A 1,153,433-nucleotide genomic window follows, 5' to 3' on the forward strand; every position below is an offset into this window, starting at 1 on the left:
GGGATGGGGAACAGTGGGTAGTGAAAGAAGAGAGTCACAGAGTGGGTGTTGGCATGGGGACCAGTGGGTAGTGAAGGAAGGGAATCACAGAGTGGGTGGTGGGTTGGGGACCAGTGGGTAGTGAAGGAAGAGAGTCACAGAGTGGGTGGTGGGATGGGGAGCAGTGGGTAGTGAAGGACGAGAGTCACAGAGTGGGTGGTGGGATGGGGAGCAGTGAGTAGTGAAGGAAGTGAGTCACAGAGCGGCTGGTGGGATGGGGAGGAATGGGTAGTGAAGGAAGAGAGTCACACAGTGGGTGGTGGGATGAGCAGCAGTGGGTAGTGAAGGAACAGAGTCACACAGTGGGTGGTGGGATGGGGAACAGTGGGTAATGAAGGAAGAGAGTCACAGAGTGGGTGGTGGGATGGGGAGCAGTGGGTAGTGAAGTAAGAGAGTCACTGAGTGGATGGGGGAATTGGGAGATGTGGGTAGTGAAGGAAGAGAGTCAGAGTAGGTGGGGTGATGGAGAGCAGTTGGTAGTGAAGGAAGAGATTCACAGTGTGGGTTGTGGGATGGGGAGCAGTGGGTAGTGAAGGAACAGAGTCACACAGTGGGTGGTGGGATGGGGAGCAGTGGGTAGTGAAGGAAGAGAGTCACAGAGTGGGTGGTGGGATGGGGAGCAGTGGGTAGTGAAGGAAGAGAGTCAGAGTAGGTGGGGTGATGGAGAGCAGTTGGTAGTGAAGGAAGAGATTCACAGTGTGGGTTGTGGGATGGGGAGCAGTGGGTAGTGAAGGAACAGAGTCACACAGTGGGTGGTGGGATGGGGAGCAGTGGGTAGTGAAGGAAGAGAGTCACAGAGTGGGTGGTGGGATGGGGAGCAGTGGGTAGTGAAGGAAGAGAGTCACAGTGTGGGTGGTGGGATGGGGAGCAGTGGGTAGTGAAGGAAGAGTCACAGTGGGTGGTGAGATGGGGAACAGTGGGTAGTGAAGGAAGAGAGTCAGAGTGGGTGGTGGGATGGGGAACAGTGGGTAGTGAAGGAAGAGAGTCACACAGTGGGTGGTGTGATGTGGAACAGTGGGCAGTGAAGGAAGAGTCAGAGTGGGTGGTGGGATGGGGAAAAGTGGGTAGTGAAGGAAGAGAGTCAGAGTGGGTGGTGGGATGGGGAACAGTGGGTAGTGAAGGAAGAGAGTCAGAGTGGGTGGTGGGATGGGGAACAGTGGGTAGTGAAGGAAGAGAGTCACACAGTGGGTGGTGTGATGGGGAACAGTGGGTTGTGAAGGAAGAGAGTCAGAGTGGGTGGTGGGATGGGGAACAGTGGGTAGTAAAGGAACAGTCACAGAGTGGGTGGTGGGATTGGGAGGAGTGGGTAGTGAAGGAAGAGAGTCACAGAGTGTTTGGAGGGATGGGGAACAGTGGGTAGTGAAGGAAGAGATTCACACAGTGGATGGTGGGATGGGGACCAGTGGGTAGTGAAGGAAGAGAGTCACAGAGTGGGTGGGGGGATGGATCGCAGTGGGTAGTGAAGGAAGAGAGTCACAGAGTGGGTTGTGGGATGGGGAACACAGGGTAGTGAAGGAAGAGCGTCACAGTGTTGGTGGTGTAATGGGGAACACTGGGTAGTGAAGGAAGAGAGTCAAAGAGTGGGTGGTGGGATGGGGAGCAGTGGGTAGTGAAGGAAGAGAGTCACACAGTGGGTGGTGGGATGGGGAACAGTGTGTAGAGAAGGAAGAGAGTCACAGAGCGGGTGGTGGGATGGGGAACAGTGGGTAGTGAAGGAAGAGAGTCACACAGTGGGTAGTGGGAGGGGGAACAGTGCGTAGTGAAGGACGAGAGTCACTCAGCGTGTGGTGGGATGGGGAACAGTGGGTAGTGAATGAAGAGAGTCACAGAGTGGGTGGTCGGATGGGAAAGAGTGGGTAGTGAAGGAAGAGAGTCACAGAGTGGGTGGTGGGATGGGTAACAGTGGGTAGTGAAGGAAGAGAGTCACAGAGTGGGCGGTGGGATGGGGAACAGTGGGTAGTGAAAGAAGAGAGTCACAGAGTGGGTGGTGGCATGGGGACCAGTGGGTAGAGAAGGAAGGGAATCACAGAGTGGGTGGTGGGTTGGGGACCAGTGGGTAGTGAAGGAAGAGAGTCACAGAGTGGGTGGTGGGATGGGGAGCAGTGGGTAGTGAAGGACGAGAGTCACAGAGTGGGTGGTGGGATGGGGAACAGTGAGTAGTGAAGGAAAAGAGTCACAGAGTGGGTGGTGGGATGGGGAGCAGTGGGTAGTGAAGGAAGAGAGTCACTGAGTGGGTGGTGTGATGGGTAGCAGTGAGTAGTGAAGGAAGTGAGTCACAGAGCGGCTGGTGGGATGGGGAGGAATGGGTAGTGAAGGAAGAGAGTCACACAGTGGGTAGTGGGATGAGCAGCAGTGGGTAGTGAAGGAACAGAGTCACACAGTGGGTGGTGGGATGGGGAACAGTGGGTAATGAAGGAAGAGAGTCACAGAGTGGGTGGTGGGATGGGGAGCAGTGGGTAGTGAAGTAAGAGAGTCACTGAGTGGATGGGGGAATTGGGAGATGTGGGTAGTGAAGGAAGAGAGTCAGAGTGGGTGGTGGGATGGGGAACAGTGGGTAGTGAAGGAAGAGAGTCACACAGTGGGTGGTGTGATGGGGAACAGTGGGGTGTGAAGGAAGAGAGTCAGAGTGGGTGGTGGGATGGGGAACAGTGGGTAGTGAAGGAAGAGAGTCACAGAGTGGGTGGTGGGATGGGGAACAGTGGGTAGTAAAGGAACAGTCACAGAGTGGGTGGTGGGATTGGGAGGAGTGGGTAGTGAAGGAAGAGAGTCACAGAGTGTTTGGAGGGATGGGGAACAGTGGGTAGTGAAGGAAGAGATTCACACAGTGGATGGTGGGATGGGGACCAGTGGGTAGTGAAGGAAGAGAGTCACAGTGTGGGTGGGGGAATGGATAGCAGTGGGTAGTGAAGGAAGAGAGTCACAGAGTGGGTTGTGGGATGGGGAACACTGGGTAGTGAAGGAAGAGCGTCACAGTGTTGGTGGTGTGATGGGGAACACTGGGTAGTGAAGGAAGAGAGTCAAAGAGTGGGTGGTGGGATGGGGAGCAGTGTGTATTGAAGGAAGAGAGTCACAGAGTGGGTGGGGGGATGGAGAGCAGTGGGTAGTGAAGGAAGAGAGTCACAGAGTGGGTTGTGGGATGGGGAACACTGGGTAGTGAAGGAAGAGCGTCACAGTGTGGGTGGTGTGATGGGGAACACTGGGTAGTGAAGGAAGAGAGTCACAGAGTGGGTGGTGGGATGGGGAGCAGTGGGTAGTGAAGGAAGAGAGTCACACAGTGGGTGGTGGGATGGGGAACACTGGGTAGTGAAGGAAGAGAGTCAGAGTGGGTGGTGGGATGGGGAACAGTGGGTAGTGAAGGAAGAGAGTCACACAGTGGGTGGTGTGATTGGGAACAGTGGGTAGTGTAGGAAGAGAGTCAGAGTGGGTGGTGGGATGGGGAACAGTGGGTAGTGAAGGAAGAGAGTCACAGAGTGGGTGGTGGGATGGGGAACAGTGGGTAGTAAAGGAACAGTCACAGAGTGGGTGTTGGGATTGGGAGGAGTGGGTAGTGAAGGAAGAGAGTCACAGAGTGTTTGGAGAGATGGGGAACAGTGGGTAGTGAAGGAAGAGAGTCACGCAGTGGATGGTGGGATGGGGAGCATTGGGTAGTGAAGGAAGAGAGTCACACAGTCGGTGGTGGGATGGGGAACAGTGGGTAGTGAAGGCAGAGAGTCACAGAGTGGGTGGTGGGATGGGGAGCAGTGGGTAGTGAAGGAAGAGAGTCACAGAGCGGTTGGTGGGATGTGGAGCAGTGGGTAGTGAAGGAAGAGAGTCACAGAGCGGGTGGTGGGACGGGGAGCAATGGGTAGTGAAGGAAGAGAGTCACAGAGTGGGTGGTGGGATGGGGAGCAGTGGGTATTGAAGGAAGAGAGTCACACAGTGGGTGGTGGGATGAGGAGCAGTGGGTAGTGAAGGAAGAGAATCACAGAGTGGGTGGTGGCATGGGGACCAGTGGGTAGTGAAGGAAGAGAGTCACAGAGTGGGTGGGGGATGGAGAGCAGTGGGTAGTGAAGGAAGAGAGTCACAGAGTGGGTGGTGTGATGGGGAACACTGGGTAGTGAAGGAAGAGAGTCACAGAGTGGGTGGTGGGATGGGGAGCAGTGTGTAGTGAAGGAAGAGAGTCACAGTGTGGGTGGGGGAATGGATAGCAGTGGGTAGTGAAGGAAGAGAGTCACAGAGTGGGTTGTGGGATGGGGAACACTGGGTAGTGAAGGAAGAGCGTCACAGTGTTGGTGGTGTGATGGGGAACACTGGGTAGTGAAGGAAGAGAGTCAAAGAGTGGGTGGTGGGATGGGGAGCAGTGGGTAGTGAAGGAAGAGAGTCACACAGTGGGTGGTGGGATGGGGAACAGTGGGTAGTGAAGGAAGAGAGTCAGAGTGGGTGGTGGGATGGGTAACAGTGGGTAGTGAAGGAAGAGAGTCACACAGTGGATGGTGGGATGGGGAGCATTGGGTAGTGAAGGAAGAGAGTCACACAGTCGGTGGTGGGACGGGGAGCAATGGGTAGTGAAGGAAGAGAGTCACAGAGTGGGTGGTGGGATGGGGAGCAGTGTGTATTGAAGGAAGAGAGTCACAGAGTGGGTGGGGGGATGGAGAGCAGTGGGTAGTGAAGGAAGAGAGTCACAGAGTGGGTTGTGGGATGGGGAACACTGGGTAGTGAAGGAAGAGCGTCACAGTGTGGGTGGTGTGATGGGGAACACTGGGTAGTGAAGGAAGAGAGTCACAGAGTGGGTGGTGGGATGGGGAGCAGTGGGTAGTGAAGGAAGAGAGTCACACAGTGGGTGGTGGGATGGGGAACAGTGGGTAGTGAAGGAAGAGAGTCAGAGTGGGTGGTGGGATGGGGAACAGTGGGTAGTGAAGGAAGAGAGTCACACAGTGGGTGGTGTGATTGGGAACAGTGGGTAGTAAAGGAACAGTCACAGAGTGGGTGTTGGGATTGGGAGGAGTGGGTAGTGAAGGAAGAGAGTCACAGAGTGTTTGGAGAGATGGGGAACAGTGGGTAGTGAAGGAAGAGAGTCACACAGTGGATGGTGGGATGGGGAGCATTGGGTAGTGAAGGAAGAGAGTCACACAGTCGGTGGTGGGATGGGGAACAGTGGGTAGTGAAGGCAGAGAGTCACAGAGTGGGTGGTGGGATGGGGAGCAGTGGGTAGTGAAGGAAGTGAGTCACAGAGCTGTTGGTGTGATGTGGAGCAGTGGGTAGTGAAGGAAGAGAGTCACAGAGCGGGTGTTGGGACGGGGAGCAATGGGTAGTGAAGGAAGAGAGTCACAGAGTGGGTGGTGGGATGGGGAGCAGTGGGTATTGAAGGAAGAGAGTCACAGAGTGGGTGGTGGGATGGGGAACAGTGAGTAGTGAAGGAAAAGAGTCACAGAGTGGGTGGTGGGATGGGGAGCAGTGGGTAGTGAAGGAAGAGAGTCACTGAGTGGGTGGTGTGATGGGTAGCAGTGAGTAGTGAAGGAAGTGAGTCACAGAGCGGCTGGTGGGATGGGGAGGAATGGGTAGTGAAGGAAGAGAGTCACACAGTGGGTAGTGGGATGAGCAGCAGTGGGTAGTGAAGGAACAGAGTCACACAGTGGGTGGTGGGATGGGGAACAGTGGGTAATGAAGGAAGAGAGTCACAGAGTGGGTGGTGGGATGGGGAGCAGTGGGTAGTGAAGTAAGAGAGTCACTGAGTGGATGGGGGAATTGGGAGATGTGGGTAGTGAAGGAAGAGAGTCAGAGTGGGTGGTGGGATGGGGAACAGTGGGTAGTGAAGGAAGAGAGTCACACAGTGGGTGGTGTGATGGGGAACAGTGGGTTGTGAAGGAAGAGAGTCAGAGTGGGTGGTGGGATGGGGAACAGTGGGTAGTGAAGGAAGAGAGTCACAGAGTGGGTGGTGGGATGGGGAACAGTGGGTAGTAAAGGAACAGTCACAGAGTGGGTGGTGGGATTGGGAGGAGTGGGTAGTGAAGGAAGAGAGTCACAGAGTGTTTGGAGGGATGGGGAACAGTGGGTAGTGAAGGAAGAGATTCACACAGTGGATGGTGGGATGGGGACCAGTGGGTAGTGAAGGAAGAGAGTCACAGTGTGGGTGGGGGAATGGATAGCAGTGGGTAGTGAAGGAAGAGAGTCACAGAGTGGGTTGTGGGATGGGGAACACTGGGTAGTGAAGGAAGAGCGTCACAGTGTTGGTGGTGTGATGGGGAACACTGGGTAGTGAAGGAAGAGAGTCAAAGAGTGGGTGGTGGGATGGGGAGCAGTGTGTATTGAAGGAAGAGAGTCACAGAGTGGGTGGGGGGATGGAGAGCAGTGGGTAGTGAAGGAAGAGAGTCACAGAGTGGGTTGTGGGATGGGGAACACTGGGTAGTGAAGGAAGAGCGTCACAGTGTGGGTGGTGTGATGGGGAACACTGGGTAGTGAAGGAAGAGAGTCACAGAGTGGGTGGTGGGATGGGGAGCAGTGGGTAGTGAAGGAAGAGAGTCACACAGTGGGTGGTGGGATGGGGAACAGTGGGTAGTGAAGGAAGAGAGTCAGAGTGGGTGGTGGGATGGGGAACAGTGGGTAGTGAAGGAAGAGAGTCACACAGTGGGTGGTGTGATTGGGAACAGTGGGTAGTGTAGGAAGAGAGTCAGAGTGTGTGGTGGGATGGGGAACAGTGGGTAGTGAAGGAAGAGAGTCACAGAGTGGGTGGTGGGATGGGGAACAGTGGGTAGTAAAGGAACAGTCACAGAGTGGGTGTTGGGATTGGGAGGAGTGGGTAGTGAAGGAAGAGAGTCACAGAGTGTTTGGAGAGATGGGGAACAGTGGGTAGTGAAGGAAGAGAGTCACACAGTGGATGGTGGGATGGGGAGCATTGGGTAGTGAAGGAAGAGAGTCACACAGTCGGTGGTGGGATGGGGAACAGTGGGTAGTGAAGGCAGAGAGTCACAGAGTGGGTGGTGGGATGGGGAGCAGTGGGTAGTGAAGGAAGAGAGTCACAGAGCGGTTGGTGGGATGTGGAGCAGTGGGTAGTGAAGGAAGAGAGTCACAGAGCGGGTGGTGGGACGGGGAGCAATGGGTAGTGAAGGAAGAGAGTCACAGAGTGGGTGGTGGGATGGGGAGCAGTGGGTATTGAAGGAAGAGAGTCACACAGTGGGTGGTGGGATGAGGAGCAGTGGGTAGTGAAGGAAGAGAATCACAGAGTGGGTGGTGGCATGGGGACCAGTGGGTAGTGAAGGAAGAGAGTCACAGAGTGGGTGGGGGATGGAGAGCAGTGGGTAGTGAAGGAAGAGAGTCACAGAGTGGGTGGTGTGATGGGGAACACTGGGTAGTGAAGGAAGAGCGTCACAGTGTTGGTGGTGTGATGGGGAACACTGGGTAGTGAAGGAAGAGAGTCAAAGAGTGGGTGGTGGGATGGGGAGCAGTGGGTAGTGAAGGAAGAGAGTCACACAGTGGGTGGTGGGATGGGGAACAGTGGGTAGTGAAGGAAGAGAGTCAGAGTGGGTGGTGGGATGGGTAACAGTGGGTAGTGAAGGAAGAGAGTCACACAGTGGATGGTGGGATGGGGAGCATTGGGTAGTGAAGGAAGAGAGTCACACAGTCGGTGGTGGGACGGGGAGCAATGGGTAGTGAAGGAAGAGAGTCACAGAGTGGGTGGTGGGATGGGGAGCAGTGTGTATTGAAGGAAGAGAGTCACAGAGTGGGTGGGGGGATGGAGAGCAGTGGGTAGTGAAGGAAGAGAGTCACAGAGTGGGTTGTGGGATGGGGAACACTGGGTAGTGAAGGAAGAGCGTCACAGTGTGGGTGGTGTGATGGGGAACACTGGGTAGTGAAGGAAGAGAGTCACAGAGTGGGTGGTGGGATGGGGAGCAGTGGGTAGTGAAGGAAGAGAGTCACACAGTGGGTGGTGGGATGGGGAACAGTGGGTAGTGAAGGAAGAGAGTCAGAGTGGGTGGTGGGATGGGGAACAGTGGGTAGTGAAGGAAGAGAGTCACACAGTGGGTGGTGTGATTGGGAACAGTGGGTAGTAAAGGAACAGTCACAGAGTGGGTGTTGGGATTGGGAGGAGTGGGTAGTGAAGGAAGAGAGTCACAGAGTGTTTGGAGAGATGGGGAACAGTGGGTAGTGAAGGAAGAGAGTCACACAGTGGATGGTGGGATGGGGAGCATTGGGTAGTGAAGGAAGAGAGTCACACAGTCGGTGGTGGGATGGGGAACAGTGGGTAGTGAAGGCAGAGAGTCACAGAGTGGGTGGTGGGATGGGGAGCAGTGGGTAGTGAAGGAAGTGAGTCACAGAGCTGTTGGTGGGATGTGGAGCAGTGGGTAGTGAAGGAAGAGAGTCACAGAGCGGGTGGTGGGACGGGGAGCAATGGGTAGTGAAGGAAGAGAGTCACAGAGTGGGTGGTGGGATGGGGAGCAGTGGGTATTGAAGGAAGAGAGTCACACAGTGGGTGGTGGGATGAGGAGCAGTGGGTAGTGAAGGAAGAGAATCACAGAGTGGGTGGTGGCATGGGGACCAGTGGGTAGTGAAGGAAGAGAGTCACAGAGTGGGTGGGGGATGGAGAGCAGTGGGTAGTGAAGGAAGAGAGTCACAGAGTGGGTGGTGTGATGGGGAACACTGGGTAGTGAAGGAAGAGAGTCACAGAGTGGGTGGTGGGATGGGGAGCAGTGTGTAGTGAAGGAAGAGAGTCACAATGTGGGTGGTGGGAAGGGGAGCAGTGGGTAGTGAAGGAATAGAGTCACACAGTGGGTGGTGGGATGGGGAACAGTGCGTAGTGAAGGAAGAGAGTCACACAGTGGCTGGTGGGATGGGGAGCACTGGGTAGTGAAGGAAGAGAGTCACAGAGTGGGTGGTGGGATGGGTAACAGTGGGTAGTGAAGGAAGAGAGTCACAGAGTGGGTGGTGGGATGGCGAACAGTGGGTAGTGAAGGTAGGGAGTCACACAGTGGGCGGTGGGATGGGGAGCACCGGGTAGTGAAGGAAGAGAGTCACACAGTGGGTGGTGGGATGGGGAAAAGTGGGTAGTGAAGGAAGAGAGTCACACAGTGGGTGGTGGGATGGGGAACAGTGGGTAGTGAAGGAAGAGAGTCACAGAGTGTGTGGTGGGATAGGGAACAGTGGGTAGTGAAGGAAGAGAGTCAGAGTGGGTGGTGGGATGGGGAACAGTGGGTAGTGAAGGAAGAGAGTCTGAGTGGGTGGAGGGATGGGGAACAGTGGGTAGTGAAGGCAGAGAGTCACAGAGTGGGTGGGGGGATGGAGAGCAGTGGGTAGTGAAGGAAGAGAGTCACAGAGTGGGTTGTGGGATGGGGAACAGTGGGTAGTGAAGGAAGAGAGTCACAGAGTGGGTGGTGGGATGGGTAGCAGTGGGTAGTAAAGGAACAGTCACAAAGTGGGTGGTGGGATGGGGAGCATTGGGTAGTGAAGGAAGAGAGTCACAGAGTGGGTGTAGGGATGGGGAACAGTGGGTAGTGAAGAAAGAGAGTCACAGAGTGTGTGGTGGGATGGGGAACAGTGAGTAGTGAAGGAAGAGAGTCACTGAGCGGGTGGTGTGATGGGTAGCAGTGAGTAGTGAAGGAAGTGAGTCACAGAGCGGCTGGTGGGATGGGGAGGAATGGGTAGTGAAGGAAGAGAGTCACACAGTGGGTGGTGGGATGAGCAGCAGTGGGTAGTGAAGGAACAGAGTCACACAGTGGGTGGTGGGATGGGGAACAGTGGGTAATGAAGGAAGAGAGTCACAGAGTGGGTGGTGGGATGGGGAGCAGTGGGTAGTGAAGTAAGAGAGTCACTGAGTGGATGGGGGAATTGGGAGATGTGGGTAGTGAAGGAAGAGAGTCAGAGTAGGTGGGGTGATGGAGAGCAGTGGGTAGTGAAGGAAGAGATTCACAGTGTGGGTTGTGGGATGGGGAGCAGTGGGTAGTGAAGGAACAGAGTCACACAGTGGGTGGTGGGATGGGGAGCAGTGGGTAGTGAAGGAAGAGAGTCACAGAGTGGGTGGTGGGATGGGGAGCAGTGGGTAGTGAAGGAACAGAGTCACACAGTGGGTGGTGGGATGGGGAGCAGTGGGTAGTGAAGGAAGGGAGTCACAGAGTGGGCGGTGGGATGGGGAGCACCGGGTAGTGAAGGAAGAGAGTCACACAGTGGGTGGTGGGATGGGGAAAAGTGGGTAGTGAAGGAAGAGAGTCACACAGTGGGTGGTGGGATGGGGAACAGTGGGTAGTGAAGGAAGAGAGTCACAGAGTGTGTGGTGGGATAGGGAACAGTGGGTAGTGAAGGAAGAGAGTCAGAGTGGGTGGTGGGATGGGGAACAGTGGGTAGTGAAGGAAGAGAGTCAGAGTGGGTGGTGGGATGGGGAACAGTGGGTAGTGAAGGCAGAGAGTCACAGAGTGGGTGGGGGGATGGAGAGCAGTGGGTAGTGAAGGAAGAGAGTCACAGAGTGTGTTGTGGGATGGGGAACAGTGGGTAGTGAAGGAAGAGTCACAGAGTGGGTGGTGGGATGGGGAGCAGTGGGTAGTAAAGGAACAGTCACAAAGTGGGTGTTGGGATGGGGAGCAGTGGGTAGTGAAGGAAGAGAGTCACAGAGTGGGTGTAGGGATGGGGAACAGTGGATAGTGAAGGAAGAGAGTCACACAGTGGATGGTGGGATGGGAAGCAGTGGGTAGTGAAGAAAGAGAGTCACAGAGTGGGTGGTGGGATGGGGAACAGTGGGTAGTGAAGGACGAGAGTCACAGAGTGGGTGGTGGGATGGGGAACAGTGAGTAGTGAAGGAAAAGAGTCACAGAGTGGGTGGTGGGATGGGGAGCAGTGGGTAGTGAAGGAAGAGAGTCACAGAGCGGGTGGTGGGACGGGGAGCAATGGGTAGTGAAGGAAGAGAGTCACAGAGTGGGTGGTGGGATGGGGAGCAGTGGGTATTGAAGGAAGAGAGTCACACAGTGGGTGGTGGGATGAGGAGCAGTGGGTAGTGAAGGAAGAGAATCACAGAGTGGGTGGTGGCATGGGGACCAGTGGGTAGTGAAGGAAGAGAGTCACAGAGTGGGTGGGGGATGGAGAGCAGTGGGTAGTGAAGGAAGAGAGTCACAGAGTGGGTGGTGTGATGGGGAACACTGGGTAGTGAAGGAAGAGAGTCACAGAGTGGGTGGTGGGATGGGGAGCAGTGTGTAGTGAAGGAAGAGAGTCACAGAGTGGGTGGTGGGATGGGGAGCAGTGGGTTGTGAAGGAACAGAGTCACACAGTGGGTGGTGGGATGGGGAGCAGTGGGTAGTGAAGGAAGGGAGTCACAGAGTGGGCGGTGGGATGGGGAGCACCGGGTAGTGAAGGAAGAGAGTCACACAGTGGGTGGTGGGATGGGGAAAAGTGGGTAGTGAAGGAAGAGAGTCACACAGTGGGTGGTGGGATGGGGAACAGTGGGTAGTGAAGGAAGAGAGTCACAGAGTGTGTGGTGGGATAGGGAACAGTGGGTAGTGAAGGAAGAGAGTCAGAGTGGGTGGTGGGATGGGGAGCAGTGGGTAGTGAAGGAAGAGAGTCACACAGTGGGTGGTGGGATGGGGAGCAGTGGGTAGTGAAGGAAGAGAGTCACACAGTGGGAGGTGGGATGGGAACAGTGGGTAGTGAAGGAAGAGAGTCAGAGTGGGTGGTGGGATGGGGAGCAGTGGGTAGTGAAGGAAGAGAGTCACAGAGTGTGTGGTGGAATGGGGAGCATTGGGTAGTGAAGGAAGAGAGTCACAGAGTGGGTGGTGGGATGGGGAAATCTGGGTAGTGAAGGAAGAGAGTCACAGAGTGGGTGGTGGGATGGGGAACAGTGGGTAGTGAAGGAAGAGAGTCACAGAGTGGGTGGTGGGATGGGGACCAGTGGGTAGTGAAGGAAGAGAATCACAGAGTGGGTGGTGGGATGCGGACCAGTGGGTAGTGAAGGAAGAGAGTCACAGAGTGGGTGGTGGGATGGGGAGCAGTGGGTAGTGAAGGAAGAGAGTCACAGAGCGGGTGGTGGGATGGGGAGCAGTGGTTAGTGAAGGAAGAGAGTCACAGAGCGGGTGGTGGGATGGGGAGCAGTGGGTAGTGAAGGAAGAGAGTCACAGAGTGGGTGGTGGGATGGGGAACAGTGGGTAGTGAAGGAAGAGAGTCACACATTGGGTGGTGGGATGGGGAACAGTGGGTAGTGAAGGAAGAGTCACACAGTGGATGGTGGGATGGGGAACAGTGGGTAGTGAAGGAAGAGAGTCACAGAGTGGGTGGTGGGATGGGGAACAGTGGGAGGTGAAGGAAGAGAGTCACAGAGTGGGTGGTGGGATGGGGAACAGTGGGTAGTGAAGGAAGAGAGTCACAGAGTGGGTGGTGGGATGGGGATCAGTGGGTAGTGCAGGAAGAGAGTCACAGTGTGGGTGGTGTGATCGGGAACAGTAGGTAGTGAAGGAAGAGAGTCACAGAGTGGGTGGTGGGATCGGGAACAGTAGGTAGTGAAGGAAGAGAGTCACAGAGTGGGTGGTGGGATGGGGAACAGTGGGTAGTGAAGGAAGAGAGTCACAGAGTGGGTGGTGGGATGGGGAACAGTGGGTAGTGAAGGAAGAGAGTCACACATTGGTGGTGGAAGGGGAACAGTGGGTAGTGAAGGAAGAGAGTCACACATTGGTGGTGGAAGGGGAACAGTGGGTAGTGAAGGAAGTGAGTCACACAGTGGATGGTGGGATGGGGAACAGTGGGTAGTGAAGGAAGAGAGTCACAGAGTGGGTGGTGGGATGGGGAACAGTGGGAGGTGAAGGAAGAGAGTCACAGAGTGGGTGGTGGGATGGGGAACAGTGGGTAGTGAAGGAAGAGAGTCACAGAGTGGGTGGTGGGATGGGGAACAGTGGGAGGTGAAGGAAGAGAGTCACAGAGTGGGTGGTGGGATGGGGAACAGTGGGTAGTGAAGGAAGAGAGTCACAGAGTGGGTGGTGGGATGGGGAGCAGTGGGTAGTGCAGGAAGAGAGTCACAGTGTGGGTGGTGTGATCGGGAACAGTAGGTAGTGAAGGAAGAGAGTCACAGAGTGGGTGGTGGGATCGGGAACAGTAGGTAGTGAAGGAAGAGAGTCACAGAGTGGGTGGTGGGATGGGGAACAGTGGGTAGTGAAGGAAGAGAGTCACAGAGTGGGTGGTGGGATGGGGAACAGTGGGTAGTGAAGGAAGAGAGTCACACATTGGTGGTGGAAGGGGAACAGTGGGTAGTGAAGGAAGAGAGTCACACATTGGTGGTGGAAGGGGAACAGTGGGTAGTGAAGGAAGTGAGTCACACAGTGAGCTGTCCTTGCAGGATGCACATACTTTCATTTTTATTTCTCACTTTATAATTAATTGACTTTCACTAAGGTCCATTTGCTTTCCCAATGGATCAAGTTGCTGAGTTTTTCAAACTGTCTGAGGTCAAAACACCTCTTGGTCCACAAGGGACTTTGAATCATTTTCTTCTTTTTGGGGGGAGGAGCAGAGTGATGTGCCTCTGGTACTTACATAGGGTCTCTGTGTGCTCTCATCTCTTTTTCCAGTGTTACCCTGCCGTTTTGTTGATGTCTGGCAAACATCCCATCTCCTGCTCCAAATTGACTCGATACTTTACCCATTAATGACTCCCTGTCGCCCATTCCCTTTCCTAAAGCTACACATAACTTATCTCACCCTTGCTGCAAAAGTACTTCCTCTCACTGTCTTTCCTTGCACTCTGATTTGTTCAGTCTATCAGAAAAACAATCCATAAAGTAATCCAATCAGATCTCATACAACCCAGAAGTTGCTTTGTATACCTCACTGCACATGTTACTCTTCCCTCTGCATTTTTTCCCAACCTCACCTGAGTCAGCTAGAGGCAGGTGAAGGGTCAGTCAGAATTCACATTGTTTCCCAACCTCACCTGAGTCAGCTAGAGGCAGGTGAAGGGTCAGACAGAACTTGTGGAGGGAAATGAACTGTTGGCATTTTAGGCGAGCCCCTTCATCTGAACCGAGAGATAAAGGTAGGGCCAGGTGAGGGGAAGGGGTGAAGCAATAGGTGGATCCAGGTGGGGAGGAAAGTTTGGAATAACGACAAAGGCTGGGAGGTGATAAGTTGAGGCAACAAATGAATACAGATGATGGAAAATGATAGGAAAGGAGGTGGAGCATTGAACCAGAATAGGGAGATGGTGTGGGCAGGCAGGCAGGAGGACCTGGATAGAACAGAGGGAGAGGGAAAGGTTACATGAAAAAGGGGAATTCAGTATTCATGCCATTGATATCCAAGTGGGAGATTATCCAAATGAGGTGTTGTTCCTCTAGTTTGCATTTAGCCTTAACTTGGCAGTAGAGGAGGCTAACATCAGAGCGGGAACAGGGAGGAGAATTAAATTAAAAGTCCCACTGCCCCATGACTCTGCTTCTCTGTGTCATGGTCCTGGCTGGCATTCCCCACCTTTTCCCTGCCCTCCCTAATTGGTCCTTAATCCCCACACTTGATTCCCAATCTTTCCCAATTCCTCTCAATCACCAGCACCTGGTTTCCATTAGCCACCGGAGGATAAGACCCTGGTCAGCCCTTGCCAGATCGTTGGTTGACTCTCAGAGAGTGAGGAACCTTGCTCCAAGTCTTCAACCCTGTATCTCTTTGTAAACCAAGTCTCCCAGGTCCTAACTCAGCCTGGTCCCAATTGTACGCTCGCTACGGAGATTCTGCCTCCTGATCCTGCCTCCGCATTGGAGTTCTGCACTTGGGTTTGTTTTCCTGCCACATTGCTGTCACATTCTGCTTTGTACTGGCCACCTCCCCTCTGTCCTTACAGACCAGATGAACACAAAACATTGATTGTCCATTTCTCTCCATAGATGCTGCTTCACCCAGCCTTTTCTCCCTGTTCTTCAGCAGTTTGTTTATTGCTAGAGGCTCAGCCACAACCTCTCAACAAACTGTAGTTCCAATGTGGTACAGAGAAATTGTAATATTACACTTTTGTTAAATAAAGGCTAAATCCAGCAAACTGGCAATTTAATATTGATAGTGGGGAAAAGTGTAAAAATGCTCATCAAGGAGACAATAAAGAGTCATTTACACAACAGTGAATTGATCAGGGAAGTCAGCATATTTTTTTGTTACAGACAAATTGCACCTAAACTAACTTGATGGACCTTTTCAGAAAGTAAAAAGAAAGTAGGTGAAGTAAACCAGGTTTAAGTGTTAATGGACTTCCAAAGCTGGTTGATGAAATAATCCATCATTAGAGTGAAATACATGGAACAAAAGGGGGTTGTGGCAAAATATTTGAAAATCATCTAGAACTGAGAAGCAGAGGAGGAGAGAGAGGTTGCTTCCTTGTGTTTTTGATGGACCAGTATTAAGATTCCAAAAAACAAGATTCAAAAAACTTTATTATCATTCTAACCATACATCAGCTCTGCAGGGCAGAATGAAACAGCGTTTCCCAAGAGCAGTGCATAACAAAAGCAACATTAAATAATAAACTTAACAATAAATAGTAAAACACAACAGCCACATGTCAGTTAAAACCAAGTTATAAGTGTCCAGTGCAAGTTAAAAGTATCCAAAACAGATAGAGCAGCTATTTAGCAGTCTGACTACCTGTGGGAGGAAGCTATTCAGCAGCCTTATGGTTTTAGTTTTGATGCTCCTGTAATGCTTACCTGATGGCAGAAGAACAAACAGTTCATGGAGAGGGTGTGAGGGGTCTTTAATGATGTACCGTGTCTTCTGGAGGCATCGACTCTGAAAGAGGTCTTGGACAGAAGGTAGGGAGACCCCAATAACCTTCTCTGCTCCCCTAACCACCCTCTGCAAGGCTTTTTTGTCGGCAGCACCACAGCTGGAGTACCAGGTTGTGAAGCAAAAAGTCAGCACACTCTCAACCACGCCTCTGTAGAATGTAGTTAAGATGTTAGTGGGGAGTGATACTTGTTTAAGCTTCCTCAGAAAGTGCAATCTCTGCTGGGTCCATTTCACAATCCCAGTGGTGTTCCTGGACCATGTGAGATTGTCCGAGATCGGCACCCCAAGGAACTTGATGTTTTCCACTCTTTCCACTGTGGAGCTGCTGATGCTGAGGGGTGTGTGCTCAGGCTGAGACCGTCTGAAATCGACGATCATCTCCTTGGTTTTGGTGACATTAAGCATCAAGTTGTTGTCACTGCACCAGCTCTCTAGGTGTTTGACCTCGTCCCTGTACATTGTTTCATCATTTTTGCTGATGAGCCCCACCACTGTGGTATCATCAGCAAATGTAATGATCAGGTTCTCCTTGAATCTGGCTGCACAGTCATGTGTTAGCAGTGTAAACAGCAATGGGCTAAGCACACAGCCTTGTGGGGATCCAGTGCTCAGTGTGATGGGGTCAGAGATGTTCCTGCCAACACGGACTGACTGTGGTCTCTCTGTCAAGAAATCCAGGATCCAGCGACACATGGCAGTGACAGTTTCTCCACTAGTCTCTGTGGGATGATGGTATTGAATGCTGAACTGAAATCAATGTACAGGACTCTGGCATAAGTGTATTTGTTGTCCAAGTGAGAGAGAACTGTGTGCAGTGTGGTGGATATTGCGTCCTCCACAGAGCAATTTGGACGATAAGCAAACTGTAGACGATCCAGCAATGAGGGGAGGCTGGCTGTGATTTGAGGCTTGACAAGCCGTTCAAAACATTTCATCACTATGGGGGTCAGGGCGACGGGACGGTAATCATTCAGACAGGCTACAATTGATTTCTTTGCTACAGGGATGATTGTGGAGGTTTTGAAGCATCTAGGGGACAATGGCTTGACTGAGGGAGATGTTGAAGTGTCTGTCAGGACATCTGCTAATACATCAGCACATTCCTTGAGCACACGTCCAGGGATGTTGTCGGGACCTCCCGCTTTTCAAGGGTCCTCCGTGTGTGCTCTGAATCAAGGATTGGAGCCGGCTGGTCAGATGGTAAAAAGGGACTGGCTCTCCCCCTTGCTGTAATGTTTGATGCTTTGAAGCCTGCAAAGAATTTGTTAAGCCTGTTAGGAAGAGAGGCGTCGCTGTCATCAGTTTTCTGCCTGATCTTGTAGTCTGTCAAAGCTTGAATTCCGTGCCACATCTGTCTGGTGTCACCTGTGTCACAGAAGTGTCCATGTATTTTGCCCACGTAGGTCCTTTTCACTTTCCTGATCCCTCGTGAAAGTGCGGACCTGGTTGAGCAAAGCGCACTCCTGTCCCCCGATCTGTAGGCTGTGTCACGGGCCTTCCATAGTGAACACATCTCTGTTGTCATCCATGGCTTTTTATAACCACGTGCGGTGCAGATTTTCATCACAGTGATATCCTCCATGCTTTTGACTATGTAGCTGATTACTGCCTCCTCAATGTCTATATGGTCATCATAGGAGGCTGCCGTTTTGAATATGTCCCAGTCTGTGTGCAATAAACAGCCTTGTAGTGCTGAGGCTGCCCCTTTTGGCCAGGCCCTTATCTGTCTTTTCTACGCTCTCACATCCTTAAGCAGTGGTTTATATGCTGGTGTTAACATGACACATATGTGGTCAGAGTGGCCAAGATGGGGGCAGAAGACTGCTTTGTCTGCCTGTGGGGTGTTTGTATAAACCAAGTCCAGTGTACTGTCTCCCCTGGTCTTGAAATCCACATATTGCAGGAATTTGGGGAACACAGTCTTTAAGCTGGTGTGGTTAAAGTCCCCAGCTGTCAGGATGTGTAGTCAGTAGCTCACTGATGGCTTCATGTAGGCCTCCCAGTGCTTCGTTAGCATTAGCCTCAGCATTGGCATTGGGAGCTACGTAAACAGCTGCCACAAGCATGATGGTGAATTCCCTCGGCAGATAGAACGGCCGGCATTTCACAATGAGAAATTCAGCCAGCGGTGAGCAGTGTTTAGCACAGGTATGGGCAAACTACGGCCCGCGGGCCATATGTTAAGCTTTTTAATCCGGCCCGCAGAACTTGATGAAATTATATTAATAAACCTTGTTAACGTTTTTTCCCCGCAATTCTGGCGTTTTCCCAATAGATGACGCACTCTATATACATTTGTGGCGACCCATTTCCTGGCACATCCGAACCGGCTCACAATTAGCCAGCGTTCCGGCGAAGGGAGATAGCCTGCGGGGATTTGTGAGCACAGAGCTTTGGAGCCTCTACGCCACGGGGGGCAGGGGGGCAGATTGAGGGAGGCTTAAAAGTGAGGCTGGGGATTTCGTATAAAGTTTTTTCTTCGACTGCAGTTACCGACTTCGTGTCGTAATTTTAGCACTGCATGTAGCACACCGCTACACATTGACCTTTGTTGAGGTGCAGCGTATTACTCCACATTTGCGCTTTACTCTTTGTTTGGCTCGACCTTATTGTGTGAACAGGCGTTCAGCGTCATGAACATCAACTAAGCCAGCCACAGATCCAAGTTAACTGACCAACACCTCAGATCCATCCTGAGAATCGGCACAACAAAACTAAATCCAGACTTTGATGCGCTGGCTAAAAAGGGAAACCAACAACACTGTTCCCACTGAAATTAAAAATAAGTTTCTTCATTGTGTTATGTAAAAAATGCATTTGAATATATTTTTTTCAATAAGCCTTACATGTTACATGTCATTTCTGTTAAGTGATGGACATGAGTAGTGCGCAGGTGCACGTACGTTCTCAAAATAAAAAATGCGCTCCAGATCAAATAACGCGCTCCGCATACTGGCGCGCTCTCACTGTTCTGTCATTGTTGAGTTTTGGCACAGGGGACAATTGAATAAGAAGGAGCAGGACAAGTAGACCTGCATCTCCTACCGTTTTTGAAATAAAAACAGTCAGGAGGAGAGTGATGATGATAATATCTTGAAGGATAACAGAATTTTCAGTGCTTTATAATAATAACTGTTACTATTTAAAAAAGTAAAAGTAAAAGTAACAGTACTATTTTATTCATTTAATTTTCAGTGTTTTAAAAGTCATTTCAATAAATAGCTAAATACCATAAGACTTCAAAGACAGATATTTTGTTGTAATGCATTTGTTCATTTTCAATTGAAATTAAAGCACATGAATTCTACATATCCCATGATATTTTATTTTCTCTTATGAGGTGTATTACCAAAACACTCCGTCCATCTGCTCCTGGTCCGGCCCCCTGTCAAATTTTAGAACCCCTTGTGGCCCTCAAGTCAAAAAGTTTGCCCACCCCTGGTTTAGCAGCTACTGTAGCGCTCACACACCCGTCTTTGTTGATGTAGACACACAGACCTCCTCCTCGGCTCTCCGGAGCTAGCTGCCTCTCTGTCCACACGAAACGATGTTGTTCCCTCTAGTTGTATCACCACATCCGGTATGTTATCGTGGAGCCAGGATTCCATGAAAACATACACACAACAGTCTTTAATCTCCTTGCGTGTTTCTCTCAGCAGACGCAGCTCATCCAGCTTGTTGTCGATGGAGCGGACATTTGAGAGCGGGAGGGACGGTACTGCTGGCTTGGTGGAGTTAGCTTTTAGCCTAGCATGGATGCCGGCCCTCTTACCCCTCCTCTGTCTTCTCTCACAGCGCTTACACTTCCCCCTCCCTCGGGAAGTAACCGGCTTGGTAGCAGATAGTGGTCTGTAGTGGAGTAAACTGTCCATGTCACACCAGAACTCGTCAGTTTTACTGACATAGTTTGCCCTGATGTTAACGAGCATATTCCGACTGTATGTTATGTGTCTAGGACAAACAGAACAAACACTAGATACACTTATCACTCCCTGAGGGGCTGCTGCGTCCATGCACGCCGCCATCTTTCTCCATAATCTTAATGACTTTGATGTACAGAGCACCAATTCCTCAGCAGCAAATAGCACAAAACTTGGGTATAGAGTAAAAGGTGAGAACAGCATAGACGTCAAGAGGCTAGAGACAGAGTGGCTGATGAAATTCCTGATTGACTCTGCCTCCACTGTCCTTCTTGGCAGTAAGTTGCAGATCACAAACATTCTGTGTGAGAATGTTTTCCCCCAAAGGCTCATCCTCTGGCTTTAGTTTGTTATTGAAAGTCTGTATAACTGGGCCCTAGAAGCATTAATCACTGGGAACAACTTCCTTCTGTTGACCCACCTGTGCAGCTCTGCCTCATCTCCTTCCAAACTGCAGTGTTTCTGAAAGAAACAACATCAGTAGAATGGGTGTATGAACACTGGCCTGCCCAGGAGGTTGACTGAAATTATCAAGGTGTAATAGAAAGCTGAATAATCAAATAATCCTAAAAAAACTTCAAGTGAGCTCATTTACTTGAGTTGAAGCTGGTACCAATGTAACTGCATGGTTTATTGATAGAGCAGTGCATTAGGTTTAATATTCCTCTCAGTGATAAGAATTGCGATAAGAAGAAGCACAGTGATAAAAACTCAAACTATCAGCCTCAGGTTGTATTGAATAGCAACAGGTTTTGTTTTGCAGTATTTCCTCATTTGTACTGACCATTAAATCTTTTACAGAGTCGTCTGATAGTGCAGTGAGCAGCCAAGAAAAATCAGGTAATTAAGCTTAGTGCTGAAGTCACCTGGCCTTTTACCAGTACACTTGCTTAGCAACACTGCAGCCAGCACATATTTGCATGTATTTGGTACAACTTTCACACTCGTAGAAGCACAGGGTAAAAGCATGAGAAAGGGTGGAAGATGCAGGCTATCCTACATGTGGACAGCTCCTTATATTCAACAAGGCGCTGTCTCCTTTACACCCAACATACAGAGTCCCACCTCACACCTTTTCAACTGTTCACATATGGTGGAACGAAAAACAGAATCTGGATTGAAAACAAATACAAATATATTTCAATTCTTGTTAACTTGAGTTAACTGACATAATGCAAGTAAAAGCTTTGAGAATAAGGTCTATAACATAGTAAAGATATTTAAAATACAATTATCACAAATATAATGTGGCAGCTTCTCTTTGAAAGGTAAAAATGCTTATTTTACTAGCAAATCTGCTAATGCCGGCTTTAGCTAATGAAATCAAAATAGAAACTTCTGGAACTACTCAACAGGTCAGGCAGCATCTGCAGAAGGGGAACTAAGTTAACAGTTCAGGTTGAAGACCTTTCAATAGAATCCAAGCATAATTATAATGTTCAAAAGTTATTTGGGCAGATTGGGCAGAAGGTTGGTCGTGACTAGACTGAACTCCTGCGTCAGCAAGGACTTAAACCCACTGCAATTTGCCTATCACCCCAATAGGTCAATGACAGATGCAATCTCAATGGCTCTCCACATGGCTTTAGACCACCTTGTCAAAACAAACACCTACATCAGAATGATGTTCATCGACTATAGCTCAACATTTAATGCCATCATTCCCACAATCCTGATTGAGAATTTGCAAAATCTGGGCCTCTGTACCTCCCTCTGCAATTGCATTCTCTTCTTCCTAAAAGAAGACAACAGTATGTCTAGATTGGTGATAACATATCCTCTTCACTGACGATCAACACTGGCGCACTTCAGGGGTGTGTGCTTTAGCCCACTTCTCTACTCTCTATATACACATGACTGTGTGGCTAGGCATAGCTCAAATACCATCTATAAATTTGCTGATGATACAACCATTGTTGGTAGAATCTCAGGTGGTGATGAGAGAGCGTACAGGAGTGAGATATGCCAACTAGTGGAATGGTGCTGCAGCAATGACCTGGCACCCAATGTCAGGAAGACAAAAGAGCTGATTGTGGACTTCAGGAAGGGTAAGATGAAGGAACACATACCAATCTTCATAGAGGGATCAGAAGTGGAGAGAGTAAGCAGCTTCAAGTTCTTCGGTGTCAAGATCTCTGAGGATCTAACCTGGTCTCGACATATCGATGTAGTTATAAAGAAGGCAAGACAGTGGCTATACTTTATTAGGAGTTTGAAGCGATTTGGCATGTCAACAAATACACTCAAAAACTTCTAAGGTTGTACTGTGGAGAGCATTCTGACTGGCTGCATCACTGTATGGTATGGAGGGGCTACTGCACAGGATTGAAAGAAGCTGCAGATGTTGTAAATCTAGTCAGCTCCATCTTGGGTACTAGCCTACAAAGTACCCAGGACATTTTCAGGGAGCAAAGTCTGAGAAAGGCAGCATCCATTATTAAAGACCTACAGCACCCAGGGCATGCCCTTTTCTCACTATTACCATCAGATAGGAGGTACAGAAGCCTGAAAGCACACACTCAGGGATTCAAGAACAGCTTCTTCCCCTCTGCCATCTGATTCTAATTTCACATTACATGCCAGTGATACTAAACCTGATTCTGGGAAAGGCTTGCAGGGAGAAACAAGCATCCGCTGGACGAATTCAGTGGATTGGGCAGCATTTGTAGAAGCAAAGGAAATGTTCACATTTCATTTCAAAATTATGCATCAGGACTGAGAGTGGAAAGAGAAGACCATAAGACCAAGAGAAAGGAGCACAATTAGGCCATTAAGTCCATAAAGTCTGTTCTGCCATTTTATCATGGCTCATTCATTCTCCCTCTTAATCTCATTCTCCTGCCTTCTTCCTGTAACCTTTCACACCCTGGTTACTCAAGAACCTATCAACCTTCCCCCTTAAATACACCCAATAACCTGACATCAACAACAGCTTGTGGCAATGAATTCCACAGATTCACTACTCTCTGACAAAAGAAATTCTTCCTCATCTCCATTCAAAATGGATGTCTCCCTATTCTGAGGCTGTGCCCTCTGATGCTAGATTCACCACTAGAGGATACATCATCTCCACATCCACTCCATCTAGACCTTTCAACATTTGCAGGGTATCAATGAGATATCCCCTCATCTGAGTTCCAGTGAGTACAGGTTAAGAGATATCAAACAAGCCTTTCATTCCTGGAATCATTCTTATGAACCTCCCCTGAATTCTCTCCAATATCAGCAGATCCTTTCTTAAATAATGGGCCCAAGATTGCTCACAGTACTCCAGTGAGGCCTTATAAAGCTTCAGCAATACATCCTTGTTACTATATTCTCATCCTTGCAAAATAAATGCTAATATTGCATTTGCCTTCCTCACCACCGACACAATCTGCAAGTTGACCCTTGAGGAATCCTGTTCGAGCTTGCCCAGGTCCCTTTGCACCTCAAATTTGTAAATTTTCTGCCTATTTAGAAGATAGGTTACACTTTTGTTCCTTCTGCCAAAAACAATGACCATACACTGCCCAACTCCGTATTCCTTCTTTGCCCATTCTCCTAATCTGTCTAAGTCTTTCTGCAGCCTTCCTGCTTCTTCAGAGCTACCTGCCTTTCCACCTATATTTATATCGTCTGCAAACTTGGCCAAAAAAACATCCATTCCATCTTCCATATCATATAATGTTAAAAGAGGTGGTCCCAACACCAACCCCTGTGGTTCACCATTAGTCCCTGGCAGCTAACCAGAAAAAGCTCCTGTTATTCTAACTCTTTACCTCCTGCCAATTAGCTAATGCACCATCCATTCCAGTATCTTTACTGTAATACATGGTCTCCAATATTGTTACATTTAGTGTACATTCCACCTCAGGCCAATGTCAAACAGGCTCTTGATTGGATCAACAGCACAGCCTAATGCCTTCACCAGCACTTTGGGGATTTGAATCAGGTCAGCTTGAAAAAAGTCACTAAATAATTACAATCAACAAATCACAAACGAGAAAATCTGCAGATGCTGGAAATCTAAGCAACACACGCAAAATGCTGGAGGAACTCGGCAGGCCAGGCAAAATCTCTGGAAAAAAGTACAGTTGACATTTCGGACTGAGAGTGCCAAAGGGTCCTGGCCCAAAACATCAACTGTACTTTTTTCCATAGATGTTGCCTGGCCTGCTGAGCTCCTCCAGCATTTTGTGTGTGTTACCATCAACAGATCACTTGTGGTACCAGAGGAAACAAAACATGGACCACTGTTACGTCAACATAAAGAATGCCTGCTGTGCTATCACACACCAACACTTGGGAAAATCTGATCACCTGGGTGTACTTCTACTCCCTGAGTATAGGCAGAGACTGAAGACTGCAGCACCAGTAGTGAGGACCAAGAAGGTATGGACAAGGGAAACACAGGAGTGCCTACAGGACTGCTTTGAATGGTAGATTGGACTGTATTCAGGGATTCATCTTCAAATCTGGTTGAGTATACTGTAGTTGTTATTGACTTCATTAAAACCTGTGTGGATAAGTGGGGCTAGATCTGAGGCATTTAAGTCTGCTGACCCAGGTCTGTACAAGAATACAAGTACAAGTATGACTTGTGGAGGGTCTCAGCCTGGAACCAGGTATTCCAAGAGCGAAGAAACAATCCTGAGTGAGTTTGGAGGTGACATTGGATCCACGTCAATTCTGGCAGGGTTTGCTTACTTCCTACAAAGTGAAACACAATAGCATGAATGGCAGCAATGCTTCACTACCAGGTGAGCTCAACACCTTCTACACCTGCTTTGAAAGGGAGAATATAACTATAGCCGTGAAGATCCCTGCTGTTATCTCAGTCTCGGAGTACGATGTTAGGCACTCTCTCACTGGTATGATCAGAAGTTCCCACCTGCTTCAAAAAGGCAACAATTATACCAGTACCTAAGAAGAATAATGTGAGCTGCCTTAATGTCTATCGCCTGGTAGCACTCACATCTACAGTGATGAAATGCTTTGAGAGGTTGGTCATGACTAGACTGAATTCCTGCCAGCAAGGACCCGAACCCATTGCAATTTGCCTATCACCACAATAAGTCAATGGCAGATGCAATCTCAATGGCTCTTCACACAGCCTTCCCTCACCTGGACAATACAAATACCAATGCCAAGATTCTGTTCATTGACTATAGCTAAGTATTTAACATCATCATTCCCACAATCTTGATCAATACCCTATAGAACCTATGCGTCTCTACTGCCTTCTGCACTGGATCCTCAACTTCCTTACTGGAAGACCACAATCTGTGTGGACTGGTGATAATATCTCCTCTTCACTGATGATCAACGCTGGTACACCTCAGGAGTGTGTGCTTAGCCCATTGCTCTATTCTCTATACCCCTGACTGTGTGGCTAGGCACAGATCAAATGCCATCTATAAATTTGCTGATGCTGCACCTGTTGTTGGTAGTATCTCAGATGGAGATGAGAGGACATACAGGAGCGAAATATACCAGCTAGTTGAGTGGTGTCACAGCAACAACCTTGCACTCAATGTCAGTAAGACAAAAGAGCTGATTGTGGACTTCAGAAAGGATAAAACGAGAGAACATGAACCAGGGATCAGAAGTGGAGAAAGTGAATAATTAAAGTTCATGGGTATCAAGTTCTCTGAGGATCCCAATGTATCAATGCAGCTAGATAGATATCTGATGGATAGGGGAATCAAGGGATATGGGGACAAGGCAGGGACTGGGTATTGATAGTGAATTATCAGCCATGATCTCAGAATGGCGGTGCAGACTCGAGGGGCCGAATGGTCTACTTCTGCACCTATTGTCTATTGTCTATAAAGACAGCAAGACAGTGGCCACATTTTATTAGGAATTTGAATGCTGGATCAAAATTTCTTGGAAAGTAGAACCAGGGTGACCTCATAGAAGTTTGCAAAATCATGTGGGGTATGGATAAGGTTATGATCATTGTCTTTCCCCAAGGGTTGGGAAGTCCAAAATTAGAGGATTCAGATATAGAATAAGAGGGGAAAGGTTTAAAAGAGACTTGAGAGGTAATGTCTATGCACAGAGGGCAATGAGTACCTGGAATGAGCTGCCAGTAGAAGTGGTGCAATTGAAACGTTTCAGAGTTTTTGGGTAGGTACATGAAGGGGAGGAGCTTGGAGGGTTATGGGCCAACTGAGCCTAACAGGGAGGATGCAGTGGTCATCATGGGCCGAACAGCCAATATCTCTATGTCACAAAACTGATTTGCTGAAGTGTTTTAAGGAACTGAGTAACTGAAGATAAGTTTAAACCCTTTACAGGAAAGCAATCTCAAAGAATGGAATCTACCTCGTACCCTACACCAAGAGGTAAGAGAAATCTGTGGTATGAATTGGGCTTCCTTACCTTGTGAATTCTGCAGAGATGATTAGGCAGAATTAGATGGAATTTTCCAAAAACTCATGTGAACTTACTGTGTCCTAACAAACTCAATGAAGGCAAACTGAACTGCAGAATACTGTCAAGAACACACACAAAGTGCTGGTGGAATGCAGCAGGCCAGGCAGCATCTACAGGGAGAAGCACTGTCAACTTTAGACCAAGACCCTTCATCCTGAAACGTCGACAGTGCTTCTTCCTATAGGTGCTGCCTGGCCTGCTGCGTTCCACCAGCATTTTGTGCGTGTTGCTTGAACTTCCAGATTTCCTCGTGTTTGCAGAATACTGTAATATGTTAACTTAATAACAGGATATTGTGCTCAGTAGCTGTAGCTTTGTTAATGCTGTTGATGGTACCTCCCATTCCAAATATGACCTAACCAGTAGTAAAAACTGGTCCCATCAAAAACTTATAAGAAAGCCAGAAATACACCAGTGCGAGACGTACATCATAATATATTGATTCACAAATAGCTCTGCATCAATATTGCAACACTTGCACCCTCACTTTTAGGGGGTAAAATTAGGAGCCATTGAGAGCCCTGGGTGTGTTAATGGGCCTGGTCCTTTGAAGTTTTCATCTACAATCTTCCAAATCCAAGAATACAGAGAATACTGGATTCTCACTGAGTCAGGCAGCATCTATGAAGGAAGGAACATAGTTAGTCTTCAGGTTGGTGACATCATTGTCCAATATCATGTGGTCAATGACTTATCAAATCAATATTTCAAGATGTAATGAAGTTATCCTGACAGACATTGAAGAATGTTCTGTTTGGAAATTTTATAAACTGAAGGACAATCTTTGAGGTAGGTTAAAATGTTACAGAAACTTCAAAAATATTGATCATATACTCTGGATCTGAAACTATATTTTAATGATGTGGAGATGAAGCTCAGTTAGAATAGACATTTTGGCTTTCTTTTCATGCCATATTATGTCTCAAAACTCATGCAGACGAAGCTCAAAGAACCAACTAACAGATAATGATTGGAATGTTTTACAGGAACACAACCACGGAGACCAGAAACGGCCCCGTTTCCCAGACCGAGAAGTAAGAAAGATCATTGTAGGCTTCCCCACACTGTGAATAAATTGCACAGCATAAGATGCAAAAGGGAATTGTACAGAACACATAAAACATGTTGAGAGTTCAGACTTATATATCTGTTAAGTGTTAAGCATTGAACTAACTCGCCAAATATTGATAACTGAACTTGAAACCTATGAAACTACTTTCTGCAAATGCATCTTCAAGGAAAAAAAAGCACAATTGGAAGTAAATTGAATTTTTGTCCTCATTTAAGTCAAACTTCACTAAAAGGAAAATTCAGCTGAGCCAGGGGAAGAGTAGTGGGTCTGATGAGTCGAGCATGGTGTCAGTTATGGAATGTCAATAAAAGTGGGATATCACAGTATCTTCTGAGAGCAGAACAAGGTGGTGTACATTCTGAATTGAATGGTTATTCAAGTAACAAAGGGAAACTTCAAAATACAATTCCAAACTCACTGCAGTTGTTCCCAAACTAGTGAAGTTTAAGAGACTACTAGACAGGTATATGGAGGAATTTAAGGTGAGGGGTTATGTGGGAGGCAGGGTTTGAGGGTTGGCACAACATTGTGGGCCGAAGGTCCTGTAATGTACTGTACTATTCTGTGTTCAATGTTCTGTTCAAAGTTGCTCACTAATATTGAGCTTTTAGCAAAATAGTTTCCTAATCATCCAAAGTACTGGATACTTCCCTGGTCAGGCTGCTGGCATACCCAGTAACTGGGATGCATCACCTATTTTCTGAGGGTGCCAGTGACTATACTCAAAGGAGAATACTGGGGCAATGCCAGTTGTCCATTAATTGAAACCCAAAATCCAATTCAGGACAATATTTACTCTGCATGAATAGAATCTCACACAACTTCTCCATCTGCCAGAATTCCATGAGTCTAAATAATGTATCCCAGGGGATAGACTGTCACTACCTGTGTGGCTTCTCACACTTTATAATCATACAACACAGAGATGAGGCCCTTCGGCCCACCATGTCTGTGTTTATAATTCTGAGATTCTGTGACAATACTGCATTATCCACCACCATTAACAAACATTGCAAATAACTGCACCTGTGATGGTCATTCATTATGTAATTCACTGAGCTGATATTCATAGATTAATTCAGTCAGTTGACATACACTTATCTTCTAAGACTAAGAAACGCCTATAACGTTCAAAAACCTGCAGCTGCTGGAACACTGAAATAAAAGCCAAAAAGTTCTTAAAATACTCAGTGGGTCAATCCAATATACAAATATAGTCAAAGGTTTATCTGGACACTCCTTTGGAAACTCATCAGGTCAGGCAGCATCTGTGGAGGGGGAATAGCAGTCAACATTTCTGGTCCTGGATCAGTTCTGTTCTAAAGGGTCCTAGACCTGAAACATTCTGTTTCTCTTTCCACATATAGTGCCAGACCTGCTGAATTCTTCCAGCATTTCCAATCTTTGATGTAAATTTATTTGATGAAAAAAGTCCAAAGAATGATGAGGAATATAAAGCCTCTGCACTTCCCTTGCCCTGATGTCATGGATTTTCTGCTTCTTCCTCCTGTAATTGAAAATCAGCTCTTTGGTGTTATGTTTTGTAATTCTGAAACATAAAGCTAATTGGACGAAGACACGGAGTCAGGATAGCTCGTGTACATTACCTTAATTTTTACTGGAAGCAAGGACCGCACGAATGATGTGGCATGATAATGAATTCTGTGGAGACTTTCTTACTCTTGTGGAATAACACCTTTCCTGACAAGGGGGATTACTCTGTTTGACAGGCGAGACTTGTGGCTAAGCACTCTCAGGTGCGTGGTCCTCCTCTGTAATGGTTGCAGGATTGACTCTGGGACTGCAAGGAGTGGTTCTGACAGCTCTGGCTTCCTTTCTTCTCTAACAGTTGATTCTGGGAGGATGTTGGGAGTCAATTGATAAAAAGTGAGGTTTCAGGGTGCTTGGAGGAACATGTAAAATAGGCCTAAGTCAGCTTGGTTTCCTCAAGGGAAAATCTTGCTTGACAAATCGGTTGGAATTCTTTTAGGAAATAAGAAGCAGGATACACAAAGGAGAATAGGTTCCTGTTGCATACTTGGATTTTCAGAACGCATTTGACAAGATGTCACACATGAGGCTGCATAACAAGTTAAGAGCCCATGGTATTACAGGAAAGATACTGGCATGGATGAAGAACTGGTTGATTGGCAGGAGGCAAAGTGTGGGAATAGAGGGAGCCATTTCTGATTGGCTGCCAGGGACTAGTGATGTTCCACAGAGCTCAGAGTTTGAACCACTTCTTTTTTTACATTATATGTCAATCACTTGGATGACAGAATTGTTAGTTTTGTGAATCAATTTGTGGATGATAAAAAGATAGATGGAGGAGCAGGTTGTGTTGAGGAAGCAGGATGGCTGCATAAGGACTTATACAGAAGGAGAATGGGCCAAGAAGTGGCAGATGGAATATAGTGTCAGGAAGTCTATGGTCATGCAATTTGGTAGAAGAATAAAAGCATAGACTATTTCCTAAATGGGTAGAAAATTCAGACTTTCAAGGTGCAAAGAGACTTGGGAATCCTCATACAGAATCTTCTGAAGGTTAACGTGCAAACCCTGCAGAATAAGTCGGTGGTGAAGAAGGCAAATGCAATGTTGAGAGGACTAGAACATAAAAACAAGGATAAAATGCCGAGGCTTATAAGGCACTGGCAAAGGCTCACATGGAGTATTATGAGCAGTTTTGGGCCCTCTATAAGAAAGGATGTGCTGACATTGGAGAGGATTCAAAGGAGACTGAGGAGTGTTTGATTGCCTTGGGACTGTACTCACTGGAATTCAAAAGCATGATGAGGGATGATTTCATTGGAACTTATTGAATGTTGAAAGGCCTGGATAGAGTGGATGTGGAGAGGATGTTTGCTATAGTCTAGGAGCAGAGGGCACAACCTCAGAATAGAGGGACATCCATTTGGAACAGAAATGAGGAGGGATTTCTTTAGCAAGAGGTTGGTGAATCTGTGGGATTTGTTGCCATAGTCAGCTGTGGAGCCCAGGTCACTCAATACATTTAAAGCAGAGTTTGATAGGTTCTTGGTAAGTCTGAGCATTAAATGATATGGGGAGAAGGCAGGAGAATGAGGTTGAGAGGAAAATGGATCAACCATGATCTAATAGTGCAGTAGACTCGGTGGGCCAAATTGCCGAATTCTGATCCTATGTCTTATGATCTTATGGTCTTATGTGAGCCCCTGCCACAACAGTGACAGTGCTTGTTTAGCCAGGCAGGCCTCCTACAATTTTGATCACATTCACCTTCATTCTTGACTGCAAGCAATTGCATTTCTGTCTGCTGATTCCATTGATACAGATTTCAACCTCTCTTTTAAATATAAGTTGGCTTCAGTTAAGAGCCATTTTTATATGCATTCTGGTAAGATTTCACAAACTAAACCATCTCTCAGTGCATCATTAAGCTATTTACTGAACCGGCAATGCTCAGACAATCCTTTCAATTCAGCCAAATATGTTGAAATGGACTCCCCTTTCTTTTGATTTTGCTTATGAAACCAAATGTGTTGTGCAATCAACAATGATTTCAGTTCAAAATGTTCCTGCATTATTTTCATGATATCAGCAAAGCTCAGTTCAGCTAGCTTAGTTGGAACAGTCAAACTTCTAAGCAAATTATATGCCTTTAAATCCAATGCACTCAGCAAAATTGGCACTTGCCTCTCATTAGTTATTTCTTCTGCTTCCAAGTACTGCACAATTTGCTCAGTATACAATACCCAGTTAACTCTTGTGCAACTGAACACATCGATCTTTCCAATGTAGCCAGCCACTTCTGCTATTTTTTATGATGATTATCACCCGGTACTTTTTCCATGAACCCGTGAATTTGTCCATTTTCTGCCTTTTTTAAACTCTGTTGTATCTGTCCCTTCAAAAGAAGCGATGATGTGATTTTTAAAAATTGAATGTCTCACTGTGTTTCAACAGGTAGGTAGCTGACTCAGATTTGTTTAAAACTTCCTCATTACTAGTGTATCTCCAAAACATAAAACTAATTGGAAGAAAGCATGAAGCTGGGATTTGTTTCATATTTGTTTCATTTTTACTTTAAGCAAGGTGTGCATGTATGACAGAGTGACATGATGATGTGTACCTCCACATACTATTGCATATAACCATAATGAATTATTTAATGAGTAAGAATGCTTAATCAAACAATATGCTTACAATACTATTCAAATTTTACTGAAATATTAAATACACAACATTTGGTTTTGCTGATTTTCAGTGAGAGGTTGTTGTAGTGGCACCATTCAACCAGATTTTCCATCAAGGGAGTACCTTGCACTATGGCCAGTGTTGAACATTGGAAAGAAGCAGACAGCTGGTGATCAGTTAAGGCAAGAAATATTAAGAGATGATCTCACTTCTTAAACAAAACAGTTAGGAGATATGTACCTAGATGCTTCTCTGCCCTGGAGAAATAGTTTGCCTTTGTTGGTCCCATCCTGGGACCTCTGATCTTAGCCATCCCTTCTCATCTAGTTTCCACTCTGAAGGCTTCTATTACCTTTGGCTTAGATACTTTCCATGTAGGTATCTTTCTGACATCCTCATCTCATTGTGCATGTTATCTTCTCCACCATGAGGGAAACACCAAGCTGTACCATGGATAGATGAATTCCTGGAGGGAGATCTTTGCATCAGCTGGAACCGCTTGTCTTTTTCTGTTCAAGTTATATAACCTTGGGATATTTCAGGAAATGTTCTTTCATAATTGATTAAAACATCAAAGGCAATGGCATTATCTGGGGTGCAGGCGCTAATAAGCTCTCACAGAAAGAATGGTTCAAGGATTCACTCTCCACGTGGGGAGATGGACCTTGCTTATTCTTGGAAACTTGGGCATCATAGCCAAGGTCAACCTTTATTGCCATTCATCGTTGCTGTTGGGAAGGTGATATCACCTTGAACTGCTGTTGTATATGCTCTGTGTATGCACAGTTCAGGACACTGACCCACCTTAAGCTTTCAGTATAAACTAAGCTGTGAATTACTGTCCCATATTTTGATAAGCGTGAGTACAGATTGCAGTTTACTGTCCAGCACACTCTGTCAGGCAATCAATTGGTTCTTCTGCAGATGAGAATGTGGTTTCAGACACCTAATCTATCATTCTCAGCTCAGTTACATTGTTTGTTTGAAGGCTGTCCCAATTTATCAAGCCTTTAATCTCTGTCTCCAAGTTCCAGCACCATGACTTGCAATCTTCTCTTCCCGTGTGACCTTCATTTAACTTATGGAATGGTTCTTTACCAAAGACCGGAAACTATTGAAAAAATGGGTTTCTCCAAGAGAAGAGTGCTAAACAGACTTCGTCAAGGAGTGTCAGAAGCCCACCAGCATGGTCTAAGGTATTAGCACTGCTCATATGAAATGACAGCAAGAGTGGTGCCACTTCAGAAAGGTGTACAGAGATAATTAGGAGGGTGATGTGTCCTCTGTACCACGGGGCTAGAAGAGGAAAGGGCCAGGGTACATCTGTTAGCAGAGCAGACAAACTTTCAGTGACCTTAATATACCCTTTAAAATATTAACTGGCAAGCACAGGCTTGAAAAAGATACAGCACTTGAGTTTCTTACAGCTCAGCTTACAAATGGACATCCTATAATAGAAACCAAGTCTGCTGAATACATTCATACACTCCTGCCCCTTAACACATCATCACAGGATGCGCGCACGCACACACATACACACAAACACACACACACACACACACACACATACACACACACACACACACACACACACACACACTTACTTTCAAGAGTCCTTGAAAATGAGTCCATAGGTTATGGCAACAGTTCAGTGATGGAGCAAGCAGGAGTTCAGGAGTCTGATGGTTGAGGGGTAATAACTGTTCCTGAACCTGGTAGTGTGATTCCTGAGGCTCCTGTACCTTCTTCCTGATGGCAGAGGTGAAAAGAAAGCATGGGCTGGATGATGAGGTCCCTGATGATGGATGCTTCTTTTCTGTGACAGCACTCTATGTAGATGCTCTCAATGGTGGGGATGGCTTTACCCGTGATGTACCAATGGTGGGGATGGCTTTACCCATGATGGACCAATGGTGGGGATGGATTTTCCCATGATGGACCAATGGTGGGGATGGCTTTACCCATGTTGGACCAACAATGGGGATGGATTTTCCCATGATGGACCAATGGTGGGGATGACTTTACCCGTGATGGACCAATGGTGGGGATGGATTTTCCCATGATGGACCAATGGTGGGGATGGCTTTACCCGTGTTGGACCAACGATGGGGATGGATTTACCCATGATGGACTGAGCTGTATCCACTACTTTCTGTCAGGATTTGCTTTTCAAGAGCATTGGTGTTTCTGTACCAGGCCATGATGCAGCCAGTCAATATCTCCACCATACATCTTAGAAGTTTATCAAAATTTTAATCTCCACAAGCTATTTAATATACATACATGTACTTACTGCAATTCACTGTTTTTTCTATACCTATTATGTATTACATTGTACTGCTGCTGCAAAGTTAACAAATTTCATGACATATATGGTGATATTAAACCTAATTCTGATTCTGATTCTAAGGAAGTATTGGCACTGCTGTGCTTTCTTCATAATTGTACTTATATGCAGAGTCCAGGACAGGTCCTGTGAAATGCTAACATGGAGGAATTTAAAGTTGCTAACCCACTCTGTCTCTGATTCCCCCCATGAGGACTGGCTTATGGATTTCCAGTTTCCTCCTTCTGAAGTCAGTAATCAGTCCTTGGTCTTGCTGATATTGAGTAAGAGCTGTTGTTGTGGGAACACTCAGCCAGATTTTCAATCTCTCTCCTATAGGCTGATTCATCACCACCTTCAATTCAGCCTATGACAGTGGTATTGTCAGCAAACTTGAATACAGGCATTGGAGCTGTGCTTAGCCACACAGTCATATGTGTAAAGCGAGTAGATTAGGGGGCTGAGCACACAGCTTTGTGGTGTATCTGTGCTGATGGCTGTTCTCCAGATATTGAATGAGAGTGTTGATGCCATCCAGAAGATAATGACATCTATGTTCTGGGTCACAACAGGCATCCGATGCCTGCACTATCAGAGATCCATTACAAATGAGTGGGCAATGTTTTCATCACTTGGTTTGTACCTTTATGTCACAGTGGTTGATCGGGTAATATCAGTTTGCTTAGGTCAATTACCAGCACAATGTCTTATATTTAGCCAATGCTTCCAATGGAGGTTACTCACAACTCAAACTTGCTGTTATGATGCAACCCTACTAACTCAAGTGAACTGACTTCAATCCAGACCCTATCTATGTAAGGTTGGCACATTCTACCAGTGACCATGTGGGTTGATCTGTTGCCACAATTTATTGCCAATGTGTTGGCGAGTGCTAGAACCTGGCGGCAGTTAATGCAGCTTTGGTGGTCCAAAGGACCTGTTTCAGTGATATATCTCCTTATGAATGAATGAAATGATATGCTATCCTGGTAGCAATTAGCCTGTCATTTTGTGCGATCTGTTATTTATATTTATGGACTCCCCTGGGTACGATCAGAAATGCAATGAGGACAGTTGTTTCCTTGCATAAGGTTCAGGACACTCTGATATTCAGGACATGGTGCTCTTGCACCACCTTGTCACAGATCCAGAGCACCTGAGTACTGGGCCCGTTTTTCATGGGAGAGACTTGCTCATCATGGTCAACCTACTGCAAGTAGATTACAGCTTCAACAGTAAAGAGGATTCTGAACTTTGGAACTTAGTGCAAGTGTGCTGCACCGACTGAGGTGCAGAGATGAGGGCACAGAGTAAATAGAATATTGGCCAGTGAATATTTAAGCTGGCCACTAGTGGAGGGGTCAATCTCATTAGTTTGAATATTACCTCCATATTTGGTTACAAAGGCCATAGAGTGACATCCACTAGAAAAAAGTCTATACCCAACCTGGCAGGGCCTGGCTTCTCCACCACCAGGTCCTCTTCTTTCACTCAGTGCCCTGTTCCTTCTCTCATGCTACCTAGCCTCCTTTTCACAGCCCTGAGCAGATAGATTGGACAACACTATTGATAGAACCTGAGTGGCATACTCTTCTGGCTATGGACATCTTTTGGCAGTCATTCTATAGCCTCTCAGCTGCAGTTGATGGGACACAGACCAAGCAAGGTAACAGTGGGCTTTCTCCCCCATAGATCTAGCCCACTTTGCAGAAACGTAGCAAACAATCCATATGGCTAAGAAAGTATGACGTTTGTTCCTTCTTCCTATGACCACATTGGTTTCTTCTGGGTAGCTGTTTTCACCACATCACAAATACATGCAGACTGATGGGTTAATTGGCCAGTGCAAAGTCCCCCTAATGAGTAAGTGAGTAAGAGAATCTGAGGGAGGTTAATGGGAAGGAGGGGAATAAATAAAATGGAATTACTTTAAATGTACACAGGGACACCTCCCCATAGCAACCCCTGTGCCATGACCCCACCATTAAGCACAAAACCATTGTCTCCTAGACCATCATAGATCTTATTACAATAGATCTCTGTACAGCCACCAACCTGATACTAACCCAAACAAATACTTACTGTTTCTATCTACACCCAAAATCTGCCAGAGGAGTGTCATAGCTTACCCATTTTTTGCCCGCTGTTGCTCCATTCAAACCTTTCTCCATTTGAACCTTTCAAAGCGAAAAGGGCCTACGCAGGCAAAATACATGGGCACTTCTGTGACACAGGTGACACCAGACAGATGTGGCAGGGAATTAAAGCTCTGACAGATACGAGATCAGGCAAAAAACTGATGACAGCGATGCCTCTCTTCCTAACAGGCTTAACAAATTCTTTGCAGGCTTCAAAGCATCAAACATTACAGCAAGGGGGAGAGCCAGTCCCTTTTTACCATCTGACCAGCCGGCTCCAATCCTTGATTCAGAGCACACACGGAGGACCCTTGCCAGGGTTAACCCACGAAAAGCGGGAGGTCCCGACAACATCCCTGGACGTGTGCTCAAGGAATGTGCTGATGTATTAGCAGATGTCCTGACAGACATTTTCAACATCTCCCTCAGTCAAGCCATTGTCCCCTAGATGCTTCAAAACCTCCACAATCATCCCTGTAGCAAAGAAATCAGTTGTAGCCTGTCTGAATGATTACCGTCCCGTCGCCCTGACCCCCATATTGATGAAATGTTTTGAATGGCTTGTCAAGCCTCAAATCACAGCCAGCCTCCCCTCATCGATGGATCGTCTACAGTTTGCTTATCGTCCAAATCTCTCTCCGGAGGACGCAATATCCACCACACTGCACACAGTTCTCTCTCACTTGGACAACAAATACACTTATGCCAGAGTCCTGTACATTGATTTCTGTTCAGCGTTCAATACCATCATCCCACAGAGACTAGTGGAGAAACTGTCACTGCCATGTGTCGCTGGATCCTGGATTTCTTGACAGAGAGACCACAGTCAGTCCGTGTTGGCAGGAACATCTCTGACCCCATCACACTGAGCACTGGATCCCCACAAGGCTGTGTGCTTAGCCCATTGCTGTTTACACTGCTAACACATGACTGTGCAGCCAGATTCAAGGAGAACCTGATCATTACATTTGCTGATGATACCACAGTGGTGGGGCTCATCAGCAAAAATGATGAAACAATGTACAGGGACGAGGTCAAACACCTAGAGAGCTGGTGCAGTGACAACAACTTGATGCTTAATGTCACCAAAACCAAGGAGGTGATCGTCGATTTCAGACGTTCTCAGCCTGAGCACACACCCCTCAGCATCAGCGGCTCCACAGTGGAAAGAGTGGAAAACATCAAGTTCCTTGGGGTGCAGATCTCGGACAATCTCACATGGTCCAGGAACACCACTGGGATTGTGAAACGAGCCCAGCAGAGATTGCACTTTCTGACGAAGCTTAAACAAGCATCACTCCCCACTAACATCTTAACTACATTCTACAGAGGCGTGGTTGAGAGTGTGCTGACTTTTTGCTTCACAACCTGGTACTCCAGCTGTGGTGCTGCCGACAAAAAAGCCCTGCAGAGGGTGGTTAGGGGGAGCAGAGAAGATTATTGGGGTCTCCCTACCTTCTGTCCAAGACCTCTTTCAGAGTCGATGCCTCCAGAAGACACGGTACATCACTAAAGACCCCTCACACCCTCTCCATGAACTGTTTGTTCTTCTGCCATCAGGTAAGCATTACAGGAGCATCAAAACTAAAACCATAAGGCTACTAAACAGCTTCCTCCCACAGGCAGTCAGACTGCTAAATAGCTGCTCTACCTGACTCTGCTTTGAACACTTTTAATTTGCACTGGACACTTATAACTTGGTTTTAACTGACATGTGGCTGTTGTGTTTTACTATTTATTGTTATGTTTATTATTTAGTGTTGCGTTTGTTATGCACTGCCCTGGGAAACGTCGTCTCATTCTGCCCTGCAGAGCTGATGTACGGTTAGAATGATAATAAAGTTTTTGAATCTTAATACTGGTCCATCAACAACTCCTGCCCAAAAGGAAGCAACCTCTCTCTCCTCCTCTGCTTCTCAGTTCTAGATGATTTTCAAATATTTTGCCACAACCCCCTTTTGTTCCATGTATTTCACTCTAATGATGGATTATTTCATCAACCAGCTTTGGAAGTCCATTAACACTTAAACCTGGTTTACTTCACCTACTTTCTTTTTACTTTCTGAAAAGGTCCATCAAGTTAGTTTAGGTGCAATTTGTCTTTAACAAAAAAATATGCTGACTTCCCTGATCAATTCACTGTTGTGTAAATGACTCTTTATTGTCTCCTTGATGAGCATTTCTACAGTTTCATTCTGCCCTGCAGAGCTGATGTACGGTTAGAATGACAATAAAGTTTTTGAATCTTGGATCTCCTCATTCCTTGACTCTATCTTCTTTTCCCTTGTTCAGTCCCTCACTACCTATATCCGGGGCACCTCACTTCCCAGACACCGTTGTTCCATCTCATCTTTGTTGTAGAGACAAGTGGCCATAAGACCATAAGAAATAGGAGCTGATTTAGGCCATTGGACCAATTATGTCTGCTCCGCCATCTCTCCATGGCTGATCTATTTCTCACTCAGTTGCAATCTCCTGCCTCCCTGTTTCCCTTCACGTCCTGACTAATCAAGCATCTACCAACCTCTCCCTTAAATAGACCCAGTGACTTGTCCTCCACAGCCAATAGTGGCAACAAATTTCTCAGATTCACTGCTCTCTGGCTAAAGTTCATCTACCTTTCTTTGCAGTATATGGAATAAGGTAGGTGAACTTGTAGCACAGTTACAGATTGGCATGTATGATGTTGTGGCCATCACTGAATCATGCCTGAAAGAAAATTAAGGCTGGGAGCTTAAAATCCAAGAAGGCACATGATATCAAAAAGACCGGCAGATGGGTTGACGTGACTCTGTTGGTAAAATATAAAATCAAATCATTAGAAAGAGGTGAAAGTCCTGATGGGAGTTATATCCAGACTCCCAAATAGTAGTAAAGATATGGTCTACAAACTATAACAGGAGATGTTGAAGTCAATTGATAAGGATGTGGTTTTGAGGTACTTGGAGACTCATGACAAAATAGCCCATAGTCAACATGGTTTCTGCAAGGGAAAGTCTTCCCAGAAAAATCAGCTGGAATTCAGTGAAGAAATAACAAGCAGGATAGAAAAAGGTGATTTGGTGGATGTTTGTGTATTTTGATTTTCAGAAAGCATTTGACAAGATGCCACACATGAGGCAGCTTAACAAGTTAAGAGCCCATGGTATTACAGGAAAGATCCCAGCATTGATAAAGTAGTGGCTGATTGGTAGGAGGCAAAGAGTGGGAATAAAGGGAGCCTTTTCCCACTGTTTGGCTGCCAGTGACCAGTGGTGTTCCATAACGAGCTGTGTTAGGACTGCTTATTTTTATGCTATATATCAATGACATGGATGATTTGTTGCAAAGTTTATAGACAAAACAAAAATAGGTGGAGGGGCAGGTTGCTTTGACGAAGTAAAGAGACCACAGAAGGACTTACACAGATTAGGACAATGGACAAAGAAGTAGCAGATGGAATACAGTGTTGAGAAGTGTACGGTCATGCACTTTAGTAGAAGAAATAAAAGAGTAGACTATTTTCTAAATGAAGAGAAAATTCAAAGGGATTTGGGAGTACTTGTGCAGGATTCCCTAAATGTTAATTTGCAGGTTGAGTCTGTGTTGAGGAAGGTAAATATGATGTTAGCATTCATTTCAAGAGGACTAGAATATAAAATCAAAGATGTCATGTTGAGGTTTTACAAAGCACTGGTGAGGCTTCACTTGGAGTATTGTGAGCAGTTTGGGCCTCTTATCTTAGTAAGGATGTGCTGACACTGGAAAGGGCTCAAAGGAGGTTCACAAAAGTAATTCTAGGATTGAACAGCTTGTCCTATGAAGATCATTTGTTTGCTCTGGGCCTGTATTCACTGGAATTCAGAAGAATGAGAGGTGGCCTGATTGAAACCTATCAAATACTGAATGGCCTCAATAGAATGGATATGAAGATGTTTTCTTTGGTGGGAGTGTTTAGAACCGAAGGACACAGCCTCAGAATAGAGGGACATCCTTTTAGAAGGGAGATGAGGAGGAATTTCTTTAGCCAGGGAGTGGTGAATCTGTGGAATTTGTTGCTGCAGATGACTGTGGAGATCAAGTCTTTACATATATTTAAGGCAAGGTTGATAGTTTCTTGATTGGTCAAGATATCAAGGAATACAGGGAGAAAGCAGGAGACTGAGGCCGAAAGGGAAATGGATCAGCCATGATGGAGCAGACTCGATGGATCAAATGGCCTAATTCTGCTCCTATATCTTATTGTCTAATGGTCAAAAGAAATTCCTCCTCAACTCCATTCTAAATGAATGCAAGATCCACCAATTCTGCTTTGTCTTTCCTGCTTATTATTTCTTCAAAGAATTCCAACAGATTTGTCAGGCAAGATTTTCCCTTAAGGAAACCATGCTGACTACAGTCTATTTTATCATGTACCTCCAAATACCTCAAAGCCACATCCTTAACAATTGACTCCAGCAACTTCCCAACAACTGAGGTTAGCTAACTGGTGCATAATTTCCTTTCTTCTGCCTCTCTTCCTTCTTGAAGAGTCAAGTGACATTTCCAATTTTCCAGTCCTCTGGAAGCATGCCAGAATCCATTGATCCTTGAAAGATCATTAATAATGTCTCCTCAATCTCTTCATTTACCACTTTCAGAACCCTGGAGTGTAGTCTATCTGGTCTAATTGACTTATCTACCTTAAGACCTTACAGCTTGCCAAGCACCATTTTATGTTGTGGTGTCACTGTGGTGTCTTCCACAGTGAAGACTGGTACAAAATACTTATTCAGTTCATTCACCATTACTTTGTCCCCTATTACTACCTGTCCAGAGTCATTTTCCAGCAGTCTAATATTTACTCTCACCTTTCTTTTACTCTTTATATATCTGAAAAATCTTTTTGCATCCTCTTTGATATTATAGGCTAATTTACCTTTATATTTTATCTTTTCCCTTCTTTGCTCTATGATATACTCTCTTTTTTTGTTTTTTTTTGTTGGCTTTGACATCCCTTGTCACCACGGTCACATCATCCTGCCTTTAGAATACTACTTCTTTGGGATGTATCTATCCAATGCCTTCCAAATTGCTTCTAGAAACTCCAGCCATTCCTGCTCTGGCATCATCCCTACTAGCGTTACCTTCCAATCATCTTTAGCCAGCTCCTCTCTCATGGTTTTGTCATTGTTCACTCTACTGTAATGCCAATACATCTGACTTTAGCTTCTCCCTTTCCAACTGCAGTGTGAATTCTATCATACTATGATCACTGCCTGCTGAGTGTTCCTTTAATATAAGCCACTTAAACTAATCTGATTTATTAGGGATTAGAGAAGAAACTGAAGCACACCAGAAACACACATGGTCACAAGGACAACATGCCAACTTCACCCTGACAACACTGAAGGCTGGGGTCAAATCTGAATCTCTGGAGCTGTGAAGCAAGAGCTCTCATAGCTGTGTCAGTGTTACTGTGCTGCTCAGTTGTACTTTATTAGCTGAAAGTGTATTGTGTCACATCCTGCCTTTGTACGTTTGAGTACCAGTGGTGAGGCTAACTCAGAAAACAATTTACATTGTTTTCAATTTCCGTTGAAATTCAATATTGCGAGCTGTTATTCAAACTGTTGAATTATTATCACTTCGCAAACATTATTGCATGATGTCAGAAATCCCACTTGGTATGGTAGAATGTGGTGAACTACATATACCTGTCCGGACACGCCCCCCTTGCTGACTGCTTCTGTGGCTCCTCCCACGGACCCCTGTATAAAGGCGATTGGAGACACAGCCCCGGCCTCAGTCTCCAGGATGTAGTGTAGTGGTCAATTGCTGCTTGTTCTTTCTTCCAGCCAATAAAAACCCATATCTCGCCTCACATCTCCAAGAGTTATTGATGGTGCATCATAGACAGATTTTCTTGTGAAAAGCACTGAGTTGCTCTGAGCATGGGTATTTCACTAACACACAAACTGCTGGAGGAACTCACCTGGACCAGATAGACTACATCCCAGAGTCCTGAGAGGTTGCTGAAGAGTTTACGAACACATTGGTCATGATCCTTCAAGAATCACTTGATTCTGGCATGGTCCTGGAGGACTGGAAAATTGCAAATGTCACTCCATTGTTTTAGAATGGAGGAAAGCAAAAGAAAGGAAATTATAGGCCAATTAGCCTAACCTCAGGCTTGGGAAAGTGTTGGAGTCCATTATTAAGGATGAGGTTTTGGGATACTTGGAGACTAATGATAAAATAAGTCAAGTTATGGTTTCTTTGAAGAGAAATTTTGCCTGACAAATCTGTTAGAATTCTTCAAGGAAGTAACAAACAGGACAGACAAAGGACAGACAGTGGATGTCATTTACTTGGATTTTCTGAAGGCATTTGATAAGGTGCCACACACTAGGCTGCTTAACAAGATAAAATCCTGAGGCATTACAGGATAGATACTGGCATGGTTGGCTGCCAGTGACAAGTGGTATTCCTCAGGGGTCAATATTGGGTCCGTTACTTTTCACATAGTTTGTCAGTGATTTGGATATTGGAATTGATAGCTTTTTGGCAAAGTTTGCGGATGATATGAAGATAGATGGAGAGGCAGGTGGTGCCGAGGAAGCAACGCAATTGCAGCAGGACTTAGACAAATTGGAAGAATGGGCAAAAAAGTGGCAGATGCAACACAGTATGGGAAATGTATGATAATGCATTTTGATAAAAGGAACGATTATCTCAATGTGGAGAAAATTCAAACATCAGAGGTGCAGTGGGACTTAGGAGTCCTCATGCAAGACTCCCAGAAGGTTAATTTTCAGCTTGAGTCTGTGGTAAAGAAAGGAAGTGCAATATTTACACTTATTTCAAGGGGAATAGAATATAAAAGCAAGGAGGGAATACTGAGCAATTTGTCAGGGTGCAGTTGGAGAACTGACAACAGTTTTGGGCCCCATACCTCAGAAAGAATGTGTTGTCATCAGAGAGAGGCCACAGGAGGTTCATGAGGATGATTCCGGGAATGAAGGAGTTAACATATGAGGAGTGTTTGGCAGCTTTGGACCTGTACTCACTGGAATTCAGAAGAATTGGGTGGGGGGGGGGGGGAATCTCAGTGAAACTTACCGAATGTCGAAAAGACTAGATAATGTGGCTGTGGAGAGGATGTTTCCTGTGGTGGGGTATGCAAAATTAGCAGGCACAGCCTCAAAATTGAGGGGCTACCTTTTAGAACAGAGGTAAGGAGGAATTTTTTTAGCCCGAGAGTAGCAAATCTGTGGAATGCTCTGCCACGGATTGAGGTGTGTGCCAAATCCATGGGTATATTTAAAGCTGATAGTTTCCCGATCAGTATGGCATCAAAGGATATGGCAAGAAGACAGCAGTATAGGGTTGGGTGGGATCCAGGATCAGCCATGATGGAATGGCACAGCAGTCTGAATGGCCTACTTCTCCTCCTATGTCTTCTGGTCTTATGGTGTTATGTCTGGCAAATCTGTTGGAATTCTTTGAAGAAATAACAAGTAGGATAGACAAAGGAGAATTGGTTGATGTTGTGTAATAGGATTTTCCGAAGGCCTTTGACAAGGTGCCACACATGAAGCTGCTTAACAAGCTACGATCTCATTGGTATTACAGGAAAGATTCTAGCATGGATAAAGCAGTGGCTGATTGGCTGAAAGCAAAGTGTGTGAATAATGGTGTGAGCCTTTTCTGGTTGGCTAGTGGTGACTAATGGTGTTCCACAGAAGTCTGTGTTGGGACCAATTCTTTTTACATTATATGTTAATGATTTGGATAATGGAATTCAGATTCAGATTCAGATTCGGATTCCGTTTATTGCCATTTAGAAACCACAAATGCAATGCAGTTAAAAAATGAGACAACTTTCCTCCAGAATTATATCACATAAGCATATGACAAAACAGACTACACCAGAAAATCCGCATAACATTTGGCAATCCCCAATCCAGAGTCCAGACAGGATGCTGCGTATTAATATTGAGCTACCGTCTTAGCACATGCCCCGGAAAGGAGCTCCAATCCCACCAGACAAAACAAGACCAAAAACTAAAGCTACAAGACCTGCACAAAACCACACAGTTACAACAGTGCAAACAATAGCATAATTGATAAAAAACAGACCATGGGCACAGTAAAAATAGTCCAAAGATGTTAAAGGACTATAAGTTCAAAAGAAATCACCACACAGTTTCCACAAGTCCTCAGGGTCCCGATAGACTCGGCATCCCATGCCGGCGGCAACTATGGACTTCCACAGCATTGCTTGACTCAGCCTCGCAGACGCAACACACACCGAAAGCAACCTGACTGCAGCGGACTCCAAGCCGAAGACCATCCCCTCCGGCACAGCTTCTCCAAGCACCATCCTCTGCTGAGCGTATTAAGATGGCCCCGCCAACGGCCATCGGCGAATTGATGGCTTTGTTGCGAAGTTTCCAGATGAAGTGAAGATAGGTTGAGGGTCAGGAAGATTTGAGTAAGTAGAGAAGCAATAGAAGACTTTAAAAGATTAGAAGAATGGGCAAAGAAATGGCAGATGGAATGCAGTGTCAGGAAGTGTACGGTCATGCACTTTGGTGGAAGAAATGAAAGGATAGACTATTTTCTAAATGGAGAAAATGCAAAAAACTGAGACACAAAAGGACTTGGGAGTCCTTCTGCAGGGTTCCCTAAAGGTTTTTTTTTAAATCTTTTTATTAATTAGTATTGAAGATTAACAAAAAAAATTCGTTAAGTCAATATGTCATTATAAACAATAAAGAATTAAATTAGCAAATACCTGATTAACAAAGCTAAGCAATATGTCAATAATAATAAGAGAAAATAAAGTGTTAAAAATATTTTCCCGAAAGGTTAATTTGTAAGTTGAGTCAGTGGTGAAGAAGACAATTGCAATGTTAGCATTCATTTCAAGAGGACTAGAATATAATGCTGAGACTTTATAGAGCACGGGGGAGGCATCACTCATATTATGAGCAGTTTTGGGACATTATCTCGGAAAGGATGAGCTGAAACTGGAGAGGGTTCAACAGAGTTTCATGAAATATTATTCTAGAAATAAATGGATTGTCATATGCAGAGTGCTTGATGGTGGTGGGCCTGAATTACTAGAATTCAGTGTGTCCTAATTGAAACCTTGATAGAGTGGATGGGGAGAGGATGTTTCCTATGGTGGGAGAGTCTAAGACCAAAGGACACAGCCTCAGAATAGAGCAGCTTCCTTTTGAATGGTGTTGAGGAGGTATTTCTTTAGCCAGAGTGTTGTGAATCTGTGGACTTTGTTGCCAAAAAGTTGATCAATTCTTGATTGGCCAAGGGTTGAAGGGATATGGGGAGAAGGCAGGAGAATGGGGTTGAGAGGAAAATTGGATCAGTCAAGCAGACCTGATGGGCCAAGTGGCCTAATTCTGCTCTAAGATCTTATGATCTTATGGTCTAAGTCACACAGCATCTATGAAAGGGAATAAACAATGCTTTTGGCTGAGATCTTTCATCAGAATGGGAAAAAAAGGGATCAGAAGTAAAAATAAGGAGGATATCTGGATATCTGGATTCTGCCCTTTTCCTTTTCAGTCTTGAGAAGGCTCATGGCCTAAAACATTGAACTCTTATACCCCTGCATAGATGTTGCCTGACTTGTTGAGTTCCTCCAGCATTTTCTGAGTGTTCCTCAAGAATTCCAGCATCTGCTGAACTTCTTGAGTTCACTGACATTGTCCACGTGCTCATACTTAATGTGGACTTTATCCCCAAGCACCATTTGGTGAGACTGTCCTCACTTCGGATCATTTTTCTTTCCCTAGAAGACAAACAAATCAGAACTTCTACAATTTTCCTGAGCAAAATCCCTGCTTGGTACCTCAGCTAGCTTGCAATCAGAATTCACAAGTGGGAAATACAGATAGTTTTATTCTTCCTGGTGAATGTTGGAAATCAGCAATATGATGATTCAAATCCAAATGACCTTGGATGCTTTTCTTTGAATAATTACTGTGCATTATAACAAAGATGAGGTCCCACATCATCTGACTAAACTAACACTGTAGTCTCTTCCACAATTTAAGCCTCCTTGAAGACAACACCTGTCCCATTCCTAGTTGGGCTTAAGGAGTCCCTTCTAAAAGGAATGACAGGCAGTCCATAATTATTCTCTGACATTCCAGTTTAATTCTCTATTTGGTCTCTGGAGGTTGTATGTGGTATGGTCCTCCTCACTAGTCAAATGAGCATTAAGAATAGGACTTGGGAGCTGATGAAAAGAATGCAGCATTCTCCCTAAGTTGTGTTCAGGACAGAACATTAACATGTTGCTGAGCGACACCCCATGAGTCACAGGCCTCCAATTGGAGAATTGACCTTCAAATTCACCCTCTGCTTCCTATTATCAAGGGAATTTTGAATCAACCTCACTTGCTTCTCCTGAATCCCATATAATCTCAATGTAAGATGACAATATACAGTAAATAACAGGGCTGTTATACAGAGGGAGTTTGGAGTCCAAGTCTATAGCTCTCTGAATGTGACCACACAAGTAGATAAGATAGTAAAGAAAGCATACTGCATATTTATCTTCCTCAGTTGGGGATTGAGTATAAATTTGGAAAGTCATGTTGGAGTATTATGTGCAACTGCAGTTGCCACATTTAAGGAAAGATGTGACAGCTTTGGAGAGGATGCAGTCAAGCTTTATTCCAAAAGTCACAAATTATAAAGACTTCAGGGTTACAGATATACTTCCACATTCCCTCCTTTTTGTCATTTCATGACAGCACCATAATCATCAAAACACAATTGTTAATGTAGGAGTACAATAATCCAAGTGATTTCAAACATTCATATGATAATACAGTCTCAGATCTTTAGTTAAGTAAAATCTTCTTTTTCTAGTCCAGGCCAACAGGTATCAATTTTCAGTATTCTCTCCTTCTTAGTCCTACACAAATGTCACAAAAGAATAACAGCTATTATTATTTACTAGTGATTATACCGTAAAGTAGGATTGTTGCCCACATACTCTTCCTAGCTAAATTTTCCAATGCGGATACCATGTTAATCAGTTCCCATTCTGCTTTACCAGTTCCATAGGCAAATATAACCTTCCTAAGGCACAATGCTAAGTTGTTTTACTCTGAGGTTAGCATTGTCTTACAGAGATGTACCATCCTCTGAAACACTCGTTTCTAATTTTATATCCCCATCTTCCATGACCTTATACTCTGTCTTCATTGATCTGACGAAGGCGTGTGACACAGTCAACAGAAACGTGCTGTGGCTCATCCTTAGAAAGCTTGGCTGCCCGCAGAAATTTACTACACTCATCCGCTTGCTTCACAATGGCATGACAGGAGAAGTGTTCTCAGACGGTTCCCCATCTGAGACTTTCAACATCCCAAATGGCGTGAAGCAAGGGTGCATTCTAGCAGGAGTGCTCTTCAACCTGTTCTTCACTCAAATGCTGAAGCATGCTGTTTAGGACCTAGACCTGGGTATTTACATAAGATATCGCCTAGACGGATTGATGTTTGACCTGAGACGCCTTGCTGCAAAGACCAAAACATTGAGGAAGCTCTCACAAAGCCCTGTTTGCTGGGGACTGTGCCTTCATGGCCCATCAGGAGAACCACCTGCAGACGATTGTTGACAAGTTCTCCTCAGCCCCAAAGCTGTTCGGCCTGACAATCAGCCTCGGTAAGACAGAAGTTCTCCTACAACCTGCACCAAACAGTCACCCTCATCAGCCATGCATCACCATCGATGGCACTATCCTGAAGAATGTGGGGAGCTTCAAGTATCTAGGAAGCACCATCTCCCGTGATGGATCCCTTGACAAAGAGATCATAGCAAGGATCCAGAAAGCCAGCCAGGCACTCTGGAAATTCTGTGTCAAAGTTCTGGAGCACAAGGACATTCAGCTTTCAACCAAGCTGAAGGTGTACAAGGCTGTGATCCTCACCTCTCTCCTGTACGGCTGCGAAACCTGGACCCTACCACAGGCACATCAAAAAGCTGGAGCAGTTTCACATGCACTCTCTGCGGTTGATCATGAGGATTCGATGGCAGGACCGAATCACCAACCAGGGGGTCCTTGACAGCACAAGCATTGAGGCAAGGATCCTCCAGGCCCAGCTACACTGGACTGGCCATGTAATCCACATGGGTGAAACAAGAATCCCCAGGCAGCTGCTCTACAGTGAGCTTGAGCATGGCAGTCACAATCAGGGCCACTCCAAAAAAAAGATACAAAGACAATTTGAAATTGTACATAAAAAGGGCAGACCTCCAGCCTTGATAACTTGAGGAGTCCGCAGCCAACAGGGTTGTGTGTCGTGCCCTGACCAGAAAAGCTGCATCTGACTTTGAAGATGACCGAAATCAGCGCCTTGCAGCAGCACGAGACCAACACCACAAAGCTGTGTATGCACCTGTCCTAACAACTGCCATTCCATGTCCAACCTGCAACCGCATGCATGCTTCGGCCTTCGGCCTCCGAAGCCACCTGCGTATCCTCAGATGATTGCAGAATGTTTAGTTTTCCTCGGACCCCAAGAGACAACCACCATCCCCATCTTCCTACAGTGACATTCTGGCTGTGCTGCTAAGGGGAGGAAGGGTCTATGGTTCTGAGTCCCAGCATTGTTGTATCAACATGTCCAGGCGAGAGGAAATGGACCAATTAGAATAACAATTCACCTTTGTTCCATTAAAGAGCACATGTAAAAGGGGTACAGCCATTTCCACATGTGCCTGGACATCCATACAAACCCAGCAGCTTGGGTCATCCTTTCCACTCGGCTGGCTGACTGAGGATGGTAGCTACAGTAGAACTGTTGATCCACCTGTAAGGCTTTGCAGACTTTACCATTGACATGTCTGTCGCTAGATAGTTTTTGTGGATCCCAAATCACAGGTTTATTTCCTTTAGCAAACGTTTTGCTACTGTAAATGCATCATTCTTTCTACAAGGAAATGGTTCACCCATTGTGAGAACACTTCAATAATCACTAATACATACTTATAACCTTTACATTAAGACAATTCAATTAAGTCTATCTGTAAGTGTAAAAAAGGGGTCATCTGACAAATGGGTACTTGTACCAGTTTTCCCAGATTCAATAAGGCACATATCATACATGGCCTCCAGATTGGTTCTGCAATTTAAGATACTCCAGGGACATACCGAGTTTGGTTTATTTAATGAGTCACTCCCCTCTTGCCTGCATGTGTGAATTTGTGAACACATTGGGCAATTTGCCAGGGGACACAATGAGTCCATCAGGGTGAAGCCACATACCATTGTGTTGCTTACAACCCAGTTTTTCCTATCATGAAAAGCTTTCACACATTTTTCAAAGAACCAAGGAAGGGAGAAAAGCTGCTGAATGGGAGCCCCTGACACATTAACACATTGATGCAAACTCTGAAAGGCACAGCTTCTTAAAAGCAGACTTAGTGCTCTCACACAAACACACACATTTCCTCAAATAAACTCACAGTGCAGCCCACATTTCTCACATGCAAACCATTCACACTTTAAACCATTTCAGAAGATCTCTTGTTCTTACAATATTTCAACACGAGGAAGTCTGCAGATACTGGAAATCCAAAGTAACACACAAGAAATGTTGGAGGAACTCCGCAGGCCAGGCAGCATCTGTGGGAAAGAGTACAGTCGATGTTTCGGACCAAGACCCTTCATGCTCTAATCACTTTCCTCCAGCATTGTGTGTGTATTGCATCACGATATTCAGTTACAATTCGATAACATTGAGGAAATGTGTTTTACTCTAAGGGTTTAAAACAAAGAAATATTGGAAACAACATTCAACAAGCTTAAAGTATGTAATTCCCACGATAACCAAAATTCCAACATATCCTGACCCTTCTGTAACTCCAATCTCTGATCTATGTTAGGAATCAGGTTAAATGAACTGTCCGCTGTACAGTTCCGGGAATGGTGACCCATGTGACCACATCTGAAAGAGCAGATTTGCATGCTCTACGACCCCAAAAACAGCTTCCCTGATTTGGTGAAGGCACATTCCAGCACTGTGTTACTTCCCTTCTGCAAACTCTTTGCTGGCTTCTCCCCTGACCTGCATTTCCCACAGAATATACCATGTATTTTCTCGAAGGGACAACACTTCAGCTGTCTCTTGAGTATTCTTAAGGTCAGACTCTAATTCTTGCACTTCCTTCTCCTATGCCCTAATAATTTTCCTAAGATCATGTATGTGAAGTGTAGGCCATGACCTCAGTATGTGTAGGATCACTAGGATCAAACAGTTCTAATAGCTTCCTAGATCGGTCAGTACAAGGAGACACGAATGTTCTTAACCATCTATTTGTGGGTTCTGGTGATCTATGTTGATCCATACACCCCTTGGAACACCAGCCATAAAAGAGTGTTCTCCTTTCCTCTGGCAACATTTTTGTAACTCATCTATTAGGTCCCCGCTGTTCTTTCCCATAACAGTCATTTATTCCCCTAGCACAGGGCTGGGCAAACTTTTTGACTTGTGGGCCACAAAGGGTTCTAAAATTTGACAGGGGGGCCGGACCAGGAGCAGATGGATGGAGTGTTTTGGTAATACACCTCATAAGAGAAAATAAAATATCATGGGATATGTAGAAAACATGTGCTTTAATTTCAATTGAAAATGAACAAATGCATTACAACAAAATATCTGTCTTTGAAGTCCCATGGTATTTAGCTATTTATTGAAATGACTTTTAAAACACTGAAAATTAAATGAATAAAATACAGCTTTTTTTAATAGTAACAGTTATTATTTTAAAACACTGAAAATTCTGTTATCCTTCAAGATATTATCATCATCACTCTCCTCCTGACTGTCTTTATTTCAAAAACGGTAGGAGATGCAGGTCTACTTGTCCTGCTCCTTCTTATTCAATTGTCCCCTGTGCCAAAACTCAACAACGACCAGCACAAGGACAGAACAGTGACAGCGCGGAGTGACACGGAGTCGGTAACTGCAGTCGAAGAAAAAAACTTTATTCGAAATCCCCAGCCTCACTTTTAAGCCTCCCTCAACCTGACCCCGTGGCGCAGAGGCTCCAAAGCTCTGTGCTTGCAAATCCCCGCAGGCTATCTCCCTTAGCCGGAATGCTGGCTAATTGTGAGCCGGTTCGGATGTGCCAGGAAATGAGTCACCACAAATGTATATAGAGTGCGTCATCTATTGGGAAAATGCCAGAATTGCGGGGAAAAAACGTTAACAAGGTTTATTAATATAATTTCATCAAGTTCTGCGGGCCGGATTAAAAAGCTTAACGGGCCACATATGGCCCCCGGGCCGTAGTTTGCCCATGCCTGCCCTAGCATGTCACTGTGCTTCTCGAAAAGTATGTTCAAATGCAAGTACATTATGTACGTTATGGGAGATTTCAACATGCAGGTGAACTGGGAGAATCAGGTAGGTGCTGGACCCCAGGATAGGGAGTTTGTGGAATGTCTAAGGGATGTATTTTTGGAACAGCTTGTGCTTGAGCCAACCAGGAACGAGGCTATTTTGGACTTGGTGATGTGTAATGAACAGGAATTGATGTGATCTTGAAGTAAAGGAGCCATTAGGAAGTAGTGATCATAACATGATAAGTTTTTATCTACAATTTGAGAGGGATAAGGGCAGATCAGAGGTGTCAGTGTTGCAATTAAATAAAGGAGACTACAGAGCCATGAGGGAAGAGCTGGCCAAAGTTAAATGGGCGGTTACCCTGGCAGGAAAGACAGTGGATCAGCAGTGGCAGATATTCTTGGGGATAATACAAAAGATGCAAAAGCAGTTCATTCCAATGAGAAGGAAGGATTCAAAGAGGGGGAAGGGGCCACAGTGGTTGACAAAGGAAGTCAGAGATTGTATAGCATTAAAGAAAAAGAAGTATGACAGGGCTAAGATGAGTGGGAATACAGATGATTGGGAAAGTTTTAAGGAACAGCAGATCTTAACTAAAAAAGCAATACGGAGAGAAAAAATCAGGTATGAGCTCAGTCTAGCCAGGAATATGAAAGGGGATAGCAAAAGCTTTTTTAGCTATGTGAAGAGAAAGAAGATAGTTAAGAACAATGTTGGCCCCTTGAAGAATGAATTGGGAGAAATTGTTATGGGAAACAGGGAAATGGCAACAGAATTTAATGCGTACTTTAGATCTGTCTTCACCAGGGAGGACACAAGCAATCTCCCAGATGTATGGATGGGCCAGGGTCATAAGATATCAGAGGAATTGAAACAGATTGACATTAGGAAAGAAACTGTGATGAGTAGACTGATAGGACTGAAGGCTAATAAATCCCCGGGTCCAGATAGTCTGCTGCATCCGAGGGTTCTAAAAGAGGTGGCTCAGGAAATTGCGGATGCATTGGTAATCATTTTCCAATGTTCCTTAGATTCAGGATCAGTTCCTGAAGATTGGAGAGTGGCTAATGTTATCCCACTTTTCAAGAAGGGAGGGAAGGAGAAAACAGAGAACTATCGCCCTGTTAACCTAACGTCAGTCGTGGGGAAGATGCTTGAGTCCATTATTAAGGACGAAATAGTGGCACATCTTGATGGCAGTAATAGGATTAGGCCGAGCCAGCATGGATTTACCAAGGGCAAATCATGCTTGACTAATCTGTTGGAGTTTTTTGAGGGTGTAACAAGGATGTTAGATGAGGGTAAGCCAGTGGATGTAGTGTACCTAGATTTTCAGAAGGCATTCGATAAGGTGCCACATAGGAGACTGGTGAGTAAAATCAGAGCTCTTGGCATTGGGGGCAGGGTTTCAACATGGATAGAAAACTGGTTGGCAGATAGAAAGCAAAGGGTAGCAGTGAATGGGTGTTTCTCAGACTGGCTGGAGGTGGCTAGTGGGGTACCACAGGGCTCTGTATTGGGACCACAGCTCTTTACAATTTATGTCAACGATTTAGATGAGGGCATTGAAAACTATATCAGCAAGTTTGCTAATGATACTAAACTGGGTGGCAGTGTGACATGCGAAGAGGACGTTAGGAGAATACAGGGAGACTTGGATAGGCTGGGTGAGTGGGCAGATACTTGGCAGATGTCATTCAATGTGAATAAATGTGAAGTTATCCACTTTGGAAGCAGGAACAAGAGAGCAGAGTATTGTCTGAATGGTGTAGAGTTAGGTAAGAGAGAAATGCAAAGAGACCTAGGAGTCCTAGTTCATCAGTCAATGAAGGTGAATGAGCAAGTGCAACAGGCAGTGAAGAGGGCAAATGGAATGTTGGCCTTTATTACAAGGGGAATTGAGTACAAAAGCAAGGATGTCCTTTTGCATTTGTACAGGGCCCTGGTGAGACCACACCTGGAATATTGTGTACAGTTTTGGTCTCCAGGTTTAAGGAAGGACATTCTGGCAATTGAGGAAGTGCAGCGTAGATTCACTAGGTTGATTCCTGGGATGGCAGGGCTGTCTTACGCAGAGAGATTGGAGAGATTGGGCTTGTACACGCTGGAATTGAGGAGATTGAGAGGGGATCTGATTGAAACGTTTAAGATAATTAAAGGATTTGATAGGATTGAGGCAGGAAATATGTTCCAGATGTTGGGAGAGTCCAGTACCAGAGGGCATGGATTGAGAATAAGAGGTCAGTTATTTAAAACAGAGTTGAGGAAAAACTTCTTCTCCCAGAGAGTTGTGGAGGTGTGGAATGCACTGCCTCGGAAGACGGTGGAGGTCAATTCTCTGGATGCTTTCAAGAAGGAGCTAGATAGATATCAGATGGATAGGGGAATCAAGGGATATGGGGAAAAGGCAGGGACTGGGTATTGATAGTGAATGATCAGCCATGATCTCAGCATTGCGGTGCAGACTCGAGGGGCTGAATGTTCTACTTCTGCACCTATTGTCTATTGTCTGTTGTCTATTATAATCAATTCCCCTTCCTCGTTTATCAGCTAATTACTAATTCCTTGGAACAACTCTCTAGAATCATCCACAGACATGTACTGTATGTCCTGACATCCTTAGCAATATCCCCCAGCTGCTATACCCAGAATGGGATAGTGTATATTATATTCTGCTTTTGATTTCCTGCCCCAGCTTCTCCCTCTTTTAGGGGACCAATCGTGCAGTCTGTAACACCGGCTCCCTTTGGTTGTACATCAGTGGGCATAGGATCCTCGACTGGAGTCTCCTCGTCATAACCATATCTCGTCAACTTATTTGATAAATCACTCCACTCTCTATTTCCTTATTCATCCTCCCCACATCTTTCAGATCCAAAAGCACATCTTATTCCTCTCTGTGAAGCAAGTTTGTCTGCAGCTTTTGTACCTGCTTTAAACACTTCGTATGATTTCCAGTATTATTTTTCTCTTCATGTGCCTTTTTTCTCTTTCTGGATCAGGGAAAGGTGTACCCTGCCCCATCTTTTACTCCGTCATTACTTTGATGTACTTACATTTACCAATATTTTATCAAATTACCAGTTTTCATGACAGGGTTTAATAAATTTCCGTATTTAGTTTTGGTTCCTGGCTATCCCTGTCACCCTTTTGTTATTGGATGATTTATATAACCATATAACAATTACAGCACAGAAGCAGGCCATCTCGGCCCTTCTAGTCCGTGCCGAACGCTTACTCTCACCTAATCCCACTGACCCGCACTCAGCCCATAACCCTCCATTCCTTTTCTGTCCATATACCTATCTAATTTTGCTTTAAATGACAATACTGAACCTGCCTCTACCATGTCTACTGGAAGCTTTTTCCACACAGCTACCACTCTCTGAGTAAAGAAATTCCCCCTCATGTTACCCTTAAACTTTTGCCCCCTAAGTCTCAACTCATGTCCTCTTGTTTGAATCTCCCCCTACTCTCAATGGAAAAAGCCTATCCACGTCAACTCTATCTATCCCCCTCATAATTTCAAATACCTCTATCAAGTCCCCACTCAACCTTCTACGCTCCAAAGAATAAGGACCTAACTTGTTCAATCTTTCCCTGTAATTTAGGTGCTGAAACCCAGGTAACATTCTAGTAAATCTGCTCTGTACTCTCTCTATTTTGTTGACATCTTTCCTATAATTCGGTGACCAGAACTGTACACAATACCCCAAATTTGGCCTTACCAATGCCTTGTACAATTTTAACATTACATCCCAACTCCTATACTCAGTGCTCTGATTTATAAAGGCCAACATACCAAAAGCTTTCTTCACCACCTTATCCGCATGAGATTCCACCTTCAGGGAACTATGCACCATTATTCCTAGATCACTCTGTTCTACTGCATTCTTCAATGCCCTACCATTATTCCTACCAAAATGTAGCATCTCACACTTATCAGCATTAAACTCCATCTGCCATCGTTCAGACCACTCTTCTAACTGGCCTACATCTCTCTACAAACTTTGAAAACCTACTTCATTATCCACAATGTCACCTATCTTAGTATCATCTGCATACTTACTAATTCAATTTACCACCCCATCATCCAGATCATTAATGCATATGACAAACAACATTGGACCCAGTACAGATCCCTAAGGCACACCACTGGTCACCGGCCTCCAACCTGACAATCCACCACTACTTTCTGGCATCTCCCATCCAGCCACTGTTGGATCCATTTTACTACTTCAATATTAATACCTAACGATTGAACCTTCCTAACTAACCTTCCATGCAGAACCTTGTCAAAGGCCTTACTGAAGTCCATATAGACAACATCCACTGTCAACTTTCCTTGTAACCTCTTCAAAAAATTCAATAAGACCTCGGAAGATGGTGGAGGCCAATTCTCTGGATGCTTTCAAGAAGGAGCTAGATCGATATCTGATGGATAGGGGAATCAAGGGATATGGGGACAAGGCAGGGACTGGGTATTGATAGTGAATGATCAGCCATGATCTCAGAATGGTGGTGCAGACTCGAGGGGCTGAATGTTCTACTTCTGCACCTATTGACTATTGTCTATTGTCCAACATGACCTTCCATGCACAAATCCATGTTGACTGTTCCTAATAAGACCCTGTCTATCCAGATAATTATATATACCATCTCTAAGAATACTTTCCATTAATTTACCCACCACTGACGTCAAACTGATAGGCCTGTAATTGCTAGGTTTACTCCTTTTTAAACAATGGAACCACATAAGCAATGCGCCAATCCTCCGGCACCATCCCCATTTCTAATGACATTTGAAATATTTCAGTCAGAGTCCCTGCTTTTTCTACACTAACCTCCCTCAAGGTTCTAGGGAATATCCTGTTAGGACCTGGAGATTTATCCACTTGTATATTCCTTAAAAGCACCAGTACTTCCTCCCTTTATTCGTCATAGTTTCCATAACTTCCCTCCTTGTTTCCCTTACCTTACACAATTCAATATCTTTCTCCTTAGTGAATACCAAAGAAAAGAAATTGTTCAAAATCTCCTCCATCTCTTTCGGCTCCACACACAGCTGTCCAATCTGATTCTTTAAGGGACCAATTTTATCCCTCACTATCCTTTTGCTACTTGCCAAAACAACTTCATATCATCTTTTAGCTTTTCTAATTTCTTTCTTAAGATTCTTCTTACATTCTTTATATTCCTCGAGCGCCTCATTTACTCCATGCTGCCTATATTTATTGTAGATATCTCTCTTTTTCTGAACCAAGTTTCCAATATGCTTTGAAAACCATGGCTCTCTCAAACTTTTAACCTTTCCTTTCAACCTAACAGGAACATAAAGATTCTGTACCCTCAAAATTTCACCTTTAAATGACCTCCATTTCTCTATTACATCCTTCCCATAAAACAAATTGTCCCAATCCACTTCTTTGAAATCCTTTCACCTTGCCTCAAAGTTAGCCTTTCTACAATCAAAAATCTCAACCTTGGTTATCCTTCTCCATAATTATATTGAAACTAATGGCATTGTGATCACTGGACCCGAAGTGCTCCCCAACGCATACCTCCATTACCTGACCTATTTCATTCCCTAACAGAAGATCCAACACTGCCCCTTCTCTAGTTGGTACCTCTATGTATTGCTGCAAAAAAACTATCCTGCACACATTTTACAAACTCTAAACCACCCATTCCTTTTACAGTCTGGGCTTCCCAGTCTATGTGTGGAAAAATAAAATCTCCCACAATCACAACCCTGTGCTTACTACATATAACTGTTATCTCCTTGCAAATTTGCTCCTCCAATTCATGCTCCCCATTAGGTGGTCTATAATACACCCCTATAAGTGTTACTACACCTTTTCCATTCCTCAATTCCACCCGAATAGCCTCCCTAGCCAAGCCCTCTAATCTATCCTGTGTTACGTATTCAGGCAACAATAAATATATGAGTTCGACAAGGGTTTTATATAACAAACAACATGTTTATTAAACACAGAAAACAAACCCCCAAAAAGTAAACAAACACTACCGTAACTGGAAACCAACTGCGGTGCGGCAGCCCAAACAGTTCTTAAAGCGATATTGCAAAAACAGTTCTTTAAGTGATATTGCAAAAACAGTTCTTTAAAGTGGTATTGCCAAAAGTTCGATATGCTCACAGTCCATTTAAAAGGAGAGACTTTATATGACGATTTAAATTCTCTTTCACGTCGCTTGGCTTAGATCCCCGACGTCGAACTTCCCATGAAGAATTTACGAAACAGAAACGGCTTAAAGGCCCTGACCTTTCCTTCTCCACTACCTTCAATCCTTTCTGGTATTCCCAGGGATTAACACGAAGATAGTCAACGAAATCCTTCCAAATAAGGATCAAACAAAGGTCGAAACCCGTTTCACCGTAGAAAGCAATTCTCCTCGATCTTTAACACCTGAACTTTGATCTTCACTCTCCACTGTCTCGAACTAGCAGAATCGTAAAGAACCTGCTGACAATGACCTCTTAAACTTTAGGCATTAAATAAAACTTCATCTTTCAACTAAACTGCGTCATCACTTAAAACACGCAGTGGCATGAAGTCAACTTGGCAAATCCAGCCACGAAATGCCCCTCCTCACAGGGTGGGGTCTACCTTTTATAACCTGTAAAAAAAACCTGTCACATGATCTCTACTGGCAGGAAAATGATGTCATTCCACCATCACAAGACCATCACCTCAAGTCCAGTATAGTTTCAACCCCAGTCACGTGACAAGGGCACCACTGTCATGTGTCACGAGTACGTAACACCTCCCTCCAAAAAAACATTTTTGGTCTGACAAGAACAAAAATTTTTAACAATTGCTTACAAGAAAAACCAAGGTATAAATTTTATAACATATACAATACACAACACCATCATATAACAGCTTAACTCACAATACAGTAGGAGTGTTACAATTGAAAAAAAACACTCCAAAAAAAAATTACAGTGTACATTCAACATCGAGATAGACAATCAGCAACCACATTATCTTTACCTTTAATATGAGTTATCACAAGATTGTACTCTTGTAACATCAAACTCCAATTTAATAATCTTCTGTTTTTGTTTTTCATCTTACTCAGAAAAACTAACTATGATCAGTGTAAACAATAAGTGGTTTTTGAGTTGTACCAACATATACCTCAAAATATTCCAAAGCTAAACAAGAGATAACAGTTTTCTCTATTGTCGAATAGTTTCTTTGATGCTTATTAAATTTCTTAGAAAAGTAAACTACTGGATGATCAACCTCATCACCCTCATTCCTTTGCATTAATACTGCTCCTGCAGCCTCATCACTAGCATCCACAGCCAATGAAAAAGGTTTTCCAAAGTCAGGTGCCTTAAGCACAGGTTGTTGACATATCATTGTTTTCAATTTTTCAAATGCTTCTTGACAAGGCACTGTCCATACAAACTTCTCATTCCTCTGCAGAAGGTTAATTAATGGAAGGGCAACATTAGCAAAATTCTTACAAAATTTCCAATAATATCCTACCATTCCCAAAAATCTTCTGAGAGTTGGAATGGGAATCTCTAAAATTGCCTGAACTTTTGCCTGAACAGGAGCTACCTTACCTTGACCCACAACATAACCAAGGTAAGTCACAGTGGCATGTCCAAATTCACTCTTAGCTAAATTAATAGTTAAGTTAGCTTTTGAAAGCCTTTCAAACAATTTTTCCATCGCAATAATGTGTGCTTCCCAAGTATCATTTCCTGTCACTAAATCATCAATATAAGCATCAGTATCTTTCAATCCCTGAATCACAGAGTTAATCATCCTCTGGAAAGTACCTGGGGCATTCTTCATCCCAAATGGAAGAACATTATACTCATATAACCCAGATGGAGTTACAAATGCAGAAATCTCTCTACCTCTGTCCGTTAATGGAACACACCAATACCCTTTCAATAAATCAATCTTTGTAAGGAACTTTGCTTTTCCAACTTTATCTACACAATCATCTACTCTAGGAATTGAATATGCATCTGTTTTCGTTACAGCATTCACCTTCCTATAATCCGTACAAAACCTAATACTACCATTTGGTTTTGGCACCATAACACATGGCAAACTCCAATTCGAGTTAGAATGTCTAATGATATTATTCTCTAACATATATTCAATTTCTTTCTCAGCAAGTTCACATTTTTCCATGTTCATCCAATATGGATGTTGTTTAATAGGTTTGGCATCTCCAACATCTACATCATGTGAAGCTATAGTAGTCCTTCTCAGAACATCTGGAAACAACTCCTTATATTTAAAAATTAATTCCTTCATCTGTTGTCTCTGCTCTAACTGTAAATGTGCTAATTTTTCATCAATATTTTCCAGAATGGTTGAATTTGGTAACCTAACAGAAACAACTTTGGATTTAGAATGAAAGTCAGATAAATGATCTATCATGTTCCTAGTTAAATCAAACTCACTCTCACTAACCACAACAGTCACAGTATCAGATTGTTTCTCAAAATATGGTTTTATCATATTTATATGGCAAAGTTGTATTGACCTTCTACGATCTGGAGTTTTTATCACGTAATCCACATCATTGATTTTAGACACAATTTCATAAGGACCATGAAATCTAACTTGTAAAGGATTTGTCTGCACTGGGAAAAAAACCAACACCTTATCTCCAGGCTTAAACATCCTCATCCTAGCTTCTTTATCATACCAAGTCTTCATTTTCTCCTGAGCCAGCTTTAAATTTTCCTTAGCTAAGCTACAAGCTTTATGTAACCTGTCCTTAAATTTCAAAACATAGTCCAACAAATTAGTGTGTACTTCCTTACTAATCCACTGTTCTTTTAATAAAGCTAAAGGTCCTCTAACTCTATGCCCAAACACAAGTTCAAATGGACTAAAACCTAAAGATTCCTGTACCGATTCCCTTACTGCAAATAAAAGTAAGTTTATACCCTCATTCCAGTCATTTTCATTTTCCACACAAAATGTCTTAATCATATTCTTGAGGGTAGAATGAAACCTCTCCAAGGCACCCTGCGATTCTGGATGGTATGCAGATGAAGTGATTTGCTTAGCTCCCAATTTATAAACTATCTGTTGTTGAAACAATCCAGACATAAAATTACTGCCTTGATCAGTTTGTATCTCCTTAGGTAATCCAAAATAAGTAAAAAAAAATTATAAGGGCCTTTGTCACAGTCTTAGCTTTTATATTCCTAAGTGGTACTGCTTCTGGAAACCTAGACGAAGTACACATGATAGTCAACAAATACTGATAACCAGTTTTTGTCTTTGGCAATGGACCAACACAATCTACGATAACTTTAGAAAATGGTTCACCAAATGCTGGGATAGGTTGTAATGGAGCTACTGGTGTAACCTGTTTACCCACAATTTGACAAGTATGGCATGTTTTACAAAACATCGCCACATCTTTTCTTAGACCAGGCCAGTAAAAATGTTTTAAAATCTTGTCCACAGTTTTCCTTACCCCTTGATGTCCACCTAAAGGCACACTAAGAGCTAAAGTCAAAATCTCATTCTGATAAACTTTAGGGACAACTACCTGGTAAACAACATTCCAATCCTCACTTGCAGAAATTGTAGGCGATCTCCACTTCCTCATCAACACTCCTTTTTCCAAGTAATATCCTACTGGCACCTTATCAATTTCACTATCTAGTAAAACATGCTCTCTTAATTTTATAATCTCAGAGTCTCTATTCTGCTCTGCTATCATCTCCTTCCGAGACAGAGATAAATCTTTATAGTCAGACTTACTCCCAGAATCTTGTTCAAACAATGAAGATAAGAAAGTCTCTGACACATCCTCAAAACTCGAATCCTGAGTTAAACAGTCCTGAGTAACAACCTCATTCTGCGCATCAATCTTTTTAGCCATAGCTCTAGTCACAACATGGGAAGAATCTGTGTTAGAATTCAACTCTGGTTCCTTTGACTCTATTGTCAAATGCACTTCAGGAAAAACCTGTCCACCTGCCAAGTCATTACCTAACAATAAAGAAATACCCTTCACAGGTAAGCTATGCTGTAATCCTAATTTAACAAATCCTGTAACTAACCCTGACTTTAAATTTACTTTATGTAAATGTACAGGCATAAAATCACTTCCAACACCTCTTATGTAATTTACCTCACCAGTATCAGACTCTTCATTAAACTTCAACACCCTGTCTAACATCAGTGATTGAGAAGCACCAGTATCCCTAAGGATTCTTATTGGCACCAGAGTAGATCTTTCCTTCAAGGATACAAACCCTTCAGTTATAAAATGATCTTTTTAACTTGGTCAGACTCTAACAAAGCCTCATTTGTGTTTATCAAACCCTGTAACTTTACAGGTGCTTCAGTATGTTGCACACAAGCATCTGGAACTGCTTCCTTCTCTTTCTTTTTCAATTTGAAACAGTTAGCTATTACATGGCCAGGCTTCTTACAATAGTTACAAATAAGACCAAACTGTCCTTCCTTCACAGGCTTTCCTTTCTCATTAACTTTCTCATTAACCTCTGATTTAATTTCAGATTTACCTGGAGTCTCCATGTTATTTTTCCTCTTAAAATTTCTGCCCTGAGGAAATTTATTCTTATGGATTAAAACATACTCATCAGCTAATCTAGCACAGTCCTGCAATTTATCATTATCCTTCTCATTTAAGTAGGTCCTTACTTCAACAGGAATGCTTCTTTTAAATTCCTCCATTAAAATCAGCTCTTTCAATGTATCATAGTCCCCATTTACATTTTTAGAAGAAACCCATCTCTCAAAACACATAGGTTTATCATAGGCAAATTCCACATAAGTTTTTTCCACAGACTTTTTCAAACTTCTGAATCTTTCCCTATAAGCTTCTGGGACTAACTCATATGCGTTTAAGATATGCCTCGTTACAATATCATAATCAAGTGCTTGCGCAGCTGTTAAAGCTGTGTAAACTTGTTGTGCTTTGCCTTTAATTACACTCTGTAACAACACTGACCATTTATCTTTCAGCCACTCTGACATCCGAGCAATAGTTTCAAAATGTTGAAAATACCTTTCCACTTCTGTTTCACTAAATGGAGGGACCAATTTAATTTCTTGACTAGCAACGAACGGTTTTTTAGAACCAGAAGACTGATTCCCAGACTTTAATTCCTCCATTGCATATGCAAATTCTCTCTGCTTTTGTTCCGCCTCCAATTTACACCTCTCCAAATCAGCTTTACTTTGTTCCAATTTCATTTGTTCGATTTGCAACTGCATCTCCAGATTACTTATTGGAAACAACTCTAAAATCAATTCATCAAAAACACCCAAGACCACATAGTGTGATGCGATTTTTCTCTGTATCACAGCCTTAGATGTAGTTAGCAAAACACCCTTAAGCTGCAATCTACCAGCTATCTCAAACACCTCAGTTTTTTTGCCCTCGCCAACACCTCCACAGCTGGTGAAGCCAGAAACTCATCAATATTCATTGCTGCCGAAAACCACAAGCCAAACAAATGAACCGTGTAATCCCCGTTTCCAAAACACCGATATAAAAGTCAGCAAGCATTTAAACTCAAATGATTCAATCCCGGATGAGCCCCCATATTTAATGTTATGTATTCAGGCAACAATAAATATATAAGTTCGGCAAGGGTTTCTTATAACAAACAACACGTTTATTAAACACAGAAAACAAACCCCCCCAAAAGTAAACAAACACTAACGTAACCGGAAACAGCTGCGGTGCGGCAGCCCAAACAGTTCTTAAAGCGATATTGCAAAAACAGTTCTTAAAGCGATATTGCAAAAACAGTTCTTAAAGTGATATTGCCAATTCAGTTCTTTAAAGTGCTATTGCCAAAAGTTCGATATGCTCACAGTCCATTTAAAAGGAGAGACTTTATAGGACGATTTAAATTCTCTTTCACGTCACTTGCTTCGATCCCCGACGTCGAACTTCCCATGAAGAATTTACGAAATGAAACGGCTTAAAGGCACTGACCTTTCCTTCTTCACTACCTTCAATCCTTTCTGGTTACCCAGGGATCCAGGGATTAACACGAAGATAGTCAACGAAATCCTTCCAAATAAGGATCAAAGAAAGGTCACCCCCGTTTCACTGTAGAAAGCAATTCTCCTCAATCTTTAACTTCCGAACTTCCGATCTTCACTCTCCACTATCTCGAACTAGCAGAATCGTAAAGAACCTGCTGGCAATGACCTTTTAAACTTTAGGCATTAAATAAAAACTTCATCCTTCAACTAAACTGCATCATCACTTAAAACACGTAGTGACATGAAGTCAACCTGGCAAATCCAGCCACAAACTGCCCCTCCTCACAGGGTGGGGTCTACCTTTTATAACCTGTAAAAAAAAACTGTCACATGATCTCTACTGGCGGGAAAATGACGTCATTCCACCATCACAAGACCATTACCTCAAGTCCAGTATAACTTCAACCCCAGTCACGTGACAAGGGCACCACTGTCATGTGTCACGAGTACGTAACACCTGCCAGAGCACCAATGTAATATTTTCTCTGACAAGCAACGTAACACCTCCCCCTCTTGTCTCTCCAATTCTATCACACCTGAACCAACTAAATCCAGGAATATTTAATTGCCAATCACACCCCTCCTGCAACCATGTTTCACTAATAGCTACAACATTATAATTCCAGGTATCAATCCATGTTCTAAGCTCATCCACCTTTCTTACAATGCTCCAAGCATTAAAATAAATGCATATAAGAAATTCTCCACCTCTTCCTCTCTGTTTATCTCTAACAGTACAAAGACATTTACTGTCTTATTTTTCTTCCTTCTCCCATACATCTGTTCCTACACGCTGGTTCCCCTCCCTCCTCATATCTAGTTTAAATCCTCTGGAGCCTCTCTAGCAAACCTACCTGCAAGAATATTTGTCCCCCTCCAGTTCAGATGTAAACCGTCCCACTGGAACAGGTCACACCTTCCCTGGAAAACTGCCCAATTATCTATAAATCTGAAGCCCTCCCTCCTGCATCATGTCTTCAGCCATGTTACAATTTCCTTTCTCATACTACTTCAGAAAAATTTCATGTGTCCCAAATGCTAGGTTGACTTGTATAAGTGTCCCTTACATTAAAACCATCCTTACATTAAAACATCTCTTTCAAGCATTCCTAGATGCTAGATCAACCTAAAGTGTTCACCTCTTTTCTTACCTAAAGTTTCTGTCATCAGGCCGACTGCATCAGGATCATGTGCGAAACTGATCCACTCAAGACCACATTGATCACAGTGTATAAGGTGAAAGCAACACAAAACCGAAGCCTAACTGCCAAGGGAAAAACAAATCCTCAGATGCAAAAGAAACTTAATTTCCTTCTGCAACCGCTACTCCCAAAGAATTTCCCCAGTACTTCTGTCCTTGGAATTTCTTGTGTTGCAGTTACATTCAGGCAAATGAATCTATATGGAACCTCCAAATTCTGTAATATACTGTTCAGCTAGATCTTCTAATATACAGAAGCAAACTACAACAAGTTCAAAGTGGATCAAATTATCGAGCATTTATTATTTTACTTACAAGGGAAGTTCTGTCTCCAGGCAAGTGTCTAGAAAGGACTTTGCTCTTATGTCTCAAACAAAGCACTTTTCTACTTTTTACAGACAACAGTAATTAGGTTGCTTCATTCAATAACATTCTTCCATTCTCTTATTTTGATATTTGTTCTTTAGAAGCTGTGTCCTGTTTCCCTCTGTTGTCAAAACATCCACCCCACCATAAAACACACACTCAGCTTGTACACCTCCCATCCAAACCAACAAAGCACCTTGGGATTTCATAGGTTCCATTTTGTCACATTACATTTTACAAAAGTTACAAAGTCATAAAGACTTCAGGGTTACAAATATATTTCCACAAGGGGTTCAGATTTATGGATCTCTTCAGGGGAAGGTTCAACTTGCACCAAAGGGACGGGAAAAGTATCCTTGTGGACAGGTTTTCTAAAGCTGTTCAGGATGGTTTTAGCTAATTTGGGAACCAGGGAGTTAGTACTGAGGATAACATAGTAGGTTTACAAACAGAGGCAGTGTGTAATGAAACTGCTAGCAAGGAGCGGCTAATGATAGGGCAAAATTGCAGTCAGCAGGACAAGTTGCAATGTAAAAGGCAAACAAAATCAAAAAGGATGAATACAGGACTGAAGGTGTTACATTGGAATGCATACCTTATGTGGAATAAGGTAGATGAATTTGTAGTATAATTAGAGATTGGCATGTATGATGTTGTGGCATCACTGAATTGTGGTTGAAAGACAATTATAGCTGGGAGCTTAACATCTAAGGACACAATTCATATTGAAAGGATAGGCAAGTAGGAAGAGAGGTTGGCATGCCTCTGTTGGTTAAAAAAATTAAATCAAATCATTAGAAACGGGTGACATTAGGTCAGATGGTATTGAAGTGTTGTGGGTAGAACTAAGGAACTGCAAGGGTAAAAATGATCCTGATGGGAGTTATGCAAATTACACAGATTATACAAATTATACAAATGTGGTCTACAAATTACAATGGGAGATACAAAATGCACGCCAAAGAGGCAATATTACAATAGTTATGGGATATTTCAATATGCAGACAGATTGTAGAAATCAGAATGTTGCTGGATCCCAAGAGGGAGATTTCTAGAATGCTGATAGGTGGCTTTTTAGAGCAGCTTGTGGTTGAGCCCATTAGGGGATCGGCTATTCTGGATTAGGTATTTTGTAATGAACCAGAATTGATTCGTGAGTTTAATGTAAAGAAACCCATCAGGGTAAGTGAACATGATATGAAATAATCACCTTGCAATTTTAGAAAGGGAAGCTAAAGTCAGATGTGTCATGGAGTAAAGGGAATTATAGAGGAAAGAGGGAGGAGTTGGCCACAATTGATTGGAAAAGAACACCAACAGGGATGATGGCTGAGCTGCAATGTCTGGAATTTTTAGGAGCAATTTGGAATGAGCAGGATCTATACATCCTAAAGAGGAAGAAGTATTCTAAAGGCTGAATAACACAACCATGGCTAACAAGAGAAGACAAAGCCAACATAAAAGCCAAAGAGAGGGCATATAATAGAGCAAAAATTAGTGGGAAGTTAGATGGTTGGAAAGCTTTTAAAAACCAACAAAAGGCAACTGAAAAGTCACTAAGATGGAAAACAAAGGTAAGCTAGCCAATAATATTAAAGAGGATATCAAAAGTTTCTTCCAATACATAAAGTATAAAAGGTAGGTGAAAGTAGACATCAGACCACTGGAAAATAATGCTGGAGAGATAGTAAAGGGGAACAAGAAAATGTCGGACAAACTGAATAAGTATTTTGCATCATTCTTCACTGTAGGAAACATCAGCAGTATGCAAGAAATTTGGGAGTGTCAGGCAGCAGAACCATGTGAAGTTGCCATTACTGGGGAGAAAGTTCTTGGGAATCTGAAAGGTCTGAAGTTAGATAAGTCAGCTGGATCAGATGGTGTACACCTCATGGTTCTGAAAGAGGTGACTGAAGAGATTGCAGAGGCACTAGTGGTGATGTTTTTAAGAATCAATTGATTCTGTCAAGTTTCCAGAGAACTGGAAAATTGCAAATGTCACTCCACACTTCAAGAAGGGAGAAAGGCAGAAGAAAGGAAATTATAGGCCAGCTAGTCTGACTTCAGTGGTAGGGAAGATGTTGTTAAGGATGTGTTTTTGGGGAACTTGGTGGCATATGATAAAATAGGCCAGAGCTGGCGTGGTTTCTTCAAGGGAAAATCTTGCCTGACAAATCTGTTGGAATTCTTCGAAGAAATAGCGACCAAATTAGACAAAAGAGAATTGTTGAATGTTGTGCACTTGGGTTTTCAGAAGGTCTTTGACAAGTTGCTGCACATGAGGCTACCTAACAAGCTATAAGCCCATGGTATTACAAGAAAGATACTGATAGAGCATTGGCTGTTTGGCAGGAGGCAAAGAGTGGGAATAAAAAGAGCCTTTTCTGGTTGGCTGTAGGTGACTCAGGGGACTGTGTTGGGACTGCTTTTTACATTATGTCAATGAGTTGAATGATAGAATTGATAGCTTGTGGCCAAGTTTGCAGACAATACAAAGATAGATGGGGGGCGCAATAGCTTTGAGGAAGTATAGAGACTTCCAGAAAGACTTAGATTAAGAGAATGGGCAAAGAAGTGGCAGATAGAAGTGTCAGAAAGTATACGGTCACATACTTTGGTAGAAGGAACAAAAGCATAGACTATTTTCTAAATGGATAGAAAAATCAAAAATCTGAGGTGCAGAGGGACTTGGGAGTCCTTGTGCAGGATTCCCTAAAGGTTAATTTGCAGGTTGAGTCTGTGTTGAGAAAGACAACTGTGAAACTGGGTTTCAGGACCTAAGTTACAGGGAAAGGTTGAACAAATTAGGTCTTTATTCTTTGGAGCGTAGAAGGTTGAGGGGGGACTTGATAGAGGTATTTAAAATAATGAGGGGGATAGATCGAGTTGATGTGGATAGGCTTTTTCCATTGAGAGTAGAGTAGATTCAAACAAGAGGACATAATTTGAGAGTTAGGGGGCAAAAGTTTAAGGGTAACATGAGGGGGAATTTCTTTACTCAGAGAGTGGTAGCTGTGTGGAATGAGCTTCCAGTAGAAGTGGTAGAGGCAGGTTCGGTATTGTCATTTAAAGTAAAATTGGATAGGTATATGGACAGGAAATGAATGGAGGGTTATGGGCTGAGCGCGGGTCAGTGGGACTAGGTGAGAGTAAGCATTCAGCATGGACTAGAAGGACCGAGATGGCCTGTTTCCATGCTGTAATTGTTATATGGGTTATATGGTTATATGGTCATTTCTAAAGGACTAGAATATAAAAGCAAGGATGTAATATTGAGGATTTATAAAGCACTGGTGAATCCTCACGGAGTATTGTGAGCAGTTTTTGGCCCCTTATCTAAGAAAGGGTTCACTGACACTGGAAAGGGTTCAAAGGAGGTTCACAAAAATGATTCCAAAATTGAAATGCTTGTCATATGAAGAATGTTTGATGGCTCTGGACCTGTAATCATTGGAATCCAGAAGAATGAGAGGTGACCTCATTGAAACCTATCAAATGGTGAAGAGCCTCAATAGAGCAGATGTGGAGAAGATATTTCCTATGGCAGGAGAGTCTAAGACCAGAGGACACAGCTTCAAAATAGAGGAGTGACCATTTAGAATGGAGATGAGGAGAGTGGTGAATCTGTGGAATTGTTGCCACAGGTGGCTGTGGAAGACAAGTCATAGGGTATATTTAAAACAAAGGTTAATAGATTCTTGCTTGGTCAGGGCATGAAAGGATATGGAGAGAAGGCAGGAAATCGAGCAGCATGATGAAATGACCTAGTTCTGCTCCTATATCTTATGGTCTTATGGTGTCCTGAAGAAGAGTCTCGACCCATAATATCAACTATCTATTCAATTCCATGGATGTTGTCTGACCTGTTGAGTTCCTCCAGCATTTTGCATGTGTTGCCAAGGAAATGTTTAATGTTTTTACTTTTTTCACAGTGATTTGTGATGTGGACTGTTAAATATTTTTATTATCTAAGCTGCTTTGTGATTTGACTTCATTTTAATGTATTTCTTTCAATTTTTCTGAATGAAAGAGATATTAAATATTACTTCAACCAACACACACAAAATGCTGGTGGAACACCTGACGAAGGGTCTCGGCCCGAAAAGTCGACAGCGCTTCTCCTTATAGATGCTGCCTGGCCTGCTGTGTTCCACCAGCATTTTGTGTGTGTTGTTTGAATTTCCAGCATCTGCAGATTTCCTCGTGTTTGCTCTTTAAATATTACTTGACAGATTTGACAGCTGAAGAAGCTATCAGGTTGCTGCTACGTCTTCTAGATACATTTGGTTATCTCAGTAGGTTTAAGAAGGGCCTACCACAAGTTTGGGAAACTCTGGGCCTGTGAAATTGAACTAAGTTCTAGGGAATGGAGAAAGATGGTGGCAAGTATATATGGTGTCTCATCAGACAAAGATCTAAGGCTTTTAAACATTTATACTGAACCCTGCATAACTCTGTGCTGTCATCAGCATTTCTCAGAAAAAGCACTGGTCATTATTATCAACTGTTCAGTTTCCACACCAGACAGTTCTGATTTTAAGAAATCTTATGGCATAAATCTTGGCAATGTATGCCTTTCCCAGTTATATCTTTATGATGGCACAATAGCTATGGCTTTAATGTTGCTACAATGTCAATGATGTGATGCTTTAACAGATGTCCTTTGATATTCAACATGCATAACACATTACCTTCATAGCTCCTGAAGTAATTACACCACGACGGTCAACTAAGTTGGTCAAACATTATCTGCATTTAATTCAGTTATTTGTCAACACTCCAAATGCGCCTCAATTTTGTTTAGTTTCCTCCCCTCTGTCCTGAAATTGCCACACTTACCTTTCTCCTTTTTGCTCTGCATTATTTATATCCCCTTGGTCTAAGGCACTAATCCCTAATCTAGGTGGATGATAGCCAGAGCATCAATGTATCACACACAGATGACATAAAGATCCCCAAACATGATACAGAAATAATTTAGAATTTGCTGCTATTTAATAATAAAATGTAATGTTAACAGAAATATTACAAACCATGTGCGTGGATGCATGGTGAAGTTGGAGAGAAAGCTATACAGACGAAAATGGTCAAGAGTCTGTCCACACTGGATCCCTCCAGAACAAATAACAAGAATTATTGCACTGTGAACAGACATGCAAGTTATTTAAGCTTTTGCATTCATTTGCAATAAAATAAAAAAAACACTGTAGTAAAAACCAGTAAAAAGAGAGTATTCTCAAAGGTTTTCTACCTAATTAACGGTTACCTTTTGTCATTTTTTCATTTACCAACATTCAACTAATGATACATAATCAGTACTTTAAAAATACGTGCCGGTTAAAATAGCTGCTTTTAAAAATAAAATATGTGCTCAAGTCTAACTGCTTTTCTATGTTTCATATCTGACTTTTGAGCTCATTTGGTGGTGAAGTGACTTTCTATGCCCAAGACCAGCATCTGTGAATGGCCATTGAGTATGAGCACCCTGGAGGTGGGCAAAGGGGGAGACAGTTCCTTAACAGTGTATACTTTATATCTGCTTGATTCTGCCCTATCTGCTGCACCAGGCTGAACCAGTACAGACTGGATGATGGAACTGATTGCTTTGTGGCCAAGTTTGCAGATGATGCAAAGAAAGGTGGAGAGACAGGTAGTGTTGAAGAAGCAGGAAATCCACAGAAGGACTTGGACATACTACACAAATGGGCAAGGAAGTAGGGAAGTAGATGCTCCTGCACTTTGGTAGATGGAGTAAAGATGAAGACTAATTTTCTAAATGGGGAGCAAATTCAGAAATCGGAGGTGCAAAAGGCACTTGAAAGTCCTACTGTAGAATTCCCTAAAGGTTAACTTGCAGGTTGAGACTATAATAAGGAATGTAAATGCAAAGTTGATTTTCTCTTCAGGAGCACTGAAATATAAAAAGTAAGTATGTAATGCATTATAAAGCAATAGTCAGACCACATTTGGAGTTTGGTGAGCAGTTTTGGGCACCATATCTAAGGATGTGTTGACATTGGAGAGGATCCAGTGGAGATTCTCAAGAATTATCCTGGAAATATATGAGAATCATTTGATGGCTCTGGACCAGTACTTGCTGGAGTTCACCAGAATTAGGAGGATGGGGAGGGGGGAGCCTCATGAAAACCTACCAAATGTTTAAAAGCCTAGATAGACTAGATATGGGGAGCAACACACACAAAATGCTGGAGGAACTCAGCAGGCCTGGCAGCATCTATGGAAAAGAGTACAGTTAATGTATCAGGCCAAGACCCTTCATTGTGAATGGAGAAAAAAGTTGAGGAGTCAGAGTTGGAAATCTTCTAACTCTGACTCCTCATATTTTTCTCCAATCCTGATTAAGGGCCTCGGCCTGTAACATCGACTATACTCCTTTGATAACTGAGCAATGTCTGAAATTAACTTTGTTTCTCTAGCACCAACAGATCAGATGAAAAGGATGTCCAAAACGCCAGTGAACAAGTTGCCCAGCTCAGGTAGGAATGTAGAGTAAACGACAATATTGAATCTCAAATTGTATATGCTTTGATGAAGGCATACTCCAGCCCTCTACCTCATCATATCACCTTCTAATATTTATCCAATCCTCTTTTGGAACAGTCCACATCACAGCTCACTGTGGAAAAAGTAAATCTCTTCACTTGGCTGTGCTTCAATTGTTGAATCTTTGCTGTTTCATTTTCAAGCCTATTTCTTTTAAAATTGTTTGCTACTATTTGCAGAACTTCCCTACTGCAACTTGAAAGGTTTTGATGAGTTTTGATACTAACTAAAAAATTCTGGCACCTTTTAAGGTCTGTTTCTGTGTCTATGACTCCACATTGGTGGGTTGTTATGGTGAAATACCCAATCTTTCTCCCTCATATTTTCCTTTACTTCCTGCTTATTCCATGAGGTCACACTTCAATTAGTGTTTATATAAGTTCAGTTGACTCCCACTGCCAGACTGGGCTATTTATACCTCATTTCTGCTTCTCTTTCTGTTATCAACCAGAGTATGAGTGCCCTCTGACATCCATCCAACAAGAGTTGCCTATTCTTTGTCGCATCTGTTTCAATACCTCGGGCAATAACTGGCTCTCCTCATTCTGTCTCAAGAAAGGCTGGTACTGCTCTATGTCGATTGTATGAAATCAGCACAACAAAACACATTTCCTTGTTGATGATGTGCAGTTTCACTTTCCGTTAAAGTGAATGCAGACAGGAGGACAGTGGGTAGGAAAGTTAAGAATTGGAGAGACTTAAAGTGGGATCAATGCAGAATTAGCCTAAATGGGTGATTGATGCTCATTGGACCATGCTGTGTTACTGCGAATCCAAATGCAGAAAATGCCAGGGATTTCAGTCAGCACCTGTAGAACACCTTATTCTACCTCCACAAATGCTGTCCAACCTGCTAAGTATTTCCAGAATTTTCTGGTTTTATTTTTGATTTTCAGCATTCTTTAACTCTTCAGTGGGCATAGTGTAAAATGGATTGACGACTTCCATTTCCCCTTCACAGACATTTGCTTTTATATAAACATACGATCTAACCAAAATATGGTATCTATAATATGCCTCAGTACTGCCTGACGCAGCTTCCAAACTTCTGCTGATGATGGAATCTATTGCAGGAAAACAGACCAAGAAGAATCTTCAGGAACCATCTTATGACCACACCAGTCAGAGAGGTTTGTGTTACACCGCATTTAATCTCCTAGTTTTCCATGTCTTACTGGGGTGCTGTCATCGATAAAGTTCATCGATATATACAGAGTAAATATGAATCCAGAGTGTGTCAGAGTCTGTCTACATCTCTTTACTTCCTTAATGCAAGAGACTTAAATGAAGTGGGATTTCTTCAGTGCATCTAAGGGGAGTTCTTGAAACAGAATGTGAAGAGTCCAGTTAGAAGAGAAAACTTACTGGAACTGGTTTTGAGAAATGAGCCAGACCAAATGAGAGACATGATAGTGGGTGGACATTTTGGGAATAGTAGCCACAACTCAGTATGTTTTAAGATAGTTATGAGAGTGGATAAATTAAGATTGTGATAAGGATGCAAGAGGATAAGACTGGAGCTAATAGAGCTGTTGATGGAGAAGTCCATGTATGGCTTGTTGGTGTTGTTTGATCCCTGCGAAAAGCAATGCTATCCCCTTCTCACAATTCCTCCATCTCCGCCGCATCAGCTCTCAGGATGAGGCTTTTCATTCCAGGATGAAGGAGATGTCTTCCTTTTTTAAACAAAGGGGCTTCCCTTCGTCCACCATCAACTCTGCTCTCAAACACATCTCTCCCATTTCCTGCACGTCTGCCCTCACTCCATTCACCCGTCACCCCACTTGGGATAGGGTTCCCCTTGTCCTCACCTACCACCCCACCAGCCTCCAGGTCCTACGTATAATTCTCCGTAACTTCCGCCACCTCCAATGGGATCCCACTACCAAGCACATCTTTCCCTCCCCCCCCCCTTTCTGCTTTTCGCAGGGATCGCTCCCTACGCGACTCCCTTGTCCACTCGTCCCCCCCCCATCCCTTCCCACTGATCTCCTTCCTGGCACTTACCCTTGTAAACGGAACAAGTGCTACACCAGCCCTTACACTTCCTCCCTCACCACCATTCAGGGCCCCAGACAGTCCTTCCAGGTGAGGCGACACTTCACCTGTGAGTCGGCTGGTGTGGTATACTGCATCCAGTGCTCCCGGTGTGGCCTTTTATATATTGGTGAGACCCGACGCAGACTGGGAGACCATTTCGCTGAACACCTATGCTCGGTCCGCCAGAAAAAGCAGGATCTCCCAGTGGCCACACATTTTAATTCCACGTCCCATTCTCATTCTGATATGTCTATCCATGGCCTCCTCTACTGTCAAAATGAATCCAAACTCAGGTTGGAGGAACAACACCTTATATACCGGCTGGGTAGCCTCCAACCTGATGGCATGAACATTGACTTCTCTAACTTCCGTTAATGCCCCTCCTCCCCTTCTTACCCCATCCCTGACATATTTAGTTGTTTGCCTGTTCTCCATCTCCCTCTGGTGCTCCCCCCCCCCCACTTTCTTTCTCCTGAGGCCTCCCGTCCCATGTTCCAGCTTGGTATCACTTTTGCCAATCATCTTTCCAGCTCTTAGCTTCATCCCACTCCCTCCAGTCTTCTCCTATCATTTGGCATTTCCCCCTCCCCCCACTAATTTCAAATCTCTTACTATTTTTCCTTTCGGTTAGTCCTGACGAAGGGTCTTGGCCCGAAATGTCAACAGTACTTCTCCCTATAGATGCTGCCTGACCTGCTGTGTTCTACCAGCATTTTGTGTGTGTTGTTGGCTGAATAGCCTCCACAGTAGTGTATTCTTCAATGTTGTAAATTGTAAGTTCCAAGTTACAGCTGTATAAGACCTTGGTCAGACCCCACTGTGTTCCATTCTGGTCACCTCACTATAGGAAGGATGGGGTTACTATAGAAAGAGTGCAGAGGAGATTTACAAGGATGTTGCTTGGATTGGAGGGTATGTTTTACGAGAATAGATTGAGTGTACTTGGTCTTTTGTCCTTGAAGCGACAGAGGATGAGAGGTGATGATGAGAGGTATATAAGATGAAAGGCATTGATCATGTGGATAGTCAGAGACTTTTTCCCAGGGCTGAAATGGCTAACACAAGGGGGCATAGTTTTAAGGTACCGGGGGGATGTCAGGGGTAGGTTTTTCACACAGAGAGTGGTGAGTGCATGGAAAAGGCTGCCGGCGACAGTGGTGGAGGCAAATACAATAGAGTCTTTTAAGAGCCTCTTAAATAGGTACATGGAGCTTAGAAAAAGAGAGAGAGAGTGATGCGGTAGGGAAATTCTAGGCAGTTTCTAGAGTTGGTTACATGGTCAGCATAACATTGTGGGCTGAAGGGCCTGTAATGTGCTGTAAACTTCTATCTTCTATGTTCTTATATGTTAACCTCTCACTGGGCTCATATGCAAACCTGACTCAACAGCTAACTCTGCTAATGGCTAAATAACAGCAGTGAGAAAACCACCCTTCAGAAACAATATACATCTAGGTTTGATATGATTTGGGATTCAACCAAACAGGAATGTTGCAATGTTCTGATTAAAGAAACCACAATTTGAGTAAATGCTGTGTAAATACTGCCCATACACAATTATCAGTCAGCAATAAATAACAGATCGTACACTGCATAAAACTATAAAGTAAGTATATTTACCAATTATAACATTTTCAGTTAATAGGAAGAAAAGAACAGGGCTCATTGTAGTTAAACTAGACAATGTGCATGTGACATGACCGTTGGAGCACATACTGCAGTATTCGCGGGTGTATCTCTTACTCACATGTTGGACCCACAGTCTGCATGAAAATACCCACCACATTTTCCACCTCCCTTGAACACCATCTCGAGCAAACTAGCTCCCTCTCAGGAGCATTATCCTTCCTCCTTGGAGCCACTTATCTACACAAAGCACTTCTTACAATGGGGACTCTCCTCCCAACGGCGTTCTGTGGCATCTTCACTTCTGTCCTGCACAATAGCTCCCGCCAAAAAACTCCAAACCAGACTACTGTCCTTCAGAAAACTCTTCCCCACAGATGCACTGAAGAAATCCTACTTCATTTAGGACTCTTGTATTAAAGAAGTAAAGAGATGTAGACAGATTCTGAGACACATGCTAGATTCATACTTATTCTGTATTTATCTCCTTGTCCCCCATTATTATTTATCCTGCCTCATTTTCAGACAATCCTGTATCCACTCTTATTTCTCTTATTTTTAACATACTTGAAAAAAAACTTTTACTATCCACTTTGATATTATTTGCTAGCTTGCTTTCATATTTCATCTTTTCCCTTCTAATGAATTTTTTAGCTGCTCTCTGTAGGTTTCCTACAGAGACTTCCAATCCTCTATCTTCCCACTAATTTTTGCTTTGTTGTATGCCCTTTCTTTTGCTTTGACTTCCCTTGTCAGCCACAGTTGTACTATTTTACCATTTGAATATTTCTTCATTTTTGGAATACACTAGTCCCGCACCTTCCTAATTTTTCACAGAAACTCACACCATTGCTGCTCTGCTGACGTCCCTGCCAGCAGTTCCTTCCAATTTACTTTGGCCAACTCCTCTCTCATACCACTGTAATTTCCTTTACTCCACTGAAATACTGCTACATCAGACTACTTTCTCTCTATCAAATTTCAAATTGAATACAATCATATTGTGATCACTGGTTCCCAAGGGTTCTTTTACCTTAAGCTCCCTAATTGCCCCCCCCCCGTTCATTACATAACACCTAAACCAGTTTAGCTGATCCCTTAGTAGGCTTAATGACAAACTGCTCTAAAAAGCCATCTCTTAGGCATTCAACAAACTCACTCTCTTGAGATGCATTAACAACCTGATTTTCCCCAATCAACCTGCATGTTAAAATCTCCCATGACTACCATAACATTGCCCTTTTGACACACCTTTTCTAGTTCTTGTAGTAATCTGTGAGCCACTGTAGGGAGGCCTGTATATAACTGCGATAAACATTCTTTTACCTTTGCAGTTTCTTTACTCAAACCACAAGGAATAAATATCTTATGATCCTATGTCACATCTTTGATGCCATTCTTTACCAGTGGAGCCACACCACCCCTCTGTCTACCTTCCTCTCCCCCCAATACAACGTGTAACCTTGAACATTCAGCTCCCAACTACAACCATCCTTCAGCCACAATTCAGTGAAGGCCACAACATCATTCCTGGCAATCTGAAATATTGCAACAAGATAATCCATTTTATTTCTTAAACCACACACAGTTAGATACAACACATTGAGCTACTATCCTTTCTGACTCTGCATCCCTAATGATTTGATACTCAGCCTGTTGGCTCCAACTAAGTCCCATCACCTGCCTGCCCTTCCTGACAATCTAACTGGACGCGATCTTTACATTTTCACCATCTGTCCTCTCCTGAATCTCTTCACTCCGGTTCCCACCCCTCCCCCACCAAGTTAGTTTAAACCCTCCCCAACAGTTCTAACAAACCTGCCCGTGAGAATATTGGTCCACAAGAATTTTGTGTCTGTTGCTTGGATTTCCTGCATAGAAACATAGAAAACCTACAGCACAATACAGGCCCTTCGGCCCACAAAGCTGTGCCAAATATGTCCTTACCCTAGAAATTACTAGGCTTACCCGTAGCCCTCTATTTTTCTAAGCATCTGCAGATTTTCTTTTGTTTGTGATTAGATTCTGCAGATATGTTAAGAGCAAAACGATTGCAAGGGACAAAATTGGTCCTCTGGATGGTCAGAATGGTAATCCATGTGTGGAGACAAAAGAGGTGGTGAAATCTTAAATGGATTTTTGTACCTGTATTTACTCAGAAGATGACAGAGTCTATAGAAGTGAGGCAAAGCATCAATGACTCTATACATAGACTCTATACATGGACTCTATACATATTACAGAGGAGGTGTTTGCTGTCTTGAGGCAAATCAGGGTGCATAAGCCCCCGGGGCCTGACAAGGTGTTCCCTCAGACCCTGTGGGAGACAAGTGCAGAAATTTAAATCATTCTTAGCGATAAGCTAGAGCATTGGAGGGTACTAATGTTCTGCTGTTTCAAAGGTCAAAAGTTCACTTTTATTATCAAAGTATGTACCCAGAATACAACTTTGAAATCTGTCTCTTCTCCAGATAGCCATAGAATACAGAAAACTATAGCAGTAGTTGAAAGAAAGTCACCAATCTCCCCCTGCATGAAAAGAAAATGAACCAAAAACTCAAACACCCCACTCCCTCCCTCACACAAAAGCTAACAGATCACACTAACCCCCAGCTTGCCAATTGGCAACAAAAGAATATCGAACTGAAAGAGGTCAATATGAAACACAGTCCAATCCATAAATCTCAGAATTTCAATACCACCTATTTCAATAGAGCATTGGGACCTAGTGGTTCCTATGAGAGCAGTGACTCAAACCGGCAGCCCCTCTGAGGGCAGCGACTCGAAACGCCAGGCACTCCACAGGCAGCGACTCGAACCGGCGGGCACTCCACAGGCAGGGACTCGAACCGGCGGGCACTTCACAGGCAGCGACTCGAATCGGCGGGCACTCCACAGGCAGCGACTCGAACCGGCGGGCACTCCACAGGCAGGGACTCAAACCGGCGGGCACTCCACAGGCAGCGACTCGAACCGGCAGGCACTCCACGGGCAGCGACTCGAACCGGCGGGCACTCCACGGGCAGCGACTCGAATCGGCGGGCACTCCACAGGCAGCGACTCGAACCGCCAGGCACTCCACAGGCAGCGACTCGAACCGGCGGGCACTCCACAGGCAGGGACTCAAACCGGCGGGCACTCCACAGGCAGGGACTCAAACCGGCGGGCACTCCACAGGCGGAGATTCGAACCGGCAGCCCCTCTGAGGGCAGCGACTCGAACCGGCGGGCACTCCACGGGCAGCGACTCGAACCAGCGGGCACTCCACGGGCAGCGACTCGAACTGGTGGGCACACTAGGGGCAGCGACTCGAACCGGCGGGCACTCCACAGGCAGCAACTTGAACCGGCAGCCCCTCTGAGAGCAGCGACTCGAACCAGAAGGCACTCCATGGGCAGCGACTCGAACCGGCAGCCCCTCTGAGGGCAGCGACTCGAACCAGCGGGCACTCCACGGGCAGCGACTCGAACTGGCGGGCACTCCACGGGCAGTGACTCGAACCGGCAGCCCCTCTGAGAGCAGCGATTCGAACCGGCGGGCACTCCACAGGCAGCGACTCGAACCGGCAGGCACTCCACAGGCAGGGACTCAAACCGGCGGGCACTCCACAGGCGGAGATTCGAACCGGCAGCCCCTCTGAGGGCAGCGACTCGAACCGGCGGGCACTCCACGGGCAGCGACTCGAACCGGCGGGCACTCCACAGGCAGCAACTCGAACTGGCAGCCCCTCTGAGAGCAGCGACTCGAACCAGAAGGCACTCCATGGGCAGCGACTCGAACCGGCAGCCCCTCTGAGGGCAGCGACTCGAACCAGCGGGCACTCCACGGGCAGCGACTCGAACTGGCGGGCACCCCACGGGCAGCGACTCGAACCGGCAGCCCCTCTGAGAGCAGCGACTCGAACCGGTGGGCACTCCACGGGCAGTGACTCAAACCGGCGGGCACTCCACAGGCAGCAACTCGAACCGGCGGGCACTCCACGGGCAGCGACTCGAACCGGCAGCCCCTCTGAGAGCAGCGACTCAAACCAGCAGGCACTGCATGGGCAGCGACTCAAACCGGCAGGCACTCCACGGGCAGTGACTCAAACTGGCAGCCCCTCTGAGGGCAGCGACTCGAACCGGCGGGCACTCCACGGGCAGTGACTCGAACCGGCGGGCACTCCACGGGCAGTGACTCGAACCAGCAGGCACTCCATCGGCAGTGACTCAAACCGGCAGCCCCTCTGAGAGCAGCGACTCGAACTGGTGGGCACTCCACAGGCAGCGACTCGAACCGGCAGCCCCTCTGAGAGCAGCGATTCGAACCGGCGGGCACTCCAGGGGCAGCGACTCGAACCAGCGGGCACTCCACGGGCAGTGACTCAACCGGCGGGCACTCCACGGGCAGCGACTCGAACTGGCAGCCCCTCTGAGAGCAGCGATTCGAACCGGCGGGCACCCCACGGGCAGCGACTCAAACCGGCAGCCCCTCTGAGAGCAGCGACTCGAACCGGCGGGCACTCCATGGGCAGTGACTCAACCGGCGGGCACTCCACAGGCAGCAACTCGAACTGGCAGCCCCTCTGAGAGCAGCGACTCGAACCAGCGGGCACTCCACGGGCAGCGACTCGAACCAGCGGGCACTCCACGGGCAGCGACTCGAACCGGCAGCCCCTCTGAGAGCAGCGATTCGAACTGGTGGGCACTCCACGGTCAGTGACTCAAACCGGCAGCCCCTCTGAGAGCAGCGACTCGAACCAGCGGGCACTCCACGGGCAGCGACTAGAACTGGCGGGCACTCCACGGGCAGCGACTCGAACCGGCAGCCCCTCTGAGAGCAGCGACTCGAACCGGCGGGCACTCCACGGGCAGCGACTCAAACCAGTGGGCACTCCACGGGCAGCGACTCAAACCGGCGGGCACTCCACGGGCAGCGACTCGACCAGCAGCCCCTCTGAGAGCAGCGACTCGAACCAGCGGGCACTCCACGGGCAGCGACTCGATCCGGCAGCCCGTCTGAGAGCAGCGACTCGAACTGGCGGGCACTCCAGGGGCAGTGACTCGACCGGCAGCCCCTCTGAGAGCAGCCACTCGAACCGGCGGGCACTCCCGGGCAGTGACTCAAACCGGTGGGCACTCCACAGGCAGCAACTCGAACTGGCAGCCCCTCTGAGAGCAGCGACTCGAACCAGCGGGCACTCCACGTGCAGCGACTCGGACCGGCGGGCACTCCACAGGCAGTGACTCGAACTGGCGGGCACTCCACGGGCAGTGACTCGAACTGGCGGGCACTCCACGGGCAGCGACTCGAACCGGCGGGCACTCCACGGGCAGCGACTCGGACCGGCGGGCACTCCACGGGCAGTGACTCGAACTGGCGGGCACTCCACAGGCAGCAACTCGAACTGGCGGGCACTTCACAGGCGGAGATTCGAACCGGTGGGCACTCCACGGGCAGCGACTCGAACCGGCAGCCCCTCTGAGAGCAGCGACTCGAACTGGCGGGCACTCCATGGGCAGTGACTCGACCGGCAGCCCCTCTGAGAGCAGCCACTCGAACCGGCGGGCACTCCCGGGCAGTGATTCAAACCGGTGGGCACTCCACGGGCAGTGACTCGAACTGGCGGGCACTCCACGGGCAGTGACTCGAACTGGCGGGCACTCCACGGGCAGTGACTCAAACTGGCGGGCACTCCACGGGCAGCGACTCGAACTGGCGGGCACTCCACGGGCAGTGACTCGAATCGGCGGGCACTCCACAGGCAGCGACTCGAACCGCCAGGCACTCCACAGGCAGCGACTCGAACCGGCGGGCACTCCACAGGCAGGGACTCAAACCGGCGGGCACTCCACAGGCAGGGACTCAAACCGGCGGGCACTCCACAGGCGGAGATTCGAACCGGCAGCCCCTCTGAGGGCAGCGACTCGAACCGGCGGGCACTCCACGGGCAGCGACTCGAACCAGCGGGCACTCCACGGGCAGCGACTCGAACTGGTGGGCACACTAGGGGCAGCGACTCGAACCGGCGGGCACTCCACAGGCAGCAACTTGAACCGGCAGCCCCTCTGAGAGCAGCGACTCGAACCAGAAGGCACTCCATGGGCAGCGACTCGAACCGGCAGCCCCTCTGAGGGCAGCGACTCGAACCAGCGGGCACTCCACGGGCAGCGACTCGAACTGGCGGGCACTCCACGGGCAGTGACTCGAACCGGCAGCCCCTCTGAGAGCAGCGACTCGAACCGGTGGGCACTCCACGGGCAGTGACTCAAACCGGCAGCCCCTCTGAGAGCAGCGACTCGAACTGGTGGGCACTCCACGGGCAGTGACTCAAACCGGCAGCCCCTCTGAGAGCAGCGATTCGAACCGGCGGGCACTCCACAGGCAGCGACTCGAACCGGCGGGCACTCCACAGGCAGGGACTCAAACCGGCGGGCACTCCACAGGCGGAGATTCGAACCGGCAGCCCCTCTGAGGGCAGCGACTCGAACCAGCGGGCACTCCACGGGCAGCGACTCGAACCGGCGGGCACTCCACAGGCAGCAACTCGAACTGGCAGCCCCTCTGAGAGCAGCGACTCGAACCAGAAGGCACTCCATGGGCAGCGACTCGAACCGGCAGCCCCTCTGAGGGCAGCGACTCGAACCAGCGGGCACTCCACGGGCAGCGACTCGAACTGGCGGGCACCCCACGGGCAGCGACTCGAACCGGCAGCCCCTCTGAGAGCAGCGACTCGAACCGGTGGGCACTCCACGGGCAGTGACTCAAACCGGCGGGCACTCCACAGGCAGCAACTCGAACCGGCGGGCACTCCACGGGCAGCGACTCGAACCGGCGGGCACTCCACGGGCAGCGACTCAAACCAGCAGGCACTGCATGGGCAGCGACTCAAACCGGCAGGCACTCCACGGGCAGTGACTCAAACTGGCAGCCCCTCTGAGGGCAGCGACTCGAACCGGCGGGCACTCCACGGGCAGTGACTCGAACCGGCGGGCACTCCACGGGCAGTGACACGAACCAGCAGGCACTCCACGGGCAGTGACTCGAACCAGCAGGCACTCCATCGGCAGTGACTCAAACCGGCAGCCCCTCTGAGAGCAGCGACTCGAACTGGTGGGCACTCCACAGGCAGCGACTCGAACCGGCAGCCCCTCTGAGAGCAGCGATTCGAACCGGCGGGCACTCCAGGGGCAGCGACTCGAACCAGCGGGCACTCCACGGGCAGTGACTCAACCGGCGGGCACTCCACGGGCAGCGACTCGAACTGGCAGCCCCTCTGAGAGCAGCGATTCGAACCGGCGGGCACCCCACGGGCAGCGACTCAAACCGGCAGCCCCTCTGAGAGCAGCGACTCGAACCGGCGGGCACTCCATGGGCAGTGACTCAACCGGCGGGCACTCCACAGGCAGCAACTCGAACTGGCAGCCCCTCTGAGAGCAGCGACTCGAACCAGCGGGCACTCCACGGGCAGCGACTCGAACCAGCGGGCACTCCACGGGCAGCGACTCGAACCGGCAGCCCCTCTGAGAGCAGCGATTCGAACTGGTGGGCACTCCACGGTCAGTGACTCAAACCGGCAGCCCCTCTGAGAGCAGCGACTCGAACCAGCGGGCACTCCACGGGCAGCGACTCGAACTGGCGGGCACTCCACGGGCAGCGACTCGAACCGGCAGCCCCTCTGAGAGCAGCGACTCGAACCGGCGGGCACTCCACGGGCAGCGACTCAAACCAGTGGGCACTCCACGGGCAGCGACTCAAACCGGCGGGCACTCCACGAGCAGCGACTCGACCAGCAGCCCCTCTGAGAGCAGCGACTCGAACCAGCGGGCACTCCACGGGCAGCGACTCGATCCGGCAGCCCGTCTGAGAGCAGCGACTCGAACTGGCGGGCACTCCAGGGGCAGTGACTCGACCGGCAGCCCCTCTGAGAGCAGCCACTCGAACCGGCGGGCACTCCCGGGCAGTGACTCAAACCGGTGGGCACTCCACAGGCAGCAACTCGAACTGGCAGCCCCTCTGAGAGCAGCGACTCGAACCAGCGGGCACTCCACGTGCAGCGACTCGGACCGGCGGGCACTCCACAGGCAGTGACTCGAACTGGCGGGCACTCCACGGGCAGTGACTCGAACTGGCGGGCACTCCACGGGCAGCGACTCGAACCGGCGGGCACTCCACGGGCAGCGACTCGGACCGGCGGGCACTCCACGGGCAGTGACTCGAACTGGCGGGCACTCCACAGGCAGCAACTCGAACTGGCGGGCACTTCACAGGCGGAGATTCGAACCGGTGGGCACTCCACGGGCAGCGACTCGAACCGGCAGCCCCTCTGAGAGCAGCGACTCGAACTGGCGGGCACTCCATGGGCAGTGACTCGACCGGCAGCCCCTCTGAGAGCAGCCACTCGAACCGGCGGGCACTCCCGGGCAGTGATTCAAACCGGTGGGCACTCCACGGGCAGTGACTCGAACTGGCGGGCACTCCACGGGCAGTGACTCGAACTGGCGGGCACTCCACGGGCAGTGACTCAAACTGGCGGGCACTCCACGGGCAGCGACTCGAACTGGCGGGCACTCCACGGGCAGTGACTCGAACTGGCGGGCACTCCACGGGCAGTGACTCGAACTGGCGGGCACTTCACAGGCGGAGATTCGAACCGGCGGGCACTCCACGGGCAGCGACTCGAACTGGCGGGCACTCCACGGGCAGTGACTCGAACTGGCGGGCACTCCACGGGCAGTGACTCGAACTGGCGGGCACTCCACGGGCAGTGACTCGAACTGGCGGGCACTCCACGGGCAGCGACTCGAACTGGCGGGCACTCCGCGGGCAGTGACTCGAACTGGCGGGCACTCCACGGGCAGCGACTCGAACCGGCGGGCACTCCACGGGCAGCGACTCGAACTGGCGGGCACTCCACGGGCAGCGACTCGAACTGGCGGGCACTCCACGGGCAGCGACTCGAACTGGTGGGCACTCCACAGGCAGCAACTCGAACCGGCAGCCCCTCTGAGAGCAGCGACTCGAACCAGCGGGCACTCCACGGGCAGCGACTCGAACCGGCGGGCACTCCACGGGCAGCAACTCGAACTGGCAGCCCCTCTGAGGGCAGCGACTCAAACCGGTGGGCACTCCACGGGCAGCGACTCAAACTGGCAGCCCCTCTGAGAGCAGCGACTCAAACCAGCAGGCACTCCACGGGCAGCGACTCAAACTGGCAGCCCCTCTGAGAGCAGCGACTCGAACCGGTGGGCACTCCATGGGCAGCGACTCAAACTGGTGGGCACTCCACGGGCAGTGACTCGAACCGGCGGGCACTCCACGGGCAGTGACTCAAACCGGCGGGCACTCCACGGGCAGCGACTCAAACCGGCAGCCCCTCTGAGAGCAGCGACTCGAACTGGTGGGCACTCCACAGGCAGCGACTCGAACCGGCAGCCCCTCTGAGAGCAGCGATTCGAACTGGTGGGCACTCCACGCGTGGAGATTCGAACCGGCAGCCCCTCTGAGGGCAGCGACTCGAACCGGCGGGCAGTCCAGGGGCAGCGACTCGAACCAGCGGGCACTCCACGGGCAGCGACTCGAACTGGCAGCCCCTCTGAGAGCAGCGACTCAAACCAGCGGGCACTCCACGGGCAGCGATTCGAACCGGCGGGCACCCCACGGGCAGCGACTCAAACTGGCAGCCCCTCTGAGAGCAGCGACTCAAACCAGCGGGCACTCCACGGGCAGCGACTCGAACCGGCGGGCACTCCACGGGCAGCGACTCGAACTGGTGGGCACTCCACAGGCAGCGACTCGAACCGGCAGCCCCTCTGAGAGCAGCGATTCGAACTGGTGGGCACTCCACGCGTGGAGATTCGAACCGGCAGCCCCTCTGAGGGCAGCGACTCGAACCGGCGGGCACTCCAGGGGCAGCGACTCGAACCAGCGGGCACTCCACGGGCAGCGACTCGAACTGGCAGCCCCTCTGAGAGCAGCGATTCGAACCGGCGGGCACCCCACGGGCAGCGACTCAAACCAGCGGGCACTCCACGGGCAGCGACTCGAACCAGCGGGCACTCCACGGGCAGCGACTCAAACCGGCAGCCCCTCTGAGAGCAGCGACTCGAACCGGCGGGCACTCCACGGGCAGCGACACGAACCAGCGGGCACTCCACAGGCAGCGACTCGAACCAGCGGGCACTCCATGGGCAGCGACTCGAACCAGCGGGCACTCCACGGGCAGCGACTCGAACCAGCGGGCACTCCACGGGCAGCGACTCGAACCAGCGGGCACTCCACGGGCAGCGACTCGAACCGGTGGGCACTCCACGGGCAGCGACTCGAACCGGTGGGCACTCCACGGGCAGCGACTCAAACCGGCGGGCACTCCAGGGGCGGCAACTTGAACCGGCGGGCACTCTGAGAGCAGCGACTCGAACCAGCGGGCACTCCATGGGTAGCGACTCGAACTGGCGGGCACTCCACGGGCAGCGACTCGAACCGGCAGCCCCTCTGAGAGCAGCGACTCGAACCGGCGGGCACTCCATGGGTAGCGACTCGAACTGGCGGGCACTCCACGGGCAGCGACTCGAACTGGCAGGCACCCCACAGGCAGCGACTCGAACCGGCAGCCCCTCTGAGAGCAGCGACTCGAACTGGCGGGCACTCCACGGGCAGCGACTCGAACCAGCGGGCACTCCACGGGCAGCGACTCGATCCGGCAGCCCGTCTGAGAGCAGCGACTCGAACTGGCGGGCACTCCAGGGGCAGTGACTCGAACTGGCGGGCACTCCACGGGCAGCGACTCGAACCGGCGGGCACTCCAGGGGCAGTGACTCGACCGGCAGCCCCTCTGAGAGCAGCCACTCGAACCAGCGGGCACTCCCGGGCAGTGACTCAAACCGGTGGGCACTCCACAGGCAGCAACTCGAACTGGCAGCCCCTCTGGGAGCAGCGACTCGAACCAGCGGGCACTCCACGTGCAGCGACTCGGACCGGCGGGCACTCCACAGGCAGTGACTCGAACTGGCGGGCACTCCACGGGCAGTGACTCGAACTGGCGGGCACTCCACGGGCAGTGACTCGAACTGGCGGGCACTCCACGGGCAGTGACTCGAACTGGCGGGCACTCCACGGGCAGTGACTCGGACCGGCGGGCACTCCACGGGCAGCGACTCGAACCGGCGGGCACTCCATGGGCAGCGACTCGAACTGGCGGGCACTCCATGGGCAGTGACTCGACCGGCAGCCCCTCTGAGAGCAGCCACTCGAACCGGCGGGCACTCCCGGGCAGTGACTCAAACCGGTGGGCACTCCACGGGCAGTGACTCGAACTGGCGGGCACTCCACGGGCAGTGACTCGAACTGGCGGGCACTTCACAGGCGGAGATTCGAACCGGCGGGCACTCCACGGGCAGCGACTCGAACTGGCGGGCACTCCACGGGCAGCGACTCGAACTGGCGGGCACTCCACGGGCAGCAACTCGAACCGGCAGCCCCTCTGGGAGCAGCGTCTCGAACCGGCGGGCACTCCATGGGCAGCGACTCAAACTGGTGGGCACTCCACGGGCAGTGACTCAAACCGGCAGCCCCTCTGAGAGCAGCGACTCGAACTGGTGGGCACTCCACGGGCAGCGACTCGAACCGGCAGCCCCTCTGAGAGCAGCGATTCGAACTGGTGGGCACTCCACGGGCGGAGATTCGAACCGGCAGCCCCTCTGAGGGCAGCGACTCGAACCGGCGGGCACTCCAGGGGCAGCGACTCGAACCAGCGGGCACTCCACGGGCAGCGACTCGAACTGGCGGGCACTCCACAGGCAGCAACTCGAACTGGCAGCCCCTCTGAGAGCAGCGACTCGAACCGGCGGGCACTCCAGAGGCAGCGACTCGAACCAGCGGGCACTCCACTGGCAGCGACTCGAACCGGTGGGCACTCCACGGGCATCTATTTGAACCGGCGAGCACTCCACGGGCAGCAACTCAAACCGGCAGGCACTCCACAGGTCGCGACTCGAACCGGCAGCCCCTCCGAGAGCAGCAACTCGAACCGGCGGGCACTCCGGTGGCGGCAACTTGAACCGGTGGGCACTCCACGGGCAGCGACTCGAACCGGCGGGCACTCCAGGGGAAGCGACTCGAACCAGCGGGCACTCCACGGGCAGCGACTCGAACCAGCGGGCACTCCACGGGCAGTGACTCGAACTGGCGGGCACTCCACGGGCAGCGACTCTAAACCAGCGGGCACTCCACGGGCAGTGACTCGAACCGGCAGCCCCTCTGAGAGCAGCGACTCGAACCGGCGGGCACTCCATGGGCAGTGACTCGAACTGGCGGGCACTCCACGGGCGGAGATTCGAACCAGCGGGCACTCCACGGGCGGAGATTCGAACCAGCGGGCACTCCACGGGCAGCGACTCGAACCGGCGGCCACTTCACGGGCGGAGATTCGAACCGGCAGCCCCTCTGAGTGCAGCGACTCGAACCAGCAGGCACTCCATGGGCAGCGACTCGAACCAGCGGGCACTTCACGGGCAGCGACTCGAACCAGTGGGCACTCCATGGGCTGCGACTCGAACCAGTGGGCACTCCAGGGGCAGCAACTTGAACCAGCAGCCCCTCTGAGAGCAGCGACTCAAACCGGCGGGCACTCCAGGGACAGCGACTCAAACTGGCGGGCAATCCACAGGCAGCGACTCAAACTGGCGGGCAATCCACAGGCAGCGACTCAAACTGGCGGGCAATCCACAGGCAGCGACTCAAACCGGCGGGCACTCCAGGGACAGCGACTCGAACCAGCAGGCACTCCAGGGGCAGCAACTTGAACCAGCAGGCACTCCAGGGGCAGCAACTTGAACCAGCAGCCCCTCTGAGAGCAGCGACTCAAACCGGCGGGCACTCCAGGGACAGCGACTCAAACTGGCGGGCAATCCACGGGCAGCGACTCGAACCGGTGGCTCCTGTAAGGGAAGCAACTTGAACCAGCAGCCCCACCTACAGCAGCCTCTTACTCTCCTCTGCATTTATCTCAATGTTTCAATCTTCCTCAAAGCTTCAATTGATGAGAAGTGTAGTTGATCACAGCCCATCGTCTCGTCTCTGAGCTTCTCCTCGTGGCAGCTTGTGCTCACATTTCAGAAAGGCATTAAAAATAAACCAGAAAATTATAGGCTGGTGGACATGAAACCATAAGACCATAAGATATAGGAGCAGAATGAGGCCATTTGGCCCATCAAGCCTATTTCATCATTTCAGCATCACTCATTCATTTTTCTGCTCAGCCTCAATCTTTTGCCCTCCCTCCACACCCTGGGTATCCTTTAATGGCCTGACCAATCAAGAAACTATCAATCTCTGCCTTAAATATACATGAAGACTTGGCCTGCACAGCTGCCTGTGACAACAAATTCCAGATTCACCACTCTTGCCACGCTCTTCATACGACAAGCCATTCAAGTAGTGGGAAAGCTATTGGAAAGTATTCTAAGGGACATGTTCTGATTAGGGTTTGCAGCATGGCTTTGTGCATGTTAGGTCATGTCTAACCAAACTTATAGAGTGTTTTGAGGAAGTTACCAAGAAAGTTGATGAAGGAAAGGCAGTGGATATTGTCTGCATGGACTTTATTAAAACATTTGACAAAGTGGAACATGGGAGGTTGGTCAGAAAGGTTCAGACACTTGGCATGCAAGATGATGTAGTAAACTGGATTACACATTGGCTTTGTGGGAGCAGCCAGGGTGTGGTAGTAAATGGTTCCATATCAGACTGGAGGCCTGTGACTTGTGGTGTGCCACAGGGATCAGTGCTAGGTCTTTGTTGTTTGTCATCTATCAATGATCTGGATGATAATGTGGTTAACTGGATCAGCAAATTTGTGGATGACAGCAAGATTAGGAGTGTAGTGGACAGCAAGAGCTTGTAGTGGATCTGGACCAGCTGGAAAAATTGACTGTAAAATGGCTGTTGGAATTTAATAAAGGCAAGTGTGAGGTGTTGCACTTCAGTAGAATCAGCCAGGGTAGGTTTTACACAGTGAACAGTAGGGCACTGAGGAATGTGAGGGATCTGGGAATATAGGTCCATAATTCATTGAAAAAGGTGTCACAGATAGATAGGGTCGTAAAGAAAGCTTTTGGCACATTGGCCTTCATCAATCAATGCATTGAGTATCAATATGGAGGCCAAACATTTATGTATACTTAGGCAAAGTACAGGAGATGTTTAATATGTACAGTGAAACAATGTTACAAAAAATAAGAGACATCTTGAGAATCAAAGTTGGCGGTGAAAACATCAATAATTTCAGATATGTGGATGACACTGTGTTAATTGCAAGTACGGAGGAAGAACTACAAAACTTAATATAGTGGTTGAAGAAAGTGCAAAACTGGATCTATCAATTGCAAAAAGACAGAAAGTATGGTGATCCAGAAAAAAGGAGAATCCTGTCTGAAGGCTGAGAATAAACAGGGAAGACATAAAACAAGTACAGAACTTTTGCTACTTAGGAAGCTGGGTCGTATCAGATGGCAGGTGGGACATGGACATCAAAAGAAGAATAGGGATGGCAAAAGACACTTTTAACAAGAATGAAGAGTATACTGACCAATACTAAACTACGCATGACAACCCACCTCAGAGTACTGAAATGTTACGTTTATCCATTTATGTTCTATGGCTCAGAATGCTGGACCACACAGTAACATGAGGAAACGATTGAAGCCACAGAGATGTGGATTTTGAGGAGGATGCAAAGAATATTATGAACTAAACAGATATCTAATGAGGATGTCATGAACAGAGCAAGCACAAAAAGAGAAATAAGGTATGAGATCATGAAAAGGCAACGTAACTTCATTGGACATATGATTAAACAACTTCAACAATTCCAAGATGGCGGCATGACGCGGCTTGCAACGGCCACTCTAGAGCTGATTATCTGTTATTTGTGAAGTGGGGTGCTGTGCGCAATCATAATCGATTGAAAACAGATGTGGGAGCATGGAGGAACATCGGGAAATCTCCAGGAAGGCCTTCTTCGTTGCTGCTACTGCTGTGAGGTCCGGGACTCTGCTGGGAAGAACAGGCCCCCAGTCCTCAGGGTCATGTTGCTGATGGCCGTTGGCAGGGCCGTCTTAATACGCTCGGTGGAGGATGGTGCTTGGAGAAGCTGTGCCGGAGGGGATGGTCGTCACCTCAGAGGTTCAACGGACTTGGAGTCCACTGCAGTCAGGTCGCTTTCGGTGTGTGCTGCGTCTGCGAGGCTGAGTCAGGCGGTGCCATGGAAGTCCATAGCGGGGGTATTTCCTTCTGCCGCTGGCATGGGATGGCGAGTCTGTCAGGACCCTGGGGACTTGTGGAAACTGTGTGGTGATTTCTTTTGAACTTATAGTCCTTTAACATCCTTGGACTATTTTTACTGTGCCCATGGGCTGTTTTTTATCAATTATGCTATTGTTTGCACTGTTGTAACTATGTGGTTTTGTGCAGGTCTTGTAGCTTTAGTTTTTGGTCTGGTTTGTCTGGTGGATTTGGAGCTCCTTTCCGGGGAATGCGCTAAGACGGCAGCGCGATATTAATATGCAGCAGCCTCTCCGGGCTCTGGATTGGGGATTGCCAAACGTTATGTGGATTTTCTGGTGTAGTCTGTTTTGTCATGTGCTTTTATGATATCACTGTGGAGGAACGTTGTCTCATTTTTTAACTGCATTGCATTTGTGGTTTCTAAATGACAATAAACTGAATCTGAATCTGAATTAGGAAAGAGGAGTTAGAATGCACGGTAATTATGGGAGAGATTGAAGGGAAGAAAGCAAGAGGAAGGCAGAGACAAATGATGGAGAACTGGAAATGAATACCAATGAGTTGATCCACTTGGCCTGAAACATGAGTGTGTGGGCCATGGCAGTCAAAGCTCAAACTGGGCATGACACCTGATGATGATGACAGGAAATAGGAAGTTATGTTGAAGTTGTATAAGACATTGGTGAGGCTTAATTTGGAGGATTGTGTACAGTTTTAGTCACCTGCCTACAGGAAAGATGTAATGAGGTTTCAAGAGTACAGAAAAAGTTTACAAGGATGTTGCTAGGACTGGAGTACCTGAGTTTTTAGCAAAGGCTGAATAGGTTAGGACTTCATTCCTTGGAACATAGAAGATTGAGAGGATATTTGACAGAGGTGTACAACATTGAAGGGTATAGATAGGGTAAATGCAAGCAGGCATTTCCCTCTGAGGTTGGGTGGGTCATGGGTTAGGGGTGAAATGTTTAAGGGGAACATGAGGGGAAACTTCTTCACTCAGAAGATCACAAGAATGTGGAATGAGCAGCTAGCACAAGTGGTGCATACGAGCTTGATTTCAACGTTTAAGAGTAATTTGCATTGTTATATGGATGGCAGGAGTATGGAGGGCTATGGTCCTGATGGACTAGACAGTTTAAATGGGTCAGCATGGATTAAATGGACCAAAGAGCCTGTTTATGTGCTGTGGTTTTCCATCGCTCCATGATTCTATATGGGAAAGAAGACAAGAAGGCTATCTAAAAGTCTATTGGAAGTAGAGAGAGATTGGGAAAGTGATGTGGTGCGTTAACTGGAATGTTCATACCATTGGATTATGACTACCCAGTCAGAATATGACATGTTTCTCTTCTAATTTGTATGGATGTCACTCTGATGGCAGAAAAGGGCAAAGATGGACAAGTTGATGTGGGATTAGGGAGAGGATTCGAAATGGCATGTAACCAGGAGCTGAAGATGGCCATTGTCAACAGAGTGTGCAGAATAGGCAATTAACTTGCAGGACATCCTTTCTGCCACCTGGCCCTAATCCTTCTGCCTCACCTCTCCTCTAATGCTTCCTTTTATTATCTTTCAATCTTCTCAGAATCCAGCAATGCTCGTCAAGAAGGGTGTCAGCCTGAAACATCGACTGCTTATTCATTTCCATAGATCTTGCCCAACTTGTTTAAAATGCTCCAGCATCTTGCGTGAGTTACTCTGAATTTTCAGCATCTGCAGAATCTTTTGTATTTATCATCTGCTTCTGCAGTTGTCTCTACCCTCACACTCCCCTCCACAGCCTGGCTTGATATTTCTCTGTTTCTTGCTTGCCTCCACCTATCACCTACTTGTTTCTCTTACAGCACTATCCGTCCCATCCTTTAATTGGCTTCACCTATCACTTACCACCTTGTATTTCTTCCTCTTCTATCCCCACCTTGTTACCCTGACTTCTCATCTTTATTTTTTTTTCACCAGTCCTGAGTGTCTCGGGCCAAAGCATCAACCATTTACTCTTTTCCAGAGACCTGCTGAGTTCCTACAGCACTTTGTGTGTTGCTTTAATTGGTTTGATCTGCCCATCATTTCTTCTCATCCCTGCCTCAGCCCACCAACCACTCATACCTTTACTCCTCTTTATAATGGCCATCACCCTTCTCCAAACTCAGTCTTGACACAGCGTTTCAAACCAAAACGTTGACCATTCCATTCCTCCCACAGATGCTGCACAACCATCAGAATTCCTGCATCACACAGATTGGTCATAGTTGTACAATAACAATAATCGTGGTGATTCGGGGTGTTTGTCAGTATTTCCAGGATTTCACTGAGCTGTTGAAACATTAACAGATCTTTAGCTAGCATACACGAATCAGAACTCCTCAGCATTAATACTGAAATAATATTACCATCTCATCCACAGGAGAAGATTGTTTTGTACCTGAAGAAAAGAAAGTCTTAAAGCCGATCATTAAAGCAGGTTTGTGCGTCCACCTGTTCACTTTACGACATACTGAATTTCAAGCAACAGCAATAGCATTTGGAGATTTTAGCAAAATTCGCGAGAGGATGTCTGGAAAACTAATGATATGACATGTCTCACTATTTAAACAGTCCCATGGGAGTGTGTGAATTTGTACATTGATGAGTGTGAGTTTATCTTCCAAAAGGAAAGTTGCAGGGTTAACTAAATTGCATTTGATTCCCCATTTTCTTTTTTGTAGTTTGGTTTAAACTAATTACAGGGATTTGTCCCTGACACCTATTGCTTTAGTTCAGTCTAAGTGAAAGATGGGGCATCCAGAAAGCTGCATAACTACTTGCAGGCACAACACATGGACTGGTTTCAAAAAGTAGGGAAGAATTTCTAACAATCTCCATCACTGGAAAAAAGTAAAGGACAATCTAATGGGATTAAAGAAGTCACTGGGACCCCATGGCCTGCACCTAAGAGTTTTAAAGTAGAAGCTGCAGAGAGAATAGACCCAGTAGTTGTAAAAGTGGGTAACTATAAGCCTGTTAACTTTTTGCCTGCTGTTGGCAATGTGACAGTATCTATAATAAAGAAATAGCTCATTATTTAGATAATCAAATCTTCAATGAAAAACAAATCACACCTGACAAATTAGCAAGAGTTATTCAAGGATATATCAAACAGAACTGATTCTGGGGCAAGATGTAGTATATTGGATATTCAGAGGCATCTGACAAAGTGCCACATAAACCGTTAGTGCATAAAATAACAGATTATGGTATTGAGAAAAGTGGGTTAATATGGATTAAAGACTGGTTGTCACAGAGAAGGCAGAGACTCATCACATTTCATCACCGGTTCCTTAAAATTTACATTCATGAGTCAAAAGATGGGTGGAGTGTGAGGTAGCCAAGTTTGCTGATGAAACAAAAGAAGGTGGAAGGGCATGTAGCAATGAGAATATTTAGTAACTGCAAAAGACCACAGAAAGATTCAGTGAAAATTTGACAAATGAAACTAAATGTGGGAATGCCTTATGAGATCTTTAGACTGTTGTCTAAATGGACAGAGATTGGAAATACACTCAGTGGCCATTACATTAATTATGCCTGCACACCTACTTGCTAATGCCAGTATCTAATCAGCCAGTAATTTGACAGCAACTCATTGCAAAAATCATGCAGACATGGTCAAGAGATTCCGTTGTTGTTCAGACCAAACATCAGAATGGGGAAGACATGTGATCTCGGTGGCTTTTACTGTGCAATTATTGTCGGTGCTAGACGGGGTGGTTTGAGTATCTCAGAAACTGCTGATCTCCTGGGACTTTCATGTACAACGTTCTCTAGAGTTTACAGAAAATGGTGCAAAAAATCAAAACAAATGCAGTGAGCAGCAGTTCGATGAGCAAAAATAACTTGTGGATGAGAGAGGACAGAGGAGAACAGCCAGCATGGTTCAAGGTGACAGGAAGGTAACAGTAACTCGAATGAGCATCTTTGACATCAGAAGCAGTTCAAAGGAGATTCATTTTGGTGATTCCTAGGATAAGAGGGTTATCCTGTCTCAAACAATTAATTAAGTTATATCTCCTTTCTCTAGTTTTCTAGGAAAGCACCCACCCCACTGTGGTAAAGCAGGGTTTATCTGTGGTATAAAACATTATAAATTGCAACCAAATCCACAGCTAACTTTGACTTCTGCATCTCAATCAATCCAAAATTCATTCACAAGAAAAAATCATTTTACAAAGGAGATCATTTAACTTTTAGCTTTTGAGTCTACAGAGTACATTTAACATTCCAGATTATCCTAGAGCATCTCACTAATGTGTAATCAAGAATTGACACTCATCCTGGAAGGAGGTTCTGGAAGAAATGTACTGTACAAAACCCTAGGGAAAGAGCTTTTATTGAGATAATTATTATTGCTCTTAGTAGCCCACATTTCCTCCAGAATCACAATTCTTCTCAGTTCAATTATTGAATTCACTGAAACTTCCTTCAGGTTACATATTAAAACTGACCTGAATTAGCATAATGCTCCATTTCCTTGTTCAGTCATTGATCTCACCTCCTGTTCCCATTGTCCAAGTATTTGCAAGCTTGATAAAACGTTTAGTTTTGCTCCATATCCTCACCTGCTTTTAGTTCTTTTATGTTGCCTGTCTCCAAAATTTCTTCAGGTCATTTCTGCAGAAACCCTTAGCCATGCTTTTGTAGCCTCCAGATGAAATCATTCCATTGACATTTGTGCTCATGAACCAAGGTGTTCAGAGCTTATCTTGTGACTTGACCTCCTTGGAGGTATTTTCCCCAGCGTTTTGATCATGCATCAAAAAAGGCAATGGGCCCCAGCAGCAAAAGGATGCCTCTCCTCCTTTCTAGTCCTCCATCAAGACCTCCAAACTGGAAACCTTGTAACATCCTGTCCCACACAGAATCATTCTTGATTATTTCCCAGGATGGCTTTATGTCTAGCACAATTCCCATTTCCATCTCCATATTGAATCGACACTCTAAAAGTTTCAGAAAGAACAGGCTATCTGTAAGATTCTTTCTTACAACATATGAGGGTGATTGATAAGTTCGTGACCTAAGGTAGGAGTCAATTTTAGAAAACCTAGCACATATATTTTTCAACATAGTCTCCTCCTAAGTTTGAAGTTAATAACTCATCAGTGGTCATTGGTAAGTTTGTGGCCTACGATAGGAGATGTTATTAACTACAAATTTTCTGCATGATCACTCAAAGAGTTGCACTGCATGTGCATGTAACAAGAGCTGTAACAAGAGATTAGTTCGTGGCCTAATCTCCTTCTACATTAGGCCACAAACTTATCAATCACCCCTGCTGTGGACACTTTTTGGAGGTCCAAGATCCATATGCTCCACAACTGCTGGACTAAGTGTATAAATGTAGGAGGGGACTATGTTGAAAAATAAATGTGCTCGGTTTTCTAGAATTGACGCTTTCTAACTTAGGCCATGAACTTATCAATCACCCTCGTAGCCATCCCTGTACTTGTTTCTGGTGATAATCAAATTTACCGTCTTTGTTTAATAGAGTTGCATTTAATCATGGCTGGCAAGAGAGTGGGCCTTCTTTTCAACATGATGAATTTAGTACAGTTTGTGTGAAACAAATAAATACATCTGGCAATATTTTCTTTAGCATACAGAGTCTTTGCTCCTCAAATGTTCAGGGTTCTGGATAACCCTCACCTGCTAATGTGTTAAGGTCTAAACAGCAAGACAGAAAGTCAGAACATTACGTTACAGTGGTACAAACATTGTTTAACCCACACGTGAAGTATTGTGTGTAGCTTTGGTCACCACACTACAAGGAGGACTATCTTAATCCAAGAATCATGAGGATGTTATCTGGACTGGAGTTGGGTTATCAAGAAAGTGTAGATAAACCAGATCTGTTTCCTTGGTGCGAAGAAGTTAAGAGATGACCAGACAGAGATATATCTGTCATACAGGGGGCATTGAGACTGGACCCAAGTGCAGGACGCAGACACAGAAGTACTAGAAACAGGGCGGGACAAAGCTAAAGGATGGGGTAGGTCGCGGTTCATGGCGTTTGTGGAGATCCTAAGGATCTCGAGGCTTGGGGGTCCCGAGGCTTGGCTACAGGCTTGGGGGGGTCTTGGAGCTAGCCTCCTGGGCAGGTCGCAGGGCTCAACCCGACAGAGGCAAGGAACCGGAAGGGACATAACCAACCGCAGGGCAACAGCAACCAGCCTGGCTTATCCAGCAGAGGCAAGGGGCAGGAAGGGAGCTCAGACTGGGGTGGCTTCCAGACTTGAGGCAGCCAGTAACCCTGGTGGACTACAAAACAGCCAAAGCCAATAACTCACCAAAAGAACTCACCTTCCACCACTGGATTACTCCAAGCAGAGACTGACAGAACAACCCCCCAACTACACTCAATCCCCAAGCCACTTGTATTCCCAACCCACCAGATAAGCATCAGGTGCAAATGCTTGTGTCCAAGCTGAAATAAGGGACGGTCAGAGGACCCGGAGTCTGGAGTTCGCAGACCGGACCATGACAATATCAACTAATGAGAGGCATGGATAGTGGAGATGGTCTGTGTCTATTTCCCACAAAAAAGTCTGTCTAAAACTAGAGGGCATGGGTTTATGATGAGAGTGAGGACATTTAAAGTGAAAGGGAGGAGGTTTAGGGGAGATCTGAGGGATAATTGATTTCACAGAGTAGTTGGTATCTGGAATGAACTGCCAGAGGAGGTCTTGGAGAGAGGGACAATAACAACTTTTTGACAGGAACTTGAATGAGTGTGGCACAGGGGGACATAGCATCAGGGATAGTACAATGGACATGAAGGTCAGTGTGTGTATGCAAGGAGGGGGATTAGTATAATAGGCACAAAGGTCAATGTGCTTGTGGCAAGGTTGGTGTTTAAGTGTTATAGGCATGAGGGTCAGTGTGTTTGTGGTACTCAGAAGAGACTGTTTCTAAGCTATACAGCTCATACTTTATGATATTAAAACTCCAATAATATGCCACCCAGTTTTGAACTCAACAAAGTTTGGCATTGTGATCACCTGAATCTGTTTCCCCCACTTTAATAAACTCACCAAGATACTAAGATCCCTTCAATTTCACCATTTTCACAGTCCTTATAAATTTATTGGGCTTTATTAGCCCAGATTTCTGTTCCTTTACCCACCCCTGGCCATTCCAATACTGAGGTTACAGGATTATCAGAGTTTTACTGCTGTGGGTGACTAGGAAGACTGATGAAGGCAGGGTGGTAGGCGTCATCTGTAGAGACTTTAATAAGGTATTCAATAAGATCCCACATAGTAGGCTAATCCATTTTGTTAAGGCAAATAGAATCCAAGGTAAACTGGCTAATTGGATCCAAACATAGCTTGATGATAAGGCACAACCGGTAGTTGACAATGTTTTCTGGATTGAAACTCTGTAACCAGTGTGAATTGGTGTGGTGACACTTTTGATTGTAATTTATAGTAATGATTTGGATGTGAATGTAGGTCAAATTATGAGAAACATAGAAACATAGAAAACCTACAGCACAATACAGGCCCTTCGGCCTATAAAGCTGTGCCGAACATGTCCCTACCTTTGAAATTACTAGACTTGCCTATAGCCCTCTATTTTACTAAGCTCCATGCACCTACCTAAAAGTCTCTTAAAACACCCTATCAGATCTGCCTCTACCACCGTTGCTGGCAGCCCATTCCACTCACTCACCACTCTCCAAGTAAAAAACCTACCCCTGATATCTCCTCTGTACCTACTCCCCAGCACCTTAAACCTGTGTCTTTTGGCAACCATTTCAGCCTTGGGGGAAAAAGCCTCTGACTATCCACACCATCAATGCCTCTCATCATCTTATACACCTCTATCAGGTCACCTCTCATCCTCAGTCACTCCAAGGAGATAAGGCCAAGTTCACTCAACCTATTCTCATAAGGCCTGCTCCCCAATCCAGGCAACATCCTTGTAAATCTCCTCTGCACCCTTTCTATGGCTTCCACATCCTTCCTGTAGTGAGGCGACTAGAACTGAGCACAGAACTCCAAGTGGGTTCAGACCAGTATCCTATATAGCTGCAACATTACCTCTCGGCTCCTAAATTCAATTCCAAGATTGATGAAGGCCAATACACCGTACGTCTTCCTAACCACAGAGTCAACCTGCGCAGCTGCTTTGAGCGTCCTATGGACTGGGACCCCAAGATCCCTCTGATCCTCCACTCTGCAAAGAGTCTTACCATTAATACTATATTCTGCCATCATATTTGACCTACCAAAATCAACCACTTCACACTTAGCTGAGTTGAACTCCATCTGCCACTTCTCAGCCTAGTCTTGCATCCTATCAATGTCCCACTGTATCCTCTTCAGCCCTCCACACTATCCACAATACCTCCAAACTTTGTGACATCAGCCAACTTACTAACCCAACCCTCCACTTCCTCATCCAGGTCATTTATAAAAATCACGAAGAGTAGGGATCCCAGAACAGATCCCCAAGGTACCCCACTGGTGACAGACCTCCATGCAGAAGGTAACCCATCTACAACCACTCTTTGCCTTCTGTGGGCAAGCCAGTTCTGGATCAACAAAGCAATGTCCCCTTGGATCCCATGCCTCCTTACTTTCTCATTAAGCCTTGTATGGGGTATCTTATCAAATGCCTTGCTGAAATCCATATACACTATATCTACTGCTCTTCCTTCAACAATGTATTTAACCTCATCCTCAAAATATTCAATCAGGCTCATAAAGCACGACCTGCCCTTGACAAAGCCATGCTGACTATTCCTACTCATATTATACTTCTCCAAATGTTCATAAGTCCTGCCTCTCAGGATTTTCTCCATCAATTTAACAACCACTGAGGTAAGATTCACTGGTCTATAATTTCCTGGGCTATCTCTACTCCCTTTCTTGAATAAAAGAACAATAACCACAACCCTCCAATTCTCCAGAACCTCTCCCAACCCCATTGATGATGCAAAGATCATCGCCAGAGGCTCAGCAATCTCCTCCCTCACCTCCCACAGTAGCCTTGGGTACATCTCATCCGGTCCTGGCGACTTATCCAACTTGATGCTTTCCAAAAGCTCCAACACATCAAGCTTTCTTAATATCTACATGCTCAAGCTTTTCAGTCCGCTGCAAGTCATCACTACAATCACCAAGATCCTTTTCCATAGAGAATACTGAAGTAAAGTATTAAGTACCTCTACTATTTCCTCCGTTTCCAAATGCACTTTACCACTGTCACACTTGATAGGTCCTAATCTTTCACATCTTATCCTCTTGCTCTTCACATACTTAATCCTGCCCACCAAGGCCTTCTCATGGCCCCTTCTGGTTCTCCTAATTTCCTTCTTAAGCTCCTTCCTATAAGCCTTATAATGTTCTAGATCTCTACCATTACCTAGCTTTCTGACCCTTTTGTAAGCTTTTCTTTTCTTCTTGACTAGACTTATTACAGCCTTTGTACACCACAATTCCTGTACCCTACCATAACTACCCTGTTTCATTAAAACTACCTATACAGAACACCACACAAATATCCCCGAATATTTGCCACATTTCTTCTGTACTTTTCCCTGAGAACATTTTTCCAACTTAAGCCCCCAATTTCCTGCCTGATAGCCTCATAATTCCCCTTACTCCAATTAAACGCTTTTCTAACTTGTCTGGTCCTATCTCTCTCCAATGCTATTGTAAAGGAGACAGAAGTATGATCACTATCTCCAAAATGCTCTTCCACTGAGAGATCTGACACCTGACCAGGTTCATTTCAAATCAAGTACAGCTTCTCCTCTTGTAGGCTTATCTACATATTGTATCAAGAAACCTTCCTGAACACACCTAACAAGCTCCACCCCATCTAAACCCCTTGCGCTAGGGAGATGCAAATCGATATTTAGGAAATTAAAATCTCCCATTACGACAACTCTGTTATTCTTGCACCTTTCCAGGACCTGTTTCCCTATCTGCTCCTCAATATCCATGTTACTATTGGGTGACCTATAAAGAACACCCAATAAAGTTATTAACCTTTTCTGTTCCTAACCTCCAACCACATAGACGCCGTAAACGATTCCTCCATGGCATCCACCTTTTCTGCAGCCATGACACTATCTCTGATTGACAGTGCCATGCCCCCACTTCTTTTGCCTCCCTCCCTCTCCTTTCTGAAACATCTAAAACTCGGCACTTGAAATAACTATTCCCGTCCCTGAGCCATCCAAGTCTCTGTAATGGGCACCACATCATATCTCCAAGTACTTACTGATCCAAGCTCTAAGCTCATCTGCTTTGTTCATAATTCTCCTTGTGTTAAAATTGACACATCTCAAACCTTCAGTCTGAGCGCACCCCTTCTCTATCACCTGCCTATCCTCCCTTTTGCGCTGTCTACAAGCTTTCTCTATTTGTGAGCCAACCTCCTCTTCCCTAGTCTCTTCAGTTTGGTTCCCACCGCACAACAATTCTGGTTTAAACTCTCCCCAGTAGCCTTAGCAAACCTCCCTGGGATTCAATTGCAACTTGTCCTTTTTGTACAGGTCACACCTGCCCCAAAAGAGGTCCCAATGATCCAGAAATCTGAATCCCTGCCCCCTGCACAGGCAGTAATCCCGAGATTACTACCTTTGCAGTCCTGCTTCTCAACTTACTTCCTAACTCACTGTAGTCTTTTTTCAGGACCTCTTCCCTTTTCCTACCTATGTCATAGTTATCGATATGTACCACGACTTCTTGCTGTTCTCCTTCCAACCGCAGGATATCTTGGACGCAATCCGAAACATCTCGGACCCTGACACCTGGTAGGCAAACTACCATTTGAGTTTCTTTCCTGCATCCACAGAATCATCTGTCTGACCCCCTGACGATAGAGTCTCCTATCACTACTGCCTTCCTCTTCCCTTCTAAGCCACAGGACCAGACTCTGTGCCAGAGACACGGCCACTGTTGCTTCCCCTAGTTAGGCTGTCCTCCCCCCCAACAGTACTCAAACAAGAGTACTTATTGTCAAGTGGAACAGCCACTGGAGTACTCTCTAGTACCTGACTCTTTCCCTTCTCTCTCCTGACTGTGACCCACTTGTCTGTTTCCTGTGGCCCCGGTGTGACCACCTGCCTATAACTCCTCTCTATCAACTCCTCACTTTCCCTGAATAGGCGAAGGTCATTGAGCTGCATCTCCAGTTCCCTAACTTGGTCCCTTAGGAGCTGCAGCTCAACACATCTGGTGCAGATATGGCTGTCCGGGAGGCTGGGAGTCTCCAGGACCTCCCACATCTGACACCGAGCACAGAAAACTGGCCTCACACACATACTTCCTCCTTTTCATAGTTAACACAGTTAAACCTACCTCTCCTCGTCCTGTTACCACCTAAGCCCGTTGAGCCAAAGCCCTATCACTTTGCTGCCTCTCACTCCGCTGCCCACTGGATATGGCTGCCTTCTTTTTAAACCTTTCGCACTCTGCTTGCTGATGTCACACACCTGCACAGTCTCGCCCCTCTTTTACCCCTGAGAAGTGAAAAAACTCCCTTCACTCTGAAAAACCAGCCGTTCACTTGCAGTCTTGTTGTTCTGAATCAAAAAACGAATTTATTCCTAAATTTGAAGGTGATGCAAAAGTTGGTGGTGTTGCTAATGGTGAGAAAGTTGTTGAAAGCCACAGCAGGACATAGATTAGATGAAAAGATGGGCTGTGCATTGGCAGGTGGAATTTAAATCCAAGAAGTGTGAATGGTGGAACTTAGAAAGTCAAATAGGGATAGAACTCATACAGTAAATGGTATGGCACTGAGTGATGTTGGTGAACAGAGTGGCCTCCCATTCAAATCCATAGTTTACTGAAAATGACAACACAGGTAGATGAGGCAGTGAGGAAAACATGTGGCACGTTTATCATTGTAGGTCAATAAAAGTTAGTGTAACCTGGGCTCAACTCCACCAATGTCTGTAAGAAGGGTGCACCTTCTCCCTGTCTGCCCTGGTTGCTTCCCAAATTCTAAAGATACACTGTATGAGTTTGTAGCTTAATTGGTCACATGGAAGTAATTAGGCCTTGTGTGCTTGTTGAGCTGGAAGGGCATATTAAAGTGTTGTATCACTAGAAAAATACATACTGATTGGAAGATCATGTTACAATTTACAAAACCCTGGTAATGCTGCACTTGCAATATTGTGTGCATTTCTGGTCATTACACTATGGGAAGGAATTGATTGTGCTGCAAATTGCAAAAGACATTCACCAGACCCAAAGCACCAATTGTTTATTTATTTCCATAGATCAGCTGGGTTCCTTTAGCACTTTGTGTTTTTTGCTTTAGATTTACAGTATCTACAGAATCTCTTGTGTTTGTGGCTCACAAGCATGTACCCATATTGAAAGACTTCAGTTGTGGATTGTCTGATTAATTCTCCCCAGAGTAAAGGAGATTGAGAGGTGACTTGATAGAAGGCATAAGACAGGAATAAAAGGTTTGATAGTCAGAATTATTCTTTTTCACCCAAGGTACAATGTCAAAAGCCAGAGAGCACCAGTTTAATATGAGAGGAAGGAATTTAAAAAGAAATTTAAGTGGTATTTCTTTTACAGATAGTAGTTGATATCTGGAATGTGCTGCCAGATGAAGGGTGTAATCAGATATAATCAGCAGCTTACAAGATATTTAGACAAGTACATAAATGGGCAAGGCATGATAGGTGATGGTCATAACACAGATAAATGGGATTAGTGCAGATGGGCCAAAAGGGTAACATAGATGTTCAGAGCCAGAGCTTGTTTCTGTGCTGTACAGTTCTATGGCTCTGAAAATGCTGCAGAGAATTACTAGTTGCTTGCTACAAGACAATTAATATTTCCTGCTCCAAAGTCTCATTATAAGTTTGAGAATAAAACTTTCTACAGGAGAGGCAATGGGGAATGAAGCCTTATTAAAGCAAAAAATAAATACCCTCTTCAAAACAAGGAAGCATTCCTTGGATTCCAAAGGTATTGGAAGTTAATCCTTCACAAGTTTGTGGAGGGAGTGTGTTAATTGTATAACTTGTTGATCCTTTGTTGTTAGAGAGATATTAGTGTCAAGGTTTGAAAACACAACTGGACTGTGTGATAGTTTGAAAAGATACAGAGGTAGAGACAGGAGTATCAGCAGGTCTGAATGGATGAAGGTTTAGATTATAAAGCCTATTGATGCAAATTGTGAAATCTTATCAGAAAACTTGTAATTATAGGGATATGATATGTTGACCATGTCAGCATCTCAAGAATTTATGGTTATCAATTAATATATAAAAATATTTATAAACTATATATGAGATGAGTTTATGTACCACCTCATCACTAACAATCAACACAGGTGCACCTCAATAATGCATGCTTAGCCCACTGATCTACTCTCTCTACACCCCGTCTGTGTGGTTAAACACAATTCAGTACCATCTGTAAATTTGCAGCTGATACTATAGTTGTTAGTAAAATCTCAGATGGTGACGAGTAGGTGTACTGGAGTGAGATAGTTCAGCTGGTTGAGGGGTGTTGAGACAACTTTGCTCTCAATGTCAGTAAGACCAAGGAATTAATTGTGGACTTCAGAAAGAGGAAGTGACAAAGCCACATGCCATTCCTTATCAAGGAGTCAGCAATGGAAAGGGTGAAGAGTTTCAGGTTTCTGGACAACTTCTCAGAGGATCTATCCTGGATGCAATCACATATTGATGCAATCACAAAGAAGACATGCCAACATCTCTACTTTGTTATGAGTTCAGGGAAATCTGGCTTGTCACCAAAGTTTATAAATGTACAGTGGAGTGCATGGTATGAAGGCTCAAATGCATAGGGTTGTGAGAGGATGCCAAGAGTTATAAACTCAGCCAGCTGAATCATGGCCACAACCCTCCCCACTATCAAGGGGATCTTCAACAGGCAGTTCCTCAAGAGAATGACATCCACCACTGAGGATCTTCACCATCCATGCCACACCTTCTTCTCTGTACCAGTGAGGAGGTACAGGGGCCTGAAGACCCAAACTCAATGATTTAGAAGCAGCTTCTTCCCCTCTGCCATCAGATTTCCAAATGGTCCATGAGTTCATGAATATTCATAGAACATTACAGCACAAAAACAAGCATAGGAACATGTCAACCAATGTATCTTCCCTGTTAGTCCCAGTTGCCTGTATTTCCCACCCCCCCCCCTTCCCATAACCCATCAAGGCCCTTCCCCTCCATGTACCTATTCAAATGCCTCTTAAATGTTGCAGTTGTACATTTCCTCTGGTCGCTCATTTTTAGTATTCACTAAACCTTTCAGGTCTCTTTCAGATCACTTGCCTCTTATCTTGCATCCGTGCCCTCTAGTTCTGGACTCCCTAACCCTGGGGAAAATACTATAAGCCCACCTTTTATTAAACGTCTATGAGGTCACCTCTCATTCTTCTGTGCTCCAGGAATAAAAATCCAGCATGGCCATTCACTCCCTATAATTCAGACCCTCTAGCCAGGTAACATCCTTGTAACTCTCTTTTGCACCCTCTCTAAGTTAATATGTCTTTCCTTTTTTTTGTAATTTTTTTTTATTGAAGTTCATCAAACAAGCATGTAAGATGTATTTCAGACATTGTACATATATATCATATAATCATATATATCACAAAATCTCCACAAAGTATTTATATATCACACTTACAAAAAAGAGTGGAAAGAAAAAAAAAGCAAAAGGAAAGAACTATGTACAAGTAGGGAGCGATCTTTTTTTTACAACAGATTCATTGATTTGTGAGAATAAAATCAGGTCTATGAGGCATTATGTAGTTAAACCATTTTTCCCAGTATGAATCAAATTGTTCCAGCTTATGGTTAACAAATGTTGTTATCTTCTTCATTTTGTAAATGTACAATGTGTTTTTACTATTGTTATTCCTTTTTGCACTATTTATTTACTTTATAATTTTAGTAATTTTTTTGCCTTTGCACTGTACCATTGGTGCAAAGCAACATTTTTCACATTATAGTGATAAGAAAGCCGATTCAGATTCTGATTTGTTGAACTCAGTTTAAAAAAATAGTCCAATGGGCCTCACAGGAATATAATCAGGTTGACAAAAGATCTGAGCCACAAATTGAGACACTGGGAGAGGTGTGAAGAGTAATAGTTAAAGGCTTAGGTTTTGGATGATACTCCCTTAAAGCATGAAAGAGATGATGAGAGGCAAGGAGCTTGGAGAAGGATGCTGAGCTTGGGGTTAGGGATCTGAAGACACGGCTCCCAGCAATGGATAAATGGTGGAAGGCATGAGACATTTTGAATGGTCTTAGTCAACAGTAAGTCCATGAAAGGAGACATAACGTAAAGATTTTTACTCCTTATGTATGTGAAGGATGTAGGAATAAAGTCAATTCAATGACAGTCAGTGATCTAGTGTAGATCCGCAAGTGGAGAGGTGGTGGCTGGATGTGAGGGTGTGGGTTAAGACACAAGCCTGGGCATTATCTTCCTGATGAAGAGTATGTTCTGTGCTGGTAAAATCTCAAGGCAACAATCTGCTTCAGCACGTGCAAACACTGAGTCTAAGAGCACACTCCACCCCTGGCTTCCCCAGTTCCTATACAATTGTGCAGTTAGCAGCGTTGACTTGGGTGGGCAATCTTCCGAGCAGGAAGTAAATCAGTGTCAGATTCAGTGAGAACAAGTACACAGAGGGAAGGTGGAGGGGTCACTGAGAGGGGGGCAGCAGGGAAGGTATATGGTAAAAGGAGAAACACATAGGAGAACAATGAGGCCATAGAGAGGGTCAATAGTTGGAACTAAGCAGTGAAAGCAACATGGGACAGAGTCAACAGAGTGGCCAATGGAGCAACCTGGATGAACTGATGTGTATGAAGAACACCATGTCTACCACTATGGATTGAAGGGTCAATTTGCTATAGTAATCATCACAATCTTCTCACAAAACTCTCCTCAGCAGGATGGAGAGTTAATGTTCGGGGTCACCCCTGTGGTCTGAGGGGAGATAGATACATGTAGGCATATATAACTGTGTAGGTATGTACTACATACCTACACAGGATATAGCTATATACCTATGAGGGAATTATATCAACACAGAATATCTGTTGATAGAGTGCATTAAACAAATTAGATGCTGTAATGGGTGGATTCTGGACTCAACCAGATGAACAAAATAAGGATTAAGGTTTTGTAAAGATGTAATCATGGAATAACAAGACAACACTGGGAATTTGCAATCTTCTAGCAGTGTTCCCAATTCCTAACCAATGTCATTGACTTTGTGCAGGAAAAGAAGCAATGAAAGAACAGGTCACTTCCATAACCAGCAGGAAGCCTGACTTAGATGGGAAAGGTAATGGTGACTAATGTTTTTCAGTCTTAGTGGTGATGGGGTGAAAAACTTGCCACTGTACTACATCAAAACTACCAGATGCAGCTTACATTTCGAGTTTGAATGCAGGATTGGATTTGTCTATGGAATTTGTATTGATAAAGGCAACTGAAGAGTTAGGGTGTAGTTAATGCGAGTTCTGATGATTGGTGACATGATTAGATGGTCAACTGAGTCAAGCAACACACACAAAATGCTGGTGGAATGCAGCAGTTCCAGGCAGCATCTATAGGGAGAAGCACTGTCGACGTTTTGGGCCGAGACCTTTTGGCAGGACTCAGGGCCCTTCGTCCTGATGAAGGGTCTTGGCCCGAAATGTTGACAGTGCTTCTCCTTATAGATGCTGCCTGGCCTGCTGTGTTCCGCCAGCATTTTGTGTGTGTTGTTTGAATTTCCAGCATCTGCAGATTTCCTCGAGGTTGCCTTTGTGTTGCTGTACCTAGACAGAAGAGCAGAACATGTTTTTGTTAATGGCAGCAACTGAACCGCACCATCTGCTACAGTGATGTGTCAAGCTCATTCCATATGCTTCCTGAAGGCTTCTTTATATTTAATGAACAAGCATATACGCATATACACATATGTGCACAATAGTCCGCATGTTTACAGCTATTCAGTGGTCGTCTAAGCCTCTGATATCTCTGCAGCACCAAAGACGCCACTTGTTATCCCAGCCTGAAGAAAGTCATCATGCACCTGGTAGAAGAATGAGCCATCCCCTTCATGTGTGCTCTGGGCAGCTGTGAGCTACCATCCTATATCACCACATCTTCAGTGTCCTAATCAAGCCTTGTAAAGGACACAGAGTGCAATAGGCAATAGACACAAAAGAAAGCCCGAAACTTCGACAGTGCTTCTTCCTATAGATGCTGCCTGGCCTGCTGCATTCCACCAGCATTTTGTGTGTGTTGCTAGAAAGCCAGTGGATGTTGTTTACTTGGACTTTCAGATGGCCTTTGACAAGGTGCTGCACAAAGGCTACTAAACAAGCTAAGAGCTCACCAGGGCTTCCCAACCTGGGATCCACAGTCCCTTTGTTTAATGGCATAAAAACGGTTTGGAACCCCTGGCCTATGGTATTACAGGAATGATACTAGCAGATTGGATAACTGGCATGAGGCAAAGTGTGGGAATGAAAGCAGACTTTTCCTGGTTGGCTGCTGGTGATCAGTATTGAGATTAGTACAGAGTACAGAGATTAGTATTGGGTCCATTTCTTTTCATGTTATATGACGTGCATTTGATGGCTTTGGGAATGTACTCACTGGAGTTTGGAAGAATGGCCGGGGGACCTCATTGAAACCTATTGAACATTGTAAGGCCTAGATAGAGTGGATGTGGAGGATGTTTCCTGTAGTGGATGTGTCTAGAACCAAAGGTCACAACCTTAGAATAGAGGAACATCCATTTAGAACAGAGGAGAGGAGGAGGGTGGTAAATCTCTGGAATTTATTGCCATGGACAGCTGTGAAGGCCAAGTCATTGAGAATATTTAAAGTAGAGTTTGATAGATTCTTGATTAGTTCAGACAGCAATGTTTACGGAGAAAGACAGGAAAATGGAGCTGAGAGGGATAATAAATTAGCCATGATGGAATGGAGGAACAGACTTGATGGGCTGAATGGCCTAATTTGCTCCTAAGCCTTATGGTTATTATTCAAGAAGGAATAATATTGGAAAATATAAACCTGTGAGACTCAGCTCAGTGGTAGGGAAGTTACAGGAGAAAATTCCTAGGATAGGATTTATGAGCATTTGGAAAACCATGGGCTAATTAGGGAGAGTCAGCATGGCTTTGTGTGGGGCAAGACATATCTTACTAACAATTCAGATTCAGTTTATTGTCATTTAGAAACCACAGATGCAATGCAATTAAAAAATGAGACAACGTTCCTCCAGAATGATATCACAAAAGCACATGACAAAACAGACTACACCAGAAAATCCACATAACGTTTGGCAATCTCCAATCCAGAGTCCGGAGAGGCACGTGGAAGTCCATAGCGGGGGTATTCTCTTCTGCCGCCTACATGGGATGATGAGACTATCGGGACCCTGAGGACTTGTGGAAACTGTGTGGTGGTTTCTTTTGAACTTATGGTCTTTTAACATCTTTGGACTATTTTTACTGTGCCCATGGTCTGTTTTTTTTTATCAATTATGCTATTGTTTGCACTGTTGTAACTTTGTGATTTTGTGTAGGTCTTGTAGCTTTAGTTTTTGGTCTTGTTTTGTCTGGTGGGATTAGAGCTCCTTTCCGGGGAATGCGCTAAGATGGTAGCGTGATATTAATACGCAGCAGCCTCTCCAGACTCTGGATTAGAGATTGCCAAACGTTATGTGGATTTTCTGGTGTAACCTGTTTTGTCATGTGCTTTTGTGATATCATTCTGGAGGAATGTTGTCTCATTTTTTAACTGCATTGCATTTGTGGTTTCTAAATGATGACAATAAACTGAATCTGAATCTGAATCTGAATTGTTAGCAAGATATGTCTTGCCCCACACAAAGCCATGCTGGCTCTCCCTAATTAGGTCATGGTTTTCCAAATGCTCATAAATCCTATCCTAGGAATTTTCTCCAGTAACTTCCCTATCACTGAGCTGAGTCTCACCAGTCTATGTTTTCCAAGATTATTCCTTAATAATGACCATAAGGCTTAGGAGCAAATTAGGCCATTCAGCCCATCAAGTCTGTTCCTCCATTCCATCATGGCTAATCTATTATCCCTCTCAGCTCCATTTTCCTGTCTTTCTCGTATTCCCTTCTGCTGCCTGTGTGGGATGACGTGTCTATCGGGACCCTGAGGACTTGTGGAAACTGTGTGGTGGTTTCTTTTGAACTTATAGTCTTTTAACATCTTTGGACTATTTTTACTGTGCCCATGGTCTGTTTTTTTTTATCAATTATGCTATTGTTTGCACTGTTGTAACCATATGTTTTTGATGAGGTGACAAGGGTGATTGATGAAGATAGAGCTGTGGATGTTGTCTGCATGGATTTTTGTAAGGTGTTTGACAAGGTCCCTCATGGGAGGCTCATCCAGAAGATTAAGATGCATGTGATCCATGATGAATAGGCCGTTTGGATTCAGAACTGGTTTGCTCTTAGAAGACAGAGGGTGGTTTTAGAAAGGATTTATTCTAGCTGGGGACCTCTGCTATTTGTGATGTATATAAATGATCAAGATAAAAATGTTAATGAGTGGATTATTAAGTCTGCAAATGATATGAAGATTGGTGATGTTATGGGTAGTGTAGGTGACTTACGACAGACACAGTAAAATACAATTCAGTTGCAGATAGGAGCAATGGAGTTTCATCCACACAAGTGTGAACTGTTGTACCTTGGTAGGTCCAATGTAAAGAGACAGTGAACTATTAAGATCAAGACTCCTAACAACGTTGATGAGCAGATGGATCTGGGGTCCAAGTTCATAAATCCCTGGAAGAGGTTATGCAGATTGATAGGGCAATTAAGAGAGCTTATGGAGCTTATGTTTTAATGAATCAACATTACATTTGGTCCACTATCTTGTAAGGCGCATTTGTACACTGCAAGCTGTTGGGGATGATTTTCCAACAATAGCTGATGTGACTGCATGAGGTATACAGATGTGGTCGGGCTGGAGGGAGGTAGAGCTGAGAGTGACCGTGAGATTGGATATTTTGGAGAAGGTTCATGCACAGAGTCCATGAACAGTCACTATGGACATAGTTCAGGCAGTGGAGGTTAGGGACAAGGCGGTGGGGGTTAGGGACTCTATTACATCATAAAACATAGGAGCAGAATTAGGCCATTCAGCTCAAGTCTGCTCTGCCATTTCATCATTATTCCTCTGAAACCCATTCTCCTGCCTTCTCCCTGTGACCTTTGACACCCTTAATAATCAAGAGCCTATCAATCTTCCCCATAAATATACCCAATAAGTTGGCTTCCACAATAACTTGTGGCAATGAATACCACAGAATCACCACTCCTTGGCTAAAAAATTCTTACTTATCTCTATTCTAAAGGGACATCCTTCCATTCTAAGGCTATGCCCTCTGAACCTAGACTTCCCACTATAGGAAGCATCCTTTCCACGTCCACTCTATCTAGGCCTTTCAAACTTAGATAGGTTTCAAAGAAATCTACCCGCCGTCTTCTAAACTCCAGTGGGTACAGGCCCAGAGCCATCAAAAACTCTTCATACATCAGCCCTTTCATTCCCAGAATCATTCTTGTGAATGTCCTCTAGGCCATCTACATTGGCAGCACAAATCCTTTCTGAAATAAGGGCTCCAAAACTGCACACAGTACTTCTGGAGCAGTCTGACCAATGTCTTATAAAGCCGCAGCATTACATCCTTGCTCTTATATCCTAGTCCTCTCAAAATGAATGCTAACATTACATTTGCCCTCTTTACCTCCAACTCAACCTGCAAGCTAACCTGTAGGGAATTATGCATGAGAACTCCCAAGTCTCTCTGCACCTCTGAATTTTTAATTTTCTCCCCTTTTAGAAAATCATCAACACCTTTATTCCTTCTACCAAAGTGCACAGCTATACACTTCCCTACACTGTATTCCATCTGACACTCCTTTGCCCATTCTCCTAACCTGCGTAAGTCCTTCTGCAGACTCCCTGCATCCTCAACACTACCTGCATCTCCACCTATCTTCATATCATCCATAAACTCAGACACAAAGCCATCATTTCTGTCATCCAAATCATTAACATTCAACATGAAAAGAAGTGGTCTCAGTAACAACCCTTACAAAACCAGAAAACCAGAAACGAACCCCTTCATTCCCATTCTTTGCTTCCTGCCAATCAGCCAATATTCCATCCATGCTAGTATCGTTCCGCTAATAACATGGGCTCTTATCTTGTTAATCAGATTCATGTGCATCACCTTGTCAAAGACCTTCTGAAAACCCAAGTAACCAACATCCACTGACTTTCTTTGTCTATCCTGCCTGTATTTTCCTCAAACAATTCCAGCAAATTTCTTGGCAATATTCCCCTTGAGAAGACATGCTGACTTCGGCCTATTTTATCATGTACCTTCAAGTACCTCAAAACCTTATATCCATTATAATGGATTCCATCATCTTCCAAACTCAGGATAAATGGCCTATAATTTGTTTTCTTCTGCCTCCCTCCCTTTCTAAAGACTGGAGTGACATTTGCAATTTTCCAGTCCTCCATAACTATTGCAGAATCTAGTGATTCTTGAAAGATCATTACTAATGCCTCCACAATCTTTTCAGCTACTTCTGTCAGAACTCTGGGGTGCAGTCCATCTGGCTCAGGTAACTTATCTACCTTCAGACCTTTCAGCTTCCCAAGCATTTTTGACTTAATGATAGCAATTCACTTATACTTCCTGACATTCTTGAAATTCTGGCATACACCTGTGCCTTCCACAGTGGAAGCTGAAACAAAATATTTTAGTTTATCTGCCATTTTTTGTACCCGTTACTACCTCTCCAGCACATTTTCCAATGGCTATTCTCATCTCTCTTTTACTCTTTATATATCTGAAAAAAACTTTTGGTATCCTCTTTGATATTGTTGGCTAGCTTACCTTCATATTTCATCTTTTCTCACCGTATGGTTTTTTAAAATTTGCATTCTGTTAGTTTTTATAAACTTCCTCATCCTCTAACTTCCCAGTAATTTTTTGCTCTATTAAATACCCTCTCTTTGGCTTTTACGTTGGCTTTGACTTCCCTTGACTGCCACAGTTGCTTTATTTCCCTTTAGAATACTTCATCTTTGGGATGTATCTATCCTGCGCCTTCTGAATTGCCTCAGAAACTCCAAACATTGCTGTTCTGCCATCATCCTCATTAGTGTCCCCTTCCAATTTGGTCAGCTGCTTTCTCAATCCTCTGTAATTCTCTTTATTCCACTGTAATACGGATACATCCCACTTTAGCTTCTTCCTCTTAAACTGCAGAGTGAATTCTATCACATTATCATCACTGACTCCTAAGGGTTCTTTTACCTTAAGCTTCCTAGTCAAATTTGGTTCATTACACAACACCCAATCCAGAATTACCTTTCCCCAGTGGCTCAGCCACAAGCTGTTCTAAACAGCCATCTCATAGGCATTCTACAAATTCCCTCATTGGATCCAGCACCAACATGGTTTTCTCAATCTACCAGCATACTGGAATCCCCCTTGACTCTCTAACATCGCCTTTTCTTGTCTTTTCTATCTCCCATTGTGATTTATATCCCACATCTGGTCTGCCATTTGGAGGTCTCTATATATTTCCTATCTGGGTCTTTTTACCTTTGCAGTTTCTTAACTCTACCAACAAGTATAAAGGGAAAACATTTACTTGGATGTGAAGGATATGGATGAGGTCCTTACTGATATCCTCTGATCCTATGTCACTTCTTTCTAAGGATTTGGTTATATTTTTTTTTACCAACAGAGTCACCCTACCCCTGCTACCTACCTGCCTGCCCTTTCAGTACAATGTGTATCCTTGGATGTTAAACTCCCAGCTATTGCCTTCTTTCGGCCACAACTTAGTGATACTCTCCCAACGTCATACCCACCTAACCCTAACTGCACTACAAGATCATCTGTCTTATTCTGCAATAACAAATGACAATATGACAGTTGAGCAACATCAGCTGCTCATCAGCCCTCCAGAACATCATCTGTGGCTAAAGAGGACACAAAGTTATAGGTCAAGACCCCAACAATTGCCTCACTTGCTTCTCTTGAAAACCTGGGCTATATCCTTCAGGCCCTGATGACTTGTGCATGTTAATGCTTCTTTAGAGACCCAGCACTTTACTTCAAAATGCCTTAGCATATTCATACTCATGGCACCAATCTCCCTATGCTCCACAGTTGTCTCTTTGGTAAATACTGATGTAGTCATTAAGAACCTCACCTACAGCTTTTGCATGCAAGTAAATATTCCTCCCTTTATCTTTGAGTGTTTCCATCCTTTTCCCTAGTGATCCTTTTGATTCTGATGTATGTATAGAATGCCTTGGGATTCTCTTTAATCCCACTTGCCAAGTACTGTTGATGGCATCTTCTGACTTTCCTAATTCTTTTCTTTGTTTCTTTTCTGGCTTCTTTCTAATCCTTCAGGTCTCTGTTTGATTCTAGCTTTCTAAGCCTTACATAGTTTTCCTTTATCTTCCTGACTAAATTCATCACTTCTCTCAACATCCAAGGTTCACTTGCAACACGCACAACAGGCCGGAGGAACTCAGCAGGTCGGTCAACATCAGTGGAAATGAACAGTCAACGTTTTGGCCGAGACCCTTCGTCAGGACTGAAGAGGGAGGGAGCAGGGGCCCTATAAAGAAGGTGGGGGGAGGGTGGGAAGGAGAAGGCTGGAAGGTGCCAGGTGAAAAACCAATAAGGGGAAAGATCAAGGGGTAGGGGAGGGAGCGGATAGGCAGGAAAGGTGAAGAAGGAATGTAAGGGGAAAGCACTATGGGTAGTAGGAGGAGGCAGAACCATGAGGAAGGTGATAAGCAGCTGGAGCGGGAGGCCGACCAGGGTCCTATATAGCTGCAACATTACCTCTACCATGACTGATGAAGGCCAATGCACCATAAATTCCTTCTTAACCATAGAGTCCATAGGTGACCCCTGTTTCCATCCAAGGGGTCAGTGTGGACATGATAGAGGATTACAAATACCTGGGGATACAAATTGACAATAAACTGGACTGGTCAAAGAACACTGAGGCTGTCTACAAGAAGGGTCAGAGCTGTCTCTACTTCCTGAGGAGACTGAGGAGACCTTTAACATCTGTCAGACGATGCTGAGGATGTTCTACGAGTCTGTGGTGGCCAGTGCTATCATGTTTGTTGTTGTGTGCTAGGGCAGCAGGCTGAGGATAGCAGACACCAACAGAATCAAAAAACTCATTCGTAAGGCCAGTGATATTGTGGGGGTAGAACTAGACACTTCGACAGTGGTGTCTGAAAAGTGGGTGATGTCCAAGTTGCATGCCAACTTGGACAATGTCTCCCATCCACTCCATAATGTACTGGTTAGGCACAAGAGTACATTCAGCCAGAGACTCATTCCACTGAGATGCAACACAGAGCGTCATAGGAAGTCATTCCTGCCTGTGGCCATCAAACTTTACAACTCCTCCCTTGGAGTGTCAGACACCCTGAGCCAATAGGCTGGTCCTGGACTTATTTCCACTTGAAATAATTTACTTATTATTATTTAATTATTTATTGTTTTATATTGCTATATTTCTACACTATTCTTGGTTGGTGCGACTGTAACGAAACCCAGTTTCCCTCGGGATCAATAAAGTATGTCTGTCTGTCAACCTGGGTAGCAGCTTTGAGTGTCTTATTAACTCAGACCCCAAGATCCCTCTGATCCTCCACACTACCAAGAGTCTTACCATTAATACGATATTCTGCCATCATATTTGACTTACCAAAATGAACCACCTCACACTTCTCTGGGTTGAAATCCATCTGCCACTTCTCAGCCCAGTTTTGCATCCTATCGATCTCCCAATGTAACCTCTGACAGCCCTCCACACTATCCACAACACCTCCATGTGTCATCAACACATTTACTAATCCATCCCTCCACTTCCTCATCCAGGTCATTTAAAACAATCATGAAGAGTAAGGGTCCCAGAACAGATCCCTGAAGAACACCATTGGTGACCGACCTCCATGCAGAATATGACCCGTCTACAACCACACTTTGGCTTCTGTGGGCAAGCCAGTTCTGGATCCATGGGGTACCTTATCAAATGCCTTGCTGGAATCCATATACACTACATCTACTACTCTACCTTCATCAATGTGTTTAGTCACATCCTCAAAAAGTTCAATCCGGCTAGTAAGGCACGTAAGGTCTTTCACAAAGCTGTGCTAACTATTCCTAATCATATTATGCCTCTCCAAATCTTCATAAATCCTGCCTGTCAGGATCTTTTCCATCAACTTACCAACAACTGAAGTAAGATTCACTGGTCTATAATTTCCTGGGTTACCTCTACTCCCTTTCTTACATAAGGGAATAGCATCTACAACCCTCCAATCCTCCGAACTTCTTCTGCCCCCAATGATGACGCAAAGATCTTTGCCAGAGGCTCAGCAATCTCCCCCTTCAAGTCCCATAGTAACCCAAGGTACATCTTGTCTCATCTCGGTGACTTAACCAACTTGATGCTTTCCAAAAGCACCAGCACATCCTCTTACTTAATATCTACATGCTCAAGCTTTTCAGTCCTATGTAAGTCATTCCTAAAATCGCCAAGATCCTTTTCCGTACTGAATACTGAAGCAAAGTTTCCATTAAATACCTCTGCTACCTCCTCTGATTCCATACACACTTTTCCACTGTCACACTTCATTGGTCCTATTCTCTCACATCTTATCCTCTTGCTCGTCACATACTTGTAGAATGCCTTGGGGTTATCCTTAATCCTGCCCAACAAGGACTTCTTCTGGCCTTTCTGGCTCTCCTAATTTCATTCTTAAACTCCTTCCAGCTAGCCTTGTAATCTTCTAGATCTCTATCATTACCTGGTTTTTGAACCTATTGTAGGCTTTTCTTTTCTTCTTGACTAGATTTTCAACAGCCTTTGTACACCACGGTTCCTGTACCCTACCATCCTTTCCCGGTCTCATTTGAGTGTACCTATGCAGAACTCCACGCAAATATCCCCTGAATATTTGCCACATTTCTGCTGTACATTTCCCTGAGAACATCTGTTTCCAATTTATGCTTCCAAGTTCCTGCCTGATAGCCTCATATTTCCCTTTACTCCAATTAAACTCTTTTTAACTTGTCTGTTCCTATCCCTCTCCAATGATATGGTAAAGGAGATAGAATTGTGAAGACTATCTCCAAAATGCTCTCCCACTGAGAGATCTGACACCTGACCAGGTTCATTTACCAATACCAGGTCAAGTACAGTCTCTTCTCTTATAGGCTTATCTACATATTGTGCCAAGAAACTTTCCTGAACACACATAACAAACTCCACTCCATCTAAACCCCTCACTCTAGGGAGATGCCAATCAATACTTGGAAAATTAAAATATCCCACCACAACAACCCTGTTATTATTACTCCTTTCTAGAATCTGTCTCTCTGTCTCCTCCTCAATGTCCCTGTTACTACTGGGTGGTCTATAAAAAACACCCAGTAGAGCTATTGACCCCTTCCTGTTCCACTCACAGAGATTCTGTAGACAATCCCTCCATGACTTCCTCCTTTTCTGCAGCCGTGACACTATCTGCGATCAGCAGTGCCACACTCCCACTTCTTTTGCCTCCCTCCCTGTCCTTTCTGAAACATCTAAAGCCTGGCACTTGAAGTAACCATTCCTGTCCCTGAGCCATCCAAGTCTCAATCTTCCTGTATATCTGTTCTGAATGTCCCAGAGGGGTTAATGGCAGCAGAGAATATCCCAGATTATTTTGCATTGACATTGATATACATGCTGCTCTGAGATCTATCCACACAGAACATTAACTTACATGTATTACCAATTCTATTTAACGAGAATACTAACTAGACTTGATGATTCAAACTCTCCATAGGTAGCAAAGCCTTGGAAAGACAATCTGAATCTTCCCTGGAATACAAAGGCCAAAAAGGTTTGGAATATTTATTTGCCATACAATTCTTGCACCTTAATTAGTTCATGAATTTCATTAGTACAAGCCAAACCTAACTAAATTATTGTCACAATGTTAAGAACAAGAAGATAAGACATGAGAGAATAGGACCAATCAAGTGTGACAATGGAAAAGTGTGTATAGAACTGGAGGAGATAACAGAGGTACTTAATGAGTACTTTACTTCAGTATTCAGTACAGAAAAGGATCTTGGCGATAGTAGAGATGACTTACAGCAAACTGAAAAGCTTGAGCATGGAGATATTAAGAAAGGATGTGCTGGAGCTTTTGGAAAGCATCAAGTTGGATAAATCACTAGGACTGGACAAGATGTACCCCAGGCTACTGTGAGAGGCAAGGGAGGAGATTGCTGACCCTCTGGTGATGATCAACATCAATGGGGAGGAGAGAAGTTCTGGAGGTTTGGGGGGTTGCTAATGTTGTTCCATTATTCAAAAAATGGAGTAGAGTTAGCCCAGGAAATTATAGACTAGTGAGTCTTACTTCAGTGGTTGGTAAGCTGATGGAGAATATCCTGACAGGCAGGATTTACGAACATTTGGAGAGGCATAATCTGATTAGAAATGATCAGCATGGCTTTCTCAAGGGCAGGTCGTACAATTACAAGTTTGATTGAATTTTTTTGAGGATGTGACTAAACACATTGATGATGGTAGAGCAGTAGATGTAGTGTATATGGATTTCAGTAAGGCATTTGACAAGGTACCCCATGCAAGCCCTATTGAGATAGTAAGGAGGCATGGGATCCAAGAGGGCATTGCTTTGTGGATCCAGAACTGGCTTGTCCACAGAAGGCAAAGGGTGGTTGTAGACAGATTATATTCTGCATGGAGATCGGTGACCAGTGATGTGACTCAGGGATCTGTTCTGAGATCCTTACGCTTCATGATTTTTTATAAATGACCTGGATGAAGAAGTGGAGGGATGGGTTAGTAAATTTGATGATGACGCAAAGGTTGGAGGTGTTGTGGATAGTGTGGAGGGCTGTCAGAGGCTACAGTGGGACATCAAAAGGATGCAAAAATGGGCTGAGGAGTGCCAGATGGAGTTCAACCCAGATAAGTGTGAGGTGGTTCATTTTGGTAGGTCAAATATGATGACAGAATATAGTATTAATGGTAAGACTCTTGGCAGCGTGGAGGATCAAAGGGACCTTGGGGTCTGAGTCCTTAGGACGTTCAAAGCAGCTGCACAGGTTGACTCTGTGGTTAAGAAGGCATACAGTGCATTGGCCTTCATCAATCATGGGCTTGAGTTTAGGAGTCAATAGGTAATGTTGCAGCTATATAGGACCCTGGTCAGACCCCACTTGGAGTACTGTGCTCAGATCTGCTCGCCCCTCTATAGGAAGGATGTGGAAACAATAGAAAAGGTGCAGAGGAGATATATAAGGATGTTGCCTGGATTGGGAGTGTGCTTTATGAGAATAGGTTGAGTGAACTCAGCCTTTTTTCCTTGGAGCAACAGAGGATGAGAGGTGACCTGATAGAGGTGTATAAGACGATGAGAGGCATTGATCATGTGGATAGTCAGGGGCTTTTACCCAGGGCTGAAATGGCTAGCATGAGAGGACACAGTTTTAAGGTGCTTGGAAGTAGGTACAGAGGAGATGTCAGGGGTAAGTTTTTTACACAGAGAGTGGTGAGTGCGTGCAATGGGCTGCCAATGACAGTGGTGGAATGGATACGATAAAGGGTCTTTTAAGAGACACCTGGACAGGTATGTGGAGCTCAGGAAAATAGAGGGCTATGGATTATCTTAGGTCATTTCTCAGCTAAGGACATGTTCGGCATAGCTTTGTGGGCTGAAGGGCCTGTATTATGTTGTAGGATTTCTATGTTTCTATGTTTCTAATGTGAGTTGGCAATATTGGAATCTAAATGCAGAGGAAAAGACCATCTCCAATGTAAAGACAGCAATAATAGTTTATTGATAATAATTCCAAAAGAACATTCTCAAAACTAGGTTTAGAGCTAATTGGGCATCTGTTTACCTAATTGAAACAACACGAAATCCCTGAGCCTATCAAAATAAGCTTAATAAGTTTAAACAGAAAACTCCAGGACACCGCATTACAGAGAGTGAGTTACTCAAGAAAAAATCAAGGAGCTTTAAATGATTAACAACTTGTGTTGAAAAACAACAAACTTCCTTCCAATATTTTTCCTTTATTAATTCATATGTTTTGGACTTGTTTGAATCTTAAAAAATATTGGAAGGAAGTTTTTCAAACTTTTTCCTTACTTTGTAAAGTCAATTTTAAGCCTAACCCTCTGCCGGCCCTATTTGGTACTGTTGCAGGATAAGATATTAAGTTGAAGGCATCGGATTTATGTATTTTGGCCTTTAGCTCTGTTATAGCTAGGAGGGCACTTTTGTTTAAATGGAAAGGTGTTCTACCTCCTACTCATGCTCAATGGTTATGTGACGTTATGTCATGTTTAGATTTAGAGAAGATTCGTTGTTCAATTTCTGAATCTCATCAAGACTTTCAAACATTGTCGGGACCTTTTCTGAATTATTTTCAAAACCTTCAATTCATTATTTAAACTCAGATGTTGGCTATTAATTTTTATTACAGTATATAAGAAAGTATTTACCTTCTTTTCTCCTTAATGAACAGCTTTGGTCTTGGTAGGGGTTAGTCTCTTTTTTCTTTTGAAATAAATTAGTATAGTTCAATATAACTATATGAATACGGGGTAACATAATTGTTATTATAAACAGATATAATGCAATTGGTAGTTTTTTTAAAATCTTTTCTGACCTCTTATATACACTTTCTTGTACTCTGTATTCTTCTATGTAGAACCTAATAAAAATATTGGAAAAAGAAAAGGAAAAACAACAAACTAATTCAGGTGCTCTAAAAATCTGAGCCCAGCACCCTCTGGTGCCTCACGCATGCCTGAAGAGTTCACTGCAGTATCCCATTTCCTCTGGTCCAGAGAGACCTGAAAACCTCATATCCATGATATCCATATCAAGAGACTCCAGAATATTCAGAGGAGGATGCGGGGAGCTCACGAGCAGGATGCAGGAGTGCAGGAAGGAGGCCTAAGAGTCAACAAGACAAATTTGGGAATCCTCAAAATGGAGAACATTTAAAAAACCTAGGAAAACCTTGAAAAGTCCTGGGAGACCCGGAGAATCCCATCAGCTTGGGCCCAGATGTGTAGACCCAGAAAAAACCTTGAGACTTGGAAACCTGAGTTGCTGACAACATGAATCATGAGAGCTGGGGAAGGATCCTGGAAGGAGCTTGCCCACAGTGTTTTACTCGTCACTATTTTTCCAGAGGCAGTTGGGATACAGAAGACTTTACTCTCCATCTTACAGATTGAAATTGCATTGGCAGGCTTTTCTTATCACTGAATTAACAGGCTCTCTGTTCATCTGCTCATTTGTTACATGAAAGTTCATTATTCACAGTCTGTACACACTTCTATCACCAAGCTAAATATAAAGTAACTTACTCTTGATAGGGTTACTTTACTTGTGTGTTGGAACACTCCAGCCTTTGGGGCAGGGCTCTTCAGGGTTGCAAATTCAAATTGCTGTTTAAGGAGACACTTGTTTGCTATCAGTAGCATTTCTTATCAGAACAGGTGGACGGGAATTCTGTATTGTAAAAGGTTAGTCCGTCCATGCAGTTAGTGACATGTAAGCTTATTTCAATTATCCCTGCTGGTGTCCTTCGAACAGTGATCTGACATTAACCATTACTTGGAATGAACATCAAGGGCAAGTTCTTCCAAAATTTACACTACTGACTTGAGTGCTGATTTGTTGAATCAAACAAACTTTATTGATAAGCTTGCTTGAAGCATTCAATTGTTATGCAGACCTGAGTCACAGGTATTTACAACTTGAAAAGCTCAGCATAGAGACCGGAGAAACATAGAACATAGACTAGAGGAGGGCAGAAGGTGGACTAGAGACAGTCAGAACACAGACACTCAGAATGTGGACTACAGAATAAATGGCATTCTCACCCAAGACTGACCGATGTCAAAATGCCATGGTTCAACCTCCACTGGGTCCATTACTTGGAGGGTCCTTCTCTCACAGTGTAAACTGGCAATATCAGAACCCAAGGATGGAGGAAAGACAGTCTCCGATGTAAAGATGCAATGATATAGCATTAACTTATAAATATTACCAATTCTACTTAATGAGAATGCTAACTGGACTTCATGATTCAAACTCTTTACAGGTAGCAAAACCTTGGAAAGGCAATCTGAATCTTCCCCAAAACACAAAGACCAAAAAGGTTTGGAATACGTATTTACCAATCATTTCTTGTACTTTCCTCAAGTTAAAAATGAATTTAATTATTACCAGTTGTCCAACTAGTTGTCATGATATACTCTGGCAATACCAGATCCTAAATGCGGGAACAGGCACCAATGTAAAGATGGTTTTAAGTGTATAATTCCAACAGAACATCGGTGGTTCGGCCGACCAACACAGTGAGAAGTAACACTGTGAAAGCTAGCTCCCTGAGATTAGCAATAATCAGGCATTGGCCGAAATTATACAACTTACACCAAATCCCCGAACCATACTTTATAACCTTTACGTTATGTAAACTTGACAAGCTTAAAGAGAAAGCACAGGCCTGAAAAGCTCATTATACTTATGTCAAAGATTGCTTTTCGATTTAGTTAGAACTCATCCTATGGTACAGTGTCCAGTACTGAGCACTAGAGCTTGGGATTCATATGTGGCTGCATTAGCCTATGTATGAACACATACTTGGGCATCGAATAGCTCAATGTGCCAAGCTTCTATCTACCCCTAGTGTTGCAAACGATGGGTCTATTCCCATTACTGCACAAAATCCTCATCAGCTGGATGTTGCTGTACGACCTGTCATTCATAGAAATGTACTTTCAAACTCACACCTTTGACCTCAAGTCCATCAGGCAGTGGTCAACTGGTTCAGTGGTCCTGCAGATATTGCAGGAGAAAGACTTGAAGGAACAGACTGTCCAAACCACTTGGTAGAATGCCTCATCACCTAATCTCCCCAGCAGGTAAAATATATTGCTTGGCTGAGAGTAGGAGGCCCCCCCCCCCCCGTCAGTTTCTGTTTGCATAGTTAAAATATCATTCCCAATGCGTGCTGCCATCAGGAAGACTGCACTGGGAAAACAATGTTGCTGAACAGAGTGATCTTGGGATCCATGTTCATAGCTCCATGAAAGCTCAATAGGGTGGCTAAGAAGGTTTATGGAATGCTTGCTTTTATTAATTGAGCCACTGAGTTCAAAAGTCAGGAGGTTATGTTGCAACTTTATAAAACTCAGGTTAGACCACCTCTGGAGTACTGTGTCCAGTTCTGGTTGTCTCACTATAGGAAGAATGTTGAGGCTTTGGAGAGGGTGCAGAAGAGGTTTACAAGGATGCTGCCTGGTTTAGAGGGGATGTGCTATCGTGAGAAGCTGGACAAAATTGGATTGTTTTCTTTGGAGCAGCAGAGGCTACAGAGAGATTTGTAAGATTGTGAGAGGCATAGAGTGGACAGGGAGTATTTTTCCCCTGGCTAAGAATGTCTAATTTCAGAGAGTATGCATTGAAGGCGAGGGGCAGGTTCAAGGAGGATGTGAGGAGTAAGATTTTTAAGAGTAAGATTTTAGGAGTAAGATTTTTAAGATGCTTGGTGTTTTTGATTTACATTTTAGCTGGTTCAGCACAACACTGTGGCCCGAAGGGTCTGTTCCTGTGCTGTACTCTTCTGGGTTTTCTGTTCACACTGATGCTTTCTCCACATAAAGCAACTCTTCTAGAATGTTCCTCTTAATAGTTCAGTGGTTCAATTTAATGTCAGAGAATGTATACAATGTAGAACCTCAGACATTGCGTGCATGGGTGTTATCAGCAATAATAAACAGTTCTCAGCAGTCCGCAGCCCGCAAATGTACAAACATACGAATGCATGCATGCAATACAGCTTGCTGTCCCAACGAACCCTGGATGTCAGCACCAATCAGCACCAATCAGCACCAAGCCAACATGGACACCACACTACACCACCTCCGGTGTCTCCTCTCCTGAACTGCTGCAACATGCAAGCCCGCAACTCGAGGCCTAGTCCTTGCTACAACCAGGGCCACACAGCTGTCTCTCTCGCCAGTAAAGAAGGGAAACAGACTTGCAGCATTTTACATTACCAATGTCCAACAGGTCTTACAATCACAAGAGAAACGTCCAAGACAGTCACTGACTATTAAACACATTGACTCTTACACCTTCCTGTAGCCAGCAGTAATGTGGTCCGCACCACGCAGCCCCTCCAGCAACCAGCAGCTCGCTGATGGGGTACACCTGCTGTACTTGTTCTTTATCTCCAGCATTGTCTTACAATCATAAAAAAAGTTTAAAAAAGACAAAAATGTCTTTGGCACACGAGTGAATCTGCAAATGCTGGAAATAAATAAAAACACAAAATGCTGGCAGATCTCAGCAGGCCAGTCAGCATCAATGGGAGGAGGTAGTGACGACATTTCTGGCCGAAACGTCGTCACTACCTCCTCCCATAGATGCTGTCTTGCCTGCTGAGTTCTGCCAGCATTTTGTGTTTTTAAAGGTGTCTTTGGTTGGCTCCTGAGAGACCACTATGTCTGAACATGCTGCCATCTTACCAGAAAAAGGTGATGTCATTAACCCTGATAGAAAGCAGAGAGAAACAAAGTATGTTTTAAATGGTGATGGATCAAAAGCTGCTGATACACAGAATGTTCTTGTACACAGATCATCAATGATCAATCAATTTACATGCAAATAAGGTAGCAATTACAAAAGCAAGTGGTGTGTTAGCCTTTATTATATGAGCAGAGGTGTATTTCTGCAAGTTCTGATGAGTTTTGATGAAGGGTTTTGTCCTAAAACATACTACTTCCATCGATAGATACAGCCTCCAGATCCATTGTATGTTGGTCTTTCTGCAATTATGTCTGGCCCTGACAAGACCATACTTCAGAGTTTCTCTCCCCACCTCAGAGAGGAGATACTTGTACTACAGGAGTGCAGTGAAGGTTCACCAGACTGACTCCTGGATTAACTGCTTTGTCAATTGAGAAGAAGTTAAGCAAAGTGGGCCTGTACTTCCTTAAGTAAAAGGTTGCATCAATGAAGCATACAAGGCTTGAGGGGGTAGTTGCAGAAGGTTTCCTCTATTTGGAGTATTCAGAACCAAGGGTCACCATCTGAGGAATGAGCCCTCAGGACAGAGATAGGAATGGACCTAGAATTCTCCATCCAGGGGAGTTGTGAAAGGTTAGTTGCTGCATATATTCAAGATAGGGTATGCTGGATGTTTACCATGATATCAATCCCATGACAGGAAAAGCATGGGATTCATTGCCAGAACATGAGAGTGGTGCTGAGCTAAATAGTCGGTCATGATCTTATGGAATTATGGAGCAATCACAGGGAACTGAATGACTTCCTGCTGTTTCTCTGTTCTTTATTCATATATACTCTGCCTTCAGTCTGGTCTGGGGATGCTTGATGTTGATAGTAAGATGACCAAGAAAAGAAGGGTGCTCCATTTACAGTCACAACCTGCTCCTGCTCATCCTATAACTAATGCCAAATACGGGGGTGGGAGTTGGTTGGAAAGCCATCAGAATTGAATTGGTGGCCTGGCCTCAACTCCTTGATGTTACTCATAGCTTATGGCTTTATCAAATAATTATTGTCTGAGTGGTTGATCTCAGCATCCCAGCATACTGCAGGTGTGTTATTTACAGTAATAGGGTCTCCATTAATTCTCCCAATAATCAGCAGATACATGGGACATATTTCATGGGTTGCTATTCCCCCAATATAGTTGGTGAAAGGATGGAAAAACCTTTCCTAAGTCTGTTGATAGTGATTGCCACATATCTGATGTTGACAATAATTAGGGTGGTCTCTGTAATGACTGGAATTGAGAAGCACTGTGGGAAGTGCTGCCTCATAGCTCATGACCCAGCTTAGATCCTGACCTCCTCTGTCCTGCGCTCACATCCTCTTTCACTGAAGGCATCGTTACTGGTTGCTGTAAAATGCCCTTAGTGTGTTGGTGAGTGGTGGAATCAGGCAGTGGAGAGGGTGTGATGGGGGCAGAGTATGGAGATAATCAGAATGTAGGAGAATAAAATGGAATTTAGTATAAGATTAATGATTGATGGTTGTTACAGACACAGTGGGCCAAGTGGTCTTTTTCTGCGCTGCATGGTTTGAAGTTGACAAGTCTGCCAAGGATATTTATTATGTAAAATATTTTTAAGCATTCTCTTACATCGTGTTGTTACATGCAATGTCACGAACGTATCCTACAACTGAAAACATAATCTCTATATTGCAGATATTGCTTATGGCCAAAAATATAAGCTGAAAGAAATTAAAGGTGAGCAGAATGGTGTAGTCTCTTCTTCTTTTGTGTCACTTGAGCTCCCTTTTATAGCAATGAGGACAGAGAAGCAAATATCCAATGAAAATATAAAAATAAATCTTGCTGAAAATACAACTCAAAGAGTGAGCTCAGCAGGTTAATGGCCGTCAGTGGCAAGAGTTGGTCTGCTTCTGATGAAGGGACCTGTCATATTATACATCTCTCTCTCCACAGGTACTGTCTGATGTGCTGAGTGTTTTCAGCATTTTCTGCTTCTTTTTCAAGTAGCTCTCTTATTTTCTGCAAAATGATTTAAAGAACCCTAATCTATGTTGAGGGAAGGGGAAAAGTTCACTTGCAACAATCTCAGCAATACAATCTCGGTGTTCTTAAGCTGCAGCACACCAAGGCCCAGGAAATGGATTTCACTCTATGTTGGTGTGCTAAACATGTAAAAATGGATCCCCTGCAAAATGCACAAATTCATATCATGGTTTACATTGAGAACTATAGCCTAGAATAGATTTGTAGCCATTCCCATATTGGAAAGCTGGAAAATGCTACACCTTTCGCTGCCTGTGCCACACTAATCATTGCAAAAGGATTCCAGAGTCTCATGGATCTCTCCTAGTGGCTGCCATAGAGTGAGGAGAAAGGCAGGAAGAGGCTACAGTAACATCCTGTGGGACTTGACATCCTTATATACCGGCCTGTCTGATCAAGTATGAGATGATATAGAAGGTAGAGATCTTAAAGAATAAGTCTGAATTGGTCATGTTAAAAAGGAAGAAATAAGTTATGCTTTGAATACTGAGGCAAGAAAATTCTGTGTTCATTAGTACCTTTATATGATGTCTCACAGAACATCAAACATAGACCTTAAACAACAGTAAAAGGTCTGTGCTGACCAAGATGTCACAACTTCAATTTAAACTGTACATTGTCTACATCCCTCTGTTTCCTATCTGTTCAAGTATCTATCTGAATGCATCTTAAATGTTCAAAGTTTAAAATAATATTTATTATCAGAATACATACACGTCTCCGCATACAACCCTGAGAACCTTTTTTCTGCAGGCATGCTCAAGCAAGTGTATAGAATAGTAACTCTGAACAAGATCAATGAAAGAGCAAGAGCATAGAAGACAACAAACTGTGCAAATGCAAATACAAATAGATAGCAATAAATAATGAAAGCATTAATTAACAAGAAAAGATTCCTTAAAGTGAGATGATTGTTTGTGGGAACATCTCGATAGGTGAGTGTAGTTATCCTCTTTTGTTCAAAAGCCTGATGTTTGAGGGGTAGTAGTTGTTCTTGAACCTGGTGGCAAGAGAACCTTCTGCCTGATGGCAGCAGTGAGAAAAGAGCATGGACTGGGTGGTGAGGAATTTTGATGATGGATGCTGCTTTTCTATGGCATCATTTCATATTGATATGCTAAATGGTTGGAGGGCATTACCCATGATGGCTGGGCTGAATCCACTACTTTTTGTAGGATTGTCCATTCAAAGACGTTGGTGTCCCCATATCAGGCTGTGATGCAGCCAGTCGATACCATATACTCTCCACTACACTTCTATAGAAGTTTGTCAAAGTTTTTGATGTCATGCTGAAGCTCTGCATACTTCTGAGGAAGTAGAGGTGCCGTGGTACTTTCTTTGCAATAGTATTTATATGATGGGTCCAGGACAGGTTCTCTGAGATAGTAATACCCAGGAATTTAAAGTTACTGACCTCTGGTTTCCTGCTCCTGAAGTCTACAATCAGTTCCTTGGTCTTGCTGACATTGAGTGAGAGGTTGCTGTTATTACACCACTCAGTCAAATATTCAATCTCCCCCCAGTATGCTGATTCATCACCACTTTGATACAGCCCACAACAGTGGTGTTGTCAGCAAACTTGTATATGGTGTTGGAGCTGTACTTAGCCACACAGTCATAGGTGTAAAGTGAGTAAAGCAGCAGGCTAAGCACACATCCCGGTGGTGCACCTGTGCTGATGGAGATTGCTGAGGAGATGTTTTTGCCAATCCGAACTGATTGTGGTCTACAAGTGAGGAAATCAGGATCCAATTGCACAAGAAGGTATTGAGGCCCAGGTCCTGGAGTTTAGTGTATTATCATGTCTCATTGTTGTTATCGTATCTACATCTACCATTTCCCCTGGCAGTCCCTTCAAGGCAATTACCACTGTCTGTGTCAAAACCTGACAAACAAATCTGTTTTAAATTCTCCCCCCTTACCTTAAAGCTATGCCTTCTGTTATGAGTTTTCTACCCTGGGAAAATTATCTACCTCACCTATACCCCTCATAAATTTACATTGTATCAGGCCACCCATCAGCCTCTGACACTCCAAATAAAACATTCCAAGTTCATCTTTGATGCAAGTTTTTCTTTATAACCAATACTTTTAATCCAAGTAACATCCTGGTAAACATGTTCTGCACTCTCTCCGAAGCCTCCACATCTTTCCTTCATGAGCCTTCCAGAAATGCACTCAATACTCCAATGTGGTCTGAACGTTTAGCTGCAGTATGATTTTCTGACTTAAATACTCAATGCTCTGACCAATGACGGCCAGCATGCTGTCCACCTTCTTTATTAACCAATCTACTTCTGTTACCACGTACAAGGGGGTATGGAATTGGGCCTCAAGATACCACTGTACATCAACACTTCTAAAAGGCCTGCCATTGTGCACTTGGTCTGTTCATGAATGTAGACTGAAGGACATTTGCATAGAGGAGTGAATGGACAAATTTCACAATGGGTACAACATCTGCTCTAGGAAAGTAATCACTAGCCACTAGCACTACCTAAGCCAGGGTAAAACACTTCAGTGCCCAGATTGTTGATGAAACATGGTTGCTAATAGATTTGATTTCTAGGCTACAGTTTGCTTTTGCACCACAGTTAGTAAGTTCTTGCAGACCTGATTCTAACAATGTAAATAAGATTCATGTCTAAATACTGTTAAATGGCATTCAGTACTTGTGTCAGTCATGAGTTCATCCTGTCATAGAATAACAGGAGGTCTTCCATGCCATCAAATGCAATGCAATCCAACTTGAATTATTCCCTGTTTTACACCTGTGACCTGAAAGGTTTATTCCCATCCATCCCAGATCCAATTTCCATTTAAATCACTAATCATTGCTTCCATTACCCTTGAAAGACATTCCTGACATTCACACTTGCCCAAACCCATCTTGCATTCCCCAATCCTTGTACCATCAGCCAACGGTAGCAGCTTTGATTTGACTAGCATTTGAAATTGCCATGACGTTAAATGCCTCTGTCAAATCTCCCCTCAGCCTCCTTCACTTGAAGGGGAGACTTAGTTTCTCCTGTTTAATCTTGCCAAAGACAGACACACTCTATTATTGGTTTCTATGTATTCTCTAGCTCCCTCATCATCCAGGAAGCTCCTTTCCCTCGTGTCTGAATGCACCTAGCCTTTACTTGACACATCTCTATATACACCTCAGCTTCATTGAATCTTCTCCATATTAATGCTTAGTTCCATTTTGTTTTGCCAGATCCCCTCTCATCCCTCTTCCAATTCAGAAGACTGACTTTGTTCCTTGCCCTTCTCTGTTACTAATGGAGTTTTATCAAATAATTTGGAAATTTGACTTTACAAAAACTCTGAAGTGTCTGTACTTCCAGTAATATCCTTTAGTGATTAATTTTATTTTGTTCTCACTCTTCAGATCTATCAGTTTATCTAAATTTGCAGCATACATGTAAGGACACTTAAATCTGCTGAGAAACAGGAAAGAAATGCACTGGGTTAAGAAGTACTAACAATGTAGCACAGTGACTATAACTACAGTAGTGGTTCTAACCCCAGCAGTCTGGATTTGGCCCTGACCTTGGGTGTTGTCTAAGAGGAACTTGCACACTCTCTGTGACTGCATGGGATTCCTTTGGCCCTCTGGTTTTGTGTCAAATCCCAAAGCTGTGCAAGTCGGTAGGTTCATTACCCACTATAAATTGCCCCCAGCGTGCTGATGAGTGAGACAATGTGGAGAAAATAAAAAAATTAGTGCAAAAATGGGTGTGTGATGGTAAGGAACAATGAGAGCCTTCTGAATTGGATGAGGGATGGGAGGGGACTGAGGTGTTTATAGAGCTTTGTCAGGTCAGGCTAGGTACATTCCGACAAGAGAAAAAGCAATGAGAATTGACAGTCAGATGTTACATCAGGAACTATTGCTCTTCTGAAAGGTTTAGAATGAAGGTACTCTCTGCCAATCTAACATATCAAGTAGCACAACTATTAGAAGCACTCTAAGGAAAGACTTAGAATAGCACAAGGAAAAATCGGAAGTCATTCCCATTCCCGAGCCTCATTACATGCTAATTATCACATCCATGTAAAATAGTCGACCAAGCAAAATAGCAACAGGTCAAGAGTGGAAGCATTGTCAGCTAACTGACAGGCTTCTTGGAAAGAGGCATAATCAGCAATGATGAAGTGTATTTCTAGTTCAGCCATACCTTAACGCACCAAGGCTTTGTGCAGTCATAGTGTGAGTATGAAGTCTGTGGGGTTAGAAGGAGTGATAATCCAGCCCTACAAGATCCTTGTTTACACTCGGAGAGCTAATAACAAGCAGATCCCCAAGGATGAAATTTATATGAAGCTACACTGTAAGTGGTAACTCCGTGGTAAAGCATCTCGGACTGATGTCATTAATCCATGTGTGTGAAAGGTTATTAACATTCAGAGTCACACAGATTACACAGGACTGTAATAGTGAGAAGTTTGAACTGGATGTTATGCAGATTCTGGAATGAATAAGTTGGGCAGAAGGGCCTTCCTGTCTCCTGTTTCCTATTCCCCTCCCCCACCCCTCAGTGACTTTTAAACCAAATCAATGAATCAACAGAAGGCTCAGAGAACTCCTCTTGAGTGATGCTTTACTTACTGATGGCGATGCATAATGTAGTGAAGAATCCCTCCACCTGCCCTGCACTTCAGTGCAGTTGTAATACCAATGCTGTCAGCATGGCGATGAATACTTCAGCTAATGACTGTGTTTAAGCTCATACAGCTGAAGAACACCCGGTAAGACACCCCAGGGATCATTCTACACTTGCAAAGCAAATGTCTTGATGGTGCTCATCATACTTCCAATAATCATTTCAAGGTACGTCCATGGACAGTGGGAGGTTTTGCTACCTTCAAGAATTTAATACCAAAGTTAAAGATAGGTGCACTGGAATTTATTTCCTCTCATGGTCTGAGCTGACTGGAGGAAGGGGTAAATAAAGAGGATGCAGGAGGAGGAGACAAGATCAGAAAGCTGTATCTGCCCATGGACTTCACAGATCGTCTCTGGTCCCATTGAAGCACATGGGACTCCTGCGATGCAGCAAGTGCATCTTCACTAGAGAGGCCTGTGACCTACAGTGCTCACAGAGCAGGCAAAGGGAATCAAACTGTGACCCTGTGGACATGTGGCCTAACCTCACATCCACACTCTTGGTCTGAGACCTTGTAGCTGACTGCACATCAACCGGTGATCAAGCAGTGAATTCTGACTGGAAAGCAATCTCATCCTCCTTCTAATCCTTTCAACAAATAAGTTCAATCCATTGCCTCTGTTCTTGATGTCTCCACTAAATGAAATATAGCCTCATTAATCCAAGTTCCTCAATGTTAGCCCATTGCATCTTCCCTCGACCTCTTCTATTCCAATGCAGAACAGCTTGTCTAGTTTTTAACCTGGTTAATTACTTCAGTTCTAAAGGTACCCTTGAAAATCATGTGTCTTCTCCAGAGATATTACCTGCTTGCTGTCACAATGAAGTATACTTCTCTAACCTTACCTAAAACACTTCATGCATATCCTCCCTTTTCTGCTTCTTGATCAATAAATGTAAGCATCTTATGAGCTTTCTTAACCAGCTAAACAATTAACTCTCATGTCTTCCACACTTTCAGGGCACCCATTTACTGGGTTTTCCTTACCTCATTTGCCCTGCACAAAGTGCATTACTACACATCAGTGTGTGTGTTAGAGGACATTTGCCCTTTGCAGTCCATTGACACCTCACGGTTTTCTTCCTTCTACTTAAAGAGCGGGTATTATTTTGACTCAAGTGTGCAGTTATAGCCGAAAAGCAGAGGGAGAGACACTGAAGCAAAGGAACAGTTCACTGATTTTCAATAAGAACTATGCAGAATTAAAGGAAAAACAAAACAGCTGGGCTAATGGGGGTAGAACATAGAAACATAGTGCATTACAGGCCCTTCAGCCCACAATGTTGTGTTGACCGTGTAACCTACTCTAGAAACTGCCTAGAATTTCCCAAGCGCATAGCCCTCTATATTTCTGAGCTCCATGTACCTACCTAAGAGGCCCTATCATATCCACTTCCACCACCGCCACCAACAGTGCATTCCACACACACACCACTCTGTTTGAAAAATTTACCCCTAGGAAAAAGCCTTTGACCATCCACACAATCAATACCTCTCATCATCTTATACACCCCTATCAGGTCCCCTCTCATCCTCCGTCGGTCTAAGGAGAAAAGGCCAAGTTCACAACCTATTCTCATAAGGTACGCTCTGCAATCCAGGCAACATCCTTATGAATCTCCTCTGCACTCTCTCTATATCCTTCCTGAAGTGAGGTGACCAGAACTGAACACAGTACTCCAAGTGGGTTCTGACCAAGGTCTTATACAGCTGTAACATTACCTCGTGGCTCATGGGTGTTAACTAAAACATTGAAACTGAACCAGAGGTGGATAGGTTGTGGAGAAAAAGTCAGGAATCAAAATGTTGAGCACAGTGCAAATAATGTTCCCAGTTGTGTATACTTCAATGGAAGAATTATTGTAGGAAAGGCAGATGAACTCAGGGCATGGATCAATACATGGAATTATGATTTTGTAGCCATTAGTGAGACTTGGGCAAGCAGAAGGGGCAGGACTGGCAGCTCAGTATTCCAAGTCCTGTTGTTTTAGATGTGACAGAGTGGGAGGGATTAAAGAAGTGAGGGGTGACATTACTAGGCATGAAAATGTCATGGCAGTGCTCAGTCAAAACAGAGGCATTATGGGTGGAACAGAGGAATAAGAAATGGGACCATATTACAGACAACCAACAGTCCACAGGATTTAGAGGAACACATTTGTAGAGAGATCGCACTGTTACAAGAAAAGTAAGTTTGTTATAGTAGGTGATTTTAGCTTTCCACATAATGACTGGGACTCCCATAGTGTAAAAGGACAACGAGGGATAGAATTTGCCAGATGTATTCAGGAAAGTTTCCTTAGTCAGTACATAGAAGTCCCAACTAGAAAGAGTGAGATACTAGATCTCCTATTAGGGAATGAGACAGGGCAGGTGACGGAAATTTGTGTAGGGGAACACCTTGATCACAGTGCCATTAGTTTCAAAGTAAATATGGAAAAGGATGGGTCAGGTCCGTGGGTTGAGATTCCAAGTTGGAGTAAAGCCAAGTTTGATGGTATCAGAAAGGATCTGGCAAGTGCGGATTGGGACAGGCTGTTTTCTGGCAAGGGTGTACTTGGAAAGTGGGAGGCCTTCGAAAGTGATTTTTTGAGAATACGAAGTTTGTATATGGCTATCAGAATAAAAGATAAAGTAACAGATTTAGGAAATCTTGTTTTGCAAGAGATATCAAGCTCCTGGTTCAGAAAAATAAGGAGGTGCAAAGCAAACGTAGGCAGGTAGGAACAAATGGTGTGCTAATGGAGTATGAGAAATGTAAGAGCGCAAATCAGGGGAGATAAAAGAAGGCATGAGGTTGCCCTAGCACACAAGGTGAAGGAGAATCTTAAGGGATTCTACAGATATGTTAAGAGCAAAAGGATTGCAAGGGACAAATGTAGTCTTCTGGAAGATCAGAATGATATTCTATGCATGGAGCCAAAAATGCTGGGGGCAAGCTTGAATTTTTTTTGCATTTGTATTTACGCAGAAGGTGACACAGAGTCTAAAGAAGTGAGGCAACGCAGCAGTGAAGTCCATACAGATTACAGAAGAGGAAGTGTCTGTTTTCTTGAGGCAAAGTGTGGTTAATAAATCCACAGGGCCTGACAAGATGTCCCCTTAGACCCTGTAGGAGGCTAGTGCAGAAATTGCCAGGGCCCTAGCAGAGATATTTAAATTATCCCTAATGACAGGTGAGGTGGTGGAGGACTGGAGGATGGGTAATATTGTTCCGCTGTTTAAGAAAGGCTCTAAAAATAAAACAGGAAATGGTAGGCTGGAGCCCGACATCAGTAATGGGAAAGTAATTGGAAGGTGTTCTAGTGGATCAGATATATGAGTATTTGGATAGACAGGGAGAGTCATCTTGGCTTCGACAGTGGTAGATCATGTCTAACTAATTTTATAGTTTTTCAAGAGAGTTACCAGGAAAGTTGATGAAGGCAAGGCAGTGGATGTTATCTACATCGACTTTAGTAAGGCATTTGACAAGGTTCTGTATGGGAGGTTGATCAAGAAGGTTCAGTCGCTTGGCATTCAAGATGAGGCAGTAAATTGTATTAGACATTGGCTTTATGGGAGAAGCCAGGGAGTGGTAGTAAACGGTTACCTCTCTGACTAGAGGCCTGAGACTAGTGGAGTGCCACAGGGATCGGTGCTGGATCTGTTGTTGTTTGTCATCTATATCAACAACCTGGATAATGATGGCAGAAGACGGTGTATGGTTCTTAGACATTGAAAAGGTTCATAAATGAATCGAATGTTACGTTATCATTATTAAGCAATGACGTAACAAAAGTAATTTCTTTATTTTTCAGATGGCATATACAATCTAAAGTCCATGAAAATGGACTTGTCAGAGTTTGAAGCTCTCGATGCTTATGCTTGCAAGGTAAATATCAAAGGGATTCAGGGATGCTCCTGTGTAACCAAACTCTGCTCTGTAAATCAAATGTCAGAACGTAGCCTGGTTCCTATAAAGCCTCATTCAATACTATGTTCTCAGTAGCCAACTGAAGTAGACATTTTTGCTGCTTACCCTGTGAAAGCATGTTGCTCAGTCAGTCATGCTCTTCTCCTGCAGATTGAATGAACAATATCAGGTCCATTCAGAGCAGGGGTTCCCTCGGTTAATGGTAAGGCTCCATGGTATAAAAAAGGTTTCAATGGGTAAGAGCCAGGGCTAGTAATGAGTGGTAATGAGTGTCCTTGTGGTTTTGGTAGTCATGACGTCAGGCTGGTGATCAGGGAGTAGGACCCACAATAGTCAAGGGTGTGATTGACAGTTGTCAATCGATGGAATCGATGGGATTTAGTGGAAGCTGTGGGAGTTAGTGACTGAAATGTGATCAATTGAAATTTTTTACTCAGGAAAGGGTTGGTGATCGGAGGCCTGATTGAGTTTGTTGGGGAAGGTGGCAGTGGTCAGTGGGTCAGGACTACCTACAATCTCACACGTGTAGATGCTGGGACTTACAGGCCTATGTTGTGGAATACCCTACCAAGCCCACTTTCTCTCATCCAGTAGAAACAGAAAACACTGAAAACAAGCAAGTCAGGCAGCATCTGCACAGGGAGAGAAATGGATTCGTTTTATGGGAACTGATCCCTCTTCATTGTTGCTACCTAACCTGCTGAGCAATTCTGTTCATGGTGCAGAGTTGTTCTCCTCGGTACTGCAGACTAACAGAGGGAGGTGGGAGGAAAGTTGCCACTGGTGGATCTTGCAAGAAGCCTGTGATGTTTCATTCCATTGGATTTTTCTTGCAGAGTGCGTTGAAGTTAGTGCTGTATGACACATTGAGTACATGCTGATTTCACAGCCCAGACATATCCCTCTGTTGCTCTAATCCAAAAGCAAACTGATATGCACAGTAGAAACCACAGAAGATGCTAGAAATTTTAGTTAATCATCTGGTTCCATTGAAGGATTACTGTTCATGTGATTTTTACATTGGTTGTTACTCTTTCATCTTTTCCTACTGATCGTCTTGACAAAGTTCAGATCAGGCTTTCACTTAGCTTTTCTTCTCCCCTATATCAGTCCTGACCTGAGCCGGGAACTCACTGGAATTGATTGCTAAAATCAAACCAGAGCAGAGAACAAGAATTAAATTGTGTAACATGTTAATGAAGCCTAGAATATTGTGTGCAGTTTTGGTCACCTACCTATAGGAAAGGTGTCAATAAAATTAAAAAGTATAGAGAAAATTTACAAGGATAGTTGCTGGGATTTGAGAGCCTGAGTTATAGGTGTAATGCCCTGGGTAAGATTTCTACTGTTATGCAGTGAAGTATTTTTATTTTGGCAGTTTTCTGCAAAAACAGTGTGTGCTGATGGTAAGAGTGTTCTGGCTTTGGCTAAAGATAAGGCGCCATGTTGTCCAACTTAAGAATGTAGTGTCTGCCAGTCAGGGTAGTCTTGGTACGTGTTGTAATTTTCTGCCCAGTGGGATACATTAGAAGATTCCAGAGAGCTGAGCGTGATCACATTTCTGAAGGACAGTAGTCTGGTTTGGGGTCTTCTGTCAGGAACAGGCACAAGGGAAGATGCCCGCAGAATGCTGCCCAAAGGAGAGACCCCATTGTAAGAAGCGTTTCATGCAGATGAACAGTTCCAAGGAGGAAGTGCCAATCCTCCTGAGTTAGCCAGTTTGTTCAAGATAGACTTCGAGGGAAATTCAAACTATGGCTAGTGTCATACACACATAATGTGGGGTCAGAGTGAGTGAGTAAAGCTAAGCACTTGACTACTTCAGAAATGAGCTTTGACATTTATGTGCACATTGGACTGGTTCCATTTTAATGGGCCCTTTTATTGTTTGTTTCTTTTCCTGTTAACTGTTTTATAAGTCTGAATATTAGTAAATATATTTTGTAATTTTATGCTAGTGAATCATCTGTCATTTCTAGGTGACCGATTATTGTGTATAGGGCAATAATTACACAGCATTTACTACAATCAATATTCCTTAATGAGAACATCCCAACCATCCCGTTTGGTTAAACACATCGCATACCAACCCCAGACATGTGTTACTTATGAAAGGTGACCTTCTCACTGCTGAGACATTCACAGAGATAGCTAACAAACCAAGTTTGTACACTAGCCCAGTGAGGGGATTACATAGAGAGAGGTTGAAAAGGTCCTAACCTAACCTTTATTCCCTGGAGCACAGAAGAATGATGAGAAATTTGATAGAGGTATACAAGATTATGTGGGGTATAGATATAAGCAGCCGTTTTGTTCTGAAGTTGGGTGAGGCTAGAGATTAAGTGTAAAAGGTGAAAATTTAAGGGGAACCAGAGAGTGTAATAGGTATGTGGAATGAGGTGCCAGTGGATCAGGCCCAATTTCAACATTTAAGAGAAATTTAGATAAGTACATGGATGGGAGAGAGATGGAGGGTTATAGTCAGTGGGAATAGGCAGAATAACAGTTCAACATGGAATAGATAAGCTGAAGATAAGCAAACATTTCTGTGCTGTGGTGCTCTAGGGCTCTAAGCAATTTTCAAATAGTCTGGTATTGGCTCAAAGAAATGTTTCCTCCATGAAGTTCCAATAAACCAGCACAATTCCCCCTCACTTGTAACATACCCTCTCTGGTTTTCCCCCACTTGGACATTGCCACGTTCCCAGACTCACTATCAAGATGGGCCTTTTACATTCACACAGCAGCTGCCTGTCAAATCAGAATTTCCAAATACAATTAAAAGCTTGCCTTTGCACAGCTCATCCATATCAGATCATTACACTGTACCTTCCTTCAGGTAGTGCAAGAGAAAGCAAGAACAATGCAGAATAAAGTCAGAAACTGGTGGGAACACTCAACATGTTAGGTCTCCTCTTAGGGGTGTGGCATTTTGCAAGGAGTCTGTACATTCCGTTTCCTTGTGGATTTCCTTCGGGTGCACTGGCTTTCTTTCAAAATTGCTGAGATTTCCGAGCCCGTAGGTTGGTCTCATGGGAAAGGACTGTGCTACATCACTCATAAAGCAGTGCGGCTACAGAGAGTGCAGTGAGGTGCAAGAACACGTCAAGGTGGATTGTGAGGTCAGGAGTCCTCACAATTCTCTAGAATTACATATTATCATAGGAGCGTAAATGACAGTAATATCTCTCTGCACTTCCAAACCTTTATTGGATATCTAGACACCCAAACTACCTTCTTTTATCAATGCAATGAGAGAAGACACTCTGCAGACAGGGGAGGGTAATGAAATTATTTTTGTCCTGAACTTGTATTAACTTGGCGCAGCCCCCATAACATCTGAAAGATATCCCAAGCTGAACAATCCATAATGCTACAAACCACTACTGCAGCAGTTCCCAAAGTTTAACGCAGTGTTATGGGTGACAAACATTACTGCCCAGTCCAGGTGGGGCAGTGTAGTCAGCATATGTCCTTCTTCACAAATAGCTGAGTGCTATGATGGGGCTGCCTGTGCGAGCAGGACCAGAAATTGCTGTGATGACAGTGTTGTCTATCCAGGGAAACTGGTTCATTTGGAAGAAACCCAGGGAAAGACGCGAGACCAGTGGTTTAAGTCATTACTGCTTCTAGATTCTGAAGGCTTCACTGCATCTAGAAGTGGAGGCTAAGTACACTAACCCATCCCTACCCATGTCTCCCACCAACCTTGTACACCCATGGTGGCATCCTGCCCCCCATCACCATCTGCTTTTGCCACCCACTGTCCTCCTCACAGAAGAGGAGCACAGTTAAAATTGTGCCAAAAGTTTTCCAGTCATGAGAAGCCAGCTGCCTGGTGACCAGCAAAAGTACCAGAGCTGGTGTGGAGTTAGGGAGAACCTGAAAATATTGAAGCCATTTCACTTGCACTTCACAAATGCCTGCTAGTAGGGTTTTTGAGTGAATAGAAAATTCATCAGACAGATGATGGTAAATAAATCACTACCTCATGTTTGAACAGGTTCCTCCAAGGAGTTCTGTGTCGGCCCTGGTAGAGGACTTACTGCTGTATGCAAGTACAAATCTGGAAAAAATTCGAGCAATATGGATGTGGATCTGTTGCCATATTGGTAAATGTACAGTTAAATTGTCTTAACCGTTCTATAAAGGAGCTATTCACAAACAATGAAATGTGAATTTAACTGCTGGAAGTAACTTTATGAGCACAGCATGTGCCATCAAGCAAAACCAGGTTGCTAGATCCTCAGCAGGGAACTGTACTCAGCTTTGGTCTTCTCTCCTTCAGGAGTATCTCCAAAGGGAACCTAAGCTGACATGTTCTAGCATGCCTTCTTCATGATTACATCAATGTGCTGGCCCCACAATAGATTTTCTGAGATGTTGACACCCAAGAATTTGATTCTGCTCACCTTTTCTACTGCTGACTGGTGTTTGTTCTTCTGACTTCCCCTTCTTGGAGTCCACCATCAACTCCTTAAGTCTTGCTGATGCTGAGTGTAAGATTGTTGTTGTGACACCAGTCACTCTTGTACACCTCCTCATCACTGTCTAAAATTCTGCCAACCGTGGTGTCATCTACAAACTTACAGATGCCATTTGAGCTGGGCTTAGCCACACAGTTATGAATGAAGGGAGAGAAAAGTCTTTAATCTTACATCTTTGAGGAGTGCCTGTGTTGATTGTCAGCAAGGAGATGTCATCACCAATCCATACTGACTGTAGTCTCCCAATGACCGCAGATGTCAAAGATCCATTTGCAGAGGGAAGTGCAGAGATCCAGCTTTAGAGGCTTGTTGATTAATACTGAAAGGATAATAGTGTGGAATAGAAACATAGGAAAGAGGTGTAGGAGTAGGCCATTCAGTATGATCATGGCTGATCATCCAACTCAGAACCCTGTACCTGCTTTCTCTCCATACCCCCTGATCCCTTTAGCCACAAGGGCCATATCTAACTTCCTCTTAAATATAGCCAATGAACTGGCCTCAACTGTTTCCTGTGGCACAAAATTCCACAGATTCACCACTCTCTGTGTGAAGAAGTTTCTCCTCATCTCAGTCCTAAAAGGCTTCCTCTTTATCCTTAAACTGTGACCCCTCATTCTGGACTTCCCCAACATCGGGAACAATCTTCCTGCATCTAGCCTGTCCAATCTCTTTAGAATTTTATACGTTTCAATAAGATCCCCCCTCAATCTTCTAAATTCCAGCGAGTATAAGCCCAGTCGATCCAGTCTTTCTTCATGTGAAAGTCCTGCCATCCCAGGAATCAATCTGGTGAACCTTCTTTGTACTCCCTCTATGGCAAAAATGTCTTTTGTCAGATTAGGGGACCAAAACTGCACACAATACTCCAGGTGTGGTCTCACCAAGGCCTTGTAAAACTGCAGTAGAACCTCCCTGCTCCTGTACTCGAATTCTCTTGCTATGAATGCCAACATACCATTCGCCTTTTTCACCGCCTGCTGTACCTACATGCCCACTTTCAATGACTGGAGTACAATGACACCCAGGTCAGGTTGCACCTCCCCTTTTCCTAATCGGCCTCATTCAGATAATAATCTGTTTTCCTGTTCTTGCCACTAAAGTGGATAACCTCACATTTATCCACATTAAATTGCATCTGCCATTAATTTGCCCACTCACCTAACCTATCCAAGTCACCCTGCATCCTCTTAGCAGCCTCCTCACAGTTAACACTGCCGCCCAGCTTCATGTCATCCGCAAACTTGGAGATGCTGCATTTAATTCCCTCGTCTAAATCATTAATATATATTGTAAACAACTGGGGTCCCAGTACTAAGCCTTGAGACACCCTACTAGTCACCACCTGCCATTCTGAAAAGGTCCCATTTATTCCCACTCTTTGCTTCCTGTCTGCCAACCAATTCTCTATCCACATCAATACCATACCCCCAATACCGTGTGTTTTAAGTTTGCACACTAATCTCCTGTGTGGGACCTTGTCAAAAGCCTTTTGAAAATCCAAATATACCACATCCACTGGTTCTCCCCTATCCACTCTACTAGTTACATCCTCAAAAATTTCTATAAGATTTGTCAGACATGATTTTCCTTTCACAAATCCGTACTGACTGTCCGATAATTTCACTGCTTTCCAAATGTGCTGTTATCACATCTTTGATAATTGACTCTAGCATTTTCCCCACCACCGATGTCAGGCTAACCAGTCTATAATTCCCCGGTCTATAATTTCTCTCTCCCTCCTTTTTTAAAAAGTGGGGTTACATTAGCCACCCTCCAATCCTCAGGAACTAATCCAGAATCTAAAGAGTTTTGAAAAATTACCACTAATGCATCCACTATTTCTTGGGCTACTTCCTTAAGCACTCTGGGATGCAGACCATCTGGCCCTGGGGAGTTATCTGCTTTTAATCCCTTCAATTTACCTAACACCACTTCCCTACTAACATGTATTTCCCTCAATTCCTCCATCTCACTAGACCTTCGGTCCCCTATTATTTCTGGAAGATTAATTATGTCCTCCTTAGTGAAGACAGAACCAAAGTAGTTATTCATTGGTCTGCCATGTCCTTGTTCCCCATGATCAATTCACCTGTTTCTGACTGTAAGGGACCTACATTTGTCTTAGCCAATCTTTTTCTTTTCACATATCTATAAAAACTTTTACAATCAGTTTTTATGTTCCCTGCCAGCTTTCTCTCATAATCTTTTTTCCCTTTCCTAACTAAGCCCTTTGTCCTCCTTTGCTGGACTCTGAATTTCTCCCAGTCCTCAGGTATGCCACTTTTTCTGGCTAATATGTATGTTTCTTCTTTGGACTTGATACTATCCCTAATTTCCCTTGTCAGCCATGGGTGCACTACCTTCCCTGGTTTATTCTTTTACCAAACTGGGATGAACAATTGTTGTAGTTCATCCATGTGATCTTTAAATGCTTGCCATTGCATATCCACCGTCAACCCTTTAAGTATCATTTGCCAGTCTATCTTAGCTAATTCACGTCTCATACCTTCAAAGTTACCCTTCTTTAAGTTCAGCACCTTTGTTTCTGAACTAACTATGTCACTCTCCATCTTAATGAAGAATTCCACCATATTATGGTCACTCTTACCCAAGGGGTCTCGCGCGACAAGATTGCTAACTAACCCTTCCTCATTGCTCAATACCCAGTCTAGAATGGCCTGCTCTCTAGTTGGTTCCTCGACATGTTGGTTCAGAAAACCATCCCGCATACATTCCAAGAAATCCTCTTCCTCAGCACCTTTACCAATTTGGTTCACCATTCTATATGTAGATTGAAGTCACCCATTATAGCTGCTGTTCCTTTATTGCACACATTTCTAATTTCCTGTTTAATGCCATCCCCAACCTCACTACTACTGATAGGTGGCCTGTACACAACTCCCACCAGCATTTTCTGCCCCTTAGTGTTATGCAGTTCTACCCATATCGATTCCACATCCTCCAGGCTGATGTCCTTCCTTTCTGTTGCGTTAATCTCCTCTCCAACCAGCAACACTACCCCACCTCCTTTTCTTCCCTGTCTGTCCCTCCTGAATATTGAATATCTCTGGATGTTGAGCTCCCATCCTTGGTCACCTGGAGCCATGTCTCTGTGATCCCAACTATATCTTATTCATTAATAACTATCTGCACATTCAATTCATCCACCTTGTTACGAATGTTTCCTTGCGTTGACACACAAACCCTTCAGGCTTGTTTTTAAAACACTCTTAGCCCTTACACAATTATGTTGAAAAGTGGCCCTTTTTGATTTTTGCCCTGGATTTGCCTGCCTGCCCCTTTTACTCTTCACCTTACTACTTTTTGCTTCTACCCTCATTTTACACCCCTCTGACTCTCTCCACTTGTTCCCATCCCCCTGCCACATTAGTTCAAATCCTCCTGAACAGCAGGACTTCCTTGACTTATTTCTATTTTCCTCTTCCTCGACCCTAACATCCTGGTTTCCTTCCCCTTGCCAACTCAGTTTAAACTCTCCCTAACATGTATATTAAACAATCCCACCAGGATATTAGTACCCTTTGAGTTCAGGTGTAACCGATCATTTCTGTATAAGTCTTGCCTTCCCCAAAATAGATCCCAGTGATCTAAGAATTTGAAGGCCTGCCCCCTGCACCAGTTACTTCGACACATTCATCTTCTTTAATTCTGCTATTCTTACCATCATTAGCACGTGGCTCAGGCAGTAATCCTGAAATTATTACTCTGGAGGTCCTGCTTTTCAACTTCCTTCCTAGCTCCCAGTAATCTTCCTTCAGGACCTCCTCTCTTTTTCTGTCTATGTCATTGGTACCAACATGTACCAAGACTTCTGGTTGCTCGCCCTCTCTCCTGAGAATACTCTGGACCCGATCCGAGATATCTCGTACCCTGGCACTAGGGAGGCAACACACCATTCGGGTATCCTTGTCGGCTCGCAGAATCTCTTGTCTGTTCCCTTCACGATGGAATCCCCTATAATGACTGCATTTCTCCTTGCTCTCTTGATCACGGCATTGGGCAGAGTGCCAGAGTCCCATTCATTGTGATCTTCCTCTGTCTGGTCAACCTCTCCAACAGTATCTAAAACTATATGTCGATTCCTGAGGGGGACTGTCACGGAGGTGCTGTCAACTATATAGGTACTATCGATCACCTCCTCACTTTCTCTAATAAGCTGAAGGTCATCAAGTTGTTGCTCCAGATCCCTCACACGATCCCTAACGAGCTTCATCTCATTGCATCCGGAGCAGATGTATCCTGAATGCTGAGTTGTAGTCAATAAGGTCATTTTTCTGAATGACGACACAGAACCTGCTGTATTTTATAACAAATTGGTTAATTTCTCTGGCAGCAGTCCTTTAATTTTGTTTTACCAATTACCACAGTGAGAGGTAGAGGGAGATCTGGTTCATGGAAGCTAAAGGGGAAAGATAGATGTGTCTCATAAGAGCTCAAGGGTGAGATAGATGTGGCTCATGTGACTCAGAAGAGAGAGGATGTTCAACTATTGAAAGAATCAATACTGGAAATACTCAACATATTAGGCAGTATCCATGGAGAGAGAACAGTGTTAATGTTTCAGATCAGAGATATCTTATCATACTCTAGGTGTATGCACTCACTAACCAGAAGCATTACTGAATTTGCAAGAAAGTCTGCAGATGCTGAAAATCCATAGCAACAAACACAAAATGCTGTAGGAATGCCAGAGCATTTTTGAAAAAGAGTAAACTGACGACATTTCAGGCAGAGACGAAAGGACTGGGGTGGGAGGAGGGTACCAGAATAGAAGGGTGGGGGCAGGGGAGGTGACAGGTGAAATCAGGTGGGTGGGGAAGTAAAAGGCAGTAAAAGGAAGTAAAAGGCAGGTGACAGGAAATGGAAGTTCAGAGTGGGGAATACAGGAATGGGAGGAGCTATTGATACAAGTTCCCCTTCAGACAGTTCTTCCCTGTTGCTGTAACATGGTTAGGCTCTAATTCTTCGACTCACTGAGCCCTCGCTAGGCAATGATGTGAATTCTACATGGACACTGTCTCCAGCACCTTGCTTTATAAATATGTTACGCACATTCAATGTCTTATGGCTAAAGGATTTTGCATTTTGTTTGCAAGCCAGTGGTGTGGAAAACGAGGAGTCTCCCCACCCCTAACTGGACAACATCCAGTCAGTTGAAAATGTCTTACTCTGCAGTGTTCTTGAAATACAGAAACTGAAGTGGAAAGGAAAACAGTCATATACCCAAATATCTTAAGCAATCACGAGGAAATCTGCAGATGCTGGAAATTCAAGCAACACATACAAAATGCTAAACACAAAGTATCCTGCAGATGCTGTGGTCAAATCAAAACGTACAAAAAAGCTGGATGAACTCAGCAGGTCGGGCAGCATCCGTTGAAATGAGCAGTCAACATTTCAGGCCAAGACCCTTCGTCAGGACTAAAGAAGGGGGGGGCAGGGGCCCTATAAAGAAGGTGAGGGGAGGGTGGAAAACTAGTCAGAGGAAAGATCAAGGGGTGGGGGAGGGGAAGCAGGGAGGGGATAGGCAGGAGAGGTGAAGAAGGAATCTAAGGGGAAAGCTCTATGGGTAGTAGAAGAAGGCAGAATCATGAGAGGTGATAGGCAGCTGGAAGAGGAGGCAGAGTGAAGGTAGGATGGGGGAAGAGAGAGGGAGGGAATTACCAGAAGTTGGAGAATTCGATGATGGTATATGAGATGTTGTTCCTCCAACCGAAGTTTGGCCTTATCATGGCAGTAGAGGAGGCCATCTATGGACATATCCGAATGGGAATGTGAAGCCGAGTTGAAGTGTGTGGCAACCGGGAGATCCTGTCTGTTGTGGTGGATGGAGCAGTCCCCCAATCTGCGTCAGGTCTCGCCGATGTAGAGGAGGCTGCACCGGGAGCACCGGATGCAATAGATTACCCCAACAGACTCACAAGTGAAGTGTTGCCTCACCTGGAAGGACTGTTTGGGGCCCTGAATGGTGGTAAGAGAGGAGGTGTAGGGACAGGTGTAGCACTTACGCTTGCAAGGATAAGTACCAGGTGGGAGATCTGTGGGGAGGGATGTGTGGACCAGGCAGTCACGCAGGAAGCAAACCCTGCGAAAAGCAGAGAGGGGTAGAGAGGGAAAGATGTGCTTAGTGGTGGGGTCCTGTTGAAGGTGGCGGAAGTTGCCAAGGATAATATGCTGGATCCGGAGGCTGGTGGGGTGATAGGTGAGGACAAGGGGGACATGGTCCCTGTTGTGGTGACGGGAGGATGGGTTGAGGGCCGAAGTGCGGGAAATGGAGGAGATGCGGGTGAGGGCATCATTGATGACGGCAGAAGGGAAACCACGATTCTTAAAGAAAGAGGACATTTGGGATGTCCTGCACCCATGCTGAGCTCATCAATTTCATCAACTTTGCCTCTAACTTTCACCCAGCCCTCAAATTCACTTGGTCCATCTCGGACACTTCTCTCCCCTTTCTCGATCTCTCGGTCTCCATCTCTGGAGATAGACTGTTCACTGACATCTTCTATAAACCCACTGACTCTCATAACTACCTTGATTATACCTCTTCCCACCCTGCCAAATGCAAAAATTCTATTCCCTATTCCCAGTTCCTCCGTCTTCGCCGCATCTGCTCCAAGGATGAGGCTTTCCATTCCAGGACATCCCAAATGTCCTCTTTCTTTAAGAATCATAGTTTCCCTTCTGCCATCATCAATGATGCCCTCACCCGCATCTCCTCCATTTCCCGCACTTCGGCCCTCACCCTATCCTCCCGTCACCACAACAGGGACCGTGTCCCCCTTTGTCCTCACCTATCACCTCACCAGCCTCTGGATCCAGCATATTATCCTTCGCAACTTCCGCCACCTTCAAAAGGACCCCACCATTAAGCACATCTTTCCCTCTCTATCCCCTCTGCTTTCCACAGGGATCATTCCCTCCGCAACTACCTGGTCCACACGTCCCTCCCCACAGATCTCCCACCTGGTACTTATCCTTGCAAGCGTAAATGCTACACCTGTCCCTACACCTCCTCTCTTACCACCATTCAGGGCCCCAAACAGTCCTTCCAGGTGAGGCAACACTTCACTTGTGAGTCTGTTGGGGTAATCTATTGCATCTGGTGCTCCCAGTGCAGCCTCCTCTACATCAGCGAGACCCAACACAGATTGGGGGACTGCTCCATCCACCACAACAGACAGGATCTCCCGGTTGCCACCCACTTCAACTCTCCTTCACATTCCCATTCGGATATGTCCATACATGGCCTCCTCTACTGCCATGATGAGGCCAAACTTTGGTTGGAGGAACAACATCTCATATACCGTCTGGGTAGTCTCCACCCCCTTGGTATGAACATCGAATTCTCCAACTTCTGGTAATTTCCTTCCTCTCCCTTCCCCATCCCACCTTCACTGTCTCCTCTTCTAGCTGCCTATTACCTCTCATGACTCTGCCTTCTTCTACTACCCATAGTGCTTTCCCCTTAGATTCCTTCTTCACCTCTCCTGCCTATCCCTTCCCTGCTTCCCCTCCCCCACCCCTTGATCTTTCCTCTGATTAGTTTTCCACCCTCCCTCCACTTTCTTTATAGGGCCCCTGCCCCCTCCTTCTTCAGTCCTGATGAAGGGTCTCAACCCGAAACGTTGACTGCTCATTTCAACGGATGCTGCCCGATCTGCTGATTTCATCCAGCTTTTTTGTACACACAAAATGCTGGTGGAACAGGCCAGGCAGCATCTATAGGGAGAAGCTCCATTGACGTTCTGGGCCGAGACCCTCCGTCAGGACTAACTGAAAGGAAAGATAGGAGGCCTCCTCTACTGTCAAGATGAAGCCACACTCAGGTTGGAGGAACAATACCTTATATACCGGCTGGGTACCCTCTAACCTGATGGCATGAACATTGACTTCTCTAACTTCCGTTAATGCCCCTCCCCTTTTTACCCCATCCCTGATATATTTAGTATTTTTTCCTCTCTCTGCCCATCACTCTCTGTTCTCCATCTCCCTATGGTGCTCTCCTCCCCCTTTCTTTCTCCCTCGGCCTCCCATCCCATGATCCTTTCCCTTCTTTAGCTCTGTATCCCTTTTGCCAATCACCTGCCTCAGCTTCACCCCACCCCCTCCGGTCTTCTCCTATAATTTCGCATTTTCCCCTACCCCTCCTACTTTCAAATCTCTTACTATCTTTCCTGTCAGGGTCTCAGCCCAAAACGTCGACAGCGCTTCTTGATATAGATGCTGCCTGGCCTGCTGCGTACCACCAGCATTTTGTGTGTATCTCAAGCAATGTAGTCCATCAACTGGTGATCCAAACTTGCATTACTCAATCTACCCCAGATGTTGTAACAGCTTTATCTGGATGCTGACTCTGGACTGGGAGTGAGGCACCAAATAATTCCCTAATTAACAGACATTCCCATTGTTAGTTTTCATCATACCACCCCAACTCTTTCTGTTTCTGACTATTCTTTTCCAATAATGAGAATGGGTCTTGGCCTGAAAAGTTGATTCCTCATTTCCTCCATAGAGTTCCTCCACAATTTTATATGTGTTGCTCAAGATTTCCAGCAGCTAAAGGAATTTCATGTTTCCATTTACAAAGCTGTTTTTTGTAAAAATAAATGTTCCAGCTCGCCTGATGCAATAACAGACAATGCCAAGATAACCAGGGTGCACTTCAAAAGCCTTAAAAAGTACAGTGCATAAACAGCCCTTTTGGCCCATCCAGTCAAACCAAACCATTAAACTGCCTACTCCCATTGACCTGCACTGGAGAACATCGCCCTCCATACCCCTACGATCCATGTACCTATCCAAACTTCTCTTAAACATTGAAATCAGGCTCACATGCACCACTTGCACCAGCAGCTTGTTCCACACTCTCAGAACCCTCTGCGTGAAGAAGTTTCCCCTCATGTTCCCCTTAAACATTTCATTTTTCACCCTTAATCCATGACCTCAAGTTGTAGTCCCATCCAACGTGAGTGGAAAAAGCCTGCTGTACCCTCAATTTTGTATACCTCTAAATCTCCCCTCAATCTTCTATGTTCCAAGAAATAAAATCTTAATCGATTCAATCTTTCTTTATAACTCAGGTACTCCAGTCCCAGCAACATCCTTTAAAATTTTCTCTGTTACTCTTTCAACCTTATTTACATGTAACACCTGTGCAGCACCAGTCTTATCGAGTGTGACATGTAGGTTCAAATAGGCCATCAGAAGAATCCAGGTATCGGAAGGAGGCAGTGAAGAGAAACCACACACTTCTGAAAATAAGGTTTTGCTTAGAAGAAAAAACAATACGTACAAAATACTTACATGAGCAAGAACAATTCAAAATTCAAGCATTCTGTTTAGGCTCCAAATAGAACATAGAAAACCTACAGCACAATACAGGCCCTTTGGCCCCCAAAGCCATGCCAAACACGTCCTTACCTTAGAAATTACCAAGAGTTACCCACAGCCCTCTATTTTTCTAAGTTCCATGTAACTATCCAGGAGTCTCCTAAAAGACCCTATCGCTTCCACCTCTGCCACCACCACCGGCAGCCCACTCCACACACTCACCACTCTCTGCGTAAAACACTTATGCCTGACATCTCCCCTGTACCTACTTCCAAGCACCTTAAAACTATGCCCTCTCGTGCTAGCCATTTCAACCCTGGGAGAAAGCCTCTGACTATCCACACGATCAATGCCTCTTGTCATCTTATACACCTCTATCAGGTCACCCCTCATTCTCCATTGCTCCAAGGAAAAAAGGCTGAGTTCACTCAACCTATTTTCATTAGGCATGCTCCTCAATTTAGGCAACATCCATGTAGATCTCTTCTGCACCCTTTCTATGGTTTCCATGTCCTTCCAGTAGTGAGGCAACCAGAACTGAGCACAATCCTCCAAGTGGGGTCTGACCAGGGTCCTTTATAGCTGCAACATTACCTCTCAGCATTACCTCTCAGCTCTTAAACTCAATCCCACAATCGATGAAAGCCAATGCACCATATGCTTTCTTAACCACAGAGTCAACCTGTGGAGCAGTTTTGAGTGTCCTATGGTCTCAGACCCCTAGATCCTTCTGATCCTCCACATTGCCAAGAGTCTTACCATTAATACTATATTCTGCCATCGTATTTGACCTACCAAAATGAACCACTTCACACTTACCTGGGTTGAACTCCATCTGCAACTTCTCAGCCCAGTCCGGCTGTAACCTCTGATAGCCCTCCACACTAACCACAACACCCTCAACCTTTGTGTCATCAGCAAATTTACTAACCTATCCCTCCACTTCCTCATGCAGGTCATTTAAAAAAATCACAAAGAGTGGGGGTCCCTGAACAGATTCCTGAGGCACACCACTGGTCGCCGACCTCCATGCAGAACATGACCCGTCTACAACCACACTTTGCCTTCTGTGGGCAAGCCAGCTCTGGAACCACAAAGCAAGGTCCTCTTGGATCCAATGCCTCCTTACTTTCTCAATAAGCCTTGCATGAGGTACCTTATCAAATGCCTTGCTAAAATCCATCTACTGTTGTACCTTCATCAATCTGTTAAGTCACATCCTCAAAAAATTCAATCAGGCTCGTAAGGCACAACCTACCCTTGACAAAGCCATGCTGACTATTCCTAATCATATTATACCTCTCCAAATGTTCATAAATCTTGCCTCTCAGGATCTTCTCCATCAACTTAGCAACCACTGAAGCAATACTCACCGGTCTATAATTTCTTGAGCTATCTGTACTACTTTTCTCGAAAAAGGGAACAACATTCACAACCCTCCAATTCCTTGGAACCTCTCCTGTCCTCATTGATGATGCAAAGATCATTGTTAGAGTCTTAGCAATCTCCTCCCTCACTTCCCACAGTAGCCTGGGGTACATCCCATCCAGTCCCGGTGACTTATCCAACTTGATGTTTTCCAAAAGCTCCAGTACATTTACTTCATTAATATCTACATGCTCAAGCTTTTCAGTCTGCTGCAATTCATCCCTACAATCGCCAAGATCCTTTTCCATAGAGAATAGTGAAGCAAAGTACTCATTTAAGTACCTCTGCTATCTCCTCCGGTTCCATGCACACTTTTCCACTGTCACACTTGATTGATCCTATTCTCTCACATCTTATTCTCTTGCTCTTCACATACTTGCAGAATGTCTTAGGGTTTTCCTTAATTCTGTCTGCCAAGGCCTTCTCATGGCCTCGTCTGGCTCTCCTAATTTCATTCTTAAACTCCTTCCTGATAGCCTTATAATCTTCTAGATCTCTATCATTACCTAGTTTTTTGAACCTTTCTTAAGCTATTCTTTTCTTCTTGACTAGACTTACAAAAGCTTTTGTCCACCACAGTTCCTGTACCCTACCATCCCTTCCATGTCTCATTGGAAAGTACAGAATCCCATGCAAGTATCCCCTCATCATTTGCCATATTTCTTCTGTACATTTCCCTGAGAATATCTGTTCCCAATTTCTGCTTCTAAGTTCCTGCCTGATAGCCTCATTTTTCTCCTTACTTCAATTAAATGTTTTCTTAACTTGTCTGTTCCTATCCCTCTCCAATGCTATGGTAAAGGAGATAGAATTATGATCACTATCTCCAATGGCCGGCTATGGCCATCAGTGACATCAGTGCTGGACTCCAGAGCGAAGGTTCCCGAGTTCGAATCCAGTCAGGCCATTCCCGGACACACTTTCCATCCATGCTGGGTTGAGTGTCGAACTCGCAACTCTGCCTCGTAAAAAAAATAACAAACAACTGCACTGTGAGGAAGGACATAGGGGACCACTCACAGAAACTTCCCTCCAAGCCAACCACTTGAAAAAAAGAAGTGGTCGCCAAGGCTCTGGCAGAGTATGGCACAAAAAAAAAATCTCCAAAATGCTCTCCCACTGAGAGACCTGACACCTGACCAGGTTCATTTTCTAATACCAGATCAAGTACAGCCTCTCCTCTTGTAGGCTTATCTACATATTATGTCAAGAAACTTTCCTGAACACACCTAACTAACTCAACCCCATCTAACCCCTCACTCTAGGGAGATGCCAATCAATACTTGGGAAATTAAAATCTCCCACCACAACAACCCTGTTATTATTACTCCTTTCCAGAATCTGTCTCCATCTCCTCCTCAATGTCCCTGTTACTATTGGGTGATCTCTAAAAAACACTCAATAGAGTTATTGACACTTTCCTATTCCTAACTTCCACCCACAGAGACTCTGTAAGCAACCCCTCCATGACTTCCTCCTTTACTGCAACCATGACACTGTCTCTGATTAACAGTGCCACACCCCCATCTCTTTTGCCTCCATCCCTGTCCTTTCTGAAACTTCTAAAGCCTGACGCTTGAAGTAGCCATTCCTGCCCCTGCACCATCCAAATCTCTATAATGGCCACAACATCATAGTTCCAAGTGCTGATCCATGCTCTAAGCTCATTTGCTTTGTTCATATTACTCTTCACATTAAAATAGACACATCTTAACCCATTGGTCTGAGTGCATCCCTTCTCTATCTCCTGCCTATCCTCCTTCTCACACTGTCTCCAAGTTTTCTCCATTTGTGAGCCAACCTTCTTTTCCTCCGTCACTTCAGTTCAGTTCCCACCTCCCAGCAATTCTAGTTTAAACTCTCCCCAATAGCCTCAGCAAACCTCCCTGCCAGGATATTGGTCCCCCTGGGATTCAAGTGCCTTTTGTACAGAAGAGGTCCCAATGATCCAGAAATCTGAAAATCTGAATCCCTGCCTTCTGCTCCAATCCCTCAGCCATGCATTTATCCTCTACCTCATTCCTATACTTACTGACACGTGGCACAGGCAGTAAATCGAGATTACTACCTTTGAGGTCCTGCTTCTCAACTTCCTTCCTAAGTCCCTGTAATCTGTTTTCAGGACCTCCTTCTTTCCTACCTATGCTGTTGGTATCAATATGTACCACGACCTCTAGCTGTTCTCCTTCCCACTTCAAGATATCATGGACATAATCAGAAACATCCTGGACCCTGGCATCTAGGAGGCAAATTACCATCCTTATTTCTCTCCTGCATCCACAGAATTGCCTGTCTGAACCCCTAACTATAGAGTTCCATATCACTGCTGCCTTCTTCCTTTCCCTACCCTTCTGAGCCACAGGGCCAGACTCTGTGCCAGAGGCACGGCCTCTGTTGCCACCCCCAGGAAGGCCATTTCCCCCAACAGTACTCAAACAGGAATACTTATTGTTAAGGGGGACAGCCACTGGGGTACCCTCTAGCATCTGCCTCTTGCCTTTCCCTCGCCTGACTGTTACCCACAAATCTTAGATATCAACAAAAGCCAAATTCCTGTTTAGTGAATCCTTTGGTTACTGCAAAATGACTTTGGTTACTTCAATTTCTCAAAACAATTAGATCTAGTGTTATTCCCTATTTAAAAGTTTACAGACTAAACTTCCCTTTTTACTTACCCCTAGTTAGTTAGAAAACCAAACGTAATTCTTATTCTCAAGTATTATAGTTAATTTCAGTTTCAGTTCTAGGCAGTATATCCACAAGTTTAAATTCATATTCAAAAATTATATATACATGGTTTAACTCTTTTCATGACAATTTTCCAACATCACAACTCTTAGACAAAATAAATCTCATTCAGTAAGTTATCGAAGTCTTTGCAGAAATAATTAGTTTTTGCAGAAAATCAAATTCGGATTCTTCAAATGAAAATAAACTTATACATCCTACCATATTAAACCCTCTATGTCATTTCACATTTCGTTCCCGCACTGGATCTTCATCTTGGGTTGCTCACCATTGTGTTTTTTGGTTCATTGGATGAAATAGTTGATCATCCATGGAAGATCAATTCCCAAACTTGTCCAAAACTTGTCCAAATGCCTTGGTATAATTTTACAGAACTGATTCCTGACTAGGGATTTTGGACACTCATCTCTGCTGATATTGTCTTGTTAAAGTTGCTGCATATTATAGCTGTAGCTTCAATAAATCTTTTATCGCTATTGTCTCTCCTCTAGGGGTTTCGCTACTAATTCCACTCTTAACAATTCATGTCTTCAGCTTCTAATTGTTACTGCATTTCTCTCTTTGTCCGTCCTGTGTCCTGCCTGCCCCTCCCTCACATAGCGATTTTTTTCCAAATTCTCTTTTTTTATAAAATTGGTAAACCTCGTTTTCATCCTTCTGCAGGTAGAACTTTCTAACATTACAATTTTGGATTTAATACACATGGGTTACACACATCTTTCCTGTATGTAGGTAAAGAAAACTGAACAAAATACTCCAAATTAAGCCTCACCAATGTCTTATACAACTTCAACATAACATCCCATCTCCTGTACTCAACACTTTGATTTCTGAAGGCCAACTGGCTAAAAGTTGTCTTTTTTGCAGAAATGTAACCATTTACATTATTGAGGAATTGCTGCAGTTTAACCACCCTTCAAATATATTGTTTCCTGGTTTGGCTGGAGGTTTCTATCAACAGCTGGACAAAGAGTGAGAGGGGTGACCTCTCTCCTTCTTTTGTACCTTCTGAAGAGAAGAGGACATCATACACCACCACGTAACATGCTTCTTGAGAAGGTCACTTCATCTGGAAGGATTGTGAAGCCTTTGACCCACTTGCCCCAAGCAGTATTATAGTGCCGTAACAGATGAGCAGTAACATTGCCTGGTTGGCTGACTGTTGTCTGTTAGAAAATGACAAGTGTACAGACTTCTGAAGTAACATGAATGTGAGAGGCCTGTGTATTTGCTTCTTCACAACTAACCCCCAAGTCATAAAGATAGACATTAATAAGTTCTGTGTAGTCCCTTCCAAGGTTAGCTTGTGCCTGAAAATTTATCTTCCTCTGCATCTTTCTGCAGTTGCAGCAAGTCCGTGTCTGGTTACCTCTCTTTGATGTACATTTTCACACTTTTACAGTGCTTGATAAATAATGATGGATTGTACAAATTAGCATGCAGTAGACAGTGTTTTTGTGTATTGGCAGAGTATGATGTAAAGGGATATCACAATAAGGATAAGTTACACTCTGGCCCAGAAGATGTATTGAAGACTGGCAAAGCAGTGTGCGCTGGGTATTCAGGACTCTTTTGTCAAATGTGCAGGTAAGACAGTTTTGTGTTAAACCTAGGCTCTTCAGCAGCTGCCTTTGCCCTCTTCTAGAATGGAAATTACAATTGAGCCAACAGGATCCATCTCCTGTACATAATTTCTGCCTGTTGCCATGGTAACTGCAGAGTTCAGAGATTATTTAAATTCCTAAAGAGGCCTGCTCCACTTAAAGCCAGTCTGCAACTCATGAAGGGGAGCTGCTAGTATGGTACCCAAGGAGGAAGTGGCAGCATTTGCAGACTGACTTGGTGAAAGATGCAGAGAGGGAGGGTAGTGTGCTGTCTTCACAGCAGATTTTTAGACCACCTCACCCAAGAAGTCAGAGCATCTGAATGCGATACTCAAAGGCATGGACACAGCACTGACTAACTGAAGAGGTATGGCTGCATCACTGAACCGCAATCCAAATATCTTCATACCTAACCCTCATTTATGCCACCCTGTAAATGTGTCATGTCACACAGCTCTTAGCTTACTTGTTGCAGACTGCTTACACATTGTCTCATTCAGATGATTCTGCCCTGTGTAGCCTGATAGTGACATCAATTTTGTAGTTATTTATTGATTTTCCATGACATTAGCATCACTGGCCAGGCCAGCGTTTAAGACTTAGAGTCCTTTGGCTCAGTGAGTCCACATAAACCATGGTACCTACTCCCACTCAATCAACAATCCATGTTCAGCCCATATCCCTCCATGGATCTATCCATGAGCTTCTTACCTGCCTCAACAATTCTTCTGGTGTCTCATTCCATACACTGACTATCCTCTGCAAGGAAAATACTACTAATCATGCCCCATTTAAATATTTCCCTACGTCCTAAACCTGTGTCCCCTATTTACTGATTGAATGAGATACAGTGAGGAATAGGCCCTGCTGCTCAGCAATTTAACCTGAATCTAATCACAGGACAATTTACAATGACCAGTTAGCCTACCAATCGTGCATCAGTGGAATGTGGGAGAAACTGGAGCACCTGCAGGAAACTCACATGGTCACAGAGGAAAGGTACCAACTCCTTACATGCGGAGGCAGGAACTGAACCCCGATCGCTGATACTGTAAGGCGTTGTGCTAACCGCTACACCACCATTTTTTGGGCATTCGTCTGAACTATAGCTCAATATTAAACATTTCCATAATATTGCCCCCTCATTCTCCTACACTCCAAGGATTGGAGACCTAGCTTGTCTTTACTACCATTTTTAAACAACAGACATTAGTCACTTTCCACCTTTGGGAACTCCATCAGTGGCTAACATAAAGCACGTGTTTTCACAAGGGCCTCCCAATTTCTCCTCGAGCCTTCCACAAAGTCTGATGATGTACACAGTCAGGCCCTGGGGCTTAACTCATGCACAGCTGCATAGACATCTCTGGTATTGTAAATGCCCTCCAAAGCACCTCCACCCATTTCCAATCACACACAAGAGAAAATCTGCAGATGTTGGACATCCAAGCGACACATAAAGAATGCTGGAGGAACTCAGCAGCCCAGACAGCATCTGTGGAAATAAGTAAACAGTGAATGTTTTGGGCAGAGACCCTTCTGCAGGACTGCAGAGAGAAAAAGAAGTTGAGTTGGAAGGTGGGGGGCGGGGGGAGGGAGAAATAAGGTGATAGTAAAACTGGGAGGGGGAGGGGTGAAGTAAAGATCTGGGGAGTTGATTGGTGAAAGAGATATAGAATTGGAGAATGGGGAATTTAATAGGAGAGGACAGAAGGCCATGGAAGCAAGAAAAAAGGGGAGGAGCACCAGTGGGAGGCAATGAGCAAGAGATAAAGAGAAAGGGAAAATGGGATGGGGGGCCTCTACCAGAAGTTCAAGAAATTGATGTTCATGCCATCAGGTTGGAGGCTCCCCAAACGGAATACAAGGTGTTGTTCCTCCAACCTGAGTGCGGCCTCATTGCAATAGTAGAAGAGGACATGGATGGGAAGTGGAATTAAAATGGGTGGCCACTGGGAAATCTCGCTTTTCTGGTGGATGGATCATAGGTGCTTGGCCCCAAACAGTCCTTCCAGGTGAGGCGACACTTCATCTGAGAGTCTGTTGGGGCCATCTACTGCGTTTGGTGCAGCCTCTTGTATTTCCGTGAGACCCAACATAGATTAGGAGACTGCTTCACTGAGCACTCACATTCCATCCGCAAGAAGCGGGATCTCTCAGTGGCCACCCATTTTAATTCCACCTCCCATTCTGACGTGTCCATGCATAGTCTCCTCTACTGTCATGATTGAGGCCTTGCTCAGGATGGAGGAGCAATGCCTTGTATCCTGTCTAGGTAGCCAACAAACTTATGGCACAAACTCAATTTCACAAACTTCGGGAAATGGCTACCCACTCTTCTCTATTCCCCATCCCATTTTCCCACTCTCACCTTATTTCCTTGTCTGCTCATCACCTCTCTCTGGTGCCCTCCACCTTTTTTCTCTCTTCCATGGCCTTCTGTCCTCTCCTATTAGATTCCCTGTTCTCAGCCCTGTATCTCTTTCACCAATCAACTTCCCAGCTCTTTATTTCAACCCTCCCCCTCCCAGTTTCACCTGTCACCGTGTTTCCCCATCCCCTCTTCCTACCACTCAAATTCCACATCTTTTTCTCTCCAATCCTGATGAAGGGTCTTGGCCCAAAACGTCGACTGTACTCTTTTCCATAGATGCTGCTTCCCTGCTGAGCTCCCCCCAGCAATTTATGTGTGTTGCTCCACCTATTTCCCTCCTCTTGAACTACCATGATCCACACCAAGGAGTCTGAAGTCCTGCTCTGCATTTATTTCAATGCATGGTGGCCCTGCTGATCTCATTGGGCCTTCTGCTCACCAATTTACTTTTAATAGACCAATAACTTGTTGTCTTTCCTTAACCTTCCTGGCTAGATTCATGTATCCTTAATCTTTCTATAGACATCTAGAGATTCACTTATCCCTGACCTCTTATCAACCCAATATTTCCCATCAACCTAGGCTCCAAATGTGGCAAGTTCACCCTTTATCCCAACAGGAACACAACACATCCAGGCATCCCAATGGGAATGTGCCGCTCTCAGGCATCCCAACGGGAATGTGCCGCCCCCAGACATTTGATATCACATTTTCAATGCCTCCAATTTGCTATTCATTCCTTTCCTTTCAAGGAGTTCACCCAGTTGACTTCCACTAGATCCTGCCCAATTCTATCCTGCTCCATTTTAGGACACTAGACTGTGGGCCTGGTTATCCTTTCCTACAACTGTCTTCAAAGTAACAGCTTATGCTCACTACAGCCAAAGTGCTCCCCGACTTCCAATTGTTCTGTCTTATTCCTTAGAGGACCAGTGTTACACCCTCCTAAGCACAGCCCTCTATTTCAAGAGAAGTCACTTTTATTGTCATTTCGACCATAACTGCTGGTACAGTACATAGTAAAACTGAGACAACATTTTTCAGGACCCGGTACCATGACACAGTACAAAAACTAGACTGAACTACGTAAAAAACAACACAGAGAAAAAAAAAACACACAACAACTACACTAGACTACAGACCTACCCAGGACTACATGAAGTGCACAAAACAGTGCAGTCTTTACAATAAATAATAAACAGAACAATATGGCAGTAAGGTGTTAGTCCAGATTCTGGGTATTGAGGAGTCTGATAGCTTGGGGAGAAAAACTGTGACATAGTCTGGTCATGAGAGCCCAAATGCTTTGGAGCCTTGTCAGGAGGGAGAAGAGATTGTATGAGGGGTGTGTGGGGTCCTTCATAATGCTGTTTGTTTTGCGGATGCAGCGTGTAGTGTAAACATCTGTAATGGCAGGAAGAGAGACTTCGATGATCTTCTCAGCTGACTTCACTATCTGCTGCAGGGTCTTGCGATCTGAGATGGTGCAATTTCCGAACCAGGCAGTGATGCAGGTGCTCAGGATGCTCTCAATACATCTTCTGTAGAATGTGATGAGGATGGGGGGTGGGAGATGGACTTTCCTCCGCCTTCACAGAAAGTGGAGACGCTGCTGGGCTTTCTTTGCTATGGAGCTGGTGTTGAGGGACCAGGTGAGATTCTCCGTCAGGTGAACACCAAGAAATTTGGTGCTCTTAACAATCTCTACCAATGAGCCGTCAATGTTCAGCAGGGAGTGGTCACTCCGTGCCCTCCTGAAGTCAACAACCATCTCTTTTGTTTTGTTCATTTACAGAGACAGGTTGTTGGCTCTGCACCAGTCCGTTAGCCGCTGCACCTCCTCTCTGTAAGCTGTTTCATCGTTCTTGCTGATGAGACCCACCACAGTCATGTCATCAGCGAACTTGATAATGTGGTTCGAGCTGTGCGTTGCAGCACAGTCATGGGTCAGCTGAGTGAACAGCAGTGGACTGAGTATATATTTACTCAGGAAACTTTCCTGAACACATTTCCCAAATTCCACCCTGTTCAGGCCCTTAACACTCTGGGTAGTCCAGTCAATGCCAGGGAAATTAAAATTTCACAACAATGCAACCCTATTATTGTTACAACCAAGAGCAACCTCTCTGCACAACTGTTTGTCAGGTTCCTTATTATTGGAGAGCTAGAAAATCATTTAAGTGACTGTCCTCTTCTTGTTTCTGTGTTACCTGTATAGCTCAGACTGTGAGACTGATGAATACTCTGCCACCACTGACATCTCATCACTAGGACAGTGAGCTGTTTGCTGTACTGCTTACTCATGCTTCACTTTACTACCATTTTGAATTTTACTTTATTAACTTATTGATAGAACAATATATTGGTTTATGATACATGTTATGTGGGTGCACTGTGGTCCAGAGGAAGATGTTTTATTTGGCTATATAGATGTACAGACAGAAGACAATAAATCTAAACTTGAACTAGATGATCCTTTAAGAATGTTATCTTTAATACTGCTATTACATCATTAAAAACACATCATTAGTCTGTACCTGTGTTAACCCTGCAGCAACTGTATCCTTTGCCTGTGCTTATCCTCCCTTCTCTCAGCATGCTTCTGTTATTCAGTCCCCAGAGCTGATACGACTGAGCTAATTTACTTTAGCTGATCATCTTCATGTGTTGAATTGATTGCAACACTATTACAGCTCAGGGTGCCGGCGTTTGGAGTTCAATTCCAACATCATCTGAACATCCTCCTTGTGTACCAGTTCACAGATAAATTGATGATTGTAAATTGTGCTGTGATTAGGCAAGGGTTAAACCAAGGTTTGCTGGGCGGGGCGGCGCAGTTCGAGGGACTGGAAGGGCCCGTTCCACACTCTTGCAGGCTATCGCTTTATCCCACAACTTGCTGCTGCTCAGAGTCCACCTGATTTCTAATCTAGTTTAAATACTAGTAACTTTCCCTGAAGGATATTGGTCCCTCTTGTGCAGGGAAATTCCAGTGGTCCTGCCACCCACCACAGATTCATCCTCAGCACTGAGATCACTACCTTCAAGGTCCTGCTAACTCACCATCGTTATTCTGCAGTAACTACCCCTTGTTCTGCTTCGGTTTGTAAAACAATGTTGGGCTGTTCATTGCCCCCCTCCAGAGTTATATGCTGCTGCAAAGAGATTTGCTTTACTGGGGGATCCAGGAATCAGTGACAGTATCTCCTGTCTGTCGCTGACTGCCAAATCATCTCCTATTATTACCATCTGTCTGACTGTACTCTTTCTCTCTGAGAGCCTGTTTCAGTGCCAGAGACCCAACTACTGCTGCTGGACTATGAAGAACATCCCAAGGGTGTATGCTTGTTGGTACAGGAGCGGCCTTAGGCAAACCCTGCAATAACTACCAACTTTTACTTTTCCTGATGGTCTCCCATCTACAGCATCTGAAGCCTCTACCTTGGATGTGACCACTTCAGTCAGACTCATCTATGATTCTCCCTCTGCCAAATAATCCTGTCTACATCCAACTCCCACTCCAGAAACTTGGCCCACTGCATCAGGAGCTGCAGCTTGGAGCACTACCTGCAGAAGTAGGCATCAGGGAAATCCTCACTTCCCACATCTTTCAAGAGAAGCATTCCACTGCCCCAACAGCCATCATGTTTACACTGAATCACCAACTATGGAAGAAAAGTAAAACCTAACCTGCTCTTTCCCACCAAAGCCTCTTGAACTGAGGCCTCAACTCTGAATTTCTGTTGCAAAAGGCTGCTCCACTTACCCTTGCCTTCCTTTTATTGGATAAAGTGCCCTCCAATTCATGGGTCAATGAAACTTGTCTTTTCAAAGTCCTTCTCTCACTCTACTTATTCATCCCCTCCACACCTGTCTTCCCACCCCTACACTGACTCATTGCCACAATAGCCACTCTGTTTGAGCCATCCTTCCTCTTATTTGATACTGTTAATTAGCCAATCATCTATTAACTAACAATTAGCAGATTTAGCTCTTTATAAGTCCTTTAAAGTGACTCACACAGTATGCACTAGGACTCAGCTCTTTTCAACTTTGTTGCTGTTGCTCCAAGTCCAAACACAGAGACTCAGTTCTTTTAAATTGATGTTCTTGCTGTCACTCCAATGCCTGACCAAGTCATCCACAGACCTCGTGGAAGGCCAAAACAGAAATCATAGAGACCCTGGTAGAGATATTTGCTTTGTTGTTAGCCATTGGCAAATTTCCAGAAGACTGGAGAGTGGCTAATGTTTCATCATTCAACAAAGGTAGCAAGGGCAGACTGGTGAACTAGTCTGACTGAGGTGAGCCTGACTCACTGTAGTTACAGGGAAATTATTGGGTAGAATTCTGAGCGACCATCTCTTGGATAGCCAAGGCCTGACCAGGAATAGTCAGCATGGTTTTGGGCATGTGAGATCATGTCTGATTAATCGTTTGGACTTTTTTGGAAAGGTAAATAAGGGTATAGGTGAAGGTACGATGGTGGATATTGTTGAAATGGACATTTTAAGACCTTTGATGGGGTCCAACATGACAGTAGAGTCCTAGACCCTATCCAGGATTTCCCAGGCAGTTCTGATCCAGGGAAACAACTGCAAAATGGTTGGTGGAGTTCTGGTGTGAAAGCTGGTACCTTGAAGCAGACCACCTAAACTAAGAAGCACCAGCAGTTTCTTGCTGAGCTCTTGACACTTCCAGTGGAACTTGGGACATTATCCCATCCTCATCCATAGCTTCAATCAGATTTCCAGGTGTTAGGTATCCTTTACAAATCCATGCAATCTCTCTGATCATTTGAACAGGCATTGCCATGTAACATTCCTCCTCTATGGACACTTGCAAATTTTTGTCCATTGTTTCAATTTTCTGTATTTACAGCTTTTGTTTTACTCCAACAAAAGGGTCAAGATGTTCATTTTCACAACTTCTGAATGTCAGGCTTCCTGGATTGTTTTTCCTCTTTCATTTTTATGAAGCACCACACCTCTGATTTTCCAGTCCAAAGAAATGGTTCTCAAGAGGACATCTCTAAAATGTTCTCTGCACTTCCTTGTCGAATGCTGGTCTAGAAACCACTTTCTCCAGAGAATTTGTTATCCTTTAATGCTGGTATTTTTGTCATTACCTTTATTTGCTCACCATAATTTTGGAAAGTCCCTGTACCTTGTCACCAACAGAGTCAACATATAAGCGTGACCACACAATCAACTGCATGCTGCAGAATTATCTTCCTTCATTGGTATGCTCCCTATCAATCAGTATTATTTGGAGATTAGAAGAATGAGAGAGCATCTTTCTGAAATGTAAGATCCTGAGTGGGCTTTACAGAGCAGAGTGTTGAATGAGAAGACCTGTCTTCAGTATTGGATGCCAGTCACATAAAAATCAGATTTGTAGAAATTTCATCTCACACATAATAGTGGATCTCCGGATTATGACTTTCGATCAGTGGGGGTTAGGGTCTCACAGACAATGCTGAATCTTTGGGATTATGAGGTTCGATCAGTAAGGTTTAGGTTCTCACAAATCATAGTGAATCTCTGGATTATGATGTTCGATCAGTGGGGTTTAGGGTCTCACAGAGAATACTGAATGCAATTATGAGGTTCGATCAGTGGGGTTTATGGTCTCACAGATAATAGTGATTCTTTGGAATATTGAGGTTCGATCAGTGGGGATTTGGGTCTCGCAGATAATAGTGAATTTTTGGATTATGTGATTCTATCAGTGGGGGGTAGCATCTCTCAAATAATAGTGAATCTCTGGATTATGAGGTTCGATTAGTGGTGTTTAGGATCTCACAGATAATAGTGAATCTTTGGGATTATGAGGTTCGATCAGTGGGGTTTAGGGTCTCACAGATGATAGAGATTGGGATTATGAGGTTCGATCAGTAGGGGTTAGGGTCTCATAGTGATTATTTGGGATTATGAGGTTCGATCAGTGGTGTTTAGGGTCTCACAGATAATAGTGAATCTCTGGATTATGACGTTTGATCAGTGAGGTTTAGGGTCTCACAGATAATGGTGATTCTTTGGAATTATGAGGTTCGATCAGTGGGGTCTAAGGTCTCACAGATAATAGTGAATCTTTGGACTATGACGTTCAATCAGTGGGGTTTAGGATCTCACAGATAATAGTTAATCTTTGGGATTATGAGGTTCAATCAGTGATCTTTAGGGTCTCACAGATAATAGTGAATCTCTGGGATTATGAGGTTCGATCAGTGGGGTTTATGGTCTCACAGGTAATAGTGATTTTTTGGGATTATGAGGTTCGATCAGTGAGGTTTAGGCTCACAGATAATAGTGCATTTTTGGATTATGTGGTTCAATCAGTGGGCGTTAGGATCTCTCAAATGTTACTTATCCCGTAACTGGATAACTCACCAGCAAAGATAGAGAGGTCCGTTGGAGTCTGATGGCACTATTTTCGAACGGTTTTATTCATAAAGGGGGGCACAAACTTAAGGTTAATACAAACATTCAGAACATATACATCGGCAAAACTCAATCTAAAGCGCGGGTATAGCAATAATCATCATTAAGAAATAATCTCGACTGTTGTCTGGGGGATAATATATTGTCCGTTGGAAATATAAAAGTCACTCAGAAGTCTGCAGGCTTCAGTCTTTTTGGGGAATCGCTGGGTTTCACGTGTTTCAGAGAGAGTGAGGAGAAACAACAAAACTTGCCCGGGTCTTTGACGAAGCAACTCCTTTGAATCAGGGGAGTGTTGTTTCCCTGTTATTAGTTTGAAGTCTTTCTCAGTATTATCAGCCACCCGCTCCCCAGGCAGAGAAGTTACGTGGCTTTTGACTGGCTTCCAGCTATCACAGGAGCGTTGAGCGATCGAGTCCATCTGGTGCGTCTCTCTGCGGTACCGCCTTCTGCAGTCCCCTTTTATCTTGACTTGCAGAGTTGTAGATGTCCATCAAAGTAGGGTGATGCAATCCCCACCTCCACGTTGCCCGAGGGTGTCCATATCCGTGGTAGCTGTCACGTAGCAGGGTCATGCCCTTAGCACAGGTGTCTCTAAGAGCCCTGGCCAAAACCATTACATTGTCTCTCATTTGCCTGGGTCCGAGACCCGAATTAATAGTGCTCTTGTGATTCTCTGGAAGGAGGGGGCTGCTCCCGCCCCTTCAGCCCCCCAGAGCTGTGGTACATTCATAACATCTCCCCTCTAAAAAAAATGTTTTTTTACCAGCGGTTAAAAACGGAGTTGTACAGAGTCTTACTGGATTTTTAGTCTAACACAATACCCAATCTTTTTCTTTTAATTACAGAGCCATACAGTTATATACGTAGTTCAGCATCTAGATAAACAATCCGCTAGCACATCATCACTCCCCTTAATGCACTGAATATCGAATTCCTGCAGCATCAGAGTCCAGCTCAATAACCTCCTGTTTTTATATTTCATATTGGCCAGGAATACCAGCGGGTTGTGATCGGTATAGACCACTAGGGGTTTTTGCGTGGGACAAATGTATACTTTGAAATTTGTATCGCCAACACAAGTGCCAACAATTCCTTTTCTATGGTAGAGTAATTCCTCTGGTGTACATTGAACTTCCGAGAGAAATATGCTACTGGGTGCTCCACTCCATCCCTTGCTTGCTGTAAGAGGACCGCTCCTGCAGCCTCATCACTGGCGTCCGTTGCCAAGGAGAAGGGTACTAACAAAATCAGGTGCTTTTAACACCGGGTGGTGGCACAATACGGCTTTTAACTTTTCAAAAGCATTCTGACAAGAGGGACCCCACTGAAATTTTTCCTCCTTCCGTAGGAGTTTTGTAAGGGGGAGCGCAATGTCCGCAAAATTTCTACAGAATTTCCGATAGTAACCCACCATGCCCAAAAACCTCCTCAGGGCCCTTTTTTTGTAGGGTACAGGAACCTCAGAAATAGCCTGTACCTTCGCCTGCACAGGAGCCACTTGTCCCTCTCCCACCACATACCCCAAATAGGTGATAGTGGCATGATCAGAGCTGTGGTACATTCATAACACAAATAATAGTGAATCTCTGCATTATGAGGTTCAATTACTTGGGTATAGGGTCACACAGATAATAGTGATTCCTTGGGATTATGACGTTCGATCAGTGGGGTTTAGGGTCTCACAGATAATAGTAAATCTCTGGATTATGACGTTCGATCAGTGGGGTTTAGTGTCACAGATAATAGTGATTCTTTGGGATTATGAGGTTTGATCTGTGAGGTTTAGGGTCTCACAGATAATAGTGAATCTTTTGATTATCAGGTTCGATCATTGGGGTTTAGGGTCTCACAGGTAATACTGACTGGAATTATGAGGTTTGATCAGTAATTTTTGATCGTCTCACAGATAATGCTGAATCTTTGGGATTATGAGGTTCGATCAGTGCGGTTAAGCATCTCACAGATAATACTTAATCTTTGGGATTATGACGTTTGATCAGTGGGGTTTATGGTCTCACCGATAATAGTGAATTGTTTGATTATGAGGTTCGATCAGTGGGGTTTAGGATCTCACAGGTAATAGTGAATCTTTGGGATTATGAGGTTCGATCAGTGGGGTTAAGGGTCTCACAGATAATAGTGAATCTTTTGATTATGAGGTTCGATCAGTGAGCTTTAGTGCCTTACAGATAATAGTGATACTTTGGGATTATGAGGTTCGATCTGTGAGGTTTAGGGTCTCACAGATTGATAATAGTGAATCTCTGGATTATGACGTTCGATCAGTGGGGTTTATGGTCTCACCGATAATAGTGAATCGTTGGATTATGAGGTTTGATCAGTGGGGTTTAGGGTCTCACCGGTAATAGTGAATCTTTGGGATTATGAGGTTCGATCAGTAGGGGTTAGGGTCTCACAGATAATAAAGAAACTTTGAATTATGCGGTTCGATCAATGAGTTTTAGTATTTTACAGATAACAGTGATTCTTTGGGATTCTGAGGTTCGATCAGTGGGGTCTAAGGTCTCACAGATAATAGTGAATCTTTGGGATTATGAGGTTCGATCAGCGGGGTTAAGGATCTCACAGATAATAGTTAATCTTTGGGATTATGAGGATCGATCAGTGGCGTTTATGGTCTCACAGAGAATAGTGAATCGCTGGATTATGAGGTTCCATCAGTGGGGTTTAGGATCTCACCAGTAATCGTGAATCTTTGGGATTATGAGGTTCGATCAATGGGTTTTTGGGTCTCACAGATAATAGTGAATCTCTGGGATAATGAGGTTCAATCAGTGGGGGTAGGGATCTCACAAATTTAGTGTTTCTGTGATTATGAGGTTCGATCAGTGGGGTTTATGATCTCAGAGGTAATAGTAAATCTTTGGGATTATGAGGTACGATCAGTGAGCTTTAGTGTCTCACAGATAATAGTGAATCTCTATGATTATGAGGTTCAATCAGTGGGGTTATGGGTCTCACAGACAATAGTGAATCGTTGGATTATGAGGTTTGATCAGTGGGGTTTAGGATCTCACCAGTAATAGTGAATCTTTGGGATTATGAGGTTCGATCAATGGGGTTTAGGGTCTCACAGATAATAGTGAATCTCTGGGAAAATGAGGTTAGATCAGTAGGGGTTAGCATATCACAAATATAGTGTTTCTGCGATAATCAGGTTCGATCAGTGGGGTTTATGATCTCACAGTTAATAATGAATCTTTGGGATTATGAGGTACGATCAGTAGGGGTTAGTACATCACATATAATAGTGATTCTTTGGGATTATGAGGTTCAATCAGTGGGGTTTACGGTCTCACAGATAATAGTGAATCTCTGGGATTATGAGTTTGCATCAGTGGGGTTTAGGATCTCACAGGTAATAGTGAATCTTTCGGATTATGAGGTTCGATATGTGGGGTTAATGATCTCACAGATAATAGTGAATATTTGGATTATGACTTTCGATCTGTGTGGTTCAGGATCTCACAGATAATATTTAATCTTCGGGATTATGAGGATCGATCAGATCGGTTTATGGTCTCACAGATAACAGTGAATCTTTGGGATTATGAGGTTCGATCATTGTTGTTTATGGTCTCAAAGATAATACTGAATCTTTGGGATTATGAGGTTCGATCAGTGGGGTTAAGGATCTCACAGATAATAGTGAATCTTTGGACTATGACGTTCGATCAGTGGGGTTTATGGTCTCAGAGGTAACAGTGAATCGTTGGGATTATAAGGTTCAATCAGTAGGGGTTAGGATCTCACAAATAATTGTGATTCTGTGATTATGAGCTTTGATCAGTGGGGGTTAGGGTCTCCCAGATAATATTGAATCATTGGGACTATGAGGTTCGATCAGTGGGGGTTAGGGTCTCCCAGATAATAGTTAATCTTCGAACTATGAGGTTCGATCAGTAGCCTTTAGGGTCTACCAGATAATAGTGAATCTCTGGGATTATTAGGTTCAATCCATTGGGTTTTGGGTCTCACAGATAACAGTGAATCTTTGGTATCTGAGGTTTCATCAGTGTGGTTTAGGGTCTCACAGATAATAGTGAAGCATTGCATTCTGAGTTTCGATCAGTGTAGTTTAGGATCTCAAAGAAAATATTGTATCTTTATATTATGACGTTCGAACAGTGGGGTTTAGGGTCTCACAGATAATAGTGATTCTTTGGATTATGTGGATAGATCAGTGGGCGTTAGGATCTCTCAAATAATAGTGAATCTCTGGATTATGAGGTTTGATTAGTCGGGTTTAGGGTCTCACAGATAATAGTGAATCTTTGGAATTATGAGGTTCGATCTGTGAGGTTCAGTGTCTTACAGTTAATCGTGATTCTTTGGGATTATGACGTTTGATCGGAGGGGTTTAGGCTCTCACGGATAAAGCTAAATGGAATTATGAGGTTCGATCAGTAGGGTTTATGGTCTCACAGATAATAGTGATTCTTTGGAATTATGAGGTTCAATCAGTGGGGTTAAGGATCTCACAGATAATAGTGAATCTTTGGATTATGATGTTCGATCAGTGAGGTTCAGTGTCATACAGGATAATGGTGTTTCTTTGGGATTATGAGGATCGAATAGTGATGTTTAGGTTCTCGAAGATAATAGTGAATCTCTGGATTAAGACGTTCGATCAGAGGGGTTTAGGGTCTCACAGATAATACTGACTGGAATTATGCGGTTCGATCAGTAATTTTTTATCGTCTCACAGATAATGGTGAATCTTTGGGATTATGAGGTTCGATCAGTGACGTTTAGTGCCTTACAGATAATAGTGATTCTTTGGGATTATTAGGTTCGATGAGTGGGGTTAAGGATCTCACAGATAATAGTGAATCTTTGGATTATGACGTTCGATCAGAGGGGTTTAGTGTCTTACAGATAATGGTGTTTCTTTGGGATTATGAGGATCGAACAGTGATGTTTAGGGTCTGACTGATAATAGTGAATCTATGGATTATGAAGTTCGATCACTGGGGTTTAGGGTCTCACAGATAATAGTGATTCTTAGGGATTATGAGGTTCGATCAGTAGGGCTAAGGATCTCACAGATAATAGTGAATCTTTGGACTCTGTCGTTCGATCAGTGGGGTTTATGGTCTCAGAAGTAATATTGAATCTTTGGGTTAATGAGGTTCGATCAATGGGTTTTAGGATCTCACAGATAATAGTTAATTGTTGGGATTATGGTGTTCGATCCATGGGGGTTAGGATCTCACAAATAATAGTGATTCCGTGATTATGAGCTTTGATCAGTGGGGGTTAGGGTCTCCCAGATAATAGTAACTATGAGGTTCGATCTGTAGCCTTTAGGGTCTACCAGATAATAGTGAATCTCTGGGATTATTAGGTTCAATCTGTTGGGTTTTGGGTCACACAGATAACAGTGAATCTTTGGATTCTGAGGTTTCAACAGTGTGGTTTAGGGTCTCACAGATAATAGTGAATCATTGTATTCTGAGTTTCGATCAGTGTAGTTTAGGATCTCAAAGAACATAGTGAATCTTTATATCATGACGTTCAAACAGTGGGGTTTAGTGTCTCACAGATAATAGTGAATCTCTGGATTAAGACATTCGATCAGTGGAGTTTAGGGTCTCACAGATAATAATGAATCTTTGGAATTATGAGCTTCGATCCGTGAGGTTCAGTGTCTTATAGTTAATCGTGATTCTTTGGGATTATGACATTTGATCAGAGGTGTTTAGGCTCTCACAGATAAAGCTAAATGGAATTATGAGGTTCGATCAGTGTGGTTTATGGTCTCACAGATAATAGTGATTCTTTGGAATTATGAGGTTCGATCAGAGGGGTCTAGGGTCTCTCAGATTATGGTGATTCTTTGGAATTATGAGGTTCGATCAATGGGTTTTAGGATCTCACAGATAATAGTTAATCGTTGGGATTATGATGTTTGATCCGTGGGGGTTAGGATCTCACAAATGATAGTGATTCTGTGATTATGAGCTTTGATCAGTGGGGGTTAGGGTCTCCCAGATAATATTTAATCTTTGAACTATGAGGTTCGATCAGTAGCCTTTAGGGTCTATCAGATAATAGTGAATCTCTGGGATTATTAGGTTCAATCCGTTGGGTTTTGGGTCTCACAGATAACAGTGAATCTTTGGATTCTGAGGTTTCATCAGTGTGGTTTAGGGTCTCACAGATAATAGTGAATCATTGCATTCTGAGTTTCGATCAGTGTAGTTTAGGATCTCAAAGAACATAGTGAATCTTTACATTATGACGTTCAAACAGTGGGGTTTAGGGTCTCACAGATAATAGTGAATCTCTGGATTATGATGTTTGATCAGTGGAATTTAGGGTCTCTCAAATAATAGTGAATCTCTGGAAAATGAGTTTCGATCAGTGGGGTTTAGGATCTCACAGATAATTGTGAATCTTTGGGATTATGAGGATCGATCAGATCGGTTTATGGTCTCACAGATAACAGTGAATCTTTGGGATTATGAGGTTCGATCATTGTTGTTTATCGTCTCAAAGGTAATGGTGAATCTTTCGGATTATGATGTTCGATCAGTGGGGTTAAGGATCTCACAGATAATAGTGAATCTTTGGACACGTTCGATCAGTGGGGTTTATGGTCTCAGAGGTAACAGTGATTCGTTGGGATTATAAGGTTCGATCAGTGGGGGTTAGGATATCAGAAATAATTGTGATTCTGTGATTATGAGCTTTGATCAGTGGGGGTTAGGGTGTCACAGATAATAGTGATTCTTTGGATTACGTGGGTAGATCAGTGGGGGTTAGGATCTCTCAAATAATAGTGAATCTCTGGATTATGAGGTTTGATTAGTCGGGTTTAGGGTCTCACAGATAATAGTGAATCTTTAGAATTATGAGGTTCGATCTGTGAGGTTCAGTGTCTTACATTTAATCATGATTCTTTGGGATTATGACGTTTGATCGGAGGGGTTTAGTCTCTCACGGATAAAGCTAAATGGAATTATGAGGTTCGATCAGTAGCGTTTATGGTCTCACAGATAATAGTGATTCTTTGGAATTATGAGGTTCATTCAGTGGGGTTAAGGATCTCACAGATAATAGTGAATCTTTGGATTATGACGTTCGATTAGTGAGGTTCAGTGTCTTACAGGATAATGGTGTTTCGTTGGGATTATGAGGATCCAATAGTGATGTTTAGGTTCTCACAGATAATAGTGAATCTCTGGATTATGACGTTCGATCAGAGGGGTTTAGGGTCTCACAGATAATACTGACTGGAATTATGCGGTTCGATCAGTAATTTTTTATCGTCTCACAGATAATATTGATTCTTTGGGATTATGAGGTTTGATCAGTGACATTTAGTGCCTTACAGATAATAGTGATTCTTTGGGATTATGAGGTTCAATCTGTGAGGTTTAGGGTCTCTCAAATAATAGCGAATCTCTGGATTATGAGGTTCGATTAGTGGGATTAAGGATCTCACAGATAATAGTGAATCTTTGGACTCTGTCGTTCGATCAGTGGGGTTTATGGTCTCAGAGGTAATATTGAATCTTTGGGATTATGAGGTTCGATCAATGGGTTTTAGGATCTCACAGATAATAGTTAATCGTTGGGATTATGATGTTCGATCCATGGGGGTTAGGATCTCACAAATAATAGTGATTCTGTGATTATGAGCTTTGATCAGTGGGGGTTAGGGTCTCACAGATAATAGTGAATCTTTGGAATTATGAGGTTCGATCTGTGAGGTTCAGTGTCTTACAGTTAATCGTGATTCTTTGGGATTATGACGTTTGATCGGAGGGGTTTAGGCTCTCACGGATAAAGCTAAATGGAATTATGAGGTTCGATCAGTAGGGTTTATGGTCTCACAGATAATAGTGATTCTTTGGAATTATGAGGTTCAATCACTGGGGTTAAGGATCTCACAGATAATAGTGAATCTTTGGATTATGACGTTCGATCAGTGAGGTTCAGTGTCTTACAGGATAATGGTGTTTCTTTGGGATTATGAGGATCGAATAGTGATGTTTAGGTTCTCACAGATAATAGTGAATCTCTGGATTATGACGTTCGATCAGAGGGGTTTAGGGTCTCACAGATAATACTGACTGGAATTATGCGGTTCGATCAGTAATTTTTTATCGTCTCTCAGATAATAGTGATTCTTTGGGATTATGAGGTTCGATCAGTGACATTTAGTGCCTTACAGATAATAGTGATTCTTTGGGATTATGAGGTTCAATCTGTGAGGTTTAGGGTCTCTCAAATAATAGTGAATCTCTGGATTATGAGGTTCGATCAGTGGGGTTAAGGATCTCACAGATAATAGTGAATCTTTGGACTCTGTCGTTCGATCAATGGGGTTTATGGTCTCAGAGGTAATATTGAATCTTTGGGATTATGAGGTTCGATCAATGGGTTTTAGGATCTCACAGATAATAGTTAATCGTTGGGATTATGATGTTCGATCCATGGGGGTTAGGATCTCACAAATAATAGTGATTCTGTGATTATGAGCTTTGATCAGTGGGGGTTAGGGTCTCACAGATAATAGTGAATCTTTGGAATTATGAGGTTCGATCTGTGAGGTTCAGTGTCTTACAGTTAATCGTGATTCTTTGGGATTATGACGTTTGATCGGAGGGGTTTAGGCTCTCACGGATAAAGCTAAATGGAATTATGAGGTTCGATCAGTAGGGTTTATGGTCTCACAGATAATAGTGATTCTTTGGAATTATGAGGTTCAATCACTGGGGTTAAGGATCTCACAGATAATAGTGAATCTTTGGATTATGACGTTCGATCAGTGAGGTTCAGTGTCTTACAGGATAATGGTGTTTCTTTGGGATTATGAGGATCGAATAGTGATGTTTAGGTTCTCACAGATAATAGTGAATCTCTGGATTATGACGTTCGATCAGAGGGGTTTAGGGTCTCACAGATAATACTGACTGGAATTATGCGGTTCGATCAGTAATTTTTTATCGTCTCACAGATAATGGTGAATCTTTGGGATTATGAGGTTCGATCAGTGACGTTTAGTGCCTTACAGATAATAGTGATTCTTTGGGATTATTAGGTTCGATGAGTGGGGTTAAGGATCTCACAGATAATAGTGAATCTTTGGATTATGACGTTCGATCAGAGGGGTTTAGTGTCTTACAGATAATGGTGTTTCTTTGGGATTATGAGGATCGAACAGTGATGTTTAGGGTCTGACTGATAATAGTGAATCTATGGATTATGAAGTTCGATCACTGGGGTTTAGGGTCTCACAGATAATAGTGATTCTTAGGGATTATGAGGTTCGATCAGTAGGGCTAAGGATCTCACAGATAATAGTGAATCTTTGGACTCTGTCGTTCGATCAGTGGGGTTTATGGTCTCAGAAGTAATATTGAATCTTTGGGTTAATGAGGTTCGATCAATGGGTTTTAGGATCTCACAGATAATAGTTAATTGTTGGGATTATGGTGTTCGATCCATGGGGGTTAGGATCTCACAAATAATAGTGATTCCGTGATTATGAGCTTTGATCAGTGGGGGTTAGGGTCTCCCAGATAATAGTAACTATGAGGTTCGATCTGTAGCCTTTAGGGTCTACCAGATAATAGTGAATCTCTGGGATTATTAGGTTCAATCTGTTGGGTTTTGGGTCACACAGATAACAGTGAATCTTTGGATTCTGAGGTTTCAACAGTGTGGTTTAGGGTCTCACAGATAATAGTGAATCATTGTATTCTGAGTTTCGATCAGTGTAGTTTAGGATCTCAAAGAACATAGTGAATCTTTATATCATGACGTTCAAACAGTGGGGTTTAGTGTCTCACAGATAATAGTGAATCTCTGGATTAAGACATTCGATCAGTGGAGTTTAGGGTCTCACAGATAATAATGAATCTTTGGAATTATGAGCTTCGATCCGTGAGGTTCAGTGTCTTATAGTTAATCGTGATTCTTTGGGATTATGACATTTGATCAGAGGTGTTTAGGCTCTCACAGATAAAGCTAAATGGAATTATGAGGTTCGATCAGTGTGGTTTATGGTCTCACAGATAATAGTGATTCTTTGGAATTATGAGGTTCGATCAGAGGGGTCTAGGGTCTCTCAGATTATGGTGATTCTTTGGAATTATGAGGTTCGATCAATGGGTTTTAGGATCTCACAGATAATAGTTAATCGTTGGGATTATGATGTTTGATCCGTGGGGGTTAGGATCTCACAAATGATAGTGATTCTGTGATTATGAGCTTTGATCAGTGGGGGTTAGGGTCTCCCAGATAATATTTAATCTTTGAACTATGAGGTTCGATCAGTAGCCTTTAGGGTCTATCAGATAATAGTGAATCTCTGGGATTATTAGGTTCAATCCGTTGGGTTTTGGGTCTCACAGATAACAGTGAATCTTTGGATTCTGAGGTTTCATCAGTGTGGTTTAGGGTCTCACAGATAATAGTGAATCATTGCATTCTGAGTTTCGATCAGTGTAGTTTAGGATCTCAAAGAACATAGTGAATCTTTACATTATGACGTTCAAACAGTGGGGTTTAGGGTCTCACAGATAATAGTGAATCTCTGGATTATGATGTTTGATCAGTGGAATTTAGGGTCTCTCAAATAATAGTGAATCTCTGGAAAATGAGTTTCGATCAGTGGGGTTTAGGATCTCACAGATAATTGTGAATCTTTGGGATTATGAGGATCGATCAGATCGGTTTATGGTCTCACAGATAACAGTGAATCTTTGGGATTATGAGGTTCGATCATTGTTGTTTATCGTCTCAAAGGTAATGGTGAATCTTTCGGATTATGATGTTCGATCAGTGGGGTTAAGGATCTCACAGATAATAGTGAATCTTTGGACACGTTCGATCAGTGGGGTTTATGGTCTCAGAGGTAACAGTGATTCGTTGGGATTATAAGGTTCGATCAGTGGGGGTTAGGATATCAGAAATAATTGTGATTCTGTGATTATGAGCTTTGATCAGTGGGGGTTAGGGTGTCACAGATAATAGTGATTCTTTGGATTACGTGGGTAGATCAGTGGGGGTTAGGATCTCTCAAATAATAGTGAATCTCTGGATTATGAGGTTTGATTAGTCGGGTTTAGGGTCTCACAGATAATAGTGAATCTTTAGAATTATGAGGTTCGATCTGTGAGGTTCAGTGTCTTACATTTAATCATGATTCTTTGGGATTATGACGTTTGATCGGAGGGGTTTAGTCTCTCACGGATAAAGCTAAATGGAATTATGAGGTTCGATCAGTAGCGTTTATGGTCTCACAGATAATAGTGATTCTTTGGAATTATGAGGTTCATTCAGTGGGGTTAAGGATCTCACAGATAATAGTGAATCTTTGGATTATGACGTTCGATTAGTGAGGTTCAGTGTCTTACAGGATAATGGTGTTTCGTTGGGATTATGAGGATCCAATAGTGATGTTTAGGTTCTCACAGATAATAGTGAATCTCTGGATTATGACGTTCGATCAGAGGGGTTTAGGGTCTCACAGATAATACTGACTGGAATTATGCGGTTCGATCAGTAATTTTTTATCGTCTCACAGATAATATTGATTCTTTGGGATTATGAGGTTTGATCAGTGACATTTAGTGCCTTACAGATAATAGTGATTCTTTGGGATTATGAGGTTCAATCTGTGAGGTTTAGGGTCTCTCAAATAATAGCGAATCTCTGGATTATGAGGTTCGATTAGTGGGATTAAGGATCTCACAGATAATAGTGAATCTTTGGACTCTGTCGTTCGATCAGTGGGGTTTATGGTCTCAGAGGTAATATTGAATCTTTGGGATTATGAGGTTCGATCAATGGGTTTTAGGATCTCACAGATAATAGTTAATCGTTGGGATTATGATGTTCGATCCATGGGGGTTAGGATCTCACAAATAATAGTGATTCTGTGATTATGAGCTTTGATCAGTGGGGGTTAGGGTCTCACAGATAATAGTGAATCTTTGGAATTATGAGGTTCGATCTGTGAGGTTCAGTGTCTTACAGTTAATCGTGATTCTTTGGGATTATGACGTTTGATCGGAGGGGTTTAGGCTCTCACGGATAAAGCTAAATGGAATTATGAGGTTCGATCAGTAGGGTTTATGGTCTCACAGATAATAGTGATTCTTTGGAATTATGAGGTTCAATCACTGGGGTTAAGGATCTCACAGATAATAGTGAATCTTTGGATTATGACGTTCGATCAGTGAGGTTCAGTGTCTTACAGGATAATGGTGTTTCTTTGGGATTATGAGGATCGAATAGTGATGTTTAGGTTCTCACAGATAATAGTGAATCTCTGGATTATGACGTTCGATCAGAGGGGTTTAGGGTCTCACAGATAATACTGACTGGAATTATGCGGTTCGATCAGTAATTTTTTATCGTCTCTCAGATAATAGTGATTCTTTGGGATTATGAGGTTCGATCAGTGACATTTAGTGCCTTACAGATAATAGTGATTCTTTGGGATTATGAGGTTCAATCTGTGAGGTTTAGGGTCTCTCAAATAATAGTGAATCTCTGGATTATGAGGTTCGATCAGTGGGGTTAAGGATCTCACAGATAATAGTGAATCTTTGGACTCTGTCGTTCGATCAATGGGGTTTATGGTCTCAGAGGTAATATTGAATCTTTGGGATTATGAGGTTCGATCAATGGGTTTTAGGATCTCACAGATAATAGTTAATCGTTGGGATTATGATGTTCGATCCATGGGGGTTAGGATCTCACAAATAATAGTGATTCTGTGATTATGAGCTTTGATCAGTGGGGGTTAGGGTCTCACAGATAATAGTGAATCTTTGGAATTATGAGGTTCGATCTGTGAGGTTCAGTGTCTTACAGTTAATCGTGATTCTTTGGGATTATGACGTTTGATCGGAGGGGTTTAGGCTCTCACGGATAAAGCTAAATGGAATTATGAGGTTCGATCAGTAGGGTTTATGGTCTCACAGATAATAGTGATTCTTTGGAATTATGAGGTTCAATCACTGGGGTTAAGGATCTCACAGATAATAGTGAATCTTTGGATTATGACGTTCGATCAGTGAGGTTCAGTGTCTTACAGGATAATGGTGTTTCTTTGGGATTATGAGGATCGAATAGTGATGTTTAGGTTCTCACAGATAATAGTGAATCTCTGGATTATGACGTTCGATCAGAGGGGTTTAGGGTCTCACAGATAATACTGACTGGAATTATGCAGTTCGATCAGTAATTTTTTATCGTCTCTCAGATAATAGTGATTCTTTGGGATTATGAGGTTCGATCAGTGACATTTAGTGCCTTACAGATAATAGTGATTCTTTGGGATTATGAGGTTCAATCTGTGAGGTTTAGGGTCTCTCAAATAATAGTGAATCTCTGGATTATGAGGTTCGATCAGTGGGGTTAAGGATCTCACAGATAATAGTCAAACTTTGGATTATGAGTTTCGAACAATGAGGTGTAGTTTCTTACAAATAATAGTGTTTCTTTGGGATTATGAGGTACAAACATTGAGGTTTAGGGTCTTACCGATAATAGTGAATCTCTGGATTATGACGTTCGATCAGAGGGGTTTAGGGTCTCTCAGATAATACTTAATCTCTGGATTATAAGGTTCGATCAGTGGGGGTTAGGATCTCACAAATAATTGTGATTCTGTGATTATGAGCTTTGATCAGTGGGGGTTAGGGTCTCCCAGATAGTAGTTAATCTTTGAACTATGAGGTTCAATCAGTAGCCTTTAGGGTCTACCAGATAATAGTGAATCTCTGGGATTATTAGGTTCAATCCATTGGGTTTTGGGTCTCACAGATAACAGTAAATCTTTGGTTTCTGAGGTTTCATCAGTGTGGTTTAGGGTCTCACAGATAATAGTGAAGCATTGCATTCTGAGTTTCGATCAGTGTAGTTTAGGATCTCAAAGAAAATAGTGAATCTTTATATTATGACGTTCGAACAGTGGGGTTTAGGGTCTCACAGATAATAGTGATTCTTTGGAATTATGAGGTTCAATCAGTGGGGTTAAGCATCTCACAGATAATAGTGAATCTTTGGATTATGACGTTCGATCAGTGAGGTTCAGTGTCTTACAGGATAATGGTGTTTCTTTGGGATTATGAGGATCGAATAGTGATGTTTAGGTTCTCACAGATAATAGTGAATCTCTGGATTATGACGTTCGATCAGAGGGGTTTAGGGTCTCACAGATAATACTGACTGGAATTATGCGGTTCGATCAGTAATTTTTTATCGTCTCACAGATAATACTGATTCTTTGGGATTATGAGGTTCGATCAGTGACATTTAGTGCCTTACAGATAATAGTGATTCTTTGGGATTATGAGGTTCAATCTGTGAGGTTTAGGGTCACTCAAATAATAGTAATTCTCTGGATTATGAGGTTCGATCAGTGGGGTTAAGGATCTCACAGATAATAGTGAATCTTTGGACTCTGTCGTTCGATCAGTGGGGTTTATGGTCTCAGAGGTAATATTGAATCTTTGGGATTATGAGGTTTGTTCAATGGGTTTTAGGATCTCACAGATAATAGTTAATCGTTGGGATTATGATGTTCGATCCATGGGGGTTAGGATCTCACAAATAATAGTGATTCTGTGATTATGAGCTTTGATCAGTGGGGGTTAGGGTCTCACAGATAATAGTGAATCTTTGGAATTATGAGGTTCGATCTGTGAGGTTCAGTGTCTTACAGTTAATCGTGATTCTTTGGGATTATGACGTTTGTTCGGAGGGGTTTAGGCTCTCACGGATCAAGCTAAATGGAATTATGAGGTTCGATCAGTAGGGTTTATGGTCTCACAGATAATAGTGATTCTTTGGAATTATGAGGTTCAATCAGTGGGGTTAAGCATCTCACAGATAATAGTGAATCTTTGGATTATGACGTTCGATCAGTGAGGTTCAGTGTCTTACAGGATAATGGTGTTTCTTTGGGATTATGAGGATCGAATAGTGATGTTTAGGTTCTCACAGATAATAGTGAATCTCTGGATTATGAAGTTCGATCAGAGGGGTTTAGGGTCTCACAGATAATACTGACTGGAATTATGCGGTTCGATCAGTAATTTTTTATCGTCTCACAGATAATAGTGATTCTTTGGGATTATGAGGTTCGATCAGTGACATTTAGTGCCTTACAGATAATAGTGATTCTTTGGGATTATGAGGTTCAATCTGTGAGGTTTAGGGTCTCTCAAATAATAGTGAATCTCTGGATTATGAGGTTCGATCAGTGGGGTTAAGGATCTCACAGATAATAGTGAAACTTTGTTTTATGAGTTTCGAACAATGAGGTGTAGTTTCTTACAGATAATAGTGTTTCTTTGGGATTATGAGGTACAAACATTGAGGTTTAGGGTCTTACCGATAATAGTGAATCTATGGATTATGACGTTCGATCAGTGGGGTTTAGGGTCTCACAGATAATAGTTAATCGTTGGGATTATGATGTTTGATCCGTGGGGGTTAGGATCTCACAAATGATAGTGATTCTGTGATTATGAGCTTTGATCAGCGGGGGTTAGGGTCTACCAGATAATAGTGAATCTCTGGGATTATTAGGTTCAATCCGTTGGGTTTTGGGTCTCACAGATAACAGTGAATCTTTGGATTCTGAGGTTTCATCAGTGTGGTTTAGGGTCTCACAGATAATAGTGAATCATTGCATTCTGAGTTTCAATCAGTGTAGTTTAGGATCTCAAAGAACATAGTGAATCTTTATATTATGACGTTCAAACAGTGGGGTTTAGGGTCTCACAGATAATAGTGAATCTCTGGATTATGACATTCGATCAGTGGAATTTAGGGTCTCTCAAATAATAGTGAATCTCTGGATAATGAGTTTCGATCAGTGGGGTTTAGGATCTCACAGATAATTGTGAATCTTTGGGATTATGAGGATCGATCAGATCAGTTTATGGTCTCACAGATAACAGTGAATCTTTGGGATTATGAGGTTCGATCATTGTTGTTTATGGTCTCAAAGATAATAGTGAATCTTAGGGATTATGAGGTTCGATCAGTGGGGTTAAGGATCTCAGGTAATAGTGAATCTTTGGACTATGACGTTCGATCAGTGGGGTTTATGGTCTCAGAGGTAACAGTGAATCGTTGGGATTATAAGGTTCGATCAGTGGGGGTTAGGATCTCACAAATAATTGTGATTCTGTGATTATGAGCTTTGATCAGTGGGGGTTAGGGTCTCCCAGATAGTAGTTAATCTTTGAACTATGAGGTTCGATCAGTAGCCTTTAGGGTCTACCAGATAATAGTGAATCTCTGGGATTATTAGGTTCAATCCATTGGGTTTTGGGTCTCACAGATAACAGTAAATCTTTGGTTTCTGAGGTTTCATCAGTGTGGTTTAGGGTCTCACAGATAATAGTGAAGCATTGCATTCTGAGTTTCGATCAGTGTAGTTTAGGATCTCAAAGAAAATAGTGAATCTTTATATTATGACGTTCGAACAGTGGGGTTTAGGGTCTCACAGATAATAGTGATTCTTTGGAATTATGAGGTTCAATCAGTGGGGTTAAGGATCTCACAGATAATAGTGAATCTTTGGATTATGACGTTCGATCAGTGAGGTTCAGTGTCTTACAGGATAATGGTGTTTCTTTGGGATTATGAGGATCGAATAGTGATGTTTAGGTTCTCACAGATAATAGTGAATCTCTGGATTATGACGTTCGATCAGAGGGGTTTAGGGTCTCACAGATAATACTGACTGGAATTATGCGGTTCGATCAGTAATTTTTTATCGTCTCACAGATAATACTGATTCTTTGGGATTATGAGGTTCGATCAGTGACATTTAGTGCCTTACAGATAATAGTGATTCTTTGGGATTATGAGGTTCAATCTGTGAGGTTTAGGGTCTCTCAAATAATAGTGAATCTCTGGATTATGAGTTTCGATCAGTGGGGTTAAGGATCTCACAGATAATAGTGAATCTTTGGACTCTGTCGTTCGATCAGTGGGGTTTATGGTCTCAGAGGTAATATTGAATCTTTGGGATTATGAGGTTTGATCAATGGGTTTTGGGATCTCACAGATAATAGTTAATCGTTGGGATTATGATGTTCGATCCATGGGGGTTAGGATCTCACAAATAATAGTGATTCTGTGATTATGAGCTTTGATCAGTGGGGGTTAGGGTCCCACAGATAATAGTGAATCTTTGGAATTATGAGGTTCGATCTGTGAGGTTCAGTGTCTTACAGTTAATCGTGATTCTTTGGGATTATGACGTTTGATCGGAGGGGTTTAGGCTCTCACGGATAAAGCTAAATGGAATTATGAGTTTCGATCAGTAGGGTTTATGGTCTCACAGATAATAGTGATTCTTTGGAATTATGAGGTTCAATCAGTGGGGTTAAGCATCTCACAGATAATAGTGAATCTTTGGATTATGACGTTCGATCAGTGAGGTTCAGTGTCTTACAGGATAATGGTGTTTCTTTGGGATTATGAGGATCGAATAGTGATGTTTAGGTTCTCACAGATAATAGTGAATCTCTGGATTATGACGTTCGATCAGAGGGGTTTAGGGTCACACAGATAATACTGACTGGAATTATGCAGTTCGATCAGTAATTTTTTATCGTCTCACAGATAATACTGATTCTTTGGGATTATGAGGTTCGATCAGTGACATTTAGTGCCTTACAGATAATAGTGATTCTTTGGGATTATGAGGTTCAATCTGTGAGGTTTAGGGTCTCTCAAATAATAGTGAATCTCTGGATTATGAGGTTCAATCAGTGGGGTTAAGGATCTCACAGATAATAGTGAAACTTTGGATTATGAGTTTCGAACAATGAGGTGTAGTTTCTTACAGATAATAGTGTTTCTTTGGGATTATGAGGTACAAACATTGAGGTTTAGGGTCTCACCGATAATAGTGAATCTATGGATTATGACGTTCGATCAGTGTGGTTTAGGGTCTCACAGATAATAGTGATTCTCTGGGATTATGAGGTTCGATCAGTGAGGTTTAGGGTCTCACAGATAATAGTAAATCTCTGGATTATGACGTTCGATCAGAGGGGTTTAGGGTCTCTCAGATAATACTTAATCTTTGGGATTATGACATTCAATCAGTGGGGTTTATGGTCTCACCCATAATAGTGAATTGTTTGATTATGAGGTTCGATCAGTGGGGTTTATTGTCTCACAGATAATAATGAATCTTTGGGATTATGAGGTTCGATCAGTGGGGGTTAGGGTCCCACAGATAATAGTGAATCTTTGGAATTATGAGGTTCGATCTGTGAGGTTCAGTGTCTTACAGTTAATCGTGATTCTTTGGGATTATGAGGTTCGATATGTGAGGTTTAGGGTCTCACAGATAGATAATAGTGAATCTCTGGATTATGACGTTCGATCAGTGGGTTTTATGGTCTCACCGATAATAGTGAATCGTTGGATTATGAGGTTTGATCTGTGGGGTTTAGGATCTCACCGGTAATAGTGAATCTCTGGGATTATGAGGTTCGATCAGTAGGGGTTAGGGTCTCACAGATAATAATGAAACTTTGAATTATGCGGTTCGATCAACGAGTTTTAGTATTTTACAGATAACAGTGATTCTTTGGGATTCTGAGGTTCGATCAGTGGGGTCTAAGGTCTCACAGATAATAGTGAATCTTTGAGATAATGAGGTTCAATCAGTGGGGACAGGGATCTCACAAATATAGTGTTTCTGTGATTATGAGGTTCGATCATTGTTGTTTATGGTCTCAAAGATAATAGTGAATCTTTGGGATTATGAGGTTCGATCAGTGGTGGTTAGGATCTCACAAATAATTGTGATTCTGTGATTATGAGCTTTGATCAGTGGGGGTTAGGATCTCACAGATAATAGTTAATCTTTGAACTATGAGGTTCGTTCAGTAGCCTTTAGGGTCTACCAGATAATAGTGAATCTCTGGGATTATTAGGTTCAATCCATTGGGTTTTGGGTCTCACAGATAATAGTGAATCTCTGGATTATGACGTTCGATCAGAGGGGTTTAGGGTCTCTCAGATAATACTGACTGGAATTATGAGGTTCAATCAGTAGGGTTTATCGTCTCAGATTATGGTGAATCTTTGGGATTACGACGTTCGATCAGTGGGGTTCAGGATCTGACAGATAATAGTTAATCTTTGGGATTATGAGGATCGATCAGTTCGGTTTATGGTCTCAGAGGTAATATTGAATCTTTGGGATTATGAGGTTTGATCAATGGGTTTTGGGATCTCACAGATAATAGTTAATCGTTGGGATTATGATGTTCGATCCATGGGGGTTAGGATCTCACAAATAATAGTGATTCTGTGATTATGAGCTTTGATCAGTGGGGGTTAGGGTCCCACAGATAATAGTGAATCTTTGGAATTATGAGGTTCGATCTGTGAGGTTCAGTGTCTTACAGTTAATCGTGATTCTTTGGGATTATGACGTTTGATCGGAGGGGTTTAGGCTCTCACGGATAAAGCTAAATGGAATTATGAGGATCGATCAGTAGGGTTTATGGTCTCACAGATAATAGTGAAACTTTGGATTATGACGTTCGATCAGTGAGGTTCAGTGTCTTACAGGATAATGGTGTTTCTTTGGGATTATGAGGATCGAATAGTGATGTTTAGGTTCTCACAGATAATAGTGAATCTCTGGATTATGACGTTCGATCAGAGGGGTTTAGGGTCACACAGATAATACTGACTGGAATTATGCAGTTTGATCAGTAATTTTTTATCGTCTCACAGATAATACTGATTCTTTGGGATTATGAGGTTCGATCAGTGACATTTAGTGCCTTACAGATAATAGTGATTCTTTGGGATTATGAGGTTCAATCTGTGAGGTTTAGGGTCTCTCAAATAATAGTGAATCTCTGGATTATGAGGTTCAATCAGTGGGGTTAAGGATCTCACAGATAATAGTGAAACTTTGGATTATGAGTTTCGAACAATGAGGTGTAGTTTCTTACAGATAATAGTGTTTCTTTGGGATTATGAGGTACAAACATTGAGGTTTAGGGTCTCACCGATAATAGTGAATCTATGGATTATGACGTTCGATCAGTGTGGTTTAGGGTCTCACAGATAATAGTGATTCTCTGGGATTATGAGGTTCGATCAGTGAGGTTTAGGGTCTCACAGATAATAGTAAATCTCTGGATTATGACGTTCGATCAGAGGGGTTTAGGGTCTCTCAGATAATACTTAATCTTTGGGATTATGACATTCGATCAGTGGGGTTTATGGTCTCACCCATAATAGTGAATTGTTTGATTATGAGGTTCGATCAGTGGGGTTTATTGTCTCACAGATAATAATGAATCTTTGGGATTATGAGGTTCGATCAGTGGGGTTAAGGGTCTCACAGATAATAGTGAATCTTTTGATTATGAGGTTCGATCAGTGAGGTATAGTGCCTTACAGATAATAGTGATACTTTGGGATTATGAGGTTCGATATGTGAGGTTTAGGGTCTCACAGATAGATAATAGTGAATCTCTGGATTATGACGTTCGATCAGTGGGGTTTATGGTCTCACCGGTAATAGTGAATCTCTGGGATTATGAGGTTCGATCAGTAGGGGTTAGGGTGTCACAGATAATAATGAAACTTTGAATTATGCGGTTCGATCAACGAGTTTTAGTATTTTACAGATAACAGTGATTCTTTGGGATTCTGAGGTTCGATCAGTGGGATCTAAGGTCTCACAGATAATAGTGAATCTCTGAGATAATGAGGTTCAATCAGTGGGGACAGGGATCTCACAAATATAGTGTTTCTGTGATTATGAGGTTCGATCATTGTTGTTTATGGTCTCAAAGATAATAGTGAATCTTTGGGATTATGAGGTTCGATCAGTGGGGTTAAGGATCTCACAGATAATAGTGAATCTTTGGACTATGACGTTTGATCAGTGGGGTTTATGGTCTCAGAGGTAACAGTGAATCGTTGGGATTATAAGGTTCGATCAGTGGTGGTTAGGATCTCACAAATAATTGTGATTCTGTGATTATGAGCTTTGATCAGTGGGGGTTAGGATCTCACAGATAATAGTTAATCTTTGAACTATGAGGTTCGTTCAGTAGCCTTTAGGGTCTACCAGATAATAGTGAATCTCTGGGATTATTAGGTTCAATCCATTGGGTTTTGGGTCTCACAGATAACAGTGAATCTTTGGTTTCTGAGGTTTCATCAGTGTGGTTTAGGGTCTCACAGATAATAGTGAAGCATTGCATTCTGAGTTTCGATCAGTGTAGTTTAGGATCTCAAAGAAAATAGTGAATCTTTATATTATGACGTTCGAACTGTGGGGTTTAGGGTCTCACAGATAATAGTGATTCTTTGGATTATGTGGGTAGATCAGTGGGGGTTAGGATCTCTCAAATAATAGTTAATCTCTGGATTATGAGGTTTGATTAGTCGGGTTTAGGGTCTCACAGATAATAGTGAATCTTTGGAATTATGAGGTTCGATCTGTGAGGTTCAGTGTCTTACAGTTAATCGTGATTCTTTGGGATTATGACGTTTGATCGGAGGGGTTTAATCTCTCACGGATAAAGTTAAATGGAATTATGAGGATCGATCAGTAGGGTTTATGGTCTCACAGATAATAGTGAAACTTTGGATTATGACGTTCGATCAGTAAGGTTCAGTGTCTTACAGGATAATGGTGTTTCTTTGGGATTATGAGGATCGAATAGTGATGTTTAGGTTCTCACAGATAATAGTGAATCTCTGGATTATGACGTTCGATCAGAGGGGTTTAGGGTCTCACAGATAATACTGACTGGAATTATGCGGTTCGATCAGTAATTTTTTATCGTCTCACAGATAATACTGATTCTTTGGGATTATGAGGTTCGATCAGTGACATTTAGTGCCTTACAGATAATAGTGATTCTTTGGGATTATGAGGTTCAATCTGTGAGGTTTAGGGTCTCTCAAATAATAGTGAATCTCTGGATTATGAGGTTCAATCAGTCGGGTTAAGGATCTCACAGATAATAGTGAATCTTTGGACTCTGTCGTTCGATCAGTGGGGTTTATGGTCTAAGAGGTAATAGTGATTCTTTGGAATTATGAGGTTCAATCAGTGGGGTTAAGCATCTCACAGATAATAGTGAATCTTTGGATTATGACGTTCGATCAGTAAGGTTCAGTGTCTTACAGGATAATGGTGTTTCTTTGGGATTATGAGGATCGAATAGTGATGTTTAGGTTCTCACAGATAATAGTGAATCTCTGGATTATGACATTCGATCAGAGGGGTTTAGGGTCTCACAGATAATACTGACTGGAATTATGCGGTTCGATCAGTAATTTTTTATCGTCTCACAGATAATACTGATTCTTTGGGATTATGAGGTTCGATCAGTGACATTTAGTGCCTTACAGATAATAGTGATTCTTTGGGATTATGAGGTTCAATCTGTGAGGATTAGCGTCTCTCAAATAATAGCGAATCTCTGGATTATGAGGTTCGATCAGTGGGGTTAAGGATCTCACAGATAATAGTGAATCTTTGGACTCTGTCGTTCGATCAGTGGGGTTTATGGTCTCAGAGGTAATATTGAATCTTTGGGATTATGAGGTTTGTTCAATGGGTTTTAGGATCTCACAGATAATAGTTAATCGTTGGGATTATGATGTTCGATCCATGGGGGTTAGGATCTCACAAATAATACTGATTCTGTGATTATGAGCTTTGATCAGTGGGGGTTAGGGTCTCACAGATAATAGTGAATCTTTGGAATTATGAGGTTCGATCTGTGAGGTTCAGTGTCTTACAGTTAATCGTGATTCTTTGGGATTATGACGTTTGATCGGAGGGGTTTAGGCTCTCACGGATAAAGCTAAATGGAATTATGAGTTTTGATCAGTAGGGTTTATGGTCTCACAGATAATAGTGATTCTTTGGAATTATGAGGTTCAATCAGTGGGGTTAAGGATCTCACAGATAATAGTGAATCTTTGGATTATGACGTTCGATCAGTGAGGTTCAGTGTCTTACAGGATAATGGTGTTTCTTTGGGATTATGAGGATCGAATAGTGATGTTTAGGTTCTCACAGATAATAGTGAATCTCTGGATTATGACGTTCGATCAGAGGGGTTTAGGGTCTCACAGATAATAGTGACTGGAATTATGCAGTTCGATCAGTAATTTTTTATCGTCTCACAGATAATAGTGATTCTTTGGGATTATGAGGTTCGATCAGTGACATTTAGTGCCTTATAGATAATAGTGATTCTTTGGGATTATGAGGTTCAATCTGTGAGGTTTAGGGTCTCTCAAATAATAGTGAATCTCTGGATTATGAGGTTCGATCAGTGGGGTTAAGGATCTCACAGATAATAGTGAAACTTTGGATTATGAGTTTCGAACAATGAGGTGTAGTTTCTTACAGATAATAGTGTTTCTTTGGGATTATGAGGTACAAACATTGAGGTTTAGGGTCTCACCGATAATAGTGAATCTATGGATTATGACGTTCGATCAGTGTGGTTTAGGGTCTCACAGATAATAGTGATTCTCTGGGATTATGAGGTTCGATCGGTGAGGTTTAGGGTCTCACAGTTAATAGTGAATCTCTGGATTATGACGTTCGATCAGAGGGGTTTAGGGTCTCTCAGATAATACTTAATCTTTGGGATTATGACATTCGATCAGTGGGGTTTATGGTCTCACCCATAATAGTGAATTGTTTGATTATGAGGTTCGATAAGTGGGGTTTATTGTCTCACAGATAATAATGAATCTTTGGGATTATGAGGTTCGATCAGTGGGGTTAAGGGTCTCACAGATAATAGTGAATCTTTTGATTATGAGGTTCGATCAGTGAGGTATAGTGCCTTACAGATAATAGTGATACTTTGGGATTATGAGGTTCGATCTGTGAGGTTTAGGGTCTCACAGATAGATAATAGTGAATCTCTGGATTATGACGTTCGATCAGAGGGGTTTAGGGTCTCTCAGATAATACTTAATCTTTGGGATTATGACGTTCGATCAGTGGGGTTTATGGTCTCACCGATAATAGTGAATTGTTTGATTATGAGGTTCGATCAGTGGGGTTTAGGATCTCACAGGTAATAATGAATCTTTGGCATTATGAGGTTCGATCAGTGGGGTTTATTGTCTCACAGATAATAGTGAATCTTTGGGATTATGAGGTTCGATCAGTGGGGTTAAGGGTCTCACAGATAATAGTGAATCTTTTGATTATGAGGTTCGATCAGTGAGGTTTAGTGCCTTACAGATAATAGTGATACTTTGGGATTATGAGGTTCGATCTGTGAGGTTTAGGGTCTCACAGATAGATAATAGTGAATCTCTGGATTATGACGTTTGATCAGTGGGGTTTATGGTCTCACCGATAATAGTGAATCGTTGGATTATGAGGTTTGATCAGTGGGGTTTAGGATCTCACCGGTAATAGTGAATCTTTGGGATTATGAGGTTCGATCAGTAGGGGTTAGGGTCTCACAGATAATAATGAAACTTTGAATTATGCGGTTCGATCAACGAGTTTTAGTATTTTACAGATAACAGTGATTCTTTGGGATTCTGAGGTTCGATCAGTGGGGTCTAAGGTCTCACAGATAATAGTGAATCTTTGAGATAATGAGGTTCAATCAGTGGGGGTAGGGATCTCACAAATATAGTGTTTCTGTGATTATGAGGTTCGATCAGTGGGGTTTATGATCTCAGAACTAATAGTGAATCTTTGGAATTATGAGGTACGATCAGTGAGCTTTAGTGTCTCACAGATAATAGTGAATCTCTATGATTATGAGGTTCAATCAGTGGGGTTAAGGGTCTCACAGATAATAGTGAATCTTTGGAATTATGAGGTTCGATCTATGAGGTTCAGTGTCTTACAGTTAATCGTGATTCTTTGGGATTATGACGTTTGATCGGAGGGGTTTAGGCTCTCACGGATAAAGCTAAATGGAATTATGAGTTTTGATCAGTAGGGTTTATGGTCTCACAGATAATAGTGATTCTTTGGAATTATGAGGTTCAATCAGTGGGGTTAAGGATCTCACAGATAATAGTGAATCTTTGGATTATGACGTTCGATCAGTGAGGTTCAGTGTCTTACAGGATAATGGTGATTCTTTGGGATTATGAGGATCGAATAGTGATGTTTAGGTTCTCACAGATAATAGTGAATCTCTGGATTATGACGTTCGATCAGAGGGGTTTAGGGTCTCACAGATAATAGTGACTGGAATTATGCAGTTCGATCAGTAATTTTTTATCGTCTCACAGATAATAGTGATTCTTTGGGATTATGAGGTTCGATCAGTGACATTTAGTGCCTTATAGATAATAGTGATTCTTTGGGATTATGAGGTTCAATCTGTGAGGTTTAGGGTCTCTCAAATAATAGTGAATCTCTGGATTATGAGGTTCAATCAGTGGGGTTAAGGATCTCACAGATAATAGTGAAACTTTGGATTATGAGTTTCGAACAATGAGGTGTAGTTTCTTACAGATAATAGTGTTTCTTTGGGATTATGAGGTACAAACATTGAGGTTTAGGGTCTCACCGATAATAGTGAATCTATGGATTATGACGTTCGATCAGTGTGGTTTAGGGTCTCACAGATAATAGTGATTCTCTGGGATTATGAGGTTCGATCGGTGAGGTTTAGGGTCTCACAGTTAATAGTGAATCTCTGGATTATGACGTTCGATCAGAGGGGTTTAGGGTCTCTCAGATAATACTTAATCTTTGGGATTATGACATTCGATCAGTGGGGTTTATGGTCTCACCCATAATAGTGAATTGTTTGATTATGAGGTTCGATAAGTGGGGTTTATTGTCTCACAGATAATAATGAATCTTTGGGATTATGAGGTTCGATCAGTGGGGTTAAGGGTCTCACAGATAATAGTGAATCTTTTGATTATGAGGTTCGATCAGTGAGGTATAGTGCCTTACAGATAATAGTGATACTTTGGGATTATGAGGTTCGATCTGTGAGGTTTAGGGTCTCACAGATAGATAATAGTGAATCTCTGGATTATGACGTTCGATCAGAGGGGTTTAGGGTCTCTCAGATAATACTTAATCTTTGGGATTATGACGTTCGATCAGTGGGGTTTATGGTCTCACCGATAATAGTGAATTGTTTGATTATGAGGTTCGATCAGTGGGGTTTAGGATCTCACAGGTAATAATGAATCTTTGGCATTATGAGGTTCGATCAGTGGGGTTTATTGTCTCACAGATAATAGTGAATCTTTGGGATTATGAGGTTCGATCAGTGGGGTTAAGGGTCTCACAGATAATAGTGAATCTTTTGATTATGAGGTTCGATCAGTGAGGTTTAGTGCCTTACAGATAATAGTGATACTTTGGGATTATGAGGTTCGATCTGTGAGGTTTAGGGTCTCACAGATAGATAATAGTGAATCTCTGGATTATGACGTTTGATCAGTGGGGTTTATGGTCTCACCGATAATAGTGAATCGTTGGATTATGAGGTTTGATCAGTGGGGTTTAGGATCTCACCGGTAATAGTGAATCTTTGGGATTATGAGGTTCGACCAGTAGGGGTTAGGGTCTCACAGATAATAATGAAACTTTGAATTATGCGGTTCGATCAACGAGTTTTAGTATTTTACAGATAACAGTGATTCTTTGGGATTCTGAGGTTCGATCAGTGGGGTCTAAGGTCTCACAGATAATAGTGAATCTTTGAGATAATGAGGTTCAATCAGTGGGGGTAGGGATCTCACAAATATAGTGTTTCTGTGATTATGAGGTTCGATCAGTGGGGTTTATGATCTCAGAACTAATAGTGAATCTTTGGAATTATGAGGTACGATCAGTGAGCTTTAGTGTCTCACAGTTAATAGTGAATCTCTATGATTATGAGGTTCAATCAGTGGGGTTAAGGGTCTCACAGATAATAGTGAATCTTTTGATTATGAGGTTCGATCGGTGAGGTTTAGTGCCTTACAGATAATAGTGATACTTTGGGATTATGAGTTTCGATCTGTGAGGTTTAGGATCTCACAGGTAATAGTGAATCTTTGGGATTATGAGGGTCGATCAGTGGGGTTTATTGTCTCACAGATAAAAGTGAATCTTTGGGATTATGAGGTTTGATCAGTGGGGTTTTGGATCTCACCGGTAATAGTGAATCTTTGGGATTATGAGGGTCGATCAGTGGGGTTTATTGTCTCACAGATAAAAGTGAATCTTTGGGATTATGAGGTTTGATCAGTGGGGTTTAGGATCTCACCGGTAATAGTGAATCTTTGGGATTATGAGGTTCGATCAGTAGGGGTTAGGGTCTCACAGATAATAATGAAACTTTGAATTATGCAGTTCGATCAACGAGTTTTAGTATTTTACAGATAACAGTGATTCTTTGGGATTCTGAGGTTCGATCAGTGGGGTCTAAGGTCTCACAGATAATAGTGAATCTTTGGGATAATGAGGTTCAATCAGTGGGGGTAGGGATCTCACAAATATAGTGTTTCTGTGATTATGAGGTTCGATCAGTGGGGTTTATGATCTCACAGTTAATAATGAATCTTTGGGATTATGAGGTACGATCAGTAGGGGTTAGTACGTCACATATAATAGTGATTCTTTGGGATTATGAGGTTCAATCAGTGGGGTTTACGGTCTCACAGATAATAGTGAATCTCCGGGTTTATGAGTTTGCATCAGTGGAGTTTTAGGTCTCACAGATAATAGTGAATCTTTGGATTATGAGGTTCGATCAGTGGGGTTTAGTGTCTCACAGATAATAGTGAATCATTGGATTCTGAGTTTCGATCAGTGAGGTTTAGGATCTCACAGGTAATAGTGAATCTTTGGGATTATGAGGGTCGATCAGTGGGGTTTATTGTCTCACAGATAAAAGTGAATCTTTGGGATTATGAGGTTTGATCAGTGGTGTTTAGGATCTCACAGGTAATAGTGAATCTTTCGGATTATGAGGTTCGATATGTGGGGTTAATGATCTCACAGATAATAGTGAATATTTGGATTATGACTTTCGATCAGTGTGGTTCAGGATCTCACAGATAATATTTAATCTTTGGGATTATGAGGATCGATCAGATCGTTTTATGGTCTCACAGATAACCGTGAATCTTTGGGATTATGAGGTTCGATCATTGTTGTTTATGGTCTCAAAGATAATAGTGAATCTTTGGGATCATGAGGTTCGATCAGTGGGGTTAAGGATCTCACAGATAATAGTGAATCTGGACTATGACGTTCAATCAGTGGGGTTTATGGTCTCAGAGGTAACAGTGAATCGTTGGGAGTATAAGGTTCGATCAGTGGGGGTCAGGATCTCACAAATAATTGTGATTCTGTGATTATGAGCTTTGATCAGGAGGGGTTAGGGTCTCCCAGATAATAGTTAATTTTTGAACTATGAGGTTCGATCAGTAGCCTTTAGGGTCTACCAGATAATAGTGAATCTCTGGGATTATTAGGTTCAATCCATTGGGTTTTGGGTCTCACAGATAACAGTGAATCTTTGGTTTCTGCGGTTTCATCAGTGTGGTTTAGGGTCTCACAGATAATAGTGAAGCATTGCATTCTGAGTTTCGATCAGTGTAGTTTAGGATCTCAAAGAAAATAGTGAATCTTTATATTATGACGTTCGAACAGTGGGGTTTAGGGTCTCACAGATAATAGTGAATCCCTGGATTATGACATTCGATCAGTGGAGTTTAGGATCTCACAGATAATAGTGATTCTTTGGATTACGTGGGTAGATCAGTGGGGGTTAGGATCTCTCAAATAATAGTGAATCTCTGGATTATGAGGTTTGATTAGTCGGGTTTAGGGTCTCACAGATAATAGTGAATCTCTGGATTATGACGTTCGATCAGAGGGGTTTAGGGTCTCTCAGATAATACTGACTGGAATTATGAGGTTCAATCAGTAGGGTATATCGTCTCAGATTATGGTGAATCTTTGGGATTATGACGTTCGATCAGTGGGGTTCAGGATCTCACAGATAATAGTTAATCTTTGGGATTATGAGGATCGATCAGTTCGGTTTATGGTCTCACAGATGATGGTGAATCGTTGGATTATGAGTTTCGATCAGTGGGGTTTAGGATCTCACAGGTAATAGTGAATCTTTGGGATTATGACCTTCCATCATTGGGGTTTATGGTCCCAAAAATAATAGTGAATCTTTGGGATTATGAAGTTCGATCAGTGGGGTTAAGGATGTCACAGATAATAGTGAATCTTTGGGATTATGACATTCGATCGTTGGGGATTATGGTCTCAAAGATAATAGTGAATCTTTGGCATTCTGAGTTTCGATCAGTGTAGTTTAGGATCTCAAAGAACATAGTGAATCTTTATAATATGACGTTCAAACAGTGGGGTTTAGGGTCTCACAGACAATAGTGAATATCTGGATTATGACATTCGATCAGTGGAGTTTAGGGTCTCACAGATAACAGTGAATCTTTGGAATTATGAGCTTCGATCCGTGAGGTTCAGTGTCTTATAGTTAATCGTGATTCTTTGGGATTATGACGTTTGATCGGAGGGATTTAGGCTCTCACGGATAAAGCTAAATGGAATTATGAGGTTCGATCAGTAGGGTTTATGGTCTCACAGATAATAGTGATTCTTTGGAATTATGAGGTTCAATCAGTGGGGTTAAGGATCTCACAGATAATAGTGAATCTTTGGATTATGACGTTCGATCAGTGAGGTTCAGTGTCTTACAGGATAATGGTGTTTCGTTGGGATTATGAGGATCGAATAGTGATGTTTAGGTTCTCACAGATAATAGTGAATCTCTGGATTATGAAGTTCGATCAGAGGGGTTTAGGGTCTCACAGATAATACTGACTGGAATTATGTGGGTCGATCAGTAATTTTTTATCGTCTCACAGATAATAGTGATTCTTTGGGATTATGAGGTTCGATCAGTGACATTTAGTGCCTTACAGATAATAGTGATTCTTTGGGATTATGAGGTTCAATCTGTGAGGTTTAGGGTCTCTCAAATAATAGTGAATCTCTGGATTATGAGGTTCGATCAGTGGGGTTAAGGATCTCACAGATAATAGTGAAACTTTGTTTTATGAGTTTCGAACAATGAGGTGTAGTTTCTTACAGATAATAGTGTTTCTTTGGGATTATGAGGTACAAACATTGAGGTTTAGGGTCTTACCGATAATAGTGAATCTATGGATTATGACGTTCGATCAGTGGGGTTTAGGGTCTCACAGATAATAGTGATTCTCTGGGATTATGAGGTTCGATCAGTGAGGTTTAGGGTCTCACAGATAGTACTGAATCTCTGGATTATGACGTTCGATCAGAGGGGTTTAGGGTCTCTCAGATAATACTTAATCTTTGGGATTATGACGTTCGATCAGTGGGGTTTATGGTCTCACCGATAATAGTGAATTGTTTGATTATGAGGTTCGATCAGTGGGGTTTAGGATCTCACAGGTAATAATGAATCTTTGGCATTATGAGGTTCGATCAGTGGGGTTTATTGTCTCACAGATAATAGTGAATCTTTGGGATTATGAGGTTCGATCAGTGAGGTTTAGTGCCTTACAGATAATAGTGATACTTTGGGATTATGAGGTTCGATCTGTGAGGTTTAGGGTCTCACAGATAGATAATAGTGAATCTCTGGATTATGACGTTTCATCAGTGGGGTTTATGGTCTCACCGATAATAGTGAATCGTTGGATTATGAGGTTTGATCAGTGGGGTTTAGGATCTCACAGGTAATAGTGAATCTTTGGGATTATGACCTTCGATCATTGGGGTTTATGGTCCCAAAAATAATAGTGAATCTTTGGGATTATGAAGTTCGATCAGTGGGGTTAAGGATGTCACAGATAATAGTGAATCTTTGGGATTATGACATTCGATCATTGGGGATTATGGTCTCAAAGATAATAGTGAATCTTTGGCATTCTGAGTTTCGATCAGTGTAGTTTAGGATCTCAAAGAACATAGTGAATCTTTATAATATGACGTTCAAACAGTGGGGTTTAGGGTCTCACAGACAATAGTGAATATCTGGATTATGACATTCGATCAGTGGAGTTTAGGGTCTCACAGATAACAGTGAATCTTTGGAATTATGAGCTTCGATCCGTGAGGTTCAGTGTCTTATAGTTAATCGTGATTCTTTGGGATTATGACGTTTGATCGGAGGGATTTAGGCTCTCACGGATAAAGCTAAATGGAATTATGAGGTTCGATCAGTAGGGTTTATGGTCTCACAGATAATAGTGATTCTTTGGAATTATGAGGTTCAATCAGTGGGGTTAAGGATCTCACAGATAATAGTGAATCTTTGGATTATGACGTTCGATCAGTGAGGTTCAGTGTCTTACAGGATAATGGTGTTTCGTTGGGATTATGAGGATCGAATAGTGATGTTTAGGTTCTCACAGATAATAGTGAATCTCTGGATTATGAAGTTCGATCAGAGGGGTTTAGGGTCTCACAGATAATACTGACTGGAATTATGTGGGTCGATCAGTAATTTTTTATCGTCTCACAGATAATAGTGATTCTTTGGGATTATGAGGTTCGATCAGTGACATTTAGTGCCTTACAGATAATAGTGATTCTTTGGGATTATGAGGTTCAATCTGTGAGGTTTAGGGTCTCTCAAATAATAGTGAATCTCTGGATTATGAGGTTCGATCAGTGGGGTTAAGGATCTCACAGATAATAGTGAATCTTTGGACTCTGTCGTTCGATCAGTGGGGTTTATGGTCTAAGAGGTAATAGTGATTCTTTGGAATTATGAGGTTCAATCAGTGGGGTTAAGCATCTCACAGATAATAGTGAATCTTTGGATTATGACGTTCGATCAGTAAGGTTCAGTGTCTTACAGGATAATGGTGTTTCTTTGGGATTATGAGGATCGAATAGTGATGTTTAGGTTCTCACAGATAATAGTGAATCTCTGGATTATGACATTCGATCAGAGGGGTTTAGGGTCTCACAGATAATACTGACTGGAATTATGCGGTTCGATCAGTAATTTTTTATCGTCTCACAGATAATACTGATTCTTTGGGATTATGAGGTTCGATCAGTGACATTTAGTGCCTTACAGATAATAGTGATTCTTTGGGATTATGAGGTTCAATCTGTGAGGATTAGCGTCTCTCAAATAATAGCGAATCTCTGGATTATGAGGTTCGATCAGTGGGGTTAAGGATCTCACAGATAATAGTGAATCTTTGGACTCTGTCGTTCGATCAGTGGGGTTTATGGTCTCAGAGGTAATATTGAATCTTTGGGATTATGAGGTTTGTTCAATGGGTTTTAGGATCTCACAGATAATAGTTAATCGTTGGGATTATGATGTTCGATCCATGGGGGTTAGGATCTCACAAATAATACTGATTCTGTGATTATGAGCTTTGATCAGTGGGGGTTAGGGTCTCACAGATAATAGTGAATCTTTGGAATTATGAGGTTCGATCTGTGAGGTTCAGTGTCTTACAGTTAATCGTGATTCTTTGGGATTATGACGTTTGATCGGAGGGGTTTAGGCTCTCACGGATAAAGCTAAATGGAATTATGAGTTTTGATCAGTAGGGTTTATGGTCTCACAGATAATAGTGATTCTTTGGAATTATGAGGTTCAATCAGTGGGGTTAAGGATCTCACAGATAATAGTGAATCTTTGGATTATGACGTTCGATCAGTGAGGTTCAGTGTCTTACAGGATAATGGTGTTTCTTTGGGATTATGAGGATCGAATAGTGATGTTTAGGTTCTCACAGATAATAGTGAATCTCTGGATTATGACGTTCGATCAGAGGGGTTTAGGGTCTCACAGATAATAGTGACTGGAATTATGCAGTTCGATCAGTAATTTTTTATCGTCTCACAGATAATAGTGATTCTTTGGGATTATGAGGTTCGATCAGTGACATTTAGTGCCTTATAGATAATAGTGATTCTTTGGGATTATGAGGTTCAATCTGTGAGGTTTAGGGTCTCTCAAATAATAGTGAATCTCTGGATTATGAGGTTCAATCAGTGGGGTTAAGGATCTCACAGATAATAGTGAAATTTTGGATTATGAGTTTCGAACAATGAGGTGTAGTTTCTTACAGATAATAGTGTTTCTTTGGGATTATGAGGTACAAACATTGAGGTTTAGGGTCTCACCGATAATAGTGAATCTATGGATTATGACGTTCGATCAGTGTGGTTTAGGGTCTCACAGATAATAGTGATTCTCTGGGATTATGAGGTTCGATCGGTGAGGTTTAGGGTCTCACAGTTAATAGTGAATCTCTGGATTATGACGTTCGATCAGAGGGGTTTAGGGTCTCTCAGATAATACTTAATCTTTGGGATTATGACATTCGATCAGTGGGGTTTATGGTCTCACCCATAATAGTGAATTGTTTGATTATGAGGTTCGATAAGTGGGGTTTATTGTCTCACAGATAATAATGAATCTTTGGGATTATGAGGTTCGATCAGTGGGGTTAAGGGTCTCACAGATAATAGTGAATCTTTTGATTATGAGGTTCGATCAGTGAGGTATAGTGCCTTACAGATAATAGTGATACTTTGGGATTATGAGGTTCGATCTGTGAGGTTTAGGGTCTCACAGATAGATAATAGTGAATCTCTGGATTATGACATTCGATCAGAGGGGTTTAGGGTCTCTCAGATAATACTTAATCTTTGGGATTATGACGTTCGATCAGTGGGGTTTATGGTCTCACCGATAATAGTGAATTGTTTGATTATGAGGTTCGATCAGTGGGGTTTAGGATCTCACAGGTAATAATGAATCTTTGGCATTATGAGGTTCGATCAGTGGGGTTTATTGTCTCACAGATAATAGTGAATCTTTGGGATTATGAGGTTCGATCAGTGGGGTTAAGGGTCTCACAGATAATAGTGAATCTTTTGATTATGAGGTTCGATCAGTGAGGTTTAGTGCCTTACATATAATAGTGATACTTTGGGATTATGAGGTTCGATCTGTGAGGTTTAGGGTCTCACAGATAGATAATAGTGAATCTCTGGATTATGACTTTTGATCAGTGGGGTTTATGGTCTCACCGATAATAGTGAATCGTTGGATTATGAGGTTTGATCAGTGGGGTTTAGGATCTCACCGGTAATAGTGAATCTTTGGGATTATGAGGTTCGATCAGTAGGGGTTAGGGTCTCACAGATAATAATGAAACTTTGAATTATGCGGTTCGATCAACGAGTTTTAGTATTTTACAGATAACAGTGATTCTTTGGGATTCTGAGGTTCGATCAGTGGGGTCTAAGGTCTCACAGATAATAGTGAATCTTTGAGATAATGAGGTTCAATCAGTGGGGGTAGGGATCTCACAAATATAGTGTTTCTGTGATTATGAGGTTCGATCAGTGGGGTTTATGATCTCAGAACTAATAGTGAATCTTTGGAATTATGAGGTACGATCAGTGAGCTTTAGTGTCTCACAGATAATAGTGAATCTCTATGATTATGAGGTTCAATCAGTGGGGTTAAGGGTCTCACAGATAATAGTGAATCTTTGGAATTATGAGGTTCGATCTATGAGGTTCAGTGTCTTACAGTTAATCGTGATTCTTTGGGATTATGACGTTTGATCGGAGGGGTTTAGGCTCTCACGGATAAAGCTAAATGGAATTATGAGTTTTGATCAGTAGGGTTTATGGTCTCACAGATAATAGTGATTCTTTGGAATTATGAGGTTCAATCAGTGGGGTTAAGGATCTCACAGATAATAGTGAATCTTTGGATTATGACGTTCGATCAGTGAGGTTCAGTGTCTTACAGGATAATGGTGATTCTTTGGGATTATGAGGATCGAATAGTGATGTTTAGGTTCTCACAGATAATAGTGAATCTCTGGATTATGACGTTCGATCAGAGGGGTTTAGGGTCTCACAGATAATACTGACTGGAATTATGCAGTTCGATCAGTAATTTTTTATCGTCTCACAGATAATAGTGATTCTTTGGGATTATGAGGTTCGATCAGTGACATTTAGTGCCTTATAGATAATAGTGATTCTTTGGGATTATGAGGTTCAATCTGTGAGGTTTAGGGTCTCTCAAATAATAGTGAATCTCTGGATTATGAGGTTCAATCAGTGGGGTTAAGGATCTCACAGATAATAGTGAAACTTTGGATTATGAGTTTCGAACAATGAGGTGTAGTTTCTTACAGATAATAGTGTTTCTTTGGGATTATGAGGTACAAACATTGAGGTTTAGGGTCTCACCGATAATAGTGAATCTATGGATTATGACGTTCGATCAGTGTGGTTTAGGGTCTCACAGATAATAGTGATTCTCTGGGATTATGAGGTTCGATCGGTGAGGTTTAGGGTCTCACAGTTAATAGTGAATCTCTGGATTATGACGTTCGATCAGAGGGGTTTAGGGTCTCTCAGATAATACTTAATCTTTGGGATTATGACATTCGATCAGTGGGGTTTATGGTCTCACCCATAATAGTGAATTGTTTGATTATGAGGTTCGATAAGTGGGGTTTATTGTCTCACAGATAATAATGAATCTTTGGGATTATGAGGTTCGATCAGTGGGGTTAAGGGTCTCACAGATAATAGTGAATCTTTTGATTATGAGGTTCGATCAGTGAGGTATAGTGCCTTACAGATAATAGTGATACTTTGGGATTATGAGGTTCGATCTGTGAGGTTTAGGGTCTCACAGATAGATAATAGTGAATCTCTGGATTATGACATTCGATCAGAGGGGTTTAGGGTCTCTCAGATAATACTTAATCTTTGGGATTATGACGTTCGATCAGTGGGGTTTATGGTCTCACCGATAATAGTGAATTGTTTGATTATGAGGTTCGATCAGTGGGGTTTAGGATCTCACAGGTAATAATGAATCTTTGGCATTATGAGGTTCGATCAGTGGGGTTTATTGTCTCACAGATAATAGTGAATCTTTGGGATTATGAGGTTCGATCAGTGGGGTTAAGGGTCTCACAGATAATAGTGAATCTTTTGATTATGAGGTTCGATCAGTGAGGTTTAGTGCCTTACAGATAATAGTGATACTTTGGGATTATGAGGTTCGATCTGTGAGGTTTAGGGTCTCACAGATAGATAATAGTGAATCTCTGGATTATGACGTTTGATCAGTGGGGTTTATGGTCTCACCGATAATAGTGAATCGTTGGATTATGAGGTTTGATCAGTGGGGTTTAGGATCTCACCGGTAATAGTGAATCTTTGGGATTATGAGGTTCGACCAGTAGGGGTTAGGATCTCACAGATAATAATGAAACTTTGAATTATGCGGTTCGATCAACGAGTTTTAGTATTTTACAGATAACAGTGATTCTTTGGGATTCTGAGGTTCGATCAGTGGGGTCTAAGGTCTCACAGATAATAGTGAATCTTTGAGATAATGAGGTTCAATCAGTGGGGGTAGGGATCTCACAAATATAGTGTTTCTGTGATTATGAGGTTCGATCAGTGGGGTTTATGATCTCAGAACTAATAGTGAATCTTTGGAATTATGAGGTACGATCAGTGAGCTTTAGTGTCTCACAGTTAATAGTGAATCTCTATGATTATGAGGTTCAATCAGTGGGGTTAAGGGTCTCACAGATAATAGTGAATCTTTTGATTATGAGGTTCGATCGGTGAGGTTTAGTGCCTTACAGATAATAGTGATACTTTGGGATTATGAGTTTCGATCTGTGAGTTTTAGGATCTCACAGGTAATAGTGAATCTTTGGGATTATGAGGGTCGATCAGTGGGGTTTATTGTCTCACAGATAAAAGTGAATCTTTGGGATTATGAGGTTTGATCAGTGGGGTTTTGGATCTCACCGGTAATAGTGAATCTTTGGGATTATGAGGGTCGATCAGTGGGGTTTATTGTCTCACAGATAAAAGTGAATCTTTGGGATTATGAGGTTTGATCAGTGGGGTTTAGGATCTCACCGGTAATAGTGAATCTTTGGGATTATGAGGTTCGATCAGTAGGGGTTAGGGTCTCACAGATAATAATGAAACTTTGAATTATGCAGTTCGATCAACGAGTTTTAGTATTTTACAGATAACAGTGATTCTTTGGGATTCTGAGGTTCGATCAGTGGGGTCTAAGGTCTCACAGATAATAGTGAATCTTTGGGATAATGAGGTTCAATCAGTGGGGGTAGGGATCTCACAAATATAGTGTTTCTGTGATTATGAGGTTCGATCAGTGGGGTTTATGATCTCACAGTTAATAATGAATCTTTGGGATTATGAGGTACGATCAGTAGGGGTTAGTACGTCACATATAATAGTGATTCTTTGGGATTATGAGGTTCAATCAGTGGGGTTTACGGTCTCACAGATAATAGTGAATCTCCGGGTTTATGAGTTTGCATCAGTGGAGTTTTAGGTCTCACAGATAATAGTGAATCTTTGGATTATGAGGTTCGATCAGTGGGGTTTAGTGTCTCACAGATAATAGTGAATCATTGGATTCTGAGTTTCGATCAGTGAGGTTTAGGATCTCACAGGTAATAGTGAATCTTTGGGATTATGAGGGTCGATCAGTGGGGTTTATTGTCTCACAGATAAAAGTGAATCTTTGGGATTATGAGGTTTGATCAGTGGTGTTTAGGATCTCACAGGTAATAGTGAATCTTTCGGATTATGAGGTTCGATATGTGGGGTTAATGATCTCACAGATAATAGTGAATATTTGGATTATGACTTTCGATCAGTGTGGTTCAGGATCTCACAGATAATATTTAATCTTTGGGATTATGAGGATCGATCAGATCGTTTTATGGTCTCACAGATAACCGTGAATCTTTGGGATTATGAGGTTCGATCATTGTTGTTTATGGTCTCAAAGATAATAGTGAATCTTTGGGATCATGAGGTTCGATCAGTGGGGTTAAGGATCTCACAGATAATAGTGAATCTGGACTATGACGTTCAATCAGTGGGGTTTATGGTCTCAGAGGTAACAGTGAATCGTTGGGAGTATAAGGTTCGATCAGTGGGGGTCAGGATCTCACAAATAATTGTGATTCTGTGATTATGAGCTTTGATCAGGAGGGGTTAGGGTCTCCCAGATAATAGTTAATTTTTGAACTATGAGGTTCGATCAGTAGCCTTTAGGGTCTACCAGATAATAGTGAATCTCTGGGATTATTAGGTTCAATCCATTGGGTTTTGGGTCTCACAGATAACAGTGAATCTTTGGTTTCTGCGGTTTCATCAGTGTGGTTTAGGGTCTCACAGATAATAGTGAAGCATTGCATTCTGAGTTTCGATCAGTGTAGTTTAGGATCTCAAAGAAAATAGTGAATCTTTATATTATGACGTTCGAACAGTGGGGTTTAGGGTCTCACAGATAATAGTGAATCCCTGGATTATGACATTCGATCAGTGGAGTTTAGGATCTCACAGATAATAGTGATTCTTTGGATTACGTGGGTAGATCAGTGGGGGTTAGGATCTCTCAAATAATAGTGAATCTCTGGATTATGAGGTTTGATTAGTCGGGTTTAGGGTCTCACAGATAATAGTGAATCTCTGGATTATGACGTTCGATCAGAGGGGTTTAGGGTCTCTCAGATAATACTGACTGGAATTATGAGGTTCAATCAGTAGGGTATATCGTCTCAGATTATGGTGAATCTTTGGGATTATGACGTTCGATCAGTGGGGTTCAGGATCTCACAGATAATAGTTAATCTTTGGGATTATGAGGATCGATCAGTTCGGTTTATGGTCTCACAGATGATGGTGAATCGTTGGATTATGAGTTTCGATCAGTGGGGTTTAGGATCTCACAGGTAATAGTGAATCTTTGGGATTATGACCTTCCATCATTGGGGTTTATGGTCCCAAAAATAATAGTGAATCTTTGGGATTATGAAGTTCGATCAGTGGGGTTAAGGATGTCACAGATAATAGTGAATCTTTGGGATTATGACATTCGATCATTGGGGATTATGGTCTCAAAGATAATAGTGAATCTTTGGCATTCTGAGTTTCGATCAGTGTAGTTTAGGATCTCAAAGAACATAGTGAATCTTTATAATATGACGTTCAAACAGTGGGGTTTAGGGTCTCACAGACAATAGTGAATATCTGGATTATGACATTCGATCAGTGGAGTTTAGGGTCTCACAGATAACAGTGAATCTTTGGAATTATGAGCTTCGATCCGTGAGGTTCAGTGTCTTATAGTTAATCGTGATTCTTTGGGATTATGACGTTTGATCGGAGGGATTTAGGCTCTCACGGATAAAGCTAAATGGAATTATGAGGTTCGATCAGTAGGGTTTATGGTCTCACAGATAATAGTGATTCTTTGGAATTATGAGGTTCAATCAGTGGGGTTAAGGATCTCACAGATAATAGTGATTCTTTGGATTATGACGTTCGATCAGTGAGGTTCAGTGTCTTACAGGATAATGGTGTTTCGTTGGGATTATGAGGATCGAATAGTGATGTTTAGGTTCTCACAGATAATAGTGAATCTCTGGATTATGAAGTTCGATCAGAGGGGTTTAGGGTCTCACAGATAATACTGACTGGAATTATGTGGGTCGATCAGTAATTTTTTATCGTCTCACAGATAATAGTGATTCTTTGGGATTATGAGGTTCGATCAGTGACATTTAGTGCCTTACAGATAATAGTGATTCTTTGGGATTATGAGGTTCAATCTGTGAGGTTTAGGGTCTCTCAAATAATAGTGAATCTCTGGATTATGAGGTTCGATCAGTGGGGTTAAGGATCTCACAGATAATAGTGAAACTTTGTTTTATGAGTTTCGAACAATGAGGTGTAGTTTCTTACAGATAATAGTGTTTCTTTGGGATTATGAGGTACAAACATTGAGGTTTAGGGTCTTACCGATAATAGTGAATCTATGGATTATGACGTTCGATCAGTGGGGTTTAGGGTCTCACAGATAATAGTGATTCTCTGGGATTATGAGGTTCGATCAGTGAGGTTTAGGGTCTCACAGATAGTACTGAATCTCTGGATTATGACGTTCGATCAGAGGGGTTTAGGGTCTCTCAGATAATACTTAATCTTTGGGATTATGACGTTCGATCAGTGGGGTTTATGGTCTCACCGATAATAGTGAATTGTTTGATTATGAGGTTCGATCAGTGGGGTTTAGGATCTCACAGGTAATAATGAATCTTTGGCATTATGAGGTTCGATCAGTGGGGTTTATTGTCTCACAGATAATAGTGAATCTTTGGGATTATGAGGTTCGATCAGTGAGGTTTAGTGCCTTACAGATAATAGTGATACTTTGGGATTATGAGGTTCGATCTGTGAGGTTTAGGGTCTCACAGATAGATAATAGTGAATCTCTGGATTATGACGTTTCATCAGTGGGGTTTATGGTCTCACCGATAATAGTGAATCGTTGGATTATGAGGTTTGATCAGTGGGGTTTAGGATCTCACAGGTAATAGTGAATCTTTGGGATTATGACCTTCGATCATTGGGGTTTATGGTCCCAAAAATAATAGTGAATCTTTGGGATTATGAAGTTCGATCAGTGGGGTTAAGGATGTCACAGATAATAGTGAATCTTTGGGATTATGACATTCGATCATTGGGGATTATGGTCTCAAAGATAATAGTGAATCTTTGGCATTCTGAGTTTCGATCAGTGTAGTTTAGGATCTCAAAGAACATAGTGAATCTTTATAATATGACGTTCAAACAGTGGGGTTTAGGGTCTCACAGACAATAGTGAATATCTGGATTATGACATTCGATCAGTGGAGTTTAGGGTCTCACAGATAACAGTGAATCTTTGGAATTATGAGCTTCGATCCGTGAGGTTCAGTGTCTTATAGTTAATCGTGATTCTTTGGGATTATGACGTTTGATCGGAGGGATTTAGGCTCTCACGGATAAAGCTAAATGGAATTATGAGGTTCGATCAGTAGGGTTTATGGTCTCACAGATAATAGTGATTCTTTGGAATTATGAGGTTCAATCAGTGGGGTTAAGGATCTCACAGATAATAGTGAATCTTTGGATTATGACGTTCGATCAGTGAGGTTCAGTGTCTTACAGGATAATGGTGTTTCGTTGGGATTATGAGGATCGAATAGTGATGTTTAGGTTCTCACAGATAATAGTGAATCTCTGGATTATGAAGTTCGATCAGAGGGGTTTAGGGTCTCACAGATAATACTGACTGGAATTATGTGGGTCGATCAGTAATTTTTTATCGTCTCACAGATAATAGTGATTCTTTGGGATTATGAGGTTCGATCAGTGACATTTAGTGCCTTACAGATAATAGTGATTCTTTGGGATTATGAGGTTCAATCTGTGAGGTTTAGGGTCTCTCAAATAATAGTGAATCTCTGGATTATGAGGTTCGATCAGTGGGGTTAAGGATCTCACAGATAATAGTGAAACTTTGTTTTATGAGTTTCGAACAATGAGGTGTAGTTTCTTACAGATAATAGTGTTTCTTTGGGATTATGAGGTACAATCATTGAGGTTTAGGGTCTTACCGATAATAGTGAATCTATGGATTATGACGTTCGATCAGTGGGGTTTAGGGTCTCACAGATAATAGTGATTCTCTGGGATTATGAGGTTCGATCAGTGAGGTTTAGGGTCTCACAGATAGTACTGAATCTCTGGATTATGACGTTCGATCAGAGGGGTTTAGGGTCTCTCAGATAATACTTAATCTTTGGGATTATGACGTTCGATCAGTGGGGTTTATGGTCTCACCGATAATAGTGAATTGTTTGATTATGAGGTTCGATCAGTGGGGTTTAGGATCTCACAGGTAATAATGAATCTTTGGCATTATGAGGTTCGATCAGTGGGGTTTATTGTCTCACAGATAATAGTGAATCTTTGGGATTATGAGGTTCGATCAGTGAGGTTTAGTGCCTTACAGATAATAGTGATACTTTGGGATTATGAGGTTTGATCAGTGGGGTTTAGGATCTCACCGGTAATAGTGAATCTTTGGGATTATGAGGTTCGATCAGTAGGGGTTAGGGTCTCACAGATAATAATGAAACTTTGAATTATGCAGTTCGATCAACGAGTTTTAGTATTTTACAGATAACAGTGATTCTTTGGGATTCTGAGGTTCGATCAGTGGGGTCTAAGGTCTCACAGATAATAGTGAATCTTTGGGATAATGAGGTTCAATCAGTGGGGGTAGGGATCTCACAAATATAGTGTTTCTGTGATTATGAGGTTCGATCAGTGGGGTTTATGATCTCACAGTTAATAATGAATCTTTGGGATTATGAGGTACGATCAGTAGGGGTTAGTACGTCACATATAATAGTGATTCTTTGGGATTATGAGGTTCAATCAGTGGGGTTTACGGTCTCACAGATAATAGTGAATCTCCGGGTTTATGAGTTTGCATCAGTGGAGTTTTAGGTCTCACAGATAATAGTGAATCTTTGGATTATGAGGTTCGATCAGTGGGGTTTAGTGTCTCACAGATAATAGTGAATCATTGGATTCTGAGTTTCGATCAGTGAGGTTTAGGATCTCACAGGTAATAGTGAATCTTTGGGATTATGAGGGTCGATCAGTGGGGTTTATTGTCTCACAGATAAAAGTGAATCTTTGGGATTATGAGGTTTGATCAGTGGTGTTTAGGATCTCACAGGTAATAGTGAATCTTTCGGATTATGAGGTTCGATATGTGGGGTTAATGATCTCACAGATAATAGTGAATATTTGGATTATGACTTTCGATCAGTGTGGTTCAGGATCTCACAGATAATATTTAATCTTTGGGATTATGAGGATCGATCAGATCGTTTTATGGTCTCACAGATAACCGTGAATCTTTGGGATTATGAGGTTCGATCATTGTTGTTTATGGTCTCAAAGATAATAGTGAATCTTTGGGATCATGAGGTTCGATCAGTGGGGTTAAGGATCTCACAGATAATAGTGAATCTGGACTATGACGTTCAATCAGTGGGGTTTATGGTCTCAGAGGTAACAGTGAATCGTTGGGATTATAAGGTTCGATCAGTGGGGGTTAGGATCTCACAAATAATTGTGATTCTGTGATTATGAGCTTTGATCAGGAGGGGTTAGGGTCTCCCAGATAATAGTTAATTTTTGAACTATGAGGTTCGATCAGTAGCCTTTAGGGTCTACCAGATAATAGTGAATCTCTGGGATTATTAGGTTCAATCCATTGGGTTTTGGGTCTCACAGATAACAGTGAATCTTTGGTTTCTGCGGTTTCATCAGTGTGGTTTAGGGTCTCACAGATAATAGTGAAGCATTGCATTCTGAGTTTCGATCAGTGTAGTTTAGGATCTCAAAGAAAATAGTGAATCTTTATATTATGACGTTCGGACAGTGGGGTTTAGGGTCTCACAGATAATAGTGAATCCCTGGATTATGACATTCGATCAGTGGAGTTTAGGATCTCACAGATAATAGTGATTCTTTGGATTACGTGGGTAGATCAGTGGGGGTTAGGATCTCTCAAATAATAGTGAATCTCTGGATTATGAGGTTTGATTAGTCGGGTTTAGGGTCTCACAGATAATAGTGAATCTCTGGATTATGACGTTCGATCAGAGGGGTTTAGGGTCTCAGATAATACTGACTGGAATTATGAGGTTCAATCAGTAGGGTATATCGTCTCAGATTATGGTGAATCTTTGGGATTATGACGTTCGATCAGTGGGGTTCAGGATCTCACAGATAATAGTTAATCTTTGGGATTATGAGGATCGATCAGTTCGGTTTATGGTCTCACAGATGATGGTGAATCGTTGGATTATGAGTTTCGATCAGTGGGGTTTAGGATCTCACAGGTAATAGTGAATCTTTGGGATTATGACCTTCGATCATTGGGGTTTATGGTCCCAAAAATAATAGTGAATCTTTGGGATTATGAAGTTCGATCAGTGGGGTTAAGGATGTCACAGATAATAGTGAATCTTTGGGATTATGACATTCGATCATTGGGGATTATGGTCTCAAAGATAATAGTGAATCTTTGGCATTCTGAGTTTCGATCAGTGTAGTTTAGGATCTCAAAGAACATAGTGAATCTTTATAATATGACGTTCAAACAGTGGGGTTTAGGGTCTCACAGACAATAGTGAATCTCTGGATTATGAGGTTCGATCAGTGGGGTTAAGGATCTCACAGATAATAGTGAAACTTTGTTTTATGAGTTTCGAACAATGAGGTGTAGTTTCTTACAGATAATAGTGTTTCTTTGGGATTATGAGGTACAAACATTGAGGTTTAGGGTCTTACCGATAATAGTGAATCTATGGATTATGACGTTCGATCAGTGGGGTTTAGGGTCTCACAGATAATAGTGTTTCTCTGGGATTATGAGGTTCGATCAGTGAGGTTTAGGGTCTCACAGATAGTACTGAATCTCTGGATTATGACGTTCGATCAGAGGGGTTTAGGGTCTCTCAGATAATACTTAATCTTTGGGATTATGACGTTCTATCAGTGGGGTTTATGGTCTCACCGATAATAGTGAATTGTTTGATTATGAGGTTCGATCAGTGGGGTTTAGGATCTCACAGGTAATAATGAATCTTTGGCATTATGAGGTTCGATCAGTGGGGTTTATTGTCTCACAGATAATAGTGAATCTTTGGGATTATGAGGTTCGATCAGTGAGGTTTAGTGCCTTACAGATAATAGTGATACTTTGGGATTATGAGGTTCGATCTGTGAGGTTTAGGGTCTCACAGATAGATAATAGTGAATCTCTGGATTATGACGTTTCATCAGTGGGGTTTATGGTCTCACCGATAATAGTGAATCGTTGGATTATGAGGTTTGATCAGTGGGGTTTAGGATCTCACCGGTAATAGTGAATCTTTGGGATTATGAGGTTCGATCAGTAGGGGTTAGGGTCTCACAGATAATAATGAAACTTTGAATTATGCAGTTCGATCAACGAGTTTTAGTATTTTACAGGTAACAGTGATTCTTTGGGATTCTGAGGTTCGATCAGTGGGGTCTAAGGTCTCACAGATAATAGTGAATCTTTGAGATAATGAGGTTCAATCAGTGGGGGTAGGGATCTCACAAATATAGTGTTTCTGTGATTATGAGGTTCGATCAGTGGGGTTTATGATCTCACAGTTAATAATGAATCTTTGGGATTATGAGGTACGATCAGTAGGGGTTAGTACGTCACATATAATAGTGATTCTTTGGGATTATGAGGTTCAATCAGTGGGGTTTACGGTCTCACAGATAATAGTGTATCTCCGGGATTATGAGTGTGCATCAGTGGAGTTTTAGGTCTCACAGATAATAGTGTATCTTTGGATTATGTGATTCGATCAGTGGGGTTTAGTGTCTCACTGATAATAGTGAATCATTGGATTCTGAGTTTCGATCAGTGAGGTTTAGGATCTCACAGGTAATAGTGAATCTTTGGGATTATGAGGGTCGATCAGTGGGGTTTATTGTCTCACAGATAAAAGTGAATCTTTGGGATTATGAGGTTTGATCAGTGGGGTTTAGGATCTCACAGGTAATAGTGAATCTTTCGGATTATGAGGTTCGATATGTGGGGTTAATGATCTCACAGATAATAGTGAATATTTGGATTATGATTTTCGATCAGTGTGGTTCAGGATCTCACAGATAATATTTAATCTTTGGGATTATGAGGATCGATCAGATCGTTTTATGGTCTCACAGATAACAGTGAATCTTTGGGATTATGAGGTTCGATCATTGTTGTTTATGGTCTCAAAGATAATAGTGAATCTTTGGGATTATGAGGTTCGATCAGTGGGGTTAAGGATCTCACAGATAATAGTGAATCTGGACTATGACGTTCAATCAGTGGGGTTTATGGTCTCAGAGGTAACAGTGAATCGTTGGGATTATAAGGTTCGATCAGTGGGGGTTAGGATCTCACAAATAATTGTGATTCTGTGATTATGAGCTTTGATCAGGAGGGGTTAGGGTCTCCCAGATAATAGTTAATTTTTGAACTATGAGGTTCGATCAGTAGCCTTTAGGGTCTACCAGATAATAGTGAATCTCTGGGATTATTAGGTTCAATCCATTGGGTTTTGGGTCTCACAGATAATAGTGAATCTCTGGATTATGACGTTCGATCAGAGGGGTTTAGGGTCTCTCAGATAATACTGACTGGAATTATGAGGTTCAATCAGTAGGGTTTATCGTCTCAGATTATGGTGAATCTTTGGGATTATGACGTTCGATCAGTGGGGTTCAGGATCTGACAGATAATAGTTAATCTTTGGGATTATGAGAATCGATCAGTTCGGTTTATGGTCTCACAGATGATAGTGAATCATTGGATTATGAGGTTCGATCAGTGGGGTTTAGGATCTCACAGGTAATAGTGAATCTTTGGGATTATGACCTTCGATCATTGGGGTTTATGGTCCCAAAAATAATAGTGAATCTTTGGGATTATGAGGTTCGATCAGTGGGGTTTAGGATCTCACAGGTAATAGTGAATCTTTGGGATTATGACCTTCGATCATTGGGGTTTATGGTCCCAAAAATAATAGTGAATCTTTGGGATTATGAGGTTCGATCAGTGGGGTTAAGGATTTCAAAGAGCATAATGAATCTTTATAATATGACGTTCAAACAGTGGGGTTTAGGGTCTTACAGACAATAGTGAATCTCTGGATTATGACATTCGATCAGTGGAGTTTAGGGTCTCACAGATAATAGTGAATCTTTGGAGTTATGAGCTTCGATCCGTGAGGTTCAGTGTCTTATAGTTAATCGTGATTCTTTGGGATTATGACGTTTGATCGGAGGGGTTTAGGCTCTCACGGATAAAGCTAAATGGAATTATGAGGTTCGATCAGTAGGGTTTATGGTCTCACAGATAATAGTGATTCTTTGGAATTATGAGGTTCGATCAGAGGGTCTAAGAGTCTCTCAGATTATGGTGATTCTTTGGAATTATGAGGTTCGATGAGTGGGGTTAAGGATCTCACAGATAATAGTGAATCTTTGGATTATGACGTTCGATCAGTGGGGTTTAGTGTCTTACAGATAATGGTGTTTCTTTGGGATTATGAGGATCGAACAGTGATGTTTAGGGTCTGACTGATAATATTGAATCTATGGATTATAAAGTTCGATCACTGGGGTTTAGGGTCTCACAGATAATAGTGATTCTTAGGGATTATGAGGTTCGATCAGTATGGCTAAACATCTCACAGATAATAGTGAATCTTTGGACTGTCGTTCGATCAGTGGGGATTATGGTCTCAGAGGTAATATTGAATCTTTGGGATTATGAGGTTCGATCAATGGGTTTTAGGATCTCACAGATAATAGTTAATCGTTGGGATTATGATGTTCGATCCGTGGGGGTTAGGATCTCACAAATAATAGTGATTCTGTGATTATGAGCTTTGATCAGTGGGGGTTAGGGTCTCCCAGATAATAGTTAATCTTTGAACTATGAGGATCGATCAGTAGCCTTTAGGGTCTACCAGATAATAGTGAATCTCTGGGATTATTAGGTTCAATCCGTTGGGTTTTGGGTCTCACAGATAACAGTGAATTTTTGGATTCTGAGGTTTCATCAGTGTGGTTTAGGGTCTCACAGATAATAGTGAATCATTGCATTCTGAGTTTCGATCAGTGTAGTTTAGGATCTCAAAGAACATAGTGAATCTTTATATTAGGACGTTCAAACAGTGGAGTTTAGGGTCTCACAGATAATAGTGAATCATTGCATTCTGAGTTTCGATCAGTGTAGTTTAGGATCTCAAAGAACATAGTGAATCTTTATATTATGACGATCGAACAGTGGAGTTTAGGGTCTCACAGATAACAGTGAATCTCTGGATTATGACATTCGATCAGTGGAGTTTAGGGTCTCACAGATAATAATGAATCTTTGGAATTATGAGGTTCGATCCGTGTGGTTCAGTGTTTTACAGTTAATCGTGATTCTTTGGGATTATGACATTTGATCGAAGGGGTTTAGGCTCTCACAGATAAAGCTAAATGGAATTTTGAGGTTCGATCAGTGTGGTTTATGGTCTCACAGAAAAAAGTGATTCTTTGGAATTATGAGGTTCGATCAGAGGGGTCTAGGGTCTCTCAGATTATGGTGATTCTTTGGGATTATGAGGTTCGATCTGTGAGGTTTAGGGTCTCACAGATAGATAATAGTGAATCTCTGGATTATGACGTTTGATCAGTGGGGTTTATGGTCTCACCGATAATAGTGAATCGTTGGATTATGAGGTTTCATCAGTGGGGTTTAGTGTCTCACAGATAATAGTGAATCATTGGATTCTGAGTTTCGATCAGTGAGGTTTAGGATCTCACAGATAAAAGTGAATCTTTGGGATTATGAGGTTTGATCAGTGGGGTTTAGGATCTCACAGGTAATAGTGAATCTTTGGGATTATGAGGTTCGATCAGTGGGGTTAAGGATCTCACAGATAATAGTGAATCTGGACTATGACGTTCAATCAGTGGGGTTTATGGTCTCAGAGGTAACAGTGAATCGTTGGGATTATAAGGTTCGATCAGTGGGGGTTAGGATCTCACAAATAATTGTGATTCTGTGATTATGAGCTTTGATCAGGAGGGGTTAGGGTCTCCCAGATAATAGTTAATTTTTGAACTATGAGGTTCGATCAGTAGCCTTTAGGGTCTACCAGATAATAGTGAATCTCTGGGATTATTAGGTTCAATCCATTGGGTTTTGGGTCTCACAGATAATAGTGAATCTCTGGATTATGACGTTCGATCAGAGGGGTTTAGGGTCTCTCAGATAATACTGACTGGAATTATGAGGTTCAATCAGTAGGGTTTATCGTCTCAGATTATGGTGAATCTTTGGGATTACGACATTCGATCAGTGGGGTTCAGGATCTGACAGATAATAGTTAATCTTTGGGATTATGAGGATCGATCAGTTCAGTTTATGGTCTCACAGATGATAGTGAATCGTTGGATTATGAGGTTCGATCAGTGGGGTTTAGGATCTCACAGGTAATAGTGAATCTTTGGGATTATGACCTTCGATCATTGAGGTTTATGGTCCCAAAAATAATAGTGAATCTTTGGGATTATGAGGTTCGATCAGTGGCGTTAATGGTCTCACAGATAATAGTGAATCTCTGGATTATGACGTTCGATCAGAGGGGTTTAGGGTCTCTCAGATAATACTGACTGGAATTATGAGGTTCAATCAGTAGGGTTTATCGTCTCAGATTATGGTGAATCTTTGGGATTATGACGTTCGATCAGTGGGGTTCAGGATCTGACAGATAATAGTTAATCTTTGGGATTATGAGAATCGATCAGTTCGGTTTATGGTCTCACAGATGATAGTGAATCATTGGATTATGAGGTTCGATCAGTGGGGTTTAGGATCTCACAGGTAATAGTGAATCTTTGGGATTATGACCTTCGATCATTGGGGTTTATGGTCCCAAAAATAATAGTGAATCTTTGGGATTATGAGGTTCGATCAGTGGGGTTTAGGATCTCACAGGTAATAGTGAATCTTTGGGATTATGACCTTCGATCATTGGGGTTTATGGTCCCAAAAATAATAGTGAATCTTTGGGATTATGAGGTTCGATCAGTGGGGTTAAGGATTTCAAAGAGCATAATGAATCTTTATAATATGACGTTCAAACAGTGGGGTTTAGGGTCTCACAGACAATAGTGAATCTCTGGATTATGACATTCGATCAGTGGAGTTTAGGGTCTCACAGATAATAGTGAATCTTTGGAGTTATGAGCTTCGATCCGTGAGGTTCAGTGTCTTATAGTTAATCGTGATTCTTTGGGATTATGACGTTTGATCGGAGGGGTTTAGGCTCTCACGGATAAAGCTAAATGGAATTATGAGGTTCGATCAGTAGGGTTTATGGTCTCACAGATAATAGTGATTCTTTGGAATTATGAGGTTCGATCAGAGGGTCTAAGAGTCTCTCAGATTATGGTGATTCTTTGGAATTATGAGGTTCGATGAGTGGGGTTAAGGATCTCACAGATAATAGTGAATCTTTGGATTATGACGTTCGATCAGTGGGGTTTAGTGTCTTACAGATAATGGTGTTTCTTTGGGATTATGAGGATCGAACAGTGATGTTTAGGGTCTGACTGATAATATTGAATCTATGGATTATAAAGTTCGATCACTGGGGTTTAGGGTCTCACAGATAATAGTGATTCTTAGGGATTATGAGGTTCGATCAGTATGGCTAAACATCTCACAGATAATAGTGAATCTTTGGACTGTCGTTCGATCAGTGGGGATTATGGTCTCAGAGGTAATATTGAATCTTTGGGATTATGAGGTTCGATCAATGGGTTTTAGGATCTCACAGATAATAGTTAATCGTTGGGATTATGATGTTCGATCCGTGGGGGTTAGGATCTCACAAATAATAGTGATTCTGTGATTATGAGCTTTGATCAGTGGGGGTTAGGGTCTCCCAGATAATAGTTAATCTTTGAACTATGAGGATCGATCAGTAGCCTTTAGGGTCTACCAGATAATAGTGAATCTCTGGGATTATTAGGTTCAATCCGTTGGGTTTTGGGTCTCACAGATAACAGTGAATTTTTGGATTCTGAGGTTTCATCAGTGTGGTTTAGGGTCTCACAGATAATAGTGAATCATTGCATTCTGAGTTTCGATCAGTGTAGTTTAGGATCTCAAAGAACATAGTGAATCTTTATATTAGGACGTTCAAACAGTGGAGTTTAGGGTCTCACAGATAATAGTGAATCATTGCATTCTGAGTTTCGATCAGTGTAGTTTAGGATCTCAAAGAACATAGTGAATCTTTATATTATGACGATCGAACAGTGGAGTTTAGGGTCTCACAGATAACAGTGAATCTCTGGATTATGACATTCGATCAGTGGAGTTTAGGGTCTCACAGATAATAATGAATCTTTGGAATTATGAGGTTCGATCCGTGTGGTTCAGTGTTTTACAGTTAATCGTGATTCTTTGGGATTATGACATTTGATCGAAGGGGTTTAGGCTCTCACAGATAAAGCTAAATGGAATTTTGAGGTTCGATCAGTGTGGTTTATGGTCTCACAGAAAAAAGTGATTCTTTGGAATTATGAGGTTCGATCAGAGGGGTCTAGGGTCTCTCAGATTATGGTGATTCTTTGGGATTATGAGGTTCGATCTGTGAGGTTTAGGGTCTCACAGATAGATAATAGTGAATCTCTGGATTATGACGTTTGATCAGTGGGGTTTATGGTCTCACCGATAATAGTGAATCGTTGGATTATGAGGTTTCATCAGTGGGGTTTAGTGTCTCACAGATAATAGTGAATCATTGGATTCTGAGTTTCGATCAGTGAGGTTTAGGATCTCACAGATAAAAGTGAATCTTTGGGATTATGAGGTTTGATCAGTGGGGTTTAGGATCTCACAGGTAATAGTGAATCTTTGGGATTATGAGGTTCGATCAGTGGGGTTAAGGATCTCACAGATAATAGTGAATCTGGACTATGACGTTCAATCAGTGGGGTTTATGGTCTCAGAGGTAACAGTGAATCGTTGGGATTATAAGGTTCGATCAGTGGGGGTTAGGATCTCACAAATAATTGTGATTCTGTGATTATGAGCTTTGATCAGGAGGGGTTAGGGTCTCCCAGATAATAGTTAATTTTTGAACTATGAGGTTCGATCAGTAGCCTTTAGGGTCTACCAGATAATAGTGAATCTCTGGGATTATTAGGTTCAATCCATTGGGTTTTGGGTCTCACAGATAATAGTGAATCTCTGGATTATGACGTTCGATCAGAGGGGTTTAGGGTCTCTCAGATAATACTGACTGGAATTATGAGGTTCAATCAGTAGGGTTTATCATCTCAGATTATGGTGAATCTTTGGGATTACGACGTTCGATCAGTGGGGTTCAGGATCTGACAGATAATAGTTAATCTTTGGGATTATGAGGATCGATCAGTTCGGTTTATGGTCTCACAGATGATAGTGAATCGTTGGATTATGAGGTTCGATCAGTGGGGTTTAGGATCTCACAGGTAATAGTGAATCTTTGGGATTATGACCTTCGATCATTGAGGTTTATGGTCCCAAAAATAATAGTGAATCTTTGGGATTATGAGGTTCGATCAGTGGCGTTAATGGTCTCACAGATAATAGTGAATCTCTGGATTATGACGTTCGATCAGAGGGGTTTAGGGTCTCTCAGATAATACTGACTGGAATTATGAGGTTCAATCAGTAGGGTTTATCGTCTCAGATTATGGTGAATCTTTGGGATTATGACGTTCGATCAGTGGGGTTCAGGATCTGACAGATAATAGTTAATCTTTGGGATTATGAGAATCGATCAGTTCGGTTTATGCTCTCACAGATGATAGTGAATCATTGGATTATGAGGTTCGATCAGTGGGGTTTAGGATCTCACAGGTAATAGTGAATCTTTGGGATTATGACCTTCGATCATTGGGGTTTATGGTCCCAAAAATAATAGTGAATCTTTGGGATTATGAGGTTCGATCAGTGGGGTTTAGGATCTCACAGGTAATAGTGAATCTTTGGGATTATGACCTTCGATCATTGGGGTTTATGGTCCCAAAAATAATAGTGAATCTTTGGGATTATGAGGTTCGATCAGTGGGGTTAAGGATTTCAAAGAGCATAATGAATCTTTATAATATGACGTTCAAACAGTGGGGTTTAGGGTCTCACAGACAATAGTGAATCTCTGGATTATGACATTCGATCAGTGGAGTTTAGGGTCTCACAGATAATAGTGAATCTTTGGAGTTATGAGCTTCGATCCGTGAGGTTCAGTGTCTTATAGTTAATCGTGATTCTTTGGGATTATGACGTTTGATCGGAGGGGTTTAGGCTCTCACGGATAAAGCTAAATGGAATTATGAGGTTCGATCAGTAGGGTTTATGGTCTCACAGATAATAGTGATTCTTTGGAATTATGAGGTTCGATCAGAGGGTCTAAGAGTCTCTCAGATTATGGTGATTCTTTGGAATTATGAGGTTCGATGAGTGGGGTTAAGGATCTCACAGATAATAGTGAATCTTTGGATTATGACGTTCGATCAGTGGGGTTTAGTGTCTTACAGATAATGGTGTTTCTTTGGGATTATGAGGATCGAACAGTGATGTTTAGGGTCTGACTGATAATATTGAATCTATGGATTATAAAGTTCGATCACTGGGGTTTAGGGTCTCACAGATAATAGTGATTCTTAGGGATTATGAGGTTCGATCAGTATGGCTAAACATCTCACAGATAATAGTGAATCTTTGGACTGTCGTTCGATCAGTGGGGATTATGGTCTCAGAGGTAATATTGAATCTTTGGGATTATGAGGTTCGATCAATGGGTTTTAGGATCTCACAGATAATAGTTAATCGTTGGGATTATGATGTTCGATCCGTGGGGGTTAGGATCTCACAAATAATAGTGATTCTGTGATTATGAGCTTTGATCAGTGGGGGTTAGGGTCTCCCAGATAATAGTTAATCTTTGAACTATGAGGATCGATCAGTAGCCTTTAGGGTCTACCAGATAATAGTGAATCTCTGGGATTATTAGGTTCAATCCGTTGGGTTTTGGGTGTCACAGATAACAGTGAATTTTTGGATTCTGAGGTTTCATCAGTGTGGTTTAGGGTCTCACAGATAATAGTGAATCATTGTATTCTGAGTTTCGATCAGTGTAGTTTAGGATCTCAAAGAACATAGTGAATCTTTATATTAGGACGTTCAAACAGTGGAGTTTAGGGTCTCACAGATAATAGTGAATCATTGCATTCTGAGTTTCGATCAGTGTAGTTTAGGATCTCAAAGAACATAGTGAATCTTTATATTAGGACGTTCAAACAGTGGAGTTTAGGGTCTCACAGATAATAGTGAATCATTGCATTCTGAGTTTCGATCAGTGTAGTTTAGGATCTCAAAGAACATAGTGAATCTTTATATTATGACGATCGAACAGTGGAGTTTAGGGTCTCACAGATAACAGTGAATCTCTGGATTATGACATTCGATCAGTGGAGTTTAGGGTCTCACAGATAATAATGAATCTTTGGAATTATGAGGTTCGATCCGTGTGGTTCAGTGTTTTACAGTTAATCGTGATTCTTTGGGATTATGACATTTGATCGAAGGGGTTTAGGCTCTCACAGATAAAGCTAAATGGAATTTTGAGGTTCGATCAGTGTGGTTTATGGTCTCACAGAAAAAAGTGATTCTTTGGAATTATGAGGTTCGATCAGAGGGGTCTAGGGTCTCTCAGATTATGGTGATTCTTTGGGATTATGAGGTTCGATCTGTGAGGTTTAGGGTCTCACAGATAGATAATAGTGAATCTCTGGATTATGACGTTTGATCAGTGGGGTTTATGGTCTCACCGATAATAGTGAATCGTTGGATTATGAGGTTTCATCAGTGGGGTTTAGTGTCTCACAGATAACAGTGAATCATTGGATTCTGAGTTTCGATCAGTGAGGTTTAGGATCTCACAGATAAAAGTGAATCTTTGGGATTATGAGGTTTGATCAGTGGGGTTTAGGATCTCACAGGTAATAGTGAATCTTTGGGATTATGAGGTTCGATCAGTAGGGGTTAGGGTCTCACAGATAATAATGAAACATTGAATTATGCGGTTCGATCAACGAGTTTTAGTATTTTACAGATAACAGTGATTCTTTGGGATTCTGAGGTTCGATCAGTGGGGTCTAAGGTCTCACAGATAATAGTGAATCTTTGAGATAATGAGGTTCAATCAGTGGGGGTAGGGATCTCACAAATATAGTGTTTCTGTGATTATGAGGTTCGATCAGTGGGGTTTATGATCTCACAGTTAATAATGAATCTTTGGGATTATGAGGTACGATCAGTAGGGGTTAGTACGTCACATATAATAGTGATTCTTTGGGATTATGAGGTTCAATCCGTGGGGTTTACGGTCTCACAGATAATAGTGTATCTCCGGGATTATGAGTGTGCATCAGTGGAGTTTTAGGTCTCACAGATAATAGTGAATCTTTGGATTATGAGGTTCGATCAGTGGGGTTTAGTGTCTCACAGATAATAGTGATTCATTGGATTCTGAGTTTCGATCAGTGAGGTTTAGGATCTCACAGATAAAAGTGAATCTTTGGGATTATGAGGTTTGATCAGTGGGGTTTAGGATCTCACAGGTAATAGTGAATCTTTCGGATTATGAGGTTCGATATGTGGGGTTAATGATCTCACAGATAATAGTGAATATTTGGATTATGACTTTCGATCAGTGTGGTTCAGGATCTCGCAGATAATATTTAATCTTTGGGATTATGAGGATCGATCAGATCGTTTTATGGTCTCACAGATAACAGTGAATCTTTGGGATTATGAGGTTCGATCATTGTTGTTTATGGTCTCAAAGATAATAGTGAATCTTTGGGATTATGAGGTTCGATCAGTGGGGTTAAGGATCTCACAGATAATAGTGAATCTGGACTATGATGTTCAATCAGTGGGGTTTATGGTCTCAGAGGTAACAGTGAATCGTTGGGATTATAAGGTTCGATCAGTGGGGGTTAGGATCTCACAAATAATTGTGATTCTGTGATTATGAGCTTTGATCAGGAGGGGTTAGGATCTCCCAGATAATAGTTAATTTTTGAACTATGAGGTTCGATCAGTAGCCTTTAGGGTCTACCAGATAATAGTAAATCTCTGGGATTATTAGGTTCAATCCATTGGGTTTCGGGTCTCACAGATAACAGTGAATCTTTGGTTTCTGCGGTTTCATCAGTGTGGTTTAGGGTCTCACAGATAATAGTGAAGCATTGCATTCTGAGTTTCGATCAGTGTAGTTTAGGATCTCAAAGAAAATAGTGAATCTTTATATTATGACGTTCGGACAGTGGGGTTTAGGGTCTCACAGATAATAGTGAATCCCTGGATTATGACATTCGATCAGTGGAGTTTAGGATCTCACAGATAATAGTGATTCTTTGGATTACGTGGGTAGATCAGTGGGGGTTAGGATCTCTCAAATAATAGTGAATCTCTGGATTATGAGGTTTGATTAGTCGGGTTTAGGGTCTCACAGATAATAGTGAATCTCTGGATTATGACGTTCGATCAGAGGGGTTTAGGGTCTCTCAGATAATACTGACTGGAATTATGAGGTTTAATCAGTAGGGTATATCGTCTCAGATTATGGTGAATCTTTGGGATTATGACGTTCGATCAGTGGGGTTCAGGATCTCACAGATAATAGTTAATCTTTGGGATTATGAGGATCGATCAGTTCGGTTTATGGTCTCACAGATGATAGTTTGAATCGTTGGATTATGAGTTTCGATCAGTGGGGTTTAGGATCTCACAGGTAATAGTGAATCTTTGGGATTATGAGCTTCAATCATTGGGGTTTATGGTCCCAAAAATAATAGTGAATCTTTGGGATTATGAAGTTCGATCAGTGGGGTTAAGGATCTCACAGATAATAGTGAATCTTTGGGATTATGACATTCGATCATTGGGGATTATGGTCTCAAAGATAATAGTGAATCTTTGGCATTCTGAGTTTCGATCAGTGTAGTTTAGGATCTCAAAGAACATAGTGAATCTTTATAATATGACGTTCAAACAGTGGGGTTTAGGGTCTCACAGACAATAGTGAATATCTGGATTATGACATTCGATCAGTGGAGTTTAGGGTCTCACAGATAACAGTGAATCTTTGGAATTATGAGCTTCGATCCGTGAGGTTCAGTGTCTTATAGTTAATCGTGATTCTTTGGGATTATGACGTTTGATCGGAGGGATTTAGGCTCTCACGGATAAAGCTAAATGGAATTATGAGGTTCGATCAGTAGGGTTTATGGTCTCACAGATAATAGTGATTCTTTGGAATTATGAGGTTCAATCAGTGGGGTTAAGGATCTCACAGATAATAGTGAATCTTTGGATAATGACGTTCGATCAGTGAGGTTCAGTGTCTTACGGATAATGGTGTTTCGTTGGGATTATGAGGATCGAATAGTGATGTTTAGGTTCTCACAGATAATAGTGAATCTCTGGATTATGAAGTTCGATCAGAGGGGTTTAGGGTCTCACAGATAATACTGACTGGAATTATGCGGTTCGATCAGTAATTTTTTATCGTCTCACAGATAATAGTGATTCTTTGGGATTATGAGGTTCGATCAGTGACATTTATTGCCTTACAGATAATAGTGATTCTTTGGGATTATGAGGTTCAATCTGTGAGGTTTAGGGTCTCTCAAATAATAGTGAATCTCTGGATTATGAGGTTCGATCAGTGGGGTTAAGGATCTCACAGATAATAGTGAAACTTTGTTTTATGAGTTTCGAACAATGAGGTGTAGTTTCTTACAGATAATAGTGTTTCTTTGGGATTATGAGGTACAAACATTGAGGTTTAGGGTCTTACCGATAATAGTGAATCTATGGATTATGACGTTCGATCAGTGGGGTTTAGGGTCTCACAGATAATAGTGATTCTCTGGGATTATGAGGTTCGATCAGTGAGGTTTAGGGTCTCACAGATAATACTGAATCTCTGGATTATGACGTTCGATCAGAGGGGTTTAGGGTCTCTCAGATAATACTTAATCTTTGGGATTATGACGTTCGATCAGTGGGGTTTATGGTCTCACCGATAATAGTGAATTGTTTGATTATGAGGTTCGATCAGTGGGGTTTAGGATCTCACAGGTAATAATGAATCTTTGGGATTATGACCTTCGATCATTGGGGTTTATGGTCCCAAAAATAATAGTGAATCTTTGGGATTATGAGGTTCGATCAGTGGGGTTTAGGATCTCACAGGTAATAGTGAATCTTTGGGATTATGACCTTCGATCATTGGGGTTTATGGTCCCAAAAATAATAGTGAATCTTTGGGATTATGAGGTTCGATCAGTGGGGTTTAGGATCTCACAGGTAATATTGAATCTTTGGGATTATGACCTTCGATCATTGGGGTTTATGGTCCCAAAAATAATAGTGAATCTTTGGGATTATGAGGTTCGATCAGTGGGGTTTAGGATCTCACAGGTAATAGTGAATCTTTGGGATTATGACCTTCGATCATTGGGGTTTATGGTCCCAAAAATAATAGTGAATCTTTGGGATTATGAGGTTCGATCAGTGGGGTTAAGGATTTCAAAGAGCATAGTGAATCTTTATAATATGACGTTCAAACAGTGGGGTTTAGGGTCTCACAGACAATAGTGAATCTCTGGATTATGACATTCGATCAGTGGAGTTTAGGGTCTCACAGATAATAGTGAATCTTTGAAGTTATGAGCTTCGATCCGTGAGGTTCAGTGTCTTATAGTTAATCGTGATTCTTTGGGATTATGACGTTTGATCGGAGGGGTTTAGGCTCTCACGGATAAAGCTAAATGGAATTATGAGGTTCGATCAGTAGGGTTTATGGTCTCACAGATAATAGTGATTCTTTGGAATTATGAGGTTCGATCAGAGGGTCTAAGAGTCTCTCAGATTATGGTGATTCTTTGGAATTATGAGGTTCGATCAGAGGGTCTAAGAGTCTCTCAGATTATGGTGATTCTTTGGAATTATGAGGTTCGATGAGTGGGGTTAAGGATCTCACAGATAATAGTGAATCTTTGGATTATGACGTTCGATCAGTGGGGTTTAGTGTCTTACAGATAATGGTGTTTCTTTGGGATTATGAGGATCGAACAGTGATGTTTAGGGTCTGACTGATAATATTGAATCTATGGATTATAAAGTTCGATCACTGGGGTTTAGGGTCTCACAGATAACAGTGATTCTTAGGGATTATGAGGTTCGATCAGTACGGCTAAACATCTCACAGATAATAGTGAATCTTTGGACTGTCGTTCGATCAGTGGGGATTATGGTCTCAGAGATAATATTGAATCTTTGGGATTATGAGGTTCGATCAATGGGTTTTAGGATCTCACAGATAATAGTTAATCTTTGGGATTATGATGTTCGATCCGTGGGTGTTAGGATCTCACAAATAATAGTGATTCTGTGATTATGAGCTTTGATCAGTGGGGGTTAGGGTCTCCCAGATAATAGTTAATCTTTGAACTATGAGGATCGATCAGTAGCCTTTAGGGTCTACCAGATAATAGTGAATCTCTGGGATTATTAGGTTCAATCTATTGGGTTTTGGGTCTCACAGATAGCAGTGAATCGTTGGATTCTGAGGTTTCATCAGTGTGGTTTAGGGTCTCACAGATAATAGTGAATCATTGTATTCTGAGTTTCGATCAGTGTAGTTTAGGATCTCAAAGAACATAGTGAATCTTTATATTAGGACGTTCAAACAGTGGAGTTTAGGGTCTCACAGATAATAGTGAATCATTGCATTCTGAGTTTCGATCAGTGTAGTTTAGGATCTCAAAGAACATAGTGAATCTTTATATTATGACGATCAAACAGTGGAGTTTAGGGTCTCACAGATAACAGTGAATCTCTGGATTATGACATTCGATCAGTGGAGTTTAGGGTCTCACAGATAATAATGAATCTTTGGAATTATGAGGTTCGATCCGTGTGGTTCAGTGTTTTACAGTTAATCGTGATTCTTTGGGATTATGACATTTGATCGAAGGGGTATAGGCTCTCACAGATAAAGCTAAATGGAATTATGAGGTTCGATCAGTGTGGTTTATGGTCTCACAGAAAAAAGTGATTCTTTGGAATTATGAGGTTCGATCAGAGGGGTCTAGGGTCTCTCAGATTATGGTGATTCTTTGGAATTATGAGGTTCGATGAGTGGGGTTAAGGATCTCACAGATAATAGTGAATCTCTGGATTATGACGTTCGATCAGAGGGGTTTAGGGTCTCTCAGATAATACTGACTGGAATTATGAGGTTCAATCAGTAGGGGTTATCGTCTCACAGATTATGGGGAATCTTTGGGATTATGACGTTCGATCAGTGGGGTTCAGGATCTCACAGATAATAGTTAATCTTTGGGATTATGAGGATTGATCAGTTCGGTTTATGGTCTCACAGATGATAGTGAATCGTTGGATTATGAGGTTCGATCAGTGGGGTTTAGGATCTCACAGGTAATAGTGAATCTTTGGGATTATGACCTTCGATCATTGGGGTTTATGGTCCCAAAAATAATAGTGAATCTTTGGGATTATGTGGTTTGATCAGTGGGGTTAAAGATCTCACAGATAATAGTGAATCTTTGGGATTATGACATTCGATCATTGGGGATTATGGTCTCAAAGATAATAGTGAATCTTTGGCATTCTGAGTTTCGATCAGTGTAGTTTAGGATCTCAAAGAACATAGTGAATCTTTATATTATGACGATCGAACAGTGGAGTTTAGGGTCTCACAGATAACAGTGAATCTCTGGATTATGACATTCGATCAGTGGAGTTTAGGGTCTCACAGATAATAGTGAATCTTTGGAATTATGAGGTTCGATCCGTGATGTTCAGTGTTTTAGAGTTAATCGTGATTCTTTGGGATTATGACATTTGATCGAAGGGGTTTAGGCTCTCACAGATATAGCTAAATGGAATTATGAGGTTCGATCAGTAAGGTTTATCGTCTCACAGAAAACAGTGATTCTTTGGAATTATGAGGTTCGATCAGTGGGGTTTAGGATCTCACAGGTAATAGTGAATCTTTGGGATTATGACATTCGATCATTGGGGTTTATGGTCCCAAAGATAATAGTGAATCTTTGGCATTCTGAGTTTCGATCAGTATAGTTTAGGATCTCAAAGAACATAGTGAATCTTTATATTATGACGATCAAACAGTGGAGTTTAGGGTCTCACAGATAACAGTGAATCTCTGGATTATGACATTCGATCAGTGGAGTTTAGGGTCTCACAGATAATAATGAATCTTTGGAATTATGAGGTTCGATCCGTGTGGTTCAGTGTTTTACAGTTAATCGTGATTCTTTGGGATTATGACATTTGATCGAAGGGGTTTAGGCTCTCACAGATAAAGCTAAATGGAATTATGAGGTTCGATCAGTGTGGTTTATGGTCTCACAGATGATAGTGATTCTTTGGAATTATGATGTTCGATCAGAGGGTCTAGAGTCTCTCAGATTATGGTGATTCTTTGGAATTATGAGGTTCGATGAGTGGGGTTAAGGATCTCACAGATAATAGTGAATCTTTGGATTATGACGTTCGATCAGTGGGGTTTAGTGTCTTACAGATAATGGTGTTTCGTTGGGATTATGAGGATCGAACAGTGATGTTTAGGGTCTGACTGATAATATTGAATCTATGGATTATGAAGTTCGATCACTGGGGTTTAGGGTCTCACAGCTAATAGTGATTCTTAGGGATTATGAGGTTCGATCAGTAGGGCTAAGGATCTCACAGATAATAGTGAATCTTTGGTCTCTGTCGTTCGATCAGTGGGGTTTATGGTCTCAGAGGTAATATTGAATCTTTGGGATTATGAGGTTCGATCAATGGGTTTTAGGATTTCACAGATAATAGTTAATCGTTGGGATTATGATGTTCGATCCGTGGGGGTTAGGATCTCACAAATAATAGTGATTCTGTGATTATGAGCTTTGATCAGTGGGGGTTAGGGTCTCCCAGATAATAGTTAATCTTTGAACTATGAGGATCGATCAGTAGCCTTTAGGGTCTACCAGATAATAGTGAATCTCTGGGATTATTAGGTTCAATCCGTTGGGTTTTGGGTGTCACAGATAACAGTGAATTTTTGGATTCTGAGGTTTCATCAGTGTGGTTTAGGGTCTCACAGATAATAGTGAATCATTGTATTCTGAGTTTCGATCAGTGTAGTTTAGGATCTCAAAGAACATAGTGAATCTTTATATTAGGACGTTCAAACAGTGGAGTTTAGGGTCTCACAGATAATAGTGAATCATTGCATTCTGAGTTTCGATCAGTGTAGTTTAGGATCTCAAAGAACATAGTGAATCTTTATATTATGACGATCGAACAGTGGAGTTTAGGGTCTCACAGATAACAGTGAATCTCTGGATTATGACATTCGATCAGTGGAGTTTAGGGTCTCACAGATAATAGTGAATCTTTGGAATTATGAGGTTCGATCCGTGATGTTCAGTGTTTTAGAGTTAATCGTGATTCTTTGGGATTATGACATTTGATCGAAGGGGTTTAGGCTCTCACAGATATAGCTAAATGGAATTATGAGGTTCGATCAGTAAGGTTTATCGTCTCACAGAAAACAGTGATTCTTTGGAATTATGAGGTTCGATCAGTGGGGTTTAGGATCTCACAGGTAATAGTGAATCTTTGGGATTATGACCTTCGATCATTGGGGTTTATGGTCCCAAAAATAATAGTGAATCTTTGGAATTATGAGGTTCGATCAGTAAGGTTTATCGTCTCACAGAAAACAGTGATTCTTTGGAATTATGAGGTTCGATCAGAGGGGTCTAGGGTCTCTCAGATTATGGTGATTCTTTGGAATTATGAGTTTCTATCAGTGGGGTTAAGGATCTCACAGATAATAGTGAATCTTTGGATTATGACGTTCGGTCAGTGCGGTTTAGTGTCTTACAGATAATGGTGTTTCTTTCGGATTATGAGGATCGAACAGTGATGCTTAGGGTCTCACCGATAATAGAGAATCTATAGATTATGAAGTTCGATCACTGGGGTTAGGGTCACACAGATAATAGTGATTTCTAGGGATTATGAGGTTCAATCAGTGAGGTTTAGGGTCTCACAGATAATAGTGACTGGAATTATGAGGTTCGATCAGTAATTTTTTATCGTCTCACAGAGAATGGTGAATATTTGGGATTATGAGGTTCGATCAGTGGTGTTCAGGATCTCACAGGGAATATTTAATCTTTGCGATTATGCGGTAAGATCTGTGGTGTTCAGGATCTCACAGAGAATATTTAATCTTCGGCATTATGAGGTTCGATCTGTGAGCTTTTGGGTCTCGTAGATAATAGTGAATCTCTGGATTATGACGTTCGATCAGAGGGGTTTAGGATCTCACAGGTAATAGTGAATCTTTGGGATTATGACCTTCGATCATTGGGGTTTATGGTCCCAAAAATAATAGTGAATCTTTGGAATTATGAGGTTCGATCAGTAAGGTTTATCGTCTCACAGAAAACAGTGATTCTTTGGAATTATGAGGTTCGATCAGAGGGGTCTAGGGTCTCTCAGATTATGGTGATTCTTTGGAATTATGAGTTTCTATCAGTGGGGTTAAGGATCTCACAGATAATAGTGAATCTTTGGATTATGACGTTCGGTCAGTGCGGTTTAGTGTCTTACAGATAATGGTGTTTCTTTCGGATTATGAGGATCGAACAGTGATGCTTAGGGTCTCACCGATAATAGAGAATCTATAGATTATGAAGTTCGATCACTGGGGTTAGGGTCACACAGATAATAGTGATTTCTAGGGATTATGAGGTTCAATCAGTGAGGTTTAGGGTCTCACAGATAATAGTGACTGGAATTATGAGGTTCGATCAGTAATTTTTTATCGTCTCACAGAGAATGGTGAATATTTGGGATTATGAGGTTCGATCAGTGGTGTTCAGGATCTCACAGGGAATATTTAATCTTTGCGATTATGCGGTTCGATCTGTGGTGTTCAGGATCTCACAGAGAATATTTAATCTTTGGGATTATGAGGTTCGATCTGTGATGTTTAGGCTCTCGTAGATAATAGTGAATCTCTGGATTATGACGTTCGATCAGTGCGGTTTAGGGTCTCACAGATAATACTGAAAGGAATTATGAGGTTCGATCAGTATGGTTTTTGCTCTCACAGCTAATAGAGATTCTTTGGAATTATGAGGTTTGGTCACTGGGTCTAGGGTCTAACAGATAATAGTGAATCTCTGGATTATGACATTCGATCAGAGGGGTTTAGGGTCTCACAGATAATACTGACTGGAATTATGAGGTTCGATCAGTAATTTATTATCGTCTCGCAGATAATGGTGAATATTTAGGATTATGAGGTTCGATCCGTGGTGTTCAGGATCTCACAGAGAATATTTAATATTTGGGATTATGAGGTTCGATCGGTGAGGTTTAGGGTCTCACAGTTAATAGTGAATCTCTGGATTATGACGTTCGATCAGTGGGGTTTATGGTCTCACAGATAATACTGATTGTTTGGAATTATCAGTGGGGTTTTGGGTCTCACAGATACTAGTGAATCTCTGGATTATGATGTTCGATCAGAGGGTTTTAGTGCCTTACAGATAATAGTGATTCTTTGGGATTATGAGGTTCGACCAGTGGTGTTAAGGATCTCACAGATAATAGTGAATCTTTGGACTACGTCGTTCGATCAGTGGGGTTTAGGATCTCACAGGTAATAATGAATCTTTGGGATTATGACATTCGATCATTGGGGTTTATGGTCTCAACGATAATAGTGAATCTTTGGCATTCTGAGTTTCGATCAGTGTAGTTTAGGATCTCTAAGAACATAGTGAATCTTTATATTATGACGTTCAAACAGTGGGGTTCAGGGTCTCACAGATAATAGTGAATCTTTGGAATTATGAGCTTCGATCTGTGAGGTTTAGTGTCTTATAGTTAATCGTGATTCTTTGGGATTATGACCTTTGATCGGAGGGGTTTAGGCTCTCACAGATAAAGCTAAATGGAATTATGAGGTTTGATCAGTGAGGTTTATGGTCTCACAGATAATAGTGATTCTTTGGAATTATGAGGTTCGATCAGAGGGGTCTAGGGTCTCTCAGATTATGGTGATTCTTTGGAATTATGAGGTTCGATGAGTGGGGTTAAGGATCTCACAGATAATAGTGAATCTTTGGATTATGACGTTCGATCAGTGGGGTTTAGGATCTCACAGGTAATAGTGAATCTTTGGGATTATGACATTCGATCATTGGGGTTTATGGTCCCAAAGATAATAGTGAATCTTTGGCATTCTGAGTTTCGATCAGTGTAGTTTAGGATCTCAAAGAACATAGTGAATCTTTATATTATGACGTTCAAACAGTGGGGTTTAGGGTCTCACAGATAATAGTGAATCTCTGGATTATGACATTCGATCAGTGGAGTTTAGGGTCTCACAGATAATAGTGATTCTTTGGATTACGTGGGTAGATCAGTGGGGGTTAGGATCTCTCAAGTAATAGTGAATCTCTGGATTATGAGGTTTGATTAGTCGGGTTTAGGGTCTCACAGATAATAGTGAATCTTTGGATTATGACGTTCGATCAGTGGGGTTTAGTGTCTTACAGATAATGGTGTTTCTTTGGGATTATGAGGATCGAACAGTGATGTTTAGGGTCTGACTGATAATAGTGAATCTATGGATTATGAAGTTCGATCACTGGGGTTTAGGGTCTCACAGATAATAGTGATTCTTAGGGATTATGAGGTTCGATCAGTAGGGCTAAGGATCTCACAGATAATAGTGAATCTTTGGACTCTGTCGTTCGATCAGTGGGGTTTATGGTCTCAGAGGTAATATTGAATCTTTGGGATTATGAGGTTCGATCAATGGGTTTTAGGATCTCACAGATAATAGTTAATCGTTGGGATTATGATGTTCGATCCGTGGGGGTTAGGATCTCACAAATAATAGTGATTCTGTGATTATGAGCTTTGATCAGTGGGGGTTAGGGTCTCCCAGATAATAGTTAATCTTTGAACTATGAGGTTCGATCAGTAGCCTTTAGGGTCTACCAGATAATAGTGAATCTCTGGGATTATTAGGTTCAGTCCATTGGGTTTTGGGTCTCACAGATAACAGTGAATCTTTGGATTCTGAGGTTTCATCAGTGTGGTTTAGGGTCTCACAGATAATAGTGATTCTTTGCATTCTGAGTTTCGATAAGTGTAGTTTAGGATCTCAAAGAACATAGTGAATCATTATATTATGACGTTCAAACAGTGGAGTTTAGGGTCTCACAGATAATAGTGATTCTTAGGGATTATGAGGTTTGATCAGTGAGGTTTAGGGTCTCACAGATAATAGTGAATCTCTGGATTATGACATTCGATCAGAGGGGTTTAGGGTCTCACAGATAATACTGACTGGAATTATGAGGTTCGTTCAGTAATTTATTATCGTCTCGCAGATAATGGTGAATATTTGGGATTATGAGGTTCGATCAGTGTGGTTCAGGATCTCACAGAGAATATTTAATCTTTGGGATTATGAGGTTCGATCGGTGAGGTTTAGGGTCTCACAGATAATAGTGAATCTCTGGATTATGACGTTCAATCAGAGGGGTTTAGGGGCTCACAGATAATACGGACTAGAATTATGAGGTTCAATCAGTAGGGTTTATCTTCTCACAGATTATGGTGAATCTTTTGATTATGAGGTTCGATCAGTGGGGTGAAGGATCTCTCAGAGAATAGTGAAACTTTGGATTATGAGTTTCGAACAATGAGGTTTATTGTCTTACAGATAATAGTTTTTTTTGGGGATTATGTGGTACGAACGTTGAGGTTTAGGGACTCACCGATAATAGTCAATCTATGCATTATGACGTTCGTTCAGTGGGGTTTAGGGTCTCACAGATAATAGAGATTCTTTGGGATTATGACGTTCGATCAGTGGGGTTTAGGGTCTCACAGATACTAGTGAATCTCTGGATTATGACGTTCGATCAGAGGGGTTTAGAGTCTCTCAGATAATACTGAAGGGAATTATGAGGTTCAATCAGTAGGGTTTATTGTCTCACAAATTATGGTGAATCTTTGGGATTATGAGGTTCGATCAGTGGTGTTAAGCATCTCACAGATAATAGTGAATCTTTGGATTATGACGTTCGATCAGTGGGGTTCAGGATCTCACAGGTAATAGTGAATGTTTGGGATTATGATGTTTGATCAGTGGGGTTTATTGTCTCACAGATAATAGTGAATCTTTGGATTATGACGTTCGATCAGTGGGGTTTAGGGTCTCACAGATACTAGTGAATCTCTGGATTATGACGTTCGATCAGAGGTGTTTAGGGCCTCTCAGATAATACTGACGGGAATTATGAGGTTCGATCAGTGGGGTTAAGCTTCTAACAGATAATAGTGAATCTTTGGATTATGATGTTCGATCAGTGGTGTTCAGGATCTCACAGATAATATTTAATCTTTGCGATTATGACGTTCTATCAGTGGGGTTTATGTTCTCACAGATAATAGTGAATTGTTTGATTATGAGGTTCGATCAGTGGGGTTTATTGTCTCACAGATAATAGTGAATCTTTGGGATAGTGAGGTTCGATCAGTGGGGTTAAGTTTCTCACAGATAATAGTGAATCTTTGGATTATGAGGTTCGATCAGTGACGTTTAGTGCCTTACAGATAATAGTGATTCTTTGGGATTATGAGGTTCGATCTGTGAGGTTTAGGGTCTCACAGATAATTGTGAATCTCAGGATTATGACGTTCGATCAGAGGGGTTTATGGTCTCACAGATAATAGTGAATATTTGGATTATGAGGTTTGATCAGTGGGGTTTAGGGTCTCACAGTTAATAGTGAATCTCTGGATTATGACGTTCGATCAGTGGGGTTTATGGTCTCACAGATAATACTGATTGTTTGGAATTATCAGTGGGGTTTTGGGTCTCACAGATACTAGTGAATCTCTGGATTATGACGTTCGATCAGAGGGGTTTAGTGCCTTACAGATAATAGTGATTCTTTTGGATTATGAGGTTCGACCAGTGGTGTTAAGGATCTCACAGATAATAGTGAATCTTTGGACTACGTCGTTCGATCAGTGGGGTTTAGGATCTCACAGGTAATAATGAATTTTTGGGATTATGACATTCGATCATTGGGGTTTATGGTCTCAAAGATAATAGTGAATCTTTGGCATTCAGAGTTTCGATCACTGTAGTTTAGGATCTCAAAGAACATAGTGAATCTTTATATTATGACGTTCAAACAGTGGGGTTTTGGGTCTCACAGATAATAGTGAATCTCTGGATTATGACTTTCGTTCAGTGGAGTTTTGGGTCTCACAGATAATAGTGAATCTTTGGAATTATGAGCTTCGATCCGTGAGGTTCAGTGTCTTATAGTTAATCGTGATTCTTTGGGATTATGACGTTCGATCAGAGGGGTTTATGGTCTCACAGATAATAGTGAATCTTTGGATTATGAGGTTCGATCAGTGGGGTTTAGGGTCTCACAGTTAATAGTGAATCTCTGGATTATGACGTTCGATCAGTGGAGTTTAGGGTCTCTCAAATAATAGTGAATCTCTGGATTATGAAGTTCGATCACTGGGGTTTAGTGTCTGACAGATAATAGTGAATCTTAGGTATTATGAGGTTCGATCAGTAGGGCTAAGGATCTCACAGATAATAGTGAATTGTTTGATTATGAGGTTCGATCAGTGGGGTTTATTGTCTCACAGATAATAGTGAATCTTTGGGATTGTGAGGTTCGATCAGTGGGGTTAAGTTTCTCACAGATAATAGTGAATCTTTGGATTATGAGGTTCGATCAGTGACGTTTAGTGCCTTACAGATAATAGTGATTCTTTGGGATTATGAGGTTCGATCTGTGAGGTTTAGGGTCTCACAGATAATTGTGAATCTCAGGATTATGACGTTCGATCAGAGGGGTTTATGGTCTCACAGATAATAGTGAATCTTTGGATTATGAGGTTTGATCAGTGGGGTTTAGGGTCTCACAGTTAATAGTGAATCTCTGGATTATGACGTTCGATCAGTGGGGTTTATGGTCTCACAGATAATACTGATTGTTTGGAATTATCAGTGGGGTTTTGGGTCTCACAGATACTAGTGAATCTCTGGATTATGACGTTCGATCAGAGGGGTTTAGTGCCTTACAGATAATAGTGATTCTTTTGGATTATGAGGTTCGACCAGTGGTGTTAAGGATCTCACAGATAATAGTGAATCTTTGGACTACGTCGTTCGATCAGTGGGGTTTAGGATCTCACAGGTAATAATGAATTTTTGGGATTATGACATTCGATCATTGGGGTTTATGGTCTCAAAGATAATAGTGAATCTTTGGCATTCAGAGTTTCGATCACTGTAGTTTAGGATCTCAAAGAACATAGTGAATCTTTATATTATGACGTTCAAACAGTGGGGTTTTGGGTCTCACAGATAATAGTGAATCTCTGGATTATGACTTTCGTTCAGTGGAGTTTTGGGTCTCACAGATAATAGTGAATCTTTGGAATTATGAGCTTCGATCCGTGAGGTTCAGTGTCTTATAGTTAATCGTGATTCTTTGGGATTATGACGTTCGATCAGAGGGGTTTATGGTCTCACAGATAATAGTGAATCTTTGGATTATGAGGTTCGATCAGTGGGGTTTAGGGTCTCACAGTTAATAGTGAATCTCTGGATTATGACGTTCGATCAGTGGAGTTTAGGGTCTCTCAAATAATAGTGAATCTCTGGATTATGAAGTTCGATCACTGGGGTTTAGTGTCTGACAGATAATAGTGAATCTTAGGTATTATGAGGTTCGATCAGTAGGGCTAAGGATCTCACAGATAATAGTGAATCTTTGGGCTCTGACGTTCGATCAGTGGGGTTTATGGTCTCAGAGGTAATATTGAATCTTTGGGATTATGAGGTTCGATCAATGGGGTTTAGGATCTCACAGATAATAGTTAATCGTTGGGATTATGATGTTCGATCAGTGGGGGTTAGGATCACACATATAATAGTGATTCTGTGATTATGAGCTTTGATCAGTGGGGGTTAGGGTCTCCCATATAATAGGTAATCTTTGTACTATGAGGTTCGATCTGTAGCTTTTATGGTCTACCAGATAATAGTGAATCTCTGGGATTATTAGCTTCAATCCGTTGGGTTTTGGGTCTCACAGATAACAGTGAATCTTTGGATTCTGAGGATTCATCAATGTGGTTTAGGGTCTCACAGATAATAGTGAATCATTGCATTCTGAGTTTCGATCAGTGTAGTTTAGGATCTCAAAGAAAATAGTGAATCTTTATATTATGACAATCGATCAGTGGAGTTTAGGGTCTCACAGATAATAGTGAATCTTTGGAATTATGAGGTTCGATCCGTGAGGTTCAGTGTCTTACAGTTAATCGTGATTCTTTGGGATTATGACATTTGATCGGAGGGGTTTAGGCTCTCACAGATAAAGCTAAATGGAATTATGAGGTTCGATCAGGAGGGTTTATCGTCTCACAGATAACAATGATTCTTTGGAATTATGAGGTTCAATCAGAGGGGTCTAGCGTCTCTCAGATTATGGTGATTCTTTGGAATTATGAGGTTCGATCAGAGGGGTCTAGTGTCTCTCAGATTATGGTGATTCTTTGGAATTATGAGGTTCGATCAGAGGGGTCTAGGGTCTCTCAGATTATGGTGATTCTTTGGAATTATGAGGTTCGATCAGTGGGGTTAAGGATCTCACAGATAATAGTGAATCTTTGGATTATGACGTTCGATCAGAGGGGTTTAGTGTCTTACAGATAATGGTGTTTCTTTGGGATTATGAGGATCGAACAGTGATGTTTAGGGTCTGACTGATAATATTGAATCTATGGATTATGAAGTTCGATCACTGGGGTTTAGGGTCTCACGGATAATAGTGATTCTTAGGGATTATGAGGTTCGATCAGTAGGGCTAAGGATCTCACAGATAATAGTGAATCTTTGGACTCTGTCGTTCGATCAGTGGGGTTTATGGTCTCAGAGGTAATATTGAATCTTTGGGATTATGAGGTTCGATCAATGGGTTTTAGGATCTCACAGATAATAGTTAATCGTTGGGATTATGATGTTCGATCCGTGGGGGTTAGGATCTCACAAATAATAGTGATTCTGTGATTATGAGCTTTGATCAGTGGGGTTAGGGTCTCCCAGATAATAGTTAATCTTTGAACTATGAGGTTCGATCAGTAGCCTTTAGGGTCTACCAGATAATAGTGAATCTCTGGGATTATTAGGTTCAGTCCATTGGGTTTTGGGTCTCACAGATAACAGTGAATCATTGCATTCTGAGTTTCGATCAGTGTAGTTTAGGATCTCAAAGAAAATAGTGAATCTTTATATTATGACGTTCGAACAGTGGGCTTTAGGGTCTCACAGATAATAGTGTATCTCTGGATTATGACATTCGATCAGTGGAGTTTAGGGTCTCACAGATAATCGTGAATCTTTGGAATTATGAGTTTCGATCCGTGAGGTTCAGTGTCTTACAGTTAATCGTGATTCTTTGGGATTATGACATTTGATCGAAGGGGTTTATGCTCTCACAGATAAAGCTAAATGGAATTATGAGGTTAGATCAGTAGGGTTTATCGTCTCTAGATTATGGTGATTCTTTGGAAATATGAGGTTTGATCAGTGGGATTAAGGATCTCACAGATAATAGTGAATCTTTGGATTATGACGTTCGATCAGTGAGGTTTAGTGTCTTACAGATAATGGTTTTTCTTTGGGATTATGAGGATCGAACAGTAATGCTTAGGGTCTCACTGATAATAGAGAATCTATGGATTATGAAGTTCGATCACTGGGGTTAGGGTTTCACAGATAATAGTGATTCTTAGGGATTATGAGGTTCAATCAGTGAGGTTTAGGGTCTCACAGATAATAGTGAATCTCTGGATTATAACGTTCGATCAGAGGGGTTTAGGGTCTCACAGATAATACTCACTGGAATTATGAGGTTCGATCAGTAATTTTTTATCGTCTCACATATAATGGTGAATATTTGGGATTATGAGGTTCGAAATGTGGGGTTGAGGATCTCACAGATAATAGTTAATTTTTTGGATTATGAGGTTGAATCTGTGAGGTTTAGGGTCTCGTAGATAATAGTGAATCTCTGGATTATGACATTCGATCAGTGCGGTTTAGGGTCTCACAGATAATACTGAAAGGAATTATGAGGTTCGATCAGTATGGTTTTTGCTCTCACAGCTAATAGAGATTCTTTGGAATTAGGAGGTTCGGTCACTGGGGTCTTGGGTCTAACAGATAATAGTGAATCTTTGAGATTATGAGGTTCGAAATGTGGGGTTAAGGATCTCACAGATAATAGTTATTCTTTGGGTTTATGAGGATCGATCAGTGGGGTATATGATCTCACTGATAATAGTGAATGGTTGGATTATGAGGTTCAATCAATGGGGTTTAGGGTCTCACAGATAATAAAGAATCTCTGGGTTTATGAGTTTACATCAGTGGAGTTTTGGGTCTCAGAGGTAATAGTGAATCTCTGGATTCTGACGTTCGTTCAGAGGGGTTTAGGGTCTCACAGATAATACTGACTGGAATTATGAGGTTCGATCAGTAATTTTTTATCGTCTCACAGATAATGGTGAATATTTGGGATTATGTTTCGATCCGAGGGGTTAAGTATCTCACAGATAATAGTGAATCTTTGGATTATGACGTTCGATCAGTGGGGTTAATTTACTCACCGATAATAGTGAATTGTTTGATTATGAGGTTCGATCACTGGGGTTTAGGATCTCACAGGTAATAGTGAATCTTTGGGATTATGAGATTCGATAAGGGGGTTTTATTGTATCATAGATAATAGTGAATCTCTGGGATTATGACGTTCGCTCTGAGGGTATTAGTGGCCCACAGATAATACGGACTGGAATTATAAGGTTACATCAGTAGTGTTTATCGTCTCACAGATTATGGTCAGTCTTTGGGATTATGAGGTTCGATCAGTGGTGTTAAGCATCTCACAGATAACAGTGAATCTCTGGATTATGACATTCGATCAGTGGAGCTTAGGGTCTCTCAAATAATAGTGAATCTCTGGATTATGAGTTTTGATCAGTGGGGTTAAGGATCTCACAGATAATAGTTAATCTTTGGGATTATGAGGTTCGATCAATTGGGTTTATGGTCTCACAGATAATAGTGAATCGTTGGATTATGAGGTTCGATCAGTGTGGTTTAGGATCTCACCGGTAATAGTTCGATCCGTGATGTTCAGTGTCTTACATTAGTAGTGGTTCTTTGGGATTATGACGTTTGATCAGAGGGGTTTAGTCTCTCACAGATAAAGCTAAATGGAATTATGAGGTTCGATCAGTAGGGTTTATGGTCTCACAGATAATAGTGATTGTTTGGAATTATGAGGTTCGATCACACGGGTCTAGGGTCTCTAAGATTATGGTGATTCTTTGGAATTATGAGGTTCGGTCAATGGGGTTAAGGATCTCACAGATAATAGTGAATCTTTGGATTATGACGTTCGATCAGTGAGGTTTAGTGTCTTACAGATAATGGTGTTTCTTTGGGATTGTGAGGATCGAACAGTGATGCTTAGGGTCTCACCGATAATAGAGAATCTATGGATTATGAAGTACGATCACTGGGGTTAGGGTCTCATAGATAATAGTGATTCTTAGGGATAATGAGGTTCGATCAGTGAGGTTTAGGGTCTCACAGATAATAGTGAATCTCTGGATTATGACGTTCGATCAGAGGGGTTTAGGGTCTCACAGATAATACTCACTGGAATTATGAGGTTCGATCAGTAATTTTTTATCGTCTCACAGATAATGGTGAATATTTGGGATTATGAGGTTCAATCAGTTGTGTTCAGGATCTCACAGAGAATATTTAATCTTTGCGATTATGCGGTAAGATCTGTGGTGTTCAGGATCTCACAGAGAATATTTAATCTTCGGCATTATGAGGTTCGATCTGTGATCTTTTGGGTCTCGTAGATAATAGTGAATCTCTGGATTATGACGTTCGATCAGAGGGGTTTAGGGTCTCTGAGATAATACTGACGGGTATTATGAGGTTCAAGCAGTAGGGTTTATTGTCTCACAGATTATGGTGAATCTTTGGGATTATGAGGTTCGATCAGTGGTTTTAAGCATCTCACAGATAATAGTGAATCTTTGGATTATGACGTTCGATCAGAGGGGTTCAGGATCTCACAGGTAATAGTGAATGTTTGGGATTATGATGTTTGATCAGTGGGGTTTATTGTCTCACAGATAATAGTGAATCTTTGGGATTATGAGTATCGAACAGTGATGCTTAGGGTCTCACCGATAATAGTGAATCTCTGGATTATGATGTTCGATCAGAGGGGTTTAGGGTCTCACAGATAATACTGACTGGAATTATGAGGTTCGATCAGTAATGTTTTATCATCTCACAGATAATGGTGAATCTTTGGGATTCTGAGGTTCGATCAGTGGGGTTAAGCTTCTAACAGATAATAGTGAATCTTTGAGATTATGAGGTTCGAAATGTGTGGTTAAGGATCTCACAGATAATAGTAAATCTTTGGGATTATGAGGATCGATCAGTGGGGTATATGGTCTCACTGATAATAGTGAATGGTTGCATTATGAGGTTCGATCAGTGAGGTTTAGGGTCTCACAGGTAATAGTGAATCTTTTGGATTATGAGGTTCAATCAATGGGGTTTAGGGTCTCACAGGTAATAAAGAATCTCTGGGGTTATGAGTTTACATCAGTGGAGTTTTGGGTCTCAGAGGTAATAGTGAATCTCTCGATTCTGACGTTCATTCAGAGGGGTTTAGGGTCTCACAGATAATAGTGAATCATTGCATTCTGAGTTTCGATCAGTGTAGTTTAGAATCTCAAAGAAAATAGTGAATCTTTGGATTATGACGTTCAATCAGTGAGGTTTAGTGTCTTACAGATAATGGTGTTTCTTTGGGATTGTGAGGATCGAACAGTGATGCTTAGGGTCTCACCGGTAACAGAGAATCTATGGATTATGAAGTACGATCACTGGGGTTAGGGTCTCATAGATAATAGTGAATCTCTGGATTATGACGTTCGATCAGAGGGGTTTAGGGTCTCACAGATAATACTCACTGGAATTATGAGGTTCGATCAGTAATTTTTTATCGTCTCACAGATAATGGTGAATATTTGGGATTATGAGGTTCGATCAGTTGTGTTCAGGATCTCACAGAGAATATTTAATCTTTGCGATTATGCGGTAAGATCTGTGGTGTTCAGGATCTCACAGAGAATATTTAATCTTCGGCATTATGAGGTTCGATCTGTGAGCTTTTGGGTCTCGTAGATAATAGTGAATCTCTGGATTATGACGTTCGATCAGAGGGGTTTAGGGTCTCACAGATAATAAAGAATCTCTGGGTTTATGAGTTTACATCAGTGGAGTTTTGGGTCTCAGAGGTAATAGTGAATCTCTGGATTCTGACGTTCGTTCAGAGGGGTTTAGGGTCTCACAGATAATACTGACTGGAATTATGAGGTTCGATCAGTAATTTTTTATCGTCTCACAGATAATGGTGAATATTTGGGATTATGTTTCGATCCGAAGGGTTAAGTATCTCACAGATAATAGTGAATCTTTGGATTATGACGTTCGATCAGTGGGGTTAATTTACTCACCGATAATAGTGAATTGTTTGATTATGAGGTTCGATCACTGGGGTTTAGGATCTCACAGGTAATAGTGAATCTTTGGGATTATGAGATTCGATAAGTGGGTTTTATTGTCTCATAGATAATAGTGAATCTTTGGGATTATGAGGTTCGATCAGTGGGGTTTAGGGTCTCACATATAATCGTGAATCTCTGGATTATGACATTCGATCTGAGGGCATTAGGGTCCCACAGATAATACGGACTGGAATTATAAGGTTCCATCAGTAGTGTTTTATCGTCTCACAGATTATGGTCAATCTTTGGGATTATGAGGTTTGATCAGTAGTGTTAAGCATCTCACAGATAATAGTGAATCTCTGGATTATGATGTTCGATCAGTGGGGTTTATGGTCTCACAGATAATAGTGAATCTTTTGATTATGAGGTTCGATCAGTGGGGTTTAGGGTCTCACAGATAATACTGACTGGAATTATAAGGTTCCATCAGTAGTGTTTATCGTCTCACAGATTATGGTCAATCTTTGGGATTATGAGGTTCGATCAGTGGTGTTAAGCATCTCACAGATAACAGTGAATCTCTGGATTATGACGTTCGATCAGTGGAGTTTAGGGTCTCTCAAATAATAGTGAATCTCTGGATTATGAGTTTCGAGCAGTGGGGTTAAGGATCTCACAGATAATAGTTAATCATTGGGATTATGAGGATCGATCAGTTGGGTTTATGGTCTCACAGATAATAGTGAATCTTCGGATTATTGCGTTCGATCAGTGAGGTTTAGTGTCTTACAGATAATGGTGTTTCTTTGAGATTATGTGGATCGAACAGTGATGTTTTGGGTCTCACCGATAATAATGAATCTTAGGATTATGACGTTCGTTCACTGGGGTTTAGGGTCTCACAGATAATAGTGAATCGTTGGATTATGCGGTTCGATCAGTGTGGTTTAGGATCTCACCGGTAATAGTGAATCTTTGGAATTATGAGGGTCGATCCGTGAGTTTCAGTGTCTTACAATTAGTAGTGATACTTTGGGATTATGAAGTTTGATCGAAGGGGTGTATGCTCTCACAGATAAAGCTAAATGGAATTATGAGGTTCGATCAGTAGGGTTTATCGTCTCTCAGATTTGGTGATTCTTTGGAATTATGAGGTTCGATCAGTGGGGTTAAGGATCTCTGAGATAATACTGACTGGAATTATGAGGTTCGATCAGTAATGTTTTATCATCTCACAGATAATGGTGAATCTTTGGGATTCTGAGGTTCGATCAGTGGGGTTAAGCTTCTAACAGATAATAGTGAATCTTTGGATTATGATGTTCGATCAGTGGTTTTTATGGTCTCACAGATAATACTGAAAGGAATTATGAGGTTCGATCAGTATGGTTTTTGCTCTTACAGATAATAGAGATTCTTTGGAATTATGAGGTTCGGTCACTGGGGTCTAGGGTCTAACAGATAATAGTGAATCTTTGAGATTATGAGGTTCGAAATGTGTGGTTAAGGATCTCACAGATAATAGTGAATCTTTGGGATTATGAGGTTCGATCAGTGGGGATAAGGATCTCAGAGATAATAGTTAATCTTTGGGATTATGAGGATCGATCAGTGGGGTATATGGTCTCATTGATAATAGTGAATGGTTGGATTATGAGGTTCGATCAGTGAGGTTTAGGGTCTCACAGGTAATAGTGAATCTTTTGGATTATGAGGTTCAATCAATGGGGTTTAGGGTCTCACAGGTAATAAAGAATCTCTGGGGTTATGAGTTTACATCAGTGGAGTTTTGGGTCTCAGAGGTAATAGTGAATCTCTGGATTCTGACGTTCATTCAGAGGGGTTTAGGGTCTCACAGATAATAGTGAATCATTGCATTCTGAGTTTCGATCAGTGTAGTTTAGAATCTCAAAGAAAATAGTGAATCTTTATAGTATGACGTTCGAACAGTGGGGTTTAGGGTCTCACAGATAATAGTGAATCTTTTGGATTATGAGGTTCAATCAGTAGGGTTTAGGGTCTCACAGATAATAAAGAATCTCTGGGTTTATGAGTTTACATCAGTGGAGTTTTGGGTCTCAGAGGTAATAGTGAATCTCTGGATTCTGACGTTCGTTCAGAGGGGTTTAGGGTCTCACAGATAATACTGACTGGAATTATGAGGTTCGATCAGTAATTTTTTATCGTCTCACAGATAATGGTGAATATTTGGGATTATGTTTCGATCCGAGGGGTTAAGTATCTCACAGATAATAGTGAATCTTTGGATTATGACGTTCGATCAGTGGGGTTAATTTACTCACCGATAATAGTGAATTGTTTGATTATGAGGTTCGATCACTGGGGTTTAGGATCTCACAGGTAATAGTGAATCTTTGGGATTATGAGATTCGATAAGTGGGTTTTATTGTCTCATAGATAATAGTGAATCTTTGGGATTATGAGGTTCGATCAGTGGGGTTTAGGGTCTCACATATAATCGTGAATCTCTGGATTATGACATTCGATCTGAGGGCATTAGGGTCCCACAGATAATACGGACTGGAATTATAAGGTTCCATCAGTAGTGTTTTATCGTCTCACAGATTATGGTCAATCTTTGGGATTATGAGGTTTGATCAGTAGTGTTAAGCATCTCACAGATAATAGTGAATCTCTGGATTATGATGTTCGATCAGTGGGGTTTATGGTCTCACAGATAATAGTGAATCTTTTGATTATGAGGTTCGATCAGTGGGGTTTAGGGTCTCACAGATAATACTGACTGGAATTATAAGGTTCCATCAGTAGTGTTTATCGTCTCACAGATTATGGTCAATCTTTGGGATTATGAGGTTCGATCAGTGGTGTTAAGCATCTCACAGATAACAGTGAATCTCTGGATTATGACGTTCGATCAGTGGAGTTTAGGGTCTCTCAAATAATAGTGAATCTCTGGATTATGAGTTTCGAGCAGTGGGGTTAAGGATCTCACAGATAATAGTTAATCATTGGGATTATGAGGATCGATCAGTTGGGTTTATGGTCTCACAGATAATAGTGAATCTTCGGATTATTGCGTTCGATCAGTGAGGTTTAGTGTCTTACAGATAATGGTGTTTCTTTGAGATTATGTGGATCGAACAGTGATGTTTTGGGTCTCACCGATAATAATGAATCTTAGGATTATGACGTTCGTTCACTGGGGTTTAGGGTCTCACAGATAATAGTGAATCGTTGGATTATGCGGTTCGATCAGTGTGGTTTAGGATCTCACCGGTAATAGTGAATCTTTGGAATTATGAGGGTCGATCCGTGAGTTTCAGTGTCTTACAATTAGTAGTGATACTTTGGGATTATGAAGTTTGATCGAAGGGGTGTATGCTCTCACAGATAAAGCTAAATGGAATTATGAGGTTCGATCAGTAGGGTTTATCGTCTCTCAGATTTGGTGATTCTTTGGAATTATGAGGTTCGATCAGTGGGGTTAAGGATCTCTGAGATAATACTGACTGGAATTATGAGGTTCGATCAGTAATGTTTTATCATCTCACAGATAATGGTGAATCTTTGGGATTCTGAGGTTCGATCAGTGGGGTTAAGCTTCTAACAGATAATAGTGAATCTTTGGATTATGATGTTCGATCAGTGGTTTTTATGGTCTCACAGATAATACTGAAAGGAATTATGAGGTTCGATCAGTATGGTTTTTGCTCTTACAGATAATAGAGATTCTTTGGAATTATGAGGTTCGGTCACTGGGGTCTAGGGTCTAACAGATAATAGTGAATCTTTGAGATTATGAGGTTCGAAATGTGTGGTTAAGGATCTCACAGATAATAGTGAATCTTTGGGATTATGAGGTTCGATCAGTGGGGATAAGGATCTCAGAGATAATAGTTAATCTTTGGGATTATGAGGATCGATCAGTGGGGTATATGGTCTCATTGATAATAGTGAATGGTTGGATTATGAGGTTCGATCAGTGAGGTTTAGGGTCTCACAGGTAATAGTGAATCTTTTGGATTATGAGGTTCAATCAATGGGGTTTAGGGTCTCACAGGTAATAAAGAATCTCTGGGGTTATGAGTTTACATCAGTGGAGTTTTGGGTCTCAGAGGTAATAGTGAATCTCTGGATTCTGACGTTCATTCAGAGGGGTTTAGGGTCTCACAGATAATAGTGAATCATTGCATTCTGAGTTTCGATCAGTGTAGTTTAGAATCTCAAAGAAAATAGTGAATCTTTATAGTATGATGTTCGAACAGTGGGGTTTAGGGTCTCACAGATAATAGTGAATCTTTTGGATTATGAGGTTCAATCAGTAGGGTTTAGGGTCTCACAGATAATAAAGAATCTCTGGGTTTATGAGTTTACATCAGTGGAGTTTTGGGTCTCAGAGGTAATAGTGAATCTCTGGATTCTGACGTTCGTTCAGAGGGGTTTAGGGTCTCACAGATAATACTGACTGGAATTATGAGGTTCGATCAGTAATTTTTTATCGTCTCACAGATAATGGTGAATATTTGGGATTATGTTTCGATCCGAGGGGTTAAGTATCTCACAGATAATAGTGAATCTTTGGATTATGACGTTCGATCAGTGGGGTTAATTTACTCACCGATAATAGTGAATTGTTTGATTATGAGGTTCGATCACTGGGGTTTAGGATCTCACAGGTAATAGTGAATCTTTGGGATTATGAGATTCGATAAGTGGGTTTTATTGTCTCATAGATAATAGTGAATCTTTGGGATTATGAGGTTCGATCAGTGGGGTTTAGGGTCTCACATATAATCGTGAATCTCTGGATTATGACATTCGATCTGAGGGCATTAGGGTCCCACAGATAATACGGACTGGAATTATAAGGTTCCATCAGTAGTGTTTTATCGTCTCACAGATTATGGTCAATCTTTGGGATTATGAGGTTTGATCAGTAGTGTTAAGCATCTCACAGATAATAGTGAATCTCTGGATTATGATGTTCGATCAGTGGGGTTTATGGTCTCACAGATAATAGTGAATCTTTTGATTATGAGGTTCGATCAGTGGGGTTTAGGGTCTCACAGATAATACTGACTGGAATTATAAGGTTCCATCAGTAGTGTTTATCGTCTCACAGATTATGGTCAATCTTTGGGATTATGAGGTTCGATCAGTGGTGTTAAGCATCTCACAGATAACAGTGAATCTCTGGATTATGACGTTCGATCAGTGGAGTTTAGGGTCTCTCAAATAATAGTGAATCTCTGGATTATGAGTTTCGAGCAGTGGGGTTAAGGATCTCACAGATAATAGTTAATCATTGGGATTATGAGGATCGATCAGTTGGGTTTATGGTCTCACAGATAATAGTGAATCTTCGGATTATTGCGTTCGATCAGTGAGGTTTAGTGTCTTACAGATAATGGTGTTTCTTTGAGATTATGTGGATCGAACAGTGATGTTTTGGGTCTCACCGATAATAATGAATCTTAGGATTATGACGTTCGTTCACTGGGGTTTAGGGTCTCACAGATAATAGTGAATCGTTGGATTATGCGGTTCGATCAGTGTGGTTTAGGATCTCACCGGTAATAGTGAATCTTTGGAATTATGAGGGTCGATCCGTGAGTTTCAGTGTCTTACAATTAGTAGTGATACTTTGGGATTATGAAGTTTGATCGAAGGGGTGTATGCTCTCACAGATAAAGCTAAATGGAATTATGAGGTTCGATCAGTAGGGTTTATCGTCTCTCAGATTTGGTGATTCTTTGGAATTATGAGGTTCGATCAGTGGGGTTAAGGATCTCTGAGATAATACTGACTGGAATTATGAGGTTCGATCAGTAATGTTTTATCATCTCACAGATAATGGTGAATCTTTGGGATTCTGAGGTTCGATCAGTGGGGTTAAGCTTCTAACAGATAATAGTGAATCTTTGGATTATGATGTTCGATCAGTGGTTTTTATGGTCTCACAGATAATACTGAAAGGAATTATGAGGTTCGATCAGTATGGTTTTTGCTCTTACAGATAATAGAGATTCTTTGGAATTATGAGGTTCGGTCACTGGGGTCTAGGGTCTAACAGATAATAGTGAATCTTTGAGATTATGAGGTTCGAAATGTGTGGTTAAGGATCTCACAGATAATAGTGAATCTTTGGGATTATGAGGTTCGATCAGTGGGGATAAGGATCTCAGAGATAATAGTTAATCTTTGGGATTATGAGGATCGATCAGTGGGGTATATGGTCTCATTGATAATAGTGAATGGTTGGATTATGAGGTTCGATCAGTGAGGTTTAGGGTCTCACAGGTAATAGTGAATCTTTTGGATTATGAGGTTCAATCAATGGGGTTTAGGGTCTCACAGGTAATAAAGAATCTCTGGGGTTATGAGTTTACATCAGTGGAGTTTTGGGTCTCAGAGGTAATAGTGAATCTCTGGATTCTGACGTTCATTCAGAGGGGTTTAGGGTCTCACAGATAATAGTGAATCATTGCATTCTGAGTTTCGATCAGTGTAGTTTAGAATCTCAAAGAAAATAGTGAATCTTTATAGTATGATGTTCGAACAGTGGGGTTTAGGGTCTCACAGATAATAGTGAATCTTTTGGATTATGAGGTTCAATCAGTAGGGTTTAGGGTCTCACAGATAATAAAGAATCTCTGGGTTTATGAGTTTACATCAGTGGAGTTTTGGGTCTCAGAGGTAATAGTGAATCTCTGGATTCTGACGTTCGTTCAGAGGGGTTTAGGGTCTCACAGATAATACTGACTGGAATTATGAGGTTCGATCAGTAATTTTTTATCGTCTCACAGATAATGGTGAATATTTGGGATTATGTTTCGATCCGAGGGGTTAAGTATCTCACAGATAATAGTGAATCTTTGGATTATGACGTTCGATCAGTGGGGTTAATTTACTCACCGATAATAGTGAATTGTTTGATTATGAGGTTCGATCACTGGGGTTTAGGATCTCACAGGTAATAGTGAATCTTTGGGATTATGAGATTCGATAAGTGGGTTTTATTGTCTCATAGATAATAGTGAATCTTTGGGATTATGAGGTTCGATCAGTGGGGTTTAGGGTCTCACATATAATCGTGAATCTCTGGATTATGACATTCGATCTGAGGGCATTAGGGTCCCACAGATAATACGGACTGGAATTATAAGGTTCCATCAGTAGTGTTTTATCGTCTCACAGATTATGGTCAATCTTTGGGATTATGAGGTTTGATCAGTAGTGTTAAGCATCTCACAGATAATAGTGAATCTCTGGATTATGATGTTCGATCAGTGGGGTTTATGGTCTCACAGATAATAGTGAATCTTTTGATTATGAGGTTCGATCAGTGGGGTTTAGGGTCTCACAGATAATACTGACTGGAATTATAAGGTTCCATCAGTAGTGTTTATCGTCTCACAGATTATGGTCAATCTTTGGGATTATGAGGTTCGATCAGTGGTGTTAAGCATCTCACAGATAACAGTGAATCTCTGGATTATGACGTTCGATCAGTGGAGTTTAGGGTCTCTCAAATAATAGTGAATCTCTGGATTATGAGTTTCGAGCAGTGGGGTTAAGGATCTCACAGATAATAGTTAATCATTGGGATTATGAGGATCGATCAGTTGGGTTTATGGTCTCACAGTTAATAGTGAATCTTCGGATTATTGCGTTCGATCAGTGAGGTTTAGTGTCTTACAGATAATGGTGTTTCTTTGAGATTATGTGGATCGAACAGTGATGTTTTGGGTCTCACCGATAATAATGAATCTTAGGATTATGACGTTCGTTCACTGGGGTTTAGGGTCTCACAGATAATAGTGAATCGTTGGATTATGCGGTTCGATCAGTGTGGTTTAGGATCTCACCGGTAATAGTGAATCTTTGGAATTATGAGGGTCGATCCGTGAGTTTCAGTGTCTTACAATTAGTAGTGATACTTTGGGATTATGAAGTTTGATCGAAGGGGTGTATGCTCTCACAGATAAAGCTAAATGGAATTATGAGGTTCGATCAGTAGGGTTTATCGTCTCTCAGATTTGGTGATTCTTTGGAATTATGAGGTTCGATCAGTGGGGTTAAGGATCTCTGAGATAATACTGACTGGAATTATGAGGTTCGATCAGTAATGTTTTATCATCTCACAGATAATGGTGAATCTTTGGGATTCTGAGGTTCGATCAGTGGGGTTAAGCTTCTAACAGATAATAGTGAATCTTTGGATTATGATGTTCGATCAGTGGTTTTTATGGTCTCACAGATAATACTGAAAGGAATTATGAGGTTCGATCAGTATGGTTTTTGCTCTTACAGATAATAGAGATTCTTTGGAATTATGAGGTTCGGTCACTGGGGTCTAGGGTCTAACAGATAATAGTGAATCTTTGAGATTATGAGGTTCGAAATGTGTGGTTAAGGATCTCACAGATAATAGTGAATCTTTGGGATTATGAGGTTCGATCAGTGGGGATAAGGATCTCAGAGATAATAGTTAATCTTTGGGATTATGAGGATCGATCAGTGGGGTATATGGTCTCATTGATAATAGTGAATGGTTGGATTATGAGGTTCGATCAGTGAGGTTTAGGGTCTCACAGGTAATAGTGAATCTTTTGGATTATGAGGTTCAATCAATGGGGTTTAGGGTCTCACAGGTAATAAAGAATCTCTGGGGTTATGAGTTTACATCAGTGGAGTTTTGGGTCTCAGAGGTAATAGTGAATCTCTGGATTCTGACGTTCATTCAGAGGGGTTTAGGGTCTCACAGATAATAGTGAATCATTGCATTCTGAGTTTCGATCAGTGTAGTTTAGAATCTCAAAGAAAATAGTGAATCTTTATAGTATGACGTTCGAACAGTGGGGTTTAGGGTCTCACAGATAATAGTGAATCTTTTGGATTATGAGGTTCAATCAGTAGGGTTTAGGGTCTCACAGATAATAAAGAATCTCTGGGTTTATGAGTTTACATCAGTGGAGTTTTGGGTCTCAGAGGTAATAGTGAATCTCTGGATTCTGACGTTCGTTCAGAGGGGTTTAGGGTCTCACAGATAATACTGACTGGAATTATGAGGTTCGATCAGTAATTTTTTATCGTCTCACAGATAATGGTGAATATTTGGGATTATGTTTCGATCCGAGGGGTTAAGTATCTCACAGATAATAGTGAATCTTTGGATTATGACGTTCGATCAGTGGGGTTAATTTACTCACCGATAATAGTGAATTGTTTGATTATGAGGTTCGATCACTGGGGTTTAGGATCTCACAGGTAATAGTGAATCTTTGGGATTATGAGATTCGATAAGTGGGTTTTATTGTCTCATAGATAATAGTGAATCTTTGGGATTATGAGGTTCGATCAGTGGGGTTTAGGGTCTCACATATAATCGTGAATCTCTGGATTATGACATTCGATCTGAGGGCATTAGGGTCCCACAGATAATACGGACTGGAATTATAAGGTTCCATCAGTAGTGTTTTATCGTCTCACAGATTATGGTCAATCTTTGGGATTATGAGGTTTGATCAGTAGTGTTAAGCATCTCACAGATAATAGTGAATCTCTGGATTATGATGTTCGATCAGTGGGGTTTATGGTCTCACAGATAATAGTGAATCTTTTGATTATGAGGTTCGATCAGTGGGGTTTAGGGTCTCACAGATAATACTGACTGGAATTATAAGGTTCCATCAGTAGTGTTTATCGTCTCACAGATTATGGTCAATCTTTGGGATTATGAGGTTCGATCAGTGGTGTTAAGCATCTCACAGATAACAGTGAATCTCTGGATTATGACGTTCGATCAGTGGAGTTTAGGGTCTCTCAAATAATAGTGAATCTCTGGATTATGAGTTTCGAGCAGTGGGGTTAAGGATCTCACAGATAATAGTTAATCATTGGGATTATGAGGATCGATCAGTTGGGTTTATGGTCTCACAGTTAATAGTGAATCTTCGGATTATTGCGTTCGATCAGTGAGGTTTAGTGTCTTACAGATAATGGTGTTTCTTTGAGATTATGTGGATCGAACAGTGATGTTTTGGGTCTCACCGATAATAATGAATCTTAGGATTATGACGTTCGTTCACTGGGGTTTAGGGTCTCACAGATAATAGTGAATCGTTGGATTATGCGGTTCGATCAGTGTGGTTTAGGATCTCACCGGTAATAGTGAATCTTTGGAATTATGAGGGTCGATCCGTGAGTTTCAGTGTCTTACAATTAGTAGTGATACTTTGGGATTATGAAGTTTGATCGAAGGGGTGTATGCTCTCACAGATAAAGCTAAATGGAATTATGAGGTTCGATCAGTAGGGTTTATCGTCTCTCAGATTTGGTGATTCTTTGGAATTATGAGGTTCGATCAGTGGGGTTAAGGATCTCTGAGATAATACTGACTGGAATTATGAGGTTCGATCAGTAATGTTTTATCATCTCACAGATAATGGTGAATCTTTGGGATTCTGAGGTTCGATCAGTGGGGTTAAGCTTCTAACAGATAATAGTGAATCTTTGGATTATGATGTTCGATCAGTGGTTTTTATGGTCTCACAGATAATACTGAAAGGAATTATGAGGTTCGATCAGTATGGTTTTTGCTCTTACAGATAATAGAGATTCTTTGGAATTATGAGGTTCGGTCACTGGGGTCTAGGGTCTAACAGATAATAGTGAATCTTTGAGATTATGAGGTTCGAAATGTGTGGTTAAGGATCTCACAGATAATAGTGAATCTTTGGGATTATGAGGTTCGATCAGTGGGGATAAGGATCTCAGAGATAATAGTTAATCTTTGGGATTATGAGGATCGATCAGTGGGGTATATGGTCTCATTGATAATAGTGAATGGTTGGATTATGAGGTTCGATCAGTGAGGTTTAGGGTCTCACAGGTAATAGTGAATCTTTTGGATTATGAGGTTCAATCAATGGGGTTTAGGGTCTCACAGGTAATAAAGAATCTCTGGGGTTATGAGTTTACATCAGTGGAGTTTTGGGTCTCAGAGGTAATAGTGAATCTCTGGATTCTGACGTTCATTCAGAGGGGTTTAGGGTCTCACAGATAATAGTGAATCATTGCATTCTGAGTTTCGATCAGTGTAGTTTAGAATCTCAAAGAAAATAGTGAATCTTTATAGTATGACTTTCGAACAGTGGGGTTTAGGGTCTCACAGATAATAGTGAATCTTTTGGATTATGAGGTTCAATCAGTAGGGTTTAGGGTCTCACAGATAACAAAGAATCTCTGGGTTTATGAGTTTACATCAGTGGAGTTTTGGGTCTCAGAGGTAATAGTGAATCTCTGGATTCTGACGTTCGTTCAGAGGGGTTTAGGGTCTCACAGATAATACTGACTGGAATTATGAGGTTCGATCAGTAATTTTTTATCGTCTCACAGATAATGGTGAATATTTGGGATTATGTTTCGATCCGAGGGGTTAAGTATCTCACAGATAATAGTGAATCTTTGGATTATGACGTTCGATCAGTGGGGTTAATTTACTCACCGATAATAGTGAATTGTTTGATTATGAGGTTCGATCACTGGGGTTTAGGATCTCACAGGTAATAGTGAATCTTTGGGATTATGAGATTCGATAAGTGGGTTTTATTGTCTCATAGATAATAGTGAATCTTTGGGATTATGAGGTTCGATCAGTGGGGTTTAGGGTCTCACATATAATCGTGAATCTCTGGATTATGACATTCGATCTGAGGGCATTAGGGTCCCACAGATAATACGGACTGGAATTATAAGGTTCCATCAGTAGTGTTTTATCGTCTCACAGATTATGGTCAATCTTTGGGATTATGAGGTTTGATCAGTAGTGTTAAGCATCTCACAGATAATAGTGAATCTCTGGATTATGATGTTCGATCAGTGGGGTTTATGGTCTCACAGATAATAGTGAATCTTTTGATTATGAGGTTCGATCAGTGGGGTTTAGGGTCTCACAGATAATACTGACTGGAATTATAAGGTTCCATCAGTAGTGTTTATCGTCTCACAGATTATGGTCAATCTTTGGGATTATGAGGTTCGATCAGTGGTGTTAAGCATCTCACAGATAACAGTGAATCTCTGGATTATGACGTTCGATCAGTGGAGTTTAGGGTCTCTCAAATAATAGTGAATCTTTTGATTATGAGGTTCGATCAGTGGGGTTTAGGGTCTCACAGATAATACTGACTGGAATTATAAGGTTCCATCAGTAGTGTTTATCGTCTCACAGATTATGGTCAATCTTTGGGATTATGAGGTTCGATCAGTGGTGTTAAGCATCTCACAGATAACAGTGAATCTCTGGATTATGACGTTCGATCAGTGGAGTTTAGGGTCTCTCAAATAATAGTGAATCTCTGGATTATGAGTTTCGAGCAGTGGGGTTAAGGATCTCACAGATAACAGTTAATCATTGGGATTATGAGGATCGATCAGTTGGGGTTATGGTCTCACAGATAATAGTGAATCTTTGGATTATTGCGTTCGATCAGTGAGGTTTAGTGTCTTACAGATAATGGTGTTTCTTTGAGATTATGCGGATCGAACAGTGATGTTTTGGGTCTCACCGATAATAATGAATTTTAGGATTATGACGTTCGTTCACTGGGGTTTAGGGTCTCACAGATAATAGTGAATCGTTGGATTATGCGGTTCGATCAGTGTGGTTTAGGATCTCACCGGTAATAGTGAATCTTTGGAATTATGAGGTTCGATCCGTGAGGTTCAGTGTCTTACAATTAGTAGTGATTCTTTGGGATTATGAAGTTTGATCGAAGGGGTGTATGCTCTCACAGATAAAGCTAAATGGAATTATGAGGTTCGATCAGTAGGGTTTATCGTCTCTCAGATTATGGTGATTCTTTGGAATTATGAGGTTCGATCAGTGGGGTTAAGGATCTCACAGATAATAGTGAATCTCTGGATTATGACGTTCGATCAGAGGGGTTTAGGGTCTCTGAGATAATACTGACTGGTATTATGAGGTTCAATCAGTAGGGTTTATTGTCTCACAAATTATGCTGAATCTTTGGGATTATGAGGTTCGATCAGTGGTTTTAAGCATCTCACAGATAATAGTGAATCTTTGGATTATGACGTTCGATCAGTGGGGTTCAGGGTCTCACAGGTAATAGTCAATGTTTGGGATTATGAGGTTTGATCAGTGGGGTTTATTGTCTCACAGATAATAGTGAATCTTTGAGATTATGAGTATCGAACAGTGATGTTTAGGGTCTCACCGATAATAGTGAATCTCTGGATTATGATGTTCGATCAGAGGGGTTTAGGGTCTCACAGATAATACTGACTGGAATTATGAGGTTCGATCAGTAATGTTTTATCATCTCACAGATAATGGTGAATCTTTGGGATTCTGAGGTTCGATCAGTGGGGTTAAGCTTCTAACAGATAATAGTGAATCTTTGGATTATGATGTTCGATCAGTGGTGTTTATGGTCTCACAGATAATACTGAAAGGAATTATGAGGTTCGATCAGTATGGTTTTTGCTCTCACAGATAATAGAGATTCTTTGGAATTATGAGGTTCGGTCACTGGGGTCTAGGGTCTAACAGATAATAGTGAATCTTTGAGATTATGAGGTTCAAAATGTGTGGTTAAGGATCTCACAGATAATAGTGAATCTTTGGGATTATGAGGTTCGATCAGTGGGGTATATGGTCTCACTGATAATAGTGAATGGTTGGATTATGAGGTTCGATCAGTGAGGTTTAGGGTCTCACAGGTAATAGTGAATCTTTTGGATTATGAGGTTCAATCAATGGGGTTTAGGGTCTCACAGGTAATAAAGAATCTCTGGGGTTATGAGTTTACATCAGTGGAGTTTTGGGTCTCAGAGGTAATAGTGAATCTCTGGATTCTGACGTTCGTTCAGAGGGGTTTAGGGTCTCACAGATAATACTGAATCATTGCATTCTGAGTTTCGATCAGTGTAGTTTAGGATCTCAAAGAAAATAGTGAATCTTTATATTATAACGTTCGAACAGTGGGGTTTAGGGTCTCACAGATAATAGTGAATTGTTTGATTATGAGGTTCGATCACTGGGGTTTAGGATCTCACAGGTAATAGTGAATCTTTTGGATTATGAGGTTCAATCAGTAGGGTTTAGGGTCTCACAGATAATAAAGAATCTCTGGGTTTATGAGTTTACATCAGTGGAGTTTTGGGTCTCAGAGGTAATAGTGAATCTCTGGATTCTGACGTTCGTTCAGAGGGGTTTAGGGTCTCACAGATAATATTGACTGGAATTATGAGGTTCGATCAGTAATTTCTTATCACTTCACAGATAATGGTGAATATTTGGGATTATGAGTTTCGATCCGAGGGGTTAAGCATCTCTCAGATAATAGTGAATCTTTGGATTATGACGTTCGATCAGTGGGGTTTATTTACTCACCGATAATAGTGAATTGTTTGATTATGAGGTTCGATCACTGGGGTTTAGGATCTCACAGGTAATAGTGAATCTCTGGATTATGAGGTTCGATCCGTGGGGTGAAGGATCTCACAGATAATAGTGAAACTTTGGATTATGAGTTTCGAACAATGAGGTTTACTGTCTTACAGATAATAGTTTTTTTGGGGGGATTATCAGGTATAAACGTTGAGGTTTAGGGTCTCACCGATAATAGTCAATCTATGCATTATGACGTTCGATCAGTGGGGTTTAGGGTCTCACAGATAATAGTGATTCTTTGGGATTATGAGGTTCAATCAGTAGGGTTTATTGTCTCACACATTAAGGTGAATCTTTGGGATTATGACGTTCTATCAGTGGGGTTAAGCTTCTAACAGATAATAGTGAATCTTTAGATTATGATGTTCGATCAGTGGTGTTTATGGTCTCACAGATAATACTGAAAGGAATTATGAGGTTCAATCAGTATGGTTTTTGCTCTCACAGATAATAGTGAATCTTTGGGATTATGAGGTTCGATCAGTGGGGTTTAGTGTCTTACAGATAATGGTGTTTCTTTGAGATTATGAGTTTCGATCAGTGTGGTTTAGGGTCTCACAGATAATAGTGAATCTCTGGATTATGACGTTCGATCCAAGGGGTTTAGGGTCCCACAGATAATACTGACTGGAATTATCAGGTTCGATCACTTATTTTTTATCATCTCACAGATAATGGTGAATCGTTGGGATTCTGAGGTTCGATCAGTGGGGTTAAGCTTCTAACAGATAATAGTGAATCTTTGGATTATGATGTTCGATCAGTGGTGTTCTGGATCTCACAGATAATATTTAATCTTTGCGATTATGACGTTCTATCAGTGGGGTTTATGGTCTCACAGATAATAGTGAATTGCTTGATTATGAGGTTCGATCAGTGGGGTTTATTGTCTCACAGATAATAGTGAATCTTTGGGATTATGAGGTTCGATCAGTGGGATTAAGGTTCTCACAGATAATAGTGAGTCTTTGGATTATGACGTTCGATCAGTGTGGTTTAGTGTCTTAAAGATAATGGTGTTTCTTTGAGATTATGAGTTTCGATCAGTGTGGTTTAGGGTCTCACAGATAATAGTGAATCTCTGGATTATGACGTTCGATCCAACGGGTTTAGGGTCCCACAGATAATACTGACTGGAATTATCAGGTTCGATCACTAATGTTTTATCATCTCACAGATAATGGTGAATCTTTGGGATTCTGAAGTTCGATCAGTGGGGTTAAGCTTCTAACAGATAATAGTGAATCTTTGGATTATGATGTTCGATCAGTGGTGTTTATGGTCTCACAGATAATACTGAAAGGAATTATGAGGTTCAATCAGTATGGTTTTTGCTCTCACAGCTAATAGAGATTCTTTGGAATTATGAGGTTCGGTCACTGGGGTCTAGGGTCTAACAGATAATAGTGAATCTTTGAGATTATGAGGTTCGTTCAGTGGTGTTCTGGATCTCACAGATAATATTTAATCTGTGATTATGACGTTCTATCAGTGGGGTTTATGGTCTCTCAGATAATAGTGAATTGCTTGATTATGAGGTTCGATCAGTGGGGTTTATTGTCTCACAGATAATAGTGAATCTTTGGGATTATGAGGTTCGATCAGTGGGGTTTAGTGTCTTACAGATAATGGTGTTTCTTTGAGATTATGAGTTTCGATCAGTGTGGTTTAGGGTCTCACAGATAATAGTGAATCTCTGGATTATGACGTTCGATCCAAGGGGTTTAGGGTCCCACAGATAATACTGACTGGAATTATCAGGTTCGATCACTTATTTTTTATCATCTCACAGATAATGGTGAATCGTTGGGATTCTAAGGTTCGATCAGTGGGGTTAAGCTTCTAACAGATAATAGTGAATCTTTGGATTATGATGTTCGATCAGTGGTGTTCTGGATCTCACAGATAATATTTAATCTTTGCGATTATGACGTTCTATCAGTGGGGTTTATGGTCTCACAGATAATAGTGAATTGCTTGATTATGAGGTTCGATCACTCGGATTTAGGATATCACAGGTATTAGTGAATCTTTGGGATTATGAGGTTCGATCAGAGGGGTTAAGTTTCTCACAGATAATAGTCAATCTCTGGATTATTAGGTTTGTTCAGTGGGGTTAAGTATCTCACAGATAATAGTGATTCTTTGAGATTATGAGGTTCGATCAGTGAGGTTTATGGTCTCACAGATAACAGTGAATCTCTGGATTATGACGTTCGATCAGTGGGGTTTCTGGTCTCACTGATAATAGTGAATCTTAGGATTATAAGGTTCGATCAGTGAGGTTTACTGCCTTACAGATAATAGTGATTCTTTGGGGTTATGAGGTTCGATCTGTGAGGTTTAGGGTCTCACAGATAATAGTGAATCTCTGGATTATGACGTTCGATCAGTGGGGTTTATGCTCTCACAGATAATAGTGAATCTTTGGATTATGAGGTTCGATCAGTGGGGTTTCGTTTCTCACAGATAATAGTGAATCTCTGGATTATGACGTTCAATCAGAGGGGTTTAGGGTCTCACAGATAATACTGACTGGAATTATGAGGTTCAATCAGTAGGGTTTATCGTCTCACAGATTATGGTGAATCTTTGGGATTATGAGGTTCGATCAGTTTTGTTAAGCATCTCACAGATAATAGTGAATCTCTGGATTATGACGTTCGATCAGTGGAGTTTAGGGTCAAATAATAGTGAATCTCTGGAAAATGAGTTTCGATCAGTGGGGTTTAGGATCTCACAAATAATAGTGATTCTGTGATTATTAGCTTTGATCAGTGGGGGTTAGGGTCTCCCAGATAATAGTTAATCTTTGAACTATGAGGTTCGATCAGTAGCCTTTAGGGTCTACCAGATAATAGTGAATCTCTGGGATTATTCGGTTCAATCCGTTGGGTTTTGGGTCACACAGATAACAGTGAATTTTTGGATTCTGAGGATTCATCAGTGTGGTTTAGGGTCTCACAGATAATAGTGAATCATTGCATTCTGAGTTTCGATCAGTGTAGTTTAGGATCTCACAGAAAATAGTGAATCTTTATATTATGACGTTCAAACAGTGGGGTTTAGGGTCTCACAGATAATAGTGAATCTCTGGATTATGACATTCGATCAGTGGAGTTTAGGGTCTCACAGATAATAGTGAATCTCTGGATTATGAGGTTCGATCAGTGGAGTTTAGGGTCTCACAGATAATAGTGAATCTTTGGAATTATGAGCTTCGATCCGTGAGGTTCAGTGTCTTACAGTTAATCGTGATTCTTTGGGATTATGACATTTGATCAAAGGGGTGTATGTTCTCACAGATAAAGCTAAATTGAATTATGAGGTTCGATCAGTAGGGTTTATCATCTCTCAGATTATGGTGATTCTTTGGAATTATGAGGTTCGATCAGTGTGGTTAAGGATCTCACAGATAATAGTGAATCTTTGGATTATGACGATCGATCAGTGAAGTTTAGTGTCACAGATAATGGTGTTTCTTCGGGATTATGAGGATCGAACAGTGATGCTTAGCGTCTCACCGATAACAGTGAATCTATGGATTATGAAGTTCGATCACTGGGGTTTAGGGTCTCACAGATAATAGTGAATCTCTGGATTATGACATTCGATCAGAGGGGTTTAGGGTCTCACAGATAATACTGACTGGAATTATGAGGTTCGATCAGTAATTTTTTATCGTCTCACAGATAATGGTGAATATTTGGGATTATGAGGTTCGATCAGTGGGGTTCAGGATCTCACAGAGAATATTTAATCCTTGGGATTATGAGGTTTGATCGGTGAGGTTTAGTGTCTCACAGATAATAGTGAATCTCTGGATTATGACGTTCGATCAGAGGGGTTTAGGGTCTCACAGATAATACTGACTAGAATTATGAGGTTCAATCAGTAGGGTTTATCGTCTCACAGATTATGGTGAATCTTTGGGATTATGAGGTTCGATCAGTGGTGTTAAGCATCTCACAGATAATAGTGAATCTTTGGATTATGACGTTCGATCAGTGGGGTTTATTTACTCACCGATAATAGTGAATTGTTTGATTATGAGGTTCGATCACTGGGGTTTAGGATCTCACAGGTAATAGTGAATCTCTGGATTATGAGGTTCGATCCGTGGGGTGAAGGATCTCACAGATAATAGTGAAACTTTGGATTATGAGTTTCGAACAATGAGGTTTACTGTCTTACAGATAATAGTTTTTTTGGGGGGATTATGAGGTATAAACGTTGAGGTTTAGGGTCTCACCGATAATAGTCAATCTATGCATTATGACGTTCGATCAGTGGGGTTTAGGGTCTCACAGATAATAGTGATTCTTTGGGATTATGAGGTTTGATCAGTGAGGTTTAGGGTCTCACAGATACTAGTGAATCTCTGGATTATGACGTTCGATCAGAGGGGTTTAGGGTCTCTCAGATAATACTGACGGGAATTATGAGGTTCAATCAGTAGGGTTTATTGTCTCACACATTAAGGTGAATCTTTGGGATTATGACGTTCTATCAGTGGGGTTAAGCTTCTAACAGATAATAGTGAATCTTTAGATTATGATGTTCGATCAGTGGTGTTTATGGTCTCACAGATAATACTGAAAGGAATTATGAGGTTCAATCAGTATGGTTTTTGCTCTCACAGATAATAGTGAATCTTTGGGATTATGAGGTTCGATCAGTGGGGTTTAGTGTCTTACAGATAATGGTGTTTCTTTGAGATTATGAGTTTCGATCAGTATGGTTTAGGGTCTCACAGATAATAGTGAATCTCTGGATTATGAGGTTCGATCAGTGGAGTTTAGGGTCTCACAGATAATAGTGAATCTTTGGAATTATGAGCTTCGATCCGTGAGGTTCAGTGTCTTACAGTTAATCGTGATTCTTTGGGATTATGACATTTGATCAAAGGGGTGTATGTTCTCACAGATAAAGCTAAATTGAATTATGAGGTTCGATCAGTAGGGTTTATCATCTCTCAGATTATGGTGATTCTTTGGAATTATGAGGTTCGATCAGTGGGGTTAAGGATCTCACAGATAATAGTGAATCTTTGAGATTATGAGGTTCGTTCAGTGGTGTTCTGGATCTCACAGATAATATTTAATCTGTGATTATGACGTTCTATCAGTGGGGTTTATGGTCTCTCAGATAATAGTGAATTGCTTGATTATGAGGTTCGATCAGTGGGGTTTATTGTCTCACAGATAATAGTGAATCTTTGGGATTATGAGGTTCGATCAGTGGGGTTTAGTGTCTTACAGATAATGGTGTTTCTTTGAGATTATGAGTTTCGATCAGTGTGGTTTAGGGTCTCACAGATAATAGTGAATCTCTGGATTATGACGTTCGATCCAAGGGGTTTAGGGTCCCACAGATAATACTGACTGGAATTATCAGGTTCGATCACTTATTTTTTATCATCTCACAGATAATGGTGAATCGTTGGGATTCTAAGGTTCGATCAGTGGGGTTAAGCTTCTAACAGATAATAGTGAATCTTTGGATTATGATGTTCGATCAGTGGTGTTCTGGATCTCACAGATAATATTTAATCTTTGCGATTATGACGTTCTATCAGTGGGGTTTATGGTCTCACAGATAATAGTGAATTGCTTGATTATGAGGTTCGATCACTCGGATTTAGGATATCACAGGTATTAGTGAATCTTTGGGATTATGAGGTTCGATCAGAGGGGTTAAGTTTCTCACAGATAATAGTCAATCTCTGGATTATTAGGTTTGTTCAGTGGGGTTAAGTATCTCACAGATAATAGTGATTCTTTGAGATTATGAGGTTCGATCAGTGAGGTTTATGGTCTCACAGATAACAGTGAATCTCTGGATTATGACGTTCGATCAGTGGGGTTTCTGGTCTCACTGATAATAGTGAATCTTAGGATTATAAGGTTCGATCAGTGAGGTTTACTGCCTTACAGATAATAGTGATTCTTTGGGGTTATGAGGTTCGATCTGTGAGGTTTAGGGTCTCACAGATAATAGTGAATCTCTGGATTATGACGTTCGATCAGTGGGGTTTATGCTCTCACAGATAATAGTGAATCTTTGGATTATGAGGTTCGATCAGTGGGGTTTCGTTTCTCACAGATAATAGTGAATCTCTGGATTATGACGTTCAATCAGAGGGGTTTAGGGTCTCACAGATAATACTGACTGGAATTATGAGGTTCAATCAGTAGGGTTTATCGTCTCACAGATTATGGTGAATCTTTGGGATTATGAGGTTCGATCAGTTTTGTTAAGCATCTCACAGATAATAGTGAATCTCTGGATTATGACGTTCGATCAGTGGAGTTTAGGGTCAAATAATAGTGAATCTCTGGAAAATGAGTTTCGATCAGTGGGGTTTAGGATCTCACAAATAATAGTGATTCTGTGATTATTAGCTTTGATCAGTGGGGGTTAGGGTCTCCCAGATAATAGTTAATCTTTGAACTATGAGGTTCGATCAGTAGCCTTTAGGGTCTACCAGATAATAGTGAATCTCTGGGATTATTCGGTTCAATCCGTTGGGTTTTGGGTCACACAGATAACAGTGAATTTTTGGATTCTGAGGATTCATCAGTGTGGTTTAGGGTCTCACAGATAATAGTGAATCATTGCATTCTGAGTTTCGATCAGTGTAGTTTAGGATCTCACAGAAAATAGTGAATCTTTATATTATGACGTTCAAACAGTGGGGTTTAGGGTCTCACAGATAATAGTGAATCTCTGGATTATGACATTCGATCAGTGGAGTTTAGGGTCTCACAGATAATAGTGAATCTCTGGATTATGAGGTTCGATCAGTGGAGTTTAGGGTCTCACAGATAATAGTGAATCTTTGGAATTATGAGCTTCGATCCGTGAGGTTCAGTGTCTTACAGTTAATCGTGATTCTTTGGGATTATGACATTTGATCAAAGGGGTGTATGTTCTCACAGATAAAGCTAAATTGAATTATGAGGTTCGATCAGTAGGGTTTATCATCTCTCAGATTATGGTGATTCTTTGGAATTATGAGGTTCGATCAGTGTGGTTAAGGATCTCACAGATAATAGTGAATCTTTGGATTATGACGATCGATCAGTGAAGTTTAGTGTCACAGATAATGGTGTTTCTTCGGGATTATGAGGATCGAACAGTGATGCTTAGCGTCTCACCGATAACAGTGAATCTATGGATTATGAAGTTCGATCACTGGGGTTTAGGGTCTCACAGATAATAGTGAATCTCTGGATTATGACATTCGATCAGAGGGGTTTAGGGTCTCACAGATAATACTGACTGGAATTATGAGGTTCGATCAGTAATTTTTTATCGTCTCACAGATAATGGTGAATATTTGGGATTATGAGGTTCGATCAGTGGGGTTCAGGATCTCACAGAGAATATTTAATCCTTGGGATTATGAGGTTTGATCGGTGAGGTTTAGTGTCTCACAGATAATAGTGAATCTCTGGATTATGACGTTCGATCAGAGGGGTTTAGGGTCTCACAGATAATACTGACTAGAATTATGAGGTTCAATCAGTAGGGTTTATCGTCTCACAGATTATGGTGAATCTTTGGGATTATGAGGTTCGATCAGTGGTGTTAAGCATCTCACAGATAATAGTGAATCTTTGGATTATGACGTTCGATCAGTGGGGTTTATTTACTCACCGATAATAGTGAATTGTTTGATTATGAGGTTCGATCACTGGGGTTTAGGATCTCACAGGTAATAGTGAATCTCTGGATTATGAGGTTCGATCCGTGGGGTGAAGGATCTCACAGATAATAGTGAAACTTTGGATTATGAGTTTCGAACAATGAGGTTTACTGTCTTACAGATAATAGTTTTTTTGGGGGGATTATGAGGTATAAACGTTGAGGTTTAGGGTCTCACCGATAATAGTCAATCTATGCATTATGACGTTCGATCAGTGGGGTTTAGGGTCTCACAGATAATAGTGATTCTTTGGGATTATGAGGTTTGATCAGTGAGGTTTAGGGTCTCACAGATACTAGTGAATCTCTGGATTATGACGTTCGATCAGAGGGGTTTAGGGTCTCTCAGATAATACTGACGGGAATTATGAGGTTCAATCAGTAGGGTTTATTGTCTCACACATTAAGGTGAATCTTTGGGATTATGACGTTCTATCAGTGGGGTTAAGCTTCTAACAGATAATAGTGAATCTTTAGATTATGATGTTCGATCAGTGGTGTTTATGGTCTCACAGATAATACTGAAAGGAATTATGAGGTTCAATCAGTATGGTTTTTGCTCTCACAGATAATAGTGAATCTTTGGGATTATGAGGTTCGATCAGTGGGGTTTAGTGTCTTACAGATAATGGTGTTTCTTTGAGATTATGAGTTTCGATCAGTATGGTTTAGGGTCTCACAGATAATAGTGAATCTCTGGATTATGAGGTTCGATCAGTGGAGTTTAGGGTCTCACAGATAATAGTGAATCTTTGGAATTATGAGCTTCGATCCGTGAGGTTCAGTGTCTTACAGTTAATCGTGATTCTTTGGGATTATGACATTTGATCAAAGGGGTGTATGTTCTCACAGATAAAGCTAAATTGAATTATGAGGTTCGATCAGTAGGGTTTATCATCTCTCAGATTATGGTGATTCTTTGGAATTATGAGGTTCGATCAGTGGGGTTAAGGATCTCACAGATAATAGTGAATCTTTGGATTATGACGATCGATCAGTGAAGTTTAGTGTCACAGATAATGGTGTTTCTTCGGGATTATGAGGATCGAACAGTGATGCTTAGCGTCTCACCGATAACAGTGAATCTATGGATTATGAAGTTCGATCACTGGGGTTTAGGGTCTCACAGATAATAGTGAATCTCTGGATTATGACGTTCGATCAGTGGGTTTTATGTTCTCACAGATAATAGTGATTTGTTTGATTATGAGGTTCGATCAGTGGGGTTTAGGATCTCACAGGTAATAGTGAATCTTTGGGATTATGAGGTTCGATCTGTGTGGTTTAGGATCTCACCGGTAATAGTGAATCTTTGGTATTATGAGGTTCGGTCAGTGGGGTTTAGGGTCTCACTGATAATAGTCAATCTTTGGGTTATCAGGTTCGACCTGTGAGGTTTAGTGCCTTTCAGATAATACTGATTCTTTTGGATTATGAGGTTCGATCTGTGATGTTTAGGGTCTCGTAGATAATAGTGAATCTCTGGATTATGACGTTCGATCAGTGGGGTTTATGCTCTCACAGATAATAGTGAATCTTTGGATTATGAGGTTCGATCAGTGGGGTTTCGTTTCTCACAGATAATAGTGAATCTCTGGATTATGACGTTCAATCAGAGGGGTTTAGGGTCTCACAGATAATACTGACTGGAATTATGAGGTTCAATCAGTAGGGTTTATCGTCTCACAGATTATGGTGAATCTTTGGGATTATGAGGTTCGATCAGTTTTGTTAAGCATCTCACAGATAATAGTGAATCTCTGGATTATGACGTTCGATCAGTGGAGTTTAGGGTCAAATAATAGTGAATCTCTGGAAAATGAGTTTCGATCAGTGGGGTTTAGGATCTCACAAATAATAGTGATTCTGTGATTATTAGCCTTGATCAGTGGGGGTTAGGGTCTCCCAGATAATAGTTAATCTTTGAACTATGAGGTTCGATCAGTAGCCTTTAGGGTCTACCAGATAATAGTGAATCTCTGGGATTATTCGGTTCAATCCGTTGGGTTTTGGGTCACACAGATAACAGTGAATCTTTGGATTCTGAGGATTCATCAGTGTGGTTTAGGGTCTCACAGATAATAGTGAATCATTGCATTCTGAGTTTCGATCAGTGTAGTTTAGGATCTCACAGAAAATAGTGAATCTTTATATTATGACGTTCAAACAGTGGGGTTTAGGGTCTCACAGATAATAGTGAATCTCTGGATTATGACATTCGATCAGTGGAGTTTAGGGTCTCACAGATAATAGTGAATCTCTGGATTATGAGGTTCGATCAGTGGAGTTTATCGTCTCACAGATTATGGTGAATCTTTGGGATTATGAGGTTCGATCAGTGGTGTTAAGCATCTCACAGATAATAGTGAATCTTTGGATTATGACGTTCGATCAGTGGGGTTTATTTACTCACCGATAATAGTGAATTGTTTGATTATGAGGTTCGATCACTGGGGTTTAGGATCTCACAGGTAATAGTGAATCTCTGGATTATGAGGTTCGATCCGTGGGGTGAAGGATCTCACAGATAATAGTGAAACTTTGGATTATGAGTTTCGAACAATGAGGTTTACTGTCTTACAGATAATAGTTTTTTTGGGGGGATTATGAGGTATAAACGTTGAGGTTTAGGGTCTCACCGATAATAGTCAATCTATGCATTATGACGTTCGATCAGTGGGGTTTAGGGTCTCACAGATAATAGTGATTCTTTGGGATTATGAGGTTTGATCAGTGAGGTTTAGGGTCTCACAGATAATACTGACTGGAATTATGAGGTTCGATCAGTAATTTTTTATCGTCTCACAGATAATGGTGATTATTTGGGATTATGAGGTTCAATCAGTGGGGTTCAGGATCTCACAGAGAATATTTAATCCTTGGGATTATGAGGTTTGATCGGTGAGGTTTAGTGTCTCACAGATAATAGTGAATCTCTGGATTATGACGTTCGATCAGAGGGGTTTAGGGTCTCACAGATAATACTGACTAGAATTATGAGGTTCAATCAGTAGGGTTTATCGTCTCACAGATTATGGTGAATCTTTGGGATTATGAGGTTCGATCAGTGGTGTTAAGCATCTCACAGATAATAGTGAATCTTTGGATTATGACGTTCGATCAGTGGGGTTTATTTACTCACCGATAATAGTGAATTGTTTGATTATGAGGTTCGATCACTGGGGTTTAGGATCTCACAGGTAATAGTGAATCTCTGGATTATGAGGTTCGATCCGTGGGGTGAAGGATCTCACAGATAATAGTGAAACTTTGGATTATGAGTTTCGAACAATGAGGTTTACTGTCTTACAGATAATAGTTTTTTTGGGGGGATTATGAGGTATAAACGTTGAGGTTTAGGGTCTCACCGATAATAGTCAATCTATGCATTATGACGTTCGATCAGTGGGGTTTAGGGTCTCACAGATAATAGTGATTCTTTGGGATTATGAGGTTTGATCAGTGAGGTTTAGGGTCTCACAGATACTAGTGAATCTCTGGATTATGACGTTCGATCAGAGGGGTTTAGGGTCTCTCAGATAATACTGACGGGAATTATGAGGTTCAATCAGTAGGGTTTATTGTCTCACACATTAAGGTGAATCTTTGGGATTATGACGTTCTATCAGTGGGGTTAAGCTTCTAACAGATAATAGTGAATCTTTAGATTATGATGTTCGATCAGTGGTGTTTATGGTCTCACAGATAATACTGAAAGGAATTATGAGTTTCGATCAGTGTGGTTTAGGGTCTCACAGATAATAGTGAATCTCTGGATTATGACGTTCGATCCAAGGGGTTTAGGGTCCCACAGATAATACTGACTGGAATTATCAGGTTCGATCACTTATTTTTTATCATCTCACAGATAATGGTGAATCATTGGGATTCTGAGGTTCGATCAGTGGGGTTAAGCTTCTAACAGATAATAGTGAATCTTTGGATTATGATGTTCGATCAGTGGTGTTCTGGATCTCACAGATAATATTTAATCTTTGCGATTAGGACGTTCTATCAGTGGGGTTTATGGTCTCACAGATAATAGTGAATTGCTTGATTATGAGGTTCGATCAGTGGGGTTTATGGTCTCACAGATAATAGTGAATTGCTTGATTATGAGGTTCGATCAGTGGGGTTTATTGTCTCACAGATAATAGTGAATCTTTGGGATTATGAGGTTCGATCAGTGGGGTTTAGTGTCTTACAGATAATGGTGTTTCTTTGAGATTATGAGTTTCGATCAGTGTGGTTTAGGGTCTCACAGATAATAGTGAATCTCTGGATTATGACGTTCGATCCAAGGGGTTTAGGGTCCCACAGATAATACTGACTGGAATTATCAGGTTCGATCACTTATTTTTTATCATCTCACAGATAATGGTGAATCATTGGGATTCTGAGGTTCGATCAGTGGGGTTAAGCTTCTAACAGATAATAGTGAATCTTTGGATTATGATGTTCGATCAGTGGTGTTCTGGATCTCACAGATAATATTTAATCTTTGCGATTATGACGTTCTATCAGTGGGGTTTATGGTCTCACAGATATAGTGAATTGCTTGATTATGAGGTTCGATCACTCGGATTTAGGATATCACAGGTATTAGTGAATCTTTGGGATTATGAGGTTCGATCAGAGGGGTTAGGTTTCTCACAGATAATAGTCAATCTCTGGATTATTAGGTTTGTTCAGTGGGGTTAAGGATCTCACAGATAATAGTGATTCTTTGAGATTATGAGGTTCGATCAGTGAGGTTTATGGTCTCACAGATAACAGTGAATCTCTGGATTATGACGTTCGATCAGTGGGGTTTCTGGTCTCACTGATAATAGTGAATCTTAGGATTATAAGGTTCGATCAGTGAGGTTTACTGCCTTACAGATAATAGTGATTCTTTGGGGTTATGAGGTTCGATCTGTGAGGTTTAGGGTCTCACAGATAATAGTGAATCTCTGGATTATGACGTTCGATCAGTGGGGTTTATGCTCTCACAGATAATAGTGAATCTTTGGATTATGAGGTTCGATCAGTGGGGTTTCGTTTCTCACAGATAATAGTGAATCTCTGGATTATGACGTTCAATCAGAGGGGTTTAGGGTCTCACAGATAATACTGACTGGAATTATGAGGTTCAATCAGTAGGGTTTATCGTCTCACAGATTATGGTGAATCTTTGGGATTATGAGGTTCGATCAGTTTTGTTAAGCATCTCACAGATAATAGTGAATCTCTGGATTATGACGTTCGATCAGTGGAGTTTAGGGTCAAATAATAGTGAATCTCTGGAAAATGAGTTTCGATCAGTGGGGTTTAGGATCTCACAAATAATAGTGATTCTGTGATTATTAGCTTTGATCAGTGGGGGTTAGGGTCTCCCAGATAATAGTTAATCTTTGAACTATGAGGTTCGATCAGTAGCCTTTAGGGTCTACCAGATAATAGTGAATCTCTGGGATTATTCGGTTCAATCCGTTGGGTTTTGGGTCACACAGATAACAGTGAATTTTTGGATTCTGAGGATTCATCAGTGTGGTTTAGGGTCTCACAGATAATAGTGAATCATTGCATTCTGAGTTTCGATCAGTGTAGTTTAGGATCTCACAGAAAATAGTGAATCTTTATATTATGACGTTCAAACAGTGGGGTTTAGGGTCTCACAGATAATAGTGAATCTCTGGATTATGACATTCGATCAGTGGAGTTTAGGGTCTCACAGATAATAGTGAATCTCTGGATTATGAGGTTCGATCAGTGGAGTTTAGGGTCTCACAGATAATAGTGAATCTTTGGAATTATGAGCTTCGATCCGTGAGGTTCAGTGTCTTACAGTTAATCGTGATTCTTTGGGATTATGACATTTGATCAAAGGGGTGTATGTTCTCACAGATAAAGCTAAATTGAATTATGAGGTTCGATCAGTAGGGTTTATCATCTCTCAGATTATGGTGATTCTTTGGAATTATGAGGTTCGATCAGTGGGGTTAAGGATCTCACAGATAATAGTGAATCTTTGGATTATGACGATCGATCAGTGAAGTTTAGTGTCACAGATAATGGTGTTTCTTCGGGATTATGAGGATCGAACAGTGATGCTTAGCGTCTCACCGATAACAGTGAATCTATGGATTATGAAGTTCGATCACTGGGGTTTAGGGTCTCACAGATAATAGTGAATCTCTGGATTATGACATTCGATCAGAGGGGTTTAGGGTCTCACAGATAATACTGACTGGAATTATGAGGTTCGATCAGTAATTTTTTATCGTCTCACAGATAATGGTGAATATTTGGGATTATGAGGTTCGATCAGTGGGGTTCAGGATCTCACAGAGAATATTTAATCCTTGGGATTATGAGGTTTGATCGGTGAGGTTTAGTGTCTCACAGATAATAGTGAATCTCTGGATTATGACGTTCGATCAGAGGGGTTTAGGGTCTCACAGATAATACTGACTAGAATTATGAGGTTCAATCAGTAGGGTTTATCGTCTCACAGATTATGGTGAATCTTTGGGATTATGAGGTTCGATCAGTGGTGTTAAGCATCTCACAGATAATAGTGAATCTTTGGATTATGACGTTCGATCAGTGGGTTTTATGTTCTCACAGATAATAGTGATTTGTTTGATTATGAGGTTCGATCGGTGGGGTTTAGGATCTCACAGGTAATAGTGAATCTTTGGGATTATGAGGTTCGATCTGTGTGGTTTAGGATCTCACCGGTAATAGTGAATCTTTGGTATTATGAGGTTCGGTCAGTGGGGTTTAGGGTCTCACTGATAATAGTCAATCTTTGGGTTATCAGGTTCGACCTGTGAGGTTTAGTGCCTTTCAGATAATACTGATTCTTTTGGATTATGAGGTTCGATCTGTGATGTTTAGGGTCTCACAGATAATAGTGAATCTCTGGATTATGACGTTCGATCAGTGGGGTTTATGCTCTCACAGATAATAGTGAATCTTTGGATTATGAGGTTCGATCAGTGGGGTTTCGTTTCTCACAGATAATAGTGAATCTCTGGATTATGACGTTCAATCAGAGGGGTTTAGGGTCTCACAGATAATACTGACTGGAATTATGAGGTTCAATCAGTAGGGTTTATCGTCTCACAGATTATGGTGAATCTTTGGGATTATGAGGTTCGATCAGTTTTGTTAAGCATCTCACAGATAATAGTGAATCTCTGGATTATGACGTTCGATCAGTGGAGTTTAGGGTCAAATAATAGTGAATCTCTGGAAAATGAGTTTCGATCAGTGGGGTTTAGGATCTCACAAATAATAGTGATTCTGTGATTATTAGCTTTGATCAGTGGGGGTTAGGGTCTCCCAGATAATAGTTAATCTTTGAACTATGAGGTTCGATCAGTAGCCTTTAGGGTCTACCAGATAATAGTGAATCTCTGGGATTATTCGGTTCAATCCGTTGGGTTTTGGGTCACACAGATAACAGTGAATTTTTGGATTCTGAGGATTCATCAGTGTGGTTTAGGGTCTCACAGATAATAGTGAATCATTGCATTCTGAGTTTCGATCAGTGTAGTTTAGGATCTCACAGAAAATAGTGAATCTTTATATTATGACGTTCAAACAGTGGAGTTTAGGGTCTCACAGATAATAGTGAATCTCTGGATTATGAGGTTCGATCAGTGGAGTTTAGGGTCTCACAGATAATAGTGAATCTTTGGAATTATGAGCTTCGATCCGTGAGGTTCAGTGTCTTACAGTTAATCGTGATTCTTTGGGATTATGACATTTGATCAAAGGGGTGTATGTTCTCACAGATAAAGCTAAATTGAATTATGAGGTTCGATCAGTAGGGTTTATCATCTCTCAGATTATGGTGATTCTTTGGAATTATGAGGTTCGATCAGTGGGGTTAAGGATCTCACAGATAATAGTGAATCTTTGGATTATGACGATCGATCAGTGAAGTTTAGTGTCACAGATAATGGTGTTTCTTCGGGATTATGAGGATCGAACAGTGATGCTTAGCGTCTCACCGATAACAGTGAATCTATGGATTATGAAGTTCGATCACTGGGGTTTAGGGTCTCACAGATAATAGTGAATCTCTGGATTATGACATTCGATCAGAGGGGTTTAGGGTCTCACAGATAATACTGACTGGAATTATGAGGTTCGATCAGTAATTTTTTATCGTCTCACAGATAATGGTGAATATTTGGGATTATGAGGTTCGATCAGTGGGGTTCAGGATCTCACAGAGAATATTTAATCCTTGGGATTATGAGGTTTGATCGGTGAGGTTTAGTGTCTCACAGATAATAGTGAATCTCTGGATTATGACGTTCGATCAGAGGGGTTTAGGGTCTCACAGATAATACTGACTAGAATTATGAGGTTCAATCAGTAGGGTTTATCGTCTCACAGATTATGGTGAATCTTTGGGATTATGAGGTTCGATCAGTGGTGTTAAGCATCTCACAGATAATAGTGAATCTTTGGATTATGACGTTCGATCAGTGGGGTTTATTTACTCACCGATAATAGTGAATTGTTTGATTATGAGGTTCGATCACTGGGGTTTAGGATCTCACAGGTAATAGTGAATCTCTGGATTATGAGGTTCGATCCGTGGGGTGAAGGATCTCACAGATAATAGTGAAACTTTGGATTATGAGTTTCGAACAATGAGGTTTACTGTCTTACAGATAATAGTTTTTTTGGGGGGATTATGAGGTATAAACGTTGAGGTTTAGGGTCTCACCGATAATAGTCAATCTATGCATTATGACGTTCGATCAGTGGGGTTTAGGGTCTCACAGATAATAGTGATTCTTTGGGATTATGAGGTTTGATCAGTGAGGTTTAGGGTCTCACAGATACTAGTGAATCTCTGGATTATGACGTTCGATCAGAGGGGTTTAGGGTCTCTCAGATAATACTGACGGGAATTATGAGGTTCAATCAGTAGGGTTTATTGTCTCACACATTAAGGTGAATCTTTGGGATTATGACGTTCTATCAGTGGGGTTAAGCTTCTAACAGATAATAGTGAATCTTTAGATTATGATGTTCGATCAGTGGTGTTTATGGTCTCACAGATAATACTGAAAGGAATTATGAGGTTCAATCAGTATGGTTTTTGCTCTCACAGATAATAGTGAATCTTTGGGATTATGAGGTTCGATCAGTGGGGTTTAGTGTCTTACAGATAATGGTGTTTCTTTGAGATTATGAGTTTCGATCAGTATGGTTTAGGGTCTCACAGATAATAGTGAATCTCTGGATTATGAGGTTCGATCAGTGGAGTTTAGGGTCTCACAGATAATAGTGAATCTTTGGAATTATGAGCTTCGATCCGTGAGGTTCAGTGTCTTACAGTTAATCGTGATTCTTTGGGATTATGACATTTGATCAAAGGGGTGTATGTTCTCACAGATAAAGCTAAATTGAATTATGAGGTTCGATCAGTAGGGTTTATCATCTCTCAGATTATGGTGATTCTTTGGAATTATGAGGTTCGATCAGTGGGGTTAAGGATCTCACAGATAATAGTGAATCTTTGGATTATGACGATCGATCAGTGAAGTTTAGTGTCACAGATAATGGTGTTTCTTCGGGATTATGAGGATCGAACAGTGATGCTTAGCGTCTCACCGATAACAGTGAATCTATGGATTATGAAGTTCGATCACTGGGGTTTAGGGTCTCACAGATAATAGTGAATCTCTGGATTATGACGTTCGATCAGTGGGTTTTATGTTCTCACAGATAATAGTGATTTGTTTGATTATGAGGTTCGATCAGTGGGGTTTAGGATCTCACAGGTAATAGTGAATCTTTGGGATTATGAGGTTCGATCTGTGTGGTTTAGGATCTCACCGGTAATAGTGAATCTTTGGTATTATGAGGTTCGGTCAGTGGGGTTTAGGGTCTCACTGATAATAGTCAATCTTTGGGTTATCAGGTTCGACCTGTGAGGTTTAGTGCCTTTCAGATAATACTGATTCTTTTGGATTATGAGGTTCGATCTGTGATGTTTAGGGTCTCGTAGATAATAGTGAATCTCTGGATTATGACGTTCGATCAGTGGGGTTTATGCTCTCACAGATAATAGTGAATCTTTGGATTATGAGGTTCGATCAGTGGGGTTTCGTTTCTCACAGATAATAGTGAATCTCTGGATTATGACGTTCAATCAGAGGGGTTTAGGGTCTCACAGATAATACTGACTGGAATTATGAGGTTCAATCAGTAGGGTTTATCGTCTCACAGATTATGGTGAATCTTTGGGATTATGAGGTTCGATCAGTTTTGTTAAGCATCTCACAGATAATAGTGAATCTCTGGATTATGACGTTCGATCAGTGGAGTTTAGGGTCAAATAATAGTGAATCTCTGGAAAATGAGTTTCGATCAGTGGGGTTTAGGATCTCACAAATAATAGTGATTCTGTGATTATTAGCTTTGATCAGTGGGGGTTAGGGTCTCCCAGATAATAGTTAATCTTTGAACTATGAGGTTCGATCAGTAGCCTTTAGGGTCTACCAGATAATAGTGAATCTCTGGGATTATTCGGTTCAATCCGTTGGGTTTTGGGTCACACAGATAACAGTGAATTTTTGGATTCTGAGGATTCATCAGTGTGGTTTAGGGTCTCACAGATAATAGTGAATCATTGCATTCTGAGTTTCGATCAGTGTAGTTTAGGATCTCACAGAAAATAGTGAATCTTTATATTATGACGTTCAAACAGTGGAGTTTAGGGTCTCACAGATAATAGTGAATCTCTGGATTATGAGGTTCGATCAGTGGAGTTTAGGGTCTCACAGATAATAGTGAATCTTTGGAATTATGAGCTTCGATCCGTGAGGTTCAGTGTCTTACAGTTAATCGTGATTCTTTGGGATTATGACATTTGATCAAAGGGGTGTATGTTCTCACAGATAAAGCTAAATTGAATTATGAGGTTCGATCAGTAGGGTTTATCATCTCTCAGATTATGGTGATTCTTTGGAATTATGAGGTTCGATCAGTGGGGTTAAGGATCTCACAGATAATAGTGAATCTTTGGATTATGACGATCGATCAGTGAAGTTTAGTGTCACAGATAATGGTGTTTCTTCGGGATTATGAGGATCGAACAGTGATGCTTAGCGTCTCACCGATAACAGTGAATCTATGGATTATGAAGTTCGATCACTGGGGTTTAGGGTCTCACAGATAATAGTGAATCTCTGGATTATGACATTCGATCAGAGGGGTTTAGGGTCTCACAGATAATACTGACTGGAATTATGAGGTTCGATCAGTAATTTTTTATCGTCTCACAGATAATGGTGAATATTTGGGATTATGAGGTTCGATCAGTGGGGTTCAGGATCTCACAGAGAATATTTAATCCTTGGGATTATGAGGTTTGATCGGTGAGGTTTAGTGTCTCACAGATAATAGTGAATCTCTGGATTATGACGTTCGATCAGAGGGGTTTAGGGTCTCACAGATAATACTGACTAGAATTATGAGGTTCAATCAGTAGGGTTTATCGTCTCACAGATTATGGTGAATCTTTGGGATTATGAGGTTCGATCAGTGGTGTTAAGCATCTCACAGATAATAGTGAATCTTTGGATTATGACGTTCGATCAGTGGGGTTTATTTACTCACCGATAATAGTGAATTGTTTGATTATGAGGTTCGATCACTGGGGTTTAGGATCTCACAGGTAATAGTGAATCTCTGGATTATGAGGTTCGATCCGTGGGGTGAAGGATCTCACAGATAATAGTGAAACTTTGGATTATGAGTTTCGAACAATGAGGTTTACTGTCTTACAGATAATAGTTTTTTTGGGGGGATTATGAGGTATAAACGTTGAGGTTTAGGGTCTCACCGATAATAGTCAATCTATGCATTATGACGTTCGATCAGTGGGGTTTAGGGTCTCACAGATAATAGTGATTCTTTGGGATTATGAGGTTTGATCAGTGAGGTTTAGGGTCTCACAGATACTAGTGAATCTCTGGATTATGACGTTCGATCAGAGGGGTTTAGGGTCTCTCAGATAATACTGACGGGAATTATGAGGTTCAATCAGTAGGGTTTATTGTCTCACACATTAAGGTGAATCTTTGGGATTATGACGTTCTATCAGTGGGGTTAAGCTTCTAACAGATAATAGTGAATCTTTAGATTATGATGTTCGATCAGTGGTGTTTATGGTCTCACAGATAATACTGAAAGGAATTATGAGGTTCAATCAGTATGGTTTTTGCTCTCACAGATAATAGTGAATCTTTGGGATTATGAGGTTCGATCAGTGGGGTTTAGTGTCTTACAGATAATGGTGTTTCTTTGAGATTATGAGTTTCGATCAGTATGGTTTAGGGTCTCACAGATAATAGTGAATCTCTGGATTATGAGGTTCGATCAGTGGAGTTTAGGGTCTCACAGATAATAGTGAATCTTTGGAATTATGAGCTTCGATCCGTGAGGTTCAGTGTCTTACAGTTAATCGTGATTCTTTGGGATTATGACATTTGATCAAAGGGGTGTATGTTCTCACAGATAAAGCTAAATTGAATTATGAGGTTCGATCAGTAGGGTTTATCATCTCTCAGATTATGGTGATTCTTTGGAATTATGAGGTTCGATCAGTGGGGTTAAGGATCTCACAGATAATAGTGAATCTTTGGATTATGACGATCGATCAGTGAAGTTTAGTGTCACAGATAATGGTGTTTCTTCGGGATTATGAGGATCGAACAGTGATGCTTAGCGTCTCACCGATAACAGTGAATCTATGGATTATGAAGTTCGATCACTGGGGTTTAGGGTCTCACAGATAATAGTGAATCTCTGGATTATGACATTCGATCAGAGGGGTTTAGGGTCTCACAGATAATACTGACTGGAATTATGAGGTTCGATCAGTAATTTTTTATCGTCTCACAGATAATGGTGAATATTTGGGATTATGAGGTTCGATCAGTGGGGTTCAGGATCTCACAGAGAATATTTAATCCTTGGGATTATGAGGTTTGATCGGTGAGGTTTAGTGTCTCACAGATAATAGTGAATCTCTGGATTATGACGTTCGATCAGAGGGGTTTAGGGTCTCACAGATAATACTGACTAGAATTATGAGGTTCAATCAGTAGGGTTTATCGTCTCACAGATTATGGTGAATCTTTGGGATTATGAGGTTCGATCAGTGGTGTTAAGCATCTCACAGATAATAGTGAATCTTTGGATTATGACGTTCGATCAGTGGGGTTTATTTACTCACCGATAATAGTGAATTGTTTGATTATGAGGTTCGATCACTGGGGTTTAGGATCTCACAGGTAATAGTGAATCTCTGGATTATGAGGTTCGATCCGTGGGGTGAAGGATCTCACAGATAATAGTGAAACTTTGGATTATGAGTTTCGAACAATGAGGTTTACTGTCTTACAGATAATAGTTTTTTTGGGGGGATTATGAGGTATAAACGTTGAGGTTTAGGGTCTCACCGATAATAGTCAATCTATGCATTATGACGTTCGATCAGTGGGGTTTAGGGTCTCACAGATAATAGTGATTCTTTGGGATTATGAGGTTTGATCAGTGAGGTTTAGGGTCTCACAGATACTAGTGAATCTCTGGATTATGACGTTCGATCAGAGGGGTTTAGGGTCTCTCAGATAATACTGACGGGAATTATGAGGTTCAATCAGTAGGGTTTATTGTCTCACACATTAAGGTGAATCTTTGGGATTATGACGTTCTATCAGTGGGGTTAAGCTTCTAACAGATAATAGTGAATCTTTAGATTATGATGTTCGATCAGTGGTGTTTATGGTCTCACAGATAATACTGAAAGGAATTATGAGGTTCAATCAGTATGGTTTTTGCTCTCACAGATAATAGTGAATCTTTGGGATTATGAGGTTCGATCAGTGGGGTTTAGTGTCTTACAGATAATGGTGTTTCTTTGAGATTATGAGTTTCGATCAGTATGGTTTAGGGTCTCACAGATAATAGTGAATCTCTGGATTATGAGGTTCGATCAGTGGAGTTTAGGGTCTCACAGATAATAGTGAATCTCTGGATTATGACGTTCGATCAGTGGGTTTTATGTTCTCACAGATAATAGTGATTTGTTTGATTATGAGGTTCGATCAGTGGGGTTTAGGATCTCACAGGTAATAGTGAATCTTTGGGATTATGAGGTTCGATCTGTGTGGTTTAGGATCTCACCGGTAATAGTGAATCTTTGGTATTATGAGGTTCGGTCAGTGGGGTTTAGGGTCTCACTGATAATAGTCAATCTTTGGGTTATCAGGTTCGACCTGTGAGGTTTAGTGCCTTTCAGATAATACTGATTCTTTTGGATTATGAGGTTCGATCTGTGATGTTTAGGGTCTCGTAGATAATAGTGAATCTCTGGATTATGACGTTCGATCAGTGGGGTTTATGCTCTCACAGATAATAGTGAATCTTTGGATTATGAGGTTCGATCAGTGGGGTTTCGTTTCTCACAGATAATAGTGAATCTCTGGATTATGACGTTCAATCAGAGGGGTTTAGGGTCTCACAGATAATACTGACTGGAATTATGAGGTTCAATCAGTAGGGTTTATCGTCTCACAGATTATGGTGAATCTTTGGGATTATGAGGTTCGATCAGTTTTGTTAAGCATCTCACAGATAATAGTGAATCTCTGGATTATGACGTTCGATCAGTGGAGTTTAGGGTCAAATAATAGTGAATCTCTGGAAAATGAGTTTCGATCAGTGGGGTTTAGGATCTCACAAATAATAGTGATTCTGTGATTATTAGCTTTGATCAGTGGGGGTTAGGGTCTCCCAGATAATAGTTAATCTTTGAACTATGAGGTTCGATCAGTAGCCTTTAGGGTCTACCAGATAATAGTGAATCTCTGGGATTATTCGGTTCAATCCGTTGGGTTTTGGGTCACACAGATAACAGTGAATCTTTGGATTCTGAGGATTCATCAGTGTGGTTTAGGGTCTCACAGATAATAGTGAATCATTGCATTCTGAGTTTCGATCAGTGTAGTTTAGGATCTCACAGAAAATAGTGAATCTTTATATTATGACGTTCAAACAGTGGGGTTTAGGGTCTCACAGATAATAGTGAATCTCTGGATTATGACATTCGATCAGTGGAGTTTAGGGTCTCACAGATAATAGTGAATCTCTGGATTATGAGGTTCGATCAGTGGAGTTTAGGGTCTCACAGATAATAGTGAATCTTTGGAATTATGAGCTTCGATCCGTGAGGTTCAGTGTCTTACAGTTAATCGTGATTCTTTGGGATTATGACATTTGATCAAAGGGGTGTATGTTCTCACAGATAAAGCTAAATTGAATTATGAGGTTCGATCAGTAGGGTTTATCATCTCTCAGATTATGGTGATTCTTTGGAATTATGAGGTTCGATCAGTGGGGTTAAGGATCTCACAGATAATAGTGAATCTTTGGATTATGACGATCGATCAGTGAAGTTTAGTGTCACAGATAATGGTGTTTCTTCGGGATTATGAGGATCGAACAGTGATGCTTAGCGTCTCACCGATAACAGTGAATCTATGGATTATGAAGTTCGATCACTGGGGTTTAGGGTCTCACAGATAATAGTGAATCTCTGGATTATGACATTCGATCAGAGGGGTTTAGGGTCTCACAGATAATACTGACTGGAATTATGAGGTTCGATCAGTAATTTTTTATCGTCTCACAGATAATGGTGAATATTTGGGATTATGAGGTTCGATCAGTGGGGTTCAGGATCTCACAGAGAATATTTAATCCTTGGGATTATGAGGTTTGATCGGTGAGGTTTAGTGTCTCACAGATAATAGTGAATCTCTGGATTATGACGTTCGATCAGAGGGGTTTAGGGTCTCACAGATAATACTGACTAGAATTATGAGGTTCAATCAGTAGGGTTTATCGTCTCACAGATTATGGTGAATCTTTGGGATTATGAGGTTCGATCAGTGGTGTTAAGCATCTCACAGATAATAGTGAATCTTTGGATTATGACGTTCGATCAGTGGGGTTTATTTACTCACCGATAATAGTGAATTGTTTGATTATGAGGTTCGATCACTGGGGTTTAGGATCTCACAGGTAATAGTGAATCTCTGGATTATGAGGTTCGATCCGTGGGGTGAAGGATCTCACAGATAATAGTGAAACTTTGGATTATGAGTTTCGAACAATGAGGTTTACTGTCTTACAGATAATAGTTTTTTTGGGGGGATTATGAGGTATAAACGTTGAGGTTTAGGGTCTCACCGATAATAGTCAATCTATGCATTATGACGTTCGATCAGTGGGGTTTAGGGTCTCACAGATAATAGTGATTCTTTGGGATTATGAGGTTTGATCAGTGAGGTTTAGGGTCTCACAGATACTAGTGAATCTCTGGATTATGACGTTCGATCAGAGGGGTTTAGGGTCTCTCAGATAATACTGACGGGAATTATGAGGTTCAATCAGTAGGGTTTATTGTCTCACACATTAAGGTGAATCTTTGGGATTATGACGTTCTATCAGTGGGGTTAAGCTTCTAACAGATAATAGTGAATCTTTAGATTATGATGTTCGATCAGTGGTGTTTATGGTCTCACAGATAATACTGAAAGGAATTATGAGGTTCAATCAGTATGGTTTTTGCTCTCACAGATAATAGTGAATCTTTGGGATTATGAGGTTCGATCAGTGGGGTTTAGTGTCTTACAGATAATGGTGTTTCTTTGAGATTATGAGTTTCGATCAGTATGGTTTAGGGTCTCACAGATAATAGTGAATCTCTGGATTATGAGGTTCGATCAGTGGAGTTTAGGGTCTCACAGATAATAGTGAATCTTTGGAATTATGAGCTTCGATCCGTGAGGTTCAGTGTCTTACAGTTAATCGTGATTCTTTGGGATTATGACATTTGATCAAAGGGGTGTATGTTCTCACAGATAAAGCTAAATTGAATTATGAGGTTCGATCAGTAGGGTTTATCATCTCTCAGATTATGGTGATTCTTTGGAATTATGAGGTTCGATCAGTGGGGTTAAGGATCTCACAGATAATAGTGAATCTTTGGATTATGACGATCGATCAGTGAAGTTTAGTGTCACAGATAATGGTGTTTCTTCGGGATTATGAGGATCGAACAGTGATGCTTAGCGTCTCACCGATAACAGTGAATCTATGGATTATGAAGTTCGATCACTGGGGTTTAGGGTCTCACAGATAATAGTGAATCTCTGGATTATGACGTTCGATCAGTGGGTTTTATGTTCTCACAGATAATAGTGATTTGTTTGATTATGAGGTTCGATCAGTGGGGTTTAGGATCTCACAGGTAATAGTGAATCTTTGGGATTATGAGGTTCGATCTGTGTGGTTTAGGATCTCACCGGTAATAGTGAATCTTTGGTATTATGAGGTTCGGTCAGTGGGGTTTAGGGTCTCACTGATAATAGTCAATCTTTGGGTTATCAGGTTCGACCTGTGAGGTTTAGTGCCTTTCAGATAATACTGATTCTTTTGGATTATGAGGTTCGATCTGTGATGTTTAGGGTCTCGTAGATAATAGTGAATCTCTGGATTATGACGTTCGATCAGTGGGGTTTATGCTCTCACAGATAATAGTGAATCTTTGGATTATGAGGTTCGATCAGTGGGGTTTCGTTTCTCACAGATAATAGTGAATCTCTGGATTATGACGTTCAATCAGAGGGGTTTAGGGTCTCACAGATAATACTGACTGGAATTATGAGGTTCAATCAGTAGGGTTTATCGTCTCACAGATTATGGTGAATCTTTGGGATTATGAGGTTCGATCAGTTTTGTTAAGCATCTCACAGATAATAGTGAATCTCTGGATTATGACGTTCGATCAGTGGAGTTTAGGGTCAAATAATAGTGAATCTCTGGAAAATGAGTTTCGATCAGTGGGGTTTAGGATCTCACAAATAATAGTGATTCTGTGATTATTAGCTTTGATCAGTGGGGGTTAGGGTCTCCCAGATAATAGTTAATCTTTGAACTATGAGGTTCGATCAGTAGCCTTTAGGGTCTACCAGATAATAGTGAATCTCTGGGATTATTCGGTTCAATCCGTTGGGTTTTGGGTCACACAGATAACAGTGAATCTTTGGATTCTGAGGATTCATCAGTGTGGTTTAGGGTCTCACAGATAATAGTGAATCATTGCATTCTGAGTTTCGATCAGTGTAGTTTAGGATCTCACAGAAAATAGTGAATCTTTATATTATGACGTTCAAACAGTGGGGTTTAGGGTCTCACAGATAATAGTGAATCTCTGGATTATGACATTCGATCAGTGGAGTTTAGGGTCTCACAGATAATAGTGAATCTCTGGATTATGAGGTTCGATCAGTGGAGTTTAGGGTCTCACAGATAATAGTGAATCTTTGGAATTATGAGCTTCGATCCGTGAGGTTCAGTGTCTTACAGTTAATCGTGATTCTTTGGGATTATGACATTTGATCAAAGGGGTGTATGTTCTCACAGATAAAGCTAAATTGAATTATGAGGTTCGATCAGTAGGGTTTATCATCTCTCAGATTATGGTGATTCTTTGGAATTATGAGGTTCGATCAGTGGGGTTAAGGATCTCACAGATAATAGTGAATCTTTGGATTATGACGATCGATCAGTGAAGTTTAGTGTCACAGATAATGGTGTTTCTTCGGGATTATGAGGATCGAACAGTGATGCTTAGCGTCTCACCGATAACAGTGAATCTATGGATTATGAAGTTCGATCACTGGGGTTTAGGGTCTCACAGATAATAGTGAATCTCTGGATTATGACATTCGATCAGAGGGGTTTAGGGTCTCACAGATAATACTGACTGGAATTATGAGGTTCGATCAGTAATTTTTTATCGTCTCACAGATAATGGTGAATATTTCGGATTATGAGGTTCGATCAGTGGGGTTCAGGATCTCACAGAGAATATTTAATCCTTGGGATTATGAGGTTTGATCGGTGAGGTTTAGTGTCTCACAGATAATAGTGAATCTCTGGATTATGACGTTCGATCAGAGGGGTTTAGGGTCTCACAGATAATACTGACTAGAATTATGAGGTTCAATCAGTAGGGTTTATCGTCTCACAGATTATGGTGAATCTTTGGGATTATGAGGTTCGATCAGTGGTGTTAAGCATCTCACAGATAATAGTGAATCTTTGGATTATGACGTTCGATCAGTGGGGTTTATTTACTCACCGATAATAGTGAATTGTTTGATTATGAGGTTCGATCACTGGGGTTTAGGATCTCACAGGTAATAGTGAATCTCTGGATTATGAGGTTCGATCCGTGGGGTGAAGGATCTCACAGATAATAGTGAAACTTTGGATTATGAGTTTCGAACAATGAGGTTTACTGTCTTACAGATAATAGTTTTTTTGGGGGGATTATGAGGTATAAACGTTGAGGTTTAGGGTCTCACCGATAATAGTCAATCTATGCATTATGACGTTCGATCAGTGGGGTTTAGGGTCTCACAGATAATAGTGATTCTTTGGGATTATGAGGTTTGATCAGTGAGGTTTAGGGTCTCACAGATACTAGTGAATCTCTGGATTATGACGTTCGATCAGAGGGGTTTAGGGTCTCTCAGATAATACTGACGGGAATTATGAGGTTCAATCAGTAGGGTTTATTGTCTCACACATTAAGGTGAATCTTTGGGATTATGACGTTCTATCAGTGGGGTTAAGCTTCTAACAGATAATAGTGAATCTTTAGATTATGATGTTCGATCAGTGGTGTTTATGGTCTCACAGATAATACTGAAAGGAATTATGAGGTTCAATCAGTATGGTTTTTGCTCTCACAGATAATAGTGAATCTTTGGGATTATGAGGTTCGATCAGTGGGGTTTAGTGTCTTACAGATAATGGTGTTTCTTTGAGATTATGAGTTTCGATCAGTATGGTTTAGGGTCTCACAGATAATAGTGAATCTCTGGATTATGACGTTCGATCCAAGGGGTTTAGGGTCCCACAGATAATACTGACTGGAATTATCAGGTTCGATCACTTATTTTTTATCATCTCACAGATAATGGTGAATCGTTGGGATTCTGAGGTTCGATCAGTGGGGTTAAGCTTCTAACAGATAATAGTGAATCTTTGGATTATGATGTTCGATCAGTGGTGTTCTGGATCTCACAGATAATATTTAATCTTTGCGATTATGACGTTCTATCAGTGGGGTTTATGGTCTCACAGATAATAGTGAATTGCTTGATTATGAGGTTCGATCAGTGGGGTTTATGGTCTCACAGATAATAGTGAATTGCTTGATTATGAGGTTCGATCAGTGGGGTTTATTGTCTCACAGATAATAGTGAATCTTTGGGATTATGAGGTTCGATCAGTGGGGTTTAGTGTCTTACAGATAATGGTGTTTCTTTGAGATTATGAGTTTCGATCAGTGTGGTTTAGGGTCTCACAGATAATAGTGAATCTCTGGATTATGACGTTCGATCCAAGGGGTTTAGGGTCCCACAGATAATACTGACTGGAATTATCAGGTTCGATCACTTATTTTTTATCATCTCACAGATAATGGTGAATCATTGGGATTCTGAGGTTCGATCAGTGGGGTTAAGCTTCTAACAGATAATAGTGAATCTTTGGATTATGATGTTCGATCAGTGGTGTTCTGGATCTCACAGATAATATTTAATCTTTGCGATTATGACGTTCTATCAGTGGGGTTTATGGTCTCACAGATATAGTGAATTGCTTGATTATGAGGTTCGATCACTCGGATTTAGGATATCACAGGTATTAGTGAATCTTTGGGATTATGAGGTTCGATCAGAGGGGTTAAGTTTCTCACAGATAATAGTCAATCTCTGGATTATTAGGTTTGTTCAGTGGGGTTAAGGATCTCACAGATAATAGTGATTCTTTGAGATTATGAGGTTCGATCAGTGAGGTTTATGGTCTCACTGATAACAGTGAATCTCTGGATTATGACGTTCGATCAGTGGGGTTTCTGGTCTCACTGATAATAGTGAATCTTAGGATTATAAGGTTCGATCAGTGAGGTTTACTGCCTTACAGATAATAGTGATTCTTTGGGGTTATGAGGTTCGATCTGTGAGGTTTTGGGTCTCACAGATAATAGTGAATCTCTGGATTATGACGTTCGATCAGTGGGGTTTATGCTCTCACAGATAATAGTGAATCTTTGGATTATGAGGTTCGATCAGTGGGGTTTCGTTTCTCACAGATAATAGTGAATCTCTGGATTATGACGTTCAATCAGAGGGGTTTAGGGTCTCACAGATAATACTGACTGGAATTATGAGGTTCAATCAGTAGGGTTTATCGTCTCACAGATTATGGTGAATCTTTGGGATTATGAGGTTCGATCAGTTTTGTTAAGCATCTCACAGATAATAGTGAATCTCTGGATTATGACGTTCGATTAGTGGAGTTTAGGGTCAAATAATAGTGAATCTCTGGAAAATGAGTTTCGATCAGTGGGGTTTAGGATCTCACAAATAATAGTGATTCTGTGATTATTAGCTTTGATCAGTGGGGGTTAGGGTCTCCCAGATAATAGTTAATCTTTGAACTATGAGGTTCGATCAGTAGCCTTTAGGGTCTACCAGATAATAGTGAATCTCTGGGATTATTCGGTTCAATCCGTTGGGTTTTGGGTCACACAGATAACAGTGAATCTTTGGATTCTGAGGATTCATCAGTGTGGTTTAGGGTCTCACAGATAATAGTGAATCATTGCATTCTGAGTTTCGATCAGTGTAGTTTAGGATCTCACAGAAAATAGTGAATCTTTATATTATGACGTTCAAACAGTGGGGTTTAGGGTCTCACAGATAATAGTGAATCTCTGGATTATGACATTCGATCAGTGGAGTTTAGGGTCTCACAGATAATAGTGAATCTCTGGATTATGAGGTTCGATCAGTGGAGTTTAGGGTCTCACAGATAATAGTGAATCTTTGGAATTATGAGCTTCGATCCGTGAGGTTCAGTGTCTTACAGTTAATCGTGATTCTTTGGGATTATGACATTTGATCAAAGGGGTGTATGTTCTCACAGATAAAGCTAAATTGAATTATGAGGTTCGATCAGTAGGGTTTATCATCTCTCAGATTATGGTGATTCTTTGGAATTATGAGGTTCGATCAGTGGGGTTAAGGATCTCACAGATAATAGTGAATCTTTGGATTATGACGATCGATCAGTGAAGTTTAGTGTCACAGATAATGGTGTTTCTTCGGGATTATGAGGATCGAACAGTGATGCTTAGCGTCTCACCGATAACAGTGAATCTATGGATTATGAAGTTCGATCACTGGGGTTTAGGGTCTCACAGATAATAGTGAATCTCTGGATTATGACGTTCGATCAGTGGGTTTTATGTTCTCACAGATAATAGTGATTTGTTTGATTATGAGGTTCGATCAGTGGGGTTTAGGATCTCACAGGTAATAGTGAATCTTTGGGATTATGAGGTTCGATCTGTGTGGTTTAGGATCTCACCGGTAATGGTGAATCTTTGGTATTATGAGGTTCGGTCAGTGGGGTTTAGGGTCTCACTGATAATAGTTAATCTTTGGGTTATCAGGTTCGACCTGTGAGGTTTAGTGCCTTTCAGATAATACTGATTCTTTTGGATTATGAGGTTCGATCTGTGATGTTTAGGGTCTCGTAGATAATAGTGAATCTCTGGATTATGACGTTCGATCAGTGGGGTTTATGCTCTCACAGATAATAGTGAATCTTTGGATTATGAGGTTCGATCAGTGGGGTTTCGTTTCTCACAGATAATAGTGAATCTCTGGATTATGACGTTCAATCAGAGGGGTTTAGGGTCTCACAGATAATACTGACTGGAATTATGAGGTTCAATCAGTAGGGTTTATCGTCTCACAGATTATGGTGAATCTTTGGGATTATGAGGTTCGATCAGTTTTGTTAAGCATCTCACAGATAATAGTGAATCTCTGGATTATGACGTTCGATCAGTGGAGTTTAGGGTCAAATAATAGTGAATCTCTGGAAAATGAGTTTCGATCAGTGGGGTTTAGGATCTCACAAATAATAGTGATTCTGTGATTATTAGCTTTGATCAGTGGGGGTTAGGGTCTCCCAGATAATAGTTAATCTTTGAACTATGAGGTTCGATCAGTAGCCTTTAGGGTCTACCAGATAATAGTGAATCTCTGGGATTATTCGGTTCAATCCGTTGGGTTTTGGGTCACACAGATAACAGTGAATCTTTGGATTCTGAGGATTCATCAGTGTGGTTTAGGGTCTCACAGATAATAGTGAATCATTGCATTCTGAGTTTCGATCAGTGTAGTTTAGGATCTCACAGAAAATAGTGAATCTTTATATTATGACGTTCAAACAGTGGGGTTTAGGGTCTCACAGATAATAGTGAATCTCTGGATTATGACATTCGATCAGTGGAGTTTAGGGTCTCACAGATAATAGTGAATCTCTGGATTATGAGGTTCGATCAGTGGAGTTTAGGGTCTCACAGATAATAGTGAATCTTTGGAATTATGAGCTTCGATCCGTGAGGTTCAGTGTCTTACAGTTAATCGTGATTCTTTGGGATTATGACATTTGATCAAAGGGGTGTATGTTCTCACAGATAAAGCTAAATTGAATTATGAGGTTCGATCAGTAGGGTTTATCATCTCTCAGATTATGGTGATTCTTTGGAATTATGAGGTTCGATCAGTGGGGTTAAGGATCTCACAGATAATAGTGAATCTTTGGATTATGACGATCGATCAGTGAAGTTTAGTGTCACAGATAATGGTGTTTCTTCGGGATTATGAGGATCGAACAGTGATGCTTAGCGTCTCACCGATAACAGTGAATCTATGGATTATGAAGTTCGATCACTGGGGTTTAGGGTCTCACAGATAATAGTGAATCTCTGGATTATGACATTCGATCAGAGGGGTTTAGGGTCTCACAGATAATACTGACTGGAATTATGAGGTTCGATCAGTAATTTTTTATCGTCTCACAGATAATGGTGAATATTTGGGATTATGAGGTTCGATCAGTGGGGTTCAGGATCTCACAGAGAATATTTAATCCTTGGGATTATGAGGTTTGATCGGTGAGGTTTAGTGTCTCACAGATAATAGTGAATCTCTGGATTATGACGTTCGATCAGAGGGGTTTAGGGTCTCACAGATAATACTGACTAGAATTATGAGGTTCAATCAGTAGGGTTTATCATCTCACAGATTATGGTGAATCTTTGGGATTATGAGGTTCGATCAGTGGTGTTAAGCATCTCACAGATAATAGTGAATCTTTGGATTATGACGTTCGATCAGTGGGTTTTATGTTCTCACAGATAATAGTGATTTGTTTGATTATGAGGTTCGATCAGTGGGGTTTAGGATCTCACAGGTAATAGTGAATCTTTGGGATTATGAGGTTCGATCTGTGTGGTTTAGGATCTCACCGGTAATAGTGAATCTTTGGTATTATGAGGTTCGGTCAGTGGGGTTTAGGGTCTCACTGATCATAGTCAATCTTTGGGTTATCAGGTTCGACCTGTGAGGTTTAGTGCCTTTCAGATAATACTGATTCTTTTGGATTATGAGGTTCGATCTGTGATGTTTAGGGTCTCGTAGATAACAGTGAATCTCTGGATTATGACGTTCGATCAGTGCGGTTTAGGGTCTCACAGATAATACTGAAAGGTATTATGAGGTTCCATCAGCATGGTTTATGCCCTCACAGTTAATAGAGATTCTTTGGATTATGAGGTTCGATCACTGGGGTCTGGGGTCTAACAGACAGTAGTGAATCTTTGGGATTATGAGGTTCGATCACTGGGGTTAAGGATCTCACAGATAATAGTAAATATTTGGGATTATGAGGATCGATCAGTGGGGTTTATTATCTCACAGTTAATAATGAATCTTTAGGATTATGAGGTACAATCAGTGGGGTCTAATGTCTCACAGATAATAATGAATCTTTGGGATTATGAGGTTCAATCAGTGGGGTTAAGGATCTCACAGATAATAGTGAATCTTTGGGATTATGAAGTTCGATCAGTGGGGTTAAGGATCTCACAGATAATAGTGAATCTTTCGGATTATGAGGATCGATCAGTGGGGTTAAGAATCTCACAAATAATAGTTAATCTTTTGGACTATGAGGATCGATCAGTGGGGTTTATGGTCTCACAGAGAATAATGAATCGTTAGATTATGAGGTGCGATCAGCGGGATTTAGGATCTCAGAAATATAGTGTTTGTGATTATGTGGTACGATCAGTGGGGTCTAAGGTCTCGCAGATAATAGTGAATCTTTGGGATTATGAGGTTCGATCAGTGGGGTTAAGGATCTCACAGATAATACTGAATCTTTGGGATTATGAGGTTCGATCAGTGGGGATAAGGATCTCAGAGATAATAGTTAATCTTTGGGATTATGAGGATCGATCAGTGGGGTATATGGTCTCACTGATAATAGTGAATCGTTGGATTATGAGGTTCAATCAATGGGGTTTAGGGTCTCACAGATAATAGAGAATCTCTGGGATTATGAGTTTACATCAGTGGAGTTTTGGGTCTCACAGGTAATAGTGAATCTCTGGATTATGACGTTCATTCAGAGGGGTTTAGGGTCTCACAGATAATAGTGAATTGTTTGATTATGAGGTTCGATCAATTGGGTTTAAGATCTCACAGGTAATAGCGAATCTTTGGGATTATGAGGTTCGATCAGTGGCGGTAAGGGTCTCACAGATAATAGTGAATCTTTGGGGATATGAGGTTCGATCAGTAGTGTTAAGCATCTCACAGATAATCGTGAATCTCTGGATTATGACGTTCATTCAGAGGGGTTTAGGGTCTCACAGATAATAGTGAATTGTTTGATAATGAGGTTTGATCAATTGGGTTTAAGATCTCACAGGCAATAGAGAATCTTTGGGATTATGAGATTCGATAAGTGGGTTTTATTGTCTCATAGATAATAATGAGTCTTTGGGATTATGAGGTTCGATCAGTGGCGTTAAGGGTCTCACAGATAATAGTGAATCTTTGGGATTATGAGGTTCGATCGGTGAGGTTTAGGGTCTCACAGATAATAGTGAATCTTTGGATTATGAGGTTCGATCAGTAGTGTTAAGCATCTCACAGATAATCGTGAATCTCTGGATTATGATGTTCGATCAGAGGGGATTAGGGTCTCACAGATAATACTGAATGGAATTATAAGTTTCCATCAGAAGTGTTATCGTCTCACAGATTATGGTCAATCTTTGGGATTATGAGGTTCAATCAGTGGTGTTAATCATCTCACAGATAATAATGAATCTCTGGATTATGAGGTTCGATCAGTGGGGTTTAGGGTCTCACAGATAATCGTGAATCTCTGGATTATGACATTCGATCAGAGGGGATTAGGGTCTCACAGGTAATACTGACTGGAATTATAAGGTTCCATCAGTAGTGTTTATCGTCTCACAGAGTATGGTCAATCTTTGGGATTATGAGGTTCGATCAGTGGTGTTAAGCATCTCACAGATAATAGTGAATCTCTGGATTATGACGTTCGATCATTGGAGTTTAGGGTCTCTCAAATAATAGTGAATCTCTGGATTATGAGGTTCGATCAGTGGGGTTTATGGTCTCACAGATAATAGTGAATCGTTGGATTATGAGGTTCGATCAGTGGGGTTTAGGATCTCACCAGTAATAGTGAATCTTTGGTATTATGAGGTTCGGTCAGTGTGGTTTAGCGTCTCTTGGATTATAGTGATTGGGATTATGAGGTTTGTTCAGTAGGGGTTAGTGTCTCACAGATAATAATGAAACTTTGAATTACGAGGTTTGATCAGTGAGTTTTAGTATTTTACAGATAATAGTGATTCTTTGGGATTATGAGGTCAGATCAGTGAGGTTTAGGGTCTGACCGATAATAGTGAATCTATGGAATATGATGTTCGATCAGTGGGGTTTATGGTCTCACAGATAATAGTGAATCGTTGGATTATGAGGTTCGATCAGTGGGGTTTAGGATCTCACCGGTAATAGTGAATCTTTGGTATTATGAGGTTCGGTCAGTGTGGTTTATGGTCTCTTGGATTATAGTGATTGGGATTATGAGGTTTGTTCAGTAGGGGTTAGTGTCTCACAGATAATAATGAAACTTTGAATTACGAGGTTTGATCACTGAGTTTTAGTATTTTACAGATAATAGTGATTCTTTGGGATTATGAGGTCAGATCAGTGAGGTTTAGGGTCTGACCGATAATAGTGAATCTATGGAATATGATGTTCGATCAGTGGGGTTTAGGATCTCACAGGTAATAGTGATTCTGTGGGATCCTGAGGTTCGATTAGTGCGGTCTAATGTCTCGAAGATAATAGTGAATCTTTCGGATTATGAGGTTCGATCAGTGGGGTTAAGGATCTCACAAATAATAGTTAATCTTTTGGATTATGAGGATTGATCAGTGCGGTTTATGGTCTCACAAAGAATAGTGTATCGTTAGATTATGAGGTGCGATCAGTGGGATTTAGGATCTCACCATTAATACTGAATCGTTGGGATTATGAGGTTCGGTCAGTGTGGTTTAGGGTCTCTTGGATTATAGTGATTGGGATTATGAGGTTTGTTCAGTAGGGGTTAGTGTCTCACAGATAATAATGAAACTTTGAGTTACGAGGTTTGATCAGTGAGTTTTAGTATTTTACAGATAATAGTGAATCTTTGGGATTATGAGGTTCGATCAGTGGGGTTAAGGAACTCACAAATAATAGTTAATCTTTTGGATTATGAGGATTGATCAGTGCGGTTTATGGTCTCACAAAGAATAGTGAATCGTTAGATTATGTGGTGCGATCAGTGGGATTTAGGATCTCACCATTAATACTGAATCTTTGGGATTATGAGGTTCGATCAATGGGGTTCAGGGTCTCACAGATAATAGTGAATCTCTGGGATAATGAAGTTCGATCAGTGGGGGTTAGGATCTCAGAAATAAAGTGTTTCTGTGATTATGAGGTTCGATCAGTGGGGTGTATGATCTCACAGTTGATAATGAACCTTTCGAATTATGTGGTACGATCAGTGGGGTCTAAGGTCTTGCAGATAATAGTGAATCTTTGGATTATGACGTTCGATCAGTGGGGTTTATTTTCTCACCGATAATAGTGAATTGTTTGATTATGAGGTTCGATCAATGGGGTTTAGGATCTCACAGGTAATAGTGATTCTTTGGGATTCTGAGGTTCAATTAGTGCGTTGTAAGGTCTCAAAGATAATAGTGAATCTTTGGGATTATGAGTTTCGATCAGTGGGCTTTACGATCTCACAGGTAATAGTGATTCTTTGGGATTCTGAGGTTCGATTAGTGCGGTCTAAGGTCTCGAAGATAATAGTGAATCTTTGGGATTATGAGGTTCGATCAGTGGGGTTAAGGATCTCACAGATAATAGTGAATCTTTGGGATTATGCTGTTCCATCAGTGGGGTTAAGGATCTCAGAGATAATAGTGAATCTTTGGGATTATGAGGATCGATCAGTGGGGTTAAGAATCTCACAGAGAATAGTGAATCGTTAGATTATGAGTTGCGATCAGTGGGATTTAGGATCTCAGAAATATAGTGTTTCTGTGATTATGAGGTTCGATCAGTGGGGTTTATGATCTCACAGTTATTAATGAACCTTTGGGATTATGTGGTACGATCAGTGGGGTCTAAGGTCTCGCAGATAATAGTGAATCTTTGGGATTATGAGGTTCGATCAGTGGGGATAAGGATCTCAGAGATAATAGTTAATCTTTGGGATTATGAGGATCGATCAGTGGGGTATATGGTCTCACTGATAATAGTGAATGGTTGGATTATGAGGTTCGATCAGTGAGGTTTAGGGTCTCACAGGTAACAGTGAACCTTTTGGATGATGAGGTTCAGTCAATGGGGTTTAGGGTCTCACAGATAATAGAGAATCTGTGGGATTATGAGTTTACATCAGTGGAGTTTTGGGTCTCACAGGTAATAGTGAATCTCTGGATTATGACGTTCATTCAGAGGGGTTTAGGGTCTCACAGATAATAGTGAATTGTTTGATTATGAGGTTCGATCAATTGGGTTTAAAATCTCACAGGTAATAGCGAATCTTTGGGATTATGAGGTTCGATCAGTGGCGGTAAGGGTCTCACAGATAATAGTGAATCTTTGGGGTTATGAGGTTCGATCTGTGAGGTTTAGGGTTACACAGATAATAGTGAATCTCTGGATTATGAGGTTCGATCAGTGAGGTTTATGGTCTCACAGGTAATAGTGAATCGTTGGATTATGAGGTTCGATCAGTGGGGTTTAGGATCTCACCGGTAATAGTGAATCTTTGGTATTATGAGGTTCGGTCAGTGTGGTTTATGGTCTCTTGGATTATAGTGATTGGGATTATGAGGTTTGTTCAGTAGGGGTTAGTGTCTCACAGATAATAATGAAACTTTGAATTACGAGGTTTGATCACTGAGTTTTAGTATTTTACAGATAATAGTGATTCTTTGGGATTATGAGGTCAGATCAGTGAGGTTTAGGGTCTGACCGATAATAGTGAATCTATGGAATATGATGTTCGATCAGTGGGGTTTAGGATCTCACAGGTAATAGTGATTATTTGGAATCCTGAGGTTCGATTAGTGCGGTCTAATGTCTCGAAGATAATAGTGAATCTTTGGGATTATGAGGTTCGATCAGTGGGGTTAAGGATCTCACAAATAATAGTTAATCTTTTGGATTATGAGGATTGATCAGTGGGGTTTATGGTCTCACAGAGAATAGTGAATCGTTAGATTATGAGGTGCGATCAGTGGGATTTAGGATCTCACCATTAATACTGAATCGTTGGGATTATGAGGTTCGATCAATGGGGTTCAGGGTCTCACAGATAATAGTGAATCTCTGGGATAATGAAGTTCGATCAGTGGGGGTTAGGATCTCAGAAGTAAAGTGTTTCTGTGATTATGAGGTTCGATCAGTGGGGTGTATGATCTCACAGTTGATAATGAACCTTTGGGATTATGTGGTACGATCAGTGGGGTCTAAGGTCTTGCAGATAATAGTGAATCTTTGGATTATGACGTTCGATCAGTGGGGTTTATTTTCTCACCGATAATTGTGAATTGTTTGATTATGAGGTTCGATCAATGGGGTTTAGGATCTCACAGGTAATAGTGATTCTTTGGGATTCTGAGGTTCAATTAGTGCGTTCCAAGGTCTCAAAGATAATAGTGAATCTTTGGGATTATGAGGTTAGATCAGTTGGGTTAAGGATCTCACAAATAATAGTTAATCTTTGGGATTATGAGTTTCGATCAGTGGTCTTTACGATCTCACAGGTAATAGTGATTCTTTGGGATTCTGAGGTTCGATCAGTGGGGTTAAGAATCTCACAGAGAATAGTGAATCGTTAGATTATGAGGTGCGATCAGTGGGATTTAGGATCTCAGAAATATAGTGTTTGAGATTATGAGGTTCGATCAGTGGGGTTTATGATCTCACAGTTAATAATGAACCTTTGGGATTATGTGGTACGATCAGTGGGGTCTAAGGTCTCGCAGATAATAGGGAATCTTTGGGATTATGAGGTTCGATCAGTGGGGTTAAGGATCTCACAGATAATACTGAATCTTTGGGATTATGAGGTTCGATCAGTGGGGATAAGGATCTCAGAGATAATCGTGATTCTTTGGGATTCTGAGGTTCGATTAGTGCGGTCTAAGGTCTCGAAGATAATAGTGAATCTTTGGGATTATGAGGTTCGATCAGTGGGGTTAAGGATCTCACAGATAATAGTGAATCTTTGGGATTATGATGTTCCATCAGTGGGGTTAAGGATCTCAGAGATAATAGTGAATCTTTGGGATTATGAGGATCGATCAGTGGGGTTAAGAATCTCACAGATAATACTGAATCTTTGGGATTATGAGGTTCGATCAGTGGGGATAAGGATCTCAGAGATAATCGTTAATCTTTGGGATTATGAGGATCGATCAGTGGGGTATATGGTCTCACTGATAATAGTGAATGGTTGGATTATGAGGTTCGATCAGTGAGGTTTAGGGTCTCACAGGTAACAGTGAACCTTTTGGATGATGAGGTTCAATCAATGGGGTTTAGGGTCTCACAGATAATAGAGAATCTCTGGGATTATGAGTTTACATCAGTGGAGTTTTGTGTCTCACAGGTAATAGTGAATCTCTGGATTATGACGTTCATTCAGAGGGGTTTAGGGTCTCACAGATAATAGTGAATTGTTTGATTATGAGGTTCGATCAATTGGGTTTAAGATCTCACAGGTAATAGCGAATCTTTGGGATTATGAGTTTCGATCAGTGGCGGTAAGGGTCTCACAGATAATAGTGAATCTTTGGGGTTATGAGGTTCCATCTGTGAGGTTTAGGGTTACACAGATAATAGTGAATCTTTGAATTATGAGGTTTGATCAGTAGTGTTAAGCATCTCACAGATAATCGTGAATCTCTGGATTATGATGTTCGATCAGAGGGGATTAGGGTCTCACAGATAATACTGAATGGAATTATAAGGTTCCATCAGAAGTGTTATCGTCTCACAGATTATGGTCAATCTTTGGGATTATGACGTTCAATCAGTGGTGTTAATCATCTCACAGATAATAATGAATCTCTGGATTATGACGTTCGATCAGTGGGGTTTAGGGTCTCACAGAAAATCGTGAATCTCTGGATTATGACGTTCGATCAGAGGAGATTAGGGTCTCACAGGTAATACTGACTGGAATTATAAGGTTCCATCAGTAGTGTTTATCGTCTCACAGATTATGGTCAATCTTTGGGATTATGAGGCTTGATCAGTGGTGTTAAGCATCTCACAGATAATAGTGAATCTCTGGATTATGACGTTCGATCATTGGAGTTTAGGGTCTCTCAAATAACAGTGAATCTCTGGATTATGAGGTTCGATCAGTGAGGTTTATGATCTCACAGATAATAGTGAATCGTTGGATTATGAGGTTCGATCAGTGGGGTTTAGGATCTCACCGGTAATAGTGAATCTTTGGTATTATGAGGTTCGGTCAGTGTGGTTTAGGGTCTCCTGGATTATAGTGATTGGGATTATGAGGTTTGTTCAGTAGGGGTTAGTGTCTCACAGATAATAATGAAACTTTGAGTTACGAGGTTTGATCAGTGAGTTTTAGTATTTTACAGATAATAGTGAATCTTTGGGATTATGAGGTTCGATCAGTGGGGTTAAGGATCTCACAAATAATAGTTAATCTTTTGGATTATGAGGATTGATCAGTGCGGTTTATGGTCTCACAAAGAATAGTGAATCGTTAGATTATGAGGTGCGATCAGTGGGATTTAGGATCTCACCATTAATACTGAATCGTTGGGATTATGAGGTTCGATCAATGGGGTTCAGGGTCTCACAGATAATAGTGAATCTCTGGGATAATGAAGTTCGATCAGTGGGGGTTAGGATCTCAGAAATAAAGTGTTTCTGTGATTATGAGGTTCGATCAGTGGGGTGTATGATCTCACAGTTGATAATGAACCTTTCGAATTATGTGGTACGATCAGTGGGGTCTAAGGTCTTGCAGATAATAGTGAATCTTTGGATTATGACGTTCGATCAGTGGGGTTTATTTTCTCACCGATAATAGTGAATTGTTTGATTATGAGGTTCGATCAATGGGGTTTAGGATCTCACAGGTAATAGTGATTCTTTGGGATTCTGAGGTTCAATTAGTGCGTTCTAAGGTCTCAAAGATAATAGTGAATCTTTGGGATTATGAGGTTCGATCAGTGGGGTTAAGGATCTCACAGATAATAGTGAATCTTTGGGATTATGATGTTTCATCAGTGGGGTTAAGGATCTCAGAGATAATAGTGAATCTTTGGGATTATGAGGATCGATCAGTGGGGTTAAGAATCTCACAGAGAATAGTGAATCGTTAGATTATGAGGTGCGATCAGCGGGATTTAGGATCTCAGAAATATAGTGTTTCTGTGATTATGAGGTTCAATCAGTGGGGTTTATGATCTCACAGTTAATAATGAACCTTTGGGATTATGTGGTACGATCAGTGGGGTCTAAGGTCTCGCAGATAATAGTGAATCTTTGGGATTATGAGGCTCGATCAGTGGGGATAAGGATCTCAGAGATAATAGTTAATCTTTGGGATTATGAGGATCGGTCAGTGGGGTATATGGTCTCACTGATAATAGTGAATGGTTGGATTATGAGGTTCGATCAGTGAGGTTTAGGGTCTCACAGGTAGCAGTGAACCTTTTGGCTGATGAGGTTCGATCAGTGGGGTGTATGATCTCACAGTTGATAATGAACCTTTGGGATTATGTGGTACGATCAGTGGGGTCTAAGGTCTTGCAGATAATAGTGAATCTTTGGATTATGACGTTCGATCAGTGGGGTTTATTTTCTCACCGATAATAGTGAATTGTTTGATTATGAGGTTCGATCAATGGGGTTTAGGATCTCACAGGTAATAGTGATTCTTTGGGATTCTGAGGTTCAATTAGTGCGTTCTAAGGTCTCGAAGATAATAGTGAATCTTTGAATTATGAGGTTCGATCAGTAGTGTTAAGCATCTCACAGATAATCGTGAATCTCTGGATTATGATGTTCGATCAGAGGGGATTAGGGTCTCACAGATAATACTGAATGGAATTATAAGGTTCCATCAGAAGTGTTATCGTCTCACAGATTATGGTCAATCTTTGGGATTATGACGTTCCATCAGTGGTGTTAATCATCTCACAGATAATAATGAATCTCTGGATTATGACGTTCGATCAGTGGGGTTTATGGTCTCACAGATAATAGTGAATCTTTGGATTATGAGGTTCGATCAGAGGGGATTAGGGTCTCACAGGTAATACTGACTGGAATTATAAGGTTCCATCAGTAGTGTTTATCGTCTCACAGATTATGGTCAATCTTTGGGATTATGAGGTTTGATCAGTGGTGTTAAGCATCTCACAGATAATAGTGAATCTCTGGATTATGACGTTCGATCATTGGAGTTTAGGGTCTCTCAAATAATAGTGAAACTCTGGATTATGAGTTTCGATCAGTGGGGTTTGTGGTCTCACAGAGAATAGTGAATCGTTAAATTATGAGGTGCGATCAGTGGGATTTAGGATCTCACCATTAATACTGAATCGTTGGGATTATGAGGTTCGATCAATGGGGTTCAGGGTCTCACAGATAATAGTGAATCTCTGGGATAATGAAGTTCGATCAGTGGGGGTTAGGATCTCAGAAATAAAGTGTTTCTGTGATTATGAGGTTCGATCAATGGGGTTTATGGTCTCACAGAGAATAATGAATCGTTAGATTATGAGGTGCGATCAGCGGGATTTAGGATCTCAGAAATATAGTGTTTCTGTGATTATGAGGTTCGATCAGTGGGGTGTATGATCTCACAGTTGATAATGAACCTTTGGGATTATGTGGTACGATCAGTGGGGTCTAAGGTCTTGCAGATAATAGTGAATCTTTGGATTATGACGTTCGATTAGTGGGGTTTATTTTCTCACCGATAATAGTGAATTGTTTGATTATGAGGTTCGATCAATGGGGTTTAGGATCTCACAGGTAATAGTGATTCTTTGGGATTCTGAGGTTCAATTAGTGCGTTCTAAGGTCTCAAAGATAATAGTGAATCTTTAGGATTATGAGGTTAGATCAGTTGGGTTAAGGATCTCACAAATAATAGTTAATCTTTGGGATTATGAGTTTCGATCAGTGGGCTTTACGATCTCACAGGTAATAGTGATTCTTTGGGATTCTGAGGTTCGATCAGTGGGGTTAAGAATCTCACAGAGAATAGTGAATCGTTAGATTATGAGGTGCGATCAGTGGGATTTAGGATCTCAGAAATATAGTGTTTCTGTGATTATGAGGTTCAATCAGTGGGGTTTATGATCTCACAGTTAATAATGAACCTTTGGGATTATGTGGTACGATCGGTGGGGTCTAAGGTCTCGCAGATAATAGGGAATCTTTGGGATTATGAGGTTCGATCAGTGGGGTTAAGGATCTCACAGATAATACTGAATCTTTGGGATTATGAGGTTCGATCAGTGGGGATAAGGATCTCAGAGATAATCGTTAATCTTTGGGATTATGAGGATCGATCAGTGGGGTATATGGTCTCACTGATAATAGTGAATCGTTGGATTATGAGGTTCGATCAGTGAGGTTTAGGGTCTCACAGGTAACAGTGAACCTTTTGGATGATGAGGTTCAATCAATGGGGTTTAGGGTCTCACAGATAATAGAGAATCTCTGGGATTATGAGTTTACATCAGTGGAGTTTTGGGTCTCACAGGTAATAGTGAATCTCTGGATTATGACGTTCATTCAGAGGGGTTTAGGGTCTCACAGATAATAGTGAATTGTTTGATTATGAGGTTCGATCAATTGGGTTTAAGATCTCACAGGTAATAGCGAATCTTTGGGATTATGAGGTTCGATCAGTGGGGTTTAGGATCTCACCGGTAATAGTGAATCTTTGGTATTATGAGGTTCGATCAGTGGGGTTTAGGATCTCACCGGTAATAGTGAATCTTTGGTATTATGAGGTTCGGTCAGTGTGGTTTATGGTCTCTTGGATTATAGTGATTGGGATTATGAGGTTTGTTCAGTAGGGGTTGGTGTCTCACAGATAATAATGAAACTTTGAATTACGAGGTTTGATCACTGAGTTTTAGTATTTTACAGATAATAGTGATTCTTTGGGATTATGAGGTCAGATCAGTGAGGTTTAGGGTCTGACCGATAATAGTGAATCTATGGAATATGATGTTCGATCAGTGGGGTTTAGGATCTCACAGGTAATAGTGATTATTTGGAATCCTGAGGTTCGATTAGTGCGGTCTAATGTCTCGAAGATAATAGTGAATCTTTGGGATTATGAGGTTCGATCAGTGGGGTTAAGGATCTCACAAATAATAGTTAATCTTTTGGATTATGAGGATTGATCAGTGGGGTTTATGGTCTCACAGAGAATAGTGAATCGTTAGATTATGAGGTGCGATCAGTGGGATTTAGGATCTCACCATTAATACTGAATCGTTGGGATTATGAGGTTCGATCAATGGGGTTCAGGGTCTCACAGATAATAGTGAATCTCTGGGATAATGAAGTTCGATCAGTGGGGGTTAGGATCTCAGAAATAAAGTGTTTCTGTGATTATGAGGTTCGATCAGTGGGGTGTATGATCTCACAGTTGATAATGAACCTTTGGGATTATGTGGTACGATCAGTGGGGTCTAAGGTCTTGCAGATAATAGTGAATCTTTGGATTATGACGTTCGATCAGTGGGGTTTATTTTCTCACCGATAATTGTGAATTGTTTGATTATGAGGTTCGATCAATGGGGTTTAGGATCTCACAGGTAATAGTGATTCTTTGGGATTCTGAGGTTCAATTAGTGCGTTCTAAGGTCTCAAAGATAATAGTGAATCTTTGGGATTATGAGGTTAGATCAGTTGGGTTAAGGATCTCACAAATAATAGTTAATCTTTGGGATTATGAGTTTCGATCAGTGGGCTTTACGATCTCACAGGTAATAGTGATTCTTTGGGATTCTGAGGTTCGATCAGTGGGGTTAAGAATCTCACAGAGAATAGTGAATCGTTAGATTATGAGGTGCGATCAGTGGGATTTAGGATCTCAGAAATATAGTGTTTGAGATTATGAGGTTCGATCAGTGGGGTTTATGATCTCACAGTTAATAATGAACCTTTGGGATTATGTGGTACGATCAGTGGGGTCTAAGGTCTTGCAGATAATAGTGAATCTTTGGATTATGACGTTCGATCAGTGGGGTTTATTTTCTCACCGATAATAGTGAATTGTTTGATTATGAGGTTCGATCAATGGGGTTTAGGATCTCACAGGTAATAGTGATTCTTTGGGATTCTGAGGTTCAATTAGTGCGTTCTAAGGTCTCAAAGATAATAGTGAATCTTTAGGATTATGAGGTTAGATCAGTTGGGTTAAGGATCTCACAAATAATAGTTAATCTTTGGGATTATGAGTTTCGATCAGTGGGCTTTACGATCTCACAGGTAATAGTGATTCTTTGGGATTCTGAGGTTCGATCAGTGGGGTTAAGAATCTCACTGAGAATAGTGAATCGTTAGATTATGAGGTGCGATCAGTGGGATTTAGGATCTCAGAAATATAGTGTTTCTGTGATTATGAGGTTCAATCAGTGGGGTTTATGATCTCACAGTTAATAATGAACCTTTGGGATTATGTGGTACGATCGGTGGGGTCTAAGGTCTCGCAGATAATAGGGAATCTTTGGGATTATGAGGTTCGATCAGTGGGGTTAAGGATCTCACAGATAATACTGAATCTTTGGGATTATGAGGTTCGATCAGTGGGGATAAGGATCTCAGAGATAATCGTTAATCTTTGGGATTATGAGGATCGATCAGTGGGGTATATGGTCTCACTGATAATAGTGAATCGTTGGATTATGAGGTTCGATCAGTGAGGTTTAGGGTCTCACAGGTAACAGTGAACCTTTTGGATGATGAGGTTCAATCAATGGGGTTTAGGGTCTCACAGATAATAGAGAATCTCTGGGATTATGAGTTTACATCAGTGGAGTTTTGGGTCTCACAGGTAATAGTGAATCTCTGGATTATGACGTTCATTCAGAGGGGTTTAGGGTCTCACAGATAATAGTGAATTGTTTGATTATGAGGTTCGATCAATTGGGTTTAAGATCTCACAGGTAATAGCGAATCTTTGGGATTATGAGGTTCGATCAGTGGGGTTTAGGATCTCACCGGTAATAGTGAATCTTTGGTATTATGAGGTTCGATCAGTGGGGTTTAGGATCTCACCGGTAATAGTGAATCTTTGGTATTATGAGGTTCGGTCAGTGTGGTTTATGGTCTCTTGGATTATAGTGATTGGGATTATGAGGTTTGTTCAGTAGGGGTTGGTGTCTCACAGATAATAATGAAACTTTGAATTACGAGGTTTGATCACTGAGTTTTAGTATTTTACAGATAATAGTGATTCTTTGGGATTATGAGGTCAGATCAGTGAGGTTTAGGGTCTGACCGATAATAGTGAATCTATGGAATATGATGTTCGATCAGTGGGGTTTAGGATCTCACAGGTAATAGTGATTATTTGGAATCCTGAGGTTCGATTAGTGCGGTCTAATGTCTCGAAGATAATAGTGAATCTTTGGGATTATGAGGTTCGATCAGTGGGGTTAAGGATCTCACAAATAATAGTTAATCTTTTGGATTATGAGGATTGATCAGTGGGGTTTATGGTCTCACAGAGAATAGTGAATCGTTAGATTATGAGGTGCGATCAGTGGGATTTAGGATCTCACCATTAATACTGAATCGTTGGGATTATGAGGTTCGATCAATGGGGTTCAGGGTCTCACAGATAATAGTGAATCTCTGGGATAATGAAGTTCGATCAGTGGGGGTTAGGATCTCAGAAATAAAGTGTTTCTGTGATTATGAGGTTCGATCAGTGGGGTGTATGATCTCACAGTTGATAATGAACCTTTGGGATTATGTGGTACGATCAGTGGGGTCTAAGGTCTTGCAGATAATAGTGAATCTTTGGATTATGACGTTCGATCAGTGGGGTTTATTTTCTCACCGATAATAGTGAATTGTTTGATTATGAGGTTCGATCAATGGGGTTTAGGATCTCACAGGTAATAGTGATTCTTTGGGATTCTGAGGTTCAATTAGTGCATTCTAAGGTCTCGAAGATAATAGTGAATCTTTGAATTATGAGGTTCGATCAGTAGTGTTAAGCATCTCACAGATAATCGTGAATCTCTGGATTATGATGTTCGATCAGAGGGGATTAGGGTCTCACAGATAATATTGAATGGAATTATAAGGTTCCATCAGAAGTGTTATCGTCTCACAGATTATGGTCAATCTTTGGGATTATGACGTTCCATCAGTGGTGTTAATCATCTCACAGATAATAATGAATCTCTGGATTATGACGCTCGATCAGTGGGGTTAAGGATCTCACAGATAATACTGAATCTTTGGGATTATGAGGTTCGATCAGTGGGGATAAGGATCTCAGAGATAATAGTTAATCTTTGGGATTATGAGGATCGATCAGTGGGGTATATGGTCTCACTGATAATAGTGAATCGTTGGATTATGAGGTTCGATCAGTGAGGTTTAGGGTCTCACAGGTAACAGTGAACCTTTTGGATGATGAGGTTCAATCAATGGGGTTTAGGGTCTCACAGATAATAGAGAATCTCTGGGATTATGAGTTTACATCAGTGGAGTTTTGGGTCTCACAGGTAATAGTGAATCTCTGGATTATGACGTTCATTCAGAGGGGTTTAGGGTCTCACAGATAATAGTGAATTGTTTGATTATGAGGTTCGATCAATTGGGTTTAAGATCTCACAGGTAATAGCGAATCTTTGGGATTATGAGGTTCGATCAGTGGCGGTAAGGGTCTCACAGATAATAGTGAATCTTTGAATTATGAGGTTTGATCAGTAGTGTTAAGCATCTCACAGATAATCGTGAATCTCTGGATTATGATGTTCGATCAGAGGGGATTAGGGTCTCACAGATAATACTGAATGGAATTATAAGGTTCCATCAGAAGTGTTATCGTCTCACAGATTATGGTCAATCTTTGGGATTATGACGTTCAATCAGTGGTGTTAATCATATCACAGATAATAATGAATCTCTGGATTATGACGTTCGATCAGTGGGGTTTAGGGTCTCACAGATAATCGTGAATCTCTGGATTATGACGTTCGATCAGAGGAGATTAGGGTCTCACAGGTAATACTGACTGGAATTATAAGGTTCCATCAGTAGTGTTTATCGTCTCACAGATTATGGTCAATCTTTGGGATTATGAGGCTTGATCAGTGGTGTTAAGCATCTCACAGATAATAGTGAATCTCTGGATTATGACGTTCGATCATTGGAGTTTAGGGTCTCTCAAATAATAGTGAATCTCTGGATTATGAGGTTCGATCAGTGAGGTTTATGATCTCACAGATAATAGTGAATCGTTGGATTATGAGGTTCGATCAGTGGGGTTTAGGATCTCACCGGTAATAGTGAATCTTTGGTATTATGAGGTTCGGTCAGTGTGGTTTAGGGTCTCTTGGATTATAGTGATTGGGATTATGAGGTTTGTTCAGTAGGGGTTAGTGTCTCACAGATAATAATGAAACTTTGAGTTACGAGGTTTGATCAGTGAGTTTTAGTATTTTACAGATTATAGTGAATCTTTGGGATTATGAGGTTCGATCAGTGGGGTTAAGGATCTCACAAATAATAGTTAATCTTTTGGATTATGAGGATTGATCAGTGCGGTTTATGGTCTCACAAAGAATAGTGAATCGTTAGATTATGAGGTGCGATCAGTGGGATTTAGGATCTCACCATTAATACTGAATCGTTGGGATTATGAGGTTCGATCAATGGGGTCCAGGGTCTCACAGATAATAGTGAATCTCTGGGATAATGAAGTTCGATCAGTGGGGGTTAGGATCTCAGAAATAAAGTGTTTCTGTGATTATGAGGTTCGATCAGTGGGGTGTATGATCTCACAGTTGATAATGAACCTTTCGAATTATGTGGTACGATCAGTGGGGTCTAAGGTCTTGCAGATAATAGTGAATCTTTGGATTATGACGTTCGATCAGTGGGGTTTATTTTCTCACCGATAATAGTGAATTGTTTGATTATGAGGTTCGATCAATGGGGTTTAGGATCTCACAGGTAATAGTGATTCTTTGGGATTCTGAGGTTCAATTAGTGCGTTCTAAGGTCTCGAAGATAATTGTGAATCTTTGAATTATGAGGTTCGATCAGTAGTGTTAAGCATCTCACAGATAATCGTGAATCTCTGGATTATGATGTTCGATCAGAGGGGATTAGGGTCTCACAGATAATACTGAATGGAATTATAAGGTTCCATCAGAAGTGTTATCGTCTCACAGATTATGGTCAATCTTTGGGATTATGACGTTCCATCAGTGGTGTTAATCATCTCACAGATAATAATGAATCTCTGGATTATGACGTTCGATCAGTGGGGTTAAGGATCTCACAGATAATACTGAATCTTTGGGATTATGAGGTTCGATCAGTGGGGATAAGGATCTCAGAGATAATAGTTAATCTTTGGGATTATGAGGATCGATCAGTGGGGTATATGGTCTCACTGATAATAGTGAATGGTTGGATTATGAGGTTCGATCAGTGAGGTTTAGGGTCTCACAGGTAACAGTGAACCTTTTGGATGATGAGGTTCAATCAATGGGGTTTAGGGTCTCACAGATAATAGAGAATCTCTGGGATTATGAGTTTACATCAGTGGAGTTTTGGGTCTCACAGGTAATAGTGAATCTCTGGATTATGACGTTCATTCAGAGGGGTTTAGGGTCTCACAGATAATAGTGAATTGTTTGATTATGAGGTTCGATCAATTGGGTTTAAGATCTCACAGGTAATAGCGAATCTTTGGGATTATGAGGTTCGATCAGTGGCGGTAAGGGTCTCACAGATAATAGTGAATCTTTGAATTATGAGGTTTGATCAGTAGTGTTAAGCATCTCACAGATAATCGTGAATCTCTGGATTATGATGTTCGATCAGAGGGGATTAGGGTCTCACAGATAATACTGAATGGAATTATAAGGTTCCATCAGAAGTGTTATCGTCTCACAGATTATGGTCAATCTTTGGGATTATGACGTTCAATCAGTGGTGTTAATCATATCACAGATAATAATGAATCTCTGGATTATGACGTTCGATCAGTGGGGTTTAGGGTCTCACAGATAATCGTGAATCTCTGGATTATGACGTTCGATCAGAGGAGATTAGGGTCTCACAGGTAATACTGACTGGAATTATAAGGTTCCATCAGTAGTGTTTATCGTCTCACAGATTATGGTCAATCTTTGGGATTATGAGGCTTGATCAGTGGTGTTAAGCATCTCACAGATAATAGTGAATCTCTGGATTATGACGTTCGATCATTGGAGTTTAGGGTCTCTGAAATAATAGTGAATCTCTGGATTATGAGGTTCGATCAGTGAGGTTTATGATCTCACAGATAATAGTGAATCGTTGGATTATGAGGTTCGATCAGTGGGGTTTAGGATCTCACCGGTAATAGTGAATCTTTGGTATTATGAGGTTCGGTCAGTGTGGTTTAGGGTCTCTTGGATTATAGTGATTGGGATTATGAGGTTTGTTCAGTAGGGGTTAGTGTCTCACAGATAATAATGAAACTTTGAGTTACGAGGTTTGATCAGTGAGTTTTAGTATTTTACAGATTATAGTGAATCTTTGGGATTATGAGGTTCGATCAGTGGGGTTAAGGATCTCACAAATAATAGTTAATCTTTTGGATTATGAGGATTGATCAGTGCGGTTTATGGTCTCACAAAGAATAGTGAATCGTTAGATTATGAGGTGCGATCAGTGGGATTTAGGATCTCACCATTAATACTGAATCGTTGGGATTATGAGGTTCGATCAATGGGGTCCAGGGTCTCACAGATAATAGTGAATCTCTGGGATAATGAAGTTCGATCAGTGGGGGTTAGGATCTCAGAAATAAAGTGTTTCTGTGATTATGAGGTTCGATCAGTGGGGTGTATGATCTCACAGTTGATAATGAACCTTTCGAATTATGTGGTACGATCAGTGGGGTCTAAGGTCTTGCAGATAATAGTGAATCTTTGGATTATGACGTTCGATCAGTGGGGTTTATTTTCTCACCGATAATAGTGAATTGTTTGATTATGAGGTTCGATCAATGGGGTTTAGGATCTCACAGGTAATAGTGATTCTTTGGGATTCTGAGGTTCAATTAGTGCGTCCTAAGGTCTCAAAGATAATAATGAATCTTTGGGATTATGAGGTTAGATCAGTTGGGTTAAGGATCTCACAAATAATAGTTAGTCTTTGGGATTATGAGTTTCGATCAGTGGGCTTTACGATCTCACAGGTAATAGTGATTCTTTGGGATTCTGAGGTTCGATTAGTGCGGTCTAAGGTCTCGAAGATAATAGTGAATCTTTGGGATTATGAGGTTCGATCAGTGGGGTTAAGGATCTCACAGATAATAGTGAATCTTTGGGATTATGATGTTTCATCAGTGGGGTTAAGGATCTCAGAGATAATAGTGAATCTTTGGGATTATGAGAATCGATCAGTGGGGTTAAGAATCTCACAGAGAATAGTGAATCGTTAGATTATGAGGTGCGATCAGTGGGATTTAGGATCTCAGAAATATAGTGTTTCTGTGATTATGAGGTTCGATCAGTGGGGTTTATGATCTCACAGTTAATAATGAACCTTTGGGATTATGTGGTACGATCAGTGGGGTCTAAGGTCTCGCAGATAATAGTGAATCTTTGGGATTATGAGGTTCGATCAGTGGGGTTAAGGATCTCACAGATAATACTGAATCTTTGGGATTATGAGGTTCGATCAGTGGGGATAAGGATCTCAGAGATAATAGTTAATCTTTGGGATTATGAGGATCGGTCAGTGGGGTATATGGTCTCACTGATAATAGTGAATGGTTGGATTATGAGGTTCGATCAGTGAGGTTTAGGGTCTCACAGGTAACAGTGAACCTTTTGGCTGATGAGGTTCGATCAGTGGGGTGTATGATCTCACAGTTGATAATGAACCTTTGGGATTATGTGGTACGATCAGTGGGGTCTAAGGTCTTGCAGATAATAGTGAATCTTTGGATTATGACGTTCGATCAGTGGGGTTTATTTTCTCACCGATAATAGTGAATTGTTTGATTATGAGGTTCGATCAATGGGGTTCAGGGTCTCACAGATAATAGTGATTCTCTGGGATAATGAAGTTCGATCAGTGGGGGTTAGGATCTCAGAAATAAAGTGTTTCTGTGATTATGAGGTTCGATCAGTGGGGTGTATGATCTCACAGTTGATAATGAACCTTTCGAATTATGTGGTACGATCAGTGGGGTCTAAGGTCTTGCAGATAATAGTGAATCTTTGGATTATGACGTTCGATCAGTGGGGTTTATTTTCTCACCGATAATAGTGAATTGTTTGATTATGAGGTTCGATCAATGGGGTTTAGGATCTCACAGGTAATAGTGATTCTTTGGGATTCTGAGGTTCAATTAGTGCGTTCTAAGGTCTCAAAGATAATAATGAATCTTTGGGATTATGAGGTTAGATCAGTTGGGTTAAGGATCTCACAAATAATAGTTAGTCTTTGGGATTATGAGTTTCGATCAGTGGGCTTTACGATCTCACAGGTAATAGTGATTCTTTGGGATTCTGAGGTTCGATTAGTGCGGTCTAAGGTCTCGAGGATAATAGTGAATCTTTGGGATTATGAGGTTCGATCAGTGGGGTTAAGGATCTCACAGATAATAGTGAATCTTTGGGATTATGATGTTTCATCAGTGGGGTTAAGGATCTCAGAGATAATAGTGAATCTTTGGGATTATGAGGATCGATCAGTGGGGTTAAGAATCTCACAGAGAATAGTGAATCGTTAGATTATGAGGTGCGATCAGTGGGATTTAGGATCTCAGAAATATAGTGTTTCTGTGATTATGAGGTTCGATCAGTGGGGTTTATGATCTCACAGTTAATAATGAACCTTTGGGATTATGTGGTACGATCAGTGGGGTCTAAGGTCTCGCAGATAATAGTGAATCTTTGTGATTATGAGGTTCGATCAGTGGGGTTAAGGATCTCACAGATAATACTGAATCTTTGGGATTATGAGGTTCGATCAGTGGGGATAAGGATCTCAGAGATAATAGTTAATCTTTGGGATTATGAGGATCGGTCAGTGGGGTATATGGTCTCACTGATAATAGTGAATGGTTGGATTATGAGGTTCGATCAGTGAGGTTTAGGGTCTCACAGGTAACAGTGAACCTTTTGGCTGATGAGGTTCGATCAGTGGGGTGTATGATCTCACAGTTGATAATGAACCTTTGGGATTATGTGGTACGATCAGTGGGGTCTAAGATCTTGCAGATAATAGTGAATCTTTGGATTATGACGTTCGATCAGTGGGGTTTATTTTCTCACCGATAATAGTGAATTGTTTGATTATGAGGTTCGATCAATGGGGTTTAGGATCTCACAGGTAATAGTGATTCTTTGGGATTCTGAGGTTCAATTAGTGCGTTCTAAGGTCTCAAAGATAATAGTGAATCTTTAGGATTATGAGGTTCGATCAGTGGGGTTAAGGATCTCACAAATAATAGTTAATCTTTGGGATTATGAGTTTCGATCAGTAGGCTTTACGATCTCACAGGTAATAGTGATTCTTTGGGATTCTGAGGTTCGATTAGTGCGGTCTAAGGTCTCGAAGATAATAGTGAATCTTTGGGATTATGAGGTTCGATCAGTGGGTTAAGGATCTCACAGATAATAGTGAATCTTTGGGATTATGATGTTTCATCAGTGGGGTTAAGGATCTCAGAGATAATAGTGAATCTTTGGGATTATGAGGATCGATCAGTGGGGTTAAGAATCTCACAGAGAATAGTGAATCGTTAGATTATGAGGTGCGATCAGTGGGATTTAGGATCTCAGAAATATAGTGTTTCTGTGATTATGAGGTTCGATCAGTGGGGTTTATGATCTCACAGTTAATAATGAACCTTTGGGATTATGTGGTACGATCAGTGGGGTCTAAGGTCTCGCAGATAATAGTGAATCTTTGGGATTATGAGGTTCGATCAGTGGGGTTAAGGATCTCACAGATAATACTGAATCTTTGGGATTATGAGGTTCGATCAGTGGGGATAAGGATCTCAGAGATAATAGTTAATCTTTGGGATTATGAGGATCGATCAGTGGGGTATATGGTCTCACTGATAATAGTGAATCGTTGGATTATGAGGTTCAATCAATGGGGTTTAGGGTCTCACAGATAATAGAGAATCTCTGGGATTATGAGTTTACATCAGTGGAGTTTTGGGTCTCACAGGTAATAGTGAATCTCTGGATTATGACGTTCATTCAGAGGGGTTTAGGGTCTCACAGATAATAGTGAATTGTTTGATTATGAGGTTCGATCAATTGGGTTTAAGATCTCACAGGTAATAGCGAATCTTTGGGATTATGAGGTTCGATCAGTGGCGGTAAGGGTCTCACAGATAATAGTGAATCTTTGGGGTTATGAGGTTCCATCTGTGAGGTTTAGGGTTACACAGATAATAGTGAATCTTTGAATTATGAGGTTTGATCAGTAGTGTTAAGCATCTCACAGATAATCGTGAATCTCTGGATTATGATGTTCGATCAGAGGGGATTAGGGTCTCACAGATAATACTGAATGGAATTATAAGGTTCCATCAGAAGTGTTATCGTCTCACAGATTATGGTCAATCTTTGGGATTATGACGTTCAATCAGTGGTGTTAATCATCTCACAGATAATAATGAATCTCTGGATTATGACGTTCGATCAGTGGGGTTTAGGGTCTCACAGATAATCGTGAATCTCTGGATTATGACGTTCGATCAGAGGAGATTAGGGTCTCACAGGTAATACTGACTGGAATTATAAGGTTCCATCAGTAGTGTTTATCGTCTCACAGATTATGGTCAATCTTTGGGATTATGAGGCTTGATCAGTGGTGTTAAGCATCTCACAGATAATAGTGAATCTCTGGATTATGACGTTCGATCATTGGAGTTTAGGGTCTCTGAAATAATAGTGAATCTCTGGATTATGAGGTTCGATCAGTGAGGTTTATGATCTCACAGATAATAGTGAATCGTTGGATTATGAGGTTCGATCAGTGGGGTTTAGGATCTCACCGGTAATAGTGAATCTTTGGTATTATGAGGTTCGGTCAGTGTGGTTTAGGGTCTCTTGGATTATAGTGATTGGGACTATGAGGTTTGTTCAGTAGGGGTTAGTGTCTCACAGATAATAATGAAACTTTGAGTTACGAGGTTTGATCAGTGAGTTTTAGTATTTTACAGATAATAGTGAATCTTTGGGATTATGAGGTTCGATCAGTGGGGTTAAGGATCTCACAAATAATAGTTAATCTTTTGGATTATGAGGATTGATCAGTGCGGTTTATGGTCTCACAAAGAATAGTGAATCGTTAGATTATGAGGTGCGATCAGTGGGATTTAGGATCTCACCATTAATACTGAATCGTTGGGATTATGAGGTTCGATCAATGGGGTCCAGGGTCTCACAGATAATAGTGAATCTCTGGGATAATGAAGTTCGATCAGTGGGGGTTAGGATCTCAGAAATAAAGTGTTTCTGTGATTATGAGGTTCGATCAGTGGGGTGTATGATCTCACAGTTGATAATGAACCTTTCGAATTATGTGGTACGATCAGTGGGGTCTAAGGTCTTGCAGATAATAGTGAATCTTTGGATTATGACGTTCGATCAGTGGGGTTTATTTTCTCACCGATAATAGTGAATTGTTTGATTATGAGGTTCGATCAATGGGGTTTAGGATCTCACAGGTAATAGTGATTCTTTGGGATTCTGAGGTTCAATTAGTGCGTTCTAAGGTCTCAAAGATAATAGTGAATCTTTGGGATTCTGAGGTTAGATCAGTTGGGTTAAGGATCTCACAAATAATAGTTAATCTTTGGGATTATGAGTTTCGATCAGTGGACTTTACGATCTCACAGGTAATAGTGATTCTTTGGGATTCTGAGGTTCAATTAGTGCGTTCTAAGGTCTCGAAGATAATAGTGAATCTTTGAATTATGAGGTTCGATCAGTAGTGTTAAGCATCTCACAGATAATCGTGAATCTCTGGATTATGATGTTCGATCAGAGGGGATTAGGGTCTCACAGATAATACTGAATGGAATTATAAGGTTCCATCAGAAGTGTTATCGTCTCACAGATTATGGTCAATCTTTGGGATTATGACGTTCCATCAGTAGTGTTAATCATCTCACAGATAATAATGAATCTCTGGATTATGACGTTCGATCAGTGGGGTTTATGGTCTCACAGATAATAGTGAATCTTTGGATTATGAGGTTCGATCAGAGGGGATTAGGGTCTCACAGGTAATACTGACTGGAATTATAAGGTTCCATCAGTAGTGTTTATCGTCTCACAGATTATGGTCAATCTTAGGGATTATGAGGTTTGATCAGTGGTGTTAAGCATCTCACAGATAATAGTGAATCTCTGGATTATGACGTTCGATCATTGGAGTTTAGGGTCTCTCAAATAATAGTGAAACTCTGGATTATGAGTTTCGATCAGTGGGGTTTGTGGTCTCACAGAGAATAGTGAATCGTTAAATTATGAGGTGCGATCAGTGGGATTTAGGATCTCACCATTAATACTGAATCGTTGGGATTATGAGGTTCGATCAATGGGGTTCAGGGTCTCACAGATAATAGTGAATCTCTGGGATAATGAAGTTCGATCAGTGGGGGTTAGGATCTCAGAAATAAAGTGTTTCTGTGATTATGAGGTTCGATCAATGGGGTTTATGGTCTCACAGAGAATAATGAATCGTTAGATTATGAGGTGCGATCAGCGGGATTTAGGATCTCAGAAATATAGTGTTTCTGTGATTATGAGGTTCGATCAGTGGGGTGTATGATCTCACAGTTGATAATGAACCTTTGGGATTATGTGGTACGATCAGTGGGGTCTAAGGTCTTGCAGATAATAGTGAATCTTTGGATTATGACGTTCGATCAGTGGGGTTTATTTTCTCACCGATAATAGTGAATTGTTTGATTATGAGGTTCGATCAATGGGGTTTAGGATCTCACAGGTAATAGTGATTCTTTGGGATTCTGAGGTTCAATTAGTGCGTTCTAAGGTCTCAAAGATAATAGTGAATCTTTAGGATTATGAGGTTAGATCAGTTGGGTTAAGGATCTCACAAATAATAGTTAATCTTTGGGATTATGAGTTTCGATCAGTGGGCTTTACGATCTCACAGGTAATAGTGATTCTTTGGGATTCTGAGGTTCGATCAGTGGGGTTAAGAATCTCACAGAGAATAGTGAATCATTAGATTATGAGGTGCGATCAGTGGGATTTAGGATCTCAGAAATATAGTGTTTCTGTGATTATGAGGTTCAATCAGTGGGTTTTATGATCTCACAGTTAATAATGAACCTTTGGGATTATGTGGTACGATCAGTGGGGTCTAAGGTCTCGCAGATAATAGGGAATCTTTGGGATTATGAGGTTCGATCAGTGGGGTTAAGGATCTCACAGATAATACTGAATCTTTGGGATTATGAGGTTCGATCAGTGGGGTTAAGGATCTCACAAATAATAGTTAATCTTTTGGATTATGAGGATTGATCAGTGCGGTTTATGGTCTCACAAAGAATAGTGAATCGTTAGATTATGAGGTGCGATCAGTGGGATTTAGGATCTCACCATTAATACTGAATCGTTGGGATTATGAGGTTCGATCAATGGGGTTCAGGGTCTCAGAGATAATAGTGAATCTCTGGGATAATGAAGTTCGATCAGTGGGGGTTAGGATCTCAGAAATAAAGTGTTTCTGTGATTATGAGGTTCGATCAGTGGGGTGTATGATCTCACAGTTGATAATGAACCTTTCGAATTATGTGGTACGATCAGTGGGGTCTAAGGTCTTGCAGATAATAGTGAATCTTTGGATTATGACGTTCGATCAGTGGGGTTTATTTTCTCACCGATAATAGTGAATTGTTTGATTATGAGGTTCGATCAATGGGGTTTAGGATCTCACAGGTAATAGTGATTCTTTGGGATTCTGAGGTTCAATTAATGGGTTCTAAGGTCTCAAAGATAATAGTGAATCTTTGGGATTCTGAGGTTAGATCAGTTGGGTTAAGGATCTCACAAATAATAGTTAATCTTTGGGATTATGAGTTTCGATCAGTGGACTTTACGATCTCACAGGTAATAGTGATTCTTTGGGATTCTGAGGTTCAATTAGTGCGTTCTAAGGTCTCGAAGATAATAGTGAATCTTTGAATTATGAGGTTCGATCAGTAGTGTTAAGCATCTCACAGATAATCGTGAATCTCTGGATTATGATGTTCGATCAGAGGGGATTAGGGTCTCACAGATAATACTGAATGGAATTATAAGGTTCCATCAGAAGTGTTATCGTCTCACAGATTATGGTCAATCTTTGGGATTATGACGTTCCATCAGTGGTGTTAATCATCTCACAGATAATAATGAATCTCTGGATTATGACGTTCGATCAGTGGGGTTTATGGTCTCACAGATAATAGTGAATCTTTGGATTATGAGGTTCGATCAGAGGGGATTAGGGTCTCACAGGTAATACTGACTGGAATTATAAGGTTCCATCAGTAGTGTTTATCGTCTCACAGATTATGGTCAATCTTAGGGATTATGAGGTTTGATCAGTGGTGTTAAGCATCTCACAGATAATAGTGAATCTCTGGATTATGACGTTCGATCATTGGAGTTTAGGGTCTCTCAAATAATAGTGAAACTCTGGATTATGAGTTTCGATCAGTGGGGTTTGTGGTCTCACAGAGAATAGTGAATCGTTAAATTATGAGGTGCGATCAGTGGGATTTAGGATCTCACCATTAATACTGAATCGTTGGGATTATGAGGTTCGATCAATGGGGTTCAGGGTCTCACAGATAATAGTGAATCTCTGGGATAATGAAGTTCGATCAGTGGGGGTTAGGATCTCAGAAATAAAGTGTTTCTGTGATTATGAGGTTCGATCAATGGGGTTTATGGTCTCACAGAGAATAATGAATCGTTAGATTATGAGGTGCGATCAGCGGGATGTAGGATCTCAGAAATATAGTGTTTCTGTGATTATGAGGTTCGATCAGTGGGGTGTATGATCTCACAGTTGATAATGAACCTTTGGGATTATGTGGTACGATCAGTGGGGTCTAAGGTCTTGCAGATAATAGTGAATCTTTGGATTATGACGTTCGATCAGTGGGGTTTATTTTCTCACCGATAATAGTGAATTGTTTGATTATGAGGTTCGATCAATGGGGTTTAGGATCTCACAGGTAATAGTGATTCTTTGGGATTCTGAGGTTCAATTAGTGCGTTCTAAGGTCTCAAAGATAATAGTGAATCTTTAGGATTATGAGGTTAGATCAGTTGGGTTAAGGATCTCACAAATAATAGTTAATCTTTGGGATTATGAGTTTCGATCAGTGGGCTTTACGATCTCACAGGTAATAGTGATTCTTTGGGATTCTGAGGTTCGATCAGTGGGGTTAAGAATCTCACAGAGAATAGTGAATCATTAGATTATGAGGTGCGATCAGTGGGATTTAGGATCTCAGAAATATAGTGTTTCTGTGATTATGAGGTTCAATCAGTGGGTTTTATGATCTCACAGTTAATAATGAACCTTTGGGATTATGTGGTACGATCAGTGGGGTCTAAGGTCTCGCAGATAATAGGGAATCTTTGGGATTATGAGGTTCGATCAGTGGGGTTAAGGATCTCACAGATAATACTGAATCTTTGGGATTATGAGGTTCGATCAGTGGGGATAAGGATCTCAGAGATAATCGTTAATCTTTGGGATTATGAGGATCGATCAGTGGGGTATATGGTCTCACTGATAATAGTGAATGGTTGGATTATGAGGTTCGATCAGTGAGGTTTAGGGTCTCACAGGTAACAGTGAACCTTTTGGATGATGAGGTTCAATCAATGGGGTTTAGGGTCTCACAGATAATAGAGAATCTCTGGGATTATGAGTTTACATCAGTGGAGTTTTGGGTCTCACAGGTAATAGTGAATCTCTGGATTATGACGTTCATTCAGAGGGGTTTAGGGTCTCACAGATAATAGTGAATTGTTTGATTATGAGGTTCGATCAATTGGGTTTAAGATCTCACAGGTAATAGCGAATCTTTGGGATTATGAGGTTCGATCAGTGGCGGTAAGGGTCTCACAGATAATAGTGAATCTTTGAATTATGAGGTTTGATCAGTAGTGTTAAGCATCTCACAGATAATCGTGAATCTCTGGATTATGATGTTCGATCAGAGGGGATTAGGGTCTCACAGATAATACTGAATGGAATTATAAGGTTCCATCAGAAGTGTTATCGTCTCACAGATTATGGTCAATCTTTGGGATTATGACGTTCAATCAGTGGTGTTAATCATATCACAGATAATAATGAATCTCTGGATTATGACGTTCGATCAGTGGGGTTTAGGGTCTCACAGATAATCGTGAATCTCTGGATTATGACGTTCGATCAGAGGAGATTAGGGTCTCACAGGTAATACTGACTGGAATTATAAGGTTCCATCAGTAGTGTTTATCGTCTCACAGATTATGGTCAATCTTTGGGATTATGAGGCTTGATCAGTGGTGTTAAGCATCTCACAGATAATAGTGAATCTCTGGATTATGACGTTCGATCATTGGAGTTTAGGGTCTCTCAAATAATAGTGAATCTCTGGATTATGAGGTTCGATCAGTGAGGTTTATGATCTCACAGATAATAGTGAATCGTTGGATTATGAGGTTCGATCAGTGGGGTTTAGGATCTCACCGGTAATAGTGAATCTTTGGTATTATGAGGTTCGGTCAGTGTGGTTTAGGGTCTCTTGGATTATAGTGATTGGGATTATGAGGTTTGTTCAGTAGGGGTTAGTGTCTCACAGATAATAATGAAACTTTGAGTTACGAGGTTTGATCAGTGAGTTTTAGTATTTTACAGATAATAGTGAATCTTTGGGATTATGAGGTTCGATCAGTGGGGTTAAGGATCTCACAATTAATAGTTAATCTTTTGGATTATGAGGATTGATCAGTGCGGTTTATGGTCTCACAAAGAATAGTGAATCGTTAGATTATGAGGTGCGATCAGTGGGATTTAGGATCTCACCATTAATACTGAATCGTTGGGATTATGAGGTTCGATCAATGGGGTCCAGGGTCTCACAGATAATAGTGAATCTCTGGGATAATGAAGTTCGATCAGTGGGGGTTAGGATCTCAGAAATAAAGTGTTTCTGTGATTATGAGGTTCGATCAGTGGGGTGTATGATCTCACAGTTGATAATGAACCTTTCGAATTATGTGGTACGATCAGTGGGGTCTAAGGTCTTGCAGATAATAGTGAATCTTTGGATTATGACGTTCGATCAGTGGGGTTTATTTTCTCACCGATAATAGTGAATTGTTTGATTATGAGGTTCGATCAATGGGGTTTAGGATCTCACAGGTAATAGTGATTCTTTGGGATTCTGAGGTTCAATTAGTGCGTTCTAAGGTCTCAAAGATAATAATGAATCTTTGGGATTATGAGGTTAGATCAGTTGGGTTAAGGATCTCACAAATAATATTTAATCTTTGGGATTATGAGTTTCGATCAGTGGGCTTTACGATCTCACAGGTAATAGTGATTCTTTGGGATTCTGAGGTTCGATTAGTGCGGTCTAAGGTCTCGAAGATAATAGTGAATCTTAGGGATTATGAGGTTCGATCAGTGGGGTTAAGGATCTCACAGATAATAGTGAATCTTTGGGATTATGATGTTTCATCAGTGGGGTTAAGGATCTCAGAGATAATAGTGAATCTTTGGGATTATGAGGATCGATCGGTGGGGTTAAGAATCTCACAGAGAATAGTGAATCGTTAGATTATGAGGTGCGATCAGTGGGATTTAGGATCTCAGAAATATAGTGTTTCTGTGATTATGAGGTTCGATCAGTGGGGTTTATGATCTCACAGTTAATAATGAACCTTTGGGATTATGTGGTACGATCAGTGGGGTCTAAGGTCTCGCAGATAATAGTGAATCTTTGGGATTATGAGGTTCGATCAGTGGGGTTAAGGATCTCACAGATAATACTGAATCTTTGGGATTATGAGGTTCGATCAGTGGGGATAAGGATCTCAGAGATAATAGTTAATCTTTGGGAATATGAGGATCGGTCAGTGGGGTATATGGTCTCACTGATAATAGTGAATGGTTGGATTATGAGGTTCGATCAGTGAGGTTTAGGGTCTCACAGGTAACAGTGAACCTTTTGGCTGATGAGGTTCGATCAGTGGGGTGTATGATCTCACAGTTGATAATGAACCTTTGGGATTATGTGGTACGATCAGTGGGGTCTAAGGTCTTGCAGATAATAGTGAATCTTTGGATTATGACGTTCTATCAGTGGGGTTTATTTTCTCACCGATAATAGTGAATTGTTTGATTATGAGGTTCGATCAATGGGGTTTAGGATCTCACAGGTAATAGTGATTCTTTGGGATTCTGAGGTTCAATTAGTGCGTTCTAAGGTCTCAAAGATAATAGGGAATCTTTAGGATTATGAGGTTAGATCAGTTGGGTTAAGGATCTCACAAATAATAGTTAATCTTTGGGATTATGAGTTTCGATCAGTGGGCTTTACGATCTCACAGGTAATAGTGATTCTTTGGGATTCTGAGGTTCGATTAGTGCGGTCTAAGGTCTCGAAGATAATAGTGAATCTTTGGGATTATGAGGTTCGATCAGTGGGGTTAAGGATCTCACAGATAATAGTGAATCTTTGGGATTATGACGTTCCATCAGTGGGGTTAAGGATCTCAGAGATAATAGTGAATCTTTGGGATTATGAGGATCGATCAGTGGGGTTAAGAATCTCACAGATAATACTGAATCTTTGGGATTATGAGGTTCGATCAGTGGGGATAAGGATCTCAGAGATAATCGTTAATCATTGGGATTATGAGGATCGATCAGTGGGGTATATGGTCTCACTGATAATAGTGAATGGTTGGATTATGAGGTTCGATCAGTGAGGTTTAGGGTCTCACAGTTAACAGTGAACCTTTTGGATGATGAGGTTCAATCAATGGGGTTTAGGGTCTCACAGATAATAGAGAATCTCTGGGATTATGAGTTTACATCAGTGGAGTTTTGGGTCTCACAGGTAATAGTGAATCTCTGGATTATGACGTTCATTCAGAGGGGTTTAGGGTCTCACAGATAATAGTGAATTGTTTGATTATGAGGTTCGATCAATTGGGTTTAAGATCTCACAGGTAATAGCGAATCTTTGGGATTATGAGGTTCGATCAGTGGCGGTAAGGGTCTCACAGATAATAGTGAATCTTTGGGGTTATGAGGTTCCATCTGTGAGTTTTAGGGTTACACAGATAATAGTGAATCTTTGAATTATGAGGTTTGATCAGTAGTGTTAAGCATCTCACAGATAATCGTGAATCTCTGGATTATGATGTTCGATCAGAGGGGATTAGGGTCTCACAGATAATACTGAATGGAATTATAAGGTTCCATCAGAAGTGTTATCGTCTCACAGATTATGGTCAATCTTTGGGATTATGACGTTCAATCAGTGGTGTTAATCATCTCACAGATAATAATGAATCTCTGGATTATGACGTTCGATCAGTGGGGTTTAGGGTCTCACAGATAATCGTGAATCTCTGGATTATGACGTTCGATCAGAGGAGATTAGGGTCTCACAGGTAATACTGACTGGAATTATAAGGTTCCATCAGTAGTGTTTATCGTCTCACAGATTATGGTCAGTCTTTGGGATTATGGGGCTTGATCAGTGGTGTTAAGCATCTCACAGATAATAGTGAATCTCTGGATTATGACGTTCGATCATTGGAGTTTAGGGTCTCTCAAATAATAGTGAATCTCTGGATTATGAGGTTCGATCAGTGAGGTTTATGATCTCACAGATAATAGTGAATCGTTGGATTATGAGGTTCGATCAGTGGGGTTTAGGATCTCACCGGTAATAGTGAATCTTTGGTATTATGAGGTTCGGTCAGTGTGGTTTAGGGTCTCTTGGATTATAGTGATTGGGATTATGAGGTTTGTTCAGTAGGGGTTAGTGTCTCACAGATAATAATGAAACTTTGAGTTACGAGGTTTGATCAGTGAGTTTTAGTATTTTACAGATAATAGTGAATCTTTGGGATTATGAGGTTCGATCAGTGGGGTTAAGGATCTCACAAATAATAGTTAATCTTTTGGATTATGAGGATTGATCAGTGCGGTTTATGGTCTCACAAAGAATAGTGAATCGTTAGATTATGAGGTGCGATCAGTGGGATTTAGGATCTCACCATTAATACTGAATCGTTGGGATTATGAGGTTCGATCAATGGGGTTCAGGGTCTCACAGATAATAGTGAATCTCTGGGATAATGAAGTTCGATCAGTGGGGGTTAGGATCTCAGAAATAAAGTGTTTCTGTGATTATGAGGTTCGATCAGTGGGGTGTATGATCTCACAGTTGATAATGAACCTTTCCAATTATGTGGTACGATCAGTGGGGTCTAAGGTCTTGCAGATAATAGTGAATCTTTGGATTATGACGTTCGATCAGTGGGGTTTATTTTCTCACCGATAATAGTGAATTGTTTGATTATGAGGTTCGATCAATGGGGTTTAGGATCTCACAGGTAATAGTGATTCTTTGGGATTCTGAGGTTCAATTAGTGCGTTCTAAGGTCTCAAAGATAATAGTGAATCTTTGGGATTCTGAGGTTAGATCAGTTGGGTTAAGGATCTCACAAATAATAGTTAATCTTTGGGATTATGAGTTTCGATCAGTGGGCTTTACGATCTCACAGGTAATAGTGATTCTTTGGGATTCTGAGGTTCGATTAGTGCGGTCTAAGGTCTCGAAGATAATAGTGAATCTTTGGGATTATGAGGTTCGATCAGTGGGGTTAAGGATCTCACAGATAATAGTGAATCTTTGGGATTATGATGTTTCATCAGTGGGGTTAAGGATCTCAGAGATAATAGTGAATCTTTGGGATTATGAGGATCGATCAGTGGGGTTAAGAATCTCACAGAGAATAGTGAATCGTTAGATTATGAGGTGCGATCAGTGGGATTTAGGATCTCAGAAATATAGTGTTTCTGTGATTATGAGGTTCGATCAGTGGGGTTTATGATCTCACAGTTAATAATGAACCTTTGGGATTATGTGGTACGATCAGTGGGGTCTAAGGTCTCGCAGATAATACTGAATCTTTGGGATTATGAGGTTCGATCAGTGGGGTTAAGGATCTCACAGATAATACTGAATCTTTGGGATTATGAGGTTCGATCAGTGGGGATAAGGATCACAGAGATAATAGTTACTCTTTGGGATTATGAGGATCGGTCAGTGGGGTATATGGTCTCACTGATAATAGTGAATGGTTGGATTATGAGGTTCGATCAGTGAGGTTTAGGGTCTCACAGGTAACAGTGAACCTTTTGGCTGATGAGGTTCGATCAGTGGGGTGTATGATCTCACAGTTGATAATGAACCTTTGGGATTATGTGGTACGATCAGTGGGGTCTAAGGTCTTGCAGATAATAGTGAATCTTTGGATTATGACGTTCGATCAGTGGGGTTTATTTTCTCACCGATAATAGTGAATTGTTTGATTATGAGGTTCGATCAATGGGGTTTAGGATCTCACAGGTAATAGTGATTCTTTGGGATTCTGAGGTTCAATTAGTGCGTTCTAAGGTCTCGAAGATAATAGTGAATCTTTGAATTATGAGGTTCGATCAGTAGTGTTAAGCATCTCACAGATAATCGTGAATCTCTGGATTATGATGTTCGATCAGAGGGGATTAGGGTCTCACAGATAATACTGAATGGAATTATAAGGTTCCATCAGAAGTGTTATCGTCTCACAGATTATGGTCAATCTTTGGGATTATGACGTTCCATCAGTGGTGTTAATCATCTCACAGATAATAATGAATCTCTGGATTATGACGTTCGATCAGTGGGGTTTAGGGTCTCACAGATAATCGTGAATCTCTGGATTATGACGTTCGATCAGAGGAGATTAGGGTCTCACAGGTAATACTGACTGGAATTATAAGGTTCCATCAGTAGTGTTTATCGTCTCACAGATTATGGTCAATCTTTGGGATTATGAGGCTTGATCAGTGGTGTTAAGCATCTCACAGATAATAGTGAATCTCTGGATTATGACGTTCGATCATTGGAGTTTAGGGTCTCTCAAATAATAGTGAATCTCTGGATTATGAGGTTCGATCAGTGAGGTTTATGATCTCACAGATAATAGGGAATCGTTGGATTATGAGGTTCGATCAGTGGGGTTTAGGATCTCACCGGTAATAGTGAATCTTTGGTATTATGAGGTTCGGTCAGTGTGGTTTAGGGTCTCTTGGATTATAGTGATTGGGATTATGAGGTTTGTTCAGTAGGGGTTAGTGTCTCACAGATAATAATGAAACTTTGAGTTACGAGGTTTGATCAGTGAGTTTTAGTATTTTACAGATAATAGTGAATCTTTGGGATTATGAGGTTCGATCAGTGGGGTTAAGGATCTCACAAATAATAGTTAATCTTTTGGATTATGAGGATTGATCAGTGCGGTTTATGGTCTCACAAAGAATAGTGAATCGTTAGATTATGAGGTGCGATCAGTGGGATTTAGGATCTCACCATTAATACTGAATCGTTGGGATTATGAGGTTCGATCAATGGGGTTCAGGGTCTCACAGATAATAGTGAATCTCTGGGATAATGAAGTTCGATCAGTGGGGGTTAGGATCTCAGAAATAAAGTGTTTCTGTGATTATGAGGTTCGATCAGTGGGGTGTATGATCTCACAGTTGATAATGAACCTTTCGAATTATGTGGTACGATCAGTGGGGTCTAAGGTCTTGCAGATAATAGTGAATCTTTGGATTATGACGTTCGATCAGTGGGGTTTATTTTCTCACCGATAATAGTGAATTGTTTGATTATGAGGTTCGATCAATGGGGTTTAGGATCTCACAGGTAATAGTGATTCTTTGGGATTCTGAGGTTCAATTAGTGCGTTCTAAGGTCTCAAAGATAATAGTGAATCTTTGGGATTCTGAGGTTAGATCAGTTGGGTTAAGGATCTCACAAATAATAGTTAATCTTTGGGATTATGAGTTTCGATCAGTGGGCTTTACGATCTCACAGGTAATAGTGATTCTTTGGGATTCTGAGTTTCGATTAGTGCGGTCTAAGGTCTCGAAGATAATAGTGAATCTTTGGGATTATGAGGTTCGATCAGTGGGGTTAAGGATCTCACAGATAATAGTGAATCTTTGGGATTATGATGTTTCATCAGTGGGGTTAAGGATCTCAGAGATAATAGTGAATCTTTGGGATTATGAGGATCGATCAGTGGGGTTAAGAATCTCACAGAGAATAGTGAATCGTTAGATTATGAGGTGCGATCAGTGGGATTTAGGATCTCAGAAATATAGTGTTTCTGTGATTATGAGGTTCGATCAGTGGGGTTTATGATCTCACAGTTAATAATGAACCTTTGGGATTATGTGGTACGATCAGTGGGGTCTAAGGTCTCGCAGATAATAGTGAATCTTTGGGATTATGAGGTTCGATCAGTGGGGTTAAGGATCTCACAGATAATACTGAATCTTTGGGATTATGAGGTTCGATCAGTGGGGATAAGGATCTCAGAGATAATAGTTAATCTTTGGGATTATGAGGATCGGTCAGTGGGGTATATGGTCTCACTGATAATAGTGAATGGTTGGATTATGAGGTTCGATCAGTGAGGTTTAGGGTCTCACAGGTAACAGTGAACCTTTTGGCTGATGAGGTTCGATCAGTGGGGTGTATGATCTCACAGTTGATAATGAACCTTTGGGATTATGTGGTACGATCAGTGGGGTCTAAGGTCTTGCAGATAATAGTGAATCTTTGGATTATGACGTTCGATCAGTGGGGTTTATTTTCTCACCGATAATAGTGAATTGTTTGATTATGAGGTTCGATCAATGGGGTTTAGGATCTCACAGGTAATAGTGATTCTTTGGGATTCTGAGGTTCAATTAGTGCGTTCTAAGGTCTCGAAGATAATAGTGAATCTTTGAATTATGAGGTTCGATCAGTAGTGTTAAGCATCTCACAGATAATCGTGAATCTCTGGATTATGATGTTCGATCAGAGGGGATTAGGGTCTCACAGATAATACTGAATGGAATTATAAGGTTCCATCAGAAGTGTTATCGTCTCACAGATTATGGTCAATCTTTGGGATTATGACGTTCCATCAGTGGTGTTAATCATCTCACAGATAATAATGAATCTCTGGATTATGACGTTCGATCAGTGGGGTTTATGGTCTCACAGATAATATTGAATCTCTGGATTATGAGGTTCGATCAGAGGGGATTAGGGTCTCACAGGTAATACTGACTGGAATTATAAGGTTCCATCAGTAGTGTTTATCGTCTCACAGATTATGGTCAATCTTTGGGATTATGAGGTTTGATCAGTGGTGTTAAGCATCTCACAGATAATAGTGAATCTCTGGATTATGACGTTCGATCATTGGAGTTTAGGGTCTCTCGAATAATAGTGAATCTCTGGATTATGAGTTTCGATCAGTGGGGTTTGTGGTCTCACAGTGAATAGTGAATCGTTAAATTATGAGGTGCGATCAGTGGGATTTAGGATCTCACCATTAATACTGAATCGTTGGGATTATGAGGTTCGATCAATGGGGTTCAGGGTCTCACAGATAATAGTGAATCTCTGGGATAATGAAGTTCGATCAGTGGGGGTTAGGATCTCAGAAATAAAGTGTTTCTGTGATTATGAGGTTCGATCAATGGGGTTTATGGTCTCACAGAGAATAATGAATCGTTAGATTATGAGGTGCGATCAGCGGGATTTAGGATCTCAGAAATATAGTGTTTCTGTGATTATGAGGTTCGATCAGTGGGGTTTATGATCTCACAGTTAATAATGAACCTTTGGGATTATGTGGTACGATCAGTGGGGTCTAAGGTCTCGCAGATAATAGTGAATCTTTGGGATTATGAGGTTCGATCAGTGGGGTTAAGGATCTCACAGATAATACTGAATCTTTGGGATTATGAGGTTCGATCAGTGGGGATAAGGATCTCAGAGATAATAGTTAATCTTTGGGATTATGAGGATCGGTCAGTGGGGTATATGGTCTCACTGATAATAGTGAATGGTTGGATTATGAGGTTCGATCAGTGAGGTTTGGGGTCTCACAGGTAACAGTGAACCTTTTGGCTGATGAGGTTCGATCAGTGGGGTGTATGATCTCACAGTTGATAATGAACCTTTGGGATTATGTGGTACGATCAGTGGGGTCTAAGGTCTTGCAGAGAATAGTGAATCTTTGGATTATGACGTTCGATCAGTGGGGTTTATTTTCTCACCGATAATAGTGAATTGTTTGATTATGAGGTTCGATCAATGGGGTTTAGGATCTCACAGGTAATAGTGATTCTTTGGGATTCTGAGGTTCAATTAGTGCGTTCTAAGGTCTCGAAGATAATAGTGAATCTTTGAATTATGAGGTTCGATCAGTAGTGTTAAGCATCTCACAGATAATCGTGAATCTCTGGATTATGATGTTCGATCAGAGGGGATTAGGGTCTCACAGATAATACTGAATGGAATTATAAGGTTCCATCAGAAGTGCTATCGTCTCACAGATTATGGTCAATCTTTGGGATTATGACGTTCCATCAGTGGTGTTAATCATCTCACAGATAATAATGAATCTCTGGATTATGACGTTCGATCAGTGGGGTTTATGGTCTCACAGATAATAGTGAATCTTTGGATTATGAGGTTCGATCAGTGGGGTTTAGGGTCTCACAGATAATCGTGAATCTCTGGATTATGACGTTCGATCAGAGGGGATTAGGGTCTCACAGGTAATACTGACTGGAATTATAAGGTTCCATCAGTAGTGTTTATCGTCTCACAGATTATGGTCAATCTTTGGGATTATGAGGTTTGATCAGTGGTGTTAAGCATCTCACAGATAATAGTGAATCTCTGGATTATGACGTTCGATCATTGGAGTTTAGGGTCTCTCAAATAATAGTGAATCTCTGGATTATGAGGTTCGATCAGTGGGGTTTATGGTCTCACAGATAATAGAGAATCGTTGGATTATGAGGTTCGATCAGTGGGGTTTAGGATCTCACCGGTAATAGTGAATCTTTGGTGTTATGAGGTTCGGTCAGTGTGGTTTAGGGTCTCTTGGATTATAGTGATTGGGATTATGAGGTTTGTTCAGTAGGGGTTAGTGTCTCACAGATAATAATGAAACTTTGAATTACGAGGTTTGATCAGTGAGTTTTAGTATTTTACAGATAATAGTGAATCTTTGGGATTATGAGGTTCGATCAGTGGGGTTAAGGATCTCACAAATAATAGTTAATCTTTTGGATTATGAGGATTGATCAGTGGGGTTTATGGTCTCACAAAGAATAGTGAATCTTTAGATTATGAGGTGCGATCAGTGGGATTTAGGATCTCACCATTAATACTGAATCGTTGGGATTATGAGGTTCGATCAATGGGGTTCAGGGTCTCACAGATAATAGTGAATCTCTGGGATAATGAAGTTCGATCAGTGGGGGTTAGGATCTCAGAAATAAAGTGTTTCTGTGATTATGAGGTTCGATCAGTGGGGTGTATGATCTCACAGTTGATAATGAACCTTTGGGATTATGTGGTACGATCAGTTCGGTCTAAGGTCTTGCAGATAATAGTGAATCTTTGGATTATGACGTTCGATCAGTGGGGTTTATTTTCTCACCGATAATAGTGAATTGTTTGATTATGAGGTTCGATCAATGGGGTTTAGGATCTCACAGGTAATAGTGATTCTTTGGGATTCTGAGGTTCAATTAGTGCGTTCTAAGGTCTCAAAGATGATAGTGAATCTTTGGGATTATGAGGTTAGATCAGTTGGGTTAAGGATCTCACAAATAATAGTTAATCTTTGGGATTATGAGTTTCGATCAGTGGGGATAAGGATCTCAGAGATAATAGTTAATCTTTGGGATTATGAGGATCGATCAGTGGGGTATATGGTCTCACTGATAATAGTGAATCGTTGGATTATGAGGTTCGATCAGTGAGGTTTAGGGTCTCACAGGTAACAGTGAACCTTTTGGATGATGAGGTTCAATCAATGGGGTTTAGGGTCTCACAGATAATAGAGAATCTCTGGGATTATGAGTTTACATCAGTGGAGTTTTGGGTCTCACAGGTAATAGTGAATCTCTGGATTATGACGTTCATTCAGAGGGGTTTAGGGTCTCACAGATAATAGTGAATTGTTTGATTATGAGGTTCGATCAATTGGGTTTAAGATCTCACTGGTAATAGCGAATCTTTGGGATTATGAGGTTCAATCAGTGGCGCTAAGGGTCTCACAGATAATAGTGAATCTTTGGGGTTATGAGGTTCGATCAGTAGTGTTAAGCATCTCACAGATAATCGTGAATCTCTGGATTATGATGTTCGATCAGAGGGGATTAGGGTCTCACAGATAATACTGAATGGAATTATAAGGTTCCATCAGAAGTGTTATCGTCTCACAGATTATGGTCAATCTTTGGGATTATGACGTTCAATCAGTGGTGTTAATCATCTCACAGATAATAATGAATCTCTGGATTATGACGTTCGATCAGTGGGGTTTATGGTCTCACAGATAATAGTGAATCTTTGGATTATGAGGTTCGATCAGTGGGGTTTAGGTTCTCACAGATAATCGTGAATCTCTGGATTATGACGTTCGATCAGAGGGGATAAGGGTCTCACAGGTAATACTGACTGGAATTATAAGGTTCCATCAGAAGTGTTATCGTCTCACAGATTATGGTCAATCTTTGGGATTATGACGTTCAATCAGTGGTGTTAATCATCTCACAGATAATAATGAATCTCTGGATTATGACGTTCGATCAGTGGGGTTTATGGTCTCACAGATAATAGTGAATCTTTGGATTATGAGGTTCGATCAGTGGGGTTTAGGTTCTCACAGATAATCGTGAATCTCTGGATTATGACGTTCGATCAGAGGGGATAAGGGTCTCACAGGTAATACTGACTGGAATTATAAGGTTCCATCAGTAGTGTTTATCATCTCACAGATTATGGTCAATCTTTGGGATTATGAGGTTTGATCAGTGGTGTTAAGCATCTCACAGATAATAGTGAATCTCTGGATTATGACGTTCGATCATTGGAGTTTAGGGTCTCTCAAATAATAGTGAATCTCTGGATTATGAGGTTCGATCAGTCGGGTTTATGGTCTCACAGATAATAGAGAATCGTTGGATTATGAGGTTCTATCAGTGGGGTTTAGGATCTCACCAGTAATAGTGAATCTTTGGTATTATGAGGTTCGGTCAGTGTGGTTTAGGGTCTCTTGGATTATAGTGATTGGGATTATGAGGTTTGTTCAATAGGGGTTAGTGTCTCACAGATAATAATGAAACTTTGAGTTACGAGGTTTGATCAGTGAGTTTTAGTATTTTACAGATAATAGTGAATCTTTGGGATTATGAGGTTCGATCAGTGGTGTTAAGGATCTCACAAATAATAGTTAATCTTTTGGATTATGAGGATTGATCAGTGGGGTTTATGGTCTCACAGAGAATAGTGAATCGTTAGATTATGAGGTGCGATCAGTGGGATTTAGGATCTCACCATTAATACTGAATCGTTGGGATTATGAGGTTCGATCAATGGGGTTCAGGGTCTCACAGATAATAGTGAATCTCTGGGATAATGAAGTTCGATCAGTGGGGGTTAGGATCTCAGAAATAATGTGTTTCTGTGATTATGAGGTTCGATCAGTGGGGTGTATGATCTCACAGTTGATAATGAACCTTTCGAATTATGTGGTACGATCAGTGGGGTCTAAGGTCTTGCAGATAACAGTGAATCTTTGGATTATGACGTTCGATCAGTGGGGTTTATTTTCTCACCGATAATAGTGAATTGTTTGATTATGAGGTTCGATCAATGGGGTTTAGGATCTCACAGGTAATAGTGATTCTTTGGGATTCTGAGGTTCGATTAGTGCGGTCTAAGGTCTCGAAGATAATAGTGAATCTTTGGGATTATGAGGTTCGATCAGTGGCGTTAAGGATCTCACAAATAATAGTTAATCTTTGGGATTATGAGTCGATCAGTAGGCTTTACGATCTCACAGGTAATAGTGATTCTTTGGGATTCTGACGTTCGATTAGTGCGGTCTAAGGTCTCGAAGATAATAGTGAATCTTTGGGATTATGAGGTTCGATCAGTGGGTTAAGGATCTCACAGATAATAGTGAATCTTTGGGATTATGATGTTTCATCAGTGGGGTTAAGGATCTCAGAGATAATAGTGAATCTTTGGGATTATGAGGATCGATCAGTGGGGTTAAGAATCTCACAGAGAATAGTGAATCGTTAGATTATGAGGTGCGATCAGTGGGATTTAGGATCTCAGAAATATAGTGTTTCTGTGATTATGAGGTTCGATCAGTGGGGTTTATGATCTCACAGTTAATAATGAACCTTTGGGATTATGTGGTACGATCAGTGGGGTCTAAGGTCTCGCAGATAATAGTGAATCTTTGGGATTATGAGGTTCGATCAGTGGGGATAAGGATCTCAGAGATAATAGTTAATCTTTGGGATTATGAGGATCGATCAGTGGGGTATATGGTCTAACTGATAATAGTGAATGGTTGGATTATGAGGTTCGATCAGTGAGGTTTAGGGTCTTACAGGTAACAGTGAACCTTTTGGATAATGAGGTTCAATCAATGGGGTTTAGGGTCTCACAGATAATAGAGAATCTCTGGGATTATGAGTTTACATCAGTGAAGTTTTGGGTCTGACAGGTAATAATAAATCTCTGGATTATGACGTTCATTCAGAGGGGTTTAGGGTCTCACAGATAATAGTGAATTGTTTGATGATGAGGTTCGATCAATTGGGTTTATGATCTCACAGGTAATAGTGAATCTTTGGGATTATGAGGTTCGATCAGTGGCGGTAAGGGTCTCACAGATAATAGTGAATCTTTGGGGTTATGAGGTTCGATCTGTGAGGTTTAGGGTTACACAGATAATAGTGAATCTTTGAATTATGAGGTTCGATCAGTAGTGTTAAGCATCTCACAGATAATCGTGAATCTCTGGATTATGATGTTCGATCAGAGGGGATTAGGGTCTCACAGATAATACTGAATGGAATTATAAGGTTCCATCAGAAGTGTTATCGTCTCACAGATTATGGTCAATCTTTGGGATTATGACGTTCAATCAGTGGTGTTAATCATCTCACAGATAATAATGAATCTCTGGATTATGACGTTCGATCAGTGGGGTTTATGGTCTCACAGATAATAGTGAATCTTTGGATTATGAGGTTCGATCCGTGGGGTTTAGGTTCTCACAGATAATCGTGAATCTCTGGATTATGACGTTCGATCAGAGGGGATAAGGGTCTCACAGGTAATACTGACTGGAATTATAAGGTTCCATCAGTAGTGTTTATCATCTCACAGATTATGGTCAATCTTTGGGATTATGAGGTTTGATCAGTGGTGTTAAGCATCTCACAGATAATAGTGAATCTCTGGATTATGACGTTCGATCATTGGAGTTTAGGGTCTCTCAAATAATAGTGAATCTCTGGATTATGAGGTTCGATCAGTCGGGTTTATGGTCTCACAGATAATAGAGAATCGTTGGATTATGAGGTTCTATCAGTGGGGTTTAGGATCTCACCAGTAATAGTGAATCTTTGGTATTATGAGGTTCGGTCAGTGTGGTTTAGGGTCTCTTGGATTATAGTGATTGGGATTATGAGGTTTGTTCAATAGGGGTTAGTGTCTCACAGATAATAATGAAACTTTGAGTTACGAGGTTTGATCAGTGAGTTTTAGTATTTTACAGATAATAGTGAATCTTTGGGATTATGAGGTTCGATCAGTGGTGTTAAGGATCTCACAAATAATAGTTAATCTTTTGGATTATGAGGATTGATCAGTGGGGTTTATGGTCTCACAGAGAATAATGAATCGTTAGATTATGAGGTGCGATCAGTGGGATTTAGGATCTCACCATTAATACTGAATCGTTGGGATTATGAGGTTCGATCAATGGGGTTCAGGGTCTCACAGATAATAGTGAATCTCTGGGATAATGAAGTTCGATCAGTGGGGGTTAGGATCTCAGAAATAAAGTGTTTCTGTGATTATGAGGTTCGATCAGTGGGGTGTATGCTCTCACAGTTGATAATGAACCTTTCGAATTATGTGGTACGATCAGTGGGGTCTAAGGTCTTGCAGATAACAGTGAATCTTTGGATTATGACGTTCGATCAGTGGGGTTTATTTTCTCACCGATAATAGTGAATTGTTTGATTATGAGGTTCGATCAATGGGGTTTAGGATCTCACAGGTAATAGTGATTCTTTGGGATTCTGAGGTTCGATTAGTGCGGTCTAAGGTCTCGAAGATAATAGTGAATCTTTGGGATTATGAGGTTCGATCAGTGGGGTTAAGGATCTCACAAATAATAGTTAATCTTTGGGATTATGAGTTTCGATCAGTAGGCTTTACGATCTCACAGGTAATAGTGATTCTTTGGGATTCTGAGGTTCGATTAGTGCGGTCTAAGGTCTCGAAGATAATAGTGAATCTTTGGGATTATGAGGTTCGATCAGTGGGTTAAGGATCTCACAGATAATAGTGAATCTTTGGGATTATGATGTTTCATCAGTGGGGTTAAGGATCTCAGAGATAATAGTGAATCTTTGGGATTATGAGGATCGATCAGTGGGGTTAAGAATCTCACAGAGAATAGTGAATCGTTAGATTATGAGGTGCGATCAGTGGGATTTAGGATCTCAGAAATATAGTGTTTCTGTGATTATGAGGTTCGATCAGTGGGGTTTATGATCTCACAGTTAATAATGAACCTTTGGGATTATGTGGTACGATCAGTGGGGTCTAAGGTCTCGCAGATAATACTGAATCTTTGGGATTATGAGGTTCGATCAGTGGGGTTAAGGATCTCACAGATAATACTGAATCTTTGGGATTATGAGGTTCGATCAGTGGGGATAAGGATCTCAGAGATAATAGTTAATCTTTGGGATTATGAGGATCGATCAGTGGGGTATATGGTCTCACTGATAATAGTGAATGGTTGGATTATGAGGTTCGATCAGTGAGGTTTAGGGTCTCACAGGTAACAGTGAACCTTTTGGATAATGAGGTTCAATCAATGGGGTTTAGGGTCTCACAGATAATAGAGATTCTCTGGGATTATGAGTTTACATCAGTGAAGTTTTGGGTCTGACAGGTAACAATGAATCTCTGGATTATGACGTTCATTCAGAGGGGTTTAGGGTCTCACAGATAATAGTGAATTGTTTGATGATGAGGTTCGATCAATTGGGTTTATGATCTCACAGGTAATAGTGAATCTTTGGGATTATGAGGTTCGATCAGTGGCGGTAAGGGTCTCACAGATAATAGTGAATCTTTGGGGTTATGAGGTTCGATCTGTGAGGTTTAGGGTTACACAGATAATAGTGAATCTTTGAATTATGAGGTTCGATCAGTAGTGTTAAGCATCTCACAGTTAATCGTGAATCTCTGGATTATGATGTTCGATCAGAGGGGATTAGGGTCTCACAGATAATACTGAATGGAATTATAAGGTTCCATCAGAAGTGTTATCGTCTCACAGATTTAGGTCAATCTTTGGGATTATGACGTTCAATCAGTGGTGTTAATCATCTCACAGATAATAATGAATCTCTGGATTATGACGTTCGATCAGTGGGGTTTATGGTCTCACAGATAATAGTGAATCTTTGGATTATGAGGTTCGATCAGTGGGGTTTAGGGTCTCACAGATAATCGTGAATCTCTGGATTATGACGTTCGATCAGAGGGGATTAGGGTCTCACAGGTAATACTGACTGGAATTATAAGGTTCCATCAGTAGTGTTTATAGTCTCACAGATTATGGTCAATCTTTGGGATTATGAGGTTTGATCAGTGGTGTTAAGCATCTCACAGATAATAGGAATCTCTGGATTATGACGTTCGATCATTGGAGTTTAGGGTCTCTCAAATAATAGTGAATCTCTGTATTATGAGGTTCGATCAGTGGGGTTTATGGTCTCACAGATAATAGTGAATCGTTGGATTATGAGGTTCGATCAGTGGGGTTTAGGATCTCACCGGTAATAGTGAATCTTTGGTATTATGAGGTTCGGTCAGTGGGGTTTAGGGTCTCTTGCATAATAGTGATTGGGATTATGAGGTTTGTTCAGTAGGGGTTAGTGTCTCACAGATAATAATGAAACTTTGAATTACGAGGTTTGATCAGTGAGTTTTAGTATTTTACAGATAATAGTGAATCTTTGGGATTATGAAGTTCGATCAGTGGGGTTAAGGATCTCACAAATAATAGTTATTCTTTTGGATTATGAGGATTGATCAGTGGGGTTTATGGTCTCACAGAGAATAGTGAATCGTTAGATTATGAGGTGCGATCAGTGGGATTTAGGATCTCACCATTAATACTGAATCGTTGGGATTATGAGGTTCGATCAATGGGGTTCAGGGTCTCACAGATAATAGTGAATCTCTGGGATAATGAAGTTCGATCAGTGGGGGTTAGGATCTCAGAAATAAAGTGTTTCTGTGATTATGAGGTTCGATCAGTGGGGTGTATGATCTCACAGTTGATAATGAACCTTTGGGATTATGTGGTACGATCAGTGGGGTCTAAGGTCTTGCAGATAATAGTGAATCTTTGGATTATGACGTTCGATCAGTGGGGTTTATTTTCTCACCGATAATAGTGAATTGTTTGATTATGAGGTTCGATCAATGGGGTTTAGGATCTCACAGGTAATAGTGATTCTTTGGGATTCTGAGGTTCGATTAGTGCGGTCTAAGGTCTCGAAGATAATAGTAAATCTTTGGGATTATGAGGTTCGATCAGTGGGTTAAGGATCTCACAGATAATAGTGAATCTTTGGGATTATGATGTTTCATCAGTGGGGTTAAGGATCTCAGAGATAATAGTGAATCTTTGGGATTATGAGGATCGATCAGTGGGGTTAAGAATCTCACAGAGAATAGTGAATTGTTAGATTATGAGGTGCGATCAGTGGGATTTAGGATCTCAGAAATATAGTGTTTCTGTGATTATGAGGTTCGATCAGTGGGGTTTATGATCTCACAGTTAATAATGAACCTTTGGGATTATGTGGTACGATCAGTGGGGTCTAAGGTCTCGCAGATAATAGTGAATCTTTGGGATTATGAGGTTCGATCAGTGGGGTTAAGGATCTCACAGATAATACTGAATCTTTGGGATTATGTGGTTTGATCAGTGGGGATAAGGATCTCAGAGATAATAGTTAATCTTTGGGATTATGAGGATCGATCAGTGGGGTATATGGTCTCACTGATAATAGTGAATGGTTGGATTATGAGGTTCGATCAGTGAGGTTTAGGGTCTCACAGGTAACAGTGAACCTTTTGGATAATGAGGTTCAATGAATGGGGTTTAGGGTCTCACAGATAATAGAGAATCTCTGGGATTATGAGTTTACATCAGTGAAGTTTTGGGTCTGACAGGTAATAATGAATCTCTGGATTATGACGGTCATTCAGAGGGGTTTAGGGTCTCACAGATAATAGTGAATTGTTTGATTATGAGGTTCGATCAATTGGGTTTAAGATCTCACAGATAATAGTGAATCTCTGGGATAATGAAGTTCGATCAGTGGGGGTTAGGATCTCAGAAATAAAGTGTTTCTGTGATTATGAGGTTCGATCAGTGGGGTGTATGATCTCACAGTTGATAATGAAACTTTGGGATTATGTGGTACGATCAGTGGGGTCTAAGGTCTTGCAAATAATAGTGAATCTTTGGATTATGACGTTCGATCAGTGGGGTTTATTTTCTCACCGATAATAGTGAATTGTTTGATTATGAGGTTCGATCAATGGGGTTTAGGATCTCACAGGTAATAGTGATTCTGTGGGATTCTGAGGTTCAATTAGTGCGTTCTAAGGTCTCAAAGATAATAGTGAATCTTTGGGATTATGAGGTTAGATCAGTTGGGTTAAGGATCTCACAAATAATAGTTAATCTTTGGGATTATGAGTTTCGATCAGTAGGCATTACGATCTCACAGGTAATAGTGATTCTTTGGGATTATGAGGTTCGATCAGTGGGTTAAGGATCTCACAGATAATAGTGAATCTTTGGGATTATGATATTTCATCAGTGGGGTTAAGGATCTCAGAGATAATAGTGAATCTTTGGGATTATGAGGATCGATCAGTGGGGTTAAGAATCTCACAGAGAATAGTGAATTGTTAGATTATGAGGTGCGATCAGTGGGATTTAGGATCTCAGAAATATAGTGTTTCTGTGATTATGAGGTTCGATCAGTGGGGTTTATGATCTCACAGTTAATAATGAACCTTTGGGATTATGTGGTACGATCAGTGGGGTCTAAGGTCTCGCAGATAATAGTGAATCTTTGGGATTATGAGGTTCGATCAGTGGGGTTAAGGATCTCACAGATAATACTGAATCTTTGGGATTATGTGGTTTGATCAGTGGGGATAAGGATCTCAGAGATAATAGTTAATCTTTGGGATTATGAGGATCGATCAGTGGGGTATATGGTCTCACTGATAATAGTGAATGGTTGGATTATGAGGTTCGATCAGTGAGGTTTAGGGTCTCACAGGTAACAGTGAACCTTTTGGATAATGAGGTTCAATGAATGGGGTTTAGGGTCTCACAGATAATAGAGAATCTCTGGGATTATGAGTTTACATCAGTGAAGTTTTGGGTCTGACAGGTAATAATGAATCTCTGGATTATGACGGTCATTCAGAGGGGTTTAGGGTCTCACAGATAATAGTGAATTGTTTGATTATGAGGTTCGATCAATTGGGTTTAAGATCTCACAGATAATAGTGAATCTCTGGGATAATGAAGTTCGATCAGTGGGGGTTAGGATCTCAGAAATAAAGTGTTTCTGTGATTATGAGGTTCGATCAGTGGGGTGTATGATCTCACAGTTGATAATGAAACTTTGGGATTATGTGGTACGATCAGTGGGGTCTAAGGTCTTGCAAATAATAGTGAATCTTTGGATTATGACGTTCGATCAGTGGGGTTTATTTTCTCACCGATAATAGTGAATTGTTTGATTATGAGGTTCGATCAATGGGGTTTAGGATCTCACAGGTAATAGTGATTCTGTGGGATTCTGAGGTTCAATTAGTGCGTTCTAAGGTCTCAAAGATAATAGTGAATCTTTGGGATTATGAGGTTAGATCAGTTGGGTTAAGGATCTCACAAATAATAGTTAATCTTTGGGATTATGAGTTTCGATCAGTAGGCATTACGATCTCACAGGTAATAGTGATTCTTTGGGATTATGAGGTTCGATCAGTGGGTTAAGGATCTCACAGATAATAGTGAATCTTTGGGATTATGATATTTCATCAGTGGGGTTAAGGATCTCAGAGATAATAGTGAATCTTTGGGATTATGAGGATCGATCAGTGGGGTTAAGAATCTCACAGAGAATAGTGAATCGTTAGATTATGAGGTGCGATCAGTGGGATTTAGGATCTCAGAAATATAGTGTTTCTGTGATTATGAGGTTCGATCAGTGGGGTTTATGATCTCACAGTTAATAATGAACATTTGGGATTATGTGGTACGATCAGTGGGGACTAAGGTCTCGCAGATAATAGTGAATCTTTGGGATTATGAGGTTCGATCAGTGGGGTTAAGGATCTCACAGATAATACTGAATCTTTGGGATTATGAGGTTCGATCAGTGGGGATAAGGGTCTCAGAGATAATAGTTAATCTTTGGGATTATGAGGATCGATCAGTGGGGTATATGGTCTCACTGATAAAAGTGAATAGTTGGATTATGAGGTTCGATCAGTGAGGTTTAGGGTCTCACAGGTGACCGTGAACCTTTTGGATGATGAGGTTCAATCAATGGGGTTTAGGGTCTCACAGATAATAGAGAATCTCTGGGATTATGAGTTTACATCAGTGAAGTTTTGGGTCTCACAGGTAATAGTGAATCTCTGGATTATGACGTTCATTCAGAGGGGTTTAGGGTCTCACAGATAATAGTGAATTGTTTGATGATGAGGTTCGATCAATTGGGTTTAAGATCTCACAGGTAATAGCGAATCTTTGGGATTATGAGGTTCGATCAGTGACGGTAAGGGTCTCACAGATAATAGTGAATCTTTGGGGTTATGAGGTTCGATCTGTGAGGTTTAGGGTTACGCAGATAATAGTGAATCATTGAATTATGAGGTTCGATCAGAGGGGATTAGGGTCTCACAGATAATACTGAATGGAATTATAAGGTTCCATCAGAAGTGTTATCGTCTCACAGATTATGGTCAATCTTTGGGATTATGACGTTCAATCAGTGGTGTTAATCATCTCACAGATAATAATGAATCTCTGGATTATGACGTTCGATCAGTGGGGTTTATGGTCTCACAGATAATAGTGAATCTTTGGATTATGAGGTTCGATCAGTGGGGTTTAGGGTCTCACAGATAATCGTGAATCTCTGGATTATGACGTTCGATCAGAGGGCATTAGGGTCTCACAGGTAATACTGACTGGAATTATAAGGTTCCATCAGTAGTGTTTATCCTCTCACAGATTATGGTCAATCTTTGGGATTATGAGGTTTGATCAGTGGTGTTAAGCATCTCACAGAAAATAGTGAATCTCTGGATTATGACGTTCGATCATTGGAGTTTAGGGTCTCTCAAATAATAGAGAATCTCTGGATTATGAGGTTCGATCAGTGGGGTTTATGGTCTCACAGATAATAGTGAATCGTTGGATTATGAGGTTCGGTCAGTGGGGTTTAGGGTCTCTTGCATAATAGTGATTGGGATTATGAGGTTTGTTCAGTAGGGGTTAGTGTCTCACAGATAATAATGAAACTTTGAATTACGAGGTTTGATCAGTGAGTTTTAGTATTTTACAGATAATAGTGAATCTTTGGGATTATGAAGTTCGATCAGTGGGGTTATGGATCTCACAAATAATAGTTAATCTTTTGGATTATGAGGATTGATCAGTGGGGTTTATGGTCTCACAGAGAATAGTGAATCGTTAGATTATGAGGTGCGATCAGTGGGATTTAGGATCTCAGAAATATAGTGTTTCTGTGATTATGAGGTTCGATCAGTGGGGTTTCTGATCTCACAGTTAATAATGAACCTTTGGGATTATGTGGTACGATCAGTGGGGTTCAGGGTCTCACAGATAATAATGAATCTCTGGGATAATGAAGTTCGATCAGTGGGGGTTAGGATCTCAGAAATAAAGTGTTTCTGTGATTATGAGGTTCGATCAGTGGGGTGTATGATCTCACAGTTGATAATGAACCTTTGGGATTATGTGGTACGATCAGTGGGGTCTAAGGTCTTGCAGATAATAGTGAATCTTTGGATTATGACGTTCGATCAGTGGGGTTTATTTTCTCACCGATAATAGTGAATTGTTTGATTATGAGGTTCGATCAATGGGGTTTAGGATCTCACAGGTAATAGTGATTCTTTGGGATTCTGAGGTTCAATTAGTGCGTTCTAAGGTCTCAAAGATAATAGTGAATCTTTGGGATTATGAGGTTAGATCAGTTGGGTTAAGGATCTCACAAATAATAGTTAATCTTTGGGATTATGAGTTTCGATCAGTAGGCTTTACGATCTCACAGGTAATAGTGATTCTTTGGGATTCTGAGGTTCGATTAGTGCGGTCTAAGGTCTCGCAGATAATAGTGAATCTTTGGGATTATGAGGTTCGATCAGTATGCTATATCGTCTCACAGATAATATTTAATCTTTGGGATTATGAGGTTCGATCAGTGGGGTTTAGGATCTCGCAGGTAATAGTGAATCTTTGGGATTATGAAGTTCGATCAGTGCGGTTAAGGATCTCAGAGATAATAGTTAATCTTTGGGATTATGAGGTTCGATCAGTCGGCTATATGGTCTCACAGATAATATTTAATCTTTGGGATTATGAGGTTCAATCAGTGGGGTTTAGGATCTCACAGGTAAAACTGAATCTTTGGGATTAGGAGGTTCGATCAGTGCGGTTAAGGATCTCAGAGATAATAGTTAATCTTTGGGATTATGAGGTTCGATCAGTGGTGTTAAGGGTCTCACAGATAATAGTGAATCTCTGGATTATGACGTTCGATCAGAGCGTTTTAGGGTCTCACAGATAATACTGACTGGAATTATGAGGTTCGATCAGTAATTTTTTATCGTCACACAGATAATGGAGAATCTTACGGATTATGAGGTTCGATCAGAGGGGTTAAGCATCTCACAGATAATAGTGAATCTTTGGGATTATGATGTTCGATCAGTGGGGTTTATGGTCTCACCGATAATAGTGAATTGTTTTATTATCAGGTTTGATCAGTGGGGTTTAGGATATCACAGGTAATAGTGAATCTTTGGGATTATGAGGTTCGATCATTTGGGTTTAGTGTCTCATGGGTAATAGTGATTGGGATTATGAGGTTTGATCGGTAGGGGTTAGGGTCTCACAGATAATAATGAAACTTGAAATTATGTGTTTCCATCAGTGAGTTTTAGTATTTTACAGATAATAGTGTTTCTTTGGGATTATGTGGCCTGATCAGTGTGGTTAAGGATCTCGCAGATAATAGTGAATTTTTGGGATTATAGTTCGATCAGTAAGGTTAAGGATCTCACAGAGAATAGTGATTCTTTGGGATTATGAGGTTCGATCAGTGTGGTTAAGGATCTCGCAGATAATAGTTAATCTTTGGGATTATGTGGATCGATCAGCGGGGTTTATGGTCTCACCGAGTATAGTGAATCGCTGTATTATGAGGTTCGATCAGTGGGGTTTAGGATCTTACCAGTAATAGTGAATCTTTGGGATTATGAGGTACGATCAGTGTGGTTAAGTATCTCACGGATAATAGTGAATCTTTGGGATTATGAGGTTCGATCAGTGGGCTATATGGTCTCACCGATAATATTTAATCTTTGGGATTATGAGGTTCGATCAGTGAGCTATATGGACTCACAGATAATATTTAATCTTTGGGATTATGAGGTTCGATCAGTGGGGTTTAGGATCTCACAGGTAAAAGTGAATCTTTGGGATTATGAGGTTCGATCAGTGGGGTTTATTGTCTCATAGATAATAGTGAATCTTTGGGATTATGAAGTTCAATCAGAGGGGTTAAGCATCTCACAGATAATAGTGAATCTTTGGGATTATGAGGTTAGATCAGTGGGGTTTAGGGTCTCACAGATAATAGTGATTGGGATTATGAGGTTTGATCAGTAGGGGTTAGGGTCTCACAGATAATAATGAAACTTGGAATTATGTGGTTCGATCAGTGAGTTTTATTATTTTACAGGTAATAGTGATTTGTTGGGATTATGAGGTTTGATCAGTGGGGTTTAGGATCTTACCAGTAATAGTGAAGCTTTGGGATTATGAGGTACGATCAGTGGGGTTAAGGATCCCACAGATAATAGTGAATCTTTGGGATTATGATGTTCGATCAGTGGGGTTTAGGATCTCGCAGATAATAGTGAATCTTTGGGATTATGAGTTTCGATCAGTGGCGTTAAGGGTCTCACAGATCATCGTGAATTGTTTGATTATCAGGTTTGATCAGTGGGGTTTAGGATATCACAGGTAATAGTGAATCTTTGGGATTATGAGGTTCGATCATTTGGGTTTATGGTCTCATGGGTAATAGTGATTGGGATTATGAGGTTTGATCTGTAGGGGTTAGTGTCTCACAGATAATAATGAAACTTGAAATTATGTGTTTCCATCAGTGAGTTTTAGTATTTTACAGATAATAGTGAATCTTTGGGATTATGATGTTCGATCAGTGTGGTTAAGGATCTCGCAGATAATAGTGAATTTTTGGGATTATGGTTCGATCAGTGGGGTTAAGGATCTCACAGAGAATAGTGATTCTTTGGGATTATGAGGTTCGATCAGTGTGGTTGAGGTTCTCACAGATAATAGTTAATCTTTGGGATTATGAGGTACGATCAGTGTGGTTAAGGATCTCACGGATAATAGTGAATCTTTGGGATTATGAGGTTCGATCAGTGGGGTTAAGGATCTCAGAGATAATAGTTAATCTTTGGGATTATGAGGTTGGATCAGTGGGCTATATGGTCTCACCGATAATATTTAATCTTTGGGATTATGAGGTTCGATCAGTGGGCAATATGGACTCACAGATAATATTTAATCTTTGGGATTATGAGGTTCGATCAGTGGGGTTTATTGTCTCATAGATAATAGTGAATCTTTGGGATTATGAGGTTCAATCAGAGGGGTTAAGCATCTCACAGATAATAGTGAATCTTTGGGATTATGAGGTTAGATCAGTGGGGTTTAGGGTCTCATGGTTAATAGTGATTGGGATTATGAGGTTTGATCAGTAGGGGTTAGGGTCTCACAGATAATAATGAAACTTGGAATTATGTGGTTCGATCAGTGAGTTTTATTATTTTACAGATAATAGTGATTTGTTGGGATTATGAGGTTTGATCAGTGGAGTTTAGGATCTTACCAGTAATAGTGAAGCTTTGGGATTATGAGGAACGATCAGTGGGGTTAAGGATCCCACAGATAATAGTGAATCTTTGGGATTATGAGGTTCGATCAGTGGGGTTTAGGATCTCACATATAATAGTGAATCTTTGGGATTATGAGTTTCGATCAGAGGCGTTAAGGGTCTCACAGATAATAGTGAATCTCTGGATTATGACGTTCGATCAGAGGGTTTTAGGGTCTCACCGATAATAGTGTATCATTGGATTCTGAGTTTCGATCAGTTGGGTTTAGGATCTCACAGGTAATGGTGAATATTTGGGATTATGACGATCGATCAGTGGGGTTTATGGTCTCACCGATAATAGTGAATTGTTTGATTATCTCGTTTGATCAGTCGGGTTTAGGATGTCACATGTAATAGTGAATCTTTGGGATTATGAGGTTCGATCAGAGGGATTAAACATCTCACAGGTAATAGTGAATATTTGGGATTGTGCGGTTCGATAAGTGGGGTTTATTGTCTCTCCGATAATAGTGAATCTTTGGGATTATGAGGTTCGATTATTTGGGTTTACGGTCTCATGGGTAATAGTGATTGGGATTATGAGGTTTGATCGGTAGGGGTTAGGGTCTCACAGATAATAATGAAACTTGAAATTATGTGTTTCCATCAGTGAGTTTTAGTATTTTACAGATAATAGTGTTTCTTTGGGATTATGTGGCCTGATCAGTGTGGTTAAGGATCTCGCAGATAATAGTGAATTTTTGGGATTATGGTTCGATCAGTAGGGTTAAGGATCTCACAGAGAATAGTGATTCTTTGCGATTATGAGGTTCGATCAGTGTGGTTGAGGTTGTCACAGATAATAGTTAATCTTTGGGATTATGTGGATCGATCAGCGGGGTTTATGGTCTCACCGAGTATAGTGAATCGCTGTATTATGAAGTTCGATCAGTGGGGTTTAGGATCTTACCAGTAATAGTGAATCTTTGGGATTATGAGGTACGATCAGTGTGGTTAAGGATCTCACGGATAATAGTGAATCTTTGGGATTATGAGGTTCGATCAGTGGGGTTAAGGATCTCAGAGATAATAGTTAAGCTTTGGGATTATGAGGTTGGATCAGTGGGCAATATGGTCTCACCGATAATACTTAATCTTTGGGATTATGAGGTTCGATCAGTGGGCTATATGGACTCACAGATAATATTTAATCTTTGGGATTATGAGGTTCGATCAGTGGGGTTTAGGATCTCACAGGTAAAAGTGAATCTTTGGGATTATGAGGTTCGATCAGTGGGGTTTATTGTCTCATAGATAATAGTGAATCTTTGGGATTATGAGGTTCAATCAGAGGGGTTAAGCATCTCACAGATAATAGTGAATCTTTGGGATTATGAGGTTAGATCAGTGGGGATTAGGATCTCACAGTTAATAATGAACCTTTGGGATTATATGGTACGATCAGTGGGGTCTAAGGTCTTGCATATAATAGTGAATCTTTGGGATTATGAGGTTAGATCAGTGGGGTTTAGGGTCTCACAGATAATAGTGATTGGGATTATGAGGTTTGATCAGTAGGGGTTAGGGTCTCACAGATAATAATGAAACTTGGAATTATGTGGTTCGATCAGTGAGTTTTATTATTTTACAGATAATAGTGATTTGTTGGGATTATGAGGTTTGATCAGTGGGGTTTAGGATCTTACCAGTAATAGTGAAGCTTTGGGATTATGAGGTACGATCAGTGGGGTTAAGGATCCCACAGATAATAGTGAATCTTTGGGATTATGAGGTTCGATCAGTGGGGTTTAGGATCTCACAGATAATAGTGAATCTTTGGGATTATGAGTTTCGATCAGTGGCGTTAAGGGTCTCACAGATCATCGTGAATTGTTTGATTATCAGGTTTGATCAGTGGGGTTTAGGATATCACAGGTAATAGTGAATCTTTGGGATTATGAGGTTCGATCATTTGGGTTTAGGGTCTCATGGGTAATAGTGATTGGGATTATGAGGTTTGATCTGTAGGGGTTAGGGTCTCACAGATAATAATGAAACTTGAAATTATGTGTTTCCATCAGTGAGTTTTAGTATTTTACAGATAATAGTGTTTCTTTGGGATTATGTGGCCTGATCAGTGTGGTTAAGGATCTCGCAGATAATAGTGAATTTTTGGGATTATGGTTCGATCAGTGGGGTTAAGGATCTCACAGAGAATAGTGATTCTTTGGGATTATGAGGTTCGATCAGTGTGGTTGAGGTTCTCACAGATAATAGTTAATCTTTGGGATTATGAGGTACGATCAGTGTGGTTAAGGATCTCACGGATAATAGTGAATCTTTGGGATTATGAGGTTCGATCAGTGGGGTTAAGAATCTCAGAGATAATAGTTAATCTTTGGGATTATGAGGTTGGATCAGTGGGCTATATGGTCTCACCGATAATATTTAATCTTTGGGATTATGAGGTTCGATCAGTGGGCAATATGGACTCACAAATAATATTTAATCTTTGGGATTATGAGGTTCGATCAGTGGGGTTTAGGATCTCACAGGTAAAAGTGAATCTTTGGGATTATGAGGTTCGATCAGTGGGGTTTATTGTCTCATAGATAATAGTGAATCTTTGGGATTATGAGGTTCAATCAGAGGGGTTAAGCATCTCACAGATAATAGTGAATCTTTGGGATTATGAGGTTAGATCAGTGGGGTTTAGGGTCTCATGGTTAATCGTGATTGGGATTATGAGGTTTGATCAGTAGGGGTTAGGGTCTCACAGATAATAATGAAACTTGGAATTATGTGGTTCGATCAGTGAGTTTTATTATTTTACAGATAATAGTGATTTGTTGGGATTATGAGGTTTGATCAGTGGAGTTTAGGATCTTACCAGTAATAGTGAAGCTTTGGGATTATGAGGAACTATCAGGGGGTTAAGGATCCCACAGATAATAGTGAATCTTTGGGATTATGAGGTTTGATCAGTGGGGTTTAGGATCTCACAGATAATAGTGAATCTTTGGGATTATGAGTTTCGATCAGTGGCGTTAAGGGTCTCACAGATAATCGTGAATTGTTTGATTATCAGGTTCGATCAGTGGGGTTTAGGATATCACAGGTAATAGTGAATCTTTGGGATTATGAGGTTCGATCATTTGGGTTTAGGGTCTCATGGGTAATAGTGATTGGGATTATGAGGTTTGATCTGTAGGGGTTAGGGTCTCACAGATAATAATGAAACTTGAAATTATGTGTTTCCATCAGTGAGTTTTAGTATTTTACAGATAATAGTGTTTCTTTGGGATTATGTGGCCTGATCAGTGTGGTTAAGGATCTCGCAGATAATAGTGAATTTTTCGGATTATGGTTCGATCAGAGGGGTTAAGGATCACACAGAGAATAATGATTCTTTGGGATTATGAGGTTCGATCAGTGTGGTTGAGGTTCTCACAGATAATAGTTAATCTTTGGGATTATGAGGTACGATCAGTGTGGTTAAGGATCTCACGGATAATAGTGAATCTTTGGGATTATGAGGTTCGATCAGTGGGGTTAAGGATCTCAGAGATAATAGTTAATCTTTGGGATTATGAGGTTAGATCAGTGGGCTATATGGTCTCACCGATAATATTTAATCTTTGGGATTATGAGGTTCGATCAGTGGGCAATATGGACTCACAGATAATATTTAATCTTTGGGATTATGAGGTTCGATCAGTGGGGTTTATTGTCTCATAGATAATAGTGAATCTTTGGGATTATGAGGTTCAATCAGAGGGGTTAAGCATCTCACAGATAATAGTGAATCTTTGGGATTATGAGGTTTGATCAGTAGGGGTTAGGGTCTCACAGATAATAATGAAACTTGGAATTATGTGGTTCGATCAGTGAGTTTTATTATTTTACAGATAATAGTGATTTGTTGGGATTATGAGGTTTGATCAGTGGGGTTTAGGATCTTACCAGAAAGAGTGAAGCTTTGGGATTATGAGGTACGATCAGTGGGGTTAAGGATCCCACAGATAATAGTGAATCTTTGGGATTATGAGGTTCGATCAGTGGGGTTTAGGATCTCACAGATAATAGTGAATCTTTGGGATTATGAGTTTCGATCAGTGGCGTTAAGGGTCTCACAGATAATAGTGAATCTCTGGATTATGAGGTTCGATCAGTGGGGTTTAGGATCTTACCAGTAATAGTGAAGCTTTGGGATTATGAGGTACGATCAGTGGGGTTAAGGATCTCGCAGATAATAGTTAATCTTTGGGATTATGTGGATCGATCAGTGGGGTTAAGGATCTCAGAGATAATAGTTAATCTTTGGGATTATGAGGTTAGATCAGTGGGGTTTAGGGTCTCATGGTTAATCGTGATTGGGATTATGAGGTTTGATCAGTAGGGGTTAGGGTCTCACAGATAATAATGAAACTTGGAATTATGTGGTTCGATCAGTGAGTTTTATTATTTTACAGATAATAGTGATTTGTTGGGATTATGAGGTTTGATCAGTGGAGTTTAGGATCTTACCAGTAATAGTGAAGCTTTGGGATTATGAGGAACTATCAGGGGGTTAAGGATCCCACAGATAATAGTGAATCTTTGGGATTATGAGTTTCGATCAGTGGCGTTAAGGGTCTCACAGATAATAGTGAATCTCTGGATTATGAGGTTCGATCAGTGGGGTTTAGGATCTTACCAGTAATAGTGAAGCTTTGGGATTATGAGGTACGATCAGTGGGGTTAAGGATCTCGCAGATAATAGTTAATCTTTGGGATTATGAGGTTCAATCAGAGGGGTTAAGCATCTCACAGATAATAGTGAATCTTTGGGATTATGAGGTTAGATCAGTGGGGTTTAGGGTCTCATGGTTAATCGTGATTGGGATTATGAGGTTTGATCAGTAGGGGTTAGGGTCTCACAGATAATAATGAAACATGGAATTATGTGGTTCGATCAGTGAGTTTTATTATTTTACAGATAATAGTGATTTGTTGGGATTATGAGGTTTGATCAGTGGAGTTTAGGATCTTACCAGTAATAGTGAAGCTTTGGGATTATGAGGAACTATCAGGGGGTTAAGGATCCCACAGATAATAGTGAATCTTTGGGATTATGAGGTTTGATCAGTGGGGTTTAGGATCTCACAGATAATAGTGAATCTTTGGGATTATGAGTTTCGATCAGTGGCGTTAAGGGTCTCACAGATAATCGTGAATTGTTTGATTATCAGGTTCGATCAGTGGGGTTTAGGATATCACAGGTAATAGTGAATCTTTGGGATTATGAGGTTCGATCATTTGGGTTTAGGGTCTCATGGGTAATAGTGATTGGGATTATGAGGTTTGATCTGTAGGGGTTAGGGTCTCACAGATAATAATGAAACTTGAAATTATGTGTTTCCATCAGTGAGTTTTAGTATTTTACAGATAATAGTGTTTCTTTGGGATTATGTGGCCTGATCAGTGTGGTTAAGGATCTCGCAGATAATAGTGAATTTTTCGGATTATGGTTCGATCAGAGGGGTTAAGGATCACACAGAGAATAATGATTCTTTGGGATTATGAGGTTCGATCAGTGTGGTTGAGGTTCTCACAGATAATAGTTAATCTTTGGGATTATGAGGTACGATCAGTGTGGTTAAGGATCTCACGGATAATAGTGAATCTTTGGGATTATGAGGTTCGATCAGTGGGGTTAAGGATCTCAGAGATAATAGTTAATCTTTGGGATTATGAGGTTAGATCAGTGGGCTATATGGTCTCACCGATAATATTTAATCTTTGGGATTATGAGGTTCGATCAGTGGGCAATATGGACTCACAGATAATATTTAATCTTTGGGATTATGAGGTTCGATCAGTGGGGTTTATTGTCTCATAGATAATAGTGAATCTTTGGGATTATGAGGTTCAATCAGAGGGGTTAAGCATCTCACAGATAATAGTGAATCTTTGGGATTATGAGGTTTGATCAGTAGGGGTTAGGGTCTCACAGATAATAATGAAACTTGGAATTATGTGGTTCGATCAGTGAGTTTTATTATTTTACAGATAATAGTGATTTGTTGGGATTATGAGGTTTGATCAGTGGGGTTTAGGATCTTACCAGAAAGAGTGAAGCTTTGGGATTATGAGGTACGATCAGTGGGGTTAAGGATCCCACAGATAATAGTGAATCTTTGGGATTATGAGGTTCGATCAGTGGGGTTTAGGATCTCACAGATAATAGTGAATCTTTGGGATTATGAGTTTCGATCAGTGGCGTTAAGGGTCTCACAGATAATAGTGAATCTCTGGATTATGAGGTTCGATCAGTGGGGTTTAGGATCTTACCAGTAATAGTGAATCTTTGGGATTATGAGGTACGATCAGTGTGGTTAAGGATCTCACGGATAATAGTGAATCTTTGGGATTATGAGGTTCGATCAGTGGGGTTAAGGATCTCAGAGATAATAGTTAATCTTTGGGATTATGAGGTTCGATCAGTGGGCTATATGGTCTCACCGATAATATTTAATCTTTGGGATTATGAGGTTCGATCAGTGGGCTATATGGACTCACAGATAATATTTAATCTTTGGGATTATGAGGTTCGATCAGTGGGGTTTAGGATCTCACAGGTAAAAGTGAATCTTTGGGATTATGAGGTTCGATCAGTGGGGTTTATTGTCTCATAGATAATAGTGAATCTCTGGGATTATGAGGTTCAATCAGAGGGGTTTAGGGTCTCACAGATAATAGTGATTGGGATTATGAGGTTTGATCAGTAGGGGTTAGGGTCTCACAGATAATAATGAAACTTGGAATTATGTGGTTCGATCAGTGAGTTTTATTATTTTACAGATAATAGTGATTTGTTGGGATTATGAGGTTTGATCAGTGGGGTTTAGGATCTTATCAGTGATAGTGAAGCTTTGGGATTATGAGGTACGATCAGTGGGGTTAAGGATCCCACAGATAATAGTGAATCTTTGGGATTATGAGGTTCGATCAGTGGGGTTTAGGATCTCACAGATAATAGTGAATCTTTGGGATTATGAGTTTCGATCAGTGGCGTTAAGGGTCTCACAGATCATCGTGAATTGTTTGATTATCAGGTTTGATCAGTGGGGTTTAGGATATCACAGGTAATAGTGAATCTTTGGGATTATGAGGTTCGATCATTTGGGTTTAGGGTCTCATGGGTAATAGTGATTGGGATTATGAGGTTTGATCTGTAGGGGTTAGGGTCTCACAGATAATAATGAAACTTGAAATTATGTGTTTCCATCAGTGAGTTTTAGTATTTTACAGATAATAGTGTTTCTTTGGGATTATGTGGCCTGATCAGTGTGGTTAAGGATCTCGCAGATAATAGTGAATTTTTGGGATTATGGTTCGATCAGTGGGGTTAAGGATCTCACAGAGAATAGTGATTCTTTGGGATTATGAGGTTCGATCAGTGTGGTTGAGGTTCTCACAGATAATAGTTAATCTTTGGGATTATGAGGTACGATCAGTGTGGTTAAGGATCTCACGGATAATAGTGAATCTTTGGGATTATGAGGTTCGATCAGTGGGGTTAAGGATCTCAGAGATAATAGTTAATCTTTGGGATTATGAGGTTGGATCAGTGGGCTATATGGTCTCACCGATAATATTTAATCTTTGGGATTATGAGGTTCGATCAGTGGGCAATATGGACTCACAGATAATATTTAATCTTTGGGATTATGAGGTTCGATCAGTGGGGTTTATTGTCTCATAGATAATAGTGAATCTTTGGGATTATGAGGTTCAATCAGAGGGGTTAAGCATCTCACAGATAATAGTGAATCTTTGGGATTATGAGGTTAGATCAGTGGGGTTTAGGGTCTCATGGTTAATAGTGATTGGGATTATGAGGTTTGATCAGTAGGGGTTAGGGTCTCACAGATAATAATGAAACTTGGAATTATGTGGTTCGATCAGTGAGTTTTATTATTTTACAGATAATAGTGATTTGTTGGGATTATGAGGTTTGATCAGTGGAGTTTAGGATCTTACCAGTAATAGTGAAGCTTTGGGATTATGAGGAACGATCAGTGGGGTTAAGGATCCCACAGATAATAGTGAATCTTTGGGATTATGAGGTTCGATCAGTGGGGTTTAGGATCTCACATATAATAGTGAATCTTTGGGATTATGAGTTTCGATCAGAGGCGTTAAGGGTCTCACAGATAATAGTGAATCTCTGGATTATGACGTTCGATCAGAGGGTTTTAGGGTCTCACCGATAATAGTGTATCATTGGATTCTGAGTTTCGATCAGTTGGGTTTAGGATCTCACAGGTAATGGTGAATATTTGGGATTATGACGATCGATCAGTGGGGTTTATGGTCTCACCGATAATAGTGAATTGTTTGATTATCTCGTTTGATCAGTCGGGTTTAGGATGTCACATGTAATAGTGAATCTTTGGGATTATGAGGTTCGATCAGAGGGATTAAACATCTCACAGGTAATAGTGAATATTTGGGATTGTGCGGTTCGATAAGTGGGGTTTATTGTCTCTCCGATAATAGTGAATCTTTGGGATTATGAGGTTCGATTATTTGGGTTTACGGTCTCATGGGTAATAGTGATTGGGATTATGAGGTTTGATCGGTAGGGGTTAGGGTCTCACAGATAATAATGAAACTTGAAATTATGTGTTTCCATCAGTGAGTTTTAGTATTTTACAGATAATAGTGTTTCTTTGGGATTATGTGGCCTGATCAGTGTGGTTAAGGATCTCGCAGATAATAGTGAATTTTTGGGATTATGGTTCGATCAGTAGGGTTAAGGATCTCACAGAGAATAGTGATTCTTTGCGATTATGAGGTTCGATCAGTGTGGTTGAGGTTGTCACAGATAATAGTTAATCTTTGGGATTATGTGGATCGATCAGCGGGGTTTATGGTCTCACCGAGTATAGTGAATCGCTGTATTATGAAGTTCGATCAGTGGGGTTTAGGATCTTACCAGTAATAGTGAATCTTTGGGATTATGAGGTACGATCAGTGTGGTTAAGGATCTCACGGATAATAGTGAATCTTTGGGATTATGAGGTTCGATCAGTGGGGTTAAGGATCTCAGAGATAATAGTTAAGCTTTGGGATTATGAGGTTGGATCAGTGGGCAATATGGTCTCACCGATAATACTTAATCTTTGGGATTATGAGGTTCGATCAGTGGGCTATATGGACTCACAGATAATATTTAATCTTTGGGATTATGAGGTTCGATCAGTGGGGTTTAGGATCTCACAGGTAAAAGTGAATCTTTGGGATTATGAGGTTCAATCAGAGGGGTTAAGCATCTCACAGATAATAGTGAATCTTTGGGATTATGAGGTTAGATCAGTGGGGATTAGGATCTCACAGTTAATAATGAACCTTTGGGATTATATGGTACGATCAGTGGGGTCTAAGGTCTTGCATATAATAGTGAATCTTTGGGATTATGAGGTTAGATCAGTGGGGTTTAGGGTCTCACAGATAATAGTGATTGGGATTATGAGGTTTGATCAGTAGGGGTTAGGGTCTCACAGATAATAATGAAACTTGGAATTATGTGGTTCGATCAGTGAGTTTTATTATTTTACAGATAATAGTGATTTGTTGGGATTATGAGGTTTGATCAGTGGGGTTTAGGATCTTACCAGTAATAGTGAAGCTTTGGGATTATGAGGTACGATCAGTGGGGTTAAGGATCCCACAGATAATAGTGAATCTTTGGGATTATGAGGTTCGATCAGTGGGGTTTAGGATCTCACAGATAATAGTGAATCTTTGGGATTATGAGTTTCGATCAGTGGCGTTAAGGGTCTCACAGATCATCGTGAATTGTTTGATTATCAGGTTTGATCAGTGGGGTTTAGGATATCACAGGTAATAGTGAATCTTTGGGATTATGAGGTTCGATCATTTGGGTTTAGGGTCTCATGGGTAATAGTGATTGGGATTATGAGGTTTGATCTGTAGGGGTTAGGGTCTCACAGATAATAATGAAACTTGAAATTATGTGTTTCCATCAGTGAGTTTTAGTATTTTACAGATAATAGTGTTTCTTTGGGATTATGTGGCCTGATCAGTGTGGTTAAGGATCTCGCAGATAATAGTGAATTTTTGGGATTATGGTTCGATCAGTGGGGTTAAGGATCTCACAGAGAATAGTGATTCTTTGGGATTATGAGGTTCGATCAGTGTGGTTGAGATTCTCACAGATAATAGTTAATCTTTGGGATTATGAGGTACGATCAGTGTGGTTAAGGATCTCACGGATAATAGTGAATCTTTGGGATTATGAGGTTCGATCAGTGGGGTTAAGGATCTCAGAGATAATAGTTAATCTTTGGGATTATGAGGTTGGATCAGTGGGCTATATGGTCTCACCGATAATATTTAATCTTTGGGATTATGAGGTTCGATCAGTGGGCAATATGGACTCACAAATAATATTTAATCTTTGGGATTATGAGGTTCGATCAGTGGGGTTTAGGATCTCACAGGTAAAAGTGAATCTTTGGGATTATGAGGTTCGATCAGTGGGGTTTATTGTCTCATAGATAATAGTGAATCTTTGGGATTATGAGGTTCAATCAGAGGGGTTAAGCATCTCACAGATAATAGTGAATCTTTGGGATTATGAGGTTAGATCAGTGGGGTTTAGGGTCTCATGGTTAATCGTGATTGGGATTATGAGGTTTGATCAGTAGGGGTTAGGGTCTCACAGATAATAATGAAACTTGGAATTATGTGGTTCGATCAGTGAGTTTTATTATTTTACAGATAATAGTGATTTGTTGGGATTATGAGGTTTGATCAGTGGAGTTTAGGATCTTACCAGTAATAGTGAAGCTTTGGGATTATGAGGAACTATCAGGGGGTTAAGGATCCCACAGATAATAGTGAATCTTTGGGATTATGAGGTTTGATCAGTGGGGTTTAGGATCTCACAGATAATAGTGAATCTTTGGGATTATGAGTTTCGATCAGTGGCGTTAAGGGTCTCACAGATAATCGTGAATTGTTTGATTATCAGGTTCGATCAGTGGGGTTTAGGATATCACAGGTAATAGTGAATCTTTGGGATTATGAGGTTCGATCATTTGGGTTTAGGGTCTCATGGGTAATAGTGATTGGGATTATGAGGTTTGATCTGTAGGGGTTAGGGTCTCACAGATAATAATGAAACTTGAAATTATGTGTTTCCATCAGTGAGTTTTAGTATTTTACAGATAATAGTGTTTCTTTGGGATTATGTGGCCTGATCAGTGTGGTTAAGGATCTCGCAGATAATAGTGAATTTTTCGGATTATGGTTCGATCAGAGGGGTTAAGGATCACACAGAGAATAATGATTCTTTGGGATTATGAGGTTCGATCAGTGTGGTTGAGGTTCTCACAGATAATAGTTAATCTTTGGGATTATGAGGTACGATCAGTGTGGTTAAGGATCTCACGGATAATAGTGAATCTTTGGGATTATGAGGTTCGATCAGTGGGGTTAAGGATCTCAGAGATAATAGTTAATCTTTGGGATTATGAGGTTAGATCAGTGGGCTATATGGTCTCACCGATAATATTTAATCTTTGGGATTATGAGGTTCGATCAGTGGGCAATATGGACTCACAGATAATATTTAATCTTTGGGATTATGAGGTTCGATCAGTGGGGTTTATTGTCTCATAGATAATAGTGAATCTTTGGGATTATGAGGTTCAATCAGAGGGGTTAAGCATCTCACAGATAATAGTGAATCTTTGGGATTATGAGGTTTGATCAGTAGGGGTTAGGGTCTCACAGATAATAATGAAACTTGGAATTATGTGGTTCGATCAGTGAGTTTTATTATTTTACAGATAATAGTGATTTGTTGGGATTATGAGGTTTGATCAGTGGGGTTTAGGATCTTACCAGAAAGAGTGAAGCTTTGGGATTATGAGGTACGATCAGTGGGGTTAAGGATCCCACAGATAATAGTGAATCTTTGGGATTATGAGGTTCGATCAGTGGGGTTTAGGATCTCACAGATAATAGTGAATCTTTGGGATTATGAGTTTCGATCAGTGGCGTTAAGGGTCTCACAGATAATAGTGAATCTCTGGATTATGAGGTTCGATCAGTGGGGTTTAGGATCTTACCAGTAATAGTGAAGCTTTGGGATTATGAGGTACGATCAGTGGGGTTAAGGATCTCGCAGATAATAGTTAATCTTTGGGATTATGTGGATCGATCAGTGGGGTTAAGGATCTCAGAGATAATAGTTAATCTTTGGGATTATGAGGTTAGATCAGTGGGGTTTAGGGTCTCATGGTTAATCGTGATTGGGATTATGAGGTTTGATCAGTAGGGGTTAGGGTCTCACAGATAATAATGAAACTTGGAATTATGTGGTTCGATCAGTGAGTTTTATTATTTTACAGATAATAGTGATTTGTTGGGATTATGAGGTTTGATCAGTGGAGTTTAGGATCTTACCAGTAATAGTGAAGCTTTGGGATTATGAGGAACTATCAGGGGGTTAAGGATCCCACAGATAATAGTGAATCTTTGGGATTATGAGTTTCGATCAGTGGCGTTAAGGGTCTCACAGATAATAGTGAATCTCTGGATTATGAGGTTCGATCAGTGGGGTTTAGGATCTTACCAGTAATAGTGAAGCTTTGGGATTATGAGGTACGATCAGTGGGGTTAAGGATCTCGCAGATAATAGTTAATCTTTGGGATTATGAGGTTCAATCAGAGGGGTTAAGCATCTCACAGATAATAGTGAATCTTTGGGATTATGAGGTTAGATCAGTGGGGTTTAGGGTCTCATGGTTAATCGTGATTGGGATTATGAGGTTTGATCAGTAGGGGTTAGGGTCTCACAGATAATAATGAAACTTGGAATTATGTGGTTCGATCAGTGAGTTTTATTATTTTACAGATAATAGTGATTTGTTGGGATTATGAGGTTTGATCAGTGGAGTTTAGGATCTTACCAGTAATAGTGAAGCTTTGGGATTATGAGGAACTATCAGGGGGTTAAGGATCCCACAGATAATAGTGAATCTTTGGGATTATGAGGTTTGATCAGTGGGGTTTAGGATCTCACAGATAATAGTGAATCTTTGGGATTATGAGTTTCGATCAGTGGCGTTAAGGGTCTCACAGATAATCGTGAATTGTTTGATTATCAGGTTCGATCAGTGGGGTTTAGGATATCACAGGTAATAGTGAATCTTTGGGATTATGAGGTTCGATCATTTGGGTTTAGGGTCTCATGGGTAATAGTGATTGGGATTATGAGGTTTGATCTGTAGGGGTTAGGGTCTCACAGATAATAATGAAACTTGAAATTATGTGTTTCCATCAGTGAGTTTTAGTATTTTACAGATAATAGTGTTTCTTTGGGATTATGTGGCCTGATCAGTGTGGTTAAGGATCTCGCAGATAATAGTGAATTTTTCGGATTATGGTTCGATCAGAGGGGTTAAGGATCACACAGAGAATAATGATTCTTTGGGATTATGAGGTTCGATCAGTGTGGTTGAGGTTCTCACAGATAATAGTTAATCTTTGGGATTATGAGGTACGATCAGTGTGGTTAAGGATCTCACGGATAATAGTGAATCTTTGGGATTATGAGGTTCGATCAGTGGGGTTAAGGATCTCAGAGATAATAGTTAATCTTTGGGATTATGAGGTTAGATCAGTGGGCTATATGGTCTCACCGATAATATTTAATCTTTGGGATTATGAGGTTCGATCAGTGGGCAATATGGACTCACAGATAATATTTAATCTTTGGGATTATGAGGTTCGATCAGTGGGGTTTATTGTCTCATAGATAATAGTGAATCTTTGGGATTATGAGGTTCAATCAGAGGGGTTAAGCATCTCACAGATAATAGTGAATCTTTGGGATTATGAGGTTTGATCAGTAGGGGTTAGGGTCTCACAGATAATAATGAAACTTGGAATTATGTGGTTCGATCAGTGAGTTTTATTATTTTACAGATAATAGTGATTTGTTGGGATTATGAGGTTTGATCAGTGGGGTTTAGGATCTTACCAGAAAGAGTGAAGCTTTGGGATTATGAGGTACGATCAGTGGGGTTAAGGATCCCACAGATAATAGTGAATCTTTGGGATTATGAGGTTCGATCAGTGGGGTTTAGGATCTCACAGATAATAGTGAATCTTTGGGATTATGAGTTTCGATCAGTGGCGTTAAGGGTCTCACAGATAATAGTGAATCTCTGGATTATGAGGTTCGATCAGTGGGGTTTAGGATCTTACCAGTAATAGTGAATCTTTGGGATTATGAGGTACGATCAGTGTGGTTAAGGATCTCACGGATAATAGTGAATCTTTGGGATTATGAGGTTCGATCAGTGGGGTTAAGGATCTCAGAGATAATAGTTAATCTTTGGGATTATGAGGTTCGATCAGTGGGCTATATGGTCTCACCGATAATATTTAATCTTTGGGATTATGAGGTTCGATCAGTGGGCTATATGGACTCACAGATAATATTTAATCTTTGGGATTATGAGGTTCGATCAGTGGGGTTTAGGATCTCACAGGTAAAAGTGAATCTTTGGGATTATGAGGTTCGATCAGTGGGGTTTATTGTCTCATAGATAATAGTGAATCTCTGGGATTATGAGGTTCAATCAGAGGGGTTTAGGGTCTCACAGATAATAGTGATTGGGATTATGAGGTTTGATCAGTAGGGGTTAGGGTCTCACAGATAATAATGAAACTTGGAATTATGTGGTTCGATCAGTGAGTTTTATTATTTTACAGATAATAGTGATTTGTTGGGATTATGAGGTTTGATCAGTGGGGTTTAGGATCTTACCAGTGATAGTGAAGCTTTGGGATTATGAGGTACGATCAGTGGGGTTAAGGATCCCACAGATAATAGTGAATCTTTGGGATTATGAGGTTCGATCAGTGGGGTTTAGGATCTCACAGATAATAGTGAATCTTTGGGATTATGAGTTTCGATCAGTGGCGTTAAGGGTCTCACAGATCATCGTGAATTGTTTGATTATCAGGTTTGATCAGTGGGGTTTAGGATATCACAGGTAATAGTGAATCTTTGGGATTATGAGGTTCGATCATTTGGGTTTAGGGTCTCATGGGTAATAGTGATTGGGATTATGAGGTTTGATCTGTAGGGGTTAGGGTCTCACAGATAATAATGAAACTTGAAATTATGTGTTTCCATCAGTGAGTTTTAGTATTTTACAGATAATAGTGTTTCTTTGGGATTATGTGGCCTGATCAGTGTGGTTAAGGATCTCGCAGATAATAGTGAATTTTTGGGATTATGGTTCGATCAGTGGGGTTAAGGATCTCACAGAGAATAGTGATTCTTTGGGATTATGAGGTTCGATCAGTGTGGTTGAGGTTCTCACAGATAATAGTTAATCTTTAGGATTATGAGGTACGATCAGTGTGGTTAAGGATCTCACGCATAATAGTGAATCTTTGGGATTATGAGGTTCGATCAGTGGGGTTAAGGATCTCAGAGATCATAGTTAATCTTTGGGATTATGAGGTTGGATCAGTGGGCTATATGGTCTCACCGATAATATTTAATCTTTGGGATTATGAGGTTCGATCAGTGGGCAATATGGACTCACAGATAATATTTAATCTTTGGTATTATGAGGTTCGATCAGTGGGGTTTATTGTCTCATAGATAATAGTAAATCTTTGTGATTATGAGGTTCAATCAGAGGGGTTAAGCATCTCACAGATAATAGTGAATCTTTGGGATTATGAGGTTAGATCAGTGGGGTTTAGGGTCTCACAGATAATAGTGATTGGGATTATGAGGTTCGATCAGTGGGGTTTAGGATCTCACAGGTAAAAGTGAATCTTTGGGATTATGAGGTTCGATCAGTGGGGTTTATTGTCTCATAGATAATAGTGAATCTTTGGGATTATGAGGTTCGATCAGTGGGCTATATGGTCTCACAGGTAATATTTAATCTTTGGGATTTTGAGGTTCGATCAGTCGGGTTTAGGATCTCACAGGTAAAAGTGAATCTTTGGGATTATGAGGTTCGATCAGCGGCGTTAAGGGTCTCAAAGATAATAGTGAATCTCTGGATTATGACGTTCGATCAGAGGGGTTTAGGTTCTCACAGATAATACTGACTAGAATTATGAGGTTCAATCAGTAATTTTTTATCGTCTCACAGATAATGGTGAATCTTTGGGAGAATGAGGTTCGATCAGAGGGGGTAAGCATCTCACAGATAATAGTGAATCTTTGGGATTATGAGGTTCGATCAGTAGGGGTTAGGGTCTCACAGATAATAATGAAACTTGGAATTATGTGGTTCGATCAGTGAGTTTTAGTATTTTATAGATAATAGTGATACGTTGGGATTATGTGGTCTGATCAGTGTGGTTCTCGCAGATAATAGTTAATCTTTGGGATTATGAGATTGGATCAGTGGGCTATATGGTCTCACCGATAATATTTAATCTTTGGGATTATGAGGTTCGATCAGTGGGGTTTAGGATCTCACAGGTAAAAGTGAATCTTTGGGATTATGAGGTTCGATCAGTGGGGTTTATTGTCTCATAGATAATAGTTAATCTTTGGGATAATGAGGTTCGATCAGTAGGGTTAAGGATCTCACAGAGAATACTGATTCTTTGGGTTTATGAGGTTCGATCAGTGTGGTTGAGGTTCTCACAGATAATAGTTAATCTTTGGGATTATGAGGATCGATCAGTGGGGTTTATGGTTTCACAGAGAATAGTGAATCGCTGGATTATGAGGTTCGATCAGTGGGGTTTAGGTTCTTGCCAGTAATAGTGAATCTTTGGGATTATGAGGTTCGATCAATGGGGTTCAGGGACTCACAGGTAATAGTGAATCTCTGGGATAATGAGATTCGATCAGAGGGGATTAGGATCTCACAGTTAATAATGAACCTTTGGGATTATGTGGTATGATCAGTGGGGTCTAAGGTCTTGCATATAATAGTGAATCTTTGGGATTATAAGGTTCGACCAGTGTGGTTGAGGTTCTCACAGATAATAGTGAATCAATGTATTATGAGGTTCGATCAGTGGGGTTTAGGATCTCACAGGTAATAGTGAATCTTTGGGATTATGAAGTTCAATCAGTGCGGTTAAGGATCTCAGAGATAATAGTTAATCTTTGGGATTATGAGGTTCGATCAGTCGGCTATATGGTCTCACATATAATATTTAATTTTTGGGATTATGAGGTTCAATCAGTGGGGTTTAGGATCTCACAGGTAAAAGTGAATCTTTGGGATTATGAGGTTCGATCAGTGCGGTTAAGGATCTCAGAGATAATAGTTAATCTTTGGGATTATGAGGTTCGATCAGTGGTGTTAAGGGTCTCACAGATAATGGTGAATCTCTGGATTATGACGTTCGATCAGAGCGTTTTAGGGTCTCACAGATAATACTGACTGGAATTATGAGGTTCGATCAGTAAGTTTTTTATCGTCACACAGATAATGGAGAATCTTACGGATTATGAGGTTCGATCAGAGGGGTTAAGCATCTCACAGATAATAGTGAATCTTTGGGATTATGATGTTCGATCAGTGGGGTTTATGGTCTCACCGATAATAGTGAATTGTTTGATTATCAGGTTTGATCAGTGGGGTTTAGGATATCACAGGTAATAGTGAATCTTTGGGATTATGAGGTTCGATCATTTGGGTTTACGGTCTCATGGGTAATAGTGATTGGGATTATGAGGTTTGATCGGTAGGGGTTAGGGTCTCACAGATAACAATGAAACTTGAAATTATGTGTTTCCATCAGTGAGTTTTAGAATTTTACAGATAATAGTGTTTCTTTGGGATTATGTGGCCTGATCAGTGTGGTTAAGGATCTCGCAGATAATAGTGAATTTTTGGGATTATATTTCGATCAGTAGGGTTAAGGATCTCTCAGAGAATAGTGATTCTTGGGAATTATGAGGTTCGATCAGTGTGGTTGAGGTTCTCACAGATAATAGTTAATCTTTGGGATTATGTGGATCGATCAGCGGGGTTTATGGTCTCACCGAGTATAGTGAATCGCTGTATTATGAGGTTCGATCAGCGGGGTTTATGGTCTCACCGATAATATTTAATCTTTGGGATTATGAGGTTCGATCAGTGGGCTATATGGACTCACAGATAATATTTAATCTTTGAGATTCTGAGGTTCGATCAGTGGGGTTTAGGATCTCACAGGTAAAAGTGAATCTTTGGGATTATGAGGTTCGATCAGTGGGGTTTATTGTCTCATAGATAATAGTGAATCTTTGGGATTATGAGGTTCAATCAGAGGGGTTAAGCATCTCACAGATAATAGTGAATCTTTGGGATTATGAGGTTAGATCAGTGGGGTTTAGGGTCTCATGGTTAATAGTGATTGGGATTATGAGGTTTGATCAGTAGGGGTTAGGGTCTCACCGATAATAGTGTATCATTGGATTCTGAGTTTCGATCAGTTGGGTTTAGGATTTCACAGGTAATGGTGAATATTTGGGATTATGACGATCGATCAGTGGGGTTTATGGTCTCACCGATAATAGTGAATTGTTTGATTATCTCGTTTGATCAGTGGGGTTTAGGATGTCACAGGTAATGGTGAATATTTGGGATTGTGCGGTTCGATAAGTGGGGTTTATTGTCTCTCCGATAATAGTGAATCTTTGGGATTATGAGGTTCGATCATTTGGGTTTAGTGTCTCATGGGTAATAGTGATTGGGATTATGAGGTTTGATCGGTAGGGGTTAGGGTCTCACAGATAATAATGAAACTTGAAATTATGTGTTTCCATCAGTGAGTTTTAGTATTTTACAGATAATAGTGTTTCTTTGGGATTATGTGGCTTGATCAGTGTGGTTAAGGATCTCGCAGATAATAGTGAATTTTTGGGATTATAGTTCGATCAGTAGGGTTAAGGATCTCACAGAGAATAGTGATTCTTTGGGATTATGAGGTTCGATCAGTGTGGTTGAGGTTCTCACAGATAATAGTTAATCTTTGGGATTATGTGGATCGATCAGCGGGGTTTATGGTCTCACCGAGTATAGTGAATCGCTGTATTATGAGGTTCGATCAGTGGGATTTAGGATCTTACCAGTAATAGTGAATCTTTGGGATTATGAGGTACGATCAGTGTGGTTAAGTATCTCACGGATAATAGTGAATCTTTGGGATTATGAGGTTCGATCAGTGGGGTTAAGGATCTCAGAGATAATAGTTAATCTTTGGGATTATGAGGTTGGATCAGTGGGCTATATGGTCTCACCGATAATATTTAATCTTTGGGATTATGAGGTTAGATCAGTGGGCTATATGGACTCACAGATAATATTTAATTTTTGGGATTATGAGGTTCGATCAGTGGGGTTTAGGATCTCACAGGTAAAAGTGAATCTTTGGGATTATGAGGTTCGATCAGTGGGGTTTATTGTCTCATAGATAATAGTGAATCTTTGGGATTATGAGGTTCGATCAGTGGGCTATATGGTCTCACAGGTAATATTTAATCTTTGGGATTTTGAGGTTCGATCAGTCGGGTTTAGGATCTCACAGGTAAAAGTGAATCTTTGGGATTATGAGGTTCGATCAGCGGCGTTAAGGGTCTCAAAGATAATAGTGAATCTCTGGATTATGACGTTCGATCAGAGGGGTTTAGGTTCTCACAGATAATACTGACTAGAATTATGAGGTTCAATCAGTAATTTTTTATCGTCTCACAGATAATGGTGAATCTTTGGGAGAATGAGGTTCGATCAGAGGGGGTAAGCATCTCACAGATAATAGTGAATCTTTGGGATTATGAGGTTCGATCAGTAGGGGTTAGGGTCTCACAGATAATAATGAAACTTGGAATTATGTGGTTCGATCAGTGAGTTTTAGTATTTTATAGATAATAGTGATACGTTGGGATTATGTGGTCTGATCAGTGTGGTTCTCGCAGATAATAGTTAATCTTTGGGATTATGAGATTGGATCAGTGGGCTATATGGTCTCACCGATAATATTTAATCTTTGGGATTATGAGGTTCGATCAGTGGGGTTTAGGATCTCACAGGTAAAAGTGAATCTTTGGGATTATGAGGTTCGATCAGTGGGGTTTATTGTCTCATAGATAATAGTTAATCTTTGGGATAATGAGGTTCGATCAGTAGGGTTAAGGATCTCACAGAGAATACTGATTCTTTGGGTTTATGAGGTTCGATCAGTGTGGTTGAGGTTCTCACAGATAATAGTTAATCTTTGGGATTATGAGGATCGATCAGTGGGGTTTATGGTTTCACAGAGAATAGTGAATCGCTGGATTATGAGGTTCGATCAGTGGGGTTTAGGTTCTTGCCAGTAATAGTGAATCTTTGGGATTATGAGGTTCGATCAATGGGGTTCAGGGACTCACAGGTAATAGTGAATCTCTGGGATAATGAGATTCGATCAGAGGGGATTAGGATCTCACAGTTAATAATGAACCTTTGGGATTATGTGGTATGATCAGTGGGGTCTAAGGTCTTGCATATAATAGTGAATCTTTGGGATTATAAGGTTCGACCAGTGTGGTTGAGGTTCTCACAGATAATAGTGAATCAATGTATTATGAGGTTCGATCAGTGGGGTTTAGGATCTCACAGGTAATAGTGAATCTTTGGGATTATGAAGTTCAATCAGTGCGGTTAAGGATCTCAGAGATAATAGTTAATCTTTGGGATTATGAGGTTCGATCAGTCGGCTATATGGTCTCACATATAATATTTAATTTTTGGGATTATGAGGTTCAATCAGTGGGGTTTAGGATCTCACAGGTAAAAGTGAATCTTTGGGATTATGAGGTTCGATCAGTGGTGTTAAGGGTCTCACAGATAATGGTGAATCTCTGGATTATGACGTTCGATCAGAGCGTTTTAGGGTCTCACAGATAATACTGACTGGAATTATGAGGTTCGATCAGTAAGTTTTTTATCGTCACACAGATAATGGAGAAACTTACGGATTATGAGGTTCGATCAGAGGGGTTAAGCATCTCACAGATAATAGTGAATCTTTGGGATTATGATGTTCGATCAGTGGGGTTTATGGTCTCACCGATAATAGTGAATTGTTTGATTATCAGGTTTGATCAGTGGGGTTTAGGATATCACAGGTAATAGTGAATCTTTGGGATTATGAGGTTCGATCATTTGGGTTTACGGTCTCATGGGTAATAGTGATTGGGATTATGAGGTTTGATCGGTAGGGGTTAGGGTCTCACAGATAACAATGAAACTTGAAATTATGTGTTTCCATCAGTGAGTTTTAGAATTTTACAGATAATAGTGTTTCTTTGGGATTATGTGGCCTGATCAGTGTGGTTAAGGATCTCGCAGATAATAGTGAATTTTTGGGATTATATTTCGATCAGTAGGGTTAAGGATCTCTCAGAGAATAGTGATTCTTGGGAATTATGAGGTTCGATCAGTGTGGTTGAGGTTCTCACAGATAATAGTTAATCTTTGGGATTATGTGGATCGATCAGCGGGGTTTATGGTCTCACCGAGTATAGTGAATCGCTGTATTATGAGGTTCGATCAGCGGGGTTTATGGTCTCACCGATAATATTTAATCTTTGGGATTATGAGGTTCGATCAGTGGGCTATATGGACTCACAGATAATATTTAATCTTTGAGATTCTGAGGTTCGATCAGTGGGGTTTAGGATCTCACAGGTAAAAGTGAATCTTTGGGATTATGAGGTTCGATCAGTGGGGTTTATTGTCTCATAGATAATAGTGAATCTTTGGGATTATGAGGTTCAATCAGAGGGGTTAAGCATCTCACAGATAATAGTGAATCTTTGGGATTATGAGGTTAGATCAGTGGGGTTTAGGGTCTCATGGTTAATAGTGATTGGGATTATGAGGTTTGATCAGTAGGGGTTAGGGTCTCACCGATAATAGTGTATCATTGGATTCTGAGTTTCGATCAGTTGGGTTTAGGATTTCACAGGTAATGGTGAATATTTGGGATTATGACGATCGATCAGTGGGGTTTATGGTCTCACCGATAATAGTGAATTGTTTGATTATCTCGTTTGATCAGTGGGGTTTAGGATGTCACAGGTAATGGTGAATCTTTGGGATTATGAGGTTCGATCAGAGGGATTAAGCATCTCACAGGTAATAGTGAATATTTGGGATTGTGCGGTTCGATAAGTGGGGTTTATTGTCTCTCCGATAATAGTGAATCTTTGGGATTATGAGGTTCGATCATTTGGGTTTACGGTCTCATGGGTAATAGTGATTGGGATTATGAGGTTTGATCGGTAGGGGTTAGGGTCTCACAGATAACAATGAAACTTGAAATTATGTGTTTCCATCAGTGAGTTTTAGAATTTTACAGATAATAGTGTTTCTTTGGGATTATGTGGCCTGATCAGTGTGGTTAAGGATCTCGCAGATAATAGTGAATTTTTGGGATTATATTTCGATCAGTAGGGTTAAGGATCTCACAGAGAATAGTGATTCTTGGGAATTATGAGGTTCGATCAGTGTGGTTGAGGTTCTCACAGATAATAGTTAATCTTTGGGATTATGTGGATCGATCAGCGGGGTTTATGGTCTCACCGAGTATAGTGAATCGCTGTATTATGAGGTTCGATCAGTGGGGTTTAGGATCTTACCAGTAATAGTGAATCTTTGGGATTATGAGGTACGATCAGTGTGGTTAAGGACCTTACGGATAATAGTGAATCTTTGGGATTATGAGGTTCGATCAGTGGGGTTAAGAATCTCAGAGATAATAGTTAATCTTTGGGATTATGAGGTTGGATCAGTGGGCTATATGGTCTCACCGATAATATTTAATCTTTGGGATTATGAGGTTCGATCAGTGGGCTATATGGACTCACAGATAATATTTAATCTTTGAGATTCTGAGGTTCGATCAGTGGGGTTTAGGATCTCACAGGTAAAAGTGAATCTTTGGGATTATGAGGTTCGATCAGTGGGGTTTATTGTCTCATAGATAATAGTGAATCTTTGGGATTATGAGGTTCAATCAGAGGGGTTAAGCATCTCACAGATAATAGTGAATCTTTGGGATTATGAGGTTAGATCAGTGGGGTTTAGGGTCTCATGGTTAATAGTGATTGGGATTATGAGGTTTGATCAGTAGGGGTTAGGGTCTCACCGATAATAGTGTATCATTGGATTCTGAGTTTCGATCAGTTGGGTTTAGGATTTCACAGGTAATGGTGAATATTTGGGATTATGACGATCGATCAGTGGGGTTTATGGTCTCACCGATAATAGTGAATTGTTTGATTATCTCGTTTGATCAGTGGGGTTTAGGATGTCACAGGTAATGGTGAATCTTTGTGATTATGAGGTTCGATCAGAGGGATTAAGCATCTCACAGGTAATAGTGAATATTTGGGATTGTGCGGTTCGATAAGTGGGGTTTATTGTCTCTCCGATAATAGTGAATCTTTGGGATTATGAGGTTCGATCATTTGGGTTTACGGTCTCATGGGTAATAGTGATTGGGATTATGAGGTTTGATCGGTAGGGGTTAGGGTCTCACAGATAATAATGAAACTTGAAATTATGTGTTTCCATCAGTGAGTTTTAGTATTTTACAGATAATAGTGTTTCTTTGGGATTATGTGGCCTGATCGGTGTGGTTAAGGATCTCGCAGATAATAGTGAATTTTTGGGATTATGGTTCGATCAGTAGGGTTAAGGATCTCACAGAGAATACTGATTCTTTGGGTTTATGAGGTTCGATCAGTGTGGTTGAGGTTCTCACAGATAATAGTTAATCTTTGGGATTATGAGGATCGATCAGTGGGGTTTATGGTTTCACAGAGTATAGTGAATCGCTGTATTATGAGGTTCGATCAGTGGGGTTTAGGATCTTACCAGTAATGGTGAATCTTTGGGATTATGAGGTACGATCAGTGTGGTTAAGGATCTCAGGGATAATAGTGAATCTTTGGGTTTATGAGGTTCGATCAGTGGGGTTAAGGATCTCAGAGATAATAGTTAATCTTTGGGATTATGAGATTGGATCAGTGGGGTTTAGGATCTCACAGGTAAAAGTGAATCTTTGGGATTATGAGGTTCGATCAGTGGGGTTTATTGTCTCATAGATAATAGTGAATCTTTGGGATTATGAGGTTCAATCAGAGGGGTTAAGCATCTCACAGATAATAGTGAATCTTTGGGATTATGAGGTTCGATCAGTGGGGTTTAGGGTCTCATGGTTAATAGTGATTGGGATTATGATGTTTTATCAGAAGGGGTTAGGGTCTCACAGATAATAATGAAACTTGGAATTATGTGGTTCGATCAGTGAGTTTTATTATTTTACAGATAATAGTGATTTGTTGGGATTATGAGGTTTGATCAGTGGGGTTTAGGATCTTACCAGTAATAGTGAAGCTTTGGGATTATGAGGTACGATCAGTGGGGTTAAGGATCCCACAGACAATAGTGAATCTTTGGGATTATGAGGTTCGATCAGTGGGATTTAGGATCTCACAGATAATAGTGAATCTTTGGGATTATGAGTTTCGATCAGTGGCGTTAAGGGTCTCACAGATAATAGTGAATCTCTGGATTATGACGTTCGATCAGAGGGTTTTAGGGTCTCACCGATAATAGTGTATCATTGGATTGTGAGTTTCGATCAGTTGGGTTTAGGATCTCACAGGTAATGGTGAAAATTTGGGATTATGACGATCGATCAGTGGGGTTTATGGTCTCACCGATAATACTGAATTGTTTGAATATCTCGTTTGATCAGTGGGGTTTAGGATGTCACAGGTAATAGTGAATCTTTGGGATTATGAGGTTCGATCAGAGGGATTAAGCATCTCACAGGTAATAGTGAATATTTGGGATTGTGCGGTTCGATAAGTGGGGTTTATTGTCTCTCCGATAATAGTGAATCTTTGGGATTATGAGGTTCGATCATTTGGGTTTACGGTCTCATGGGTAATAGTGATTGGGATTATGAGGTTTGATCGGTAGGGGTTAGGGTCTCACAGATAATAATGAAACTTGAAATTATGTGTTTCCATCAGTGAGTTTTAGTATTTTACAGATAATAGTGATTCTTTGGGATTATGTGGTCTGATCAGTGTGGTTAAGGATCTCGCAGATAATAGTTAATCTTTGGGATTATGAAGATCGATCAGTGGGGTTTATGGTCTCACAGAGAATAGTGAATCGCTGGATTATGAGGTTCGATCAGTGGGGTTTAGGATCTTACCAGTAATAGTGAATCTTTGGGATTATGAGGTTCGATCAATTGGGTTCAGGGTCTCACAGATAATAGTGAATCTCTGGGATAATGAGGTTCGATCAGTGGGTGTTAGGATCTCACCGTTAATAATGAACCTTTGGGATTATGTGGTACGATCAGTGGGGTCTAAGGTCTCGCAGATAATAGTTAATCTTTGGGATAATGAGGTTCGATCAGTAGGGTTAAGGATCTCACAGAGAATACTGATTCTTTAGGTTTATGAGGTTCGATCAGTGTGGTTGAGGTTCTCACAGATAATAGTTAATCTTTGGGATTATGAGGATCGATCAGTGGGCTTTATGGTTTCACAGAGTATAGTGAATCGCTGTATTATGAGGTTCGATCAGTGGAGTTTAGGATCTTACCAGTAATAGTGAATCTTTGGGATTATGAGCTTCGATCAATGGGGTTCAGGGTCTCACAGATAATAGTGAATCTCTGGGATAATGAGGTTCGATCAGTGGGTGTTAGGATCTCACCGTTAATAATGAACCTTTGGGATTATGTGGTACGATCAGTGGGGTCTAAGGTCTCGCAGATATTAGTGAATCTTTGGGATAATGAGGTTCGATCAGTAGGGTTAAGGATCTCACAGAGAATACTGATTCTTTGGGTTTATGAGGTTCGATCAGTGTGGTTGAGGTTCTCACAGATAATAGTTAATCTTTGGGATTATGAGGATCGATCAGTGGGGTTTATGGTTTCACAGAGTATAGTGAATCGCTGTATTATGAGGTTCGATCAGTGGAGTTTATGATCTTACCAGTAATAGTGAATCTTTGGGATTATGAGGTTCGATCAATGGGGTTCAGGGTCTCACAGATAATAGTGAATCTCTGGGATAATGAGGTTCGATCAGTGGGTGTTAGGATCTCACCGTTAATAATGAACGTTTGGGATTATGTGGTACGATCAGTGGGGTCTAAGGTCTCGCAGATAATAGTGAATCTTTGGGATAATGAGGTTCGATCAGTAGGTTTAAGGATCTCACAGAGAATACTGATTCTTTGGGATTATGAGGATCGATCAGTGGGGTTTATGGTTTCCCAGAGTATAGTGAATCGCTGTATTATGAGGTTCGATCAGTGGGGTTTAGGATCTTACCAGTAACTGTGAATCTTTGGGATTATGAGGTTCGATCAGTGTGGTTGAGTTTCTCAAAGATAATAGTTAATCTTTGGGATTATGAGGTTCGATCAGTGTGGTTGAGTTTCTCAAAGATAATAGTTAATCTTTGGGATTATGAGGTTCGATCAGTGGGGTTAAGTATCTCAGAGAGAATAGTTAATCTTTGGGATTATGAGGTTCGATTAGTGGGCTATATGGTCTCACAAATATTATTTAATCTTTGGGATTATGAGGTTCGATCACTGGGGTTTAGGATCTCACAGGTAAAAGTGAATCTTTGGGATTATGAGGTTCGATCAGTGGCGTTAAGGGACTCACAGATAATAGTGAATCTCTGGATTATGACGTTCGATCAGAGGGGTTTAGGGTCTCACAGATAATACTGACTAGAATTATGAGGTTCGATCAGTAATTTCATATCGTCTCACAGATAATGCTGAATCTTTGGGATTATGAGGTTCGATCAGTGGGGTTTAGGATCTTACCAGTAATAGTGAATCTTTGGGATTATGAGGTACGATCAGTGTGGTTAAGGATCTTACGGATAATAGTGAATCTTTGGGATTATGAGGTTCGATCAGTGGGGTTAAGAATCTCAGAGATAATAGTTAATCTTTGGGATTATGAGGTTGGATCAGTGGGCTATATGGTCTCACCGATAATATTTAATCTTTGGGATTATGAGGTTCGATCAGTGGGCTATATGGACTCACAGATAATATTTAATCTTTGAGATTCTGAGGTTCGATCAGTGGGGTTTAGGATCTCACAGGTAAAAGTGAATCTTTGGGATTATGAGGTTCGATCAGTGGGGTTTATTGTCTCATAGATAATAGTGAATCTTTGGGATTATGAGGTTCAATCAGAGGGGTTAAGCATCTCACAGATAATAGTGAATCTTTGGGATTATGAGGTTAGATCAGTGGGGTTTAGGGTCTCATGGTTAATAGTGATTGGGATTATGAGGTTTGATCAGTAGGGGTTAGGGTCTCACCGATAATAGTGTATCATTGGATTCTGAGTTTCGATCAGTTGGGTTTAGGATTTCACAGGTAATGGTGAATATTTGGGATTATGACGATCGATCAGTGGGGTTTATGGTCTCACCGATAATAGTGAATTGTTTGATTATCTCGTTTGATCAGTGGGGTTTAGGATGTCACAGGTAATGGTGAATCTTTGGGATTATGAGGTTCGATCAGAGGGATTAAGCATCTCACAGGTAATAGTGAATATTTGGGATTGTGCGGTTCGATAAGTGGGGTTTATTGTCTCTCCGATAATAGTGAATCTTTGGGATTATGAGGTTCGATCATTTGGGTTTACGGTCTCATGGGTAATAGTGATTGGGATTATGAGGTTTGATCGGTAGGGGTTAGGGTCTCACAGATAATAATGAAACTTGAAATTATGTGTTTCCATCAGTGAGTTTTAGTATTTTACAGATAATAGTGATTCTTTGGGATTATGTGGTCTGATCAGTGTGGTTAAGGATCTCGCAGATAATAGTTAATCTTTGGGATTATGAAGATCGATCAGTGGGGTTTATGGTCTCACAGAGAATAGTGAATCGCTGGATTATGAGGTTCGATCAGTGGGGTTTAGGATCTTACCAGTAATAGTGAATCTTTGGGATTATGAGGTTCGATCAATTGGGTTCAGGGTCTCACAGATAATAGTGAATCTCTGGGATAATGAGGTTCGATCAGTGGGTGTTAGGATCTCACCGTTAATAATGAACCTTTGGGATTATGTGGTACGATCAGTGGGGTCTAAGGTCTCGCAGATAATAGTTAATCTTTGGGATAATGAGGTTCGATCAGTAGGGTTAAGGATCTCACAGAGAATACTGATTCTTTAGGTTTATGAGGTTCGATCAGTGTGGTTGAGGTTCTCACAGATAATAGTTAATCTTTGGGATTATGAGGATCGATCAGTGGGCTTTATGGTTTCACAGAGTATAGTGAATCGCTGTATTATGAGGTTCGATCAGTGGAGTTTAGGATCTTACCAGTAATAGTGAATCTTTGGGATTATGAGCTTCGATCAATGGGGTTCAGGGTCTCACAGATAATAGTGAATCTCTGGGATAATGAGGTTCGATCAGTGGGTGTTAGGATCTCACCGTTAATAATGAACCTTTGGGATTATGTGGTACGATCAGTGGGGTCTAAGGTCTCGCAGATATTAGTGAATCTTTGGGATAATGAGGTTCGATCAGTAGGGTTAAGGATCTCACAGAGAATACTGATTCTTTGGGTTTATGAGGTTCGATCAGTGTGGTTGAGGTTCTCACAGATAATAGTTAATCTTTGGGATTATGAGGATCGATCAGTGGGGTTTATGGTTTCACAGAGTATAGTGAATCGCTGTATTATGAGGTTCGATCAGTGGAGTTTAGGATCTTACCAGTAATAGTGAATCTTTGGGATTATGAGGTTCGATCAATGGGGTTCAGGGTCTCACAGATAATATTGAATCTCTGGGATAATGAGGTTCGATCAGTGGGTGTTAGGATCTCACCGTTAATAATGAACCTTTGGGATTATGTGGTACGATCAGTGGGGTCTAAGGTCTCGCAGATAATAGTTAATCTTTGGGATAATGAGGTTCGATCAGTAGGGTTAAGGATCTCACAGAGAATACTGATTCTTTAGGTTTATGAGGTTCGATCAGTGTGGTTGAGGTTCTCACAGATAATAGTTAATCTTTGGGATTATGAGGATCGATCAGTGGGCTTTATGGTTTCACAGAGTATAGTGAATCGCTGTATTATGAGGTTCGATCAGTGGAGTTTAGGATCTTACCAGTAATAGTGAATCTTTGGGATTATGAGCTTCGATCAATGGGGTTCAGGGTCTCACAGATAATAGTGAATCTCTGGGATAATGAGGTTCGATCAGTGGGTGTTAGGATCTCACCGTTAATAATGAACCTTTGGGATTATGTGGTACGATCAGTGGGGTCTAAGGTCTCGCAGATATTAGTGAATCTTTGGGATAATGAGGTTCGATCAGTAGGGTTAAGGATCTCACAGAGAATACTGATTCTTTGGGTTTATGAGGTTCGATCAGTGTGGTTGAGGTTCTCACAGATAATAGTTAATCTTTGGGATTATGAGGATCGATCAGTGGGGTTTATGGTTTCACAGAGTATAGTGAATCGCTGTATTATGAGGTTCGATCAGTGGAGTTTAGGATCTTACCAGTAATAGTGAATCTTTGGGATTATGAGGTTCGATCAATGGGGTTCAGGGTCTCACAGATAATAGTGAATCTCTGGGATAATGAGGTTCGATCAGTGGGTGTTAGGATCTCACCGTTAATAATGAACGTTTGGGATTATGTGGTACGATCAGTGGGGTCTAAGGTCTCGCAGATAATAGTGAATCTTTGGGATAATGAGGTTCGATCAGTAGGTTTAAGGATCTCACAGAGAATACTGATTCTTTGGGATTATGAGGATCGATCAGTGGGGTTTATGGTTTCCCAGAGTATAGTGAATCGCTGTATTATGAGGTTCGATCAGTGGGGTTTAGGATCTTACCAGTAACTGTTAATCTTTGGGATTATGAGGTTCGATCAGTGGGGTTTAGGATCTCACAGGTAAAAGTGAATCTTTGGGATTATGAGGTTCGATCAGAGGGATTAAGCATCTCACAGGTAATAGTGAATATTTGGGATTGGGCGGTTCGATAAGTGGGGTTTATTGTCTCTCCGATAATAGTGAATCTTTGGGATTATGAGGTTCGATCATTTGGGTTTACGGTCTCATGGGTAATAGTGATTGGGATTATGAGGTTTGATCGGTAGGGGTTAGGGTCTCACAGATAATAATGAAACTTCAAATTATGTGTTTCCATCAGTGAGTTTTAGTATTTTACAGATAATAGTGATTCTTTGGGATTATGTGGTCTGATCAGTGTGGTTAAGGATCTCGCAGATAATAGTTAATCTTTGGGATTATGAAGATCGATCAGTGGGGTTTATGGTCTCACAGAGAATAGTGAATCGCTGGATTATGAGGTTCGATCAGTGGGGTTTAGGATCTTACCAGTAATAGTGAATCTTTGGGATTATGAGGTTCGATCAATGGGGTTCAGGGTCTCACAGATAATAGTGAATCTCTGGGATAATGAGGTTCGATCAGTGGGTGTTAGGATCTCACCGTTAATAATTAGCCTTTGTGATTATGTGGTACGATCAGTGGGGTCTAAGGTCTCGCAGATAATAGTGAATCTTTGGGATAATGAGGTTCGATCAGTAGCGTTAAGGATCTCACAGAGAATACTGATTCTTTGGGTTTATGAGGTTCGATCAGTGTGGTTGAGGTTCTCACAGATAATAGTTAATCTTTGGGATTATGAGGATCGATCAGTGGGGTTTATGGTTTCACAGAGTATAGTGAATCGCTGTATTATGAGGTTCGATCAGTGGAGTTTAGGATCTTTCCAGTAATAGTGAATCTTTGGGATTATGAGCTTCGATCAATGGGGTTCAGGGTCTCACAGATAATAGTGAATCTCTGGGATAATGAGGTTCGATCAGTGGGTGTTAGGATCTCACCGTTAATAATGAACCTTTGGGATTATGTGGTACGATCAGTGGGGTCTAAGGTCTCGCAGATATTAGTGAATCTTTGGGATAATGAGGTTCGATCAGTGGCGTTAAGGGACTCACAGATAATAGTGAATCTCTGGATTATGACGTTCGATCAGAGGGGTTTAGGGTCTCACAGATAATACTGACTAGAATTATGAGGTTCGATCAGTAATTTCATATCGTCTCACAGATAATGGTGAATCTTTGGGATTATGAGGTTCGATCTGAGGAGTTAAGCATCTCACTGATAATAGTGAATCTTTGGGATTATGAGGTTCGATCAGTCGGGTTTAGGATCTCACAGGTAAAAGTGAATCTTTGGGATTATGAGGTTCGATCAGAGGGATTAAGCATCTCACAGGTAATAGTGAATATTTGGGATTGTGCGGTTCGATAAGTGGGATTTATTGTCTCTCCGATAATAGTGAATCTTTGAGATTATGAGGTTCGATCATTTGGGTTTACGGTCTCATGGGTAATAGTGATTGGGATTATGAGGTTTGATCGGTAGGGGTTAGGGTCTCACAGATAATAATGAAACTTGAAATTATGTGTTTCCATCAGTGAGTTTTAGTATTTTACAGATAATAGTGATTCTTTGGGATTATGTGGTCTGATCAGTGTGGTTAAGGATCTCGCAGATAATAGTTAATCTTTGGGATTATGAAGATCGATCAGTGGGGTTTATGGTCTCACAGAGAATAGTGAATCGCTGGATTATGAGGTTCGATCAGTGGGGTTTAGGATCTTACCAGTAATAGTGAATCTTTGGGATTATGAGGTTCGATCAATTGGGTTCAGGGTCTCACAGATAATAGTGAATCTCTGGGATAATGAGGTTCGATCAGTGGGTGTTAGGATCTCACCGTTAATAATGAGCCTTTGGGTTTATGTGGTACGATCAGTGGGGTCTAAGGTCTCGCAGATAATAGTTCATCTTTGGGATAATGAGGTTCGATCAGTAGGGTTAAGGATCTCACAGAGAATACTGATTCTTTGGGTTTATGAGGTTCGATCAGTGTGGTTGAGGTTCTCACAGATAATAGTTAATCTTTGGGATTATGAGGATCGATCAGTGGGGTTTATGGTTTCACAGAGTATAGTGAATCGCTGTATTATGAGGTTCGATCAGTGGAGTTTAGGATCTTACCAGTAATAGTGAATCTTTGGGATTATGAGCTTCGATCAATGGGGTTCAGGGTCTCACAGATAATAGTGAATCTCTGGGATAATGAGGTTCGATCAGTGGGTGTTAGGATCTCACCGTTAATAATGAACCTTTGGGATTATGTGGTACGATCAGTGGGGTCTAAGGTCTCGCAGATATTAGTGAATCTTTGGGATAATGTGGTTCGATCAGTAGGGTTAAGGATCTCACAGAGAATACTGATTCTTTGGGTTTATGAGGTTCGATCAGTGTGGTTGAGGTTCTCACAGATAATAGTTAATCTTTGGGATTATGAGGATCGATCAGTGGGGTTTATGGTTTCACAGAGTATAGTGAATCGCTGTATTATGAGGTTCGATCAGTGGAGTTTAGGATCTTACCAGTAATAGTGAATCTTTGGGATTATGAGGTTCGATCAATAGGGTTCAGGGTCTCACAGATAATAGTGAATCTCTGGGATAATGAGGTTCGATCAGTGGGTGTTAGGATCTCACCGTTAATAATGAACGTTTGGGATTATGTGGTACGATCAGTGGGGTCTAAGGTCTCGCAGATAATAGTGAATCTTTGGGATAATGAGGTTCGATCAGTAGGGTTAAGGATCTCACAGAGAATACTGATTCTTTGGGATTATGAGGATCGATCAGTGGGGTTTATGGTTTCACAGAGTATAGTGAATCGCTGTATTATGAGGTTTGATCAGTGGGGTTTAGGATCTTACCAGTACCTGTGAATCTTTGGGATTATGAGGTTCGATCAGTGTCGTTGAGGTTCTCAAAGATAATAGTTAATCTTTGGGATTATGAGGATCGATCAGTGGGGTTTATGATTTCACAGAGTACAGTGAATCGCTGTATTATGAGGTTCGATCAGTGGGGTTTAGGATCTTACCAGTAACAGTGAATCTTTGGGATTATGAGGTTCGATCAGTGGGGTTAAGTATCTCAGAGAGAATAGTTAATCTTTGGGATTATGAGGTTCGATTAGTGGGCTATATGGTCTCACAAATATTATTTAATCTTTGGGATTATGAGGTTCGATCACTGGGGTTTAGGATCTCACAGGTAAAAGTGAATCTTTGGGATTATGAGGTTCGATCAGTGGCGTTAAGGGACTCACAGATAATAGTGAATCTCTGGATTATGACGTTCGATCAGAGGGGTTTAGGGTCTCACAGATAATACTGACTAGAATTATGAGGTTTGATCAGTAATTTCATATCGTCTCACAGATAATGCTGAATCTTTGGGATTATGAGGTTCGATCTGAGGAGTTAAGCATCTCACAGATAATAGTGAATCTTTGGGATATGAGGTTCGATCAGTGGGGTTTAGGATCTCACAGGTAAAAGTGAATCTTTGGGATTATGAGGTTCGATCAGAGGGATTAAGCATCTCACAGGTAATAGTGAATATTTGGGATTGTGCGGTTCGATAAGTGGGGTTTATTGTCTCTCCGATAATAGTGAATCTTTGGGATTATGAGGTTCGATCATTTGGGTTTACGGTCTCATGGGTAATAGTGATGGGGATTATGAGGTTTGATCGGTAGGGGTTAGGGTCTCACAGATAATAATGAAACTTGAAATTATGTGTTTCCATCAGTGAGTTTTAGTATTTTACAGATAATAGTGATTCTTTGGGATTATGTGGTCTGATCAGTGTGGTTAAGGATCTCTCAGATAATAGTTAATCTTTGGGATTATGAAGATCGATCAGCGGGGTTTATGGTCTCACAGAGAATAGTGAATCGCTGGATTATGAGGTTCGATCAGTGGGGTTTAGGATCTTACCGTTAATAATGAACGTTTGGGATTATGTGGTACGATCAGTGGGGTCTAAGGTCTCGCAGATAATAGTTCATCTTTGGGATAATGAGGTTCGATCAGTAGGGTTAAGGATCTCACAGAGAATACTGATTCTTTGGGTTTATGAGGTTCGATCAGTGTGGTTGAGGTTCTCACAGATAATAGTTAATCTTTGGGATTATGAGGATCGATCAGTGGGGTTTATGGTTTCACAGAGTATAGTGAATCGCTGTATTATGAGGTTCGATCAGTGGAGTTTAGGATCTTACCAGTAATAGTGAATCTTTGGGATTATGAGCTTCGATCAATGGGGTTCAGGGTCTCACAGATAATAGTGAATCTCTGGGATAATGAGGTTCGATCAGTGGGTGTTAGGATCTCACCGTTAATAATGAACCTTTGGGATTATGTGGTACGATCAGTGGGGTCTAAGGTCTCGCAGATATTAGTGAATCTTTGGGATAATGAGGTTCGATCAGTAGGGTTAAGGATCTCACAGAGAATACTGATTCTTTGGGTTTATGAGGTTCGATCAGTGTGGTTGAGGTTCTCACAGATAATAGTTAATCTTTGGGATTATGAGGATCGATCAGTGGGGTTTATGGTTTCACAGAGTATAGTGAATCGCTGTATTATGAGGTTCGATCAGTGGAGTTTAGGATCTTACCAGTAATAGTGAATCTTTGGGATTATGAGGTTCGATCAATGGGGTTCAGGGTCTCACAGATAATAGTGAATCTCTGGGATAATGAGGTTCGATCAGTGGGTGTTAGGATCTCACCGTTAATAATGAACGTTTGGGATTATGTGGTACGATCAGTGGGGTCTAAGGTCTCGCAGATAATAGTGAATCTTTGGGATAATGAGGTTCGATCAGTAGGGTTAAGGATCTCACAGAGAATACTGATTCTTTGGGATTATGAGGATCGATCAGTGGGGTTTATGGTTTCACAGAGTATAGTGAATCGCTGTATTATGAGGTTCGATCAGTGGGGTTTAGGATCTTACCAGTAACAGTGAATCTTTGGGATTATGAGGTTCGATCAGTGGGGTTTAGGATCTCACAGGTAAAAGTGAATCTTTGGGATTATGAGGTTCGATCAGAGGGATTAAGCATCTCACAGGTAATAGTGAATATTTGGGATTGTGCGGTTCGATAAGTGGGGTTTATTGTCTCTCCGATAATAGTGAATCTTTGGGATTATGAGGTTCGATCATTTGGGTTTACGGTCTCATGGGTAATAGTGATTGGGATTATGAGGTTTGATCGGTAGGGGTTAGGGTCTCACAGATAATAATGAAACTTGAAATTATGTGTTTCCATCAGTGAGTTTTAGTATTTTACAGATAATAGTGATTCTTTGGGATTATGTGGTCTGATCAGTGTGGTTAAGGATCTCGCAGATAATAGTTAATCTTTGGGATTATGAAGATCGATCAGCGGGGTTTATGGTCTCACAGAGAATAGTGAATCGCTGGATTATGAGGTTCGATCAGTGGGGTTTAGGATCTTACCGTTAATAATGAACGTTTGGGATTATGTGGTACGATCAGTGGGGTCTAAGGTCTCGCAGATAATAGTTCATCTTTGGGATAATGAGGTTCGATCAGTAGGGTTAAGGATCTCACAGAGAATACTGATTCTTTGGGTTTATGAGGTTCGATCAGTGTGGTTGAGGTTCTCACAGATAATAGTTAATCTTTGGGATTATGAGGATCGATCAGTGGGGTTTATGGTTTCACAGAGTATAGTGAATCGCTGTATTATGAGGTTCGATCAGTGGAGTTTAGGATCTTACCAGTAATAGTGAATCTTTGGGATTATGAGCTTCGATCAATGGGGTTCAGGGTCTCACAGATAATAGTGAATCTCTGGGATAATGAGGTTCGATCAGTGGGTGTTAGGATCTCACCGTTAATAATGAACCTTTGGGATTATGTGGTACGATCAGTGGGGTCTAAGGTCTCGCAGATATTAGTGAATCTTTGGGATAATGAGGTTCGATCAGTAGGGTTAAGGATCTCACAGAGAATACTGATTCTTTGGGTTTATGAGGTTCGATCAGTGTGGTTGAGGTTCTCACAGATAATAGTTAATCTTTGGGATTATGAGGATCGATCAGTGGGGTTTATGGTTTCACAGAGTATAGTGAATCGCTGTATTATGAGGTTCGATCAGTGGAGTTTAGGATCTTACCAGTAATAGTGAATCTTTGGGATTATGAGGTTCGATCAATGGGGTTCAGGGTCTCACAGATAATAGTGAATCTCTGGGATAATGAGGTTCGATCAGTGGGTGTTAGGATCTCACCGTTAATAATGAACGTTTGGGATTATGTGGTACGATCAGTGGGGTCTAAGGTCTCGCAGATAATAGTGAATCTTTGGGATAATGAGGTTCGATCAGTAGGGTTAAGGATCTCACAGAGAATACTGATTCTTTGGGATTATGAGGATCGATCAGTGGGGTTTATGGTTTCACAGAGTATAGTGAATCGCTGTATTATGAGGTTTGATCAGTGGGGTTTAGGATCTTACCAGTACCTGTGAATCTTTGGGATTATGAGGTTCGATCAGTGTCGTTGAGGTTCTCAAAGATAATAGTTAATCTTTGGGATTATGGGGATCGATCAGTGGGGTTTATGATTTCACAGAGTACAGTGAATCGCTGTATTATGAGGTTCGATCAGTGGGGTTTAGGATCTTACCAGTAACAGTGAATCTTTGGGATTATGAGGTTCGATCAGTGGGGTTAAGTATCTCAGAGAGAATAGTTAATCTTTGGGATTATGAGGTTCGATTAGTGGGCTATATGGTCTCACAAATATTATTTAATCTTTGGGATTATGAGGTTCGATCACTGGGGTTTAGGATCTCACAGGTAAAAGTGAATCTTTGGGATTATGAGGTTCGATCAGTGGCGTTAAGGGACTCACAGATAATAGTGAATCTCTGGATTATGACGTTCGATCAGAGGGGTTTAGGGTCTCACAGATAATACTGACTAGAATTATGAGGTTCGATCAGTAATTTCATATCGTCTCACAGATAATGCTGAATCTTTGGGATTATGAGGTTCGATCTGAGGAGTTAAGCATCTCACTGATAATAGTGAATCTTTGGGATTATGAGGTTCGATCAGTCGGGTTTAGGATCTCACAGGTAAAAGTGAATCTTTGGGATTATGAGGTTCGATCAGAGGGATTAAGCATCTCACAGGTAATAGTGAATATTTGGGATTGTGCGGTTCGATAAGTGGGGTTTATTGTCTCTCCGATAATAGTGAATCTTTGGGATTATGAGGTTCGATCATTTGGGTTTACGGTCTCATGGGTAATAGTGATTGGGATTATGAGGTTTGATCGGTAGGGGTTAGGGTCTCACAGATAATAATGAAACTTGAAATTATGTGTTTCCATCAGTGAGTTTTAGTATTTTACAGATAATAGTGATTCTTTGGGATTATGTGGTCTGATCAGTGTGGTTAAGAATCTCGCAGATAATAGTTAATCTTTGGGATTATGAAGATCGATCAGTGGGGTTTATGGTCTCACAGAGAATAGTGAATCACTGGATTATGAGGTTCGATCAGTGGGGTTTAGGATCTTACCAGTAATAGTGAATCTTTGGGATTATGAGGTTCGATCAATTGGGTTCAGGGTCTCACAGATAATAGTGAATCTCTGGGATAATGAGGTTCGATCAGTGGGTGTTAGGATCTCACCGTTAATAATGAGCCTTTGGGATTATGTGGTACGATCAGTGGGGTCTAAGGTCTCGCAGATAATAGTTCATCTTTGGGATAATGAGGTTCGATCAGTAGGGTTAAGGATCTCACAGAGAATACTGATTCTTTGGGTTTATGAGGTTCGATCAGTGTGGTTGAGGTTCTCACAGATAATAGTTAATCTTTGGGATTATGAGGATCGATCAGTGGGGTTTATGGTTTCACAGAGTATAGTGAATCGCTGTATTATGAGGTTCGATCAGTGGAGTTTAGGATTTTACCAGTAATAGTGAATCTTTGGGATTATGAGCTTCGATCAATGGGGTTCAGGGTCTCACAGATAATAGTGAATCTCTGGGATAATGAGGTTCGATCAGTGGGTGTTAGGATCTCACCGTTAATAATGAACCTTTGGGATTATGTGGTACGATCAGTGGGGTCTAAGGTCTCGCAGATACTAGTGAATATTTGGGATAATGAGGTTCGATCAGTAGGGTTAAGGATCTCACAGAGAATACTGATTCTTTGGGTTTATGAGGTTCGATCAGTGTGGTTGAGGTTCTCACAGATAATAGTTAATCTTTGGGATTATGAGGATCGATCAGTGGGGTTTATGGTTTCACAGAGTATAGTGAATCGCTGTATTATGAGGTTCCATCAGTGGAGTTTAGGATCTTACCAGTAATAGTGAATCTTTGGGATTATGAGGTTCGATCAATGGGGTTCAGGGTCTCACAGATAATAGTGAATCTCTGGGATAATGAGGTTCGATCAGTGGGTGTTAGGATCTCACCGTTAATAATGAACGTTTGGGATTATGTGGTACGATCAGTGGGGTCTAAGGTCTCGCAGATAATAGTGAATCTTTGGGGTAATGAGGTTCGATCAGTAGGGTTAAGGATCTCACAGAGAATACTGATTCTTTGGGATTATGAGGATCGATCAGTGGGGTTTATGGTTTCACAGAGTATAGTGAATCGCTGTATTATGAGGTTTGATCAGTGGGGTTTAGGATCTTACCAGTACCTGTGAATCTTTGGGATTATGAGGTTCGATCAGTGTCGTTGAGGTTCTCAAAGATAATAGTTAATCTTTGGGATTATGAGGATCGATCAGTGGGGTTTATGATTTCACAGAGTACAGTGAATCGCTGTATTATGAGGTTCGATCAGTGGGGTTTAGGATCTTACCAGTAACAGTGAATCTTTGGGATTATGAGGTTCGATCAGTGGGGTTAAGTATCTCAGAGAGAATAGTTAATCTTTGGGATTATGAGGTTCGATTAGTGGGCTATATGGTCTCACAAATATTATTTTATCTTTGGGATTATGAGGTTCGATCACTGGGGTTTAGGATCTCACAGGTAAAAGTGAATCTTTGGGATTATGAGGTTCGATCAGTGGCGTTAAGGGACTCACAGATAATAGTGACTAGAATTATGAGGTTCGATCAGTAATTTCATATCGTCTCACAGATAATGCTGAATCTTTGGGATTATGAGGTTCGATCTGAGGAGTTAAGCATCTCACAGATAATAGTGAATCTTTGGGATTATGAGGTTCGATCAGAGGGGTTTAGGATCTCACAGGTAAAAGTGAATCTTTGGGATTATGAGGTTCGATCAGAGGGATTAAGCATCTCACAGGTAATAGTGAATATTTGGGATTGTGCGTTTCGATAAGTGGGGTTTATTGTCTCTCCGATAATAGTGAATCTTTGGGATTATGAGGTTCGATCATTTGGGTTTACGGTCTCATGGGTAATAGTGATTGGGATTATGAGGTTTGATCGGTAGGGGTTAGGGTCTCACAGATAATAATGAAACTTGAAATTATGTGTTTCCATCAGTGAGTTTTAGTATTTTACAGATAATAGTGATTCTTTGGGATTATGTGGTCTGATCAGTGTGGTTAAGGATCTCGCAGATAATAGTTAATCTTTGGGATTATGAAGATCGATCAGCGGGGTTTATGGTCTCACAGAGAATAGTGAATCGCTGGATTATGAGGTTCGATCAGTGGGGTTTAGGATCTTACCGTTAATAATGAACCTTTGGGATTATGTGGTACGATCAGTGGGGTCTAAGGTCTCGCAGATAATAGTGAATCTTTGGGATAATGAGGTTCGATCAATTGGGTTCAGGGTCTCACAGATAATAGTGAATCTCTGGGATAATGAGGTTCGATCAGTGGGTGTTAGGATCTCACCGTTAATAATGAACCTTTGGGATTATGTGGTACGATCAGTGGGGTCTAAGGTCTCGCAGATAATAGTTCATCTTTGGGATAATGAGGTTCGATCAGTAGGGTTAAGGATCTCACAGAGAATACTGATTCTTTGGGTTTATGAGGTTCGATCAGTGTGGTTGAGGTTCTCACAGATAATAGTTAATCTTTGGGATTATGAGGATCGATCAGTGGGGTTTATGGTTTCACAGAGTACAGTGAATCGCTGTATTATGAGGTTCGATCAGTGGGGTTTAGGATCTTACCAGTAACAGTGAATCTTTGGGATTATGAGGTTCGATCAGTGGGGTTAAGTATCTCAGAGAGAATAGTTAATCTTTGGGATTATGAGGTTCGATTAGTGGGCTATATGGTCTCACAAATATTATTTAATCTTTGGGATTATGAGGTTCGATCACTGGGGTTTAGGATCTCACAGGTAAAAGTGAATCTTTGGGATTATGAGGTTCGATCAGTGGCGTTAAGGGACTCACAGATAATAGTGAATCTCTGGATTATGACGTTCGATCAGAGGGGTTTAGGGTCTCACAGATAATACTGACTAGAATTATGAGGTTCGATCAGTAATTTCATATCGTCTCACAGATAATGCTGAATCTTTGGGATTATGAGGTTCGATCTGAGGAGTTAAGCATCTCACAGATAATAGTGAATCTTTGGGATTATGAGGTTCGATCAGTGGGGTTTAGGATCTCACAGGTAAAAGTGAATCTTTGGGATTATGAGGTTCGATCAGAGGGATTAAGCATCTCACAGGTAATAGTGAATATTTGGGATTGTGCGGTTCGATAAGTGGGGTTTATTGTCTCTCCGATAATAGTGAATCTTTGGGATTATGAGGTTCGATCATTTGGGTTTACGGTCTCATGGGTAATAGTGATTGGGATTATGAGGTTTGATCGGTAGGGGTTAGGGTCTCACAGATAATAATGAAACTTGAAATTATGTGTTTCCATCAGTGAGTTTTAGTATTTTACAGATAATAGTGATTCTTTGGGATTATGTGGTCTGATCAGTGTGGTTAAGGATCTCGCAGATAATAGTTAATCTTTGGGATTATGAAGATCGATCAGCGGGGTTTATGGTCTCACAGAGAATAGTGAATCGCTGGATTATGAGGTTCGATCAGTGGGGTTTAGGATCTTACCGTTAATAATGAACCTTTGGGATTATGTGGTACGATCAGTGGGGTCTAAGGTCTCGCAGATAATAGTGAATCTTTGGGATAATGAGGTTCGATCAATTGGGTTCAGGGTCTCACAGATAATAGTGAATCTCTGGGATAATGAGGTTCGATCAGTGGGTGTTAGGATCTCACCGTTAATAATGAACCTTTGGGATTATGTGGTACGATCAGTGGGGTCTAAGGTCTCGCAGATAATAGTTAATCTTTGGGATAATGAGGTTCGATCAGTAGGGTTAAGGATCTCACAGAGAATACTGATTCTTTGGGTTTATGAGGTTCGATCAGTGTGGTTGAGGTTCTCACAGATAATAGTTAATCTTTGGGATTATGAGGATCGATCAGTGGGGTTTATGGTTTCACAGAGTATAGTGAATCGCTGTATTATGAGGTTCGATCAGTGGAGTTTAGGATCTTACCAGTAATAGTGAATCTTTGGGATTATGAGGTTCGATCAATGGGGTTCAGGGTCTCACGGATAATAGTGAATCTCTGGGATAATGGGGTTCGATCAGTGGGTGTTAGGATCTCACCGTTAATAATGAACGTTTGGGATTATGTGGTACGATCAGTGGGGTCTAAGGTCTCGCAGATAATAGTGAATCTTTGGGATAATGAGGTTCGATCAGTAGGGTTAAGGATCTCACAGAGAATACTGATTCTTTGGGATTATGAGGATCGATCAGTGGGGTTTATGGTTTCCCAGAGTATAGTGAATCGCTGTATTATGAGGTTCGATCAGTGGGGTTTAGGATCTTACCAGTAACTGTTAATCTTTGGGATTATGAGGTTCGATCTGTGTGGTTGAGTTTCTCAAAGATAATAGTTAATCTTTGGGATTATGAGGATCGATCAGTGGGGTTTATGGTTTCACAGAGTACAGTGAATCGCTGTATTATGAGGTTCGATCAGTGGGGTTTAGGATCTTACCAGTAACAGTGAATCTTTGGGATTATGAGGTTCGATCAGTGGGGTTAAGTATCTCAGAGAGAATAGTTAATCTTTGGGATTATGAGGTTCGATTAGTGGGCTATATGGTCTCACAAATATTATTTAATCTTTGGGATTATGAGGTTCGATCAGTAGGGTTAAGGAACTCACAGAGAATACTGATTCTTAGGGATTATGAGGATCGATCAGTGGGGTTTATGGTTTCACAGAGTATAGTGAATCGCTGTATTATGAGGTTCGATCAGTGAGGTTTAGGATCTTACCAGTAACGGTGAATCTTTGTGATTATGAGGTTCGATCAGTGTGGTTAAGGATCTCGCAGATAATAGTTAATCTTTGGGATTATGAAGATCGATCAGTGGGGTTTATGGTCTCACAGAGAATAGTGAATCGCTGGATTATGAGGTTCGATCAGTGGGGTTTAGGATCTTACCGTTAATAATGAACCTTTGGGATTATGTGGTACGATCAGTGGGGTCTAAGTTCTCGCAGATAATAGTTAATCTTTGGGATAATGAGGTTCGATCAGTAGGGTTAAGGATCTCACAGAGAATACTGATTCTTTGGGTTTATGAGGTTCGATCAGTGTGGTTGAGGTTCTCACAGATAATAGTTAATCTTTGGGATTATGAGGATCGATCAGTGGGGTTAATGGTTTCACAGACTACAGTGAATCGCTGTATTATGAGGTTCGATCAGTGGGGTTTAGGATCTTACCAGTAACAGTGAATCTTTGGGATTATGAGGTTCGATCAGTGGGGTTAAGAATCTCAGAGAGAATAGTTAATCTTTGGGATTATGAGGTTCGATTAGTGGGCTATATGGTCTCACAAATATTATTTAATCTTTGGGATTATGAGGTTCGATCACTGGGGTTTAGGATCTCACAGGTAAAAGTGAATCTTTGGAATTATGAGGTTCGATCTGAGGAGTTAAGCATCTCACAGATAATAGTGAATCTTTGGGATTATGAGGTTCGATCAGTGGGGTTTAGGATCTCACAGGTAAAAGTGAATCTTTGGGATTATGAGGTTCGATCAGAGGGATTAAGCATCTCACAGGTAATAGTGAATATTTGTGATTGTGCGGTTCGATAAGTGGGGTTTATTGTCTCTCCGATAATAGTGAATCTCTGGGATTATGAGGTTCGATCATTTGGGTTTACGGTCTCATGGGTAATAGTGATTGGGATTATGTGGTCTGATCAGTGTGGTTAAGGATCTCGCAGATAATAGTTAATCTTTGGGATTATGAAGATCGATCAGCGGGGTTTATGGTCTCACAGAGAATAGTGAATCTCTGGATTATGAGGTTCTATCAGTGGGGTTTAGGATCTTACCGTTAATAATGAACCTTTGGGATTATGTGGTACGATCAGTGGGGTCTAAGGTCTCGCAGATAATAGTGAATCTTTGGGATAATGAGGTTCGATCAATTGGGTTCAGGGTCTCACAGATAATAGTGAATCTCTGGGATAATGAGGTTCGATCAGTGGGTGTTAGGATCTCACCGTTAATAATGAACCTTTGGGATTATGTGGTACGATCAGTGGGGTCTAAGGTCTCGCAGATAATAGTTCATCTTTGGGATAATGAGGTTCGATCAGTAGGGTTAAGGATCTCACAGAGAATACTGATTCTTTGGGTTTATGAGGTTCGATCAGTGTGGTTGAGGTTCTCACAGATAATAGTTAATCTTTGGGATTATGAGGATCGATCAGTGGGGTTTATGGTTTCACAGAGTATAGTGAATCGCTGTATTATGAGGTTCGATCAGTGGAGTTTAGGATCTTACCAGTAATAGTGAATCTTTGGGATTATGAGGTTCGATCAATGGGGTTCAGGGTCTCGCAGATAATAGTGAATCTCTGGGATAATGAGGTTCGATCAGTGGGTGTTAGGATCTCACCGTTAATAATGAACGTTTGGGATTATGTGGTACGATCAGTGGGGTCTAAGGTCTCGCAGATAATAGTGAATCTTTGGGATAATGAGGTTCGATCAGTAGGGTTAAGGATTTCACAGAGAATACTGATTCTTTGGGATTATGAGGATCGATCAGTGGGGTTTATGGTTTCACAGAGTATAGTGAATCGCTGTATTATGAGGTTCGATCAGTGGGGTTTAGGATCTTACCAGTAACTGTGAATCTTTGGGATTATGAGGTTCGATCAGTGTGGTTGAGTTTCTCAAAGATAATAGTTAATCTTTGGGATTATGAGGATCGATCAGTGGGGTTTATGGTTTCACAGAGTACAGTGAATCGCTGTATTATGAGGTTCGATCAGTGGGGTTTAGGATCTTACCAGTAACAGTGAATCTTTGGGATTATGAGGTTCGATCAGTGGGGTTTAGGATCTCACAGGTGAAAGTGAATCTTTGGGATTATGAGGTTCGATCAGAGGGATTAAGCATCTCACAGGTAATAGTGAATATTTGGGATTGTGCGGTTCGATAAGTGGGGTTTATTGTCTCTCCGATAATAGTGAATCTTTGGGATTATGAGGTTCGATCATTTGGGTTTACGGTCTCATGGGTAATAGTGATTGGGATTATGAGGTTTGATCGGTAGGGGTTAGGGTCTCACAGATAATAATGAAACTTGAAATTATGTGTTTCCATCAGTGAGTTTTAGTATTTTACAGATAATAGTGATTCTTTGGGATTATGTGGTCTGATCAGTGTGGTTAAGGATCTCGCAGATAATAGTTAATCTTTGGGATTATGAAGATCGATCAGCGGGGTTTATGGTCTCACAGAGAATAGTGAATCGCTGGATTATGAGGTTCGATCAGTGGGGTTTAGGATCTTACCGTTAATAATGAACCTTTGGGATTATGTGGTACGATCAGTGGGGTCTAAGGTCTCGCAGATAATAGTGAATCTTTGGGATAATGAGGTTCGATCAATTGGGTTCAGGGTCTCACAGATAATAGTGAATCTCTGGGATAATGAGGTTCGATCAGTGGGTGTTAGGATCTCACCGTTAATAATGAACCTTTGGGATTATGTGGTACGATCAGTGGGGTCTAAGGTCTCGCAGATAATAGTGAATCTTTGGGATAATGAGGTTCGATCAGTAGGGTTAAGGATCTCACAGAGAATACTGATTCTTTGGGTTTATGAGGTTCGATCAGTGTGGTTGAGGTTCTCACAGATAATAGTTAATCTTTGGGATTATGAGGATCGATCAGTGGGGTTTATGGTTTCACAGAGTATAGTGAATCGCTGTATTATGAGGTTCGATCAGTGGAGTTTAGGATCTTAACAGTAATAGTGAATCTTTGGGATTATGAGGTTCGATCAATGGGGTTCAGGGTCTCACAGATAATAGTGAATCTCTGGGATAATGAGGTTCAATCAGTGGGTGTTAGGATCTCACCGTTAATAATGAACGTTTGGGATTATGTGCTACGATCAGTGGGGTCTAAGGTCTCGCAGATAATAGTGAATCTTTGGGATAATGAGGTTCGATCAGTAGGGTTAAGGATCTCACAGAGAATACTGATTCTTTGGGATTATGAGGATCGATCAGTGGGGTTTATGGTTTCACAGAGTATAGTGAATCGCTGTATTATGAGGTTCGATCAGTGGGGTTTAGGATCTTACCAGTAACTGTGAATCTTTGGGATTATGAGGTTCGATCAGTGTGGTTGAGTTTCTCAAAGATAATAGTTAATCTTTGGGATTATGAGGATCGATCAGTGGGGTTTATGGTTTCACAGAGTACAGTGAATCGCTGTATTATGAGGTTCGATCAGTGGGGTTTAGGATCTTACCAGTAACAGTGAATCTTTGGGATTATGAGGTTCGATCAGTGGGGTTAAGTATCTCAGAGAGAATAGTTAATCTTTGGGATTATGAGGTTCGATTAGTGGGCTATATGGTCTCACAAATATTATTTAATCTTTGGGATTATGTGGTTCGATCACTGGGGTTTAGGATCTCACAGGTAAAAGTGAATCTTTGGGATTATGAGGTTCGATCAGTGGCGTTAAGGGACTCACAGATAATAGTGAATCTCTGGATTATGACGTTCGATCAGAGGGGTTTAGGGTCTCACAGATAATACTGACTAGAATTATGAGGTTCGATCAGTAATTTCATATCGTCTCACAGATAATGCTGAATCTTTGGGATTATGAGGTTCGATCTGAGGAGTTAAGCATCTCACAGATAATAGTGAATCGTTGGGATTATGAGGTTCGATCAGTGGGGTTTAGGATCTCACAGGTAAAAGTGAATCTTTGGGATTATGAGGTTCGATCAGTGGGGTTTATTGTCTCGTAGACAATAGTGAATCCTTGGGATTATGAGGTTCGATCAGTGGCGTTAAGGGTCTCAAAGATAATAGTGAATCTCTGGATTATGACGTTCGATCAGAGGGTTTTAGGGTCTCACAGATAATACTGACTGGAATTATGAGGTTCAATCAGTAATTTTTTATCGTCTCACAGATAATGGTGAATCTTCGGAATTATGAGGTTCGATCAGAGGGGTTAAGCATCTCACAGATAATAGCGAATCTTTGGGAATATGAGGTTCGATCAGTGGGGTTTAGGGTCTCATGGTTAATAGTGATTTTGATTATGAGGTTTGATCAGTAGGGGTTAGGGTCTCACAGATAATAATGAAACGGAATTATGTGGTTCGATCAGTGAGTTTTAGTATTTTGCAGATAATAGTGATTCGTTGGGATTATGTGGTCTGATCAGTGTGGTTAAGGATCTCGCAAATAATAGTTAATCTTTGGGATTATGATGATCGATCAGCGGGGTTTATGGTCTCACAGAGAATAGTGAATCGCTGGATTCTGAGGTTCGATCAGTGGGGTTTAGGATCTTACCAGTAATAGTGAATCTTTGGGATTATGAGGTTCGATCAATGGGGTTCAGGGTCTCACAGATAATAGTGAATCTCTGGGATAATGAGGTTTGATCAGTGGGTGTTAGGATCTCACCGTTAATAATGAACCTTTGGGATTATGTGGTACGATCAGTGGGGTCTAAGGTCTCGCAGATAATAGTGAATCGTTGGGATAATGAGGTTCGATCAGTAGGGTTAAGGATCTCACAGAGAATACTGATTCTTTGGGTTTATGAGGTTCGATCAGTGTGGTTGAGGTTCTCACAGATAATAGTTAATCTTTGGGATTATGAGGATCGATCAGTGGGGTTTATGGTTTCACAGAGTATAGTGAATCGCTGTATTATGAGGTTCGATCAGTGGGGTTTAGGATCTTACCAGTAACAGTGAATCTTTGGGATTATGAGGTTCGATCAGTGTGGTTGAGGTTCTCAGAGATAATAGTTAATCTTTGGGATTATGAGGATCGATCAGTGGGGTTTATGGTCTCACAGAGACTGGTGAATCGCTGTATTATGAGGTTCGATCAGTGGGGTTTAGGATCTAAACAGTAATAGTGAATCTTTGGGATTATGAGGTACGATCAGTGGGGTTAAGGATCTCACAGATAATAGTGAATCTTTGGGATTATGAGGTTCGATCAGTGGGGTTAAGTATCTCAGAGAGAATAGTTAATCTTTGGGATTATGAGGTTCGATCAGTGGGGTTTATGATCTCACAGGTAAAAGCGAATCTTTGGGATTATGAGGTTCGATCAGTGGGGTTTACTGTCTCATATATAATAGTGAATCTTTGGGATTATGAGGTTCGATCAGTGGCGTTAAGGGTCTCAAAGATAATAGTGAATCTGTGGATTATGACGTTCGATCAGAGGGGTTTAGGGTCTCACAGATAGTACTGACTGGAATTATGAGGTTCAATCAGTAATTTTTTATCGTCTCACAGATAATGGTGAATCTTTGGGATTATGAGGTTCGATCAGAGGGATTAAGCATCTCACAGGTAATAGTGAATATTTGGGATTGTGCGGTTCGATAAGTGGGGTTTATTGTCTCTCCGATAATCGCGAATCTTTGGGATTATGAGGTTCGATCATTTGGGCTTAGGGTCTCATGGGTAATAGTGATTGGGATTATGAGGTTTGATCGGTAGGGGTTAGGGTCTCACAGATAATAATGAAACTTGAAATTATGTGTTTCCATCAGTGAGTTTTAGTATTTTACAGATAATAGTGATTCTTTGGGATTATGTGGTCTGATCAGTGTGGTTAAGAATCTCGCAGATAATAGTTAATCTTTGGGATTATGAAGATCGATCAGTGGGGTTTATGGTCTCACAGAGAATAGTGAATCACTGGATTATGAGGTTCGATCAGTGGGGTTTAGGATCTTACCAGTAATAGTGAATCTTTGGGATTATGAGGTTCGATCAATGGGGTTCAGGGTCTCTCAGCTAATAGTGAATCTCTGGGATAATGAGGTTCGATCAGTGGGTGTTAGGATCTCACAGTTAATAATGAACCTTTGGGATTATGTGGTACGATCAGTGGTGTCTAAGGTCTCACAGATAATAGTGAATCTTTGGGATTATGAGGTTCGATCACTGGGGTTTAGGATCTCACAGGTAAAAGTGAATCTTTGGGATTATGAGGTTCGATCAGTGGCGTTAAGGGTCTCACAGATAATAGTGAATCTCTTGACTATGACGTTCGATCAGAGGGGTTTAGAGTCTCACAGATAATACTGACTGGAATTATGAGGTTCGATCAGTAATTTCATATCGTCTCACAGATAATGGTGAATCTTTGGGATTATGAGGTTCGATCAGAGGAGTTAAGCATCTCACAGATAATAGTGAATCTTTGGGATTATGAGGTTCGATCAGTGGGGTTCAGGGTCTCACAGATAATAGTGAATCTCTGGGATAATGAGGTTCGATCAGTGGGTGTTAGGATCTCACAGTTAATAATGAACCTTTGGGATTATGTGGTACGATCAGTGGTGTCTAATGTCTCACAGATTATAGTGAATCTTTGGGATTGTGAGGTTCGATCAGTAGGGTTAAGGATCTCACAGAGAATAGTGATTCTTTGGGTTTATGAGGTTCGATAGGTGTGGTTGAGGTTCTCACAGATAATAGTTAATCTTTGGGATTATGAGGATCAATCAGTGGGGTTTATAGTCTCACAGAGAATAGTGAATCGCTGTATTATGAGGTTCGATCAGTGGGGTTTAGGATCTTACCAGTAATAGTGAAGCTTTGGGATTATGAGGTACGATCAGTGGGGTTTAGGATCTTACCAGTAATAGTGTATCTTTGGGATTATGACGTTCCATCAGTGGGGTTTATGCTCTCACCGATAATAGTGTATCATTGGATTCTGAGTTTCGATCAGTTGGGTTTAGGATCTCACAGGTAATAGTGAATCTTTGGGATTATGACGATCGATCAGTGGGGTTTATGGTCTCACCGACAATAGTGAATTGTTTGATTATCTGGTTTGATCAGTGGAGTTTAGGATGTCACAGGTAATAGTGAATATTTGGGATTATGAGGTTCGATCAGTGGGGTTTATTGTCTCTCCGATAATAGTGAATCTTTGGGATTATGAGGTTCGATCATTTGGGTTTAGGGTCTCATGGGAAATAGTGATTGGGATTAGGAGGTTTGATCGGTAGGGGTTAGGGTCTCACAGATAATAGTGAATCTCTGGATTGTTACGTTCGATCAGTAGGGTTTACGATCTCACAGGTAATAGTGAATCTGTGGAATTATGCGGTTCGATCAGAGAGGTTTAGGGTCTCACTGACAATGGTGATGCTTTGGGATTATGAGTTTCGATCAGTAGGGGTTAGGTTCCAACAGATAATAGTGAATCTTTGGATTATGAGGTTAGATTAGTGGGGTTTAGGGTTTCACAGACAATAGATATTCTTTGGGATTATTAGGTTCGATCAGTAGAGGTTAGGGCATCACAGATAATATTTAATATTTGGGATTATGAGGTTCAATCAGTGGTGTTTGTGGCCTCACAGATAATAGTCAATCATTGGATTATGAGGTTCAATCAGAGGGGTTGAGTATCTCACAGATAATTGTGAATCTTTGGGATTATGAGGTTCGATCAGTAGGGTTTTAGGATCTCACAGATAATATTTATTCTTTGGGAGTATGAGGTTCGATCAGGGGGGTTTATGGTCTCACAGATAATAGTGAATCATTGGATTAGGTGGTTCGATCAGTGGGGGTTAGGATCTCTCAACTAATAGTGAAACTCTGGATTATGAGGTTCGATTAGTAGGGTTTCGTGTCTCCCAGATAATAGTGAATCTTTGGAATTATGCGATTCGATCAGAGAGGTTTATGGTCTCACAGATAATCGTGAATCGTTGGATTATGATGTTCGAGCAGTAGGGTTTACTATCTCACAGGTAATAGTGAATCGTTGAGATTATGAGGTTCGATCAATGGGGTTTAGGGTCTCAAAGTTAATAGTGAATCTTTGGGATTATGAGGTTCGATCAGTAGGGTTTATGGTCTCACAGATAATATTGAATCTTTGGATATTATGAGGTACGATCAGTTGGGGTTAGGATCTCACAAATAATAGTGATTCTGTGAATATGAGGTTCGATCAGTGGGGTTCAGGGTCTCACAGATAATAGTGAATCTCTGGGATAATGAGGTTCGATCAGTGGGTGTTAGGATCTCACAGTTAATAATGAACCTTTGGGATTATGTGGTACGATCAGTGGTGTCTAATGTCTCACAGATAATAGTGAATCTTTGGGATTGTGAGGTTCGATCAGTAGGGTTAAGGATCTCACAGAGAATAGTGATTCTTTGGGTTTATGAGGTTCGATAGGTGTGGTTGAGGTTCTCACAGATAATAGTTAATCTTTGGGATTATGAGGATCAATCAGTGGGGTTTATAGTCTCACAGAGAATAGTGAATCGCTGTATTATGAGGTTCGATCAGTGGGGTTTAGGATCTTACCAGTAATAGTGAAGCTTTGGGATTATGAGGTACGATCAGTGGGGTTTAGGATCTTACCAGTAATAGTGAAGCTTTGGGATTATGAGGTACGATCAGTGGGGTTTAGGATCTTACCAGTAATAGTGTATCTTTGGGATTATGACGTTCCATCAGTGGGGTTTATGCTCTCACCGATAATAGTGTATCATTGGATTCTGAGTTTCGATCAGTTGGGTTTAGGATCTCACAGGTAATAGTGAATCTTTGGGATTATGACGATTGATCAGTGGGGTTTATGGTCTCACCGACAATAGTGAATTGTTTGATTATCTGGTTTGATCAGTGGAGTTTAGGATGTCACAGGTAATAGTGAATATTTGGGATTATGAGGTTCGATCAGTGGGGTTTATTGTCTCTCCGATAATAGTGAATCTTTGGGATTATGAGGTTCGATCATTTGGATTAGGGTCTCATGGGAAATAGTGATTGGGATTAGGAGGTTTGATCGGTAGGGGTTAGGGTCTCACAGATAATAATGAAACCTGAAATTATGTGTTTCCATCAGTGAGTTTTAGTATTTTACAGATAATAGTGATTCTTTGGGATTATGTGGTCTAATCAGTGTGGTTAAGGATTTCGCAGATAATAGTTAATCTTTGGGATTATGAAGATCGATCAGTGGGGTTTATGGTCTCACAGAGAATAGTGAATCGCTGGATTATGAGGTTCGATCAGTGGGGTTTAGGATCTTACCAGTAATAGTGAATCTTTGGGATTATGAGCTTCGATCAATGGGGTTCAGGGTCTCACAGATAATAGTGAATCTCTGGGATAATGAGGTTCGATCAGTGGGTGTTAGGATCTCACCGTTAATAATGAACCTTTGGGATTATGTGGTACGATCAGTGGGGTCTAAGGTCTCGCAGATCATAGTGAATCTTTGGGATAATGAGGTTCAATCAGTAGGGTTAAGGATCTCTCAGAGAATACTGATTCTTTGGGTTTATGAGGTTCGATCAGTGTGGTTGAGGTTCTCACAGATAATAGTTAATCTTTGGGATTATGAGGATCGATCAGTGGGGTTTATGGTTTCACAGAGTATAGTGAATCGCTGTATTATGAGGTTCGATCAGTGGGGTTTAGGATCTTACCAGTAACAGTGAATCTTTGGGATTATGAGGTACGATCAGTGGGGTTAAGGATCTCACAGATAATAGTGAATCTTTGGGATTATGAGGTTCGATCAGTGGGGTTAAGGATCTCAGAGATAATAGTTAATCTTTGGGATTATGAGGTTCGATCAGTGGGCTATCTGATCTCACAGATAATATTTAATCTTTGGGATTATGAGGTTCGATCAGTGGGCTATATGATCTCACAGATCATATTTAATCTTTGGGATTATGAGGTTCGTTCAGTGGGGTTTAGGATCTCACAGGTAAAAGTGAATCTTTGGGATTATGAGGTTCGATCAGTGGGGTTTATTGTCTCATATATAATAGTGAATCTTTGGGATTATGAGGTTCGATCAGTGGCGTTAAGAGTCTCAAAGATAATAGTGAATCTCTGGATTATGACGTTCGATCAGAGGGGTTTAGGGTCTCACAGATAATACTGACTGGAATTATGAGGTTCAATCAGTAATTTTTTATCGTCTCACAGATAATGTTGAATCTTTGGAATTATGAGGTTCGATCAGAGGGGTTAAGCATCTCACAGATAATAGTGAATCCTTGGGATTATGAGGTTCGATCAGTGGGGTTTAGGGTCTCATGGTTAATAGTGATTGGGATTATGAGGTTTGATCAGTAGGGGTTAGGGTCTCACAGATAATAATGAAACTTGGAATTATTTGGTTCGATCAGTGAGTTTTAGTATTTTACAGATAATAGTGATTCGTTGGGATTATGTGGTCTGATCAGTGTGGTTAAGGATCTCGCAGATAATAGTTAATCTTTGGGATTATGAGGATCGATCAGTGGGGTTTATGGTCTCACAGAGAATAGTGAATCGCTGGATTATGAGGTTCGATCAGTGGGGTTTAGGACTTTACCAGTAATAGTGAATCTGGGATTATGAGGTTCGATCAATGGGGTTCAGGGTCTCACAGATAATAGTGAATCTCAGGGATAATGAGGTTCGATCAGTTGGGGTTAGGATCTCACAGTTAATAATGAACCTTTGGGATTATGTGGTAGCATCAGTGGGGTCTAAGATCTCGCAGATAATAGTGAATCTTTGGGATTATGAATTTCGATCAGTAGCGTTAAGGATTTCACAGAGAATAGTGAATCTTTGGGATTATGAGGTTCGATCAGTGGGGGTTAGGGTCTCAGATATTAGTGCATCATGGGATTATGATGTTCGATCAGTGAGGTTTAGGATCTCACAGGTAATAGTGATTCTTTGGGATTATGTGGTTCGAGCAATGGGGTTTAGTGTTTTACAGATAATAATTAATCTCTGGGATTATGAGGTTCGATCAGTTGGGGTTAGGATCTCACAAATAATAGTGATTCTGTGATTATGAGGTTCGATCTGTGGGGGTTAGGGTCTCACAGATAATAGTGAATCTTTCATTTATGAGGTTCGATCAGTGTGCTTTTGGGTCTCACAGATGGTAGTGAATCTCTGGGATCCTGAGGTTCGATCAGTGGAGTTTAGTGTCTCACAGATAATAGTGAATCTCTGGATTGTTACGTTCGATCAGTAGGGTTTGCGATCTCACAGGTAATAGTGAATCTGTGGAATTATGCGGTTCGATCAGAGAGGTTTAGGGTCTCACAGACAATAGTGATTCTTTGGGATTATGAGTTTCGATCAGTAGGGGTTAGGTTCCAACAGATAATAGTGAATCTTTGGATTATGAGGTTAGATTAGTGGGGTTTAGGGTTTCACAGACAATAGAGATTCTTTGGGATTATTAGGTTCGATCAGTAGGGGTTAGGGCATCACAGATAATATTTAATATTTGGGATTATGAGGTTCAATCAGTGGTGTTTGTGGCCTCACAGATAATAGTCAATCGTTGGATTATGAGGTTCAATCAGAGGGGTTGAGGATCTCACAGATAATTGTGAATCTTTGGGATTATGAGGTTCGATCAGTAGGGTTTTAGGATCTCACAGATAATAGTTATTCTTTGGGAGTATGAGGTTCGATCAGGGGGGTTTATGGTCTCACAGATAATAGTGAATCATTGGATTAGGTGGTTCGATCAGTGGGGGTTAGGATCTCTCAACTAATAGTGAAACTCTGGATTATGAGGTTCGATTAGTAGGGTTTCGTGTCTCCCAGATAATAGTGAATCTTTGGAATTATGCGATTCGATCAGAGAGGTTTATGGTCTCACAGATAATCGTGAATCGTTGGATTATGATGTTCGAGCAGTAGGGTTTACGATCTCACAGGTAATAGTGAATCGTTGAGATTATGAGGTTCGATCAATGGGGTTTAGGGTCTCAAAGTTAATAGTGAATCTTTGGGATTATGAGGTTCGATCAGTAGGGTTTATGGTCTCACAGATAATATTGAATCTTTGGATATTATGAGGTTCGATCAGTTGGGGTTAGGATCTCACAAATAATAGTGATTCTGTGAATATGAGGTTCGATCAGTGGGGTTCAGGGTCTCACAGATAATAGTGAATCTCTGGGATAATGAGGTTCGATCAGTGGGTGTTAGGATCTCACAGTTAATAATGAACCTTTGGGATTATGTGGTACGATCAGTGGTGTCTAATGTCTCACAGATAATAGTGAATCTTTGGGATTGTGAGGTTCGATCAGTAGGGTTAAGGATCTCACAGAGAATAGTGATTCTTTGGGTTTATGAGGTTCGATAGGTGTGGTTGAGGTTCTCACAGATAATAGTTAATCTGTGGGATTATGAGTATCAATCAGTGGGGTTTATGCTCTCACCGATAATAGTGTATCATTGGATTCTGAGTTTCGATCAGTTGGGTTTAGGATCTCACAGGTAATAGTGAATCTTTGGGATTATGACGATCGATCAGTGGGGTTTATGGTCTCACCGACAATAGTGAATTGTTTGATTATCTGGTTTGATCAGTGGAGTTTAGGATGTCACATGTAATAGTGAATATTTGGGATTATGAGGTTCGATCAGTGGGGTTTATTGTCTCTCCGATAATAGTGAATCTTTGGGATTATGAGGTTCGATCATTTGGGTTTAGGGTCTCATGGGAAATAGTGATTGGGATTAGAAGGTTTGATCGGTAGGGGTTAGGGTCTCACAGATAATAATGAAACCTGAAATTATGTGTTTCCATCAGTGAGTTTTAGTATTTTACAGATAATAGTGATTCTTTGGGATTATGTGGTCTGATCAGTGTGGTTAAGGATCTCGCAGATAATAGTTAATCTTTGGGATTATGAAGATCGATCAGTGGGGTTTATGGTCTCACAGAGAATAGTGAATCGCTGGATTATGAGGTTCGATCAGTGGGGTTTAGGATCTTACCAGTAATAGTGAATCTTTGGGATTATGAGCTTCGATCAATGGGGTTCAGGGTCTCACAGATAATAGTGAATCTCTGGGATAATGAGGTTCGATCAGTGGGTGTTAGGATCTCACCGTTAATAATGAACCTTTGGGATTATGTGGTAAGATCAGTGGGGTCTAAGGTCTCGCACATCATAGTGAATCTTTGGGATAATGAGGTTCGATCAGTAGGGTTAAGGATCTCACAGAGAATACTGATTCTTTGGGTTTATGAGGTTCGATCAGTGTGGTTGAGGTTCTCACAGATAATAGTTAATCTTTGGGATTATGAGGATCGATCAGTGGGGTTTATGGTTTCACAGAGTATAGTGAATCGCTGTATTATGAGGTTCGATCAGTTGGGTTTAGGATCTCACAAATAATAGTGATTCTGTGATTATGAGGTTCGATCAGTGGAGGTTAGGGTATCACAGATAATAGTGAATCTTTCATTTATGAGGTTCGATCAGTGTGCTTTTGGGTCTCACAGATGGTAGTGAATCTCTGGGATACTGAGGTTCGATCAGTGGAGTTTAGTGTCTCACAGATAATAGTGAATCTCTGGATTGTTACGTTCGATCAGTAGGGTTTACGATCTCACAGGTAATAGTGAATCTGTGGAATTATGCGGTTCGATCAGAGAGGTTTCGGGTCTCACAGATAATAGTGATTCTTTGGGATTATGAGTTTCGATCAGTAGGGGTTAGGGTCCAACAGATAATAGTGAATCTTTGGATTATGAGGTTAGATTAGTGTGGTTTAGGGTTTCACAGACAATAGAGATTCTTTGGGATTATTAGGTTCGATCAGTGGGGGTTAGGGTATCACAGATAATATTTAATATTTGGGATTATGAGGTTCAATCAGTGGTGTTTGTGGCCTCACAGATAATAGTCAATAGTTGGATTATGAGGTTCAATCAGAGGGGTTGAGGATCTCACAGATAATTGTGAATCTTTGGGATTATGAGGTTCGATCAGTTGGGTTTTAGGATCTCACAGATAATAGTTATTCTTTGGGAGTATGAGGTTCGATCAGGGAGGTTTATGGTCTCACAGATAATAGTGAATCATTGGATTAGGTGGTTCGATCAGTGGGGGTTAGGATCTCTCAACTAATAGTGAAACTCTGGATTATGAGGTTCGATTAGTACGGTTTCGTGTCTCCCAGATAATAGTGAATCTTTGGGATTATGAGTTTCGATCAGTAGGGTTTACGATCTCACAGAAAATAGTGAATCTTTGGGATTATGAGGTTCGATCAGTAGGGTTTATGGTCTCACAGATAATATTGAATCTTTGGATATTATGAGGTTCGATCAGTTGGGGTTAGGATCTCACAAATAATAGTGATTCTGTGAATATGAGGTTCGATCAGTGGGGGTTAGGGTCTCACTGATAATAGGGAATCGTTGGATTATGATGTTCGATCAGTGGGGTCTAGCATCTCACAGGTAATAGTGATTCTTTGGGATTATGAGGTTCGATCAATGGGGTTTAGTGTCTCACAGATAATAGTGAATCTCTGGGATAATGAGGTTCGATCAGTGGGTGTTAGGATCTCACAGTTAATAATGAACCTTTGGGATTATGTGGTACGATCAGTGGTGTCTAATGTCTCACAGATAATAGTGAATCTTTGGGATTGTGAGGTTCGATCAGTAGGGTTAAGGATCTCACAGAGAATAGTGATTCTTTGGGTTTATGAGGTTCGATAGGTGTGGTTGAGGTTCTCACAGATAATAGTTAATCTGTGGGATTATGAGTATCAATCAGTGGGGTTTATGCTCTCACCGATAATAGTGTATCATTGGATTCTGAGTTTCGATCAGTTGGGTTTAGGATCTCACAGGTAATAGTGAATCTTTGGGATTATGACGATCGATCAGTGGGGTTTATGGTCTCACCGACAATAGTGAATTGTTTGATTATCTGGTTTGATCAGTGGAGTTTAGGATGTCACATGTAATAGTGAATATTTGGGATTATGAGGTTCGATCAGTGGGGTTTATTGTCTCTCCGATAATAGTGAATCTTTGGGATTATGAGGTTCGATCATTTGGGTTTAGGGTCTCATGGGAAATAGTGATTGGGATTAGAAGGTTTGATCGGTAGGGGTTAGGGTCTCACAGATAATAATGAAACCTGAAATTATGTGTTTCCATCAGTGAGTTTTAGTATTTTACAGATAATAGTGATTCTTTGGGATTATGTGGTCTGATCAGTGTGGTTAAGGATCTCGCAGATAATAGTTAATCTTTGGGATTATGAAGATCGATCAGTGGGGTTTATGGTCTCACAGAGAATAGTGAATCGCTGGATTATGAGGTTCGATCAGTGGGGTTTAGGATCTTACCAGTAATAGTGAATCTTTGGGATTATGAGCTTCGATCAATGGGGTTCAGGGTCTCACAGATAATAGTGAATCTCTGGGATAATGAGGTTCGATCAGTGGGTGTTAGGATCTCACCGTTAATAATGAACCTTTGGGATTATGTGGTAAGATCAGTGGGGTCTAAGGTCTCGCACATCATAGTGAATCTTTGGGATAATGAGGTTCGATCAGTAGGGTTAAGGATCTCACAGAGAATACTGATTCTTTGGGTTTATGAGGTTCGATCAGTGTGGTTGAGGTTCTCACAGATAATAGTTAATCTTTGGGATTATGAGGATCGATCAGTGGGGTTTATGGTTTCACAGAGTATAGTGAATCGCTGTATTATGAGGTTCGATCAGTTGGGTTTAGGATCTCACAAATAATAGTGATTCTGTGATTATGAGGTTCGATCAGTGGAGGTTAGGGTATCACAGATAATAGTGAATCTTTCATTTATGAGGTTCGATCAGTGTGCTTTTGGGTCTCACAGATGGTAGTGAATCTCTGGGATACTGAGGTTCGATCAGTGGAGTTTAGTGTCTCACAGATAATAGTGAATCTCTGGATTGTTACGTTCGATCAGTAGGGTTTACGATCTCACAGGTAATAGTGAATCTGTGGAATTATGCGGTTCGATCAGAGAGGTTTCGGGTCTCACAGATAATAGTGATTCTTTGGGATTATGAGTTTCGATCAGTAGGGGTTAGGGTCCAACAGATAATAGTGAATCTTTGGATTATGAGGTTAGATTAGTGTGGTTTAGGGTTTCACAGACAATAGAGATTCTTTGGGATTATTAGGTTCGATCAGTGGGGGTTAGGGTATCACAGATAATATTTAATATTTGGGATTATGAGGTTCAATCAGTGGTGTTTGTGGCCTCACAGATAATAGTCAATAGTTGGATTATGAGGTTCAATCAGAGGGGTTGAGGATCTCACAGATAATTGTGAATCTTTGGGATTATGAGGTTCGATCAGTTGGGTTTTAGGATCTCACAGATAATAGTTATTCTTTGGGAGTATGAGGTTCGATCAGGGAGGTTTATGGTCTCACAGATAATAGTGAATCATTGGATTAGGTGGTTCGATCAGTGGGGGTTAGGATCTCTCAACTAATAGTGAAACTCTGGATTATGAGGTTCGATTAGTACGGTTTCGTGTCTCCCAGATAATAGTGAATCTTTGGGATTATGAGTTTCGATCAGTAGGGTTTACGATCTCACAGAAAATAGTGAATCTTTGGGATTATGAGGTTCGATCAGTAGGGTTTATGGTCTCACAGATAATATTGAATCTTTGGATATTATGAGGTTCGATCAGTTGGGGTTAGGATCTCACAAATAATAGTGATTCTGTGAATATGAGGTTCGATCAGTGGGGGTTAGGGTCTCACTGATAATAGGGAATCGTTGGATTATGATGTTCGATCAGTGGGGTCTAGCATCTCACAGGTAATAGTGATTCTTTGGGATTATGAGGTTCGATCAATGGGGTTTAGTGTCTCACAGATAATAAATAATCTCTGGGATTCTGAGGTTCGATCAGTTGGGGTTAGGATCGCACAAATAATAGTGATTCTGTGATTATGAGGTTCGATCAGTGGGGTTTAGGGTCTCACTGATAATAGTGAATCGTTGGATTATGATGTTCAATCAGTGGGGTTTTGGATCTCACAGGTAATAGTGATTCTTTGGGATTATGAGGTTCGAGCAATGGGGTTTAGTGTCTCACAGATAATAATTAATTTCTGGGATTCTGAGGTTCGATCAGTTGGGGTTAGGATCTCACAAATAATAGTGATTCTGTGATTATGAGGTTCGATCAGTGCGGGTTAGAGTCTCACAGATAATAGTGAATCTTTCATTGATGAGGTTCTCATCAGTGTGCTTTTGGGTCTCACAGATAGTAGTGAATCTCTGGGATTCTGAGGTTCGATCAGAGGGGGTTAGGGTCTCACAGATAATAGTGCATCGTTGGATTATGATGTTCGATCAGTGGGGTTTAGTTTCTCACAGATAATAGTGAATCTTTGGATTAGGTGGTTCGATCAGTGGGGGTTAGGATCTCTCAACTAATAGTGAAACTCTGGATTATGAGGTTCGATTAGTAGGGTTTCGTGTCTCCCAGATAATAGTGAATCTTTGGAATTATGTGATTCGATCAGAGAGGTTTATGGTCTCACAGATAATCGTGAATCGTTGAGATTATGAGGTTCGATCAATGGGGTTTAGGGTCTCAAAGTTAATAGTGAATCTTTTGGATTATGAGGTTCGATCAGTAGGGTTTATGGTCTCACAGATAATAATTAATCTCTGGGATTCTGACGTTCGATCAGTTGGGGTTAGGATCTCACAAATAATAGTGATTCTGTGATTATGAGGTTCGATCAGTGCGGGTTAGGGTCTCACAGATAATAGTGAATCTTTCATTTATGAGGTACTCATCAGTGTGCTTTTGGGTCTCAAAGTTAATAGTGAATCTTTGGGATTATGAGGTTCGATCAGTAGGGTTTATGGTCTCACAGATAATATTGAATCTTTGGATATTATGAGGTTCGATCAGTTGGGGTTAGGATCTCACAAATAATAGTGATTCTGTGAATATGAGGTTCGATCAGTGGGGGTTAGGGTCTCACTGATAATAGTGAATCGTTGGATTATGATGTTCGATCAGTGGGGTCTAGCATCTCACGGGTAAAAGTGATTCTTTGGGATTATGAGGTTCGATCAATGGGGTTTTGTGTCTCACAGATAATAATTAATCTCTGGGATTCTGAGGTTCGATCAGTGGGGTTTAGGGTCTCACTGATAATAGTGAATCGTTGGATTATGATGTTCAATCAGTGGGGTTTTGGATCTCACAGGTAATAGTGATTCTTTGGGATTATGAGGTTCGAGCAATGGGGTTTAGTGTCTCACAGATAATAATTAATTTCTGGGATTCTGAGGTTCGATCAGTTGGGGTTAGGATCTCACAAATAATAGTGATTCTGTGATTATGAGGTTCGATCAGTGCGGGTTAGGGTCTCACAGATAATAGTGAATCTTTCATTTATGAGGTACTCATCAGTGTGCTTTTGGGTCTCACAGAGAGTAGTGAATCTCTGGGATTCTGAGGTTCGATCAGTTGAGTTTAGTGTCTCACAGATAATAGTGAATCTCTGGATTGTTACGTTCGATCAGTAGGGTTTATGATCTAACAGGTAATAGTGAATCTGTGGAATTATGCGGTTCGATCAGATAGGTTTAGGGTCTCACAGATAATAGTGATTCTTTGGGATTATGAGTTTCGATCAGTAGGGGTAAGGGTCCAACAGATAATAGTGAATCTTTGGATTATGAGGTTAGATTAGTGGGGTTTAGGGATTCGCAGACAATAGTGATTCTTTGGGATTATTAGGTTCGATCAGTAGGGGTTAGGGTATCACAGATAATATTTAATATTTGGGATTATGAGGTTCAATCAGTGGTGTTTGTGGCCTCACAGATAATAGTCAATCGTTGGATTATGAGGTTCAATCAGAGGGGTTGAGGATCTCACAGATAATTGTGAATCTTTGGGATTATGAGGTTCGATCAGTAGGGTTTTAGGATCTCACAGATAATATTTATTCTTTGGGAGTATGAGGTTCGATCAGGGGGGTTTATGGTCTCACAGATAATAGTGAATCATTGGATTAGGTGGTTCGATCAGTGGGGGTTAGGATCTCTCAACTAATAGAGAAACTCTGGATTATGAGGTTAGATTAGTAGGGTTTCGTGTCTCCCAGATAATAGTGAATCTTTGGAATTATGCGATTCGATCAGAGAGGTTTATGGTCTCACAGATAATCGTGAATCGTTGGATTATGATGTTCGAGCAGTAGGGTTTACGATCTCACAGGTAATAGTGAATCGTTGAGATTATGAGGTTCGATCAATGGGGTTTAGGGTCTCAAAGTTAATAGTGAATCTTTGGGATTATGAGGTTCGATCAGTAGGGTTTATTGTCTCACAGATAATATTGAATCTTTGGATATTATGAGGTTCGATCCGTTGGGGTTAGGAACTCGCAAATAATAGTGATTCTGTGATTATGAGGTTCGATCAGTGGGGGTACGGGTCTCACAGGTAATAGTGAATCTTTGAGATTATGAGGTTCAATCAATGGGATTTAGGGTCTCTCAGATAATAGTGAATATTTGGGATTATGAGGTTTGATCAGTAGGGTTTTAGGATCTCACAGATATTAGTTAATCTTTGGGAATATGAGGTTCGATCAGGGGGGTTTATGGTCTCACAGATAATCGTGAATCTTTGGATTATGCTGTTCGATCAGTAGGGTTTACTATCTCACAGATAATAGTGAATCTTTGAGATTATGGGGTTCGATCGATGGGGTTTATTGTCTCACAGATAATAGTGAATCTTTGGGATTATGAGGTTCGATCAGTGGGGGTTAGGGTCTCAGATATTAGTGCATCATGGGATTATGATGTTCGATCAGTGAGGTTTAGGATCTCACAGGTAATAGTGATTCTTTGGGATTATGTGGTTCGAGCAATGGGGTTTAGTGTCTTACAGATAATAATTAATCTCTGGGATTATGAGGTTCGATCAGTTGGGGTTAGGATCTCACAAATAATAGTGATTCTGTGATTATGAGGTTCGATCAGTGGGGGTTAGGGTATCACAGATAATAGTGAATCTTTCATTTATGAGGTTCGATCAGTGTGCTTTTGGGTCTCACAGATGGTAGTGAATCTCTGGGATCCTGAGGTTCGATCAGTGGAGTTTAGTGTCTCACAGATAATAGTGAATCTCTGGATTGTTACGTTCGATCAGTAGGGTTTGCGATCTCACAGGTAATAGTGAATCTGTGGAATTATGCGGTTCGATCAGAGAGGTTTCGGGTCTCACAGATAATAGTGATTCTTTGGGATTATGAGTTTCGATCAGTAGGGGTTAGGGTCCAACAGATAATAGTGAATCTTTGGATTATGAGGTTAGTTTAGTGCGGTTTAGGGTTTCACAGACAATAGTGATTCTTTGGGATTATTAGGTTCGATCAGTAGGGGTTAGGGTATCACAGATAATATTTAATATTTGGGATTATGAGGTTCAATCAGTGGTGTTTGTGGCCTCACAGATAATAGTCAATCGTTGGATTATGAGGTTCAATCAGAGGGGTTGAGGATCTCACAGATAATTGAGAATCTTTGGGATTATGAGGTTCGATCAGTAGGGTTTTAGGATCTCACAGATAATAGTTATTCTTTGGGAGTATGAGGTTCGATCAGGGGGGTTTATGGTCTCACAGATAATAGAGAATCATTGGATTAGGTGGTTCGATCAGTGGGGGTTAGGATCTCTCAACTAATAGTGAAACTCTGGATTATGAGGTTCGATTAGTAGGGTTTCGTGTCTCCCAGATAATAGTGAATCTTTGGAATTATGCGATTCGATCAGAGAGGTTTATGGTCTCACAGATAATCGTGAATCGTTGGATTATGATGTTCGAGCAGTAGGGTTTACGATCTCACAGGTAATAGTGAATCGTTGAGATTATGAGGTTCGATCAATGGGCTTTAGGGTCTCAAAGTTAATTGTGAATCTTTGGGATTATGAGGTTCGATCAGTAGGGTTTATGGTCTCACAGATAATATTGAATCTTTGGATATTATGAGGTTCGATCAGTTGGGGTTAGGATCTCACAAATAATAGTGATTCTGTGAACATGAGGTTCGATCAGTGGGGGTTAGGGTCTCACTGATAATAGTGAATCGTTGGATTATGATGTTCGATCAGCGAGGTCTAGCATCTCACAGGAAATAGTGAATCTTTGGGATTATGAGGTTCGATCAATGGGGTTTAGTGTCTCACAGATAATAATTAATTTCTGGGATTCTGAGGTTCGATCAGTTGGGTTTAGGATCTCACAAATAATAGTGATTCTGTGATTATGAGGTTCGATCAATGCGGGTTAGGGTCTCACAGATAATAGTGAATCTTTCATTTATGAGGTTCTCATCAGTGTGCTTTTGGGTCTCACAGACAGTAGTGAATCTCTGGGATTCTGAGGTTCGATCAGTGGAGTTTAGTGTCTCACAGGTAATAGTGAATCTCTGGATTGTTACGTTCGATCAGTAGGATTTATGATCTCACAGGAAATAGTGAATCTGTGGAATTATGCGTTTCGATCAGAGAGGTTTAGGGTCTCACAGATAAAAGTGAGTCTTTGGGATTATGAGTTTCGATCAGTAGTGGTTAGGGTCTAACAGATAATAGTGAATCTTTCATTTATGAGGTTCGATCAGTGTGCTTTAGTGTCTCACAGATAGTAGTGAATCTCTGGGATTATGAGGTTCCATCAGTGTGGTTTAGTTTCTCACAGATAATAGTGAATCTTTGGATTAGGTGGTTCGATTAGTGGGTTTTCGTGTCTCCCAGATAATAGTGAATCTTTGGAATTATGCGATTCGGTCTGAGAGGTTTATGGTCTCACAGATAATCGTGAATCGTTGGATTATGATGTTCGATCAGTAGGGTTTACGATCTCACAGAAAATAGTGAATCGTTGGATTATGATGTTCGATCAGTAGGGTTTAAGATCTCACAGAAAATAGTGAATCTTTGGGATTATGAGGTTCGATCAGTAGTGTTTATGGTCTCACAGATTATAGTGAATCTTTGGATATTATGAGGTTCGATCAGTGGGGGTTAGGATCTCACAGATAATAGTGAATCTTTCATTTATGAGGTTCGATCAGTGTGCTTTTGGGTCTCACAGATGGTAGTGAATCTCTGGGATCCTGAGGTTCGATCAGTGGAGTTTAGTGTCTCACAGATAATAGTGAATCTCTGGATTGTTACGTTCGATCAGTAGGGTTTGCGATCTCACAGGTAATAGTGAATCTGTGGAATTATGCGGTTCGATCAGAGAGGTTTAGGGTCTCACAAATAATAGTAATTGTTTGGGATTATGAGTTTCGATCAGTAGTGGTTAGGGTCTAACAGATAATAGTGAATCTTTCATTTATGAGGTTCGATCAGTGTGCTTTAGTGCCTCACAGATAGTAGTGAATCTCTGGGATTATGAGGTTCAATCAGTGTGGTTTAGGATCTCACAGAAAATAGTGAATCTTTATAATATGACGTTCGATCAGTGGGGTTTAGTTTCTCGCAGATAATAGTGAATCTTTGGATTAGGTGGTTCGATTAGTGGGGTTTCGTGTCTCCCAGATAATAGTGAATCTTTGGAATTATGCGATTCGGTCTGAGAGGTTTATGGTCTCACAGATACTCGTGAATCGTTGGATTATGATGTTCGATCAGTAGGGTTTACGATCTCACAGAAAATAGTGAATCTTTGGGATTATGAGCTTCGATCAGTAGTGTTTATGGTCTCACAGATAACAGTGAATCTTTCGATATTATGTGGTTCGATCAGTTGGGGTTAGGATCTCACAAATAATAGTGATTCTGTGAATATGAGGTTCGATCAGTGGGGGTTAGGGTCTCACTGATAATAGTGAATCGTTGGAATATGATGTTCGATCAGTGGGGTCTAGCATCTCACGGGTAATAGTGATTCTTTGGGATTATGAGGTTCGATCAATGGGGTTTAGTGTCTCACAGATAATAATTAATCTCTGGGATTCTGAGGTTCGATCAGTTGGGGTTAGGATCGCACAAATAATAGTGATTCTGTGATTATGAGGTTCGATCAGTGGGGTTTAGGGTCTCACTGATAATAGTGAATCGTTGGATTATGATGTTCAATCAGTGGGGTTTTGGATCTCACAGGTAATAGTGATTCTTTGGGATTATGAGGTTCGAGCAATGGGGTTTAGTGTCTCACAGATAATAATTAATTTCTGGGATTCTGAGGTTCGATCAGTTGGGGTTAGGATCTCACAAATAATAGTGATTCTGTGATTATGAGGTTCGATCAGTGCGGGTTAGGGTCTCACAGATAATAGTGAATCTTTCATTTATGAGGTTCTCATCAGTGTGCTTTTGGGTCTCACAGATAGTAGTGAATCTCTGGGATTCTGAGGTTCGATCAGTGGAGTTTAGTGTCTCACAGATAATAGTGAATCTCTGGATTGTTACGTTCGATCAGTAGGGTTTATGATCTAACAGGTAATAGTGAATCTGTGGAATTATGCGGTTCGATCAGAGAGGTTTCGGGTCTCACAGATAATATTGAATCTTTGGATATTATGAGGTTCGATCAGTTGGGGTTAGGATCTCACAAATAATAGTGATTCTGTGAATATGAGGTTCGATCAGTGGGGGTTAGGGTCTCACTGATAATAGTGAATCGTTGGATTATGATGTTCGAGCAGTAAGGTTTACGATCTCACAGGTAATAGTAAATCGTTGAGATTATGAGGTTCGATCAATGGGGTTTAGGGTCTCAAAGTTAATAGTGAATCTTTGGGATTATGAGGTTCGATCAGTAGGGTTTATGGTCTCAGAGATAATATTGAATCTTTGGATATTATGAGGTTCGATCAGTTGGGGTTAGGATCTCACAAATAATAGTGATTCTGTGAATATGAGGTTCGATCAGTGGGGTTCAGGGTCTCACAGATAATAGTGAATCTCTGGGATAATGAGGTTCGATCAGTGGGTGTTAGGATCTCACAGTTAATAATGAACCTTTGGGATTATGTGGTACGATCAGTGGTGTCTAATGTCTCACAGATAATAGTGAATCTTTGGGATTGTGAGGTTCGATCAGTAGGGTTAAGGATCTCACAGAGAATAGTGATTCTTTGGGTTTATGAGGTTCGATAGGTGTGGTTGAGGTTCTCACAGATAATAGTTAATCTTTGGGATTATGAGGATCAATCAGTGGGGTTTATAGTCTCACAGAGAATAGTGAATCGCTGTATTATGAGGTTTGATCAGTGGGGTTTAGGATCTTACCAGTAATAGTGAAGCTTTGGGATTATGAGGTACCATCAGTGAGGTTAAGGATCCCACAGATAATAGTGAATCTTTGGGATTATGAGGTTCGATCAGTGGGGTCTAGCATCTCACAGGTAATAGTGAATCTTTGGGATTATGAAGTTCGATCAATGGGGTTTAGTGTCTCACAGATAATAATTAATCTCTGGGAATATGAGGTTCGATCAGTTGGGGTTAGGATCTCGCAAATAATAGTGATTCTGTGATTATGAGGTTCGATCAGTGGGGGTACGGGTCTCACAGGTAATAGTGAATCTTTGAGATTATGAGGTTCGATCAATGGGATTTAGGGTCTCAGATAATAGTGAATATTTGGGATTATGAGGTTTGATCAGTAGGGTTTTAGGATCTCACAGATAATAGTTAATTTTTGGGAATATGAGGTTCGATCAGGGGGGTTTATGGTCTCACAGATAATCGTGAATCTTTGGATTATGCTGTTCGATCAGTAGGGTTTACTATCTCACAGATAATAGTGAATCTTTGAGATTATGGGGTTCGATCGATGGGGTTTATTGTCTCACAGATAATAGTGAATCTTTGGGATTATGAGGTTCGATCAGTGGGGGTTAGGGTCTCAGATATTAGTGCATCATGGGATTATGATGTTCGATCAGTGAGGTTTAGGATCTCACAGGTAATAGTGATTCTTTGGGATTATGTGGTTCGAGCAATGGGGTTTAGTGTCTTACAGATAATAATTAATCTCTGGGATTATGAGGTTCGATCAGTTGGGGTTAGGATCTCACAAATAATAGTGATACTGTGATTATGAGGTTCGATCAGTGGGGGTTAGGGTATCACAGATAATAGTGAATCTTTCATTTATGAGGTTCGATCAGTGTGCTTTTGGGTCTCACAGATGGTAGTGAATCTCTGGGATCCTGAGGTTCGATCAGTGGAGTTTAGTGTCTCACAGATAATAGTGAATCTCTGGATTGTTACGTTCGATCAGTAGGGTTTACGATCTCACAGGTAATAGAGAATCTGTGGAATTATGCGGTTCGATCAGAGAGGTTTCGGGTCTCACAGATAATAGTGATTCTTTGGGATTATGAGTTTCGATCAGTAGGGGTTAGGGTCCAACAGATAATAGTGAATCATTGGATTCGGTGGTTCGATCAGTGGGGGTTAGGATCTCTCAACTAATAGTGAAACTCTGGATTATGAGGTTCGATTAGTAGGGTTTCGTGTCTCCCAGATAATAGTGAATCTTTGGAATTATGCGATTCGATCAGAGAGGTTTATGGTCTCACAGATAATCATGAATCGTTGGATTATGATGTTCGAGCAGTAGGGTTTACGATCTCACAGGTAATAGTGAATCGTTGAGATTATGAGGTTCGATCAATGGGGTTTAGGGTCTCAAAGTTAATAGTGAATCTTTGGGATTATGAGGTTCGATCAGTAGGGTTTATGGTCTCACAGATAATATTGAATCTTTGGATATTATGAGGTTCGATCAGTTGGGGTTAGGATCTCACAAATAATAGTGATTCTGTGAATATGAGGTTCGATCAGTGGAGTTTAGTGTCTCACAGATAATAGTGAATCTCTGGATTATTACGTTCGATCAGTAGTGTTTACGATCTCACAGGTAATAGTGAATCTGTGGAATTATGCGGTTCGATCAGAGAGGTTTAGGGTCTCACAGACAATAGTGATTCTTTGGGATTATGAGTTTCGATCAGTAGGGGTTAGGTTCCAACAGATAATAGTGAATCTTTGGGATTATGAGGTTAGATTAGTAGGGTTTTAGGATCTCACAGTTAATAGTTAATCTTTGGGAATATGAGGTTCGATCAGGGGGGTTTAGGGTCTCACAGATAATCGTGAATCTTTGGATTATGATGTTCAATCAGTGGGGTTTAGGATCTCACAGGTAATAGTGAATCTTTGGGATTATGAAGTTCGGTCAATGGGGTTTAGTGTCTCACAGATAATAATTAATCTCTGGGAATATGAGGTTCGATCAGTTGGGGTTAGGATCTCGCAAATAATAGTGATTCTGTGGTTATGAGGTTCGATCAGTGGGGGTACGGGTCTCACAGGTAATAGTGAATCTTTGAGATTATGGGGTTCGATCAATTGGATTTAGGGTCTCTCAGATAATAGTGAATATTTGGGATTATGAGGTTTGATCAGTAGGGTTTTAGGATCTCACAGATAATAGTTAATCTTTGGGAATATGAGGTTCGATCAGGGGGGTTTATGGTCTCACAGATAATAGTGAATCATTGGATTAAGTGGTTCGATCAGTGGGGGTTAGGATCTCTCAACTAATAGTGAAACTCTGGATTATGAGGTTCGATTAGTAGGGTTTCGTGTCTCCCAGATAATATTGAATCTTTGGAATTATGCGATTCGATAAGAGAGGTTTATGGTCTCACAGATAATCATGAATCGTTGGATTATGATGTTCGAGCAGTAGGGTTTACGATCTCACAGGTAATAGTGAATCGTTGAGATTATGAGGATCGATCAATGGGGTTTAGGGTCTCAAAGTTAATAGTGAATCTTTGGGATTATGAGGTTCGATCAGTAGGGTTTATGGTCTCACAGATAATATTGAATCTTTGGATATTATGAGGTTCGATCAGTTGGGGTTAGGATCTCACAAATAATAGTGATTCTGTGAATATGAGGTTCGATCAGTGGGGTTCAGGGTCTCACAGATAATAGTGAATCTCTGGGATAATGAGGTTCGATCAGTGGGTGTTAGGATCTCACAGTTAATAATGAACCTTTGGGATTATGTGGTACGATCAGTGGTGTCTAATGTCTCACAGATAATAGTGAATCTTTGGGATTGTGAGGTTCGATCAGTAGGGTTAAGGATCTCACAGAGAATAGTGAATCTTTGGGATTATGATGTTCAATCAGTGGGGTTTAGGATCTCACAGGTAATAGTGATTCTTTGGGATTATCTGGTTCGAGCAATGGGGTTTAGTGTCTTACAGATAATAATTAATCTCTGGGATTATGAGGTTCGATCAGTTGGGGTTAGGATCTCACAAATAATAGTGATTCTGTGATTATGAGGTTCGATCAGTGGGGGTTAGGGTCTCACAGATAATAGTGAATCTTTCATTTATGAGGTTCGATCAGTGTGCTTTTGGGTCTCACAGATGGTAGTGAATCACTGGGATCCTGAGGTTCGATCAGTGGAGTTTAGTGTCTCACAGATAATAGTGAATCTCTGGATTATTACGTTCGATCAGTAGTGTTTACGATCTCACAGGTAATAGTGAATCTGTGGAATTATGCGGTTCGATCAGAGAGGTTTAGGGTCTCACTGACAATAGTGATTCTTTGGGATTATGAGTTTCGATCAGTAGGGGTTAGGTTCCAACAGATAATAGTGAATCTTTGGATTATGAGGTTAGATTAGTGGGGTTTAGGGTTTCACAGACAATAGAGATTCTTTGGGATTATTAGGTTCGATCAGTATGGGTTAGGGTATCACAGATAATATTTAATATTTGGGATTATGAGGTTCAATCAGTGGTGTTTGTGGCCTCACAGATAATAGTCAATCGTTGGATTATGAGGTTCAATCAGAGGGGTTGAGGATCTCACAGATAATTGTGAATCTTTGGGATTATGAGGTTTGATCAGTAGGGTTTTAGGATCTCACAGATAATAGTTATTCTTTGGGAGTATGAGGTTCGATCAGGGGGGTTTATGGTCTCACAGATAATAGTGAATCATTGGATTATGATGTTCGATCAGTAGGGTTTACTATCTCACAGGTAATAGTGAATCTTTGGGAGTATGAGGTTCGATCAATGGGGTTTAGGGTTTCACAGATGATAATTAATCTCTGGGATTATGTGCTTCGATCAGTTGGTGTAAGGATCTCACAAATAATAGTGATTCTGTGATTATGAGGTTCGATCAGTGGGGGTAAGGTTCTCACAGGTAATAGTGAATCTTTGAGATTATGGTGTTCGATCAATGGGATTTAGGGTCTCTCAGATAATAGTGAATCTTTGGGATTATGAGGTTCGATCAGTAGGGTTTTAGAATCTCACAGATAATAGTTAATCTTTGGGAATATGAGGTTCGATCAGGGGATTTTATGGTCTCACAGATAATCATGAATCGTTGGATTATGATGTTCGATCAGTAGGGTTTATGATCTCACAGATAATAGTGAATCTTTGAGATTATGGGGTTTGATCGATGGGGTTTAGGGTCTCACAGATAATAGTGAATCTTTGGGATTATGAGGTTCGATCAGTGGGGGTTAGGGTCTCACAGATAATAGTGCATCGTTGGATTATGATGTTCGATCAGTGATGTTTAGGATCTCACAGGTAATAGTGATTCTTTGGGATTATGAGTTTCGATCAGTAGTGGTTAGGGTCTAACAGATAATTGTGAATCTTTCATTTATGGGGTTCGATCAGTGTGCTTTAGTGCCTCACAGATAGTAGTGAATCTCTGGGATTATGAGGTTCCATCAGTGTGGTTTAGGATCTCACAGAAAATAGTGAATCTTTATAATATGACGTTCGTTCAGTGGGGTTTAGTTTCTCACAGATAATAGTGAATCTTTGGATTAGGTGGTTCGATCAGTGGGGGTTAGGATCTCTCAACTAATAGTGAAACTCTGGATTATGAGGTTCGATTAGTAGGGTTTCATGTCTCCCAGGTAATAGTGAATCATTGGAATTATGCGGTTCGATCAGAGAGGTTTATGGTCTCACAGATAATCGTGAATCGTTGGATTATGATGTTCGATCAGTAGGGTTTACGATCTCACAGGTAATAGTGAATCGTTGAGATTATGAGGTTCGATCAATGGGGTTTAGGGTCTCAAAGTTAATAGTGAATCTTTGGGATTATGAGGTTCGATCAGTAGGGTTTATGGTCTCACAGATAATAGTGAATCTTTCATTTATGAGGTTCTCATCAGTGTGCTTTTGGGTCTCACAGATAGTAGTGAATCTCTGGGATTCTTAGGTTCGATCAGTGGAGTTTAGTGTCTCACAGATAATAGTGAATCTCTGGATGTTACGTTCGATCAGTAGGGTTTACGATCTCACAGGTAATAGTGAGTCTGTGGAATTATGAGGTTCGATCAGAGACGTTTAGGGTCTCACAGGTAATAGTGATTCTTTGGGATTATGAGTTTCGATCAGTAGTGGTTAGGGTCTAACAGATAATAGTGAATCTTTCATTTATGAGGTTCGATCAGTGTGCTTTAGTGTCTCACAGATAGTAGTGAATCTCTGGGATTATGAGGTTCCATCAGTGTGGTTTAGGATCTCACAGAAAATAGTGAATCTTTATAATATGACGTTCGATCAGTGGGGTTTAGTTTCTCACAGATAATAGTGAATCTTTGTATTAGGTGGTTCGATTAGAGGGGTTTCGTGTCTCCCAGATAATAGTGAATCGTTGGATTATGATGTTCGATCAGTAGGGTTTACGATCTCACAGAAAATAGTGAAGCTTTGGGATTAAGAGGTTCAATCAGTAGTGTTTATGGTCTCACAGATAATAATTAATCTCTGGGAATATGAGGTTCGATCAGTTGGGGTTAGGATCTCGCAAATAATAGTGATTCTGTGATTATGAGGTTCGATCAGTGGGGGTACGGGTCTCACAGGTAATAGTGAATCTTTGAGATTATGAGGTTCGATCAATGGGATTTAGGGTCTCAGATAATAGTGAATATTTGGGATTATGAGGTTTGATCAGTAGGGTTTTAGGATCTCACAGATAATAGTTAATCTTTGGGAATATGAGGTTCGATCAGGGGGGTTTATGGTCTCACAGATAATCGTGAATCTTTGGATTATGCTGTTCGATCAGTAGGGTTTACTATCTCACAGATAATAGTGAATCTTTGAGATTATGGGGTTCGATCGATGGGGTTTATTGTCTCACAGATAATAGTGAATCTTTGGGATTATGAGGTTCGATCAGTGGGGGTTAGGGTCTCAGATATTAGTGCATCATGGGATTATGATGTTCGATCAGTGAGGTTTAGGATCTCACAGGTAATAGTGATTCTTTGGGATTATGTGGTTCGAGCAATGGGGTTTAGTGTCTTACAGATAATAATTAATCTCTGGGATTATGAGGTTCGATCAGTTGGGGTTAGGATCTCACAAATAATAGTGATTCTGTGATTATGAGGTTCGATCAGTGGGGGTTAGGGTATCACAGATAATAGTGAATCTTTCATTTATGAGGTTCGATCAGTGTGCTTTTGGGTCTCACAGATGGTAGTGAATCTCTGGGATCCTGAGGTTCGATCAGTGGAGTTTAGTGTCTCACAGATAATAGTGAATCTCTGGATTGTTACGTTCGATCAGTAGGGTTTGCGATCTCACAGGTAATAGTGAATCTGTGGAATTATGCGGTTCGATCAGAGAGGTTTCGGGTCTCACAGATAATAGTGATTCTTTGGGATTATGAGTTTCGATCAGTAGGGGTTAGGGTCCAACAGATAATAGTGAATCTTTGGATTATGAGGTTAGTTTAGTGCGGTTTAGGGTTTCACAGACAATAGTGATTCTTTGGGATTATTAGGTTCGATCAGTAGGGGTTAGGGTATCACAGATAATATTTAATATTTGGGATTATGAGGTTCAATCAGTGGTGTTTGTGGCCTCACAGATAATAGTCAATCGTTGGATTATGAGGTTCAATCAGAGGGGTTGAGGATCTCACAGATAATTGAGAATCTTTGGGATTATGAGGTTCGATCAGTAGGGTTTTAGGATCTCACAGATAATAGTTATTCTTTGGGAGTATGAGGTTCGATCAGGGGGGTTTATGGTCTCACAGATAATAGTGAATCATTGGATTAGGTGGTTCGATCAGTGGGGGTTAGGATCTCTCAACTAATAGTGAAACTCTGGATTATGAGGTTCGATTAGTAGGGTTTCGTGTCTCCCAGATAATAGTGAATCTTTGGAATTATGCGATTCGATCAGAGAGGTTTATGGTCTCACAGATAATCGTGAATCGTTGGATTATGATGTTCGAGCAGTAGGGTTTACGATCTCACAGGTAATAGTGAATCGTTGAGATTATGAGGTTCGATCAATGGGCTTTAGGGTCTCAAAGTTAATTGTGAATCTTTGGGATTATGAGGTTCGATCAGTAGGGTTTATGGTCTCACAGATAATATTGAATCTTTGGATATTATGAGGTTCGATCAGTTGGGGTTAGGATCTCACAAATAATAGTGATTCTGTGAACATGAGGTTCGATCAGTGGGGGTTAGGGTCTCACTGATAATAGTGAATCGTTGGATTATGATGTTCGATCAGCGAGGTCTAGCATCTCACAGGAAATAGTGAATCTTTGGGATTATGAGGTTCGATCAATGGGGTTTAGTGTCTCACAGATAATAATTAATTTCTGGGATTCTGAGGTTCGATCAGTTGGGTTTAGGATCTCACAAATAATAGTGATTCTGTGATTATGAGGTTCGATCAATGCGGGTTAGGGTCTCACAGATAATAGTGAATCTTTCATTTATGAGGTTCTCATCAGTGTGCTTTTGGGTCTCACAGACAGTAGTGAATCTCTGGGATTCTGAGGTTCGATCAGTGGAGTTTAGTGTCTCACAGATAATAATGAATCTCTGGATTGTTACGTTCGATCAGTAGGGTTTATGATCTCACAGGAAATAGTGAATCTGTGGAATTATGCGTTTCGATCAGAGAGGTTTAGGGTCTCACAGATAAAAGTGAGTCTTTGGGATTATGAGTTTCGATCAGTAGTGGTTAGGGTCTAACAGATAATAGTGAATCTTTCATTTATGAGGTTCGATCAGTGTGCTTTAGTGTCTCACAGATAGTAGTGAATCTCTGGGATTATGAGGTTCCATCAGTGTGGTTTAGGATCTCACAGAAAATAGTGAATCTTTATAATATGACGTTCGATCAGTGGGGTTTAGTTTCTCACAGATAATAGTGAATCTTTGGATTAGGTGGTTCGATTAGTGGGTTTTCGTGTCTCCCAGATAATAGTGAATCTTTGGAATTATGCGATTCGGTCTGAGAGGTTTATGGTCTCACAGATAATCGTGAATCGTTGGATTATGATGTTCGATCAGTAGGGTTTACGATCTCACAGAAAATAGTGAATCGTTGGATTATGATGTTCGATCAGTAGGGTTTAAGATCTCACAGAAAATAGTGAATCTTTGGGATTATGAGGTTCGATCAGTAGTGTTTATGGTCTCACAGATTATAGTGAATCTTTGGATATTATGAGGTTCGATCAGTTGGGGTTAGGATCTCACAAATAATAGTGATTCTGTGAATATGAGGTTTGATCAGTGGAGGTTAGGGTCTCACTGATAATCGTGAATCGCTGGATTATGATGATCGATCAGTGGGGTTTAGGATCTCACAGGTAATAGTGAATATTTGGGATTATGAGGTTTGATCAGTAGGGTTTTAGGATCTCACAGATAATAGTTAATCATTGGGAATATGAGGTTCGATCAGGGGATTATGGTCTCACAGATAATCGTGAATCATTGGATTATGCTGTTCGATCAGTAGGGTTTACTATCTCACAGATAATAGTGAATCTTTGAGATTATGGGGTTCGATCGATGGGGTTTATTGTCTCACAGATAATAGTGATTCTTTGGGATTATGAGGTTCGATCAGTGGGGGTTAGGGTCTCAGATATTAGTGCATCATGGGATTATGATGTTCGATCAGTGAGGTTTAGGATCTCACAGGTAATAGTGATTCTTTGGGATTATGTGGTTCGATCAATGGGGTTTAGTGTCTTACAGATAATAATTAATCTCTGGGATTATGAGGTTCGATCAGTTGGGGTTAGGATCTCACAAATAATAGTGATTCTGTGATTATGAGGTTCGATCAGTGGGGGTTAGGGTCTCACAGATAATAGTGAATCTTTCATTTATGAGGTTCGATCAGTGTGCTTTTGGGTCTCACAGATGGTAGTGAATCTCTGGGATCCTGAGGTTCGATCAGTGGAGTTTAGTGTCTCACAGATAATAGTGAATCTCTGGATTGTTACGTTCGATCAGTAGGGTTTGCGATCTCACAGGTAATAGTGAATCTGTGGAATTATGCGGTTCGATCAGAGAGGTTTAGGGTCTCACAAATAATAGTAATTGTTTGGGATTATGAGTTTCGATCAGTAGTGGTTAGGGTCTAACAGATAATAGTGAATCTTTCATTTATGAGGTTCGATCAGTGTGCTTTAGTGCCTCACAGATAGTAGTGAATCTCTGGGATTATGAGGTTCAATCAGTGTGGTTTAGGATCTCACAGAAAATAGTGAATCTTTATAATATGACGTTCGATCAGTGGGGTTTAGTTTCTCGCAGATAATAGTGAATCTTTGGATTAGGTGGTTCGATTAGTGGGGTTTCGTGTCTCCCAGATAATAGTGAATCTTTGGAATTATGCGATTCGGTCTGAGAGGTTTATGGTCTCACAGATACTCGTGAATCGTTGGATTATGATGTTCGATCAGTAGGGTTTACGATCTCACAGAAAATAGTGAATCTTTGGGATTATGAGCTTCGATCAGTAGTGTTTATGGTCTCACAGATAACAGTGAATCTTTCGATATTATGTGGTTCGATCAGTTGGGGTTAGGATCTCACAAATAATAGTGATTCTGTGAATATGAGGTTCGATCAGTGGGGGTTAGGGTCTCACTGATAATAGTGAATCGTTGGATTATGATGTTCGATCAGTGGGGTCTAGCATCTCACGGGTAATAGTGATTCTTTGGGATTATGAGGTTCGATCAATGGGGTTTAGTGTCTCACAGATAATAATTAATCTCTGGGATTCTGAGGTTCGATCAGTTGGGGTTAGGATCGCACAAATAATAGTGATTCTGTGATTATGAGGTTCGATCAGTGGGGTTTAGGGTCTCACTGATAATAGTGAATCGTTGGATTATGATGTTCAATCAGTGGGGTTTTGGATCTCACAGGTAATAGTGATTCTTTGGGATTATGAGGTTCGAGCAATGGGGTTTAGTGTCTCACAGATAATAATTAATTTCTGGGATTCTGAGGTTCGATCAGTTGGGGTTAGGATCTCACAAATAATAGTGATTCTGTGATTATGAGGTTCGATCAGTGCGGGTTAGGGTCTCACAGATAATAGTGAATCTTTCATTTATGAGGTTCTCATCAGTGTGCTTTTGGGTCTCACAGATAGTAGTGAATCTCTGGGATTCTGAGGTTCGATCAGTGGAGTTTAGTGTCTCACAGATAATAGTGAATCTCTGGATTGTTACGTTCGATCAGTAGGGTTTATGATCTAACAGGTAATAGTGAATCTGTGGAATTATGCGGTTCGATCAGAGAGGTTTCGGGTCTCACAGATAATATTGAATCTTTGGATATTATGAGGTTCGATCAGTTGGGGTTAGGATCTCACAAATAATAGTGATTCTGTGAATATGAGGTTCGATCAGTGGGGGTTAGGGTCTCACTGATAATAGTGAATCGTTGGATTATGATGTTCGAGCAGTAAGGTTTACGATCTCACAGGTAATAGTAATTCGTTGAGATTATGAGGTTCGATCAATGGGGTTTAGGGTCTCAAAGTTAATAGTGAATCTTTGGGATTATGAGGTTCGATCAGTAGGGTATATGGTCTCACAGATAATATTGAATCTTTGGATATTATGAGGTTCGATCAGTTGGGGTTAGGATCTCACAAATAATAGTGATTCTGTGAATATGAGGTTCGATCAGTGGGGTTAAGGGTCTCACAGATAATAGTGAATCTCTGGGATAATGAGGTTCGATCAGTGGGTGTTAGGATCTCACAGTTAATAATGAACCTTTGGGATTATGTGGTACGATCAGTGGTGTCTAATGTCTCACAGATAATAGTGAATCTTTGGGATTGTGAGGTTCGATCAGTAGGGTTAAGGATCTCACAGAGAATAGTGATTCTTTGGGTTTATGAGGTTCGATAGGTGTGGTTGAGGTTCTCACAGATAATAGTTAATCTTTGGGATTATGAGGATCAATCAGTGGGGTTTATAGTCTCACAGAGAATAGTGAATCGCTGTATTATGAGGTTTGATCAGTGGGGTTTAGGATCTTACCAGTAATAGTGAAGCTTTGGGATTATGAGGTACCATCAGTGAGGTTAAGGATCCCACAGATAATAGTGAATCTTTTGGATTATGAGGTTCGATCAGTGGGGTCTAGCATCTCACAGGTAATAGTGAATCTTTGGGATTATGAAGTTCGATCAATGGGGTTTAGTGTCTCACAGATAATAATTAATCTCTGGGAATATGAGGTTCGATCAGTTGGGGTTAGGATCTCGCAAATAATAGTGATTCTGTGATTATGAGGTTCGATCAGTGGGGGTACGGGTCTCACAGGTAATAGTGAATCTTTGAGATTATGAGGTTCGATCAATGGGATTTAGGGTCTCAGATAATAGTGAATATTTGGGATTATGAGGTTTGATCAGTAGGGTTTTAGGATCTCACAGATAATAGTTAATCTTTGGGAATATGAGGTTCGATCAGGGGGGTTTATGGTCTCACAGATAATCGTGAATCTTTGGATTATGCTGTTCGATCAGTAGGGTTTACTATCTCACAGATAATAGTGAATCTTTGAGATTATGGGGTTCGATCGATGGGGTTTATTGTCTCACAGATAATAGTGAATCTTTGGGATTATGAGGTTCGATCAGTGGGGGTTAGGGTCTCAGATATTAGTGCATCATGGGATTATGATGTTCGATCAGTGAGGGTTAGGATCTCACAGGTAATAGTGATTCTTTGGGATTATGTGGTTCGAGCAATGGGGTTTAGTGTCTTACAGATAATAATTAATCTCTGGGATTATGAGGTTCGATCAGTTGGGGTTAGGATCTCACAAATAATAGTGATACTGTGATTATGAGGTTCGATCAGTGGGGGTTAGGGTATCACAGATAATAGTGAATCTTTCATTTATGAGGTTCGATCAGTGTGCTTTTGGGTCTCACAGATGGTAGTGAATCTCTGGGATCCTGAGGTTCGATCAGTGGAGTTTAGTGTCTCACAGATAATAGTGAATCTCTGGATTGTTACGTTCGATCAGTAGGGTTTACGATCTCACAGGTAATAGTGAATCTGTGGAATTATGCGGTTCGATCAGAGAGGTTTCGGGTCTCACAGATAATAGTGATTCTTTGGGATTATGAGTTTCGATCAGTAGGGGTTAGGGTCCAACAGATAATAGTGAATCATTGGATTCGGTGGTTCGATCAGTGGGGGTTAGGATCTCTCAACTAATAGTGAAACTCTGGATTATGAGGTTCGATTAGTAGGGTTTCGTGTCTCCCAGATAATAGTGAATCTTTGGAATTATGCGATTCGATCAGAGAGGTTTATGGTCTCACAGATAATCATGAATCGTTGGATTATGATGTTCGAGCAGTAGGGTTTACGATCTCACAGGTAATAGTGAATCGTTGAGATTATGAGGTTCGATCAATGGGGTTTAGGGTCTCAAAGTTAATAGTGAATCTTTGGGATTATGAGGTTCGATCAGTAGGGTTTATGGTCTCACAGATAATATTGAATCTTTGGATATTATGAGGTTCGATCAGTTGGGGTTAGGATCTCACAAATAATAGTGATTCTGTGAATATGAGGTTCGATCAGTGGAGTTTAGTGTCTCACAGATAATAGTGAATCTCTGGATTATTACGTTCGATCAGTAGTGTTTACGATCTCACAGGTAATAGTGAATCTGTGGAATTATGCGGTTCGATCAGAGAGGTTTAGGGTCTCACAGACAATAGTGATTCTTTGGGATTATGAGTTTCGATCAGTAGGGGTTAGGTTCCAACAGATAATAGTGAATCTTTGGGATTATGAGGTTAGATTAGTAGGGTTTTAGGATCTCACAGTTAATAGTTAATCTTTGGGAATATGAGGTTCGATCAGGGGGGTTTAGGGTCTCACAGATAATCGTGAATCTTTGGATTATGATGTTCAATCAGTGGGGTTTAGGATCTCACAGGTAATAGTGAATCTTTGGGATTATGAAGTTCGGTCAATGGGGTTTAGTGTCTCACAGATAATAATTAATCTCTGGGAATATGAGGTTCGATCAGTTGGGGTTAGGATCTCGCAAATAATAGTGATTCTGTGGTTATGAGGTTCGATCAGTGGGGGTACGGGTCTCACAGGTAATAGTGAATCTTTGAGATTATGGGGTTCGATCAATTGGATTTAGGGTCTCTCAGATAATAGTGAATATTTGGGATTATGAGGTTTGATCAGTAGGGTTTTAGGATCTCACAGATAATAGTTAATCTTTGGGAATATGAGGTTCGATCAGGGGGGTTTATGGTCTCACAGATAATAGTGAATCATTGGATTAAGTGGTTCGATCAGTGGGGGTTAGGATCTCTCAACTAATAGTGAAACTCTGGATTATGAGGTTCGATTAGTAGGGTTTCGTGTCTCCCAGATAATATTGAATCTTTGGAATTATGCGATTCGATAAGAGAGGTTTATGGTCTCACAGATAATCATGAATCGTTGGATTATGATGTTCGAGCAGTAGGGTTTACGATCTCACAGGTAATAGTGAATCGTTGAGATTATGAGGATCGATCAATGGGGTTTAGGGTCTCAAAGTTAATAGTGAATCTTTGGGATTATGAGGTTCGATCAGTAGGGTTTATGGTCTCACAGATAATATTGAATCTTTGGATATTATGAGGTTCGATCAGTTGGGGTTAGGATCTCACAAATAATAGTGATTCTGTGAATATGAGGTTCGATCAGTGGGGTTCAGGGTCTCACAGATAATAGTGAATCTCTGGGATAATGAGGTTCGATCAGTGGGTGTTAGGATCTCACAGTTAATAATGAACCTTTGGGATTATGTGGTACGATCAGTGGTGTCTAATGTCTCACAGATAATAGTGAATCTTTGGGATTGTGAGGTTCGATCAGTAGGGTTAAGGATCTCACAGAGAATAGTGAATCTTTGGGATTATGATGTTCAATCAGTGGGGTTTAGGATCTCACAGGTAATAGTGATTCTTTGGGATTATCTGGTTCGAGCAATGGGGTTTAGTGTCTTACAGATAATAATTAATCTCTGGGATTATGAGGTTCGATCAGTTGGGGTTAGGATCTCACAAATAATAGTGATTCTGTGATTATGAGGTTCGATCAGTGGGGGTTAGGGTCTCACAGATAATAGTGAATCTTTCATTTATGAGGTTCGATCAGTGTGCTTTTGGGTCTCACAGATGGTAGTGAATCACTGGGATCCTGAGGTTCGATCAGTGGAGTTTAGTGTCTCACAGATAATAGTGAATCTCTGGATTATTACGTTCGATCAGTAGTGTTTACGATCTCACAGGTAATAGTGAATCTGTGGAATTATGCGGTTCGATCAGAGAGGTTTAGGGTCTCACTGACAATAGTGATTCTTTGGGATTATGAGTTTCGATCAGTAGGGGTTAGGTTCCAACAGATAATAGTGAATCTTTGGATTATGAGGTTAGATTAGTGGGGTTTAGGGTTTCACAGACAATAGAGATTCTTTGGGATTATTAGGTTCGATCAGTATGGGTTAGGGTATCACAGATAATATTTAATATTTGGGATTATGAGGTTCAATCAGTGGTGTTTGTGGCCTCACAGATAATAGTCAATCGTTGGATTATGAGGTTCAATCAGAGGGGTTGAGGATCTCACAGATAATTGTGAATCTTTGGGATTATGAGGTTTGATCAGTAGGGTTTTAGGATCTCACAGATAATAGTTATTCTTTGGGAGTATGAGGTTCGATCAGGGGGGTTTATGGTCTCACAGATAATAGTGAATCATTGGATTATGATGTTCGATCAGGAGGGTTTACTATCTCACAGGTAATAGTGAATCTTTGGGAGTATGAGGTTCGATCAATGGGGTTTAGGGTTTCACAGATGATAATTAATCTCTGGGATTATGTGCTTCGATCAGTTGGTGTAAGGATCTCACAAATAATAGTGATTCTGTGATTATGAGGTTCGATCAGTGGGGGTAAGGTTCTCACAGGTAATAGTGAATCTTTGAGATTATGGTGTTCGATCAATGGGATTTAGGGTCTCTCAGATAATAGTGAATCTTTGGGATTATGAGGTTCGATCAGTAGGGTTTTAGAATCTCACAGATAATAGTTAATCTTTGGGAATATGAGGTTCGATCAGGGGATTTTATGGTCTCACAGATAATCATGAATCGTTGGATTATGATGTTCGATCAGTAGGGTTTATGATCTCACAGATAATAGTGAATCTTTGAGATTATGGGGTTTGATCGATGGGGTTTAGGGTCTCACAGATAATAGTGAATCTTTGGGATTATGAGGTTCGATCAGTGGGGGTTAGGGTCTCACAGATAATAGTGCATCGTTGGATTATGATGTTCGATCAGTGATGTTTAGGATCTCACAGGTAATAGTGATTCTTTGGGATTATGAGTTTCGATCAGTAGTGGTTAGGGTCTAACAGATAATTGTGAATCTTTCATTTATGGGGTTCGATCAGTGTGCTTTAGTGCCTCACAGATAGTAGTGAATCTCTGGGATTATGAGGTTCCATCAGTGTGGTTTAGGATCTCACAGAAAATAGTGAATCTTTATAATATGACGTTCGTTCAGTGGGGTTTAGTTTCTCACAGATAATAGTGAATCATTGGAATTATGCGGTTCGATCAGAGAGGTTTATGGTCTCACAGATAATCGTGAATCGTTGGATTATGATGTTCGATCAGTAGGGTTTACGATCTCACAGGTAATAGTGAATCGTTGAGATTATGAGGTTCGATCAATGGGGTTTAGGGTCTCAAAGTTAATAGTGAATCTTTGGGATTATGAGGTTCGATCAGTAGGGTTTATGGTCTCACAGATAATAGTGAATCTTTCATTTATGAGGTTCTCATCAGTGTGCTTTTGGGTCTCACAGATAGTAGTGAATCTCTGGGATTCTTAGGTTCGATCAGTGGAGTTTAGTGTCTCACAGATAATAGTGAATCTCTGGATTGTTACGTTCGATCAGTAGGGTTTACGATCTCACAGGTAATAGTGAGTCTGTGGAATTATGAGGTTCGATCAGAGACGTTTAGGGTCTCACAGATAATAGTGATTCTTTGGGATTATGAGTTTCGATCAGTAGTGGTTAGGGTCTAACAGATAATAGTGAATCTTTCATTTATGAGGTTCGATCAGTGTGCTTTAGTGTCTCACAGATAGTAGTGAATCTCTGGGATTATGAGGTTCCATCAGTGTCGTTTAGGATCTCACAGAAAATAGTGAATCTTTATAATATGACGTTCGATCAGTGGGGTTTAGTTTCTCACAGATAATAGTGAATCTTTGTATTAGGTGGTTCGATTAGAGGGGTTTCGTGTCTCCCAGATAATAGTGAATCGTTGGATTATGATGTTCGATCAGTAGGGTTTACGATCTCACAGAAAATAGTGAAGCTTTGGGATTAAGAGGTTCAATCAGTAGTGTTTATGGTCTCACAGATAATAATTAATCTCTGGGAATATGAGGTTCGATCAGTTGGGGTTAGGATCTCGCAAATAATAGTGATTCTGTGATTATGAGGTCCGATCGGTTCGGGTTAGGGTCTCAAAGATAATAGCGAATCTTTCATTTATGAGGTTCGATCAGTGTGCTTTAGGGTCTCACATGTAATAGTGATTCTTTGGGGTTATGAGGTTCGATCACTGGGTTAAGCGTCTGAAAGATAATAGAGATTCTTTGGGATCATGAGGTTCGATCAGTTGGGTTTAGAGTCTAACAGATAATAGTGAATCTTTGGATTATGAGGTTAGATATGTGGGGTTTAGGGTCTCACAGATAATAGAGATTCATTGGGATTATTAGGTTCGATCAGTAGGGGTTAGGGTATCACAGATAATATTTAATATTTGGGATTATGAAGTTCAATCAGTGGTGTTTATGGTCTCACAGATGATAGTCAATCGTTGGATTATGAGTTTCAATCAGAGGGGTTTAGTATCTCACAGTTAATAGGGAATCTTTGGGATTATGAAGTTCGATCAGTAGGGTTTATGGTCTCACAGATAATAGTGAATCTTTGGGATTACGAGGTTCGATCAATTGGGTTAAGCATCTCAGAGATAATAGTGAATCTTTGGACTATGATGATCGATCAGTGAGGTTTAGGGTCTCACAGATAGTAGTAAATCTCTGGGATTATGAGTTTCGATCAGTGGGGTTTATGGCCTCACAGATAATAGTCAATCATTGGATTATGAGATTCGATCAATGGGGTATAGAACCGCACATGTAATAGTGAATCTCTGGGAATATGAGGTTCGATCAGTGAGGGTAAGGATCTCACAAATAATTGTGATTCTGGGACTTTGAGCTTCAATCGGTGGGGTTCGCATCTCACCGATAATAGTCAATCTTTGGAATTATGCGGTTCGATCAGAGGGGTTTAGGGTCTCACCGATAATAGTGATTCTTTGGGATTATGAGGTTCGATCAGTGGTGTTTGTGGTCTCACAGATAATAGTCAATCGTTGGATTATGAGGTTCAATCAGAGGGGTTTAGTATCTCACAGATAATAGTGAATATTTGGGATTATGAGGTTTGATCAGTAGGGTTTTAGGATCTCACAGATAATAGTTAATCTTTGGGAATATGAGGTTCGATCAGGGGATTTTATGGTCTCACAGATAATCGTGAATCGTTGGATTATGATGTTCGATCAGGAGGGTTTATGATCTCACAGATAATAGTGAATCTTTGAGATTATGGGGTTTGATCGATGGGGTTTAGGGTCTCACAGATAATAGTGCATCGTTGGATTATGATGTTCGATCAATGAGGTTTAGGATCTCACAGGTAATAGTGATTCTTTGGGATTATGAGTTTCGATCAGTAGTGGTTAGGGTCTAACAGATAATAGTGAATCTTTCATTTATGAGGTTCGATCAGTGTGCTTTAGTGCCTCACAGATAGTAGTGAATCTCTGGGATTATGAGGTTCCATCAGTGTGGTTTAGGATCTCACAGAAAATAGTGAATCTTTATAATATGACGTTCGATCAGTGGGGTTTAGTTTCTCACAGATAATAGTGAATCTTTGGATTATGTGGTTCGATCAATGGGGTTTAGTGTCTTACAGATAATAATTAATCTCTGGGATTATGAGGTTCGATCAGTTGGGGTTAGGATCTCACAAATAATAGTGATTCTGTGATTATGAGGTTCGATCAGTGGGGGTTAGGGTCTCACAGATAATAGTGAATCTTTCATTTATGAGGTTCGATCAGTGTGCTTTTGGGTCTCACAGATGGTAGTGAATCTCTGGGATCCTGAGGTTCAATCAGTGGAGTTTAGTGTCTCACAGATAATAGTGAATCTCTGGATTGTTACGTTCGATCAGTAGGGTTTACGATCTCACAGGTAATAGTGAATCTGTGGAATTATGCGGTTCGATCAATGGGGTTTAGGGTCTCAAAGTTAATAGTGAATCTTTGGGATTATGAGGTTCGATCAGTAGGGTTTATGGTCTCACAGATAATAGTGAATCTTTCATTTATGAGGTTCTCATCAGTGTGCTTTTGGGTCTCACAGATAGTAGTGAATCTCTGGGATTCTGAGGTTCGATCAGTGGAGTTTAGTGTCTCACAGATAATAGTGAATCTCTGGATTGTTACGATCGATCAGTAGGATTTACGATGTCACAGGTAATAGTGAATCTGTGGAATTATGAGGTTCGATCAGAGACGTTTAGGGTCTCACAGATAATAGTGATTCTTTGGGATTATGAGTTTCGATCAGTAGTGGTTAGGGTCTAACAGATAATAGTGAATCTTTCATTTATGAGGTTCGATCAGTGTGCTTTAGTGCCTCACAGATAGTAGTGAATCTCTGGGATTATGAGGTTCCATCAGTGTGGTTTAGGATCTCACAGAAAATAGTGAATCTTTATAATATGACGTTCGATCAGTGGGGTTTAGTTTCAAACAGATAATAGTGAATCTTTGGATTAGGTGGTTCGATTAGTGGGGTTTCGTGTCTCCCGATAATAGTGAATCTTTGGAATTATGCGATTCGATCTGAGAGGTTTATGGTCTCACAGATAATCGTGAATCATTGGATTATGATGTTCGATCAGTAGGGTTTACGATCTCACAGAAAATAGTGAATCGTTGGATTATGATGTTCGATCAGTAGGGTTTACGATCTCACAGAAAATAGTGAAGCTTTGGGATTATGAGGTTCAATCAGTAGTGTTTATGGCCTCACAGATAATAATTAATCTCTGGGAATATGAGGTTCGATCAGTTGTGGTTAGGATCTCGCAAATAATAGTGATTCTGTGATTATGAGGTTCGATCGGTTCGGGTTAGGGTCTCAAAGATAATAGCGAATCTTTCATTTATGAGGTTCGATCAGTGTGCTTTAGGGTCTCACAGGTAATAGTGATTCTTTGGGGTTATGAGGTTCGATCACTGGGTTAAGCGTCTCAAAGATAATAGAGATTCTTTGGGATTATTAGGTTCAATCTGTAGGGGTTAGGGTATCACAGATAATATTTAATATTTGGGATTATGCGGTTCGATAAGTGGTGTTTGTAGTCTCACAGATAATAGTCAATCGTTGGATTATGAGGTGCAATCAGACGGGTTTAGTATCTCACAGATAATAGAGAAGCTTTGGGATTATGAGGTTCGATCAATGAGGTTTAGGGTCTCTCAGATAATAATTAATCTCTGGGATCATGAGGTTCGATTATTTGGGGTTAGGATCTCACAAATAATAGTGATTCTGTGATTATGTGGTTCGATCAGTGGTGGTTAGGGTCTCACAGATAATAGTAAATCTTTCATTTATAAGGTTCGATCAGTGTGCTTTAGGGTCTCACAGATAGTATTAAATCTCTGGGATTATGAGGTTCCATCAGTGGGGTTTAGTGTCTCACAGACAATAGTGAATCATTGGTTTCTGAGTTTTGATCAGTGTGGTTTAGGATCTCAGAGAAAATATTGAATCTTTATATTATGATGTTCGATCAGTGGGGTTTAGTTTCTCACAGATAATAGTGAATCATTGGATTAGGTGGTTCTGTCAGTGGGGTTAGGATCTCTCAAATAATATTGAATCTCTGGATTATGAGGTTCGATTAGTGGGGTTTATGGTCTCACAGATAATAGTGATTCTTTGGAGTTATGCGGTTGGATCAGAGGGGTTTAGGGTCTCACAGATAATAGTGATTCTTTGGGATCATGAGGTTCGATCAGTTGGGTTTAAAGTCTAACAGATAATAGTGAATCTTTGGATTATGAGGTTAGATATGTCGGGTTTAGGGTCTCACAGATAATAGAGGTTCATTGGGATTATTAGGTTCGATCAGTAGGGGTTAGGGTATCAGATAATATTTAATATTTGGGATTATGAAGTTCAATCAGTGGTGTTTATGGTCTCACAGATGATGGTCAATCGTTGGATTATGAGTTTCAATCAGAGGGGTTTAGTATCTCACAGATAATAGGGAATCTTTGGGATTATGAAGTTCGATCAGTAGGGTTTATGGTCTCACAGATAATAGTGAATCTTTGGGATTACGAGGTTCGATCAATTGGGTTACGCATCTCAGAGATAATAGTGAATCTTTGGACTATGATGTTCGATCAGTGAGGTTTAGGGTCTCACAGATAGTAGTAAATCTCTGGGATTATGAGTTTCGATCAGTGGGGTTTATGGCCTCACAGATAATAGTCAATCATTGGATTATGAGATTCGATCAATGGGGTATAGAACCTCACATGTAATAGTGAATCTCTGGGAATATGAGGTTCGATCAGTGAGGGTAAGGATCTCACAAATAATTGTGATTCTGGGACTTTGAGCTTCTATCGGTGGGGTTCGCGTCTCACAGATAATAGTGAATCTTTGGATTAGGTGGTTCGATCAGTGGGGGTTAGGATCTCTCAAATAATACTGAATCTCTGGATTATGTGGTTCGATTAGTGGGGTTTAGGGTCTCACGGATAATAGTCAATCTTTGGAATTATGCGGTTCGATCAGAGGGGTTTAGGGTCTCACAGATAATAGTGATTCTTTGGGATTATGAGGTTCGATCAGTGGTGTTTGTGGTCTCACAGATAATAGTCAATCGTTGGATTATGAGGTTCAATCAGAGAGTTTTAGGATCTCACAGATGATAGTTAATCTTTGGGAATATGAGGTTCGATCTGTGGGGTTTATGGTCTCACAGATAATAGTGAATCGTTGGATTATGGTGTTCGATCAGTAGGGTTTACGATCTCACAGGTAATAGTGAATCTTTGAGATTATGAGGTTCGATCAATGGGGTTTAGGGTCTCACAGATAATAATTAATCTGTGTGATTATGAGGTTAGATCAATTGGGGTTAGGATCTCTCAAATAATAGTGATTCTGAGATTATGAGGTTCGATCAGTGGCGGTTAGGGTCTCAAAGATAATAGTGATTCTTTGGGATTATGAGTTTCGATCAGTAGGGGTTAGGGTATCACAGATAATATTTAATATTTGGGATTATGAGGTTCGAGCATTGGTGTTTGTGGTCTGACAGATAACAGTCAATCGTTGGATTATGAGTTTCAATAAAAGGGGTTAGGATCTCACAGATAATAGTGAATCTTTGGGATTATGAGTTTCGATCAGTAGAGGTTAGGGTATCACAGATAATATTTAATATTTGGGATTATGAGTTTCGATCAGTAGGGGTTAGGGTATCACAGATAATATTTAATATTTGGGATTATGAGGTTCGAGCATTGGTGTTTGTGGTCTGACAGATAACAGTCAATCGTTGGATTATGAGTTTCAATAAAAGGGGTTAGGATCTCACAGATAATAGTGAATCTTTGGGATTATGAGTTTCGATCAGTAGAGGTTAGGGTATCACAGATAATATTTAATATTTGGGATTATGAAGTTCAATCAGTTGTGTTTATGTTCTCACAGATGATAGTCAATCGTTGGATTATGATTTTCAATCAATGGGGTATAGAACCGCACATGTAATAGTGAATCTCTGGGAATATGAGTTTCGATCAGTGAGGGTAAGGATCTCACAAATAATTGTGATTCTGGGACTTTGAGCTTCGATCGGTGGGGTTCGCGTCTCACAGATAATAGTGAATGTTTGGATTAGGTGGTTCGATCAGTGGGGGTTAGGATCTCTCAAATAATACTGAATCTCTGGATTATGTGGTTCGATTAGTGGGGTTTAGGGTCTCACGGATAATAGTCAATCTTTGGCATTATGCGGTTCGATCAGAGGGGTTTAGGGTCTCACAGATAATAGTGATTCTTTGGGATTATGAGGTTCGATCAGTGGTGTTTGTGGTCTCACAGATAATAGTCAATCGTTGGATTATGAGGTTCAATCAGAGGGGTTTAGTATCTCACAGATAATAGTGAATCTTTGGACTATGACGTACGATCAGAGAGTTTTAGGATCTCACAGATAATAGTTAATCTTTGGGAATATGAGGTTCGATCAGTGGGGTTTATGGTCTCACAGATAATAGTGAATCGTTGGATTATGGTGTTCGATCAGTAGGGTTTACGATCTCACAGGTAATAGTGAATCTTTGAGATTATGAGGTTTGATCAATGGGGTTTACGGTCTCACAAATAATAATTAATCTGTGTGATTATGAAGTTAGATCAATTGGGGTTAGGATCTCTCAAATAATACTGATTCTGAGATTATGAGGTTCGATCAGTGGCGGTTAGGGTCTCAAAGATAATAGAGATTCTTTGGGATTATGAGTTTCGATCAGTAGGGGTTAGGGTATCACAGATAATATTTAATATTTGGGATTATGAGGCTCGATCAGTAGGATTTATGGTCTCACAGATAATAGTGAATCTTCGGGATTATGAGGATCGTTCAGTGTGGGTTAGGATCACACAGGTAATAGTGAATCATTGGGATTATGGGGTTCTATCATTGAGGTTTAGGGTATCAGATAATAATTAATCTCTGGGATTATGAGGTTCGATCATTGAGGTTTAGGGTCTCAGATAATAATTAATCTCTGGGATTATGAGGTTCGATTATTTAGGTTTAGGATCTCACAAATAATATTGATTCTGTGATTATGAGGATCGATCAGTGGGGGTTAGGGTCTCACAGATAATACTGAATCTTTCATTTATAAGGTTCGATCAGTGTGCTTTAGGGTCTCACAGATAGTACTGAATCTCTGGGATTATTAGGTTCCATCAGTGGGGTTTAGTGTCTCACAGATAATAGTGAATCATTGGATTCTGAGTTTCGATCAGTGTGGTTTAGGATCTCACAGAAAATAGTGAATCTTTATATTATGACGTTCGATCAGTGGGGTTTAGTTTCTCACAGATAATAGTGAATCTTTGGATTAGGTGGTTCCATCAGTGGGGTTAGGATCTCTCAAATAATAGTGAATCTCTGGATTATGAGGTTCGATTAGTTGGGTTTAGGGTCTCACAGATAATAGTGAATCTTTGGAGTTATGCGGTTCAATCAGAGGGGTTTAGGGTCTCACAGATAATAGTGAATCGTTGGATTATGATGTTCAATCAGTGGGGTTTTGGATCTCACAGGTAATAGTGATTCTTTGGGATTATGAGTTTCAATCAATGGGGTTTAATGTCTCACAGATAATAATTTATCTCTGGGATTCTGCGGTTCGATCAGTTGGGGTTAGGATCTCACAGAAAATAGTGAATCTTTATATTATGACGTTCGATCAGTGGGGTTTAGTTTCTCACAGATAATAGTGAATCTTTGGATTAGGTGGTTCCATCAGTGGGGTTAGGATCTCTCAAATAATAGTGAATCTCTGGATTATGAGGTTCGATTAGTTGGGTTTAGGGTCTCACAGATAATAGTGAATCTTTGGAGTTATGCGGTTCAATCAGAGGCGTTTAGGGTCTCACAGATAATAGTGAATGGTTGGATTATGATGTTCAATCAGTGGGGTTTTGGATCTCACAGGTAATAGTGATTCTTTGGGATTATGAGTTTCGATCAATGGGGTTTAATGTCTCACAGATAATAATTAATCTCTGGGATTCTGAGGTTCGATCAGTTGGGGTTAGGATCTCACAGAAAATAGTGAATCTTTATATTATGACGTTCGATCAGTGGGGTTTAGTTTCTCAAAGATAATAGTGAATCTTTGGATTAGGTGGTTCTATCAGTGGGGTTAGGATCTCTCAAATAATAGTGAATCTCTGGATTATGAGGTTAGATTAGTGGGGTTTAGGGTCTCACAGATAATAGTCAATGGAATTATGCGGTTCGATCAGTGGGGTTTAGGGTCTCACAGACAATAGAGATTCTTTGGGATTATGAGGTTCAATCAGTGGTGTTTGTGGTCCCACAGATAATAGTCAATCGTTGGATTATGAGTTTCAATCAGCGGGGTTTAGTATCTCACAGATAATAGTGAGTCCTTGGGTTTATGAGGTTCGATCAGTTGGGTTAAGGATCTCAGAGATAATAGTGAATCTGTGGACTATGACATACGATCAGAGAGTTTTAGGATCTCACAGATAATAGTTAATCTTTGGGAATATGAGGTTCGATCTGTGGGGGTTAGGGTCTCACAGATAATAGTGAATCTTTCATTTATGAGGTTCGATCAGTGTGCTTTTGGGTCTCACAGATGGTAGTGAATCTCTGGGATCCTGAGGTTCGATCACTGGAGTTTAGTGTCTCACAGATAATAGTGAATCTCTGGATTGTTACATTCGATCAGTAGGGTTTACGATCTCACAGGTAATAGTGAATCTGTGGAATTATGCGGATCGATCAGAGAGGTTTAGGGTCTCACAGATAATAGTGATAATAGGGATTATGAGTTTCGATCAGTAGGGGTTAGGGTCCAACAGATAATAGTGAATCTTTGGATTATGAGGTTAGATTAGTGGGGTTTAGGGTTTCACAGACAATAGAGATTGTTTGGGATTATTAGGTTCGATCAGTAGGGGTTAGGGTATCACAGATAATATTTAATATTTGGGATTATGAGGTTCAATCAGTGGGGTTGAGGATCTCACAGAAAATAGTGAATCTTTATAATATGACGTTCGATCAGTGGGGTTTAGTTTCTCACAGATAATAGTGAATCTTTGGTTTAGGTGGTTAGATCAGTGGGGGTTAGGATCTCTCAACTAATAGTGAAACTCTGGATTATGAGGTTCGATTAGTAGGGTTTCGTGTCTCCCAGATAATAGTGAATCTTTGGAATTATGCGATTCGATCAGAGAGGTTTATGGTCTCACAGATAATCGTGAATCGTTGGATTATGATGTTCGAGCAGTAGGGTTTACGATCTCACAGGTAATAGTGAATCGTTGAGATTATGAGGTTCGATCAATGGGGTTTAGGGTCTCAAAGTTAATAGTGAATCTTTGGGATTATGACGTTCGATCAGTAGGGTTTATGGTCTCACAGATAATATTGAATCTTTGGATATTATGAGGTTCGATCAGTTGGGGTTAGGATCTCACAAATAATAGTGATTCTGTGAATATGAGGTTCGATCAGTGGGGGTTAGGGTCTCACTGATAATAGTGAATCGTTGGATTATGATCTTCGATCAGTGGGGTCTAGCATCTCACAGGTAATAGTGATTCTTTGGGATTATGAAGTTCGATCAATGGGGTTTAGTGTCTCACAGATAATAATTAATCTCTGGGATTCTGAGGTTCGATCAGTTGGGGTTAGGATCGCACAAATAATAGTGATTCTGTGATTATGAGGTTCGATCAGTGGGGGTTAGGGTCTCACTGATAATAGTGAATCATTAGATTATGATGTTCAATCAGTGGGGTTTAGGATCTCACAGGTAATAGTGAATCTTTGGGATTATGAAGTTCGATCAATGGGGTTTAGTGTCTCACAGATAATAATTAATCTCTGGGAATATGAGGTTCGATCAGTTGGGGTTAGGATCTCGCAAATAATAGTGATTCTGTGATTATGAGGTTCGATCAGTGGGGGTACGGGTCTCACAGGTAATAGTGAATCTTTGAGATTATGAGGTTCGATCAATGGGATTTAGGGTCTCTCAGATAATAGTGAATATTTGGGATTATGAGGTTTGATCAGAAGGGTTTTAGGATCTCACAGATAATAGTTAATCTTTGGGAATATGAGGTTCGATCAGGGGGGTTTATGGTCTCACAGATAATCGTGAATCTTTGGATTATGCTGTTCGATCAGTAGGGTTTACTATCTCACAGATAATAGTGAATCTTTGAGATTATGGGGTTCGATCGATGGGGTTTATTGTCTCACAGATAATAGTGAATCTTTGGGATTATGAGGTTCGATCAGTGGGGGTTAGGGTCTCAGATATTAGTGCATCATGGGATTATGATGTTCGATCAGTGAGGTTTAGGATCTCACAGGTAATAGTGATTCTTTGGGATTATGTGGTTCGAGCAATGGGGTTTAGTGTCTTACAGATAATAATTAATCTCTGGGATTATGAGGTTCGATCAGTTGGGGTTAGGATCTCACAAATAATAGTGATTCTGTGATTATGAGGTTCGATCAGTGGGGGTTAGGGTATCACAGATAATAGTGAATCTTTCATTTATGAGGTTCGATCAGTGTGCTTTTGTGTCTCACAGATGGTAGTGAATCTCTGGGATCCTGAGGTTCGATCAGTGGAGTTTAGTGTCTCACAGATAATAGTGAATCTCTGGATTGTTACGTTCGATCAGTAGGGTTTACGATCTCACAGGTAATAGTGAATCTGTGGAATTATGCGGTTCGATCAGAGAGGTTTCGGGTCTCACAGATAATAGTGATTCTTTGGGATTATGAGTTTCGATCAGTAGGGGTTAGGTTCAACAGATAATAGTGAATCTTTGGATTATGAGGTTAGATTAGTGTGGTTTAGGGTTTCACAGACAATAGAGATTCTTTGGGATTATTAGGTTCGATCAGTAGGGGTTAGGGTATCACAGATAATATTTAATATTTGGGATTATGAGGTTCAATCAGTGGTGTTTGTGGCCTCACAGATAATAGTCAATCGTTGGATTATGAGGTTCAATCAGAGGGGTTGAGGATCTTACAGATAATTGTGAATCTTTGGGATTATGAGGTTCGATCAGGGGGGTTTATGGTCTCACAGATAATAGTGAATCATTGGATTAGGTGGTTCGATCAGTGGGGGTTAGGATCTCTCAACTAATAGTGAAACTCTGGATTATGAGGTTCGATTAGTAGGGTTTCGTGTCTCCCAGATAATAGTGAATCTTTGGAATTATGCGATTCGATCAGAGAGGTTTATGGTCTCACAGATAATCATGAATCGTTGGATTATGATGTTCGAGCAGTAGGGTTTACGATCTCACAGGTAATAGTGAATCGTTGAGATTATGAGGTTCGATCAATGGGGTTTAGGGTCTCAAAGTTAATAGTGAATCTTTGGGATTATGAGGTTCGATCAGTAGGTTTTATGGTCTCACAGATAATATTGAATCTTTGGATATTATGAGGTTCGATCAGTTGTGGTTAGGATCTCACAAATAATAGTGATTCTGTGAATATGAGGTTCGATCAGTGGAGTTTAGTGTCTCACAGATAATAGTGAATCTCTGGATTATTACGTTCGATCAGTAGTGTTTACGATCTCACAGGTAATAGTGAATCTGTGGAATTATGCGGTTCGATCAGAGAGGTTTAGGGTCTCACAGACAATAGTGATTCTTTGGGATTATGAGTTTCGATCAGTAGGGGTTAGGTTCCAACAGATAATAGTGAATCTTTGGGATTATGAGGTTAGATTAGTAGGGTTTTAGGATCTCACAGTTAATAGTTAATCTTTGGGAATATGAGGTTCGATCAGGGGAGTATATGGTCTCACAGATAATCGTGAATCTTTGGATTATGATGTTCAATCAGTGGGGTTTAGGATCTCACAGGTAATAGTGAATCTTTGGGATTATGAATTTCGGTCAATGGGGTTTAGTGTCTCACAGATAATAATTAATCTCTGGGAATATGAGGTTCGATCAGTTGGGGTTAGGATCTCACAAATAATAGTGATTCTGTGATTATGAGGTTCGATCAGTGGGGGTACGGGTCTCACAGGTAATAGTGAATCTTTGAGATTATGGGGTTCGATCAATTGGATTTAGGGTCTCTCAGATAACAGTGAATATTTGGGATTATGAGGTTTGATCAGTAGGGTTTTAGGATCTCACAGATAATAGTTAATCTTTGGGAATATGAGGTTCGATCAGGGGGGTTTATGGTCTCACAGATAATCATGAATCGTTGGATTATGCTGTTCGATCAGTAGGGTTTACTATCTCACAGATAATAGTGAATCTTTGAGATTATGGGGTTCGATCGATGGGGTTTATTGTCTCACAGATAATAGTGAATCTTTGGGATTATGATGTTCAATCAGTGGGGTTTAGGATCTCACAGGTAATAGTGATTCTTTGGGATTATCTGGTTCGAGCAATGGGGTTTAGTGTCTTACAGATAATAATTAATCTCTGGGATTATGAGGTTCGATCAGTTGGGGTTAGGATCTCACAAATAATAGTGATTCTGTGATTATGAGGTTCGATCAGTGGGGGTTAGGGTATCACAGATGGTAGTGAATCTCTGGGATCCTGAGGTTCGATCAGTGGAGTTTAGTGTCTCACAGATAATAGTGAATCTCTGGATTATTACGTTCGATCAGTAGTGTTTACGATCTCACAGGTAATAGTGAATCTGTGGAATTATGCGGTTCGATCAGAGAGGTTTAGGGTCTCACAGACAATAGTGATTCTTTGGGATTATGAGTTTCGATCAGTAGGGGTTAGGTTCCAACAGATAATAGTGAATCTTTGGATTATGAGGTTAGATTAGTGGGGTTTAGGGTTTCACAGACAATAGAGATTCTTTGGGATTATTAGGTTCGATCAGTATGGGTTAGGGTATCACAGATAATATTTAATATTTGGGATTATGAGGTTCAATCAGTGGTGTTTGTGGCCTCACAGATAATAGTCAATCGTTGGATTATGAGGTTCAATCAGAGGGGTTGAGGATCTCACAGATAATTGTGAATCTTTGGGATTATGAGGTTTGATCAGTAGGGTTTTAGGATCTCACAGATAATAGTTATTCTTTGGGAGTATGAGGTTCGATCAGGGGGGTTTATGGTCTCACAGATAATAGTGAATCATTGGATTATGATGTTCGATCAGTAGGGTTTACTATCTCACAGGTAATAGTGAATCTTTGGGAGTATGAGGTTCGATCAATGGGGTTTAGGGTTTCACAGATGATAATTAATCTCTGGGATTATGTGCTTCGATCAGTTGGTGTAAGGATCTCACAAATAATAGTGATTCTGTGATTATGAGGTTCGATCAGTGGGGGTAAGGTTCTCACAGGTAATAGTGAATCTTTGAGATTATGGTGTTCGATCAATGGGATTTAGGGTCTCTCAGATAATAGTGAATCTTTGGGATTATGAGGTTCGATCAGTAGGGTTTTAGAATCTCACAGATAATAGTTAATCTTTGGGAATATGAGGTTCGATCAGGGGATTTTATGGTCTCACAGATAATCGTGAATCGTTGGATTATGATGTTCGATCAGTAGGGTTTATGATCTCACAGATAATAGTGAATCTTTGAGATTATGGGGTTTGATCGATGGGGTTTAGGGTCTCACAGATAATAGTGAATCTTTGGGATTATGAGGTTCGATCAGTGGGGGTTAGGGTCTCACAGATAATAGTGCATCGTTGAATTATGATGTTCGATCAGTGATGTTTAGGATCTCACAGGTAATAGTGATTCTTTGGGATTATGAGTTTCGATCAGTAGTGGTTAGGGTCTAACAGATAATAGTGAATCTTTCATTTATGGGGTTCGATCAGTGTGCTTTAGTGCCTCACAGATAGTAGTGAATCTCTGGGATTATGAGGTTCCATCAGTGTGGTTTAGGATCTCACAGAAAATAGTGAATCTTTATAATATGACGTTCGTTCAGTAAGGATCTCACAAATAATTGTGATTCTGGGACTTTGAGCTTCAATCGGTGGGGTTCGCGTCTCACCGATAATAGTCAATCTTTGGAATTATGCGGTTCGATCAGAGGGGTTTAGGGTCTCACAGATAATAGTGATTCTTTGGGATTATGAGGTTCGATCAGTGGTGTTTGTGGTCTCACAGATAATAGTCAATCGTTGGATTATGAGGTTCAATCAGAGGGGTTTAGTATCTCACAGATAATAGTGAATATTTGGGATTATGAGGTTTGATCAGTAGGGTTTTAGGATCTCACAGATAATAGTTAATCTTTGGGAATATGAGGTTCGATCAGGGGATTTTATGGTCTCACAGATAATCGTGAATCGTTGGATTATGATGTTCGATCAGGAGGGTTTATGATCTCACAGATAATAGTGAATCTTTGAGATTATGGGGTTTGATCGATGGGGTTTAGGGTCTCACAGATAATAGTGCATCGTTGGATTATGATGTTCGATCAATGAGGTTTAGGATCTCACAGGTAATAGTGATTCTTTGGGATTATGAGTTTCGATCAGTAGTGGTTAGGGTCTAACAGATAATAGTGAATCTTTGAGATTATGGGGTTTGATCGATGGGGTTTAGGGTCTCACAGATAATAGTGAATCTTTGGGATTATGAGGTTCGATCAGTGGGGGTTAGGGTCTCACAGATAATAGTGCATCGTTGAATTATGATGTTCGATCAGTGATGTTTAGGATCTCACAGGTAATAGTGATTCTTTGGGATTATGAGTTTCGATCAGTAGTGGTTAGGGTCTAACAGATAATAGTGAATCTTTCATTTATGGGGTTCGATCAGTGTGCTTTAGTGCCTCACAGATAGTAGTGAATCTCTGGGATTATGAGGTTCCATCAGTGTGGTTTAGGATCTCACAGAAAATAGTGAATCTTTATAATATGACGTTCGTTCAGTAAGGATCTCACAAATAATTGTGATTCTGGGACTTTGAGCTTCAATCGGTGGGGTTCGCGTCTCACCGATAATAGTCAATCTTTGGAATTATGCGGTTCGATCAGAGGGGTTTAGGGTCTCACAGATAATAGGGATTCTTTGGGATTATGAGGTTCGATCAGTGGTGTTTGTGGTCTCACAGATAATAGTCAATCGTTGGATTATGAGGTTCAATCAGAGGCGTTTAGTATCTCACAGATAATTGTTATTCTTTGGGAGTATGAGGTTCGATCAGGGGGGTTTATGGTCTCACAGATAATAGTGAATCATTGGATTAGGATGTTCGATCAGTAGGGTTTACTATCTCACAGGTAATAGTGAATCTTTGGGAGTATGAGGTTCGATCAGTGGGGGTTAGGGTCTCACAGATAATAGTGCATCGTTGGATTATGATGTTCGAGCAGTGAGGTTTAGGATCTCACAGGTAATAGTGATTCTTTGGGATTATGAGTTTCGATCAGTAGTGTTTAGGGTCTAACAGATAATAGTGAATCTTTCATTAATGAGGTTCGATCAGTGTGCTTTAGTGCCTCACAGATAGTAGTGAATCTCTGGGATTATGCGGTTCCATCAGTGTGGTTTAGGATCTCACAGAAAATAGTGAATCTTTATAATATGACGTTCGATCAGTGGGGTTTAGTTTCTCACAGATAATAGTGAATCTTTGGATTAGATGGTTAGATCAGTGGGGGTTAGGATCTCTCAACTAATAGTGAAACTCTGGATTATGAGGTTCGATTAGTAGGGTTTCGTGTCTCCCAGATAATAGTGAATCTTTGGAATTATGCGATTCGATCAGAGAGGTTTATGGTCTCACAGATAATCGTGAATCGTTGGATTATGATGTTCGAGCAGTAGGGTTTACGATCTCACAGGTAATAGTGAATCGTTGAGATTATGAGGTTCGATCAATGGGGTTTAGGGTCTCAAAGTTAATAGTGAATCTTTGGGATTATGAGGTTCGATCAGTAGGGTTTATGGTCTCACAGATAATATTGAATCTTTGGATATTATGAGGTTCGATCAGTTGGGGTTAGGATCTCACAAATAATAGTGATTCTGTGAATATGAGGTTCGATCAGTGGGGGTTAGGGTCTCACTGATAATAGTGAATCGTTGGATTATGATGTTCGATCAGTGGGGTCTAGCATCTCACAGGTAATAGTGATTCTTTGGGATTATGAAGTTCGATCAATGGGGTTTAGTGTCTCACAGATAATAATTAATCTCTGGGATTCTGAGGTTCGATCAGTTGGGGTTAGGATCGCACAAATAATAGTGATTCTGTGATTATGAGGTTCGATCAGTGGGGGTTAGGGTCTCACTGATAATAGTGAATCATTAGATTATGATGTTCAATCAGTGGGGTTTAGGATCTCACAGGTAATAGTGAATCTTTGGGATTATGAAGTTCGATCAATGGGGTTTAGTGTCTCACAGATAATAATTAATCTCTGGGAATATGAGGTTCGATCAGTTGGGGTTAGGATCTCGCAAATAATAGTGATTCTGTGATTATGAGGTTCGATCAGTGGGGGTACGGGTCTCACAGGTAATAGTGAATCTTTGAGATTATGAGGTTCGATCAATGGGATTTAGGGTCTCTCAGATAATAGTGAATATTTGGGATTATGAGGTTTGATCAGTAGGGTTTTAGGATCTCACAGATAATAGTTAATCTTTGGGAATATGAGGTTCGATCAGGGGGGTTTATGGTCTCACAGATAATCGTGAATCTTTGGATTATGCTGTTCGATCAGTAGGGTTTACTATCTCACAGATAATAGTGAATCTTTGAGATTATGGGGTTCGATCGATGGGGTTTATTGTCTCACAGATAATAGTGAATCTTTGGGATTATGAGGTTCGATCAGTGGGGGTTAGGGTCTCAGATATTAGTGCATCATGGGATTATGATGTTCGATCAGTGAGGTTTAGGATCTCACAGGTAATAGTGATTCTTTGGGATTATGTGGTTCGAGCAATGGGGTTTAGTGTCTTACAGATAATAATTAATCTCTGGGATTATGAGGTTCGATCAGTTGGGGTTAGGATCTCACAAATAATAGTGATTCTGTGATTATGAGGTTCGATCAGTGGGGGTTAGGGTATCACAGATAATAGTGAATCTTTCATTTATGAGGTTCGATCAGTGTGCTTTTGGGTCTCACAGATGGTAGTGAATCTCTGGGATCCTGAGGTTCGATCAGTGGGGTTTAGTTTCTCACAGATAATAGTGAATCTTTGTATTAGGTGGTTCGATTAGAGGGGTTTCGTGTCTCCCAGATAATAGTGAATCGTTGGATTATGATGTTCGATCAGTAGGGTTTACGATCTCACAGAAAATAGTGAAGCTTTGGGATTAAGAGGTTCGATCAGTAGTGTTTATGGTCTCACAGATAATAATTAATCTCTGGGAATATGAGGTTCGATCAGTTGGGGTTAGGATCTCGCAAATAATAGTGATTCTGTGATTATGAGGTTCGATCGGTTCGGGTTAGGGTCTCACAGGTAATAGTGATTCTTTGGGGTTATGAGGTTCGATCACTGGGTTAAGCGTCTGAAAGATAATAGAGATTCTTTGGGATCATGAGGTTCGATCAGTTGGGTTTAGAGTCTAACAGATAATAGTGAATCTTTGGATTATGAGGTTAGATATGTGGGGTTTAGGGTCTCACAGATAATAGAGATTCATTGGGATTATTAGGTTCGATCAGTAGGGGTTAGGGTATCACAGATAATATTTAATATTTGGGATTATGAAGTTCAATCAGTGGTGTTTATGGTCTCACAGATGATAGTCAATCGTTGGATTATGAGTTTCAATCAGAGGGGTTTAGTATCTCACAGTTAATAGGGAATCTTTGGGATTATGAAGTTCGATCAGTAGGGTTTATGGTCTCACAGATAATAGTGAATCTTCGGGATTACGAGGTTCGATCAATTGGGTTAAGCATCTCAGAGATAATAGTGAATCTTTGGACTATGATGTTCGATCAGTGAGGTTTAGGGTCTCACAGATAGTAGTAAATCTCTGGGATTATGAGTTTCGATCAGTGGGGTTTATGGCTTCACAGATAATAGTCAATCATTGGATTATGAGATTCGATCAATGGGGTATAGAACCGCACATGTAATAGTGAATCTCTGGGATTATGAGGTTCCATCAGTGTGGTTTAGGATCTCACAGAAAATAGTGAATCTTTATAATATGACGTTCGATCAGTGGGGTTTAGTTTCTCACAGATAATAGTGAATCTTTGGATTATGTGGTTCGATCAATGGGGTTTAGTGTCTTACAGATAATAATTAATCTCTGGGATTATGAGGTTCGATCAGTTGGGGTTAGGATCTCACAAATAATAGTGATTCTGTGATTATGAGGTTCGATCAGTGGGGGTTAGGGTCTCACAGATAATAGTGAATCTTTCATTTATGAGGTTCGATCAGTGTGCTTTTGGGTCTCACAGATGGTAGTGAATCTCTGGGATCCTGAGGTTCGATCAGTGGAGTTTAGTGTCTCACAGATAATAGTGAATCTCTGGATTGTTACGTTCGATCAGTAGGGTTTACGATCTCACAGGTAATAGTGAATCTGTGGAATTATGCGGTTCGATCAATGGGGTTTAGGGTCTCAAAGTTAATAGTGAATCTTTGGGATTATGAGGTTCGATCAGTAGGGTTTATGGTCTCACAGATAATAGTGAATCTTTCATTTATGAGGTTCTCATCAGTGTGCTTTTGGGTCTCACAGATAGTAGTGAATCTCTGGGATTCTGAGGTTCGATCAGTGGAGTTTAGTGTCTCACAGATAATAGTGAATCTCTGGATTGTTACGATCGATCAGTAGGATTTACGATGTCACAGGTAATAGTGAATCTGTGGAATTATGAGGTTCGATCAGAGACGTTTAGGGTCTCACAGATAATAGTGATTCTTTGGGATTATGAGTTTCGATCAGTAGTGGTTAGGGTCTAACAGATAATAGTGAATCTTTCATTTATGAGGTTCGATCAGTGTGCTTTAGTGTCTCACAGATAGTAGTGAATCTCTGGGATTATGAGGTTCCATCAGTGTGGTTTAGGATCTCACAGAAAATAGTGAATCTTTATAATATGACGTTCGATCAGTGGGGTTTAGTTTCAAACAGATAATAGTGAATCTTTGGATTAGGTGGTTCGATTAGTGGGGTTTCGTGTCTCCCGATAATAGTGAATCTTTGGAATTATGCGATTCGATCTGAGAGGTTTATGGTCTCACAGATAATCGTGAATCATTGGATTATGATGTTCGATCAGTAGGGTTTACGATCTCACAGAAAATAGTGAATCGTTGGATTATGATGTTCGATCAGTAGGGTTTACGATCTCACAGAAAATAGTGAAGCTTTGGGATTATGAGGTTCGATCAGTAGTGTTTATGGCCTCACAGATAATAATTAATCTCTGGGAATATGAGGTTCGATCAGTTGGGGTTAGGATCTCGCAAATAATAGTGATTCTGTGATTATGAGGTTCGATCGGTTCGGGTTAGGGTCTCAAAGATAATAGCGAATCTTTCATTTATGAGGTTCGATCAGTGTGCTTTAGGGTCTCACAGGTAATAGTGATTCTTTGGGGTTATGAGGTTCGATCACTGGGTTAAGCGTCTCAAAGATAATAGAGATTCTTTGGGATTATTAGGTTCAATCTGTAGGGGTTAGGGTATCACAGATAATATTTAATATTTGGGATTATGCGGTTCGATAAGTGGTGTTTGTAGTCTCACAGTTAATAGTCAATCGTTGGATTATGAGGTGCAATCAGACGGGTTTAGTATCTCACAGATAATAGAGAATCTTTGGAATTATGAGGTTCGATCAATGAGGTTTAGGGTCTCAGATAATAATTAATCTCTGGGATCATGAGGTTCGATTATTTGGGGTTAGGATCTCACAAATAATAGTGATTCTGTGATTATGTGGTTCGATCAGTGGTGGTTAGGGTCTCACAGATAATAGTAAATCTTTCATTTATAAGGTTCGATCAGTGTGCTTTAGGGTCTCACAGATAGTATTAAATCTCTGGGATTATGAGGTTCCATCAGTGGGGTTTAGTGTCTCACAGACAATAGTGAATCATTGGTTTCTGAGTTTTGATCAGTGTGGTTTAGGATCTCAGAGAAAATATTGAATCTTTATATTATGATGTTCGATCAGTGTTGTTTAGTTTCTCACAGATAATAGTGAATCATTGGATTAGGTGGTTCTGTCAGTGGGGTTAGGATCTCTCAAATAATATTGAATCTCTGGATTATGAGGTTCGATTAGTGGGGTTTAGGGTCTCACAGACAATAGTGAATCTTTGGAGTTATGCGGTTGGATCAGAGGGGTTTAGGGTCTCACAGATGATAGTCAATCGTTGGCTTATGAGTTTCAATCAGAGGGGTTTAGTATCTCACAGATAATAGGGAATCTTTGGGATTATGAGTTTCGATCAGTAGAGGTTAGGGTATCACAGATAATATTTAATATTTGGGATTATGAAGTTCAATCAGTGGTGTTTATGGTCTCACAGATGATAGTCAATCGTTGGATTATGAGTTTCAATCAGAGGGGTTTAGTATCTCACAGATAATAGGGAATCTTTGGGATTATGAAGTTCGATCAGTAGGGTTTATGGTCTCACATATAATAGTGAATCTTTGGGATTACGAGGTTCGATCAATTGGGTTAAGCATCTCAGAGTTAATAGTGAATCTTTGGACTATGATGTTCGATCAGTGAGGTTTAGGGTCTCACAGATAGTAGTAAATCTCTGGGACTATGAGTTTCGATCAGTGGGGTTTATGGCCTCACAGATAATAGTCAATCATTGGATTATGAGATTCGATCAATGGGGTATAGAACCGCACATGTAATAGTGAATCTCTGGGAATATGAGGTTCGATCAGTGAGGGTAAGGATCTCACAAATAATTGTGATTCTGGGACTTTGAGCTTCGATCGGTGGGGTTCGCGTCTCACAGATAATAGTGAATGTTTGGATTAGGTGGTTCGATCAGTGGGGGTTAGGATCTCTCAAATAATACTGAATCTCTGGATTATGTGGTTCGATTAGTGGGGTTTAGGGTCTCACGGATAATAGTCAATCTTTGGAATTATGCGGTTCGATCAGAGGGGTTTAGGGTCTCACAGATAATAGTGATTCTTTGGGATTATGAGGTTCGATCAGTGGTGTTTGTGGTCTCACAGATAATAGTCAATCGTTGGATTATGAGGTTCAATCAGAGGGGTTTAGTATCTCACAGATAATAGTGAATCTTTGGACTATGACGTACGATCAGAGAGTTTTAGGATCTCACAGATAATAGTTAATCTTTGGGAATATGAGGTTCGATCAGTGGGGTTTATGGTCTCACAGATAATAGTGAATCGTTGGATTATGGTGTTCGATCAGTAGGGTTTACGATCTCACAGGTAATAGTGAATCTTTGAGATTATGAGGTTTGATCAATGGGGTTTACGGTCTCACAGATAATAATTAATCTGTGTGATTATGAAGTTAGATCAATTGGGGTTAGGATCTCTCAAATAATACTGATTCTGAGATTATGAGGTTCGATCAGTGGCGGTTAGGGTCTCAAAGATAATAGAGATTCTTTGGGATTATGAGTTTCGATCAGTAGGGGTTAGGGTATCACTGATAATATTTAATATTTGGGATTATGAGGTTCGAGCAGTGGTGTTTGTGGTCTGACAGATAACAGTCAATCGTTGGATTATGAGTTTCAATAAAAGGGATTTGGATCTCACAGATAACAGTGAATCTTTGGGATTATGAGTTTCGATCAGTAGGGGTTAGGGTATCACAGATAATATTTAATATTTGGGATTATGAGGTTCGATCAGTAGGGTTTATGGTCTCACAGATAATAGTGAATCTTTGGGATTATGAGGATCATTCAGTGTGGGTTAGGATCACACAGGTAATAGTGAATCATTGGGATTATGAGGTTCGATCATTGAGGTTTAGGGTATCAGATAATAATTAATCTCTGGGATTATGAGGTTCGATCATTGAGGTTTAGGGTCTCAGATAATAATTAATCTCTGGGATTATGAGGTTCGATTATTTAGGTTTAGGATCTCACAAATAATATTGATTCTGTGATTATGAGGATCGATCAGTGGGGGTTAGGGTCTCACAGATAATAGTGAATCTTTCATTTATAAGGTTCGATCAGTGTGCTTTAGGGTCTCACAGATAGTACTGAATCTCTGGGATTATTAGGTTCCATCAGTGGGGTTTAGTGTCTCACAGATAATAGTGAATCATTGGATTCTGAGTTTCGATCAGTGTGGTTTAGGATCTCACAGAAAATAGTGAATCTTTATATTATGACGTTCGATCAGTGGGGTTTAGTTTCTCACAGATAATAGTGAATCTTTGGATTAGGTGGTTCCATCAGTGGGGTTAGGATCTCTCAAATAATAGTGAATCTCTGGATTATGAGGTTCGATTAGTTGGGTTTAGGGTCTCACAGATAATAGTGAATCTTTGGAGTTATGCGGTTCAATCAGAGGCGTTTAGGGTCTCACAGATAATAGTGAATGGTTGGATTATGATGTTCAATCAGTGGGGTTTTGGATCTCACAGGTAATAGTGATTCTTTGGGATTATGAGTTTCGATCAATGGGGTTTAATGTCTCACAGATAATAATTAATCTCTGGGATTCTGAGGTTCGATCAGTTGGGGTTAGGATCTCACAGAAAATAGTGAATCTTTATATTATGACGTTCGATCAGTGGGGTTTAGTTTCTCAAAGATAATAGTGAATCTTTGGATTAGGTGGTTCTATCAGTGGGGTTAGGATCTCTCAAATAATAGTGAATCTCTGGATTATGAGGTTAGATTAGTGGGGTTTAGGGTCTCACAGATAATAGTCAATGGAATTATGCGGTTCGATCAGTGGGGTTTAGGGTCTCACAGACAATAGAGATTCTTTGGGATTATGAGGTTCAATCAGTGGTGTTTGTGGTCCCACAGAAAATAGTCAATCGTTGGATTATGAGTTTCAATCAGCGGGGTTTAGTATCTCACAGATAATAGTGAGTCCTTGGGTTTATGAGGTTCGATCAGTTGTGTTAAGGATCTCAGAGATAATAGTGAATCTGTGGACTATGACATACGATCAGAGAGTTTTAGGATCTCACAGATAATAGTTAATCTTTGGGAATATGAGGTTCGATCTGTGGGGGTTAGGGTCTCACAGATAATAGTGAATCTTTCATTTATGAGGTTCGATCAGTGGAGTTTAGTGTCTCACAGATAATAGTGAATCTCTGGATTGTTACATTCGATCAGTAGGGTTTACGATCTCACAGGTAATAGTGAATCTGTGGAATTATGCGGATCGATCAGAGAGGTTTAGGGTCTCACAGATAATAGTGATTCTTTGGGATTATGAGTTTCGATCAGTAGGGGTTAGGGTCCAACAGATAATAGTGAATCTTTGGATTATGAGGTTAGATTAGTGGGTTTTAGGGTTTCACAGACAATAGAGATTCTTTGGGATTATTAGGTTCGATCAGTAGGGGTTAGGGTATCACAGATAATATTTAATATTTGGGATTATGAGGTTCAATCAGTGGTGTTTGTGGCCTCACAGATAATAGTCAATCGTTGGATTATGAGGTTCAATCAGAGGGGTTGAGGATCTCACAGATAATTGTGAATCTTTGGGATTATGAGGTTCGATCAGTAGGGTTTTAGGATCTCACAGATAATAGTTATTCTTTGGGAGTATGAGGTTCGATCAGGGGGGTTTATGGTCTCACAGATAATAGTGAATCATTGGATTAGGATGTTCGATCAGTAGGGTTTACTATCTCACAGGTAATAGTGAATCTTTGGGAGTATGAGGTTCGATCAGTGGGGGTTAGGGTCTCACAGATAATAGTGCATCGTTGGATTATGATGTTCGAGCAGTGAGGTTTAGGATCTCACAGGTAATAGTGATTCTTTGGGATTATGAGTTTCGATCAGTAGTGTTTAGGGTCTAACAGATAATAGTGAATCTTTCATTAATGAGGTTCGATCAGTGTGCTTTAGTGCCTCACAGATAGTAGTGAATCTCTGGGATTATGCGGTTCCATCAGTGTGGTTTAGGATCTCACAGAAAATAGTGAATCTTTATAATATGACGTTCGATCAGTGGGGTTTAGTTTCTCACAGATAATAGTGAATCTTTGGATTAGATGGTTAGATCAGTGGGGGTTAGGATCTCTCAACTAATAGTGAAACTCTGGATTATGAGGTTCGATTAGTAGGGTTTCGTGTCTCCCAGATAATAGTGAATCTTTGGAATTATGCGATTCGATCAGAGAGGTTTATGGTCTCACAGATAATCGTGAATCGTTGGATTATGATGTTCGAGCAGTAGGGTTTACGATCTCACAGGTAATAGTGAATCGTTGAGATTATGAGGTTCGATCAATGGGGTTTAGGGTCTCAAAGTTAATAGTGAATCTTTGGGATTATGAGGTTCGATCAGTAGGGTTTATGGTCTCACAGATAATATTGAATCTTTGGATATTATGAGGTTCGATCAGTTGGGGTTAGGATCTCACAAATAATAGTGATTCTGTGAATATGAGGTTCGATCAGTGGGGGTTAGGGTCTCACTGATAATAGTGAATCGTTGGATTATGATGTTCGATCAGTGGGGTCTAGCATCTCACAGGTAATAGTGATTCTTTGGGATTATGAAGTTCGATCAATGGGGTTTAGTGTCTCACAGATAATAATTAATCTCTGGGATTCTGAGGTTCGATCAGTTGGGGTTAGGATCGCACAAATAATAGTGATTCTGTGATTATGAGGTTCGATCAGTGGGGGTTAGGGTCTCACTGATAATAGTGAATCATTAGATTATGATGTTCAATCAGTGGGGTTTAGGATCTCACAGGTAATAGTGAATCTTTGGGATTATGAAGTTCGATCAATGGGGTTTAGTGTCTCACAGATAATAATTAATCTCTGGGAATATGAGGTTCGATCAGTTGGGGTTAGGATCTCGCAAATAATAGTGATTCTGTGATTATGAGGTTCGATCAGTGGGGGTACGGGTCTCACAGGTAATAGTGAATCTTTGAGATTATGAGGTTCGATCAATGGGATTTAGGGTCTCTCAGATAATAGTGAATATTTGGGATTATGAGGTTTGATCAGTAGGGTTTTAGGATCTCACAGATAATAGTTAATCTTTGGGAATATGAGGTTCGATCAGGGGGGTTTATGGTCTCACAGATAATCGTGAATCTTTGGATTATGCTGTTCGATCAGTAGGGTTTACTATCTCACAGATAATAGTGAATCTTTGAGATTATGGGGTTCGATCGATGGGGTTTATTGTCTCACAGATAATAGTGAATCTTTGGGATTATGAGGTTCGATCAGTGGGGGTTAGGGTCTCAGATATTAGTGCATCATGGGATTATGATGTTCGATCAGTGAGGTTTAGGATCTCACAGGTAATAGTGATTCTTTGGGATTATGTGGTTCGAGCAATGGGGTTTAGTGTCTTACAGATAATAATTAATCTCTGGGATTATGAGGTTCGATCAGTTGGGGTTAGGATCTCACAAATAATAGTGATTCTGTGATTATGAGGTTCGATCAGTGGGGGTTAGGGTATCACAGATAATAGTGAATCTTTCATTTATGAGGTTCGATCAGTGTGCTTTTGGGTCTCACAGATGGTAGTGAATCTCTGGGATCCTGAGGTTCGATCAGTGGGGTTTAGTTTCTCACAGATAATAGTGAATCTTTGTATTAGGTGGTTCGATTAGAGGGGTTTCGTGTCTCCCAGATAATAGTGAATCGTTGGATTATGATGTTCGATCAGTAGGGTTTACGATCTCACAGAAAATAGTGAAGCTTTGGGATTAAGAGGTTCGATCAGTAGTGTTTATGGTCTCACAGATAATAATTAATCTCTGGGAATATGAGGTTCGATCAGTTGGGGTTAGGATCTCGCAAATAATAGTGATTCTGTGATTATGAGGTTCGATCGGTTCGGGTTAGGGTCTCACAGGTAATAGTGATTCTTTGGGGTTATGAGGTTCGATCACTGGGTTAAGCGTCTGAAAGATAATAGAGATTCTTTGGGATCATGAGGTTCGATCAGTTGGGTTTAGAGTCTAACAGATAATAGTGAATCTTTGGATTATGAGGTTAGATATGTGGGGTTTAGGGTCTCACAGATAATAGAGATTCATTGGGATTATTAGGTTCGATCAGTAGGGGTTAGGGTATCACAGATAATATTTAATATTTGGGATTATGAAGTTCAATCAGTGGTGTTTATGGTCTCACAGATGATAGTCAATCGTTGGATTATGAGTTTCAATCAGAGGGGTTTAGTATCTCACAGTTAATAGGGAATCTTTGGGATTATGAAGTTCGATCAGTAGGGTTTATGGTCTCACAGATAATAGTGAATCTTCGGGATTACGAGGTTCGATCAATTGGGTTAAGCATCTCAGAGATAATAGTGAATCTTTGGACTATGATGTTCGATCAGTGAGGTTTAGGGTCTCACAGATAGTAGTAAATCTCTGGGATTATGAGTTTCGATCAGTGGGGTTTATGGCCTCACAGATAATAGTCAATCATTGGATTATGAGATTCGATCAATGGGGTATAGAACCGCACATGTAATAGTGAATCTCTGGGATTATGAGGTTCCATCAGTGTGGTTTAGGATCTCACAGAAAATAGTGAATCTTTATAATATGACGTTCGATCAGTGGGGTTTAGTTTCTCACAGATAATAGTGAATCTTTGGATTATGTGGTTCGATCAATGGGGTTTAGTGTCTTACAGATAATAATTAATCTCTGGGATTATGAGGTTCGATCAGTTGGGGTTAGGATCTCACAAATAATAGTGATTCTGTGATTATGAGGTTCGATCAGTGGGGGTTAGGGTCTCACAGATAATAGTGAATCTTTCATTTATGAGGTTCGATCAGTGTGCTTTTGGGTCTCACAGATGCTAGTGAATCTCTGGGATCCTGAGGTTCGATCAGTGGAGTTTAGTGTCTCACAGATAATAGTGAATCTCTGGATTGTTACGTTCGATCAGTAGGGTTTACGATCTCACAGGTAATAGTGAATCTGTGGAATTATGCGGTTCGATCAATGGGGTTTAGGGTCTCAAAGTTAATAGTGAATCTTTGGGATTATGAGGTTCGATCAGTAGGGTTTATGGTCTCACAGATAATAGTGAATCTTTCATTTATGAGGTTCTCATCAGTGTGCTTTTGGGTCTCACAGATAGTAGTGAATCTCTGGGATTCTGAGGTTCGATCAGTGGAGTTTAGTGTCTCACAGATAATAGTGAATCTCTGGATTGTTACGATCGATCAGTAGGATTTACGATGTCACAGGTAATAGTGAATCTGTGGAATTATGAGGTTCGATCAGAGACGTTTAGGGTCTCACAGATAATAGTGATTCTTTGGGATTATGAGTTTCGATCAGTAGTGGTTAGGGTCTAACAGATAATAGTGAATCTTTCATTTATGAGGTTCGATCAGTGTGCTTTAGTGTCTCACAGATAGTAGTGAATCTCTGGGATTATGAGGTTCCATCAGTGTGGTTTAGGATCTCACAGAAAATAGTGAATCTTTATAATATGACGTTCGATCAGTGGGGTTTAGTTTCAAACAGATAATAGTGAATCTTTGGATTAGGTGGTTCGATTAGTGGGGTTTCGTGTCTCCCGATAATAGTGAATCTTTGGAATTATGCGATTCGATCTGAGAGGTTTATGGTCTCACAGATAATCGTGAATCATTGGATTATGATGTTCGATCAGTAGGGTTTACGATCTCACAGAAAATAGTGAATCGTTGGATTATGATGTTCGATCAGTAGGGTTTACGATCTCACAGAAAATAGTGAAGCTTTGGGATTATGAGGTTCGATCAGTAGTGTTTATGGCCTCACAGATAATAATTAATCTCTGGGAATATGAGGTTCGATCAGTTGGGGTTAGGATCTCGCAAATAATAGTGATTCTGTGATTATGAGGTTCGATCGGTTCGGGTTAGGGTCTCAAAGATAATAGCGAATCTTTCATTTATGAGGTTCGATCAGTGTGCTTTAGGGTCTCACAGGTAATAGTGATTCTTTGGGGTTATGAGGTTCGATCACTGGGTTAAGCGTCTCAAAGATAATAGAGATTCTTTGGGATTATTAGGTTCAATCTGTAGGGGTTAGGGTATCACAGATAATATTTAATATTTGGGATTATGCGGTTCGATAAGTGGTGTTTGTAGTCTCACAGTTAATAGTCAATCGTTGGATTATGAGGTGCAATCAGACGGGTTTAGTATCTCACAGATAATAGAGAATCTTTGGAATTATGAGGTTCGATCAATGAGGTTTAGGGTCTCAGATAATAATTAATCTCTGGGATCATGAGGTTCGATTATTTGGGGTTAGGATCTCACAAATAATAGTGATTCTGTGATTATGTGGTTCGATCAGTGGTGGTTAGGGTCTCACAGATAATAGTAAATCTTTCATTTATAAGGTTCGATCAGTGTGCTTTAGGGTCTCACAGATAGTATTAAATCTCTGGGATTATGAGGTTCCATCAGTGGGGTTTAGTGTCTCACAGACAATAGTGAATCATTGGTTTCTGAGTTTTGATCAGTGTGGTTTAGGATCTCAGAGAAAATATTGAATCTTTATATTATGATGTTCGATCAGTGTTGTTTAGTTTCTCACAGATAATAGTGAATCATTGGATTAGGTGGTTCTGTCAGTGGGGTTAGGATCTCTCAAATAATATTGAATCTCTGGATTATGAGGTTCGATTAGTGGGGTTTAGGGTCTCACAGACAATAGTGAATCTTTGGAGTTATGCGGTTGGATCAGAGGGGTTTAGGGTCTCACAGATGATAGTCAATCGTTGGCTTATGAGTTTCAATCAGAGGGGTTTAGTATCTCACAGATAATAGGGAATCTTTGGGATTATGAGTTTCGATCAGTAGAGGTTAGGGTATCACAGATAATATTTAATATTTGGGATTATGAAGTTCAATCAGTGGTGTTTATGGTCTCACAGATGATAGTCAATCGTTGGATTATGAGTTTCAATCAGAGGGGTTTAGTATCTCACAGATAATAGGGAATCTTTGGGATTATGAAGTTCGATCAGTAGGGTTTATGGTCTCACATATAATAGTGAATCTTTGGGATTACGAGGTTCGATCAATTGGGTTAAGCATCTCAGAGTTAATAGTGAATCTTTGGACTATGATGTTCGATCAGTGAGGTTTAGGGTCTCACAGATAGTAGTAAATCTCTGGGACTATGAGTTTCGATCAGTGGGGTTTATGGCCTCACAGATAATAGTCAATCATTGGATTATGAGATTCGATCAATGGGGTATAGAACCGCACATGTAATAGTGAATCTCTGGGAATATGAGGTTCGATCAGTGAGGGTAAGGATCTCACAAATAATTGTGATTCTGGGACTTTGAGCTTCGATCGGTGGGGTTCGCGTCTCACAGATAATAGTGAATGTTTGGATTAGGTGGTTCGATCAGTGGGGGTTAGGATCTCTCAAATAATACTGAATCTCTGGATTATGTGGTTCGATTAGTGGGGTTTAGGGTCTCACGGATAATAGTCAATCTTTGGAATTATGCGGTTCGATCAGAGGGGTTTAGGGTCTCACAGATAATAGTGATTCTTTGGGATTATGAGGTTCGATCAGTGGTGTTTGTGGTCTCACAGATAATAGTCAATCGTTGGATTATGAGGTTCAATCAGAGGGGTTTAGTATCTCACAGATAATAGTGAATCTTTGGACTATGACGTACGATCAGAGAGTTTTAGGATCTCACAGATAATAGTTAATCTTTGGGAATATGAGGTTCGATCAGTGGGGTTTATGGTCTCACAGATAATAGTGAATCGTTGGATTATGGTGTTCGATCAGTAGGGTTTACGATCTCACAGGTAATAGTGAATCTTTGAGATTATGAGGTTTGATCAATGGGGTTTACGGTCTCACAGATAATAATTAATCTGTGTGATTATGAAGTTAGATCAATTGGGGTTAGGATCTCTCAAATAATACTGATTCTGAGATTATGAGGTTCGATCAGTGGCGGTTAGGGTCTCAAAGATAATAGAGATTCTTTGGGATTATGAGTTTCGATCAGTAGGGGTTAGGGTATCACTGATAATATTTAATATTTGGGATTATGAGGTTCGAGCAGTGGTGTTTGTGGTCTGACAGATAACAGTCAATCGTTGGATTATGAGTTTCAATAAAAGGGATTTGGATCTCACAGATAACAGTGAATCTTTGGGATTATGAGTTTCGATCAGTAGGGGTTAGGGTATCACAGATAATATTTAATATTTGGGATTATGAGGTTCGATCAGTAGGGTTTATGGTCTCACAGATAATAGTGAATCTTTGGGATTATGAGGATCATTCAGTGTGGGTTAGGATCACACAGGTAATAGTGAATCATTGGGATTATGAGGTTCGATCATTGAGGTTTAGGGTATCAGATAATAATTAATCTCTGGGATTATGAGGTTCGATCATTGAGGTTTAGGGTCTCAGATAATAATTAATCTCTGGGATTATGAGGTTCGATTATTTAGGTTTAGGATCTCACAAATAATATTGATTCTGTGATTATGAGGATCGATCAGTGGGGGTTAGGGTCTCACAGATAATAGTGAATCTTTCATTTATAAGGTTCGATCAGTGTGCTTTAGGGTCTCACAGATAGTACTGAATCTCTGGGATTATTAGGTTCCATCAGTGGGGTTTAGTGTCTCACAGATAATAGTGAATCATTGGATTCTGAGTTTCGATCAGTGTGGTTTAGGATCTCACAGAAAATAGTGAATCTTTATATTATGACGTTCGATCAGTGGGGTTTAGTTTCTCACAGATAATAGTGAATCTTTGGATTAGGTGGTTCCATCAGTGGGGTTAGGATCTCTCAAATAATAGTGAATCTCTGGATTATGAGGTTCGATTAGTTGGGTTTAGGGTCTCACAGATAATAGTGAATCTTTGGAGTTATGCGGTTCAATCAGAGGCGTTTAGGGTCTCACAGATAATAGTGAATGGTTGGATTATGATGTTCAATCAGTGGGGTTTTGGATCTCACAGGTAATAGTGATTCTTTGGGATTATGAGTTTCGATCAATGGGGTTTAATGTCTCACAGATAATAATTAATCTCTGGGATTCTGAGGTTCGATCAGTTGGGGTTAGGATCTCACAGAAAATAGTGAATCTTTATATTATGACGTTCGATCAGTGGGGTTTAGTTTCTCAAAGATAATAGTGAATCTTTGGATTAGGTGGTTCTATCAGTGGGGTTAGGATCTCTCAAATAATAGTGAATCTCTGGATTATGAGGTTAGATTAGTGGGGTTTAGGGTCTCACAGATAATAGTCAATGGAATTATGCGGTTCGATCAGTGGGGTTTAGGGTCTCACAGACAATAGAGATTCTTTGGGATTATGAGGTTCAATCAGTGGTGTTTGTGGTCCCACAGAAAATAGTCAATCGTTGGATTATGAGTTTCAATCAGCGGGGTTTAGTATCTCACAGATAATAGTGAGTCCTTGGGTTTATGAGGTTCGATCAGTTGGGTTAAGGATCTCAGAGATAATAGTGAATCTGTGGACTATGACATACGATCAGAGAGTTTTAGGATCTCACAGATAATAGTTAATCTTTGGGAATATGAGGTTCGATCTGTGGGGGTTAGGGTCTCACAGATAATAGTGAATCTTTCATTTATGAGGTTCGATCAGTGTGCTTTTGGGTCTCACAGATGGTAGTGAATCTCTGGGATCCTGAGGTTCGATCAGTGGAGTTTAGTGTCTCACAGATAATAGTGAATCTCTGGATTGTTACATTCGATCAGTAGGGTTTACGATCTCACAGGTAATAGTGAATCTGTGGAATTATGCGGATCGATCAGAGAGGTTTAGGGTCTCACAGATAATAGTGATTCTTTGGGATTATGAGTTTCGATCAGTAGGGGTTAGGGTCCAACAGATAATAGTGAATCTTTGGATTATGAGGTTAGATTAGTGGGTTTTAGGGTTTCACAGACAATAGAGATTCTTTGGGATTATTAGGTTCGATCAGTAGGGGTTAGGGTATCACAGATAATATTTAATATTTGGGATTATGAGGTTCAATCAGTGGTGTTTGTGGCCTCACAGATAATAGTCAATCGTTGGATTATGAGGTTCAATCAGAGGGGTTGAGGATCTCACAGATAATTGTGAATCTTTGGGATTATGAGGTTCGATCAGTAGGGTTTTAGGATCTCACAGATAATAGTTATTCTTTGGGAGTATGAGGTTCGATCAGGGGGGTTTATGGTCTCACAGATAATAGTGAATCATTGGATTAGGATGTTCGATCAGTAGGGTTTACTATCTCACAGGTAATAGTGAATCTTTGGGAGTATGAGGTTCGATCAGTGGGGGTTAGGGTCTCACAGATAATAGTGCATCGTTGGATTATGATGTTCGAGCAGTGAGGTTTAGGATCTCACAGGTAATAGTGATTCTTTGGGATTATGAGTTTCGATCAGTAGTGTTTAGGGTCTAACAGATAATAGTGAATCTTTCATTAATGAGGTTCGATCAGTGTGCTTTAGTGCCTCACAGATAGTAGTGAATCTCTGGGATTATGCGGTTCCATCAGTGTGGTTTAGGATCTCACAGAAAATAGTGAATCTTTATAATATGACGTTCGATCAGTGGGGTTTAGTTTCTCACAGATAATAGTGAATCTTTGGATTAGATGGTTAGATCAGTGGGGGTTAGGATCTCTCAACTAATAGTGAAACTCTGGATTATGAGGTTCGATTAGTAGGGTTTCGTGTCTCCCAGATAATAGTGAATCTTTGGAATTATGCGATTCGATCAGAGAGGTTTATGGTCTCACAGATAATCGTGAATCGTTGGATTATGATGTTCGAGCAGTAGGGTTTACGATCTCACAGGTAATAGTGAATCGTTGAGATTATGAGGTTCGATCAATGGGGTTTAGGGTCTCAAAGTTAATAGTGAATCTTTGGGATTATGAGGTTCGATCAGTAGGGTTTATGGTCTCACAGATAATATTGAATCTTTGGATATTATGAGGTTCGATCAGTTGGGGTTAGGATCTCACAAATAATAGTGATTCTGTGAATATGAGGTTCGATCAGTGGGGGTTAGGGTCTCACTGATAATAGTGAATCGTTGGATTATGATGTTCGATCAGTGGGGTCTAGCATCTCACAGGTAATAGTGATTCTTTGGGATTATGAAGTTCGATCAATGGGGTTTAGTGTCTCACAGATAATAATTAATCTCTGGGATTCTGAGGTTCGATCAGTTGGGGTTAGGATCGCACAAATAATAGTGATTCTGTGATTATGAGGTTCGATCAGTGGGGGTTAGGGTCTCACTGATAATAGTGAATCATTAGATTATGATGTTCAATCAGTGGGGTTTAGGATCTCACAGGTAATAGTGAATCTTTGGGATTATGAAGTTCGATCAATGGGGTTTAGTGTCTCACAGATAATAATTAATCTCTGGGAATATGAGGTTCGATCAGTTGGGGTTAGGATCTCGCAAATAATAGTGATTCTGTGATTATGAGGTTCGATCAGTGGGGGTACGGGTCTCACAGGTAATAGTGAATCTTTGAGATTATGAGGTTCGATCAATGGGATTTAGGGTCTCTCAGATAATAGCGAATATTTGGGATTATGAGGTTTGATCAGTAGGGTTTTAGGATCTCACAGATAATAGTTAATCTTTGGGAATATGAGGTTCGATCAGGGGGGTTTATGGTCTCACAGATAATCGTGAATCTTTGGATTATGCTGTTCGATCAGTAGGGTTTACTATCTCACAGATAATAGTGAATCTTTGAGATTATGGGGTTCGATCGATGGGGTTTATTGTCTCACAGATAATAGTGAATCTTTGGGATTATGAGGTTCGATCAGTGGGGGTTAGGGTCTCAGATATTAGTGCATCATGGGATTATGATGTTCGATCAGTGAGGTTTAGGATCTCACAGGTAATAGTGATTCTTTGGGATTATGTGGTTCGAGCAATGGGGTTTAGTGTCTTACAGATAATAATTAATCTCTGGGATTATGAGGTTCGATCAGTTGGGGTTAGGATCTCACAAATAATAGTGATTCTGTGATTATGAGGTTCGATCAGTGGGGGTTAGGGTATCACAGATAATAGTGAATCTTTCATTTATGAGGTTCGATCAGTGTGCTTTTGGGTCTCACAGATGGTAGTGAATCTCTGGGATCCTGAGGTTCGATCAGTGGAGTTTAGTGTCTCACAGATAATAGTGAATCTCTGGATTGTTACGTTCGATCAGTAGGGTTTACGATCTCACAGGTAATAGTGAATCTGTGGAATTATGCGGTTCGATCAGAGAGGTTTAGGATCTCACAGGTAATAGTGATTCTTTGGGTTTATGAGTTTCGATCAGTAGTGTTTAGGGTCTAACAGATAATAGTGAATCTTTCATTAATGAGGTTCGATCAGTGTGCTTTAGTGCCTCACAGATAGTAGTGAATCTCTGGGATTATGCGCTTCCATCAGTGTGGTTTAGGATCTCACAGAAAATAGTGAATCTTTATAATATGACGTTCGATCAGTGGGGTTTAGTTTCTCACAGATAATAGTGAATCTTTGGATTAGATGGTTAGATCAGTGGGGGTTAGGATCTCTCAACTAATAGTGAAACTCTGGATTATGAGGTTCGATTAGTAGGGTTTCGTGTCTCCCAGATAATAGTGAATCTTTGGAATTATGCGATTCGATCAGAGAGGTTTATGGTCTCACAGATAATCGTGAATCGTTGGATTATGATGTTCGAGCAGTAGGGTTTACGATCTCACAGGTAATAGTGAATCGTTGAGATTATGAGGTTCGATCAATGGGGTTTAGTGTCTCACAGATAATAATTAATCTCTGGGATTCTGAGGTTCGATCAGTTGGGGTTAGGATCGCACAAATATTAGTGATTCTGTGATTATGAGGTTCGATCAGTGGGGGTTAGGGTCTCACTGATAATAGTGAATCATTAGATTATGATGTTCAATCAGTGGGGTTTAGGATCTCACAGGTAATAGTGAATCTTTGGGATTATGAAGTTCGATCAATGGGGTTTAGTGTCTCACAGATAATAATTAATCTCTGGGAATATGAGGTTCGATCAGTTGGGGTTAGGATCTCGCAAATAATAGTGATTCTGTGATTATGAGGTTCGATCAGTGGGGGTACGGGTCTCACAGGTAATAGTGAATCTTTGAGATTATGAGGTTCGATCAATGGGATTTAGGGTCTCTCAGATAATAGTGAATATTTGGGATTATGAGGTTTGATCAGTAGGGTTTTAGGATCTCACAGATAATAGTTAATCTTTGGGAATATGAGGTTCGATCAGGGGGGTTTATGGTCTCACAGATAATCGTGAATCTTTGGATTATGCTGTTCGATCAGTAGGGTTTACTATCTCACAGATAATAGTGAATCTTTGAGATTATGGGGTTCGATCGATGGGGTTTATTGTCTCACAGATAATAGTGAATCTTTGGGATTATGAGGTTCGATCAGTGGGGGTTAGGGTCTCAGATATTAGTGCATCATGGGATTATGATGTTCGATCAGTGAGGTTTAGGACCTCACAGGTAATAGTGATTCTTTGGGATTATGTGGTTCGAGCAATGGGGTTTAGTGTCTTACAGATAATAATTAATCTCTGGGATTATGAGGTTCGATCAGTTGGGGTTAGGATCTCACAAATAATAGTGATTCTGTGATTATGAGGTTCGATCAGTGGGGGTTAGGGTATCACAGATAATAGTGAATCTTACATTTATGAGGTTCGATCAGTGTGCTTTTGGGTCTCACAGATGGTAGTGAATCTCTGGGATCCTGAGGTTCGATCAGTGGAGTTTAGTGTCTCACAGATAATAGTGAATCTCTGGATTGTTACGTTCGATCAGTAGGGTTTACGATCTCACAGGTAATAGTGAATCTGTGGAATTATGCGGTTCGATCAGAGAGGTTTCGGGTCTCACAGATAATAGTGATTCTTTGGGATTATGAGTTTCGATCAGTAGGGGTTAGGGTCCAACAGATAATAGTGAATCTTTGGATTATGAGGTTAGATTAGTGTGGTTTAGGGTTTCACAGACAATAGAGATTCTTTGGGATTATTAGGTTCGATCAGTAGGGGTTAGGGTATCACAGATAATATTTAATATTTGGGATTGTGAGGTTCAATCAGTGGTGTTTGTGGCCTCACAGATAATAGTCAATCATTGGATTATGAGGTTCAATCAGAGGGGTTGAGGATCTCACAGATAATAGTTATTCTTTGGGGGTATGAGGTTCGATCAGGGGGGTTTATGGTCTCACAGATAATAGTGAATCATTGGATTAGGTGGTTCGATCAGTAGGGGTTAGGATCTCTCAACTAATAGTGAAACTCTGGATTATGAGGTTCGATTAGTAGGGTTTCGTGTCTCCCAGATAATAGTGAATCTTTGGAATTATGCGATTCGATCAGAGAGGTTTATGGTCTCACAGATAATCATGAATCGTTGGATTATGATGTTCGAGCAGTAGGGTTTACGATCTCACAGGTAATAGTGAATCGTTGAGATTATGAGGTTCGATCAATGGGGTTTAGGGTCTCAAAGTTAATAGTGAATCTTTGGGATTATGAGGTTCGATCAGTAGGGTTTATGGTCTCACAGATAATATTGAATCTTTGGATATTATGAGGTTCGATCAGTTGGGGTTAGGATCTCACAAATAATAGTGATTCTGTGAATATGAGGTTCGATCAGTGGAGTTTAGTGTCTCACAGATAATAGTGAATCTCTGGATTATTACGTTCGATCAGTAGTGTTTACGATCTCACAGGTAATAGTGAATCTGTGGAATTATGCGGTTCGATCAGAGAGGTTTAGGGTCTCACAGACAATAGTGATTCTTTGGGATTATGAGTTTCGATCAGTAGGGGTTAGGTTCCAACAGATAATAGTGAATCTTTGGGATTATGAGGTTAGATTAGTAGGGTTTTAGGGTCTCACAGTTAATAGTTAATCTTTGGGAATATGAGGTTCGATCAGGGGGGTTTATGGTCTCACAGATAATCGTGAATCTTTGGATTATGATGTTCAATCAGTGGGGTTTAGGATCTCACAGGTAATAGTGAATCTTTGGGATTATGAAGTTCGGTCAATGGGGTTTAGTGTCTCACAGATAATAATTAATCTCTGGGAATATGAGGTTCGATCAGTTGGGGTTAGGATCTCGCAAATAATAGTGATTCTGTGGTTATGAGGTTCGATCAGTGGGGGTACGGGTCTCACAGGTAATAGTGAATCTTTGAGATTATGGGGTTCGATCAATTGGATTTAGGGTCTCTCAGATAATAGTGAATATTTGGGATTATGAGGTTTGATCAGTAGGGTTTTAGGATCTCACAGATAATAGTTAATCTTTGGGAATATGAGGTTCGATCAGGGGGGTTTATGGTCTCACAGATAATCATGAATCGTTGGATTATGCTGTTCGATCAGTAGGGTTTACTATCTCACAGATAATAGTGAATCTTTGAGATTATGGGGTTCGATCGATGGGGTTTATTGTCTCACAGATAATAGTGATTCTTTGGGATTATCTGGTTCGAGCAATGGGGTTTAGTGTCTTACAGATAATAATTAATCTCTGGGATTATGAGGTTCGATCAGTTGGGGTTAGGATCTCACAAATAATAGTGATTCTGTGATTATGAGGTTCGATCAGTGGGAGTTAGGGTATCACAGATAATAGTGAATCTTTCATTTATGAGGTTCGATCAGTGTGCTTTTGGGTCTCACAGATGGTAGTGAATCTCTGGGATCCTGAGGTTCGATCAGTGGAGTTTAGTGTCTCACAGATAATAGTGAATCTCTGGATTATTACGTTCGATCAGTAGTGTTTACGATCTCACAGGTAATAGTGAATCTGTGGAATTATGCGGTTCGATCAGAGAGGTTTAGGGTCTCACAGACAATAGTGATTCTTTGGGATTATGAGTTTCGATCAGTAGGGGTTAGGTTCCAACAGATAATAGTGAATCTTTGGATTATGAGGTTAGATTAGTGGGGTTTAGGGTTTCACAGACAATAGAGATTCTTTGGGATTATTAGGTTCGATCAGTATGGGTTAGGGTATCACAGATAATAGTTAATATTTGGGATTATGAGGTTCAATCAGTGGTGTTTGTGGCCTCACAGATAATAGTCAATCGTTGGATTATGAGGTTCAATCAGAGGGGTTGAGGATCTCACAGATAATTTTGAATCTTTGGGATTATGAGGTTTGATCAGTAGGGTTTTAGGATCTCACAGATAATAGTTATTCTTTGGGAGTATGAGGTTCGATCAGGGGGGTTTATGGTCTCACAGATAATAGTGAATCATTGGATTATGATGTTCGATCAGTAGGGTTTACTATCTCACAGGTAATAGTGAATCTTTGGGAGTATGAGGTTCGATCAATGGGGTTTAGGGTTTCACAGATGATAATTAATCTCTGGCATTATGTGCTTCGATCAGTTGGGGTTAGGATCTCACAAATAATAGTGATTCTGTGATTATGAGGTTCGATCAGTGGGGGTAAGGTTCTCACAGATAATAGTGAATCTTTGAGATTATGGGGTTTGATCGATGGGGTTTAGGGTCTCACAGATAATAGTGAATCTTTGGGATTATGAGGTTCGATCAGTGGGGGTTAGGGTCTCACAGATAATAGTGCATCGTTGGATTATGATGTTCGATCAGTGATGTTTAGGATCTCACAGGTAATAGTGATTCTTTGGGATTATGAGTTTCGATCAGTAGTGGTTAGGGTCTAACAGATAATAGTGAATCTTTCATTTATGGGGTTCGATCAGTGTGCTTTAGTGCCTCACAGATAGTAGTGAATCTCTGGGATTATGAGGTTCCATCAGTGTGGTTTAGGATCTCACAGAAAATAGTGAATCTTTATAATATGACGTTCGTCCAGTGGGGTTTAGTTTCTCACAGATAATAGTGAATCTTTGGATTAGGTGGTTCGATCAGTGGGGGTTAGGATCTCTCAACTAATAGTGAAACTCTGGATTATGAGGTTCGATTAGTAGGGTTTCATGTATCCCAGATAATAGTGAATCATTGGAATTATGCGGTTCGATCAGAGAGGTTTATGGTCTCACAGATAATCGTGAATCGTTGGATTATGATGTTCGATCAGTAGGGTTTACGATCTCACAGGTAATAGTGAATCGTTGAGATTATGAGGTTCGATCAATGGGGTTTAGGGTCTCAAAGTTAATAGTGAATCTTTGGGATTATGAGGTTCGATCAGTAGGGTTTATGGTCTCACAGATAATAGTGAATCTTTCATTTATGAGGTTCTCATCAGTGTGCTTTTGGGTCTCACAGATAGTAGTGAATCTCTGGGATTCTTAGGTTCGATCAGTGGAGTTTAGTGTCTCACAGATAATAGTGAATCTCTGGATTGTTACGTTCGATCAGTAGGGTTTACGATCTCACAGGTAATAGTGAGTCTGTGGAATTATGAGGTTCGATCAGAGACGTTTAGGGTCTCACAGATAATAGTGATTCTTTGGGATTATGAGTTTCGATCAGTAGTGGTTAGGGTCTAACAGATAATAGTGAATCTTTCATTTATGAGGTTCGATCAGTGTGCTTTAGTGTCTCACAGATAGTAGTGAATCTCTGGGATTATGTGGTTCCATCAGTGTGGTTTAGGATCTCACAGAAAATAGTGAATCTTTATAATATGACGTTCGATCAGTGGGGTTTAGTTTCTCACAGATAATAGTGAATCTTTGTATTAGGTGGTTCGATTAGAGGGGTTTCGTGTCTCCCAGATAATAGTGAATCGTTGGATTATGATGTTCGATCAGTAGGGTTTACGATCTCACAGAAAATAGTGAAGCTTTGGGATTAAGAGGTTCGATCAGTAGTGTTTATGGTCTCACAGATAATAATTAATCTCTGGGAATATGAGGTTCGATCAGTTGGGGTTAGGATCTCGCAAATAATAGTGATTCTGTGATTATGAGGTTCGATCGGTTCGGGTTAGGGTCTCAAAGATAATAGCGAATCTTTCATTTATGAGGTTCGATCAGTGTGCTTTAGGGTCTCACAGGTAATAGTGATTCTTTGGGGTTATGAGGTTCGATCACTGGGTTAAGCGTCTGAAAGATAATAGAGATTCTTTGGGATCATGAGGTTCGATCAGTTGGGTTTAGAGTCTAACAGATAATAGTGAATCTTTGGATTATGAGGTTAGATATGTGGGGTTTAGGGTCTCACAGATAATAGAGATTCATTGGGATTATTAGGTTCGATCAGTAGGGGTTAGGGTATCACAGATAATATTTAATATTTGGGATTATGAAGTTCAATCAGTGGTGTTTATGGTCTCACAGATGATAGTCAATCGTTGGATTATGAGTTTCAATCAGAGGGGTTTAGTATCTCACAGTTAATAGGGAATCTTTGGGATTATGAAGTTCGATCAGTAGGGTTTATGGTCTCACAGATAATAGTGAATCTTTGGGATTACGAGGTTCGATCAATTGGGTTAAGCATCTCAGAGATAATAGTGAATCTTTGGACTATGATGTTCGATCAGTGAGGTTTAGGGTCTCACAGATAGTAGTAAATCTCTGGGATTATGAGTTTCGATCAGTGGGGTTTATGGCCTCACAGATAATAGTCAATCATTGGATTATGAGATTCGATCAATGGGGTATAGAACCGCACATGTAATAGTGAATCTCTGGGAATATGAGGTTCGATCAGTGAGGGTAAGGATCTCACAAATAATTGTGATTCTGGGACTTTGAGCTTCAATCGGTGGGGTTCGCGTCTCACCGATAATAGTCAATCTTTGGGATTATGAGGTTTGATCAGTAGGGTTTTAGGATCTCACAGATAATAGTTAATCTTTGGGAATATGAGGTTCGATCAGGGGATTTTATGGTCTCACAGATAATCGTGAATCGTTGGATTATGATGTTCGATCAGTAGGGTTTATGATCTCACAGATAATAGTGAATCTTTGAGATTATGGGGTTTGATCGATGGGGTTTAGGGTCTCACAGATAATAGTGCATCGTTGGATTATGATGTTCGATCAGTGAGGTTTAGGATCTCACAGGTAATAGTGATTCTTTGGGATTATGAGTTTCGATCAGTAGTGGTTAGGGTCTAACAGATAATAGTGAATCTTTCATTTATGAGGTTCGATCAGTGTGCTTTAGTGTCTCACAGATAGTAGTGAATCTCTGGGATTATGTGGTTCCATCAGTGTGGTTTAGGATCTCACAGAAAATAGTGAATCTTTATAATATGACGTTCGATCAGTGGGGTTTAGTTTCTCACAGATAATAGTGAATCTTTGTATTAGGTGGTTCGATTAGAGGGGTTTCGTGTCTCCCAGATAATAGTGAATCGTTGGATTATGATGTTCGATCAGTAGGGTTTACGATCTCACAGAAAATAGTGAAGCTTTGGGATTAAGAGGTTCGATCAGTAGTGTTTATGGTCTCACAGATAATAATTAATCTCTGGGAATATGAGGTTCGATCAGTTGGGGTTAGGATCTCGCAAATAATAGTGATTCTGTGATTATGAGGTTCGATCGGTTCGGGTTAGGGTCTCAAAGATAATAGCGAATCTTTCATTTATGAGGTTCGATCAGTGTGCTTTAGGGTCTCACAGGTAATAGTGATTCTTTGGGGTTATGAGGTTCGATCACTGGGTTAAGCGTCTGAAAGATAATAGAGATTCTTTGGGATCATGAGGTTCGATCAGTTGGGTTTAGAGTCTAACAGATAATAGTGAATCTTTGGATTATGAGGTTAGATATGTGGGGTTTAGGGTCTCACAGATAATAGAGATTCATTGGGATTATTAGGTTCGATCAGTAGGGGTTAGGGTATCACAGATAATATTTAATATTTGGGATTATGAAGTTCAATCAGTGGTGTTTATGGTCTCACAGATGATAGTCAATCGTTGGATTATGAGTTTCAATCAGAGGGGTTTAGTATCTCACAGTTAATAGGGAATCTTTGGGATTATGAAGTTCGATCAGTAGGGTTTATGGTCTCACAGATAATAGTGAATCTTTGGGATTACGAGGTTCGATCAATTGGGTTAAGCATCTCAGAGATAATAGTGAATCTTTGGACTATGATGTTCGATCAGTGAGGTTTAGGGTCTCACAGATAGTAGTAAATCTCTGGGATTATGAGTTTCGATCAGTGGGGTTTATGGCCTCACAGATAATAGTCAATCATTGGATTATGAGATTCGATCAATGGGGTATAGAACCGCACATGTAATAGTGAATCTCTGGGAATATGAGGTTCGATCAGTGAGGGTAAGGATCTCACAAATAATTGTGATTCTGGGACTTTGAGCTTCAATCGGTGGGGTTCGCGTCTCACCGATAATAGTCAATCTTTGGGATTATGAGGTTTGATCAGTAGGGTTTTAGGATCTCACAGATAATAGTTAATCTTTGGGAATATGAGGTTCGATCAGGGGATTTTATGGTCTCACAGATAATCGTGAATCGTTGGATTATGATGTTCGATCAGTAGGGTTTATGATCTCACAGATAATAGTGAATCTTTGAGATTATGGGGTTTGATCGATGGGGTTTAGGGTCTCACAGATAATAGTGCATCGTTGGATTATGATGTTCGAGCAGTGAGGTTTAGGATCTCACAGGTAATAGTGATTCTTTGGGATTATGAGTTTCGATCAGTAGTGGTTAGGGTCTAACAGATAATAGTGAATCTTTCATTTATGAGGTTCGATCAGTGTGCTTTAGTGCCTCACAGATAGTAGTGAATCTCTGGGATTATGAGGTTCCATCAGTGTGGTTTAGGATCTCACAGAAAATAGTGAATCTTTATAATATGACGTTCGATCAGTGGGGTTTAGTTTCTCACAGATAATAGTGAATCTTTGGATTATGTGGTTCGATCAATGGGGTTTAGTGTCTTACAGATAATAATTAATCTCTGGGATTATGAGGTTCGATCAGTTGGGGTTAGGATCTCACAAATAATAGTGATTCTGTGATTATGAGGTTCGATCAGTGGGGGTTAGGGTCTCACAGATAATAGTGAATCTTTCATTTATGAGGTTCGATCAGTGTGCTTTTGGTTCTCACAGATGGTAGTGAATCTCTGGGATCCTGAGGTTCGATCAGTGGAGTTTAGTGTCTCACAGATAATAGTGAATCTCTGGATTGTTACGTTCGATCAGTAGGGTTTACGATCTCACAGGTAATAGTGAATCTGTGGAATTATGCGGTTCGATCAATGGGGTTTAGGGTCTCAAAGTTAATAGTGAATCTTTGGGTTATGAGGTTCGATCAGTAGGGTTTATGGTCTCACAGATAATAGTGAATCTTTCATTTATGAGGTTCTCATCAGTGTGCTTTTGGGTCTCACAGATAGTAGTGAATCTCTGGGATTCTTAGGTTCGATCAGTGGAGTTTAGTGTCTCACAGATAATAGTGAATCTCTGGATTGTTACGATCGATCAGTAGGATTTACGATGTCACAGGTAATAGTGAATCTGTGGAATTATGAGGTTCGATCAGAGACGTTTAGGGTCTCACAGATAATAGTGATTCTTTGGGATTATGAGTTTCGATCAGTAGTGGTTAGGGTCTAACAGATAATAGTGAATCTTTCATTTATGAGGTTCGATCAGTGTGCTTTAGTGTCTCACAGATAGTAGTGAATCTCTGGGATTATGAGGTTCCATCAGTGTGGTTTAGGATCTCACAGAAAATAGTGAATCTTTATAATATGACGTTTGATCAGTGGGGTTTAGTTTCAAACAGATAATAGTGAATCTTTGGATTAGGTGGTTCGATTAGTGGGGTTTCGTGTCTCCCGATAATAGTGAATCTTTGGAATTATGCGATTCGATCTGAGAGGTTTATGGTCTCACAGATAATCGTGAATCATTGGATTATGATGTTCGATCAGTAGGGTTTACGATCTCACAGAAAATAGTGAATCGTTGGATTATGATGTTCGATCAGTAGGGTTTACGATCTCACAGAAAATAGTGAAGCTTTGGGATTATGAGGTTCGATCAGTAGTGTTTATGGCCTCACAGATAATAATTAATCTCTGGGAATATGAGGTTCGATCAGTTGGGGTTAGGATCTCGCAAATAATAGTGATTCTGTGATTATGAGGTTCGATCGGTTCGGGTTAGGGTCTCAAAGATAATAGCGAATCTTTCATTTATGAGGTTCGATCAGTGTGCTTTAGGGTCTCACAGGTAATAGTGATTCTTTGGGGTTATGAGGTTCGATCACTGGGTTAAGCGTCTCAAAGATAATAGAGATTCTTTGGGATTATTAGGTTCAATCTGTAGGGGTTAGGGTATCACAGATAATATTTAATATTTGGGATTATGCGGTTCGATAAGTGGTGTTTGTAGTCTCACAGATAATAGTCAATCGTTGGATTATGAGGTGCAATCAGACGGGTTTAGTATCTCACAGATAATAGAGAATCTTTGGAATTATGAGGTTCGATCAATGAGGTTTAGGGTCTCTCAGATAATAATTAATCTCTGGGATCATGAGGTTCGATTATTTGGGGTTAGGATCTCACAAATAATAGTGATTCTGTGATTATGTGGTTCGATCAGTGGTGGTTAGGGTCTCACAGATAATAGTAAATCTTTCATTTATAAGGTTCGATCAGTGTGCTTTAGGGTCTCACAGATAGTATTAAATCTCTGGGATTATGAGGTTCCATCAGTGGGGTTTAGTGTCTCACAGACAATAGTGAATCATTGGTTTCTGAGTTTTGATCAGTGTGGTTTAGGATCTCAGAGAAAATATTGAATCTTTATATTATGATGTTCGATCAGTGGGGTTTAGTTTCTCACAGATAATAGTGAATCATTGGATTAGGTGGTTCTGTCAGTGGGGTTAGGATCTCTCAAATAATATTGAATCTCTGGATTATGAGGTTCGATTAGTGGGGTTTAGGGTCTCACAGATAATAGTGAATCTTTGGAGTTATGCGGTTGGATCAGAGGGGTTTAGGGTCTCACAGATAATAGTGATTCTTTGGGATCATGAGGTTCGATCAGTTGGGTTTAGAGTCTAACAGATAATAGTGAATCTTTGGATTATGAGGTTAGATATGTGGGGTTTAGGGTCTCACAGATAATAGAGGTTCATTGGGATTATTAGGTTCGATCAATAGGGGTTAGGGTATCAGATAATATTTAATATTTGGGATTATGAAGTTCAATCAGTGGTGTTTATGGTCTCACAGATGATAGTCAATCGTTGGATTATGAGTTTCAATCAGAGGGGTTTAGTATCTCACAGATAATAGGGAATCTTTGGGATTATGAAGTTCGATCAGTAGGGATTATGGTCTCACAGATAATAGTGAATCTTTGGGATTACGAGGTTCGATCAATTGGGTTACGCATCTCAGAGATAATAGTGAATCTTTGGACTATGATGTTCGATCAGTGAGGTTTAGGGTCTCACAGATAGTAGTAAATCTCTGGGATTATGAGTTTCGATCAGTGGGGTTTATGGCCTCACAGATAATAGTCAATCATTGGATTATGAGATTCGATCAATGGGGTATAGAACCTCACATGTAATAGTGAATCTCTGGGAATATGAGGTTCGATCAGTGAGGGTAAGGATCTCACAAATAATTGTGATTCTGGGACTTTGAGCTTCTATCGGTGGGGTTCGCGTCTCACAGATAATAGTGAATCTTTGGATTAGGTGGTTCGATCAGTGGGGGTTAGGATCTCTCAAATAATACTGAATCTCTGGATTATGTGGTTCGATTAGTGGGGTTTAGGGTCTCACGGATAATAGTCAATCTTTGGAATTATGCGGTTCGATCAGAGGGGTTTAGGGTCTCACAGATAATAGTGATTCTTTGGGATTATGAGGTTCGATCAGTGGTGTTTGTGGTCTCACAGATAATAGTCAATCGTTGGATTATGAGGTTCAATCAGAGAGTTTTAGGATCTCACAGATAATAGTTAATCTTTGGGAATATGAGGTTCGATCTGTGGGGTTTATGGTCTCACAGATAATAGTGAATCGTTGGATTATGGTGTTCGATCAGTAGGGTTTACGATCTCACAGGTAATAGTGAATCTTTGAGATTATGAGGTTCGATCAATGGGGTTTAGGGTCTCACAGATAATAATTAATCTGTGTGATTATGAGGTTAGATCAATTGGGGTTAGGATCTCTCAAATAATAGTGATTCTGAGATTATGAGGTTCGATCAGTGGCGGTTAGGGTCTCAAAGATAATAGAGATTCTTTGGGATTATGAGTTTCGATCAGTAGGGGTTAGGGTATCACAGATAATATTTAATATTTGGGATTATGAGGTTCGAGCAGTGGTGTTTGTGGTCTGACAGATAACAGTCAATCGTTGGATTATGAGTTTCAATAAAAGGGGTTAGGATCTCACAGATAATAGTGAATCTTTGGGATTATGAGTTTCGATCAGTAGAGGTTAGGGTATCACAGATAATATTTAATATTTGGGATTATGAAGTTCAATCAGTGGTGTTTATGGTCTCACAGATGATAGTCAATCGTTGGATTATGAGTTTCAATCAGAGGGGTTTAGTATCTCACAGATAATAGGGAATCTTTGGGATTATGAAGTTCGATCAGTAGGGTTTATGGTCTCACATATAATAGTGAATCTTTGGGATTACGAGGTTCGATCAATTGGGTTAAGCATCTCAGAGTTAATAGTGAATCTTTGGACTATGATGTTCGATCAGTGAGGTTTAGGGTCTCACAGATAGTAGTAAATCTCTGGGACTATGAGTTTCGATCAGTGGGGTTTATGGCCTCACAGATAATAGTCAATCATTGGATTATGAGATTCGATCAATGGGGTATAGAACCGCACATGTAATAGTGAATCTCTGGGAATATGAGGTTCGATCAGTGAGGGTAAGGATCTCACAAATAATTGTGATTCTGGGACTTTGAGCTTCGATCGGTGGGGTTCGCGTCTCACAGATAATAGTGAATGTTTGGATTAGGTGGTTCGATCAGTGGGGGTTAGGATCTCTCAAATAATACTGAATCTCTGGATTATGTGGTTCGATTAGTGGGGTTTAGGGTCTCACGGATAATAGTCAATCTTTGGAATTATGCGGTTCGATCAGAGGGGTTTAGGGTCTCACAGATAATAGTGATTCTTTGGGATTATGAGGTTCAATCAGTGGTGTTTGTGGTCTCACAGATAATAGTCAATCGTTGGATTATGAGGTTCAATCAGAGAGTTTTAGGATCTCACAGATGATAGTTAATCTTTGGGAATATGAGGTTCGATCTGTGGGGTTTATGGTCTCACAGATAATAGTGAATCGTTGGATTATGGTGTTCGATCAGTAGGGTTTACGATCTCACAGGTAATAGTGATTCTTTGGGATTATGAGTTTCGATCAATGGGGTTTAATGTCTCACAGATAATAATTAATCTCTGGGATTCTGAGGTTCGATCAGTTGGGGTTAGGATCTCACAGAAAATAGTGAATCTTTATATTATGACGTTCGATCAGTGGGGTTTAGTTTCTCAAAGATAATAGTGAATCTTTGGATTAGGTGGTTCTATCAGTGGGGTTAGGATCTCTCAAATAATAGTGAATCTCTGGATTATGAGGTTCGATCAGTGGTGTTTAGGATCTCACAGGTAATAGAGATTCTTTGGGATTATGAGATTCGATCAGTAGGGGTTAGTGTATCACAGATAATATTTAATATTTGGGATTATGAGGTTCGAGCAGTGGTGTTTGTGGTCTGACAGATAACAGTCAATCATTGGATTATGAGTTTCAATAAGAGGGGTTAGGGTCTCAAAGTTAATAGTGAATCTTTGGGATTATGAGTTTCGATCAGTATGGGTTAGGGTATCACAGATAATATTTAATATTTGGGATTATGAGGTTCGATCAGTAGGGTTTATGGTCTCACAGATAATAGTGAATCTCTGGACTATGGCATTCGATTATTGAGGTTTAGGATCTCACAGATAATAGTGAATCATTGGATTATGATGTTCGATCAGTGGGGTTTAGGATCTCACAGGTAATAGTGAATCTTTGGGATTATGAGGTTCGATCAATGAGGTTTAGGGTCTCAGATAATAATTAATCTCTGGGATTATGAGGTTCGATTATTTGGGTTTAGGATCTCACAAATAATAGTGATTCTGTGATTATGAGGTTCGATCAGTGGGGGTTAGGGTCTCACAGATAATAGTGAATCTTTCATTTATAAGGTTCGATCAGTGTGCTTTAGGGTCTCACAGATAGTAGTGAATCTCTGGGATTCTGAGGTTCCATCAGTGGGGTTTCACAGATAATAGTGAATCATTGGATTCTGAGTTTCGATCAGTGTGGTTTAGGATCTCACAGAAAATAGTGAATCTTTATATTATGACGTTCGATCAGTGGGGTTAGGATCTCTCAAATAATAGTGAATCTGGGATTATGAGGTTCGATCAGTTGGGGTTAGAGTCTAACAGATAATAGTGAATCTTTGGATTATGAGGTTAGATATGTGGGGTTTATGGCCTCACAGATAATAGTCAATCATTGGGATATGAGGTTCGATCAATGGGGTATAGAACCCCACCAGTAATAGTGAATCTCTGGGAATATGAGGTTCGATCAGTGAGGGTAAGGAACACACAAATAATTGTGATTCTGGGACTTTGAGCTTCGATCGGTGGGGTTCGGGTCTCACAGATAATAGTGAATCTTTGGATTAGGTCGTTCGATCAGTGGGGTTAAGGATCTCAGCGATAATAGTGAATCTTAGGACTATGACCTTCGATCAGTGAGATTTAGGGTTTCACAGATAGCAGTGAACCTCTGGGATTATGAGGTTCCATCAGTGGGGTTTAGTGTCTCACAGATAATAGTGAATCATTGGATTCTGAGTTTCGATCAGTGTGGTTTAGGATCTCACAGAAAATAGTGAATCTTTGGATTAGGTGGTTCGATCAGTGGGGGTTAGGATCTCTCAAATAATAGTGAATCTCTGGATTATAGGGTTCGATTAGTGAGGTTTAAGGTCTCACAGATAATAGTCAATGGAATTATGCGGTTCGATCAGAGGGGTTTAGGGTCTCACAGATAATAGTGATTCTTTGGGATTATGAGATTCGATCAGTAGGAGTTACGGTCTAACAGATAATAGTGAATCTTTGGATTATGAGGTTAGATTAGTGGGGTTTAGGGTCTCACAAACAATAGAGATTCTTTGGGATTATGAGGTTCGTTCAGTGGTGTTTGTGGTCTCACAGATAATAGTCAATCGTTGGATTATGATTTTCAATCAGAGGGGTTTAGTATCTCACAGATAATAGTGAATCCTTGGGTTTATGTGGTTCGATCAGTTGGGTTAAGGATCTCAGAGATAATAGTGAATCTGTGGACTATGACGTACGATCAGAGAGTTTTAGGAACTCACAGATAATAGTTAATCTTTGGGAATATGAGGTTCGATCAGTGGGGTTTATGGTCTCACAGATAATAGAGATTCTTTGGGATTATGAGATTCGATCAGTAGGGGTTAGTGTATCACAGATAATATTTAATATTTGGGATTATGAGGTTCGAGCAGTGGTGTTTGTGGTCTGACAGATAACAGTCAATCATTGGATTATGAGTTTCAATAAGAGGGGTTAGGATCTCACAGGTAATAGTGAATCTTTGGGATTATGAGTTTCGATCAGTAGGGGTTAGGGTATCACAGATAATATTTAATATTTGGGATTATGAGATTTGATCAGTAGGGTTTATGGTCTCACAGATAATAGTGAATCTCTGGACTATGGCATTCGATTATTGAGGTTTAGGATCTCACAGATAATAGTGAATCATTGGATTATGATGTTCGATCAGTGGGGTTTAGGATCTCACAGGTAATAGTGAATCTTTGGGATTATGAGATTCGATCAATGAGGTTTAGGGTCACAGATAATAATTAATCTCTGGGATTATGAGGTTCGATTATTTGGGTTTAGGATCTCACAAATAATAGTGATTCTGTGATTATGAGGTTCGATCAGTGGGGGTTAGGGTCTCACAGATAATAGTGAATCTTTCATTTATAAGGTTTGATCAGTGTGCTTTAGGGTCTCACAGATAGTACTGAATCTCTGGGATTATGAGGTTCCATCAGTGGGGTTTAGTGTCTCACAGATAATAGTGAATCATTGGATTAGGTGGTTCGATCAGTGGGGGTTAGGATCTCTCAAATAATAGTGAATCTCTGGAATATGAGGTTCGATTAGTGGGGTTTAGGGTCTCACAGATAATAGTCAATGGAATTATGCGGTTCGATCAGAGGGGTTTAGGGTCTCACAGATAATAGTGATTCTTTGGGATTATGAGATTCGATCAGTAGGAGTTACGGTGTAACAGGTAATAGTGAATCTTTGGATTATGAGGTTAGATTAGTGGGGTTTAGGGTCTCACAGATAATAGTCAATGGAATTATGCGGTTCGATCAGTGGGGTTTAGGGTCTCACAGACAATAGAGATTCTTTGGGATTATGAGGTTCAATCAGTGGTGTTTGTGGTCCCACAGATAATAGTCAATCGTTGGATTATGAGTTTCAATCAGCGGGGTTTAGTATCTCACAGATAATAGTGAGTCCTTGGGTTTATGAGGTTCGATCAGTTGGGTTAAGGATCTCAGAGATAATAGTGAATCTGTGGACTATGACATACGATCAGAGAGTTTTAGGATCTCACAGATAATAGTGAATCTTTCATTTATGAGGTTCGATCAGTGTGCTTTTGGGTCTCACAGATGGTAGTGAATCTCTGGGATCCTGAGGTTCGATCACTGGAGTTTAGTGTCTCACAGATAATAGTGAATCTCTGGATTGTTACATTCGATCAGTAGGGTTTACGATCTCACAGGTAATAGTGAATCTGTGGAATTATGCGGATCGATCAGAGAAGTTTAGGGCCTCACAGATAATAGTGATTCTTTGGGATTATGAGTTTCGATCAGTAGGGGTTAGGGTCCAACAGATAATAGTGAATCTTTGGATTATGAGGTTAGATTAGTGGGGTTTAGGGTTTCACAGACAATAGAGATTCTTTGGGATTATTAGGTTCGATCAGTAGGGGTTAGGGTATCACAGATAATATTTAATATTTGGGATTATGAGGTTCAATCAGTGGGATTCCGAGGTTCGATCAGTTGGGGTTAGGATCTCACAGAAAATAGTGAATCTTTATATTATGACGTTCGATCAGTGGGGTTTAGTTTCTCACAGATAATAGTGAATCTTTGGATTAGGTGGTTCTATCAATGGGGTTAGGATCTCTCAAATAATAGTGAATCTTTATATTATGAGGTTCGATCAGTGGTGTTTAGGATCTCACAGGTAATGGAGATTCTTTCGGATTATGAGATTCGATCAGTAGGGGTTAGTGTATCACAGATAATATTTAATATTTGGGATTATGAGGTTCGAGCAGTGGTGTTTGTGGTCTGACAGATAACAGTCAATCATTGGATTATGAGTTTCAATAAGAGGGGTTAGGGTCTCAAAGTTAATAGTGAATCTTTGGGATTATGAGTTTCGCTCAGTATGGGTTAGGGTATCACAGATAATATTTAATATTTGGGATTATGAGGTTCGATCAGTAGGGTTTATGGTCTCACAGATAATAGTGAATCTCTGGACTAAGGCATTCGATTAATGAGGTTTAGGATCTCACAGATAATGGTGAATCATTGGATTATGATGTTCGATCAGTGGGGTTTAGGATCTCACAGGTAATAGTGAATCTTTGGGATTATGAGGTTCGAGCAATGAGGTTTAGGGTCTCAGATAATAATTAATCTCTGGGATTATGAGGTTCGATTATTTGGGTTTAGGATCTCACAAATCATAGTGATTCTGTGATTATGAGGTTCGATCAGTGGGGGTTAGGGTCTCACAGATAATAGTGAATCTTTCATTTATAAGGTTCGATCAGTGTGCTTTAGGGTCTCACAGATAGTACTGAATCTCTGGGATTATTAGGTTCCATCAGTGGGGTTTAGTGTCTCACAGATAATAGTGAATCATTGGATTCTGAGTTTCGATCAGTGTGGTTTAGGATCTCACAGAAAAGAGTGAATCTTTATATTATGACGTTCGATCAGTGGGGTTTAGTTTCTCACAGATAATAGTGAATCTTTGGATTAGGTGGTTCTATCAGTGGGGTTAGGATCTCTCAAATAATAGTGAATCTCTGGATTATGAGGTTCAATTAGTGGGGTTTAGGGTCTCACAGAAACTAGTGAATCTTTGGAATTATGCGGTTCGATCAGAGGGATTTAGGGTCTCACAGATAATAGGGATTCTTTGGGATCATGAGGTTCGATCAGTTGGGGTTAGAGTCTAACAGATAATAGTGAATCTTTGGATTATGAGGTTAGATATGTGTAGTTTATGGCCTCACAGATAATAGTCAATCATTGGGATATGAGGTTTGATCAATGGGGTATAGAACCCCACCAGTAATAGTGAATCTCTGGGAATATGAGGTTCGATCAGTGAGGGTAAGGATCTCACAAATAATTGTGATTCTGGGACTTTGAGCTTCGATCAGTGGGGTTCGCGTCTCACAGATAATAGTGAATCTTTGGATTAGGTCGTTCGATCAGTGGGGTTAAGGATCTCAGCGATAATAGTGAATCTTAGGACTATGACCTTCGATCAGTGAGATTTAGGGTTTCACAGATAGCAGTGAACCTCTGGGATTATGAGGTTCCATCAGTGGGGATTAGTGTCTCACAGATAATAGTGAATCATTGGATTCTGAGTTTCGATCAGTGTGGTTTAGGATCTCACAGAAAATAGTGAATCTTTGGATTAGGTGGTTCTATCAGTGGGGTTAGGATCTCTCAAATAATAGTGAATCTCTGGATTATGAGGTTCGATTAGTGGGGTTTAGGGTCTCACAGATAATAGTGAATCGTTGGATTATGATGTTCAATCAGTGGGTTTTGGATCTCACAGGTAATAGTGATTCTTTGGGATTATGAGGTTCGATCAATGGGGTTTAATGTCTCACAGATAATAATTAATCTCTGGGATTCCGAGGTTCGATCAGTTGGGGTTAGGATCTCACAGAAAATAGTGAATCTTTATATTATGACGTTCGATCAGTGGGGTTTAGTTTCTCACAGATAATAGTGAATCTTTGGATTAGGTGGTTCTATCAATGGGGTTAGGATCTCTCAAATAATAGTGAATCTTTATATTATGAGGTTCGATCAGTGGTGTTTAGGATCTCACATGTAATGGAGATTTTTTCGGATTATGAGATTCGATCAGTAGGGGTTAGTGTATCACAGATAATATTTAATATTTGGAATTATGAGGTTCGAGCAGTGGTGTTTGTGGTCTGACAGATAACAGTCAATCATTGGATTATGAGTTTCAATAAGAGGGGTTAGGGTCTCAAAGTTAATAGTGAATCTTTGGGATTATGAGTTTCGATCAGTATGGGTTAGGGTATCACAGATAATATTTAATATTTGGGATTATGAGGTTCGATCAGTAGGGTTTATGGTCTCACAGATAATAGTGAATCTCTGGACTAAGGCATTCGATTAATGAGGTTTAGGATCTCACAGATAATGGTGAATCATTGGATTATGATGTTCGATCAGTGGGGTTTAGGATCTCACAGGTAATAGTGAATCTTTGGGATTATGAGGTTCGAGCAATGAGGTTTAGGGTCTCAGATAATAATTAATCTCTGGGATTATGAGGTTCGATTATTTGGGTTTAGGATCTCACAAATCATAGTGATTCTGTGATTATGAGGTTCGATCAGTGGGGGTTAGGGTCTCACAGATAATAGTGAATCTTTCATTTATAAGGTTCGATCAGTGTGCTTTAGGGTCTCACAGATAGTACTGAATCTCTGGGATTATTAGGTTCCATCAGTGGGGTTTAGTGTCTCACAGATAATAGTGAATCATTGGATTCTGAGTTTCGATCAGTGTGGTTTAGGATCTCACAGAAAAGAGTGAATCTTTATATTATGACGTTCGATCAGTGGGGTTTAGTTTCTCACAGATAATAGTGAATCTTTGGATTAGGTGGTTCTATCAGTGGGGTTAGGATCTCTCAGATAATAGTGAATCTCTGGATTATGAGGTTCAATTAGTGGGGTTTAGGGTCTCACAGAAACTAGTGAATCTTTGGAATTATGCGGTTCGATCAGAGGGATTTAGGGTCTCACAGATAATAGGGATTCTTTGGGATCATGAGGTTCGATCAGTTGGGGTTAGAGTCTAACAGATAATAGTGAATCTTTGGATTATGAGGTTAGATATGTGTAGTTTATGGCCTCACAGATAATAGTCAATCATTGGGATATGAGGTTTGATCAATGGGGTATAGAACCCCACCAGTAATAGTGAATCTCTGGGAATATGAGGTTCGATCAGTGAGGGTAAGGATCTCACAAATAATTGTGATTCTGGGACTTTGAGCTTCGATCAGTGGGGTTCGCGTCTCACAGATAATAGTGAATCTTTGGATTAGGTCGTTCGATCAGTGGGGTTAAGGATCTCAGCGATAATAGTGAATCTTAGGACTATGACCTTCGATCAGTGAGATTTAGGGTTTCACAGATAGCAGTGAACCTCTGGGATTATGAGGTTCCATCAGTGGGGTTTAGTGTCTCACAGATAATAGTGAATCATTGGATTCTGAGTTTCGATCAGTGTGGTTTAGGATCTCACAGAAAATAGTGAATCTTTGGATTAGGTGGTTCTATCAGTGGGGTTAGGATCTCTCAAATAATAGTGAATCTCTGGATTATGAGGTTCGATTAGTGGGGTTTAGGGTCTCACAGATAATAGTGAATCGTTGGATTATGATGTTCAATCAGTGGGTTTTGGATCTCACAGGTAATAGTGATTCTTTGGGATTATGAGGTTCGATCAATGGGGTTTAATGTCTCACAGATAATAATTAATCTCTGGGATTCCGAGGTTCGATCAGTTGGGGTTAGGATCTCACAGAAAATAGTGAATCTTTATATTATGACGTTCGATCAGTGGGGTTTAGTTTCTCACAGATAATAGTGAATCTTTGGATTAGGTGGTTCTATCAATGGGGTTAGGATCTCTCAAATAATAGTGAATCTTTATATTATGAGGTTCGATCAGTGGTGTTTAGGATCTCACAGGTAATGGAGATTCTTTCGGATTATGAGATTCGATCAGTAGGGGTTAGTGTATCACAGATAATATTTAATATTTGGGATTATGAGGTTCGAGCAGTGGTGTTTGTGGTCTGACAGATAACAGTCAATCATTGGATTATGAGTTTCAATAAGAGGGGTTAGGGTCTCAAAGTTAATAGTGAATCTTTGGGATTATGAGTTTCGATCAGTATGGGTTAGGGTATCACAGATAATATTTAATATTTGGGATTATGAGGTTCGATCAGTAGGGTTTATGGTCTCACAGATAATAGTGAATCTCTGGACTAAGGCATTCGATTAATGAGGTTTAGGATCTCACAGATAATGGTGAATCATTGGATTATGATGTTCGATCAGTGGGGTTTAGGATCTCACAGGTAATAGTGAATCTTTGGGATTATGAGGTTCGAGCAATGAGGTTTAGGGTCTCAGATAATAATTAATCTCTGGGATTATGAGGTTCGATTATTTGGGTTTAGGATCTCACAAATCATAGTGATTCTGTGATTATGAGGTTCGATCAGTGGGGGTTAGGGTCTCACAGATAATAGTGAATCTTTCATTTATAAGGTTCGATCAGTGTGCTTTAGGGTCTCACAGATAGTACTGAATCTCTGGGATTATTAGGTTCCATCAGTGGGGTTTAGTGTCTCACAGATAATAGTGAATCATTGGATTCTGAGTTTCGATCAGTGTGGTTTAGGATCTCACAGAAAAGAGTGAATCTTTATATTATGACGTTCGATCAGTGGGGTTTAGTTTCTCACAGATAATAGTGAATCTTTGGATTAGGTGGTTCTATCAGTGGGGTTAGGATCTCTCAAATAATAGTGAATCTCTGGATTATGAGGTTCAATTAGTGGGGTTTAGGGTCTCACAGAAACTAGTGAATCTTTGGAATTATGCGGTTCGATCAGAGGGATTTAGGGTCTCACAGATAATAGGGATTCTTTGGGATCATGAGGTTCGATCAGTTGGGGTTAGAGTCTAACAGATAATAGTGAATCTTTGGATTATGAGGTTAGATATGTGTAGTTTATGGCCTCACAGATAATAGTCAATCATTGGGATATGAGGTTTGATCAATGGGGTATAGAACCCCACCAGTAATAGTGAATCTCTGGGAATATGAGGTTCGATCAGTGAGGGTAAGGATCTCACAAATAATTGTGATTCTGGGACTTTGAGCTTCGATCAGTGGGGTTCGCGTCTCACAGATAATAGTGAATCTTTGGATTAGGTCGTTCGATCAGTGGGGTTAAGGATCTCAGCGATAATAGTGAATCTTAGGACTATGACCTTCGATCAGTGAGATTTAGGGTTTCACAGATAGCAGTGAACCTCTGGGATTATGAGGTTCCATCAGTGGGGTTTAGTGTCTCACAGATAATAGTGAATCATTGGATTCTGAGTTTCGATCAGTGTGGTTTAGGATCTCACAGAAAATAGTGAATCTTTGGATTAGGTGGTTCGATCAGTGGGGGTTAGGATCTCTCAAATAATAGTGAATCTCTGGATTATAGGGTTCGATTAGTGGGGTTTAAGGTCTCACAGAATATAGTCAATGGAATTATGCGGTTCGATCAGAGGGGTTTAGGGTCTCACAGATAATAGTGATTCTTTGGGATTATGAGATTCGATCAGTAGGAGTTACGGTCTAACAGATAATAGTGAATCTTTGAATTATGAGGTTAGATTAGTGAGGTTTAGGGTCTCACAAACAATAGAGATTCTTTGGGATTATGAGGTTCGATCAGTGGTGTTTGTGGTCTCACAGATAATAGTCAATCATTGGATTATGATTTTCAATCAGAGGGGTTTAGTATCTCACAGATAATAGTGAATCCTTGGGTTTATGAGGTTCGATCAGTTGGGTTAAGGATCTCAGAGATAATAGTGAATCTGTGGACTATGACGTACGATCATAGAGTTTTAGGAACTCACAGATAATAGTTAATCTTTGGGAATATGAGGTTCGATCAGTGGGGTTTATGGTCTCACAGATAATAGAGATTCTTTGGGATTATGAGATTCGATCAGTAGGGGTTAGTGTATCACAGATAATATTTAATATTTGGGATTATGAGGTTCGAGCAGTAGTGTTCGTGGTATGACAGATAACAGTCAATCATTGGATTATGAGTTTCAATAAGAGGGGTTAGGATCTCACAGATAATAGTGAATCTTTGGGATTATGAGTTTCGATCAGTAGGGATTAGGGTATCACAGATAATATTTAATATTTGGGATTATGAGTTTTGATCAGTAGGGTTTATGGTCTTACAGATAATAGTGAATCTCTGGACTATGGCATTCGATTATTGAGGTTTAGGATCTCACAGATAATAGTGAATCATTGGATTATGATGTTCGATCAGTGGGGTTTAGGATCTCACAGGTAATAGTGAATCTTTGGGATTATGAGGTTCGATCAATGAGGTTTAGGGTCTCAGATAATAATTAATCTCTGGGATTATGAGGTCCGATTATTTGGGTTTAGGATCTCACAAATAATAGTGATTCTGTGATTATGAGGTTCGATCAGTGGGGGTTAGGGTCTCACAGATAATAGTGAATCTTTCATTTATAAGGTTCGATCAGTGTGCTTTAGGGTCTCACAGATAGTACTGAATCTCTGGGATTATGAGTTTCCATCAGTGGGGTTTAGTGTCTCACAGATAATAGTGAATCATTGGATTCTGAGTTTCGATCAGTGTGGTTTAGGATCTCACAGAAAATAGTGAATCTTTATATTATGACATTTATTCAGTGGGGTTTAGTTTCTCACAGATAATAGTGAATCTTTGGATTAGGTGGTTCTATCAGTGGGGTTAGGATCTCTCAAATAATAGTGAATCTCTGGATCATGAGGTTCGATTAGTGGGGTTTAGGGTCTCACAGAAACTAGTGAATCTTTGGAATTATGCCGTTCGATCAGAGGGATTTAGGGTCTCACAGATAATAGGGATTCTTTGGGATTATGAGGTTCGATCAGTTAGGGTTAGAGTCTAACAGATAATAGTGAATCTTTGGATTATGAGGTTAGATATGTGGGGTTTATGGCCTCACAGATAATAGTCAATCATTGGGTTATGAGGTTCGATCAATGGGGTATAGAACCCCACAAGTAATAATGAATCTCTGGGAATATGAGGTTCGATCAGTGAGGGTAAGGATCTCACAAATAATTGTGATTCTGGGACTTTGAGCTTCGATCAGTGGGGTTCGCGTCTCACAGATAATAGTGAATCTTTGGACTAGGTGGTTCGATCAGTGGGGGTTAGGATCTCTCAAATAATAGTGAATCTCTGGATTATGAGGTTCGATTAGTGGGGTTTAGGGTCTCACAGATAATAGTCAATGGAATTATGCGGTTCGATCAGAGGTGTTTAGGGTCTCACAGATAATAGTGATTCTTTGGGATTATGAGATTCGATCAGTAGGAGTTACGGTGTAACAGGTAATAGTGAATCTTTGGATTATGAGGTTAGATTAGTGGGGTTTAGGGTCTCACAGATAATAGTCAATTGAATTATGCGGATCGATCAGTGGGGTTTAGGGTCTCACAGACAATAGAGATTCTTTGGGATCATGAGGTTCGATCAGTGGTGTTTGTGGTCTCACAGATAATAGTCAATCGTTGGATTATGAGTTTCAATCAGCGGGGTTTAGTATCTCACAGATAATAGTGAATCCTTGGGTTTATGAGGTTCGATCAGTTGGGTTAAGGATCTCAGAGATAATAGTGAATCTGTGGACTATGACATACGATCAGAGAGTTTTAGGATCTCACAGATAATAGTTAATCTTTGGGAATATGAGGTTCGATCAGTGGAGTTTATGGTCTCACAGATAATAGAGATTCTTTGGGATTATGAGATTCGATCAGTAGGGGTTAGTGTATCACAGATAATATTTAATATTTGGGATTATGGGGTTCGAGCAGTGGTGTTTGTGGTCTGACAGATAACAGTCAATCATTGGATTATGAGTTTCAATAAGAGGGGTTAGGATCTCACTGATAATAGTGAATCTTTGGGATTATGAGTTTCGATCAGTAGGGATTAGGGTATCACAGATAATATTTAATATTTGGGATTATGAGTTTTGATCAGTAGGGTTTATGGTCTTACAGATAATAGTGAATCTCTGGACTATGGCATTCGATTATTGAGGTTTAGGATCTCACAGATAATAGTGAATCATTGGATTATGATGTTCGATCAGTGGGGTTTAGGATCTCACAGGTAATAGTGAATCTTTGGGATTATGAGGTTCGATCAATGAGGTTTAGGGTCTCAGATAATAATTAATCTCTGGGATTATGAGGTCCGATTATTTGGGTTTAGGATCTCACAAATAATAGTGATTCTGTGATTATGAGGTTCGATCAGTGGGGGTTAGGGTCTCACAGATAATAGTGAATCTTTCATTTATAAGGTTCGATCAGTGTGCTTTAGGGTCTCACAGATAGTACTGAATCTCTGGGATTATGAGTTTCCATCAGTGGGGTTTAGTGTCTCACAGATAATAGTGAATCATTGGATTCTGAGTTTCGATCAGTGTGGTTTAGGATCTCACAGAAAATAGTGAATCTTTATATTATGACATTTATTCAGTGGGGTTTAGTTTCTCACAGATAATAGTGAATCTTTGGATTAGGTGGTTCTATCAGTGGGGTTAGGATCTCTCAAATAATAGTGAATCTCTGGATCATGAGGTTCGATTAGTGGGGTTTAGGGTCTCACAGAAACTAGTGAATCTTTGGAATTATGCCGTTCGATCAGAGGGATTTAGGGTCTCACAGATAATAGGGATTCTTTGGGATTATGAGGTTCGATCAGTTAGGGTTAGAGTCTAACAGATAATAGTGAATCTTTGGATTATGAGGTTAGATATGTGGGGTTTATGGCCTCACAGATAATAGTCAATCATTGGGTTATGAGGTTCGATCAATGGGGTATAGAACCCCACAAGTAATAATGAATCTCTGGGAATATGAGGTTCGATCAGTGAGGGTAAGGATCTCACAAATAATTGTGATTCTGGGACTTTGAGCTTCGATCAGTGGGGTTCGCGTCTCACAGATAATAGTGAATCTTTGGACTAGGTGGTTCGATCAGTGGGGGTTAGGATCTCTCAAATAATAGTGAATCTCTGGATTATGAGGTTCGATTAGTGGGGTTTAGGGTCTCACAGATAATAGTCAATGGAATTATGCGGTTCGATCAGAGGTGTTTAGGGTCTCACAGATAATAGTGATTCTTTGGGATTATGAGATTCGATCAGTAGGAGTTACGGTGTAACAGGTAATAGTGAATCTTTGGATTATGAGGTTAGATTAGTGGGGTTTAGGGTCTCACAGATAATAGTCAATTGAATTATGCGGATCGATCAGTGGGGTTTAGGGTCTCACAGACAATAGAGATTCTTTGGGATCATGAGGTTCGATCAGTGGTGTTTGTGGTCTCACAGATAATAGTCAATCGTTGGATTATGAGTTTCAATCAGCGGGGTTTAGTATCTCACAGATAATAGTGAATCCTTGGGTTTATGAGGTTCGATCAGTTGGGTTAAGGATCTCAGAGATAATAGTGAATCTGTGGACTATGACATACGATCAGAGAGTTTTAGGATCTCACAGATAATAGTTAATCTTTGGGAATATGAGGTTCGATCAGTGGAGTTTATGGTCTCACAGATAATAGAGATTCTTTGGGATTATGAGATTCGATCAGTAGGGGTTAGTGTATCACAGATAATATTTAATATTTGGGATTATGGGGTTCGAGCAGTGGTGTTTGTGGTCTGACAGATAACAGTCAATCATTGGATTATGAGTTTCAATAAGAGGGGTTAGGATCTCACTGATAATAGTGAATCTTTGGGATTATGAGTTTCGATCAGTAGGGGTTAGGGTATCACAGATAATATTTAATATTTGGGATTATGAGTTTCGATCAGTAGGGTTTATGGTCTCACAGATAATAGTGAATCTCTGGACTATGGCATTCGATTATTGAGGTTTAGGATCTCACAGATAATAGTGAATCATTGGATTATGATGTTCGATCAGTGGGGTTTAGGATCTCACAGGTAATAGTGAATCTTTGGGATTATGAGGTTCGATCAATGAGGTTTAGGGTCTCAGATAATAATTAATCTCTGGGATTATGAGGTCCGATTATTTGGGTTTAGGATCTCACAAATAATAGTGATTCTGTGATTATGAGGTTCGATCAGTGGGGGTTAGGGTCTCACAGATAATAGTGAATCTTTCATTTATAAGGTTCGATCAGTGTGCTTTAGGGTCTCACAGATAGTACTGAATCTCTGGGATTATGAGTTTCCATCAGTGGGGTTTAGTGTCTCACAGATAATAGTGAATCATTGGATTCTGAGTTTCGATCAGTGTGGTTTAGGATCTCACAGAAAATAGTGAATTTTTATATTATGACATTCATTCAGTGGGGTTTAGTTTCTCACAGATAATAGTGAATCTTTGGATTAGGTGGTTCTATCAGTGGGGTTAGGATCTCTCAAATAATAGTGAATCTCTGGATCATGAGGTTCGATTAGTGGGGTTTAGGGTCTCACAGAAACTAGTGAATCTTTGGAATTATGCGGTTCGATCAGAGGGATTTAGGGTCTCACAGATAATAGGGATTCTTTGGGATTATGAGGTTCGATCAGTTAGGGTTAGAGTCTAACAGATAATAGTGAATCTTTGGATTATGAGGTTAGATATGTGGGGTTTATGGCCTCACAGATAATAGTCAATCATTGGGTTATGAGGTTCGATCAATGGGGTATAGAACCCCACAAGTAATATTGAATATCTGGGAATATGAGGTTCGATCAGTGAGGGTAAGGATCTCACAAATAATTGTGATTCTGGGACTTTGAGCTTCGATCAGTGGGGTTCGCGTCTCACAGATAATAGTGAATCTTTGGATTAGGTGGTTCGATCAGTGGGGGTTAGGATCTCTCAAATAATAGTGAATATGAGGTTCGATTAGTGGGGTTTAGGGTCACAGATAATAGTCAATGGAATTATGCGGTTCGATCAGAGGGGTTTAGGGTCTCACAGATAATAGTGATTCTTTGGGATTATGAGATTCGATCAGTAGGAGTTACGGTGTAACAGGTAATAGTGAATCTTTGGTTTATGAGGTTAGATTAGTGGGGTTTAGGGTCTCACAGATAATAGTCAATGGAATTATGCGGTTCGATCAGTGGGGTTTAGGGTCTCACAGACAATAGAGATTCTTTGGGATTATGAGGTTCAATCAGTGGTGTTTGTGGTCCCACAGATAATAGTCAATCGTTGGATTATGAGTTTCAATCAGCGGGGTTTAGTATCTCACAGATAATAGTGAGTCCTTGGGTTTATGAGGTTCGATCAGTGTGCTTTTGGGTCGCACAGATGGTAGTGAATCTCTGGGATCCTGAGGTTCGATCAGTGGAGTTTAGTGTCTCACAGATAATAGTGAATCTCTGGATTGTTACGTTCGATCAGTAGGGTTTACGATCTCACAGGTAATAGTGAATCTGTGGAATTATGCGGATCGATCAGAGAGGTTTAGGGTCTCACAGATAATAGTGATTCTTTGGGATTATGAGATTCGATCAGTAGGAGTTACGGTGTAACAGGTAATAGTGAATCTTTGGATTATGAGGTTAGATTAGTGGGGTTTAGGGTCTCACAGATTATAGTCAATGGAATTATGCGGATCGATCAGTGGGGTTTAGGGTCTCACAGATAATAGTCAATCGTTGGATTATGAGTTTCAATCAGCGGGGTTTAGTATCTCACAGATAATAGTGAATCCTTGGGTTTATGAGGTTCGATCAGTTGGGTTAAGGATCTCAGAGATAATAGTGAATCTGTGGACTATGACATGCGATCAGAGAGTTTTAGGATCTCACAGATAATAGTTAATCTTTGGGAATATGAGGTTCGATCAGTGGAGTTTATGGTCTCACAGATAATAGAGATTCTTTGGGATTATGAGATTCGATCAGTAGGGGTTAGTGTATCAGATAATATTTAATATTTGGGATTACGGGGTTCGAGCAGTGGTGTTTGTGGTCTGACAGATAACAGTCAATCATTGGATTATGAGGATCGTTCAGTGGGGGTTAGGATCACGCAGGTAATAGTGAATCATTGGGATTATGCGGTTTGATCAGAGGGGTTTAGGGTCTCACAGATAATATTGATTCTTTAGGATTATGAGGTTCGATCAGTAGGGGTTAGGGTCTAACAGATAATAGAGAATCTTTGGATTATGAGCTTAGATTAGTGGGGTTTAGGGACTCACAGGTAATGGAGATTTTTTGGGATTATTAGGTTCGATCAGTAGGGGTCAGGGTATCACAGATAATAGTGAATCATTCATTTATGAGGTTCGATCAGTGTGCTTTAGGGTCTCACAGATAGTAGTGAATCTCTGGGATTATGAGGTTCGATCAATGGGGTTTAGTGTCTCACAGATAATAATTAGCCTCTGGGATTATGAGGTTCTATCAGTTGGGGTTAGGATCTCACAAATTATAGTGATTCTGTGATTATGAAGTTCGATCAATGGGGGTTAGGGTCTTACAGATAATAGCGAATCATTCATTTATGAGGTTCGATCAGTGTGCTTTAGGGTTTCACAGGTTATAGAGATTCTTTGGGGTTATGAGGTTCGATCACTGGGTTAAGCATCTCAAAGATAATAGAGATTCTTTGGGATTATTAGGTTCGATCTGTAGGGGTTAGGGTATCACAGATAATATTTAATATTTGGGGTTATGAGGTTCGATAAGTGGTGTTTGTAGTGTCACAGATAATAGTCAATCGTTGGATTATGAGGTGCAGTCAGACGGGTTTAGTATCTCACAGATAATAGAGAATCTTTGGACTATGACGTACGATCAGAGAGTTTTAGGATCTCACAAATAATAGTTAATCTTTGGGAATAAGAGGTTCGATCAGTGGGGTTTATGGTCTCACAGATAATAGTGAATCATTGGATTATGATGTTCGATCAGTAGGGTTTATGATCTCACAGGTAATAGTGAATCTTTGAGATTATGAGGTTCGATCAATGGGGTTTAGGGTCTCACAGATAATAATTAATCTGTGTGATTATGAGGTTAGATCAATTGGGGTTAGGATCTCTCAAATAATAGTGATTCTGAGATTATGAGTTTCGATCAGTGGCGGTTAGGGTCTCACAGATAATAGAGATTCTTTGGGATTATTTGGTTCGATCAGTAGGGGTTAGGGTATCACAGATAATATTTAATATTTGGGATTATGAGTTTCGATGAGTGGTGTTTGTGGCCTCACAGATAATAGTCAATCGTTGGATTATGAGTTTCAATCAGCGGGGTTTAGTATCTCACAGATAATAGTGAATCCTTGGGTTTATGAGGTTCGATCAGTTGGGTTAAGGATCTCAGAGATAATAGTGAATCTGTGGACTATGACATACGATCAGAGAGTTTTAGGATCTCACAGATAATAGTTATTCTTTGGGAATATGAGGTTCGATCAGTGGAGTTTATGGTCTCACAGATAATAGAGATTCTTTGGGATTATGAGATTCGATCAGTAGGGGTTAGTGTATCACAGATAATATTTAATATTTGGGATTATGGGGTTCGAGCAGTGGTGTTTGTGGTCTGACAGATAACAGTCAATCATTGGATTATGAGTTTCAATAAGAGGGGTTAGGATCTCACTGATAATAGTGAATCTTTGGGATTATGAGTTTCGATCAGTAGGGGTTAGGGTATCACAGATAATATTTAATATTTGGGATTATGAGTTTCGATCAGTAGGGTTTATGGTCTCACAGATAATAGTGAATCTCTGGACTATGGCATTCGATTATTGAGGTTTAGGATCTCACAGATAATAGTGAATCATTGGATTATGATGTTCGATCAGTGGGGTTTAGGATCTCACAGGTAATAGTGAATCTTTGGGATTATGAGGTTCGATCAATGAGGTTTAGGGTCTCAGATAATAATTAATCTCTGGGATTATGAGGTCCGATTATTTGGGTTTAGGATCTCACAAATAATAGTGATTCTGTGATTATGAGGTTCGATCAGTGGGGGTTAGGGTCTCACAGATAATAGTGAATCTTTCATTTATAAGGTTCGATCAGTGTGCTTTAGGGTCTCACAGATAGTACTGAATCTCTGGGATTATGAGTTTCCATCAGTGGGGTTTAGTGTCTCACAGATAATAGTGAATCATTGGATTCTGAGTTTCGATCAGTGTGGTTTAGGATCTCACAGAAAATAGTGAATTTTTATATTATGACATTCATTCAGTGGGGTTTAGTTTCTCACAGATAATAGTGAACCTTTGGATTAGGTGGTTCTATCAGTGGGGTTAGGATCTCTCAAATAATAGTGAATCTCTGGATCATGAGGTTCGATTAGTGGGGTTTAGGGTCTCACAGAAACTAGTGAATCTTTGGAATTATGCGGTTCGATCAGAGGGATTTAGGGTCTCACAGATAATAGGGATTCTTTGGGATTATGAGGTTCGATCAGTTAGGGTTAGAGTCTAACAGATAATAGTGAATCTTTGGATTATGAGGTTAGATATGTGGGGTTTATGGCCTCACAGATAATAGTCAATCATTGGGTTATGAGGTTCGATCAATGGGGTATAGAACCCCACAAGTAATATTGAATATCTGGGAATATGAGGTTCGATCAGTGAGGGTAAGGATCTCACAAATAATTGTGATTCTGGGACTTTGAGCTTCGATCAGTGGGGTTCGCGTCTCACAGATAATAGTGAATCTTTGGATTAGGTGGTTCGATCAGTGGGGGTTAGGATCTCTCAAATAATAGTGAATATGAGGTTCGATTAGTGGGGGTTAGGATCACGCAGGTAATAGTGAATCATTGGGATTATGCGGTTTGATCAGAGGGGTTTAGGGTCTCACAGATAATATTGATTCTTTAGGATTATGAGGTTCGATCAGTAGGGGTTAGGGTCTAACAGATAATAGAGAATCTTTGGATTATGAGCTTAGATTAGTGGGGTTTAGGGACTCACAGGTAATGGAGATTTTTTGGGATTATTAGGTTCGATCAGTAGGGGTCAGGGTATCACAGATAATAGTGAATCATTCATTTATGAGGTTCGATCAGTGTGCTTTAGGGTCTCACAGATAGTAGTGAATCTCTGGGATTATGAGGTTCGATCAATGGGGTTTAGTGTCTCACAGATAATAATTAGCCTCTGGGATTATGAGGTTCTATCAGTTGGGGTTAGGATCTCACAAATTATAGTGATTCTGTGATTATGAAGTTCGATCAATGGGGGTTAGGGTCTTACAGATAATAGCGAATCATTCATTTATGAGGTTCGATCAGTGTGCTTTAGGGTTTCACAGGTTATAGAGATTCTTTGGGGTTATGAGGTTCGATCACTGGGTTAAGCATCTCAAAGATAATAGAGATTCTTTGGGATTATTAGGTTCGATCTGTAGGGGTTAGGGTATCACAGATAATATTTAATATTTGGGGTTATGAGGTTCGATAAGTGGTGTTTGTAGTGTCACAGATAATAGTCAATCGTTGGATTATGAGGTGCAGTCAGACGGGTTTAGTATCTCACAGATAATAGAGAATCTTTGGACTATGACGTACGATCAGAGAGTTTTAGGATCTCACAAATAATAGTTAATCTTTGGGAATAAGAGGTTCGATCAGTGGGGTTTATGGTCTCACAGATAATAGTGAATCATTGGATTATGATGTTCGATTAGTAGGGTTTATGATCTCACAGGTAATAGTGAATCTTTGAGATTATGAGGTTCGATCAATGGGGTTTAGGGTCTCACAGATAATAATTAATCTGTGTGATTATGAGGTTAGATCAATTGGGGTTAGGATCTCTCAAATAATAGTGATTCTGAGATTATGAGTTTCGATCAGTGGCGGTTAGGGTCTCACAGATAATAGAGATTCTTTGGGATTATTTGGTTCGATCAGTAGGGGTTAGGGTATCACAGATAATATTTAATATTTGGGATTATGAGTTTCGATGAGTGGTGTTTGTGGCCTCACAGATAATAGTCAATCGTTGGATTATGAGTTTCAATCAGCGGGGTTTAGTATCTCACAGATAATAGTGAATCCTTGGGTTTATGAGGTTCGATCAGTTGGGTTAAGGATCTCAGAGATAATAGTGAATCTGTGGACTATGACATACGATCAGAGAGTTTTAGGATCTCACAGATAATAGTTATTCTTTGGGAATATGAGGTTCGATCAGTGGAGTTTATGGTCTCACAGATAATAGAGATTCTTTGGGATTATGAGATTCGATCAGTAGGGGTTAGTGTATCACAGATAATATTTAATATTTGGGATTATGGGGTTCGAGCAGTGGTGTTTGTGGTCTGACAGATAACAGTCAATCATTGGATTATGAGTTTCAATAAGAGGGGTTAGGATCTCACTGATAATAGTGAATCTTTGGGATTATGAGTTTCGATCAGTAGGGGTTAGGGTATCACAGATAATATTTAATATTTGGGATTATGAGTTTCGATCAGTAGGGTTTATGGTCTCACAGATAATAGTGAATCTCTGGACTATGGCATTCGATTATTGAGGTTTAGGATCTCACAGATAATAGTGAATCATTGGATTATGATGTTCGATCAGTGGGGTTTAGGATCTCACAGGTAATAGTGAATCTTTGGGATTATGAGGTTCGATCAATGAGGTTTAGGGTCTCAGATAATAATTAATCTCTGGGATTATGAGGTCCGATTATTTGGGTTTAGGATCTCACAAATAATAGTGATTCTGTGATTATGAGGTTCGATCAGTGGGGGTTAGGGTCTCACAGATAATAGTGAATCTTTCATTTATAAGGTTCGATCAGTGTGCTTTAGGGTCTCACAGATAGTACTGAATCTCTGGGATTATGAGTTTCCATCAGTGGGGTTTAGTGTCTCACAGATAATAGTGAATCATTGGATTCTGAGTTTCGATCAGTGTGGTTTAGGATCTCACAGAAAATAGTGAATTTTTATATTATGACATTCATTCAGTGGGGTTTAGTTTCTCACAGATAATAGTGAACCTTTGGATTAGGTGGTTCTATCAGTGGGGTTAGGATCTCTCAAATAATAGTGAATCTCTGGATCATGAGGTTCGATTAGTGGGGTTTAGGGTCTCACAGAAACTAGTGAATCTTTGGAATTATGCGGTTCGATCAGAGGGATTTAGGGTCTCACAGATAATAGGGATTCTTTGGGATTATGAGGTTCGATCAGTTAGGGTTAGAGTCTAACAGATAATAGTGAATCTTTGGATTATGAGGTTAGATATGTGGGGTTTATGGCCTCACAGATAATAGTCAATCATTGGGTTATGAGGTTCGATCAATGGGGTATAGAACCCCACAAGTAATATTGAATATCTGGGAATATGAGGTTCGATCAGTGAGGGTAAGGATCTCACAAATAATTGTGATTCTGGGACTTTGAGCTTCGATCAGTGGGGTTCGCGTCTCACAGATAATAGTGAATCTTTGGATTAGGTGGTTCGATCAGTGGGGGTTAGGATCTCTCAAATAATAGTGAATATGAGGTTCGATTAGTGGGGTTTAGGGTCACAGATAATAGTCAATGGAATTATGCGGTTCGATCAGAGGGGTTTAGGGTCTCACAGATAATATTGATTCTTTAGGATTATGAGGTTCGATCAGTAGGGGTTAGGGTCTAACAGATAATAGAGAATCTTTGGATTATGAGCTTAGATTAGTGGGGTTTAGGGACTCACAGGTAATGGAGATTTTTTGGGATTATTAGGTTCGATCAGTAGGGGTCAGGGTATCACAGATAATAGTGAATCATTCATTTATGAGGTTCGATCAGTGTGCTTTAGGGTCTCACAGATAGTAGTGAATCTCTGGGATTATGAGGTTCGATCAATGGGGTTTAGTGTCTCACAGATAATAATTAGCCTCTGGGATTATGAGGTTCTATCAGTTGGGGTTAGGATCTCACAAATTATAGTGATTCTGTGATTATGAAGTTCGATCAATGGGGGTTAGGGTCTTACAGATAATAGCGAATCATTCATTTATGAGGTTCGATCAGTGTGCTTTAGGGTTTCACAGGTTATAGAGATTCTTTGGGGTTATGAGGTTCGATCACTGGGTTAAGCATCTCAAAGATAATAGAGATTCTTTGGGATTATTAGGTTCGATCTGTAGGGGTTAGGGTATCACAGATAATATTTAATATTTGGGGTTATGAGGTTCGATAAGTGGTGTTTGTAGTGTCACAGATAATAGTCAATCGTTGGATTATGAGGTGCAGTCAGACGGGTTTAGTATCTCACAGATAATAGAGAATCTTTGGACTATGACGTACGATCAGAGAGTTTTAGGATCTCACAAATAATAGTTAATCTTTGGGAATAAGAGGTTCGATCAGTGGGGTTTATGGTCTCACAGATAATAGTGAATCATTGGATTATGATGTTCGATCAGTAGGGTTTATGATCTCACAGGTAATAGTGAATCTTTGAGATTATGAGGTTCGATCAATGGGGTTTAGGGTCTCACAGATAATAATTAATCTGTGTGATTATGAGGTTAGATCAATTGGGGTTAGGATCTCTCAAATAATAGTGATTCTGAGATTATGAGTTTCGATCAGTGGCGGTTAGGGTCTCACAGATAATAGAGATTCTTTGGGATTATTTGGTTCGATCAGTAGGGGTTAGGGTATCACAGATAATATTTAATATTTGGGATTATGAGTTTCGATGAGTGGTGTTTGTGGCCTCACAGATAATAGTCAATCGTTGGATTATGAGTTTCAATCAGCGGGGTTTAGTATCTCACAGATAATAGTGAATCCTTGGGTTTATGAGGTTCGATCAGTTGGGTTAAGGATCTCAGAGATAATAGTGAATCTGTGGACTATGACATACGATCAGAGAGTTTTAGGATCTCACAGATAATAGTTATTCTTTGGGAATATGAGGTTCGATCAGTGGAGTTTATGGTCTCACAGATAATAGAGATTCTTTGGGATTATGAGATTCGATCAGTAGGGGTTAGTGTATCACAGATAATATTTAATATTTGGGATTATGGGGTTCGAGCAGTGGTGTTTGTGGTCTGACAGATAACAGTCAATCATTGGATTATGAGTTTCAATAAGAGGGGTTAGGATCTCACTGATAATAGTGAATCTTTGGGATTATGAGTTTCGATCAGTAGGGGTTAGGGTATCACAGATAATATTTAATATTTGGGATTATGAGTTTCGATCAGTAGGGTTTATGGTCTCACAGATAATAGTGAATCTCTGGACTATGGCATTCGATTATTGAGGTTTAGGATCTCACAGATAATAGTGAATCATTGGATTATGATGTTCGATCAGTGGGGTTTAGGATCTCACAGGTAATAGTGAATCTTTGGGATTATGAGGTTCGATCAATGAGGTTTAGGGTCTCAGATAATAATTAATCTCTGGGATTATGAGGTCCGATTATTTGGGTTTAGGATCTCACAAATAATAGTGATTCTGTGATTATGAGGTTCGATCAGTGGGGGTTAGGGTCTCACAGATAATAGTGAATCTTTCATTTATAAGGTTCGATCAGTGTGCTTTAGGGTCTCACAGATAGTACTGAATCTCTGGGATTATGAGTTTCCATCAGTGGGGTTTAGTGTCTCACAGATAATAGTGAATCATTGGATTCTGAGTTTCGATCAGTGTGGTTTAGGATCTCACAGAAAATAGTGAATTTTTATATTATGACATTCATTCAGTGGGGTTTAGTTTCTCACAGATAATAGTGAACCTTTGGATTAGGTGGTTCTATCAGTGGGGTTAGGATCTCTCAAATAATAGTGAATCTCTGGATCATGAGGTTCGATTAGTGGGGTTTAGGGTCTCACAGAAACTAGTGAATCTTTGGAATTATGCGGTTCGATCAGAGGGATTTAGGGTCTCACAGATAATAGGGATTCTTTGGGATTATGAGGTTCGATCAGTTAGGGTTAGAGTCTAACAGATAATAGTGAATCTTTGGATTATGAGGTTAGATATGTGGGGTTTATGGCCTCACAGATAATAGTCAATCATTGGGTTATGAGGTTCGATCAATGGGGTATAGAACCCCACAAGTAATATTGAATATCTGGGAATATGAGGTTCGATCAGTGAGGGTAAGGATCTCACAAATAATTGTGATTCTGGGACTTTGAGCTTCGATCAGTGGGGTTCGCGTCTCACAGATAATAGTGAATCTTTGGATTAGGTGGTTCGATCAGTGGGGGTTAGGATCTCTCAAATAATAGTGAATATGAGGTTCGATTAGTGGGGTTTAGGGTCACAGATAATAGTCAATGGAATTATGCGGTTCGATCAGAGGGGTTTAGGGTCTCACAGATAATAGTGATTCTTTGGGATTATGAGATTCGATCAGTAGGAGTTACGGTGTAACAGGTAATAGTGAATCTTTGGATTATGAGGTTAGATTAGTGGGGTTTAGGGTCTCACAGATAATAGTCAATGGAATTATGCGGTTCGATCAGTGGGGTTTAGGGTCTCACAGACAATAGAGATTCTTTGGGATTATGAGGTTCAATCAGTGGTGTTTGTGGTCCCACAGATAATAGTCAATCGTTGGATTATGAGTTTCAATCAGCGGGGTTTAGTATCTCACAGATAATAGTGAGTCCTTGGGTTTATGAGGTTCGATCAGTGTGCTTTTGGGTCTCACAGATGGTAGTGAATCTCTGGGATCCTGAGGTTCGATCAGTGGAGTTTAGTGTCTCACAGATAATAGTGAATCTCTGGATTGTTACGTTCGATCAGTAGGGTTTACGATCTCACAGGTAATAGTGAATCTGTGGAATTATGCGGATCGATCAGAGAGGTTTAGGGTCTCACAGATAATAGTGATTCTTTGGGATTATGAGATTCGATCAGTAGGAGTTACTGTGTAACAGGTAATAGTGAATCTTTGGATTATGAGGTTAGATTAGTGGGGTTTAGGGTCTCACAGATTATAGTCAATGGAATTATGCGGATCGATCAGTGGGGTTTAGGGTCTCACAGATAATAGTCAATCGTTGGATTATGAGTTTCAATCAGCGGGGTTTAGTATCTCACAGATAATAGTGAATCCTTGGGTTTATGAGGTTCGATCAGTTGGGTTAAGGATCTCAGAGATAATAGTGAATCTGTGGACTATGACATACGATCAGAGAGTTTTAGGATCTCACAGATAATAGTTAATCTTTGGGAATATGAGGTTCGATCAGTGGAGTTTATGGTCTCACAGATAATAGAGATTCTTTGGGATTATGAGATTCGATCAGTAGGGGTTAGTGTATCAGATAATATTTAATATTTGGGATTACGGGGTTCGAGCAGTGGTGTTTGTGGTCTGACAGATAACAGTCAATCATTGGATTATGAGGATCGTTCAGTGGGGGTTAGGATCACGCAGGTAATAGTGAATCATTGGGATTATGAGGTTCGATCATTGGGGTTTAGGGTCTCACAGATAATAGTGATACTTTGGATTAGGTGGTTCGATCAGTGGGGGTTAGGATCTCTCAAATAATAGTGAATCTCTTGATTATGTGGTACGATTTGTGGGGTTTAGGGTCTCACAGATAATAGTGAATCTTTGGAGTTATGCGGTTTGATCAGAGGGGTTTAGGGTCTCACAGGTAATATTGATTCTTTAGGATTATGAGGTTCGATCAGTAGGGGTTAGGGTCTAACAGATAATAGAGAATCTTTGGATTATGAGCTTAGATTAGTGGGGTTTAGGGACTCACAGGTAATGGAGATTTTTTGGGATTATTAGGTTCGATCAGTAGGGGTCAGGGTATCACAGATAATAGTGAATCATTCATTTATGAGGTTCGATCAGTGTGCTTTAGGGTCTCACAGATAGTAGTGAATCTCTGGGATTATGAGGTTCGATCAATGGGGTTTAGTGTCTCACAGATAATAATTAGCCTCTGGGATTATGAGGTTCTATCAGTTGGGGTTAGGATCTCACAAATTATAGTGATTCTGTGATTATGAAGTTCGATCAATGGGGGTTAGGGTCTTACAGATAATAGCGAATCATTCATTTATGAGGTTCGATCAGTGTGCTTTAGGGTCTCACAGGTTATAGAGATTCTTTGGGGTTATGAGGTTCGATCACTGGGTTAAGCATCTCAAAGATAATAGAGATTCTTTGGGATTATTAGGTTCGATCTGTAGGGGTTAGGGTATCACAGATAATATTTAATATTTGGGGTTATGAGGTTCGATAAGTGGTGTTTGTAGTGTCACAGATAATAGTCAATCGTTGGATTATGAGGTGCTGTCAGACGGGTTTAGTATCTCACAGATAATAGAGAATCTTTGGACTATGACGTACGATCAGAGAGTTTTAGGATCTCACAAATAATAGTTAATCTTTGGGAATAAGAGGTTCGATCAGTGGGGTTTATGGTCTCACAGATAATAGTGAATCATTGGATTATGATGTTCGATCAGTAGGGTTTATGATCTCACAGGTAATAGTGAATCTTTGAGATTATGAGGTTCGATCAATGGGGTTTAGGGTCTCACAGATAATAATTAATCTGTGTGATTATGAGGTTAGATCAATTGGGGTTAGGATCTCTCAAATAATAGTGATTCTGAGATTATGAGTTTCGATCAGTGGCGGTTAGGGTCTCACAGGTAATAGAGATTCTTTGGGATTATTTGGTTCGATCAGTAGGGGTTAGGGTATCACAGATAATATTTAATATTTGGGATTATGAGTTTCGATGAGTGGTGTTTGTGGTCTCACAGATAATAGTCAATCGTTGGATTCTGAGGTTCAATCAGCGGGGTTTAGGACCTCACAGATAATAGTGAGTCCTTGGGTTTATGAGGTTCGATCAGTTGGGTTAAGGATCTCAGAGATAATAGTGAATCTGTGGACTATGACATACGATCAGAGAGTTTTAGGATCTCACAGATAATAGTTAATCTTTGGGAATATGAGGTTCGATCAGTGGAGTTTATGGTCTCACAGATAATAGAGATTCTTTGGGATTATGAGATTCGATCAGTAGGGGTTAGTGTATCAGATAATATTTAATATTTGGGATTACGGGGTTCGAGCAGTGGTGTTTGTGGTCTGACAGATAACAGTCAATCATTGGATTATGAGGATCGTTCAGTGGGGGTTAGGATCACGCAGGTAATAGTGAATCATTGGGATTATGAGGTTCGATCATTGGGGTTTAGGGTCTCACAGATAATAGTGATACTTTGGATTAGGTGGTTCGATCAGTGGGGGTTAGGATCTCTCAAATAATAGTGAATCTCTTGATTATGAGGTACGATTAGTGGGGTTTAGGGTCTCACAGATAATAGTGAATCTTTGGAGTTATGCGGTTTGATCAGAGGGGTTTAGGGTCTCACAGGTAATATTGATTCTTTAGGATTATGAGGTTCGATCAGTAGGGGTTAGGGTCTAACAGATAATAGAGAATCTTTGGATTATGAGCTTAGATTAGTGGGGTTTAGGGACTCACAGGTAATGGAGATTTTTTGGGATTATTAGGTTCGATCAGTAGGGGTCAGGGTATCACAGATAATAGTGAATCATTCATTTATGAGGTTCGATCAGTGTGCTTTAGGGTCTCACAGATAGTAGTGAATCTCTGGGATTATGAGGTTCGATCAATGGGGTTTAGTGTCTCACAGATAATAATTAGCCTCTGGGATTATGAGGTTCTATCAGTTGGGGTTAGGATCTCACAAATTATAGTGATTCTGTGATTATGAAGTTCGATCAATGGGGGTTAGGGTCTTACAGATAATAGCGAATCATTCATTTATGAGGTTCGATCAGTGTGCTTTAGGGTTTCACAGGTTATAGAGATTCTTTGGGGTTATGAGGTTCGATCACTGGGTTAAGCATCTCAAAGATAATAGAGATTCTTTGGGATTATTAGGTTCGATCTGTAGGGGTTAGGGTATCACAGATAATATTTAATATTTGGGGTTATGAGGTTCGATAAGTGGTGTTTGTAGTGTCACAGATAATAGTCAATCGTTGGATTATGAGGTGCAGTCAGACGGGTTTAGTATCTCACAGATAATAGAGAATCTTTGGACTATGACGTACGATCAGAGAGTTTTAGGATCTCACAAATAATAGTTAATCTTTGGGAATAAGAGGTTCGATCAGTGGGGTTTATGCTCTCACAGATAATAGTGAATCATTGGATTATGATGTTCGATCAGTAGGGTTTATGATCTCACAGGTAATAGTGAATCTTTGAGATTATGAGGTTCGATCAATGGGGTTTAGGGTCTCACAGATAATAATTAATCTGTGTGATTATGAGGTTAGATCAATTGGGGTTAGGATCTCTCAAATAATAGTGATTCTGAGATTATGAGTTTCGATCAGTGGCGGTTAGGGTCTCACAGATAATAGAGATTCTTTGGGATTATTTGGTTCGATCAGTAGGGGTTAGGGTATCACAGATAATATTTAATATTTGGGATTATGAGTTTCGATGAGTGGTGTTTGTGGTCTCACAGATAATAGTCAATCGTTGGATTCTGAGGTTCAATCAGAGGGGTTTAGGACCTCACAGATAATTGTGAATCTTTGGGATTATGAGGTTCGATCAGTAGGGTTTTAGGATCTCACAGATAATAGTTATTCTTTGGGAATATGAGGTTCGATCAGTGGGGGTTTGGGTCTCACAGATAATAGTGCATCGTTGGATTATGATGTTCGATCAGTGAGGTTTAGGATCTCACAGGTAATAGTGAATCTTTGGGATTATGCAGTTCGATCATTGGGGTTTAGGGTCTCACAGATAATAGTGATACTTTGGATTAGGTGGTTCGATCAGTGGGGTTTAGGATTTCTCAAATAATAGTGAATCTCTTGATTATGAGGTACGATTAGTGGGGTTTAGGGTCTCACAGATAATAGTGAATCTTTGGAATTATGCGGTTTATTCAGAGGGGTTTAGGGTCTCACAGGTAATAGTGATTCTGTGATTATGAGATTCGATCAGAGGGGTTTAGGATCTCACAGATAATAGTGAATCTTTGGGATTATGCGGTTCGATCAGTGGGGTTTTGGGTCTCACAGATAATAGTGGTTCTTTGGGATTATGAGTATCATTCAGTGAGGTTTAGTGTTTCACAGATAATAGTGATTCTCTTGATTATGACGTTCGATCAGTGGAGTTTAGGGTCTCACAGATAACAGTGAATCTTTGGATTATGTGGTTCGATCAGTGGGGGTTAGTATCTGTCAACTAATAGATTATCTCTGGATTATGAGGTTCGATTAGTGCGGTACAGGGTCTCACAGATAATCGCGAATCATTGGATTCTGAGTTTCGATCAGTGGGGTTTAGTATCTCACAGATAATAGTGAATCTTTAGATTATGACGTTCTATCAGTGGCATTTAGGGTCTCACAGATAATAGTGATTCTTTTGGATTATGAGGATCAATCAGGGAGGTTTAGGGTCTCACAGATAATAGTGAATCTTTGGATTATGTGGTTCAATCAGTGGGGGTTAGGATCTCTCAAATAATAGTTAATCTCTGGATTATGAGGTTTGATTAGTGGGGTTTAGGGTCTCTCTCAGATAATACTGAATATTTGGGATTATGAGGTTCGATCGGTAGGGGTTAGGTTCTCACAGATAATAGATAATGTTTGGGATTATGAGTTTCGATCAGTGGGGTTTCTGGTCTCACAGATAATAGTGAATCTTTGGATTATGAGGTTCGATCAGTGGAGTTTCGGGACTCACAGGTAATAGAGATTTTTTGAGATTATGAGGTTCGATCAATAGGTGTTAGGGTCTCGCAGATAATAGAGAATCTTTGAATGTTGAGTTTCGATCAGTGAGGTTTAGGTCTCAGCAATAATAGTGAATCTATGGATTATGTGGTTCCATCAGCAGCGGTTAGTATCTCTCAAATATTAGTGAATCTCTGGATTATGAGGTTCGATTAGTGGGGTTTAGGGTCTCTCAGATAATAGTGAATATTTGGGATTATGAGGCTCCATCAGTGGGGTTTAGGTTCTCACAGATAACAGTTAATCTTTGGGATTATGAGGTTCGATCAGTAGGGTTTATGGTCTCACAGATAATAGTGAATCTTTGGGATTATGAGGAACGTTCAGTGGGGGTAAGGATCATGCAGGTAATAGTGAATCATTGGGATTATGAGGTTCGATCATTGGGGTTTAGGGTCTCACAGATAATAGTGATACTTTGGATTAGGTGGTTCGATCAGTGGGGGTTAGGATCTCTCAAATAATAGTGAATCTCTTGATTATGAGTTACGATTAGTGGGGTTTAGGGTCTCACAGGTAATAGTGATTCTTTAGGATTATGAGGTTCGATCAGTAGGGGTTAGGGTCTCACAGATAATAGTGAATCTTTGGATATATGTTGTTCGATCAGTGGAGGTTAGGATCTCTCAAATAATAGTGAATCTCTGGATCATCAGGTTCGATTACTGGGGTTTTGAGTCTCTCAGATAATAGCAAATATTTGGGATTATGAGGTTCGATCAGTGGGGTTTAGGTTCTCACAGGTAATAGTGATTCTTTGGGATTATGAGGATCAGTCAGTGACGTTTAGGATCTCACAGATGATAGTGAATCTCTGGATTATGACGTTCGATCAGTGGAGTTTAGGGTCTCACAGATAATGGTAAATCTTTGCATTATGTGGTTCGATCAGTGGGGTTTAGGATCTCTCAAATAATAGTTAATCTCTAGATTATGAGGTTCAATTAGTGGGGTTTATGGTCTCACAGATAATAGTGAATCGTTAGGATTCTGAGGTTCGATCAGTCGGGTTAAGGTTCTCATAGATAATAGTGAATCTTTGGACTATGACGTTCGATCAGAGGGGTTTAGGATCTCACAGATAATAGTGAATCTTTGGGATTATGCGGTTCGATCAGTGGGGTTTTGGGTCTCACAGATAATAGTGGTTCTTTGGGATTATGAGTATCATTCAGTGAGGTTTAGTGTTTCACAGATAATAGTGATTCTCTTGATTATGACGTTCGATCAGTGGAGTTTAGGGTCTCACAGATAACAGTGAATCTTTGGATTATGTGGTTCGATCAGTGGGGGTTAGTATCTGTCAACTAATAGATTATCTCTGGATTATGAGGTTCGATTAGTGCGGTACAGGGTCTCACAGATAATCGCGAATCATTGGATTCTGAGTTTCGATCAGTGGGGTTTAGTATCTCACAGATAATAGTGAATCTTTAGATTATGACGTTCTATCAGTGGCATTTAGGGTCTCACAGATAATAGTGATTCTTTTGGATTATGAGGATCAATCAGGGAGGTTTAGGGTCTCACAGATAATAGTGAATCTTTGGATTATGTGGTTCAATCAGTGGGGGTTAGGATCTCTCAAATAATAGTTAATCTCTGGATTATGAGGTTTGATTAGTGGGGTTTAGGGTCTCTCTCAGATAATACTGAATATTTGGGATTATGAGGTTCGATCGGTAGGGGTTAGGTTCTCACAGATAATAGATAATGTTTGGGATTATGAGTTTCGATCAGTGGGGTTTCTGGTCTCACAGATAATAGTGAATCTTTGGATTATGAGGTTCGATCAGTGGAGTTTCGGGACTCACAGGTAATAGAGATTTTTTGAGATTATGAGGTTCGATCAATAGGTGTTAGGGTCTCGCAGATAATAGAGAATCTTTGAATGTTGAGTTTCGATCAGTGAGGTTTAGGTCTCAGCAATAATAGTGAATCTATGGATTATGTGGTTCCATCAGCAGCGGTTAGTATCTCTCAAATATTAGTGAATCTCTGGATTATGAGGTTCGATTAGTGGGGTTTAGGGTCTCTCAGATAATAGTGAATATTTGGGATTATGAGGCTCCATCAGTGGGGTTTAGGTTCTCACAGATAACAGTTAATCTTTGGGATTATGAGGTTCGATCAGTAGGGTTTATGGTCTCACAGATAATAGTGAATCTTTGGGATTATGAGGAACGTTCAGTGGGGGTAAGGATCATGCAGGTAATAGTGAATCATTGGGATTATGAGGTTCGATCATTGGGGTTTAGGGTCTCACAGATAATAGTGATACTTTGGATTAGGTGGTTCGATCAGTGGGGGTTAGGATCTCTCAAATAATAGTGAATCTCTTGATTATGAGTTACGATTAGTGGGGTTTAGGGTCTCACAGATAATAGTGAATCTTTGGAATTATGCGGTTTGATCAGAGGGTTTTAGGGTCTCACAGGTAATAGTGATTCTTTAGGATTATGAGGTTCGATCAGTAGGGGTTAGGGTCTCACAGATAATAGTGAATCTTTGGATATATGTGGTTCGATCAGTGGAGGTTAGGATCTCTCAAATAATAGTGAATCTCTGGATCATCAGGTTCGATTACTGGGGTTTTGAGTCTCTCAGATAATAGCAAATATTTGGGATTATGAGGTTCGATCAGTGGGGTTTAGGTTCTCACAGGTAATAGTGATTCTTTGGGATTATGAGGATCAGTCAGTGACGTTTAGGATCTCACAGATGATAGTGAATCTCTGGATTATGACGTTCGATCAGTGGAGTTTAGGGTCTCACAGATAATGGTAAATCTTTGCATTATGTGGTTCGATCAGTGGGGTTTAGGATCTCTCAAATAATAGTTAATCTCTAGATTATGAGGTTCAATTAGTGGGGTTTATGGTCTCACAGATAATAGTGAATCGTTAGGATTCTGAGGTTCGATCAGTCGGGTTAAGGTTCTCATAGATAATAGTGAATCTTTGGACTATGACGTTCGATCAGAGGGGTTTAGGATCTCACAGATAATAGTGAATCTTTGGGATTATGCGGTTCGATCAGTGGGGTTTTGGGTCTCACAGATAATAGTGGTTCTTTGGGATTATGAGTATCATTCAGTGAGGTTTAGGGTTTCACAGATAATAGTGATTCTCTTGATTATGACGTTCGAACAGTGGAGTTTAGGGTCTCACAGATAACAGTGAATCTTTGGATTATGTGGTTCGATCAGTGGGGGTTAGTATCTGTCAACTAATAGTGTATCTCTGGATTATGAGGTTCAATTAGTGGGGTACAGGATCTCACAGATAATCGCGAATCATTGGATTCTGAGTTTCGATCAGTGGGGTTTAGTATCTCACAGATAATAGTAAATCTTTAGATTATGACGTTCTATCAGTGGCGTTTATGGTCTCAGAGATAATAGTGATTCTTTTGGATTATGAGGATCAATCAGGGAGGTTTAGGGTCTCACAGATAATAGTGAATCTTTGGATTATATGGTTCAATCAGTGGGGGTTAGGATCGCTCAAATATAGTTAATCTCTGGGATTATCAGGTTCAATTAGTGGGGTTTAGGGTCTCACAGATAATAGTGAATCTATAGGATTATGAGGTTCAATCAGTGGGGTTTAGGGACTCACAGGTAATAGAGATTTTTTGGGGTTATGAGGTTCGATCAATAGGAGTTAGGGTCTCGCAGATAATAGAGAATCTTTGAATTTTGAGTTTCGATCAGAGAGGTTTAGGTCTCAGCAATAATAGTGAATCTATGGATTATGATGTGCGATCAGTGGGGTTTAGTATCTCACAGATAATAGTGAATCTTTAGATTATGACGTTCTATCAGTGGCATTTAGGGTCTCACAGATAATAGTGATTCTTTTGGATTATGAGGATCAATCAGGGAGGTTTAGGGTCTCACAGATAATAGTGAATCTTTGGATTATGTGGTTCAATCAGTGGGGGTTAGGATCTCTCAAATAATAGTTAATCTCTGGATTATGAGGTTTGATTAGTGGGGTTTAGGGTCTCTCTCAGATAATACTGAATATTTGGGATTATGAGGTTCAATCGGTAGGGGTTAGGTTCTCACAGATAATAGATAATGTTTGGGATTATGAGTTTCGATCAGTGGGGTTTCTGGTCTCACAGATAATAGTGAATCTTTGGATTATGAGGTTCGATCAGTGGAGTTTAGGGACTCACAGGTAATAGAGATTTTTTGAGATTATGAGGTTCGATCAATAGGTGTTAGGGTCTCGCAGATAATAGAGAATCTTTGAATGTTGAGTTTCGATCAGTGAGGTTTAGGTCTCAGCAATAATAGTGAATCTATGGATTATGTGGTTCCATCAGCAGCGGTTAGTATCTCTCAAATATTAGTGAATCTCTGGATTATGAGGTTCGATTAGTGGGGTTTAGGGTCTCTCAGATAATAGTGAATATTTGGGATTATGAGGCTCCATCAGTGGGGTTTAGGTTCTCACAGATAACAGTTAATCTTTGGGATTATGAGGTTCGATCAGTAGGGTTTATGGTCTCACAGATAATAGTGAATCTTTGGGATTATGAGGAACGTTCAGTGGGGGTAAGGATCATGCAGGTAATAGTGAATCATTGGGATTATGAGGTTCGATCATTGGGGTTTAGGGTCTCACAGATAATAGTGATACTTTGGATTAGGTGGTTCGATCAGTGGGGGTTAGGATCTCTCAAATAATAGTGAATCTCTTGATTATGAGTTACGATTAGTGGGGTTTAGGGTCTCACAGATAATAGTGAATCTTTGGAATTATGCGGTTTGATCAGAGGGTTTTAGGGTCTCACAGGTAATAGTGATTCTTTAGGATTATGAGGTTCGATCAGTAGGGGTTAGGGTCTCACAGATAATAGTGAATCTTTGGATATATGTGGTTCGATCAGTGGAGGTTAGGATCTCTCAAATAATAGTGAATCTCTGGATCATCAGGTTCGATTACTGGGGTTTTGAGTCTCTCAGATAATAGCAAATATTTGGGATTATGAGGTTCGATCAGTGGGGTTTAGGTTCTCACAGGTAATAGTGATTCTTTGGGATTATGAGGATCAGTCAGTGACGTTTAGGATCTCACAGATGATAGTGAATCTCTGGATTATGACGTTCGATCAGTGGAGTTTAGGATCTCACAGATAATGGTAAATCTTTGCATTATGTGGTTCGATCAGTGGGGTTTAGGATCTCTCAAATAATAGTTAATCTCTAGATTATGAGGTTCAATTAGTGGGGTTTATGGTCTCACAGATAATAGTGAATCGTTAGGATTCTGAGGTTCGATCAGTCGGGTTAAGGTTCTCATAGATAATAGTGAATCTTTGGACTATGACGTTCGATCAGAGGGGTTTAGGATCTCACAGATAATAGTGAATCTTTGGGATTATGCGGTTCGATCAGTGGGGTTTTGGGTCTCACAGATAATAGTGGTTCTTTGGGATTATGAGTATCATTCAGTGAGGTTTAGGGTTTCACAGATAATAGTGATTCTCTTGATTATGACGTTCGAACAGTGGAGTTTAGGGTCTCACAGATAACAGTGAATCTTTGGATTATGTGGTTCGATCAGTGGGGGTTAGTATCTGTCAACTAATAGTGTATCTCTGGATTATGAGGTTCAATTAGTGGGGTACAGGATCTCACAGATAATCGCGAATCATTGGATTCTGAGTTTCGATCAGTGGGGTTTAGTATCTCACAGATAATAGTAAATCTTTAGATTATGACGTTCTATCAGTGGCGTTTATGGTCTCAGAGATAATAGTGATTCATTTGGATTATGAGGATCAATCAGGGAGGTTTAGGGTCTCACAGATAATAGTGAATCTTTGGATTATATGGTTCAATCAGTGGGGGTTAGGATCGCTCAAATATAGTTAATCTCTGGGATTATCAGGTTCAATTAGTGGGGTTTAGGGTCTCACAGATAATAGTGAATCTATAGGATTATGAGGTTCAATCAGTGGGGTTTAGGGACTCACAGGTAATAGAGATTTTTTGGGGTTATGAGGTTCGATCAATAGGAGTTAGGGTCTCGCAGATAATAGAGAATCTTTGAATTTTGAGTTTCGATCAGAGAGGTTTAGGTCTCAGCAATAATAGTGAATCTATGGATTATGATGTGCGATCAGTGCAGTTTAGGGTCTCACAGATAATAGTGAATCTTTGGATATATGTGGTTCGATCAGTGGGGGTTAGGATCTCTCAAATAATAGTGAATCTCTGGATTATCAGGTTCGATTACTGGGGTTTTGAGTCTCTCAGATAATAGTAAATATTTGGGATTATGTGGTTCGATCAGTGGGGTTTAGGTTCTCACAGATAATAGTGATTCTTTAAGATTATGAGGATCAATCAGTGAGGTTTAGGATCTCACAGATAATAGTGAATCTCTGGATGATGACGTTCGATCAGTGGAGTTTAGGGTCTCACAAATAATAGTAAATCTTTGCATTATGTGGTTCGATCAGTGGGGGTTAGGATCTCTCAAATTATATTGAATCTCTGGATTATGAGGTTCGATTAGTGGGGTTTAGGGTCTCTCAGATAATAGTGAATATTTGGGATTATGAGGTTCGATCCATGGGGTTTAGGTTCTCACAGATAATAGAGATTCTTTGGGATTATGAGTTTCGATCAGTGGGGTATCTGGTCTCACAGATAATAGTGAATCGCTGGATTATGAGATTCGATCAGTGGAGTTTAGGATCTCACAGGTAATACTGAATCTCTGGCAATATGAGGTTCGATTTGTGGGGTTTAGGGTCTCGCAGATAGTAGTGAATCTATTGGATTATGAGGTTCGATCAGTGGGGTTTAGGGTCTCACAGGTAATAGAGATTCTTTGGGATTATGAGGTTCGATCAATAGGAGTTAGGGTCTCGCAGATAATAGAGAATCTTTGAATTTTGAGTTTCGATCAGAGAGGTTTAGGTCTCAGCAATAATAGTGAATCTATGGATTATGATGTGCGATCAGTGGAGTTTAGGGTCTCACAGATAATAGTGAATCTTTGGATATATGTGGTTCGATCAGTGGGGGTTAGGATCTCACAGGTAATAGTGATTCTTTGGGATTATGAGGATCAGTCAGTGACGTTTAGGATCTCACAGATGATAGTGAATCTCTGGATTATGACGTTCGATCAGTGGAGTTTAGGATCTCACAGATAATGGTAAATCTTTGCATTATGTGGTTCGATCAGTGGGGTTTAGGATCTCTCAAATAATAGTTAATCTCTAGATTATGAGGTTCAATTAGTGGGGTTTATGGTCTCACAGATAATAGTGAATCGTTAGGATTCTGAGGTTCGATCAGTCGGGTTAAGGTTCTCATAGATAATAGTGAATCTTTGGACTATGACGTTCGATCAGAGGGGTTTAGGATCTCACAGATAATAGTGAATCTTTGGGATTATGCGGTTCGATCAGTGGGGTTTTGGGTCTCACAGATAATAGTGGTTCTTTGGGATTATGAGTATCATTCAGTGAGGTTTAGGGTTTCACAGATAATAGTGATTCTCTTGATTATGACGTTCGAACAGTGGAGTTTAGGGTCTCACAGATAACAGTGAATCTTTGGATTATGTGGTTCGATCAGTGGGGGTTAGTATCTGTCAACTAATAGTGTATCTCTGGATTATGAGGTTCAATTAGTGGGGTACAGGATCTCACAGATAATCGCGAATCATTGGATTCTGAGTTTCGATCAGTGGGGTTTAGTATCTCACAGATAATAGTAAATCTTTAGATTATGACGTTCTATCAGTGGCGTTTATGGTCTCAGAGATAATAGTGATTCATTTGGATTATGAGGATCAATCAGGGAGGTTTAGGGTCTCACAGATAATAGTGAATCTTTGGATTATATGGTTCAATCAGTGGGGGTTAGGATCGCTCAAATATAGTTAATCTCTGGGATTATCAGGTTCAATTAGTGGGGTTTAGGGTCTCACAGATAATAGTGAATCTATAGGATTATGAGGTTCAATCAGTGGGGTTTAGGGACTCACAGGTAATAGAGATTTTTTGGGGTTATGAGGTTCGATCAATAGGAGTTAGGGTCTCGCAGATAATAGAGAATCTTTGAATTTTGAGTTTCGATCAGAGAGGTTTAGGTCTCAGCAATAATAGTGAATCTATGGATTATGATGTGCGATCAGTGCAGTTTAGGGTCTCACAGATAATAGTGAATCTTTGGATATATGTGGTTCGATCAGTGGGGGTTAGGATCTCTCAAATAATAGTGAATCTCTGGATTATCAGGTTCGATTACTGGGGTTTTGAGTCTCTCAGATAATAGTAAATATTTGGGATTATGTGGTTCGATCAGTGGGGTTTAGGTTCTCACAGATAATAGTGATTCTTTAAGATTATGAGGATCAATCAGTGAGGTTTAGGATCTCACAGATAATAGTGAATCTCTGGATGATGACGTTCGATCAGTGGAGTTTAGGGTCTCACAAATAATAGTAAATCTTTGCATTATGTGGTTCGATCAGTGGGGGTTAGGATCTCTCAAATTATATTGAATCTCTGGATTATGAGGTTCGATTAGTGGGGTTTAGGGTCTCTCAGATAATAGTGAATATTTGGGATTATGAGGTTCGATCCATGGGGTTTAGGTTCTCACAGATAATAGAGATTCTTTGGGATTATGAGTTTCGATCAGTGGGGTATCTGGTCTCACAGATAATAGTGAATCGCTGGATTATGAGATTCGATCAGTGGAGTTTAGGATCTCACAGGTAATACTGAATCTCTGGCAATATGAGGTTCGATTTGTGGGGTTTAGGGTCTCGCAGATAGTAGTGAATCTATTGGATTATGAGGTTCGATCAGTGGGGTTTAGGGTCTCACAGGTAATAGAGATTCTTTGGGATTATGAGGTTCGATCAATAGGAGTTAGGGTCTCGCAGATAATAGAGAATCTTTGAATTTTGAGTTTCGATCAGAGAGGTTTAGGTCTCAGCAATAATAGTGAATCTATGGATTATGATGTGCGATCAGTGGAGTTTAGGGTCTCACAGATAATAGTGAATCTTTGGATATATGTGGTTCGATCAGTGGGGGTTAGGATCTCTCAAATAATAGTGAATCTCTGGATTATCAGGTTCGATTACTGGGGTTTTGAGTCTCTCAGATAATAGTAAATATTTGGGATTATGTGGTTCGATCAGTGGGGTTTAGGTTCTCACAGATAATAGTGATTCTTTAAGATTATGAGGATCAATCAGTGAGGTTTAGGATCTCACAGATAATAGTGAATCTCTGGATGATGACGTTCGATCAGTGGAGTTTAGGGTCTCACAAATAATAGTAAATCTTTGCATTATGTGGTTCGATCAGTGGGGGTTAGGATCTCTCAAATTATATTGAATCTCTGGATTATGAGGTTCGATTAGTGGGGTTTAGGGTCTCTCAGATAATAGTGAATATTTGGGATTATGAGGTTCGATCCATGGGGTTTAGGTTCTCACAGATAATAGAGATTCTTTGGGATTATGAGTTTCGATCAGTGGGGTATCTGGTCTCACAGATAATAGTGAATCGCTGGATTATGAGATTCGATCAGTGGAGTTTAGGATCTCACAGGTAATACTGAATCTCTGGCAATATGAGGTTCGATTTGTGGGGTTTAGGGTCTCGCAGATAGTAGTGAATCTATTGGATTATGAGGTTCGATCAGTGGGGTTTAGGGTCTCACAGGTAATAGAGATTCTTTGGGATTATGAGGTTCGATCAATAGGAGTTAGGGTCTCGCAGATAATAGAGAATCTTTGAATTTTGAGTTTCGATCAGTGAGGTTTAGTGTCTCAGCAATAATAGTGAATCTATGGATTATGACGTTCGATCAGTGGGGTTTAGGATCTCACAGATAACAGTTAATCTTTGGGATTATGAGATTTAATCAGTGGGGTTTATGGTCTCACAGATAATAGTGAATCGTTAGGATTCTGAGGTTCGATCAGTCGGGTTAAGGTTCTCACAGATGATAGTGAATCTTTGGACTATGAGATTCGATCAGAGGGGTTTAGGATCTCACAGATAATAGTGAATCTTTGGGATTATGCGGTTCGATCAGTGGGGTTTTGGGTCTCACAGATGATAGTGATTCTTTGGGATTATGAGTATCATTCAGTGAGGTTTAGGGTTTCACAGATAATAGTGAATCTCTGGATTATGATGTTCGATCAGTGGAGTTTAGGGTCTCACAGATAATAGTGAATCTTTGGATTATGTGGTTCGATCAGTGGGGGTTAGGATCTCTCAACTATTATTGAATCTCTGGATTATGAGGTTCGATTAGTGGGGTTCAGGGTCTCACAGATAATCGCGAATCATTGGATTCTGAGTTTCGATCAGTGGGGTTTAGTATCTCACAGATAATAGTGAATCTTTAGATTATGAAGTTCTATCAGTGGCGTTTAGGGTCTCACAGATAATAGTGATTCTTTGGGATTATGAGGATCAATCAGTGAGGTTTAGGATCTCACAGATAATAGTGAATCTCTGGATGATGACGTTCGATCAGTGGAGTTTAGGGTCTCACAGATAACAGTAAATCTTTGCATTATGTGGTTCGATCAGTGGGGGTTAGGACCTCTCAAATAATATTGAATCTGTGAATTATGAGGTTCGATTAGTGGGGTTTAGGGTCTCTCAGATAATAGTGAATATTTGGGATTATGAGGTTCGCTCCATGGAGTTTAGGTTCTCACAGATATTAGAGATTCTTTGGGATTATGACGTTCGATCAGTGGGGTTTAGGGTCTCACAGGTAATAGAGATTCTTTGGGATTATGAGGTTCGATCAATAGGAGTTAGGGTCTCGCAGATAATAGAGAATCTCTGAATTTTGAGTTTCGATCAGTGAGGTTTAGGGTCTCCGCAATAATAGTGAATCTATAGATTATGACGTTCGATCAGTGGGGTTTAGTATCTCACAGATAACAGTTAATCTTTGGGATTATGTTCGATCAGTGTGGTTTATGGTCTCACAGATAATAGTGAATCGTTAGGATTCTGAGATTCGATCAGTCGGGTTAAGGTTCTCATAGATAATAGTGAATCTTTGGACTATGACGTTCGATCAGTGGGGTTTAGGACCTCACATATAATAGTAAATCGTTGGATTCCGAGGCTCGATCACTGGGTGTTAGGATCTCACAAATAATAGTGAATCTGTGATTATGAGGTTCGATCAGAGGGGTTAAGGTTCTCACAGATGATAGTGAATCTTTGGACTATGACATTCGATCAGAGGGGTTTAGGATCTCACAGATAATAGTGAATCTTTGGAATTATGCGGTTCGATCAGTGGGGTTTTGGGTCTCACAGATGATAGTGATTCTTTGGGATTATGAGTATCATTCGGTGAGGTTTAGGGTTTCACAGATAATAGTGAATCTCTGGATTATGATGCTCGATCAGTGGGGTTTAGTATCTCACAGATAATAGTGAATCTTTAGATTATGACGTTCTATCAGTGGCGTTTCGGTCTCACAGATAATAGTGATTCTTTGGGATTATGAGGATCAATCAGTGAGGTTTAGGGTCTCACAGATAATAGTGAATCTCTGGATTATGACGTTCGTTCAATGGAGTTTAGGGTTTCACAGATAATAGTGAATCTCTGGATTATGATGCTCGATCAGTGGAGTTTAGGGTCTCACAGATAATAGTGAATCTCTGGATTATGAGGTTCGATTAGTGGGGTACAGGGTCTCACAGATAATCGCGAATCATTGGATTCTGAGTTTCGATCAGTGGGGTTTAGTATCTCACAGATAATAGTGAATCTTTAGATTATGACATTCTATCAGTGGCGTTCAGGGATTCACAGATAATAGTGAATCTTTGGATTATGTGGTTCGATCAGTGGGGGTTAGGATCTCTCAAATAATAGTGAATCTCTGGATTATGAGGTTCGATTAGTGAGGTTTAGGGTCTCTCAGATAATAGTGAATATTTGGGATTATGAGGTTCGATCAGTGGGGTTTAGTTTCTCACAGATAACAGTTAATACTTGGGATTATGAGTTTCGATCCGTGAGGTTTCTCGTCTCACAGATAGTAGTCAATCGTTGGATTATGAGGTTCGATCAATGAAGTCTAGGACCTCACAGGTAACAGTGAGTCTTTGGATTATGAGTTTCGAACAGTTAGGTTTAGTGTCTTACAGGTAAGAGTGATTCTTTGGGATTCTGAGGTTCGATCAGTGAGGTTAAGGGTCTCACCGATAATATTGAATATTGGATTATGACGTTTGATCAGTGGGGTTTAGGGTCTCACAGATAATAGTGATTCAGCGGAATTATGAGGTTCGATCACTGGGGTCTAGGGTCTCACAGATAATAGTGAATCGTTGGGATTATGAGGTTCGATCAGTGTGGTTTCGGGTCTCACAGATAATAGTGGATCTTTGGATTATGAGGTTCTATCAGTGGGGTTTAGGGTCTCACAGATAATAGTGCATCATTGGATTCTGAGTTTCGATCAGTGCGGTTTAAGATCTCACAGATAATAGTGAATCTTTAGATTATGGAGTTCGATCTGTGAGTTTTAGGGTCTCACAGATAATAGTGATTCTTTGGGATTATGATTTTCGATCAGTGAGGTGTAGGGTCTCACCGATAATATTGAATCTATCTATTATGACGTTCGATCAGGGGGTTTAGTGTCTCACAGATAATAGTGAATCTTTGCATTATGTGGTTTGATCAGTGAGGGTTAGGATCTCTCAAATAATAGTGAATATCTGGATTATGAGGTTTGATTAGTGGCATTTAGGGTCTCACAGATAATAGTGAATCTTTAGGATTATGAGGTTCGATCAATAGGGATTTGGGTCTCACAGATAAGAGTGAATCTTTGGATTATGACGTTCGATCAGTGGGTCTAGGTTCTCACAGATAATGGTGAATATTTGAGATTATGTGGTTCGATCAGTTGGGTTAAGGAGCTCACAGTTAATAGAAAATCTTTGGATTATGTCGTTCCATCAGTGGGGTTTAGGAACTCACAGATAATAGTTAATCTTTGGGATTATGAGGTTGGATCAGTGGGGATTATGGTCTCACAGATAATAGTGAATCTTTGGATGATGAGGTTCAATCAGTGGGGTTTAGGGTCTCACAGATAATAGTGAATCGTTGGGATTCTGTGGTTCGATCAGTCGGGTTAAGGTTCTCACAGATAATAGTGAATCTGGACTATGACGTTCAATCAGTGGGGTTTAGTAGCTCACAGATAATATTTAATCTGTGGGATTATGAGGTTCGATCAGTGTGGTTTATGGTCTCACAGATAATAGTGAATCGTTGGATTATGAGGTTCGATCAGTGGGGTGTAGTTTCTCACAGTTAGTAGTGATTCTTTGGGATTATGATGTTCGATCAATGGGGTTTAGGGTCTCACAGATAATAGTGAATCTCTGGGATCATGAGGTTTGATCACTGGGGGTTAGGATCTCACAAATAATACTGATTCTGTGATTATAAGGTTCATCAGAGGGGTTAAGGTTCTCACAGATGATAGTGAATCTTTGACTATCAGATTCGATCAGAGGGGTTTAGTATCTCACAGATAATAGTGAATCTTTAGATTATGACGTTCTATCAGTGGCGTTTAGGGTCTCACAGATAATAGTGATTCTTTTGGATTATGAGGATCAATCAGGGAGGTTTAGGGTCTCACAGATAATAGTTAATCTCTGGATTATGAGGTTCGATTAGTGGGGTTTAGGGTCTCTCTCAGATAATACTGAATATTTGGGATTATGAGGTTCGATCGGTAGGGGTTAGGTTCTCACAGATAATAGATAATATTTGGGATTATGAGTTTCGATCAGTGGGGTTTCTGGTCTCACAGATAATAGTGAATCTTTGGATTATGAGGATCGATCAGTGGAGTTTAGGATCTCACAGGTAATACTGAATCTCTGGGATTATCAGGTTCGATTAGTGGGGTTTAGGGTCTCACAGATAATAGTGAATCTATAGGATTATGAGGTTCAATCAGTGGGGTTTAGGGACTCACAGGTAATAGAGATTTTTTGGGATTATGAGGTTCGATCAATAGGAGAGGGTCTCGCAGATAATAGAGAATCTTTGAATTTTGAGTTTCGATCAGTGAGGTTTAGGTCTCAGCAATAATAGTGAATCTATGGATTATGATGTGCGATCAGTGGAGTTTAGGGTCTCACAGATAATAGTGAATCTTTGGATATATGTGGTTCGATCAGTGGGGGTTAGAATCTCTCAAATAATAGTGAATCTCTGGATTATCAGGTTTGATTACTGGGGTTTAGGTTCTCACAGATAATAGTAAATCTTTGGGATTATGTGATTCGATCAGTGGGGTTTAGGTTCTCACAGATAATAGTGATTCTTTGGGATTATGAGGATCAATCAGTGAGGTTTAGGATCTCACAGATAATAGTGAATCTCTGGAGGATGACGTTCGATCAGTGGAGTTTAGGGTTCACAGATAATAGTAAATCTTTGCATTATGTGGTTCGATCAGTGGGGGTTAGAATCTCTCAAATAATAGTGAATCTCTGGATTATCAGGTTTGATTACTGGGGTTTAGGTTCTCACAGATAATAGTAAATATTTGGGATTATGTGATTCGATCAGTGGGGTTTAGGTTCTCACAGATAATAGTGAATCTCTGGATGATGACGTTCGATCAGTGGAGTTTAGGGTTCACAGATAATAGTAAATCTTTGCATTATATGGTTCGATCAGTGGGGTTAGGATCTCTCAAATATTATTGAATCTCTGGATTATGAGGTTCGATTAGTGGGGTTTAGGGTCTCTCAGATAATAGTGATTATTTGGGATTATGAGGTTCGATCCATGGGGTTTAGGTTCTCACAGATAATAGAGATTCTTTGGGATTATGAGGTTCGATCAGTAGGGGTTAGGTTCTCACAGATAATAGTTAATATTTGGGATTATGAGATTTAATCAGTGGGGTTTATGGTCTCACAGATAATAGTGAATCGTTAGGATTCTGAGGTTCGATCAGTCGGGTTAAGGTTCTCACAGATGATAGTGAATCTTTGGACTATGAGATTCGATCAGAGGGGTTTAGGATCTCACAGATAATAGTGAATCTTTGGGATTATGCGGTTCGATCAGTGGGGTTTTGGGTCTCACAGATGATAGTGATTCTTTGGGATTATGAGTATCATTCAGTGAGGTTTAGGGTTTCACAGATAATAGTGAATCTCTGGATTATGATGTTCGATCAGTGGAGTTTAGGGTCTCACAGATAATAGTGAATCTTTGGATTATGTGGTTCGATCAGTGGGGGTTAGGATCTCTCAACTATTAGTGAATCTCTGGATTATGAGGTTCGATTAGTGGGGTTCAGGGTCTCACAGATAATCGCGAATCATTGCATTCTGAGTTTCGATCAGTGGGGTTTAGTATCTCACAGATAATAGTGAATCTTTAGATTATGACGTTCTATCAGTGGCGTTTAGGGTCTCACAGATAATAATGATTCTTTGGGATTATGAGGATCAATCAGGGAGGTTTAGGATCTCTCAAATAATAGTGAATCTCTGGATTATGAGGTTCGATTAGTGGGGTACAGGGTCTCACAGATAATCGCGAATCATTGGATTCTGAGTTTCGATCAGTGGGGTTTAGTATCTCACAGATAATAGTGAATCTTTAGATTATGACATTCTATCAGTGGCGTTCAGGGGTTCACAGATAATAGTGAATCTTTGGATTATGTGGTTCGATCAGTGGGGATTAGGATCTCTCAAATAATAGTGAATCTCTGGATTATGAGGTTCGATTAGTGAGCTTTAGGGTCTCTCAGATAATAGTTAATACTTGGGATTATGAGTTTCGATCAGTGGGGTTTAGTTTCTCACAGATAATAGTTAATACTTGGGACTATGATTTTCGATCCGTGAGGTTTCTGGTCTCACAGATAGTAGTCAATCGTTGGATTATGAGGTTCGATCAATGAAGTTTAGGACCTCACAGGTAACAGTGAGTCTTTGGATTATGTGTTTCGAACAGTTAGATTTAGTGTCTTACAGGTAAGAGTGATTCTTTGGGATTCTGAGCTTCGATCAGTGAGGTTAAGGGTCTCACCGATAATATTGAATCAATGGATTATGACGTTTGATCAGTGGGGTTTAGGGTCTCACAGATAATAGTGATTCAGCGGAATTATGAGGTTCGATCACTGGGGTTTAGGGTCTCACAGATAATAGTGAATTTCTGGGATTATGAGGTTCCATCAGTGTGGTTTCGGGTCTCACAGATAATAGTGGATCTTTGGATTATGAGGTTCTATCAGTGGGGTTTAGGGTCTCACAGATAATAGTGCATCATTGGATTCTGAGTTTCGATCAGTGCGGTTTAAGATCTCACAGATAATAGTGAATCTTTAGATTATGGAGTTCGATCTGTGAGTTTTAGGGTCTCACAGATAATAGTGATTCTTTGGGATTATGATTTTCGATCAGTGAGGTTTAGGGTCTCACCGATAATATTGAATCTATCTATTATGACGTTCGATCAGGGGGTTTAGTGTCTCACAGATAATAGTGAATCTTTGCATTATGTGGTTTGATCAGTGAGGGTTAGGATCTCTCAAATAATAGTGAATATCTGGATTATGAGGTTTGATTAGTGGCATTTAGGGTCTCACAGATAATAGTGAATCTTTAGGATTATGAGGTTCGATCAATAGGGATTTGGGTCTCGCAGATAAGAGTGAATCTTTGGATTATGACGTTCGATCAGTGGGTCTAGGTTCTCACAGATAATGGTGAATATTTGAGATTATGTGGTTCGATCAGTTGGGTTAAGGAGCTCACAGTTAATAGAAAATCTTTGGATTATGTCGTTCCATCAGTGGGGTTTAGGAACTCACAGATAATAGTTAATCTTTGGGATATGAGGTTGGATCAGTGGGGATTATGGTCTCACAGATAATAGTGAATCTTTGGATTATGAGGTTCGATCAGTGGGGTGTAGTTTCTCACAGTTAGTAGTGATTCTTTGGGATTATGATGTTCGATCAATGGGGTTTAGGGTCTCACAGATAATAGTGAATCTCTGAGATCATGAGGTTTGATCACTGGGGGTTAGGATCTCACAAATAATAGTGATTCTGTGATTATAAGGTTCATCAGAGTGGTTAAGGTTCTCACAGATGATAGTGAATCTTTGGACTATCAGATTCGATCAGAGGGGTTTAGTATCTCACAGATAATAGTGAATCTTTGGATTATGTGGTTCAATCAGTGGGGGTTAGGATCTCTCAAATAATAGTTAATCTCTGGATTATGAGGTTCGATTAGTGGGGTTTAGGGTCTCTCTCAGATAATACTGAATATTTGGGATTATGAGGTTCGATCGGTAGGGGTTCGGTTCTCACAGATAATAGATAATATTTGGGATTATGAGTTTCGATCAGTGGGGTTTCTGGTCTCACACATAATAGTGAATCTTTGGATTATGAGGATCGATCAGTGGAGTTTAGGATCTCACAGGTTACACTGAATCTCTGGGATTATCAGGTTCGATTAGTGGGGTTTAGGGTCTCACAGATAATAGTGAATCTATAGGATTATGAGGTTCAATCAGTGGGGTTTAGGGACTCACAGGTAATAGAGATTTTTTGGGGTTATGAGGTTCGATCAATAGGAGTTAGGGTCTCACAGATAATAGTGATTCTTTTGGATTATGAGGATCAATCAGGGAGGTTTAGGGTCTCACAGATAATAGTGAATCTTTGGATTATGTGGTTCAATCAGTGGGGGTTAGGATCTCTCAAATAATAGTTAATCTCTGGATTATGAGGTTTGATTAGTGGGGTTTAGGGTCTCTCTCAGATAATACTGAATATTTGGGATTATGAGGTTCAATCAGTAGGGGTTAGGTTCTCACAGATAATAGATAATGTTTGGGATTATGAGTTTCGATCAGTGGGGTTTCTGGTCTCACAGATAATAGTGAATCTTTGGATTATGAGGTTCGATCAGTGGAGTTTAGGGACTCACAGGTAATAGAGATTTTTTGGGATTATGAGGTTCGATCAATAGGAGTTAGGGTCTCGCAGATAATAGAGAATCTTTGAATTTTGAGTTTCGATCAGTGAGGTTTAGGTCTCAGCAATAATAGTGAATCTATGGATTATGATGTGCGATCAGTGGAGTTTAGGGTTCACAGATAATAGTAAATCTTTGCATTATGTGGTTCGATCAGTGGGGGTTAGAATCTCTCAAATAATAGTGAATCTGGATTATCAGGTTTGATTACTGGGGTTTAGGTTCTCACAGATAATAGTAAATATTTGGGATTATGTGATTCGATCAGTGGGGTTTAGGTTCTCACAGATAATAGTGATTCTTTGGGATTATGAGGATCAATCTGTGAGGTTTAGGATCTCACAGATAATAGTGAATCTCTGGATGATGACGTTCGATCAGTGGAGTTTAGGGTTCACAGATAATAGTAAATCTTTGCATTATATGGTTCGATCAGTGGGGGTTAGTATCTCTCAAATATTATTGAATCTCTGGATTATGAGGTTCGATTAGTGGGGTTTAGGGTCTCTCAGATAATAGTGATTATTTGGGATTATGAGGTTCGATCCATGGGGTTTAGGTTCTCACAGATAATAGAGATTCTTTGGGATTATGAGGTTCGATCAGTAGGGGTTAGGTTCTCACAGATAATAGTTAATATTTGGGATTATGAGTTTCGATCAGTGGGGTTTCTGGTCTCACAGATAATAGTGAACCGTTGGATTATGAGATTCGATCAGTGGAGTTTAGGATCTCACAGGTAATACTGAATCTCTGGCAATATGAGGTTCGATTAGTGGGGTTTAGGGTCTCACAGATAGTAGTGAATCTATTGGATTATGAGGTTCGATCAGTGGGGTTTAGGGTCTCACAGGTAATAGAGATTCTTTGGGATTATGAGGTTCGATCAATAGGAGTTAGGGTCTCGCAGATAATAGAGAATCTTTGAATTTTGAGTTTCGATCAGTGAGGTTTAGGGTCTCAGCAATAATAGTGAATCTATGGATTATGACGTTCGATCAGTGGGGTTTAGGATCTCACAGATAACAGTTAATCTTTGGGATTATGAGGTTTGATCAGTGGGGTTTATGGTCTCACAGATAATAGTGAATCGTTAGGATTCTGAGATTCGATCAGTCGGGTTAAGGTTCTCATGGATAATAGTGAATCTTTGGACTATGAGATTCGATCAGAGGGGTTTAGGATCTCACAGCTAATAGTGAATCTTTGGAATTATGCAGTTCGATCAGTGGGGTTTTGGGTCTCACAGATGATAGTGATTCTTTGGGATTATGAGTATCATTCAGTGAGGTTTAGGGTTTCACAGATAATAGTGAATCTCTGGATTATGATGCTCGATCAGTGGAGTTTAGGGTCTCACAGATAATAGTGAATCTTTGGATTATGAGGTTCGATTAGTGGGGTACAGGGTCTCACAGATAATCGCGAATCATTGGATTCTGAGTTTCGATCAGTGGGGTTAAGGGTCTCACCGATAATATTGAATATTGGATTATGTCGTTTGATCAGTGGGGTTTAGGGTCTCACAGATAATAGTGATTCAGCGGAATTATGAGGTTCGATCACTGGGGTCTAGGGTCTCACAGATAATAGTAAATCGTTGGGATTATGAGGTTCGATCAGTGTGGTATCGGGTCTCACAGATAATAGTGGATCTTTGGATTATGAGGTTCTATCAGTGGGGTTTAGGGTCTCACAGATAATAGTGCATCATTGGATTCTGAGTTTCGATCAGTGCGGTTTAAGATCTCACAGATAATAGTGAATCTTTAGATTATGGAGTTCGATCTGTGAGTTTTAGGGTCTCACAGATAATAGTGATTCTTTGGGATTATGATTTTCGATCAGTGAGGTTTAGGGTCTCACCGATAATATTGAATCTATCTATTATGGCGTTCGATCAGGGGGTTTAGTGTCTCACAGATAATAGTGAATCTTTGCATTATGTGGTTTGATCAGTGAGGGTTAGGATCTCTCAAATAATAGTGAATATCTGGATTATGAGGTTTGATTAGTGGCATTTAGGGTCTCACAGATAATAGTGAATCTTTAGGATTATGAGGTTCGATCAATAGGGATTTGGGTCTCGCAGATAAGAGTGAATCTTTGGATTATGACGTTCGATCAGTGGGTCTAGGTTCTCACAGATAATGGTGAATATTTGAGATTATGTGGTTCGATCAGTTGGGTTAAGGAGCTCACAGTTAATAGAAAATCTTTGGATTATGTCGTTCCATCAGTGGGGTTTAGGAACTCACAGATAATAGTTAATCTTTGGGATTATGAGGTTGGATCAGTGGGGATTATGGTCTCACAGATAATAGTGAATCTTTGGATGATGAGGTTCAATCAGTGGGGTTTAGTGTCTCACAGATAATAGTGAATCGTTGGGATTCTGTGGTTCGATCAGTAGGGTTAAGGTTCTCACAGATAATAGTGAATCTGGACTATGATGTTCATTCAGTGGGGTTTAGTAGCTCACAGATAATATTTAATCTGTGGGATTATGAGGTTCGATCAGTGTGGTTTATGGTCTCACAGATAATAGTGAATCGTTGGATTATGAGGTTCGATCAGTGGGGTGTAGTTTCTCACAGTTAGTAGTGATTCTTTGGGATTATGATGTTCGATCAATGGGGTTTAGGGTCTCACAGATAATAGTGAATCTCTGAGATCATGAGGTTTGATCACTGGGGGTTAGGATCTCACAAATAATAGTGATTCTGTGATTATAAGGTTCATCAGAGTGGTTAAGGTTCTCACAGATGATAGTGAATCTTTGGACTATCAGATTCGATCAGAGGGGTTTAGTATCTCACAGATAATAGTGAATCTTTAGATTATGACGTTCTATCAGTGGCGTTTAGGGTCTCACAGATAATAGTGATTCTTTTGGATTATGAGGATCAATCAGGGAGGTTTAGGGTCTCACAGATAATAGTGAATCTTTGGATTATGTGGTTCAATCAGTGGGGGTTAGGATCTCTCAAATAATAGTTAATCTCTGGATTATGAGGTTCGATTAGTGGGGTTTAGGGTCTCTCTCAGATAATACTGAATATTTGGGATTATGAGGTTCGATCGGTAGGGGTTAGGTTCTCACAGATAATAGATAATATTTGGGATTATGAGTTTCGATCAGTGGGGTTTCTGGTCTCACAGATAATAGTGAATCTTTGGATTATGAGGATCGATCAGTGGAGTTTAGGATCTCACAGGTAATACTGAATCTCTGGGATTATCAGGTTCGATTAGTGGGGTTTAGGGTCTCACAGATAATAGTGAATCTATAGGATTATGAGGTTCAATCAGTGGGGTTTAGGGACTCACAGGTAATAGAGATTTTTTGGGATTATGAGGTTCGATCAATAGGAGTTAGGGTCTCGCAGATAATAGAGAATCTTTGAATTTTGAGTTTCGATCAGTGAGGTTTAGGTCTCAGCAATAATAGTGAATCTATGGATTATGATGTGCGATCAGTGGAGTTTAGGGTCTCACAGATAATAGTGAATCTTTGGATATATGCGGTTCGATAAGTGGGGGTTAGAATCTCTCAAATAATAGTGAATCTCTGGATTATCAGGTTTGATTACTGGGGTTTAGGTTCTCACAGATAATAGTGATTCTTTGGGATTATGAGGATCAATCAGTGAGGTTTAGGATCTCACAGATAATAGTGAATCTCTGGAGGATGACGTTCGATCAGTGGAGTTTAGGGTTCACAGATAATAGTAAATCTTTGCATTATGTGGTTCGATCAGTGGGGGTTAGAATCTCTCAAATAATAGTGAATCTCTGGATTATCAGGTTTGATTACTGGGGTTTAGGTTCTCACAGATAATAGTAAATATTTGGGATTATGTGATTCGATCAGTGGGGTTTAGGTTCTCACAGATAATAGTGATTCTTTGGGATTATGAGGATCAATCAGTGAGGTTTAGGATCTCACAGATAATAGTGAATCTCTGGATGATGACGTTCGATCAGTGGAGTTTAGGGTCTCACAAATAATAGTAAATCTTTGCATTATGTGGTTCGATCAGTGGGGGTTAGGATCTCTCAAATTATATTGAATCTCTGGATTATGAGGTTCGATTAGTGGGGTTTAGGATCTCTCAGATAATAGTGAATATTTGGGATTATGAGGTTCGATCCATGGGGTTTAGGTTCTCACAGATAATAGAGATTCTTTGGGATTATGAGTTTCGATCAGTGGGGTATCTGGTCTCACAGATAATAGTGAATCGCTGGATTATGAGATTCGATCAGTGGAGTTTAGGGTCTCACAAATAATAGTAAATCTTTGCATTATGTGGTTCGATCAGTGGGGGTTAGGATCTCTCAAATTATATTGAATCTCTGGATTATGAGGTTCGTTTAGTGGGGTTTAGGGTCTCTCAGATAATAGTGAATATTTGGGATTATGAGGTTCGATCCATGGGGTTTAGGTTCTCACAGATAATAGTGATTCTTTGGGATTATGAGGATCAATCAGTGAGGTTTAGGATCTCACAGATAATAGTGAATCTCTGGATGATGACGTTCGATCAGTGGAGTTTAGGGTCTCACAAATAATAGTAAATCTTTGCATTATGTGGTTCGATCAGTGGGGGTTAGGATCTCTCAAATTATATTGAATCTCTGGATTATGAGGTTCGATTAGTGGGGTTTAGGGTCTCTCAGATAATAGTGATTATTTGGGATTATGAGGTTCGATCCATGGGGTTTAGGTTCTCACAGATAATAGAGATTCTTTGGGATTATGAGGTTCGATCAGTAGGGGTTAGGTTCTCACAGATAATAGTTAATATTTGGGATTATGAGTTTCGATCAGTGGGGTTTCTGGTCTCACAGATAATAGTGAATCGTTGGATTATGAGATTCGATCAGTGGAGTTTAGGATCTCACAGGTAATACTGAATCTCTGGCAATATGAGGTTCGATTAGTGGGGTTTAGGGTCTCACAGATAGTAGTGAATCTATTGGATTATGAGGTTCGATCAGTGGGGTTTAGGGTCTCACAGGTAATAGAGATTCTTTGGGATTATGAGGTTCGATCAATAGGAGTTAGGGTCTCGCAGATAATAGAGAACCTTTGAATTTTGAGTTTCGATCAGTGAGGTTTAGGGTCTCAGCAATAATAGTGAATCTATGGATTATGACGTTCGATCAGTGGGGTTTAGGATCTCACAGATAACAGTTAATCTTTGGGATTATGAGGTTTGATCAGTGGGGTTTATGGTCTCACAGATAATAGTGAATCGTTAGGATTCTGAGATTCGATCAGTCGGGTTTAGGATCTCACATATAATAGTGAATCGTTGGATTCCGAGGCTCGATCACTGGGTGTAAGGATCTCACAAAAAATAGTGATTCTGTGATTATAAGGTTCGATCAGAGGGGTTAAGGTTCTCACAGATGATAGTGAATCTTTGGACTATGAGATTCGATCAGAGGGGTTTAGGATCTCACAGCTAATAGTGAATCTTTGGAATTATGCGGTTCGATCAGTGGGGTTTTGGGTCTCACAGATGATAGTGATTCTTTGGGATTATGAGTATCATTCAGTGAGGTTTAGGGTTTCACAGATAATAGTGAATCTCTGGATTATGATGCTCGATCAGTGGAGTTTAGGGTCTCACAGATAATAGTGAATCTCTGGATTATGAGGTTCGATTAGTGGGGTACAGGGTCTCACAGATAATCGCGAATCATTGGATTCTGAGTTTCGATCAGTGGGGTTTAGTATCTCACAGATAATAGTGAATCTTTAGATTATGACGTTCTATCAGTGGCGTTTAGGGTCTCACAGATAATAGTGAATCTTTAGATTATGACGTTCTATCAGTGGCGTTTAGGGTCTCACAGATAATAGTGAATCGTTGGATTATGTGGTTCAATCAGTGGGGGTTAGGATCTCTCAAATAATATTGAATCTCTGGATTATGAGGTTCGATTAGTGGGGTTTAGGGTCTCTCAGATAATAGTGAATATTTGGGATTATGAGGTTCGATCCATGGGGTTTAGGTTCACACAGATAATAGAGATTCTTGGGATTATGAGGTTCGATCAGTAGGGGTTAGGTTCTCACAGATAATAGTTAATCTTTGGGATTATGAGGTTGGATCAGTGGTGTTTATGGTCTCACAGATAATAGTGAATCTTTGGATGATGAGGTTCAATCAGTGGGGTTTAGGGTCTCACAGATAATAGCGAATCGTTGGGATTCTGTGGTTCGATCAGTCGGGTTAAGGTTCTCACAGATAATAGTGAATCTTTGGACTATGACGTTCAATCAGTGGGGTTTAGTAGCTCACAGATAATATTTAATCTGTGGGATTATGAGGTTCGATCAGTGTGGTTTATGGTCTCACAGGTAATAGTGAATCGTTGGATTATGAGGTTCGATCAGTGGGGTGTAGTTTCTCACAGGTAGTAATGATTCTTTGGGATTATGATGTTCGATCAATGGGGTTTAGGGTCTCACAGATAATAGTGAATCTCTGGGATCATGAGGTTTGAACACTGGGGGTTAGGATCTCACAAATAATAGTGATTCTGTGATTATGAGGTTCGATCAGAGGGGTTAAGGTTCTCACAGATGATAGTGAATCTTTGGACTATGAGACTCGATCAGTGGGGTTTTGGGTCTCACAGATAATAGTGGTTCTTTGGGAGTATGAGTATCATTCAGTGAGGTTTAGGGTTTCACAGATAATAGTGATTCTCTTGATTATGACGTTCGATCAGTGGAGTTTAGGGTCTCACAGATAACAGTGAATCTTTGGATTATGTGGTTCGATCAGTGGGGGTTAGTATCTGTCAACTAATAGTGTATCTCTGGATTATGAGGTTCGATTAGTGGGGTACAGGATCTCACAGATAATCGCGAATCATTGGATTCTGAGTTTCGATCAGTGGGGTTTAGTATCTCACAGATAATAGTGAATCTTTAGATTATGACGTTCTATCAGTGGCGTTAATGGTCTCACAGATAATAGTGATTCTTTTGGATTATGAGGATCAATCAGGAAGGTTTAGGGTCTCACAGATAATAGTGAATCTTTGGATTATGTGGTTCAATCAGTGGGGGTTAGGATCTCTCAAATAATAGTTAATCTCTGGATTATGAGGTTCGATTAGTGGGGTTTAGGGTCTCTCTCAGATAATACTGAATATTTGGGATTATGAGGTTCGATCGGAGGGGTTAGGTTCTCACAGATAATAGATAATATTTGGGATTATGAGTTTCGATCAGTGGGGTTTCTGGTCTCACACATAATAGTGAATCTTTGGATTATGAGGTTCGATCAGTGGAGTTTAGGATCTCACAGGTTACACTGAATCTCTGGGATTATCAGGTTCGATTAGTGGGGTTTATGGTCTCACAGATAATAGTGAATCTGTAGGATTATGAGGTTCATTCAGTGGGGTTTAGGGACTCACAGGTAATAGAGATTTTTTGGGGTTATGAGGTTCGATCAATAGGAGTTAGGGTCTCGCAGATAATAGAGAATCTTTGAATTTTGAGTTTCGATCAGTGAGGTTTAGGTCTCAGCAATAATAGTGAAACTATGGATTATGATGTGCGATCAGTGGAGTTTAGGGTCTCACAGATAATAGTGAATCTTTGGATATATGTGGTTCGATCAGTGGGGGTTAGGATCTCTCAAATAATAGTGAATCTCTGGATTATCAGGTTTGATTACTGGGGTTTAGGTTCTCACAGATAATAGTAAATATTTGGGATTATGTGGTTCGATCAGTGGGGTTTAGGTTCTCACAGATAATAGTGATTCTTTGGGATTCTGAGGATCAATCAGTGAGGTTTAGTATCTCACAGATAATAGTGAATCTCTGGATGATGACGTTCGATCCGTGGAGTTTAGGGTCTCACAGATAATAGTAAATCTTTGCATTATGTGGTTCGATCAGTGGGGGTTAGGATCTCTCAAATAATATTGAATCTCTGGATTATGAGGTTCGATTAGTGGGTTTTAGGGTCTCTCAGATAATAGTGAATATTTGGGATTATGAGGTTCGATCCATGGGGTTTAGGTTCTCACAGATAATAGAGATTCTTTGGGATTATGAGGTTCGATCAGTAGGGGTTAGGTTCTCACAGATAATAGTTAATATTTGGGATTATGAGTTTCGATCAGTGGGGTTTCTGGTCTCACAGATAATAGTGAATCGTTGGGATTATGAGGTTCGATCAGTAGGGGTTAGGTTCTCACAGATAATAGTTAATATTTGGGATTATGAGTTTCGATCAGTGGGGTTTCTGGTCTCACAGATAATAGTGAATCGTTGGATTATGAGATTCGATCAGTGGAGTTTAGGATCTCACAGGTAATACTGAATCTCTGGCAATATGAGGTTCGATTAGTGGGGTTTAGGGTCTCGCAGATAGTAGTGAATCTATTGTATTATGAGGTTCGATCAGTGGGGTTTAGGGTCTCACAGGTAATAGAGATTCTTTGGGATTATGAGGTTCGATCAATAGGAGTTAGGGTCTCGCAGATAATAGAGTATCTTTGAATTTTGAGTTTCGATCAGTGAGGTTTAGGGTCTCAGCAATAATAGCGAATCTATGGATTATGACGTTCGATCAGTCGGGTTAAGGTTCTCATAGATAATAGTGAATCTTTGGACTATGACGTTCGATCAGTGGGGTTTAGGACCTCACATATAATAGTGAATCGTTGTTTTCCGAGGCTCGATCACTGGGCGTTAGGATCTCACAAATAATAGTGATTCTGTGATTATGAGGTTCGATCAGAGAGGTTAAGGTTCTCACAGATGATAGTGAATCTTTGGACTATGACATTCGATCAGAGGGGTTTAGGATCTCACAGATAATAGTGAATCTTTGGGATAATGCGGTTCGATCAGTGGGGTTTTGGGTCTCACAGATGATAGTGATTCTTTGGGATTATGAGTATCATTCAGTGAGGTTTAAGGTTTCACAGATAATAGTGAATCTCTGGATTATGATGTTCGATCAGTGGAGTTTAGGGTCTCACAGATAATAGTGAATCTTTGGATTATGTGGTTCGATCAGTGGGGGTTAGGATCTCTCAACTATTAGTGAATCTCTGGATTATGAGGTTCGATTAGTGGGGTTCAGGGTCTCACAGATAATCGCGAATCATTGCATTCTGAGTTTCGATCAGTGGGGTTTAGTATCTCACAGATAATAGTGAATCTTTAGATTATGACGTTCTATCAGTGGCGTTTAGGGTCTCACAGATAATAATGATTCTTTGGGATTATGAGGATCAATCAGGGAGGTTTAGGATCTCTCAAATAATAGTTAATCTCTGGATTATGAGGTTCGATTAGTGGGGTTAGGGTCTCTCTCAGATAATACTGAATATTTGGGATTATGAGGTTCGATCAGTGGGGTTTAGGGTCTCTCAGATAATAGTGATTATTTGGGATTATGAGGTTCGATCCATGGGGTTTAGGTTCTCACAGATAATAGATAATATTTGGGATTATGAGGTTCGATCAGTAGGGGTTAGGTTCTCACAGATAATAGATAATATTTGGGATTATGAGTTTCGATCAGTGGGGTTTCTGGTCTCACACATAATAGTGAATCTTTGGATTATGAGGTTCGATCAGTGGAGTTTAGGATCTCACAGGTTACACTGAATCTCTGGGATTATCAGGTTCGATTAGTGGGGTTTAGGGTCTCACAGATAATAGTGAATCTGTAGGATTATGAGGTTCAATCAGTGGGGTTTAGGGACTCACAGGTAATAGAGATTTTTTGGGGTTATGAGGTTCGATCAATAGGAGTTAGGGTCTCGCAGATAATAGAGAATCTTTGAATTTTGAGTTTCGATCAGTGAGGTTTAGGTCTCAGCAATAATAGTGAATCTATGGATTATGATGTGCGATCAGTGGAGTTTAGGGTCTCACAGATAATAGTGAATCTTTGGATATATGTGGTTCGATCAGTGGGGGTTAGGATCTCTCAAATAATAGTGAATCTCTGGATTATCAGGCTTGATTACTGGGGTTTAGGTTCTCACAGATAATAGTAAATATTTGGGATTATGTGGTTCGATCAGTGGGGTTTAGGTTCTCACAGATAATAGTGATTCTTTGGGATTCTGAGGATCAATCAGTGAGGCTTAGGATCTCACAGATAACAGTGAATCTTTGGATTATGAAGTTCGAGCACTGGGGTTTAGGGTCTCACAGATAGTGATTCTTTGGGATTCTGAGGATTAATCAGTGAGGTTTAAGATCTCACAGATAATAGTGAATCTCTGGATGATGACGTTCGATCCGTGGAGTTTAGGGTCTCACAGATAATAGTAAATCTTTGCATTATGTGGTTCGATCAGTGGGGGTTAGGATCTCTCAAATAATATTGAATCTCTGGATTATGAGGTTCGATTAGTGGGGTTTAGGGTCTCTCAGATAATAGTGAATATTTGGGATTATGAGGTTTGATCCATGGGGTTTAGGTTCTCACAGATAATAGAGATTCTTTGGGATTATGAGGTTCGATCAGTAGGGGTTAGGTTCTCACAGATAATAGTTAATATTTGGGATTATGAGTTTCGATCAGTGGGGTTTCTGGTCTCACAGATAATAGTGAATCGTTGGATTATGAGATTCGATCAGTGGAGTTTAGGATCTCACAGGTAATACTGAATCTCTGGCAATATGAGGTTCGATTAGTGGGGTTTAGGGTCTCACAGATAGTAGTGAATCTATTGGATTATGAGGTTCGATCAGTGGGGTTTAGGGTCTCACAGGTAATAGAGATTCTTTGGGATTATGAGGTTCGATCAATAGGAGTTAGGGTCTCGCAGATAATAGAGAATCTTTGAATTTTGAGTTTCGATCAGTGAGGTTTAGGGTCTCAGCAATAATAGTGAATCTATGGATTATGACGTTCGATCAGTGGGGTTTAGGATCTCACAGATAACAGTTAATCTTTGGGATTATGAGGTTTGATCAGTGGGGTTTATGGTCTCACAGATAATAGTGAATCGTTAGGATTCTGAGATTCGATCAGTCGGGTTTAGGATCTCACATATAATAGTGAATCGTTGGATTCCGAGGCTCGATCACTGGGTGTAAGGATCTCACAAATAATAGTGATTCTGTGATTATAAGGTTCGATCAGAGGGGTTAAGGTTCTCACAGATGATAGTGAATCTTTGGACTATGAGATTCGATCAGAGGGGTTTAGGATCTCACAGCTAATAGTGAATCTTTGGAATTATGCGGTTCGATCAGTGGGGTTTTGGGTCTCACAGATGATAGTGATTCTTTGGGATTATGAGTATCATTCAGTGAGGTTTAGGGTTTCACAGATAATAGTGAATCTCTGGATTATGATGCTCGATCAGTGGAGTTTAGGGTCTCACAGATAATAGTGAATCTCTGGATTATGAGGTTCGATTAGTGGGGTACAGGGTCTCACAGATAATCGCGAATCATTGGATTCTGAGTTTCGATCAGTGGGGTTTAGTATCTCACAGATAATAGTGAATCTTTAGATTATGACATTCTATCAGTGGCGTTCAGGGGTTCACAGATAATAGTGAATCTTTGGATTATGTGGTTCGATCAGTGGGGGTTAGGATCTCTCAAATAATAGTGAATCTCTGGATTATGAGGTTCGATTAGTGAGCTTTAGGGTCTCTCAGATAATAGTTAATACTTGGGATTATGAGTTTCGATCAGTGGGGTTTAGTTTCTCACAGATAATAGTTAATACTTGGGACTATGATTTTCGATCCGTGAGGTTTCTGGTCTCACAGATAGTAGTCAATCGTTGGATTATGAGGTTCGATCAATGAAGCTTAGGACCTCACAGGTAACAGTGAGTCTTTGGATTATGTGTTTCGAACAGTTAGATTTAGTGTCTTACAGGTAAGAGTGATTCTTTGGGATTCTGAGGTTCGATCAGTGAGGTTAAGGGTCTCACCGATAATATTGAATCAATGGATTATGACGTTTGATCAGTGGGGTTTAGGGTCTCACAGATAATAGTGATTCAGCGGAATTATGAGGTTCGATCACTGGGGTTTAGGGTCTCACAGATAATAGTGAATTTCTGGGATTATGAGGTTCCATCAGTGTGGTTTCGGGTCTCACAGATAATAGTGGATCTTTGGATTATGAGGTTCTATCAGTGGGGTTTAGGGTCTCACAGATAATAGTGCATCATTGGATTCTGAGTTTCGATCAGTGCGTTTTAAGATCTCACAGATAATAATGAATCTTTAGATTATGGAGTTCGATCTGTGAGTTTTAGGGTCTCACAGATAATAGTGATTCTTTGGGATTATGATTTTCGATCAGTGAGGTTTAGGGTCTCACCGATAATATTGAATCTATCTATTATGACGTTCAATCAGGGGGTTTAGTGTCTCACAGATAATAGTGAATCTTTGCATTATGTGGTTTGATCAGTGAGGGTTAGGATCTCTCAAATATTAGTGAATCTCTGGATTATGAGGTTTGATTAGTGGCATTTAGGGTCTCACAGATAATAGTGAATCTTTAGGATTATGAGGTTCGATCAATAGGGATTAGGGTCTCGCAGATAAGAGTGAATCTTTGGATTATGACGTTCGATCAGTGGGTCTAGGTTCTCACAGATAATGGTGAATATTTGAGATTATGTGGTTCGATCAGTTGGGTTAAGGAGCTCACAGTTAATAAAAAATCTTTGGATTATGTCGTTCCATCAGTGGGGTTTAGGAACTCACAGATAATAGTGAATATTTGGGATTATGAGGTTCGATCCATGGGGTTTAGGTTCTCACAGATAATAGCGAATCGTTGGGATTCTGTGGTTCGATCAGTCGGGTTAAGGTTCTCACAGATAATAGTGAACCTTTGGACTATGACGTTCAATCAGTGGGGTTTAGTAGCTCACAGATAATATTTAATCTGTGGGATTATGAGGTTCGATCAGTGTGGTTTATGGTCTCACAGATAATAGAGAATCGTTGGATTATGAGGTTCGATCAGTGGGGTGTAGTTTCTCACAGGTAGTAGTGATTCGTTGGGATTATGATGTTCGATCAATGGGGTTTAGGGTCTCACAGATAATAGTGAATCTCTGGGATCATGAGGTTTGAACACTGGGGGTTAGGATCTCACAAATAATAGTGATTCTGTGATTATGAGGTTCGATCAGAGGGGTTAAGGTTCTCACAGATGATAGTGAATCTTTGGACTATGAGACTCGATCAGTGGGGTTTTGGGTCTCACAGATAATAGTGGTTCTTTGGGAGTATGAGTATCATTCAGTGAGGTTTAGGGTTTCACAGATAATAGTGATTCTCTTGATTATGACGTTCGATCAGTGGAGTTTAGGGTCTCACAGATAACAGTGAATCTTTGGATTATGTGGTTCGATCAGTGGGGGTTAGTATCTGTCAACTAATAGTGTATCTCTGGATTATGAGGTTCGATTAGTGGGGTACAGGGTCTCACAGATGATCGCGAATCATTGGATTCTGAGTTTCGATCAGTGGGGTTTAGTATCTCACAGATAATAGTGAATCTTTAGATTATGACGTTCTATCAGTGGCGTTTAGGGTCTCACAGATAATAGTGATTCTTTTGGATTATGAGGATCAATCAGGGAGGTTTAGGGTCTCACAGATAATAGTGAATCTTTGGATTATGTGGTTCAATCAGTGGGGGTTAGGATCTCTCAAATAATAGTTAATCTCTGGATTATGAGGTTCGATTAGTGGGGTTTAGGGTCTCTCTCAGATAATACTGAATATTTGGGATTATGAGGTTCGATCAGTAGGGGTTAGGTTCTCACAGATAATAGATAATATTTGGGATTATGAGTTTCGATCAGTGGGGTTTCTGGTCTCACACATAATAGTGAATCTTTGGATTATGAGGTTCGATCAGTGGAGTTTAGGATCTCACAGGTTACACTGAATCTCTGGGATTATCAGGTTCGATTAGTGGGGTTTAGGGTCTCACAGATAATAGTGAATCTGTAGGATTATGAGGTTCAATCAGTGGGGTTTAGGGACTCACAGGTAATAGAGATTTTTTGGGGTTATGAGGTTCGATCAATAGGAGTTAGGGTCTCGCAGATAATAGAGAATCTTTGAATTTTGAGTTTCGATCAGTGAGGTTTAGGTCTCAGCAGTAATAGTGAATCTATGGATTATGATGTGCGATCAGTGGAGTTTAGGGTCTCACAGATAATAGTGAATCTTTGGATATATGTGGTTCGATCAGTGGGGGTTAGGATCTCTCAAATAATAGTGAATCTCTGGATTATCAGGTTTGATTACTGGGGTTTAGGTTCTCACAGATAATAGTAAATATTTGGGATTATGTGGTTCGATCAGTGGGGTTTAGGTTCTCACAGATAATAGTGATTCTTTGGGATTATGAGGATCAATCAGTGAGGTTTATGGTCTCACAGATAATAGTGAATCGTTGGATTATGAGGTTCGATCAGTGGGGTGTAGTTTCTCACAGGTAGTAGTGATTCTTTGGGATTATGATGTTCGATCAATGGGGTTTAGGGTCTCACAGATAATAGTGAATCTCTGGGATCATGAGGTTTGAACACTGGGGGTTAGGATCTCACAAATAATAGTGATTCTGTGATTATGAGGTTCGATCAGAGGGGTTAAGGTTCTCACAGATGATAGTGAATCTTTGGACTATGAGACTCGATCAGTGGGGTTTTGGGTCTCACAGATAATAGTGGTTCTTTGGGAGTATGAGTATCATTCAGTGAGGTTTAGGGTTTCACAGATAATAGTGATTCTCTTGATTATGACGTTCGATCAGTGGAGTTTAGGGTCTCACAGATAACAGTGAATCTTTGGATTATGTGGTTCGATCAGTGGGGGTTAGTATCTGTCAACTAATAGTGTATCTCTGGATTATGAGGTTCGATTAGTGGGGTACAGGGTCTCACAGATGATCGCGAATCATTGGATTCTGAGTTTCGATCAGTGGGGTTTCTGGTCTCACACATAATAGTGAATCTTTGGATTATGAGGTTCGATCAGTGGAGTTTAGGATCTCACAGGTTACACTGAATCTCTGGGATTATCAGGTTCGATTAGTGGGGTTTAGGGTCTCACAGATAATAGTGAATCTGTAGGATTATGAGGTTCAATCAGTGGGGTTTAGGGACTCACAGGTAATAGAGATTTTTTGGGGTTATGAGGTTCGATCAATAGGAGTTAGGGTCTCGCAGATAATAGAGAATCTTTGAATTTTGAGTTTCGATCAGTGAGGTTTAGTTCTCAGCAATAATAGTGAATCTATGGATTATGATGTGCGATCAGTGGAGTTTAGGGTCTCACAGATAATAGTGAATCTTTGGATATATGTGGTTCGATCAGTGGGGGTTAGGATCTCTCAAATAATAGTGAATCTCTGGATTATCAGGTTTGATTACTGGGGTTTAGGTTCTCACAGATAATAGTAAATATTTGGGATTATGTGGTTCGATCAGTGGGGTTTAGGGTCTCACAGATAACAGTGAATCTTTGGATTATGTGGTTCGATCAGTGGGGGTTAGTATCTGTCAACTAATAGTGTATCTCTGGATTATGAGGTTCGATTAGTGGGGTACAGGGTCTCACAGATGATCGCGAATCATTGGATTCTGAGTTTCGATCAGTGGGGTTTAGTATCTCACAGATAATAGTGAATCTTTAGATTATGACGTTCTATCAGTGGCGTTTAGGGTCTCACAGATAATAGTGATTCTTTTGGATTATGAGGATCAATCAGGGAGGTTTAGGGTCTCACAGATAATAGTGAATCTTTGGATTATGTGGTTCAATCAGTGGGGGTTAGGATCTCTCAAATAATAGTTAATCTCTGGATTATGAGGTTCGATTAGTGGGGTTTAGGGTCTCTCTCAGATAATACTGAATATTTGGGATTATGAGGTTCGATCAGTAGGGGTTAGGTTCTCACAGATAATAGATAATATTTGGGATTATGAGTTTCGATCAGTGGGGTTTCTGGTCTCACACATAATAGTGAATCTTTGGATTATGAGGTTCGATCAGTGGAGTTTAGGATCTCACAGGTTACACTGAATCTCTGGGATTATCAGGTTCGATTAGTGGGGTTTAGGGTCTCACAGATAATAGTGAATCTGTAGGATTATGAGGTTCAATCAGTGGGGTTTAGGGACTCACAGGTAATAGAGATTTTTTGGGGTTATGAGGTTCGATCAATAGGAGTTAGGGTCTCGCAGATAATAGAGAATCTTTGAATTTTGAGTTTCGATCAGTGAGGTTTAGGTCTCAGCAGTAATAGTGAATCTATGGATTATGATGTGCGATCAGTGGAGTTTAGGGTCTCACAGATAATAGTGAATCTTTGGATATATGTGGTTCGATCAGTGGGGGTTAGGATCTCTCAAATAATAGTGAATCTCTGGATTATCAGGTTTGATTACTGGGGTTTAGGTTCTCACAGATAATAGTAAATATTTGGGATTATGTGGTTCGATCAGTGGGGTTTAGGTTCTCACAGATAATAGTGATTCTTTGGGATTATGAGGATCAATCAGTGAGGTTTATGGTCTCACAGATAATAGTGAATCGTTGGATTATGAGGTTCGATCAGTGGGGTGTAGTTTCTCACAGGTAGTAGTGATTCTTTGGGATTATGATGTTCGATCAATGGGGTTTAGGGTCTCACAGATAATAGTGAATCTCTGGGATCATGAGGTTTGAACACTGGGGGTTAGGATCTCACAAATAATAGTGATTCTGTGATTATGAGGTTCGATCAGAGGGGTTAAGGTTCTCACAGATGATAGTGAATCTTTGGACTATGAGACTCGATCAGTGGGGTTTTGGGTCTCACAGATAATAGTGGTTCTTTGGGAGTATGAGTATCATTCAGTGAGGTTTAGGGTTTCACAGATAATAGTGATTCTCTTGATTATGACGTTCGATCAGTGGAGTTTAGGGTCTCACAGATAACAGTGAATCTTTGGATTATGTGGTTCGATCAGTGGGGGTTAGTATCTGTCAACTAATAGTGTATCTCTGGATTATGAGGTTCGATTAGTGGGGTACAGGGTCTCACAGATGATCGCGAATCATTGGATTCTGAGTTTCGATCAGTGGGGTTTAGTATCTCACAGATAATAGTGAATCTTTAGATTATGACGTTCTATCAGTGGCGTTTAGGGTCTCACAGATAATAGTGATTCTTTTGGATTATGAGGATCAATCAGGGAGGTTTAGGGTCTCACAGATAATAGTGAATCTTTGGATTATGTGGTTCAATCAGTGGGGGTTAGGATCTCTCAAATAATAGTTAATCTCTGGATTATGAGGTTCGATTAGTGGGGTTTAGGGTCTCTCTCAGATAATACTGAATATTTGGGATTATGAGGTTCGATCAGTGGAGTTTAGGATCTCACAGGTTACACTGAATCTCTGGGATTATCAGGTTCGATTAGTGGGGTTTAGGGTCTCACAGATAATAGTGAATCTGTAGGATTATGAGGTTCAATCAGTGGGGTTTAGGGACTCACAGGTAATAGAGATTTTTTGGGGTTATGAGGTTCGATCAATAGGAGTTAGGGTCTCGCAGATAATAGAGAATCTTTGAATTTTGAGTTTCGATCAGTGAGGTTTAGTTCTCAGCAATAATAGTGAATCTATGGATTATGATGTGCGATCAGTGGAGTTTAGGGTCTCACAGATAATAGTGAATCTTTGGATATATGTGGTTCGATCAGTGGGGGTTAGGATCTCTCAAATAATAGTGAATCTCTGGATTATCAGGTTTGATTACTGGGGTTTAGGTTCTCACAGATAATAGTAAATATTTGGGATTATGTGGTTCGATCAGTGGGGTTTAGGTTCTCACAGATAATAGTGATTCTTTGGGATTATGAGGATCAATCAGTGAGGTTTATGGTCTCACAGATAATAGTGAATCGTTGGATTATGAGGTTCGATCAGTGGGGTGTAGTTTCTCACAGGTAGTAGTGATTCTTTGGGATTATGATGTTCGATCAATGGGGTTTAGGGTCTCACAGATAATAGTGAATCTCTGGGATCATGAGGTTTGAACACTGGGGGTTAGGATCTCACAAATAATAGTGATTCTGTGATTATGAGGTTCGATCAGAGGGGTTAAGGTTCTCACAGATGATAGTGAATCTTTGGACTATGAGACTCGATCAGTGGGGTTTTGGGTCTCACAGATAATAGTGGTTCTTTGGGAGTATGAGTATCATTCAGTGAGGTTTAGGGTTTCACAGATAATAGTGATTCTCTTGATTATGACGTTCGATCAGTGGAGTTTAGGGTCTCACAGATAACAGTGAATCTTTGGATTATGTGGTTCGATCAGTGGGGGTTAGTATCTGTCAACTAATAGTGTATCTCTGGATTATGAGGTTCGATTAGTGGGGTACAGGGTCTCACAGATGATCGCGAATCATTGGATTCTGAGTTTCGATCAGTGGGGTTTAGTATCTCACAGATAATAGTGAATCTTTAGATTATGACGTTCTATCAGTGGCGTTTATGATCTCTCTCAGATAATAGATAATCTCTGGATTATGAGGTTCGATTAGTGGGGTTTAGGGTCTCTCTCAGATAATACTGAATATTTGGGATTATGAGGTTCGATCAGTAGGGGTTAGGTTCTCACACATAATAGTGAATCTTTGGATTATGAGGTTCGATCAGTGGAGTTTAGGATCTCACAGGTTACACTGAATCTCTGGGATTATCAGGTTCGATTAGTGGGGTTTAGGGTCTCACAGATAATAGTGAATCTGTAGGATTATGAGGTTCAATCAGTGGGGTTTAGGGACTCACAGGTAATAGAGATTTTTTGGGGTTATGAGGTTCGATCAATAGGAGTTAGGGTCTCGCAGATAATAGAGAATCTTTGAATTTTGAGTTTCGATCAGTGAGGTTTAGGTCTCAGCAATAATAGTGAATCTATGGATTATGATGTGCGATCAGTGGAGTTTAGGGTCTCACAGATAATAGTGTATCTTTGGATATATGTGGTTCGATCAGTGGGGGTTAGGATCTCTCAAATAATAGTGAATCTCTGGATTATCAGGTTTGATTACTGGGGTTTAGGTTCTCACAGATAATAGTAAATATTTGGGATTATGTGGTTCGATCAGTGGGGTTTAGGTTCTCACAGATAATAGTGATTCTTTGGGATTATGAGGATCAATCAGTGAGGTTTAGGATCTCACAGATAATAGTGAATCTTTGGATTATGAAGTTCGATCACTGGGGTTTAGGGTCTCACAGATAGTGATTCTTTGGGATTCTGAGGATCAATCAGTGAGGTTTAGGATCTCACAGATAATAGTGAATCTCTGGATGATGACGTTCGATCCGTGGAGTTTAGGGTCTCACAGATAATAGTAAATCTTTGCATTATGTGGTTCGATCAGTGGGGGTTAGGATCTCTCAAATAATATTGAATCTCTGGATTATGAGGTTCGATTAGTGGGGTTTAGGGTCTCTCAGATAATAGTGAATATTTGGGATTATGAGGTTCGATCCATGGGGTTTAGGTTCTCACAGATAATAGAGATTCTTTGGGATTATGAGGTTCGATCAGTAGGGGTTAGGTTCTCACAGATAATAGTTAATCTTTGGGATTATGAGGTTGGATCAGTGGTGTTTATGGTCTCACAGATAATAGTGAATCTTTGGATGATGAGGTTCAATCAGTGGGCTTTAGGGTCTCACAGATAATAGCAAATCGTTGGGATTCTGTGGTTCGATCAGTCGGGTTAAGGTTCTCACAGATAATAGTGAATCTTTGGACTATGACGTTCAATCAGTGGGGTTTAGTAGCTCACAGATAATATTTAATCTGTGGGATTATGAGGTTCGATCAGTGTGGTTTATGGTCTCACAGATAATAGTGAATCGTTGGATTATGAGGTTCGATCAGTGGGGTGTAGGTTCTCACAGGTAGTAGTGATTCTTTGGGATTATGATGTTCGATCAATGGGGTTTAGGGTCTCACAGATAATAGTGAATCTCTGGGATCATGAGGTTTGAACACTGGGGGTTAGGATCTCACAAATAATAGTGATTCTGTGATTATGAGGTTCGATCAGAGGGGTTAAGGTTCTCACAGATGATAGTGAATCTTTGGACTATGAGACTCGATCAGTGGGGTTTTGGGTCTCACAGATAATAGTGGTTCTTTGGGAGTATGAGTATCATTCAGTGAGGTTTAGGGTTTCACAGATAATAGTGATTCTCTTGATTATGACGTTCGATCAGTGGAGTTTAGGGTCTCACAGATAACAGTGAATCTTTGGATTATGTGGTTCGATCAGTGGGGGTTAGTATCTGTCAAATAATAGTGTATCTCTGGATTATGAGGTTCGATTAGTGGGGTACAGGATCTCACAGATAATCGCGAATCATTGGATTCTGAGTTTCGATCAGTGGGGTTTAGTATCTCACAGATAATAGTGAATCTTTAGATTATGACGTTCTATCAGTGGCGTTTATGGTCTCACAGATAATAGTGATTCTTTTGGATTATGAGGATCAATCAGGGAGGTTTAGGGTCTCACAGATAATAGTGAATCTTTGGATTATGTGGTTCAATCAGTGGGGGTTAGGATCTCTCAAATAATAGTTAATCTCTGGATTATGAGGTTCGATTAGTGGGGTTTAGGGTCTCTCTCAGATAATACTGAATATTTGGGATTATGAGGTTCGATCAGTAGGGGTTAGGTTCTCACAGATAATAGATAATATTTGGGATTATGAGTTTCGATCAGTGGGGTTTCTGGTCTCACACATAATAGTGAATCTTTGGATTATGAGGTTCGATCAGTGGAGTTTAGGATCTCACAGGTTACACTGAATCTCTGGGATTATCAGGTTCGATTAGTGGGGTTTAGGGTCTCACAGATAATAGTGAATCTGTAGGATTATGAGGTTCAATCAGTGGGGTTTAGGGACTCAGAGGTAATAGAGATTTTTTGGGGTTATGAGGTTCGATCAATAGGAGTTAGGGTCTCGCAGATAATAGAGAATCTTTGAATTTTGAGTTTCGATCAGTGAGGTTTAGGTCTCAGCAATAATAGTGAATCTATGGATTATGATGTGCGATCAGTGGAGTTTAGGGTCTCACAGATAATAGTGAATCTTTGGATATATGTGGTTCGATCAGTGGGGGTTAGGATCTCTCAAATAATAGTGAATCTCTGGATTATCAGGTTTGATTACTGGGGTTTAGGTTCTCACAGATAATAGTAAATATTTGGGATTATGTGGTTCGATCAGTGGGGTTTAGGTTCTCACAGATAATAGTGATTCTTTGGGATTATGAGGATCAATCAGTGAGGTTTAGGATCTCACAGATAATAGTGAATCTTTGGATTATGAAGTTCGATCACTGGGGTTTAGGGTCTCACAGATAGTGATTCTTTGGGATTCTGAGGATCAATCAGTGAGGTTTAGGATCTCACAGATAATAGTGAATCTCTGGATGATGACGTTCGATCCGTGGAGTTTAGGGTCTCACAGATAATAGTAAATCTTTGCATTATGTGGTTCGATCAGTGGGGGTTAGGATCTCTCAAATAATATTGAATCTCTGGATTATGAGGTTCGATTAGTGGGTTTTAGGGTCTCTCAGATAATAGTGAATATTTGGGATTATGAGGTTCGATCCATGGGGTTTAGGTTCTCACAGATAATAGAGATTCTTTGGGATTATGAGGTTCGATCAGTAGGGGTTAGGTTCTCACAGATAATAGTTAATCTTTGGGATTATGAGGTTGGATCAGTGGTGTTTATGGTCTCACAGATAATAGTGAATCTTTGGATGATGAGGTTCAATCAGTGGGGTTTAGGGTCTCACAGATAATAGCGAATCGTTGGGATTCTGTGGTTCGATCAGTCGGGTTAAGGTTCTCACAGATAATAGTGAATCTTTGGACTATGACGTTCAATCAGTGGGGTTTAGTAGCTCACAGATAATATTTAATCTGTGGGATTATGAGGTTCGATCAGTGTGGTTTATGGTCTCACAGATAATAGTGAATCGTTGGATTATGAGGTTCGATCAGTGGGGTGTAGTTTCTCACAGGTAGTAGTGATTCGTTGGGATTATGATGTTCGATCAATGGGGTTTAGGGTCTCACAGATAATAGTGAATCTCTGGGATCATGAGGTTTGAACACTGGGGGTTAGGATCTCACAAATAATAGTGATTCTGTGATTATGAGGTTCGATCAGAGGGGTTAAGGTTCTCACAGATGATAGTGAATCTTTGGACTATGAGACTCGATCAGTGGGGTTTTGGGTCTCACAGATAATAGTGGTTCTTTGGGAGTATGAGTATCATTCAGTGAGGTTTAGGGTTTCACAGATAATAGTGATTCTCTTGATTATGACGTTCGATCAGTGGAGTTTAGGGTCTCACAGATAACAGTGAATCTTTGGATTATGTGGTTCGATCAGTGGGGGTTAGTATCTGTCAACTAATAGTGTATCTCTGGATTATGAGGTTCGATTAGTGGGGGTACAGGATCTCACAGATAATCGCGAATCATTGGATTCTGAGTTTCGATCAGTGGGGTTTAGTATCTCACAGATAATAGTGAATCTTTAGATTATGACGTTCTATCAGTGGCGTTTATGGTCTCAGAGATAATAGTGATTCTTTTGGATTATGAGGATCAATCAGGGAGGTTTAGGGTCTCACAGATAATAGTGAATTTTTGGATTATGTGGTTCAATCAGTGGGGGTTAGGATCTCTCAAATAATAGTTAATCTCTGGATTATGAGGTTCGATTAGTGGGGTTTAGGGTCTCTCTCAGATAATACTGAATATTTGGGATTATGAGGTTCGATCAGTAGGGGTTAGGTTCTCACAGATAATAGATAATATTTGGGATTATGAGTTTCGATCAGTGGGGTTTCTGGTCTCACACATAATAGTGAATCTTTGGATTATGAGGTTCGATCAGTGGAGTTTAGGATCTCACAGGTTACACTGAATCTCTGGGATTATCAGGTTCGATTAGTGGGGTTTAGGGTCTCACAGATAATAGTGAATCTGTAGGATTATGAGGTTCAATCAGTGGGGTTTAGGGACTCAGAGGTAATAGAGATTTTTTGGGGTTATGAGGTTCGATCAATAGGAGTTAGGGTCTCGCAGATAATAGAGAATCTTTGAATTTTGAGTTTCGATCAGTGAGGTTTAGGTCTCAGCAATAATAGTGAATCTATGGATTATGATGTGCGATCAGTGGAGTTTAGGGTCTCACAGATAATAGTGAATCTTTGGATATATGTGGTTCGATCAGTGGGGGTTAGGATCTCTCAAATAATAGTGAATCTCTGGATTATCAGGTTTGATTACTGGGGTTTAGGTTCTCACAGATAATAGTAAATATTTGGGATTATGTGGTTCGATCAGTGGGGTTTAGGTTCTCACAGATAATAGTGATTCTTTGGGATTATGAGGATCAATCAGTGAGGTTTAGGATCTCACAGATAATAGTGAATCTTTGGATTATGAAGTTCGATCACTGGGGTTTAGGGTCTCACAGATAGTGATTCTTTGGGATTCTGAGGATCAATCAGTGAGGTTTAGGATCTCACAGATAATAGTGAATCTCTGGATGATGACGTTCGATCCGTGGAGTTTAGGGTCTCACAGATAATAGTAAATCTTTGCATTATGTGGTTCGATCAGTGGGGGTTAGGATCTCTCAAATAATATTGAATCTCTGGATTATGAGGTTCGATTAGTGGGTTTTAGGGTCTCTCAGATAATAGTGAATATTTGGGATTATGAGGTTCGATCCATGGGGTTTAGGTTCTCACAGATAATAGAGATTCTTTGGGATTATGAGGTTCGATCAGTAGGGGTTAGGTTCTCACAGATAATAGTTAATATTTGGGATTATGAGTTTCGATCAGTGGGGTTTCTGGTCTCACAGATAATAGTGAATCGTTGGATTATGAGATTCGATCAGTGGAGTTTAGGATCTCACAGGTAATACTGAATCTCTGGCAATATGAGGTTCGATTAGTGGGGTTTAGGGTCTCGCAGATAGTAGTGAATCTATTGTATTATGAGGTTCGATCAGTGGGGTTTAGGGTCTCACAGGTAATAGAGATTCTTTGGGATTATGAGGTTCGATCAATAGGAGTTAGGGTCTCGCAGATAATAGAGAATCTTTGAATTTTGAGTTTCGATCAGTGAGGTTTAGGGTCTCAGCAATAATAGCGAATCTATGGATTATGACGTTCGATCAGTCGGGTTAAGGTTCTCATAGATAATAGTGAATCTTTGGACTATGACGTTCGATCAGTGGGGTTTAGGACCTCACATATAATAGTGAATCGTTGGATTCCGAGGCTCGATCACTGGGCGTTAGGATCTCACAAATAATAGTGATTCTGTGATTATGAGGTTCGATCAGAGAGGTTAAGGTTCTCACAGATGATAGTGAATCTTTGGACTATGACATTCGATCAGAGGGGTTTAGGATCTCACAGATAATAGTGAATCTTTGGGATAATGCGGTTCGATCAGTGGGGTTTTGGGTCTCACAGATGATAGTGATTCTTTGGGATTATGAGTATCATTCAGTGAGGTTTAAGGTTTCACAGATAATAGTGAATCTCTGGATTATGATGTTCGATCAGTGGAGTTTAGGGTCTCACAGATAATAGTGAATCTTTGGATTATGTGGTTCGATCAGTGGGGGTTAGGATCTCTCAACTATTAGTGAATCTCTGGATTATGAGGTTCGATTAGTGGGGTTCAGGGTCTCACAGATAATCGCGAATCATTGCATTCTGAGTTTCGATCAGTGGGGTTTAGTATCTCACAGATAATAGTGAATCTTTAGATTATGACGTTCTATCAGTGGCGTTTAGGGTCTCACAGATAATAATGATTCTTTGGGATTATGAGGATCAATCAGGGAGGTTTAGGATCTCTCAAATAATAGTTAATCTCTGGATTATGAGGTTCGATTAGTGGGGTTTAGGGTCTCTCAGATAATAGTGATTATTTGGGATTATGAGGTTCGATCCATGGGGTTTAGGTTCTCACAGATAATAGATAATATTTGGGATTATGAGGTTCGATCAGTAGGGGTTAGGTTCTCACAGATAATAGATAATATTTGGGATTATGAGTTTCGATCAGTGGAGTTTAGGGTCTCACAGATAACAGTGAATCTTTGGATTATGTGGTTCGATCAGTGGGGGTTAGTATCTGTCAACTAATAGTGTATCTCTGGATTATGAGGTTCGATTAGTGGGGTACAGGGTCTCACAGATGATCGCGAATCATTGGATTCTGAGTTTCGATCAGTGGGGTTTAGTATCTCACAGATAATAGTGAATCTTTAGATTATGACGTTCTATCAGTGGCGTTTAGGGTCTCACAGATAATAGTGATTCTTTTGGATTATGAGGATCAATCAGGGAGGTTTAGGGTCTCACAGATAATAGTGAATCTTTGGATTATGTGGTTCAATCAGTGGGGGTTAGGATCTCTCAAATAATAGTTAATCTCTGGATTATGAGGTTCGATTAGTGGGGTTTAGGGTCTCTCTCAGATAATACTGAATATTTGGGATTATGAGGTTCGATCAGTAGGGGTTAGGTTCTCACAGATAATAGATAATATTTGGGATTATGAGTTTCGATCAGTGGGGTTTCTGGTCTCACACATAATAGTGAATCTTTGGATTATGAGGTTCGATCAGTGGAGTTTAGGATCTCACAGGTTACACTGAATCTCTGGGATTATCAGGTTCGATTAGTGGGGTTTAGGGTCTCACAGATAATAGTGAATCTGTAGGATTATGAGGTTCAATCAGTGGGGTTTAGGGACTCAGAGGTAATAGAGATTTTTTGGGGTTATGAGGTTCGATCAATAGGAGTTAGGGTCTCGCAGATAATAGAGAATCTTTGAATTTTGAGTTTCGATCAGTGAGGTTTAGGTCTCAGCAATAATAGTGAATCTATGGATTATGATGTGCGATCAGTGGAGTTTAGGGTCTCACAGATAATAGTGAATCTTTGGATATATGTGGTTCGATCAGTGGGGGTTAGGATCTCTCAAATAATAGTGAATCTCTGGATTATCAGGTTTGATTACTGGGGTTTAGGTTCTCACAGATAATAGTAAATATTTGGGATTATGTTGTTCGATCAGTGGGGTTTAGGTTCTCACAGATAATAGTGATTCTTTGGGATTATGAGGATCAATCAGTGAGGTTTAGGATCTCACAGATAATAGTGAATCTTTGGATTATGAAGTTCGATCACTGGGGTTTAGGGTCTCACAGATAGTGATTCTTTGGGATTCTGAGGATCAATCAGTGAGGTTTAGGATCTCACAGATAATAGTGAATCTCTGGATGATGACGTTCGATCCGTGGAGTTTAGGGTCTCACAGATAATAGTAAATCTTTGCATTATGTGGTTCGATCAGTGGGGGTTAGGATCTCTCAAATAATATTGAATCTCTGGATTATGAGGTTCGATTAGTGGGTTTTAGGGTCTCTCAGATAATAGTGAATATTTGGGATTATGAGGTTCGATCCATGGGGTTTAGGTTCTCACAGATAATAGAGATTCTTTGGGATTATGAGGTTCGATCAGTAGGGGTTAGGTTCTCACAGATAATAGTTAATATTTGGGATTATGAGTTTCGATCAGTGGGGTTTCTGGTCTCACAGATAATAGTGAATCGTTGGATTATGAGATTCGATCAGTGGAGTTTAGGATCTCACAGGTAATACTGAATCTCTGGCAATATGAGGTTCGATTAGTGGGGTTTAGGGTCTCGCAGATAGTAGTGAATCTATTGTATTATGAGGTTCGATCAGTGGGGTTTAGGGTCTCACAGGTAATAGAGATTCTTTGGGATTATGAGGTTCGATCAATAGGAGTTAGGGTCTCGCAGATAATAGAGAATCTTTGAATTTTGAGTTTCGATCAGTGAGGTTTAGGGTCTCAGCAATAATAGCGAATCTATGGATTATGACGTTCGATCAGTCGGGTTAAGGTTCTCATAGATAATAGTGAATCTTTGGACTATGACGTTCGATCAGTGGGGTTTAGGACCTCACATATAATAGTGAATCGTTGGATTCCGAGGCTCGATCACTGGGCGTTAGGATCTCACAAATAATAGTGATTCTGTGATTATGAGGTTCGATCAGAGAGGTTAAGGTTCTCACAGATGATAGTGAATCTTTGGACTATGACATTCGATCAGAGGGGTTTAGGATCTCACAGATAATAGTGAATCTTTGGGATAATGCGGTTCGATCAGTGGGGTTTTGGGTCTCACAGATGATAGTGATTCTTTGGGATTATGAGTATCCTTCAGTGAGGTTTAAGGTTTCACAGATAATAGTGAATCTCTGGATTATGATGTTCGATCAGTGGAGTTTAGGGTCTCACAGATAATAGTGAATCTTTGGATTATGTGGTTCGATCAGTGGGGGTTAGGATCTCTCAACTATTAGTGAATCTCTGGATTATGAGGTTCGATTAGTGGGGTTCAGGGTCTCACAGATAATCGCGAATCATTGCATTCTGAGTTTCGATCAGTGGGGTTTAGTATCTCACAGATAATAGTGAATCTTTAGATTATGACGTTCTATCAGTGGCGTTTAGGGTCTCACAGATAATAATGATTCTTTGGGATTATGAGGATCAATCAGGGAGGTTTAGGATCTCTCAAATAATAGTTAATCTCTGGATTATGAGGTTCGATTAGTGGGGTTTAGGGTCTCTCAGATAATAGTGATTATTTGGGATTATGAGGTTCGATCCATGGGGTTTAGGTTCTCACAGATAATAGATAATATTTGGGATTATGAGGTTCGATCAGTAGGGGTTAGGTTCTCACAGATAATAGATAATATTTGGGATTATGAGTTTCGATCAGTGGGGTTTCTGGTCTCACACATAATAGTGAATCTTTGGATTATGAGGTTCGATCAGTGGAGTTTAGGATCTCACAGGTTACACTGAATCTCTGGGATTATCAGGTTCGATTAGTGGGGTTTAGGGTCTCACAGATAATAGTGAATCTGTAGGATTATGAGGTTCAATCAGTGGGGTTTAGGGACTCACAGGTAATAGAGATTTTTTGGGGTTATGAGGTTCGATCAATAGGAGTTAGGGTCTCGCAGATAATAGAGAATCTTTGAATTTTGAGTTTCGATCAGTGAGGTTTAGGTCTCAGCAATAATAGTGAATCTATGGATTATGATGTGCGATCAGTGGAGTTTAGGGTCTCACAGATAATAGTGAATCTTTGGATATATGTGGTTCGATCAGTGGGGGTTAGGATCTCTCAAATAATAGTGAATCTCTGGATTATCAGGCTTGATTACTGGGGTTTAGGTTCTCACAGATAATAGTAAATATTTGGGATTATGTGGTTCGATCAGTGGGGTTTAGGTTCTCACAGATAATAGTGATTCTTTGGGATTCTGAGGATCAATCAGTGAGGCTTAGGATCTCACAGATAATAGTGAATCTCTGGATTATGAAGTTCGAGCACTGGGGTTTAGGGTCTCACAGATAGTGATTCTTTGGGATTCTGAGGATTAATCAGTGAGGTTTAAGATCTCACAGATAATAGTGAATCTCTGGATGATGACGTTCGATCCGTGGAGTTTAGGGTCTCACAGATAATAGTAAATCTTTGCATTATGTGGTTCGATCAGTGGGGGTTAGGATCTCTCAAATAATATTGAATCTCTGGATTATGAGGTTCGATTAGTGGGGTTTAGGGTCTCTCAGATAATAGTGAATATTTGGGATTATGAGGTTTGATCCATGGGGTTTAGGTTCTCACAGATAATAGAGATTCTTTGGGATTATGAGGTTCGATCAGTAGGGGTTAGGTTCTCACAGATAATAGTTAATATTTGGGATTATGAGTTTCGATCAGTGGGGTTTCTGGTCTCACAGATAATAGTGAATCGTTGGATTATGAGATTCGATCAGTGGAGTTTAGGATCTCACAGGTAATACTGAATCTCTGGCAATATGAGGTTCGATTAGTGGGGTTTAGGGTCTCGCAGATAGTAGTGAATCTATTGGATTATGAGGTTCGATCAGTGGGGTTTAGGGTCTCTCAGATAATAGTGATTATTTGGGATTATGAGGTTCGATCCATGGGGTTTAGGTTCTCACAGATAATAGATAATATTTGGGATTATGAGGTTCGATCAGTAGGGGTTAGGTTCTCACAGATAATAGATAATATTTGGGATTATGAGTTTCGATCAGTGGGGTTTCTGGTCTCACACATAATAGTGAATCTTTGGATTATGAGGTTCGATCAGTGGAGTTTAGGATCTCACAGGTTACACTGAATCTCTGGGATTATCAGGTTCGATTAGTGGGGTTTAGGGTCTCACAGATAATAGTGAATCTGTAGGATTATGAGGTTCAATCAGTCGGGTTTAGGGACTCACAGGTAATAGAGATTTTTTGGGGTTATGAGGTTCGATCAATAGGAGTTAGGGTCTCGCAGATAATAGAGAATCTTTGAATTTTGAGTTTCGATCAGTGAGGTTTAGGTCTCAGCAATAATAGTGAATCTATGGATTATGATGTGCGATCAGTGGAGTTTAGGGTCTCACAGATAATAGTGAATCTTTGGATATATGTGGTTCGATCAGTGGGGGTTAGGATCTCTCAAATAATAGTGAATCTCTGGATTATCAGGCTTGATTACTGGGGTTTAGGTTCTCACAGATAGTAGTAAATATTTGGGATTATGTGGTTCGATCAGTGGGGTTTAGGTTCTCACAGATAATAGTGATTCTTTGGGATTCTGAGGATCAATCAGTGAGGCTTAGGATCTCACAGATAATAGTGAATCTCTGGATTATGAAGTTCGAGCACTGGGGTTTAGGGTCTCACAGATAGTGATTCTTTGGGATTCTGAGGATTAATCAGTGAGGTTTAGGATCTCACAGATAATAGTGAATCTCTGGATGATGACGTTCGATCCGTGGAGTTTAGGGTCTCACAGATAATAGTAAATCTTTGCATTATGTGGTTCGATCAGTGGGGGTTAGGATCTCTCAAATAATATTGAATCTCTGGATTATGAGGTTCGATTAGTGGGGTTTAGGGTCTCTCAGATAATAGTGAATATTTGGGATTATGAGGTTTGATCCATGGGGTTTAGGTTCTCACAGATAATAGAGATTCTTTGGGATTATGAGGTTCGATCAGTAGGGGTTAGGTTCTCACAGATAATAGTTAATATTTGGGATTATGAGTTTCGATCAGTGGGGTTTCTGGTCTCACAGATAATAGTGAATCGTTGGATTATGAGATTCGATCAGTGGAGTTTAGGATCTCACAGGTAATACTGAATCTCTGGCAATATGAGGTTCGATTAGTGGGGTTTAGGGTCTCGCAGATAGTAGTGAATCTATTGGATTATGAGGTTCGATCAGTGGGGTTTAGGGTCTCTCAGATAATAGTGATTATTTGGGATTATGAGGTTCGATCCATGGGGTTTAGGTTCTCACAGATAATAGATAATATTTGGGATTATGAGGTTCGATCAGTAGGGGTTAGGTTCTCACAGATAATAGATAATATTTGGGATTATGAGTTTCGATCAGTGGGGTTTCTGGTCTCACACATAATAGTGAATCTTTGGATTATGAGGTTCGATCAGTGGAGTTTAGGATCTCACAGGTTACACTGAATCTCTGGGATTATCAGGTTCGATTAGTGGGGTTTAGGGTCTCACAGATAATAGTGAATCTGTAGGATTATGAGGTTCAATCAGTCGGGTTTAGGGACTCACAGGTAATAGAGATTTTTTGGGGTTATGAGGTTCGATCAATAGGAGTTAGGGTCTCGCAGATAATAGAGAATCTTTGAATTTTGAGTTTCGATCAGTGAGGTTTAGGTCTCAGCAATAATAGTGAATCTATGGATTATGATGTGCGATCAGTGGAGTTTAGGGTCTCACAGATAATAGTGAATCTTTGGATATATGTGGTTCGATCAGTGGGGGTTAGGATCTCTCAAATAATAGTGAATCTCTGGATTATCAGGCTTGATTACTGGGGTTTAGGTTCTCACAGATAATAGTAAATATTTGGGATTATGTGGTTCGATCAGTGGGGTTTAGGTTCTCACAGATAATAGTGATTCTTTGGGATTCTGAGGATCAATCAGTGAGGCTTAGGATCTCACAGATAATAGTGAATCTCTGGATTATGAAGTTCGAGCACTGGGGTTTAGGGTCTCACAGATAGTGATTCTTTGGGATTCTGAGGATTAATCAGTGAGGTTTAAGATCTCACAGATAATAGTGAATCTCTGGATGATGACGTTCGATCCGTGGAGTTTAGGGTCTCACAGATAATAGTAAATCTTTGCATTATGTGGTTCGATCAGTGGGGGTTAGGATCTCTCAAATAATATTGAATCTCTGGATTATGAGGTTCGATTAGTGGGGTTTAGGGTCTCTCAGATAATAGTGAATATTTGGGATTATGAGGTTTGATCCATGGGGTTTAGGTTCTCACAGATAATAGAGATTCTTTGGGATTATGAGGTTCGATCAGTAGGGGTTAGGTTCTCACAGATAATAGTTAATATTTGGGATTATGAGTTTCGATCAGTGGGGTTTCTGGTCTCACAGATAATAGTGAATCGTTGGATTATGAGATTCGATCAGTGGAGTTTAGGATCTCACAGGTAATACTGAATCTCTGGCAATATGAGGTTCGATTAGTGGGGTTTAGGGTCTCGCAGATAGTAGTGAATCTATTGGATTATGAGGTTCGATCAGTGGGGTTTAGGGTCTCACAGGTAATAGAGATTCTTTGGGATTATGAGGTTCGATCAATAGGAGTTAGGGTCTCGCAGATAATAGAGAATCTTTGAATTTTGAGTTTCGATCAGTGAGGTTTAGGGTCTCAGCAATAATAGCGAATCTATGGATTATGACGTTCGATCAGTCGGGTTAAGGTTCTCATAGATAATAGTGAATCTTTGGACTATGACGTTCGATCAGTGGGGTTTAGGACCTCACATATAATAGTGAATCGTTGGATTCCGAGGCTCGATCACTGGGCGTTAGGATCTCACAAATAATAGTGATTCTGTGATTATGAGGTTCGATCAGAGAGGTTAAGGTTCTCACAGATGATAGTGAATCTTTGGACTATGACATTCGATCAGAGGGGTTTAGGATCTCACAGATAATAGTGAATCTTTGGGATAATGCGGTTCGATCAGTGGGGTTTTGGGTCTCACAGATGATAGTGATTCTTTGGGATTATGAGTATCATTCAGTGAGGTTTAAGGTTTCACAGATAATAGTGAATCTTTGGATTATGATGTTCGATCAGTGGAGTTTAGGGTCTCACAGATAATAGTGAATCTTTGGATTATGTGGTTTGATCAGTGGGGGTTAGGATCTCTCAACTATTAGTGAATCTCTGGATTATGAGGTTCGATTAGTGGGGTTCAGGGTCTCACAGATAATCGCGAATCATTGCATTCTGAGTTTCGATCAGTGGGGTTTAGTATCTCACAGATAATAGTGAATCTTTAGATTATGACGTTCTATCAGTGGCGTTTAGGGTCTCACAGATAATAATGATTCTTTGGGATTATGAGGATCAATCAGGGAGGTTTAGGATCTCTCAAATAATAGTTAATCTCTGGATTATGAGGTTCGATTAGTGGGGTTAGGGTCTCTCTCAGATAATACTGAATATTTGGGATTATGAGGTTCGATCAGTGGGGTTTAGGGTCTCTCAGATAATAGTGATTATTTGGGATTATGAGGTTCGATCCATGGGGTTTAGGTTCTCACAGATAATAGATAATATTTGGGATTATGAGGTTCGATCAGTAGGGGTTAGGTTCTCACAGATAATAGATAATATTTGGGATTATGAGTTTCGATCAGTGGGGTTTCTGGTCTCACACATAATAGTGAATCTTTGGATTATGAGGTTCGATCAGTGGAGTTTAGGATCTCACAGGTTACACTGAATCTCTGGGATTATCAGGTTCGATTAGTGGGGTTTAGGGTCTCACAGATAATAGTGAATCTGTAGGATTATGAGGTTCAATCAGTGGGGTTTAGGGACTCACAGGTAATAGAGATTTTTTGGGGTTATGAGGTTCGATCAATAGGAGTTAGGGTCTCGCAGATAATAGAGAATCTTTGAATTTTGAGTTTCGATCAGTGAGGTTTAGGGTCTCAGCAATAATAGCGAATCTATGGATTATGACGTTCGATCAGTCGGGTTAAGGTTCTCATAGATAATAGTGAATCTTTGGACTATGACGTTCGATCAGTGGGGTTTAGGACCTCACATATAATAGTGAATCGTTGGATTCCGAGGCTCGATCACTGGGTGTTAGGATCTCACAAATAATAGTGATTCTGTGATTATGAGGTTCGATCAGAGGGGTTAAGGTTCTCACAGATGATAGTGAATCTTTGGACTATGACATTCGATCAGAGGGGTTTAGGATCTCACAGATAATAGTGAATCTTTGGGATAATGCGGTTCGATCAGTGGGGTTTTGGGTCTCACAGATGATAGTGATTCTTTGGGATTATGAGTATCATTCAGTGAGGATTAAGGTTTCACAGATAATAGTGAATCTCTGGATTATGATGTTCGATCAGTGGAGTTTAGGGTCTCACAGATAATAGTGAATCTTTGGATTATGTGGTTCGATCAGTGGGGGTTAGGATCTCTCAACTATTAGTGAATCTCTGGATTATGAGTTTCGATTAGTGGGGTTCAGGGTCTCACAGATAATCGCGAATCATTGGATTCTGAGTTTCGATCAGAGGGGTTTAGGATCTCACAGATAATAGTGAATCTTTGGGATAATGCGGTTCGATCAGTGGGGTTTAGGTTCTCACAGATAATAGTGATTCTTTGGGATTATGAGGATCAATCAGTGAGGTTTAGGGTTTCACAGATAATAGTGAATCTCTGGATTATGATGCTCGATCAGTGGAGTTTAGGGTCTCACAGATAACAGTGAATCTTTGGATTATGTGGTTCGATCAGTGGGGGTTAGTATCTGTCAACTAATAGTGTATCTCTGGATTATGAGGTTCGATTAGTGGGGTACAGGGTCTCACAGATGATCGCGAATCATTGGATTCTGAGGATCAATCAGTGAGGCTTAGGATCTCACAGATAATAGTGAATCTCTGGATTATGAAGTTCGAGCACTGGGGTTTAGGGTCTCACAGATAGTGATTCTTTGGGATTCTGAGGATTAATCAGTGAGGTTTAAGATCTCACAGATAATAGTGAATCTCTGGATGATGACGTTCGATCCGTGGAGTTTAGGGTCTCACAGATAATAGTAAATCTTTGCATTATGTGGTTCGATCAGTGGGGGTTAGGATCTCTCAAATAATATTGAATCTCTGGATTATGAGGTTCGATTAGTGGGGTTTAGGGTCTCTCAGATAATAGTGAATATTTGGGATTATGAGGTTTGATCCATGGGGTTTAGGTTCTCACAGATAATAGAGATTCTTTGGGATTATGAGGTTCGATCAGTAGGGGTTAGGTTCTCACAGATAATAGTTAATATTTGGGATTATGAGTTTCGATCAGTGGGGTTTCTGGTCTCACAGATAATAGTGAATCGTTGGATTATGAGATTCGATCAGTGGAGTTTAGGATCTCACAGGTAATACTGAATCTCTGGCAATATGAGGTTCGATTAGTGGGGTTTAGGGTCTCGCAGATAGTAGTGAATCTATTGGATTATGAGGTTCGATCAGTGGGGTTTAGGGTCTCACAGGTAATAGAGATTCTTTGGGATTATGAGGTTCGATCAATAGGAGTTAGGGTCTCGCAGATAATAGAGAATCTTTGAATTTTGAGTTTCGATCAGTGAGGTTTAGGGTCTCAGCAATAATAGCGAATCTATGGATTATGACGTTCGATCAGTCGGGTTAAGGTTCTCATAGATAATAGTGAATCTTTGGACTATGACGTTCGATCAGTGGGGTTTAGGACCTCACATATAATAGTGAATCGTTGGATTCCGAGGCTCGATCACTGGGTGTTAGGATCTCACAAATAATAGTGATTCTGTGATTATGAGGTTCGATCAGAGGGGTTAAGGTTCTCACAGATGATAGTGAATCTTTGGACTATGACATTCGATCAGAGGGGTTTAGGATCTCACAGATAATAGTGAATCTTTGGGATAATGCGGTTCGATCAGTGGGGTTTTGGGTCTCACAGATGATAGTGATTCTTTGGGATTATGAGTATCATTCAGTGAGGATTAAGGTTTCACAGATAATAGTGAATCTCTGGATTATGATGTTCGATCAGTGGAGTTTAGGGTCTCACAGATAATAGTGAATCTTTGGATTATGTGGTTCGATCAGTGGGGGTTAGGATCTCTCAACTATTAGTGAATCTCTGGATTATGAGTTTCGATTAGTGGGGTTCAGGGTCTCACAGATAATCGCGAATCATTGGATTCTGAGTTTCGATCAGAGGGGTTTAGGATCTCACAGATAATAGTGAATCTTTGGGATAATGCGGTTCGATCAGTGGGGTTTAGGTTCTCACAGATAATAGTGATTCTTTGGGATTATGAGGATCAATCAGTGAGGTTTAGGGTTTCACAGATAATAGTGAATCTCTGGATTATGATGCTCGATCAGTGGAGTTTAGGGTCTCACAGATAACAGTGAATCTTTGGATTATGTGGTTCGATCAGTGGGGGTTAGTATCTGTCAACTAATAGTGTATCTCTGGATTATGAGGTTCGATTAGTGGGGTACAGGGTCTCACAGATGATCGCGAATCATTGGATTCTGAGGATCAATCAGTGAGGCTTAGGATCTCACAGATAATAGTGAATCTCTGGATTATGAAGTTCGAGCACTGGGGTTTAGGGTCTCACAGATAGTGATTCTTTGGGATTCTGAGGATTAATCAGTGAGGTTTAAGATCTCACAGATAATAGTGAATCTCTGGATGATGACGTTCGATCCGTGGAGTTTAGGGTCTCACAGATAATAGTAAATCTTTGCATTATGTGGTTCGATCAGTGGGGGTTAGGATCTCTCAAATAATATTGAATCTCTGGATTATGAGGTTCGATTAGTGGGGTTTAGGGTCTCTCAGATAATAGTGAATATTTGGGATTATGAGGTTTGATCCATGGGGTTTAGGTTCTCACAGATAATAGAGATTCTTTGGGATTATGAGGTTCGATCAGTAGGGGTTAGGTTCTCACAGATAATAGTTAATATTTGGGATTATGAGTTTCGATCAGTGGGGTTTCTGGTCTCACAGATAATAGTGAATCGTTGGATTATGAGATTCGATCAGTGGAGTTTAGGATCTCACAGGTAATACTGAATCTCTGGCAATATGAGGTTCGATTAGTGGGGTTTAGGGTCTCGCAGATAGTAGTGAATCTATTGGATTATGAGGTTCGATCAGTGGGGTTTAGGGTCTCACAGGTAATAGAGATTCTTTGGGATTATGAGGTTCGATCAATAGGAGTTAGGGTCTCGCAGATAATAGAGAATCTTTGAATTTTGAGTTTCGATCAGTGAGGTTTAGGGTCTCAGCAATAATAGCGAATCTATGGATTATGACGTTCGATCAGTCGGGTTAAGGTTCTCATAGATAATAGTGAATCTTTGGACTATGACGTTCGATCAGTGGGGTTTAGGACCTCACATATAATAGTGAATCGTTGGATTCCGAGGCTCGATCACTGGGCGTTAGGATCTCACAAATAATAGTGATTCTGTGATTATGAGGTTCGATCAGAGAGGTTAAGGTTCTCACAGATGATAGTGAATCTTTGGACTATGACATTCGATCAGAGGGGTTTAGGATCTCACAGATAATAGTGAATCTTTGGGATAATGCGGTTCGATCAGTGGGGTTTTGGGTCTCACAGATGATAGTGATTCTTTGGGATTATGAGTATCATTCAGTGAGGTTTAAGGTTTCACAGATAATAGTGAATCTTTGGATTATGATGTTCGATCAGTGGAGTTTAGGGTCTCACAGATAATAGTGAATCTTTGGATTATGTGGTTTGATCAGTGGGGGTTAGGATCTCTCAACTATTAGTGAATCTCTGGATTATGAGGTTCGATTAGTGGGGTTCAGGGTCTCACAGATAATCGCGAATCATTGCATTCTGAGTTTCGATCAGTGGGGTTTAGTATCTCACAGATAATAGTGAATCTTTAGATTATGACGTTCTATCAGTGGCGTTTAGGGTCTCACAGATAATAATGATTCTTTGGGATTATGAGGATCAATCAGGGAGGTTTAGGATCTCTCAAATAATAGTTAATCTCTGGATTATGAGGTTCGATTAGTGGGGTTAGGGTCTCTCTCAGATAATACTGAATATTTGGGATTATGAGGTTCGATCAGTGGGGTTTAGGGTCTCTCAGATAATAGTGATTATTTGGGATTATGAGGTTCGATCCATGGGGTTTAGGTTCTCACAGATAATAGATAATATTTGGGATTATGAGGTTCGATCAGTAGGGGTTAGGTTCTCACAGATAATAGATAATATTTGGGATTATGAGTTTCGATCAGTGGGGTTTCTGGTCTCACACATAATAGTGAATCTTTGGATTATGAGGTTCGATCAGTGGAGTTTAGGATCTCACAGGTTACACTGAATCTCTGGGATTATCAGGTTCGATTAGTGGGGTTTAGGGTCTCACAGATAATAGTGAATCTGTAGGATTATGAGGTTCAATCAGTGGGGTTTAGGGACTCACAGGTAATAGAGATTTTTTGGGGTTATGAGGTTCGATCAATAGGAGTTAGGGTCTCGCAGATAATAGAGAATCTTTGAATTTTGAGTTTCGATCAGTGAGGTTTAGGGTCTCAGCAATAATAGCGAATCTATGGATTATGACGTTCGATCAGTCGGGTTAAGGTTCTCATAGATAATAGTGAATCTTTGGACTATGACGTTCGATCAGTGGGGTTTAGGACCTCACATATAATAGTGAATCGTTGGATTCCGAGGCTCGATCACTGGGTGTTAGGATCTCACAAATAATAGTGATTCTGTGATTATGAGGTTCGATCAGAGGGGTTAAGGTTCTCACAGATGATAGTGAATCTTTGGACTATGACATTCGATCAGAGGGGTTTAGGATCTCACAGATAATAGTGAATCTTTGGGATAATGCGGTTCGATCAGTGGGGTTTTGGGTCTCACAGATGATAGTGATTCTTTGGGATTATGAGTATCATTCAGTGAGGATTAAGGTTTCACAGATAATAGTGAATCTCTGGATTATGATGTTCGATCAGTGGAGTTTAGGGTCTCACAGATAATAGTGAATCTTTGGATTATGTGGTTCGATCAGTGGGGGTTAGGATCTCTCAACTATTAGTGAATCTCTGGATTATGAGTTTCGATTAGTGGGGTTCAGGGTCTCACAGATAATCGCGAATCATTGGATTCTGAGTTTCGATCAGAGGGGTTTAGGATCTCACAGATAATAGTGAATCTTTGGGATAATGCGGTTCGATCAGTGGGGTTTAGGTTCTCACAGATAATAGTGATTCTTTGGGATTATGAGGATCAATCAGTGAGGTTTAGGGTTTCACAGATAATAGTGAATCTCTGGATTATGATGCTCGATCAGTGGAGTTTAGGGTCTCACAGATAACAGTGAATCTTTGGATTATGTGGTTCGATCAGTGGGGGTTAGTATCTGTCAACTAATAGTGTATCTCTGGATTATGAGGTTCGATTAGTGGGGTACAGGGTCTCACAGATGATCGCGAATCATTGGATTCTGAGGATCAATCAGTGAGGCTTAGGATCTCACAGATAATAGTGAATCTCTGGATTATGAAGTTCGAGCACTGGGGTTTAGGGTCTCACAGATAGTGATTCTTTGGGATTCTGAGGATTAATCAGTGAGGTTTAAGATCTCACAGATAATAGTGAATCTCTGGATGATGACGTTCGATCCGTGGAGTTTAGGGTCTCACAGATAATAGTAAATCTTTGCATTATGTGGTTCGATCAGTGGGGGTTAGGATCTCTCAAATAATATTGAATCTCTGGATTATGAGGTTCGATTAGTGGGGTTTAGGGTCTCTCAGATAATAGTGAATATTTGGGATTATGAGGTTTGATCCATGGGGTTTAGGTTCTCACAGATAATAGAGATTCTTTGGGATTATGAGGTTCGATCAGTAGGGGTTAGGTTCTCACAGATAATAGTTAATATTTGGGATTATGAGTTTCGATCAGTGGGGTTTCTGGTCTCACAGATAATAGTGAATCGTTGGATTATGAGATTCGATCAGTGGAGTTTAGGATCTCACAGGTAATACTGAATCTCTGGCAATATGAGGTTCGATTAGTGGGGTTTAGGGTCTCGCAGATAGTAGTGAATCTATTGGATTATGAGGTTCGATCAGTGGGGTTTAGGGTCTCACAGGTAATAGAGATTCTTTGGGATTATGAGGTTCGATCAATAGGAGTTAGGGTCTCGCAGATAATAGAGAATCTTTGAATTTTGAGTTTCGATCAGTGAGGTTTAGGGTCTCAGCAATAATAGCGAATCTATGGATTATGACGTTCGATCAGTCGGGTTAAGGTTCTCATAGATAATAGTGAATCTTTGGACTATGACGTTCGATCAGTGGGGTTTAGGACCTCACATATAATAGTGAATCGTTGGATTCCGAGGCTCGATCACTGGGCGTTAGGATCTCACAAATAATAGTGATTCTGTGATTATGAGGTTCGATCAGAGAGGTTAAGGTTCTCACAGATGATAGTGAATCTTTGGACTATGACATTCGATCAGAGGGGTTTAGGATCTCACAGATAATAGTGAATCTTTGGGATAATGCGGTTCGATCAGTGGGGTTTTGGGTCTCACAGATGATAGTGATTCTTTGGGATTATGAGTATCATTCAGTGAGGTTTAAGGTTTCACAGATAATAGTGAATCTTTGGATTATGATGTTCGATCAGTGGAGTTTAGGGTCTCACAGATAATAGTGAATCTTTGGATTATGTGGTTTGATCAGTGGGGGTTAGGATCTCTCAACTATTAGTGAATCTCTGGATTATGAGGTTCGATTAGTGGGGTTCAGGGTCTCACAGATAATCGCGAATCATTGCATTCTGAGTTTCGATCAGTGGGGTTTAGTATCTCACAGATAATAGTGAATCTTTAGATTATGACGTTCTATCAGTGGCGTTTAGGGTCTCACAGATAATAATGATTCTTTGGGATTATGAGGATCAATCAGGGAGGTTTAGGATCTCTCAAATAATAGTTAATCTCTGGATTATGAGGTTCGATTAGTGGGGTTAGGGTCTCTCTCAGATAATACTGAATATTTGGGATTATGAGGTTCGATCAGTGGGGTTTAGGGTCTCTCAGATAATAGTGATTATTTGGGATTATGAGGTTCGATCCATGGGGTTTAGGTTCTCACAGATAATAGATAATATTTGGGATTATGAGGTTCGATCAGTAGGGGTTAGGTTCTCACAGATAATAGATAATATTTGGGATTATGAGTTTCGATCAGTGGGGTTTCTGGTCTCACACATAATAGTGAATCTTTGGATTATGAGGTTCGATCAGTGGAGTTTAGGATCTCACAGGTTACACTGAATCTCTGGGATTATCAGGTTCGATTAGTGGGGTTTAGGGTCTCACAGATAATAGTGAATCTGTAGGATTATGAGGTTCAATCAGTGGGGTTTAGGGACTCACAGGTAATAGAGATTTTTTGGGGTTATGAGGTTCGATCAATAGGAGTTAGGGTCTCGCAGATAATAGAGAATCTTTGAATTTTGAGTTTCGATCAGTGAGGTTTAGGGTCTCAGCAATAATAGCGAATCTATGGATTATGACGTTCGATCAGTCGGGTTAAGGTTCTCATAGATAATAGTGAATCTTTGGACTATGACGTTCGATCAGTGGGGTTTAGGACCTCACATATAATAGTGAATCGTTGGATTCCGAGGCTCGATCACTGGGTGTTAGGATCTCACAAATAATAGTGATTCTGTGATTATGAGGTTCGATCAGAGGGGTTAAGGTTCTCACAGATGATAGTGAATCTTTGGACTATGACATTCGATCAGAGGGGTTTAGGATCTCACAGATAATAGTGAATCTTTGGGATAATGCGGTTCGATCAGTGGGGTTTTGGGTCTCACAGATGATAGTGATTCTTTGGGATTATGAGTATCATTCAGTGAGGATTAAGGTTTCACAGATAATAGTGAATCTCTGGATTATGATGTTCGATCAGTGGAGTTTAGGGTCTCACAGATAATAGTGAATCTTTGGATTATGTGGTTCGATCAGTGGGGGTTAGGATCTCTCAACTATTAGTGAATCTCTGGATTATGAGTTTCGATTAGTGGGGTTCAGGGTCTCACAGATAATCGCGAATCATTGGATTCTGAGTTTCGATCAGAGGGGTTTAGGATCTCACAGATAATAGTGAATCTTTGGGATAATGCGGTTCGATCAGTGGGGTTTAGGTTCTCACAGATAATAGTGATTCTTTGGGATTATGAGGATCAATCAGTGAGGTTTAGGGTTTCACAGATAATAGTGAATCTCTGGATTATGATGCTCGATCAGTGGAGTTTAGGGTCTCACAGATAATCGTGAATCATTGGATTCTGAGTTTCGATCAGTGGGGTTTAGTATCTCACAGATAATAGTGAATCTTTGGATTATGTGGTTCGATCAGTGGGGGTTAGGATCTCTCAAATAATAGTGAATCTCTGGATTATGAGGTTCGATTAGTGAGGTTTAGGGTCTCTCAGATAATAGTGAATATTTGGGATTATGAGGTTCGATCCATGGGGTTTAGGTTCTCACAGATAATAGATAATATTTGGGATTATGAGTTTCGATCAGTGGGGTTTCTGGTCTCACACATAATAGTGAATCTTTGGATTATGAGGTTCGATCAGTGGAGTTTAGGATCTCACAGGTTACACTAAATCTCTGGGATTATCAGGTTCGATTAGTGGGGTTTAGGGTCTCACAGATAATAGTGAATCTGTAGGATTATGAGGTTCAATCAGTGGGGTTTAGGGACTCACAGGTAATAGAGATTTTTTGGGATTATGAGGTTCGATCAATAGGAGTTAGGGTCTCGCAGATAATAGAGAATCTTTGAATTTTGAGTTTCGATCAGTGAGGTTTAGGTCTCAGCAATAATAGCGAATCTATGGATTATGACGTTCGATCAGTCGGGTTAAGTTTCTCATAGATAATAGTGAATCTTTGGACTATGACGTTCGATCAGTGGGGTTTAGGACCTCACATATAATAGTGAATCGTTGGATTCCGAGGCTCGATCACTGGGCGTTAGGATCTCACAAATAATAGTGATTCTGTGATTATGAGGTTCGATCAGAGAGGTTAAGGTTCTCACAGATGATAGTGAATCTTTGGACTATGACATTCGATCAGAGGGGTTTAGGATCTCACAGATAATAGTGAATCTTTGGGATAATGCGGTTCGATCAGTGGGGTTTTGGGTCTCACAGATGATAGTGATTCTTTGGGATTATGAGTATCATTCAGTGAGGTTTAAGGTTTCACAGATAATAGTGAATCTCTGGATTATGATGTTCGATCAGTGGAGTTTAGGGTCTCACAGATAATAGTGAATCTTTGGATTATGTGGTTCGATCAGTGGGGGTTAGGATCTCTCAACTATTAGTGAATCTCTGGATTATGAGGTTCGATTAGTGGGGTTCAGGGTCTCACAGATAATCGCGAATCATTGCATTCTGAGTTTCGATCAGTGGGGTTTAGTATCTCACAGATAATAGTGAATCTTTAGATTATGACGTTCTATCAGTGGCGTTTAGGGTCTCACAGATAATAATGATTCTTTGGGATTATGAGGATCAATCAGGGAGGTTTAGGATCTCTCAAATAATAGTTAATCTCTGGATTATGAGGTTCGATTAGTGGGGTTAGGGTCTCTCTCAGATAATACTGAATATTTGGGATTATGAGGTTCGATCAGTGGGGTTTAGGGTCTCTCAGATAATAGTGATTATTTGGGATTATGAGGTTCGATCCATGGGGTTTAGGTTCTCACAGATAATAGATAATATTTGGGATTATGAGGTTCGATCAGTAGGGGTTAGGTTCTCACAGATAATAGATAATATTTGGGATTATGAGTTTCGATCAGTGGGGTTTCTGGTCTCACACATAATAGTGAATCTTTGGATTATGAGGTTCGATCAGTGGAGTTTAGGATCTCACAGGTTACACTGAATCTCTGGGATTATCAGGTTCGATTAGTGGGGTTTAGGGTCTCACAGATAATAGTGAATCTGTAGGATTATGAGGTTCAATCAGTGGGGTTTAGGGACTCACAGGTAATAGAGATTTTTTGGGGTTATGAGGTTCGATCAATAGGAGTTAGGGTCTCGCAGATAATAGAGAATCTTTGAATTTTGAGTTTCGATCAGTGAGGTTTAGGTCTCAGCAATAATAGTGAATCTATGGATTATGATGTGCGATCAGTGGAGTTTAGGGTCTCACAGATAATAGTGAATCTTTGGATATATGTGGTTCGATCAGTGGGGTTAGGATCTCTCATATAATAGTGAATCTCTGGATTATCAGGCTTGATTACTGGGGTTTAGGTTCTCACAGATAATAGTAAATATTTGGGATTATGTGGTTCGATCAGTGGGGTTTAGGTTCTCACAGATAATAGTGATTCTTTGGGATTCTGAGGATCAATCAGTGAGGCTTAGGATCTCACAGATAATAGTGAATCTTTGGATTATGAAGTTCGATCACTGGGGTTTAGGGTCTCACAGATAGTGATTCTTTGGGATTCTGAGGATCAATCAGTGAGGTTTAAGATCTCACAGATAATAGTGAATCTCTGGATGATGACGTTCGATCCGTGGAGTTTAGGGTCTCACAGATAATAGTAAATCTTTGCATTATGTGGTTCGATCAGTGGGGGTTAGGATCTCTCAAATAATATTGAATCTCTGGATTATGAGGTTCGATTAGTGGGGTTTAGGGTCTCTCAGATAATAGTGAATATTTGGGATTTTGAGATTCGATCCATGGGGTTTAGGTTCTCACAGATAATAGAGATTCTTTGGGATTATGAGGTTCGATTAGTAGGGGTTAGGTTCTCACAGATAATAGTTAATATTTGGGATTATGAGTTTCGATCAGTGGGGTTTCTGGTCTCACAGATAATAGTGAATCGTTGGATTATGAGATTCGATCAGTGGAGTTTAGGATCTCACAGGTAATACTGAATCTCTGGCAATATGAGGTTCGATTAGTGGGGTTTAGGGTCTCGCAGATAGTAGTGAATCTATTGGATTATGAGGTTCGATCAGTGGGGTTTAGGGTCTCACAGGTAATAGAGATTCTTTGGGATTATGAGGTTCGATCAATAGGAGTTAGGGTCTCGCAGATAATAGAGAATCTTTGAATTTTGAGTTTCGATCAGTGAGGTTTAGGGTCTCAGCAATAATAGCGAATCTATGGATTATGACGTTCGATCAGTCGGGTTAAGGTTCTCATAGATAATAGTGAATCTTTGGACTATGACGTTCGATCAGTGGGGTTTAGGACCTCACATATAATAGTGAATCGTTGGATTCCGAGGCTCGATCACTGGGTGTTAGGATCTCACAAATAATAGTGATTCTGTGATTATGAGGTTCGATCAGAGGGGTTAAGGTTCTCACAGATGATAGTGAATCTTTGGACTATGACATTCGATCAGAGGGGTTTAGGATCTCACAGATAATAGTGAATCTTTGGGATAATGCGGTTCGATCAGTGGGGTTTTGGGTCTCACAGATGATAGTGATTCTTTGGGATTATGAGTATCATTCAGTGAGGATTAAGGTTTCACAGATAATAGTGAATCTCTGGATTATGATGTTCGATCAGTGGAGTTTAGGGTCTCACAGATAATAGTGAATCTTTGGATTATGTGGTTCGATCAGTGGGGGTTAGGATCTCTCAACTATTAGTGAATCTCTGGATTATGAGTTTCGATTAGTGGGGTTCAGGGTCTCACAGATAATCGCGAATCATTGGATTCTGAGTTTCGATCAGAGGGGTTTAGGATCTCACAGATAATAGTGAATCTTTGGGATAATGCGGTTCGATCAGTGGGGTTTAGGTTCTCACAGATAATAGTGATTCTTTGGGATTATGAGGATCAATCAGTGAGGTTTAGGGTTTCACAGATAATAGTGAATCTCTGGATTATGATGCTCGATCAGTGGAGTTTAGGGTCTCACAGATAATCGTGAATCATTGGATTCTGAGTTTCGATCAGTGGGGTTTAGTATCTCACAGATAATAGTGAATCTTTGGATTATGTGGTTCGATCAGTGGGGGTTAGGATCTCTCAAATAATAGTGAATCTCTGGATTATGAGGTTCGATTAGTGAGGTTTAGGGTCTCTCAGATAATAGTGAATATTTGGTATTATGAGGTTCGATCCATGGGGTTTAGGTTCTCACAGATAATAGATAATATTTGGGATTATGAGTTTCGATCAGTGGGGTTTCTGGTCTCACACATAATAGTGAATCTTTGGATTATGAGGTTCGATCAGTGGAGTTTAGGATCTGACAGGTTACACTGAATCTCTGGGATTATCAGGTTCGATTAGTGGGGTTTAGGGTCTCACAGATAATAGTGAATCTGTAGGATTATGAGGTTCAATCAGTGGGGTTTAGGGACTCACAGGTAATAGAGATTTTTTGGGATTATGAGGTTCGATCAATAGGAGTTAGGGTCTCGCAGATAATAGAGAATCTTTGAATTTTGAGTTTCGATCAGTGAGGTTTAGGTCTCAGCAATAATAGTGAATCTATGGATTATGATGTGCGATCAGTGGAGTTTAGGGTCTCACAGATAATAGTGAATCTTTGGATATATGTGGTTCGATCAGTGGGGGTTAGGATCTCTCAAATATTAGTGAATCTCTGGATTATCAGGTTTGATTACTGGGGTTTAGTTTCTCACAGATAATAGTAAATATTTGGGATTATGTGGTTCGATCAGTGGGGTTTAGGTTCTCACAGATTATAGTGATTCTTTGGGATTATGAGGATCAATCAGTGAGGTTTAGGATCTCACAGATAATAGTGAATCTCAGGATGATGACGTTCGATCAGTGGGGTTTAGGGTCTCACAGATAATAATAACTCTTTGCATTATGTGGTTCGATCAGTGGGGGTTAGGATCTCTCAAATAATATTGAATCTCTGGATTATGAGGTTCGATTAGTGGGGTTGAGGGTCTCTCAGATAATAGTGAATATTTGGGATTATGAGGTTCGATCCATGGGGTTTAGGTTCTCACAGATAATAGAGATTCTTTGGGATTATGAGGTTCGATCAGTAGGGGTTAGGTTCTCACAGATAATAGTTAATATTTGTGATTATGAGTTTCGATCAGTGGGGTTTCTGGTCTCACAGATAATAGTGAATCGTTGGATTATGAGATTCGATCAGTGGAGTTTAGGATCTCACAGGTAATACTGAATCTCTGGCAATATGAGGTTCGATTAGTGGGGTTTAGGGTCTCGCAGATAGTAGTGAATCTATTGGATTATAAGGTTCAATCAGTGGGGTTTAGGGTCTCACAGGTAATAGAGATTCTTTGGGATTATGAGGTTCAATCAATAGGAGTTATTGTCTCGCAGATAATATAGAATCTTTGAATTTTGTGTTTCGATCAGTGAGGTTTAGGGTCTCACAGGTAATAGTGATTCTTTGCGATTATGAGGTTCGATCAATAGGAGTTAGGGTCTCGCAGATAATAGAGAATCTTTGAATTTTGAATTTCGATCAGAGGTTTAGGGTCTCAGCAATAATAGTGAATCTATGGATTATGACGTTCGATCAGTGGTGTTTAGGATCTCACAGATAACAGTTAATCTTTGGGATTATGAGGTTCGATCAGTGGGGTTTATGTTCTCACAGATAATAGTGAATCATTAGGATTCTGAGATTCGATCAGTCGGGTTAAGGTTCTCATAGATAATAGTGAATCTTTGGACAATGACGTTCGATCAGTGTGGTTTAGGACCTCACATATAACAGTAAATCGTTGGATTCCGAGGCTCGATCACTGGGTGTTAGGATCTCACAAATAATAGTGATTCTGTGATTATGAGGTTCGATCAGAGGGGTTAAGGTTCTCACAGATGATAGTGAATCTTTGGACTATGACATTCGATCAGAGGGGTTTAGGATCTCACAGATAATAGTGAATCTTTGGGATTATGCGGTTCGATCAGTGGGGTTTTGGGTCTCACAGATGATAGTGATTCTTTGGGATTATGAGTATCATTCAGTGAGGTTTAGGGTTTCACAGATAATAGTGAATCTCTGGATTATGATGCTCGATCAGTGGAGTTTAGGGTCTCACAGATAATCGTGAATCATTGGATTCTGAGTTTCGATCAGTGGGGTTTAGTATCTCACAGATAATAGTGAATCTTTGGATTATGTGGTTCGATCAGTGGGGGTTAGGATCTCTCAAATAATAGTGAATCTCTGGATTATGAGGTTCGATTAGTGAGGTTTAGGGTCTCTCAGATAATAGCGACTATTTGGGATTATGAGTTTCGATCAGTGGGGTTTAGTTTCTCACAGATAATATTTAATACTTGGGATTATGAGTTTCGATCCGTGAGGTTTCTCGTCTCACAGATAGTAGTCAATCGTTGTATTATGAGGTTCGATCAATGAAGTTTAGGACCTCACAGGTAACAGTGAGTCTTTGGATTATGTGTTTCGAACAGTTAGATTTAGTGTCTTACAGGTAAGAGTGATTCTTTGGGATTCTGAGGTTCGATCAGTGAGGTTTAGGGTCTCACCGATAATATTCAATCTATGGATTATGACGTTTGATCAGTGGGGTTTAGGGTCTCACAGATAATAGTGATTCAGCGGAATTATGAGGTTCGATCACTGGGGTCTAGGGTCTCACAGATAATAGTGAATCGTTGGGATTATGAGGTTCGATCACTGGGGTTTAGGGTCTCACAGATAATAGTGAATTTCTGGGATTATGAGGGTCCATCAGTGTGGTTTCGGGTCTCACAGATAATAGTGGATCTTTGGATTATGAGGTTCTATCAGTGGGGTTTAGGGTCTCACAGATAATTGTGCATCATTGAATTCTGAGTTTCGATCAGTGCGGTTTAAGATCTCACAGATAATAGTGAATCTTTAGATTATGGAGTTCGATCTGTGAGTTTTTGGGTCTCACAGATAATAGTGATTCTTTGGGATTATGATTTTCGATCAGTGAGGTTTAGGGTCTCACCAATAATATTGAATCCATCTATTATGACGTTCGATCAGGGGGTTTAGTGTCTCACAGATAATAGTGAATCTTTGGATTATGTGGTTCAATCAGCGAGGGTTAGGATCTCTCAAATAATAGTGAATCTCTGGATTATGAGGTTTGATTAGTGGCATTTAGGGTCTCACAGGTAATAGAGATTCTTTGGGATTATGAGGTTCGATCAATAGGAGTTAGGGTTTCGCAGATAATAGAGAATCTTTGAATTTTGAATTTCGATCAGAGGTTTAGGATCTCAGCAATAATAGTGAATCTATGGATTATGACGTTCGATCAGTGGGGTTTAGGATCTCACAGATAACAGTTAATCTTTGGGATTATGAGTTTCGATCAGTAGGGTTTATGGTCTGACAGATATTAGTGAATCTTTCAGATTTCGAGGTTCGATCAGTGGGGTTAAGGATCTCAGAGATAACCGTGAATCTTTAGATAATGAGGTTCAATCAGTGAGGTTTAGCGTCTCACAGATAATAGCGAATCTCTGGGATTATGAAGTTCAATCACTGGGGGTTAGTGTCTCACAGATTATAGTGAATCTTTGGGGTTATGATGTTCAATCAGTGGCACTTATGGTCTCACAGGTAATAGTGAATCTCTAGATTATGAGTTTCGATCAGTGGGGTTTATGGTCTCACAGATAATAGTGAATCTTTGGATTATGCGGTTCGATCAGTGGGGGTTAGGATCTCACAGATAATAGTAAATCTCTGGGATTATGAAGTTCAATCAGTTTGGTTAGGATCTCACAGATGGTAGTGATTCTTTGGAATTATGAGGTTCAATCAGTGGTGTTTAGGTTCTCACACATAATAGTGATTCTTTGGAATTATGAGGTTCGATCTGTGTGGTTTAGTGTCTCACAAATAATAGTGAATCTCTGGGATTATGAGTTTCGATCAGTGGGGTTTAAGGTCTCACAGATAATAGTGAATCTTTGGATTATGTTCGATCAGTGGGGGTTAGGATCTCACAAGTAATAGTGAATCTCTTGATTACGACGTTCGATCAGTGGGGATATTTAAAGTGGTGGTAGATAATGTTTGAATGATCTGGTCATTTATAAACTGGCACAGAGGAGAAGCAAATGATAAACACAAGTATTTCTGTAGATGCAGAAATCCGCAGTAACACACTCAAAGTGTAGCAGCTCAGTCCGCGTCTATGGAAAGGAATAAATTGTCATTTTCTGGTTTGACACCCTTCATCAGGACTGGAACAGAACGCTAAAGAGAGGTTGGTGAAGTCTTGCTAACAGTTAATATCAGGCAGGCTCAACAGGTTGTAACCTATTCCTGCTCCGTGTTACTTGTGTTCTCTGCTCTTGGCTGCAGAAGAGATGGTAGCTGGAGTTAATGAGAACATGGATTGTCCCCAAGGCTACAGTCACTGTATTTGGTTGTTGCTCCTTCACCAGTACGATGCATGCACTGTACCATCGCGACCATTAAAGTTTGAAAGAGATTGCAGCTGATTATCACAAATGTACCTGGAAGTGGTTTCTGACCAAATGTACACGAATTAGCCTTGCAGCTGTAGAGTGTACTGAAATCTCCGGATACTCCAAAGGCTATGACTACGATATAGGGAAGAAGTTCAAAGGGGATTCGGATCATGCATGGAATGCCGTGTTTCTGGAAGGGAAGTGGCACCTCCTGGACAGCACGTGGGGAGCCGGTCATGTTAATGAGACCTGCACCAAGTTCACCCGCAAGTAAGTCATGCTTCTTATTTATGAGCCCTGCAGTGACAGAAAGAACAACATACACCAATGACAACATGTTCTTTATTAACTTTTAGACCAGTTAACTTGTAGTTTGCATGTTTTACCAGAGGTGTATTGAGAAGTCTGTGTGTACTTGGAGCTTTCTGTATGTTTACTGGTCCGTGGGTACTGGGTGTGGTTTGTGCATACTGTATGGGGTCTGTGTACTGGTTATGGTCTGTGTGTACTGAGGGAGTTCCGTGTGTATAGGGAGAGGTCCGTGTGTACTGGGTGTGGTCCGTGTGTAATGGGTTTGATCCGTGTACTGGGTGTGGTCCATGTGTAATTGGTTTGATCCGTGTACTGGGTGTGGTTTGTGCGTAGTGGGTGTGGTCCATGTTTACTGGGTGTTCCATGTTTACTGGGTGTAGTGGGTGTGGTTTGTTTTTTGGATGTTGTCAGGGTGTGGTCCGTGTGTACTGGATGTGATTCGTGTGTACTGGGTGTGGGCCATGTACTGGGTGTGATCTGGGTGTGGTCTGTGTGTAATGGGTGTGGTCCGTATACAGGGTGTGTTCTGGGTGTGGCCCGTGTGTACTGGGTGTGTACTGTGTGTGATCCATGTGTAATGGGTGGCCCGTGTGTACCGGGTGTGAACTCCTTGTAATGAGTTTGGCCCATGTGTACTGGGTGTGATCTGTGTGTGGTCCGTGTGTACTGGGTGTGAACTCCTTGTAATTGGTGTGGCCCGTGTGTACTGGGTCTGGCCCGTGTGTACTGGGTGTGTCCTGGGTTTGGCCCATGTGTACTGTGTGTGCTCCTTGTATACTGTGTGATCTGTGTGTATTGGGTATGGTCCGCGTACTGGGCGTGATCTCTGAGTGCTGGGTGTGGTCTGGGTGTGATCCGTGTGCACTGGGTGAGGTCCGTGTGTGGTCTGGGTGTGATCCGTGTGTGGTGTGTGTGATCCGTGTACACCGGGTGTGGCCCCTGTGTACTGGGTGTGGTTTGTGTACCGGGTTTGGCCCTTGATTACTGTGTGATCTGTGCATACTGGGTGTGGTCCGTGTACTAGGTGTGTTCCGTGTGAACTGGGTGTGTACTGGGTGTGATCTGTGAGCAGCGGGTATGGCCCCTGTGTACCGGGTTTGGCCCTCGAGTATTGTGTGATCTGTGTGTACTGGGTGTGGTCCATGTGTAGTCTGGGTATGTTCCGTGTGTACTGGTTGTGGCCCGTGTGTACTGCATTTGGCCAATGTGTACTGTGTGTGCTCCTTGTATACTGTGTGATCTGTGTGTATTGGGTGTGGTCCGTGAGTACTGGGTGGGGCCCTGAATGATTTGGGTGTGGTCTGTGTGTACTGGGTGTGTTCTGTGTGTACTGGGGGTGTTCCGTGTGTACTGGGTGTGTACTGGGTGTGGTCCTTGTTTACAGGGTGTGGTCCGTATACTGGGAGAGATCTGGATGTGGTCTGTGTGTACTGGCTGTGCTCTGTGAGTACTGGGTGTGCACTGGGTGTAGTCCGTACATACTGGGTGTGTTCCATGTGTACTGGGTATGGTCCGTGAATACTGTGTGTACTGGGTGTGGTCATAGTGTACTGGGTGTGGCCCGTGTGTACAGGGTGTGTTCCGTGTCTACAGGGTGTGTTCCTTGTGTACTGGCTGTGGTCTGTCTGTACTGGTTGTGACTCCTTGTACTGGGTATGGCCCGTCAGTACTGGGTGTGGCACGTGTGTACTGGGTGTGTTCCGTGTGTACTGGGTGTGATCCCGGTGTACTGGTTGTGAACCCGGTGTAGCCCGTGTGTACTGGGTGTGAACACCTTGTACTGGGTGTGGCCGGTGTGTACTGGGTGTGTACCCGGTGTGGCCCGTGTTTACTGGGTGTGAACTCCTTATAATGGGTGTGGCCCGTGAGTACTGGGTGTGTACTGGGTTTGGCCCATGTGTACTGTGTGTGCTCCATGTATACTGTGTGATCTGTGTGTATTGGGTGTGGTCCGTGTACTGGGTGTGGTCTGAGACTGATCAGGGTGTGGTCTGTGTGACTGGGTGTGGTCTGTGTCTACTGGGTGTGTTCTGGGAGTGGCCCGTGTGTACTGGGTGTGTTCCTTGTGTACTGGGTGAGGTCTGGGTGTACTGGGTTTGATCCGTGTGTACTGGGTGTGTTCCGTGTCAACAGGGTGTGTCCCTTGTGTACTGGGTGTGGCCTGTCTATACTGGTTGTGAACTCCTTGTACTGGGTGTGGCATGTCTGTACTGGGTGTGTGAACCGTGTGTACCGGGTGTGAAATCCGTGTATACCGGGTGTGGTCCCTGTGTACCGAGTGTGGTCCTTGTATAGGGTGCGAACTCTGTGAGTACCAGGTGTGAAGTCTGTGTGTACCAGGTGTGAGGTTCATGTGATCTAGGTGTGGTCCATGTGTAATGGTTGTGATCTGGGTGTGGTCCGTGTACTGGGTGTGGTCTGGGTGTGACCCATGTGTGGCCCAAGTGTACTGGGTGTGTTCGGTGTGCACTGGGGGTGTTCCGTGTCTACAGGGTGTGTTGCTTGTGTACAGGGTGTGGACTGTCTGTACTGGTTGTGAACTCCTTGTACTGGGTGTGGCCCATCAGTACTGGGTGCGGCACGTGTGTAATGGGAGTGATCTGTGTGTACTGGGTGTGATCCGGGTGTGGCCCCTGAGTACTGTGTGATCTGTGTGTACTGGGTGTGGCCTATCTGTACTGGGTGTGTACTGGGTTTGGCCCATGTGTGCTGTGTGTGCTCCTTGTATACTGTGTGATCTGCGAGTATTGGGCGTGGTCCGTGTACTGGGTGTGGTCTGGTAGTGATCAGGGTGTGGTCTATGTGGCTGTATGTGGTCTGAGTGTAATGGGTGTGTTCTGGGTGTGGCCCGTGTGTACTGGGTGTGTTCCTTGTGTACTTGGTGTGGTCCGGGTGTACTGGGTGTGGTGTGGGTGTACTGTGTGTGATCCGTGTGCACCGTGTGTGGCCCCTGTGTACCAGGTGTAGTTCGTGTAGCAGGTTTGGCCCTTGAGTATTGTGTGATCTGTGTGTACTAGGTGTGGTCCCTGTGTGGTCTGGGTGTGATCCAGGTGTACTGGGTGTGATCCGGGTCTGGCCTGACTGTACTGGGTGTGAACTCCTTGTACTGGCTGTGGCCCATCTGTACTGGGTGTGAACTCCTTGTACTGGGTGTGTGAACCGTGTGTACCGGGTGTGAACTCCGTGTGTACCGGATGTGGTCCCTGTGTATGGAGTGTGGTCCTTCTATAGGGTGTGAACTCTGTGTGTACCGCGCGTGAGGTCCATGTGTAATGGTTGTGATCTGGGTGTGGTCCGTGTACTGGGTGTGGTCCGTGTCTACTGGGTGTGATCCGGGTGTACTTGGTATGATCCGGGAGTGTACCGGGTGGGGTTTGTGTACCGGGTTTGGCCCCTGAGTACTGTGTGATCTGTATGTACCGGGTGTGGTCCGTGAGTGGTCTGGGTGTGATCCAGGTGCACTGGGTGTGAACTCCTTGTACTGGATGTGGCCTGACTGTACTGGTTGTGAACTCCTTGTACTGGGTGTGGCCCGTCTGTACTGGGTGTGTTCCGTGTGTACTTTGTTTGCCCCGTGTGTACAGGGTGTATTCCGTGTCTACAGGGTGTATTCCGTGTATACTGGGTGTGAACTCCTTGTAATGGGTGTGGCCCGTGTGTACTGGGTGTGTACTGGGTATGGCCCATGTGTACTGTGTGAGCACCTTGTATACTGTGTGATCTGTGTGTATTGGGAGTGGCCCGTGAGTACTGGGTGTGGTCCGTGTGTGATCTGGGTGTGGTCTGTGTGTACTGGGTAAGTTCTGGGTATGGTCCGTGTGTACTGGGTGTGGTCCGTGTGTACTGGGTGTGTACAGGGTGTGGTCCATGTTTACTGGGTGTGGTCTGTTTGTACTGGCTGTGGTTTGTGTGTACTGGGTTTGTTCTGGGTGTGGCCCGTTTTTACTGGGTGTCATCTGTCTGTTCTGGGTGTGTTCCGTGTGTACTGGGTGTGGTCTGTGTCTACTGGGTGTGATCCGGGTGTGGCCCCTGTGTACCGGGTTTGGCCCCTGAGTACTGTGATTTGATCTGTGTGTACTGGGTGTGGCCCATGTGTACTGGGTGTGGCCCGTGTGTACTGGGTGTGCTCCTTGTATACTGTGAACTGTGTGTATTGGGTGTGGTCCGTGTAGAGGGTGTGGTCTGGGTGTGATCAGAGTGTGGTCTGCATGACTGGCTGTGGTCTGTGTGTACTCAGAGTGTTCTGGGTGTGGCCCGTGTGTACTGGGTGTGTTCCTTGTGTACTTGGTGTGGTCCGTGTGTGTTCCGTGTGTATTGGGTGTGGTCTGGATGTACTGGGTGTTGTCCGGGTGTACTGGGTGTGGTCCGTGTACTGGGTGTGCTCTGTGTGTGGTCCGTGTGTTATCCGTGTGTGGTCCGTGTACTGGGAGTGCTCTGGGTGTGGTCCGTCTGTTATCCGTGTGTGGCCCCTGTGTACCAGGTGTGGTTCGTGTACCAGGTTTGGCCCTTGAGTACTGTGTGATCTGTGTGTACTGGGAGTGGCCCGTGAGTGGTCTGGGTGTGATCCAGGTGCACTGCGTGCGAACGCCTTGTACTGGGTGTTGCCGATCAGTACTGGGTGTGAACTCCTTATAATGGGTGTGGCCCGTGAGTACTGGGTGTGTACTGGGTTTGGCCCATGTGTACTGTGTGTGTTCCGTGTATACTGTGTGATCTGTGTGTATTGGGTGTGGTCTGTGTACTGGGTGTGGTCTGAGAGTGATCAGGGTGTGGTTTGTGTGACTGGCTGTGGTCTGTGTGTACTGGGTGTGTTCTGGGAGTGGCCCGTGTGCACTGGGTGTGTTCCTTGTTTACTGGGTGAGGTCTGGGTGTACTGGGTTTGATCCGTGTGTACTGGGTGTGTTCCGTGTCAACAGGGTGTGTCCCTTGTGTACTGGGTGTGGCCTGTCTATACTGGTTGTGAACTCCTTGTACTGGGTGTGGCATGTCTGTACTGGGTGTGTGAACCGTGTGTACCGGGTGTGGTCCCTGTGTACCGAGTGTGGTCCTTGTATAGGGTGCGAACTCTGTGAGTACCAGGTGTGAAGTCTGTGTGTACCAGGTGTGAGGTTCATGTGATCTAGGTGTGGTCCATGTGTAATGGTTGTGATCTGGGTGTGGTCCGTGTACTGGGTGTGGTCTGGGTGTGACCCATGTGTGGCCCAAGTGTACTGGGTGTGTTCGGTGTGCACTGGGGGTGTTCCGTGTCTACAGGGTGTGTTGCTTGTGTACAGGGTGTGGACTGTCTGTACTGGTTGTGAACTCCTTGTACTGGGTGTGGCCCATCAGTACTGGGTGCGGCACGTGTGTAATGGGAGTGATCTGTGTGTACTGGGTGTGATCCGGGTGTGGCCCCTGAGTACTGTGTGATCTGTGTGTACTGGGTGTGGCCTATCTGTACTGGGTGTGTACTGGGTTTGGCCCATGTGTGCTGTGTGTGCTCCTTGTATACTGTGTGATCTGCGAGTATTGGGCGTGGTCCGTGTACTGGGTGTGGTCTGGTAGTGATCAGGGTGTGGTCTATGTGGCTGTATGTGGTCTGAGTGTAATGGGTGTGTTCTGGGTGTGGCCCGTGTGTACTGGGTGTGTCCCTTGTGTACTTGGTGTGGTCCGGGTGTACTGGGTGTGGTCCTTATGTACTGGGTGTGGTGTGGGTGTACTGTGTGTGATCCGTGTGCACCGTGTGTGGCCCCTGTGTACCAGGTGTAGTTCGTGTAGCAGGTTTGGCCCTTGAGTATTGTGTGATCTGTGTGTACTGGGTGTGGTCCCTGTGTGGTCTGGGTGTGATCCAGGTGTACTGGGTGTGATCCGGGTCTGGCCTGACTGTACTGGGTGTGAACTCCTTGTACTGGCTGTGGCCCATCTGTACTGGGTGTGAACTCCTTGTACTGGGTGTGTGAACCGTGTGTACCGGGTGTGAACTCCGTGTGTACCGGATGTGGTCCCTGTGTATGGAGTGTGGTCCTTCTATAGGGTGTGAACTCTGTGTGTACCGCGCGTGAGGTCCATGTGTAATGGTTGTGATCTGGGTGTGGTCCGTGTACTGGGTGTGGTCCGTGTCTACTGGGTGTGATCCGGGTGTACTTGGTATGATCCGGGAGTGTCCCCTATGTACCGGGTGGGGTTTGTGTACCGGGTTTGGCCCCTGAGTACTGTGTGATCTGTATGTACCGGGTGTGGTCCGTGAGTGGTCTGGGTGTGATCCAGGTGCACTGGGTGTGAACACCTTGTACTGGGTGTGGCCCGTCTGTACTGGGTGTGTTCCGTGTGTACTTTGTTTGCCCCGTGTGTACAGGGTGTATTCCGTGTCTACAGGGTGTATTCCGTGTATACTGGGTGTGAACTCCTTGTAATGGGTGTGGCCCGTGTGTACTGGGTGTGTACTGGGTATGGCCCATGTGTACTGTGTGAGCACCTTGTATACTGTGTGATCTGTGTGTATTGGGTGTGGCCCGTGAGTACTGGGTGTGGTCCGTGTGTGATCTGGGTGTGGTCTGTGTCTACTGGGTAAGTTCTGGGTATGGTCCGTGTGTACTGGGTGTGGTCCGTGTGTACTGGGTGTGTACAGGGTGTGGTCCATGTTTACTGGGTGTGGTCTGTTTGTACTGGCTGTGGTTTGTGTGTACTGGGTTTGTTCTGGTTGTGGCCCGTTTTTACTGGGTGTCATCTGTCTGTTCTGGGTGTGTTCCGTGTGTACTGGGTGTGGTCTGTGTCTACTGGGTGTGATCCGGGTGTGGCCCCTGTGTACCGGGTTTGGCCCCTGAGTACTGTGATTTGATCTGTGTGTACTGGGTGTGGCCCATGTGTACTGGGTGTGCTCCTTGTATACTGTGAACTGTGTGTATTGGGTGTGGTCCGTGTAGAGGGTGTGGTCTGGGTGTGATCAGGGTGTGGTCTGCATGACTGGCTGTGGTCTGTGTGTACTCAGAGTGTTCTGGGTGTGGCCCGTGTGTACTGGGTGTGTTCCTTGTGTACTTGGTGTGGTCCGTGTGTGTTCCGTGTGTATTGGGTGTGGTCTGGATGTACTGGGTGTTGTCCGGGTGTACTGGGTGTGGTCCGTGTACTGGGTGTGCTCTGTGTGTGGTCCGTGTGTTATCCGTGTGTGGTCCGTGTACTGGGAGTGCTCTGGGTGTGCTCCGTCTGTTATCCGTGTGTGGCCCCTGTGTACCAGGTGTGGTTCGTGTACCAGGTTTGGCCCTTGAGTACTGTGTGATCTGTGTGTACTGGGAGTGGCCCGTGAGTGGTCTGTGTGTGATCCAGGTGCACTGGGTGCGAACTCCTTGTACTGGGTGTTGCCGAGCAGTACTGGGTGTGAACTCCTTATAATGGGTGTGGCCCGTGAGTACTGGGTGTGTACTGCGTTTGGCCCATGTGTACTGTGTGTGTTCCGTGTATACTGTGTGATCTGTGTGTATTGGGTGTGGTCTGTGTACTGGGTGTGGTCTGAGAGTGATCAGGGTGTGGTTTGTGTGACTGGCTGTGGTCTGTGTGTACTGGGTGTGTTCTGGGAGTGGCCCGTGTGCACTGGGTGTGTTCCTTGTTTACTGGGTGAGGTCTGGGTGTACTGGGTTTGATCCGTGTGTACTGGGTGTGTTCCGTGTCAACAGGGTGTGTCCCTTGTGTACTGGGTGTGGCCTGTCTATACTGGTTGTGAACTCCTTGTACTGGGTGTGGCATGTCTGTACTGGGTGTGTGAACCGTGTGTACCGGGTGTGAAATCCGTGTATACCGGGTGTGGTCCCTGTGTACCGAGTGTGGTCCTTGTATAGGGTGCGAACTCTGTGAGTACCAGGTGTGAAGTCTGTGTGTACCAGGTGTGAGGTTCATGTGATCTAGGTGTGGTCCATGTGTAATGGTTGTGATCTGGGTGTGGTCCGTGTACTGGGTGTGGTCCGTGTCTACTGGGTGTGATCCGGGTGTACTTGGTATGATCCGGGAGTGTCCCCTATGTACCGGGTGGGGTTTGTGTACCGGGTTTGGCCCCTGAGTACTGTGTGATCTGTATGTACCGGGTGTGGTCCGTGAGTGGTCTGGGTGTGATCCAGGTGCACTGGGTGTGAACTCCTTGTACTGGGTGTGGCCCGTCTGTACTGGGTGTGTTCCGTGTGTACTTTGTTTGCCCCGTGTGTACAGGGTGTATTCCGTGTCTACAGGGTGTATTCCGTGTATACTGGGTGTGAACTCCTTGTAATGGGTGTGGCCCGTGTGTACTGGGTGTGTACTGGGTATGGCCCATGTGTACTGTGTGAGCACCTTGTATACTGTGTGATCTGTGTGTATTGGGTGTGGCCCGTGAGTACTGGGTGTGGTCCGTGTGTGATCTGGGTGTGGTCTGTGTGTACTGGGTAAGTTCTGGGTATGGTCCGTGTGTACTGGGTGTGGTCCGTGTGTACTGGGTGTGCACAGGGTGTGGTCCATGTTTACTGGGTGTGGTCTGTTTGTACTGGCTGTGGTTTGTGTGTACTGGGTTTGTTCTGGGTGAGGCCCGTTTTTACTGGGTGTCATCTGTCTGTTCTGGGTGTGTTCCGTGTGTACTGGGTGTGGTCTGTGTCTTCTGGGTGTGATCCGGGTGTGGCCCCTGTGTACCGGGTTTGGCCCCTGAGTACTGTGATTTGATCTGTGTGTACTGGGTGTGGCCCATGTGTACTGGGTGTGGCCCGTGTGTACTGGGTGTGCTCCTTGTATACTGTGAACTGTGTGTATTGGGTGTGGTCCGTGTACTGGGTGTGGTCTGGGTGTGATCAGGGTGTGGTCTGCATGACTGGCTGTGGTCTGTGTGTACTCAGAGTGTTCTGGGTGTGGCCCGTGTGTACTGGGTGTGTTCCTTGTGTACTTGGTGTGGTCCGTGTGTGTTCCGTGTGTATTGGGTGTGGTCTGGATGTACTGGGTGTTGTCCGGGTGTACTGGGTGTGGTCCGTGTACTGGGTGTGCTCTGTGTGTGGTCCGTGTGTTATCCGTGTGTGGTCCGTGTACTGGGAGTGCTCTGGGTGTGGTCCGTCTGTTATCCGTGTGTGGCCCCTGTGTACCAGGTGTGGTTCGTGTACCAGGTTTGGCCCTTGAGTACTGTGTGATCTGTGTGTACTGGGAGTGGCCCGTGAGTGGTCTGGGTGTGATCCAGGTGCACTGCGTGCGAACGCCTTGTACTGGGTGTTGCCGATCAGTACTGGGTGTGAACTCCTTATAATGGGTGTGGCCCGTGAGTACTGGGTGTGTACTGGGTTTGGCCCATGTGTACTGTGTGTGTTCCGTGTATACTGTGTGATCTGTGTGTATTGGGTGTGGTCTGTGTACTGGGTGTGGTCTGAGAGTGATCAGGGTGTGGTTTGTGTGACTGGCTGTGGTCTGTGTGTACTGGGTGTGTTCTGGGAGTGGCCCGTGTGCACTGGGTGTGTTCCTTGTTTACTGGGTGAGGTCTGGGTGTACTGGGTTTGATCCGTGTGTACTGGGTGTGTTCCGTGTCAACAGGGTGTGTCCCTTGTGTACTGGGTGTGGCCTGTCTATACTGGTTGTGAACTCCTTGTACTGGGTGTGGCATGTCTGTACTGGGTGTGTGAACCGTGTGTACCGGGTGTGAAATCCGTGTATACCGGGTGTGGTCCCTGTGTACCGAGTGTGGTCCTTGTATAGGGTGCGAACTCTGTGAGTACCAGGTGTGAAGTCTGTGTGTACCAGGTGTGAGGTTCATGTGATCTAGGTGTGGTCCATGTGTAATGGTTGTGATCTGGGTGTGGTCCGTGTACTGGGTGTGGTCTGGGTGTGACCCATGTGTGGCCCAAGTGTACTGGGTGTGTTCGGTGTGCACTGGGGGTGTTCCGTGTCTACAGGGTGTGTTGCTTGTGTACAGGGTGTGGACTGTCTGTACTGGTTGTGAACTCCTTGTACTGGGTGTGGCCCATCAGTACTGGGTGCGGCACGTGTGTAATGGGAGTGATCTGTGTGTACTGGGTGTGATCCGGGTGTGGCCCCTGAGTACTGTGTGATCTGTGTGTACTGGGTGTGGCCTATCTGTACTGGGTGTGTACTGGGTTTGGCCCATGTGTGCTGTGTGTGCTCCTTGTATACTGTGTGATCTGCGAGTATTGGGCGTGGTCCGTGTACTGGGTGTGGTCTGGTAGTGATCAGGGTGTGGTCTATGTGGCTGTATGTGGTCTGAGTGTAATGGGTGTGTTCTGGGTGTGGCCCGTGTGTACTGGGTGTGTCCCTTGTGTACTTGGTGTGGTCCGGGTGTACTGGGTGTGGTCCTTATGTACTGGGTGTGGTGTGGGTGTACTGTGTGTGATCCGTGTGCACCGTGTGTGGCCCCTGTGTACCAGGTGTAGTTCGTGTAGCAGGTTTGGCCCTTGAGTATTGTGTGATCTGTGTGTACTGGGTGTGGTCCCTGTGTGGTCTGGGTGTGATCCAGGTGTACTGGGTGTGATCCGGGTCTGGCCTGACTGTACTGGGTGTGAACTCCTTGTACTGGCTGTGGCCCATCTGTACTGGGTGTGAACTCCTTGTACTGGGTGTGTGAACCGTGTGTACCGGGTGTGAACTCCGTGTGTACCGGATGTGGTCCCTGTGTATGGAGTGTGGTCCTTCTATAGGGTGTGAACTCTGTGTGTACCGCGCGTGAGGTCCATGTGTAATGGTTGTGATCTGGGTGTGGTCCGTGTACTGGGTGTGGTCCGTGTCTACTGGGTGTGATCCGGGTGTACTTGGTATGATCCGGGAGTGTCCCCTATGTACCGGGTGGGGTTTGTGTACCGGGTTTGGCCCCTGAGTACTGTGTGATCTGTATGTACCGGGTGTGGTCCGTGAGTGGTCTGGGTGTGATCCAGGTGCACTGGGTGTGAACTCCTTGTACTGGATGTGGCCTGACTGTACTGGTTGTGAACTCCTTGTACTGGGTGTGGCCCGTCTGTACTGGGTGTGTTCCGTGTGTACTTTGTTTGCCCCGTGTGTACAGGGTGTATTCCGTGTCTACAGGGTGTATTCCGTGTATACTGGGTGTGAACTCCTTGTAATGGGTGTGGCCCGTGTCACTGGGTATGGCCCATGTGTACTGTGTGAGCACCTTGTATACTGTGTGATCTGTGTGTATTGGGTGTGGCCCGTGAGTACTGGGTGTGGTCCGTGTGTGATCTGGGTGTGGTCTGTGTGTACTGGGTAAGTTCTGGGTATGGTCCGTGTGTACTGGGTGTGGTCCGTGTGTACTGGGTGTGTACAGGGTGTGGTCCATGTTTACTGGGTGTGGTCTGTTTGTACTGGCTGTGGTTTGTGTGTACTGGGTTTGTTCTGGGTGAGGCCCGTTTTTACTGGGTGTCATCTGTCTGTTCTGGGTGTGTTCCGTGTGTACTGGGTGTGGTCTGTGTCTTCTGGGTGTGATCCGGGTGTGGCCCCTGTGTACCGGGTTTGGCCCCTGAGTACTGTGATTTGATCTGTGTGTACTGGGTGTGGCCCATGTGTACTGGGTGTGGCCCGTGTGTACTGGGTGTGCTCCTTGTATACTGTGAACTGTGTGTATTGGGTGTGGTCCGTGTACTGGGTGTGGTCTGGGTGTGATCAGGGTGTGGTCTGCATGACTGGCTGTGGTCTGTGTGTACTCAGAGTGTTCTGGGTGTGGCCCGTGTGTACTGGGTGTGTTCCTTGTGTACTTGGTGTGGTCCGTGTGTGTTCCGTGTGTATTGGGTGTGGTCTGGATGTACTGGGTGTTGTCCGGGTGTACTGGGTGTGGTCCGTGTACTGGGTGTGCTCTGTGTGTGGTCCGTGTGTTATCCGTGTGTGGTCCGTGTACTGGGAGTGCTCTGGGTGTGGTCCGTCTGTTATCCGTGTGTGGCCCCTGTGTACCAGGTGTGGTTCGTGTACCAGGTTTGGCCCTTGAGTACTGTGTGATCTGTGTGTACTGGGAGTGGCCCGTGAGTGGTCTGGGTGTGATCCAGGTGCACTGCGTGCGAACGCCTTGTACTGGGTGTTGCCGATCAGTACTGGGTGTGAACTCCTTATAATGGGTGTGGCCCGTGAGTACTGGGTGTGTACTGGGTTTGGCCCATGTGTACTGTGTGTGTTCCGTGTATACTGTGTGATCTGTGTGTATTGGGTGTGGTCTGTGTACTGGGTGTGGTCTGAGAGTGATCAGGGTGTGGTTTGTGTGACTGGCTGTGGTCTGTGTGTACTGGGTGTGTTCTGGGAGTGGCCCGTGTGCACTGGGTGTGTTCCTTGTTTACTGGGTGAGGTCTGGGTGTACTGGGTTTGATCCGTGTGTACTGGGTGTGTTCCGTGTCAACAGGGTGTGTCCCTTGTGTACTGGGTGTGGCCTGTCTATACTGGTTGTGAACTCCTTGTACTGGGTGTGGCATGTCTGTACTGGGTGTGTGAACCGTGTGTACCGGGTGTGAAATCCGTGTATACCGGGTGTGGTCCCTGTGTACCGAGTGTGGTCCTTGTATAGGGTGCGAACTCTGTGAGTACCAGGTGTGAAGTCTGTGTGTACCAGGTGTGAGGTTCATGTGATCTAGGTGTGGTCCATGTGTAATGGTTGTGATCTGGGTGTGGTCCGTGTACTGGGTGTGGTCTGGGTGTGACCCATGTGTGGCCCAAGTGTACTGGGTGTGTTCGGTGTGCACTGGGGGTGTTCCGTGTCTACAGGGTGTGTTGCTTGTGTACAGGGTGTGGACTGTCTGTACTGGTTGTGAACTCCTTGTACTGGGTGTGGCCCATCAGTACTGGGTGCGGCACGTGTGTAATGGGAGTGATCTGTGTGTACTGGGTGTGATCCGGGTGTGGCCCCTGAGTACTGTGTGATCTGTGTGTACTGGGTGTGGCCTATCTGTACTGGGTGTGTACTGGGTTTGGCCCATGTGTGCTGTGTGTGCTCCTTGTATACTGTGTGATCTGCGAGTATTGGGCGTGGTCCGTGTACTGGGTGTGGTCTGGTAGTGATCAGGGTGTGGTCTATGTGGCTGTATGTGGTCTGAGTGTAATGGGTGTGTTCTGGGTGTGGCCCGTGTGTACTGGGTGTGTCCCTTGTGTACTTGGTGTGGTCCGGGTGTACTGGGTGTGGTCCTTATGTACTGGGTGTGGTGTGGGTGTACTGTGTGTGATCCGTGTGCACCGTGTGTGGCCCCTGTGTACCAGGTGTAGTTCGTGTAGCAGGTTTGGCCCTTGAGTATTGTGTGATCTGTGTGTACTGGGTGTGGTCCCTGTGTGGTCTGGGTGTGATCCAGGTGTACTGGGTGTGATCCGGGTCTGGCCTGACTGTACTGGGTGTGAACTCCTTGTACTGGCTGTGGCCCATCTGTACTGGGTGTGAACTCCTTGTACTGGGTGTGTGAACCGTGTGTACCGGGTGTGAACTCCGTGTGTACCGGATGTGGTCCCTGTGTATGGAGTGTGGTCCTTCTATAGGGTGTGAACTCTGTGTGTACCGCGCGTGAGGTCCATGTGTAATGGTTGTGATCTGGGTGTGGTCCGTGTACTGGGTGTGGTCCGTGTCTACTGGGTGTGATCCGGGTGTACTTGGTATGATCCGGGAGTGTCCCCTATGTACCGGGTGGGGTTTGTGTACCGGGTTTGGCCCCTGAGTACTGTGTGATCTGTATGTACCGGGTGTGGTCCGTGAGTGGTCTGGGTGTGATCCAGGTGCACTGGGTGTGAACTCCTTGTACTGGGTGTGGCCCGTCTGTACTGGGTGTGTTCCGTGTGTACTTTGTTTGCCCCGTGTGTACAGGGTGTATTCCGTGTCTACAGGGTGTATTCCGTGTATACTGGGTGTGAACTCCTTGTAATGGGTGTGGCCCGTGTGTACTGGGTGTGTACTGGGTATGGCCCATGTGTACTGTGTGAGCACCTTGTATACTGTGTGATCTGTGTGTATTGGGTGTGGCCCGTGAGTACTGGGTGTGGTCCGTGTGTGATCTGGGTGTGGTCTGTGTCTACTGGGTAAGTTCTGGGTATGGTCCGTGTGTACTGGGTGTGGTCCGTGTGTACTGGGTGTGTACAGGGTGTGGTCCATGTTTACTGGGTGTGGTCTGTTTCTACTGGCTGTGGTTTGTGTGTACTGGGTTTGTTCTGGGTGTGGCCCGTTTTTACTGGGTGTCATCTGTCTGTTCTGGGTGTGTTCCGTGTGTACTGGGTGTGGTCTGTGTCTACTGGGTGTGATCCGGGTGTGGCCCCTGTGTACCGGGTTTGGCCCCTGAGTACTGTGATTTGATCTGTGTGTACTGGGTGTGGCCCATGTGTACTGGGTGTGGCCCGTGTGTACTGGGTGTGCTCCTTGTATACTGTGAACTGTGTGTATTGGGTGTGGTCTGTGTACTGGGTGTGGTCTGAGAGTGATCAGGGTGTGGTTTGTGTGACTGGCTGTGGTCTGTGTGTACTGGGTGTGTTCTGGGAGTGGCCCGTGTGCACTGGGTGTGTTCCTTGTTTACTGGGTGAGGTCTGGGTGTACTGGGTTTGATCCGTGTGTACTGGGTGTGTTCCGTGTCAACAGGGTGTGTCCCTTGTGTACTGGGTGTGGCCTGTCTATACTGGTTGTGAACTCCTTGTACTGGGTGTGGCATGTCTGTACTGGGTGTGTGAACCGTGTGTACCGGGTGTGAAATCCGTGTATACCGGGTGTGGTCCCTGTGTACCGAGTGTGGTCCTTGTATAGGGTGCGAACTCTGTGAGTACCAGGTGTGAAGTCTGTGTGTACCAGGTGTGAGGTTCATGTGATCTAGGTGTGGTCCATGTGTAATGGTTGTGATCTGGGTGTGGCCCATGTGTACTGGGTGTGGCCCGTGTGTACTGGGTGTGCTCCTTGTATACTGTGAACTGTGTGTATTGGGTGTGGTCCGTGTAGAGGGTGTGGTCTGGGTGTGATCAGGGTGTGGTCTGCATGACTGGCTGTGGTCTGTGTGTACTCAGAGTGTTCTGGGTGTGGCCCGTGTGTACTGGGTGTGTTCCTTGTGTACTTGGTGTGGTCCGTGTGTGTTCCGTGTGTATTGGGTGTGGTCTGGATGTACTGGGTGTTGTCCGGGTGTACTGGGTGTGGTCCGTGTACTGGGTGTGCTCTGTGTGTGGTCCGTGTGTTATCCGTGTGTGGTCCGTGTACTGGGAGTGCTCTGGGTGTGGTCCGTCTGTTATCCGTGTGTGGCCCCTGTGTACCAGGTGTGGTTCGTGTACCAGGTTTGGCCCTTGAGTACTGTGTGATCTGTGTGTACTGGGAGTGGCCCGTGAGTGGTCTGGGTGTGATCCAGGTGCACTGCGTGCGAACGCCTTGTACTGGGTGTTGCCGATCAGTACTGGGTGTGAACTCCTTATAATGGGTGTGGCCCGTGAGTACTGGGTGTGTACTGGGTTTGGCCCATGTGTACTGTGTGTGTTCCGTGTATACTGTGTGATCTGTGTGTATTGGGTGTGGTCTGTGTACTGGGTGTGGTCTGAGAGTGATCAGGGTGTGGTTTGTGTGACTGGCTGTGGTCTGTGTGTACTGGGTGTGTTCTGGGAGTGGCCCGTGTGCACTGGGTGTGTTCCTTGTTTACTGGGTGAGGTCTGGGTGTACTGGGTTTGATCCGTGTGTACTGGGTGTGTTCCGTGTCTACAGGGTGTATTCCGTGTATACTGGGTGTGAACTCCTTGTAATGGGTGTGGCCCGTGTGTACTGGGTGTGTACTGGGTATGGCCCATGTGTACTGTGTGAGCACCTTGTATACTGTGTGATCTGTGTGTATTGGGTGTGGCCCGTGAGTACTGGGTGTGGTCCGTGTGTGATCTGGGTGTGGTCTGTGTCTACTGGGTAAGTTCTGGGTATGGTCCGTGTGTACTGGGTGTGGTCCGTGTGTACTGGGTGTGTACAGGGTGTGGTCCATGTTTACTGGGTGTGGTCTGTTTCTACTGGCTGTGGTTTGTGTGTACTGGGTTTGTTCTGGGTGTGGCCCGTTTTTACTGGGTGTCATCTGTCTGTTCTGGGTGTGTTCCGTGTGTACTGGGTGTGGTCTGTGTCTACTGGGTGTGATCCGGGTGTGGCCCCTGTGTACCGGGTTTGGCCCCTGAGTACTGTGATTTGATCTGTGTGTACTGGGTGTGGCCCATGTGTACTGGGTGTGGCCCGTGTGTACTGGGTGTGCTCCTTGTATACTGTGAACTGTGTGTATTGGGTGTGGTCTGTGTACTGGGTGTGGTCTGAGAGTGATCAGGGTGTGGTTTGTGTGACTGGCTGTGGTCTGTGTGTACTGGGTGTGTTCTGGGAGTGGCCCGTGTGCACTGGGTGTGTTCCTTGTTTACTGGGTGAGGTCTGGGTGTACTGGGTTTGATCCGTGTGTACTGGGTGTGTTCCGTGTCAACAGGGTGTGTCCCTTGTGTACTGGGTGTGGCCTGTCTATACTGGTTGTGAACTCCTTGTACTGGGTGTGGCATGTCTGTACTGGGTGTGTGAACCGTGTGTACCGGGTGTGAAATCCGTGTATACCGGGTGTGGTCCCTGTGTACCGAGTGTGGTCCTTGTATAGGGTGCGAACTCTGTGAGTACCAGGTGTGAAGTCTGTGTGTACCAGGTGTGAGGTTCATGTGATCTAGGTGTGGTCCATGTGTAATGGTTGTGATCTGGGTGTGGTCCGTGTACTGGGTGTGGTCTGGGTGTGACCCATGTGTGGCCCAAGTGTACTGGGTGTGTTCGGTGTGCACTGGGGGTGTTCCGTGTCTACAGGGTGTGTTGCTTGTGTACAGGGTGTGGACTGTCTGTACTGGTTGTGAACTCCTTGTACTGGGTGTGGCCCATCAGTACTGGGTGCGGCACGTGTGTAATGGGAGTGATCTGTGTGTACTGGGTGTGGCCTATCTGTACTGGGTGTGTACTGGGTTTGGCCCATGTGTGCTGTGTGTGCTCCTTGTATACTGTGTGATCTGCGAGTATTGGGCGTGGTCCGTGTACTGGGTGTGGTCTGGTAGTGATCAGGGTGTGGTCTATGTGGCTGTATGTGGTCTGAGTGTAATGGGTGTGTTCTGGGTGTGGCCCGTGTGTACTGGGTGTGTCCCTTGTGTACTTGGTGTGGTCCGGGTGTACTGGGTGTGGTCCTTATGTACTGGGTGTGGTGTGGGTGTACTGTGTGTGATCCGTGTGCACCGTGTGTGGCCCCTGTGTACCAGGTGTAGTTCGTGTAGCAGGTTTGGCCCCTGAGTACTGTGTGATCTGTGTGTACTGGGTGTGGCCTATCTGTACTGGGTGTGTACTGGGTTTGGCCCATGTGTGCTGTGTGTGCTCCTTGTATACTGTGTGATCTGCGAGTATTGGGCGTGGTCCGTGTACTGGGTGTGGTCTGGTAGTGATCAGGGTGTGGTCTATGTGGCTGTATGTGGTCTGAGTGTAATGGGTGTGTTCTGGGTGTGGCCCGTGTGTACTGGGTGTGTCCCTTGTGTACTTGGTGTGGTCCGGGTGTACTGGGTGTGGTCCTTATGTACTGGGTGTGGTGTGGGTGTACTGTGTGTGATCCGTGTGCACCGTGTGTGGCCCCTGTGTACCAGGTGTAGTTCGTGTAGCAGGTTTGGCCCTTGAGTATTGTGTGATCTGTGTGTACTGGGTGTGGTCCCTGTGTGGTCTGGGTGTGATCCAGGTGTACTGGGTGTGATCCGGGTCTGGCCTGACTGTACTGGGTGTGAACTCCTTGTACTGGCTGTGGCCCATCTGTACTGGGTGTGAACTCCTTGTACTGGGTGTGTGAACCGTGTGTACCGGGTGTGAACTCCGTGTGTACCGGATGTGGTCCCTGTGTATGGAGTGTGGTCCTTCTATAGGGTGTGAACTCTGTGTGTACCGCGCGTGAGGTCCATGTGTAATGGTTGTGATCTGGGTGTGGTCCGTGTACTGGGTGTGGTCCGTGTCTACTGGGTGTGATCCGGGTGTACTTGGTATGATCCGGGAGTGTCCCCTATGTACCGGGTGGGGTTTGTGTACCGGGTTTGGCCCCTGAGTACTGTGTGATCTGTATGTACCGGGTGTGGTCCGTGAGTGGTCTGGGTGTGATCCAGGTGCACTGGGTGTGAACTCCTTGTACTGGGTGTGGCCCGTCTGTACTGGGTGTGTTCCGTGTGTACTTTGTTTGCCCCGTGTGTACAGGGTGTATTCCGTGTCTACAGGGTGTATTCCGTGTATACTGGGTGTGAACTCCTTGTAATGGGTGTGGCCCGTGTGTACTGGGTGTGTACTGGGTATGGCCCATGTGTACTGTGTGAGCACCTTGTATACTGTGTGATCTGTGTGTATTGGGTGTGGCCCGTGAGTACTGGGTGTGGTCCGTGTGTGATCTGGGTGTGGTCTGTGTCTACTGGGTAAGTTCTGGGTATGGTCCGTGTGTACTGGGTGTGGTCCGTGTGTACTGGGTGTGTACAGGGTGTGGTCCATGTTTACTGGGTGTGGTCTGTTTCTACTGGCTGTGGTTTGTGTGTACTGGGTTTGTTCTGGGTGTGGCCCGTTTTTACTGGGTGTCATCTGTCTGTTCTGGGTGTGTTCCGTGTGTACTGGGTGTGGTCTGTGTCTACTGGGTGTGATCCGGGTGTGGCCCCTGTGTACCGGGTTTGGCCCCTGAGTACTGTGATTTGATCTGTGTGTACTGGGTGTGGCCCATGTGTACTGGGTGTGGCCCGTGTGTACTGGGTGTGCTCCTTGTATACTGTGAACTGTGTGTATTGGGTGTGGTCTGTGTACTGGGTGTGGTCTGAGAGTGATCAGGGTGTGGTTTGTGTGACTGGCTGTGGTCTGTGTGTACTGGGTGTGTTCTGGGAGTGGCCCGTGTGCACTGGGTGTGTTCCTTGTTTACTGGGTGAGGTCTGGGTGTACTGGGTTTGATCCGTGTGTACTGGGTGTGTTCCGTGTCAACAGGGTGTGTCCCTTGTGTACTGGGTGTGGCCTGTCTATACTGGTTGTGAACTCCTTGTACTGGGTGTGGCATGTCTGTACTGGGTGTGTGAACCGTGTGTACCGGGTGTGAAATCCGTGTATACCGGGTGTGGTCCCTGTGTACCGAGTGTGGTCCTTGTATAGGGTGCGAACTCTGTGAGTACCAGGTGTGAAGTCTGTGTGTACCAGGTGTGAGGTTCATGTGATCTAGGTGTGGTCCATGTGTAATGGTTGTGATCTGGGTGTGGTCCGTGTACTGGGTGTGGTCTGGGTGTGACCCATGTGTGGCCCAAGTGTACTGGGTGTGTTCGGTGTGCACTGGGGGTGTTCCGTGTCTACAGGGTGTGTTGCTTGTGTACAGGGTGTGGACTGTCTGTACTGGTTGTGAACTCCTTGTACTGGGTGTGGCCCATCAGTACTGGGTGCGGCACGTGTGTAATGGGAGTGATCTGTGTGTACTGGGTGTGATCCGGGTGTGGCCCCTGAGTACTGTGTGATCTGTGTGTACTGGGTGTGGCCTATCTGTACTGGGTGTGTACTGGGTTTGGCCCATGTGTGCTGTGTGTGCTCCTTGTATACTGTGTGATCTGCGAGTATTGGGCGTGGTCCGTGTACTGGGTGTGGTCTGGTAGTGATCAGGGTGTGGTCTATGTGGCTGTATGTGGTCTGAGTGTAATGGGTGTGTTCTGGGTGTGGCCCGTGTGTACTGGGTGTGTCCCTTGTGTACTTGGTGTGGTCCGGGTGTACTGGGTGTGGTCCTTATGTACTGGGTGTGGTGTGGGTGTACTGTGTGTGATCCGTGTGCACCGTGTGTGGCCCCTGTGTACCAGGTGTAGTTCGTGTAGCAGGTTTGGCCCTTGAGTATTGTGTGATCTGTGTGTACTGGGTGTGGTCCCTGTGTGGTCTGGGTGTGATCCAGGTGTACTGGGTGTGATCCGGGTCTGGCCTGACTGTACTGGGTGTGAACTCCTTGTACTGGCTGTGGCCCATCTGTACTGGGTGTGAACTCCTTGTACTGGGTGTGTGAACCGTGTGTACCGGGTGTGAACTCCGTGTGTACCGGATGTGGTCCCTGTGTATGGAGTGTGGTCCTTCTATAGGGTGTGAACTCTGTGTGTACCGCGCGTGAGGTCCATGTGTAATGGTTGTGATCTGGGTGTGGTCCGTGTACTGGGTGTGGTCCGTGTCTACTGGGTGTGATCCGGGTGTACTTGGTATGATCCGGGAGTGTCCCCTATGTACCGGGTGGGGTTTGTGTACCGGGTTTGGCCCCTGAGTACTGTGTGATCTGTATGTACCGGGTGTGGTCCGTGAGTGGTCTGGGTGTGATCCAGGTGCACTGGGTGTGAACTCCTTGTACTGGGTGTGGCCCGTCTGTACTGGGTGTGTTCCGTGTGTACTTTGTTTGCCCCGTGTGTACAGGGTGTATTCCGTGTCTACAGGGTGTATTCCGTGTATACTGGGTGTGAACTCCTTGTAATGGGTGTGGCCCGTGTGTACTGGGTGTGTACTGGGTATGGCCCATGTGTACTGTGTGAGCACCTTGTATACTGTGTGATCTGTGTGTATTGGGTGTGGCCCGTGAGTACTGGGTGTGGTCCGTGTGTGATCTGGGTGTGGTCTGTGTCTACTGGGTAAGTTCTGGGTATGGTCCGTGTGTACTGGGTGTGGTCCGTGTGTACTGGGTGTGTACAGGGTGTGGTCCATGTTTACTGGGTGTGGTCTGTTTCTACTGGCTGTGGTTTGTGTGTACTGGGTTTGTTCTGGGTGTGGCCCGTTTTTACTGGGTGTCATCTGTCTGTTCTGGGTGTGTTCCGTGTGTACTGGGTGTGGTCTGTGTCTACTGGGTGTGATCCGGGTGTGGCCCCTGTGTACCGGGTTTGGCCCCTGAGTACTGTGATTTGATCTGTGTGTACTGGGTGTGGCCCATGTGTACTGGGTGTGGCCCGTGTGTACTGGGTGTGCTCCTTGTATACTGTGAACTGTGTGTATTGGGTGTGGTCTGTGTACTGGGTGTGGTCTGAGAGTGATCAGGGTGTGGTTTGTGTGACTGGCTGTGGTCTGTGTGTACTGGGTGTGTTCTGGGAGTGGCCCGTGTGCACTGGGTGTGTTCCTTGTTTACTGGGTGAGGTCTGGGTGTACTGGGTTTGATCCGTGTGTACTGGGTGTGTTCCGTGTCAACAGGGTGTGTCCCTTGTGTACTGGGTGTGGCCTGTCTATACTGGTTGTGAACTCCTTGTACTGGGTGTGGCATGTCTGTACTGGGTGTGTGAACCGTGTGTACCGGGTGTGAAATCCGTGTATACCGGGTGTGGTCCCTGTGTACCGAGTGTGGTCCTTGTATAGGGTGCGAACTCTGTGAGTACCAGGTGTGAAGTCTGTGTGTACCAGGTGTGAGGTTCATGTGATCTAGGTGTGGTCCATGTGTAATGGTTGTGATCTGGGTGTGGCCCATGTGTACTGGGTGTGGCCCGTGTGTACTGGGTGTGCTCCTTGTATACTGTGAACTGTGTGTATTGGGTGTGGTCCGTGTAGAGGGTGTGGTCTGGGTGTGATCAGGGTGTGGTCTGCATGACTGGCTGTGGTCTGTGTGTACTCAGAGTGTTCTGGGTGTGGCCCGTGTGTACTGGGTGTGTTCCTTGTGTACTTGGTGTGGTCCGTGTGTGTTCCGTGTGTATTGGGTGTGGTCTGGATGTACTGGGTGTTGTCCGGGTGTACTGGGTGTGGTCCGTGTACTGGGTGTGCTCTGTGTGTGGTCCGTGTGTTATCCGTGTGTGGTCCGTGTACTGGGAGTGCTCTGGGTGTGGTCCGTCTGTTATCCGTGTGTGGCCCCTGTGTACCAGGTGTGGTTCGTGTACCAGGTTTGGCCCTTGAGTACTGTGTGATCTGTGTGTACTGGGAGTGGCCCGTGAGTGGTCTGGGTGTGATCCAGGTGCACTGCGTGCGAACGCCTTGTACTGGGTGTTGCCGATCAGTACTGGGTGTGAACTCCTTATAATGGGTGTGGCCCGTGAGTACTGGGTGTGTACTGGGTTTGGCCCATGTGTACTGTGTGTGTTCCGTGTATACTGTGTGATCTGTGTGTATTGGGTGTGGTCTGTGTACTGGGTGTGGTCTGAGAGTGATCAGGGTGTGGTTTGTGTGACTGGCTGTGGTCTGTGTGTACTGGGTGTGTTCTGGGAGTGGCCCGTGTGCACTGGGTGTGTTCCTTGTTTACTGGGTGAGGTCTGGGTGTACTGGGTTTGATCCGTGTGTACTGGGTGTGTTCCGTGTCAACAGGGTGTGTCCCTTGTGTACTGGGTGTGGCCTGTCTATACTGGTTGTGAACTCCTTGTACTGGGTGTGGCATGTCTGTACTGGGTGTGTGAACCGTGTGTACCGGGTGTGAAATCCGTGTATACCGGGTGTGGTCCCTGTGTACCGAGTGTGGTCCTTGTATAGGGTGCGAACTCTGTGAGTACCAGGTGTGAAGTCTGTGTGTACCAGGTGTGAGGTTCATGTGATCTAGGTGTGGTCCATGTGTAATGGTTGTGATCTGGGTGTGGTCCGTGTACTGGGTGTGGTCTGGGTGTGACCCATGTGTGGCCCAAGTGTACTGGGTGTGTTCGGTGTGCACTGGGGGTGTTCCGTGTCTACAGGGTGTGTTGCTTGTGTACAGGGTGTGGACTGTCTGTACTGGTTGTGAACTCCTTGTACTGGGTGTGGCCCATCAGTACTGGGTGCGGCACGTGTGTAATGGGAGTGATCTGTGTGTACTGGGTGTGATCCGGGTGTGGCCCCTGAGTACTGTGTGATCTGTGTGTACTGGGTGTGGCCTATCTGTACTGGGTGTGTACTGGGTTTGGCCCATGTGTGCTGTGTGTGCTCCTTGTATACTGTGTGATCTGCGAGTATTGGGCGTGGTCCGTGTACTGGGTGTGGTCTGGTAGTGATCAGGGTGTGGTCTATGTGGCTGTATGTGGTCTGAGTGTAATGGGTGTGTTCTGGGTGTGGCCCGTGTGTACTGGGTGTGTCCCTTGTGTACTTGGTGTGGTCCGGGTGTACTGGGTGTGGTCCTTATGTACTGGGTGTGGTGTGGGTGTACTGTGTGTGATCCGTGTGCACCGTGTGTGGCCCCTGTGTACCAGGTGTAGTTCGTGTAGCAGGTTTGGCCCTTGAGTATTGTGTGATCTGTGTGTACTGGGTGTGGTCCCTGTGTGGTCTGGGTGTGATCCAGGTGTACTGGGTGTGATCCGGGTCTGGCCTGACTGTACTGGGTGTGAACTCCTTGTACTGGCTGTGGCCCATCTGTACTGGGTGTGAACTCCTTGTACTGGGTGTGTGAACCGTGTGTACCGGGTGTGAACTCCGTGTGTACCGGATGTGGTCCCTGTGTATGGAGTGTGGTCCTTCTATAGGGTGTGAACTCTGTGTGTACCGCGCGTGAGGTCCATGTGTAATGGTTGTGATCTGGGTGTGGTCCGTGTACTGGGTGTGGTCCGTGTCTACTGGGTGTGATCCGGGTGTACTTGGTATGATCCGGGAGTGTCCCCTATGTACCGGGTGGGGTTTGTGTACCGGGTTTGGCCCCTGAGTACTGTGTGATCTGTATGTACCGGGTGTGGTCCGTGAGTGGTCTGGGTGTGATCCAGGTGCACTGGGTGTGAACTCCTTGTACTGGGTGTGGCCCGTCTGTACTGGGTGTGTTCCGTGTGTACTTTGTTTGCCCCGTGTGTACAGGGTGTATTCCGTGTCTACAGGGTGTATTCCGTGTATACTGGGTGTGAACTCCTTGTAATGGGTGTGGCCCGTGTGTACTGGGTGTGTACTGGGTATGGCCCATGTGTACTGTGTGAGCACCTTGTATACTGTGTGATCTGTGTGTATTGGGTGTGGCCCGTGAGTACTGGGTGTGGTCCGTGTGTGATCTGGGTGTGGTCTGTGTCTACTGGGTAAGTTCTGGGTATGGTCCGTGTGTACTGGGTGTGGTCCGTGTGTACTGGGTGTGTACAGGGTGTGGTCCATGTTTACTGGGTGTGGTCTGTTTCTACTGGCTGTGGTTTGTGTGTACTGGGTTTGTTCTGGGTGTGGCCCGTTTTTACTGGGTGTCATCTGTCTGTTCTGGGTGTGTTCCGTGTGTACTGGGTGTGGTCTGTGTCTACTGGGTGTGATCCGGGTGTGGCCCCTGTGTACCGGGTTTGGCCCCTGAGTACTGTGATTTGATCTGTGTGTACTGGGTGTGGCCCATGTGTACTGGGTGTGGCCCGTGTGTACTGGGTGTGCTCCTTGTATACTGTGAACTGTGTGTATTGGGTGTGGTCTGTGTACTGGGTGTGGTCTGAGAGTGATCAGGGTGTGGTTTGTGTGACTGGCTGTGGTCTGTGTGTACTGGGTGTGTTCTGGGAGTGGCCCGTGTGCACTGGGTGTGTTCCTTGTTTACTGGGTGAGGTCTGGGTGTACTGGGTTTGATCCGTGTGTACTGGGTGTGTTCCGTGTCAACAGGGTGTGTCCCTTGTGTACTGGGTGTGGCCTGTCTATACTGGTTGTGAACTCCTTGTACTGGGTGTGGCATGTCTGTACTGGGTGTGTGAACCGTGTGTACCGGGTGTGAAATCCGTGTATACCGGGTGTGGTCCCTGTGTACCGAGTGTGGTCCTTGTATAGGGTGCGAACTCTGTGAGTACCAGGTGTGAAGTCTGTGTGTACCAGGTGTGAGGTTCATGTGATCTAGGTGTGGTCCATGTGTAATGGTTGTGATCTGGGTGTGGCCCATGTGTACTGGGTGTGGCCCGTGTGTACTGGGTGTGCTCCTTGTATACTGTGAACTGTGTGTATTGGGTGTGGTCCGTGTAGAGGGTGTGGTCTGGGTGTGATCAGGGTGTGGTCTGCATGACTGGCTGTGGTCTGTGTGTACTCAGAGTGTTCTGGGTGTGGCCCGTGTGTACTGGGTGTGTTCCTTGTGTACTTGGTGTGGTCCGTGTGTGTTCCGTGTGTATTGGGTGTGGTCTGGATGTACTGGGTGTTGTCCGGGTGTACTGGGTGTGGTCCGTGTACTGGGTGTGCTCTGTGTGTGGTCCGTGTGTTATCCGTGTGTGGTCCGTGTACTGGGAGTGCTCTGGGTGTGGTCCGTCTGTTATCCGTGTGTGGCCCCTGTGTACCAGGTGTGGTTCGTGTACCAGGTTTGGCCCTTGAGTACTGTGTGATCTGTGTGTACTGGGAGTGGCCCGTGAGTGGTCTGGGTGTGATCCAGGTGCACTGCGTGCGAACGCCTTGTACTGGGTGTTGCCGATCAGTACTGGGTGTGAACTCCTTATAATGGGTGTGGCCCGTGAGTACTGGGTGTGTACTGGGTTTGGCCCATGTGTACTGTGTGTGTTCCGTGTATACTGTGTGATCTGTGTGTATTGGGTGTGGTCTGTGTACTGGGTGTGGTCTGAGAGTGATCAGGGTGTGGTTTGTGTGACTGGCTGTGGTCTGTGTGTACTGGGTGTGTTCTGGGAGTGGCCCGTGTGCACTGGGTGTGTTCCTTGTTTACTGGGTGAGGTCTGGGTGTACTGGGTTTGATCCGTGTGTACTGGGTGTGTTCCGTGTCAACAGGGTGTGTCCCTTGTGTACTGGGTGTGGCCTGTCTATACTGGTTGTGAACTCCTTGTACTGGGTGTGGCATGTCTGTACTGGGTGTGTGAACCGTGTGTACCGGGTGTGAAATCCGTGTATACCGGGTGTGGTCCCTGTGTACCGAGTGTGGTCCTTGTATAGGGTGCGAACTCTGTGAGTACCAGGTGTGAAGTCTGTGTGTACCAGGTGTGAGGTTCATGTGATCTAGGTGTGGTCCATGTGTAATGGTTGTGATCTGGGTGTGGTCCGTGTACTGGGTGTGGTCTGGGTGTGACCCATGTGTGGCCCAAGTGTACTGGGTGTGTTCGGTGTGCACTGGGGGTGTTCCGTGTCTACAGGGTGTGTTGCTTGTGTACAGGGTGTGGACTGTCTGTACTGGTTGTGAACTCCTTGTACTGGGTGTGGCCCATCAGTACTGGGTGCGGCACGTGTGTAATGGGAGTGATCTGTGTGTACTGGGTGTGATCCGGGTGTGGCCCCTGAGTACTGTGTGATCTGTGTGTACTGGGTGTGGCCTATCTGTACTGGGTGTGTACTGGGTTTGGCCCATGTGTGCTGTGTGTGCTCCTTGTATACTGTGTGATCTGCGAGTATTGGGCGTGGTCCGTGTACTGGGTGTGGTCTGGTAGTGATCAGGGTGTGGTCTATGTGGCTGTATGTGGTCTGAGTGTAATGGGTGTGTTCTGGGTGTGGCCCGTGTGTACTGGGTGTGTCCCTTGTGTACTTGGTGTGGTCCGGGTGTACTGGGTGTGGTCCTTATGTACTGGGTGTGGTGTGGGTGTACTGTGTGTGATCCGTGTGCACCGTGTGTGGCCCCTGTGTACCAGGTGTAGTTCGTGTAGCAGGTTTGGCCCTTGAGTATTGTGTGATCTGTGTGTACTGGGTGTGGTCCCTGTGTGGTCTGGGTGTGATCCAGGTGTACTGGGTGTGATCCGGGTCTGGCCTGACTGTACTGGGTGTGAACTCCTTGTACTGGCTGTGGCCCATCTGTACTGGGTGTGAACTCCTTGTACTGGGTGTGTGAACCGTGTGTACCGGGTGTGAACTCCGTGTGTACCGGATGTGGTCCCTGTGTATGGAGTGTGGTCCTTCTATAGGGTGTGAACTCTGTGTGTACCGCGCGTGAGGTCCATGTGTAATGGTTGTGATCTGGGTGTGGTCCGTGTACTGGGTGTGGTCCGTGTCTACTGGGTGTGATCCGGGTGTACTTGGTATGATCCGGGAGTGTCCCCTATGTACCGGGTGGGGTTTGTGTACCGGGTTTGGCCCCTGAGTACTGTGTGATCTGTATGTACCGGGTGTGGTCCGTGAGTGGTCTGGGTGTGATCCAGGTGCACTGGGTGTGAACTCCTTGTACTGGGTGTGGCCCGTCTGTACTGGGTGTGTTCCGTGTGTACTTTGTTTGCCCCGTGTGTACAGGGTGTATTCCGTGTCTACAGGGTGTATTCCGTGTATACTGGGTGTGAACTCCTTGTAATGGGTGTGGCCCGTGTGTACTGGGTGTGTACTGGGTATGGCCCATGTGTACTGTGTGAGCACCTTGTATACTGTGTGATCTGTGTGTATTGGGTGTGGCCCGTGAGTACTGGGTGTGGTCCGTGTGTGATCTGGGTGTGGTCTGTGTCTACTGGGTAAGTTCTGGGTATGGTCCGTGTGTACTGGGTGTGGTCCGTGTGTACTGGGTGTGTACAGGGTGTGGTCCATGTTTACTGGGTGTGGTCTGTTTCTACTGGCTGTGGTTTGTGTGTACTGGGTTTGTTCTGGGTGTGGCCCGTTTTTACTGGGTGTCATCTGTCTGTTCTGGGTGTGTTCCGTGTGTACTGGGTGTGGTCTGTGTCTACTGGGTGTGATCCGGGTGTGGCCCCTGTGTACCGGGTTTGGCCCCTGAGTACTGTGATTTGATCTGTGTGTACTGGGTGTGGCCCATGTGTACTGGGTGTGGCCCGTGTGTACTGGGTGTGCTCCTTGTATACTGTGAACTGTGTGTATTGGGTGTGGTCTGTGTACTGGGTGTGGTCTGAGAGTGATCAGGGTGTGGTTTGTGTGACTGGCTGTGGTCTGTGTGTACTGGGTGTGTTCTGGGAGTGGCCCGTGTGCACTGGGTGTGTTCCTTGTTTACTGGGTGAGGTCTGGGTGTACTGGGTTTGATCCGTGTGTACTGGGTGTGTTCCGTGTCAACAGGGTGTGTCCCTTGTGTACTGGGTGTGGCCTGTCTATACTGGTTGTGAACTCCTTGTACTGGGTGTGGCATGTCTGTACTGGGTGTGTGAACCGTGTGTACCGGGTGTGAAATCCGTGTATACCGGGTGTGGTCCCTGTGTACCGAGTGTGGTCCTTGTATAGGGTGCGAACTCTGTGAGTACCAGGTGTGAAGTCTGTGTGTACCAGGTGTGAGGTTCATGTGATCTAGGTGTGGTCCATGTGTAATGGTTGTGATCTGGGTGTGGCCCATGTGTACTGGGTGTGGCCCGTGTGTACTGGGTGTGCTCCTTGTATACTGTGAACTGTGTGTATTGGGTGTGGTCCGTGTAGAGGGTGTGGTCTGGGTGTGATCAGGGTGTGGTCTGCATGACTGGCTGTGGTCTGTGTGTACTCAGAGTGTTCTGGGTGTGGCCCGTGTGTACTGGGTGTGTTCCTTGTGTACTTGGTGTGGTCCGTGTGTGTTCCGTGTGTATTGGGTGTGGTCTGGATGTACTGGGTGTTGTCCGGGTGTACTGGGTGTGGTCCGTGTACTGGGTGTGCTCTGTGTGTGGTCCGTGTGTTATCCGTGTGTGGTCCGTGTACTGGGAGTGCTCTGGGTGTGGTCCGTCTGTTATCCGTGTGTGGCCCCTGTGTACCAGGTGTGGTTCGTGTACCAGGTTTGGCCCTTGAGTACTGTGTGATCTGTGTGTACTGGGAGTGGCCCGTGAGTGGTCTGGGTGTGATCCAGGTGCACTGCGTGCGAACGCCTTGTACTGGGTGTTGCCGATCAGTACTGGGTGTGAACTCCTTATAATGGGTGTGGCCCGTGAGTACTGGGTGTGTACTGGGTTTGGCCCATGTGTACTGTGTGTGTTCCGTGTATACTGTGTGATCTGTGTGTATTGGGTGTGGTCTGTGTACTGGGTGTGGTCTGAGAGTGATCAGGGTGTGGTTTGTGTGACTGGCTGTGGTCTGTGTGTACTGGGTGTGTTCTGGGAGTGGCCCGTGTGCACTGGGTGTGTTCCTTGTTTACTGGGTGAGGTCTGGGTGTACTGGGTTTGATCCGTGTGTACTGGGTGTGTTCCGTGTCAACAGGGTGTGTCCCTTGTGTACTGGGTGTGGCCTGTCTATACTGGTTGTGAACTCCTTGTACTGGGTGTGGCATGTCTGTACTGGGTGTGTGAACCGTGTGTACCGGGTGTGAAATCCGTGTATACCGGGTGTGGTCCCTGTGTACCGAGTGTGGTCCTTGTATAGGGTGCGAACTCTGTGAGTACCAGGTGTGAAGTCTGTGTGTACCAGGTGTGAGGTTCATGTGATCTAGGTGTGGTCCATGTGTAATGGTTGTGATCTGGGTGTGGTCCGTGTACTGGGTGTGGTCTGGGTGTGACCCATGTGTGGCCCAAGTGTACTGGGTGTGTTCGGTGTGCACTGGGGGTGTTCCGTGTCTACAGGGTGTGTTGCTTGTGTACAGGGTGTGGACTGTCTGTACTGGTTGTGAACTCCTTGTACTGGGTGTGGCCCATCAGTACTGGGTGCGGCACGTGTGTAATGGGAGTGATCTGTGTGTACTGGGTGTGATCCGGGTGTGGCCCCTGAGTACTGTGTGATCTGTGTGTACTGGGTGTGGCCTATCTGTACTGGGTGTGTACTGGGTTTGGCCCATGTGTGCTGTGTGTGCTCCTTGTATACTGTGTGATCTGCGAGTATTGGGCGTGGTCCGTGTACTGGGTGTGGTCTGGTAGTGATCAGGGTGTGGTCTATGTGGCTGTATGTGGTCTGAGTGTAATGGGTGTGTTCTGGGTGTGGCCCGTGTGTACTGGGTGTGTCCCTTGTGTACTTGGTGTGGTCCGGGTGTACTGGGTGTGGTCCTTATGTACTGGGTGTGGTGTGGGTGTACTGTGTGTGATCCGTGTGCACCGTGTGTGGCCCCTGTGTACCAGGTGTAGTTCGTGTAGCAGGTTTGGCCCTTGAGTATTGTGTGATCTGTGTGTACTGGGTGTGGTCCCTGTGTGGTCTGGGTGTGATCCAGGTGTACTGGGTGTGATCCGGGTCTGGCCTGACTGTACTGGGTGTGAACTCCTTGTACTGGCTGTGGCCCATCTGTACTGGGTGTGAACTCCTTGTACTGGGTGTGTGAACCGTGTGTACCGGGTGTGAACTCCGTGTGTACCGGATGTGGTCCCTGTGTATGGAGTGTGGTCCTTCTATAGGGTGTGAACTCTGTGTGTACCGCGCGTGAGGTCCATGTGTAATGGTTGTGATCTGGGTGTGGTCCGTGTACTGGGTGTGGTCCGTGTCTACTGGGTGTGATCCGGGTGTACTTGGTATGATCCGGGAGTGTCCCCTATGTACCGGGTGGGGTTTGTGTACCGGGTTTGGCCCCTGAGTACTGTGTGATCTGTATGTACCGGGTGTGGTCCGTGAGTGGTCTGGGTGTGATCCAGGTGCACTGGGTGTGAACTCCTTGTACTGGGTGTGGCCCGTCTGTACTGGGTGTGTTCCGTGTGTACTTTGTTTGCCCCGTGTGTACAGGGTGTATTCCGTGTCTACAGGGTGTATTCCGTGTATACTGGGTGTGAACTCCTTGTAATGGGTGTGGCCCGTGTGTACTGGGTGTGTACTGGGTATGGCCCATGTGTACTGTGTGAGCACCTTGTATACTGTGTGATCTGTGTGTATTGGGTGTGGCCCGTGAGTACTGGGTGTGGTCCGTGTGTGATCTGGGTGTGGTCTGTGTCTACTGGGTAAGTTCTGGGTATGGTCCGTGTGTACTGGGTGTGGTCCGTGTGTACTGGGTGTGTACAGGGTGTGGTCCATGTTTACTGGGTGTGGTCTGTTTCTACTGGCTGTGGTTTGTGTGTACTGGGTTTGTTCTGGGTGTGGCCCGTTTTTACTGGGTGTCATCTGTCTGTTCTGGGTGTGTTCCGTGTGTACTGGGTGTGGTCTGTGTCTACTGGGTGTGATCCGGGTGTGGCCCCTGTGTACCGGGTTTGGCCCCTGAGTACTGTGATTTGATCTGTGTGTACTGGGTGTGGCCCATGTGTACTGGGTGTGGCCCGTGTGTACTGGGTGTGCTCCTTGTATACTGTGAACTGTGTGTATTGGGTGTGGTCTGTGTACTGGGTGTGGTCTGAGAGTGATCAGGGTGTGGTTTGTGTGACTGGCTGTGGTCTGTGTGTACTGGGTGTGTTCTGGGAGTGGCCCGTGTGCACTGGGTGTGTTCCTTGTTTACTGGGTGAGGTCTGGGTGTACTGGGTTTGATCCGTGTGTACTGGGTGTGTTCCGTGTCAACAGGGTGTGTCCCTTGTGTACTGGGTGTGGCCTGTCTATACTGGTTGTGAACTCCTTGTACTGGGTGTGGCATGTCTGTACTGGGTGTGTGAACCGTGTGTACCGGGTGTGAAATCCGTGTATACCGGGTGTGGTCCCTGTGTACCGAGTGTGGTCCTTGTATAGGGTGCGAACTCTGTGAGTACCAGGTGTGAAGTCTGTGTGTACCAGGTGTGAGGTTCATGTGATCTAGGTGTGGTCCATGTGTAATGGTTGTGATCTGGGTGTGGTCCGTGTACTGGGTGTGGTCTGGGTGTGACCCATGTGTGGCCCAAGTGTACTGGGTGTGTTCGGTGTGCACTGGGGGTGTTCCGTGTCTACAGGGTGTGTTGCTTGTGTACAGGGTGTGGACTGTCTGTACTGGTTGTGAACTCCTTGTACTGGGTGTGGCCCATCAGTACTGGGTGCGGCACGTGTGTAATGGGAGTGATCTGTGTGTACTGGGTGTGATCCGGGTGTGGCCCCTGAGTACTGTGTGATCTGTGTGTACTGGGTGTGGCCTATCTGTACTGGGTGTGTACTGGGTTTGGCCCATGTGTGCTGTGTGTGCTCCTTGTATACTGTGTGATCTGCGAGTATTGGGCGTGGTCCGTGTACTGGGTGTGGTCTGGTAGTGATCAGGGTGTGGTCTATGTGGCTGTATGTGGTCTGAGTGTAATGGGTGTGTTCTGGGTGTGGCCCGTGTGTACTGGGTGTGTCCCTTGTGTACTTGGTGTGGTCCGGGTGTACTGGGTGTGGTCCTTATGTACTGGGTGTGGTGTGGGTGTACTGTGTGTGATCCGTGTGCACCGTGTGTGGCCCCTGTGTACCAGGTGTAGTTCGTGTAGCAGGTTTGGCCCTTGAGTATTGTGTGATCTGTGTGTACTGGGTGTGGTCCCTGTGTGGTCTGGGTGTGATCCAGGTGTACTGGGTGTGATCCGGGTCTGGCCTGACTGTACTGGGTGTGAACTCCTTGTACTGGCTGTGGCCCATCTGTACTGGGTGTGAACTCCTTGTACTGGGTGTGTGAACCGTGTGTACCGGGTGTGAACTCCGTGTGTACCGGATGTGGTCCCTGTGTATGGAGTGTGGTCCTTCTATAGGGTGTGAACTCTGTGTGTACCGCGCGTGAGGTCCATGTGTAATGGTTGTGATCTGGGTGTGGTCCGTGTACTGGGTGTGGTCCGTGTCTACTGGGTGTGATCCGGGTGTACTTGGTATGATCCGGGAGTGTCCCCTATGTACCGGGTGGGGTTTGTGTACCGGGTTTGGCCCCTGAGTACTGTGTGATCTGTATGTACCGGGTGTGGTCCGTGAGTGGTCTGGGTGTGATCCAGGTGCACTGGGTGTGAACTCCTTGTACTGGGTGTGGCCCGTCTGTACTGGGTGTGTTCCGTGTGTACTTTGTTTGCCCCGTGTGTACAGGGTGTATTCCGTGTCTACAGGGTGTATTCCGTGTATACTGGGTGTGAACTCCTTGTAATGGGTGTGGCCCGTGTGTACTGGGTGTGTACTGGGTATGGCCCATGTGTACTGTGTGAGCACCTTGTATACTGTGTGATCTGTGTGTATTGGGTGTGGCCCGTGAGTACTGGGTGTGGTCCGTGTGTGATCTGGGTGTGGTCTGTGTCTACTGGGTAAGTTCTGGGTATGGTCCGTGTGTACTGGGTGTGGTCCGTGTGTACTGGGTGTGTACAGGGTGTGGTCCATGTTTACTGGGTGTGGTCTGTTTCTACTGGCTGTGGTTTGTGTGTACTGGGTTTGTTCTGGGTGTGGCCCGTTTTTACTGGGTGTCATCTGTCTGTTCTGGGTGTGTTCCGTGTGTACTGGGTGTGGTCTGTGTCTACTGGGTGTGATCCGGGTGTGGCCCCTGTGTACCGGGTTTGGCCCCTGAGTACTGTGATTTGATCTGTGTGTACTGGGTGTGGCCCATGTGTACTGGGTGTGGCCCGTGTGTACTGGGTGTGCTCCTTGTATACTGTGAACTGTGTGTATTGGGTGTGGTCTGTGTACTGGGTGTGGTCTGAGAGTGATCAGGGTGTGGTTTGTGTGACTGGCTGTGGTCTGTGTGTACTGGGTGTGTTCTGGGAGTGGCCCGTGTGCACTGGGTGTGTTCCTTGTTTACTGGGTGAGGTCTGGGTGTACTGGGTTTGATCCGTGTGTACTGGGTGTGTTCCGTGTCAACAGGGTGTGTCCCTTGTGTACTGGGTGTGGCCTGTCTATACTGGTTGTGAACTCCTTGTACTGGGTGTGGCATGTCTGTACTGGGTGTGTGAACCGTGTGTACCGGGTGTGAAATCCGTGTATACCGGGTGTGGTCCCTGTGTACCGAGTGTGGTCCTTGTATAGGGTGCGAACTCTGTGAGTACCAGGTGTGAAGTCTGTGTGTACCAGGTGTGAGGTTCATGTGATCTAGGTGTGGTCCATGTGTAATGGTTGTGATCTGGGTGTGGCCCATGTGTACTGGGTGTGGCCCGTGTGTACTGGGTGTGCTCCTTGTATACTGTGAACTGTGTGTATTGGGTGTGGTCCGTGTAGAGGGTGTGGTCTGGGTGTGATCAGGGTGTGGTCTGCATGACTGGCTGTGGTCTGTGTGTACTCAGAGTGTTCTGGGTGTGGCCCGTGTGTACTGGGTGTGTTCCTTGTGTACTTGGTGTGGTCCGTGTGTGTTCCGTGTGTATTGGGTGTGGTCTGGATGTACTGGGTGTTGTCCGGGTGTACTGGGTGTGGTCCGTGTACTGGGTGTGCTCTGTGTGTGGTCCGTCTGTTATCCGTGTGTGGCCCCTGTGTACCAGGTGTGGTTCGTGTACCAGGTTTGGCCCTTGAGTACTGTGTGATCTGTGTGTACTGGGAGTGGCCCGTGAGTGGTCTGGGTGTGATCCAGGTGCACTGCGTGCGAACGCCTTGTACTGGGTGTTGCCGATCAGTACTGGGTGTGAACTCCTTATAATGGGTGTGGCCCGTGAGTACTGGGTGTGTACTGGGTTTGGCCCATGTGTACTGTGTGTGTTCCGTGTATACTGTGTGATCTGTGTGTATTGGGTGTGGTCTGTGTACTGGGTGTGGTCTGAGAGTGATCAGGGTGTGGTTTGTGTGACTGGCTGTGGTCTGTGTGTACTGGGTGTGTTCTGGGAGTGGCCCGTGTGCACTGGGTGTGTTCCTTGTTTACTGGGTGAGGTCTGGGTGTACTGGGTTTGATCCGTGTGTACTGGGTGTGTTCCGTGTCTACAGGGTGTATTCCGTGTATACTGGGTGTGAACTCCTTGTAATGGGTGTGGCCCGTGTGTACTGGGTGTGTACTGGGTATGGCCCATGTGTACTGTGTGAGCACCTTGTATACTGTGTGATCTGTGTGTATTGGGTGTGGCCCGTGAGTACTGGGTGTGGTCCGTGTGTGATCTGGGTGTGGTCTGTGTCTACTGGGTAAGTTCTGGGTATGGTCCGTGTGTACTGGGTGTGGTCCGTGTGTACTGGGTGTGTACAGGGTGTGGTCCATGTTTACTGGGTGTGGTCTGTTTCTACTGGCTGTGGTTTGTGTGTACTGGGTTTGTTCTGGGTGTGGCCCGTTTTTACTGGGTGTCATCTGTCTGTTCTGGGTGTGTTCCGTGTGTACTGGGTGTGGTCTGTGTCTACTGGGTGTGATCCGGGTGTGGCCCCTGTGTACCGGGTTTGGCCCCTGAGTACTGTGATTTGATCTGTGTGTACTGGGTGTGGCCCATGTGTACTGGGTGTGGCCCGTGTGTACTGGGTGTGCTCCTTGTATACTGTGAACTGTGTGTATTGGGTGTGGTCTGTGTACTGGGTGTGGTCTGAGAGTGATCAGGGTGTGGTTTGTGTGACTGGCTGTGGTCTGTGTGTACTGGGTGTGTTCTGGGAGTGGCCCGTGTGCACTGGGTGTGTTCCTTGTTTACTGGGTGAGGTCTGGGTGTACTGGGTTTGATCCGTGTGTACTGGGTGTGTTCCGTGTCAACAGGGTGTGTCCCTTGTGTACTGGGTGTGGCCTGTCTATACTGGTTGTGAACTCCTTGTACTGGGTGTGGCATGTCTGTACTGGGTGTGTGAACCGTGTGTACCGGGTGTGAAATCCGTGTATACCGGGTGTGGTCCCTGTGTACCGAGTGTGGTCCTTGTATAGGGTGCGAACTCTGTGAGTACCAGGTGTGAAGTCTGTGTGTACCAGGTGTGAGGTTCATGTGATCTAGGTGTGGTCCATGTGTAATGGTTGTGATCTGGGTGTGGTCCGTGTACTGGGTGTGGTCTGGGTGTGACCCATGTGTGGCCCAAGTGTACTGGGTGTGTTCGGTGTGCACTGGGGGTGTTCCGTGTCTACAGGGTGTGTTGCTTGTGTACAGGGTGTGGACTGTCTGTACTGGTTGTGAACTCCTTGTACTGGGTGTGGCCCATCAGTACTGGGTGCGGCACGTGTGTAATGGGAGTGATCTGTGTGTACTGGGTGTGATCCGGGTGTGGCCCCTGAGTACTGTGTGATCTGTGTGTACTGGGTGTGGCCTATCTGTACTGGGTGTGTACTGGGTTTGGCCCATGTGTGCTGTGTGTGCTCCTTGTATACTGTGTGATCTGCGAGTATTGGGCGTGGTCCGTGTACTGGGTGTGGTCTGGGTGTGACCCATGTGTGGCCCATGTGTACTGGGTGTGTTCGGTGTGCACTGGGGGTGTTCCGTGTCTACAGGGTGTGTTGCTTGTGTACAGGGTGTGGACTGTCTGTACTGGTTGTGAACTCCTTGTACTGGGTGTGGCCCATCAGTACTGGGTGCGGCACGTGTGTAATGGGAGTGATCTGTGTGTACTGGGTGTGATCCGGGTGTGGCCCCTGAGTACTGTGTGATCTGTGTGTACTGGGTGTGGCCTATCTGTACTGGGTGTGTACTGGGTTTGGCCCATGTGTGCTGTGTGTGCTCCTTGTATACTGTGTGATCTGCGAGTATTGGGCGTGGTCCGTGTACTGGGTGTGGTCTGGTAGTGATCAGGGTGTGGTCTATGTGGCTGTATGTGGTCTGAGTGTAATGGGTGTGTTCTGGGTGTGGCCCGTGTGTACTGGGTGTGTCCCTTGTGTACTTGGTGTGGTCCGGGTGTACTGGGTGTGGTCCTTATGTACTGGGTGTGGTGTGGGTGTACTGTGTGTGATCCGTGTGCACCGTGTGTGGCCCCTGTGTACCAGGTGTAGTTCGTGTAGCAGGTTTGGCCCTTGAGTATTGTGTGATCTGTGTGTACTGGGTGTGGTCCCTGTGTGGTCTGGGTGTGATCCAGGTGTACTGGGTGTGATCCGGGTCTGGCCTGACTGTACTGGGTGTGAACTCCTTGTACTGGCTGTGGCCCATCTGTACTGGGTGTGAACTCCTTGTACTGGGTGTGTGAACCGTGTGTACCGGGTGTGAACTCCGTGTGTACCGGATGTGGTCCCTGTGTATGGAGTGTGGTCCTTCTATAGGGTGTGAACTCTGTGTGTACCGCGCGTGAGGTCCATGTGTAATGGTTGTGATCTGGGTGTGGTCCGTGTACTGGGTGTGGTCCGTGTCTACTGGGTGTGATCCGGGTGTACTTGGTATGATCCGGGAGTGTCCCCTATGTACCGGGTGGGGTTTGTGTACCGGGTTTGGCCCCTGAGTACTGTGTGATCTGTATGTACCGGGTGTGGTCCGTGAGTGGTCTGGGTGTGATCCAGGTGCACTGGGTGTGAACTCCTTGTACTGGGTGTGGCCCGTCTGTACTGGGTGTGTTCCGTGTGTACTTTGTTTGCCCCGTGTGTACAGGGTGTATTCCGTGTCTACAGGGTGTATTCCGTGTATACTGGGTGTGAACTCCTTGTAATGGGTGTGGCCCGTGTGTACTGGGTGTGTACTGGGTATGGCCCATGTGTACTGTGTGAGCACCTTGTATACTGTGTGATCTGTGTGTATTGGGTGTGGCCCGTGAGTACTGGGTGTGGTCCGTGTGTGATCTGGGTGTGGTCTGTGTCTACTGGGTAAGTTCTGGGTATGGTCCGTGTGTACTGGGTGTGGTCCGTGTGTACTGGGTGTGTACAGGGTGTGGTCCATGTTTACTGGGTGTGGTCTGTTTCTACTGGCTGTGGTTTGTGTGTACTGGGTTTGTTCTGGGTGTGGCCCGTTTTTACTGGGTGTCATCTGTCTGTTCTGGGTGTGTTCCGTGTGTACTGGGTGTGGTCTGTGTCTACTGGGTGTGATCCGGGTGTGGCCCCTGTGTACCGGGTTTGGCCCCTGAGTACTGTGATTTGATCTGTGTGTACTGGGTGTGGCCCATGTGTACTGGGTGTGGCCCGTGTGTACTGGGTGTGCTCCTTGTATACTGTGAACTGTGTGTATTGGGTGTGGTCTGTGTACTGGGTGTGGTCTGAGAGTGATCAGGGTGTGGTTTGTGTGACTGGCTGTGGTCTGTGTGTACTGGGTGTGTTCTGGGAGTGGCCCGTGTGCACTGGGTGTGTTCCTTGTTTACTGGGTGAGGTCTGGGTGTACTGGGTTTGATCCGTGTGTACTGGGTGTGTTCCGTGTCAACAGGGTGTGTCCCTTGTGTACTGGGTGTGGCCTGTCTATACTGGTTGTGAACTCCTTGTACTGGGTGTGGCATGTCTGTACTGGGTGTGTGAACCGTGTGTACCGGGTGTGAAATCCGTGTATACCGGGTGTGGTCCCTGTGTACCGAGTGTGGTCCTTGTATAGGGTGCGAACTCTGTGAGTACCAGGTGTGAAGTCTGTGTGTACCAGGTGTGAGGTTCATGTGATCTAGGTGTGGTCCATGTGTAATGGTTGTGATCTGGGTGTGGCCCATGTGTACTGGGTGTGGCCCGTGTGTACTGGGTGTGCTCCTTGTATACTGTGAACTGTGTGTATTGGGTGTGGTCCGTGTAGAGGGTGTGGTCTGGGTGTGATCAGGGTGTGGTCTGCATGACTGGCTGTGGTCTGTGTGTACTCAGAGTGTTCTGGGTGTGGCCCGTGTGTACTGGGTGTGTTCCTTGTGTACTTGGTGTGGTCCGTGTGTGTTCCGTGTGTATTGGGTGTGGTCTGGATGTACTGGGTGTTGTCCGGGTGTACTGGGTGTGGTCCGTGTACTGGGTGTGCTCTGTGTGTGGTCCGTGTGTTATCCGTGTGTGGTCCGTGTACTGGGAGTGCTCTGGGTGTGGTCCGTCTGTTATCCGTGTGTGGCCCCTGTGTACCAGGTGTGGTTCGTGTACCAGGTTTGGCCCTTGAGTACTGTGTGATCTGTGTGTACTGGGAGTGGCCCGTGAGTGGTCTGGGTGTGATCCAGGTGCACTGCGTGCGAACGCCTTGTACTGGGTGTTGCCGATCAGTACTGGGTGTGAACTCCTTATAATGGGTGTGGCCCGTGAGTACTGGGTGTGTACTGGGTTTGGCCCATGTGTACTGTGTGTGTTCCGTGTATACTGTGTGATCTGTGTGTATTGGGTGTGGTCTGTGTACTGGGTGTGGTCTGAGAGTGATCAGGGTGTGGTTTGTGTGACTGGCTGTGGTCTGTGTGTACTGGGTGTGTTCTGGGAGTGGCCCGTGTGCACTGGGTGTGTTCCTTGTTTACTGGGTGAGGTCTGGGTGTACTGGGTTTGATCCGTGTGTACTGGGTGTGTTCCGTGTCAACAGGGTGTGTCCCTTGTGTACTGGGTGTGGCCTGTCTATACTGGTTGTGAACTCCTTGTACTGGGTGTGGCATGTCTGTACTGGGTGTGTGAACCGTGTGTACCGGGTGTGAAATCCGTGTATACCGGGTGTGGTCCCTGTGTACCGAGTGTGGTCCTTGTATAGGGTGCGAACTCTGTGAGTACCAGGTGTGAAGTCTGTGTGTACCAGGTGTGAGGTTCATGTGATCTAGGTGTGGTCCATGTGTAATGGTTGTGATCTGGGTGTGGTCCGTGTACTGGGTGTGGTCTGGGTGTGACCCATGTGTGGCCCAAGTGTACTGGGTGTGTTCGGTGTGCACTGGGGGTGTTCCGTGTCTACAGGGTGTGTTGCTTGTGTACAGGGTGTGGACTGTCTGTACTGGTTGTGAACTCCTTGTACTGGGTGTGGCCCATCAGTACTGGGTGCGGCACGTGTGTAATGGGAGTGATCTGTGTGTACTGGGTGTGATCCGGGTGTGGCCCCTGAGTACTGTGTGATCTGTGTGTACTGGGTGTGGCCTATCTGTACTGGGTGTGTACTGGGTTTGGCCCATGTGTGCTGTGTGTGCTCCTTGTATACTGTGTGATCTGCGAGTATTGGGCGTGGTCCGTGTACTGGGTGTGGTCTGGTAGTGATCAGGGTGTGGTCTATGTGGCTGTATGTGGTCTGAGTGTAATGGGTGTGTTCTGGGTGTGGCCCGTGTGTACTGGGTGTGTCCCTTGTGTACTTGGTGTGGTCCGGGTGTACTGGGTGTGGTCCTTATGTACTGGGTGTGGTGTGGGTGTACTGTGTGTGATCCGTGTGCACCGTGTGTGGCCCCTGTGTACCAGGTGTAGTTCGTGTAGCAGGTTTGGCCCTTGAGTATTGTGTGATCTGTGTGTACTGGGTGTGGTCCCTGTGTGGTCTGGGTGTGATCCAGGTGTACTGGGTGTGATCCGGGTCTGGCCTGACTGTACTGGGTGTGAACTCCTTGTACTGGCTGTGGCCCATCTGTACTGGGTGTGAACTCCTTGTACTGGGTGTGTGAACCGTGTGTACCGGGTGTGAACTCCGTGTGTACCGGATGTGGTCCCTGTGTATGGAGTGTGGTCCTTCTATAGGGTGTGAACTCTGTGTGTACCGCGCGTGAGGTCCATGTGTAATGGTTGTGATCTGGGTGTGGTCCGTGTACTGGGTGTGGTCCGTGTCTACTGGGTGTGATCCGGGTGTACTTGGTATGATCCGGGAGTGTCCCCTATGTACCGGGTGGGGTTTGTGTACCGGGTTTGGCCCCTGAGTACTGTGTGATCTGTATGTACCGGGTGTGGTCCGTGAGTGGTCTGGGTGTGATCCAGGTGCACTGGGTGTGAACTCCTTGTACTGGGTGTGGCCCGTCTGTACTGGGTGTGTTCCGTGTGTACTTTGTTTGCCCCGTGTGTACAGGGTGTATTCCGTGTCTACAGGGTGTATTCCGTGTATACTGGGTGTGAACTCCTTGTAATGGGTGTGGCCCGTGTGTACTGGGTGTGTACTGGGTATGGCCCATGTGTACTGTGTGAGCACCTTGTATACTGTGTGATCTGTGTGTATTGGGTGTGGCCCGTGAGTACTGGGTGTGGTCCGTGTGTGATCTGGGTGTGGTCTGTGTCTACTGGGTAAGTTCTGGGTATGGTCCGTGTGTACTGGGTGTGGTCCGTGTGTACTGGGTGTGTACAGGGTGTGGTCCATGTTTACTGGGTGTGGTCTGTTTCTACTGGCTGTGGTTTGTGTGTACTGGGTTTGTTCTGGGTGTGGCCCGTTTTTACTGGGTGTCATCTGTCTGTTCTGGGTGTGTTCCGTGTGTACTGGGTGTGGTCTGTGTCTACTGGGTGTGATCCGGGTGTGGCCCCTGTGTACCGGGTTTGGCCCCTGAGTACTGTGATTTGATCTGTGTGTACTGGGTGTGGCCCATGTGTACTGGGTGTGGCCCGTGTGTACTGGGTGTGCTCCTTGTATACTGTGAACTGTGTGTATTGGGTGTGGTCTGTGTACTGGGTGTGGTCTGAGAGTGATCAGGGTGTGGTTTGTGTGACTGGCTGTGGTCTGTGTGTACTGGGTGTGTTCTGGGAGTGGCCCGTGTGCACTGGGTGTGTTCCTTGTTTACTGGGTGAGGTCTGGGTGTACTGGGTTTGATCCGTGTGTACTGGGTGTGTTCCGTGTCAACAGGGTGTGTCCCTTGTGTACTGGGTGTGGCCTGTCTATACTGGTTGTGAACTCCTTGTACTGGGTGTGGCATGTCTGTACTGGGTGTGTGAACCGTGTGTACCGGGTGTGAAATCCGTGTATACCGGGTGTGGTCCCTGTGTACCGAGTGTGGTCCTTGTATAGGGTGCGAACTCTGTGAGTACCAGGTGTGAAGTCTGTGTGTACCAGGTGTGAGGTTCATGTGATCTAGGTGTGGTCCATGTGTAATGGTTGTGATCTGGGTGTGGCCCATGTGTACTGGGTGTGGCCCGTGTGTACTGGGTGTGCTCCTTGTATACTGTGAACTGTGTGTATTGGGTGTGGTCCGTGTAGAGGGTGTGGTCTGGGTGTGATCAGGGTGTGGTCTGCATGACTGGCTGTGGTCTGTGTGTACTCAGAGTGTTCTGGGTGTGGCCCGTGTGTACTGGGTGTGTTCCTTGTGTACTTGGTGTGGTCCGTGTGTGTTCCGTGTGTATTGGGTGTGGTCTGGATGTACTGGGTGTTGTCCGGGTGTACTGGGTGTGGTCCGTGTACTGGGTGTGCTCTGTGTGTGGTCCGTGTGTTATCCGTGTGTGGTCCGTGTACTGGGAGTGCTCTGGGTGTGGTCCGTCTGTTATCCGTGTGTGGCCCCTGTGTACCAGGTGTGGTTCGTGTACCAGGTTTGGCCCTTGAGTACTGTGTGATCTGTGTGTACTGGGAGTGGCCCGTGAGTGGTCTGGGTGTGATCCAGGTGCACTGCGTGCGAACGCCTTGTACTGGGTGTTGCCGATCAGTACTGGGTGTGAACTCCTTATAATGGGTGTGGCCCGTGAGTACTGGGTGTGTACTGGGTTTGGCCCATGTGTACTGTGTGTGTTCCGTGTATACTGTGTGATCTGTGTGTATTGGGTGTGGTCTGTGTACTGGGTGTGGTCTGAGAGTGATCAGGGTGTGGTTTGTGTGACTGGCTGTGGTCTGTGTGTACTGGGTGTGTTCTGGGAGTGGCCCGTGTGCACTGGGTGTGTTCCTTGTTTACTGGGTGAGGTCTGGGTGTACTGGGTTTGATCCGTGTGTACTGGGTGTGTTCCGTGTCAACAGGGTGTGTCCCTTGTGTACTGGGTGTGGCCTGTCTATACTGGTTGTGAACTCCTTGTACTGGGTGTGGCATGTCTGTACTGGGTGTGTGAACCGTGTGTACCGGGTGTGAAATCCGTGTATACCGGGTGTGGTCCCTGTGTACCGAGTGTGGTCCTTGTATAGGGTGCGAACTCTGTGAGTACCAGGTGTGAAGTCTGTGTGTACCAGGTGTGAGGTTCATGTGATCTAGGTGTGGTCCATGTGTAATGGTTGTGATCTGGGTGTGGTCCGTGTACTGGGTGTGGTCTGGGTGTGACCCATGTGTGGCCCAAGTGTACTGGGTGTGTTCGGTGTGCACTGGGGGTGTTCCGTGTCTACAGGGTGTGTTGCTTGTGTACAGGGTGTGGACTGTCTGTACTGGTTGTGAACTCCTTGTACTGGGTGTGGCCCATCAGTACTGGGTGCGGCACGTGTGTAATGGGAGTGATCTGTGTGTACTGGGTGTGATCCGGGTGTGGCCCCTGAGTACTGTGTGATCTGTGTGTACTGGGTGTGGCCTATCTGTACTGGGTGTGTACTGGGTTTGGCCCATGTGTGCTGTGTGTGCTCCTTGTATACTGTGTGATCTGCGAGTATTGGGCGTGGTCCGTGTACTGGGTGTGGTCTGGTAGTGATCAGGGTGTGGTCTATGTGGCTGTATGTGGTCTGAGTGTAATGGGTGTGTTCTGGGTGTGGCCCGTGTGTACTGGGTGTGTCCCTTGTGTACTTGGTGTGGTCCGGGTGTACTGGGTGTGGTCCTTATGTACTGGGTGTGGTGTGGGTGTACTGTGTGTGATCCGTGTGCACCGTGTGTGGCCCCTGTGTACCAGGTGTAGTTCGTGTAGCAGGTTTGGCCCTTGAGTATTGTGTGATCTGTGTGTACTGGGTGTGGTCCCTGTGTGGTCTGGGTGTGATCCAGGTGTACTGGGTGTGATCCGGGTCTGGCCTGACTGTACTGGGTGTGAACTCCTTGTACTGGCTGTGGCCCATCTGTACTGGGTGTGAACTCCTTGTACTGGGTGTGTGAACCGTGTGTACCGGGTGTGAACTCCGTGTGTACCGGATGTGGTCCCTGTGTATGGAGTGTGGTCCTTCTATAGGGTGTGAACTCTGTGTGTACCGCGCGTGAGGTCCATGTGTAATGGTTGTGATCTGGGTGTGGTCCGTGTACTGGGTGTGGTCCGTGTCTACTGGGTGTGATCCGGGTGTACTTGGTATGATCCGGGAGTGTCCCCTATGTACCGGGTGGGGTTTGTGTACCGGGTTTGGCCCCTGAGTACTGTGTGATCTGTATGTACCGGGTGTGGTCCGTGAGTGGTCTGGGTGTGATCCAGGTGCACTGGGTGTGAACTCCTTGTACTGGGTGTGGCCCGTCTGTACTGGGTGTGTTCCGTGTGTACTTTGTTTGCCCCGTGTGTACAGGGTGTATTCCGTGTCTACAGGGTGTATTCCGTGTATACTGGGTGTGAACTCCTTGTAATGGGTGTGGCCCGTGTGTACTGGGTGTGTACTGGGTATGGCCCATGTGTACTGTGTGAGCACCTTGTATACTGTGTGATCTGTGTGTATTGGGTGTGGCCCGTGAGTACTGGGTGTGGTCCGTGTGTGATCTGGGTGTGGTCTGTGTCTACTGGGTAAGTTCTGGGTATGGTCCGTGTGTACTGGGTGTGGTCCGTGTGTACTGGGTGTGGTTTGTGTGTACTGGGTTTGTTCTGGGTGTGGCCCGTTTTTACTGGGTGTCATCTGTCTGTTCTGGGTGTGTTCCGTGTGTACTGGGTGTGGTCTGTGTCTACTGGGTGTGATCCGGGTGTGGCCCCTGTGTACCGGGTTTGGCCCCTGAGTACTGTGATTTGATCTGTGTGTACTGGGTGTGGCCCATGTGTACTGGGTGTGGCCCGTGTGTACTGGGTGTGCTCCTTGTATACTGTGAACTGTGTGTATTGGGTGTGGTCTGTGTACTGGGTGTGGTCTGAGAGTGATCAGGGTGTGGTTTGTGTGACTGGCTGTGGTCTGTGTGTACTGGGTGTGTTCTGGGAGTGGCCCGTGTGCACTGGGTGTGTTCCTTGTTTACTGGGTGAGGTCTGGGTGTACTGGGTTTGATCCGTGTGTACTGGGTGTGTTCCGTGTCAACAGGGTGTGTCCCTTGTGTACTGGGTGTGGCCTGTCTATACTGGTTGTGAACTCCTTGTACTGGGTGTGGCATGTCTGTACTGGGTGTGTGAACCGTGTGTACCGGGTGTGAAATCCGTGTATACCGGGTGTGGTCCCTGTGTACCGAGTGTGGTCCTTGTATAGGGTGCGAACTCTGTGAGTACCAGGTGTGAAGTCTGTGTGTACCAGGTGTGAGGTTCATGTGATCTAGGTGTGGTCCATGTGTAATGGTTGTGATCTGGGTGTGGCCCATGTGTACTGGGTGTGGCCCGTGTGTACTGGGTGTGCTCCTTGTATACTGTGAACTGTGTGTATTGGGTGTGGTCCGTGTAGAGGGTGTGGTCTGGGTGTGATCAGGGTGTGGTCTGCATGACTGGCTGTGGTCTGTGTGTACTCAGAGTGTTCTGGGTGTGGCCCGTGTGTACTGGGTGTGTTCCTTGTGTACTTGGTGTGGTCCGTGTGTGTTCCGTGTGTATTGGGTGTGGTCTGGATGTACTGGGTGTTGTCCGGGTGTACTGGGTGTGGTCCGTGTACTGGGTGTGCTCTGTGTGTGGTCCGTGTGTTATCCGTGTGTGGTCCGTGTACTGGGAGTGCTCTGGGTGTGGTCCGTCTGTTATCCGTGTGTGGCCCCTGTGTACCAGGTGTGGTTCGTGTACCAGGTTTGGCCCTTGAGTACTGTGTGATCTGTGTGTACTGGGAGTGGCCCGTGAGTGGTCTGGGTGTGATCCAGGTGCACTGCGTGCGAACGCCTTGTACTGGGTGTTGCCGATCAGTACTGGGTGTGAACTCCTTATAATGGGTGTGGCCCGTGAGTACTGGGTGTGTACTGGGTTTGGCCCATGTGTACTGTGTGTGTTCCGTGTATACTGTGTGATCTGTGTGTATTGGGTGTGGTCTGTGTACTGGGTGTGGTCTGAGAGTGATCAGGGTGTGGTTTGTGTGACTGGCTGTGGTCTGTGTGTACTGGGTGTGTTCTGGGAGTGGCCCGTGTGCACTGGGTGTGTTCCTTGTTTACTGGGTGAGGTCTGGGTGTACTGGGTTTGATCCGTGTGTACTGGGTGTGTTCCGTGTCTACAGGGTGTATTCCGTGTATACTGGGTGTGAACTCCTTGTAATGGGTGTGGCCCGTGTGTACTGGGTGTGTACTGGGTATGGCCCATGTGTACTGTGTGAGCACCTTGTATACTGTGTGATCTGTGTGTATTGGGTGTGGCCCGTGAGTACTGGGTGTGGTCCGTGTGTGATCTGGGTGTGGTCTGTGTCTACTGGGTAAGTTCTGGGTATGGTCCGTGTGTACTGGGTGTGGTCCGTGTGTACTGGGTGTGTACAGGGTGTGGTCCATGTTTACTGGGTGTGGTCTGTTTCTACTGGCTGTGGTTTGTGTGTACTGGGTTTGTTCTGGGTGTGGCCCGTTTTTACTGGGTGTCATCTGTCTGTTCTGGGTGTGTTCCGTGTGTACTGGGTGTGGTCTGTGTCTACTGGGTGTGATCCGGGTGTGGCCCCTGTGTACCGGGTTTGGCCCCTGAGTACTGTGATTTGATCTGTGTGTACTGGGTGTGGCCCATGTGTACTGGGTGTGGCCCGTGTGTACTGGGTGTGCTCCTTGTATACTGTGAACTGTGTGTATTGGGTGTGGTCTGTGTACTGGGTGTGGTCTGAGAGTGATCAGGGTGTGGTTTGTGTGACTGGCTGTGGTCTGTGTGTACTGGGTGTGTTCTGGGAGTGGCCCGTGTGCACTGGGTGTGTTCCTTGTTTACTGGGTGAGGTCTGGGTGTACTGGGTTTGATCCGTGTGTACTGGGTGTGTTCCGTGTCAACAGGGTGTGTCCCTTGTGTACTGGGTGTGGCCTGTCTATACTGGTTGTGAACTCCTTGTACTGGGTGTGGCATGTCTGTACTGGGTGTGTGAACCGTGTGTACCGGGTGTGAAATCCGTGTATACCGGGTGTGGTCCCTGTGTACCGAGTGTGGTCCTTGTATAGGGTGCGAACTCTGTGAGTACCAGGTGTGAAGTCTGTGTGTACCAGGTGTGAGGTTCATGTGATCTAGGTGTGGTCCATGTGTAATGGTTGTGATCTGGGTGTGGTCCGTGTACTGGGTGTGGTCTGGGTGTGACCCATGTGTGGCCCAAGTGTACTGGGTGTGTTCGGTGTGCACTGGGGGTGTTCCGTGTCTACAGGGTGTGTTGCTTGTGTACAGGGTGTGGACTGTCTGTACTGGTTGTGAACTCCTTGTACTGGGTGTGGCCCATCAGTACTGGGTGCGGCACGTGTGTAATGGGAGTGATCTGTGTGTACTGGGTGTGATCCGGGTGTGGCCCCTGAGTACTGTGTGATCTGTGTGTACTGGGTGTGGCCTATCTGTACTGGGTGTGTACTGGGTTTGGCCCATGTGTGCTGTGTGTGCTCCTTGTATACTGTGTGATCTGCGAGTATTGGGCGTGGTCCGTGTACTGGGTGTGGTCTGGGTGTGACCCATGTGTGGCCCATGTGTACTGGGTGTGTTCGGTGTGCACTGGGGGTGTTCCGTGTCTACAGGGTGTGTTGCTTGTGTACAGGGTGTGGACTGTCTGTACTGGTTGTGAACTCCTTGTACTGGGTGTGGCCCATCAGTACTGGGTGCGGCACGTGTGTAATGGGAGTGATCTGTGTGTACTGGGTGTGATCCGGGTGTGGCCCCTGAGTACTGTGTGATCTGTGTGTACTGGGTGTGGCCTATCTGTACTGGGTGTGTACTGGGTTTGGCCCATGTGTGCTGTGTGTGCTCCTTGTATACTGTGTGATCTGCGAGTATTGGGCGTGGTCCGTGTACTGGGTGTGGTCTGGTAGTGATCAGGGTGTGGTCTATGTGGCTGTATGTGGTCTGAGTGTAATGGGTGTGTTCTGGGTGTGGCCCGTGTGTACTGGGTGTGTCCCTTGTGTACTTGGTGTGGTCCGGGTGTACTGGGTGTGGTCCTTATGTACTGGGTGTGGTGTGGGTGTACTGTGTGTGATCCGTGTGCACCGTGTGTGGCCCCTGTGTACCAGGTGTAGTTCGTGTAGCAGGTTTGGCCCTTGAGTATTGTGTGATCTGTGTGTACTGGGTGTGGTCCCTGTGTGGTCTGGGTGTGATCCAGGTGTACTGGGTGTGATCCGGGTCTGGCCTGACTGTACTGGGTGTGAACTCCTTGTACTGGCTGTGGCCCATCTGTACTGGGTGTGAACTCCTTGTACTGGGTGTGTGAACCGTGTGTACCGGGTGTGAACTCCGTGTGTACCGGATGTGGTCCCTGTGTATGGAGTGTGGTCCTTCTATAGGGTGTGAACTCTGTGTGTACCGCGCGTGAGGTCCATGTGTAATGGTTGTGATCTGGGTGTGGTCCGTGTACTGGGTGTGGTCCGTGTCTACTGGGTGTGATCCGGGTGTACTTGGTATGATCCGGGAGTGTCCCCTATGTACCGGGTGGGGTTTGTGTACCGGGTTTGGCCCCTGAGTACTGTGTGATCTGTATGTACCGGGTGTGGTCCGTGAGTGGTCTGGGTGTGATCCAGGTGCACTGGGTGTGAACTCCTTGTACTGGGTGTGGCCCGTCTGTACTGGGTGTGTTCCGTGTGTACTTTGTTTGCCCCGTGTGTACAGGGTGTATTCCGTGTCTACAGGGTGTATTCCGTGTATACTGGGTGTGAACTCCTTGTAATGGGTGTGGCCCGTGTGTACTGGGTGTGTACTGGGTATGGCCCATGTGTACTGTGTGAGCACCTTGTATACTGTGTGATCTGTGTGTATTGGGTGTGGCCCGTGAGTACTGGGTGTGGTCCGTGTGTGATCTGGGTGTGGTCTGTGTCTACTGGGTAAGTTCTGGGTATGGTCCGTGTGTACTGGGTGTGGTCCGTGTGTACTGGGTGTGTACAGGGTGTGGTCCATGTTTACTGGGTGTGGTCTGTTTCTACTGGCTGTGGTTTGTGTGTACTGGGTTTGTTCTGGGTGTGGCCCGTTTTTACTGGGTGTCATCTGTCTGTTCTGGGTGTGTTCCGTGTGTACTGGGTGTGGTCTGTGTCTACTGGGTGTGATCCGGGTGTGGCCCCTGTGTACCGGGTTTGGCCCCTGAGTACTGTGATTTGATCTGTGTGTACTGGGTGTGGCCCATGTGTACTGGGTGTGGCCCGTGTGTACTGGGTGTGCTCCTTGTATACTGTGAACTGTGTGTATTGGGTGTGGTCTGTGTACTGGGTGTGGTCTGAGAGTGATCAGGGTGTGGTTTGTGTGACTGGCTGTGGTCTGTGTGTACTGGGTGTGTTCTGGGAGTGGCCCGTGTGCACTGGGTGTGTTCCTTGTTTACTGGGTGAGGTCTGGGTGTACTGGGTTTGATCCGTGTGTACTGGGTGTGTTCCGTGTCAACAGGGTGTGTCCCTTGTGTACTGGGTGTGGCCTGTCTATACTGGTTGTGAACTCCTTGTACTGGGTGTGGCATGTCTGTACTGGGTGTGTGAACCGTGTGTACCGGGTGTGAAATCCGTGTATACCGGGTGTGGTCCCTGTGTACCGAGTGTGGTCCTTGTATAGGGTGCGAACTCTGTGAGTACCAGGTGTGAAGTCTGTGTGTACCAGGTGTGAGGTTCATGTGATCTAGGTGTGGTCCATGTGTAATGGTTGTGATCTGGGTGTGGCCCATGTGTACTGGGTGTGGCCCGTGTGTACTGGGTGTGCTCCTTGTATACTGTGAACTGTGTGTATTGGGTGTGGTCCGTGTAGAGGGTGTGGTCTGGGTGTGATCAGGGTGTGGTCTGCATGACTGGCTGTGGTCTGTGTGTACTCAGAGTGTTCTGGGTGTGGCCCGTGTGTACTGGGTGTGTTCCTTGTGTACTTGGTGTGGTCCGTGTGTGTTCCGTGTGTATTGGGTGTGGTCTGGATGTACTGGGTGTTGTCCGGGTGTACTGGGTGTGGTCCGTGTACTGGGTGTGCTCTGTGTGTGGTCCGTGTGTTATCCGTGTGTGGTCCGTGTACTGGGAGTGCTCTGGGTGTGGTCCGTCTGTTATCCGTGTGTGGCCCCTGTGTACCAGGTGTGGTTCGTGTACCAGGTTTGGCCCTTGAGTACTGTGTGATCTGTGTGTACTGGGAGTGGCCCGTGAGTGGTCTGGGTGTGATCCAGGTGCACTGCGTGCGAACGCCTTGTACTGGGTGTTGCCGATCAGTACTGGGTGTGAACTCCTTATAATGGGTGTGGCCCGTGAGTACTGGGTGTGTACTGGGTTTGGCCCATGTGTACTGTGTGTGTTCCGTGTATACTGTGTGATCTGTGTGTATTGGGTGTGGTCTGTGTACTGGGTGTGGTCTGAGAGTGATCAGGGTGTGGTTTGTGTGACTGGCTGTGGTCTGTGTGTACTGGGTGTGTTCTGGGAGTGGCCCGTGTGCACTGGGTGTGTTCCTTGTTTACTGGGTGAGGTCTGGGTGTACTGGGTTTGATCCGTGTGTACTGGGTGTGTTCCGTGTCAACAGGGTGTGTCCCTTGTGTACTGGGTGTGGCCTGTCTATACTGGTTGTGAACTCCTTGTACTGGGTGTGGCATGTCTGTACTGGGTGTGTGAACCGTGTGTACCGGGTGTGAAATCCGTGTATACCGGGTGTGGTCCCTGTGTACCGAGTGTGGTCCTTGTATAGGGTGCGAACTCTGTGAGTACCAGGTGTGAAGTCTGTGTGTACCAGGTGTGAGGTTCATGTGATCTAGGTGTGGTCCATGTGTAATGGTTGTGATCTGGGTGTGGTCCGTGTACTGGGTGTGGTCTGGGTGTGACCCATGTGTGGCCCAAGTGTACTGGGTGTGTTCGGTGTGCACTGGGGGTGTTCCGTGTCTACAGGGTGTGTTGCTTGTGTACAGGGTGTGGACTGTCTGTACTGGTTGTGAACTCCTTGTACTGGGTGTGGCCCATCAGTACTGGGTGCGGCACGTGTGTAATGGGAGTGATCTGTGTGTACTGGGTGTGATCCGGGTGTGGCCCCTGAGTACTGTGTGATCTGTGTGTACTGGGTGTGGCCTATCTGTACTGGGTGTGTACTGGGTTTGGCCCATGTGTGCTGTGTGTGCTCCTTGTATACTGTGTGATCTGCGAGTATTGGGCGTGGTCCGTGTACTGGGTGTGGTCTGGTAGTGATCAGGGTGTGGTCTATGTGGCTGTATGTGGTCTGAGTGTAATGGGTGTGTTCTGGGTGTGGCCCGTGTGTACTGGGTGTGTCCCTTGTGTACTTGGTGTGGTCCGGGTGTACTGGGTGTGGTCCTTATGTACTGGGTGTGGTGTGGGTGTACTGTGTGTGATCCGTGTGCACCGTGTGTGGCCCCTGTGTACCAGGTGTAGTTCGTGTAGCAGGTTTGGCCCTTGAGTATTGTGTGATCTGTGTGTACTGGGTGTGGTCCCTGTGTGGTCTGGGTGTGATCCAGGTGTACTGGGTGTGATCCGGGTCTGGCCTGACTGTACTGGGTGTGAACTCCTTGTACTGGCTGTGGCCCATCTGTACTGGGTGTGAACTCCTTGTACTGGGTGTGTGAACCGTGTGTACCGGGTGTGAACTCCGTGTGTACCGGATGTGGTCCCTGTGTATGGAGTGTGGTCCTTCTATAGGGTGTGAACTCTGTGTGTACCGCGCGTGAGGTCCATGTGTAATGGTTGTGATCTGGGTGTGGTCCGTGTACTGGGTGTGGTCCGTGTCTACTGGGTGTGATCCGGGTGTACTTGGTATGATCCGGGAGTGTCCCCTATGTACCGGGTGGGGTTTGTGTACCGGGTTTGGCCCCTGAGTACTGTGTGATCTGTATGTACCGGGTGTGGTCCGTGAGTGGTCTGGGTGTGATCCAGGTGCACTGGGTGTGAACTCCTTGTACTGGGTGTGGCCCGTCTGTACTGGGTGTGTTCCGTGTGTACTTTGTTTGCCCCGTGTGTACAGGGTGTATTCCGTGTCTACAGGGTGTATTCCGTGTATACTGGGTGTGAACTCCTTGTAATGGGTGTGGCCCGTGTGTACTGGGTGTGTACTGGGTATGGCCCATGTGTACTGTGTGAGCACCTTGTATACTGTGTGATCTGTGTGTATTGGGTGTGGCCCGTGAGTACTGGGTGTGGTCCGTGTGTGATCTGGGTGTGGTCTGTGTCTACTGGGTAAGTTCTGGGTATGGTCCGTGTGTACTGGGTGTGGTCCGTGTGTACTGGGTGTGTACAGGGTGTGGTCCATGTTTACTGGGTGTGGTCTGTTTCTACTGGCTGTGGTTTGTGTGTACTGGGTTTGTTCTGGGTGTGGCCCGTTTTTACTGGGTGTCATCTGTCTGTTCTGGGTGTGTTCCGTGTGTACTGGGTGTGGTCTGTGTCTACTGGGTGTGATCCGGGTGTGGCCCCTGTGTACCGGGTTTGGCCCCTGAGTACTGTGATTTGATCTGTGTGTACTGGGTGTGGCCCATGTGTACTGGGTGTGGCCCGTGTGTACTGGGTGTGCTCCTTGTATACTGTGAACTGTGTGTATTGGGTGTGGTCTGTGTACTGGGTGTGGTCTGAGAGTGATCAGGGTGTGGTTTGTGTGACTGGCTGTGGTCTGTGTGTACTGGGTGTGTTCTGGGAGTGGCCCGTGTGCACTGGGTGTGTTCCTTGTTTACTGGGTGAGGTCTGGGTGTACTGGGTTTGATCCGTGTGTACTGGGTGTGTTCCGTGTCAACAGGGTGTGTCCCTTGTGTACTGGGTGTGGCCTGTCTATACTGGTTGTGAACTCCTTGTACTGGGTGTGGCATGTCTGTACTGGGTGTGTGAACCGTGTGTACCGGGTGTGAAATCCGTGTATACCGGGTGTGGTCCCTGTGTACCGAGTGTGGTCCTTGTATAGGGTGCGAACTCTGTGAGTACCAGGTGTGAAGTCTGTGTGTACCAGGTGTGAGGTTCATGTGATCTAGGTGTGGTCCATGTGTAATGGTTGTGATCTGGGTGTGGCCCATGTGTACTGGGTGTGGCCCGTGTGTACTGGGTGTGCTCCTTGTATACTGTGAACTGTGTGTATTGGGTGTGGTCCGTGTAGAGGGTGTGGTCTGGGTGTGATCAGGGTGTGGTCTGCATGACTGGCTGTGGTCTGTGTGTACTCAGAGTGTTCTGGGTGTGGCCCGTGTGTACTGGGTGTGTTCCTTGTGTACTTGGTGTGGTCCGTGTGTGTTCCGTGTGTATTGGGTGTGGTCTGGATGTACTGGGTGTTGTCCGGGTGTACTGGGTGTGGTCCGTGTACTGGGTGTGCTCTGTGTGTGGTCCGTGTGTTATCCGTGTGTGGTCCGTGTACTGGGAGTGCTCTGGGTGTGGTCCGTCTGTTATCCGTGTGTGGCCCCTGTGTACCAGGTGTGGTTCGTGTACCAGGTTTGGCCCTTGAGTACTGTGTGATCTGTGTGTACTGGGAGTGGCCCGTGAGTGGTCTGGGTGTGATCCAGGTGCACTGCGTGCGAACGCCTTGTACTGGGTGTTGCCGATCAGTACTGGGTGTGAACTCCTTATAATGGGTGTGGCCCGTGAGTACTGGGTGTGTACTGGGTTTGGCCCATGTGTACTGTGTGTGTTCCGTGTATACTGTGTGATCTGTGTGTATTGGGTGTGGTCTGTGTACTGGGTGTGGTCTGAGAGTGATCAGGGTGTGGTTTGTGTGACTGGCTGTGGTCTGTGTGTACTGGGTGTGTTCTGGGAGTGGCCCGTGTGCACTGGGTGTGTTCCTTGTTTACTGGGTGAGGTCTGGGTGTACTGGGTTTGATCCGTGTGTACTGGGTGTGTTCCGTGTCTACAGGGTGTATTCCGTGTATACTGGGTGTGAACTCCTTGTAATGGGTGTGGCCCGTGTGTACTGGGTGTGTACTGGGTATGGCCCATGTGTACTGTGTGAGCACCTTGTATACTGTGTGATCTGTGTGTATTGGGTGTGGCCCGTGAGTACTGGGTGTGGTCCGTGTGTGATCTGGGTGTGGTCTGTGTCTACTGGGTAAGTTCTGGGTATGGTCCGTGTGTACTGGGTGTGGTCCGTGTGTACTGGGTGTGTACAGGGTGTGGTCCATGTTTACTGGGTGTGGTCTGTTTCTACTGGCTGTGGTTTGTGTGTACTGGGTTTGTTCTGGGTGTGGCCCGTTTTTACTGGGTGTCATCTGTCTGTTCTGGGTGTGTTCCGTGTGTACTGGGTGTGGTCTGTGTCTACTGGGTGTGATCCGGGTGTGGCCCCTGTGTACCGGGTTTGGCCCCTGAGTACTGTGATTTGATCTGTGTGTACTGGGTGTGGCCCATGTGTACTGGGTGTGGCCCGTGTGTACTGGGTGTGCTCCTTGTATACTGTGAACTGTGTGTATTGGGTGTGGTCTGTGTACTGGGTGTGGTCTGAGAGTGATCAGGGTGTGGTTTGTGTGACTGGCTGTGGTCTGTGTGTACTGGGTGTGTTCTGGGAGTGGCCCGTGTGCACTGGGTGTGTTCCTTGTTTACTGGGTGAGGTCTGGGTGTACTGGGTTTGATCCGTGTGTACTGGGTGTGTTCCGTGTCAACAGGGTGTGTCCCTTGTGTACTGGGTGTGGCCTGTCTATACTGGTTGTGAACTCCTTGTACTGGGTGTGGCATGTCTGTACTGGGTGTGTGAACCGTGTGTACCGGGTGTGAAATCCGTGTATACCGGGTGTGGTCCCTGTGTACCGAGTGTGGTCCTTGTATAGGGTGCGAACTCTGTGAGTACCAGGTGTGAAGTCTGTGTGTACCAGGTGTGAGGTTCATGTGATCTAGGTGTGGTCCATGTGTAATGGTTGTGATCTGGGTGTGGTCCGTGTACTGGGTGTGGTCTGGGTGTGACCCATGTGTGGCCCAAGTGTACTGGGTGTGTTCGGTGTGCACTGGGGGTGTTCCGTGTCTACAGGGTGTGTTGCTTGTGTACAGGGTGTGGACTGTCTGTACTGGTTGTGAACTCCTTGTACTGGGTGTGGCCCATCAGTACTGGGTGCGGCACGTGTGTAATGGGAGTGATCTGTGTGTACTGGGTGTGATCCGGGTGTGGCCCCTGAGTACTGTGTGATCTGTGTGTACTGGGTGTGGCCTATCTGTACTGGGTGTGTACTGGGTTTGGCCCATGTGTGCTGTGTGTGCTCCTTGTATACTGTGTGATCTGCGAGTATTGGGCGTGGTCCGTGTACTGGGTGTGGTCTGGGTGTGACCCATGTGTGGCCCATGTGTACTGGGTGTGTTCGGTGTGCACTGGGGGTGTTCCGTGTCTACAGGGTGTGTTGCTTGTGTACAGGGTGTGGACTGTCTGTACTGGTTGTGAACTCCTTGTACTGGGTGTGGCCCATCAGTACTGGGTGCGGCACGTGTGTAATGGGAGTGATCTGTGTGTACTGGGTGTGATCCGGGTGTGGCCCCTGAGTACTGTGTGATCTGTGTGTACTGGGTGTGGCCTATCTGTACTGGGTGTGTACTGGGTTTGGCCCATGTGTGCTGTGTGTGCTCCTTGTATACTGTGTGATCTGCGAGTATTGGGCGTGGTCCGTGTACTGGGTGTGGTCTGGTAGTGATCAGGGTGTGGTCTATGTGGCTGTATGTGGTCTGAGTGTAATGGGTGTGTTCTGGGTGTGGCCCGTGTGTACTGGGTGTGTCCCTTGTGTACTTGGTGTGGTCCGGGTGTACTGGGTGTGGTCCTTATGTACTGGGTGTGGTGTGGGTGTACTGTGTGTGATCCGTGTGCACCGTGTGTGGCCCCTGTGTACCAGGTGTAGTTCGTGTAGCAGGTTTGGCCCTTGAGTATTGTGTGATCTGTGTGTACTGGGTGTGGTCCCTGTGTGGTCTGGGTGTGATCCAGGTGTACTGGGTGTGATCCGGGTCTGGCCTGACTGTACTGGGTGTGAACTCCTTGTACTGGCTGTGGCCCATCTGTACTGGGTGTGAACTCCTTGTACTGGGTGTGTGAACCGTGTGTACCGGGTGTGAACTCTGTGTGTACCGCGCGTGAGGTCCATGTGTAATGGTTGTGATCTGGGTGTGGTCCGTGTACTGGGTGTGGTCCGTGTCTACTGGGTGTGATCCGGGTGTACTTGGTATGATCCGGGAGTGTCCCCTATGTACCGGGTGGGGTTTGTGTACCGGGTTTGGCCCCTGAGTACTGTGTGATCTGTATGTACCGGGTGTGGTCCGTGAGTGGTCTGGGTGTGATCCAGGTGCACTGGGTGTGAACTCCTTGTACTGGGTGTGGCCCGTCTGTACTGGGTGTGTTCCGTGTGTACTTTGTTTGCCCCGTGTGTACAGGGTGTATTCCGTGTCTACAGGGTGTATTCCGTGTATACTGGGTGTGAACTCCTTGTAATGGGTGTGGCCCGTGTGTACTGGGTGTGTACTGGGTATGGCCCATGTGTACTGTGTGAGCACCTTGTATACTGTGTGATCTGTGTGTATTGGGTGTGGCCCGTGAGTACTGGGTGTGGTCCGTGTGTGATCTGGGTGTGGTCTGTGTCTACTGGGTAAGTTCTGGGTATGGTCCGTGTGTACTGGGTGTGGTCCGTGTGTACTGGGTGTGTACAGGGTGTGGTCCATGTTTACTGGGTGTGGTCTGTTTCTACTGGCTGTGGTTTGTGTGTACTGGGTTTGTTCTGGGTGTGGCCCGTTTTTACTGGGTGTCATCTGTCTGTTCTGGGTGTGTTCCGTGTGTACTGGGTGTGGTCTGTGTCTACTGGGTGTGATCCGGGTGTGGCCCCTGTGTACCGGGTTTGGCCCCTGAGTACTGTGATTTGATCTGTGTGTACTGGGTGTGGCCCATGTGTACTGGGTGTGGCCCGTGTGTACTGGGTGTGCTCCTTGTATACTGTGAACTGTGTGTATTGGGTGTGGTCTGTGTACTGGGTGTGGTCTGAGAGTGATCAGGGTGTGGTTTGTGTGACTGGCTGTGGTCTGTGTGTACTGGGTGTGTTCTGGGAGTGGCCCGTGTGCACTGGGTGTGTTCCTTGTTTACTGGGTGAGGTCTGGGTGTACTGGGTTTGATCCGTGTGTACTGGGTGTGTTCCGTGTCAACAGGGTGTGTCCCTTGTGTACTGGGTGTGGCCTGTCTATACTGGTTGTGAACTCCTTGTACTGGGTGTGGCATGTCTGTACTGGGTGTGTGAACCGTGTGTACCGGGTGTGAAATCCGTGTATACCGGGTGTGGTCCCTGTGTACCGAGTGTGGTCCTTGTATAGGGTGCGAACTCTGTGAGTACCAGGTGTGAAGTCTGTGTGTACCAGGTGTGAGGTTCATGTGATCTAGGTGTGGTCCATGTGTAATGGTTGTGATCTGGGTGTGGCCCATGTGTACTGGGTGTGGCCCGTGTGTACTGGGTGTGCTCCTTGTATACTGTGAACTGTGTGTATTGGGTGTGGTCCGTGTAGAGGGTGTGGTCTGGGTGTGATCAGGGTGTGGTCTGCATGACTGGCTGTGGTCTGTGTGTACTCAGAGTGTTCTGGGTGTGGCCCGTGTGTACTGGGTGTGTTCCTTGTGTACTTGGTGTGGTCCGTGTGTGTTCCGTGTGTATTGGGTGTGGTCTGGATGTACTGGGTGTTGTCCGGGTGTACTGGGTGTGGTCCGTGTACTGGGTGTGCTCTGTGTGTGGTCCGTGTGTTATCCGTGTGTGGTCCGTGTACTGGGAGTGCTCTGGGTGTGGTCCGTCTGTTATCCGTGTGTGGCCCCTGTGTACCAGGTGTGGTTCGTGTACCAGGTTTGGCCCTTGAGTACTGTGTGATCTGTGTGTACTGGGAGTGGCCCGTGAGTGGTCTGGGTGTGATCCAGGTGCACTGCGTGCGAACGCCTTGTACTGGGTGTTGCCGATCAGTACTGGGTGTGAACTCCTTATAATGGGTGTGGCCCGTGAGTACTGGGTGTGTACTGGGTTTGGCCCATGTGTACTGTGTGTGTTCCGTGTATACTGTGTGATCTGTGTGTATTGGGTGTGGTCTGTGTACTGGGTGTGGTCTGAGAGTGATCAGGGTGTGGTTTGTGTGACTGGCTGTGGTCTGTGTGTACTGGGTGTGTTCTGGGAGTGGCCCGTGTGCACTGGGTGTGTTCCTTGTTTACTGGGTGAGGTCTGGGTGTACTGGGTTTGATCCGTGTGTACTGGGTGTGTTCCGTGTCTACAGGGTGTATTCCGTGTATACTGGGTGTGAACTCCTTGTAATGGGTGTGGCCCGTGTGTACTGGGTGTGTACTGGGTATGGCCCATGTGTACTGTGTGAGCACCTTGTATACTGTGTGATCTGTGTGTATTGGGTGTGGCCCGTGAGTACTGGGTGTGGTCCGTGTGTGATCTGGGTGTGGTCTGTGTCTACTGGGTAAGTTCTGGGTATGGTCCGTGTGTACTGGGTGTGGTCCGTGTGTACTGGGTGTGTACAGGGTGTGGTCCATGTTTACTGGGTGTGGTCTGTTTCTACTGGCTGTGGTTTGTGTGTACTGGGTTTGTTCTGGGTGTGGCCCGTTTTTACTGGGTGTCATCTGTCTGTTCTGGGTGTGTTCCGTGTGTACTGGGTGTGGTCTGTGTCTACTGGGTGTGATCCGGGTGTGGCCCCTGTGTACCGGGTTTGGCCCCTGAGTACTGTGATTTGATCTGTGTGTACTGGGTGTGGCCCATGTGTACTGGGTGTGGCCCGTGTGTACTGGGTGTGCTCCTTGTATACTGTGAACTGTGTGTATTGGGTGTGGTCTGTGTACTGGGTGTGGTCTGAGAGTGATCAGGGTGTGGTTTGTGTGACTGGCTGTGGTCTGTGTGTACTGGGTGTGTTCTGGGAGTGGCCCGTGTGCACTGGGTGTGTTCCTTGTTTACTGGGTGAGGTCTGGGTGTACTGGGTTTGATCCGTGTGTACTGGGTGTGTTCCGTGTCAACAGGGTGTGTCCCTTGTGTACTGGGTGTGGCCTGTCTATACTGGTTGTGAACTCCTTGTACTGGGTGTGGCATGTCTGTACTGGGTGTGTGAACCGTGTGTACCGGGTGTGAAATCCGTGTATACCGGGTGTGGTCCCTGTGTACCGAGTGTGGTCCTTGTATAGGGTGCGAACTCTGTGAGTACCAGGTGTGAAGTCTGTGTGTACCAGGTGTGAGGTTCATGTGATCTAGGTGTGGTCCATGTGTAATGGTTGTGATCTGGGTGTGGTCCGTGTACTGGGTGTGGTCTGGGTGTGACCCATGTGTGGCCCAAGTGTACTGGGTGTGTTCGGTGTGCACTGGGGGTGTTCCGTGTCTACAGGGTGTGTTGCTTGTGTACAGGGTGTGGACTGTCTGTACTGGTTGTGAACTCCTTGTACTGGGTGTGGCCCATCAGTACTGGGTGCGGCACGTGTGTAATGGGAGTGATCTGTGTGTACTGGGTGTGATCCGGGTGTGGCCCCTGAGTACTGTGTGATCTGTGTGTACTGGGTGTGGCCTATCTGTACTGGGTGTGTACTGGGTTTGGCCCATGTGTGCTGTGTGTGCTCCTTGTATACTGTGTGATCTGCGAGTATTGGGCGTGGTCCGTGTACTGGGTGTGGTCTGGGTGTGACCCATGTGTGGCCCATGTGTACTGGGTGTGTTCGGTGTGCACTGGGGGTGTTCCGTGTCTACAGGGTGTGTTGCTTGTGTACAGGGTGTGGACTGTCTGTACTGGTTGTGAACTCCTTGTACTGGGTGTGGCCCATCAGTACTGGGTGCGGCACGTGTGTAATGGGAGTGATCTGTGTGTACTGGGTGTGATCCGGGTGTGGCCCCTGAGTACTGTGTGATCTGTGTGTACTGGGTGTGGCCTATCTGTACTGGGTGTGTACTGGGTTTGGCCCATGTGTGCTGTGTGTGCTCCTTGTATACTGTGTGATCTGCGAGTATTGGGCGTGGTCCGTGTACTGGGTGTGGTCTGGTAGTGATCAGGGTGTGGTCTATGTGGCTGTATGTGGTCTGAGTGTAATGGGTGTGTTCTGGGTGTGGCCCGTGTGTACTGGGTGTGTCCCTTGTGTACTTGGTGTGGTCCGGGTGTACTGGGTGTGGTCCTTATGTACTGGGTGTGGTGTGGGTGTACTGTGTGTGATCCGTGTGCACCGTGTGTGGCCCCTGTGTACCAGGTGTAGTTCGTGTAGCAGGTTTGGCCCTTGAGTATTGTGTGATCTGTGTGTACTGGGTGTGGTCCCTGTGTGGTCTGGGTGTGATCCAGGTGTACTGGGTGTGATCCGGGTCTGGCCTGACTGTACTGGGTGTGAACTCCTTGTACTGGCTGTGGCCCATCTGTACTGGGTGTGAACTCCTTGTACTGGGTGTGTGAACCGTGTGTACCGGGTGTGAACTCCGTGTGTACCGGATGTGGTCCCTGTGTATGGAGTGTGGTCCTTCTATAGGGTGTGAACTCTGTGTGTACCGCGCGTGAGGTCCATGTGTAATGGTTGTGATCTGGGTGTGGTCCGTGTACTGGGTGTGGTCCGTGTCTACTGGGTGTGATCCGGGTGTACTTGGTATGATCCGGGAGTGTCCCCTATGTACCGGGTGGGGTTTGTGTACCGGGTTTGGCCCCTGAGTACTGTGTGATCTGTATGTACCGGGTGTGGTCCGTGAGTGGTCTGGGTGTGATCCAGGTGCACTGGGTGTGAACTCCTTGTACTGGGTGTGGCCCGTCTGTACTGGGTGTGTTCCGTGTGTACTTTGTTTGCCCCGTGTGTACAGGGTGTATTCCGTGTCTACAGGGTGTATTCCGTGTATACTGGGTGTGAACTCCTTGTAATGGGTGTGGCCCGTGTGTACTGGGTGTGTACTGGGTATGGCCCATGTGTACTGTGTGAGCACCTTGTATACTGTGTGATCTGTGTGTATTGGGTGTGGCCCGTGAGTACTGGGTGTGGTCCGTGTGTGATCTGGGTGTGGTCTGTGTCTACTGGGTAAGTTCTGGGTATGGTCCGTGTGTACTGGGTGTGGTCCGTGTGTACTGGGTGTGTACAGGGTGTGGTCCATGTTTACTGGGTGTGGTCTGTTTCTACTGGCTGTGGTTTGTGTGTACTGGGTTTGTTCTGGGTGTGGCCCGTTTTTACTGGGTGTCATCTGTCTGTTCTGGGTGTGTTCCGTGTGTACTGGGTGTGGTCTGTGTCTACTGGGTGTGATCCGGGTGTGGCCCCTGTGTACCGGGTTTGGCCCCTGAGTACTGTGATTTGATCTGTGTGTACTGGGTGTGGCCCATGTGTACTGGGTGTGGCCCGTGTGTACTGGGTGTGCTCCTTGTATACTGTGAACTGTGTGTATTGGGTGTGGTCTGTGTACTGGGTGTGGTCTGAGAGTGATCAGGGTGTGGTTTGTGTGACTGGCTGTGGTCTGTGTGTACTGGGTGTGTTCTGGGAGTGGCCCGTGTGCACTGGGTGTGTTCCTTGTTTACTGGGTGAGGTCTGGGTGTACTGGGTTTGATCCGTGTGTACTGGGTGTGTTCCGTGTCAACAGGGTGTGTCCCTTGTGTACTGGGTGTGGCCTGTCTATACTGGTTGTGAACTCCTTGTACTGGGTGTGGCATGTCTGTACTGGGTGTGTGAACCGTGTGTACCGGGTGTGAAATCCGTGTATACCGGGTGTGGTCCCTGTGTACCGAGTGTGGTCCTTGTATAGGGTGCGAACTCTGTGAGTACCAGGTGTGAAGTCTGTGTGTACCAGGTGTGAGGTTCATGTGATCTAGGTGTGGTCCATGTGTAATGGTTGTGATCTGGGTGTGGCCCATGTGTACTGGCTGTGGCCCGTGTGTACTGGGTGTGCTCCTTGTATACTGTGAACTGTGTGTATTGGGTGTGGTCCGTGTAGAGGGTGTGGTCTGGGTGTGATCAGGGTGTGGTCTGCATGACTGGCTGTGGTCTGTGTGTACTCAGAGTGTTCTGGGTGTGGCCCGTGTGTACTGGGTGTGTTCCTTGTGTACTTGGTGTGGTCCGTGTGTGTTCCGTGTGTATTGGGTGTGGTCTGGATGTACTGGGTGTTGTCCGGGTGTACTGGGTGTGGTCCGTGTACTGGGTGTGCTCTGTGTGTGGTCCGTGTGTTATCCGTGTGTGGTCCGTGTACTGGGAGTGCTCTGGGTGTGGTCCGTCTGTTATCCGTGTGTGGCCCCTGTGTACCAGGTGTGGTTCGTGTACCAGGTTTGGCCCTTGAGTACTGTGTGATCTGTGTGTACTGGGAGTGGCCCGTGAGTGGTCTGGGTGTGATCCAGGTGCACTGCGTGCGAACGCCTTGTACTGGGTGTTGCCGATCAGTACTGGGTGTGAACTCCTTATAATGGGTGTGGCCCGTGAGTACTGGGTGTGTACTGGGTTTGGCCCATGTGTACTGTGTGTGTTCCGTGTATACTGTGTGATCTGTGTGTATTGGGTGTGGTCTGTGTACTGGGTGTGGTCTGAGAGTGATCAGGGTGTGGTTTGTGTGACTGGCTGTGGTCTGTGTGTACTGGGTGTGTTCTGGGAGTGGCCCGTGTGCACTGGGTGTGTTCCTTGTTTACTGGGTGAGGTCTGGGTGTACTGGGTTTGATCCGTGTGTACTGGGTGTGTTCCGTGTCAACAGGGTGTGTCCCTTGTGTACTGGGTGTGGCCTGTCTATACTGGTTGTGAACTCCTTGTACTGGGTGTGGCATGTCTGTACTGGGTGTGTGAACCGTGTGTACCGGGTGTGAAATCCGTGTATACCGGGTGTGGTCCCTGTGTACCGAGTGTGGTCCTTGTATAGGGTGCGAACTCTGTGAGTACCAGGTGTGAAGTCTGTGTGTACCAGGTGTGAGGTTCATGTGATCTAGGTGTGGTCCATGTGTAATGGTTGTGATCTGGGTGTGGTCCGTGTACTGGGTGTGGTCTGGGTGTGACCCATGTGTGGCCCAAGTGTACTGGGTGTGTTCGGTGTGCACTGGGGGTGTTCCGTGTCTACAGGGTGTGTTGCTTGTGTACAGGGTGTGGACTGTCTGTACTGGTTGTGAACTCCTTGTACTGGGTGTGGCCCATCAGTACTGGGTGCGGCACGTGTGTAATGGGAGTGATCTGTGTGTACTGGGTGTGATCCGGGTGTGGCCCCTGAGTACTGTGTGATCTGTGTGTACTGGGTGTGGCCTATCTGTACTGGGTGTGTACTGGGTTTGGCCCATGTGTGCTGTGTGTGCTCCTTGTATACTGTGTGATCTGCGAGTATTGGGCGTGGTCCGTGTACTGGGTGTGGTCTGGTAGTGATCAGGGTGTGGTCTATGTGGCTGTATGTGGTCTGAGTGTAATGGGTGTGTTCTGGGTGTGGCCCGTGTGTACTGGGTGTGTCCCTTGTGTACTTGGTGTGGTCCGGGTGTACTGGGTGTGGTCCTTATGTACTGGGTGTGGTGTGGGTGTACTGTGTGTGATCCGTGTGCACCGTGTGTGGCCCCTGTGTACCAGGTGTAGTTCGTGTAGCAGGTTTGGCCCTTGAGTATTGTGTGATCTGTGTGTACTGGGTGTGGTCCCTGTGTGGTCTGGGTGTGATCCAGGTGTACTGGGTGTGATCCGGGTCTGGCCTGACTGTACTGGGTGTGAACTCCTTGTACTGGCTGTGGCCCATCTGTACTGGGTGTGAACTCCTTGTACTGGGTGTGTGAACCGTGTGTACCGGGTGTGAACTCCGTGTGTACCGGATGTGGTCCCTGTGTATGGAGTGTGGTCCTTCTATAGGGTGTGAACTCTGTGTGTACCGCGCGTGAGGTCCATGTGTAATGGTTGTGATCTGGGTGTGGTCCGTGTACTGGGTGTGGTCCGTGTCTACTGGGTGTGATCCGGGTGTACTTGGTATGATCCGGGAGTGTCCCCTATGTACCGGGTGGGGTTTGTGTACCGGGTTTGGCCCCTGAGTACTGTGTGATCTGTATGTACCGGGTGTGGTCCGTGAGTGGTCTGGGTGTGATCCAGGTGCACTGGGTGTGAACTCCTTGTACTGGGTGTGGCCCGTCTGTACTGGGTGTGTTCCGTGTGTACTTTGTTTGCCCCGTGTGTACAGGGTGTATTCCGTGTCTACAGGGTGTATTCCGTGTATACTGGGTGTGAACTCCTTGTAATGGGTGTGGCCCGTGTGTACTGGGTGTGTACTGGGTATGGCCCATGTGTACTGTGTGAGCACCTTGTATACTGTGTGATCTGTGTGTATTGGGTGTGGCCCGTGAGTACTGGGTGTGGTCCGTGTGTGATCTGGGTGTGGTCTGTGTCTACTGGGTAAGTTCTGGGTATGGTCCGTGTGTACTGGGTGTGGTCCGTGTGTACTGGGTGTGTACAGGGTGTGGTCCATGTTTACTGGGTGTGGTCTGTTTCTACTGGCTGTGGTTTGTGTGTACTGGGTTTGTTCTGGGTGTGGCCCGTTTTTACTGGGTGTCATCTGTCTGTTCTGGGTGTGTTCCGTGTGTACTGGGTGTGGTCTGTGTCTACTGGGTGTGATCCGGGTGTGGCCCCTGTGTACCGGGTTTGGCCCCTGAGTACTGTGATTTGATCTGTGTGTACTGGGTGTGGCCCATGTGTACTGGGTGTGGCCCGTGTGTACTGGGTGTGCTCCTTGTATACTGTGAACTGTGTGTATTGGGTGTGGTCTGTGTACTGGGTGTGGTCTGAGAGTGATCAGGGTGTGGTTTGTGTGACTGGCTGTGGTCTGTGTGTACTGGGTGTGTTCTGGGAGTGGCCCGTGTGCACTGGGTGTGTTCCTTGTTTACTGGGTGAGGTCTGGGTGTACTGGGTTTGATCCGTGTGTACTGGGTGTGTTCCGTGTCAACAGGGTGTGTCCCTTGTGTACTGGGTGTGGCCTGTCTATACTGGTTGTGAACTCCTTGTACTGGGTGTGGCATGTCTGTACTGGGTGTGTGAACCGTGTGTACCGGGTGTGAAATCCGTGTATACCGGGTGTGGTCCCTGTGTACCGAGTGTGGTCCTTGTATAGGGTGCGAACTCTGTGAGTACCAGGTGTGAAGTCTGTGTGTACCAGGTGTGAGGTTCATGTGATCTAGGTGTGGTCCATGTGTAATGGTTGTGATCTGGGTGTGGTCCGTGTACTGGGTGTGGTCCGTGTCTACTGGGTGTGATCCGGGTGTACTTGGTATGATCCGGGAGTGTCCCCTATGTACCGGGTGGGGTTTGTGTACCGGGTTTGGCCCCTGAGTACTGTGTGATCTGTATGTACCGGGTGTGGTCCGTGAGTGGTCTGGGTGTGATCCAGGTGCACTGGGTGTGAACTCCTTGTACTGGGTGTGGCCCGTCTGTACTGGGTGTGTTCCGTGTGTACTTTGTTTGCCCCGTGTGTACAGGGTGTATTCCGTGTCTACAGGGTGTATTCCGTGTATACTGGGTGTGAACTCCTTGTAATGGGTGTGGCCCGTGTGTACTGGGTGTGTACTGGGTATGGCCCATGTGTACTGTGTGAGCACCTTGTATACTGTGTGATCTGTGTGTATTGGGTGTGGCCCGTGAGTACTGGGTGTGGTCCGTGTGTGATCTGGGTGTGGTCTGTGTCTACTGGGTAAGTTCTGGGTATGGTCCGTGTGTACTGGGTGTGGTCCGTGTGTACTGGGTGTGTACAGGGTGTGGTCCATGTTTACTGGGTGTGGTCTGTTTCTACTGGCTGTGGTTTGTGTGTACTGGGTTTGTTCTGGGTGTGGCCCGTTTTTACTGGGTGTCATCTGTCTGTTCTGGGTGTGTTCCGTGTGTACTGGGTGTGGTCTGTGTCTACTGGGTGTGATCCGGGTGTGGCCCCTGTGTACCGGGTTTGGCCCCTGAGTACTGTGATTTGATCTGTGTGTACTGGGTGTGGCCCATGTGTACTGGGTGTGGCCCGTGTGTACTGGGTGTGCTCCTTGTATACTGTGAACTGTGTGTATTGGGTGTGGTCTGTGTACTGGGTGTGGTCTGAGAGTGATCAGGGTGTGGTTTGTGTGACTGGCTGTGGTCTGTGTGTACTGGGTGTGTTCTGGGAGTGGCCCGTGTGCACTGGGTGTGTTCCTTGTTTACTGGGTGAGGTCTGGGTGTACTGGGTTTGATCCGTGTGTACTGGGTGTGTTCCGTGTCAACAGGGTGTGTCCCTTGTGTACTGGGTGTGGCCTGTCTATACTGGTTGTGAACTCCTTGTACTGGGTGTGGCATGTCTGTACTGGGTGTGTGAACCGTGTGTACCGGGTGTGAAATCCGTGTATACCGGGTGTGGTCCCTGTGTACCGAGTGTGGTCCTTGTATAGGGTGCGAACTCTGTGAGTACCAGGTGTGAAGTCTGTGTGTACCAGGTGTGAGGTTCATGTGATCTAGGTGTGGTCCATGTGTAATGGTTGTGATCTGGGTGTGGTCCGTGTACTGGGTGTGGTCTGGGTGTGACCCATGTGTGGCCCAAGTGTACTGGGTGTGTTCGGTGTGCACTGGGGGTGTTCCGTGTCTACAGGGTGTGTTGCTTGTGTACAGGGTGTGGACTGTCTGTACTGGTTGTGAACTCCTTGTACTGGGTGTGGCCCATCAGTACTGGGTGCGGCACGTGTGTAATGGGAGTGATCTGTGTGTACTGGGTGTGATCCGGGTGTGGCCCCTGAGTACTGTGTGATCTGTGTGTACTGGGTGTGGCCTATCTGTACTGGGTGTGTACTGGGTTTGGCCCATGTGTGCTGTGTGTGCTCCTTGTATACTGTGTGATCTGCGAGTATTGGGCGTGGTCCGTGTACTGGGTGTGGTCTGGGTGTGACCCATGTGTGGCCCATGTGTACTGGGTGTGTTCGGTGTGCACTGGGGGTGTTCCGTGTCTACAGGGTGTGTTGCTTGTGTACAGGGTGTGGACTGTCTGTACTGGTTGTGAACTCCTTGTACTGGGTGTGGCCCATCAGTACTGGGTGCGGCACGTGTGTAATGGGAGTGATCTGTGTGTACTGGGTGTGATCCGGGTGTGGCCCCTGAGTACTGTGTGATCTGTGTGTACTGGGTGTGGCCTATCTGTACTGGGTGTGTACTGGGTTTGGCCCATGTGTGCTGTGTGTGCTCCTTGTATACTGTGTGATCTGCGAGTATTGGGCGTGGTCCGTGTACTGGGTGTGGTCTGGTAGTGATCAGGGTGTGGTCTATGTGGCTGTATGTGGTCTGAGTGTAATGGGTGTGTTCTGGGTGTGGCCCGTGTGTACTGGGTGTGTCCCTTGTGTACTTGGTGTGGTCCGGGTGTACTGGGTGTGGTCCTTATGTACTGGGTGTGGTGTGGGTGTACTGTGTGTGATCCGTGTGCACCGTGTGTGGCCCCTGTGTACCAGGTGTAGTTCGTGTAGCAGGTTTGGCCCTTGAGTATTGTGTGATCTGTGTGTACTGGGTGTGGTCCCTGTGTGGTCTGGGTGTGATCCAGGTGTACTGGGTGTGATCCGGGTCTGGCCTGACTGTACTGGGTGTGAACTCCTTGTACTGGCTGTGGCCCATCTGTACTGGGTGTGAACTCCTTGTACTGGGTGTGTGAACCGTGTGTACCGGGTGTGAACTCCGTGTGTACCGGATGTGGTCCCTGTGTATGGAGTGTGGTCCTTCTATAGGGTGTGAACTCTGTGTGTACCGCGCGTGAGGTCCATGTGTAATGGTTGTGATCTGGGTGTGGTCCGTGTACTGGGTGTGGTCCGTGTCTACTGGGTGTGATCCGGGTGTACTTGGTATGATCCGGGAGTGTCCCCTATGTACCGGGTGGGGTTTGTGTACCGGGTTTGGCCCCTGAGTACTGTGTGATCTGTATGTACCGGGTGTGGTCCGTGAGTGGTCTGGGTGTGATCCAGGTGCACTGGGTGTGAACTCCTTGTACTGGGTGTGGCCCGTCTGTACTGGGTGTGTTCCGTGTGTACTTTGTTTGCCCCGTGTGTACAGGGTGTATTCCGTGTCTACAGGGTGTATTCCGTGTATACTGGGTGTGAACTCCTTGTAATGGGTGTGGCCCGTGTGTACTGGGTGTGTACTGGGTATGGCCCATGTGTACTGTGTGAGCACCTTGTATACTGTGTGATCTGTGTGTATTGGGTGTGGCCCGTGAGTACTGGGTGTGGTCCGTGTGTGATCTGGGTGTGGTCTGTGTCTACTGGGTAAGTTCTGGGTATGGTCCGTGTGTACTGGGTGTGGTCCGTGTGTACTGGGTGTGTACAGGGTGTGGTCCATGTTTACTGGGTGTGGTCTGTTTCTACTGGCTGTGGTTTGTGTGTACTGGGTTTGTTCTGGGTGTGGCCCGTTTTTACTGGGTGTCATCTGTCTGTTCTGGGTGTGTTCCGTGTGTACTGGGTGTGGTCTGTGTCTACTGGGTGTGATCCGGGTGTGGCCCCTGTGTACCGGGTTTGGCCCCTGAGTACTGTGATTTGATCTGTGTGTACTGGGTGTGGCCCATGTGTACTGGGTGTGGCCCGTGTGTACTGGGTGTGCTCCTTGTATACTGTGAACTGTGTGTATTGGGTGTGGTCTGTGTACTGGGTGTGGTCTGAGAGTGATCAGGGTGTGGTTTGTGTGACTGGCTGTGGTCTGTGTGTACTGGGTGTGTTCTGGGAGTGGCCCGTGTGCACTGGGTGTGTTCCTTGTTTACTGGGTGAGGTCTGGGTGTACTGGGTTTGATCCGTGTGTACTGGGTGTGTTCCGTGTCAACAGGGTGTGTCCCTTGTGTACTGGGTGTGGCCTGTCTATACTGGTTGTGAACTCCTTGTACTGGGTGTGGCATGTCTGTACTGGGTGTGTGAACCGTGTGTACCGGGTGTGAAATCCGTGTATACCGGGTGTGGTCCCTGTGTACCGAGTGTGGTCCTTGTATAGGGTGCGAACTCTGTGAGTACCAGGTGTGAAGTCTGTGTGTACCAGGTGTGAGGTTCATGTGATCTAGGTGTGGTCCATGTGTAATGGTTGTGATCTGGGTGTGGTCCGTGTACTGGGTGTGGTCTGGGTGTGACCCATGTGTGGCCCAAGTGTACTGGGTGTGTTCGGTGTGCACTGGGGGTGTTCCGTGTCTACAGGGTGTGTTGCTTGTGTACAGGGTGTGGACTGTCTGTACTGGTTGTGAACTCCTTGTACTGGGTGTGGCCCATCAGTACTGGGTGCGGCACGTGTGTAATGGGAGTGATCTGTGTGTACTGGGTGTGATCCGGGTGTGTCCCTTGTGTACTTGGTGTGGTCCGGGTGTACTGGGTGTGGTCCTTATGTACTGGGTGTGGTGTGGGTGTACTGTGTGTGATCCGTGTGCACCGTGTGTGGCCCCTGTGTACCAGGTGTAGTTCGTGTAGCAGGTTTGGCCCTTGAGTATTGTGTGATCTGTGTGTACTGGGTGTGGTCCCTGTGTGGTCTGGGTGTGATCCAGGTGTACTGGGTGTGATCCGGGTCTGGCCTGACTGTACTGGGTGTGAACTCCTTGTACTGGCTGTGGCCCATCTGTACTGGGTGTGAACTCCTTGTACTGGGTGTGTGAACCGTGTGTACCGGGTGTGAACTCCGTGTGTACCGGATGTGGTCCCTGTGTATGGAGTGTGGTCCTTCTATAGGGTGTGAACTCTGTGTGTACCGCGCGTGAGGTCCATGTGTAATGGTTGTGATCTGGGTGTGGTCCGTGTACTGGGTGTGGTCCGTGTCTACTGGGTGTGATCCGGGTGTACTTGGTATGATCCGGGAGTGTCCCCTATGTACCGGGTGGGGTTTGTGTACCGGGTTTGGCCCCTGAGTACTGTGTGATCTGTATGTACCGGGTGTGGTCCGTGAGTGGTCTGGGTGTGATCCAGGTGCACTGGGTGTGAACTCCTTGTACTGGATGTGGCCTGACTGTACTGGTTGTGAACTCCTTGTACTGGGTGTGGCCCGTCTGTACTGGGTGTGTTCCGTGTGTACTTTGTTTGCCCCGTGTGTACAGGGTGTATTCCGTGTCTACAGGGTGTATTCCGTGTATACTGGGTGTGAACTCCTTGTAATGGGTGTGGCCCGTGTGTACTGGGTATGGCCCATGTGTACTGTGTGAGCACCTTGTATACTGTGTGATCTGTGTGTATTGGGTGTGGCCCGTGAGTACTGGGTGTGGTCCGTGTGTGATCTGGGTGTGGTCTGTGTCTACTGGGTAAGTTCTGGGTATGGTCCGTGTGTACTGGGTGTGTACAGGGTGTGGTCCATGTTTACTGGGTGTGGTCTGTTTGTACTGGCTGTGGTTTGTGTGTACTGGGTTTGTTCTGGGTGTGGCCCGTTTTTACTGGGTGTCATCTGTCTGTTCTGGGTGTGGCCCCTGTGTACCGAGTGTGGTCCTTGTATAGGGTGTGAACTCTGTGTGTACCGCGTGTGAGGTCCATGTGATCTAGGTGTGGTCCATGTGTAATGGTTGTGATCTGGGTGTGGTCCGTGTACTGAGTGTGGTCTGGGTGTGACCCATGAGTGGCCCGTGTGTACTGTGTGTATTTCGTGTGCACTGGGTGTTGCCCGTGTGTAATGGGTGTGATCTGTGTGTGGTCCGTGTCTACTGGATGTGGTCCAAGTCTACTGGGTGTGATCCGGGTGTACTTGGTGTGAGCCGGGTGTGGCCCCTATGTACCGGGTGGGGTTCGTGTACCGGGTTTGGCCCCTGAGTACTGTGTGATCTGTATGTACTGGGTGTGGTCCGTGAGTGGTCTGGGTGTGATCCAGGTGCACTGGGTGTGAACTCCTTGTACTGGATGTGGCCTGACTGTACTGGTCGTGAACTCCTTGTACTGGGTGTGTTCCGTGTGTACTGGGTTTGCCCCGTGTGTACAGGGTGTATTCCGTGTCTACAGGGTGTATTCCGTGTATACTGGGTGTGAACTCCTTGTAATGGGTGTGGCCCGTGTGTACTGGGTGTGTACTGGGTTTGGCCCATGTGAACTGTGTGAACACCTTGTTTACTGTGTGTACTGGCTGTGGCCCGTGAGTACTGGGTGTGCTCTGGGTGTGGTCCGTACATACTGGGTGTGTTCCATGTGTACTGGGTATGGTCCGTGAATACTGTGTGTACTGGGTGTGGTCTGGGTGTACTGGGTGTGGCCCGTGTGTACAGGGTGTGTTCCGTGTCTACAGGGTGTGTTCCTTGTGTACAGGGTGTGGACTGTCTGTACTGGTTGTGAACTCCTTGTACTGGGTGTGGCCCATCAGTACTGGGTGTGGCACGTGTGTAATGGGTTTGATCTGTGTGTGGTCCGTGTCTACTGGGTGTGGTCCATGTCTACTGGGTGTGATCCGGTTGTGGCCCCTGTGTACCGGGTGTATTTCGTGTACCGGGTTTGGCCCCTGAGTACTGTGTGATCTGTGTGTACTGGGTGTGGCCCATCTGTACTAGGTGCGAACTTAGAATGGTTGTGGCCCATGTGTTCTGGGTGTGTACTGGTTTTGGCCCATGTATACTGTGTGATCTGCGAGTACTGGGTGTGGTCTGGTAGTGATCAGGGTGTGGTCTATGTGGCTGTCTGTGGTCTGTGTGTAATGGGTGTATTCAGGGTGTGGCCCATGTGTACTGGGTGTGTTCGTTGTGTACTTGGTGTGGCCCGTGTGTAATGGGTGTGGTCCTTATGTACTGGGTGTGGTGTGGGTGTACTGGGTGTGGTCCGTGTGCACCGGGTGTGGCCCCTGTGCACCAGGTGTAGGTCGTGTACCAGGTTTGGCCCCTGAGTACTGTGTGATCTGTGTGTACTGGGTGTGGCCCATGTGTACTGGGTGTGGCCCGTGTGTACTGGGTGTGCTCCTTGTATACTGTGATCTGTGTATTGGGTGTGGTCCGTGTTCTTTGTGTGGTCTGGGTGTGATCAGGGTGTGGTCTGCTTGACTGGCTGTGGTCTGTGTGTACTGGGAGTGTACTGGGTGTGTTCCTTGTGTACTTGGTGTGGTCCGTGTGTGTTCCGTGTGTACTGGGTGTGGTCTGGATGTACTGGGTGTTGTCCGGGTGTACTGGGTGTGCTCTGGGTGTGGTTCTTGTGTTATCCGTGTGTGGTCCGTGTACTGGGTGGGCTCTGGGTGTGGTCCGTCTGTTATCCGTGTGTGGCCCCTGTGTACCAGGTGTGTTTCGTGTACCAGGTTTGGCCCTTGAGTACTGTGTGATCTGTGTGTACTGGGAGTGGTCCGTGAGTGGTCTGGGTGTGATCCAGGTGCACTGGGTGCGAACTCCTTGTACTGGGTGTTGCCGATCAGTACTGGGTGTGAACTCCTTATAATGGGTGTGGCCCGTGAGTACTGGGTGTGTACTGGGTTTGGCCCATGTGTACTGTGTGTGTTCCGTGTATACTGTGTGATCTGTGTGTATTGGGTGTGGTCTGTGTACTGGGTGTGGTCTGAGAGTGATCAGGGTGTGGTTTGTGTGACTGGCTGTGGTCTGTGTGTACTGGGTGTGTTCTGGGAGTGGCCCGTGTGCACTGGGTGTGTTCCTTGTTTACTGGGTGAGGTCTGGGTGTACTGGGTTTGATCCGTGTGTACTGGGTGTGTTCCGTGTCTACATGCTGTGTCCCTTGTGTATTGGGTGTGGCCTGTCTATACTGGTTGTGAACTCTTTGTACTGGGTGTGGCCCGTGTGTACTGGGTGTGTTCCGTGTGTACTGGGTGTGGCCCGAATGTACTGGGTGTGATCCCGGTGTACTGAGTGTGAACCCGGTGTGGCCCGTGTGTACTGGGTGTGAATTCCTTGTACTGGGTGTGGCCCATCTGTACTAGGTGTGAACTCCTTACAATGGGTGCGGCCCGTGTGTTCTGGGTGTGTACTGGGTTTGGCCCATGTGTGCTGTGTGTGCTCCTTGTATACTGTGTGATCTGTGTGTATTGGGTGTGGTCCGTGTACTGGGTGTGGTCTGCGTGACTGGTTGTGGTCTGTGTGTACTGGGTGTGTTCCTTGTGTACTTGGTGTGGTCCGTGTGTACTGGGTGTGGTCCTTATGTACCTGGTGCGGTCTGTGTGTACTGGGTGTGGTCCGTGTGCACTGTGTGTGATCCGTGTGCACCGGGTGCGGCCCCTGTGTACTGGGTGCGGTCCATGTGTGGTCTGGATGTGTTCCGTGTGTACTGGTTGTGGCCCGTGTATACTGGGAGTGTACTGGGTTTGGCCAATGTGTACTGTGTGTGCTCCTTGTATACTGTCTGATCTGTGTGTATTGGGTGTGGCCCGTGAATACTGGGTGGGGCCCTAAGTGATCTGGGTGTGGTCCGTGTGTACTGGGGGTGTTCCGTGTGTACTGGGTGTGGTCCTTGTTTACAGGGTGTGGTCCATATACTGGGAGAGATCTGGATGTGGTCTGTGTGTACTGGCTGTGCTCTGTGAGTACTGGGTGTGCTCTGGGTGTGGTCCATGTGTACTGGGTGTGTTGCTTGTGTACTTGGTGTGGTCCGTGTGTAATGGGTGTGGTCCTTATGTACTGGGTGTGGTCTGGGTGTACTGGCTGTGGCCCATCTGTACTGGGTGTGAACTCCTTGTACTGGGTGTGTGAACCGTGTGTACCGGGTGTGAACTCCATGTGTACCAGATGTGGTCCCTGTGTACCGAGTGTGGTCCTTGTATAGGGTGTGAACTCTGTGTGTACCGCGTGTGAGGTCCATGTGATCTAGGTGTGGTCCATGTGTAATGGTTGTGATCTGGGTGTGGTCCGTGTACTGAGTGTGGTCTGGGTGTGACCCATGAGTGGCCCGTGTGTACTGTGTGTATTTCGTGTGCACTGGGTGTTGCCCGTGTGTAATGGGTGTGATCTGTGTGTGGTCCGTGTCTACTGGATGTGGTCCAAGTCTACTGGGTGTGATCCGGGTGTACTTGGTGTGAGCCGGGTGTGGCCCCTATGTACCGGGTGGGGTTCGTGTACCGGGTTTGGCCCCTGAGTACTGTGTGATCTGTATGTACTGGGTGTGGTCCGTGAGTGGTCTGGGTGTGATCCAGGTGCACTGGGTGTGAACTCCTTGTACTGGATGTGGCCTGACTGTACTGGTCGTGAACTCCTTGTACTGGGTGTGTTCCGTGTGTACTGGGTTTGCCCCGTGTGTACAGGGTGTATTCCGTGTCTACAGGGTGTATTCCGTGTCTACAGGGTGTATTCCGTGTATACTGGGTGTGAACTCCTTGTAATGGGTGTGGCCCGTGTGTACTGGGTGTGTACTGGGTTTGGCCCATGTGAACTGTGTGAACACCTTGTTTACTGTGTGTACTGGCTGTGGCCCGTGAGTACTGGGTGTGCTCTGGGTGTGGTCCGTACATACTGGGTGTGTTCCATGTGTACTGGGTATGGTCCGTGAATACTGTGTGTACTGGGTGTGGTCTGGGTGTACTGGGTGTGGTCTGGGTGTACTGGGTGTGGCCCGTGTGTACAGGGTGTGTTCCGTGTCTACAGGGTGTGTTCCTTGTGTACAGGGTGTGGACTGTCTGTACTGGTTGTGAACTCCTTGTACTGGGTGTGGCCCATCAGTACTGGGTGTGGCACGTGTGTAATGGGTTTGATCTGTGTGTGATCCGTGTCTACTGGGTGTGGTCCATGTCTACTGGGTGTGATCCGGTTGTGGCCCCTGTGTACCGGGTGTATTTCGTGTACCGGGTTTGGCCCCTGAGTACTGTGTGATCTGTGTGTACTGGGTGTGGCCCATCTGTACTAGGTGCGAACTTAGAATGGTTGTGGCCCATGTGTTCTGGGTGTGTACTGGGTTTGGCCCATGTATACTGTGTGATCTGCGAGTACTGGGTGTGGTCTGGTAGTGATCAGGGTGTGGTCTATGTGGCTGTCTGTGGTCTGTGTGTAATGGGTGTATTCAGGGTGTGGCCCATGTGTACTGGGTGTGTTCGTTGTGTACTTGGTGTGGCCCGTGTGTAATGGGTGTGGTCCTTATGTACTGGGTGTGGTGTGGGTGTACTGGGTGTGGTCCGTGTGCACCGGGTGTGGCCCCTGTGTACCAGGTGTAGGTCGTGTACCAGGTTTGGCCCCTGAGTACTGTGTGATCTGTGTGTACTGGGTGTGGCCCATGTGTACTGGGTGTGGCCCGTGTGTACTGGGTGTGCTCCTTGTATACTGTGATCTGTGTATTGGGTGTGGTCCGTGTTCTTTGTGTGGTCTGGGTGTGATCAGGGTGTGGTCTGCTTGACTGGCTGTGGTCTGTGTGTACTGGGAGTGTACTGGGTGTGTTCCTTGTGTACTTGGTGTGGTCCGTGTGTGTTCCGTGTGTACTGGGTGTGGTCTGGATGTACTGGGTGTGTTCCTTGTTTACTGGGTGAGGTCTGGGTGTACTGGGTTTGATCCGTGTGTACTGGGTGTGAACTCCTTGTACTGGGTGTGGCACATCTGTACTGGTTGTGAAAACCTTGTACTGGGTGTGGCCAGTCAGTACTTGGTGTGGTCCGTGTGTACTGGGTGTGGTCCTTATGTACTTGGTGTGGTCTGGGTGTACTGCGTGTGGTCCGTGTGCACTGTGTGTGATCCGTGTGCACCGGGTGTGGCCCCTGTGTACTAGGTGCAGTCCATGTGTGGTCTGGGTATGTTCCGTGTGTACTGGTTGTGGCCCGCGTGTACTGGGTATGTACTGGGTTTGGCCAATGTGTACTGTATGTGCTCCTTGTATACTGTGTGATCTGTGTGTATTGGGTGCGGTCCGTGACTACTGGGTGGGGCCCTGAGTGATCTGGGTGTGGTCTGTGTGTATTGGGTGTGTTCCGTGTGTACTGGGGGTGTTCCGTGTGTACTGGGTGTGGTCCTTGGTTACAGGGCGTGGTCCGTATACTGGGAGAGATCTGGATGTGGTCTCTGTGTACTGGCTGTGCTCTGTGAGTACTGGGTGTGCTCTGGGTGTGGTCCGTACATACTGGGTGTGTTCCATGTGTACTGGGTATGGTCCGTGTATACTGTGTGTACTGGGTGTGGACTGTCTGTACTGGTTGTGAACTCCTTTTACTGGGTGTGGCCCATCTTTACTGGGTGTGGCACGTGTCTAATGTGTGTGATCTGTGTGTGGTCTGTGTCTACTGGGTGTGGTCCGTGTCTACTGGGTGTGATCCGGGTGTGGCCCCTGTGTACCGGGTGTAGTTCGTGTACCGGGTTTCGCCCCTGAGTACTGTGTGATCTGTGTGTACTGGGTGTTGCCCATCTGTACTGGGTGTAACTCCTTAGAATGGTTGTGGCCCATGTGTTCTGGGTGTGTACTGTGTTTGGCCCATGTGTGCTGTGTGTGCTCCTTGTATATTGTGTGATCTGCGAGTATTGGGTGTGGTCCGTGTACTGGGCGTGGTCTTGTAGTGATCAAGGTGTGGTCTATGTGGCTGACTGTGGTCTGTGTGTAATGCGGGTGTTCCGGATGTGGCCCGTGTGTACTGGGTGTGTTCCTTGTGTACTTGGTGTGGTCCGTGTGTAATGGGTGTGGTCCTTATGTACTGGGTGTGGTCTGGGTGTACTGGGTGTGACCCGCGTACACCGGGTGTGGCCCCTGTGTACCGAGTGTGGTCCTTGTAAAGGGTGTGAACTCTGTGTGTACCGCGTGTGAGGTCCATGTGATCTACGTGCGGTCCATGTGATCTACGTGTGGTCCATGTGTAATGGTTGTGATCTGGGTGTGGTCCGTGTACTGGGTGTGGTCTGTGTGTGACCCATGAGTGGCCCGTGTGTACTGAGTGTGTTCCGTGTGTACTGGGTGTGGTCCTTGGTTACAGGGCGTGGTCCGTATACTGGGAGAGATCTGGATGTGGTCTGTGTGTACTGGCTGTGCTCTGTGAGTACTGGGTGTGCTCTGGGTGTGGTCCGTACATACTGGGTGTGTTCCATGTGTACTGGGTATGCTCCGTGAATACTGTGTGTACTGGCTGTGGACTGTCTGTACTGGTTGTGAACTCTTTGTACTGGGTGTGGCCCGTGTGTACTGGGTGTGGCCCGTGTGTACTGGGTGTGCTCCTTGTATACTGTGATCTGTGTATTGGGTGTGGTCCGTGTTCTTTGTGTGGTCTGGGTGTGATCAGGGTGTGGTCTGCTTGACTGGCTGTGGTCTGTGTGTACTGGGAGTGTACTGGGTGTGTTCCTTGTGTACTTGGTGTGGTCCGTGTGTGTTCCGTGTGTACTGGGTGTGGTCTGGATGTACTGGGTGTTGTCCGGGTGTACTGGGTGTGCTCTGGGTGTGGTTCTTGTGTTATCCGTGTGTGGTCCGTGTACTGGGTGGGCTCTGGGTGTGGTCCGTCTGTTATCCGTGTGTGGCCCCTGTGTACCAGGTGTGTTTCGTGTACCAGGTTTGGCCCTTGAGTACTGTGTGATCTGTGTGTACTGGGAGTGGTCCGTGAGTGGTCTGGGTGTGATCCAGGTGCACTGGGTGCGAACTCCTTGTACTGGGTGTTGCCGATCAGTACTGGGTGTGAACTCCTTATAATGGGTGTGGCCCGTGAGTACTGGGTGTGTACTGGGTTTGGCCCATGTGTACTGTGTATGTTCCGTGTATGCTGTGTGATCTGTGTGTATTGGGTGTGGTCTGTGTACTGGGTGTGGTCTGAGAGTGATCAGGGTGTGGTTTGTGTGACTGGCTGTGGTCTGTGTGTACTGGGTGTGTTCTGGGAGTGGCCCGTGTGCACTGGGTGTGTTCCTTGTTTACTGGGTGAGGTCTGGGTGTACTGGGTTTGATCCGTGTGTACTGGGTGTGTTCCGTGTCTACATGCTGTGTCCCTTGTGTATTGGGTGTGGCCTGTCTATACTGGTTGTGAACTCTTTGTACTGGGTGTGGCCCGTCAGTACTGGGTGTGGCCCGTGTGTACTGGGTGTGTTCCGTGTGTACTGGGTGTGGCCCGAATGTACTGGGTGTGATCCCGGTGTACTGAGTGTGAACCCGGTGTGGCCTGTGTGTACTGGGTGTGAATTCCTTGTACTGGGTGTGGCCCATCTGTACTAGGTGTGAACTCCTTACAATGGGTGCGGCCCGTGTGTTCTGGGTGTGTACTGGGTTTGGCCCATGTGTGCTGTGTGTGCTCCTTGTATACTGTGTGATCTGTGTGTATTGGGTGTGGTCCGTGTACTGGGTGTGGTCTGCGTGACTGGTTGTGGTCTGTGTGTACTGGGTGTGTTCCTTGTGTACTAGGTGTGGTCCGTGTGTACTGGGTGTGGTCTGGATGTACTGGGTGTTGTCCGGGTGTACTGGGTGTGCTCTGGGTGTGGTTCTTGTGTTATCCGTGTGTGGTCCGTGTACTGGGTGGGCTCTGGGTGTGGTCCGTCTGTTATCCGTGTGTGGCCCCTGTGTACCAGGTGTGTTTCGTGTACCAGGTTTGGCCCTTGAGTACTGTGTGATCTGTGTGTACTGGGAGTGGTCCGTGAGTGGTCTGGGTGTGATCCAGGTGCACTGGGTGCGAACTCCTTGTACTGAGTGTTGCCGATCAGTACTGGGTGTGAACTCCTTATAATGGGTGTGGCCCGTGAGTACTGGGTGTGTACTGGGTTTGGCCCATGTGTACTGTGTGTGTTCCGTGTATACTGTGTGATCTGTGTGTATTGGGTGTGGTCTGTGTACTGGGTGTGGTCTGAGAGTGATCAGGGTGTGGTTTGTGTGACTGGCTGTGGTCTGTGTGTACTGGGTGTGTTCTGGGAGTGGCCCGTGTGCACTGGGTGTGTTCCTTGTTTACTGGGTGAGGTCTGGGTGTACTGGGTTTGATCCGTGTGTACTGGGTGTGTTCCGTGTCTACATGCTGTGTCCCTTGTGTATTGGGTGTGGCCTGTCTATACTGGTTGTGAACTCTTTGTACTGGGTGTGGCCCGTCAGTACTGGGTGTGGCCCGTGTGTACTGGGTGTGTTCCGTGTGTACTGGGTGTGGCCCGAATGTACTGGGTGTGATCCCGGTGTACTGAGTGTGAACCCGGTGTGGCCCGTGTGTACTGGGTGTGAATTCCTTGTACTGGGTGTGGCCCATCTGTACTAGGTGTGAACTCCTTACAATGGGTGCGGCCCGTGTGTTCTGGGTGTGTACTGGGTTTGGCCCATGTGTACTGTGTGATCTGCGATTACTGGGTGTGGTCTGGTAGTGATCAGGGTGTGGTCTATGTGGCTGTCTGTGGTCTGTGTGTAATGGGTGTATTCAGGGTGTGGCCCATGTGTACTGGGTGTGTTCGTTGTTTACTTGGTGTGGCCCGTGTGTAATGGGTGTGGTCCTTATGTACTGGGTGTGGTGTGGGTGTACTGGGTGTCGTCCGTGTGCACCGGGTGTGGCCCCTGTGCACCAGGTGTAGGTCGTGTACCAGGTTTGGCCCCTGAGTACTGTGTGATCTGTGTGTACTGGGTGTGAATTCCTTGTACTGGGTGTGGCACATCTGTACTAGGTGTGAACTCCTTACAATGGGTGCGGCCCGTGTGTTCTGGGTGTGTACTGGGTTTGGCCCATGTGTGCTGTGTGTGCTCCTTGTATACTGTGTGATCTGTGTGTATTGGGTGTGGTCCGTGTACTGGGTGTGGTCTGCGTGACTGGTTGTGGTCTGTGTGTACTGGGTGTGTTCCTTGTGTACTTGGTGTGGTCCGTGTGTACTGGGTGTGGTCCTTATGTACCTGGTGCGGTCTGTGTGTACTGGGTGTGGTCCGTGTGCACTGTGTGTGATCCGTGTGCACCGGGTGCGGCCCCTGTGTACTGGGTGCGGTCCATGTGTGGTCTGGATGTGTTCCGTGTGTACTGGTTGTGGCCCGTGTATACTGGGAGTGTACTGGGTTTGGCCAATGTGTACTGTGTGTGCTCCTTGTATACTGTGTGATCTGTGTGTATTGGGTGTGGCCCGTGAATACTGGGTGGGGCCCTGAGTGATCTGGGTGTGGTCCGTGTGTACTGGGGGTGTTCCGTGTGTACTGGGTGTGGTCCTTGTTTACAGGGTGTGGTCCATATACTGGGAGAGATCTGGATGTGGTCTGTGTGTACTGGCTGTGCTCTGTGAGTACTGGGTGTGCTCTGGGTGTGGTCCATGTGTACTGGGTGTGTTGCTTGTGTACTTGGTGTGGTCCGTGTGTAATGGGTGTGGTCCTTATGTACTGGGTGTGATCTGGGTGTACTGGCTGTGGCCCATCTGTACTGGGTGTGAACTCCTTGTACTGGGTGTGTGAACCGTGTGTACCGGGTGTGAACTCCATGTGTACCAGATGTGGTCCCTGTGTACCTTGTATAGGGTGTGAACTCTGTGTGTACCGCGTGTGAGGTCCATGTGATCTAGGTGTGGTCCATGTGTAATGGTTGTGATCTGGGTGTGGTCCGTGTACTGAGTGTGGTCTGGGTGTGACCCATGAGTGGTCCGTGTGTACTGTGTGTATTTCGTGTGCACTGGGTGTTGCCCGTGTGTAATGGGTGTGATCTGTGTGTGGTCCGTGTCTACTGGATGTGGTCCAAGTCTACTGGGTGTGATCCGGGTGTACTTGGTGTGAGCCGGGTGTGGCCCCTATGTACCGGGTGGGGTTCGTGTACCGGGTTTGGCCCCTGAGTACTGTGTGATCTGTATGTACTGGGTGTGGTCCGTGAGTGGTCTGGGTGTGATCCAGGTGCACTGGGTGTGAACTCCTTGTACTGGATGTGGCCTGACTGTACTGGTCGTGAACTCCTTGTACTGGGTGTGTTCCGTGTGTACTGGGTTTGCCCCGTGTGTACAGGGTGTATTCCGTGTCTACAGGGTGTATTCCGTGTCTACAGGGTGTATTCCGTGTATACTGGGTGTGAACTCCTTGTAATGGGTGTGGCCCGTGTGTACTGGGTGTGTACTGGGTTTGGCCCATGTGAACTGTGTGAACACCTTGTTTACTGTGTGTACTGGCTGTGGCCCGTGAGTACTGGGTGTGCTCTGGGTGTGGTCCGTACATACTGGGTGTGTTCCATGTGTACTGGGTATGGTCCGTGAATACTGTGTGTACTGGGTGTGGTCTGGGTGTACTGGGTGTGGTCTGGGTGTACTGGGTGTGGCCCGTATGTACAGGGTGTGTTCCGTGTCTACAGGGTGTGTTCCTTGTGTACAGGGTGTGGACTGTCTGTACTGGTTGTGAACTCCTTGTACTGGGTGTGGCCCATCAGTACTGGGTGTGGCACGTGTGTAATGGGTTTGATCTGTGTGTGGTCCGTGTCTACTGGGTGTGGTCCATGTCTACTGGGTGTGATCCGGTTGTGGCCCCTGTGTACCGGGTGTATTTCGTGTACCGGGTTTGGCCCCTGAGTACTGTGTGATCTGTGTGTACTGGGTGTGGCCCATCTGTACTAGGTGCGAACTTAGAATGGTTGTGGCCCATGTGTTCTGGGTGTGTACTGGGTTTGGCCCATGTATACTGTGTGATCTGCGAGTACTGGGTGTGGTCTGGTAGTGATCAGGGTGTGGTCTATGTGGCTGTCTGTGGTCGTGTGTAATGGGTGTATTCAGGGTGTGGCCCATGTGTACTGGGTGTGTTCGTTGTGTACTTGGTGTGGCCCGTGTGTAATGGGTGTGGTCCTTATGTACTGGGTGTGGTGTGGGTGTACTGGGTGTCGGTCCGTGTGCACCGGGTGTGGCCCCTGTGTACCAGGTGTAGGTCGTGTACCAGGTTTGGCCCCTGAGTACTGTGTGATCTGTGTGTACTGGGTGTGGCCCATGTGTACTGGGTGTGGCCCGTGTGTACTGGGTGTGCTCCTTGTATACTGTGATCTGTGTATTGGGTGTGGTCCGTGTTCTTTGTGTGGTCTGGGTGTGATCAGGGTGTGGTCTGCTTGACTGGCTGTGGTCTGTGTGTACTGGGAGTGTACTGGGTGTGTTCCTTGTGTACTTGGTGTGGTCCGTGTGTGTTCCGTGTGTACTGGGTGTGGTCTGGATGTACTGGGTGTGTTCCTTGTTTACTGGGTGAGGTCTGGGTGTACTGGGTTTGATCCGTGTGTACTGGGTGTGAACTCCTTGTACTGGGTGTGGCACATCTGTACTGGTTGTGAAAACCTTGTACTGGGTGTGGCCAGTCAGTACTTGTGTGGTCCGTGTGTACTGGGTGTGGTCATTATGTACTTGGTGTGGTCTGGGTGTACTGCGTGTGGTCCGTGTGCACTGTGTGTGATCCGTGTGCACCGGGTGTGGCCCCTGTGTACTAGGTGCAGTCCATGTGTGGTCTGGGTATGTTCCGTGTGTACTGGTTGTGGCCCGCGTGTACTGGGTGTGTACTGGGTTTGGCCAATGTGTACTGTATGTGCTCCTTGTATACTGTGTGATCTGTGTGTATTGGGTGCGGTCCGTGACTACTGGGTGGGGCCCTGAGTGATCTGGGTGTGGTCTGTGTGTATTGGGTGTGTTCCGTGTGTACTGGGGGTGTTCCGTGTGTACTGGGTGTGGTCCTTGGTTACAGGGCGTGGTCCGTATACTGGGAGAGATCTGGATGTGGTCTCTGTGTACTGGCTGTGCTCTGTGAGTACTGGGTGTGCTCTGGGTGTGGTCCGTACATACTGGGTGTGTTCCATGTGTACTGGGTATGGTCCGTGTATACTGTGTGTACTGGGTGTGGACTGTCTGTACTGGTTGTGAACTCCTTTTACTGGGTGTGGCCCATCTTTACTGGGTGTGGCACGTGTCTAATGTGTGTGATCTGTGTGTGGTCTGTGTCTACTGGGTGTGGTCCGTGTCTACTGGGTGTGATCCGGGTGTGGCCCCTGTGTACCGGGTGTAGTTCGTGTACCGGGTTTCGCCCCTGAGTACTGTGTGATCTGTGTGTACTGGGTGTTGCCCATCTGTACTGGGTGTAACTCCTTAGAATGGTTGTGGCCCATGTGTTCTGGGTGTGTACTGTGTTTGGCCCATGTGTGCTGTGTGTGCTCCTTGTATATTGTGTGATCTGCGAGTCTTGGGTGTGGTCCGTGTACTGGGCGTGGTCTTGTAGTGATCAAGGTGTGGTCTATGTGGCTGACTGTGGTCTGTGTGTAATGCGGGTGTTCCGGATGTGGCCCGTGTGTACTGGGTGTGTTCCTTGTGTACTTGGTGTGGTCCGTGTGTAATGGGTGTGGTCCTTATGTACTGGGTGTGGTCTGGTGTACTGGGTGTGACCCGCGTACACCGGGTGTGGCCCCTGTGTACCGAGTGTGGTCCTTGTAAAGGGTGTGAACTCTGTGTGTACCGCGTGTGAGGTCCATGTGATCTACGTGCGGTCCATGTGATCTACGTGTGGTCCATGTGTAATGGTTGTGATCTGGGTGTGGTCCGTGTACTGAGTGTGGTCTGGGTGTGACCCATGAGTGGCCCGTGTGTACTGTGTGTATTTCGTGTGCACTGGGTGTTGCCCGTGTGTAATGGGTGTGATCTCTGTGTGGTCCGTGTCTACTGGATGTGGTCCAAGTCTACTGGGTGTGATCCGGGTGTACTTAGTGTGAGCCGGGTGTGGCCCCTATGTACCGGGTGGGGTTCGTGTACCGGGTTTGGCCCCTGAGTACTGTGTGATCTGTATGTACTGGGTGTGGTCCGTGAGTGGTCTGGGTGTGATCCAGGTGCACTGGGTGTGAACTCCTTGTACTGGATGTGGCCTGACTGTACTGGTCGTGAACTCCTTTGTACTGGGTGTGTTCCGTGTGTACTGGGTTTGCCCGTGTGTACAGGGTGTATTCCGTGTCTACAGGGTGTATTCCGTGTCTACAGGGTGTATTCCGTGTATACTGGGTGTGAACTCCTTGTAATGGGTGTGGCCGTGTGTACTGGGTGTGTACTGGGTTTGGCCCATGTGAACTGTGTGAACACCTTGTTTACTGTGTGTACTGGCTGTGGCCCGTGAGTACTGGGTGTGCTCTGGGTGTGGTCCGTACATACTGGGTGTGTTCCATGTGTACTGGGTATGGTCCGTGAATACTGTGGTGTACTGGGTGTGGTCTGGGTGTACTGGGTGTGGTCTGGGTGTACTGGGTTGTGGCCCGTATGTACAGGGTGTGTTCAGTGTCTACAGGGTGTGTTCCTTGTGTACAGGGTGTGGACTGTCTGTACTGGTTGTGAACTCCTTGTACTGGGTGTGGCCCATCAGTACTGGGTGTGGCACGTGTGTAATGGGTTTGATCTGTGTGTGGTCCGTGTCTACTGGGTGTGGTCCATGTCTACTGGGTGTGATCCGGTTGTGGCCCCTGTGTACCGGGTGTATTTCGTGTACCGGGTTTGGCCCCTGAGTACTGTGTGATCTGTGTGTACTGGGTGTGGCCCATCTGTACTAGGTGCGAACTTAGAATGGTTGTGGCCCATGTGTTCTGGGTGTGTACTGGGTTTGGCCCATGTATACTGTGTGATCTGCGAGTACTGGGTGTGGTCTGGTAGTGATCAGGGTGTGGTCTATGTGGCTGTCTGTGGTCTGTGTGTAATGGGTGTATTCAGGGTGTGGCCCATGTGTACTGGGTGTGTTCGTTGTGTACTTGGTGTGGCCCGTGTGTAATGGGTGTGGTCCTTATGTACTGGGTGTGGTGTGGGTGTACTGGGTGTGGTCCGTGTGCACCGGGTGTGGCCCCTGTGTACCAGGTGTAGGTCGTGTACCAGGTTTGGCCCCTGAGTACTGTGTGATCTGTGTGTACTGGGTGTGGCCCATGTGTACTGGGTGTGGCCCGTGTGTACTGGGTGTGCTCCTTGTATACTGTGATCTGTGTATTGGGTGTGGTCCGTGTTCTTTGTGTGGTCTGGGTGTGATCAGGGTGTGGGTCTGCTTGACTGGCTGTGGTCTGTGTGTACTGGGAGTGTACTGGGTGTGTTCCTTGTGTACTTGGTGTGGTCCGTGTGTGTTCCGTGTGTACTGGTGTGGTCTGGATGTACTGGGGTGTGTTCCTTGTTTACTGGGTGAGGTCTGGGTGTACTGGGTTTGATCCGTGTGTACTGGGTGTGAACTCCTTGTACTGGGTGTGGCACATCTGTACTGGTTGTGAAAACCTTGTACTGGGTGTGGCCAGTCAGTACTTGGTGTGGTCCGTGTGTACTGGGTGTGGTCATTATGTACTTGGTGTGGTCTGGGTGTACTGCGTGTGGTCCGTGTGCACTGTGTTGTGATCCGTGGTGCACCGGGTGTGGCCCCTGTGTACTAGGTGCAGTCCATGTGTGGTCTGGGTATGTTCCGTGTGTACTGGTTGTGGCCCGCGTGTACTGGGTGTGTACTGGGTTTGGCCAATGTGTACTGTATGTGCTCCTTGTATACTGTGTCTGTGTGTATTGGGTGCGGTCCGTGACTACTGGGTGGGGCCCTGAGTGATCTGGGTGTGGTCTGTGTGTATTGGGTGTGTTCCGTGTGTACTGGGGGTGTTCCGTGTGTACTGGGTGTGGTCCTTGGTTACAGGGCGTGGTCCGTATACTGGGAGAGATCTGGATGTGGTCTCTGTGTACTGGCTGTGCTCTGTGAGTACTGGGTGTGCTCTGGGTGTGGTCCGTACATACTGGGTGTGTTCCATGTGTACTGGGTATGGTCCGTGTATACTGTGTGTACTGGGTGTGGACTGTCTGTACTGGTTGTGAACTCCTTTTACTGGGTGTGGCCCATCTTTACTGGGTGTGGCACGTGTCTAATGTGTGTGATCTGTGTGTGGTCTGTGTCTACTGGGTGTGGTCCGTGTCTACTGGGTGTGATCCGGGTGTGGCCCCTGTGTACCGGGTGTAGTTCGTGTACCGGGTTTCGCCCCTGAGTACTGTGTGATCTGTGTGTACTGGGTGTTGCCCATCTGTACTGGGTGTAACTCCTTAGAATGGTTGTGGCCCATGTGTTCTGGGTGTGTACTGTGTTTGGCCCATGTGTGCTGTGTGTGCTCCTTGTATATTGTGTGATCTGCGAGTATTGGGTGTGGTCCGTGTACTGGGCGTGGTCTTGTAGTGATCAAGGTGTGGTCTATGTGGCTGACTGTGGTCTGTGTGTAATGCGGGTGTTCCGGATGTGGCCCGTGTGTACTGGGTGTGTTCCTTGTGTACTTGGTGTGGTCCGTGTGTAATGGGTGTGGTCCTTATGTACTGGGTGTGGTCTGGGTGTACTGGGTGTGCCCCGCGTACACCGGGTGTGGCCCCTGTGTACCGAGTGTGGTCCTTGTAAAGGGTGTGAACTCTGTGTGTACCGCGTGTGAGGTCCATGTGATCTACGTGCGGTCCATGTGATCTACGTGTGGTCCATGTGTAATGGTTGTGATCTGGGTGTGGTCCGTGTACTGGGTGTGGTCTGTGTGTGACCCATGAGTGGCCCGTGTGTACTGAGTGTGTTCCGTGTGTACTGGGTGTGGTCCTTGGTTACAGGGCGTGGTCCGTATACTGGGAGAGATCTGGATGTGGTCTGTGTGTACTGGCTGTGCTCTGTGAGTACTGGGTGTGCTCTGGGTGTGGTCCGTACATACTGGGTGTGTTCCATGTGTACTGGGTATGGTCCGTGAATACTGTGTGTACTGGCTGTGGACTGTCTGTACTGGTTGTGAACTCTTTGTACTGGGTGTGGCCCGTGTGTACTGGGTGTGGCCCGTGTGTACTGGGTGTGCTCCTTGTATACTGTGATCTGTGTATTGGGTGTGGTCCGTGTTCTTTGTGTGGTCTGGGTGTGATCAGGGTGTGGTCTGCTTGACTGGCTGTGGTCTGTGTGTACTGGGAGTGTACTGGGTGTGTTCCTTGTGTACTTGGTGTGGTCCGTGTGTGTTCCGTGTGTACTGGGTGTGGTCTGGATGTACTGGGTGTTGTCCGGGTGTACTGGGTGTGCTCTGGGTGTGGTTCTTGTGTTATCCGTGTGTGGTCCGTGTACTGGGTGGGCTCTGGGTGTGGTCCGTCTGTTATCCGTGTGTAGCCCCTGTGTACCAGGTGTGTTTCGTGTACCAGGTTTGGCCCTTGAGTACTGTGTGATCTGTGTGTACTGGGAGTGGTCCGTGAGTGGTCTGGGTGTGATCCAGGTGCACTGGGTGCGAACTCCTTGTACTGGGTGTTGCCGATCAGTACTGGGTGTGAACTCCTTATAATGGGTGTGGCCCGTGAGTACTGGGTGTGTACTGGGTTTGGCCCATGTGTACTGTGTGTGTTCCGTGTATACTGTGTGATCTGTGTGTATTGGGTGTGGTCTGTGTACTGGGTGTGGTCTGAGAGTGATCAGGGTGTGGTTTGTGTGACTGGCTGTGGTCTGTGTGTACTGGGTGTGTTCTGGGAGTGGCCCGTGTGCACTGGGTGTGTTCCTTGTTTACTGGGTGAGGTCTGGGTGTACTGGGTTTGATCCGTGTGTACTGGGTGTGTTCCGTGTCTACATGCTGTGTCCCTTGTGTATTGGGTGTGGCCTGTCTATACTGGTTGTGAACTCTTTGTACTGGGTGTGGCCCGTCAGTACTGGGTGTGGCCCGTGTGTACTGGGTGTGTTCCGTGTGTATTGGGTGTGGCCCGAATGTACTGGGTGTGATCCCGGTGTACTGAGTGTGAACCCGGTGTGGCCCGTGTGTACTGGGTGTGAATTCCTTGTACTGGGTGTGGCCCATCTGTACTAGGTGTGAACTCCTTACAATGGGTGCGGCCCGTGTGTTCTGGGTGTGTACTGGGTTTGGCCCATGTGTGCTGTGTGTGCTCCTTGTATACTGTGTGATCTGTGTGTATTGGGTGTGGTCCGTGTACTGGGTGTGGTCTGCGTGACTGGTTGTGGTCTGTGTGTACTGGGTGTGTTCCTTGTGTACTTGGTGTGGTCCGTGTGTACTGGGTGTGGTCTGGATGTTCTGGGTGTTGTCCGGGTGTACTGGGTGTGCTCTGGGTGTGGTTCTTGTGTTATCCGTGTGTGGTCCGTGTACTGGGTGGGCTCTGGGTGTGGTCCGTCTGTTATCCGTGTGTGGCCCCTGTGTACCAGGTGTGTTTCGTGTACCAGGTTTGGCCCTTGAGTACTGTGTGATCTGTGTGTACTGGGAGTGGTCCGTGAGTGGTCTGGGTGTGATCCAGGTGCACTGGGTGCGAACTCCTTGTACTGGGTGTTGCCGATCAGTACTGGGTGTGAACTCCTTATAATGGGTGTGGCCCGTGAGTACTGGGTGTGTACTGGGTTTGGCCCATGTGTACTGTGTGTGTTCCGTGTATACTGTGTGATCTGTGTGTATTGGGTGTGGTCTGTGTACTGGGTGTGGTCTGAGAGTGATCAGGGTGTGGTTTGTGTGACTGGCTGTGGTCTGTGTGTACTGGGTGTGTTCTGGGAGTGGCCCGTGTGCACTGGGTGTGTTCCTTGTTTACTGGGTGAGGTCTGGGTGTACTGGGTTTGATCCGTGTGTACTGGGTGTGTTCCGTGTCTACATGCTGTGTCCCTTGTGTATTGGGTGTGGCCTGTCTATACTGGTTGTGAACTCTTTGTACTGGGTGTGGCCCGTCAGTACTGGGTGTGGCCCGTGTGTACTGGGTGTGTTCCGTGTGTATTGGGTGTGGCCCGAATGTACTGGGTGTGATCCCGGTGTACTGAGTGTGAACCCGGTGTGGCCCGTGTGTACTGGGTGTGAATTCCTTGTACTGGGTGTGGCCCATCTGTACTAGGTGTGAACTCCTTACAATGGGTGCGGCCCGTGTGTTCTGGGTGTGTACTGGGTTTGGCCCATGTGTGCTGTGTGTGCTCCTTGTATACTGTGTGATCTGTGTGTATTGGGTGTGGTCCGTGTACTGGGTGTGGTCTGCGTGACTGGTTGTGGTCTGTGTGTACTGGGTGTGTTCCTTGTGTACTTGGTGTGGTCCGTGTGTACTGGGTGTGGTCCTTATGTACCTGGTGCGGTCTGTGTGTACTGGGTGTGGTCCGTGTGCACTGTGTGTGATCCGTGTGCACCGGGTGCGGCCCCTGTGTACTGGGTGCGGTCCATGTGTGGTCTGGATGTGTTCCGTGTGTACTGGTTGTGGCCCGTGTATACTGGGAGTGTACTGGGTTTGGCCAATGTGTACTGTGTGTGCTCCTTGTATACTGTGTGATCTGTGTGTATTGGGTGTGGCCCGTGAATACTGGGTGGGGCCCTGAGTGATCTGGGTGTGGTCCGTGTGTACTGGGGGTGTTCCGTGTGTACTGGGTGTGGTCCTTGTTTACAGGGTGTGGTCCATATACTGGGAGAGATCTGGATGTGGTCTGTGTGTACTGGCTGTGCTCTGTGAGTACTGGGTGTGCTCTGGGTGTGGTCCATGTGTACTGGGTGTGTTGCTTGTGTACTTGGTGTGGTCCGTGTGTAATGGGTGTGGTCCTTATGTACTGGGTGTGATCTGGGTGTACTGGCTGTGGCCCATCTGTACTGGGTGTGAACTCCTTGTACTGGGTGTGTGAACCGTGTGTACCGGGTGTGAACTCCATGTGTACCAGATGTGGTCCCTGTGTACCGAGTGTGGTCCTTGTATAGGGTGTGAACTCTGTGTGTACCGCGTGTGAGGTCCATGTGATCTAGGTGTGGTCCATGTGTAATGGTTGTGATCTGGGTGTGGTCCGTGTACTGAGTGTGGTCTGGGTGTGACCCATGAGTGGCCCGTGTGTACTGTGTGTATTTCGTGTGCACTGGGTGTTGCCCGTGTGTAATGGGTGTGATCTGTGTGTGGTCCGTGTCTACTGGATGTGGTCCAAGTCTACTGGGTGTGATCCGGGTGTACTTGGTGTGAGCCGGGTGTGGCCCCTATGTACCGGGTGGGGTTCGTGTACCGGGTTTGGCCCCTGAGTACTGTGTGATCTGTATGTACTGGGTGTGGTCCGTGAGTGGTCTGGGTGTGATCCAGGTGCACTGGGTGTGAACTCCTTGTACTGGATGTGGCCTGACTGTACTGGTCGTGAACTCCTTGTACTGTGTGTGTTCCGTGTGTACTGGGTTTGCCCCGTGTGTACAGGGTGTATTCCGTGTCTACAGGGTGTATTCCGTGTCTACAGGGTGTATTCCGTGTATACTGGGTGTGAACTCCTTGTAATGGGTGTGGCCCGTGTGTACTGGGTGTGTACTGGGTTTGGCCCATGTGTACTGTGTGAACACCTTGTTTACTGTGTGTACTGGCTGTGGCCCGTGAGTACTGGGTGTGCTCTGGGTGTGGTCCGTACATACTGGGTGTGGTCTGGGTGTACTGGGTGTGGTCTGGGTGTACTGGGTGTGGCCCGTGTGTACAGGGTGTGTTCCGTGTCTACAGGGTGTGTTCCTTGTGTACAGGGTGTGGACTGTCTGTACTGGTTGTGAACTCCTTGTACTGGGTGTGGCCCATCAGTACTGGGTGTGGCACGTGTGTAATGGGTTTGATCTGTGTGTGGTCCGTGTCTACTGGGTGTGGTCCATGTCTACTGGGTGTGATCCGGTTGTGGCCCCTGTGTACCGGGTGTATTTCGTGTACCGGGTTTGGCCCCTGAGTACTGTGTGATCTGTGTGTACTGGGTGTGGCCCATCTGTACTAGGTGCGAACTTAGAATGGTTGTGGCCCATGTGTTCTGGGTGTGTACTGGGTTTGGCCCATGTATACTGTGTGATCTGCGAGTACTGGGTGTGGTCTGGTAGTGATCAGGGTGTGGTCTATGTGGCTGTCTGTGGTCTGTGTGTAATGGGTGTATTCAGGGTGTGGCCCATGTGTACTGGGTGTGTTCGTTGTGTACTTGGTGTGGCCCGTGTGTAATAGGTGTGGTCCTTATGTACTGGGTGTGGTGTGGGTGTACTGGGTGTGGTCCGTGTGCACCGGGTGTGGCCCCTGTGTACCAGGTGTAGGTCGTGTACCAGGTTTGGCCCCTGAGTACTGTGTGATCTGTGTGTACTGGGTGTGGCCCATGTGTACTGGGTGTGGCCCGTGTGTACTGGGTGTGCTCCTTGTATACTGTGATCTGTGTATTGGGTGTGGTCCGTGTTCTTTGTGTGGTCTGGGTGTGATCAGGGTGTGGTCTGCTTGACTGGCTGTGGTCTGTGTGTACTGGGAGTGTACTGGGTGTGTTCCTTGTGTACTTGGTGTGGTCCGTGTGTGTTCCGTGTGTACTGGGTGTGGTCTGGATGTACTGGGTGTGTTCCTTGTTTACTGGGTGAGGTCTGGGTGTACTGGGTTTGATCCGTGTGTACTGGGTGTGAACTCCTTGTACTGGGTGTGGCACATCTGTACTGGTTGTGAAAACCTTGTACTGGGTGTGGCCAGTCAGTACTTGGTGTGGTCCGTGTGTACTGGGTGTGGTCCTTATGTACTTGGTGTGGTCTGGGTGTACTGCGTGTTGTCCGTGTGCACTGTGTGTGATCCGTGTGCACCGGGTGTGGCCCCTGTGTACTAGGTGCAGTCCATGTGTGGTCTGGGTATGTTCCGTGTGTACTGGTTGTGGCCCGCGTGTACTGGGTGTGTACTGGGTTTGGCCAATGTGTACTGTATGTGCTCCTTGTATACTGTGTGATCTGTGTGTATTGGGTGCGGTCCGTGACTACTGGGTGGGGCCCTGAGTGATCTGGGTGTGGTCTGTGTGTATTGGGTGTGTTCCGTGTGTACTGGGGGTGTTCCGTGTGTACTGGGTGTGGTCCTTGGTTACAGGGCGTGGTCCGTATACTGGGAGAGATCTGGATGTGGTCTCTGTGTACTGGCTGTGCTCTGTGAGTACTGGGTGTGCTCTGGGTGTGGTCCGTACATACTGGGTGTGTTCCATGTGTACTGGGTATGGTCCGTGTATACTGTGTGTACTGGGTGTGGACTGTCTGTACTGGTTGTGAACTCCTTTTACTGGGTGTGGCCCATCTTTACTGGGTGTGGTCCGTGTCTACTGGGTGTGATCCGGGTGTGGCCCCTGTGTACCGGGTGTAGTTCGTGTACCGGGTTTCGCCCCTGAGTACTGTGTGATCTGTGTGTACTGGGTGTGGCCCATCTGTACTGGGTGTAACTCCTTAGAATGGTTGTGGCCCATGTGTTCTGGGTGTGTACTGTGTTTGGCCCATGTGTGCTGTGTGTGCTCCTTGTATATTGTGTGATCTGCGAGTATTGGGTGTGGTCCGTGTACTGGGCGTGGTCTTGTAGTGATCAAGGTGTGGTCTATGTGGCTGACTGTGGTCTGTGTGTAATGGGTGTGTTCCGGGTGTGGCCCGTGTGTACTGGGTGTGTTCCTTGTGTACTTGGTGTGGTCCGTGTGTAATGGGTGTGGTCCTTATGTACTGGGTGTGGTCTGGGTGTACTGGGTGTGATCCGCGTACACCGGGTGTGGCCCCTGTGTACCGAGTGTGGTCCTTGTATAGGGTGTGAACTCTGTGTGTACCGCGTGTGAGGTCCATGTGATCTACGTGCGGTCCATGTGATCTACGTGTGGTCCATGTGTAATGGTTGTGATCTGGGTGTGGTCCGTGTACTGGGTGTGGTCTGTGTGTGACCCATGAGTGGCCCGTGTGTACTGAGTGTGTTCCGTGTGTACTGGGTGTGGTCCTCGGTTACAGGGCGTGGTCCGTATACTGGGAGAGATCTGGATGTGGTCTGTGTGTACTGGCTGTGCTCTGTGAGTACTGGGTGTGCTCTGGGTGTGGTCCGTACATACTGGGTGTGTTCCATGTGTACTGGGCATGGTCCGTGAATACTGTGTGTACTGGCTGTGGACTGTCTGTACTGGTTGTGAACTCTTTGTACTGGGTGTGGCCCGTGTGTACTGGGTGTGTTCCGTGTGTACTGGGTGTGTACTGGGGGTGGTCCTTGTTTACAGGGTGTGATGCGTATACTGTGTGTGATCCGTGTGCACCGGGAGTGGCCCCTGTGTACCAGGTGTAGTTCGTGTACCAGGTTTGGCCCTTGAGTACTGTGTGATCTGTGTGTACTGGGTGTGGTCCCTGTGTGGTCTGGGTGTGATCCAGGTGTACTGGGTGTGATCCGGGTCTGGCCCGACTGTACTGGGTGTGAACTCCTTGTACTGGCTGTGGCCCATCTGTACTGGGTGTGAACTCCTTGTACTGGGTGTGTGAACCGTGTGTACCGAGTGTGGTCCTTGTATAGGGTGTGAACTCTGTGTGTACCGCGTGTGAGGTCCATGTGATCTAGGTGTGGTCCATGTGTAATGGTTGTGATCTGGGTGTGGTCCGTGTACTGGGTGTGGTCGGGGTGTGACCCATGAGTGGCCCGTGTGTACTGAGTGTGTTCCGTGTGCACCGGGTGTTGCCCGTGTGTAATGGGTGTGATCTATGTGTGGTCCGTGTCTACTGGGTGTGGTCCATCTCTACTGGGTGTGATCCGGGTGTAGTTGGTGTGATCCGGGTGTGGCCCCTATGTACCAGGTGGGGTCCGTGTACCGGGTTTGGCCCCTGAGTACTGTGTGATCTGTATGTACTGGGTGTGGTCCGTGAGTGGTCTGGGTGTGATCCAGGTGCACTGGGTGTGAACTCCTTGTACTGGATGTGGCCTGACTGTACTGGTTGTCAACTCCTTGTACTGGGTGTGGCCTGTCAGTACTGGGTGTGGCCCGTGTGTACTGGGTGTGGCCCGAATGTACTGTGTGTGATCCCGGTGTACTGGGTGTGAACCCGGTATGGCCCGTGTGTACTGGGTGTGTACTGGGCTTGGCCCATGTGTGCTGTGTCTGCTCCTTGTATACTGTGTGATCTGTGTGTATTGGGTGTGGTCCATGTACTGGGTGTGTGCTGGGCTTGGCCCATGTGTGCTGTGTCTGCTCCTTGTATACTGTGTGATCTGTGTGTATTGGGTGTGGTCCATGTACTGGGTGTGGTCTGGTAGTGTTCAGGGTGTGGTCTGTGTGGCTGGTTGTGATCTGTGTGTACTGGGTGTGGCCCGTGTGTACTGGGTGTGTTCCTTGTTTACTGGGTGAGGTCTGGGTGTACTGGGTTTGATCCGTGTGTACTGGGTGTGAACTCCTTGTACTGGGTGTGGCACATCTGTACTGGTTGTGAAAACCTTGTACTGGGTGTGGCCAGTCAGTACTTGGTGTGGTCCGTGTGTACTGGGTGTGGTCCTTATGTACTTGGTGTGGTCTGGGTGTACTGCGTGTGGTCCGTGTGCACTGTGTGTGATCCGTGTGCACCGGGTGTGGCCCCTGTGTACTAGGTGCAGTCCATGTGTGGTCTGGGTATGTTCCGTGTGTACTGGTTGTGGCCCGCGTGTACTGGGTGTGTACTGGGTTTGGCCAATGTGTACTGTATGTGCTCCTTGTATACTGTGTGATCTGTGTGTATTGGGTGCGGTCCGTGACTACTGGGTGGGGCCCTGAGTGATCTGGGTGTGGTCTGTGTGTATTCGGTGTGTTCCGTGTGTACTGGGGGTGTTCCGTGCGTACTGGGTGTGGTCCTTGGTTACAGGGCGTGGTCCGTATACTGGGAGAGATCTGGATGTGGTCTCTGTGTACTGGCTGTGCTCTGTGAGTACTGGGTGTGCTCTGGGTGTGGTCCGTACATACTGGGTGTGTTCCATGTGTACTGGGTATGGTCCGTGTATACTGTGTGTACTGGGTGTGGACTGTCTGTACTGGTTGTGAACTCCTTTTACTGGGTGTGGCCCATCTTTACTGGGTGTGGCACGTGTCTAATGGGTGTGATCTGCGTGTGGTCTGTGTCTACTGGGTGTGGTCCGTGTCTACTGGGTGTGATCCGGGTGTGGCCCCTGTGTACCGGGTGTAGTTCGTGTACCGGGTTTCGCCCCTGAGTACTGTGTGATCTGTGTGTACTGGGTGTGGCCCATCTGTACTGGGTGTAACTCCTTAGAATGGTTGTGGCCCATGTGTTCTGGGTGTGTACTGTGTTTGGCCCATGTGTGCTGTGTGTGCTCCTTGTATATTGTGTGATCTGCGAGTATTGGGTGTGGTCCGTGTACTGGGCGTGGTCTTGTAGTGATCAAGGTGTGGTCTATGTGGCTGACTGTGGTCTGTGTGTAATGGGTGTGTTCTGGGTGTGGCTCGTGTGTACTGGGTGTGTTCCTTGTGTATTTGGTGTGGTCCGTGTGTACTGGGTGTGGTCTGGGTGTACTGGGTGTGATCCGCGTGCACCGGGTGTGGCCCCTGTTTAACGAGTGTGGTCCTTGTATAGGGTGTGAACTCTGTGTGTACCGCGTGTGAGGTCCATGTGATCTACGTGCGGTCCATGTGATCTACGTGTGGTCCATGTGTAATGGTTGTGATCTGGGTGTGGTCCGTGTACTGGGTGTGGTCTGTGTGTGACCCATGAGTGGCCCGTGTGTACTGAGTGTGTTCCGTGTGTACTGGGTGTGGTCCTTGGTTACAGGGCGTGGTCCGTATACTGGGAGAGATCTGGATGTGGTCTGTGTGTACTGGCTGTGCTCTGTGAGTACTGGGTGTGCTCTGGGTGTGGTCCGTACATACTGGGTGTGTTCCGTGTGTACTGGGTATGGTCCGTGAATACTGTGTGTACTGGCTGTGGACTGTCTGTACTGGTTGTGAACTCTTTGTACTGGGTGTGGCCCGTGTGTACTGGGTGTGTACTGGGGGTGGTCCTTGTTTACAGGGTGTGATGCGTATACTGTGTGTGATCCGTGTGCACCGGGAGTGGCCCCTGTGTACCAGGTGTAGTTCGTGTACCAGGTTTGGCCCTTGAGTACTGTGTGATCTGTGTGTACTGGGTGTGGTCCCTGTGTGGTCTGGGTATGATCCAGGTGTACTGGGTGTGATCCGGGTCTGGCCCGACTGTACTGGGTGTGAACTCCTTGTACTGGCTGTGGCCCATCTGTACTGGGTGTGAACTCCTTGTACTGGGTGTGTGAACCGTGTGTACCGGGTGTGAACTCCGTGTGTACCGAGTGTGGTCCTTGTATAGGGTGTGAACTCTGTGTGTACCGCGTGTGAGGTCCATGTGATCTAGGTGTGGTCCATGTGTAATGGTTGTGATCTGGGTGTGGTCCGTGTACTGGGTGTGGTCGGGTGTGACCCATGAGTGGCCCGTGTGTACTGAGTGTGTTCCGTGTGCACTGGGTGTTGCCCGTGTGTAATGGGTGTGATCTATGTGTGGTCCGTGTCTACTGGGTGTGGTCCATCTCTACTGGGTGTGATCCGGGTGTAGTTGGTGTGATCCGGGTGTGGCCCCTATGTACCAGGTGGGGTTCGTGTACCGGGTTTGGCCCCTGAGTACTGTGTGATCTGTATGTACTGGGTGTGGTCCGTGAGTGGTCTGGGTGTGATCCAGGTGCACTGGGTGTGAACTCCTTGTACTGGATGTGGCCTGACTGTACTGGTTGTCAACTCCTTGTACTGGGTGTGGCCTGTCAGTACTGGGTGTGGCCCGTGTGTACTGGGTGTGGCCCGAATGTACTGTGTGTGATCCCGGTGTACTGGGTGTGAACCCGGTATGGCCCGTGTGTACTGGGTGTGAACTCCTTGTACTGGGTGTGGCCCGTCTGTACTGGGTGTGGCCCATCTGTACTAGGTGTGAACTCCTTACAATGGGTGTGGCCCGTGGGTTCTGGGTGTGTACTGGGCTTGGCCCATGTGTGCTGTGTCTGCTCCTTGTATACTGTGTGATCTGTGTGTATTGGGTGTGGTCCATGTACTGGGTGTGGTCTGGTAGTGTTCAGGGTGTGGTCTGTGTGGCTGGTTGTGATCTGTGTGTACTGGGTGTGGCCCGTGTGTACTGGGTGTGTTCCTTGTTTACTGGGTGAGGTCTGGGTGTACTGGGTTTGATCCGTGTGTACTGGGTGTGAACTCCTTGTACTGGGTGTGGCACATCTGTACTGGTTGTGAAAACCTTGTACTGGGTGTGGCCAGTCAGTACTTGGTGTGGTCCGTGTGTACTGGGTGTGGTCCTTATGTACTTGGTGTGGTCTGGGTGTACTGCGTGTGGTCCGTGTGCACTGTGTGTGATCCGTGTGCACCGGGTGTGGCCCCTGTGTACTAGGTGCAGTCCATGTGTGGTCTGGGTATGTTCCGTGTGTACTGGTTGTGGCCCGCGTGTACTGGGTGTGTACTGGGTTTGGCCAATGTGTACTGTATGTGCTCCTTGTATACTGTGTGATCTGTGTGTATTGGGTGCGGTCCGTGACTACTGGGTGGGGCCCTGAGTGATCTGGGTGTGGTCTGTGTGTATTGGGTGTGTTCCGTGTGTACTGGGGGTGTTCCGTGTGTACTGGGTGTGGTCCTTGGTTACAGGGCGTGGTCCGTATACTGGGAGAGATCTGGATGTGGTCTCTGTGTACTGGCTGTGCTCTGTGAGTACTGGGTGTGCTCTGGGTGTGGTCCGTACATACTGGGTGTGTTCCATGTGTACTGGGTATGGTCCGTGTATACTGTGTGTACTGGGTGTGGACTGTCTGTACTGGTTGTGAACTCCTTTTACTGGGTGTGGCCCATCTTTACTGGGTGTGGCACGTGTCTAATGGGTGTGATCTGTGTGTGGTCTGTGTCTACTGGGTGTGGTCCGTGTCTACTGGGTGTGATCCGGGTGTGGCCCCTGTGTACCGGGTGTAGTTCGTGTACCGGGTTTCGCCCCTGAGTACTGTGTGATCTGTGTGTACTGGGTGTGGCCCATCTGTACTGGGTGTAACTCCTTAGAATGGTTGTGGCCCATGTGTTCTGGGTGTGTACTGTGTTTGGCCCATGTGTGCTGTGTGTGCTCCTTGTATATTGTGTGATCTGCGAGTATTGGGTGTGGTCCGTGTACTGGGCGTGGTCTTGTAGTGATCAAGGTGTGGTCTATGTGGCTGACTGTGGTCTGTGTGTAATGGGTGTGTTCCGGGTGTGGCCCGTGTGTACTGGATGTGTTCCTTGTATAGGGTGTGAACTCTGTGTGTACCGCGTGTGAGGTCCATGTGATCTAGGTGTGGTCCATGTGTAATGGTTGTGATCTGGGTGTGGTCCGTGTACTGAGTGTGGTCTGGGTGTGACCCATGAGTGGCCCGTGTGTACTGTGTGTATTTCGTGTGCACTGGGTGTTGCCCGTGTGTAATGGGTGTGATCTCTGTGGTGGTCCGTGTCTACTGGATGTGGTCCAAGTCTACTGGGTGTGATCCGGGTGTACTTAGTGTGAGCCGGGTGTGGCCCCTATGTACCGGCTGGGGTTCGTGTACCGGGTTTGGCCCCTGAGTACTGTGTGATCTGTATGTACTGGGTGTGGTCCGTGAGTGGTCTGGGTGTGATCCAGGTGCACTGGGTGTGAACTCCTTGTACTGGATGTGGCCTGACTGTACTGGTCGTGAACTCCTTGTACTGGGTGTGTTCCGTGTGTACTGGGTTTGCCCCGTGTGTACAGGGTGTATTCCGTGTCTACAGGGTGTATTCCGTGTATACTGGGTGTGAACTCCTTGTAATGGGTGTGGCCCGTGTGTACTGGGTGTGTACTGGGTTTGGCCCATGTGTATTGTGTGAACACCTTGTTTACTGTGTGTACTGGCTGTGGCCCGTGAGTACTGGGTGTGCTCTGGGTGTGGTCCGTACATACTGGGTGTGTTCCATGTGTACTGGGTATGGTCCGTGAATACTGTGTGTACTGGGTGTGGTCTGGGAGTACTGGGTGTGGTCTGGGTGTACTGAGTGTGGCCCGTGTGTACAGGGTGTGTTCTGTGTCTACAGGGTGTGTTCCTTGTGTACAGGGTGTGGACTGTCTGTACTGGTTGTGAACTCCTTGTACTGGGTGTGGCCCATCAGTACTGGGTGTGGCACGTGTGTAATGGGTTTGATCTGTGTGTGGTCCGTGTCTACTGGGTGTGGTCCATGTCTACTGGGTGTGATCCGGTTGTGGCCCCTGTGTACCGGGTGTATTTCGTGTACCGGGTTTGGCCCCTGAGTACTGTGTGATTTGTGTGTACTGGGTGTGGCCCATCTGTACTAGGTGCGAACTTAGAATGGTTGTGGCCCATGTGTTCTGGGTGTGTACTGGGTTTGGCCCATGTATACTGTGTGATCTGCGAGTACTGGGTGTGGTCTGGTAGTGATCAGGGTGTGGTCTATGTGGCTGTCTGTGGTCTGTGTGTAATGGGTGTATTCAGGGTGTGGCCCATGTGTACTGGGTGTGTTCGTTGTGTACTTGGTGTGGCCCGTGTGTAATGGGTGTGGTCTTTATGTACTGGGTGTGGTGTGGGTGTACTGGGTGTGGTCCGTGTGCACCGGGTGTGGCCCCTGTGTACCAGGTGTAGGTCGTGTACCAGGTTTGGCCCCTGAGTACTGTGTGATCTGTGTGTACTGGGTGTGGCCCATGTGTACTGGGTGTGGCCCGTGTGTACTGGGTGTGCTCCTTGTATACTGTGATCTGTGTATTGGGTGTGGTCCGTGTTCTTTGTGTGGTCTGGGTGTGATCAGGGTGTGGTCTGCTTGACTGGCTGTGGTCTGTGTGTACTGGGAGTGTACTGGGTGTGTTCCTTGTGTACTTGGTGTGGTCCGTGTGTGTTCCGTGTGTACTGGGTGTGGTCTGGATGTACTGGGTGTTGTCCGGGTGTACTGGGTGTGCTCTGGGTGTGGTTCTTGTGTTATCCGTGTGTGGTCCGTGTACTGGGTGGGCTCTGGGTGTGGTCCGTCTGTTATCCGTGTGTGGCCCCTGTGTACCAGGTGTGTTTCGTGTACCAGGTTTGGCCCTTGAGTACTGTGTGATCTGTGTGTACTGGGAGTGGTCCGTGAGTGGTCTGGGTGTGATCCAGGTGCACTGGGTGCGAACTCCTTGTACTGGGTGTTGCCGATCAGTACTGGGTGTGAACTCCTTATAATGGGTGTGGCCCGTGAGTACTGGGTGTGTACTGGGTTTGGCCCATGTGTACTGTGTGTGTTCCGTGTATACTGTGTGATCTGTGTGTATTGGGTGTGGTCTGTGTACTGGGTGTGGTCTGAGTGTGATCAGGGTGTGGTTTGTGTGACTGGCTGTGGTCTGTGTGTACTGGGTGTGTTCTGGGAGTGGCCCGTGTGCACTGGGTGTGTTCCTTGTTTACTGGGTGAGGTCTGGGTGTACTGGGTTTGATCCGTGTGTACTGGGTGTGTTCCGTGTCTACATGCTGTGTCCCTTGTGTATTGGGTGTGGCCTGTCTATACTGGTTGTGAACTCTTTGTACTGGGTGTGAACTCCTTGTACTGGGTATGGCCCGTCTGTATTGTGTGTGGCCCATCTGTACTAGGTGTGAACACCTTACAATGGGTGCGGCCTGTGTGTTCTGGGTGTGTACTGGGTTTGGCCCATGTGTACTGGGTGTGCTCCTTGTATACTGTGATCTGTGTGTATTGTGTGTGGTCCGTGTACTGGGTGTGGTCTGGGAGTGGTCTGCGTGACTGGCTGTGGTCTGTGTGTACTGGGTGCGTTCCTTGTGTACTTGGTGTGGTCCGTGTGTACTGGGTGTGGTCCTTTTGTACCTGGTACGGTCTGGGTGTACTGGGTGTTGTCCGTGCGCACTGTGTGTGATCCGTGTGCACCGGGTGTGGCCCCAGGGTGCGGTCCATGTGTGGTCTGGATGTGTTCCGTGTGTACTGGTTGTGGCCCGTGTATACTGGGTGTGTACTGGGTTTGGCCAATGTGTACTGTGCGTGCTCCTTGTATACTGTGTGATCTGTGTGTACTGGGTGTGTTCTGGGAGTGGCCCGTGTGCACTGGGTGTGTTCCTTGTTTACTGTGTGAGGTCTGGGTGTACTGGGTTTGATCCGTGTGTACTGGGTGTGTTCCGTGTCTACATGCTGTGTCCCTTGTGTATTGGGTGTGAACTCTTTGTACTGGGTGTGGCCCCTGTGTACTGGGTGTGTTCCATGTGTACTGGGTGTGGCCCGAATGTACTGGGTGTGATCCCGGTGTACTGGGTGTGAACTCCTTGTACTGGGTGCAGCCCGTCTGTACTGGGTGTGGCCCATCTGTACTAGGTGTGAACTCCTTACAATGGGTGTGGCCCGTGTTTTCTGGGTGTGTACTGGGTTTGGCCCATCTGTACTGGGTGTGAACTCCTTGTACTGGATGTGGCCTGTCTGTACTGGTTGTGAACTCCTTGTACTGGGTGTGGCCTGTCAGTACTTGGGGTGGTCCATGCGTACTGGGTGTGGTCCTTATGTACTTGGTGTGGTCTGGGTGTAGTGGGTGTGGTCCGCGTGCACTGTGTGTGATCCGTGTGCACCGGGTGTGGCCCCTGTGTACCAGGTGTAGTTCGTGTACCAGGTTTGGCCCTTGAGTACTGTGTGATATGTGTGTACTGGGTGTGGTCCCTGTGTGGTCTGGGTGTGATCCAGGTGTACTGGGTGTGATCCGGGTCTGGCCCGACTGTACTGGGTGTGAACTCCTTGTACTGGCTTTGGCCCATCTGTACTGGGTGTGAACTCCTTGTACTGGGTGTGTGAACCGTGAGTACCGGGTGTGAACTCCGTGTGTACCGGATGTGGTCCCTGTGTACCGAGTGTGGTCCTTGTATAGGGTGTGAACTCTGTGTGTACCGCGTGTGAGGTCCATGTGATCTAGGTGTGGTCCATGTGTAATGGTTGTGATCTGGGTGTGGTCCGTGTACTGGGTGTGGTCGGGTGTGACCCATGAGTGGACCGTGTGTACTGAGTGTGTTCCGTGTGCACTGGGTGTTGCCCGTGTGTAATGGGTGTGATCTATGTGTGGTCCGTGTCTACTGGGTGTGGTCCATCTCTACTGGGTGTGATCCGGGTGTAGTTGGTGTGATCCGGGTGTGGCCCCTATGTACCAGGTGGGGTTCGTGTACCGGGTTTGGCCCCTGAGTACTGTGTGATCTGTATGTACTGGGTGTGGTCCGTGAGTGGTCTGGGTGTGATCCAGGTGCACTGGGTGTGAACTCCTTGTACTGGATGTGGCCTGACTGTACTGGTTGTCAACTCCTTGTACTGGGTGTGGCCTGTCAGTACTGGGTGTGGCCCGTGTGTACTGGGTGTGTTCCGTGTGTACTGGGTGTGGCCCGAATGTACTGTGTGTGATCCCGGTGTACTGGGTGTGGTCCATGTCTACTGGGTGTGATCCGGGTGTAGTTGGTGTGATCCGGGTGTGGCCCCTATGTACCAGGTGGGGTTCGTGTACCGGGTTTGGCCCCTGAGTACTGTGTGATCTGTATGTACTGGGTGTGGTCCGTGAGTGGTCTGGGTGTGATCCAGGTGCACTGGGTGTGAACTCCTTGTACTGGATGTGGCCTGACTGTACTGGTCGTGAACTCCTTGTACTGGGTGTGTTCCGTGTGTACTGGGTTTGCCCCGTGTGTACAGGGTGTATTCCGTGTCTACAGGGTGTATTCCGTGTATACTGGGTGTGAACTCCTTGTAATGGGTGTGGCCCGTGTGTACTGGGTGTGTACTGGGTTTGGCCCATGTGTACTGTGTGAACACCTTGTTTACTGTGTGTACTGGCTGTGGCCCGTGAGTACTGGGTGTGCTCTGGGTGTGGTCCGTACATACTGGGTGTGTTCCATGTGTACTGGGTATGGTCCGTGAATACTGTGTGTACTGGGTGTGGTCTGGGAGTACTGGGTGTGGTCTGGGTGTACTGAGTGTGGCCCGTGTGTACAGGGTGTGTTCTGTGTCTACAGGGTGTGTTCCTTGTGTACAGGGTGTGGACTGTCTGTACTGGTTGTGAACTCCTTGTACTGGGTGTGGCCCATCAGTACTGGGTGTGGCACGTGTGTAATGGGTTTGATCTGTGTGTGGTCCGTGTCTACTGGGTGTGGTCCATGTCTACTGGGTGTGATCCGGTTGTGGCCCCTGTGTACCGGGTGTATTTCGTGTACCGGGTTTGGCCCCTGAGTACTGTGTGATCTGTGTGTACTGGGTGTGGCCCATCTGTACTAGGTGCGAACTTAGAATGGTTGTGGCCCATGTGTTCTGGGTGTGTACTGGGTTTGGCCCATGTATACTGTGTGATCTGCGAGTACTGGGTGTGGTCTGGTAGTGATCAGGGTGTGGTCTATGTGGCTGTCTGTGGTCTGTGTGTAATGGGTGTATTCAGGGTGTGGCCCATGTGTACTGGGTGTGTTCGTTGTGTACTTGGTGTGGCCCGTGTGTAATGGGTGTGGTCCTTATGTACTGGGTGTGGTGTGGGTGTACTGGGTGTGGTCCGTGTGCACCGGGTGTGGCCCCTGTGTACCAGGTGTAGGTCGTGTACCAGGTTTGGCCCCTGAGTACTGTGTGATCTGTGTGTACTGGGTGTGGCCCATGTGTACTGGGTGTGGCCCGTGTGTACTGGGTGTGCTCCTTGTATACTGTGATCTGTGTATTGGGTGTGGTCCGTGTACTTTGTGTGGTCTGGGTGTGATCAGGGTGTGGTCTGCTTGACTGGCTGTGGTCTGTGTGTACTGGGAGTGTACTGGGTGTGTTCCTTGTGTACTTGGTGTGGTCCGTGTGTGTTCCGTGTGTACTGGGTGTGGTCTGGATGTACTGGGTGTTGTCCGGGTGTACTGGGTGTGCTCTGGGTGTGGTTCTTGTGTTATCCGTGTGTGGTCCGTGTACTGGGTGGGCTCTGGGTGTGGTCCGTCTGTTATCCGTGTGTGGCCCCTGTGTACCAGGTGTGTTTCGTGTACCAGGTTTGGCCCTTGAGTACTGTGTGATCTGTGTGTACTGGGAGTGGTCCGTGAGTGGTCTGGGTGTGATCCAGGTGCACTGGGTGCGAACTCCTTGTACTGGGTGTTGCCGATCAGTACTGGGTGTGAACTCCTTATAATGGGTGTGGCCCGTGAGTACTGGGTGTGTACTGGGTTTGGCCCATGTGTACTGTGTGTGTTCCGTGTATACTGTGTGATCTGTGTCTATTGGGTGTGGTCTGTGTACTGGGTGTGGTCTGAGAGTGATCAGGGTGTGGTTTGTGTGACTGGCTGTGGTCTGTGTGTACTGGGTGTGTTCTGGGAGTGGCCCGTGTGCACTGGGTGTGTTCCTTGTTTACTGGGTGAGGTCTGGGTGTACTGGGTTTGATCCGTGTGTACTGGGTGTGTTCCGTGTCTACATGCTGTGTCCCTTGTGTATTGGGTGTGGCCTGTCTATACTGGTTGTGAACTCTTTGTACTGGGTGTGAACTCCTTGTACTGGGTATGGCCCGTCTGTATTGTGTGTGGCCCATCTGTACTAGGTGTGAACACCTTACAATGGGTGCGGCCTGTGTGTTCTGGGTGTGTACTGGGTTTGGCCCATGTGTACTGGGTGTGCTCCTTGTATACTGTGATCTGTGTGTATTGTGTGTGGTCCGTGTACTGGGTGTGGTCTGGGAGTGGTCTGCGTGACTGGCTGTGGTCTGTGTGTACTGGGTGCGTTCCTTGTGTACTTGGTGTGGTCCGTGTGTACTGGGTGTGGTCCTTTTGTACCTGGTACGGTCTGGGTGTACTGGGTGTTGTCCGTGCGCACTGTGTGTGATCCGTGTGCACCGGGTGTGGCCCCAGGGTGCGGTCCATGTGTGGTCTGGATGTGTTCCGTGTGTACTGGTTGTGGCCCGTGTATACTGGGTGTGTACTGGGTTTGGCCAATGTGTACTGTGCGTGCTCCTTGTATACTGTGTGATCTGTGTGTACTGGGTGTGTTCTGGGAGTGGCCCGTGTGCACTGGGTGTGTTCCTTGTTTACTGTGTGAGGTCTGGGTGTACTGGGTTTGATCCGTGTGTACTGGGTGTGTTCCGTGTCTACATGCTGTGTCCCTTGTGTATTGGGTGTGAACTCTTTGTACTGGGTGTGGCCCCTGTGTACTGGGTGTGTTCCATGTGTACTGGGTGTGGCCCGAATGTACTGGGTGTGATCCCGGTGTACTGGGTGTGAACTCCTTGTACTGGGTGCGGCCCGTCTGTACTGGGTGTGGCCCATCTGTACTAGGTGTGAACTCCTTACAATGGGTGTGGCCCGTGTGTTCTGGGTGTGTACTGGGTTTGGCCCATCTGTACTGGGTGTGAACTCCTTGTACTGGATGTGGCCTGTCTGTACTGGTTGTGAACTCCTTGTACTGGGTGTGGCCTGTCAGTACTTGGGGTGGTCCATGCGTACTGGGTGTGGTCCTTATGTACTTGGTGTGGTCTGGGTGTAGTGGGTGTGGTCCGCGTGCACTGTGTGTGATCCGTGTGCACCGGGTGTGGCCCCTGTGTACCAGGTGTAGTTCGTGTACCAGGTTTGGCCCTTGAGTACTGTGTGATATGTGTGTACTGGGTGTGGTCCCTGTGTGGTCTGGGTGTGATCCAGGTGTACTGGGTGTGATCCGGGTCTGGCCCGACTGTACTGGGTGTGAACTCCTTGTACTGGCTTTGGCCCATCTGTACTGGGTGTGAACTCCTTGTACTGGGTGTGTGAACCGTGAGTACCGGGTGTGAACTCCGTGTGTACCGGATGTGGTCCCTGTGTACCGAGTGTGGTCCTTGTATAGGGTGTGAACTCTGTGTGTACCGCGTGTGAGGTCCATGTGATCTAGGTGTGGTCCATGTGTAATGGTTGTGATCTGGGTGTGGTCCGTGTACTGGGTGTGGTCGGGTGTGACCCATGAGTGGCCCGTGTGTACTGAGTGTGTTCCGTGTGCACTGGGTGTTGCCCGTGTGTAATGGGTGTGATCTATGTGTGGTCCGTGTCTACTGGGTGTGGTCCATCTCTACTGGGTGTGATCCGGGTGTAGTTGGTGTGATCCGGGTGTGGCCCCTATGTACCAGGTGGGGTTCGTGTACCGGGTTTGGCCCCTGAGTACTGTGTGATCTGTATGTACTGGGTGTGGTCCGTGAGTGGTCTGGGTGTGATCCAGGTGCACTGGGTGTGAACTCCTTGTACTGGATGTGGCCTGACTGTACTGGTTGTCAACTCCTTGTACTGGGTGTGGCCTGTCAGTACTGGGTGTGGCCCGTGTGTACTGGGTGTGTTCCGTGTGTACTGGGTGTGGCCCGAATGTACTGTGTGTGATCCCGGTGTACTGGGTGTGAACCCGGTATGGCCCGTGTGTACTGGGTGTGAACTCCTTGTACTGGGTGTGTCCCGTCTGTACTGGGTGTGGCCCATCTGTACTAGGTGTGAACTCCTTACAATGGGTGTGGCCCGTGTGTTCTGGGTGTGTACTGGGCTTGGCCCATGTGTGCTGTGTCTGCTCCTTGTATACTGTGTGATCTGTGTGTATTGGGTGTGGTCCATGTACTGGGTGTGGTCTGGTAGTGTTCAGGGTGCGGTCTGTGTGGCTGGTTGTGATCTGTGTGTACTGGGTGTGGCCCGTGTGTACTGGGTGTGTTCCTTGTTTACTGGGTGAGGTCTGGGTGTACTGGGTTTGATCCGTGTGTACTGGGTGTGAACTCCTTGTACTGGGTGTGGCACATCTGTACTGGTTGTGAAAACCTTGTACTGGGTGTGGCCAGTCAGTACTTGGTGTGGTCCGTGTGTACTGGGTGTGGTCCTTATGTACTTGGTGTGATCTGGGTGTACTGCGTGTGGTCCGTGTGCACTGTGTGTGATCCGTGTGCACCGGGTGTGGCCCCTGTGTACTAGGTGCAGTCCATGTGTTGTCTGGGTATGTTCCGTGTGTACTGGTTGTGGCCCGCGTGTACTGCGTGTGTACTGGGTTTGGCCAATGTGTACTGTATGTGCTCCTTGTATACTGTGTGATCTGTGTGTATTGGGTGCGGTCCGTGACTACTGGGTGGGGCCCTGAGTGATCTGGGTGTGGTCTGTGTGTATTGGGTGTGTTCCGTGTGTACTGGGGGTGTTCCGTGTGTACTGGGTGTGGTCCTTGGTTACAGGGCGTGGTCCGTATACTGGGAGAGATCTGGATGTGGTCTCTGTGTACTGGCTGTGCTCTGTGAGTACTGGGTGTGCTCTGGGTGTGGTCCGTACATACTGGGTGTGTTCCATGTGTACTGGGTATGGTCCGTGTATACTGTGTGTACTGGGTGTGGACTGTCTGTACTGGCTGTGAACTCCTTTTACTGGGTGTGGCCCATCTTTACTGGGTGTGGCACGTGTCTAATGGGTGTGATCTGTGTGTGGTCTGTGTCTACTGGGTGTGGTCCGTGTCTACTGGGTGTGATCCGGGTGTGGCCCCTGTGTACCGGGTGTAGTTCGTGTACCGGGTTTCGCCCCTGAGTACTGTGTGATCTGTGTGTACTGGGTGTGGCCCATCTGTACTGGGTGTAACTCCTTAGAATGGTTGTGGCCCATGTGTTCTGGGTGTGTACTGTGTTTGGCCCATGTGTGCTGTGTGTGCTCCTTGTATATTGTGTGATCTGCGAGTATTGGGTGTGGTCCGTGTACTAGGCGTGGTCTTGTAGTGATCAAGGTGTGGTCTATGTGGCTGACTGTGGTCTGTGTGTAATGGGTGTGTTCCGGGTGTGGCCCGTGTGTACTGGGTGTGTTCCTTGTGTACTTGGTGTGGTCCGTGTGTAATGGGTGTGGTCCTTATGTACTGGGTGTGGTCTGGGTGTACTGGGTGTGATCCGCGTGCACCGGGTGTGGCCCCTGTGTACCGAGTGTGGTCCTTGTATAGGGTGTGAACTCTGTGTGTACCGCGTGTGAGGTCCATGTGATCTACGTGCGGTCCATGTGATCTACGTGTGGTCCATGTGTAATGGTTGTGATCTGGCTGTGGCCCATCTGTACTGGGAGTGAACTCCTTGTACTGGGTGTGTGAACCATGTGTACCCGGGGTGAACTCCGCGTGTACCGGATGTGATCCCTGTGTACGGAGTGTGGTCCTTGTATAGGGTGTGAACTCTGTGTGTACCGCGTGTGAGGCCCATGTGTTCTGGGTGTGTACTGGGTTTGGCCCATGTGTGCTGTGTGTGCTCCTTGTATACTGTGTGATCTGCGAGTATTGGGTGTGGTCCGTGTACTGGGCGTGGTCTGGTAGTGATCAGGGTGTGGTCTATGTGGCTGTCTGTGGTCTGTGTGTAATGGGTGTGTTCCGGATGTGGCCCGTGTGTACTGGGTGTGTTCCTTGTGTACTTGGTGTGGTCCGTGTGTAATGGGTGTGGTCCTTATGTACTGGGTGTGGTCCGGGTGTACTGGGTGTGATCCGTGTGCACCGGGTGTGGCCCCTGTGTACCAGGTGTGGTTCGTGTACCAGGTTCGGCCCTTGAGTACTGTGTGATCTGTGTGTACTGGGTGTGGTCCCTGTGTGGTCTGGGTGTGATCCAGGTGTACTGGGTGTGATCCGGGTCTGGCCCGACTGTACTGTGTGTAAACTCCCTGTACTGGCTGTGGCCCATCTGTACTGGGTGTGAACTCCTTGTACTGGGTGTGTGAACCATGTGTACCGGGGGTGAACTCCGCGTGTACCGGATGTGATCCCTGTGTACGGAGTGTGGTCCTTGTATAGGGTGTGAACTCTGTGTGTACCGCGTGTGAGGTCCATGTGATCTAGGTGTGGTCCATGTGTAATGGCTGTGATCTGAGTGTGGTCCGTGTACTGGGTGTGGTCTGGGTGTGACCCATGAGTGGCCCGTTTGTACTGTGTGTATTTCGTGTGCACTGGGTGTTGCCCGTGTGTAATGGGTGTGAGCTATGTGTGGTCCGTGTCTACTGGGTGTGGTCCGTGTCTACTGGGTGTGATCCGGGTTTACTTGGTGTGATCCGGGTGTGGCCCCTATGTACCGGGTGGTGTCCGTGTACCGGGTTTGGCCCCTGAGTACTGTCTGATCTGTATGTACTGGGTGTGGTCCGTGAGTGGTCTGGGTGTGATCCAGGTGCACTGGGTGTTCCGTGTGTACTGGGATTGCCGCGTGTGTACAGGGTGTGTTCCGTGTGCACTGGGTGTGTTCCTTGTTTACTGGGTGAGGTCTGGGTGTACTGGGTTTGATCCGTGTGTACTGGGAGTGTTCCGTGTCTACAAGCTGTGTCCCGTGTGTACTGGGTGTGGCCTGTCTATACTGGTTGTGAACTCTTTGTACTGGGTGTGGCCCGAATGTACTGGGTGTGATCCCGGTGTACTGGGTGTGAACCCGGTGTGGCCCGTGTGTACTGGGTGTGTTCTGTGTGTACTGGGTGTGGCACGAATGTACTGGGTGTGATCGCAGTGTACTGTGTGTGAACCCGGTGTGGCCCGTGTGTACTGGGTGTGAACTCCTTGTACTGGGTGCGGCCCGTCTGTACTGGGTGTGGCCCATCTGTACTAGGTGTGAACTCCTTACAATGGGTGTGGCCCGTGTGTTCTGGGTGTGTACTGGGTTTGGCCCATGTGTGCTGTGTGTGCTCCTTGTATACTGTGTGATCTGTGTGTATTGGGTGTGGTCCATGTACTGGGTGTGGTCTGGTAGTGATCACGGTGTGGTCTGTGTGGCTGGATGTGATCTGTGTGTACTGGGTGTGGCCCGTGTGCACTGGGTGTGTTCCTTGTTAACTGGGTGAGGTCTGGGTGTACTGGGTTTGATCCGTGTGTACTGGGTGTGAACTCCTTGTACTGGGTGTGGCATATCTGTACTGGGTGTGAACTCCTTGTACTGGATGTGGCCTGTCTGTACTGGTTGTGAACTCCTTGTACTTGGTGTGGCCCGTCAGTACTTGGTGTGGTCCGTGTGTACTGGGTGTGGTCCTTATGTACTTGGTGTGGTCTGGGTGTACTGCGTGTGGTCCGTGTGCACTGTGTGTGATCCGTGTGCACCGGGTGTGGCCCCTGTGTACTAGGTGCAGTCCATGTGTGGTCTGGGTATGTTCCGTGTGTACTGGTTGTGGCCCGCCTTTACTGGGTGTGTACTGGGTTTGGCCAATGTGTACTGTATGTGCTCCTTTTATACTGTGTGATCTGTGTGTATTGGGTGTGGTCCGTGAGTACTGGGTGGGGCCCTGAGTGATCTGGGTGTGGTCTGTGTGTATTGGGTGTGTTCCGTGTGTACTCGGGGTGTTCCGTGTGTACTGGGTGTGGTCCTTGGTTACAGGGGTGGTCCGTACACTGGGAGAGATCTGGATGTGGTCTGTGTGTACTGGCTGTGCTCTGTGAGTACTGGGTGTGCTCTGGGTGTGGTCCGTACATACTGGGTGTGTTCCATGTGTACTGGGTATGGTCCGTGAATACTGTGTGTACTGGGTGTGGACTGTCTGTACTGGTTGTGAACTCCTTGTACTGGGTGTGGACTGTCTGTACTGGTTGTGAACTCCTTGTACTGGGTGTGGCCCATCAGTACTGGGTGTGGCACGTGTCTAATGGGTGTGATCTGCGTGTGGTCTGTGTCTACTGGGTGTGGTCCGTGTCTACTGGGTGTGAACCGGGTGTGGCCCCTGTGTACCGGGTGTAGTTCGTGTACCGGGTTTCGCCCCTGAGTACTGTGTGATCTGTGTGTACTGGGTGTGCCCATCTGTACTGGGTGTGAACTCCTTAGAATGGTTGTGGCCCATGTGATCTGGGGGTGTACTGGGTTTGGCCCATGTGTGCAGTGTGTGCTCCTTGTATACTGTGTGATCTGCGAGTATTGGGTGTGGTCCGTGTACTGGGCGTGGTCTGGTAGTGATCAAGGTGTGGTCTATGTGGCTGTCTGTGGTCTGTGTGTAATGGGTGTGTTCCGGGTGTGGCCCGTGTGTACTGGGTGTGGTCTGGGTGTACTGGGTGTGATCCGTGTGCACCGGGTGTGGCCCCTGTGTACCAGGTGTGGTTCGGGTACCAGGTTCAGCCCTTGAGTACTGTGTGATCTGTGTTTACTGGGTGTGGTCCCTGTGTGGTCTGGGTGTGATCCAGGTGTACTGGGTGTGATCCGGGTCTGGCCCGACTGTACTGTGTGTAAACTCCCTGTACTGGCTGTGGCCCATCTGTACTGGGTGTGAACTCCTTGTACTGGGTGTGTGAATTGTGTGTACCGGGGGTGAACTCAGCGTGTTCTGGATGTGGTCCCTGTGTACCGAGTGTGGTCCTTGTATAGGGTGTGAACTCTGTGTGTACCGCGTGTGAGGTCCATGTGATCTAGGTGTGGTCCATGTGTAATGGCTGTGATCTGGGTGTGGTCCGTGTACTGGGTGTGGTCTTGGTGTGACCCATGAGTGGCCCGTGTGTACTGTGTGTATTTCGTGTGCACTGGGTGTTGCCCGTGTGTAATGGGAGTGATCTGTGTGTGGTCCGTGTCTACTGGGTGTGGTCCGTGTCTACTGGGTGTGATCCGGGTGTACTTGGTGTGATCCAGGTGTGGCCCCTATGTACCGGGTGGGGTTCGTGTACCGGGTTTGGCCCCTGAGTACTGTGTGATCTGTATGTACTGGGTGTGGTCCGTGAGTGGTCTGTGTGTGATCCAGGTGCACTGGGTGTGAACTCCTTGTACTGGATGTGGCCTGACTGTACTGGTTGTGAACTCCTTGTACTGGGTGTGGCCCGTGTGTACTGGGTGTGTTCCGTGTGTACTGGGTGTGGCCTGTCTATACTGGTTGTGAACTCTTTGTACTGGGTGTGGCCCGTCAGTACTGGGTGTGGCCCGTGTGTACTGGGTGTGTTCCGTGTGTACTGGGTGTGGCCCGAATGTACTGGGTGTGAACCCAGTGTGGCCCGTGTGTACTGGCTGTGGTTTGTGTGTACTGGGTGTGTTCTAGGTGTGGCCCGTTTTTACTGGGTGTCATCTGTGTGTTGTGGGTGTGTTCCGTCTGTACTGGGTGTGGTCCGTGTCTACTGGGTGTGATCTGGGTGTGGCCCCTGTGCACCGGGTGTAGTTCGTGTACCGGGTTTGGCCCCTGAGTACTGTGTGATCTGTGTGGACTGTGTGTGGCCCATGTGTACTGGGTGTGGCCCGTGTGTACTGGGTGTGCTCCTTGTATACTGTGATCCGTGTGTACTGGGTGTGTTCCGTGTCTACATGCTGTGTCCCTTGTGTATTGGGTGTGGCCTGTCTATACTGGTTGTGAACTCTTTGTACTGGGTGTGGCCGGTCAGTACTGGGTGTGGCCCGTGTGTACTGGGTGTGTTCCCTGTGTACTGGGTGTGGCCCGAATGTACTGGGTGTGATCCCGGTGTACTGGGTGTGAACCCCGTGTGGCCCGTGTGTACTGGGTGTGAACTCCTTGTACTGTGTGTGGCCCGTCTTTACTGGGTGTCACCCATCTGTACTAGGTGTGAACTCCTTACAATGGGTGTGGCCCGTGTGTTCTGGGTGTGTACTGGGTTTGGCCCGTGTGTACTGGGTGTGTTCAGTGTGTACTGGGTGCGGCCCGAATGTACTGGGTGTGATCCCAGTGTACTGGGTGTGAACCCCGTGTGGCCCGTGTGTACTGGGTGTGAACTCCTTGTACTGGCTGTGGCCCATCTGTACTGGGTGTGAACTCCTTGTACTGGGTGTGTGAACCGTGTGTACCGGGTGTGAACTCCGTGTGTACCGGATTTTGGTCCCTGTGTACCGAGTGTGGTCCTTGTATACGGTGTGAACTCTGTGTGTACCACGTGTGAGGTCCATGTGATCTAGGTGTGGTCCATGTGTAATGGTTGTGATCTGGGTGTGGTCCGTGTACTGGGTGTGGTCTGGGTGTGACCCATGAGTGGCACGTGTGTTCCGTGTGCACTGGGTGCTGCCCGTGTGTACTGGGTGTGAACTCCTTGTACTGGCTGTGGCCCATCTGTACTGGGAGTGAACTCCTTGTACTGGGTGTGTGAACCATGTGTACCCGGGGTGAACTCCGCGTGTACCGGATGTGATCCCTGTGTACGGAGTGTGGTCCTTGTATAGGGTGTGAACTCTGTGTGTACCGCGTGTGAGGCCCATGTGTTCTGGGTGTGTACTGGGTTTGGCCCATGTGTGCTGTGTGTGCTCCTTGTATACTGTGTGATCTGCGAGTATTGGGTGTGGTCCGTGTACTGGGCGTGGTCTGGTAGTGATCAGGGTGTGGTCTATGTGGCTGTCTGTGGTCTGTGTGTAATGGGTGTGTTCCGGATGTGGCCCGTGTGTACTGGGTGTGTTCCTTGTGTACTTGGTGTGGTCCGTGTGTAATGGGTGTGGTCCTTATGTACTGGGTGTGGTCCGGGTGTACTGGGTGTGATCCGTGTGCACCGGGTGTGGCCCCTGTGTACCAGGTGTGGTTCGTGTACCAGGTTCGGCCCTTGAGTACTGTGTGATCTGTGTGTACTGGGTGTGGTCCCTGTGTGGTCTGGGTGTGATCCAGGTGTACTGGGTGTGATCCGGGTCTGGCCCGACTGTACTGTGTGTAAACTCCCTGTACTGGCTGTGGCCCATCTGTACTGGGTGTGAACTCCTTGTACTGGGTGTGTGAACCATGTGTACCGGGGGTGAACTCCGCGTGTACCGGATGTGATCCCTGTGTACGGAGTGTGGTCCTTGTATAGGGTGTGAACTCTGTGTGTACCGCGTGTGAGGTCCATGTGATCTAGGTGTGGTCCATGTGTAATGGCTGTGATCTGAGTGTGGTCCGTGTACTGGGTGTGGTCTGGGTGTGACCCATGAGTGGCCCGTTTGTACTGTGTGTATTTCGTGTGCACTGGGTGTTGCCCGTGTGTAATGGGTGTGAGCTATGTGTGGTCCGTGTCTACTGGGTGTGGTCCGTGTCTACTGGGTGTGATCCGGGTTTACTTGGTGTGATCCGGGTGTGGCCCCTATGTACCGGGTGGTGTCCGTGTACCGGGTTTGGCCCCTGAGTACTGTCTGATCTGTATGTACTGGGTGTGGTCCGTGAGTGGTCTGGGTGTGATCCAGGTGCACTGGGTGTTCCGTGTGTACTGGGATTGCCGCGTGTGTACAGGGTGTGTTCCGTGTGCACTGGGTGTGTTCCTTGTTTACTGGGTGAGGTCTGGGTGTACTGGGTTTGATCCGTGTGTACTGGGAGTGTTCCGTGTCTACAAGCTGTGTCCCGTGTGTACTGGGTGTGGCCTGTCTATACTGGTTGTGAACTCTTTGTACTGGGTGTGGCCCGAATGTACTGGGTGTGATCCCGGTGTACTGGGTGTGAACCCGGTGTGGCCCGTGTGTACTGGGTGTGTTCTGTGTGTACTGGGTGTGGCACGAATGTACTGGGTGTGATCGCAGTGTACTGTGTGTGAACCCGGTGTGGCCCGTGTGTACTGGGTGTGAACTCCTTGTACTGGGTGCGGCCCGTCTGTACTGGGTGTGGCCCATCTGTACTAGGTGTGAACTCCTTACAATGGGTGTGGCCCGTGTGTTCTGGGTGTGTACTGGGTTTGGCCCATGTGTGCTGTGTGTGCTCCTTGTATACTGTGTGATCTGTGTGTATTGGGTGTGGTCCATGTACTGGGTGTGGTCTGGTAGTGATCACGGTGTGGTCTGTGTGGCTGGATGTGATCTGTGTGTACTGGGTGTGGCCCGTGTGCACTGGGTGTGTTCCTTGTTAACTGGGTGAGGTCTGGGTGTACTGGGTTTGATCCGTGTGTACTGGGTGTGAACTCCTTGTACTGGGTGTGGCATATCTGTACTGGGTGTGAACTCCTTGTACTGGATGTGGCCTGTCTGTACTGGTTGTGAACTCCTTGTACTTGGTGTGGCCCGTCAGTACTTGGTGTGGTCCGTGTGTACTGGGTGTGGTCCTTATGTACTTGGTGTGGTCTGGGTGTACTGCGTGTGGTCCGTGTGCACTGTGTGTGATCCGTGTGCACCGGGTGTGGCCCCTGTGTACTAGGTGCAGTCCATGTGTGGTCTGGGTATGTTCCGTGTGTACTGGTTGTGGCCCGCCTTTACTGGGTGTGTACTGGGTTTGGCCAATGTGTACTGTATGTGCTCCTTTTATACTGTGTGATCTGTGTGTATTGGGTGTGGTCCGTGAGTACTGGGTGGGGCCCTGAGTGATCTGGGTGTGGTCTGTGTGTATTGGGTGTGTTCCGTGTGTACTCGGGGTGTTCCGTGTGTACTGGGTGTGGTCCTTGGTTACAGGGGTGGTCCGTACACTGGGAGAGATCTGGATGTGGTCTGTGTGTACTGGCTGTGCTCTGTGAGTACTGGGTGTGCTCTGGGTGTGGTCCGTACATACTGGGTGTGTTCCATGTGTACTGGGTATGGTCCGTGAATACTGTGTGTACTGGGTGTGGACTGTCTGTACTGGTTGTGAACTCCTTGTACTGGGTGTGGACTGTCTGTACTGGTTGTGAACTCCTTGTACTGGGTGTGGCCCATCAGTACTGGGTGTGGCACGTGTCTAATGGGTGTGATCTGCGTGTGGTCTGTGTCTACTGGGTGTGGTCCGTGTCTACTGGGTGTGAACCGGGTGTGGCCCCTGTGTACCGGGTGTAGTTCGTGTACCGGGTTTCGCCCCTGAGTACTGTGTGATCTGTGTGTACTGGGTGTGCCCATCTGTACTGGGTGTGAACTCCTTAGAATGGTTGTGGCCCATGTGATCTGGGGGTGTACTGGGTTTGGCCCATGTGTGCAGTGTGTGCTCCTTGTATACTGTGTGATCTGCGAGTATTGGGTGTGGTCCGTGTACTGGGCGTGGTCTGGTAGTGATCAAGGTGTGGTCTATGTGGCTGTCTGTGGTCTGTGTGTAATGGGTGTGTTCCGGGTGTGGCCCGTGTGTACTGGGTGTGGTCTGGGTGTACTGGGTGTGATCCGTGTGCACCGGGTGTGGCCCCTGTGTACCAGGTGTGGTTCGGGTACCAGGTTCAGCCCTTGAGTACTGTGTGATCTGTGTTTACTGGGTGTGGTCCCTGTGTGGTCTGGGTGTGATCCAGGTGTACTGGGTGTGATCCGGGTCTGGCCCGACTGTACTGTGTGTAAACTCCCTGTACTGGCTGTGGCCCATCTGTACTGGGTGTGAACTCCTTGTACTGGGTGTGTGAATTGAGTGTACCGGGGGTGAACTCAGCGTGTTCTGGATGTGGTCCCTGTGTACCGAGTGTGGTCCTTGTATAGGGTGTGAACTCTGTGTGTACCGCGTGTGAGGTCCATGTGATCTAGGTGTGGTCCATGTGTAATGGCTGTGATCTGGGTGTGGTCCGTGTACTGGGTGTGGTCTTGGTGTGACCCATGAGTGGCCCGTGTGTACTGTGTGTATTTCGTGTGCACTGGGTGTTGCCCGTGTGTAATGGGAGTGATCTGTGTGTGGTCCGTGTCTACTGGGTGTGGTCCGTGTCTACTGGGTGTGATCCGGGTGTACTTGGTGTGATCCGGGTGTGGCCCCTATGTACCGGGTGGGGTTCGTGTACCGGGTTTGGCCCCTGAGTACTGTGTGATCTGTATGTACTGGGTGTGGTCCGTGAGTGGTCTGTGTGTGATCCAGGTGCACTGGGTGTGAACTCCTTGTACTGGATGTGGCCTGACTGTACTGGTTGTGAACTCCTTGTACTGGGTGTGGCCCGTGTGTACTGGGTGTGTTCCGTGTGTACTGGGTGTGGCCTGTCTATACTGGTTGTGAACTCTTTGTACTGGGTGTGGCCCGTCAGTACTGGGTGTGGCCCGTGTGTACTGGGTGTGTTCCGTGTGTACTGGGTGTGGCCCGAATGTACTGGGTGTGAACCCAGTGTGGCCCGTGTGTACTGGCTGTGGTTTGTGTGTACTGGGTGTGTTCTAGGTGTGGCCCGTTTTTACTGGGTGTCATCTGTGTGTTGTGGGTGTGTTCCGTCTGTACTGGGTGTGGTCCGTGTCTACTGGGTGTGATCTGGGTGTGGCCCCTGTGCACCGGGTGTAGTTCGTGTACCGGGTTTGGCCCCTGAGTACTGTGTGATCTGTGTGGACTGTGTGTGGCCCATGTGTACTGGGTGTGGCCCGTGTGTACTGGGTGTGCTCCTTGTATACTGTGATCCGTGTGTACTGGGTGTGTTCCGTGTCTACATGCTGTGTCCCTTGTGTATTGGGTGTGGCCTGTCTATACTGGTTGTGAACTCTTTGTACTGGGTGTGGCCGGTCAGTACTGGGTGTGGCCCGTGTGTACTGGGTGTGTTCCCTGTGTACTGGGTGTGGCCCGAATGTACTGGGTGTGATCCCGGTGTACTGGGTGTGAACCCCGTGTGGCCCGTGTGTACTGGGTGTGAACTCCTTGTACTGTGTGTGGCCCGTCTTTACTGGGTGTCACCCATCTGTACTAGGTGTGAACTCCTTACAATGGGTGTGGCCCGTGTGTTCTGGGTGTGTACTGGGTTTGGCCCGTGTGTACTGGGTGTGTTCAGTGTGTACTGGGTGCGGCCCGAATGTACTGGGTGTGATCCCAGTGTACTGGGTGTGAACCCCGTGTGGCCCGTGTGTACTGGGTGTGAACTCCTTGTACTGGCTGTGGCCCATCTGTACTGGGTGTGAACTCCTTGTACTGGGTGTGTGAACCGTGTGTACCGGGTGTGAACTCCGTGTGTACCGGATTTTGGTCCCTGTGTACCGAGTGTGGTCCTTGTATACGGTGTGAACTCTGTGTGTACCACGTGTGAGGTCCATGTGATCTAGGTGTGGTCCATGTGTAATGGTTGTGATCTGGGTGTGGTCCGTGTACTGGGTGTGGTCTGGGTGTGACCCATGAGTGGCACGTGTGTTCCGTGTGCACTGGGTGTGTTCCGTGTGTACTGGGTGTGGCCCGAATGTACTGTGTGTGATCCCGGTGTACTGGGTGTGAACCCGGTATGGCCCGTGTGTACTGGGTGTGAACTCCTTGTACTGGGTGTGGCCCGTCTGTACTGGGTGTGGCCCATCTGTACTAGGTGTGAACTCCTTACAATGGGTGTGGCCCGTGGGTTCTGGGTGTGTACTGGGCTTGGCCCATGTGTGCTGTGTCTGCTCCTTGTATACTGTGTGATCTGTGTGTATTGGGTGTGGTCCATGTACTGGGTGTGGTCTGGTAGTGTTCAGGGTGTGGTCTGTGTGGCTGGTTGTGATCTGTGTGTACTGGGTGTGGCCCGTGTGTACTGGGTGTGTTCCTTGTTTACTGGGTGAGGTCTGGGTGTACTGGGTTTGATCCGTGTGTACTGGGTGTGAACTCCTTGTACTGGGTGTGGCACATCTGTACTGGTTGTGAAATCCTTGTACTGGGTGTGGCCAGTCAGTACTTGGTGTGGTCCGTGTGTACTGGGTGTGGTCCTTATGTACTTGGTGTGGTCTGGGTGTACTGCGTGTGGTCCGTGTGCACTGTGTGTGATCCGTGTGCACCCGGTGTGGCCCCTGTGTACTAGGTGCAGTCCATGTGTGGTCTGGGTATGTTCCGTGTGTACTGGTTGTGGCCCGCGTGTACTGGGTGTGTACTGGGTTTGGCCAATGTGTACTGTATGTGCTCCTTGTATACTGTGTGATCTGTGTGTATTGGGTGCGGTCCGTGACTACTGGGTGGGGCCCTGAGTGATCTGGGTGTGGTCTGTGTGTATTGGGTGTGTTCCGTGTGTACTGGGGGTGTTCCGTGTGTACTGGGTGTGGTCTCTGTGTACTGGCTGTGCTCTGTGAGTACTGGGTGTGCTCTGGGTGTGGTCCGTACATACTGGGTGTGTTCCATGTGTACTGGGTATGGTCCGTGTATACTGTGTGTACTGGGTGTGGACTGTCTGTACTGGTTGTGAACTCCTTTTACTGGGTGTGGCCCATCTTTACTGGGTGTGGCACGTGTCTAATGGGTGTGATCTGTGTGTGGTCTGTGTCTACTGGGTGTGGTCCGTGTCTACTGGGTGTGATCCGGGTGTGGCCCCTGTGTACCGGGTGTAGTTCGTGTACCGGGTTTCGCCCCTGAGTACTGTGTGATCTGTGTGTACTGGGTGTGGCCCATCTGTACTGGGTGTAACTCCTTAGAATGGTTGTGGCCCATGTGTTCTGGGTGTGTACTGTGTTTGGCCCATGTGTGCTGTGTGTGCTCCTTGTATATTGTGTGATCTGCGAGTATTGGGTGTGGTCCGTGTACTGGGCGAGGTCTTGTAGTGATCAAGGTGTGGTCTATGTGGCTGACTGTGGTCTGTGTGTAATGGGTGTGTTCCGGGTGTGGCCCGTGTGTACTGGGTGTGTTCCTTGTATAGGGTGTGAACTCTGTGTGTACCGCGTGTGAGGTCCATGTGATCTAGGTGTGGTCCATGTGTAATGGTTGTGATCTGGGTGTGGTCCGTGTACTGAGTGTGGTCTGGGTGTGACCCATGAGTGGCCCGTGTGTACTGTGTGTATTTCGTGTGCACTGGGTGTTGCCCGTGTGTAATGGGTGTGATCTCTGTGTGGTCCGTGTCTACTGGATGTGGTCCAAGTCTACTGGGTGTGATCCGGGTGTACTTAGTGTGAGCCGGGTGTGGCCCCTATGTACCGGGTGGGGTTCGTGTACCGGGTTTGGCCCCTGAGTACTGTGTGATCTGTATGTACTGGGTGTGGTCCGTGAGTGGTCTGGGTGTGATCCAGGTGCACTGGGTGTGAACTCCTTGTACTGGATGTGGCCTGACTGTACTGGTCGTGAACTCCTTGTACTGGGTGTGTTCCGTGTGTACTGGGTTTGCCCCGTGTGTACAGGGTGTATTCCGTGTCTACAGGGTGTATTCCGTGTATACTGGGTGTGAACTCCTTGTAATGGGTGTGGCCCGTGTGTACTGGGTGTGTACTGGGTTTGGCCCATGTGTACTGTGTGAACACCTTGTTTACTGTGTGTACTGGCTGTGGCCCGTGAGTACTGGGTGTGCTCTGGGTGTGGTCCGTACATACTGGGTGTGTTCCATGTGTACTGGGTATGGTCCGTGAATACTGTGTGTACTGGGTGTGGTCTGGGAGTACTGGGTGTGGTCTGGGTGTACTGAGTGTGGCCCGTGTGTACAGGGTGTGTTCTGTGTCTACAGGGTGTGTTCCTTGTGTACAGGGTGTGGACTGTCTGTACTGGTTGTGAACTCCTTGTACTGGGTGTGGCCCATCAGTACTGGGTGTGGCACGTGTGTAATGGGTTTGATCTGTGTGTGGTCCGTGTCTACTGGGTGTGGTCCATGTCTACTGGGTGTGATCCGGTTGTGGCCCCTGTGTACCGGGTGTATTTCGTGTACCGGGTTTGGCCCCTGAGTACTGTGTGATCTGTGTGTACTGGGTGTGGCCCATCTGTACTAGGTGCGAACTTAGAATGGTTGTGGCCCATGTGTTCTGGGTGTGTACTGGGTTTGGCCCATGTATACTGTGTGATCTGCGAGTACTGGGTGTGGTCTGGTAGTGATCAGGGTGTGGTCTATGTGGCTGTCTGTGGTCTGTGTGTAATGGGTGTATTCAGGGTGTGGCCCATGTGTACTGGGTGTGTTCGTTGTGTACTTGGTGTGGCCCGTGTGTAATGGGTGTGGTCCTTATGTACTGGGTGTGGTGTGGGTGTACTGGGTGTGGTCCGTGTGCACCGGGTGTGGCCCCTGTGTACCAGGTGTAGGTCGTGTACCAGGTTTGGCCCCTGAGTACTGTGTGATCTGTGTGTACTGGGTGTGGCCCATGTGTACTGGGTGTGGCCCGTGTGTACTGGGTGTGCTCCTTGTATACTGTGATCTGTGTATTGGGTGTGGTCCGTGTTCTTTGTGTGGTCTGGGTGTGATCAGGGTGTGGTCTGCTTGACTGGCTGTGGTCTGTGTGTACTGGGAGTGTACTGGGTGTGTTCCTTGTGTACTTGGTGTGGTCCGTGTGTGTTCCGTGTGTACTGGGTGTGGTCTGGATGTACTGGGTGTTGTCCGGGTGTACTGTGTGTGCTCTGGGTGTGGTTCTTGTGTTATCCGTGTGTGGTCCGTGTACTGGGTGGGCTCTGGGTGTGGTCCGTCTGTTATCCGTGTGTGGCCCCTGTGTACCAGGTGTGTTTCGTGTACCAGGTTTGGCCCTTGAGTACTGTGTGATCTGTGTGTACTGGGAGTGGTCCGTGAGTGGTCTGGGTGTGATCCAGGTGCACTGGGTGCGAACTCCTTGTACTGGGTGTTGCCGATCAGTACTGGGTGTGAACTCCTTATAATGGGTGTGGCCCGTGAGTACTGGGTGTGTACTGGGTTTGGCCCATGTGTACTGTGTGTGTTCCGTGTATACTGTGTGATCTGTGTCTATTGGGTGTGGTCTGTGTACTGGGTGTGGTCTGAGAGTGATCAGGGTGTGGTTTGTGTGACTGGCTGTGGTCTGTGTGTACTGGGTGTGTTCTGGGAGTGGCCCGTGTGCACTGGGTGTGTTCCTTGTTTACTGGGTGAGGTCTGGGTGTACTGGGTTTGATCCGTGTGTACTGGGTGTGTTCCGTGTCTACATGCTGTGTCCCTTGTGTATTGGGTGTGGCCTGTCTATACTGGTTGTGAACTCTTTGTACTGGGTATGAACTCCTTGTACTGGGTATGGCCCGTCTGTATTGTGTGTGGCCCATCTGTACTAGGTGTGAACACCTTACAATGGGTGCGGCCTGTGTGTTCTGGGTGTGTACTGGGTTTGGCCCATGTGTACTGGGTGTGCTCCTTGTATACTGTGATCTGTGTGTATTGTGTGTGGTCCGTGTACTGGGTGTGGTCTGGGAGTGGTCTGCGTGACTGGCTGTGGTCTGTGTGTACTGGGTGCGTTCCTTGTGTACTTGGTGTGGTCCGTGTGTACTGGGTGTTTTCCTTTTGTACCTGGTACGGTCTGGGTGTACTGGGTGTTGTCCGTGCGCACTGTGTGTGATCCGTGTGCACCGGGTGTGGCCCCAGGGTGCGGTCCATGTGTGGTCTGGATGTGTTCCGTGTGTACTGGTTGTGGCCCGTGTATACTGGGTGTGTACTGGGTTTGGCCAATGTGTACTGTGCGTGCTCCTTGTATACTGTGTGATCTGTGTGTACTGGGTGTGTTCTGGGAGTGGCCCGTGTGCACTGGGTGTGTTCCTTGTTTACTGGGTGAGGTCTGGGTGTACTGGGTTTGATCCGTGTGTACTGGGTGTGTTCCGTGTCTACATGCTGTGTCCCTTGTGTATTGGGTGTGAACTCTTTGTACTGGGTGTGGCCCCTGTGTACTGGGTGTGTTCCATGTGTACTGGGTGTGGCCCGAATGTACTGGGTGTGATCCCGGTGTACTGGGTGTGAACTCCTTGTACTGGGTGCGGCCCGTCTGTACTGGGTGTGGCCCATCTGTACTAGGTGTGAACTCCTTACAATGGGTGTGGCCCGTGTGTTCTGGGTGTGTACTGGGTTTGGCCCATCTGTACTGGGTGTGAACTCCTTGTACTGGATGTGGCCTGTCTGTACTGGTTGTGAACTCCTTGTACTGGGTGTGGCCTGTCAGTACTTGGGGTGGTCCATGCGTACTGGGTGTGGTCCTTATGTACTTGGTGTGGTCTGGGTGTAGTGGGTGTGGTCCGCGTGCACTGTGTGTGATCCGTGTGCACCGGGTGTGGCCCCTGTGTACCAGGTGTAGTTCGTGTACCAGGTTTGGCCCTTGAGTACTGTGTGATATGTGTGTACTGGGTGTGGTCCCTGTGTGGTCTGGGTGTGATCCAGGTGTACTGGGTGTGATCCGGGTCTGGCCCGACTGTACTGGGTGTGAACTCCTTGTACTGGCTTTGGCCCATCTGTACTGGGTGTGAACTCCTTGTACTGGGTGTGTGAACCGTGAGTACCGGGTGTGAACTCCGTGTGTACCGGATGTGGTCCCTGTGTACCGAGTGTGGTCCTTGTATAGGGTGTGAACTCTGTGTGTACCGCGTGTGAGGTCCATGTGATCTAGGTGTGGTCCATGTGTAATGGTTGTGATCTGGGTGTGGTCCGTGTACTGGGTGTGGTCGGGTGTGACCCATGAGTGGCCCGTGTGTACTGAGTGTGTTCCGTGTGCACTGGGTGTTGCCCGTGTGTAATGGGTGTGATCTATGTGTGGTCCGTGTCTACTGGGTGTGGTCCATCTCTACTGGGTGTGATCCGGGTGTAGTTGGTGTGATCCGGGTGTGGCCCCTATGTACCAGGTGGGGTTCGTGTACCGGGTTTGGCCCCTGAGTACTGTGTGATCTGTATGTACTGGGTGTGGTCCGTGAGTGGTCTGGGTGTGATCCAGGTGCACTGGGTGTGAACTCCTTGTACTGGATGTGGCCTGACTGTACTGGTTGTCAACTCCTTGTACTGGGTGTGGCCTGTCAGTACTGGGTGTGGCCCGTGTGTACTGGGTGTGTTCCGTGTGTACTGGGTGTGGCCCGAATGTACTGTGTGTGATCCCGGTGTACTGGGTGTGAACCCGGTATGGCCCGTGTGTACTGGGTGTGAACTCCTTGTACTGGGTGTGGCCCGTCTGTACTGGGTGTGGCCCATCTGTACTAGGTGTGAACTCCTTACAATGGGTGTGGCCCGTGTGTTCTGGGTGTGTACTGGGCTTGGCCCATGTGTGCTGTGTCTGCTCCTTGTATACTGTGTGATCTGTGTGTATTGGGTGTGGTCCATGTACTGGGTGTGGTCTGGTAGTGTTCAGGGTGCGGTCTGTGTGGCTGGTTGTGATCTGTGTGTACTGGGTGTGGCCCGTGTGTACTGGGTGTGTTCCTTGTTTACTGGGTGAGGTCTGGGTGTACTGGGTTTGATCCGTGTGTACTGGGTGTGAACTCCTTGTACTGGGTGTGGCACATCTGTACTGGTTGTGAAAACCTTGTACTGGGTGTGGCCAGTCAGTACTTGGTGTGGTCCGTGTGTACTGGGTGTGGTCCTTATGTACTTGGTGTGATCTGGGTGTACTGCGTGTGGTCCGTGTGCACTGTGTGTGATCCGTGTGCACCGGGTGTGGCCCCTGTGTACTAGGTGCAGTCCATGTGTTGTCTGGGTATGTTCCGTGTGTACTGGTTGTGGCCCGCGTGTACTGGGTGTGTACTGGGTTTGGCCAATGTGTACTGTATGTGCTCCTTGTATACTGTGTGATCTGTGTGTATTGGGTGCGGTCCGTGACTACTGGGTGGGGCCCTGAGTGATCTGGGTGTGGTCTGTGTGTATTGGGTGTGTTCCGTGTGTACTGGGGGTGTTCCGTGTGTACTGGGTGTGGTCCTTGGTTACAGGGCGTGGTCCGTATACTGGGAGAGATCTGGATGTGGTCTCTGTGTACTGGCTGTGCTCTGTGAGTACTGGGTGTGCTCTGGGTGTGGTCCGTACATACTGGGTGTGTTCCATGTGTACTGGGTATGGTCCGTGTATACTGTGTGTACTGGGTGTGGACTGTCTGTACTGGTTGTGAACTCCTTTTACTGGGTGTGGCCCATCTTTACTGGGTGTGGCACGTGTCTAATGGGTGTGATCTGTGTGTGGTCTGTGTCTACTGGGTGTGGTCCGTGTCTACTGGGTGTGATCCGGGTGTGGCCCCTGTGTACCGGGTGTAGTTCGTGTACCGGGTTTCGCCCCTGAGTACTGTGTGATCTGTGTGTACTGGGTGTGGCCCATCTGTACTGGGTGTAACTCCTTAGAATGGTTGTGGCCCATGTGTTCTGGGTGTGTACTGTGTTTGGCCCATGTGTGCTGTGTGTGCTCCTTGTACATTGTGTGATCTGCGAGTATTGGGTGTGGTCCGTGTACTAGGCGTGGTCTTGTAGTGATCAAGGTGTGGTCTATGTGGCTGACTGTGGTCTGTGTGTAATGGGTGTGTTCCGGGTGTGGCCCGTGTGTACTGGGTGTGTTCCTTGTGTACTTGGTGTGGTCCGTGTGTAATGGGTGTGGTCCTTATGTACTGGGTGTGGTCTGGGTGTACTGGGTGTGATCCGCGTGCACCGGGTGTGGCCCCTGTGTACCGAGTGTGGTCCTTGTATAGGGTGTGAACTCTGTGTGTACCGCGTGTGAGGTCCATGTGATCTACGTGCGGTCCATGTGATCTACGTGTGGTCCATGTGTAATGGTTGTGATCTGGCTGTGGCCCATCTGTACTGGGTGTGAACTCCTTGTACTGGGTGTGTGAACCATGTGTACCGGGGGTGAACTCCGCGTGTACCAGATGTGATCCCTGTGTACGGAGTGTGGTCCTTGTATAGGGTGTGAACTCTGTGTGTACCGCGTGTGAGGCCCATGTGTTCTGGGTGTGTACTGGGTTTGGCCCATGTGTGCTGTGTGTGCTCCTTGTATACTGTGTGATCTGCGAGTATTGGGTGTGGTCCGTGTACTGGGCGTGGTCTGGTAGTGATCAGGGTGTGGTCTATGTGGCTGTCTGTGGTCTGTGTGTAATGGGTGTGTTCCGGATGTGGCCCGTGTGTACTGGGTGTGTTCCTTGTGTACTTGGTGTGGTCCGTGTGTAATGGGTGTGGTCCTTATGTACTGGGTGTGGTCCGGGTGTACTGGGTGTGATCCGTGTGCACCGGGTGTGGCCCCTGTGTACCAGGTGTGGTTCGTGTACCAGGTTCGGCCCTTGAGTACTGTGTGATCTGTGTGTACTGGGTGTGGTCCCTGTGTGGTCTGGGTGTGATCCAGGTGTACTGGGTGTGATCCGGGTCTGGCCCGACTGTACTGTGTGTAAACTCCCTGTACTGGCTGTGGCCCATCTGTACTGGGTGTGAACTCCTTGTACTGGGTGTGTGAACCATGTGTACCGGGGGTGAACTCCGCGTGTACCGGATGTGATCCCTGTGTACGGAGTGTGGTCCTTGTATAGGGTGTGAACTCTGTGTGTACCGCGTGTGAGGTCCATGTGATCTAGGTGTGGTCCATGTGTAATGGCTGTGATCTGAGTGTGGTCCGTGTACTGGGTGTGGTCTGGGTGTGACCCATGAGTGGCCCGTTTGTACTGTGTGTATTTCGTGTGCACTGGGTGTTGCCCGTGTGTAATGGGTGTGAGCTATGTGTGGTCCGTGTCTACTGGGTGTGGTCCGTGTCTACTGGGTGTGATCCGGGTGTACTTGGTGTGATCCGGGTGTGGCCCCTATGTACCGGGTGGTGTCCGTGTACCGGGTTTGGCCCCTGAGTACTGTCTGATCTGTATGTACTGGGTGTGGTCCGTGAGTGGTCTGGGTGTGATCCAGGTGCACTGGGTGTTCCGTGTGTACTGGGATTGCCGCGTGTGTACAGGGTGTGTTCCGTGTGCACTGGGTGTGTTCCTTGTTTACTGGGTGAGGTCTGGGTGTACTGGGTTTGATCCGTGTGTACTGGGAGTGTTCCGTGTCTACAAGCTGTGTCCCGTGTGTACTGGGTGTGGCCTGTCTATACTGGTTGTGAACTCTTTGTACTGGGTGTGGCCCGAATGTACTGGGTGTGAACCCGGTGTGGCCCGTGTGTACTGGGTGTGTTCTGTGTGTACTGGGTGTGGCACGAATGTACTGGGTGTGATCGCAGTGTACTGTGTGTGAACCCGGTGTGGCCCGTGTGTACTGGGTGTGAACTCCTTGTACTGGGTGCAGCCCGTCTGTACTGGGTGTGGCCCATCTGTACTAGGTGTGAACTCCTTACAATGGGTGTGGCCCGTGTGTTCTGGGTGTGTACTGGGTTTGGCCCATGTGTGCTGTGTGTGCTCCTTGTATACTGTGTGATCTGTGTGTATTGGGTGTGGTCCATGTACTGGGTGTGGTCTGGTAGTGATCACGGTGTGGTCTGTGTGGCTGGATGTGATCTGTGTGTACTGGGTGTGGCCCGTGTGCACTGGGTGTGTTCCTTGTTAACTGGGTGAGGTCTGGGTGTACTGGGTTTGATCCGTGTGTACTGGGTGTGAACTCCTTGTACTGGGTGTGGCATATCTGTACTGGGTGTGAACTCCTTGTACTGGATGTGGCCTGTCTGTACTGGTTGTGAACTCCTTGTACTTGGTGTGGCCCGTCAGTACTTGGTGTGGTCCGTGTGTACTGGGTGTGGTCCTTATGTACTTGGTGTGGTCTGGGTGTACTGCGTGTGGTCCGTGTGCACTGTGTGTGATCCGTGTGCACCGGGTGTGGCCCCTGTGTACTAGGTGCAGTCCATGTGTGGTCTGGGTATGTTCCGTGTGTACTGGTTGTGGCCCGCCTTTACTGGGTGTGTACTGGGTTTGGCCAATGTGTACTGTATGTGCTCCTTTTATACTGTGTGATCTGTGTGTATTGGGTGTGGTCCGTGAGTACTGGGTGGGGCCCTGAGTGATCTGGGTGTGGTCTGTGTGTATTGGGTGTGTTCCGTGTGTACTCGGGGTGTTCCGTGTGTACTGGGTGTGGTCCTTGGTTACAGGGGTGGTCCGTACACTGGGAGAGATCTGGATGTGGTCTGTGTGTACTGGCTGTGCTCTGTGAGTACTGGGTGTGCTCTGGGTGTGGTCCGTACATACTGGGTGTGTTCCATGTGTACTGGGTATGGTCCGTGAATACTGTGTGTACTGGGTGTGGACTGTCTGTACTGGTTGTGAACTCCTTGTACTGGGTGTGGACTGTCTGTACTGGTTGTGAACTCCTTGTACTGGGTGTGGCCCATCAGTACTGGGTGTGGCACGTGTCTAATGGGTGTGATCTGCGTGTGGTCTGTGTCTACTGGGTGTGGTCCGTGTCTACTGGGTGTGAACCGGGTGTGGCCCCTGTGTACCGGGTGTAGTTCGTGTACCGGGTTTCGCCCCTGAGTACTGTGTGATCTGTGTGTACTGGGTGTGCCCATCTGTACTGGGTGTGAACTCCTTAGAATGGTTGTGGCCCATGTGATCTGGGGGTGTACTGGGTTTGGCCCATGTGTGCAGTGTGTGCACCTTGTATACTGTGTGATCTGCGAGTATTGGGTGTGGTCCGTGTACTGGGCGTGGTCTGGTAGTGATCAAGGTGTGGTCTATGTGGCTGTCTGTGGTCTGTGTGTAATGGGTGTGTTCCGGGTGTGGCCCGTGTGTACTGGGTGTGGTCTGGGTGTACTGGGTGTGATCCGTGTGCACCGGGTGTGGCCCCTGTGTACCAGGTGTGGTTCGGGTACCAGGTTCGGCCCTTGAGTACTGTGTGATCTGTGTTTACTGGGTGTGGTCCCTGTGTGGTCTGGGTGTGATCCAGGTGTACTGGGTGTGATCCGGGTCTGGCCCGACTGTACTGTGTGTAAACTCCCTGTACTGGCTGTGGCCCATCTGTACTGGGTGTGAACTCCTTGTACTGGGTGTGTGAATTGTGTGTACCGGGGGTGAACTCAGCGTGTTCTGGATGTGGTCCCTGTGTACCGAGTGTGGTCCTTGTATAGGGTGTGAACTCTGTGTGTACCGCGTGTGAGGTCCATGTGATCTAGGTGTGGTCCATGTGTAATGGCTGTGATCTGGGTGTGGTCCGTGTACTGGGTGTGGTCTTGGTGTGACCCATGAGTGGCCCGTGTGTACTGTGTGTATTTCGTGTGCACTGGGTGTTGCCCGTGTGTAATGGGAGTGATCTGTGTGTGGTCCGTGTCTACTGGGTGTGGTCCGTGTCTACTGGGTGTGATCCGGGTGTACTTGGTGTGATCCGGGTGTGGCCCCTATGTACCGGGTGGGGTTCGTGTACCGGGTTTGGCCCCTGAGTACTGTGTGATCTGTATGTACTGGGTGTGGTCCGTGAGTGGTCTGTGTGTGATCCAGGTGCACTGGGTGTGAACTCCTTGTACTGGATGTGGCCTGACTGTACTGGTTGTGAACTCCTTGTACTGGGTGTGGCCCGTGTGTACTGGGTGTGTTCCGTGTGTACTGGGTGTGGCCTGTCTATACTGGTTGTGAACTCTTTGTACTGGGTGTGGCCCGTCAGTACTGGGTGAGACCCGTGTGTACTGGGTGTGTTCCGTGTGTACTGGGTGTGGCCCGAATGTACTGGGTGTGAACCCAGTGTGGCCCGTGTGTACTGGCTGTGGTTTGTGTGTACTGGGTGTGTTCTGGGTGTGGCCCGTTTTTACTGGGTGTCATCTGTGTGTTGTGGGTGTGTTCCGTCTGTACTGGGTGTGGTCCGTGTCTACTGGGTGTGATCTGGGTGTGGCCCCTGTGCACCGGGTGTAGTTCGTGTACCGGGTTTGGCCCCTGAGTACTGTGTGATCTGTGTGGACTGTGTGTGGCACATGTGTACTGGGTGTGGCCCGTGTGTACTGGGTGTGCTCCTTGTATACTGTGATCCGTGTGTACTGGGTGTGTTCCGTGTCTACATGTTGTGTCCCTTGTGTATTGGGTGTGGCCTGTCTATACTGGTTGTGAACTCTTTGTACTGGGTGTGGCCTGTCAGTACTGGGTGTGGCCCGTGTGTACTGGGTGTGTTCCGTGTGTACTGGGTGTGGCCCGAATGTACTGGGTGTGATCCCGGTGTACTGGGTGTGAACCCCGTGTGGCCCGTGTGTACTGGGTGTGAACTCCTTGTACTGTGTGTGGCCCGTCTTTACTGGGTGTCGCCCATCTGTACTAGGTGTGAACTCCTTACAATGGGTCTGGCCCGTGTGTTCTGGGTGTGTACTGGGTTTGGCCCGTGTGTACTGGGTGTGTTCAGTGTGTACTGGGTGCAGCCCGAATGTACTGGGTGTGATCCCAGTGTACTGGGTGTGAACCCCGTGTGGCCCGTGTGTACTGGGTGTGAACTCCTTGTACTGGCTGTGGCCCATCTGTACTGGGTGTGAACTCCTTGTACTGGGTGTGTGAACCGTGTGTACCGGGTGTGAACTCCGTGTGTACCGGATTTTGGTCCCTGTGTACCGAGTGTGGTCCTTGTATACGGTGTGAACTCTGTGTGTACCGCGTGTGAGGTCCATGTGATCTAGGTGTGGTCCATGTGTAATGGTTGTGATCTGGGTGTGGTCCGTGTACTGGGTGTGGTCTGGGTGTGACCCATGAGTGGCACGTGTGTTCCGTGTGCACTGGGTGCTGCCCGTGTGTAATGGGTGTGATCTATGTGTGGTCCGTGTCTACTGGGTGTGATCCGGGTGTAGTTGGTGTGATCCGGGTGTGGCCCCTATGTACCAGGTGGGGTTCGTGTACCGGGTTTGGCCCCTGAGTACTGTGTGATCTGTATGTACTGGGTGTGGTCCGTGAGTGGTCTGGGTGTGATCCAGGTGCACTGGGTGTGAACTCCTTGTACTGGATGTGGCCTGACTGTACTAGTTGTGAACTCCTTGTACTGGGCGTGGCCCGTGTGTACTGGGTGTGTTCCGTGTGTACTGGGTTTGCTGCGTGTGTACAGGGTGTGTTCCGTGTGCACTGGGTGTGTTCCTTGTTTACTGGGTGAGGTCTGGGTGTACTGGGTTTGATCCGTGTGTACTGGGTGTGTTCCGTGTCAACAAGCTGTGTCCCGTGTGTACTGGGTGTGGCCTGTCTATACTGGTTGTGAACTCTTTGTACTGGGTGTGGCCCATCAGTACTGGGTGTGGCCCGTGTGTACTGGGTGTGTTCCGTGTGTACTGGGTGTGGCCCAAATGTACTGGGTGTGATCCCGGTGTACTGGGTGTGAACCCCGTGTGGCCCGTGTGTACTGGGTGTGGCCCATCTGTACCAGGTGTGAACTCCTTACAATGGGTGCGGCTCGTGTGTTCTGGGTGTGTACTGGGTTTGGCCCATCTGTACTGGGTGTGAACTCCTTACAATGGGTGTGGCCCATGTGTTCTGGGTGTGTACTGGGCTTGGCCCATGTGTGCTGTGTGTGCTCCTTGTATACTGTGTGATCTGTGTGTATTGGGTGTGGTCCTTGTACTGGGTGTGGTCTGGTAGTGTTCAGGGTGTGGTCTGTGTGGCTGGTTGTGATCTGTGTGTACTGGGTGTGGCCCGTGTGTACTGGGTGTGTTCCTTGTTTACTGGGTGAGGTCTGGGTGTACTGGGTTTGATCCGTGTGTACTGGGTGTGAACTCCTTGTACTGGGTGTGGCACATCTGTACATCTGGGTGTTGCCGATCAGTACTGGGTGTGAACTTAGAATGGGTGTGGCCCATGTGTTCTGGGTGTGTACTGGGTTTGGCCCATGTGTACCGCGTGTAGTTCGTGTACCGGGTTTCGCCCCTGAGTACTGTGTGATCTGTATGTACTGGGTGTTGCCCATCTGTACTGGGTGTAACTCCTTAGAATGGTTGTGGCCCATGTGTTCTGGGTGTGTACTGGGTTTGGCCCATGTGTGCTGTGTGTGCTCCTTGTATACTGTGTGATCTGCGAGTATTGGGTGTGGTCCGTGTACTGGGCGTGGTCTGGTAGTGATCAAGGTGTGGTCTATGTGGCTGTCTGTGGTCTGTGTGTAATGGGTGTGTTCCGGGTGTGGCCCGTGTGTACTGGGTGTGTTCCTTGTGTACTTGGTGTGGTCCGTGTGTAATGGGTGTGGTCCTTATGTAGTGGGTGTGGTCCGGGTGTACTGGGTGTGATCCGTGTGCACCGGGTGTGGCCCCTGTGTACCAGGTGTGGTTCGTGTACCAGTTTCGGCCCTTGAGTACTGTGTGATCTGTGTGTACTGGGTGTGGTCCCTGTGTGGTCTGGGTGTGATCCAGGTGTACTGGGTGTGATCCGGGTCTGGCCCAACTGTACTGTGTGTAAACTCCCTGTACTGGCTGTGGCCCATCTGTACTGGGTGTGAACTCCTTGTACTGGGTGTGTGAACCGTGTGTACCGGGGGTGAACTCCGCGTGTACCGGATGTGGTCCCTGTGTACGGAGTGTGGTCCTTGTATAGGGTGTGAACTCTGTGTGTACCGTGTGTGAGGTCCATGTGATCTAGGTGTGGTCCATGTGTAATGGCTGTGATCTGGGTGTGGTCCGTGTACTGGGTGTGGTCTGGGTATGACCCATGAGTGGCCCGTGTGTACTGTGTGTATTTCGTGTGCACTGGGTGTTGCCCGTGTGTAATGGGAGTGATCTGTGTGTGGTCCGTGTCTACTGGGTGTGGTCCGTGTCTACTGGGTGTGATCCAGGTGTACTTGGTGTGATCCGGGTGTGGCCCCTATGTACCGGGTGGTGTTCGTTTACCGGGTTTGGCCCCTGAGTACTGTCTGATCTGTATCTACTGGGTGTGGTCCGTGAGTGGTCTGGGTGTGATCCAGGTGCACAGGGTGTGAACTCCTTGTACAGGATGTGGCCTGACTGTACTGGCTGTGAACTCCTTGTACTGGGTGTGGCCCGTGAGTACTGGGTGTGTTCCGTGTGTACTGGGTTTGCCGCGTGTGTACAGGGTGTGTTCCGTGTGCACTGGGTGTGTTCCTTGTTTACTGGGTGAGGTCTGGGTGTACTGGGTTTGATCCGTGTGTACTGGGTGTGAACTCCTTGTACTGGGTGTGGCACATCTGTACTGGGTGTGAACTCCTTGTACTGGATGTGGCCTGTCTGTACTGGTTGTGAACTCCTTGTACTGGGTGTGGCCCATCAGTACTGGGTGTGGCACGTGTCTAATGGGTGTGATCTGCGTGTGGTCTGTGTCTACTGGGTGTGAACCGGGTGTGGCCCCTGTGTACCGGGTGTAGTTCGTGTACCGGGTTTCGCCCCTGAGTACTGTGTGATCTGTGTGTACTGGGTGTGCCCATCTGTACTGGGTGTGAACTCCTTAGAATGGTTGTGGCCCATGTGATCTGGGAGTGTACTGGGTTTGGCCCATGTGTGCGCTGTGTGCTCCTTGTATACTGTGTGATCTGCGAGTATTGGGTGTGGTCCGTGTACTGGGCGTGGTCTGGTAGTGATCAGGGTGTGGTCTATGTGGCTGTCTGTGGTCTGTGTGTAATGGGTGTGTTCTGGGTGTAGCCCGTGTGTACTGGGTGTGTTCCTTGTGTACTTGGTGTGGTCCGTGTGTAATGGGTGTGTTCCTTGTTTACTGGGTGAGGTCTGGGTGTACTGGGTTTGATCCGTGTGTACTGGGTGTGAACTCCTTGTACTGGGTGTGGCACATCTGTACTGGGTGTGAACTCCTTGTACTGGATGTGGCCTGTCTTTACTGGTTGTGAACTCCTTGTACTTGGTGTGGCACATCTGTACTGGGTGTGAACTCCTTGTACTGGATGTGGCCTGTCTGTACTGGTTGTGAACTCCTTGTACTTGGTGTGGCCCGTCAGTACTTGGTGTGGTCCGTGTGTATTGGGTGTGGTCCTTATGTACTTGGTGTGGTCTGGGTGTACTGCGTGTGGTCCGTGTGCACTGTGTGTGATCCGTGTGCACCGGGTGTAGCCCCTGTGTACTAGGTGCAGTCCATGTGTGGTCTGGGTATGTTCCATGTGTATTGGTTGTGGCCCGCGTGTACTGGGTGTGTACTGGGTTTGGCCAATGTGTACTGTATGTGCTCCTTTTATACTGTGTGATCTGTGTGTATTGGGTGTGGTCCGTGAGTACTGGGTGGGGCCCTGAGTGATCTGGGTGTGGTCTGTGTGTATTGGGTGTGTTCCGTGTGTACTGGGGGTGTTCCGTGTGTACTGGGTGTGGTCCTTGGTTACAGGGGTGGTCCGTACACTGGGAGAGATCTGGATGTGGTCTGTGTGTACTGGCTGTGCTCTGTGAGTACTGGGTGTGCTCTGGGTGTGGTCCGTACATACTGGGTGTGTTCCATGTGTACTGGGTATGGTCCGTGAATACTGTGTGTACTAGGTGTGGACTGTCTGTACTGGTTGTGAACTCCTTGTACTGGGTGTGGCCCTTCAGTACTGGGTGTGGCACGTGTCTAATGGGTGTGATCTGCGTGTGGTCCGTGTCTACTGGGTGTGGTCCGTGTCTACTGGGTGTGATCCGGGTGTGGCCCCTGTGTACCGGGTGTAGTTCGTTTACCGGGTTTCGCCCCTGAGTACTGTGTGATCTGTGTGTACTGGGTGTGGCCCATCTGTACTGGGGGTAACTCCTTAGAATGGTTTTGGCCCAGAATGGTTCTGGGTGTGTACTGTGTTTGGCCCATGTGTGCTCTGTGTGCTCCTTGTATACTGTATGATCTGCGAGTGTTGGGTGTGGTCCGTGTACTGGGCGTGGTCTGGTAGTGATCAGGGTGTGGTCTATGTGGCTGTCTGTGGTCTGTGTGTAATGGGTGTGTTCCGGGTGTGGCCCGTGTGTACTGGGTGTGTTCCTTATGTACTTGGTGTGGTCCGTGTGTAATGGGTGTGGTCCTTATGTACTGGGTGTGGTCCGGGTGTACTGGGTGTGATCCGTGTGCACTGGGTGTGGCCCCTGTGTACCAGGTGTGGTTCGTGTACCAGGTTCGGCCCTTGAGTACTGTGTGATCTATGTTTACTGGGTGTGGTCCCTGTGTGGTCTGGGTGTGATCCAGGTGTACTGGGTGTGATCCGGGTCTGGCCCGACTGTACTGTGTGTAAACTCCCTGTACTGGCTGTGGCCCATCTGTACTGGGTGTGAACTCCTTGTACTGGGTGTGTGAATTGTGTGTACCGGGGGTGAACTCAGCGTGTTCTGGATGTGGTCCCTGTGTACCGAGTGTGGTCCTTGTATAGGGTGTGAACTCTGTGTGTACCGCGTGTGAGGTCCATGTGATCTAGGTGTGGTCCATGTGTAATGGCTGTGATCTGGGTGTGGTCTGTGTACTGGGTGTGGTCTGGGTGTGACCCATGAGTGGCCCGTGTGTACTGTGTGTATTTCGTGTGCACTGGGTGTTGCCCGTGTGTAATGGGAGTGATCTGTGTGTGGTCCGTGTCTACTGGGTGTGATCTGGGTGTACTTTGTGTGATCCGGGTGTGGCCCCTATGTACCGGGTGGGGTTTGTGTACCGGGTTTGGCCCCTGAGTACTGTGTGATCTGTATGTACTGGGTGTGGTCCGTGAGTGGTCTGGGTGTGATCCAGGTGCATTGGGTGTGAACTCCTTGTACTGGATGTGGCCTGACTGTACTGGTTGTGAACTCCTTATACTGGTTGTGGCCCGTGTGTACTGGGTGTGTTCCGTGTGTACTGGGTGTGGCCCGAATGTACTGGGTGTGAACCCAGTGTGGCCCGTGTGTACTGGCTGTGGTTTGTGTGTACTGGGTGTGTTCTGGGTGTGGCCCGTTTTTACTGGGTGTCATCTGTGTGTTGTAGGTGTGTTCCGTCTGTACTGGGTGTGGTCCGTGTCTACTGGGTGTGGTCTGGGTGTGGCCCCTGTGCACCGGGTGTAGTTCGTGTACCGGGTTTGGCCCCTGAGTACTGTGTGATCTGTGTGGACTGTGTGTGGCCCATGTGTACTGGGTGTGGCCCGTGTGTACTGGGTGTGCTCCTTGTATACTGTGATCTGTGTGTAGTGGGAGTGGTCCGTGTACTGGGTGTGGTCTGGGTGTGATCAGGGTGTGGTCTGCGTGACTGGCTGTGGTCTGTGTGTACTTGGTGTGCTCCGTGTGTGGCCCGTGTGTACTGGGTGTGGTCTGGATGTACTGGGTGTTGTCCGGGTGTACTGGGTGTGGTCTGTATACTGGGTGTGCTCTGGGTGTGGTCCGTGTGTTATCCGTGTGTGGTCCATGTACTGGGTGTGCTCTGTGTGTGGTCCGTCTGTTATCCGTGTGTGACCCCTGTGTACCAGGTGTGGTTCGTGTACCAGGTTTGGCCCTTGAGTACTGTGTGATCTGTGTGTACTGGGAGTGGTCCGTGAGTGGTTTGGGTGTGATCCAGGTGCACTGGGTGCAAACTCCTTGTACTGGGTGTTGCCGATCTGTACTGGGTGTGAACTCCTTATAATGGGTGTGGCCCGTGAGTACTGGGTGTGTACTGGGTTTGGCCCATGTGTACTGTGTCTGCTCTGTGTATACTGTGTGATCTGTGTGTATTGGATGTGGTCCGTGTACTGGGTGTGGTCTGAGAGTGATCAGGGTGTGGTCTGTGTGACTGGCTGTGGTCTGTGTGTACTGGGTGTGTTCTGGGAGTGGCCCGTGTGCACTGGGTGTGTTCCTTGTTTACTGGGTGAGGTCTGGGTGTACTGGGTTTGATCCGTGTGTACTGGGTGTGTTCCGTGTCTACATGCTGTGTCCCTTGTGTATTGGGTATGGCCTGTCTATACTGGTTGTGAACTCTTTGTACTGGGTGTGGCCTGTCAGTACTGGGTGTGGCCCGTGTGTACTGGGTGTGTTCCGTGTGTACTGGGTGTGGCCCGAATGTACTGGGTGTGATCCCTGTGTACTGGGTGTGAACCCCGTGTGGCCCGTGTGTACTGGGTGTGAACTCCTTGCACTGTGTGTGGCCCGTCTGTACTGGGTGTGGCCCATCTGTACTAGGTGTGAACTCCTTACAATGGGTTTGGCCCGTGTGTTCTGGGTGTGTACTGGGTTTGGCCCGTGTGTACTAGGTGTGTTCAGTGTGTACTGGGTGTGGCCCGTGTGTACTGGGTGTGTTCCGTGTGTACTGGGTGTGGCCCGAATGTACTGGGTGTGATCCCAGTGTACTGGGTGTGAACCCCGTGTGGCCCGTGTGTACTGGGTGTGAACTCCTTGTACTGGGTGTGGCCCGTCAGTACTTGGGGTGGTCCGTGTGTACTGGGTGTGGTCCTTATGTACTTGGTGTGGTCTGGGTGTAGTGGGTGTGGTCCGCGTGCACTGTGTGTGATCCGTGTGCAGCGGGTGTGGCCCCTGTGTACCAGGTGTAGTTCGTGTACCAGGTTTGGCCCTTGAGTACTGTGTGATCTGTGTGTACTGGGTGTGGTCCCTGTGTGGTCTGGGTGTGATCCAGGTGTACTGGGTGTGATCCGGGTCTGGCCCGACTGTACTGGTTGTGAACTCCTTGTACTGGCTGTGGCCCATCTGTACTGGGTGTGAACTCCTTGTACTGGGTGTGTGAACCGTGTGTACCGGGTGTGAACTCCGTGTGTACCGGATGTGGTCCCTGTGTACCGAGTGTGGTCCTTGTATAGGGTGTGAACTCTGTGTGTACCGCGTGTGAGGTCCATGTGATCTAGGTGTGGTCCATGTGTAATGGTTGTGATCTGGGTGTGGTCCGTGTACTGGGTGTGGTCTGGGTGTGACCCATGTGTGGCACGTGTGTACTGAGTGTGTTCCGTGTGCACTGGGTGCTGCCCGTGTGTAATGGGTGTGATCTATGTGTGGTCCGTGTCTACTGGGTGTGGTCCATGTCTACTGGGTGTGATCCGGGTGTAGTTGGTGTGATCCGGGTGGTGTTCGTGTACCGGGTTTGGCCCCTGAGTACTGTGTGATCTGTATGTACTGGGTGTGGTCCGTGAGTGGTCTGGGTGTGATCCAGGTGCACTGGGTGTGAACTCCTTGTACTGGATGTGGCCTGACTGTACTGGTTGTGAACTCCTTGTACTGGGCGTGGCCCGTGTGTACTGGGTGTGTTCCGTGTGTACTGGGTTTGCTGCGTGTGTACAGGGTGTGTTCTGTGTGCACTGGTTGTGTTCCTTGTTTACTGGGTGAGGTCTGGGTGTACTGTGTTTGATCCGTGTGTACTGGGTGTGTTCCGTGTCTACAAGCTGTGTCCCTTGTGTACTGGGTGTGGCCTGTCTATACTGGTTGTGAACTCTTTGTACTGGGTGTGGCCCGTCAGTACTGGGTGTGGCCCGTGTGTACTGGTGTGTTCCGTGTGTACTGGGTGTGGCCCGAATGTACTGGGTGTGATCCCGGTGTACTGGGTGTGAACCCCGTGTGGCCCGTGTGTACTGGGTGTGAACTCCTTGTACTGGGTGTGTCCCGTCTGTACTGGGTGTGGCCCATCTGTACTAGGTGTGAACTCCTTACAATGGGTGCGGCCCGTGTGTTCTGGGTGTGTACTGGGTTTGGCCCATCTGTACTGGGTGTGAACTCCTTACAATGGGTGTGGCCCATGTGTTCTGGGTGTGTACTGGGTGTGGCCCATCTGTACTAGTTGTGAACTCCTTACAATGGGTGTGGCCCGTGTCTACTGGGTGTGAACTCCTTACAATGGGTGTGGCCCATGTGTTCTGGGTGTGTACTGGGTTTGGCCCATGTGTGCTGTGTGTGCTCCTTGTATACTGTGTGATCTGCGAGTATTGGGTGTGGTCCGTGTACTGGGTGTGGTCTGGTAGTGATCAGGGTGTGGTCTATGTGGCTGTCTGTGGTCTGGGTGTACTGGGTGTGATCCGTGTGCACCGGGTGTGGCCCCTGTGTACCAGGTGTGGTTCATGTACCAGGTTTGGACCTTGAGTACTGTGTGATCTGTGTGTACTGGGTGTGGTCCCTGTGTGGTCTGGGTATGATCCAGGTGTACTGGGTGTGATCCCGGTCTGGCCCGACTGTACTGTGTGTAAACTCCTTGTACAGGCTGTGGCCCATCTGTACAGGGTGTGAACTCCTTGTACTGGGAGTGTGAACCGTGTTCACCGGGGGTGAACTCCGCGTGTACCGGATGTGGTCCCTGTGTACCGCGTGTGAGGTCCATGTAATCTAGGTGTGGTCCATGTGTAATGGCTGTGATCTGGGTGTGGTCCGTGTACTGGGTGTGGTCTGGGTGTGACCCATGAGTGGCCCGTGTGTACTGTGTGTATTTCGTGTGCTCTGGGTGTTGCCCGTGTGTAATGAGAGTGATCTGTGTGTGGTCCATGTCTACTGGGTGTGGTCCGTGTCTACTGGGTGTGATCCGGGTGTACTTGGTGTGATCCGGGTGTGGCCCCTATGTACCGGGTGGGGTTCGTGTACCGGGTTTGGCCCCTGAGTACTGTCTGATCTGTATGTACTGGGTGTGGTCCGTGAGTGGTCTGGGTGTGATCCAGGTGCACTGGGTGTGAACTCCTTGTACTGGATGTGGCCTGACTGTACTGGTTGTGAACTCCTTGTACTGGGTGTGGCCCGTGTGTACTGGGTGTGTTCCGTGTGTACTGGGTTTGCCCCGTGAGTACAGGGTGTATTCCGTGTCTACAGGGTGTGTTCCGTGTATACTGGGTGTGAACTCCTTGTAATGGGTTTGGCCCATGTGTACTGTGTGAGCACCTTGTATACTGTGTGATCTGTGTGTATTGGGTGTTGCCCGTGAGTACTGGTTGTGGTCCCGTGTGTGTACTGGGTAAGTTCTGGGTATGGCCCGTGTGTACTGGGTGCGGTCCTTGTGTACTGGGTGTGTACAGGGTATGGTCCATGTTTACTGGGTGTGTTCTGTGTGTACTGGCTGTGGTTTGTGTGTACTGGGTGTGTTCTGGGTGTGGCCCGTTTTTACTGGGTGTCATCTGTCTGTTGTGGGTGTGTTCCGTGTGTACTGGGTGTGGTCCGTGTCTACTGGGTGTGATCTGGGTGTGGCCCCTGTGTACCGGGTGTAGTTCGTGTACCGGGTTTGGCCCCTGAGTACTGTGTGATCTGTGTGTACTGTGTGTGGCCCATGTGTACTGGGTGTGCTCCTTGTATACTGTGATCTGAGTGTAGTGGGTGTGGTCCGTGTACTGGGTGTGGTCTGCGTGACTGGCTGTGGTCTGTGTGTACTGGGTGTGTTCTGGGTGTGGCCCGTGTGTACTGGGTATGTTCCTTGTGTACTTGGTGTGCTCCGTGTGTGTTCCGTGTGTACTGGGTGTGGTCTGGATGTACTGGGTGTTCTCCGGGTGTACTGGGTGTGGTCCGTGTACTGTGTGTGCTCTGTGTGTGGTCCGTCTGTTATCCGTGTGTGGCCCCTGTGTACCAGGTGTGGTTCGTGTACCAGGTTTGGCCCTTGAGTACTGTGTGATCTGTGTGTACTGGGAGTGGTCCGTGAGTGGTTTGGGTGTGATCCAGGTGCACTGGGTGCGAACTCCTTGTACTGGGTGTTGCCGATCAGTACTGGGTGTGAACTCCTTATAATGGGTGTGGCCCGTGAGTACTGGGTGTGTACTGGGTTTGGCCCATGTGTACTGTGTCTGCTCCGTGTATACTGTGTGATCTGTGTGTATTGGATGTGGTCCGTGTACTGGGTGTGGTCTGAGAGTGATCAGGGTGTGGTCTGTGTGACTGGCTGTGGTCTGTGTGTACTGGGTGTGTTCTGGGAGTGGCCCGTGTGCACTGGGTGTGTTCCTTGTTTACTGTGTGAGGTCTGGGTGTACTGGGTTTGATCCGTGTGTACTGGGTGTGTTCCGTGTCTACATGCTGTGTCCCTTGTGTATTGGGTGTGGCCTGTCTATACTGGTTGTGAACTCTTTGTACTGGGTGTGGCCTGTCAGTACTGGGTGTGGCCCGTGTGTACTGGGTGTGTTCCGTGTGTACTGGGTGTGGCCCGAATGTACTGGGTGTGATCCCGGTGTACTGGGTGTGAACCCCGTGTGGCCCGTGTGTACTGGGTGTGAACTCCTTGTACTGTGTGTGGCCCGTCTGTACTGGGTGTGGCCCATCTGTACTAGGTGTGAACTCCTTACAATGGGTGTGGCCCGTGTCATCTGGGTGTGTACTGGGTTTGGCCCGTGTGTACTGGGTGTGTTCCGTGTGTACTGGGTGTGGCCCGAATGTACAGGGTGTGATCCCGGTGTACTGGGTGTGAACCCCGTGTGGCCCGTGTGTACTGGGTGTGAACTCCTTGTACTGTGTGTGGCCCATCTGTACTGGGTGCGGCCCATCTGTACTAGGTGTGAACTCCTTACAATGGGTGTGGCCCGCGTGTTCTGGGTGTGTACTGGGTTTGGCCCATGTGTGCTGTGTGTGCTCCTTGTATACTGTGTGATCTGTGTGTATTGGATGTGGTCCATGTACTGGGTGTGGTCTGTGTGGCTGGTTGTGATCTGTGTGTCCTGGGTGTGGCCCGTGTGTACTGGGTGTGTTCCTTGTTTACTGGGTGAGGTCTGGGTGTACTGGGTTTGATCCGTGTGTACTGGGTGTGAACTCCTTGTACTGGGTGTGGCACATCTGTACTGGGTGTGAACTCCTTGTACTGGATGTGGCCTGTCTGTACTGGTTGTGAACTCCTTGTACTTGGTGTGGCCCGTCAGTACTTGGTTTGGTCCATGTGTACTGGGTGTGGTCCTTATGTACTTGGTGTGGTCTGGGTGTAGTGGGTGTGGTCCACGTGCACTGTGTGTGATCCGTGTGCACCGTGTGTGGCTCCTGTGTACCAGGTGTAGTTCGTGTACCAGGTTTGGCCCTTGAGTACTGTGTGATCTGTGTGTACTGGGTGTGGTCCCTGTGTGGTCTGGGTGTGATCCGGGTCTGGCCCAACTGTACTGGGTGTAAACTCCCTGTACTGGCTGTGGCCCATCTGTACTGGGTGTGAACTCCTTGTACTGGGTGTGTGAACCGTGTGTACTGGGTGTGAACTCCGTGTGTACCGGATGTGGTCCCTGTGTACCGAGTGTGGTCCTTGTATACGGTGTGAACTCTGTGTGTACCGCATGTGAGGTCCATGTGATCTAGGTGTGGTCCATGTGTAATGGTTGTGATCTGGGTGTGGTCCGTGTACTGGGTGTGGTCTGGGTGTGACCCATGTGTGGCACGTGTGTACTGAGTGTGTTCCGTGTGCACTGGGTGCTGCCCGTGTGTAATGGGTGTGATCTATGTGTGGTCCGTGTCTACTGGGTGTGGTCCATGTCTACTGGGTGTGATCCGGGTGTAGTTGGTGTGATCCGGGTGTGGCCCCTATGTACCAGGTGGGGTTCGTGTACCGGGTTTGGCCCCTGAGTACTGTGTGATCTGTATGTACTGGGTGTGGTCCGTGAGTGGTCTGGGTGTGATCCAGGTGCACTGGGTGTGAACTCCTTGTACTGGATGTGGCCTGACTGTACTGGTTGTGAACTCCTTGTACTGGGCGTGGCCTGTGTGTACTGGGTGTGTTCCGTGTGTACTGAGTTTGCTGCGTGTGTACAGGGTGTGTTCCGTGTGTACTGGGTGTGTTCCTTGTTTACTGGGTGAGGTCTGGGTGTACTGGGTTTGATCCGTGTGTACTGGGTGTGTTCCGTGTCTACAAGCTGTGTCCCTTGTGTACTGGGTGTGGCCTGTCTATACTGGTTGTGAACTCTTTGTACTGGGTGTGGCCCATCAGTACTGGGTGTGGCCCGTGTGTACTGGGTGTGTTCCGTGTGTACTGGGTGTGGCCCGAACGTACTGGGTGTGATCCCAGTGTACTGGGTGTGAACCCCATGTGGCCCGTGTGTACTGGGTGTGAACTCCTTACAATGGGTGTGGCCCATGTGTTCTGGGTGTGTACTGGGTGTGGCCCATCTGTACTAGTTGTGAAATCCTTACAATGGGTGCGGCCCGTGTGTACTGGGTGTGTTCTGTGTGTACTGGGTGTGGCACGAATGTACTGGGTGTGATCGCAGTGTACTGGGTGTGAACCCGGTGTGGCCCGTGTGTACTGGGTGTGAACTCCTTGTACTGGGTGTGGCCCGTCTGTACTGGGTGTGGCCCATCTGTACTAGGTGTGAACTCCTTACAATGGGTGTGGCCCGTGTGTTCTGGGTGTGTACTGGGTTTGGCCCATGTGTGCTGTGTGTGCTCCTTGTATACTGTGTGATCTGTGTGTATTGGATGTGGTCCATGTACTGGGTGTGGTCTGGTAGTGATCACGGTGTGGTCTGTGTGGCTGGTTGTGATCTGTGTGTCCTGGGTGTGGCCCGTGTGTACTGGGTGTGTTCCTTGTTTACTGGGTGAGGTCTGGGTGTACTGGGTTTGATCCGTGTGTACTGGGTGTGAACTCCTTGTACTGGGTGTGGCACATCTGTACTGGGTGTGAACTCCTTGTACTGGATGTGGCCTGTCTGTACTGGTTGTGAACTCCTTGTACTTGGTGTGGCCCGTCAGTACTTGGTTTGGTCCGTGTGTACTGGGTGTGGTCCTAATGTACTTGGTGTGGTCTGGGTGTAGTGGGTGTGGTCCGCGTGCACTGTGTGTGATCCGTGTGCACCGGGTGTGGCCCCTGTGTACCAGGTGTAGTTCGTGTACCAGGTTTGGCCCTTGAGTACTGTGTGATCTGTGTGTACTGGGTGTGGTCCCTGTGTGGTCTGGGTGTGATCCGGGTCTGGCCCAACTGTACTGGGTTTAAACTCCCTGTACTGGCTGTGGCCCATCTGTACTGGGTGTGAACTCCTTGTACTGGGTGTGTGAACCGTGTGTACCGGGTGTGAACTCCGTGTGTACCGGATGTGGTCCCTGTGTACCGAGTGTGGTCCTTGTATACGGTGTGAACTCTGTGTGTACCGCGTGTGAGGTCCATGTGATCTAGGTGTGGTCCATGTGTAATGGTTGTGATCTGGGTGTGGTCCGTGTACTGGGTGTGGTCGGGGTGTGACCCATGAGTGGCCCGTGTGTACTGAGTGCGTTCCGTGTGCACTGGGTGTTGCCCGTGTGTAATGGGTGTGATCTATGTGTGGTCCGTGTCTACTGGGTGTGGTCCATCTCTACTGGGTGTGATCCGGGTGTAGTTGGTGTGGTCCGGGTGTGGCCCCTATGTACCAGGTGGGGTTTGTGTACCGGGTTTGGCCCCTGAGTACTGTGTGATCTGTATGTACTGGGTGTGGTCCGTGAGTGGTCTGGGTGTGATCCAGGTGCACTGGGTGTGAACTCCTTGTACTGGATGTGGCCTGACTGTACTGGTTGTGAACTCCTTGTACTGGGTGTGGCCCGTGTGTACTGGGTGTGTTCCGTGTGTACTGGGTGTGGCCTGTCTATACTGGTTGTGAACTCTTTGTACTGGGTGTGGCCCGTCAGTACTGGGTGTGGCCCGTGTGTACTGGGTGTGTTCCGTGTGTACTGGGTGTGGCCCGAATGTACTGGGTGTGATCCCGGTGTACTGGGTGTGAACCCCGTGTGGCCCGAGTGTACTGGGTGTGAACTCCTTGTACTGTGTGTGGCCCATCTGTACTGGGTGTGGCCCATCTGTACTAGGTGTGAACTCCTTACAATGGGTGTGGCCCGTGTGTTCTGGGTGTGTACTGGGTTTGTCCCATGTGTGCTGTGTGTGCTCCTTGTATACTGTGTGATCTGTGTGTATTGGATGTGGTCCATGTACTGGGTGTGGTCTGGTAGTGATCACGGTGTGGTCTGTGTGGCTGGTTGTGATCTGTGTGTCCTGGGTGTGGCCCGTGTGTACTGGGTGTGTTCCTTGTTTACTGGGTGAGGTCTGGGTGTACTGGGTTTGATCCGTGTGTACTGGGTGTGAACTCCTTGTACTGGGTGTGGCACATCTGTACTGGGTGTGAACTCCTTGTACTGGATGTGGCCTGTCTGTACTGGTTGTGAACTCCTTGTACTTGGTGTGGCCCGTCAGTACTTGGTTTGGTCCATGTGTACTGGGTGTGGTCCTTATGTACTTGGTGTGGTCTGGGTGTAGTGGGTGTGGTCCACGTGCACTGTGTGTGATCCGTGTGCACCGTGTGTGGCTCCTGTGTACCAGGTGTAGTTCGTGTACCAGGTTTGGCCCTTGAGTACTGTGTGATCTGTGTGTACTGGGTGTGGTCCCTGTGTGGTCTGGGTGTGATCCGGGTCTGGCCCAACTGTACTGGGTGTAAACTCCCTGTACTGGCTGTGGCCCATCTGTACTGGGTGTGAACTCCTTGTACTGGGTGTGTGAACCGTGTGTACCGGGTGTGAACTCCGTGTGTACCGGATGTGGTCCCTGTGTACCAGGTGTAGTTCGTGTACCAGGTTTGGCCCTTGAGTACTGTGTGATCTGTGTGTACTGGGTGTGGTCCCTGTGTGGTCTGGGTGTGATCCGGGTCTGGCCCAACTGTACTGGGTGTAAACTCCCTGTACTGGCTGTGGCCCATCTGTACTGGGTGTGAACTCCTTGTACTGGGTGTGTGAACCGTGTGTACTGGGTGTGAACTCCGTGTGTACCGGATGTGGTCCCTGTGTACCGAGTGTGGTCCTTGTATACGGTGTGAACTCTGTGTGTACCGCGTGTGAGGTCCATGTGATCTAGGTGTGGTCCATGTGTAATGGTTGTGATCTGGGTGTGGTCCGTGTACTGGGTGTGGTCTGGGTGTGACCCATGTGTGGCACGTGTGTACTGAGTGTGTTCCGTGTGCACTGGGTGCTGCCCGTGTGTAATGGGTGTGATCTATGTGTGGTCCGTGTCTACTGGGTGTGGTCCATGTCTACTGGGTGTGATCCGGGTGTAGTTGGTGTGATCCGGGTGTGGCCCCTATGTACCAGGTGGGGTTCGTGTACCGGGTTTGGCCCCTGAGTACTGTGTGATCTGTATGTACTGGGTGTGGTCCGTGAGTGGTCTGGGTGTGATCCAGGTGCACTGGGTGTGAACTCCTTGTACTGGATGTGGCCTGACTGTACTGGTTGTGAACTCCTTGTACTGGGCGTGTCCCGTGTGTACTCGGTGTGTTCCGTGTGTACTGAGTTTGCTGCGTGTGTACAGGGTGTGTTCCGTGTGTACTGGGTGTGTTCCTTGTTTACTGGGTGAGGTCTGGGTGTACTGGGTTTGATCCGTGTGTACTGGGTGTGTTCCGTGTCTACAAGCTGTGTCCCTTGTGTACTGGGTGTGGCCTGTCTATACTGGTTGTGAACTCTTTGTACTGGGTGTGGCCCATCAGTACTGGGTGTGGCCCGTGTGTACTGGGTGTGTTCCGTGTGTACTGGGTGTGGCCCGAATGTACTGGGTGTGATCCCAGTGTACTGGGTGTGAACCCCGTGTGGCCCGTGTGTACTGGGTGTGAACTCCTTACAATGGGTGTGGCCCATGTGTTCTGGGTGTGTACTGGGTGTGGCCCATCTGTACTAGTTGTGAAATCCTTACAATGGGTGCGGCCCGTGTGTACTGGGTGTGTTCTGTGTGTACTGGGTGTGGCACGAATGTACTGGGTGTGATCGCAGTGTACTGGGTGTGAACCCGGTGTGGCCCGTGTGTACTGGGTGTGAACTCCTTGTACTGGGTGTGGCCCGTCTGTACTGGGTGTGGCCCATCTGTACTAGGTGTGAACTCCTTACAATGGGTGTGGCCCGTGTGTTCTGGGTGTGTACTGGGTTTGGCCCATGTGTGCTGTGTGTGCTCCTTGTATACTGTGTGATCTGTGTGTATTGGATGTGGTCCATGTACTGGGTGTGGTCTGGTAGTGATCACGGTGTGGTCTGTGTGGCTGGTTGTGATCTGTGTGTCCTGGGTGTGGCCCGTGTGTACTGGGTGTGTTCCTTGTTTACTGGGTGAGGTCTGGGTGTACTGGGTTTGATCCGTGTGTACTGGGTGTGAACTCCTTGTACTGGGTGTGGCACATCTGTACTGGGTGTGAACTCCTTGTACTGGATGTGGCCTGTCTGTACTGGTTGTGAACTCCTTGTACTTGGTGTGGCCCGTCAGTACTTGGTTTGGTCCGTGTGTACTGGGTGTGGTCCTTATGTACTTGGTGTGTTCTGGGTGTAGTGGGTGTGGTCCACGTGCACTGTGTGTGATCCGTGTGCACCGGGTGTGGCTCCTGTGTACCAGGTGTAGTTCGTGTACCAGGTTTGGCCCTTGAGTACTGTGTGATCTGTGTGTACTGGGTGTGGTCCCTGTGTGGTCTGGGTGTGATCCGGGTCTGGCCCAACTGTACTGGGTGTAAACTCCCTGTACTGGCTGTGGCCCATCTGTACTGGGTGTGAACTCCTTGTACTGGGTGTGTGAACCGTGTGTACCGGGTGTGAACTCCGTGTGTACCGGATGTGGTCCCTGTGTACCGAGTGTGGTCCTTGTATAGGGTGTGAACTCTGTGTGTACCGCGTGTGAGGTCCATGTGATCTAGGTGTGGTCCATGTGTAATGGTTGTGATCTGGGTGTGGTCCGTGTACTGGGTGTGGTCTGGGTGTGACCCATGTGTGGCACGTGTGTACTGAGTGTGTTCCGTGTGCACTGGGTGCTGCCCGTGTGTAATGGGTGTGATCTATGTGTGGTCCGTGTCTACTGGGTGTGGTCCATGTCTACTGGGTGTGATCCGGGTGTAGTTGGTGTGATCCGGGTGTGGCCCCTATGTACCAGGTGGGGTTCGTGTACCGGATTTGGCCCCTGAGTACTGTGTGATCTGTATGTACTGGGTGTGGTCCGTGAGTGGTCTGGGTGTGATCCAGGTGCACTGGGTGTGAACTCCTTGTACTGGATGTGGCCTGACTGTACTGGCTGTGAACTCCTTGTACTGGGCGTGGCCCGTGTGTACTGGGTGTGTTCCGTGTGTACTGAGTTTGCTGCGTGTGTACAGGGTGTGTTCCGTGTGTACTGGGTGTGTTCCTTGTTTACTGGGTGAGGTCTGGGTGTACTGGGTTTGATCCGTGTGTACTGGGTGTGTTCCGTGTCTACAAGCTGTGTCCCTTGTGTACTGGGTGTGTTCCGTGTCTACAAGCTGTGTCCCTTGTGTACTGGGTGTGGCCTGTCTATACTGGTTGTGAACTCTTTGTACTGGGTGTGGCCCATCAGTACTGGGTGTGGCCCGTGTGTACTGGGTGTGTTCCGTGTGTACTGGGTGTGGCCCGAATGTACTGTGTGTGATCCCGGTGTACTGGGTGTGAACCCCGTGTGGCCCGTGTGTACTGGGTGTGAACTCCTTGTACTGGGTGTGGCCCGTCTGTACTGGGTGTGGCCCGTCTGTATTGGGTGTGGCCCATCTGTACTGGGTGTGAACTCCTTACAATGGGTGTGGCCCATGTGTTCTGGGTGTGTACTGGGTGTGGCCCATCTGTACTAGTTGTGAACTCCTTACAATGGGTGCGGCCCGTGTGTTCTGGGTGTGTACTGGGTTTGGCCCATCTGTACTGGGTGTGAACTCCTTACAATGGGTGTGGCCCATGTGTTCTGGGTGTGTACTGGACTTGGCCCATGTGTGCTGTGTGTGCTCCTTATATACTGTGTGATCTGTGTGTATTGGGTATGGTCCATGTACTGGGTGTGGTCTGGTAGTGTTCAGGGGGTGGTCTGTGTGGCTGGTTGTGATCTGTGTGTACTGGGTGTGGTCCGTACATACTGGGTGTGTTCCATGTGTACTGGGTATGGTCCGTGAATACTGTGTGTACTGGGTCTGGACTGTCTGTACTGGTTGTGAACTCCTTGTACTGGGTGTGGCCCATCAGTACTGGGTGTGGCACGTGTCTAATGGGTGTGATCTGTGTGTGGTCCGTGTCTACTGGGTGTGAACCGGGTGTGGCCCCTGTGTACCGGGTTTCGCCCCTGAGTACTGTGTGATCTGTGTGTACTGGGTGTGGCCCATCTGTACTGGGTGTGAACTCCTTAGAATGGTTGTGGCCCATGTGTTCTGGGTGTGTACTGGGTTTGGCCCATGTGTGCTGTGTGTGCTCCTTGTATATTGTGTGATCTGCGAGTATTGGGTGTGGTCTGGTAGTGATCAGGGTGTGGTCTATGTGGCTGGTTGTGATCTGTGTGTACTGGGTGTGATCCGTGTGCACCGGGTGTGGCCCCGGTGTACCAGGTGTGGTTCATGTACCAGGTTTGGACCTTGAGTACTGTGTGATCTGTGTGTACTGGGTGTGGTCCCTGTGTGGTCTGGGTGTGATCCAGGTGTACTGGGTGTGATCCCGGTCTGGCCCGACTGTACTGTGTGTAAACTCCATGTACAGGCTGTGGCCCATCTGTACAGGGTGTGAACTCCTTGTACTGGGAGTGTGAACCGTGTGTACCGGGGGTGAACTCCGCGTGTACCCGATGCGGTCCCTGTGTACCGAGTTTGGTCCTTGTATAGGGTGTGAACTCCGTGTGTACCGCGTGTGAGGTCCATGTGATCTAGGTGTGGTCCATGTGTAATGGCTGTGGTCCGTATACTGGGTGTGGTCTGGGTGTGACCCATGAGTGGCCCGTGTGTACTGTGTGTATTTCGTGTGCTCTGGGTGCTGCCCGTGTGTAATGAGAGTGATCTGTGTGTGGTCCATGTCTACTGGGTGTGGTCCGTGTCTACTGGGTGTGATCCGGGTGTACTTGGTGTGATCCGGGTGTGGCCCCTATGTACCGGGTGGGGTTCGTGTACCGGGTTTGGCCCCTGAGTACTGTGTGATCTGTATGTACTGGGTGTGGTCCGTGAGTGGTCTGGGTGTGATCCAGGTGCACTGGGTGTGAACTCCTTGTACTGGATGTGGCCTGACTGTACTGGTTGTGAACTCCTTGTACTGGGTGTGGCCCGTGTGTACTGGGTGTGTTCCGTGTGTACTGGGTTTGCCCCGTGAGTACAGGGTGTATTCCGTGTCTACAGGGTGTGTTCCGTGTATACTGGGTGTGAACTCCTTGTAATGGGTGTGGCCCGTGTGTACTGGGTGTGTTCCGTGTGTACTGGGTTTGCCCCGTGAGTACAGGGTGTATTCCGTGTCTACAGTGTGTGTTCCGTGTATACTGGGTGTGAACTCCTTGTAATGGGTTTGGCCCATGTGTACTGTGTGAGCACCTTGTATACTGTGTGATCTGTGTGTATTGGGTGTGGCCCGTGAGTACTGGGTGTGGTCCGTGTGTGTACTGGGTAAGTTCTGGGTATGGCCCGTGTGTACTGGGTGTGGTCCTTGTGTACTGGGTGTGTACAGGGTATGGTCCATGTTTACTGGGTGTGGTCTGTGTGTACTGGCTGTTGTTTGTGTGTACTGGGTGTGTTCTGGGTGTGGCCCGTTTTTACTGGGTGTCATCTGTGTGTTGTGGGTGTGTTCTGTGTGTACTGGGTGTGGTCCGTGTCTACTGGGTGTGATCTGGGTGTGGCCCCTGTGTACCGGGTGTAGTTCGTGTACCGGGTTTGGCCCCTGAGTACTGTGTGATCTGTGTGTACTGTGTGTGGCCCATCTGTACTGGGTGTGGCCCATGTGTACTGGGTGTGCTCCTTGTATACTGTGATCTGTGTGTAGTGGGTGTGGTCCGTGTACTGGGTGTGGTCTGCGTGACTGGCTGTGGTCTGTGTGTACTGGGTGTGTTCTGGGTGTGGCCCGTGTGTACTGGGTATGTTCCTTGTGTACTTGGTGTGCTCCGTGTGTGTTCCGTGTGTACTGGGTGTGGTCTGGATGTACTGGGTGTTGTCCGGGTGTACTGGGTGTGGTCCGTGTACTGGGTGTGCTCTGTGTGTGGTCCGTCTGTTATCCGTGTGTGGCCCCTGTGTACCAGGTGTGTTTCGTGTACCAGGTTTGGCCCTTGAGTACTGTGTGATCTGTGTGTACTGGGAGTGGTCCGTGAGTGGTTTGGGTGTGATCCAGGTGCACTGGGTGCGAACTCCTTGTACTGGGTGTTGCCGATCAGTACTGGGTGTGAACTCCTTATAATGGGTGTGGCCCGTGAGTACTGGGTGTGTACTGGGTTTGGCCCATGTGTACTGTGTCTGCTCCGTGTATACTGTGTGATCTGTGTGTATTGGGTGTGGTCCGTTTACTGGGTGTGGTCTGAGAGTGATCAGGGTGTGGTCTGTGTGACTGGCTGTGGTCTGTGTGTACTGGGTGTGTTCTGGGAGTGGCCCGTGTGCACTGGGTGTGTTCCTTGTTTACTGTGTGAGGTCTGGGTGTACTGGGTTTGATCCGTGTGTACTGGGTGTGTTCCGTGTCTACATGCTGTGTCCCTTGTGTATTGGGTGTGAACTCTTTGTACTGGGTGTGGCCCCTGTGTACTGGGTGTGTTCCATGTGTACTGGGTGTGGCCCGAATGTACTGGGTGTGATCCCGGTGTACTGGGTGTGAACTCCTTGTACTGGGTGTGGCCCCTGTGTACTGGGTGTGTGAACTCCGTGTACTGGGTGTGGCCCGTGTGTACCGGGTGTGAGGTCCGTGTCTACCTGTTAAGAAGTCAGTGTGTACCTGTTGTGAAGTCCGTGTGTACCGGGTGGGTGTGAACTCCGTGTACTGGGTGTGTGAACTCCATGTACTGGTTGTGGCCTGTGTGTATCGGGTGTGAGGTCCGTCAGTACCGGGTGTGAGGTCCATGTGTGCCGGTTGTGAACTCCTTGTACTGGGTGTGGTCCGTGTGTACCGGGTGTGGCCCATGTGTACTGGGTGTGAACTCCTTGCACCGGGTGTGGTCTGTGTGTACTGGGTGTGTGAACCATGTACTGGGTGTGTGAACTCCGTGTACTGGGTGTTGCCTGTGTGTACTAGGTGTGAACTCCTTGTAATGGGTGTTGTCTGGGTGTGGCCCGTGTGTACTGGGTGTGTGAACTCCTTGTACTGGGTGTGGCCCATGTGTACCAGGTGTGAGGTCCGTCAGTACCGGGTGTGAGGTCCGTCAGTACCGGGTGTGAGGTCCGTCAGTACCGGGTGCGGCCCGTGTGTATCGGGTGTGAACTCCTTGTAATGGGTGTGGTCCGTGTGTATTGGGTGTGTGAACTCCGTGTGTACTGGGTGTGGCCCGTGTGAACTGGGTGTGGTCCGTGTGAACTGGGTGTGGTCCGTGTGAACTGGGTGTGTGAACTCTGTGTGTACTGGTTGTGGCCCGTGTGTACTGGGTGTGGTCCGTGTGTACTGGGTGTGAACTCCTTGTAATGGGTGTGGTCCGTGTGTACTGGGTGGGGTCCGTGTGTACCGGGTGCGGTCCATGTACTGTGTGTGAACTCCATGTGTACCGTGTGTGGACTCCATGTGTGATGGGTGTGGACCTTGCATACTGTATAATCTGTGTGTATTGGGTGTGGTCCGTGCATACCGGCTGTGGCCCGTGTGTTATGGGTGTGGCCCGTGTGTTATGGGTGGACTATGCCTAGAGTCATGGACCAATAGAGCACAGATATGGGCCATTCCTCCCTACCATGGTGTCCACCCCCCATCTACTCCCAATTTCCTGCATTTGGCCTAGATCCACTAAACTCCGCCCTACCACGATCCACCCAAGTACCTCTTAAATGACCCTTCTGTTCCTGCCATAATCTCCTCCTCTGGCAGCTCTTTCCATATACTCACCATCCTCTGTGTGAATATACTGCTCATCAGATCTTTTTAAAATCGCAGCCTCCTCTCCCCAAACTAAATCTATGTGCCTTAATTTTGGACTCCATTACCCGGGGTGGCGGATTGCCTCCACCCAATTTATCTATGCTTCCCCTGACTTTGCAAAGCTCAATATGTCAGCGCAGCACACACAAAATGTTGGAGGATCTCAGCAGGCCAGGCAGCATCGACAGTTGACATTTTGGGCTAACCCTTAATCCCGACTCATAATGAGAAATGTCATAACTCATTTCCTATGTTCCAGGGAATGGACCTTGGCTGCCACAACCCTCCCTATACCTGAAGCTCTCTGGTCTGGCAACATCTTTGTGAATCTTTTCTGTACTCTTTCTATTTTCACCACATCGTCCCTCCACCAGGATAACTATAACTGCACACAGTCCTCAACGTATGGCCTTTCCAACAACTTGTACAACTGCAACATAATATCCCATTTTACCACTATGTCTATGCTGTCAATGAACTGTACTTTTGTACTATATCTGTTCCATCACACTCTCTACCATTCATAGTATTTTAACTTTCCAAAATTCATCACCTCACAACCATTATTGAAATTAATTTAAACTAACCTCATACACCAGGATTTGGACTTTAGCTTCCTATGCCCTGGAAATTCAAGAGCTCATCTAAATATTTTTTAAATGATTTAAAATTATTGTACCTGTCCCTGGCACCTGCTTGGGCAGTGTATTCACATACCAAACACAATGGGGAATGAAGTTTACTCCACTTTCCTTTGACCCATCAACTCTTCACATTGGTTTCTAACATCTCCATTACGTGGAAGAATTTTTTTTATTATCCGCATTATGTATACCACTGTGGTCTCAAAGTGAGAGAGTATTGTATATTTAAACATCTGACAGACTCATCTGTGAAGCATCAGAGCTGAGAGGAGAACTGATTGAAGTTTGTAAAATTATCAGAGGTATAAGCAAGGTAGAAATGTTAAATATTAGAAGGTCAAAGTTGTCTAATGTTCAAAGTAAATTTATTATTGAAGTACGTATATGTCACCATATACCACCCTGAAATTCAGTCACAGTAGATATAAATAAACAACAATCAAAAACATGAAGAACAACACAGAAACAAAGACAAATAACCAATGTGCATAAAGAGACAATTTGTGTAAATACAATAATAAATAATTAATAAATCTGATTGAGAGTATGAGTTGTAGAGTCCTTGAATGTGAGTTCATAGGTTACAGAATAGTTCAGTGCTGAGGTGAGTGTCATTCAGGAGCCTGTTGGTTGAAGGTTAGTAACTGTTCCTGAACCTGCTGGCTTCTGTATCGCCTTCCCAATGTCAGAGAATGGCCTTGACGGTGGGGCATGCAGGCAGAGCATTTCAGGCAGCCACCACTCTCTCCCCTCACACTTCTTTTGAGCTTACCCCTTACCTAATGCATGTCTTGTATGAGACGTTGTATTACCTAATGTCTTGTATGAGACATTTCAGCCCTGGAAAGATGATCCTGTCTGTCTACTCTCTATGCCTCTCATAAACTTGTAAACCTCCATCAAAAACTAGACTGAACTACATAAAAAACAACACAGAGAGAAACTAAAACAACTACACTAGACTAAAAACCAAGGAAATCTGCAGATGCTGGAAATTTAAACAACACACACACAAAATGCTGGTGGAACACAGCAGGCTAGGCAGCATCTATAGGGAGCAGTGCTGTTTTGGGCCGAGACCCTTCGTCAGGACTAACCAAAAGGAAAGATAGTAAGAGATTTGAAAGTAGTGGGGGGAGGGGGAAATGCGAAATGATAGAAGACCGGAGGGGGTGGGATGAAGCTAAGAGCTGGAAAGGTGATTGGCGAAAGTGATACCGAGCTGGAGAAGGGAAAGGATCATGGGACAGGAGGCCTCGGGAGAAAGAAAGTGGGGGGGAGCACCAGAGGGAGATGGAGAACAGGCAAACAACTAAATATGTCAGGGATGGGGTAAGAAGGGGAGGAGGGACATTAACGGAAGTTAGAGAAGTCGATGTTCATGCCATCAGGTTGGAGGTTACCCAGCCTGTATATAAGGTGTTGTTCCTCCAACCTGAGATTGGATTCATTTTGACAGTAGAGGAGGCCGTGGATAGACATATCAGAATAGGAATGGGACGTGGAATTAAAATGTGTGGCCAGACTACACTTAGGCCTGCAGAGCTTATTCTGAAGAAAAGCTAAGTCATGTGGGAATGCCATTCGCATCAGTGAAATACAACAACCAACAAGCAAATAAAGCTTGTAAGTGGTAAAAACAGAAGGACCAGCATTGCAGGAGTGTGATTGGCTGAGACAACTACAACTTGATTGGAAATCCATCCATCAATTGCATGCCACATCCCTGCAATAAGACCACAAGACATAGGAGTAGAATTAGGCCATTTGGCCCATCGAGTCTGCTCCACCGTTCAATCATGGCTGATCCTTTATTTTCCCCTCCTCAGCCCCACTCACTGACCTTCTCCCCATAACCGTTGATGCCATGTCCAATCAAGCATCTATTAATCGCTGCCTTAAATATACCCAACGACCTGGCAATGAAGCCAATTGAAAGCAAATTAAGTGTGTTATGATATACTTCCGACCACGCCAGCTTCCGAGATTTAAGTGCTCTAACTCTCTGTGTCTGGATAACTTGCACAGCCTCTTTAAGGCTTAGGATGTTCCCGTTAACTGTTTTGGTGCCAGGAATGAGGGATTTAAGGAACACCTGAACATAGGCTGAACCTACCAGTGATTTGTCTAGCACTTGTTTTGTGTTCAGATTCTCAATCCCATTTTAGATCATGTCTCAATCCCAGCCTCGGAGACTCCAGAATTTGGGTCCTTGTCAAGAACTCTCGTCACAGTATGATTGAGCCAATGTGACCCAGCAGGTATCAGAGAGTTACCATCCAATGTAAGCAGCTGCAGCAAAGACATTTCCAGACAGAGCCTGGAGATTCATGACCTCCAGGTAGACATTGGTTAATTTTTGCAAGAAGGAAGCCAGAGTCGCTTGGGAGAACCATTCAGTCCTGGTCCAGAACCAGTATATCTTCCAGCCCCAGTGAGATTCGACGGTAACCCGGGGTTTTGCCACAGCTTCCTCATTAGTATTTAAACTTCAGCCACCCCAGTTCCCTTCAGAGCGCAGAAAAGTGGTCCTCATATCTCTCTCCTGACTGGAAGAGCCCTGGCCTGGGCAATTGTGCATTGTGAACTTAGGTCAAAGATTTGCTCAGATTTGTTCAAAATTTCAGACCTTGGCCTACAAGAGGGGCTGGAGTGGGGAGGCCTTGGCCACACGATACTGCCACAGACTCTGAGACAAACTGAAGGATCTTCTTGCCTCAGGAGTGCCAGCAGAGAACTTAAGAATTCTCATCAACTAGTCCATTTGTCTTGATAATCATCTGGCAGTGTGAAAGTGGGACCACTTCAGGAGGTCAAAGAGAGCCTGTCCAAGCCTAGTCCTTATGCATTGCAGTACCACTCCATGACCCATCTATCACCTGCACAAAATCCAGTCAAACCCACGCAGGCCAGTGGCACTGGAGTCTCCGCGAATGAGATGTCACAGTATTGGAGTCAAGGTTGCTGCTTTTACTATGGGGAAGCAGGTCACCTGCAAGCCAAATGTCCAAAGCTGTAGCCACCTGGGGAACTGCTAAGACAGTCCAATCCCACGGATTCTGGTTCTGTACTGAAGGTGGAGATCAACTGGGGTAAGAACTTGAGGCACGTGAAGGTTTTCTGGGGCAGTGAGTAGTTTTCTGGCTTTAGAAACTGTCCTTCAGTTCGACATACCATTGTGAGATTTGAGCCAGTCCTTGCCTGTAGCTGTCTTGGATGACTGACAGCTAGGTTCCAGGCAAATTCCAGACTGTGGAATTGCAGATGAGGTTAGGTGACCATGTGGACAACATTAGTTTCTACATTATTGGCTCTCCACTCATACCCCTGATCCTGGATACTCTTGTCTATCTCAACATAAACCATTCATGGACTGGCGAGAGGGGAGAATCTTTGCTTGGTCCATTCATTGTAAGAGGTTTGTTTGCAGTGTGGTGCTCCAACACCCAGACTTTCTAGTGACCATCGACCTACAACTGGGCAGACTTCAGTGTGAGGAAACCTGTCATATGGTGGGTGTTGGGAGTGGACCCAAAAGCAAGACACATACATTGAACTACCAGGAACAGGGCTAGGCCTGAGAAGGAAGCAAGGAAAGTGGGGAAGAAAGGACGCTGGACATGACACAGGCCCCAGATGAGACAAGGATTCCAGGCCTGGGCTAGGACCGGACAAGGATAGTGGAACCAGGACATGGAACTGGGAACTAAGAGCCTGGGCTTGGACTCGAGCCAGAGACTGGACAAGAACCCAGAACCTGTGTCTTGACTCGGGCTCGGACTCCAGAACCAAGTGAGGACAAGGCGAGGAGAGGCACAGGCCCGGACATGAGACTCCTGGACAGAACAAGAGAATCCCAGCACCGGGCTGGGCAAGGTAACCCTGGGTTGGGCAAGGCACATCAACAAGACGAGAACACAGGACCGAGGTCGAGAGAGAACAGGAACGCAGAACACAGAGTCGAGGGAGAGACAGGAATGCAGAACAGAGCCAGGAGATTGGTGAGTAAAATCAGAGCTCATGGCATTGGGGGCAGGGTTTCAACATGGATAGAAAGCTGGTTGGCAGATAGAAAGCAAAGGGTAGCAGTGAATGGGTGTTTCTCGGACTGGCTGGAGGTGACTAGTGGGGTACCACAGGGCTCTGTATTGGGACCACAGCTCTTTACGATTTATGCCAATGATTTAGGTGAGGGCATTGAAAACTATATCAGCAAGTTTGCTGACGATACTAAACTGGGTGGCAGTGTGACATGCGAAGAGGACGTTAGGAGAATACAGGGATACTTGGATAGGCTGGGTGAGTGGGCAGATACTTGGCAGATGTCATTCAATGTGAATAAATGTGAAGTTATCCACTTTGGAAGCAGGAACAAGAGGGCAGAGTATTGTCTGAACGGTGTAGAGTTAGGTAAGGGAGAAATGCAAAGAGACCTAGGAGTCCTAGTTCACCAGTCAATGAAGGTGAATGAGCAAGTGCAACAGGCAGTGAAGAGGGCAAATGGAATGTTGGCCTTTGTTACAAGGGGAATTGAGTACAAGAGCAAGGATGTCCTTTTGCATTTGTACAGGGCCCTGGTGAGACCACACCTGGAATATTGTGTACAGTTTTGGTCTCCAGGTTTAAGGAAGGACATTCTGGCAGTTGAGGAAGTGCAGCGTAGATTCACTAGGTTGATTCCTGGGATGGCAGGGCTGTCTTACGCAGAGAGATTGGAGAGATTGGGCTTGTACACGCTGGAATTGAGGAGATTGAGAGGGGATCTGATTGAAACGTTTAAGATAATTAAAGGATTTGATAGGATTGAGGCAGGAAATATGTTCCAGATGTTGGGAGAGTCCAGTACCAGAGGGCATGGATTGAGAATAAGAGGTCAGTTATTTAAAACAGAGTTGAGGAAGAGCTTCTTCTCCCAGAGAGTTGTGCAGGTATGGAATGCACTACCTCGGAAGACGGTGGAGGCCAATTCTCTGGATGCTTTCAAGAAGGAGCTAGATAGATATCTGATGGATAGGGGAATCAAAGGATATGGGAACAAGGCAGGAACTGGGTATTGATAGTGAATGATCAGCCATGATCTCAGAATGGCGGTGCAGACTCGAGGGGCCGAATGGTCTACTTCTGCACCTATTGTCTATTGTCTATTGTCTATTGACCCCTCCTTCGGTACAGGATGTAAGGCCGGGACTCATTACACAGAACGCTAAACACGACGAGACAGTTCCCAACGCTAGGTAGCAGCAAAACAGCCGGACCTACCTAGTGAAGGCATGGACATGGACAGACAGTTCCAGGCAGAGGCAAGGCGAGGGAAGCCAAGGCTCCAGACATAGGTTGCAGGCAGGGCTTCAGGCGTAGGTTGCGGGCAGGGCTTCGGAGGGAACAGTCCAGACTTAGGATAATAGCAAGGATGACCTGACTTACCCCACGGAGGTGAGGACATGATACTGCTGAGATGAACCCCACAGAGACAAGGACAGGATACTGACAAGATGAACCAGCCACCTGCCTTGACCCCAGGGCCACTTATATTCCTGGCCCCCAAGATGCAAATCAGGTGCCTACGATTAAGCCCAAATTAGACAAGGGAATGCCAGAAGACCCGGAGTCTGGAGTCCACGGACCGGACCGTGAGCCGGAACGTGGACTTCCCGGACTGGATCATGACAAAACCTGAGACCTTCTGGAGACCTAGTCCAGTCAAGCTGATTTTGGCCCATGGGACAGTGCAAGTCCCACACAGTCTAGTTGGAATCCTACAGGAGCTAGAGAGAAGGAATTTTTAGGTCAGGAGACTTGCCACTAAGTTGAAGGGAACCAGCCATCAGGTCTCAGGACTTGCTGTGTGAAGAAGGAAGTGGTACTTTGTAGGATCATATCAGAGGGAAAGCAAATGTACATCCTCCCCATGGCCACGTGGTTTTCTGAAGGTTTTCCGGTACCTCCCAAAGTCCAAACACTTAGGTTAATTGGCCTTTATAAGTTGTCCCATGATTAAGTTAGGGTTAAATCGGGGGTTGTTGGGTGGCGCAGTTCAGAGGACTGGAAGGTCCTATTCCATGCTGTATTTCTAAATAAAATAAATAAAAACATTGGATTCACCACTGTAAGGAAAGTCTGGTCATACTGTAAAGAACATTGCTTTGGATTCACACAGGTAATCTGGATAACTTGGTTTAGGCTGTTGCCCAAGGCTCAAATTGCACGATGACAATTTTTTTATTTTTTGATTCTACTTTAGTGATACAGCACAGAGGTCCTTCCAGCCCCTTCAAGTAACACCACCCCAGTAACCCCCAACAAATCCGATTGACTCTAACCTAATTGCAGGACAATTTACAATCACCAATTAACCTACCCAGTACATCTTTGGCCAGAGCACCTGGGTGAATCCCAATAGCATGAATGGTAGCAATGCTTCACTACCAGATGAACTCAATGCCTTCTAGACCCACTTTGAAAGGGAGAATATAACTACAGCTGTGAAGATCCCAGCTGCAGCTGATGACCCTGTGATCTCTGTCTCAGAGGCTGACGTTAGACTGTCTTTAAAGAGAGTGAACCCTCACAAGGCAGAAGGTCCCTATGGAGTACCTGGTAAGGCTCTGAAAACCTGTGCCAACCGACTAGTGGGAGTATTCAAGGACATTTTCAACCTCTCACTGCTACAGGCGGAAGTTCCCACTTGCTTCAAAAAGGCAACAATTATACCAGTGGCTAAGAAGAATAATGTGGGTTGCCTTAATGATTATCACCCAGTAGCACTCACATCAATGATAATGCAATGCTTTGAGAGATTGGTTATGATGAGACTGAACTCCTGCCTCAGCAAGGACCTGGACCCATTGCAATTTGCCTACTGCCACAATAGGTCAATAGCAGAAGCAATCTCAATGGCTCTTTACACAGCTTTAGACCACCTAGACAACACAAACACTTATGTCAGGTGCTGCTCATCGAATATAGCTCAGCATTTAATACCATCATGCCCATAATCCTCATTGAGAAGTTGCAGAACCTGGGCCTCTGTAACTCCCTCTGCAATTGGATCCTTGATTTCCTAACCAGAAGACCACAGTCTGTGCGGATTGGTGATAACATATCCTCCTTGCTCAGCACTGGCGGACCTCAGGGGTGTGTGCTTAGCCCACTGCTCTATTCTCTTTCTTTTTCAATCTTTTTATTGAATTTCATATATAAAAAAAACATATCATAATATTGAATAGGTTATAAGTGCACTAGGCTTGAAGTTGAATTAGTAATAAGATAACAATATCTTACTAAAATATCAGCAAAAAAGAATAGTACATTAATCAATCAAACCTATATTAATTATACATGAAGAAGAGTAAGAATAATCATCAAAAGAAAAAAAAATTAAAAAATACAAGAAAAAAATATATATTGAAAAAAAATTAAACCTAAACTAAACTAACATGGGCAGTAATAACAGTTTATATGTATATGATAGTGTCAAAAACCCCGGAACTCCATACCAGAACAAGAATAAAAAGAGAAAAGGTCTGGAAGAGGCCAAATTAATTCATATGAAAGTGTCGAATGAACGGTCCCCAAGTTTCTTCAAATTTAATTGATGAGTCAAAAATAGTGCTTCTAATTTTTTCTAAGCTCAAATAAGAAATAGTTTGAGAGAGCCATTGAAACGTGGTAGGAGGATTTACTTCTTTCCAATTTTGTAATATAGACCTTCTGGCCATTAATGTTACAAAGGCGATCATTCGTCTAATTGAAGGGGAAAAACGATTATCATCCTCATTTGGTATACCAAAAATTGCAGTAATAAAATGAGGTTGTAAATCAATATTCCAAATTGAGGAAATGGTAGCAAATATGTCCTTCCAATAGTTATGTAAAGTGGGACATGACCAAAACATGTGGGTCAATGAGGCCACATCTAAATGACATCTGTCACATTGAGGGTTAATATGAGAATAGAATTGAGCAAGCTTATCTTTAGACATATGGGCTCTATGTACAACCTTAAATTGGATTAAAACATGTTTAGCACATATAGAAGAAGAATTAACCATTTGTAAAATTTTTTCCCATTTTTCTGTTGATATATTACATTGAAGTTCTTTTTCCCATTCTTGTTTAATTCTACCTGATATTTCTGGTTGTATCTTCGTAATCATATTATAAATAAAAGCCACTAATCCCTTCTGACAAGGATTCAAGGTAAAAATCATATCTGAAAAATCTATCAAAGTTGAATTGGGGAAGGATGGTAGAACTTTATGTAAAAAATTTCTGATTTGTAAATATCTAAAAAAATTAGATTTAGGTAACTTAAATTTGTTGGAGAGTTGGTCGAAAGGCATCAAACTACCTTCAAAAAAAAGATCACGAAAACATATTATACCTTTCCTTTTCCATTTGCTAAAAGCTTGATCTGTCAAAGAAGGTTTAAAAAAGAAGTTAAGTAAGATAGGGCTATCAAGAACAAAGTTTTTCAGAGTAAAAAACTTACGAAATTGAAACCAAATTCGTAATGTGTGTTTGACAATAGGGTTGGATATCTGTTTAATGAATTTAACTAAATCAACAGGAAGAGAAGAACCAAGAACGGACAATAAAGAATATCCCTGTGCATCATTGCATTCTAAATTTACCCACTGTGGGCACAATGGTGAATCCAAATCTAATTTCCAATATATTAAGTTTCGAATATTATTCGCCCAATAGTAAAATCTAAAGTTAGGTAAAGCTAAACCACCATCTTTTTTAGATTTTTGTAACTGCCTTTTACTTAACCTGGGGTTTTTATTTTGCCACACAAATGAGGAAATTTTTGAATCAATGTTATCAAAAAAAGATTTAGGAATAAAAATTGGTAAGGCTTGAAATAAATATAAAAATTTCGGTAAAATCATCATTTTGATAGCATTAATCCGACCAACTAATGATAAAGATAAAGGAGACCATCTTGTAGTAAGTTGTTGAATTTGATGAAGCATAGGTTAAAAATTCAATCTGAATAAATCTTTATATTTCTTGGTAATTTTTATACCTAAATAGATAAAGTTATCAGTAACAACTTTAAATGGTATCCTGTCATTCAATAAAGTTTGTGCATTTAAAGGGAATAATTCACTCTTATCCAAGTTTAGTTTATAACCAGAAAAGCTACCAAATTGAACCAACAAGGATAAAATAGCGGGAATAGACCTGTCAGGATCAGAAATATATAACAACAAGTCATCAGCATAAAGTGATAACTTGTATAACTTCTCATTATGGGTAATACCAAAAATATTAGGGGATTCACGAATAGCAATGGCTAGAGGTTCTAATGCGATATTAAATAATAAAGGACTTAAGGGACAACCTTGTCTCGTACCACGGGATAATTGAAAAAAAGAGGATCTGTAATTATTTGTAAGAACAGAAGCAACAGGTTTATAATATATTAATTTAATCCATGATATAAAATTAGGACTAAAATTAAAATTTCTCAAGGCATTAAATAAGTATGTCCATTCAACTCTATCAAAAGCTTTTTCAGCATCTAATGAAATAACACATTCTGAGGTTGTGGGTGAAGAAGTATAAATTATATTAATCAATTTTCTAACATTAAAAAAGGAATACCGGTTCCTAATAAAACCAGTTTGGTCTTCTGAAATAATCTGTGATAGTAAATTTTCTAATCTAATAGCTAAAATTTTTGTAAGAATCTTAGAGTCTACATTTAATAGCGATATAGGGCGATAAGATGCACATAAAGTAGGATCCTTATCTTCTTTAAGAATTAGAGAGATAGCAGCTTCATAAAAAGACTGGGCTAATCTCTTCTTAGTAAATGCATCATTAAAGATTTCACATAACCAAGGGGAAAGCAAAGAAGAAAAAGTTTTTTTAAAAATTCTATAATATAGCCACCAGGACCAGGAGCTTTCCCTGAATTCATTGATGAGATAGCCTCTCCTATTTCGGCCATAGAGATAGGAGCATCGAACAAGCTCCGATCTTCATCTGTCAGTTTAGGAATATTCAAATTGTTAAAAAAATTATCCATCATGGACAGATCGCCATCAAATTCTGATTGATATAAAGATTTATAAAAATCTTGGAAAGTATTATTAATTTCTTTATGATCAGTGGTCAGATTACCGTCTTGTTTACAAATTTTAATAATTTGTCGCTTAGTCGAAATAGCTTTTAATTGGTTAGCTAACAATTTACCAGTTCGATCACTATGAGTATAAAATTGAGCCCTGGTCTTAATTAATTGATTCTCAATTGAAGAAGATAATAATAAGCTATGTTCCATTTGAAGCTCAACTCTCTTCCTATAGAGTTCTTTGGTAGGAGTCACGGAATAAATCTTATCAATTTCTTTAATTTTATCCACTAATAAAGCAATATCTAAATATCTTTGTTTTCTTTTACTGACGGAAAATGAGATAATTTGTCCACGGATAAAAGCCTTAAAAGAGTCCCAAGGTATTCCTCTGTCAATCTCTTCGGTATAGTTTGTTGAAAAAAACAAGTCAATTTGCTGTTTTATGAAGGTGATAAATTCTGGATCTTGAAGCAAAGTAGCGTTAAGTTTCCAAGATCTAGTATTATTGAAAGAGTCCGAAATCTTGATAGATAACTTCAAAGGTGCATGATCCGAAATGGCAATAGAGTCATATTTACAATCAGTAACATTTGTTAATAAACGATGATCAATAAGGAAATAATCAATTCTAGAATAACTGTGATATACATGTGAAAAAAACGAAAATTCTTTATCTTTAGGGTTCAAAAACCGCCATATTTCAGTAATTCCCGAATCAACCATAAAGGAATTAATAAGTAAGGCTGATCTATTCGGAAGAATTCGAATAGGTTTAGATCTATCCATCAAAGGATTCAGACAACAATTGAAATCTCCACCCATTATCAACATATATTCATTTAGATTAGGGAGGGAAGTAAATAAACGTTTAAAAAATTCAGGGCAGTCAAAGTTTGGAGCATAAATATTAACTAGAGCCACTTTTCGATTAAAAAGTGAACCAGTTATCAACAAAAATCTGCCCTGTGGATCAGAAATAATTTCATGATGTGTAAACAAAATTGAGGGGTCTATAAAAATAGACACACCCCTAATTTTGGCAGTACAATTCGAAGGAAATTGTTGACCCTTCCAGAACCTAAAAAAGTGTTGATTATCCTCCCTCCTAATATGGGTCTCCTGTGCAAAGATAATATTAGCATTTAGTCTATGGAATACTTTAAATATTTTTTACGCTTAATCTGATGATTTAAACCATTAGTATTCCAAGATGATAAAGTTAATAGACTTATCCATCATGCCAATATTAATTGTATATATCATAAAAGGTTAAAAAGACACATAACCCATAATTCAGGAAGAAGGAAAAATGATTCAGGAGCAACCGGAGAACATGACACTTCAACAATATTAATAATTTAAAGTCGGCCCATAAACTATAAGCAAAAATAAAGCAAAAGTGTGAAAAAAGATCCCTACCCCTCCCCCAACCCCACAAAAAAAAGTCAAGCGGCAGGCGCACAAACTAATACTAATATTACCCCCATTTCAAGATGGCAACTCCATGAAAAGAAAAAAAAAGACTATATAACACCCAGATATAAATACAGGGTTGTAAAAAGAAAGAATATATATCAATCAAAATGAAAAATAATATAATAAAGCAAAAGATCATTAATAAAAAAGGATAAACATTAAAGTTTAAAATAGTGTAATATTCCTTTAAAAAAAGATTCCATATTCAAATACAAGAAAATGATGTTTCAAAAACAGAGACTTATGGGAAGAAGAAACGACATTTTGAAAAAACCATATTACAGAATATAAATGTAAATTCACCAATCTTAAAAAAAGGACATCAAAATAGGATTTAAAAAGTATTCAATAATCACTACAATATATAAAAAAGGTCCAAAAATCCAAAACATTCGTCCCATTTTCAAGTACAAGCAAATAAGTGCTTACAGAAAGCAAAGTCTTATGGGAAGAAGAAATGACATCTTAAAAAATAAATCATTATTACAAAGTATTAACGTGTATATCCAATTCAGAGGAAAAAAATTAAGAAAAAAGACATTATAGTAAAATTAAAAGAGCATCTATAAACCATGATAATAAAAAAAAACCAGGTCTACAGACCAAAGTAAAAAGCTATACCGCAGCTTCATAAGTTAAAGCCCAAAACGAAATGGCATCTTCTCTCCAAAAATTCTTCAACATAACACATAGTTCAACTTGTACTAGAAGACCAATATTCTTCGACGAATTTCTTCGCTTCTTCCGGAGTATTAAAGCAGCGCTGACTGTCGTCACTCAACATAATTCTAAGATTCGCTGGGTATCTTAAAGCTTGTTTAAGTCCAATCGAATGAATCTCTGCCATCACTGGTTTAAAAGCGATTCTCGCCTTCATCACTTCAAATGAATAATCTTCAACAATACGAAACTTGTTGTTTCTGTGAGAAATCATACCTTTCTGACGAGCTAATCGGATTAAAAGCTCTTTCTCCCGAGGATAATGGAGGTGAACAATCACAGCTCGTGGCTTGTCTCTCGAGATCAAAAATCTCGAAACTCTGAGGGCATGATCAATAGTAGGTTTAGCCCGCAAAGGGTCCTCGCCAAAAATTTCCCACAGTAAGTTAGAGAAATATTCAGTTAAGTCACCAGATAATTCGCAAGTTCTGTCTGCGAGATCGGTTTTCAAGATCGGTAATTTTAAACTTATTCTGCTCCACTATTTTAGTGGTCGACAGTACCTTCTTCTCCAAAGTTTCAATAGTACATATTTTTTCACAAATTAACTTGTCAAGAGCCGCAAACTTTTCTTCATGCTGTTCAATATCTGCTGCCTGCGATTGAAGCTTGGTATCAAACGATCTAACGACTTCTTCAAGCTCAGACATTTTCACAGTAAGCTTATTTTCCAGACTTGCAAGTTTAGTATCCAGAAGACTGGAAATTGCCTCAAGAGATGGAGGCTCTTTAGACGATTTCTTAGATACAGACATTTTAAGTTTGAAAAGATTAAATCAAGTATTATTTTAGAAAAGAAGTAAATCATAAATATCAACCCATGTAATTAAGTACGAAAAGATTTGATTAAAGGGTGATTATAGTTTAAAAAATGAAGAGCGTCTAAAAGGCAGATGTCTACGTCGCCATCTTGAAACTCCGCCTCTTACTGCTCTGTATACACATGACTGTGTGGCTAGGCATAGCTCAAATACCATCTACAAATTGGCTGACGATACAACCATTGTTGGTAGAATCTCAGGTGGTGATAAGAGGGCTTACAGAAGTGAGATGTGCCAACTAGTGAAGTGGTACTGCAGCAAAAACCTAGCACTCAGAGTCAGTATGGCGAAAGAGCTGATTGTGGACTTCAGGAAAGGTAAGATGAAGGAGCACATACCAATCCTCATAGAGGGATCAGAAATGGAGAGAGTGAGCAGCTTCAAGTTCCTGGGCGTCAAGATCTCTGAGAATCTAACCTGGTCCCGACATATTGACGTAGTTATAAAGAAGGCAAGACAGCGGCCATACTTTATTAGGAGTTTGAAGCGATTTGGCATGTCAACAAATACACTGAAAAACTTCTATAGTTGTACTGTGGAGAGCATTCTGACAGGCTGCATCACTGTCTGGTATGGAGGGGCTACTGCACAGGACTAAAAGGGCTGCAGAAGGTTGTAAATCTAGTCAGCTCCATCTTGGGCACTAACCTACAATGCACCCAGGACACCTTCAGGGAGCGGTGTCTCAAGAAGGTAACGTTCATTATTAGGGACATCCAGCACCCAGGGCATGCCCTTTTCTCACTGTTACCTTCAGGTGGGAGGTACAGAAACCTGAAGGCACACACTCAGCGATTCAGCAACAGCTTATTCCTTTCTGCCATCTGATTCCTAAATGGACATTGAAGCTTTGGACACTACCTCACTTTTAAAAAAGAACAGTATTTCTGTTTTTTGTACATTTTTAAAGATCTATTCAATACACAAAATTGATTTATTTGTTATTTATTATTATGTTTCATTTTATTTATTATTTTTTATTCTCTCTGTGCTAGATTTTGTAATGCATTAAACTGCTGCTGCTAAGTTAACAAATTTCACATCACATGCCGGTGATAACAAACCTGATTCTGATTCTGACGCATTCTGTGGAGAGGACACACAGAGAATGATGCAGAAATTGAACTCCGAACTCTGGCACGCGAAACTGTAGTAGTAGTGTCTCCCTAACCACAATGCTACCATGGCACCTAGCACCATGTAAATTTCTATCTTTACAGCCCCCAGTCTCTGTGTCCCTGCTACTTCGACTGTCTCCTTCAAGTGTTATTCATCCTGGAGAGGTAGTGACTCACCATCCAAAGGAGAGAGTAAATGACCAGCAGGAAGCTTCCATGCCAAGTTGCAACCATCTAAAGAACACTGGCATTGGCAACCGACCCTATCAAACACATCGGAGCAAAAATCAAACACTGAAATTGAAAAAGAAAATGCTGGAAACACTCAGTTGCCTAGGCAGTATATGTGGAAAGAAAATCCGATAGTTACAGTTCCAACATCATTCTGACCTGACCGGTTGAGTGTTTCAGTATTGTCTATTTTTATAACCATATTTTCCTTCAGTAATGATGAAGCTGAAGCGTTTAATAGGAAATATGATCTCACTTGTACAAGAGACAATTGACGAGCAAACTCACAGGGATATTCTAAACCAACCACACTGCAAAATGAACTGATGCCATTTCTCAGGCTTCTCATCATATTAAGACACCCTATCTTTCTGTTGCAGGTATGTTGAATTTTACTTCTTCACACATCCATCACTGTTCATCAATAATCATTTCCCCATGGAGGAAAAGTGGCAGCTGATTACTCCAAGGATTTCCCTCAAGATATTTGAAGATATGGTGTTCAGGACTGGTGACTTTTTTGAAATGGGTCTGATGTACATCCACCCAGATGTCCAGCTGATATCCACAGGTACGGTGAGACTGTGTGATCATCTGAAATTTCTCCATTTGGCTAATTTGAACAAGAAATCAATGTAGAGTGAAAGAAATGTAGAGCGAATGAAAGAAAGATGCCAAGGGAGTGCAGAGGAGAGACCCAGAACTTCAGAGATAGCTAAGTTACTGGAGGGGATTCTGAAAGACAGGATGTATCTCTGTTTGAAAAGACAAGGGCTGATTGTGGATAGTCACAATCACTACATGATAGTGATGGTAAGAATTGGAGGAGATGGCATGGCTGAGGAGTTGGTGCAGGGGACAGGGTTTTAGATTTTTGCACCATTGGGATCTCTTCTGGGGAAGGTGGGACCTGTACAAATTGGATGGGTTGCACCTGAACTCAAGGGAGAGCAATATCCTTGCAGGTAGGTTTGCTCACATGGTTCGGGAGGGTTTAAACTAATTTGCAAGGGGGATGGGACCCGGAGAGATAGATCAGTGAAAGAAGTGCAATGGAGTAAAGCCAGATCTAACATATAGAGAGGCTTTAAGGAAAGAGAAACAGAATAAAGGGTGTAAAGGTAGTAAGGTAGAAGGGCTAAAGTGTGTGTACTTCTATGCAAGAAGCATCAGGAACAAAGGTGATGAACAGAGAGCTTGGATACATACATGGAATTATGATGTAGTGGCCATTACAGAGACACACCAGGGCAGGAATGGATTCTCAATATTCCTGGATTTCAGTGCTTTAAAAGGGATAGAGAAGGGGGAAAGGGGAGGAGGGGTGGCATTACTGGTCAGGGATACTATTACAGCTACAGAAAGGGTGGGTAATGTAGCAGGATCCTCTTTTGAGTCAGTATGGGTGGAAGTCAGGAACAGGAAGGGAATAGTTACTCTACTGGGGGTATTCTATAGGCCCCCTAGTAGCAGCAGAGATACTGAGGAGCAGATTGGGAGGCAGATTTTGGAAAGGTGCAAAAATAACAGGGTTGTTATCTTGGGTGACTTTAACTTCCCTAATATTGATTGGCACTTGATTAGTTCCAAAGGTTTAGATGGGGCAGAGTCTGTTAAGTGTGTCCAGGACAGATTCCTGTCACAGTATGTTGACAGGCCGACTAAGGGGAATGCCATACTACATCTAGTATTAGGTAACAAACCGGGTCAGGTCACAGATCTGTCTGTGGGTGAGCATCTGGGGGACAGTGTTCACCACTCCCTGGCCTTTAGCAATATCATGGAAAAGGATAGGATCAGAGACAACAGGAAAATTTTTAATTGGGGAAGGGCAAATTATGAGGCTATAAGGCTAGAACTTGTGGGTGTGAATCGGGATGATGTTTTTGCAGGAAAATGTACTATGGACATGTGGTCGATGTTTAAGGATCTCTTGCAGGATGTTAGGGATAAATTTGTTCCTGTGAGGAAGATAAAGAATGGTAGGGTGAAGGAACCATGGGTGACAAGTGAGGTGGAAAATCAAGTCAGGTGGAAGAAGGCAGCATACATGAGGTTTAGGAAGCAAGGATCAGATGGGTCTATTGAGGAATATAGAGTAACAAGAAAGGAGCTTAAGAAGGGGCTGAGGAGAACAAGAAGGGGGCATGAGAAGGCCTTGGTGAGTAGGGTAAAGGAAAACCCCAAGGCATTCTTCGATTATGTGAAGAACAAAAGGATGACAGGAGTGAAGGTAGGACCAATTAGAGATAAAACTGGGAAGATGTGCCTGGAGGCTGTGGAAGTCAGCGAGGTCCTTAATGAATACTTCTCTTCGGTATTCACCAATGAGAGGGAACTTGATGATGGTGAGGACAATATGAGTGAGGCTGATGTTCTGGAGCATGTTGATATTAAGGGAGAGGCGGTGTTGGAGTTGTTAAAATACATTAGGATGGATAAGTCCCCGGGGCCTGACGGAATATTCCCCAGGCTGCTCCACAAGGCGAGGGAAGCGATTGCTGAGCCTCTGGCTAGGATCTGTATGTCCTCGTTGTCCACGGGAATGGTACCGGAGGATTGGAGGGAGGTGAATGTTGTCCCCTTGTTCAAAAAAGGTTGTAGGGATAGTCTGGGTAATTATAGACCAGTGAGCCTCATGTCTGTGGTGGGAAAGCTGTTGGAAAATATTCTTAGAGATAGGATCTACGGGCATTTAGAGAATCATGGTCTGATCAGGGACAGTCAGCATGGCTTTGTGAGGGGCAGATCGTGTCTAACAAGCCTGATAGAGTTCTTTGAGGAGGTGACCAGGCATATAGATGAGGGTAGTGCAGTGGATGTGATCTACATGGATTTTAGTAAGGCATTTGACAAAGTTCCACATGGTAGGCTTATTCAGAAAGTCAGAAGGCATGGGATCCAAGGAATTTTGGCCAGGTGGATTCAGAATTGGCTTGCCTGCAGAAGGCAGAGGGTCGTGGTGGAGGGAGTACATTCAGATTAGAGGGTTGTGACTAGTGGTGTCCCACAAGTGGTGTTCTGGGACCTCTATTTTTCATGATTTTTATTAACAACCTGGATGTGGGGGTAGAAGGGTGGGTTGGCAGGTTTGCAGATAACATAAGTTGGTGGTATTGTAGGTAGTGTAGAGGATTGTTGAAGATCACAGAGAGACATTAATAGGATGCAGAAGTAGGCTGAGAAGTGGCAGATGGAGTTCAACCCGGAGAAGTGTGAGGTGGTACACTTTGGAAGGACAAACCCCAAGGCAGAGTACAAAGTAAATGGCAGGATACTTGGTAGTGTGGAGGAGCAGAGGGATCTAGGGGTACATGTTCACAGATCTCTGAAAGTTGCCTCATAGGTAGATAGAGTAGTTAAGAAAGCTAATAGGGTGTTAGCTTTCATAAATACAGGATAGAGTTTAAGAGACGTGATGTAATGATGCAGCTCTATAAAACTCTGGTTAGGCCACATGGAGTACTGTGTCCAGTTCTGGTCGCCTCACTATAGGAAGGATGTGGAAGCATTGGAAAGGGTACAGAGGAGATTTACCAGGATGCTGCCTGGTTTAGAGAGTATGAATTATGATCAGAGATTAAGGGAGCTAGGGCTTTACTCCTTGGCGAGAAGGAGGATGAGAGGAGACATGATAGAGGTGTACAAGATATTAAGAGGAATAGATAGAGTGGATAGCCAGTGCCTCTTCCCCAGGGCACCACTGCTCAGTACAAGAGGACATGGCTTTAAGGTAAGGGGAGGGAAGTTCAAGGGGGATATTAGAGGAAGGTTTTTTACTCAGAGAGTGGTTGGTGTGTAGAATGCACTGCCTGAGTCAGTGGTGGAGGCAGGTACACTAGTAAAGTTTAAGAGACTACTAGACAGGTATATGGAGGAATTTAAGGTGGAAGGTTATATGTGAGGCAGGGTTTGAGGGTCGGCACAACATTGTGGGCCGAAGGGCCTGTAATGTGCTGTACTATTCTGTGTTCTATAGTCAACATGACTTTATGCATGGGAAATTGTCACTATCAAACTTTGTTGCACTTTTGAAGAGGTGGCCATTAGAGCTGATGAGATAGGGCAGTGGATATTACTTACAGTACTTTGTCTTCAGTACAGCTTTTGACAAGCCCCACATGGTAGACTCATGTTAAGCAGGAGAGATTCTTCAGATGCTGGAAATCTTGAGCAACACAAAGCGCTAGAAGAACTCAGTAAGTCAGGTAGCATCTATGGAGTGGAACTAACAATTGATGTTTCGGGGCTAGAGCCTTCATCATGACTGGATAGGAAGGGATAGAAACTAGAATAAGAAAGTGGTGGAGGGGAGCCTGTAGATGAAAGGGAAGGTAGGTGGTCGGTCAATTTTAACACCGGAATGAAGCTGGGAGGGGATAGGTGGAGAAGGTAAAGAAATCTGATAGCAGAGGGCAGTGGCCAATACAAGAAAGGGAAAGGGGTGGTGGGCAGGTGATAAGAAGTGGTGTGTGGGGAACCAGAATTGGGAATGGATAAAAAGAGAAGAGGAGGGGGAAGAAATTACTGAAGTTAGAGAAATTGAGAAGGTTAGGTTAAATGGAATCCAGGAACAATTAGAATTGGCTTGGTGAAAGGGGATAGAGAGTGGTGGTGGAGGATTGTTTTTTTCAGACTGGATTGGTATTGTTTGTCATTTATCTTAACAATTAAGGTGACAATGGTTAAGTCTGTGGAATGTAGAAAATTAGTTGTGTGGTGAGCAGTGACAAAAGTTGTCTAAGGTTGCAAGAGGATCTAGCTCAACTGGGAAAGCTGACAAAGCTGTGGCCAAAGCAATTTAACTTAGACAAGTGCAAAATCAAGCAAATGGGAGGTTAAACTCAAGCAGGACTTGGATGGTGAAAGACAGGGTCCTAGAAACTGTTGCAGGACATAGGAAAAGGCTTTTCAGCTCATGATGTCTGTGCCAAGTACAACACCAAATTAAACTAAATCTCTTCTGCCGGCACAATCCATATCACTCTGGATATTTGTGTGCCTTTCTAACAGCCTCTTAAACACCATTATTTTATCTGATTCCACCACTTCCACACTGGCAGATGGTTCAGACACCCACCTCTTTCAGTGTTTAAAAAAAAGTTGTCGCGCCCATCTTTAAACTTACCCCTTCTCATTTTAAATGCATGTCCTCCAGTATTTGATATTTCTACCTTACTTATGATTCAGAATTTATAAACTTATTTCAGGTCCCCTCTCAGAATTTGGTGCTCTAGAGGAAACAACCCAAGTTGTCCAACCTGTCCTTACATCTATTATCCTTTAATCCAGGCAATATTCCAGTAAACCTCCTTCTGTACTCTTTCCAAAGATTCCACTTTTGTCCTGTAAGATGGTGACCAGAATTCCAAGTACAGCCTAATGAACGTTTTGTATACAATATCCTCAACATGACTTGCTAACTCTTGTACTTTCTCCTCATTGCCATCTGAGATACCGCCAATAACAATGGTGTTATCAGTGAATTTGTAGATCGCTTGTGAACTGTGCTTAGCCACAGTCATAAGTGCAGAGAGTGTAGAGCAGTGGGCTAAGTACACACCCTTGAAGTATGCTTGTGTTGATTGTCAGCAAAGATGACATTGTAGCGGTATGCTACACGCAGCACTGCAATAACGACATGGAGTCGGTGAGCTGCAGTTACAAAAGAGGTTTATTCAAACTTTTTGGCCTCGCTTTAAAGCCTTCCTGATCCTGCCCTCCCCGGGCGGGAATACTGTATTCACAGTCCCGTCTCGTGCGCAGGCTTTTCCCCTTGCTGGTGAAGCAGGCTTGGCGCCCTGTTTGGGACCTGCCTCAATGCTGGCACGCGCCGCTTTGTGAGCCGGTTCGAGTGCGCTGGGAAGTGAGTCGCCACATACCGCCCCCCCCCCCAGAACCGACGATACACTCCCCAATGTCCACAGTCTGGGCCGGACTCTGTTTGGGAGGTCTGCCTCTGCGCCGCAGTGCCGGAATCTCAACCGGCTTCGCCAAGTCCACATGGGCTGGTTTGAGTTGGTCCACCGTGAAAACCTCCACTTGCCCCCCAATGTTCAGCACGAATCTGGACCCGTTGTTTCTGATCACCATAAACAGCCCCTCGTAGGGCCACTGTAGCGGTGCCCGATGTCCGCCCCGTCATACAAAAACGAACTTACAGTTCTGCAGGTCTTTGGGTACGCAGGTTGGGTTCTGCCCATGCTGTGAAGTGGGTATGGGGGCCAGGTTACCGAGCCTCTCGCGTAGTCTGCCCAGGACTGCTGCGGGTTCTTCCTCTTGCCCCCTTGGGGCTGGTATGAACTCTCCTGGGACGACCAGTGGTGTGCCGTACACCAACTCGGCTGACGAGGTGTGCAGATGCTCTTTGGGTGCCGTGCGGATTCCGGGCAGGACCCAGGGAAGCTCGTCCACCCAGTTAGGCACTTTGAGGCGGGCCATGAGAGCCGTCCTCAGGTGACGGTGGAAACGCTCCACTAGTCTGTTCAACTGTGGGTGGTAGGCAGTTGTGTGGTGCAGCTGTGACCCCAAAAGGCTGGCCATAGCTGACCACAGGCTGGAGGTGAACTGGGCTCCTCTGTCGGAGGTAATGTGGGCCGGTACATCAAATCGAGATACCCAGGTGGCAATCAGTGCCTGGGTACAAGATTCGGAGGTGGTGTCAATGAGCGGGACCGCCTCTGGCCATCTTGTGAACTGGTCCATGATAGTCAGGAGGTGCCGCGCTCCGCGTGACACTGGCAGGGGGCCCATGATATCCACATGAATGTGGTCGAAACGCCGGTGAGGTGGAACTGCTGCGGCAGAGCTTTGGTGTGCTGCTGCACCTTGGCCGTCTGGCAATGCATACACGTTCTGGTCCATTCACTGACCTGCTTGCGGAATCCATGCCAAACAAACCTGCTGGAGACCAACCAGACAGTTGTCCTGATGGAGGGGTGCACTAAGTTGTGAATGGAGTTGAAAACTCATCGCCGCCAGGCTGCCGGGACGACGGGGCGGGGTTGGCCGGTGGTGATGTCACAGAGTAGGGTCCTCTCACCTGGGCCTACGGGGAGGTCCTGGAGCTGCAAACCCGAGACTGCGGTTCTGTAACTAGGGATCTCCTCGTCTGCCTGCTGCGCCTCCGCCAGTGCTTCATAGTCTACCCCCGGGACAGGGCGAGGATGTTAGGGCGGGAGAGGGTGTCCGCCACAACATTGTCCTTTCCAGAGACATGCCGGACATCCGTCGTGTATTCGGAGGTGTAGGACAGATGTCGCTGCTGGCGGGACGACCAGGGGTCAGATGCTTTCGTGAACGCAAAGGTAAGCGGCTTGTGGTCCGTGAACACGGTGAAGGGCCTACCTTCTAAGAAGTACCTGAAATGTCGGATTGCCAGGTATAGCGCCAACAGTACCCGGTCGAAAGCACTGTATTTGAGCTCGGGTGGTCGCAGGTGTTTGCTGAAAAACACCAGGGGTTGCCAGCGACCCTCGATGAGTTGTTCCAGCACTCCACTGACTGCCGTGTTTTTTGCGTCCACTGTGAGGGTGGTAGGGATGTCTGTTCTGGGATGCACTAGCATCCTGGCATTTGCCAAGGCTTCTTTGGTTTTAATGAAAGCGGCGGCGGACTCCTCATCCCAGGTAATGCGCATGATTCGGGCAGCTGAAGGGAGGAAGCGGTGAAAGAAATTTACCATACCCACGAATTCCTGAAGGCCTTTGATTGTGGTGGGTCGGGGGAAATGGCGGACTGCGTCTACCTTGGCGGGCAGAGGGGTTGCCCCGTCTTTAGTAATCCTGCGGTCCAGGAAGTCGATGGTGTCGAGCCCGAACTGGCATTTGGCTGGGCTGATTGTCAAGCCGTATTCACTCAGTCGGGCGTAGAGTTGACGGAGGTGGGACAGATGCTCCTGACGACCGCTGCTGGCTATGAGGATGCCTTCCAAATAGATGAAAGCGAAGTCCAGGTCGCGTCCCACCGCGTCCATTAACCGCTGAAACGTCTGTACGGCATTCTTCAGACCAAACGGCATGCAGAGGAACTAGAAAAGGCTGCAAGGGGTGATGAGTGTCGTTTTGGGGACGTCGTCCGGATGCATCGGGATTTGATGGTATCCCCAAATGAGGTCTACCTTGGAGAAGATCCGTGCACCGTGCAGGTTTGCTGCCAAGTCCTGAATGTGCGGCACAGGGTAGCGGTCCGGTGTTGTAGCCTCGTTCAGCCTGCAGTAGTTGCCGCATGGTCTCCAGCCCCCTGTTGCTTTGGGCACCATGTGTAGGGGGGAGGCCCATGGGCTGTCGGACCGCCGTATGATCCCCAATTCCTCCATCCTCTTGAACTCCTCCTTCGCCAGTTGGAACTTGTCCGGGGGAAGTCTTCGAGCACGGGCGTGGAGGGGTGGTCCTTGTGTCGGGATGTGGTGTTGTACGCCATGTCTGTGCATCGCTGCCGTGAACTGCGGTGCCAGAACCGATGGGAAATCCGCCAGGACTCTGGTGAATTCATTGTCGGACAGCGTGATGGGGTCCAGGTGTGGGGCTGGCAACTGGGCTTCACCCAGGGAGAATGTTTGAAAGGTCTTGGCGTGGACCAGTCTCTTCCTGGGCAGGTCGACCAGTAGGCTGTGAGCTCGCAAAAAATCCGCTCCCAGGAGTGGTTGGGCTACGGCAGCCAGTGTGAAATCCCACATGAACCGGCTGGAGCCGAACTGTAGCCGCACCATACAGGTGCTGTAGGTCCTTACTGTGCTGCCGTTCGCGGCCCTCAGGGTGGGACCTGGTTCTCTGTTGCAGGTGTCATAACTCGTCGGAGGTAAGACGCTGATCTCAGCTCCGGTGTCGACCAAAAAGTGGCGTCCCGACTGCTTGTGCCAGACATACAGGAGGCTATCCCGATGGCCAGCCGCCATAGCCATCAGCGGCGGCTGGCCCTGGTGTTTCCCGGGAACTTGCAGGGTGGGCTACAGCGGCGGGCTTCTGTGCCCCACCGCTGGTGGTAGAAGCACCATTGTTCATTGGTCTCCTCACCCCTGCCTCTGGGGTTAGTGGGCTCTGTGGCCGGGCCTGGTCTGGTTTGCTGCTGGGAGCGTGGCCTGGTGATCTGTGCGATGGCTGCCACACTCTCCTTGGCTTTCCAGAGCACGTCCGCCCGGGCTGCCACCTTCCGGGGATCGCTGAAATCCGCATTGGACAGCAGCAGGCGTATGTCCTCGGGCAGCCACTCCAGGAATGCCTGCTCAAACATGAGGCAGGGCTTGTGAGCTCTGGCCAGGGACAGCATCTCGTTCATCAAAGCCAACGGTGGCCTGTCCCCAAACCATCCAGGTGCAGTAAGCAGGCAGCTAGCTCGTGCCATGAGAGTCCGTAAGTCCTTATGAGCAAGGCTTTGAATTCTGTGTATTTGCCGTCCGCTGGGGGAGACTGTATGAACTCTTCAACCTGGGCCACTGTTTCCTGGTCGAGGGAGCTCACCATGTAGTAGTAATGTGTGGCATCCGAGGATATCTGCGGAATGTGGAATTGGGCTTCTGCTTGCTGGAACCATAGGTGAGGTTGCAGCGTCCAGAAGCTTGGCAGTTTTAATGAAACTGCATGAACAGATGTGGCGTCGTTCACCTCCGGTCCAAATATCATTTGGGCCGTCGGGGTCACCAATTGTAGTGGTGTGCTACACGCAGGCTTTTCCCCTTGCTGGTGAAGCAGGCTTGGCGCTCTCTTTGGGACCTGCCTCAATGCCAGTGCGCGCCACTTTGTGAGCTGATTCGAGTGCACTGGGAAGTGGGTCACCACAACATGTTATTATCAAGCTGGACTGACTGTGATCTCCTGATAAGGATGCTGACCATCCAGTTGCGCAGGGAAATACAAGGGCCTAGGTTTTGAAGCTTATTAATTAGTACTGAGGGAATGGTTGTGGTGAAGGCCAACCTGCAATTAACAGACTAATGTTTGTTTTCTCATTATCCTGATGCTCCAAAACTGAGTAGACAGCCAGTTATATTGTATTCTTTGTAAACCCATTGTGGTGATAGGCAAATTCTAGAAGGTCCAGTCCCTGTTCAGGCAGGAATTAATTCCAGCTACCATTAACCTCTCAAAGATTTCAGCTCAGTAGATGTGAATGCTACTGGAAGGTAGTCAGTGAGACAGCTCAGTCGGCTCTTTGAAAGTGTGTGGAAACCTCAAAGCACAGTACTGAAAGGATGAGCATATCTGTGAACATCCAGCCAGAGATCTGTCCAGATCTCCAGTACCTTGTCAAGGTCACCATGATGCCCTGCAAGGATTCATCCTCTTGAAAGATATTCTGACATCAGCTTCCAAGACAGTGGGAATTCATGCACATGCAGTGTTATTCATACGTAAGGCATTGAACTTCAGAATGTAGCATCAATTTTATTTATTTTAATTAGCAATACAGAGTGCAGTAGACCTTTCTGTCCTTCGAACCACACCATCCCAGCAATCTCACAACCCTGATTAACCCTAACAATTTACAATGACCAATTTACGTGCCTTAGGTTGCGTCCCTAACTTCATAAAGAATTGTCGTCTTGCTCTCACAGTAGCTGAACAAATTGTCATAGGAAATAGTAGAGGTATGTAGGAATACAAGAGAGATTGGTGCAGACTTGGGTAAAGGGATATGGGCCAAACATGGGCTAAAGTGACTAGCTCAGAATCCAAAGGCCTCTTTTCTGTGCTGTATGATGTAAAACTCCATAGGACACAGTGGTGCAGAACCACAGAGACAAGGAGCAGGGAGACACAGGATCAGAGAGTTAGACACAACCATATAACAATTACAGCACGGAAACAGGCCATCTCGACTCTTCTAGTCCGTGCTGAATGCTTACTCTCACCTAGTCCCACTGACCAGCACTCAGCCCATAACCCTCCATTCCTTTCCTGTCCATATACCTATCCAATTTTGCTTTAAATGACAATACCGAGCCTGCCTCCACCACTTCTACTGGAAGCTCATTCCATACAGCTACCACTTTCTGAGTAAAGAAATTCCCCCTCATGTTACCCTTAAACTTTTGCCCCCTATGTCTCAACCCATGTCCTCTTGTTTGAATCTCCCCTACTCTCAATGGAAAAAGCCTATCCACGTCAACTCTATCTATCCCCCTCATAATTTTAAATACCTCTGTCAAGTCCCCCTCAACCTTCTACGCTCCAAAAAATTTGTTCAATCTTTCCCTGTAACTTAGGTGTTGAAACCCAGGTAACGTTCTGGTGGATAAGAACAGAGATACACAGATGGGGAGACAGTGGGACACAGGACCCAGAGAGACAGCTACAGAGTCTATAACAATTTCATACTTAGTGACCTTGTGAGTACAAGAAGGACCTAGAGATATAGACAATGAAGAGAGGGGGGGTGAGAGACAGAGGGACAGAGAAAAAGGGAGATAAGCAGACAGCAAGAAGGAGAATGAGAGAATTGAAGAGTGATGGAGTGGATGGGGGTGGGATTGCTGAATTGGTACATAGCCAGAGGATGAAGCTAGAATCTGTGTCTGTGTGGTGTTTCGGTCAAAGAATATTCATTCATGCTCTACCTATACATCAAAATGAATGACAACGTGGCATGCACACTGTGAGAACTGAAAAAGATTGCCTTTGTATAGCACCTTTTCCATCTCCATGATATCCCAAATCCTTTAAGAGAACTGGAGAATTGTCACTGTTATAACATAGGAAGCATAGCTGGAAATCTATGCTGTAAAACACCAGAAGCAAAAGTGAACTAAATGATCAGAATATCAAAGTGACGGTAATGGAGGAAACAAAGTTACACAGGGCAAACAAGCAGGGAGAGGGGCAAGTTTGTTATAACACTGCCATAATATGGTATATGTCAGGATACTGAGTATAGAAGTTGGGATATTATCTTGTACATAATGTTACTGAGGTTCCACTTGCAGTACTGTGGTGGATGAAGGGCCGAATTCAACATTTAAGAGAAATTTGGATAATTACATGGTTTGGATATGTGTGGAGGGATTTGGTCCAGGTGCAGATCAATGGGACTAGGCAAATTAATTGTTTGGTACGTACTAGATGGGCCAAAGGGCCTGTTTGTCTGTTGTAGCACTGCTGAATCAAAATTGCAGGAATACATCTGGAGTCTACCCCTGATCTTTGCCTTTGGCTGGCCCAGCTGGGATAACAATAGGTTATAATCTGGAGACACCTCATATTCCATCTGGGTCGCCTCCAGCCTACTGGCATGATCATAAATATCTCTAACTTCTGGTAATTCCCCACTCTTACCTCTTCTCCTCTCCTCCATATCATCTCCAACTGGTGCTCCTCCTCCTTGCCTTTCGCCCATAGTCAGCTCTCTTCTCTTATCAGATTCCTTCTTCTCCAGCTCATCCCCCCTTCTACACCCACCTGGCTTCATCTATCACCTACTAGCTTGTACTCCTTCTCCTCACCCTTCCCACCTTCTTATTCTCCCTACTTTCTCCTTCCTTTCCAGTCCTGATGAAGGGACTCAGCCCAAAATGTCGACTCTTTATTCATTTCCATAGATGCTCTGTGACCTGCTGAGGTTGGTTGGTTATTGATTGAGATACAGTATGAAATAGGCCCTTCTGGCCCTTCAAGACATGTTGCACAGCAATCCCCTGATTTAATTGTAGCCTAATCATGGAGCAATTGATAATGGCCAATTAATCTACCAACCAGTATATACTTGGACTGTGGGCGGAATCCAGAACACCTTGGGGGAATCCACACAACCAAAGGAAGAATGTAGAAATGCCTTACAGCTGCAGTGGGAATTGAACCCAAGGTTGTATGTTGTGCTACCATACCACCCAGCACTTTTTGTGTTGCTTGAAATTTCCAGCATCTGGAGAATCCCCTGTGTTGGGAAAATAAATTGTCACTATTTCAGGTGGAAACCTTGCATCTGGAGGGCTTCAGTCCTTCAGAATGTCTGCTGCTTCAAGTTATATATTGCCTGAGTAACTCAAATGAAACAAACGAGGCAGAGTAAAATGTGTCTAACCCCAGTGAGCAGTGAAGGGATGACTTGTTTACCACTCAGGTTTGCAAAAGGCAGCTTGGGCAATCACACAGGGCAGCGCAGACCAAGCCTGAACACTGCGGACTTCAGAAAGTTAATTATATTTCATTGACTTCACATGCAGAACCATACTTCGAGTGTGTGTGAAGTGCAAAGTGTTTGTTCTAAGGAGATGCACTTTAATTTATATATAATTTGGGTATACAAGTTAGTAATTGCCTCTATAGATAAGGTGTTTGGTAACAATGCCAAAGGGAGAGGAGTCCAAGTCAAGTAGACATGGTTTATGGTGAGAGAAAAAATTAGAAGGGACCAGAGCAGCAAACTTTTTACTCAGAAGGTGGTGAGTATATAGAATGGACTACCAGATGGAGTGGCTGAGGCATGTGCAATAACACAATTTAGGAAACTCCTGGATAGATACATGGAAGGGTGGGACTTGGAGGGATCGAGGCTAAATAATTTAGGACTAGATGGGTGGGCACAATGGTCCACATGGATTTGTTGGACTTAATGGCCTATACCCATGCTGCGTTTCTCTGACTCTATAACCTATAACTCTATAGTGTGGGTTATTTGAACTTACAGTATTTGCCTGTGAAGCTTCTGTAAGCAAGTTTTCATTGGACCTGTACATCAGGCTTGTGCACATGACAATAAACTCAATTTGATGTAAACAACCTACTATACTTAAAGCCCTGCAAAACAGCAGGAGTGGTTCTCAATGTGGACATATTTAACTAATTTTAACTCATTTCAAACAGTAAATGGAAGAGTGATTATCAACATAGAAGGGCACTCCCCAACCTTGTTTATGTACAGCCTGGATGAGAGGAAGGACTGTGCAATCCTAACCCTGACCAGGTACGGCATGAAGCTGGAAGTCCTGCCCCAGAGGAGAGGAGACCACAAGTTAAAGATCTATGCTAAGCCATGGGACTCCGAATCAGAGACTTACACCTTTATTTGTGCCTATTTAATTAAGTGTGAGTCGGTGGATGAAAACTTCAAGCTGCCGAAGGCATTCCATAACCCAATGGGTCCTAGCTGGCTCACAGAGATGAAAGGGCTGCTCCAACCCTCACACCCAGAGCCCCTCATTTACTGTAATGATGGCCAGTGCACGGTGCGCTTTTTGGTGAATAAGGAACTGAGCTTCACCAGCAGACTCTCCTGTGATGAGATTAACCTGTCAGATGAAGTCATGAGGAGCCATGTATTCAAAATGCATTTGGGCAACTGGGTGGAGTTCAAAATCCAGCTCCCTCAGTCTGGCCTCTATGTGTTTGCAATCTTTGCCAAGGACAAGGCCAGCCATAGCCCCACACATGCCCATGTCTGTGAATATTTAATCTCCTGTGCCAACCGCAATGTCCACTGGCCAGGCTTTCCCAAGATCTTCAGCTCCTGGACAGATGGGTGTGAACTAGTAGAGCCTCTTTCTGGCATCCTGCCCCCAAATCAGATGGTCAAGTTCAAGCTGAAGATCCCCCACATTAGGAAAGTTCAGGTGTATGGAAAAGAAGCGTGTCCACTCAACATGAGCAAGGATGGCTACTGGGAGGGCATCTGCAACACCCAAGACGTCAAGCACCTTAACGTGGGCGTTTCAGACAAAATGTTTGACAACAAGTTTACATTTGCCCTTCAGTATGAAGTGGGAGACATATAACATAAGCGAGGTTGCAATGGTGCTGACAGTGACCATCAGTAGCAAAAACGAGGCTGGTTGGAATAAAAATTTAAAAAAAAATTAAGTCTGTCTGAAAGTGTTTAGTGAAATGGTCTCCACTTCACACTGAAGTTTCACAGCTGACTAGAGACTATATTCAAACTACTCAGTTAACACCTGGACCCCATGACATGCTCAAAGAAGAAAGAATTAGAAACTGAATATGACTTTTACGTCTTCAGAATGTCCAAAGATATTTCAGAGCTAATAAATTACTTTTTAAAGAGTTTTTTTAAATGTTGTGGTGTAGGAAACAATGCAGCCATTTACTGCAAGTGACAGTTTGTCCTCAGTGCCTTAGAACATAGAACACAGAACACATTACAGGCACTTCGGCCCACAATGTTGTGCTGACTATGTAACCTGCTCTAGAAACGGCCTAGAATTTCCTTACCGCATAGCCCTCTATTTTTCTAAGCTCCACGTACCTATCTAAGAGTCTCTTAAAAGACCCTGTTGTATTCAAGACCCTGTTGGTCTTGAAGATACCTTAACAGGTTAGTCGCTATGAGGAGACACATTGACTGTTGACCAAGGAGGCTTCAACACAGCAACATACCTATACAGAGAGGCTTGGAAAGAGAACTGAATCGAGACAAGGAACAGAACTGGAGGAGTACAGTGAAAGCAGGGGTTATCAGGCTGGAGGGAGTTGGGGAGGAACAAAGCTATGGGGGATCTTTAAATCAGGACAGTGGGAGAACAGGAGTGTGACGGGGCTGGGAAACAACAGTGAAGGGGTGGTAGAGGACAGGAGAAAGGCGAGGGAATGTGGGGACAAGGTAACACACTAGGCGGTTGAGATGATCCAATGTAGAGAGTGAATGGTGAGAACCCACAGGGAGAAGGTTAACATTGCTGAGAGCAAAGGAAACAGAAAACAGGAAATGTATGGCTAAGTTTTTGGGGGGGGGACAGGTTGTGTGAGGGAAAAGCTAGGCTGTGATTGATGTATGGCCTCAAAAGAGAGGGCAGAGAGAGAAAGTGAGGGGGTGAGTGGAGGATGGGGAGGTTGAGGGAATGAGAGATGGGGAAAGTGAACAGAAAATGTGCTAGAGTGGATGGAGTAGGTATATACAAGCTGTAGTGATCGATGTGGTGAGTTACCTCAGCATGAACTGAGATAGTTTTGTGTCTGTGATAAGACACAATCTGAGGGGAGCATCAACTGGTGGGAACCTTAACCTGAGGAGGAACTGGGTTTTGCTCATTTGTAGCATGTCCTGTATATCAAGCTCTGTTCTCTCACTGGATCATGGCTGAATGGCCCCAGAATTGTCTACCTACACCGGCACCATTTGTATAGCACAGCCACTTGATGTGCTGACAGGTAAGGTGTAAGTGAAGCACATCATTGTTCAGAATTCATCCACATGAAAAGGGTTTGCCATTGGAAATCAAGTAAATCCACAGAGGACGAGTTTTGCCACCTTTTTCTCAGACTCTGTACTCTCACCAGGGGACTGACCTGCGCCTGTGCCATCCAGATCCACTATTTTGAACTGTAGAGACACCCAGAGTTTCTATCCTGTGCAGGCTCCTGCAAATCCCTACTGGGACAGCATGGTCTTCATCCCATTACTGAGACCCAGTAGATTCATGACAAGAGTGCCTACTCTCTGGCTTATTTCACTCTGAACAGACCCCTTAGTGCCTTGCATTCCCTGATGGTCTTCAGCTACCCAACATTTGACCATGCCCCTTCACCATCCCCCACCACTTCCATCAAATGTGCTGCCACTTCTGAAACCCCTGCCTTGCTACAAATCCCGGGTTCCACCCTTACACTTACACCCTTCACCCTTTTCTTGTCTCCTCCACTGCTGCTGACCCTTCTCCCCCAGTATGCCAACATGCAACGGCCTAGAGACTTGTAACCAAGGCTACAAATGTGCTCCAGCATGCTAACCTTTCTCAACCCACTGCAATCATGTAGCAGGTGTTCAGAAGACCCATGGTGGCTGCATTAATGTGCGTAGAATGGCTCCTCTTTCTCTGACATTCTATCCAAGTGATAGAATCTGGTGGTTGGTGAGAATGTGAGAAGAAAAAAATGAATGTAATGGGTAGTCAGCACAGACTCAGTCAGCTGAAGGGTCTTTTCCATGTCATACGACTCTGCATGTGATTCAGTGCTGCAACTTCTCTCAGAATGTTCTGTTAAACCAGGGTGTCCAATCCCAAGTGTAAATCGTCAATGAAAGAAGCCCTGTGACCACCAGTTAAACAGAGCTAGGCCATTCAGATGCCCAACTTTATGACCTTTTTGATGCAACATGTAGTCATGATGCAAGGTGTATGACTTAAAGTTCTGTGTCATTTAAAATGACAAATGGTCTGTGGTCTCGCTTCATCTTTCATGCATTAATGCTGATTAAATGATTGTGCTGAGTTTGTTACATGGGCTTGTCATAATCCTGAAAATGTAAGAATACTCTGCCACATGGGATATTTTATAAGACTAGAAATGGAGATGAATGTGTGTAATTAAACCACAGGGCAGACTAAGTATTTAATTATTGCTGGACAATACCTACTGATAACCAGCCCCTTTTATCAGGATACTGTATAAACGTCAAAGTCACAAACAGTGCTTTACTCTACACAAAATGATGGATTAACTCCACGGTCAGACTGCATCTATGAAAATGAATTAACATTCAATGCTTCAGGCCAAGACCCTTCATCAGGACTGGAAAAAGAGTGGGAAGATGCCCGAATAACAAGGTGCAGAAAGGGGAATGAGGACAAGCTAGAAGGTGATAGGTGAAGTCAAGTGGGTGGGGGAGGAGGGGATGAAGTAAGAAGCTGGGAGGAGATAGATAGAAAAGGCAAAGGGCTGGAGAAAAAGGAATCTGGAGAGGAGACTGGACCATGGGAGAGGAGCACCAGGGGGAGGTGAGAAGCAGGCAAGGAGAAGACGTAAGATACCAGAGTGGGAATTGGTCATTGGGACTAGGCAGAAAAATGGTTCGGCACAGCCAAGAAGGGCCTAAAGACCTGTTTCTGTGCTGTAATATTCTAAGAGGAAAGTGGCAGGGGAAAAAATTAGCAGAAGTTGGAGAAATCGATATTTATGCCATCAGATTGAAGACTATCTGGATGGAATATAAGGTATTGTTCCTCCAACCTGAGAGTAACCTCATTGTGGTAGTAGAGGAAGCCATGGACTGACATGTTGAAATGGGAATGGGGATTGAAGTGAAATGGTTGGCCACCGGGAAGAAGGCCATGGATTGACATATTGGAATGGGAATGGGGATTGGGAGTGAAATGTTAGCTGCCGGGAAGAAGAAAAGGCCATAGACCGACATATGGGAATGGGAATTCGGAGTGAAATGGTTGATGCTCTGCAGCAGCTGTACATTACAATAAGTAATAACTAAATTACAATAAGTATATATAAAAATATTTGAAATAGAGCAAAAATAGAGGAAAAGAAAGAAAAACTGGGTGATAGCCATTGAGGTAGGTCACCACACTCTTTTTGAGCAGCAGTACGATTGAAGCAGGTGGGTACCACATACTGCCAAAGTGAGAGGTTGAAGATATCTGTAAACACACCAACTAGTTGGTCAGCACAGGTCTTCAGTACCAGGTATCCTGTTGGACTGGATGCTGTCCTTGGAGCTTAAATAGAACTAAGCCATCCTGTAAGTGCTCCTCTGCCTCCCTTTACCATACCTTCTTGATCCTCACCACTGGTGCTGCCATCTTTCGTCCCTGCTATATACTGGGAGTAGAAGTACAGCCAGGCAATCGGACTTTCCGAAGTGTAGGCATGGGATGGCACAGTAAGCCTTCTTGAGGTTGGTATGACAATGGTCAAGTATGTTGGCTCCCCTGGATCCACAAGTGATATGTTGGTGACACTTTTTCAGAGAATTCTTCAAGCTGGCTGGATGAAATCTCCCATAATGATAGTGAAGGCATCATGGTTCAGTTTTGTGCATTGTTTAGCTCCTCCAGTGCCTGCCAGATGTTGGCCTGAGGTAGTGTAAGAAGAAGAGGAGCAGATAAAATGGACAACATTTGATCACTAGATATTCCAGGTTCAGTGAGCATTACTGAGGCAGAACCACCAGTTTGTGCCCCACTATGAGTTAATCCTAAAGTATCCTCCACCTCCTCTGCCTTTAAAAGACTTTGCTGTCCTGCCTTTGCAGGAATGGTGAAGACATCAAGCTGCAGCATTGTGTTTGAAATGGCTGGGGATTGTCATGTTTCCGTGAAGTACACAGGAATCTCTGATGTTTCTCTGGGTACAGCAATCTTGCTCTGAGGTCTTCAATTTTATTTTCCAGAGACTACATTCACTAGCAGGATAGTCAGGAATGGAAGTCTCAGGCCTCTGCGTTCCAATTGTACCTGTATATCCCCGTTTCCAAAGAGAACTGCACTCACAACCTGAGTCTGCCATCTGAGGTTCATTGATTTTGAGTATTGCTAGACTTTTTAAATGTCTTAGAATGATGTTGCTTACTGAAGTGCCAATGGCTGTGACTGTGGATTTCAGTTGTCGTAGTCCTAAATGGGACTATTTGATGATTCCTATTAGAGCTGCATGCAAACCAATGCTGTTTAATGCCACCATCTTACTGGAGTGAAAAAGCACTTGGCTGGGAAGCATTTCTTGAGGATTATCTATTGTCAAACCCACTGGACTGAGCGTGCCCAGGGTCTTACATTCATCTACAGTGGTAAACAAATAAATGGCTGGCAGAGAGAGAAAGGACAGCATAAGGGGTCGATGATTTCAAGAGTATAAGTTGATAGGCCCAAATAAAATTATTACAGGCTCTTTAAAGTAGGGAGAAAAGCATAGCGTCTGGTCCTCACCTTCCAATATTATTCATCAACAGATGGAGTACTGAAAAACTGCATCTTGATTGTAAATGAGTTTATTGTTGGAAAAATATCAGGAACATAAATTAGCATTTAGATAGGGAAGATGATCAAGGATGGTCTGTATGGATTTGTAAAATGAAAGGTGTACCTGACCAACCTGACTGAACTATTTCCTGACTGAGAGTAGGCACATCAAAACAAAACTGAAATTAAGGCAAATGGTACATCGGATTTAAAGTTGGCTCAATGACAGTAAAGACAATTGTTGACTAAGATAAATCAACCATTTTGACATCTGGGCAGTGCATTTCTACGGGGATTAGTACTGGTCCCTTGAGGTCAGCTGGTGGTGCAGTGATATCAGCGCCGGACTCCAGTATGGAGATTCCAGGGTTCGAATCCAGTTGGGCCGTTCCCGAGTACAGTTTCCATCTATGCCCGGTTGAGTGTTGAGCTCGCAACTCGACCTCATAAAATAAAGAAAAGTACTGCGAAATGTCTGTGTGAGGAGTGGCACTCCACAGTTTTTCGTTCCGCACCTTGTAAGGCATGAAAAGCCTGAGTTGACGTTCCTTCCTTCCCCTTGTGATATGTGAGAACTATCTGAATTCAGGCAGAGGATGATGTTAGCTTATGATACCACAATAGCCATGTGCTTGGAGGACACTTAGGACCAGAGGAAGATTTCAGTGGATAGTTCAGGCTTTGTTTCTGTGCTGAATGACATTGTGACTATTGAACAAAACTGGCAAATAGAACTCAATCTGCGGAAGTGTGTGGCAATATAATTGCAAGGGAATATGCAAGAGTTGGTGGAATATCAAGTATAGAACAGAGAGCATGTCACTGGACAGGACAGGTTTGATTGATGGCCATGAAGACAAGTTGGATGACACAGTGGGGCAACTAGTAAGAACTGTTGCCTCCCTTCAGTGACTTGGATTCAGTCTTGATATCCTCTGCTGTCTGTGTGGAGTTTGTATTCCCTCCCTGTAACCATTAAACGTTTCCTCTATGTGCCCGGATTTTTCCCCACATCCTAGAGACGTGGAAATCATTAGGTTAACTGGACATTGTAAATTACCTCTTAGATGTAGGTGAGTAGTAGAATGTTATTTCTTTTATTTCAAGATGATGAGAGCACAGTAACAGACCCTTCTGGCCCAACGAGTCTGTACTGCCCAATTACACCCATGTGACAATTAGTCTCCTGACCCATACCCATACATCTTTAGAAAGTGTGAGGAAACTGGAATACCCAGACGAAACCCATGTAGTCACAGGGAGAATGGAACCCGGGTCACTAGCACTGTAATAATGGTGCTACATTATGGTGTTGGAGGGAGTTGATCAGAATATGGAGGGAACAGACTATGGGGAAATTACTGAGGAGTGGGATTGCTCTGCAAACCAGCAGGAACACAATGGGCTGAAATAGCCTCATTTTATATCATAAGGACTTCAAAGAGCATTTTCCATTACTAGCCAAAGCAAAGAGGGTAATGCTCAAAATGTCTGAAACACCAGTTTAGGTCACACATATACATTATTGAACACCACACTATGAAAGGTGGGTTGCAGTGAGAAGGGTCCATATATTTATGAATACCTTATTAGGTCTGGTGAATGAGAGGGGAAAGATTACTAAACTGGCTTAGATTTTTATTTAACAAAGGAAGTTGAGAGCAAATTTAATTGACTGAGACTTCAGTGGTTCAACAAGTCAGCTTACCACCATAATTTGAAGGTAATTAGGGATGCATGATAAATCCTGGCTTCACCAGTGATGTCCACATTGAATAAATGAATGAATGAACAAGCATTTGTATCAAACCAATATGGAAAGCAATCACAGGTTTGGTGATTCAAGGCAGCAAACAGCTCAACATCAACTCAAGGCCAGATCACAAGGTCTAATTGTGGAGGATATTCAGCATCTGCTGTGAACAATCCAATGACGATCAGACTACAGACTGGAGAAACTCACATGCACTTTTTTGTGCAATGTATAATTGCAGTCATCCAGTACAGAAACAAGTTATTTGACCCAACATGTCCACACAGACCATTAAGTAGTCCATACACCCGTCATTATCAACCCTTGACTAAGCCCAATTTTTCTTCTCACATTCTTTTAACTACTCCTCCCACCATCAAAATTAATGATAGGAATGTGGGATGTAAAGGAGCCATTAGGAAGTAGTGATCATAACATGATAAGTTTTTATCTACAATTTGAGAGGGGTAAGGGCAGATCAGAGGTGTCAGTGTTGCAATTAAATAAAGGAGACTACAGAGCCATGAGGGAAGAGCTGGCCAAAGTTAAATGGGCGGATGCCCTGGCAGGAAAGACAGTGGATCAGCAGTGGCAGATATTCTTGGGCATAATACAAAAGATGCAAAAGCAGTTCGTTCCAATGAGAAGGAAGGATTCAAAGAGGGGGAAGGGGCCACAGTGGTTGACAAAGGAAGTCAGAGATTGTATAGCATTAAAGAAAAAGAAGTATGACAGGGCTAAGATGAGTGGGAATACAGATGATTGGGAAAGTTTTAAGGAACAGCAGATCTTAACTAAAAAAGCAATATGGAGAGAAAAAATCACTGTATGAGCTCAGTCTAGCCAGGAATATAAAAGGGGATAGCAAAAGCTTTTTTAGCTATGTAAAGAGAAAGAAGATAGTTAAGAACAATGTTGGCCCCTTGAAGAATGAATTGGGAGAAATTGTTATGGGAAACAGGGAAAAGGCAACAGAATTTAATGCGTACTTTAGATCTGTCTTCACCAGGGAGGACACAAGCAATCTCCCAGATGTATGGATGGGCCAGGGTCATAAGATATCAGAGGAATTGAGACAGATTGACATTAGGAAAGAAACTGTGATGAGTAGACTGGTAGGACTAATAAATCCCCGGGTCCAGATGGTCTGCATCCGAGGGTTCTAAAAGAGGTGGCTCAGGAAATTGCGGATGCATTGGTAATCATTTTCCAATGTTCCTTAGATTCAGGATCAGTTCCTGAAGATTGGAGAGTGGGTAATGTTATCCCACTTTTCAAGAAGGGAGGGAAGGAGAAAACGGAGAACTATCCTAACGTCAGTCATGGGGAAGATGCTCGAGTCCATTATTAAGGACGAAATAATGGCACATCTTGATGGCTGAAATAGGATTAGGCCAAGCCAGCATGGATTTACCAAGGGCAAATCATGCTTGACTAATCTGTTGGAGTTTTTTGAGGGTGTAACAAGGATGTTAGACGAGGGTAAGCCAGTGGATGTTGTGTACCTAGATTTTCAGAAGGCATTCGATAAGGTGCCACATAGGAGATTGGTGAGTAAAATCAGAGCTCATGGCATTGGGGGCAGGGTTTCAACATGGATAGAAAACTGGTTGGCAGATAGAAAGCAAAGGGTAGCAGTGAATGGGTGTTTCTCGGACTGGCTGGAGGTGACTAGTGGGGTACCACAGGGCTCTGTATTGGGACCACAGCTCTTTACGATTTATGCCAATGATTTAGGTGAGGGCATTGAAAACTATATCAGCAAGTTTGCTGACGATACTAAACTGGGTGGCAGTGTGACATGCGAAGAGGACGTTAGGAGAATACAGGGGGACTTGGATAGGCTAGGTGAGTGGGCAGATACTTGGCAGATGTCATTCAATGTGAATAAATGTGAAGTTATCCACTTTGGAAGCAGGAACAAGAGGGCAGAGTATTGTCTGAACGGTGTAGAGTTAGGTAAGGGAGAAATGCAAAGAGACCTAGGAGTCCTAGTTCACCAGTCAATGAAGGTGAATGAGTAAGTGCAACAGGCAGTGAAGAGGGCAAATGGAATGTTGGCCTTTGTTACAAGGGGAATTGAGTACAAGAGCAAGGATGTCCTTTTGCATTTGTACAGGGCCCTGGTGAGACCACACCTGGAATATTGTGTACAGTTTTGGTCTCCAGGTTTAAGGAAGGACATTCTGGCAATTGAGGAAGTGCAGCGTAGATTCACTCGGTTGATTCCTGGGATGGCAGGGCTGTCTTACGCAGAGAGATTGGAGAGATTGGGATTGTACATGCTGGAATTGAGGAGATTGAGAGGGGATCTGATTGAAACATTTAAGATAAATAAAGGATTTGATAGGATTGAGGCAGGAAATATGTTCCAGATGTTGGGAGAGTCCAGTACCAGAGGGCATGGATTGAGAATAAGAGGTCAGTTATTTAAAACAGAGTTGAGGAAGAGCTTCTTCTCCCAGAGAGTTGTGGAGGTATGGAATGCACTGCCTCGGAAGACGGTGGAGGCCAATTCTCTGGATGCTTTCAAGAAGGAGCTAGATAGATACCTGATGGATAGGGGAATCAAGGGATATGGGGACAAGGCAGGGACTGGGTATTGATTGTGAATGATCAGCCATGATCTCAGAATGGCGGTGCAGACTCAAGGGGCAGAATGGTCTACTTCTGCACCTATTGTCTATTGTCTATTGTAATCAGAATATATATGTGTGTGTGTGTATATATATATATATATATATATATATATATATATATATGTGTATATATATATATATATATATATATATATATATACACACACACAGGCCCTTTTTATTGGGCGTCTTGAGATGCAGCTTATTAACCCCTTGCTAACAGCCACTGGACTCAGCGGTGAGTCCACCAAAACCAGGAAGTTGGGATGTCTTAACCACCTAAACTCCAACCTGTGCAAATACTGTGTAAATGCTGCAATTAGCCGTGAGCAAAAAATAACAGATTGTACATTGCGTACAATTATAAAGAAAGTATATTTACAAATTTACAAATATTTACAAATTTCAGTGGGTAGGAGCAGTTAGTAGGAAAAAGAGAAGGAAAAAAAGGGACCACTACAGTTAACCCAGTCCAAATGTGCACAAAAGTTGGAGTTCATCTTGAATCTGTCTTTAACTCAAGTGCTGGACCCTTAGTCTGCATAGCACAAATGTCCAAATGTCACTCAAAATCTATCCTGAATGAACGGGCTCCCCCACTGGAGTATTGGTCTTTCCTCCTTGAAGACATTCATTTGCACAAAGCACCTTGTGCAACAGGGACAACATACCATCTTTTCTCCTGTCTTCACACAGCTCCTGCTAAAAAGACCTTGATCCACACCAGTGTCCATCACCAAAACCTCTCCACCTGGTGTTCTCTAAAACCTTCTCCCAATTCCATCTTGATTGGTTGACACAGCATAGCCCTTTATCTTTAGCTCAAACCCAAACATGCTAAAAGCAGAGCAAACTGCTCTTTCAGAACCGCTAAAATGAAATACCTTCAGTAAAAATCTTAACCAGGGCATTACACAGAGTATATATGCTAACTCCACATGGACTGTGCCCATTGCCAATATTGAAGATAGGATGTTAGAGCTGTGGCAGAGCAGTATAACCACTGCACCATCTGGGGCAAGGGTAGCATTAAGGTATCACTGTATCACTGGATGCTACATTCGTGCTACATCTTATCAAACATACTTAAAAGGTCAGGCAAGGTCAAGTAATGAATATTATGGAATTTGCATGTATGGGTACAAGTTCAGCAATACTCAAAAATCTTGGCACTATACAGGGCATAAAAATCCACTTGATTGGCACCCCATCCTTTATTCATTCACCCCACCACTGATGTACAGTGGCAGCTGCTTGTTCCACCTTGAGGATGCACTGCAGTTACTCAACAAGACTTATCAAAGAGAACTTTCCAAATCCACCTCTACCAGCTAGAAGAGAAGAGGAAGCATGGGAACACCACTACAGGAAGTTGCTCTCCAACCAAAAACATCATGTTGACTAGGAAATCTTCAATGATGTTAATATGCAGATAGATTTGAACAATTAAGATGGTGCTGGCTCTCAAGAGAAGGAATTTGTAAAATGTCTGTGAGGTGGCTTTTTAGAGCATCTAGTGGTTGAGTCCACTAGGAAAAAGGCAATTCTGGATTGGATTGAACCAAATTTGATTAAGGAGCTTAAGGTAAAGGAACACTTAGGACAAGTGATCAAAATATGATAGAATTCACCCTGTAGTATGAGAGAGAGTGAGAACCTAAATTCAAGTGTATCAGTATTACAGTATAGTAAAGAGAATTACAGAGGCTTGAGAGAGGAGCTAGCCAAACTTGATTGAAAGAGGACTCAAGCAGGGATGATGGCAGAACAGCAATGGCTGGAGTTTCAGCGAGCAATTCAGAAGGCATATGCCAAATAAGTAGTGTTGTAAAGGGAGATTGACATAACCATGGCTGACAAAGGGAGTCAAAGTCATCAAAAAAAAGAGAGCATACTATATGACAAAATTAGTGGAGAATTGAGAAGCTTCTGAAAACCAACATGAAAAACAACTAAAAAGCCATGAGAGGAAATATGAAGGTAATCTAATCAATAATATTAAGAAAGGATACCAATGGCTTTTTCTGATATATAAACTATAAGAAAGGCAAGAGTGAATATCAGACCACTGGAAAATGACCCTAGAGAGGTAGTAATGGGAGACAAAGGTAAGTATTTTGTGTCAGTCCTCATTATGGAAGACACTGGTCATACGCTAGAAAATCAAGAACATCAAGGAGCAAAAGTGAGTGTAGCTGCTATTTCAAAGGAGAAGTTGCTTGGAAAGCTGAAAGGTCTGAAGGTAGATAATTTACCTGGATCAGATGAACCACATCCCAGGGTTCTAAAAGAGGGCTGAAGAGATTGTGGATGCATTAGTAGTGATCTTTCAAAAATCACTAGATTCTGGAATGGAAAATTATAATTGTCATTCCACTCTTTAAGAAGGGAGGGAGGCAAAAGGCAGGAAGTTATAGACCCGTTAGCCTGACTTTAATGGTTGGGAAGATATTGGAGTCTATTAAGTATGACGTTTCAGAGTACGGGGGGTGGGTGCATGATAAAGCAGGCCAAAGCCTTAAAGGGAAATCTTGCCTAACAAATCTGTCGGAATCCATTGAGGAACTAACAGGCAGGATAGACAATGGAATCAGTGGATGTTCTTTACTTGGATTTTCAGGAGACTTTCAACAAAGTGATGCATATGAGGCTGCTATATAAAGTAAGAGCCCAGAGCCCATTGTAATACTGAAAGATACTACAATGGATAGAAAATTGGTTGAATGGCAGAAGGCAAAAAGTGGAAATAAAGGGAGCCTATTCTGGTTGGTTGTCGGTGACTAGTGGTGTTCCAAAGGAGTTGGTATTGGGACCACTTCTGTTCACATTATATGTCAATGATTTGGAAAACAGAATTGAAAGATTTTGTGGCCAATTTTGTGGGTGATACAAAGGTAGGTGGATGGGCAGGTAGTGTTGAGGAAACAGGGAGTCTTCAGAATGACTTAGATAGATTAACAGAAGTGGCAGATGGAATACAGTGTAGGAAAGTGTTTGGTAAGGCACAGACTATTTTCTAAATGGGCAGGAAACTCAGAATTCAGAGACACAAAGAGACTTGAGATTCTTCATACAGAATTCCCTTTCTATAGGTCAACTTGCAGGTTGAGTCCATGGTAAGGAAGGCCAATGCAATGTTAGAATTTATTCATATAAAAACAAGGATGTGACGTTGAGATTTTATAAACAAGGATGTGACGTTGAGCTGGGACTGTGATGGGTGGGCAGGGTATCTATAGGAGTCCAAACCCCAATTGTCCAACAACAATCTGCGGAATTCATTGCCAAAGACAGCTCCAGAAGCCAGGTCATTGACTATATTAGCAAGCACGAGGAAATCTGCAGATGCTGGGAATTCAAGCAACACACACAAAATGCTGGTGGAACACAGCAGACCAGGCAGCATCTATAGGAGAAGCACTGTCGACGTTTTGGGCCGAGACATCGACAAATGCTTCTCCTGTAGATGCTGCCTGGCCTGCTGTGTTCTACCAGCATTTTGTGTGTGTTCTTTGACTATACTATTAAGGGCATCAAAGATTATGGAGAGAAAGCAGTGAATGGGGTTGAGAGGGTAATAAATCAGCCATAATTGAATGGTGGAATAGACATGATGGGCTGAATATCATTGATTCTGCTCCTATAGCTAATGTGTAATTGTGAGAGTTATGGGCCCCTCATCTAAGAAAGGATCTGCTGGCATCAGAGAGAGCCCAAAGCATGTTCATGAGAATGATTTCAAGAATAAAAGGGTTAATGTATGAGGAGTGTTTGATGACTCTGGGTCCGTACCTCATGGTATAGAAGAATTGGGGGTGTGGGAGAATCTTATTGAAACCTACTGAAATGCTCAGGTAGGTGGACATGGAGAGGGTGTTTCCTATCGTGGGAAAGTCTAGGACCTGACAGCACAGACTCAGAATAGAAGGACATCCCTCTAGAACAGAGATGAGAAAGAATTTCTTAAGCCAGAGAGTGGTGAATCTGTGGAATTTGTTGTGGGAAATGGCTGTGGAGGCCAAGTCTTTGGGTATATTAAAAGCAGTTGTTGATAGGTTCTTGATTAGTGAGGGCATCAAAGGTTACAGGGAGAAGGCAGAACTGATTTGAGAGAGATAGTAAATCAACCATGACGGAATGGCAGAGCAGGATTAGATGGGGTGAATAGCTTAATTCTGCTCCCTATGTCTTATGGCCTTATGGAAATATACTGTTTGTGGGCCAAAATCTTGGAACTCACTTCGGTATACCCACATCACAAGGACTGTTGCAGCTCATCACCAGCTTCTCAAGGGTAACTAGGACAAACATTGAAATGCTGGCTGAACCTACAGCCAACACCCATTAAAAAAAAAGAAAATAGCTGCTTTAATTTTATATAAAACTTATTGATAAATCTATGTTAAATAAAGACATTATTGATGGAAGCTTCTGCTCAAAAACCAGCTTCATAAATTTGTATTTGCAGTACTTACAATTTTCCATCAAATACTTGCAGCACAAGGTAGGCTATGGATAAAATAATCTAAAGACAATGTTTCTCAACTCTGTTTGCATCGAAGAATGTTATTAGAGGTTGGAAATCTATTTTCACTCATCAGTTCACATCAATATTCAAAATAAAATGCACCGTTATTTTAAACTCAAGATATTCAGTGTGTATTTCTTGCATGTTGGATAATCTGATGAACACAATTAGCACAGCACCAATGTCAGCAAATGCTCAGTGTTGTGGTCATACAAGTAAAACTTGCAGCTTAGCAGTTCCAATATTAAATCCTTGGCTTAGTTACCTTATCTATAAAAGGACAGATTCTTTGATGGATATAGGGGCACAACTTCAGCAGTACACTAGCAACACTGTCTTGCCTTTCCAGTATAACTTCAGGGAGAACAAAAAGCCACAGTATCGCAAACAAAGAACTCAGAAGATAGACAAGATGGCAAACCCATACTCTAATATACATGAGATGCCTTTCAAGGAACCATACAGGTCAATCACTGAGACTCAACAACCTATACAATAGCTTCAAATTACTGATTCTCGCACAGTAGAATTTCCACCAAAGTAAGCCCATAAGCTGCCCTTCCAACTGTAGATCATTTGTATTTATCAACAGTTCTATCGCTTTCAATTTTCAGTTCCTCAATATGCATGTCCAGTTGTTTTAAGAGTTGCTGTGACCGTATATCCTCAGCCTCAATAAACTTGGCTGCTATTGACGTATTAGAAGATTCAACTGCTAGGCTCTGAAATAAAACAGCAAGAGAGGATTATTGACATTTTACTGGCACGTGTACAGTAGTATTAGTGTGAATTAATTTATCTTGCATGCTTAGTCACCAACAGAGACCCATAACTGAGGAAAACATTTACATCACACTACAGGCCTTCCAGGCCATCTAACTTGGATTCCCATTTGAGCTAGTCCCATATGCTTCTGCTTGGCCTTCTTAACCTTCCCATCCATGTACCTGCCCAAATCTCTTCAATGTTAATGCAACTGTCTCTGGCACCTCATTCAATATACAGACCACACTCTAGGTGGAGAAGTTGCCCATCAGATCCATTTTAAATCTTTCTCCTCCTATTCTAAATCTATACCTTGGTGAAAAAGACTGCATTTAACCCTTTCTATGCTCCTCATGATTTTATACACCTTGATAAGATTAAACCTCACTTCCCTAAACTCCAAAATCCCAGCCTGCTCAACCTCCTCTCCCCATAAAACAGCCCTCATGTACTGGCAACTTATTCATAAATCTCCTCTATACTTTTTTCAGCTTCCATTTAGTAGTGTCCAAAATTGAACACAATATTCCAAATGGCAATATTCCTGTGTTTCTCATCCACAAGTGCAACATAAGATCCCAATTTCTATACTTAATGCCGGAGCAATGAAGGTCAGTGTACAAAAAGCCCTCTACACCCATGATACCGTGATACCATGTAATTGGTCCCTCTGTTCTACAACACTTACTCACGCCCTAACCATTACCATGAAGGCCCTTCCCTCAATTTGTCTTCCCAAAATGCCACTTATCCAAATTAAACTCTAATTTCCAACACTTGGCACACTGGCCTAGCTGATAAAGATCTGTAAATCCATACCCATCTTCATTGTTTATTACCAAATAGGTATCATTTGCACACTTTATAACCATGCCTCATCCAAAAATGGGATTAATAGCTAGTTTAAAGACACAGGTGTTTTTAAGTTTTAGAAAATTGAGTTTTTACTCAGGTAAAACATGCATTGAGAAAATTTAATTGAAAGATTTCCAAATACTTTCAAAAGCAACTGTGCAGTGGACAGATTATGTGATTTAGAATTAGGCAGAACCATAGGAAAGGAGTGCATGTTAAGCAATGGCTAAGCATTTTCTTTCCAAAGGGACAATGACAGCATGCATAGGTTACTGCAAAATAGAATTTATTCCAAAGTTTTAGAGGGGAGCAGGACAAATTTCCAGAATCATAGTAAATACTGAGGTATAGTTCATCAGCTGTGTAATCATCTGAAATGACAGATTTTACAGTAACATACATTTATAGTATACTTTTACAGTCAAATACCTTGTAATAATTCACAGCAGCTTTATGTCTAAGACAGCCGTAGAAGGAAACAGAATCAAAAGGTGACCAAAAGGGGAGAAGTTTAAAATAGGGAAGGGAAGAGGTGAAGTTTGGGAGGGAATTCAATATTGGTTGTGAAATATTAGTTAATGCTACTAGCGCACAAAGGAATGTAAACAGACTAGAAGGGCCAAGAAGTCCTGTTTCTGTGCTGTAACTGTTATAACTGCGCACAAAAGGTTGTCACCCTCCACCTTCACAAACAAGAGAAAACCTGTAGATACTGGAAATCCAAGCAATACACACAAAATGCTGGAGGAACTCAGCAGGCCAGACAGCATCCACGGAGAAGAGTACAGTTGACGGTTCGGGCCGAGATCCATCAGCAGTCCTGCGTGCACCACCCTCTACCTTGTTGGCATGTTAAGCACATTTTACAATTGTACACAGTCACATTTCCTTTTCTGGTTTCTGATGGAGATGGTGTTGACAATGTGGAGTCTGCATCATTTAGCAAGCAAATCACATATAGGCGCTGTGCAAAAGCTTTGGCAAAAAAATCCTACATTACCGGCTACAGCCCGGCTACATATGTTTCACAAGAGTGCAGATAACAAGAGTAAAAACAATCAAACCCATAGGAGATCAAAGTTCTTACTGACAGTGTATTGCTAAAATGAATATTTGAATATACAAAATTCAGTGCAAACGTTGTTGTCAATGGGCAAAAAACTGCACAGCACAAGATTTTTGTGCACACTATCATTACAAATGAGAGAATACATAGTCAGGCAGGATAGTTGAATGCTCCTCTTGTGAAATGTAGGAAAGCAGAGAGACCTCCAGTGTCCCTGACAACTATAACTGCTGGACGTGCATCCAGCAGCAGCTTTTAACAATCGCCTTAAGGAGTTGGAGCAAAAATTGGATAAACTCCAATTATTCAGGACGGCTGAAGGGGAGATAGATAGGACATATCTTACAAAAGTTTCAAAAAACTAGGTAATGATAGAGATCTAGAAAATTATAAGGCTAGCAGGAAGAAGCTTAAGAATGAAATTAGGGGAGACAGAAAGGGCCATGAGAAGGCCTTGGTAAGCAGATTTAAAGAAAACCCCAAGGCATTCCACAAGTATGTTAAGAGCAAGAAGACGAGAGAGAATAGGACCAATCAAGTGTGACAGTGGGAAAGTGTGTATGGAATCGGAGGAGACAGCAGAGGTACTTAATGAATACTTTACTTTGGTACGGCTTTTGGAAAGCAGCAAGTTGGATAAATCTCTGGGACCAGAGGAGATGTAACCCATGCTACTGTGGGAGGCAAGGGAGGAGACTGCTGAGCCTCTGGCAATGATTTATTGGAAGGTTGCAGATGTTGCTCCCTTATTCAAGAAAGGGAGTAGAGATAGCCCAAGAAATTATAGACCAATGAGCCTTACTTCGGTGGCTGGTAAGTTGATGGAAAAGAGTCAGAGAGGTAGGGATTAATAAACATTTGGAGAGACATAGTATGATTAGAAACAGCATGACTTTGTCAAAGGCAGGTCGTGGCTTACGAATCTGATTGAATTTTTTGAGGATGTGACTAAACACATTGATGAAGGTAGAGCAGTAGATGTAGTGCATATGGATTTCAGCAAGGCATTTGGCAAGGTACCTCATGCAAGGCTTATTGAGAAAGTAAGGAGGCATGGGATCCAAGGGGACATTGCTTTCTGAATCCAGAACTGGCTTGTTCACAGAAGACAAAGAGTGGTTGTAGACGGGTCATATTCTGCATGGAGGTCGGTGATGAGTGGTGTGCCTCAGGGACCCCTTCTCTTCGTGATTTTTATAAATGACTTGGATGAGGAAGTGGAGGGATGGCTTAGTAAAAGTGCTGATGACACAAGGGTTGGGGGTGTTGTGGATAGTATGAAGGGCTGTCAGAGGTTACATCGGGAGATCGATAGGATGCAAAACTGGTCTGAGAAGTGGCAAATGGAGTTCAACCCAGATAAGTGTGAGGTGGTTCATTTTGGTAAGTCAAATGTGATGGCAGAATATAGTATCTTCTTGTAAGTCTCTTGGCAGTGCGGAGGATCAGAGGAATCTTGGGGTCCAAGTCCATAGGACGCTCAAAGCAGCTCCACAGGTTGACACTGTGGTTAAGAAGGCATACGGTGCATTCGCCTTCATCAACTGTGGGATTGAGTTTAAGACCCGAGAGGTAATGTTACACCTGTATAAGACTCTGGTCAGACCCCACTTGGAGTACTCTGCTCAGTTCTGGTCACCTCACCACAGGAAGGATGTGGAAGCCATAGAAAGGGTGCAGAGGAGATTTACAAGGATGCTGCCTGGATTGGGGAGCATGCCTTATGAGAATAGGTTGAGTGAACTCGGCCTTTTCTCCTTGGAGTGGTGGAGGATGAGAGGTGACCTGATAGAGATGTATAAGATGATCAGAGGCATTGATCATATGGATGCTCAGAGACTCTTTCCCAGGGCTGAAATGGCTAACATGAGAGAGCACAGTTTTAAGGTGCTTGGAAGTAGGCACAGAGGAGATGTCACGGTTAAGCTTTGTTTCAAAACGCAGAGAGTGGTGAGTGCGCGGAATGGGCAACGGTGCTGGAGGCAGATACGATAGGGTCCTTTAAGAGACTCCTGGATAGATACATGGAGCTTAGAAAAATAGAGGGCTATGGGTAACCTTAGGTAATTTCTATAAGTACATATTCGGTACAGCATTGTGGGCCGAAAGGCCTGTATTGTGCTGTAGGTTTTCTATGTTTCTATATATAGAGGTAGTTACACTCAAGGTGCAGGAACAAGAAACTGGGTGACAGTCGGGAAGGAAAGGGGGTTAAAGAGCTAGTGCAGAGTACCCTGTGGCCACCCCCCTTTAATAACAGGTGCATCACTTTGGATACTTTTGGCATGGGTGGAGGGCGGGTGGAGGTGGTGTTGACCTCAGAGACAAAAGTCACAGTGGCACAGTGGCCAGGTCTCCATGACTGACTCAGAAGGGAAGGTGGGAAGAAGATGCACATTGTGGTGGTCAAGGATTTATTAGTTAGGGAAACAAACAAGGGGTTCTGAGAATGAGATTCCTGGATGGTATATTGTCTCCCAGGTGCCAAGGTCTGGAACATCTTGGATCGATTCCTCAGCATTCTTAAGTGGGAGGATGAACAGCCAGAGGTTGTGGTCCATTTAGGCACCAGTGACATGGGTAGGACAAGTGACGAGGTGTAGCATAGGAGTTAGGTGCTAAGTTAAAGAGCAGGACCTCTAGGGATGTGATCTCAGTATTACCACATGCTAGTGAGGCCAGAACTAGGAAGATTGTACAGTTTAACATGTGGTAAAGGAGTTGATGTAGGAGGGAAGACATAAGATTTTTGGATCATTGGGCTCTTTTCCAGGGAAGGTGGCACATGTACAGAAGTGACAGTTTGTACCTGAACTGGAGTGGGACTATTATCTTAGTGGGAAGGTTTGTTAATGCTGCACGGTAGGATTTAATGCAGAATTTCAGGGGGGGGAGAACCAATGTACCAGAACAGCTAGTGGAGAGTTGTGGAGACAGATGAAAGACCTCAGATGAAGTCAGGAATCAGAAGGTTGAGCATGGTGCGACTAGTATCCTGAGCTGCAAATATTTCAATGCAAGAAGCATCGTAGGATTTTGGTATGGATCAACACCTGGAATTATGACATTGTAGCCATTAGTGAGACTTGGTGGCAGGAGGGGCAGGTCTGGCAGTTCACTATTTCAGGGTTCCATTGTCTTAGACAGAGCAGGATGGATTAAAGGAGGGAGGGGTGGCATTACTCGTCATGGAAAATACCCACTGCAGTCTTCCATCTGGACAGATTGGAGAACTCGACTAGTGATACATGGGTGAAACTGAAAAAAAGAAAGGAATAACCATGTAATGAAATGTTGAGAGCACGAAGCTTGTATGTGCCTGTCAGAATGAAAGGTAAAGATAACAAGTGTACAACAACAAGTATATCTTGGTTTTCAAGATATATTAAAGCCCTAGCTAAGGAAAAAGGAGGTGCATAGCAGGTATAGGAAAAAACGAACAAATGAAGTGCTTATGGAGTACAAGAAATACAAGAGAACCCTTCAGAAGTAAATCTGGAGGACTAAAAGAAGATGTGAAGATGCTCTAACAGCAAAGTGAAGGAGAATCCTAAGGGATTCTACAGATATGGCAGGAGCAAGACTCTTAGGGATAAAATTGGTCCTCTGGAGGATCAGAATGGTAATCCATGTGTGGAGCCAAAACAGATGAGGGAGATCTTAAAGACATCCTTTGCATATGTATTTACTCAGGAGACGGACACAGAGTCCATAGCAGTGTGACAAAGTGACATCAACTTCATGGATCCTGTACAGATTACAGAGGAGATGGTGTTTGCTACCCTGAGGCAAATCTGAATGGATAAATCCCCGGGGTTTGAAAAGGCATTCCATCAGAACCTACAGGAGGCAAGTGCAGAAACTGTGGGGGCCCTAGCAGAGAAATATAAAACATCCTTAGTGTGTGGAGAGGTACCAGAGGATTGTAAGCTAACCAATGTTGTTCCAATCTTTAAAAAAGGCTCTTAACGGAAACCAGGAAATTAATACACCAGTGAATCTGAGATCAGTTGTGGGGAACTTATTGAAAGGTATACTAAGGGACTGTATATATGAGTATTTGGATAGGCATGGACTGATTAAGGATAGTCAGCAAGGCTTTGTGCTTGGTAGATTGTATCTAACCAATCTTAGAGTGTTTTTCGAGCAAGTTACGAGGAAACTGGAAACAAGGCAATGGATGTTGTCTACTTGGACTTTAACTTCGGTCATTGTGCCGAAGCTGCATCAATAATCTAGATGATAATGTGGTTAATTGGATCAGTAATGCGGATGATACCAAGATTGAAGATGTAACGGACAGTGAGGGAAGCTATCTTGGCTTGCAGAGGGATCCGCGTCATCTGGAAAAATGGGTTGAAAAATGGCAGATGGAATTTAATGCAGACAAGTGCGAGGTATTTCACTTCAGTAGGACCAACAAGGGTAGGTCTTACACAGTGCACAGTTGGGCACTGAGGAATGTGGTAGAACAAAGTGATCTGGGAATAATTCATTGAAAGTGGAATCACAGGTAGATAGGGTTGTAAAGAGAGCTTTTGGTACATTGGCCTTCACAAATCAATGTAATGAGTGAAGAAGATGGGATGCTATGTTGAAGTTGTACAAGACGTTGGTAAGGCCTAATTTGCTGTGTTGTATGCAGTTGTGGTCACCTACCTGCAGGAAAGATGTAAGCAAGGTTGAAAGAACACAGAGAAAATTTACAAGAATGTTGTCAGGTCTGGAGGACCTGAGTTATCAGGAAAGATTGAATAGGTTAGGACTGTATTCTTCAGAATTGAGAGATTTGACAGGGGTATACAAAATTATGAGGGGTATAGGCAGGGTACATGCAAGCAGGCTTTTTCCACTGAGGCTGGGTGATATACAACTAGAGGTCATGGGTTAAGAGTGAAAGAAGAGAAGTTTAAGGGGAACATGAGGGGAAAACATTTTCACTCAGAGAGTCCTAAAAGTGTGGAATGAACTGCCAGTACCAGTGGTGCACATGAGCTTGCTTTCAACGTTTAAGGAATTGGTCATCTGGAGGATCAGAATGGTAATGCATGTTTGGATAGGTACATGGATAGTCAGGATATGGAGGGCTATGGTTCTGATGCAAGTCAATGGGAGAGGCAGTTTAAATGGTTTTGGCATGGACTAGATGAGCTGAAGGGCCCGTTTCTGTGCTGTACTTCTGTGACAATGATCAGGTGAACTACCTCTGGGAGGAGGGTAGGGGGAGAGTGGAAGGACAGAAAGAGGAGATGTAAGATTGAATTCTACCAATTACAGCAGAAGAAAAGACATACTTCCTGAGAAAGGAGGACAATTCAAATGTCCTGAATAAAAACTTCCCTTTGAAAGCAGCAGATGCAGTGGAGATGAAGAAACTGGGAGAAAGGAATGACATCCTTATGACATCCAGATGTGGTGCAAGTAAATGTGGGTTTATAGTAAATATCAATGGTGTAGGATTGGAACTGGGTCTGATCCAGATAGACAGCAAAAGACACATCTTTAATTTGTAGAAAATGAGAGGAGTCAATGAGATATTGTTCAGGGAAAGAACAGAAGTTCTGCCAGCAAGTGAGAGTTTTGGCGAAGGGGAACTGGCTGAATCTTGGAAAGAAGTTGCAGAAAGGAGGGCTTTAAGACCACCTTGATGGGGTATGGTGCTGTATGGCCATTCATAAATGAAGGAGACATGGAATCAGAAGTTGTCTGTATGCTGGAAGGCTTGTGAGGTGTCCCAGATGTAGACGCAAAGAGACAAGATAATTGGAGTAGAGATGAGGAGTAAACTCAATGGGACAAGAGCAGGCAATGAGCCTACCAGGGATAGTCCTGTTTGTGAATCTCATGTAAGAGTTACAAGCAGAAAGTGCAGGATTGAGGTTGGGAAGGGTTACCTCATCAGATTATCCTAGATGAATCCTCTATGTTGCTATGATTCTGTGACTCAAGTTGGCATTGATATTAGTCATACAAGTTATACTGAATTCAGAAACCAAGTTAGGGGTCACACTGAGAGTCCAGTAATTGATTAGACTGATCTCAGATTAACAAATTAAAATACGAACTTGGAAAATGAGATCTACTTCTTGATCCTGCTAAGGTGAAATGCAATATATTTCATTCAGGAAATGCTTGAAGTAATCTCAGAAATATTGAAATGCCTTTAATATTTGAAAACTCCACTAACTAGTGAATTTTACAGCACTGAGGGAAGTTAAGCTGCACTGGAGTCAGGAAGAGAACTTGGTTGAGCAATTCACTCACTCTTATACCCTTGTTCTTTTCCCTGTGATGCGTTAGCTGTCATAAGATGTTGGTGAGGAGACATTGGGAATATTATGTTCAGTTTCAGTCACCCTACTGTAGGAAAAATATCATTAAGCTGGAAAGAGTGCAGAAAAGTTTAATTAGTATGGTGCCAGTCCTTAAGGGACTGAGCTATGGAGAGAAATTCAGCAGAGTGGGACTATTTTTGATTGGAGCATAGTAGAATGAGGAGTGATCTGGAATCATAGAAGAGTGCAGCATAGAAACAAGCCATTCAGTCCACAATGTTGTGAAACAGCTAAAAAGCAAATCAAAAGTACCCACACACTAATTCCTCCTACCTATACAATGAACATGTATAACCATATAACATATAACCAAATAACAATTACAGCACAGAAACAGGCCATCTCGGCCCTTCTAGTCCGTGCTGACACTTAATCTCACCTGGTCCCACTGGCCCGCACTCAGCCCATAACCCTCCATTCCTTTCCTGTCCATATACCTATCCAATTTTACTTTAAATGACAATACCGAACCTGCCTCTACCACTTCTACTGGAAGCTCATTGCACAAAGCTACCACTCTCTGAGTAAAGAAATTCCCCCTCGTGTTACCCTTAAACTTTTGCCCCCTAACTCTCAAATCATGTCCTCTTGTTTGAATCTCCCCTACTCTCAATGGAAAAAACCTATCCATGTCAACTCAATCCATCCCCCTCATTATCTTAAATACCTCTATCAAGTCCCCCCTCAACCTTCTACGCTCCAAAGAATAAAGACCTAACATGTTCAACCATTCTCTGTAACTTTGGTGCTGAAACCCAGGTAAATCTTCTCTGTACACTCTCTATTTTGTTGATATCTTTCCTATAATCCATGTGCCTATCCAATCATCTCCTAAAAGCCTCTAATGTATTTGCCTCTACCCCATACCAGGCAGCATATTCCAGGTACCTATGACTCTTTGAGTAAAAAAAACTTACCCATCACATTCCCCTTGAACCTACCCCCTCTTATCTTCAATGCATGTCCTCTGGTATTAGGCATTTCAACCCTGGGAAACAGATACTTTGTCCACTCTATCTATAGAAACATAGAAAACCTACAGCACATGTCCTGAACCTACTGAACATGTACTTACCTTAGAAATTACCTAGGGTTACCCATAGCCCTCTATTTTTCTAAGCTCCCTGTACCTCTCTAGGATTCTCTTAAAAGACCCTATTGTATCTGCCTCCACCACCATCGCCGGCAGCCCATTCCACGCACTCACCACTCGCTGCGTAAAAAACTTAGCCCTGACATCTCCTCTGAAGCTACTTCCAAGCACCTTAAAACTGTGCCCTCTCATTCTAGCCATTTCAGCCCTGGGAAAAAGCCTCTGACTATTCACACGATCAATGCCTCTCATTATCTTATACACCTCTATCAGGTCACTTCTCAGCCTCCATCGCTCCAAGGAAAAAAGGCCGAGGTCACTCAACCTATAAGGCATAAGACATATAACTCATAAGGCATGCTCCCCAATCCAGGCAACATCCTTGTAGATCTCCTCTGCACCCTTTCTATGGTTTCCACATCCTTCCTATAGTGAGGCGACCAGAACTGAGCACAGTACTTCAAGAGGAGTCTGACCAGGGTCCTATATAGCTGTAAGATTACCTCTCGGCTCCTAAACTCAATCCCACGATTAATGAAAACTATCTGGAGCAGCTCTGAGTGTCCTATGTACTCAGACCCCAAGATCCCTCTGATCCTCCACACTGCCAAGAGTCTTACCATTAATACTATATTCTGTGATCACATTTGACCTACCAAACTGAACACCTCACACTCATCTGGGTTGAACTCCATCTGCCACTTCTCAGCCCAGTTTCGCATCCTATCAATGTCCTGCTATAATTTCTGATAACCCTCCACACTATCCACACCTCTAACCTTTGTGTCATCAGCAAATTTACTAACCCATCTTTACTGACCCACTTCTTCATACAGGTCATTTATAAAAATAATGAAGAGTAGGGGTCCCAGAACAGATTCCTGAGGCACACCACTGGTCACCGACCTCCATGCCTCTCATAACCTTGTAAACCTCCTTTCAGATTTCCCTAAGGCTCCGATGCTCCAGAGAAAACAAACTAAGTTTATCCAGCCTCTTGTGATAGCACATGTCCTCTACACAAGACAGCACCTTGGTAAACCTCTTCCGCACCTCTCTCAAGCCTCAGCATCCTTCCTGTAGTGGGACAACAAGAACTGTACACAATACTCCAGGTATGGCCTAACCAGAGTTTTTCAAAGTTGCAACATAACCTCCTGACTTTGGAACTCAATGCCTTAACTAATAAAAGCAAACATTCCATAAGCCTTCTTAATCAACTTATCAACCTATGTAGCCACTTTCAAGTAGCTATGAATCTCAACTTGAGATCTCTCTGTTCAGCAACACTGTTAAGAACCTTGTCCTTAACATGGTATGCTTAGCTGGGTTAAACTCCACTTGCATTACTAAGCCCTTCTCTGCAATTGATCTATTTCGTACTGTTGTGGCAAACCACTTTCTGCGCAGGCAAACCAGCTCACAAATAGCCCGTGCGCGGGGAGTGACTTTGGTAATGCGCCTCTGACGTCATTTCTGCCCAGAGAGGGTGGGAAATAGGGATTAAAAGCCAAAGTTTGAATAAACTAGTCTCGAAACGACTTACCGACTGCATGCCATTGTTTTTAGCTCTGTATGTAGTACATCACTACATTGATGACCCCGACGGTCCAAATGGGATTTGGACCAAAGATGACCGACTCTTCATCTGTTCACGCAGTTTCACTAAAACTGCTGACTTTCTGGACGCTGCACCCATGCGTGTGGTTTAGCCAAGCAGAAGCCCAGTTCCAGATTCGGCAGATATCTTCTGATTCCACACGTTACTATTACATGGTGAGCTCCCTTGACCAGGACATAGCCGCCCAGGTTGCGGATTTCATACAGTCACCCCCGGAAGAAGGCAAATATGAAGAATTCAAATCGCTGCTCATTGGGACCTTTGGCCTCTCATGGCGTGAGCAAGGAGCCCGCCTGCTGCACCTGGACAGTTTGGGAGACAGGCCGCCATCAGCAATAATGAACGAGATGCAGGCCCTGGCTGAGCATGTTTGAGCAAGTGTTCCTAGAGCAATTGCCCAAGGACATACATCTGCTGCTGGCTGACGCAGATTTCAGTGACCACCCCAGAAGGTGGCGGTCTGGGCAGACGTGCTGTGGAAAGCCAAGAGGGAGAGCGTGGCATCCATCAGTCAGATTACCAAGCCTTGCACCCAACAGCAGACCAGACCAGGCCCGGCAAGGGGGCGCACACAACACAGAGGCAGGAATGAGGAGGCCAGTGAACAGTGGTGTTTCTACCACCAGCGGTGGGGCACAGAAGCCCGCTGTTGTTGCCTGCTCTGCAAGGGCCGGGGCCAGGCCCAGCTGCCGCAAATGGCTATGGCGGCTGGCCATTAGGCCAGCCACTTTTAAGTCTGGGACAAACAGTCGGGACACCAATTCTTGGTCGACTGGAGCAGAAATCAGTGTCTTACCCCCGACGGGGTACAACACCTGCAACAGGAAGCCAGGACACAGCCTGAGGGCCGCAAATGGCAGCACGATACGGACCTATGGCACCCGCACAGTGCAGCTGCAGTTCAGCAACAGCCGGTTCATGTGGGACTTCACACTGGCCGCCTTGGCCCAACCACTCCAGGGGGCGGACTTCTTGCGAGCTCACAGCCTGCTGGTCGACTTGCAAGGGAAAAGACCAGTACATGCCGAGACTTTCCAGACATTCTTCCTGGGTGAAGCCAAGTTGCCGGCCTTGCACCTGGACTCCATCATGCTGTCAGACAACAAATTCACCAGAATCCTGGCGGACTTTCCATCGATTCAGGCACCACAGTTCACGGCAGCCGTGCCCAGACATGGAGTACATCACCACATCCCGACCCAAGGATCACCCCTCCACGCCCGAGCACGAAGGCTCTCCCCGGAAAAGCTCCGGCTGGCAAAGGAGGAGTTCAAGAGGGTGGAGGAATTGGGGATCGTACGGAGGTCCGACAGCCCATGGGCCTCCCCCCTGCACATGATGCCCAAAGCAGCTGAGGGCTGGAGACCATGCAGCAACTACCGCAAACTGAACGTGGCTACAACTCTAGACCACTACCCGTGCCGCACATACAGGACTTTGCAGCAAACCTGCACGGGGCAAGAATCTTTTCCAAAGTAGACTTCGTCCGGGGATACCATCAAATCCCGGTACACCCTGAAGACATCCCCAAAACAGCACTCATCACCCAGTTCAGCCTGTTCGAATTCCTCCGAATGCCGTTCGGCCTGAAGAATGCCGCACAGACGTTCCTGCGGCTAATGGATGCGGTGGGCTGCGACCTGGACTTTGCGTTCATCTATTTGGACGACATCCTTACAGCCAGCAGTAGTCGTCAGGAGCATCTGTCCCACCTCCGCCTGCTCTACTCCCGCCTGAGTGATCCCGCCTCACGATCAACCCAGCCAAATGCCAGTTCGGACTCGACACCATCGACTTGCTGGACCACAGGATTTACCAAAGACGGGGCAACACCTCTGCCTGCCAAGGTAGACACGATCCGTCACTTTGCCTGGCCCAACACGTTTGAATAAACTAGTCTCGAATCAAATCGTTGTTTCTAGCTCTGTATGTAGTACATCGCTACATTGTATTCTTTGCCAGTCTTCTACACTATCCACAACTCCACCAATCTCGGCATCAGTTGTAAATTTACTTACCCAGCCATCTATATTTTTATCCAGGTCATTCATATACATCACAAACAGTGGAGATCGCAGCACAGATCCCTTCGGAACTCCACAGATTACAGACTTCCAACTCGAATAAATCCACTTCACGATTACCCCATGTCTTCTATGCGCAAGCCAGGTCTGAATCCAAACAGCAAAATTTGATGTGGATCCCATGCATCTTCTGGATTAACCTCCCATGAGGAACTTTGTCAAAGGCCTTACTAAAATCCATGCAGCCAACATCCACTGCCCTACCCTCACTAATCTCTCTCATCACCTTGTCAAAATACTCAATCAAATTGGTTTGATACGACCTGCCACAAACAAAGCTATGCTGGCTTGCCCTAATTAGGCCATGGATTTCCAAAATGCTCATTTATCCTATCCCTAAGAATTTTCTCCAGCAATTTCCCTACAACTGACATGAGACTCACTATTGTTCCCTTCTTAAATACAGGTACAGCATTAGCCACTCAGCAGTCCTCTGGGACCTTGCCTGCACCAAGAAAGTACACAAAGATCAAAGTCAAAGCCCCTGCAATGTCATCTCCTGCCTCCTTCAATAATCTGGGTGAATCCCACCAGCCCTGGGGATTTATTTACCTTAATACTCATCAGGAGGCCCAACACTTCCTCCTGCTTGACCTCCTTGTCCTAACATATTCCTACACTCAGCACTGATCTCCTGGTCCTCCATATACTTTTCCCTGGTAAATACTGAAACAAAGTACTCATTAAGTACCTCACTCACATTCCCTGCATTCAAGCAAATGTTGCCTTGAGTGGTCCCACCCTCTCCCTAGTTACTTTTCATCTTGATGGCTTAGGATTCATCCTACTTGGCAATAAACTTTTCATGGCCCCTCCTGGCATTCCTAGTTCCCTTGTTTAATTCTTTTCTGGCTTCTTTATACTCCTCATCTGGTCTGTTTGATCCTGACTTCCGAAGCTTTACATACTTTTCTTTTCTCTTCTTGATTAAATTCATCATCTCTCAATCAAGGTTCCCTTATCTTTCCATCCTCATCCTAACAGGAACATACCTTTTTTGTACTCTGCAATTAATCTTTAAACACCTCCTTGTGTCTGACATTTTGTGGAGAAAAAGTGTTCCCGATTAACATTTCTTAGTTCCTGCCTAATACCCTAGTAATTTTCCCTATTCCAAGGACCATATCCTTATCTACAGCTATCCTGAAAGTTGAGGTCACTGTTCCCTAATTGTTCTCCCATTGAAGGGTCAGTCACTTGGCCAGTCTCATTGTTCAAATATCAGGTCCAGTATAGCGCCTCCTCTGTTTGGACAGTCTATACGTGGATTTAAGAAACCTTCCTGGATACACTTAACAAATTCTGCCCCATCTAAATCCCTTACACTAAGAAGGTTCAAGTTCATATCAGGGAAGTTGAAATCGCCCATGACAACTCCATATTTTTACACATTTCCTTAATCTGATTATGTATCAGGGGCTCTGACAGAAATATTTCAAATGTCATTAGAAACGGGGATTGTGCCGGAGGATTGGCGTATTGCTCATGTGGTTCCATTGTTTAAAAAGGGTTCTAAGAGTAAACCTAGCAATTATCAGCCTGTAAGTTTGACGTCAGTGGTGGGTAAATTAATGGAAAGTATTCTTAGAGATGGTATATATAATTATCTGGATAGACAGGGTCTGATTAGGAACAGTCAACATGGATTTGTGCGTGGAAGGTCATGTTTGACAAATCTTATTGAATTTTTTGAAGAGGTTACGAGGAAAGTTGACGAGGGTAAAGCAGTGGATGTTTTCTATATGGACTTCAGTAAGGCCTTTGACAAGGTTCCGCACGGAAGGTTCAATCGTTAGGTGTTAATATTGAAGTAGTAAAATAGATTCAACAGTGGCTGGATGGGAGATGCCAGAGAGTAATGGTGGATAACTGTTTGTCAAGTTGGAGGCCAGTGACTAGTGGTGTGCCTCAGGGATCTGTACTGGGTCCCTGGGTCCAATGTTGTTTGTCATATACATTAATGATCTGGATGATGGGGTGGTAAATTGGATTAGTAAGTATGCAGATGATACTAAGGTAGGCGACGTAGTGGATAATAGAGTAGGTTTTCAAAGCTTGCAGAGAGATTTAGGCCACTTAGAAGAGTGGGCTGAAAGATGACAGAGGGAGTTTAATGCTGATAAATGTGAGGTGCTACATTTTGGTAGGAATAATCAAAATAGGACATACATGGTAAATGGTAGGGCATTAAGGAATGCAGTAGAACAGAGTGATCTAGGAATAATGGTGCATAGTTCCCTGAAAGTGGAATCTCATATGGATAGGGTGGTGAAGAAAGCTTTTTGTATGCTGGCCTTTATAAATCAGAGCATTGAGTATAGGAGTTGAGATGTAATGTTAAAATTGTACAAGGCATTGGTGAGGCCAAATTTGGATTATTGTGTACAGTTCTGGTAACTGAATTATAGGAAAGATGTCAACAAAATAGAGAGAGTACAGAGGAGATCTACTAGAATGTTAGCTGGGTTTCAGCACCTAAGTTACAGGGAAAGGTTGAACAAGTTAGGTCTTTATTCTTTGGAGTGTAGAAGATTGAGGGGGGAATTGATAGAGGTATTTAGAATTATGAGGGGGATAGATAGATTTGACGTGGATAGGCTTTTTCCATTGAGGGTAGGGGAGATTCAAACAAGAGGACATGAGTTGAGAGTTGGGGGCAAAAGTTTAAGGGTAACATGAGGGAAAACTTCTTTACTCAGAGAATGGTAGCTGTGTGGAACGAGCTTCCAGTAGAAGTGGTAGAGACAGGTTCAATATTGTCATTTAAAAAAAAATTGGATAGGTATATGGACAGGAAAGGAATGGAGGGTTATGGGCTGAGTGCAGGTAGGTGGGACTATGTGAGAGTAAGCGTTCAGCACGGATTAGAAGGGCCGAGATGGCCTGTTTCCATGCTATAATTGTTAAATGGTTATATCTGTTCCTTAATGTCTGTAGTACAATTCCATCAGTGTGATTGCACCCTTTCTGTTCCTGAGTTCCACTCATATTGTGACCCGTCCATTAGACCTTCTCTGTGCAGCTGTGATATTGTCTCTGATTAGTAGTGCACTACTATCACCCACTTTTACCTCCTCCTGTTTCTTTTCTAAAACTTTGAAAACATGATATATTAATCAAATTATCAGAGGCACAGATCAGATTAATGTACACAGGATTACCCTGGGGTTAGGGAATCAAGAGCTAGAAGGCATAGGTTTAAGGTGAGAGGAGAGATATTTAATTGGAATCTGAGGGTTATACTTTCACCCAAATGAAGGTCTGTACATGAAATAATCTGTCAAAGGAAGTGGTTGAAGTAGATACATTAACAACATTTAAAAGATACTTGGACAGGTACAAAGGATAGGAAAGGCTTAGAGATATGTGGGTGAAACACAGAAAATTGAAACTAGCTTCAAAGGGAACTTTGGTTGCCATGTTACCATGGACCAGTTGGGGCAGACGGGCCTGTTTCTGTGCAGTGTGACTTTATGGAATCTGCTTTCAAGTAACACATCCCTGATAATTTTTGGTGTAAACATTATGCACAACTCTACTTACTTTTTTCAACAATGCGTACCACCTAACAGAATCAATATAAATTAAAACTCCAATTTACATTGTTAAAATTCACAACATTCTGAATGTAGCAATTTCTTTTGTTTCTCAGAATGCAAATGCTTTATAATGATAAAAATGCAAAAACCAGCATACCGGAGGCAGATGTTGGTCACCATGAAGTGAACAAAGAGACTGCACTGACGCACTGTCAGGAAAATCCACTTCATTCTCATCTTCAGACAATGTGCAAGATGTGATCCCATGCAGAGAGTCAGATGGTGAAACAACACATGAGTTCCATTGATGAACATTGCAATGGTCAATCTCACCAGCTTGGCCTTGACCTTCTGTTAAATTACTGAAGTCAGGCTTGGACAGTGGATGTTGACTCTGTTTAGGCAGCTTGTAATCTTTGGCATTTGTAGTCATCTCCCTGAGTTGCATCTGAAGCTGTTGCAACTCCTCCTCATGTTCAAGCTGGAGTTCTTCCACTCTCCTGAAAATAATCAGAGTTTTCTAGGTTGTATTATCAAATACAGGGCAGGATTATACTTTCAGTGGCTACTTTTTTAAGGTACACCTGCTCGTTAATGTGAATATCTAATAAACTAATCATTTGGTAGAAACTCAATGCATAAAACCATGCAGGCGTAGTCAAGAGGTTCAATTGCTGTGCAGACAAAACATCAGAATGGGGAAGAAATGTGACCTAAATGACTTTGACTGTGGAATGATTGTTGGTGTCAGACGGTGTGGATTAAGTCTGCTTGGATATTCACGCACAATAGTCTCTGGAACTTACAGAAAATAGGGTGAGAAACAATAAAAACATCCATTGAGCAGCAATTCTGTGGATGAAAACACCTTGCTGATCCTCAACAATGGCAATGCCATTCAAGTCAGTGCTGAGGCTGATACACTTGCATGTACTCTCCTCCAACTGAGAGTGGCTTTATTGTGGCAGAAGAGGAGGCCATGGACAGACATATTGGAACAGAAATGGGGACCGGAATAAAAATGCTTGGGCACCAGGAAATTCTGATACCGTTGTCGCCAAGCTCTGACCAGCGACCAATTCGTGTTTGGCATTGATTAGCAACAGCAAATTAAAGGAAAGTACAGCAGCCACAGTCTTAGTGGACAGAGTCAAAGAGTGGTGATCTTAAGGCTCTAATCTCTCTGAGGCTTTAGCAAAGAGATATTTCAGTCAGAGAATTCAAAGGAAAGCTCTAGGTATAGCTTTTTGCTCTTCCCTACTTTACATCAATAGAGATGTCAGGCCAAATAGTTGAATGCTCCACTCACGGGACATGGGAAAGCAGGGAGAATTCCAGTGTCCCTGACAACAATAACTGCAAGAAGTGCATCCAGCTGCAACTTTTAACAATCTGGACCTGGAACTGGATAAACTCCGGATCATTTGGAGGGCTGAAGTGGTGATTCATAGGACAGTTAGTGAGGTAGTTACACCCAAGGTGCAGGACACAGGAAACTGGGTAACAGTTAAGAAAGGAAAAGGGATCCAGTGCAGAGTACCCCTGTGGCCATCCCCCTCAACAACAGGTAAATCACGTTGGATACTGTAGGCGGGGGGGGGGTGGCGGGGAGGAGGGGTGTGATTGACCTAACAGAGTCACAGTGGTTCTGTGACTTCGAGGGGAAGGATGAAGAAAAGGCACGCTGTGGAGATAGGGGATCCATTAGTTTGGGGAATGGACAGGAGGTTCTGTGGGTGAGAACAAGATTCCTGGATGGTACATTGCGTCCCGGGTGCCAGGGTCCATGACATCTTGAATTGAGTCCTCACCATTCTTAAGTGGGATAGTGAACAGCCAGAGGTCATGGTCCATGCAGGCACAATGACATGGGTAGGACCAGTGACAAGGTTCTGCATAGGTAGTTAGGTGCTAAGTTAAAGGGCAGGATCTCCAGAGTTGGGAACTCAGGATTGCTACCTGTGCCACGTGCTTGTGAGGCCAGAATTAGAACGATTGTACAGTTTAATAAGTGGCTCAGAAGTTGATGTAGGAGACATAAGGGCAGGCATAAAACATTTGAATTATTGGGCTCTTTTCCAGTGAAGGTGAGACCTATACAGAAGGGACGACTGGGACCTGAACTGGAGGGGGACTAATATCCTAGTGGGAAGGGTTGTTAATGCTGCACAGTGGGATTTAAACTAGAGTTGCAAGGGGATGGGAACCAGAGTGCCAGAACAGTTAGTGGAGAAGCTGTGGAGGCAGATGTTGGTAAGACCTCAGACAAAGTCAGGGATCACCAGGTTGAGCATGATGCAACTAGTCTCCTGAGCTGTGTATATTTCAAAACAAGTAGTACCATAGTTAAGGCAGGTTAGCTCACGACATGGATCAACATCTGGAATTACAACGTTGTCACCATTAGTGAGACTTGGTAGCAGGAAGGCAGGGCTGGCAGCTCAATGCTCTGGAGATTTGTTGCTTTTGGACATGACAGAGCAGGAGGAATTAAAGGAGGAGGGATGGCGTTCCTAGTGAAGGAAAATGTCACGGCAGTGCTCCATCAGAACTCATCTAGTGAGGCGTTACGGGTGGAACTGAGGACTGAAAGGAATGACCATGTTAATGGTGCTCTATTATAGACCACCAAACAGTCCTAACAATTTAGAGGAATAAACTTCTAAAGAGATCGCAGACTGAAGGAAGAAACATAAGGTTGTTATAGTAGGTGATTTTAACTTTCCACACATTAACCAGGAATCGCATACTGTAAAAGGACTAGATGTGATAGAGTTTGTCAAAAGTATTCAGGAAAGTCTTCTTCATCAGTATGTATAAGTCCCAAAGTGTGTGATACTGGATCTGCTATCAGGGAGTAAGTCAGGGCAGGTGACAGAAGTTTGTGTAGGGTAATACTCTGCATCCAGTGACCACAATGCCATTAATTTCAGTGTAACTGTGGAAAAAGATAGGTCTGGTCTGCAGGTTGAGATTCTAAATTTGAGAATGGCGAATTTAGATGATATCAGAAAGTATCTGGCAAGTGTGGATTAGGACAGGCGGTTTTCTGGCAAATATGTACTTGATAAGAGGAAAGCCTTCAAAAACTAAACTTTGAGAGTACAAAGCTTGTATATGCCTATAAGAACTAAATGTAAAGATAACAAGAGTAGAGAACCTTGGTTTTCAAGAGATACTGAAGCCCTGGTTAAGAGAAAAAAGGAGGTGCATAGCAGGTATAGGCAAGAAAGAACAAATGAGGTGCTCATAGAGTACAAGAAATGCAAGGGAACACTTAAGAAATCAGGAAAGCTGAAAGAAGGCGTGAAATTGCTCTAACAGACAAGGTGAAGGAGAATCACAAGGCAATCTACAGATATGTTAAGAGCAAAAGGATTGCAAAGGGCAAAATTGGTCGTCTAGAAGACCAGAATGGTAATCCATGTGGGAAGCCAAAACAGATAGGGAAGATCTTAAATGAATTTACTTGGAAGATGAATACAGAGTCAATAGAAGAGAGACAAAGCAGCATCATTGTACTGGCCCTGTACAAATTACAGAGAAAGAGGAGGAGTTTGCTACCTTGAGGCAAATCAGGGTGAATAACTCCCCAGGACATGACAAGGTGTAGCCTAAGACATTACGAGAGGCAAGTGCAGAAATTGCCGGACCCTAGCAAAGATATTTCAAACATCCTTAACAAAAGGAATGTTACCAGAGGATTGGAGGATAGCCAATGTTGTTCCACTATTTAAAAAAGGCTAGGAAATTATATGTCTGACAACAGTTGTGAAAAAGTAATCGGGAGGTTTATTAATAGACTGGACATACAGTATAAGTACTTGGATAGGCATCAACTGAATAAGGATAGTCAGCATGGCTTTCTGCATGGTAGATCACATCCAAACAAAATTGTTGAGTTTTTCGAGGAAGTTATCAGGAAAGTGGATGAAAGCATGGCAGTGGATGTTGTCTACATGGACTTTAAGAAGGCATTTGACAAGGTTCTGCATGGGAGGCCTGTCAAGAAGGTTCGGTCACCAGGCTTTCAAGATGAGGTAGTAAATTGAATTAGACATTGGCTTTGTGGGAAAAACCAAAGAATGGTATTAGAGGGTTGCCTCTGACTAGTCGTGTGCCACAGGGATAGGTGCTGGATCCTTTGCTGTTTGTCATCTGTATCAGTGATTTGGATGATAGAACTGGATCAGTTAATTTGCAGGTGACACCAAGATTGGGAGTGTAGTGGATAGTGAAGAAAGCTAAGATTGTTTGCAGAGGGATTAGCATTAGCTGGAAAAATGAGCTGAAAATGCAGAGAATGTGAGGTTTTGCATATTGATAGGACCAAATGGAGTAAGTCTTACTTCAGTAGGGCACTGAAGAGTGTGATAGAACAAAGGGAACTGGGAATACAGGTCCATAATTCATTGAAAGTAGCACCACAAGTAGTTAGGGTCATAAAGAAGGCTTTTGGCACATTGGACTTCATAAAATGATGTGCAATACCCTGGTTATGAATCTTACCACTCTGCTGTGGGGTAGTTTAGCAGCTTTCTGTAAAAGCAGTGTGCCATGCTGAAATCTCTGTTTTGGCTTCAACTAAAGATAAGGACACATTGTCCAACTTAGGAATGTGAGTCAGCCAATCAGATTAGTGGGATATGAGAGCAGCTTCTAGACAGCTGTGGGGAAGAGTTTTCTGAAGTACAGTCGTCTGGTTTGGGAGATTTTGGTGGGAGTTGCAGGGAAGGGAAGATGACACAGAATGTTGCTGGAAGACATCCCTGTTGCACAAACTATTTTGTGCAGATGAATGGCTCCAAGCAGCAAGGGCCAATGCTCTCGAGAGCACGTTTGAGATGAATATCGAGCCAAGTTCAAAATGTGGCGTGTGCTTTCACGCAGATTGTGGGTCCAGTGCGTGAGGAAAGACAACTCCAAGAAGAGCCTCAACTTCGTGTGCTCATTGAACTGGTTTAACTGTAATTGATCCTTTTATTTTTTAATGAACTCTTTCGATAAAGATGAAGTTTGTAAATATGTGCACATAACTACATAGGGTGAGCTGGAACTGTATAGATATTCAATGTATAATGCTCAGAACCATTGAATACTCAAATGCAAGGAGCATTCAGGATCCTGCCTCATAACATTCACAGTGGAAAATCCAATATTTTGCTTCAGTTCTGTCGATGCTGATGATCCATTGTTTACAAAAAGGGATGTTATGGAAAGCAACTTCTCGATCATTGGCAGCAGACTCATAAAATTGGTTGCATACTACTCTAAATCATATGGTAAGTAAAATAATAATGTTTACATCTAGTTAGCACATAGTAGTTTTCAGCAAAATTCAACTCTACACTCTATTGAGCTGAATGCATTACTTTCTATTGTATGCATTTTGAGTTAAGGATGTGTACATAAATACCTAGGGTGAGCTGGAACTGTATAGATATTGCTTGTATTCCACTCAGAGCCATGGAAAACACAAATGCAAGATGAATTCAGGAACCTACAACATAACATTCTGAGTGGAACTGCTAATATCTTTGTTTTGCTCTGTAAACCCTAACGTTCGCTTGTGTACAGAAGGTGCTGTAACTGGAAGTAACATATAGATCATTGGTAGCACACTCATAAAATTGGTTGCATTCTGCTCTAAAGCGTTTGGAAAGTAAAATTATATGGTTTACATCCAGTTAGCATTTAGTAGTTTTCAGCAAAATTGAACTCTACACTCTATTGAGCTGAATGCATTACTTTCTATTCAATGCATTTTGAGTTAAGGATGTGTACATAAATACTTAGGATGGAACATAGCTTACTGTTATCTTTTTCAATTGAGAATCAATTAATTAGGACCAGGGCTCAATTTTATATCCATAGTGATAGAACTGGTAAGTTGTTAGCTAATCAATTAAAAGCTATTTCGACTAAGCGACAAATTATTAAAATTTGTAAACAAGACGGTAGTCTGACTACAGATCATAAAGAAATTAATAATACCTTCCAAGATTTTTATAAATCTTTATATCAATCAGAATTTGATGGTGATCTGTCTATGATGGATAATTTTTTTGACAATTTGAATATTCCCAAATTGACCGATGAAGATTGAAGTTTGTTTGATGCTCCTATTTCTATGGCTGAGGTAGGAGAGGCTATTTCATCGATGAATTCAGGGGAAGTTCCTGGCCCTGATGGTTATATTATAGAATTTTTTAAAACTTTTTCTTCTTTGCTTTCCCCTTGGTTATGTGAAATCTTTAATGATGCATTTATTAAGAGACTACCCCAGTCCTTTTATGAAGCTATTATCTCTTTAATTCTTAAAAAAGATAAAGATCCTACTTTATGTGCATCTTATCGCCCTATATCATTAATAAATGTAGACTCTTACAAAAATTTTAGCTATTAGGTTAGAAAAGGCACTATCACAGATTATTTCAGGAGATCAAACTGGTTTCATTAGGAACCGATACTCCTTTTTTAATGTTAGAAAATTAATTAATATAATTTACACTTCCTCACCCACAACCCCAGAATGTGTTATTTCATTAGATGCTGAAAAAGCTTTTGATAGAGTTGAATGGACATACTTATTTAATGCCTTGAAGAATTTTAATTTTAGTTCTAATTTTATATCATGGATTAAATTAATATATTATAAACCTGTTGCTTCTGTTCTTATGAATAATTATAGATCCTCTTTTTTTCAATTATTGGGTAAATTTAGAATGTAATGCTACACAAGGATATTCTTTATTTTCTGTTCTTGACTCTTCTCTCCCTGTTGACTTAGCTAAACTTAATAAACAGATATCTAACCCTATTGTCAAACATACATTACGAATTTGGTTTCAATTTCGTAAATTTTTTACTCTAAAAAACTTTGTTCTTGATAGCCCTATCTTACTTAACTTTTTCTTTAAACCCTCTTTAACAGATCAAGCTTTTAGTATATGGAAAAGGAAAGGTATAATATGTTTTCGCGATCTTTTTTCTGAAGGTAGTTTGATGTCTTTTGATCAACTTTCTAATAAATTTAAATTACCTAAATCTAATTTTTTTAGATACTTACAAATTAGAAACTTTTTATATAAAGTTTTACCATCCTTCCCTAATTCAACTTTGATAGATTTTTCAGATATGATTTTTACTTTAAATCGCTGTCAGAAGAGATTAGTGGCTCTTATTTATAATATGATTATGAAGATACAACCAGAGATATCAGGTAGAATTAAACAGGAATGGGAAAAAGAACTTCAATACAATATTTCAACGGAAAAATGGGAAAAAAATTTTACAAATGGTTAATTTGTCTTCTATATGTGCTAAATATGCTTTAATACAATTTAAGGTTGTACATAGAGCTCATATGCCTAAAGATAAGCTTGCTCGGTTTTAATCTCATATTAATCCTCAATGTGACAGATGTCATTTAGATGTGGCTTCATTGACCCACATGTTTTGCTCATGTCCTACTTTACATAATTATTGGAAGGACATATTTGCTACCATTTCCTAAATTTGGAATATTGATTTACAACCTCATTTTATCACTGCAATTTTTGGTATTCCAAATGAACATGATAGTCGATTCTCTCCTCCAATTAGATGAATGATTACCTTTGTAACATTAATGGCCAGGAGATCTATATTACAAAATTGGAAAGAAGTAAATCCTCCTACCACATTTCAATGGTTTTCTCAAACTATTTCTTGCTTAAGTTTAGAAAAAATTAGAAGTACAATTTTTGATTCATCAATTAAATTTGAAGAAACTTGGGGACAGTTCATTCGACACATTCACATGAATTAATTTGACTTCTTCCAGACCTTTACTCTTATTATTCTTGTTCTGGTATGGAGTTCCAGAGTTTTTTGACACTATCATATACTTACAAACTATTATTATTGCCCATGTTAGTTTAGATTTAGTTTTTTTTTACTATTTCGTTAAATGTACATTTTTTCTTATATTTTACATTTTCTTTTTCTTTAGATGATTATTTTTACTCTTTCCATGTATAATCAATATAGATTAGATTGATATTATATGAGACTTTTTCACTGATAGATAATCAGATATTGTTATCTTGTTATCAATTCAATTTTAAATCTATTGTATTCATAACATATGTAATATAATATTACATTATGTTTTTTGTTTTAAATAATAAAAAGTTTGAAAAAGAAAGATAAATACTTAGGGTGAGCTGGAGCTCTCTAGAAATTGCATGTATTCTACTCAGAACAATGGAATACTCAGATGCAAGATGAATTCAGGAACTTACAACATAACATTCAGAGTGGAACTCCTAATATCTTTGTTTTGTTCTGTTAACGCTAATGTTCCATTGTGTACAGATGGTGATGTAACTGAAAGTAACTTCTCTACCATTGGTAGAACACTCATAAAATTGGTTTAATACGACTCTAAATAATATGATAAGTTAAATGATGGTTTACATCCAGTTAGCATGTAGTAGTTTTCAGGAAAATTGAACTCTACACTCTACTGAGCTGAATGCTTTACGTTCTATTCAATGCATTTTGAGTTAAGGATGTGTACATATATACTTAGGGTGAGCTGGAGCTCTCTATAAATTGCATATATTCTACTCAGAACAATGGAATACTCAGATGCAAAATGAATTCAGGAACTTACAACATAACATTCAGACTGGAACTGCTAATATCTTTGTTTTCTTCTGTTAACGCTAATGTTCCATTGTGTACAGATGGTGATGTAACTGAAAGTAACTTCTCAACCATTGGTAGAACACTCATAAAATTGGTTGAATACAACTCTAAATAACATGGTAAGTTAAATAATATGATTTACATCCAGTTAGCATGTAGTAGTTTTCAGGAAAATTGAACTCTACACTCTATTTACTGAAGGCTTTACTTTCTATTCTATGCATTTTGCATTAAGGATGTGTACATAACTACATAGGGTGTGCTTGAACTGTATACATATTCAATGTATAATGCTCAGAACGATTGAATACTCAAATGCAAGGTGTATTCCGGTTCCTGCCTCATAACATTCACAGTGGAACATCCAATATTTTAGTTCAGTTCTGTCAACGCTGATGTTCCAGTGTTTACAAAAAGGAATGATACTGAAAGCAACTTCTCGATGATTGGTAGCAGACTCATAAAATTGGTTGCATACTACTCAAAATCATATGGTAATAAAATAATAATGTTTACATCTAGTTAGCACATAGTGGTTTTCAGCAAAATTGAACTCTACACTCCATAACGCTGAATGCATTACTTCCTATTTAATGCATTTTGAGTTAAGGATGTGTCCATAAATACTTGGGGTGAGCTGGAGCTCTCTAGATATTGCATGTATTCTACTCAGAACAATGGAATACGCAAATGCAAGATTAATTCAGGAACTTACAACATAACATTCAGCGTGGAACTGCTAAAATCTTTGTTTTGCTCTATAAACCCTAACGTTCGCTTGTGTACAGAAGGTGCTGTAACTGGAAGTAACTTATAGATCATTGGTAGCACACTCATAATATTGGTTTCATTCTGCTCTAAAGAATTTGGAAAGTAAAATTGTATGGTTTACATCCAGTAAGCGTTCAGTAGTTTTCAGGAAAATTGAACTCTACACTCTATTGAGCTGAATGCATTACTTTCTATTCAATGCATTTTGAGTTAAGGATGTGTACATAAATACTTAGGGTGTGCTGGAGCTCTCTAGAAATTGCATGTGTTCTACTCAGAATGGTGGAATACTCAGATGCAAGATGAATTCAGCAGCTTACAACATAACATTCAGAGTGGAACTGCTGATATCTTTGTTTTGTTCTGTTAACGCTAATGTTCCATTGTGTACAGATGGTGATGTAACTGAAAGTAACTTCTCAACCATTAGTAGAACACTCATACAATTGGTTGAATATGACTCTAAATAATATGGTAAGTTAAATAATATGGTTTACATCCACTTAGCATGCAGTAGTTTTCAGGACAATTGAATACCTTCTATTTACTGAAGGCATTACTTTCTATTCTATGCATTTTGCATTAAGGATGTGTACATAACTACATAGGGTGTGCTGGAACTGTATAGATATTCAATGTATAATGCTCAGAACCACTGAATACTCAAAAGCTTGGTGCATTCAGGTTCCTGCCTCATAACATTCACAGTGGAACATCCAATATTTTAGTTCAGTTCTGTCAACGCTGATGTTCCAGTGTTTACAAAAAGGGATGTTACTGAAAGTAACTTCTCGATCATTGGTAGCAGACTCACAAAATTGGTTGCATACTACTCGAAATCATATGGTAAGTAAAATAATAATCTTTTCATCTAGTTAGCACATAGTAGTTTTCAGCAAAATTCAACTCTACACTCTATTGTGCTGAATGCATTACTTTATATTGTATGCATGTGTACATAAATACCTAGGGTGAGCTGGAACTGTAGAGATATTGCATGTATTCTACTCAGAGCCATGGAATACACAAATTGAAGATGAGTTCAGGAACCTACAAGATCACATTCAGAGTAGAAATGCTAATATCTTTGTTTTGCTCTGTAAACCGTCACGTTCGCTTTTGTACCGAAGGTGCTGCAACTGGAAGTAACTTATAGATCATTGGTAGCACACTCATAAAATTGGTTGCATTCTGCACTAAATCATATGGAAAGTAAAATTATATGGTTAACATCCTGTTAGCAATTAGTAGTTTTCAGCAAAATTGAACTCTACTCTCTATAACGCTGAATGCATTACTTCCTATTCAATGCATTTTGAGTTAAGGATGTGTACATAAATAATTAGGGTGAGCTGGAGCTCTCTAGAGATTGCATGTATTCTACTCAGAACAATGGAATACTCAGATGCAAGATGAATTCAGGAACTTACAACATAACATTCAGAGTGGAACTGTAAATATCTTTCTTTTGTTCTGTTAACGCTAATGTTCCATTGTGTACATCTAAATAATATGGTAAGTTAAATAATATGGTTTACATCTAGTTAGCATGTAGTAGTTTTCAGGAAAATTGAACTCTACACTCTATTGAGCTGAATGCATTAATTTCTATTGTATGAATTTTGAGTTGACGTGTGCATAAATACCTAGGGTGAGCGGGAACTGTAAAGATATTGCATGTATTCCACTCAGAGCCATACAATACACAGATGGAAGATGAATTCAGGAACCAAAAACATAACATTCAGAGTGGAAATGCTAATATCTTTGTTTTGCTCTGTATACCGTAATGTTCGCTTTTGTAACGAAGGTGCTGCAACTGGAAGTAACTTATACATCATTGGCAGCACACTTATGAAATTGGTTGCATTCTGCACTAAATCATGTCGACAGTAAAATTATATGATTTACATCTAGTTAACATTTAGTAGTTTTCAGCAAAATTGAACTCTTCACTCTATAACTCTGAATGAATTACTTCCTATTCAATGCATTTTGAGTTAAGGATTTGTCCATAAATACTAGGGGTGAGCTGGAGCTCTCTAGAAATTGCATGTATTCTACTCAGAACAATGGAATACTCAGATGCAAGATGAATTCAGGAACTTACAACATAACATTCAGAGTGGAACTGCTAATATCTTTGTTTTCTTCTGTTAACGCTAATGTTCCATTGTGTGCAGATGGTGATGTAACTGAAAGTAACTTCTCAACCATTGGTAGAACACTCATAAAATTGGTTGCATACTACTCGAAAACATATGGTAAGTAAAATAACAATGTTTACATTTAGTTAGCACATAGCAGTTTTCAGCAAAATTGAACTCTACATACTATTGAGCGGAATACTTTACTTTCTATTGTATGAATTTTGAGTTAAGGATGTATACATAAATACCTAGGGTGAGCTGGAACTGTATAAATATTGCATGTATTCTACTCAGAGCCATGAAAAACACAAATGCAAGATGAATTCAGAAACCTACAACATAACATTCAGAGTGGAAATGCTCTGTAAACCGTAACGTAACCGTAACACTCATAAAATTTTTTGAATATGACTCTAAGTAATATGGTGAGTTAAATAATATGGTTTACATCCAGTTATCATGGAGTAGTTTTCAGGAAAATTGAACTCTACACTCTCATCAGCTGAATGCATTGCTTTCTATTCAATGCATTTTGAGTTAAGGATGTGTACATAAATACATAGAGTCAGCTGGAACTCTCTATATATTGCATGTATGTTACTCAGAGCTATTGAATACTCAAATGCCAGATGAATTCAGGAACTTACAACATAACATTCCGAGTGCGACAGCTAAAAGCTTTGTTTTGTTCTGTTAATGCAAATGTTCCATTGTGTACAGATGATGATGTAACTGAAAGTAACTTCTCGACCACTGGTAGAACACTCCTAAAATTGGTTGCATTCTGCTCTAAATCATATGGAAAGTAAAATGCTATGTTTTACATCCAGTTGTCATTTAGTAGTTTTCAGCAAAATTGAACTATACGCTTTATTTACTGAATGCATTACTTTCCATTCTATGCATTTTGAATTAAGGATGTGTACATAACTACATAGGGTGTGCTGGAACTGTATTGATATTCAATGTATGATGCGCAGAACCATTCAATAGTCAAATGCAAGTTGCATTCAGGATCCTGCCTAATAACATTCACAGTGGAACATCCCATATTTTGGATGAGTTCTGTCAACGCTGATGTTCCATTGTTTACAAAAGGAGATGTTACTGAAAGTAACTACTCGAACATTGGAAGCACACTCATAAAAGTGGTTGAATACAACTCAAAATCATATGGCAAGTAAAATAATATGGTTCACATCCAGTTAGCATTTAGTAGCTTTCAGCAAAATTGAAGTCTGCACTCTATTGAGGTGAATGCATTACTTTCTACAGCATGCATTTTGAGTCAAGCATGTGTACATAAATACTTAGGGGGAGCTGGAACTCTCCAGATATTGCATGTATTCTACTCAGAACAATGGAATGCTCAAATGCAAGATGAATTCAGGAACTTACAACATAACATTGAGTGCGACAACTAATAGATTTGTTTTGTTCTGTTAAGGCGAAGGTTCCATAGTGTACAGATGGTGCTGTAACTGAAAGTAACTTCTCGAGCTTTGGTAATACACTCATAAAATTATTGGAATACTACTCTAAATGATATGGTAAGTAAAATTATATGGTTTACATCCAGTTAGCATTTAGTAGTTTTCAGCAAAATTGAACTCTACACTCTATTGAGGTGAATGCATTACTTTCTACTGCATGCATTTTGAGTCAAGGATGTGTACATATATACTTATGGGGAGCTCGAACTCTCCAGATATTGCACGAATTCTACTCAGAACAATGGAATGCTCAAATGCAAGATGAATTCACGAACTTACAACATAACATTGAGTGTGACAACTAATAGCTTTGTTTTGTTCTGTTAACGTTAATGTTCCATTGTGTACCGATGGTGATGTAACTGAAAGGAACTTATCGACCATTTGTAGAACACTCATAAAATTGGTTGCATTCTGCTCTAAATCATATGTATAAATACTATGGTTTACATCCAGATAGCATTCAGAGGTTTTCAGCAAAATTGAACTCCGCATTCTATTTACTGAATGCATTACTTTCTATTTTATGCGTTTTGAAGTAAGCATGTGTACATAACTACATAGGGTGTGCTGGAACTGTATAGATATTCAATGTATAATGCTCAGAACAATTGAATACTCAAATGCAAGTTGCATTCAGGATCCAGCCTCATAACATTCACAGTGGAAAATCCAATTTGTTGGTGTAGTTCTGTCAATGCTGATGTTCCATTGTTTACAAAAAGGGATGTTACTGAAAGTAACTTCTCAATCATGAACAGCAGACTCATAAAATTGGTTGCATACTACTCTAAATCATAGGGTAAGTAAAATAATAATGTTTACATCTAGTTAGCACATAGTAGTTTTCAGCAAAATTCAACTCTGCACTATTTACTGAATGCATTACTTTCTATTCTATGCATTTTGAATTAAGGATGTGTAAATAACAACATATGGTGTGCTGGAACTGTATAGATATTCAATGTATAATGCTCAGAAAAATTGAATACTCAAATGCAAGTTGCATTCAGGATCCAACCTCATAACATTCACAGTGGAAAATCCAATTTGTTGGTGTAGTTCTGTCAATGCTGATGTTCCATTGTTTACAAAAAGGGATGTTACTGAAAGTAACTTCTCAATCATGAACAGCAGACTCATAAAATTGGTTGCATGCTACTCTAAATCATAGGGTAAGTAAAATAATAATGTTTACATCTAGTTAGCACATAGTAGTTTTCAGCAAAATTCAACTCTACACTCTATTGAGCTGAATGCATTACTTACTATTGTATGCATTTTGAGTTAAGGATGTGTACATAAATACCTAGGGTGTGCTGGAACTCTCTAGATATTGCATGTATTCTACTCAGAGCCATGAAATACACAAATGCAAGATGAATTCAGGAACAAAACATAACATTCAGAGTGGAACTGCTAATATCTTTGTTTTGTTCTGTTAACGCTAATGTTCCATTGTGTACAGATGGTGATGTAACTGAAAGTAACTTTTCAACCATTGGTAAAACATAAAATTGGTTGAATATGACTCTAAATAATATGGTAAGTTAAATAATATGGTTTACATCCAGTTATCATGGAGTAGTTTTCAGGAAAATTGAACTCTACACTCTCATGAGCTGAATGCATTACTTTCTATTCAATGCATTTTGAGTTAAGGATGTGTACAGAAATACATAGGGTCAGCTGGAACTATATATTGCATGTATGTTACTCAGAACTATTGAATACTCAAATGCCAGATGAATTCAGGAACTTACAACATAACATTCCGAGTGCGACTGCTAAAAGCTTTGTTTTGTTCTGTTAATGCAAATATTCCATTGTGTACAGATGATGATGTAACTGAAAGTAACTTCTCGACTACTGGTAGAACACTCCTAAAATTGGTTGCATTCTGCTCTAAATCATATGGAAAGTAAAATACTATGTTTTACATCCAGTTGTCATTTAGTAGTTTTCAGCAAAATTGAACTATACGCTTTATTTACTGAATGCATTACTTTCCATTCTATGCATTTTGAATTAAGGATGTGTACATAACTACATCACTACATAGGGTGTGCTGGAACTGTATTGATATTCAATGTATAATGCGCAGAACCATTGAATAGTCAAATGCAAATTGCATTCAGGATCCTGCCTAATAACATTCACAGTGGAACATCCCATATTTTGGATGAGTTCTGTCAACGCTGATGTTCCATTGTTTAGAAAAGGAGATGTTACTGAAAGTAACTGCTCGAACAGTGGAAGCACACTCATAAAAGTGGTTGAATACTACTCAAAATCATATGGCAAGTAAAATAATATGGTTCACATCCAGTTAGCATTTAGTAGCTTTCAGCAAAATTGAAGTCTGCACTCTATTGAGCTGAATGAATTACTTTCTATTCTATGCATTTTGAGTTAAGAATGTGTATATAAATACTTATGGTTAGCTGGAACTGTATAGTTATTGCATGTAACCTACTCAGAACAATGCAATACTCAAATGCAAGATGTATTCAGGATGTTAACATTCAGAGTGCGACTGCTAATAGCTTTGTTTTGTTCTGTTAATGCTAATGTTCCATAGTGTACAGATGGTGCTGTAACTGAAAGTCACTTCTCGAGCTTTGGTAATACACATAAAATTATTGGAATACTACCCTAAATGATATGGTAAGTAAAATTATATAGTTTACATCCAGTTAGCAACTAGTAGTTTTCAGCAAAATTGAATGCTACACTCTATTGAGGTGAATGCATTACTTTCTACAGCATGCATTTTGAGTCAAGGATGTGTACATAAATACTTAGGGGGAGCTGGAACTCTCCAGATATTGCATGTATTCTACTCAGAACAATGGAATGCTCAAATGCAAGATGAATTCAGGAACTTACAACATAACATTGAGTGCGACAGCTAATAGCTTAGTTTTGTTCTGTTAACACTAATGTTACATCGTGTACAGATGGTGCTGTAACTGAAAGGAACTTCTCGACCATTTGTAGAACACTCATAAAATTGGTTGCATTCTGCTCTAAATCATATGGAAAGTAAAATAGTATGGTTTACATCCAGTTAGCATTCAGAGGTTTTCAGCAAAATTGAACTCCGCACTCTATTTACTGAATGCATTACTTTCTATTTTATGCGTTTTGAAGTAAGCATGTGTACATAACTACATAGGGTGTGCAGGAACTGTATAGATATTCAATGTATAATGCTCAGAACAATTGAATACTCAAATGCAAGTTGCATTCAGGATCCAGCCTCATAACATTCACAGTGGAAAATCCAATATGTTGGTTTAGTTCTGTCAACGCTGATGTTCCATTGTTTGCAAAAAGGGATGTTACTGAAAGGAACTTCTCAGTCATTGGCAGCAGACTCATAAAATTGGTTGCATACTACTCTAAATCATAGGGTAAGTAAAATAATAATGTTTACATCTAGTTAGCACATAGTAGTTTTCAGCAAAATTCAACTCTACACTCTATTGAGCTGAATGCATTACTTTCTATTGTATGCATTTTGAGTTAAGGATGTGTACATAAATACCTAGGGTGAGCTGGAATTCTCTAGATATTGCATGTATTCTACTCAGAGCCATGAAATACACAAATGCAAGATGAATTCAGGAACTTAAAACATAACATTCAGAGTGGAACTGCTAATATCTTTGTTTTGTTCTGTTAACGCTAATGTTCCATTGTGTACAGATGGTGATGTAACTGAAAGTAACTTCTCAACCATTGGTAAAACATAAAATTGGTTGAATATGACTCTGAATAATATGGTAAGTTAAATAATATGGTTTACATCCAGTTATCATGGAGTAGTTTTCAGGAAAATTGAACTCTACACTCTATTTACTGAAGGTTTTACATTCTATTCTATGCATTTTGCATTACGGTAGTGTACATAACTACACAGGGTGTGCTTGAACAGTATAGCTTTTCAATGTATAATGCTCAGAACGATGGAATACTCAAATGCAAGGTGTATTCGGGTTCCTGACTCATAACATTCACAGTGGAGCATCCAATATTTTAGTTCATTTCTGTCAACGCTGATGTTCCATTGTTTACAAAAAGGGATGTTACTGAAAGTAGCTTCTCAATCATTGGTAGCAGACTCACAAAATTGGTTGCATACTACTCGAAATCATATGGTAAGTAAAATAATAATGTTTACATGTATTTAGCACATAGTTTTCAGCAAAATTCAAATATACACTCTATTGATCTGAATGCATTACTTTCCATTATATGCAATTTGAGTTAAGGATGTGTACATAAATACCTAGTGTGAGCAGGAACTGTATAGATATTGTATGTATTCTACTCAGAACAATGGAATACTCAGATGCAAGATGAATTCAGGAACTTACAACATAACATTCCGAGTGCGACAGCTAAAAGCTTTGTTCTGTTAACGCAAATGTTCCATTGTGTACAGATGATGACGTAACTGAAAGGAACTTCTCGACCACTGGTAGAACACTCATAAAATTGTTTGCATTTTGCTCTAAATCATATGGAAAGTAAAATACTATGTTTTACATCCAGTTGTCATTTAGTAGTTTTCAGCAAAATTGAACTATACGCTTTATTTACTGAATGCATTACTTTCCATGCATGTAGAGTGCTGAGTCCCATGGAATACTCCAATGAAAGCTGATTCTGGAGCATAGGTAGCACACTCATAAAATTGGTTGCAGACAATTCTAAATCATATGGTTAGTGTACAAACATCATTTACATCATGTTAGCACATAGTAGTTATCAGCTAAATAGAACTGTACACTCCATTGAGTTGAAAGCATTACTTTCTATTCAATGCATTCTGTGGTAAGGTCGTGTACATAACTACTCTGGGTGGTTTGGAACTGTATAGATATTGCATGTAGAGTGCTCAGTACCATGGAATAATCCAATGCAAGCTGAATTCAGTAACCTACATGTTACCATTTACAGTGGAACAGCCATTGACTTGGTTTACTTCTGCAAAGGCTAACGTTCCACTGTGTAGAGAAGGCAATGTTACTGAAAGTAACTTCTGGAGCATAGGTTGCACACTCATAAAATTGGTTGCTGACAACTCTAAATCATATGGTTAGTGTACAAACAATGTTTACATCATGTTAGCACATAGAAGTTCTCAGCAAATTTGAACAGTACAAACCATTGAGTTGAATGCATTACTTTCTATTCAATGCATTCTGTGGTAACTTTGCGTACATGACTATTCAGTGTGATTTGGAACTGTATAGATATTGCATGTAGAGTGCTCAGTACCATGGGATACTCCAATGCAAGCGGAATTCAGTAACCTACCTGTTACCATTTACAGTGGAACAGCCATTGACTTGGTTTACTTCTGCAAAGGCTAAAGTTCCTCTGTGTACAGAAGCAATGTTACTGAAAGTAACTTCTGGAGCAAAGGTTGCACACTCATAAAATTGGTTGCTGACAACTCTAAATCATATGGTTAGTGTACAAACAATGTTTACATCATGTTAGCACATAGTAGTTATCAGAACAATTGAACTGTAGACACCATTGAGTTGAATGCATCACTTTCTATTCAATGCATTCTGTGGAAACCTTGTGTACATAACTACTCAGGGTGATTTGGAACTGTATAGATATTGCATATACAGTGCTCAGTACCATGGAATAATACAATGCAAGCTGAATTCAGTAACCTACCTGTTACCATTTACAGTGGAACAGCCATTGACTTGGTTTACTCCTGCAAAGACTAAAGTTCCACTGTGTCAAGAAGGCAATGTTACTGAAAGTAACTTCTGGAGCATAGGTTGCACACTCATAAAATTGGTTGCTGACAACTCTAAATCATATGGTTAGTGTACAAACAATGTTTACTTCATGTTAGCACATAGTAGTTATCAGCAAAATTGAACTGTACACACCATTGAGTTGAATGCATTACTTTCTATTCAATGCATTCTGTGGTAACTTTGTGTATATCACTATTCAGTGTGATTTGGAACTGTATAGATATTGCATGTAGAGTGCTGAGTCCCATGGAATACTCCAATGAAAGCTGATTTCAGTAAACTACCTGTTACCATTTTCAGTGGAACAGCCATTGACTTGGTTTACTTCTGCAGAGGCTAAAGTTCTACTTTGTAGAGAAGGTAATGTTACTGAAAGTAACTTCTGGAGCACAGGTAGCACATTCATAAAATTGCTGCAGACAACTCTAAATCATATGCTTAGTGTGCTAACATCGTTTACATCATGTTAGCACATAGTAGGTATCAGCAAAATTGACCTACCTGTTACCATTTACAGTGGAACAGCCATTGACTTGGTTTACTTCTGCAAAGGCTAAAGTTCCACTGTGTAGAGAAGGTAATGTTACTGAAAGTAACTTCTGGAGCATAGGTAGCACACTCATAAAATTGGTTGCAGACAATTCTAAATCATATGGTTAGTGTACAAACATCGTTTACATCATGTTAGCACATAGTAGTTATCAGCTAAATAGAACTGTACACCATTGAGTTGAATGCATTACTTTCTATTCAATGCATTCTGTGGTAAGGTTGTGTACATAACTACTCTGGGTGGTTTGGAACTGTATAGATATTGCATGTAGAGTACTCAGTACCATGGAATAATCCAATACAGGCTGAATTCAGTAACCTACCTGTTACCATTTACAGTGGAACAGCCATTGACTTGGTTTACTTCTGCAAAGGCTAAAGTTCCACTGTGTAGAAAAGGTAATGTTACTGAAAGTAACTTCTGGAGCATAGGCAGCACACACATAAAATTGGTTGCAGACAACTCTGAATCATATGGTTAGTGAACTAACATTGTTTACATCATGTTAGCACCTAGTTGTTTTCAGCAAAATTGAACTGTACACTCCATTGAGTTGAATGCATTACTTTATATTCAATTTATTCTGTTGTAACTTTGTGTACATGACTACTCAGGGTGATTTGGAAACGTAGAGTTATTGCATGTAGAGTGCTCAGTACCATGGGATACTCCAATGCAAGCAGAATTCAGTAACCTACATGTTACCATTTACAGTGGAACAGCCATTGACTTGGTTTACTTCTGCAAAGGCTAAAGTTCCTCTGTGTACAGAAGCAATGTTACTGAAAGTAACTTCTGGAGCAAAGGTTGCACACTCATAAAATTGGTTGCTGACAACTCTAAATCATATGGTTAGTGTACAAACAATGTTTACATCATGTTAGCACATAGTAGTTATCAGAACAATTGAACTGTAGACACCATTGAGTTGAATGCATCACTTTCTATTCAATGCATTCTGTGGAAACCTTGTGTACATAACTACTCAGGGTGATTTGGAACTGTATAGATATTGCATATACAGTGCTCAGTACCATGGAATAATACAATGCAAGCTGAATTCAGTAATCTACCTGTTACCATTTACAGTGGAACAGCCATTGACTTGGTTTACTCCTGCAAAGACTAAAGTTCCACTGTGTCAAGAAGGCAATGTTACTGAAAGTAACTTCTGGAGCACAGGTAGCACATTCATAAAATTGGTTGCAGACAACTCTAAATCATATGCTTAGTGTGCTAACATCGTTTACATCATGTTAGCACATAGTAGGTATCAGCAAAATTGACCTACCTGTTACCATTTACAGTGGAACAGCCATTGACATGGTTTACTTCTGCAAAGGCTAAAGTTCCACTGTGTAGAGAAGGTAATGTTACTGAAAGTAACTTCTGGAGCATAGGTAGCACACTCATAAAATTGGTTGCAGACAATTCTAAATCATATGGTTAGTGTACAAACATCGTTTACATCATGTTAGCAGATATTAGTTATCAGCTAAATAGAACTGTACACCATTGAGTTGAATGCATTACTTTCTATTCAATGCATTCTGTGGTAAGGTTGTGTACATAACTACTCTGGGTGGTTTGGAACTGTATAGATATTGCATGTAGAGTACTCAGTACCATGGAATAATCCAATACAGGCTGAATTCAGTAACCTACCTGTTACCATTTACAGTGGAACAGCCATTGACTTGGTTTACTTCTGCAAAGGCTAAAGTTCCACTGTGTAGAAAAGGTAATGTTACTGAAAGTAACTTCTGGAGCATAGGCAGCACACACATAAAATTGGTTGCAGACAACTCTGAATCATATGGTTAGTGAACTAACAATGTTTACATCTTGTTAGCACCTAGTTGTTTTCAGCAAAATTGAACTGTACACTCCATTGAGTTGAAAGCATTACTTTATATTCAATTTATTCTGTTGTAACATTGTGTACATGACTACTCAGGGTGATTTGGAAACGTAGAGTTATTGCATGTAGAGTGCTCACTACCATGGAATACTCCAATGCAAGCGGAATTCAGTAACCTACCTGTTACCATTTACAGTGGAACAGCCATTGACTTGGTTTACTTCTGCAAACGCTAAAGTTCCACTGTGTAGAGAAGGTAATGTTACTGAAAGTAACTTCTGGAGCATAGGTAGCACACTCATAAAATTGGTTGCAGACAAGTCTAAATCATATGGTTAGTGTGCTAACATCGTTTACATCATGTTAGCACATAGTCGTTATCAGCTAAATAGAACTGTACACTCCATTGAGTTGAATGCATTACTTTCTATTCAATGCATTCTGTGGTAAGGTCGTGTACATAACTACTCTGGGTGGTTTGGAACTGTATAGATATTGCATCTAGAGTGCTCAGTACCATGGAATAATCCAATGCAAGCTGAATTCAGTAACCTACATGTTACCATTTACAGTGGAACAGCCATTGACTTGGTTTACTTCTGCAAAGGCTAAAGTTCCACTGTGTAGAGAAGGCAATGTTACTGAAAGTAACTTCTGGAGCAAAGGTTGCACACTCATAAAATTGGTTGCTGACAACTCTAAATCATATGGTTAGTGCACAAACAATGTTTACATCATGTTAGCACATAGTTGTTATCAGCAAAATTGAACTGTACACACCATTGAGTTGAATGCATTACTTCATATTCAATTTATTCTGTTGTAACTTTGTGTACATGACTACTCAGGGTGATTTGGAACTGTATAGATATTGCATGTACAGTGCTCACTACCATGGAATAATACAACGCAAGCTGAATTCAGTAACCTACCTGTTACCATTTGCAGTGGAACAGCCATTGACTTGGTTTACTTCTGCAAAGGCTAAAGTTCCACTGTGTAGAGAAGGCAATGTTACTGAAAGTAACTTCTGGAGCAAAGGTTGCACACTCATAAAATTGGTTGCTGACAACTCTAAATCATATGGTTAGTGTACAAACAATGTTTACATCATGTTAGCACATAGTGGTTAACAGCAAAATTGAACTGTAGACACCATTGAGTTGAATGCATTACTTTCTATTCAATGCATTCTGTGGTAACCTTGTGTACATAACTACTCAGGGTGATTTGGAACTGTATAGATATTGCATGTACCGTGCTCAGTACCATAGAATAATACAATGCAAGCTGAATTCAGTAACCTACCTGTTACCATTTACAGTGGAACAGCCATTGACTTGGTTTACTTCTGCAAAGGGTAAAGTTCCACTGTGTAGAGAAGGTAATGTTACTGAATGTAACTTCTGGAGCATTGGTAACACACTCATAAAATTGGCTGCAGACAACTCTATAACATATCGTTAGTGTGCTTACATGATTTACATCATGTTATCACATAGTACTTATCAGCAAAATTGAACTTTACGCTCCTTTGAGTTGAATTCAATACTTTCTATTCAATGCATTCTGCGGTAACGTTGTGTACATAACAACGCAGGGTGATTTGGAACTGTATAGATATTGCATGTAGAGTGCTCAGTACCATGGAATACTCCAATGCAAGCGGAATTCAGTAACCTACCTGTTACGATTTACAGTGGAACAGCCTTTGACTTGGTTTACTTCTGCAAAGGCTAAAGTTCCACTGTGTAGAGAAGGTAATGTTACTGAATGTAGCTTCTGGAGCATAGGTTGCACACTCATAAAATTGGTTGCTGACAACTCTAAATCATATGGTTAGTGTACAAATAATGTTTACATCATGTTAGCGCATAGTAGTTATCAGAAAAATTGAACTGTAGACACCATTGAGTTGAATGCATCACTTTCTATTCAATGCATTCTGTGGAAACCTTGTGTACATAACTACTCAGGGTGATTTCGAACTGTATAGATATTGCATATACAGTGCTCAGTACCATGGAATAATACAATGCAAGCTGAATTCAGTAACCTACCTGTTACCATTTACAGTGGAACAGCCATTGACTTGGTTTACTTCTGCAAAGGCTAAAGTTCCACTGTGTCAAGAAGGCAATGTTACTGAAAGTAACTTCTGGAGCATAGGGAGCACACACATAAAATTGGTTGCAGACAACTCTAAATCATATGGTTAGTGAACTAACAATGTTTACATCATGTTAGCACCTAGTTGTTTTCAGCAAAATTGAACTGTACACTCCATTGAGTTGAATGCATTACTTTATATTCAATTTATTCTGTTCTAACTTTGTGTACATGACTACTCAGGGTGATTTGGAAACGTATAGTTATTGCATGTAGAGTGCTCAGTACCATGGAATACTCCAATGCAAGCGGAATTCAGTAACCTACCTGTTACCATTTACAGTGGAACAGCCATTGACTTGGTTTACTTCTGCAAAGGCTAAAGTTCCACTGTGTAGAGAAGGTAATGTTACTGAATGTAACTTCTGGAGCATTGGTAACACACTCATAAAATTGGCTGCAGACAACTCTATAACATATCGTTAGTGTGCTTACATGATTTACATCATGTTATCACATAGTACTTATCAGCAAAATTGAACTTTACGCTCCTTTGAGTTGAATTCAATACTTTCTATTCAATGCATTCTGTGGTAACGTAGTGTACATAACAACGCAGGGTGATTTAGAACTGTATAGATATTGCATGTAGAGTGCTCAGTACCATGGAATACTCCAATGCAAGCGGAATTCAGTAACCTACCTGTTACCATTTACAGTGGAACAGCCTTTGACTTGGTTTACTTCTGCAAAGGCTAAAGTTCAACTGTGTAGAGAAGGTAATGTTACTGAATGTAACTTCTGGAGCATAGGTTGCACACTCATAAAATTGGTTGCTGACAACTCTAAATCATATGGTTAGTGTACAAATAATGTTTACATCATGTTAGCACATAGTAGTTATCAGAAAAATTGAACTGTAGACACCATTGAGTTGAATGCATCACTTTCTATTCAATGCATTCTGTGGAAACCTTGTGTACATGACTACTCAGGGTGATTTCGAACTGTATAGATATTGCATATACAGTGCTCAGTACCATGGAATAATACAATGCAAGCTGAATTCAGTAACCTACCTGTTACCATTTACAGTGGAACAGCCATTGACTTGGTTTACTTCTGCAAAGGCTAAAGTTCCACTGTGTCAAGAAGGCAATGTTACTGAAAGTAACTTCTGGAGCATAGGTTGCACACTCATACAATTGGTTGCTGACAACTCTAAATCATATGGTTAGTGTACAAACAATGTTTACTTCATGTTAGCACATAGTAGTTATCAGCAAAATTGAACTGTACACACCATTGAGTTGAATGCATTACTTTCTATTCAATGCATTCTGTGGTAACTTTGTGTATAGGACTAATCAGTGTGATTTGGAACTGTATAGATATTGCATGTAGACTGCTGAGTCCCATGGAATACTACAATGAAAGCTGATTTCAGTAACCTACCTGTTACCATTTACAGTGGAACAGCCATTGAGTTGGTTTACTTCTGCAGAGGCTAAAGTTCTACTTTGTAGAGAAGGTAATGTTACTGAAAGTAACTTCTGGAGCACAGGTAGCACATTCATAAAATTGGTTGCAGACAACTCTAAATCATATGCTTAGTGTGCTAACATCGTTTACATCATGTTAGCACATAGTAGTTATCAGCAAAATTGACCTACCTGTTACCATTTACAGTGGAACAGCCATTGACTTGGTTTACTTCTGCAAAGGCTAAAGTTCCACTGTGTAGGGAAGGTAATGTTACTGAAAGTAACTTCTGGAGCATAGGTAGCAGACTCATAAAATTGGTTGCAGACAATTCTAAATCATATGGTTAGTGTACAATCATCGTTTACTTCATGTTAGCACATAGTAGTTATCAGCAAAATTGAACTGTACACACCATTGAGTTGAATGCATTACTTTCTATTCAATGCATTCTGTGGTAACCTTGTGTACATAACTACTCAGGGTGATTTGGAACTGTATAGATATTGCATGTAGAGTGCTGAGTCCCATGGAATACTCCAATGAAAGCTGATTTCAGTAACCTACCTGTTACCATTTACAGTGGAACAGCCATTGACTTGGTTTACTTCTGCAAAGGCTAAAGTTCCACTGTGTCAAGAAGGCAATGTTACTGAAAGTAACTTCTGGAGCATAGGTTGCACACTCATACAATTGGTTGCTGACAACTCTAAATCATATGGTTAGTGTACAAACAATGTTTACTTCATGTTAGCACATAGAAGTTATCAGCAAAATTGAACTGTACACACCATTGAGTTGAATGCATTACTTTCTATTCAATGCATTCTGTGGTAACGTTGTGTACATGACTATTCAGTGTGATTTGGAACTGTATAGATATTGCATGTAGAGTGCTGAGTACCATGGAATACTCCAATGCAAACTGATTTCAGTAACCTACCTGTTACCATTTACAGTGGAACAGCCATTGACTTGGTTTACTTCTGCAAAGGCTAAAGTTCCACTGTGTAGAGAAGGTAATGTTACTGAATGTAACTTCTGGAGCATTGGTAACACACTCATAAAATTGGCTGCAGACAACTCTATAACATATCGTTAGTGTGCTTACATGATTTACATCATGTTATCACATACTACTTATCAGCAAAATTGAACTTTACGCTCCTTTGAGTTGAATTCAATACTTTCTATTCAATGCATTCTGTGGTAACGTAGTGTACATAACAACGCAGGGTGATTTGGAACTGTATAGATATTGCATGTAGAGTGCTCAGTACCATGGAATACTCCAATGCAAGCGGAATTCAGTAACCTACCTGTTACCATTTACAGTGGAACAGCCTTTGACTTGGTTTACTTCTACAAAGGCTAAAGTTCCACTGTGTAGAGAAGGTAATGTTACTGAATGTAACTTCTGGAGCATAGTTGCACACTCATAAAATTGGTTGCTGACAACTCTAAATCATATGGTTAGTGTACAAATAATGTTTACATCATGTTAGCACATAGTAGTTATCAGCAAAATTGAACTGTACACACCATTGAGTTGAATGCATTACTTTCTATTCAATGCATTCTGTGGTAACTTTGTGTATAGGACTAATCAGTGTGATTTAGAACTGTATAGATATTGCATGTAGAGTGCTGAGTCCCATGGAATATTACAATGAAAGCTGATTTCAGTAACCTACCTGTTACCATTTACAGTGGAACAGCCATTGAGTTGGTTTACTTCTGCAGAGGCTAAAGTTCTACTTTGTAGAGAAGGTAATGTTACTGAAAGTAACTTCTGGAGCACAGGTAGCACATTCATAAAATTGGTTGCAGACAACTCTAAATCATATGCTTAGTGTGCTAACATCGTTTACATCATGTTAGCACATAGTAGTTATCAGCAAAATTGACCTACCTGTTACCATTTACAGTGGAACAGCCATTGACTTGGTTTACTTCTGCAAAGGCTAAAGTTCCACTGTGTAGAGAAGGTAATGTTACTGAAAGTAACTTCTGGAGCATAGGTAGCAGACTCATAAAATTGGTTGCAGACAATTCTAAATCATATGGTTAGTGTACAATCATCGTTTACTTCATGTTAGCACATAGTAGTTATCAGCAAAATTGAACTGTACACACCATTGAGTTGAATGCATTACTTTCTATTCAATGCATTCTGTGGTAACGTTGTGTACATGACTATTCAGTGTGATTTGGAACTGTATAGATATTGCATGTAGAGTGCTGAGTACCATGGAATACTCCAATGCAAACTGATTTCAGTAACCTACTTGTTACAATTTACAGTGGAACAGCCATTGACTTCGTTTACTTCTGCAAAGGCTAAAGTTCCACTGTGTAGAAAAGGTAATGTTACTGAAAGTAACTTCTGGAGCATAGGGAGCACACACATAAAATTGGTTGCAGACAACTCTAAATCATATGGTTAGTGTGCAAATAATGTTTACATCATGTTAGCACCTAGTTGTTTTCAGCAAAATTGAACTGTAGACACCATTGAGTTGAATGCATCACTTTCTATTCAATGCATTCTGTGGAAACCTTGTGTACATGACTACTCAGGGTGATTTCGAACTGTATAGATATTGCATATACAGTGCTCAGTACCATGGAATAATACAATGCAAGCTGAATTCAGTAACCTACCTGTTACCATTTACAGTGGAACAGCCATTGACTTGGTTTACTTCTGCAAAGGCTAAAGTTCCACTGTGTCAAGAAGGCAATGTTACTGAAAGTAACTTCTGGAGCATAGGTTGCACACTCATACAATTGGTTGCTGACAACTCTAAATCATATGGTTAGTGTACAAACAATGTTTACTTCATGTTAGCACATAGTAGTTATCAGCAAAATTGAACTGTACACACCATTGAGTTGAATGCATTACTTTCTATTCAATGCATTCTGTGGTAACTTTGTGTATAGGACTAATCAGTGTGATTTGGAACTGTATAGATATTGCATGTAGAGTGCTGAGTCCCATGGAATACTACAATGAAAGCTGATTTCAGTAACCTACCTGTTACCATTTACAGTGGAACAGCCATTGAGTTGGTTTACTTCTGCAGAGGCTAAAGTTCTACTTTGTAGAGAAGGTAATGTTACTGAAAGTAACTTCTGGAGCACAGGTAGCACATTCATAAAATTGGTTGCAGACAACTCTAAATCATATGCTTAGTGTGCTAACATCGTTTACATCATGTTAGCACATAGTAGTTATCAGCAAAATTGACCTACCTGTTACCATTTACAGTGGAACAGCCATTGACTAGGTTTACTTCTGCAAATGCTAAAGTTCCACTGTGTGGGGAAGGTAATGTTACTGAAAGTAACTTCTGGAGCATAGGTAGCAGACTCATAAAATTGGTTGCAGACAATTCTAAATCATATGGTTAGTGTACAATCATCGTTTACTTCATGTTAGCACATAGTAGTTATCAGCAAAATTGAACTGTACACACCATTGAGTTGAATGCATTACTTTCTATTCAATGCATTCTGTGGTAACCTTGTGTACATAACTACTCAGGGTGATTTGGAACTGTATAGATATTGCATGTAGAGTGCTGAGTCCCATGGAATACTCCAATGAAAGCTGATTTCAGTAACCTACCTGTTACCATTTACAGTGGAACAGCCATTGACTTGGTTTACTTCTGCAAAGGCTAAAGTTCCACTGTGTAGAGAAGGCAATGTTACTGAAAGTAACTTCTGGAGCAAAGGTTGCACACTCATAAAATTGGTTGCTGACAACTCTAAATCATATGGTTAGTGTACAAACAATGTTTACATCATGTTAGCACATAGTAGTTATCAGCAAAATTGAACTGTAGACACCATTGAGTTGAATGCATTACTTCATATTCAATTTATTCTGTTGTAACTTTGTGTACATGACTACTCAGGGTGATTTGGAACTGTATAGATATTGCATGTAGAGTGCTCAGTACCATGGAATACTCCAATGCAAGCTGAATTCAGTAACCTACCTGTTACCATTTACAGTGGAACAGCCATTGACTTGGTTTACTTCTGCAAAGGCTAAAGTTCCACTGTGTAGAGAAGGTAATGTTACTGAATGTAACTTCTGGAGCATTGGTAACACACTCATAAAATTGGCTGCAGACAACTCTATAACATATCGTTAGTGTGCTTACATGATTTACATCATGTTATCACATACTACTTATCAGCAAAATTGAACTTTACGCTCCTTTGAGTTGAATTCAATACTTTCTATTCAATGCATTCTGTGGTAACGTAGTGTACATAACAACGCAGGGTGATTTGGAACTGTATAGATATTGCATGTAGAGTGCTCAGTACCATGGAATACTCCAATGCAAGCGGAATTCAGTAACCTACCTGTTACCATTTACAGTGGAACAGCCTTTGACTTGGTTTACTTCTACAAAGGCTAAAGTTCCACTGTGTAGAGAAGGTAATGTTACTGAATGTAACTTCTGGAGCATAGGTTGCACACTCATAAAATTGGTTGCTGACAACTCTAAATCATATGGTTAGTGTACAAATAATGTTTACATCATGTTAGCACATAGTAGTTATCAGCAAAATTGAACTGTACACACCATTGAGTTGAATGCATTACTTTCTATTCAATGCATTCTGTGGTAACTTTGTGTATAGGACTAATCAGTGTGATTTAGAACTGTATAGATATTGCATGTAGAGTGCTGAGTCCCATGGAATATTACAATGAAAGCTGATTTCAGTAACCTACCTGTTACCATTTACAGTGGAACAGCCATTGAGTTGGTTTACTTCTGCAGAGGCTAAAGTTCTACTTTGTAGAGAAGGTAATGTTACTGAAAGTAACTTCTGGAGCACAGGTAGCACATTCATAAAATTGGTTGCAGACAACTCTAAATCATATGCTTAGTGTGCTAACATCGTTTACATCATGTTAGCACATAGTAGTTATCAGCAAAATTGACCTACCTGTTACCATTTACAGTGGAACAGCCATTGACTTGGTTTACTTCTGCAAAGGCTAAAGTTCCACTGTGTAGAGAAGGTAATGTTACTGAAAGTAACTTCTGGAGCATAGGTAGCAGACTCATAAAATTGGTTGCAGACAATTCTAAATCATATGGTTAGTGTACAATCATCGTTTACTTCATGTTAGCACATAGTAGTTATCAGCAAAATTGAATTGTACACACCATTGAGTTGAATGCATTACTTTCTATTCAATGCATTCTGTGGTAACCTTGTGTACATAACTACTCAGGGTGATTTGGAACTGTATAGATATTGCATGTAGAGTGCTGAGTCCCATGGAATACTCCAATGAAAGCTGATTTCAGTAACCTACCTGTTACCATTTACAGTGGAACAGCCATTGACTTGGTTTACTTCTGCAAAGGCTAAAGTTCCACTGTGTAGAGAAGGTAATGTTACTGAAAGTAACTTCTGGAGCATAGGTAGCACACTCATAAAATTGGTTGCAGACAATTCTAAATCATATGGTTAGTGTACAAACAATCTTTTCTTCATGTTAGCACATAGTAGTTATCAGCAAAATTGAACTGTACACACCATTGAGTTGAATGCATTACTTTCTATTCAATGCATTCTGTGGTAACGTTGTGTACATGACTATTCAGTGTGATTTGGAACTGTATAGATATTGCATGTAGAGTGCTGAGTACCATGGAATACTCCAATGCAAACTGATTTCAGTAACCTACTTGTTACAATTTACAGTGGAACAGCCATTGACTTCGTTTACTTCTGCAAAGGCTAAAGTTCCACTGTGTAGAAAAGGTAATGTTACTGAAAGTAACTTCTGGAGCATAGGGAGCACACACATAAAATTGGTTGCAGACAACTCTAAATCATATGGTTAGTGTGCAAATAATGTTTACATCATGTTAGCACCTAGTTGTTTTCAGCAAAATTGAACTGTAGACACCATTGAGTTGAATGCATCACTTTCTATTCAATGCATTCTGTGGAAACCTTGTGTACATGACTACTCAGGGTGATTTCGAACTGTATAGATATTGCATATACAGTGCTCAGTACCATGGAATAATACAATGCAAGCTGAATTCAGTAACCTACCTGTTACCATTTACAGTGGAACAGCCATTGACTTGGTTTACTTCTGCAAAGGCTAAAGTTCCACTGTGTCAAGAAGGCAATGTTACTGAAAGTAACTTCTGGAGCATAGGTTGCACACTCATACAATTGGTTGCTGACAACTCTAAATCATATGGTTAGTGTACAAACAATGTTTACTTCATGTTAGCACATAGTAGTTATCAGCAAAATTGAACTGTACACACCATTGAGTTGAATGCATTACTTTCTATTCAATGCATTCTGTGGTAACTTTGTGTATAGGACTAATCAGTGTGATTTGGAACTGTATAGATATTGCATGTAGACTGCTGAGTCCCATGGAATACTACAATGAAAGCTGATTTCAGTAACCTACCTGTTACCATTTACAGTGGAACAGCCATTGAGTTGGTTTACTTCTGCAGAGGCTAAAGTTCTACTTTGTAGAGAAGGTAATGTTACTGAAAGTAACTTCTGGAGCACAGGTAGCACATTCATAAAATTGGTTGCAGACAACTCTAAATCATATGCTTAGTGTGCTAACATCGTTTACATCATGTTAGCACATAGTAGTTATCAGCAAAATTGACCTACCTGTTACCATTTACAGTGGAACAGCCATTGACTTGGTTTACTTCTGCAAAGGCTAAAGTTCCACTGTGTAGGGAAGGTAATGTTACTGAAAGTAACTTCTGGAGCATAGGTAGCAGACTCATAAAATTGGTTGCAGACAATTCTAAATCATATGGTTAGTGTACAATCATCGTTTACTTCATGTTAGCACATAGTAGTTATCAGCAAAATTGAACTGTACACACCATTGAGTTGAATGCATTACTTTCTATTCAATGCATTCTGTGGTAACCTTGTGTACATAACTACTCAGGGTGATTTGGAACTGTATAGATATTGCATGTAGAGTGCTGAGTCCCATGGAATACTCCAATGAAAGCTGATTTCAGTAACCTACCTGTTACCATTTACAGTGGAACAGCCATTGACTTGGTTTACTTCTGCAAAGGCTAAAGTTCCACTGTGTCAAGAAGGCAATGTTACTGAAAGTAACTTCTGGAGCATAGGTTGCACACTCATACAATTGGTTGCTGACAACTCTAAATCATATGGTTAGTGTACAAACAATGTTTACTTCATGTTAGCACATAGAAGTTATCAGCAAAATTGAACTGTACACACCATTGAGTTGAATGCATTACTTTCTATTCAATGCATTCTGTGGTAACGTTGTGTACATGACTATTCAGTGTGATTTGGAACTGTATAGATATTGCATGTAGAGTGCTGAGTACCATGGAATACTCCAATGCAAACTGATTTCAGTAACCTACCTGTTACCATTTACAGTGGAACAGCCATTGACTTGGTTTACTTCTGCAAAGGCTAAAGTTCCACTGTGTAGAGAAGGTAATGTTACTGAATGTAACTTCTGGAGCATTGGTAACACACTCATAAAATTGGCTGCAGACAACTCTATAACATATCGTTAGTGTGCTTACATGATTTACATCATGTTATCACATACTACTTATCAGCAAAATTGAACTTTACGCTCCTTTGAGTTGAATTCAATACTTTCTATTCAATGCATTCTGTGGTAACGTAGTGTACATAACAACGCAGGGTGATTTGGAACTGTATAGATATTGCATGTAGAGTGCTCAGTACCATGGAATACTCCAATGCAAGCGGAATTCAGTAACCTACCTGTTACCATTTACAGTGGAACAGCCTTTGACTTGGTTTACTTCTACAAAGGCTAAAGTTCCACTGTGTAGAGAAGGTAATGTTACTGAATGTAACTTCTGGAGCATAGTTGCACACTCATAAAATTGGTTGCTGACAACTCTAAATCATATGGTTAGTGTACAAATAATGTTTACATCATGTTAGCACATAGTAGTTATCAGCAAAATTGAACTGTACACACCATTGAGTTGAATGCATTACTTTCTATTCAATGCATTCTGTGGTAACTTTGTGTATAGGACTAATCAGTGTGATTTAGAACTGTATAGATATTGCATGTAGAGTGCTGAGTCCCATGGAATATTACAATGAAAGCTGATTTCAGTAACCTACCTGTTACCATTTACAGTGGAACAGCCATTGAGTTGGTTTACTTCTGCAGAGGCTAAAGTTCTACTTTGTAGAGAAGGTAATGTTACTGAAAGTAACTTCTGGAGCACAGGTAGCACATTCATAAAATTGGTTGCAGACAACTCTAAATCATATGCTTAGTGTGCTAACATCGTTTACATCATGTTAGCACATAGTAGTTATCAGCAAAATTGACCTACCTGTTACCATTTACAGTGGAACAGCCATTGACTTGGTTTACTTCTGCAAAGGCTAAAGTTCCACTGTGTAGAGAAGGTAATGTTACTGAAAGTAACTTCTGGAGCATAGGTAGCAGACTCATAAAATTGGTTGCAGACAATTCTAAATCATATGGTTAGTGTACAATCATCGTTTACTTCATGTTAGCACATAGTAGTTATCAGCAAAATTGAACTGTACACACCATTGAGTTGAATGCATTACTTTCTATTCAATGCATTCTGTGGTAACGTTGTGTACATGACTATTCAGTGTGATTTGGAACTGTATAGATATTGCATGTAGAGTGCTGAGTACCATGGAATACTCCAATGCAAACTGATTTCAGTAACCTACTTGTTACAATTTACAGTGGAACAGCCATTGACTTCGTTTACTTCTGCAAAGGCTAAAGTTCCACTGTGTAGAAAAGGTAATGTTACTGAAAGTAACTTCTGGAGCATAGGGAGCACACACATAAAATTGGTTGCAGACAACTCTAAATCATATGGTTAGTGTGCAAATAATGTTTACATCATGTTAGCACCTAGTTGTTTTCAGCAAAATTGAACTGTAGACACCATTGAGTTGAATGCATCACTTTCTATTCAATGCATTCTGTGGAAACCTTGTGTACATGACTACTCAGGGTGATTTCGAACTGTATAGATATTGCATATACAGTGCTCAGTACCATGGAATAATACAATGCAAGCTGAATTCAGTAACCTACCTGTTACCATTTACAGTGGAACAGCCATTGACTTGGTTTACTTCTGCAAAGGCTAAAGTTCCACTGTGTCAAGAAGGCAATGTTACTGAAAGTAACTTCTGGAGCATAGGTTGCACACTCATACAATTGGTTGCTGACAACTCTAAATCATATGGTTAGTGTACAAACAATGTTTACTTCATGTTAGCACATAGTAGTTATCAGCAAAATTGAACTGTACACACCATTGAGTTGAATGCATTACTTTCTATTCAATGCATTCTGTGGTAACTTTGTGTATAGGACTAATCAGTGTGATTTGGAACTGTATAGATATTGCATGTAGAGTGCTGAGTCCCATGGAATACTACAATGAAAGCTGATTTCAGTAACCTACCTGTTACCATTTACAGTGGAACAGCCATTGAGTTGGTTTACTTCTGCAGAGGCTAAAGTTCTACTTTGTAGAGAAGGTAATGTTACTGAAAGTAACTTCTGGAGCACAGGTAGCACATTCATAAAATTGGTTGCAGACAACTCTAAATCATATGCTTAGTGTGCTAACATCGTTTACATCATGTTAGCACATAGTAGTTATCAGCAAAATTGACCTACCTGTTACCATTTACAGTGGAACAGCCATTGACTAGGTTTACTTCTGCAAATGCTAAAGTTCCACTGTGTAGGGAAGGTAATGTTACTGAAAGTAACTTCTGGAGCATAGGTAGCAGACTCATAAAATTGGTTGCAGACAATTCTAAATCATATGGTTAGTGTACAATCATCGTTTACTTCATGTTAGCACATAGTAGTTATCAGCAAAATTGAACTGTACACACCATTGAGTTGAATGCATTACTTTCTATTCAATGCATTCTGTGGTAACCTTGTGTACATAACTACTCAGGGTGATTTGGAACTGTATAGATATTGCATGTAGAGTGCTGAGTCCCATGGAATACTCCAATGAAAGCTGATTTCAGTAACCTACCTGTTACCATTTACAGTGGAACAGCCATTGACTTGGTTTACTTCTGCAAAGGCTAAAGTTCCACTGTGTAGAGAAGGCAATGTTACTGAAAGTAACTTCTGGAGCAAAGGTTGCACACTCATAAAATTGGTTGCTGACAACTCTAAATCATATGGTTAGTGTACAAACAATGTTTACATCATGTTAGCACATAGTAGTTATCAGCAAAATTGAACTGTAGACACCATTGAGTTGAATGCATTACTTCATATTCAATTTATTCTGTTGTAACTTTGTGTACATGACTACTCAGGGTGATTTGGAACTGTATAGATATTGCATGTACAGTGCTCAGTACCATGGAATAATACAACGCAAGCTGAATTCAGTAACCTTCCTGTTACCATTTGCAGTGGAACAGCCATTGACTTGGTTTACTTCTGGAAAGGCTAAAGTTCCACTGTGTAGAGAAGGCAATGTTACTGAAAGTAACTTCTGGAGCAAAGGTTGCACACTCATAAAATTGGTTGCTGACAACTCTAAATCATATGGTTAGTGTACAAACAATGTTTACATCATGTTAGCACATAGTGGTTATCAGCAAAATTGAACTGTAGACACCATTGAGTTGAATGCATTACTTTCTATTCAATGCATTCTGTGGTAACGTTGTGTACATGACTATTCAGTGTGATTTGGAACTGTATAGATATTGCATGTAGAGTGCTGAGTACCATGGAATACTCCAATGCAAACTGATTTCAGTAACCTACCTGTTACCATTTACAGTGGAACAGCCATTGACTTGGTTTACTTCTGCAAAGGCTAAAGTTCCACTGTGTAGAGAAGGTAATGTTACTGAATGTAACTTCTGGAGCATTGGTAACACACTCATAAAATTGGCTGCAGACAACTCTATAACATATCGTTAGTGTGCTTACATGATTTACATCATGTTATCACATACTACTTATCAGCAAAATTGAACTTTACGCTCCTTTGAGTTGAATTCAATACTTTCTATTCAATGCATTCTGTGGTAACGTAGTGTACATAACAACGCAGGGTGATTTGGAACTGTATAGATATTGCATGTAGAGTGCTCAGTACCATGGAATACTCCAATGCAAGCGGAATTCAGTAACCTACCTGTTACCATTTACAGTGGAACAGCCTTTGACTTGGTTTACTTCTACAAAGGCTAAAGTTCCACTGTGTAGAGAAGGTAATGTTACTGAATGTAACTTCTGGAGCATAGGTTGCACACTCATAAAATTGGTTGCTGACAACTCTAAATCATATGGTTAGTGTACAAATAATGTTTACATCATGTTAGCACATAGTAGTTATCAGCAAAATTGAACTGTACACACCATTGAGTTGAATGCATTACTTTCTATTCAATGCATTCTGTGGTAACTTTGTGTATAGGACTAATCAGTGTGATTTAGAACTGTATAGATATTGCATGTAGAGTGCTGAGTCCCATGGAATATTACAATGAAAGCTGATTTCAGTAACCTACCTGTTACCATTTACAGTGGAACAGCCATTGAGTTGGTTTACTTCTGCAGAGGCTAAAGTTCTACTTTGTAGAGAAGGTAATGTTACTGAAAGTAACTTCTGGAGCACAGGTAGCACATTCATAAAATTGGTTGCAGACAACTCTAAATCATATGCTTAGTGTGCTAACATCGTTTACATCATGTTAGCACATAGTAGTTATCAGCAAAATTGACCTACCTGTTACCATTTACAGTGGAACAGCCATTGACTTGGTTTACTTCTGCAAAGGCTAAAGTTCCACTGTGTAGAGAAGGTAATGTTACTGAAAGTAACTTCTGGAGCATAGGTAGCAGACTCATAAAATTGGTTGCAGACAATTCTAAATCATATGGTTAGTGTACAATCATCGTTTACTTCATGTTAGCACATAGTAGTTATCAGCAAAATTGAATTGTACACACCATTGAGTTGAATGCATTACTTTCTATTCAATGCATTCTGTGGTAACCTTGTGTACATAACTACTCAGGGTGATTTGGAACTGTATAGATATTGCATGTAGAGTGCTGAGTCCCATGGAATACTCCAATGAAAGCTGATTTCAGTAACCTACCTGTTACCATTTACAGTGGAACAGCCATTGACTTGGTTTACTTCTGCAAAGGCTAAAGTTCCACTGTGTAGAGAAGGTAATGTTACTGAAAGTAACTTCTGGAGCATAGGTAGCACACTCATAAAATTGGTTGCAGACAATTCTAAATCATATGGTTAGTGTACAAACAATCTTTTCTTCATGTTAGCACATAGTAGTTATCAGCAAAATTGAACTGTACACACCATTGAGTTGAATGCATTACTTTCTATTCAATGCATTCTGTGGTAACGTTGTGTACATGACTATTCAGTGTGATTTGGAACTGTATAGATATTGCATGTAGAGTGCTGAGTACCATGGAATACTCCAATGCAAACTGATTTCAGTAACCTACTTGTTACAATTTACAGTGGAACAGCCATTGACTTCGTTTACTTCTGCAAAGGCTAAAGTTCCACTGTGTAGAAAAGGTAATGTTACTGAAAGTAACTTCTGGAGCATAGGGAGCACACACATAAAATTGGTTGCAGACAACTCTAAATCATATGGTTAGTGTGCAAATAATGTTTACATCATGTTAGCACCTAGTTGTTTTCAGCAAAATTGAACTGTAGACACCATTGAGTTGAATGCATCACTTTCTATTCAATGCATTCTGTGGAAACCTTGTGTACATGACTACTCAGGGTGATTTCGAACTGTATAGATATTGCATATACAGTGCTCAGTACCATGGAATAATACAATGCAAGCTGAATTCAGTAACCTACCTGTTACCATTTACAGTGGAACAGCCATTGACTTGGTTTACTTCTGCAAAGGCTAAAGTTCCACTGTGTCAAGAAGGCAATGTTACTGAAAGTAACTTCTGGAGCATAGGTTGCACACTCATACAATTGGTTGCTGACAACTCTAAATCATATGGTTAGTGTACAAACAATGTTTACTTCATGTTAGCACATAGTAGTTATCAGCAAAATTGAACTGTACACACCATTGAGTTGAATGCATTACTTTCTATTCAATGCATTCTGTGGTAACTTTGTGTATAGGACTAATCAGTGTGATTTGGAACTGTATAGATATTGCATGTAGAGTGCTGAGTCCCATGGAATACTACAATGAAAGCTGATTTCAGTAACCTACCTGTTACCATTTACAGTGGAACAGCCATTGAGTTGGTTTACTTCTGCAGAGGCTAAAGTTCTACTTTGTAGAGAAGGTAATGTTACTGAAAGTAACTTCTGGAGCACAGGTAGCACATTCATAAAATTGGTTGCAGACAACTCTAAATCATATGCTTAGTGTGCTAACATCGTTTACATCATGTTAGCACATAGTAGTTATCAGCAAAATTGACCTACCTGTTACCATTTACAGTGGAACAGCCATTGACTAGGTTTACTTCTGCAAATGCTAAAGTTCCACTGTGTAGGGAAGGTAATGTTACTGAAAGTAACTTCTGGAGCATAGGTAGCAGACTCATAAAATTGGTTGCAGACAATTCTAAATCATATGGTTAGTGTACAATCATCGTTTACTTCATGTTAGCACATAGTAGTTATCAGCAAAATTGAACTGTACACACCATTGAGTTGAATGCATTACTTTCTATTCAATGCATTCTGTGGTAAACTTGTGTACATAACTACTCAGGGTGATTTGGAACTGTATAGATATTGCATGTAGAGTGCTGAGTCCCATGGAATACTCCAATGAAAGCTGATTTCAGTAACCTACCTGTTACCATTTACAGTGGAACAGCCATTGACTTGGTTTACTTCTGCAAAGGCTAAAGTTCCACTGTGTAGAGAAGGTAATGTTACTGAAAGTAACTTCTGGAGCATAGGTAGCACACTCATAAAATTGGTTGCAGACAATTCTAAATCATATGGTTAGTGTACAAACATCGTTTACATCATGTTAGCACATAGTAGTTATCAGCTAAATAGAACTGTACACTCCATTGAGTTGAATGCATTACTTTCTATTCAATGCATTCTGTGGTAAGGTCGTGTACATAACTACTCTGGGTGGTTTGGAACTGTATAGATATTGCATGTAGAGTGCTCAGTACCATGGAATAATCCAATGCAAGCTGAATTCAGTAACCTACATGTTACCATTTGCAATGGAACAGCCATTGACTTGGTTTACTTCTGCAAAGGCTAAAGTTCCACTGTGTAGAGAAGGCAATGTTACTGAAAGTAACTTCTGGAGCAAAGGTTGCACACTCATAAAATTGGTTGCTGACAACTCTAAATCATATGGTTAGTGTACAAACAATGTTTACATCATGTTAGCACATAGTAGTTATCAGCAAAATTGAACTGTAGACACCATTGAGTTGAATGCATTACTTCATATTCAATTTATTCTGTTGTAACTTTGTGTACATGACTACTCAGGGTGATTTGGAACTGTATAGATATTGCATGTACAGTGCTCAGTACCATGGAATAATACAACGCAAGCTGAATTCAGTAACCTTCCTGTTACCATTTGCAGTGGAACAGCCATTGACTTGGTTTACTTCTGCAAAGGCTAAAGTTCCACTGTGTAGAGAAGGTAATGTTACTGAATGTAACTTCTGGAGCATTGGTAACACACTCATAAAATTGGCTGCAGACAACTCTATAACATATCGTTAGTGTGCTTACATGATTTACATCATGTTATCACATACTACTTATCAGCAAAATTGAACTTTACGCTCCTTTGAGTTGAATTCAATACTTTCTATTCAATGCATTCTGTGGTAACGTAGTGTACATAACAACGCAGGGTGATTTGGAACTGTATAGATATTGCATGTAGAGTGCTCAGTACCATGGAATACTCCAATGCAAGCGGAATTCAGTAACCTACCTGTTACCATTTACAGTGGAACAGCCTTTGACTTGGTTTACTTCTACAAAGGCTAAAGTTCCACTGTGTAGAGAAGGTAATGTTACTGAATGTAACTTCTGGAGCATAGGTTGCACACTCATAAAATTGGTTGCTGACAACTCTAAATCATATGGTTAGTGTACAAATAATGTTTACATCATGTTAGCACATAGTAGTTATCAGCAAAATTGAACTGTACACACCATTGAGTTGAATGCATTACTTTCTATTCAATGCATTCTGTGGTAACTTTGTGTATAGGACTAATCAGTGTGATTTAGAACTGTATAGATATTGCATGTAGAGTGCTGAGTCCCATGGAATATTAAAATGAAAGCTGATTTCAGTAACCTACCTGTTACCATTTACAGTGGAACAGCCATTGAGTTGGTTTACTTCTGCAGAGGCTAAAGTTCTACTTTGTAGAGAAGGTAATGTTACTGAAAGTAACTTCTGGAGCACAGGTAGCACATTCATAAAATTGGTTGCAGACAACTCTAAATCATATGCTTAGTGTGCTAACATCGTTTACATCATGTTAGCACATAGTAGTTATCAGCAAAATTGACCTACCTGTTACCATTTACAGTGGAACAGCCATTGACTTGGTTTACTTCTGCAAAGGCTAAAGTTCCACTGTGTAGAGAAGGTAATGTTACTGAAAGTAACTTCTGGAGCATAGGTAGCAGACTCATAAAATTGGTTGCAGACAATTCTAAATCATATGGTTAGTGTACAATCATCGTTTACTTCATGTTAGCACATAGTAGTTATCAGCAAAATTGAATTGTACACACCATTGAGTTGAATGCATTACTTTCTATTCAATGCATTCTGTGGTAACCTTGTGTACATAACTACTCAGGGTGATTTGGAACTGTATAGATATTGCATGTAGAGTGCTGAGTCCCATGGAATACTCCAATGAAAGCTGATTTCAGTAACCTACCTGTTACCATTTACAGTGGAACAGCCATTGACTTGGTTTACTTCTGCAAAGGCTAAAGTTCTACTGTGTAGAGAAGGTAATGTTACTGAAAGTAACTTCTGGAGCATAGGTAGCACACTCATAAAATTGGTTGCAGACAATTCTAAATCATATGGTTAGTGTACAAACAATCTTTTCTTCATGTTAGCACATAGTAGTTATCAGCAAAATTGAACTGTACACACCATTGAGTTGAATGCATTACTTTCTATTCAATGCATTCTGTGGTAACGTTGTGTACATGACTATTCAGTGTGATTTGGAACTGTATAGATATTGCATGTAGAGTGCTGAGTACCATGGAATACTCCAATGCAAACTGATTTCAGTAACCTACTTGTTACAATTTACAGTGGAACAGCCATTGACTTCGTTTACTTCTGCAAAGGCTAACGTTCCACTGTGTAGAAAAGGTAATGTTACTGAAAGTAACTTCTGGAGCATAGGGAGCACACACATAAAATTGGTTGCAGACAACTCTAAATCATATGGTTAGTGTGCAAATAATGTTTACATCATGTTAGCACCTAGTTGTTTTCAGCAAAATTGAACTGTAGACACCATTGAGTTGAATGCATCACTTTCTATTCAATGCATTCTGTGGAAACCTTGTGTACATGACTACTCAGGGTGATTTCGAACTGTATAGATATTGCATATACAGTGCTCAGTACCATGGAATAATACAATGCAAGCTGAATTCAGTAACCTACCTGTTACCATTTACAGTGGAACAGCCATTGACTTGGTTTACTTCTGCAAAGGCTAAAGTTCCACTGTGTCAAGAAGGCAATGTTACTGAAAGTAACTTCTGGAGCATAGGTTGCACACTCATACAATTGGTTGCTGACAACTCTAAATCATATGGTTAGTGTACAAACAATGTTTACTTCATGTTAGCACATAGTAGTTATCAGCAAAATTGAACTGTACACACCATTGAGTTGAATGCATTACTTTCTATTCAATGCATTCTGTGGTAACTTTGTGTATAGGACTAATCAGTGTGATTTGGAACTGTATAGATATTGCATGTAGAGTGCTGAGTCCCATGGAATACTACAATGAAAGCTGATTTCAGTAACCTACCTGTTACCATTTACAGTGGAACAGCCATTGAGTTGGTTTACTTCTGCAGAGGCTAAAGTTCTACTTTGTAGAGAAGGTAATGTTACTGAAAGTAACTTCTGGAGCACAGGTAGCACATTCATAAAATTGGTTGCAGACAACTCTAAATCATATGCTTAGTGTGCTAACATCGTTTACATCATGTTAGCACATAGTAGTTATCAGCAAAATTGACCTACCTGTTACCATTTACAGTGGAACAGCCATTGACTAGGTTTACTTCTGCAAATGCTAAAGTTCCACTGTGTAGTGAAGGTAATGTTACTGAAAGTAACTTCTGGAGCATAGGTAGCAGACTCATAAAATTGGTTGCAGACAATTCTAAATCATATGGTTAGTGTACAATCATCGTTTACTTCATGTTAGCACATAGTAGTTATCAGCAAAATTGAACTGTACACACCATTGAGTTGAATGCATTACTTTCTATTCAATGCATTCTGTGGTAACCTTGTGTACATAACTACTCAGGGTGATTTGGAACTGTATAGATATTGCATGTAGAGTGCTGAGTCCCATGGAATACTCCAATGAAAGCTGATTTCAGTAACCTACCTGTTACCATTTACAGTGGAACAGCCATTGACTTGGTTTACTTCTGCAAAGGCTAAAGTTCCACTGTGTAGAGAAGGTAATGTTACTGAAAGTAACTTCTGGAGCATAGGTAGCACACTCATAAAATTGGTTGCAGACAATTCTAAATCATATGGTTAGTGTACAAACATCGTTTACATCATGTTAGCACATAGTAGTTATCAGCTAAATAGAACTGTACACTCCATTGAGTTGAATGCATTACTTTCTATTCAATGCATTCTGTGGTAAGGTCGTGTACATAACTACTCTGGGTGGTTTGGAACTGTATAGATATTGCATGTAGAGTGCTCAGTACCATGGAATAATCCAATGCAAGCTGAATTCAGTAACCTACATGTTACCATTTGCAATGGAACAGCCATTGACTTGGTTTACTTCTGCAAAGGCTAAAGTTCCACTGTGTAGAGAAGGCAATGTTACTGAAAGTAACTTCTGGAGCAAAGGTTGCACACTCATAAAATTGGTTGCTGACAACTCTAAATCATATGGTTAGTGTACAAACAATGTTTACATCATGTTAGCACATAGTAGTTATCAGCAAAATTGAACTGTAGACACCATTGAGTTGAATGCATTACTTCATATTCAATTTATTCTGTTGTAACTTTGTGTACATGACTACTCAGGGTGATTTGGAACTGTATAGATATTGCATGTACAGTGCTCAGTACCATGGAATAATACAACGCAAGCTGAATTCAGTAACCTTCCTGTTACCATTTGCAGTGGAACAGCCATTGACTTGGTTTACTTCTGGAAAGGCTAAAGTTCCACTGTGTAGAGAAGGCAATGTTACTGAAAGTAACTTCTGGAGCAAAGGTTGCACACTCATAAAATTGGTTGCTGACAACTCTAAATCATATGGTTAGTGTACAAACAATGTTTACATCATGTTAGCACATAGTGGTTATCAGCAAAATTGAACTGTAGACACCATTGAGTTGAATGCATTACTTTATATTCAATGCATTCTGTGGTAACGTTGTGTACATAACAACGCAGTGTGATTTGGAACTGTATAGATATTGCATGTAGAGTGCTCAGTACCATGTAATACTCCAATGCAAGCGGAATTCAGTAACCTACCTGTTACCATTTACAGTGGAACAGCCTTTGACTTGGTTTACTTCTGCAAAGGCTAAAGTTCCACTGTGTCAAGAAGGCAATGTTACTGAAAGTAACTTCTGGAGCATAGGTTGCACACTCATACAATTGGTTGCTGACAACTCTAAATCATATGGTTAGTGTACAAACAATGTTTACTTCATGTTAGCACATAGTAGTTATCAGCAAAATTGAACTGTACACACCATTGAGTTGAATGCATTACTTTCTATTCAATGCATTCTGTGGTAACTTTGTGTATAGGACTAATCAGTGTGATTTGGAACTGTATAGATATTGCATGTAGAGTGCTGAGTCCCATGGAATACTACAATGAAAGCTGATTTCAGTAACCTACCTGTTACCATTTACAGTGGAACAGCCATTGAGTTGGTTTACTTCTGCAGAGGCTAAAGTTCTACTTTGTAGAGAAGGTAATGTTACTGAAAGTAACTTCTGGAGCACAGGTAGCACATTCATAAAATTGGTTGCAGACAACTCTAAATCATATGCTTAGTCTGCTAACATCGTTTACATCATGTTAGCACATAGTAGTTATCAGCAAAATTGACCTACCTGTTACCATTTACAGTGGAACAGCCATTGACTTGGTTTACTTCTGCAAAGGCTAAAGTTCCACTGTGTAGGGAAGGTAATGTTACTGAAAGTAACTTCTGGAGCATAGGTAGCAGACTCATAAAATTGGTTGCAGACAATTCTAAATCATATGGTTAGTGTACAATCATCGTTTACTTCATGTTAGCACATAGTAGTTATCAGCAAAATTGAACTGTACACACCATTGAGTTGAATGCATTACTTTCTATTCAATGCATTCTGTGGTAACCTTGTGTACATAACTACTCAGGGTGATTTGGAACTGTATAGATATTGCATGTAGAGTGCTGAGTCCCATGGAATACTCCAATGAAAGCTGATTTCAGTAACCTACCTGTTACCATTTACAGTGGAACAGCCATTGACTTGGTTTACTTCTGCAAAGGCTAAAGTTCCACTGTGTAGAGAAGGTAATGTTACTGAAAGTAACTTCTGGAGCATAGGTAGCACACTCATAAAATTGGTTGCAGACAATTCTAAATCATATGGTTAGTGTACAAACATCGTTTACATCATGTTAGCACATAGTAGTTATCAGCTAAATAGAACTGTACACTCCATTGAGTTGAATGCATTACTTTCTATTCAATGCATTCTGTGGTAAGGTCGTGTACATAACTACTCTGGGTGGTTTGGAACTGTATAGATATTGCATGTAGAGTGCTCCGTACCATGGAATAATCCAATGCAAGCTGAATTCAGTAACCTACATGTTACCATTTGCAATGGAACAGCCATTGACTTGGTTTACTTCTGCAAAGGCTAAAGTTCCACTGTGTAGAGAAGGCAATGTTACTGAAAGTAACTTCTGGAGCAAAGGTTGCACACTCATAAAATTGGTTGCTGACAACTCTAAATCATATGGTTAGTGTACAAACAATGTTTACATCATGTTAGCACATAGTAGTTATCAGCAAAATTGAACTGTAGACACCATTGAGTTGAATGCATTACTTTCTATTCAATGCATTCTCTGGTAACCTTGTGTACATAACTACTCAGGGTGATTTGGAACTGTATAGATATTGCATGTACAGTGCTCAGTACCATGGAATAATACAATGCAAGCGGAATTCAGTAACCTACCTGTTACCATTTACAGTGGAACAGCCATTGACTTGGTTTACTTCTGCAAAGGCTAAAGTTCCACTGTGTCAAGAAGGCAATGTTACTGAAAGTAACTTCTGGAGCATAGGTTGCACACTCATACAATTGGTTGCTGACAACTCTAAATCATATGGTTAGTGTACAAACAATGTTTACTTCATGTTAGCACATAGTAGTTATCAGCAAAATTGAACTGTACACACCATTGAGTTGAATGCATTACTTTCTATTCAATGCATTCTGTGGTAACTTTGTGTATAGGACTAATCAGTGTGATTTGGAACTGTATAGATATTGCATGTAGAGTGCTGAGTCCCATGGAATACTACAATGAAAGCTGATTTCAGTAACCTACCTGTTACCATTTACAGTGGAACAGCCATTGAGTTGGTTTACTTCTGCAGAGGCTAAAGTTCTACTTTGTAGAGAAGGTAATGTTACTGAAAGTAACTTCTGGAGCACAGGTAGCACATTCATAAAATTGGTTGCAGACAACTCTAAATCATATGCTTAGTGTGCTAACATCGTTTACATCATGTTAGCACATAGTAGTTATCAGCAAAATTGACCTACCTGTTACCATTTACAGTGGAACAGCCATTGACTAGGTTTACTTCTGCAAATGCTAAAGTTCCACTGTGTAGTGAAGGTAATGTTACTGAAAGTAACTTCTGGAGCATAGGTAGCAGACTCATAAAATTGGTTGCAGACAATTCTAAATCATATGGTTAGTGTACAATCATCGTTTACTTCATGTTAGCACATAGTAGTTATCAGCAAAATTGAACTGTACACACCATTGAGTTGAATGCATTACTTTCTATTCAATGCATTCTGTGGTAACCTTGTGTACATAACTACTCAGGGTGATTTGGAACTGTATAGATATTGCATGTAGAGTGCTGAGTCCCATGGAATACTCCAATGAAAGCTGATTTCAGTAACCTACCTGTTACCATTTACAGTGGAACAGCCATTGACTTGGTTTACTTCTGCAAAGGCTAAAGTTCCACTGTGTAGAGAAGGTAATGTTACTGAAAGTAACTTCTGGAGCATAGGTAGCACACTCATAAAATTGGTTGCAGACAATTCTAAATCATATGGTTAGTGTACAAACATCGTTTACATCATGTTAGCACATAGTAGTTATCAGCTAAATAGAACTGTACACTCCATTGAGTTGAATGCATTACTTTCTATTCAATGCATTCTGTGGTAAGGTCGTGTACATAACTACTCTGGGTGGTTTGGAACTGTATAGATATTGCATGTAGAGTGCTCAGTACCATGGAATAATCCAATGCAAGCTGAATTCAGTAACCTACATGTTACCATTTGCAATGGAACAGCCATTGACTTGGTTTACTTCTGCAAAGGCTAAAGTTCCACTGTGTAGAGAAGGCAATGTTACTGAAAGTAACTTCTGGAGCAAAGGTTGCACACTCATAAAATTGGTTGCTGACAACTCTAAATCATATGGTTAGTGTACAAACAATGTTTACATCATGTTAGCACATAGTAGTTATCAGCAAAATTGAACTGTAGACACCATTGAGTTGAATGCATTACTTCATATTCAATTTATTCTGTTGTAACTTTGTGTACATGACTACTCAGGGTGATTTGGAACTGTATAGATATTGCATGTACAGTGCTCAGTACCATGGAATAATACAACGCAAGCTGAATTCAGTAACCTTCCTGTTACCATTTGCAGTGGAACAGCCATTGACTTGGTTTACTTCTGGAAAGGCTAAAGTTCCACTGTGTAGAGAAGGCAATGTTACTGAAAGTAACTTCTGGAGCAAAGGTTGCACACTCATAAAATTGGTTGCTGACAACTCTAAATCATATGGTTAGTGTACAAACAATGTTTACATCATGTTAGCACATAGTGGTTATCAGCAAAATTGAACTGTAGACACCATTGAGTTGAATGCATTACTTTATATTCAATGCATTCTGTGGTAACGTTGTGTACATAACAACGCAGTGTGATTTGGAACTGTATAGATATTGCATGTAGAGTGCTCAGTACCATGTAATACTCCAATGCAAGCGGAATTCAGTAACCTACCTGTTACCATTTACAGTGGAACAGCCTTTGACTTGGTTTACTTCTGCAAAGGCTAAAGTTCCACTGTGTCAAGAAGGCAATGTTACTGAAAGTAACTTCTGGAGCATAGGTTGCACACTCATACAATTGGTTGCTGACAACTCTAAATCATATGGTTAGTGTACAAACAATGTTTACTTCATGTTAGCACATAGTAGTTATCAGCAAAATTGAACTGTACACACCATTGAGTTGAATGCATTACTTTCTATTCAATGCATTCTGTGGTAACTTTGTGTATAGGACTAATCAGTGTGATTTGGAACTGTATAGATATTGCATGTAGAGTGCTGAGTCCCATGGAATACTACAATGAAAGCTGATTTCAGTAACCTACCTGTTACCATTTACAGTGGAACAGCCATTGAGTTGGTTTACTTCTGCAGAGGCTAAAGTTCTACTTTGTAGAGAAGGTAATGTTACTGAAAGTAACTTCTGGAGCACAGGTAGCACATTCATAAAATTGGTTGCAGACAACTCTAAATCATATGCTTAGTCTGCTAACATCGTTTACATCATGTTAGCACATAGTAGTTATCAGCAAAATTGACCTACCTGTTACCATTTACAGTGGAACAGCCATTGACTTGGTTTACTTCTGCAAAGGCTAAAGTTCCACTGTGTAGGGAAGGTAATGTTACTGAAAGTAACTTCTGGAGCATAGGTAGCAGACTCATAAAATTGGTTGCAGACAATTCTAAATCATATGGTTAGTGTACAATCATCGTTTACTTCATGTTAGCACATAGTAGTTATCAGCAAAATTGAACTGTACACACCATTGAGTTGAATGCATTACTTTCTATTCAATGCATTCTGTGGTAACCTTGTGTACATAACTACTCAGGGTGATTTGGAACTGTATAGATATTGCATGTAGAGTGCTGAGTCCCATGGAATACTCCAATGAAAGCTGATTTCAGTAACCTACCTGTTACCATTTACAGTGGAACAGCCATTGACTTGGTTTACTTCTGCAAAGGCTAAAGTTCCACTGTGTAGAGAAGGTAATGTTACTGAAAGTAACTTCTGGAGCATAGGTAGCACACTCATAAAATTGGTTGCAGACAATTCTAAATCATATGGTTAGTGTACAAACATCGTTTACATCATGTTAGCACATAGTAGTTATCAGCTAAATAGAACTGTACACTCCATTGAGTTGAATGCATTACTTTCTATTCAATGCATTCTGTGGTAAGGTCGTGTACATAACTACTCTGGGTGGTTTGGAACTGTATAGATATTGCATGTAGAGTGCTCCGTACCATGGAATAATCCAATGCAAGCTGAATTCAGTAACCTACATGTTACCATTTGCAATGGAACAGCCATTGACTTGGTTTACTTCTGCAAAGGCTAAAGTTCCACTGTGTAGAGAAGGCAATGTTACTGAAAGTAACTTCTGGAGCAAAGGTTGCACACTCATAAAATTGGTTGCTGACAACTCTAAATCATATGGTTAGTGTACAAACAATGTTTACATCATGTTAGCACATAGTAGTTATCAGCAAAATTGAACTGTAGACACCATTGAGTTGAATGCATTACTTTCTATTCAATGCATTCTCTGGTAACCTTGTGTACATAACTACTCAGGGTGATTTGGAACTGTATAGATATTGCATGTACAGTGCTCAGTACCATGGAATAATACAATGCAAGCGGAATTCAGTAACCTACCTGTTACCATTTACAGTGGAACAGCCTTTGACTTGGTTTACTTCTGCAAAGGCTAAAGTTCCACTGTGTCAAGAAGGCAATGTTACTGAAAGTAACTTCTGGAGCATAGGTTGCACACTCATACAATTGGTTGCTGACAACTCTAAATCATATGGTTAGTGTACAAACAATGTTTACTTCATGTTAGCACATAGAAGTTATCAGCAAAATTGAACTGTACACACCATTGAGTTGAATGCATTACTTTCTATTCAATGCATTCTGTGGTAACGTTGTGTACATGACTATTCAGTGTGATTTGGAACTGTATAGATATTGCATGTAGAGTGCTGAGTACCATGGAATACTCCAATGCAAACTGATTTCAGTAACCTACTTGTTACAATTTACAGTGGAACAGCCATTGACTTCGTTTACTTCTGCAAAGGCTAAAGTTCCACTGTGTAGAAAAGGTAATGTTACTGAAAGTAACTTCTGGAGCATAGGGAGCACACACATAAAATTGGTTGCAGACAACTCTAAATCATATGGTTAGTGAACTAACAATGTTTACATCATGTTAGCACCTAGTTGTTTTCAGCAAAATTGAACTGTACACTCCATTGAGTTGAATGCATTACTTTATATTCAATTTATTCTGTTCTAACTTTGTGTACATGACTACTCAGGGTGATTTGGAAACGTATAGTTATTGCATGTAGAGTGCTCAGTACCATGGAATACTCCAATGCAAGCGGAATTCAGTAACCTACCTGTTACCATTTACAGTGGAACAGCCATTGACTTGGTTTACTTCTGCAAAGGCTAAAGTTCCACTGTGTAGAGAAGGTAATGTTACTGAATGTAACTTCTGGAGCATAGGTTGCACACTCATAAAATTGGTTGCTGACAACTCTAAATCATATGGTTAGTGTACAAACAATGTTTACTTCATGTTAGCACATAGAAGTTATCAGCAAAATTGAACTGTACACACCATTGAGTTGAATGCATTACTTTCTATTCAATGCATTCTGTGGTAACGTTGTGTACATGACTATTCAGTGTGATTTGGAACTGTATAGATATTGCATGTAGAGTGCTGAGTACCATGGAATACTCCAATGCAAACTGATTTCAGTAACCTACTTGTTACAATTTACAGTGGAACAGCCATTGACTTGGTTTACTTCTGCAAAGGCTAAAGTTCCACTGTGTAGAAAAGGTAATGTTACTGAAAGTAACTTCTGGAGCATAGGGAGCACACACATAAAATTGGTTGCAGACCACTCTAAATCATATGGTTAGTGAACTAACAATGTTTACATCATGTTAGCACCTAGTTGTTTTCAGCAAAATTGAACTGTAGACACCATTGAGTTGAATGCATCACTTTCTATTCAATGCATTCTGTGGAAACCTTGTGTACATGACTACTCAGGGTGATTTCGAACTGTATAGATATTGCATATACAGTGCTCAGTACCATGGAATAATACAATGCAAGCTGAATTCAGTAACCTACCTGTTACCATTTACAGTGGAACAGCCATTGACTTGGTTTACTTCTGCAAAGGCTAAAGTTCCACTGTGTCAAGAAGGCAATGTTACTGAAAGTAACTTCTGGAGCATAGGTTGCACACTCATACAATTGGTTGCTGACAACTCTAAATCATATGGTTAGTGTACAAACAATGTTTACTTCATGTTAGCACATAGTAGTTATCAGCAAAATTGAACTGTACACACCATTGAGTTGAATGCATTACTTTCTATTCAATGCATTCTGTGGTAACTTTGTGTATAGGACTAATCAGTGTGATTTGGAACTGTATAGATATTGCATGTAGAGTGCTGAGTCCCATGGAATACTACAATGAAAGCTGATTTCAGTAACCTACCTGTTACCATTTACAGTGGAACAGCCATTGAGTTGGTTTACTTCTGCAGAGGCTAAAGTTCTACTTTGTAGAGAAGGTAATGTTACTGAAAGTAACTTCTGGAGCACAGGTAGCACATTCATAAAATTGGTTGCAGACAACTCTAAATCATATGCTTAGTGTGCTAACATCGTTTACATCATGTTAGCACATAGTAGTTATCAGCAAAATTGACCTACCTGTTACCATTTACAGTGGAACAGCCATTGACTTGGTTTACTTCTGCAAAGGCTAAAGTTCCACTGTGTAGAGAAGGCAATGTTACTGAAAGTAACTTCTGGAGCAAAGGTTGCACACTCATAAAATTGGTTGCTGACAACTCTAAATCATATGGTTAGTGTACAAACAATGTTTACATCATGTTAGCACATAGTAGTTATCAGCAAAATTGAACTGTAGACACCATTGAGTTGAATGCATTACTTCATATTCAATTTATTCTGTTGTAACTTTGTGTACATGACTACTCACGGTGATTTGGAACTGTATAGATATTGCATGTAGAGTGCTCAGTATCATGTAATACTCCAATGCAAGCGGAATTCAGTAACCTACCTGTTACCATTTACAGTGGAACAGCCTTTGACTTGGTTTACTTCTGCAAAGGCTAAAGTTCCACTGTGTAGAGAAGGTAATGTTACTGAATGTAACTTCTGGAGCATAGGTTGCACACTCATAAAATTTGTTGCTGACAACTCTAAATCATATGGTTAGTGTACAAATAACGTTTACATCATGTTAGCACATAGTAGTTATCAGAAAAATTGAACTGTAGACACCATTGAGTTGAATGCATCACTTTCTATTCAATGCATTCTGTGGAAACCTTGTGTACATAACTACTCAGGGTGATTTCGAACTGTATAGATATTGCATATACAGTGCTGAGTCCCATGGAATACTCCAATGAAAGCTGATTTCACTAACCTACCTGTTACCATTTACAGTGGAACAGCCATTGACTTGGTTTACTTCTGCAAAGGCTAAAGTTCCACTGTGTAGAGAAGGTAATGTTACTGAAAGTAACTTCTGGAGCATAGGTAGCACACTCATAAAATTGGTTGCAGACAATTCTATATCATATGGTTAGTGTACAAACATCATTTACATCATGTTAGCACATAGTAGTTATCAGCTAAATAGAACTGTACACTCCATTGAGTTGAATGCATTACTTTCTATTCAATGCATTCTGTGGTAACGTCGTGTACATAACTACTCTGGGTGGTTTGGAACTGTATAGATATTGCATGTAGAGTGCTCAGTACCATGGAATAATCCAATGCAAGCTGAATTCAGTAACCTACATGTTACCATTTACAGTGGAACAGCCATTGACTTGGTTTACTTCTGCAAAGGCTAACGTTCCACTGTGTAGAGAAGGCAATGTTACTGAAAGTAACTTCTGGAGCATAGGTTGCACACTCATAAAATTGCTTGCTGACAACTCTAAATCATATGGTTAGTGTACAAACAATGTTTTCATCATGTTAGCACATAGAAGTTCTCAGCAAATTTGAACAGTACACACCATTGAGTTGAATGCATTACTTTCTATTCAATGCATTCTGTGGTAACTTTGCGTACATGACTATTCAGTGTGATTTGGAACTGTATAGATATTGCATGTAGAGTGCTCAGTTCCATGGGATACTCCAATGCAAGCTGAATTCAGTAACCTACCTGTTACCATTTACAGTGGAACAGCCATTGACTTGGTTTACTCCTGCAAAGACTAAAGTTCCACTGTGTCAAGAAGGCAATGTTACCGAAAGTAACTTCTGGAGCATAGGTTGCACACTCATAAAATTGGTTGCTGACAACTCTAAATCATATGGTTAGTGTACAAACAATGTTTACTTCATGTTAGCACATAGTAGTTATCAGCAAAATTGAACTGTACACACCATTGAGTTGAATGCATTACTTTCTATTCAATGCATTCTGTGGTAACTTTGTGTATATCACTATTCAGTGTGATTTGGAACTGTATAGATATTGCATGTAGAGTGCTGAGTCCCATGGAATACTCCAATGAAAGCTGATTTCAGTAACCTACCTGTTACCATTTACAGTGGAACAGCCATTGACTTGGTTTACTTCTGCAGAGGCTAAAGTTCTACTTTGTAGAGAAGGTAATGTTACTGAAAGTAACTTCTGGAGCACAGGTAGCACATTCATAAAATTGGTTGCAGACAACTCTAAATCATATGCTTAGTGTGCTAACATCGTTTACATCATGTTAGCACATAGTAGGTATCAGCAAAATTGACCTACCTGTTACCATTTACAGTGGAACAGCCATTGACTTGGTTTACTTCTGCAAAGGCTAAAGTTCCTCTGTGTACAGAAGCAATGTTACTGAAAGTAACTTCTGGAGCGAAGGTTGCACACTCATAAAATTGGTTGCTGACAACTCTAAATCATATGGTTAGTGTACAAACAATGTTTACATCATGTTAGCACATAGTAGTTATCAGAACAATTGAACTGTAGACACCATTGAGTTGAATGCATCACTTTCTATTCAATGCATTCTGTGGAAACCTTGTGTACATAACTACTCAGGGTGATTTGGAACTGTATAGATATTGCATATAAGGTGCTCAGTACCATGGAATAATACAATGCAAGCTGAATTCAGTAACCTACCTGTTACCATTTACAGTGGAACAGCCATTGACTTGGTTTACTCCTGCAAAGACTAAAGTTCCACTGTGTCAAGAAGGCAATGTTACTGAAAGTAACTTCTGGAGCACAGGTAGCACATTCATAAAATTGGTTGCAGACAACTCTAAATCATATGCTTAGTGTGCTAACATCGTTTACATCATGTTAGCACATAGTAGGTATCAGCAAAATTGACCTACCTGTTACCATTTACAGTGGAACAGCCATTGACATGGTTTACTTCTGCAAAGGCTAAAGTTCCACTGTGTAGAGAAGGTAATGTTACTGAAAGTAACTTCTGGAGCATAGGTAGCACACTCATAAAATTGGTTGCAGACAATTCTAAATCATATGGTTAGTGTACAAACATCGTTTACATCATGTTAGCAGATAGTAGTTATCAGCTAAATAGAACTGTACACCATTGAGTTGAATGCATTACTTTCTATTCAATGCATTCTGTGGTAAGGTTGTGTACATAACTACTCTGGGTGGTTTGGAACTGTATAGATATTGCATGTAGAGTACTCAGTACCATGGAATAATCCAATACAGGCTGAATTCAGTAACCTACCTGTTACCATTTACAGTGGAACAGCCATTGACTTGGTTTACTTCTGCAAAGGCTAAAGTTCCACTGTGTAGAAAAGGTAATGTTACTGAAAGTAACTTCTGGAGCATAGGCAGCACACACATAAAATTGGTTGCAGACAACTCTGAATCATATGCTTAGTGAACTAACAATGTTTACATCATGTTAGCACCTAGTTGTTTTCAGCAAAATTGAACTGTACACTCCATTGAGTTGAAAGCATTACTTTATATTCAATTTATTCTGTTGTAACTTTGTGTACATGACTACTCAGGGTGATTTGGAAACGTAGAGTTATTGCATGTAGAGTGCTCACTACCATGGAATACTCCAATGCAAGCGGAATTCAGTAACATACCTGTTACCATTTACAGTGGAACAGCCATTGACTTGGTTTACTTCTGCAAACGCTAAAGTTCCACTGTGTAGAGAAGGTAATGTTACTGAAAGTAACTTCTGGAGCATAGGTAGCACACTCATAAAATTGGTTGCAGACAAGTCTAAATCATATGGTTAGTGTGCTAACATCGTTTACATCATGTTAGCACATAGTCGTTATCAGCTAAATAGAACTGTACACTCCATTGAGTTGAATGCATTACTTTCTATTCAATGCATTCTGTGGTAAGGTCGTGTACATAACTACTCTGGGTGGTTTGGAACTGTATAGATATTGCATCTAGAGTGCTCAGTACCATGGAATAATCCAATGCAAGCTGAATTCAGTAACCTACATGTTACCATTTACAGTGGAACAGCCATTGACTTGGTTTACTTCTGCAAAGGCTAAAGTTCCACTGTGTAGAGAAGGCAATGTTACTGAAAGTAACTTCTGGAGCAAAGGTTGCACACTCATAAAATTGGTTGCTGACAACTCTAAATCATATGGTTAGTGTACAAACAATGTTTACATCATGTTATCACATAGTTGTTATCAGCAAAATTGAACTGTACACACCATTGAGTTGAATGCATTACTTTCTATTCAATGCATCTGTGGTAACTTTGCGTACATGACTATTCAGTGTGATTTGGAACTGTATAGATATTGCATGTAGAGTGCTCAGTACCATGGAATACTCCAATGCAAGCGGAATTCAGTAACCTACCTGTTACCATTTACAGTGGAACAGCCTTTGACTTGGTTTACTTCTGCAAAGGCTAAAGTTCCACTGTGTAGAGAAGGTAATGTTACTGAATGTAGCTTCTGGAGCATAGGTTGCACACTCATAAAATTGGTTGCTGACAACTCTAAATCATATGGTTAGTGTACAAATAATGTTTACATCATGTTAGCGCATAGTAGGTATCAGAAAAATTGAACTGTAGACACCATTGAGTTGAATGCATCACTTTCTATTCAATGCATTCTGTGGAAAACTTGTGTACATAACTACTCAGGGTGATTTCGAACTGTATAGATATTGCATATACAGTGCTCAGTACCATGGAATAATACAATGCAAGCTGAATTCAGTAACCTACCTGTTACCATTTACAGTGGAACAGCCATTGACTTGGTTTACTTCTGCAAAGGCTAAAGTTCCACTGTGTAGAAAAGGTAATGTTACTGAAAGTAACTTCTGGAGCATAGGGAGCACACACATAAAATTGGTTGCAGACAACTCTAAATCATATGGTTAGTGAACTAACAATGTTTACATCATGTTAGCACCTAGTTGTTTTCAGCAAAATTGAACTGTACACTCCATTGAGTTGAATGCATTACTTTATATTCAATTTATTCTGTTCTAACTTTGTGTACATGACTACTCAGGGTGATTTGGAAACGTATAGTTATTGCATGTAGAGTGCTCAGTACCATGGAATACTCCAATGCAAGCGGAATTCAGTAACCTACCTGTTATCATTTACAGTGGAACAGCCATTGACTTGGTTTACTTCTGCAAAGGCTAAAGTTCCACTGTGTAGAGAAGGTAATGTTACTGAATGTAACTTCTGGAGCATTGGTAACACACTCATAAAATTGGCTGCAGACAACTCTATAACATATCGTTAGTGTGCTTACATGATTTACATCATGTTATCACATAGTACTTATCAGCAAAATTGAACTTTACGCTCCTTTGAGTTGAATTCAATACTTTCTATTCAATGCATTCTGTGGTAACGTAGTGTACATAACAACGCAGGGTGATTTGGAACTGTATAGATATTGCATGTAGAGTGCTCAGTACCATGGAATACTCCAATGCAAGCGGAATTCAGTAACCTACCTGTTACCATTTACAGCGGAACAGCCTTTGACTTGGTTTACTTCTGCAAAGGCTAAAGTTCCACTGTGTAGAGAAGGTAATGTTACTGAATGTAACTTCTGGAGCATAGGTTGCACACTCATAAAATTGGTTGCTGACAACTCTAAATCATATGGTTAGTGTACAAATAATGTTTACATCATGTTAGCACATAGTAGTTATCAGAGAAATTCAACTGTAGACACCATTGAGTTGAATGCATCACTTTCTATTCAATGCATTCTGTGGAAACCTTGTGTACATGACTACTCAGGGTGATTTAGAACTGTATAGATATTGCATATACAGTGCTCAGTACCATGGAATAATACAATGCAAGCTGAATTCAGTAACCTACCTGTTACCATTTACAGTGGAACAGCCATTGACTTGGTTTACTTCTGCAAAGGCTAAAGTTCCACTGTGTCAAGAAGGCAATGTTACTGAAAGTAACTTCTGGAGCATAGGTTGCACACTCATACAATTGGTTGCTGACAACTCTAAATCATATGGTTAGTGTACAAACAATGTTTACTTCATGTTAGCACATAGTAGTTATCAGCAAAATTGAACTGTACACACCATTGAGTTGAATGCATTACTTTCTATTCAATGCATTCTGTGGTAACTTTGTGTATAGGACTAATCAGTGTGATTTGGAACTGTATAGATATTGCATGTAGAGTGCTGAGTCCCATGGAATACTACAATGAAAGCTGATTTCAGTAACCTACCTGTTACCATTTACAGTGGAACAGCCATTGAGTTGGTTTACTTCTGCAGAGGCTAAAGTTCTACTTTGTAGAGAAGGTAATGTTACTGAAAGTAACTTCTGGAGCACAGGTAGCACATTCATAAAATTGGTTGCAGACAACTCTAAATCATATGCTTAGTGTGCTAACATCGTTTACATCATGTTAGCACATAGTAGTTATCAGCTAAATAGAACTGTACACTCCATTGAGTTGAATGCATTACTTTCTATTCAATGCATTCTGTGGTAAGGTTGTGTACATAACTACTCTGGGTGGTTTGGAACTGTATAGATATTGCATCTAGAGTGCTCAGTACCATGGAATAATCCAATGCAAGCTGAATTCAGTAACCTACATGTTACCATTTACAGTGGAACAGCCATTGACTTGGTTTACTTCTGCAAAGGCTAAAGTTCCACTGTGTAGAGAAGGCAATGTTACTGAAAGTAACTTCTGGAGCAAAGGTTGCACACTCATAAAATTGGTTGCTGACAACTCTAAATCATATGGTTAGTGTACAAGCAATGTTTACATCATGTTATCACATAGTTGTTATCAGCAAAATTGAACTGTACACACCATTGAGTTGAATGCATTACTTTCTATTCAATGCATCTGTGGTAACTTTGCGTACATGACTATTCAGTGTGATTTGGAACTGTATAGATATTGCATGTAGAGTGCTCAGTACCATGGAATACTCCAATGCAAGCGGAATTCAGTAACCTACCTGTTACCATTTACAGTGGAACAGCCTTTGACTTGGTTTACTTCTGCAAAGGCTAAAGTTCCACTGTGTAGAGAAGGTAATGTTACTGAATGTAGCTTCTGGAGCATAGGTTGCACACTCATAAAATTGGTTGCTGACAACTCTAAATCATATGGTTAGTGTACAAATAATGTTTACATCATGTTAGCGCATAGTAGGTATCAGAAAAATTGAACTGTAGACACCATTGAGTTGAATGCATCACTTTCTATTCAATGCATTCTGTGGAAAACTTGTGTACATAACTACTCAGGGTGATTTCGAACTGTATAGATATTGCATATACAGTGCTCAGTACCATGGAATAATACAATGCAAGCTGAATTCAGTAACCTACCTGTTACCATTTACAGTGGAACAGCCATTGACTTGGTTTACTTCTGCAAAGGCTAAAGTTCCACTGTGTAGAAAAGGTAATGTTACTGAAAGTAACTTCTGGAGCATAGGGAGCACACACATAAAATTGGTTGCAGACAACTCTAAATCATATGGTTAGTGAACTAACAATGTTTACATCATGTTAGCACCTAGTTGTTTTCAGCAAAATTGAACTGTACACTCCATTGAGTTGAATGCATTACTTTATATTCAATTTATTCTGTTCTAACTTTGTGTACATGACTACTCAGGGTGATTTGGAAACGTATAGTTATTGCATGTAGAGTGCTCAGTACCATGGAATACTCCAATGCAAGCGGAATTCAGTAACCTACCTGTTATCATTTACAGTGGAACAGCCATTGACTTGGTTTACTTCTGCAAAGGCTAAAGTTCCACTGTGTAGAGAAGGTAATGTTACTGAATGTAACTTCTGGAGCATTGGTAACACACTCATAAAATTGGCTGCAGACAACTCTATAACATATCGTTAGTGTGCTTACATGATTTACATCATGTTATCACATAGTACTTATCAGCAAAATTGAACTTTACGCTCCTTTGAGTTGAATTCAATACTTTCTATTCAATGCATTCTGTGGTAACGTAGTGTACATAACAACGCAGGGTGATTTGGAACTGTATAGATATTGCATGTAGAGTGCTCAGTACCATGGAATACTCCAATGCAAGCGGAATTCAGTAACCTACCTGTTACCATTTACAGCGGAACAGCCTTTGACTTGGTTTACTTCTGCAAAGGCTAAAGTTCCACTGTGTAGAGAAGGTAATGTTACTGAATGTAACTTCTGGAGCATAGGTTGCACACTCATAAAATTGGTTGCTGACAACTCTAAATCATATGGTTAGTGTACAAATAATGTTTACATCATGTTAGCACATAGTAGTTATCAGAGAAATTCAACTGTAGACACCATTGAGTTGAATGCATCACTTTCTATTCAATGCATTCTGTGGAAACCTTGTGTACATGACTACTCAGGGTGATTTAGAACTGTATAGATATTGCATATACAGTGCTCAGTACCATGGAATAATACAATGCAAGCTGAATTCAGTAACCTACCTGTTACCATTTACAGTGGAACAGCCATTGACTTGGTTTACTTCTGCAAAGGCTAAAGTTCCACTGTGTCAAGAAGGCAATGTTACTGAAAGTAACTTCTGGAGCATAGGTTGCACACTCATACAATTGGTTGCTGACAACTCTAAATCATATGGTTAGTGTACAAACAATGTTTACTTCATGTTAGCACATAGTAGTTATCAGCAAAATTGAACTGTACACACCATTGAGTTGAATGCATTACTTTCTATTCAATGCATTCTGTGGTAACTTTGTGTATAGGACTAATCAGTGTGATTTGGAACTGTATAGATATTGCATGTAGAGTGCTGAGTCCCATGGAATACTACAATGAAAGCTGATTTCAGTAACCTACCTGTTACCATTTACAGTGGAACAGCCATTGAGTTGGTTTACTTCTGCAGAGGCTAAAGTTCTACTTTGTAGAGAAGGTAATGTTACTGAAAGTAACTTCTGGAGCACAGGTAGCACATTCATAAAATTGGTTGCAGACAACTCTAAATCATATGCTTAGTGTGCTAACATCGTTTACATCATGTTAGCACATAGTAGTTATCAGCTAAATAGAACTGTACACTCCATTGAGTTGAATGCATTACTTTCTATTCAATGCATTCTGTGGTAAGGTTGTGTACATAACTACTCTGGGTGGTTTGGAACTGTATAGATATTGCATGTAGAGTACTCAGTACCATGGAATAATCCAATACAGGCTGAATTCAGTAACCTACCTGTTACCATTTACAGTGGAACAGCCATTGACTTGGTTTACTTCTGCAAAGGCTAAAGTTCCACTGTGTAGAAAAGGTAATGTTACTGAAAGTAACTTCTGGAGCATAGGCAGCACACACATAAAATTGGTTGCAGACAACTCTGAATCATATGCTTAGTGAACTAACAATGTTTACATCATGTTAGCACCTAGTTGTTTTCAGCAAAATTGAACTGTACACTCCATTGAGTTGAAAGCATTACTTTATATTCAATTTATTCTGTTGTAACTTTGTGTACATGACTACTCAGGGTGATTTGGAAACGTAGAGTTATTGCATGTAGAGTGCTCACTACCATGGAATACTCCAATGCAAGCGGAATTCAGTAACCTACCTGTTACCATTTACAGTGGAACAGCCATTGACTTGGTTTACTTCTGCAAACGCTAAAGTTCCACTGTGTAGAGAAGGTAATGTTACTGAAAGTAACTTCTGGAGCATAGGTAGCACACTCATAAAATTGGTTGCAGACAAGTCTAAATCATTTGGTTAGTGTGCTAACATCGTTTACATCATGTTAGCACATAGTCGTTATCAGCTAAATAGAACTGTACACTCCATTGAGTTGAATGCATTACTTTCTATTCAATGCATTCTGTGGTAAGGTCGTGTACATAACTACTCTGGGTGGTTTGGAACTGTATAGATATTGCATCTAGAGTGCTCAGTACCATGGAATAATCCAATGCAAGCTGAATTCAGTAACCTACATGTTACCATTTACAGTGGAACAGCCATTGACTTGGTTTACTTCTGCAAAGGCTAAAGTTCCACTGTGTAGAGAAGGCAATGTTACTGAAAGTAACTTCTGGAGCAAAGGTTGCACACTCATAAAATTGGTTGCTGACAACTCTAAATCATATGGTTAGTGTACAAACAATGTTTACATCATGTTAGCACATAGTTGTTATCAGCAAAATTGAACTGTACACACCATTGAGTTGAATGCATTACTTTCTATTCAATGCATCTGTGGTAACTTTGCGTACATGACTATTCAGTGTGATTTGGAACTGTATAGATACTGCATGTAGAGTGCTCAGTACCATGGAATACTCCAATGCAAGCGGAATTCAGTAACCTACCTGTTACCATTTACAGTGGAACAGCCATTGACTTGGTTTACTTCTGCAAAGGCTAAAGGTCCTCTGTGTAGAGAAGGCAATGTTACTGAAAGTAACTTCTGGAGCAAAGGTTGCACACTCATAAAATTGGTTGCTGACAACTCTAAATCAAATGGTTAGTGTACAAACAATGTTTACATCATGTTAGCACATAGTAGTTATCAGCAAAATTGAACTGTAGACACCATTGAGTTGAATGCATTACTTCATATTCAATTTATTCTGTTGTAACTTTGTGTACATGACTACTCAGGGTGATTTGGAACTGTATAGATATTGCATGTACAGTGCTCACTACCATGGAATAATACAACGCAAGCTGAATTCAGTAACCTACCTGTTACCATTTGCAGTGGAACAGCCATTGACTTGGTTTACTTCTGCAAAGGCTAAAGTTCCACTGTGTAGAGAAGGCAATGTTACTGAAAGTAACTTCTGGAGCAAAGGTTGCACACTCATAAAATTGGTTGCTGACAACTCTAAATCATATGGTTAGTGTACAAACAATGTTTACATCATGTTAGCACATAGTGGTTAACAGCAAAATTGAACTGTAGACACCATTGAGTTGAATGCATTACTTTCTATTCAATGCATTCTGTGGTAACCTTGTGTACATAACTACTCAGGGTGATTTGGAACTGTATAGATATTGCATGTACCGTGCTCAGTACCATAGAATAATGCAATGCATGCTGAATTCAGTAACCTACCTGTTACCATTTACAGTGGAACAGCCATTGACTTGGTTTACTTCTGCAAAGGCTAAAGTTCCACTGTGTAGAGAAGGTAATGTTACTGAATGTAACTTCTGGAGCATTGGTAACACACTCATAAAATTGGCTGCAGACAACTCTATAACATATCGTTAGTGTGCTTACATGATTTACATCATGTTATCACATAGTACTTATCAGCAAAATTGAACTTTACGCTCCTTTGAGTTGAATTCAATACTTTCTATTCAATGCATTCTGCGGTAACGTTGTGTACATAACAACGCAGGGTGATTTGGAACTGTATAGATATTGCATGTAGAGTACTCAGTACCATGGAATACTCCAATGCAAGCGGAATTCAGTAACCTACCTGTTACCATTTACAGTGGAACAGCCTTTGACTTGGTTTACTTCTGCAAAGGCTAAAGTTCCACTGTGTAGAGAAGGTAATGTTACTGAATGTAGCTTCTGGAGCATAGGTTGCACACTCATAAAATTGGTTGCTGACAACTCTAAATCATATGGTTAGTGTACAAATAATGTTTACATCATGTTAGCGCATAGTAGGTATCAGAAAAATTGAACTGTAGACACCATTGAGTTGAATGCATCACTTTCTATTCAATGCGTTCTGTGGAAACCTTGTGTACATAACTACTCAGGGTGATTTCGAACTGTATAGATATTGCATATACAGTGCTCAGTACCATGGAATAATACAATGCAAGCTGAATTCAGTAACCTACCTGTTACCATTTACAGTGGAACAGCCATTGACTTGGTTTACTTCTGCAAAGGCTAAAGTTCCACTGTGTCAAGAAGGCAATGTTACTGAAAGTAACTTCTGGAGCATAGGTTGCACACTCATACAATTGGTTGCTGACAACTCTAAATCATATGGTTAGTGTACAAACAATGTTTACTTCATGTTAGCACATAGAAGTTATCAGCAAAATTGAACTGTACACACCATTGAGTTGAATGCATTACTTTCTATTCAATGCATTCTGTGGGAACGTTGTGTACATGACTATTCAGTGTGATTTGGAACTGTATAGATATTGCATGTAGAGTGCTGAGTACCATGGAATACTCCAATGCAAACTGATTTCAGTAACCTACTTGTTACAATTTACAGTGGAACAGCCATTGACTTCGTTTACTTCTGCAAAGGCTAAAGTTCCACTGTGTAGAAAAGGTAATGTTACTGAAAGTAACTTCTGGAGCACAGGTAGCACATTCATAAAATTGGTTGCAGACAACTCTAAATCATATGCTTAGTGTGCTAACATCGTTTACATCATGTTAGCACATAGTAGGTATCAGCAAAATTGACCTACCTGTTACCATTTACAGTGGAACAGCCATTGACATGGTTTACTTCTGCAAAGGCTAAAGTTCCACTGTGTAGAGAAGGTAATGTTACTGAAAGTAACTTCTGGAGCATAGGTAGCACACTCATAAAATTGGTTGCAGACAATTCTAAATCATATGGTTAGTGTACAAACATCGTTTACATCATGTTAGCAGATAGTAGTTATCAGCTAAATAGAACTGTACACCATTGAGTTGAATGCATTACTTTCTATTCAATGCATTCTGTGGTAAGGTTGTGTACATAACTACTCTGGGTGGTTTGGAACTGTATAGATATTGCATGTAGAGTACTCAGTACCATGGAATAATCCAATACAGGCTGAATTCAGTAACCTACCTGTTACCATTTACAGTGGAACAGCCATTGACTTGGTTTACTTCTGCAAAGGCTAAAGTTCCACTGTGTAGAAAAGGTAATGTTACTGAAAGTAACTTCTGGAGCATAGGCAGCACACACATAAAATTGGTTGCAGACAACTCTGAATCATATGCTTAGTGAACTAACAATGTTTACATCATGTTAGCACCTAGTTGTTTTCAGCAAAATTGAACTGTACACTCCATTGAGTTGAAAGCATTACTTTATATTCAATTTATTCTGTTGTAACTTTGTGTACATGACTACTCAGGGTGATTTGGAAACGTAGAGTTATTGCATGTAGAGTGCTCACTACCATGGAATACTCCAATGCAAGCGGAATTCAGTAACATACCTGTTACCATTTACAGTGGAACAGCCATTGACTTGGTTTACTTCTGCAAACGCTAAAGTTCCACTGTGTAGAGAAGGTAATGTTACTGAAAGTAACTTCTGGAGCATAGGTAGCACACTCATAAAATTGGTTGCAGACAAGTCTAAATCATATGGTTAGTGTGCTAACATCGTTTACATCATGTTAGCACATAGTCGTTATCAGCTAAATAGAACTGTACACTCCATTGAGTTGAATGGATTACTTTCTATTCAATGCATTCTGTGGTAAGGTCGTGTACATAACTACTCTGGGTGGTTTGGAACTGTATAGATATTGCATCTAGAGTGCTCAGTACCATGGAATAATCCAATGCAAGCTGAATTCAGTAACCTACATGTTACCATTTACAGTGGAACAGCCATTGACTTGGTTTACTTCTGCAAAGGCTAAAGTTCCACTGTGTAGAGAAGGCAATGTTACTGAAAGTAACTTCTGGAGCATAGGTTGCACACTCATAAAATTGGTTGCTGACAACTCTAAATCATATGGTTAGTGTACAAACAATGTTTACTTCATGTTATCACATAGTTGTTATCAGCAAAATTGAACTGTACACACCATTGAGTTGAATGCATTACTTTCTATTCAATGCATCTGTGGTAACTTTGCGTACATGACTATTCAGTGTGATTTGGAACTGTATAGATATTGCATGTAGAGTGCTCAGTACCATGGAATACTCCAATGCAAGCGGAATTCAGTAACCTACCTGTTACCATTTACAGTGGAACAGCCTTTGACTTGGTTTACTTCTGCAAAGGCTAAAGTTCCACTGTGTAGAGAAGGTAATGTTACTGAATGTAGCTTCTGGAGCATTGGTTGCTGACAACTCTAAATCATATGGTTAGTGTACAAATAATGTTTACATCATGTTAGCACATAGTAGGTATCAGAAAAATTGAACTGTAGACACCATTGAGTTGAATGCATCACTTTCTATTCAATGCATTCTGTGGAAAACTTGTGTACATAACTACTCAGGGTGATTTCGAACTGTATAGATATTGCATATACAGTGCTCAGTACCATGGAATAATACAATGCAAGCTGAATTCAGTAACCTACCTGTTACCATTTACAGTGGAACAGCCATTGACTTGGTTTACTTCTGCAAAGGCTAAAGTTCCACTGTGTAGAGAAGGTAATGTTACTGAATGTAACTTCTGGAGCATTGGTAACACACTCATAAAATTGGCTGCAGACAACTCTATAACATATCGTTAGTGTGCTTACATGATTTACATCATGTTATCACATAGTACTTATCAGCAAAATTGAACTTTACGCTCCTTTGAGTTGAATTCAATACTTTCTATTCAATGCATTCTGTGGTAACGTAGTGTACATAACAACGCAGGGTGATTTGGAACTGTATAGATATTGCATGTAGAGTGCTCAGTACCATGGAATACTCCAATGCAAGCGGAATTCAGTAACCTACCTGTTACCATTTACAGCGGAACAGCCTTTGACTTGGTTTACTTCTGCAAAGGCTAAAGTTCCACTGTGTAGAAAAGGTAATGTTACTGAAAGTAACTTCTGGAGCATAGGGAGCACACACATAAAATTGGTTGCAGACAACTCTAAATCATATGGTTAGTGAACTAACAATGTTTACATCATGTTAGCACCTAGTTGTTTTCAGCAAAATTGAACTGTACACTCCATTGAGTTGAATGCATTACTTTATATTCAATTTATTCTGTTCTAACTTTGTGTACATGACTACTCAGGGTGATTTGGAAACGTATAGTTATTGCATGTAGAGTGCTCAGTACCATGGAATACTCCAATGCAAGCGGAATTCAGTAACCTACCTGTTATCATTTACAGTGGAACAGCCATTGACTTGGTTTACTTCTGCAAAGGCTAAAGTTCCACTGTGTAGAGAAGGTAATGTTACTGAATGTAACTTCTGGAGCATTGGTAACACACTCATAAAATTGGCTGCAGACAACTCTATAACATATCGTTAGTGTGCTTACATGATTTACATCATGTTATCACATAGTACTTATCAGCAAAATTGAACTTTACGCTCCTTTGAGTTGAATTCAATACTTTCTATTCAATGCATTCTGTGGTAACGTAGTGTACATAACAACGCAGGGTGATTTGGAACTGTATAGATATTGCATGTAGAGTGCTCAGTACCATGGAATACTCCAATGCAAGCGGAATTCAGTAACCTACCTGTTACCATTTACAGCGGAACAGCCTTTGACTTGGTTTACTTCTGCAAAGGCTAAAGTTCCACTGTGTAGAGAAGGTAATGTTACTGAATGTAACTTCTGGAGCATAGGTTGCACACTCATAAAATTGGTTGCTGACAACTCTAAATCATATGGTTAGTGTACAAATAATGTTTACATCATGTTAGCACATAGTAGTTATCAGAGAAATTCAACTGTAGACACCATTGAGTTGAATGCATCACTTTCTATTCAATGCATTCTGTGGAAACCTTGTGTACATGACTACTCAGGGTGATTTCGAACTGTATAGATATTGCATATACAGTGCTCAGTACCATGGAATAATACAATGCAAGCTGAATTCAGTAACCTACCTGTTACCATTTACAGTGGAACAGCCATTGACTTGGTTTACTTCTGCAAAGGCTAAAGTTCCACTGTGTCAAGAAGGCAATGTTACTGAAAGTAACTTCTGGAGCATAGGTTGCACACTCATACAATTGGTTGCTGACAACTCTAAATCATATGGTTAGTGTACAAACAATGTTTACTTCATGTTAGCACATAGTAGTTATCAGCAAAATTGAACTGTACACACCATTGAGTTGAATGCATTACTTTCTATTCAATGCATTCTGTGGTAACTTTGTGTATAGGACTAATCAGTGTGATTTGGAACTGTATAGATATTGCATGTAGAGTGCTGAGTCCCATGGAATACTACAATGAAAGCTGATTTCAGTAACCTACCTGTTACCATTTACAGTGGAACAGCCATTGAGTTGGTTTACTTCTGCAGAGGCTAAAGTTCTACTTTGTAGAGAAGGTAATGTTACTGAAAGTAACTTCTGGAGCACAGGTAGCACATTCATAAAATTGGTTGCAGACAACTCTAAATCATATGCTTAGTGTGCTAACATCGTTTACATCATGTTAGCACATAGTAGTTATCAGCTAAATAGAACTGTACACTCCATTGAGTTGAATGCATTACTTTCTATTCAATGCATTCTGTGGTAAGGTTGTGTACATAACTACTCTGGGTGGTTTGGAACTGTATAGATATTGCATGTAGAGTACTCAGTACCATGGAATAATCCAATACAGGCTGAATTCAGTAACCTACATGTTACCATTTACAGTGGAACAGCCATTGACTTGGTTTACTTCTGCAAAGGCTAAAGTTCCACTGTGTAGAGAAGGCAATGTTACTGAAAGTAACTTCTGGAGCAAAGGTTGCACACTCATAAAATTGGTTGCTGACAACTCTAAATCATATGGTTAGTGTACAAACAATGTTTACATCATGTTAGCACATAGTTGTTATCAGCAAAATTGAACTGTACACACCATTGAGTTGAATGCATTACTTTCTATTCAATGCATCTGTGGTAACTTTGCGTACATGACTATTCAGTGTGATTTGGAACTGTATAGATACTGCATGTAGAGTGCTCAGTACCATGGAATACTCCAATGCAAGCGGAATTCAGTAACCTACCTGTTACCATTTACAGTGGAACAGCCATTGACGTGGTTTACTTCTGCAAAGGCTAAAGGTCCTCTGTGTAGAGAAGGCAATGTTACTGAAAGTAACTTCTGGAGCAAAGGTTGCACACTCATAAAATTGGTTGCTGACAACTCTAAATCAAATGGTTAGTGTACAAACAATGTTTACATCATGTTAGCACATAGTAGTTATCAGCAAAATTGAACTGTAGACACCATTGAGTGGAATGCATTACTTCATATTCAATTTATTCTGTTGTAACTTTGTGTACATGACTACTCAGGGTGATTTGGAACTGTATAGATATTGCATGTACAGTGCTCACTACCATGGAATAATACAACGCAAGCTGAATTCAGTAACCTACCTGTTACCATTTGCAGTGGAACAGCCATTGACTTGGTTTACTTCTGCAAAGGCTAAAGTTCCACTGTGTAGAGAAGGCAATGTTACTGAAAGTAACTTCTGGAGCAAAGGTTGCACACTCATAAAATTGGTTGCTGACAACTCTAAATCATATGGTTAGTGTACAAACAATGTTTACATCATGTTAGCACATAGTGGTTAACAGCAAAATTGAACTGTAGACACCATTGAGTTGAATGCATTACTTTCTATTCAATGCATTCTGTGGTAACCTTGTGTACATAACTACTCAGGGTGATTTGGAACTGTATAGATATTGCATGTACCGTGCTCAGTACCATAGAATAATGCAATGCATGCTGAATTCAGTAACCTACCTGTTACCATTTACAGTGGAACAGCCATTGACTTGGTTTACTTCTGCAAAGGCTAAAGTTCCACTGTGTAGAGAAGGTAATGTTACTGAATGTAACTTCTGGAGCATTGGTAACACACTCATAAAATTGGCTGCAGACAACTCTATAACATATCGTTAGTGTGCTTACATGATTTACATCATGTTATCACATAGTACTTATCAGCAAAATTTAACTTTACGCTCCTTTGAGTTGAATTCAATACTTTCTATTCAATGCATTCTGCGGTAACGTTGTGTACATAACAACGCAGGGTGATTTGGAACTGTATAGATATTGCATGTAGAGTGCTCAGTACCATGGAATACTCCAATGCAAGCGGAATTCAGTAACCTACCTGTTACCATTTACAGTGGAACAGCCTTTGACTTGGTTTACTTCTGCAAAGGCTAAAGTTCCACTGTGTAGAGAAGGTAATGTTACTGAATGTAGCTTCTGGAGCATAGGTTGCACACTCATAAAATTGGTTGCTGACAACTCTAAATCATATGGTTAGTGTACAAATAATGTTTACATCATGTTAGCGCATAGTAGGTATCAGAAAAATTGAACTGTAGACACCATTGAGTTGAATGCATCACTTTCTATTCAATGCGTTCTGTGGAAACCTTGTGTACATAACTACTCAGGGTGATTTCGAACTGTATAGATATTGCATATACAGTGCTCAGTACCATGGAATAATACAATGCAAGCTGAATTCAGTAACCTACCTGTTACCATTTACAGTGGAACAGCCATTGACTTGGTTTACTTCTGCAAAGGCTAAAGTTCCACTGTGTCAAGAAGGCAATGTTACTGAAAGTAACTTCTGGAGCATAGGTTGCACACTCATACAATTGGTTGCTGACAACTCTAAATCATATGGTTAGTGTACAAACAATGTTTACTTCATGTTAGCACATAGAAGTTATCAGCAAAATTGAACTGTACACACCATTGAGTTGAATGCATTACTTTCTATTCAATGCATTCTGTGGGAACGTTGTGTACATGACTATTCAGTGTGATTTGGAACTGTATAGATATTGCATGTAGAGTGCTGAGTACCATGGAATACTCCAATGCAAACTGATTTCAGTAACCTACTTGTTACAATTTACAGTGGAACAGCCATTGACTTCGTTTACTTCTGCAAAGGCTAAAGTTCCACTGTGTAGAAAAGGTAATGTTACTGAAAGTAACTTCTGGAGCACAGGTAGCACATTCATAAAATTGGTTGCAGACAACTCTAAATCATATGCTTAGTGTGCTAACATCGTTTACATCATGTTAGCACATAGTAGGTATCAGCAAAATTGACCTACCTGTTACCATTTACAGTGGAACAGCCATTGACATGGTTTACTTCTGCAAAGGCTAAAGTTCCACTGTGTAGAGAAGGTAATGTTACTGAAAGTAACTTCTGGAGCATAGGTAGCACACTCATAAAATTGGTTGCAGACAATTCTAAATCATATGGTTAGTGTACAAACATCGTTTACATCATGTTAGCAGATAGTAGTTATCAGCTAAATAGAACTGTACACCATTGAGTTGAATGCATTACTTTCTATTCAATGCATTCTGTGGTAAGGTTGTGTACATAACTACTCTGGGTGGTTTGGAACTGTATAGATATTGCATGTAGAGTACTCAGTACCATGGAATAATCCAATACAGGCTGAATTCAGTAACCTACCTGTTACCATTTACAGTGGAACAGCCATTGACTTGGTTTACTTCTGCAAAGGCTAAAGTTCCACTGTGTAGAAAAGGTAATGTTACTGAAAGTAACTTCTGGAGCATAGGCAGCACACACATAAAATTGGTTGCAGACAACTCTGAATCATATGCTTAGTGAACTAACAATGTTTACATCATGTTAGCACCTAGTTGTTTTCAGCAAAATTGAACTGTACACTCCATTGAGTTGAAAGCATTACTTTATATTCAATTTATTCTGTTGTAACTTTGTGTACATGACTACTCAGGGTGATTTGGAAACGTAGAGTTATTGCATGTAGAGTGCTCACTACCATGGAATACTCCAATGCAAGCGGAATTCAGTAACATACCTGTTACCATTTACAGTGGAACAGCCATTGACTTGGTTTACTTCTGCAAACGCTAAAGTTCCACTGTGTAGAGAAGGTAATGTTACTGAAAGTAACTTCTGGAGCATAGGTAGCACACTCATAAAATTGGTTGCAGACAAGTCTAAATCATATGGTTAGTGTGCTAACATCGTTTACATCATGTTAGCACATAGTCGTTATCAGCTAAATAGAACTGTACACTCCATTGAGTTGAATGCATTACTTTCTATTCAATGCATTCTGTGGTAAGGTCGTGTACATAACTACTCTGGGTGGTTTGGAACTGTATAGATATTGCATCTAGAGTGCTCAGTACCATGGAATAATCCAATGCAAGCTGAATTCAGTAACCTACATGTTACCATTTACAGTGGAACAGCCATTGACTTGGTTTACTTCTGCAAAGGCTAAAGTTCCACTGTGTAGAGAAGGCAATGTTACTGAAAGTAACTTCTGGAGCATAGGTTGCACACTCATAAAATTGGTTGCTGACAACTCTAAATCATATGGTTAGTGTACAAACAATGTTTACTTCATGTTATCACATAGTTGTTATCAGCAAAATTGAACTGTACACACCATTGAGTTGAATGCATTACTTTCTATTCAATGCATCTGTGGTAACTTTGCGTACATGACTATTCAGTGTGATTTGGAACTGTATAGATATTGCATGTAGAGTGCTCAGTACCATGGAATACTCCAATGCAAGCGGAATTCAGTAACCTACCTGTTACCATTTACAGTGGAACAGCCTTTGACTTGGTTTACTTCTGCAAAGGCTAAAGTTCCACTGTGTAGAGAAGGTAATGTTACTGAATGTAGCTTCTGGAGCATTGGTTGCTGACAACTCTAAATCATATGGTTAGTGTACAAATAATGTTTACATCATGTTAGCGCATAGTAGGTATCAGAAAAATTGAACTGTAGACACCATTGAGTTGAATGCATCACTTTCTATTCAATGCATTCTGTGGAAAACTTGTGTACATAACTACTCAGGGTGATTTCGAACTGTATAGATATTGCATATACAGTGCTCAGTACCATGGAATAATACAATGCAAGCTGAATTCAGTAACCTACCTGTTACCATTTACAGTGGAACAGCCATTGACTTGGTTTACTTCTGCAAAGGCTAAAGTTCCACTGTGTAGAGAAGGTAATGTTACTGAATGTAACTTCTGGAGCATTGGTAACACACTCATAAAATTGGCTGCAGACAACTCTATAACATATCGTTAGTGTGCTTACATGATTTACATCATGTTATCACATAGTACTTATCAGCAAAATTGAACTTTACGCTCCTTTGAGTTGAATTCAATACTTTCTATTCAATGCATTCTGTGGTAACGTAGTGTACATAACAACGCAGGGTGATTTGGAACTGTATAGATATTGCATGTAGAGTGCTCAGTACCATGGAATACTCCAATGCAAGCGGAATTCAGTAACCTACCTGTTACCATTTACAGCGGAACAGCCTTTGACTTGGTTTACTTCTGCAAAGGCTAAAGTTCCACTGTGTAGAAAAGGTAATGTTACTGAAAGTAACTTCTGGAGCATAGGGAGCACACACATAAAATTGGTTGCAGACAACTCTAAATCATATGGTTAGTGAACTAACAATGTTTACATCATGTTAGCACCTAGTTGTTTTCAGCAAAATTGAACTGTACACTCCATTGAGTTGAATGCATTACTTTATATTCAATTTATTCTGTTCTAACTTTGTGTACATGACTACTCAGGGTGATTTGGAAACGTATAGTTATTGCATGTAGAGTGCTCAGTACCATGGAATACTCCAATGCAAGCGGAATTCAGTAACCTACCTGTTATCATTTACAGTGGAACAGCCATTGACTTGGTTTACTTCTGCAAAGGCTAAAGTTCCACTGTGTAGAGAAGGTAATGTTACTGAATGTAACTTCTGGAGCATTGGTAACACACTCATAAAATTGGCTGCAGACAACTCTATAACATATCGTTAGTGTGCTTACATGATTTACATCATGTTATCACATAGTACTTATCAGCAAAATTGAACTTTACGCTCCTTTGAGTTGAATTCAATACTTTCTATTCAATGCATTCTGTGGTAACGTAGTGTACATAACAACGCAGGGTGATTTGGAACTGTATAGATATTGCATGTAGAGTGCTCAGTACCATGGAATACTCCAATGCAAGCGGAATTCAGTAACCTACCTGTTACCATTTACAGCGGAACAGCCTTTGACTTGGTTTACTTCTGCAAAGGCTAAAGTTCCACTGTGTAGAGAAGGTAATGTTACTGAATGTAACTTCTGGAGCATAGGTTGCACACTCATAAAATTGGTTGCTGACAACTCTAAATCATATGGTTAGTGTACAAATAATGTTTACATCATGTTAGCACATAGTAGTTATCAGAGAAATTCAACTGTAGACACCATTGAGTTGAATGCATCACTTTCTATTCAATGCATTCTGTGGAAACCTTGTGTACATGACTACTCAGGGTGATTTCGAACTGTATAGATATTGCATATACAGTGCTCAGTACCATGGAATAATACAATGCAAGCTGAATTCAGTAACCTACCTGTTACCATTTACAGTGGAACAGCCATTGACTTGGTTTACTTCTGCAAAGGCTAAAGTTCCACTGTGTCAAGAAGGCAATGTTACTGAAAGTAACTTCTGGAGCATAGGTTGCACACTCATACAATTGGTTGCTGACAACTCTAAATCATATGGTTAGTGTACAAACAATGTTTACTTCATGTTAGCACATAGTAGTTATCAGCAAAATTGAACTGTACACACCATTGAGTTGAATGCATTACTTTCTATTCAATGCATTCTGTGGTAACTTTGTGTATAGGACTAATCAGTGTGATTTGGAACTGTATAGATATTGCATGTAGAGTGCTGAGTCCCATGGAATACTACAATGAAAGCTGATTTCAGTAACCTACCTGTTACCATTTACAGTGGAACAGCCATTGAGTTGGTTTACTTCTGCAGAGGCTAAAGTTCTACTTTGTAGAGAAGGTAATGTTACTGAAAGTAACTTCTGGAGCACAGGTAGCACATTCATAAAATTGGTTGCAGACAACTCTAAATCATATGCTTAGTGTGCTAACATCGTTTACATCATGTTAGCACATAGTAGTTATCAGCTAAATAGAACTGTACACTCCATTGAGTTGAATGCATTACTTTCTATTCAATGCATTCTGTGGTAAGGTTGTGTACATAACTACTCTGGGTGGTTTGGAACTGTATAGATATTGCATGTAGAGTACTCAGTACCATGGAATAATCCAATACAGGCTGAATTCAGTAACCTACATGTTACCATTTACAGTGGAACAGCCATTGACTTGGTTTACTTCTGCAAAGGCTAAAGTTCCACTGTGTAGAGAAGGCAATGTTACTGAAAGTAACTTCTGGAGCAAAGGTTGCACACTCATAAAATTGGTTGCTGACAACTCTAAATCATATGGTTAGTGTACAAACAATGTTTACATCATGTTAGCACATAGTTGTTATCAGCAAAATTGAACTGTACACACCATTGAGTTGAATGCATTACTTTCTATTCAATGCATCTGTGGTAACTTTGCGTACATGACTATTCAGTGTGATTTGGAACTGTATAGATACTGCATGTAGAGTGCTCAGTACCATGGAATACTCCAATGCAAGCGGAATTCAGTAACCTACCTGTTACCATTTACAGTGGAACAGCCATTGACGTGGTTTACTTCTGCAAAGGCTAAAGGTCCTCTGTGTAGAGAAGGCAATGTTACTGAAAGTAACTTCTGGAGCAAAGGTTGCACACTCATAAAATTGGTTGCTGACAACTCTAAATCAAATGGTTAGTGTACAAACAATGTTTACATCATGTTAGCACATAGTAGTTATCAGCAAAATTGAACTGTAGACACCATTGAGTTGAATGCATTACTTCATATTCAATTTATTCTGTTGTAACTTTGTGTACATGACTACTCAGGGTGATTTGGAACTGTATAGATATTGCATGTACAGTGCTCACTACCATGGAATAATACAACGCAAGCTGAATTCAGTAACCTACCTGTTACCATTTGCAGTGGAACAGCCATTGACTTGGTTTACTTCTGCAAAGGCTAAAGTTCCACTGTGTAGAGAAGGCAATGTTACTGAAAGTAACTTCTGGAGCAAAGGTTGCACACTCATAAAATTGGTTGCTGACAACTCTAAATCATATGGTTAGTGTACAAACAATGTTTACATCATGTTAGCACATAGTGGTTAACAGCAAAATTGAACTGTAGACACCATTGAGTTGAATGCATTACTTTCTATTCAATGCATTCTGTGGTAACCTTGTGTACATAACTACTCAGGGTGATTTGAAACTGTATAGATATTGCATGTACCGTGCTCAGTACCATAGAATAATGCAATGCATGCTGAATTCAGTAACCTACCTGTTACCATTTACAGTGGAACAGCCATTGACTTGGTTTACTTCTGCAAAGGCTAAAGTTCCACTGTGTAGAGAAGGTAATGTTACTGAATGTAACTTCTGGAGCATTGGTAACACACTCATAAAATTGGCTGCAGACAACTCTATAACATATCGTTAGTGTGCTTACATGATTTACATCATGTTATCACATAGTACTTATCAGCAAAATTGAACTTTACGCTCCTTTGAGTTGAATTCAATACTTTCTATTCAATGCATTCTGCGGTAACGTTGTGTACATAACAACGCAGGGTGATTTGGAACTGTATAGATATTGCATGTAGAGTGCTCAGTACCATGGAATACTCCAATGCAAGCGGAATTCAGTAACCTACCTGTTACCATTTACAGTGGAACAGCCTTTGACTTGGTTTACTTCTGCAAAGGCTAAAGTTCCACTGTGTAGAGAAGGTAATGTTACTGAATGTAGCTTCTGGAGCATAGGTTGCACACTCATAAAATTGGTTGCTGACAACTCTAAATCATATGGTTAGTGTACAAATAATGTTTACATCATGTTAGCGCATAGTAGGTATCAGAAAAATTGAACTGTAGACACCATTGAGTTGAATGCATCACTTTCTATTCAATGCGTTCTGTGGAAACCTTGTGTACATAACTACTCAGGGTGATTTCGAACTGTATAGATATTGCATATACAGTGCTCAGTACCATGGAATAATACAATGCAAGCTGAATTCAGTAACCTACCTGTTACCATTTACAGTGGAACAGCCATTGACTTGGTTTACTTCTGCAAAGGCTAAAGTTCCACTGTGTCAAGAAGGCAATGTTACTGAAAGTAACTTCTGGAGCATAGGTTGCACACTCATACAATTGGTTGCTGACAACTCTAAATCATATGGTTAGTGTACAAACAATGTTTACTTCATGTTAGCACATAGAAGTTATCAGCAAAATTGAACTGTACACACCATTGAGTTGAATGCATTACTTTCTATTCAATGCATTCTGTGGGAACGTTGTGTACATGACTATTCAGTGTGATTTGGAACTGTATAGATATTGCATGTAGAGTGCTGAGTACCATGGAATACTCCAATGCAAACTGATTTCAGTAACCTACTTGTTACAATTTACAGTGGAACAGCCATTGACTTCGTTTACTTCTGCAAAGGCTAAAGTTCCACTGTGTAGAAAAGGTAATGTTACTGAAAGTAACTTCTGGAGCACAGGTAGCACATTCATAAAATTGGTTGCAGACAACTCTAAATCATATGCTTAGTGTGCTAACATCGTTTACATCATGTTAGCACATAGTAGGTATCAGCAAAATTGACCTACCTGTTACCATTTACAGTGGAACAGCCATTGACATGGTTTACTTCTGCAAAGGCTAAAGTTCCACTGTGTAGAGAAGGTAATGTTACTGAAAGTAACTTCTGGAGCATAGGTAGCACACTCATAAAATTGGTTGCAGACAATTCTAAATCATATGGTTAGTGTACAAACATCGTTTACATCATGTTAGCAGATAGTAGTTATCAGCTAAATAGAACTGTACACCATTGAGTTGAATGCATTACTTTCTATTCAATGCATTCTGTGGTAAGGTTGTGTACATAACTACTCTGGGTGGTTTGGAACTGTATAGATATTGCATGTAGAGTACTCAGTACCATGGAATAATCCAATACAGGCTGAATTCAGTAACCTACCTGTTACCATTTACAGTGGAACAGCCATTGACTTGGTTTACTTCTGCAAAGGCTAAAGTTCCACTGTGTAGAAAAGGTAATGTTACTGAAAGTAACTTCTGGAGCATAGGCAGCACACACATAAAATTGGTTGCAGACAACTCTGAATCATATGCTTAGTGAACTAACAATGTTTACATCATGTTAGCACCTAGTTGTTTTCAGCAAAATTGAACTGTACACTCCATTGAGTTGAAAGCATTACTTTATATTCAATTTATTCTGTTGTAACTTTGTGTACATGACTACTCAGGGTGATTTGGAAACGTAGAGTTATTGCATGTAGAGTGCTCACTACCATGGAATACTCCAATGCAAGCGGAATTCAGTAACATACCTGTTACCATTTACAGTGGAACAGCCATTGACTTGGTTTACTTCTGCAAACGCTAAAGTTCCACTGTGTAGAGAAGGTAATGTTACTGAAAGTAACTTCTGGAGCATAGGTAGCACACTCATAAAATTGGTTGCAGACAAGTCTAAATCATATGGTTAGTGTGCTAACATCGTTTACATCATGTTAGCACATAGTCGTTATCAGCTAAATAGAACTGTACACTCCATTGAGTTGAATGCATTACTTTCTATTCAATGCATTCTGTGGTAAGGTCGTGTACATAACTACTCTGGGTGGTTTGGAACTGTATAGATATTGCATCTAGAGTGCTCAGTACCATGGAATAATCCAATGCAAGCTGAATTCAGTAACCTACATGTTACCATTTACAGTGGAACAGCCATTGACTTGGTTTACTTCTGCAAAGGCTAAAGTTCCACTGTGTAGAGAAGGCAATGTTACTGAAAGTAACTTCTGGAGCAAAGGTTGCACACTCATAAAATTGGTTGCTGACAACTCTAAATCATATGGTTAGTGTACAAACAATGTTTACATCATGTTATCACATAGTTGTTATCAGCAAAATTGAACTGTACACACCATTGAGTTGAATGCATTACTTTCTATTCAATGCATCTGTGGTAACTTTGCGTACATGACTATTCAGTGTGATTTGGAACTGTATAGATATTGCATGTAGAGTGCTCAGTACCATGGAATACTCCAATGCAAGCGGAATTCAGTAACCTACCTGTTACCATTTACAGTGGAACAGCCTTTGACTTGGTTTACTTCTGCAAAGGCTAAAGTTCCACTGTGTAGAGAAGGTAATGTTACTGAATGTAGCTTCTGGAGCATTGGTTGCTGACAACTCTAAATCATATGGTTAGTGTACAAATAATGTTTACATCATGTTAGCGCATAGTAGGTATCAGAAAAATTGAACTGTAGACACCATTGAGTTGAATGCATCACTTTCTATTCAATGCATTCTGTGGAAAACTTGTGTACATAACTACTCAGGGTGATTTCGAACTGTATAGATATTGCATATACAGTGCTCAGTACCATGGAATAATACAATGCAAGCTGAATTCAGTAACCTACCTGTTACCATTTACAGTGGAACAGCCATTGACTTGGTTTACTTCTGCAAAGGCTAAAGTTCCACTGTGTAGAGAAGGTAATGTTACTGAATGTAACTTCTGGAGCATTGGTAACACACTCATAAAATTGGCTGCAGACAACTCTATAACATATCGTTAGTGTGCTTACATGATTTACATCATGTTATCACATAGTACTTATCAGCAAAATTGAACTTTACGCTCCTTTGAGTTGAATTCAATACTTTCTATTCAATGCATTCTGTGGTAACGTAGTGTACATAACAACGCAGGGTGATTTGGAACTGTATAGATATTGCATGTAGAGTGCTCAGTACCATGGAATACTCCAATGCAAGCGGAATTCAGTAACCTACCTGTTACCATTTACAGCGGAACAGCCTTTGACTTGGTTTACTTCTGCAAAGGCTAAAGTTCCACTGTGTAGAAAAGGTAATGTTACTGAAAGTAACTTCTGGAGCATAGGGAGCACACACATAAAATTGGTTGCAGACAACTCTAAATCATATGGTTAGTGAACTAACAATGTTTACATCATGTTAGCACCTAGTTGTTTTCAGCAAAATTGAACTGTACACTCCATTGAGTTGAATGCATTACTTTATATTCAATTTATTCTGTTCTAACTTTGTGTACATGACTACTCAGGGTGATTTGGAAACGTATAGTTATTGCATGTAGAGTGCTCAGTACCATGGAATACTCCAATGCAAGCGGAATTCAGTAACCTACCTGTTATCATTTACAGTGGAACAGCCATTGACTTGGTTTACTTCTGCAAAGGCTAAAGTTCCACTGTGTAGAGAAGGTAATGTTACTGAATGTAACTTCTGGAGCATTGGTAACACACTCATAAAATTGGCTGCAGACAACTCTATCACATATCGTTAGTGTGCTTACATGATTTACATCATGTTATCACATAGTACTTATCAGCAAAATTGAACTTTACGCTCCTTTGAGTTGAATTCAATACTTTCTATTCAATGCATTCTGTGGTAACGTAGTGTACATAACAACGCAGGGTGATTTGGAACTGTATAGATATTGCATGTAGAGTGCTCAGTACCATGGAATACTCCAATGCAAGCGGAATTCAGTAACCTACCTGTTACCATTTACAGCGGAACAGCCTTTGACTTGGTTTACTTCTGCAAAGGCTAAAGTTCCACTGTGTAGAGAAGGTAATGTTACTGAATGTAACTTCTGGAGCATAGGTTGCACACTCATAAAATTGGTTGCTGACAACTCTAAATCATATGGTTAGTGTACAAATAATGTTTACATCATGTTAGCACATAGTAGTTATCAGAGAAATTCAACTGTAGACACCATTGAGTTGAATGCATCACTTTCTATTCAATGCATTCTGTGGAAACCTTGTGTACATGACTACTCAGGGTGATTTCGAACTGTATAGATATTGCATATACAGTGCTCAGTACCATGGAATAATACAATGCAAGCTGAATTCAGTAACCTACCTGTTACCATTTACAGTGGAACAGCCATTGACTTGGTTTACTTCTGCAAAGGCTAAAGTTCCACTGTGTCAAGAAGGCAATGTTACTGAAAGTAACTTCTGGAGCATAGGTTGCACACTCATACAATTGGTTGCTGACAACTCTAAATCATATGGTTAGTGTACAAACAATGTTTACTTCATGTTAGCACATAGTAGTTATCAGCAAAATTGAACTGTACACACCATTGAGTTGAATGCATTACTTTCTATTCAATGCATTCTGTGGTAACTTTGTGTATAGGACTAATCAGTGTGATTTGGAACTGTATAGATATTGCATGTAGAGTGCTGAGTCCCATGGAATACTACAATGAAAGCTGATTTCAGTAACCTACCTGTTACCATTTACAGTGGAACAGCCATTGAGTTGGTTTACTTCTGCAGAGGCTAAAGTTCTACTTTGTAGAGAAGGTAATGTTACTGAAAGTAACTTCTGGAGCACAGGTAGCACATTCATAAAATTGGTTGCAGACAACTCTAAATCATATGCTTAGTGTGCTAACATCGTTTACATCATGTTAGCACATAGTAGTTATCAGCTAAATAGAACTGTACACTCCATTGAGTTGAATGCATTACTTTCTATTCAATGCATTCTGTGGTAAGGTTGTGTACATGACTATTCAGTGTGATTTGGAACTGTATAGATACTGCATGTAGAGTGCTCAGTACCATGGAATACTCCAATGCAAGCGGAATTCAGTAACCTACCTGTTACCATTTACAGTGGAACAGCCATTGACTTGGTTTACTTCTGCAAAGGCTAAAGGTCCTCTGTGTAGAGAAGGCAATGTTACTGAAAGTAACTTCTGGAGCAAAGGTTGCACACTCATAAAATTGGTTGCTGACAACTCTAAATCAAATGGTTAGTGTACAAATAATGTTTACATCATGTTAGCACATAGTAGTTATCAGCAAAATTGAACTGTAGACACCATTGAGTTGAATGCATTACTTCATATTCAATTTATTCTGTTGTAACTTTGTGTACATGACTACTCAGGGTGATTTGGAACTGTATAGATATTGCATGTACAGTGCTCACTACCATGGAATAATACAACGCAAGCTGAATTCAGTAACCTACCTGTTACCATTTGCAGTGGAACAGCCATTGACTTGGTTTACTTCTGCAAAGGCTAAAGTTCCACTGTGTAGAGAAGGCAATGTTACTGAAAGTAACTTCTGGAGCAAAGGTTGCACACTCATAAAATTGGTTGCTGACAACTCTAAATCATATGGTTAGTGTACAAACAATGTTTACATCATGTTAGCACATAGTGGTTAACAGCAAAATTGAACTGTAGACACCATTGAGTTGAATGCATTACTTTCTATTCAATGCATTCTGTGGTAACCTTGTGTACATAACTACTCAGGGTGATTTGGAACTGTATAGATATTGCATGTACCGTGCTCAGTACCATAGAATAATGCAATGCATGCTGAATTCAGTAACCTACCTGTTACCATTTACAGTGGAACAGCCATTGACTTGGTTTACTTCTGCAAAGGCTAAAGTTCCACTGTGTAGAGAAGGTAATGTTACTGAATGTAACTTCTGGAGCATTGGTAACACACTCATAAAATTGGCTGCAGACAACTCTATAACATATCGTTAGTGTGCTTACATGATTTACATCATGTTATCACATAGTACTTATCAGCAAAATTGAACTTTACGCTCCTTTGAGTTGAATTCAATACTTTCTATTCAATGCATTCTGCGGTAACGTTGTGTACATAACAACGCAGGGTGATTTGGAACTGTATAGATATTGCATGTAGAGTGCTCAGTACCATGGAATACTCCAATGCAAGCGGAATTCAGTAACCTACCTGTTACCATTTACAGTGGAACAGCCTTTGACTTGGTTTACTTCTGCAAAGGCTAAAGTTCCACTGTGTAGAGAAGGTAATGTTACTGAATGTAGCTTCTGGAGCATAGGTTGCACACTCATAAAATTGGTTGCTGACAACTCTAAATCATATGGTTAGTGTACAAACAATGTTTACTTCATGTTAGCACATAGAAGTTATCAGCAAAATTGAACTGTACACACCATTGAGTTGAATGCATTACTTTCTATTCAATGCATTCTGTGGGAACGTTGTGTACATGACTATTCAGTGTGATTTGGAACTGTATAGATATTGCATGTAGAGTGCTGAGTACCATGGAATACTCCAATGCAAACTGATTTCAGTAACCTACTTGTTACAATTTACAGTGGAACAGCCATTGACTTCGTTTACTTCTGCAAAGGCTAAAGTTCCACTGTGTAGAAAAGGTAATGTTACTGAAAGTAACTTCTGGAGCATAGGGAGCACACACATAAAATTGGTTGCAGACAACTCTAAATCATATGGTTAGTGAACTAACAATGTTTACATCATGTTAGCACCTAGTTGTTTTCAGCAAAATTGAACTGTACACTCCATTGAGTTGAATGCATTACTTTATATTCAATTTATTCTGTTCTAACTTTGTGTACATGACTACTCAGGGTGATTTGGAAACGTATAGTTATTGCATGTAGAGTGCTCAGTACCATGGAATACTCCAATGCAAGCGGAATTCAGTAACCTACCTGTTACCATTTACAGTGGAACAGCCATTGACTTGGTTTACTTCTGCAAAGGCTAAAGTTCCACTGTGTAGAGAAGGTAATGTTACTGAATGTAACTTCTGGAGCATTGGTAACACACTCATAAAATTGGCTGCAGACAACTCTATAACATATCGTTAGTGTGCTTACATGATTTACATCATGTTATCACATAGTACTTATCAGCAAAATTGAACTTTACGCTCCTTTGAGTTGAATTCAATACTTTCTATTCAATGCATTCTGTGGTAACGTAGTGTACATAACAACGCAGGGTGATTTGGAACTGTATAGATATTGCATGTAGAGTGCTCAGTACCATGGAATACTCCAATGCAAGCGGAATTCAGTAACCTACCTGTTACCATTTACAGTGGAACAGCCTTTGACTTGGTTTACTTCTGCAAAGGCTAAAGTTCCACTGTGTAGAGAAGGCAATGTTACTGAAAGTAACTTCTGGAGCATAGGTTGCACACTCATACAATTGGTTGCTGACAACTCTAAATCATATGGTTAGTGTACAAACAATGTTTACTTCATGTTAGCACATAGTAGTTATCAGCAAAATTGAACTGTACACACCATTGAGTTGAATGCATTACTTTCTATTCAATGCATTCTGTGGTAACTTTGTGTATAGGACTAATCAGTGTGATTTGGAACTGTATAGATATTGCATGTAGAGTGCTGAGTCCCATGGAATACTACAATGAAAGCTGATTTCAGTAACCTACCTGTTACCATTTACAGTGGAACAGCCATTGAGTTGGTTTACTTCTGCAGAGGCTAAAGTTCTACTTTGTAGAGAAGGTAATGTTACTGAAAGTAACTTCTGGAGCACAGGTAGCACATTCATAAAATTGGTTGCAGACAACTCTAAATCATATGCTTAGTGTGCTAACATCGTTTACATCATGTTAGCACATAGTAGTTATCAGCTAAATAGAACTGTACACTCCATTGAGTTGAATGCATTACTTTCTATTCAATGCATTCTGTGGTAAGGTTGTGTACATGACTATTCAGTGTGATTTGGAACTGTATAGATACTGCATGTAGAGTGCTCAGTACCATGGAATACTCCAATGCAAGCGGAATTCAGTAACCTACCTGTTACCATTTACAGTGGAACAGCCATTGACTTGGTTTACTTCTGCAAAGGCTAAAGGTCCTCTGTGTAGAGAAGGCAATGTTACTGAAAGTAACTTCTGGAGCAAAGGTTGCACACTCATAAAATTGGTTGCTGACAACTCTAAATCAAATGGTTAGTGTACAAACAATGTTTACATCATGTTAGCACATAGTAGTTATCAGCAAAATTGAACTGTAGACACCATTGAGTTGAATGCATTACTTCATATTCAATTTATTCTGTTGTAACTTTGTGTACATGACTACTCAGGGTGATTTGGAACTGTATAGATATTGCATGTACAGTGCTCACTACCATGGAATAATACAACGCAAGCTGAATTCAGTAACCTACCTGTTACCATTTGCAGTGGAACAGCCATTGACTTGGTTTACTTCTGCAAAGGCTAAAGTTCCACTGTGTAGAGAAGGCAATGTTACTGAAAGTAACTTCTGGAGCAAAGGTTGCACACTCATAAAATTGGTTGCTGACAACTCTAAATCATATGGTTAGTGTACAAACAATGTTTACATCATGTTAGCACATAGTGGTTAACAGCAAAATTGAACTGTAGACACCATTGAGTTGAATGCATTACTTTCTATTCAATGCATTCTGTGGTAACCTTGTGTACATAACTACTCAGGGTGATTTGGAACTGTATAGATATTGCATGTACCGTGCTCAGTACCATAGAATAATGCAATGCATGCTGAATTCAGTAACCTACCTGTTACCATTTACAGTGGAACAGCCATTGACTTGGTTTACTTCTGCAAAGGCTAAAGTTCCACTGTGTAGAGAAGGTAATGTTACTGAATGTAACTTCTGGAGCATTGGTAACACACTCATAAAATTGGCTGCAGACAACTCTATAACATATCGTTAGTGTGCTTACATGATTTACATCATGTTATCACATAGTACTTATCAGCAAAATTGAACTTTACGCTCCTTTGAGTTGAATTCAATACTTTCTATTCAATGCATTCTGCGGTAACGTTGTGTACATAACAACGCAGGGTGATTTGGAACTGTATAGATATTGCATGTAGAGTGCTCAGTACCATGGAATACTCCAATGCAAGCGGAATTCAGTAACCTACCTGTTACCATTTACAGTGGAACAGCCTTTGACTTGGTTTACTTCTGCAAAGGCTAAAGTTCCACTGTGTAGAGAAGGTAATGTTACTGAATGTAGCTTCTGGAGCATAGGTTGCACACTCATAAAATTGGTTGCTGACAACTCTAAATCATATGGTTAGTGTACAAACAATGTTTACTTCATGTTAGCACATAGAAGTTATCAGCAAAATTGAACTGTACACACCATTGAGTTGAATGCATTACTTTCTATTCAATGCATTCTGTGGGAACGTTGTGTACATGACTATTCAGTGTGATTTGGAACTGTATAGATATTGCATGTAGAGTGCTGAGTACCATGGAATACTCCAATGCAAACTGATTTCAGTAACCTACTTGTTACAATTTACAGTGGAACAGCCATTGACTTCGTTTACTTCTGCAAAGGCTAAAGTTCCACTGTGTAGAAAAGGTAATGTTACTGAAAGTAACTTCTGGAGCATAGGGAGCACACACATAAAATTGGTTGCAGACAACTCTAAATCATATGGTTAGTGAACTAACAATGTTTACATCATGTTAGCACCTAGTTGTTTTCAGCAAAATTGAACTGTACACTCCATTGAGTTGAATGCATTACTTTATATTCAATTTATTCTGTTCTAACTTTGTGTACATGACTACTCAGGGTGATTTGGAAACGTATAGTTATTGCATGTAGAGTGCTCAGTACCATGGAATACTCCAATGCAAGCGGAATTCAGTAACCTACCTGTTACCATTTACAGTGGAACAGCCATTGACTTGGTTTACTTCTGCAAAGGCTAAAGTTCCACTGTGTAGAGAAGGTAATGTTACTGAATGTAACTTCTGGAGCATTGGTAACACACTCATAAAATTGGCTGCAGACAACTCTATAACATATCGTTAGTGTGCTTACATGATTTACATCATGTTATCACATAGTACTTATCAGCAAAATTGAACTTTACGCTCCTTTGAGTTGAATTCAATACTTTCTATTCAATGCATTCTGTGGTAACGTAGTGTACATAACAACGCAGGGTGATTTGGAACTGTATAGATATTGCATGTAGAGTGCTCAGTACCATGGAATACTCCAATGCAAGCGGAATTCAGTAACCCACCTGTTACCATTTACAGTGGAACAGCCTTTGACTTGGTTTACTTCTGCAAAGGCTAAAGTTCCACTGTGTAGAGAAGGTAATGTTACTGAATGTAACTTCTGGAGCATAGGTTGCACACTCATAAAATTGGTTGCTGACAACTCTAAATCATATGGTTAGTGTACAAATAATGTTTACATCATGTTAGCACATAGTAGTTATCAGAGAAATTGAACTGTAGACACCATTGAGTTGAATGCATCACTTTCTATTCAATGCAATCTGTGGAAACCTTGTGTACATGACTACTCAGGGTGATTTCGAACTGTATAGATATTGCATATACAGTGCTCAGTACCATGGAATAATACAATGCAAGCTGAATTCAGTAACCTACCTGTTACCATTTACAGTGGAACAGCCATTCACTTGGTTTACTTCTGCAAAGGCTAAAGTTCCACTGTGTCAAGAAGGCAATGTTACTGAAAGTAACTTCTGGAGCATAGGTTGCACACTCATACAATTGGTTGCTGACAACTCTAAATCATATGGTTAGTGTACAAACAATGTTTACTTCATGTTAGCACATAGTAGTTATCAGCAAAATTGAACTGTACACACCATTGAGTTGAATACATTACTTTCTATTCAATGCATTCTGTGGTAACTTTGTGTATAGGACTAATCAGTGTGATTTGGAACAGTATAGATATTGCATGTAGAGTGCTGAGTCCCATGGAATACTACAATGAAAGCTGATTTCAGTAACCTACCTGTTACCATTTACAGTGGAACAGCCATTGAGTTGGTTTACTTCTGCAGAGGCTAAAGTTCTACTTTGTAGAGAAGGTAATGTTACTGAAAGTAACTTCTGGAGCACAGGTAGCACATTCATAAAATTGGTTGCAGACAACTCTAAATCATATGCTTAGTGTACAAACAATGTTTACTTCATGTTAGCACATAGTAGTTATCAGCAAAATTGAACTGTACACACCATTGAGTTGAATGCATTACTTTCTATTCAATGCATTCTGTGGTAACTTTGTGTATAGGACTAATCAGTGTGATTTGGAACTGTATAGATATTGCATGTAGAGTGCTGAGTCCCATGGAATACTACAATGAAAGCTGATTTCAGTAACCTACCTGTTACCATTTACAGTGGAACAGCCATTGAGTTGGTTTACTTCTGCAGAGGCTAAAGTTCTACTTTGTAGAGAAGGTAATGTTACTGAAAGTAACTTCTGGAGCACAGGTAGCACATTCATAAAATTGGTTGCAGACAACTCTAAATCATATGCTTAGTGTGCTAACATCGTTTACATCATGTTAGCACATAGTAGTTATCAGCAAAATTGACCTACCTGTTACCATTTACAGTGGAACAGCCATTGACTTGGTTTACTTCTGCAAAGGCTAAAGTTCCACTGTGTAGAGAAGGTAATGTTACTGAAAGTAACTTCTGGAGCATAGGTAGCAGACTCATAAAATTGGTTGCAGACAATTCTAAATCATATGGTTAGTGTACAATCATCGTTTACATCATGTTAGCACATAGTAGTTATCAGCTAAATAGAACTGTACACTCCATTGAGTTGAATGCATTACTTTCTATTCAATGCATTCTGTGGTAAGGTTGTGTACATAACTACTCTGGGTGGTTTGGAACTGTATAGATATTGCATGTAGAGTACTCAGTACCATGGAATAATCCAATACAGGCTGAATTCAGTAACCTACCTGTTTCCATTTACAGTGGAACAGCCATTGACTTTGTTTACTTCTGCAAAGGCTAAAGTTCCACTGTGTAGAGAAGGTAATGTTACTGAAAGTAACTTCTGGAGCATAGGTAGCACACTCATAAAATTGGTTGCAGACAAGTCTAAATAATATGGTTAGTGTGCTAACATCGTTTACATCATGTTAGCACATAGTCGTTATCAGCTAAATAGAACTGTAGACACCATTGAGTTGAATGCATTACTTTCTATTCAATGCGTTCTGTGGTAACGTTGTGTACATGACTATTCAGTGTGATTTGGAACTGTATAGATATTGCATGTAGAGTGCTGAGTACCATGGAATACTCCAATGCAAACTGATTTCAGTATCCTACTTGTTACAATTTACAGTGGAACAGCCATTGACTTCGTTTACTTCTGCAAAGGCTAAAGTTCCACTGTGTAGAAAAGGTAATGTTACTGAAAGTAACTTCTGGAGCATAGGGAGCACACACATAAAATTGGTTGCAGACAACTCTAAATCATATGGTTAGTGAACTAACAATGTTTACATCATGTTAGCACCTAGTTGTTTTCAGCAAAATTGAACTGTACACTCCATTGAGTTAAATGCATTACTTTATATTCAATTTATTCTGTTCTAACTTTGTGTACATGACTACTCAGGGTGATTTGGAAACGTATAGTTATTGCATGTAGAGTGCTCAGTACCATGGAATACTCCAATGCAAGCGGAATTCAGTAACCTACCTGTTACCATTTACAGTGGAACAGCCATTGACTTGGTTTACTTCTGCAAAGGCTAAAGTTCCACTGTGTAGAGAAGGTAATGTTACTGAATGTAACTTCTGGAGCATTGGTAACACACTCATAAAATTGGCTGCAGACAACTCTATAACATATCGTTAGTGTGCTTACATGATTTACATCATGTTATCACATAGTACTTATCAGCAAAATTGAACTTTACGCTCCTTTGAGTTGAATTCAATACTTTCTATTCAATGCATTCTGTGGTAACGTAGTGTACATAACAACGCAGGGTGATTTGGAACTGTATAGATATTGCATGTAGAGTGCTCAGTACCATGGAATACTCCAATGCAAGCGGAATTCAGTAACCTACCTGTTACCATTTACAGTGGAACAGCCTTTGACTTGGTTTACTTCTGCAAAGGCTAAAGTTCCACTGTGTAGAGAAGGTAATGTTACTGAATGTAACTTCTGGAGCATAGGTTGCACACTCATAAAATTGGTTGCTGACAACTCTAAATCATATGGTTAGTGTACAAACAATGTTAACATCATGTTAGCACATAGTAGTTATCGGAACAATTGAACTGTAGACACCATTGAGTTGAATGCATCACTTTCTATTCAATGCATTCTGTGGAAACGTGTACATAACTACTCAGGGTGATTTGGAACTGTATAGATATTGCATATACAGTGCTCAGTACCATGGAATAATACAATGCAAGCTGAATTCAGTAACCTACCTGTTACCATTTACAGTGGAACAGCCATTGACTTGGTTTACTTCTGCAGAGGCTAAAGTTCTACTTTGTAGAGAAGGTAATGTTACTGAAAGTAACTTCTGGAGCACAGGTAGCACATTCATAAAATTGGTTGCAGACAACTCTAAATCATATGCTTAGTGTGCTAACATCGTTTACATCATGTTAGCACATAGTAGTTATCAGCTAAATAGAACTGTACACTCCATTGAGTTGAATGCATTACTTTCTATTCAATGCATTCTGTGGTAAGGTTGTGTACATAACTACTCTGGGTGGTTTGGAACTGTATAGATATTGCATGTAGAGTACTCAGTACCATGGAATAATCCAATACAGGCTGAATTCAGTAACCTACCTGTTACCATTTACAGTGGAACAGCCATTGACTTGGTTTACTTCTGCAAAGGCTAAAGTTCCACTGTGTAGAAAAGGTAATGTTACTGAAAGTAACTTCTGGAGCATAGGCAGCACACACATAAAATTGGTTGCAGACAACTCTGAATCATATGCTTAGTGAACTAACAATGTTTACATCATGTTAGCACCTAGTTGTTTTCAGCAAAATTGAACTGTACACTCCATTGAGTTGAAAGCATTACTTTATATTCAATTTATTCTGTTGTAACTTTGTGTACATGACTACTCAGGGTGATTTGGAAACGTAGAGTTATTGCATGTAGAGTGCTCACTACCATGGAATACTCCAATGCAAGCGGAATTCAGTAACCTACCTGTTACCATTTACAGTGGAACAGCCATTGACTTGGTTTACTTCTGCAAACGCTAAAGTTCCACTGTGTAGAGAAGGTAATGTTACTGAAAGTAACTTCTGGAGCATAGGTAGCACACTCATAAAATTGGTTGCAGACAAGTCTAAATCATATGGTTAGTGTGCTAACATCGTTTACATCATGTTAGCACATAGTCGTTATCAGCTAAATAGAACTGTACACTCCATTGAGTTGAATGCATTACTTTCTATTCAATGCATTCTGTGGTAAGGTCGTGTACATAACTACTCTGGGTGGTTTGGAACTGTATAGATATTGCATCTAGAGTGCTCAGTACCATGGAATAATCCAATGCAAGCTGAATTCAGTAACCTACATGTTACCATTTACAGTGGAACAGCCATTGACTTGGTTTACTTCTGCAAAGGCTAAAGTTCCACTGTGTAGAGAAGGCAATGTTACTGAAAGTAACTTCTGGAGCAAAGGTTGCACACTCATAAAATTGGTTGCTGACAACTCTAAATCATATGGTTAGTGTACAAACAATGTTTACATCATGTTAGCACATAGTTGTTATCAGCAAAATTGAACTGTACACACCATTGAGTTGAATGCATTACTTTCTATTCAATGCATCTGTGGTAACTTTGCGTACATGACTATTCAGTGTGATTTGGAACTGTATAGATATTGCATGTAGAGTGCTCAGTACCATGGAATACTCCAATGCAAGCGGAATTCAGTAACCTACCTGTTACCATTTACAGTGGAACAGCCATTGACTTGGTTTACTTCTGCAAAGGCTAAAGGTCCTCTGTGTAGAGAAGGCAATGTTACTGAAAGTAACTTCTGGAGCAAAGGTTGCACACTCATAAAATTGGTTGCTGACAACTCTAAATCAAATGGTTAGTGTACAAACAATGTTTACATCATGTTAGCACATAGTAGTTATCAGCAAAATTGAACTGTAGACACCATTGAGTTGAATGCATTACTTCATATTCAATTTATTCTGTTGTAACTTTGTGTACATGACTACTCAGGGTGATTTGGAACTGTATAGATATTGCATGTACAGTGCTCACTACCATGGAATAATACAACGCAAGCTGAATTCAGTAACCTACCTGTTACCATTTGCAGTGGAACAGCCATTGACTTGGTTTACTTCTGCAAAGGCTAAAGTTCCACTGTGTAGAGAAGGCAATGTTACTGAAAGTAACTTCTGGAGCATAGGTTGCACACTCATAAAATTGGTTGCTGACAACTCTAAATCATATGGTTAGTGTACAAACAATGTTAACATCATGTTAGCACATAGTAGTTATCAGAACAATTGAACTGTAGACACCATTGAGTTGAATGCATCACTTTCTATTCAATGCATTCTGTGGTAACTTTGCGTACATGACTATTCAGTGTGATTTGGAACTGTATAGATATTGCATGTAGAGTGCTCAGTACCATGGGATACTCCAATGCAAGCGGAATTCAGTAACCTACCTGTTACCATTTACAGTGGAACAGCCATTGACTTGGTTTACTTCTGCAAAGGCTAAAGTTCCTCTGTGTACAGAAGCAATGTTACTGAAAGTAACTTCTGGAGCAAAGGTTGCACACTCATAAAATTGGTTGCTGACAACTCTAAATCATATGGTTAGTGTACAAACAATGTTAACATCATGTTAGCACATAGTAGTTATCAGAACAATTGAACTGTAGACACCATTGAGTTGAATGCATCACTTTCTATTCAATGCATTCTGTGGAAACGTGTACATAACTACTCAGGGTGATTTGGAACTGTATAGATATTGCATATACAGTGCTCAGTACCATGGAATAATACAATGCAAGCTGAATTCAGTAACCTACCTGTTACCATTTACAGTGGAACAGCCATTGACTTGGTTTACTTCTGCAGAGGCTAAAGTTCTACTTTGTAGAGAAGGTAATGTTACTGAAAGTAACTTCTGGAGCACAGGTAGCACATTCATAAAATTGGTTGCAGACAACTCTAAATCATATGCTTAGTGTGCTAACATCGTTTACATCATGTTAGCACATAGTAGTTATCAGCTAAATAGAACTGTACACTCCATTGAGTTGAATGCATTACTTTCTATTCAATGCATTCTGTGGTAAGGTTGTGTACATAACTACTCTGGGTGGTTTGGAACTGTATAGATATTGCATGTAGAGTACTCAGTACCATGGAATAATCCAATACAGGCTGAATTCAGTAACCTACCTGTTACCATTTACAGTGGAACAGCCATTGACTTGGTTTACTTCTGCAAAGGCTAAAGTTCCACTGTGTAGAAAAGGTAATGTTACTGAAAGTAACTTCTGGAGCATAGGCAGCACACACATAAAATTGGTTGCAGACAACTCTGAATCATATGCTTAGTGAACTAACAATGTTTACATCATGTTAGCACCTAGTTGTTTTCAGCAAAATTGAACTGTACACTCCATTGAGTTGAAAGCATTACTTTATATTCAATTTATTCTGTTGTAACTTTGTGTACATGACTACTCAGGGTGATTTGGAAACGTAGAGTTATTGCATGTAGAGTGCTCACTACCATGGAATACTCCAATGCAAGCGGAATTCAGTAACCTACCTGTTACCATTTACAGTGGAACAGCCATTGACTTGGTTTACTTCTGCAAACGCTAAAGTTCCACTGTGTAGAGAAGGTAATGTTACTGAAAGTAACTTCTGGAGCATAGGTAGCACACTCATAAAATTGGTTGCAGACAAGTCTAAATCATATGGTTAGTGTGCTAACATCGTTTACATCATGTTAGCACATAGTCGTTATCAGCTAAATAGAACTGTACACTCCATTGAGTTGAATGCATTACTTTCTATTCAATGCATTCTGTGGTAAGGTCGTGTACATAACTACTCTGGGTGGTTTGGAACTGTATAGATATTGCATCTAGAGTGCTCAGTACCATGGAATAATCCAATGCAAGCTGAATTCAGTAACCTACATGTTACCATTTACAGTGGAACAGCCATTGACTTGGTTTACTTCTGCAAAGGCTAAAGTTCCACTGTGTAGAGAAGGCAATGTTACTGAAAGTAACTTCTGGAGCAAAGGTTGCACACTCATAAAATTGGTTGCTGACAACTCTAAATCATATGGTTAGTGTACAAACAATGTTTACATCATGTTAGCACATAGTTGTTATCAGCAAAATTGAACTGTACACACCATTGAGTTGAATGCATTACTTTCTATTCAATGCATCTGTGGTAACTTTGCGTACATGACTATTCAGTGTGATTTGGAACTGTGTAGATACTGCATGTAGAGTGCTCAGTACCATGGAATACTCCAATGCAAGCGGAATTCAGTAACCTACCTGTTACCATTTACAGTGGAACAGCCATTGACTTGGTTTACTTCTGCAAAGGCTAAAGGTCCTCTGTGTAGAGAAGGCAATGTTACTGAAAGTAACTTCTGGAGCAAAGGTTGCACACTCATAAAATTGGTTGCTGACAACTCTAAATCATATGGTTAGTGTACAAACAATGTTAACATCATGTTAGCACATAGTAGTTATCAGAACAATTGAACTGTAGACACCATTGAGTTGAATGCATCACTTTCTATTCAATGCATTCTGTGGAAACGTGTACATAACTACTCAGGGTGATTTGGAACTGTATAGATATTGCATATACAGTGCTCAGTACCATGGAATAATACAATGCAAGCTGAATTCAGTAACCTACCTGTTACCATTTACAGTGGAACAGCCATTGACTTGGTTTACTTCTGCAGAGGCTAAAGTTCTACTTTGTAGAGAAGGTAATGTTACTGAAAGTAACTTCTGGAGCACAGGTAGCACATTCATAAAATTGGTTGCAGACAACTCTAAATCATATGCTTAGTGTGCTAACATCGTTTACATCATGTTAGCACATAGTAGTTATCAGCTAAATAGAACTGTACACTCCATTGAGTTGAATGCATTACTTTCTATTCAATGCATTCTGTGGTAAGGTTGTGTACATAACTACTCTGGGTGGTTTGGAACTGTATAGATATTGCATGTAGAGTACTCAGTACCATGGAATAATCCAATACAGGCTGAATTCAGTAACCTACCTGTTACCATTTACAGTGGAACAGCCATTGACTTGGTTTACTTCTGCAAAGGCTAAAGTTCCACTGTGTAGAAAAGGTAATGTTACTGAAAGTAACTTCTGGAGCATAGGCAGCACACACATAAAATTGGTTGCAGACAACTCTGAATCATATGCTTAGTGAACTAACAATGTTTACATCATGTTAGCACCTAGTTGTTTTCAGCAAAATTGAACTGTACACTCCATTGAGTTGAAAGCATTACTTTATATTCAATTTATTCTGTTGTAACTTTGTGTACATGACTACTCAGGGTGATTTGGAAACGTAGAGTTATTGCATGTAGAGTGCTCACTACCATGGAATACTCCAATGCAAGCGGAATTCAGTAACCTACCTGTTACCATTTACAGTGGAACAGCCATTGACTTGGTTTACTTCTGCAAACGCTAAAGTTCCACTGTGTAGAGAAGGTAATGTTACTGAAAGTAACTTCTGGAGCATAGGTAGCACACTCATAAAATTGGTTGCAGACAAGTCTAAATCATATGGTTAGTGTGCTAACATCGTTTACATCATGTTAGCACATAGTCGTTATCAGCTAAATAGAACTGTACACTCCATTGAGTTGAATGCATTACTTTCTATTCAATGCATTCTGTGGTAAGGTCGTGTACATAACTACTCTGGGTGGTTTGGAACTGTATAGATATTGCATCTAGAGTGCTCAGTACCATGGAATAATCCAATGCAAGCTGAATTCAGTAACCTACATGTTACCATTTACAGTGGAACAGCCATTGACTTGGTTTACTTCTGCAAAGGCTAAAGTTCCACTGTGTAGAGAAGGCAATGTTACTGAAAGTAACTTCTGGAGCAAAGGTTGCACACTCATAAAATTGGTTGCTGACAACTCTAAATCATATGGTTAGTGTACAAACAATGTTTACATCATGTTAGCACATAGTTGTTATCAGCAAAATTGAACTGTACACACCATTGAGTTGAATGCATTACTTTCTATTCAATGCATCTGTGGTAACTTTGCGTACATGACTATTCAGTGTGATTTGGAACTGTGTAGATACTGCATGTAGAGTGCTCAGTACCATGGAATACTCCAATGCAAGCGGAATTCAGTAACCTACCTGTTACCATTTACAGTGGAACAGCCATTGACTTGGTTTACTTCTGCAAAGGCTAAAGGTCCTCTGTGTAGAGAAGGCAATGTTACTGAAAGTAACTTCTGGAGCAAAGGTTGCACACTCATAAAATTGGTTGCTGACAACTCTAAATCAAATGGTTAGTGTACAAACAATGTTTACATCATGTTAGCACATAGTAGTTATCAGCAAAATTGAACTGTAGACACCATTGAGTTGAATGCATTACTTCATATTCAATTTATTCTGTTGTAACTTTGTGTACATGACTACTCAGGGTGATTTGGAACTGTATAGATATTGCATGTACAGTGCTCACTACCATGGAATAATACAACGCAAGCTGAATTCAGTAACCTACCTGTTACCATTTGCAGTGGAACAGCCATTGACTTGGTTTACTTCTGCAAAGGCTAAAGTTCCACTGTGTAGAGAAGGCAATGTTACTGAAAGTAACTTCTGGAGCAAAGGTTGCACACTCATAAAATTGGTTGCTGACAACTCTAAATCATATGGTTAGTGTACAAACAATGTTTACATCATGTTAGGACATAGTGGTTAACAGCAAAATTGAACTGTAGACACCATTGAGTTGAATGCATTACTTTCTATTCAATGCATTCTGTGGTAACGTTGTGTACATAACAACGCAGGGTGATTTGGAACTGTATAGATATTGCATGTACCGTGCTCAGTACCATAGAATAATGCAATGCAAGCTGAATTCAGTAACCTACCTGTTACCATTTACAGTGGAACAGCCATTGACTTGGTTTACTTCTGCAAAGGCTAAAGTTCCACTGTGTAGAGAAGGTAATGTTACTGAATGTAACTTCTGGAGCATTGGTAACACACTCATAAAATTGGCTGCAGACAACTCTATAACATATCGTTAGTGTGCTTACATGATTTACATCATGTTATCACATAGTACTTATCAGCAAAATTGAACTTTACGCTCCTTTGAGTTGAATTCAATACTTTCTATTCAATGCATTCTGCGGTAACGTTGTGTACATAACAACGCAGGGTGATTTGGAACTGTATAGATATTGCATGTAGAGTGCTCAGTACCATGGAATACTCCAATGCAAGCGGAATTCAGTAACCTACCTGTTACCATTTACAGTGGAACAGCCTTTGACTTGGTTTACTTCTGCAAAGGCTAAAGTTCCACTGTGTAGAGAAGGTAATGTTACTGAATGTAGCTTCTGGAGCATAGGTTGCACACTCATAAAATTGGTTGCTGACAACTCTAAATCATATGGTTAGTGTACAAATAATGTTTACATCATGTTAGCGCATAGTAGGTATCAGAAAAATTGAACTGTAGACACCATTGAGTTGAATGCATCACTTTCTATTCAATGCGTTCTGTGGAAACCTTGTGTACATAACTACTCAGGGTGATTTCGAACTGTATAGATATTGCATATACAGTGCTCAGTACCATGGAATAATACAATGCAAGCTGAATTCAGTAACCTACCTGTTACCATTTACAGTGGAACAGCCATTGACTTGGTTTACTTCTGCAAAGGCTAAAGTTCCACTGTGTAGAGAAGGCAATGTTACTGAAAGTAACTTCTGGAGCAAAGGTTGCACACTCATAAAATTGGTTGCTGACAACTCTAAATCATATGGTTAGTGTACAAACAATGTTTACATCATGTTAGCACATAGTGGTTAACAGCAAAATTGAACTGTAGACACCATTGAGTTGAATGCATTACTTTCTATTCAATGCATTCTGTGGTAACGTTGTGTACATAACAACGCAGGGTGATTTGGAACTGTATAGATATTGCATGTACCGTGCTCAGTACCATAGAATAATGCAATGCAAGCTGAATTCAGTAACCTACCTGTTACCATTTACAGTGGAACAGCCATTGACTTGGTTTACTTCTGCAAAGGCTAAAGTTCCACTGTGTAGAGAAGGTAATGTTACTGAATGTAACTTCTGGAGCATTGGTAACACACTCATAAAATTGGCTGCAGACAACTCTATAACATATCGTTAGTGTGCTTACATGATTTACATCATGTTATCACATAGTACTTATCAGCAAAATTGAACTTTACGCTCCTTTGAGTTGAATTCAATACTTTCTATTCAATGCATTCTGCGGTAACGTTGTGTACATAACAACGCAGGGTGATTTGGAACTGTATAGATATTGCATGTAGAGTGCTCAGTACCATGGAATACTCCAATGCAAGCGGAATTCAGTAACCTACCTGTTACCATTTACAGTGGAACAGCCTTTGACTTGGTTTACTTCTGCAAAGGCTAAAGTTCCACTGTGTAGAGAAGGTAATGTTACTGAATGTAGCTTCTGGAGCATAGGTTGCACACTCATAAAATTGGTTGCTGACAACTCTAAATCATATGGTTAGTGTACAAATAATGTTTACATCATGTTAGCGCATAGTAGGTATCAGAAAAATTGAACTGTAGACACCATTGAGTTGAATGCATCACTTTCTATTCAATGCGTTCTGTGGAAACCTTGTGTACATAACTACTCATTGTGATTTCGAACTGTATAGATATTGCATATACAGTGCTCAGTACCATGGAATAATACAATGCAAGCTGAATTCAGTAACCTACCTGTTACCATTTACAGTGGAACAGCCATTGACTTGGTTTACTTCTGCAGAGGCTAAAGTTCTACTTTGTAGAGAAGGTAATGTTACTGAAAGTAACTTCTGGAGCACAGGTAGCACATTCATAAAATTGGTTGCAGACAACTCTAAATCATATGCTTAGTGTGCTAACATCGTTTACATCATGTTAGCACATAGTAGTTATCAGCTAAATAGAACTGTACACTCCATTGAGTTGAATGCATTACTTTCTATTCAATGCATTCTGTGGTAAGGTTGTGTACATAACTACTCTGGGTGGTTTGGAACTGTATAGATATTGCATGTAGAGTACTCAGTACCATGGAATAATCCAATACAGGCTGAATTCAGTAACCTACCTGTTACCATTTACAGTGGAACAGCCATTGACTTGGTTTACTTCTGCAAAGGCTAAAGTTCCACTGTGTAGAAAAGGTAATGTTACTGAAAGTAACTTCTGGAGCATAGGCAGCACACACATAAAATTGGTTGCAGACAACTCTGAATCATATGCTTAGTGAACTAACAATGTTTACATCATGTTAGCACCTAGTTGTTTTCAGCAAAATTGAACTGTACACTCCATTGAGTTGAAAGCATTACTTTATATTCAATTTATTCTGTTGTAACTTTGTGTACATGACTACTCAGGGTGATTTGGAAACGTAGAGTTAGTGCATGTAGAGTGCTCACTACCATGGAATACTCCAATGCAAGCGGAATTCAGTAACCTACCTGTTACCATTTACAGTGGAACAGCCATTGACTTGGTTTACTTCTGCAAACGCTAAAGTTCCACTGTGTAGAGAAGGTAATGTTACTGAAAGTAACTTCTGGAGCATAGGTAGCACACTCATAAAATTGGTTGCAGACAAGTCTAAATCATATGGTTAGTGTGCTAACATCGTTTACATCATGTTAGCACATAGTCGTTATCAGCTAAATAGAACTGTACACTCCATTGAGTTGAATGCATTACTTTCTATTCAATGCATTCTGTGGTAAGGTCGTGTACATAACTACTCTGGGTGGTTTGGAACTGTATAGATATTGCATCTAGAGTGCTCAGTACCATGGAATAATCCAATGCAAGCTGAATTCAGTAACCTACATGTTACCATTTACAGTGGAACAGCCATTGACTTGGTTTACTTCTGCAAAGGCTAAAGTTCCACTGTGTCAAGAAGGCAATGTTACTGAAAGTAACTTCTGGAGCAAAGGTTGCACACTCATAAAATTGGTTGCTGACAACTCTAAATCATATGGTTAGTGTACAAACAATGTTTACATCATGTTAGCACATAGTTGTTATCAGCAAAATTGAACTGTACACACCATTGAGTTGAATGCATTACTTTCTATTCAATGCATCTGTGGTAACTTTGCGTACATGACTATTCAGTGTGATTTGGAACTGTATAGATACTGCATGTAGAGTGCTCAGTACCATGGAATACTCCAATGCAAGCGGAATTCAGTAACCTACCTGTTACCATTTACAGTGGAACAGCCATTGACTTGGTTTACTTCTGCAAAGGCTAAAGGTCCTCTGTGTAGAGAAGGCAATGTTACTGAAAGTAACTTCTGGAGCAAAGGTTGCACACTCATAAAATTGGTTGCTGACAACTCTAAATCAAATGGTTAGTGTACAAACAATGTTTACATCATGTTAGCACATAGTAGTTATCAGCAAAATTGAACTGTAGACACCATTGAGTTGAATGCATTACTTCATATTCAATTTATTCTGTTGTAACTTTGTGTACATGACTACTCAGGGTGATTTGGAACTGTATAGATATTGCATGTACAGTGCTCACTACCATGGAATAATACAACGCAAGCTGAATTCAGTAACCTACCTGTTACCATTTGCAGTGGAACAGCCATTGACTTGGTTTACTTCTGCAAAGGCTAAAGTTCCACTGTGTAGAGAAGGCAATGTTACTGAAAGTAACTTCTGGAGCAAAGGTTGCACACTCATAAAATTGGTTGCTGACAACTCTAAATCATATGGTTAGTGTACAAACAATGTTTACATCATGTTAGCACATAGTGGTTAACAGCAAAATTGAACTGTAGACACCATTGAGTTGAATGCATTACTTTCTATTCAATGCATTCTGTGGTAACGTTGTGTACATAACAACGCAGGGTGATTTGGAACTGTATAGATATTGCATGTACCGTGCTCAGTACCATAGAATAATGCAATGCAAGCTGAATTCAGTAACCTACCTGTTACCATTTACAGTGGAACAGCCATTGACTTGGTTTACTTCTGCAAAGGCTAAAGTTCCACTGTGTAGAGAAGGTAATGTTACTGAATGTAACTTCTGGAGCATTGGTAACACACTCATAAAATTGGCTGCGGACAACTCTATAACATATCGTTAGTGTGCTTACATGATTTACATCATGTTATCACATAGTACTTATCAGCAAAATTGAACTTTACGCTCCTTTGAGTTGAATTCAATACTTTCTATTCAATGCATTCTGCGGTAACGTTGTGTACATAACAACGCAGGGTGATTTGGAACTGTATAGATATTGCATGTAGAGTGCTCAGTACCATGGAATACTCCAATGCAAGCGGAATTCAGTAACCTACCTGTTACCATTTACAGTGGAACAGCCTTTGACTTGGTTTACTTCTGCAAAGGCTAAAGTTCCACTGTGTAGAGAAGGTAATGTTACTGAATGTAGCTTCTGGAGCATAGGTTGCACACTCATAAAATTGGTTGCTGACAACTCTAAATCATATGGTTAGTGTACAAATAATGTTTACATCATGTTAGCGCATAGTAGGTATCAGAAAAATTGAACTGTAGACACCATTGAGTTGAATGCATCACTTTCTATTCAATGCGTTCTGTGGAAACCTTGTGTACATAACTACTCAGGGTGATTTCGAACTGTATAGATATTGCATATACAGTGCTCAGTACCATGGAATAATACAATGCAAGCTGAATTCAGTAACCTACCTGTTACCATTTACAGTGGAACAGCCATTGACTTGGTTTACTTCTGCAAAGGCTAAAGTTCCACTGTGTCAAGAAGGCAATGTTACTGAAAGTAACTTCTGGAGCATAGGTTGCACACTCATACAATTGGTTGCTGACAACTCTAAATCATATGGTTAGTGTACAAACAATGTTTACTTCATGTTAGCACATAGAAGTTATCAGCAAAATTGAACTGTACACACCATTGAGTTGAATGCATTACTTTCTATTCAATGCATTCTGTGGGAACGTTGTGTACATGACTATTCAGTGTGATTTGGAACTGTATAGATATTGCATGTAGAGTGCTCAGTACCATGGAATACTCCAATGCAAGCGGAATTCAGTAACCTACCTGTTACCATTTACAGTGGAACAGCCTTTGACTTGGTTTACTTCTGCAAAGGCTAAAGTTCCACTGTGTAGAGAAGGTAATGTTACTGAATGTAGCTTCTGGAGCATAGGTTGCACACTCATAAAATTGGTTGCTGACAACTCTAAATCATATGGTTAGTGTACAAACAATGTTTACATCATGTTAGCACATAGTGGTTAACAGCAAAATTGAACTGTAGACACCATTGAGTTGAATGCATTACTTTCTATTCAATGCATTCTGTGGTAACGTAGTGTACATAACAACGCAGGGTGATTTGGAACTGTATAGATATTGCATGTAGAGTGCTCAGTACCATGGAATACTCCAATGCAAGCGGAATTCAGTAACCTACCTGTTACCATTTACAGTGGAACAGCCATTGACTTGGTTTACTTCTGCAAAGGCTAAAGTTCCACTGTGTAGAGAAGGTAATGTTACTGAATGTAACTTCTGGAGCATTGGTAACACACTCATAAAATTGGCTGCAGACAACTCTATAACATATCGTTAGTGTGCTTACATGATTTACATCATGTTATCACATAGTACTTATCAGCAAAATTGAACTTTACGCTCCTTTGAGTTGAATTCAATACTTTCTATTCAATGCATTCTGTGGTAACGTAGTGTACATAACAACGCAGGGTGATTTGGAACTGTATAGATATTGCATGTAGAGTGCTCAGTACCATGGAATACTCCAATGCAAGCGGAATTCAGTAACCTACCTGTTACCATTTACAGTGGAACAGCCTTTGACTTGGTTTACTTCTGCAAAGGCTAAAGTTCCACTGTGTAGAGAAGGTAATGTTACTGAATGTAACTTCTGGAGCATAGGTTGCACACTCATAAAATTGGTTGCTGACAACTCTAAATCATATGGTTAGTGTACAAATAATGTTTACATCATGTTAGCACATAGTAGTTATCAGAGAAATTGAACTGTAGACACCATTGAGTTGAATGCATCACTTTCTATTCAATGCATTCTGTGGAAACCTTGTGTACATGACTACTCAGGGTGATTTCGAACTGTATAGATATTGCATATACAGTGCTCAGTACCATGGAATAATACAATGCAAGCTGAATTCAGTAACCTACCTGTTACCATTTACAGTGGAACAGCCATTGACTTGGTTTACTTCTGCAAAGGCTAAAGTTCCACTGTGTCAAGAAGGCAATGTTACTGAAAGTAACTTCTGGAGCATAGGTTGCACACTCATACAATTGGTTGCTGACAACTCTAAATCATATGGTTAGTGTACAAACAATGTTTACTTCATGTTAGCACATAGTAGTTATCAGCAAAATTGAACTGTACACACCATTGAGTTGAATGCATTACTTTCTATTCAATGCATTCTGTGGTAACTTTGTGTATAGGACTAATCAGTGTGATTTGGAACTGTATAGATATTGCATGTAGAGTGCTGAGTCCCATGGAATACTACAATGAAAGCTGATTTCAGTAACCTACCTGTTACCATTTACAGTGGAACAGCCATTGAGTTGGTTTACTTCTGCAGAGGCTAAAGTTCTACTTTGTAGAGAAGGTAATGTTACTGAAAGTAACTTCTGGAGCACAGGTAGCACATTCATAAAATTGGTTGCAGACAACTCTAAATCATATGCTTAGTGTGCTAACATCGTTTACATCATGTTAGCACATAGTAGTTATCAGCAAAATTGACCTACCTGTTACCATTTACAGTGGAACAGCCATTGACTTGGTTTACTTCTGCAAAGGCTAAAGTTCCACTGTGTAGAGAAGGTAATGTTACTGAAAGTAACTTCTGGAGCATAGGTAGCAGACTCATAAAATTGGTTGCAGACAATTCTAAATCATATGGTTAGTGTACAATCATCGTTTACATCATGTTAGCACATAGTAGTTATCAGCTAAATAGAACTGTACACTCCATTGAGTTGAATGCATTACTTTCTATTCAATGCATTCTGTGGTAAGGTTGTGTACATAACTACTCTGGGTGGTTTGGAACTGTATAGATATTGCATGTAGAGTACTCAGTACCATGGAATAATCCAATACAGGCTGAATTCAGTAACCTACCTGTTTCCATTTACAGTGGAACAGCCATTGACTTTGTTTACTTCTGCAAAGGCTAAAGTTCCACTGTGTAGAGAAGGTAATGTTACTGAAAGTAACTTCTGGAGCATAGGTAGCACACTCATAAAATTGGTTGCAGACAAGTCTAAATAATATGGTTAGTGTGCTAACATCGTTTACATCATGTTAGCACATAGTCGTTATCAGCTAAATAGAACTGTAGACACCATTGAGTTGAATGCATTACTTTCTATTCAATGCGTTCTGTGGTAACGTTGTGTACATGACTATTCAGTGTGATTTGGAACTGTATAGATATTGCATGTAGAGTGCTGAGTACCATGGAATACTCCAATGCAAACTGATTTCAGTATCCTACTTGTTACAATTTACAGTGGAACAGCCATTGACTTCGTTTACTTCTGCAAAGGCTAAAGTTCCTCTGTGTAGAAAAGGTAATGTTACTGAAAGTAACTTCTGGAGCATAGGGAGCACACACATAAAATTGGTTGCAGACAACTCTAAATCATATGGTTAGTGAACTAACAATGTTTACATCATGTTAGCACCTAGTTGTTTTCAGCAAAATTGAACTGTACACTCCATTGAGTTGAATGCATTACTTTATATTCAATTTATTCTGTTCTAACTTTGTGTACATGACTACTCAGGGTGATTTGGAAACGTATAGTTATTGCATGTAGAGTGCTCAGTACCATGGAATACTCCAATGCAAGCGGAATTCAGTAACCTACCTGTTACCATTTACAGTGGAACAGCCATTGACTTGGTTTACTTCTGCAAAGGCTAAAGTTCCACTGTGTAGAGAAGGTAATGTTACTGAATGTAACTTCTGGAGCATTGGTAACACACTCATAAAATTGGCTGCAGACAACTCTATAACATATCGTTAGTGTGCTTACATGATTTACATCATGTTATCACATAGTACTTATCAGCAAAATTGAACTTTACGCTCCTTTGAGTTGAATTCAATACTTTCTATTCAATGCATTCTGTGGTAACCTTGTGTACATAACAACGCAGGGTGATTTGGAACTGTATAGATATTGCATATACAGTGCTCAGTACCATGGAATACTCCAATGCAAGCGGAATTCAGTAACCTACCTGTTACCATTTACAGTGGAACAGCCTTTGACTTGGTTTACTTCTGCAAAGGCTAAAGTTCCACTGTGTAGAGAAGGTAATGTTACTGAATGTAACTTCTGGAGCATAGGTTGCACACTCATAAAATTGGTTGCTGACAACTCTAAATCATATGGTTAGTGTACAAACAATGTTAACATCATGTTAGCACATAGTAGTTATCAGAACAATTGAACTGTAGACACCATTGAGTTGAATGCATCACTTTCTATTCAATGCATTCTGTGGTAACTTTGCGTACATGACTATTCAGTGTGATTTGGAACTGTATAGATATTGCATGTAGAGTGCTCAGTACCATGGGATACTCCAATGCAAGCGGAATTCAGTAACCTACCTGTTACCATTTACAGTGGAACAGCCATTGACTTGGTTTACTTCTGCAAAGGCTAAAGTTCCACTGTGTCAAGAAGGCAATGTTACTGAAAGTAACTTCTGGAGCATAGGTTGCACACTCATACAATTGGTTGCTGACAACTCTAAATCATATGGTTAGTGTACAAACAATGTTTACTTCATGTTAGCACATAGTAGTTATCAGCAAAATTGAACTGTACACACCATTGAGTTGAATGCATTACTTTCTATTCAATGCATTCTGTGGTAACTTTGTGTATAGGACTAATCAGTGTGATTTGGAACTGTATAGATATTGCATGTAGAGTGCTGAGTCCCATGGAATACTACAATGAAAGCTGATTTCAGTAACCTACCTGTTACCATTTACAGTGGAACAGCCATTGAGTTGGTTTACTTCTGCAGAGGCTAAAGTTCTACTTTGTAGAGAAGGTAATGTTACTGAAAGTAACTTCTGGAGCACAGGTAGCACATTCATAAAATTGGTTGCAGACAACTCTAAATCATATGCTTAGTGTGCTAACATCGTTTACATCATGTTAGCACATAGTAGTTATCAGCAAAATTGACCTACCTGTTACCATTTACAGTGGAACAGCCATTGACTTGGTTTACTTCTGCAAAGGCTAAAGTTCCACTGTGTAGAGAAGGTAATGTTACTGAAAGTAACTTCTGGAGCATAGGTAGCAGACTCATAAAATTGGTTGCAGACAATTCTAAATCATATGGTTAGTGTACAATCATCGTTTACATCATGTTAGCACATAGTAGTTATCAGCTAAATAGAACTGTACACTCCATTGAGTTGAATGCATTACTTTCTATTCAATGCATTCTGTGGTAAGGTTGTGTACATAACTACTCTGGGTGGTTTGGAACTGTATAGATATTGCATGTAGAGTACTCAGTACCATGGAATAATCCAATACAGGCTGAATTCAGTAACCTACCTGTTTCCATTTACAGTGGAACAGCCATTGACTTTGTTTACTTCTGCAAAGGCTAAAGTTCCACTGTGTAGAGAAGGTAATGTTACTGAAAGTAACTTCTGGAGCATAGGTAGCACACTCATAAAATTGGTTGCAGACAAGTCTAAATAATATGGTTAGTGTGCTAACATCGTTTACATCATGTTAGCACATAGTCGTTATCAGCTAAATAGAACTGTAGACACCATTGAGTTGAATGCATTACTTTCTATTCAATGCGTTCTGTGGTAACGTTGTGTACATGACTATTCAGTGTGATTTGGAACTGTATAGATATTGCATGTAGAGTGCTGAGTACCATGGAATACTCCAATGCAAACTGATTTCAGTATCCTACTTGTTACAATTTACAGTGGAACAGCCATTGACTTCGTTTACTTCTGCAAAGGCTAAAGTTCCTCTGTGTAGAAAAGGTAATGTTACTGAAAGTAACTTCTGGAGCATAGGGAGCACACACATAAAATTGGTTGCAGACAACTCTAAATCATATGGTTAGTGAACTAACAATGTTTACATCATGTTAGCACCTAGTTGTTTTCAGCAAAATTGAACTGTACACTCCATTGAGTTGAATGCATTACTTTATATTCAATTTATTCTGTTCTAACTTTGTGTACATGACTACTCAGGGTGATTTGGAAACGTATAGTTATTGCATGTAGAGTGCTCAGTACCATGGAATACTCCAATGCAAGCGGAATTCAGTAACCTACCTGTTACCATTTACAGTGGAACAGCCATTGACTTGGTTTACTTCTGCAAAGGCTAAAGTTCCACTGTGTAGAGAAGGTAATGTTACTGAATGTAACTTCTGGAGCATTGGTAACACACTCATAAAATTGGCTGCAGACAACTCTATAACATATCGTTAGTGTGCTTACATGATTTACATCATGTTATCACATAGTACTTATCAGCAAAATTGAACTTTACGCTCCTTTGAGTTGAATTCAATACTTTCTATTCAATGCATTCTGTGGTAACGTTGTGTACATAACAACGCAGGGTGATTTGGAACTGTATAGATATTGCATATACAGTGCTCAGTACCATGGAATACTCCAATGCAAGCGGAATTCAGTAACCTACCTGTTACCATTTACAGTGGAACAGCCTTTGACTTGGTTTACTTCTGCAAAGGCTAAAGTTCCACTGTGTAGAGAAGGTAATGTTACTGAATGTAACTTCTGGAGCATAGGTTGCACACTCATAAAATTGGTTGCTGACAACTCTAAATCATATGGTTAGTGTACAAACAATGTTAACATCATGTTAGCACATAGTAGTTATCAGAACAATTGAACTGTAGACACCATTGAGTTGAATGCATCACTTTCTATTCAATGCATTCTGTGGTAACTTTGCGTACATGACTATTCAGTGTGATTTGGAACTGTATAGATATTGCATGTAGAGTGCTCAGTACCATGGGATACTCCAATGCAAGCGGAATTCAGTAACCTACCTGTTACCATTTACAGTGGAACAGCCATTGACTTGGTTTACTTCTGCAAAGGCTAAAGTTCCTCTGTGTACAGAAGCAATGTTACTGAAAGTAACTTCTGGAGCAAAGGTTGCACACTCATAAAATTGGTTGCTGACAACTCTAAATCATATGGTTAGTGTACAAACAATGTTAACATCATGTTAGCACATAGTAGTTATCAGAACAATTGAACTGTAGACACCATTGAGTTGAATGCATCACTTTCTATTCAATGCATTCTGTGGAAACGTGTACATAACTACTCAGGGTGATTTGGAACTGTATAGATATTGCATATACAGTGCTCAGTACCATGGAATAATACAATGCAAGCTGAATTCAGTAACCTACCTGTTACCATTTACAGTGGAACAGCCATTGACTTGGTTTACTCCTGCAAAGACTAAAGTTCCACTGTGTCAAGAAGGCAATGTTACTGAAAGTAACTTCTGGAGCATAGGTTGCACACTCATAAAATTGGTTGCTGACAACTCTAAATCATATGGTTAGTGTACAAACAATGTTTACTTCATGTTAGCACATAGTAGTTATCAGCAAAATTGAACTGTACACACCATTGAGTTGAATGCATTACTTTCTATTCAATGCATTCTGTGGTAACTTTGTGTATATCACTATTCAGTGTGATTTGGAACTGTATAGATATTGCATGTAGAGTGCTGAGTCCCATGAAATACTCCAATGAAAGCTGATTTCAGTAACCTACCTGTTACCATTTACAGTGGAACAGCCATTGACTTGGTTTACTTCTGCAGAGGCTAAAGTTCTACTTTGTAGAGAAGGTAATGTTACTGAAAGTAACTTCTGGAGCAAAGGTTGCACACTCATAAAATTGGTTGCTGACAACTCTAAATCATATGGTTAGTGTACAAACAATGTTAACATCATGTTAGCACATAGTAGTTATCAGAACAATTGAACTGTAGACACCATTGAGTTGAATGCATCACTTTCTATTCAATGCATTCTGTGGAAACGTGTACATAACTACTCAGGGTGATTTGGAACTGTATAGATATTGCATATACAGTGCTCAGTACCATGGAATAATACAATGCAAGCTGAATTCAGTAACCTACCTGTTACCATTTACAGTGGAACAGCCATTGACTTGGTTTACTCCTGCAAAGACTAAAGTTCCGCTGTGTCAAGAAGGCAATGTTACTGAAAGTAACTTCTGGAGCATAGGTTGCACACTCATAAAATTGGTTGCTGACAACTCTAAATCATATGGTTAGTGTACAAACAATGTTTACTTCATGTTAGCACATAGTAGTTATCAGCAAAATTGAACTGTACACACCATTGAGTTGAATGCATTACTTTCTATTCAATGCATTCTGTGGTAACTTTGTGTATATCACTATTCAGTGTGATTTGGAACTGTATAGATATTGCATGTAGAGTGCTGAGTCCCATGAAATACTCCAATGAAAGCTGATTTCAGTAACCTACCTGTTACCATTTACAGTGGAACAGCCATTGACTTGGTTTACTTCTGCAGAGGCTAAAGTTCTACTTTGTAGAGAAGGTAATGTTACTGAAAGTAACTTCTGGAGCACAGGTAGCACATTCATAAAATTGGTTGCTGACAACTCTAAATCATATGGTTAGTGTACAAACAATGTTAACATCATGTTAGCACATAGTAGTTATCAGAACAATTGAACTGTAGACACCATTGAGTTGAATGCATCACTTTCTATTCAATGCATTCTGTGGAAACGTGTACATAACTACTCAGGGTGATTTGGAACTGTATAGATATTGCATATACAGTGCTCAGTACCATGGAATAATACAATGCAAGCTGAATTCAGTAACCTACCTGTTACCATTTACAGTGGAACAGCCATTGACTTGGTTTACTCCTGCAAAGACTAAAGTTCCACTGTGTCAAGAAGGCAATGTTACTGAAAGTAACTTCTGGAGCATAGGTTGCACACTCATAAAATTGGTTGCTGACAACTCTAAATCATATGGTTAGTGTACAAACAATGTTTACTTCATGTTAGCACATAGTAGTTATCAGCAAAATTGAACTGTACACACCATTGAGTTGAATGCATTACTTTCTATTCAATGCATTCTGTGGTAACTTTGTGTATATCACTATTCAGTGTGATTTGGAACTGTATAGATATTGCATGTAGAGTGCTGAGTCCCATGAAATACTCCAATGAAAGCTGATTTCAGTAACCTACCTGTTACCATTTACAGTGGAACAGCCATTGACTTGGTTTACTTCTGCAGAGGCTAAAGTTCTACTTTGTAGAGAAGGTAATGTTACTGAAAGTAACTTCTGGAGCACAGGTAGCACATTCATAAAATTGGTTGCAGACAACTCTAAATCATATGATTAGTGTGCTAACATCGTTTACATCATGTTAGCACATAGTAGGTATCAGCAAAATTGACCTACCTGTTACCATTTACAGTGGAACAGCCATTGACTTGGTTTACTTCTGCAAAGGCTAAAGTTCCTCTGTGTACAGAAGCAATGTTACTGAAAGTAACTTCTGGAGCAAAGGTTGCACACTCATAAAATTGGTTGCTGACAACTCTAAATCATATGGTTAGTGTACAAACAATGTTTACATCATGTTAGCACATAGTAGTTATCAGAACAATTGAACTGTAGACACCATTGAGTTGAATGCATCACTTTCTATTCAATGCATTCTGTGGAAACCTTGTGTACATAACTACTCAGGGTGATTTGGAACTGTATAGATATTGCATATACAGTGCTCAGTACCATGGAATAATACAATGCAAGCTGAATTCAGTAACCTACCTGTTACCATTTACAGTGGAACAGCCATTGACTTGGTTTACTCCTGCAAAGACTAAAGTTCCACTGTGTCAAGAAGGCAATGTTACTGAAAGTAACTTCTGGAGCACAGGTAGCACATTCATAAAATTGGTTGCAGACAACTCTAAATCATATGCTTAGTGTGCTAACATCGTTTACATCATGTTAGCACATAGTAGGTATCAGCAAAATTGACCTACCTGTTACCATTTACAGTGGAACAGCCATTGACATGGTTTACTTCTGCAAAGGCTAAAGTTCCACTGTGTAGAGAAGGTAATGTTACTGAAAGTAACTTCTGGAGCATAGGTAGCACACTCATAAAATTGGTTGCAGACAATTCTAAATCATATGGTTAGTGTACAAACATCGTTTACATCATGTTAGCAGATAGTAGTTATCAGCTAAATAGAACTGTACACCATTGAGTTGAATGCATTACTTTCTATTCAATGCATTCTGTGGTAAGGTTGTGTACATAACTACTCTGGGTGGTTTGGAACTGTATAGATATTGCATGTAGAGTACTCAGTACCATGGAATAATCCAATACAGGCTGAATTCAGTAACCTACCTGTTACCATTTACAGTGGAACAGCCATTGACTTGGTTTACTTCTGCAAAGGCTAAAGTTCCACTGTGTAGAAAAGGTAATGTTACTGAAAGTAACTTCTGGAGCATAGGCAGCACACACATAAAATTGGTTGCAGACAACTCTGAATCATATGCTTAGTGAACTAACAATGTTTACATCATGTTAGCAGCTAGTTGTTTTCAGCAAAATTGAACTGTACACTCCATTGAGTTGAAAGCATTACTTTATATTCAATTTATTCTGTTGTAACTTTGTGTACATGACTACTCAGGGTGATTTCGAAACGTAGAGTTATTGCATGTAGAGTGCTCAGTACCATGGAATACTCCAATGCAAGCGGAATTCAGTAACCTACCTGTTACCATTTACAGTGGAACAGCCATTGACTTGGTTTACTTCTGCAAACGCTAAAGTTCCACTGTGTAGAGAAGGTAATGTTACTGAAAGTAACTTCTGGAGCATAGGTAGCAGACTCATAAAATTGGTTGCAGACAATTCTAAATCATATGGTTAGTGTACAATCATCGTTTACATCATGTTAGCACATAGTAGTTATCAGCTAAATAGAACTGTACACTCCATTGAGTTGAATGCATTACTTTCTATTCAATGCATTCTGTGGTAAGGTTGTGTACATAACTACTCTGGGTGGTTTGGAACTGTATAGATATTGCATGTAGAGTACTCAGTATCATGGAATAATCCAATACAGGCTGAATTCAGTAACCTACCTGTTTCCATTTACAGTGGAACAGCCATTGACTTTGTTTACTTCTGCAAAGGCTAAAGTTCCACTGTGTAGAGAAGGTAATGTTACTGATAGTAACTTCTGGAGCATAGGTAGCACACTCATAAAATTGGTTGCAGACAAGTCTAAATAATATGGTTAGTGTGCTAACATCGTTTACATCATGTTAGCACATAGTCGTTATCAGCTAAATAGAACTGTAGACACCATTGAGTTGAATGCATTACTTTCTATTCAATGCGTTCTGTGGTAACGTTGTGTACATGACTATTCAGTGTGATTTGGAACTGTATAGATATTGCATGTAGAGTGCTGAGTACCATGGAATACTCCAATGCAAACTGATTTCAGTATCCTACTTGTTACAATTTACAGTGGAACAGCCATTGACTTCGTTTACTTCTGCAAAGGCTAAAGTTCCACTGTGTAGAAAAGGTAATGTTACTGAAAGTAACTTCTGGAGCATAGGGAGCACACACATAAAATTGGTTGCAGACAACTCTAAATCATATGGTTAGTGAACTAACAATGTTTACATCATGTTAGCACCTAGTTGTTTTCAGCAAAATTGAACTGTACACTCCATTGAGTTGAATGCATTACTTTATATTCAATTTATTCTGTTCTAACTTTGTGTACATGACTACTCAGGGTGATTTGGAAACGTATAGTTATTGCATGTAGAGTGCTCAGTACCATGGAATACTCCAATGCAAGCGGAATTCAGTAACCTACCTGTTACCATTTACAGTGGAACAGCCATTGACTTGGTTTACTTCTGCAAAGGCTAAAGTTCCACTGTGTAGAGAAGGTAATGTTACTGAATGTAACTTCTGGAGCATTGGTAACACACTCATAAAATTGGCTGCAGACAACTCTATAACATATCGTTAGTGTGCTTACATGATTTACATCATGTTATCACATAGTACTTATCAGCAAAATTGAACTTTACGCTCCTTTGAGTTGAATTCAATACTTTCTATTCAATGCATTCTGTGGTAACGTTGTGTACATAACAACGCAGGGTGATTTGGAACTGTATAGATATTGCATGTAGAGTGCTCAGTACTATGGAATACTCCAATGCAAGCGGAATTCAGTAACCTACCTGTTACCATTTACAGTGGAACAGCCTTTGACTTGGTTTACTTCTGCAAAGGCTAAAGTTCCACTGTGTAGAGAAGGTAATGTTACTGAATGTAACTTCTGGAGCATAGGTTGCACACTCATAAAATTGGTTGCTGACAACTCTAAATCATATGGTTAGTGTACAAACAATGTTAACATCATGTTAGCACATAGTAGTTATCAGAACAATTGAACTGTAGACACCATTGAGTTGAATGCATCACTTTCTATTCAATGCATTCTGTGGTAACTTTGCGTACATGACTATTCAGTGTGATTTGGAACTGTATAGATATTGCATGTAGAGTGCTCAGTACCATGGGATACTCCAATGCAAGCGGAATTCAGTAACCTACCTGTTACCATTTACAGTGGAACAGCCATTGACTTGGTTTACTTCTGCAAAGGCTAAAGTTCCTCTGTGTACAGAAGCAATGTTACTGAAAGTAACTTCTGGAGCAAAGGTTGCACACTCATAAAATTGGTTGCTGACAACTCTAAATCATATGGTTAGTGTACAAACAATGTTAACATCATGTTAGCACATAGTAGTTATCAGAACAATTGAACTGTAGACACCATTGAGTTGAATGCATCACTTTCTATTCAATGCATTCTGTGGAAACGTGTACATAACTACTCAGGGTGATTTCGAACTGTATAGATATTGCATATACAGTGCTCAGTACCATGGAATAATACAATGCAAGCTGAATTCAGTAACCTACCTGTTACCATTTACAGTGGAACAGCCATTGACTTGGTTTACTCCTGCAAAGACTAAAGTTCCACTGTGTCAAGAAGGCAATGTTACTGAAAGTAACTTCTGGAGCATAGGTTGCACACTCATAAAATTGGTTGCTGACAACTCTAAATCATATGGTTAGTGTACAAACAATGTTTACTTCATGTTAGCACATAGTAGTTATCAGCAAAATTGAACTGTACACACCATTGAGTTGAATGCATTACTTTCTATTCAATGCATTCTGTGGTAACTTTGTGTATATCACTATTCAGTGTGATTTGGAACTGTATAGATATTGCATGTAGAGTGCTGAGTCCCATGAAATACTCCAATGAAAGCTGATTTCAGTAACCTACCTGTTACCATTTACAGTGGAACAGCCATTGACTTGGTTTACTTCTGCAGAGGCTAAAGTTCTACTTTGTAGAGAAGGTAATGTTACTGAAAGTAACTTCTGGAGCAAAGGTTGCACACTCATAAAATTGGTTGCTGACAACTCTAAATCATATGGTTAGTGTACAAACAATGTTAACATCATGTTAGCACATAGTAGTTATCAGAACAATTGAACTGTAGACACCATTGAGTTGAATGCATCACTTTCTATTCAATGCATTCTGTGGAAACGTGTACATAACTACTCAGGGTGATTTGGAACTGTATAGATATTGCATATACAGTGCTCAGTACCATGGAATAATACAATGCAAGCTGAATTCAGTAACCTACCTGTTACCATTTACAGTGGAACAGCCATTGACTTGGTTTACTCCTGCAAAGACTAAAGTTCCACTGTGTCAAGAAGGCAATGTTACTGAAAGTAACTTCTGGAGCATAGGTTGCACACTCATAAAATTGGTTGCTGACAACTCTAAATCATATGGTTAGTGTACAAACAATGTTTACTTCATGTTAGCACATAGTAGTTATCAGCAAAATTGAACTGTACACACCATTGAGTTGAATGCATTACTTTCTATTCAATGCATTCTGTGGTAACTTTGTGTATATCACTATTCAGTGTGATTTGGAACTGTATAGATATTGCATGTAGAGTGCTGAGTCCCATGAAATACTCCAATGAAAGCTGATTTCAGTAACCTACCTGTTACCATTTACAGTGGAACAGCCATTGACTTGGTTTACTTCTGCAGAGGCTAAAGTTCTACTTTGTAGAGAAGGTAATGTTACTGAAAGTAACTTCTGGAGCACAGGTAGCACATTCATAAAATTGGTTGCTGACAACTCTAAATCATATGGTTAGTGTACAAACAATGTTAACATCATGTTAGCACATAGTAGTTATCAGAACAATTGAACTGTAGACACCATTGAGTTGAATGCATCACTTTCTATTCAATGCATTCTGTGGTAACTTTGCGTATATCACTATTCAGTGTGATTTGGAACTGTATAGATATTGCATGTAGAGTGCTGAGTCCCATGAAATACTCCAATGAAAGCTGATTTCAGTAACCTACCTGTTACCATTTACAGTGGAACAGCCATTGACTTGGTTTACTTCTGCAGAGGCTAAAGTTCTACTTTGTAGAGAAGGTAATGTTACTGAAAGTAACTTCTGGAGCACAGGTAGCACATTCATAAAATTGGTTGCAGACAACTCTAAATCATATGATTAGTGTGCTAACATCGTTTACATCATGTTAGCACATAGTAGGTATCAGCAAAATTGACCTACCTGTTACCATTTACAGTGGAACAGCCATTGACTTGGTTTACTTCTGCAAAGGCTAAAGTTCCTCTGTGTACAGAAGCAATGTTACTGAAAGTAACTTCTGGAGCAAAGGTTGCACACTCATAAAATTGGTTGCTGACAACTCTAAATCATATGGTTAGTGTACAAACAATGTTAACATCATGTTAGCACATAGTAGTTATCAGAACAATTGAACTGTAGACACCATTGAGTTGAATGCATCACTTTCTATTCAATGCATTCTGTGGAAACGTGTACATAACTACTCAGGGTGATTTGGAACTGTATAGATATTGCATATACAGTGCTCAGTACCATGGAATAATACAATGCAAGCTGAATTCAGTAACCTACCTGTTACCATTTACAGTGGAACAGCCATTGACTTGGTTTACTTCTGCAGAGGCTAAAGTTCTACTTTGTAGAGAAGGTAATGTTACTGAAAGTAACTTCTGGAGCACAGGTAGCACATTCATAAAATTGGTTGCAGACAACTCTAAATCATATGCTTAGTGTGCTAACATCGTTTACATCATGTTAGCACATAGTAGTTATCAGCTAAATAGAACTGTACACTCCATTGAGTTGAATGCATTACTTTCTATTCAATGCATTCTGTGGTAAGGTTGTGTACATAACTACTCTGGGTGGTTTGGAACTGTATAGATATTGCATGTAGAGTACTCAGTACCATGGAATAATCCAATACAGGCTGAATTCAGTAACCTACCTGTTACCATTTACAGTGGAACAGCCATTGACTTGGTTTACTTCTGCAAAGGCTAAAGTTCCACTGTGTAGAAAAGGTAATGTTACTGAAAGTAACTTCTGGAGCATAGGCAGCACACACATAAAATTGGTTGCAGACAACTCTGAATCATATGCTTAGTGAACTAACAATGTTTACATCATGTTAGCACCTAGTTGTTTTCAGCAAAATTGAACTGTACACTCCATTGAGTTGAAAGCATTACTTTATATTCAATTTATTCTGTTGTAACTTTGTGTACATGACTACTCAGGGTGATTTGGAAACGTAGAGTTATTGCATGTAGAGTGCTCACTACCATGGAATACTCCAATGCAAGCGGAATTCAGTAACCTACCTGTTACCATTTACAGTGGAACAGCCATTGACTTGGTTTACTTCTGCAAACGCTAAAGTTCCACTGTGTAGAGAAGGTAATGTTACTGAAAGTAACTTCTGGAGCATAGGTAGCACACTCATAAAATTGGTTGCAGACAAGTCTAAATCATATGGTTAGTGTGCTAACATCGTTTACATCATGTTAGCACATAGTCGTTATCAGCTAAATAGAACTGTACACTCCATTGAGTTGAATGCATTACTTTCTATTCAATGCATTCTGTGGTAAGGTCGTGTACATAACTACTCTGGGTGGTTTGGAACTGTATAGATATTGCATCTAGAGTGCTCAGTACCATGGAATAATCCAATGCAAGCTGAATTCAGTAACCTACATGTTACCATTTACAGTGGAACAGCCATTGACTTGGTTTACTTCTGCAAAGGCTAAAGTTCCACTGTGTAGAGAAGGCAATGTTACTGAAAGTAACTTCTGGAGCAAAGGTTGCACACTCATAAAATTGGTTGCTGACAACTCTAAATCATATGGTTAGTGTACAAACAATGTTTACATCATGTTAGCACATAGTTGTTATCAGCAAAATTGAACTGTACACACCATTGAGTTGAATGCATTACTTTCTATTCAATGCATCTGTGGTAACTTTGCGTACATGACTATTCAGTGTGATTTGGAACTGTGTAGATACTGCATGTAGAGTGCTCAGTACCATGGAATACTCCAATGCAAGCGGAATTCAGTAACCTACCTGTTACCATTTACAGTGGAACAGCCATTGACTTGGTTTACTTCTGCAAAGGCTAAAGGTCCTCTGTGTAGAGAAGGCAATGTTACTGAAAGTAACTTCTGGAGCAAAGGTTGCACACTCATAAAATTGGTTGCTGACAACTCTAAATCATATGGTTAGTGTACAAACAATGTTAACATCATGTTAGCACATAGTAGTTATCAGAACAATTGAACTGTAGACACCATTGAGTTGAATGCATCACTTTCTATTCAATGCATTCTGTGGAAACGTGTACATAACTACTCAGGGTGATTTGGAACTGTATAGATATTGCATATACAGTGCTCAGTACCATGGAATAATACAATGCAAGCTGAATTCAGTAACCTACCTGTTACCATTTACAGTGGAACAGCCATTGACTTGGTTTACTTCTGCAGAGGCTAAAGTTCTACTTTGTAGAGAAGGTAATGTTACTGAAAGTAACTTCTGGAGCACAGGTAGCACATTCATAAAATTGGTTGCAGACAACTCTAAATCATATGCTTAGTGTGCTAACATCGTTTACATCATGTTAGCACATAGTAGTTATCAGCTAAATAGAACTGTACACTCCATTGAGTTGAATGCATTACTTTCTATTCAATGCATTCTGTGGTAAGGTTGTGTACATAACTACTCTGGGTGGTTTGGAACTGTATAGATATTGCATGTAGAGTACTCAGTACCATGGAATAATCCAATACAGGCTGAATTCAGTAACCTACCTGTTACCATTTACAGTGGAACAGCCATTGACTTGGTTTACTTCTGCAAAGGCTAAAGTTCCACTGTGTAGAAAAGGTAATGTTACTGAAAGTAACTTCTGGAGCATAGGCAGCACACACATAAAATTGGTTGCAGACAACTCTGAATCATATGCTTAGTGAACTAACAATGTTTACATCATGTTAGCACCTAGTTGTTTTCAGCAAAATTGAACTGTACACTCCATTGAGTTGAAAGCATTACTTTATATTCAATTTATTCTGTTGTAACTTTGTGTACATGACTACTCAGGGTGATTTGGAAACGTAGAGTTATTGCATGTAGAGTGCTCACTACCATGGAATACTCCAATGCAAGCGGAATTCAGTAACCTACCTGTTACCATTTACAGTGGAACAGCCATTGACTTGGTTTACTTCTGCAAACGCTAAAGTTCCACTGTGTAGAGAAGGTAATGTTACTGAAAGTAACTTCTGGAGCATAGGTAGCACACTCATAAAATTGGTTGCAGACAAGTCTAAATCATATGGTTAGTGTGCTAACATCGTTTACATCATGTTAGCACATAGTCGTTATCAGCTAAATAGAACTGTACACTCCATTGAGTTGAATGCATTACTTTCTATTCAATGCATTCTGTGGTAAGGTCGTGTACATAACTACTCTGGGTGGTTTGGAACTGTATAGATATTGCATCTAGAGTGCTCAGTACCATGGAATAATCCAATGCAAGCTGAATTCAGTAACCTACATGTTACCATTTACAGTGGAACAGCCATTGACTTGGTTTACTTCTGCAAAGGCTAAAGTTCCACTGTGTAGAGAAGGCAATGTTACTGAAAGTAACTTCTGGAGCAAAGGTTGCACACTCATAAAATTGGTTGCTGACAACTCTAAATCATATGGTTAGTGTACAAACAATGTTTACATCATGTTAGCACATAGTTGTTATCAGCAAAATTGAACTGTACACACCATTGAGTTGAATGCATTACTTTCTATTCAATGCATCTGTGGTAACTTTGCGTACATGACTATTCAGTGTGATTTGGAACTGTGTAGATACTGCATGTAGAGTGCTCAGTACCATGGAATACTCCAATGCAAGCGGAATTCAGTAACCTACCTGTTACCATTTACAGTGGAACAGCCATTGACTTGGTTTACTTCTGCAAAGGCTAAAGGTCCTCTGTGTAGAGAAGGCAATGTTACTGAAAGTAACTTCTGGAGCAAAGGTTGCACACTCATAAAATTGGTTGCTGACAACTCTAAATCAAATGGTTAGTGTACAAACAATGTTTACATCATGTTAGCACATAGTAGTTATCAGCAAAATTGAACTGTAGACACCATTGAGTTGAATGCATTACTTCATATTCAATTTATTCTGTTGTAACTTTGTGTACATGACTACTCAGGGTGATTTGGAACTGTATAGATATTGCATGTACAGTGCTCACTACCATGGAATAATACAACGCAAGCTGAATTCAGTAACCTACCTGTTACCATTTGCAGTGGAACAGCCATTGACTTGGTTTACTTCTGCAAAGGCTAAAGTTCCACTGTGTAGAGAAGGCAATGTTACTGAAAGTAACTTCTGGAGCAAAGGTTGCACACTCATAAAATTGGTTGCTGACAACTCTAAATCATATGGTTAGTGTACAAACAATGTTTACATCATGTTAGGACATAGTGGTTAACAGCAAAATTGAACTGTAGACACCATTGAGTTGAATGCATTACTTTCTATTCAATGCATTCTGTGGTAACGTTGTGTACATAACAACGCAGGGTGATTTGGAACTGTATAGATATTGCATGTACCGTGCTCAGTACCATAGAATAATGCAATGCAAGCTGAATTCAGTAACCTACCTGTTACCATTTACAGTGGAACAGCCATTGACTTGGTTTACTTCTGCAAAGGCTAAAGTTCCACTGTGTAGAGAAGGTAATGTTACTGAATGTAACTTCTGGAGCATTGGTAACACACTCATAAAATTGGCTGCAGACAACTCTATAACATATCGTTAGTGTGCTTACATGATTTACATCATGTTATCACATAGTACTTATCAGCAAAATTGAACTTTACGCTCCTTTGAGTTGAATTCAATACTTTCTATTCAATGCATTCTGCGGTAACGTTGTGTACATAACAACGCAGGGTGATTTGGAACTGTATAGATATTGCATGTAGAGTGCTCAGTACCATGGAATACTCCAATGCAAGCGGAATTCAGTAACCTACCTGTTACCATTTACAGTGGAACAGCCTTTGACTTGGTTTACTTCTGCAAAGGCTAAAGTTCCACTGTGTAGAGAAGGTAATGTTACTGAATGTAGCTTCTGGAGCATAGGTTGCACACTCATAAAATTGGTTGCTGACAACTCTAAATCATATGGTTAGTGTACAAATAATGTTTACATCATGTTAGCGCATAGTAGGTATCAGAAAAATTGAACTGTAGACACCATTGAGTTGAATGCATCACTTTCTATTCAATGCGTTCTGTGGAAACCTTGTGTACATAACTACTCAGGGTGATTTCGAACTGTATAGATATTGCATATACAGTGCTCAGTACCATGGAATAATACAATGCAAGCTGAATTCAGTAACCTACCTGTTACCATTTACAGTGGAACAGCCATTGACTTGGTTTACTTCTGCAAAGGCTAAAGTTCCACTGTGTAGAGAAGGCAATGTTACTGAAAGTAACTTCTGGAGCAAAGGTTGCACACTCATAAAATTGGTTGCTGACAACTCTAAATCATATGGTTAGTGTACAAACAATGTTTACATCATGTTAGCACATAGTGGTTAACAGCAAAATTGAACTGTAGACACCATTGAGTTGAATGCATTACTTTCTATTCAATGCATTCTGTGGTAACGTTGTGTACATAACAACGCAGGGTGATTTGGAACTGTATAGATATTGCATGTACCGTGCTCAGTACCATAGAATAATGCAATGCAAGCTGAATTCAGTAACCTACCTGTTACCATTTACAGTGGAACAGCCATTGACTTGGTTTACTTCTGCAAAGGCTAAAGTTCCACTGTGTAGAGAAGGTAATGTTACTGAATGTAACTTCTGGAGCATTGGTAACACACTCATAAAATTGGCTGCAGACAACTCTATAACATATCGTTAGTGTGCTTACATGATTTACATCATGTTATCACATAGTACTTATCAGCAAAATTGAACTTTACGCTCCTTTGAGTTGAATTCAATACTTTCTATTCAATGCATTCTGCGGTAACGTTGTGTACATAACAACGCAGGGTGATTTGGAACTGTATAGATATTGCATGTAGAGTGCTCAGTACCATGGAATACTCCAATGCAAGCGGAATTCAGTAACCTACCTGTTACCATTTACAGTGGAACAGCCTTTGACTTGGTTTACTTCTGCAAAGGCTAAAGTTCCACTGTGTAGAGAAGGTAATGTTACTGAATGTAGCTTCTGGAGCATAGGTTGCACACTCATAAAATTGGTTGCTGACAACTCTAAATCATATGGTTAGTGTACAAATAATGTTTACATCATGTTAGCGCATAGTAGGTATCAGAAAAATTGAACTGTAGACACCATTGAGTTGAATGCATCACTTTCTATTCAATGCGTTCTGTGGAAACCTTGTGTACATAACTACTCATTGTGATTTCGAACTGTATAGATATTGCATATACAGTGCTCAGTACCATGGAATAATACAATGCAAGCTGAATTCAGTAACCTACCTGTTACCATTTACAGTGGAACAGCCATTGACTTGGTTTACTTCTGCAGAGGCTAAAGTTCTACTTTGTAGAGAAGGTAATGTTACTGAAAGTAACTTCTGGAGCACAGGTAGCACATTCATAAAATTGGTTGCAGACAACTCTAAATCATATGCTTAGTGTGCTAACATCGTTTACATCATGTTAGCACATAGTAGTTATCAGCTAAATAGAACTGTACACTCCATTGAGTTGAATGCATTACTTTCTATTCAATGCATTCTGTGGTAAGGTTGTGTACATAACTACTCTGGGTGGTTTGGAACTGTATAGATATTGCATGTAGAGTACTCAGTACCATGGAATAATCCAATACAGGCTGAATTCAGTAACCTACCTGTTACCATTTACAGTGGAACAGCCATTGACTTGGTTTACTTCTGCAAAGGCTAAAGTTCCACTGTGTAGAAAAGGTAATGTTACTGAAAGTAACTTCTGGAGCATAGGCAGCACACACATAAAATTGGTTGCAGACAACTCTGAATCATATGCTTAGTGAACTAACAATGTTTACATCATGTTAGCACCTAGTTGTTTTCAGCAAAATTGAACTGTACACTCCATTGAGTTGAAAGCATTACTTTATATTCAATTTATTCTGTTGTAACTTTGTGTACATGACTACTCAGGGTGATTTGGAAACGTAGAGTTAGTGCATGTAGAGTGCTCACTACCATGGAATACTCCAATGCAAGCGGAATTCAGTAACCTACCTGTTACCATTTACAGTGGAACAGCCATTGACTTGGTTTACTTCTGCAAACGCTAAAGTTCCACTGTGTAGAGAAGGTAATGTTACTGAAAGTAACTTCTGGAGCATAGGTAGCACACTCATAAAATTGGTTGCAGACAAGTCTAAATCATATGGTTAGTGTGCTAACATCGTTTACATCATGTTAGCACATAGTCGTTATCAGCTAAATAGAACTGTACACTCCATTGAGTTGAATGCATTACTTTCTATTCAATGCATTCTGTGGTAAGGTCGTGTACATAACTACTCTGGGTGGTTTGGAACTGTATAGATATTGCATCTAGAGTGCTCAGTACCATGGAATAATCCAATGCAAGCTGAATTCAGTAACCTACATGTTACCATTTACAGTGGAACAGCCATTGACTTGGTTTACTTCTGCAAAGGCTAAAGTTCCACTGTGTCAAGAAGGCAATGTTACTGAAAGTAACTTCTGGAGCAAAGGTTGCACACTCATAAAATTGGTTGCTGACAACTCTAAATCATATGGTTAGTGTACAAACAATGTTTACATCATGTTAGCACATAGTTGTTATCAGCAAAATTGAACTGTACACACCATTGAGTTGAATGCATTACTTTCTATTCAATGCATCTGTGGTAACTTTGCGTACATGACTATTCAGTGTGATTTGGAACTGTATAGATACTGCATGTAGAGTGCTCAGTACCATGGAATACTCCAATGCAAGCGGAATTCAGTAACCTACCTGTTACCATTTACAGTGGAACAGCCATTGACTTGGTTTACTTCTGCAAAGGCTAAAGGTCCTCTGTGTAGAGAAGGCAATGTTACTGAAAGTAACTTCTGGAGCAAAGGTTGCACACTCATAAAATTGGTTGCTGACAACTCTAAATCAAATGGTTAGTGTACAAACAATGTTTACATCATGTTAGCACATAGTAGTTATCAGCAAAATTGAACTGTAGACACCATTGAGTTGAATGCATTACTTCATATTCAATTTATTCTGTTGTAACTTTGTGTACATGACTACTCAGGGTGATTTGGAACTGTATAGATATTGCATGTACAGTGCTCACTACCATGGAATAATACAACGCAAGCTGAATTCAGTAACCTACCTGTTACCATTTGCAGTGGAACAGCCATTGACTTGGTTTACTTCTGCAAAGGCTAAAGTTCCACTGTGTAGAGAAGGCAATGTTACTGAAAGTAACTTCTGGAGCAAAGGTTGCACACTCATAAAATTGGTTGCTGACAACTCTAAATCATATGGTTAGTGTACAAACAATGTTTACATCATGTTAGCACATAGTGGTTAACAGCAAAATTGAACTGTAGACACCATTGAGTTGAATGCATTACTTTCTATTCAATGCATTCTGTGGTAACGTTGTGTACATAACAACGCAGGGTGATTTGGAACTGTATAGATATTGCATGTACCGTGCTCAGTACCATAGAATAATGCAATGCAAGCTGAATTCAGTAACCTACCTGTTACCATTTACAGTGGAACAGCCATTGACTTGGTTTACTTCTGCAAAGGCTAAAGTTCCACTGTGTAGAGAAGGTAATGTTACTGAATGTAACTTCTGGAGCATTGGTAACACACTCATAAAATTGGCTGCGGACAACTCTATAACATATCGTTAGTGTGCTTACATGATTTACATCATGTTATCACATAGTACTTATCAGCAAAATTGAACTTTACGCTCCTTTGAGTTGAATTCAATACTTTCTATTCAATGCATTCTGCGGTAACGTTGTGTACATAACAACGCAGGGTGATTTGGAACTGTATAGATATTGCATGTAGAGTGCTCAGTACCATGGAATACTCCAATGCAAGCGGAATTCAGTAACCTACCTGTTACCATTTACAGTGGAACAGCCTTTGACTTGGTTTACTTCTGCAAAGGCTAAAGTTCCACTGTGTAGAGAAGGTAATGTTACTGAATGTAGCTTCTGGAGCATAGGTTGCACACTCATAAAATTGGTTGCTGACAACTCTAAATCATATGGTTAGTGTACAAATAATGTTTACATCATGTTAGCGCATAGTAGGTATCAGAAAAATTGAACTGTAGACACCATTGAGTTGAATGCATCACTTTCTATTCAATGCGTTCTGTGGAAACCTTGTGTACATAACTACTCAGGGTGATTTCGAACTGTATAGATATTGCATATACAGTGCTCAGTACCATGGAATAATACAATGCAAGCTGAATTCAGTAACCTACCTGTTACCATTTACAGTGGAACAGCCATTGACTTGGTTTACTTCTGCAAAGGCTAAAGTTCCACTGTGTCAAGAAGGCAATGTTACTGAAAGTAACTTCTGGAGCATAGGTTGCACACTCATACAATTGGTTGCTGACAACTCTAAATCATATGGTTAGTGTACAAACAATGTTTACTTCATGTTAGCACATAGAAGTTATCAGCAAAATTGAACTGTACACACCATTGAGTTGAATGCATTACTTTCTATTCAATGCATTCTGTGGGAACGTTGTGTACATGACTATTCAGTGTGATTTGGAACTGTATAGATATTGCATGTAGAGTGCTCAGTACCATGGAATACTCCAATGCAAGCGGAATTCAGTAACCTACCTGTTACCATTTACAGTGGAACAGCCTTTGACTTGGTTTACTTCTGCAAAGGCTAAAGTTCCACTGTGTAGAGAAGGTAATGTTACTGAATGTAGCTTCTGGAGCATAGGTTGCACACTCATAAAATTGGTTGCTGACAACTCTAAATCATATGGTTAGTGTACAAACAATGTTTACATCATGTTAGCACATAGTGGTTAACAGCAAAATTGAACTGTAGACACCATTGAGTTGAATGCATTACTTTCTATTCAATGCATTCTGTGGTAACGTAGTGTACATAACAACGCAGGGTGATTTGGAACTGTATAGATATTGCATGTAGAGTGCTCAGTACCATGGAATACTCCAATGCAAGCGGAATTCAGTAACCTACCTGTTACCATTTACAGTGGAACAGCCATTGACTTGGTTTACTTCTGCAAAGGCTAAAGTTCCACTGTGTAGAGAAGGTAATGTTACTGAATGTAACTTCTGGAGCATTGGTAACACACTCATAAAATTGGCTGCAGACAACTCTATAACATATCGTTAGTGTGCTTACATGATTTACATCATGTTATCACATAGTACTTATCAGCAAAATTGAACTTTACGCTCCTTTGAGTTGAATTCAATACTTTCTATTCAATGCATTCTGTGGTAACGTAGTGTACATAACAACGCAGGGTGATTTGGAACTGTATAGATATTGCATGTAGAGTGCTCAGTACCATGGAATACTCCAATGCAAGCGGAATTCAGTAACCTACCTGTTACCATTTACAGTGGAACAGCCTTTGACTTGGTTTACTTCTGCAAAGGCTAAAGTTCCACTGTGTAGAGAAGGTAATGTTACTGAATGTAACTTCTGGAGCATAGGTTGCACACTCATAAAATTGGTTGCTGACAACTCTAAATCATATGGTTAGTGTACAAATAATGTTTACATCATGTTAGCACATAGTAGTTATCAGAGAAATTGAACTGTAGACACCATTGAGTTGAATGCATCACTTTCTATTCAATGCATTCTGTGGAAACCTTGTGTACATGACTACTCAGGGTGATTTCGAACTGTATAGATATTGCATATACAGTGCTCAGTACCATGGAATAATACAATGCAAGCTGAATTCAGTAACCTACCTGTTACCATTTACAGTGGAACAGCCATTGACTTGGTTTACTTCTGCAAAGGCTAAAGTTCCACTGTGTCAAGAAGGCAATGTTACTGAAAGTAACTTCTGGAGCATAGGTTGCACACTCATACAATTGGTTGCTGACAACTCTAAATCATATGGTTAGTGTACAAACAATGTTTACTTCATGTTAGCACATAGTAGTTATCAGCAAAATTGAACTGTACACACCATTGAGTTGAATGCATTACTTTCTATTCAATGCATTCTGTGGTAACTTTGTGTATAGGACTAATCAGTGTGATTTGGAACTGTATAGATATTGCATGTAGAGTGCTGAGTCCCATGGAATACTACAATGAAAGCTGATTTCAGTAACCTACCTGTTACCATTTACAGTGGAACAGCCATTGAGTTGGTTTACTTCTGCAGAGGCTAAAGTTCTACTTTGTAGAGAAGGTAATGTTACTGAAAGTAACTTCTGGAGCACAGGTAGCACATTCATAAAATTGGTTGCAGACAACTCTAAATCATATGCTTAGTGTGCTAACATCGTTTACATCATGTTAGCACATAGTAGTTATCAGCAAAATTGACCTACCTGTTACCATTTACAGTGGAACAGCCATTGACTTGGTTTACTTCTGCAAAGGCTAAAGTTCCACTGTGTAGAGAAGGTAATGTTACTGAAAGTAACTTCTGGAGCATAGGTAGCAGACTCATAAAATTGGTTGCAGACAATTCTAAATCATATGGTTAGTGTACAATCATCGTTTACATCATGTTAGCACATAGTAGTTATCAGCTAAATAGAACTGTACACTCCATTGAGTTGAATGCATTACTTTCTATTCAATGCATTCTGTGGTAAGGTTGTGTACATAACTACTCTGGGTGGTTTGGAACTGTATAGATATTGCATGTAGAGTACTCAGTACCATGGAATAATCCAATACAGGCTGAATTCAGTAACCTACCTGTTTCCATTTACAGTGGAACAGCCATTGACTTTGTTTACTTCTGCAAAGGCTAAAGTTCCACTGTGTAGAGAAGGTAATGTTACTGAAAGTAACTTCTGGAGCATAGGTAGCACACTCATAAAATTGGTTGCAGACAAGTCTAAATAATATGGTTAGTGTGCTAACATCGTTTACATCATGTTAGCACATAGTCGTTATCAGCTAAATAGAACTGTAGACACCATTGAGTTGAATGCATTACTTTCTATTCAATGCGTTCTGTGGTAACGTTGTGTACATGACTATTCAGTGTGATTTGGAACTGTATAGATATTGCATGTAGAGTGCTGAGTACCATGGAATACTCCAATGCAAACTGATTTCAGTATCCTACTTGTTACAATTTACAGTGGAACAGCCATTGACTTCGTTTACTTCTGCAAAGGCTAAAGTTCCTCTGTGTAGAAAAGGTAATGTTACTGAAAGTAACTTCTGGAGCATAGGGAGCACACACATAAAATTGGTTGCAGACAACTCTAAATCATATGGTTAGTGAACTAACAATGTTTACATCATGTTAGCACCTAGTTGTTTTCAGCAAAATTGAACTGTACACTCCATTGAGTTGAATGCATTACTTTATATTCAATTTATTCTGTTCTAACTTTGTGTACATGACTACTCAGGGTGATTTGGAAACGTATAGTTATTGCATGTAGAGTGCTCAGTACCATGGAATACTCCAATGCAAGCGGAATTCAGTAACCTACCTGTTACCATTTACAGTGGAACAGCCATTGACTTGGTTTACTTCTGCAAAGGCTAAAGTTCCACTGTGTAGAGAAGGTAATGTTACTGAATGTAACTTCTGGAGCATTGGTAACACACTCATAAAATTGGCTGCAGACAACTCTATAACATATCGTTAGTGTGCTTACATGATTTACATCATGTTATCACATAGTACTTATCAGCAAAATTGAACTTTACGCTCCTTTGAGTTGAATTCAATACTTTCTATTCAATGCATTCTGTGGTAACCTTGTGTACATAACAACGCAGGGTGATTTGGAACTGTATAGATATTGCATATACAGTGCTCAGTACCATGGAATACTCCAATGCAAGCGGAATTCAGTAACCTACCTGTTACCATTTACAGTGGAACAGCCTTTGACTTGGTTTACTTCTGCAAAGGCTAAAGTTCCACTGTGTAGAGAAGGTAATGTTACTGAATGTAACTTCTGGAGCATAGGTTGCACACTCATAAAATTGGTTGCTGACAACTCTAAATCATATGGTTAGTGTACAAACAATGTTAACATCATGTTAGCACATAGTAGTTATCAGAACAATTGAACTGTAGACACCATTGAGTTGAATGCATCACTTTCTATTCAATGCATTCTGTGGTAACTTTGCGTACATGACTATTCAGTGTGATTTGGAACTGTATAGATATTGCATGTAGAGTGCTCAGTACCATGGGATACTCCAATGCAAGCGGAATTCAGTAACCTACCTGTTACCATTTACAGTGGAACAGCCATTGACTTGGTTTACTTCTGCAAAGGCTAAAGTTCCACTGTGTCAAGAAGGCAATGTTACTGAAAGTAACTTCTGGAGCATAGGTTGCACACTCATACAATTGGTTGCTGACAACTCTAAATCATATGGTTAGTGTACAAACAATGTTTACTTCATGTTAGCACATAGTAGTTATCAGCAAAATTGAACTGTACACACCATTGAGTTGAATGCATTACTTTCTATTCAATGCATTCTGTGGTAACTTTGTGTATAGGACTAATCAGTGTGATTTGGAACTGTATAGATATTGCATGTAGAGTGCTGAGTCCCATGGAATACTACAATGAAAGCTGATTTCAGTAACCTACCTGTTACCATTTACAGTGGAACAGCCATTGAGTTGGTTTACTTCTGCAGAGGCTAAAGTTCTACTTTGTAGAGAAGGTAATGTTACTGAAAGTAACTTCTGGAGCACAGGTAGCACATTCATAAAATTGGTTGCAGACAACTCTAAATCATATGCTTAGTGTGCTAACATCGTTTACATCATGTTAGCACATAGTAGTTATCAGCAAAATTGACCTACCTGTTACCATTTACAGTGGAACAGCCATTGACTTGGTTTACTTCTGCAAAGGCTAAAGTTCCACTGTGTAGAGAAGGTAATGTTACTGAAAGTAACTTCTGGAGCATAGGTAGCAGACTCATAAAATTGGTTGCAGACAATTCTAAATCATATGGTTAGTGTACAATCATCGTTTACATCATGTTAGCACATAGTAGTTATCAGCTAAATAGAACTGTACACTCCATTGAGTTGAATGCATTACTTTCTATTCAATGCATTCTGTGGTAAGGTTGTGTACATAACTACTCTGGGTGGTTTGGAACTGTATAGATATTGCATGTAGAGTACTCAGTACCATGGAATAATCCAATACAGGCTGAATTCAGTAACCTACCTGTTTCCATTTACAGTGGAACAGCCATTGACTTTGTTTACTTCTGCAAAGGCTAAAGTTCCACTGTGTAGAGAAGGTAATGTTACTGAAAGTAACTTCTGGAGCATAGGTAGCACACTCATAAAATTGGTTGCAGACAAGTCTAAATAATATGGTTAGTGTGCTAACATCGTTTACATCATGTTAGCACATAGTCGTTATCAGCTAAATAGAACTGTAGACACCATTGAGTTGAATGCATTACTTTCTATTCAATGCGTTCTGTGGTAACGTTGTGTACATGACTATTCAGTGTGATTTGGAACTGTATAGATATTGCATGTAGAGTGCTGAGTACCATGGAATACTCCAATGCAAACTGATTTCAGTATCCTACTTGTTACAATTTACAGAGGAACAGCCATTGACTTCGTTTACTTCTGCAAAGGCTAAAGTTCCTCTGTGTAGAAAAGGTAATGTTACTGAAAGTAACTTCTGGAGCATAGGGAGCACACACATAAAATTGGTTGCAGACAACTCTAAATCATATGGTTAGTGAACTAACAATGTTTACATCATGTTAGCACCTAGTTGTTTTCAGCAAAATTGAACTGTACACTCCATTGAGTTGAATGCATTACTTTATATTCAATTTATTCTGTTCTAACTTTGTGTACATGACTACTCAGGGTGATTTGGAAACGTATAGTTATTGCATGTAGAGTGCTCAGTACCATGGAATACTCCAATGCAAGCGGAATTCAGTAACCTACCTGTTACCATTTACAGTGGAACAGCCATTGACTTGGTTTACTTCTGCAAAGGCTAAAGTTCCACTGTGTAGAGAAGGTAATGTTACTGAATGTAACTTCTGGAGCATTGGTAACACACTCATAAAATTGGCTGCAGACAACTCTATAACATATCGTTAGTGTGCTTACATGATTTACATCATGTTATCACATAGTACTTATCAGCAAAATTGAACTTTACGCTCCTTTGAGTTGAATTCAATACTTTCTATTCAATGCATTCTGTGGTAACGTTGTGTACATAACAACGCAGGGTGATTTGGAACTGTATAGATATTGCATATACAGTGCTCAGTACCATGGAATACTCCAATGCAAGCGGAATTCAGTAACCTACCTGTTACCATTTACAGTGGAACAGCCTTTGACTTGGTTTACTTCTGCAAAGGCTAAAGTTCCACTGTGTAGAGAAGGTAATGTTACTGAATGTAACTTCTGGAGCATAGGTTGCACACTCATAAAATTGGTTGCTGACAACTCTAAATCATATGGTTAGTGTACAAACAATGTTAACATCATGTTAGCACATAGTAGTTATCAGAACAATTGAACTGTAGACACCATTGAGTTGAATGCATCACTTTCTATTCAATGCATTCTGTGGTAACTTTGCGTACATGACTATTCAGTGTGATTTGGAACTGTATAGATATTGCATGTAGAGTGCTCAGTACCATGGGATACTCCAATGCAAGCGGAATTCAGTAACCTACCTGTTACCATTTACAGTGGAACAGCCATTGACTTGGTTTACTTCTGCAAAGGCTAAAGTTCCTCTGTGTACAGAAGCAATGTTACTGAAAGTAACTTCTGGAGCAAAGGTTGCACACTCATAAAATTGGTTGCTGACAACTCTAAATCATATGGTTAGTGTACAAACAATGTTAACATCATGTTAGCACATAGTAGTTATCAGAACAATTGAACTGTAGACACCATTGAGTTGAATGCATCACTTTCTATTCAATGCATTCTGTGGAAACGTGTACATAACTACTCAGGGTGATTTGGAACTGTATAGATATTGCATATACAGTGCTCAGTACCATGGAATAATACAATGCAAGCTGAATTCAGTAACCTACCTGTTACCATTTACAGTGGAACAGCCATTGACTTGGTTTACTCCTGCAAAGACTAAAGTTCCACTGTGTCAAGAAGGCAATGTTACTGAAAGTAACTTCTGGAGCATAGGTTGCACACTCATAAAATTGGTTGCTGACAACTCTAAATCATATGGTTAGTGTACAAACAATGTTTACTTCATGTTAGCACATAGTAGTTATCAGCAAAATTGAACTGTACACACCATTGAGTTGAATGCATTACTTTCTATTCAATGCATTCTGTGGTAACTTTGTGTATATCACTATTCAGTGTGATTTGGAACTGTATAGATATTGCATGTAGAGTGCTGAGTCCCATGAAATACTCCAATGAAAGCTGATTTCAGTAACCTACCTGTTACCATTTACAGTGGAACAGCCATTGACTTGGTTTACTTCTGCAGAGGCTAAAGTTCTACTTTGTAGAGAAGGTAATGTTACTGAAAGTAACTTCTGGAGCAAAGGTTGCACACTCATAAAATTGGTTGCTGACAACTCTAAATCATATGGTTAGTGTACAAACAATGTTAACATCATGTTAGCACATAGTAGTTATCAGAACAATTGAACTGTAGACACCATTGAGTTGAATGCATCACTTTCTATTCAATGCATTCTGTGGAAACGTGTACATAACTACTCAGGGTGATTTGGAACTGTATAGATATTGCATATACAGTGCTCAGTACCATGGAATAATACAATGCAAGCTGAATTCAGTAACCTACCTGTTACCATTTACAGTGGAACAGCCATTGACTTGGTTTACTCCTGCAAAGACTAAAGTTCCGCTGTGTCAAGAAGGCAATGTTACTGAAAGTAACTTCTGGAGCATAGGTTGCACACTCATAAAATTGGTTGCTGACAACTCTAAATCATATGGTTAGTGTACAAACAATGTTTACTTCATGTTAGCACATAGTAGTTATCAGCAAAATTGAACTGTACACACCATTGAGTTGAATGCATTACTTTCTATTCAATGCATTCTGTGGTAACTTTGTGTATATCACTATTCAGTGTGATTTGGAACTGTATAGATATTGCATGTAGAGTGCTGAGTCCCATGAAATACTCCAATGAAAGCTGATTTCAGTAACCTACCTGTTACCATTTACAGTGGAACAGCCATTGACTTGGTTTACTTCTGCAGAGGCTAAAGTTCTACTTTGTAGAGAAGGTAATGTTACTGAAAGTAACTTCTGGAGCACAGGTAGCACATTCATAAAATTGGTTGCTGACAACTCTAAATCATATGGTTAGTGTACAAACAATGTTAACATCATGTTAGCACATAGTAGTTATCAGAACAATTGAACTGTAGACACCATTGAGTTGAATGCATCACTTTCTATTCAATGCATTCTGTGGAAACGTGTACATAACTACTCAGGGTGATTTGGAACTGTATAGATATTGCATATACAGTGCTCAGTACCATGGAATAATACAATGCAAGCTGAATTCAGTAACCTACCTGTTACCATTTACAGTGGAACAGCCATTGACTTGGTTTACTCCTGCAAAGACTAAAGTTCCACTGTGTCAAGAAGGCAATGTTACTGAAAGTAACTTCTGGAGCATAGGTTGCACACTCATAAAATTGGTTGCTGACAACTCTAAATCATATGGTTAGTGTACAAACAATGTTTACTTCATGTTAGCACATAGTAGTTATCAGCAAAATTGAACTGTACACACCATTGAGTTGAATGCATTACTTTCTATTCAATGCATTCTGTGGTAACTTTGTGTATATCACTATTCAGTGTGATTTGGAACTGTATAGATATTGCATGTAGAGTGCTGAGTCCCATGAAATACTCCAATGAAAGCTGATTTCAGTAACCTACCTGTTACCATTTACAGTGGAACAGCCATTGACTTGGTTTACTTCTGCAGAGGCTAAAGTTCTACTTTGTAGAGAAGGTAATGTTACTGAAAGTAACTTCTGGAGCACAGGTAGCACATTCATAAAATTGGTTGCAGACAACTCTAAATCATATGATTAGTGTGCTAACATCGTTTACATCATGTTAGCACATAGTAGGTATCAGCAAAATTGACCTACCTGTTACCATTTACAGTGGAACAGCCATTGACTTGGTTTACTTCTGCAAAGGCTAAAGTTCCTCTGTGTACAGAAGCAATGTTACTGAAAGTAACTTCTGGAGCAAAGGTTGCACACTCATAAAATTGGTTGCTGACAACTCTAAATCATATGGTTAGTGTACAAACAATGTTTACATCATGTTAGCACATAGTAGTTATCAGAACAATTGAACTGTAGACACCATTGAGTTGAATGCATCACTTTCTATTCAATGCATTCTGTGGAAACCTTGTGTACATAACTACTCAGGGTGATTTGGAACTGTATAGATATTGCATATACAGTGCTCAGTACCATGGAATAATACAATGCAAGCTGAATTCAGTAACCTACCTGTTACCATTTACAGTGGAACAGCCATTGACTTGGTTTACTCCTGCAAAGACTAAAGTTCCACTGTGTCAAGAAGGCAATGTTACTGAAAGTAACTTCTGGAGCACAGGTAGCACATTCATAAAATTGGTTGCAGACAACTCTAAATCATATGCTTAGTGTGCTAACATCGTTTACATCATGTTAGCACATAGTAGGTATCAGCAAAATTGACCTACCTGTTACCATTTACAGTGGAACAGCCATTGACATGGTTTACTTCTGCAAAGGCTAAAGTTCCACTGTGTAGAGAAGGTAATGTTACTGAAAGTAACTTCTGGAGCATAGGTAGCACACTCATAAAATTGGTTGCAGACAATTCTAAATCATATGGTTAGTGTACAAACATCGTTTACATCATGTTAGCAGATAGTAGTTATCAGCTAAATAGAACTGTACACCATTGAGTTGAATGCATTACTTTCTATTCAATGCATTCTGTGGTAAGGTTGTGTACATAACTACTCTGGGTGGTTTGGAACTGTATAGATATTGCATGTAGAGTACTCAGTACCATGGAATAATCCAATACAGGCTGAATTCAGTAACCTACCTGTTACCATTTACAGTGGAACAGCCATTGACTTGGTTTACTTCTGCAAAGGCTAAAGTTCCACTGTGTAGAAAAGGTAATGTTACTGAAAGTAACTTCTGGAGCATAGGCAGCACACACATAAAATTGGTTGCAGACAACTCTGAATCATATGCTTAGTGAACTAACAATGTTTACATCATGTTAGCAGCTAGTTGTTTTCAGCAAAATTGAACTGTACACTCCATTGAGTTGAAAGCATTACTTTATATTCAATTTATTCTGTTGTAACTTTGTGTACATGACTACTCAGGGTGATTTCGAAACGTAGAGTTATTGCATGTAGAGTGCTCAGTACCATGGAATACTCCAATGCAAGCGGAATTCAGTAACCTACCTGTTACCATTTACAGTGGAACAGCCATTGACTTGGTTTACTTCTGCAAACGCTAAAGTTCCACTGTGTAGAGAAGGTAATGTTACTGAAAGTAACTTCTGGAGCATAGGTAGCAGACTCATAAAATTGGTTGCAGACAATTCTAAATCATATGGTTAGTGTACAATCATCGTTTACATCATGTTAGCACATAGTAGTTATCAGCTAAATAGAACTGTACACTCCATTGAGTTGAATGCATTACTTTCTATTCAATGCATTCTGTGGTAAGGTTGTGTACATAACTACTCTGGGTGGTTTGGAACTGTATAGATATTGCATGTAGAGTACTCAGTATCATGGAATAATCCAATACAGGCTGAATTCAGTAACCTACCTGTTTCCATTTACAGTGGAACAGCCATTGACTTTGTTTACTTCTGCAAAGGCTAAAGTTCCACTGTGTAGAGAAGGTAATGTTACTGATAGTAACTTCTGGAGCATAGGTAGCACACTCATAAAATTGGTTGCAGACAAGTCTAAATAATATGGTTAGTGTGCTAACATCGTTTACATCATGTTAGCACATAGTCGTTATCAGCTAAATAGAACTGTAGACACCATTGAGTTGAATGCATTACTTTCTATTCAATGCGTTCTGTGGTAACGTTGTGTACATGACTATTCAGTGTGATTTGGAACTGTATAGATATTGCATGTAGAGTGCTGAGTACCATGGAATACTCCAATGCAAACTGATTTCAGTATCCTACTTGTTACAATTTACAGTGGAACAGCCATTGACTTCGTTTACTTCTGCAAAGGCTAAAGTTCCACTGTGTAGAAAAGGTAATGTTACTGAAAGTAACTTCTGGAGCATAGGGAGCACACACATAAAATTGGTTGCAGACAACTCTAAATCATATGGTTAGTGAACTAACAATGTTTACATCATGTTAGCACCTAGTTGTTTTCAGCAAAATTGAACTGTACACTCCATTGAGTTGAATGCATTACTTTATATTCAATTTATTCTGTTCTAACTTTGTGTACATGACTACTCAGGGTGATTTGGAAACGTATAGTTATTGCATGTAGAGTGCTCAGTACCATGGAATACTCCAATGCAAGCGGAATTCAGTAACCTACCTGTTACCATTTACAGTGGAACAGCCATTGACTTGGTTTACTTCTGCAAAGGCTAAAGTTCCACTGTGTAGAGAAGGTAATGTTACTGAATGTAACTTCTGGAGCATTGGTAACACACTCATAAAATTGGCTGCAGACAACTCTATAACATATCGTTAGTGTGCTTACATGATTTACATCATGTTATCACATAGTACTTATCAGCAAAATTGAACTTTACGCTCCTTTGAGTTGAATTCAATACTTTCTATTCAATGCATTCTGTGGTAACGTTGTGTACATAACAACGCAGGGTGATTTGGAACTGTATAGATATTGCATGTAGAGTGCTCAGTACTATGGAATACTCCAATGCAAGCGGAATTCAGTAACCTACCTGTTACCATTTACAGTGGAACAGCCTTTGACTTGGTTTACTTCTGCAAAGGCTAAAGTTCCACTGTGTAGAGAAGGTAATGTTACTGAATGTAACTTCTGGAGCATAGGTTGCACACTCATAAAATTGGTTGCTGACAACTCTAAATCATATGGTTAGTGTACAAACAATGTTAACATCATGTTAGCACATAGTAGTTATCAGAACAATTGAACTGTAGACACCATTGAGTTGAATGCATCACTTTCTATTCAATGCATTCTGTGGTAACTTTGCGTACATGACTATTCAGTGTGATTTGGAACTGTATAGATATTGCATGTAGAGTGCTCAGTACCATGGGATACTCCAATGCAAGCGGAATTCAGTAACCTACCTGTTACCATTTACAGTGGAACAGCCATTGACTTGGTTTACTTCTGCAAAGGCTAAAGTTCCTCTGTGTACAGAAGCAATGTTACTGAAAGTAACTTCTGGAGCAAAGGTTGCACACTCATAAAATTGGTTGCTGACAACTCTAAATCATATGGTTAGTGTACAAACAATGTTAACATCATGTTAGCACATAGTAGTTATCAGAACAATTGAACTGTAGACACCATTGAGTTGAATGCATCACTTTCTATTCAATGCATTCTGTGGAAACGTGTACATAACTACTCAGGGTGATTTCGAACTGTATAGATATTGCATATACAGTGCTCAGTACCATGGAATAATACAATGCAAGCTGAATTCAGTAACCTACCTGTTACCATTTACAGTGGAACAGCCATTGACTTGGTTTACTCCTGCAAAGACTAAAGTTCCACTGTGTCAAGAAGGCAATGTTACTGAAAGTAACTTCTGGAGCATAGGTTGCACACTCATAAAATTGGTTGCTGACAACTCTAAATCATATGGTTAGTGTACAAACAATGTTTACTTCATGTTAGCACATAGTAGTTATCAGCAAAATTGAACTGTACACACCATTGAGTTGAATGCATTACTTTCTATTCAATGCATTCTGTGGTAACTTTGTGTATATCACTATTCAGTGTGATTTGGAACTGTATAGATATTGCATGTAGAGTGCTGAGTCCCATGAAATACTCCAATGAAAGCTGATTTCAGTAACCTACCTGTTACCATTTACAGTGGAACAGCCATTGACTTGGTTTACTTCTGCAGAGGCTAAAGTTCTACTTTGTAGAGAAGGTAATGTTACTGAAAGTAACTTCTGGAGCAAAGGTTGCACACTCATAAAATTGGTTGCTGACAACTCTAAATCATATGGTTAGTGTACAAACAATGTTAACATCATGTTAGCACATAGTAGTTATCAGAACAATTGAACTGTAGACACCATTGAGTTGAATGCATCACTTTCTATTCAATGCATTCTGTGGAAACGTGTACATAACTACTCAGGGTGATTTGGAACTGTATAGATATTGCATATACAGTGCTCAGTACCATGGAATAATACAATGCAAGCTGAATTCAGTAACCTACCTGTTACCATTTACAGTGGAACAGCCATTGACTTGGTTTACTCCTGCAAAGACTAAAGTTCCACTGTGTCAAGAAGGCAATGTTACTGAAAGTAACTTCTGGAGCATAGGTTGCACACTCATAAAATTGGTTGCTGACAACTCTAAATCATATGGTTAGTGTACAAACAATGTTTACTTCATGTTAGCACATAGTAGTTATCAGCAAAATTGAACTGTACACACCATTGAGTTGAATGCATTACTTTCTATTCAATGCATTCTGTGGTAACTTTGTGTATATCACTATTCAGTGTGATTTGGAACTGTATAGATATTGCATGTAGAGTGCTGAGTCCCATGAAATACTCCAATGAAAGCTGATTTCAGTAACCTACCTGTTACCATTTACAGTGGAACAGCCATTGACTTGGTTTACTTCTGCAGAGGCTAAAGTTCTACTTTGTAGAGAAGGTAATGTTACTGAAAGTAACTTCTGGAGCACAGGTAGCACATTCATAAAATTGGTTGCTGACAACTCTAAATCATATGGTTAGTGTACAAACAATGTTAACATCATGTTAGCACATAGTAGTTATCAGAACAATTGAACTGTAGACACCATTGAGTTGAATGCATCACTTTCTATTCAATGCATTCTGTGGAAACGTGTACATAACTACTCAGGGTGATTTGGAACTGTATAGATATTGCATATACAGTGCTCAGTACCATGGAATAATACAATGCAAGCTGAATTCAGTAACCTACCTGTTACCATTTACAGTGGAACAGCCATTGACTTGGTTTACTCCTGCAAAGACTAAAGTTCCACTGTGTCAAGAAGGCAATGTTACTGAAAGTAACTTCTGGAGCATAGGTTGCACACTCATAAAATTGGTTGCTGACAACTCTAAATCATATGGTTAGTGTACAAACAATGTTTACTTCATGTTAGCACATAGTAGTTATCAGCAAAATTGAACTGTACACACCATTGAGTTGAATGCATTACTTTCTATTCAATGCATTCTGTGGTAACTTTGTGTATATCACTATTCAGTGTGATTTGGAACTGTATAGATATTGCATGTAGAGTGCTGAGTCCCATGAAATACTCCAATGAAAGCTGATTTCAGTAACCTACCTGTTACCATTTACAGTGGAACAGCCATTGACTTGGTTTACTTCTGCAGAGGCTAAAGTTCTACTTTGTAGAGAAGGTAATGTTACTGAAAGTAACTTCTGGAGCACAGGTAGCACATTCATAAAATTGGTTGCAGACAACTCTAAATCATATGATTAGTGTGCTAACATCGTTTACATCATGTTAGCACATAGTAGGTATCAGCAAAATTGACCTACCTGTTACCATTTACAGTGGAACAGCCATTGACTTGGTTTACTTCTGCAAAGGCTAAAGTTCCTCTGTGTACAGAAGCAATGTTACTGAAAGTAACTTCTGGAGCAAAGGTTGCACACTCATAAAATTGGTTGCTGACAACTCTAAATCATATGGTTAGTGTACAAACAATGTTTACATCATGTTAGCACATAGTAGTTATCAGAACAATTGAACTGTAGACACCATTGAGTTGAATGCATCACTTTCTATTCAATGCATTCTGTGGAAACCTTGTGTACATAACTACTCAGGGTGATTTGGAACTGTATAGATATTGCATATACAGTGCTCAGTACCATGGAATAATACAATGCAAGCTGAATTCAGTAACCTACCTGTTACCATTTACAGTGGAACAGCCATTGACTTGGTTTACTCCTGCAAAGACTAAAGTTCCACTGTGTCAAGAAGGCAATGTTACTGAAAGTAACTTCTGGAGCACAGGTAGCACATTCATAAAATTGGTTGCAGACAACTCTAAATCATATGCTTAGTGTGCTAACATCGTTTACATCATGTTAGCACATAGTAGGTATCAGCAAAATTGACCTACCTGTTACCATTTACAGTGGAACAGCCATTGACATGGTTTACTTCTGCAAAGGCTAAAGTTCCACTGTGTAGAGAAGGTAATGTTACTGAAAGTAACTTCTGGAGCATAGGTAGCACACTCATAAAATTGGTTGCAGACAATTCTAAATCATATGGTTAGTGTACAAACATCGTTTACATCATGTTAGCAGATAGTAGTTATCAGCTAAATAGAACTGTACACCATTGAGTTGAATGCATTACTTTCTATTCAATGCATTCTGTGGTAAGGTTGTGTACATAACTACTCTGGGTGGTTTGGAACTGTATAGATATTGCATGTAGAGTACTCAGTACCATGGAATAATCCAATACAGGCTGAATTCAGTAACCTACCTGTTACCATTTACAGTGGAACAGCCATTGACTTGGTTTACTTCTGCAAAGGCTAAAGTTCCACTGTGTAGAAAAGGTAATGTTACTGAAAGTAACTTCTGGAGCATAGGCAGCACACACATAAAATTGGTTGCAGACAACTCTGAATCATATGCTTAGTGAACTAACAATGTTTACATCATGTTAGCACCTAGTTGTTTTCAGCAAAATTGAACTGTACACTCCATTGAGTTGAAAGCATTACTTTATATTCAATTTATTCTGTTGTAACTTTGTGTACATGACTACTCAGGGTGATTTGGAAACGTAGAGTTATTGCATGTAGAGTGCTCAGTACCATGGAATACTCCAATGCAAGCGGAATTCAGTAACCTACCTGTTACCATTTACAGTGGAACAGCCATTGACTTGGTTTACTTCTGCAAACGCTAAAGTTCCACTGTGTAGAGATGGTAATGTTACTGAAAGTAACTTCTGGAGCATAGGTAGCAGACTCATAAAATTGGTTGCAGACAATTCTAAATCATATGGTTAGTGTACAATCATCGTTTACATCATGTTAGCACATAGTAGTTATCAGCTAAATAGAACTGTACACTCCATTGAGTTGAATGCATTACTTTCTATTCAATGCATTCTGTGGTAAGGTTGTGTACATAACTACTCTGGGTGGTTTGGAACTGTATAGATATTGCATGTAGAGTACTCAGTACCATGGAATAATCCAATACAGGCTGAATTCAGTAACCTACCTGTTTCCATTTACAGTGGAACAGCCATTGACTTTGTTTACTTCTGCAAAGGCTAAAGTTCCACTGTGTAGAGAAGGTAATGTTACTGATAGTAACTTCTGGAGCATAGGTAGCACACTCATAAAATTGGTTGCAGACAAGTCTAAATAATATGGTTAGTGTGCTAACATCGTTTACATCATGTTAGCACATAGTCGTTATCAGCTAAATAGAACTGTAGACACCATTGAGTTGAATGCATTACTTTCTATTCAATGCGTTCTGTGGTAACGTTGTGTACATGACTATTCAGTGTGATTTGGAACTGTATAGATATTGCATGTAGAGTGCTGAGTACCATGGAATACTCCAATGCAAACTGATTTCAGTATCCTACTTGTTACAATTTACAGTGGAACAGCCATTGACTTCGTTTACTTCTGCAAAGGCTAAAGTTCCACTGTGTAGAAAAGGTAATGTTACTGAAAGTAACTTCTGGAGCATAGGGAGCACACACATAAAATTGGTTGCAGACAACTCTAAATCATATGGTTAGTGAACTAACAATGTTTACATCATGTTAGCACCTAGTTGTTTTCAGCAAAATTGAACTGTACACTCCATTGAGTTGAATGCATTACTTTATATTCAATTTATTCTGTTCTAACTTTGTGTACATGACTACTCAGGGTGATTTGGAAACGTATAGTTATTGCATGTAGAGTGCTCAGTACCATGGAATACTCCAATGCAAGCGGAATTCAGTAACCTACCTGTTACCATTTACAGTGGAACAGCCATTGACTTGGTTTACTTCTGCAAAGGCTAAAGTTCCACTGTGTAGAGAAGGTAATGTTACTGAATGTAACTTCTGGAGCATTGGTAACACACTCATAAAATTGGCTGCAGACAACTCTATAACATATCGTTAGTGTGCTTACATGATTTACATCATGTTATCACATAGTACTTATCAGCAAAATTGAACTTTACGCTCCTTTGAGTTGAATTCAATACTTTCTATTCAATGCATTCTGTGGTAACGTTGTGTACATAACAACGCAGGGTGATTTGGAACTGTATAGATATTGCATGTAGAGTGCTCAGTACCATGGAATACTCCAATGCAAGCGGAATTCAGTAACCTACCTGTTACCATTTACAGTGGAACAGCCTTTGACTTGGTTTACTTCTGCAAAGGCTAAAGTTCCACTGTGTAGAGAAGGTAATGTTACTGAATGTAACTTCTGGAGCATAGGTTGCACACTCATAAAATTGGTTGCTGACAACTCTAAATCATATGGTTAGTGTACAAACAATGTTAACATCATGTTAGCACATAGCAGTTATCAGAACAATTGAACTGTAGACACCATTGAGTTGAATGCATCACTTTCTATTCAATGCATTCTGTGGTAACTTTGCGTACATGACTATTCAGTGTGATTTGGAACTGTATAGATATTGCATGTAGAGTGCTCAGTACCATGGGATACTCCAATGCAAGCGGAATTCAGTAACCTACCTGTTACCATTTACAGTGGAACAGCCATTGACTTGGTTTACTTCTGCAAAGGCTAAAGTTCCTCTGTGTACAGAAGCAATGTTACTGAAAGTAACTTCTGGAGCAAAGGTTGCACACTCATAAAATTGGTTGCTGACAACTCTAAATCATATGGTTAGTGTACAAACAATGTTAACATCATGTTAGCACATAGTAGTTATCAGAACAATTGAACTGTAGACACCATTGAGTTGAATGCATCACTTTCTATTCAATGCATTCTGTGGAAACGTGTACATAACTACTCAGGGTGATTTGGAACTGTATAGATATTGCATATACAGTGCTCAGTACCATGGAATAATACAATGCAAGCTGAATTCAGTAACCTACCTGTTACCATTTACAGTGGAACAGCCATTGACTTGGTTTACTCCTGCAAAGACTAAAGTTCCACTGTGTCAAGAAGGCAATGTTACTGAAAGTAACTTCTGGAGCATAGGTTGCACACTCATAAAATTGGTTGCTGACAACTCTAAATCATATGGTTAGTGTACAAACAATGTTTACTTCATGTTAGCACATAGTAGTTATCAGCAAAATTGAACTGTACACACCATTGAGTTGAATGCATTACTTTCTATTCAATGCATTCTGTGGTAACTTTGTGTATATCACTATTCAGTGTGATTTGGAACTGTATAGATATTGCATGTAGAGTGCTGAGTCCCATGAAATACTCCAATGAAAGCTGATTTCAGTAACCTACCTGTTACCATTTACAGTGGAACAGCCATTGACTTGGTTTACTTCTGCAGAGGCTAAAGTTCTACTTTGTAGAGAAGGTAATGTTACTGAAAGTAACTTCTGGAGCAAAGGTTGCACACTCATAAAATTGGTTGCTGACAACTCTAAATCATATGGTTAGTGTACAAACAATGTTAACATCATGTTAGCACATAGTAGTTATCAGAACAATTGAACTGTAGACACCATTGAGTTGAATGCATCACTTTCTATTCAATGCATTCTGTGGAAACGTGTACATAACTACTCAGGGTGATTTGGAACTGTATAGATATTGCATATACAGTGCTCAGTACCATGGAATAATACAATGCAAGCTGAATTCAGTAACCTACCTGTTACCATTTACAGTGGAACAGCCATTGACTTGGTTTACTCCTGCAAAGACTAAAGTTCCACTGTGTCAAGAAGGCAATGTTACTGAAAGTAACTTCTGGAGCATAGGTTGCACACTCATAAAATTGGTTGCTGACAACTCTAAATCATATGGTTAGTGTACAAACAATGTTTACTTCATGTTAGCACATAGTAGTTATCAGCAAAATTGAACTGTACACACCATTGAGTTGAATGCATTACTTTCTATTCAATGCATTCTGTGGTAACTTTGTGTATATCACTATTCAGTGTGATTTGGAACTGTATAGATATTGCATGTAGAGTGCTGAGTCCCATGAAATACTCCAATGAAAGCTGATTTCAGTAACCTACCTGTTACCATTTACAGTGGAACAGCCATTGACTTGGTTTACTTCTGCAGAGGCTAAAGTTCTACTTTGTAGAGAAGGTAATGTTACTGAAAGTAACTTCTGGAGCACAGGTAGCACATTCATAAAATTGGTTGCTGACAACTCTAAATCATATGGTTAGTGTACAAACAATGTTAACATCATGTTAGCACATAGTAGTTATCAGAACAATTGAACTGTAGACACCATTGAGTTGAATGCATCACTTTCTATTCAATGCATTCTGTGGAAACGTGTACATAACTACTCAGGGTGATTTGGAACTGTATAGATATTGCATATACAGTGCTCAGTACCATGGAATAATACAATGCAAGCTGAATTCAGTAACCTACCTGTTACCATTTACAGTGGAACAGCCATTGACTTGGTTTACTCCTGCAAAGACTAAAGTTCCACTGTGTCAAGAAGGCAATGTTACTGAAAGTAACTTCTGGAGCATAGGTTGCACACTCATAAAATTGGTTGCTGACAACTCTAAATCATATGGTTAGTGTACAAACAATGTTTACTTCATGTTAGCACATAGTAGTTATCAGCAAAATTGAACTGTACACACCATTGAGTTGAATGCATTACTTTCTATTCAATGCATTCTGTGGTAACTTTGTGTATATCACTATTCAGTGTGATTTGGAACTGTATAGATATTGCATGTAGAGTGCTGAGTCCCATGAAATACTCCAATGAAAGCTGATTTCAGTAACCTACCTGTTACCATTTACAGTGGAACAGCCATTGACTTGGTTTACTTCTGCAGAGGCTAAAGTTCTACTTTGTAGAGAAGGTAATGTTACTGAAAGTAACTTCTGGAGCACAGGTAGCACATTCATAAAATTGGTTGCAGACAACTCTAAATCATATGATTAGTGTGCTAACATCGTTTACATCATGTTAGCACATAGTAGGTATCAGCAAAATTGACCTACCTGTTACCATTTACAGTGGAACAGCCATTGACTTGGTTTACTTCTGCAAAGGCTAAAGTTCCTCTGTGTACAGAAGCAATGTTACTGAAAGTAACTTCTGGAGCAAAGGTTGCACACTCATAAAATTGGTTGCTGACAACTCTAAATCATATGGTTAGTGTACAAACAATGTTTACATCATGTTAGCACATAGTAGTTATCAGAACAATTGAACTGTAGACACCATTGAGTTGAATGCATCACTTTCTATTCAATGCATTCTGTGGAAACCTTGTGTACATAACTACTCAGGGTGATTTGGAACTGTATAGATATTGCATATACAGTGCTCAGTACCATGGAATAATACAATGCAAGCTGAATTCAGTAACCTACCTGTTACCATTTACAGTGGAACAGCCATTGACTTGGTTTACTCCTGCAAAGACTAAAGTTCCACTGTGTCAAGAAGGCAATGTTACTGAAAGTAACTTCTGGAGCACAGGTAGCACATTCATAAAATTGGTTGCAGACAACTCTAAATCATATGCTTAGTGTGCTAACATCGTTTACATCATGTTAGCACATAGTAGGTATCAGCAAAATTGACCTACCTGTTACCATTTACAGTGGAACAGCCATTGACATGGTTTACTTCTGCAAAGGCTAAAGTTCCACTGTGTAGAGAAGGTAATGTTACTGAAAGTAACTTCTGGAGCATAGGTAGCACACTCATAAAATTGGTTGCAGACAATTCTAAATCATATGGTTAGTGTACAAACATCGTTTACATCATGTTAGCAGATAGTAGTTATCAGCTAAATAGAACTGTACACCATTGAGTTGAATGCATTACTTTCTATTCAATGCATTCTGTGGTAAGGTTGTGTACATAACTACTCTGGGTGGTTTGGAACTGTATAGATATTGCATGTAGAGTACTCAGTACCATGGAATAATCCAATACAGGCTGAATTCAGTAACCTACCTGTTACCATTTACAGTGGAACAGCCATTGACTTGGTTTACTTCTGCAAAGGCTAAAGTTCCACTGTGTAGAAAAGGTAATGTTACTGAAAGTAACTTCTGGAGCATAGGCAGCACACACATAAAATTGGTTGCAGACAACTCTGAATCATATGCTTAGTGAACTAACAATGTTTACATCATGTTAGCACCTAGTTGTTTTCAGCAAAATTGAACTGTACACTCCATTGAGTTGAAAGCATTACTTTATATTCAATTTATTCTGTTGTAACTTTGTGTACATGACTACTCAGGGTGATTTGGAAACGTAGAGTTATTGCATGTAGAGTGCTCAGTACCATGGAATACTCCAATGCAAGCGGAATTCAGTAACCTACCTGTTACCATTTACAGTGGAACAGCCATTGACTTGGTTTACTTCTGCAAACGCTAAAGTTCCACTGTGTAGAGATGGTAATGTTACTGAAAGTAACTTCTGGAGCATAGGTAGCAGACTCATAAAATTGGTTGCAGACAATTCTAAATCATATGGTTAGTGTACAATCATCGTTTACATCATGTTAGCACATAGTAGTTATCAGCTAAATAGAACTGTACACTCCATTGAGTTGAATGCATTACTTTCTATTCAATGCATTCTGTGGTAAGGTTGTGTACATAACTACTCTGGGTGGTTTGGAACTGTATAGATATTGCATGTAGAGTACTCAGTACCATGGAATAATCCAATACAGGCTGAATTCAGTAACCTACCTGTTTCCATTTACAGTGGAACAGCCATTGACTTTGTTTACTTCTGCAAAGGCTAAAGTTCCACTGTGTAGAGAAGGTAATGTTACTGATAGTAACTTCTGGAGCATAGGTAGCACACTCATAAAATTGGTTGCAGACAAGTCTAAATAATATGGTTAGTGTGCTAACATCGTTTACATCATGTTAGCACATAGTCGTTATCAGCTAAATAGAACTGTAGACACCATTGAGTTGAATGCATTACTTTCTATTCAATGCGTTCTGTGGTAACGTTGTGTACATGACTATTCAGTGTGATTTGGAACTGTATAGATATTGCATGTAGAGTGCTGAGTACCATGGAATACTCCAATGCAAACTGATTTCAGTATCCTACTTGTTACAATTTACAGTGGAACAGCCATTGACTTCGTTTACTTCTGCAAAGGCTAAAGTTCCACTGTGTAGAAAAGGTAATGTTACTGAAAGTAACTTCTGGAGCATAGGGAGCACACACATAAAATTGGTTGCAGACAACTCTAAATCATATGGTTAGTGAACTAACAATGTTTACATCATGTTAGCACCTAGTTGTTTTCAGCAAAATTGAACTGTACACTCCATTGAGTTGAATGCATTACTTTATATTCAATTTATTCTGTTCTAACTTTGTGTACATGACTACTCAGGGTGATTTGGAAACGTATAGTTATTGCATGTAGAGTGCTCAGTACCATGGAATACTCCAATGCAAGCGGAATTCAGTAACCTACCTGTTACCATTTACAGTGGAACAGCCATTGACTTGGTTTACTTCTGCAAAGGCTAAAGTTCCACTGTGTAGAGAAGGTAATGTTACTGAATGTAACTTCTGGAGCATTGGTAACACACTCATAAAATTGGCTGCAGACAACTCTATAACATATCGTTAGTGTGCTTACATGATTTACATCATGTTATCACATAGTACTTATCAGCAAAATTGAACTTTACGCTCCTTTGAGTTGAATTCAATACTTTCTATTCAATGCATTCTGTGGTAACGTTGTGTACATAACAACGCAGGGTGATTTGGAACTGTATAGATATTGCATGTAGAGTGCTCAGTACCATGGAATACTCCAATGCAAGCGGAATTCAGTAACCTACCTGTTACCATTTACAGTGGAACAGCCTTTGACTTGGTTTACTTCTGCAAAGGCTAAAGTTCCACTGTGTAGAGAAGGTAATGTTACTGAATGTAACTTCTGGAGCATAGGTTGCACACTCATAAAATTGGTTGCTGACAACTCTAAATCATATGGTTAGTGTACAAACAATGTTAACATCATGTTAGCACATAGTAGTTATCAGAACAATTGAACTGTAGACACCATTGAGTTGAATGCATCACTTTCTATTCAATGCATTCTGTGGAAACGTGTACATAACTACTCAGGGTGATTTGGAACTGTATAGATATTGCATATACAGTGCTCAGTACCATGGAATAATACAATGCAAGCTGAATTCAGTAACCTACCTGTTACCATTTACAGTGGAACAGCCATTGACTTGGTTTACTCCTGCAAAGACTAAAGTTCCACTGTGTCAAGAAGGCAATGTTACTGAAAGTAACTTCTGGAGCATAGGTTGCACACTCATAAAATTGGTTGCTGACAACTCTAAATCATATGGTTAGTGTACAAACAATGTTTACTTCATGTTAGCACATAGTAGTTATCAGCAAAATTGAACTGTACACACCATTGAGTTGAATGCATTACTTTCTATTCAATGCATTCTGTGGTAACTTTGTGTATATCACTATTCAGTGTGATTTGGAACTGTATAGATATTGCATGTAGAGTGCTGAGTCCCATGAAATACTCCAATGAAAGCTGATTTCAGTAACCTACCTGTTACCATTTACAGTGGAACAGCCATTGACTTGGTTTACTTCTGCAGAGGCTAAAGTTCTACTTTGTAGAGAAGGTAATGTTACTGAAAGTAACTTCTGGAGCACAGGTAGCACATTCATAAAATTGGTTGCAGACAACTCTAAATCATATGATTAGTGTGCTAACATCGTTTACATCATGTTAGCACATAGTAGGTATCAGCAAAATTGACCTACCTGTTACCATTTACAGTGGAACAGCCATTGACTTGGTTTACTTCTGCAAAGGCTAAAGTTCCTCTGTGTACAGAAGCAATGTTACTGAAAGTAACTTCTGGAGCAAAGGTTGCACACTCATAAAATTGGTTGCTGACAACTCTAAATCATATGGTTAGTGTACAAACAATGTTTACATCATGTTAGCACATAGTAGTTATCAGAACAATTGAACTGTAGACACCATTGAGTTGAATGCATCACTTTCTATTCAATGCATTCTGTGGAAACCTTGTGTACATAACTACTCAGGGTGATTTGGAACTGTATAGATATTGCATATACAGTGCTCAGTACCATGGAATAATACAATGCAAGCTGAATTCAGTAACCTACCTGTTACCATTTACAGTGGAACAGCCATTGACTTGGTTTACTCCTGCAAAGACTAAAGTTCCACTGTGTCAAGAAGGCAATGTTACTGAAAGTAACTTCTGGAGCACAGGTAGCACATTCATAAAATTGGTTGCAGACAACTCTAAATCATATGCTTAGTGTGCTAACATCGTTTACATCATGTTAGCACATAGTAGGTATCAGCAAAATTGACCTACCTGTTACCATTTACAGTGGAACAGCCATTGACATGGTTTACTTCTGCAAAGGCTAAAGTTCCACTGTGTAGAGAAGGTAATGTTACTGAAAGTAACTTCTGGAGCATAGGTAGCACACTCATAAAATTGGTTGCAGACAATTCTAAATCATATGGTTAGTGTACAAACATCGTTTACATCATGTTAGCAGATAGTAGTTATCAGCTAAATAGAACTGTACACCATTGAGTTGAATGCATTACTTTCTATTCAATGCATTCTGTGGTAAGGTTGTGTACATAACTACTCTGGGTGGTTTGGAACTGTATAGATATTGCATGTAGAGTACTCAGTACCATGGAATAATCCAATACAGGCTGAATTCAGTAACCTACCTGTTACCATTTACAGTGGAACAGCCATTGACTTGGTTTACTTCTGCAAAGGCTAAAGTTCCACTGTGTAGAAAAGGTAATGTTACTGAAAGTAACTTCTGGAGCATAGGCAGCACACACATAAAATTGGTTGCAGACAACTCTGAATCATATGCTTAGTGAACTAACAATGTTTACATCATGTTAGCACCTAGTTGTTTTCAGCAAAATTGAACTGTACACTCCATTGAGTTGAAAGCATTACTTTATATTCAATTTATTCTGTTGTAACTTTGTGTACATGACTACTCAGGGTGATTTGGAAACGTAGAGTTATTGCATGTAGAGTGCTCAGTACCATGGAATACTCCAATGCAAGCGGAATTCAGTAACCTACCTGTTACCATTTACAGTGGAACAGCCATTGACTTGGTTTACTTCTGCAAACGCTAAAGTTCCACTGCGTAGAGAAGGTAATGTTACTGAAAGTAACTTCTGGAGCATAGGTAGCACACTCATAAAATTGGGTGCAGACAAGTCTAAATCATATGGTTAGTGTGCTAACATCGTTTACATCATGTTAGCACATAGTCGTTATCAGCTAAATAGAACTGTACACTCCATTGAGTTGAATGCATTACTTTCTATTCAATTCATTCTGTGGTAAGTTCGTGTACATAACTACTCAGGGTGATTTGGAACTGTAGAGATATTGCATGTACAGTGCTCAGTACCATGGAATAATACAATGCAAGCTGAATTCAGTAACCTACCTGTTACCATTTACAGTGGAACAGCCATTGACTTGGTTTACTTCTGCAAAGGCTAAAGTTGCACTGTGTCAAGAAGGCAATGTTACTGAAAGTAACTTCTGGAGCATAGGTTGCACACTCATACAATTGGTTGCTGACAACTCTAAATCATATGGTTAGTGTACAAACAATGTTTACTTCATGTTAGCACATAGTAGTTATCAGCAAAATTGAACTGTACACACCATTGAGTTGAATGCATTACTTTCTATTCAATGCATTCTGTGGTACTTTGTGTATAGGACTATTCAGTGTGATTTGGAACTGAATAGATATTGCATGTAGAGTGCTGAGTCCCATGGAGTACTACAATGAAAGCTGATTTCAGTAACCTACCTGTTACCATTTACAGTGGAACAGCCATTGAGTTGGTTTACTTCTGCAGAGGCTAAAGTTCTACTTTGTAGAGAAGGTAATGTTACTGAAAGTAACTTCTGGAGCACATGTAGCACATTCATAAAATTGGTTGCAGACAACTCTAAATCATATGCTTAGTGTGCTAACATCGTTTACATCATGTTAGCACATAGTAGTTATCAGCAAAATTGACCTACCTGTTACCATTTACAGTGGAACAGCCATTGACTTGGTTTACTTCTGCAAAGGCTAAAGTTCCACTGTGTACAGAAGGTAATGTTACTGAAAGTAACTTCTGGAGCATAGGTAGCAGACTCATAAAATTGGTTGCAGACAATTCTAAATCATATGGTTAGTGTACAAACATCGTTTACATCATGTTAGCACATAGTAGTTATCAGCTAAATAGAACTGTACACTCCATTGAGTTGAATGCATTACTTTCTATTCAATGCATTCTGTGGTAAGGTTGTGTACATAACTACTCTGGGTGGTTTGGAACTGTATAGATATTGCATGTAGAGTACTCAGTACCATGGAATAATCCAATACAGGCTGAATTCAGTAACCTACCTGTTACCATTTACAGTGGAACAGCCATTGACTTGGTTTACTTCTGCAAAGGCTAAAGTTCCACTGTGTAGAGAAGGTAATGTTACTGAAAGTAACTTCTGGAGCATAGGTAGCACACTCATAAAATTGGTTGCAGACAAGTCTAAATAATATGGTTAGTGTGCTAACATCGTTTACATCATGTTAGCACATAGTCGTTATCAGCTAAATAGAACTGTAGACACCATTGAGTTGAATGCATTACTTTCTATTCAATGCATTCTGTGGTAACGTTGTGTACATGACTATTCAGTGTGATTTGGAACTGTATAGATATTGCATGTAGAGTGCTGAGTACCATGGAATACTCCAATGCAAACTGATTTCAGTAACCTACTTGTTACAATTTACAGTGGAACAGCCATTGACTTCGTTTACTTCTGCAAAGGCTAAAGTTCCACTGTGTAGAGAAGGTAATGTTACTGAAAGTAACTTCTGGAGCATAGGGAGCACACACATAAAATTGGTTGCAGACAACTCTAAATCATATGGTTAGTGAACTAACAATGTTTACATCATGTTAGCACCTAGTTGTTTTCAGCAAAATTGAACTGTACACTCCATTGAGTTGAATGCATTACTTTATATTCAATTTATTCTGTTCTAACTTTGTGTCCATGACTACTCAGGGTGATTTGGAAACGTATAGTTATTGCATGTAGAGTGCTCAGTACCATGGAATACTCCAATGCAAGCGGAATTCAGTAACCTACCTGTTACCATTTACAGTGGAACAGCCATTGATTTGGTTTACTTCTGCAAACGCTAAAGTTCCACTGCGTAGAGAAGGTAATCTTACTGAAAGTAACTTCTGGAGCATAGGTAGCACACTCATAAAATTGGGTGCAGACAAGTCTAAATCATATGGTTAGTGTGCTAACATCGTTTACATCATGTTAGCACATAGTCGTTATCAGCTAAATAGAACTGTACACTCCATTGAGTTGAATGCATTACTTTCTATTCAATTCATTCTGTGGTAAGGTCGTGTACATAACTACTCAGGGTGATTTGGAACTGTATAGATGTTGCATGTACAGTGCTCAGTACCATGGAATAATACAATGCAAGCTGAATTCAGTAACCTACCTGTTACCATTTACAGTGGAACAGCCATTGACTTGGTTTACTTCTGCAAAGGCTAAAGTTCCACTGTGTCAAGAAGGCAATGTTACTGAAAGTAACTTCTGGAGCATAGGTTGCACACTCATACAATTGGTTGCTGACAACTCTAAATCATATGGTTAGTGTACAAACAATGTTTACTTCATGTTAGCACATAGTAGTTATCAGCAAAATTGAACTGTACACACCATTGAGTTGAATGCATTACTTTCTATTCAATGCATTCTGTGGTACTTTGTGTATAGGACTATTCAGTGTGATTTGGAACTGAATAGATATTGCATGTAGAGTGCTGAGTCCCATGGAATACTACAATGAAAGCTGATTTCAGTAACCTACCTGTTACCATTTACAGTGGAACAGCCATTGAGTTGGTTTACTTCTGCAGAGGCTAAAGTTCTACTTTGTAGAGAAGGTAATGTTACTGAAAGTAACTTCTGGAGCACATGTAGCACATTCATAAAATTGGTTGCAGACAACTCTAAATCATATGCTTAGTGTGCTAACATCGTTTACATCATGTTAGCACATAGTAGTTATCAGCAAAATTGACCTACCTGTTACCATTTACAGTGGAACAGCCATTGACTTGGTTTACTTCTGCAAAGGCTAAAGTTCCACTGTGTAGAGAAGGTAATGTTACTGAAAGTAAGTTCTGGAGCATAGGTAGCAGACTCATAAAATTGGTTGCAGACAATTCTAAATCATATGGTTAGTGTACAAACATCGTTTACATCATGTTAGCACATAGTAGTTATCAGCTAAATAGAACTGTACACTCCATTGAGTTGAATGCATTACTTTCTATTCAATGCATTCTGTGGTAACCTTGTGTGCATAACTACTCAGTGTGATTTGGAACTGTATAGATATTGCATGTACAGTGCTCAGTACCATGGAATAATACAATGCAAGCTGAATTCAGTAACCTACCTGTTACCATTTATAGTGGAACAGACATTGACTTGGTTTACTTCTGCAAAGGCTAAAGTTCCACTGTGTAGAAAAGTTAATGTTACTGAAAGTAACTTCTGGAGCATAGGTAGCACACTCATAAAAGTGGTTGCAGACAAGTCCAAATCATATGGTTAGTGTGCTAACATCGTTTACATCATGTTAGCACATAGTAGTTATCAGCAAAATTGAACTGTACACACCATTGAGTTGAATGCATTACTTTCTATTCAATGCATTCTGTGGTAACCTTGTGTACATAACTACTTAGGATGATTTGGAACTGTATAGATATTGCATGTACCGTGCTCAGTACCATGGAATAATACAATGCAAGCTGAATTCAGTAACCTACCTGTTACCATTTACAGTGGAACAGCCATTGACTTGGTTTACTTCTGCAAAGACTAAAGTTCCACTGTGTAGAGAAGGCAATGTTACTGAAAGGAACCTGGAGCATAGGTTGCACACTCATAAAATTGGTTGCTGACAACTCTAAATCATATGGTTAGTGTACAAACAATGTTTACATCATGTTAGCACATAGTAGGTATCAGCAAAATTGAACTGTACACACCATTGATTTGAATGCATTACTTTCTATTCAATGCATTCTGTGGTAACCTTGTGTGCATAACTACTCAGGGTGATTTGGAACTGTATAGATATTGCATGTACAGTGCTCAGTACCATGGAATAATACAATGCAAGCTGAATTCAGTAACCTACCTGTTACCATTTACAGTGGAACAGACATTGACTTGGTTTACTTCTGCAAAGGCTAAAGTTCCACTGTGTAGAAAAGGTAATGTTACTGAAAGTAACTTCTGGAGCATAGGTAGCACACTCATAAAATTGGTTGCAGACAAGTCCAAATCATATGGTTAGTGTGCTAACATCGTTTACATCATGTTAGCACATAGTAGTTATCAGCAAAATTGAGCTGTACATACCATTGAGTTGAATGCATTACTTTCTGTTGAATGCATTCTGTGGTAACTTTGCGTACATGACTATTCAGTGTGATTTGGAACTGTATAGATATTGCATGTAGAGTGCTCAGTAACATGGAATACTCCAATGCAAGCGGAATTCAGTAACCTACCTGTTACCATTTGCAGTGGAACAGCCATTGACTTGGTTTACTTCTGCAAAGGCTAAAGTTCCACTGTGTAGAGAAGGCAATGTTACTGAAAGTAACTTCTGGAGCATAGGTTGCACACTCATAAAATTGCTTGCTGACAACTCTAAATCATATGGTTAGTGTACAAACAATGTTTACATCATGTTAGCACATAGTAGTTATCAGCCAAATTGAACTGTACACACCATTGTGTTGAATGCATTACTTTCTATTCAATGCATTCTGTGGTAACCTTGTGTGGATAACTACTCAGGGTGATTTGGAACTGTATACATATTGCATGTACAGTGCTCAGTACCATGGAATAATACAATGCTAGCTGAATTCAGTAACCTACCTGTTTCCATTTACAGTGGAACAGACATTGACTTGGTTTTCTTCTGCAAAGGCTAAAGTTCCACTGTGTAGAGAAGGCAATGTTACTGAAAGTAACTTCTGGAGCATAGGTTGCACACTCATAAAATTGGTTGCTGACAACTCTAAATCATATGGTTAGTGTACAAACAATGTTCACATCATGTTAGCACATACTAGTTATCAGCAAAATTGAACTGTAGACACCATTGAGTTGAATGCATTACTTTCTATTCAATGCATTCTCTGGTAACCTTGTGTACATAACTACTCAGGGTGATTTGGAACTGTATAGATATTGCATGTACAGTGCTCAGTACCATGGAATAATACAATGCAAGCTGAATTCAGTAACCTACCTGTTACCATTTACAGTGGAACAGCCATTGACTTGGTTTACTTCTGCAAAGGCTAAAGTTCCACTGTGTAGAGAAGGCAATGTTACTGAAAGTAACTTCTGGATCATAGGTTGCACAATCATAAAATTGGTTGCTGACAACTCTAAATCATATGGTTTGTGTACAAACAATGTTTACATCATGTTAGCACATAGTAGGTATCAGCAAAATTGAACTGTACACACCATTGAGTTGAATGCATTACTTTCTATTCAATGCATTCTGTGGTAACCTTGTGTGCATAACTACTCAGGGTGATTTGGAACTGTATAGATATTGCATGTACAGTGCTCAGTACCATGGAATAATACAATGCAAGCTGAATTCAGTAACCTACCTGTTACCATTTATAGTGGAACAGACATTGACTTGGTTTACTTCTGCAAAGGCTAAAGTTCCACTGTGTAGAAAAGTTAATGTTACTGAAGGTAACTTCTGGAGCATAGGTAGCACACTCATAAAAGTGGTTGCAGACAAGTCCAAATCATATGGTTAGTGTGCTAACATCGTTTACATCATGTTAGCACATAGTAGTTATCAGCAAAATTGAACTGTACACACCATTGAGTTGAATGCATTACTTTCTATTCAATGCATTCTGTGGTAACCTTGTGTACATAACTACTTAGGATGATTTGGAACTGTATAGATATTGCATGTACCGTGCTCAGTACCATGGAATAATACAATGCAAGCTGAATTCAGTAACCTACCTGTTACCATTTACAGTGGAACAGCCATTGACTTGGTTTACTTCTGCAAAGGCTAAAGTTCCACTGTGTAGAGAAGGCAATGTTACTGAAAGTAACTTCTGGAGCATAGGTCGCACACTCATAAAATTGGTTGCTGACAACTCTAAATCATATGGTTAGTGTAGAAACAATGTTTACTTCATGTTAGCACATAGTAGTTATCAGCAAAATTGAGCTGTACATACCATTGAGTTGAATGCATTACTTTCTGTTCAATGCATTCTGTGGTAACTTTGCGTACATGACTATTCAGTGTGATTTGGAACTGTATAGATATTGCATGTAGAGTGCTCAGTACCATGGAATACTCCAATGCAAGCGGAATTCAGTAACCTACCTGATACCATTTGCAGTGGAACAGCCATTGACTTGGTTTACTTCTGCAAAGGCTAAAGTTCCACTGTGTAGAGAAGGCAATGTTACTGAAAGTAACTTCTGGAGCACAGGTTGCACACTCATAAAATTGGTTGCTGACAACTCCAAATCATATGGTTAGTGTACAAACAATGTTTACATCATGTTAGCACATAGTAGTTATCAGCAAAATTGAACTGTAGACACCATTGAGTTGAATGCATTACTTTCTATTCAATGCATTCTCTGGTAACCTTGTGTACATAACTACTCAGGGTGATTTGGAACTGTATAGATATTGCATGTACAGTGCTCAGTACCATGGAATAATACAATGCAAGCTGAATTCAGTAACCTACCTGTTACCATTTACAGTGGAACAGACATTGACTTGGTTTACTTCTGCAAAGGCTAAAGTTCCACTGTGTAGAAAAGGTAATGTTACTGAAAGTAACTTCTGGAGCATAGGTAGCACACTCATAAAAGTGGTTGCAGACAAGTCCAAATCATATGGTTAGTGTGCTAACATCGTTTACATCATGTTAGCACATAGAAGTTATCAGCAAAATTGAACTGTACACACCATTGAGTTGAATGCATTACTTTCTATTCAATGCATTCTCTGGTAACCTTGTGTACATAACTACTTAGGATGATTTGGAACTGTATAGATATTGCATGTACCGTGCTCAGTACCATGGAATAATACAATGCAAGCTGAATTCAGTAACCTACCTGTTACCATTTACAGTGGAACAGCCATTGACTTGGTTTACTTCTGCAAAGGCTAAAGTTCCACTGTGTAGAGAAGGCAATGTTACTGAAAGTAACTTCTGGATCATAGGTTGCACAATCATAAAATTGGTTGCTGACAACTCTAAATCATATGGTTTGTGTACAAACAATGTTTACATCATGTTAGCACATAGTAGGTATCAGCAAAATTGAACTGTACACACCATTGAGTTGAATGCATTACTTTCTATTCAATGCATTCTGTGGTAACCTTGTGTGCATAACTACTCAGGGTGATTTGGAACTGTATAGATATTGCATGTACAGTGCTCAGTACCATGGAATAATACAATGCAAGCTGAATTCAGTAACCTACCTGTTACCATTTATAGTGGAACAGACATTGACTTGGTTTACTTCTGCAAAGGCTAAAGTTCCACTGTGTAGAAAAGTTAATGTTACTGAAAGTAACTTCTGGAGCATAGGTAGCACACTCATAAAAGTGGTTGCAGACAAGTCCAAATCATATGGTTAGTGTGCTAACATCGTTTACATCATGTTAGCACATAGTAGTTATCAGCAAAATTGAACTGTACACACCATTGAGTTGAATGCATTACTTTCTATTCAATGCATTCTGTGGTAACCTTGTGTACATAACTACTTAGGATGATTTGGAACTGTATAGATATTGCATGTACCGTGCTCAGTACCATGGAATAATACAATGCAAGCTGAATTTAGTAACCTACCTGTTACCATTTACAGTGGAACAGCCATTGACTTGGTTTACTTCTGCAAAGGCTAAAGTTCCACTGTGTAGAGAAGGCAATGTTACTGAAAGTAACTTCTGGAGCATAGGTCGCACACTCATAAAATTGGTTGCTGACAACTCTAAATCATATGGTTAGTGTAGAAACAATGTTTACTTCATGTTAGCACATAGTAGTTATCAGCAAAATTGAGCTGTACATACCATTGAGTTGAATGCATTACTTTCTGTTCAATGCATTCTGTGGTAACTTTGCGTACATGACTATTCAGTGTGATTTGGAACTGTATAGATATTGCATGTAGAGTGCTCAGTACCATGGAATACTCCAATGCAAGCGGAATTCAGTAACCTACCTGATACCATTTGCAGTGGAACAGCCATTGACTTGGTTTACTTCTGCAAAGGCTAAAGTTCCACTGTGTAGAAAAGGTAATGTTACTGAAAGTAACTTCTGGAGCATAGGTAGCACACTCATAAAAGTGTTTGCAGACAAGTCCAAATCATATGGTTAGTGTGCTAACATCGTTTACATCATGTTAGCACATAGTAGTTATCAGCAAAATTGAACTGTACACACCATTGAGTTGAATGCATTACTTTCTATTCAATGCATTCTGTGGTAACCTTGTGTACATAACTACTTAGGATGATTTGGAACTGTATAGATATTGCATGTACCGTGCTCAGTACCATGGAATAATACAATGCAAGCTGAATTCAGTAACCTACCTGTTACCATTTACAGTGGAACAGCCATTGACTTGGTTTACTTCTGCAAAGACTAAAGTTCCACTGTGTAGAGAAGGCAATGTTACTGAAAGGAACCTGGAGCATAGGTTGCACACTCATAAAATTGGTTGCTGACAACTCTAAATCATATGGTTAGTGTACAAACAATGTTTACATCATGTTAGCACATAGTAGGTATCAGCAAAATTGAACTGTACACACCATTGATTTGAATGCATTACTTTCTATTCAATGCATTCTGTGGTAACCTTGTGTGCATAACTACTCAGGGTGATTTGGAACTGTATAGATATTGCATGTACAGTGCTCAGTACCATGGAATAATACAATGCAAGCTGAATTCAGTAACCTACCTGTTACCATTTACAGTGGAACAGACATTGACTTGGTTTACTTCTGCAAAGGCTAAAGTTCCACTGTGTAGAAAAGGTAATGTTACTGAAAGTAACTTCTGGAGCATAGGTAGCACACTCATAAAATTGGTTGCAGACAAGTCCAAATCATATGGTTAGTGTGCTAACATCGTTTACATCATGTTAGCACATAGTAGTTATCAGCAAAATTGAGCTGTACATACCATTGAGTTGAATGCATTACTTTCTGTTGAATGCATTCTGTGGTAACTTTGCGTACATGACTATTCAGTGTGATTTGGAACTGTATAGATATTGCATGTAGAGTGCTCAGTAACATGGAATACTCCAATGCAAGCGGAATTCAGTAACCTACCTGTTACCATTTGCAGTGGAACAGCCATTGACTTGGTTTACTTCTGCAAAGGCTAAAGTTCCACTGTGTAGAGAAGGCAATGTTACTGAAAGTAACTTCTGGAGCATAGGTTGCACACTCATAAAATTGCTTGCTGACAACTCTAAATCATATGGTTAGTGTACAAACAATGTTTACATCATGTTAGCACATAGTAGTTATCAGCCAAATTGAACTGTACACACCATTGTGTTGAATGCATTACTTTCTATTCAATGCATTCTGTGGTAACCTTGTGTGGATAACTACTCAGGGTGATTTGGAACTGTATACATATTGCATGTACAGTGCTCAGTACCATGGAATAATACAATGCTAGCTGAATTCAGTAACCTACCTGTTTCCATTTACAGTGGAACAGACATTGACTTGGTTTTCTTCTGCAAAGGCTAAAGTTCCACTGTGTAGAGAAGGCAATGTTACTGAAAGTAACTTCTGGAGCATAGGTTGCACACTCATAAAATTGGTTGCTGACAACTCTAAATCATATGGTTAGTGTACAAACAATGTTCACATCATGTTAGCACATACTAGTTATCAGCAAAATTGAACTGTAGACACCATTGAGTTGAATGCATTACTTTCTATTCAATGCATTCTCTGGTAACCTTGTGTACATAACTACTCAGGGTGATTTGGAACTGTATAGATATTGCATGTACAGTGCTCAGTACCATGGAATAATACAATGCAAGCTGAATTCAGTAACCTACCTGTTACCATTTACAGTGGAACAGCCATTGACTTGGTTTACTTCTGCAAAGGCTAAAGTTCCACTGTGTAGAGAAGGCAATGTTACTGAAAGTAACTTCTGGATCATAGGTTGCACAATCATAAAATTGGTTGCTGACAACTCTAAATCATATGGTTTGTGTACAAACAATGTTTACATCATGTTAGCACATAGTAGGTATCAGCAAAATTGAACTGTACACACCATTGAGTTGAATGCATTACTTTCTATTCAATGCATTCTGTGGTAACCTTGTGTGCATAACTACTCAGGGTGATTTGGAACTGTATAGATATTGCATGTACAGTGCTCAGTACCATGGAATAATACAATGCAAGCTGAATTCAGTAACCTACCTGTTACCATTTATAGTGGAACAGACATTGACTTGGTTTACTTCTGCAAAGGCTAAAGTTCCACTGTGTAGAAAAGTTAATGTTACTGAAGGTAACTTCTGGAGCATAGGTAGCACACTCATAAAAGTGGTTGCAGACAAGTCCAAATCATATGGTTAGTGTGCTAACATCGTTTACATCATGTTAGCACATAGTAGTTATCAGCAAAATTGAACTGTACACACCATTGAGTTGAATGCATTACTTTCTATTCAATGCATTCTGTGGTAACCTTGTGTACATAACTACTTAGGATGATTTGGAACTGTATAGATATTGCATGTACCGTGCTCAGTACCATGGAATAATACAATGCAAGCTGAATTCAGTAACCTACCTGTTACCATTTACAGTGGAACAGCCATTGACTTGGTTTACTTCTGCAAAGGCTAAAGTTCCACTGTGTAGAGAAGGCAATGTTACTGAAAGTAACTTCTGGAGCATAGGTCGCACACTCATAAAATTGGTTGCTGACAACTCTAAATCATATGGTTAGTGTAGAAACAATGTTTACTTCATGTTAGCACATAGTAGTTATCAGCAAAATTGAGCTGTACATACCATTGAGTTGAATGCATTACTTTCTGTTCAATGCATTCTGTGGTAACTTTGCGTACATGACTATTCAGTGTGATTTGGAACTGTATAGATATTGCATGTAGAGTGCTCAGTACCATGGAATACTCCAATGCAAGCGGAATTCAGTAACCTACCTGATACCATTTGCAGTGGAACAGCCATTGACTTGGTTTACTTCTGCAAAGGCTAAAGTTCCACTGTGTAGAGAAGGCAATGTTACTGAAAGTAACTTCTGGAGCACAGGTTGCACACTCATAAAATTGGTTGCTGACAACTCCAAATCATATGGTTAGTGTACAAACAATGTTTACATCATGTTAGCACATAGTAGTTATCAGCAAAATTGAACTGTAGACACCATTGAGTTGAATGCATTACTTTCTATTCAATGCATTCTCTGGTAACCTTGTGTACATAACTACTCAGGGTGATTTGGAACTGTATAGATATTGCATGTACAGTGCTCAGTACCATGGAATAATACAATGCAAGCTGAATTCAGTAACCTACCTGTTACCATTTACAGTGGAACAGACATTGACTTGGTTTACTTCTGCAAAGGCTAAAGTTCCACTGTGTAGAAAAGGTAATGTTACTGAAAGTAACTTCTGGAGCATAGGTAGCACACTCATAAAAGTGGTTGCAGACAAGTCCAAATCATATGGTTAGTGTGCTAACATCGTTTACATCATGTTAGCACATAGAAGTTATCAGCAAAATTGAACTGTACACACCATTGAGTTGAATGCATTACTTTCTATTCAATGCATTCTGTGGTAACCTTGTGTACATAACTACTTAGGATGATTTGGAACTGTATAGATATTGCATGTACCGTGCTCAGTACCATGGAATAATACAATGCAAGCTGAATTCAGTAACCTACCTGTTACCATTTACAGTGGAACAGCCATTGACTTGGTTTACTTCTGCAAAGGCTAAAGTTCCACTGTGTAGAGAAGGCAATGTTACTGAAAGTAACTTCTGGATCATAGGTTGCACAATCATAAAATTGGTTGCTGACAACTCTAAATCATATGGTTTGTGTACAAACAATGTTTACATCATGTTAGCACATAGTAGGTATCAGCAAAATTGAACTGTACACACCATTGAGTTGAATGCATTACTTTCTATTCAATGCATTCTGTGGTAACCTTGTGTGCATAACTACTCAGGGTGATTTGGAACTGTATAGATATTGCATGTACAGTGCTCAGTACCATGGAATAATACAATGCAAGCTGAATTCAGTAACCTACCTGTTACCATTTATAGTGGAACAGACATTGACTTGGTTTACTTCTGCAAAGGCTAAAGTTCCACTGTGTAGAAAAGTTAATGTTACTGAAAGTAACTTCTGGAGCATAGGTAGCACACTCATAAAAGTGGTTGCAGACAAGTCCAAATCATATGGTTAGTGTGCTAACATCGTTTACATCATGTTAGCACATAGTAGTTATCAGCAAAATTGAACTGTACACACCATTGAGTTGAATGCATTACTTTCTATTCAATGCATTCTGTGGTAACCTTGTGTACATAACTACTTAGGATGATTTGGAACTGTATAGATATTGCATGTACCGTGCTCAGTACCATGGAATAATACAATGCAAGCTGAATTTAGTAACCTACCTGTTACCATTTACAGTGGAACAGCCATTGACTTGGTTTACTTCTGCAAAGGCTAAAGTTCCACTGTGTAGAGAAGGCAATGTTACTGAAAGTAACTTCTGGAGCATAGGTCGCACACTCATAAAATTGGTTGCTGACAACTCTAAATCATATGGTTAGTGTAGAAACAATGTTTACTTCATGTTAGCACATAGTAGTTATCAGCAAAATTGAGCTGTACATACCATTGAGTTGAATGCATTACTTTCTGTTCAATGCATTCTGTGGTAACTTTGCGTACATGACTATTCAGTGTGATTTGGAACTGTATAGATATTGCATGTAGAGTGCTCAGTACCATGGAATACTCCAATGCAAGCGGAATTCAGTAACCTACCTGATACCATTTGCAGTGGAACAGCCATTGACTTGGTTTACTTCTGCAAAGGCTAAAGTTCCACTGTGTAGAAAAGGTAATGTTACTGAAAGTAACTTCTGGAGCATAGGTAGCACACTCATAAAAGTGTTTGCAGACAAGTCCAAATCATATGTTTTGTGTACAAACAATGTTTACATCATGTTAGCACATAGTAGGTATCAGCAAAATTGAACTGTACACACCATTGAGTTGAATGCATTACTTTCTATTCAATGCATTCTGTGGTAACCTTGTGTGCATAACTACTCAGGGTGATTTGGAACTGTATAGATATTGCATGTACAGTGCTCAGTACCATGGAATAATACAATGCAAGCTGAATTCAGTAACCTACCTGTTACCATTTATAGTGGAACAGACATTGACTTGGTTTACTTCTGCAAAGGCTAAAGTTCCACTGTGTAGAAAAGTTAATGTTACTGAAAGTAACTTCTGGAGCATAGGTAGCACACTCATAAAAGTGGTTGCAGACAAGTCCAAATCATATGGTTAGTGTGCTAACATCGTTTACATCATGTTAGCACATAGTAGTTATCAGCAAAATTGAACTGTACACACCATTGAGTTGAATGCATTACTTTCTATTCAATGCATTCTGTGGTAACCTTGTGTACATAACTACTTAGGATGATTTGGAACTGTATAGATATTGCATGTACCGTGCTCAGTACCATGGAATAATACAATGCAAGCTGAATTCAGTAACCTACCTGTTACCATTAACAGTGGAACAGCCATTGACTTGGTTTACTTCTGCAAAGGCTAAAGTTCCACTGTGTAGAGAAGGCAATGTTACTGAAAGTAACTTCTGGAGCATAGGTCGCACACTCATAAAATTGGTTGCTGACAACTCTAAATCATATGGTTAGTGTAGAAACAATGTTTACTTCATGTTAGCACATAGTAGTTATCAGCAAAATTGAGCTGTACATACCATTGAGTTGAATGCATTACTTTCTGTTCAATGCATTCTGTGGTAACTTTGCGTACATGACTATTCAGTGTGATTTGGAACTGTATAGATATTGCATGTAGAGTGCTCAGTACCATGGAATACTCCAATGCAAGCGGAATTCAGTAACCTACCTGATACCATTTGCAGTGGAACAGCCATTGACTTGGTTTACTTCTGCAAAGGCTAAAGTTCCACTGTGTAGAAAAGGTAATGTTACTGAAAGTAACTTCTGGAGCATAGGTAGCACACTCATAAAAGTGTTTGCAGACAAGTCCAAATCATATGGTTAGTGTGCTAACATCGTTTACATCATGTTAGCACATAGTAGTTATCAGCAAAATTGAACTGTACACACCATTGAGTTGAATGCATTACTTTCTATTCAATGCATTCTGTGGTAACCTTGTGTACATAACTACTTAGGATGATTTGGAACTGTATAGATATTGCATGTACCGTGCTCAGTACCATGGAATAATACAATGCAAGCTGAATTCAGTAACCTACCTGTTACCATTTACAGTGGAACAGCCATTGACTTGGTTTACTTCTGCAAAGGCTAAAGTTCCACTGTGTAGAGAAGGCAATGTTACTGAAAGTAACTTCTGGATCATAGGTTGCACAATCATAAAATTGGTTGCTGACAACTCTAAATCATATGTTTTGTGTACAAACAATGTTTACATCATGTTAGCACATAGTAGGTATCAGCAAAATTGAACTGTACACACCATTGAGTTGAATGCATTACTTTCTATTCAATGCATTCTGTGGTAACCTTGTGTGCATAACTACTTAGGATGATTTGGAACTGTATAGATATTGCATGTACCGTGCTCAGTACCATGGAATAATACAATGCAAGCTGAATTCAGTAACCTACCTGTTACCATTTACAGTGGAACAGCCATTGACTTGGTTTACTTCTGCAAAGGCTAAAGTTCCACTGTGTAGAGAAGGCAATGTTACTGAAAGTAACTTCTGGATCATAGGTTGCACAATCATAAAATTGGTTGCTGACAACTCTAAATCATATGGTTTGTGTACAAACAATGTTTACATCATGTTAGCACATAGTAGGTATCAGCAAAATTGAACTGTACACACCATTGAGTTGAATGCATTACTTTCTATTCAATGCATTCTGTGGTAACCTTGTGTGCATAACTACTCAGGGTGATTTGGAACTGTATAGATATTGCATGTACAGTGCTCAGTACCATGGAATAATACAATGCAAGCTGAATTCAGTAACCTACCTGTTACCATTTATAGTGGAACAGACATTGACTTGGTTTACTTCTGCAAAGGCTAAAGTTCCACTGTGTAGAAAAGTTAATGTTACTGAAAGTAACTTCTGGAGCATAGGTAGCACACTCATAAAAGTGGTTGCAGACAAGTCCAAATCATATGGTTAGTGTGCTAACATCGTTTACATCATGTTAGCACATAGTAGTTATCAGCAAAATTGAACTGTACACACCATTGAGTTGAATGCATTACTTTCTATTCAATGCATTCTGTGGTAACCTTGTGTACATAACTACTTAGGATGATTTGGAACTGTATAGATATTGCATGTACCGTGCTCAGTACCATGGAATAATACAATGCAAGCTGAATTTAGTAACCTACCTGTTACCATTTACAGTGGAACAGCCATTGACTTGGTTTACTTCTGCAAAGGCTAAAGTTCCACTGTGTAGAGAAGGCAATGTTACTGAAAGTAACTTCTGGAGCATAGGTCGCACACTCATAAAATTGGTTGCTGACAACTCTAAATCATATGGTTAGTGTAGAAACAATGTTTACTTCATGTTAGCACATAGTAGTTATCAGCAAAATTGAGCTGTACATACCATTGAGTTGAATGCATTACTTTCTGTTCAATGCATTCTGTGGTAACTTTGCGTACATGACTATTCAGTGTGATTTGGAACTGTATAGATATTGCATGTAGAGTGCTCAGTACCATGGAATACTCCAATGCAAGCGGAATTCAGTAACCTACCTGATACCATTTGCAGTGGAACAGCCATTGACTTGGTTTACTTCTGCAAAGGCTAAAGTTCCACTGTGTAGAAAAGGTAATGTTACTGAAAGTAACTTCTGGAGCATAGGTAGCACACTCATAAAAGTGTTTGCAGACAAGTCCAAATCATATGGTTAGTGTGCTAACATCGTTTACATCATGTTAGCACATAGTAGTTATCAGCAAAATTGAACTGTACACACCATTGAGTTGAATGCATTACTTTCTATTCAATGCATTCTGTGGTAACCTTGTGTACATAACTACTTAGGATGATTTGGAACTGTATAGATATTGCATGTACCGTGCTCAGTACCATGGAATAATACAATGCAAGCTGAATTCAGTAACCTACCTGTTACCATTTACAGTGGAACAGCCATTGACTTGGTTTACTTCTGCAAAGGCTAAAGTTCCACTGTGTAGAGAAGGCAATGTTACTGAAAGTAACTTCTGGATCATAGGTTGCACAATCATAAAATTGGTTGCTGACAACTCTAAATCATATGTTTTGTGTACAAACAATGTTTACATCATGTTAGCACATAGTAGGTATCAGCAAAATTGAACTGTACACACCATTGAGTTGAATGCATTACTTTCTATTCAATGCATTCTGTGGTAACCTTGTGTGCATAACTACTCAGGGTGATTTGGAACTGTATAGATATTGCATGTACAGTGCTCAGTACCATGGAATAATACAATGCAAGCTGAATTCAGTAACCTACCTGTTACCATTTATAGTGGAACAGACATTGACTTGGTTTACTTCTGCAAAGGCTAAAGTTCCACTGTGTAGAAAAGTTAATGTTACTGAAAGTAACTTCTGGAGCATAGGTAGCACACTCATAAAAGTGGTTGCAGACAAGTCCAAATCATATGGTTAGTGTGCTAACATCGTTTACATCATGTTAGCACATAGTAGTTATCAGCAAAATTGAACTGTACACACCATTGAGTTGAATGCATTACTTTCTATTCAATGCATTCTGTGGTAACCTTGTGTACATAACTACTTAGGATGATTTGGAACTGTATAGATATTGCATGTACCGTGCTCAGTACCATGGAATAATACAATGCAAGCTGAATTCAGTAACCTACCTGTTACCATTAACAGTGGAACAGCCATTGACTTGGTTTACTTCTGCAAAGGCTAAAGTTCCACTGTGTAGAGAAGGCAATGTTACTGAAAGTAACTTCTGGAGCATAGGTCGCACACTCATAAAATTGGTTGCTGACAACTCTAAATCATATGGTTAGTGTAGAAACAATGTTTACTTCATGTTAGCACATAGTAGTTATCAGCAAAATTGAGCTGTACATACCATTGAGTTGAATGCATTACTTTCTGTTCAATGCATTCTGTGGTAACTTTGCGTACATGACTATTCAGTGTGATTTGGAACTGTATAGATATTGCATGTAGAGTGCTCAGTACCATGGAATACTCCAATGCAAGCGGAATTCAGTAACCTACCTGATACCATTTGCAGTGGAACAGCCATTGACTTGGTTTACTTCTGCAAAGGCTAAAGTTCCACTGTGTAGAAAAGGTAATGTTACTGAAAGTAACTTCTGGAGCATAGGTAGCACACTCATAAAAGTGTTTGCAGACAAGTCCAAATCATATGGTTAGTGTGCTAACATCGTTTACATCATGTTAGCACATAGTAGTTATCAGCAAAATTGAACTGTACACACCATTGAGTTGAATGCATTACTTTCTATTCAATGCATTCTGTGGTAACCTTGTGTACATAACTACTTAGGATGATTTGGAACTGTATAGATATTGCATGTACCGTGCTCAGTACCATGGAATAATACAATGCAAGCTGAATTCAGTAACCTACCTGTTACCATTTACAGTGGAACAGCCATTGACTTGGTTTACTTCTGCAAAGGCTAAAGTTCCACTGTGTAGAGAAGGCAATGTTACTGAAAGTAACTTCTGGATCATAGGTTGCACAATCATAAAATTGGTTGCTGACAACTCTAAATCATATGTTTTGTGTACAAACAATGTTTACATCATGTTAGCACATAGTAGGTATCAGCAAAATTGAACTGTACACACCATTGAGTTGAATGCATTACTTTCTATTCAATGCATTCTGTGGTAACCTTGTGTGCATAACTACTCAGGGTGATTTGGAACTGTATAGATATTGCATGTACAGTGCTCAGTACCATGGAATAATACAATGCAAGCTGAATTCAGTAACCTACCTGTTACCATTTATAGTGGAACAGACATTGACTTGGTTTACTTCTGCAAAGGCTAAAGTTCCACTGTGTAGAAAAGTTAATGTTACTGAAAGTAACTTCTGGAGCATAGGTAGCACACTCATAAAAGTGGTTGCAGACAAGTCCAAATCATATGGTTAGTGTGCTAACATCGTTTACATCATGTTAGCACATAGTAGTTATCAGCAAAATTGAACTGTACACACCATTGAGTTGAATGCATTACTTTCTATTCAATGCATTCTGTGGTAACCTTGTGTACATAACTACTTAGGATGATTTGGAACTGTATAGATATTGCATGTACCGTGCTCAGTACCATGGAATAATACAATGCAAGCTGAATTCAGTAACCTACCTGTTACCATTAACAGTGGAACAGCCATTGACTTGGTTTACTTCTGCAAAGGCTAAAGTTCCACTGTGTAGAGAAGGCAATGTTACTGAAAGTAACTTCTGGAGCATAGGTCGCACACTCATAAAATTGGTTGCTGACAACTCTAAATCATATGGTTAGTGTAGAAACAATGTTTACTTCATGTTAGCACATAGTAGTTATCAGCAAAATTGAGCTGTACATACCATTGAGTTGAATGCATTACTTTCTGTTCAATGCATTCTGTGGTAACTTTGCGTACATGACTATTCAGTGTGATTTGGAACTGTATAGATATTGCATGTAGAGTGCTCAGTACCATGGAATACTCCAATGCAAGCGGAATTCAGTAACCTACCTGATATCATTTGCAGTGGAACAGCCATTGACTTGGTTTACTTCTGCAAAGGCTAAAGTTCCACTGTGTAGAGAAGGCAATGTTACTGAAAGTAACTTCTGGAGCACAGGTTGCACACTCATAAAATTGGTTGCTGACAACTCCAAATCATATGGTTAGTGTACAAACAATGTTTACATCATGTTAGCACATAGTAGTTATCAGCAAAATTGAACTGTAGACACCATTGAGTTGAATGCATTACTTTCTATTCAATGCATTCTCTGGTAACCTTGTGTACATAACTACTCAGGGTGATTTGGAACTGTATAGATATTGCATGTACAGTGCTCAGTACCATGGAATAATACAATGCAAGCTGAATTCAGTAACCTACCTGTTACCATTTACAGTGGAACAGACATTGACTTGGTTTACTTCTGCAAAGGCTAAAGTTCCACTGTGTAGAAAAGGTAATGTTACTGAAAGTAACTTCTGGAGCATAGGTAGCACACTCATAAAAGTGGTTGCAGACAAGTCCAAATCATATGGTTAGTGTGCTAACATCGTTTACATCATGTTAGCACATAGTAGTTATCAGCAAAATTGAACTGTACACACCATTGAGTTGAATGCATTACTTTCTATTCAATGCATTCTGTGGTAACTTTGTGTATATCACTATTCAGTGTGATTTGGAACTGTATAGATATTGCATGTAGAGTGCTGAGTCCCATGAAATACTCCAATGAAAGCTGATTTCAGTAACCTACCTGTTACCATTTACAGTGGAACAGCCATTGACTTGGTTTACTTCTGCAGAGGCTAAAGTTCTACTTTGTAGAGAAGGTAATGTTACTGAAAGTAACTTCTGGAGCACAGGTAGCACATTCATAAAATTGGTTGCAGACAACTCTAAATCATATGATTAGTGTGCTAACATCGTTTACATCATGTTAGCACATAGTAGGTATCAGCAAAATTGACCTACCTGTTACCATTTACAGTGGAACAGCCATTGACTTGGTTTACTTCTGCAAAGGCTAAAGTTCCTCTGTGTACAGAAGCAATGTTACTGAAAGTAACTTCTGGAGCAAAGGTTGCACACTCATAAAATTGGTTGCTGACAACTCTAAATCATATGGTTAGTGTACAAACAATGTTTACATCATGTTAGCACATAGTAGTTATCAGAACAATTGAACTGTAGACACCATTGAGTTGAATGCATCACTTTCTATTCAATGCATTCTGTGGAAACCTTGTGTACATAACTACTCAGGGTGATTTGGAACTGTATAGATATTGCATATACAGTGCTCAGTACCATGGAATAATACAATGCAAGCTGAATTCAGTAACCTACCTGTTACCATTTACAGTGGAACAGCCATTGACTTGGTTTACTCCTGCAAAGACTAAAGTTCCACTGTGTCAAGAAGGCAATGTTACTGAAAGTAACTTCTGGAGCACAGGTAGCACATTCATAAAATTGGTTGCAGACAACTCTAAATCATATGCTTAGTGTGCTAACATCGTTTACATCATGTTAGCACATAGTAGGTATCAGCAAAATTGACCTACCTGTTACCATTTACAGTGGAACAGCCATTGACATGGTTTACTTCTGCAAAGGCTAAAGTTCCACTGTGTAGAGAAGGTAATGTTACTGAAAGTAACTTCTGGAGCATAGGTAGCACACTCATAAAATTGGTTGCAGACAATTCTAAATCATATGGTTAGTGTACAAACATCGTTTACATCATGTTAGCAGATAGTAGTTATCAGCTAAATAGAACTGTACACCATTGAGTTGAATGCATTACTTTCTATTCAATGCATTCTGTGGTAAGGTTGTGTACATAACTACTCTGGGTGGTTTGGAACTGTATAGATATTGCATGTAGAGTACTCAGTACCATGGAATAATCCAATACAGGCTGAATTCAGTAACCTACCTGTTACCATTTACAGTGGAACAGCCATTGACTTGGTTTACTTCTGCAAAGGCTAAAGTTCCACTGTGTAGAAAAGGTAATGTTACTGAAAGTAACTTCTGGAGCATAGGCAGCACACACATAAAATTGGTTGCAGACAACTCTGAATCATATGCTTAGTGAACTAACAATGTTTACATCATGTTAGCACCTAGTTGTTTTCAGCAAAATTGAACTGTACACTCCATTGAGTTGAAAGCATTACTTTCTATTCAATTTATTCTGTTGTAACTTTGTGTACATGACTACTCAGGGTGATTTGGAAACGTAGAGTTATTGCATGTAGAGTGCTCAGTACCATGGAATAATACAATGCAAGCTGAATTCAGTAACCTACCTGTTACCATTTACAGTGGAACAGCCATTGACTTGGTTTACTTCTGCAAAGGCTAAAGTTGCACTGTGTCAAGAAGGCAATGTTACTGAAAGTAACTTCTGGAGCATAGGTTGCACACTCATACAATTGGTTGCTGACAACTCTAAATCATATGGTTAGTGTACAAACAATGTTTACTTCATGTTAGCACATAGTAGTTATCAGCAAAATTGAACTGTACACACCATTGAGTTGAATGCATTACTTTCTATTCAATGCATTCTGTGGTACTTTGTGTATAGGACTATTCAGTGTGATTTGGAACTGAATAGATATTGCATGTAGAGTGCTGAGTCCCATGGAGTACTACAATGAAAGCTGATTTCAGTAACCTACCTGTTACCATTTACAGTGGAACAGCCATTGAGTTGGTTTACTTCTGCAGAGGCTAAAGTTCTACTTTGTAGAGAAGGTAATGTTACTGAAAGTAACTTCTGGAGCACATGTAGCACATTCATAAAATTGGTTGCAGACAACTCTAAATCATATGCTTAGTGTGCTAACATCGTTTACATCATGTTAGCACATAGTAGTTATCAGCAAAATTGACCTACCTGTTACCATTTACAGTGGAACAGCCATTGACTTGGTTTACTTCTGCAAAGGCTAAAGTTCCACTGTGTACAGAAGGTAATGTTACTGAAAGTAACTTCTGGAGCATAGGTAGCAGACTCATAAAATTGGTTGCAGACAATTCTAAATCATATGGTTAGTGTACAAACATCGTTTACATCATGTTAGCACATAGTAGTTATCAGCTAAATAGAACTGTACACTCCATTGAGTTGAATGCATTACTTTCTATTCAATGCATTCTGTGGTAAGGTTGTGTACATAACTACTCTGGGTGGTTTGGAACTGTATAGATATTGCATGTAGAGTACTCAGTACCATGGAATAATCCAATACAGGCTGAATTCAGTAACCTACCTGTTACCATTTACAGTGGAACAGCCATTGACTTGGTTTACTTCTGCAAAGGCTAAAGTTCCACTGTGTAGAGAAGGTAATGTTACTGAAAGTAACTTCTGGAGCATAGGTAGCACACTCATAAAATTGGTTGCAGACAAGTCTAAATAATATGGTTAGTGTGCTAACATCGTTTACATCATGTTAGCACATAGTCGTTATCAGCTAAATAGAACTGTAGACACCATTGAGTTGAATGCATTACTTTCTATTCAATGCATTCTGTGGTAACGTTGTGTACATGACTATTCAGTGTGATTTGGAACTGTATAGATATTGCATGTAGAGTGCTGAGTACCATGGAATACTCCAATGCAAACTGATTTCAGTAACCTACTTGTTACAATTTACAGTGGAACAGCCATTGACTTCGTTTACTTCTGCAAAGGCTAAAGTTCCACTGTGTAGAGAAGGTAATGTTACTGAAAGTAACTTCTGGAGCATAGGGAGCACACACATAAAATTGGTTGCAGACAACTCTAAATCATATGGTTAGTGAACTAACAATGTTTACATCATGTTAGCACCTAGTTGTTTTCAGCAAAATTGAACTGTACACTCCATTGAGTTGAATGCATTACTTTATATTCAATTTATTCTGTTCTAACTTTGTGTCCATGACTACTCAGGGTGATTTGGAAACGTATAGTTATTGCATGTAGAGTGCTCAGTACCATGGAATACTCCAATGCAAGCGGAATTCAGTAACCTACCTGTTACCATTTACAGTGGAACAGCCATTGATTTGGTTTACTTCTGCAAACGCTAAAGTTCCACTGCGTAGAGAAGGTAATCTTACTGAAAGTAACTTCTGGAGCATAGGTAGCACACTCATAAAATTGGGTGCAGACAAGTCTAAATCATATGGTTAGTGTGCTAACATCGTTTACATCATGTTAGCACATAGTCGTTATCAGCTAAATAGAACTGTACACTCCATTGAGTTGAATGCATTACTTTCTATTCAATTCATTCTGTGGTAAGGTCGTGTACATAACTACTCAGGGTGATTTGGAACTGTATAGATGTTGCATGTACAGTGCTCAGTACCATGGAATAATACAATGCAAGCTGAATTCAGTAACCTACCTGTTACCATTTACAGTGGAACAGCCATTGACTTGGTTTACTTCTGCAAAGGCTAAAGTTCCACTGTGTCAAGAAGGCAATGTTACTGAAAGTAACTTCTGGAGCATAGGTTGCACACTCATACAATTGGTTGCTGACAACTCTAAATCATATGGTTAGTGTACAAACAATGTTTACTTCATGTTAGCACATAGTAGTTATCAGCAAAATTGAACTGTACACACCATTGAGTTGAATGCATTACTTTCTATTCAATGCATTCTGTGGTACTTTGTGTATAGGACTATTCAGTGTGATTTGGAACTGAATAGATATTGCATGTAGAGTGCTGAGTCCCATGGAATACTACAATGAAAGCTGATTTCAGTAACCTACCTGTTACCATTTACAGTGGAACAGCCATTGAGTTGGTTTACTTCTGCAGAGGCTAAAGTTCTACTTTGTAGAGAAGGTAATGTTACTGAAAGTAACTTCTGGAGCACATGTAGCACATTCATAAAATTGGTTGCAGACAACTCTAAATCATATGCTTAGTGTGCGAACATCGTTTACATCATGTTAGCACATAGTAGTTATCAGCAAAATTGACCTACCTGTTACCATTTACAGTGGAACAGCCATTGACTTGGTTTACTTCTGCAAAGGCTAAAGTTCCACTGTGTAGAGAAGGTAATGTTACTGAAAGTAAGTTCTGGAGCATAGGTAGCAGACTCATAAAATTGGTTGCAGACAATTCTAAATCATATGGTTAGTGTACAAACATCGTTTACATCATGTTAGCACATAGTAGTTATCAGCTAAATAGAACTGTACACTCCATTGAGTTGAATGCATTACTTTCTATTCAATGCATTCTGTGGTAACCTTGTGTGCATAACTACTCAGGGTGATTTGGAACTGTATAGATATTGCATGTACAGTGCTCAGTACCATGGAATAATACAATGCAAGCTGAATTCAGTAACCTACCTGTTACCATTTATAGTGGAACAGACATTGACTTGGTTTACTTCTGCAAAGGCTAAAGTTCCACTGTGTAGAAAAGTTAATGTTACTGAAAGTAACTTCTGGAGCATAGGTAGCACACTCATAAAAGTGGTTGCAGACAAGTCCAAATCATATGGTTAGTGTGCTAACATCGTTTACATCATGTTAGCACATAGTAGTTATCAGCAAAATTGAACTGTACACACCATTGAGTTGAATGCATTACTTTCTATTCAATGCATTCTGTGGTAACCTTGTGTACATAACTACTTAGGATGATTTGGAACTGTATAGATATTGCATGTACCGTGCTCAGTACCATGGAATAATACAATGCAAGCTGAATTCAGTAACCTACCTGTTACCATTTACAGTGGAACAGCCATTGACTTGGTTTACTTCTGCAAAGACTAAAGTTCCACTGTGTAGAGAAGGCAATGTTACTGAAAGGAACCTGGAGCATAGGTTGCACACTCATAAAATTGGTTGCTGACAACTCTAAATCATATGGTTAGTGTACAAACAATGTTTACATCATGTTAGCACATAGTAGGTATCAGCAAAATTGAACTGTACACACCATTGATTTGAATGCATTACTTTCTATTCAATGCATTCTGTGGTAACCTTGTGTGCATAACTACTCAGGGTGATTTGGAACTGTATAGATATTGCATGTACAGTGCTCAGTACCATGGAATAATACAATGCAAGCTGAATTCAGTAACCTACCTGTTACCATTTACAGTGGAACAGACATTGACTTGGTTTACTTCTGCAAAGGCTAAAGTTCCACTGTGTAGAAAAGGTAATGTTACTGAAAGTAACTTCTGGAGCATAGGTAGCACACTCATAAAATTGGTTGCAGACAAGTCCAAATCATATGGTTAGTGTGCTAACATCGTTTACATCATGTTAGCACATAGTAGTTATCAGCAAAATTGAGCTGTACATACCATTGAGTTGAATGCATTACTTTCTGTTGAATGCATTCTGTGGTAACTTTGCGTACATGACTATTCAGTGTGATTTGGAACTGTATAGATATTGCATGTAGAGTGCTCAGTAACATGGAATACTCCAATGCAAGCGGAATTCAGTAACCTACCTGTTACCATTTGCAGTGGAACAGCCATTGACTTGGTTTACTTCTGCAAAGGCTAAAGTTCCACTGTGTAGAGAAGGCAATGTTACTGAAAGTAACTTCTGGATCATAGGTTGCACAATCATAAAATTGGTTGCTGACAACTCTAAATCATATGGTTTGTGTACAAACAATGTTTACATCATGTTAGCACATAGTAGGTATCAGCAAAATTGAACTGTACACACCATTGAGTTGAATGCATTACTCTCTATTCAATGCATTCTGTGGTAACCTTGTGTGCATAACTACTCAGGGTGATTTGGAACTGTATAGATATTGCATGTACAGTGCTCAGTACCATGGAATAATACAATGCAAGCTGAATTCAGTAACCTACCTGTTACCATTTATAGTGGAACAGACATTGACTTGGTTTACTTCTGCAAAGGCTAAAGTTCCACTGTGTAGAAAAGTTAATGTTACTGAAAGTAACTTCTGGAGCATAGGTAGCACACTCATAAAAGTGGTTGCAGACAAGTCCAAATCATATGGTTAGTGTGCTAACATCGTTTACATCATGTTAGCACATAGTAGTTATCAGCAAAATTGAACTGTACACACCATTGAGTTGAATGCATTACTTTCTATTCAATGCATTCTGTGGTAACCTTGTGTACATAACTACTTAGGATGATTTGGAACTGTATAGATATTGCATGTACCGTGCTCAGTACCATGGAATAATACAATGCAAGCTGAATTCAGTAACCTACCTGTTACCATTTACAGTGGAACAGCCATTGACTTGGTTTACTTCTGCAAAGACTAAAGTTCCACTGTGTAGAGAAGGCAATGTTACTGAAAGGAACCTGGAGCATAGGTTGCACACTCATAAAATTGGTTGCTGACAACTCTAAATCATATGGTTAGTGTACAAACAATGTTTACATCATGTTAGCACATAGTAGGTATCAGCAAAATTGAACTGTACACACCATTGATTTGAATGCATTACTTTCTATTCAATGCATTCTGTGGTAACCTTGTGTGCATAACTACTCAGGGTGATTTGGAACTGTATAGATATTGCATGTACAGTGCTCAGTACCATGGAATAATACAATGCAAGCTGAATTCAGTAACCTACCTGTTACCATTTACAGTGGAACAGACATTGACTTGGTTTACTTCTGCAAAGGCTAAAGTTCCACTGTGTAGAAAAGGTAATGTTACTGAAAGTAACTTCTGGAGCATAGGTAGCACACTCATAAAATTGGTTGCAGACAAGTCCAAATCATATGGTTAGTGTGCTAACATCGTTTACATCATGTTAGCACATAGTAGTTATCAGCAAAATTGAGCTGTACATACCATTGAGTTGAATGCATTACTTTCTGTTGAATGCATTCTGTGGTAACTTTGCGTACATGACTATTCAGTGTGATTTGGAACTGTATAGATATTGCATGTAGAGTGCTCAGTAACATGGAATACTCCAATGCAAGCGGAATTCAGTAACCTACCTGTTACCATTTGCAGTGGAACAGCCATTGACTTGGTTTACTTCTGCAAAGGCTAAAGTTCCACTGTGTAGAGAAGGCAATGTTACTGAAAGTAACTTCTGGAGCATAGGTTGCACACTCATAAAATTGCTTGCTGACAACTCTAAATCATATGGTTAGTGTACAAACAATGTTTACATCATGTTAGCACATAGTAGTTATCAGCCAAATTGAACTGTACACACCATTGTGTTGAATGCATTACTTTCTATTCAATGCATTCTGTGGTAACCTTGTGTGGATAACTACTCAGGGTGATTTGGAACTGTATACATATTGCATGTACAGTGCTCAGTACCATGGAATAATACAATGCTAGCTGAATTCAGTAACCTACCTGTTTCCATTTACAGTGGAACAGACATTGACTTGGTTTTCTTCTGCAAAGGCTAAAGTTCCACTGTGTAGAGAAGGCAATGTTACTGAAAGTAACTTCTGGAGCATAGGTTGCACACTCATAAAATTGGTTGCTGACAACTCTAAATCATATGGTTAGTGTACAAACAATGTTCACATCATGTTAGCACATACTAGTTATCAGCAAAATTGAACTGTAGACACCATTGAGTTGAATGCATTACTTTCTATTCAATGCATTCTCTGGTAACCTTGTGTACATAACTACTCAGGGTGATTTGGAACTGTATAGATATTGCATGTACAGTGCTCAGTACCATGGAATAATACAATGCAAGCTGAATTCAGTAACCTACCTGTTACCATTTACAGTGGAACAGCCATTGACTTGGTTTACTTCTGCAAAGGCTAAAGTTCCACTGTGTAGAGAAGGCAATGTTACTGAAAGTAACTTCTGGATCATAGGTTGCACAATCATAAAATTGGTTGCTGACAACTCTAAATCATATGGTTTGTGTACAAACAATGTTTACATCATGTTAGCACATAGTAGGTATCAGCAAAATTGAACTGTACACACCATTGAGTTGAATGCATTACTTTCTATTCAATGCATTCTGTGGTAACCTTGTGTGCATAACTACTCAGGGTGATTTGGAACTGTATAGATATTGCATGTACAGTGCTCAGTACCATGGAATAATACAATGCAAGCTGAATTCAGTAACCTACCTGTTACCATTTATAGTGGAACAGACATTGACTTGGTTTACTTCTGCAAAGGCTAAAGTTCCACTGTGTAGAAAAGTTAATGTTACTGAAGGTAACTTCTGGAGCATAGGTAGCACACTCATAAAAGTGGTTGCAGACAAGTCCAAATCATATGGTTAGTGTGCTAACATCGTTTACATCATGTTAGCACATAGTAGTTATCAGCAAAATTGAACTGTACACACCATTGAGTTGAATGCATTACTTTCTATTCAATGCATTCTGTGGTAACCTTGTGTACATAACTACTTAGGATGATTTGGAACTGTATAGATATTGCATGTACCGTGCTCAGTACCATGGAATAATACAATGCAAGCTGAATTCAGTAACCTACCTGTTACCATTTACAGTGGAACAGCCATTGACTTGGTTTACTTCTGCAAAGGCTAAAGTTCCACTGTGTAGAGAAGGCAATGTTACTGAAAGTAACTTCTGGAGCATAGGTCGCACACTCATAAAATTGGTTGCTGACAACTCTAAATCATATGGTTAGTGTAGAAACAATGTTTACTTCATGTTAGCACATAGTAGTTATCAGCAAAATTGAGCTGTACATACCATTGAGTTGAATGCATTACTTTCTGTTCAATGCATTCTGTGGTAACTTTGCGTACATGACTATTCAGTGTGATTTGGAACTGTATAGATATTGCATGTAGAGTGCTCAGTACCATGGAATACTCCAATGCAAGCTGAATTCAGTAACCTACCTGATACCATTTGCAGTGGAACAGCCATTGACTTGGTTTACTTCTGCAAAGGCTAAAGTTCCACTGTGTAGAGAAGGCAATGTTACTGAAAGTAACTTCTGGAGCACAGGTTGCACACTCATAAAATTGGTTGCTGACAACTCCAAATCATATGGTTAGTGTACAAACAATGTTTACATCATGTTAGCACATAGTAGTTATCAGCAAAATTGAACTGTAGACACCATTGAGTTGAATGCATTACTTTCTATTCAATGCATTCTCTGGTAACCTTGTGTACATAACTACTCAGGGTGATTTGGAACTGTATAGATATTGCATGTACAGTGCTCAGTACCATGGAATAATACAATGCAAGCTGAATTCAGTAACCTACCTGTTACCATTTACAGTGGAACAGACATTGACTTGGTTTACTTCTGCAAAGGCTAAAGTTCCACTGTGTAGAAAAGGTAATGTTACTGAAAGTAACTTCTGGAGCATAGGTAGCACACTCATAAAAGTGGTTGCAGACAAGTCCAAATCATATGGTTAGTGTGCTAACATCGTTTACATCATGTTAGCACATAGAAGTTATCAGCAAAATTGAACTGTACACACCATTGAGTTGAATGCATTACTTTCTATTCAATGCATTCTGTGGTAACCTTGTGTACATAACTACTTAGGATGATTTGGAACTGTATAGATATTGCATGTACCGTGCTCAGTACCATGGAATAATACAATGCAAGCTGAATTCAGTAACCTACCTGTTACCATTTACAGTGGAACAGCCATTGACTTGGTTTACTTCTGCAAAGGCTAAAGTTCCACTGTGTAGAGAAGGCAATGTTACTGAAAGTAACTTCTGGATCATAGGTTGCACAATCATAAAATTGGTTGCTGACAACTCTAAATCATATGGTTTGTGTACAAACAATGTTTACATCATGTTAGCACATAGTAGGTATCAGCAAAATTGAACTGTACACACCATTGAGTTGAATGCATTACTCTCTATTCAATGCATTCTGTGGTAACCTTGTGTGCATAACTACTCAGGGTGATTTGGAACTGTATAGATATTGCATGTACAGTGCTCAGTACCATGGAATAATACAATGCAAGCTGAATTCAGTAACCTACCTGTTACCATTTATAGTGGAACAGACATTGACTTGGTTTACTTCTGCAAAGGCTAAAGTTCCACTGTGTAGAAAAGTTAATGTTACTGAAAGTAACTTCTGGAGCATAGGTAGCACACTCATAAAAGTGGTTGCAGACAAGTCCAAATCATATGGTTAGTGTGCTAACATCGTTTACATCATGTTAGCACATAGTAGTTATCAGCAAAATTGAACTGTACACACCATTGAGTTGAATGCATTACTTTCTATTCAATGCATTCTGTGGTAACCTTGTGTACATAACTACTTAGGATGATTTGGAACTGTATAGATATTGCATGTACCGTGCTCAGTACCATGGAATAATACAATGCAAGCTGAATTTAGTAACCTACCTGTTACCATTTACAGTGGAACAGCCATTGACTTGGTTTACTTCTGCAAAGGCTAAAGTTCCACTGTGTAGAGAAGGCAATGTTACTGAAAGTAACTTCTGGAGCATAGGTCGCACACTCATAAAATTGGTTGCTGACAACTCTAAATCATATGGTTAGTGTAGAAACAATGTTTACTTCATGTTAGCACATAGTAGTTATCAGCAAAATTGAGCTGTACATACCATTGAGTTGAATGCATTACTTTCTGTTCAATGCATTCTGTGGTAACTTTGCGTACATGACTATTCAGTGTGATTTGGAACTGTATAGATATTGCATGTAGAGTGCTCAGTACCATGGAATACTCCAATGCAAGCGGAATTCAGTAACCTACCTGATACCATTTGCAGTGGAACAGCCATTGACTTGGTTTACTTCTGCAAAGGCTAAAGTTCCACTGTGTAGAAAAGGTAATGTTACTGAAAGTAACTTCTGGAGCATAGGTAGCACACTCATAAAAGTGTTTGCAGACAAGTCCAAATCATATGGTTAGTGTGCTAACATCGTTTACATCATGTTAGCACATAGTAGTTATCAGCAAAATTGAACTGTACACACCATTGAGTTGAATGCATTACTTTCTATTCAATGCATTCTGTGGTAACCTTGTGTACATAACTACTTAGGATGATTTGGAACTGTATAGATATTGCATGTACCGTGCTCAGTACCATGGAATAATACAATGCAAGCTGAATTCAGTAACCTACCTGTTACCATTTACAGTGGAACAGCCATTGACTTGGTTTACTTCTGCAAAGACTAAAGTTCCACTGTGTAGAGAAGGCAATGTTACTGAAAGGAACCTGGAGCATAGGTTGCACACTCATAAAATTGGTTGCTGACAACTCTAAATCATATGGTTAGTGTACAAACAATGTTTACATCATGTTAGCACATAGTAGGTATCAGCAAAATTGAACTGTACACACCATTGATTTGAATGCATTACTTTCTATTCAATGCATTCTGTGGTAACCTTGTGTGCATAACTACTCAGGGTGATTTGGAACTGTATAGATATTGCATGTACAGTGCTCAGTACCATGGAATAATACAATGCAAGCTGAATTCAGTAACCTACCTGTTACCATTTACAGTGGAACAGACATTGACTTGGTTTACTTCTGCAAAGGCTAAAGTTCCACTGTGTAGAAAAGGTAATGTTACTGAAAGTAACTTCTGGAGCATAGGTAGCACACTCATAAAATTGGTTGCAGACAAGTCCAAATCATATGGTTAGTGTGCTAACATCGTTTACATCATGTTAGCACATAGTAGTTATCAGCAAAATTGAGCTGTACATACCATTGAGTTGAATGCATTACTTTCTGTTGAATGCATTCTGTGGTAACTTTGCGTACATGACTATTCAGTGTGATTTGGAACTGTATAGATATTGCATGTAGAGTGCTCAGTAACATGGAATACTCCAATGCAAGCGGAATTCAGTAACCTACCTGTTACCATTTGCAGTGGAACAGCCATTGACTTGGTTTACTTCTGCAAAGGCTAAAGTTCCACTGTGTAGAGAAGGCAATGTTACTGAAAGTAACTTCTGGAGCATAGGTTGCACACTCATAAAATTGCTTGCTGACAACTCTAAATCATATGGTTAGTGTACAAACAATGTTTACATCATGTTAGCACATAGTAGTTATCAGCCAAATTGAACTGTACACACCATTGTGTTGAATGCATTACTTTCTATTCAATGCATTCTGTGGTAACCTTGTGTGGATAACTACTCAGGGTGATTTGGAACTGTATACATATTGCATGTACAGTGCTCAGTACCATGGAATAATACAATGCTAGCTGAATTCAGTAACCTACCTGTTTCCATTTACAGTGGAACAGACATTGACTTGGTTTTCTTCTGCAAAGGCTAAAGTTCCACTGTGTAGAGAAGGCAATGTTACTGAAAGTAACTTCTGGAGCATAGGTTGCACACTCATAAAATTGGTTGCTGACAACTCTAAATCATATGGTTAGTGTACAAACAATGTTCACATCATGTTAGCACATACTAGTTATCAGCAAAATTGAACTGTAGACACCATTGAGTTGAATGCATTACTTTCTATTCAATGCATTCTCTGGTAACCTTGTGTACATAACTACTCAGGGTGATTTGGAACTGTATAGATATTGCATGTACAGTGCTCAGTACCATGGAATAATACAATGCAAGCTGAATTCAGTAACCTACCTGTTACCATTTACAAGTGGAACAGCCATTGACTTGGTTTACTTCTGCAAAGGCTAAAGTTCCACTGTGTAGAGAAGGCAATGTTACTGAAAGTAACTTCTGGATCATAGGTTGCACAATCATAAAATTGGTTGCTGACAACTCTAAATCATATGGTTTGTGTACAAACAATGTTTACATCATGTTAGCACATAGTAGGTATCAGCAAAATTGAACTGTACACACCATTGAGTTGAATGCATTACTTTCTATTCAATGCATTCTGTGGTAACCTTGTGTGCATAACTACTCAGGGTGATTTGGAACTGTATAGATATTGCATGTACAGTGCTCAGTACCATGGAATAATACAATGCAAGCTGAATTCAGTAACCTACCTGTTACCATTTATAGTGGAACAGACATTGACTTGGTTTACTTCTGCAAAGGCTAAAGTTCCACTGTGTAGAAAAGTTAATGTTACTGAAGGTAACTTCTGGAGCATAGGTAGCACACTCATAAAAGTGGTTGCAGACAAGTCCAAATCATATGGTTAGTGTGCTAACATCGTTTACATCATGTTAGCACATAGTAGTTATCAGCAAAATTGAACTGTACACACCATTGAGTTGAATGCATTACTTTCTATTCAATGCATTCTGTGGTAACCTTGTGTACATAACTACTTAGGATGATTTGGAACTGTATAGATATTGCATGTACCGTGCTCAGTACCATGGAATAATACAATGCAAGCTGAATTCAGTAACCTACCTGTTACCATTTACAGTGGAACAGCCATTGACTTGGTTTACTTCTGCAAAGGCTAAAGTTCCACTGTGTAGAGAAGGCAATGTTACTGAAAGTAACTTCTGGAGCATAGGTTGCACACTCATAAAATTGGTTGCTGACAACTCTAAATCTTATGGTTAGTGTACAAACAATGTTCACATCATGTTAGCACATACTAGTTATCAGCAAAATTGAACTGTAGACACCATTGAGTTGAATGCATTACTTTCTATTCAATGCATTCTCTGGTAACCTTGTGTACATAACTACTCAGGGTGATTTGGAACTGTATAGATATTGCATGTACAGTGCTCAGTACCATGGAATAATACAATGCAAGCTGAATTCAGTAACCTACCTGTTACCATTTACAGTGGAACAGCCATTGACTTGGTTTACTTCTGCAAAGGCTAAAGTTCCACTGTGTAGAGAAGGCAATGTTACTGAAAGTAACTTCTGGATCATAGGTTGCACAATCATAAAATTGGTTGCTGACAACTCTAAATCATATGGTTTGTGTACAAACAATGTTTACATCATGTTAGCACATAGTAGGTATCAGCAAAATTGAACTGTACACACCATTGAGTTGAATGCATTACTTTCTATTCAATGCATTCTGTGGTAACCTTGTGTGCATAACTACTCAGGGTGATTTGGAACTGTATAGATATTGCATGTACAGTGCTCAGTACCATGGAATAATACAATGCAAGCTGAATTCAGTAACCTACCTGTTACCATTTATAGTGGAACAGACATTGACTTGGTTTACTTCTGCAAAGGCTAAAGTTCCACTGTGTAGAAAAGTTAATGTTACTGAAGGTAACTTCTGGAGCATAGGTAGCACACTCATAAAAGTGGTTGCAGACAAGTCCAAATCATATGGTTAGTGTGCTAACATCGTTTACATCATGTTAGCACATAGTAGTTATCAGCAAAATTGAACTGTACACACCATTGAGTTGAATGCATTACTTTCTATTCAATGCATTCTGTGGTAACCTTGTGTACATAACTACTTAGGATGATTTGGAACTGTATAGATATTGCATGTACCGTGCTCAGTACCATGGAATAATACAATGCAAGCTGAATTCAGTAACCTACCTGTTACCATTTACAGTGGAACAGCCATTGACTTGGTTTACTTCTGCAAAGGCTAAAGTTCCACTGTGTAGAGAAGGCAATGTTACTGAAAGTAACTTCTGGAGCATAGGTCGCACACTCATAAAATTGGTTGCTGACAACTCTAAATCATATGGTTAGTGTAGAAACAATGTTTACTTCATGTTAGCACATAGTAGTTATCAGCAAAATTGAGCTGTACATACCATTGAGTTGAATGCATTACTTTCTGTTCAATGCATTCTGTGGTAACTTTGCGTACATGACTATTCAGTGTGATTTGGAACTGTATAGATATTGCATGTAGAGTGCTCAGTACCATGGAATACTCCAATGCAAGCGGAATTCAGTAACCTACCTGATACCATTTGCAGTGGAACAGCCATTGACTTGGTTTACTTCTGCAAAGGCTAAAGTTCCACTGTGTAGAAAAGGTAATGTTACTGAAAGTAACTTCTGGAGCATAGGTAGCACACTCATAAAAGTGTTTGCAGACAAGTCCAAATCATATGGTTAGTGTGCTAACATCGTTTACATCATGTTAGCACATAGTAGTTATCAGCAAAATTGAACTGTACACACCATTGAGTTGAATGCATTACTTTCTATTCAATGCATTCTGTGGTAACCTTGTGTACATAACTACTTAGGATGATTTGGAACTGTATAGATATTGCATGTACCGTGCTCAGTACCATGGAATAATACAATGCAAGCTGAATTCAGTAACCTACCTGTTACCATTTACAGTGGAACAGCCATTGACTTGGTTTACTTCTGCAAAGACTAAAGTTCCACTGTGTAGAGAAGGCAATGTTACTGAAAGGAACCTGGAGCATAGGTTGCACACTCATAAAATTGGTTGCTGACAACTCTAAATCATATGGTTAGTGTACAAACAATGTTTACATCATGTTAGCACATAGTAGGTATCAGCAAAATTGAACTGTACACACCATTGATTTGAATGCATTACTTTCTATTCAATGCATTCTGTGGTAACCTTGTGTGCATAACTACTCAGGGTGATTTGGAACTGTATAGATATTGCATGTACAGTGCTCAGTACCATGGAATAATACAATGCAAGCTGAATTCAGTAACCTACCTGTTACCATTTACAGTGGAACAGACATTGACTTGGTTTACTTCTGCAAAGGCTAAAGTTCCACTGTGTAGAAAAGGTAATGTTACTGAAAGTAACTTCTGGAGCATAGGTAGCACACTCATAAAATTGGTTGCAGACAAGTCCAAATCATATGGTTAGTGTGCTAACATCGTTTACATCATGTTAGCACATAGTAGTTATCAGCAAAATTGAGCTGTACATACCATTGAGTTGAATGCATTACTTTCTGTTGAATGCATTCTGTGGTAACTTTGCGTACATGACTATTCAGTGTGATTTGGAACTGTATAGATATTGCATGTAGAGTGCTCAGTAACATGGAATACTCCAATGCAAGCGGAATTCAGTAACCTACCTGTTACCATTTGCAGTGGAACAGCCATTGACTTGGTTTACTTCTGCAAAGGCTAAAGTTCCACTGTGTAGAGAAGGCAATGTTACTGAAAGTAACTTCTGGAGCATAGGTTGCACACTCATAAAATTGCTTGCTGACAACTCTAAATCATATGGTTAGTGTACAAACAATGTTTACATCATGTTAGCACATAGTAGTTATCAGCCAAATTGAACTGTACACACCATTGTGTTGAATGCATTACTTTCTATTCAATGCATTCTGTGGTAACCTTGTGTGGATAACTACTCAGGGTGATTTGGAACTGTATACATATTGCATGTACAGTGCTCAGTACCATGGAATAATACAATGCTAGCTGAATTCAGTAACCTACCTGTTTCCATTTACAGTGGAACAGACATTGACTTGGTTTTCTTCTGCAAAGGCTAAAGTTCCACTGTGTAGAGAAGGCAATGTTACTGAAAGTAACTTCTGGAGCATAGGTTGCACACTCATAAAATTGGTTGCTGACAACTCTAAATCATATGGTTAGTGTACAAACAATGTTCACATCATGTTAGCACATACTAGTTATCAGCAAAATTGAACTGTAGACACCATTGAGTTGAATGCATTACTTTCTATTCAATGCATTCTCTGGTAACCTTGTGTACATAACTACTCAGGGTGATTTGGAACTGTATAGATATTGCATGTACAGTGCTCAGTACCATGGAATAATACAATGCAAGCTGAATTCAGTAACCTACCTGTTACCATTTACAAGTGGAACAGCCATTGACTTGGTTTACTTCTGCAAAGGCTAAAGTTCCACTGTGTAGAGAAGGCAATGTTACTGAAAGTAACTTCTGGATCATAGGTTGCACAATCATAAAATTGGTTGCTGACAACTCTAAATCATATGGTTTGTGTACAAACAATGTTTACATCATGTTAGCACATAGTAGGTATCAGCAAAATTGAACTGTACACACCATTGAGTTGAATGCATTACTTTCTATTCAATGCATTCTGTGGTAACCTTGTGTGCATAACTACTCAGGGTGATTTGGAACTGTATAGATATTGCATGTACAGTGCTCAGTACCATGGAATAATACAATGCAAGCTGAATTCAGTAACCTACCTGTTACCATTTATAGTGGAACAGACATTGACTTGGTTTACTTCTGCAAAGGCTAAAGTTCCACTGTGTAGAAAAGTTAATGTTACTGAAGGTAACTTCTGGAGCATAGGTAGCACACTCATAAAAGTGGTTGCAGACAAGTCCAAATCATATGGTTAGTGTGCTAACATCGTTTACATCATGTTAGCACATAGTAGTTATCAGCAAAATTGAACTGTACACACCATTGAGTTGAATGCATTACTTTCTATTCAATGCATTCTGTGGTAACCTTGTGTACATAACTACTTAGGATGATTTGGAACTGTATAGATATTGCATGTACCGTGCTCAGTACCATGGAATAATACAATGCAAGCTGAATTCAGTAACCTACCTGTTACCATTTACAGTGGAACAGCCATTGACTTGGTTTACTTCTGCAAAGGCTAAAGTTCCACTGTGTAGAGAAGGCAATGTTACTGAAAGTAACTTCTGGAGCATAGGTTGCACACTCATAAAATTGGTTGCTGACAACTCTAAATCATATGGTTAGTGTACAAACAATGTTCACATCATGTTAGCACATACTAGTTATCAGCAAAATTGAACTGTAGACACCATTGAGTTGAATGCATTACTTTCTATTCAATGCATTCTCTGGTAACCTTGTGTACATAACTACTCAGGGTGATTTGGAACTGTATAGATATTGCATGTACAGTGCTCAGTACCATGGAATAATACAATGCAAGCTGAATTCAGTAACCTACCTGTTACCATTTACAGTGGAACAGCCATTGACTTGGTTTACTTCTGCAAAGGCTAAAGTTCCACTGTGTAGAGAAGGCAATGTTACTGAAAGTAACTTCTGGATCATAGGTTGCACAATCATAAAATTGGTTGCTGACAACTCTAAATCATATGGTTTGTGTACAAACAATGTTTACATCATGTTAGCACATAGTAGGTATCAGCAAAATTGAACTGTACACACCATTGAGTTGAATGCATTACTTTCTATTCAATGCATTCTGTGGTAACCTTGTGTGCATAACTACTCAGGGTGATTTGGAACTGTATAGATATTGCATGTACAGTGCTCAGTACCATGGAATAATACAATGCAAGCTGAATTCAGTAACCTACCTGTTACCATTTATAGTGGAACAGACATTGACTTGGTTTACTTCTGCAAAGGCTAAAGTTCCACTGTGTAGAAAAGTTAATGTTACTGAAGGTAACTTCTGGAGCATAGGTAGCACACTCATAAAAGTGGTTGCAGACAAGTCCAAATCATATGGTTAGTGTGCTAACATCGTTTACATCATGTTAGCACATAGTAGTTATCAGCAAAATTGAACTGTACACACCATTGAGTTGAATGCATTACTTTCTATTCAATGCATTCTGTGGTAACCTTGTGTACATAACTACTTAGGATGATTTGGAACTGTATAGATATTGCATGTACCGTGCTCAGTACCATGGAATAATACAATGCAAGCTGAATTCAGTAACCTACCTGTTACCATTTACAGTGGAACAGCCATTGACTTGGTTTACTTCTGCAAAGGCTAAAGTTCCACTGTGTAGAGAAGGCAATGTTACTGAAAGTAACTTCTGGAGCATAGGTCGCACACTCATAAAATTGGTTGCTGACAACTCTAAATCATATGGTTAGTGTAGAAACAATGTTTACTTCATGTTAGCACATAGTAGTTATCAGCAAAATTGAGCTGTACATACCATTGAGTTGAATGCATTACTTTCTGTTCAATGCATTCTGTGGTAACTTTGCGTACATGACTATTCAGTGTGATTTGGAACTGTATAGATATTGCATGTAGAGTGCTCAGTACCATGGAATACTCCAATGCAAGCGGAATTCAGTAACCTACCTGATACCATTTGCAGTGGAACAGCCATTGACTTGGTTTACTTCTGCAAAGGCTAAAGTTCCACTGTGTAGAGAAGGCAATGTTACTGAAAGTAACTTCTGGAGCACAGGTTGCACACTCATAAAATTGGTTGCTGACAACTCCAAATCATATGGTTAGTGTACAAACAATGTTTACATCATGTTAGCACATAGTAGTTATCAGCAAAATTGAACTGTAGACACCATTGAGTTGAATGCATTACTTTCTATTCAATGCATTCTCTGGTAACCTTGTGTACATAACTACTCAGGGTGATTTGGAACTGTATAGATATTGCATGTACAGTGCTCAGTACCATGGAATAATACAATGCAAGCTGAATTCAGTAACCTACCTGTTACCATTTACAGTGGAACAGACATTGACTTGGTTTACTTCTGCAAAGGCTAAAGTTCCACTGTGTAGAAAAGGTAATGTTACTGAAAGTAACTTCTGGAGCATAGGTAGCACACTCATAAAAGTGGTTGCAGACAAGTCCAAATCATATGGTTAGTGTGCTAACATCGTTTACATCATGTTAGCACATAGAAGTTATCAGCAAAATTGAACTGTACACACCATTGAGTTGAATGCATTACTTTCTATTCAATGCATTCTCTGGTAACCTTGTGTACATAACTACTTAGGATGATTTGGAACTGTATAGATATTGCATGTACCGTGCTCAGTACCATGGAATAATACAATGCAAGCTGAATTCAGTAACCTACCTGTTACCATTTACAGTGGAACAGCCATTGACTTGGTTTACTTCTGCAAAGGCTAAAGTTCCACTGTGTAGAGAAGGCAATGTTACTGAAAGTAACTTCTGGATCATAGGTTGCACAATCATAAAATTGGTTGCTGACAACTCTAAATCATATGGTTTGTGTACAAACAATGTTTACATCATGTTAGCACATAGTAGGTATCAGCAAAATTGAACTGTACACACCATTGAGTTGAATGCATTACTTTCTATTCAATGCATTCTGTGGTAACCTTGTGTGCATAACTACTCAGGGTGATTTGGAACTGTAGAGATATTGCATGTAGAGTGCTCAGTACCATGGAATACTCCAATGCAAGCGGAATTCAGTAACCTACCTGTTACCATTTACAGTGGAACAGCCATTGACTTGGTTTACTTCTGCAAAGGCTAAAGTTCCACTGTGTAGAAAAGGTAATGTTACTGAAAGTAACTTCTGGAGCATAGGCAGCACACACATAAAATTGGTTGCAGACAACTCTGAATCATATGCTTAGTGAACTAACAATGTTTACATCATGTTAGCACCTAGTTGTTTTCAGCAAAATTGAACTGTACACTCCATTGAGTTGAAAGCATTACTTTATATTCAATTTATTCTGTTGTAACTTTGTGTACATGACTACTCAGGGTGATTTGGAAACGTAGAGTTATTGCATGTAGAGTGCTCAGTACCATGGAATACTCCAATGCAAGCGGAATTCAGTAACCTACCTGTTACCATTTACAGTGGAACAGCCATTGACTTGGTTTACTTCTGCAAACGCTAAAGTTCCACTGCGTAGAGAAGGTAATGTTACTGAAAGTAACTTCTGGAGCATAGGTAGCACACTCATAAAATTGGGTGCAGACAAGTCTAAATCATATGGTTAGTGTGCTAACATCGTTTACATCATGTTAGCACATAGTCGTTATCAGCTAAATAGAACTGTACACTCCATTGAGTTGAATGCATTACTTTCTATTCAATTCATTCTGTGGTAAGTTCGTGTACATAACTACTCAGGGTGATTTGGAACTGTAGAGATATTGCATGTACAGTGCTCAGTACCATGGAATAATACAATGCAAGCTGAATTCAGTAACCTACCTGTTACCATTTACAGTGGAACAGCCATTGACTTGGTTTACTTCTGCAAAGGCTAAAGTTGCACTGTGTCAAGAAGGCAATGTTACTGAAAGTAACTTCTGGAGCATAGGTTGCACACTCATACAATTGGTTGCTGACAACTCTAAATCATATGGTTAGTGTACAAACAATGTTTACTTCATGTTAGCACATAGTAGTTATCAGCAAAATTGAACTGTACACACCATTGAGTTGAATGCATTACTTTCTATTCAATGCATTCTGTGGTACTTTGTGTATAGGACTATTCAGTGTGATTTGGAACTGAATAGATATTGCATGTAGAGTGCTGAGTCCCATGGAGTACTACAATGAAAGCTGATTTCAGTAACCTACCTGTTACCATTTACAGTGGAACAGCCATTGAGTTGGTTTACTTCTGCAGAGGCTAAAGTTCTACTTTGTAGAGAAGGTAATGTTACTGAAAGTAACTTCTGGAGCACATGTAGCACATTCATAAAATTGGTTGCAGACAACTCTAAATCATATGCTTAGTGTGCTAACATCGTTTACATCATGTTAGCACATAGTAGTTATCAGCAAAATTGACCTACCTGTTACCATTTACAGTGGAACAGCCATTGACTTGGTTTACTTCTGCAAAGGCTAAAGTTCCACTGTGTACAGAAGGTAATGTTACTGAAAGTAACTTCTGGAGCATAGGTAGCAGACTCATAAAATTGGTTGCAGACAATTCTAAATCATATGGTTAGTGTACAAACATCGTTTACATCATGTTAGCACATAGTAGTTATCAGCTAAATAGAACTGTACACTCCATTGAGTTGAATGCATTACTTTCTATTCAATGCATTCTGTGGTAAGGTTGTGTACATAACTACTCTGGGTGGTTTGGAACTGTATAGATATTGCATGTAGAGTACTCAGTACCATGGAATAATCCAATACAGGCTGAATTCAGTAACCTACCTGTTACCATTTACAGTGGAACAGCCATTGACTTGGTTTACTTCTGCAAAGGCTAAAGTTCCACTGTGTAGAGAAGGTAATGTTACTGAAAGTAACTTCTGGAGCATAGGTAGCACACTCATAAAATTGGTTGCAGACAAGTCTAAATAATATGGTTAGTGTGCTAACATCGTTTACATCATGTTAGCACATAGTCGTTATCAGCTAAATAGAACTGTAGACACCATTGAGTTGAATGCATTACTTTCTATTCAATGCATTCTGTGGTAACGTTGTGTACATGACTATTCAGTGTGATTTGGAACTGTATAGATATTGCATGTAGAGTGCTGAGTACCATGGAATACTCCAATGCAAACTGATTTCAGTAACCTACTTGTTACAATTTACAGTGGAACAGCCATTGACTTCGTTTACTTCTGCAAAGGCTAAAGTTCCACTGTGTAGAGAAGGTAATGTTACTGAAAGTAACTTCTGGAGCATAGGGAGCACACACATAAAATTGGTTGCAGACAACTCTAAATCATATGGTTAGTGAACTAACAATGTTTACATCATGTTAGCACCTAGTTGTTTTCAGCAAAATTGAACTGTACACTCCATTGAGTTGAATGCATTACTTTATATTCAATTTATTCTGTTCTAACTTTGTGTCCATGACTACTCAGGGTGATTTGGAAACGTATAGTTATTGCATGTAGAGTGCTCAGTACCATGGAATACTCCAATGCAAGCGGAATTCAGTAACCTACCTGTTACCATTTACAGTGGAACAGCCATTGATTTGGTTTACTTCTGCAAACGCTAAAGTTCCACTGCGTAGAGAAGGTAATCTTACTGAAAGTAACTTCTGGAGCATAGGTAGCACACTCATAAAATTGGGTGCAGACAAGTCTAAATCATATGGTTAGTGTGCTAACATCGTTTACATCATGTTAGCACATAGTCGTTATCAGCTAAATAGAACTGTACACTCCATTGAGTTGAATGCATTACTTTCTATTCAATTCATTCTGTGGTAAGGTCGTGTACATAACTACTCAGGGTGATTTGGAACTGTATAGATGTTGCATGTACAGTGCTCAGTACCATGGAATAATACAATGCAAGCTGAATTCAGTAACCTACCTGTTACCATTTACAGTGGAACAGCCATTGACTTGGTTTACTTCTGCAAAGGCTAAAGTTCCACTGTGTCAAGAAGGCAATGTTACTGAAAGTAACTTCTGGAGCATAGGTTGCACACTCATACAATTGGTTGCTGACAACTCTAAATCATATGGTTAGTGTACAAACAATGTTTACTTCATGTTAGCACATAGTAGTTATCAGCAAAATTGAACTGTACACACCATTGAGTTGAATGCATTACTTTCTATTCAATGCATTCTGTGGTACTTTGTGTATAGGACTATTCAGTGTGATTTGGAACTGAATAGATATTGCATGTAGAGTGCTGAGTCCCATGGAATACTACAATGAAAGCTGATTTCAGTAACCTACCTGTTACCATTTACAGTGGAACAGCCATTGAGTTGGTTTACTTCTGCAGAGGCTAAAGTTCTACTTTGTAGAGAAGGTAATGTTACTGAAAGTAACTTCTGGAGCACATGTAGCACATTCATAAAATTGGTTGCAGACAACTCTAAATCATATGCTTAGTGTGCTAACATCGTTTACATCATGTTAGCACATAGTAGTTATCAGCAAAATTGACCTACCTGTTACCATTTACAGTGGAACAGCCATTGACTTGGTTTACTTCTGCAAAGGCTAAAGTTCCACTGTGTAGAGAAGGTAATGTTACTGAAAGTAAGTTCTGGAGCATAGGTAGCAGACTCATAAAATTGGTTGCAGACAATTCTAAATCATATGGTTAGTGTACAAACATCGTTTACATCATGTTAGCACATAGTAGTTATCAGCTAAATAGAACTGTACACTCCATTGAGTTGAATGCATTACTTTCTATTCAATGCATTCTGTGGTAACCTTGTGTGCATAACTACTCAGGGTGATTTGGAACTGTATAGATATTGCATGTACAGTGCTCAGTACCATGGAATAATACAATGCAAGCTGAATTCAGTAACCTACCTGTTACCATTTATAGTGGAACAGACATTGACTTGGTTTACTTCTGCAAAGGCTAAAGTTCCACTGTGTAGAAAAGTTAATGTTACTGAAAGTAACTTCTGGAGCATAGGTAGCACACTCATAAAAGTGGTTGCAGACAAGTCCAAATCATATGGTTAGTGTGCTAACATCGTTTACATCATGTTAGCACATAGTAGTTATCAGCAAAATTGAACTGTACACACCATTGAGTTGAATGCATTACTTTCTATTCAATGCATTCTGTGGTAACCTTGTGTACATAACTACTTAGGATGATTTGGAACTGTATAGATATTGCATGTACCGTGCTCAGTACCATGGAATAATACAATGCAAGCTGAATTCAGTAACCTACCTGTTACCATTTACAGTGGAACAGCCATTGACTTGGTTTACTTCTGCAAAGACTAAAGTTCCACTGTGTAGAGAAGGCAATGTTACTGAAAGGAACCTGGAGCATAGGTTGCACACTCATAAAATTGGTTGCTGACAACTCTAAATCATATGGTTAGTGTACAAACAATGTTTACATCATGTTAGCACATAGTAGGTATCAGCAAAATTGAACTGTACACACCATTGATTTGAATGCATTACTTTCTATTCAATGCATTCTGTGGTAACCTTGTGTGCATAACTACTCAGGGTGATTTGGAACTGTATAGATATTGCATGTACAGTGCTCAGTACCATGGAATAATACAATGCAAGCTGAATTCAGTAACCTACCTGTTACCATTTACAGTGGAACAGACATTGACTTGGTTTACTTCTGCAAAGGCTAAAGTTCCACTGTGTAGAAAAGGCAATGTTACTGAAAGTAACTTCTGGAGCATAGGTAGCACACTCATAAAATTGGTTGCAGACAAGTCCAAATCATATGGTTAGTGTGCTAACATCGTTTACATCATGTTAGCACATAGTAGTTATCAGCAAAATTGAGCTGTACATACCATTGAGTTGAATGCATTACTTTCTGTTGAATGCATTCTGTGGTAACTTTGCGTACATGACTATTCAGTGTGATTTGGAACTGTATAGATATTGCATGTAGAGTGCTCAGTAACATGGAATACTCCAATGCAAGCGGAATTCAGTAACCTACCTGTTACCATTTGCAGTGGAACAGCCATTGACTTGGTTTACTTCTGCAAAGGCTAAAGTTCCACTGTGTAGAGAAGGCAATGTTACTGAAAGTAACTTCTGGAGCATAGGTTGCACACTCATAAAATTGCTTGCTGACAACTCTAAATCATATGGTTAGTGTACAAACAATGTTTACATCATGTTAGCACATAGTAGTTATCAGCCAAATTGAACTGTACACACCATTGTGTTGAATGCATTACTTTCTATTCAATGCATTCTGTGGTAACCTTGTGTGGATAACTACTCAGGGTGATTTGGAACTGTATACATATTGCATGTACAGTGCTCAGTACCATGGAATAATACAATGCTAGCTGAATTCAGTAACCTACCTGTTTCCATTTACAGTGGAACAGACATTGACTTGGTTTTCTTCTGCAAAGGCTAAAGTTCCACTGTGTAGAGAAGGCAATGTTACTGAAAGTAACTTCTGGAGCATAGGTTGCACACTCATAAAATTGGTTGCTGACAACTCTAAATCATATGGTTAGTGTACAAACAATGTTCACATCATGTTAGCACATACTAGTTATCAGCAAAATTGAACTGTAGACACCATTGAGTTGAATGCATTACTTTCTATTCAATGCATTCTCTGGTAACCTTGTGTACATAACTACTCAGGGTGATTTGGAACTGTATAGATATTGCATGTACAGTGCTCAGTACCATGGAATAATACAATGCAAGCTGAATTCAGTAACCTACCTGTTACCATTTACAGTGGAACAGCCATTGACTTGGTTTACTTCTGCAAAGGCTAAAGTTCCACTGTGTAGAGAAGGCAATGTTACTGAAAGTAACTTCTGGATCATAGGTTGCACAATCATAAAATTGGTTGCTGACAACTCTAAATCATATGGTTTGTGTACAAACAATGTTTACATCATGTTAGCACATAGTAGGTATCAGCAAAATTGAACTGTACACACCATTGAGTTGAATGCATTACTTTCTATTCAATGCATTCTGTGGTAACCTTGTGTGCATAACTACTCAGGGTGATTTGGAACTGTATAGATATTGCATGTACAGTGCTCAGTACCATGGAATAATACAATGCAAGCTGAATTCAGTAACCTACCTGTTACCATTTATAGTGGAACAGACATTGACTTGGTTTACTTCTGCAAAGGCTAAAGTTCCACTGTGTAGAAAAGTTAATGTTACTGAAGGTAACTTCTGGAGCATAGGTAGCACACTCATAAAAGTGGTTGCAGACAAGTCCAAATCATATGGTTAGTGTGCTAACATCGTTTACATCATGTTAGCACATAGTAGTTATCAGCAAAATTGAACTGTACACACCATTGAGTTGAATGCATTACTTTCTATTCAATGCATTCTGTGGTAACCTTGTGTACATAACTACTTAGGATGATTTGGAACTGTATAGATATTGCATGTACCGTGCTCAGTACCATGGAATAATACAATGCAAGCTGAATTCAGTAACCTACCTGTTACCATTTACAGTGGAAAAGCCATTGACTTGGTTTACTTCTGCAAAGGCTAAAGTTCCACTGTGTAGAGAAGGCAATGTTACTGAAAGTAACTTCTGGAGCATAGGTCGCACACTCATAAAATTGGTTGCTGACAACTCTAAATCATATGGTTAGTGTAGAAACAATGTTTACTTCATGTTAGCACATAGTAGTTATCAGCAAAATTGAGCTGTACATACCATTGAGTTGAATGCATTACTTTCTGTTCAATGCATTCTGTGGTAACTTTGCGTACATGACTATTCAGTGTGATTTGGAACTGTATAGATATTGCATGTAGAGTGCTCAGTACCATGGAATACTCCAATGCAAGCGGAATTCAGTAACCTACCTGATACCATTTGCAGTGGAACAGCCATTGACTTGGTTTACTTCTGCAAAGGCTAAAGTTCCACTGTGTAGAGAAGGCAATGTTACTGAAAGTAACTTCTGGAGCACAGGTTGCACACTCATAAAATTGGTTGCTGACAACTCCAAATCATATGGTTAGTGTACAAACAATGTTTACATCATGTTAGCACATAGTAGTTATCAGCAAAATTGAACTGTAGACACCATTGAGTTGAATGCATTACTTTCTATTCAATGCATTCTCTGGTAACCTTGTGTACATAACTACTCAGGGTGATTTGGAACTGTATAGATATTGCATGTACAGTGCTCAGTACCATGGAATAATACAATGCAAGCTGAATTCAGTAACCTACCTGTTACCATTTACAGTGGAACAGACATTGACTTGGTTTACTTCTGCAAAGGCTAAAGTTCCACTGTGTAGAAAAGGTAATGTTACTGAAAGTAACTTCTGGAGCATAGGTAGCACACTCATAAAAGTGGTTGCAGACAAGTCCAAATCATATGGTTAGTGTGCTAACATCGTTTACATCATGTTAGCACATAGAAGTTATCAGCAAAATTGAACTGTACACACCATTGAGTTGAATGCATTACTTTCTATTCAATGCATTCTGTGGTAACCTTGTGTACATAACTACTTAGGATGATTTGGAACTGTATAGATATTGCATGTACCGTGCTCAGTACCATGGAATAATACAATGCAAGCTGAATTCAGTAACCTACCTGTTACCATTTACAGTGGAACAGCCATTGACTTGGTTTACTTCTGCAAAGGCTAAAGTTCCACTGTGTAGAGAAGGCAATGTTACTGAAAGTAACTTCTGGATCATAGGTTGCACAATCATAAAATTGGTTGCTGACAACTCTAAATCATATGGTTTGTGTACAAACAATGTTTACATCATGTTAGCACATAGTAGGTATCAGCAAAATTGAACTGTACACACCATTGAGTTGAATGCATTACTTTCTATTCAATGCATTCTGTGGTAACCTTGTGTGCATAACTACTCAGGGTGATTTGGAACTGTATAGATATTGCATGTACAGTGCTCAGTACCATGGAATAATACAATGCAAGCTGAATTCAGTAACCTACCTGTTACCATTTATAGTGGAACAGACATTGACTTGGTTTACTTCTGCAAAGGCTAAAGTTCCACTGTGTAGAAAAGTTAATGTTACTGAAAGTAACTTCTGGAGCATAGGTAGCACACTCATAAAAGTGGTTGCAGACAAGTCCAAATCATATGGTTAGTGTGCTAACATCGTTTACATCATGTTAGCACATAGTAGTTATCAGCAAAATTGAACTGTACACACCATTGAGTTGAATGCATTACTTTCTATTCAATGCATTCTGTGGTAACCTTGTGTACATAACTACTTAGGATGATTTGGAACTGTATAGATATTGCATGTACCGTGCTCAGTACCATGGAATAATACAATGCAAGCTGAATTTAGTAACCTACCTGTTACCATTTACAGTGGAACAGCCATTGACTTGGTTTACTTCTGCAAAGGCTAAAGTTCCACTGTGTAGAGAAGGCAATGTTACTGAAAGTAACTTCTGGAGCATAGGTCGCACACTCATAAAATTGGTTGCTGACAACTCTAAATCATATGGTTAGTGTAGAAACAATGTTTACTTCATGTTAGCACATAGTAGTTATCAGCAAAATTGAGCTGTACATACCATTGAGTTGAATGCATTACTTTCTGTTCAATGCATTCTGTGGTAACTTTGCGTACATGACTATTCAGTGTGATTTGGAACTGTATAGATATTGCATGTAGAGTGCTCAGTACCATGGAATACTCCAATGCAAGCGGAATTCAGTAACCTACCTGATACCATTTGCAGTGGAACAGCCATTGACTTGGTTTACTTCTGCAAAGGCTAAAGTTCCACTGTGTAGAAAAGGTAATGTTACTGAAAGTAACTTCTGGAGCATAGGTAGCACACTCATAAAAGTGTTTGCAGACAAGTCCAAATCATATGGTTAGTGTGCTAACATCGTTTACATCATGTTAGCACATAGTAGTTATCAGCAAAATTGAACTGTACACACCATTGAGTTGAATGCATTACTTTCTATTCAATGCATTCTGTGGTAACCTTGTGTACATAACTACTTAGGATGATTTGGAACTGTATAGATATTGCATGTACCGTGCTCAGTACCATGGAATAATACAATGCAAGCTGAATTCAGTAACCTACCTGTTACCATTTACAGTGGAACAGCCATTGACTTGGTTTACTTCTGCAAAGACTAAAGTTCCACTGTGTAGAGAAGGCAATGTTACTGAAAGGAACCTGGAGCATAGGTTGCACACTCATAAAATTGGTTGCTGACAACTCTAAATCATATGGTTAGTGTACAAACAATGTTTACATCATGTTAGCACATAGTAGGTATCAGCAAAATTGAACTGTACACACCATTGATTTGAATGCATTACTTTCTATTCAATGCATTCTGTGGTAACCTTGTGTGCATAACTACTCAGGGTGATTTGGAACTGTATAGATATTGCATGTACAGTGCTCAGTACCATGGAATAATACAATGCAAGCTGAATTCAGTAACCTACCTGTTACCATTTACAGTGGAACAGACATTGACTTGGTTTACTTCTGCAAAGGCTAAAGTTCCACTGTGTAGAAAAGGTAATGTTACTGAAAGTAACTTCTGGAGCATAGGTAGCACACTCATAAAATTGGTTGCAGACAAGTCCAAATCATATGGTTAGTGTGCTAACATCGTTTACATCATGTTAGCACATAGTAGTTATCAGCAAAATTGAGCTGTACATACCATTGAGTTGAATGCATTACTTTCTGTTGAATGCATTCTGTGGTAACTTTGCGTACATGACTATTCAGTGTGATTTGGAACTGTATAGATATTGCATGTAGAGTGCTCAGTAACATGGAATACTCCAATGCAAGCGGAATTCAGTAACCTACCTGTTACCATTTGCAGTGGAACAGCCATTGACTTGGTTTACTTCTGCAAAGGCTAAAGTTCCACTGTGTAGAGAAGGCAATGTTACTGAAAGTAACTTCTGGAGCATAGGTTGCACACTCATAAAATTGCTTGCTGACAACTCTAAATCATATGGTTAGTGTACAAACAATGTTTACATCATGTTAGCACATAGTAGTTATCAGCCAAATTGAACTGTACACACCATTGTGTTGAATGCATTACTTTCTATTCAATGCATTCTGTGGTAACCTTGTGTGGATAACTACTCAGGGTGATTTGGAACTGTATACATATTGCATGTACAGTGCTCAGTACCATGGAATAATACAATGCTAGCTGAATTCAGTAACCTACCTGTTTCCATTTACAGTGGAACAGACATTGACTTGGTTTTCTTCTGCAAAGGCTAAAGTTCCACTGTGTAGAGAAGGCAATGTTACTGAAAGTAACTTCTGGAGCATAGGTTGCACACTCATAAAATTGGTTGCTGACAACTCTAAATCATATGGTTAGTGTACAAACAATGTTCACATCATGTTAGCACATACTAGTTATCAGCAAAATTGAACTGTAGACACCATTGAGTTGAATGCATTACTTTCTATTCAATGCATTCTCTGGTAACCTTGTGTACATAACTACTCAGGGTGATTTGGAACTGTATAGATATTGCATGTACAGTGCTCAGTACCATGGAATAATACAATGCAAGCTGAATTCAGTAACCTACCTGTTACCATTTACAAGTGGAACAGCCATTGACTTGGTTTACTTCTGCAAAGGCTAAAGTTCCACTGTGTAGAGAAGGCAATGTTACTGAAAGTAACTTCTGGATCATAGGTTGCACAATCATAAAATTGGTTGCTGACAACTCTAAATCATATGGTTTGTGTACAAACAATGTTTACATCATGTTAGCACATAGTAGGTATCAGCAAAATTGAACTGTACACACCATTGAGTTGAATGCATTACTTTCTATTCAATGCATTCTGTGGTAACCTTGTGTGCATAACTACTCAGGGTGATTTGGAACTGTATAGATATTGCATGTACAGTGCTCAGTACCATGGAATAATACAATGCAAGCTGAATTCAGTAACCTACCTGTTACCATTTATAGTGGAACAGACATTGACTTGGTTTACTTCTGCAAAGGCTAAAGTTCCACTGTGTAGAAAAGTTAATGTTACTGAAGGTAACTTCTGGAGCATAGGTAGCACACTCATAAAAGTGGTTGCAGACAAGTCCAAATCATATGGTTAGTGTGCTAACATCGTTTACATCATGTTAGCACATAGTAGTTATCAGCAAAATTGAACTGTACACACCATTGAGTTGAATGCATTACTTTCTATTCAATGCATTCTGTGGTAACCTTGTGTACATAACTACTTAGGATGATTTGGAACTGTATAGATATTGCATGTACCGTGCTCAGTACCATGGAATAATACAATGCAAGCTGAATTCAGTAACCTACCTGTTACCATTTACAGTGGAACAGCCATTGACTTGGTTTACTTCTGCAAAGGCTAAAGTTCCACTGTGTAGAGAAGGCAATGTTACTGAAAGTAACTTCTGGAGCATAGGTTGCACACTCATAAAATTGGTTGCTGACAACTCTAAATCATATGGTTAGTGTACAAACAATGTTCACATCATGTTAGCACATACTAGTTATCAGCAAAATTGAACTGTAGACACCATTGAGTTGAATGCATTACTTTCTATTCAATGCATTCTCTGGTAACCTTGTGTACATAACTACTCAGGGTGATTTGGAACTGTATAGATATTGCATGTACAGTGCTCAGTACCATGGAATAATACAATGCAAGCTGAATTCAGTAACCTACCTGTTACCATTTACAGTGGAACAGCCATTGACTTGGTTTACTTCTGCAAAGGCTAAAGTTCCACTGTGTAGAGAAGGCAATGTTACTGAAAGTAACTTCTGGATCATAGGTTGCACAATCATAAAATTGGTTGCTGACAACTCTAAATCATATGGTTTGTGTACAAACAATGTTTACATCATGTTAGCACATAGTAGGTATCAGCAAAATTGAACTGTACACACCATTGAGTTGAATGCATTACTTTCTATTCAATGCATTCTGTGGTAACCTTGTGTGCATAACTACTCAGGGTGATTTGGAACTGTATAGATATTGCATGTACAGTGCTCAGTACCATGGAATAATACAATGCAAGCTGAATTCAGTAACCTACCTGTTACCATTTATAGTGGAACAGACATTGACTTGGTTTACTTCTGCAAAGGCTAAAGTTCCACTGTGTAGAAAAGTTAATGTTACTGAAGGTAACTTCTGGAGCATAGGTAGCACACTCATAAAAGTGGTTGCAGACAAGTCCAAATCATATGGTTAGTGTGCTAACATCGTTTACATCATGTTAGCACATAGTAGTTATCAGCAAAATTGAACTGTACACACCATTGAGTTGAATGCATTACTTTCTATTCAATGCATTCTGTGGTAACCTTGTGTACATAACTACTTAGGATGATTTGGAACTGTATAGATATTGCATGTACCGTGCTCAGTACCATGGAATAATACAATGCAAGCTGAATTCAGTAACCTACCTGTTACCATTTACAGTGGAACAGCCATTGACTTGGTTTACTTCTGCAAAGGCTAAAGTTCCACTGTGTAGAGAAGGCAATGTTACTGAAAGTAACTTCTGGAGCATAGGTCGCACACTCATAAAATTGGTTGCTGACAACTCTAAATCATATGGTTAGTGTAGAAACAATGTTTACTTCATGTTAGCACATAGTAGTTATCAGCAAAATTGAGCTGTACATACCATTGAGTTGAATGCATTACTTTCTGTTCAATGCATTCTGTGGTAACTTTGCGTACATGACTATTCAGTGTGATTTGGAACTGTATAGATATTGCATGTAGAGTGCTCAGTACCATGGAATACTCCAATGCAAGCGGAATTCAGTAACCTACCTGATACCATTTGCAGTGGAACAGCCATTGACTTGGTTTACTTCTGCAAAGGCTAAAGTTCCACTGTGTAGAGAAGGCAATGTTACTGAAAGTAACTTCTGGAGCACAGGTTGCACACTCATAAAATTGGTTGCTGACAACTCCAAATCATATGGTTAGTGTACAAACAATGTTTACATCATGTTAGCACATAGTAGTTATCAGCAAAATTGAACTGTAGACACCATTGAGTTGAATGCATTACTTTCTATTCAATGCATTCTCTGGTAACCTTGTGTACATAACTACTCAGGGTGATTTGGAACTGTATAGATATTGCATGTACAGTGCTCAGTACCATGGAATAATACAATGCAAGCTGAATTCAGTAACCTACCTGTTACCATTTACAGTGGAACAGACATTGACTTGGTTTACTTCTGCAAAGGCTAAAGTTCCACTGTGTAGAAAAGGTAATGTTACTGAAAGTAACTTCTGGAGCATAGGTAGCACACTCATAAAAGTGGTTGCAGACAAGTCCAAATCATATGGTTAGTGTGCTAACATCGTTTACATCATGTTAGCACATAGAAGTTATCAGCAAAATTGAACTGTACACACCATTGAGTTGAATGCATTACTTTCTATTCAATGCATTCTCTGGTAACCTTGTGTACATAACTACTTAGGATGATTTGGAACTGTATAGATATTGCATGTACCGTGCTCAGTACCATGGAATAATACAATGCAAGCTGAATTCAGTAACCTACCTGTTACCATTTACAGTGGAACAGCCATTGACTTGGTTTACTTCTGCAAAGGCTAAAGTTCCACTGTGTAGAGAAGGCAATGTTACTGAAAGTAACTTCTGGATCATAGGTTGCACAATCATAAAATTGGTTGCTGACAACTCTAAATCATATGGTTTGTGTACAAACAATGTTTACATCATGTTAGCACATAGTAGGTATCAGCAAAATTGAACTGTACACACCATTGAGTTGAATGCATTACTTTCTATTCAATGCATTCTGTGGTAACCTTGTGTGCATAACTACTCAGGGTGATTTGGAACTGTATAGATATTGCATGTACAGTGCTCAGTACCATGGAATAATACAATGCAAGCTGAATTCAGTAACCTACCTGTTACCATTTATAGTGGAACAGACATTGACTTGGTTTACTTCTGCAAAGGCTAAAGTTCCACTGTGTAGAAAAGTTAATGTTACTGAAAGTAACTTCTGGAGCATAGGTAGCACACTCATAAAAGTGGTTGCAGACAAGTCCAAATCATATGGTTAGTGTGCTAACATCGTTTACATCATGTTAGCACATAGTAGTTATCAGCAAAATTGAACTGTACACACCATTGAGTTGAATGCATTACTTTCTATTCAATGCATTCTGTGGTAACCTTGTGTACATAACTACTTAGGATGATTTGGAACTGTATAGATATTGCATGTACCGTGCTCAGTACCATGGAATAATACAATGCAAGCTGAATTTAGTAACCTACCTGTTACCATTTACAGTGGAACAGCCATTGACTTGGTTTACTTCTGCAAAGGCTAAAGTTCCACTGTGTAGAGAAGGCAATGTTACTGAAAGTAACTTCTGGAGCATAGGTCGCACACTCATAAAATTGGTTGCTGACAACTCTAAATCATATGGTTAGTGTAGAAACAATGTTTACTTCATGTTAGCACATAGTAGTTATCAGCAAAATTGAGCTGTACATACCATTGAGTTGAATGCATTACTTTCTGTTCAATGCATTCTGTGGTAACTTTGCGTACATGACTATTCAGTGTGATTTGGAACTGTATAGATATTGCATGTAGAGTGCTCAGTACCATGGAATACTCCAATGCAAGCGGAATTCAGTAACCTACCTGATACCATTTGCAGTGGAACAGCCATTGACTTGGTTTACTTCTGCAAAGGCTAAAGTTCCACTGTGTAGAAAAGGTAATGTTACTGAAAGTAACTTCTGGAGCATAGGTAGCACACTCATAAAAGTGTTTGCAGACAAGTCCAAATCATATGGTTAGTGTGCTAACATCGTTTACATCATGTTAGCACATAGTAGTTATCAGCAAAATTGAACTGTACACACCATTGAGTTGAATGCATTACTTTCTATTCAATGCATTCTGTGGTAACCTTGTGTACATAACTACTTAGGATGATTTGGAACTGTATAGATATTGCATGTACCGTGCTCAGTACCATGGAATAATACAATGCAAGCTGAATTCAGTAACCTACCTGTTACCATTTACAGTGGAACAGCCATTGACTTGGTTTACTTCTGCAAAGACTAAAGTTCCACTGTGTAGAGAAGGCAATGTTACTGAAAGGAACCTGGAGCATAGGTTGCACACTCATAAAATTGGTTGCTGACAACTCTAAATCATATGGTTAGTGTACAAACAATGTTTACATCATGTTAGCACATAGTAGGTATCAGCAAAATTGAACTGTACACACCATTGATTTGAATGCATTACTTTCTATTCAATGCATTCTGTGGTAACCTTGTGTGCATAACTACTCAGGGTGATTTGGAACTGTATAGATATTGCATGTACAGTGCTCAGTACCATGGAATAATACAATGCAAGCTGAATTCAGTAACCTACCTGTTACCATTTACAGTGGAACAGACATTGACTTGGTTTACTTCTGCAAAGGCTAAAGTTCCACTGTGTAGAAAAGGTAATGTTACTGAAAGTAACTTCTGGAGCATAGGTAGCACACTCATAAAATTGGTTGCAGACAAGTCCAAATCATATGGTTAGTGTGCTAACATCGTTTACATCATGTTAGCACATAGTAGTTATCAGCAAAATTGAGCTGTACATACCATTGAGTTGAATGCATTACTTTCTGTTGAATGCATTCTGTGGTAACTTTGCGTACATGACTATTCAGTGTGATTTGGAACTGTATAGATATTGCATGTAGAGTGCTCAGTAACATGGAATACTCCAATGCAAGCGGAATTCAGTAACCTACCTGTTACCATTTGCAGTGGAACAGCCATTGACTTGGTTTACTTCTGCAAAGGCTAAAGTTCCACTGTGTAGAGAAGGCAATGTTACTGAAAGTAACTTCTGGAGCATAGGTTGCACACTCATAAAATTGCTTGCTGACAACTCTAAATCATATGGTTAGTGTACAAACAATGTTTACATCATGTTAGCACATAGTAGTTATCAGCCAAATTGAACTGTACACACCATTGTGTTGAATGCATTACTTTCTATTCAATGCATTCTGTGGTAACCTTGTGTGGATAACTACTCAGGGTGATTTGGAACTGTATACATATTGCATGTACAGTGCTCAGTACCATGGAATAATACAATGCTAGCTGAATTCAGTAACCTACCTGTTTCCATTTACAGTGGAACAGACATTGACTTGGTTTTCTTCTGCAAAGGCTAAAGTTCCACTGTGTAGAGAAGGCAATGTTACTGAAAGTAACTTCTGGAGCATAGGTTGCACACTCATAAAATTGGTTGCTGACAACTCTAAATCATATGGTTAGTGTACAAACAATGTTCACATCATGTTAGCACATACTAGTTATCAGCAAAATTGAACTGTAGACACCATTGAGTTGAATGCATTACTTTCTATTCAATGCATTCTCTGGTAACCTTGTGTACATAACTACTCAGGGTGATTTGGAACTGTATAGATATTGCATGTACAGTGCTCAGTACCATGGAATAATACAATGCAAGCTGAATTCAGTAACCTACCTGTTACCATTTACAGTGGAACAGCCATTGACTTGGTTTACTTCTGCAAAGGCTAAAGTTCCACTGTGTAGAGAAGGCAATGTTACTGAAAGTAACTTCTGGATCATAGGTTGCACAATCATAAAATTGGTTGCTGACAACTCTAAATCATATGGTTTGTGTACAAACAATGTTTACATCATGTTAGCACATAGTAGGTATCAGCAAAATTGAACTGTACACACCATTGAGTTGAATGCATTACTTTCTATTCAATGCATTCTGTGGTAACCTTGTGTGCATAACTACTCAGGGTGATTTGGAACTGTATAGATATTGCATGTACAGTGCTCAGTACCATGGAATAATACAATGCAAGCTGAATTCAGTAACCTACCTGTTACCATTTATAGTGGAACAGACATTGACTTGGTTTACTTCTGCAAAGGCTAAAGTTCCACTGTGTAGAAAAGTTAATGTTACTGAAGGTAACTTCTGGAGCATAGGTAGCACACTCATAAAAGTGGTTGCAGACAAGTCCAAATCATATGGTTAGTGTGCTAACATCGTTTACATCATGTTAGCACATAGTAGTTATCAGCAAAATTGAACTGTACACACCATTGAGTTGAATGCATTACTTTCTATTCAATGCATTCTGTGGTAACCTTGTGTACATAACTACTTAGGATGATTTGGAACTGTATAGATATTGCATGTACCGTGCTCAGTACCATGGAATAATACAATGCAAGCTGAATTCAGTAACCTACCTGTTACCATTTACAGTGGAACAGCCATTGACTTGGTTTACTTCTGCAAAGGCTAAAGTTCCACTGTGTAGAGAAGGCAATGTTACTGAAAGTAACTTCTGGAGCATAGGTCGCACACTCATAAAATTGGTTGCTGACAACTCTAAATCATATGGTTAGTGTAGAAACAATGTTTACTTCATGTTAGCACATAGTAGTTATCAGCAAAATTGAGCTGTACATACCATTGAGTTGAATGCATTACTTTCTGTTCAATGCATTCTGTGGTAACTTTGCGTACATGACTATTCAGTGTGATTTGGAACTGTATAGATATTGCATGTAGAGTGCTCAGTACCATGGAATACTCCAATGCAAGCGGAATTCAGTAACCTACCTGATACCATTTGCAGTGGAACAGCCATTGACTTGGTTTACTTCTGCAAAGGCTAAAGTTCCACTGTGTAGAGAAGGCAATGTTACTGAAAGTAACTTCTGGAGCACAGGTTGCACACTCATAAAATTGGTTGCTGACAACTCCAAATCATATGGTTAGTGTACAAACAATGTTTACATCATGTTAGCACATAGTAGTTATCAGCAAAATTGAACTGTAGACACCATTGAGTTGAATGCATTACTTTCTATTCAATGCATTCTCTGGTAACCTTGTGTACATAACTACTCAGGGTGATTTGGAACTGTATAGATATTGCATGTACAGTGCTCAGTACCATGGAATAATACAATGCAAGCTGAATTCAGTAACCTACCTGTTACCATTTACAGTGGAACAGACATTGACTTGGTTTACTTCTGCAAAGGCTAAAGTTCCACTGTGTAGAAAAGGTAATGTTACTGAAAGTAACTTCTGGAGCATAGGTAGCACACTCATAAAAGTGGTTGCAGACAAGTCCAAATCATATGGTTAGTGTGCTAACATCGTTTACATCATGTTAGCACATAGAAGTTATCAGCAAAATTGAACTGTACACACCATTGAGTTGAATGCATTACTTTCTATTCAATGCATTCTGTGGTAACCTTGTGTACATAACTACTTAGGATGATTTGGAACTGTATAGATATTGCATGTACCGTGCTCAGTACCATGGAATAATACAATGCAAGCTGAATTCAGTAACCTACCTGTTACCATTTACAGTGGAACAGCCATTGACTTGGTTTACTTCTGCAAAGGCTAAAGTTCCACTGTGTAGAGAAGGCAATGTTACTGAAAGTAACTTCTGGATCATAGGTTGCACAATCATAAAATTGGTTGCTGACAACTCTAAATCATATGGTTTGTGTACAAACAATGTTTACATCATGTTAGCACATAGTAGGTATCAGCAAAATTGAACTGTACACACCATTGAGTTGAATGCATTACTTTCTATTCAATGCATTCTGTGGTAACCTTGTGTGCATAACTACTCAGGGTGATTTGGAACTGTATAGATATTGCATGTACAGTGCTCAGTACCATGGAATAATACAATGCAAGCTGAATTCAGTAACCTACCTGTTACCATTTATAGTGGAACAGACATTGACTTGGTTTACTTCTGCAAAGGCTAAAGTTCCACTGTGTAGAAAAGTTAATGTTACTGAAAGTAACTTCTGGAGCATAGGTAGCACACTCATAAAAGTGGTTGCAGACAAGTCCAAATCATATGGTTAGTGTGCTAACATCGTTTACATCATGTTAGCACATAGTAGTTATCAGCAAAATTGAACTGTACACACCATTGAGTTGAATGCATTACTTTCTATTCAATGCATTCTGTGGTAACCTTGTGTACATAACTACTTAGGATGATTTGGAACTGTATAGATATTGCATGTACCGTGCTCAGTACCATGGAATAATACAATGCAAGCTGAATTTAGTAACCTACCTGTTACCATTTACAGTGGAACAGCCATTGACTTGGTTTACTTCTGCAAAGGCTAAAGTTCCACTGTGTAGAGAAGGCAATGTTACTGAAAGTAACTTCTGGAGCATAGGTCGCACACTCATAAAATTGGTTGCTGACAACTCTAAATCATATGGTTAGTGTAGAAACAATGTTTACTTCATGTTAGCACATAGTAGTTATCAGCAAAATTGAGCTGTACATACCATTGAGTTGAATGCATTACTTTCTGTTCAATGCATTCTGTGGTAACTTTGCGTACATGACTATTCAGTGTGATTTGGAACTGTATAGATATTGCATGTAGAGTGCTCAGTACCATGGAATACTCCAATGCAAGCGGAATTCAGTAACCTACCTGATACCATTTGCAGTGGAACAGCCATTGACTTGGTTTACTTCTGCAAAGGCTAAAGTTCCACTGTGTAGAAAAGGTAATGTTACTGAAAGTAACTTCTGGAGCATAGGTAGCACACTCATAAAAGTGTTTGCAGACAAGTCCAAATCATATGGTTAGTGTGCTAACATCGTTTACATCATGTTAGCACATAGTAGTTATCAGCAAAATTGAACTGTACACACCATTGAGTTGAATGCATTACTTTCTATTCAATGCATTCTGTGGTAACCTTGTGTACATAACTACTTAGGATGATTTGGAACTGTATAGATATTGCATGTACCGTGCTCAGTACCATGGAATAATACAATGCAAGCTGAATTCAGTAACCTACCTGTTACCATTTACAGTGGAACAGCCATTGACTTGGTTTACTTCTGCAAAGGCTAAAGTTCCACTGTGTAGAGAAGGCAATGTTACTGAAAGTAACTTCTGGATCATAGGTTGCACAATCATAAAATTGGTTGCTGACAACTCTAAATCATATGTTTTGTGTACAAACAATGTTTACATCATGTTAGCACATAGTAGGTATCAGCAAAATTGAACTGTACACACCATTGAGTTGAATGCATTACTTTCTATTCAATGCATTCTGTGGTAACCTTGTGTGCATAACTACTCAGGGTGATTTGGAACTGTATAGATATTGCATGTACAGTGCTCAGTACCATGGAATAATACAATGCAAGCTGAATTCAGTAACCTACCTGTTACCATTTACAGTGGAACAGACATTGACTTGGTTTACTTCTGCAAAGGCTAAAGTTCCACTGTGTAGAAAAGTTAATGTTACTGAAAGTAACTTCTGGAGCATAGGTAGCACACTCATAAAAGTGGTTGCAGACAAGTCCAAATCATATGGTTAGTGTGCTAACATCGTTTACATCATGTTAGCACATAGTAGTTATCAGCAAAATTGAACTGTACACACCATTGAGTTGAATGCATTACTTTCTATTCAATGCATTCTGTGGTAACCTTGTGTACATAACTACTTAGGATGATTTGGAACTGTATAGATATTGCATGTACCGTGCTCAGTACCATGGAATAATACAATGCAAGCTGAATTCAGTAACCTACCTGTTACCATTAACAGTGGAACAGCCATTGACTTGGTTTACTTCTGCAAAGGCTAAAGTTCCACTGTGTAGAGAAGGCAATGTTACTGAAAGTAACTTCTGGAGCATAGGTCGCACACTCATAAAATTGGTTGCTGACAACTCTAAATCATATGGTTAGTGTAGAAACAATGTTTACTTCATGTTAGCACATAGTAGTTATCAGCAAAATTGAGCTGTACATACCATTGAGTTGAATGCATTACTTTCTGTTCAATGCATTCTGTGGTAACTTTGCGTACATGACTATTCAGTGTGATTTGGAACTGTATAGATATTGCATGTAGAGTGCTCAGTACCATGGAATACTCCAATGCAAGCGGAATTCAGTAACCTACCTGATATCATTTGCAGTGGAACAGCCATTGACTTGGTTTACTTCTGCAAAGGCTAAAGTTCCACTGTGTAGAGAAGGCAATGTTACTGAAAGTAACTTCTGGAGCACAGGTTGCACACTCATAAAATTGGTTGCTGACAACTCCAAATCATATGGTTAGTGTACAAACAATGTTTACATCATGTTAGCACATAGTAGTTATCAGCAAAATTGAACTGTAGACACCATTGAGTTGAATGCATTACTTTCTATTCAATGCATTCTCTGGAAACCTTGTGTACATAACTACTCAGGGTGATTTGGAACTGTATAGATATTGCATGTACAGTGCTCAGTACCATGGAATAATACAATGCAAGCTGAATTCAGTAACCTACCTGTTACCATTTACAGTGGAACAGACATTGACTTGGTTTACTTCTGCAAAGGCTAAAGTTCCACTGTGTAGAAAAGGTAATGTTACTGAAAGTAACTTCTGGAGCATAGGTAGCACACTCATAAAAGTGGTTGCAGACAAGTCCAAATTATATGGTTAGTGTGCTAACATCGTTTACATCATGTTAGCACATAGTAGTTATCAGCAAAATTGAACTGTACACACCATTGAGTTGAATGCATTACTTTCTATTCAATGCATTCTGTGGTAACCTTGTGTACATAACTACTTAGGATGATTTGGAACTGTATAGATATTGCATGTACCGTGCTCAGTACCATGGAATAATACAATGCAAGCTGAATTCAGTAACCTACCTGTTACCATTTACAGTGGAACAGCCATTGACTTGGTTTACTTCTGCAAAGGCTAAAGTTCCACTGTGTAGAGAAGGCAATGTTACTGAAAGTAACTTCTGGAGCATAGGTCGCACACTCATAAAATTGGTTGCTGACAACTCTAAATCATATGGTTAGTGTAGAAACAATGTTTACTTCATGTTAGCACATAGTAGTTATCAGTAAAATTGAGCTGTACGTACCATTGAGTTGAATGCATTACTTTCTGTTCAATGCATTCTGTGGTAACTTTGCGTACATGACTATTCAGTGTGATTTGGAACTGTATAGATATTGCATGTAGAGTGCTCAGTACCATGGAATACTCCAATGCAAGCGGAATTCAGTAACCTACCTGTTACCATTTGCAGTGGAACAGCCATTGACTTGGTTTACTTCTGCAAAGGCTAAAGTTCCACTGTGTAGAGAAGGCAATGTTACTGAAAGTAACTTCTGGAGCATAGGTTGCACACTCATAAAATTGGTTGCTGACAACTCTAAATCATATGGTTAGTGTAGCAACAATGTTTACATCATGTTAGCACATAGTAGTTATCAGCAAAATTGAGCTGTACACACCATTGAGTTGAATGCACACTTTCTGTTCATTGCATTCTGTGGTAACTTTGCGTACATGACTATTCAGTGTGATTTGGAACTGTATAGATATTGCATGTAGAGTGCTCAGTACCATGGAATACTCCAATGCAAGCGGAATTCAGTAACCTACCTGTTACCATTTGCAGTGGAACAGCCATTGACTTGGTTTACTTCTGCAAAGGCTAAAGTTCCACTGTGTAGAGAAGGCAATGTTACTGAAAGTAACTTCTGGAGCATAGGTAGCACACTCATAAAATTGGTTGCAGACAAGTCCAAATCATATGGTTAGTGTGCTAACATCGTTTACATCATGTTAGCACATAGTAGTTATCAGCAAAATTGAACTGTACACTCCATTGAGTTGAATGCATTACTTCATATTCAATTTATTCTGTTGTAACTTTGTGTACATGACTACTCAGGGTGATATGGAACTGTATAGATATTGCATGTAGAGTGCTCAGTACCATGGAATACTCCAATGCAAGCTGAATTCAGTAACCTACCTGTTACCATTTACAGTGGAACAGCCATTGACTTGGTTTACTTCTGCAAAGGCTAAAGTTCCACTGTGTAGAGAAGGCAATGTTACTGAAAGTAACTTCTGGAGCACAGGTTACACACTCTTAAAATTGGTTGCTGACAACTCCAAATCATATGGTTAGTGTACAAACAATGTTTACATCATGTTAGCACATAGTAGTTATCAGCAAAATTGAACTGTACACACCATTGAGTTGAATGCATTACTTTCTATTCAATGCATTCTGTGGTAACCTTGTGTACATAACTACTTAGGATGATTTGGAACTGTATAGATATTGCATGTACCGTGCTCAGTACCATGGAATAATACAATGCAAGCTGAATTCAGTAACCTACCTGTTACCATTTACAGTGGAACAGCCATTGACTTGGTTTACTTCTGCAAAGGCTAAAGTTCCACTGTGTAGAGAAGGCAATGTTACTGAAAGGAACTTCTGGAGCATAGGTTGCACACTCATAAAATTGGTTGCTGACAACTCTAAATCATATGGTTAGTGTACAAACAATGTTTACATCATGTTAGCACATAGTAGGTATCAGCAAAATTGAACTGTACACACCATTGAGTTGAATGCATTACTTTCTATTCAATGCAATCTGTGGTAACCTTGTGTGCATAACTACTCAGGGTGATTTGGAACTGTATAGATATTGCATGTAGAGTGCTCAGTACCTTGGAATACTCCAATGCAAGCGGAATTCAGTAACCTACCTGTTACCATTTACAGTGGAACAGACATTGACTTGGTTTACTTCTGCAAAGGCTAAAGTTCCACTGTGTAGAAAAGGTAATGTTACTGAAAGTAACTTCTGGAGCATAGGTAGCACACTCATAAAAGTGGTTGCAGACAAGTCCAAATCATATGGTTAGTGTGCTAACATCGTTTACATCATGTTAGCACATAGTAGTTATCAGCAAAATTGAACTGTACACACCATTGAGTTGAATGCATTACTTTCTATTCAATGCATTCTGTGGTAACCTTGTGTACATAACTACTTAGGATGATTTGGAACTGTATAGATATTGCATGTACATTGCTCAGTACCATGGAATAATACAATGCAAGCTGAATTCAGTAACCTACCTGTTACCATTTACAGTGGAACAGCCATTGACTTGGTTTACTTCCGCAAAGGCTAAAGTTCCACTGTGTAGAGAAGGCAATGTTACTGAAAGTAACTTCTGGAGCATAGGTCGCACACTCATAAAATTGGTTGCTGACAACTCTAAATCATATGGTTAGTGTAGAAACAATGTTTACTTCATGTTAGCACATAGTAGTTATCAGCAAAATTGAGCTGTACATACCATTGAGTTGAATGCATTACTTTCTGTTCAATGCATTCTGTGGTAACTTTGCCTACATGACTATTCAGTGTGATTTGGAACTGTATAGATATTGCATGTAGAGTGCTCAGTACCATGGAATACTCCAATGCAAGCGGAATTCAGTAACCTACCTGTTACCATTTGCAGTGGAACAGCCATTGACTTGGTTTACTTCTGCAAAGGCTAAAGTTCCACTGTGTAGAAAAGGTAATGTTACTGAAAGTAACTTCTGGAGCATAGGTTGCACACTCATAAAATTGGTTGCTGACAACTCTAAATCATATGGTTAGTGTAGAAACAATGTTTACATCATGTTAGCACATAGTAGTTATCAGCAAAATTGAGCTGTACACACCATTGAGTTGAATGCACACTTTCTGTTCATTGCATTCTGTGGTAACTTTGCGTACATGACTATTCAGTGTGATTTGGAACTGTATAGATATTGCATGTAGAGTGCTCAGTACGATGGAATACTCCAATGCAAGCGGAATTCAGTAAGCTACCTGTTACCATTTGCAGTGGAACAGGCATTGACTTGGTTTACTTCTGCAAAGGCTAAAGTTCCACTGTGTAGAGAAGGCAATGTTACTGAAAGTAACTTCTGGAGCATAGGTAGCACACTCATAAAATTGGTTGCAGACAAGTCCAAATCATATGGTTAGTGTGCTAACATCGTTTACATCATGTTAGCACATAGTAGTTATCAGCAAAATTGAACTGTACACTCCATTGAGTTGAATGCATTACTTCATATTCAATTTATTCTGTTGTAACTTTGTGTACATGACTACTCAGGGTGATATGGAACTGTATAGATATTGCATGTAGAGTGCTCAGTACCATGGAATACTCCAATGCAAGCTGAATTCAGTAACCTACCTGTTACCATTTACAGTGGAACAGCCATTGACTTGGTTTACTTCTGCAAAGGCTAAAGTTCCACTGTGTAGAGAAGGCAATGTTACTGAAAGTAACTTCTGGAGCACAGGTTGCACACTCATAAAATTGGTTGCTGACAACTCCAAATCATATGGTTAGTGTACAAACAATGTTAACATCATGTTAGCACATAGTAGTTATCAGCAAAATTGAACTGTACACACCATTGAGTTGAATGCATTACTTTCTATTCAATGCATTCTGTGGTAACCTTGTGTACATAACTACTTAGGATGATTTGGAACTGTATAGATATTGCATGTACCGTGCTCAGTACCATGGAATAATACAATGCAAGCTGAATTCAGTAACCTACATGTTACCATTTACAGTGGAACAGCCATTGACTTGGTTTACTTCTGCAAAGGCTAAAGTTCCACTGTGTAGAGAAGGCAATGTTACTGAAAGGAACTTCTGGAGCATAGGTTGCACACTCATAAAATTGGTTGCTGACAACTCTAAATCATATGGTTAGTGTACAAACAATGTTTACATCATGTTAGCACATAGTAGGTATCAGCAAAATTGAACTGTACACACCATTGAGTTGAATGCATTACTTTCTATTCAATGCATTCTGTGGTAACCTTGTGTGCATAACTACTCAGGGTGATTTGGAACTGTATAGATATTGCATGTACAGTGCTCAGTACCATGGAATAATACAATGCAAGCTGAATTCAGTAACGTACCTGTTACCATTTACAGTGGAACAGACATTGACTTGGTTTACTTCTGCAAAGGCTAAAGTTCCACTGTGTAGAAAAGGTAATGTTACTGAAAGTAACTTCTGGAGCATAGGTAGCACACTCATAAAATTGGTTACAGACAAGTCCAAATCATATGGTTAGTGTGCTAACATCGTTTACATCATGTTAGCACATAGTAGTTATCAGCAAAATTGAGCTGTACACACCATTGAGTTGAATGCACACTTTCTGTTCATTGCATTCTGTGGTAACTTTGCGTACATGACTATTCAGTGTGATTTGGAACTGTATAGATATTGCATGTAGAGTGCTCAGTACCATGGAATACTCCAATGCAAGCGGAATTCAGTAACCTACCTGTTACCATTTGCAGTGGAACAGCCATTGACTTGGTTTACTTCTGCAAAGGCTAAAGTTCCACTGTGTAGAGAAGGCAATGTTACTGAAAGTAACTTCTGGAGCACAGGTTGCAGACTCATAAAATTGGTTGCTGACAACTCCAAATCATATGGTTAGTGTACAAACAATGTTTACATCATGTTAGCACATAGTAGTTATCAGCAAAATTGAACTGTACACACCATTGAGTTGAATGCATTACTTTCTATTCAATGCATTCTGTGGTAACCTTGTGTACATAACTACTTAGGATGATTTGGAACTGTATAGATATTGCATGTACCGTGCTCAGTACCATGGAATAATACAATGCAAGCTGAATTCAGTAACCTACCTGTTACCATTTACAGTGGAACAGCCATTGACTTGGTTTACTTCTGCAAAGGCTAAAGTTCCACTGTGTAGAGAAGGCAATGTTACTGAAAGTAACTTCTGGAGCATAGGTCGCACACTCATAAAATTGGTTGCTGACAACTCTAAATCATATGGTTAGTGTAGAAACAATGTTTACTTCATGTTAGCACATAGTAGTTATCAGTAAAATTGAGCTGTACGTACCATTGAGTTGAATGCATTACTTTCTGTTCAATGCATTCTGTGGTAACTTTGCGTACATGACTATTCAGTGTGATTTGGAACTGTATAGATATTGCATGTAGAGTGCTCAGTACCATGGAATACTCCAATGCAAGCGGAATTCAGTAACCTACCTGTTACCATTTGCAGTGGAACAGCCATTGACTTGGTTTACTTCTGCAAAGGCTAAAGTTCCACTGTGTAGAGAAGGCAATGTTACTGAAAGTAACTTCTGGAGCATAGGTTGCACACTCATAAAATTGGTTGCTGACAACTCTAAATCATATGGTTAGTGTAGCAACAATGTTTACATCATGTTAGCACATAGTAGTTATCAGCAAAATTGAGCTGTACACACCATTGAGTTGAATGCACACTTTCTGTTCATTGCATTCTGTGGTAACTTTGCGTACATGACTATTCAGTGTGATTTGGAACTGTATAGATATTGCATGTAGAGTGCTCAGTACCATGGAATACTCCAATGCAAGCGGAATTCAGTAACCTACCTGTTACCATTTACAGTGGAACAGCCATTGACTTGGTTTACTTCTGCAAAGGCTAAAGTTCCACTGTGTAGAGAAGGCAATGTTACTGAAAGTAACTTCTGGAGCATAGGTAGCACACTCATAAAATTGGTTGCAGACAAGTCCAAATCATATGGTTAGTGTGCTAACATCGTTTACATCATGTTAGCACATAGTAGTTATCAGCAAAATTGAACTGTACACTCCATTGAGTTGAATGCATTACTTCATATTCAATTTATTCTGTTGTAACTTTGTGTACATGACTACTCAGGGTGATATGGAACTGTATAGATATTGCATGTAGAGTGCTCAGTACCATGGAATACTCCAATGCAAGCTGAATTCAGTAACCTACCTGTTACCATTTACAGTGGAACAGCCATTGACTTGGTTTACTTCTGCAAAGGCTAAAGTTCCACTGTGTAGAGAAGGCAATGTTACTGAAAGTAACTTCTGGAGCACAGGTTACACACTCTTAAAATTGGTTGCTGCCAACTCCAAATCATATGGTTAGTGTACAAACAATGTTTACATCATGTTAGCACATAGTAGTTATCAGCAAAATTGAACTGTACACACCATTGAGTTGAATGCATTACTTTCTATTCAATGCATTCTGTGGTAACCTTGTGTACATAACTACTTAGGATGATTTGGAACTGTATAGATATTGCATGTACCGTGCTCAGTACCATGGAATAATACAATGCAAGCTGAATTCAGTAACCTACCTGTTACCATTTACAGTGGAACAGCCATTGACTTGGTTTACTTCTGCAAAGGCTAAAGTTCCACTGTGTAGAGAAGGCAATGTTACTGAAAGGAACTTCTGGAGCATAGGTTGCACACTCATAAAATTGGTTGCTGACAACTCTAAATCATATGGTTAGTGTACAAACAATGTTTACATCATGTTAGCACATAGTAGGTATCAGCAAAATTGAACTGTACACACCATTGAGTTGAATGCATTACTTTCTATTCAATGCAATCTGTGGTAACCTTGTGTGCATAACTACTCAGGGTGATTTGGAACTGTATAGATATTGCATGTAGAGTGCTCAGTACCTTGGAATACTCCAATGCAAGCGGAATTCAGTAACCTACCTGTTACCATTTACAGTGGAACAGACATTGACTTGGTTTACTTCTGCAAAGGCTAAAGTTCCACTGTGTAGAAAAGGTAATGTTACTGAAAGTAACTTCTGGAGCATAGGTAGCACACTCATAAAAGTGGTTGCAGACAAGTCCAAATCATATGGTTAGTGTGCTAACATCGTTTACATCATGTTAGCACATAGTAGTTATCAGCAAAATTGAACTGTACACACCATTGAGTTGAATGCATTACTTTCTATTCAATGCATTCTGTGGTAACCTTGTGTACATAACTACTTAGGATGATTTGGAACTGTATAGATATTGCATGTACATTGCTCAGTACCATGGAATAATACAATGCAAGCTGAATTCAGTAACCTACCTGTTACCATTTACAGTGGAACAGCCATTGACTTGGTTTACTTCCGCAAAGGCTAAAGTTCCACTGTGTAGAGAAGGCAATGTTACTGAAAGTAACTTCTGGAGCATAGGTCGCACACTCATAAAATTGGTTGCTGACAACTCTAAATCATATGGTTAGTGTAGAAACAATGTTTACTTCATGTTAGCACATAGTAGTTATCAGCAAAATTGAGCTGTACATACCATTGAGTTGAATGCATTACTTTCTGTTCAATGCATTCTGTGGTAACTTTGCCTACATGACTATTCAGTGTGATTTGGAACTGTATAGATATTGCATGTAGAGTGCTCAGTACCATGGAATACTCCAATGCAAGCGGAATTCAGTAACCTACCTGTTACCATTTGCAGTGGAACAGCCATTGACTTGGTTTACTTCTGCAAAGGCTAAAGTTCCACTGTGTAGAAAAGGTAATGTTACTGAAAGTAACTTCTGGAGCATAGGTTGCACACTCATAAAATTGGTTGCTGACAACTCTAAATCATATGGTTAGTGTAGAAACAATGTTTACATCATGTTAGCACATAGTAGTTATCAGCAAAATTGAGCTGTACACACCATTGAGTTGAATGCACACTTTCTGTTCATTGCATTCTGTGGTAACTTTGCGTACATGACTATTCAGTGTGATTTGGAACTGTATAGATATTGCATGTAGAGTGCTCAGTACGATGGAATACTCCAATGCAAGCGGAATTCAGTAAGCTACCTGTTACCATTTGCAGTGGAACAGACATTGACTTGGTTTACTTCTGCAAAGGCTAAAGTTCCACTGTGTAGAGAAGGCAATGTTACTGAAAGTAACTTCTGGAGCATAGGTAGCACACTCATAAAATTGGTTGCAGACAAGTCCAAATCATATGGTTAGTGTGCTAACATCGTTTACATCATGTTAGCACATAGTAGTTATCAGCAAAATTGAACTGTACACTCCATTGAGTTGAATGCATTACTTCATATTCAATTTATTCTGTTGTAACTTTGTGTACATGACTACTCAGGGTGATATGGAACTGTATAGATATTGCATGTAGAGTGCTCAGTACCATGGAATACTCCAATGCAAGCTGAATTCAGTAACCTACCTGTTACCATTTACAGTGGAACAGCCATTGACTTGGTTTACTTCTGCAAAGGCTAAAGTTCCACTGTGTAGAGAAGGCAATGTTACTGAAAGTAACTTCTGGAGCACAGGTTGCACACTCATAAAATTGGTTGCTGACAACTCCAAATCATATGGTTAGTGTACAAACAATGTTAACATCATGTTAGCACATAGTAGTTATCAGCAAAATTGAACTGTACACACCATTGAGTTGAATGCATTACTTTCTATTCAATGCATTCTGTGGTAACCTTGTGTACATAACTACTTAGGATGATTTGGAACTGTATAGATATTGCATGTACCGTGCTCAGTACCATGGAATAATACAATGCAAGCTGAATTCAGTAACCTACATGTTACCATTTACAGTGGAACAGCCATTGACTTGGTTTACTTCTGCAAAGGCTAAAGTTCCACTGTGTAGAGAAGGCAATGTTACTGAAAGGAACTTCTGGAGCATAGGTTGCACACTCATAAAATTGGTTGCTGACAACTCTAAATCATATGGTTAGTGTACAAACAATGTTTACATCATGTTAGCACATAGTAGGTATCAGCAAAATTGAACTGTACACACCATTGAGTTGAATGCATTACTTTCTATTCAATGCATTCTGTGGTAACCTTGTGTGCATAACTACTCAGGGTGATTTGGAACTGTATAGATATTGCATGTACAGTGCTCAGTACCATGGAATAATACAATGCAAGCTGAATTCAGTAACGTACCTGTTACCATTTACAGTGGAACAGACATTGACTTGGTTTACTTCTGCAAAGGCTAAAGTTCCACTGTGTAGAAAAGGTAATGTTACTGAAAGTAACTTCTGGAGCATAGGTAGCACACTCATAAAATTGGTTACAGACAAGTCCAAATCATATGGTTAGTGTGCTAACATCGTTTACATCATGTTAGCACATAGTAGTTATCAGCAAAATTGAGCTGTACACACCATTGAGTTGAATGCACACTTTCTGTTCATTGCATTCTGTGGTAACTTTGCGTACATGACTATTCAGTGTGATTTGGAACTGTATAGATATTGCATGTAGAGTGCTCAGTACCATGGAATACTCCAATGCAAGCGGAATTCAGTAACCTACCTGTTACCATTTGCAGTGGAACAGCCATTGACTTGGTTTACTTCTGCAAAGGCTAAAGTTCCACTGTGTAGAGAAGGCAATGTTACTGAAAGTAACTTCTGGAGCACAGGTTGCAGACTCATAAAATTGGTTGCTGACAACTCCAAATCATATGGTTAGTGTACAAACAATGTTTACATCATGTTAGCACATAGTAGTTATCAGCAAAATTGAACTGTACACACCATTGAGTTGAATGCATTACTTTCTATTCAATGCATTCTGTGGTAACCTTGTGTACATAACTACTTAGGATGATTTGGAACTGTATAGATATTGCATGTACCGTGCTCAGTACCATGGAATAATACAATGCAAGCTGAATTCAGTAACCTACCTGTTACCATTTACAGTGGAACAGCCATTGACTTGGTTTACTTCTGCAAAGGCTAAAGTTCCACTGTGTAGAGAAGGCAATGTTACTGAAAGTAACTTCTGGAGCATAGGTAGCACACTCATAAAATTGGTTGCAGACAAGTCCAAATCATATGGTTAGTGTGCTAACATCGTTTACATCATGTTAGCACATAGTAGTTATCAGCAAAATTGAACTGTACACTCCATTGAGTTGAATGCATTACTTCATATTCAATTTATTCTGTTGTAACTTTGTGTACATGACTACTCAGGGTGATATGGAACTGTATAGATATTGCATGTAGAGTGCTCCGTACCATGGAATACTCCAATGCAAGCTGAATTCAGTAACCTACCTGTTACCATTTACAGTGGAACAGCCATTGACTTGGTTTACTTCTGCAAAGGCTAAAGTTCCACTGTGTAGAGAAGTCAATGTTACTGAAAGTAACTTCTGGAGCACAGGTTGCACACTCATAAAATTGGTTGCTGACAACTCCAAATCATATGGTTAGTGTACAAACAATGTTTACATCATGTTAGCACATAGTAGTTATCAGCAAAATTGAACTGTACACACCATTGAGTTGAATGCATTACTTTCTATTCAATGCATTCTGTGGTAACCTTGTGTACATAACTACTTAGGATGATTTGGAACTGTATAGATATTGCATGTACCGTGCTCAGTACCATGGAATAATACAATGCAAGCTGAATTCAGTAACCTACATGTTACCATTTACAGTGGAACAGCCATTGACTTGGTTTACTTCTGCAAAGGCTAAAGTTCCACTGTGTAGAGAAGGCAATGTTACTGAAAGGAACTTCTGGAGCATAGGTTGCACACTCATAAAATTGGTTGCTGACAACTCTAAATCATATGGTTAGTGTACAAACAATGTTTACATCATGTTAGCACATAGTAGGTATCAGCAAAATTGAACTGTACACACCATTGAGTTGAATGCATTACTTTCTATTCAATGCATTCTGTGGTAACCTTGTGTGCATAACTACTCAGGGTGATTTGGAACTGTATAGATATTGCATGTACAGTGCTCAGTACCATGGAATAATACAATGCAAGCTGAATTCAGTAACGTACCTGTTACCATTTACAGTGGAACAGACATTGACTTGGTTTACTTCTGCAAAGGCTAAAGTTCCACTGTGTAGAAAAGGTAATGTTACTGAAAGTAACTTCTGGAGCATAGGTAGCACACTCATAAAATTGGTTACAGACAAGTCCAAATCATATGGTTAGTGTGCTAACATCGTTTACATCATGTTAGCACATAGTAGCTATCAGCAAAATTGAGCTGTACACACCATTGAGTTGAATGCACACTTTCTGTTCATTGCATTCTGTGGTAACTTTGCGTACATGACTATTCAGTGTGATTTGGAACTGTATAGATATTGCATGTAGAATGCTCAGTACCATGGAATACTCCAATGCAAGCGGAATTCAGTAACCTACCTGTTACCATTTGCAGTGGAACAGCCATTGACTTGGTTTACTTCTGCAAAGGCTAAAGTTCCACTGTGTAGAGAAGGCAATGTTACTGAAAGTAACTTCTGGAGCACAGGTTGCACACTCATAAAATTGGTTGCTGACAACTCCAAATCATATGGTTAGTGTACAAACAATGTTTACATCATGTTAGCACATAGTAGTTATCAGCAAAATTGAACTGTACACACCATTGAGTTGAATGCATTACTTTCTATTCAATGCATTCTGTGGTAACCTTGTGTACATAACTACTTAGGATGATTTGGAACTGTATAGATATTGCATGTACCGTGCTCAGTACCATGGAATAATACAATGCAAGCTGAATTCAGTAACCTACCTGTTACCATTTACAGTGGAACAGCCATTGACTTGGTTTACTTCTGCAAAGGCTAAAGTTCCACTGTGTAGAGAAGGCAATGTTACTGAAAGGAACTTCTGGAGCATAGGTTGCACACTCATAAAATTGCTTGCTGACAACTCTAAATCATATGGTTAGTGTACAAACAATGTTTACATCATGTTAGCACATAGCAGTTATCAGCCAATTTTAACTGTACACACCATTGTGTTGAATGCATTACTTTCTATTCAATGCATTCTGTGGTAACCTTGTGTGCATAACTACTCAGGGTGATTTGGAACTGTATACATATTGCATGTACAGTGCTCAGTACCATGGAATAATACAATGCTAGCTGAATTCAGTAACCTACCTGTTACCATTTACAGTGGAACAGACATTGTCTTGGTTTACTTCTGCAAAGGCTAAAGTTCCACTGTCTAGAGAAGGCAATGTTACTGAATGTAACTTCTGGAGCATAGGTTGCACACTCATAAAATTGGTTGCTGACAACTCTAAATCATATGGTTAGTGTACAAACAATGTTTACATCATGTTAGCACATAGTAGTTATCAGCAAAATTGAACTGTAGACACCATTGAGTTGAATGCATTACTTTCTATTCAATGCATTCTCTGGTAACCTTGTGTACATAACTACTCAGGGTGATTTGGAACTGTATAGATATTGCATGTACAGTGCTCAGTACCATGGAATAATACAATGCAAGCTGAATTCAGTAACCTACCTGTTACCATTTACAGTGGAACAGCCATTGACATGGTTTACTTCTGCAAAGGCTAAGGTTCCACTGTGTAGAGAAGGCAATGTTACTGAAAGTAACTTCTGGATCATAGGTTGCACAATCATAAAATTGGTTGCTGACAACTATAAATCATATGGTTTGTGTACAAACAATGTTTACATCATGTTAGCACATAGTAGGTATCAGCAAAATTGAACTGTACACACCATTGAGTTGAATGCATTACTTTCTATTCAATGCATTCTGTGGTAACCTTGTGTGCATAACTACTCAGGGTGATTTGGAACTGTATAGATATTGCATGTACAGTGCTCAGTACCATGGAATAATACAATGCAAGCTGAATTCAGTAACCTACCTGTTACCATTTACAGTGGAACAGCCATTGACTTGGTTTACTTCTGCAAAGGCTAAAGTTCCACTGTGTAGAGAAGGCAATGTTACTGAAAGTAACTTCTGGAGCATTGGTTGCACACTCATAAAATTGGTTGCTGACAACTCTAAATCATATGGTTAGTGTACAAACAATGTTTACTTCATGTTAGCACATAGTAGTTATCAGCAAAATTGAGCTGGACACACCATTGAGTTGAATGCACACTTTCTGTTCATTGCATTCTGTGGTAACTTTGCGTACATGACTATTCAGTGTGATTTGGAACTGTATAGATATTGCATGTAGAGTGCTCAGTACCATGGAATACTCCAATGCAAGCGGAATTCAGTAACCTACCTGTTACCATTTGCAGTGGAACAGCCATTGACTTGGTTTACTTCTGCAAAGGCTAAAGTTCCACTGTGTAGAGAAGGCAATGTTACTGAAAGTAACTTCTGGAGCACAGGTTGCAGACTCATAAAATTGGTTGCTGACAACTCCAAATCATATGGTTAGTGTACAAACAATGTTTACATCATGTTAGCACATAGTAGTTATCAGCAAAATTGAACTGTACACACCATTGAGTTGAATGCATTACTTTCTATTCAATGCATTCTGTGGTAACCTTGTGTACATAACTACTTAGGATGATTTGGAACTGTATAGATATTGCATGTACCGTGCTCAGTACCATGGAATAATACAATGCAAGCTGAATTCAGTAACCTACCTGTTACCATTTACAGTGGAACAGCCATTGACTTGGTTTACTTCTGCAAAGGCTAAAGTTCCACTGTGTAGAGAAGGCAATGTTACTGAAAGTAACTTCTGGAGCATAGGTAGCACACTCATAAAATTGGTTGCAGACAAGTCCAAATCATATGGTTAGTGTGCTAACATCGTTTACATCATGTTATCACATAGTAGTTATCAGCAAAATTGAACTGTACACTCCATTGAGTTGAATGCATTACTTCATATTCAATTTATTCTGTTGTAACTTTGTGTACATGACTACTCAGGGTGATATGGAACTGTATAGATATTGCATGTAGAGTGCTCCGTACCATGGAATACTCCAATGCAAGCTGAATTCAGTAACCTACCTGTTACCATTTACAGTGGAACAGCCATTGACTTGGTTTACTTCTGCAAAGGCTAAAGTTCCACTGTGTAGAGAAGTCAATGTTACTGAAAGTAACTTCTGGAGCACAGGTTGCACACTCATAAAATTGGTTGCTGACAACTCCAAATCATATGGTTAGTGTACAAACAATGTTTACATCATGTTAGCACATAGTAGTTATCAGCAAAATTGAACTGTACACACCATTGAGTTGAATGCATTACTTTCTATTCAATGCATTCTGTGGTAACCTTGTGTACATAACTACTTAGGATGATTTGGAACTGTATAGATATTGCATGTACCGTGCTCAGTACCATGGAATAATACAATGCAAGCTGAATTCAGTAACCTACCTGTTACCATTTACAGTGGAACAGCCATTGACTTGGTTTACTTCTGCAAAGGCTAAAGTTCCACTGTGTAGAGAAGGCAATGTTACTGAAAGGAACTTCTGGAGCATAGGTTGCACACTCATAAAATTGGTTGCTGACAACTCTAAATCATATGGTTAGTGTACAAACAATGTTTACATCATGTTAGCACATAGTAGGTATCAGCAAAATTGAACTGTACACACCATTGAGTTGAATGCATTACTTTCTATTCAATGCATTCTGTGGTAACCTTGTGTTCATAACTACTCAGGGTGATTTGGAACTGTATAGATATTGCATGTACAGTGCTCAGTACCATGGAATAATACAATGCAAGCTGAATTCAGTAACGTACCTGTTACCATTTACAGTGGAACAGACATTGACTTGGTTTACTTCTGCAAAGGCTAAAGTTCCACTGTGTAGAAAAGGTAATGTTACTGAAAGTAACTTCTGGAGCATAGGTAGCACACTCATAAAATTGGTTACAGACAAGTCCAAATCATATGGTTAGTGTGCTAACATCGTTTACATCATGTTAGCACATAGTAGTTATCAGCAAAATTGAGCTGTACACACCATTGAGTTGAATGCACACTTTCTGTTCATTGCATTCTGTGGTAACTTTGCGTACATGACTATTCAGTGTGATTTGGAACTGTATAGATATTGCATGTAGAATGCTCAGTACCATGGAATACTCCAATGCAAGCGGAATTCAGTAACCTACCTGTTACCATTTGCAGTGGAACAGCCATTGACTTGGTTTACTTCTGCAAAGGCTAAAGTTCCACTGTGTAGAGAAGGCAATGTTACTGAAAGTAACTTCTGGAGCACAGGTTGCACACTCATAAAATTGGTTGCTGACAACTCCAAATCATATGGTTAGTGTACAAACAATGTTTACATCATGTTAGCACATAGTAGTTATCAGCAAAATTGAACTGTACACACCATTGAGTTGAATGCATTACTTTCTATTCAATGCATTCTGTGGTAACCTTGTGTACATAACTACTTAGGATGATTTGGAACTGTATAGATATTGCATGTACCGTGCTCAGTACCATGGAATAATACAATGCAAGCTGAATTCAGTAACCTACCTGTTACCATTTACAGTGGAACAGCCATTGACTTGGTTTACTTCTGCAAAGGCTAAAGTTCCACTGTGTAGAGAAGGCAATGTTACTGAAAGGAACTTCTGGAGCATAGGTTGCACACTCATAAAATTGCTTGCTGACAACTCTAAATCATATGGTTAGTGTACAAACAATGTTTACATCATGTTAGCACATAGCAGTTATCAGCCAAATTGAACTGTACACACCATTGTGTTGAATGCATTACTTTCTATTCAATGCATTCTGTGGTAACCTTGTGTGCATAACTACTCAGGGTGATTTGGAACTGTATACATATTGCATGTACAGTGCTCAGTACCATGGAATAATACAATGCTAGCTGAATTCAGTAACCTACCTGTTACCATTTACAGTGGAACAGACATTGTCTTGGTTTACTTCTGCAAAGGCTAAAGTTCCACTGTCTAGAGAAGGCAATGTTACTGAATGTAACTTCTGGAGCATAGGTTGCACACTCATAAAATTGGTTGCTGACAACTCTAAATCATATGGTTAGTGTACAAACAATGTTTACATCATGTTAGCACATAGTAGTTATCAGCAAAATTGAACTGTAGACACCATTGAGTTGAATGCATTACTTTCTATTCAATGCATTCTCTGGTAACCTTGTGTACATAACTACTCAGGGTGATTTGGAACTGTATAGATATTGCATGTACAGTGCTCAGTACCATGGAATAATACAATGCAAGCTGAATTCAGTAACCTACCTGTTACCATTTACAGTGGAACAGCCATTGACATGGTTTACTTCTGCAAAGGCTAAAGTTCCACTGTGTAGAGAAGGCAATGTTACTGAAAGTAACTTCTGGATCATAGGTTGCACAATCATAAAATTGGTTGCTGACAACTATAAATCATATGGTTTGTGTACAAACAATGTTTACATCATGTTAGCACATAGTAGGTATCAGCAAAATTGAACTGTACACACCATTGAGTTGAATGCATTACTTTCTATTCAATGCATTCTGTGGTAACCTTGTGTGCATAACTACTCAGGGTGATTTGGAACTGTATAGATATTGCATGTACAGTGCTCAGTACCATGGAATAATACAATGCAAGCTGAATTCAGTAACCTACCTGTTACCATTTACAGTGGAACAGCCATTGACTTGGTTTACTTCTGCAAAGGCTAAAGTTCCACTGTGTAGAGAAGGCAATGTTACTGAAAGTAACTTCTGGAGCATTGGTTGCACACTCATAAAATTGGTTGCTGACAACTCTAAATCATATGGTTAGTGTACAAACAATGTTTACTTCATGTTAGCACATAGTAGTTATCAGCAAAATTGAGCTGGACACACCATTGAGTTGAATGCACACTTTCTGTTCATTGCATTCTGTGGTAACTTTGCGTACATGACTATTCAGTGTGATTTGGAACTGTATAGATATTGCATGTAGAGTGCTCAGTACCATGGAATACTCCAATGCAAGCGGAATTCAGTAACCTACCTGTTACCATTTGCAGTGGAACAGCCATTGACTTGGTTTACTTCTGCAAAGGCTAAAGTTCCACTGTGTAGAGAAGGCAATGTTACTGAAAGTAACTTCTGGAGCATAGGTCGCACACTCATAAAATTGGTTGCTGACAACTCTAAATCATATGGTTAGTTTAGAAACAATGTTTACTTCATGTTAGCACATAGTAGTTATCAGCAAAATTGAGCTCTACATACCATTGAGTTGAATGCATTACTTTCTGTTCAATGCATTCTGTGGTAACTTTGCGTACATGACTATTCAGTGTGATTTGGAACTGTATAGATATTGCATGTAGAGTGCTCAGTACCATGGAATACTCCAATGCAAGCGGAATTCAGTAACCTACCTGATACCATTTGCAGTGGAACAGCCATTGACTTGGTTTACTTCTGCAAAGGCTAAAGTTCCACTGTGTAGAGAAGGCAATGTTACTGAAAGTAACTTCTGGAGCACAGGTTGCACACTCATAAAATTGGTTGCTGACAACTCCAAATCATATGGTTAGTGTACAAACAATGTTTACATCATGTTAGCACATAGTAGTTATCAGCAAAATTGAACTGTAGACACCATTGAGTTGAATGCATTACTTTCTATTCAATGCATTCTCTGGTAACCTTGTGTACATAACTACTCAGGGTGATTTGGAACTGTATAGATATTGCATGTACAGTGCTCAGTACCATGGAATAATACAATGCAAGCTGAATTCAGTAACCTACCTGTTACCATTTACAGTGGAACAGACATTGACTTGGTTTACTTCTGCAAAGGCTAAAGTTCCACTGTGTAGAAAAGGTAATGTTACTGAAAGTAACTTCTGGTGCATAGGTAGCACACTCATAAAAGTGGTTGCAGACAAGTCCAAATCATATGGTTAGTGTGCTAACATCGTTTACATCATGTTAGCACATAGTAGTTATCAGCAAAATTGAACTGTACACACCATTGAGTTGAATGCATTACTTTCTATTCAATGCATTCTGTGGTAACCTTGTGTACATAACTACTTAGGATGATTTGGAACTGTATAGATATTGCATGTACCGTGCTCAGTACCATGGAATAATATAATGCAAGCTGAATTCAGTAACCTACCTGTTACCATTTACAGTGGAACAGCCATTGAATTGGTTTACTTCTGCAAAGGCTAAAGTTCCACTGTGTAGAGAAGGCAATGTTACTGAAAGTAACTTCTGGATCATAGGTTGCACAATCATAAAATTGGTTGCTGACAACTCTAAATCATATGGTTTGTGTACAAACAATGTTTACATCATGTTAGCACATAGTAGGTATCAGCAAAATTGAACTGTACACACCATTGAGTTGAATGCATTACTTTCTATTCAATGCATTCTGTGGTAACCTTGTGTGCATAACTACTCAGGGTGATTTGGAACTGTATAGATATTGCATGTACAGTGCTCAGTACCATGGAATAATACAATGCAAGCTGAATTCAGTAACCTACCTGTTACCATTTATAGTGGAACAGACATTGACTTGGTTTACTTCTGCAAAGGCTAAAGTTCCACTGTGTAGAAAAGTTAATGTTACTGAAAGTAACTTCTGGAGCATAGGTAGCACACTCATAAAAGTGGTTGCAGACAAGTCCAAATCATATGGTTAGTGTGCTAACATCGTTTACATCATGTTAGCACATAGTAGTTATCAGCAAAATTGAACTGTACACACCATTGAGTTGAATGCATTACTTTCTATTCAATGCATTCTGTGGTAACCTTGTGTACATAACTACTTAGGATGATTTGGAACTGTATAGATATTGCATGTACCGTGCTCAGTACCATGGAATAATACAATGCAAGCTGAATTCAGTAACCTACCTGTTACCATTTACAGTGGAACAGCCATTGACTTGGTTTACTTCTGCAAAGGCTAAAGTTCCACTGTGTAGAGAAGGCAATGTTACTGAAAGTAACTTCTGGAGCATAGGTCGCACACTCATAAAATTGGTTGCTGACAACTCTAAATCATATGGTTAGTGTAGAAACAATGTTTACTTCATGTTAGCACATAGTAGTTATCAGCAAAATTGAGCTGTACATACCATTGAGTTGAATGCATTACTTTCTGTTCAATGCATTCTGTGGTAACTTTGCCTACATGACTATTCAGTGTGATTTGGAACTGTATAGATATTGCATGTAGAGTGCTCAGTACCATGGAATACTCCAATGCAAGCGGAATTCAGTAACCTACCTGTTACCATTTGCAGTGGAACAGCCATTGACTTGGTTTACTTCTGCAAAGGCTAAAGTTCCACTGTGTAGAGAAGGCAATGTTACTGAAAGTAACTTCTGGAGCATAGGTTGCACACTCATAAAATTGGTTGCTGACAACTCTAAATCATATGGTTAGTGTAGAAACAATGTTTACATCATGTTAGCACATAGTAGTTATCAGCAAAATTGAGCTGTACACACCATTGAGTTGAATGCACACTTTCTGTTCATTGCATTCTGTGGTAACTTTGCGTACATGACTATTCAGTGTGATTTGGAACTGTATAGATATTGCATGTAGAGTGCTCAGTACGATGGAATACTCCAATGCAAGCGGAATTCAGTAAGCTACCTGTTACCATTTGCAGTGGAACAGCCATTGACTTGGTTTACTTCTGCAAAGGCTAAAGTTCCACTGTGTAGAGAAGGCAATGTTACTGAAAGTAACTTCTGGAGCATAGGTAGCACACTCATAAAATTGGTTGCAGACAAGTCCAAATCATATGGTTAGTGTGCTAACATCGTTTACATCATGTTAGCACATAGTAGTTATCAGCAAAATTGAACTGTACACTCCATTGAGTTGAATGCATTACTTCATATTCAATTTATTCTGTTGTAACTTTGTGTACATGACTACTCAGGGTGATATGGAACTGTATAGATATTGCATGTAGAGTGCTCAGTACCATGGAATACTCCAATGCAAGCTGAATTCAGTAACCTACCTGTTACCATTTACAGTGGAACAGCCATTGACTTGGTTTACTTCTGCAAAGGCTAAAGTTCCACTGTGTAGAGAAGGCAATGTTACTGAAAGTAACTTCTGGAGCACAGGTTGCACACTCATAAAATTGGTTGCTGACAACTCCAAATCATATGGTTAGTGTACAAACAATGTTAACATCATGTTAGCACATAGTAGTTATCAGCAAAATTGAACTGTACACACCATTGAGTTGAATGCATTACTTTCTATTCAATGCATTCTGTGGTAACCTTGTGTACATAACTACTTAGGATGATTTGGAACTGTATAGATATTGCATGTACCGTGCTCAGTACCATGGAATAATACAATGCAAGCTGAATTCAGTAACCTACATGTTACCATTTACAGTGGAACAGCCATTGACTTGGTTTACTTCTGCAAAGGCTAAAGTTCCACTGTGTAGAGAAGGCAATGTTACTGAAAGGAACTTCTGGAGCATAGGTTGCACACTCATAAAATTGGTTGCTGACAACTCTAAATCATATGGTTAGTGTACAAACAATGTTTACATCATGTTAGCACATAGTAGGTATCAGCAAAATTGAACTGTACACACCATTGAGTTGAATGCATTACTTTCTATTCAATGCATTCTGTGGTAACCTTGTGTGCATAACTACTCAGGGTGATTTGGAACTGTATAGATATTGCATGTACAGTGCTCAGTACCATGGAATAATACAATGCAAGCTGAATTCAGTAACGTACCTGTTACCATTTACAGTGGAACAGACATTGACTTGGTTTACTTCTGCAAAGGCTAAAGTTCCACTGTGTAGAAAAGGTAATGTTACTGAAAGTAACTTCTGGAGCATAGGTAGCACACTCATAAAATTGGTTACAGACAAGTCCAAATCATATGGTTAGTGTGCTAACATCGTTTACATCATGTTAGCACATAGTAGTTATCAGCAAAATTGAGCTGTACACACCATTGAGTTGAATGCACACTTTCTGTTCATTGCATTCTGTGGTAACTTTGCGTACATGACTATTCAGTGTGATTTGGAACTGTATAGATATTGCATGTAGAGTGCTCAGTACCATGGAATACTCCAATGCAAGCGGAATTCAGTAACCTACCTGTTACCATTTGCAGTGGAACAGCCATTGACTTGGTTTACTTCTGCAAAGGCTAAAGTTCCACTGTGTAGAGAAGGCAATGTTACTGAAAGTAACTTCTGGAGCACAGGTTGCAGACTCATAAAATTGGTTGCTGACAACTCCAAATCATATGGTTAGTGTACAAACAATGTTTACATCATGTTAGCACATAGTAGTTATCAGCAAAATTGAACTGTACACACCATTGAGTTGAATGCATTACTTTCTATTCAATGCATTCTGTGGTAACCTTGTGTACATAACTACTTAGGATGATTTGGAACTGTATAGATATTGCATGTACCGTGCTCAGTACCATGGAATAATACAATGCAAGCTGAATTCAGTAACCTACCTGTTACCATTTACAGTGGAACAGCCATTGACTTGGTTTACTTCTGCAAAGGCTAAAGTTCCACTGTGTAGAGAAGGCAATGTTACTGAAAGTAACTTCTGGAGCATAGGTAGCACACTCATAAAATTGGTTGCAGACAAGTCCAAATCATATGGTTAGTGTGCTAACATCGTTTACATCATGTTAGCACATAGTAGTTATCAGCAAAATTGAACTGTACACTCCATTGAGTTGAATGCATTACTTCATATTCAATTTATTCTGTTGTAACTTTGTGTACATGACTACTCAGGGTGATATGGAACTGTATAGATATTGCATGTAGAGTGCTCCGTACCATGGAATACTCCAATGCAAGCTGAATTCAGTAACCTACCTGTTACCATTTACAGTGGAACAGCCATTGACTTGGTTTACTTCTGCAAAGGCTAAAGTTCCACTGTGTAGAGAAGTCAATGTTACTGAAAGTAACTTCTGGAGCACAGGTTGCACACTCATAAAATTGGTTGCTGACAACTCCAAATCATATGGTTAGTGTACAAACAATGTTTACATCATGTTAGCACATAGTAGTTATCAGCAAAATTGAACTGTACACACCATTGAGTTGAATGCATTACTTTCTATTCAATGCATTCTGTGGTAACCTTGTGTACATAACTACTTAGGATGATTTGGAACTGTATAGATATTGCATGTACCGTGCTCAGTACCATGGAATAATACAATGCAAGCTGAATTCAGTAACCTACCTGTTACCATTTACAGTGGAACAGCCATTGACTTGGTTTACTTCTGCAAAGGCTAAAGTTCCACTGTGTAGAGAAGGCAATGTTACTGAAAGGAACTTCTGGAGCATAGGTTGCACACTCATAAAATTGGTTGCTGACAACTCTAAATCATATGGTTAGTGTACAAACAATGTTTACATCATGTTAGCACATAGTAGGTATCAGCAAAATTGAACTGTACACACCATTGAGTTGAATGCATTACTTTCTATTCAATGCATTCTGTGGTAACCTTGTGTGCATAACTACTCAGGGTGATTTGGAACTGTATAGATATTGCATGTACAGTGCTCAGTACCATGGAATAATACAATGCAAGCTGAATTCAGTAACGTACCTGTTACCATTTACAGTGGAACAGACATTGACTTGGTTTACTTCTGCAAAGGCTAAAGTTCCACTGTGTAGAAAAGGTAATGTTACTGAAAGTAACTTCTGGAGCATAGGTAGCACACTCATAAAATTGGTTACAGACAAGTCCAAATCATATGGTTAGTGTGCTAACATCGTTTACATCATGTTAGCACATAGTAGCTATCAGCAAAATTGAGCTGTACACACCATTGAGTTGAATGCACACTTTCTGTTCATTGCATTCTGTGGTAACTTTGCGTACATGACTATTCAGTGTGATTTGGAACTGTATAGATATTGCATGTAGAATGCTCAGTACCATGGAATACTCCAATGCAAGCGGAATTCAGTAACCTACCTGTTACCATTTGCAGTGGAACAGCCATTGACTTGGTTTACTTCTGCAAAGGCTAAAGTTCCACTGTGTAGAGAAGGCAATGTTACTGAAAGTAACTTCTGGAGCACAGGTTGCACACTCATAAAATTGGTTGCTGACAACTCCAAATCATATGGTTAGTGTACAAACAATGTTTACATCATGTTAGCACATAGTAGTTATCAGCAAAATTGAACTGTACACACCATTGAGTTGAATGCATTACTTTCTATTCAATGCATTCTGTGGTAACCTTGTGTACATAACTACTTAGGATGATTTGGAACTGTATAGATATTGCATGTACCGTGCTCAGTACCATGGAATAATACAATGCAAGCTGAATTCAGTAACCTACCTGTTACCATTTACAGTGGAACAGCCATTGACTTGGTTTACTTCTGCAAAGGCTAAAGTTCCACTGTGTAGAGAAGGCAATGTTACTGAAAGGAACTTCTGGAGCATAGGTTGCACACTCATAAAATTGCTTGCTGACAACTCTAAATCATATGGTTAGTGTACAAACAATGTTTACATCATGTTAGCACATAGCAGTTATCAGCCAAATTGAACTGTACACACCATTGTGTTGAATGCATTACTTTCTATTCAATGCATTCTGTGGTAACCTTGTGTGCATAACTACTCAGGGTGATTTGGAACTGTATACATATTGCATGTACAGTGCTCAGTACCATGGAATAATACAATGCTAGCTGAATTCAGTAACCTACCTGTTACCATTTACAGTGGAACAGACATTGTCTTGGTTTACTTCTGCAAAGGCTAAAGTTCCACTGTGTAGAGAAGGCAATGTTACTGAATGTAACTTCTGGAGCATAGGTTGCACACTCATAAAATTGGTTGCTGACAACTCTAAATCATATGGTTAGTGTACAAACAATGTTTACATCATGTTAGCACATAGTAGTTATCAGCAAAATTGAACTGTAGACACCATTGAGTTGAATGCATTACTTTCTATTCAATGCATTCTCTGGTAACCTTGTGTACATAACTACTCAGGGTGATTTGGAACTGTATAGATATTGCATGTACAGTGCTCAGTACCATGGAATAATACAATGCAAGCTGAATTCAGTAACCTACCTGTTACCATTTACAGTGGAACAGCCATTGACATGGTTTACTTCTGCAAAGGCTAAAGTTCCACTGTGTAGAGAAGGCAATGTTACTGAAAGTAACTTCTGGATCATAGGTTGCACAATCATAAAATTGGTTGCTGACAACTATAAATCATATGGTTTGTGTACAAACAATGTTTACATCATGTTAGCACATAGTAGGTATCAGCAAAATTGAACTGTACACACCATTGAGTTGAATGCATTACTTTCTATTCAATGCATTCTGTGGTAACCTTGTGTGCATAACTACTCAGGGTGATTTGGAACTGTATAGATATTGCATGTACAGTGCTCAGTACCATGGAATAATACAATGCAAGCTGAATTCAGTAACCTACCTGTTACCATTTACAGTGGAACAGCCATTGACTTGGTTTACTTCTGCAAAGGCTAAAGTTCCACTGTGTAGAGAAGGCAATGTTACTGAAAGTAACTTCTGGAGCATTGGTTGCACACTCATAAAATTGGTTGCTGACAACTCTAAATCATATGGTTAGTGTACAAACAATGTTTACTTCATGTTAGCACATAGTAGTTATCAGCAAAATTGAGCTGGACACACCATTGAGTTGAATGCACACTTTCTGTTCATTGCATTCTGTGGTAACTTTGCGTACATGACTATTCAGTGTGATTTGGAACTGTATAGATATTGCATGTAGAGTGCTCAGTACCATGGAATACTCCAATGCAAGCGGAATTCAGTAACCTACCTGTTACCATTTGCAGTGGAACAGCCATTGACTTGGTTTACTTCTGCAAAGGCTAAAGTTCCACTGTGTAGAGAAGGCAATGTTACTGAAAGTAACTTCTGGAGCACAGGTTGCAGACTCATAAAATTGGTTGCTGACAACTCCAAATCATATGGTTAGTGTACAAACAATGTTTACATCATGTTAGCACATAGTAGTTATCAGCAAAATTGAACTGTACACACCATTGAGTTGAATGCATTACTTTCTATTCAATGCATTCTGTGGTAACCTTGTGTACATAACTACTTAGGATGATTTGGAACTGTATAGATATTGCATGTACCGTGCTCAGTACCATGGAATAATACAATGCAAGCTGAATTCAGTAACCTACCTGTTACCATTTACAGTGGAACAGCCATTGACTTGGTTTACTTCTGCAAAGGCTAAAGTTCCACTGTGTAGAGAAGGCAATGTTACTGAAAGTAACTTCTGGAGCATAGGTAGCACACTCATAAAACTGGTTGCAGACAAGTCCAAATCATATGGTTAGTGTGCTAACATCGTTTACATCATGTTATCACATAGTAGTTATCAGCAAAATTGAACTGTACACTCCATTGAGTTGAATGCATTACTTCATATTCAATTTATTCTGTTGTAACTTTGTGTACATGACTACTCAGGGTGATATGGAACTGTATAGATATTGCATGTAGAGTTCTCCGTACCATGGAATACTCCAATGCAAGCTGAATTCAGTAACCTACCTGTTACCATTTACAGTGGAACAGCCATTGACTTGGTTTACTTCTGCAAAGGCTAAAGTTCCACTGTGTAGAGAAGTCAATGTTACTGAAAGTAACTTCTGGAGCACAGGTTGCACACTCATAAAATTGGTTGCTGACAACTCCAAATCATATGGTTAGTGTACAAACAATGTTTACATCATGTTAGCACATAGTAGTTATCAGCAAAATTGAACTGTACACACCATTGAGTTGAATGCATTACTTTCTATTCAATGCATTCTGTGGTAACCTTGTGTACATAACTACTTAGGATGATTTGGAACTGTATAGATATTGCATGTACCGTGCTCAGTACCATGGAATAATACAATGCAAGCTGAATTCAGTAACCTACCTGTTACCATTTACAGTGGAACAGCCATTGACTTGGTTTACTTCTGCAAAGGCTAAAGTTCCACTGTGTAGAGAAGGCAATGTTACTGAAAGGAACTTCTGGAGCATAGGTTGCACACTCATAAAATTGGTTGCTGACAACTCTAAATCATATGGTTAGTGTACAAACAATGTTTACATCATGTTAGCACATAGTAGGTATCAGCAAAATTGAACTGTACACACCATTGAGTTGAATGCATTACTTTCTATTCAATGCATTCTGTGGTAACCTTGTGTTCATAACTACTCAGGGTGATTTGGAACTGTATAGATATTGCATGTACAGTGCTCAGTACCATGGAATAATACAATGCAAGCTGAATTCAGTAACGTACCTGTTACCATTTACAGTGGAACAGACATTGACTTGGTTTACTTCTGCAAAGGCTAAAGTTCCACTGTGTAGAAAAGGTAATGTTACTGAAAGTAACTTCTGGAGCATAGGTAGCACACTCATAAAATTGGTTACAGACAAGTCCAAATCATATGGTTAGTGTGCTAACATCGTTTACATCATGTTAGCACATAGTAGTTATCAGCAAAATTGAGCTGTACACACCATTGAGTTGAATGCACACTTTCTGTTCATTGCATTCTGTGGTAACTTTGCGTACATGACTATTCAGTGTGATTTGGAACTGTATAGATATTGCATGTAGAATGCTCAGTACCATGGAATACTCCAATGCAAGCGGAATTCAGTAACCTACCTGTTACCATTTGCAGTGGAACAGCCATTGACTTGGTTTACTTCTGCAAAGGCTAAAGTTCCACTGTGTAGAGAAGGCAATGTTACTGAAAGTAACTTCTGGAGCACAGGTTGCACACTCATAAAATTGGTTGCTGACAACTCCAAATCATATGGTTAGTGTACAAACAATGTTTACATCATGTTAGCACATAGTAGTTATCAGCAAAATTGAACTGTACACACCATTGAGTTGAATGCATTACTTTCTATTCAATGCATTCTGTGGTAACCTTGTGTACATAACTACTTAGGATGATTTGGAACTGTATAGATATTGCATGTACCGTGCTCAGTACCATGGAATAATACAATGCAAGCTGAATTCAGTAACCTACCTGTTACCATTTACAGTGGAACAGCCATTGACTTGGTTTACTTCTGCAAAGGCTAAAGTTCCACTGTGTAGAGAAGGCAATGTTACTGAAAGGAACTTCTGGAGCATAGGTTGCACACTCATAAAATTGCTTGCTGACAACTCTAAATCATATGGTTAGTGTACAAACAATGTTTACATCATGTTAGCACATAGCAGTTATCAGCCAAATTGAACTGTACACACCATTGTGTTGAATGCATTACTTTCTATTCAATGCATTCTGTGGTAACCTTGTGTGCATAACTACTCAGGGTGATTTGGAACTGTATACATATTGCATGTACAGTGCTCAGTACCATGGAATAATACAATGCTAGCTGAATTCAGTAACCTACCTGTTACCATTTACAGTGGAACAGACATTGTCTTGGTTTACTTCTGCAAAGGCTAAAGTTCCACTGTGTAGAGAAGGCAATGTTACTGAATGTAACTTCTGGAGCATAGGTTGCACACTCATAAAATTGGTTGCTGACAACTCTAAATCATATGGTTAGTGTACAAACAATGTTTACATCATGTTAGCACATAGTAGTTATCAGCAAAATTGAACTGTAGACACCATTGAGTTGAATGCATTACTTTCTATTCAATGCATTCTCTGGTAACCTTGTGTACATAACTACTCAGGGTGATTTGGAACTGTATAGATATTGCATGTACAGTGCTCAGTACCATGGAATAATACAATGCAAGCTGAATTCAGTAACCTACCTGTTACCATTTACAGTGGAACAGCCATTGACATGGTTTACTTCTGCAAAGGCTAAAGTTCCACTGTGTAGAGAAGGCAATGTTACTGAAAGTAACTTCTGGATCATAGGTTGCACAATCATAAAATTGGTTGCTGACAACTATAAATCATATGGTTTGTGTACAAACAATGTTTACATCATGTTAGCACATAGTAGGTATCAGCAAAATTGAACTGTACACACCATTGAGTTGAATGCATTACTTTCTATTCAATGCATTCTGTGGTAACCTTGTGTGCATAACTACTCAGGGTGATTTGGAACTGTATAGATATTGCATGTACAGTGCTCAGTACCATGGAATAATACAATGCAAGCTGAATTCAGTAACCTACCTGTTACCATTTACAGTGGAACAGCCATTGACTTGGTTTACTTCTGCAAAGGCTAAAGTTCCACTGTGTAGAGAAGGCAATGTTACTGAAAGTAACTTCTGGAGCATTGGTTGCACACTCATAAAATTGGTTGCTGACAACTCTAAATCATATGGTTAGTGTACAAACAATGTTTACTTCATGTTAGCACATAGTAGTTATCAGCAAAATTGAGCTGGACACACCATTGAGTTGAATGCACACTTTCTGTTCATTGCATTCTGTGGTAACTTTGCGTACATGACTATTCAGTGTGATTTGGAACTGTATAGATATTGCATGTAGAGTGCTCAGTACCATGGAATACTCCAATGCAAGCGGAATTCAGTAACCTACCTGTTACCATTTGCAGTGGAACAGCCATTGACTTGGTTTACTTCTGCAAAGGCTAAAGTTCCACTGTGTAGAGAAGGCAATGTTACTGAAAGTAACTTCTGGAGCATAGGTCGCACACTCATAAAATTGGTTGCTGACAACTCTAAATCATATAGTTAGTTTAGAAACAATGTTTACTTCATGTTAGCACATAGTAGTTATCAGCAAAATTGAGCTCTACATACCATTGAGTTGAATGCATTACTTTCTGTTCAATGCATTCTGTGGTAACTTTGCGTACATGACTATTCAGTGTGATTTGGAACTGTATAGATATTGCATGTAGAGTGCTCAGTACCATGGAATACTCCAATGCAAGCGGAATTCAGTAACCTACCTGATACCATTTGCAGTGGAACAGCCATTGACTTGGTTTACTTCTGCAAAGGCTAAAGTTCCACTGTGTAGAGAAGGCAATGTTACTGAAAGTAACTTCTGGAGCACAGGTTGCACACTCATAAAATTGGTTGCTGACAACTCCAAATCATATGGTTAGTGTACAAACAATGTTTACATCATGTTAGCACATAGTAGTTATCAGCAAAATTGAACTGTAGACACCATTGAGTTGAATGCATTACTTTCTATTCAATGCATTCTCTGGTAACCTTGTGTACATAACTACTCAGGGTGATTTGGAACTGTATAGATATTGCATGTACAGTGCTCAGTACCATGGAATAATACAATGCAAGCTGAATTCAGTAACCTACCTGTTACCATTTACAGTGGAACAGCCATTGACTTGGTTTACTTCTGCAAAGGCTAAAGTTCCACTGTGTAGAGAAGGCAATGTTACTGAAAGTAACTTCTGGAGCATTGGTTGCACACTCATAAAATTGGTTGCTGACAACTCTAAATCATATGGTTAGTGTACAAACAATGTTTACTTCATGTTAGCACATAGTAGTTATCAGCAAAATTGAGCTGGACACACCATTGAGTTGAATGCACACTTTCTGTTCATTGCATTCTGTGGTAACTTTGCGTACATGACTATTCAGTGTGATTTGGAACTGTATAGATATTGCATGTAGAGTGCTCAGTACCATGGAATACTCCAATGCAAGCGGAATTCAGTAACCTACCTGTTACCATTTGCAGTGGAACAGCCATTGACTTGGTTTACTTCTGCAAAGGCTAAAGTTCCACTGTGTAGAGAAGGCAATGTTACTGAAAGTAACTTCTGGAGCACAGGTTGCAGACTCATAAAATTGGTTGCTGACAACTCCAAATCATATGGTTAGTGTACAAACAATGTTTACATCATGTTAGCACATAGTAGTTATCAGCAAAATTGAACTGTACACACCATTGAGTTGAATGCATTACTTTCTATTCAATGCATTCTGTGGTAACCTTGTGTACATAACTACTTAGGATGATTTGGAACTGTATAGATATTGCATGTACCGTGCTCAGTACCATGGAATAATACAATGCAAGCTGAATTCAGTAACCTACCTGTTACCATTTACAGTGGAACAGCCATTGACTTGGTTTACTTCTGCAAAGGCTAAAGTTCCACTGTGTAGAGAAGGCAATGTTACTGAAAGTAACTTCTGGAGCATAGGTAGCACACTCATAAAACTGGTTGCAGACAAGTCCAAATCATATGGTTAGTGTGCTAACATCGTTTACATCATGTTATCACATAGTAGTTATCAGCAAAATTGAACTGTACACTCCATTGAGTTGAATGCATTACTTCATATTCAATTTATTCTGTTGTAACTTTGTGTACATGACTACTCAGGGTGATATGGAACTGTATAGATATTGCATGTAGAGTTCTCCGTACCATGGAATACTCCAATGCAAGCTGAATTCAGTAACCTACCTGTTACCATTTACAGTGGAACAGCCATTGACTTGGTTTACTTCTGCAAAGGCTAAAGTTCCACTGTGTAGAGAAGTCAATGTTACTGAAAGTAACTTCTGGAGCACAGGTTGCACACTCATAAAATTGGTTGCTGACAACTCCAAATCATATGGTTAGTGTACAAACAATGTTTACATCATGTTAGCACATAGTAGTTATCAGCAAAATTGAACTGTACACACCATTGAGTTGAATGCATTACTTTCTATTCAATGCATTCTGTGGTAACCTTGTGTACATAACTACTTAGGATGATTTGGAACTGTATAGATATTGCATGTACCGTGCTCAGTACCATGGAATAATACAATGCAAGCTGAATTCAGTAACCTACCTGTTACCATTTACAGTGGAACAGCCATTGACTTGGTTTACTTCTGCAAAGGCTAAAGTTCCACTGTGTAGAGAAGGCAATGTTACTGAAAGGAACTTCTGGAGCATAGGTTGCACACTCATAAAATTGGTTGCTGACAACTCTAAATCATATGGTTAGTGTACAAACAATGTTTACATCATGTTAGCACATAGTAGGTATCAGCAAAATTGAACTGTACACACCATTGAGTTGAATGCATTACTTTCTATTCAATGCATTCTGTGGTAACCTTGTGTTCATAACTACTCAGGGTGATTTGGAACTGTATAGATATTGCATGTACAGTGCTCAGTACCATGGAATAATACAATGCAAGCTGAATTCAGTAACGTACCTGTTACCATTTACAGTGGAACAGACATTGACTTGGTTTACTTCTGCAAAGGCTAAAGTTCCACTGTGTAGAAAAGGTAATGTTACTGAAAGTAACTTCTGGAGCATAGGTAGCACACTCATAAAATTGGTTACAGACAAGTCCAAATCATATGGTTAGTGTGCTAACATCGTTTACATCATGTTAGCACATAGTAGTTATCAGCAAAATTGAGCTGTACACACCATTGAGTTGAATGCACACTTTCTGTTCATTGCATTCTGTGGTAACTTTGCGTACATGACTATTCAGTGTGATTTGGAACTGTATAGATATTGCATGTAGAATGCTCAGTACCATGGAATACTCCAATGCAAGCGGAATTCAGTAACCTACCTGTTACCATTTGCAGTGGAACAGCCATTGACTTGGTTTACTTCTGCAAAGGCTAAAGTTCCACTGTGTAGAGAAGGCAATGTTACTGAAAGTAACTTCTGGAGCACAGGTTGCACACTCATAAAATTGGTTGCTGACAACTCCAAATCATATGGTTAGTGTACAAACAATGTTTACATCATGTTAGCACATAGTAGTTATCAGCAAAATTGAACTGTACACACCATTGAGTTGAATGCATTACTTTCTATTCAATGCATTCTGTGGTAACCTTGTGTACATAACTACTTAGGATGATTTGGAACTGTATAGATATTGCATGTACCGTGCTCAGTACCATGGAATAATACAATGCAAGCTGAATTCAGTAACCTACCTGTTACCATTTACAGTGGAACAGCCATTGACTTGGTTTACTTCTGCAAAGGCTGAAGTTCCACTGTGTAGAGAAGGCAATGTTACTGAAAGGAACTTCTGGAGCATAGGTTGCACACTCATAAAATTGCTTGCTGACAACTCTAAATCATATGGTTAGTGTACAAACAATGTTTACATCATGTTAGCACATAGCAGTTATCAGCCAAATTGAACTGTACACACCATTGTGTTGAATGCATTACTTTCTATTCAATGCATTCTGTGGTAACCTTGTGTGCATAACTACTCAGGGTGATTTGGAACTGTATACATATTGCATGTACAGTGCTCAGTACCATGGAATAATACAATGCTAGCTGAATTCAGTAACCTACCTGTTACCATTTACAGTGGAACAGACATTGTCTTGGTTTACTTCTGCAAAGGCTAAAGTTCCACTGTGTAGAGAAGGCAATGTTACTGAATGTAACTTCTGGAGCATAGGTTGCACACTCATAAAATTGGTTGCTGACAACTCTAAATCATATGGTTAGTGTACAAACAATGTTTACATCATGTTAGCACATAGTAGTTATCAGCAAAATTGAACTGTAGACACCATTGAGTTGAATGCATTACTTTCTATTCAATGCATTCTCTGGTAACCTTGTGTACATAACTACTCAGGGTGATTTGGAACTGTATAGATATTGCATGTACAGTGCTCAGTACCATGGAATAATACAATGCAAGCTGAATTCAGTAACCTACCTGTTACCATTTACAGTGGAACAGCCATTGACATGGTTTACTTCTGCAAAGGCTAAAGTTCCACTGTGTAGAGAAGGCAATGTTACTGAAAGTAACTTCTGGATCATAGGTTGCACAATCATAAAATTGGTTGCTGACAACTATAAATCATATGGTTTGTGTACAAACAATGTTTACATCATGTTAGCACATAGTAGGTATCAGCAAAATTGAACTGTACACACCATTGAGTTGAATGCATTACTTTCTATTCAATGCATTCTGTGGTAACCTTGTGTGCATAACTACTCAGGGTGATTTGGAACTGTATAGATATTGCATGTACAGTGCTCAGTACCATGGAATAATACAATGCAAGCTGAATTCAGTAACCTACCTGTTACCATTTACAGTGGAACAGCCATTGACTTGGTTTACTTCTGCAAAGGCTAAAGTTCCACTGTGTAGAGAAGGCAATGTTACTGAAAGTAACTTCTGGAGCATTGGTTGCACACTCATAAAATTGGTTGCTGACAACTCTAAATCATATGGTTAGTGTACAAACAATGTTTACTTCATGTTAGCACATAGTAGTTATCAGCAAAATTGAGCTGGACACACCATTGAGTTGAATGCACACTTTCTGTTCATTGCATTCTGTGGTAACTTTGCGTACATGACTATTCAGTGTGATTTGGAACTGTATAGATATTGCATGTAGAGTGCTCAGTACCATGGAATACTCCAATGCAAGCGGAATTCAGTAACCTACCTGTTACCATTTGCAGTGGAACAGCCATTGACTTGGTTTACTTCTGCAAAGGCTAAAGTTCCACTGTGTAGAGAAGGCAATGTTACTGAAAGTAACTTCTGGAGCATAGGTCGCACACTCATAAAATTGGTTGCTGACAACTCTAAATCATATAGTTAGTTTAGAAACAATGTTTACTTCATGTTAGCACATAGTAGTTATCAGCAAAATTGAGCTCTACATACCATTGAGTTGAATGCATTACTTTCTGTTCAATGCATTCTGTGGTAACTTTGCGTACATGACTATTCAGTGTGATTTGGAACTGTATAGATATTGCATGTAGAGTGCTCAGTACCATGGAATACTCCAATGCAAGCGGAATTCAGTAACCTACCTGATACCATTTGCAGTGGAACAGCCATTGACTTGGTTTACTTCTGCAAAGGCTAAAGTTCCACTGTGTAGAGAAGGCAATGTTACTGAAAGTAACTTCTGGAGCACAGGTTGCACACTCATAAAATTGGTTGCTGACAACTCCAAATCATATGGTTAGTGTACAAACAATGTTTACATCATGTTAGCACATAGTAGTTATCAGCAAAATTGAACTGTAGACACCATTGAGTTGAATGCATTACTTTCTATTCAATGCATTCTCTGGTAACCTTGTGTACATAACTACTCAGGGTGATTTGGAACTGTATAGATATTGCATGTACAGTGCTCAGTACCATGGAATAATACAATGCAAGCTGAATTCAGTAACCTACCTGTTACCATTTACAGTGGAACAGACATTGACTTGGTTTACTTCTGCAAAGGCTAAAGTTCCACTGTGTAGAAAAGGTAATGTTACTGAAAGTAACTTCTGGTGCATAGGTAGCACACTCATAAAAGTGGTTGCAGACAAGTCCAAATCATATGGTTAGTGTGCTAACATCGTTTACATCATGTTAGCACATAGTAGTTATCAGCAAAATTGAACTGTACACACCATTGAGTTGAATGCATTACTTTCTATTCAATGCATTCTGTGGTAACCTTGTGTACATAACTACTTAGGATGATTTGGAACTGTATAGATATTGCATGTACCGTGCTCAGTACCATGGAATAATATAATGCAAGCTGAATTCAGTAACCTACCTGTTACCATTTACAGTGGAACAGCCATTGACTTGGTTTACTTCTGCAAAGGCTAAAGTTCCACTGTGTAGAGAAGGCAATGTTACTGAAAGTAACTTCTGGAGCATAGGTCGCACACTCATAAAATTGGTTGCTGACAACTCTAAATCATATGGTTAGTGTAGAAACAATGTTTACTTCATGTTAGCACATAGTAGTTATCAGCAAAATTGAGCTGTACATACCATTGAGTTGAATGCATTACTTTCTGTTCAATGCATTCTGTGGTAACTTTGCGTACATGACTATTCAGTGTGATTTGGAACTGTATAGATATTGCATGTAGAGTGCTCAGTACCATGGAATACTCCAATGCAAGCGGAATTCAGTAACCTACCTGATACCATTTGCAGTGGAACAGCCATTGACTTGGTTTACTTCTGCAAAGGCTAAAGTTCCACTGTGTAGAGAAGGCAATGTTACTGAAAGTAACTTCTGGAGCACAGGTTGCACACTCATAAAATTGGTTGCTGACAACTCCAAATCATATGGTTAGTGTACAAACAATGTTTACATCATGTTAGCACATAGTAGTTATCAGCAAAATTGAACTGTAGACACCATTGAGTTGAATGCATTACTTTCTATTCAATGCATTCTCTGGTAACCTTGTGTACATAACTACTCAGGGTGATTTGGAACTGTATAGATATTGCATGTAGAGTGCTCAGTACCATGGAATACTCCAATGCAAGCGGAATTCAGTAACCTACCTGATACCATTTGCAGTGGAACAGCCATTGACTTGGTTTACTTCTGCAAAGGCTAAAGTTCCACTGTGTAGAGAAGGCAATGTTACTGAAAGTAACTTCTGGAGCACAGGTTGCACACTCATAAAATTGGTTGCTGACAACTCCAAATCATATGGTTAGTGTACAAACAATGTTTACATCATGTTAGCACATAGTAGTTATCAGCAAAATTGAACTGTAGACACCATTGAGTTGAATGCATTACTTTCTATTCAATGCATTCTCTGGTAACCTTGTGTACATAACTACTCAGGGTGATTTGGAACTGTATAGATATTGCATGTACAGTGCTCAGTACCATGGAATAATACAATGCAAGCTGAATTCAGTAACCTACCTGTTACCATTTACAGTGGAACAGACATTGACTTGGTTTACTTCTGCAAAGGCTAAAGTTCCACTGTGTAGAAAAGGTAATGTTACTGAAAGTAACTTCTGGAGCATAGGTAGCACACTCATAAAAGTGGTTGCAGACAAGTCCAAATCATATGGTTAGTGTGCTAACATCGTTTACATCATGTTAGCACATAGTAGTTATCAGCAAAATTGAACTGTACACTCCATTGAGTTGAATGCATTACTTCATATTCAATTTATTCTGTTGTAACTTTGTGTACATGACTACTCAGGGTGATATGGAACTGTATAGATATTGCATGTAGAGTGCTCAGTACCATGGAATACTCCAATGCAAGCTGAATTCAGTAACCTACCTGTTACCATTTACAGTGGAACAGCCATTGACTTGGTTTACTTCTGCAAAGGCTAAAGTTCCACTGTGTAGAGAAGGCAATGTTACTGAAAGTAACTTCTGGAGCACAGGTTACACACTCTTAAAATTGGTTGCTGACAACTCCAAATCATATGGTTAGTGTACAAACAATGTTTACATCATGTTAGCACATAGTAGTTATCAGCAAAATTGAACTGTACACACCATTGAGTTGAATGCATTACTTTCTATTCAATGCATTCTGTGGTAACCTTGTGTACATAACTACTTAGGATGATTTGGAACTGTATAGATATTGCATGTACCGTGCTCAGTACCATGGAATAATACAATGCAAGCTGAATTCAGTAACCTACCTGTTACCATTTACAGTGGAACAGCCATTGACTTGGTTTACTTCTGCAAAGGCTAAAGTTCCACTGTGTAGAGAAGGCAATGTTACTGAAAGGAACTTCTGGAGCATAGGTTGCACACTCATAAAATTGGTTGCTGACAACTCTAAATCATATGGTTAGTGTACAAACAATGTTTACATCATGTTAGCACATAGTAGGTATCAGCAAAATTGAACTGTACACACCATTGAGTTGAATGCATTACTTTCTATTCAATGCATTCTGTGGTAACCTTGTGTGCATAACTACTCAGGGTGATTTGGAACTGTATAGATATTGCATGTAGAGTGCTCAGTACCATGGAATACTCCAATGCAAGCGGAATTCAGTAACCTACCTGTTACCATTTGCAGTGGAACAGCCATTGACTTGGTTTACTTCTGCAAAGGCTAAAGTTCCACTGTGTAGAAAAGGTAATGTTACTGAAAGTAACTTCTGGAGCATAGGTAGCACACTCATACAATTGGTTACAGACAAGTCCAAATCATATGGTTAGTGTGCTAACATCGTTTACATCATGTTAGCACATAGTAGTTATCAGCAAAATTGAGCTGTACACACCATTGAGTTGAATGCACACTTTCTGTTCATTGCATTCTGTGGTAACTTTGCGTACATGACTATTCAGTGTGATTTGGAACTGTATAGATATTGCATGTAGAGTGCTCAGTACCATGGAATACTCCAATGCAAGCGGAATTCAGTAACCTACCTGTTACCATTTACAGTGGAACAGACATTGACTTGGTTTACTTCTGCAAAGGCTAAAGTTCCACTGTGTAGAAAAGGTAATGTTACTGAAAGTAACTTCTGGAGCATAGGTAGCACACTCATAAAAGTGGTTGCAGACAAGTCCAAATCATATGGTTAGTGTGCTAACATCGTTTACATCATGTTAGCACATAGTAGTTATCAGCAAAATTGAGCTGTACACACCATTGAGTTGAATGCACACTTTCTGTTCATTGCATTCTGTGGTAACTTTGCGTACATGACTATTCAGTGTGATTTGGAACTGTATAGATATTGCATGTAGAGTGCTCAGTACCATGGAATACTCCAATGCAAGCGGAATTCAGTAACCTACCTGTTACCATTTGCAGTGGAACAGCCATTGACTTGGTTTACTTCTGCAAAGGCTAAAGTTCCACTGTGTAGAGAAGGCAATGTTACTGAAAGTAACTTCTGGAGCATAGGTTGCACACTCATAAAATTGGTTGCTGACAACTCTAAATCATATGGTTAGTGTAGAAACAATGTTTACATCATGTTAGCACATAGTAGTTATCAGCAAAATTGAGCTGTACACACCATTGAGTTGAATGCACACTTTCTGTTCATTGCATTCTGTGGTAACTTTGCGTACATGACTATTCAGTGTGATTTGGAACTGTATAGATATTGCATGTAGAGTGCTCAGTACGATGGAATACTCCAATGCAAGCGGAATTCAGTAAGCTACCTGTTACCATTTGCAGTGGAACAGCCATTGACTTGGTTTACTTCTGCAAAGGCTAAAGTTCCACTGTGTAGAGAAGGCAATGTTACTGAAAGTAACTTCTGGAGCATAGGTAGCACACTCATAAAATTGGTTGCAGACAAGTCCAAATCATATGGTTAGTGTGCTAACATCGTTTACATCATGTTAGCACATAGTAGTTATCAGCAAAATTGAACTGTACACTCCATTGAGTTGAATGCATTACTTCATATTCAATTTATTCTGTTGTAACTTTGTGTACATGACTACTCAGGGTGATATGGAACTGTATAGATATTGCATGTAGAGTGCTCAGTACCATGGAATACTCCAATGCAAGCTGAATTCAGTAACCTACCTGTTACCATTTACAGTGGAACAGCCATTGACTTGGTTTACTTCTGCAAAGGCTAAAGTTCCACTGTGTAGAGAAGGCAATGTTACTGAAAGTAACTTCTGGAGCACAGGTTGCACACTCATAAAATTGGTTGCTGACAACTCCAAATCATATGGTTAGTGTACAAACAATGTTTACATCATGTTAGCACATAGTAGTTATCAGCAAAATTGAACTGTACACACCATTGAGTTGAATGCATTACTTTCTATTCAATGCATTCTGTGGTAACCTTGTGTACATAACTACTTAGGATGATTTGGAACTGTATAGATATTGCATGTACCGTGCTCAGTACCATGGAATAATACAATGCAAGCTGAATTCAGTAACCTACCTGTTACCATTTACAGTGGAACAGCCATTGACTTGGTTTACTTCTGCAAAGGCTAAAGTTCCACTGTGTAGAGAAGGCAATGTTACTGAAAGCAACTTCTGGAGCATAGGTTGCACACTCATAAAATTGCTTGCTGACAACTCTAAATCATATGGTTAGTGTACAAACAATGTTTACATCATGTTAGCACATAGCAGTTATCAGCCAAATTGAACTGTACACACCATTGTGTTGAATGCATTACTTTCTATTCAATGCATTCTGTGGTAACATTGTGTGCATAACTACTCAGGGTGATTTGGAACTGTATACATATTGCATGTACAGTGCTCAGTACCATGGAATAATACAATGCTAGCTGAATTCAGTAACCTACCTGTTACCATTTACAGTGGAACAGACATTGTCTTGGTTTACTTCTGCAAAGGCTAAAGTTCCACTGTGTAGAGAAGGCAATGTTACTGAATGTAACTTCTGGAGCATAGGTTGCACACTCATAAAATTGGTTGCTGACAACTCTAAATCATATGGTTAGTGTAGAAACAATGTTTACTTCATGTTAGCACATAGTAGTTATCAGCAAAATTGAGCTGTACATACCATTGAGTTGAATGCATTACTTTCTGTTCAATGCATTCTGTGGTAACTTTGCGTACATGACTATTCAGTGTGATTTGGAACTGTATAGATATTGCATGTAGAGTGCTCAGTACCATGGAATACTCCAATGCAAGCGGAATTCAGTAACCTACCTGATACCATTTGCAGTGGAACAGCCATTGACTTGGTTTACTTCTGCAAAGGCTAAAGTTCCACTGTGTAGAGAAGGCAATGTTACTGAAAGTAACTTCTGGAGCACAGGTTGCACACTCATAAAATTGGTTGCTGACAACTCCAAATCATATGGTTAGTGTACAAACAATGTTTACATCATGTTAGCACATAGTAGTTATCAGCAAAATTGAACTGTAGACACCATTGAGTTGAATGCATTACTTTCTATTCAATGCATTCTCTGGTAACCTTGTGTACATAACTACTCAGGGTGATTTGGAACTGTATAGATATTGCATGTACAGTGCTCAGTACCATGGAATAATACAATGCAAGCTGAATTCAGTAACCTACCTGTTACCATTTACAGTGGAACAGACATTGACTTGGTTTACTTCTGCAAAGGCTAAAGTTCCACTGTGTAGAAAAGGTAATGTTACTGAAAGTAACTTCTGGAGCATAGGTAGCACACTCATAAAAGTGGTTGCAGACAAGTCCAAATCATATGGTTAGTGTGCTAACATCGTTTACATCATGTTAGCACATAGTAGTTATCAGCAAAATTGAACTGTACACACCATTGAGTTGAATGCATTACTTTCTATTCAATGCATTCTGTGGTAACCTTGTGTACATAACTACTTAGGATGATTTGGAACTGTATAGATATTGCATGTACCGTGCTCAGTACCATGGAATAATATAATGCAAGCTGAATTCAGTAACCTACCTGTTACCATTTACAGTGGAACAGCCATTGACTTGGTTTACTTCTGCAAAGGCTAAAGTTCCACTGTGTAGAGAAGGCAATGTTACTGAAAGTAACTTCTGGATCATAGGTTGCACAATCATAAAATTGGTTGCTGACAACTCTAAATCATATGGTTTGTGTACAAACAATGTTTACATCATGTTAGCACATAGTAGGTATCAGCAAAATTGAACTGTACACACCATTGAGTTGAATGCATTACTTTCTATTCAATGCATTCTGTGGTAACCTTGTGTGCATAACTACTCAGGGTGATTTGGAACTGTATAGATATTGCATGTACAGTGCTCAGTACCATGGAATAATACAATGCAAGCTGAATTCAGTAACCTACCTGTTACCATTTACAGTGGAACAGCCATTGACTTGGTTTACTTCTGCAAAGGCTAAAGTTCCACTGTGTAGAGAAGGCAATGTTACTGAAAGTAACTTCTGGAGCATTGATTGCACACTCATAAAATTGGTTGCTGACAACTCTAAATCATATGGTTAGTGTACAAACAATGTTTACTTCATGTTAGCACATAGTAGTTATCAGCAAAATTGAGCTGTACACACCATTGAGTTGAATGCACACTTTCTGTTCATTGCATTCTGTGGTAACTTTGCGTACATGACTATTCAGTGTGATTTGGAACTGTATAGATATTGCATGTAGAGTGCTCAGTACCATGGAATACTCCAATGCAAGCGGAATTCAGTAACCTACCTGTTACCATTTGCAGTGGAACAGCCATTGACTTGGTTTACTTCTGCAAAGGCTAAAGTTCCACTGTGTAGAGAAGGCAATGTTACTGAAAGTAACTTCTGGAGCATAGGTCGCACACTCATAAAATTGGTTGCTGACAACTCTAAATCATATGGTTAGTGTAGAAACAATGTTTACTTCATGTTAGCACATAGTAGTTATCAGCAAAATTGAGCTGTACATACCATTGAGTTGAATGCATTACTTTCTGTTCAATGCATTCTGTGGTAACTTTGCGTACATGACTATTCAGTGTGATTTGGAACTGTATAGATATTGCATGTAGAGTGCTCAGTACCATGGAATACTCCAATGCAAGCGGAATTCAGTAACCTACCTGATACCATTTGCAGTGGAACAGCCATTGACTTGGTTTACTTCTGCAAAGGCTAAAGTTCCACTGTGTAGAGAAGGCAATGTTACTGAAAGTAACTTCTGGAGCACAGGTTGCACACTCATAAAATTGGTTGCTGACAACTCCAAATCATATGGTTAGTGTACAAACAATGTTTACATCATGTTAGCACATAGTAGTTATCAGCAAAATTGAACTGTAGACACCATTGAGTTGAATGCATTACTTTCTATTCAATGCATTCTCTGGTAACCTTGTGTACATAACTACTCAGGGTGATTTGGAACTGTATAGATATTGCATGTACAGTGCTCAGTACCATGGAATAATACAATGCAAGCTGAATTCAGTAACCTACCTGTTACCATTTACAGTGGAACAGACATTGACTTGGTTTACTTCTGCAAAGGCTAAAGTTCCACTGTGTAGAAAAGGTAATGTTACTGAAAGTAACTTCTGGAGCATAGGTAGCACACTCATAAAAGTGGTTGCAGACAAGTCCAAATCATATGGTTAGTGTGCTAACATCGTTTACATCATGTTAGCACATAGTAGTTATCAGCAAAATTGAACTGTACACACCATTGAGTTGAATGCATTACTTTCTATTCAATGCATTCTGTGGTAACCTTGTGTACATAACTACTTAGGATGATTTGGAACTGTATAGATATTGCATGTACCGTGCTCAGTACCATGGAATAATATAATGCAAGCTGAATTCAGTAACCTACCTGTTACCATTTACAGTGGAACAGCCATTGACTTGGTTTACTTCTGCAAAGGCTAAAGTTCCACTGTGTAGAGAAGGCAATGTTACTGAAAGTAACTTCTGGATCATAGGTTGCACAATCATAAAATTGGTTGCTGACAACTCTAAATCATATGGTTTGTGTACAAACAATGTTTACATCATGTTAGCACATAGTAGGTATCAGCAAAATTGAACTGTACACACCATTGAGTTGAATGCATTACTTTCTATTCAATGCATTCTGTGGTAACCTTGTGTGCATAACTACTCAGGGTGATTTGGAACTGTATAGATATTGCATGTACAGTGCTCAGTACCATGGAATAATACAATGCAAGCTGAATTCAGTAACCTACCTGTTACCATTTATAGTGGAACAGACATTGACTTGGTTTACTTCTGCAAAGGCTAAAGTTCCACTGTGTAGAAAAGTTAATGTTACTGAAAGTAACTTCTGGAGCATAGGTAGCACACTCATAAAAGTGGTTGCAGACAAGTCCAAATCATATGGTTAGTGTGCTAACATCGTTTACATCATGTTAGCACATAGTAGTTATCAGCAAAATTGAACTGTACACACCATTGAGTTGAATGCATTACTTTCTATTCAATGCATTCTGTGGTAACCTTGTGTACATAACTACTTAGGATGATTTGGAACTGTATAGATATTGCATGTACCGTGCTCAGTACCATGGAATAATACAATGCAAGCTGAATTCAGTAACCTACCTGTTACCATTTACAGTGGAACAGCCATTGACTTGGTTTACTTCTGCAAAGGCTAAAGTTCCACTGTGTAGAGAAGGCAATGTTACTGAAAGTAACTTCTGGAGCATAGGTCGCACACTCATAAAATTGGTTGCTGACAACTCTAAATCATATGGTTAGTGTAGAAACAATGTTTACTTCATGTTAGCACATAGTAGTTATCAGCAAAATTGAGCTGTACATACCATTGAGTTGAATGCATTACTTTCTGTTCAATGCATTCTGTGGTAACTTTGCGTACATGACTATTCAGTGTGATTTGGAACTGTATAGATATTGCATGTAGAGTGCTCAGTACCATGGAATACTCCAATGCAAGCGGAATTCAGTAACCTACCTGATACCATTTGCAGTGGAACAGCCATTGACTTGGTTTACTTCTGCAAAGGCTAAAGTTCCACTGTGTAGAGAAGGCAATGTTACTGAAAGTAACTTCTGGAGCACAGGTTGCACACTCATAAAATTGGTTGCTGACAACTCCAAATCATATGGTTAGTGTACAAACAATGTTTACATCATGTTAGCACATAGTAGTTATCAGCAAAATTGAACTGTAGACACCATTGAGTTGAATGCATTACTTTCTATTCAATGCATTCTCTGGTAACCTTGTGTACATAACTACTCAGGGTGATTTGGAACTGTATAGATATTGCATGTACAGTGCTCAGTACCATGGAATAATACAATGCAAGCTGAATTCAGTAACCTACCTGTTACCATTTACAGTGGAACAGACATTGACTTGGTTTACTTCTGCAAAGGCTAAAGTTCCACTGTGTAGAAAAGGTAATGTTACTGAAAGTAACTTCTGGAGCATAGGTAGCACACTCATAAAAGTGGTTGCAGACAAGTCCAAATCATATGGTTAGTGTGCTAACATCGTTTACATCATGTTAGCACATAGTAGTTATCAGCAAAATTGAACTGTACACACCATTGAGTTGAATGCATTACTTTCTATTCAATGCATTCTGTGGTAACCTTGTGTACATAACTACTTAGGATGATTTGGAACTGTATAGATATTGCATGTACCGTGCTCAGTACCATGGAATAATATAATGCAAGCTGAATTCAGTAACCTACCTGTTACCATTTACAGTGGAACAGCCATTGACTTGGTTTACTTCTGCAAAGGCTAAAGTTCCACTGTGTAGAGAAGGCAATGTTACTGAAAGTAACTTCTGGATCATAGGTTGCACAATCATAAAATTGGTTGCTGACAACTCTAAATCATATGGTTTGTGTACAAACAATGTTTACATCATGTTAGCACATAGTAGGTATCAGCAAAATTGAACTGTACACACCATTCAGTTGAATGCATTACTTTCTATTCAATGCATTCTGTGGTAACCTTGTGTGCATAACTACTCAGGGTGATTTGGAACTGTATAGATATTGCATGTACAGTGCTCAGTAGCATGGAATAATACAATGCAAGCTGAATTCAGTAACCTACCTGTTACCATTTACAGTGGAACAGCCATTGACTTGGTTTACTTCTGCAAAGGCTAAAGTTCCACTGTGTAGAGAAGGCAATGTTACTGAAAGTAACTTCTGGAGCATAGGTTGCACACTCATAAAATTGGTTGCTGACAACTCTAAATCATATGGTTAGTGTAGAAACAATGTTTACATCATGTTAGCACATAGTAGTTATCAGCAAAATTGAGCTGTACACACCATTGAGTTGAATGCACACTTTCTGTTCATTGCATTCTGTGGTAACTTTGCGTACATGACTATTCAGTGTGATTTGGAACTGTATAGATATTGCATGTAGAGTGCTCAGTACGATGGAATACTCCAATGCAAGCGGAATTCAGTAAGCTACCTGTTACCATTTGCAGTGGAACAGCCATTGACTTGGTTTACTTCTGCAAAGGCTAAAGTTCCACTGTGTAGAGAAGGCAATGTTACTGAAAGTAACTTCTGGAGCATAGGTAGCACACTCATAAAATTGGTTGCAGACAAGTCCAAATCATATGGTTAGTGTGCTAACATCGTTTACATCATGTTAGCACATAGTAGTTATCAGCAAAATTGAACTGTACACTCCATTGAGTTGAATGCATTACTTCATATTCAATTTATTCTGTTGTAACTTTGTGTACATGACTACTCAGGGTGATATGGAACTGTATAGATATTGCATGTAGAGTGCTCAGTACCATGGAATACTCCAATGCAAGCTGAATTCAGTAACCTACCTGTTACCATTTACAGTGGAACAGCCATTGACTTGGTTTACTTCTGCAAAGGCTAAAGTTCCACTGTGTAGAGAAGGCAATGTTACTGAAAGTAACTTCTGGAGCACAGGTTGCACACTCATAAAATTGGTTGCTGACAACTCCAAATCATATGGTTAGTGTACAAACAATGTTTACATCATGTTAGCACATAGTAGTTATCAGCAAAATTGAACTGTACACACCATTGAGTTGAATGCATTACTTTCTATTCAATGCATTCTGTGGTAACCTTGTGTACATAACTACTTAGGATGATTTGGAACTGTATAGATATTGCATGTACCGTGCTCAGTACCATGGAATAATACAATGCAAGCTGAATTCAGTAACCTACCTGTTACCATTTACAGTGGAACAGCCATTGACTTGGTTTACTTCTGCAAAGGCTAAAGTTCCACTGTGTAGAGAAGGCAATGTTACTGAAAGCAACTTCTGGAGCATAGGTTGCACACTCATAAAATTGCTTGCTGACAACTCTAAATCATATGGTTAGCGTACAAACAATGTTTACATCATGTTAGCACATAGCAGTTATCAGCCAAATTGAACTGTACACACCATTGTGTTGAATGCATTACTTTCTATTCAATGCATTCTGTGGTAACATTGTGTGCATAACTACTCAGGGTGATTTGGAACTGTATACATATTGCATGTACAGTGCTCAGTACCATGGAATAATACAATGCTAGCTGAATTCAGTAACCTACCTGTTACCATTTACAGTGGAACAGACATTGTCTTGGTTTACTTCTGCAAAGGCTAAAGTTCCACTGTGTAGAGAAGGCAATGTTACTGAATGTAACTTCTGGAGCATAGGTTGCACACTCATAAAATTGGTTGCTGACAACTCTAAATCATATGGTTAGTGTACAAACAATGTTTACATCATGTTAGCACATAGTAGTTATCAGCAAAATTGAACTGTAGACACCATTGAGTTGAATGCATTACTTTCTATTCAATGCATTCTCTGGTAACCTTGTGTACATAACTACTCAGGGTGATTTGGAACTGTATAGATATTGCATGTACAGTGCTCAGTACCATGGAATAATACAATGCAAGCTGAATTCAGTAACCTACCTGTTACCATTTACAGTGGAACAGCCATTGACTTGGTTTACTTCTGCAAAGGCTAAAGTTCCACTGTGTAGAGAAGGCAATGTTACTGAAAGTAACTTCTGGATCATAGGTTGCACAATCATAAAATTGGTTGCTGACAACTATAAATCATATGGTTTGTGTACAAACAATGTTTACATCATGTTAGCACATAGTAGGTATCAGCAAAATTGAACTGTACACACCATTGAGTTGAATGCATTACTTTCTATTCAATGCATTCTGTGGTAACCTTGTGTGCATAACTACTCAGGGTGATTTGGAACTGTATAGATATTGCATGTACAGTGCTCAGTACCATGGAATAATACAATGCAAGCTGAATTCAGTAACCTACCTGTTACCATTTACAGTGGAACAGCCATTGACTTGGTTTACTTCTGCAAAGGCTAAAGTTCCACTGTGTAGAGAAGGCAATGTTACTGAAAGTAACTTCTGGAGCATTGGTTGCACACTCATAAAATTGGTTGCTGACAACTCTAAATCATATGGTTAGTGTACAAACAATGTTTACTTCATGTTAGCACATAGTAGTTATCAGCAAAATTGAGCTGTACACACCATTGAGTTGAATGCACACTTTCTGTTCATTGCATTCTGTGGTAACTTTGCGTACATGACTATTCAGTGTGATTTGGAACTGTATAGATATTGCATGTAGAGTGCTCAGTACCATGGAATACTCCAATGCAAGCGGAATTCAGTAACCTACCTGTTACCATTTGCAGTGGAACAGCCATTGACTTGGTTTACTTCTGCAAAGGCTAAAGTTCCACTGTGTAGAGAAGGCAATGTTACTGAAAGTAACTTCTGGAGCATAGGTCGCACACTCATAAAATTGGTTGCTGACAACTCTAAATCATATGGTTAGTGTAGAAACAATGTTTACTTCATGTTAGCACATAGTAGTTATCAGCAAAATTGAGCTGTACATACCATTGAGTTGAATGCATTACTTTCTGTTCAATGCATTCTGTGGTAACTTTGCGTACATGACTATTCAGTGTGATTTGGAACTGTATAGATATTGCATGTAGAGTGCTCAGTACCATGGAATACTCCAATGCAAGCGGAATTCAGTAACCTACCTGATACCATTTGCAGTGGAACAGCCATTGACTTGGTTTACTTCTGCAAAGGCTAAAGTTCCACTGTGTAGAGAAGGCAATGTTACTGAAAGTAACTTCTGGAGCACAGGTTGCACACTCATAAAATTGGTTGCTGACAACTCCAAATCATATGGTTAGTGTACAAACAATGTTTACATCATGTTAGCACATAGTAGTTATCAGCAAAATTGAACTGTAGACACCATTGAGTTGAATGCATTACTTTCTATTCAATGCATTCTCTGGTAACCTTGTGTACATAACTACTCAGGGTGATTTGGAACTGTATAGATATTGCATGTACAGTGCTCAGTACCATGGAATAATACAATGCAAGCTGAATTCAGTAACCTACCTGTTACCATTTACAGTGGAACAGACATTGACTTGGTTTACTTCTGCAAAGGCTAAAGTTCCACTGTGTAGAAAAGGTAATGTTACTGAAAGTAACTTCTGGAGCATAGGTAGCACACTCATAAAAGTGGTTGCAGACAAGTCCAAATCATATGGTTAGTGTGCTAACATCGTTTACATCATGTTAGCACATAGTAGTTATCAGCAAAATTGAACTGTACACACCATTGAGTTGAATGCATTACTTTCTATTCAATGCATTCTGTGGTAACCTTGTGTACATAACTACTTAGGATGATTTGGAACTGTATAGATATTGCATGTACCGTGCTCAGTACCATGGAATAATATAATGCAAGCTGAATTCAGTAACCTACCTGTTACCATTTACAGTGGAACAGCCATTGACTTGGTTTACTTCTGCAAAGGCTAAAGTTCCACTGTGTAGAGAAGGCAATGTTACTGAAAGTAACTTCTGGATCATAGGTTGCACAATCATAAAATTGGTTGCTGACAACTCTAAATCATATGGTTTGTGTACAAACAATGTTTACATCATGTTAGCACATAGTAGGTATCAGCAAAATTGAACTGTACACACCATTGAGTTGAATGCATTACTTTCTATTCAATGCATTCTGTGGTAACCTTGTGTGCATAACTACTCAGGGTGATTTGGAACTGTATAGATATTGCATGTACAGTGCTCAGTACCATGGAATAATACAATGCAAGCTGAATTCAGTAACCTACCTGTTACCATTTACAGTGGAACAGCCATTGACTTGGTTTACTTCTGCAAAGGCTAAAGTTCCACTGTGTAGAGAAGGCAATGTTACTGAAAGTAACTTCTGGAGCATTGGTTGCACACTCATAAAATTGGTTGCTGACAACTCTAAATCATATGGTTAGTGTACAAACAATGTTTACTTCATGTTAGCACATAGTAGTTATCAGCAAAATTGAGCTGTACACACCATTGAGTTGAATGCACACTTTCTGTTCATTGCATTCTGTGGTAACTTTGCGTACATGACTATTCAGTGTGATTTGGAACTGTATAGATATTGCATGTAGAGTGCTCAGTACCATGGAATACTCCAATGCAAGCGGAATTCAGTAACCTACCTGTTACCATTTGCAGTGGAACAGCCATTGACTTGGTTTACTTCTGCAAAGGCTAAAGTTCCACTGTGTAGAGAAGGCAATGTTACTGAAAGTAACTTCTGGAGCATAGGTCGCACACTCATAAAATTGGTTGCTGACAACTCTAAATCATATGGTTAGTGTAGAAACAATGTTTACTTCATGTTAGCACATAGTAGTTATCAGCAAAATTGAGCTGTACATACCATTGAGTTGAATGCATTACTTTCTGTTCAATGCATTCTGTGGTAACTTTGCGTACATGACTATTCAGTGTGATTTGGAACTGTATAGATATTGCATGTAGAGTGCTCAGTACCATGGAATACTCCAATGCAAGCGGAATTCAGTAACCTACCTGATACCATTTGCAGTGGAACAGCCATTGACTTGGTTTACTTCTGCAAAGGCTAAAGTTCCACTGTGTAGAGAAGGCAATGTTACTGAAAGTAACTTCTGGAGCACAGGTTGCACACTCATAAAATTGGTTGCTGACAACTCCAAATCATATGGTTAGTGTACAAACAATGTTTACATCATGTTAGCACATAGTAGTTATCAGCAAAATTGAACTGTAGACACCATTGAGTTGAATGCATTACTTTCTATTCAATGCATTCTCTGGTAACCTTGTGTACATAACTACTCAGGGTGATTTGGAACTGTATAGATATTGCATGTACAGTGCTCAGTACCATGGAATAATACAATGCAAGCTGAATTCAGTAACCTACCTGTTACCATTTACAGTGGAACAGACATTGACTTGGTTTACTTCTGCAAAGGCTAAAGTTCCACTGTGTAGAAAAGGTAATGTTACTGAAAGTAACTTCTGGAGCATAGGTAGCACACTCATAAAAGTGGTTGCAGACAAGTCCAAATCATATGGTTAGTGTGCTAACATCGTTTACATCATGTTAGCACATAGTAGTTATCAGCAAAATTGAACTGTACACACCATTGAGTTGAATGCATTACTTTCTATTCAATGCATTCTGTGGTAACCTTGTGTACATAACTACTTAGGATGATTTGGAACTGTATAGATATTGCATGTACCGTGCTCAGTACCATGGAATAATATAATGCAAGCTGAATTCAGTAACCTACCTGTTACCATTTACAGTGGAACAGCCATTGACTTGGTTTACTTCTGCAAAGGCTAAAGTTCCACTGTGTAGAGAAGGCAATGTTACTGAAAGTAACTTCTGGATCATAGGTTGCACAATCATAAAATTGGTTGCTGACAACTCTAAATCATATGGTTTGTGTACAAACAATGTTTACATCATGTTAGCACATAGTAGGTATCAGCAAAATTGAACTGTACACACCATTGAGTTGAATGCATTACTTTCTATTCAATGCATTCTGTGGTAACCTTGTGTGCATAACTACTCAGGGTGATTTGGAACTGTATAGATATTGCATGTACAGTGCTCAGTACCATGGAATAATACAATGCAAGCTGAATTCAGTAACCTACCTGTTACCATTTATAGTGGAACAGACATTGACTTGGTTTACTTCTGCAAAGGCTAAAGTTCCACTGTGTAGAAAAGTTAATGTTACTGAAAGTAACTTCTGGAGCATAGGTAGCACACTCATAAAAGTGGTTGCAGACAAGTCCAAATCATATGGTTAGTGTGCTAACATCGTTTACATCATGTTAGCACATAGTAGTTATCAGCAAAATTGAACTGTACACACCATTGAGTTGAATGCATTACTTTCTATTCAATGCATTCTGTGGTAACCTTGTGTACATAACTACTTAGGATGATTTGGAACTGTATAGATATTGCATGTACCGTGCTCAGTACCATGGAATAATACAATGCAAGCTGAATTCAGTAACCTACCTGTTACCATTTACAGTGGAACAGCCATTGACTTGGTTTACTTCTGCAAAGGCTAAAGTTCCACTGTGTAGAGAAGGCAATGTTACTGAAAGTAACTTCTGGAGCATAGGTCGCACACTCATAAAATTGGTTGCTGACAACTCTAAATCATATGGTTAGTGTAGAAACAATGTTTACTTCATGTTAGCACATAGTAGTTATCAGCAAAATTGAGCTGTACATACCATTGAGTTGAATGCATTACTTTCTGTTCAATGCATTCTGTGGTAACTTTGCGTACATGACTATTCAGTGTGATTTGGAACTGTATAGATATTGCATGTAGAGTGCTCAGTACCATGGAATACTCCAATGCAAGCGGAATTCAGTAACCTACCTGATACCATTTGCAGTGGAACAGCCATTGACTTGGTTTACTTCTGCAAAGGCTAAAGTTCCACTGTGTAGAGAAGGCAATGTTACTGAAAGTAACTTCTGGAGCACAGGTTGCACACTCATAAAATTGGTTGCTGACAACTCCAAATCATATGGTTAGTGTACAAACAATGTTTACATCATGTTAGCACATAGTAGTTATCAGCAAAATTGAACTGTAGACACCATTGAGTTGAATGCATTACTTTCTATTCAATGCATTCTCTGGTAACCTTGTGTACATAACTACTCAGGGTGATTTGGAACTGTATAGATATTGCATGTACAGTGCTCAGTACCATGGAATAATACAATGCAAGCTGAATTCAGTAACCTACCTGTTACCATTTACAGTGGAACAGACATTGACTTGGTTTACTTCTGCAAAGGCTAAAGTTCCACTGTGTAGAAAAGGTAATGTTACTGAAAGTAACTTCTGGAGCATAGGTAGCACACTCATAAAAGTGGTTGCAGACAAGTCCAAATCATATGGTTAGTGTGCTAACATCGTTTACATCATGTTAGCACATAGTAGTTATCAGCAAAATTGAACTGTACACACCATTGAGTTGAATGCATTACTTTCTATTCAATGCATTCTGTGGTAACCTTGTGTACATAACTACTTAGGATGATTTGGAACTGTATAGATATTGCATGTACCGTGCTCAGTACCATGGAATAATATAATGCAAGCTGAATTCAGTAACCTACCTGTTACCATTTACAGTGGAACAGCCATTGACTTGGTTTACTTCTGCAAAGGCTAAAGTTCCACTGTGTAGAGAAGGCAATGTTACTGAAAGTAACTTCTGGATCATAGGTTGCACAATCATAAAATTGGTTGCTGACAACTCTAAATCATATGGTTTGTGTACAAACAATGTTTACATCATGTTAGCACATAGTAGGTATCAGCAAAATTGAACTGTACACACCATTGAGTTGAATGCATTACTTTCTATTCAATGCATTCTGTGGTAACCTTGTGTGCATAACTACTCAGGGTGATTTGGAACTGTATAGATATTGCATGTACAGTGCTCAGTACCATGGAATAATACAATGCAAGCTGAATTCAGTAACCTACCTGTTACCATTTACAGTGGAACAGCCATTGACTTGGTTTACTTCTGCAAAGGCTAAAGTTCCACTGTGTAGAGAAGGCAATGTTACTGAAAGTAACTTCTGGAGCATAGGTCGCACACTCATAAAATTGGTTGCTGACAACTCTAAATCATATGGTTAGTGTAGAAACAATGTTTACTTCATGTTAGCACATAGTAGTTATCAGCAAAATTGAGCTGTACATACCATTGAGTTGAATGCATTACTTTCTGTTCAATGCATTCTGTGGTAACTTTGCGTACATGACTATTCAGTGTGATTTGGAACTGTATAGATATTGCATGTAGAGTGCTCAGTACCATGGAATACTCCAATGCAAGCGGAATTCAGTAACCTACCTGATACCATTTGCAGTGGAACAGCCATTGACTTGGTTTACTTCTGCAAAGGCTAAAGTTCCACTGTGTAGAGAAGGCAATGTTACTGAAAGTAACTTCTGGAGCACAGGTTGCACACTCATAAAATTGGTTGCTGACAACTCCAAATCATATGGTTAGTGTACAAACAATGTTTACATCATGTTAGCACATAGTAGTTATCAGCAAAATTGAACTGTAGACACCATTGAGTTGAATGCATTACTTTCTATTCAATGCATTCTCTGGTAACCTTGTGTACATAACTACTCAGGGTGATTTGGAACTGTATAGATATTGCATGTACAGTGCTCAGTACCATGGAATAATACAATGCAAGCTGAATTCAGTAACCTACCTGTTACCATTTACAGTGGAACAGACATTGACTTGGTTTACTTCTGCAAAGGCTAAAGTTCCACTGTGTAGAAAAGGTAATGTTACTGAAAGTAACTTCTGGAGCATAGGTAGCACACTCATAAAAGTGGTTGCAGACAAGTCCAAATCATATGGTTAGTGTGCTAACATCGTTTACATCATGTTAGCACATAGTAGTTATCAGCAAAATTGAACTGTACACTCCATTGAGTTGAATGCATTACTTCATATTCAATTTATTCTGTTGTAACTTTGTGTACATGACTACTCAGGGTGATATGGAACTGTATAGATATTGCATGTAGAGTGCTCAGTACCATGGAATACTCCAATGCAAGCTGAATTCAGTAACCTACCTGTTACCATTTACAGTGGAACAGCCATTGACTTGGTTTACTTCTGCAAAGGCTAAAGTTCCACTGTGTAGAGAAGGCAATGTTACTGAAAGTAACTTCTGGAGCACAGGTTACACACTCTTAAAATTGGTTGCTGACAACTCCAAATCATATGGTTAGTGTACAAACAATGTTTACATCATGTTAGCACATAGTAGTTATCAGCAAAATTGAACTGTACACACCATTGAGTTGAATGCATTACTTTCTATTCAATGCATTCTGTGGTAACCTTGTGTACATAACTACTTAGGATGATTTGGAACTGTATAGATATTGCATGTACCGTGCTCAGTACCATGGAATAATACAATGCAAGCTGAATTCAGTAACCTACCTGTTACCATTTACAGTGGAACAGCCATTGACTTGGTTTACTTCTGCAAAGGCTAAAGTTCCACTGTGTAGAGAAGGCAATGTTACTGAAAGGAACTTCTGGAGCATAGGTTGCACACTCATAAAATTGGTTGCTGACAACTCTAAATCATATGGTTAGTGTACAAACAATGTTTACATCATGTTAGCACATAGTAGGTATCAGCAAAATTGAACTGTACAAACCATTGAGTTGAATGCATTACTTTCTATTCAATGCATTCTGTGGTAACCTTGTGTGCATAACTACTCAGGGTGATTTGGAACTGTATAGATATTGCATGTAGAGTGCTCAGTACCATGGAATACTCCAATGCAAGCGGAATTCAGTAACCTACCTGTTACCATTTGCAGTGGAACAGCCATTGACTTGGTTTACTTCTGCAAAGGCTAAAGTTCCACTGTGTAGAAAAGGTAATGTTACTGAAAGTAACTTCTGGAGCATAGGTAGCACACTCATACAATTGGTTACAGACAAGTCCAAATCATATGGTTAGTGTGCTAACATCGTTTACATCATGTTAGCACATAGTAGTTATCAGCAAAATTGAGCTGTACATACCATTGAGTTGAATGCATTACTTTCTGTTCAATGCATTCTGTGGTAACTTTGCATACATGACTATTCAGTGTGATTTGGAACTGTATAGATATTGCATGTAGAGTGCTCAGTACCATGGAATACTCCAATGCAAGCGGAATTCAGTAACCTACCTGTTACCATTTGCAGTGGAACAGCCATTGACTTGGTTTACTTCTGCAAAGGCTAAAGTTCCACTGTGTAGAGAAGGCAATGTTACTGAAAGTAACTTCTGGAGCACAGGTTGCACACTCATAAAATTGGTTGCTGACAACTCCAAATCATATGGTTAGTGTAGAAACAATGTTTACATCATGTTAGCACATAGTAGTTATCAGCAAAATTGAGCTGTACACACCATTGAGTTGAATGCACACTTTCTGTTCATTGCATTCTGTGGTAACTTTGCGTACATGACTATTCAGTGTGATTTGGAACTGTATAGATATTGCATGTAGAGTGCTCAGTACGATGGAATACTCCAATGCAAGCGGAATTCAGTAAGCTACCTGTTACCATTTGCAGTGGAACAGCCATTGACTTGGTTTACTTCTGCAAAGGCTAAAGTTCCACTGTGTAGAGAAGGCAATGTTACTGAAAGTAACTTCTGGAGCATAGGTAGCACACTCATAAAATTGGTTGCAGACAAGTCCACATCATATGGTTAGTGTGCTAACATCGTTTACATCATGTTAGCACATAGTAGTTATCAGCAAAATTGAACTGTACACTCCATTGAGTTGAATGCATTACTTCATATTCAATTTATTCTGTTGTAACTTTGTGTACATGACTACTCAGGGTGATATGGAACTGTATAGATATTGCATGTAGAGTGCTCAGTACCATGGAATACTCCAATGCAAGCTGAATTCAGTAACCTACCTGTTACCATTTACAGTGGAACAGCCATTGACTTGGTTTACTTCTGCAAAGGCTAAAGTTCCACTGTGTAGAGAAGGCAATGTTACTGAAAGTAACTTCTGGAGCACAGGTTGCACACTCATAAAATTGGTTGCTGACAACTCCAAATCATATGGTTAGTGTACAAACAATGTTTACATCATGTTAGCACATAGTAGTTATCAGCAAAATTGAACTGTACACACCATTGAGTTGAATGCATTACTTTCTATTCAATGCATTCTGTGGTAACCTTGTGTACATAACTACTTAGGATGATTTGGAACTGTATACATATTGCATGTACAGTGCTCAGTACCATGGAATAATACAATGCTAGCTGAATTCAGTAACCTACCTGTTACCATTTACAGTGGAACAGACATTGTCTTGGTTTACTTCTGCAAAGGCTAAAGTTCCACTGTGTAGAGAAGGCAATGTTACTGAATGTAACTTCTGGATCATAGGTTGCACAATCATAAAATTGGTTGCTGACAACTATAAATCATATGGTTTGTGTACAAACAATGTTTACATCATGTTAGCACATAGTAGGTATCAGCAAAATTGAACTGTACACACCATTGAGTTGAATGCATTACTTTCTATTCAATGCATTCTGTGGTAACCTTGTGTGCATAACTACTCAGGGTGATTTGGAACTGTATAGATATTGCATGTACAGTGCTCAGTACCATGGAATAATACAATGCAAGCTGAATTCAGTAACCTACCTGTTACCATTTACAGTGGAACAGCCATTGACTTGGTTTACTTCTGCAAAGGCTAAAGTTCCACTGTGTAGAGAAGGCAATGTTACTGAAAGTAACTTCTGGAGCATTGGTTGCACACTCATAAAATTGGTTGCTGACAACTCTAAATCATATGGTTAGTGTACAAACAATGTTTACTTCATGTTAGCACATAGTAGTTATCAGCAAAATTGAGCTGTACACACCATTGAGTTGAATGCACACTTTCTGTTCATTGCATTCTGTGGTAACTTTGCGTACATGACTATTCAGTGTGATTTGGAACTGTATAGATATTGCATGTAGAGTGCTCAGTACCATGGAATACTCCAATGCAAGCGGAATTCAGTAACCTACCTGTTACCATTTGCAGTGGAACAGCCATTGACTTGGTTTACTTCTGCAAAGGCTAAAGTTCCACTGTGTAGAGAAGGCAATGTTACTGAAAGTAACTTCTGGAGCATAGGTCGCACACTCATAAAATTGGTTGCTGACAACTCTAAATCATATGGTTAGTGTAGAAACAATGTTTACTTCATGTTAGCACATAGTAGTTATCAGCAAAATTGAGCTGTACATACCATTGAGTTGAATGCATTACTTTCTGTTCAATGCATTCTGTGGTAACTTTGCGTACATGACTATTCAGTGTGATTTGGAACTGTATAGATATTGCATGTAGAGTGCTCAGTACCATGGAATACTCCAATGCAAGCGGAATTCAGTAACCTACCTGATACCATTTGCAGTGGAACAGCCATTGACTTGGTTTACTTCTGCAAAGGCTAAAGTTCCACTGTGTAGAGAAGGCAATGTTACTGAAAGTAACTTCTGGAGCACAGGTTGCACACTCATAAAATTGGTTGCTGACAACTCCAAATCATATGGTTAGTGTACAAACAATGTTTACATCATGTTAGCACATAGTAGTTATCAGCAAAATTGAACTGTAGACACCATTGAGTTGAATGCATTACTTTCTATTCAATGCATTCTCTGGTAACCTTGTGTACATAACTACTCAGGGTGATTTGGAACTGTATAGATATTGCATGTACAGTGCTCAGTACCATGGAATAATACAATGCAAGCTGAATTCAGTAACCTACCTGTTACCATTTACAGTGGAACAGACATTGACTTGGTTTACTTCTGCAAAGGCTAAAGTTCCACTGTGTAGAAAAGGTAATGTTACTGAAAGTAACTTCTGGAGCATAGGTAGCACACTCATAAAAGTGGTTGCAGACAAGTCCAAATCATATGGTTAGTGTGCTAACATCGTTTACATCATGTTAGCACATAGTAGTTATCAGCAAAATTGAACTGTACACACCATTGAGTTGAATGCATTACTTTCTATTCAATGCATTCTGTGGTAACCTTGTGTACATAACTACTTAGGATGATTTGGAACTGTATAGATATTGCATGTACCGTGCTCAGTACCATGGAATAATATAATGCAAGCTGAATTCAGTAACCTACCTGTTACCATTTACAGTGGAACAGCCATTGACTTGGTTTACTTCTGCAAAGGCTAAAGTTCCACTGTGTAGAGAAGGCAATGTTACTGAAAGTAACTTCTGGATCATAGGTTGCACAATCATAAAATTGGTTGCTGACAACTCTAAATCATATGGTTTGTGTACAAACAATGTTTACATCATGTTAGCACATAGTAGGTATCAGCAAAATTGAACTGTACACACCATTGAGTTGAATGCATTACTTTCTATTCAATGCATTCTGTGGTAACCTTGTGTGCATAACTACTCAGGGTGATTTGGAACTGTATAGATATTGCATGTACCGTGCTCAGTACCATGGAATAATACAATGCAAGCTGAATTCAGTAACCTACCTGTTACCATTTACAGTGGAACAGCCATTGACTTGGTTTACTTCTGCAAAGGCTAAAGTTCCACTGTGTAGAGAAGGCAATGTTACTGAAAGTAACTTCTGGAGCATTGGTTGCACACTCATAAAATTGGTTGCTGACAACTCTAAATCATATGGTTAGTGTACAAACAATGTTTACTTCATGTTAGCACATAGTAGTTATCAGCAAAATTGAGCTGTACACACCATTGAGTTGAATGCACACTTTCTGTTCATTGCATTCTGTGGTAACTTTGCGTACATGACTATTCAGTGTGATTTGGAACTGTATAGATATTGCATGTAGAGTGCTCAGTACCATGGAATACTCCAATGCAAGCGGAATTCAGTAACCTACCTGTTACCATTTGCAGTGGAACAGCCATTGACTTGGTTTACTTCTGCAAAGGCTAAAGTTCCACTGTGTAGAGAAGGCAATGTTACTGAAAGTAACTTCTGGAGCATAGGTCGCACACTCATAAAATTGGTTGCTGACAACTCTAAATCATATGGTTAGTGTAGAAACAATGTTTACTTCATGTTAGCACATAGTAGTTATCAGCAAAATTGAGCTGTACATACCATTGAGTTGAATGCATTACTTTCTGTTCAATGCATTCTGTGGTAACTTTGCGTACATGACTATTCAGTGTGATTTGGAACTGTATAGATATTGCATGTAGAGTGCTCAGTACCATGGAATACTCCAATGCAAGCGGAATTCAGTAACCTACCTGATACCATTTGCAGTGGAACAGCCATTGACTTGGTTTACTTCTGCAAAGGCTAAAGTTCCACTGTGTAGAGAAGGCAATGTTACTGAAAGTAACTTCTGGAGCACAGGTTGCACACTCATAAAATTGGTTGCTGACAACTCCAAATCATATGGTTAGTGTACAAACAATGTTTACATCATGTTAGCACATAGTAGTTATCAGCAAAATTGAACTGTAGACACCATTGAGTTGAATGCATTACTTTCTATTCAATGCATTCTCTGGTAACCTTGTGTACATAACTACTCAGGGTGATTTGGAACTGTATAGATATTGCATGTACAGTGCTCAGTACCATGGAATAATACAATGCAAGCTGAATTCAGTAACCTACCTGTTACCATTTACAGTGGAACAGACATTGACTTGGTTTACTTCTGCAAAGGCTAAAGTTCCACTGTGTAGAAAAGGTAATGTTACTGAAAGTAACTTCTGGAGCATAGGTAGCACACTCATAAAAGTGGTTGCAGACAAGTCCAAATCATATGGTTAGTGTGCTAACATCGTTTACATCATGTTAGCACATAGTAGTTATCAGCAAAATTGAACTGTAGACACCATTGAGTTGAATGCATTACTTTCTATTCAATGCATTCTGTGGTAACCTTGTGTACATAACTACTTAGGATGATTTGGAACTGTATAGATATTGCATGTACCGTGCTCAGTACCATGGAATAATATAATGCAAGCTGAATTCAGTAACCTACCTGTTACCATTTACAGTGGAACAGCCATTGACTTGGTTTACTTCTGCAAAGGCTAAAGTTCCACTGTGTAGAGAAGGCAATGTTACTGAAAGTAACTTCTGGATCATAGGTTGCACAATCATAAAATTGGTTGCTGACAACTCTAAATCATATGGTTTGTGTACAAACAATGTTTACATCATGTTAGCACATAGTAGGTATCAGCAAAATTGAACTGTACACACCATTGAGTTGAATGCATTACTTTCTATTCAATGCATTCTGTGGTAACCTTGTGTGCATAACTACTCAGGGTGATTTGGAACTGTATAGATATTGCATGTACAGTGCTCAGTACCATGGAATAATACAATGCAAGCTGAATTCAGTAACCTACCTGTTACCATTTATAGTGGAACAGACATTGACTTGGTTTACTTCTGCAAAGGCTAAAGTTCCACTGTGTAGAAAAGTTAATGTTACTGAAAGTAACTTCTGGAGCATAGGTAGCACACTCATAAAAGTGGTTGCAGACAAGTCCAAATCATATGGTTAGTGTGCTAACATCGTTTACATCATGTTAGCACATAGTAGTTATCAGCAAAATTGAACTGTACACACCATTGAGTTGAATGCATTACTTTCTATTCAATGCATTCTGTGGTAACCTTGTGTACATAACTACTTAGGATGATTTGGAACTGTATAGATATTGCATGTACCGTGCTCAGTACCATGGAATAATACAATGCAAGCTGAATTCAGTAACCTACCTGTTACCATTTACAGTGGAACAGCCATTGACTTGGTTTACTTCTGCAAAGGCTAAAGTTCCACTGTGTAGAGAAGGCAATGTTACTGAAAGTAACTTCTGGAGCATAGGTCGCACACTCATAAAATTGGTTGCTGACAACTCTAAATCATATGGTTAGTGTAGAAACAATGTTTACTTCATGTTAGCACATAGTAGTTATCAGCAAAATTGAGCTGTACATACCATTGAGTTGAATGCATTACTTTCTGTTCAATGCATTCTGTGGTAACTTTGCGTACATGACTATTCAGTGTGATTTGGAACTGTATAGATATTGCATGTAGAGTGCTCAGTACCATGGAATACTCCAATGCAAGCGGAATTCAGTAACCTACCTGATACCATTTGCAGTGGAACAGCCATTGACTTGGTTTACTTCTGCAAAGGCTAAAGTTCCACTGTGTAGAGAAGGCAATGTTACTGAAAGTAACTTCTGGAGCACAGGTTGCACACTCATAAAATTGGTTGCTGACAACTCCAAATCATATGGTTAGTGTACAAACAATGTTTACATCATGTTAGCACATAGTAGTTATCAGCAAAATTGAACTGTAGACACCATTGAGTTGAATGCATTACTTTCTATTCAATGCATTCTCTGGTAACCTTGTGTACATAACTACTCAGGGTGATTTGGAACTGTATAGATATTGCATGTACAGTGCTCAGTACCATGGAATAATACAATGCAAGCTGAATTCAGTAACCTAACTGTTACCATTTACAGTGGAACAGACATTGACTTGGTTTACTTCTGCAAAGGCTAAAGTTCCACTGTGTAGAAAAGGTAATGTTACTGAAAGTAACTTCTGGAGCATAGGTAGCACACTCATAAAAGTGGTTGCAGACGTCCAAATCATATGGTTAGTGTGCTAACATCGTTTACATCATGTTAGCACATAGTAGTTATCAGCAAAATTGAACTGTACACTCCATTGAGTTGAATGCATTACTTCATATTCAATTTATTCTGTTGTAACTTTGTGTACATGACTACTCAGGGTGATATGGAACTGTATAGATATTGCATGTAGAGTGCTCAGTACCATGGAATACTCCAATGCAAGCTGAATTCAGTAACCTACCTGTTACCATTTACAGTGGAACAGCCATTGTCTTGGTTTACTTCTGCAAAGGCTAAAGTTCCACTGTGTAGAGAAGGCAATGTTACTGAAAGTAACTTCTGGAGCACAGGTTACACACTCTTAAAATTGGTTGCTGACAACTCCAAATCATATGGTTAGTGTACAAACAATGTTTACATCATGTTAGCACATAGTAGTTATCAGCAAAATTGAACTGTACACACCATTGAGTTGAATGCATTACTTTCTATTCAATGCATTCTGTGGTAACCTTGTGTACATAACTACTTAGGATGATTTGGAACTGTATAGATATTGCATGTACCGTGCTCAGTACCATGGAATAATATAATGCAAGCTGAATTCAGTAACCTACCTGTTACCATTTACAGTGGAACAGCCATTGACTTGGTTTACTTCTGCAAAGGCTAAAGTTCCACTGTGTAGAGAAGGCAATGTTACTGAAAGTAACTTCTGGATCATAGGTTGCACAATCATAAAATTGGTTGCTGACAACTCTAAATCATATGGTTTGTGTACAAACAATGTTTACATCATGTTAGCACATAGTAGGTATCAGCAAAATTGAACTGTACACACCATTGAGTTGAATGCATTACTTTCTATTCAATGCATTCTGTGGTAACCTTGTGTGCATAACTACTCAGGGTGATTTGGAACTGTATAGATATTGCATGTACAGTGCTCAGTACCATGGAATAATACAATGCAAGCTGAATTCAGTAACCTACCTGTTACCATTTATAGTGGAACAGACATTGACTTGGTTTACTTCTGCAAAGGCTAAAGTTCCACTGTGTAGAAAAGTTAATGTTACTGAAAGTAACTTCTGGAGCATAGGTAGCACACTCATAAAAGTGGTTGCAGACAAGTCCAAATCATATGGTTAGTGTGCTAACATCGTTTACATCATGTTAGCACATAGTAGTTATCAGCAAAATTGAACTGTACACACCATTGAGTTGAATGCATTACTTTCTATTCAATGCATTCTGTGGTAACCTTGTGTACATAACTACTTAGGATGATTTGGAACTGTATAGATATTGCATGTACCGTGCTCAGTACCATGGAATAATACAATGCAAGCTGAATTCAGTAACCTACCTGTTACCATTTACAGTGGAACAGCCATTGACTTGGTTTACTTCTGCAAAGGCTAAAGTTCCACTGTGTAGAGAAGGCAATGTTACTGAAAGTAACTTCTGGAGCATAGGTCGCACACTCATAAAATTGGTTGCTGACAACTCTAAATCATATGGTTAGTGTAGAAACAATGTTTACTTCATGTTAGCACATAGTAGTTATCAGCAAAATTGAGCTGTACATACCATTGAGTTGAATGCATTACTTTCTGTTCAATGCATTCTGTGGTAACTTTGCGTACATGACTATTCAGTGTGATTTGGAACTGTATAGATATTGCATGTAGAGTGCTCAGTACCATGGAATACTCCAATGCAAGCGGAATTCAGTAACCTACCTGATACCATTTGCAGTGGAACAGCCATTGACTTGGTTTACTTCTGCAAAGGCTAAAGTTCCACTGTGTAGAGAAGGCAATGTTACTGAAAGTAACTTCTGGAGCACAGGTTGCACACTCATAAAATTGGTTGCTGACAACTCCAAATCATATGGTTAGTGTACAAACAATGTTTACATCATGTTAGCACATAGTAGTTATCAGCAAAATTGAACTGTAGACACCATTGAGTTGAATGCATTACTTTCTATTCAATGCATTCTCTGGTAACCTTGTGTACATAACTACTCAGGGTGATTTGGAACTGTATAGATATTGCATGTACAGTGCTCAGTACCATGGAATAATACAATGCAAGCTGAATTCAGTAACCTACCTGTTACCATTTACAGTGGAACAGACATTGACTTGGTTTACTTCTGCAAAGGCTAAAGTTCCACTGTGTAGAAAAGGTAATGTTACTGAAAGTAACTTCTGGAGCATAGGTAGCACACTCATAAAAGTGGTTGCAGACAAGTCCAAATCATATGGTTAGTGTGCTAACATCGTTTACATCATGTTAGCACATAGTAGTTATCAGCAAAATTGAACTGTACACTCCATTGAGTTGAATGCATTACTTCATATTCAATTTATTCTGTTGTAACTTTGTGTACATGACTACTCAGGGTGATATGGAACTGTATAGATATTGCATGTAGAGTGCTCAGTACCATGGAATACTCCAATGCAAGCTGAATTCAGTAACCTACCTGTTACCATTTACAGTGGAACAGCCATTGTCTTGGTTTACTTCTGCAAAGGCTAAAGTTCCACTGTGTAGAGAAGGCAATGTTACTGAAAGTAACTTCTGGAGCACAGGTTACACACTCTTAAAATTGGTTGCTGACAACTCCAAATCATATGGTTAGTGTACAAACAATGTTTACATCATGTTAGCACATAGTAGTTATCAGCAAAATTGAACTGTACACACCATTGAGTTGAATGCATTACTTTCTATTCAATGCATTCTGTGGTAACCTTGTGTACATAACTACTTAGGATGATTTGGAACTGTATAGATATTGCATGTACCGTGCTCAGTACCATGGAATAATACAATGCAAGCTGAATTCAGTAACCTACCTGTTACCATTTACAGTGGAACAGCCATTGACTTGGTTTACTTCTGCAAAGGCTAAAGTTCCACTGTGTAGAGAAGGCAATGTTACTGAAAGGAACTTCTGGAGCATAGGTTGCACACTCATAAAATTGGTTGCTGACAACTCTAAATCATATGGTTAGTGTACAAACAATGTTTACATCATGTTAGCACATAGTAGGTATCAGCAAAATTGAACTGTACACACCATTGAGTTGAATGCATTACTTTCTATTCAATGCATTCTGTGGTAACCTTGTGTGCATAACTACTCAGGGTGATTTGGAACTGTATAGATATTGCATGTAGAGTGCTCAGTACCATGGAATACTCCAATGCAAGCGGAATTCAGTAACCTACCTGTTACCATTTGCAGTGGAACAGCCATTGACTTGGTTTACTTCTGCAAAGGCTAAAGTTCCACTGTGTAGAAAAGGTAATGTTACTGAAAGTAACTTCTGGAGCATAGGTAGCACACTCATACAATTGGTTACAGACAAGTCCAAATCATATGGTTAGTGTGCTAACATCGTTTACATCATGTTAGCACATAGTAGTTATCAGCAAAATTGAGCTGTACACACCATTGAGTTGAATGCACACTTTCTGTTCATTGCATTCTGTGGTAACTTTGCGTACATGACTATTCAGTGTGATTTGGAACTGTATAGATATTGCATGTAGAGTGCTCAGTACCATGGAATACTCCAATGCAAGCGGAATTCAGTAACCTACCTGTTACCATTTACAGTGGAACAGACATTGACTTGGTTTACTTCTGCAAAGGCTAAAGTTCCACTGTGTAGAAAAGGTAATGTTACTGAAAGTAACTTCTGGAGCATAGGTAGCACACTCATAAAAGTGGTTGCAGACAAGTCCAAATCATATGGTTAGTGTGCTAACATCGTTTACATCATGTTAGCACATAGTAGTTATCAGCAAAATTGAACTGTACATACCATTGAGTTGAATGCATTACTTTCTATTCAATGCATTCTGTGGTAACCTTGTGTACATAACTACTTAGGATGATTTGGAACTGTATAGATATTGCATGTACATTGCTCAGTACCATGGAATAATACAATGCAAGCTGAATTCAGTAACCTACCTGTTACCATTTACAGTGGAACAGCCATTGACTTGGTTTACTTCTGCAAAGGCTAAAGTTCCACTGTGTAGAGAAGGCAATGTTACTGAAAGTAACTTCTGGAGCATAGGTCGCACACTCATAAAATTGGTTGCTGACAACTCTAAATCATATGGTTAGTGTAGAAACAATGTTTACTTCATGTTAGCACATAGTAGTTATCAGCAAAATTGAGCTGTACATACCATTGAGTTGAATGCATTACTTTCTGTTCAATGCATTCTGTGGTAACTTTGCCTACATGACTATTCAGTGTGATTTGGAACTGTATAGATATTGCATGTAGAGTGCTCAGTACCATGGAATACTCCAATGCAAGCGGAATTCAGTAACCTACCTGTTACCATTTGCAGTGGAACAGCCATTGACTTGGTTTACTTCTGCAAAGGCTAAAGTTCCACTGTGTAGAGAAGGCAATGTTACTGAAAGTAACTTCTGGAGCATAGGTTGCACACTCATAAAATTGGTTGCTGACAACTCTAAATCATATGGTTAGTGTAGAAACAATGTTTACATCATGTTAGCACATAGTAGTTATCAGCAAAATTGAGCTGTACACACCATTGAGTTGAATGCACACTTTCTGTTCATTGCATTCTGTGGTAACTTTGCGTACATGACTATTCAGTGTGATTTGGAACTGTATAGATATTCCATGTAGAGTGCTCAGTACGATGGAATACTCCAATGCAAGCGGAATTCAGTAAGCTACCTGTTACCATTTGCAGTGGAACAGCCATTGACTTGGTTTACTTCTGCAAAGGCTAAAGTTCCACTGTGTAGAGAAGGCAATGTTACTGAAAGTAACTTCTGGAGCACAGGTTGCACACACATAAAATTGGTTGCTGACAACTCCAAATCATATGGTTAGTGTACAAACAATGTTTACATCATGTTAGCACATAGTAGTTATCAGCAAAATTGAACTGTACACACCATTGAGTTGAATGCATTACTTTCTATTCAATGCATTCTGTGGTAACCTTGTGTACATAACTACTTAGGATGATTTGGAACTGTATAGATATTGCATGTACCGTGCTCAGTACCATGGAATAATACAATGCAAGCTGAATTCAGTAACCTACCTGTTACCATTTACAGTGGAACAGCCATTGACTTGGTTTACTTCTGCAAAGGTTAAAGTTCCACTGTGTAGAGAAGGCAATGTTACTGAAAGGAACTTCTGGAGCATAGGTTGCACACTCATAAAATTGGTTGCTGACAACTCTAAATCATATGGTTAGTGTACAAACAATGTTTACATCATGTTAGCACATAGTAGGTATCAGCAAAATTGAACTGTACACACCATTGAGTTGAATGCATTACTTTCTATTCAATGCATTCTGTGGTAACCTTGTGTGCATAACTACTCAGGGTGATTTGGAACTGTATAGATATTGCATGTACAGTGCTCAGTACCATGGAATAATACAATGCAAGCTGAATTCAGTAACGTACCTGTTACCATTTACAGTGGAACAGACATTGACTTGGTTTACTTCTGCAAAGGCTAAAGTTCCACTGTGTAGAAAAGGTAATGTTACCGAAAGTAACTTCTGGAGCATAGGTAGCACACTCATAAAATTGGTTACAGACAAGTCCAAATCATATGGTTAGTGTGCTAACATCGTTTACATCATGTTAGCACATAGTAGTTATCAGCAAAATTGAACTGTACACACCATTGAGTTGAATGCATTACTTTCTATTCAATGCATTCTGTGGTAACCTTGTGTACATAACTACTTAGGATGATTTGGAACTGTATAGATATTGCATGTACCGTGCTCAGTACCATGGAATAATACAATGCAAGCTGAATTCAGTAACCTACCTGTTACCATTTACAGTGGAACAGCCATTGACTTGGTTTACTTCTGCAAAGGCTAAAGTTCCACTGTGTAGAGAAGGCAATGTTACTGAAAGGAACTTCTGGAGCATAGGTTGCACACTCATAAAATTGGTTGCTGACAACTCTAAATCATATGGTTAGTGTACAAACAATGTTTACATCATGTTAGCACATAGTAGGTATCAGCAAAATTGAACTGTACACACCATTGAGTTGAATGCATTACTTTCTATTCAATGCATTCTGTGGTAACCTTGTGTGCATAACTACTCAGGGTGATTTGGAACTGTATAGATATTGCATGTACAGTGCTCAGTACCATGGAATAATACAATGCAAGCTGAATTCAGTAACGTACCTGTTACCATTTACAGTGGAACAGACATTGACTTGGTTTACTTCTGCAAAGGCTAAAGTTCCACTGTGTAGAAAAGGTAATGTTACTGAAAGTAACTTCTGGAGCATAGGTAGCACACTCATAAAATTGGTTACAGACAAGTCCAAATCATATGGTTAGTGTGCTAACATCGTTTACATCATGTTAGCACATAGTAGTTATCAGCAAAATTGAGCTGTACACACCATTGAGTTGAATGCACACTTTCTGTTCATTGCATTCTGTGGTAACTTTGCGTACATGACTATTCAGTGTGATTTGGAACTGTATAGATATTGCATGTAGAGTGCTCAGTACCATGGAATACTCCAATGCAAGCGGAATTCAGTAACCTACCTGTTACCATTTGCAGTGGAACAGCCATTGACTTGGTTTACTTCTGCAAAGGCTAAAGTTCCACTGTGTAGAGAAGGCAATGTTACTGAAAGAAACTTCTGGATCATAGGTTGCACAATCATAAAATTGGTTGCTGACAACTATAAATCATATGGTTTGTGTACAAACAATGTTTACATCATGTTAGCACATAGTAGGTATCAGCAAAATTGAACTGTACACACCATTGAGTTGAATGCATTACTTTCTATTCAATGCATTCTGTGGTAACCTTGTGTGCATAACTACTCAGGGTGATTTGGAACTGTATAGATATTGCATGTACAGTGCTCAGTACCATGGAATAATACAATGCAAGCTGAATTCAGTAACCTACCTGTTACCATTTACAGTGGAACAGCCATTGACTTGGTTTACTTCTGCAAAGGCTAAAGTTCCACTGTGTAGAGAAGGCAATGTTACTGAAAGTAACTTCTGGAGCATTGGTTGCACACTCATAAAATTGGTTGCTGACAACTCTAAATCATATGGTTAGTGTACAAACAATGTTTACTTCATGTTAGCACATAGTAGTTATCAGCAAAATTGAGCTGTACACACCATTGAGTTGAATGCACACTTTCTGTTCATTGCATTCTGTGGTAACTTTGCGTACATGACTATTCAGTGTGATTTGGAACTGTATAGATATTGCATGTAGAGTGCTCAGTACCATGGAATACTCCAATGCAAGCGGAATTCAGTAACCTACCTGTTACCATTTGCAGTGGAACAGCCATTGACTTGGTTTACTTCTGCAAAGGCTAAAGTTCCACTGTGTAGAAAAGGTAATGTTACTGAAAGTAACTTCTGGAGCATAGGTAGCACACTCATAAAATTGGTTGCAGACAAGTCCAAATCATATGGTTAGTGTGCTAACATCGTTTACATCATGTTAGCACATAGTAGTTATCAGCAAAATTGAACTGTACACTCCATTGAGTTGAATGCATTACTTCATATTCAATTTATTCTGTTGTAACTTTGTGTACATGACTACTCAGGGTGATATGGAACTGTATAGATATTGCATGTAGAGTGCTCAGTACCATGGAATACTCCAATGCAAGCGGAATTCAGTAACCTACCTGTTACCATTTACAGTTGAACAGCCATTGACTTGGTTTACTTCTGCAAAGGCTAAAGTTCCACTGTGTAGAGAAGGCAATGTTACTGAAAGTAACTTCTGGAGCACAGGTTGCACACTCATAAAATTGGTTGCTGACAACTCCAAATCATATGGTTAGTGTACAAACAATGTTTACATCATGTTAGCACATAGTAGTTATCAGCAAAATTGAACTGTACACACCATTCAGTTGAATGCATTACTTTCTATTCAATGCATTCTGTGGTAACCTTGTGTGCATAACTACTCAGGGTGATTTGGAACTGTATAGATATTGCATGTACAGTGCTCAGTACCATGGAATAATATAATGCAAGCTGAATTCAGTAACCTACCTATTACCATTTACAGTGGAACAGCCATTGACTTGGTTTACTTCTGCAAAGGCTAAAGTTCCACTGTGTAGAAAAGGTAATGTTACTGAAAGTAACTTCTGGAGCATAGGTAGCACACTCATAAAATTGGTTGCAGAGAAGTCCAAATCATATGGTTAGTGTGCTAACATCGTTTACATCATGTTAGCACATAGTAGTTATCAGCAAAATTGAACTGTACACACCATTGAGTTGAATGCATTACTTTCTATTCAATGCATTCTGTGGTAACCTTGTGTACATAACTACTTAGGAAGATTTGGAACTATATAGATATTGCATGTACCGTGCTCTGTACCATGGAATAATACAATGCAAGCTGAATTCAGTAACCTACCTGTTACCATTTACAGTGGAACAGCCATTGTCTTGGTTTACTTCTGCAAAGGCTAAAGTTCCACTGTGTAGAGAAGGCAATGTTACTGAAAGGAACTTCTGGAGCATAGGTTGCACACTCATAAAATTGGTTGCTGACAACTCTAAATCATATGGTTAGTGTACAAACAATGTTTACTTCATGTTAGCACATAGTAGTTATCAGCAAAATTGAGCTGTACACACCATTGAGTTGAATGCACACTTTCTGTTCATTGCATTCTGTGGTAACTTTGCGTACATGACTATTCAGTGTGCTTTGGAACTGTATAGATATTGCATGTAGAGTGCTCAGTACCATGGAATACTCCAATGCAAGCGGAATTCAGTAACCTACCTGTTACCATTTGCAGTGGAACAGCCATTGACTTGGTTTACTTCTGCAAAGGCTAAAGTTCCACTGTGTAGAGAAGGCAATGTTACTGAAAGTAACTTCTGGAGCAAAGGTTGCACACTCATAAAATTGGTTGCTGACAACTCTAAATCATATGGTTAGTGTACAAACAATGTTTACATCATGTTAGCACATAGTAGTTATCAGCAAAATTGAACTGTACACACCATTGAGTTGAATGCATTTCTTTCTATTCAATGCATTCTCTGGTAACCTTGTGTACATAACTACTCAGGGTGATTTGGAACTGTATAGATATTGCATGTAGAGTGCTCAGTACCATGGAATACTCCAATGCAAGCGGAATTCAGTAACCTACCTGTTACCATTTGCAGTGGAACAGCCATTGACTTGGTTTACTTCTGCAAAGGCTAAAGTTCCACTGTGTAGAGAAGGCAATGTTACTGAAAGTAACTTCTGGATCATAGGTTGCACACTCATAAAATTGGTTGCTGACAACTCTAAATCATATGGTTAGTGTACAAACAATGTTTACATCATGTTAGCACATAGTAGGTATCAGCCAAATTGAACTGTACACACCATTGTGTTGAATGCATTACTTCATATTCAATTTATTCTGTTGTAACTTTGCGTACATGACTATTCAGTGTGATTTGGAACTGTATAGATATTGCATGTAGAGTGCTCAGTACCATGGAATACTCCAATGCAAGCGGAATTCAGTAACCTACCTGTTACCATTTGCAGTGGAACAGCCATTGACTTGGTTTACTTCTGCAAAGGCTAAAGTTCCACTGTGTAGAGAAGGCAATGTTACTGAAAGTAACTTCTGGAGCATAGGTTGCACACTCATAAAATTGGTTGCTGACAACTCTAAATCATATGGTTAGTGTACAAACAATGTTTACATCATGTTAGCACATAGTAGTTATCAGCAAAATTGAACTGTAGACACCATTGAGTTGAATGCATTACTTTCTATTCAATGCATTCTCTGGTAACCTTGTGTACATAACTACTCAGGGTGATTTGGAACTGTATAGATATTGCATGTACAGTGCTCAGTACCATGGAATAATACAATGCAAGCTGAATTCAGTAACCTACCTGTTACCATTTACAGTGGAACAGCCATTGACTTGGTTTACTTCTGCAAAGGCTAAAGTTCCACTGTGTAGAGAAGGCAATGTTACTGAAAGTAACTTCTGGATCATAGGTTGCACACTCATAAAATTGGTTGCTGACAACTCTAAATCATATGGTTAGTGTACAAACAATGTTTACATCATGTTAGCACATAGTAGGTATCAGCAAAATTGAACTGTACACACCATTGAGTTGAATGCATTACTTTCTATTCAATGCATTCTGTGGTAACCTTGTGTGCATAACTCCTCAGGGTGATTTGGAACTGTATAGATATTGCATGTACAGTGCTCAGTACCATGGAATAATACAATGCAAGCTGAATTCAGTAACCTACCTGTTACCATTTACAGTGGAACAGCCATTGACTTGGTTTACTTCTGCAAAGGCTAAAGTTCCACTGTGTAGAAAAGGTAATGTTACTGAAAGTAACTTCTGGAGCATAGGTAGCACACTCATACAATTGGTTACAGACAAGTCCAAATCATATGGTTAGTGTGCTAACATCGTTTACATCATGTTAGCACATAGTAGTTATCAGCAAAATTGAGCTGTACACACCATTGAGTTGAATGCACACTTTCTGTTCATTGCATTCTGTGGTAACTTTGCGTACATGACTATTCAGTGTGATTTGGAACTGTATAGATATTGCATGTAGAGTGCTCAGTACCATGGAATACTCCAATGCAAGCGGAATTCAGTAACCTACCTGTTACCATTTACAGTGGAACAGACATTGACTTGGTTTACTTCTGCAAAGGCTAAAGTTCCACTGTGTAGAAAAGGTAATGTTACTGAAAGTAACTTCTGGAGCATAGGTAGCACACTCATAAAAGTGGTTGCAGACAAGTCCAAATCATATGGTTAGTGTGCTAACATCGTTTACATCATGTTAGCACATAGTAGTTATCAGCAAAATTGAACTGTACACACCATTGAGTTGAATGCATTACTTTCTATTCAATGCATTCTGTGGTAACCTTGTGTACATAACTACTTAGGATGATTTGGAACTGTATAGATATTGCATGTACATTGCTCAGTACCATGGAATAATACAATGCAAGCTGAATTCAGTAACCTACCTGTTACCATTTACAGTGGAACAGCCATTGACTTGGTTTACTTCTGCAAAGGCTAAAGTTCCACTGTGTAGAGAAGGCAATGTTACTGAAAGTAACTTCTGGAGCATAGGTCGCACACTCATAAAATTGGTTGCTGACAACTCTAAATCATATGGTTAGTGTAGAAACAATGTTTACTTCATGTTAGCACATAGTAGTTATCAGCAAAATTGAGCTGTACATACCATTGAGTTGAATGCATTACTTTCTGTTCAATGCATTCTGTGGTAACTTTGCCTACATGACTATTCAGTGTGATTTGGAACTGTATAGATATTGCATGTAGAGTGCTCAGTACCATGGAATACTCCAATGCAAGCGGAATTCAGTAACCTACCTGTTACCATTTACAGTGGAACAGACATTGACTTGGTTTACTTCTGCAAAGGCTAAAGTTCCACTGTGTAGAAAAGGTAATGTTACTGAAAGTAACTTCTGGAGCATAGGTAGCACACTCATAAAAGTGGTTGCAGACAAGTCCAAATCATATGGTTAGTGTGCTAACATCGTTTACATCATGTTAGCACATAGTAGTTATCAGCAAAATTGAACTGTACACACCATTGAGTTGAATGCATTACTTTCTATTCAATGCATTCTGTGGTAACCTTGTGTACATAACTACTTAGGATGATTTGGAACTGTATAGATATTGCATGTACATTGCTCAGTACCATGGAATAATACAATGCAAGCTGAATTCAGTAACCTACCTGTTACCATTTACAGTGGAACAGCCATTGACTTGGTTTACTTCTGCAAAGGCTAAAGTTCCACTGTGTAGAGAAGGCAATGTTACTGAAAGTAACTTCTGGAGCATAGGTCGCACACTCATAAAATTGGTTGCTGACAACTCTAAATCATATGGTTAGTGTAGAAACAATGTTTACTTCATGTTAGCACATAGTAGTTATCAGCAAAATTGAGCTGTACATACCATTGAGTTGAATGCATTACTTTCTGTTCAATGCATTCTGTGGTAACTTTGCCTACATGACTATTCAGTGTGATTTGGAACTGTATAGATATTGCATGTAGAGTGCTCAGTACCATGGAATACTCCAATGCAAGCGGAATTCAGTAACCTACCTGTTACCATTTGCAGTGGAACAGCCATTGACTTGGTTTACTTCTGCAAAGGCTAAAGTTCCACTGTGTAGAGAAGGCAATGTTACTGAAAGTAACTTCTGGAGCATAGGTTGCACACTCATAAAATTGGTTGCTGACAACTCTAAATCATATGGTTAGTGTAGAAACAATGTTTACATCATGTTAGCACATAGTAGTTATCAGCAAAATTGAGCTGTACACACCATTGAGTTGAATGCACACTTTCTGTTCATTGCATTCTGTGGTAACTTTGCGTACATGACTATTCAGTGTGATTTGGAACTGTATAGATATTGCATGTAGAGTGCTCAGTACGATGGAATACTCCAATGCAAGCGGAATTCAGTAAGCTACCTGTTACCATTTGCAGTGGAACAGCCATTGACTTGGTTTACTTCTGCAAAGGCTAAAGTTCCACTGTGTAGAGAAGGCAATGTTACTGAAAGTAACTTCTGGAGCATAGGTAGCACACTCATAAAATTGGTTGCAGACAAGTCCAAATCATATGGTTAGTGTGCTAACATCGTTTACATCATGTTAGCACATAGTAGTTATCAGCAAAATTGAACTGTACACTCCATTGAGTTGAATGCATTACTTCATATTCAATTTATTCTGTTGTAACTTTGTGTACATGACTACTCAGGGTGATATGGAACTGTATAGATATTGCATGTAGAGTGCTCAGTACCATGGAATACTCCAATGCAAGCGGAATTCAGTAACCTACCTGTTACCATTTACAGTTGAACAGCCATTGACTTGGTTTACTTCTGCAAAGGCTAAAGTTCCACTGTGTAGAGAAGGCAATGTTACTGAAAGTAACTTCTGGAGCACAGGTTGCACACTCATAAAATTGGTTGCTGACAACTCCAAATCATATGGTTAGTGTACAAACAATGTTTACATCATGTTAGCACATAGTAGTTATCAGCAAAATTGAACTGTACACACCATTCAGTTGAATGCATTACTTTCTATTCAATGCATTCTGTGGTAACCTTGTGTGCATAACTACTCAGGGTGATTTGGAACTGTATAGATATTGCATGTACAGTGCTCAGTACCATGGAATAATATAATGCAAGCTGAATTCAGTAACCTACCTATTACCATTTACAGTGGAACAGCCATTGACTTGGTTTACTTCTGCAAAGGCTAAAGTTCCACTGTGTAGAAAAGGTAATGTTACTGAAAGTAACTTCTGGAGCATAGGTAGCACACTCATAAAATTGGTTGCAGAGAAGTCCAAATCATATGGTTAGTGTGCTAACATCGTTTACATCATGTTAGCACATAGTAGTTATCAGCAAAATTGAACTGTACACACCATTGAGTTGAATGCATTACTTTCTATTCAATGCATTCTGTGGTAACCTTGTGTACATAACTACTTAGGAAGATTTGGAACTATATAGATATTGCATGTACCGTGCTCTGTACCATGGAATAATACAATGCAAGCTGAATTCAGTAACCTACCTGTTACCATTTACAGTGGAACAGCCATTGTCTTGGTTTACTTCTGCAAAGGCTAAAGTTCCACTGTGTAGAGAAGGCAATGTTACTGAAAGGAACTTCTGGAGCATAGGTTGCACACTCATAAAATTGGTTGCTGACAACTCTAAATCATATGGTTAGTGTACAAACAATGTTTACTTCATGTTAGCACATAGTAGTTATCAGCAAAATTGAGCTGTACACACCATTGAGTTGAATGCACACTTTCTGTTCATTGCATTCTGTGGTAACTTTGCGTACATGACTATTCAGTGTGCTTTGGAACTGTATAGATATTGCATGTAGAGTGCTCAGTACCATGGAATACTCCAATGCAAGCGGAATTCAGTAACCTACCTGTTACCATTTGCAGTGGAACAGCCATTGACTTGGTTTACTTCTGCAAAGGCTAAAGTTCCACTGTGTAGAGAAGGCAATGTTACTGAAAGTAACTTCTGGAGCAAAGGTTGCACACTCATAAAATTGGTTGCTGACAACTCTAAATCATATGGTTAGTGTACAAACAATGTTTACATCATGTTAGCACATAGTAGTTATCAGCAAAATTGAACTGTACACACCATTGAGTTGAATGCATTTCTTTCTATTCAATGCATTCTCTGGTAACCTTGTGTACATAACTACTCAGGGTGATTTGGAACTGTATAGATATTGCATGTAGAGTGCTCAGTACCATGGAATACTCCAATGCAAGCGGAATTCAGTAACCTACCAGTTACCATTTGCAGTGGAACAGCCATTGACTTGGTTTACTTCTGCAAAGGCTAAAGTTCCACTGTGTAGAGAAGGCAATGTTACTGAAAGTAACTTCTGGATCATAGGTTGCACACTCATAAAATTGGTTGCTGACAACTCTAAATCATATGGTTAGTGTACAAACAATGTTTACATCATGTTAGCACATAGTAGGTATCAGCCAAATTGAACTGTACACACCATTGTGTTGAATGCATTACTTCATATTCAATTTATTCTGTTGTAACTTTGCGTACATGACTATTCAGTGTGATTTGGAACTGTATAGATATTGCATGTAGAGTGCTCAGTACCATGGAATACTCCAATGCAAGCGGAATTCAGTAACCTACCTGTTACCATTTGCAGTGGAACAGCCATTGACTTGGTTTACTTCTGCAAAGGCTAAAGTTCCACTGTGTAGAGAAGGCAATGTTACTGAAAGTAACTTCTGGAGCATAGGTTGCACACTCATAAAATTGGTTGCTGACAACTCTAAATCATATGGTTAGTGTACAAACAATGTTTACATCATGTTAGCACATAGTAGTTATCAGCAAAATTGAACTGTAGACACCATTGAGTTGAATGCATTACTTTCTATTCAATGCATTCTCTGGTAACCTTGTGTACATAACTACTCAGGGTGATTTGGAACTGTATAGATATTGCATGTACAGTGCTCAGTACCATGGAATAATACAATGCAAGCTGAATTCAGTAACCTACCTGTTACCATTTACAGTGGAACAGCCATTGACTTGGTTTACTTCTGCAAAGGCTAAAGTTCCACTGTGTAGAGAAGGCAATGTTACTGAAAGTAACTTCTGGATCATAGGTTGCACACTCATAAAATTGGTTGCTGACAACTCTAAATCATATGGTTAGTGTACAAACAATGTTTACATCATGTTAGCACATAGTAGGTATCAGCAAAATTGAACTGTACACACCATTGAGTTGAATGCATTACTTTCTATTCAATGCATTCTGTGGTAACCTTGTGTGCATAACTCCTCAGGGTGATTTGGAACTGTATAGATATTGCATGTACAGTGCTCAGTACCATGGAATAATACAATGCAAGCTGAATTCAGTAACCTACCTGTTACCATTTACAGTGGAACAGCCATTGACTTGGTTTACTTCTGCAAAGGCTAAAGTTCCACTGTGTAGAAAAGGTAATGTTACTGAAAGTAACTTCTGGAGCATAGGTAGCACACTCATACAATTGGTTACAGACAAGTCCAAATCATATGGTTAGTGTGCTAACATCGTTTACATCATGTTAGCACATAGTAGTTATCAGCAAAATTGAGCTGTACACACCATTGAGTTGAATGCACACTTTCTGTTCATTGCATTCTGTGGTAACTTTGCGTACATGACTATTCAGTGTGATTTGGAACTGTATAGATATTGCATGTAGAGTGCTCAGTACCATGGAATACTCCAATGCAAGCGGAATTCAGTAACCTACCTGTTACCATTTACAGTGGAACAGACATTGACTTGGTTTACTTCTGCAAAGGCTAAAGTTCCACTGTGTAGAAAAGGTAATGTTACTGAAAGTAACTTCTGGAGCATAGGTAGCACACTCATAAAAGTGGTTGCAGACAAGTCCAAATCATATGGTTAGTGTGCTAACATCGTTTACATCATGTTAGCACATAGTAGTTATCAGCAAAATTGAACTGTACACACCATTGAGTTGAATGCATTACTTTCTATTCAATGCATTCTGTGGTAACCTTGTGTACATAACTACTTAGGATGATTTGGAACTGTATAGATATTGCATGTACATTGCTCAGTACCATGGAATAATACAATGCAAGCTGAATTCAGTAACCTACCTGTTACCATTTACAGTGGAACAGCCATTGACTTGGTTTACTTCTGCAAAGGCTAAAGTTCCACTGTGTAGAGAAGGCAATGTTACTGAAAGTAACTTCTGGAGCATAGGTCGCACACTCATAAAATTGGTTGCTGACAACTCTAAATCATATGGTTAGTGTAGAAACAATGTTTACTTCATGTTAGCACATAGTAGTTATCAGCAAAATTGAGCTGTACATACCATTGAGTTGAATGCATTCCTTTCTGTTCAATGCATTCTGTGGTAACTTTGCCTACATGACTATTCAGTGTGATTTGGAACTGTATAGATATTGCATGTAGAGTGCTCAGTACCATGGAATACTCCAATGCAAGCGGAATTCAGTAACCTACCTGTTACCATTTACAGTGGAACAGACATTGACTTGGTTTACTTCTGCAAAGGCTAAAGTTCCACTGTGTAGAAAAGGTAATGTTACTGAAAGTAACTTCTGGAGCATAGGTAGCACACTCATAAAAGTGGTTGCAGACAAGTCCAAATCATATGGTTAGTGTGCTAACATCGTTTACATCATGTTAGCACATAGTAGTTATCAGCAAAATTGAACTGTACACACCATTGAGTTGAATGCATTACTTTCTATTCAATGCATTCTGTGGTAACCTTGTGTACATAACTACTTAGGATGATTTGGAACTGTATAGATATTGCATGTACATTGCTCAGTACCATGGAATAATACAATGCAAGCTGAATTCAGTAACCTACCTGTTACCATTTACAGTGGAACAGCCATTGACTTGGTTTACTTCTGCAAAGGCTAAAGTTCCACTGTGTAGAGAAGGCAATGTTACTGAAAGTAACTTCTGGAGCATAGGTCGCACACTCATAAAATTGGTTGCTGACAACTCTAAATCATATGGTTAGTGTAGAAACAATGTTTACTTCATGTTAGCACATAGTAGTTATCAGCAAAATTGAGCTGTACATACCATTGAGTTGAATGCATTACTTTCTGTTCAATGCATTCTGTGGTAACTTTGCCTACATGACTATTCAGTGTGATTTGGAACTGTATAGATATTGCATGTAGAGTGCTCAGTACCATGGAATACTCCAATGCAAGCGGAATTCAGTAACCTACCTGTTACCATTTGCAGTGGAACAGCCATTGACTTGGTTTACTTCTGCAAAGGCTAAAGTTCCACTGTGTAGAGAAGGCAATGTTACTGAAAGTAACTTCTGGATCATAGGTTGCACACTCATAAAATTGGTTGCTGACAACTCTAAATCATATGGTTAGTGTACAAACAATGTTTACATCATGTTAGCACATAGTAGGTATCAGCCAAATTGAACTGTACACACCATTGTGTTGAATGCATTACTTCATATTCAATTTATTCTGTTGTAACTTTGCGTACATGACTATTCAGTGTGATTTGGAACTGTATAGATATTGCATGTAGAGTGCTCAGTACCATGGAATACTCCAATGCAAGCGGAATTCAGTAACCTACCTGTTACCATTTGCAGTGGAACAGCCATTGACTTGGTTTACTTCTGCAAAGGCTAAAGTTCCACTGTGTAGAGAAGGCAATGTTACTGAAAGTAACTTCTGGAGCATAGGTTGCACACTCATAAAATTGGTTGCTGACAACTCTAAATCATATGGTTAGTGTACAAACAATGTTTACATCATGTTAGCACATAGTAGTTATCAGCAAAATTGAACTGTAGACACCATTGAGTTGAATGCATTACTTTCTATTCAATGCATTCTCTGGTAACCTTGTGTACATAACTACTCAGGGTGATTTGGAACTGTATAGATATTGCATGTACAGTGCTCAGTACCATGGAATAATACAATGCAAGCTGAATTCAGTAACCTACCTGTTACCATTTACAGTGGAACAGCCATTGACTTGGTTTACTTCTGCAAAGGCTAAAGTTCCACTGTGTAGAGAAGGCAATGTTACTGAAAGTAACTTCTGGATCATAGGTTGCACACTCATAAAATTGGTTGCTGACAACTCTAAATCATATGGTTAGTGTACAAACAATGTTTACATCATGTTAGCACATAGTAGGTATCAGCAAAATTGAACTGTACACACCATTGAGTTGAATGCATTACTTTCTATTCAATGCATTCTGTGGTAACCTTGTGTGCATAACTCCTCAGGGTGATTTGGAACTGTATAGATATTGCATGTACAGTGCTCAGTACCATGGAATAATACAATGCAAGCTGAATTCAGTAACCTACCTGTTACCATTTACAGTGGAACAGCCATTGACTTGGTTTACTTCTGCAAAGGCTAAAGTTCCACTGTGTAGAAAAGGTAATGTTACTGAAAGTAACTTCTGGAGCATAGGTAGCACACTCATACAATTGGTTACAGACAAGTCCAAATCATATGGTTAGTGTGCTAACATCGTTTACATCATGTTAGCACATAGTAGTTATCAGCAAAATTGAGCTGTACACACCATTGAGTTGAATGCACACTTTCTGTTCATTGCATTCTGTGGTAACTTTGCGTACATGACTATTCAGTGTGATTTGGAACTGTATAGATATTGCATGTAGAGTGCTCAGTACCATGGAATACTCCAATGCAAGCGGAATTCAGTAACCTACCTGTTACCATTTACAGTGGAACAGACATTGACTTGGTTTACTTCTGCAAAGGCTAAAGTTCCACTGTGTAGAAAAGGTAATGTTACTGAAAGTAACTTCTGGAGCATAGGTAGCACACTCATAAAAGTGGTTGCAGACAAGTCCAAATCATATGGTTAGTGTGCTAACATCGTTTACATCATGTTAGCACATAGTAGTTATCAGCAAAATTGAACTGTACACACCATTGAGTTGAATGCATTACTTTCTATTCAATGCATTCTGTGGTAACCTTGTGTACATAACTACTTAGGATGATTTGGAACTGTATAGATATTGCATGTACATTGCTCAGTACCATGGAATAATACAATGCAAGCTGAATTCAGTAACCTACCTGTTACCATTTACAGTGGAACAGCCATTGACTTGGTTTACTTCTGCAAAGGCTAAAGTTCCACTGTGTAGAGAAGGCAATGTTACTGAAAGTAACTTCTGGAGCATAGGTCGCACACTCATAAAATTGGTTGCTGACAACTCTAAATCATATGGTTAGTGTAGAAACAATGTTTACTTCATGTTAGCACATAGTAGTTATCAGCAAAATTGAGCTGTACATACCATTGAGTTGAATGCATTCCTTTCTGTTCAATGCATTCTGTGGTAACTTTGCCTACATGACTATTCAGTGTGATTTGGAACTGTATAGATATTGCATGTAGAGTGCTCAGTACCATGGAATACTCCAATGCAAGCGGAATTCAGTAACCTACCTGTTACCATTTACAGTGGAACAGACATTGACTTGGTTTACTTCTGCAAAGGCTAAAGTTCCACTGTGTAGAAAAGGTAATGTTACTGAAAGTAACTTCTGGAGCATAGGTAGCACACTCATAAAAGTGGTTGCAGACAAGTCCAAATCATATGGTTAGTGTGCTAACATCGTTTACATCATGTTAGCACATAGTAGTTATCAGCAAAATTGAACTGTACACACCATTGAGTTGAATGCATTACTTTCTATTCAATGCATTCTGTGGTAACCTTGTGTACATAACTACTTAGGATGATTTGGAACTGTATAGATATTGCATGTACATTGCTCAGTACCATGGAATAATACAATGCAAGCTGAATTCAGTAACCTACCTGTTACCATTTACAGTGGAACAGCCATTGACTTGGTTTACTTCTGCAAAGGCTAAAGTTCCACTGTGTAGAGAAGGCAATGTTACTGAAAGTAACTTCTGGAGCATAGGTCGCACACTCATAAAATTGGTTGCTGACAACTCTAAATCATATGGTTAGTGTAGAAACAATGTTTACTTCATGTTAGCACATAGTAGTTATCAGCAAAATTGAGCTGTACATACCATTGAGTTGAATGCATTACTTTCTGTTCAATGCATTCTGTGGTAACTTTGCCTACATGACTATTTAGTGTGATTTGGAACTGTATAGATATTGCATGTAGAGTGCTCAGTACCATGGAATACTCCAATGCAAGCGGAATTCAGTAACCTACCTGTTACCATTTGCAGTGGAACAGCCATTGACTTGGTTTACTTCTGCAAAGGCTAAAGTTCCACTGTGTAGAGAAGGCAATGTTACTGAAAGTAACTTCTGGAGCATAGGTTGCACACTCATAAAATTGGTTGCTGACAACTCTAAATCATATGGTTAGTGTAGAAACAATGTTTACATCATGTTAGCACATAGTAGTTATCAGCAAAATTGAGCTGTACACACCATTGAGTTGAATGCACACTTTCTGTTCATTGCATTCTGTGGTAACTTTGCGTACATGACTATTCAGTGTGATTTGGAACTGTATAGATATTGCATGTAGAGTGCTCAGTACGATGGAATACTCCAATGCAAGCGGAATTCAGTAAGCTACCTGTTACCATTTGCAGTGGAACAGCCATTGACTTGGTTTACTTCTGCAAAGGCTAAAGTTCCACTGTGTAGAGAAGGCAATGTTACTGAAAGTAACTTCTGGAGCATAGGTAGCACACTCATAAAATTGGTTGCAGACAAGTCCAAATCATATGGTTAGTGTGCTAACATCGTTTACATCATGTTAGCACATAGTAGTTATCAGCAAAATTGAACTGTACACTCCATTGAGTTGAATGCATTACTTCATATTCAATTTATTCTGTTGTAACTTTGTGTACATGACTACTCAGGGTGATATGGAACTGTATAGATATTGCATGTAGAGTGCTCAGTACCATGGAATACTCCAATGCAAGCTGAATTCAGTAACCTACCTGTTACCATTTACAGTGGAACAGCCATTGACTTGGTTTACTTCTGCAAAGGCTAAAGTTCCACTGTGTAGAGAAGGCAATGTTACTGAAAGTAACTTCTGGAGCACAGGTTGCACACTCATAAAATTGGTTGCTGACAACTCCAAATCATATGGTTAGTGTACAAACAATGTTTACATCATGTTAGCACATAGTAGTTATCAGCAAAATTGAACTGTACACACCATTGAGTTGAATGCATTACTTTCTATTCAATGCATTCTGTGGTAACCTTGTGTACATAACTACTTAGGATGATTTGGAACTGTATAGATATTGCATGTACCGTGCTCAGTACCATGGAATAATACAATGCAAGCTGAATTCAGTAACCTACCTGTTACCATTTACAGTGGAACAGCCATTGACTTGGTTTACTTCTGCAAAGGCTAAAGTTCCACTGTGTAGAGAAGGCAATGTTACTGAAAGTAACTTCTGGAGCATAGGTCGCACACTCATAAAATTGGTTGCTGACAACTCTAAATCATATGGTTAGTGTAGAAACAATGTTTACTTCATGTTAGCACATAGTAGTTATCAGCAAAATTGAGCTGTACATACCATTGAGTTGAATGCATTACTTTCTGTTCAATGCATTCTGTGGTAACTTTGCCTACATGACTATTCAGTGTGATTTGGAACTGTATAGATATTGCATGTAGAGTGCTCAGTACCATGGAATACTCCAATGCAAGCGGAATTCAGTAACCTACCTGTTACCATTTGCAGTGGAACAGCCATTGACTTGGTTTACTTCTGCAAAGGCTAAAGTTCCACTGTGTAGAGAAGGCAATGTTACTGAAAGTAACTTCTGGAGCATAGGTTGCACACTCATAAAATTGGTTGCTGACAACTCTAAATCATATGGTTAGTGTACAAACAATGTTTACATCATGTTAGCACATAGTAGTTATCAGCAAAATTGAACTGTAGACACCATTGAGTTGAATGCATTACTTTCTATTCAATGCATTCTCTGGTAACCTTGTGTACATAACTACTCAGGGTGATTTGGAACTGTATAGATATTGCATGTACAGTGCTCAGTACCATGGAATAATACAATGCAAGCTGAATTCAGTAACCTACCTGTTACCATTTACAGTGGAACAGCCATTGACTTGGTTTACTTCCGCAAAGGCTAAAGTTCCACTGTGTAGAAAAGGTAATGTTACTGAAAGTAACTTCTGGAGCATAGGTAGCACACTCATACAATTGGTTACAGACAAGTCCAAATCATATGGTTAGTGTGCTAACATCGTTTACATCATGTTAGCACATAGTAGTTATCAGCAAAATTGAGCTGTACACACCATTGAGTTGAATGCACACTTTCTGTTCATTGCATTCTGTGGTAACTTTGCGTACATGACTATTCAGTGTGATTTGGAACTGTATAGATATTGCATGTAGAGTGCTCAGTACCATGGAATACTCCAATGCAAGCGGAATTCAGTAACCTACCTGTTACCATTTACAGTGGAACAGACATTGACTTGGTTTACTTCTGCAAAGGCTAAAGTTCCACTGTGTAGAAAAGGTAATGTTACTGAAAGTAACTTCTGGAGCATAGGTAGCACACTCATAAAAGTGGTTGCAGACAAGTCCAAATCATATGGTTAGTGTGCTAACATCGTTTACATCATGTTAGCACATAGTAGTTATCAGCAAAATTGAACTGTACACACCATTGAGTTGAATGCATTACTTTCTATTCAATGCATTCTGTGGTAACCTTGTGTACATAACTACTTAGGATGATTTGGAACTGTATAGATATTGCATGTACATTGCTCAGTACCATGGAATAATACAATGCAAGCTGAATTCAGTAACCTACCTGTTACCATTTACAGTGGAACAGCCATTGACTTGGTTTACTTCTGCAAAGGCTAAAGTTCCACTGTGTAGAGAAGGCAATGTTACTGAAAGTAACTTCTGGAGCATAGGTCGCACACTCATAAAATTGGTTGCTGACAACTCTAAATCATATGGTTAGTGTAGAAACAATGTTTACTTCATGTTAGCACATAGTAGTTATCAGCAAAATTGAGCTGTACATACCATTGAGTTGAATGCATTACTTTCTGTTCAATGCATTCTGTGGTAACTTTGCCTACATGACTATTCAGTGTGATTTGGAACTGTATAGATATTGCATGTAGAGTGCTCAGTACCATGGAATACTCCAATGCAAGCGGAATTCAGTAACCTACCTGTTACCATTTGCAGTGGAACAGCCATTGACTTGGTTTACTTCTGCAAAGGCTAAAGTTCCACTGTGTAGAGAAGGCAATGTTACTGAAAGTAACTTCTGGAGCATAGGTTGCACACTCATAAAATTGGTTGCTGACAACTCTAAATCATATGGTTAGTGTAGAAACAATGTTTACATCATGTTAGCACATAGTAGTTATCAGCAAAATTGAGCTGTACACACCATTGAGTTGAATGCACACTTTCTGTTCATTGCATTCTGTGTTAACTTTGCGTACATGACTATTCAGTGTGATTTGGAACTGTATAGATATTGCATGTAGAGTGCTCAGTACGATGGAATACTCCAATGCAAGCGGAATTCAGTAAGCTACCTGTTACCATTTGCAGTGGAACAGCCATTGACTTGGTTTACTTCTGCAAAGGCTAAAGTTCCACTGTGTAGAGAAGGCAATGTTACTGAAAGTAACTTCTGGAGCATAGGTAGCACACTCATAAAATTGGTTGCAGACAAGTCCAAATCATATGGTTAGTGTGCTAACATCGTTTACATCATGTTAGCACATAGTAGTTATCAGCAAAATTGAACTGTACACTCCATTGAGTTGAATGCATTACTTCATATTCAATTTATTCTGTTGTAACTTTGTGTACATGACTACTCAGGGTGATATGGAACTGTATAGATATTGCATGTAGAGTGCTCAGTACCATGGAATACTCCAATGCAAGCTGAATTCAGTAACCTACCTGTTACCATTTACAGTGGAACAGCCATTGACTTGGTTTACTTCTGCAAAGGCTAAAGTTCCACTGTGTAGAGAAGGCAATGTTACTGAAAGTAACTTCTGGAGCACAGGTTGCACACTCATAAAATTGGTTGCTGACAACTCCAAATCATATGGTTAGTGTACAAACAATGTTTACATCATGTTAGCACATAGTAGTTATCAGCAAAATTGAACTGTACACACCATTGAGTTGAATGCATTACTTTCTATTCAATGCATTCTGTGGTAACCTTGTGTACATAACTACTTAGGATGATTTGGAACTGTATAGATATTGCATGTACCGTGCTCAGTACCATGGAATAATACAATGCAAGCTGAATTCAGTAACCTACCTGTTACCATTTACAGTGGAACAGCCATTGACTTGGTTTACTTCTGCAAAGGCTAAAGTTCCACTGTGTAGAGAAGGCAATGTTACTGAAAGGAACTTCTGGAGCATAGGTTGCACACTCATAAAATTGCTTGCTGACAACTCTAAATCATATGGTTAGTGTACAAACAATGTTTACATCATGTTAGCACATAGCAGTTATCAGCCAAATTGAAATGTACACACCATTGAGTTGAATGCATTACTTTCTGTTCAATGCATTCTGTGGTAACTTTGCCTACATGACTATTCAGTGTGATTTGGAACTGTATAGATATTGCATGTAGAGTGCTCAGTACCATGGAATACTCCAATGCAAGCGGAATTCAGTAACCTACCTGTTACCATTTGCAGTGGAACAGCCATTGACTTGGTTTACTTCTGCAAAGGCTAAAGTTCCACTGTGTAGAGAAGGCAATGTTACTGAAAGTAACTTCTGGAGCATAGGTTGCACACTCATAAAATTGGTTGCTGACAACTCTAAATCATATGGTTAGTGTAGAAACAATGTTTACATCATGTTAGCACATAGTAGTTATCAGCAAAATTGAGCTGTACACACCATTGAGTTGAATGCACACTTTCTGTTCATTGCATTCTGTGTTAACTTTGCGTACATGACTATTCAGTGTGATTTGGAACTGTATAGATATTGCATGTAGAGTGCTCAGTACGATGGAATACTCCAATGCAAGCGGAATTCAGTAAGCTACCTGTTACCATTTGCAGTGGAACAGCCATTGACTTGGTTTACTTCTGCAAAGGCTAAAGTTCCACTGTGTAGAGAAGGCAATGTTACTGAAAGTAACTTCTGGAGCATAGGTAGCACACTCATAAAATTGGTTGCAGACAAGTCCAAATCATATGGTTAGTGTGCTAACATCGTTTACATCATGTTAGCACATAGTAGTTATCAGCAAAATTGAACTGTACACTCCATTGAGTTGAATGCATTACTTCATATTCAATTTATTCTGTTGTAACTTTGTGTACATGACTACTCAGGGTGATATGGAACTGTATAGATATTGCATGTAGAGTGCTCAGTACCATGGAATACTCCAATGCAAGCTGAATTCAGTAACCTACCTGTTACCATTTACAGTGGAACAGCCATTGACTTGGTTTACTTCTGCAAAGGCTAAAGTTCCACTGTGTAGAGAAGGCAATGTTACTGAAAGTAACTTCTGGAGCACAGGTTGCACACTCATAAAATTGGTTGCTGACAACTCCAAATCATATGGTTAGTGTACAAACAATGTTTACATCATGTTAGCACATAGTAGTTATCAGCAAAATTGAACTGTACACACCATTGAGTTGAATGCATTACTTTCTATTCAATGCATTCTGTGGTAACCTTGTGTACATAACTACTTAGGATGATTTGGAACTGTATAGATATTGCATGTACCGTGCTCAGTACCATGGAATAATACAATGCAAGCTGAATTCAGTAACCTACCTGTTACCATTTACAGTGGAACAGCCATTGACTTGGTTTACTTCTGCAAAGGCTAAAGTTCCACTGTGTAGAGAAGGCAATGTTACTGAAAGGAACTTCTGGAGCATAGGTTGCACACTCATAAAATTGGTTGCTGACAACTCTAAATCATATGGTTAGTGTACAAACAATGTTTACATCATGTTAGCACATAGTAGGTATCAGCAAAATTGAACTGTACACACCATTGAGTTGAATGCATTACTTTCTATTCAATGCATTCTGTGGTAACCTTGTGTGCATAACTACTCAGGGTGATTTGGAACTGTATAGATATTGCATGTACAGTGCTCAGTACCATGGAATAATAAAATGCAAGCTGAATTCAGTAACGTACCTGTTACCATTTACAGTGGAACAGACATTGACTTGGTTTACTTCTGCAAAGGCTAAAGTTCCACTGTGTAGAAAAGGTAATGTTACTGAAAGTAACTTCTGGAGCATAGGTAGCACACTCATAAAATTGGTTACAGACAAGTCCAAATCATATGGTTAGTGTGCTAACATCGTTTACATCATGTTAGCACATAGTAGTTATCAGCAAAATTGAACTGTACACACCATTGAGTTGAATGCATTACTTTCTATTCAATGCATTCTGTGGTAACCTTGTGTACATAACTACTTAGGATGATTTGGAACTGTATAGATATTGCATGTACCGTGCTCAGTACCATGGAATAATACAATGCAAGCTGAATTCAGTAACCTACCTGTTACCATTTACAGTGGAACAGCCATTGACTTGGTTTACTTCTGCAAAGGCTAAAGTTCCACTGTGTAGAGAAGGCAATGTTACTGAAAGTAACTTCTGGAGCACAGGTTGCACACTCATAAAATTGGTTGCTGACAACTCCAAATCATATGGTTAGTGTACAAACAATGTTTACATCATGTTAGCACATAGTAGTTATCAGCAAAATTGAACTGTACACAACATTGAGTTGAATGCATTACTTTCTATTCAATGCATTCTGTGGTAACCTTGTGTACATAACTACTTAGGATGATTTGGAACTGTATAGATATTGCATGTACCGTGCTCAGTACCATGGAATAATACAATGCAAGCTGAATTCAGTAACCTACCTGTTACCATTTACAGTGGAACAGCCATTGACTTGGTTTACTTCTGCAAAGGCTAAAGTTCCACTGTGTAGAGAAGGCAATGTTACTGAAAGGAACTTCTGGAGCATAGGTTGCACACTCATAAAATTGGTTGCTGACAACTCTAAATCATATGGTTAGTGTACAAACAATGTTTACATCATGTTAGCACATAGTAGGTATCAGCAAAATTGAACTGTACACACCATTGAGTTGAATGCATTACTTTCTATTCAATGCATTCTGTGGTAACCTTGTGTGCATAACTACTCAGGGTGATTTGGAACTGTATAGATATTGCATGTACAGTGCTCAGTACCATGGAATAATAAAATGCAAGCTGAATTCAGTAACGTACCTGTTACCATTTACAGTGGAACAGACATTGACTTGGTTTACTTCTGCAAAGGCTAAAGTTCCACTGTGTAGAAAAGGTAATGTTACTGAAAGTAACTTCTGGAGCATAGGTAGCACACTCATAAAATTGGTTACAGACAAGTCCAAATCATATGGTTTGTGTGCTAACATCGTTTACATCATGTTAGCACATAGTAGTTATCAGCAAAATTGAACTGTACACACCATTGAGTTGAATGCATTACTTTCTATTCAATGCATTCTGTGGTAACCTTGTGTACATAACTACTTAGGATGATTTGGAACTGTATAGATATTGCATGTACCGTGCTCAGTACCATGGAATAATACAATGCAAGCTGAATTCAGTAACCTACCTGTTACCATTTACAGTGGAACAGCCATTGACTTGGTTTACTTCTGCAAAGGCTAAAGTTCCACTGTGTAGAGAAGGCAATGTTACTGAAAGGAACTTCTGGAGCATAGGTTGCACACTCATAAAATTGGTTGCTGACAACTCTAAATCATATGGTTAGTGTACAAACAATGTTTACATCATGTTAGCACATAGTAGGTATCAGCAAAATTGAACTGTACACACCATTGAGTTGAATGCATTACTTTCTATTCAATGCATTCTGTGGTAACCTTGTGTGCATAACTACTCAGGGTGATTTGGAACTGTATAGATATTGCATGTACAGTGCTCAGTACCATGGAATAATACAATGCAAGCTGAATTCAGTAACGTACCTGTTACCATTTACAGTGGAACAGACATTGACTTGGTTTACTTCTGCAAAGGCTAAAGTTCCACTGTGTAGAAAAGGTAATGTTACTGAAAGTAACTTCTGGAGCATAGGTAGCACACTCATAAAATTGGTTACAGACAAGTCCAAATCATATGGTTAGTGTGCTAACAGCGTTTACATCATGTTAGCACATAGTAGTTATCAGCAAAATTGAGCTGTACACACCATTGAGTTGAATGCACACTTTCTGTTCATTGCATTCTGTGGTAACTTTGCGTACATGACTATTCAGTGTGATTTGGAACTGTATAGATATTGCATGTAGAGTGCTCAGTACCATGGAATACTCCAATGCAAGCGGAATTCAGTAACCTACCTGTTACCATTTGCAGTGGAACAGCCATTGACTTGGTTTACTTCTGCAAAGGCTAAAGTTCCACTGTGTAGAGAAGGCAATGTTACTGAAAGTAACTTCTGGAGCACAGGTTGCACACTCATAAAATTGGTTGCTGACAACTCCAAATCATATGGTTAGTGTACAAACAATGTTTACATCATGTTAGCACATAGTAGTTATCAGCAAAATTGAACTGTAGACACCATTGAGTTGAATGCATTACTTTCTATTCAATGCATTCTCTGGTAACCTTGTGTACATAACTACTCAGGGTGATTTGGAACTGTATAGATATTGCATGTACAGTGCTCAGTACCATGGAATAATACAATGCAAGCTGAATTCAGTAACCTACCTGTTACCATTTACAGTGGAACAGACATTGACTTGGTTTACTTCTGCAAAGGCTAAAGTTCCACTGTGTAGAAAAGGTAATGTTACTGAAAGTAACTTCTGGAGCATAGGTAGCACACTCATAAAAGTGGTTGCAGACAAGTCCAAATCATATGGTTAGTGTGCTAACATCGTTTACATCATGTTAGCACATAGTAGTTATCAGCAAAATTGAACTGTACACTCCATTGAGTTGAATGCATTACTTCATATTCAATTTATTCTGTTGTAACTTTGTGTACATGACTACTCAGGGTGATATGGAACTGTATAGATATTGCATGTAGAGTGCTCAGTACCATGGAATACTCCAATGCAAGCTGAATTCAGTAACCTACCTGTTACCATTTACAGTGGAACAGCCATTGTCTTGGTTTACTTCTGCAAAGGCTAAAGTTCCACTGTGTAGAGAAGGCAATGTTACTGAAAGTAACTTCTGGAGCATAGGTTGCACACTCATAAAATTGGTTGCTGACAACTCCAAATCATATGGTTAGTGTACAAACAATGTTTACATCATGTTAGCACATAGTAGTTATCAGCAAAATTGAACTGTACACACCATTGAGTTGAATGCATTACTTTCTATTCAATGCATTCTGTGGTAACCTTGTGTACATAACTACTTAGGATGATTTGGAACTGTATAGATATTGCATGTACCGTGCTCAGTACCATGGAATAATACAATGCAAGCTGAATTCAGTAACCTACCTGTTACCATTTACAGTGGAACAGCCATTGACTTGGTTTACTTCTGCAAAGGCTAAAGTTCCACTGTGTAGAGAAGGCAATGTTACTGAAAGGAACTTCTGGAGCATAGGTTGCACACTCATAAAATTGCTTGCTGACAACTCTAAATCATATGGTTAGTGTACAAACAATGTTTACATCATGTTAGCACATAGCAGTTATCAGCCAAATTGAACTGTACACACCATTGTGTTGAATGCATTACTTTCTATTCAATGCATTCTGTGGTAACCTTGTGTGCATAACTACTCAGGGTGATTTGGAACTGTATACATATTGCATGTACAGTGCTCAGTACCATGGAATAATACAATGCTAGCTGAATTCAGTAACCTACCTGTTACCATTTACAGTGGAACAGACATTGTCTTGGTTTACTTCTGCAAAGGCTAAAGTTCCACTGTGTAGAGAAGGCAATGTTACTGAATGTAACTTCTGGAGCATAGGTTGCACACTCATAAAATTGGTTGCTGACAACTCTAAATCATATGGTTAGTGTACAAACAATGTTTACATCATGTTAGCACATAGTAGTTATCAGCAAAATTGAACTGTACACACCATTGAGTTGAATGCATTACTTTCTATTCAATGCATTCTCTGGTAACCTTGTGTACATAACTACTCAGGGTGATTTGGAACTGTATAGATATTGCATGTACAGTGCTCAGTACCATGGAATAATACAATGCAAGCTGAATTCAGTAACCTACCTGTTACCATTTACAGTGGAACAGCCATTGACTTGGTTTACTTCTGCAAAGGCTAAAGTTCCACTGTGTAGAGAAGGCAATGTTACTGAAAGTAACTTCTGGATCATAGGTTGCACAATCATAAAATTGGTTGCTGACAACTATAAATCATATGGTTTGTGTACAAACAATGTTTACATCATGTTAGCACATAGTAGGTATCAGCAAAATTGAACTGTACACACCATTGAGTTGAATGCATTACTTTCTATTCAATGCATTCTGTGGTAACCTTGTGTGCATAACTACTCAGGGTGATTTGGAACTGTATAGATATTGCATGTACAGTGCTCAGTACCATGGAATAATACAATGCAAGCTGAATTCAGTAACCTACCTGTTACCATTTACAGTGGAACAGCCATTGACTTGGTTTACTTCTGCAAAGGCTAAAGTTCCACTGTGTAGAGAAGGCAATGTTACTGAAAGTAACTTCTGGAGCATTGGTTGCACACTCATAAAATTGGTTGCTGACAACTCTAAATCATATGGTTAGTGTACAAACAATGTTTACTTCATGTTAGCACATAGTAGTTATCAGCAAAATTGAACTGTACACACCATTCAGTTGAATGCATTACTTTCTATTCAATGCTTTCTGTGGTAACCTTGTGTGCATAACTACTCAGGGTGATTTGGAACTGTATAGATATTGCATGTACAGTGCTCAGTACCATGGAATAATATAATGCAAGCTGAATTCAGTAACCTACCTATTACCATTTACAGTGGAACAGCCATTGACTTGGTTTACTTCTGCAAAGGCTAAAGTTCCACTGTGTAGAAAAGGTAATGTTACTGAAAGTAACTTCTGGAGCATAGGTAGCACACTCATAAAATTGGTTGCAGAGAAGTCCAAATCATATGGTTAGTGTGCTAACATCGTTTACATCATGTTACCACATAGTAGTTATCAGCAAAATTGAACTGTACACACCATTGAGTTGAATGCATTACTTTCTATTCAATGCATTCTGTGGTAACCTTGTGTACATAACTACTTAGGAAGATTTGGAACTATATAGATATTGCATGTACCGTGCTCTGTACCATGGAATAATACAATGCAAGCTGAATTCAGTAACCTACCTGTTACCATTTACAGTGGAACAGCCATTGTCTTGGTTTACTTCTGCAAAGGCTAAAGTTCCACTGTGTAGAGAAGGCAATGTTACTGAAAGGAACTTCTGGAGCATAGGTTGCACACTCATAAAATTGGTTGCTGACAACTCTAAATCATATGGTTAGTGTACAAACAATGTTTACTTCATGTTAGCACATAGTAGTTATCAGCAAAATTGAGCTGTACACACCATTGAGTTGAATGCACACTTTCTGTTCATTGCATTCTGTGGTAACTTTGCGTACATGACTATTCAGTGTGATTTGGAACTGTATAGATATTGCATGTAGAGTGCTCAGTACCATGGAATACTCCAATGCAAGCGGAATTCAGTAACCTACCTGTTACCATTTGCAGTGGAACAGCCATTGACTTGGTTTACTTCTGCAAAGGCTAAAGTTCCACTGTGTAGAGAAGGCAATGTTACTGAAAGTAACTTCTGGAGCAAAGGTTGCACGCTCATAAAATTGGTTGCTGACAACTCTAAATCGTATGGTGAGTGTACAAACAATGTTTACTTCATGTTAGCACATAGTAGTTATCAGCAAAATTGAGCTGTACACACCATTGAGTTGAATGCACACTTTCTGTTCATTGCATTCTGTGGTAACTTTGCGTACATGACTATTCAGTGTGATTTGGAACTGTATAGATATTGCATGTAGAGTGCTCAGTACCATGGAATACTCCAATGCAAGCGGAATTCAGTAACCTACCTGTTACCATTTGCAGTGGAACAGCCATTGACTTGGTTTACTTCTGCAAAGGCTAAAGTTCCACTGTGTAGAGAAGGCAATGTTACTGAAAGTAACTTCTGGAGCAAAGGTTGCACACTCATAAAATTGGTTGCTGACAACTCTAAATCATATGGTTAGTGTACAAACAATGTTTACATCATGTTAGCACATAGTAGTTATCAGCAAAATTGAACTGTAGACACCATTGAGTTGAATGCATTACTTTCTATTCAATGCATTCTGTGGTAACCTTGTGTGCATAACTCCTCAGGGTGATTTGGAACTGTATAGATATTGCATGTACAGTGCTCAGTACCATGGAATAATACAATGCAAGCTGAATTCAGTAACCTACCTGTTACCATTTATAGTGGAACAGCCATTGACTTGGTTTACTTCTGCAAAGGCTAAAGTTCCACTGTGTAGAGAAGGCAATGTTACTGAAAGTAACTTCTGGAGCATAAGTCGCACACTCATAAAATTGGTTGCTGACAACTCTAAATCATATGGTTAGTGCAGAAACAATGTTTACATCATGTTAGCACATAGTAGTTATCAGCAAAATTGAACTGTACACACCATTGAGTTGAATGCATTTCTTTCTATTCAATGCATTCTCTGGTAACCTTGTGTACATAACTACTCAGGGTGATTTGGAACTGTATAGATATTGCATGTAGAGTGCTCAGTACCATGGAATACTCCAATGAAAGCGGAATTCAGTAACCTACCTGTTACCATTTGCAGTGTAACAGCCATTGACTTGGTTTACTTCTGCAAAGGCTAAAGTTCCACTGTGTAGAGAAGGCAATGTTACTGAAAGTAACTTCTGGATCATAGGTTGCACACTCATAAAATTGGTTGCTGACAACTCTAAATCATATGGTTAGTGTACAAACAATGTTTACATCATGTTAGCACATAGTAGGTATCAGCCAAATTGAACTGTACACACCATTGTGTTGAATGCATTACTTCATATTCAATTTATTCTGTTGTAACTTTGCGTACATGACTATTCAGTGTGATTTGGAACTGTATAGATATTGCATGTAGAGTGCTCAGTACCATGGAATACTCCAATGCAAGCGGAATTCAGTAACCTACCTGTTACCATTTGCAGTGGAACAGCCATTGACTTGGTTTACTTCTGCAAAGGCTAAAGTTCCACTGTGTAGAGAAGGCAATGTTACTGAAAGTAACTTCTGGAGCATAGGTTGCACACTCATAAAATTGGTTGCTGACAACTCTAAATCATATGGTTAGTGTACAAACAATGTTTACATCATGTTAGCACATAGTAGTTATCAGCAAAATTGAACTGTAGACACCATTGAGTTGAATGCATTACTTTCTATTCAATGCATTCTCTGGTAACCTTGTGTACATAACTACTCAGGGTGATTTGGAACTGTATAGATATTGCATGTACAGTGCTCAGTACCATGGAATAATACAATGCAAGCTGAATTCAGTAACCTACCTGTTACCATTTACAGTGGAACAGCCATTGACTTGGTTTACTTCTGCAAAGGCTAAAGTTCCACTGTGTAGAGAAGGCAATGTTACTGAAAGTAACTTCTGGATCATAGGTTGCACACTCATAAAATTGGTTGCTGACAACTCTAAATCATATGGTTAGTGTACAAACAATGTTTACATCATGTTAGCACATAGTAGGTATCAGCAAAATTGAACTGTACACACCATTGAGTTGAATGCATTACTTTCTATTCAATGCATTCTGTGGTAACCTTGTGTGCATAACTCCTCAGGGTGATTTGGAACTGTATAGATATTGCATGTACAGTGCTCAGTACCATGGAATAATACAATGCAAGCTGAATTCAGTAACCTACCTGTTACCATTTACAGTGGAACAGCCATTGACTTGGATTACTTCTGCAAAGGCTAAAGTTCCACTGTGTAGAGAAGGCAATGTTACTGAAAGTAACTTCTGGAGCATAGGTCGCACACTCATAAAATTGGTTGCTGACAACTCTAAATCATATGGTTAGTGTAGAAACAATGTTTACATCATGTTAGCACATAGTAGTTATCAGCAAAATTGAACTGTACACACCATTGAGTTGAATGCATTTCTTTCTATTCAATGCATTCTCTGGTAACCTTGTGTACATAACTACTCAGGGTGATTTGGAACTGTATAGATATTGCATGTAGAGTGCTCAGTACCATGGAATACTCCAATGCAAGCGGAATTCAGTAACCTACCTGTTACCATTTGCAGTGGAACAGCCATTGACTTGGTTTACTTCTGCAAAGGCTAAAGTTCCACTGTGTAGAGAAGGCAATGTTACTGAAAGTAACTTCTGGAGCATAGGTTGCACACTCATAAAATTGGTTGCTGACAACTCTAAATCATATGGTTAGTGTACAAACAATGTTTACATCATGTTAGCACATAGTAGGTATCAGCCAAATTGAACTGTACACACCATTGTGTTGAATGCATTACTTCATATTCAATTTATTCTGTTGTAACTTTGCGTACATGACTATTCAGTGTGATTTGGAACTGTATAGATATTGCATGTAGAGTGCTCAGTACCATGGAATACTCCAATGCAAGCGGAATTCAGTAACCTACCTGTTACCATTTGCAGTGGAACAGCCATTGACTTGGTTTACTTCTGCAAAGGCTAAAGTTCCACTGTGTAGAGAAGGCAATGTTACTGAAAGTAACTTCTGGAGCAAAGGTTGCACGCTCATAAAATTGGTTGCTGACAACTCTAAATCGTATGGTGAGTGTACAAACAATGTTTACATCATGTTAGCACATAGTAGTTATCAGCAAAATTGAACTGTAGACACCATTGAGTTGAATGCATTACTTTCTATTCAATGCATTCTCTGGTAACCTTGTGTACATAACTACTCAGGGTGATTTGGAACTGTACAGATATTGCATATAAAGTGCTCAGTATCATGGAATACTCGAATGCAAGCGGAATTCAGTAACCTACCTGTTACCATTTGCAGTGGAACAGCCATTGACTTGGTTTACTTCTGCAAAGTCTAAAGGTCCACTGTGTAGAGAAGGCAATGTTACTGAAAGTAACTTCTGGAGCAAAGGTTGCACACTCATAAAATTGGTTGCCGACAACTCTAAATCATATGGTTAGTGTACAAACAATGTTTACATCATGTTAGCACATAGTAGTTATCAGCAAAATTGAACTGTACACACCATTGAGTTGAATGCATTACTTTCTATTCAATGCATTCTGTGGTAACCTTGTGTACATAACTACTTAGGATGATTTGGAACTGTATAGATATTGCATGTACCGTGCTCAGTACCATGGAATAATACAATGCAAGCTGAATTCAGTAACCTACCTGTTACCATTTACAGTGGAACAGCCATTTACTTGGTTTACTTCTGCAAAGGCTAAAGTTCCACTGTGTAGAGAAGGCAAAGTTACTGAAAGGAACTTCTGGAGCATAGGTTGCACACTCATAAAATTGGTTGCTGACAACTCTAAATCATATGGTTAGTGTACAAACAATGTTTACATCATGTTAGCACAGAGTAGGTATCAGCAAAATTGAACTGTACACACCATTCAGTTGAATGCATTACTTTCTATTCAATGCATTCTGTGGTAACTTTGCGTACATGACTATTCAGTGTGATTTGGAACTGTATAGATATTGCATGTAGAGTGCTCAGTACCATGGAATACTCCAATGCAAGCGGAATTCAGTAACCTACCTGTTACCATTTACAGTGGAACAGCCATTGACTTGGTTTACTTCTGCAAAGGCTAAAGTTCCACTGTGTAGAGAAGGCAATGTTACTGAAAGGAACTTCTGGAGCATAGGTTGCACACTCATAAAATTGGTTGCTGACAACTCTAAATCATATGGTTAGTGTACAAACAATGTTTACATCATGTTAGCACATAGTAGGTATCAGCCAAATTGAACTGTACACACCATTGTGTTGAATGCATTACTTTCTATTCAATGCATTCTGTGGTAACCTTGTGTGCATAACTACTCAGGGTGATTTGGAACTGTATAGATATTGCATGTACAGTGCTCAGTACCATGGAATAATACAATGCAAGCTGAATTCAGTAACCTACCTGTTACCATTTACAGTGGAACAGACATTGACTTGGTTTACTTCTGCAAAGTCTAAAGTTCCACTGTGTAGAAAAGGTAATGTTACTGAAAGTAACTACTGGAGCATAGGTAGCACACTCATAAAATTGGTTGCAGACAAGTCCAAATCATATGGTTAGTGTGCTAACATCGTTTACATCATGTTAGCACATACTAGTTATCAGCAAAATTGAACTGTACACACCATTGAGTTGAATGCATTACTTCATATTCAATTTATTCTGTTGTAACTTTGTGTACATGACTACTCAGGGTGATATGGAACTGTATAGATATTGCATGTAGAGTGCTCAGTACCATGGAATACTCCAATGCAAGCTGAATTCAGTAACCTACCTGTTACCATTTACAGTGGAACAGCCATTGACTTGGTTTACTTCTGCAAAGGCTAAAGTTCCACTGTGTAGAGAAGGCAATGTTACTGAAAGTAACTTCTGGAGCACAGGTTGCACACTCATAAAATTGGTTGCTGACAACTCCAAATCATATGGTTAGTGTACAAACAATGTTTACATCATGTTAGCACATAGTAGTTATCAGCAAAATTGAACTGTACACACCATTGAGTTGAATGCATTACTTTCTATTCAATGCATTCTGTGGTAACCTTGTGTACATAACTACTTAGGATGATGTGGAACTGTATAGATATTGCATGTACCGTGCTCTGTACCATGGAATAATACAATGCAAGCTGAATTCAGTAACCTACCTGTTACCATTTACAGTGGAACAGCCATTGTCTTGGTTTACTTCTGCAAAGGCTAAAGTTCCACTGTGTAGAGAAGGCAATGTTACTGAAAGGAACTTCTGGAGCATAGGTTGCACACTCATAAAATTGGTTGCTGACAACTCTAAATCATATGGTTAGTGTACAAACAATGTTTACTTCATGTTAGCACATAGTAGTTATCAGCAAAATTGAGCTGTACACACCATTGAGTTGAATGCACACTTTCTGTTCATTGCATTCTGTGGTAACTTTGCGTACATGACAATTCAGTGTGATTTGGAACTGTATAGATATTGCATGTAGAGTGCTCAGTACCATGGAATACTCCAATGCAAGCGGAATTCAGTAACCTACCTGTTACCATTTGCAGTGGAACAGCCATTGACTTGGTTTACTTCTGCAAAGGCTAAAGTTCCACTGTGTAGAGAAGGCAATGTTACTGAAAGTAACTTCGGGAGCAAAGGTTGCACACTCATAAAATTGGTTGCTGACAACTCTAAATCGTATGGTGAGTGTACAAAGAATGTTTACATCATGTTAGCACATAGTAGTTATCAGCAAAATTGAACTGTAGTCACCATTGAGTTGAATGCATTACTTTCTATTCAATGCATTCTCTGGTAACCTTGTGTACATAACTACTCAAGGTGATTTGGAACTGTACAGATATTGCATATAAAGTGCTCAGTATCATGGAATTCTCCAATGCAAGTGGAATTCAGTAACCTACCTGTTACCATTTGCAGTGGAACAGCCATTGACTTGGTTTACTTCTGCAAAGGCTAAAGGTCCACTGTGTAGAGAAGGCAATGTTACTGAAAGTAACTTCTGGAGCAAAGGTTGCACACTCATAAAATTGGTTGCCGACAACTCTAAATCATATGGTTAGTGTACAAACAATGTTTACATCATGTTAGCACATAGTAGTTATCAGCAAAATTGAACTGTACACACCATTGAGTTGAATGCATTACTTTCTATTCAATGCATTCTGTGGTAACCTTGTGTACATAACTACTTAGGATGATTTGGAACTGTATAGATATTGCATGTACCGTGCTCAGTACCATGGAATAATACAATGCAAGCTGAATTCAGTAACCTACCTGTTACCATTTACAGTGGAACAGCCATTGACTTGGTTTACTTCTGCAAAGGCTAAAGTTCCACTGTGTAGAGAAGGCAATGTTACTGAAAGGAACTTCTGGAGCATAGGTTGCACACTCATAAAATTGGTTGCTGACAACTCTAAATCATATGGTTAGTGTACAAACAATGTTTACTTCATGTTAGCACATAGTAGTTATCAGCAAAATTGAGCTGTACACACCATTGAGTTGAATGCACACTTTCTGTTCATTGCATTCTGTGGTAACTTTGCGTACATGACTATTCAGTGTGATTTGGAACTGTATAGATATTGCATGTAGAGTGCTCAGTACCATGGAATACTCCAATGCAAGCGGAATTCAGTAACCTACCTGTTTCCATTTGCAGTGGAACAGCCATTGACTTGGTTGACTTCTGCAAAGGCTAAAGTTCCACTCTGTAGAGAAGGCAATGTTACTGAAAGTAACTTCTGGAGCAAAGGTTGCACACTCATAAAATTGGTTGCTGACAACTCTAAATCATATGGTTAGTGTACAAACAATGTTTACTTCATGTTAGCACATAGTAGGTATCAGCAAAATTGAACTGTAGACACCATTGAGTTGAATGCATTACTTTCTAATCAATGCATTCTGTGGTAACCTTGTGTGCATAGCTACTCAGGGTGATTTGGAACTGTATAGATATTGCATGTACAGTGCTCAGTACCATGGAATAATACAATGCAAGCTGAATTCAGTAACCTACCTGTTACCATTTACAGTGGAACAGACATTGACTTGGTTTACTTCTGCAAAGGCTAAAGTTCCACTGTGTAGAAAAGGTAATGTTACTGAAAGTAACTTCTGGAGCATAGGTAGCACACTCATAAAATTGGTTGCAGACAAGTCCAAATCATATGGTTAGTGTGCTAACATCGTTTACATCATGTTAGCACATAGTAGTTATCAGCAAAATTGAACTGTACACACCATTGAGTTGAATGCATTACTTTCTATTCAATGCATTCTGTGGTAACCTTGTGTACATAACTACTTAGGATGATTTGGAACTGTATAGATATTGCATGTACCGTGCTCAGTACCATGGAATAATACAATGCAAGCTGAATTCAGTAACCTACCTGTTACCATTTACAGTGGAACAGCCATTGACTTGGTTTACTTCTGCAAAGGCTAAAGTTCCACTGTGTAGAGAAGGCAATGTTACTGAAAGGAACTTCTGGAGCATAGGTTGCACACTCATAAAATTGGTTGCTGACAACTCTAAATCATATGGTTAGTGTACAAACAATGTTTACTTCATGTTAGCACATAGTAGTTATCAGCAAAATTGAGCTGTACACACCATTGAGTTGAATGCACACTTTCTGTTCATTGCATTCTGTGGTAACTTTGCGTACATGACTATTCAGTGTGATTTGGAACTGTATAGATATTGCATGTAGAGTGCTCAGTACCATGGAATACTCCAATGCAAGCGGAATTCAGTAACCTACCTGTTTCCATTTGCAGTGGAACAGCCATTGACTTGGTTGACTTCTGCAAAGGCTAAAGTTCCACTCTGTAGAGAAGGCAATGTTACTGAAAGTAACTTCTGGAGCAAAGGTTGCACACTCATAAAATTGGTTGCTGACAACTCTAAATCATATGGTTAGTGTACAAACAATGTTTACATCATGTTAGCACATAGTAGTTATCAGCAAAATTGAACTGTACACACCATTGAGTTGAATGCATTACTTTCTATTCAATGCATTCTGTGGTAACCTTGTGTACATAACTACTTAGGATGATTTGGAACTGTATAGATATTGCATGTACCGTGCTCAGTACCATGGAATAATACAATGCAAGCTGAATTCAGTAACCTACCTGTTACCATTTACAGTGGAACAGCCATTGACTTGGTTTACTTCTGCAAAGGCTAAAGTTCCACTGTGTAGAGAAGGCAATGTTACTGAAAGGAACTTCTGGAGCATAGGTTGCACACTCATAAAATTGGTTGCTGACAACTCTAAATCATATGGTTAGTGTACAAACAATGTTTACTTCATGTTAACACATAGTAGTTATCAGCAAAATTGAGCTGTACACACCATTGAGTTGAATGCACACTTTCTGTTCATTGCATTCTGTGGTAACTTTGCGTACATGACTATTCAGTGTGATTTGGAACTGTATAGATATTGCATGTAGAGTGCTCAGTACCATGGAATAATACAATGCAAGCTGAATTCAGTAACCTACCTGTTACCATTTAGAGTGGAACAGCCATTGACTTGGTTTACTTCTGCAAAGGCTAAAGTTCCACTGTGTAGAGAAGGCAATGTTACTGAAAGTAACTTCTGGATCATAGGTTGCACACTCATAAAATTGGTTGCTGACAACTCTAAATCATATGGTTAGTGTACAAACAATGTTTACATCATGTTAGCACATAGTAGGTATCAGCAAAATTGAACTGTACACACCATTGAGTTGAATGCATTACTTTCTATTCAATGCATTCTGTGGTAACCTTGTGTGCATAGCTACTCAGGGTGATTTGGAACTGTATAGATATTGCATGTACAGTGCTCAGTACCATGGAATAATACAATGCAAGCTGAATTCAGTAACCTACCTGTTACCATTTACAGTGGAACAGACATTGACTTGGTTTACTTCTGCAAAGGCTAAAGTTCCACTGTGTAGAAAAGGTAATGTTACTGAAAGTAACTTCTGGAGCATAGGTAGCACACTCATGAAATTGGTTGCAGACAAGTCCAAATCATATGGTTAGTGTGCTAACATCGTTTACATCATGTTAGCACATAGTTGTTATCAGCAAAATTGAACTGTACACACCATTGAGTTGAATGCATTACTTCATATTCAATTTATTCTGTTGTAACTTTGTGTACATGACTACTCAGGGTGATATGGAACTGTATAGATATTGCATGTAGAGTGCTCAGTACCATGGAATACTCCAATGCAAGCGGAATTCAGTAACCTACCTGTTACCATTTGCAGTGGAACAGCCATTGACTTGGTTTACTTCTGCAAAGGCTAAAGGTCCACTGTATAGAGAAGGCAATGTTACTGAAAGTAACTTCTGGAGCAAAGGTTGCACACTCATAAAATTGGTTGCCGACAACTCTAAATCATATGGTTAGTGTACAAACAATGTTTACATCATGTTAGCACATAGTAGTTATCAGCAAAACTGAACTGTACACACCATTGAGTTGAATGCATTACTTTCTATTCAATGCATTCTGTGGTAACCTTGTGTACATAACTACTTAGGATGATTTGGAACTGTATAGATATTGCATGTACCGTGCTCAGTACCATGGAATAATACAATGCAAGCTGAATTCAGTAACCTACCTGTTACCATTTACAGTGGAACAGCCATTGACTTGGTTTACTTCTGCAAAGGCTAAAGTTCCACTGTGTAGAGAAGGCAATGTTACTGAAAGGAACTTCTGGAGCATAGGTTGCACACTCATAAAATTGGTTGCTGACAACTCTAAATCATATGGTTAGTGTACAAACAATGTTTACTTCATGTTAGCACATAGTAGTTATCAGCAAAATTGAGCTGTACACACCATTGAGTTGAATGCACACTTTCTGTTCATTGCATTCTGTGGTAACTTTGCGTACATGACTATTCAGTGTGATTTGGAACTGTATAGATATTGCATGTAGAGTGCTCAGTACCATGGAATACTCCAATGCAAGCGGAATTCAGTAACCTACCTGTTTCCATTTGCAGTGGAACAGCCATTGACTTGGTTGACTTCTGCAAAGGCTAAAGTTCCACTCTGTAGAGAAGGCAATGTTACTGAAAGTAACTTCTGGAGCAAAGGTTGCACACTCATAAAATTGGTTGCTGACAACTCTAAATCATATGGTTAGTGTACAAACAATGTTTACTTCATGTTAGCACATAGTAGGTATCAGCAAAATTGAACTGTAGACACCATTGAGTTGAATGCATTACTTTCTAATCAATGCATTCTGTGGTAACCTTGTGTGCATAGCTACTCAGGGTGATTTGGAACTGTATAGATATTGCATGTACAGTGCTCAGTACCATGGAATAATACAATGCAAGCTGAATTCAGTAACCTACCTGTTACCATTTACAGTGGAACAGACATTGACTTGGTTTACTTCTGCAAAGGCTAAAGTTCCACTGTGTAGAAAAGGTAATGTTACTGAAAGTAACTTCTGGAGCATAGGTAGCACACTCATAAAATTGGTTGCAGACAAGTCCAAATCATATGGTTAGTGTGCTAACATCGTTTACATCATGTTAGCACATAGTAGTTATCAGCAAAATTGAACTGTACACACCATTGAGTTGAATGCATTACTTTCTATTCAATGCATTCTGTGGTAACCTTGTGTACATAACTACTTAGGATGATTTGGAACTGTATAGATATTGCATGTACCGTGCTCAGTACCATGGAATAATACAATGCAAGCTGAATTCAGTAACCTACCTGTTACCATTTACAGTGGAACAGCCATTGACTTGGTTTACTTCTGCAAAGGCTAAAGTTCCACTGTGTAGAGAAGGCAATGTTACTGAAAGGAACTTCTGGAGCATAGGTTGCACACTCATAAAATTGGTTGCAGACAAGTCCAAATCATATGGTTAGTGTGCTAACATCGTTTACATCATGTTAGCACATAGTAGTTATCAGCAAAATTGAACTGTACACACCATTGAGTTGAATGCATTACTTTCTATTCAATGCATTCTGTGGTAACCTTGTGTACATAACTACTTAGGATGATGTGGAACTGTATAGATATTGCATGTACCGTGCTCTGTACCATGGAATAATACAATGCAAGCTGAATTCAGTAACCTACATGTTACCATTTACAGTGGAACAGCCATTGTCTTGGTTTACTTCTGCAAAGGCTAAAGTTCCACTGTGTAGAGAAGGCAATGTTACTGAAAGGAACTTCTGGAGCATAGGTTGCACACTCATAAAATTGGTTGCTGACAACTCTAAATCATATGGTTAGTGTACAAACAATGTTTACTTCATGTTAGCACATAGTAGTTATCAGCAAAATTGAGCTGTACACACCATTGAGTTGAATGCACACTTTCTGTTCATTGCATTCTGTGGTAACTTTGCGTACATGACAATTCAGTGTGATTTGGAACTGTATAGATATTGCATGTAGAGTGCTCAGTACCATGGAATACTCCAATGCAAGCGGAATTCAGTAACCTACCTGTTACCATTTGCAGTGGAACAGCCATTGACTTGGTTTACTTCTGCAAAGGCTAAAGTTCCACTGTGTAGAGAAGGCAATGTTACTGAAAGTAACTTCGGGAGCAAAGGTTGCACACTCATAAAATTGGTTGCTGACAACTCTAAATCGTATGGTGAGTGTACAAAGAATGTTTACATCATGTTAGCACATAGTAGTTATCAGCAAAATTGAACTGTAGTCACCATTGAGTTGAATGCATTACTTTCTATTCAATGCATTCTCTGGTAACCTTGTGTACATAACTACTCAAGGTGATTTGGAACTGTACAGATATTGCATATAAAGTGCTCAGTATCATGGAATTCTCCAATGCAAGTGGAATTCAGTAACCTACCTGTTACCATTTGCAGTGGAACAGCCATTGACTTGGTTTACTTCTGCAAAGGCTAAAGGTCCACTGTGTAGAGAAGGCAATGTTACTGAAAGTAACTTCTGGAGCAAAGGTTGCACACTCATAAAATTGGTTGCCGACAACTCTAAATCATATGGTTAGTGTACAAACAATGTTTACATCATGTTAGCACATAGTAGTTATCAGCAAAATTGAACTGTACACACCATTGAGTTGAATGCATTACTTTCTATTCAATGCATTCTGTGGTAACCTTGTGTACATAACTACTTAGGATGATTTGGAACTGTATAGATATTGCATGTACCGTGCTCAGTACCATGGAATAATACAATGCAAGCTGAATTCAGTAACCTACCTGTTACCATTTACAGTGGAACAGCCATTGACTTGGTTTACTTCTGCAAAGGCTAAAGTTCCACTGTGTAGAGAAGGCAATGTTACTGAAAGGAAATTCTGGAGCATAGGTTGCACACTCATAAAATTGGTTGCTGACAACTCTAAATCATATGGTTAGTGTACAAACAATGTTTACTTCATGTTAGCACATAGTAGTTATCAGCAAAATTGAGCTGTACACACCATTGAGTTGAATGCACACTTTCTGTTCATTGCATTCTGTGGTAACTTTGCGTACATGACTATTCAGTGTGATTTGGAACTGTATAGATATTGCATGTAGAGTGCTCAGTACCATGGAATACTCCAATGCAAGCGGAATTCAGTAACCTACCTGTTTCCATTTGCAGTGGAACAGCCATTGACTTGGTTGACTTCTGCAAAGGCTAAAGTTCCACTCTGTAGAGAAGGCAATGTTACTGAAAGTAACTTCTGGAGCAAAGGTTGCACACTCATAAAATTGGTTGCTGACAACTCTAAATCATATGGTTAGTGTACAAACAATGTTTACTTCATGTTAGCACATAGTAGGTATCAGCAAAATTGAACTGTAGACACCATTGAGTTGAATGCATTACTTTCTAATCAATGCATTCTGTGGTAACCTTGTGTGCATAGCTACTCAGGGTGATTTGGAACTGTATAGATATTGCATGTACAGTGCTCAGTACCATGGAATAATACAATGCAAGCTGAATTCAGTAACCTACCTGTTACCATTTACAGTGGAACAGACATTGACTTGGTTTACTTCTGCAAAGGCTAAAGTTCCACTGTGTAGAAAAGGTAATGTTACTGAAAGTAACTTCTGGAGCATAGGTAGCACACTCATAAAATTGGTTGCAGACAAGTCCAAATCATATGGTTAGTGTGCTAACATCGTTTACATCATGTTAGCACATAGTAGTTATCAGCAAAATTGAACTGTACACACCATTGAGTTGAATGCATTACTTTCTATTCAATGCATTCTGTGGTAACCTTGTGTACATAACTACTTAGGATGATTTGGAACTGTATAGATATTGCATGTACCGTGCTCAGTACCATGGAATAATACAATGCAAGCTGAATTCAGTAACCTACCTGTTACCATTTACAGAGGAACAGCCATTGACTTGGTTTACTTCTGCAAAGGCTAAAGTTCCACTGTGTAGAGAAGGCAATGTTACTGAAAGGAACTTCTGGAGCATAGGTTGCACACTCATAAAATTGGTTGCTGACAACTCTAAATCATATGGTTAGTGTACAAACAATGTTTACTTCATGTTAGCACATAGTAGTTATCAGCAAAATTGAGCTGTACACACCATTGAGTTGAATGCACACTTTCTGTTCATTGCATTCTGTGGTAACTTTGCGTACATGACTATTCAGTGTGATTTGGAACTGTATAGATATTGCATGTAGAGTGCTCAGTACCATGGAATACTCCAATGCAAGCGGAATTCAGTAACCTACCTGTTTCCATTTGCAGTGGAACAGCCATTGACTTGGTTGACTTCTGCAAAGGCTAAAGTTCCACTCTGTAGAGAAGGCAATGTTACTGAAAGTAACTTCTGGAGCAAAGGTTGCACACTCATAAAATTGGTTGCTGACAACTCTAAATCATATGGTTAGTGTACAAACAATGTTTACTTCATGTTAGCACATAGTAGGTATCAGCAAAATTGAACTGTAGACACCATTGAGTTGAATGCATTACTTTCTAATCAATGCATTCTGTGGTAACCTTGTGTGCATAGCTACTCAGGGTGATTTGGAACTGTATAGATATTGCATGTACAGTGCTCAGTACCATGGAATAATACAATGCAAGCTGAATTCAGTAACCTACCTGTTACCATTTACAGTGGAACAGACATTGACTTGGTTTACTTCTGCAAAGGCTAACTTTCCACTGTGTAGAAAAGGTAATGTTACTGAAAGTAACTTCTGGAGCATAGGTAGCACACTCATAAAATTGGTTGCAGACAAGTCCAAATCATATGGTTAGTGTGCTAACATCGTTTACATCATGTTAGCACATAGTAGTTATCAGCAAAATTGAACTGTACACACCATTGAGTTGAATGCATTACTTTCTATTCAATGCATTCTGTGGTAACCTTGTGTACATAACTACTTAGGATGATTTGGAACTGTATAGATATTGCATGTACCGTGCTCAGTACCATGGAATAATACAATGCAAGCTGAATTCAGTAACCTACCTGTTACCATTTACAGTGGAACAGCCATTGACTTGGTTTACTTCTGCAAAGGCTAAAGTTCCACTGTGTAGAGAAGGCAATGTTACTGAAAGGAACTTCTGGAGCATAGGTTGCACACTCATAAAATTGGTTGCTGACAACTCTAAATCATATGGTTAGTGTACAAACAATGTTTACTTCATGTTAACACATAGTAGTTATCAGCAAAATTGAGCTGTACACACCATTGAGTTGAATGCACACTTTCTGTTCATTGCATTCTGTGGTAACTTTGCGTACATGACTATTCAGTGTGATTTGGAACTGTATAGATATTGCATGTAGAGTGCTCAGTACCATGGAATAATACAATGCAAGCTGAATTCAGTAACCTACCTGTTACCATTTAGAGTGGAACAGCCATTGACTTGGTTTACTTCTGCAAAGGCTAAAGTTCCACTGTGTAGAGAAGGCAATGTTACTGAAAGTAACTTCTGGATCATAGGTTGCACACTCATAAAATTGGTTGCTGACAACTCTAAATCATATGGTTAGTGTACAAACAATGTTTACATCATGTTAGCACATAGTAGGTATCAGCAAAATTGAACTGTACACACCATTGAGTTGAATGCATTACTTTCTATTCAATGCATTCTGTGGTAACCTTGTGTGCATAGCTACTCAGGGTGATTTGGAACTGTATAGATATTGCATGTACAGTGCTCAGTACCATGGAATAATACAATGCAAGCTGAATTCAGTAACCTACCTGTTACCATTTACAGTGGAACAGACATTGACTTGGTTTACTTCTGCAAAGGCTAAAGTTCCACTGTGTAGAAAAGGTAATGTTACTGAAAGTAACTTCTGGAGCATAGGTAGCACACTCATGAAATTGGTTGCAGACAAGTCCAAATCATATGGTTAGTGTGCTAACATCGTTTACATCATGTTAGCACATAGTTGTTATCAGCAAAATTGAACTGTACACACCATTGAGTTGAATGCATTACTTCATATTCAATTTATTCTGTTGTAACTTTGTGTACATGACTACTCAGGGTGATATGGAACTGTATAGATATTGCATGTAGAGTGCTCAGTACCATGGAATACTCCAATGCAAGCGGAATTCAGTAACCTACCTGTTACCATTTGCAGTGGAACAGCCATTGACTTGGTTTACTTCTGCAAAGGCTAAAGGTCCACTGTATAGAGAAGGCAATGTTACTGAAAGTAACTTCTGGAGCAAAGGTTGCACACTCATAAAATTGGTTGCCGACAACTCTAAATCATATGGTTAGTGTACAAACAATGTTTACATCATGTTAGCACATAGTAGTTATCAGCAAAATTGAACTGTACACACCATTGAGTTGAATGCATTACTTTCTATTCAATGCATTCTGTGGTAACCTTGTGTACATAACTACTTAGGATGATTTGGAACTGTATAGATATTGCATGTACCGTGCTCAGTACCATGGAATAATACAATGCAAGCTGAATTCAGTAACCTACCTGTTACCATTTACAGTGGAACAGCCATTGACTTGGTTTACTTCTGCAAAGGCTAAAGTTCCACTGTGTAGAGAAGGCAATGTTACTGAAAGGAACTTCTGGAGCATAGGTTGCACACTCATAAAATTGGTTGCTGACAACTCTAAATCATATGGTTAGTGTACAAACAATGTTTACTTCATGTTAGCACATAGTAGTTATCAGCAAAATTGAGCTGTACACACCATTGAGTTGAATGCACACTTTCTGTTCATTGCATTCTGTGGTAACTTTGCGTACATGACTATTCAGTGTGATTTGGAACTGTATAGATATTGCATGTAGAGTGCTCAGTACCATGGAATACTCCAATGCAAGCGGAATTCAGTAACCTACCTGTTTCCATTTGCAGTGGAACAGCCATTGACTTGGTTGACTTCTGCAAAGGCTAAAGTTCCACTCTGTAGAGAAGGCAATGTTACTGAAAGTAACTTCTGGAGCAAAGGTTGCACACTCATAAAATTGGTTGCTGACAACTCTAAATCATATGGTTAGTGTACAAACAATGTTTACTTCATGTTAGCACATAGTAGGTATCAGCAAAATTGAACTGTAGACACCATTGAGTTGAATGCATTACTTTCTAATCAATGCATTCTGTGGTAACCTTGTGTGCATAGCTACTCAGGGTGATTTGGAACTGTATAGATATTGCATGTACAGTGCTCAGTACCATGGAATAATACAATGCAAGCTGAATTCAGTAACCTACCTGTTACCATTTACAGTGGAACAGACATTGACTTGGTTTACTTCTGCAAAGGCTAAAGTTCCACTGTGTAGAAAAGGTAATGTTACTGAAAGTAACTTCTGGAGCATAGGTAGCACACTCATAAAATTGGTTGCAGACAAGTCCAAATCATATGGTTAGTGTGCTAACATCGTTTACATCATGTTAGCACATAGTAGTTATCAGCAAAATTGAACTGTACACACCATTGAGTTGAATGCATTACTTTCTATTCAATGCATTCTGTGGTAACCTTGTGTACATAACTACTTAGGATGATTTGGAACTGTATAGATATTGCATGTACCGTGCTCAGTACCATGGAATAATACAATGCAAGCTGAATTCAGTAACCTACCTGTTACCATTTACAGTGGAACAGCCATTGACTTGGTTTACTTCTGCAAAGGCTAAAGTTCCACTGTGTAGAGAAGGCAATGTTACTGAAAGGAACTTCTGGAGCATAGGTTGCACACTCATAAAATTGGTTGCAGACAAGTCCAAATCATATGGTTAGTGTGCTAACATCGTTTACATCATGTTAGCACATAGTAGTTATCAGCAAAATTGAACTGTACACACCATTGAGTTGAATGCACACTTTCTGTTCATTGCATTCTGTGGTAACTTTGCGTACATGACTATTCAGTGTGATTTGGAACTGTATAGATATTGCATGTAGAGTGCTCAGTACCATGGAATAATACAATGCAAGCTGAATTCAGTAACCTACCTGTTACCATTTAGAGTGGAACAGCCATTGACTTGGTTTACTTCTGCAAAGGCTAAAGTTCCACTGTGTAGAGAAGGCAATGTTACTGAAAGTAACTTCTGGATCATAGGTTGCACACTCATAAAATTGGTTGCTGACAACTCTAAATCATATGGTTAGTGTACAAACAATGTTTACATCATGTTAGCACATAGTAGGTATCAGCAAAATTGAACTGTACACACCATTGAGTTGAATGCATTACTTTCTATTCAATGCATTCTGTGGTAACCTTGTGTGCATAGCTACTCAGGGTGATTTGGAACTGTATAGATATTGCATGTACAGTGCTCAGTACCATGGAATAATACAATGCAAGCTGAATTCAGTAACCTACCTGTTACCATTTACAGTGGAACAGACATTGACTTGGTTTACTTCTGCAAAGGCTAAAGTTCCACTGTGTAGAAAAGGTAATGTTACTGAAAGTAACTTCTGGAGCATAGGTAGCACACTCATGAAATTGGTTGCAGACAAGTCCAAATCATATGGTTAGTGTGCTAACATCGTTTACATCATGTTAGCACATAGTTGTTATCAGCAAAATTGAACTGTACACACCATTGAGTTGAATGCATTACTTCATATTCAATTTATTCTGTTGTAACTTTGTGTACATGACTACTCAGGGTGATATGGAACTGTATAGATATTGCATGTAGAGTGCTCAGTACCATGGAATACTCCAATGCAAGCGGAATTCAGTAACCTACCTGTTACCATTTGCAGTGGAACAGCCATTGACTTGGTTTACTTCTGCAAAGGCTAAAGGTCCACTGTATAGAGAAGGCAATGTTACTGAAAGTAACTTCTGGAGCAAAGGTTGCACACTCATAAAATTGGTTGCCGACAACTCTAAATCATATGGTTAGTGTACAAACAATGTTTACATCATGTTAGCACATAGTAGTTATCAGCAAAATTGAACTGTACACACCATTGAGTTGAATGCATTACTTTCTATTCAATGCATTCTGTGGTAACCTTGTGTACATAACTACTTAGGATGATTTGGAACTGTATAGATATTGCATGTACCGTGCTCAGTACCATGGAATAATACAATGCAAGCTGAATTCAGTAACCTACCTGTTACCATTTACAGTGGAACAGCCATTGACTTGGTTTACTTCTGCAAAGGCTAAAGTTCCACTGTGTAGAGAAGGCAATGTTACTGAAAGGAACTTCTGGAGCATAGGTTGCACACTCATAAAATTGGTTGCTGACAACTCTAAATCATATGGTTAGTGTACAAACAATGTTTACTTCATGTTAGCACATAGTAGTTATCAGCAAAATTGAGCTGTACACACCATTGAGTTGAATGCACACTTTCTGTTCATTGCATTCTGTGGTAACTTTGCGTACATGACTATTCAGTGTGATTTGGAACTGTATAGATATTGCATGTAGAGTGCTCAGTACCATGGAATACTCCAATGCAAGCGGAATTCAGTAACCTACCTGTTTCCATTTGCAGTGGAACAGCCATTGACTTGGTTGACTTCTGCAAAGGCTAAAGTTCCACTCTGTAGAGAAGGCAATGTTACTGAAAGTAACTTCTGGAGCAAAGGTTGCACACTCATAAAATTGGTTGCTGACAACTCTAAATCATATGGTTAGTGTACAAACAATGTTTACATCATGTTAGCACATAGTAGTTATCAGCAAAATTGAACTGTAGACACCATTGAGGTGAATGCATTACTTTCTATTCAATGCATTCTCTGGTAACCTTGTGTACATAACTACTCAGGGTGATTTGGAACTGTATAGATATTGCATGTACAGTGCTCAGTAGCATGGAATAATACAATGCAAGCTGAATTCAGTAACCTACCTGTTACCATTTACAGTGGAACAGACATTGACTTGGTTTACTTCTGCAAAGGCTAAAGTTCCACTGTGTAGAAAAGGTAATGTTACTGAAAGTAACTTCTGGAGCATAGGTAGCACACTCATAAAATTGGTTGCTGACAAGTCCAAATCATATGGTTAGTGTGCTAACATCGTTTACATCATGTTAGCACATAGTAGTTATCAGCAAAATTGAACTGTACACACCATTGAGTTGAATGCATTACTTTCTATTCAATGCATTCTTTGGTAACCTTGTGTACATAACTACTTAGGATGATTTGGAACTGTATAGATATTGCATGTACCGTGCTCAGTACCATGGAATAATACAATGCAAGCTGAATTCAGTAACCTACCTGTTACCATTTACAGTGGAACAGCCATTGACTTGGTTTACTTCTGCAAAGGCTAAAGTTCCACTGTGTAGAGAAGGCAATGTTACTGAAAGTAACTTCTGGAGCATAGGTCGCACACTCATAAAATTGGTTGCTGACAACTCTAAATCATATGGTTAGTGTAGAAACAATGTTTACTTCATGTTAGCACATAGTAGTTATCAGCAAAATTGAGCTGTACACACCATTGAGTTGAATGCATTACTTTCTGTTCAATGCATTCTGTGGTAACTTTGCGTACATGACTATTCAGTGTGATTTGGAACTGTATAGATATTGCATGTACAGTGCTCAGTACCATGGAATAATACAATGCAAGCTGAATTCAGTAACCTACCTGTTACCATTTACAGTGGAACAGACATTGACTTGGTTTACTTCTGCAAAGGCTAAAGTTCCACTGTGTAGAAAAGGTAATGTTACTGAAAGTAACTTCTGGAGCATAGGTAGCACACTCATGAAATTGGTTGCAGACAAGTCCAAATCATATGGTTAGTGTGCTAACATCGTTTACATCATGTTAGCACATAGTTGTTATCAGCAAAATTGAACTGTACACACCATTGAGTTGAATGCATTACTTCATATTCAATTTATTCTGTTGTAACTTTGTGTACATGACTACTCAGGGTGATATGGAACTGTATAGATATTGCATGTAGAGTGCTCAGTACCATGGAATACTCCAATGCAAGCTGAATTCAGTAACCTACCTGTTACCATTTACAGTGGAACAGCCATTGACTTGGTTTACTTCTGCAAAGGCTAAAGTTCCACTGTGTAGAGAAGGCAATGTTACTGAAAGGAACTTCTGGAGCATAGGTTGCACACTCATAAAATTGGTTGCTGACAACTCTAAATCATATGGTTAGTGTACAAACAATGTTTACTTCATGTTAGCACATAGTAGTTATCAGCAAAATTGAGCTGTACACACCATTGAGTTGAATGCACACTTTCTGTTCATTGCATTCTGTGGTAACTTTGCGTACATGACTATTCAGTGTGATTTGGAACTGTATAGATATTGCATGTAGAGTGCTCAGTACCATGGAATACTCCAATGCAAGCGGAATTCAGTAACCTACCTGTTTCCATTTGCAGTGGAACAGCCATTGACTTGGTTGACTTCTGCAAAGGCTAAAGTTCCACTCTGTAGAGAAGGCAATGTTACTGAAAGTAACTTCTGGAGCAAAGGTTGCACACTCATAAAATTGGTTGCTGACAACTCTAAATCATATGGTTAGTGTACAAACAATGTTTACATCATGTTAGCACATAGTAGTTATCAGCAAAATTGAACTGTAGACACCATTGAGTTGAATGCATTACTTTCTATTCAATGCATTCTCTGGTAACCTTGTGTACATAACTACTCAGGGTGATTTGGAACTGTATAGATATTGCATGTACATTGCTCAGTACCATGGAATAATACAATGCAAGCTGAATTCAGTAACCTACCTGTTACCATTTACAGTGGAACAGACATTGACTTGGTTTACTTCTGCAAAGGCTAAAGTTCCACTGTGTAGAAAAGGTAATGTTACTGAAAGTAACTTCTGGAGCATAGGTAGCACACTCATAAAATTGGTTGCAGACAAGTCCAAATCATATGGTTAGTGTAGAAACAATGTTTACTTCATGTCAGCACATAGTAGTTATCAGCAAAATTGAGCTGTACACACCATTGAGTTGAATGCATTACTTTCTGTTCAATGCATTCTGTAGTAACTTTGCGTACATGACTATTCAGTGTGATTTGGAACTGTATAGATATTGCATGTAGAGTGCTCAGTACCATGGAATACTCCAATGCAAGCGGAATTCAGTAACCTACCTGTTACCATTTGCAGTGGAACAGCCATTGACTTGGTTTACTTCTGCAAAGGCCAAAATTTCCACTGTGTAGAGAAGGCAATGTTACTGAAAGTAACTTCTGGAGCAAAGGTTGCACACTCATAAAATTGGTTGCAGACAAGTCCAAATCATATGGTTAGTGTGCTAACATCTTTACATCATGTTAGCACATAGTAGTTATCAGCAAAATTGAACTGTACACTCCATTGAGTTGAATGCATTACTTCATATTCAATTTATTCTGTTGTAACTTTGTGTACATGACTACTCAGGGTGATATGGAACTGTATAGATATTGCATGTAGAGTGCTCAGTACCATGGAATACTCCAATGCAAGCTGAATTCAGTAACCTACCTGTTACCATTTACAGTGGAACAGCCATTGACTTGGTTTACTTCTGCAAAGGCTAAAGTTCCACTGTGTAGAGAAGGCAATGTTACTGAAAGTAACTTCTGGAGCATAGGTTGCACACTCATAAAATTGGTTGCTGACAACTCTAAATCATATGGTTAGTGTACAAACAATGTTTACTTCATGTTAGCACATAGTAGTTATCAGCAAAATTGAACTGTAGACACCATTGAGTTCAAAGCATTACTTTCTATTCAATGCATTCTGTGGTAACCTTGTGTGCATAACTACTCAGGGTGATTTTTAACTGTATAGATATTGAATGTAGAGTGCTGAGTCCCATGGAATACTCCAATGCAAGCTGATTTCAGTAACCTACTTGTTACCAGTTACAGTGGAACAGCCATTGACTTGGTTGACCTCTGTAAAGGATAAAGTTCCACTGTGTAGAAAAGGTAATGTTACTGAAAGTAACTTCTGGAGCATAGGTAGCACACTCATAATATTGGTTGCAGACAACTCTAAATCATATGGTTAGTGTACTAACAATGTTTACATCATGTTAGCACCTAGTTGTTATCAGCAAAATTGAACTGGACACTCAATTGAGTTGAATGCATTACTTCATATTCAATTTATTCTGTTGTAACTTTGTGTACATGACTACTCAGGGTGATTTGGAACTGTATAGATATTGCATGTAGAGTGCTCAGTACCATGGAATAATATAATGCAAGCTGAATTCAGTAACCTACCTGTTACCAATTACAGTGGAACAGCCATTGACTTGGTTTACTTCTGCAAAGTCTAAAGTTCCACTGTGTAGAGAAGGCAATGTTACTGAAAGTAACTTCTGGAGCATAGGTTGCACACTCATAAAATTGGTTGCTGACAACTCTAAATCATATGGTTAGTGTACAAACAATGTTTACATCATGTTAGCACATAGTAGTTATCAGCAAAATTGAACTGTACACACCATTGAGTTGAATGCATTACTTTCTATTCAATGAATTATGTGGTAACCTTGTGTGCATAACTACTCAGGGTGATTTGGAACTGTATAGATATTGCATGTACAGTGCTCAGTACCATGGAATAATACAATGCAAGCTGAATTCAGTAACCTACCTGTTACCATTTCCAGTGGAACAGACATTGACTTGGTTTACTTCTGCAAAGGCTAAAGTTCCACTGTGTAGAGAAGGCAATGTTACTGAAAGGAACTTCTGGAGCATAGGTTGCACACTCATAAAATTGGTTGCTGACAACTCTAAATCATATGGTTAGTGTACAAACAATGTTTACTTCATGTTAGCACATAGTAGTTATCAGCAAAAGTGAGCTGCAGACACCATTGAGTTGAATGCACACTTTCTGTTCATTGCATTCTGTGGTAACTTTGCGTACATTTCTATTCAGTGTGATTTGGAACTGTATAGATATTGCATGTAGAGTGCTCAGTAGCGTGGAATACTCCAATGCAAGCGGAATTCAGTAACCTACCTGTTACCATTTGCAGTGGAACAGCCATTGACTTGGTTTACTTCTGCAAAGGCTAAAGTTCCACTGTGTAGAGAAGGCAATGTTACTGAAAGTAACTTCTGGAGCAAAGGTTGCACACTCATAAAATTGGTTGCTGACAACTCTAAATCATATGGTTAGTGTACAAACAATGTTTACATCATGTTAGCACATAGTAGTTATCAGCAAAATTGAACTGTAGACACCATTGAGTTGAATGCATTACTTTCTATTCAATGCATTCTCTGGTAACCTTGTGTACATAACTACTCAGGGTGATTTGGAACTGTATAGATATTGCATGTACAGTGCTCAGTACCATGGAATAATACAATGCAAGCTGAATTCAGTAACCTACCTGTTTCCATTTGCAGTGGAACAGCCATTGACTTGGTTGACTTCTGCAAAGGCTAAAGTTCCACTCTGTAGAGAAGGCAATGTTACTGAAAGTAACTTCTGGAGCAAAGGTTGCACACTCATAAAATTGGTTGCTGACAACTCTAAATCATATGGTTAGTGTACAAACAATGTTTACATCATGTTAGCACATAGTAGTTATCAGCAAAATTGAGCTGTACACACCATTGAGTTGAATGCACACTTTCTGTTCATTGCATTCTGTGGTAACTTTGCGTACATGACTATTCAGTGTGATTTGGAACTGTATAGATATTGCATGTAGAGTGCTCAGTACCATGGAATACTCCAATGCAAGCGGAATTCAGTAACCTACCTGTTTCCATTTGCAGTGGAACAGCCATTGACTTGGTTGACTTCTGCAAAGGCTAAAGTTCCACTCTGTAGAGAAGGCAATGTTACTGAAAGTAACTTCTGGAGCAAAGGTTGCACACTCATAAAATTGGTTGCTGACAACTCTAAATCATATGGTTAGTGTACAAACAATGTTTACATCATGTTAGCACATAGTAGTTATCAGCAAAATTGAACTGTAGACACCATTGAGGTGAATGCATTACTTTCTATTCAATGCATTCTCTGGTAACCTTGTGTACATAACTACTCAGGGTGATTTGGAACTGTATAGATATTGCATGTAGAGTGCTCAGTACCATGGAATACTCCAATGCAAGCGGAATTCAGTAACCTACCTGTTACCATTTGCAGTGGATCAGACATTGACTTGGTTTACTTCTGCAAAGGCTAAAGTTCCACTGTGTAGAAAAGGTAATGTTACTGAAAGTAACTTCTGGAGCATAGGTAGCACACTCATAAAATTGGTTGCAGACAAGTCCAAATCATATGGTTAGTGTGCTAACATCGTTTACATCATGTTAGCACATAGTAGTTATCAGCAAAATTGAACTGTAGACACCATTGAGTTCAAAGCATTACTTTCTATTCAATGCATTCTGTGGTAACCTTGTGTGCATAACTACTCAGGGTGATTTTTAACTGTATAGATATTGAATGTAGAGTGCTGAGTCCCATGGAATACTCCAATGCAAGCTGATTTCAGTAACCTACTTGTTACCAGTTACAGTGGAACAGCCATTGACTTGGTTGACCTCTGTAAAGGATAAAGTTCCACTGTGTAGAAAAGGTAATGTTACTGAAAGTAACTTCTGGAGCATAGGTAGCACACTCATAATATTGGTTGCAGACAACTCTAAATCATATGGTTAGTGTACTAACAATGTTTACATCATGTTAGCACCTAGTTGTTATCAGCAAAATTGAACTGGACACTCCATTGAGTTGAATGCATTACTTCATATTCAATTTATTCTGTTGTAACTTTGTGTACATGACTACTCAGGGTGATTTGGAACTGTATAGATATTGCATGTAGAGTGCTCAGTACCATGGAATAATATAATGCAAGCTGAATTCAGTAACCTACCTGTTACCAATTACAGTGGAACAGCCATTGACTTGGTTTACTTCTGCAAAGTCTAAAGTTCCACTGTGTAGAGAAGGCAATGTTACTGAAAGTAACTTCTGGAGCATAGGTTGCACACTCATAAAATTGGTTGCTGACAACTCTAAATCATATGGTTAGTGTACAAACAATGTTTACATCATGTTAGCACATAGTAGTTATCAGCAAAATTGAACTGTACACACCATTGAGTTGAATGCATTACTTTCTATTCAATGAATTATGTGGTAACCTTGTGTGCATAACTACTCAGGGTGATTTGGAACTGTATAGATATTGCATGTACAGTGCTCAGTACCATGGAATAATACAATGCAAGCTGAATTCAGTAACCTACCTGTTACCATTTCCAGTGGAACAGACATTGACTTGGTTTACTTCTGCAAAGGCTAAAGTTCCACTGTGTAGAGAAGGCAATGTTACTGAAAGGAACTTCTGGAGCATAGGTTGCACACTCATAAAATTGGTTGCTGACAACTCTAAATCATATGGTTAGTGTACAAACAATGTTTACTTCATGTTAGCACATAGTAGTTATCAGCAAAAGTGAGCTGCAGACACCATTGAGTTGAATGCACACTTTCTGTTCATTGCATTCTGTGGTAACTTTGCGTACATTTCTATTCAGTGTGATTTGGAACTGTATAGATATTGCATGTAGAGTGCTCAGTAGCGTGGAATACTCCAATGCAAGCGGAATTCAGTAACCTACCTGTTACCATTTGCAGTGGAACAGCCATTGACTTGGTTTACTTCTGCAAAGGCTAAAGTTCCACTGTGTAGAGAAGGCAATGTTACTGAAAGTAACTTCTGGAGCAAAGGTTGCACACTCATAAAATTGGTTGCTGACAACTCTAAATCATATGGTTAGTGTACAAACAATGTTTACATCATGTTAGCACATAGTAGTTATCAGCAAAATTGAACTGTAGACACCATTGAGTTGAATGCATTACTTTCTATTCAATGCATTCTCTGGTAACCTTGTGTACATAACTACTCAGGGTGATTTGGAACTGTATAGATATTGCATGTACAGTGCTCAGTACCATGGAATAATACAATGCAAGCTGAATTCAGTAACCTACCTGTTTCCATTTGCAGTGGAACAGCCATTGACTTGGTTGACTTCTGCAAAGGCTAAAGTTCCACTCTGTAGAGAAGGCAATGTTACTGAAAGTAACTTCTGGAGCAAAGGTTGCACACTCATAAAATTGGTTGCTGACAACTCTAAATCATATGGTTAGTGTACAAACAATGTTTACATCATGTTAGCACATAGTAGTTATCAGCAAAATTGAGCTGTACACACCATTGAGTTGAATGCACACTTTCTGTTCATTGCATTCTGTGGTAACTTTGCGTACATGACTATTCAGTGTGATTTGGAACTGTATAGATATTGCATGTAGAGTGCTCAGTACCATGGAATACTCCAATGCAAGCGGAATTCAGTAACCTACCTGTTTCCATTTGCAGTGGAACAGCCATTGACTTGGTTGACTTCTGCAAAGGCTAAAGTTCCACTCTGTAGAGAAGGCAATGTTACTGAAAGTAACTTCTGGAGCAAAGGTTGCACACTCATAAAATTGGTTGCTGACAACTCTAAATCATATGGTTAGTGTACAAACAATGTTTACATCATGTTAGCACATAGTAGTTATCAGCAAAATTGAACTGTAGACACCATTGAGGTGAATGCATTACTTTCTATTCAATGCATTCTCTGGTAACCTTGTGTACATAACTACTCAGGGTGATTTGGAACTGTATAGATATTGCATGTAGAGTGCTCAGTACCATGGAATACTCCAATGCAAGCGGAATTCAGTAACCTACCTGTTACCATTTGCAGTGGATCAGACATTGACTTGGTTTACTTCTGCAAAGGCTAAAGTTCCACTGTGTAGAAAAGGTAATGTTACTGAAAGTAACTTCTGGAGCATAGGTAGCACACTCATAAAATTGGTTGCAGACAAGTCCAAATCATATGGTTAGTGTGCTAACATCGTTTACATCATGTTAGCACATAGTAGTTATCAGCAAAATTGAACTGTACACACCATTGAGTTGAATGCATTACTTTCTATTCAATGCATTCTGTGGTAACCTTGTGTACATAACTACTTAGGATGATGTGGAACTGTATAGATATTGCATGTACCGTGCTCTGTACCATGCAATAATACAATGCAAGCTGAATTCAGTAACCTACCTGTTACCATTTACAGTGGAACAGCCATTGTCTTGGTTTACTTCTGGAAAGGCTAAAGTTCCACTGTGTAGAGAAGGCAATGTTACTGAAAGGAACTTCTGGAGCATAGGTTGCACACTCATAAAATTGGTTGCTGACAACTCTAAATCATATGGTTAGTGTACAAACAATGTTTACTTCATGTTAGCACATAGTAGTTATCAGCAAAATTGAGCTGTACACACCATTGAGTTGAATGCACACTTTCTGTTCATTGCATTCTGTGGTAACTTTGCGTACATGACAATTCAGTGTGATTTGGAACTGTATAGATATTGCATGTAGAGTGCTCAGTACCATGGAATACTCCAATGCAAGCGGAATTCAGTAACCTACCTGTTACCATTTGCAGTGGAACAGCCATTGACTTGGTTTACTTCTGCAAAGGCTAAAGGTCCACTGTGTAGAGAAGGCAATGTTACTGAAAGTAACTTCTGGAGCAAAGGTTGCACACTCATAAAATTGGTTGCCGACAACTCTAAATCATATGGTTAGTGTACAAACAATGTTTACATCATGTTAGCACATAGTAGTTATCAGCAAAATTGAACTGTACACACCATTGAGTTGAATGCATTACTTTCTATTCAATGCATTCTGTGGTAACCTTGCGTACATAACTACTTAGGATGATTTGGAACTGTATAGATATTGCATGTACCGTGCTCAGTACCATGGAATAATACAATGCAAGCTGAATTCAGTAACCTACCTGTTACCATTTACAGTGGAACAGCCATTGACTTGGTTTACTTCTGCAAAGGCTAAAGTTCCACTGTGTAGAGAAGGCAATGTTACTGAAAGGAACTTCTGGAGCATAGGTTGCACACTCATAAAATTGGTTGCTGATAACTCTAAATCATATGGTTAGTGTACAAACAATGTTTACTTCATGTTAGCACATAGTAGTTATCAGCAAAATTGAGCTGTACACACCATTGAGTTGAATGCACACTTTCTGTTCATTGCATTCTGTGGTAACTTTGCGTACATGACTATTCAGTGTGATTTGGAACTGTATAGATATTGCATGTAGAGTGCTCAGTACCATGGAATAATACAATGCAAGCTGAATTCAGTAACCTACCTGTTACCATTTACAGTGGAACAGCCATTGACTTGGTTTACTTCTGCAAAGGCTAAAGTTCCACTGTGTAGAGAAGGCAATGTTACTGAAAGTAACTTCTGGATCATAGGTTGCACACTCATAAAATTGGTTGCTGACAACTCTAAATCATATGGTTAGTGTACAAACAATGTTTACATCATGTTAGCACATAGTAGGTATCAGCAAAATTGAACTGTAGACACCATTGAGTTGAATGCATTACTTTCTAATCAATGCATTCTGTGGTAACCTTGTGTGCATAGCTACTCAGGGTGATTTGGAACTGTATAGATATTGCATGTACAGTGCTCAGTACCATGGAATAATACAATGCAAGCTGAATTCAGTAACCTACCTGTTACCATTTACAGTGGAACAGACATTGACTTGGTTTACTTCTGCAAAGGCTAAAGTTCCACTGTGTAGAAAAGGTAATGTTACTGAAAGTAACTTCTGGAGCATAGGTAGCACACTCATAAAATTGGTTGCAGACAAGTCCAAATCATATGGCTAGTGTGCTAACATCGTTTACATCATGTTAGCACATAGTAGTTATCAGCAAAATTGAACTGTACACACCATTGAGTTGAATGCATTACTTTCTATTCAATGCATTCTGTGGTAACCTTGTGTACATTACTACTTAGGATGATTTGGAACTGTATAGATATTGCATGTACCGTGCTCAGTACCATGGAATAATACAATGCAAGCTGAATTCAGTAACCTACCTGTTACCATTTACAGTGGAACAGCCATTGACTTGGTTTACTTCTGCAAAGGCTAAAGTTCCACTGTGTAGAGAAGGCAATGTTACTGAAAGGAACTTCTGGAGCATAGGTTGCACACTCATAAAATTGGTTGCTGACAACTCTAAATCATATGGTTAGTGTACAAACAATGTTTACTTCATGTTAACACATAGTAGTTATCAGCAAAATTGAGCTGTACACACCATTGAGTTGAATGCACACTTTCTGTTCATTGCATTCTGTGGTAACTTTGCGTACATGACTATTCAGTGTGATTTGGAACTGTATAGATATTGCATGTAGAGTGCTCAGTACCATGGAATAATACAATGCAAGCTGAATTCAGTAACCTACCTGTTACCATTTAGAGTGGAACAGCCATTGACTTGGTTTACTTCTGCAAAGGCTAAAGTTCCACTGTGTAGAGAAGGCAATGTTACTGAAAGTAACTTCTGGATCATAGGTTGCACACTCATAAAATTGGTTGCTGACAACTCTAAATCATATGGTTAGTGTACAAACAATGTTTACATCATGTTAGCACATAGTAGGTATCAGCAAAATTGAACTGTACACACCATTGAGTTGAATGCATTACTTTCTATTCAATGCATTCTGTGGTAACCTTGTGTGCATAGCTACTCAGGGTGATTTGGAACTGTATAGATATTGCATGTACAGTGCTCAGTACCATGGAATAATACAATGCAAGCTGAATTCAGTAACCTACCTGTTACCATTTACAGTGGAACAGACATTGACTTGGTTTACTTCTGCAAAGGCTAAAGTTCCACTGTGTAGAAAAGGTAATGTTACTGAAAGTAACTTCTGGAGCATAGGTAGCACACTCATGAAATTGGTTGCAGACAAGTCCAAATCATATGGTTAGTGTGCTAACATCGTTTACATCATGTTAGCACATAGTTGTTATCAGCAAAATTGAACTGTACACACCATTGAGTTGAATGCATTACTTCATATTCAATTTATTCTGTTGTAACTTTGTGTACATGACTACTCAGGGTGATATGGAACTGTATAGATATTGCATGTAGAGTGCTCAGTACCATGGAATACTCCAATGCAAGCGGAATTCAGTAACCTACCTGTTACCATTTGCAGTGGAACAGCCATTGACTTGGTTTACTTCTGCAAAGGCTAAAGGTCCACTGTATAGAGAAGGCAATGTTACTGAAAGTAACTTCTGGAGCAAAGGTTGCACACTGATAAAATTGGTTGCCGACAACTCTAAATCATATGGTTAGTGTACAAACAATGTTTACATCATGTTAGCACATAGTAGTTATCAGCAAAATTGAACTGTACACACCATTGAGTTGAATGCATTACTTTCTATTCAATGCATTCTGTCGTAACCTTGTGTACATAACTACTCAGGGTGATTTGGAACTGTATAGATATTGCATGTAGAGTGCTCAGTACCATGGAATACTCCAATGCAAGCGGAATTCAGTAACCTACCTGTTACCATTTGCAGTGGATCAGACATTGACTTGGTTTACTTCTGCAAAGGCTAAAGTTCCACTGTGTAGAAAAGGTAATGTTACTGAAAGTAACTTCTGGAGCATAGGTAGCACACTCATAAAATTGGTTGCAGACAAGTCCAAATCATATGGTTAGTGTGCTAACATCGTTTACATCATGTTAGCACATAGTAGTTATCAGCAAAATTGAACTGTACACTCCATTGAGTTGAATGCATTACTTTCTGTTCAATGCATTCTGTGGTAACCTTGTGTGCATAACTACTCAGGGTGATTTGGAACTGTATAGATATTGCATGTACAGTGCTCAGTACCATGGAATAATACAATGCAAGCTGAATTCAGTAACCTACCTGTTACCATTTACAGTGGAACAGACATTGACTTGGTTTACTTCTGCAAAGGCTAAAGTTCCACTGTGTAGAAAAGGTAATGTTACTGAAAGTAACTACTGGAGCATAGGTAGCACACTCATAAAATTGGTTGCAGACAAGTCCAAATCATATGGTTAGTGTGCTAACATCGTTTACATCATGTTAGCACATACTAGTTATCAGCAAAATTGAACTGTACACACCATTGAGTTGAATGCATTACTTCATATTCAATTTATTCTGTTGTAACTTTGTGTACATGACTACTCAGGGTGATATGGAACTGTATAGATATTGCATGTAGAGTGCTCAGTACCATGGAATACTCCAATGCAAGCTGAATTCAGTAACCTACCTGTTACCATTTACAGTGGAACAGCCATTGACTTGGTTTACTTCTGCAAAGGCTAAAGTTCCACTGTGTAGAGAAGGCAATGTTACTGAAAGTAACTTCTGGAGCACAGGTTGCACACTCATAAAATTGGTTGCTGACAACTCCAAATCATATGGTTAGTGTACAAACAATGTTTACATCATGTTAGCACATAGTAGTTATCAGCAAAATTGAACTGTACACACCATTGAGTTGAATGCATTACTTTCTATTCAATGCATTCTGTGGTAACCTTGTGTACATAACTACTTAGGATGATGTGGAACTGTATAGATATTGCATGTACCGTGCTCTGTACCATGGAATAATACAATGCAAGCTGAATTCAGTAACCTACCTGTTACCATTTACAGTGGAACAGCCATTGTCTTGGTTTACTTCTGCAAAGGCTAAAGTTCCACTGTGTAGAGAAGGCAATGTTACTGAAAGGAACTTCTGGAGCATAGGTTGCACACTCATAAAATTGGTTGCTGACAACTCTAAATCATATGGTTAGTGTACAAACAATGTTTACTTCATGTTAGCACATAGTAGTTATCAGCAAAATTGAGCTGTACACACCATTGAGTTGAATGCACACTTTCTGTTCATTGCATTCTGTGGTAACTTTGCGTACATGACAATTCAGTGTAATTTGGAACTGTATAGATATTGCATGTAGAGTGCTCAGTACCATGGAATACTCCAATGCAAGCGGAATTCAGTAACCTACCTGTTACCATTTGCAGTGGAACAGCCATTGACTTGGTTTACTTCTGCAAAGGCTAAAGTTCCACTGTGTAGAGAAGGCAATGTTACTGAAAGTAACTTCGGGAGCAAAGGTTGCACACTCATAAAATTGGTTGCTGACAACTCTAAATCGTATGGTGAGTGTACAAAGAATGTTTACATCATGTTAGCACATAGTAGTTATCAGCAAAATTGAACTGTAGTCACCATTGAGTTGAATGCATTACTTTCTATTCAATGCATTCTCTGGTAACCTTGTGTACATAACTACTCAAGGTGATTTGGAACTGTACAGATATTGCATATAAAGTGCTCAGTATCATGGAATTCTCCAATGCAAGTGGAATTCAGTAACCTACCTGTTACCATTTGCAGTGGAACAGCCATTGACTTGGTTTACTTCTGCAAAGGCTAAAGGTCCACTGTGTAGAGAAGGCAATGTTACTGAAAGTAACTTCTGGAGCAAAGGTTGCACACTCATAAAATTGGTTGCCGACAACTCTAAATCATATGGTTAGTGTACAAACAATGTTTACATCATGTTAGCACATAGTAGTTATCAGCAAAATTGAACTGTACACACCATTGAGTTGAATGCATTACTTTCTATTCAATGCATTCTGTGGTAACCTTGTGTACATAACTACTTAGGATGATTTGGAACTGTATAGATATTGCATGTACCGTGCTCAGTACCATGGAATAATACAATGCAAGCTGAATTCAGTAACCTACCTGTTACCATTTACAGTGGAACAGCCATTGACTTGGTTTACTTCTGCAAAGGCTAAAGTTCCACTGTGTAGAGAAGGCAATGTTACTGAAAGGAACTTCTGGAGCATAGGTTGCACACTCATAAAATTGGTTGCTGACAACTCTAAATCATATGGTTAGTGTACAAACAATGTTTACTTCATGTTAGCACATAGTAGTTATCAGCAAAATTGAGCTGTACACACCATTGAGTTGAATGCACACTTTCTGTTCATTGCATTCTGTGGTAACTTTGCGTACATGACTATTCAGTGTGATTTGGAACTGTATAGATATTGCATGTAGAGTGCTCAGTACCATGGAATAATACAATGCAAGCTGAATTCAGTAACCTACCTGTTACCATTTACAGTGGAACAGCCATTGACTTGGTTTACTTCTGCAAAGGCTAAAGTTCCACTGTGTAGAGAAGGCAATGTTACTGAAAGGAACTTCTGGAGCATAGGTAGCACACTCATAAAATTGGTTGCAGACAAGTCCAAATCATATGGTTAGTGTGCTAACATCGTTTACATCATGTTAGCACATAGTAGTTATCAGCAAAATTGAACTGTACACACCATTGAGTTGAATGCATTACTTTCTATTCAATGCATTCTGTGGTAACCTTGTGTACATAACTACTTAGGATGATTTGGAACTGTATAGATATTGCATGTACAGTGCTCAGTACCATGGAATAATACAATGCAAGCTGAATTCAGTAACCTACCTGTTACCATTTACAGTGGAACAGACATTGACTTGGTTTACTTCTGCAAAGGCTAAAGTTCCACTGTGTAGAAAAGGTAATGTTACTGAAAGTAACTTCTGGAGCATAGGTAGCACACTCATGAAATTGGTTGCAGACAAGTCCAAATCATATGGTTAGTGTGCTAACATCGTTTACATCATGTTAACACATAGTTGTTATCAGCAAAATTGAACTGTACACACCATTGAGTTGAATGCATTACTTCATATTCAATTTATTCTGTTGTAACTTTGTGTACATGACTACTCAGGGTGATATGGAACTGTATAGATATTGCATGTAGAGTGCTCAGTACCATGGAATACTCCAATGCAAGCGGAATTCAGTAACCTACCTGTTACCATTTGCAGTGGAACAGCCATTGACTTGGTTTACTTCTGCAAAGGCTAAAGGTCCACTGTATAGAGAAGGCAATGTTACTGAAAGTAACTTCTGGAGCAAAGGTTGCACACTGATAAAATTGGTTGCCGACAACTCTAAATCATATGGTTAGTGTACAAACAATGTTTACATCATGTTAGCACATAGTAGTTATCAGCAAAATTGAACTGTACACACCATTGAGTTGAATGCATTACTTTCTATTCAATGCATTCTGTGGTAACCTTGTGTACATAACTACTTAGGATGATTTGGAACTGTATAGATATTGCATGTACCGTGCTCAGTACCATGGAATAATACAATGCAAGCTGAATTCAGTAACCTACCTGTTACCATTTCCAGTGGAACAGCCATTGACTTGGTTTACTTCTGCAAAGGCTAAAGTTCCACTGTGTAGAGAAGGCAATGTTACTGAAAGGAACTTCTGGAGCATAGGTTGCACACTCATAAAATTGGTTGCTGACAACTCTAAATCATATGGTTAGTGTACAAACAATGTTTACTTCATGTTAACACATAGTAGTTATCAGCAAAATTGAGCTGTACACACCATTGAGTTGAATGCACACTTTCTGTTCATTGCATTCTGTGGTAACTTTGCGTACATGACTATTCAGTGTGATTTGGAACTGTATAGATATTGCATGTAGAGTGCTCAGTACCATGGAATAATACAATGCAAGCTGAATTCAGTAACCTACCTGTTACCATTTAGAGTGGAACAGCCATTGACTTGGTTTACTTCTGCAAAGGCTAAAGTTCCACTGTGTAGAGAAGGCAATGTTACTGAAAGTAACTTCTGGATCATAGGTTGCACACTCATAAAATTGGTTGCTGACAACTCTAAATCATATGGTTAGTGTACAAACAATGTTTACATCATGTTAGCACATAGTAGGTATCAGCAAAATTGAACTGTACACACCATTGAGTTGAATGCATTACTTTCTATTCAATGCATTCTGTGGTAACCTTGTGTGCATAGCTACTCAGGGTGATTTGGAACTGTATAGATATTGCATGTACAGTGCTCAGTACCATGGAATAATACAATGCAAGCTGAATTCAGTAACCTACCTGTTACCATTTACAGTGGAACAGACATTGACTTGGTTTACTTCTGCAAAGGCTAAAGTTCCACTGTGTAGAAAAGGTAATGTTACTGAAAGTAACTTCTGGAGCATAGGTAGCACACTCATGAAATTGGTTGCAGACAAGTCCAAATCATATGGTTAGTGTGCTAACATCGTTTACATCATGTTAGCACATAGTTGTTATCAGCAAAATTGAACTGTACACACCATTGAGTTGAATGCATTACTTCATATTCAATTTATTCTGTTGTAACTTTGTGTACATGACTACTCAGGGTGATATGGAACTGTATAGATATTGCATGTAGAGTGCTCAGTACCATGGAATACTCCAATGCAAGCGGAATTCAGTAACCTACCTGTTACCATTTGCAGTGGAACAGCCATTGACTTGGTTTACTTCTGCAAAGGCTAAAGGTCCACTGTATAGAGAAGGCAATGTTACTGAAAGTAACTTCTGGAGCAAAGGTTGCACACTCATAAAATTGGTTGCCGACAACTCTAAATCATATGGTTAGTGTACAAACAATGTTTACATCATGTTAGCACATAGTAGTTATCAGCAAAATTGAACTGTACACACCATTGAGTTGAATGCATTACTTTCTATTCAATGCATTCTGTGGTAACCTTGTGTACATAACTACTTAGGATGATTTGGAACTGTATAGATATTGCATGTACCGTGCTCAGTACCATGGAATAATACAATGCAAGCTGAATTCAGTAACCTACCTGTTACCATTTCCAGTGGAACAGCCATTGACTTGGTTTACTTCTGCAAAGGCTAAAGTTCCACTGTGTAGAGAAGGCAATGTTACTGAAAGGAACTTCTGGAGCATAGGTTGCACACTCATAAAATTGGTTGCTGACAACTCTAAATCATATGGTTAGTGTACAAACAATGTTTACTTCATGTTAGCACATAGTAGTTATCAGCAAAATTGAGCTGTACACACCATTGAGTTGAATGCACACTTTCTGTTCATTGCATTCTGTAGTAACTTTGCGTACATGACTATTCAGTGTGATTTGGAACTGTATAGATATTGCATGTAGAGTGCTCAGTACCATGGAATACTCCAATGCAAGCGGAATTCAGTAACCTACCTGTTTCCATTTGCAGTGGAACAGCCATTGACTTGGTTGACTTCTGCAAAGGCTAAAGTTCCACTCTGTAGAGAAGGCAATGTTACTGAAAGTAACTTCTGGAGCAAAGGTTGCACACTCATAAAATTGGTTGCTGACAACTCTAAATCATATGGTTAGTGTACAAACAATGTTTACATCATGTTAGCACATAGTAGTTATCAGCAAAATTGAACTGTAGACACCATTGAGGTGAATGCATTACTTTCTATTCAATGCATTCTCTGGTAACCTTGTGTACATGACTACTCAGGGTGATTTGGAACTGTATAGATATTGCATGTACAGTGCTCAGTTGCATGGAATAATACAATGCAAGCTGAATTCAGTAACCTACCTGTTACCATTTACAGTGGAACAGCCATTGACTTGGTTTACTTCTGCAAAGGCTAAAGTTCCACTGTGTAGAGAAGGCAATGTTACTGAAAGTAACTTCTGGATCATAGGTTGCACACTCATAAAATTGGTTGCTGACAACTCTAAATCATATGGTTAGTGTACAAACAATGTTTACATCATGTTAGCACATAGTAGGTATCAGCAAAATTGAACTGTAGACACCATTGAGTTGAATGCATTACTTTCTAATCAATGCATTCTGTGGTAACCTTGTGTGCATAGCTACTCAGGGTGATTTGGAACTGTATAGATATTGCATGTACAGTGCTCAGTACCATGGAATAATACAATGCAAGCTGAATTCAGTAACCTACCTGTTACCATTTACAGTGGAACAGACATTGACTTGGTTTACTTCTGCAAAGGCTAAAGTTCCACTGTGTAGAAAAGGTAATGTTACTGAAAGTAACTTCTGGAGCATAGGTAGCACACTCATAAAATTGGTTGCAGACAAGTCCAAATCATATGGTTAGTGTGCTAACATCGTTTACATCATGTTAGCACATAGTAGTTATCAGCAAAATTGAACTGTACACACCATTGAGTTGAATGCATTACTTCATATTCAATTTATTCTGTTGTAACTTTGTGTACATGACTACTCAGGGTGATATGGAACTGTATAGATATTGCATGTAGAGTGCTCAGTACCATGGAATACTCCAATGCAAGCGGAATTCAGTAACCTACCTGTTACCATTTGCAGTGGAACAGCCATTGACTTGGTTTACTTCTGCAAAGGCTAAAGGTCCACTGTATAGAGAAGGCAATGTTACTGAAAGTAACTTCTGGAGCAAAGGTTGCACACTCATAAAATTGGTTGCCGACAACTCTAAATCATATGGTTAGTGTAGAAACAATGTTTACTTCATGTTAGCACATAGTAGTTATCAGCAAAATTGAGCTGTACACACCATTGAGTTGAATGCACACTTTCTGTTCATTGCATTCTGTAGTAACTTTGCGTACATGACTATTCAGTGTGATTTGGAACTGTATAGATATTGCATGTAGAGTGCTCAGTACCATGGAATACTCCAATGCAAGCGGAATTCAGTAACCTACCTGTTTCCATTTGCAGTGGAACAGCCATTGACTTGGTTGACTTCTGCAAAGGCTAAAGTTCCACTCTGTAGAGAAGGCAATGTTACTGAAAGTAACTTCTGGAGCAAAGGTTGCACACTCATAAAATTGGTTGCTGACAACTCTAAATCATATGGTTAGTGTACAAACAATGTTTACATCATGTTAGCACATAGTAGTTATCAGCAAAATTGAACTGTAGACACCATTGAGGTGAATGCATTACTTTCTATTCAATGCATTCTCTGGTAACCTTGTGTACATGACTACTCAGGGTGATTTGGAACTGTATAGATATTGCATGTACAGTGCTCAGTAGCATGGAATAATACAATGCAAGCTGAATTCAGTAACCTACCTGTTACCATTTACAGTGGAACAGCCATTGACTTGGTTTACTTCTGCAAAGGCTAAAGTTCCACTGTGTAGAGAAGGCAATGTTACTGAAAGTAACTTCTGGATCATAGGTTGCACACTCATAAAATTGGTTGCTGACAACTCTAAATCATATGGTTAGTGTACAAACAATGTTTACATCATGTTAGCACATAGTAGGTATCAGCAAAATTGAACTGTAGACACCATTGAGTTGAATGCATTACTTTCTAATCAATGCATTCTGTGGTAACCTTGTGTGCATAGCTACTCAGGGTGATTTGGAACTGTATAGATATTGCATGTACAGTGCTCAGTACCATGGAATAATACAATGCAAGCTGAATTCAGTAACCTACCTGTTACCATTTACAGTGGAACAGACATTGACTTGGTTTACTTCTGCAAAGGCTAAAGTTCCACTGTGTAGAAAAGGTAATGTTACTGAAAGTAACTTCTGGAGCATAGGTAGCACACTCATAAAATTGGTTGCAGACAAGTCCAAATCATATGGTTAGTGTGCTAACATCGTTTACATCATGTTAGCACATAGTAGTTATCAGCAAAATTGAACTGTACACACCATTGAGTTGAATGCATTACTTTCTATTCAATGCATTCTGTGGTAACCTTGTGTACATAACTACTTAGGATGATTTGGAACTGTATAGATATTGCATGTACCGTGCTCAGTACCATGGAATAATACAATGCAAGCTGAATTCAGTAACCTACCTGTTACCATTTACAGTGGAACAGCCATTGACTTGGTTTACTTCTGCAAAGGCTAAAGTTCCACTGTGTAGAGAAGGCAATGTTACTGAAAGGAACTTCTGGAGCATAGGTTGCACACTCATAAAATTGGTTGCTGACAACTCTAAATCATATGGTTAGTGTACAAACAATGTTTACTTCATGTTAACACATAGTAGTTATCAGCAAAATTGAGCTGTACACACCATTGAGTTGAATGCACACTTTCTGTTCATTGCATTCTGTGGTAACTTTGCGTACATGACTATTCAGTGTGATTTGGAACTGTATAGATATTGCATGTAGAGTGCTCAGTACCATGGAATAATACAATGCAAGCTGAATTCAGTAACCTACCTGTTACCATTTAGAGTGGAACAGCCATTGACTTGGTTTACTTCTGCAAAGGCTAAAGTTGCACTGTGTAGAGAAGGCAATGTTACTGAAAGTAACTTCTGGATCATAGGTTGCACACTCATAAAATTGGTTGCTGACAACTCTAAATCATATGGTTAGTGTACAAACAATGTTTACATCATGTTAGCACATAGTAGGTATCAGCAAAATTGAACTGTACACACCATTGAGTTGAATGCATTACTTTCTATTCAATGCATTCTGTGGTAACCTTGTGTGCATAGCTACTCAGGGTGATTTGGAACTGTATAGATATTGCATGTACAGTGCTCAGTACCATGGAATAATACAATGCAAGCTGAATTCAGTAACCTACCTGTTACCATTTACAGTGGAACAGACATTGAATTGGTTTACTTCTGCAAAGGCTAAAGTTCCACTGTGTAGAAAAGGTAATGTTACTGAAAGTAACTTCTGGAGCATAGGTAGCACACTCATGAAATTGGTTGCAGACAAGTCCAAATCATATGGTTAGTGTGCTAACATCGTTTACATCATGTTAGCACATAGTTGTTATCAGCAAAATTGAAATGTACACACCATTGAGTTGAATGCATTACTTCATATTCAATTTATTCTGTTGTAACTTTGTGTACATGACTACTCAGGGTGATATGGAACTGTATAGATATTGCATGTAGAGTGCTCAGTACCATGGAATACTCCAATGCAAGCGGAATTCAGTAACCTACCTGTTACCATTTGCAGTGGAACAGCCATTGACTTGGTTTACTTCTGCAAAGGCTAAAGGTCCACTGTATAGAGAAGGCAATGTTACTGAAAGTAACTTCTGGAGCAAAGGTTGCACACTCATAAAATTGGTTGCCGACAACTCTAAATCATATGGTTAGTGTACAAACAATGTTTACATCATGTTAGCACATAGTAGTTATCAGCAAAATTGAACTGTAGACACCATTGAGGTGAATGCATTACTTTCTATTCAATGCATTCTCTGGTAACCTTGTGTACATAACTACTCAGGGTGATTTGGAACTGTATAGATATTGCATGTACAGTGCTCAGTAGCATGGAATAATACAATGCAAGCTGAATTCAGTAACCTACCTGTTACCATTTACAGTGGAACAGACATTGACTTGGTTTACTTCTGCAAAGGCTAAAGTTCCACTGTGTAGAAAAGGTAATGTTACTGAAAGTAACTTCTGGAGCATAGGTAGCACACTCATAAAATTGGTTGCAGACAAGTCCAAATCATATGGTTAGTGTGCTAACATCGTTTACATCATGTTAGCACATAGTAGTTATCAGCAAAATTGAACTGTACACACCATTGAGTTGAATGCATTACTTTCTGTTCAATGCATTCTGTGGTAACTTTGCGTACATGACTATTCAGTGTGATTTGGAACTGTATAGATATTGCATGTAGAGTGCTCAGTACCATGGAATACTCCAATGCAAGCGGAATTCAGTAACCTACCTGTTACCATTTGCAGTGGAACAGCCATTGACTTGGTTTACTTCTGCAAAGGCCAAAATTTCCACTGTGTAGAGAAGGCAATGTTACTGAAAGTAACTTCTGGAGCAAAGGTTGCACACTCATAAAATTGGTTGCAGACAAGTCCAAATCATATGGTTAGTGTGCTAACATCTTTACATCATGTTAGCACATAGTAGTTATCAGCAAAATTGAACTGTACACTCCATTGAGTTGAATGCATTACTTCATATTCAATTTATTCTGTTGTAACTTTGTGTACATGACTACTCAGGGTGATATGGAACTGTATAGATATTGCATGTAGAGTGCTCAGTACCATGGAATACTCCAATGCAAGCTGAATTCAGTAACCTACCTGTTACCATTTACAGTGGAACAGCCAATTGACTTGGTTTACTTCTGCAAAGGCTAAAGTTCCACTGTGTAGAGAAGGCAATGTTACTGAAAGTAACTTCTGGAGCATAGGTTGCACACTCATAAAATTGGTTGCTGACAACTCTAAATCATATGGTTAGTGTACAAACAATGTTTACTTCATGTTAGCACATAGTAGTTATCAGCAAAATTGAGCTGTACACACCATTGAGTTGATTGCACACTTTCTGTTCATTGCATTCTGTGGTAACTTTGCGTACATGACTATTCAGTGTGATTTGGAACTGTATAGATATTGCATGTAGAGTGCTCAGTACCATGGAATACTCCAATGCAAGCGGAATTCAGTAACCTACCTGTTTCCATTTGCAGTGGAACAGCCATTGACTTGGTTGACTTCTGCAAAGGCTAAAGTTCCACTGTGTAGAAAAGGTAATGTTACTGAAAGTAACTTCTGGAGCATAGGTAGCACACTCATAAAATTGGTTGCAGACAAGTCCAAATCATATGGGTAGTGTGCTAACATCGTTTACATCATGTTAGCACATAGTAGTTATCAGCAAAATTGAACTGTACACACCATTGAGTTGAATGCATTACTTTCTATTCAATGCATTCTTTGGTAACCTTGTGTACATAACTACTTAGGATGATTTGGAACTGTATAGATATTGCATGTACCGTGCTCAGTACCATGGAATAATACAATGCAAGCTGAATTCAGTAACCTACCTGTTACCATTTACAGTGGAACAGCCATTGACTTGGTTTACTTCTGCAAAGGCTAAAGTTCCACTGTGTAGAGAAGGCAATGTTACTGAAAGTAACTTCTGGAGCATAGGTCGCACACTCATAAAATTGGTTGCTGACAACTCTAAATCATATGGTTAGTGTAGAAACAATGTTTACTTCATGTCAGCACATAGTAGTTATCAGCAAAATTGAGCTGTACACACCATTGAGTTGAATGCATTACTTTCTGTTCAATGCATTCTGTGGTAACTTTGCGTACATGACTATTCAGTGTGATTTGGAACTGTATAGATATTGCATGTAGAGTGCTCAGTACCATGGAATACTCCAATGCAAGCGGAATTCAGTAACCTACCTGTTACCATTTGCAGTGGAACAGCCATTGACTTGGTTTACTTCTGCAAAGGCCAAAATTTCCACTGTGTAGAGAAGGCAATGTTACTGAAAGTAACTTCTGGAGCAAAGGTTGCACACTCATAAAATTGGTTGCAGACAAGTCCAAATCATATGGTTAGTGTGCTAACATCTTTACATCATGTTAGCACATAGTAGTTATCAGCAAAATTGAACTGTACACTCCATTGAGTTGAATGCATTACTTCATATTCAATTTATTCTGTTGTAACTTTGTGTACATGACTACTCAGGGTGATATGGAACTGTATAGATATTGCATGTAGAGTGCTCAGTACCATGGAATACTCCAATGCAAGCTGAATTCAGTAACCTACCTGTTACCATTTACAGTGGAACAGCCAATTGACTTGGTTTACTTCTGCAAAGGCTAAAGTTCCACTGTGTAGAGAAGGCAATGTTACTGAAAGTAACTTCTGGAGCATAGGTTGCACACTCATAAAATTGGTTGCTGACAACTCTAAATCATATGGTTAGTGTACAAACAATGTTTACTTCATGTTAGCACATAGTAGTTATCAGCAAAATTGAACTGTAGACACCATTGAGTTGAAAGCATTACTTTCTATTCAATGCATTCTGTGGTAACCTTGTGTGCATAACTACTCAGGGTGATTTTTAACTGTATAGATATTGAATGTAGAGTGCTGAGTCCCATGGAATACTCCAATGCAAGCTGATTTCAGTAACCTACTTGTTACCAGTTACAGTGGAACAGCCATTGACTTGGTTGACCTCTGTAAAGGATAAAGTTCCACTGTGTAGAAAAGGTAATGTTACTGAAAGTAACTTCTGGAGCATAGGTAGCACACTCATAATATTGGTTGCAGACAACTCTAAATCATATGGTTAGTGTACTAACAATGTTTACATCATGTTAGCACCTAGTTGTTATCAGCAAAATTGAACTGGACACTCCATTGAGTTGAATGCATTACTTCATATTCAATTTATTCTGTTGTAACTTTGTGTACATGACTACTCAGGGTGATTTGGAACTGTATAGATATTGCATGTAGAGTGCTCAGTACCATGGAATAATATAATGCAAGCTGAATTCAGTAACCTACCTGTTACCAATTACAGTGGAACAGCCATTGACTTGGTTTACTTCTGCAAAGTCTAAAGTTCCACTGTGTAGAGAAGGCAATGTTACTGAAAGTAACTTCTGGAGCATAGGTTGCACACTCATAAAATTGGTTGCTGACAACTCTAAATCATATGGTTAGTGTACAAACAATGTTTACATCATGTTAGCACATAGTAGTTATCAGCAAAATTGAACTGTACACACCATTGAGTTGAATGCATTACTTTCTATTCAATGAATTATGTGGTAACCTTGTGTGCATAACTACTCAGGGTGATTTGGAACTGTATAGATATTGCATGTACAGTGCTCAGTACCATGGAATAATACAATGCAAGCTGAATTCAGTAACCTACCTGTTACCATTTCCAGTGGAACAGACATTGACTTGGTTTACTTCTGCAAAGGCTAAAGTTCCACTGTGTAGAGAAGGCAATGTTACTGAAAGGAACTTCTGGAGCATAGGTTGCACACTCATAAAATTGGTTGCTGACAACTCTAAATCATATGGTTAGTGTACAAACAATGTTTACTTCATGTTAGCACATAGTAGTTATCAGCAAAAGTGAGCTGCACACACCATTGAGTTGAATGCACACTTTCTGTTCATTGCATTCTGTGGTAACTTTGCGTACATTTCTATTCAGTGTGATTTGGAACTGTATAGATATTGCATGTAGAGTGCTCAGTAGCGTGGAATACTCCAATGCAAGCGGAATTCAGTAACCTACCTGTTACCATTTGCAGTGGAACAGCCATTGACTTGGTTTACTTCTGCAAAGGCTAAAGTTCCACTGTGTAGAGAAGGCAATGTTACTGAAAGTAACTTCTGGAGCAAAGGTTGCACACTCATAAAATTGGTTGCTGACAACTCTAAATCATATGGTTAGTGTACAAACAATGTTTACATCATGTTAGCACATAGTAGTTATCAGCAAAATTGAACTGTAGACACCATTGAGTTGAATGCATTACTTTCTATTCAATGCATTCTCTGGTAACCTTGTGTACATAACTACTCAGGGTGATTTGGAACTGTATAGATATTGCATGTACAGTGCTCAGTACCATGGAATAATACAATGCAAGCTGAATTCAGTAACCTACCTGTTACCATTTACAGTGGAACAGCCATTGACTTGGTTTACTTCTGCAAAGGCTAAAGTTCCACTCTGTAGAGAAGGCAATGTTACTGAAAGTAACTTCTGGATCATAGGTTGCACTCTCATAAAATTGTTTGCTGACAACTCTAAATCATATGGTTAGTGTACAAACAATGTTTACATCATGTTAGCACATAGTAGTTATCAGCAAAATTGAACTGTAGACACCATTGAGTTGAATGCACTACTTTCTATTCAATGCATTCTCTGGTAACCTTGTGTGCCTAACTACTCAGGGTGATTTGGAACTGTATAGATATTGCATGTAGAGTGCTCAGTACCATGGAATACTCCAATGCAAGCGGAATTCAGTAACCTACCTGTTACCATTTGCAGTGGATCAGACATTGACTTGGTTTACTTCTGCAAAGGCTAAAGTTCCACTGTGTAGAAAAGGTAATGTTACTGAAAGTAACTTCTGGAGCATAGGTAGCACACTCATAAAATTGGTTGCAGACAACTCTAAATCATATGGTTAGTGTACTAACAATGTTTACTTCATGTTAGCACCTAGTTGTTATTAGCAAAATTGAACTGGACACTCCATTGAGTTGAATGCATTACTTCATATTCAATTTATTCTGTTGTAACTTTGTGTACATGACTACTCAGGGTGATTTGGAACTGTATAGATATTGCATGTACAGTGCTCAGTACCATGGAGTAATATAATGCAAGCTGAATTCAGTAATCTACCTGTTACCATTTACAGTGGAACAGCCATTGACTTGGTTTACTTCTGCAAAGGCTAAAGTTCCACTGTGTAGAGAAGGCAATGTTACTGAAAGTAACTTCTGGAGCATAGGTTGCACACTCATAAAATTGGTTGCTGACAACTCTAAATCATATGGTTAGTGTACAAACAATGTTTACATCATGTTAGCACATAGTAGTTATCAGCAAAATTGAACTGTACACACCATTGAGTTGAATGCATTACTTTCTATTCAATGCATTCTGTGGTAACTTTGCGTACATGACTATTCAGTGTGATTTGGAACTGTATAGATATTGCATGTAGAGTGCTCAGTACCGTGGAATACTCCAATGCAAGCGGAATTCAGTAACCTACCTGTTACCATTTGCAGTGGAACAGCCATTGACTTGGTTTACTTCTGCAAAGGCTAAAGTTCCACTGTGTAGAGAAGGCAATGTTACTGAAAGTAACTTCTGGAGCAAAGGTTGCACACTCATAAAATTGGTTGCTGACAACTCTAAATCATATGGTTAGTGTACAAACAATGTTTACATCATGTTAGCACATAGTAGTTATCAGCAAAATTGAACTGTAGACACCATTGAGTTGAATGCATTACTTTCTATTCAATGCATTCTCTGGTAACCTTGTGTACATAACTACTCAGGGTGATTTGGAACTGTATAGATATTGCATGTACAGTGCTCAGTACCATGGAATAATACAATGCAAGCTGAATTCAGTAACCTACCTGTTACCATTTACAGTGGAACAGCCATTGACTTGGTTTACTTCTGCAAAGGCTAAAGTTCCACTCTGTAGAGAAGGCAATGTTACTGAAAGTAACTTCTGGATCATAGGTTGCACACTCATAAAATTGTTTGCTGACAACTCTAAATCATATGGTTAGTGTACAAACAATGTTTACATCATGTTAGCACATAGTAGTTATCAGCAAAATTGAACTGTAGACACCATTGAGTTGAATGCACTACTTTCTATTCAATGCATTCTCTGGTAACCTTGTGTGCCTAACTACTCAGGGTGATTTGGAACTGTATAGATATTGCATGTAGAGTGCTCAGTACCATGGAATACTCCAATGCAAGCGGAATTCAGTAACCTACCTGTTACCATTTGCAGTGGATCAGACATTGACTTGGTTTACTTCTGCAAAGGCTAAAGTTCCACTGTGTAGAAAAGGTAATGTTACTGAAAGTAACTTCTGGAGCATAGGTAGCACACTCATAAAATTGGTTGCAGACAAGTCCAAATCATATGGTTAGTGTGCTAACATCGTTTACATCATGTTAGCACATAGTAGTTATCAGCAAAATTGAACTGTACACTCCATTGAGTTGAATGCATTACTTTCTGTTCAATGCATTCTGTGGTAACCTTGTGTGCATAACTACTCAGGGTGATTTTTAACTGTATAGATATTGAATTTAGAGTGCTGAGTCCCATGGAATACTCCAATGCAAGCTGATTTCAGTAACCTACTTGTTACCAGTTACAGTGGAACAGCCATTGACTTGGTTGACTTCTGTAAAGGCTAAAGTTCCACTGTGTAGAAAAGGTAATGTTACTGAAAGTAACTTCTGGAGCATAGGTAGCACACTCATAAAATTGGTTGCAGACAACTCTAAATCATATGGTTAGTGTACTAACAATGTTTACATCATGTTAGCACCTAGTTGTTATCAGCAAAATTGAACTGGACACTCCATTGAGTTGAATGCATTACTTCATATTCAATTTATTCTGTTGTAACTTTGTGTACATGACTACTCAGGGTGATTTGGAACTGTATAGATATTGCATGTACAGTGCTCAGTACCATGGAATAATATAATGCCAGCTGAATTCAGTAATCTACCTGTTACCATTTACAGTGGAACAGCCATTGACTTGGTTTACTTCTGCAAAGGCTAAAGTTCCACTGTGTAGAGAAGGCAATGTTACTGAAAGTAACTTCTGGAGCATAGGTTGCACACTCATAAAATTGGTTGCTGACAACTCTAAATCATATGGTTAGTGTACAAACAATGTTTACATCATGTTAGCACATAGTAGTTATCAGCAAAATTGAACTGTACACACCATTGAGTTGAATGCATTACTTTCTATTCAATGCATTCTGTGGTAACCTTGTGTGCATAACTACTCAGGGTGATTTGGAACTGTATAGATATTGCATGTACAGTGCTCAGTACCATGGAATACTCCAATGCAAGCGGAATTCAGTAACCTACCTGTTACCATTTGCAGTGGAACAGCCATTGACTTGGTTTACTTCTGCAAAGGCTAAAGTTCCACTGTGTAGAGAAGGCAATGTTACTGAAAGTAACTTCTGGAGCATAGGTTGCACACTCATAAAATTGGTTGCTGACAACTCTAAATCATATGGCTAGTGTACAAACAATGTTTACATCATGTTAGCACATAGTAGGTATCAGCAAAATTGAACTGTACACACCATTGAGTTGAATGCATTACTTTCTATTCAATGCATTCTGTCGTAACCTTGTGTGCATAACTACTCAGGGTGATTTGGAACTGTATAGATATCGCATGTACAGTGCTCAGTACCATGGAATAATACAATGCAAGCTGAATTCAGTAACCTACCTGTTACCATTTACAGTGGAACAGACATTGACTTGGTTTACTTCTGCAAAGGCTAAAGTTCCACTGTGTAGAAAAGGTAATGTTACTGAAAGTAACTTCTGGAGCATAGGTAGCACACTCATAAAATTGGTTGCAGACAAGTCCAAATCATATGGTTAGTGTGCTAGCAACGTTTACATCATGTTAGCACATAGTAGTTATCAGCAAAATTGAACTGTACACACCATTGAGTTGAATGCATTACTTTCTATTCAATGCATTCTGTGGTAACCTTGTGTACATAACTACTTAGGATGATTTGGAACTGTATAGATATTGCATGTACAGTGCTCAGTACCATGGAATAATACAATGCAAGCTGAATTCAGTAACCTACCTGTTACCATTTCCAGTGGAACAGACATTGACTTGGTTTACTTCTGCAAAGGCTAAAGTTCCACTGTGTAGAGAAGGCAATGTTACTGAAAGGAACTTCTGGAGCATAGGTTGCACACTCATAAAATTGGTTGCTGACAACTCTAAATCATATGGTTAGTGTACAAACAATGTTTACTTCATGTTAGCACATAGTAGTTATCAGCAAAAGTGAGCTGCACACACCATTGAGTTGAATGCACACTTTCTGTTCATTGCATTCTGTGGTAACTTTGCGTACATTTCTATTCAGTGTGATTTGGAACTGTATAGATATTGCATGTAGAGTGCTCAGTAGCGTGGAATACTCCAATGCAAGCGGAATTCAGTAACCTACCTGTTACCATTTGCAGTGGAACAGCCATTGACTTGGTTTACTTCTGCAAAGGCTAAAGTTCCACTGTGTAGAGAAGGCAATGTTACTGAAAGTAACTTCTGGAGCAAAGGTTGCACACTCATAAAATTGGTTGCTGACAACTCTAAATCATATGGTTAGTGTACAAACAATGTTTACATCATGTTAGCACATAGTAGTTATCAGCAAAATTGAACTGTAGACACCATTGAGTTGAATGCATTACTTTCTATTCAATGCATTCTCTGGTAACCTTGTGTACATAACTACTCAGGGTGATTTGGAACTGTATAGATATTGCATGTACAGTGCTCAGTACCATGGAATAATACAATGCAAGCTGAATTCAGTAACCTACCTGTTACCATTTACAGTGGAACAGCCATTGACTTGGTTTACTTCTGCAAAGGCTAAAGTTCCACTCTGTAGAGAAGGCAATGTTACTGAAAGTAACTTCTGGATCATAGGTTGCACTCTCATAAAATTGTTTGCTGACAACTCTAAATCATATGGTTAGTGTACAAACAATGTTTACATCATGTTAGCACATAGTAGTTATCAGCAAAATTGAACTGTAGACACCATTGAGTTGAATGCACTACTTTCTATTCAATGCATTCTCTGGTAACCTTGTGTGCCTAACTACTCAGGGTGATTTGGAACTGTATAGATATTGCATGTAGAGTGCTCAGTACCATGGAATACTCCAATGCAAGCGGAATTCAGTAACCTACCTGTTACCATTTGCAGTGGATCAGACATTGACTTGGTTTACTTCTGCAAAGGCTAAAGTTCCACTGTGTAGAAAAGGTAATGTTACTGAAAGTAACTTCTGGAGCATAGGTAGCACACTCATAAAATTGGTTGCAGACAAGTCCAAATCATATGGTTAGTGTGCTAACATCGTTTACATCATGTTAGCACATAGTAGTTATCAGCAAAATTGAACTGTACACTCCATTGAGTTGAATGCATTACTTTCTGTTCAATGCATTCTGTGGTAACCTTGTGTGCATAACTACTCAGGGTGATTTTTAACTGTATAGATATTGAATTTAGAGTGCTGAGTCCCATGGAATACTCCAATGCAAGCTGATTTCAGTAACCTACTTGTTACCAGTTACAGTGGAACAGCCATTGACTTGGTTGACTTCTGTAAAGGCTAAAGTTCCACTGTGTAGAAAAGGTAATGTTACTGAAAGTAACTTCTGGAGCATAGGTAGCACACTCATAAAATTGGTTGCAGACAACTCTAAATCATATGGTTAGTGTACTAACAATGTTTACTTCATGTTAGCACCTAGTTGTTATCAGCAAAATTGAACTGGACACTCCATTGAGTTGAATGCATTACTTCATATTCAATTTATTCTGTTGTAACTTTGTGTACATGACTACTCAGGGTGATTTGGAACTGTATAGATATTGCATGTACAGTGCTCAGTACCATGGAGTAATATAATGCAAGCTGAATTCAGTAATCTACCTGTTACCATTTACAGTGGAACAGCCATTGACTTGGTTTACTTCTGCAAAGGCTAAAGTTCCACTGTGTAGAGAAGGCAATGTTACTGAAAGTAACTTCTGGAGCATAGGTTGCACACTCATAAAATTGGTTGCTGACAACTCTAAATCATATGGTTAGTGTACAAACAATGTTTACATCATGTTAGCACATAGTAGTTATCAGCAAAATTGAACTGTACACACCATTGAGTTGAATGCATTACTTTCTATTCAATGCATTCTGTGGTAACTTTGCGTACATGACTATTCAGTGTGATTTGGAACTGTATAGATATTGCATGTAGAGTGCTCAGTACCGTGGAATACTCCAATGCAAGCGGAATTCAGTAACCTACCTGTTACCATTTGCAGTGGAACAGCCATTGGCTTGGTTTACTTCTGCAAAGGCTAAAGGTCCACTGTGTAGACAAGGCAATGTTACTGAAAGTCACTTCTGGAGCAAAGGTTGCACACTCATAAAATTGGTTGCTGACAACTCTAAATCATATGGTTAGTGTACAAACAATGTTTACATCATGTTAGCACATAGTAGTTATCAGCAAAATTGAACTGTAGACACCATTGAGTTGAATGCATTACTTTCTATTCAATGCATTCTCTGGTAACCTTGTGTACATAACTACTCAGGGTGATTTGGAACTGTATAGATATTGCATGTACAGTGCTCAGTACCATGGAATAATACAATGCAAGCTGAATTCAGTAACCTACCTGTTACCATTTACAGTGGAACAGCCATTGACTTGGTTTACTTCTGCAAAGGCTAAAGTTCCACTCTGTAGAGAAGGCAATGTTACTGAAAGTAACTTCTGGATCATAGGTTGCACACTCATAAAATTGTTTGCTGACAACTCTAAATCATATGGTTAGTGTACAAACAATGTTTACATCATGTTAGCACATAGTAGTTATCAGCAAAATTGAACTGTAGACACCATTGAGTTGAATGCACTACTTTCTATTCAATGCATTCTCTGGTAACCTTGTGTGCCTAACTACTCAGGGTGATTTGGAACTGTATAGATATTGCATGTAGAGTGCTCAGTACCATGGAATACTCCAATGCAAGCGGAATTCAGTAACCTACCTGTTACCATTTGCAGTGGATCAGACATTGACTTGGTTTACTTCTGCAAAGGCTAAAGTTCCACTGTGTAGAAAAGGTAATGTTACTGAAAGTAACTTCTGGAGCATAGGTAGCACACTCATAAAATTGGTTGCAGACAAGTCCAAATCATATGGTTAGTGTGCTAGCAACGTTTACATCATGTTAGCACATAGTAGTTATCAGCAAAATTGAACTGTACACACCATTGAGTTGAATGCATTACTTTCTATTCAATGCATTCTGTGGTAACCTTGTGTACATAACTACTTAGGATGATTTGGAACTGTATAGATATTGCATGTAGAGTGCTCAGTACCATGGAATACTCCAATGCAAGCGGAATTCAGTAACCTACCTGTTACCATTTGCAGTGGAACAGCCATTGACTTGGTTTACTTCTGCAAAGGCTAAAGTTCCACTGTGTAGAAAAGGCAATGTTACTGAAAGTAACTGCTGGAGCAAAGGTTGCACACTCATAAAATTGGTTACTGACAAGTCTAAATCATATGGTTAGTGTACAAACAATGTTTACATCATGTTAGCACATAGTAGTTATCAGCAAAATTGAACTGTAGACACCATTGAGTTGAATGCATTACTTTCTATTCAATGCATTCTCTGGTAACCTTGTGTGCCTAACTACTCAGGGTGATTTGGAACTGTATAGATATTGCATGTAAAGTGCTCAGTACCATGGAATACTCCAATGCAAGCGGAATTCAGTAACCTACCTGTTACCATTTGCAGTGGATCAGACATTGACTTGGTTTACTTCTGCAAAGGCTAAAGTTCCACTGTGTAGAAAAGGTAATGTTACTGAAAGTAACTTCTGGAGCATAGGTAGCACACTCATAAAATTGGTTGCAGACAAGTCCAAATCATATGGTTAGTGTGCCAACATCGTTTACATCATTTTAGCACATAGTAGTTATCAGCAAAATTGAACTGTACACTCCATTGAGTTGAATGCATTACTTCATATTCAATTTATTCTGTTGTAACTTTGTGTACATGACTACTCAGGGTGATATGGAACTGTATAGATATTGCATGTAGAGTGCTCAGTACCATGGAATACTCCAATGCAAGCTGAATTCAGTAACCTACCTGTTACCAGTTACAGTGGAACAGCCATTGACTTGGTTGACCTCTGTAAAGGATAAAGTTCCACTGTTTAGAAAAGGTAATGTTACTGAAAGTAACTTCTGGAGCATAGGTAGCACACTCATAATATTGGTTGCAGACAACTCTAAATCATATGGTTAGTGTACTAACAATGTTTACATCATGTTAGCACCTAGTTGTTATCAGCAAAATTGAACTGGACACTCCATTGAGTTGAATGCATTACTTCATATTCAATTTATTCTGTTGTAACTTTGTGTACATGACTACTCAGGGTGATTTGGAACTGTATAGATATTGCATGTAGAGTGCTCAGTACCATGGAATAATATAATGCAAGCTGAATTCAGTAACCTACCTGTTACCAATTACAGTGGAACAGCCATTGACTTGGTTTACTTCTGCAAAGTCTAAAGTTCCACTGTGCAGAGAAGGCAATGTTACTGAAAGTAACTTCTGGAGCATAGGTTGCACACTCATAAAATTGGTTGCTGACAACTCTAAATCATATGGTTAGTGTACAAACAATGTTTACATCATGTTAGCACATAGTAGTTATCAGCAAAATTGAACTGTACACACCATTGAGTTGAATGCATTACTTTCTATTCAATGAATTATGTGGTAACCTTGTGTGCATAACTACTCAGGGTGATTTGGAACTGTATAGATATTGCATGTACAGTGCTCAGTACCATGGAATAATACAATGCAAGCTGAATTCAGTAACCTACCTGTTACCATTTCCAGTGGAACAGACATTGACTTGGTTTACTTCTGCAAAGGCTAAAGTTCCACTGTGTAGAGAAGGCAATGTTACTGAAAGGAACTTCTGGAGCATAGGTTGCACACTCATAAAATTGGTTGCTGACAACTCTAAATCATATGGTTAGTGTACAAACAATGTTTACTTCATGTTAGCACATAGTAGTTATCAGCAAAAGTGAGCTGCACACACCATTGAGTTGAATGCACACTTTCTGTTCATTGCATTCTGTGGTAACTTTGCGTACATTTCTATTCAGTGTGATTTGGAACTGTATAGATATTGCATGTAGAGTGCTCAGTAGCGTGGAATACTCCAATGCAAGCGGAATTCAGTAACCTACCTGTTACCATTTGCAGTGGAACAGCCATTGACTTGGTTTACTTCTGCAAAGGCTAAAGTTCCACTGTGTAGAGAAGGCAATGTTACTGAAAGTAACTTCTGGAGCAAAGGTTGCACACTCATAAAATTGGTTGCTGACAACTCTAAATCATATGGTTAGTGTACAAACAATGTTTACATCATGTTAGCACATAGTAGTTATCAGCAAAATTGAACTGTAGACACCATTGAGTTGAATGCATTACTTTCTATTCAATGCATTCTCTGGTAACCTTGTGTACATAACTACTCAGGGTGATTTGGAACTGTATAGATATTGCATGTACAGTGCTCAGTACCATGGAATAATACAATGCAAGCTGAATTCAGTAACCTACCTGTTACCATTTACAGTGGAACAGCCATTGACTTGGTTTACTTCTGCAAAGGCTAAAGTTCCACTCTGTAGAGAAGGCAATGTTACTGAAAGTAACTTCTGGATCATAGGTTGCACTCTCATAAAATTGTTTGCTGACAACTCTAAATCATATGGTTAGTGTACAAACAATGTTTACATCATGTTAGCACATAGTAGTTATCAGCAAAATTGAACTGTAGACACCATTGAGTTGAATGCACTACTTTCTATTCAATGCATTCTCTGGTAACCTTGTGTGCCTAACTACTCAGGGTGATTTGGAACTGTATAGATATTGCATGTAGAGTGCTCAGTACCATGGAATACTCCAATGCAAGCGGAATTCAGTAACCTACCTGTTACCATTTGCAGTGGATCAGACATTGACTTGGTTTACTTCTGCAAAGGCTAAAGTTCCACTGTGTAGAAAAGGTAATGTTACTGAAAGTAACTTCTGGAGCATAGGTAGCACACTCATAAAATTGGTTGCAGACAAGTCCAAATCATATGGTTAGTGTGCTAACATCGTTTACATCATGTTAGCACATAGTAGTTATCAGCAAAATTGAACTGTACACTCCATTGAGTTGAATGCATTACTTTCTGTTCAATGCATTCTGTGGTAACCTTGTGTGCATAACTACTCAGGGTGATTTTTAACTGTATAGATATTGAATTTAGAGTGCTGAGTCCCATGGAATACTCCAATGCAAGCTGATTTCAGTAACCTACTTGTTACCAGTTACAGTGGAACAGCCATTGACTTGGTTGACTTCTGTAAAGGCTAAAGTTCCACTGTGTAGAAAAGGTAATGTTACTGAAAGTAACTTCTGGAGCATAGGTAGCACACTCATAAAATTGGTTGCAGACAACTCTAAATCATATGGTTAGTGTACTAACAATGTTTACTTCATGTTAGCACCTAGTTGTTATCAGCAAAATTGAACTGGACACTCCATTGAGTTGAATGCATTACTTCATATTCAATTTATTCTGTTGTAACTTTGTGTACATGACTACTCAGGGTGATTTGGAACTGTATAGATATTGCATGTACAGTGCTCAGTACCATGGAGTAATATAATGCAAGCTGAATTCAGTAATCTACCTGTTACCATTTACAGTGGAACAGCCATTGACTTGGTTTACTTCTGCAAAGGCTAAAGTTCCACTGTGTAGAGAAGGCAATGTTACTGAAAGTAACTTCTGGAGCATAGGTTGCACACTCATAAAATTGGTTGCTGACAACTCTAAATCATATGGTTAGTGTACAAACAATGTTTACATCATGTTAGCACATAGTAGTTATCAGCAAAATTGAACTGTACACACCATTGAGTTGAATGCATTACTTTCTATTCAATGCATTCTGTGGTAACTTTGCGTACATGACTATTCAGTGTGATTTGGAACTGTATAGATATTGCATGTAGAGTGCTCAGTACCGTGGAATACTCCAATGCAAGCGGAATTCAGTAACCTACCTGTTACCATTTGCAGTGGAACAGCCATTGGCTTGGTTTACTTCTGCAAAGGCTAAAGGTCCACTGTGTAGACAAGGCAATGTTACTGAAAGTCACTTCTGGAGCAAAGGTTGCACACTCATAAAATTGGTTGCTGACAACTCTAAATCATATGGTTAGTGTACAAACAATGTTTACATCATGTTAGCACATAGTAGTTATCAGCAAAATTGAACTGTAGACACCATTGAGTTGAATGCATTACTTTCTATTCAATGCATTCTCTGGTAACCTTGTGTACATAACTACTCAGGGTGATTTGGAACTGTATAGATATTGCATGTACAGTGCTCAGTACCATGGAATAATACAATGCAAGCTGAATTCAGTAACCTACCTGTTACCATTTACAGTGGAACAGCCATTGACTTGGTTTACTTCTGCAAAGGCTAAAGTTCCACTCTGTAGAGAAGGCAATGTTACTGAAAGTAACTTCTGGATCATAGGTTGCACACTCATAAAATTGTTTGCTGACAACTCTAAATCATATGGTTAGTGTACAAACAATGTTTACATCATGTTAGCACATAGTAGTTATCAGCAAAATTGAACTGTAGACACCATTGAGTTGAATGCACTACTTTCTATTCAATGCATTCTCTGGTAACCTTGTGTGCCTAACTACTCAGGGTGATTTGGAACTGTATAGATATTGCATGTAGAGTGCTCAGTACCATGGAATACTCCAATGCAAGCGGAATTCAGTAACCTACCTGTTACCATTTGCAGTGGATCAGACATTGACTTGGTTTACTTCTGCAAAGGCTAAAGTTCCACTGTGTAGAAAAGGTAATGTTACTGAAAGTAACTTCTGGAGCATAGGTAGCACACTCATAAAATTGGTTGCAGACAAGTCCAAATCATATGGTTAGTGTGCTAACATCGTTTACATCATGTTAGCACATAGTAGTTATCAGCAAAATTGAACTGTACACTCCATTGAGTTGAATGCATTACTTTCTGTTCAATGCATTCTGTGGTAACCTTGTGTGCATAACTACTCAGGGTGATTTTTAACTGTATAGATATTGAATTTAGAGTGCTGAGTCCCATGGAATACTCCAATGCAAGCTGATTTCAGTAACCTACTTGTTACCAGTTACAGTGGAACAGCCATTGACTTGGTTGACTTCTGTAAAGGCTAAAGTTCCACTGTGTAGAAAAGGTAATGTTACTGAAAGTAACTTCTGGAGCATAGGTAGCACACTCATAAAATTGGTTGCAGACAACTCTAAATCATATGGTTAGTGTACTAACAATGTTTACATCATGTTAGCACCTAGTTGTTATCAGCAAAATTGAACTGGACACTCCATTGAGTTGAATGCATTACTTCATATTCAATTTATTCTGTTGTAACTTTGTGTACATGACTACTCAGGGTGATTTGGAACTGTATAGATATTGCATGTACAGTGCTCAGTACCATGGAATAATATAATGCCAGCTGAATTCAGTAATCTACCTGTTACCATTTACAGTGGAACAGCCATTGACTTGGTTTACTTCTGCAAAGGCTAAAGTTCCACTGTGTAGAGAAGGCAATGTTACTGAAAGTAACTTCTGGAGCATAGGTTGCACACTCATAAAATTGGTTGCTGACAACTCTAAATCATATGGTTAGTGTACAAACAATGTTTACATCATGTTAGCACATAGTAGTTATCAGCAAAATTGAACTGTACACACCATTGAGTTGAATGCATTACTTTCTTTTCAATGCATTCTGTGGTAACCTTGTGTGCATAACTACTCAGGGTGATTTGGAACTGTATAGATATTGCATGTACAGTGCTCAGTACCATGGAATACTCCAATGCAAGCGGAATTCAGTAACCTACCTGTTACCATTTGCAGTGGAACAGCCATTGACTTGGTTTACTTCTGCAAAGGCTAAAGTTCCACTGTGTAGAGAAGGCAATGTTACTGAAAGTAACTTCTGGAGCATAGGTTGCACACTCATAAAATTGGTTGCTGACAACTCTAAATCATATGGCTAGTGTACAAACAATGTTTACATCATGTTAGCACATAGTAGGTATCAGCAAAATTGAACTGTACACACCATTGAGTTGAATGCATTACTTTCTATTCAATGCATTCTGTCGTAACCTTGTGTGCATAACTACTCAGGGTGATTTGGAACTGTATAGATATCGCATGTACAGTGCTCAGTACCATGGAATAATACAATGCAAGCTGAATTCAGTAACCTACCTGTTACCATTTACAGTGGAACAGACATTGACTTGGTTTACTTCTGCAAAGGCTAAAGTTCCACTGTGTAGAAAAGGTAATGTTACTGAAAGTAACTTCTGGAGCATAGGTAGCACACTCATAAAATTAGTTGCAGACAAGTCCAAATCATATGGTTAGTGTGCTAGCAACGTTTACATCATGTTAGCACATAGTAGTTATCAGCAAAATTGAACTGTACACACCATTGAGTTGAATGCATTACTTTCTATTCAATGCATTCTGTGGTAACCTTGTGTACATAACTACTTAGGATGATTTGGAACTGTATAGATATTGCATGTAGAGTGCTCAGTACCATGGAATACTCCAATGCAAGCGGAATTCAGTAACCTACTTGTTACCATTTGCAGTGGAACAGCCATTGACTTGGTTTACTTCTGCAAAGGCTAAAGTTCCACTGTGTAGAAAAGGCAATGTTACTGAAAGTAACTGCTGGAGCAAAGGTTGCACACTCATAAAATTGGTTGCTGACAAGTCTAAATCATATGGTTAATGTACAAACAATGTTTACATCATGTTAGCACATAGTAGTTATCAGCAAAATTGAACTGTAGACACCATTGAGTTGAATGCATTACTTTCTATTCAATGCATTCTCTGGTAACCTTGTGTGCCTAACTACTCAGGGTGATTTGGAACTGTATAGATATTGCATGTAAAGTGCTCAGTACCATGGAATACTCCAATGCAAGCGGAATTCAGTAACCTACCTGTTACCATTTGCAGTGGATCAGACATTGACTTGGTTTACTTCTGCAAAGGCTAAAGTTCCACTGTGTAGAAAAGGTAATGTTACTGAAAGTAACTTCTGGAGCATAGGTAGCACACTCATAAAATTGGTTGCAGACAAGTCCAAATCATATGGTTAGTGTGCCAACATCGTTTACATCATTTTAGCACATAGTAGTTATCAGCAAAATTGAACTGTACACTCCATTGAGTTGAATGCATTACTTCATATTCAATTTATTCTGTTGTAACTTTGTGTACATGACTACTCAGGGTGATATGGAACTGTATAGATATTGCATGTAGAGTGCTCAGTACCATGGAATACTCCAATGCAAGCTGAATTCAGTAACCTACCTGTTACCATTTACAGTGGAACAGCCATTGACTTGGTTTACTTCTGCAAAGGCTAAAGTTCCACTGTGTAGAGAAGGCAATGTTACTGAAAGTAACTTCTGCAGCATAGGTTGCACACTCATAAAATTGGTTGCTGACAACTCTAAATCATATGGTTAGTGTACAAACAATGTTTACATCATGTTAGCACATAGTAGTTATCAGCAAAATTGAACTGTTCACACCATTGAGTTGAATGCATTACTTTCTATTCAATGCATTCTGTGGTAACCTTGTGTGCATAACTACTCAGGGTGATTTGGAACTGTATAGATATTGCATGTACAGTGCTCAGTACCATGGAATACTCCAATGCAAGCGGAATTCAGTAACCTACCTGTTACCATTTGCAGTGGAACAGCCATTGACTTGGTTTACTTCTGCAAAGGCTAAAGTTCCACTGTGTAGAGAAGGCAATGTTACTGAAAGTAACTTCTGGAGCATAGGTTGCACACTCATAAAATTGGTTGCTGACAACGCTAATTCATATGGTTAGTGTACAAACAATGTTTACATCATGTTAGCACATAGTAGGTATCAGCAAAATTGAACTGTACACACCATTGAGTTGAATGCATTACTTTCTATTCAATGCATTCTGTCGTAACCTTGTGTGCATAACTACTCAGGGTGATTTGGAACTGTATAGATATTGCATGTACAGTGCTCAGTACCATGGAATAATACAATGCAAGCTAAATTCAGTAACCTACCTGTTACCATTTACAGTGGAACAGACATTGACTTGGTTTTCTTCTGCAAAGGCTAAAGTTCCACTGTGTAGAAAAGGTAATGTTACTGAAAGTAACTTCTGGAGCATAGGTAGCACACTCATAAAATTGGTTGCAGACAAGTCCAAATCATATGGTTAGTGTGCTAACAACGTTTACATCATGTTAGCACATAGTAGTTATCAGCAAAATTGAACTGTACACACCATTGAGTTGAATGCATTACTTTCTATTCAATGCATTCTGTGGTAACCTTGTGTACATAACTACTTAGGATGATTTGGAACTGTATAGATATTGCATGTAGAGTGCTCAGTACCATGGAATACTCCAATGCAAGCGGAATTCAGTAACCTACCTGTTACCATTTGCAGTGGAACAGCCATTGACTTGGTTTACTTCTGCAAAGGCTAAAGTTCCACTGTGTAGAGAAGGCAATGTTACTGAAAGTAACTTCTGGAGCAAAGGTTGCACACTCATAAAATTGGTTGCTGACAACTCTAAATCATATGGTTAGTGTACAAACAATGTTTACATCATGTTAGCACATAGTAGTTATCAGCAAAATTGAACTGTAGACACCATTGAGTTGAATGCATTACTTTCTATTCAATGCATTCTCTGGTAACCTTGTGTGCCTAACTACTCAGGGTGATTTGGAACTGTATAGATATTGCATGTAGAGTGCTCAGTACCATGGAATACTCCAATGCAAGCGGAATTCAGTAACCTACCTGTTACCATTTGCAGTGGATCAGACATTGACTTGGTTTACTTCTGCAAAGGCTAAAGTTCCACTGTGTAGAGAAGGCAATGTTACTGAAAGTAACTTCTGGAGCATAGGTTGCACACTCATAAAATTGGTTGCTGACAACTCTAAATCATATGGTTAGTGTACAAACAATGTTTACTTCATGTTAGCACATAGTAGTTATCAGCAAAATTGAACTGTACACACCATTGAGTTGAAAGCATTACTTTCTATTCAATGCATTCTGTGGTAACCTTGTGTGCATAACTACTCAGGGTGATTTTTAACTGTATAGATATTGAATGTAGAGTGCTGAGTCCCATGGAATACTCCAATGCAAGCTGATTTCAGTAACCTACTTGTTACCAGTTACAGTGGAACAGCCATTGACTTGGTTGACTTCTGTAAAGGATAAAGTTCCACTGTGTAGAAAAGGTAATGTTACTGAAAGTAACTTCTGGAGCATAGGTAGCACACTCATAATATTGGTTGCAGACAACTCTAAATCATATGGTTAGTGTACTAACAATGTTTACATCATGTTAGCACCTAGTTGTTATCAGCAAAATTGAACTGGACACTCCATTGAGTTGAATGCATTACTTCATATTCAATTTATTCTGTTGTAACTTTGTGTACATGACTACTCAGGGTGATTTGGAACTGTATAGATATTGCATGTAGAGTGCTCAGTACCATGGAATAATATAATGCAAGCTGAATTCAGTAACCTACCTGTTACCATTTACTGTGGAACAGCCATTGACTTGGTTTACTTCTGCAAAGGCTAAAGTTCCACTGTGTAGAGAAGGTAATGTTACTGAAAGTAACTTCTGGAGCATAGGTTGCACACTCATAAAATTGGTTGCTGACAACTCTAAATCATATGGTTAGTGTACAAACAATGTTTACATCATGTTAGCACATAGTAGTTATCAGCAAAATTGAACTGTACACACCATTGAGTTGAATGCATTACTTTCTATTCAATGCATTCTGTGGTAACCTTGTGTGCATAACTACTCAGGGTGATTTGGAACTGTATAGATATTGCATGTACAGTGCTCAGTACCATGGAATAATACAATGCAAGCTGAATTCAGTAACCTACTTGTTACCATTTCCAGTGGAACAGACATTGACTTGGTTTACTTCTGCAAAGGCTAAAGTTCCACTGTGTAGAGAAGGCAATGTTACTGAAAGGAACTTCTGGAGCATAGGTTGCACACTCATAAAATTGGTTGCTGACAACTCTAAATCATATGGTTAGTGTACAAACAATGTTTACTTCATGTTAGCACATAGTAGTTATCAGCAAAATTGAGCTGTACACACCATTGAGTTGAATGCACACTTTCTGTTCATTGCATTCTGTGGTAACTTTGCGTACATGACTATTCAGTGTGATTTGGAACTGTATAGATATTGCATGTAGGGTGCTCAGTACCATGGATTACTCCAATGCAAGCGGAATTCAGTAACCTACCTGTTACCATTTGCAGTGGAACAGCCATTGACTTGGTTTACTTCTGCAAAGGCTAAAGTTCCACTGTGTAGAGAAGGCAATGTTACTGAAAGTAACTTCTGGAGCATAGGTAGCACACTCATAAAATTGGTTGCAGACAAGTCCAAATCATATGGTTAGTGTGCTAACATCGTTTACATCATGTTAGCACATAGTAGTTATCAGCAAAATTGAACTGTACACTCCATTGAGTTGAATGCATTACTTCATATTCAATTTATTCTGTTGTAACTTTGTGTACATGACTACTCAGGGTGATATGGAACTGTATAGATATTGCATGTAGAGTGCTCAGTACCATGGAATACTCCAATGCAAGCTGAATTCAGTAACCTACCTGTTACCATTTACAGTGGAACAGCCATTGACTTGGTTTACTTCTGCAAAGGCTAAAGTTCCACTGTGTAGAGAAGGCAATGTTACTGAAAGTAACTTCTGGAGCATAGGTTGCACACTCATAAAATTGGTTGCTGACAACTCTAAATCATATGGTTAGTGTACAAACAATGTTTACATCATGTTAGCACATAGTAGTTATCAGCAAAATTGAACTGTACACACCATTGAGTTGAATGCATTACTTTCTATTCAATGCATTCTGTGGTAACCTTGTGTGCATAACTACTCAGGGTGATTTGGAACTGTATAGATATTGCATGTACAGTGCTCAGTACCATGGAATAATACAATGCAAGCTGAATTCAGTAACCTACTTGTTACCATTTCCAGTGGAACAGACATTGACTTGGTTTACTTCTGCAAAGGCTAAAGTTCCACTGTGTAGAGAAGGCAATGTTACTGAAAGGAACTTCTGGAGCATAGGTTGCACACTCATAAAATTGGTTGCTGACCTCTAAATCATATGGTTAGTGTACAAACAATGTTTACTTCATGTTAGCACATAGTAGTTATCAGCAGAATTGAGCTGTACACACCATTGAGTTGAATGCACACTTTCTGTTCATTGCATTCTGTGGTAACTTTGCGTACATGACTATTCAGTGTGATTTGGAACTGTATAGATATTGCATGTAGGGTGCTCAGTACCATGGATTACTCCAATGCAAGCGGAATTCAGTAACCTACCTGTTACCATTTGCAGTGGAACAGCCATTGACTTGGTTTACTTCTGCAAAGGCTAAAGTTCCACTGTGTAGAGAAGGCAATGTTACTGAAAGTAACTTCTGGAGCAAAGGTTGCACACTCATAACATTGGTTGCTGACAACTCTAAATCATATGGTTAGTGTACAAACAATGTTTACATCATGTTAGCACATAGTAGTTATCAGCAAAATTGAACTGTAGACACCATTGAGTTGAATGCATTACTTTCTATTCAATGCATTCTGTGGTAACCTTGTGTGCATAACTACTCAGGGTGATTTGGAACTGTATAGATATTGCATGTACAGTGCTCAGTACCATGGAATAATACAATGCAAGCTGAATTCAGTAACCTACCTGTTACCATTTACAGTGGAACAGACATTGACTTGGTTTACTTCTGCAAAGGCTAAAGTTCCACTGTGTAGAAAAGGTAATGTTACTGAAAGTAACTTCTGGAGCATAGGTAGCACACTCATAAAATTGGTTGCAGACAAGTCCAAATCATATGGTTAGTGTGCTAACATCGTTTACATCATGTTAGCACATAGTAGTTATCAGCAAAATTGAACTGTACACTCCATTGAGTTGAATGCATTACTTCATATTCAATTTATTCTGTTGTAACTTTGTGTACATGACTACTCAGGGTGATATGGAACTGTATAGATATTGCATGTAGAGTGCTCAGTACCATGGAATACTCCAATGCAAGCTGAATTCAGTAACCTACCTGTTACCATTTACAGTGGAACAGCCATTGACTTGGTTTACTTCTGCAAAGGCTAAAGTTCCACTGTGTAGAGAAGGCAATGTTACTGAAAGTAACTTCTGGAGCATACGTTGCACACTCATAAAATTGGTTGCTGACAACTCTAAATCATATGGTTAGTGTACAAACAATGTTTACATCATGTTAGCACATAGTAGTTATCAGCAAAATTGAACTGTTCACACCATTGAGTTGAATGCATTACTTTCTATTCAATGCATTCTGTGGTAACCTTGTGTGCATAACTACTCAGGGTGATTTGGAACTGTATAGATATTGCATGTACAGTGCTCAGTACCATGGAATACTCCAATGCAAGCGGAATTCAGTAACCTACCTGTTACCATTTGCAGTGGAACAGCCATTGACTTGGTTTACTTCTGCAAAGGCTAAAGTTCCACTGTGTAGAGAAGGCAATGTTACTGAAAGTAACTTCTGGAGCATAGGTTGCACACTCATAAAATTGGTTGCTGACAACTCTAAATCATATGGTTAGTGTACAAACAATGTTTACATCATGTTAGCACATAGTAGGTATCAGCAAAATTGAACTGTACACACCATTGAGTTGAATGCATTACTTTCTATTCAATGCATTCTGTCGTAACCTTGTGTGCATAACTACTCAGGGTGATTTGGAACTGTATAGATATTGCACGTACAGTGCTCAGTACCATGGAATAATACAATGCAAGCTGAATTCAGTAACCTACCTGTTACCATTTACAGTGGAACAGACATTGACTTGGTTTTCTTCTGCAAAGGCTAAAGTTCCACTGTGTAGAAAAGGTAATGTTACTGAAAGTAACTTCTGGAGCATAGGTAGCACACTCATAAAATTGGTTGCAGACAAGTCCAAATCATATGGTTAGTGTGCTAACAACGTTTACATCATGTTAGCACATAGTAGTTATCAGCAAAATTGAACTGTACACACCATTGAGTTGAATGCATTACTTTCTATTCAATGCATTCTGTGGTAACCTTGTGTACATAACTACTTAGGATGATTTGGAACTGTATAGATATTGCATGTAGAGTGCTCAGTACCATGGAATACTCCAATGCAAGCGGAATTCAGTAACCTACCTGTTACCATTTGCAGTGGAACAGCCATTGACTTGGTTTACTTCTGCAAAGGCTAAAGTTCCACTGTGTAGAGAAGGCAATGTTACTGAAAGTAACTTCTGGAGCAAAGGTTGCACACTCATAAAATTGGTTGCTGACAACTCTAAATCATATGGTTAGTGTACAAACAATGTTTACATCATGTTAGCACATAGTAGTTATCAGCAAAATTGAACTGTAGACACCATTGAGTTGAATGCATTACTTTCTATTCAATGCATTCTCTGGTAACCTTGTGTGCCTAACTACTCAGGGTGATTTGGAACTGTATAGATATTGCATGTAGAGTGCTCAGTACCATGGAATACTCCAATGCAAGCGGAATTCAGTAACCTACCTGTTACCATTTGCAGTGGATCAGACATTGACTTGGTTTACTTCTGCAAAGGCTAAAGTTCCACTGTGTAGAAAAGGTAATGTTACTGCAAGTAACTTCTGGAGCATAGGTAGCACACTCATAAAATTGGTTGCAGACAAGTCCAAATCATATGGTTAGTGTGCTAACATCGTTTACATCATTTTAGCACATAGTAGTTATCAGCAAAATTGAACTGTACACTCCATTGAGTTGAATGCATTACTTCATATTCAATTTATTCTGTTGTAACTTTGTGTACATGACTACTCAGGGTGATATGGAACTGTATAGATATTGCATGTAGAGTGCTCAGTACCATGGAATACTCCAATGCAAGCTGAATTCAGTAACCTACCTGTTACCATTTACAGTGGAACAGCCATTGACTTGGTTTACTTCTGCAAAGGCTAAAGTTCCACTGTGTAGAGAAGGCAATGTTACTGAAAGTAACTTCTGGAGCATAGGTTGCACACTCATAAAATTGGTTGCTGACAACTCTAAATCATATGGTTAGTGTACAAACAATGTTTACTTCATGTTAGCACATAGTAGTTATCAGCAAAATTGAACTGTACACACCATTGAGTTGAAAGCATTACTTTCTATTCAATGCATTCTGTGGTAACCTTGTGTGCATAACTACTCAGGGTGATTTTTAACTGTATAGATATTGAATGTAGAGTGCTGAGTCCCATGGAATACTCCAATGCAAGCTGATTTCAGTAACCTACTTGTTACCAGTTACAGTGGAACAGCCATTGACTTGGTTGACTTCTGTAAAGGATAAAGTTCCACTGTGTAGAAAAGGTAATGTTACTGAAAGTAACTTCTGGAGCATAGGTAGCACACTCATAATATTGGTTGCAGACAACTCTAAATCATATGGTTAGTGTACTAACAATGTTTACATCATGTTAGCACCTAGTTGTTATCAGCAAAATTGAACTGGACACTCCATTGAGTTGAATGCATTACTTCATATTCAATTTATTCTGTTGTAACTTTGTGTACATGACTACTCAGGGTGATTTGGAACTGTATAGATATTGCATGTAGAGTGCTCAGTACCATGGAATAATATAATGCAAGCTGAATTCAGTAACCTACCTGTTACCATTTACTGTGGAACAGCCATTGACTTGGTTTACTTCTGCAAAGGCTAAAGTTCCACTGTGTAGAGAAGGTAATGTTACTGAAAGTAACTTCTGGAGCATAGGTTGCACACTCATAAAATTGGTTGCTGACAACTCTAAATCATATGGTTAGTGTACAAACAATGTTTACATCATGTTAGCACATAGTAGTTATCAGCAAAATTGAACTGTACACACCATTGAGTTGAATGCATTACTTTCTATTCAATGCATTCTGTGGTAACCTTGTGTGCATAACTACTCAGGGTGATTTGGAACTGTATAGATATTGCATGTACAGTGCTCAGTACCATGGAATAATACAATGCAAGCTGAATTCAGTAACCTACTTGTTACCATTTCCAGTGGAACAGACATTGACTTGGTTTACTTCTGCAAAGGCTAAAGTTCCACTGTGTAGAGAAGGCAATGTTACTGAAAGTAACTTCTGGAGCAAAGGTTGCACACTCATAAAATTGGTTGCTGACAAATCTAAATCATATGGTTAGTGTACAAACAATGTTTACTTCATGTTAGCACATAGTAGTTATCAGCAAAATTGAACTGTACACACCATTGAGTTGAAAGCATTACTTTCTATTCAATGCATTCTGTGGTAACCTTGTGTGCATAACTACTCAGGGTGATTTTTAACTGTATAGATATTGAATGTAGAGTGCTGAGTCCCATGGAATATTCCAATGCAAGCTGATTTCAGTAACCTACTTGTTACCAGTTACAGTGGAACAGCCATTGACTTGGTTGACTTCTGTAAAGGCTAAAGTTCCACTGTGTAGAAAAGGTAATGTTACTGAAAGTAACTTCTGGAGCATAGGTTGCACACTCATAAAATTGGTTGCTGACAACTCTAAATCATATGGTTAGTGTACAAACAATGTTTACATCATGTTAGCACATAGTAGTTATCAGCAAAATTGAACTGTACACACCATTGAGTTGAATGCATTACTTTCTATTCAATGCATTCTGTGGTAACCTTGTGTGCATAACTACTCAGGGTGATTTGGAACTGTATAGATATTGCATGTACAGTGCTCAGTACCATGGAATACTCCAATGCAAGCGGAATTCAGTAACCTACCTGTTACCATTTGTAGTGGAACAGCCATTGACTTGGTTTACTTCTGCAAAGGCTAAAGTTCCACTGTGTAGAAAAGGGAATGTTACTGAAAGTAACTTCTGGAGCATAGGTAGCACACTCATAAAATTGGTTGCAGACAAGTCCAAATCATATGGTTAGTGTGCTAACATCGTTTACATCATGTTAGCACATAGTAGTTATCAGCAAAATTGAACTGTACACTCCATTGAGTTGAATGCATTACTTTCTGTTCAATGCATTCTGTGGTAACCTTGTGTGCATAACTACTCAGGGTGATTTTTAACTGTATAGATATTGAATTTAGAGTGCTGAGTCCCATGGAATACTCCAATGCAAGCTGATTTCAGTAACCTACTTGTTACCAGTTACAGTGGAACAGCCATTGACTTGGTTGACTTCTGTAAAGGCTAAAGTTCCACTGTGTAGAAAAGGTAATGTTACTGAAAGTAACTTCTGGAGCATAGGTAGCACACTCATAAAATTGGTTGCAGACAACTCTAAATCATATGGTTAGTGTACTAACAATGTTTACATCATGTTAGCACCTAGTTGTTATCAGCAAAATTGAACTGGACACTCCATTGAGTTGAATGCATTACTTCATATTCAATTTATTCTGTTGTAACTTTGTGTACATGACTACTCAGGGTGATTTGGAACTGTATAGATATTGCATGTACAGTGCTCAGTACCATGGAATAATATAATGCCAGCTGAATTCAGTAATCTACCTGTTACCATTTACAGTGGAACAGCCATTGACTTGGTTTACTTCTGCAAAGGCTAAAGTTCCACTGTGTAGAGAAGGCAATGTTACTGAAAGTAACTTCTGGAGCATAGGTTGCACACTCATAAAATTGGTTGCTGACAACTCTAAATCATATGGTTAGTGTACAAACAATGTTTACATCATGTTAGCACATAGTAGTTATCAGCAAAATTGAACTGTACACACCATTGAGTTGAATGCATTACTTTCTATTCAATGCATTCTGTGGTAACCTTGTGTGCATAACTACTCAGGGTGATTTGGAACTGTATAGATATTGCATGTACAGTGCTCAGTACCATGGAATACTCCAATGCAAGCGGAATTCAGTAACCTACCTGTTACCATTTGCAGTGGAACAGCCATTGACTTGGTTTACTTCTGCAAAGGCTAAAGTTCCACTGTGTAGAGAAGGCAATGTTACTGAAAGTAACTTCTGGAGCATAGGTTGCACACTCATAAAATTGGTTGCTGACAACTCTAAATCATATGGCTAGTGTACAAACAATGTTTACATCATGTTAGCACATAGTAGGTATCAGCAAAATTGAACTGTACACACCATTGAGTTGAATGCATTACTTTCTATTCAATGCATTCTGTCGTAACCTTGTGTGCATAACTACTCAGGGTGATTTGGAACTGTATAGATATCGCATGTACAGTGCTCAGTACCATGGAATAATACAATGCAAGCTGAATTCAGTAACCTACCTGTTACCATTTACAGTGGAACAGACATTGACTTGGTTTACTTCTGCAAAGGCTAAAGTTCCACTGTGTAGAAAAGGTAATGTTACTGAAAGTAACTTCTGGAGCATAGGTAGCACACTCATAAAATTGGTTGCAGACAAGTCCAAATCATATGGTTAGTGTGCTAGCAACGTTTACATCATGTTAGCACATAGTAGTTATCAGCAAAATTGAACTGTACACACCATTGAGTTGAATGCATTACTTTCTATTCAATGCATTCTGTGGTAACCTTGTGTACATAACTACTTAGGATGATTTGGAACTGTATAGATATTGCATGTAGAGTGCTCAGTACCATGGAATACTCCAATGCAAGCGGAATTCAGTAACCTACCTGTTACCATTTGCAGTGGAACAGCCATTGACTTGGTTTACTTCTGCAAAGGCTAAAGTTCCACTGTGTAGAAAAGGCAATGTTACTGAAAGTAACTGCTGGAGCAAAGGTTGCACACTCATAAAATTGGTTGCTGACAAGTCTAAATCATATGGTTAGTGTACAAACAATGTTTACATCATGT

The 1,153,433-nt window shown here is 41.7% G+C and overlaps 1 protein-coding gene across 1 annotated transcript; it reads left to right on the forward strand.

The window, feature by feature from the left end:
* Positions 1 to 123,188: 123,188 nt before the first annotated feature.
* LOC132403798 (kyphoscoliosis peptidase-like) lies at positions 123,189 to 746,430 on the forward strand. Its single transcript, XM_059987492.1, has 8 exons — positions 123,189 to 123,456; positions 125,675 to 125,716; positions 134,500 to 134,573; positions 138,619 to 138,727; positions 154,105 to 154,222; positions 566,548 to 566,736; positions 732,107 to 732,297; positions 745,523 to 746,430. The coding sequence occupies exons 1-8, from the start codon at positions 123,189 to 123,191 to the stop codon at positions 746,428 to 746,430; spliced, it is 1,899 nt and encodes a 632-aa protein (XP_059843475.1).
* Positions 746,431 to 1,153,433: the final 407,003 nt, after the last annotated feature.

This window comes from Hypanus sabinus, chromosome 2 (assembly GCF_030144855.1).
Source record: "Hypanus sabinus isolate sHypSab1 chromosome 2, sHypSab1.hap1, whole genome shotgun sequence".
NCBI classification, from domain to species: Eukaryota; Metazoa; Chordata; class Chondrichthyes; order Myliobatiformes; family Dasyatidae; genus Hypanus; species Hypanus sabinus.

Coding starts and splice junctions, on each gene's coding strand:
- LOC132403798 (XM_059987492.1), top strand. CDS start 123,189: ATGGGTGTTATCAGCAATAATAAACAGTTCTCAGCAGTCCGCAGCCCG. Junction 123,457..125,674: donor CACAGCTGTCTCTCTCGCCA/GTAAAGAAGGGA, acceptor TCTATATTGCAG/ATATTGCTTATGGCCAAAAA. Junction 134,574..138,618: donor TCGATGCTTATGCTTGCAAG/GTAAATATCAAA, acceptor ATGTTTGAACAG/GTTCCTCCAAGGAGTTCTGT.